At 37.4% G+C, this 1,153,433-nt stretch overlaps 1 protein-coding gene and 5 long non-coding RNA genes across 15 annotated transcripts; 3 read left to right on the forward strand and 3 right to left on the reverse strand.

The window, feature by feature from the left end:
• Window positions 1–5,234: 5,234 nt before the first annotated feature.
• Window positions 5,235–494,013, forward strand: PCDH11X (protocadherin 11 X-linked). 6 transcript variants are annotated; one of them, XM_061359684.1, is made up of 7 exons: window positions 5,235–5,729; window positions 53,814–54,397; window positions 75,364–75,411; window positions 78,418–80,904; window positions 238,159–238,230; window positions 358,509–358,707; window positions 491,166–494,013. In XM_061359684.1, exons 2-7 carry the CDS (start codon window positions 53,858–53,860, stop codon window positions 491,555–491,557), a joined length of 3,738 nt encoding a protein of 1,245 aa, XP_061215668.1. In that variant the 5' UTR covers window positions 5,235–5,729; window positions 53,814–53,857; the 3' UTR covers window positions 491,558–494,013. The 6 variants fall into 6 exon arrangements, with proteins under 6 accessions (XP_061215668.1, XP_061215669.1, XP_061215666.1 ...); XM_061359685.1 differs by lacking the exon at window positions 5,235–5,729 and adding an exon at window positions 5,824–7,106; XM_061359682.1 differs by lacking the exon at window positions 5,235–5,729 and adding an exon at window positions 49,758–49,874.
• A 58,277-nt stretch (window positions 494,014–552,290) lies between these two features.
• Window positions 552,291–556,476, forward strand: LOC133215627 (uncharacterized). The gene is made up of 2 exons (XR_009726441.1): window positions 552,291–553,177; window positions 556,053–556,476. It is a non-coding gene; the product is annotated as an uncharacterized LOC133215627 (long non-coding RNA).
• An 82,967-nt stretch (window positions 556,477–639,443) lies between these two features.
• Window positions 639,444–746,927, reverse strand: LOC133215603 (uncharacterized). 2 transcript variants are annotated; one of them, XR_009726421.1, is made up of 4 exons: window positions 745,950–746,921; window positions 713,881–713,996; window positions 712,848–712,997; window positions 639,444–639,603 (listed from the first exon to the last, which is right to left on the reverse strand). It is a non-coding gene; the product is annotated as an uncharacterized LOC133215603 (long non-coding RNA). The 2 variants fall into 2 exon arrangements; XR_009726420.1 differs by lacking the exon at window positions 639,444–639,603 and having other exon boundaries at window positions 711,833–712,997; window positions 745,950–746,077; window positions 746,816–746,927.
• A 322,967-nt stretch (window positions 746,928–1,069,894) lies between these two features.
• Window positions 1,069,895–1,096,031, forward strand: LOC133215604 (uncharacterized). 4 transcript variants are annotated; one of them, XR_009726423.1, is made up of 6 exons: window positions 1,069,895–1,070,020; window positions 1,071,005–1,071,167; window positions 1,072,292–1,072,448; window positions 1,077,236–1,077,289; window positions 1,094,168–1,094,347; window positions 1,095,698–1,096,031. It is a non-coding gene; the product is annotated as an uncharacterized LOC133215604 (long non-coding RNA). The 4 variants fall into 4 exon arrangements; XR_009726425.1 differs by lacking the exon at window positions 1,095,698–1,096,031 and adding an exon at window positions 1,095,186–1,095,317; XR_009726424.1 differs by lacking the exon at window positions 1,095,698–1,096,031 and adding an exon at window positions 1,071,428–1,071,580 and having other exon boundaries at window positions 1,094,168–1,094,480.
• On the reverse strand, window positions 1,084,419–1,095,345 carry LOC133215605 (uncharacterized). Its single transcript, XR_009726426.1, has 3 exons — window positions 1,095,231–1,095,345; window positions 1,088,453–1,088,522; window positions 1,084,419–1,084,709 (listed from the first exon to the last, which is right to left on the reverse strand). It is a non-coding gene; the product is annotated as an uncharacterized LOC133215605 (long non-coding RNA).
• Window positions 1,096,032–1,104,897: 8,866 nt separating the features above from the next.
• On the reverse strand, window positions 1,104,898–1,112,209 carry LOC133215628 (uncharacterized). Its single transcript, XR_009726442.1, has 4 exons — window positions 1,111,784–1,112,209; window positions 1,107,549–1,108,317; window positions 1,107,109–1,107,235; window positions 1,104,898–1,107,026 (listed from the first exon to the last, which is right to left on the reverse strand). It is a non-coding gene; the product is annotated as an uncharacterized LOC133215628 (long non-coding RNA).
• Window positions 1,112,210–1,153,433: the final 41,224 nt, after the last annotated feature.

Genomic DNA, 1,153,433 nt, shown 5'->3' on the forward strand with positions numbered 1-1,153,433 from the left:
ATTATTCTTTAATTGCACACACAATGCAGCTGAAAGGGGAATAGAGAGAAATATTTATTGAAGACCAAGCAATATTTGAAGCTCCATAATGAATATTAAGTAGTATTTAATAATGTTTATATATTAAAATGGGTTAAGCAACTCACTAAAATAAGGTAGGATGTGACTTTTCATACTACTAAGTAGAATATCCTGTAAAGTATCCTGAAGGTTTATGTGTATTTTTTCTTTTATAAGAGATCACTTGTAATTGCATTAACTTGGAAGGAAATTCATATTTACAATGGCAGGTAAGTCTTTTAGTCTCTTCTGGTTTGAATATTTGACTAGATACACAATGCCGTTAGTGTGCATCATTCTGAAATCTATAGCTTTCCAGTACAAGCTAATTTAAAATAATGAAAAAAATATTGTTTATTCTAGCATTTTTGCATGTCTAGACGGATTCCTAAACACAAGCTGTGCTGTAAAGTACAGCACAAGACACAATGTATTTCAGCTTTCTTAGTTTGTTTCGATTTTGTAAGACATAAATTCCCAAACATTCATAAGAGATGCAGAGAACAGCACAGTGGAACACTTGTAAAGTTTGCAAAATTAATTTAAGTGAACAGTTTCTGTGGAGTTTTATGAAGTAATTTCCTGTTATCAAGGACACTTGACAAAAGGTATTTCATTAATTCCTAGGTTAAAGACTCAGCCTGATTTTTATCTTATTTAAGTCATCTTACAATATCACCTGCATTGTCATTGATATCATAGCTCCTGACACATGTAATCAAGCAGGGAATGGGGTCCACAATCTCCTGCCTGTGCTCTAAGCTCCATTTTGAGTCTTTCTGACATCTTGTCTTGTGCACCCAAGACGAAGCCATGCCCTTTTGGTACATGTGTGTTAACTCACCAAATGTGCAATAGAAAAATGAATGTATCTTATACATAATTCATGACATTTAAAAACCATTGTCACTTGACAGCTGAGATGATAATAAAATTAGTATGTTCTACCCCCCGCCGTTAGGTACGGGACCTCCATAGCTTTATATTGTAATTGTTCTTGCAATAGACTTGCAAGACCATAAACACCTCTGGTGCCTGGCTCTCCATCCAAACTGTATTTAGAAACCATGTATTTAGAAACCATGACCCTTCTAAATAAACACAGTCTGAACTCCCTGCATATTATCAGTAGCAGATATGTAGACCACTGCATAAGGGGAGACTCGGAGCCCCGCTGCTTGTGGTCATTACCAAGCCCAGATGCAGTGTCAGTTGGTGTTTATGAAGCATGGTGCAACACAGATAAACATTACTCCTAGAAAAGGAGAAACTTTGGAATTTCCATTATCAAAAAGCAGGAGTAAAAAAAGTGCTAGTGCTCAAAGGTCCCAAGTGGGATTTATTCCACATTTCCAGTAAATGGGGATGAGGGAAAAGGAAGAGAAAGAAATGACTGTCACATAAGTATAGGGAGAATAAAAGTCAGGATTGAGGCAAGATCCTGGTAAAAGATAGAGTACAATGCAGTTGCAATTTGTTTTCTGAGTTTTTCTATTGCTATGACAGGAAAAAAGAAACAAAGCAGCACTATGTGAGGCCTTCAGGAGGGACAGACCTCCAACCTTATCTGTCAGGCTGGTGAAAGTAGCTGTTTTTTGTTCCCTGCACCGGCCTCCACATATGCCCCATTCCCAGTAGGGAAAGTAAAGCTTGTGTCTCCTATTTTCTTGCATAGAGACATAAAAGTGAATTATGATCTTTCCTTGCAACTGTCATCTACAGTGGCCTCTCCATGACTTATCTGGGTGACCAAAGGAAGGCCACTCTTGCAATATATTTCATGTGACCTTTGCAAAAATGCTGAGAATTTGTCCTACAGGCAGTGCATTTTTATTAACAGGTTATTCCACAACGACTGCAAAGCCGGTACTTGTATAGTATCTATGAGACTTTTCTCCTTACATTTGGAGAACTTTATAAGAAAATCAGTGTCTGTGGGAAGAGGAACCACAGGAACTGCAATCAGGGAAAGGCAGGGTCACCCCCTGTTCTGCAAGCAAGCCTGTCTGCACAGCACCCAGCACCACAGTCCCAGGGAACTGCTAGTGCACGAACTGCATCCAGCATCCTGAAGAATCAGCTGAAGGTGCTCTATGGAAACCATATTTCTGAGAGTTTTCCTATTAAGTGCAAGTTTTAGAAAGGAAGCAGGCTTGACCTTCACAGTATGCAACACTTTGGCTCTGGGCCTAGCTCTTTTCACATGTGAATGGTTCCTGTGGGGCCTCTTCATGTGCTTAGAGTAACAAACAATTTCAGGACTTAGACCTTGATCTGAATCAAGGGTAGCAGCAACTCCTTCCGAGATACAGAAATAAGTTTGTTCGTAGCAAAGCGATGTGTTTGCTGCATGGACAGAGTTAATCTCTGTCTTTTGACTCTTCATGTTCATGATGTAACTGCTTTGGTTTGGAAAGGGGTTTTGCCCTTTTTAAGGGTACCACTTCCCTCCAATATCAATTAAATAAGCTGTCTACTCCTTCCATCTTGGGGGGTTTCCTTTTAATGAAATAAGTTTTCCGTAGCATTGACTTCTGGCTGTGTGTTTCAAACACAGTTGAGGCTGAACTGCTGGACCCATTGTAGCTTATCCTCAGAAGCCACTTTGAAAAGCAGGATGGGTCATCCCCCCCAGACATGCTGCTTGCTTTCCTTTCGGAATGGCTGATGCTATCGCAGTTGATCGCTCTTGCACAGGACAAACCACCCTGTAGGTCATTTCCTCTCACAGTAATATTCCAACTCCTTTCTGTATTATTTTTTCAAGCAATAATCTTTATTATCATTTCATCTGAAGCAGGGGGGACAAGAATTATGACAGTGCCCATACCATACACACAAATTGCTCCATCAACTGCCCCTCCCGAGGTGTAAAATACAGTCATCTGTTAGGAGATGCCTTCTATCTATTGTAACAAAGGCTGAATGCAATGGGTATTAACAGGATTGACAGCTGGTCCTAATTGTGAAGTACACCAAACACACATAGCTGTGCACTGCTTTTATTATGTGTCCTTTTGGTGTTTATATATGCTTTATTTCACATTTCATTACAAAATCTGCAGAAATATTAATAAATGGGTATAACTGATGGGCAGGCATTACTCTCGGCATTGTGCTGCATGGCAGCTGGGACATGAACTCTAATCTGTGAGTGATGGGGTCTGTACATGTGGGTCTGTACGTATGAGATGCCTCTGCTGTCTGAACATATACAGGACAAAACTAATGATGTCAGAACTTAACTAAACTTATAGAATTTATCCACCAGTGCAGTAGTATACAATGGGCATTTAGTCAAAGTCAGGTGACTGAAATATAATATGGAAATATAACCTGTAAAGCCAGGAATTACATCTGTGTGGAGTGTTTCAGCATGGAGCTTGATGATCTTAAGGTCCTTTCCAACCCTAACTATTCTATGATTCTATGATTCTATGGTTGATGGCCATGCAACTGTTCACTCCATGTCCATATTCAAAGAATCCCACTGAATATGTGAGTTAGCAGGTAACATGGAGACAAGTCACAGAATGGCTGGGGATTTTTAGAAGCTGTTTTTAGAATTCTCTGATCCTCTCTGTTCTATACCTTTATTTCAGAGAAATTCTGGCGTTTCAACTATATTTAGCGATGAAAGTGAGACATCACCTACATCTTGCTGCAGTGAAGAAGGTAAAACAAGGCTTCACATACATTTTCCTACTATTTTTAAAGTAAGACATGTGCAAAATGTGCTGTTTAGGGGAAGTGCACTGTCTTTTCTTGATCATCAGAAAAGAGTTTGAATCTGCCTCCTCACCCAACAGCAAAGTACAGGAAAAAAAAAGCTGAATTATTTACTAATAATTATTGTGTTCACTGAGAAGCACTTACTGCAGGCATCTGGCAAAATACTGCAAATAATTCAAGATACCCAAATTATTAAAACCAACACCATAGATTAACCATTAACTAAACTGTATTTCCACGCAAGCATTCATGGACAGCCGAGCTCACCAACGCAACTCCGCTCTGCAGCGCCTGACCCTGCACTTAGAACGCACGGGTTGGGCCAAGCTCACCCCCCCGCCCGCCGCTGCCACTGAGCGGGGCCCGGCCCGGAGGGACACCCCGGCCACCCGGGGCCGGCGAGGCGTTCCCAGCAGCTGATCCCCGCCTGAGGCTGCGGCTGACCCCGCGCCTCGGTTCTCCTGTCTCCCCGAGACCCCGGCCCCGAGCAGCGCCCGACGAACCGTGCGGGACGCCCGCCCACCGCAGCCCCGAGATGCCTCCCCGCTCCCTGGGAGCCCGACTCCCGCCGCCGGGGCAGGTGCTGCTTGGCCGCCGGCCCTGGCCCGCTCTCTCCCCCGCCACGGGCGCCAAGCACGGAGAGCGGGTCCCAACTCTGCGCCACCGCATCGCATCCCCCGCCCGGCCCCGCGGAGGCATCGCGCTTTGGGGGCTCCGCAGCGGAGCGGGACTGCGCCATCGGCCGGCAGCTTCTCCGGCCCCATCTCGGGCTCCGCCGGGGGATAGTGGAGGCACCTCCGTGCTGTCGAGGTCGGCGGCCGCCTCCGTGGGCACGGACGCTCTGCCCGCCGGAGCCGAGCAGCCCGAGAGGGTTCCTCTTCTCCCACACCGGCACCGCCGCGGGGCTGGAGTAGGCGGGAGCCGGGCGGAGGGAGGCAGGGGCGAGCCGCCGGCTGCCTGGCAGCCCCGAGCTGGGAGCGCTGCACCCGCTCCGGGCCCGAGGGCCGGTCCTCCCCGCCCCGGGCGGGAGAGCGCGGGGAGCCGCCCGCCGCAGCACGGCCGGCCCCTCTGAGCCTGTGCTGCGGGGCTGGGGGTGCCGGCGGAAACCGGGGCTGCCCCTCCCGGCGGAATGGCGGAGCGGCCCCATCGCCGCTTTCGGGGGATTCTCCGAGAGGAAAAGGCAGGGCGGCTCCGGGAGGGGGAACCCCCCTCGGCTCCGCTGTCCGCATCCCCGGCGTCGCTCCGCCTCCTGGTGCTGATGTCAGCCGCGGGGAGGGCCGGTTGGCGGCGGCAGAGCGGGGCGCGGGCGGCCGCGGCAGAGCCGAGCCGGAGACGGAGGAGCTGCTGCCGCCGGGACAGCGCGGGCTGCGGGGCGCCGCCGGCAGCGAGCCCGCGCCCCCAGGGCCCCGCAGCGGCCGCGCCGGGCCAGCAGCCACCCGCGCCGGGAGGCAGCGAGCGCCCGGCGGCTTCCCCGCGGGGGACCTGGCGTCCCGCAGCCGCCGGCCAGGGAAGCGCTGCCCGCGGAGCCGCGCCGAGCTCAGAGACCCCCGCGCAACTCGGGTTCCGCGGCTGGACCTCTGAGGACTGGCGTGAGGCTTCCCGGGCGCGACTGCGTTTCCATCCTTTTGCGGCTGCAAAGGCAAACGATTAACTAAACCCAAAAGAAATAAAACAAACTCAGGCTCACCTAAAAGTTAGGAGACCTCTCCCCTCCCACCCCATTTCTTTTACAATCTTGCTCCCTCTGTGGAAGTCGCTTATGAATCGTGCTCGGCACGCTGCATGGGAAGAAGCAGCTTGTGTTTTGGATCGAGGATTTGCTGTTGCAAAGCGGTCTAACTTCCATGCAGCGGGGCAGCCTTCACTACTCTAACCGCCTTGATGGTGTGCTAAGGAGCCCGCGCAGATTGGCATCTTGTGCAGAGAAGGCGCTGGAGGTAAGAAGGGGCTTGTGGAAAAGAGGGATTTTTATGTTATTTTACACGGTATTTTTTGTCCAGCATCTCCCTTTCAGCAGACCATCAGCAGTACCGATAACCAGACAAAATGCAAGTCTGCTCCTGTAAAAAGTACGCGGAGCTCGCAAGTGACTGCAGGAGATAGATGTGCTTTAGTCCGGTAAGGCAGCGCGGCCGCGGTCCATGCTCCCAAAGCGGCCAAGAGCTGCCTCCGGCTCGGGAGCGGGGGACCAGCGGTCGCGGTCTCTGCCGGGCAGTTTGCATTGGATGCTGTGTCTGGTTGAACGTGTGTGTACCCCCACTGCCGCCCCAGAGCGTCCAGCGCCCTGCTCGAGTCGCTGGGGGTTGCAGATACAGTGCCTAGTATTAATGAGCGAGGGAGCGGGGTGGGAAAAACCCATATGGAACATTTTATTGATGTGATCGTAATCCTGTAATGGAGATTGCATTGAATGAGGATTGCATCCTAACGCCTAGCTGCTGTGGAGAGACCGGGAAGCAGAAACTGTGCTGGATTGTAAATGAAGTTCTTTGATTGAAGGATTTTCTTGAACCATGAAGGGATGTCTGTAAGCTTAAAGTTGCGGTGTATGTGGAGTACCAGAATGGGATAGAAACCAGATCAAGCTGAAATAGATTTTCATGTACTTGGGCTCTGGATACAGTTAGAATTGGTTAGAGGCATTGCAGTGATGGCCAATGAATTCTTGGTTTCATCTATGGAGACCATAGCAAGGCAAGGAGGGAGGAGAACACAGCAAGGCAAGGAGAGAATGTTACCATTTGGGAAGAGAAGGATGGTTCCTTTGTGACTTGTGCCATAATGGCACAAAGCTCACAGCCTGCAGAAGCCTTGTAGGTGATCTGGGAAGCAGAGGATTTATCTCACTTGCCTGTTGCAACCTTGGTGTAGCTGCCTGCAAGAAGTAGCTGCCAGGTGTGCATCAAGAGGTGAACAGGGACTCACCTGCCCCTCTCGGACAGCAAAAGGAGCTGTGAGCTTGAAAGAGACGGACTTGATTCCCCCAATCCCCTCTGTTTGAGCCTGAGTTGATAATACATTTTGAGTCATTGTTGCTGCTTATCTCAGTTGGCAAAGGAGAGGAGAAGATGTTGAACTTGACTGAAGCACAGCAGAGCTGAGGTAGATATTATGAATTCATCCTTGCATTCTTTTTGTGCTAATTTTTATCCTGGTGTGGAGAACGGAGCCAGAAAGAGCATCTTCCTCAAGCTTTACTGAAAAGAAACCTGATGGGAACCAAAAGATTAAGTCAAAGCCAAATTTTAACTTTTTGCTTGCCATCAGTGGAAGTGGCATTGACCTGTCAGATCACACAGGTCAAAAGATGTAAGGTAGGAATAAAGTTACTTGTTTATTTACTAACGCTGCTCCCTCCCCTCCCCAAGTTGGCATGCAAAGAAACATCAGAGTGGGAAAGCACCATTTCTTAGTCCTTAAGTCCTAACTAATGTGAGCAGCAGAGTAATTCCTGTGGGAATACTCAGCAGCATTTATCTGTAACTGCAAAAGAGCTGGTTAAATCCCAAATAACAGAGAGGAAAGCAAACCCAAAGATCTGACGTTATCAAAGTGATTTGTTCTCCCATTTGAGTTGTGTACAAAATGTGAGGCGAGAGCTTCACAGTTCAGCCTCTCTCTTGCCGCATGTTTGGCATGAAGTTGAGATGGAAACACTTATTTTACATAAAATGAAGAAGAGCAGTGTAAGCGCATTGAGTTCCTCTGAAGCATTTTATTTTGGCAAAAGATGACTTTTAGTGAATTGTAAGAGATGGGTTTAGAATATTCATGGCTAAACTCCAGGGAGCTTAGTGTTAGCTCAGTAAGCAGAAGGTTCTTCCTCTAAAGAGATAGCTGGAAAAGATGTGTTTAAATTTCAAGCCATATTCAGTTGAGACTGTTGATTTCCACGTTTTAATATAATTTGTTATGCTTCTTAGGGGAATGATGCTTAATCTGGAAAATAAAGTGAGTATTCCTAGCTCACTTTTTATAGCAAGAGCAAGCAGTGTGCTTTAATTGTACTTCTGCAAGTGCAAATGTTCCAGATTTCACTGTATTTTTTATCAAATAGCAGCTGAGGAAAATTTGTCTTTCGAAACCATGGTTATCCATGCAGATCTTGGTCTGTATTTTGCTACAGGAGAATTCTGCTTCATGGCTGCATTGTTCATCCTTGCAGCATTTCTTTAAATGTGAGCCTTGCTATGGTTAAAGGATAATTTATATTCAATGTAGTAGGGTCTGCTCAGTGGAATTGGCTTTATACATCACAGCCTCTGCAAAAAAGGAGATCAAAGATCTGAACCTGTGGTCCTGTATTGCATTTGTATTCTACATGGACTTGAGTAATCTTATACTGGAGTCCTTCACACTCCATAGTTAAGGATATGTCAGTCACTCCATTAAAACACCCATTTGCTTAGTTATTTAGCAGCTAGTTTTAAAAATAGGCGCTAAGCTTAAGTTAAACACATTCATATAGTGGAAAAAAAAAGCTATCCTAAGCAATGGAGTTAAAATAACATTTGGCGTTTGCTAATAGAGCACTGTTAAGTGGAATTTATAGAAAGCTCAGTAGAAAATAATGCCTGCCTATAAAATTTAGAGATGAAAAGGGGAAAAAAAAATCCTTTCAGATTTAGGAAGCCCCTTGTGGATCCAGGTGAGTGCTTATACCTGGATTGTAAAAGGGCCTGAGATTGTTGAGCAGGCAGTAGGGCTTTTCTTAAAGGAGAACAGAGCTGGCTGAAAGTAGGGATTAGTCATATCTTAGTTCAATGGTTCAGTTTCGGATTGCATTAGATCCAATGCCACTGGCACTATTCCAGTTATCTCCTTTGGGAGTTAAGTCACAAGAACAAGAAAAGCCCCAAGCTCTATATTTTAACCAGTGAAGTTCTCCTTTCCCTAAGTGAAGTAGAACTACACATTTTTGAAACATGTTGATGGGGTGAGTGGAGCGTTTGAAGCATCTTGGGGCTGCTGCGGCTGAGGAGGGCCAGAGAGCCCACCTGAGAGCAGCTGTTGTGGTTATCATGCTTGCCACTTTACACAACCTAAACCTAAGTTTACACTTAAACACCACCTTCTCTTCTACAGCATCCCCACATCTTTGACAAGTGCCTATCTCAGTTAGACAGCCATCTCCTAACAGTGAGGAGGTTGGAGGTTGCTTCATCTGTGCAGATAAAGTATGTGACTGTTTACAGTAGCTTTTTGCATATTTCAGGTTAGGATTTAAAAGACCAGATCCAAAAATAGATGTGATTTCAATGTGCCAGTTGCACGTGTTGTCTGGTACCTATGTTCATGAAGTGAGTTCAAGATAGATACAGATTGCTGTATTCCAAGTATTTTGGATGGGATGAAATAAATGAGTATTGTCTGAATGAAAGTTTTGTCATTGGACTAAAAATTCATCAGAGGGATAATAGGCTTCTGTCCCAATTCCCTCTTTCTGCAATGAGGTCACCGGGAGGACATTTGTAACACTTGTCTGTCTTTAGCGCAATGAAATAGTGGTGACTGTATCTTTCTTAGGTCTTCGGAACATTCATGCTCCCTGCAAATATACAGGCAAGTAATATGAAGCAGGAAATTTTGGGTGGAAATGGGAATTTGATTATCCCTTAAGATCTGTGGGGAGACTCCCATTCTCATTATCCAACGGTAAAGTAAGGAAAATAGGTTTAAAACAGTCTTTTTCAATTACGGTCTCTGAATTAGTAGTGACTTGCCAGGAAGCATAAAAGCTTCTATAGCTTTTGCACATGTAAAAGCTCCACTGAAAGGAGTTTAAACTGCCCTTAAATTTGTCTTTAAGGTGTTGTATTGTGAATAAGAGTAGGATTAGTGGAAAATACATTTGGAGTGATAATAACAGTATTTCCTACCTCTGGTGCAGATGAATAAAGAGAGATATAACTTTTACTTTTATTTTTAAAGAAAAATTCACCTTCCCATTTGAATGAAACCCCACCAAAGCCACCTCACTCGCATGGGGGCTTCATGAGCGCCGGGGAGAGTTAATGTAAAAATCAGAATACAGATAAAAATGCCTGTGGAACTTAGGCTGTAGATACAAACAATTCACTGTAGTTTCGACACTAATCAGGAACTATAAAGTTTTTTCTGTACCTGGGTCATAATGAAGCATTCTTTTCATGTGAAGTCTTTTGTCATTGCCTTTAATAAATATCCTGTTGAAAATTATTTCAGATACACTTAGAAAACCCATGTTTTTTCACAGACTACGTAAGATTCTGCATTCTTCATCCAATGTAGCCCAAGCCAAAGCTTCCTGCAGTCTGTGGGAAAATTCCTACTGGAACAGGGCCTTCCATAATCACATCTTGCATTACATGAAATTCTGCCACTTGTTCAGGAGCTTGGCATGTCGATGTGGGGTAGGTGTTGCTGGAGAGGAGTTTTGCTTGCAAGGATGTCAGAACTTTGCCTGTTTAACAGCACCAACTTTTCAGGGAAGTTCTTTTGAAATGACTGTTGTTTATCTTCAGTTAAGCCGCGATAGACTCCTTGAGGATTACAGAATTTCAGGGGAATCTACATCAACAGATCAGCAGTGAGCCAAATATGCTCTCAGAGGGACAGGTGAATGTTGAAGTTATTGGAGTCTTCCAAACTCAATAGTGAAATTACAAAGGTGGTATTTAAAACCTATCACTGTGGGGTTTAACATGGCAGTGCACTGTGCTGAGAGACCTTGCCCGCCTCATCCTCCTGCCGGGGGAACATCCTGCGCTGTGTACTGCTTTGATTTGATCTGGTTATTTTAGGGATGTTTTTGGTCTAGAAATAAGATGTCTCTGGTGATGTGCTCTGTTTGTATATCAGTATTTACCTCTTACAGCTTTATGGACATGGTTGTATTATTTTTGTAGGAATTTAATTAGTAATAATGTGTGTTTTATGCTGTCTACTGAAGTAGCAGGAAATCCATGCTAAATGGGGAAAAAATGAAGTAAAAGTTTGGAGTGCTTTAGGCACAGCAGGTTTCATTTAACCAGCTACTTACACCATCATTGCTATGGCTCTGTGCTATCTTGCTAAAGAAATAAATGTGTATGTATGGAAATTTGTGTTCTACTGGATCTGCGATCACATATAATGGGCACACTGAAGCCAGCTTTGTCTCCAGCTTTAGTTCCTGGCACATGCAATGTACACATATCCACCAAAAGAAAAGTAAAAAGTATTTAGGGGGTAACAGAACTGAAGGTGCCATTACAATGTAGCGTAGGGAACAGTTATAAACCAGTCATGAAGTGCCTGCCTTTAGCTGTAAGGCTGATTTCATTAGAAGGTCACATTTTCTGATAAGCCTCCTGAGAAAGGAAGTTTCATGCCTTTGGCATGGAACCGGGTTTTATCTCTGCTACTGGAAGCCACAGTTTATAGTCATTTAAGCAGGTTTTGTGGTTGCTTTTGTAATTATAAAAATATGGATCTCCCTGGTTTTTGACAAATGGGTATGAAACTGTGTGTCCTGGCAGACACATGGTTACCCGGATCGTTGGTTTTCCTTAGGTATGCTGGCAGCTTTCCTCCTGAAATGGAGCATAGCTTTCACAGGAGTCATTATGTCAAGGTGCAGGCTGGTTTCACAAACCGGGAAGAGATTTGCTTGGCCCTTGTATAATGTTTATGATGAAAGATCTAGACTTGACTTGTTGGTGCTTGATAGCCAGAGTGTGCCATAGCGTTCTCTAAAGAAAAGTGCACAGCAACTCCAGTGTTTTGAAACTTCATTAAATAGTGATTTAATAGAAACTGTAATGTGAATATATAACTCTGAACTCGGATAATTTGGGACCTCAGTGTAGTAGTTTGTTCAGATTACAGTTGCTGCCAGTAATTTATAAATACATGCAAGATAGAAGGCATGAAACTAAGGCTATCATTAAATGGAGTAATGGTGTTACTTTGTCAGTCACTTAACTGACCCTTGGAAAATGTGCATGGCAATGTGTTGTAAATTAAGATGCAACATACAAGGCAACACAGGAATAATGTTGGGAATGAAAGTTGGGAATGAAATGCATAAAATTAATTTTCTCTTCATCTGCCTGCCTTGTCCACATGTGAGACTTCACCAGAATGAATGGACTCTGTGCAGGGTTTCGTAATGGTTTCCTGTAATCAGACTGCTACAAGAGACCAGTTAAGTTTATGTCAGACAAGTGTGGTCATGTCCAGTTATCAGAGGGTTCTTTTTAAAATTCATATTCAGGAGATCTGTAAGTTTTTGACTTATTGAAGAAAACTGGGTATCAAGTAAATCAAGAGGTTTGTTGTCCTTCATCTGTTACAGTTTTCTAAGACAACTAAGAATGGCATTTCCTCTGGCCAAGCAGCAGCTGAAGTAGCAGGTATTACTGCTTCACCTTCCATGGTTCTGCCATAAACTTGAGGAAAACAGTCACAGATGTGTACATATGTAATAGTTTATGGCATTACTTAAATCTGAGGAATGAAAATTACAGAGAAGTCCTTAGATTCTAGAAAGAAGTGTATTTTAATTGTATATAATCAGTCTGGAATAATGATGACTACAGAATAGAACATTTTGGTACCCACATATTCTTCTCCTGCCCTCTTGGTTTTCATATATAAGCTCTTCAAAAAGACAATACCTGTAGGATAACCCTGTAAACTGTGCTTTCTTAACCAAAAGAAATATTTTAAATACATCTTCAAAAGCCTTCAGACTTCTGGCCCATTAGTTCTACTTACTTTTTTTTAATGTGTTCAGTCCAGTATCAGTTAGTTTTTATCTTTCACAATTTAGCTTTAGCTACATATACAAAGAAAACTGTTTTCAAGACCTGCTCTGAAGGTACCATAAAGCATGACACAAGGCATGTCTGGAAGGAGTTCACAGAACATTAGCTCACAGTGTTTCAAGTTATATGGGGGGATGCAAAAGACATTTGGCATATCAGAAAAGAGTTGACCACTTGAAAAACAGTGAAGGTGAGTCAGAAAGCAAAGACATTAATAGTCTGTCTGAGAGATGTGTTGTGTGTGCATGTGGTCAGAAGCTGCTCTCTGAGCTGAGGAGTAAGGTCAGCGTGTGTTGAATGTTGGCAGCGTTATCATGAGGAGCAAAGCAGTAAATGCTGTGGCTGTGGTACTGTGCCAGTGCTGGCCTCTGAGCGTCAGTGAATGACACGAAGCTTGGGTGCTAACGGAAGAGGAATCCCTGATGACCAAATGCCAGTGGTCTCTAAAGAGTTTTGGTGTTGCCTGCGTCGCTTGTGAATGTTTTAATGAAAGCACCTACAAATTCCTGCTTCCCTCTCCTGTCCCCTGACAACAAAGAAAATTTTGCCCACTCTTTCTCACCTTTTAAATTTGATTGAATCGTTTATTAGAGCATAGCATTACAGAGTAGAAGGATATGTTCTAATAGAAGAAGTGTCATTTTAACAGGTACATTAAAACTTGTTAATAGCCCCTGCCTTCTTTTTCCAACAAGGAGGAGACGAGTAATAAAGAATTTAGGTTCCTCTTCAGTGATACAGAAACTGAGTTTCTTTTGGTTCTTTGAAAACAACGTGTCTTTGAATTAACTTTGTTAACTGAAGTTGAAAAGCAGCAAATGAATAATTTTTACCATGGAACTGAAGCAGGACAAACATTTTCAAAAGGACTTCTGTAGTCTGGATGTACAAGTCCCATTTTCAAAGTAAGCTGGACTCCAAAAGAGCCTAAAGCTTGTCTGCTTTCAGGAATCTTCTGAGTGATTCTGAAAACAGTACCATTTTTATTAAAGACTGTTTATAGTAACAGTTTGTACCCCATCCATGTTTTCTTACATTTAAGTATTAGGGACATTAAATCTAGTTGCACTCACCATTCAAAACATGGTGGAAATCAAGGATGGTTATTCCATCAAAATCCTAAAGGCAAACTCTGAACTTAAGCTAAAACTTGCAGTATCTACTGGAGTTGTACAGAATAAACTTTTTTTTTTTTTTAAAAGGAATTATGTCCTTTTATGAACTTTATTTTATTCAAGCAGATTTAAAATACTTAGGAGGAGCAGAAGAATTAGAAAAGCTGTCATAGAGATGACTCTATTATAGTAAGGCTGTACAGTATCATGGTGTGGGTTGAGTTTGAGGCCTGTTATTTCTTATTTAACATTCTGTATTTTGTGGCTCATCATGCAGACATGGTTAAGCATGAACCAGCCTGTACAGCTAACTGTTACCTTCAGCACTGGAAAAAGACCTAATTATATTTTAAGACAATCACTCCAAGCGTGAATTCCAGTCAGAAAGAGATCCTTTTAACTTATTCTGTTCATCTAAACTTTAAAATTCAGCCAGAAAAGCTGAGACAATAAACAGACATTAAAAGACTGAAGGAAGAGTTTATAGAAAGGGAAAGAAGTGGCTGAAATCTGCCTGAATTTATGATTAAAATAGGCCATTTTCATTCATTATGGAATGGTGGGCTAAACCTGAAACCCAGTGTATTATCCCTTAGGCTGGAGAAAAAGGTAAACACGCTGGTACATTTGTTGCGATAGAGCAGTTGTTTTTGTGATTGTATTGCATCACACAGCTCAAAATTGGTAAGAACTTTCTAGCAATACGAATGGGATTTGGTCTGATTCTGTGTCTGAATAGTGCTCTTTGGAAACACTGTGTAGGGTATTTCTAAATTACCAAAAATGTTAATTATTTGGGAATGCTTAGCTTCATGCACTGTGTTACACACTTTGTTCAGTAGCTGCTTTCTTTGGACATCTTTTCATGTTGGTAACTTAAAGCAGATTTCAGAGGTTTTTTTTAATTGTTTAACATAAATGGGAAAATAGAGCTTAATCTGGCTTCATGTAAATGCCATTTGCTATGAGTTCCCTTAATATCAATGTTTGTGTTTTTGTTGTACTGCACTTAACAAAAATGAGTATTCAAAAAATGCTGTCTGAATCAAAAACAGTGCAACATCAGTCTGCAAAGAATGTATGGTCTCAGTTTCTTACGTCTAATTCATTTTGGCAGGTACAGTACTTTTAGGTTTTATTGTATTATAAACAGTAAAAAAAGCTTGAAAGAAATCATTGGAAAAAGGTTTAGAGTGATTTAGATGAGGCTGGCAGCTGGTACAGTGTGGCTATTGCAGAATTAACTACATTCCCAGAATTCAGTCACTTCAGAGTATTGGATCTATGTCTTGATTTAGTCATTGCTGAAGGAAAAGTCAACACCTCGCTGATCTGCTGAACTGTGAGACAGTGGCTGATGGAGATAGGAGTGAACCAACAGAAACTGCTTGCTGAAAAATTTGGGATGCGTCAGTGATCAAAGTGACAGCTTGGTCAAGACATCTCTTTAACTGCTGTGTACATGGTTATATGTATATATGAGTACGTAACACTGTGACATTGCAGGTATGTCTGAAGGGGAAGGCAGTAAAGTGTAGGGAACCTCTAAGGGACAGAGAAGCTAGCGCAAGGAAATTCCAAAATCCTCAGTGCTCTTGGAAGCCACTGCAGTAAGTTAAATACCTGTTGATGAGCTTTACAGAAGTTAGCCATGCTCAGATATTTAGTCTGATCACTGAGGGAATAATCATTTTTAATAGACTATTTTGTGATCCATAAGAACAGATTAGGGATGCCATCCATCATTTTGTAAACCACAGTTTCGGCAGATTTTCCTCTTTTCCTACATAAAGGTCTGACTGATGTAGTTCTTATAACCTCAGCCGTAACTGTTTTGGAGGGAGGAACATGTAAAATCCCCTGTGTGCTGGCAACAGCTCATTTCTTTCTCAGATTTTGGAGATCCTGCTCAGTTTTCTGAAGGACCCTGTAAATGGGAGCCCAAAGTGTAGTTATGTATCTCAACACTGGTTGCTATTCTTATCTCAGTGTGTGCTAGCTGGGGTAATTTTGAACTGGGATAACCTTGAACTGAGGTTGTATAGACAGGCTGCCACTTCAACAAGTCACCTATTCATGGTCTTTCTGCAGCGCTGTTCTGAATACAGTTTAAAGGACTGCTTTTGATCTATGAAATGCTTTTTAGTTTTTTCTCCTTCTGAGGAAGACCTGCTGTACGGTTTTGTTCTTCTGTAAAAAATAACGGGAAAGCAGAAGCTTCAGCTTTATAAACCAAGCTGAGGGCAAGGAAACCTGAGACCAATTCTTCTCCGTTAGTCCCGCAAGACCTAAGTTGACATTCAGAGCTGTAAGACAAACACATTAATTCAGCTTTTTCCTGAGGGTTTTCTGGAGTGGACACATTACGTGGAGTGTAATTTTGTTTGTATTTGTGAAGAGTGTTCTACTGATGCTTCATGTTGATGGTTTAGTGCTCTTTACTACAAGAGTGTCTGGTTGACTGAAAGGTTCCCTACAAAACCACTAGAAATGCAGTTTCTAGAGAGGGTCCATATATGGACTGTGTGAATAAGAAAGTAAGATAAGGCTGAGAGCAGACAATATTGTTATGGGCAGAAATTTAAGTACTTGTGCTAGACAGAAGAGTAAATGAAACCAAGGTCATTAAAAATCCTCTAAAAATAATGAAAGATCTTTACAGAAGCTCTAATTTATACTTTGTTTCATCGTGGATTTACTTGTCAAAGCAGGCACTCAAACAGAAGTTGTGGACTGGAAAGAAGTGATGAAGGTGCCTGAGTCTGAACTAGGATTCATGATTTGCTGCTGTTAGAGTTAGATTAGACTGCTTCTTTGTTTCAGGTACTTTCACTTATTTTCCGTGCTGCCTGTATAACACGATGTCATTGGTACGTTTTTTAAATGTGTATAAGGATCATAATGACTGCATATGCTAAATTTAACTGAAATTTATGTTTAAAATTATTTCCACAGTTTTGCATTGATTTATGTGGGCCAATTTTAACTGAAAGCTCAGCAAAATACTGAGTGTACTCATTCACTATTTTCCACCCTTCCCTCTTTCCACCCATTTCGCTACCCATTCTGCTGCTACTCTTCAAACAAGAACACTTTCCCTTGAAAAATACCCTGGTGTTATTAAAATATTACACTAAGTTTGCTGTTTGCAGTTGATTTGTAGTTGCTTGGCCATTAAACAAAGTTGTTCCACAATGATGGACTGTTTCCTTCAGATGACATCAAGGGAAAGCTTCATATCCTAATGATTTGTTTATCTTCATGACTGTGTGTAAAGGCTGTACTTGTACCATCAGACACTCTCAGTCTGGTATTTTCAGACCCCTGCAGAAGTGGATTTTAAATAAATGGAACAGTGCAGATGGTATACAGGGGAACCTCTGGTAGGCCAAGAAATGAAATCAAAGTTTCCTGAGTTCCAGGATGAGCCCTACACAGGGACTCATTTTCCATCACTAGGAAATTTAATATTAAATTGCTGATCTACAGCATGTTGTAGAATGTCCTAAATATGCAGAATATTCATAGAAAAAGTGTATACTATAGAGCGAGATCTGCAACATGTACTCTATGCTTGCTAGCACATATTTTAGACAAGGGGCTTAGGCTTGCTTTGAGATGATCAACCCTGATGGTGCTGAATATAAAAATGGCAGTATAATTAGTCATCTCCAGCAGAAAATGATTTTTGCCATTTTATTTTCACTGTGTGGAGGAGGGGATGAACTGGTTTTCAGTTGCTCTCCATCATCTAGGTTTTCTAATTTTGCCTTTGACTGGGAACACTTAACAGTGACTTTTTTTTTCATTTTGTATTCAGGGATGGGTTATTTTATATGACAGATCTTAACTAAAGAAACGCCGTGATGAGCCAGTGTGAACCAGTGGTAGTTCAGAAAAAGCTGTTCCTTGACTGATGCTCAGGAACAGGACACAGAGCTGTAGATGGTTAGGATATAAAGTGAGCTATCTAGGCTATTCTAGTGCTAATCCAGACTCTATTAAGCTATACAAGTGTTCACAGTAGAGACTTCACATTAAATATTTTGAATGAGGTACATATATATGAACAGATTCTGTTTCTGTGTAAGTGCAACTACAAGAAAATAGTGTTACGCAGATTTAAGGTGGTGTCCACAAAGAGACAGTTGTTCTGGTCCTCTCCTTATTTGAATCACTGTAAAAATTCTCAAAAGATACTTGCATGCAATCATAGCTAGGCAAGATAGTGTAATTTAAATGTACAGTTGCCACCATGAGTAATGTGTATGGGTTGTATAACCATTGGGAAACCTCAGATTTTCAATTTCCCTTGGAATGTGTTCATTATTAGAAGGCATTACCAGAGTATTGTTTGTTGTAAGAGAAGAAAATCCTGTTCAAGTTTTTAATGAATCTCTTGAGAGATTCATCAGATTTACAGGTTAAAAAAGCTGTAAACATTCTGCTGGGAGTAGTCATTAAAGAGAAGATGAATGTGAGTTATCTGTACATGCCTTTTGAAACAGAAACCCTGAAGATGATTTACAAACCAAAAAGCTGTTTCTCTTTAAAGGGTCTGTACTGCTGCATTATGTAACGAAATGCAAAGAACGGTTAAAAATAAGTTTGCAAGATGAGAAGCAGTTTCACCATTTTGTCTGAAGACTTTTTACAGGGAAGACAGTGCTGATCTGAAATTGAAGGGAAGAAGCCTGAGACCAGCATTTCCTTAATCTCTAGATTAGAGAAAGCATTGCAGCAGAAGGAAAAAACCCCTTACTACAGTTAAACAACTTAGAGACCTTATGAAAATTAAATAAAAATTAATTAAAAAAGGGCTGTAGATTAAAAGAATAAATTCCTAAAAACACAGCTCAGTCCTCTGGCAAGTTACTTTTTTAGTAAATCAAGAAGTGCCAGCACAGGACTGCTAAAAGGCTTGCCCTTCCACCAAGCACTTCATACCCTCGAATGCTCACTCAAGCTTGACTCCACCAGCAGCATGCTAGTAAAACCTCATCATTTGTGATGAAACAGTTTGTTTAATCCTTATTTTTTTTTTCATCTGAAGTATTACAGAGGCAGTGAAGGGAACAGTTTTGAATATACTGATAAAAGAGAAAATGTAGATACCTATTTCTAAACTAATGAATCAAAAATGGTTGCTTCAAACTTCTAGATCAGTCCTCTAAGATTCCTCTCAATGCCTTTTTGTGGTTCGTATCCCCTGCTGCTTCAGAAAGCTGTAGATCTGCCATGAAGAAGACAGCTTGCTTGTTAGGAGGAATTTCTGCATTAGTTTTGTTTTGTTGGTGTAGCTTTTCAATGAAGCATAAATGCACTGAAAACTTGGATAACAACAGAACGTGAACTGTGTCCTAACTGCATCTGTTGAACATAACAACAGTAGTTTCACATTCATTCAGCTTTCCAAGAGGTCACACCCTTTGCAAATAATATGCATAGCAAACTGCTGTATTCACAGGACCTCATCATTATGAATAGCATGAATTTCAGCTGACACTGCCATTCACAACAGGATTCTACCAGGTCAGTACATAACTGTGAATCTGGTCTTACTGTCACACTGGAAATATTCAGGATTCCAACATAAAATCACAGTGATACCAAGAGTATCGGTACTTGTGCTGAATTTTCTTCATTTTCTCAGTATTTTCAAAAGAGTACATGAGTATTTCTTCTGATGTATGTGTATGGATGGGTTTCTTACATGTACGTATGAACCTGCTGTGGTCATAAAAGCTGTAACTTATGCCCTTGGTCTGAAGAAACATTGGGTTTACAAGTTTTGAACAAGCTTCCTCAGGAAGCAGTCCCAGTAAAATTAATCTCTGATTAGAAATACCCATGTGCAGAATCCTCTTCAGTAGAGTTCAGTCATGGCATTTGTAACAGTGCAAATGACAACAAAGGTAAAAAGACAGGAATAAAGACATTAAGTCCATTCTAGCTTAATACTAAAATATCACAAACCATAAAGGAATGTACTCATTCATGCAGAATAATTTTTTGCAATGTAGCCTATTGATGATTAATGGAAAGTCTTATGACATGTTTTCTAGTGTTTGGGTATGTCTTAAATATTAGTGTTGCAGCATGTTAGATCTCATGTTCTTTTCATTTCCTTTTTACATGAATGTACACTTGGCCTGTAGTTTCTCTAGATGACTTGAGAACATTTTGCCAGTTTTCATGTATCCACTGTCCACTGCTACCTTTCTGTGCCTGTTTGTCTCCCACAACTTCTACTTTTCCCACAGATGCAGGCCCAAAAGCAACATGTCTTCTTATGAAAGCAATGGGCTCCAAATGATGATTTGACATCCTGTGACTATTTCCTTCACAAAGGCTTGTAAGGTTTTAGGAAAAATGCCAGCTAGTGCACAGACAGTTTGGCTCTCAGAGCCCAGTGTTAAGGTTAACAAGTTGTAAATAGCTTCATGTTGCCATTATCTCAAACCCCTGCTGCTTTCAGGACATGATGAGGACTCTAATAAGAATGCTGCTCATGGCTCATTTTTTTTTTTCTCCCCTTCTCTTGCACAGCACTTCCTGAAGAGTAAGGCTTAAAAGTTGGATGGCTTGTGATGGGGTCTTGATGCAATTCATTCATCTTAGTGATGATAGAACTCTAACAAACAGATCACTTAGATGAGGGGAAAAAAACAAACTGAACTATTTGTAGGAAGGAATCTGTAATTTTGGATTTTTTCCCTACAAGACTAAAGACAGTGTTAAGAGAGATGAATATATTTACAGTATCTAGTGTAAACATTCATATATGTATAAGATTTTTTTACAGCTATATAAATGTGCACATCTTGATTGATGTCTGTTGAGCTATGCTGACTTACAAAAATACATGGATTGTATCTATCATGTCACTCCAAGTTACAGTATCTCTGTTTTTCAGACATATATAAAAATTCAGCTTGGTGTATTTAATGAAACAAAATATTTTCAGCATTTAAGACCTGCTTGCTTTGCTTTGGGAATGTCTAATGTATTAACTTAGGCATGTATGCTCAGTCAAGCAGTCACCTTTGGAAAAAGGTTGGTAAATGAATCCTTATTAGTATATTTTTGTAATGAAACATCAGTGTGAATTTGACACCGATCCAGGAATACTTAGTATATTGAAATTTGGAATGCTACATGATAATTTCTTTCCAAAAGCAAGCACCAACACATGATCACTAAAGAAACATTAGACTTGGATATACTGGGAAAGAACTGAAGCTTGATGTCACTTACCTATTCATATTTTCTGGCTGAAAATGCAGAAAAACCTCATATGATTTGATCTGAAGGACAGTGAAAAGTGTTCCAAGTAGACATAAAATAGTACTAACAGCATTACTACACCAGGAGCACTGGTGGCAGTACCAATCAAACAGACTACCCAACCAGGAGCAACAAAATTCTCATGAGATGATTTTTCACAGGAGTTTCAATGTCTCAGAATAAGAAAAAGAAAACAAATGAGGCAAACCTCAGCTCACTGATTTTCTATGTCAGGCCATGATGGTCGTTATCAATTAGTTTTTGCTAATTTTTATTTTGGGTGGGAAGGAGGGATGGGGGACAGTACCTTGTGTTATCTAGGAGCACTGTGTCATGCTGCTGCCTAAGGTATGTCAGACCCTGCCTTGAGCCCACTAAAGTTACAATGGAGCTGAAAAGATCCGCCTGTGTAGAAAAGAATTAGACCGAGTCCTAGAGGAAAATTTTGTAGCCGTGAAGACATGGTTGTAGAAGTACATGGCTGAAACACCTAAGGTACTGAAGATGACTATGCTGCAACACCAAGGCAAAGTGCCAGGATGAAGGGAAAGTGTTCAAAGATACTGTGGCATTGGAGCCTTGCAACAAAGAGAAGCTTTGAGGCAAGACACTGAAGTAGTGAGCAAAATATCAAAAAGCCTGAGACGTTTTGCCAAGTTAGCAGAGAACAAGAACCAGGGTGTACATTAAATTCTTATGGATTAGCACCCAAGTGCTGAAGGAAATGCTAAAATGTTCAGATAAAATTGACGGTTCTAATGCAGAATGCTTAACAGGGAAGAGCAGAAGTGAGAGTTGAGTAGCTTCAAACTGAATGGCTGAACACAGGAACCATGGCAGTAGTCAAACTAGTTCACTTCTTTTAAACTGAGTTTTTTGGGAAGCTGATGTTATGATTCAGGCCGGGTTTGATTGGTAGTCTGCTTACGGCAACACCAAATGACTTAATGGTGTTTGGGGACAAATGGGAGGCTTTTTGCAAAGAGGCAGTTATTCTAACACAGAAGACTATTGTTTTTTTACTATAGAGAAAAGTTATGTAAGAGATGCAGAAGTGCACCCTTCACAGTATTGCTGTGTATAAAATGCAAAGGGGGAAATTACTTTGTTAAAAATGCTCCTTTGGAGGCTTGAAATCTACAAAATGCTACCCAATGACACCAACATGCCTTAAGATCAAAGGCTTATTTAATAGCTTTATGACATGTTGGCAGTTTTATAGGATATGAATCCTACTGCTGAAGATCTTCAGGAATGGTTACCCTAACTCACACCCATCCAATTTCATTTCTGCAAAGGGAGTGCATGGTACTTCAATAAAAGGGACTTGGTTTTAATATAGAGGAAGTGTACAGTTTCTTCAATATTCAGCTCACCTGCTAGTCATGTCTTTTTTGTCAGTATGTATTTATTTTAGAAGTAGGAAGGGGACTGTAAGGTAGATGGTGTCCTGTGACTGGTGTGGAGATTTGCTAAAGGGAAATGAGATGCAGATTTTAGCAGAGCAGAAGACACTGCCCTACTGGCTTATTTTCAGCAAAACGTGATGAAACCGTAGAAAGGGGAAAATGGGTATAAAATTGTCGACTCAACTCAACCTGAAGTAAACTTGTCTCACTCTAATAATGGTTGAAGAACCAGAGTGATGACAATTTGTGTGTGAAATTGTATCTATGTAAAGTAATGCATGTTTGTCATGGTTCAGTGCACCTTGAAAGAGAGTATGGTGTGTACTATATGCATGTTGTTGTCCATGGAGTTGGTAAGATGCCATTTAACTCTGCATTTCTGTTCATTAGAGATTGCTCTGCTCTCAGCTGTATAAACTATTGCTTTAGGTAGGGACTGCCAGTGATACTTTCTTGATTGTTGCAGAAATTTTCTATAAATATAAGATTTTTAGCATGATGCTAAGAGGTTTTTCGTTTTTAGTGTAAGGGGTTTTACAGTTCAGATTAGGGTATCCATTATCATATCACATAAATATGACCTCACCTGATAAGACCAATGTTGTTTCACTTCTCTTCACCTGTTTGTTCAGACAGCAAATGACATCTGCTTCCACAGTATACAGCATCTTGTGTTCTCTGCAGGTTCTGACAGATTGATTGCAACAGAACATAGATGAGTGCATTTTCCTTGCACATTCAATATGAAATATGGAAAATATATTTTGATTACCATCTTCCATAATGGCCTCTTCCTGGTATAACAGGAGTGATGCCTAGTGCAAGGTTTAAAAATGTTCAGAGGCTAAATCACACAGATGTGAACAGAAGGACCCATCAGCTTGGAAAAGAATGATCCTGGAGCAGCCAAAATTTCCCCTTTACCCTTTAAGTGTCTGCAACATCGGTCTGTAGCACTGAACACATTGTAACTCCATAGGCACTGGAAATCTGTGGGAGAATTACTGGAGATTCAGAACAAAATCTGTCCATGATCCAAGTCTCTCTTGGGAAAATACAACATGCTGGAAACTTGGGAAGAGTGTGCATTATGTAACAAGGCTCAGCTTCACAGCTGATTTAGGAAAAATGACATTTTGCTTCCCAGAATGAGATCTGGGTAAAGAAACTTTGTCTTGATCAAATGCAGCAGCTGTTGCAGTTTATATTCAAGTGTGATGCAAATCAAACCCCCATTTCTGCTCTGTTCCATTCTTCCCAACAAGGGAACGGTTGTTGTTTCTTTATTTTCCAGAGAACCGGCCTGTGGTTTGACCCCAGAAATTACAAATGATAAAAAAAAAAAAACCCTAAAATTATACAAGTTCTGGAAAATTGTAATGACACATATAAACAATTTAAAAATACTTAAGTGATGAAGCTGTGTTGTAACAGCCAGCTGCAGAGTACTTATGACTGGAGTATGTTAAACCATTTAAATATTGCAAACATTATGTACAACAGATCTTATACTAATTCATTATGAAAACAGCAATTTCATTTAATCATTTATTAGCTATTTATAAGGTGTCTGCATATTAAGTATGCATACAGATTGTTGTTCAACCTGGCGACCAGTATAATGACGGCTTAAATGTCACCCCTGTGTAATCACTAGCAATTGTTTTGGGTGATCATTGTTCTCAACTACTTGTTACTGTCATGATTGTGTGGTTCTGAAACAGGTATCTGCAATAGAGTAAATGAGGTTTTTGGCCCCCTAAAAGGAGAAAACCCCCAACAAATACCTCAAAACAATGCTCGAATTTTAATGTAAGTAATTCATTCCTTGTTTCTCTTCACTTCTGGAACGTATATTTACCACTGTCGTAATACAGACAGCGAAGCAGGTTGGCCAGAAACCCTGTAAAATCTCTTCCTGTAGAGGTTTTTAAGATCCAGCTGGCCAAAGCCTGAAGCAATCTGGTCTGAATTTAGCACTGACACATATTTGGGCAGGATACTGGACTACAGCCCTTTGAAGGACCCTTCCAACATCAACAATTCGGGGACTTCCAATGAAGTGGGGAACTAAGCAGAATGCTATCAGTTATCTGTTACGTTTGCATCATCTTACTCATCTGATGATTAAATCTCATCATGATTAAATCATCATCATCATCTGATGATTTGAGAACATAAGTCAAGAATTTGCCACCAAAGTTAAAAATATCCAAGGACTTAGGCTACAAAATCCTTAGTAGCCTAGAGCATGACTCTTACCTATGTCCCATTAATATGTACTATTTTGGAAATAGTAGTGTATATCTTTCACAAATTGCAAAGATCTTAGCTTGAGCTCTAAATAGCTTTACAGCACAATGTCAAATGCTAATTCCAGAATGTGCACTAAAATATGTCTAGATTGAATATGACTTAGTAATAATTCTCAGAGAATGTTAGAATTCTTATTAACAGGATTATTTATCACATCTAGTCTTACTCCTAAAATGAGTATGTGAAGATCAGAAGAGACCTTGTAGGGTTTAACAGTCTTGAACCATGCTACTGCAAAATTGCTACAAAACATACCTTCTCACTACATAGTCCTGCTTGTATATGTACTGACAGGCTATTCAAACCTTATGAAGTGTGAGAAAGGGGTAAGACTTTGTTGCAATAATAATGTTCACACAAACCTCAAAAATTCCATGGTTTATTTTTCCTTTCCCAAGTAGATAAGTATAAAAACTCCTCTTGCCAGCAAGGACTTGATAACCCCCTGAAGATTTCAGAACTCCATCAGATTCCCGTACTGATACATCACTTTGTTCTTTCAACTTGAAACTCTTAGATGCAAATATTTAGCACTGAGGTATTTAAATTACTGAGGTATTTAGCTACAGTAGGCATTTCTTGTGAGGTGAACAGACTCTCACAGGCAGTGACAATGTGAATTATTCACTGAGGGATTTGGTATTGTTTGTGATGCTATATGAAAATGCACCTGCATTAGCTTAATTCTTTTCAATATCTATATTGTTGCCATTTTAGTTAAAACTGAGGCTACAGCTTGTTGTAAATGTCTATGTTTCATGTCTTTCATCTATAGCTGCACACATACAGATTTATGAGAGAGGTTTCTTTTTGAAACCAATTTTATTTTCAGTTGCGAGAGTGAAATTTTCTTCTCTAGGCACCTCAAATTGAGAAAAAAAAGAAGCTTGTTTAAAAGAAAGACAGTGACAAAAGTCAGCAACTGATAACATTAAATTGGAGATAAGGAAAACTGTGAAAAACCACAATCTTAAGTCATGCATCGCTACGTGTGGACCCAGTATGGCATTCAGTCAAAATGAATACTGTTTGAGTGCCAGTGATTGGGTGTAAGGTATTTCTTGAATTAATGACAGACTGAAACTGCTAGCTTGCAGTCATCAGGAGAACTCATCTGGCTATTAATTGCCAGAAAAACCTGCAATGAAGTCCTCATTGCTACTGGAACTTGCAACTGATGGAGAAAATGGTATAGATTCTTTTTGCATGACAAACATTCATTTGTTGTTTATCCATTTCTCAGTGTTTGTTCCTATCACCTAAAAGTGTTTCCAGAAATAGAAGAGAGGAAGGAAATTATCCAAAATTATCTACAAGGGCTTGTACAAAGTACTGCTTTTGCTGCTGCCTAAGAGAGACATGCCAGTTACAGGCATCAGTAACTGAACTACCAAAATCAACATAAGCCCAAGAACTCAGCAATGGCAACTGCCAAATAAAGGACAGCACATTAAAAAAAAGGAAAGCTTCATAAAAGTATTTGTGTATCTACTTGCCTGGCACCCCAAAGAGAGCTTTTGTGGAGAAGTAACATCACTTTACACACATATAGGTATTCTGGAAATGGAGATAGATATGAACACACACATAGCCTGCTTGTCCTGCCATTTATGCTCTTTTTATATCAGTGCACTTACACTAACTTAAATGAAATTATATCCTGATGAAATATGAAATTAAACTGTCTTTAATGTTACTTTGTCTAATATTAACTTCCAGAAACACATTACCAGAGGTTTAGAATGAGCTGTTTCTCGAATGTCTTACTGCAGTGAATTGTAACACTTTGCCATGAAAATTATGTACAGAAAGCTCCAGAATACTGAGTACTCGGGACCAAGTACTGAGATCCTGAGAGTGCAGTATGTGACAGACCATTTCTGAGTAGCAGAATTGGCAACCAGCATCCAATCCAGTTTCAGTGAGCACGGAAGCCAATAAGCTAAGGTATGAACTTGTATCCTTCACAAAGCAAATCAAAGAGAGGAAAAATCACATTTGTTAGTTTAACAGACCTTGTTCCATACTGCAGCCTGATTCTGTGTTATCATGTGAATATCCTTTTATATGCCACTAACAAAGTAATCTCTCTAAATTCCTTTTCAATTTATGCTTAACCATGCTGATTTGCATGCACATAGAAAAGGAAATGAGAAACTTTTAAATCAAAATCTATATTCTTAGAACTTGATATTCAGGCTCATTTTTATGCATGGAATTCCCGTTAAGATTACTGGAAGATTTACCTACAAATCTTCCATCCTGGAAGAGTGATTAAATTCCCAAAGTTTTATGAGAAATAAGAAAACTGTATCTTGCTTTTCACTTGTCAGTTAATGCTAATGAGAAGCATGTGTAACTACACTCTTGTATGTTTAAATTGACCAAAAGGTCCGTATGAAGCTGATTTGAAAGCTAGAGTTAGCGAAGAATCCATGAGTTATTCATGTCTCAGAGGAAATACTTTTTGGTTTGACTTCTGCTTCAGCTGCTGAATAATTTTTACATTTTATCTTCCTGCAGGAAAACCACCTTTAATAAGAATGTGAATCCATGTGAATGTGTGTAAAGTAGATTAATTGCATGGGTATCAACTGAAATAAGTCTCATGTTTCCTAAAACCATTTAGATAACAAGACTTTTAATGCTGCTCTTCAGTATGAGGAGTTATACCTTCTGTTGGAACTACTGGTTAATCTGAATATGGAGTCAGTTGCGTAAGTGTGATGTAGCAAAAAATGTCTATTCCTATTTAAATTAAAATACATTGCAAGCAACACACCCAACTGCAGAACGTCCCAGAATATTGCTTCATTTTCTGTTTCTAGTGTAGCAGCACAGAATGATTTATTTCCAAGTTTCACCACCACTCTCTAACTTGTGGCAAACATTTGTTGCATCATTTTGCCAGATACATTATACCAGAGGACTTGAATTAATAGAGGCATCTCAGTGTGGTGGTGATGAAAAGCCCAAAGAAAGATCTGATTATTTAGTCCGAGCTGCTATACAGTAATATACTGTGCACTGTACACTGTGCAGCTGTTTGAATCTATATGGTGAATCCAAGCAAGTGTAGAAGGAATAAAACTGGAAGAATACTGAGAAACAGCTATTGAGATTGCAGTACTGGAGCATGAATGGCTGTATTTTTTTATCTGGGAGACTTAGGAGAATCTTTGTTGATCACTGCATGTTCTTTTCTTTATATTATTTCTAAGTTTTGAATCCTGTGGAGTCACTGTAAGCATTTATTTAGGAAGGACCAAAAACAATAAAGAAGGAGGAAATAAATATTTCTTAAATTGTCTTTTCTTGTTTTTCAGTTAAATTCAATAACCTGTATTTTGTTTTAAATGATTTAAATTAGCTTATTTTGTGATAATTATGACTCAGCACAACAAATATTCTCTCTGACATAAATAATACTGGAGTAAAATCACAAGTTTGGAAATGAAAGTTATTTGATGATTAGAATCTATAGATAATTAAAAAGTTCTCATCAGGATTGATTGCTAAAGATGGTGTTCAAAAATAAATACATGGTTCTGGCTTGAAGAGTCTAGGAAGTGAGTGTAGTGAATAACTTTATTCCTGGATAACAGGTATGAAGTGAAAGCAGATACATGCCTCCTGTGCTGCTTCTGGTCCTGACATGAAAAGAATTACCGTAGGTTTCATAATTCTGTATTATTACATCCTTAGCAATTTGGAAAGGAAAAAACTAACAAAAATAAAAATAAATCTAGAAGATGATACTACATTTAAATGCAAATTCTGCCCTTTCTATAGGTAACTCTAAAGAAAATACTGTCAAAGCAGGATTCTGATCTTATTGACTACTTGTGCACTGGCAATACACAACTCAGAAAGTGCCAGAAACCTGCCACAAAAATTGTTAGAAAATGTGTGAATGCAGTACCAGTGTTTCAGAATAGTATTTTTGTTGATAAGGGATGAGGCAGTCGCAGTACGTTCATTTTTATGCAGTCATCTTATTTTTTGACATATACTGATAATTTGGACTAATGCCTTGTGAAAGGGCATTTTCTTTGATGAACATGTTAAATGCATTTGCTACTTTGACATCAAAGGGGTTGCTCTGATCTGTAAGTGCCAAGCACATAAACCAAGCATAAGGCAGGCTGAGGGTACCTGTGTGAATACTGACATGTTTATGGTAAAGAGATCATGAAGGAATGTGCCATACAGTTGCCGTCTGACTGATAAACTAACATTTTGCTATTATTTTTATAAATTGAAACTAGTTTTCATTAAATATCATGCTTCTGTTATCACATATTTTTCATAGATTTTAAAGGCATGGAGATTCAAACATTCTATTACATTTGCATTATTTGTGCTATACTCAGCTTTGACGTATTTTTTAAATTCTTTGATAAAATGTTTTACCTACAGTTGTTTTTTTGGCTGTTTTCCATTCAAACTACAGGCTCTGCACAGATGAGAACTTTCTGACATATAAAAAGCTATGTAGTTCTTTCCAGAATTCAGATTCCTAGTGTAGCTTCTACTGTATGATTGGTCAGATGCAGCTGGATATTGCAGATGACAGTAACATCAAGGGGCATTTTTGTCTCTTGCTCCTATGTAGCATGTTAGTATGTCTGGTTAAATTAATTCTGAATTGCTCTGGCAACCGGACAGCTGGGAATGTCACCAAGAATTGCAGGTACTTGTTGGCAGAGTAGAAGAGTTTGATCATTATAAATATCTTCATTTTTACCTTTTCAATTAATGCCTAATGCCTCCTGCTTGCATTTTTCTTGACTTCCTCATTATCTCTAGTTTTGTTTCACCTAGAAATCAGGGATTGAGCCATTAAATTTACAGCAAAAAAGCACTCCAGATTAAAAAGGAAAGAAGAAAAGAGAAAATGTAATTGGTATAAAAGTTGTATAAATTAAGTTACTTCTTATTTTTCTTTAAATAATGAATTATTCAGTATTTTGGTGTTAATAATTTAACAGAACCCAAAGTAAGATATCAGCAGGACATATGTGGGGTGGGTGGTAGTTCAAGTTTGATCTAAAAGGCTTGCCTTTGTACTGAAGTTGGGTTGAAGCTTTGATCTATTTATAATGAGTATTCTAAGGGTTTACTAATTATTTTAAACCTGAAGAGAATCTCATAGTCCATTTTTCAGTTGGAAGGGAGCCAAAAATAAACCTTGCTGGAAGGTAAAGGCACAAAGTCATAAAGTTCAGGCATGTTTTTGAAGTTAAAACCCAACTGTCTACTGTCTATAATTTATGAGAAGTTTGGGGGAAAAGTGTATTTTCTGTTTCTTTTTTCATTCTGTAGCATAAGGAAATTTTCTGAGGTACTCTAATTTCTGACTAGAGATATGGCACCCTTTATATATACCATCCATTTTAAAAGTTTGTAGCCATAAATGTGAAATAGAGAAAAAATCCTTTGTTTTGTTTGGAATTACATTTAGACCAAATAAGTATCAATTTAATTTCCCTACCACATTGAATCTATTACCAAACTAAATAAACATACTTGTTTATGAGAAATCGTGGGATCGCAATCTATTTATCAGGGGAAACTATATAAAGTGTTCATGATTCTACACAAATACAACTTTAAATAGGAATTTATCACTGCTTAGAACATTGCTCATGATTTGAGAGGTTTCTTTGGAATCCAGATACTTGTGCCTGATCCATATTTAATTCCTTCTTCAAAGGCAATATTCTTATTCCACTGTGCTACAGTTTTTTTATACAATGATTTTGTCATTCCTCAGTGGAAAAGCTTTCTTTGAGTTTTTCAGACACACAGAGCACAAATATCATTTCCTAAGGTGCTCATTCTGGAACAGCAGTGACAGTAATCAGGTGGACATAACAGAGTCCTTTATATCTACAAGCACTGCAGCATGCAAGCTACACAGCTGTAACAGCTGGAAATTTTCATTGTGTTTGAGGGTTCCTATAAATATTCCTCAAAGCACTAGTAACAAGGCTAGGGAATTGATATGTTTGCATCACAGAAAGCAGAAATTCATATAAAACAGTTCTGTGGATTCTGGCTTTGCATCAGTCATTTTTAAATCTGAAAGATGTGGAAGGCATTTGTTTAATGCAGACATTACTTTAACTTACTTGATGGTGAAGATGAATACTTTCTCTGACTGAAAACACATACTCTAGTAACAAATACTGCGGCATTGCTCCTGAACATAAAATGGTATGCTTCATGATGCTATTATGTGCTATTTATATCATGTGAGAAATACATTTTCCCCTATTTACTAGGAAATTTTCCAGTTTTCAAGGGGTACTGACTAGTTTAATGAATCTATAATACATACAAAATACTTTCTTCCTCCCTTGAATCAGTATTTGGGATTAAAGGTGAACCTCTTTTCATGGTTCAAATCATTTTCATTAGCAGAAAGGAAAAAACATGCCCAATAAGCCTGGTACAGCAAAGAATTATTTAAAATTGTTCTGAGGAGCAATTTTTGCCTTTTCAATTATGCAAATGCTCATAAAGCTTTTGTCTTTGGTAATCTTTGGCTGATTAAAAAACTGACACAGACTTCTTGACCTGACACAAATGTAATAGCTGTGAAGGTTTTTTGTACCTTTATCCTGGCACAAGATTAAAGAAATGAAAGTACTGCATTCCACAAATCAAGCTCACACTTACACCTGTATCTTATCCTTGAGATTAAATTTTTATAGACTCATAGAATAATTCACATAGGAAGGAACCTTGGGAGTTTCTAGTCCAACCTCCTGCTCAGAGCAATGTCAGCACTGAATTCAGCTCTTGTTGCTTTAGGCTTTGTCCAGTCAGATCTTAACCTGCACTGAGAGATTCCACAGCCTCTTTGGGCAATCTGCTCCAATGCTTAATTATTCCAAGAGATGTTTTTTGCCATAATATCCAGGCAGAACCTTCCCTGTTTCAGTTTATGAGCCTGTCTCTTGTTCTCTCTCTGTGCACCTCACTAAAGATCCTGGCTTTGTCCTGGGATTTTTCCCATGCTGGAAGCTCCTTTCTTCCTTGAACTTTGTATCTTTAGGCAAAGACCTTTTCCCTAAATACAGAGAGGCAAAGTTTCTAGTATCTGTCTTCACTTTCATGTCCTATCTGTGTCTTTTTGTACTGGAGCTCAGCCAGGAGCTTCTTGTGAAACTAAGCAGGTCTGCTGGTATGTCTGCTAGTTTTCCTGGGCTACTGGAATGGAGTGATGTGCTTGCAGAGGGCTTGCTAGTTTTCTTGAGCTCCTTTTCCTTTCAGAGCTGCCTCACACAGGATCTCACCCACCCAAAAGTAATCCCTGTCTAAACTGAAGTCTATCCTCTGGAAGTCCAGGGTCTGTACTCTGCTACTTGCCTTCCTTTGTCTCAGGATCTTGACTGACTATCCCTAGTCTGACCAGCATATCCAGCAGTGTGTTTGGTACTCCTGTATGACAGCTGTTGGTTGGTTCTATTGGCTTGGGAGCCAGAAGGGTACTTTTCTTAAACTATTTCTTTAAGGGCTAATCTCAGAGCTTCATTATCCATCTAGCTGTTAAAACAGCAACCTAGTTGTATCTAATGAATGATGTTGTAATCTAATGAATCTAGTTGTAAGAAGTTGTAAGAAGATCACCCTTCCACATTGTAGGAACACCTGGAAATGGACTTTCTGCAATGACTCTGAAGAGGGGGTTTTTCAAAGAAATCAAGAATCATAGCTGATTAACCATATTTATCATTATATTTTTATCTATAGCTAGACTTCTAGACTTCTCTAACTCATCAAATAGGATATAGGAATCTCTTAATTAACACACTTGTATAACTAGACACATTTTACTACATTCAGTGAGGTGTAGCTATTTCATGGTAATTAATTAGAGATTGATCATTTAGGAATTTGTCACTGGGACCAAGATGCAATGGCTAATGAGACTGCTTGTTACAAATTCAAACGAATCCAGATCTAAGTGGAAAGTATACAGCAAAAGATATCAGACTTAGACCTAACCGATCACTTAATTAGCTGTGCCAAGTAAAAAGCTGACAATGAAAAAGATCTTTAACTGTTCACTCACAGTATTTCACTTCCAAGGTACTGAATTTTAAAGCCATTTAACACATGAGTGTTATAGGAGCCCATGACTACGCATTACAGCAAATAGAGTTACTCATTGTCATCAATTTTAGCATTTGGGGACAAATTTTATAACGCATAATATTAGAGATACTTTAATGCCTCTTAGACCACAGAATTATTGCTATGCAAATATTTTGGACTGTATATTTTGGTACAAGAGCAGAAATACTATAACAATGAAACTCTCACAATGTCAAAATTAGCATTGACTCCAATTGAGAGAGGGCAATGGAAGTCCTGTCCAAGTTAATGGAAACTCAATACAAATCAAAATAATATAGTACGTGGCTGTGCTACTCTTTAAAATTAATTATATTTCAACGCCATTGGCTTTATTTGGATTACATTGAGGTAGGCTCTGGTTTGTTTATTTAAAATATTTTTGTATAAAAACCAGGAAGAAGATTGGAAGAAGGAGGCTTCCATTTTTTACTAAGGGAAAAAATGTTTTTCTTTCATTCATTTTTTCAGCCCTTTGTTTTACTGAAGTCAATGGAAGAGAAGAGCTTTAAAGCTCATAAAATCCTGTCTGAATGACATGCAACCAGAAACCATATATGTTAAACCACAGTGCCGAGGAACCAGAGTTAATTGTGTAAAAAGCACACTGAATTCTAATTTCTTAGAACTGATGAGTCCAGACACACTATAGGAATCTAATTGCTAAATAATATACAGTGAAATAGAGTTTTTTCTTCTCTGCTCTTTATTTTTCCCAACATCACTAAGGTGTAGAAATGGACATATGGCTTGCAGCTTGTACATATTTTCCTTCGGCTTGTGTTGAGTCTGAACAACAAATAAATACATAGTATATAGAAGATAACCAGTAGCTAGGACATATGCAAAAGCCTTAATTCAATCACATTTAGGTGTTCTAAATGTTTTAATTTGATCTTTTAAGCCATATCTGTATCTTATCATGTGGTGTATTCCAGTACAAGAGCAATTTTACATAGTAATAGATTAAAAATATTTCTCTGTTTATAAAATCTTTAAACCCTTTTATGATTAGGAAATTCAGAAAGAAATGAGTTTATTTCTCATTATTTGACATAATAAAAATACTTATGTCTGACAACAAAATGTGGGGGGGTGGCAGTGGAAGAGTAGGAAGAGGAGGAGGAGGAGAGGTGGGGAAAAGAGAGACACATGTACCAGCAATGACTGCAAGTGTAAGCAAACATATACAAATAACTTTCCAAAGCCCAGCTGCTTTCTCTCAGTATTTACCATGGTTAAGCTCCCTGAAGGCTGCCATAATTAGTTTTCTCCCTTACAAGTAATTATAAGCACCTGCAATTTTGAAAAATATTTGTGTCTGAGATCTGATCCCTCAGGTATTTTCTTTTAGAACCTTCCTCATTTGCTCTTAGAAGTTCTTTTCCACTAACTTTTACTCTAGGGATGCTTTAAAGGGAATGACACATTCCTCTTTCTTTTAAAACCTGGTGAGATCTAAAACAATGCTGACAATGTTTTTCTTCCCGACAATCATTTTGGAGTGAATGCCATAGGCTCAGGATAGGTGATTACTACCAGAGAAGACAGGGAGGTGAGATCTACATAAGATATGCTCAGACCAAGGGCAGCCTTGAAAGGGTTTCACATGGCTCACATTCAAGTTCCCTGAAAACTTCACAGCAGATGTCAACAATGTAAGGGTCTCTATTAATTCCTTTCCCTAGTTCACTCGATGATGGCCACATATTTTAAGGTAATTATAATGTAACCAGAAAAGTAGTGGGATGGCTGCATAGAAACTGCCCTGTTCCAGACCCTTGAATCAGACCCATATGATACAGGGTATCTAAGTGATGGTTCCTTTCAAATCTCTGTCCTGGAGGCAGCTCTTAGGAGCTCTTCAGTGACAGAACGATGAATTTTGCAAGTAGCTGGATCTTAAGTCTAAGATTCTTTGTTAAGGGATGGTCAACACTTCATATTTTCTCACTGTTCTGTTCTGCTCCTTCTCAAAATAGACTGTGTATCACTCTTTGGGGAATTATGCAGTACCACAGACTAGAAGATACATTAGAGACTGAAAACCCAGCATTATGTTCCTCTACTTGTCCTTTTGCTTGGATGTGTTGCAGATCAAACTCTACAGAAATTAATCTTCCACACCTGAATGTTGACATTAACTGTAAGCTGAAAGATTTCCTCAGAAAGAATTATTTAATAGTAATTTTGCTTAATGTGAGAAACTGACAGGATAAGCCATGAAGTCTACAAAGAATTGCCCATTAATTTGACAAGCCTAAACCACTGACAATCTGATAAATGAATTTGATTCAGTTGTTATTCAAATACTGTATTGATCTTACAATGTAGCATCATTTTGGTGCAGTAGACCAGTGATTAAATTTTGTATGCTTTCCTTTTCATAAGATATTTTGTAATTTCTCTGTGTACTTCATCACCAATACAATCTGATGGAACTACTTCATATAAGCAAATTCTCAGCGATGGATACATATTATTGAAAGTGATTTGGTATAAAAGTACTCTGGTTATCTGTTGTCAGGTACAGTACCTACCCCTGAATTCACATGAGGATTAGCAAGTGTCCTTAGAGGACAGAGATGTGTACCTTTAAGACTTTAAGCCTCTAGTAGGTAACATATAAAACACAGGACCTATAAGGCCTTCCCAGGCTCTGGACAAAATGTCCATCATGGGAATTTTCTTAGTTTATGCTGATAAGGAATTCAGGGCTTTCCAATTCTGTATCCTCCCCTAGTAGATAGGAAAGCCAACTGCACAAGCTTAAAGGAGACATGGGCTCCATCTTCAGTCAGACTGACTGGCAGATAGGAGTGAACGGCTCCTGTTGTACAGCTGAGAAAAAGCATAACTGGCTCTAATTTTCATTTAAAGCCCTCCTTTAATCCCTGTTAAAGACAATGGAGACACTGTATTCTTGGAGGGCAAACACATCCACAGTTCTTAAGCTACAGCAGTTTCAGAATTTCTCTGCTGAAATTCTCTCAGAATTTCTGTCACACATTAATACCTAACTAAGAAAAGGTTAATTAATACCAAACCAAGAAGCACAGTATGCTTCAGCATGCCCTTCCTCTATCTTGTCATGCAAATACTTAACAAGAACAGGAATGATATAGTGCTATTTATATCAGCCCAATGCTTGGCTCAGAAATTACCCATAAAAGAAGGTCTATTCAAGGAGCAGTGCCCATTCCCTTTAAAGCCCTTTAATATTTTCAGTCAGCTCCACCTTGTTACATTTGACCTTGTTAAAAAGACCGCATTCAAACAAAAGGGAACTAATCTAGATTTCTCAACCAGAATAAAACTGAAAGCAATCACTGTCTTTTCAAAACGTGCAGTGGTCTTGGCTGGATATGCTCACCTTGTAATTGTGTTTTCCCAAGAGCCTTTCTCCCAAATAGGAGGTTGGGATGCTATTGTAATGTCAAATGTGACTCACTGTTACAGTTGCTATTAAAAGTTAGCAGCTGTAATTAGGGGAGAATTTTGAAGCTGCAGTGTTGTATTGTCAGTTGTAACAGCTTTTAATTATCTTATATTTTTCTTTAAAGTGATCAGCTTTGCAGAAGTTGAATGTGCTTTTATCATTTTTACTCTGGAAATGAGCTGACATGTTTAATATAATTTGGATAGAAATACTGTTACTGCAGAAAACAATTGGAATCTGTGAACTTTTGAAGGATTTTGCACACAGGAGACAGCCATAGTGCTTAGAGGGATTTTGCCATCATCCAATTAAAATTGTCCTCCATTCTCTCTAATACCATTCTATCTGGTCTTAAAATGCGTAAGACTAATTACATTAGCCCGCAGAGGCTTGCATGGCTAATACTATTGGCCATTTCCTCAAATAGGAGAATTATACATGACTAACCACTCTGCAAATAATACCAGTGTTTCTACTGCAGGGCTAGATTTGGTACATAGATATGCTGTCATTTTTACACTGCGCTTGCAGCAATCTATGATACTTGAGCTTAGAATAGATGCCAGTGCTGAAATAGCAATGGCCAATTCCATTGTCCCCTCAGCCTACTATAGCCCATCAGGAAACCAAAATCTTTTGTTGCTATTTGTAATCTGGTCTTATGCTGAGGATAGAAAGAATAAAGACAGAGCTCTATAGATTAACTTTATAATAGCCTTGTTATGCATGACTTCACTCCCTTAAAGTCCCTTCGTTTCTATTGGAGGGGGTGAAATCAGCTTTCCAGGGAAGGCCCCTGGTTCTTAAGGAGCAGAAAGAATGCAGTTGGTGTAGGATCTACTTGTGAAAAAGAGCCTAGGTTAGCAAATTATCCTGTGGCATGCAGCAGTCTAGAAGGCGAGATACAACTAAAGAAATGCTATACAGTATTGTCATTTTTGGCAGGCAGCATCCTTGTCAATATACATGAGCACCCAGATGAATGAGAGAACCTGTCACCCAAGGGATGTTACACATTGATGACAACAGTCAGTCACAGGTCCTCTGCTATAAAATGTAGTTAGACTATGTTCTTTTACAGCTATCACCCTGAAAGAAGGAAAACTGCTAGGCAGGGAAGGACAAGCAGGATTGGTAGTGCAGCTATCCTTGCAGCCAATATTGATGTTTTCACTTTTTGGATCCTCCTTCATAATTAATTCCTCAAGACTGGAAAAAGTGAAAATTCCTTCAGCTTCAGGAGCCCCAACAAACTTGAAAATTAATCTATATATTATGATATTGGCCACTGCATCCCTACTAGAGACTGAGCCCATGATTTTTAGTTCTGGGAATGCTATCTCACCCCAGCATGTTGGTATTAGATTGTAATGTTCATATCCAACTAAAAATCCATCATGGGAGAGATTCATGGTCATGTCATGATCTGGTTCATGTACTCTGTTTTTTAATTATCCCAGACATTACTGTCTCTATGATACAGTCCCTAGATTCTCTGGAGCAGGCTTAAATAATGGTTCAGTTAGGTGGGCATTTTTTTTCTTATTATTAATGTTTAAGTAGGGATGATGCCTTTCAAATCACAAAAGCAGATGTAACCAATCAAGCAGGTATGGACGGGTATCCTTTATCTTTCTAATACATGACCAGTATATGTCAAGAGCTGGGTTAATAAGACTATAAAGTTTCAGAAAGAATAGTTCCTTCTCCCTGTGAAACTCCAAAAAGGGGAATTTCGTTGCTGTGAATTTAGATTTTAGATCTGAAATCTGGGAAAAAATAGGATTCATTTACCTCAGAATCATAGAATAGAATCATAGAATAGTGTAGGTAAGATTCTTTTTTTTTCCCCAAACACATTCAGAATTTACTTCTTGTTCTAGGCAGATCTAACACCTGGGAGTATTCTGCTTCTTGTTCTTTTACTTTATTTGACTTTAATTTTTTAAATATAAATGTTCATCAGTATATAAATCAGTAGTAAATGCCATGCATTTAAATGGTGTTGGATAGTATTGGACAGTGATATGGTCACAGTTATCTACAGAATGTTCAGTATCTTGGGGGAAGAAAATCTCTTAACTGTTCCTTTGAGGTAGGTTTGTAAGTAGTGAGCATTTCTCTTTAATTTTGCTTTAAAGCTCAAAAGAAGTTTATTTCACTGAAATAAATGCTTTTCATTATTTCTTTTCCATATAAGCAGTGTATATATACACACGTATATATACACACATAAGTCCTACACAAGTTTAGAAACTGAACCAGAAGATTCAGGGTATTTTATTTTCCAGACTAAATTGGTTTTTGAAAGAAATATTTAGCTTGGAGTATAAGAAGTGGATGAGATATTCAGCACTGGATATACATTTCCCAGTGCTCTAAGAACCTAAGTTCCACTGAACTTCAGGAAGACTAAAGCACTGGCTCTAACTAAGCCATTTGTGATCTGACTCACTTTAACGGGACATGTCAAATTAGAGTACTTAAAAATTAGTCTATAGAATCTGAATAAGAAAATACATTCAGTGTCTTCTGATACCTTTGAACATAGCCTTTCCACAGGCTTAAAATCTCACTATTCCAAGGAAATCACTAATGATAATTTAAAATTGAGTAAAGAAAGAAGTAGTCTTTTTACTTTGAGGGACTATTGGCTGCTTCTGGGGATTCTTCAGTTTTCATTTCAGTGTACAGGAAAGCAGTATATTGCCAAGATGAAATAGAAAGCTTAATAGCCACTGTATCTCTTGATGTTTATGGAAACTTTGCCAACAGTCTTTAAAGAAGCTGAATTGGACTCTGAAATACTGACGCAAATGAAATTAGGAGTAAATACCCTTTGCAATGGTATAATCACATGTCATTCAGACTTTTAAAATACTGCACTATTCTTCTTTTTACTAGATTAAATAAGAAATCACATGTGTCCAAGAATAATGGGAAATCTTACGTGTAGAAAAAGATGGGTATTTATTTCTTCAGCAACAGACAGAAATAATGGAAGTCTTCAGGCAGCATGATTACTTATAAAATTAGCTTTTAAAGAAAATGATTTTATCTTTCTTAACAATAAAAAGGTGCACATCTATTCCATATTTAAAAATTTCACAGGAAACTGCATAATCCTACTCTAAGGTAGGTGGGGGAACCTGAATCCTCTACTATTTTTGCAGAGTTGTAACATGGCAACATGATTTTGATAGCCAGTTGGCTAAGTGTATTCTTGCTTCTTGCAGAACACTTCAGGTCACTGTAGAGTACTTGCTATTGTTAGGCACTAGGTGGCCTGCTTGCTAAGACATAGTAACGAACACTTACACAAAGACAATTTGCAAAAGCAATGAGGGAAGAGTTAGTGAATGAAAATGCATCTTTATTTTCTAATAGAGAACTATGCATTTAAACTATCTGATGCAGAGTAACGTATGCATGGAAATCTGTAGATCATATAACCTACCTAAAAGCAACTTAGCACGTTTTTTCCTTGTCTGGCAGACCAATATTTAATTCCTCTCTTTACCTTTGCTTAAGGAAGACCAGTAACTCATTCATACTTACAGCAAAAACATTCTTCTCTCACCCAGCAATGTCTTAACAGACAAAAACTATAGCTAAATGTGCACTTTTTTCCTTCTCAGTAGCATAACAGATGAAAAGTGTCCCACTGAAAGATGGGATACCTGTATGTTCTCTAAATTGTAAACACTTCTCCTGAGGGAAGTTAAAGACTAGCAAGTGCAATGTGGCAGTAGCATTTGGCTTAGAAACCTAATGGATTACTGTATTATGCTCAGAAACATGACAGGGGTCAGTGTTATTTATTGTTTCTAAAGAGCAAATGCAACAGCTAGGAGTTGTACAAATACAATGTAACAGCTAGGAGTTGTACACATACTCTCAATCTGGTCTCATAACTATAGAAACAGTAATTAAGAACGGTAAGCAAAGCAACACCTCCTAGTTTTCAGCAATTTTGTTTTCTTTTATTGGTCTCTGACTCTTGCTAGTGTCAGTAGAAGGAGATAATGGTGACTTGAGGTGGTGGTCAGTTTAAGCTTTTGAACATGGATATATATATTTTTTTTAAGTATCAATTTATGAAAAATGTAATAAAATGATCATTTCAATAACAAGCCTTCATTAAAAATAGTTTTACTGTTCAACTGAATAGCTAAATAATTAACCATAGCTTTATCTGAATATAATTATTCACCTTCTTAATTTCAGGTCAAAGGCAAGACTAATGAGATAGCTGAAAATCTAATGATTATTTTATCTGTCATTGATAGAATTCTAAAATACTAGCGGTCAAGGAGAGTGCAAAGCTTTTACTGTTCTGCAGAGGCCATGTGAGAAACATTTATCTGAACCAAGGAATGGAACATAATCTGCATTCCAGGCAATGCTATTTTGGTCATCATCTTGGAAATTCATCTTGCAAATATTTTTCACCTGATTTCCCTGAATGTTTCTGTTATCAAACAAATAAATGAACAAAGAACAGAAAGCCCCACTACAGTGATTTCTAATTGTGTAAGAAAGGGCATTGTGTGGCTAGTGTCATTATTGGTTTCATTTTGTATTGAAATCATATAAATTTAAACAATGGATTCAGATGACTGATCATATTTTTCTAGGACAGGAAATATATTTCAACCTGATATTTGTGTGCTTTAATCTGAGTATGAGTAGAAGACACCAGCAAATATATGACAGAATATATTGCATTCCATTAAAACATCTAATTATTTATTTTTTTCCTATAAGAAAACATTGTATCCCCACAGAAAAGGAACTACAGGAACTTGTATTTTTTGTGATTTGATCAAAAAGTGTATGCCTCTCTATTCCAGCCAAGTCTGAGCATGAATCTCCTGAATTGATTTTAAAGAAATCAGACTTGGCAGTATCCCTCAGGTTACAGAGAATGATTCTCCATTTAAAACAACGCAGCATCCTTCCACAGTGTGTACTGAGAAATAATGTGCCTTCTCAAACTCTGTCAGACAAAGAAAAAAAATCTGTGGTATGTGGCAAACACACACAAAATCCCATCGTTAAGAACTCTGGTGGTAGCAGTAGGGAATGAACTACTGATGATCTACATGCTTCTACTGATGCATAAAGAAACATCACTGTGAGACAGACATCAGGCTGCCTCTAGGAATTCATCATCTCTGGGCATCAGAAAATAGGTGTAATGTACTGCATCACATGAAATATATGGATTTTTATTAGGCAAATAAACCTGCAAACTTAAGACACCATATCACACTGGTTTTACATACTGGAATGTTTGAAAAAATTCAAAATATCTCATAGTAGTTTAAAGTATACATAGACTAACATCATTAAGTTCTAGCAAAGAGTTCTAGTAATCCTGTTAAACCTGATTTTTTGTTCCTCATGATTACGTTGTGGCTACTTTTCAACACCATGGTACTTTTAACAATTCCAACTCCTATACCAGGATAGACATTTTCTTTGGGAAATTTGCTCTAGTACATTTAATACATATTGCATATAATGCAACACTGGAATTCTGATAGATGTTAGTAAGAGAACACCAAGTTTTATTTACTAAACACTCAGGGTTTGGATTTTGTAAGTTCTGAGCATCTACTTTACTGGAAATCATGAGGAGTTCTGACTGACAGTTACACTGTCAGAGGTTGAAGATTTGAAAAGTTATTATTTTTCTCTATTAATTTAATCATAAATCAATATTTCTACTTCTTATACCAGTTACTGATTGAACAGTTAATCTTATCACTGCTGTTCTATCTCATGAAGCAACATGTAATTGTGTCCTTGTGTCACTTGAGCTGATCTTGCTCTAAATAATTCAAAACAACTTCTGCATATAAAGAAAAACGTAAATTTTCTTGGTAGGTCTCAGATTTGGAGGCATAATTAGCTGATGTAAAGAAACAGTCTATCTGATGTGTTTTCATGACATTTCTATTACAACTTTAATAAAAACGGCTGATTTCCAAAAATAACCAAAAAGCCTTTGGTTATTTCTAGTTAACTGAAACAAGACTCTGATATACATACGTGCACTCTTCTCATTAATGTAGTTATGCCCACCCCCCTTTAAAAACCTTTTGAAGCTGTTCATCCTCTTGTAGTATGTCAGAAGAAGAATGGATGGGAAATAAGATCCCATGCTTTTCCTCTTCCACATTAGAAGCATGAGGCTATGCCACATCACTTGTGTCTGCACAGTAGGCTGGCCACACTGAGTCAATAGGCATGCAGATTTCTAGCTAGGAATGCTTTTTCCACATTACAAAAACCCTTTTATTTCATCCCAATTGTTGACAGCTTTCAATGAGGACACAGTGAAGAAATGCAAACAACACATTTTCCAGTATCTGAGTACATTCTAGGAAGGATCTTGATAAAGTTCATGGATCTAGGCAAAACGTTAAAAATCAAGTTTTCTGAGATTCTCTTAAACATCATCTTTACCATGGCAGGCTTCAGTCAAGCGCATAGCTTCTTTGATCTGGCCTGAACATTTGTAATAAAATCTTAAATTAAGTATTCAGGGCTAACATATAGCAGCCTATGCCAATATTTAATAATACGCTCTGTTGTTGAGATATGTAGGCTCTCCCACTTCATGCTTAAGTTTTGATTTCCAGAGCTTTAGCTCTGTCAAACTTTTTAAACCCTAAGGAAGATGTCACTGATTTTAGTAGCCTCTGACTCAATTTAATAGAAAAGATCCATTTACTATACAGGTAAAACAAAATGTAAAGTACAGAATAGGGCCTGGCACATCAAAATGCTGTAACACATTTTAAAGTATCCTTATAGTTCTGTTCTGTCCAATTCTGTGGCTCTTTTTACTGAGCATTTTTGTACAATTAGACCAACTGACTTTTGGTAGCTGCTTTCTCCGAAGACTAAACAGCTATGCTCCATCATTTCCACTGGACAATTTTCAATCCCCTTTCCAGAATCATTTCAGTGTAGTGCTCCTGGCACAGAAGTTCAGTGTCTTTGAGAAGCAATCCATGTGTTTGCAATTTCTACAGCAGTTTGGGGATCTGTCAGGATGGGAGGTGCTATGCACTAGAAAGTGGTTTACCAAAACAGATGATTCCAGCATCATTTTGTGTTGTTTTTTAAAATAACACCGAAAATACCTATAATTTTTGTCCATATAAATACAGAATTACAGAAATATTTTTCTTATCAATAAGGCATGACACTTTTTAAAATTAAGAGCAGTTTCTCACAAGTTTATATGATTTCACCTTTCAAAAGATGGTATATCTTCAACTCACGCATATGCTAATATTGAGTTATTAAAAGTTCAGTCCTACTCCATTAGCATATAGGATTAAGTAAAATTTTGTTGCAATTAATGCATAATTTGCTATACGCCTTTTGTTTGAAAGTTACATTAAATAATGTGGAAAAAAAACTGCAGAAAGCAGAGTATGAAAAAAATTTATTATTACTTCCATTCATTACTGGCCCTGTATCAGTATGTTGAAGTAAAGGTCATTTCAAGCTATAAATATGGTAAGAAGAGTATTTCTCCTTAGGAGGACTGGAAGAAGAACAGGTAATGAAAGACAAAGTTGTGCCACAAGGAAATAAATTATATTGCTGAGCTTGGCTGAATTTTAAACACATATTTACTCTAGATTTTAATATCATAAGAGAAATTCATGCCTTTAATAATGTAAGATATGAATTAGTAAGGCTTGATCTTAATCCTTTTAACTACAACCATCTGGGATCCAACTCAAATGCTTTGGTCTCCCACTTAATAAATCACAAGAAATATTTTATCAAACTGTTTTTCCTTTTCTTTTACACACGTTTATCTCCTATAGTTAGTAGGGGGAAAGTGAGGTTCACATCTTCCCCAGAGAAAAATTCCGTGAAGCCATGCCATTCTGCTAACACTTTCTATGTATATAGCATCTTTCACTTGGACCAATCCCCAAGTGCTCCATAGACCCTAAATACAGGGACCTTTTTCCTCATAGTTTGTACAGTGCTGCACTGACGCAGCTTTGGGAAAGGGAGCATGGAACAATCTCTCCACCTGAACCCATGAAACACCGCCATTTTTGAAGACCAGAAGTGGTACTGCTTATGCGCGTGAAAGTTAACAAGTTATGGCCTCTCTTTGCCCCAGTTTTCTTCACGTGGATACCCATGCAGAAGAAACGCACGCTTAGTTTCTACCAGACAGGCTCACTATCAGCCATTCACTCTCACTAAGCAATGCTACCTTGCTGCGTGTCTTCCTGTGGCCGAGCTGCGGGGGGAGCCCTCGGGCGCAACATGGCGGCGGGAAGCCCCTGAGGGAAAAGGAAGCTTCTCCCTCACCCGCTCCCAGGAACCTTCCAGAAGGAGGCGGTGCTGCACGCCGACGAGACCGGCGCGGTCTCCGGGCTCGCCTCGGGGGAGGGAGAGAATGGGAGTAGGGCACCATAGAAAGTGGTGTTTGCTCAGACTTTGTATAGTTTGTACCGCAGGACCCCCCCAGAGCTGAAGGTGGTACTTCCGTCCTGCTTATAGGTAAGGAAAAAGGGTGCTGGGGACTGATGGAGGGTCTGTGGAAGGAGTGCTGAGCCCTCGAGCTGGCTGGGGTTAGGGGGAGCATTTCTGGGAGGAACTGGGGAGATGTTTACTTGCAGTCCTATTTTTCTGTTTTGTCTTGATCTGTGTTTTGTTTTCTTTATTTATTTATTTGTTTTGTGGTTATGTGTTTTATGTTTGTGTTTTATGCTTTTTGTTTGTTGGGTTTTTTCCCCCTTCCTGTGCAAGGACTGCGGTTTTGTTTCATGTATTGGCATAAGTTATATTTAGGTGGTTTTGTTCTGCCCTTGGGAAGGCCTTGCTCTCAAATCATCATCTCTTAGAAGAATCTTATATTACATACTGTGATGTTTTATTCATATGGTGTGTGTAGATAGGGTCAGTTAGCTAAAAAATGTGTTGATTGCTTCCCTGCCATTTGGACCCATACATAAATGAGGAGAAAGTGCCTTTCAATGTGTGCTGTTAGTTCTCATGTTCGTGTTATTCTTGGAGATTCCAGAGTCAAGTTTATGGTTTATAAATGCATATTCGTGTATATTGTATCCATATGTTACATGTGACAACTTTGGACTAACATGGTGATGGGGCTGTTAATTAGTGAGGCACATGCTAAAGTATAGGAAGCCTCATTTATGATGTACTTACATTTTAAGCTCTTGACCAGTAGCTTCTAGTTTGAATCTCATTTACATTTAAGCTAACTTTAAGAAGAGCAAGAAATCTGGCCTGCTACTGGATGAAAAAGTACTGTTAGTGATTTTAAGATGTGAAGATTGTGGTGCTAAGATTTCATTTTTGCTGTACTGTATAAACTTTCGAAGGAAATAAATTGAATAGGAAACATTTTGCTTCTGTGAAGTGTTCTTGAGGATAAATGTAAAACTGCCTGCACTGTATTCTTCCCATTTTACCAAGGAACAAGAAAATAACCAGCTAATCATCAAATAACTAATCTGTTCCATTACTTATTATTGTAATTAAGGACCATGTAAGTGTATGAATTCTGTGTGGTTTAACATGATCCTTCATGAGTTTTAGAATATGAGAAATGGGACACAGCATCTATTTCCAGACAGCCTGATGGGAGGTTGGAATAAACAAATAACAAGCCCATACATTATACATTGGTGCTATAATCTCCTGGACTTTTTTTATGTAGGCATGCTGATAATTCACTAAGCAAGAATTATCCTTAAGTTCAGCTGCTCTTTTTCTTTTGGACTTGGAGTACTGTAAGATCTTGTTACAAAACTTGTGAAAGTAATTTCACAGGACACTTGGCCTTCTCTGGGTATGTTATGCTGAGGCAGAGAGAAACTGATGGAAATACAAAGGTTTACATGATTGAAAGAGAAATGCATAGAGGAAAAGTAGGGTTCAGTTAAAGTGTGTGAATCCTGATATATAAGATCCATGAATCCTGATATCTTGGGTTTAACATGAATTACTATATATATATATTTAACTCAAGACTTTTAAAAAAGAAAAAAATGGTAGTATATATTATATTGCTTTTCTTGGTTTTTTTTTTTCCTATAAGTTTTGGGAACTATTTTCTCACAAATGGAAGTTGATTAAGTGAGAAGTGCAAGTGTAGTTACCTCTGCTTTGAGGGGTTGGATAGAAGGCATCTGATTTCTGCTACTGTAGGATGTTATGCGTGTGACTGGACTCTAGTCAGAATTGTATTTAGTAATAGCATCATTCAGCTGTGGACGATATTCCTATCCTAATTCACAAATACTTGAATTGGTTAGTGGACACTCTGAAATGTATTTTTGTATTATTCAATAATGAAAGCTATTAACCAGCAGTGAGGCAGTAAAGGAAAATGCATTATGTATGAAACGGGTAATGCTGACAATCGCCATTTCAAATGATTTGACCCAACTGACTTAAATCAGATTTACATCAGCTTTACTTTTTAAATAAATAAATAAATATGTTTTACGTTGAAATACATCCAAAGTTCACATGTGTGATTTCACATAATTTCTTACTGTGATAGTGTGTTCCCCTGCAAGGTTTGTGGCTGACTTTTCTTTTGTTTGCTTTAGCAAAGATTTGATTTTTAGATTTGAGGCATGAACAGATTTTCAGGGACCAAAACTAGAGCAATTCTCACTTGATTTGTAAAATATATTCACATGTGCAAAACACACAAATGAAATGGTAAGAGAATGACATTATGAATCATACCATTAATAACTTTTTCATAGTGCTTTTGAAAGTCAGTGATTGAATTGTAGTAAATATATATTCGAATGTGTAGAGCATTGTTGCATTAGCTTTGGAGTTGTAAATTTAATCAGCTTTATGGAGGGTTTGTTGTTTGTTTCGTTTGCTTGTTTGTTTTGTTTCTGAGGTATCCCAGTGTTTCTTTCTAAGAAAATGGGAATAGCCATGCTTTTCAGGGGGAGATCTTCACCTCTTTCCCAAGATTTCTGTTCTCAGTCTTTAGCTTTCTATGCATCCCTAGTGCAGACTTCTTTGACTACTAATAGCAGGGCTGTTTTCTAGTGTTACTGATATGTTAATAAATTTGTTCCTGCATATTCCCACAGTTTTCTGGAATAAGTTACTAGATATTTTTAAAATATTTGCTGAGTGGTTGCTAGATGCGTTTTTCCAAACTGGGCTGTGCTTACTATTTTAGTAAAAATGAGACATCAGCTTCATACGGATTCATTTAAAGCAATTAAAAGAAATTACTCTTTATGCCATATATCAATGTGATTGAGTTCAATTTGTCCATTCAGAATGCTCATTGCCTGTTGTGTATTTATAGTTCTGTTCACTGTTTCCAGTGTCTTGATACAAGTTTTAATGAACGTTCCGCCTGGTAGTTGCAAACTAATAGCAGGAACATGGTGTTATGTTTCAGTAAGAATTTACCATTTGCTTGTTTCTCACACCTTGGCTGCTGCTTCCTGTGGCTGCAAGAATCTGCCTTTTGGTCATTAACTTTTTATTTCCTCACGTGATGGAAAATAAAAAAAAATAACCAACTATAAAAATATTCTACTTCTAAAGAAGCAAAGACTGAATCAGGAGAGCATGCAACTGTAAGCAAGTTGTGACTCACACTTACTTTATTCTTTTGTGGACTTAAATGGATGTGGAGTGATGTTTTGTCCTCATGATAAGAGTTTCCAGTTTCATTTTGTTCATCACTGGACAAAAAAAATCAGATTAAAGAAACCTTAATGAAGTCGGTATCATCATGCTAATAAAAAATAGATCAAAGAATAAATCAGCCCCTTAGTAGATTTAGAGTAAAATCATATGAGGGAACGAATTTGAAAACCTTGATAGTATAGCAAATTGTCTGTTTCTCTTTGAGGTAGGTCTTTCTATTTGGATATGATCATAAAATATACCATGTAGGGAGTGGATACTGTGGATAAATACTGATGGCTGCAAAGTAACTTATGCTTGAAACATTATGGAGTGTGAAAATGAGTTCAGGTCTGTTGTTATCATTTGTGCCTGACCTCAAAAAGAGGGGTGGGGTGGGGAGAGGAAGGCAAACCTTGTCAGGCAGCAGCTCTGTATGTTTCTAAGCCTCTGCCTTTTTGATGAAAACTTAACCACCATCAAAATGAGCCACTTCCTTAAATGAAACAAGGTATGTGTTAACTCGTTCTTACTGTCGATGAAATCTGAACCCTGGTATCAAGAAATAGTGCTTTTTCATGTGGAGTGAGTACCTCAACTCTTTACCACATGTACTGCTTTTCTGTGATCCTTTTAAGTAAGAAATAGCAGTTGAGTCTTGTAATAAGCTACAAGAATTCTTACTCAGGTGGGACCAGATAGATCCTTGTGTGTAAAGAACAGATTTAGATTCTTCGCATCATACTCCATTAAGTAGTTAAAATTTTAATATTCTGTCTACTGTTCAAGGTATGATTTGACAGGTGCTAAATGAAGATAATAATGAACAATGATAATATTTAAACTGTGCCATTAATATTTAGTATATCGGACAGAAAAGCAGGTACATTTAAGTGCATAGATAGACAAAAGGGAGCAAATGTCAAGTTTTTTTCCCCTCCCACTCTCCATCCTGTCCATCTGGACCATTTGCCTGACTAGTTACCGAAGTCAGCAGTACAGGTGTCAAGGCATTCTTTTGAAAGCTGGGAAAATGGCTTGGCAAGCTTCATGTTACCTTCTGTTAAACCATTTTGTTTATTCTTATTATTTTTTTATTGCCTTCAGAGTGTTAGTGCTGGAGCTGATTAGAGGCCCTTTAGAGTTAGACTACTCCCTTTAGCCTTTTATACTTTTTTAACTCCACCACAGTCATCAAGGAAGCCTATTTCCACACTTTGCTGTGACTGCCTTTCTACCCAGTTCCATTCTTTTTTTCCTTCTTGTGTTTTTATTTTGTCTGAGTTAGTCTCTAACTTGTACCACCATCTGTTACCATTCACATGCTCTCCTGACAATTTCTGTTAATGTACACTTGTCTGACTGCCATTTCCATTTTCTATTTGTCTTGCCTTTTGGTTTGGAGCTTGTGTTTATATTGCTTTCCCGTTTTGTTATGTGTATCTATGACATAAGTTTATGTCATTAGATTAGTGTATGTTGTTAATAAAATAGTGTATGTCATTAGAAATACTTTCATTTTTGTAGGTGTCTTTAATGCTAATGCTTGGTTGAGAGAGAGGACCTCATGCTTTTTTTCTTTATATTGCTGTTGCCATAGTATTCCTGCGCTATGGCCACAAGTGACAGGCAACATACAGTGTTCAACCTATATGAATAGGTTGCTTTAAGAGCAACACTTTCTCCATGGGGTAATATATTCCATTGTGTATGTAAGCAGAAAACTTGAATTCTGTTAGGTGTTTTTTGTTTGTTTGGTTGGTTTCCCCCCCTCCTGAAATGTCTACAGCTGTTGAATAGGTTTTAGAGGTTCGGAATTGTTCTGAGGATGGTTGAGAAAGTCAAGTAAAGATCATTTTAAAATAGTGAATTCAACAGAAGTTTATGAGTTGTAAGTCATTGTAGTTTCTTTTTTCTGCTTTGAGACCAGTTTTCTGTTTAAACTTGTAACACTACCTATTGTAGGTCTATACGCTTTTGTAATTCAGGCAAATCTATGGCAGTAAACGACATTATAAAAAGTCATCATGTTAATATTTATCTAATATGGTGTTCTATTATTTCTATGTTTTAATATATTTAGTATGGCTCAAGAAGTTTTAATAGATGATTCAAACATTTTTCATGTAAAAAAGAAATAAAAATATGCGTATTAATGTAATGCTGAGAAGTTCCACTCTGCACTTTCCCTGAGAAACCTCCTAAGAGTCCTGCTGTTGTTATTTTATAATCTTTAGAAACTCCACTGCAGTTAAAATGGGGTGTAGGAATTCTTCGAAGTTATTTGTAATACAAATAATTTATAGGTACTATCACAACTTTCAGAACTGATTCAGAAAAGTTTGTCATGAACTCTTTTGGCTGTTTGATTTCTATACTAATTCTCAAATTGCTTTGTAAAACTTAGTAGGTAAAATAAATATTTGTGTGACTGAGAGAACTAGAGAGAAGCAGTATAGCACTAATAACGTGATTAGTAATCAAAAGGCTTTTTTAATAGCGTAAGATTATTTATTTGGAAGGTGTATATACAGGACTATACAGTATTTTTTTACATCATACTTTATAGGAAATACTTTTGTTAATACTGTTACAGAAGAATTTGGGGTAGGGACTTTAATTTGGTTCATATTTATGTACAATTTTTTATTTCTTTATCTCCCCTCAAATGAGCTATAAGTTGAAAATAATACTCTGTAAACATCAGGTTGTGAAGAGGTTTTTGTGTGTTTGCTTCTTGGTTGATTGGTTGTTTTTCCCCTGTTTAGTTGTTTCTCAGTCTTAACTTCTGGTAGAGACGAAAAAGTGGCATAATAGTATGTTCCAGTATACATGGAACATGCTAGTGTTCTGAAACTTATTTTAAGGGGAATGTAGAAATATGAACTCTTCATTATTATTGGTGTTTTGCATGGAAACAGCATAAACATTTTGTCTAATAATAGTGGATACAAAGATACTTTGCTAAAAGAAGAGCTTTCTGCAGGTTCTGTGTACAGGGGTGCTTTGGTGGAGTGACAGTTGCTGGAAATGTATTTACAGAAATAGGACATTTAATAAAGGATCACAGAATAGTTAGGGTTGGAAAGGACTGTAAGATCATTTAGTTCGACCCCCCTGCGATGGGCAGGGACACCATACACTAAACCATGTCACCTGGGACTCCATTCAACCTGGCCTTGAACACTGACAAGGATAGCATGTTCACAGCTTCCTTGGGCAACTTGTTCCAGTACCTCACCATCGTCACAGTAAAGAACCTGTTCCTTACATCTAACCTGAACGTCCCCAGTTTAAGATTAGACCCATTACCCCTGGCCCTGTCACTGTGTTCCCTAATGAAGAGTCCTTCCTCAGCATCCTTGTAGGCATAGTCAATCTATTTGTGCAGTATCTCCACAGTTTTTTGGATTCAATTCATGCTATCATAGTGTCACCATTAATGATAATCAGTATCTGCTTGTGACTTCCTTATTTACACGTTAAGAGGTTAATGTATTTATAAAATGTATTTATAGTACACTCTTTCTTCACTTCTGAGTGTCTGTATAATGTTGTATTGTGCCTTATACTGAATTACTGAAGTACTGCAAATAAGTCAACGAATTAGTGAAATACCGCACGTAATGCAGTAACTTTGCCACATAAACTGCATAATCCTTTCTCACCCATGTCAGCAATCTCATTCAGGTTAATTGAACTACTCCAGTGAGCAATACCTTTTTTCATAAGTGAAGACTTGCAGGATTGGATTTTTATTTCATGTTGCTCCTTTTGTATAATCATAAAACCAGAAAATGCTTTACAGTTAAATCATGCTGACGTGGAAAGATACACCTTTGCAGATCTATTTGGATTGTTCTTTATCTGTTACTTATTCCCAATCAAAAGCAGGTTGCAGAGTTTAAATGGAATAGCAACATTAATTGTTCCTAATGTGTTTCACCGCAAAGTCAAATGATTTAATTTAAATTGCCCTGAAAATAGTAGTGCTGAAAGGCAGTAACTAACAGGTGAGGATAATTACTGGCTTCAGTGATTTATTCAACCACTGCAACTTGATCTGCAGGAGTAAATCAATCTATGCTATGACAGGGAGAATAAAATCAGAAAAGACAGGCAAAGAATGACAGTTTTACCTGCACAATGAAGAGAATGTGGATTTGAAACAGATGCTAAACTGGTAGCAGCTAAAATTTCATTAACTAAAAAATGAATTTGTGGTGCAACTCTTGAACATCTACCTTGCAGTAATGCTACCCTGGATTATCTGAAATCCTTTAAAGGCAGAATTATGCAAAGATTAGGCAAGGCAGCATTTTCTATACATGGAGGGCAATAGTGTGGTTTTTCTCTAAAAGCCTTCACCTGAAGGCTATAGTTACATAGATGGATGTATGTACCTCTAAGTTATCTCAATCTACTTATTTTTCTTTCTACTTTTTTCTTTCTTGGCTGGTGGCTTCTCCCAAGTAACAAGTTAACAAGTGACAGAACAAGATGTAATGGCCACAAGCTGTGCCAGGAAGGGTTTAGATTGGATATTGGGAAAAGTTTATTCACTGAAAGCATAATCAGGCACTGGAACAGGCTGCCCAAGGCAGCGGTGGCATCATTGTTCCTGGATGTGCTCAAAATCCCTGTAGATGAGGCCCTTGGTGACATGGTTTAGTAGTGGACTTGACAGTGCTGGTGAGCGGTTGGACTTGACCTTAAAGCTCTATTCCACCCTAGCTGATTCTGTGATTCTTGAGGTTGTTAACTGTCCTGAGAGGAGAATATACTGTGATTCAGAAATTAGGTTGAAAAGTACAAAATTTTCTTCAGGCCAGAACAAATGTGTATCTCACTTCAGAGGTATCTCTAATCTCACTTTGGGAAACTACTACTGCAGTCTGTTTCCTCTTCCCCTTCCTCCACCCGACACATGAACACACACACAATTGGAAGGAAGGAAATCTTCTGTTTTGGAAAATAATGACAAGTTTCCAGGTAGAGATTGTCAATACGGTGGGCAGTGGGGGAACAAGAGTTACAAGTTTACACTTCCTGCTGGGAAAAAAAAAAATCTTTCAGTTCTACATCAAAGGCTTCAATGTTTTATTGTTCTCTTTTTGTTCTGGAATTTGTGCACTTTAGACACATAATCCAAATTTCAGTAAATTGAGCACTAGTATTTATGTTTACTTCTAAAGATCAAATGGGGTCTTGTCATCTGAAAGAAAGGGACTGCTGGATTAGTTTCCTTGTGTTAGGTTTTCCACCCATTGTCGGCTAAAGTTCACCAGCCTCCATCTAGATAACTTTTTTCCTTGCTATTTTAAGTTCCTGTATTAAAAGCAGCCGTATTTCTTTGCTGTTAACAAACATTACATAACTTTGTCAGTGCAGTACTTGGGTGAAAGTGTTTTTTGGTTTCTGTCTCTGAGCATGAGGTATAAAAAGTTGGGTTTGCAGCAGATGGTTGTTTGCAAACTTCTTACCTACTTTTTTCTTTGGAAACAAAAAACTGAAGACCATGTGGCAGATGTAGAGGAAGAGGTTTTCTTAAGGTGCGAAGCAAAGAAAGTGTCATGCTACAAATAGGGATTTTTCTATTTCTTTGTTCATTCAGTGTGATTCAGTTCTGAGATTCTTCTTAACCAGTTTTAAGTAAAAATGCAAGATATTTTATATATTTTAAGAATGGTTGTTAAATATTACTTTACTAATAGGGTTTCAAACAGGTCAGATTATTTGCTATTGGGGAAGTACTGATTTCATGCCTCCATCACTTGAACACAATGTTCTGTAAATTTTAAACAATTTTTCTTTCTATTCCTTTTTCCAGCTGCTCTTGGTGTTCTGCACGAATACTCATTAGTCATTCTGGAGATGGACTTGCTGTCTGGAACCTACCTCTTGGCAGTCTTATTAGCCTGTATTGTTTTGCAATCTGGCGCACAGGAGAAGAATTACACCGTGAGGGAAGAACTGCCTGAAAATGTCCTCATTGGCAATTTGCTCAAGGATCTTAACCTAACGCTGGACCCAGATGTGCCCCTGTCCTCACCCCTGCAGTTCAAGCTTGTGTATAAGACTGGGGATGTGCCATTGGTACGGGTGGAGGAGAACACCGGTGAGATTTTCACAGCTGCAAACCGCATAGACCGAGAGAAGCTGTGCTCTGGCATCTTTAGTGAGAATCGCTGCTTTTACGAGGTGGAGGTTGCTGTTTTGCCTGATGAAGTCTTCAGACTGGTTAAGATCAGATTTCTAATAGAGGATATAAATGACAATGCCCCTCTCTTTCCCTCAACAGTTATTAACATCTCTATCCCTGAAAATACAGCAATTAATTCTCGTTATTCTGTCCCATCTGCCATCGATCCTGACATTGGTGTGAATGGTATTCAACATTATGAATTACTTAAGGTAGGTTTCTTCCATTCTTGTACGTTACTTTCTGCATTACTGCCTTCCCAGAAATGCTGCAGTTCTCATGAACCACTAGAAACACAAAGCTGTCTACCACATTAGTGGTACGCTGCAGATACATGTCTCAAAGTGTTAATCTGTACCCTTGAATCCATTCTAGGGCATCATATCTTCATTAGTGGGAAGGTGTGTCTGTCTGTGTAACAATACCCTGAAACATGCATGAACTCTCCACCAGCATTCAGAGTGTTTGTGAGCTTCGCCTAACAGTCATCTTAGACCATTAAAAATGTGTTCTTATTGCTACAACGTGGCAGTGGCAAGTGTGGCAACATTTTGCATAGTGTTTGTGTTTCCTTCTTCCATGACTTCTGGATTTGAGCAGTAGAACTTAGCATAGAAGCATATGAGATGTGATGCTCATCTGTGTACTGATGAGCCGTTCCAGAATGAATGTGTCTAAACAGCTCTGTAATGTTTGGGTAGGCAAAATATCTGGTCTGGAGGAAGTCCAAGATACACATGAATGCAAGGATAGCAGAGCCAATGGCCTTGCAAGAGCAGGTCTTTCATATTCTTGCTTCTTTTACCCTCCTAGCAAATAACAGGAGAACTGCAATTAGGGAACAAAAGAGTCATGTGTGAACCTGAGGTATGTAAGAGTGTGTGATTGCTAAATAAAGATTACTTTCTTTTGAGTTTACTCAAGTAGAGTTTAGAATAAGAAAGGAACTTACCCTGAAAATGCTGGGTTATTACGTGGGAAGCTGAAATCTTCACTTCCTTGGTTTGAAATGGGGGACTATCGGGTGGTTTGGCTGCTCAGCTACCAATCTGACACCCTTGTTACTGACTGGAAGAATATAGACTATAGACAATATATTGCTTGATTGACTTGACAGCTACTATTCACTGATATCAGTACTTACTAGCAATTTAATAAAAATAAGGCACTGCCTTATTTTAGCTCTTTTAAATTGCTTGCAACCTGAAGTAGTTGTGACATTGTGGATTCTGACTAGTGACAAAGACATACAAGTCTCTTTCAGTAAACTGCATCCCATAGGGCAGTTCTGGGTAGCTCTAAAAAAATTCCCCACATCCATCTGTCTGCTTGCAGGGTAGTTGAGGAATTAAAACTTTTCAAGAATTTACTATACGTTTTGAGGGCTTTGTAGTGAGATCTTTTAATGCTTTTAAATTTCTAGGGTGTACTTAGTGCAGGCAGTGTGTGTTGTGGTGGTTTGGTTTTTGTTTTTGTTAGGTAGCTAACCAGAAGGTCCCAGTAGGAGGCAGTCTCCCTTATTTGGCATTTGATTGAGAATATGAGAATGAATAACAGCATATTAAATAACAGTACGGGTGAAAAATAATAAAAGAGCTAGGGCTACCGGTAAAATGTGGCAAAATGATACATGGTCTGAAAGAGGTACGTTAGTTCATACATGAGAGAAATGTGCTGTTATTCTAGGAAAAGATCAAAAATAAACCAGCAAAATCAGGAGTCCCTGGGATTGAGTGAGCAACAGTTTTCAGCTCACCGCGATAGCAGTGGGTTTATTTTTGTACTGTGTGTTCAGAAACAGAATGTAACAGATCAGCAGAAAAGTAGAATATTTGTATTGCACAAGTGGGAGCACATGTAAAATGCAAGCTACAGCTCTGTACCAGAAGTGGTGTAGGGTGTAAGGCCTTGTCTGAGGATCTCATGTGAGATGAGATGATGTGCCAGAGCACCAGCTTTTGCCAAGAGATGTGCAAATAACTTTAAAAAATAAAATTGATATTTGAATTAGAGGAAAAGAAAGAAATAAGAAACACAGTTACATGTTTATTCAGGTGTCTTTGAAAAACTGCTTTTGCCATGTAAGGGAAGGAAAGGTGATAAGGATGAACATGCTCTGAAACTTCTGAGTTCTTGTGCTAGGTGTGCTGCAACAAAAATAACATGTAAAGTCATAGCCCTGCAGACAGTTCTTCGAAATGTATTAATCACATCCTTCTCTTGCATGCCTGTTGGTCGGGTACTTTTTGAGGTATGAATCTACTGCCTTTAAATAAGCCAGCAATTTTGCATGCTTTGGAAAGTATCTGTAAAACCAAGAAAAACTTTATGATAGCTAGACACTTTTTGGAACCATAATGTCCAGTTGTTATTCCATTGGTAGTTTTTACAATGTTAATACCAAAAGTGATCATACAAGGAGAGGGAGAGAGAAGTTGTAAATTCTGGTGAGCAGGCAGGGAGTGTAGCATGTATAAAGGTCTATCTATCCCTGGGGAAGGATAGGGAGATGAAAAAGGAAGGGAAGAGTGGTGATGCCTGAGAATTCTTTTCTGGGTAATACTGAAGCAGCTAAGAGGAAGGATGACAGGCACACGAGAACTGCATTGCTTGTCTTTTCTCCCAAAATGCTTCTCTTGTTCATTATCCTGTGCTATTTTTTAGGGTATGCTCTGAAGGTACTAATGTCTTCTGGCTTCTGATATGTGTTGACCTTTTCCTTCCTTTTGTAACCAGGAGATAGAAAAGTGGGGAAACTGCAGCACATGAAACTGTTTTGCCTTCTGAACAGGATGAGTCTAGCACAGCTGATTTGACAGTGTTGTGGGGAATTTTGGGAAGCACCAGATAAGAAGATGATGGGCAGGGCAGCATCCTTGAAGGATGGCAGAGGAGAGGGAGATGAGAGGTGCAAGTCACTTCCTAGAAGAACAAAGGCTGATGTTTTAGCATGTGTGCAGCAACAGAGGAAAATGTGTTGCTATATATTTTAGAGACAGTAACAACAAATTGAGAAGCTGTGCAATGAAGAGAGAGTTCTTCAGTTAGCTAAACTTTTTTTTATAAAGTGAAATATAAAATGTGCTTATTGTCTGTGTGGAGCCAGAACTATTTTGTCAGAAGATGAAGAGATTATTTTGCTATAACTATTTATATGAAAGAATAAACTCACAACAGACTCAGCTTAATACAGATTTTTAACACATTTTCAGTAAGTCTGTGTCTCATTGGGAAGGTAACATTCATGTGTTTTACAGTATTTCCCCACTTTGTTACACTTACCTTACTGCCTCTCTAAAAGTATCAGAAAAGGTTTCATAAAATTGTTGTGTTCAGTTTCACTTGCAAAGTAGATAATAATAAAGACTTTTAACTACATGGCAGACTTCCATATTAACTCTAACCCCCTGCCTCTTTCTACAAATCTTTTTCAAATAGAAAAAAGCCAAAGCACAATGTTGTAAAAAACGTATTACTGTGTTTTGGTTCAGTATTATTTGGAAGTTTCCTTACATGGGATTTGACTTTTTTTACGGAAAGAGAGAGCTTCCAATTACCACACAAATCAGCATCCAGATATTTTTTGTTTGGCTTCATTTTCTGAAAATGCACCTCAGTGGAAATTAACTTATTTATCTGTAACTGGTCCGTGGTGCTGCAACTTTAGAACTTTCCGGTTGTCTGTGATTCAAATATACACTGTTCGAAATGCGTGAACTCTAAAAAGACTACAGTTTTATCTAATATCTGCATTTCTTCTTATGAGACTTAGTTGCAAGTTACGTGGAAGACGAATTCTAAGAGATGTTCTAAAGAAAGCAGTGTTATCATATATATATCTATAAATACTAATGTTCTGATTTAACCCTGGTAGGTAGCTAAGCCCTCAGGTCTTTCTTCACCTCTTCAGGGTGTTCGTGTTGCTTACATAATGATTTAAATTGGACATTTGTGTCTGACAGTACCACCACGTTTTTAAAAATACTGTTGTTAATCACAATACACTTACATTTGACTTCAAGGCAAGCTAATAATTAGTGTAACTTCATTAATGCATTTAGGGGCCTGTGTGACTTGTAAGTTCTGGTTTGACTGTGAAGATTTTCTCATGAAGCATCTCTGGTCTCTTAGACATGAAAAGGAGTAGCTGTCTCAGAGCAGGTTTTGAATAGAATTCCAGGTTAGAGCACTGTAATGGGGAGTTACATGCATATTTCCAAAAGATTTCATGTATATTCTTTTTACTAGTTACTTAGAGTTGCTTGTCAACTAGGTATAGCATATACACAAGATGTTGCATAGGTGCAACAGTACCTGATTAGCAGTCAACTTGAGTGAAAGCAGAACTCTGTGCTTATAGGAGCAAAGCAGTTTCTTCTGTGAGCTTATCCTGTGTATTACTAGGTTATTGCTTGAATTTATTGCAATTTGGGGGAAAATTAGGTTGGTTTTACTATTCTATTACCTATTACAGTATTTACTTATAAGAAGCAGTTGGTACATTCCTTCTAGAATAATAATCTTTTTGTAGCTGTCACTTTATACCTCTGTAATCTGACAAAATATATTCTTAGTCTCACAACACATCAGTCTTGCCTCTGAGGAAGAGAGTTATCTCTTGCTGCTCTAGGTCATCACTTGTGATGTCTTTCAGTAGAAGCTTTCCCCTTCTTTCTGGTACAGTCTGTCAATTCCGTGACCCATAGAAGATGGAGATCACAAGTCACATTTCAAGCCTGCTCCTGCAAATAGTTTAGTTCTGATCCTCATGATAATTCTGGATCAAGTAACTAATAGAACTATTTGTGAAAATCAAGAATGGAAGGAAATATATTTCATGTAAAATGAAAGCTAGGAAGGTGGTTAAATCAAAATTATAGAGTGCGACTAGACTTGTAGTTACATCTGAATGAGAAAGTCAGAGTAGTGAAATCGCTGTTGACAATAATATTGTAAAGTGGCACAAATATTACAATCGAAACCACTAACAGTGGAGGAGGACAAACAAGGTTTTCTATTACCTGTTTGTGTTTTAATGTTGCATCAGTAGTGAGTGGTTCAGTACACAGAAAGGAAGAAAGCATGGTTAATGAGTGTGCAGACTCAGTGCACAGAGATACAGACCTGTTTTCTTAACACAGGTGATCATTTTCACTGTCCCAAGCATCAGCTGCTTGAACTTCGTATCTTCTGTCCTCTTTTTATGCTTTCATGCCTTTAAATGGAAGATGAAGCATCCACCCTCACTTTTACTCTCATACCATGTTTGAATGGGGGAGCATCGCACAGTCATACTGAAATTACAGTGGGTAATTTGTCTGTCTAGGCTTCAGCAGCATGGGAGGACAATGAAGTGGTATATTGGCCCTTTAAGTAGGCCACAAGAAGCCTGGGGTTGTTGTTATCAACATCTGCTCTCTGTGAAAAGAACTGCCAAGACAGAGCTTTTTCTACATCTAAACAGACATTTATTAATATTGTCAGGTCTTACTGAATATTGCAATTAGACACAAATAAGATGAGGTAAATTCCAACTTCATCATTCTCCTGTTATCAAAAATAACTTCGTAAATCTGTGTGAGCCCGCTAGTAGCAAAATACTTTTGCACTTCCTAATTTTTATTAGCAACTCTTTATGTTAACTGTTTAAGGGACATATGGCTGAATTATAAAAGGTGGATGGTCAAGATCCCAGGAATTTTAATTTACAGACTTGTATATACTCAGGAAAATACATGATTCAGGTAGGAAATTTCTTGACTTCCTGATAAGACAACAACAGTAATGTACACACAAGGGGAAAATAAGATGCATGCTAAAAAAGCATTTGAGTGTTGGGGTTTATTTTGCTTTTCCTCCCATGGACATGTAGTTTAGAAAGAGATTTTGAGTGTTTGCTTAGATGGGGGGAATGGCTTGTTTCTCTTACATCACAGTCCTTTAATTGAATTAGTGTTGGGATTTAATTCAGCATAACTGTGTGGGACAGGTTAACTTCCATCTTCGTTGTAACGGCTTATATGGATTATACTTCACATATTTGTGGAGCAGTACTGTGTCTTCTTTCCCATTTCATGTGACAGCATAGATGGGAAACCTAATAGATTTAGGGAGTTCAAAAATAGATTTAGGATTATTTTTTTTCCTCTGGAGTTGTACTGCAGTCAAGCTCTAAGGTCACCCTCTAGTGCTTGTAATTTAATAAATATGGAGAGCTGGACATGTTGCCTTTCTAAGGTAACTTTTAGCTGCCCTTTAGAAGAGAGAGGTTTTCTAGGACAGACAGGCTGTCTTTTGAATGATGCTGGGTGCTCCCCCCAGGCCCACAGTGGCAGTGGGGATTAGGTCAGCGCTGAAACATCTTTTCCTTTCTCTGTTACTACTACAAGATCAGTGTATTTTTTTATGTTTTAACATAGCTTCGTTTTTTTCATGAGTGGTTCTCCCTCTTTGTCTTTTCCACCAAGATGTGGATAATTACTATCCGAAGTGTCAAGAATTTCAACAGTGCTGTGTAGATGTACAAATACCACTTGCTGAGATGGCCAACTTCACAAGCGGATGTTGCTCATAAAACATATTTAGCTGAATATAGGATTGTAGATGTTGAAGTCCCATTGCAGATTTCTGTTAAATCTTGATGCACCTACGTTTCCAGTAATTTAGGGGCTTTTTTATCTCTCATGAGGTAGTAATGTGCTACACAACAGAGCATTTAAAACTTAGTCTCCAGCTATAGGGAGGTTCAGGTATTAGTAAAAAGTCTCAAATAGTTGGAAGATTGAGCCTCACAGAGTCTAAAACTATTTACTAATGCACACCACTTCCCACCAATTGTGCGGTTTAGTTAATGTCCTTAGTACTGTTATGTAGAGCTTCAGATGCTGACTCTTTAAAGCTCTGACTGGTGGAAGAATCTTTTTGTTCCAAAAACCTGAGCTCAGTTGGTTTCAGGTTAAGTAATAACTTGGACGCCACCGTATTAGGGTTAAATTCATAACTAGGTGTCATTTACTCTAGAATTTAATTCTGTAGAAGTAAATATATTTTCAGAAGTTAATACTTTAATGAACAGATATCATGACTTAGGACAGGATATATTTAGGTAACTCCTTATGTTGTCCTTGAGAGAAGATAGAGAAAAATCTGTTAGTGTTGCTAATTGTAAAAGTTCTTAATGTTGAATAAAATCTAATATCAAAGAAGTGGAGAATTTTCTCATTCTCAGTTTACTTACGACATGGAAGATACATTGAAGTAATGAGAAATAGTTCAAATAGAATGGAATAGAGAGTTAATCCAGCTTTCAATTTAGGTGAAAAGTAATTTTCTCCCTACTGCCATTTCTCTTGTCTAGGTCAGGTGGTTTTGGGGTTATGGAAACTATGGTATGGCCTGAAATAAGCCAAAAATGAGGTACAGAAACTTGAGGAATGCTTAGGAATGCTAAGAGACATCCTAAGATCTTGAAAAGCTCCCCTGCAGATATATTAAAGGGACAAATAACTGTCATTTTGATCTTATTTTCTGTTAATAATCACAGGAAAACTTGAAAGGTGAACTGAGGCAGAAACTATAAATATTTGTAGGTAGAATTCTTACCCCTTACATGTGACATTATCCTCGGACATCTAGTGAAATATATTTTCTTCTCACTGTTTAATAATTTTTAACCTCAGGAACATAAGGAATTAAAAATACCCAAGCCACATCCTGTTCCCTTTATATAGCTCTCCGACCTCAATAATCTTCTTCACATCATCTTTGCGTAAGACTATTTCCATTATTTGATGATGCATTTTAGCATGCACCTTCTTAAAAAGCCAATCCCATTCACCCTTTTCTTTTTTACTTTACAAAATATCAAAGTATATGCTCCTTATGTGAATGTTTTGTAGTAGAATTAAAATACTGCTCAGCAGTAATTTGTTTAGACGGATGTGCAGAGATAAGAGGGCATCTGTGACCAGTGTCTTGAAAAAGTCACTGCAGCTGCTTTTTAAAGCGAAAATACCCGATTTGCATTCTTACAGCTGTGAGTTAGTGTCTCTAAGTAGATAAAACTCTACTACTGACTGGTGGTAGTGAGTCAAGAGTCAAGGTAATTGCTTCTTGCTGTTGATACAAGGCTCCTTTAGGGTGGTTTATGGCATTATTACTGTAAAAACTGTCAGGTCCCGTTATCCTGACATTGCTTTGGGGGATTGACTGAAGACTGGAAAAAAGTCTTGCTTCTAGGCATGGTAAGTTCAGTGAGTTAGGGTGAGGGACAAGTCGGTGTATCTTTTTGCATTCAGGGCTCTGATTTTCACACTAGCTGTCATGAAACAATAATGTATAACTTATCATGTCTCTGTGTGGGAAGGATGATAGACTCAAGCTGGAAGGCACAAATCTGTCAAATGGAGATCTTCACTTTGTCTGTTTTCTATGAATATTTTCTTTTGCTGATGTCCAGACAGATCAGTATGCTAGTTAACACAGATGTGGTGATGCTTTCTGAACATAGTAGACTAAGGATTTGTTTACTAGTCCTCTAGAAATGAAGTGTGTAGACAACACTTCGAAATTAATCTTTTCTCAAAATACCTCAAGTTAAAGCTTTAGTTTCATTTATATGTAAAGAAATGGTCAATTACACAATTAATAACAGTAAACCACAATAAAAGCAGTAACAAAACCCCCATATAGCTCAATAAACAACTTTTTTTTCCCTGTATGCATGATACTGGAACTGCAAGTATGCAATGTCAAGCAAAGTTGCAAAAAGTGTGTTGTATTCTTAAGCAGTGACACTGAAGTATCCTCATGTGAATGATAACATTCTATGTTTACTATGCCATGGCAATGTAATGCATCTCTGAGCAAATGTATAGAAAAGTATGAAATGTGAAATTCAAAAGAAGTTAACTCATATGAGTGCTTTTAAAAACTTCACAGGTTGCCAACTTTTCTAATGTCAGCAATATGAGTTGTGTACAGATGAAAAATGAATAGCAGAAGTAGTGTTTTCCTTTTGTCATTTGTGTGTTACAACTTTTAAAGTAAGCTCACTCATCAACTGGACTTTCTGAAGGTCTTTGAAGCTTTTACATAAGCTGCAGTGTACTTAAAGATTCTTTTTGTTCTTTTCTGTAGGTTTAGATCCTGGTCATGGTTACCTGGAGCACGGTTTTTTTTTTTCAGTGTGCTTATTTGGTTTCAGATAGCTGTGTGAGCTACTTGGAGTAGAGAAACAAATCAGTGTTACAAGCTGAAGTCTGACTTAAGAGTATTAGAAACTGATGAGGGTTTATGAAGCATGTGAATGTAGACAGTTAAAAATACTTCAAAAAATGCTGAAGAATCATTGAAGATGAGATTTTATTTTAATTTATTTTTCCCCACCAGTTAATTGCAGAAATTATTGGCTAAACAGTTTGAGTGCAGACAGTGAAATTCTCTAGGAAGATCTCTGCATGTTAAAACTGAAGCTGTGATTGAGTTTTACTGGTCACTTTGTCTAGGCTTCATTTGATTTCTGTAGTAGCTGCCTTGAGTCTTGAACTTTTCTTTGTTATACTTGCCATAAAATATTTCTCACTTTCAGAGGGTAAGAAACTATTATTTATATTTGATTTGACTTCCTCTGCTTTCTCCTTTGTACAAGATGCAAGCAGAAAGACAAGAGTTTTAATAGGATATCACCACAGAGTATGCTGCTGTTACAGTTGCACTGAGATTTCTTGTGTTATGTCTCTACTCTGAAAACTAATTTGAGTTAGGGAAGCAGAATGTGCACTGTCTCCACATACTTCACACTCTTTCTGGGGGCTGTATCTAAAAATATATGTATGTAAAAGAATTCTAACTGGACATCTTAATTTTTGCAGTTATCATTAGCTTTCCTCAGGACAATCTAATTTTGAAATTCAGTCTTTGGAAAATCAATACCTTCACAGTACTGAAACTAAGTAAATTTATTAGCATTTTTTAGGAGTAAATGCTTTTATCAGTATAAAGCAGCTCCTGCTGAGTTTTTTACCCAGAGATACAATTTTTAAAGTAAGAACAATTTTGAAATCTGCATATAGAGATGAGCTGCAAATTTGCCACTGAAGTACTCGGGTGTAGAGGAAGACATCACAGCTCTTTCCTAATGTATTGAAACACCCTTAATGCCTTACAGTGTAATTAAAAGTGTAAAGATAAAGAGCAAGTGATACAGCTTTCACCACTTGATGATGATTTGCAGACAACTTGCAAGAATTTTGTGGGCCTCAGACTTCATTGCATGTTCTGTTTGCCGTTGTTATTACACTTCCCTCACCTGTGTGTCATTCCAACAAGGTAGCCATTGTTTGCTCCCAAATGTAGCAGGACTCACACTGAACTTCCAGCTGTCCAGCGAGTGGTGTAAAAGCCTGTTCTTGGCTCTGATAAGTCATTGTATTGCTCTCTCTCTCTCTCTCTCTCTCTCTCTCTCTCTGCCCTGTGGTGTTGCGAGTTCATCTCTCCTGACTGCTTTGCATGGAGCAGGTCCCCCCCTATATTTAGCAGGTTTATATATGGACCATCTTTTATTCTGGCAGGCTGCTAACTGCACTTAGGTCAAATTATACGGCACCCATAATCTTCTGTGTCTCAAAATGTATAATATTGTAAAGACTCAGTGTTTTGTATGTCAGAGAGGAAAGAGATGGGAGCCTTTTCAAAATACCCTGAGAGTTTACTGCCACTGTGCTGGTACATTATTTTTATATATTCACTCTCAGGATCTATAAATAAAGATGCTTCTCTTTGGCCCCTATTTTATTTTTATTTATTTTTATTGTTTAAAGAATGACCTGACATAGGATTCTGACATTCAGACCATTTGTTTATGAACTAGTGTTCAAGGCCAGGTTGGACGAGGCCTTGGGTGATATGGTTTAGAGCGAGGTGTCCCTGCCCATGGCAGGGGGGTTGGAACTTGATGATCTTAAGGTCCTTTCCAACCCTAACTATTCTATGATTCTACGTTAGCGAAACTGCCTGTGGTTTTTTGCTTGATCATCACCAATGTATCCAACAGGTTTTTATTGTTTTGGTAATTTTCTCAGTTAGAAAGTTTGTGACTAAACTCATTCATAACTAAAAAAGAACATTATTACTAAAGGTAGCAAGAGCTATCACCAGCCAAGCATAAAACGTATTACATTTAAAGGCCATTATTTTTTATCCAAATTATTGCTGCATAGAATGTAAAAATTTGTTGGCTCCAAAGTAATTCTAGTTTCAGAATCATTTTGTGAGGATATTTTTTTTCTTCTTCTTTTAGTTATGGTAATGGATGAAGCAATACATATTTTTCTTGATATTTGTATGACTTATCACAAAAAACCTTGAATTAGGTTTCCAGCAGACTGCCTGCAAATCCTATAGTTATTCTGATGATTATTATTAAAAATTCCAAGTTATTCATGAATAATGCTTTTTCACATAAGTATGGGATAAAAAAATCCCAAACAAACATATTTTAAAATGTTCAGCGAAGAAAAGGAAAATGTCAGTGATAATATTCATAAAACTTTCACATTTTTCTTTTGTCTAGGTTACCTTTCTATGACCTCTATTTTTGGAAAGGATGAAGATTTCCAATTTTGAAGCTGTGTTTTGCATATAGGAGATGCAGTTTGGAATTTTTTTTTCATAAAGCACACAATGTTAAAGAAGCTTTTAAAATGATACTGTGTTCTGAATTTAATTTTACTTTTAACTTTCAAATACTGGAATTTAGTGAGAGATTTAAGTAATTGTAGTTGTTTTTACTATGAATACACTGTATGTAGTATTTTGCTTCTTTTCAGGAGGAGAAAAAGGCAAATCCATTCTTTTAGCTATCAAGGAATACTACATGTAAATCAAATATCAGTCATGGGTTGTGGCACTTGAGTGCATTAGTATGGTTATTTTTATTCCAAAGTTTATTACAAAGTAATTTATATTCTCTAGCCCAGAAATATAATTGCTCTGAACACGGAAGTCCTGTAGAGCTTTTGAAGCTGGGAGATGTAGCAAAGAGCATTTCAGACAATTTTAAAGAAACAAAAAGAAACATTGGTAAAAGGATTGAATTCTGAGTCATCAGCTGTCAGTATTGAAATACATTTTTCTCACATTGTGCAATAATTGCTGGCTCTATTAATGTGATGTGTGTTACTGCTTTGGTTATTGCTGATGTTCCAAAGTCAAATAATTGTAGTGTTTTTTCTGTGCTTTATCAAGCAAATTGACTTTTTTTCTCCTTTTTCGTTCCTTTTCCTTTTGAATCAGGATCTTCCTCAGTGCTTTTCAGAATGGGATATAATACGTCTTTTTCACTTTGAGATTACTTTTCCCTCTTCATTTTAACCCCTGCCGTGTAATTTTCACCCTAATTTCCTCTAGGGACTGCACATTTAAAGGTATAAACAAAGTAATAACTTCTGTTTTGGTCCCCATCCCTGTTTCCCATGTAACCTCAAAAACAGTATTCTGGCAGTTACATATTGGTGTTTTCCATTGGTGAGTTGACCTTTGTCAATGGAAATCCAATAGAAAGTGTGAATACTCTGACTGGGAAGTCAGTCTTAGAAACAGACCATAAATGGTTTAACCTTACTGCTTCCCATCTGTGTTGCACTGAAGTGCATTGTGTTAAGACTTTGACCTTTGCTGCACCTTTACATAGGATGCTTAGCTGGACTTCTGTTTTTCCATTTTTAACCTGTCTCTGATTTCAGAGTCTCAGGTAGTTACTTCTGCCAAGCCTGGTGGTTTCTGTGAAGTACTAAACAATAGCAGCAACGGACAGCAATAGGATCTATTTTGTTTCTGTTGTGGTTTTTGCTTTCAGGGGTGCTCCCTTGAGGGTGGGCTCCTAGAGGTAAAAGTGTGCATTTTGATCATAATGAAGGGAAAAAAAATTGTTCAAAGAGTATAAGTAAAAAAATGGAAAGGGCACAAACCATTCCAATGGTCTGTCTTCTACTACTGCAGTATGTGGATAGTAGGATGCTGATTTACAATGTTCATGACTTCCATTAAAGATGAGTTGTATCAACATTCTTTCTACTAACTTTTGGAGTTATCTCCAAAATGAACAATCTGAATAAAAGTTTTTTGTTATTTAGAGCAATGCTGTATGGGAAACAGTGGTGTCTTCTTTCAAACTGCCTAGGCAATCTTCTAAAAGGGTATGTTGACTTGAAATCCTGTTCTCGCTTTGTAATGCTATCTAAACTGGTATTATTAGTGCTTTAGTGTTTTCTGTAATGCATATATTCTGCACTCTTGGTAATGTGCTCTTACAGGGCCACTGAACTGTGAGATTTGGCTTGTGGTTTGGTTTCTGGTCTGTAGAATAGTTGTCAATGAGTGACTTCTGCTTTCTGTGCCTCAGTTTCCTTCCAGCTAAGTGATGTGAATTATACTGACTTGGCCTGAGAATGGCCAAGAAATAAAATTAATTTGGCTTGTATTTGAAATACCTAAATTCTTGAGCAAAGATAAGAAGTAAAGGTTAGAAGCAGAATTTATTCTGCTATCCAGTGACAGAAAGCTTTGTACTACTCAAGGAATAAGGTTCTCTCCAAAGCTTTCCAATGTTAAGGAACTGGAAGAATAGTCAAGGCTCCTTAAGTGAATTTACCTTTGTGGAATTAAAACCCAAGGGATTTAGATACTTCCATATTAATGATAAGCTTTGATAATAACTTTTAAATTATTTGATGTATGAGACTAATTCACTATTTGGTTGAAAATTTTACTTCAGGACTTTAAACTACTAGCTACTGAGTTTACTGAGCTAGGTAACGAAGAAAATTGCTTTTTGGTATTCATTTCCTCTAACAAAACCCCATCTAATTTAAGTTATGCACAGGGGATTTTTTTCCCCTTAGTTCTTATGTTTTCCTTGTATACTAGTGGGTGGAACAAATTTATCCATCAGGAAATGTTTTAAGCTAGTAACTTTGTGATAATCAGGAGTTTCTGACGTGGTTTCTGTTTGAAATACTCAATATCATATAAATCAAAATATGCAAACTCATGCTATAGTGCTGTGTGCTACCTGGCTCTGAAATCACTGAAAACAAAAGAGATATGTTAATATGCATATTACTGTGGAATAAATGGTTGGCTTTTCCTGCTGGGCAGCTGTTGGAGCTAATCAGATTGTGCCTAAGAGCATAATAGGGAAAAACTTTAATAATGCTCAGCCCTCTTGGAAGCTCTGTCATTTCAGCTACTGTACTTGCATTCACTAATTTAGTCTAGGTTTGCTGTTTTGTTACAAGCCATAATGCTGAATCTCAAACCAGATTTAATTTCATTTTACAATGGATTATTCCACATACATTCGCAGTAGGCCACCTCTTACAGTAACAGTAAAGTTAATTGAGGGTGGAAGTAGAGTTTTGACTCTGTAGGTAGAATGCTTCACAAATTCAGCAACTTGTTTTATACTGTCACTTCACGTTTTTGAGATAGTGCTCTGAATTGTGAATCGGTGTAGCAAATGGAAGCTACTTTGGTATAGTGATCACTAGTGCAAATTTCTATGAGCAAAATGACTCAGTCCTTTCTTGAGAGTACTTGTTTTGTATCTGTGAATTTGACGTCTAATCACAGATGTAGTTGTTGATAGAATGTCCTAGGCATGTTTTAAGAATAGTGATGTGCCTGAAAAAAATCTTCAATTCAGAATCAGCTGTTCATTTAGCTCACTGCTTTGTCAACATAACAAATTGATTTATATCAGTGGTTCATAGCTTAATCCCTTATATATATATACAAATTGTTCATAGCTTAATCCCTTAACTAATATGCAAGATCCTAACAATACATTAAACACATTAAAAATTAACATTAAACCCACGAAAATAAAGAAATAGAAATTAAATGTAGAAATTAAGATTTTAGGCTAAGTCTTGTGTCTATATTAAAAATTGTTTAGGGAATATTTAAGTTAAATTGTTTGAGGTGTGTATGTGTTCCTTGCTGATGGTCAGCTTCCTAGCTGGTGGACATGAGCTGACATGAGTTAACATGTTTATGCTGGACTTTTAGGTTGATTTCTTTGAATAGATTTGGTTTGGTAGATTCAGTTGTTTCTATCATGCCTTTAGAACAGAAAGGCTAAGCTTCTCATTGAATTATTGAGAACATATTATTTCCAGAGGGTGCTTTCTTACAACCATTTTCCTGGTTCCAACCTGTGAGTAGCTGAGAGATGCCGTCTTTGTTAGAAAGTGTCTCAAAACAAGATTAATTCTGTGGGCCTTGTGGTAGTTCTTTAATCTGAGGTTGTTGTCATAGTGGAGTAGTTATGAAGAATCTAGGAAGAATTCTCGGTTCTTGTTTGCCACACTGAGACCTTGGTGGTTGAAATCATGTTGATTGCTCAAAAGCTGTTGATATTTTTAACTAAGTACAAGGCCATAGGTCCAGTTTCTGTGTGTGTATTATAAAGTCTTATTGCACCATAAACAGCATGCATACTATTATTTGGAAACATCTGGTTTAGGATAGTGGTTGAATTAATCTCGGAAGATCTTTGAGTGGATGCAGAGCTGGGAAAGCTTGCTTTTGCCTCTAGGTTGGATTACACAAATGGTTGAAGTAATTTCTGCCCAGAAACCACCTTTGCTTAACTTGCTTTTTCTGGAATAGTACAGTTTTGTGAGGTCAGTCATACTGCTAAGTTCTGTTTATTCTGGTGTTAGCTTTCCTGTGAGCATACACCCTATCATCCACTTAGCTGTTGAGATTAACTGTTCTATGCAGTTTTTGTGAGAGACATTCTTTCAGCCCCAGAGGATAGTTAATAATTTACTGGAGGATATATGTTTCTTGGTGGGACTTACCTAGATCGTTGCAACAGGAGATGGATATTATATTTACCTCCTGAAGTTGGTGTTCATGCTTAAGTATTGGCTTCTGTTGTTCTATGGTTTTCTGTTTTCTTTTACATTTTTTTGTTCTTGGAGAATAAAATCCCTGCCTATTAACCAGAATTTATAGTCAATACTCAAGACTGAACTGCTAGTAGAGAATATAAACAGTGAACAAAAACTGAGCAGAAAAGCTGGAATGGAATGAGAAGTGTTTAGTGTTTCTCCTGTAAACATGCAATTTTAATATGCGTAATTTGATTTACTTTGTTGCAAATCAATTGTATCAATTTCATCACTGATTGTAAGTCTGAGAAGTAGCACACATGCATTCAACTAGAGTAAATTGGAATTTTGTTCATGTTTTTAGAAAGGAATATATTCTTGAGTATAACTACTTACAAACCTATGTATCAATTACACTTTTAAGATTTTTGTTCCAAAACAACTCATAGGGAGCCTGGTTTTGAAATATAACTTGTCAACTAGAAATTCACGACAGTTTTTATACTAGAACTTTGAATACACACAGGTAGTGTGAAGGTTTTTTCCCAATTGCCTTTTTGTTGAGGTACTGCCTTATAGTACCTCTTTTTATCTTGCTTTTGTTCTGGTGATTCAGATAAATAGGAGTCAGTAACACTGGAGGAAGAAGAAGACAAGTTGTCTTCCTGATAAATCCAGCACCAGAAAACACATTTTTGGCTTCTCCATTATATTCTGTGATCACTGTGGTGAAAAGACTTTCATTTGATGAGTTTTAGAATCCGGTCTCCCTGGAACTGTTTTTAGTACTTACTGTCATACCGTACGTCTTCTCAGCAACCGTCCCTGATTTATTACTTTGAAATTGCAGTATTATTTATTATCTTCCAGTGTGTAGTGAAGTGGCATCTTGCACTTACGTACATCACATACTTTTACAGTTTAATATGGTAGTTCTACTTTATTTTTTTTTTCTCTCGCAATAATATAAAAAGGATCAGTTTTGATTATTTGGAAAAGCATAGCTTCATTTCTTTCAGAAGCAAAAATGATGCTGTGGTAGTTAAATGTCCCACACAAACTTTCTCTTTGTGTATTACAAAACCCTGCAAAGAGTGGAGGCCTTTAGCAAGGCTTACTGTCATGTTCATTTCAGCACTTCTGGCAACAGGCCTATGATTCCTAAAGCTGGTTTATGAAAACTGGGGATGTCTACTCAAAATGAAAGAAGTGAACTCTTACAGTAGGTTTTTTCTCATTCTGTTTTATTATTTTTTCCCCACATGAATTGTGAATTTTTTGCATGAAAGCTGTGTATTTTTTAATGTCAAAATTTATAAAGCAGTGATACACACACATTAAAGTATGGTCTCTGCATGTGAAAATGTGCTTGTGATGTAAATCCAGAGAACATGCTGTCTTACTCATTTATTGTCTTTTGTGTTTCTGGATGCTAGGATCCCTGAAGAGAAGCACGTGTGTGTGAGTTACTCTTGCCATTCAGATGAAAGTTCTGTCAGTGTTTTTTTCCTGAAGGTGTAAACATAAAGGGAAGATACAGTTGTCTTGCTCACAGCTCAACTTTAGTGTAAAGGGCCTCAGATCAAATGAGTTGATCTTCCTAAGGAACTTATTGGGAAGACTACAGCCCTGAAAGTTAGCATATATATTTGTCTTAATGAAGATACCATGTATTTGAAGAAATCGGGCACCTTAGATGTGTGTGTGTATAAGAGGGAATAAGATAATAACAATATCTTAATTTAATGAGCAATGGTTTGAAATACTTGTACTCCTCTTTAACAAAGGACAGAGGTTTTCAGTTTGGGGTTTTTTTGTGTTTGTTTCTCTTGTTTTCACAAGCCAAGTCCATATGTATTCATCACACTCATTTTCCACAGAAATGACTTAAAGCTGAGGATACTGGATGGTCTCTCATGTAGGGTAAAGAAATCTTTAGAAAGATCTATATCCTTGTATATGAATTCTGTTCTTGTTATGCAAGTCACTGTCAGTTTTAATCTTCTTCTGCCTGAAAGTATGGATCTGATTATAGAGTAGGTAGAGAATAGGAGGGTATTAGAGGTTCACACTGCTGTAACACCTGGTCAGCATTCATCTGAGGGCTCAAAAATGTTCATTTAGGAGCCCAGGATACTTTGGCAGTTGAAGCAAAATGAGGTTGTGATTTAGGAGCAGTTCTGAACAGCAATACAGAACTGTTAGCTGTTATTCTGAAAGCACAGTGATGCATTAGAGAATTACGTTACTGAAGCAGGGACTCATTTATTTCTCTCTTTTTAGAGATACTTGGTTCTGTTACGTTGATGTTCTCAACTAAGAAATGAGTGAATATGTGATTGTCACACATACATAATGCAAGCATCAAAATTCACTGGTTGAATATATTGTAGCCTAATATAAATCCTCTTTTTCTTAGTGGAATGTCTCTAGTGTGACTACAAAGGGAAGGTACTGAAGGACAAGTCGGGTATCTGGAGCCTTATCTAGCTGTGGAAAGATGGCAGTTCATCTTTCAGCAAAGTTTGAATGTATTTAATATCTTAATCTGAACACCTTGAGGTGTGGTAAAAATATAGTTTCCTGTTCATAAGGTTGTTTGAATATTTCTGAGCAGGTATAGTGGGGGAGATTAAGAGGGACTTCCGTAATTGCTATACCTGCAGCTATTGACCTTTCTTGTTTTGAAAAGGATGTCTCTAAATGAAAGAGTACTTGTTTAAAGTGTAAAATTCTAAAGTTTACTTTCTCAAGTTTACTTTAAAACATGATTAGTAATTCAGAAGTGTTTGGCTTTTTCAAACAAGCTACAAGCCTTGGACAACTGATAACATGTCCCTGTACTTCAGTTTACCATCTTTAGATAGTGGCACCACTATTTATATAGCAGGAGTATTGTCAAGATAAATTCCTTAAAGTTTTGTGGTGCAGCTGCATATTTTGCTCAAACATATAATTGCATGTCTGTGATACATGGCAGGAGATTATTCAAGTGACAGCCCAGTTCCTGCTGCCACTTTTCTGCAAGCAATTATCTTGGTGATTTTTATATTGTATTAGTGCAGTAATGTGGGTACACCATTACTCCTGTCATTAGATACATGAAAGGATTTTTTATTAGAAGAAAAGTTTTGGGTGGTGGAGTTTTTGTTTTGAATCATAATCCATCATTCAAGAGGGAAGATAGGTTCCATAAAAAAAAAACCCAAAGTTGAAACAGCACTTGACAGACCAAAGATGTGATATGGGAAGAGAGTTACTCTTAAAATCTGGTGCAGTTTTGAAAATGTTAAGTGTGTGTATTCCTACTTTCCTGCCTTTCATGTTCTCTTCCTTGTAAAGCTTGTAGATTACTAATATTAATACCATTTAGAGATGGAGTTTCAGGCTTGCTTTAAGTGTAGCCTGGACAAATAAGGGCAGCAAAACATTAGACATATTACAAATGTAATACTGACTGTCTCCAATTGTTTTTCCTTAGTGGAGATGAACGTGCTCTAAAAAATAACTCTGAGAATTGGGTGCCAAGATTTAATGCAAAAATAGTCTGCATTAGATGTATATTTTTTCCTGTCTTAGAAAGTGAAGTTGACAAGGTCCAAAATATGACAAGATAGAGAAGAACTCTTTCCAGAAAGGAACAAATAATCTAAAAGGATTAAGAGGCTCAAGTGAAGAAGTTCTTAAACTGTTTCAGTCTTTTCGTAGTAACTTTAAATTTGTATTTCCAAGGAGGTAATTTTGTGTTTAGGTATAACTCCTAGCCATTTTTACCTTTTTCAGAAAATCAGTATTAAATGCATTGGTTGTTTGCTGCTTCATTCCATATTATACTTTTTAGTGATCCTTTCCAGTATGAAATTGTTCATTATTCATGAAATGGTTTATTATTATCCTTATGTTCTATTGATCCCTTCAACAGCATTTTGCTTTCTGTCTGCTTCATAGGATGAATAAGGTTTTGTATGTGGTTGTATATATGGAGAGGAAATCTTTGGCAGTGTTTTACATATAGAGAAACTCTACGTGTAGCTCTATTAGGAGCTGAAATCATGTTGCTCTACACTTTCTGATATAACAGTGCAGATACGGAGTGGTTCCATATGCCTTCACAAAAACAGGCAAAGAAATAATGGCTGGAACCTATAGTGTAGTTTTGCAGGAGACCTGCAAAGATTTTCCATGTTGCTATATCAGAAATACATACCAGTTAGCGAACAAGCATTATTTTCTGGAAAGATTTTAGGGTTCTTTGGACACAAGATAGAATTTCAGCCAAATTTTTTATTATTAATTACTGAATTACTTTCTAATGGGAAGCTGATATTTGGTTTTGGGTGGGTTTTTTCCCTGTTTTATTTTTTAATCTCTTTTTAACATTTTGTCTATTTTATTTCCCAGTATTCTTATTTGGTTAGCTGGAATTTAGTTACTCTTTATCTGTTCGGTCTAGATTTCAGGCAGAGTAAGATTTTTAGAAATCATGAAACTGGTTTTAAGAGGGTTGTTGACATGCACACGTATTACTTCTAGCTTGTTACAGTGCTTATGGGAATGAGTTAAAGTGAGTTAGTATAGAACGTTTGTTAATTGCTTTTTAGATGTGTGTTGTCTAGCTCTTGACTTCTGTTTTAAGATTCAGTTGAACTGAAGACATGCATCCTATAATGTGTTTGGCATGAAGTTGTAGATACAAAACAATGATATGTCTGCTCCTGTGTCTGTCTTGAAAGGTTCATAATGCTCTTCTTGAATGAAGATTGAGCACAGTGTGGATCTACTTTGTTAGTTAACAATGTATAGTTGTTACATACGGTCACATAATTTATAATGTAGAAAGTAAGAATAATCGATAGACTAATTTCAGAGTGCTTTGTTTCACAAGCAGTCATTTTTATACGGTTATTTAGTACAAAATTTTTCCTTTCCCTATTTCTTTGAGAAATAACTACTTTCTGTCAAGTTAGTGGTGGACAAATGGACTATTGTGAGCATTAACTAGAAGCTGTGGTTTTTTTCCCCTTTCTTCTTGACAATCTCCAGGTAGTCAATGCCCCATGGGTTTTATGACATAGTGTAATACTGCAATATGTATATCTAGAGAAGAGTTATGTATAGACTTTAGGTGCGCTTTGTCACATGCAGTCCTGTCCATAGTACTAGAAGCTCTTGTAGCTTATCACATTAAGTGTCCGTGTGTCATTGATTATGTATTTATTAATCTACCTAAATGTTTCATTTTTTAAAAAAACTCTTTATTTTTTTTATTTACATGACAGCCCAAAACAGCTCCGAAAAGGACTTTTGGATCCATTACAAATGATCAGGTAAATACACAGTAGGGAGTGTTCAACATGAAAACCAGTTTTATTAATTCTGAAACTACTTTGGCCATGAGTCCACTGAAAAGTATGTTATGAAAATTGAATAAGGTAATGCATTTGCATATTGATCTGATGAAGAGTCTTGTCATCAGGGTTAGAGCCTTGTAAAGCAATCCTGGCTCTGAGATGGGCATAATCTTGTTTTGCCTCAAATAGGTAGGTTACATTGCCTAAGCTGTCTTTTATAGACTAAAACCGCTCAGCCTTTTTTATTTCTCACTCCCATCCTTCTGTTGTTGTGGAGATAATATAGCAGATTATTTGTACTAGTCAGTCATTTTAATGGCAAAAGGTACTATATAAATATTAATTATTTATTAACATTTTTCCCATGTATGCATATCCTTTCTACTGTGAACTAAACCTTCAGCTCGCTATGATAATGTAGTGACTGAGGTACAGTGCAGTCCAAATAACAATGCTACCCTACTGGAAATTTGACTGAGGTTTTACCAATGATAAAGCCATTTACTTCAACATCAGGAATTTAATCCTGAAGGTTTTTCTTCATGTTTCTCTCAGAAAGTTTACTTTTCAATTTATTTGCTCATGAGGGAGAGTATTAGATATTTATAGTCTTAAAAATATGTTTCTAGAAGGTTTCATTATTTTTTGGAGTATTAGGAATGGGAGAATTCTTCATTCTTAGAAAATATCTGTTAAAATGCAGCATGATGTCACACCAACTTAAGCAACATGAAATAGACTTGCTTTAACTAGGCAAAAGTATAATTTTGTGTAACTTTTTTCTTTTTTTGTGATTTAAAAAGATGTATAAACCTGTAATGAATAGCAAGAAATACTCTTGAATAATATTTTAGCATAGGAAATTACTCAACTGTTAATTATTAACGTGGAAGAGATCTTTGCTGCCTTTTCTGTTTCTCTAGGAGTTTATTGCTAGTGATAGGGAACTAAAGCTCTATTTTTTATCAAAATTGTATGTCATAATGAAAAATATCTTTCTCATAGTTGATAGAGAAAAGCAGAAAGGGTATGCATATGTATAGCTACATATATTCAAAGTCTGTAAGAAATGTTTGTTGTAGTTGTGGGAGCTAATGACTGAATAATCAGTGCCCATCTGTCAACTTGTATACAAATAAAGAAGTAAAAGATAGGTGGCAGGTTTTTTCCCCCCTCTAGCTTCTGTTGGTTTTTTCCTGGAAATCTATGTTAAAGTATAGAATACAGAATTTGTCATTTCTCAGTAATTCTGAGATATATTGCAGTTAACTGCTAGCCAGATTGAAGAGGAAACTCTGCCTTTATGGAGAGATCAGCAAAGAATTACTATCCCAAAATTTAACCTAATTGCTACAAAATATGCATCTTGATTTGGAAACAATTTAAAAGGTTTATATTTTCATATGGCTTCTGGTAAAGAAGCCAAAGCTGTATTTGTTTTATTGTTTCAAAGTGGGCTCCAGTTTGCTTTAGAGTGTCCCTAGTTGCAACTTAATGTCACAAATACTGGGCAAGTGGCACAGTAATTTTTGAAATGCGGATATATAGTTCTTTTCCATGAAATAAATGATTACTTAGGTAGGGTCAAATTCTGGCTTTGAGAAAACAGATCAATGAAAGACTGCAGCCTTACGCCAAAGTAGACCTGTGAATGCATTCCCCTTAATGATGGCTAGAAGAGTACAGCGAATACAAATCTTTTTTGCAAGTAATAAGAAATAAAGAGCCTTGCACACTGGGAACACTTTCTTTCCCTTTGGTCTGAAGTGTCTTAAACCACTTTTGAACATGCATAATTACATAAGTGAAGGTGAAAGACAAACACAATAAACAGAACCAGGCTGGATGCTATTGTTCATTATTACAGGTATGGCAGATAAAACCAAAATCCTAATTAGTCAGCATCTTTATTGATGCCTTCTTTTTCTGTTCATCCTATACATTCAGCTTTAGTGGTCTGCATTCTAGCTCTGCCCTTGGGGAAGGGAAGACATGGCTGGAAGACTGCCTTTAAATCCCTTCCTCCTCTGAAGGATGAGAGATATGAGAAGAGACAATAATTGTGATATTCTTAAGCCCTCCTTGTCTGAAGAGACAGTAGAAGAGGGAATCTACTTCTAGATTCCAATCTTTATTTTAGCAGACTACTTCTGTCAATGCTATTTTTTAAAAGAAGCTGTTTGTGCAATATATGTAGCGTTTCTTCCAGGGGTCTTAGGTGTTCAGCAAACCCCATGAAAAAGATTGATCTCGTAGTTCTGTGATATTTTTTGAAATTAAAATAGATCATATTTTCTTCCTGGGATTGTATTTTTCACTACAAATGCAAAATGCTGAATGATGAAGAAAGGAATAGCTTTGAAGATGTTTTAGAGTGTATTCGTAATCAACTTATGACTTAGTTTTATCTTTACCATCTAACACCTGAATTAGGTAGTAAGCCTCTTCAGTGATGGTGGTGGTTTCTTATGCTAATAGTTTCAAATGTTGTTCAGGGTTGCTCCACAAACAGAAACTCTTTTTCTTGTTTTCCTTGAAATTGAATATTGGTTTAAGTCCTCCACTGTGTGCATGCTATCTTGCTTTGCATATGCTGAACTCTGGCTTCATTCCTCTTTTCCGTACTCACTCATACAATGGAGGAACCCTCTGACCAGGTATTTAATAGCTTTTCTGTAGAAATAGAGAAACTGATTAAAAAAAAACCCAAAAGAAAACATCCTCCATCTCTCTCCCTCCCTCTCCGCCCCTTACCTACCTTTTCCTAAAGTGTCTGTTTCTTGAGTGTTTGCTCTGAAGCTTTCTTAAGACTCTGAAGCTTAAAGTAAAACCAGATATTGCAAAATAAAGGTAAATATAAATGTATATTCCTGTATACAGTATATATAAAAATATATATTCAGTGAAAAATTCAGAACACTGAGATATTTCTCTATTTACATATACCGTCATGCTAAAGAGTGTTCTTTCTGTGTCTTGTAGGGTCAAAACGTGTTTGGTCTTGATATAACTGAGACACCTGAAGGAGATAAGTGGCCTCAACTGATTGTCCAACAGATCCTGGATAGGGAACAGAAGGATACCTATGTGATGAAAATTAAAGTTGAAGATGGTGGAAGCCCCCCAAGATCTAGCACTGCCATCCTCCAAGTCACAGTGACTGATGTGAATGATAATCGCCCAGTCTTCAAAGAGAATGACATTGAAGTCAGTGTCCCAGAAAACGCTCCAGTGGGCACCTCTGTTTCTCAGCTTCATGCCACTGATGCAGACCTGGGCTCAAATGCACAAATCCACTTCTATTTCAGCAATCAGATCTCCAGTTTGGCCAAAAGGCTGTTTGCCATAGATAACACCACTGGTCTCATCACTATAAGGGAACCACTAGATAGGGAGGAATCTCCTGTACACAAATTGATTGTTTTGGCAAGTGATGGCAGTTCAACTCCATCAAGAGCAACAGTGACTGTTAATGTTACAGATATTAACGACAATGTCCCATCAATAGACACGAGATACATCATCAATCCAGTGAACGGGACAGTACTTTTGTCTGAGAAGGCTCCCCTTAATACGAAAATTGCACTGATAACAGTAATGGACAAGGATGCTGATCTGAATGGAAAAGTTACTTGTTTTACAGATCATGATGTTCCTTTTAGGCTAAAGCCCGTGTTTGATAATCAGTTTCTTCTGGAGACAGCTACGTTCCTAGATTATGAAGCCACACGGGAATATGCCATTAAAATAGTGGCTTCAGATTCAGGGAAACCTCCCTTAAACCAGTCTGCAATGCTCCTCATCAAAATAAAAGATGAGAATGACAATGCCCCAGTTTTTACACAGCCTATCATAGGTCTTTCCATCCCTGAAAACAACGCTCCTGGTACTCAGCTAACCAAGATAAGTGCTACAGATGCTGACAGTGGGCGCAATGCTGAGATCAGCTATATTCTGGGTTCTGATGCACCCCCTATTTTCAACCTTGACCGCCGTACAGGTATTCTGACAGCAGTGAGAAAGCTGGATAGAGAAAAGCAAGACAGGTACTCCTTCACTGTGCTGGCTAAGGATAATGGGATACCACCCTTGCAGACCAATGCTACTGTGACAGTGTCTGTCCTGGACCAGAATGATAACAGCCCTGCTTTCACACACAATGAATACAATTTCTATGTACCAGAAAATTTACCAATGTATGGCACAGTGGGGCTTATCACAGTTACAGATGCTGACTCAGGAGAGAATGCTGCGGTTACTCTCTCTATATTAAATGGTAGAGATAATTTCATTATAGATCCACTTACTGGTGTAATAAGACCTAATATTACCTTTGATAGGGAGCAGCAGGGGTCATATACTTTCCAGGTGAAAGCTGTGGATGGAGGAAGAGTACAGCGTTCCTCAACTGCTAAAGTGACCATCAATGTTGTTGATGTAAATGACAACAGGCCTGTTTTTGTTATTCCTTCATCTAATTACTCATATGAGTTGGTTCCAACATCAGCCAGTCCAGGGTCTGTAGTTACTAAAGTCTTTGCAGTTGATAATGACACAGGAATGAACGCAGAGCTCCGCTATAGCATTATAGGTGGGAACTCACGGGGCTTGTTCACAATTGACCAATTAACAGGCAATATAACTTTGAAAGAGAAGGTAATTACATCAGATCATGGCTTGCACAGACTGGTGATAAAAGTCAATGACCTAGGACAGCCAGAGTCTCTTTACACTATAGCCCTTGTGCATTTATTTGTCAACGAGACAGTCACCAACAGTTCCTACGTACAAGAGCTAGTGCGCAGGAATATGGAAACTCCAGTTGGCCAGAATGTTGGGGATGGGGAAATAACCCCACAAACCAATGATTATGTGAAGATCATCATTGCTATTATTGCAGGCACTATGACAGTTATTCTGGTAATTTTTGTTACTGCTTTAGTACGGTGCCGCCAGACACCTCGGCACAAGGTTGTCCAAAAAAACAAGCAGAGTGGTGAATGGGTTTCCCCAAACCAAGAGAATAGGCAGATCAAGAAAAAGAAGAAGAAGAAGAAGCGCTCTCCAAAAAGTCTCCTTCTCAACTTTGTGACTATTGAAGAATCCAAGCCTGATGATCCTGGCCACGAGCACATAAATGGCACTTTAGACATTCCTGTAGAGCTAGAAGAACAGACTATGGGAAAGTATAACTGGGCCACCACACCAACCACATTTAAGCCTGATAGCCCAGATTTAGCAAAGCACTACAAGTCTGCTTCTCCACAGCCCACCTTTCAAATTAAACCTGAGACTCCTGTACCCCCCAAGAAGCACCATGTCATTCAGGAACTGCCTCTAGATAACACCTTTGTGGTGGGCTGTGACTCACTTTCCAAGTGCTCATCAAGCAGCTCGGACCCTTACAGTGTTTCTGAATGCAGCTGTCAAGGAGGCTTCAAGACCCCAGGACCCATACACACCAGACAGGTAATGAAGGTTTTAAGGTGTTCTCTTTCTCCTTCCCTTCTTACTTTGCCATTCCTGTAACTCTAGATCTAAGCACTGCAAAATAACCTTTTCTGCAAGGATTAGAAGTCTGAAAGTGCATGTGAGGTCGATGCACTGAAGAGTAAACATTTTAAGATTCATCAGTTTTAAGAGAGAAAATGAAATGTTTGTTGGCTGTAGGGACACCGAGCAGAGAATTATGCCATCGGTGGGTATTACTAACTGCAGATGGCAGCATGGCACTGCCTGCTTCACTGCAGTACCTCATGCAGCCCTGCAAGGCACAGAGGGGTTATGGTGCTGTCCTCTGTAGTATTTTGTGCTCAGGAATTGAGGTAATCTAGGCCAGGTGGAAAGCAATAAAGCCTTACAGGATCTGATAAGTGGTTCTTAATATTAATGGAGTCTGGAATTGCAGCCTTCATTTGGGCATAGCTTTACTTCAAGGTCTCTCAAAAGCAGGCAAGGATTTTCCTCTGAGAGTTTCAGTTCCATTTTAAGACTAGAAGCATACTGGACTATTTAAATGTGGTGGAGAAACACAGTCGGCAGGCAAAGTTAGGGGAAAATGAGAAGCATCAGTATAATTGCTCTGACTTCTATGCTGCTCTGCCTGATAAACCAGATAGTAGCTTCTCAGAAATCCAGTACATGTAGCAAAGGAAATGTCTAAAGAATCCTCATCTTAAAAATAAATTGAGAACCAAAGTACATTTTAGTCTTCTAGACACTACAGAAAGGCTTTAAGTCATTGGAAATGGAATTTAATAACTGCCCTTATTCTGGACAATGTTATTAATAATAAAGCTTTGCTGTTTGTGTTTCCTTCGTTCTTCACGTATCACAAAGTTTTCAGTGAAATAGTTTTCTAATTAAGCTTTAATTGGTCAAGGAATTAATCATGAAAGAAAAATGTCAGGAGATTTAATATATTATTGATAATATATTTTAATACTACTGCCTGGGAGCAAATCCTCAGCATGACTGAGCCAGTTAGACTTCTTGCTTTAGCTAGGTTTTGATTCTTTTTTCTGTGGGCTTTGTTTTATTACCATGACAAAAAAAAATGTGATAATGGTGGAGTAAGTGATAACAACATCTGCCTCAAAAAAAGCTGCTCATTTAAAGTAGCCATCATATCTTTGAAACTTGCAGGTCGGGTTGTTTTGTCTGTTTTCCTTACCAACCCAAAGGTGTGCTATATTCTGAATCACTATGCTTTAGAAAACTTCCATCTTTTTCTGAGGTGCATTAACAGAAAAATTGAAGGGGAGGGGCTGAGAGAATTTCTTATTTCTAAGATGTGGCAGCACTGAAAAATGCAGCTTTTTGAGGTTTGAGTATTTTCTATTAAAGGTATTTGAAGGTGTTAATTTAAATTACACATTACAAAACCTTCTTGCCAATTTGTTCATCTGTTTGAACTATCATAACTCTGAGGAGGCTAGTGCTACAGCAGTGCTCCTCAGCATTTCTGTAGGTCTCATCTAAGTGATTTTTCAGTTGAGTTCTGGTATAGTTCCTCTGAGCCAGAAAGGTTCTTCCATTGTCTGCTCAAATACACTGTCAAGCAGTAATGCTGCAAACAAAGCAAGATCCTAAGACTCTAGGTTTTCACTAACATAGTTCTTCCATCCAAAGGGGCTTTTAAAGCAGAATGGAAGCAATTCTCTTCTGCAGAAGTTGGTTGGGGAAAAGAGCATTTACTTTTATTCGTACCTTAAAGGTCAATGACAGGGGCTTCCTATCTGGAAGAGCAGAATAGAGTTGTGTTTTTTTTAATTTAAGTGCTCATTGCCTAATACTAGCTAATCTTCATATAGCTGTACCTGAAATTATATTAATGTGATGCACTGAATATATCAAAAAGAGATTAATGTACTATGATTCTATGATCCTATTGATTTTGTTAAATCTATAGCCTATCCTTTTACATGTATTTTTCTGTATGAAAGTTGTTGGAGAAAGTATAACTGCTCACTGTCAAGGGCTTTTTACACAAATTTGAAAGCAACATCAACCTATGAACATGTGAATTCAACTTCTTACCCTTATTTAAATAAAAGTAGTTTCGTTAATGAATTTATTTACATAAATTGGGCAAGAAAATCTATTCGATTTAAATCCTTTGTGTTGGACCATGATCACAAAGGCAGAATTGTATTTCATAAGTAAAACCAAGTACAGTAAGTATTTCTTAAACCCTGATGGATCTTATAAGTCAGTCTTCCTTCTAACCTGGTTTTGTATGTGGTAGTCTCTACAGTTTTCTCAGGTGGGGCTGTAAAAGGTGACTCAGGGCGAGTTGTCACTGTTAGCCTGTAAAAAGACCAAGCAAACAAAAATGAGCTTCTGCCACAATGGTTCAGCTGTTGTGCTGTCCCACTGCCCTCCAGCCTCAGAGACTAACAGGGTGTTTGTGCTTAATGATGCACATGTGTGTTGTGCGGGCTCTGAATTACCAGGAAACTGAAGGCCAGGCTGGAGAATTGGAAGATAGGGAGGGCAGCTGACAAGGGAGGTGTGCTAGTTTGAACAATGAAAGTAACGTGTCTAATGTGAGTAAAAATATTTTTTACTTTACCACTAAGAATTACTGTAATGCCTCCCTTTTACAAAACAAAAGCATTCTGAAGGAGGCTGAAAAAGATTGCATACACTGTGAAGATGACTTTTCTGTTTCTACTGCATGCTGCTATTAAGAGGTAACACATCTTAACTGTTCTTAGTTTTGTTCATGCAAGGCTTTTCTACTCAGATATTTGAAGTAATATTGAGCTAGAGCTAAAAATATATATTTTCTGTTGAAGCTCTAAATTTTGTGTGTCCGAATGGTATCGATTCAGGTCTTTAAAGAAAGGAAATTATGTCTTTGCTTTACTGCTAAATTTGTCTAAGTGATCTATAAAATGACAGAAAGTCATTACAACAGTTGTACTCAAAAAGCGTGCAAGAGAAGATGCAAAGGTTTTTCTACTAAAACCCCCAAAATATCTCTTTAGTGGTCATGTGGAAAAATAAATACAGCAGTACAACAACTGAAATTTTAATGGAGAAGGAATCAGAGACTCCTGAAGCAGTTGGGGACACATTGAATCATGAACTACAGGAAGCTGAAGAGGAAAAAGTATGGTCCTAATGTAATGTCCCCTGTGTATGTGAGAAGGAGAAAAAAGGAGAGAGATATTAATACTATTCTGAAATACTAGTGATAGCAGAGCTGCAGAATAGCGTGCTTTCTTTTGGGATGTAGTAGAGATAATTCCTTGAACAAGCTTCTTATTCATAATAAAAATTTTCAAGCTTGTGTATTTGAAGCTTGTAAATGAAATTCACTTTCAGTGCCATAAGATTTTCATTGTTTTGGTAGTCATGGGCCTGGTAGAAAAGCATACAGCGCCTTTAAAGTTTTATCTGTCTGCAAGCTTTGGAAAAGCTCCATTGCTTTTGACATTTACCTCAATGAGGGCAGACTATATGAATTATTCCATACCAACGCAAATCTTCTAATTCTTTTTTGCATTTGCATTGGAATGATGAATAGAAAAGAGAGTTTTTTCCAGTCTAGTTTTCATGTAATTTATAACACAATTTTTAAATATATATTCTTTGCTCAAGTACTTGAAACAGTGTTCAGACAATTGAAATACCTGTCTAGGGATCAGCCTGTCAATTCAAACCATGTACAGTATGATGTGCGGCAGTTTGGTTCAAGGAAGTTCCTGCCACAGATGTTCATTAGAGCTTCCCATGCATTTTCTGCCTTCTTCTCCCTTTCTTTTCGTTAATGCTATTTCAGACATTCTTTTAATTTCAGAGTAGTATAATGCATAATATAGGAACAGTTGAAATATGAAAATAAACACCCAGTCACTGAGGGAGAGACTTGTGACCTTTTGTGTTGTCATTTACAACTTAAAAGCCAGTTTTATTCTGACTTTGTGTTATTGAAGAAGGGTGAGTGTTCGTGAAGGCAGCACCTCTTCAGCTGATAGACCTGGGAAGTACAATCGTGATATGAATCTACTGTTACATACTTCTTGGTGGTTCTCCATGCTTCACAGGGAACTTTGATCTGTATGCTAATTTAGCTTCACTGCTAGCACACTATACCAAGTTTGGGAAGCTGTTGAGGGGGTGAAGAAGCATGCACACTGGTTTTATTTGCTAATGCAAATCTTCATCAGTTCATTTTAGTTGCCAGGATTCTATCATTTGAGAACATATCCATACTTATGAACAGAAATTTCAGGTGACAGTGATCGCTACTGCACTTGTTAGAAACTGGTTGGAGAGAGACTTTATATTCTGTAGAAATCTGAATGGGAAGTAGACTTCATTTAAAATAGATTACGTTTTGGGCCCCTACAGTCACAGTTTTGATTCTGTTAGTAACTGCTTAGACCTGCTTGCAGTCATGGTATATTTCGCTTTCTGATTTGAAATGTAGTGAAGAGTCATTATAGCTTCCCACTCGTTATGAGAACAGTGTGCTTAGGATGTGAATTGAGAGAATATTACACTGTTCCTGAAACTAATAGCTCTAAAAAGTCACCTGTTATGTAAATCTGTAGCTTCAGGATTTATTGTTTCATTTAATAACATGAGACTAGTGAGTTTAACCTAGTATAGTGCTCATCAGTAGTCAGTGCTGATGCTTCTGGTATGTAAAAGGGCTTAGAAATAACACTGGTAACTTTGCATTGGCAGATACAATTATATTCAAAGAACAATATCTTCTAAATAATCAGTTTAATAGCTGTTGGTATAAGCCATTTAAAAATTGATCACTATGATTCTAAATAGTTTTGTTATTTTCTCTTAATATTCTGGTAGCTCTGATACACTGCCATCTGTACACATTTCAGGAAAAAAACCTGACATTCCCATCTGGAGAATTTCTAACTCAAGGATAAGTGAAAGTGCAGCATGGAGGTTACTGAGCAGCTACTGAGTTGTGCAGTACTACTGAAATAAAGCTGGTCAAAAAATGCTTTTCCTCCATGGAATACTTTGAAGAAAAACTTTAGAATTGTTCTTTTAACACATGCCTTTCACTGGAAAAGTGTAGACATATCTAGAATGGGCCCCCCTTGCCTCATAGTAGGGTAAGGAAATGTCGCAAATGGGACATAAAGAAAAATGATTTGTACAAGTTAAAAAGTGAAGTATTTTGAGTAGGACACTCAAGTAAAAACTAATTCAGGGAAATCAAAGGCTCCCCCCCCCTGCCCCTGGCCCCCAGTAAGAGCTTGCTGACTGAGTTTATGCTGAAGTTGGAAGAGGAAGTTCCAGCATTCATAACTGGGTGATTTTTATGCAAGCTAGAGTTATACACAACTCTCTCTTCAATAGCAGCTTGCTTTAGAGTAGTAGCAGCATAGATTTTCTTAAGCATTAAGTGCATTTTGCCTTCATTTTTCTGTGGGATAACTGAAAAGTTTACTCTTATCCTCATGATACAACTTTGTGGTTATTTTTTTTTCTTTAAATGGCCTAGAGCTGTACACCATTGCCAGCAATGGTGCCTGATTTAGATAGAGCCTAATTTTTGCATTTCTTTCTTTTCCTGTTTTCTGCCAGCATATATTGCACTCAATAATCTGCAGTTGATAGCAATTTCCTGACCAGGGAGTGGCTAGCATCTTGGTGATGGTGGTATTGATGGTGTTTTCTTTCCTGTGAAATAATTGATTGGAATGGATTAATTTATGTGATTTTGGGTTTTTTAATGACTCTAACTCTGTTGATGATAAATAGACATCAAGGATGCAAAATATCTCTTCAAATCAAAATATTTTTATGCTCTTAGGATCAATGCTCTTGAATGAAGTCTGCTAAACCTCTGTAGAACATGTTCTAGGTGGTATGGGAGTCTTTGAATAGCTGTAATCTTGCAACAACACTCGGGGTTTCAAGCTGACAAAGCAAAAAAAAGCCATACCTAGAAGCAATTTCTTTTTCAGCATTTTTACTATGGGTGTATAGATGTGTGCAGGTCTTTGCTTGTGTATAGAAACCTAAAACCACAACACACATCAAAAAAGGTTGGTTAGAACCGCAGTATCTCAGTACTTCTCAAATCCATGCAGTGATTGACAGGGTAGAAATTTGGAGACAAACTTTACAATATGTGGGGAAAATTATGCAGGAAAGGGCTTTTCTCATGCTGTTTCTCTGTTTGCCAGCTCTGAACGCCATCGCATCTGATGTTATATACTGAAGTCGTACGTGTACACAATGATGTTAAGCCAGCAAACATGAAAACAAGGAAATAGCACGAGAAAGCCCTTTGTCCTGTCTCTGGTTGCCGAAGAAATTTATCGTCTGATCTCCAGAGGGGTTTGGAAGTGACGATGAACTGTTCAAGCTGCCCTACTGAAAGGTATCCAGGGCAAGATTTTTTTAAAAAGCAAAGACAGAGATTTTAGTACGTTGTGCTATAGTGTTCTATAATGTAGTTTTGCTAAGAAAAAAGTAATGTGACCCATCCTTCTGCACAATTGGTGATTATGGTAAACCTATTTTGCTTGTAATCATCCTCTTGTCCCAGTTTTCTTTTTTCTTTATTTATTTTAGTTGAAACAATTAGGAACTTTGTTTCTATAAATATATTAAAGGGAGCAATAAATTTTATTCATACATTAAAAAAAGAATGTAAAGTTCTTTATACTCCCTGCATTTAAAATAAAACCAAATTGTTGGCACTTATAGCATCATTATCCATGTTAAGAATTAAGTGTTATTTATATCTATACCATAATATTTTTAATGATGATATTGCTGCTATGGATCATAAATAGAATTGATCAAATCACTGCTTTCTCATTTTACAGGCACAGTAGTAGTAGTAAAAAATGAGTACTTCCTGCTTTCTTATCCACAACATTTTGTAATAAATAAATGATCACCTTTTAAGTAACTGGAAAGTATTCACTTAACTTTTAAAAATAAAATTCGATTTGCTTGCTGAAGTCTGGCTAATGTCTGTGTAAACCTACCGTACGTTTAACCTTTTGAAGTACTTTTATTTAAAACAAGAAAGTCCTGAGTCCAGTGACTTGGTTTTCAGTGTGATAAAATAGGAAATAGCATACGTCATATTTCAGTGTTAGCCAGCACATGGGGGAGAAAATGGCCTAACGTTGGTTCCCCCCTTCCCCCCCGCCAATTATTTCTCTATGTAGTTAACTTTTTAAAAATTCAAATTTTCTACGTGATAATTTGTTATTTAGCACGGCTCATCAAAAAATAAAATCTGAGTCTTGTAGCTTCGTTTGCAGGTTGGTTGCAGGTTCTTGTATATTGCCTCACATTTTAGGGAGTAATGCTGAATATGTATCATCTATTATATTAGAATTTCATATGCAATGCGAAATCTCTTAGGAAGCAAAGGAGTATAAAGAACCCTGTTTTCTGCACTTATATGAAGACATGTAACATTAGTTTGCTAGAATAAAATGAAATACAGACACTGCTTTTAACTGGGATGTATACAGTATATATAACTTTCTTTTAAAGAAAAAGTTATTAATGATTCATGAATTAGACTACAACATGGAATTCTTACACATTACTATATGTTTGATGTAAAGATATTTATAGGCTTGTACTTAATAATCACGTTGCCTCAGTTCTTGGACTGCAGAATGTCTACCATGACTGTTGCCTATAGTTTGCTCCACATTTGCTATCTGGCTCTTTTAAAAATGTGTATTTGGCTCTTTGATCTGTAAAATAAATCCTATTAATAATGAAGTACGTATTGTAATTCAGCATATTGTATTGCATAATTATAGCTGTGACTGTTACAGAAGATTTTTTCATTTCTGATAATGAAATAATTTTCTTTGGAGGAAGTTTATGTATCTATAAGACAGTTTTGCTATTCCTGTTTATCATACCCTTGCAGCATTTATGTTTCAAACTGAAAACCCAACACTTTCAGTGATTAGACATACAGTAATGATATTTATTGACCAATGCCATAATTCAGCCAGTTGCTTTGGCTTGAAAGTTCATTCCTAACATAGCAAGAATTTATCCAAGAAGTTTTTAATGTAGCAAAGATTGGTCCTACCTATTGCTGTTGAAGTTGTTAGCTTAAGTGGGCGATGGGAAGCATTCAAAGGTACTGGTTAAGTATAATTCCTTAGAGTTGTTTGTCAGGAAGATAGCAGGATTTCACAGACCTTCAGTTTCTCTTTTTTCTATGGTATTTAAATCTTTGGATTTCTGTTTTTATGATAATTTGGTTGGATTTCCTCAGTAAGAAGACTCATATACATAAAATTAATGCTTGAATAAGAAAAACACCAAATAGTTTCAATGCTTATATTGTATTTTACTCTTTTTTCCTTTCTATTTTTTTTTTTTTTGGATCAAAGGATACTGAGTTGAGATAATGAACTAGGTTAATCTAACCTAACCTTAAGCATGTAACTGAGTCATCTCAAGTGGACATCCATTTGCCCTCAGTTTTTACTCTGGTAGTGAAAAGGTATAATTATACTCTAGCAGGTTATTCTGGTGTTAGGACAGCATGCCCTCTAGAAGTGCCTACATTCTTACACTGAGTATGAAGATAACCTTTTACAAATATTTTTTAATTTAAATGTGCCAGTTATGTGCTTGCAGAGCAAAGTATTTTTTTGTGAGATTCCTGTTTGTTTTGTTTTTAACGTAGCTGAAGGTCTACATTTCTTCTAGTATTTTACTGGTCAAATCATTCTGGTCTGTCAATGAATAATTCCAAAAGAATTTGAAAGTTAAAAAAAAAAAAAAAAGGTACATGCATGAAATAAAAGGTACATCAAGCAGTTTATTGGTCCAAATTGATAATCTCTTTTAGTTCTTTCCTGAGTCAGCACAGCCAAATACAATAACCCTCCAATTGCACTGGGGGAAAGGCCAGTGACCTCTTAAGTGGTACAGTTTCATGTTTTTCCTCTATGTGGGTTGTTTTGTTTTCTTCTTTACATGTAAGTATCACTTTAAAAAAAGTAATTGTTTCATAGACTGGCATAAGTCTTGTTCAGAGAGCTCATTTCTTTCTGATGGTAAAATGCGTTCATGAAAATTTAATGAAAGCTTAATGCATAGTGACCAAATATGTATGTGTGCTGAATGTAAATTTCTACACTTTCAGGGATGTGAAGGCAAAATGGAGACCAGTCAAAAACATTCCATGTTCAATTTTGGGTTTTTTAAATGAATATTAAGATCCTGAGTCAAAGTACATGTGTCAAAACCAACTCTGTTTCTCAAATGTTTTCACCTACAGAAGTCCTGTTCTCTGCATACAAGTCAAGTAAATTAAGAGCAGAAATCACTGAGTTGAGCAAATGGTGCTTTTGAAATTGACAACTCATGATATTTTCTTGAGAATATTAGTTGTATTTTCTAAGTTGGTCTTTTTTTTTTTTTTTATTGTACTTCAGAATGCAGTTATTATTGCTCACTATCATCTCAGTAAACTTCTGAAGAGATTCTTCCTTCTATCCAGTGCATGTTTCCAGCCCTGTCTAGACAGGTCTGTGTCTGCCAGTCAAGTCCTAGCCTGTGGTTTTGGTTACAGTGCTATGTGTGGCCCAGCAAAAAGAATAGTTCTTTATTTGTTGCCACTTCACAGAGTAAATTAATCACATCACTGCTTTTAGCCCTACGGTGCCAGCAGCCAAAGACGACTCAGGTTTGCTTTTCTACATCCTGTGTCATACTGTCAATGCCTGGATTTCATATGGATGTGAGTCTACCAAAGCTCAATGCCACTTGATCTCAGATGTGCCCTGATATCAAGTGAGTCACTCCAAGGAAAAGCAGTGGCATACTATCTGCAGTTTGTATGAAAGCTGCCTATCATATCAGAAAATATATTGGACTTTGGAAGCTTTAAATCCTTCTGAATTGGAGTGGAGGACAGCTGAAGGGCAGTAGGTGCTGTCAGGAACAGAGCTGGTTTGTGATGTAAATAGAATTATTTTTTTAACATAAACTGTAATGCTGCGGGGTTTTTTGTTACACATTATCAGTGATTTCCCATTTTACCATAAGACATAGATTTATGGTAATTCCTGGTCTTAAGTATTATTTGTAAAATCTTTTTAACAAATATTTTTAATATATATATTTTCCTTTCTTATTGAATTATGGAGCACTGTTCCTTTTATGTCTTATTTCTAAAATAAATTTTATTTGAAGATTATATTTGTATACCTTCTGGAGAAGCACTCTTTTTACACACACCTCTAATCTGTTTGCTTAATGCATGCAAAATATCAAAGCTATATGTATACTGATACTTTTTACATTGGTTAGGAGCTATGATTATTAACATAACTTCACCACACAAATACTGTAAAGCTTACCAATTATCTACAGAAGTGTGCTGCTTATGAAACCTCATACTGCTTACCAGTACATTTCTTTTGCCTAGGTTTTCTTCAAAGAAACCTGGTCTCAGCAGGAATTTCAGGAGTTGCACTTCTAACATTGTTTACGTGTCTGTGTGAATGTTTCTACAGTGTTTAGCGCTAAAAGAGAGCAAGATAGTGCTTATAAATATATGTATATTGTGTATGTATGTATTTTGTGTGCATGTGTATATAAAGAAAGAGCATGAGGGTGTGTGTGAGGGTGCATGAGGCATTCATCACAGTTAACAAAGTTTATAGGCAGTATGTATTACATAGGCATATACCTACAGTCATATTCTACCTTAGTACCCTATGTATCGGCTAAGAAAGATAGCCAAACACTAAGGTTTTCACTTGACCACATTAATTAGAGATTTGGAAAGGTCTGTCTTCTCTTCTGAGAATGTATGTTGTTCTCACTGTACTAGTAAGTGACTCTTGATAACTTGGAGGTTAGGATGCAGTATGATAAGTACAGTTTTGAACTACAGTTCTTTTTCTTTCACTGTTTCAGTTTTATTCATTCCTACATTGTCTTCCACTTTACTAAAATACTTTTTTTTTTCTGTTACATGGAGTTGATCTCTTGAATCTTGCCACTGAAACTGTCACAAAAACGACATTTCTCTATTTCTTCTAAATTGTGAGCCTCTGCTTATTTCATAAATACACATGTAAATAAAGTTCAGTTACTTCTATTCATACAGATGGATATTAAGTAACTGTTACCAGGTATACTGCTGACTTTCTGCAGTCTAAATAGGTTTTATTTGTTTGTATTTTGTATGTTTTTTGCTTTTATAGGAGGTGTTCATTAAAGCCAAACGACTTCCAGTAAAAACTGACCCATCATACCTAAGATAGGAGGTTTGATTTCCTGTCACTGAATGGCAACTAAGAATCATGTGGGGAATTTCAGTCTGTTTTCTCAGTACAGTTTTCATCCTTTCCCTGCCAGGAGAAGATGTCCATGATTGTCAGGTGGATGAACTGCCCTCTGCTTATGCTCTCTGTTTCTTTCTGGGCTGTGATGTTGTTTGACTTTGTTCTTGATATGATCACCAGAGTCTGACATGAAATTTGAATCTAAGACCTTTCCTCAAAAGAATTTCCTCCTTTTTATTGTCTAGGCTGTACAAAAAACCTCCCTTTTATCTGTGTGCATCAGTAGCAAACAAGTTGCGGGCATGCAGACACACTGACACGAGTATGGATCTGAACGACTTCAGTCATAAACTTTCCCCCACAAAAATACTTTTCCTACATTTGTATTAAGTCACTGATGGGTGGATTCTTCCTTTCTCTCTTCCTCCTCTATTAAGAAGCAATAACTGGGGAAAAATTCTGGTCTTATGCAGACACTAGCGCATGTGTGCTTCAGATAAACAATTGACCCGAAGACAGAGTGTTTCAAACAGGCGAATGGAATTTGGAACATTCTTTCCTTTGAGCTTTTAGAGTATTGGAGTAATTGGAAATACTGATGAAAATATGTCTTCCATGACGTAGACATACTTTATGGGGAGAAGCAATTCATGGGGAGAAAAAAATCCTCTTATTCTAACCGGATACTATCGTGAACTCTTTAACCGTTATTTTGTATTAAATAACACTTAAAAATTAAAATATAAACTGATTACAATTAAATACCAAATAACAGCTCATTTTCTGGTAGAACTGGAATAGCTTCTTATAAGCATAAATCTGAATATTTTGTTTAATTTTATGATATACCAAAATTACCACCTTATTTGGGAGTGTGCTGTTATTGGAGTTGTACTGGAAGATCTGACATGAAGTTAAGAGGACATTTTGGCTTACATGTGCTACGGTAGTTTATTTTTTTGGGTGTTGGACACTCAAATTGCTCTCTATTTTCAAGTCAATCTTTTGATAAGGTGGTATTTAAGATCTTAATTGCTGATCTAAATGAAAACATCTTAAAGTATTTGAAAGAAACTAATGGAGTACAATAGTAGTATTCATTCTTGCCCCCCAGGTAAATGAAAAATACCTATAGTTTGGCTATTCAGTGCTGTATATCTTAGTGATTATCTAGCCAAAGGTGCCAGGGTTTGCATAAGCAGGGTCATGATCATGGGCAGAACCTAGGCTACATTGGGATAGAAATGGGATGAGAGATAAGGAATATCTTGTTGGTGTATAATTTTTCATGTTATGAGATAACTCTATCAAAATCTCAAGTGCCACGTCAGAGGCCTTTGCAGATGTAGTTTTCCATCACATTCTGACATAATTTCCTGATTGGATTAGTGTGGATTTATTATTATGGCTGAAAGTAGCAGGATGTTGCCTACTAACATAGAATGCATGCGAGTGCATGGGTCTGTGTTCATATCTGCATTGAAAAGTCTGATTCATATCAGATTTATTGTTTCTGTAAGGTAAGATGTCTTGGTTGTATTGTTGACTGATTTCTATTGTTTGTTAGAAATTCTGTTTCTCTCCCTTTGAAAACTAATGCATGTTGAAGTGGAAGTGAAAAAAATGCAATTTAGGATTGAGAAGCATATGGTACAGTTTTCTTTGCCATATTAACTGGATGAAAACTATTTCAGTTCTTAAGTTCTTCAGTTCTTTGTAAGTTATGGATATGATTTACTTTTTTTTTCCATTTTTGAACTTACCTGAGGTAAAATTATAGTTCTTGTATAACAATAAACTGCCTTGTAGCTTTGTTGCATTTTTATTTCTTGAAATACATAAAACATAAAAAGCAAGTACTTTTTTTTTTTTTTTTGCAGGTACCCCGTTATCATAACATCCATGTTTAGATTTTTAGGATCATACACCATGAAAGCATAGCATTTTTTACCTTATATCCTCTGTTTTGAAAAGCATCTGGTTTTGGGGGTGTTAACATGAAACTCCCTGCAGCAAACATATCAATGCATCAAAGTAAAGCTGGGAAAGTGCATTTCTATTTTGAATAAGTATATTTGTAAATAAAACTTGAAGAGGGGAGGGAGACATTGGATTGTGTTCTCAAGCTTAACAGGAAGGAGGCAGTAAATTCTGCAGCCTGCTGAGATTTTGATTGCTATTGATTTCAAAGTTAGAAGCCAAACCAACTACAATTTATAGAAGAAATGTTTCTTCCAACTCATGTTAAACTCAGAACTCGGTGAGAGCTGCTGCCACTTGTAAAGGTATATCTGATACTGTTATTAGCAGCAGTGATCAGCGTTGTTGTTATTTGCTGTTTTATTAGTCCATGCAGTCAGTTTGATCTATAATATTTTTTGTAACTGAGTGGGAACAATGGATTTACCAAAAATCCTGCAAGAAAATCCTTTCTTTTTAATTCCCTCCCTCAAAATAGCAGTAAGGTACTCTTCCAAGGAAGGATATCTAATACTTCTCAGAAGTATGTCTCATTAGAGACACTGAAGAAAGATCATAGTTTCTATGTAGTTCTTTGTTCTTCATACTAAATATTTACATTTTAAACTCTTTATATATCACAGGGCTCTATCATGCATAGATACACACACAAAAAGAAGGTAATTTTCTAATACATTTAAAATGCTTATTTTTTCTATAAGGGAGTATTTGAGGATATTTATTGCGGTTTAGTAGCATGGCTGAATGCCTTTTTGAATGGCCCAAAGTAGATTTTTATTTTAATCTAGCAAAATGACATTGTGTGTAATTAAAAACATGGATAAATAGATTGGTGTTTACTCACACGTGGGACAATCATCAAACCCACTAATTTCGAAAACATTAATGGCTTCAGGCTTCCTTCAAACTTACTGACTCAAAAGATAATAATTTCTAAGTTCTTTGGCCATTGTATGGTTTGCTCTGACCTCCTTCAGTTGACCTCAGAATATCTCAGGGTGCAGATTCCAAAACCTGTCTGAAACACTAGTTCCAATTTGACTACCGCCGTGATGAAAAGCTTTCCCTTGTCTTCATTGCAGTTTCCCTTGTTGTGTTTAGTTTCTGTTGAAAGAGCATGTACATACTTTACAGATTGATATGAGGTCCTTGAATACCAGTGAAACCTCTTCTGGGGCCTTAGAGAAAATCTAACAAAGCCTGTTTTGAACAGAAATCATTAAAATAGTTAAGTCATTCATTTTCTGTCAGGCATCTCTCTGTTTCTTTGACAAAAGCGTGCATTGTATTCCAGACAGCATATGTGCCCGATTGTACTTCTAGTGGTTGTTGTATTGTGAGCTTTCAAAGAAGGTTGTTTCCTGGAATCCCAGTTGAAAAAGTTAAGATGGGATAAGGTGAAAATTTCTAGTCAGCTCTAGTGAGACCCTCCTACGTTCAGGTGGTCAGTCATCTGTCCTACCTACTGACCTGGAAAATTGCTTTGTTTTGAATGAGAAACTGAACTGCTTCACATGAGGAAGCCATAGCATAAGTTCTTTACTTAGTCTTATTTATGTCTGTATCTCCATCTTTTAATTTCTAGATACTGAACAGTCTTCAGCTGTCTCATCATGCTGCACTAGACGTCTTCATCTTGTTCAGCCTTCATGTCTTTTGCAGTCTGTTTAAATGCATACAGTAGTATATTGTATTCTCATGCTATTTCTTTTGAGTTGCTCCATATTATTGCTAATTGTAAATGAATTTTAAACTAATTCTGAAACCCAAGCATATTTTGGAGAATTTGACTGTGCCATGTCAATACTTTCAATAAAATACTTTTTCCTATTTAGCCTACTTCTGGAATCCACTCGGAATTCTGAGATTAATACATTCCTATGCCCATGGCAGGGGGTTGGAACTAGATGATCTAAAGGTCCTTTCCAACCGTATTTTATGATTCTATGTCAGTACAAATATGTAATAATTCTGGATTCTCAAGTACAGAAGTGTCTCAGTGGAAATCAGAATATTAATTGCTTTTATGGATCCACTTACATGTAAATATCCAAATGAATTCAATTTACTTATAGGTGCAAATATTTTAAATATATCTATTCATATGGATTTTTAGGGTAGAGCCCAAAAGAACTCTGTTTTTTGCTCATTTGTACGGCTCATCAACTTTTGTATTTGTCTTTATTTTATAAATATGTTGTGAGTTTTCAATTGGATTCCATCTGGTTCTACTAGTGAAAACACTGATAAGTTGCCAATAGTCATGATTGTTTCACTCAAAGTGATGAGCAAATCAAACCTTTTCAGAAACTTATCATGAAGGTTAGATATTAAAAGCAGATAGAAATGACAGAATAATTCTGTCAATAGCAAATAAAAAAGGAAAACGCAGTTGGAGGGAGAAAATATTCTTCTGATGTTTTCTGTATGCAAGATGTACAATGGTGCAATTATCTGTTCGCTTTCAGCTACCAAGTATGATTTAGTAGTTACAGTATTTTGGCTTTGAAACACTGAACATGGATAAGACGGCACGTGCTCAGTTGTATAAGGGTTCCAACATCTGTCCTGACAATCCTCTTAACAGAAAGTCTTTTTGGAATTAGGAAATGGCAACATGAGTTCTGAAATGGATATGAAAGAAACAGGGTAAAGGGGGAGAAGGGGTTTGGAAGAAAATATTTCATTATTTTATTGCCCCTTTTTAACACATTAACTGCTTGAACTGTTTGTTTTTGTGATTCCAGATGGTAGCAAGATGCACATAAATGAATAAAATGAAATAGAACAAATCAAATGCTTGGCTGCTGTTCAAGAACAGCTAAGGCTAAGCTTTATTAAATTCACATGAGAATATGATAACTGTGGAGTTTCACAGAATGAACTGCAATAATATTACTCATGAAGAACATAATTCTTCTTCCGATAGATGGGGCAATCTAAAATTTTATAATGGAAAAAAACTAAGTCCCTTTGGAGTTTTATTTTCAGAGGGCATTCAGTACTTGAGTGCAGTCTGTAACTGTAGCACAAACAGAATCAACATGCGCAATCCGTTTGTACATATAAAAAGTTCTAAGGGTTTCTTCTTTCTCACTGACTAGATAGAGAATGCTACAAAGAAAGTCACTTTGTTCAAAGTTAAAACTGTTTCCTGTGTCATATAAAGTCCCTTTAGGAATAAGCATATTTGTATTTAAAAGGAAGGGGGTTGGGGGGAAGCATTAGTTTTGAAAGTTACAGAAGCACAGCATGGTTTGGATTGGAAGGGATGTTAAAGCCCATCCAGTTCCAGCCTCCCTGCCATGGGACATCTTCCACAAGACAGGTTGCTCAAAGCATATAATTTATCAAGTCCTGCAGATCTTGGTATGTACACTGATGGCTCATGTAAAGTAATTCATTCTGTTTCAGTGGAGTAACTACATGGATCAGGAGAAGAGGGGAAAAGAAATTCCCTTTAAGGAGAGATTCACAAACATGGGAAAGGGCATAGTTCTTGTTTGCAAATAGGTTTTTGTGAAAGTGTCTGTTTGAAAGGTCAAGAAGATTTTGAAGCTTTGAGATAGCCTAAAAGGCAGCTCTGGTATGACAACTTGGGTAGCTGGGTTGGGTTGTTTTTTTGTGTTTTTTTTTTTTTCTTTTTTATTTTTAACAAGTAGGGTTTTGGGTTTTTTTACAGCTATTTGTCCATTTGATGGAAGGTGTCACGTAAGTTGGATCTTCAAATTCTGTTTAATAGTTTGAAATGATTCAATGATGGGTGCAGAAGCAGTGCAAATACATGTTATATGTACTGGAATTTTTGGTAACAAAAAGTATTTTATATGACACGTACTTGTATCCTGTTCTGTGACTCGTAAGTCTATTGAAGAAGATTAGACTGGTGACATCTTTTGATCTTGTCTATAAGACTTAGTTCCCTGGATTTCAGTTCTGCATTGAAATGAATGAAAATGAACGTTTTGGGACAAAAGAAAGGGAAAACTGCATTGAGAGAGCAGTAAGCTGTTTGAAGTCCAAAATGTAACTGTAACAGAAACTTTATCCGATTGTTCATTGTTTATTACTTATTTATGACTGGTATCTGTTTCTACATTATATGCATTTACATTAAAGTCATTTTTAGTAATATACAAACTCAGAGTGTAGTTTGCCATAATACAGTGCTGTACTGTATGTAGTACAGTGGTTACAAATTTTTCAGTAGGTGCAACAGACATTTATCAGTTCTCTAATAGGAAAAAGAATGTTGAAAGAGCATGGGAAATTCTTATAGGAAGGGATGAATCACTACCTTCCAAAAGTTAGGTACAGTTAGAGTGGACATCAGATGGAAATAAAAAAACAGTAAAAAGCAACTGCTGTTTTAAGTGTTTTGATGAAACCCCTTGTAGTTGGTTCGGGTAATGTCAAACAGGTCAGTCTGGGGGGACCTGAATAACTTGTTCACTGTTGTCCCCTTTGAAAAATGGAAGACAGAAACTGGCTGCTTGATAAACTGAAGATATTCATCAAAGCCAGAAATGCAGAACTTATTTGAAGGCACCTATGCTTTTTCCTGAAAATAATAGTTTAGTAGTCTATATAAAAAATAATGGCCAGAAACGCCTGACATTTGTCAGAATAGGTAGATAACCTTTTCTCCTTGTGAAACCAGCCCAAATAAAACGTCTCAGATTTAATCTGAGCTGGTTTCCCCTTCCCTGTGTCAGTCAAACCTTTCCTATTGATAATCTGGACAGAATAGGGTTGAGAGCACAAAGTCTACTTTTATATTATTAAGATGAAAAGATTCTGCCAGGGTTTGATAACATTTGAGATGCAGAAGTTGTTACAGGAACATAATGAATAACAAATATATCTGCAAAAAGGACTTTTTATCAAGATAAAATCCTGATGAAAAATGCCACTTATTCTTTATTTTCCATCAGGCAAATTTAAAGACTTCAAGTCAAGAATGTAGACCTGTATTTAATGGCACTATTTAGTTTAGTACTCTGTGTGCTGAAATGTGAACCTTGAATTCAGTTGTTTCTCATCTGATCCAAGAAAAAAATTAAAACTTTGGTGTAGTTCTTTCATATTCAAATACAGAATATTCTATTAATGAATCATAATTTACCAATGGATGGCACAACCTTATGGGTAAATGTGTATAACAAAGGAGTTCTGTAGTATTTGGACTTGTTTCAATGTAACTATTTTGTGGATTATTTCCAGAGGAAAAAGTTTCTGACTAATCACTTTCAGTTTATTCACCTCTGAACTACTAGGTTCCATGAGTGAAAGCATCAAGTTGGGTACAATGAACTAAAAGTTGCCATAAGCTAATTTCATATAGTAGTTCATGATTTGTCATTTATTTTAAGATAAAAGAAAGTTATTAGTCTGCTCACCGTTTAATTGGTTTCTGTTTATTTCTGGTTTTATGTGGCAGCACAAGACATTTGATCCTGACCGTGGTAGGACAGGGAGGGAGGAGCTTGAGCAGCATGTTCCACTACTGGTCAAAATAATGTTACGAGATGGGAATTCAGAACTGAATGTATTGTAACATTCCACAGGGATTCTGTTTCTGTTCTATGACTTGTGTGTAGTTGTAGGCTTTGTATGGATTTTCTTTTTTGTAACTGTTTTTGCCTTAGCCATGCTGTGGCTGGAGATTGGAAGAAAAAGAAAAAAGGTCAGAAAAGCTTAATATCAAGGCAGTGATTGTACCAAATCCCTCACACTAATGCAGGCCAACATTTCGTACATATTTTAGTAGCAGAAATGCTGGAAAGGGATGAGGTACTGTTTTCTTTTTATTATCTTTGGGTTACTTAATTCTCTTTTGCAAATTCAGAACAGATTGGGTGACATACTGGATCAGTAAATATGTTGTATCAGGCCTCAACTGTCAGTGAGCTGAAGCACAAGCTTGGTGAGGGAGAATAAGCCCAGCACATAACAGCTTTATTATTCACTTCAGGTTGTGTAATGCTTGATGTTGAAGACAGACATGAGAATCTCACAGTGATTTCTTCTAAGTGATTATAGCTTCCATTTTGAATGCCTGTGCAGGCAGCAGACATCCATCTTTTTTATGAAGGATTTAGGTAGGAATCCATTTCTTCTGTAGCAGCTGAAGGAAGAGACACACCTAGAGAATCATCTGCTATAGCTGTCTCAAATACCTAGCATAATCTGGAATGAGTCACTAAGTGTCTTTCCTCTATGTACTGTAGGGGGAAACTAGATGAACACTAAGCTTTTAGATAGCTAAAGCTGAGTAAGATGGTTTCTGATACACAAAAATGATTTTAAATACTAGGGCTCACACAGGTGAAAAGATTTTGGAGCTCTGACCTTCAGTACTATAGGCATATGTAATCTGTCAGAAAGAGCCGAGGTAATTAGGTGATAGATAACTTAGAGAGGAGTTTTCAGAGTGAGTAGAAGTATTGTACTTGGATATTTTCACCTCCATTAGCTCTAATTTTTAGGTACTTATTCCATGTATGTTGTTGAAATTTGTTTGAAATATTAGTAAATTTTACAGTGTAAAGAAAATTTAAATTCTCTGATATTTTCTCATATTTTTGTAGAATAAACATCTTATATGCTGTGTTGTAATGAACATATTTCTTACCTTTGAGGTACTTTTTCATCATTATGTCATTTTTTATGTTTGTTTCCATCAGTTTGATTAATCTCCTTTACTCTTTGCCATAAGCTGATAAAAGATTCCGGTGCATTCGTTCTGCTTGCTTATTTGGGCATATAATTTGTTACCAATGTAGTTACAAAGAAGAAAAGAACAAAGATTTTGGAGAACATGTATTTACTGTATCAGGAGATGCTCCCATGCTGCTAGCAGACAACATGCAGTGGGTCCTGATACATTCCAGGAATCCAAAAAACGTGCCTGGGGAGAAAGTGTGAAATGTCTTTAGGCAGTGTGGCTGGTATCACTTTCTTGTTTGCAAAGTTCACAGGTAGCAACATGCATGTTTTTATTTCCTTTGATGGCATCTAACCTAATGCCATTCGCTTTGCATTCTGACCTCACTCTCCAGCTCAGCCAGTTAAGCCTTCCTCAGTTCAGGGAGTCCCTTTGGCAACGCTCCGTTACAGGACAAACTTCACACAATGCTGTAAGAGAAGTCAGAGTCACTGTAGTCTTGTAACTACTTGTAACTTGCAGCAAAACATTCTGGGAGAAGCGTAGAATCATAGAATCAGCTCAGTTGGAAAAGACCTTTAAGATCATCAAGTCCAACCATTTCCCCAGGACTGCCAAGACCACCACTAAAACAATGCACTGAGGGCCTCATCTACACAGTTTTTAAGCAGTTCTAGGGGCAGTGATTCCACCACTTCCCTGGGCAGCCTGTTCCAATGCCTGATCAATGTTTCAGTGAAGAAATTGTTCCTAATACCCTCTAAACCTCTCCTGGAGCAGCTTGAGGCTGTTACCTCTTGCTGTATCTCCCTCTTTCTACTCAGGAGAAGAGATATATATGTGCACTATTGGTTCATCCATATATGTGCAATACTGGTTGTCACTAGGGATGAAACCCATACTTCCTGAGATTAACAGTTTCTAAATCTTCAGCTGTTGAAATATTTGTGAATTCAATGGAACTTACATGCAGGATATTCTGAGCTGGAAGCAGAGCAGAACTTATCAAACCCTAAATAAGCTGTGCAGGTACAAGCCACACGGAAAAGCAAAGTTTTAGTGCATAGTCAAGTAACTTAATTTCCAAAAATGCTAGATAAGTACTATTATCAAAGCTTAAATTGAGTTAATGGCTTTAAAGAGCTCACATTCTTTTTGGATTATGCCAGCAGGACTGCTTTTGGAAAAACTGGACTAAGAATGATAATCTGTCAGTAACACTAATTCCAAGATGGGATGCAAATGGAGAATATCACATTCGGTTGCCTGTTTCCATTCCTGGAAACATTTGAACGACTGAGCAGTGCAGTTGCATCCTTATGCAAAATGTGGGAGTAAGATTTGGAAGCGTGGTGATAGGAAGATGGGAAATGGACACTTTGCGGGGGAGGTTTTTTTCCAAAGTAAATCTAGAAACTCCTTAAATGTCAGAGAAAATCAGAAGAAACTTGTTGGCTTGCACAACTTTAGGTAAAGTCCAGGTGTTTTGATGTGTGCTAAGTAATTTTTACTTTATCCTTCCTGTGCACGGTGAGAATGATGCAGGAAAACAAATTAAATTCCACTGTAATCCAATTCTTTTATCAAAATAGTCTATTGCTCTTTTTACTATTACTGGATTTAAACATCCCAAATCTCATAAACTGCCATCCCATGAGGTAGTAATTAACACATTTATTGTGATGTCCAGAAGGATTTAACATCCTAATTAGCGTCTGACAGCTGAACTTTACTTTCAGCATAAGAGCAGCTCCTCTCATGTCAGGGTTTACCTGTGTTCGAGCGATATGGTAAAGCTGCTCTTCTACAGTAATACGAGAGAGGTTTTAAATGTGAGTCTTCCAGAGTAGCCCTGATACATGTGAGATTTAAGGAGTAGGAAAAAAAACAAACCCCAAACTATATTATTATTTAGTTTCTATTAGAATATTTTGACAAACAATTACTTCTGATTGTTTTGTGTTCTGGTAAACCTTAAAGAACTTACATTATTACTGTTAATTATGTGGCTAATTTTTATTTCTTCAAGGCCACATCTTGAATTTATTCTAAGGTACAGTTATTTTTTGATGCTTCATCTCATTTGCTTTCTTCTAGTTTAGAGAAATAACATGCTTTTATTGTCTGAATAAAAGGCCAAGGAAAAGGTACAGTAACAAGAAAGTAGAATGATGCTCTATAAAGACATCTTTGCGATACTATACATTGTATTGCATTATACTTGTTCACAGCTTTACACTGTAGGAAAACTACAAGAGAAAAAGAAGAAGCCCTAGGAAATGAAAGCAGACATTATCAGAGCATAAAGGGTCTTGCTAACCTTTACAAGTGCAATGCAGTTGCACACAATTTTCTTCATTCAGAAGCAATCTGCAGCTCTTTAGCAGCAAACCAATCAGTTAATTTCTCACTTTGATGTATGGGTTGTAATTTAATACAAGAAGAAATTTTGGAAAATTGTATTAATGAAGGTTCATTTTCATTATGCCCAGTTTTCTTTCATTATTGGTTAGTTCTAAGGATATATCTTTTTTTTTCCTCCCCCAGTGCCCTTCTCTAGATTACTTTCTTGCTTGTATGTGTTTGTGCACGTGCCTTGAAATCAGTGTGGTAGTCTCTGCTACTGGTTTCTTCCATCTTATCTTGCTGTATTAATTTTAGCTACAGAATCTTATAGGTTAAAATTTTAGAATCTTCTGTTCTGCACTGTGTTTTGACATCTCATATTTTATTTCTTTGTTCAGTGGCAAAAGTTTAATATTGCTTTATAAAGATGATTTGTTTGGAGTTTTATATGAAACCAAGTGTTTGCGTGATCGCAAGTACTGAACAACAAGGAGAAAACGAAGACAGTAATGGAAGTATTTTAGTAAATTATTGAAGTTCCAGATGAAGTCTCATTATCTGCTTTTAACTTGCTCTATTACCTACTTTCAGTGACTAACACAATGGAATTCAATTATCGTAGTGAATGAGTACTCATATTTTACAGGGAAATCAGAGGAGGCTGGATTTGCTCAGGAGTTAAAGCTGCTGAGTGTCACTGGTAGAGCATGAGGTCATACCTGTTCTTTAGGTTCTTTCTTCTGTATGTGCTTAAGACAGGCTTTTCAAAACTATGCACATTAACTCCACTTTCACTTGCATAACTATTGACTTCGGGGGAAGCAGAGTAAGGTCAGTGCATAAGGCTTTGCAAAACTCCATTTATGTGACTTCCATTCCAGGTTATCATTAAGAAGGTAGGCAATATGAGACAGGGAGGTTAACTGTAAATGCAAGTGTCATGGAAATGGCTGCAGTTACAGATGACTCCATTACTGTCACTCTTTTATCTAATAACATATTGATTTATTTTAAAGTACTTATTTTTTCAGAGTTCCATACAGTTATGAGATATATCTTTTTTAGCCACATGCCAAGCTGGTATGAAGTACACTGAGAATTACACCATTTATGATATTACATCAAATCAGATAGTTCTGTGTGGGTCTGTAAAGAAGCATTACATTCAGCTAAACTTAGTATTACTGTAGATTGCAGTTTCATTCTCAGATTTGAAGCAGAAATTACTTTGTTTTTGAATAAACAGAGACGTGTTTGTATAAGTACATTTATTTCTCTGGTTGTTTATAGATGTCTACAGGAAAAAAAGCTTAATTAGAAGAATTTAGGCATTCAAGAGTCAAGAAGAGCCTATTCTTAGAGCCGTTAAAGGCTAGGCTTCTCTTTGTTAATCCCCTGTTACATCTACTTATTGGGGTTTCTGTCTTACTGACAGGTTAAATTAGGACCAGATAAATCTAAGTTTAAAGAAGACTTCTCTGGTTTGATGGGACTAGGACAGGGGATTGATCCAAGGGAGTTGTAATGGATCAATTACCTTTGCTACTTGGAGAGGGAGGGAATTACCAGCATAGGAATGACAATCTGAACCCTCTTTTCATGAAAGGGAGGTTACTAGGAAACAGAAGAAAGAAAGGGGGAAATAAAAAAAGGTTACCTTCTATTTTAGCAGTGGAAATTGAATGTATGTACAGCTGAAGGATAAAAATAGCTGATTAGTGTGTTGCTAAATTCTGCTGGTCATCCTCACCAGTCATCCCAACAAAGGACAAGTAGGATCTAATGAATACTTTGTGGAAATCTTAAATTCAGCTAAAATAAAGTGTTGCTCAAGCAAACAAAAAGAGCAAGGATTCACTCAAGACATTGCCCGTGTATACTTGGAAAATTTGAGAGCAAGGGTTAGATACTGTGGATGATGATAGAGTTTTAAATATGAGATTTCTTGATCTGGTTTTGAAGAGAACTTGTGTGGTATTGAAAAAGCATGTTGCTGTACACTGGTTCGTGTCCATTTACACTTTGGAGACCTAAATATAAGGACATGCTTGAATCTGACAGAGGGATGTAAGAAGAAACTTGTAGTGGCCTGCTAATGCATTTATATGCAGTGTGGTAGATAAACATAGAGCAACATTCACTTATAGCATGATCTGTTAAATCTCATACCAAAATTTGTTGAAAGAATGTTAACCAAGCTATTCACTGTAGAACCTAGTGAGAGTTTATTTGGAACAGTGTGAATCCCTACAGTCTGTTAAATGCATTCATAGATTGTCTTAGTTTGGATGGCATAAGAGCTCACTGTTTGGAAACCACTGGTGTTAGTTTGGCTATATTTAGAACAGATATTGTGACTTAGTGGTCTTCAGTCTCCATTAGCTATGTTTCCATAGCAAGGACACAGTTCAAAATTGCACTGTTCTTACGTGCCATACAAATGAATCCTGGTAAGAGATAAACTAGAGAATGCAGAAGTGTTTCTGAGTACAAGCCCTTTGACACAATCATCTAGAAGCCAAATCAGAGGTTTCTCCTTGTTGTGAAATATTTCTTGCTTGAATTAACTTACATACAGAAGCTGTCCTGAGGTAAAAGCAGTGTAAAAGGGCGTATTAGTTTCACCACAGTGAAAGCTAGGTGAGGTCAGCCATGTGCTGAGGCATGGTGCTGGCTATGCCGAATTTATATCACAATAATATGAAAGAGTAGCATCATCTCATCTGTGTTTCTTTTTTGTTATGCCATGTTGTTTTTTCCTTAGAGCTCAAATTTCTCATAATTAACTACTCAGCAGTAATAAGTTTTTTTAAGCAATGACATTACTTTAAAAATACACCTTCATTTCATGATTACTCCAATTTATCATCAGGAAGAGGCTTTTGCTAAGTACTTTACTTGGCTTCATTGGTCAACAGAAGATTCCAATCAAACAGCTATTTTCTGAAACTTTTAAGTTCAGTAAAGCTTAATTATATGTGTTTCTCTCGCCTTCCTAACAGGGTCAAATGAACCAACTTCTTACAATCTGGCAAGAAGCTTCTTAACTCTTCTAATTCTCTAAACTCTCATTCATGCTTATAAGGAATTGGTGGTATAGTTTTCCTTTTATATCAGTCAAAATAGAAAACCCTAAGCAATACATCTAATTCAATATTTTATAGGTTATCAAGTAGCCTAAGCTTAGTAAAATGCAAAAGCAGTTTCTGCAAATATTTCTGATACTTGTCTAAAATACTCCAGTGCTGATTTGACAACTTATGGACATTAAAGACAATTTTCTATCTTTAAATTGTAGACAATGGTGTGGAAATACTAATGTGGCAAGTTTAGCCTGTGAAGTATAACCAAAGTGTAAAAAAATTGTATATGATACTTATTACTAATTTGAGAACAATGAGTAAGGAACTGTGAAAGGTATTTGCTATCCAAGAACAGTCTGCACTTGGCAGAGGCAGCTGGGGCTTCTTTGGAGAAGGAGGGGGGGGGGGAAGGGGTGGGGAATCATCTAACAGAGAAAGTAAAGATGAGTTTTAATCTTATAGCTTAAAGAACCTATGATAAAATCCATTCCAAAGCAAAAGGACAGATTTTTGAGTTGTGATAGTCATAAATCATGCTAAATTCCCGGTTAATATAAGAAATAAAATTTACTTATTCCCCACAAAAATTTAGGCTTGATATTTATCTGCCATTCTTTAGAATGAAATAGCAACAAAAAAAACCCCAGAATATGAATTTCCTTCCCATTTTCTAAATATTTCATATTCCTACAGATAATAGAAGTGCGTGTGAAGCAGTAATGCAAAATTTGGCCATTTGAATCTGAAAGATGCCAGATAAAAGTCTGAATCTTCATTCAAGAAAGTGCATCGCTTCCATTTTCAGTCTGACTTGTACTTACTGTCAGATAGTGTCTGTCAAATTTTCATGATTAAAATAAATCTAAGGGTTCAGTCTCAGCTGAGCGATGTTCTCTAAGGTCTGTTTTTCGCTACCTGCTTAGGAAATAAAGATGATGAATAGATACCATTCACATACTTATGAGATGTACCCTGTGGCAGCTGGGTAGAATTATCTTTGTCTTTATTTCATTAAGTTAGTCCCCTCCTTTTCGGGTAGCATGAGTAATATCTATGCAGCTCAGTTTGAGGTTTTATAATGTAGGAAAACTGCAGTTATAGACAGAATTAGAAACCTTAATTAAAAATGCAGAAAAAACCCCCAACCTTTACTTTGTGCATTTATATACAAATACACAAATTCAAGCATGTCAGAGAGATCTTTCAAGATTGCATCTCAGTGATGTCAAGTACACTGATTGCTGTGAGCACACTCTGTGAATGTTACAGCATGACAGAAGGCTGGCTGTGACCCTTGAGTCATGAGCTCCAGAGACATACTATATCCCAGAAAACATGGAGTTTCACCAGAAGGCATACTCTGCTTCCATCGCCTCTCATGATCCTAGACTTCTGCCTAGACCTGCAGTGGAGGCCTACTATTATGCTATGGGTTGTTTCCCATTCTAGCAGGTATGTTAAGATGCTTCAGGGTTCTGGCTTATCTGTTTTCTACATTAATAGGTAAGGGGTTTTATTCTGTATCTTAGAACACGGTTAAGGTAGAGAAAATTTAAATGCACAACTGTTTGTTCAGAGCATTTGGAACAGGCAACAAAATTGCAGCCCTTTCTAAAGACGGATGAGAAAGATCACATTATGTCTGACCTACTCATACAATGGTTACTGCAGGTTTCTTCCTCTGCATTCAGCAGAACACAGGGAATGCATGATTGGAATGATGGACTGAAAAGAGCCAGCAGCATAAATTAACATAGCTGAACAGTTATTTTAATTCAAAGTAAGTTGCAGTGTAGTGACATTATACGGTGATTACAAAAGTGGGAACATCTCTTAACTGGCCTTGTGTTCTGCCAGCCCAGGAACACATGTCTCAACCACTCAAGTGAGAAATCTTCAGTTCAGTTTTTAACATTAGTTCAGCTGTACACAATGAGCAAGTTCGCCTCTCCCTCCTACAGGACTCACATTCAGATGATGCAGATATACACTGGAGTTGTTCAAAGGCACCAATCTCTGTCTCTCAGTGGACAGTGTAGCTAAGGCCTTACAGTACTTGCAGGAGTGTTGCTGAGTTAGGAAACTCCATAAATTTACCACCTTCTGTCCTTCAAAACAGGAGCTACACTCAGTATCTGAGTACATCAGATGTAGGGGTGCTCTCTAGGGTTATGTGATCCATGTCTGTGACTGGACCAATGATTCTTGCCCAGATTCCTATGAAGTTTTGAGGCTTTCTTAATTTTCATATGACATCTTACAAAGATGAAGCATAATAGCTAACATCATCTAATACTGTCATTTATATACAGAAATATATTCTGCTACATATATTTACTTCCACAGAGATAATCTGATAGGTTTCAAAATGCTAACGTACATATGGCTCCTGTAAACAGAGACTAAATTGGCATGAAACACCAATGTAACAGTGTGATTTAGCCACATTCAGAAATGAATAACACACTTGGTCATGCTATGTATAGTCTAGAAAATATACTTGGGAATTAGCCCCTGATGGCAAGAAAATAATAAATGAAGTGATTGTATTCTGTACCAAGGTTAAAAATAACCTAATGGAGTTTTAATGATCTTGCTAAAACTGGAAAGCAACTGTTAGTTTTTCTGTCAAAGTGGGTCATTTAACCAAAACTTGATTGGGCAAAGGAATAGGCCATGTATTTTCTGACTTTGACACTAGTTTATATATCAGTTTTATTTTGTATTTTGTTTAGCTGAGTTTTGTGAACACATTTAACAATTTTCATGGCATACTTAATTAAGCACAGAAGTGTAACGTGCATGTCATAACAGCAGTCAAGGAAGGAAGGAAGGGAGCAAAGCTTTTTGGCACCTTAAATCAATATGCTCAAAGATACTGACATTGTGTATTCTGCTGTAAATTGCTCCTCTGCTTTCTTGTTACCACTGGCTATTGCCACTGCCTAGACAATGGATGGAGCTCAATTCACAACATGAAGAAGATTCAAAATGCTTGTCTGGTGCTGTTAGTCCCAGAAGCAGGAATCAGATTTCCCCCTGCACCTTGTCTTCATGGCCAGAAATGAAACTTGTGTGCAGTGTAGTTTCGTATTTCAGATGTGGCAAACACACATTACAGTGACCTAATTCAAAGTAGATGCACAGAAAAATGGAAATGACATGACCAAGTGCAGCAGTGATAGAGAAGGTGAATTACAGAGTGACGCTTTTGTTTATAGAAATAAAGTGCATTTTCAGTCAAGCGTGTAGCGTATTATGTTGCTTATAAAAATAAGGGTTTTTTTATCTGTAAGCATTGACTGCAACAGGGCTGAGTTATAAACTGCAGTATGCCATAATGATATGTATTTCTAGCACTCTTTAGAACAGTGGACTGTGCTCTAAATTTAGCTGAAAAATGTCTCTCTCAGTACAAATGCAGTGCAGTGCTTCAGTTAAAAGTCTGGCTCAGACTTTTTAAATGTGTTGTCCCTAACTTGTCAGAAGACTCTTCTTAAGAATATAATGCCTCAGCATCATCTACATTTAAAGCTTTCTTTAACTGTGAAGACAAAAAAAAATATGCTAGGTTTTCTCATATTTTAGAGGAACAAATTGCAGTAATCACCTTGGCTTCCCCTGCATTACTTCCTCAGGCTAAGTTCCCATGGAAGTGTGACTTTGATGGAAGTCACAAGTAAAGAGTGCTGAACAGGACCCATTGTGATTAGACACGTATTTTGACAAAGCTTTAGGAATGATGAACTGCACAGTTGCAGTATTGCTTTATTTCGTATTTAAGAAAGACCAATGAGATTTGAGGCCTTCTGAAAGAGCAAAATGGATAATAGGAAGTATGTTCTCTTGGAGTTTTCCTGAAGGCACTCTCTTGTCTACTTCTGTCATGCTCCAGAAAGTGTAAAATATATTGTTTGAAACTAAATGAAAACTTTTACAAGAAGCTTTTTTTGTCAGTGTAATGGAGGATGAAGTCTTATGAGAATTCACAGGAAATATAATGCATTAAAGATTAAAAGCTAGCAATGTTACAAACAAGTAAAAGGTCAAATGGGGCTATCTTGCACACAGACATTGAATAATTGAGGGGTTTGCTGTGCCTGTCACCTGCAGAGCTCAAATAGTTGAAAAAGTGCAGAATTATGGCTTGCTGAAGCATGGTAATAGAACAGATTATAAAAGACCAGTATTGCCATTGCATTAATTACCTAGCTCCAAGTAAGCGAGCTCAGTGCTTATGGCTTTTGTAAAGAGTTAAGCTGGTAGGAGGAAGACAAGTACATGGTGCACCACTCAGCAGTCCAGCCTTAGCTATGCATCCTACGCTGGAGTACACGGTCGGGTTTATAAACCTAAATCAGACACCTAATACTTTTCTTTTCCTTTGTTTGTATGATAATTGGTTTTCACTGTGGCGCATGAGATGGAGGACATTAAATAGCAGTTAGGAGTGGAACTTAGCACTAGGCAGCCACTGGGTAAGTAGTTAGGAGTGACAATGATTCTCTCTGGGGAATCATGTACAGGGTGTCACCTGCTGGCTGCAGCACAAAGGAAGCCACACAAGGAGACTGATAGGAAGTAAAAAGCATACAATTAGGAAATACAAAAGTGAAAATTACTTTGAAGCTCAGCAGGGGTGCACAGCAATCCACTGCTCAGAAGCAGATGAAAACTACATAGGTCAGAATCAAGGCGTCTAAGTTTCACATAGCACTACAGATAACGAGTCCATTGCCAGTGAATCACTCAGTGCAAACCCAACTATTTAAAGTGTCAGAACTGTCAAGGACAGTTTGACTCCTCTGATGACACTTTTGAACCTGTGTCACTTAGAGGCAATCAAGAAATTAAGTTTGAAATCTCAAAGAGATTATCTCAATTTAAGAGATGACTTTTGAATCAATATGCTTTTGGATCTTCTAGTAAAAGAGGGATGTATGTTGATTCAAGTTTACACGCTGTAGACAATGGTCTGTTAAAGCAGTTAGAGTCACACGTTAGGCTGGGTTGGAAATCAGTGTCTGCAAATGTGAGTTATTTGCACTTTTTTTTTTTCTCCCTGCACAAACCTATTTAAAATAAACTAATCTTTTTCCCTCTCTGGGCTGTTTAAAATGCACTTTATATTCTACTTTCAGGAGTTTTAGAATCAGGTAATATTATTAAAAATAGTCCAGGAAAAAGCGAATGCCAGACCTTGATTAAAATTACTGTCGTGTACGCCCATGTGGCAGAACTGTGAAATTAATTTGATTTACTGTCACTTGTCTTTACTTAGCTTTCAGGTAGATTTCAAGCGCATCAGTACAGTGATGCTAGCATATTGTAGATTTACTTAGCCACACTTCCAATATTCTTGATGGACTACTTTGATTCTTTTAGTCCTTTCTCAGAGTAATTTTAAAGAAACACTAATTAAGCTTTTCTATTGAATTATACATGTGCTTCACCCTCCAAAGTTTAGCTTAAGGGACTCACATTGATGAAAATACATCATATTCCTTTCACTTAATTTCATTAGTGGGACTTCTCTGACTTTGTGGGTGCATACAGATTTTCCTCCAGAGCACGTTAGAGCACAGAATGATTAGCAGAGCATTAGAAGCAACCACAGCCCAGGAATAATGTCAGTTAGCCCTATGGCAGTATGTGAGTTCCAGGGCAATTTGTAGATGTTCTGTTCAATGGTGTATAAAATAGGGATGCACTGCATTGTACTTGAGGCACTTTCTCTAGAACTCCAGCCAAGTGTGATACACTAAATAATACAGACTTATATTTTCCCTTTTACTAAGTAGTATAGTTTATGTACTGTAGTGGTAACATGAGAATGTGAATTGAAAAAGTGTTTTTTATTATATTTTTTTGTATGCAAACCTAGAAAAGATTGTTTCATTCTTGTGTTTGTGCTACTGAAAACCAAAACTACTGAAATCAAGAGGATTTTACTGGTGTAAAATTAGGTTAAGGAAGAGGAGAATTGTGCACTCATGAAACACTGAGAAGCAAGGGGTGACAGTCGAAAGCATTGGTATTCTGTTGTGAAATGAAGCTTCCTGCAATAATGAGTGCATTGCAGAGGCCAAACAGAAAGCAATACGTTTGGGTTCAACACCACATTCACCTTTTGAGGTCTGAGAGCACACAGGAACAAAAGGGAATACGAGCAGTGATTTCAAATATTTCTTGTTATCCTTTTATTTCTTTACTGCTTTCTGTTCCTTTCTCTCAGTTATCAAGTGATCATAATTTTAAAACCACTTGTAGTTCTGGGAGCAGTTCATACTCCTTTGTTGAAGCATTTATGATTGTCAGTAAAACTTTTCAGGCTATCATTCGATTTAATACAAGCCAGTCTTATTCTCTTTCAGGCTACTAGAAGCGTTTCCCCTTTTCATCAGCCAATGAAGTTGGATGGCTGCGCTGGATGGATAGAGTTTTGCATTAGTGTTCTGAATTACATTGTGCTCATTCTTATTTTAGGGCAGGTTTTACACAACCATGGTGTTGTATAGTATCTACTCGCTATTTGCAAGACATTTGCTAATGTTAATAGGAATTTATAACTACGTGCTGTTATTAATGCATTTTTTAAGTGCCAGGTCTAATAATGGGAACAAACCAAGACTAATTTTGATGGTTGCTCTATCTAGTGCAAATCTTAAAACTAGCATTACACAGATATGATTGGTGTTTGTGGGGGGGTTGGTGTGTTTTTGGGTTTTTTTTGTGTTGTGTACTAACAATGATGCAGATTGTTTTCAAACAGGAAAGAACTATCCTGCCAAATAAGTTTTCAGGTTAAAATGTTAATAAACATTAGTTAATTAAAAATGCAAAATTGACTGAAATTGTGCCACTACTGAATTACTTCACTGAACATCTGCAGTTACAGCTGCTATTTTACAGATCTGAAAATACAGCTTCAAAACCTTCACAGCAGTGTCATGATTTTCTTCACTAGGTTACCCACTCAACCTCCTCCTGGTTCTCTGATCATTTCTTTATTATTTTATCCAACAGAATATCCTCTCTTCTCTCCTTTGCTACTCTTTCAGTCCATTTTTATCATTATCCTGTTGCTATTTCCTTTTCTGTCTCCCTCTAGATAATATATCTGAATATGGTGAGTTTAAAGACCATCATGGCCCTGATGTTTCACAATTTTACATCTTTACTCTTCATCACCTATCCCCTGTAGACACTGAACTGAAATGTATCAGAATCATGCTTCCAGTGGGGTTTTTTTTCCTAGCTTTGACTGCTGGCTTTCAGGCAGTGGAGTTCTAACCCAAAACCAAGCTAAAGCTTTCCCTTCAATGTGAATAAAATTCTTGCATATGTGGCATTACAGACTACTAGAGAGATCAGTTCTCATATCTTAATGTGAAATAAGGCAGCAGGACTAGTGGATTTTTTGTTTCAGACTTGCATGCAAACTCCTAAGACAAGATTACCCTTGTTCTCTGGTAGTTACAGGAGTCGAGTGTGTGACCCCTACACTACAGCTGCTCAGTGCTTCACAACAGACCTGTTTTTCCTTGCCATCCTTCAAAATGAGAAATTCCTCCAACAGGAGGACTTTGTTGTTACCAATACTCTTTAAGACACAGTTTTCTGATAGTATAACTAATGGCTTCATTAACACAATTAAGCCATGCGTGCAACCTTGGTTTTGTCATTGCTTTTGTTATGCCCTCAAGCAAGTTTCTTTCCAGGTTGTTTTCTGTGTTTATCCACAAGTGGTCATCTATATTTATATTTCTGTGGCTTCTGGTTTTATCCTGTGGCTGCATATTTAAGGCTTCTGCTCTCAGCCTGGGATTCACTTGATATGCAATAGTATTTATGTCATTGACAGCTCACTTTCCATAGTAATGCTTTCTTAAAAGTATATATCTTTGTATGTATATAATACTTTTTTCAGCAATTTATTGGTCTCTAATTATGGCAATGTCACTGATAGTCTTCAGATGTGTTTTCTTTATATTTTTTAAAATTCTCTTCAGTCTTAAGTATCTATAACCAACGTGTTTCCCACTTGATACTCCATTCAGAAGCATTTTCTCCTAGACTCTTTCCTAGTATACTTTAATGCCCACATATTTACTGGATGCTACTAGATGGCTATTTTATCTTAGATTTTGCTCCATCTTAGATATTACGCTTGTCCATTTGGTTCAAACTGCAGAATGTATTGAAAGGGAGAAATGATCTTTCACTATTGAAATGGGGGATTATGAGAATTCACTGTGCAGCAGATACGGCATTTTAAAGGCACATTGCTCTAAATAATAGGTGGTACCATTTTGATAGAATTTGATTCTTTTTGTGCATATCAACTTGGACACAGAGGATACTAGAGACAACAGAACTTTCCCATCTCTCATAAAGTTGTTCCCATTTTTTCCTCAAAGTATTGAAATTGGAAACAAAAAAAGAAAAAAAGAAGTAGGAGGTAACTATGTATAAAATACAAGAAACATTTTGCATTATCTTACTTTCAGGCAAGTTCTCCCATCAAATGTGAGGTTGATAATAAAACATAAAGTCCAGAAGTAACGCTAACTTCCACTTTATTTCACTTCTGTGTTGAACAGTGAAAGCTTTTTAGTTTGTTATTGAACCACAAACCTCTCTGGTTTTTATTCTGCATTGTCACATTTAGACAATGGATCTACACACCATCGCTTGACTTGAAGTGGTTGATTTTTTTTCCTATGCATTTCTTCTGTGTGCCGTACTGTAATCTGCTATGTATGCATAGCCAAAGGAATCTCCATTTCTTTCCTCACTGTGAATGTGGGGTACTACATAGACATTTTATCAGTTTATTTCATTCCCAGAAGTTTTTTTTTGTGTCGTACAACACCATATCTCCTCAGATTCTTGCTTCCTTTGCAGCCAGGTGATTGATTGGTTTGTCTGTTTAGGTTTTTGGGTTTTTTTTGTTTGGTTGTTTTTTTTAGGCTACTTTCTTGTTTAGTATTCATTGGATCTGTGGAATAATGTTCTGACTTTATAAAGGTAGAGGCTCAAAGTAAAAGCATGCAACATCGACACTGTCCAAATGTCGATGACAGCAACATGAGCGTACAGATGGTATTAACAGCTTTGTAAGAAAGTGAAGATACAGTATTTGTAAAAAGACATTATTGATATACAAGCATATCTTATATTTTGACTTATAAAATTTGTAGAGCTTTTAAAAGTTGATATATTATTTCTATCCATAGAAATAAGACTATCCTCTATGCATTTGAACAAGAAATGCCACTCATTGCCTGATAATATAATTTAGTACACCTGGCCTGTCTACCCTCAGTGATCCTTCCCTGTGGCTTGTCATTGTTCTTGTCCCAAGTCCTGTCTGTGTGATTTGACAGGGCAATGTTCCTGACAACAGAAAAAAACAATCTAGGTAGATTCAGAGGCAATGCAGTGAGAAGATCGTGGATTTTAGTAGCTCTGCTGGTTGATAGGTTATTGAAGAGAGGTGTGTGAACCCACTTTATTCATGATTCTAGCCAAAATTAGCAATTTGACAAAGTGGTTACTGAACTGAAATTTGAGAACCAACAATGTTGATGAAAGTGTCAATAGGAATATATAGGTGAATTGTAAGATCATAAAGTATCCAAGCTTGTACCTATTATTGTTACTTTGTGATCTTTCTTCTGATGGTTGTAGGCTAGTCAGAAGACTTATTCTGAGCTTGGTCACCTGGATAAATAACTGAAAAGGAGAGTTTTTTTCCTATCCAGTCTGTATAGTAGGTCTCTTTCCCTCCCTTACTCTGAAATCTGCCCATTTAAACTGCAAAATCTCTTTAATCACTATCTTAAATGTAGTAAACTTGACTGAAATGTCTTTATTTACTTGCCACTAAAGAAACTGTTTGACTTAAAACACTCATCATTGTAAATATATCACCTAAAAAGGGCTATTTTATTGGATTTCTGCCCTTCCTTTTCATCTTCAGCCAAATCCATTCTCCTGTTGAATTAAAAATAAGAGAAACCCCGACCCCAAACCAGATGTCTCAGGATTAGAATGATGAAGACTTTTTTGCTTTATTTCTTGATTTTAAAAAAAGAACAGTAGATTATAATCAACATTGTTTATTTCACTGCTTGACTTCCTAAATACTGGCGGCTGGATTATGAGCTTTTCTGTGGATAATCAGAAAAGGCCAAGAATTGCCTATTTTGAAAATCCTTTCTAACCGGGGGTAGAAATCTTTATCTAGTAAAGCTGATGGCAGCTTTTAATTCCTGATTAGTGCCAGTTGAAAAGCTATAGAAATTAACTGACCAGACAGCAATCAGAAAGCAGAGACAGACAGGCTGGGAATGCTTAATAAACTATGATGATTAGCCTGACCGTGGAGACCTTGTTGCAATACTCAAAGAAAATAAAAAGTTAGACTTTAAAGTTGAGTAATACTTACAACTAGAAAATATTTTAAGTGACTTGTATATAATTATAAGAGGTTTTTGTATTTTTGCTATATGTATGTCTGCTTAAACCAAGACATATGTCTAGCAGAATGAGCTGTCACAGTACTGCAGTTGTCAGTTCTCTTTTCTAGAACCCGTATGATACTTAACCTTAAGCATATGTTCAACTGTTTGACTTGGTTACTTTTGTGTCTCAGATTAATGCCTAAAAGCTTCAAAATGTGAGTGCCCTCTGCTTCCACATATCCACCAAGGACAAAATACTTGCACAAGCCAAGTGGTTCCTACCAGGCTGAATTTCATAGCCATACATGTTACAGATGAGCTGTTAATGTTAAGGTCCTTGGTATAACAGTCATGTCAGGGGAAAAAAAAAAAGAATTCATAACATCCTTGGAGATGTTAGAAAATACATTTACTCTTTTTTTTAATCTCTTAACTGGAAAAACATCCTGCAAATTATCTAGGAATGCACAGAAGCTTCATTCACATCTCATATGTATGCTATGTGTGGCCTGGGTAATTTTGTTTGTTCATTTGGTTAAATGCTAAATCCAATTACACCTGCTCACTGTGTGCAGGAATGAAGGAATTCCTAGGTAGGAAGCCTAGAGGTTTTAGAAGAATTGCTTTGCTATGTGTCACACGGTTCATGGTCGTCTGTATTAAGTGTGATTCAGTACTGCCAGTTAATCTGAAATGCCACGACCCACTGTTGCTCCAGCACGTAGGCATACTTAAGCTGACTTAACGTGTAATCTTCATATTTTAAAGTCCACTGACTTCGTGACACACAAATCTAATGGGTGTCATGAATCCAGATACGTAGTAAGAAAATAAAATTGTGACTCTAAATTATTAAGAACTTAGACATCTTTAAATGTGGTAAGCAGTGTTTTTTCAGCTTACAGAATTTAAAATATTTGATGACTTTCACCCATACTTTTCCCAGTATTTCATTCTTGATCTAGTTTTGAGAAGGCTCTATTTTATTCCTCTTTTTTTGAGTCTTAGTGACCCAGTAGCCTAGTGCTAGTTACACATTTATCTTCTTCTTGTGATGTGAAAAGAATTATCATCAGTCTGACCTTTCTCTTTTGAATAATCTTGAGCATTAATAGAAGATAATGCAGATTGAACATTTTAAAATTCTTCATCATACATGTCATGTCCTCAGTACTGCAAGTCCATAGTGTGCTTTCACAGTGAGACTTTCTTATGGGACTGTGGTTATATTTAGCTTGCAGTAATGTGATGCTCTTTCCTGTCGTTAAAGTTGCATCATTTTCTTGGAACTAAATATAATGCAGTGTAAATCTTCCCTATAATGCCAATACGACTCACTCATTGTGTCATTAGTCTATCACATTGTTATTATTATTATTATTAGTAGTAGTAGTAGTAGTAGTAGTAGTATATCTTCAGTATAAAGTTGCTGGAAGTAGTTCGAAATTTTTAGTGCATTACTTGACCAGATACATTATTTCTTCAGGAAGGTAATTCACATCCCATATGGCATTTCTGGAGTTTGGGATTCCAAGAGCAACAAGAAGGGACCACAATACCAGTCAGTCTAATCTGTATCCATTTTGAGCCTCTCAATCTGTAGGTCATAAAAATATTGCATAACTGTTTTTCTTAGTAAGAAAGATTCAGCAACCAAGGTTTCATAGAGACAGCACGTGTCTGTTGGATTACTAAAATGCCTTAAGTTGTTGCAACTAGAACAATGTATGTTGTCCCTGTATTTTGAAAGAATCCCACTGTTTGAAACATTGCTATCAGATGCATCTCAACAAGTCATAGAATAATGGAGTGCAAGAGACTCAAAAGAGAGGGAAATGGTATTTTGGAGTATGTATCAATTGCAGGGGAACGCCCTTTTTTTGGGGGGGATACATAATTAAAAATTCATGGTACGTCCAAAACCCCAAATGTGAAGGAAACAGTCAAATAAAAGTAATTTAAAATGCTTAGGTCTTGACTGTTTCCATTTCACCTCTGTGACAGAGATAAAAAAATTTGCAAGAGCCATCACCAGATTGGAATTTGTGTGTGTCATCCAAAAGGAAAATGTGATTCTTAACATCAGAAGCATTAAGAACTGATGGCATTAAAGTGTGTGTGGAAATAGAGTGTGTGGTGCATGGAGGGAAGAGATATTGGACAGCAAGTTTGAGTCTTAATAAAAGACAAAAGCAGAAGACAAACATTGTGTAGAATCTAATGAGCTGAATCAACAGGAGAGCCTACAGAGAAGATGTGAGAAATAGTTACTGTTGAGAGAAGTTAAGGTGCAGAAGCAGTGGGCAGACTGGATGGTGCAGCTACAGGCAGAACATGAAGAATTAGTTAAGGAAATTAGGTGACTGCTACCCATTGTGAATTAATTTCAGCAAATGAGAATTTCACTTCGTGCAAAGATTTGTTGTTGCTTATTTGAAAAACAGTGAGAAGAGAAATAGTTAAAATCTAAGAAGCTGCCAGAAGCATTATCAGAAAAATCTCCATGGAACTTGGGACTTGTGTGTTATACTGTATAAAACCATTTAAATTCTGTGTCTTTCTTTGTTCTCTCCTAATAGTGGGAATCTGGTCAGCCTTTGGCACTCTGAGAAATATCCAAATGACAAGAGATCCAAGTCGGTCCTCTCTAATTTTTGTCATGCCTAGTTGCAAGCTTCTGGGAATGCAGGAAAGGAGGAATAGCCAATATGCTGTCTTTGTGTGCTTGTGCTGGTATTCAGGTCTGGTGTTCCTAAGAATTACAAAATGATGAATAGCACTGTATCCTTCAGTACTATAGCTATGAATTATGCTAATATCATCATGATTTTATGAATGTTAACTAGTGAGTAAATTTTGACAAATTAACTAATGAAGAAATACATTTAAGAAATGGAAAGCCTGTTTTGATGAATTGAGATGTTTTGTAAGGCTGCAGTTGGAAACAATGCATGAGATGATGACAGCACTTCGAAGATATTTCAGCTCTTGTTAACTTGGTCATTCTTTGTGGCTTTAATATGAGGGAGACCATTGTTTTTCATTAAATGATCCACCCATCTGCAGGGTAAGAGATAAGAGGATCACAAAAATAACTCTAATATCTATCAAACTCTATGGGGTTTACTCCCTCTTCCCTCCCTTTCTTTAATTTAATGGGATGGCCTGGGTTCTGCTGTAACTTCTTCTCCATCTTAGTAGCTGGTGCAGTGTTGTTTTTGACTTTAGTCTGAGAACGGTTCTGTTAACTCACTGATGTCTTAGTTGCTGCTCAGTAGTGCTTACACTGACCTGGGACTTTTCAGTCCCATGCTCTGCCAGTGAGAAGGGGCACAAGAAGCTGGGAGGAAGCAGAGACAGGACACCTGACCCAAACTAGCCAAAGGGGTATTCCATACCACAGCATGTCATGCCCAGTATATAAACTGGGGGGAGTCACCCGGAATGCTGAATGCTGCTCGGGTCAGGCTGGGTATTGGTCAGTGGGTAGTGAGCAATTGTATTGGGCATCATTTCTGTTTATTGGGTTTTATTCCTCTCTTTTTTCCTTACTGTTGTTATTGTAATACTTGCTTTATTTCAGTCATGGAACTGTTCTTATCTCAATCCAGGGGTTTCACTTTCCCAGCTCTCCCCATCACACCAGGGGGTGGGCAAGCAGCTCTGTGGTGCTCAGTTTCCAGCCAGGTCTAAACCACAACATGGGGAGAGCTATATTTCTAGTTTAGAGTTTTTCTCATTAGTAAGAGAGGATTTTTCTCATTGTTAATGAGTAAATTAAAAAAAATAATTGTCAGGACTTTATCGTGTGCAGCCTAATTTTCCTGTGCAATTTGGGGCATGAATGTGTCCAGGGTAAAGTGTAATTTGTCCGTTGGATCAGTGCATAAGTACTAATGGTAATACGGTTATGGAGGGATTTGTTAAATGTGCAAAGTGAATTTGTTATAAGCTAGATGTGAAATCATTTACTTCTGATTAATGTAGTTCAGTTTGAGAGGCTGGCAAACAGGCTGCTTGTGGAATTTTTACTAATTTTGTGTTGCATCTGTATTCCAAGGACTTCTAAAAGGAAAATGGAAAAATAAAACAGATCTTGTTTAGAAACAATAATGATGTGTGTAGGAAAACACAATCTTGTTTCTAATGTGAAGTGTGACAGACAACATTTGACACAGTTACTCTGTAAGAGTACACTTCAAAAAAGTAATTGTATTTGAAGTATCTTTTGCTGCTGTTTGTGGCAATTTTTTGAAGAGAAAACTCCATTTACTGTCCTATCTGTAGGTTTTGGGTGCAAATGTAGTAGTTTATTTCTTCTGAGGACTCATCTCACCTATCTCTATTTTCTCATGCAAATATGAACTTTCATTTCATGGAATTAAATTAAATTATGATCTTGTCTGGCTTTGCAAATACTTCAGGAGAGGTAAAAAGTTTATCTGAGGAGAAGTGGAGCTGTGGACTCTTCCACTGTTGTTAACTTGACTTTTTTTGGAAAACAAATAACATTTTCTTATTAATTTCTCATCTTTTCATTTTTAGGACGGTAGATCTTTGATGTCAAAATGTAGGTTGTAAATGTACCTTTAACCAGTCTATGGCTTGCAGTCAGTTTTCAGTGTCTTGTGTTGCTAAAAGACTAGCCTTGTTTCCTAGATTTTTTGGTTGTAATTCAGTACGTTTTCAAGAAGGACTAATAGACACTCTGGGAGTAATGCACTGCAGACTATTAATAAAAGAGTGACAATGATACTGCTTTTCCCCATCAACACTCTCTCCCTGGCAACATGTTTTGTCATGTAGCATGATCACTGTTGACAGTATACTAAATAAATCGAAATAAAGGTGAAAATAATGACAAAGCATGCAGTTGAAGCAGAAAGGAGCAGCAATAACAAAAAGAGAGCATGCAGAAGTTTACTGCCTTTTACATAATAAATGATACTTTACACGATATTTTTTCTTTATCACTTACTATAGAAGACAAACAGAGCAAGTCATTAATAATAACATTGATGTTAATGAGTGTTATTATTAAAGGAAGGGCTGTAGAACAAGTCTTTGTAATTGTAGTGCCCAAAGTTTTTTTGTTTTCCTTTATTTTTTCTTTTGATGCAAAGTTTTATTTTTATCTGTGAGATGATGCCTGATATGATGAAACCTGATATGATTTCTCCTTTATTTGGTGCCATCAGTTTGGATTATATTGCTATGTTTTTTTTTTTTTATTTTTTTAAGCTCCTTACTTTTAAAATAAAGATCAAAGCTGTTGGCTTTATCCATCACTCTTTTTTTTTTGCTCCAAAGCTAGATAAATCACAGAAGTTCAAGTCACTCAAAACAACTTAATACAAGTCTATTCACGGTTGGATTGAAAACTAAGAATAGACTTTGTAATTTCTAAAAAGTAAGAACTGAAAAATTTAAATATTCTGTAATGGATTGTAGAAGATCTGAAAGCAGAAGGGTTTTCATGGCCTGTGTTCATTGTTGCCACCAAATAAGCGTGATCCCAGAAACTCTGGTTCACAGTGAAGCTCTCTCACATTGCACACTCACAGGTGGAGAGGTGGAGACAAATTTCTACTTTTCTCCTTGGAGTTGCTGTGTGCCAGGATTGAGCTCTAAGTTGCTGATGTCCAGTATTTATCGTATGTAGCTGAAACTCTGTCATACTTTACAAGATGACTTATCAGTTCCCCTGATGAGGTGCAATGGAGAGAAAGGGAGCTCTGTTTCTACTAGGCATTGTTTTCCATGCTTGATTCACTTTAGTGACTATCTTCATGCTGATACACGCTTTAGAAAGATTTAAAAAGTACCTCTAATAATGTGTTACAGTTTTGTTATTTATCTTAATTTAATATTAATGTTTTACTAATCTGATTTAATGTGTGGAGGCATAAAGCTTTGGCTGTTGTTTTCTAGTGTGGATGTTCCTTTGGTTTTTTGTTCTCCTTATTTTAGAAGTAGACAGTTTAGATTAGTGCATGCATAATTCACAAAATTCAGTGCATTCAGTGCGCTCTGGGTGCATCCCGATTGCTTATGTGTTTTGACTTTGCAGTCTGGAAATTAGCACTGATCCTTCTAGTGGGTCTTTCTGCTTCTTGCAGTGGCTATGAGTGTCCAGTTCTGTATTGCCTATACAGACGTGTTTAAAGCAGTTGTGCAACCTCCTCTGCAGAATAACAAGTAGTGATGTTTTTATCCTTTTAATTGCAGGTGTTGTGTTAATTTGCATTGTAAACCTGTCACTATCCTCTGTCAAGAAACAAGCCTAAAAAGGACCTTCATTTATGTCTCTGTGACTTTCGTATAGGAAGACATAAATAGAAGTATCTCTGTGGAAATATGTTCAGAACATATGTCTCTGAGAAAACATGTTAATTTATTTTTTTGTGTGTGTGTGTGCATTCAGAAGATGTTAAACGTAAGCACATAAGGTATTCTGAAAATCTTAACACAAGTATTTATGACTAGACTGTTTTATTTACCTCAGCATAGTCAGATGGTTCTGTCCTGAAGTCCACAAGAGGTATTTCCCCCTGTTGTTGTGGCCTGTACAGCATCCAGCCTGCATGGCCGAGCAGCAGTTCACAGCTAGAAACTAGAGTGCTTATAATTGAGAGGAGGAAGGAAATGTTGAGTGTTGTTCCTTTGCTTGTTGAGTTCAGATAATTTCATTTATGATGAGGCTATTAGTAAAAATAACTAACTATATATAATATTTATATAAAAATAACTAAAAATAACTAAAAATAACAAAGTAGCAATAAATGAATGAAGTACGTAGATTCCTAATTTCCAACAAATAACTTGTGGAATCTATTAAAACCTGGTTCTTTGCTAAGTTTCTAAAAACTGTTCATGTTGTCCTGATACTGGTGAAAAGGAAGTGCAATTTCGTCTTCCTTTTCTAAAGCCTATTAATTTTACTGTGTGCAGAATATTGCTAAAAGCTATCCTGAAGCCCTTGCTCAAACAGAGCCATAGTTAAAAAAACCCACAATGAGAGCTCCACCTCTTTTAGTATGTTTTTGCTGCAGTCACTTCGAAGGCAGTAGAAACAGCTATCTAGACTTGCTTTAATAAAATCAAGTTATTGCAATCCAGTCTCTCTTTTCTCATCCACACTGCATGTAAGAGGATGCACCATATTTTATTTTGACTGTATGTACTGGCTATTCATGTGGCAGATTTTCAATAGCTCATCTTTATTACACCAGTAGTCCTCCAGTTTTTTTTTTTGCATTGACACCTTTTAAAATGGCTGTGGAAGAAAAAAAATGTGGCTCACTAATTTGAGCATCAGCATTTAGAAATTGTAAAAAATTCAATTTGGAAATGAGTGAAGCAACAGTGGAGCCTAAAATGTCTGCAGTTTAATGTACTGAAAGCTACACCTCTCTTTTGCCAAGCTTTCCTATCACTCTTGCTATTAAAGCTGTTGAAGTGCTATTTGTTAGAGAAGTGGTTTTCACTTTCAATTCTTTACATTGCAAGTACACCATATATCACTGTTCTGACATAGGGCTGGAGTGTGCACATTGTGTATTTCTGCAGTGTACTGCTCTGCTGTTGCAGTAGCTGCTTTCAAGTTATGCTGCCCCAAAGAAAATTAACTTTGGCAGGTGGCTGAAGAAGAAAAACCTGTGCAGGTGGTAAAGGAAAATAATATTCCCTGTTTTATTTTACAAATTGTGATTAATTTCAATTTCATTTCATAATCCTCAAGGAGTGAAGCTTTTAACGTCCAAATCTGATCTGAATAAGTATACTGAAGTATAACATCAGCTGATTTACTCTGCCATGTGCATGCATTTAGAATTAATTTGTAAGGGTGTAATTAGCTCAGAGGACATAAAATAATATGAAAGAAGAGCTTTATTGTTTAGCGGAAATTAGACTATTGTTTTCAAACTTTCAGTCTGGATTTAGATCTTGAGGACGCAGCTGGAAGCCAGCATTAGTTAATAGTTTTGAGACAGTAGTTCCATTTCTCCTGCAAATGGTAATTCTAGCAAATGACTGCCTCCCAACTTCTCTCTCCTGGTTCTTTGATCTTCCACAACTACAAAAAGTCATCACAGTGGGAGATTAGAGATACTGCAAAAACCAGAGGTTTACCAGTTCGGAACCTCTGCACTGGCTGGGTTGTTTGATTTAGAAATAGGTATACAAAATCTGTTACACAGATTTCCTTAGGAAGGGCACCTCTAACAGAAACACATGCTTCAAAATTACACTTGCAGTTGTTCTGCAGACTGGGAAGTAACAGGGTTTTATTTGTCCTTTCAAACTGAGGGACTCTGTTATTCTGGATTCTTAGATATAACCATTAGTACTCAAGGTTTGAAGTAAATTTTACATTTCCCCTCCTTACAAATGAGAAATAAAATGCAGAAGATTAGATTGGTAGGGTGTGATAATAAATGCAAGAAATGACATATGAAGTGAGCCATTTGGCCAAACAATAACATGTACTTGATGAAAATAATGCATGCTAAATCACCTGCTTGAAAAAGAATCAAAAGAACTGAGCTCTAAGTTAAATGAACACATTTTTCTGTGAGAGTCTGGCAGGAAGCTGCTTTACCAGTTCTTTTAAGGCACGACTTTATTAATGGGTATTGGTGGCTGTGGTGAATGCTGGATTTAAGAAAACTCCTAAAATTATCTTAAATTATTTCTATAGTTTGCCTACTTCTCTCCCAAGTTGCCCTGGTGTTTGTGCTAGCTTGTTCTTAGCCATTCTTCATTTTTCACCTTCCATGAAATTCCCACTACCTAGTCAGAAGAAAATTAAATTTTCTTGGATCACAAAACTCAAGAACTCTGATAAATGGTTTCTTTCATTGTGCTTTCCTGTAAGTCTTGTTTTTCCTTTTGTGTAGAACATTTTATACATCATCCATAAATAGCTCACTTGGATTATTACTTGCTAAGAAGGCTTTCATTTTGACCTTGAAGATTTCATTTCATTTCTGAGCTATTAGCAGATATCTCCGCTCATCTGGCCTCCTTTTGGAATGAAACCTGAAAGCAAGCTCACATTTGCAGAGAAATCTTATTCTTACAGAAATAAAAAAGGTGTTTGTATCAGTCAGGATTAGGTTTAAATTAAAAAGTTTAACTATGACTTTCAGTTGGAAATCTTAAAAAACCCCAGCCGACTTTACAGACTTGTAAGGCTCCTTTGCTATGATGGTTTGCGTTGTTTTTTGCACTGGCATCTCCCATGGATCACAGCTTGAGCTACTATGACTCTCAGGAGTGAGCTTCCTAGAGCAGTGCCACATCAGTAAGAAGGTTCTTCCTTTTGAGGAGTGCATTTATAAACTTATAGTAGACAGATACTTAATACTTGAAACTGTAGAATATACTGAAGTTTTAGATACTGTACAAAATCTTTAGGTGTACCTTTCAACAGCTGTTCATCCTCCTCTTTCACATACACCTAATAAAGTATCAGCTCTTTTTTTTTACCCTCTATTTGCCAACTTATTTATAGTAATATTATATTTGTAGTCTTTTATTTTCTGTTAGGGTAAAATACTGGTGCTCTTTCAGTGTTTAGTCATCTATTGCTAATTCTACTGTATTTTCTCTTACCTGGTTTATGTAGAAACACAGGAAGGTATTAAAGGATGCCAGGGTTAGAGAGCGACAATGAATGAATAAATGTTACATTGAATACTGTGTAGTGGTCCAAAAGGTTAGTCTTGGGGAAGAAGTGAAACCAAAAAGAAATGGTAATTATGTCTTACCAGTGTCTTTCAACTTCTTGTCCAGTGCCTCCCTTGAATCACTTCAAGGCACTTTGCCACACTGGAGCAGTTCATGGTGCTGTTCATTCCCAGTGAAGGGCACCACCCACTAACACTGCTAAGTAATGTGTTAGCCAAATGCCACTTAACATTTATCAAAGACAAAGGTCTAGTTTCTTTGCAGGAGTAGTACCAGTGTATTATTCTGAGGTAGTTGACATTACCATAGATAATTTCTGGGAATTAGAAAACAGTAATTCTTTGCCTGGTCACAGCTATCACCTGTATCCAGGACACTTGACTCTGATGTGGTCAAATGAAGGGCTTGAGCAGACTGGGGCAACTGTTCTTTTGAGTTCAGTGTAAGCCCTTAAGGATCCATGTTATTTAACTGAGATTTGGTGTGGATTGTTGTTGTTTTTTTTTTTAACCTTTTCTGACTGAGGTGATCCTGCCCCTTAATTCTGCTCTCGTGAGACCACACTTGGAGTATTGTGTGCAGTTCTGGTGTCCTCAACATAAAAAGGACATGGATCTGTTGGAACAAGTCCAGAGGAGGGCCACGAGAATGATCAGGGGACTGGAGCACCTCCCGTATGAAGACAGGCTGAGAAAGTTGGGGCTGTTCAGCCTGGAGAAGACCTCAGAGCAGCCTTCCAGTATCTGAAGAGGGCCTATAGGGATGCTGGGGATGGACTTTTCATTAGGGACTGTAGTGATAGGACAAGGGGTAATGGGTTAAAACTGAAACAGGGGAAGTTTATATTGGATATAAGGAGGAAATTCTTTCCTGTTTGGGTGGTGAGGCACTGGAATGGGTTCCCCAGGGAGATTGTGAATGCTCCATCCCTGGCAGTGTTCAAGGCCAGGTTGGACGAGGCCTTGGGTGGCATGGTTTAGAGCGAGGTGTCCCTGCCCATGGCAGGGGGGTTGCAACTTGGTGATCTTAAGGTCCTTTCCAACCCTAACTATTCTATGATTCTATGATTCTATGACTGAGAATGAGCTTTGAGGCAGAGGCTGTTGTTACCCCAGTGTATCACATGAGATAGAGACCTAAGCCAGAAGAGAGTTATATCTTAGAAATGAAACCAACCAACCAAAAAAATAATCCCCCCAAAGTCTGCAAAAACATCAAGTGATGATAAACCCTAAAATGTTTAAACGTTGCTATGTAGTTGGCACTGTATTCATGTATGTGGTACATTAGTTGACGATTGCTGAGTATTTCTCATTGAAAGTTCAACTGTGAATAGGAACAGAAGTGTGTGCGTACATTGTAGATACGTCAGTGAATAAAATTAGATGTTTGGAAATCTGAAGTGGGTTTGAGTGAGGTTTGACTCTCCTTAGAGGATTTATTTATTGTGGTAAAGAATAAGAAATATTCAGTGGTTTAATGAGAAGGTTTAAGATACTTTGTGACTCTTCAGTAAAAAGTTGAGGAAATATGAAATCATATAGTGAAGCTAAATATTAAAAGTTGTGTGAATAGAAACTGCTGATTTTCATAAACATTTAGTAAATATGTCATTATGTTTGTGGAAGTCAGTGTTACCTACCTGTACTAAATTAGGCAGCTTTCAGAGAAGTGGCCGTATACCTTCTCTGTGGTGTTAGTTTTCCACAAAACTTCCCATGAATTCAGTAGTTCTTTCCCAAAGCTGTGATGTGAACACATTGAAAGCTTTTTGAAAGAAAAAAAAATATTTCCTTTCCTTACTCTTGTGTTGCAATACTGTAGAAAAGAAATAATCTTAACCTTCATAATGATGAAAGGTTTAACAAAGGACATACATCAGTTGTCATGCCTGCCACATAAGTATAGGGTATTAAGCTTTTTTTCATGCGCACAATTTCTCTGTAGTATTTGAATGTGTTTCCTTGCTGAAAGTCTCTGTAAAGCTTGCGTTTTCCCATTAGAGTAGTGACAGAAATATTGGAGATTGTTTTAGAATTATGCAGTATATATACTGCTGCATAATTCTCTGAATTTCATAATTCAACAGTAGATCAGAATCATATGGCCTCTCAAAGCAAAAAAGAGAGTAAGGCAGTACCTTCATGCATCAAATAACTTAGTAGTATTTATGGGTGTTGAATGTCAGGACAGCATAAGCAATTACAGAAGAATTTGAGAGCACTTTCACAATTGTTTTTGCATCAGTATCCGCTGGGTCTCTGTAATGTTAGAAATTTTGCATCTTTCTTAAATGACAAGTTGTGGGGAATCCTGGTAAAGTTTATTAAACAGAAGTCATTTAAATGACATGGTTAATGCTGAAAAAACTGAAAAAACTGCCATGAGGGTACTTAGTTTTATTAGGAGATGTCTTCAAAGTTAACTTTACCATGTTAATCACATAAATCTCTTAAATAATTATCAGCCTTATTCACTGGGGCTAAGCATTTAGTAGGCTTTAACAGCAATTAAGTACTTAGCAAAGTTAGCAGAGCTTTTAAATAATATTTATTGAGAGAATCTCATAGAATATTCATATGACATCTGAAAACAGTTTTTAAAGTATGTTTGAAAGAATAGCATGCGAGTACACGTTTAACTCATCTGTCTGAATTACAGTGATACACTGTGGGTTACTCTCAACACTTGCTATTTTGACAAGCTGAACTGCACAGATTTAAGAAGCCTGTTATTTGCCAGCATTTGTGCTATGTAAAAGCTTACATGTATGCAAATGCTCATCTTTGTTAGTATTATTGAGTAAAAGTTAATGTTGGTATATGCAGTAATCAAGATATAAACATTGAAGCCTGATTATAAAACCTGCTTCTCATATTGAAAAATGCATAAAGAGAGCTTAATGTGGTGTCTGTGTTGGCATATTGTACTTCAGTGTCTGGATTAATAGGTACCCTGATAGTAATATAGGATAAGGACTGTCACTCAAGAAAATAAAACCGTTTTCAAGAGTGTTGGGAATTTTGTTCCCACTTTACTTCCATGTACAATGTAACCTGAATTATGAATGCATGTGACCATACAGCTGTGAGATTTACCTTTTCTAAGATTACACTCTGAGAAGACTTATTCAATATCTAGGGCTCTATTGTTGGTGTTAAAAATGATCAACCAAGAGTTTAATTAATTTGCTTAGGTATTGTCCATTTGGAATCAAATAGGCATAATTAAGGGATCAGGTATACTCAGAAAATATCATGAAAGTACTCTGAAGATATAATAGCGTAAGCATCTCATGGTGTACCTTCATGCAGGGGTGGCTTTCATTTGTGAGTATGCATTGTGTGTGTTTCTGTCTCTGAATAATTCTGAGATATGACTTGATCTGAAATTTGAGGAAGTTGAAAAAGAGTAAATGGCTGATAAATTCATGATTCATGTTTTGAGGTGCTTCCTGCTAAATCAGACACATTATGCTGCTTCTGTCTTGATAACTGAAGTTAAATTCATTATAGAAATAGTCTTTATATGCACACACACACACATACACAGAGTAGGTTTTGTGTTGTTTTGTGTAGGAGATATCCAAGCCTCAAAACCGAATTTTATTGTATATGGAGGAGTGCTGAAAATATCAACAATCAGTGCAATCATCTATTGTACAGAAGTTAACCAAGGGTTAGTATCAATAGAGTAGAGGGTTTTTTTAACCGGTCAGAAAATCGGAATGAAAACAAAGATGGTTCACTTTGAAGATGCTGTCCTCTACTCTGATTCATTTTATTCTTCCCTTGAGATAGATAAGTTGCTAGAAAGCTAAATGCCAAATGTCTCACACTACAGTCCTGTATAACTGATGCCTCTCCCACTCTTTAATACACAGCACTAATTGCTTATTTAATTTCAGTGTATGTTGGTCCATTTTATCACCTAATTAGATTGTGTTTGAAACACCATTTGGTAGTAACAATACAGTCTGCTTTGCCATTTGGTTCTTCATTAATTTACTTCCAAGGGTTTGTTCTTACTGGGGGTAGGGGGGAGAAAAAGGAGGGAAAAAAGGGCTTTTTTCGCTGAAAGGTAACTAAGACTTCAGCAATCTAGTACTAAAAAAACACACTGAAGAAAGCACAAAAGTTGGTAGGTCAGCCCTGAACTCCACTTGTATTTCAGTTTTACTGCAGTTTTAGCTTCAGAGAACTGACACATACATATTAAAAGCTGCAGGGGAAGATTGGCAGATAGCGAAGACAAACCCCAAATGCATTTTCCTTGTGTGCTGTAATTCGGGACTATTATATGCTTTTACCCATCCAAACCTCCTTGCCCATATCAGCGCTGTGTGTGAGTGTGCTGCTGGTCTCTCAAGGAATGGCTTTGTTCTTTTAACTGTCTGAAAGGCATGTCATTCCAAGCTTTCAGAACAGGAGGTATTTTCATTATGTGATCATCCCTGAAATACTGTTTGAGAACTGAAGATGCTCATTGATGAAAGGAGCTGCCTCCTTCAACCATTTGTTTTCCAAAGCTGATTGCCTGTGGCATGATTGTTTTACTTGTGTCTGAACAAGAGAATATACAATTTACTCGGTGCTTTAAATCAGGGAAACATCCTTGAGTGAAGAATAAAAGGTTGTCCTTACTCACAAAGCAGTGTTTTGTGCTATACGTTAATGTAAATTTAGCACCTATAAACTTCTTGTAGCTAGAAAATATGTCACAAAACTTGATTTTCTCTAGGGTGTAGCTAGATGAGGAATTGCTGTTGGCAGAAGACAAAGAACCCCTAATGCCCTTGTGGAACTGTAGGCAGTAGGTAAAGAAAAATAAATTCTTGGAATTCTTTTACTGTAAAATATTTTATTTTATTTTTTTAATTGTGTGGTACCCTGATACATAATTAGGCCAGAAAACCAGGACCTTGGTAATGAACTTTCTAGTCATTGAAGTGATTTTGTCAGCCACCATTATTTATGCTGTGGAAGATGTAATGATCCTTCGGGTAGCTGTATTTCTCACTCCCCATCCCACTACACATTTGTCACCAACTATTTGGGTCTGAAAAGTAGACTAATAGTAAAAGAAAAATGTAAAAGAAAGCTATGGCTGATGCATTTCAGGTATTGCAAACTAGAAGTTAAGAACTTCTAGTCTGAACTAGAATGGTTTTTTTCATGTTTGTCTAGGCCAGCATCTTCCTTCTAGAAAAGGCAAAGAAGGGGAAAAGGTAGAAATAGTTCTACTCAGCCTATTACAGTGCGTCTCTTAGTTATACCTTTGATTCTTATAGCATTTAATGTATTTTACTTCCACAAATTAATCCAGCTTTTTATCTTCCACAAATTAATCCAGCTTTTTATCAAGCCCCAACATCCATAACATTCTTCATCAATGAATTCCCCACTTTAACTACAGGGTGTCTGAACGAGCAACTCACTTTGTTTTTTGCTTGTTACTTGGTAGTTTCCTTTGGTGCCCTTTTATTCTGGTACAAGGAAAACATAGTAAACAGGCAATCTCTGCCTTCTCTATGCCACTCAGTTTAAAGGTTTTGTGTCACACCCCAAAGTCAACTCTTCTGATGGAAGAAGAGTTGCTTGCTAGCGGTCCTTGGTACAGAGAGCATCCTGTGTCTTTGATTATGCTGTCTCTGGGCTTTTTGAAGTATCTGGTATATTTTTGATAAGTGGAACCAAGCTTACAGTATTGAAATACCTGTTACTTCTTTAGATGGTGTTTCATGCTTAACTGCCAGAAAATTATAGCTACAGACTATGGTTGAGGAGGAAAGGTGTGTAATATTTAAATGGATACTACCTGACAGCTAGATGAAACTGGGGTGAATATTTGGTTGTCATTTGACATGTTTTTTGAATATCTGACTTGAAGTGTGAAGGAACTGGATTCATTCTTGCTCTGAAGTATTTACAGCTCAGATTTGAAATCAGAATGGCAATAGGGCAATTAAGGATGGTAATATCTCTTACATTGATTAAATAACTGTTTAGTGTGACATATGCTAACGAGTATTATAGAGAGGTCCATGATATAAGAAGAAGACTTAATGTTGGCTGGAGAGAATTTAATGAGTGTGAATTACTTAGTGCTTCTTTTATGCAGTCATAGAATGACTTGTATAGGCATAACAGAAGATAAACGATGACACTCTTTTAGAGAGTTTCTATAACTTTTGGAGATGTTTGTTTCAATGTAACCAATTTTGTAGTCAGAATACATCTTACTTACTGTCCAGGCAGGCACAGGGACTAGTCATCTATGATTTATGTTCTTTATGTCTGCTGAATTTGCTGTAACTGACCCTCCAGCTTTAAAACAGAGGAACAGAAAACTAACAGCAAAAACACCTAAAGCAAAAAGCATTTGAAAGTCAGCAAACTGCAGCAGCTATTTTCCATGGACTACTGTGCAACGATCCTGTTGCAAACAGATTAAAACAGCAGGGCAGCAGTTGTACCGATAGTACCAATATCTGTCAGTATTATTTTTCTCCAGGCATGGAGAGGAAGTCTGTGCAGTTGCATTTTTAGTATATACTCATCTCCAAGACGAAAACATTTTTGGTATCTTAGACAAGGTGATTTTTAAGAAAATAAAAAGATTCAAATATCTGATTGCCAATACTCTTATTTTTATTAAAATATTTAGAAGGTTTCTATTGATATTATGGCCGTTAATCTGAAATTTTCCTGCAAGGAGTTGACACATCTCAAATTTAGCAAGGTTTACAGATAGTGTTGCTTGTTTCACCACTAAATGCAGTTGAAGTTGATCAATGAAGGGTAATGAAAAACAGTAACTGTTCTGAGGAAATTACCTCAAATTTATGAATGCCTTTCTCTTTAATTCATGGTTGGATATCTGTAACTTATTTGCCTTGAACAAATCAGTATTAACCTCTCTGTTCATGGATGGGTGGTCAAATGGATTTTCTATTTTTTCCAGCTCTTCATTCTTTTGGGACCAGAAAGGTGACTGCTGGCGACAAGCCATTACTTTAAACAACTTCTGTGTTTCAGAGAAAAAAAACAATGGAGATTCAGATGTGTGGGCTGGAAATGTACCCACATCTGAAATGTACCCACATCCAGCTTTGTCCAGAAGGCAGCAAGACCAGCCAAGAAACAGATTAAGGCTAATTAAAGCAATATGGGTTGAACCCTTCCAGATAGTGAGAGTTGAGCTTTGCAGTCTGTAATCTAGCCCTGCTGGTCTTACAGTTACCGAGCCGACAGTGACTGAGGTTGTGAGGGAGGTTTTATACTTTTGCAAGTCAAGATCTGGTAAAGGAAAGTTTGTTTGTAGTTTGCTTGATGCGCTTTACTTGTCCCGTTTTGAACTTGTGTCTTCTTAATGATGCTTTCATGCAAGTATTTCTGTAATTGTGTTGGAGGAGAAAATCCCAGGTACCTGTGATCTAATTTTCTCCTTATACACTGTAAGTAGATGTACTATATTGAGATCTGAACTTACAGAGAGTGATCAGTTGAAAGCACATCATGTCAGTCACCTGCAGGGGTCTTGCACAGTGCTCAGAGGTAGGGGAAAAATCTTTCTGCTTTATTTATTTTTAATCACTTTTCCTTCCCACAAACTGTTCAAACACACAGCACAATTTTCTTTCTTAAGTTTGAAGGTTGTTGATTTTGCCAGAAGGCATGTTAGCTTTCATTCACCTTGAAGTGTTTTTACATCAACAGAAAGATAAGTGCAAGTTGTGTTTGTCTTCAGAACTATGCTTTTGGTCATGGCCCTGATAGAGATCTGAAAAATTGAATGAACATAAAATCCAAATAAATTCTTTTCTCATAACTGACGTAGAATGAAATCACAGTGTGCACTAATGAGATGGGATGGAGACTGACAGTACACAGACCTTTGTACTTCTGTCTTTTTGTGTGTGTGTGGTTATGCTTAACACTGACTAATGAAAAAACCTGGAAAATAAATTAAAATTGCTTTTCATCCTGAAGTATATGAAGCATGCAAGAATGTTGCTTTGTGTCAGTGCTAGACACCTTCCCAAATAAAAATATGTATGGATAATGGAATCAAAAAAAGCTTTCTGCAAACATAGCAGTTGAAAAGCATGCTTGTATGAAAGAGCAAGAAATCCGGGAACAGGCAACAGAAGATGGATTTTGGCATCAAGTTGTACCCCACAAGTTGCTTTTATCTGAATATTCAATTCCTAGGAATACTTGGGCACTGCTTCCTATAAAAAGCATATCTATCTTTTCCCTGCTTTCCCAGTACAAATAATTGTCTTGTTTAGTTCTCCAAAGGCTGGGAACAGCTAACCATCACTACTTGCCTCTAGCGCAACTTGCCTCCTCCTGACTTGTTGCTAACAAGAGATGTGAAACAAGAGCTAGTATTGGTTGAGCAGCCTGTACTGAGGAAAAGAGAAGTGGTGTTTGGAAAGAAGCACAAACAGGGAATTGTTTTATGTAAGACTGAAGAGTTACTTTAAACTGTGCTTTATCTCCAGTAAGGAACCTCTCCAAAGAGCTGTGTATCTCTACCAAACTTACTACTCAAGTTAAAAGATACATTTTTTTTCTAGCATAAAAAGCTAATCCGGGATTTTACCCTAGTTGTTGTATTTATGTACAAATATATTACAAACATACTTCCTATTGTTACAGATTTGTTTTGAAGACAATAGGAAAATTGTCTCAGGGTGTTGAAAGCCTGAAAGTTGTCTTGAAACAAATACACAGGGGGCTGAAAGCCTGAAGGTTGACTTCTGAAGTCGGTTGTGAGTGTCCCATTAACTTGACTGCTGGTAGAAATGAGATATTGCTGCTTACAGGTAGAGAGGGGAAGGGTTTTGACTGAAAATTGTTAATTAAAAAAACCCAGCCAACTGTGAATAGCAATTTTACTACTGATTTTAATGTGAATATATTCATTACAGTGCAGACTGGTATAAGCTCTAAAACATGACAGTGCTCATAATGCACTGGTCTAAAGTGATAAACTCAATAAATATTTATAGATTATTGATACTTTCTGTCAATGTACAAAGCAGACATTCTTCCTAAGTGAACATGTACAGTCTTTGATGTCCAGATACATAATATTGAATAACTGTAATTGCAAGAAATAGCTAACAGATTGGCTCTGTTATTTGTGGATTGGCATAAAGTCATCAAAGTTCCTGCAAACAGCCTATTTATTTATAGAAATGTCAAGATCTTACTAAAAGCTTTAGTCAAGCAAAATTAGTGTTGCAAATCATATTAATTAGGGTATATCAAGCTATATTAACCAGCATAATTCATTTTTTCTTATTAGAAAGCTTTAAGTGGTTGCACCAACACCAATTAAAAGAATATCTAGAAATCCTTTTTTATTACCAGTCCTGTTCTACAGGTGTCAAACTGTGCAAATAGCTGAACCCCAGAATTTATACAGACTACTAAAATGAAGTTTAAATAGTGCTGAATACTTCTGTATTTTATGGCTCATTAAATAGACTCTTACAGCAAGCTTCATTGTTTTCTGCAGGTTTTTGAATATAATGTCAGATGCCGAGCTCAAAATAGAATGGGAATTTTCTGAGCTTTGCTTCAAAATATGCAAAAAAGAGCATTTAATTGAATTTATTTCTAGGTATTGTAACTCCAAGCTCTCACATCTGATTTAAAAACAATATAGCAAGATTCTGACTCGTGGACGGACTGTAAAATCACAAGCTGTTCCTTGTGATAGATACAATTTTTATTTTAGCAAGTAATGAGTTAGGAAGTAAGCACACTGTTCACAATTTTTGCTGATAGCTAGGGTTTAAGACACAGCCTCCTGTCTCTCAAAGCCCAAGTTACAAACCTCTGCGGTGGGTATCTTGACCCTCTTGCCCATTAAAAGGTAAGGAAATACCTCTGCATCCTGGCTCTGGTCTTCTGTTAGGTGGTTCCTAGCATCTGCATCGGGGGGAATATGGCTGAGATACTGTAGACCTTCAGTTTAACCGCATGTGAGTCTTTCTCATGTTATGCAAGGCTCCACTTGGATTTAGATAGGTGGGATTTTTACTGTTTTTCTAATTAATGATCACTAGCACAGCACCTTTGTGCCATTCTGCTGGGAGTGGAAAACTTCATGTTTTAAAAAGTTAAAGCATTTAGCAGGTGGTTGCCTGTTATCCACTCAGACTCTCAGTTGTTTCAAAATTGTTCAGATGCATCTCACAAAACCCCACAGCTCTTTCTCTTATGTGCATACGGTTGTAAAGGCCTTTGCTAAGGCTTTAAACATTACATGTTTCCCTTTCTCTACCCCCCACAAATAACTGAAACATGAAAATCAACATTAATGTTCAAGTTTAAGTATTTACCATTGTCTATACTGCAGAAGCTTACCTTGCCTTATTCACTGTTTTCAGGCTAAACTGACAAGTTTTACTGCAGGGTATAAGACATCAGTATAGTATTCTGTAATTTTCTAGCCTCTTCTAGAGAAGGGTTTTTTTGTTCCCAGTTTTTTCTACACTGGGAGAAAAGGCTTTCTACAAGAAGCCTTTCATCTAAGAACTTCTGTCCTCATTGTGACGTAAAAGTACGCTCACAGTTTCAGTGAAGAGTGAAGCACGACTGAGGAGAGGGGGAGGAAGGCGTGAGAATGGGGAGGGAGTTGTGTGTGTCATTAGAATCATTATTTTGCTTAAATTTCTGGTAAATACTATATAGTGCTGGGTTTGCTGTCCAGAGATACTCCAGGTCTCACATGGGATCTAAGAAAGATGTATAAACTTCTTGCTTGTTATCTGGTGTCCAGCCAACCTATAATGGTGTTAGAGATCGATGTTCAGGCAACCATTTCCTGCTTTGTGTACTGGTGAATTTTCTAGCAATGATGAAGTTGGACTTAGAAGCCCTGTAGTGTAGGTTACGTTGTTGCCAACTTCATGTGCATTGTATTCTTACATGCAATCTCCATTGCTGGCTTTTCTTGAAGAGAAGCATGAAAGGATTCTTCTTACTTAAAAACTGGTCTTGGGTTTTCAAGTATGTATTTCTTAATTAGTGAACCTCACCTCTTAGCTTGTAAATGATCAGATCTCTGGGAGAGTTTTGGATATGTGTATGTATTTAGAGTTGATTTGAAAGTGGTTACTATTAAAAAGAGCTGTTTCATTTCCTGAGATTTGATTTGATCTGGGGAGGAACTCGTTGGAGCCTGTGGGCATCTGCAAATGCTTCCACATGTCAAGTCAGTTTAAGTGGTGGAACAGTTTTGAGCTGAGAAATGAGTGACTAAGTGCAGAGATTTGGTTTGGTTTTAAATGTTTGTCTATGATAATGACGCATTGCAATTTAAAAATCATTCTTTGTTAGTTTCAACTGAATGCCAGTCACACTGCAGAGAGCTTTACAAAAGAATCCAGTATCAATGAACTAACCACAGGAGGCTCTTGCTTCATAGTGATGCTCAAAAATGTGTTAAAATATTAGTAGAGTGTGGAAAGCCAAAGAAGAAACCTTACCCTGGTCTGATCTGACACATAAATAAATGGATTGATCTGATGTAAACAAGTGGATTAATCTGAGTTACGATGCTTTGCATTCATCAATATGTTTTTGTAATAAACTTGCACTTGTAGGAGGGGGAGAAAAAACCCTCTACCTGCCCTTCACTGATTCTTATCATAAAACAAAACATTAAAGGAACAGCAAGACAAGATGTATATTTCAAGCAAACCAGAAGAGGCTTTCTTTTTTGTTTGATTTTGCACTTGGGGAATTTTACTTCATTTCTCCCTTCAAAGGTAGCAGAGAATTCATTTACTGTAGCCTGAGGTTATGATAACAAAACAAAGGCTTGCAACTTAACATACTTCAGAAAAAAAACCCAAAATAATTCAATTAGACTAACTCACTTGGTTGTACTTAGACACTTGGGAAGTTGGGAAGGACACGTAACTTCTGTTTTTAAAGAAGGTAGTCTGCAAACTGGAAATAAAAGAGGGTCTGGGTTTTTCCAGACTTCTGGAAGGGACTAAGATTGAAAGGGAGCACTTGGACTCGAAGCCGTCATTCAGCTTTCACTTCTTCCCCAGGTGAACAGGTTTAGACCAAGAGGACCTGTCAGTTCTAAGGATAATGATTTTAGTCTAGAAGATAAAATGTTCATAAAGTTGAGGCAGCTGAATGTTTTATACTGGTGGCCATATGATCATGAGAACTTTGTCCTAACGATAGCACAGCTGTTTCTTCTCTAAAGCAAGGTCCTTATCCTTAAGTGAGTAATTTGTCTTCAAGTCTTGATACATTATCCTTTTAGGTGACTTTTTCTGCTACTCTGAGATTGAATTTGCTGAATTTTGAAAGTGAACAGATATCAGACAAGCCTTTATTACTTCTGGGATATTTTTGTGTGTTGTAGGGGAGATACTTAAGGCCTTAATATGCTTGAATGGGTTGATGTAAGTCATATCATATTCCTGAACTCAGTGGCTTAAGCTTTCTGACCTGCACCATGTTATGTACGAGCTTGTGAATTATTTTGGGAGATTTTTTTTCGATATAAAGAAATTTGGTAGATTTTTATTAAAGCCAAAACCTGCTGGTGGATTTGCAGTAAACTGGGTTTGTACCCATCTGGATTAAATCCCATTGCTGTACCTTTAGCTTGTAAAGCAGCTTCTCTGTTGTTAGGGAATGTGTCAAACCAATTGCAATAGGTAATCAAATGTATTCTAAGTTGAGCTGCATAAAGAATGTGATTTTAGTATCTCAAGTCAAGATACTTTGTGGCTACATAACTTGTAAAGGTTTAATGGGGAGTCTTTTCCTAGGCTGGATAAATTTACACTGTACTAGTAAGTCCATGAAGTTTGTACAAGAGCTTGTCCTTTCAGAATGAGTTTGCATGAGTGAAAGCTTGTCTTCTGCTCTCTCCCATATTTCTGTGACCTGTGCTACACTTCCAAGGCTTCTCAAAATAAGTGCAGCCATTTCTGCTGTTTGCTTCTAGTCAGCATCCCATTGTAAAATGGTTTAAAGTGCAAAATTTCATTTCTTGACAGCCCAGTCTCATCAGCCTGACCCAGCTTTCCTCATCTGCCATTGTCTTTTTTTTTTTTCCTCTCTTACAGGGGAAAAGAAAATCTGTAAATGGAAACCTGAACCCTACACAGGGAATATACATCACACGTCTATGCAAATATAGTGCAAGTTACTTATATTCTTCTTTTTGGGGTTGCAGTCATAATGAAAGTGTATTGGCAGCCCTCTTCACCATCTACTACAAGTCCTCCTGGGGTTGTTTCCCTGAAAAGGGAAGAAAGCTCATGTAGGCCTGAGCTTAAGTGTGAGCACTCAGACTAGGATTTATGTGTGTATAGTACTCCTTAGGATGCTTGTACAAATGGACAGTTCCTTGTCTTTGCCCAGCCCTCCTGACCTCACTGGAGATCTCCACTCCCACTCTGCTTAAAAGCATCACCTTTATAGGACTAAGCTTGCATATCTTTTGAAAAGTGCAGTTTTAAGCTCTCATCCTCTCAAATGCTCTGCTCTGCTACTTTGACTTCAGAGGAGGAGGAATATCAGCTGATCTTTGGTTCACCTTCCAGTCTTCCCTAATTTTCAAGCTAACAGTGAGAGTGGGCTTGAAACAGGTTGTCCCTCAACTTTTACATAAAAATAAATGTCAATGAAAAAAATCCCCCTTTCTTTCCATAATTTTTCATTTGGTTTTTCATACTTGGTGTCCCTGGTACTAGAACTCAACCTTTTCAAAGCTAAACCAGATATAAGCGCTCCTGGGTTTCCTTTGTTTTTGCATCCAGCGGTTCCCATGGTTCTGAAAATCAGTTTTTAATCTCCCCAGTTAAAAATAGATTTGAGTTCAATAAACAAGAAGATGAAATCAATTTTTATCTTTTTTTTTCTGAAACAGGTGAGTACATCTCTCCCTAAATTTCTATGTATTCAATTCCTTTCCAAATCCTCATAAGTAATCCTGCTTTTACAAACATATTTAGCTTCCTTTTTGGAGATCAGAGTTGCAGATGGTGAGATTTTTATAAAAATATTTAATCTGGAAATAAACCAAAGAGGACTTAAAACTGTGATGGGAAAAAACAGATGAAGAAAACAATCTTGAAGTGATCCAGGAAATTCAAAAGACAGCTCAGACCCATTATATTTAGTGTGTTAGTGCCTGTTTGCATTGTATTTTCCTTCTGTATAGAGTTGCAAGCATAGATTTCAGAACTTCTTATAATGACATAGTCTGTGCTAGTAGGGACCATATGCATTTATAACAAATTGTTTCTAACATGGTAATCCGTGAATAGTAAAGCAAACATTTCTTAGTTCAGGAAATTTTGAGGTTTTTTGATCTTCTCTACTTTTCATCAACTTTTGAGACCTCACTTGGAGTATTGTGTACAGTTCTGGTGTCCTCAACATAAAAAGGACATGGATCTGTTGGAACAAGTCCAGAGGAGGGCCACGAGAATGATCAGGGGACTGGAGCACCTCCCATATGAAGCCAGGCTGAGAAAGTTGGGGCTGTTCAGCCTGGAGAAGAGAAGGCTGCGTGGAGACCTCATAGCAGCCTTCCAGTATCTGAAGGGGGCATATAGGGATGCTGGGGATGGACTCTTCATTAGGGACTGTAGTGATAGGACAAGGGGTAATGGGTTAAAACTTAAACAGGGGAAGTTTAGATTGGATATAAGGAGGAAATTCTTTCCTGTTAGGGTGGTGAGGCACTGGAATAGGTTGTCCAGGGAGGTTGTGAATGCTCCATCCCTGGCAGTGTTCAAGGCCAGGTTGGACGAGGCCTTGGGTGGCATGGTTTAGAGCGAGGTGTCCCTGCCCATGGCAAGGGGTTGGAACTCGATGATCTTAAGGTCCTTTCCAACCCTAACTATTCTATGATTCTATGATCTTTCTGTAGGTCCATAATGTCTACATGCATTCTTATTAGCATATTAATATTTTTAATATGTTAGATTTCAATAAAAGAAAAAGATTGTAATAATCTGAATTTAAGCATTTCAAACAGATAGATGAAAGAAAAACATAGTGGAAAATGCCTCTGTGAGATTTCCTTCAGTTGCAGGGCTGTAGCAAATAGCACCTCTCCCTTTGCTGGCAAATGTAAGAACTGGAGGCATGGCTGGACAGCTGCAAGTGCTAAAATAGGGAGTACACATAGTGCTGGGCTTATGACAGTAGAAAAGGAATTGAGTTTTGTCCCACCTGTGGAAGAAATTTTGGCATGTGGGAGAGAGAGAAATATCTGCTTGTCTGTGAAATGGCAACAATCACTGAATCAGCATAGCTTAGCGCATATTACCTTGGGAAAGAAACATTTAGGAGACCTCCTTTAAAAAGGCTGTGAGACGTGAATGTGTTATATAAATAAATGGATAGCCTTGAGGAGGTCGTTCTTTACTTCTGCAAAGCCAACTTTTAGATATATGTGAAAAAAATGCATCTTCTTCCTTTAAGAAGTGATTTCTTTTCACATTTTATTTAAATACCCAACCAGGGGGAGGGATATGACCACAGTTAGAGGATTGCAGTGTTATGTGTATCACTTCACATAACATTCACACACTCCAAGGAAGTATTCTGCTTAAAGAGGAAACAAAAAATGGATTTATGCTTGGGTTTGATTTTTCTGTTAAATTTACCTATCTAAAATGTGTGAAGAACTACAAGACACTCAATGTGCGGTTTTTTTTAGCTTTCCCTAAACAGTTGTGCCATCTAGAAAATTCTTACCTATCTTCCCATGCTGCAGTTCCCTTAGGAGGCAGCAAGTCCTGAACAAAGCCGAGTAGCCATCTCTGCTGTTACTTCAGCACATGAGCTGTTGCCTCCAATTTTGTGTCACTTTCAAACTTACTGAAGGCACCCTCCATCCCTTCATTCAGGTTGTTGATGATGTCAAATGTTAAATGATGTAGCCCATGTATTAACCACTGAGTAACACCACATATAAGTGGCTGCCAGTTATAGTTTGAATCATTGGCTAAGCTTTCAAGCCCAGTAGTACAGGTGTCTTTTTTTGTCCACCTTGTACTCTGCTGGTCCAATCCATAGCATCTCAATTTACCAGCATGGTATGGTCAACTTTCAAAAGCCTTCCTAAAACCAACATAAATGATGTGCACTGCTCTTCATTATCCACAGAGACATCTATTGGTAAAAGGCTTGATGGGGTTAGTGAGGTATACTTGGCCTAGTGTTAGTTCCACTATGGCTCTCTCTTGTGCTTTTTGTGTTTAGATGTGACTTCTGTGTAGACTTGCTCCATAAGTGCCACTGAGACTGAGGTGAGGCTGCCTATCCTGAACTTTCTGTCCAAGTATTATCTTGTCTCTCTTAAGATTTAACATTTCTATGGTTTATTAGATAAGTTTTTGAGTTGGATTACAGTCAGGTACATGCTTTATATGCTTCTGCAAATAAAAATATTACAAAATGGAGCTAAGCTTAGAAATAGTTTTCTTTGCATTATCTGGGCATGTATTTGAAATTGCAGTGTCTGTTACTTCTACATTGTCAAGCTCATGAATGTAGATGAACGTTGCCACTGGAAAGAGAAAGAATACCTTGCAGTATAGGTCATGTAGTTCAGTGTTTGAGATCTATGCATTCATTAAAAGTAATGAGTATCCCAAACATGAAGCCCTGTCAATTCCAATAATAATGAATCAGGAGAGCCGAGCTGTCCGAAGATCTGAGCATATTATTGTGAAAACAGCTTTAATGACTTCCTGACAAAATTTACAATGAAAACATAGTTCAGCTAATTAGTTTTGTTTATATTCCTTTGACAGGAGGGCTGTGGCATGTGTTTGTAATTCCCCTTGGAGCACAGTGTTAAGTTTTAATATTTACATTTTAGTTCTGGGTATTTGGTTTCTAAAATAAGAATGAGCTTTCTGCTTTAGTCCCTTATCATAGAGTCATAGAATAGTTAGGGTTGGAAAGGACCTTAAGATCATCAAGTTGCAACCCCCTTGCCATAGGCAAGGACACCTCATACTAAACCATGCCACCCAAGGATCTATCCAGCCTGGTCTTGAACACTGCCAGGGATGGAGCATTCACAACTTCCCTGGGGAACCCATTCCAGTGCCTCACCACTCTTAACAGTGAAGAACTTCTTCCTTATATCTGATCTAAACTTCCCCTGTTTCAGTTTTAACCCATTACCCCTTGTCCTATCACTACAGTCCCTAATGAAGAGTCCCTCCCCAGCATCCCTATAGGCCCCCTTCAGATACTGGCAGGCTGCTCTGACTTCTCCACACAGTCTTCTCTTCTCCAGGCTGAACAGCCCCAACTTTCTCATCCTATTTTCATATGGGAGGTGCTCCAGTCCCCTGATCATCCTCATGTCAGTATTAAGTGTATTAAAAAGACACACAGCAAATACAGTTACACAGAAAACTTCTTCCCCCACCCCCCTCCCCCCCCAAACTTACATTTAATATCTGGCCATTTTCCTATTTTCTTTATTCTCTCCATATTTCCCTTTCTCCTTTGGGTTAATGACCTTCACATTAACATCAAACAGGTCTTCCTGCAAGATCACGTCTTGCCTTTTGTACAGAGGAATAGCTAAAAAACGAAGATGAGGAGGAAATGTTTTTCTTTTACTGTACATTGATTTAAAAATGAAGGACTAGAATGGAAACAATAATATACCTTAACCCAAAGTGGCAGCGAAGCTTCAGTGCTATGAGTGTGCAGAGTAACAATCATTCTTTGCTCAGAATTGCCTCTGTATTCTTTAAAGAAATTGCAATGGAAATAAAGTTGCTGGAATAATGGAGAAATGGAAATAAAGGGTGAAACACAGCACCTACATTTGGGTGGAAATCTTCACACTTTTGAGGATACTTTTCTGCTGGATACATGTTCATCTTTGTTCTGATTCTGATAAATGGAGACTAAGAGTAAAGAAAGGCAAAAAATGCCCAGATAGTAAATGTAAGCTTTCTGGAAAAAAAATATTTCTTTGGTTGAAGTCCTCTGTCCTCTAAATGCAGAAGTTCTTGGGCTGTGAAGGCAAACAAAAAGTCTAAGCTCCTAGGAGATTGATGTCCTTGCTATATTATTCAGTCAATATCTTTAGTTATTTGGAAACATTTAGTGATTCTCTAATAATATGAGAAGTACGTTAATATTTCATTGTTTTTTCCTAAGGCTTCCTGCTAATCACTTATAGAAATGACGATTAAAAAGTCAGGGAATGGATCAGCACGAGTAGTTTTGGTCGTATGCTGTCGTATCATTATTGCTGTACTTGAAAACGTGGGTAGTAGCACAGTTGGAAAAAGGTCATGAACATTTCATACCTCTTTGGATGTAATTTTGTTCCATTCATTATGATTTATTTATGATTGTATATTGTCAGTACAAAAGCATTGAGAAGCTCTGAATAAGTGTTTAATTATATCAGACACTATAGACATGCAAGGCAAGCAAAAGAAAGCCTATTCTCCATCTAAGTTACAATCTTACGGAATAAAGGTATGGAGGGAGAAAGGAAGCTGCTTTGTCATTGCTTTACAGATCAGGCTCTAACACAGTTGAGTTTTGTCTCTTCTGTCCCTCTCCCCCTCATTGTCTTTCTCATTTAAAATATCTTGAACACATACCCAACCAGCTTCATATAACAGTAGAATTTCTTCCTGGGTGCCAAAATTGGATTGCTTACTATAAACATAAGGGATGTTACAGAATACATACAAGTAATGACCAAATTTTTCAGCCCAATGGAGCTATCCGTCATTTTGCCAAGTCAAGCTGTTAGTGATTGAGGACGGTTTTCAACCCTGATTGTGGAGGTGTTCCTGCCTGAAGAATGACCAATGCAGAGTGTAATAAAATCTCTATCACTATTGCCATTTTTCACAATTCTCTACTAAGCTTGTTGTTTGATAGATTTCATGGAATTATAAAATACTGTATATAAAATGCTTATGGGACACTGGTGTATCTTCTGGCCATATGTGGGAGTGTGTCCCAAGGAAATCTGTTTTATGGCCAGGTCTTCTAGTGAAATGTGGTGTGTAAAACTTCAGAAATCAGATTCTTGGTGCTGATTCCTCAGTAATAGCATCTAAAAACCCCCAACAAATGGTTCTTTATAGAAAGCAAAGTGCAGCACAATTGGAGATGTTTGGGGTTTATCCAAGACTCTAAAACAGAGTACACAGGAGGACTGATTTAAGGAATAGAATCTGTTGTAAAAGAAGAAAGTTATTTATGTCTGTGCTTTAGAAAGATATCTTATTCAATATCATTTATAGGAAAGCTATACATAGAGAATTGTCTTCTATTTCTTTGATATTTTATTCCTAACAATATGCTACTGAACATTATTTCTTTGGAGAAGAATATCTTAACTTTGTGCAGAGAATAGATTTCTTGACATATTTTAATACAGGACTGTATAATTACAACTACAGATTCTTTTTTTTTTGGTCTTTTTAGTTGTTGTTTTTCCTTAAAACCTACAAGGCAATTTACTTTGCTCTTCCTTTTAATACAAACAAACACTTCCAAATTACAGTAATCAGTTCACATGCAGTAATCGCATTAGCTATGTAATTATTATATGCATCACCTGGACCTCTCTTTGTGTTGATAGACAAAATCAATAATTCTCAAGTAGGAAGAATTGTGAGGGTGATTATGTGTTCAAGTGCTCGGCGTTCAGATTGCATTTGATTAAATTAATTGGTTAGAGATTTTAGCAATTAATGTTCTTCGTTAAAATACAAAGAACTAAACAAATGCATATGCTCTACCCTTGCTGACAAATGGTCATGCACACTGAATGCCAGGATTTGCAATAGAAAAGCAGAGTGGCAGAATAAACCCAGGATCTTGAGGCTGCAAGCTTAACAAAAATTCTTGCCATCTTTCATTACTCACCTATTCTTTCCTGAGAATATCAATTCACAGACAGTTGTTAGATCTTGCTTTTGGTACTGTCTTGTCTATCAGATACGCAGTCTAGTATGATTCCCCCCGCCCCCCCCCCGAGTATTAGAAGAATAATGTGTTTGCAACACTGCTGATTACTCATCAAGCCAGCTGAAGTAAAAAATTACTATGAATGCATACCAAAATAATCAGCACTTATATGCAGAGGAAACTTCAATTTTACTCAGAACAAAAGTCTTGCAGGGGGTTACAGAGCTCAGTGCGCCAGATTTCAGTCTTGTTTTACCTAACCACCTAAGTTTTTCAACAGCAACAAGAGAAAATCCACAGATCAGATCATAGAGTATTCCCACAGTGGATGTTTTATATAATCTGTGTGATGCATAAAACCAAGCACCTTGAAAATATTTCTTGTATCAGTTTGTCTCAAAATGAGTCCAGAAAACATTTAGAAAAATTGTAAATGCTGTTAATAAAGACTCTCTCTTCATATCCAAATTACAAAATAAGGATGTTCTGTGTCAGTGGTATTCTTTTGCTTCTCTTTGACCACACTGTATGGGAAAATAATTGCCTATGCAACATTCGTGTCAGCTCTGTCTTGGAGAGAGGAAGGACTCGTCCTCATGACACAAGAACACAAGTCAGAAAAAAAGTGAACACCTGCATTAATATGCCACACATTAAATAACATGGCTATGAAATGTCAGCTTTGTACAGTTCAGAGAAATGTGAGCAAAAAACCAATGAACCAGCAAGTTCTGTTATCACTGCAGTAAAATCAGGAGTAGCTATTGCAGAGCATTGCTGAAGGGCTAGCTCTGCTTCCCCAAAAGAAAGTAAGTTTCTTTGGACAAAGGAGGTACCTTGTACTAGTCTTGAAACCAGTCAATTATATCGATGAGCAAAGAGAATGAGATCCAGCTGTGAAGAAGCATCCCAAAATAGAGGGTAAGAATGAAAGACTGAGAAAATGACAGGCAGTGTTGTGTGCATCAGGGTATGGTGTTTCTGCAGGAGTAACTTCCCAAAAATTTACACTTACTCTTCTCAGCAAGGCTAGACTACATGAAAGTGCTGCTCTACACATTACAAATCATTCTACAATAGCAGTAACTTAAGAAATGGTGCTGCCTGGGGTGCTTGTTTTCGCTTTTGCTGTGGACTTGAAAAAGGTAGCAGTGAGAAGTTGCAGGCAGGTAGAAAGAATGAGCAGGGGCGTGGAGCTGCTTCTGTCCAAGAGGTGACTCGTGAAACAGAGCTCTTTGAACTGAAGGGCACCTGGGATGTGATGTGGCAGAAGTCTAAACCCATGCGTACAATGAAAGAAGCAGCAAAGGGAGCAGCTAATCACGTTTCCGAAATAAGAATTGCAATGCATCAAGTTAAGTTAGCATCTAAAAAGTTCAGAATAATAAAAATTCCCAGTTATAGTTAAGTTCTGGAATTTCTTTGCCAAACAGTATTGTTCATAACTTATTTTACATGAGTTAAAGCGATAATAAATTCCACTGGTAACGAGCAGAAAATGCTCTCTCATTCAGGAGGTAGTTGAGTCAGAAGCTGAGAGAAAAATGTTGAATGGTATTTGGGGTCCATCCACTATTGATCACTGTTAGGGACAGAGTTTGGTGAATCTTTTCTCTGTGTGGCTCTTCTTTAATATGTAGGTTTTAAAAGCTGGATGTTAGATTGCAAGGCTAGAGGTTGATAAAGTACCTTTTCGCAAGTGCAGCACACAGCCACAAGATCACTGAACCACAGAGCTGTTGGGGATAGAACTGGGATGCTAGTAAAATTCAAGAGCAGAAAGCAGACTCATAGGACAAGAACTTACTAAAATGTATTGAAGAGCAAAGAAAATGTTACATAAATATGCATGTATTTTTTTAACAGACAAATAATGTTCCATCATGAATTTTGAAGGACATACCACATTGCCTGTAATACTTTGGTAAGCTGGACTGTATTACAAAAGTTGCACTGTAGTATATAGCAGAAGAACTTCTTTACCCTTTTAGCAGTATCATAGGAACACTGAAGGGAAAAAAAGAAAAGAAAGGAAAAATACAGGAAGACCTTAAAGTCCATTAATGGAAGTGTACTGTGCCGTTAACTTTTATACAAACAGATTGTGTCAGCAGGTGACAAGTGGTACCAAAGAGGTTACACTTCTTTCAGGATTGAACCCTTTTGGGGATCTGAATTTTCAAAGAGATGAAGGCATTTTGGGGGGTCACCAAGCAACCTTAAGAAAGGGTAGAGCAGGGAATGTAATGTATAACCATGTAAGTTTAAGTTTGCCCCAGATGAGCATGTAGGTATCTCAAACAGACATGATGAAGCTCAGCTTTTTTTGTGGTCACAGGGTAGCACAGGAGACTGCTGGTTCGAGTGCTGTAGCTATCGCACCAGCCTGCAAGGGCTGCTTCTGTAACTGATCAGAGATGTAATTGCTCCCAAGTTGGCTGCCACTATCCTTGCTTTTCTGTTTGCAATTCTACTTAATGTAATTTTTCTTTCCTTATAATTTTTACCTACCTCCCTAGCCCCCAAAGCTGGAGAAGGTTACAAAAGCAAGCAAAGAGAAAGTTTACTTTGTGCATTCCTTAGCCTAAAAAATGCTCAAAATGTGCAATTTTTAAAAATTTGCCATGGAAAATGATCTGCACAGATTGTGAATTGTATGTGGGTTTGCAAGAGAGGTTATGATTTGCTATAAACTGGAATAAGCAATCATAAAATCACAGAGCGGTTACGGTAGGGAGGCACCTTAAAGCTCATCCAGTTCTAACCCCCTGCCTCGGGCAGGGACATCTTCCACTAGACCAGGTTGCTCAAAGCCCCGTCCAACCTGGCCTTGAACACTGCCAGGGATGGGGCAGCCACAGCTTCTCTGGACAGCCTATGCCAGGGCCTGTTTCAATGCAATAAGAGCCTTTCCTTTCCTGCTGCAAACTCTTTTTTCTCCCTGGTATGTGTGTAACTAATACCAGTTTAACACTGTGCTACATTCAGAGCTCCCAGCAGTCTAGAGGTTTAATCCATATCAATATAAACAGATGAGTGATTACCTTACTTCAAGACTACAATTTTCTAACATCTTTTTCATTCTGCTTACTGTCTCTTAAATTATCATTAAGGATTACTTTAACAGCAAGTTCAGTACAGATCTTTTGTTTATCCAGTTCTGTTTCTTATTTTGTGTTTCTTCTCATTTAAAAGCAAATGAGTTTTTCTCTTTAACAGAAGGAGAGGAGTTCTTTGGATTCACTTAACAAGTATTCCCTTTTGTCATTTCGTATTGAAAAAAACTTTTGAGGACACTTTCTTTAGCCTATTAAAGTTGAAATATAAAGTACTTTCAGAAAGCTACTTCTTATTCTGAATTTTATAGGATAAATTGCTAAGAGCTGGCTTGTTTTTCTACATTTTTCATCTGTAAGTAGCAGTTTTCAGAAAGACATTTGTGAATCTCAAGAAGATTCTTTCTTTAAGCATTAGTGCTACACCTGGAAACTTCTCATTAGCTCTAGCCATATCATTTGTGGAGTTCACTACACTTCAAAGTACTTTTAAAGATTGTAACGGTGGTCCCTCATGCCGCACAAATGCTCACAGGGAGTTTGGTTATGCTGAGAAACACTGAGTAAAGTATTAATTGTGATCTAGGAAATCAGATCAAAGCACAGGTTTGGTGGCTGTGTATACTTGGTAGCTATTTCTGTACCTAGTGATTAAAACATGTCTCATTGACATAAGAACCTGTAAGTGAACAGGGAACAGAGAGATTATGCTGATACAGAGGGACTGATAAGTTGGTTTTGAGCAGGTAAGATTCAGCACCCTGGCTGCTGGAGACAAGTGCAGGTAGTTTTTAGGTACAAACACATGTTATTTATGTGTAATCTATGCATTTTGATATTATCAATATCAATTTTTAACTATGAGTCTATTCTCTTGTGTCACCAGAAGTATGTACTGCAACCTAAACCACCATTTATACAAGTCTGCCCATGTGCTGGATTATTTGTGTTTTCATGCAGCAGAGGTTTGAGAGAACCTGAATCACTGACCTTAGCAATAATCCTGGTCTCTGCACCTCTTCTTGGGATATGCAGCGCTTCGGTGCAGACATCTTATGCTCATAGTTCTGTATCTTAGCATCTTGATGATGATCTCTTGTAAATAAATGTGATCTCCTGTAAATAACTGTTTGGCTGGTAGGTAGTTCAGGTTCATAAAAATTCCTTGTCAGCTGGGGTTATTCTTAGAAGTACTTGTATATCTTTGTTAAAGATATCAATAAAATGCAATAAAACAGGAGTTGTTTATACAGTAAGTAAGAGCTTCTGTCATCCCTGGATGGAATCTCAGCCACTCTGTGAAGGCAGCTTTGTCAGCATTTCAGCAGCATCTCAGTCTTAGTTTATCTCTGTTCTCCAATCTCTTCTTCAATAGCATAGTCTTTAGCATGTGATGATCAGTATCCCCAGCCCATGCTTGCTGGAAGAGTGTATCTTCTCAAGTATCATTTTCGATTTCTTTTTGGTACATATGCTGTGATCAAACCCTTTCCTGGGGTCCAGTGTGGTTCAGCGCTAGAGGCTTTGATACTTCAATTTGATCAACTTCTTTGCAATTATGTAGAAGAAAATGGGAGTTGTATTTAGAGGACAGAACTAATGTTAATCTGTGCAACTATATATTGCTGCATTCCTTATGGGCCCTGCTGCAAAACATCTGATATATGCGGGTGGTCATATTAAAAAACATAGTGCTTATTCCTTTTTTATTTTGCAGGTTACATCTATAAATCCTTAACCTACAGTTATGTTCTTTGAAAAAAAATCTTTAAATGCAGCCTGGAGAAGGCTCTGGGGAAACGTTAGAGCAGCCTTCTGATACCTAAAGGGGCTGACAAGAAAGCTGGAAAGGGACTTTTTGCAAGGACACATAATGATATGACAAGAGGGAATGGCTTTAACCTGACAGAGAGCTGATAGAGATTAGCTATTAGAAAGAAGTTCTTCACTGTGAGGGTGCTGAGGCGGTAGCACAGGGTGCCCAGAGAAACTGTGGCTGCCCCATCCCTGGCAGTGTTCAAGGCCAGGTTGGACACAGGGGCTTGGAGCAACCTGGTCTAGTGGAAGGTGTCCCTGCCCATAGCAGGGGGGGTTGGAACTGGATGAGCTTTAAGCTCCTTTCCAACACAAACCACTCTGTGATTCTATGAAGGGAGAAAAAATGCATCCTGATTGTCTGCAGCCCTCCCACTTTGGGTTAGTTTTGTTAGACAGCTTCTATAAAAATACTCTAGAAGCCTAATATTCTCAACATGCAAGGACCTATTTATTGGTTAATGCACACATAACAGAGCTAGTAGTCTTCTAGGTTAAGTGTTAATATGCTCACAAAGGCAAAGCCACACGCAGAGAGGCTTTACTGGCCAGGCAGTTGTCAGTCAGAAGGGGGAAGGCTGTGCACACCTTTGCTCCTTGGGACAAGCTAAAGAGCTGCCATCTTTCAAGTTTGTTACACCTTTGTTCCCCTTTCCCCACCCCCTGGCCCTTCAGACTTTGTATTTTTCATGTCAGTATTTTCCTCTTATACACTTGAGCCAGTAGCTAGAACCAGCTCACTCTGGTTTTGCTTTTTTTTTTTTCTTGGCTCTGGCTTATTTTCTCACACTTTCTAACAGCTTCCCAATTTTCTCAGTAACCTGAGCCAAGGTCACCCAGCTACACTGCATCAAAGCTAAATCTTGGATCACAGACAGCTGAACCCCTGGGTTGAGAGCTACATCTCCAGGATAACTGAAGTGCAATAGGTTTAGGAAATCCATTTCCTGGACAGATCAGCCTGGATTCGTGATTGGCACTTAAGTGAATATTTCAACGTTTCCTTTGGCTTTACAAAATAGACATAGAATTGGCATAATCTTGAGGTTTTCCTGAACAGAGGTATTAGTTATAGAGTTTAAGGCAGAGTTTGAAATTCTAAATTATCTTGCCAACAGGAAGATCTTTAATACCCTAAATAAGTCATTTTGCACCAAACAGCATTAAAGTTTAGGAACACATTTCTTGTTGAAAATTTTCCAAAAGTCATATTTTCCAGGGAGATACATTACAGTAATATTGAATACTTCTAAAGCTTAGGTATAACACACAAAATAACAACCAAATGTTCTACTTTTGAATAATTCTCAGTGGAGGTACTTAAATAAAATTTCATATATACTCGACTCTTAGATCTTATAAGATCTGTGGAGAGATTTCAATGATTTCAGGGCTAATGATGAAAATACTTGTCTTTTTTTTCATTCTCCCTAATGAGAAAAATATTATGTTTTGAATATTTGGAGGTAGAATATAACAAAAACTGGGTAAACCAGTGGGGATTGGCGTCTCTCTGAATTCCTGTGCATTACACAAAGTTGCCAGAGTTCATTTTAAAAGTTGCTGGAAGATTTCTAAGGGACTAAGGTTTTCTCAGTCTGATCGAGTGAGTCCCTGCACCTATGAGTGATTTCACTGAAGTCAGTGACTGCGGAAAGCTGTCAGTAAGGACTGACTCACAGCAGGAGTAGCTTTACTTCACTGCTGTTGTTTCTGTTAGAAGTAGTCTACTTCTATCCCCTGTTGTTTGATTTAGCAGTCACATCTTGGTGAATCAGCAGCTTAACCACTATGATTTATCCCATATTATGTTAAGCAGCCATTGATTTTTTCTTTCATTAATACATTTCCTTGTAGCTTTCAGTGATTTGGTGAATATTATGTGAGCATTAGAGCCAGCAACATGGAGCTCTTACGAAAGTCACAGGTTTAGCCATTGCCATTTGTAAATCAGAGCCCAACTAATGCTGGAATGTGTTTCCCATATAGTGATATCCAAGGCTCTTCCATAAACATTATGACTAGTCATTGGTGATATATGATGATGCAGTCCTTCACCAGAAAAAAATGATAATCTAATAAGTTTTGCATGAATGATGACAGGAGAGAGATGCAATCAAATCTATACTGTTTTTACATGCAAGCATGTTCTTGCTTCTATTATTATAAATACCTAGAGTAAGTGTAAGTGCTAAAGCACTAGCTGGTCATTTTTGCTGTGGAATTATCCTTGGCCTTCTCTGGTTATCCAAAAGCAAAGTGATAGTTCTTCGTTTCCATTTGATCTATTTTTTTGCCTCCAGCATAATGAAGAATGATGATACTTTTAGATGTTGACATTTTAGAAAGCTGAAATTGTGTGTAGTAGACTACAAATGATGAAAGCTTAATGAAAGTTATTTTCTCATAATAGCTCTAAATTGGCTATTTTCGCAGACTGGAGTGGGTCCAGTGGATTGAGCTTGAACTTTTTACCTCACTGTAATCCTGTAGTTACCAAAAGTAATACAGAATGGCATTAGCTGTTTAGTTTTTTTTTAAATCCAGAGGTAAGAGAATGGATTTGACTTGAATTTTCAAGGTATTCCTGTATGTAGGAATTTGTTACTGTAAAGACCTAAAGGATTGTTATTTTGCGATGTCGTCCACTGCAAGCCTGGCAGTGAAACCCAGAAACTGTTTTATGAGTAGTAAAGATCATAATGTAAAGCAGTAGGAAATGGGGATTTTAAACTTCTATACTAGGATAAAATTTTCATAGTATCCAAACTGTGAGCCAATATATGAAATCTCACAGTAAATCAGCCTGTAGTCATTTAATACGTGTAGAGCTGGAAGGCTCCTAAATCTTGTTTCTCTCTAGAGAAATACTTAAAATTGTTGGAAATTTTGTTATCCTGATTTCATGCAGATATTCTCAGGGTGCAAAGATTTCTTTCATTCATCCTGCAGTGGGTCAAAGATCTAAAATAACCAACCAGAGACATTCTAATACATTGCTAAAAGGAAGTTGTGACTTTTTTCTGACCTCAAATGTAACTGTTTTTATACAAGTCTCTATTATCTGTTATGTTAACAGTTTTTCAGGACACATTTATAAGAAAGGTTGACTTTAATTTGTGTAGTGATCTCAGGTGAAAGATAGGGTTGTGATATTTTACCAGTCTTAAAATGTCATGTGCATTCTGGGCAAATACAGTCTCAGAAATACAAATGTTTTCATACCTAATGAGATTCTATCGATTTCTTAATCATAAGCTGCTGTTTAAAGGTGATTGATAGAATTAATGAGGAAAACTCTGCTTTTGTAAATCTTCATTTTGGAAGCCTAAAGTTCCCAGTAAACTCTTTGTTCACCCTATCAATTTGATAAAAGTATGTTGTTGAACTTCCTAAGGGTATGTTCTAGTTACTTGGCAATGGATTGTGGAACAATTCATTTAAAGTTCAGCGAACGCACAACTGGAATAATTTATTCAAATCCACCACTTATTAAATCAGGATTTGACTTAATTTTTTTTTTCTGACTAATAAAACGGACTTGAAAAGAATTAGCTAAACCTCTGTGGAATTGTGACAAAGGAATTCCGGTGACTGTGTTGTCTATTAGTTTTTACTGCCAGTAAGTAAGGCAAATAGAGATGAATACATTCCCCATTGTTTTGTGGATTGTCAGAAAGGGATTTATTTTTAAACAGTTTTTTGTCTCGACATCATCCTCCTTTCAAGATAAGTAACACGGAGATAATATACCTGCATTTTTATGAGGCATCTGCAGTATCTGAATATTTCACAAGAATGGGTATTTTCTCTCTCTGTCACTAATAAACAGTGTTAAGAAACAGAGACTGCAGGTGTTGAACTGAGATATTTTTCTGATGGGCATGAATAATTTTATTGCTTTAATTTATCATGTTACAATGATAGATGCATTGCATTTTAAGTATCATTTTTTGGCCCAATTTTACTAATGCGTGTATTTCCGGTTGGAGAGTTGCTGCTTCTTTAATCTAAACACAGACAGACAAATATAACCTGACATATTCTGGAAATGTCAAGCTCACCTGCAGTCACTGGCTTTTACTGTGGAACTCTATGAGCTTTTGATCAGAGCCATAAAGCAGGTTTTATTATGCATTAGGACTGGAAAGAAGGAAACATGAGATTCTGAGAGTTGTGGTGTTGTTATAACATCATCCTCACTACCTGTAAATCAGCTTTAGATTCAGGGCACCAGAGCCCTATGTCCTCTAGGAGAAAACAAAAGCAAGGCAGGCCCAGGAGCCTCCAGATTTAGTATAAAAGAAAATACATCTGATGAAAAAAAGACATGCATTTCCTTGTCTCCCCAGGGAGATAATACGAAATATTTATCTAAACAAGAATCGAGCCTGTGGGATCTATAGCAATATACTACTGCAAGGCATCTCATCTTATTTTCCCTACCCATCCTCTGTTTTGAAGGGATCTCAGGGATGGGCAGAGTACAGACTGCAGCTGAGATGAGATGATCTGGCAGTGTCTGCTTGTACCTACTTGCCAGTTCTTTCACTGGCAGCCTCTTGGACTGAGGCAGGCCCATGCAAGTCCATGTACCCTGTAGCGCAGCTGCAGTGGGCTCTGCGCTTCCTGGCCAGTTGGCTTCATCAAAGGATAAAGCGCACGCAGAAGATGGATACTTATGCTTTGTGGTTCTTATGGTGTAAGCATATAACCAAGACAAAGCTTGTGGCAGAGATTTTAGGCTTGTAAGACCCTCTTCCTAAGGATTTTGACATGTTCAGTCAGGACTTTGAAAATATCTTTGTGATAGCATCCTAAATGTGTAGGACTACATTTAGAGAGGATATATTTCCTGGTATAAGACTGCATTTAGAGAGGATATATTTCTGAGACACTTTTAAAAGACCAAAGGTGAAAATAATTAACAGAGATTTACAAAATAAAATAGCAGGGTGATGAAATGCAAACATTAAATCTTCCAAAGGAGATTTTGCTTGACAAACTTGACAGATACTCATGATCTGTGTCATAGATTGCCATGAAGAAAACTGATGAGAATAAACTAAAGGAATAAAACCAGAAGGAAAGGACTTCTGTCAGGAGAAGGCCATATGTAAAATTGCCTCTGGTGACTTCACAAGTGTCATCTTCATAAGGGAATTCTTAGTTTTTTTTTTCTGAGGAAGAAAAAAATATTTGTATTTGAAGATTTTTGACAGACTTACATCCCTCAAGGCTAACTTATGTTTTCTTGAGGAAATCTGAGCATGCATGTGTCTGTGTATATGTATGTATTCACTTACATGATGCATAGGTGTCTGAAATAGAGTTGAAACAGTCTTGGAAAGACTTCCCTACTTTTCTCTATTAGACCTTTTGGCTCTTTCCAGCAGAATGTCTTCCATTTTTGTTTCTATTTAATACCTCTGCTGCATTATCACAGCCAACTCAGGAAGAATGTCTTCAGTTCTGAGTTATTTAGCATTCCATGACCAAAGCCTCACTCAGAGTAGAATTCACTCTGCCCAGTTACACAGCCACCCTTAGGACCCTCAGCATAACAATAGTTTCCATATACTTATCTTTTAGTAATGAGTGTCTCAAGAAAAAAGCTAAGCATACAGCAGAAAACACTAGGCACCATTTCTAGAGGAGAAACTGATACATTCTAAGGACTTTGCGTCTTGTTTAATTATGTAAGTAGACCCTTAATTTTTAGCCACCATTTAACTCAAGTGTTTGACTTCACCCCACTAAGTGAAACCCCCCCACTCTTAGAAAATGATTTGATGTTATGTTTCTTCTTTTTTTTCTCTTGTTGTCCAATCTTAAAATCCATAGAAAATAACAATATTTGGGGAAAATGTGGCGAAGCAAACTATTACTAAATCTTCTCTTATTGTGTGTATACTCCCAGAGATAATAGACTCAAAGCATTAAAAGCATAGATGCCTTAACAGGGTATTCAGAAACGATGCATCTTATAAAATGAAAAAGTAAGAGCAGCAGTGAACATGGCGGTGTCTTACCATGGTTATCAGGGGTGAGAAGAGACGTCAAGAATATTAATGGATTCAGAAGTAGCCAGAAGTGTCTCTGGAAGTGGAGGTGTGAGTGGGTGTGCAACAGCAATGCTTACAGGAGATTAAATGTATAAAAAGAAATGGGACATACTGAATAGTACGATTTTAGCAGACCCTTGTGTCTAGCAAAAAATGTGTGTGGTTTGCAAAGCTGTTAAAAATTAGTAAATTAATCCCCACAATTTAATTAAAAAGTAAATTATTTCAGGTGAAAAGGGAGAAAAGAGGCAAAGAAAAAAGATACACAGTGTACTTAGAATTACAGAGGTTTTTTTTTGCTTTGTGTGTTTTTTTCCTGCCTTTATTTTTTTTAAATGTGGAATAAATTCATGAGTTCTTTACTTTCATTTGCATTCATATAACTAGCTGCTAATCCTTCCTTCAGTCTATTCACTTTGCTTCCATCATAGTTTGGCTCATTCACGAGCACTTACAAAGTAATTATGTAGCAAAAACTTCCTAGAAAGGAATAATAAAGGCGAATTTTATCCACTTGGTCTTCTACAAGTGAGTTAAGAATCGAAGTGTATAAAATGCTAAAAATAGACAAATCAATTTTGTTTCTTACACAGACCTACACTGAGGTCTGGATCAGAAGAGCTGATGACGACTTTCACCACTTAACACCTTTTACTACCAGAGTCTTAGATGCCTCATTATTTAGCAGTATTATTGCTTCCAGAAATGACTGATGCGTGCACACTGGCTTTCTTTCTGACAAAATTCTGCTATTTCTGTGGTTACTGTATTTTGGGGGAATATTCATGTTGTGAGACAGGTGTTAAAAATGTTTAAAAATTGAATATGAGAACTTGCTTATTATTTTGGCACTGTTTCACTCTCACTGATAAGCAGAGTATCTTTCTAATAAGAAAATAGTATCTCTAGTAGCTCAGTGTTGAGAGTCACGTAAGTGCTCTCCTTTCCATGAGCTCTTTCAGATGTGACCAGATGCCAAAAATGAGTTAGGTAATTATGATTAAATTCTGTGTGCCAAAATATGATGCCAGCAATACTCATATGACTACTGTTGCATTTTCTCTTCTCATAGTCATCTGTAATTTATTTTTTTATCTTCCTGTCTTATACTTCAAAGAAATCATTGATTAAACTGTGTTACACTCATTGAATTTTATGCCTAGAAAAGAATTCAAAGTATAAATTTCAGCAGGAGAGAGGTTGCAACAACCACGTTTAGGAATCAAATGCAAAGTTAATTTAAATAAAATCCATGCTAAATGGAGAGTATGATGGCTGAAACCTAAATCTGGAGGCAATGTGCATGTCCTGTGGGGTTTTTATTTGCATCTACCTGGACTAAAAGTACTTCTGAAAGAGCTTCATTAAAAACAAACAAACCAAAAAAAGCCTTTCTGTATTCCCTGGTGAAGTTTTTAAAATTCATGTCAATAGCAAAATTTAATAGCATCTTGTAAAAAATCGATGAGATGAATCTGAGTATACTGGAATAACTCAGTATGTGTTGGAAAGAAGTGACTAAAACTGGATGTTGAGGTGGTGGCTGTTTAATTATGGCATCATGTCTCATCTCACACTCATTTTGTGAACTGATGAATTACAGTGCTTTGTAGTTGGTGGTGACACTGTAAGAACAGGAGGATCCTTTTTTTGTATATATGGCTCTGACTTCTGCTTGTGAGAAAACAATTGAGTTGACATGAATTTTAGGGGACTGGTCAGGCAACAATGCACTAGCTGTGTCTGACAGTCTAGGAACAAGGAGGGTTCAGAGGAAATTCAAGTGCTGCTCTCTTTAATTACCTACTGACACCACCACACATTCTGGTAGTGATTTCAGAAGTATGTTATTCTCTTTCCACGTGCCTTCTGTTATTCATTAGCACTTTCTGTTTCCAGAAACAAACAAAACCTCTGGGTAAACACACACGAGCAGGGTAGATGCTCATCTTTGGGAAGGTAGAGAGTAAAAATCAGACAGGAACTAAATAATCGCCACAAATGCTGCCAAAACGTTTCTGAGGGGTGAAGTAATGAAGAAACTCCACATCAGCTTCAGGACTTTGAGTGACAGAAAGTAAAAGACAAGGAACCAAATTACCTGTAATTATACATAACAATGCTAAAAGGAAAATCTGTGTCCTGCCTGCAGATGCAGAACCTCTGTAAATGGTTCTGGTGTAGCTGTAGGGAATACCAATGAACACCCATCAAAATCACGTGTGACAAAACATGTCTCTGTTCTAGATTTAGTGTGAGTTACTGCCCTGGCTTCTGTCTGACGAACTGCACTGAACACTTGCTGCTTCCAGAGCTCAGACTTCCCAGCTTTTCTAGAAGCTGGACAGAAAGTCTCAGCCAGTCTATCTCAAACAGGCCAAGTGCACAACCTCCAGTTTTTGTGCAGCTGCACGCTCCAAGCATGAACAGCATATAGAGGTTTGTGATGTTCCTGGTGCCTGGTTTCATGGAAACCCCTGGCAGAAAGGGGTTGCAAAATATGGGAAGGAGCATCAGTGGGCTTGGTTGTCTGGCATACATCTGCTGGAGTTTTAAAAGATCTCTTCTGAAATACTTTATATGACTCCTGTAAGCATTATCTCTGAAGTCTGAGCTGAAGTTGTTTTTTGGTCACAGTTACACTGCCTTGTGCTGTCTATAGTTTAGGTACTTATATAATGGAAAAGACATTTTCTGAATTAAAAAAAAATGTTTAATGCATATGTGATTATATTTATAGCATAATAGGAATAACTACTTCTAAATCTTAATGACAGAGGTGTGCCAATTAAAAAGCTGATTTAACTTTCCATAGCAATGACAATATGGATAGGTTTCCTTTAGAAGAAAAGTATAGTGTGTTTAAAGAATAGTATAGAGTATTTAAGGAGATTTAACTTTCCATATTAATGAGGATATGGGTAAGTTTCCTTTAAAAGAATGGTATAGAATATTGAACAAGTTTTAGAAGGAAGAATGATGGTTTGTGTTGTATTTCTGCAGATGGTTTTATTAGATCATTAAGAAGTTATATACAAAGGGCAGCGTTTCTTACCAAGAAAATGAGATTTTAAAATAACTCACATTAGTGGTCAATCCTTGTTATGTGTGTTTGAGTTCTAACAGCTATAATGATTTGTTTTAAAGGAGCCATATCAACCTGTGCTGATTTTAAGCCTTTGCTGATTGATTTGACTTGTTTGATGTATTATAAATCACACAGTTATAAAGTCACAGTAAAAATTCCATTAAACTTGTGAGGTAAAAAAAATAACCCATAAATAAAACAGGACGAAATGTAAGAGAGAAGCAAATGTGCTGTTTCTTTTTAAATTTAAGTCTAAATTTGTAACCAAGGCCATTTTTATGTGGAGAAAAGCAATGGCAACAAATAAGAATCTACCAGGAGTCTCATTATATAGGTGTATTTTATTTCCTATACTTAAACTTGAAATGCAACAACATTTCGGTTCCCTTCACTGTGCCTCTCTAAAGCTTATTTTAGTTATTTCATTGATCAGAACTAATATTATTATTAGCTTTCAAATTAATACTCTTGACCAGGAAGACTCTGTTAAAAATACCTAAAAATAGCAAGAAGAGGTAAGGACTTCTGAATATGATCCCTCTTGTTTCTAATACTTTAATCCTTTCATTTCCACAGTCTGGTACCATTTAGACTGTCTAACCAGTAACTATATTGAATCTCACACCAGACTCTATTTCTGTGTGATTTCTTGTGGCTGTATACTTTGTCTTGTGAGTTATCCTTTTCAATTTCCACATTTAGGCTGAATTGACTAACACTGAAGTAATTCTTTAGAAATGACAAAAATTCTGTGACTGATATCTCAGAAAGGAAAAAGACTCAAAATTCTTGATATAAATACCTTAAAAAGTCAAGTGATGTGTTCTAACTTACATAATTTTATCAGAATTCTTGCCATTTTCTACACACACAAAAAATACTTAGCCTAAATATGAATTAAAATTGATTATTTTTATTAAGTAGGGAAATAATAGAATTTACTGGGGTTTCTTTCTTTTTTTTTTTTTTTATTTTAATATCCATAAATTCAGGATACATTCAGATCCTTATATTGTATCTTAGCATCTTCATAGAACCAAGGTGTAGTATTCAAGACATAAGATTCGAATTTGGGTTTCATCATAACAGCCAAACACGACAGGGCATATGCTGCTAGTTAGTTAAGCTAGACTTTGCTTGTACTGCAGGGCAAAAGGTGACGTAGTGGTGTATGTGTGAGATCCATGTTAACTGGCTAAGACATCTCCTCAAACACCTTAAAGCTAATGAGTACCTCTTTCACCTGAGGCTGCCTTTCTATAAATAGTAGTGCTACTGCTGCTGTGATCCACATGCCTGTTCCTTATCAGTGAGATGCTCCTGAAGAGCTGCTGATTTTCGGAGGTGTTGAAGAACGTGTAACACTTTACAGTATGCTTTATCTACACTTCAGTACTGTCACGTGGACAGTAATCCTTGATTGTTCCTTATGGCTATCCTCATCCTGGCTCCTCCGACCCACGTTACTAGTGCTCCACTGTTGATGTGATAGGTTGTATTTGCCTGGGTCTCTGTCCTGGTCCATTTTGTTATCATCAGAGGAATGGGGTAATCTCTGTAAAATGACAGCCCAGCTTTTGTTAAGGGTCAAGTACTGGAAAGTCTGCGTTTGGCGCTGTGATCAGTGAGGTTTATGAGGCAATTAATGCTGTGTTCTCTCCTGAGTTGTCAACAATGAAAATATTCCTAGAATTACTGCAGGGGTGGAATAGAGGAAGTTTCTAAACTATTCAGGCAGATACAGAAATACCATATGCACACTATTTCAAACAAGTAAGTTTAGGGAAGAATAGATTTTGGAGTCTATAGATCTTTAGAGGCAAATCTGCAGAATCTTGATGCACATATATTTATCAGGAACTTTTAAATGAGACAAGATACAAGGATATCCCATGGACCTGCTCATTGCTGTTTACCACAATAATAGGGTTGTAAGGAGGTGTTCATTCCTCTGGAAAGGCCAGCATTCACTCTCTTCCCTTTCTGAGTAATCCTCATGCAGAGAATTGTATGCCAGCAGGTAAATGGGCAGTTTAAATGTACACTGGGCAAGTAAAGGTTATCATTGGTCTTAAGTGCTGCTCAGTGCATTATAGCTCACAGTGTGGAATGACATATGAATGGGCGTTAATGAGAAACTAGAGGGGAAAACCAAAATAAGGACATAGTCACAGAGTCGTTATTGTTGTTCTGAGTCAGAATGGGCTTGTAGAAGATCAACAAATCTTGCTTACAGTTGTGTTAACCTGCCAGACAGGGATTCCTCTTCAGCTGGTTGGCAGACACAGGAAAATGCACAATTGATTGCTTATTTGGACTGTTGCTTTCTGTAGAAGTGTGCATCCTGATAGTTTTTAAAATGATGGATATCTAGCTGCCTTTAGTGTCAGTCCAAACAAATCCAGTGAGTGCCCCAAATACCGCATAACAAATGTTGTAGCTCATGACTGTGCACAGGCAAATATACAAATTCAGTGTATTCCAGTTCACTCCATTGGCTCCTGATGCACATAGTTTCTGAAATTTCTCTATAAAATTCTGTATCACGAATTTTTCATGGGATCACAACAGAAGGCTCAGAAAGCAGCTCCTTTCTTTCCACTGTTTCTCTCTCCTTTTTTGACTTTCCTGTTTCTTATTTCAAGAACTTGCATGACTGCATGAAGCACATCTCATTAATCTGTTATCAGATTCCCTCTGCTGGTCTGTCATTTCGTCCACACTTCAGAATCCTGACATCAAATGCTATTCCTGACAGATTGGGTATATGTTACAAGAAGAAAACTTGGGTTTATGTTTTTCTTGCATATTCAGACACTATTACAATTAAATAGTAAAGGGATTTTTAGTTGTTCTACTCCAAAGAATGATGTTCCTTTGTTTTACATATACATACACATTGAGACTATTGCAGAAAAAGGAATAGTTGGATAATTCTACCTTTTAACCATTCAAGCCCTCTTTGCAGTCACTGCAACTTTACAAGATGTGCTATTTCAGATGCTGAAATGGAAGGAGGGTTTCTTTCATGCACTGGGGCCGAGACCATCTGTTTTTACTAAAGCAGTTTTTGTATGTCTTTTGGCAGTTAAACTGGTAAATAACCAAATGGGATTTGTAGGTAGCAGTGTGAGGTTTGTCATGCCAAGAAATCTCAGAGACCACCTGGAATTACTACTGAATGAAAAACTGAAATATGTCCTACTACCCCTGAGTACCTGTCCTTTAATCGCTTTATCTTTCCTGTACAGTGATGTCTGCCCTCCTTATCTCATGTTCTTCCTGCAGCTTCGAAGAAACACTTTGGTTTGTTCAGTGTTCTTATTTGTTAAAGTCATGGGTTTTGCTCATGTCAGCCACAAACTGCTGCAAGATTATTGCTCCAAGATTGCCATGAGTCTGTACAAACTTCTTGACAGGATTAGTAGAGGCCACTGCCGCTTCAGATAATGAAGATAGTCTAGAGTGGCAAAACTGCAAGCAGCACAGAGGTGTGAGTACTAATCAGAGAGATGTCAAGATAGGCTATTTATTGTCTGAAAGTAGAGAACCAAAACGGCAAAGTGTGCATGAAAATGTGCTCAGTATACATGTTGGAAGGTGGGAGGGATCTATGATACCTGAATTTATTTCAGCTACCTTGGCTGTGTGTGTTCACCTCGATACACATTTGTAGTGTGAAGACAAGTTAAAAAGTCCCTGGTGTCCACAGAAGTGCTTACTTCTCTGTGTGCTGGATAATAACATGGGTAGATATTCCTATGTGTGCCAAAGTAACACAGAAGAGAAAACACTGCGTAAAGAATCTCTCTGGTGCAATCACAGCCGTTGCTGGAAGAGCTGCTGCATGTCTGGGGTACAAGTTGACTGTAGCACTGCTCCCTAGTAGCCCAGGAGCTGCTGGCTTTCTGAAGAGATGTGCAGAACACAGGAAAACCTTCTGCATTTGCTCTTCTTGTCCATTGCTAATGCTAGAATAGGCAGAGCTGTAGAAAAGTGAAGCCTGGGTGGGTGAGCCCTTCTTGCTGAGCTGAGCAGAGGATGGCAGGCAGCGTTCTCTCTTTGATGTCTGCTGCATTTGACAGAGTTTCCCGGGTGGCCGGAAAGGCTTCTTTCAGAATGATGTTCCTGTTAGAACTAGCTAATTTGGGAGGCATCAAATAGTTCCCAATTTAGCTTATTTTAAAGGAACTCAATATTGAAAGTGAAGCAGATACCAGTGAGATACTAGTGAAAGCTGCAGGTGGGTAAATGTATGTGGGGTGAGTAAGCAAAGGAGCCACCAGAGTACTAAAGAAAATCCATTTGCCTTATGCCAGTTTGGCTCCAATACATGTCTTCTGAAAGTGTCACTGAAATAAGATTTCCTAACTGTTCTTACATGCAGATAAGAGTGTATTTATTTGTTACTCACATGTAAGGAATAAAGCTGGAAAGGCTGAGATCCTGAAATCAGGTGTTGTAAATATGGGTATGAAAATGTCAATCACAGGGAGTGACACATGAAGTTGTGAAGAAATATGAAGTCCGGTTCTGAGCTGTTATATTGTGTGGGCACCTCTCCTTGCTAAACAGGAGCCCTGAAGACAGGTCCAATCTCTTGAGGAGTTTTTTCACACCTTGTGATACACAGGCTGTTTCAGGGCCATGGATACAATCTTACTTGTAACCTTCTCCTTTCCCATCTTCCTTGAATATAATTGAAACTAATTCAGGCTAATTCTGAAATGCCAGCAGGTTACTCTCTGCTTTGTATCCCTTCGCTCCCAATGTGATGAGTTTTCTGTGGTCACAAGACCAGTGGTGACCTTATAAAACTATGTTTCCAGATGTATTCATCCCCTTCACAGTTGTTTCTGAGGGCAGCCAGGAGCAGGCTATAGATGACTTGGCCGGGTAATGGTGTCTTCCCAGCTCCCGTTGGATGCTCAGAGAGCGGATGCCCATTACACATGCAGATATGTGTAGCTGATACCTTTGTAATAAGGCTAATCAGATGCACATCTATCTATTGCCTGGATTTGCCATGGAAGTGAGCGGCTTGCTGCAGCAGGAAGGTAGTCTATACATCCAGCATTTCCAAGAGCATGAGATATTTATACCCTCTATCCTCTATCTCTTTCAACAGTCTTGCAAATATGTTAAACACGCAGGGTCTTTAACACATGTTAGTATTGCAGAATCTGCTTGCTAGACAGATAGTATTTAATCCAAATTTACTGTGGCATTCAGAGGAAGATCTTCTTACTTTAATTATTTTTCAGATACCTAAGGATATCTTTTAGTACTACACCAAGATTTGACTTTGCTATTGAATTGAGTTCGAATACACTGGCAGCACAAAGAGACTGGGCATCGCTGCACATAGCAAAGTAGCAGCACAGTGCAGTTTATGCAGTGCAAAATGTTCTTTCATTTGGAATGTTTTTCAAGATACTTTATATTTTCAACATTACAACTTTCACAAGTAGCTGAAAATTGTTTCTTTTCATAGTAGCCAAATATTCAGTATGAGATTATAATATCACATCTCTCTGATTACTATTTTGCCTTTTTCCCTTCACTAGAGGATTGTCAGATGGGTGTAGTTGATGGTACTTCACAAGCTGACTGAAGAGAAAAAAAGCTAATTCTTGCAGCATTTTATGTATTATATAGAAATAAACTTGAAATATCACATAGAACTTTTACAATCTGGGGCACTGTGCTTAAATAAAAGCTTGAATTCAAATTAAGTTAGGAGAATCTGGTATAGATGTGTGTTTGTGCAATCAAAAGGAGGGATTTTACTTTTTTAGTGTTTGGATCACATGTTTGAGGAAGAAAAAGTATCTTTGAATGTTCTTCAATGGTGGTAATACTGAGATTTTTACTATGATGCTTTCTGCTGGAATGTTCAGGCCAACTAATCTATTGGGTGCTTTATTCCTTGTTCACACCGGCATCTCTATGATGTAAACCCACCAACTGAATGCATTCTATACAAAGAAAAAACACTTCTCAGTGCTCAAGAATATGTTATTTTTACAGTTTCAGTATCTATTGCCACACTCAAGAAATGAAACAGAAAAAATGAAACAAGTTTGGTATTTCCAAGAATACCTTATGATACTGCTTTCAATATATGTTCTATTTTTAAATTACTTCTGAAGAGGTGCTAGAAACACTGTCCTTCTCATGTATGATGTTCCAAAAGATTTTTAAGGAAAAGTACATGATTAGGAAGTTAGAAGTTATTTGCTGAACATTCATTATCAAAATCTCAGTCCCATAGACTCCTGTACTGCATTCAGCAGAGTAGAATGTCCAGGTACAGTAACAATTTGTGAAGAAATCGAGGTGCTCCCCAGTTGTATACAGAATTCTTTCTTTCTCTGTAGGGGAATGACATTTACATAGGCTGTTTCTGGACGCTCTGAGTTTTGTAAGGTTGAGACTTGCGAAAAATAAAATACTGCTAATAACTCATGACAGACTTTATACCCTCAAAAAGAAGTGAGCTGGAGCACACGGTTCAGATACAATTCTGTGTATTAGCTTTTTATTAGTACTTTCTGGATAAATGTAGTGGGTTTTTAAAATAGCTTCACTGTTTCAGTGTTTAACAGGTCAGCAGAGCTGCTACTCTGTAAGTGGGTATTTAATTTAATTTGCCTTTTTTAGTGGTGTTGCAATAGAACTTTGTCCTCCTTTTGGAAGAATCACTTTATTGCAGAGGTTGGACCAGGTATTTTAGCTTGTGGCTTTGGTCTTTTTTCTGTAGTATCTTCCTCATGCTTACTGAAGTCAACTGTTATTTTGTGATTGGATTCAATAATGATCAGTCTTGTTCTTCATTTGTTTTACAAGTTAGGAGTTCTGTTTGTCATGGAAATCCCTCTTCAGAAAGACAATTACTGTCACATACACTGGCTGAAGGAATAGAGTCTAGCTCATTTGATTTATTACAAGTGTTGTTGGTTGTAGCTCTGGCATATAAAAAAGGCACTTAAATGGGCTGGTGAAAGATGCATATACAGACTTGGAATGAAGTAAACTTTTTGGTTTTAATTTGTGGCACTGAGTGTGGTTTACATATTTTCACAGTCCTTGTTCTGTGAAAACCTCTGCCGTAATCAAGTGTTGGCTTCACAAGAGTAGCAGGTTTATACCATAATTTTATCCTGCCTCCAATTTGTGATCACTGTTTGACAGCACACTGGGATGACAACAAATACAAAATTAGCATTGACAAAATCACTTTAAAGTGTAAGTCCCTTTTCCTGATGCAACACTGTCTCCGTAGTCTATGGAGCAGCAAGCTTCGAGCTTGGAAAGCACCTGAATGTCTCTGTCAGCTTTTGGTTGTCCCTGTGTCTGTGTTAAATGTATGTAGTTATTTTGAAGAGAGGTTGGGCAGTAGATTGAATGGACAAATATATTATTGCATTTTAATGGCTGCTTACTTAAAGGTTTGTTCATACTTGGTTAAATACAGGATCTTAAAAATATAAAGGTGAATTTTTGCAGTCCAGTCAGTGTGTAAATTAAGACTTTTTGGTTGGAGCTATTTAATGTCACTCTTGGCAGTTTGTCTTTTTTTTTTTTTTCTTTGACATAATTGGCTTGGCTTTGGATAATTACAGATGTAATAAACTGATCAGGAAACCTTCATAGTTTTTAGCAATATAGCATCTTTACAGAGACAGTTGACGTATATATTCTATTTTGCAAATGTGGGTTTAAGTTAGCAGCTGTATTGAGTGGTGCTATTGAAGTCAAACCTGTAAAATAGAGAAGCACAGGAAGACTTTATCCAAGCAATCTGTAATATTTAAGCAGAATGAAATTAGCTGGGTAAGAATGAGATCAAAGCCTGAAGTGAGGTTCCGAGGGTAAAGAAAAGGCTGCAGTGGTGAATAGCGATTACTTGTAGTTAATTTAAACTTACTGAAAGATTTTAAGGATCAAAGTTTGGTCTTTTGAGGAAGGAGATTCATCCAATTTCCTCTACTTACATTTTCCCAACATAAATTAATCTTGATATATTTTACTAGCTTCTGACTTTTTGTAGGAGCAGGAGCACTGTGCCCACCATCTGCTGAAACTCCTCAGTATTTCCTTATTGAAAACACACAGGAGTCTTGCTGTTGCTGCCTCTGGGTTTCAGGTGCCATGGGCTGGTTCTGGTCCTTCCCCTCAGTAGGAGACAGCAGCACAGGTCAGTGCTTTGCTGGGGAAGAGAAATGATTTTTCTCCAAAGCTTTTAGTCCAGCCAAAGGTGGGTGCTCATGGTTTCTATGTGCCCTGATAGGCATCCCTCTGGTACCCATATGAAGTCAGCAAAAATATTTCCTTTACTTAGTTTATGAAATTGAAATTCTTTCCAAGTAAAATTACAGTCTGTAAATTATATTTTGAGGTACTTTTTCACCATGCATGGTTTCTCAAATGAAGTCTAAAGAAATGAAGTCATCCACTGCAGCAGTGTTTGTAGTTTAGGGTAACAGAAAGAAGCTGCCTATATCTCAGCTCACAACAGGCAATGAAAGCCATTTTTCATTATATTTCTTGTAGAAGCATAAAGCTATTTGAACTTTTGAGTATGCAGCATAGCCCAAAATTTTCACATTGAATTCTTAGGTAATTCCATTCAAGTGCTATTTAGTGTATGTTGAGTTTTTGTTTTTTTTCTGTTTGGCTTCTAACACTTCAAAAAGTGATCACGCCCATTGTGTATTATGTTTTTTAAAACTATTTGTGTAATAGTAGTAACAATAGATTTTAAACAAGGTTTTTGCTACTGATTGAATAATCTGTGTGAAGAAAGCATATTGTAATGAGTGAAGGATAAATGTAGTTCACTGTTCAAAACTTCATGATGCTAATAATAATCCACTTTATGGCTTCCTGTACTCCATTCACTTACTATGCTCCAGTGTTAAATCTGTAATGAAACCTGAATGCAGTATTTGGCAAACAAAGCATTTTAATACGATGCTGTCCTTCTAGGGTAACCTTTCCAATTCTGTTCTCTTGCCTAACTTTGCCTGTGAAGGTATCCCACCAGGTAATATTGTCCAGTGACTTCTTTGTCTTTTCTGCAGGTGTCAAAAGTCTCCAAAATGTTTCCTTTTTCATTTTATGTTAGTGTTTGACATCTGTGTTTGAGAGCATTATACTAGTGTATAATACTGGTGTATAGCTAAATGACATTTTAAATCACATGTCCTCTTCTAAGTAATGCAATTAATAACTGTGTCACAAAATAATGAGGAAAAGATTAATCAGGTATTGAATGGGAATAAGAAGTATCTTGTAACTTGTGTATTTGCGTTCCTCAAAAATTTATTCTGATAATTAAATATAAATGTTACAATTTAAACAAAAAGTACTGTTAGAAAACTACTCACCCCAGATAGCTCTAGTAGGTTTTCTTGCTGGTAGTCAAGTATCCCTCTACTTAGTTAAGAACTATGGGGCATGTTACATTCCTTTGTATACTTCTATGAGTATGAAATCCAGAAAAAGAGCTTAAAGTAAAAATAAAAAGGGATTTTGTTTAAGGTTATAATAATGTTATATACCTGGTGGATTGTTTCTAGGCTCAGACTCTCAAGATTTCACGTGGTTGATGACACAGTGAAGTGCTGATGTAAGCAGGGGCTCCACTCTTCTCTGAATCTCTCTGCACACTTGAGCTGGATGTGGTGAGCTGTTAGTGATCAGGGTGATTCTGTTTAGGATCCAAAAGGGAATGTGAAACCAGCCAAGTGAGAAATGCAGCTTCTCTCATCTCAGGTTCCTGAAGCAACTCTCTGCAATTTAACCATCATAGTTCTGGTGTAAGGGAAAGATGCAGGATCACTACTTCATCAGCAGTTGCTGGAGGCAGTGATCATCCTCAATGGTCACCCTGTACCTGCTTTCCCCTGGGGAGTCTGTCCTAACGCTCATGGTCAAATGAATTTGGCCCACCCTCTTGCAGTGTTAGCAGTGTTGTGTTGTGCACCCTGACAAAGCTGTCCGTGCAGCAAGGCAATTGCTGTCATTCTTCTGGCCAGACCTGTGGGTAGCATGAAGTGCTAACATTGCTGATCTCAATAAAACTAGATCAAGTTTGAACCAGGGAAGAATTTAGCAGTCTGAGTTTGGAATTTTCATACTTAAAAGCCTTCCTACAGCCTTCCCAGTACCTGGTGCTGTCACAGATGCTTACAGACATACTTCATCTTGCTGTTTTGTGACAAGATAAGGAAAAGCAGAGTTGCAATCCGGTTCATCTCCTGAGAACAAAGATGGGCATGTTGGGGATTTTCTTTCCTTCAGATCATTTTATGAGCATGATTTATATCCCTCAGTTTTCAAACGGCAGTCTTTTTAAGCTGTTTTCCAAATCGTGCACCTCTTCTGATGACATGCTGTATACAAAATCATACTTGCTAGCTCTGCTGGCTAGGATTGTGTGAGAAAACAGCTTTTCAACTTGACTTTTTTAACTCTTTAATTTTTAAATGTTATAGCTCTTAAACTGTGTTTTTTATCCCCTGAAGTGAATGGCAAAGCTTCAGTGCAACATCGATATATAAGGAATATGAAAGTCTGAGCTCTGAAATCTTTTTATTCTAACCTTAATTTTCTTCTTCCTTTAAATCTGAACCATGTTTAAAATTTTATCCTTAATTGTGAAAATCACAATTGTTATATCTTCATTTCATGAGCTTCTTCCACTTACTGGTAATTACAGCCTGGGGGAATAGAAACTTGCTAGTTTCTTTAAGACTGAAATAGAAAGCTGGAAGTTTGTAAAATATTCTGTTCTTTCTCGATTAGTACTTGACTGCTAGCAGTGGTGCACCACCTTCCACTTGGTCCATGACACTGCTAGTCATTGCCACAGACAAGTCATCATTTTTAAGCTTGTGCAGCTGAAATGCTCCATAAGAATTGTGCTAAAATGCTTCATCTGTTACACATTAGTCCACGTATTCAGCTGCATATGGTGATCTTCACAAGGTATTTTGCAAACCCGCTTCTGGTAAACATGTATAAAATGTGTAATTCTGCACTTAGCTACTAATACTCTAAATGTCACATAATTAATCCCACTGTTTAATAAAGAGAATTTGAACTACAAATTCATATGAAAGACTGGGATAATGTGAGTGTATATAGTTAGCCTAAATCCACTGAATGCTTCTTGTGCTGTGTTGTGAAAGGTTTAGATTCTGGAAGGGATGCAGGGAGTTACATCTCTGTTTGATGTCTTTAGACATGAAAGTGTGCATCTCCACAGAAGACTTTTTGATGATATTACAATATTCCTTGAAGAGATTTAAATTCCAAAACTACTGTCACTTGAAAGTGACTTATTATCTCTGTATCTATTTTCAATGAAAAGACACACAGCATAACATAATCTTATTTGGCGGTTATCTAAAGGACAATATGCACCGGTTGATGGAAAATAAAAGTTCAGTGGATAGAAACACTTTCACTTTCAATTTGTTGCAGAATGTGTCTACCTGCAGCTGATTACCAGATGAGTAAGGGAGAAGAGCTTGAAAGCATAACTTCTCACAGGGCCAGCAGATCACTGACTCACTGCTCAGTCAGAGGGAGAGAGCATGCCTGATTGGGGAAAACAACATTTGCATCTCAAAGAAGGAATAAAATAATCAACATATTTCATTTATGTGGATACATTTCCTAACTGCTTCTTACAGCAATTAAAAATAAATGTTTGGGATGTGAAAACAAGGCAGGGGAGAGGAAGGTGTTAAACCTGCTCAGCTCCTGGAGAAACTTAAACCGAAGATTAGCTCTAAAAGCTAGCAGGCTCCATTTTTAAATGTGCTTCTCTGACTAAAGAAATCTGAGGAAGACAGAGTCCCTGAGGAGGTTTTGTCAGGAAAGCATCTAAAGCAAGTCAGCTGGATACAGGAGAAGGGCCTTTAAGATGTAATCCTGGTTTGATAGGTTAAGTGTGATTACTCTGTCATTTTTTCTTGTACCTATATGAAACAGGAACGTCTGTTTTGCGTGGTGCATAAAGTGCTTCTGTTGTCAATTTACTTTTAAGCAAGTTAGTGTTAAAGATAAGTATAAGGTTTTCCTGGTCAGCATCAAACTGTCCACCGAAGGGTGTCCTCTGTAAATCAGGATACTGAAATCTGAATAAATATTCAGCTCTCATTAATACTTCCCTCTATGATATTTAAAGAGTAACGGTGTGTAGCCCCATAGAAATTTTACAGGCCATTTAGTGCTGTGGTTTTGAGGTGTGGAAGAAATGTCATCTAGTGAGCAGTTTTAACTAAGATGGGTCTCTGGAAAGCAAAAAAGATACTAATAACTGCAGTCCACAAGTTATCATGATGTTCTTCCAAATCTAAGGGTATGGTTGGGTAGGAAATTTAATATCCATGAACATTAAAATACGATACAAAAATCTGGAGACCCATGGCAAGGATTTCCTGAGTGTTTTTTGGCTTGCGGATGGAGTACATTTTAAAATGGTGCTCTCTGCACACAGGGGTGTTTGGAAAGATGTCTTCCATGAAAATTAATAAGATTCTTTCAGTTTGAAAATGCCAGAGTGTTTACTTGCTAAATAAAATATAAAGAAAGCTGTAAATATGGCTCATTACAACAGAGCCTGGTCTTTAGAGGATTTTGAATAGCTGTTGTGCACAGTGGAGGACAAATTAATCTCTCTGAATCTCTCTCAGCTGAAACATTCTAATGGTAACTAACGGTTTCTAGTGATCAAAGTGATTTAGTTAAATTATTTATTTGCATATGCATTTAAAAGTTTTTATCATTGTGGCTCAAGGGAAGAGAAGGGAATGGGGAAGAAGAAGGTCTTAACATAATTACCTGAGATTTAAGAGCAGGTGGCCTTTCCTTGTCCTACTTTCAAAGCTGTATCGGGCATCTTTGGCTGCCTAAGATCTCCCCATTGCCGCATGGTCTCTGTATGGCTTCTCACAATTAGAATTGCAGTCATTTCTGCCCTTCCTCCTCCTAAATAGTAATCAAAATGATCAAGAACAGGTATTTTCATCCATTAAAAAATTTGTTGTTTTGTATTCTCCTGTAGTCAAAATGTTTGCTTAAAGGTTGTCTCAGTTTTCCTGCAGTTGTCTGTGTTGAGTTTTTTTTCCTGTTGTTCTCCATATCGATCTCTCTAATGGGAAAAGTGTCAGCTTAAAAATCAGGACCAGGTTCTGTTTGACACACAAGAGAAATCAGTGGAAGGCTAAGATTATAGCATTGCTTCCTCTCCCCCCACCCCCACCCCTTCAAGTTAATTGGTTACAATTGCATATTGCTGCTTTCAGTTTATAGTTTAGTCTGCTACGTGGAAGTGTAGAGCCCCAGCAGATAAATTGATTTATGAAAGCTAATTGGGGTGCAAATTTGTTTGTATTGGCATTTGAAACCTGAAATCAATACTATATAAGAAAAAAAAGCAGCTAAGCTATCACCTTCAAAATGAAAAAGGCAGCAATTTTTGGTTTTTAAAAATACCTGTTAGCAAAAATGATGCAAGGAGAAAATTGCCTGTTCTTAGTATTTTGAGTGTCATTCCTGTTCCATTTTAGTTCTAATGCCTTTGAAACTTTAAAACAGCCCATGACAAAACAAAACCTCTGGTAAACCATTTAGAAAGGTCAAGGTAAATCACTTTTTATCATGTTTACATCTGTGGAGATATTAATTCTTCGAACTCATAGGAGGAGGCATTTATCTGTATGTTTTGTCAGTCTTTTGTTGTCTTCAGGGCTGGATTTTAAATGATTGTCTTGCCACACCTGTGCAATAAAAAATGTAGGAAAACTAACCTGAAATAGTAGCTATTTGTGCTATTTTTCTCCTGTAGAAGTTCTTTGCTAAAAGTTTGGTGCAACTTCATGTTTTCATTTTTTTTAAGCCATCTTTTATAAAGAATAGTCCCACAGAGAATTCTAGCAAATGCTGTTAGCCACCTATGTGTCATGTTAGTGTGCAGACTTCAACATGTATGTTAATATAGCCACATATAGTTATATGTATATATATAATGTGTATAAAGGTTTCTGTAGTAGGAAGGTTGAGAACTTTCTCAGGCCTTTGCCTGAGAATTTGTTTGCTTTGATATTTTGCAAACAAAACCACAAGAAACTCAGCATTGTGGTGAGTATATAATAAATAGAATATGGTGAAACCCAGCAATGTGGTGAAAACAGATACACCGTTTTTTCGGGTGGCAAGCTAAAACTATCAGTTATCACTGAAAAGAACTTTTATCTAATAAAAAGTATAACTGGTTAATTGCATTGCCTCAGATCTGCTTTATAGTCTTATCAAATGTGAACAAGACCTTTCTTCATTGCTTATGAATGAAAATGCATTAAATTGCTAATTGTTGCAGTTACTTTTTATGGAAGAATCAGTATCATAAGATTAGTTTCAGGTCTATCCTGTATTGTCGTATTCTGCAGGCAGGGCATCAGTATATTAAAAATAGACCATTTCATTTGAGTCTTGTTGCTATCATTTTTAAAAACAGATGAGGTTTGACCTACCTCTGCTCCTGTTGGATCTGGCCATTTTCAGTGACTTTATGATTCTGTGATTTTATACTTTTATATTTGCAAATTAATCTCATTTCTGAGGTGACTGACACCTTTTTTTTTCCCCAGTTCTGATTGTAGACTGCTTTTGTGATGCTGTCAATTATTTGTACGTGCCGGATGCAGACTTTTCACTGCTAGTTAACTCCCAAGAAAGAATTAGAGTCAAGGTCCCCTGAGTGCACAAGTTAGTGTCTCAGTTCATGAAGTTATGTTACTTCTCACAATAAAATTTATTAGGGGATAAATCAGATTTCTGTAATCATTAGCTATTTCAGTGACATTTTTCTTCCAGTTTTTGTGGTTGCATCCATAAGCACTTGGAAATCAGATCCTCACACTTGGTACGGTTCAATGTGTATATCTGATAGTACATACAGATCCATCTTCAGCACAGTACAAAAATGCAGAAAAAAAAAAGACATAGAAAAGAAAACCCTACACTTTTTTTTTACACCTCTAGATCTTAAATTTTACATAGCACTACCTTTTTCCAGTGTGTCGTTCAGACTTCAGGTTCTTTCTGTGTGTAAATAATCCTACCGCTATGCTTTTCTTCTCTACCTTGGATATATTAATTTCATATCTTGAACTTAGGCATACTTATCATTTTCAATTTTTCAAGACTTCTTCTGGTTGAGTACTTTTAATGTTTTGATTTTTACATGGTCTCATTTTCCTGCCTGCCTGCGTGGAGGCTGGACAGTGTGTATGAGACAGATTATTTTCCCCCTTTTTGCCAAGTTCTAAACATTTTCTGTTTGAATAGCTTCATAATGATAGCTACAGCAGTTTTTAAATTCAAGCCATCTGCAGAAGGAATAGCTCCTTGGAAATATATTAACGTGGTCTAGTGGAAGTAAAGGAAAGAAAAGAAAACCTAGTGTCTGCCTATTTCAGCTGTGATTTAAATAGCAATCCTGTACATTGTTGAAATAGAAAGATAAGGGGTTCTGATTCCTTTAACAACAGTTCCAAGGGATATGCAAGCAAGTCCTGAAGGGAGATCCAACTCATCTGATTACCCATGAGTATAAGATCTTAATTACTATGAAGATTATTGAGACTGCTATCCTACAAATCATAGTTTTTCCCTGGTTCTTGTCTGTGTGAGTACACATACCATCTTTATACAAACATTTGTAATTGTGCTGAGTTTGTCAAGTTACCAACAGAGATTGCTATTGATAAACCAAATCAAGAATACAGTTACAGTAAATATACGCTAATGCTTATTAGTAAAAATGTGAGATTACATACCTAAAGGACATAAAGGCTATGGTAAGTTGCAGTCTTTGTAATGCTAAAGTGCATAGCAGATGATGATACTGGTTTATCTAAGGGCTCGCAGTCTTATCTTGGAAATTGACTGTTAAGAGGGCTCTCTTTTCATTGTGTCAGATCTAACTTACCTAGAATAATTACTCTGGGATACTAATATCATAATGCCTTCTAATACTGCTTTTAATTAATGATCTCTAATAAAGATAATGAGTCAGCTTGCATTCTAGCAGATTAGTTTAAAAATGAACTTCAAACTACAGTTCAAGGGACTAAGTCAGGCAGAGACTGGTGAAAAGGGTTTGACTGTATGAAAATGTTGATTGAAAACAGGGAGATCTTAAGTGACTTGCAGCATTGAGGATGTTCTCTGTCAGAACAGGACCATTCTCCTGCCCTTTGGACTTCTCATCAAGTTTTCCATTATTACAGATCTGGGAATATAAGGATGATAATATTTTGTGATCATGTTATTATTCTTTCTGACCCATTTCTTGCAGTGCTTTTTCCTTACATCACAAAAAAGTGTCTATGTTCTGCATAACATGCACTCACTTTTCATTTTCATCTCTCTTCCTTGTCTTTCCTTCTGTTTGCAATTAATTTCATATCTATATATTATGTATTTGATCTTGATGTACGTATTCATTCCCCTGAATTGAAACTCTGAAGTACCCCTAGCATGTGATATCTATAAATTATTCAAAATTCCAGTCATAAATTTTAATTTGATTCTGAAGAACATACTAACTTAAGGAGATGTTAAGTAACCTTTGCAATATATGTTGATATATAAATAGTGGCATTAATGCCTCTGAACATTTCGGTAAGGGTTTCATGGTTTCATACATTCTCCATCTCCCTCTGTTCCAAAAGCCATTGTTAGCATATATAATTTTCTTAGTGAATTCTCAGAGTCTGATCCCATATAGAGCTGACCTACTGTTTGGAGAGTTTAGGAACCCAGTTTTGCCAGTTATATTCAAGGAATCATGGAATGTCTAGGCCATGCAGGACCTTTGGATGTCTTGTCCAAACCTCAACTGAAGCTGATCCAACTTTGGTGTTGCATTAGGTTCCAGGGCCTTTTCCAGGTATTCATTAATATTTTCAGGAATGGTGATTCCACAAACTCTGGACAACTTATTCCAAACTGTATTTGTGAATGTTACAGCATCAAAAACAAAAATGTCTTTGAAGTATTAGGAAGAACACAACGTATTTGTCCCGCGAATTCAAAAGGAGCTGTTAATTAATGAGATCCTCCATGTGTCATGATAGCATTGATTAATGGGATCCTTCATTATAGCGTAACATTAAATAAATAAATCTTGTCTCTGTTTTTACTGATTTAATTTTATTATTATCAGTTGTTATTACTTTGTGATCATCTTTGAGTTATCATTTAAGAGTAACAGCCCTCACAGGTACCCACCAGCAGAGTGATGCGTAGGAATGCAGGCGTATTTTGTCTTTTAGTTACAAGTATTAAATGGTCTTGTTTGATTAAAAAATCAAACAAAACATTCTTGTGAATTGCTATGAGCTAAAAAAACAGTGTTTGGTACTTGTAGTACAATTTAGTGTAAAAGGATTAAGTAAACCATAGAAAACAGTCAGTGGCAGGACGAAGAGATAACTTGGAAGTTTTATAGTTTAGATATTTCCTAAGGTAATTGTTAACTACGATAAGTAGAGGCAGATTTTATGGCACTGCAGTATACCTGCCAGGAAGTATGTAACAAACTGTTTCCATTGCTAATGCAGTGATATTAACGGTGCAAGCCATGACAATTGTTCTATCAATAATTACCGAGACATGATAAAAAATAGTGTACATTGCTTGACATAGCCAGCCAAATGGAGGCCTAATAATTGTCTGCTGCATCAAACTGTAAAATATAATGACTTTTGAAGGATGAAGTTTACGAGAGCAGTTCATTATGTGTTCCAAACAATGCTTTATTTTGCTATTGTTTCTTCATTATGTGGATAGGAAGCACTGCAGCAGAAATTGGGCTCAAGGGAAACAGTGTCTACCAGTAGTTTAACCTTGTGACATTCCACTAAAAAGCACAGGTTCTTCTGAAATACATAATGCATGAACTTCTCTGATTGTTTAGCATTGATCAGTACTCAAGTAAATTGAGTTACTATCTTATTAGCATAAACAGCAAGGCTTTAGTGATCCTCTTCACCCTCCCATGATATACCAAGTGGCTTAGGGATTTCTGCTTCTTTGAAACTCTTAAGTCAATTTAAAAAAAAGCCCACATAGCAAGAAAGCTCTGTAGCAAAGGCAGAGCAGTGTTTTGAAGCGGCATCCTTCTGACTGCAGTTCATCCATTTTAACTTCAATATTCAGGTTCCACTATAGATTAGTTCTTAGACGTCTTGTCTTCCGTTGTCAGGTCTATATGTCATTACATTTCCCTCTCTCTCCATAAGTATAGACATTATATATAATTGTATACATACAAGATATATTTTTGATTTCTTTTCCCCTTTAGCACCTGGCAAAGCAGAACTTCAAATACATTTACCTTCCTTTGAGAAGAAACAATGAAAGTGTGTTTTAGAGGCATGTTATCCTTTTCTTTATAAAAACATGTGCATGCACAGGTGATATTTTTAAAACACTAGCAGTTTGTCATTGAGGATGTTTCCTGTTTGCTGTGTTAAGATTACATCTTTCCTCCCTTTTACCTTTCCAGTTGCAGAAAGCAAACTGGCCAAAATGGGTGGAATGTTTCTGGTATAAAGAAGACTGATGGAGTCTACTTTTATCTTCAGTTGTACATAGTTATAATTGTCAGCATTTATTTTTAACTCTCAGCAAAAGGTCAGGATGAAATATTATGTTGAATCAGGGGAACATGCAAGATTAAGGCTAACCATGTATTAAGAGTATTTCAACTCTGAGGGAGGCATTTCTGTTTAAATTAAAGTTTGATGCTGTGGGAACTAACTTTGATTTTATAATGTTCTGAGCCACTCGTCCAGATTATCAAAGGTAGTTTCTCTATAAGACAGGCAGAAAACATCAAAAAGAACCTTTTCCAAGGCTTACTCCTAGAGCCTTAATTGTTCAGCATCTCTGACAGTTCTGAATCCCTTCTTGCTTGTCAAACTCAGCTTTTTCAGGTGATGCTTGGATACTTACAATCATAGGAGCGTAGGAATCACAGAGACATGCTAGGCAGCAAACCACCAGATTTTGTGTCTGCTCCTTTGTCTGCAAACTCATGATGCTGGAGTTAATTTTTGATAAAATTAGCAAGATGAACATCTCATAGATAAGTGGAACTGGGGCATAGGTTTATAGTGTCATGTGCACATAATTCAAGCTTTTGCATGAAAATTCCGCTAGGATTTTGAAGGCATTAAATATGTGAACATATTTGACAGAAGATGTTATGTGGTAATATTAGATCAAGGAGTCGATGTCGTAATTGTTGTTTGCCTATCATTGTGGTTCTTTTCTCAATCAGTTCCTAAGTATTTTTTGTTTGTTAAATACCATTCTTCTGTTCACACACAGACACTCCAGAAGTAGAATAATGAGTAGTGAGATAGTGATTCCTGGATGCACAAAAGCTTTCTCATGGCTCTGGGAGATGAGCTGCTATCTGTACTTCTTTTCTGGGCTTTTTGAAGTAAATGTTCACTTACAGTATGTGTAAATTCAAGCTGCCATCTTGGCCAACAGCAAAGTACATGACCGGGAGAAAAAATGTAGGTCTGGAAGCTACTTCTTTTACTGTGAACTACAGAGCTAACAGAGAAACAAGTCATGCCCCTTCAGGGGTTGAGATTTGTCCAAAGCAGCCACATAAACAGAGCCATTAGTCTCTCTATCCTTAGTCTAGAGCTTCAGAAGCTTCAGTTTCAGCTTGGTTGTTTATCTGTAATCATCTGGGTACTAAAAAAGGGATCTTCCCTGCTCTCCCTTTTAAAACATAGTCTTACTGTTCTCCTGTTTCTGGATCACCCACAAGATTCTATGACCATTTGAGAAGTTATCACAGGTGATTGACCCTCAACACTGTCAACACACTTTTGGGCTAAAAAACAATCCCTGACTTATTGGTCAGGAGCTGATTGCTTGTAGGCTTCAGCTAGGCTTGCTGATTAGAAGTAATCTTATAAGCAGCAGCAGAAGGTTGCTAATTGTAAGATGGCTCAGGAGAGAGTTTTTTAGGTGTTCGTGCTGTTGTAAGAAAATGGTTGTTTGACATGGAAGGTAATGGCAGGCACTGGTAAACTTGAGTTGATGCTGAGGTAGGGAAAGATGGTAAATGCAGATCACTGTATAGTAATCGCTATGTACTGTAACTATACTATGGTTGAACTTCGAGATCTGCTTAGCAGTTGGATATGCATACTGAAAGTTTTTCACACTTTGTGTACGAAGGTTAATGTCTGTGCAAATGGTGTGTGTAGCAGTGACTTCAGTCTTAAGTCAGGAAGTGGCATTCCTAAGGAAGCAGTTGTGTGAATGTCTGCTGTCAGGAGCATCTTTGCTAGGGTGATTGAATTGACTTGCTATGGTAAGGAGTTTAAACATACACCTATGAATGCTTCTACAGTTGGTGCTTGCACAGATCGCGATCCGTGTTGGACCAGAGCTTCAGGCATTAAACTTCCATTCTAACACAAAACTTTGAATTTTCTGTTCCAAATAATGAAATAGCAGTTATGTTTCTCTATAATATGCTTTTCCTCTAAGATGCAATCCCTTACTTATCTGGCGTCAAAATATTCTAGCTATAAGTTACCATTTGGTTTTTTTTCAACCTAGAACCTCTATGTATCATGATCCATCATTGTGTATTGTAATAACATGTAGTTCATACTTCTGCCCAATAGTTACTGCTCTAAATATCTTAAACTATATCATGAGACAGGGTGATAAATTTATTTTGATTTGGGGTGAAAGGTTAAATTATGGCCTCTGTTGTTTTCAGACCTGCTGAAACATTTCAACTGCAAATACAATTCACTTAAGTAGTTTTCTGATTTGATTTCTAAAGAAGCTAAGTCAGAGTCATTTCACTGTAGCAGATGTTGTTTAGCTTCAGTCACCTATCTTTCTCCATTGCATTCTTGACACACTTCTGAACTAAGAATGGGTAAATTTATTGCTAACAAAATGGGAGATCTGTATGTAATTAAAAAAAGTAATGGCCAAAACCATTTTCATGGACTTTTTTTTTCTACAGACCAAACTATGTTGTGCAGAACTTAGCCTTCTTGGTTAGATTTGGTGTTTATATATGTGTTCATATGAGCATTTATTTAGATTTTGGTCTAATAACTGGCAGTAATTAGATGTCTGCAACAGAAGTACATTGCACTTTTTTGAAACAGGTTAATTGGATGACGCTTGTATTCTATCTGGAAGTGCAAATACATAGAATGAAGAAGAGTGAAATGCCAATGGATTTTGCACTGTAAAGTAAGCATCTTCCTTACAACAGGTTAATTTATACACACTTCATATGAATATGCTTTAGACTGACGGACACTTAGCAAAAGGAAGTTACTGATTTCTTTATGTCTATGTAAATTCTATGAGATTTATAGATGAGTTCTGTCAGATGAGTCAGAAAATAAAAATGGTTATTGGGAATGTGCTAATAACAGATTACTGCCTATATGCCAGTATTCTGATCATCTGTAGAGAGGAAATAATCAAAGTCATTAATGTAACAAGATTTATCAGAGCAAGAAACACTTTAGCAATCTGTGCATGGCTTTCCATAGGAACAGCTAAGAAATGCTGCCAAATGTTGATTGGAGGCTCAAAAGGACTTGCTGAAGAATCACAATTTTGTTACTTGTTTACTTGAGATCTCAGGTACTCCATTCTATGAAACTTTTTTTAGGTAGGTTAATATCTTATCAAAGATTTTTACTTTACACAAGCACTTTAAAAGATTAAATTATATGAATTGTCTGTCAAGGTCTTTCAGAACCAAATTATTCTTAGCGCTTGCATTTGAAAAGAATTCTAAAATTGAAAGTGTTTTAAAATATGATTTTTAACAGCTGATCATTAAACTAATTTCAGGTCCAATTCCATTTTCTGAAGGTGGATGGAAACTCTTCCGATGATTTATTTTTTTTTTTAAATCCATAAGTTTAGTACATTTTTAAAACATTAAACTAAGTCAGGAACATACAGTTTTAACAGGCGGAAATCAAAAGGTGTAGAATTTGCACTGTGCACAAGCTCCTTCCTATTGGAGTTGCTACTTGATTGTGTTTTTGTCCTCCCTTTAGTAGCTTACAAGGTCTGAACATCATAATACCTTTAAAAGTGGCCATAGGAAGTATTTTCTGTCTTCACTTTGGAAGTATTTGGTGGAAGTATTTGATCTTGGAATTCATTCTTTTTTTCAAATTCACATCATGTGTGTTAACTTTTTTGACTGCTGTAGCAAAGATCTTTAAAGAAGGGATTGCTGGTTTGTGAGGGGGAGGAAGTTGTGTGTGAAAGTGAAGCTTTATAGGGCCTTGTACTTGATAACCGTCAAGGTCTTTCCCAAAATCTAGTATCTGGGCAGAGCTCTGTAGGTAAATCCATCATAGGTTCTTGAAGAGCTTCTGTGACACTGGGATTAATTCTGCATCAGTGTGGTAATAGGGGGCTCAAATCTAAACCAATGAGTTCCCATTCATGCTTGAGAGAAGGTTGCTCCTTAATCTGTGCTGAGGGGTAAGGTAATCGAACTCCCCACATGAGGTAACTGGGTAGAGGCAGCCACTTGTCCTTTGGCATGTATAGAGTCTAAGAGGCAAATTGCCTGACTTGCAGCATAACTGCAGCCATTAATATTTATGATATAATAGCATATACTGGTTTACCATGAACACAGAGTGCAGGAGAGCTGGGATGTAAGAGCTGTCACTGGCTACATTTATATCTCTCTAGAAAAAAGAGAAGGAAAGAATTAATAGATCACTGAATTCATCCTTGCAATACAGTCTACCAAAATTTAATAAGCTCAAACATTCAGCTAATTTGATTGAAGACTTTAAATAATCAAACTAAATCAAAATCATGCATTTTAAAAAGGAATCCAATCAAAGTACTGTCATTATGACCATATGGATGTACATCTGCATGCATCTCTGTATGTTAACTGGATATGTATAGGTGTAAAATCACAACTGATAGGAGCACTAGCTCTAATAACCCTCAAAGAGAAATACAGAAGTTTGGAGCTTAATCAGCAGTAACGTGAGCAGAAAATTCCTTGGATGAAAGATGTTAGGACAGAGTTATTCATACTAAAGAGGAAAGTACATACTAGAGAAATGCTTGCCTTCTAAGCCCTTGTTACAGGGACCATGAGTGGTTCTTGCTAGGAAAAAGCTTGTCTCTACCTTTCCTCTAAGTCCTCTTTAACTACTGAAAAGCTGCAATAAAGTCTTCCTGATGCCTTCTGTTCTCCAGGCTGGACAACCCCACTCTCTCAGCCTTTCCTCAAAAGAGAGATGCTTTGGCCTTCTAATCATTTCTGTGGCCTCCAGATTAGCTCAAACAGGTCCATGTCTTTCCTATGCTGAGGGCTCCAGAGCTGAACACAGCACTCCAGGCAAGGGTCTCATGAGAGGCGCTTCAGCTGGGCTGTTGGTCATGTCACCTTCTTATAGGAACATCCCTTAATTCCACAGAGGTATTATTTCACTCGTGTTTCCAGCTTGGCTCCTGTTAACACAGGAGCTCCTGGGTTATCTCCATAAGACTTCCAGTATGCTGCACTGTAGCCAGCTGTCTCTGAGCTTCAGGCTGAGGGCTGTTGCTAGCACTTCATCCCTCAAACCGTGTCCCTTGGGGTGTCATCCCATAGTTTGTTACAGCCAAGCCTGATATCATCCCCCTCCTTTTTCAAGTCTAGTTTAGATATAGATGAGTCTCCACAGATTTAGACCATATAATACTTCAGTTCACAGCACAAACCTGCAAACAATCTGAGATGGTTTTGAAAGATTAATTTCCTTAATAGATTAATTTTCTTTTAATTAATTTTTCTCTCAAACTGCTGAAGTTATCAGACTTTCCCCAGCACAGAAGGATATCTTTCAGAGAGAAATACCAATAAAAAATAAACCATCGAAACCATATTTATAGCTGAAGTCCACCTTTATCTGGCAGCTTGCAAACAAATACCTTTAGAGAGCAATAGAATTATTACCTTCTGTGCTGATAAATTTCTTATCAAAGCTGCACAAATGAAATTCAAGTGTCTCTTCCAATAATTTTACTCTTCATTACTTGGACCATATTTATTTATAGTTCTCACCTAACTTCTGTGAAAGAATATTGTCAGTACTTTTGTATTCCCAGGGCTGATTAGCACTGCATTTTCCATCTATGAGTTGTCATTAAAGTGTCTCCCATCTTGGTCTCTCTTAATCCTTCTTAGGAAGATGCAATTTTTTATTTTCTCCCTCTATGCCTATCACATCATTATATCTCTTTACAAAGAGAATCTTCCTCATAACTGATAGGTTCAACAATCATGTTATTTAAGTGTTTTAGGCAGAATGAGAATTTACTATGGCTTTGGTAAAAATGAAACATTGCTTTTGAGATGCTTTTAACCAGAACAGTTAGTTCTGGACTGGCACTTAAAAGAGCTGGCCTCAATTTCTTGGCACTGCCACAGACCCTTTTCTGGGAGCATAAGCAAATAACTGAATTTTCTCTTTGCCTCAAATCTCTACTTGGTTAATGGGAATATAAATACTTTATTTCTGACAGCTTTAATAGGTTAAATACTCAGGCCACATTTAGGTATCGTAGTTATACAAACCATATATATATATATGGAATTATTTGGAGTAAAAAACCTCTGCTTCATGTGTTTCATAGGCATGAATTTGCTGTTCATTGCAAGGGAAGACTGAAACAGAATTTGAATTGTGTGAAAGATGGAATGTGGTTCTAAACAGGTCTTTGGTATTTTGTTCTCTTTAAACCTTGCATGAGTTAATATTCTGAATTTGAAGTTTTTTTTCCTAGCTTTGAATTGAGTTATTCAATATGTTGAGTAGTGTATAGGTTAAATTTGTGGTATATGTAAAGGATTTAGTCCTGCAGCTTTTCTAGGTTAAACCCAAATGTTTTAAATGCTTGGCAAATTTTATTTAATTATAATATATCTTGAATGATATGGTTTAATGTGAGGTGTCCCTGCCCATGGCAGGGGGGTTGGAACTTGATGATCTTAAGGTCCTTTCCAACCCTAACTATTCTATGATTCTATAATGACCATAAAGTGTTGGCAAAGTAAATCTGTGGCCAAAGCTGTTAGGATTCTGCTCAGCACTCAGTCATTGAAATCTTCACAAAGAGCATTATTAAATGATCTCCTAGTCCTCCTGATTAATCTCCCATAAATTGCTTGCACATCAGGGGAAATACTTTGTAAGATTTCTGTAATATTTGCTGGAGATGGATTCATTCAGTATGGAATGTGTTTATTAACAATAAACCAGTTCAACTGAGAGCTTTCTGAATTTCACCAGTGAGTAAAAAGAGTCCTTTTAAGCGAGTGATTTGTATTCCAGTAGAAAAAAATCAAAACTGGGTACTGCAACATGGATAATTATGTAAGTTTGCAATATAAATTCAGAGTCACTCTAACAATAACTTTACAGTTGTACCCCTCATTTATTGGCTGAAGTAGTATGTTACTTTAGCTCCCAAGTAATTACCAAAGGTCATTCTTTGTCTGCAGGGAAACATATGTTCAAATATAAACCACCAGACATCTGCTGGGTTTAGTAAACTCTGAGTATGGAAATGTTTCTGTGCAAATGTGTGGGTATAAATGAGCCTATGGTGTGTGTGTGTTCAGCCAGTGGGATTATCTGAAATAATTCCTGCTGGGTTTGTGTTCCTTAATAAATAAGTTTAACACTGATTCACAAGGAACCCCATAACTCACTGATGAAGATTATTTGAGGCTTGCATTGCAAATATGGAAGGTGTCTCACTGAAAACTAACATTAATTGCTGATAACAAAGTAAGCCTGAAGTTTGTTCCCTCTAGGCAATTTTTTTCTTTAAACTTCTTACTCTAAGCTTGCTGATAAGTGTCATTGTCAGGATTTCTGTACACCTGTTTTGTGTGTGCCGTTTCTCTTTGTTTTGTGAGTTCAACCCAGGTGTGCATCTGACCCTGATAGTTCATAATGAGCAGTGATAGTCTCCCCAGACTCCTGCTCAAAAACCTGACACCATCAAAAGGCTGCCTTTAAATCAGAGCTCTCCTCTGGTTGATGAGGAGAGAGCTTTCTGAGGCAGGGCGGTTGAGCTGCTCCTTTTTTCTTGTCGAAGAATAGAATTGGTCAGTTCATACTGTTAACAAAGAAAATCCACTTAGTGTTTTCCTTCTGAAAAAGTACATAGTATAACATGCCTGATCAGTTCAGCCCTGCATTCATGCATTCATGCATTTTAAAAAGGAATCCAATCAAAGTACTGTCATTATGACCGTACAGATATACAGCTGCATGCATCTCTGTATATTAACTGGATATGTATAGGTATAAAATCACAACTGTTAGGAACACTAGCTCTAACTAGCTCAAAGAGAAATATGAAAGTTTGGATCAAACATTGTAACTTTTCGGACACAGCATTTCATGACTTTAAAAAACTAGTATTTCCTCAGGCTTATTGCTTATAGGGGGTGCCTATAGTAAAGGCTACAAGTCAGAATGAATGTCAAGAAGGAATGCTTTTCCTGTAATATATGTCCAAGTCACTCCATTCATGCAGACAACTTCATTGGCAGGCAGAAGACTTGCACAGCTCTTTAAATTATAAATTAGAACAACGTGATTTCTGTACATTTAATACCTCTGCTTTCAAAGAAATACAGCATAGAATTACACTCTTTGGTGGTGTGACAAGACAAAGCTTGTTGTGAAGGTAAGTTAAGGAGCGGTGATTCTTTAATTGATGGCACAAATTTAAATGATTGTCTCAAAAGCATAGTCTTGACATGCAGGAATTGATACCAAAAAGCACACCAAAATGTTTGGATGTGTTTTAAGAACTTGCCCTCCCTGAAAGCTTGCTCCTATGAAAGAGGCAATCAGAAAAGGGTTGATTAATAATGGAAATAAAAAAAAGAAAATATACATCAACAAATACTGCAAGAACAGAACACTCTTCATCAGTGTCTGTTACTCACAGTAGTAATATTTCTGTCTGCCTCAGTTCAGAGGCTTAATGAAATACTTGAAGAAAAGATGTATTTGTTTACTGTTAAAAGGTAAAATTTAGGTATCTGAGGCAACTAAATTGTCTATCTTCATCAGTTAGTTCCTTATTCCTGTGCTCCTACGGTGTGAATGTCTCATAAGTCTTGGAACTACTGCAGAGAGATCGCTGACCCATGATTTTCATCTTGCTTTAAACCCTAAGAGAAACAAAGGACAAGACTTGTCTTGAAAAGCTAAATTGGCAGTTCTTCCTGACCTGAAGGCTGACCCTACCTCATTTGTCTCATCATGAAGTAGCAATACTTAACTCCATTAGGATTTCACAGCACAGTAGGTAACTTAATCACATAATGGAGAAGCATGCCTTTTTATTTCTTTTTTTTTTTTTTTCTTTTGCCTCCAGGTGGTAAGATCAGCTGCTTTTGCAGAGATAACTTCTGCGTGGGTAGTAACTTATTTGTGACACAACCAAAGTTTGTTTAGCCAGTGATTACTGCAGCAGGGGCAGTGCCGAGGAGAGAGGCTTAGGTAGGAAAAAGAAGGTCTTGGGTTTGGTTTAAATTCAAGGTGAAGGTGTTTTAAGAAGAAGTGTGTATGTCCAGAGGGTGGAGAAAAGTGTTAGCAAGTGGCTTCTTGTAGGCTATTTTTAGTCCCTGTGTCAGTATAAAGTCTGCATCTGCTGGTAGACTTGTGTCAGGCTGAATACAGTTCGTAAGTTCTCATTATTTTCCCACTTAAAGGGAATGGTGAGTGTTTTAGGGTTCTAATCTGCTGTACTGCCATTAGGAGTAAATTCAATCACTAATTTGAATAGTGTTAGCAAATGGTTCAGTTTGTGTAACAGCACAGAGAATTAGTGGGATGAAGCATTCATATTTGGTGGGATCTGTTGTAGTGCCTCCTGCAACCTAAATTTATTTGAACTTGAAATGACTCAAAAAGCCAATACCCTGACTGGAAATTCATCTTATTAGTTGCTGGTGACTTTATAAACAGCATTAGCAAAGGTAGATGGGAAAGGATGGGGGGAAGGAGAATGAAATACACAGTAGCACAAGATATGCTACTGTCAGAATTAATGCTGAATCCCAAGGACTCTCTCCCATGGTACTGTCAAATTCTTAAGTAGCTGAGAGTATTGTGTTTACTTGCTATGTTTCTGTATCCTCAAAGTACTGTGGCTCTCTTACAAGCCACTGAAGTTCTGGAAGTAATTTTATAGTTCACACAAACCACAGAAGTTTTATAATGTCTTTCAGAAAAGAGGAAGACTGGAAACCAACTGATAATTAGCTAGAAAGAATGAGTCCCCATTAGCAGCTGAAGAATTTGGTAGAGTTTCGCTTGGAAACCACACTGGCAGCTGTATGCCAGTTCTGATGCACATTATGCTTCTGAAAAGGGAATCTCTGGCAAGTGATTTCCATAAATCAGCCAACTTCAGAGCCAGCTTGATCCAGCTGGGCCATATGGAATCATCAGCAGTGGCAGCCCTACCGCTCTCTCTCCATCCTTCTCAATCCATATGGAACAGGAAGAAGCCAAGCTTGAGCAGAATTGGCGTGCTAATTTTGGTATCTAGCAAAGCTGTGCTTAGGCAGAAGAATGCTACCTGGGGCATCACTGTATCATATGAGCTCTTCTACAGGTTGTTGTAATGGTTCTCTGGAGATCAGTGGTTTTCAGGGGGCTTGAGTTACATTCTCAGCTTCACAAGTTTCAGGATAGGGTAACAGCCAAACAGTACAGTCATGCATTTCTCTATCTCTTAAAAATGATACATCATTCTGTTCCTACCGCCTAGCTGTGGTTTGTCAGACAAGCTGAGTTACCATTCTTGTATCAATTAATGGGTGCCATGAGAAATCTTATCCCAAAAATTGGAAGATACTGCTGGGCAGCATATAGCTCACTAAACTGTTGTGTGTGCTGGGAGGGAAACATGAGGAAAAAGGTTCTTTTACATTATTTTTTAGGATCAGAATTATGTGTTGATAAGGCATAAAATTGCTACTCTGAAGTTATATGATAAGTTTGAGATTTTTATGGAATGAGAAAGCATTTGTTTCATCTCAGATGAACATAATTGTGCAATGTATGTCGGATAAAGGGGCTGCACGCAGTCTTAGGTGATACTGCAAGACTGCTGTTAATGAACACTCTATTTTTTGTTTCTGCTGCGTGTATTTTACATTGTAGGAAGCAATGTTGTGTCTCTTTTCTTTAAAAATAATGCTGCCTGATTAAAGGAGCACATTGTTGTAATGGACAAAAGATCAGATATGGTTTTCCCAAATTTCCAATTCGTATCTTTTGCAGAAAGTAGCGTAACAGAAAAGACATTTTTTTAAGACTATTATTTCTTAGTAGCTGCATCTACACTGTTCTGTATCGAGGTCTTCTGAGAGAACAGGAATGTAAATTTTTATATACATATATTCTGTATGAAGACAGCTTTTAGAATTGGATCTAGAATGATCATGTGGATATTTCTAAAAAGAAACCTCCTTTCTAGCCCCTGCTGTAGAGCCCCCTCAGGGGTAGGGTACCTGTGAGTCCATCTGTCTTTACAGAACTAATGCTGGAAAAGATGAACATGTGGGAGTGTTTCCTAGGTGGGCCCTGGCATTGGCGGCATGTGTGGTTTCCAAGTAGGAAAAGCTTGTGAAAGCATGAAGAGAGGAGGAATACTTGTTTCCTTCAGCTTCAGAGGAACCTGAAAGAGCAGAGAGCTTCCTAAAGCAAAAAAGAAGAAAAAAGAGGGAGGAAAAAAGCAACAATGGGTTCCTTACAAGTGAGGGAGCTGTTCGGAGTTAAATGGCCAGTACACTGGATTGGCATCCAGAGGTGTTTTCTAAATAAAGCTTGCTGCTTTAGGCTAATCTGTTCTGCTGTGTGGTTATTAGCCATTTTATCAATATGAGCTTTTATTTATGGCTCAGGAACCAGAATTTCTTTCTGAAGATATGTATGGTCTCAGCATTCCCATTAATTCTAGAAAAACATAAGGATCAGAGAAACCTTAGGCTCCAAAAGTTAGCCTAATTAGAATATCAGTAGCTGCTTTTCCAGTGTAAATGCAATAAGCATCATGGGAAATTAGCAAGATAATTATGGGAATTGTTGCTCGATGAACTTGACTGCTTATTTGGCAAATATTCCATTTGCAATGAAATGCTTTGCACTATTTTCTATTGTTCTCTTAAAAAAAATCAAATCTCTTTTAGATTCTGTTGGGGGGGGGGGGGTGGGGTTTATGCCCAGTTCCCCAAATACTTTAGCCCATTTAAACTCTTCTGTAAAGCAGGGGGGGAAGCATGAAGTTTGGTTTTAAGCAAGTAATTCTGCTTGGTGAGGTACTGCAAAGAATATGAAGAGTTTAGTTATTCTGTTTAATTTTTTTTTGGTCAGTGCATGATCTTTTTCGAACAGATTTTTAACAGAAGACAGTAATAAAAAATGGTGACACATGCACATATTGCATAAAGAATCTTTTTAGTTGTCATCACTTTTATTTGCTGGTGAATGATGGATTAGTTTAGAAATAGACATAGCAAGTACACAAACTACGATTGCAAAAAAAAGCACTTGGCAGAAATAACTCAAGACATAAGCTTTCTGTAAGAGGAAACGAAAGCAAAGGATGAGATTTGGCCAAAACTTGTCCTCATAAGCATATTTCTCTCTGTGCCCTCCCTCTCTCTTTTTTTCCCTGTAGGGCAGGCATGAGATAGTGCACAATATTGTGAACTCGGATTTTACTCATTACCAAGTAAATTGTGTGAGTGGTTTTCTTCTATTTGTGTACTTTTAGCATGCTTTTGATTTTAGAGTCACTGTCAATATAGTTCTCGCTGCTTTGTCATGCTAAGAGAAGGTTAATCATATATGTAAGACAAAAAGTACTCTATGAAGTTTGAGTCTGAAAGTGACTCTTCTAAACTATGGGCTCTGACAAAAGCATACATTTACTGTTATTGTTTTGTATTTATTTAAAAGCTGCCAGTCTGCCAGTGAGGTTGGTACGATCCCTGGAGAAGAGAAGCTTTATGCCATTGCCAAGTAGCATCTCTTTGATTAAACACATCAATTAATTCTGCTGTAATCTAACAGAATAGGGTCTTTTTGACTTTAACCTTTCTTAATGTGGCATGTCTGTTGCAGACAGGAATGTTTTTAATTGAGGAAATAATGCTGTGCGCACCAAAGAATACTACTTATTCTAGTAGAGAGAGCAAATGAATCCCCTAAAATATCTCTCAATGTGTTCTGGAGTGGTTATAGGTAGCACTATTAGCCAACTACTTTTATTTATCTCTGATAGCTGGTTCTGTTGGAAAAGTTGTAGGAGTCAAGTTGTGTGCTTTTGGGATATTTAAAGACCCACACTTTATCTACAAGAACAGTGTGAGCTCCAGTCCCATTAAGGTTTTGTTCTATTAAGCTAAAATTTTCCTAGACCTTAGTCCTCAGTTTCAGTTTGTGTGATCTGTCCCTTGCACTGCAGGAACACCAGTTTACTCTGGATGCTAGACCTGTTGTACAGCATTTCCTTCTCTATGTTGTTTACAATCCATGTGCATATGATGAAATGAATTCCTAAATTACTGCCTCAGTGCAGGTGTACGATACCTCAAACAATCTTAATGAAATGCCAACATTTCTCAAAGTTCTGGGGTCCTTCACAGCGTAAGATGATACCTGTGTGCTGAAGTAACCATTGGAAATCTGTAAGTAAGGAATAGGAAAGTACTGCCCTTCTTTTTCCTCCGTTTCTAATAGAATCCAATAATTACTTCAAAACAGAGGGAATGAGTGAAACAAATCAGCATGGAAGAAGGAAACCTACAATAAAGTTACCTCACGTGGTGAGAAATTAATCGGAATTTATAAGGAGAGGCAATTTTCATGTTTCTCTCTTGATAAAGGCCCAAGTGGGGAGTTTGTTTTTGTTTGTTTTAACTAGGCTTCCCTGCAGGCCAACACTGGCTCAAGAAAAGCTTAAATCGTGTTTTAAATATACAAGGTAACAAGTTAAATTAAAATAAATGAAGTTAATTAAAACACCAGACTAAAATTCTTCATTATTTCTGTTCATGAACTGCTTCAGTGATGAAGTCAAGTAACAGAAAAGTAATAGAGAAGAATGTACCTGCAAATTGCCTTTTTCACTGTAATCTAAAGAAAGAATCAGTGAAGAAGAAAAACTGGTAAGATAAGTGGGACACTGTCCCACACGACATTCTTGTCTCTAAATCGGAGAGGCATCAATTTGATGAATGGACCACTCGGTGGATAAAGAACTGTCTGGATGGCCGCATACAAAGAGTTGTGGTCAATGGCTCAATGTCCGGCTGGAGACCAGTAACGAGTGGTGTCCCTCAGGGATTGGTGTTGGGTCCAGTCTTGTTTAACATCTTCGTCGCTGACATGGACAGTGGGATTGAGTGCGCCCTCAGCAAGTTTGCCAATTACACCAAGCTGTGTGGTTTGGTTGATACGCTGGAGGGAAGGAATGCCATCCAGAGGGACCTTGACACGCTTGTGAGGTGGGCTGATGCCAACCTCATGAAGTTCATCCATGCCAAGTGCAAGGTCCTACACCTGGGTTGGAGCAATCCCAGACACAGCTGCAGGTTGGGCTGAGAAGAGATTCAGAGCAGCCCTGAGGAGAAGGACTTGGGGGTGCTGGTCGATGAGTAAATGAGCATGAGCCGGCTTCAGTGTGCACTTGCAGCCCAGAAAGCCAACCGTATCCTGGGCTGCATCAAAAGGAATGTGACCAGCAGGTCAAAGGAGGTGATCCTGCCCCTTTATTCTGCTCTCGTGAGACCTCACTTGGGAGTATTGTGTGCAGTTCTGGTGTCCTCAACATAAAAAGTACATGGATCTGTTGGAACAAGTCACGAGAATGATCAGGGGACTGGAGAACCTCCCATATGAAGACAGGCAGAGAAAGTTGGGGCTGTTCAGCCTGGAGAAGAGAAGGCTGCATGGAGACCTCATAGCAGCCTTCCAGTATCTGAAGGGGGGATATAGGGATGCTGGGGAGGGACTCTTCATTAGCGACTATAGTGGTAGGACAAGGGGTAATGGGCTCAAACTTAAAGAGGGGAAGTTTAGATTGGATACAAGGAGGTAATTCTTTCCTGTTAAGGTAGTGAGGCGCTGGAATATGTTGTCCAGGGAGGTTGTGAATGCTTCATCCCTGGCAGTGTTCAAGGCTAGGTTGGACGAGGCCTTGGGTAATATGGTTTAGGGCAAGGTGTCCCTGCCCATGGCAGGGGGGTTGGAACTAGATGATCTTAAGGTCCTTTCCAACCCTAACTATTCTATGATTCTATGAATATCAGCAATATTTAATCATTCCTTAAGTATTTCAGTATTCTGTAGTATTTGAATATGTGCTGACCATAAAAATGTTTGTGGAAGCCCAGAACTACACAGTACTGTGACTTGTCTCTTAGATTATCACAGTGAGTTCACTGCTTCAGTCTGAATTTGTACAAATGTGCAAGTCTCTGATGAACTGACTCAAAGATCTGCACATGGCTTCTGGGTTTGCTGAGGTGATGCTCAGGAAAAGCATTTATCTGGCTTCATTTTAATGTTGTGTTTTTTCTCCTTGTAAAGCCTCTCAAGATCCTACATTTACACATCAGTGAACAATGTCATGTAATGAAAAGCATGTAATCCCATCAAGTAAAATCGATGTGTTATAAATTGTGATTAGTTTATGAAGATGCCTACTGTTCTCCCATCCTCCTTCTGATCTGGGCTTGCTTGTGCATTCTAGCTCTGAGTTTTAACCAGGAATTCATGCTGTTTATTTTCCATAACCCATTAACATAGGTTAAGCTTCTCACATGTGAGCCTTATTAAGATTTCTGGCCTTCTAAACAAATGCTACAGTGCCTCCAGTTTTATTACAGACCTTTCTTTAATAATCACGAAACACTGTGTGAAGAGTGGTTCTGTTGAAGCTGAGATGTACTTGTTATGGTACATGCAAGGAAGCTGTGCCAGCAAGAGACACAGAGTTGCCTCTTCCTTTTTTGTGTTGTACCTGTAGTAAGAGGCTGTACCCACATTTGGTGTGAAAAGTCTGAGTCTTTGAATTGCTACAGAATGTGATCTGGTTTAGATTGAGTAAGAAAGGCTCTTTATTTTTCCTGGAACTGACAAAATAATGAGTTAAATGCTGATAGCGCACTGACTTGGCAGGCAGATGTTACAAATATAGTATGCTGAAGAATAATTTGCTTCCAGCCTTGGCCATTGACTACAGACTAGCCTGTTAAGAAAAGACATGGTTGGCTGGTGGGATTCTTCTTTGTATCTTACCCCAGATGCCAAAATGTGACTTTTATTTAGTGTGTGTGTTGGGGAGTGAGTGTACTGCTTAGGCAGATTTGGGCCTGTGTACACAGATTACACAGATTGGAAGCCAAGGACAAAACAGAAAAATGATTTCTGTTTTTTGTTTGTTCTTCTCCTCTCGTTCCTTACCTTTGCATTTTCTATTTTCTTTCAAATTGACAATGCCTGTAATGTTGAAGGTCCTCAGCTGTTCTGTAGTAATAGGACTATTGGGCTCAATCCAGCAACATGCTGAGTGCTCCAAACCCAGTGCAATAAAGCACGCAAGTGCATCCTTACAATTATGGATGTGGTTGGTTGCAATAGGGATTTCCATTTAACTGTATGCTTGATTTCTTTCTGGGTTTGAGGGAAAACCAATGTAGCACCTTCTAGGGATAAGCTCCTATGAAGAATCTCATTATCTGTTACTGTTGACGTTGTTTTCGGGTTCTACCTGCAGAAGTCATTGCTGTTGGATGTTGAATGATCATGGCTTATCTAATGAATACTTGAAATACTTTTATGACAGGTTAACCCATTTGTTATTAGCTTTTTTTACTTTTTGTTTAAATTTCTCTAAGTAGGCACAGGTTTTTCAGTAGCCTAATAGGATGAATGATGATCTTGTAATCCTTGCTTATATAAATTGAACAGATTTGACTAAATGAGTATAAGAATTGAAAAATTTGATGGTGTAGGTAGGTCAGGTTGCTGCCTTTGGTACTCTTTTGCTCGTGTGATCATTGCATGAGCTCTATTCAAATATATAATGACTGGTTTTAAAAATTAATGACCAATTCTGGGAGATCAATTCTTCATATTCTCTTGCATTTAGGTTCCCCCCTGTGTCCTTTCAGCAGAAAGAATATTTCTCTGTTTCCCCTTTGAGGGAACTCAGCACGATTTTAACAAAGCACATAATCATAAACTATCACCGATAAAATGTTGTAACTCAACTGCTGTAAACACTAAGAAAGCAGGTTTGTTTAGTGTGCTGTAAATTGGGTATCTAGAATTGGTGACTGATGCATCTGTAGTAACCATAACACATCTAGGGATACTTTGCCCAAGGAACAGCAAAAATATAACAGAGGGAATAGCATTGAGATTAGCTGTAAAGATAACTCTATGAGTTCTTAAGAATTGTCTCAATGCTAATTTCAAAGTAGAAAAAATAGGTCTGAGATTTTATGTTTAACTACTGTTGGAAATGCCAAGGGGTTTCTGATGGTATCAAAAATCCTGTGCAGTACAACTAAAATCAGTACCCAAAAAGTAACCTCTAACCAAATGTAAAGCAATTAAAGGTCCCCTCTTACTGTGAGGTCAGAACAGCAAAGTGCTGGGAAAGACAATCCAGTTCTAACTTTGTCACAGGAAGAGTTACTCAATAAGCCTGGACTTTCCCATTATAACATCTTGATTTTCTGTTAGTTTGCTGAGCATCACATGCAGTTTTCACAAGCATGCAATTGAATCCTTCTAGACTGCTGCAAAATGGCTGAAATTTCTCTGAATTGCAGCCTGATTTGTGATTTAGGGTGAAGTATTGTCCTTTTTATAACATTGAGGAAAAATCGGACATTTGACCTTGTATTTACTGAAGACAATAGCCAGCTAGCTGCTTCTACTTTTCAGGCCAACTTGACATCTTGGGGCTTTATTACACTTTTTCCTTGAGGCACTGGTGCTTTCATTTTGCTTGATTTAGAATAACAGAAATGTTTTTGATTAAAAGGACCAGCTGAACCTAACTTCAGTGTTTACCCTGAAGCATGATCCCTGTGAGCACATGGGGTTTATTCATCCAACCATTACAGAAAATGGTTTTAAAAAAATTATTCTTACATGCACTGATTTCATTGTAAATGAAGGCCTAGAGCCTTCCCTGTGGGCCTGCCATTACAAAGAAAGGTACAGATTGAAGAAAAGGGGAAGACTTGTATGTCTAACTCAAACATGTCAAGCGTTCACTTCTTTGCTGAAGAAGAATAATGCATTTAATTAGACTATCATGTGACAAATTGGTTGTGATGAGGCCGTCTATCTCAGGAGAGTGATGCTAATCTTTCTTGTAGTTTAAAGGCTCTCCTGTGTTGGCATGAGATAGATAACTAAGCGGTTTTGGGCCATGGGAAAACAAGAAATTCTTCCTGTTTGAAACGATTGGATACTCCAATTGCCTTAGATATGTATTTTCTTAAATGAGGAATGGCTTTGAGGGCATAGCAAGTTTGAAGGACTAAATGCCATTAATGCAGAATGGCAGCACTGCATTCAGCACTGCACAACTCAACTTCTGAGTGTCTAACCTCTGCCCCTGTCGTGGAATCCTACGCCAGAAGTTTAACTCTCCCATGCAGTAAGGAAAGGGTTATGCACCTGAGAAAGCTGGTCCATAAAGTTCCTTGCTGAGTTAAGGATCATCTTGAAGGAGCTGACAAGAGTCACAGAGCAGTGTGGCACATCTTTGCAACTGAGACACTTCTGCGCTGCTGGGTGCAGGTGTTGCTACTTTTGCTCTCCAAAACCAAGAGTCCTCTCCTAAGAAGAGGCACTGACAAGTTTTTCTCAGTGTTCAGCATGCCTGTTTCATTTCAGAGTGTGGCTTGTGCTGCATCACCTGCAAAAACTGAGCAGTGCAACAATTAACAAAACCTTCACAAATTTCTATAGTTATGTTTTCTACCATGAGGCTTGGCATAGAGACAAAGCAAAGGCTTTGCAAAGTTTTCTACTACAAGACTTGGCAAAAAGTATTATCCTGCAGTATTTGAAGCAGATTTTGAATGCTTGCTTTAACCTGACAGGAGTGGTCCTCCAGGATCTTGTGAACTTCAGTGAAAATGAACACTACTGCCAAGTCTGTTGTAGATAATGCTGAACTGATGCAGTTCATCGTAGAAGGCAGAAGACCAAATAGTCCATTGGCTTTTGGTTAAACACATACATGCTCCTGACACATCACTGTTACCTAAAGACAAATATTTTACCATGTCAAATGCTCCATCTTAGCCTTTTCCGAAGGGTAGATGCCCTCTCAACTCCTCTCCTCCAGCCCCATTGCTTTCCCTAACCTTTAGACCGTTTTGTTAGTCTCTGGTCTGTCTGTCTTAGGCTTCTCCTGAGTCCTCACTGGAGCTTGAATGAAGTCACAGTCTGTCTTTCACATACAGCTTTGTTAGTCTTTCCAAAAGAGAACTGGTAATTTTGAGCCTCTCTGTTGTAGATAATCGTAACTTATTTTTTAGACAGCTATATCTATCTTTTTAATTCTTGTAGTTTTCAATAAACTTAGTGTCAGTTCCTGACTACTGTCTGTTATATCTGCCTGTAACAAGGTTCTCTGGGCTGGCATCTGTGTAACATCAGCTATGAGATTGAAACAGTTGAAGTATGTGAAAGATGGCATGGACTAGTAATCATTAACCTAAGTTAGGCTGTTGATCCAAAATGGCCAAATACATGACAAAGAAACTGAGAGTGGGGAAGTAGCTTATTGCTAAGTTCTTAGAAAGCATGGGCACTTCTCTCTGACAGCAGTGCCTGAACTTAGGCTTCAAGGTGGCCCAAATGGCATCCAGCTGGTGGGTACCTTTCTATATTTATTGCCATATTTATTATGAGCACAAGATGCAAACACCTACACGGTGCAGCTAGGGCATGTGAACATGAGTATATTTTGCTGGGATATTATTACCTCTTGTAAGTAGCTAAACTCTGTTGAACTGATAACTGCAGTGCAAAAAACACTAAAGGTCATGGGGGACTGTCGGATGTGTGATAGTTATTTCCTATAGTTACAAATTTAAGTGTCAGCTGTACCTATAGAAATCAGTGAGATTAGGTTTCTAGAAAGAGCTGTGCACTCCCTGCAGGTTTACCCTCAATAGCATTGTAACAAGGAATCTGCAAGGACTGCCATGTGTTTACAAGTTGAATATATATTAAATTAAGTTTGTTATCCCAATCAGTTAAAAATCGGTCTTATAAAACTGCTCGTATTGATGAACAATTTATCAGATGTGTAGTCCTGTTGAATGAAAGCTTAAAGCGATAGATTTATTGGGAAATTTGTTACTTATCTAGACAGCTGATATCAAAGAAGAAATATGTTTATTTATTTTTACTGTAATTGAAATAGAGCCCAGGACGCAATGAAGATAAGAATGCCTATGTGAGCTGATCTTTATATAGCCACTTAAAAATCATGTGATTTGTTCCTTTATTAAGTTGCAAATGTGGAGGCTCAAGTGCATGTGTTCCACACTGTTGGCCTTTCCAGTGAGCTGCTGGGACAAATAAGCAATTGGAGCTGTATGCTGGTGAGATCACTGTTTAACCTTGCCTGGGTTGTACCTAACAGAGGAATGGTGTCATCTTGTGTCAACCTATGTTTGTTAAATACAGCATCTAGTAAAATAGAAAGAGAGTGAGTATGTATGTGAAAATAATCAGCTTGGAACACCTTGGTATTCAGGCTGGCGGATATCTGCTTCCTCCCAAAGATCAGATTCAGGGGCTTGAATAGCCCTGCTGACTGCCTCACACAATGCTCTTGTTACCTCTAGCAGTAGATGAAGCATATGTGCCTATGAGATAACTTTAAGCTAAGAAAATGCCATTTTCCAATGGTAGTGTTTAAATGTAATATGTTAAAAGGAATTTTGTTGTATCCATTCTTAGGATGTACTGTTTCCCCTAGTACATGTTAGGATTTGGTACACTTGTAAAGTGGTCTAATTTGCTGGAGTTAGAGTTTAGATGATATTCCAGAATATGTAAACATCTGCTTAATGCAATCTGATTAGTATGATCCTATTTAAATGAGTGAACTTTGGCAACAATTTTTTACGCTGTGATGTATCTTGATATTAATCTAGTTATGTCTGAAGGCACACTTCAGTTCTAGGAGGCAGAACCACTATATAAGAAGGCTGTCTCTTTTCCCTCTGCCCTTCCCCTTTCCCAGACCTTCCTGCTGCGTCAAAGCAGGAGAAGGAAATTCAGATGTTAACAGAAAGCTGTGAAGCATGTTCTAAAGGAAACACTGGGAAAACAAATATTTACTCGGAGACTGATCTGTAAATGAAGATGTATTTTATTTTAAAAATTACAATTGAGAGGACATCTATCAAAAAAATTCTTTGCAGAAGGAATATTATCATCAAAGAGTAAAGAAAGGAGACCCATACTAGCAACCATGTGATGTGCGTAGCACCTGGAGAGACATGGTGGAGCTTTGCCAAAACCAAGAACAAAAAATCACTCTAAAAACCTAAACAAAACACACACTTGGGACTTAATTCAGGATGTGAACTGAAATGGACTTTAGCAGGTGCAAGCAAGAGTTCTTAGTTTCTTCTATGTACTGCAAATGTGAATTGTATTCACATAACTGCCCTTCTTCTTGTATTCTCTGATGAAGTGTCAGTACTGTTTCTGGTTATGCTGGTTTATATGTGAGCTCGTGGCATCACCCACTTGACACCGTTCTGGTGAGATGGCCACTTAGCCATCCTAGCACAAAACACAGCAGATGATACATTCTAGTTTCCACTACGTATGAAGTGAACTGTAATGCTGCCCAGTGAGTTACCTGTATTTGTAGCTAGGCCATGGGATGCTTCATAAATTCCTGGCTGTAATGTCCTACTGCGGACATGAATGACAGAGGTCTGCTTCCAGTTGCTGCATGGTTCTTTCTGTGACACAGTCTGAAAAAAACCCACCTTTTCCTTCACCTTTTCTGTGACACAGTCTGAAAAAAAACAAAACCCTTTTCCTTTAAAGGTTTTCTTTTTCTGGTAAACTGCAATACTCGCTTGAAGAGATGACAATAAAGATGTGCAGAACTGTGATCCTAAATATTTAACGGAGTTTCATGATATTTCATCTATTTCTTTTTTTTTTTCTCCCAATTGAAGCTGAATAATTGAAATGATGCATGGAACTTGTCTTCATGAGAGGAATTTTTGAGGACTTTTTAAGCATGGCACTGCAATTGAACACGCTGTGTGTCACAACAGCAGATTAGGTATAGATTGCTATGTTAAAGCATAAGTGGTTAAGCTTTTTTCTTCATTAGTCGTCAGTTTTAGAAGCCCAGTCTTTCAGGCTGTTTGCTGGGTGCACTGTAAATTACAGACATTTATTTCTGGTAGGGCTGGTTGTTCCACATTTACAACTAAATACTGCAGGAAATCCTCTTAGTATGGAAAGGGGTTCTCATCGTGTTTTATATGAAGAGAAGTATCATAAAAGAATAGATGAGAAATGTATATTCCTACGTGCAAAGAAGAAATCATTTCAATACATGGATGGAATTTGGTATACATGAACTAAAAGCAACGTGTCTTCTGCCAGAGTTAGAACTGTTCCCAGAGGTATTTTCTGAATCTTCCCCATATGACCAATAGTTTAGAATTCGGATTGAATGCAAAATGACCCCATAGATGAATTCAATAAGAATGTTTCAGATTGCAACATTACTTGGGGCTTTTGGAGTCAGTATAAAAGAAATAAAAATGTTTTTTAGTGTGAGCACTTCTCAAAAGAATTCCTCTTTCCATAGCCTGCAGCTCATCAGTGGCAGGTCTTTGGTTTTCTGTGTTTTACCTACCCCTGGTAGGTGATGCAATGCTTTGTTGCCATGTGGCAAGAGCAGGGAAACTGAACGTATTTTCTCTGCAGTCCTGAATGATTTATATCAGGAATAGCACAAAAGCTGTAATGAAAAATATACTGTGTTGCAGGCTTGAGTGTTTTGTATTAACTTTCATGGGTTTTCATAAGTGCTACTGGCCTTACCTTTAGCATACAATTCAAGTGACAGGATTTAAGTGGTGGTGTTCTGTAACATGGATGTTTACTACTGCAGACAGGTAGTTTCTCATGCATGGATGAAGTCCATACTGTAGATACTCTTCTACCAGGAAGAGCCTTTACAAATGAAATTATTGATGACCCAGAAGCTTACTGGTGAAGCTCAGCTGTGCTTGGCTCAGGTAGAAATTTCAATTATTCATTCTTGGTTTGCTGTTTTTAAACTCAGTCTTGGGACCACATAGAAATTCAGCAGTAAGCCACTTGCCTGCAGCCAGGAGAGACACTTCAGAAGAGCTTTTCTGATAGTTTATAATCACTGCCATGATACAACACCTGCAGAGTTCCTTTTTAAGAGCTCTTTGTATAAACCTAATGTACAAACAAGTATTGTATACGGCATTAGTTTGTTGGAATTGCTGCTTCTGCAGTGCTTAAGAGCTGTTGCAAGATTGAGGTTTAAAGTATTTTGTTTAGTGTGTGTTTGTGTTTGATGGATTCTGCAGAAAAATGAGGCTATTGTTACAGGAGCATTAGCTGTGTTCAACTGTTTGAGTTACAAAGTGACAAAGCAGTACTGGCAAAATTATACATTGGGATTTTTGAAGCAAGAAGTCAAAGGCTGGCCTCTAAGTAGCACCTGTAGGAATTACCAGTAAAGTGAGGAGCTTTGTTTGGTTTTGTTTTAATCTGTTGACTAGGCATCTATTATGTTAGAGCCAAATTTGTGCTATAGGAATCCAACAGATGGATTCCCCCCTCCCCCCCCCCCTTTTTTTTCCTGATCTCTGCTGGGTTTTTGCTATCAACCATGGGAAAGATGTTTTAGTAGTATTTCAGAACCTCTTTTTGTCAATATTTTATTTGATGGAGAGTTCCTGACGAATTTTGGTAACACATGAAATTTCTCAACACTGAAATGTTAAAGCAGGTGCCTATATGAAACACTTCTTAAATGGAGACAGACCTTGTCAGATCTGAGCTCTTCAGCTTTTTTCTTCTACTTCCTAAGTAGTTGTCTGTAGGCAGGTATGTGCATCTTTTCTATCTGAGGGTATGATCTGCATTGTCCAGGAAGAAAACCACAATGCTGGTTGCATCCTGAGTATGTACTGAGAGTAGAATGAGACACGGAGAAAATGTCAGAGCTAAGCTTTCTTATACGTTGCTGGGTTCAAGGAAGACTATTGGTCTTAGCTTCATAGTGATCTTGTGCTTTAAGTGTCTTTCTTACTCCTGTAAGGATGGATGAAACACCCAACTGGTGAGAGACCTTATATCGGTCTTTGAGAGAGAGTTCTGCTTTTTAGTTTTACCTCAACAGTCCTTTCTTTTACTTTTTAATTTTTTTCCTCCTCTGCTTATTACTGGGCAGTCCTTTTCCTGGGTCTTTCTTGCTGACCTTTCTGACAGGCAAAGTGGACTTCTTGCCTTCCCTAACAAGTCTAGGAGGTTTGACTGAGGAGGAGATACATTGAACTGAGTTATTTGTTCTAAAGGCTCCAGCCAATTAAAGATTAATTGGTAAGAAATGGACCAAAGCTGCAGTGAGAAGATGAATGCACACAGTATTGCTGGGCCTACAAGAGGTGATAAAGGGTCTTAGAAAGAGTAGCAGTACTATTGATTTATATAAAAACAGTTTAAGATTATGCTGGGGCATTTCAGAATCCAGGGCATGGTAATTCTTGGCAAACGGATTTTGAAAAAAGATAGCTTCTCATTTAGCTTTCCAATATCTGAAGGGGCCTACGAGGATGCTGTGGAGGGACTCTTCGTCAGGGACTGTAGCAATAGGACGGGGGATAATGGGTTCAAACTTAAACAGAGGAGGTTCAGGTTAGAGATAAGGAAGAAGCTCTTCAGTGTGAGGCACTGGAACAGGCTGTCCAAGGAAGTGGTAAGTGGTCCTGGCAGTGTTCAAGGCCAGGGTGGACAGAGCCTTGGGTGGCATGGTCTGGGGTGAGGCGTCCCTGCCCATGGCAGGGAGTTGGAACTAGATGATATTTAGGGTCCTTTCCAACCCAAACCATTCTGTGATTCTATGATTAAGAAGTAGATCATGTAGAGAAAAGAAATACTGGAATTTTTAGGTCAGGATTTGACGTCTCCTGAAGTCAGAAGTTTAGTTTGTTTGAAGGTTCATTAGAGTTTGTTACAAGATCGGTTTGTTGCAGAGGGAAATGCAAAGGAAACATTTCAGTAGAGCTGTTTAAAACTGTCAGTGTGCTTCTGTGCTAGTGGATAGCACAACTTTTACTTTTTTCCTTTCTTTGCCTTGTTTTCTCTTTTCTTCTTAATGAATGCTGATCACCTGGCTCAGAAATAGGTGATCTTATCAAACAATGTGCTTTTCATCAGCTGCTTTCATCTGGTCTGGAACACTTAATTTAAATGGATAGAAGTTATTTTTCCATTGATATGAAATTTTTAGAATAATTTCCTTTTTCCCCAATTAACCTCAGTGTGATGTCATTGTCTTCACAGTGTTTGGTATAATCACAATAGACACGTAAACCTCCCTTCTTTCTTTCCTTTGTTGTGCATTGTTTTGACAAGTTTATTAGCACAGATGAAGTTAATTTTTAAAGTTAGACTTAATTTTCAAAGTTCAATTTAGTTTCCAAAAGTTATCCACTGAGAACTTGTCTTGGATCAAAGATGCTAAAGAGCTCATCATTCCACAGGACAAAGAACTCATCAATCATTCTTTTTTCACTGACAGGTCATTAGTGTGAACTGAAGAAACTAGATGGCTAGTCTGTTTTTCAGATTATCTACTGGAATAATCATGTGTCTGTACATCATCAATAAGATGATCAGAGGATACGTTATTAAATAATTGGCACAAGGAAGCAGAAAAAAATTAACTTTCTTTTGCTAGAAGATTCTCATAATTAAGAAAGCTACTGGAATACAGTATTTGTGCAGGCTCTTTTCCCTTGTCTTTCACAACAGATTGTATGGATTGTCCAGTCAGGATACAGCACCAAGAAAGGTTTTTGGTTGCGCTCAAGTAGATCTCCCAGTTATAACTGTGTAGCTTAAATATAAACTAACTTAGAGCATCTTGGTAAGTCTGTGTAGCACAGACCTCAGTTCCTATTAATTTCTGTTCTACTGTGAACTTAACCAGAAGGTCAGTGATCAAAATGCTAAGGTTGATTTTACTGTGGTAATTGATTTTCTTTATTAACCTGTACATTGACAAGATTAAATTGTATGTATTTTTACATACATGTTTTCTTATTGTTGGTGAGGGTCATCTTACTACTGTATTGGTGGATTTAGTTGACTGAATGATTCAGTGAGGTGCTTTTTCATTTTTCAGCTTTATCTACGTGCACTTTAAGCCTAAATAAGTGAAGAAACCCTGCACAAAATGGAAAGCTACCATTGCATTCAAATGAACAAAACACCAGTATTAATTTGAAGGGAGCGGTTTGCTGAATGGAGGCTGTTGGCTTAAGGCCAAATGGGTGGTTATACAAGCGTGAAACAACCAGGCAGATTGAATTCACTGTCAGTCCTTATTGACTGGTAGAAAATGCAGCGGTTCTTGCTCTCACCTCTGGTCGTGCAGTTGCTGGGGAATATATGGATGGGAGCCCTGGCATGTTCTCTGGTGTTATTCATGCCACTGTTGTATGCAACAGCAGCATTTCCAAATAGTTTTTTTTTTTTTTATGTGAAATGTATTGCATTTAAAAGCAGTGACAGTGGGGAAAAAAGAGAATGTCTTTTTTGTGTGAGCTCTGGTTTGACAGAATGTAGGATCATCCTGTGTCCACAGAATTAGACAAGGTACTCTAGCTTTTCCTCCCCCTTCTTATAAGGTAAGATACTATCAGACCTCATTTGAGCTGGAGGATGGTATTTTAATTGAGTAAAATGAGTCTGTCAGCCATGTTCAAAGACAAATCTTTACTCTGAACTAATTAAATTGTCTAGATTTATTATTAGTTTTGCACTATGACTTCAGCAGTGAAGTTGGCATTTACAGTCACATGCTCTAGAACAGTTTACACAGCTGTTGTGTCCAGCTGTCAGCAGGCTTGAGAACAGAATTTCCAGATTATTTATCTGCTTAGCTTAAATATTGCAAATTGGGAAATGCTAATGTTTCGATGAAATCTTGTATCTTTATCCTCTAGATATTGATTTTTATCTGCTTCATCCTTTTACATCTCATAAATTATAGTTTCTGGGTGTAGAAGTAGTATCTTCTTGCTTCTGCTGTGTGCAGACAAGTGCTTGCAGCCTTTCTTCTTACTTGTGACCAGATCCAGCAAGCCACTGTTTAATGGACATTCTCTGAGTTGTAGCACATCTATGGGAAGTCCAGATCTTGAAGTCAAGCTTACCCAGTGGGACAGATTACATACATTCAGAAAGAAGTATTTGCAGACACTTGCCTTCGAGGTCTCATCGAGGTCTGTTAACGAACACATCCCAGCCTAACCACATCTGTAGCTTTTCCCATCAGCTCCTTATAGGGCTCACCACAGATATATATACAGCACAAAAGAAGCTTCAGCAAAGATGCATGCTAACCAAATCACCCCTTAGTTATGGATTTACTTACAGTGATATCTTCAGAAATCTGAAGGGGATGTATTTTTGTCATGCTGGAAATAACCACTATTTTTAATGCCACATGTTGGTTTATTTCCTTATTGTAGTAAAATTTTGCTTATACTTGGATCGAGATATATGGGAGAGTAAATTACTTGTGAATTAAATGAATTATGGATAATACATTGATTTTTCTTGTTTTTTTCAAAAGTCTAATTTTTTTTGCTTCGTGTTTTACTCTCTCCTCCCTTAGTCTTTGTGGCTTGGCAAGTCAGTATGAGTCAAACCTCTGAATAAATCTTTCTTCATTTCCTCCTGTATTTTTCTCTGTACTTTGTTCATATTGCAGTAGTTGTCATGTATATAAATCCCACTCAAATCAAATAGAAATTAAACTTTAATAAGGTTATGCCATAGCTTAATAAACTTAAGTCCTGATATTTTAGGTAAATGATGAGTAGAGTAACAGACAGGAAAATGCAATGAAGGATTTCTTTGGGAAAATGTGTTTAAACTTGGTGAGGATTTTTCTGTGCTCATATTAAGCTTCTAGAATTACTTAGCAGATGCTCTTGAGCCTGATCTCTCTACAACTATATTTGTTTTGTTGTTTGGGATTTTAGCTCTCATCTGATTTTCTGTGTTGTTTGAGCAAGGAGCTAAAAGTCAGAAAGCAGCGCTGCCCGGGCGAGCCTGGTAATAACAGGAGGCTGCTCTCGGGAGACCTCGCATGAAGTCCTGCCAGGTCTCCCATGTCAAACAAGAAGAAAACAGGCCAAGCACTAACCACACACTGACTGAGACAGGAAAGCTGGGGTCTTGTTAAATATCCTGTTAGGCTTGTGGAGCTACTAAGCTGTTACACGAGAGCATGGCTTCACCTAAACTTCACGAAATCATGCTCAGCTATGTTTAGGTAGCGTGAAAGAGTAAGACATACATTAGAGTCGTGTGCTACAGAATAACAAAACATAGTATGTAATCTTTAATGTTTCTACCTACTTAATCACATGCATATTTTCTCAAAGACATAAAGCAAAATTTGATGAATGGGTGTAAGTAATTTTTTTTGCACTGATTATTAGTTTGGCATTTTGCAACTGCTTTTTAGTTTGCTATAGTGGAAAAGTCTTGCACATACACGTTTAGTGCATTAACTTGCTGGAGTTTGGAGTTTGGGCTTACTTTTCCTTTTAAAGTCAAGCATCTGAGAGCTTTGTAGTATGAATTTTATTTGACAAGGGTTTTTTGTGTTTACACATGTAGTATCATCGGAAGTGTTTCTAGCTTCACCTGTGTGTCCCTGAAGGTAAAGGCTAGATACTTTGCTTATGCTGTTCTCATTACTGGGTACATTTGCATCGAAACAAGATAATTACAATACCTTCTGCTTACAGTAGATTCCCTATGTACTTTTAATTAGATACAGCCTCCTTGATTTCATTTTGTGAACAATTATGTAGCTTGCTGTGCAATGTTAAATAGTTTGTGTTTCGCCCCAGAAGTGTGTGAAGTGATTCATAACTATGATAGGATCATAAAATCATTTTGTCATAAAATTGCAGATGGTGAAAAGCATTCCAGAAACATCATGACCAGGGGTATATGGTAGAGGAAGTAGGTACTCCCAGGAGCGGGAGGGAGACCTGGAGCTGCACGGGGCAGAGGAAACCAGAGAGGATTCATCTATTGCAGATCTTTCCCCCACTCCCTGCCTCTGTTCCCCACCCACCATAGCAATGAGAAAAGCTTCCCTGGTAATTGCAGAGTATGTTTTGCAGATTTCTCAAAGCAAGCAAATAATGCTGTTTGGAGCTAGTGGTTATTGGTGGGAATAGGAAGGAATGTCTTTTTTATGCTGTGTATGTGTTGTATCCTAAATATCTAATGGTTCCGTTGATGTTTTGCAGAAGGACAAACCTAGGGCACTGTGCCACTCTTTTGCTTTGTCCTGGTATACTTGCTGTGTCTCTGCTCTCATGCATTTCTTCACTACAGGGAGTTTAGAATTAGCTTGTTAAATGCTCTCTGTACCTTAAACAGGGCACTCAGCCACCACTTTTGAAATGCTCACTGGGTTAGCAAAGCCTTTGGGCTTTTTTGCCCCCATTCTTTCTGAGCAGTTTCTGTGCATCTCGCCTATCTCAAGTGTCACTCCACATTTTCCCCACTGGATCTGTGGCTACTTGATTGTGTGTTTCACTTTTGCAATCACTGCGGGTTTGGTTTTTTTAATCCTCTTTCTTTCAGCAGTCTGTTACCAGCAGTATGCAGTAGGAAAGAAGCTTGTCCAAACCCAATGATTTTAACACAACATTCAATTTCTGCACACATCTAAAGACTTATCTTTATGCTAAGCCTGGTCATGTGCTGGCTCAAATTTGTCACTCTTTTGCCCATTCCTTTTTCTTTGATGCAGATTCCATCTCTCTTTAGATTATACGTGCTTTAAATAGACCAACCTGTCATGTTAAGATCACAACTTGCATTCATGTATTTGCCAAAGAAAAAGAAGGTGAATGAAGGATTTGTTTCCCATATGTGTACACTGTACTTAACAGAATTCTGAACAGAGGTGTTGGCCTGAGGGGAGCTGAAAAAGTAGTTGTGAGCTGCACTCAACCTGCCTTATGTAAATCCCTTTCCAGGATAGGCACACAAGTTTAAATGAGTTTCTGATAATATTCTATTTCAGGGTAGGCTTCATGATGCTATGTTTATCTTAGCACGAGGCACAGCCCTTGCTGTTTTACCAGACGCTCCACAGCAGTCCTTCTCCTCTCCCTGTGCCTCAGTGCAATACACGGCAGCCCACCCCTCGAGTTACAGGCACTTGAAAATATTTAGGAAACTATCAAAATCAAGGAGTTTTCCCATTAACTTGGCAACTAGCATAGTATCGTTTTCTTAAAGAACCCTGAATTAGAACTAAAGGAGCTAAGCCTGAGTTTGAATCCAGACTTGTTTTCTTTGATAGTAGCCAGTTTTAGCTATATCTGCAGAAAGTTCATGGAGATTATTCTGCTTTCATTCCTAAACATGTCTGGATTTTAAAGAGCAGAAGAAGCCTTTGAATCTAGTGACTTCACTGTTGCCACACTACGTAGTTCTAACAGCTTTTTCATGCATTTTGATGTTTGGGATTTTAATTTTTAAACCAGGTTCTCTATTGCTGATGAAAAGTCAACATCAAAGATATTAATTTGGAGGCAGGTCTTTTCCTTGTCTGAAAAAGAAACAGAAACATTCTAGCTATCTGATTTCCAAGGGAATGCTTAATTTTATTATGCCAATTGCAGGTGCTACATATTAAATGATGAAACTTAGCTCGCAAGTCACTCAGAGTTAGGAGGCCACAGTATACCATAATTTTAAACTGGCTATGTGTGGTTTAAGCATATGGAAAAGGATAATAAAAATTCTTGAGGTTTTTGTATTACCATTTGCATAGTTCACAAACAGAATGTCCCTGTCTGTAGTTGACTGTAAGGTCAGAGGGTTTGTGGTTTAAAGGACTTGGAAATATCTTTGTTATGACAAATCCTACTTTATTGAGCAAATGTGTTTTTATTTTGCCCTTGTCATAGTCATTCACATTTAATACAGAATGACACGCACTCCTTCCACAGACAGAATGTTGCATGTGGTTGGGCTTCATGTCCTTCTCTATATTGTGCTGTGTTCCAGGCATAGTATCCATACCCAATCTACTGTAGGGACACCAATGTCAGTATGACACTAGCTCAGACAAAACAAGTTGCAGCTGTCTAAATCTGAATATTGCACCTGTTTTGCTGTGGTGATACTCTCTGCCAGGCCTTCACATCCAGATCAGTTCTAGAAGGTGGTGGTGGTGACTGCAGTCTGCATCTGGCAAATCTACCTTGGCAGGTGTGAAGAGCAGTCCCCTTCACAAGATGTTAAGCAGCATGTTGACCATTCCAGAAGGCCCGGGTGCCCTGAGAGGTTTCACTGCACAGCTTTTGCAAGAGAATGTCCAAGCATTATTTCTTGGGCTGTATCTTGTGGTGACCATTTCCTGTGATTTCTGTGCTTTTGCACCCAGCCAAAATAATCAAATCCTTAGTTTTATAGCACCTGTTATTGTTCCCAATGCTGCATGGTGAACGTAAGCATTGATCTTATCTCAGACTCAAGCACCAAATACTTCGCAGTCATAATACATGTTATTTTGAAAACTTTATTTCTGTGTCAGAAATAGAAATGCTCTGAAGCAGATTGCTAATGTCCTCTTAGTTCCCCCTCTTCAAGAGATAGTGTCTTCTACTCCATCTCATCTTCAGAACTCTCAGTTGACGTTGAGCTTGAGTGCTGAAGAAATCTACTAAATTGCCAACTTAATCATCTCAGAAGACAGGAAGAATTCTAGAGCTTTTCTCAGTGCTTCATTTATCAGTTACCAGACAGGGTATCCTGTCTTACCTAGTTTGACAGGCTGCCAGAAGGTGTGCAAGTGAAGGAAGGAGGCTGGTGAGAGAAGGGAAAGGTGAGTGTCGTAAGTTACCTGCATTATTAAGGTTTAGCAAGTGTTCTCTGTGAAGAATAAATAGTGGTACAGATATTGTATTTCGTTATGTTTTGTTACGTTGAGTTCTTCTCACGGTTTGGTGAGTAGGAGGGAGGCTGTTTAAACTACAAAGGGTGCACCAAGTTTCTAAACCTAAAGGAAAAAGATCAGAAACAGCTTTCCAGGGAAGATACTCTGTGGAAGGTGGGAGGTAGCTGTGTTTGTTTTTATACAACAACAGCTCTGGTCAGCATGGAGTCTGATTGTTAGAGGCTATTTAGACTTGGTTTATTTCACTTTGTTGCTCTTGATTTGTTTCCAATTTTTATAATTTTAAAGTGCAAAAACAAACTCGGGTCTGGGAGGGGATTTTTGCTTCAGACTTGACTGCTGATAAGTTTGATTCCTGAAAACTCTAGCAAGCCCAGCACATGTTCCTTTTCAAGATAAGGTACTTCAGTGGATATACTTACAGCATATTTGCAACCAGGAAAAGTCAGGAATCTCCCAAGTCAGATGCAGCCAGCAGTGAGGTTGTTGTACAGTATAACGAGGAAGGTATGTATTGACCATGACACAAGATGAGAAAAGAGGGATAAACAGGCACCCACAGCCACAGCTAGTAAACATTGCCCCCCCCCCCCAACATATTTTAATAAACAGAATAGAAGGTTTTGGTTTGGTTTTCTTAATACTTTAGTAGGAGTACAATGATAGGAACCAATATTACTTAGTTTTGTGTGAACTGCTCTTTGGCTTTTTTAAATATTGTACCTGAAGAGTTTGAAGCAGAAGAACTGATTTTTCCCCAAGGTTGTTAAATGATACAGCAGATTTATGTTTGCTTATGTAGCTGCTGTTACGCTTCAGAAACACTTCATGAATGCTTTGAATGCTGAAAATGTATGTGTCAACTTAGAGAAAGCAAAAAACACAATCTCTAGTGTTTTGGCTTTGTTGGTTTTTTCTCTCTTCTTCCTCCCCTCCGTACAATTTTGTTTCGGATTGTTCACTTCCCTAAAATAAAACTGTCACACTTCCGAATCTGGCAATTGTTATTTATCAGTCTCAACATGTGCTACCTAAATAGAGGACCAAAATGCTTTAGACATGTTTTGATAGTTTTGTTGTGTTTAGAAGTTCTGATACAAGCCTACAAAGTAGACTTCTAAGTCACTGTTGTCTTTTCAACAGCCGTTGTCCTTGGGTTTTTTTTCAGCAGCTGTTTTCATTTGTTTGGGTACATTAAAAATGTGTGCAGTGAGAACAAACTATACATTTGATAACAACATGAGATGATGTTTCGGGATTGCTAGTGGGAGTCTTCTATCTGGAGAATGAGCTTGGGAGCTCTTGGGTCACCCAGGGTATCCATGAGTTGAGCGCTCTGGGTGTTCTTAGGCACGCAGCCCTGATACCCACCACACTTGTAACTCAAGGACAAACTGGACTTGATACATACAGTTCTCTCACACCTTTAATCCCACAGCTCGTCTCAAGAACTAAAAGACTTCCCAAGAAGAAGTGACTAGTTTTCAGAGCTGATGAAGTATGCCTTCAGTGGTTTTTTATGAGTCAGATTTTATCTGTTTCTTTGGAGAATTTGATCAATGTAATATTTATTATAGTATCCATATTATGTAAATAAGTACAGATTTTCCTCTTGTTATGGCTGTACAATGCAAATGTAATTATGTTTGAGGAGGTGCAGAGTATGGAATCTCATAAAGTGGAGTTTCTTACACCTTGAAGAACAGTAGCAAAGTTTAAGTGCTGGCTTAAAAATGTTATTAATTAAATCTTGATTTAGATAGAGATAAAAATAGGTCTGTTAAATGCATGCATTTTAATTAGGTCTTCCTTTTAAAACCATGCAAAACTAATGCTTAAATAGATTGGTATATTGAGTATTATATGCTTGTACTATAGAAATAGTGAAGCTTATATTCAACATTCCTTAACATTAATAACTCAAGCTGTTTAACAACACAAAACCCTAAGAATATTATACTTAACCACCACAGTTTGTGAACAAAACAGTTGACAGATGCCTCCTTCTGTGAAATACAGAAGTATCCTTTCTATCATCTGAGCTATTGAGTTCACAGCTGTTTGTAAAGTCTGTCAATTTTTAAGGTCTTTCTCAAGGTTTTTAATATTTTATCCTATTGATATTATTTTAGTATTGCATTCATTTGTAGATTTACATTCAGTTGTATGCTTCTGTATGATATTTATGCTATTCCAGTATTGTCTTATACTAGACATAACACTTTCTTGCTGAGCTTTCAAACTCCTTTCTGGCTTATATTTATGTGTCCTCATAATTATTATTTCTGGGAGCTTTAATATCAGTAACAAATACTGATCAGAGTCAATAAATATTTGGCTTCTGTAGATATTTTAGACCTTTTCAAGGTAGCTCCGTTAGTGAAGTAGGGGTTTTTGTATCACCTAGTATATCTGCTGAGAAACTGTTTTTAGCACTTTGTTTGATCATAATCAGTACCTATTCAGGAGCTTAATCAGTGTTCCTCTTATAAACTGCTTCAGTCATACCAGTTCCTGTATTTTCATCACAATCAATTTGTGTCTTTCCCCATGTCTTAAAATACCAAATTTTTAATGATAAAAATGTGTCTCTGTCCTGGTGGGATAGTGATAATGATGATTAATTGTGGTGAAGGAAGGAAAAGACTTTCAGTCACTTTGGTGACTGAAATGTCATAGACATTTATATATATTTTATTCATATTATCAGAATGCTAAAATAGTCCCCTGTTGAAATATAATGTACTGAGAAGAATCTAGTGAAGTGTCAGATATGTGCTTCCCTTATGTAGGCTATTGCTTGATTTCAAGGGTGCAGAAATACATGAAGCCTTATGCATATGCAGCATAACTACGTATCAGTAGGACAGCTCTCTTGGACCAGTCACTTTGCATTGGTATGGTGCTAGGTTGAGTTTCTAACATTAAATATACAAACAGTCCAGTACATGAGCAGGGAGGCAAAGCCTTTTTATATATTAGAACCATAAAAACTGTATTATGTTTTAGTAGATCTGATATAATTAAAATTGTTGTATTTGCTGTTCACCCATTTGTGTTGTCCAGTTTTGCCCTTGGACTGTGTGAGAGATGCTTTAAGACACTTGTGCTTTTTTGGCACAGTGATTGGCACTGCATACTCTGTAGCTGTAGTGTTATCACAGAATATTGTTCGATAGGACACACCTATAGGTAGCTTCACTGCTTTTGAGAGACATGCACAGTGGCTCAGATCATGGTTCTGATCTTCCAGTTAACTGTCATTACTAGTAATGGTACATAAGCTTTGTGAATAGAAGGGATAACTGCTAATGTGCTCAGCTTCTTTGCCTTTTGTCTCTGTTTTTCTCAAAAGATACATGACATGAAAATTGTGCCTAAAACTTTCTCTTGGGCTAGAACCGGTATGTATGTGATGTTACACATGTTCAAATTAATAGAAAGGCATTTTGTGCATAAAACCGATTTATGTGTTTTCTTTTTCAAATCAAATGTATGCAATAGCTATGTAGAGTCATGTATCTCTGCTGTTGTTTTGTGAGAATGACAAATTATTGATTTTAAAGCAAATGAGAGAAGGAAAAAGGCTGCCTGTTTATTACCATGCAGACCATAAGTTCTTTACTGAGGTAAATGTTAAATTCTTGAGAAAAGGTTTTTTTTTTGTGGCAGATGGAAATTGCAGTTTAATGTCAGGAGCTCTGTTTGATATGAGTGCATTGGCTATTGTAAGTAAAAACTCTTTGGTCTGGTGTGATTCCTGTTTACAAGCTGTTAATTTGGTGCATAGCCTGATAACGCAAGAGAAGTAAATCCTGATCAGTGGGAATAATTTTATTGAGCTTAATCACTCAAAGTCCTTTAGCATGTTCCCATAAAGGGGAGAGGAAAAATTCAGGAAGTTAGAAACAGGCTTCCCCAGAACCATATGTATCTTCTAAAGGTGGGATGTAGAGTTAAGAGGGTGACATGTTAATTATTTATCACTTGTTTTGAACTGAGTAATGCTGCTCAGCAAAAAAAATTATTCATAAAGTAGGCATTGCAAACTTAGAGGAGTTGCAGAATTTAGCATAGTAATAGGATGTGTTTGCTTGCTAACGTTTCTGCTCACTGCAGTAGGTGCTTCATTTCTGGAAACATAAAACACTTTTTCTTTGTGATTTATAGGAAGATGCTTAAAGTAATTCAGTTTGATAAGTAGGTCTTTCAGAAATGATTAAATGCTTCCTGTTCTCTAAAAAAGAAATAGATACATGCTTTAGGTTATTATATACAGGCTGGCAAATTGCTTCATAATGCTTTCTGTCTTATTTCCACCCCTTGCTCTGAAAAGCAAGAACCCAATAACTCCTCAGACATCAGCATAAATGATAAACAAACTTGAAAAGGAACTTTAGTAATCAGAAGAAGCCTTTAAGAATAAGACTTCTTGGCCAGGCACCATTGCCTTTTAACATCTCTGTTAAAAAGAGCTTATACCTGACAAAAGATGCAATTAGTTTGCTGAATGACAAGAAAAAAATGTCACCACTGCTAGTAAACTGATTACTCTATTCCTTATTCTGTTGGCAGGTCTTATTATTATGAACATTAAAGTAATCAGTTCCCTGTCACTTAAAATCCGTACCTACTTCTTCCTTTCCTCAAATACCCTGATTTCGGTTGCACGCCTTATTATTTATGTGCTGTTTTTACTAATCCTTGCTGGCCTGAAACATTACAATAATCTTGCAATCTGGGTAGAAATATGACCTATAATAAGCATGAGGAAGAAATGACAATGCTGGCATATAATCATTGCTGTTTATAGCTTTGCAATGACATGGGGGTACTGGAGTGATTTAAGGGAGAAAGCAAAGAGGATATAATTCAAAAACATAATTTTAGTAAATATTTATTTTCTGCTGAAATGGAAATGAAGCAGATTTTATTTCTTATTTTTCTTCAACTGTCAACAACAGTTCAGACTCTCCTTTGTGTCCTGGCACAGGCTTTTCATAAATGGCGTCCTGGCAACATGCAATTTACTCTACGTGCCCAGGTTTTGCTCCTTGTTCTACTTTCCTCTCTGTGATTGCCTAACTGGAAACAGTAACTGAAAAATAGTGATTATGTTTTTAAACTGCTCTTAAATTCAAAACCTGTTGACTATCAATTAGGAGATATTAGGTAGGATAAAAGAAATTGTCACTTAAAATTTTGTGTAGCCTTATTGAACACCTGGAGAATGATCCTGAATTTGCCAGTTGGGTGCAGAAGGTGCGCCTGCATTTTAGTTCAGATAAAAGTGATCTCTGCTTTGTGTGTGTCACTTCATTTTGTGAAATGGTTTGGGAGTATGTAATCTGGATTTGTTTTTATGTAAAAGAAAGCGAAGTGTAGGCTTCAGGAGGGCACTTCCTGCACTTCAGTGAAGGGCTTGTGAATGATGGGGCAAAAATGGAGCTGGACTGAAACTCCTGAAACACATACAGGGCAAACACCCCTGTTATCACCAGTCATTTCACTGTAAATCACAGACCATTTCACAGACTCCAGTCTCTCCTGGGATTTGAGCTTTCTGCTCTGTGTTGATACTGTGGTTTAAACTCTGTCTCTTCCAGTCATTGATTTGAAATACTATGCTCAGTTGAAACTGAAGTGATAAGAATGAGCTATGGATGTAGCATTACGTCTGTCTTTGGCCAATGAGTTGTGTCAGAGCAATGGTTGCCTTCTCTAATGTGTATTGAAATCCAGGCAATTACTGCCTCTGTATAGTGTTTAAGGCAGTGCTGTAGTTGCTGGTTGTTTGGTTTGGGGGGGGGGTTTGGTTGTTTTTGTTTGTTTGTTTGTTTGTTTGTTAGGTTTTTTTTAAGTAGTTTATGGGAAGAGTGTTAAAATAAGCCAGCAAATAATCTAGGAAAATCCTATGAAGAAAAAATAAGCATTGCTGTTTGCAAACCTGCTTGTCTAAATTGTGTATTTAAAGAAAGAGATACCTTAATTTCACTTCTTCCATTCTGAGGGAAGCACTTCTCTGAAATACTGTGCTATTGCTCTGGCTCTTCTGCTGCAAGACATGTTTAGTGTGGAGAGAGAATCTTAAGTTAATGACGTGATTCATGGCAGTTTCAATTCTGAAATCCATCACTGGTACAGCACACTAATGACTTACCATAACATCACTTATCCAGCAAGCATGCAGTTCTGTTGTTGGGTCTTGTATATGTGAATGGCTGCTGGCTATGCAGGCTTGAGAGACAAACTGGATCTGAAGTGTGATTAGCTAAATACTTCAATGATAACTTTCAGAGAACCATCACAAGGTAAATGGTGTAACTTGTTTTGGCAGTTGGTGATTTACAGGAACATTAACTTTCAAGCTCAATTGACAGCCCCGAAGCTATGTTTCATATGAAGTACGTGCAGCTTGGGAAGAAAGTCACAGAGACAAAAGAAGTCATCTTTTCCATTAGAGGAAGTACACTTTCAAAAATAACTTTAGCATTTGGAAAGGAGGCATTAATGAAGTATTGTTTGTACACTTCTCTTGATTCTAAACAAAAGAAACAGGTGTCTCACTATAGACACCTGCAACATATTTTTTGTGCTGTTGTGGCAAACTATCATGAGATTGGCAATTTAGGAGGTCTTGTGTAGAAGAATCAAAAAAACTTTGGCAACTTACTGTTAAAAACAGTCTACAAAATAGAAGATGCCTGTTCTGAAACTGTGTATGCTATACAAGAGACCTTCAACAGAGTGGAAAATCAGTCATAGAGTGGTTAGGGTTGGAAAGGACCTTAGGATCATGTAGTTCCAGCCCCCCTGCCATGGGGGTTATAACTCTTCTAAGTTTAATAATAATTATTATTGTCCTAAATTTGAAACTGTCTTCTTTTGTCAGAGCCTTCTAAATGTGTCATTTAGAGTGAACTTTCTACTTCAGAGATCTTAACAGTTTTTCTGATTGGATTGATACTTCCAAGATGAATATCTCCTTACGTATCCTAGGCTCCTTTCTATTTGTTCTTTCTAGTTTAGTCTGCTTTCTACTTCGAGTGGAAAAAAGTTGATTTTTTTGGTTGGTTTGTTTTGTCAGTTGGTTTGTTGGGCTTTTTTGTCTGATTTCTTACTCCTTTGGTGAAATTGGGTAAACTTTAATAGATTAAGTAACTGTCAAATTAATGGAGTTGCCGTTGTTAAAACTGTGTGTTTGCTATCGAATTAGCTAATTTGCAAGATCTGTGATACACATTAGAGATACAGAAACTGAGATATAACATACGTATTTAATTTTTGCTGTAGTCTGTGTTGTATCTAGAACTGGCATAAAAATTCATGTAACAGTTGTGACTAATTTTTATATAGTCTGAATTTGCCTTGTTACTCTTAAGTATTTTCAGATGTGTCTCTTCAAGAATTTAATCTAAGACCCAAATGGTAAAGCATCTGCTCTTGTGTCGTGGTTTAACCAACGCCAGACAGCTTTCACTCACTCCCCTCCTTTCTTGCCCTCCCCCTACTCTCGGAGGGACAGAGAGGAGAATCAGAAAGAATGCAACTCCCATGGGTTGAGGTAAGAACAGTTTAGTAACTAAGGTATAACACAAATCACTGCTGCTACCACCAATAATAATAATGATAAAGGAAATAACAAAGGAAGAGAATACAGCACCCCATCACCAGGCGACCGATAACTGGCCCCCCCCAGCCTGACCAAGCACCGACCGATACCTCCTCCAACCCTGCGGTCCACCTAGTCCTCCCGGCTAACCCCCAGTTACATCCTGGGCATGACGTGCTGTGGTATGGAATACCTCTTTGGTCAGTTTGGGTCACGTGTCCTGTCTCTGCTTCCTCCCAGCTCCCCTCCTCCCTGGCAGAGCATGAGGCCCACAAAGTCCTTGGCCAAACCAAAACATCATTGTTTTTCAGCTCTGTTCCCAGCTGAAAGTCAAAACACAGCACTGCACCAGCTACCAAGAAAGAGAAAAATGACTGCCACTGCTAAACCCAGGACATCTTGAAATAGATATTCCTGTCTCACAAAAGTAATTCATGGGAATGAACAGCATGGTTTCATCCTTCTGCTCAATTGTGCAATATCTGGCTTTGTGCACTTAAGAGCAGTTATTAGCACTTGCTGCAGTGTTACCTGATGTCTGAAAGAAAATGTGCTCATGGTATCTTGCAGGAGGGCCATCATATCTTTCATGTAGACCTTTAGTAGTCTGCTAAACTAAGTATTTTGGTGTTAGGAGATGCTACTTCCATTTCTATGAATTTCTCAACATACTACCTTGGACAATTCACTTAATCTTTCAATTTATCTTTCTGTTACTGAACACCCCCCCCACACACACACAGGATAATAGTGCGTACGTAAGGTGAGAATTATTTCATTCATTGATATCTTTGTAGTCTTTGTGCTTTGAAGAATTAGATACTTAGTTGCATTTGAAAGAGCTATATGGTATTGCTAGACATTTAATCTTAGAAATCATTCAACCCAGAAAGAGGTAGCTAGACAGACAAACAGAAGTTACCTGTTGTAGGACTGGCTGGTTAATACTGCAGATGCCATGTTTTCACTCAAACCAAGCATACAGTTCAGGATAATGTATCTGTAAGTCAAGCTCAAATTTAATAATTTGGTTACATTATTAAATACTGTTTACATCACTTATGAGAAGATTCGAGATGATTGTTTTGTTTCAAGAAATAACGATTCAAAGTGGGGCTGGCTTCTGTAATGTGATGCATCATGCATAAGGTAGGGCTTGCCTTTTCCCATGGCAATACTTGCATAAGGACGTTAACAGAAATATTTCTACTTCACCTTTAGAAAACCTGTTGACCTCTCTAGTTTAAAATACTCACATCTTTCTCTTATTAGTGTCTGTTGGGAGAAATGAAGTGAAAAGATTGCTGCCTTACTCTTTTTAACAGCCTATTTAAGTTAAAATGGTAACATGGACGCACATATTTTGTCCTAATTTGATCTCTTTGCATCTTTTCCAAACAAAGCATTTATTGTGTAAAAGAAAGGCAGGCATTATTTATCTATAAGGGTGAATTAGCTCTCTGGCTGAAGTGTGTAAAGAGAAAGGAAAGACGAAAAAAGGGATTTCACATAAAAGCAGACCTGTAAGGAAACCAAGCCAAGTCTGTGACTTCCACAAGTCTGTGCTTAGAGTCTGTGCAGTCTTTGTATTTGGTGGCATCAGTTAGAGGGAGGGGGAAGAGGATGTAAGACAAAGCTTTCCAGGCTAAAGAGGAATACAGATCTTTATCTTCCAGCTTCTGAAATGTATTGACTGGAGCTGTTCATCCTCGCAGTCACTAGAGGCGCTTTCTGAAGGTTTCCAGTTGGCTTGAAAGTCTTCAGGGTAGAAATGTTGTATTAACTTAGTAATCATGTTGTGTTCTTCTTACCAGCGGAGTTCCAGAAGTTTCCCAATGGCTACTTTATCTGTAAATCCAGGATCTTGTTGCTTTATAATTCACTTATATGGCAAATACCCCTCCCCAGTGTCTGATCTGTGGGGCGGCTGAAGTACAGCCCTACCGCTCTGGGGGTGAAACCTGGCATTAAATCTGGCACACAGGCTGGAAAGGACTGTGGAGAAGCAGCGATGGCGGGAGGAGCTCTGAGGTGCTCAGCAGGGGTGGGTGGGCTCGGGCCAGGCCAGGAGGCAGTGCTCATATGAAGGGTGGGGAGCTGTGCCCGTGCCTCCGCTTTATCTCCCATGTGTTAGCCGCCAGCCGGTGGGCGCCATTTTGTGGGTTAGTCTTGGGTGTGGGATGAGCGTCTCCACAGAGGTCACAGCCGTGATGGCGGACGGATCATATACACTGCTCGTCTGGAATGAAGAGAGGACATGACAGCATTCGCTGTGGTAATTATTTCAGTATAGGCTATAAGTTATAGCTTTAACACATGGATGTTAAGTGTTTTACACTGTGGTAATTGTAAATCTATATAATTAGGTGGAGAGTCTTTTCAAGATGCTGACCCCTGTCTAACAGCGCAGACCAATTTTTATTGATGGTGGTAATGCAGATGGCTAGTAATGGATAACTAAAAGGATAGAAGAGTAAGTGAAATTAAATAAACATTTAAAGTTCACCCCTTGCTGCAAGAAGGGTTAGTTTAGTAATTTAAATACTGGCAGCTCAGTAGAAGCCCTACTTACTCTATTGTATGTGAAATGCTGAAGAAGTTCCTCAGCTTAGAAAAGAGGAGGAAAAGCTGTGGGGAAAGTGATGGAACATGTTTTTAAGAAAGAAATCCACAACAATGCAATTTCTGACAAACAGGCAGAAAATCAAGTTTTCATCCTTCCTTAAAGTACAGGTACACCCACAAGGACTATTAGTGCCATGTCAGCCATAATGGAGCTCTGAAGTTCAGCAATTATGTTGTACCTATGATGTTTAAAAATATTTTTGACAAACTGCAGAAGGTTACTTGACTGGAAAAAAAAAAAAAAAAGAGAGAGGAAAAAGCTACCAAAGCTGCACACTTTGAGGTGTTAAAATTCACAGGAGTTGCATAACTGAAACAAATGGAATTAGTCTTTTGAACAAGTACTTTCGTAAATTCTTTTAATTGGCTTATTTACCTTTAAAAGATGCTGCAATGTTTGTTACCCAAGTACTTACATATATAGCTAAAGAGTACAAAATAGGGATAACTATTAATTATATGTAGCGTTTTTATTCATATAACTAAAACTAACTGTAATAGGTGATAAAATACTTGTAAATTGATACGCCATCTCTAGTATGCCCTGTAGTAAAAAAGCATCCTCTTTTAATTGTTGTTAATATTTTATGGTATGCTGAAACCCAGTAACCACTAACGTAATATAAATAAACAGTAGCTCAGACATCTCTGGGGTGGTTTTGTTCTTCATAAGGATACTGGGCACAAAAGACGAGCTGTGAGTTCCTTGGGAAAGCAGATCTGAGCTGAGAGCTTTGGTGTTATTCCAACATAAACAAAACAGTGGACTAGGGAATTGTGAAGAATTTCAGTTATGTTAAAAGTGTTCTTACTGTCTGACCGCAGTTGTTAATGGAGTATGGACAAAGCATGCCATTTCATAGTGGTGTAGCGTTCCTGCACGCACCAGTTTGTGGTAAGCTAATTTATGCTTGCCAGAGCAAGTCTTTTAGTGACAACTCCTATAAAATGTGGTTGTCATGCTGCCAGATACCACAGTGCAAGTTCCGTATAAATAGACATGCACAGTGCAAGTTCCGTATAAGTAGACATGTCCATTCCGTATAAATAGACATGTACATGTATTCCTGGTTATCTGGAAAACCAGGATATTTATGGGTATGGGGTTTCATAGTATTGTTTTATACTGGTAGGAATCTTACAAAGAAACAAAAAAACCTTTATGCAGCCTTAATGGAAACGGTATAAAAATCAGATTCCAGAAGAATATTTTCCTCAGACTTGACTATTTGTCATGGGCTGATAACTTTAAATGCCTAGTCATCTTCACATTGAAGGAAACCTAAACACATGTGTCTCTGTATGTATGTAATCTACAAATGCCAAGAAAACTCCAGACTAGGAAACCAGGACCAAAGAAAAAAAGGCAGGATTGATGCAGCCATAGACTTGTGTTGGAGAAAACCTCTTCTGGAAATGAGCATTAATATGACAGTTGAATGTGTTATCTCACATTCACAAAGTCCTAGACAGTAGGAAAGAGAAAGCTTTCAGCTTTGTAAGAATCTTTGGAGACCTGTAATCAGTTTGCTTTTATCCCCAGTAGCAGGGATTGGCATGGTTATTATTACAGTACACATACATGAATTATAGTTTTCCATTGGCTCTGTGTGGAGGCAGCTGTGGAGGACACCTAGCAGGCAGTGCTCCGTGGAAAGCCGTTTCACTGTGTTGCCTTTGTAGTAGGTAATGAATCTGATGGAGAACTCGTCTATAACTTTTAACATTGGGGTTGACAAGGCCATGATGCTTGGGGTTTTTTTGTCAGTGCTGCATTCATAACAGCTTGTGTTTGTTGCATCTCTCAGCGAGATGATCGCCTCCACACATTTGGCACTGAGGGCAAATTCAAAAATACAAGTTTGAAGTTCAGTACAGTGTGCTGCAGTAGGGATGGTTTGTTTGGTAGTTAACTTCTCTAGGTTTACTCACATGGCTGATCAGCACTGGCTGATGATAAGGTGGATGATTTATGAATGCTAAGGGCATGGTTAGGATGAACCTGTTGACATCTAAAAGCAGAAAAGAGCACATTGAGCCTCGGGAAACCATGAAAGCTTTTTATGCTGGTGAGTGTGTACTGTGCATTAGGGAGCTGACCTTAATGACCCAACTCATCTACATTTTCTTTTTTTTCTTTAAATTCCCTGAAATATTTTTTTATTATTTCATTATTTTTTACTTCTCCATGTTATAACAGCCTACAGCTCTCTCTCAACTTGTAATTCATTCATTTCTCTGAGTCAGAAACTGGTTTTCTTATATTAACACATGGGTCTGGAACCCAGCTATCACAATATGCTCTAGCAAACACAGGGCCACAGATCTCCTGTTAGCACCTCATGGTTTCTTCCATTTTTATTATTTCTGAAACACAGTTTACCACACGGTGTAACTTACTGAAACGGTAACTGTTGAATGATTCAGTGATTCTGCAGGTTTTGCTGGTGCTGTGGTCATGCGATCGATAGTGGTTTGGATATGGGCTGTGAGGAGAACCATGAAATGCTGTGTTGTGCCCTGCCTACACCAGAAAAGTCATGTCCTCAGAGCTCTGACTTTCAGTTACTGAAATTAAGTCACTGGAGCACACATGTAGTGACATCTTGGCATAGCCTGCATGTCAGCATGAGTTCTTGTGTTGTTCAGGGGGTTGTTTCACTCTGGAGACAAGTGGTGGTTTGCCAGCTTACATCAAACGTGTGTGGACGAATGCAAATGTGCAGAAACAAGAAACGCTGTGTTGCTAAAACTGTAAAGTACACCAGAACTAACACGGACAAATGTGAGTTGTTTATGAAAAATGTGTTAGAAGTGCCATAGGGTGGAATTATCACTTATAAAGATCTCGCTCCCACAGCTTAGAATAGCTTAAAGGTGCTGGAAAATAAGGTTCTGCACAGCTCTCTGGAGATTGTGTCTATTTTGTCTTAATTATTATAGCTCTGAATATTGTTACTCTTTAATGCCATGTTGAGAAATCCATGGTGTTCTCAGCACTCCAACCATACAGCACACAAGATATCTTTTTTTTATGCCCTTAAAAACCAGCTTAGTAATTTGATTCCCCCCCCCCCACCTCTTGAACTAGAATTTTGTGAACAGTTGCCATTTAATTTACATGACCTACAAATACACCCATGTGTGTCAGTGTATATATCCTCTTATTTCATGTGTTTCATCTTCTTCTAAGATGAACAGTGCCATTCATCTTAATATTTCTATAGGAGAGGTATGCTTACCTTATCCATATCCGTTTTCTTTCTGTCTCTCTGATCTAATGATGTGGTGGTCATGCTGAGCTACAAAACTGTCTTGTGCAAAGTTACTGAGTTGCTCTAGAATCTCTGAACAGCTTGATTTTTAATTATGGTCCAGATTGCTAAGGTATAACAGTTACTCTCAGTACATCTTCCTAACTGTGCCCCTTAGTGTGGCTGATTCTAGTTATTAGTACATTGAGACCAAGTCCTAGATCATGATCTTAGGCTTTCTTTTTTTTTTCCCTAGTACAGGGAAAAGATCTTTTTTTCTGGTACTCTGTAACAGTAAGGCAAATGGGAAGAAGTAGAAAACGTATTCCCAAACTGTAAGATGAAAAGGCATAAACTGAGAGTTCTTCACTGTGGTGCATGTCCGTGTGTATATGTGGATGGAGGACCTCTGCTGGTTTAAGTAACTCCTTTGTGTGGGGCAGTGTTGCTGTCATCTCCGCGGGCAGTGATGGCAGTGAGACTCAGAGTACTGACAGGTCCATTGGCTCTGTCTGAACCCAGCTGTGATGGCAAATGCTTAATATAAAATGACTCTTTCTCCACTGCCAGAGATAAATACCAAAAAAAAAAGGAGGAGGATGATTACAACTTTTTTCTTGCAGGCAAGAGGTAATCCTTCAGAAAAGTTGAAGGAGTCAAAGGATTGATTTGTTGGGAAGGATAGTTAGAGGAGACAGCAAATCAATTTACTGAAGTTAGAGTTTTGTGGGAGTGTCTGCTAGGACTTGTGGCTAGGGAGGACGAAGTTAAATGATGCCCCAAAATAAAATGATGTAGATAAAGGTGTATGTCTCTGAAATGAAAGGAAGGAATGTAGAAGTAAATGCACATTGCAAAGCAGCAAGGACATACTCTTGTGCTTGGGAATTTATGATAGAAGTAAATTAAAGAAGCCAATTGTTGGCAGAAAATTGCTTGAAGAAATTTTATGAACTAGAGATAGCTTCATAAGGACTGAGAAAGTTTAAAAAAAGCAAATCCCAATATGTTTCTGGGAGAGAAATGTTACAAGTTTTTAGAGTGAATCTGATTTCTGGTTAATATTAAACTTTTGTAAGGAGATAACTATTTAAGTCTTTACTTGGAGCGGTGTAATTTCCTTTATAGCCATTTTAGCTTTTTATGATATGATACTTCCATGCTAATTTTTGCTGAAACAGAGTGGTTTCCCTAAAGTGAATCCGTGGTATCTTAAGCTACAGTTGAGTATTTTTCTAAAGTAAGAGCTAACTGTAGGGAAAAAATTGTAAATAAACAGAAAAATTATATTCACAGTGGGTTCTTTTTCTATAAATCTTGTTATTTTTTGTAGTAGTTCATGCATTTAGAGGTACAATCTGAAGGGAATTTTAAATACGAATTCTGTATGATTGACATTTCATCTAGTGAAGAGTGATTGTAGATTCTTTGGATGATGAATTGGGTAATAGGGGAAGAACATATGATTTGTGGCTTTACTGTGATTCATTGATGTGTTAAGAATAGAAGTATAATGTGTCATGATACTTTGCTGATTTTTTATTTACTGCTTTTAACCTTTTTAAGGTTAAAAAGAATATAAAAATTCACTACTGTAGCATAGTTCTTTAAAAATTTCCAGGAAACAGAGAAGTGAGTTTATCTAAAATTCCTTACACTCAGGATTCAGGAAAATGCTGGATTAGGTCTGTTGTATGGAACATTATAGTTTATCATGCATATTTAATGCAGAAAATAGCTTTTCATTTTTTTATTTGATCTTCAGCTTTTCGAAGTCTTCCTCCATTCCTGTTGATGTAGCTTTTGTCTAACATCAGTCATGTGGCACGTGCTTACTTTGCTATATATCAAAAGCATTTGGTTTTGAGGGAACTCTTTTATGTCGTTTTCTTTGTATGTCATTTACCATTTTCATTAATTATTTTAGCTGTGATTTTTATATTTGCAGTGGTTAAGTTTTCTTAGCATAATAAGTGTGTGTCTACAAAGGAGAGCAAATGTATTTTCATTCCCTTTTTCAGAAGGTTTGTCTTTTTATGCTTTTCAGTTAATATCTTAATAAGCAGTGTCTCTTGGCACCCAGTGACTGAGCAGCAGTGACACTTTTATTCTTCTCTTTTTCATTTTTATTTCAACTGTTTGCTGAAGAAACAGAATGGGATGATTGGTTTGGGATGTTGTCAGCACAGGTTCCTTGGGCTGGCTGATAGAAATCTTGGTGAGTGTACTTGTGCCAGGTATGCTGCTGCATCGGAATTGAACATAGAAATTTTGAAAGACACGAAAAGTTTGATGTTTGGTTTTAGAGTTCCACTTCACTAATATTGAACAGTAGTGTATGTGCTCAGCCACGAAGGAGGATAGGGAAGAGAAGCTGGTGCATTTGTATAGCCAGCCTATCTGTACTGCTTGTGATTGCCTGGAAAATTCCATTTGGTTCAGTCAACAGCTTTTATGCAGCCTCTTCATTCTTTGCAATGGTTCCCTTTGAGATAAGTCTGGAATAGTAAAGAAAGGAAAAACGTTATTTTTACTTTTCAATGCTGAGACTTTATACATGTAGAAATAGATCATAACAGCTTTGCATTCTCATAATAATGGGGTTTCATCTTTATTTATTTGTGTTACAGTGGGACTGACAAGAATATTTAAAGGATTGTAGGACAAAGCATTTTCCATTTCGCTACTTCAGAAAGATATCATTTAAATAAATTTTGATTTATCTCCTTGATAGTGTTTCAATTTCCACATAATATTAAGCTATACTTGTATATTAAAAAAAAAAAAAAAAAGAATAATCTGTAAAAATAAAGAATACTGATCCAGAATTTTTTTTTTTTTTTTGTTAATTTGGGGGTGGGGGGCTGTGGAGTGTGTGTGCAGTGAGCCTTGGGCCAGTATTGCCCCCCAAAAAATTGTTTGGCATAAATCCAGATCTTTTATATCACTAGTACCTCATCAGGTGTATAAACTGGAATAACAAAAAACTCAGAGAACATAAATGTCCAAGGACCACTGTCCTATAAGTTGTGTTTCATATTCCTTAAGATTTTGAATTTATACTAGGAGGTTTAGTGCAATAATCCTGACATAACAGAATGTTTTGGATTTTTTGGGGAATACATATAGGTAATGGAGAAGATCATATAAGACTTGCATAACCCTTTAGAAAATTACGGCAATCTTTTTAAGTGAAATTATTCCCATTCTACTGCATATGGACATAATAATGCACTTAATAATCAATTAATAGAAGTGGCTGTGTATGATTTCACTGCTATATATTGTTTCACTGAAAGTGTGCTTCGTCCAGGACAAGTACCAACTCAGTGTAAATAGTTTAAAAATCCAATGATAGCTATTTTCTGTGGTTTTGCTGTTGCTTTTTACCTGTTCCAAATGTTTATTTGCACATCTATTAAGTCAGATATGCAAACCCCTCAACTTTAATCTGAATGATGCTTCAAGGGATTTTATCTGGTTAACTGTTTCTAAAAGCTCAAATTATTCCAGAAGTGCATCATGTGGAAGAATTAAAGCAATTCCCCTTAATAAACGAATTGCTGTTTTCCTTAACACATATAAGGGCTCTGCGTACAAAATAGTAGCTCTTTTGATATTGTTTTCCTTAATCTACTAGGATGTATTTTGTTCTACAAAATAAACTGAAGAGGGTGATTTAAAGGGATCTCTGTTTCTAGAAGTTCATATCTATGTTCTTCTCTACACAAAATTCCAGGTTTTGCACTTCTTTCTAACAATGTGTAGAGTTTTGGTGGAAAAAATGATTATCTAAATCTTGCAGAGCTTCCCCTATTTCTTTGTAAGCTCTCTTAAATGGAAGCCTCTGCTATCATGTCCTCACTATTTTTGGTGTTCAAACTAGCTAGAATTAAACGAGACCAGATAAGTGTACCTGTTAATCATGTTTTGGGTTCAGCATTAAAAAACCTTTTATAAAGTTTTTGCTGAAATTCCCAAAGTTCCATATTCACCTGCTTAGGACCAGAGCCTGTAACTGGGATATCCCTTATTCCCTCAGGTTTCATGTGCCTTGTGTCTGTAGCATTCTGCTGGGAAGTCTGATGCAGAAAAAGAATTAATTGCAGTAATTGAGAAAACAGATTGACTTATGCAGTGCATTGCTTAATCAGAGTGACCTCTACGATATAATAGAGTTTATGATGTAAATGGTTTATAAAAAAAAATTATGATGTAAATAGTTTATAAAAATCTTCACAGCAAACCTTATTAGCACAATTAAATATGTGATATCAAGGTAGGTTTTTTCCTGTAACTTTACAAGGGATTCCTGACATGGAATGAAGATGGAGTTGATATAACATATGAGTACTGGGGGAAATGTGTTTTGACTTTGTGTACACTTGTGGGAAGCAGATCCCCTTTGGAACAAGTAAATAAGTATTTTCATACCGTTTTTCTTGATGGAAAGTTTACGTGTTTAGTTGTCCAAGGGAAGAAGTTGCAGGGAGGCAGATGGGCACCAGTTTCTTTTGCTTAACAAGAATGCAATGCAATTTGAAATGGATTTTAATATAATAATAAGATTTCAGACTCTATCCTTACCCCATGTGAAGTAACGCTTGATAGGAGTATGTGATTACACACATCTGTGCTTATAAAAAGAGTTGCATACTGGTTTTACAAGTTCTGCTGATCTAGCCCAGAGAAATTCTTGCCTTAGGCAGGATGATGGATCTCCCTTGTATTGACCTGCCTTAGAGTAGATGGAAGTAATCGTACTTACACTTACCCTTGGTGACTCCTACATGTGTTTCCCTGTTCTTTTCTCTTTTATGAGTTACACTGTTTGTGTTGTCTGAATTCTGTACCATAGGCTAGGATACATGGTGAATAATTTACTCTGAGACTTGATAAGAAAAAAAGTTATTTTCAAGCTTACTTCTTTATCTCTTGAGGGATTATTTATGGTACAGGTACCTGTTCTGAACGTACTCTTGCCACCTAAAGAACAAGCTTTTTATTTTACTTCATATGCTATAAGTATACAGTATGCACTAGAAAAATCAAACATACTTCCTAAGACAAATAGTCACAGCTGGAGATAAGGAATATAAATATGATGACATCAAATGAAAAGAGCTGATGATCCAACAAAGTTTCTATAGATCGTCTTGTCTCTAATGTAAGGAGAATTGCAGATTAGTCTTGCTGCTCTTTATAAGTAAGCCTACTTATCAACTTTCTGGAAAAATCTAATTTAAGGTGGCACATTTTCCTTAGTTCTGCCACACTTCAGAGCTTCAAGTATAAAGGTTTGTCAGCCATTCTCTCCTGGTTATAATTGGCATGTGAGATTCTTGTTCAGGCCTTTCTCTACCAGCCAGGTCCGGGCTACTCCTGGCTGACACTGATAATGTAATTTTAGTTTCTTGATTAGTAAAGCCAAAAAACTATGAAGCTTTAGCTTTTAACAGCTTTATCCAATATAGACTTAATGTTCAGAGAGAAAGCAATTTAAATTGCAAATGTTCATTGTAAGAAGCTGGATTTCTATAAAGTGTAACTTAGTCACACCATTGAGAAAGATGATGACAAGCCCCAGAAAAAAAACACATTTGGACAAGGTGGATAGTGGCAGAGACTATTGCTATTTTTTCTGAACAACATACAGGGAGACTATTTTTATGAAGGGATATAACAAGAGATATGAATTTTAAGAACTCTGAAGAAAGTATGCAGGAATATAAAAATTCATAGTTTTGCTACCATGTTCTACATTTTTAACATGATGCTTTATATCCGAGTCACAAAACGGATATGTGTACATTTATATTCATTCTTTAAAAGCTAAGTAGAGCTCAGGCAACTAAAACAAGCTGTTTAATATTATGTGTTTTATTTTTTTCCCCTTTCACTTGATGTAAGAATACCTTAGCATATAATGTCACCTTAGTTTTATATATGTAAATACTTTCAAGTCAGAACATGCAGTATGAGCATATTTTATCAGCTATTACCACTAGGATTTTTACATATGCGAACTGAAAAAAAGTTGTGTGTTTATCAAAATATTAAGTAATTTTGCTCCTTTAGGATTGTCTGGATTTGGTGGAATGCCTCAGTTCTTATATCAGTAAGTATTCAACTATGAGTTGATTAAGAAATTTTTATCGTTTCTGCAATTTGGGAAACTTGTTTAATTATGTTAGCCAATATGTGCAAGATACAACAGAAGTGTAACACAGTATCTGTTTATTACTTAAATATAATCAGCTGAACAACAAAGTCTTCAATAGCATATTCTCATAGATAGGCATTTTCTGAAGCATTCTAAATGCTGATACTCTTACCAAGCACTTTAGGATAATATTGTGCAATTCCTGTGCATGACATTTTGAAAAGACTGGAGCTGTGAATATCACACCTGGTTGCTTTTAAGTCAAAAGCTTTCATGTGCAGGAAAGAATGTTTCAATTAAAAAAGTGAGGGAAGGGGGAGGTCATTTGACAGTACTACATTGCATTCAAAATCATGTACAGGAAAAGAAAATTAGAGCATATTCAAAAAGGTGCTGACTCAGAGCTGAACAGAGACTCAAACGTCTGTATCACCTGTTCAGCATATTGATGGACCACAACATTAGTATCAAACTGACGTGTCAAGTCTCAGAACTTGGTGGTCTCAGTGTTTTGATTTTCTGGAATTTTGCTGTTGGTTTTGCTCTGTGTTGTTGCCAGCCACTTGGTTTTTCTCTCCTTTGTTCCCACTTCAACTTTCTTATCATTTACTGTCTGAAAACTATAAATTCCCTCTACTGTAATTTCAGCTGTGAAGCTACTGTGTAAGATTACAAATAATAGCAGCAGGTAGAAAGAATTTCCACACCTTAGTATACTGACATTGCTTTGTGCTTTTCCATGTGAACTGTATTTGATTTACAATTGAAAGTATATATATGCACTTGTAAGATTAGTGAGCATTTAATTTTTAATACTACACACAATATTTGACATTTCACTGGGGATTCAGAGGAAATCCTTTCTCCTTGCATAAAACCAGTAGGATGCATTTACCCTAAAATTTTCCTTAAAGTAGATAACTTTCTAGTAATACTTGGAATAATTTTTACCAAATGACATCTCGTCTCCTGTGAGGTGCTTGATCATTGAATTCTGAAATACATATTTGAGTTTTGCTTATGGTTGGGTTTCTTTACAGAAACACTTAAGAAAAGGAATTTGCCATGTGAAGATTCACCATGTATGTATGGATTTGCTAGCTTTATAAGAAGCATTGTTCTTCTGTGGATGACCTCCTTGCGCAGAATGATAGTTTTATCCTTCTCTGCATCATTATGTTTGCTGTACAAAAATCCTGCTGTGCTACATCATAATAACATGTAATCTTCTTGCTCAGTTTAGCTGAGATTTAAGGAGCTGCTGTTCATGGAAGCAGTTTTCTAAAGTCTGATCTATAATTTACCAGAATCAACCAGGCAAAAGAGCAAGAGGCTTTATAAGAGGGATACAGCCCTTAAAACTCTTAAATGAAGATTAGTTTAAAGTTTTACAATCCGGTACAGAACCATCTGGCAAATCTCATGTCAGGCTTTTATAAACCTCTGAGCTTTCCTGGTATGCCGCAGTTATTCAATCCCCACCCCACACCCTGCCTTTATCTCTCATTTGTCTGTCTCCTGCCGGGCAACTGCTTTACTCATAGACATGTTGGAACAAAAGAAGGAAATAAGTAAGTGAAGGGATGGTTGTTCTACAGTAGTACAACAGTTGTAAATGCTGGAGGTTGTGGGTGTGCTCTACCTCTGGAAATCGTGCATTAGGTGATTTATTGCATCTTTGAAGAGGTACTTGCAAGATAAAAGCTACCTGTTGGCAGAACCATTACAGACTTGCTGGGTTAAATTGTGGATTTTGAGGCCATGGAATCACTTGGAGGATGTTTCACAAGGCATTTTGATACTTCCAGAAATGGGGCTGCAGTTGTTACAACCGGAACAGGGTAGAAGTTGTCTCAGTGGCAAGTCCAGGCTGCCAGTTGTTCCCATTGCTCTTAAATCACATTTCAGGGTTCTGGGCTGTGGGTTCCTCACAGATACCTCTACAAAGGGTTTTTTATGCGAGTTTCAAACTGTGGGTTTTTTCTTTGGCAAAAGAAAGACCTAAAGCATTTTTTGACCACGAAGTGAAAACCTCCCAGTATGAATCCGTACTGACATCTTTAGTCAGCTGTCCTATGGTTTCCCCATATAATTATGTCATAAAAATTTACTTTCATATTTATATAAAGCTTAGAAATGTGGAACAAAATAATCGGTTCTAGCAATATGTTACATAAAATTAGACTTTCTTCACTTAAATTAACTCTTCTGTTCACCTTTCACATGAAGGATCTTAGGAGGTTGAAGGAGAGGACTGCAGGAATCCAATTACCCCAAATCAACTTACAGGCAAGAAGGAGGCATTGTTGATGGAGATAATCTCCTTCTCAGGCTTATAGCATTTACCTGTCTCAGTGTGATAATAAAGATGTTCTGCCTGGACAGTGGAATTAGTGTATGTGATTTCCTGATTATAATGTGGGACAGGAAATAAGTAGTAAAGTCTACAGTACCTGTCTAAAAATGTAGCTTTTGGCTGTATACATGAAACATAACTAGAAAAAAAAACAAAGATGCCCCAAATAAACATGTGCAATCCCAACTAGACTTCAATAATGTAACATAGCTAATATGCTACTTAGAAATGTATTTTGCTGTTTGCTACCTGAATTTTACTTCAAGCCATACAGGATTTTCAGCTTGCAAGACAATTTCATAAAGCGCTTCCTTTCCTCTCCTATAAAGTGAAAGAGTTGAACACTTGGAGTCAGATGATCTTTATGCTGCCATAGCAATTTTGTAAGGCACCAGAGAAAAATGCATCGTATTATCTTTGAATTTCAGTCTGCTTTTGCTTCCCACAGCAATCAATGAGTGTTAGAATTATTGGTGGTAGTATCTGTCTAGATAATTTTAGGGCTTTTCCAGAAATCAAAATACATAAACTAAAATTGTCATCTTGTAACTTTTTCCTTTCCTTTTAACTCTGCTAAATCCAGAATTATTTTGAAGAACAGGAAAAATCTGTCAGTAGGGAAGCAGGATGACAAGGAGTTCACACCTAGCGCAACAGATCCAGTAGTTAATATTGGAATAAAAAGTTTGAGGCCAGAACAAATTCCCTTTGCAGCCTGGAAAAGTGATAGTAATTGAAAAATTAGTTCTATCCATGGGTCAAGTTACTAGAAATTTTATGATTATGTTAAAACCCCAGGTCACGAGCTGAGGCCAGGCACTGAGTATAATTTATCTTCTCTCCAGCAAAAAGGGAAGGACTTTCCTGCAATTTCACAGTATGTATTTTGCATTAGAGGTGGGTACCTGGCAGCTTAGGAGCCCTGGCTGTAGGAAGCAAAGGAATACAGCAGGCCCTGTGGCCAGGAGTGCAGCTTGAGCACAGTTTGACAGGGAGCAGGCAGCTGCCTGTGTCTTTCGGCTCCTGAGGAGCAGGGTGCTGTTAGCATGTGTGGCTGGGCCTGTTGCCTTCCTCTGGTTGCTGCTGGTGTGATGCACTGGGGAGAGGCAAAAGGGAATACTCAGTGGGTGGCTGTCAGAAAGGATTGCCAGGAATGGGCATCCTTCTTCTTCAGCCACCTGCATCGCACCTTCCTGACCTACACTGGGGATTGACAGGGCAGAATTGACAGAGCAAGATGGACTAGGACCTTCAGGCAGAGAGAATGGGGTTGAGTCTGAGGGAGAAATCAGTTTGAGCAAAATAGCAGTGTTGTTATGGATCAGCCTAACCTGTACAGACACCAGGAGCCAAGTAGTGTAGAGGGAGGATGCCATCAGACGGGAGATCTGTGAGCAAGCAGCTCTTGTAAGATTAGTTTAAATAGCTCAGGTGCACAAAAGGTTTTCCTCTCGTATTTCAGAGTGGGGACCACCAGTGTGGCATCTTAAAGGTAAAAATGAAGTCTGATTTAAAATGCTGACTTTCATAACCTTTAAAATCTATTCTAAGATTTATTTTCTGGTAGATTTCGGAAGCCTGTATATTACCTGTCAAGCTGTCATAAGTAATTATATGTTTATTAACTTCTTCCTAATAAACAACAGGAAATATTCATGATGAATTTCATTTTTTCCCTAAAAAATATTTAATAAGTACTTTGATTAAATATTAAAGCTTTCTTTTGCTGTTACAACTAGAGAGAAAATCCTGAATATCAGCAAGATATCTTTGCACAATGTTTTTGCTACCTGCTCATTATGCTAGACTTTATCGATTGCTAACATAATTGATTAGGGTAATTTCTACATGGTCAGGTGGAAGTGATGTGAGTGGCTGTTTGCTGACTCAGCAAACTGAAACCTCTTTCATACTGAAAATTGGACTTTCTGTGGATAGACAGGATTGCCTGGCCTTGGGGAACAGTTGACAGTATTGCATTTCCCATTGGGCAAAAGGGATTACTGAGATAAAGGAAACTTACAGCTAGAAAGACCTTATGTATTTTCCTGTCTCTTTTTGCTTTACCCAGTGCCTGTGCCCAGGGCAGTGATACAGGGTGTCAGATAATGATTGAGAGCAAAATGAGTCTCCCTCAATTCTGGTGGAGGGGGGAGAACTCAGAACGTGTTGGATGAATGGAAGGAACTGAATCAGTTGTCCGGATATGCCTTGCGCTTATGGAACGGTAGTTGGCTGTAACAGAACTGACAGGTGGTTCATCAAACATGAAAAGAACCTAATTTATTCCAGAAGTCAAGCCTGCCTGCTAGAGAAATTGTAATCGGAGCGTGTACAAGAGCTAAGGGAGCTTTAATGGCACTGCTGAAACCATAATGTAATATCCAGGTTGAAATCATTCCATCTTTATCTCATTATGAGTACAATTTTCTTCTATGTGTGAAACTTAAATGTCAAATTGAGGAAGTGGAGGGAACATAAACAAAAGACCATGGGCATATTCTATTGTTCCTTTAGAAGGATTGTAGGAGCTACAGAAGGCTGTGGAAAGATGCTCCAAGCAAAACTGGGGAATAAAGGCTTCCAGAAACTTCCCACTTTTAGTAAGAGCTTCTTTATCTGTGCTGGAAGAAAGAAGTTCCCGGGAGGATTGTCTATCATTACCACATTCTGCTTCTTTAGAAGAGAGAACTTGTGAATAAGTGCTGCTTATGTGATCCATTAAGAATATGTGTATCTCTCAGTGAGCAGTAAGTAGGGAGCTTGTACACTAGAAGCACAGTTGCTGTAGTAGCAGGTACTTAAGAGAAGGTATTTGAGTTCTGCTGCATGCTGAGTTAGTTAGAAGCTGCAGGAGATGTGCTGCTTGTTAGCGGTACAAGCGCTGGGTCAGTGTAAGCTGCCTTGTGTGTAGTCACAGTGCACATATAATATGTTTTCTACATGGACAAGGGGCAATACAAATACACTTCCAGGTTCTCCATGGCAAACCATATCAGTGCTGTGTGTTCGGTCTTTAATTTCTAGAGCTCAATACCGTTAGTTCTGAAACAGGATTGTAAACACGGAGAGCTAGAAGGATGATGTGGACTGTGTGTGGAAAGCCTGTAGGGCTTGTTCTTGTTTTTTTTTTCTTTCTTCCTAATGCTTCAGGATGCAGGCAGCCGATAGACTGGCAATTGCCCCAGAATCTGGTCTGTTTTCACTCTCACTGCGTTTTGTCACTGGTTTCTGATGCTTGTCTTTGGAGGGGTGAAAGGGTCTCTTTGAGTGCTGGGTAGTGGAAACAGTAGGAAGTAAATTAAGAGCAAAAGGGTGTTAGCAAGGAACTCAGCACTAAGAGGGATTTGAGTCTTCACTGAGTCATATGTAAGATTTAGAGCATGGCTTTCAAGTGTATCTCAAACATTAAGTATTGTCTCACCTAAATGTTTTTTTTTGCATCCCTTTTTGTCATGTACTCATACACTTTCTTTTTCCTTTTCTCTGCTCTGAACTAACTGGACAAATGCTGTTTAAAAAATGATGCGAAATTTCAAGGAAAACTCTTTATCAAGAAACTGTGATTTTTACTGTCAGTTCCTAGCAGGTTATCCCATATGGAATTACTATGGTATCTTGGCACCACAATCGATACATTTAATAATTTTCATTATGTGTTTGGGTCCTTTTGATGTTTGATTATTACATTTAAAGAAAGATTATAAGGTAGACTATATTTGCTTTTGAACATATGAAAAACACAACCTTCCCTTTCCAGATGCATTCATTTTAAGTCTGTTTAGCATTCACTAAATCTGTGGTTATTCCTTTTTTCTTTCGAAATGCACTTATTGTTCTATTTCAAGAATGAATCGTGTTCTATTGCTACCCCAAAATCTAGCATAACAAAAATGGTAAAAATGATTGCCTGTAATTTATTATTACAGGCAATCCAACCTGCGAAAACAAAATTGCCATTTAATAAGGTGTTTTTTGAAATGAGCTGTGTGAATGCTCAGTGCTGACTGAAATTGCCCATAAATTCTATATTTAAAAAAATAAAATGTTTCCTTTTAAGTGTCCATATTCTACTGTTATGTGACAGAAAATCCAATGGCATATCTTCCCCTCTCTATGTCAGCCCTTGCAGTCTCCATGGGCATTTAGATCACTCTGATGTGAGACTTGGATAAGATGCTATTTATATTACATATTTGGATGTGTCCAAGGCCATATCCAAAAGATAGTACATTAGAGATGTATTTCAGGAGGAGGGAAATCCTGTCATTACTTACAGTATTTCAGCAGAAGACTTTTTATGTGAATGTCATTGTTTCCATTTTATGATAGAAAGAATTTAAGGAGAAAGAAAATATGAGATTCTTTGGGGTATTTTTTTCAGCAATACATGAAGTCCCTTCACTGGGAAATTCATATGGAGAAAATTAAAAGGAGCCAGCAACTTATTCACTGCTCAGTCCCAATGCTTAAAAATCTGACAGATTTATTCTTGAGGCAGAGCAATTACAGACAATAATAAATAATTGTGGGATATTTTGGTAATATGGAAAAAAAAAGTGTAAAGGGGTCAGCAAGTCTGCTTCTTTGAAGACTATTTTAATCTATCTGATTATAGAGACTTTTGGTATGGGGGGTTGAGCTTGAAATACTGCAAGCTAGTGGAAAGTTGAGGAGACAAGAAGCTGTTAGCTGCTCAGACTTCTGGCTCCAGCTCCGAAGAGCATTAACGTAAAGCAAGGGCTCTCATCTGGAAACATAGGTCTCTTGCCCCAATAATGCAGACTTGGAAAAAGTTCTCCATAACACTTCTCGTAATTTACCTCTTGAAGTCTGATCCACTGCAGTCTATGTCCATTGAACACAGGGAACTATGTCCATTTGCTGGGAAGGAAAGAGCAGAGAAACCAGGGTTGGGTTATCTTTGAAATTCTGCAGCTGAACCTTATTCTGTTGGCAAATAATTCCATGGTTTTGAGTTTTTTCAGCTGTACATACAGGTGAAGGTGTGTACCTCCACCCCTTCTATCTAATCAGGTGCAAATTACCTGCAAAAACATCAGACTTACCGTCTACTCCAAGTGTGTGCAGGTGTGATGCTTTACCATTATTTTGTATTATTTTTGTACCTAACTTTTATTGCCTCAAGCCTGAGGGAATGCTGACAAGAGTGGTTGAACATGTAACTGATATGTACTTTCCTTTCTTAAAAGCACACAAAGGAAATTGGAAGGCCACAAACTCCTTTGAAAGAAGCAACCTTGGAGCCATGGACTCAGCCACAGGTAGGCTTGGAACAACTTTCCTGATAATGTGCTTTCTGTAATGGTGGTTTCTGTAAACCTTAATAGAATTAAACTGAGGCTCTAAAGAAGTGCTGCATCAGGTAGTTCTGTGGTTCTTGGCATTGGATGTCAAAATGATTTGGTTTGCTGCCCAGATTTTTGGTAATGTCCTATTAGTTGAAGACTCAATCTTTTTCTAAGGGAGAAATGCCAGGATTATTTTGCCTTCAGTTTATGTTCCTTCTGTGCTTAAAGAACTTTGCAGAACTTTACAAAACAAAACATCCTTTCCAAAGGATGTATCAATAAATTGGGAGCCTCTCCTGGTGTAGAAATGATGGTTGTGCAAGTCTTGTATTTTGAGAGGAAGGTTTGAAATGTTGACCCGTTGAGTCATATGGATTTAACTGAAAACAAAGCAGTAGTTAATAATGCAAAAAGAGATAAGGAAATTGGGTTATTAATATATAATCTTAAAGACAAAGTGACTTTGGATGTTTTTTTCCTTGCAGTTGTGAACTTACTTGAGCAAATTGTTTGTTATGAGTTTCTTACAGGCAGGAGTTCAGGGACATTTTTGCTGTTAGTTCCCTGCGTGTCAGTGTACTGTAGTGCACACTGAAATATGTGGCTTTGAAGATGATGGGAGGGAAGAAAGAGGCAGTTTGTAGTGTAGGTGAAAACTGGATGTTGCTGTTCCAAGGATAAGGATTGGGGCTGTACAAAGAAGGTGCTGGAGTGGGGTGGAGATGAAGTAGGTGCTGGAGAGTCAGGCTGCTTCTGCAAATTCTCAAGGGAGGATTGCTTCTTGCTATGGGTGTGGGGGCCTTTTTCCTTCAGCAGCTGCCACATATGTAATTCATGTGGCACGATGCCTCTTCCTGACAGAAACACCTACTTCTGCTTTGCAGAGTTCACCTGTTGCTAGAGGCAGCAGTGAATCTAAAGCTGTAATGCCCAAGTTGAGAGTTTCCTGGCAAAGATGGAGAGAACCAGGCAGAGGTAGCAACCCCTGATCCATAATTACAGTGTGACTGCACTCTAAGTAAGCTCTGCCTTGTATTTTCAGGATGTAAGCACTGCCAAAAAAATATTCACCTGTTTGTTCTGTAGTTTTTACAAGCTACATATATGGAATTCCAGAACTTAGGCTTGTTCTAGAGGCATGTTTACCCCAAAAGCATGCAGAAAACACAGCATAGAAATGAAATAAACACCAGTGTCTCTGTGACTGCTACCTTTGTTCATGCTTGAGTGCGTTTTTATTAGTTGCAGTGCTGTGTAGGCTTTCATGGTACAATCTATACAGCTGATTAAATTGTAGTAGCTCTTAAGATTTCAAATTCTTCACTGTTGTTGCAGATACACTGTATTTGTGTTTATGCACCCCTACATACACAAAGAAAATAGTTGCCTTTAAACATGTAAACCTTGTATTATAGGGAAATCCCTCAACTGTTACTCTTAAAAGCACAGGATCTTTCCTCCTTCTAACTAAAGGTGCAGCATGTGCCCTGACTGCTTCCAGTTACTGCATGCTCAAACCTCCACATGCCTCTATCCAGGCAGCTGCTAATCACAATAATTAAGTGTGCATTGATCTGTGTCTGCAATCGATAATGTTTATGTGCAGGACCACAGGCACTTGCTATGGTCCATAGTTACTAACAGACGGTAACTCTTTATGTGCAGGAACGAAAGTGTTGAGGAAAATGTTTTGTTCCAGCAGTTACTGCAAAACAGCCGATGAATTGCTAAGGGAGAGTGAACAGGCTCCTCGTGTTCCCTTGCCTACAGCATATGCTGCAGAGCAGGCAGGTAGAGCTTAGAGTTAGGGCTGGGCTTTGATTTATTGGCACAGAAGAGAAAATTTTGGCTTCTGAGCCGAGAGAGGAGGAGTCGACGCAGCTTGATGCCATGATCATCGTTCAGGGGTTCTCTGGTGCATGAATGAGGGTGACAGAGGTGAGCTGTTGCAACCACTTCTCTCTGATGGCTTGTGTGACTGTTACCAGCAGCGTTGTCAAAGCAATATTCTGTTGCACTGTCTCAGTGCTGATGAGAATCATTGTTCTTCCTGAGTATATAAGCCATCACCATGTTACCTGATCACTTCTGAAAGCTGCATTTGCCAGTGCTTTATTTAGTAACTACACAGATTAAAACATGTGAAATGGTTTTTGTCATTCATATTCATTTCTGGAAAAAAAATATTTCTGTTTTTTTTTTTTTTTAAGAAAAATATGTACACAGAATCTATCACCAATATGCTGCTTGATTTTGTGGAGAGAAGAAATGCAATCAACAAAATAAAGAACTGCTGGAACCATTGCTGTAGCTGAAAATTTAATTAATTGTTAATTCTTTCATGGATGTAATTCTGGACCCTGCAAATCCCTCCTTAGATATTTTGTCTAAAGTGAGTAAAAATTCATGGCATGGATAAAAGCTTTGTCTATTTTATGAGCAACAGGCAAATGATCCAAATGGTGCTCATAAAGCAAATGGTTCCCAACTCTAGGAGGAGGAGAAATATATTTAAAAGCTGCTAGAATGAACCATGAATAAAATCACCTCCTGTTTACTAAAAGGTGTTATTTACATGAAAGTATTTTGATCCCCCCACTCCAAAGGCAGAGACTGACTACTTTTCTCTCTTTCATGATAACAATGATAAAAAATCATTCTGTTTTCCTGGGCTGCTTGCTGCTGATCACTGTTGAGAGCTGCTGTGGGATGTGTTTTATCAACAGAGAGTGAACAAAATAGCTGAGAGCACTTTCAGTGTGCAGGGCCAAGCAGGCAGTGAAGCAGAAAGTACCACATCTGGCCCCTAATATCATGAGGTGAGAAGCTGGTACCTATTAGTGTTTGAGCAATTTCACACAGAGGTTGTAGTCTGGGGGGAGCAAGGAGCAGTGCTTTCTGTGCAAGGGGAGTGATAGTTTTATGTTGCCTTTACCGTCATGGCTCTCATTTGAAACCTTTGTTCATCAGAAGCAGCCAGGTGGCTAGAAGTTTGGAAACTGAACTGGTTTAATTAGACAAAAAATGAAGAACTTCATTTTGTAGTGGTTTGTCAGGCTCATTCCTTATTCTGTGTTAGGGATTTTGTTCTTGGCTATATGTTTTTTTGAGTTTTTTTTTTTTTTTGACTGTGATGTAGTAAGTTCCAAGAGAGCACTATGACGTTGAGAACACGGGAATTCTTTCTCATGGCCATGCCTTTTAACTTGCAGTTTTCTGTATCTTTCTCTGTGAAACCAGTGAATGGAAACTGATGTTACTGCCTTGGAAAATGAGAGACTCGTTCCAATAGATTCGGGACAAGACCGTTGCAGATAAGGAAAATGTGTGGTGGTAGTTGCCCAAATAGGCTTGTCATTGGCTTACAAGCTTTACTTGAATGCTAAATGCCATGTATTCTTGTAGTTATGTTTTTATGCTGCTTTGCCTGATTAAACATTTAGCTGATAAACCCCATCAAGACTGTTCAGAGCTGCTGCAGTTAAGATTACATATTTACAGCCTCTACATCTGTGGTCAGTTAGAAACAGGACAATTTAAAATTAAAGTAATATGTGACTGTTTAAATTTTTGAAGTTGCTGACATTATTTTAACAACCCGAAGTTTTGTGTGTAACAGTATGAAATAACATTGTTTATGGTGATTCAGATTCAGAAATAAATTGCTATATTCTTCCAAGTTACTAGGGGGTGTAAATCTAGAAAGAGAGAATAAGGATTTACCAAAGTAAGGAAAAAAAAACAGTCATTAAGGTTGTGTAGCAAATAGTGAGGCAAATGGTGAGTTTTGCCAGCATGGCAAAGAGAGCAAAACTCCCTCTTCTCAGCTGCAGAGTATTTCTGGTTTAAACCTTTTTTTTGGTAACTCTTACATCACTATTATATGTGTATCTGAAATACTGCTTAAAAGTGATTCCTCTCCTAGAGGTGCTCAACAGGATAAAACATGAGAAGGTGGTGTTATTAGTGCTGTAGCTTTTTATTTGTTTATTAATTGTAAGAACTCCAAGTGCTCTCACTCACTTAAGATAATGACTAAAAAGCCAGGGTACAGTTGCATTAATTTTCCTGTCTCAAATGTAGCATAATTATTTTAATGAACACATTAATTTATCCACTTTCCTCATGCTCTCCCTGCTTCACAGTTGTTGCTGTCACTGGAAACCCAGACAATGATGACCCTCAATGTTTATAGCTGTCTTTTGAGTTCTCTGTGAGAGTTAAATATCCAAGGGCTGTGATTTGTCAGGCTCAGATAGTGCACACTCATGTGTGTCTAGCAAATAATCAACATCTTGCACCAACATGGCTTTATTATACCACCTGGTGTAACATTGGTGCATTGCCACGGCAATGAGAATGACAAGCAGGAGCAATAAGTTACGGACCAAATGCAACCATTTGTCTCTCAAAAGTATCTGAGGAAAAAATATGTTTTCTCTTTTGCATCTGTAGTTTGATTTTCTCTGTCTGTGCAGAGCACAGCCCTTTTGTCTCTCTTTCTTATTTTATTTTTTTTTTAAAGCAGAATTAGTTTTTGTGGAAAGGCAAAAATGCTCAGACTGAAATCTAATAAGAAATGATAGAGTGTAGTATTTTTCTGCTCAATTTTAAAGAATCACTTTGTAATCTCGGAACAGTGGATAACAACATCACTAATCCAATATGTTAACAGTAAATACATTTGATGACAGGAATTGCTACACTAATCTTATATCCCTCCACAGTATAGTTAAGAAATCCACAGGGGGTCTTACTAATCAGTTTTTGTAAAGTAAATCAAGTCATGTAATTCTCATTCTCTCTAAATGCCCAGCAACTGCAGGCAGAACCATGTACAGTGCTTTTTGTTCATCAGATTGTACCCTAATCCTCAGCCACACTTCCCACTTCAATATGCAAGAAGGAGACTTTTGGAGAGAAAAGTCTCCAAACACTCTGACAGAGATGTCTATTTGGTGAGCTGGCGGTTCACCTTGTTCACCTTCCGTGTTGTGTTGTGAAGGGATGGAGCAAGTCCATGTCCTGCACACACGCGAAGAGCTGCCAATAAGAAATATAATCCAATCCCATTTGCTGCTATGTATTTGACACATATGGTTTAAACCAGTTAGTTTAGACCACAGACTGACCAGTGACATATTGCAATATGGCTTGTTTTAAAAAACTGTCAGAAGTAAAACAGCTTTCTTGTTTTAAATTATAAACAGTGTTTTACATTAGGAAGAAATATTAGCAACCATGGTTAAATATTTGAAGAGAAACAACTAATAAGAATTCTGTGCATATTTTGCTCCCACAGTTCATGGGAAGTGAATTATTTTTCATGAAGCCCTGGTGTGCTCTGTTTACTTAGCTCACAGTTTCAGCCTTTAGGATTCAAAATCGGTGAAAGTTAGAATGAAAGTGAAGCTTTATTTCTCATTCAATGCTTTTGGCTTAGATACAAACAAGTCACCTAAATAGATTTATACGCTCTAGCTATATTTAGTATTTAGAATCTGTGTGCTAAAAAGATTCACATTTTATTTGGTGCCTTAATAAATTTACAGAGGACTTGAGTATATTTCTTATTTAACAGAACTTCAATTGTCATTCTAACACAAAAGACTTGATAAATTAAAGAAAAAGAAAAAACTAATTCCAGATGAGAGTAGAAAGTGTGGGGATTCTAAATGCAATTAGAATTACCTACAGAAATATCTGAGCTGTTTTTTTTGACAGTCCAATCTTGAAACCTGATTTATTCTCTTTTAAAATGGAGGCCTCGCAAGCTGGAAGGCAGCTGGAAACACTCTTGTCCTGGTCTGCTTTGGGTACCGGCAGGAATGACATAGTGTTTTATTGAGAACTAAGAGGAAAACACACTAATTATTGCACTTTGAAAATAATTATGGTGGATACCCTCATAAACATGTAGTTTTTCCAGCAGCAGCTAGTGCAGTACCTGCCTGCCAAGAGGTACACACCTGGCTTCTCACAGATAGCAATGCTGTTTCATTTTAGCTGCATTTCCAGGTTATAATCTCTGTGGTATTACTGATGTGCTAAGCAAATAACATATCCAAAACTGAGGGTACAGTTCTGGAAGTAAACTTAACGGAAAGGCCAACTAGTAAGTGGAAATGGGCATTAACAGTTTTCTGTCTAGCAGTCCTTTCCCCTCATTGTTCCAGTGAATGCGGAATAGTAGAATACAATTATGCCATATATAAAACAGGATATCGGCCTGGTTTAGGCCACTGGAAATATTCAACTGCAAATTAAAAAAGTGAAGTTTAGTTACAAGATGTTTGCAAATAAAAACTTCAATATAATGAAATAAAGACTTGATTTGCAGTGGAGCAGAGTTGCTAAGATAAAACCTGGTCAACAGCAAGAATCTGTTTTTTTTTTTAATCAAGTAATATTTTGCATCATTTGACAGGCTTTGTATACTTTTTTTTTTTCAAGTCTAGTTTTGCCATAGCATGGGAGCACTGGGCTTTTGTAGCTGATGTAGCTGAAAAGTCACCCAGAGAAAATGAAAAAACCAAGTCAGGATATCAGAGTTGTGAGCACTGAATTTACTATTGATTTCAGCAGGGGAGACCATTACAAAGGCAAAAAAAATTCCCATTTTAAATTTATCTGTCTGTTTTCCAGACCAGCTCATGATTCTATGATTAAAAACTCTCTATTTGAGCTAAGCTGCAGTTCTCTTATGAGTTAATTAAAATAAATGAGAAGTCTACAGACAGCTTCTATGCAGTTTACTCAGTATATTTTCCAGCATTTATCTGTACAGAAGCAGAAAGCCAGTTGCTTTGGGGGTTGTATCTCTGAGGACAGGCACTTGTGTGTTCTTCTCTGTCAGATTGTTCCATGTATTTTCAGAACCCAAATGTCAAAGCTGCTGGGTGGGAAATTGGGGAATAGTAAAGATTTGAGGTACCTTAAAATATTTAAACATTTTCGAAGTAATTCACTGAGACTTTGAAGAGTATCTTTTCCTTTTTTGTCCACTGTGACAGCAATATTGTCTGCCTAATTTCCTTGTCTCACACAGTTAAATCTTTTCCTTCCTCTTTCTTGCAAAATGTCAAAGTTGTTATTACAGACTTGCACAGTGGTGTAAATGAGGAAGGAATCGGTAACAGGAGCAGGGAGTTAAGCTGTAGAGCATCACCTGGAAATTCAGCCCAGTGTGCATGAAAACAGGCAACCCCAGAAAGCTTCTTGTCCGTGTGCATCGTACTGGAGCTACAGGAGGGAGCTGTACTGCTTAACACAGGCAGTTGATTTATTCTTCCTTACCATACACTGCATTGTAGGAGATGGGGTACTCAGCAGTGAGATATCCAATGGCATTGTTTAAAAAGGGCAGGTAGACAGCTACTCTTTTATCTTGAAATGTGGAAAGCCCTGTCAGTGTTTAAGTAAATCACCATGGACCAGCTATCAGAAAATAGAGATGAGATCTTTGAGGTGCTTAGTTACCTACGGGCAGGCTCAGAACGGCTTTCCTCTCCACAGTGTGTCTGCTACCATCACCCCTATTTGGCAAGAAAGCAGAGACGTTCCCATTATTTAGGAGAAAGCACCAAGTAGCAGAATCATTAAGTTGCATTGGACTGTAACTTACTTGCTCAGAGCTGTGCTCAACATGCATAAATCTTAAAACAGAAAACATAAATGAGGTGTGATTCACTGAGGTGTCCATTTCTCCAGTGTCCAGTTGGCTGTCACTCGCAGAGATGTTGGCTGTGATTTAGGGCAGGATCTGGGCACAGGAACAGATCCCTCCACCACTGCAGTCAGCAGATGTATTTATGAGTCTTAGGGTAAGAGGAGTGGTCTGGAAAGCTTTTGGAAAACAGGAACTTAATAAAAGCTTTCTGATCTTGTGTTTTAAACCTTAAAAATTGTATTGGCTTCAGTTTGAATCTTTGCATGAAGAGTGAGTGTCTGAGGGAAAGCTTTAGGAAGTGTTGGGCTTTCAACTGTCGGTTTCTCCTGAGGCTTTTCTTTAACTTTTTTTCTCTTGGGGAGGGAAGGCAGGGGAGGGAGTTACTTGAAACTTTTACAAAGCTTTAGTAAGAACATTGTATCTTCCCTCCTGATGAATTAGCAATGCAAATTTTATCATCCTGGGTAGCAAACACAGGCACTGCCATAAAGTCTTGTCACAGGGAATAACAGAAGTAGACACTAGATGCATCGTGTGAGTAGTTCATCTGAAGATGTCCATCATGGTCATGGATCTTTAACGCTGAATGTTTTACTATTGATCATGACGGAAGAAGGCTGAAATCCAGTGTTAGCTTTCATGTAAGAGGGACGAATTAGTCACAAATGCTGTTAGGGCCCCAGTGCACACTGACCAAACCATATCTTCAATGTTGAAAATAGTTTTAGTCCAAGTTTAGTTAATGAAATGAGGTATTTCACCAGTCTGTTAAGTTATATGATTATTGTTGTGTAGCCGTAGTGGAGATGGTGGCTCTGGGTTGCTGTTGTCAGGTCACCTACCCTCTCCATCAGTTTCTCAGCTATGAAATCACTTGTTTTTCTTGAAGGACATTTTATGGTCTGATTAATTTTTTTTTGGCTGCAAATTGTTGCATATAAAGCAGATATACTCCAACTTGGTGCCCCAGTGGCTATATGGTAATGGCTATTATGCATCCATTCAAAGCCCAAATGAGATTAACACCATTGTTCTCTCCATCTGCCTTTGAGAAAGAATCCACTAAATAACGAGGCATATTCAGGAAGATTATCACATTATATTCCACATTTACATTGTGTGTATTAGTAATTGCAAGGAGACATGCACCCACTCAGGGCAGGCACTGTTCTGTCTGTGTTGAGCTCTTTTAACCCAGAGCAGCACTGGCACTGAAGACACTATCTTCTCACTCCTTTGGCTGTGCCTCATGAGCTCACTGGCAGGCAAAGCGGAACTGTGATTCTTGTTAAGATTTGTATTGCTTAGCTTCACCTAAAAGGGAATGCAAAACAGGGAGGAAAAGGGGGGAAGGCCTTGTGGAGGTTTTGCCTATTCTGCCTCTTTTGATTGTAGGTTTTGATGCTGAGTTTGGAGTGACAGAGTCCATCCTGGCCACATGGCTCCCCTGCATGTGCCTCCTGATCTACAGCCAAGTGTCCTTGCAATATGTACGGAAGCAAGTGTGTCCTCTCATAATTAGTTCAACAAATAAGACCTTCTTCCTGATCTCTTCCCTCTATCACATGTGCTCCTATCTCATATCCCTGCAAAGCAGGAGCAGTTGCTGATTTTCAAGCTATATCTGCCATTTGACTCAGCCTGCCTCTGTCGTCTTTCAGCAGCACAAGTGTTTTTTAACAGTTGGAGACAAATTACAGGGGGTCTCAAAAAGATGGTGGCATGGAATCATTTGACACTTGAGATGGTGTCTCCATCCTAGAGTCTGCCTGCCTGTATTTGAAGGACACAGATGGACAGCACAGTGAATGTGCTAGCTCTGAAGATGCTTCAAAGAGATTTGTATAATAAAGTATTTGTCTTCTCTTAGAAATGAAAATATTTTTGTTTATTAGCTAACTCTGCTTTGATGATGGTAGGGTTGTTTTTGTATATATCATTTTTCCTATGTATAAACATTTTATTTGGAAGGCTCCTACAACATTCTTCATGCTGTCATGAGCGCAAATAAACAATTCAGTTATAACCAGTTGGTAAAATTCAGGAAGTTATATTAGGGGAAATGCTTTTAGAAAATAATTCTAAGTCTCAGATAGATGTTGGTGCTCCAGACCAGTTAGAGAATGATGCCCAAAACTTTGCATTTTAACTCTGTTTTGAAATGCCTCTATGCTTTCCCAAATACCACACAGGTGTAGTAAAAATATTTGCTGTGCATTACGCTGTATTTCTGACTCTGATAGATACTAGAAGTAGCTCAGACCCAGAAAGGAATTAATGTTGCAAACACTGTGACAGTGGTTGGTGTTTGTAGTAGAATTTATAATTCATGAAAAGATACATATTCTATTGCTTTGGTTTTGAATCCATAAATTTTTGCCAGTATTTTATAATGTGATGAATTTCACTATATGGATTGCATAAACTGATCTGAGAGAGAAATTACACTTTATTTGTCACACCCTCTCTTTTGCTACTGTTCTTCCTCAGGCTTTTATTCTAAATTCCTTTCCAATTTTGGACAAAGATTTGCGTTAAATAGTCACGTTGCTACCACTTGTGGAAACTTCCTCTGCTGAGGTGCCCACAATCAGTTATTGCAATGGCCAAGATAAGTTCTCAGTTTTACTGAGGTGCTCATTTTTACAGTTTGCGGTGTTCACAGCAGTATCATCCTCATCTGGAGTACTAACAACTCCTGAAGTATTTACAGTATGGGGACATATTTAATACCAGGTCATTCATCTGATAGTACTGTATAATTACATTTTTAGTCTCCAAATTGCTGTAGTTCTTGGGTCTGTGGTTCACATAATATGGTAAAATACCATCTTCTTTATTCTGTGTATTTAATACAAAACATGTGTTTGCTAGAAGATCTTGAACAGCATTCCAGGTATCTGTGCAACACATCTGTGGAGTATGAGCATCCAGTCCCTCATTTTAGTGGGAAAGAACCCTGCGTTGAACCTTTAGCAGCACTGGCCAGGTACAGAGAGGGAAGTGTGAGGAGCATGTTGTCTGCCCTGCATCTGAGATGTACATCTTACACTTCTATTGGTTTGTGGTGGCTTTTCATCAGGGTAATAGCTAGTATTGATGGATCAATATGATAGTACAGAATACTTTTAATATGGATTCAGCCTTTTTAAATATTTTGCTGTCTTACATTTCACACTCATGTCATTGCCTAGCTAGCCTTCCACAAACCAAAAGGTTGTGTTAGCAAGTATGTCAGTGGTGGGCCATGCCCCTAATCAAGTGTAAGCATACTGACAGATATGTGCAGAGTGAACCTGAGGGTTCTTCTGTTTGTTAACTTTATACAAATCTAAGTATGGAAGGATTACTTACAGTTTTGTATCTCATTGTATTGTGGAAAAAAAACCCTGTAGTTTAAACCTGGTTGCTTGGGGTTTTTTTTATGAATACTGTTACTTAAGGCCTTTAGAAAAATTTGTAGTGTCTTTTTCTTTCTCTTTTCTGAGAAGTTTACTTTCTATAATCAAAGATGGATGATACAGTTTGGGTGTGTTGTTTTTTTTTTTTGTCCATTCTCATTTATTTCATTGTCTTTTTCTTGCTTTTTCACTTTTCCCTAGAAGAAAACTGGTCTTTACAGTGATTCTTTGTCACGTGCTTGTTATGATTTTGTCTTTCTAGATTTTGATTTTGAGCATTAAAGATCATTTCTCAAGATCAGTAAAACCTTTGCTATGTGAAGTGGATTTTATTATTTTTATCTGCTGATTTTATTTTCCTGTTCAGCAGCCTGCCTCTGAGATGATGGGACAAGGCAGGCAGATCTCAGCAAGAAAAAAAGCTTTTGGTGCTATTGAGTTCTGAAAATCAGTCTTTAACTGCTTTTGTCTATGTGTCTAACACACAGATCTTTGTCTGTTTAAGTAAAAGTAATGATGCTTTATGATGTGTTTCATTCCCTCTATTTGAGGATTTACAAGTGATGTGACTCAGAAATAGCTGAACTTTTTTCAAGAAGGAGCAGTGAAAGGAACTAGGTTGCTTTATTTCCTTTTCAGAACACAGCTAAAATGGCAGGCTTCTGGGCTTGGCAGTTTTACAGCAACCTGAGAAAATAAAAATAATCGTGCCATCACTATTTTATCTTACTTCTTTCAGATGTGCTTCCTTCAGAATTGCTTCTTTCTTTCATATTTGTGGAACTGTGCTCGGCAGAGTGGCAGCCTGTTCACAAGCTCTGCCAAGTTGAGGATTTGAAAGAAAGTAAACAACTCGGTTGGTAACATGGATAGCAAGTGTTGCATAGACTGTAAGAAGCAGAGATATGCTGCTGTATTATACAAGAGTTCACTTAATGGAAAAATGCTGTTTTCCCCTTAGAATCTCTCTTGCTAGCTACTGTAAAGTAAGCCAGTCGTGCCTGACAGCTCCACTCTCCTCAGGCAACTTCTCTATCAAGTTTCTTATAGCATTTTTCCTGAATGAGAAAAACTGATTTTTGGCCCTTGGAACATAAGCCAATATTTATAAGGAATAAATCTGCATGCTAGAATTACCAAGAAAGAGCTGATAGGAGGAGCTGGAAAGTACCTGGGAGAATGGCAGATGGACAGTTACTTAAGTCTTTTCCTATGTATGTAATAGTTGCCTCTTATGTGTTCCTCAAATGTTAGTTTATTTGTTAGTGGTATTTATTCTGTGGGCTACAAATCCATTAACGATACTATACAACAGAGTACTCAGGCCCTGACAGATTCCAGTTTTTGCAAATAGACTTGCTTTAACTCAGCTGGTTCTCAAATCATGTGTGTTTTTTGCTCCTAGTCAACCTACAAAACAACAGTGAGATGAAAGGCAGTTCCTCATTATCTTCCTAAAGAAGAGGTGGGGCTTCACTTTCAAAAACCCTCTTAAGAACATTGCTTGGTACAGTTTTCCTGAAGCAGAAAGATTGATGCTAGAAGATTTTCCCCTGCTTCTGTGCTATTCCTCTGTGGGCTTTAACATCCTCTTTTGTATCTCCCCAATCGAGAAATAGCGGAAGCTCAGACTAGACCCCAGAATTAATACTGTATATTTTAAAACCAGTCCCATGGCTTTCTGAAGCCCTGTGACATATGTATTAGTTTAAGGGGTTGCAGGTAACTCATACTTTATGTCCTGCTAAATTACTTTCACTCCTCATGGCAGCATATTTTAGTTCTTCAGGTAAAACAAAAGTTTTACCTTTAGCTGTGCTTCACTGAAAGAGCATGGCAGAAGATGCTCTCGTTAACTCTTTTTCGCTGCTATCACTTTGCTTTAGAAGCCTAGGAATGTGACTGATGCTCTACATTTAAAATTGTGTGCATCAGACTCAGCAGAATTATTGGAAGCATCATTTAAATTGTCAGTATAATGGCCATCTTTTTGGATAGGAAAATTCATATTCCAGTTAAGCAGTGTCTTGAGAGATGATATTTTTAAATGAGATGAGCAACAGAATATTTTAAAAGTTTTTTATAGGTACCAGAGCACTTATACTGGTCCTTATTCAGTGATCTTCATTCTCCAGATAAACTAAGCTCCCTTAGAAGGCATGGGTGGCAGTCATGGTAATAAGAGATGCAGAATGAAGAGGAGGTATAAAACAGATGATGAGATGTTGTAAGCAGACACAAAGGGAACCTGTGTTGGTATGTGAGAACATATGAAACAATGTATGTAGCAGAAGATGAAACAAATATAGCTGCAGAAAAGAAATGCTTCTGAATACAATTGTTTAGCTATGATAGATGCATTGTCAACCTGCTGCAGCTAAAAGCTAAAAAGTTGGATAGGAAAAAAAAATCCAATTGAACAAAATCAATCATTGGGGTGTAGGCTATTAAATGTTGACAAGTGGTAAAGGCTGGTTATACTGCTCTAAAACTTTGGGGGATAGCAAAGCACCTTTGAGTAAACTTGCACTCTTTAAATCAAAAATGAAAGTTCGTTGTTTTCTTTCATGGCATTATATGTCAGGGGCCAGTATTCTCAGAGACTGTTACACTGTGAAATTACTGGTTTACTCGGTTCTTTATATTTCTGACCTTGAGATCTTGATCAGTACAGTTTATCCACCTGCCAGAACGGCAGAGTTCAGAAAGAGTTTATATTCTGTAACAATAAAAATCTCAATCTTTTTACTTAAATAATGAGCAATACTGTTTATGCAAAGTAGAAGTCGGGTAATGGATTAATTTCATTCTATAGGAAACACTGCGCAGAAAGTCGGCATGGCTCCTTCATTCTTCTGCAGCCAAGGAATTCACTACACAATTGCATCAAAATGCAAACTGAGGTCTTAAAGAGACAATATTTAAGGCTCTTTGGAATTGCTTTCTTAGGGTAATAAAGTTCCATTGATTTCTACTTCCCCAATATGTTTTAGACTACAAGGTTTAAATTGTTTAAATGTATAGGGAAAATAGGGAGAAAAGACAGGGTGTGTCTGTAGTGTGGAAACACAGGGCTTCTATTGCATATTTCTTTATGCATTGATCTGACTGTTATTTTGTGGTTCTGCCACCTTCAGGGCTGAGGGCTAATGATCAGTACTCACTCAAAGAATGAAAAGGAGCTGGTAACCAAATTTAACTGTGACAGCCTGCTGTCCTCTTCTCTGATCAGTGCCTAAAAAATGCACTTCTTTTTATGCCAGTCAGTAATAGAATAAGCTGAGGAGTAGTAAGTGATGAACAGTTGTCATAACTTTAATGTTTTACTTTCTGGATCTACAAGGAAGAAACAGTAAAACCAAGAGCAAAAGAAGAGACATGTCTACTCATATTGTTGGTGAATTTTTCAAAAAGATGATTTCTTCTCCCTTGTAATCTGTGTTTACTTGCTGTTTTTCCTCTGAGATACGTTGTTGGGGTATTATGATGCAGTCAGTATCTAAGCTTTCGATGCACACTCGGGGCTGGATTGTACTGAACAAAATAGCAGGTCTAGGACCCTGAAGGGACACCACGTTTGGTCACTTCTAAGCCTGTTCTGATCTTTTGGTCAGCTTTTATGAGGTTAGGGCAGGTGGGTGTTAAAATTATTTGCTTAAATCATTGTTTTAGTGTTCTAAATGTTCCTTGGTGGGGGTGCTTGCCTTAGGGTTAGTGACATTTTCCTAACAAAAAGAAGAAATTGCCTCTAAATAAAAGCATACTGGAAACAATCAGTCTTCCATGGCTGCAGTCAGCTATTGGAACAGACAGCAAAAAGTAATATTGTATGTTATCTGGCCTGTTGCAGACCTCTAGGCATTACTACAGAGCAGTCAAGGCTTCTCTGTGCAGTGGAAGAAACTAAATGCATAACTGCTAATTAAGCCCAGACAAGATCAATGTTATGGTGTGTTTCCTATAGGAAACATCATACGGCTGTGGCTGACTTTAAGGGGAAACTAAGGCCAAATGAGCAACACTGCTGCTGTATATGTGGTAATTTTCCATAGAAACAACAGGAAATACTATGTTGTGACCTTAGCTGCTGCAAAGGGGTGTGAGGTAGCAGGAATTTCAAATCCTAGTTGTGATTTTGAAGATTTTCCAGTTTAATTGTAGATGCTGGTGAAGTTAGCAAGGGTGAACAGAAATGTGGATATCTTTTGCCTTTGTCACCTGTGAGAATGGCAACTGCCCATTTAATGTTACATTATCCTTAGAGAAGACATACGAGAACGGAATAATGTGCATAGATACAAAATAGTTTTGTCTGAACAGAGCTCTAAATGCTTCCACAACAAATATGCTGATCCCTACCTGTTTTGGGGGTGGGTGACAAATTCCTCAGTGTCATAAGAAAGATCTAGTCAGGGCAATGACAAGTTGATTTTTTGACATGAAAAGATAACAGCATTGAGAATCATACACTCTAAAAACCTTATCTTCAGCATCTTAGTAAAACTGTAGTTAAAAAGACAACTTCAAGGCAGTGAGTGGGAAGAGTGTCCTGCTGGGAGTTGGCCCAAGAGAGCACCTCATGGTAGGATTATATCTGTGGGATAACCAGATATCCTTTCCTGAAGATGTTAGTGTGTGTTACCCAGAAATATTTGCAACCCCTGTGTGTCAAATGAAACATAAGATAATTTACACGATTACTTAAAAATTCTTTGGTTTAGAACTTTCTTCCTTTTTTTTTTGTTTTTGTTCGAATTATTTTTATGTTAGTTGATTTTGATGAAATTTTGTTTTCTTGTGCTAATCTTTGTTGAAGAAACCCAGGTGAGCTTTCCATTTTATAGTGAGTTCAGGTATTCAAGAGACTAAAAAGACTCAAACATTCCTAAAAGGCAAAGACAACTGGAAGTCTGAAAATTCCTGAAGTTCTTCCAAAATCACTAGCCTACATTCGTTATTTAAAGGGAAGTGTGAAAATTTAAGGGCTTGTTTTAATGGTAAAATCTTTACTTTAAAATAGATCCTTGATGTCATGTGTGAGATAAATCATGGCAATGGTTGTTTTGACACTCTGGAGTGTAGTTATGTTATGCACTGGTTTCCCCAGAGATCTTAAAATTTAACAAGCAGAGGCCAGTGTGAGTAATGAAATGAGGCAGCAGTATAGTCATTTCAATTATACTTTTATTACACAGCCATTCTTCCTAGAGCACTTCATACTTTTTGCAATGCTTACTAGAGTATGAAGTGCTTTGTGTGAAGGAATGGTAGCTCTGATTTTACGACTAAGTGGACAGCATGATTTCAACTTGCTTTGACTTCAGTGCTGGCTTGTAGCAGCATGAATAACACTGGAGAGCACAGGGAAGAATGAATGTACTGCTTATCTCTAATGGCTGAAAACCTCCTCAGAGAATGATAGGATTTGATAATTCAGTAACATTGTTAGGAATGGAGGTACTTGCAAATGCTTTATGCTTCTCTGGTTTGTTTTGAAGATGATTTACTCTTTCAAATCTATGGTTAACAGTGGTTACCTCCCTCTCCCAGACCCAACAGACCAGTACAGCAGCTTTAATATTAACCATGCTCCTTATTGTCTTTTTTCGCTGCTTATCTCAGTTATTTGCTTGTACTATATGAAATATTCTTGAATATTTATTTCTAATATAGGCTATCATTTAGAAAGGCTGTTCAATATTTTGAAGTCTTAATAATGTAATTTGTACTTGAGATTATGAATATAAGCTCCCTTTGCATGCGAGATGGCACTCTAAGCATGTTATACAATTACATGTATAAGTACACAGATAAAGATCAGAAAGTTTGAACCATCTTTCTCATTTATTACACTTTGAGGAGCAGTTTGAAGTTATTATAAGGGATTATATTAAAATAACTTTACATTTAAGACTGCAATAAGAATACAAGGTGCTGGAATTCCTCTGGAGTTACACAGGACATTAAACAGCTTTTGTTTCTATAGTGAATTTATCATGTGGCCTCTCCTTGCTTTAGGGTATGTATCTTTCTCTGTTATTTCGTGTGCCCCTTAAACCTTCAGCACGGTCAAATGGCCTCAACTAAATGCACAACCAATGCATGCGGCACTCAAAGAGAGAGAGGTCACTGGGCACGTTGAGGACAGTGTTTTAGCAGGGAGAAGGAATCACGGCTGCTTCTCTGGTAATCGAACTGCTGCACATATTCTGGTCAGGCTGTGGCTGATGATATTAAATTCCCATCAGAATATACTAACTTTTGTTCTCATAGAGTGTTATTAGATATCTCCCTCAATGTCTAAGGTAATTGTTAATTTAGACCACTTGTGTCTTTCTGAGATTAGCGAGAAGGGAATCTTATTTTTTCTCCCTTTACAAGCAGACCTGTTAAATCCTTTAGCTGAATGGATAACGATTACAAGTCTCAACTGACAAGCTACAATTTTTTCAATTCCTGAAATGTCATTTATAATAACAGAAATGACTAGCACAGCTACAATATCTGTGTTGTGAGGGAACTGATTAGAATTTCAGCTGGTACCAAGAGGTATGCTTTTTGTATGCAGAGGGAGGCTGTTAGATGCTATTCATGTCCACAGCTACTCTGGCCAGCAACGAATATTCATACTCCTTTCTTACAAAAAAATGAATGTGATGGTATAAATGCAAACTGCCACCATTGATGGAATATTATTAAATTCTTCTGATTAGTAACAGATGTGGTTACAGAAAGAATTGTCAGACTGTAGTGCTGCAGTGCAGTGCGAGCATATGAGGAAAAGAGGGAAAACTCAATTTTAGGAAATGCAAAGGAAAAGGATTATTTTCTTCTATTTGCTATTTGTGCTCTGAAAAAAAGTGACTAAGGATGTCATTTGTAGTGTTTGAGACAGAGCTGTATCTCTTCGCCGGTCTTGCAGCAGGGTTGTTTGGCTTCTTTATTTTTTGTTCTTTTTAATCAGCACTTGTTAACAAAACTCTTAAATATGTTGGAATGAATGTGGAGTTCATGGTGTTGGTTGAACAGTTCTGGTATAGGAGTGGCACTAAAATTCAGGAAGCCTGTGAACACTATCACTAGATATAAGGCAGATGTGCTCAGATCTCAGTGAAGTTCATATGGTGTTCCTGCTGTTGCACCTTTGGACCCCAAATGCAAGAGCCTGTTGGAGGAGCTCTGCAAGCCTGAGTGCTGATTAGGGAGTGACAGCTCATGTTCTGTTCTTTGTATCTGTGTAGACTTTAATACTATTGGGAAATCTTCTTTTCCCTTATAATACCTGTGATCTGAAGTTAGCTACTTATTATGCACCCTTCCTTTTTTTTTTTTTTTTTTTTTTTATATATACTTTGCTTCTGAGCTTAAGAAAGGGCATTTTGTTGGATAAAATGAGGTGAATACCTTGATGCAAACAAGTTCAACCAGAATTGCTCCTCAGCAATTTACCCAGCCATTCTGTTCAATTGTGGATGCATGACATACTTCTCTGCTTCCTTTTACTTATTTTATCCTTCCCATGTAATAGACCACCCTAGTACAAAGGATGTTCTGTCTGACAATATGAATACATATTTTCCAGGAATAAATTAGGACATTTCCCAATGCTCCAGCACATCCGTGTTTAATATAGGCCAATAGATCAAAGACAACTACTGTAGCTTCCCTCCTGGGTCTGTTAAAGCCAGTATAAATGTGACCCTTTCTAAATAATACAGTACATATTAGAAAGCCTCCGTTTCTGTAGATTTAATACATTCCATAAGTTACTGAATTTGGGTTTCTTTTCAAGTACATTTTTCTATTATATGTCTAAATACATGCCTAATTAGCTACTACCTTATTTTATGAAAGCACCTATTTACCTACCTGCACCTACCATGCTGTGTTAGATCTGGACTATGAACCAGCAGCCACATATAATTTATCCAACTAGGAACTTCTCATTTCATGTATAGAGCCCTCAAATGGTTAATGATTCAGCCGTTTACCAATTTGCTAAGGAATACAGAGAGGAGTATATGAAGAATCATATTTTTACATCTGTGATTAACCTCTGTGATGTAATTTCTACTTCTGAAGAGTAAAGTATATTTTTTGGTATCTGTAAACCAGCTCAGCTATTCTTGTGAACAAAATCAGTGTGATTTCTCTCCATGAAAAATAAGTAAAATTGCTATGTGTGTAGGAGAAATAAAGAGTGCTGTGTATGTTGATGAGACTGGAGTATGTACACAGCTTTTGAGAGAGCCTTGTGCAATATGCACATGAAACTCAGTACCTTTTCCAAAGTATGAAAATTTGTGAGCTGTAATAGCAAAGAAATTCTTTAAAATGCTGCATCATTAAGCTAAATATTAGCACAAAGAATGTCATCTCACCACTAGAAATGAGTTATCAGAGCCTTAATGTAACTTCAAAATCTTTCCTAGCATTAGGCGATGCTTTGTTACTTTGTGAAATTATTATTACACCACAATGGGGGGGGGGGGGGGAAGAGCAGAATATTTTATTCTCCTATGTAAATCAGAATGAAAAGAAACAAAACTGTACTTCTTTTTTAGTAGTATTCCAGGTTTCTAAAGTCAAAACCTGTCTAGTATCCAGTATGTAGTTCTCAGATTAACAAATGACAGAATGGCAACTTTGTTGTAATTTGCAGTTGGGGAAATCTGGCATAGCCCTAGTCTTCTGCCATATTTGTAACCCATGTTATGCATGTTTCTGTTAGCTTCCAGATAGAAACGAGGGATACTAGTACCCAGTTTCATGGTGAGATTTCATAATATGTTTACTGATTTATAGGAAATGAATAGGGTAAAGTGATTGATAATATTGCTTATTTCTGTAAATTTGCGTAATGTTTTCGTTTTCATGCCCACCTAGCTGAGGAGCCATGAGCTGTTTGCTGTCCATGTTGCTGGGTCACATCAGCTGCCAAGATTGATGTTCAGCCTTGAGCTCATGCATTAACTGGCCCAACTATCTGATTGCATAGTGCACTAGAATTCCACTGTGCGTTATTTCTTCTCTGTCACGCACTGTATTTATTTATTTCTTATCCTCGCTTACACAGTTTAGTACACTTTGGCATATGCTCATATAAATTACATCAAAGATTAGTGAGGTCTTCCGTTTTCCCCAGGAGACTGAAATTCAGCATTATGAAAATTAACCAGCATCACTGTCCCCTCCTACCTCCTGGTTTAAAACTCGCAGGATGCAAGTTGAGCAATGTTTGCTTAAATTTGAACTGAAAAAAGCAGCTACAATCAGAGCTTCAGAGGTAGTCAAAAATGGGTCATCACAAAAATCATTCTTTGTGCTGGTAAACGCAGTAAAGTGGTTGTGCGCTTTGAATGTTAATACCGAGAGGGCATGTGTAGCAGACCCATTGTTTCTGATTTACCTAGGCATGTTTTTACAAGTGATTTGTTATCTAATGAATTTTCAGGGAGCTGAGGTAAAGCATCAAGTTCAATATAAACAAATCATTTATTATATAAACAAATGCGATCTAAATTACAGTGATTTTTCACCTGATACAGATCATTGCAAAGTAAATAGTCATTTACATTACACCATGTAACTGCAAGTGTTTGCAAATGGCTGGCAGTGTTGAAGAGCAGAGGCTGCATGGTGGGAAAGGACGAAGTCTTGTCTCTGACCATTTTCTGCCTGAGGGTGCAGAGAGTTCTGTGGTAGGAGAGGAAACATGCCTTCCTCCTCATGCAGTCTCTCTTGGGAGGTAATGGCTCGTGGGCCCTTAAATATCAAAAGAGCCTTTCATAGCCAAGGAGATAAAGAGGCCTCAGCCTTTTCGGTTGCATTCCATTTCCTTCCCCTGCACATTTTTTCTGATCTGTGTAAAACTAATTATTCTTTCTGTAAAATCTGATCAGTTGAGAAGGGAAGAGAAAAACTTGGATCTGACCTTTCCTGACATTAGTGCTATAGGGCTGAAGCGGTTCTAAATGTTTTTTTTTTTCAGATGTGTATTTTATAGACAAAATAATTATTCGCTTAATTCCTAACTGTTGGAACAGTGTTGGCCACTTTGAGTTGTCTTTGGGAAATAATCAAGCTTGGAAAATGTGTCCCATAGGATTGCAGAGACACTAGTGGAGAGCAGTAGAAGAGAGAAGCATTAGCAGCAGCTCTATCAACTGGTTGACAGTATGGTCTAGGTACATGATGTCCGGAGGATGCCCAATGGTACAAGACTGCCTATGCAGAGACAGGGACACACAATGTATATGTGAGCTCTGTATTGCATTATTTTAAAAGTAACATTCTTAAAACTTGGGAGAGAACCCTGCTATTGGGGTTGATCATTCCCTTAATTGATGGGGTGCTAAAAACTCTTTTTTTCTGTCTTGGTGGCCAACTGCTCTGTGTCTGTCTCTCAACTGCTGGATAAGGTGGTAGTTGGTATCAGGCAGAAAATGATTCCTGCTAGCAAGATTGACCTTCACTTGAACCAGCCATACAGTTAAGTTGTTGGTAATGATACACATTTGCTCCAGCCTGGTGCATTGGAGAATATTTTTCTGACCCATTTATTCTTCTCCCTTGTATCTGTAGCATATTTTCTTTTTCATGTGCTTTACCTCTAATGATTAATAGTAAACCTAGTGATAAATGTGAAACAAAGGCTGGCAATTATAATTTCATTAATCACCTAATAATTGGGGTCCAGGGCTCAACTGTGACTTCAGGCTTCTACATCCTAAAGAATTAAAGAGAAATTTCTATTAATCACCATGTCCCAGCTGCTGACAAGGGCTGTTCTAACAATAGATCTAATCATTTCAAGATGTGCTACAATTAGCATGAGGATGATAAAGGAGCCCATCGTCTGAGCCAGCCTTCTGGTCCCGGGAGGTTGCAGGAAGGAGCCTCTCTATTACACCAGTGATTTACCTCTAAATGTGGTGCATTAAAGTCCTGCATCCCTGGAGATTGATAAATGTTTAAAGCTTTTAATAAACTTAACCTGACTTAGGGAATCTATTCAAAGCTGGATGGTTTGTTGCAGTCAGATCTCTCTGTGGTGGTTTAGCTTTCCAGTTGGTGGGTGGTGCAATTCCCCAGCCAGAGAAGAAAGATGTTGAGATTATGGAGATCGTCTGTTTATTAATTTGTGCATGAAAAAACATCTGGTTGTAATTCACTCATTGTGCCTCAGCTTCTTGTTAAGGTTTGAGCAGATGTGTGCTAAATGGTAAATTAGGCAAGAGTGCCGTGCCTGGTCTTGTGTAACGGAAGGGCAACTTTGAAACACCATTAGCAGCCCCTCTGTCCAGCTATGCCAAAACCAGGGAAATGCGTCTTAGGCTGCTATTTCAGACCTCCAGCTTGTAGGAGCAGTTTTGTATACCTTTTCTAGAGAAATTATCTGAGTTCACTTTCTCTTATCTGCCATAAATACAGAAATAAATGAAGCCACCACCAATGTGTGAGCAACATTCTGAAAATAAATACTCCATGCATAGAGGGATAATGAATTTTCTCAAATCTACATGTGGAGATAAGGCACGGGTATCCATGTTTGAGATACTGACATGATGTAGCTAAGGCAACTGGAATAATAATTTCACATCAGAAGAAAGCTGGTATAAATGGAGTTCCAGGCAGTTGTATACATTTTCCAGAGGTTTATTTAAACTCTTCTCAGCAGAAGTGAAATTTGTCAGAAACATGAAAACCTGCTGATGTTATCAATGCTTAATGTTTACAGTAAATCTCTGCAAAGGTTTTTGGTTTTGAATTGAAGACTATAAGCAATCTTCTGAAAACAAACAGAGAATTTTAAAGGTTTCCATATTAAACCTTCAAAGCCAAGAATTGTGCATGATTTTAGAAGTGATGCTGTGTTGTATTCATAGGATATTGCTTAGCCCTTTTGGGTGTCAGGGTATAAAAGCACATGTAGAAAAACTCAGCTAAGACCTGTTCTGAAACAAGATTATTGAACTAAATGTGTTAAAGCTACGGAGACAATTAAAATCAAACGAATTTTGAATGTTGATCTAATGTTTGAAGCAGGCTAATCATACATGGGGTAAATGATCTTGTGGAACAATGTCATTATTTTATATATACACAGAAAGTACTACTTGGACCGTTATTTCATAATTCTTCATTTGAAGGAAGGAGTAGAGCTTTGCTCCTTATGAATCACGCCTTCATTCAGAAGAGTGGGCAGCTTGCTGTTCCTGCATAGCCATCCTAAACAAGGGCGTTGGGTCCTGTTGCATGGTGTCAGGAGGTTCCTAATGAATAGTAGAAGCAAATAGGAAAACTGCTTTGCAACGTGTCTCTGAGCTGAATACACACTACTGAAAAGTTGAATTAAAATCTTCACCCAGTGATGAGGTGAATCGCATCTGATTGAGGTGAGTCTGAGTAGTTTCAAGTAATGATTTGAGGTGAAGCCAGCATGATCAAATATGTGGTTTAGAAATTCAGCTTTGTGAGTAATTTAATTGTAAATAATTCAGGCAGTGAATTTAGCTTCCTTTTCAATTCAGAGGCTGTTTGAAAGCAAGTTTTTGTTTCCTCCATGGTATTTGCTATTCTTACTGTTTTTTGTTTAACTCTGAGGCACTGAACTGTTTGCTTTGGTAGTTTGCTTCACCGCAATCAAATCTGAGCCATTCAGCTCAGTCGGTGTTGCTGTTTGTGCTGCTTGGCGAAGCGTGCATCTTAAAGAGGGGACTTCATACAGCTTCTGAAGCTTTAGGTGCTTAGGCTAAAGAAACAAACTGTATCTTTAGTAACTAGGTTCAGTGGAGCTGCAAGCAGCTATACCTCTTTGTGAGGCTCAGTTAAATCCTGGTTCTCTTGGGTGGGTTTTAAGACTTTTGTCTTTTTCCTACATGTAAGCAGGTGCCTCTTCTGTAAATTATGCTTGTGCTGATGGGAGAATTTGGAGGCTCTTGCCTGGGAGAATTTGTACACACAAATGTTGTTGCTTGCCAGCATGGAGGGGAACTGATGCGAAGGATGGAGTAGTGACCTTTTGAATTCACGTGAATTGCATTTTATGGCACATTCACTGAAGTTTCATGGTATTATTTTAATGCTTCTGAGCAACACTAATTTTTCCATACAAACTGTTGAAATTGAAGGGGAAAATAGTACTTTGGTATTTTAACAGCAAATGGACTGAGCTTTCAAGGTTTAACATTCATGGATGAAGTTATATGACATTATTAGTACAGGAAGAACAGATGACTGCCATCCTCTTTAATGCAGGCATGTTATGATATGTAAGAATAGAAATAATTTGAAGATCATAAATTCAAAACTCAGTTGTTACTCCACCCCCTTTCCTCCTTTCTTTAAGAGGAGACATTTTAGATCTTTCCACTATGTTACACTATGCTGTACAGGCAGTAGTGCAAGGATATTCTTATTTTCTTTCATACTCAGACTATTGTATAAAAAAGTAAAGCAGTACGGTATTACAGCTTCAAATAAGGGGACTACAGACCAATGTACTTAAGAATTACTCTGGAATGGAGTTCCTGGGTGAGCAATGCTCTATATTGTGGTCAACATGTGTAAGTTTTTTATTGCTGTGAATTTATGATTGGCCTTCTCAGGACAGCCAGTTTCTAGTGTTGTTTGGGTCATGAAAGGCTTGTTGTTCTTTTTTACGTGAGTGCTACAAATAATAAAATCCCCGTATTTGTCCCTTGCTTGTAAGGACTGAGAATAGCAGCAACAGCAGCCGCGTTGTGGCAAGTATTGCCGTTTGGGATCCTGCTGGCAAATAAATATAGTGTAGCAAAAAGGTGTCATTACAGTGACTCATTTCACCTGGTTTGTGAAAGGCTGTGATTCATTAGTACCAAATATATGCCACAGAACATAACTACTGCAGCCTGAAGTTTTACAGTATAGGAAAGACAAGAATAAAACAGATTTTAAGAAAGAGGAAAAGGAAAAAGGAAGAGCCTCTACCAGCAGTTGAAGATATTAGATTTCACTTGCCATTGATAAAATGAATATGCAATAAAGAGAAGTTATGCAAAGTCACTATACAGATGAATATTAGGAACAGCCAATGTTCATAAACCTTTGCATAGGATCCTTTTTTATCCTTTGAGTGTTTTTTTCACTGTATCTTCTAGTCATAGGAACCTCACCTTAGAAAAAAGACACGCTGTACAATTTTTGTGATAGATTTATGGTAAGTGAGAGCCTTATAGGTTGTTCCCTAATTTTTAAGTTCTGCGAAAATATTTTTACTTTAAAACCTGTGCCCTGAAAAGTTTTGGATGCTTTAGCTTGATTCAACAAAGGCAATCCCAGAAGTTGTGTGGCCCAGTTTTTCTTCTAAATGATATGAGGAACCTTTCTTCTCATTTACATAAATCCTTCAGATCCCAAAACCTTAGCAAAGGGCAGGAGGATAACAATCACTAGTTACATGGTGATTTTGTTCAGACAAACAGGAGAATCCAGTTTTCTATCCTGCATCTTACATTTAGATTAACTTTTTAGATTCTAGAACTTTTGCATTGTTTCAGCATATTCAATTTGCGCTCTCTGTAAATTTTGGTGACACCTTTTGCTTCCTGTAATTTAGGATTTCAAGTTCACCCTGAGCTAGAGCTGCCTATCAACTGAAGAAAGCTTTCTCTTTCTTTGTTTTCATTTTTGGCAGAAGGTGTATTTGTAAATAGGTGTAGTGTCCTATGTGTAGTAGCTCTCCAGCATTGTAGTGTCTTAAGTGTAGTAGCTCTGCATCATTGTCCATATAGCTTTTTTTTTATGTTGATTTTTAGCAAGAAATGTTTGCCTGTTCATTTTTTTCCTGCTGGTGCTCTGCTCTAATGTAGAAGTTGTCTTATATTTGCTAGAGTTTGTTTTCATTCTAGACACCATCTGTGGAACAACTTGGCTTCAAACTATGTTGGAGAATATACAACATTTTCAATAAAAGCAATTCTTAAGACATAGTCATGTTATGGATTGTAAATTTTGATTTTACTGCCAACCTCTGCCCGATTTTACTTGCTGCCTTGTACAACCCTCTGTAGAGCAAAATACTGCCAGTGTTAGTTATTCTTGAAAAGTTAAGGACATCATTTCAGTATTAGAAGGGAAAAAAAAACAAACATTCTCATCTTTTCCTTCGTATATTTTTTTCACTCTGCAGTGTTTTTATGCACTGTGCAACAAAGGTGTCATTGCCTTGTAAATGGAGTATCTTATTAATAACCTCATTAGCATTCTCTTTTCATGTGAACTGCAATTCAGGTATGAGAGGGGAGCTTCCTTGCCCAGTTCCTGTCACTGCTTACCTGAAGACTTTTATTTTATAGAGTGGCTTCATTTGGTCATGAATGCAGTGGCAGCCAGGGCACCTGCTCTGTGCTGTGTGTGAGAACTTCTCCAGTACTGAGGCTTTTGCAACAAGTTTTGTTGATCTCTACCTTCCTCAATCCCAGTGAAGAAGCTCTCATAAGATAAAGGTGATGGAGCTGTAACACTGAGTCACAGCTTTGCTATTGAAGCTCATTTTGCTGTTGAAGCTCATTTTGCTGTTAGGGTCTGGCAGAGAGACACCTTGGGGCACAAGGGAGGCTCTGCAGCATGGCTCTGATCTCACCTGTGGGGCACATCCTGTGGAAGAGATGATTTCTCTGTTTCCTGCCTTGTGCATGAAACTCAACAGGTGACCTCTATTGTTGTGAAATGGAAGGTCCTTACGGGTAGGCACAATTATATATCTGAGTCTGAGCATCTCATACCAAAATGTTCCCATGGGCAAAAGTGTTTGTCCTGGACCTATGAAGCTGAGGGTGAAGAGGGGTAATTAATTCATGGAGATGAGTTTTGACTGCCTCTCCTCCCACAGAGGTGGACTTGGGTTGGATTTGCATCTCCATCCAGCAGTCACCCAGCAAGGGCAGGCTCTTTCACTCACATTTTCCTGCTTTTGTATGCAGATTTTGATTGCAGCAGCACAGTTCAAGCACAGTGTAGGAATACAGCATGGGAGCCACACTTGAAGCACCTGAGGTTCAAGGGCATATTGTCCACCTTTAGTATTTTTTTTCTTTAGATGCTCTTGCATTGTCTGTCAAGTCATACAGGCTGGGGAAAGATGTGGCCAGATGGTAATGCTTTATTGGTGTAGTGTGGCACTTCATCTGCATTAGGCTGTGAAATGATGGTTAGGTGACCTCCACAGCACAGGGAACACTTCAGCTGCCTGAATTCAGCTCAGACTTACCCAGGTGATGGAAATCTATTTTCGAACTTCTGTTACTAAGTTCAAGTAGCTTTGTATCAACAACAGCACAAAGATGGTTCTGCCAGATTTGCCCCTTTAATCTTTTACTGACTGACAGTATATGTGAGTGACAAACTTGATGCCTTGAGTTGCTTGTGTCAGTGTAGCAATGTCACTTGCAGTGCTTCTCTGTTGATGGTTAAATATTTTCATCTTCTGGTTGTTGATCAGCATTGTAAATCTTATAAGAGCAAAAGTTTTAGAAATATACTTTAAGTTACAGTGCTCAGATGATGTTTTATATGAATTGTGTTATTTGTTCTATTGAACAATGCTATCAGAAACAGAAATATTTAATCTCTGAATTGTTAACACATTGCCTCTGAGTTTTTGGAAATTACTTGTTTGTGTCTTGTTTTGTCAAATTAGCTCAGTGAACAAGTTCACAGGGCTCATGTAGTAACATCATATATTAAGTATGAAGTCTATAAAACTATTATTGTCACCTAATCTTTGTAATGATTTTGCCTCAAATGAGCTCATACTTTAGCTGCACCTAATAATGTGATAGTTGGGATTGAGAGGCAGGACTTTCACATTTTTCTGCTGGTCACCCTTGCTGTTGTAACGGAGGTCAAACTGCTGAATGAGCAAACCTTTCCAATGGTGCCCAGGCAAGATACTCTCAAACTCAGTTTTGATGAATCAGAGTAACCATAACACAACACTCTTTGTGTTATAGTTTGTCTCTTAAATCACTAGCTCTCATGACTAAGCTCATTGTGGCACCCAAAGGAACTGTCCTGGCAATACGTCAGGTTTGTTTCCTTTATTCCATCAGAGAATGGTAATTTGTCGATTTAAAAGTATTGTCCATGCTTTAGTCTTCATTTTCCTTCCTTTTGGGAATGGCTGCAGTTCAGTGAAGGAGGGAGTGATCTTACAGGTATTATATGTACATAATATTATGTATATAAAGTATATATTAAAAATCAGTTGATAATTAGTTGCTGTATGGGTGTTTTCTTGTGAGGCTTAGCCAGCTGGTGTTTTTAAATCCTATGCCGTGCTTAGGTGAAAAGTTAAATGCAAAGTGTTACGGTGAGAACAATAAGTAGCATATGTCAGGAACATAAGTGTGTAATAGGCAGTGCAAAAGATTCCAAAGTGTGGCCCAAAGCAGTTTATAATCCTGTATGCCATGAGCAGAGGACTGTGTTACTCAGCTATATACAAATAAAGGCAAATGTTTGTCAAACAGTTTTGTTATGAATGGGTGGGAAATTGGGGAAGTCCTAAGGATTGTGTTTTTCCTCTCACAGCATAAAACCTGTCAGGGATGTAGATCTTCTCCTTCAGGTCTCAGTTCTATCCTCTTACAAAATATTAAATGCCATAGTTCTGTGGTTTCATAATGACTTACCATTGGTGTGATAGTTTAGTTCTTTATTGTAGAAACTGTGCAAAGAATATCAAGCCATGAACTCAATTTGATAAAATTGTTAGCTTAATGTAATCAGTCACAGACAAAGCTGTGTTTACCTTTTCCATTCACTTGAGACTCTCCTAGGCAAAGTGCAAAGGATTATGGGAGGATGAGGAGGAACTTTCCTCTTACCCATTAGCCCTGTGAACAATGTTGTAAATATGCCTTAGGAGTGAAGTAGTTATTGAAGCCAAGAAGGTGGACTAATTCTGACTAGATGTTCAAACCAAAGTGTCAGTCAGCATGATCAGTGCAACTCATCATGCTTTCCTCCCAGCAGATGGTCTGATAGCACACTTGTAATTTATTAGCTGATGTGAGAGACCGTATTGATTTAATACTCTGTCTGTTATACTGGCTTACTGCTATGTGGTGCAATTTTCCCTTGGAGCATGACCTCAATGAAATCAGCTTTAGGTCTGTAACAGCACTAATATAAATCATGTGTCTCACCAAATCACTCCTAAATGTTGACTAGTAATTAAAATTTGCATGGAGATGGGTATATCTAGCCATCCACATGAGGTGTTTTATAGTTTTATGTTTAGTATATTTGCATTAGTGAAAGTTTAAGCTTTTTATCTAATTTTGTAAGGGTGTGTGCAGTCCTCATTTAAATTGGTAAGAATCCACAATTCAGAGGTGTTTTCAGAATTGTGTGACTCCCAATTTTACAATGTCTAAAGAAATTTGGCAGTGTAAGATTTTGATTTTTTTTTTGCTAAAAATCTTTTGTTGTATGAAAAATCAAAACGTGCAGGGATTTTTCTCTTGAACAAAGAAAGTCAAGATTTTTTAAACTGAAGGAAGAGTTAGAGAGGTACTTTTCCCCTTACCTTAGAATTAATATTTAATTATATTCTTGCCTGAAGTATATCTGCATCAGTCTGGGATCTGTGGTCAAGTGTATTCTTTCGATTTAACTGCAAGTTTTCAAGACTCTTTGGAGAAGTGGTATCCAATATTTCTATTAAAAGAGAGTGCAAGCAATAGAGTTTGACTTCCCTAAGGAAAACAGAAGGCAGTTTGCACAGATTGCTCTGTAGGTTCATAAGCAAAAGAGGCAGGAGAGGGAGATGCGAGATTTATGTTCAGTTAGCAGAAAAAACTTGGTCACATTGGTGACCTTCAACACGATGTCACTAGTTTTAGGAAGTTCATCTGTAGAGGTGAACGATTTCACAGTTTGTAACAATAAAGAGTCATGAAGGTGCTTGGATATCCAGCCTGCAGAGACTGGGAACTTTATGACTATACTTTGGCTGGTGCACTCTTCGTACTCTTCTGAAGCATCTATTTTTTCTTAACACCACTCAATTTCTGTGTGTGTAGTTAGGACACTGTTCTTTTTCTCCGAGGGAGTTGTTTGGTAAATAAATGCTTCTGAGTTATGCTCCATACCGGTACAGCTGTTAAATTTAACACTATGTAGAATTTGAGAAACATAAATACAAACTGTATGATTAAAATCCAATAATAAATATAAATTTATAAGCTACATAATGCAATCTTTATATTGCATCAGAATTTATCACAGATGTGATGAAGTAAGATTTGATAGTTGAAGCTTGCAGATAGTATCTCCTTTAAGTTTCCAGCTTTTAGATGGGAATAAGCAACGTGTATTTATATGAAAATTGCAGAGATCTTTTCTTCACTAACAGAAGAGAAAGAGAATTATTTTTAGCAGTCTAAACTGGCTTTGCTATTGCTAATTATTTTCTAGTAGTTAATGAAATAGATGAGATTATGGAATTTAACCAATGCAGCTAGCAGTGTTTTGCCAGACAGTTAGGGTTTAGTAATATGCTGAAAGAAGTTAGCAAACAGTAATGGATAAATGAAAGCCTGCATTAATTTCAGAGTGGAATGCTTGTTCTTGCAGGTATGATGGTTTTTGAATATTAAGTGGATATTTCCTAGACTCTGAGTTCTGAAGAGCTAGTTAACTTCGACTGCAGGAATATTTAAAAGGCAAGATTATACTTATTATCAACAAGAATTTCCCACCCCCCATATTATTGTTCTCATGTTGGTGGTTTGATCTGTGGTGGGTAATGGAATCCAAGTGACACTGGAAAATGTACTGTGTTTAACACTGGGTAAAAACTGCAAAAATGAGGAACAGGAAAGCAGTCTAAATGTGGCTTGTGCTAAGGAGATGTATGTAGTAGGACAAGTATTGAATGATGTATCATGTGGCAATGAAATCACTGTATCTGTGAGCAGACAAGTGTAAACTTGGGCAAAATTGAAGTGTTACTGTCTTCATGTACCAGTAGTAACTGAGAGTGTTGTGGATTGGGTTTGATTTGTGTTCTGACCCAAGACATGACCATACCCATGAAAATCTTAACTACGATTAAACAGCTCATAGCAAGTTTCCTTGTGAAATTATAAAGAATATTTACCAGTTTAAGAATATTCATTCTTAGTACATAACACGTATTTTTTGTCAGGTTTGAGGCACATGCAGTGCTTTTTAGTCAGGTCTGAATTAGCTAATGGCTAGCCGTGATAATAATCAAGATGGCCTTTTGGGGAGTTTTTCTGTTTTTTGCTGTATCATGGGGACCATTTGGTCTTTGTGTCCTCCAGAAAGAAAAAGCCAAACACAGATATTTGCCTCTGACTATCCAGGTCTAGTCCTACCAAAGTAAGAAAGATATGATGGTACTAATTTAAAGGTATTTATAAACTAATTATAAAAAGAAATGTACAAAACATTCTAATGTAACAGCATTGGTTGCTTACCTGTCTACCTATCAGCAGTTAAAAACCTAATACTGTTAACTGTCAGTTATTTCTTGTGCTGATCAGGCATTTACAATTACCACTTTGAGTTAGTATTTCTTCTGAAGATGCGGTCTTGCTGAAGTTCATAGAATCTCTTCAGAATGAAACTAAGTTGAAACAGAAAATTAAATGTTAGTTACATGTGATTCAAGATGAGAATTTTTTCCTGAGATCCTTGTGTTTGATATCAATGTGCTGATTTCTGTGAAACAAGTATTTCAAGCTACCAACTCTCTGATACTCATCTTGTGAGTGGTTTTCAATCTGACTTTATTTTCCCACTGGTAATATATTTCCTGTTGTTTGGAAACTACATGCAGCTGGCAACATCACTTTGAAATATTCTGTTATTAAAATGTAACATGCAGTGATAAAGGGAACTACACTGATGTTAATTCTTAGTTTAACTGTGCCAAAAATTAGTGACTAGGAGTTGTAAAGTAATGAGATGGGCTCTGAAGCGAATGTGGTGATAAAATGATGATGTGTTTGGCCTTTGCTGCAAGGGCACCTGGCATATCTGTGTTGATGCCGTTGCTGACGGACTTGATCGATCCTAAATTAGGCTTGTCTTGCCTAGGTCCACAGGCTGTTGCCCTTATTTTTTATGAAGAACAAAGGTTTTATGGCATAGTCAGCCCTTCACATGCATGACAAATTACAGATTGTTGGCACAAGCTCTGTGTCCTTAACTATGGAACTGGGAGAAAATTGCAAGTAAAATATCACTTTAAGATTTGAATACAGTCAAACTAATTTACTCTTTTTTTTATTTATTTTTTTTTTAGTAATGCACTAGATTGAAATGGCCATAAAAAAAAAAAAGGTCAATTTGAACTATTAATGTCTGCTGGAGTTTTTATAAGCAGATGTAAATAAGGTACCTGAGGGATTTTGTGGGCAATCTCAGTAATCACCAACCTGACCATCTTGACATGCTGTAGCTGTGTTGGAGGTAGCTACAGCTAAAAAGATCTGGACCAAAATGGGCTTCACATTGTCACAGCTTCAGGTGTGCTCTTCCAAGTAAAATGAAGTTGTTTGAGGAAGACCTGATAGGTAAAAAATGAGCTTAGAATAAATGAACTAATTTGGCTGAAAGTGATTAAGAATCACATGGATCTGGAGGGGGTTTATCAGTGGGGATTGGGCTAATTTGGTGAAAAGACAGCTTCTTCAGTGGGCGCTGCTGAAGTCAGAGGAGGGCACAGCCTAATACTTTTAAATTAATAATGTCTGAAAGTGGATTGGAAATCCCAGGTGGTTTCTTAAATTGGTTGTTTGTTTAAATAAGGTAAGAACTATTTTGATGTGAGAGCTGCCCCTTTGGGAATTATAGTAGGAAATAAGTATTCCCAAAATTATGTATGCTGGGTTTATGTGCATCTGTGTTGAAAAATATATTTTAAGAATAATATACTGAGAGATGAATTGTGACTTGATTTCGGGATGCTGATTAATTTGGTGCTCAGTGTACATTTCCCAAAAAAGGTTAATGAATCTGTTGAACTAATGAACTTTTCTTAATTAATACAAGTTTCAGTTTTCTCAGAGCAAGGACATTTGAGAGCAGTGAATATCATACAAATAAATGCATATTCACCACATAAAAATACATAGAGAACTGAGTTATTTTGCTGCCTTTAAGCAAGACACTTGAGTGAATCTGTGCATGTGTATGTAAATATGCATAGACATTTCAGGACTCTCTCCAGAGTAATTTTTATAGGTAGAGTTGAGTTTTTGTCCCTCTGAGACTCTTTTTCTTTGTGTAGCTGTTTCACAGAGGTGTAATTCCTGTGAGATTTCCATCATTCTTTTAGTTAAATTGGCCTATAGATCCTAAGGTGGAAAGGTTCCTGCTCAGTGAGGAGGCTTTTTTCCTCCACTAATGTCTAAAAGTAAATCGCCCTGAGGCCTTGAGCAAATGGCCAGCCTTGTAAAAGAGTTTGCTCATCTAAGTGCTAAACGAGAGGTGGCAGGAGCTGAATGGAGGGGGTTTCTCAGAGGAGTGCTGTATGTACCACTCCATATTTGCCTGAGGTGAAGTTACAAAGGGGTTCCTATCAGTCGAGGTGAGCAGGTAACTGAAACAGGAGTTCAGGAGCCAGGATGTAAAAGTTGCTGCATGCCCCTGGCCACCCATCCTCAGAGCAGCTGTCAGTGGGGCGGTCGGCATGCTCGTGCTGATGTGAAGGTGTGCAGAACCCTCTGAGGGCCTGGGGAAACAAATGTTGGAATGAAACTTCCCTGTTCGTCTGACAGAGTCAGACTGCACCTTTTCATCCCCAGGTATCCCACTGACCATTTGATGGCTTTACAACATGCTAGGAAAATGCTTCCTTCCATTTTCTTCCAATTTTGACTGTCTCACCTTTAGTTTATGCTTTGGACAATGCTTCATGGATTTTTTTTTTTTGGAGTCCAAACTTCTTTGTGAAACTGGAAGGCTCAACTTGCCTTGAGTCGAGTGGCTGAAGCACTGCTTGTGGGTATCAGGGAGCAGATCCTTCAAGTCTCTTCTGTATTTCATAGTCTAAGTGAAGAAAACTTTTCAAGAGTGCAAGCTGCATGTGCAGCTTCAAACTAGGGAAATTTTATTTCCTCTATAATTATATTAAATGCCTTAATAAAGAAAAAGGTATTAAATAGATCATTCCTATTTATAAAAGTAATATTTATGCTGTTACTCTGCTAAGTAGCTATTAAGGACTGTCAAAGATGATTTGTAAAATAAGAAGCTAAAGCTTAATTATGTAGACTTCTGCGGTTAGCAGGGCTCCCTGTTACATCCTTTTTCTGAAGCAGGAAATTTATTGAGCTCATAGACTGAAGTGAAGTACCTGGCTGTGAGGGAGAGCAGGAGGAAATACAGCCGTGATGAAGGGTCATTCAGATGGATGTTCTGCTTTACAGAGTTTCTTTTGAAATGTAGTCTAAACTGCCCTGCATTTGGGTAGCACTGGCTGTCTTTTGAGAACCTTATATACAGTTCACAGAGCCCCTTTTCATTTTAGCTTGTGGTTGTGATAACTGAAAGATCAGTCTCATTTTTTTCCTTCCTTAAATTGTCTTCCAGTTTCTCAGAATGAGCTTTGAAGTAAGCCTGTGATACTTTATGGCACTCCTGTATCAATATGCAGCCCTGCAATGGAGTTACCCTTACTGATGTCTGAGATTACAATGAATAGGGAAAGAAATTGTTTCTTGTACTTGCTTGCTTTTCTGGTCAGAGCTGATGGTCTGTAGGAAAGGAAGTAAACTTCTGTCAACACAGGGCGCAGAAAGGCTTGTAAGGAGCAACAGGAAGGCATGAAACTATTCCAGAGGTGGGCATATTCCTGTGACTTAATTGATATTGAAGTAATGCTACATAATCTTTAATATTACTTCAGTTTCTTTTCATAGAGAAAGTCCCTTCTTGCTTCTAGAATAATTTTTGCCAATGACATCAAGCTTTGTGGTTTGGTTGATACGCTGGAGGGAAGGAATGCCATCCAGAGGGACCTTGACAAGCTTGTGAGGTGGGCTGATGCCAACCTCATGAAATTTAACTATGCCAAGTGGTTGCACACCTGGATCAGAACAATCCCAGGCACAGCTACAGGTTGGGCAAAGAAGACATTCAGAGCAGCCCTGAGGAGAAGGACCTGGGGGTGTTGGTTGATGACAAAACGAACATGAGGCAGCTTCAGTGTGTGCTCGCACCCCAGAGAGCCAACTGTATCCTGGGCTGCATCAAAAGGAACGTGACCAGCAGGTTGAAGGAGGTGATCCTGCCCCTCTGCTCTCTTGAGACCTCATTTGGATTATTGTGTGCAGTTCTGGTGTCCTCAACATAAAAAGGGCATGGAACTGTTGGAACAAGTCCAGAGGAGGTCCACGAGAATGATCAGGGGACTGGACCACCTCCCATATGAAGACAGGCTGAGAAAGTTTGGGCTGTTCACCCTGGAGAAGAGAAGGCTGCGTGGAGACCTCATAGCAGCCTTCCAGTATCTGAAGGGGTGCTGTAAGGATGCTGGGGATGGACTCTTCATTAGGGACTGTAGTGGTGGGACAAGTGGTAATGGGTAAAAACTTAAACAGGGGAAGTTTAGGTTGGATATAAGGAGGAAGTTTCTTACTGTGAGGGTGGTGAGGCACTGGAATAGGTTGCCCAAGGAAGTTGTGGATGCTTCATCCTTGGCGGTGTTCAAGGCCAGGTTGGGTCGAGCCTTGGGTGGCATGGTTTAGTGTGAAGTGTCTCTGCCCATGGCAGGGGGATTGGAATTTGATGATCTTGAGGTCCTTTCCAACCCTAACTATTCTATGATTCTGTGAATTCTGTGTCTGTGCTCTTTTATCTTTTAAACCAGTTTTGCTATTTACCATTTAAGGTATTGATGGACCTACTTTATGCATTAAACTTGTATTAAATAACAGTTTAAAGCTTCTGTATTCAGGTACCCCTCTCACTATTACATATGACTTTCAAAGCCACTTTTTAAGAGTTTATACAAAGGTAAAATAACTTGGGAGAAAAATTTAAGTTGTAAGTATGGTCTAAAGAACAATGAATAAGACTGGCCTCTTCTTACTGGAAATACCTTACACTCAGACTTTTTATGTGTATTTAAAATAAAAAATACTGTTTTGATAAGATAATATTGTATTAGTTAGCCATGTGCTAGCAACCAAGTATAGAAAAAAGAACTGACTTTGCTTTGCATTTATCGGCATTGTTGTGCTTCTCTTTCCAATTCCAGTAACTGTATTATTGATAAAGGTGCATGTCTCAGTTTAACCTTGCAAAGGTACCTGGAGGGAGGAGGGGGGAACAATTCTATTTGTGTGTTTTCAATAATTCACACTTCAGACAAAAATCTTAATGTATGTTGCTGTAATATACAGCTAGTCGTGTAATCACAATTCCTTCTGAAGCACTAACAGCACAGATCTATCTCCATTGCCATTCAGCTAGTGGTATGGATTGAGCAGCTGCCTGAGCAGCAGAGACACGCATGCAGTAATCAAATGCCTCCTTTGAGCGGGAAGCTGTAAAATAAAGCATCTTTAGAATAAGAGTGCTTTGAAAAGAGGAGTATGTGTTTATAACATGCACAATGAACATAAGTAAAATCATTGCCAGGAAGCAGGTTAATGCCCCAGCTCCTTTCACACTGCTTCCAGGATACTTAGGTTAATGCCGACCAGTAAAAAGACAAAATGTTTTCTACTCCATTGAAGGCCTGAGTATCTTAAGAGGCTGAAAAAAACCCAGCTCCTGTGAGGGCTGACAGGGGTCTTCTTGCAAGCTCCTGTTTTTCTCCCAGCCTTTATGGGAAATCAGGCATCTGATGATTAATCCTTGTGTTACATTGATTGAGCTGTTTGTACAAACCCAACTCTGTTAATATACAGCTCCATCTGTAGAGAATACAGAATATGCAGGCACTATAATGGAACAATCAAGAAAAGCAGTTCACATTCTTCCTGGGAGAGTACTATGAGAACACAGTACAAAAGTAGCAAATGAAAATGTTACCTAAATATCAAGTGACAATATTCCTTTAGTGCTTTTGGAAGAGTTTGTTCAAAACTCTGTTTTCTCTAATATTCAGGAAGCTTATTTGTGTTTGGAAAATAAAATTTGGTTTGCAAGGTTCATTTTTAACTTGGGTAAATATTTGCTTGTTTTTTCATATTTAACTACATTATATGCGTTTTTTCCACTGTCACAGATGTAGACAATTTTCTGTCCCTTCCCCCCAGCATTTTTTTGGCAGCTAATGAATGCAGTCCTTTGGATCTCATCTGATCTTTGGCAGGATGTCTGGAATTGATGTCCTAGGATGTGTGTAGCTAGCTCAGTAATGATGTTCCAGGAAAACTAAACACTCCAAGCTACAAAGCTCTATTCAGAAATTTTATCTCTGATCCAGAGGCAAACTAAAAACTGCTGTAGTCCCATGAATCACAAAATGAATATTCAGTAATGTCAAGGATTCAGAATGCCAAGGGAAATGAGAGGGTGATCCTCCAAGGAAAGCATAATACCAGCAAGTCAGAGTGCTTGGACTACTTGTAAAGGGATTGTTATATATTCTCAAACAAGTTGCTTAATTGTTTCTCCATTGTCCTGAGAAAGAACTGTAGTGATGTAACAAAGAATTGTTAGTATATGGGTTTAAATCCATATTCATTATCAAGATCCCACCGTGAAGGAATGTAAAGTCAGTTTGCATTTCACCTGCTTAAAACTAATTCCTGCTTCTGTGGGAGTAATACAGCAATCCCATCCAGGATTTATTCAGGATGCTACCAGGTGCCAAGAGCTATCAAACGGTGCCTGAGCTGATGTGAGACAGGTGGAGGACTCTGTCACTCTCCTCATCTCTTTGGAATAAGTCATTAAATACTTCTACCTGTGTCAGTTACAGGTAAAACCTACAGTGGAATCACTTGTCTCTATTCTTGTTAATCCCTTGCCTGTCAGTTCTCATCAGGCATTACATTCTGCCTGCCTTAGCAATTTTGAACATGCAAATTCTTTGGCTGATGAAGTGCTGCTAGACTGTCTCATCTAGGTGTATATTATGGATTTGGGTGTCATATATTAATCTTACAGTAATATTTCTCTTTGTAGTTTGGACACTTTCTAGCACATTTTTTAACAGCAAATAATTGAAATCCTTTACATTTTTTTCATGGAGCTAGACATTTATGAATTGTTTTTTTCTGAAATATCAAATAGCCAAAATTCCAGTTTCAATGCATGAAAGCATGCTTCAGCATAACTTGTTAGGTGCATAATGCTGTAATACATTTTATATGATGGTGACTGCATTGACAATAGCGGCCTTAATGCTTTACTGAAACCTAGCTACCTGAGGGTGGGCACCAGTTGTTTTTTAAATGCTGAAATCTTGTGTAAAATAGCAAGTAAAAAAGATGAAGTATTGTCTATCTCCATCTACCTACTGAAAGGAGGGACTGTAATGATGGCCTTAAATTTCAGTTAGGATACATCAACTTTTTAAGAAGCATCTTGTTCAAGATCCTGGTAAAACGTTTCATTTATACAATATTTACGTTACTGCACTGGAATTATGACTCGGTATATTGTGCTGTCTTAGGAAAAAGTCCAAATCATTGGCTTAATTTTGTGATGCCATATGAATAACAGAGTACTGATAAAGCAGTGAGCTGTGTATATTTTATTTTATTTTTTAAAGGTAGGGTGATAGACATCCATATATTTTAATGCAGTTAAAGTAACTTCTCCATCTTGACCAGTGAAATGAAGGTGTTGCTGGAATTATTATTTTTACTCATGCTGAGCACCACTCTCCTTCCAATCAGTCCTGTTGAACTTGAGGCAAAGCTCAACTCAAAAGGCTTGACTTCAAAACCATAGGTTGCTGTGGGGCTTCCATGTTCTGCAACTGCTGGAATCTGTACTTCTAAACTGATTAAATGAGTATGTTCCTTATCTGGAGATAGTTTTAAGTATTTACAATTGAGGGAGGTTTATCGAACACCATTTGTTTCCACTTTCTGGCTGTTAATATTTAAACATTTTTTTCTGTATTTGGAAAACCGTAGATCTTGACTAGGCACTAAAATTTCGCTCTTCCATGTGGCTTGTATCTGCACAGCTTATTTAGGGTTTGATAAGTTTCACTCTGCTTCCAGCTCAGAATATCCTGCATGTAAGTTCCATTGAATTCACAAATCTTTCAACAGCTGAAGATTTAGAAACTGTTAATCTCAGGAAGTATGGGTTTCATCCCTAGTGACAACCAGTATTGCACATATATGGATGAACCAATAGTGCACATATACATCTCTTCTCCTGAGTAGAAAGAGGGAAATACGGCAAGAGCTAACAGCCTCAAGCTACTCCAGGGGAGGTTTAGGTAGGGTATTAGGAACAATTTCTTCACTGAAAGGTTGATCAGGCATTGGAACAGGCTGCCCAGGGAAGTGGTGGAATCACTGCCCCTGGAAGTGTTCAGAAACTGTGTAGATGGGGCCCTCAGTGCATTGTTTTAGTGGTGTTTTTGGCAGTCCTGGGGAAGTGGTTGGACTTGATGATCTTAAAGGTCTTTTCCAACTGAGTTGATTCTATGATTCTATGAAGAAGAGTTCCTATCTCTGCGAGATAATTCAGGTTGAATTGCTATATAGCTGCATGGCTACATGTAGGTGCATACACACACATCTATACAGTAAAGGGAGCAATTCACCACGAAGTAGTTTACCACAGAGCTTCAGAGGACTAGAGGTGGCTTTTGATTTAGTATCAAGTTTGCTAGGAAGGTGGTGGTGGAGAGGAGCCAATGATTAGCGTCCTCTCACCGTACCTGTAGGCAGTCATCAATTTAATAGTAGAAAAATTGGAACTGTGATATTCTGTCACCAAGTTTAGCTTGGAGAGGGGGACAGAGAAAAATGTAATATGAAGAACGATGGACAGAATGGGCAATGAACAGGATACTTTGAGTAATAATACAGAAAAAATCCTCTCCCCCAGAAGATGCATAATCCCAAGACCTATCCCACCCTCAACAGCCAAACCCAATTTATTGCTGAAGAAGGATGTAATATATCTCTAAGTGGAATAGTGAATTCTGAAGCTGTCAGTTTGTTCCAGTACTTTAAGTACTGGAAGCCCAGAGGACTTGCCAAAAGTAGTTCTGTCCACATAATTAGGCTTTTAATGTAAAATCAGATCTTTGTGGATTTCTTTCTTTTGCAGGACCGCAACTGGGTAAAGAAACTGTTTTGATAAGCATGAGTGAGCTGCAGCATATGTTTTCAGTACTGTTAATAGGCTGGAGCCAGTGTCAAAGAGAACATATGTATCTCTTCTTCCAGCCACCTCTTTTGGCTGCTCTTTGGGCATTGATGCCAAAGAAATAAATAAATCTTGTCAGCCCTTTCAGGCCGTTCATTAACTTCATTTGTTTTTGTTAAATAATTCCTTGTAGCTCTAGGGGTACCAATTTATTTTATCTTTTTTTGCATGAGTTTGATTTTTAGATTCGTACACATTTCCTGTGTGTGAAGCAAAGCCCTTTTCCTTTTTAATTGGGTTCTGAGTGTGTGTATACTTATAAGTAAAATACTCAATTTTTGTTATTTTTTGGAGTGTGGGATTCTCCACAATACTGAGAGCTTCCAGGAACATATACCATGTTTGGAAACTGCCTAAGCTGCTTCTTAAAGAGTAAAACTCCTTTAGTTTCACTTCTCTAGTTCTAGTATTTAGATGCTGGCTCAAGAGGTTGTTGCTGCTTTTCACTTTTTTCCAGTGAGAGAAGAACATGGGTAATGGGGTTCATTACAGTGCTGTCCTATATACTGGTGTAGTGACTGTGTTAAAGCTAGGGGGCCTTCCTACCAGCCCAGTATGTTGAAGAGGCTTAGGAAAGGGTCGGCTGATCAGACCTAGCACAGGAGATGGGCAACAGTGTGTAGCTTGAGATGCAGGAGGAAAAGGTAGATCTGCAGTAGCCAACAGTAAGGTGGACAAGGCATCTCCAGGTCAGCAAACTCGCTGTTTGACCTCTGTTTCTCTGATGAACAGTATTGCCCTTAGATATAATAATGGAATATCTATTGAGTAATTGCAGTACCAGCTGGAAAATATCCCTCTTCCTCATATCCTTTCATAGCTTACTCATTTCATAGCAGTAAAAATATGGCAGGATTGAAATACAGATGTGTTTTGGAAACATTAAAATTACAAATTATGTAGGTTTATTACTTTTATTCGTGCTTTTAATAAGAGCTGTTTGAAATTATGAAGCTCTATCTTTTCATGCAACTGTGTGTCTGTCAGTATTCCGGAGGGAAGGCTGTCTCCGGGAGAAGGTATCAGAGTATGAATACTGCTGAATGATTCATTTATAAGTTGCTTTATTTGTCAGGAGTTTTTCTGTTGTGCTTTCCTCTATAATACCTATTTTTTTCCATGCTGTAATAGGCTCAGATTCTTAGAACCTTTGAGAAGGTGTGATATTACTTTGATCTCATAGGCTTGGTCCGCAAATGAAGCATAGCAAACTTCCTTAAGGTTCATCTGGAAATGGGGCATGTATATTTTTATTTAATCTGTGTTGTTACCAAAATATAGCCTTTTCTGAGTGCTTACATTTAAACAGAGCACAGAGAAAGAAAACGCCTGGTTAAGGCAATTGAGTTATCAGTGAATCTGGATTTTTATTTTTTCTGATGTGCTTATAGGTATCTGGTGTGTATCAGAATGTGTGTGTTGAACACTAAGATGACCACTTTAATTCTTTAGAGAGGGTGAGGAACAGTAAGCAATAAATGGGGTTATTGACCCACTTTAATAAATGGTCTGTTGAAAGAAATCAGTTACGTGCATATAGTATTTCTTCTGTGCTACATAAAAATCTGTGATGCGGGCTTGACAGATTTGTTCAAAGAAAGTATTTATTGTAACCTGAACTATGTAACTTGTCTTGATTATTTATGTTTCTTGTTTTTGCTGGCAGAGAAGGATATTATTGCCTTTTTCTAGGAGTTGTGCACCTTCATTGCCGTGCTTTGCACCGTACTAGGTATGTTAGATGTGTCTGTGCTAGGAGCTACTGAATATTGATATTCTCTTTACTCCTAAAATTTTATGTCCTTTTTTCCCTTCCACTTCTTTAGAGGGAAGAAAAATGTGCTTAAACTTGTGTTTTAAATGCAATTCAGCTTAGTCTTTTATTGTTATAATTTACATGGAGCTTAGATGGCTTAACGAACAACTGTTTTTTGGGTCAGCTAGATGATGCTGAGGCAGCAGAACACTCTTCTCTGCAGTAGTTACCTTAATTAATAGGGCTTTTGCATGCTTTCTGTGAGGACCTCCATACTAGCTTTAAAAAAGCCCCAGATTCTTTAACCTCTCTGATCATAAGGGTGTTACTGGAGAAAAACAATTGCTTAAAATGAAAGGCAGGCAAAATGGGTTTGAAAAAACTTCATATTCTAAAATACATACATTATTATATAGCAGGAGATACAGGGAGAAAAGGTATCTCAGTGTGCAGTCTGTTCTAGGGGTCTGAACTTGAAGATGAACAAGACAGTTCATTGAGATTTCCTTGTATTTTCCAAAGAAACAAATATATCTCTCGTGTGTGTCATTGTCTGTTAAGAAAATGCCATTGTGAGTAATATTTAATGCAGTATATTCTTATTTGTTTGTATCTGTATGACATTTTGTTAAACATAAAAGCAAATGAGAAAATAAGGTGCATCAGGGGGATGTTATGGCTGAGAGGGAAGTTTATCACTGAACTGTCATTGGCAACTGAAAGAATTCATAGACTCGAGTGTCACACGATAACACATTGCTAACAGCAAACCATTTAAGTATGTAGTTCTGAATTTAATCTATGTGCTACCTTCAAGGTTAGTAGCTAGAGGATACTTGGGATCAAAGAAGGCAGAGTATGAAAGAATCTATTAGAGTCTGAACCAAGTACTTAACTTAAATGTTGAAATTGGTGTATCACCTGAATCCAGAGCAATGAATCTTGTGTTTAGCACAGAGTCTGTTGTGGTGTTTTGGTTATGCAGAAAATTGTCCAGTTCTTGACAACAAGGCATCATGTGTACCCTCATTGTCAGGAAAATTCTACATGGAGTCAGCTGAGTTTTGTCTTCAAGAACAATTGAATCCCAGGTTCCTTTTTCTGTGGTAACTTGCTCTGTCAGGTATTTAAAGGAGAAATTAATTTTTAGCAAGTTGAAGCAGAACTTTAGTATTGAAAATTTAAGGAAAAGGACAAAATGATGGAAAACTGCTCTATTGCAAAGTACTTTTATCTTAATATTTTACTATAAACATGGAGCTGCTTTTTCCTATCTTTAATTAATTTTTTTTTCTCCAGAGGCAATTGAGTAGTCTATAGGGATAATATTGGTTCCATTTCTTTCTCCTTAGCTCGTTGCTGATTGTAAGGTTAACTTAGGAACAAACATAGTTTTGAATGGTGTGTGTCCATGAACAAGTTCTTATGGATACAAGGTTTCAGTAGTATTTTCCAGGATCACTTTAGCTTTGCATGTCCATATTAATTGAATAGATTTTAAAGAGATCCATGAAGGTACTCCTGAATATATATGGCTGCTGAATATTCCTTTATAAAGTCTCTTGTAAAATAATGACCTCAGATACAGTTTTGACTCAGTCATCATGTTCATTAAAAGTCGTAAGACATCTATTTCAGAAAAAAATATAATAGAACTGATCCAACTGTGGAAAAAAATTACCCTGCCCATCATCATCTTGGAAAAATATTTTCATACTCTCTCATAAAAACCTTGCTGACAAAGATGAAACATGCTTAGTGATTCCAGGTGCGGGTTGAAATGTGCTATGCAGTCAAAGGGGGTCTGTGAAGAGCAGCTTCCTTTAGAAGAGTCTTGTGAAGCTTCTGGAAAGGAACAAGTGGGGACGTGGAAGAACCTGAGAGAAAGTTTGTGTTTGTACATTGAGTTGTGATCTGGAGTAAGAAGTAAAATTTCCATAATTGCATTAGTAGCTTAAAGTGATTGGGATAATTGAGCTAGTTGGTTGATTCTGGCTTGAATGTCAGTGGTGGTGTGTGAAGGGAATTCTCTGAAGGAGAGAGAAGTTGCTAGTGGCAGATCTGAGTCACAGCAAGCAGGTGGTGGCGTCCTGTGACGTCAAGTAACCATAGCTTACTTCAGTCTTTATGTTGAGATGTTTTTTATCTGCCTCTCCTCAAATACAGATGTCTAAGTTGAAACACTGGTGTCAAAACCATGGAGTCACTCAGTTAACACACTTGCCTCTCGCCTCAAATACTATGTCCTTAATATGGGACTTGTTTCATATTACTGCCCAGCAAGATGGAATCCATGCTTCCAAATGCATTTTTCACCATTTACAGCTTTTGATGCAGTACCTAAAGCTTGATTTGTCGCCTCAGGATGATTCCATATCAAGCACCATAAATCAAATTATTTTCTAACACAATGGGTTTAGCACCTCTCCTGCTGTGACAAATGGTTTTGTGGAGGTACCAAAATAAATGCTTCACAGAAGCAAGGTTTATCCCATATTTCGAATAAAATCTGCCCACTTGTCCAGTCTTCAGTTAGCTAGAGAGCAGTACAGGGAATGTTTTCCTTTAAGGTGAATCCACATCAGTATACATCATAGGCTTTTTGGAATTCATTGCTCCTGGGAGACAAATTTCACTGAGTATGTGGGGCCAGTAGCAACGGGAAAGTACTTGTGAGCTGGTCTGCTATTCCTGTGGCCTTGGCAGAGTGAAGGAAACCAGCTACAAAACCTGCAAGTCTGCTAGTATGTCTTCAGGGTTTTTTAAGCCTATGTGCATATCACTCACTCCTTAGGTGTTTTTGTAATTCTTTCAATGGGAAACAGTATATCTCGGGGGTTTAGGCCTTGCAAGCGTTTTCTGTGTTTTGAGCGAGAGTGCAAGTTAACTTCTGGCAACTCTGCTGATGTAAATATTCTGGCTTTCCAGTGAAAGAAGAATTCACCTAGCCATAATTTTTTCTTTACCCGTTTAAATATGAGAGAAATAAGAACATCTCAGCTGAAGGCCTCTCAGTTAATGCTTTCAAGCACATCATAAAATATGAATTATTTTATCTTTCTATCCATTATAATTCTAAAAGAACATTATAATTTCCAGTTGTTGATGGAGTTATTGAGTCCCATTGCAGTCTTGTGAAGAATTTAGATCCTGATGGAAAGAAAAACCTGAGACATGAGTGGGACATTTTAGGGGTAGAGACATTCTACATTTTGGGAACGAGGATACACATGCATGCAAACGAACACACTGACATGCATAAGCAAATGTTAAAATAATTGTACTCACATCTGTTTCCAGAGCCTTTGATCGTCTTTCCCCAAATCAAAAGCTTTGACATTCAGATGGTGTTTTCATCCTCATAAAATGTTAGGATAAAAAACCCAGGGCTATATTGGCAGTAAACTCGGGTTGCTTTCAAAGTGCTTGTTTGACTGCAGCAAACACTAGCATATTATTGACAGAACAGTTTTTCTTCGGGTGAAGGTTCACCTTCATCTAGAAGTTTATAGGACATTGTTTTGTATGGAAACTTTTCTTTTTTTATAAATATAGTTTGATATTTTACGTGGGATATTTTCTAGACTGTCAATTTTATACTTTTCTTTTGGGGTCCCTGTTACTAACACATTGTAATTTCTCCAAAATGCTCTGCAAGAAGAGAAATATTACTCGGTGGTTTTGTGTATAAAATACTAGCCTTCCGCATCAGGTACTGTATTTCACATTTAATTTGAAATCCCTGTAGACACACTGAACTGCTGAAAACAATTTGGGTAGTTGGTGAAGCACAATAGCAAGACCATAGATAGTGTGGGAGATGGGGTTTTTTGCTTTTTACTTTCCGTCTTTCAAAAATAGAGTGTCAGGTATAAAGAGCCTCCTATTTAGCTGGATCAGAAATGTTTTAATTCTCTGAGTCTGAAACTTGAATGAAATTGCAGCATAGGAAAAGGTGGTACTTACTTCTAATTAACTTCAGGTTTTCCATAAACCCATGTTACGAAGTCATGTAACATAAACCTGAGATTTTAGTCTACATGTCTATAAACATCCATAACTTAATATTTGTATAGATGGGAAGAACAATTACATTAATGCTAACTGATTGGTTTCTGGGATAAAGGTGTTTGCTCCATTTGTGGAGTAGCTCTCCTCAGTGCATTTGATTGTATCTGATCAGCCGAGGGAGGCTCAAAGATGAAAGTACTAAATGATTTCTGAGCAATTACAGGTATTCACAGCAAGAGGGAAAGGATATTGCTTTTGGTCCACAGCACAAACTATTTTCTTAGGTACCCAAGTCCCATAGCTAGATCTGTTTATAGGTAACCCTTTGGAATCCTGCATGTGATGCCATTTTTCTTTTCTACCAGGATTTGTATTTAGTTAAGCTTTTCTACCAGGCTTTGTATTTAGTAAAGAATCTTTTTCCCAAGTATGTATTCAAAATGCTTGAACAACAGCTAATCTCAGTCTTATGTAAATTTAAACTTTCTGATTTCAGTAGTTTAGACCTTCCTTCTTTTATCTTGTTCAATACTAAATAGGAACACAGACAGTGTTAGGTTCAGATAATGGAAACAAGTGCTGAAAGACACAGGAATTAAATATAATATTGTATCATTTATCATAGAATTTTTGATACCAATGACTAGAATGTGGCAAACTAATTGCAACTAGTCTTGAAGGTCTCAAAGGCTGAACATGGGCCAGCCAGCCTAATGAGTTAGCCAATTTTAGGTGTGTTGACCAGGTAAATTTTCAATTAAAATAAAAGCTAATGTTTCAAGGCAAATCCTATGCCTATTCTTACTTCAGTGTTGCTATTGTATATAGGAGAGAATGGCACGTACACGCTGAAAAAATACTACAATAGAAATTTCAGAATTAATTAATGTCTCTGAGAAAAATCACACTTCATCAAGAAACGTTTATATCAGCACTGCTGCTTTACTGGAGACAAATTAAGAGGATGACTTATTAGAGAAAAACTACTTGAATACACTGTAATAGCAGTAGGTTAAGAACCCATAAGTGCTACCCCAAATAATGGAAAGAATATGTAATCATTTAATGTCATGAACTCTTGTCCATGTTTGGATATCTGCTGAAATTATCAATTCCACCCTTATTTTTATGTTATTTTGGATAGGATTTTTGGTAGACTCTTCTCAAAATTGCAGTGAAATCCATCTAAGATGTGTACGTTCTGTATGGAAACCATGTAACAACAGAGAAGCAGGAATCTCAGTAAGCAGTTTTGTAATATCAACATTTGGCAATTCACTCATGCATAGCATCTGTAACCCATTTTAAAAAACACATGAGGAAAAAGTACAATTTGAGGTGCTCAGCAAGCTGCATGGCTTCCCTGTACAGGGATGAATTTCATACTGAAGTATTGTAACTATTCTGTAATTGTGCAGTATAAATACAGGTGAAATCTCTATCTTGTCTGACGTGAAATGCTGTTGAGTATGTCCAAGAACATCTATTTAGTGAGGAACTTGGAAATAAAATCTAGAAATCATTATGTGCCTCAAGCACAAAACTAAACTTATGTTTTGGGGGTTTGATTTTATTCAGAGTAAAATCATGCGGATGTTAACTTCACATTTATGTAGGATCCGGAAGGCTCCAGATCCTAGAGTTACATGCACAGACCAGTAGCATTATACTTTGCTCTTATGTTCCATGGAGGTGTCTTTTGAAGTGTATTTTTAACAATGATACCACTTCCAAAATATTAATTCTGCATGCTGCAGCAATGCTAATAACAACTGCTGGATTGTGAACTCCTAGGAAAGCAGTAGGATGTAGCAATGTTAATGAGCTCCTTAAAATAATGACAATGAGTGTAGTGATAATGAGAAAACCTCTTTTATGTTCATTAGTCGCAGAAGAGTATATTTTTATTATGGGACTGATTCCTGTAGCAGCAGCTCAGAGTGTGATTGAAGTCTAAATGTTCATTTGTGTTAAATATGACAAAATAATGTATAAAGCAGGTATATGAATCACCGTTCAAGGTGTTATAGCTTTTTGACTTCCAATCAAAACTGTATTGTTACTGGTAAATGGTTGTGACTGACTTTTTCTGTTGTAGCACCCTTAACAATACGGTATTGTATTTTGTGCTTCTTGTTGAGTGAGAATATAAGTGTATTTCAAATCAGGAAATAAAAACAACATGGATGCTCTTGTAGAAAATGAAGTAGGAACATATTAATGATGAACAGCAAAGGCACTGCTTATGTGAGCTGAGTTCTGTGGGACTGAAAGCATAAATAGTTTAAAAAATTGGTATGTAAAAATCCATGCTCTGAATAAGAAAAGTCAGACTGAATAGGTGTAAAATCTCAGGTTTGCTCCCTGTTCGACATGTAAAACTTAGTACTTTTAGGAAAGATTTTTCTGTATTTGTTTTCATTTCCATTTCATTTTCTTCTTGTAACAAGAGACTGTGCAGCCCCATATTCTTATTCATTAAATCTTTCAGATGGATGGAAAGTTCTTACCTTACCAGAAAAGATTTAAAAACATAAACACCACCCCCCCCCCCAACCTTAATTGCTTTGATCTCATTATTATCTCTTGAGAAAGACTGCTAAGAGGTGCCACACACAGAACCATTTATTTTGCAGCTCCCTTTTGAAAGCAAGTCAGTGCAATACTTACAAAGCATGAGGGCTGTTTGCCATTTGAAGCGCTCATCCTTTGCTGCTGCTTCATGGAAGGGGACTGCTCCCCACCTGGAAACATATCCCTGTGCTACCCACACAAGTGAGGACCAGAAGCCAGGAGGTACAGAATGATAATCAAGTAAGGAGAGCTTTAACACTGTCACGTGTGCAGGTAGCCTGCAGAGCAGTCTGTGTGAACTGAGACTTCCTAGACATGCTGGAATCCTCTGGAAAGAGCTGAAGTGGCAAATCAGCCAATTTCCCTCATTTCTAGCTAAGCTAAATTTGTCTCTGCTTATGAATGAGAGCTTTTGACTTAAATGTATCACTTCTGATAAGAAAAACAAGATTAGGAGACAATGACATCTGCTGGCTTTGGAAAGAGAAGACATCAAACCAGCATATCCTGATTAAGCAAGGACTTTGCTTCTAAGCAGTCCTTCATTTTGAGTTTTCCATGAAGCTGTGAACCTATAAGACAATGTAAAAAAGGGTACGTGGACAGACTCCTGCTGTCAGGAACACCAAGCATCTTAGGAAGGAGAATGCTGGCCTCTGCTGGACCAGAACTCACCCATGCAGGAGGGCATTCCAGGGAGAAGGAAGGATCTGAGCAGCAGCTCAATGGCAGGAGCTGCTTCCCTGCGGAGGCCCTCAGAAAACTTCCCAAGACACACTTCTGGTTTTCTTACTTCTTGTTTTAGATCAGAACAATCATGGCTAACCGACCTTCAAGGAAGATACTGTTTTAGAAACCCAGCATATGAGAAAAAAAAAAAAGACATTATTTTGGTTTACACCTTCTTTGGGGTGATGGGATGGATCCCTTCTCAAACATTTCTGTTGGAACTCTTAAATAGCTGCTGTGCTATGTGGAGTACATAGCATCTTCCATCTGTCAAGGTCAGAAAACTTTAAAAACCAAATTAATAAATTGTACCTATCCTTTTTTCCAGTTAGGAACTTCTTATCCAATATTACCAGTCTCATTTGTTTGGAGACCATAAGACTGGATTGAAAATCACAACATTTGCATTGGGTATTTTAGGAAGATTTTTCTGCATTTGCTTTACAGCTTTGATTAAGATTCATATACTAAATCCTTCTGCAATGTCTTAAATCTCTGAGTGTCATGTTATCAGTTCTTGAAGCAGATTTCTGAGGAAAATATTAAATAGTGGGGGGTTTGAATTAAAACTTGAGATTTTTGGCATTTGGAAGCCTTCATAGCACAGTAGGCACCTGGAGGAAACAGAGGCACTATTTGTTTCAAAGATTTCCTCGGGGGCCTAAAAGCCAAATGAAAATGCCAGAAATAAAGCATAGGCTTCCAGCTGGTCTGTGACTGCAGTGGGTCTTAGTGCTTCTCTTGAATAGGGAGTCTGAGAGAGAGAGAGAGATGTTAAAACAGTTTGGCTGCAGTAAAATAATGTCCAAATGTCTGTGTGGCTTTTGATTTGATCACTCAGACTCAGTGCAAAGGGAAAAGTTGATTACAATACAGGCAGGAGACTCAAAGTACTTATTATTTAGTCTGTGTTGTCCATTTTCTGTTCATCTTTATTATAGCCTGTTTCTTGCCTTCTGCCACTTACCCTCAAGCTCCAGAGTTTGACTTACTAGCTGATAACTACGAAAAGTCGGCCTGCTGGTTTTTTGTTTGCTTTCTCTGTTCCTTTTTTCTAACCATACTTCAAATGTTTTTGTCAACCTACTTTTCCTGTATGAAACTGTGTACTAAAAGGAAAAATGTTCTCAATGGGATATAATAGCATAGATTTGAAGTAAAATGGATATATTAGGATTACAGTTTCACTTTGCAAGCAATAGCACTATGTCATTGTGGTGCTTTTGTATGTGAAATATAATTTACTTGTTTCTGAGTGGGGGAGTGTAAAAGTATTTCTGTGATTCTCTGTCAGTTGTCTGTCATTCAGCTTCCTCTGCAGTAGGTTTTGCTGTTGGTTTTGTTCTTTCTGAAGCTTCTGTTGTAGCTGTTCTTGTTCGGTTCTTTGCTTTAAATCAAGCCTGGTATTCTAGTTGGCACGCTCTAACTGGATTTGTACAAGAAATCTGTTGAAGTATCACAAAAAGGAATTAAAAAATGAAAGTTGTCTGGGCCCAAGTAGTTTAAAAGCTCCTCCATATACAAGTGAAAAAGAATCTTAGCATTCATAGCATGCCTCATAGAAACGCGTTATATATTGTTACCACGTCAGCTTGTAATATTGGTACATGGCTTCAGTGCCTTGCTTGTATTTGTAATTACATTTAAATAATTTAACTCCATTATCCTGCAATGTCTAGAGGAAACGCGTGGTTCTTTAGGAAGACATTTCCCTTCAGATTGATCTAAGGACTTCAGAAAATGCTGCTATTATTAATGCTTGTTAACTATTGATGCACACAAATAAAACTGCTCTGAGTGCAATGGAAGACATTAATAAATAAGTTTATTTTTGAGAATATTTTTTCAATAAGCTATCTGATAACTCATGATAAGATTTGGGTTCTGTGTCAGGGTGTCAGCCTGACAGGTTGTATTTTGCAGATCATAGGTATCTTTTACCAAAATGAAGCAAAAAGGGTTCCAACTGATAAGTGACTGAAGTCATGCAGTGAAATAGTCATTATTCTTGAATAATGCAATACCCAGCTAAATTCTTGGATGGCGGCAAGATTTCTTGGACTTCAGTAGGACTGTGTTCACACGTAGCTGGGAGACAATAGAGTACACACAGTAGACTTTTGGTGTATGTTTACTGATGGACTTACGCTGGATGCGTAAAGGGTAGCTTTGTAACTGCTGAAATTCATCTCCTTTTGCTTTGAATTTGTACAAACACTTTAAAGCTGTTTTTCAGCTTTTGTTGGGTTTCTTTTGGTTGGGTTTTGCTCTTTTTTTAGCGTGAAATATCTACCACAAGTTTTGAGTCTAAAATGCTGTATCTCTGTCGCAGAACATGACACCAGAGAAGCTTCTAACATCGTGTTAGAACATCACAGTTCACACTAAAGAGGCCTGTTTGCCGGCTCACAGTAGGAACTAAATAGCAAATACTAGGATGAGAACATTGTTTTTCCTCTGTAACACCAGTGAGTCCTTCCTCAGCAGCACCATGGAACATGGAGAGTTGCAGTAATTTATCAGCTACTCAGTAAATCTGTTGTACCTTTTTGTCTTTGGGTTGCTTTTTCACTTCTTTGCTGTCAGTCCCCAAAATGGGCACAGGACTCTGACTGTCTCTCTTCCTGGGTGTATCTCCAATACTGAACTGCTGAGTTTCTTTGACTTTTTGATTTCTCTTTTTCCAACCTGTTTATTTCCATCAAATCTGCCTGCCTTCTCCCAAGGTCCTGTATCTTCTTTACGTCATTCATTTCCTTTTCATAACCTCTAAGACTTTTGAATGTCTTCCACTCTTTTTGTTCTTTTTCCATCAGGGGGTTCCTGTGGTGGATCCAAAGGTTTGTCTCAGGTTTGCAATACTCAGTGTGTATGATGTGCTCTGGCACAACAATAGTAGCTTTCTATAACCCCCTACAAGTAGTGACAGGCTCAGATTTGTGTAACTATGGAAAAAAAGCCCTGAAAGTGTCTGGATGAGGTTTTCTGGTTCATTAATTGTAAGATAATTTCCCTTTTTCTTAAGAGGCTTCTATGGAGCAATGAGAAAAATCAGACATACATGAAGCTAAGTGGAAAAGATCAGAGTGAAATATCAGGACTCTCTTATTTTCCCGTTGTATTTCCTCTCTTTTTTCCTAGTTTTGCCACTAGTGGTGAAATTAATTGATCAGTGTAAATTTTCCTACGTGCTAATGTACATGACTGAAAAATCATGAAGGTTTTCTTCAAACATATGCCTTGAAATACCTTCGGTTTTGGCTGTTTCTAAGCCACCATCAAAATTACTGACTTTGTATTTTCCTACAGAAATGCATGCTTTGATCTGCTTTAATATAATCAATAACAGAAATACACTCTGATTTGGAGACAACCAGTGGTTTTGCAAAATGAGGACAAATAGCCATCTCTCCCTGTTGTCAAACACATTATTTTTGTTTGATTGAAAGTACAGACATTTTCATTGTATGGTAGCTGTGGTGCTTAATGAAATGGACCTATCGTTACAGCCCAAAACGATATATAGATTACATATTGTTACAGTTGCCATGGCAAATAATTGCCATTATTTAATGATAACTTATGGAACTATTGAGTAGCAAGGCAAATGTAGTTGCTAAAGTGCAAAATGCTGTTTCTCTGTGGAATATATTTAATACCAGATCTAGATTGCTTTTTCTTAATTGTCTGGCTTCAGAGCTTTTTGAATTGTGTACCTCTGAAACTCTTAACAGGTACGCAAGAAGACAGCTTAATTGTGGATACACAATATACCTGTATGTACTTTGTAATCCTGTTTCTTGTGCTTCTAGTTTTAAGAATGTTCCTCATTTGTACTCCAGCCTTCTCTCCTTCCCATCTGTTGGTGTTAAGAAACCTCATAAATTAGTCCTGTGCTGCTTCAGACTCCAGGCTTGTCTAACTTTGGTTCACCTCAGTAGGGTATTACCTTTTAATATCAAAGGGATTTGAGTATCTGTTTAAATGACATTCTGAATTACAGCCAAGATATTACTGATGTAACTGCTTGATGCTAGCCTCTTCAAAAAGGTGAATTTTCTACCATGCATGCATCTTTCAGGATTGTTCATGGAAATCAGCAAACATGCCTCTTTGCAGACAGCTTCTAACTAAAAGGGAATCGTAGCTTACTCGGGAGAGAAACAAATGCAACCACATGGGTAAGTGTAAGTAGAAGTTTTGCAAGCTCAATATATTCCAGAGGAAAAGATGGAAATAAATCTTATGTGTATATTATACTGTCAAATCCAGTAGTAATTTTAATATTAATTTGCCTCCCCACTATTGATCTGTGTCACATTTCCCCTGAGTTGAGTCAAACCCTGTTAATTTTTTGCCTTCTCTCCCTTCATCAAAATTTGAAAGGTGTTGAATGTATAGAGAAGCCTGGAGCTGAGTGTTATTTTAATAATGGATTGATCTAGGGCTTCATATACAAATAAATGATACAGGGAATAATTGCAGAATTTGCAGAAGTCTAACAGATACATGGCAATTGAAATAAAACTTAAGCATTTATTTGTGTGTTGTCCAGTGTTGTTCACCCTTGACAATAGATTTATTTGCAGGATCTTCCTGTGGTAAAGTTTGGTCACTGATTATATCAGGTACTGTTTGGTACATGACTTAGTATTTTTGTAAGAGGCTGATGTTTCCAGTGAATAAACTTGTTCTAGCTAATAAAGATGATCCAGCTTTATAGAGACTATACTAACACTGGCTAGCTTAAAATCCACACTCTGTGGCCTGCCGTGTTGTTACTAGGACTTGTCCAGGTTGCCTTCTGTTTTCAAGGAGTGTACGTAGTTTTTCTCTTACAAAAGTTGTTCTGACTAATTTCTCAGTGCTCTCTGTTCATATTGCAAGTATTAGAAGGGAAGAAGAAGGAAAACTATGCTAAGAAATGTGAATTTAACACAACATAACCTCATCAGTTAAATAGTTTAGATTTGGCAAGGATTAGATATTTACAGCATGTAAATAAGATTATTAATTACATAAGATATTGTTTACTAAGATTCTTAATGCTCCTGCTTCAGGGTGTAAACTAATTAGTAGGCAGTGTTGAAAAATTGCATCATGTTACGATAAGAGTTCATGGAAAAACTGGATGAACAAAGTGAAAGCTGCCATATGATATTAATAGACCAGCATAGACATCACTGGCTCTTGATGGGAGGTTGTACATGCAGAATGCTGGGAGAAATAATCCTAAGCAACTGGAGAACTGAAGTGGGAATGGCAGCAGCCCGTCGAGGGGAAGGAAAGCTTGAAATACCTAATTCAACTTTTCTCTAAAAATGCTATCTGTAAGAATGGGTGATAATTAGATGTGTACCTCAATCAGACCTTTGATAGCAGAGACCACACCGTGAGTGGTGCATTCATCTGTCTGAAATGTGAACATCTTTCTTTGTTTTTCAGTCAGTAGAATAATGGCTCACAAGAACCTTCTCCAGTGGTGTGGTTAAATCAGGGCTGCCTCTGTCTGTGGCAGTCCTGTCATCCTTTGGCAGGCTTTGTGCTCCAGTGGATAATGAGGGTTAGGAATGGGCAGCAGCTACCAGAGGTCAGATCGCTGTAACAATTCACCTTCCTACAAGTCTGTAAAAGGAAAAAATAAACCACCATTTTATTTATCAGCACAGTGCTACCACTTTGAGCAGGATGTATTTCTCACAGGCTTTCCCACACAGAACCTTGTGCTTCATTTAGATGCTGTCGATCTCTCCCCTTCCTCATCTGAAGCCTGAAGGAATCACCAGCAGATTCAGGAGAAGCCCAGGCTCATGACCTCAGTGCACTTATCTTCTCTATCGTGTTCACAGACACTTGGAATGGTGTGAAGCTCTGTTCCTTCACCAAGCTGCACTGGGAGCCCATTGGGGAGCCTCTGTAGTTATCTGCATTCCCAGAGCTTCACTAGAAGCATACAGATGCAATGGGAGCAAATGGAAAGATACGTCAGTGTTAAAGGAGTTAAAAATGTGATATTCGTAATTTCTTTTTGTTGTTGAATTCACAGTGCCAGCAGGCCTCTGTGTATTTGTGTGTATTTGTGGGGGTGTATGTGTGTGTGTGTGTGTTCAGAGGGAGAATGTGCGTGTATTGATGCTGAAGAGGAAAACAGACATTGCAGAAATAGAAAACTATGAAGTTGCTTGTGTCTGCAGACTAAGTAGTATTATGGTTAAAGGTAATAAAGGCAACATAAGAATCAGCTTCTCCTTTGTTTACAGTCAAGGCCAGTGTAAAGAAGGATCTGTGGAGTTGCAGGTTGTTCACATCAAGTATGTTCTTAAAATGGTACAAGATATGAAATGTTTGGAGAACCTAAACATTTTTTTCTGCCCACATGACTCAAATATTATTTTTCTGCTTCTGTTTTTCTAATCCTGTACTACTGGGGAAGCATCATAGTTTATGAAGGTTAATGACTGCTACCTCTTTCTCGCTACAGAACTGGTTGGGATTGATGCTCCAAACAGAAGCAATTTCAGGTTTTTAGCATCAGCTCCAGACTCAACATCAGGAGAATAATCTCATTTCTGCCTTAGTCAAGTATTCTGAGACATCAAATAGTATTGTCATGTAGTGTGCAGTATGATGATCTGTTACATACTTTGTTGATGGCTTCTTACCTAACTAGAGTAGTGATGAGTATAAAGGTTACAAGTACACTGTGAGGTAGCATAAAATTAGAGTAGCTTCCTGTGATACAGTATGCAAAATGAGAGTTGTTAGGCTTCAAGAGATCACAGGAGTGATACTGAAACAAGTAGAAAGATGGCAGGTTGCAACTCCATTTTACAGCACTATTATTCTAGCCCTTTTTCTTTCTAGTTCATCTCATTAATTTTTTTCTAAAGTATAAGCGCATTAAAAATCACTCTAAGGGAATCATTTTTCTAATTCTTTGTGTTGAAGTCATGGATTGATGATATTCTCGCTCATGTCTGAAACTTGCTCACCATTATTCTAATTTATTTTTCTAATTGTCTTGTTGTTTGTTAAATAATTGGTATAATAAGGCTTTGCAAGGCTTTCCAAATAAAGCAGAAGCATAGAATGGCATATTTGATGTATGATTTTTGAGAGTTCCTGACCCAGGCTTTCAACACATCTTAATTTTGTAAGTAGGCAGTGAATGAACATGGTCTTGAATTCAGAGCTGCACATTCATCTGCTTATATAATTTGCTGTTAATTGGCATTGTCTGCTTTTGTCAATAGGCTGTTAGACCTTCAGCTTGGGAAATGCTGGCTTACATTTTGTTGCTCATCTTGCTGCCGTTGGTTCTGACAGAGTCTTTCTTTTGCAAATTGCTTGTAGTCAGCCAGTGGATTTTTATGTTTGTAAGAGTTTTCTGGTTGGTTAAAATTTGTTGGTGTGGTTGAGACAAGGGCAAGAAGTAGTGGAAAGAAAGTGGAAGAAAACCATTATAATTGCAATTTAGCCTGATTCCTGAGCCCTCTAGCACAAGCTGCAGTTAAACCCCACCACATTTGCAGTCAGCAAATAAAACCTTAATGAAAAACTAAAAGTGTTTGCAGTGATTCCAAACTTGGTATTCCCATGAATCACAGAATCACGGAATGGTTTGAGCTGGAAGGGACCTCAAAAGATCATCTAGTTCCAAATCCCTGCTGTGGGCAGGGACACCTTCCACTAGACCACATTGCTCAAAGACCCAGTGTTCTTCACAATAGACAGACTGTAGCTTCCAGAATCCTACATAAATACACAAGAAAACATTAGTGTCTAATTAATCACTGTTGAAACTGTAAACTGATGCTTCTCCAATATGCTGAAGAAGATACCAAGATGAAAATTTGTAATATTAAGTTAGCACTTAAATGCCCGTTTAATTTTGGTTAACTAGACACTCAAATTTCAGCTACTCGTGTGGTTTTAGTTAAGTCCTTTGGAAGTGCTTTATTGAGATGTGGATGATGTTTTTCCCATCTAGCATCACATAGCTGTCAAGAAGAATATGGAATATGACTTCTACAGTTGCAGCAGATTTTACAGTTTGCACTTCCTGTTGAAGGGAACTGGAGGGGAATAGTTATTTCCTTGTGTTACCAACATGAATTATCTTATGCTTGCTAATTACTACACAGAAATTCATTCTTTTTTCTGCATGGGTTTTTTTTTTTTTCATTCTTCAAGTGTTTTTTATTGGTACAGCATCTTTGTAGTTTTGTGTGTTTTTCCAAGTGCAATGAAGACTTCAAACTCAAAGGGGTGTCAGGAAGGGGGAAACATGACTAACATCTAAAGGAGGATTTAAAACCCATGGTGCAATAATGCTAAATATGGTCTTCCCAGAAGGACAGGGATGAGATCTCACTCAAATCTACATAGAAGAATCCAGATAAAAAGGATTTTAATATTCTTCAGGGCTTGCCTAGTGCTTTGTGTTTGTAGAAAGCTGTTCTAATGTTAATGGTTGCCTGTGGTCCACTGACTGCCTGTGTCCCCTTTGATTTATCCTATACACTGAAGTTGAGTAAAAGTAACACAGCAGTCGGAAAGAAGTGTTATAAAGTGTGACAAACCTAGTTTCCTCTGAAGAGTTCAGCTGCCATGATGCCTATTTTACATCTTTCTCTGATGTAATGAGAGGTGTGAGTTCCTTTCTGATGTTACATTTTTGAGCTGGCTATACAGATTTAGACTTGCCTGGAGCCAGAAGATGTCCATCACTGTGAAATGTTTTATTTTGGGTGAAGGGGCAACAAATCTTTTGCAAATGGAAAGAAGGGGTGGGTTTCCTGATACACTCAACCCCAATTTGTGAAGACAGGAAGGGCTTAATGTATGCCCTGCTAATACTGCACCATACTATGTAGGCTGATAAATATTCTGACTTAACAACATGTTGTAATGAAGTCAATCAAAAGTTCCACAAAATATTTCAGGAATTCAGAATAAAATAGAAAATGATCTGAAAGTGTCTGCAGAAGTAAAATCAAATCCAATAAAAGCATGCCTCTGTGGAAAGTTTAGCTGAACTGAGAAATACTTTGGAAAGGAAATGATATAAAATGAAAAACTTTTGAAGGATGAAACAGAAATGCTTCAGGGGAGAAAAAGGAGAAGAAAAACAAATCTTTCAGTTTAGGGAGGCAATTTGGTGTAAAGAGAGACAAAATCATTTGAATTTTATTTTTTTTCCACTTAATCCTTCTGTATCTTAAAGCAAGAGTCAAAGCTTCAGGACTGACACTCTATCTTTTCAGTTACAAATCTTATCTGATGCCAGTGTCAGCAAGTTCTTCTTTGCCAACCTGTGGGCTATTATTTCATTGAGCAAAGTCACTGATTAACTTAAAAAAGGAAATAAAAACCTACCCGTGGACTTCTGTCTATGAAGAGAATATTTAGATTTCAGACTTAAACAGACAGAAGCTATGAAATGCATTGCTTTGAATAAATTAGCCAAGAAATTGGTATTGTTGATCTTTCTTGGGTATATCTACCGTGTTCTGTATGTTGAAGCATACGCAAGTTCATTACTTCTGGAAAGCTGCTACAGTCTGAGAGACAAATATACTATAGAATGTAGCTTATAGAATGTAAGTTATAGAATGTAGATGTAAAAACAGAACCACTAGATTGCCTTTTTAGGAGTCATATTTTTCTTTTTTTCTTTTCAAGAGGTAAATAAATACAGGTTTTCTAATGATCCCTCAAGGACATCATTTGGGGAGAAGAAACTAAGGAAAACGTTATTCCTTCTCGCAATGGGACATAACTAGCTGAAATTTCTTCAGCAGTGTAGTAATAGGGGAAGGCTGCTCTGAAAAGCTTCTGTAATATAAGGTTATGGGGATCTGGCAGTGCTAAACTATGTACCTGGAAGACATTTATGTACATAAAGCCTGAAGGGAAATTATTATAATCAATTGTATTGTTTTTCTTTGCATTTCAGAATGGAAGACAGCATCCATAATACAGCAAAAATCAAATGAGGAAAAAGGGATGTCATGTTAATTCATCTAACTAAATTCTAATGTTCAGGCCTTTTGTTTGGCTGGGGAATAGCATTGGCAGAATGGTGGCTGCTGGCAGAGAAGTTCATTTCTTTCCCAGAAGAAAAGAAATCAAAACAGCTTTGCACTGATCAGCTGGCACAGGCTGCTGGATCAATGGTTGGCAATTTGCAGGGCTGTGCTGTAGATAAGGCTGTCTCATCACTACCAGTCAGCCACATAATAGCTGATGGGTCCCTTTCAGATAAAGAGGAGTAGAAGATAGAAAACTGAAGAGAAAGGGGAGTGAAAGGGGCATAGAGGAGGAAGGGAAGATGACAAATTAGTATTTTCAGCCTCATTTTGTAGCTGGGCTCCTTTGGTCTCTGGTTCATTTCAATGTTCGTTAATATTGGTGTTAATTCTTGCAGCTTTCAAGTGACTGTGGTGTTCATTAATTCCTATGTTTGTGCTGTATCCTTCTGAAAATGAACAAATTGTTTTTATTTTTTTTAATAGTAGCCCCTCATCCCCCCAGAATATAAGTGAACTTTTGCCCATATCGCCTTCTGGTCCCTTATTTATTGCAGCTTAGCTTTAGATGGTCTTGGGCTTTCTTTCAATAAGGGTTGTGTCCTGGGGAGGGCAGGCTGGTAAAGAAGTGAAAAGAACAGGGAAAAAGATATTTAAGCAGCAGCTGAATTATTTCCAGATGTTTCTGATTTTAGGAAAATTCTAAAACCAAGCAGTTTTGAATTCTGCTGCTTTCTTTTTTTCTCGTGGTTCACTGCAGCTTGTAAGGACACCTGTTCATGACTGGATGACAGTGAAATGGAAAGAGGTGTGGGAATCATTACATTATTCCTGGTAAAGCTGCTAAATATGCCTGGGGAGATTTAGATGCTTCCCAAAGTTTGAGAACACACAGAGTAAAAGACTCATTAGTAAAAAGTGCCCTGGCTATTCTTAATCATCTTGAATGTTGAGCTTGTATTAGCTATTCCTGACTATAGGGAATATTCTCTAATTCCAGCATCTAGTGTTCTGCAGCCTTCCAAAAGCAGCTATACCCAGTGCAGAGAATAAGTAAATAATTTGCTTTTCCTTTTATTCGGGTTTCCAGATTTTACCCCACAGGAGGAAAAATGCTTATTTATTTGTAAAGGAAATTTGAAAGTAATTTTCTCTCTTTTTTTCTGCAGAACCAATTTTCAAATGTTGTTATCAGAGCAATTTAATACCACTCATTTTGGAAATCTCCATACAAATTGTTCTTGCTGTTTAGTCCCTCACTCTTTTCCTTGTGAATCGAGAAAAACAACTCCTTTTGATCCGTTGCAGAGAAGCTGATGAAACTGCATGTATCTGCAGCGAGGTAGAAGAACTCTCCCTAAAGTCCAAAAGGATTTGGGAGGTAGTCAGCCAAGTCTTTCAGCCTATTTTCCAACCTGATTTAGTCAATACTTATGGTGCACTGCGCCGCTTGATGTCAGAAATACTGAAAAAAAAAAGGGGAAAATACCCAACCTTTCCTTATTGGCATTCTGGGAATTAAAGACGGGGAATGAGAACACCACAGTGGCAGCTGACACGGATTGTTTATTTAATTCTTCCAATTTGTTCACCTTAATGAAACACCGAAAGATTTGAGTGAGTGGTAATTAACGAGAGAGCCTGTCTAATGAAACCAGTGCAGGATGATATTTGTTTCAAGGATCAATAGGAGAGTGAGTGAGAATCATACCAGCATCATTCAGGAAAACAAATCACTTTGTGCCAATCAGTTGTCATGCTGCACATGCATGAATCTGTGTGAAGCATTTTAAATATTGCATCAGTAGAAAGACAGGAAAGGAAAAGGTTGGTAAATTCACAGGTATCTGGTACTTAATGTGGTGGTTTGTCAGGTACTATAATTATAGTTGTAGAATTCTTCTGTGCCTTCAATAGTCATTACTAAGCAAGTCTAGTGATATAATCTAATTACAGTATGCTTCTCTTAGGGCATACTGAGGCCATTGCAGAGGGTCTCTTTGTATTCTACCACCACTTGCATGTTTTCAGGAAAGTGACATAGACTGCATTCCCAGAAAAAAAAAGAAAACAGAGCAGCTGATGAAAAAGCTGCTTCTCTTAACAATCCTTTTGGGCCTCCAGAGACAGCAGTTGGATTCCCTGTTGCCACTAGTTGACTTAGCAATTAATAATGTATCAGTTAGCGGTGAGTTTCCAGATATCATTGCACAAGGCATGATTTCATTTATACAGTGAAGTTACTGACAATAACATAGTAAAAAGGGACCAGTGGTGGAAAAGTTGTATCTCAAAATACAGAACCAATTTGATTACAGGAAGAATGGGGTTAGTGCTAAAGGAAGGTAAATATGTGCTACATGAGATTATTGAAAACAGTATTGAAGCTAACGTGAAATTGGTTTGCTTCTAAAGATCAGAGATTTGAAATTACATTCCTGAAGGAACAGAACTTGGAATTCTCTTAACTGCATGGAAAGATGCAGATTATAGATCACTGTTTAGAAACTGGATTATACTTGTGCCTGTAATTTAGAATGCGATTGATGAAGAAAGGATGCAGGTGGCCTCCTTTGCACAATTACTGGAGGTAAACCAGGGAGACACAGTAAGGTTAGAGGTGATTAAAAAAACACAAAACAAAGAAGATTTAGATATAATTCTTTGAAAAAAAAAAAACAAACCAACAAAACTGAAGCTCAGTCTTTGGGTTGAATGTGAGGGCAGTTCCAGAGCTAAAGCACTGCTGAAACAAAAATAACCAACTTAATGTAAGTGTGTAGACTTGAGGCACAGGAAAGAGTGTGGAGGATGCAGTAAAACTGCCAACAAGATTCAAGTGGCTGGAGGAGGTTCAGAAGCATTACGTTGTTGATCCTTGGGGATGCAAAGACAAATGGCAGCTTCATTGGAGCAATTGATGTGTATCCAGGAATTTTGTTCTAGAGCGTTTTTTTCCTTTTATTGTTGTCTGTAAAACAGTTAAAAAATTCATATCGCGACCCTGCCCAATGTACACTTTGTGAAGTGTCCAGACAAGCTCATTTGGATAATGGGAACACGTTTTTAACACAAATACAGAATTTTAAACTCTCATGTAAATCTTATGGGCCTCATTGAGTCCAGCTACAGAATCATATTCAGCAGTTGTATTTGTAACAGACTGGCAGCTAGAGCTGAGTTGTAGTTCTGAAACGTCTCAAACCTTATGAAGTAGCACATAGCTCTGCCTGGCTTTAATCCTGGATGGCATGCAGTCCCAGTGGAGCAGGTGCCTTTAAAATGTGGAATTTGCATGGAATATTCAGCCACCAGCAGCTACAAACAGGAGGGATGGAGCAGGGAGAGAGAATTATGACTTTTGTCAAAGTATCAAAGACAAGATGATCCACAAGTGGCAGAAGGTGACAGTATTTATAGGCTAAAAACTGCAACAGATTAATGAGAGGAAATTATCTTCAGCCATTACAAATCATGGTTTTATGATTCAGGATATTGCCCCAACAAATTATTACATGAGCAACTGGAGATCACTTCAATGATTACTTAGAAACATTATCTTTATTATTTCATTGATGTGTATATATATAGTTGGTGTGTGTCTAAAAATATATGTGCATATGTATATGACATCATGGACAATTTCTGTCCACACAGCAAACAAATGGGCTGTGGGAAGGTAAGAGACAAGCATGTGTTTAGTTTGCAGCTCTTCCTTTGTGTGGCAGGGGAAGTAATACAGGAACAAAACTGATTTACCATTCATTAAAATCCTTGAACAGATTTCAGCTGTAACAATAAAACAGTGTCTTTCTACAATCACTGATTTGGAAGCAACAAAATATTGTAAAGAATAAGAACTGTTTGTGAATATGTCGAAAATCTAGGTTTCAGTAATCAAAATGAAATGCAAGACATCACAGTCATTGAACTGTAGACACAGTAAAATAATACAGATATTTAGGACCCAGTCTGAGCTCTTCTGCACTATTTAGTAGCTGGTGCTGCTTGTCAGTAAATGCATTAATTGTCAGGAGTTCTTAAAATTGTGAAGTAAAACAATTTGAAAACTTGAATTGTACAAGGTATGACCGGTAAAAACTGCCTTTTATATTGCACCAACCAGAATGTGAATCATGAGAACGAAGTGCTGCTGACAGGGAGCAAATTGAAATCTTGAGGTGCAGCACTGGCAAAATTTCAGGGAAATAGACAAAGGCTTATGTTAGAAAAATTAACTGCAGGGACTTCTGTCCAAAATAGGTTACAGCAAATTTATCTGTTTGATCATGACAGCTGTCAGAATGATCATACTATTACAGATATAATTATATTAAGGCAATGCTGGAAAGTCGTAATAGAGGGCAGCCATGGTCACATGGATAGAAAAGCTGGGAGGTTGGATCCTGGTGCTCAAAGCCGTCAGTCACCTGAGAACTTCTGAACACTTTATTGAATGTAGGATAGAAATGAGTTACATTTTTTAGCTCTTTTACTTTCATCCATGTTTATTTTAACACTATAAATCTGATAATGTCATTATGCTGCTTCTGGAAGAGGAACTGATTCTCCTCCATGCTTTACAAATGAAACGTTTGTAAGATTAATGGATGCTAAACTGCACAGATATTACACGAATCTGCTTTTAAAACTATGATTTTGATTTGAAAAAAGCCCAGTTTCTGATGAATGTATCTTACCATAAAGCTTTGCAAAGTACATTAATTTTCTGTAAGGATGACCCTGCATGACTGATAGTAACTGTTCCGTTCTGGTCAAGGCCATCTTCTTTTGCAGTGAGTTATACATGCTGATCTACCATGGCATGCCTCCCATTTGGGTTCAAACTCTCTCTGTGTGACAGAACTCCAAACTGAAGAGAGCCATACAGTGTTTGAGAAAATTTCCTGCCTAGCTTTTCTGTTTCCATTAGGAGATCTTGTAAGTGTTGCTCTATTAAATTACCTTTTTTTTAAATTACTAAATTAAAGTACTTTTTTGCTTGTCACTGTTGAGAATGTGTAAATAAGTTGCTAATCTCCTTTATCTGATACTTTTCCCCATTCTTGTTTTGATATTTTTCTGATGACTTAATTAATTTGTCTGTGAAATAATCAGCACCTGTTCAGAATACAACTAAGTACATTTTCAATATAGAAAGAACCAAAGCAGGTGGAATAGAACACTTTTAATTTGCAAAGGGATAGTAAAGCAACTCAGTGTTCAGGCTCTTTGTTTTCTGGTTTCGTGTCCAGTTATAACAGATAAATAAAAGCCTATGTATGACTTATTATTAGCAATGAGAAGGTTGAACTAAAGTACATTGTGTTTTAAATTGTTTCACTTGTAAGATGGTCTGGAAATTCTGCAGGTTGTAAATATTCTGTCTGAAAGCATGCATCAAATTTTGACATTCTACTGGGGATGTCAAATTATTGGTTGACACAAGCTGAAATTGAAAATATACTCAGTTTTTTGTAAATACGGAGGTTTGTGTCTCCTACCTGTTCATGAAATTCACCCCAATTTCACTCTATTTTTTAATATTCCCTTCTTTCTTAATTTTATAGTGTGTACCTCCTAGGCTATATTCATTACCCTGAAACAACATACATAAATCAAGTCTCCCAACTGATTTTATCCCTAATGTATCTCAAAACAGTAATTATTAGCTTAAATTATGAAAGGCTACACACTTGTAGCTATGTATTAACTTACTATGTAGAAAAGCAAAGGAAGCATGCTCACAGTCCTTGATGTTTAAGTTCTCCTTAGGAGTTTCAGATGAGAACTGCATGTGGTGCATATTGCAGTGTCCCCATCTCTGAAAATAACCTCATGTTTGTTCGACACTTGTGCATATGTCAGGATTTTTCATAAAGGAATCGGGTACGTAGGTAGATACGAAGTTGTTTGTTTTCAGATGCTGAGAGAACAATTTTCCTTGTAATCACTCTCTCTCTTTTTCATGTGTCCATCTTTTTTTATCCTAAGAATCTGTCCTTATTGTTTGGGACTTGTTATGCTTGACATTTCAGTCACCTCTTGTCCACAGACACTTGTGTTTGTGGATTGTGCTATTCACAAAACTAGTAGTGTCTAAATATCTATTACATATTTAAAAGCAGTGTGAGGAAAAAAATGGCTTGTTTTTATGTCATATCAATATTCATTGCACTTGTAATTGCTGTTGCAGTTGTAAAGAGAGAAGAAATTGGGAACCTATTAAACAGATAAAATATCAAGTATCTGAATTGTGAAAATGATTTAGCATCTAATCTAGCTCAATCTGTGCAGATGCTGCTGGAAAGGCTTAGGGCTATTTCATTCTAAAATTTTTGCAAGTAGTTACTGTTACTTGTATCTATTTATTTAGAACCAGTTGGGTTCCTTCCATTTGAAGGATATAGGCAATTACAAATGTGTTCTTTCTTTTCTTCTTGGTAAATACAAAAGAACAAATGACAGCACAAATTATTGTATCACACAAATGGGAGGATATGACAGTGTGACTGTTTCCTTTTCTCCCTAATACTCTGAAACTGTTACTCAGTGTTGTATAGATTGGGTATATGACAAGTAGAGCGACATCTACTCATTTCAGAGAGGAAAACACAACTGGAAAGTCTCCAGGTGTTTGGTTTGATTTAGACACATTTGTAGTTGTGTCAGAGAGAGAATAAACCCTAAGGAAAGCTATAGACATGTTGATGTATTGCACTACAAGGGCTGCATTAAAGCCCCTGTCTGGTAGTGTAAATAAAGACTTCTATATTTTCATTTATTGACTGCAATGCTAAGAAAGCTTTACATAGTCCCGTGGAAGTGGCTGAAAAATAATGTATTGAAAATCTATAGAAGACCCAGAGGCATTTTAGAAAGTAGAGAACAATTAGCTTTATCATCAAAGACAAAGCAGTGTTATATACAGGCTGCTTTGATTCTCCAAGAACTTATTGGTATTTCCCCTTGTGTCTGGTTGCTAACAATACCTTTAGTAGAAAAGGCAAAGTCTCACAGTGCAGAGGTGGGGTTTCATAGGCCATTTGTGTTTTCTTGAGCACCATAATTTCCTGGAAAGAGTGAGTCCAAGCCCTTTGCCATTGGGATTAGAGGATCTTTTCCTTTAGCTGCAATATGATCAAACTGAGCTCTGGGTTCTGTGGAGATACAGGAGTTCTGGCCCCGGCTGTGTGTGGGGATGAGCATACACTGAGGACTGGACAACAGACTCAAGCGCCAAACCACAGCTCAGTCCCATTTTTAACAGACATGTAAAAAAATGGTACAACGAAGACTGTGGAAGAAGTCACATGTTCCATTATGTCTATATTCATATTTCTTTTTATAAGCTTTTTTATCACTGATGTGTAGGGGTTATGATATAGTATGTAATACCTTCAATATTTTAGTAGAACTGAGTGATTAATACTTCATAAAGCATTAAGATTCAGTAGTCACTTCATTAGCTTGTAAAAATTAGCTCTCTTCACAGAGCATATATACATTGTCCTGCTTTCCTGCCTTTGCTCTAGAATAAGTATGTATAATATATACAGTGGTGAATATACCCCTGAAGTCTTTTAACCATCAAAACAGAAGTGCTTGAGCAGGCTGGAAGCGCCGGCCTGAGTTCTGCCACTGCCATGATTCCTAAAGTCATGAATCATTCTTTGTGGCTTAGATATCACTGTTAATATGAAAATGGATGTGGAGAGAAAGAAGCTATGGAAAAGATCACAGCTCACATTAGTCAATCAAAAGCTGTCTTTGTAAAGTGTTCCCTCACAATCAGAATTTGTTTTTACTCACAGAAATAACAAAGAAAAAACCCCACGATGGTCTTGATCTAAAAATTCCCCAGGTATGTCTGTTGAGATGTTTGTAGTCATCTCTTATTTATACTCATTTGATGAAAGAAGTAGGATCAGGATATAGAGTTTGTCACGTAGTCTTTGATCAGCACCCATACAGGAGATGTTACTAAGACACGAGGAATGTGCTCCAGGATGAAGTTGTACTATTTGTGTGTCCTGAGTGCCACTGAGCAGTGGGAAATGTCAATGTGAAGGGGAGGGAGTGTTAGAATTAAACAGGAAACTTCATTATATGCAAAAAAAAAAAGCAAATCAAATATTTGTAATCTTGCAATTCTCAGTAAGGCATGAAAGAGCTTGTCTTGAATTTAAGGGAAAGAATTGAAGGGAGTGAATGTAGAGCTGATCCAATGTCATAGAAACATGGCAAATTTTCTTCAAGAGCATTGACCATATGTATACTTTTGTTTGTCTTTAAATGCAAAATAACTATTGATTTCAGTCCTGTTGACTTGGATTTACACACCTGGAACAGAGGAGATTCCTGTTTACCAGTATGTAAAGGTGTTCAGTGCCTAGTTGCCAATCCATATTTTCATCTGTGTACCAACTACCAGTGCTAGTAATTATGTATCTATGAAGTTCCATAACTTGATTTTGCACCTTCCTAATCCTCACACTGCAAATTCTAATGCTTTGGAGGAAAGATATATACTTGTTATCTTTTTAAATTAGCAATTCTTACCGAATGCCTGTACCTGGTATTTTGTTACATGTTTTTAACTCCCTTTTCTCTGTTTATGATGTTCACACATACATATCTAGTTACATGACGCATGGTCCAGTGCATCTAAGAGACATGTGTGTTGCGTACAAGTGAGCCCTTGCTGCAAAGTGAGCTTTTACTGCAGTTGTAGGTATGTCTGTAACTTGAAAGTTTTCAGAGCATTTGTGTTTCCACTCTCCAGGAACCTAGCAGGCAGTGTTGCTGTGTGGCCCAGTTCCCTCTGGCTGCCCAGGTGCTGGGAATTGGGCAGCTTCAGTCCTTCAAAACTGGGAGAGCATCTGTAAGCAAACCTGGTGATTGGTTTTGAGGACTTAGTTTATAGATGAGTTCATACAAGACAAACGTTGCTTTTTAAATCCTGAAGTGTTACATTTTATTGTCACATAAGCAGAACAATAATATTAAAAGGAGAACAATGAGCTTTCTTCTTTCTTCCATTAGGCAATTCTGAAATATGAGTTTATCCCAGGCACTAGTTCGCTAACAGGCTAGACACTTGCTTAAGCCAGCAGAAACCATGGGCAGGGTTGTGCCATTGCCCTGCAGATAACCAGAGTGACAGTAGCTGGGCTGCCAATTTAGGCTAATAGGTTTTTTCCCATGGCAGTAGTGAGTGGGTGATCTGGAGACAAAGGGAAAGCAGGGTGACAGACCTGGAGGCCAGGACCTGGCCAAAACGTGGCTGAGGTGCTCTCAGGCTGCGGCTGTTAAAAGCAGTGTGAGTTTCATGATTTTAATGTTCCTGCTGCTTCCCTGCATTAGTCCAGTTTTCTATATTCCATTTTAGCTGGAGTCTCCCTAATTTCACAACTCCCCTGTGGTGCATGGGATTTTTTCGTAGCTGTAAGGGTTGTGAGTTGTTGCCTTGGAAACAGTTGTGCATGCAGCTGTTGTAACTATACTTGTTAATTTTGCTTTATCACAAAAGGTTTCAAAGCTTTTCTGTATTTGTCTGACATTTCTTGATTCTGTAACTCTTTATAGCAATCTGTTTGACAAATTACCAGAGGAGGAAATAAAACTTCAACCTCGCAGTGTAAAGCATGGCCCTGAGTCCTGCCGGAATCACCTGCTTGCTTGCCCTTGGAAGCCTCAAGCCTCATTCAATCCCCTACCTGCCTATTTCAAAAAATGGGAAAATGTAAGAACTTCTGAAAATATGTTTCGGTATTCTCCATCAGGGCTCCAATCTGCAGATACTGGGGACATTAGCTGATAGGAAACTGCAGCTCCTCCAGGTTTCTGCATGGGACCAGACAGTCAGGCCTCTGCCAGGGCTCTTGCTCATTGGGACAGATCCAGCAGGAACAGCAGGAGGTAGCAGATGATTCCAGAGTGCTTCACCTAGGCAGAGCACCTTTCCCATGAAAGCTGCTTTGGTGCCAGAGAAGTTCATACTTGCTGCCTTTGTTATAGGAGTGCTTAATCCTTTCCTTTGGGCCTGCTGCTCAACATCAGGTCCTTGAAGTAAAAAGCATATGATCCCTTTCAGTACTGAGAAAGGGGGTTGTTAGGCTGGAGAGAAACCACGCAGGATCGCCTGCCAGGGCAGGTCCTCCTTACTTGCCAGCTATGAACTAATGCCAAAGCTTTGAGATGGCTGAAATGTGTAGACAGTAGTAGCATAGCTTTGAAAGTTGTATGTGTTTGCTTTTTTTTAGCCAAGGCTTCTAATTGCCAGCATATTTTCAATCCATATACCTGTCAACTGCACCAGTTTAGTTGGCATTGAACTGCTTTTATATAGTCTTCTGGTTTTATAGCAATATAAATATGGGTAATTTTTTGTCTGTTGCTCCCTCTCTGAGCATTTCCCCTCACTGTGACATAAGCCATAATGGTTTGAGAGGAGGACAGGGCACTATTTCTGCTAGGTTGTCTGAAAAAGGAAAGGAGTGCTGCATGAATAAATAGAAATTGCTAACTGCAATTAAAGATTGAAGTGGGTTTTTCTCCTTGCATCTATTTGTTTCCATAAACATAAGTCTATTATAAAGCCTTGTGCCATGTGTTGTTTGTAAGTAAAGATTTTATAGATACCTTTAATGTGAAGATTCAAATCAATTCAGCAACTGAAATCACAGTCACAGTGTTTTAGATGACTAGCATGAGATTTGACTGGATTTTCTGTGGAGAAGGCTATCCTTATCAGACTAAGAGAGTCTTGCTATATAGTATGCTGTAGCACAACTTTCTTTTTCAATTTAATTTCTTTGAGTGATTTCACCTTAATAAGTTGTATCTTCCATTTTTTTAAAGGAGTTTATTAGGAAAGCCACTAAAGAGCAGATCAAGCCAGAAATAACTGGGCAAGTAATAAGCAGATATGCTGCAGAATGCCAGAGCAGAACGGGTGCTTGTGCTTGCTTGTAAACAACCTTTATAAACTCAGTGAAAATTATAATGATTCTTTTCAAGTTGTCATTATGTTATGAAAATACAGGTTAACTGTCAAATTGTGAGGACAATTCTGGAGTTTCTGTGCTCTGGTTGAAAAAGTACAGGAAACATCCTAAAGATGATCATAATTAAAAGCACTTTTTTACCCCATCTCTTTGATGGGTCAGTCTTCGAAATAAGAGATATTTCTGCAGAAAAGCACAAACTGTATCTTCAAGTCCCTTGTTTACATTCATTACACTGACAGGGATGATACGGGATCTGATATTTTACCCCAGTTTCTCACTGTACGGGGAGAGGGTTTACAGAGCTTCTCACATCTTTTTGTCTGGGCAACTGCAACAAAGTGAACTTGTAAGTTCAGAATTAGGGCAATAATTTAGTAGATGTGATAGTATCAGTTTTAGCATGGCATCTTTGTAGTAGTTTCAGAACATAATTAAATATTAATGTATGTACAGTCTAGATTGTTAGAATGTTGACAGCTGAACTAATCTGTATTTTTACTGATTTTATGATAGTGTCTGAAATACTTGTTTCTACTGTTTGTGTTCAGTATAGTTAAATTCTGAGTCTACAAAGTTCATATACTACCAGATGCAATATTCTGGAAGCTAGATATTAATGGTCTGTGAGCATCTGTAGTTTAAGCATTTGTAAACTTATTAAGAACTTATTGAGGTTGTGTCCTTCGTTCCTGATTGGAGTGAGCTGTGAAAAGCATTGCACAGTATGTTCTGTCATATTCTGATAGTTATTTCCTTGCTCAGACCTTCCTGGGAGGTCACTCTGACATAATAACTTTTACAACATAATTTTCCAAAGCCTGACCTCTGAGACCTTAGTATATTTTGGACTTGCATGTTGTTTTCTTGACTTGAAGGATCCTCTGTATAACAAAGAGATTTTCAATTGCAAAACACCGAATGTATAATAACCCAAGCACATACTGTGCTGCATTAGCAGGAGTGCAGGCAATAGATCTAAAGAAATCATTGTGCCCTCCATTCAACTCTATTGAGACCATATCTGGAGTGCTCTGTCTGGGCTTGAGCTCCCTGTTACAAGACAGACATTGGCTTACTGACACAAGTTAAGCAAAGGCCACCAAGATAGTCGTTGAGCTGGTGTACATGTCTTGGGAGGAGAGACTGAAGGTACTTGGTGTGTTCAGCTTGGAGAAGAGGAGGCAGGGGAGATCTTTTTGCAGTCTGCAGGTGTGTTAGAGCAGAGAGAAGATGGAGACACTCTGAGGATTGGTAAACACTAGGAGCAATTTCCCAGAAATGCTCTGAATTTCCATCCTTGGAGACACTGAGGACCCAGCTGGACATGGCTCAGGGCAGCACCTAGGTGGACATGCTCTGAGCAGGAGGTTGGACTAGGCAAGCAATAGAGGTTGTTTTCAATCAAAATTATTTACTTCTGCTCTGTTGTTTTTTTTCATCCCTTCAACCTTGTCAAAAACAAATTCATCATCTACAAAACCAGTGAAGAGTCAGGCACAGAAACTAGTACAAATTTAAGAGATATTTGCCATTTTGGAAAAAAACCCCAAAGGTTTAGATGAGAGAAAAAAAACCCTGAAAACTCCTGATGAAGGTTGTGTATATCTCAGAACTCTCTCAAAGACTATCAAGAAATAAACTGCCTTAAATTATCCTCCCAGGAATGGGGTGGCAGCGGATGTGAATGCTGCATTTGCTACAAGTGATAGCATCTTAATCTATGCACTTTGTATTTCCTCAACTGTCTTCCCTATTGTATTTCAGCTGTTGAACTCCAAAGTCAAAAAGCTAACAGCTTTGCAGATGAAGTTCTCCCTCCCCATTCCTAACTGCAATTGCTTCTGACAGCCTGTGTTTGCCTGTTGCCGAGACTCACCCAGATTAATTTCCATCTTGGCACTGAGGATTTGCATCAGGCTATTAGGTGTACAAGGGCACAGTGTGTGAATGCCTATCAGTATCCTGAAGACACTTTGGGTCTTGAGAGCCTTTGGGTCTTTATAAACTGGGTTCTGCAGATAAGGAGATGCGTCAGTGAACCACCTTCCGCAGATACTGCATCAGCCTTACGAACTGAAACAAGATTTAGGAGGGTTACTTGCTGCTTTGTTCCTGATTCTACTAAGTGAAGGAAAACCTCTGAAACAGGAAAGGTTATTACCACCATTCCTGAAAATAACTGCAGAGAATTGGTGGTCGTTAAAGTAATATTTTCTGTCACTGTTCATGCCACTGGGATCACAATACTTTTTCCAAATATGTGAAAACGAGGGTTTTTTAATACCTTAAAGTTTGTATTGTAAACGTAGAGATATATATCAAAAAGTGAGAAGTGGCATTGGAAGCTTGTAGCTATCAAGCTAAGTATCCTTCTTCTAGCTCCCTATTTTGTAAGGTGTCTTTTCTTGTTAGTAGATGTTACCTTTTGGTGTCACAGATTCATGTCATTACTACGTGCCATATCAGCAGATGCCCTGATTTGGAAGTACTAAGAAGTATCTGGCAAGTCCATTCAACAGTTGAAGGAAAGGGAAATAACTTGTTATTACTGAAGCATATATTGTTATTTCAGAAATAAGCAGCATTGGTCAAGAAATAGAAACAAGTTGGTCCCTTGAAAGTACTTACTCTGTGAGAAGCATGGAGATGATGCAGGAAAAAGTTGGAATGTTGTATTGCATGTTGTTAGCTGCCATGCCTACAGATATAACTAGCTACTGACCAAAGCAAGGCTTTGACGCAAAGAGGCTTGCTTTAAAATACCCAGCACTGACAAACAAGTTACTGAGTCAGCTGAAGCAGCTGTACAGTAAAAACTACAGATCTGATGTTTGTTGTTTAATAACCCAGATTAAGCATAAAAATTCCAAAGGAAAATAAAAATCTATTAGTGAGTATGTGTGTTATCCTATAAACTATGTTAGGAAAATTGTAGGAAGCTGGAAGACAGTGTTCATTAACTCTCTCTCACCATAGCTGGGCTTGGATGGGTGTTTGAACAACCTCGTCTAGCGGAAGGTGTCCCTGTCCATGACAGGGGGGTTTGAATGAGATAAGCTCTAAGGTCCTTTTCAACCCAAACCATTCTGTGATTCTTGTCACAAGTGTGCACAGCAGACTGGAGAGGATAACAATATCCCATTCATTCTCTTTAAGCTGATCAGATTTCTGCAGCTCATGGTTTTATGGGGTTTTGTATTCTTTAAGCCACGTTTCTCATTACCATGAAGTTTACTTTGCACCTGTAAAGACTCAAGAATCATCAGGGGTTTTAAAGCTTGGTGAAGCTTTTCTAATAGATACTTTCTTTCATAATGTGCCAACAAGACGGTTGGTACACTGGAGGTATGCATGTGTGTGTATCTACACATCTATCTATGCACACTGCACATAAATGCACATTTAAAAACCTGCCTAAGATTTCACTCACAGCAGTAACTATGCCACAGGTGAAAGGGTGAATTTTCAGGGCCATTGAACACTGTAAATGTGTTCATTGTATCAGTGCTTCAGAAATACCCCTTCTAAATGACTTTGTGTTGATCCACTGTGAAAATTCATTGTGCTCAATTGCCCTCAAAATTTCTCATTTCTCATCTGTGATGTTGCAGTCTACTGACTGCACACTGGACTGCTGTGCAAAGTGTGTAGGCACCCAGCTTCAGAGTGCCTGAAGTACTTCATAGTGCCTGCGAGCTTTCCATGTATTACTTGATAACTGAATAGATCTGTGTCTAGGGTTTGTATCTGTAAGCTTTTCAAAGATGGGAAAGGGCTTCTTGGAGTTAGTTTCTGTTGAGACATGCACGCACAAGGAAACAAAGTCTTGCGTGTGTCACATGTCATACGTACCTAACACAGAGATATGGAAAATGGAGCTTTGGCTTTAATTTTTAATCGTACCTTTGATTCAGAGAAATCAAAACCACTCTCACATCATTTCAATTCTTTTTAATTTAAGAGGAAAAAAAAATCCAAATAAATTTCCAGTGGCATAAATAACTTTGTTTTGGCATGTATGGTAAAAAGTTGAATTATAAATGATTGGGGGTGGGGGTTGACATCTAATTGGAAACAAGGTTTACTGGGGTTTGGGTTTTCTGTTTTTAGTTTTCTTTCCTCCATTTTAAAAAAGGGCATTTAGACCAGACTTTTAATTTATTTTTTATGTACTTTAATTTACTGTATTTCTTTATTTCTTATAAAAGCCTATGCATATCAGCCTTTAAAGCGTGGGAGAAACAAATGCCTGTTTTGGAGCAAAGGATAGATGACATTTAAAGATCTCTCCAGTATATGTCTGGAACTGTCTGATTGCTCCTTAACTGTGTTACAAGACATTGGTTATTGCCTGTGGATGCTCTCAGGCATTAGAATAATGATATCATTATAAAAGCCTGGTGCTATTGACAGAAGCTCTGGCTGAGGAAGGTGTGTCTAGGAAAATGAGAACTTTGCATTCAAATTAGATGTGGCAGAAAGTGTGTTGATGAGTCCAAAATTGCAAATTTAATAGAAATGTTGGTTTGGTTCACATCGCAATTTTATGCTTGTAAATTTACAAGACAATCTTATCTTGCCTCTAATTCAGAGAAGTTGGATACCTTGTCTTAAAAATCAGGGCAAGATACTTAATCAGGTAAGGAGACTTTGATTTTTCTTCCAGTTAGTAGGAACTTTAATTATGTCCTTGTACTAACATCTTCCTGGAGCAGTGGATCGTTTCTGAGTTGCTGTAGCAAGGGAATACCTTCTTAAGCACCACACAAGCCACTGCCAGGAGTGATGCAGTCCTACATTACTAATCTGAGATTCAGGTGGACAATGCCAAGGTCAGACTCTACCTTCAGTCAGAGTCTGTTAAAAATTGGAACTTCCTAATCACTACTTAATTACTATTTCACTGCCAATTCAAAACTGTCCATTATTTACAGTTAGTGGGGTTTTAATCTTTAACACAGGAAATGGGAACAAAAATCTAAAGAAATTCCTTTTTCGTTTGTTATTATCAGTCCATTTGTTCCACTCTGCTCTGATTTGGGTTTTTCAGATAGATTATTTGTAAGCAGGTAAAAGCTGTCTTCTAGGGATCTGAATAGCAGTCATAACTCTTTAAAGAATAACAGTATTTGCAAGCACATTACATTTCTACTCTTGAATGCTGAGTATGCAACAAATTATAATCTTGGCAAACACATAAACCACTTTCATGTCTCTGAGTCTCCATGTTCATCTCTGGCATCTAGGAATAATACTCCGGGTGGCAAAGAAGTACGAATTCATAGAAATAATGGTATGAACAGCCATAATTCAGCTGTTCTTCATGTTTAAGACAAGGCCCAGTATTCTAAGACAGAAAATATAATCTGATTTGATTTTTTTTAATAGTTTTGTGTAATAGAACTTCCTTTGAAGTTCTTGGGAGCAAGAGGGAAGATCGCCCCTCATATTAGTGCCATTTTTATTTGTATTTAAATGTCTAAAATAAATAGAGCCATCCTTAGAAAGAAAATAAATCATCAAAGAGATAATCTGACTTGGCTTGTGAAAACAGGGGTTTGTCTAAATTATTTGCTGACTTCAATCATCCATTTCTCAGAAAGCAAAAAAAGAAAAAACAAAAAAGAAGGCACTGCATCTGACATAATCTCAGAAGGTCTCAAGAGGAGATAAAGGCCAGCTTCAGTCTGTTGTCTAGACACAACTGTTCAGTACTCATCATCCTTATTCTTTTTATTCTTATGACTCAAAGTAATTTTAAAATGAGGAAAGATAATAGGAATTGTTGTATTAGAACAGTATCTCTGGCAAATATGACCAATTCTGCAGAAAAGGAGCTGCTTTTGTTATAAAACTTTAATTTTTTTTTTACTTAGCTTTACTGCATGTCTTCAGCATTTCACTGCTCTTTTAATGGTATTTCAAAAACATCTAATTTCACAGTAAAAGATTATATTTATGTAGTCTGTAAATTTACACTTACATAGTTACAATTGCATCTTTTGTCTCAATAAATTGCATTTACGTTGCAGTTACATTCTGTTTCATAATTAAATCATTTCCAATCTAAGTACAGGAAATCTATGCTTCGATGTGCAAGTCTGCTGACAAAGTGAAGGGTAACCCAATTCTCATCCATGCAACTTTTTAATTAGTTGCTGCACATCTGAGGATTAGGTTTGTTGGGTTGTCTTGCATAAAATAACATTAATATTCAATTTGGTTAAGGACTTTCAATAAACAAACAGAATTAATAAAGCTATTAAGCAAATCTCTCTGATGACCAGTTTCCATATGTGCTGCAGTTACTCTAAACCATTTCCAAATGCAGATGGTTGAGAAGGGCTTATCTTTCCACTGTTTTTCTGAATCTTGAAGAGTATCTGGGTATTTTCCATTCTGAGCTAATATGCATTGGAATTTGCCAAATGTATTTTCTGGGGTCTGCAAAAGCCAGGTGGAAAGTAATGCTTTGTTACAAGCTCTGTTATCAGCCTCTCAAAGTACATTACCTCATTTTCTTTATGTCTGGGTTTTGGAGCATTCTGCATACGAACATGACAGCTCTTTTTTCCCAAGTTTGAAATTATTATTTTAGAGATGAAAAGTTTGTTAAATTATGCCCTTACCTGGAATTTTTTAAAATGAAGAGATACATGAGGAACGGTTTTGTGAAATGGTCTGGATGCGCCTTTACAGCTCCCAGTTAAATGACTGGTATTGAAAACCAGCTCATCTGAAGTTAACCTGGAAATTATTTTTGGCTTATATTATAATTTGAAAAATTTGAAATTTAAATTAAAGAGAGCTGGTATAGAAATAAGTCCTTATTTCCTGTATCCCTTGGAAAATAAGCTCTGCTACTTAAGTCCTGGCAAGATGGTGTTGATTTTGTGTGGAGACTTTTGGCTGGTTTTATGGTGGCATAAATTCAGTTTATGTTATAGCTTGCTAATACATACAGTGCTATAAATTGAAAACATTCTTTCATAACTTTTGAGATCTATTGAGGTGACAGGGATGACGTAACTTATCCCAAAATACCATTTACATTGTATTTAGATTCTTGTGGGGACAGGCTGCATTTACATTGAAGAGCCACTCAGTTACTACCCAATATGTTCTAATTTTATTTGTACATTCTGTGTATTTGCAAGTGTCTACATGAAATTTATTTCACTTTCTGTTTTTTTTTTTTTTTACCAAGAAATTTTAAAACTGTTTACACAGCACTGGAAGAAAGGCTATTAAGAAACCCTATGCCCAACACGAGTGCTGAACTCTTTTGGTGCTGGTTTATGAGAAGCTCTGCAGTAGACTGTGACAACAGAGTTGTTCACCTGCTTAGCAGAGGGTGACATCCCTGCAGAGGGGGATGGCTGCAGTGGGATACAGGCACTCCTCAAACGTCTCTCTTCAAACTGGGTGAGGAAAACAGAAACTGTGCTTCTTTTAACCTGCTGACCTGTGAGCTGCGTTTGCAGAGGCTGTTCATCAATCTTGTGGTGGGATTGCAGAGTAGCATTCTCCAGGAGATGGTTTGTGCAGGCTACTAAGGAGGGTCGTTTCCCTAGTTGTCCCAGTACAATTTGCTGCCAATTTGATTTAAGTCTCTAATAGTGAGTTAAATGTGCTGAAACGCTGCAGGTGGTATTTGTCTGGAAATTTCAACTTCTACTATATTGCAGAGGGTGACCAGCTGCTCGGAAAGCGAGTGCGACTCAGCATCATGCTGACTCCTCTGTTGTCTCCTTTGCACTTTGCTCTGTGCTCCATGCTTCAAGTTCAGGGCTTGAACTCTTGTAAGTAAATGAGAAATATTCCACATTGTGGCTGCCAAATGGAGCTGGAAGGGAAAGAATATTTCAAAGGGAGTTTTCTTACGACTTTTCATAGCTTTGAATGTGCAGTTTGCTTTGTATTTTGCCTACATTTGGTAGAAATCTGGGCTCTTCTTCAATTTAGTCTGTCGTAGCCTTATCTGCCTTTAAGGGCTTTTTGTTTGCTTGCCTTGTCCTATAAAACAGTGACTGTAATCTGATTCAGCTATAAACAGCATTTTGGCTGTATTCTTGGTTGTTTTGTATGTTGAGTTTTATGAAGTAAGATGCATGCATGTATAGACTTAAAAAAAACCCCAAACTAATATATTTGCTTTATGCTTTCTTTCAATGACTGAACTTTACAGATACAAAGTTTACTGAAGCAACTGTCAATGTGCTTATTAAATGTAAGTGTTGTGAATTAACCCCCTGGTAGGCTGCTAAATCAGCCCCAGTACAATAAGGTTTATTTTTAAGGATCTGATGTATGTTGTAACCAAGGTGAAACAAACCTGAGAGTAACATTAACCCATAGGTGCAAAATAGTTTATGCTCCTTTTTAATGGCCTGAATTGTCATTACTCTTTTTCACCATCATTTCACTGCCCAGCTCAGTTCTGTGGTTTCTTCCCTGATTCATGGTCAATCGTACATTCCATTCTATAGGCCAGGGCAAAAGTTGTATAAGGGATATAATTTCTTGTAATAACACAGATGCAGTTATTTATAGTAAAACGTTTTCTCACCGTGTTTTGCTGTCCTGCATGGTTGAGCACTCAGGATACTCATATGAATAGTTAATCTGCTGAAATAACAGCAGTTTCTAACGTCTGAGGCACTGCTCGTTGTCAGCAGGCGGGATCCAGCAAGTGCCTCCCCACCATCCGCAGGGAGCTCGTTAAGCTCCATGATGTTTGTTGCTGTTAATTTAAACTGGCATTGCATACAGGACTGGCCCAAAGTCCAGAATGAGTTTAGGGAAAAGCAGTGAAATGATCAAATTCTTTCCTCAATTGCTAGAGGTTTTCTTATAGCCGTGAATTTCAAGTTATTTGAGGATTAAATGCAAAGTAGCTCTATAGGAATAGACTTGTAGTTAGCTTTCATTTCTTAAATTAGAATTCCATAAATTGCAGTTTTATGTGACACTACTTTAGCATTTTCTAGATGCCTTGTGAATTGGATGGCCTTTTCCCAGGAGCAAGGGGATTGATGCCTGGCTTTTATGGAAGGGTTGAGAGCTGGCCATGCTTCCCTTCCTGCCTTCTGACCTTTCTTTCTTTGTGAGGCAAGTGGTTACTGCAACTGATACAAGGCTAATGCAGATCAAATACATCTTTTCTTCCATGCTGAGGGAAAGATGAGATTCCTAATGCAACTGCTACTTAAAACAAACATGGGGAAGGTGAAAAAAAATCTTTCTGAAAAAAAATTCTTGTGCTACAAAGCTTGCTATTGCTTAGCTGTAACAAAATGACAACTTCTTAATCACTTTAATGGGACTTTTTCTATTAGAGATAGATATTATATATTAAGGTACTCAGGAGGAACCTGTTTGAACATTGATCTATTGAGTTCTCAGGGGGAATTAAATAAATAATAAATTGCACTAACATGATAAATTTGGAGGAAGCCTTTAATCAATTATTAATTGATTATTCACATGAGCACAATGCTTGTAAAGATCAAAACCTAATTTTGACAACATATGCAAACTTTTCCTTTTGAGTTTAATAATATATTCTCAATCTGTTGTTCATTAAGGTGAACATCTGTGAATTCATTAATTTTTCTCCAAGCTTGCTGCACCACAAACTTCATTTCTTTAACAAATTTTCCAAAGAATAATCCCATTACAAGCTTAGTTTATAATACATACAGTGACAGCTTCGTTAGCGCAGTTATCTCTTTTTCATCTAATAAGTGTTTGCAACAGAAGTGTTACTGGGTGGTACAGGGTAGGCAGACCAGGGAAAGTGTATAAATCTGGTTGAGGAAAACTGGCTGCGGAGTTTGAGATCTCATTATCTGAGCTCGTAAAGATGTGACACCATAGGTTTCCCAAATATGGTGATTCATAGCTGTAAATTGCCACTTGCAAGTTACAGAAACATGAATTTTATCAGACTTACTGGATATTGCCTTATTTTCTCTTTCTCTTTTTCTAATTTGATGTAATATGATTGTAAAAACTCTCTCTTGCTACTTTTACACTACTGTTCAAATGAAATTATAAAAGTCCTATAGTCCTAGAGATATTTAAAGCATTCTGGAAAGGAGAAAGAAGAAATAGGTTAATGATTCCACCTGTAAGCATTTATTTTGAACTTTTAAATGGAAATAAGCAAGTGAAACTCAAAGATAATACCTATTGATGTTTCTTTAGACTCTTTCCAGACCACATAGATACTCTTCCTTCTTACATAGTACCACTGAACTGTCTAACCCTTTCAGGCATATATCTATGGTTAGCTGCCTCTTCTTTCTTTGATATCTTTTCATAAAGTTAATGGTAAATGAAATACTGATGTTAGTATGTGCTGTATTAATCTGACCAGTCCACATTAGGAGAGCACTGAGCAGAATTTGCAGCTGCAGAAGATTGTTGCTGTGTTCCTGTGTTTAATGGAATAATTTAGGCACAGAGACAGAAAGAAGTCTATGCTAAAATGAGTACAAGCACTTTTAAGCAGAAAACCTGTAGCTAATTTTCAGTCCTATAATTGAATTTGCAGGATAGCACATAAATAAAGCTAGGCTTTTTTGAAAGTTGGATGCTTTGCACTGCATAATAGTGTTTTACTGCCTTGTAATGTTTTCCCATGTATTTTCCCACATCCTGTGCAATTACATTTCAGTGTTGCATGCCTGAAATCTTCACCCATGATGCAGCCTACGCAGTGTTGCATCAGGGAAGCTTCAGCCATGCATCTTGGTTGACTTTTGACAAATAATTGACAGCCTGCTGGATATGAGTGGTTAGTTTACAGTTTGCTGTAGCATGCCCAGCCATATGGTCCCTGGTGGGATATATCTTATAATGAAGTGCAAAACTCTTTCTTCCCCTAAAAACTTTTGGAATATCTTTGTTTTTTGCTCCCGCTAGAAGTCAGAGAAATTCTGAAGGGGTTTGATTCCAAGACTGAATTTTGAAGATGTTTCCTGAAAAATTCCAAGTGAATAGCATTAAATTATGTTAAGAAATACATAATATTCCTTATATCTTTTTCAGATTTTATTGAATTACTTCCTTGTCATACTTAAGCAGAAAATTTTGCAAGTTACTGAGTTAAATGGTATTAAAAAGTTACTGTAATGACATCACCTTGAACCATCCTGTCCTTGAACTCAATGCTACCTCAGAAATCAACAGATTACATGCATTTGAGATGGAATCTTGCAGACTAGTATTTTTTAAAGTCAGGGGAAACCAAGGCCACCTGGGTTGAAGCAGAGGACATTGAGCTCATTGTAATATTGAGTCTTCTCTATAACTTACGCTGTTAACATTTTAGATAACCCATTGATCTCTTTTGAACAGGTAATATCTGTAATAATACCACATTTCTACATCCTCTGAAGTCAATTAAAAAGCATGTATTATAGCTATATTTTAATCAAGACTTACCAGGAAATGGAACTGAAGAATTCTGCTTTTCTTAACTGTACCATTTGCAAAAAGAAAAGCTGAATGGAAAAATGAAATTAATTATCTGTTCTTTATACATCCTTTATATTTCTACTTTCTTCCTCAAATGAATTTAAATTACTTCTGTCCTCCAGGAGAAGCTATTTCAAAACCATGAGAAAAGGTAGATGGATCTTTCCAGAGCATTTACATGGAGAATTTAAGTATAATTCATTAAACTTTGCTCTATAAATAAAAACATACAAATACAGGTTGTAATTGAGAGTGGTAAGTGGACAACTACGTTTAATATCTTCCCGTCCCGTCTACTCTCAAGACTTAAATTAAGGGGAATATATTTCATTGTAAAGTAAGATATGGAAGAAAAGCTGTCATGTACAGAGCTGCAGGATGGGCTTGAATGCACTATTTTCTTTTTCTTCCCTCTTCCAGTCTGAAAACTCTGCTCAGATGTATATCCACTTTGTACACTGCTATTCCAGGGAAGCAGCAAATACCTGCCTGCAGGAAACTGGCTGTTGTATTATTTCTGATCTGTTTGGTATTAGTATGACTGTGTACTACGCTACTAGATTCTGAAGGGTTTCAGCATCGCTCTCAAGAAGCATGTGCTAGTTTTTGGTGTGTTCAAGAGTAAAAAATTGGTATCTTATGATTTCTCTTCTCATCCAAAACATGACCTCACATACTTGAAAGAAAATTGTTCATTGCATGCAGATGAGGGATTGTTGTGGACAGTTGAATTTATTTTGAGAACCTAAGTAATTAAAAAGGAATCTGCAGCTCATCTTAACTCATTGTCATTTGCATTCTGTCCTTCTATGGAGTGTAAGCTCAAGAGCAAATGTAATTAGGAAGGCAAAGGCTGAATTGCTATTTGCCACACGTTAAGAATGAAAAAAAAGATACTGCATTGGCAATGAATCTATTGGTTCTGTGACAGATTTTGAGATTAAGTTCTTACGCTTCCATGACATTTTGAAGTAGACCATTTTTGTTGAGGAAAAGAGAGGAAAAGGAAAGGTCATGTCTCTCTTATCAGGCAGTCATAGTCTCCTGTAAAATAGAAATGTCTGTTTAATGTCAGTGAACAGCCCAGATGGAGATTCATGTTGGAGCAAAACATCTATACTTTATCTTACACCTCAAAGTTTATAGTACTTAAACCTTGTGATAACAGAATCCCAAGTCATTTTCAGATAGGATTCCTCTACCATTACACCGTGTGTCTCCACTCACACACTGTCCACCTTTTTCTTCTTCTCCAAAATTGGCTTCTCTGCATTCCTGACAAAATCTGTGTATCAAGTATCTAACAGCATGAAAGACTCAGCAAGCTCAGACTTATGTGACTACATTAAAATACTTCATAGTCTTTCTGGGAGTGGATTTTGCAAGTCCTTTTTCTTCTTGGCTGAGTGTACAGCTAGAGAAGCCAAGCAAATCATTGACCAAAGTGATTAAGAGGAGCGGTGCTACAGTGGTGTTATACGGCACAAAGGAAGGGATGGTAAATAAAAGCATATTACCTCCAGAAAGGTTGACTTCATAATTCCTTTGAGCTAAGGAACAACTTCATTTCTGTACTGCCTTTTCTTGTATTCATCTCTTTTCTCTGTCTTGCAAATCTATTTCTAGCATGTATATATTTACTTACATGATTTATTTAAAAAAATATTGCTTTAGAGCTTTACTAATAAAATAAGATTGTGTTTTTCTTGGTTTTAACCTTTACAAGCTATATCAAAATGGAGAAAAATACTGTTGGCAGTCATGATAGTTCAATTATAGTAATACAAGCAGTAGCTTTTACTTCATTACTCTGCAGTTACAGTTCTGAACTATTACTTTTCCCCACCTTAAAATAAAAGGGCTTTAAAATGCAGTCTACCTTGAGGTTAAATGTGTGTACATTCATTTGAATGGTTTGTACACATGGGGGCTTGGCATAAAACTGGGTAAAATTGGACCACCTGTAAATTAATATGCTTGAAGGAAGTTTTGATATTACCAGAAACAACAATCGTTTTATCATATAAGTGTATTTTTTTGTGTGTTTCTCTGTGTGTGCACGTGTGGTGGTTTTGTAATCGGCCACATAGCTTTTTCTCACTGTTCCCTTCTACATAAGGAATATCCTTCAAAGAAAGATGCATTCTTTAATAGCCGTCACTTTTACATTATTTCTGGCAATAATTGGTGAATATTATTTAATAAGTAATGATTGAAATACCTCTTTCAAAGAAATTACCTATTAAGGATTTTCAGAAGTGATGGCAAATTATATTGCCTTGCATATTCATGCAGCTTGAATTAATACAATATTTAATGTAAAATTTGACATTAATTGCTTATAAATAGTTTCTTAGAATCTAGATGCCATTTTAGAAAATGCTGCTCTAGCAGAAATAATGACCTGGCAATACACTGTAATCAATCAATGCCTTTCTTCATCTTAGGTATGTTGGCAAAGCAGTACTCATTTGAAAAAAGAAAGTTTTGGTTATTTAGTCAAAAGGGACTTAACTGCAGGTCTTCTGGAGCTTGATGCCATAAAGCAAGTGAGGTCATTGGTTTGGTAACTGAGATTCTAGGAAAAAAAAACATGACTAATTATGTTATATGTTACTGCCTTCAGTTTTTCTCCCCCTGGCCCTTTCTTCTACATTCCCCTTCCACTTTTCCTATTTCTTCTTTTCTCCAGTACTCTGATATCACTGCTTACTCCACCTTTTGCCTATGGTTTTTTTCTTTTTTTCTTTCCTTTTTCAGGACAAGTCCTGATCTTATTCGCTTCTTTCTACATTCGGCACTTGGGTTTCATTTTTTATCCTCCAAACATTATTTTTCCTGATTTTTTGTACATTCCCCTAACCCCTTGGAGGCTTTTTTGATAGAAACAGAGGACATGCATCAACTCATAGTCCTCGTAAGTCACAAAGCGAAACGATCATGTCTTTTGAGTACTGGTTACATCAGCAAAGTCAATTATGTGTAGACAAGTACCTTTACAGTGTTTTGTCCTGGATTTCAGGAGTTACCTTTGATGGGCATGGCTTTGTCTACTCCCTTCTCTCTCTTATTTTGGAATTTTGCTTTTTTTCAATACCTTCTTGTTAGGAGGAGTGGGTTGTTCATAGATGGTGTAATTTGCTGTCGTTAATGTTATATTCCTTTCCAAATCAAAACATGTAAATGTCTCTGGGTCTCTTGGGAAGCTTTAATCTTATAAAGGATGTTGTATTGAAGGGTTGTTGTTTTCCAACATTCATGATAAGTTTGATAATTACATTAATAATTATTCTTTCATGTTTGCTGTTTACAATCAACAAAGCAGCTGATTCTGAAGTTCAAGGAGAAATCAAAATGTTGGCAGTGTCAAAGCTGTAGCAGCAATTGAAAGCAAATACAGTTTATATTGAAAAGAAAGAGTAGAGTTTTAAGAGGGGGGACGGTTCTAGACAAGTCTCTTGCTACAGAACAGTTGTGTCTTTGTAACAGTGCATAAGGTGTGTTTCATCTGTGGCAGATGAGAAACCTGGGAGTGGAGCATGGTTGGATTCCCTCTTATCCTTGGTAACCGTGTCGTCTAACTTTTTTTCATAAACTAATCAATTTCTGCCTGAAATCCCTTAAGCGACCATTTAAATAACTGGGAGCTTAGTGTGTCTATGTTTTCAATTTACAAAATTTATCACTTCACCTCTGGGTTTATAGTGTGGATGTGCTGAATCCAAACACTTCAAAGAAAATTTAGCAGTTGGAGTTCCTTATAAATCCTTAGCTCACCCATCTGTATAATTTTTATTAACATGTCCATTAAAGGCTTGCTTACAGCACAAATTTCTTTCAGAAATGCTTCAGGCAGTGGAAATAAGGGCAAAGCAGACAATAACAAGGTCCTGTAAATGTATATTCATTAAAAGCTCAGGCAACTTTTAAACAAACAAATGAGTTTTACTTCCAAAACAATTAACCAAGTGCTTTTCAACTCCCAAATCATTTTGCATCCATCTCTCAAGCTGTAAAATATTGGAAAGATTGGACTCCACCCTTGTGCTCTTCCTTTCAGTGAATTCTAGTTTGGAATTTTGTGCATGTAACAATCATGTCTGCTCTGGTACTTTTCATTTTTTATTTAGTATTCTAAAAATGTAATTCATGAGAAAGTTACTTCTAGTACTACAGTTAAATATCATTTAACTTACCCAAGAGTTTGCCTGTGACAGGCAAACGTTAATTAGGTGGATAGTGAAAGCTGTTCTTGAGTGAGATTATATCTCTCTTATGACCAAGATTTTTCTTTAAAAAAAGAAAGGAGAAAGCTTGGATTGGTTCATATTACTGTTGGTTTGGTTTATTTTTAAAATTCAGACGTAGTGCAACGGCTTACTGCCCTTCTCCTGGGATGCATGCACTTGCACTGCAGCTATTGCTTGCAAATGGAGACTCTGAGCTTTGGTCACCTGAGTTACAGACTTTGAAATCTGCAGGTTTTAATTGTTTTTCCTCCTAAAGCTTGTGATGCACTGAAATAATCCTTTTTTTTTTTTTTTTTTTTGTTTGCTTGTTTTGGTTGGTTGGGGTTTTTTGTTTAATTTAGACAGAAATCTTTTAAATCTTTTAATATACTTCAGTTTGGCCACCAAAGTTAATGTTCAAACATCCTTTTCAACTTCTTTCATACTTTATTTAAAGGGGGGAGTGACAATGGTGCATTATCTTCTTCTGTGCTGGAAATCAGAAGGTACTGGAAGAGCTGTAGTTCCACAGCAATTGGGGAGAGATATTGAAATATTAAGACATTTCCAGTGCGAATGGGAAATGTGTGCTATACTTTGACTGACAAAAATACTTAATTTCAGGATCAGTAATCATCTAGAGCCAAGCTGAGTCATAGGTCAAGTGTCTAGCCATCCTGAGACCATGCCTGGTTATCCCATCAGCTTTATGTTGCTCCATACAAAGAAACCAAATGTGATTGTCTCTTGCTTAATGCAGTTACAAGAAGATAATCTTGTAGAGACTTCCAGTGGGAAACTCAGAATGTATGTAGGTGCATTAATTTTCTGATACACTTTATATTCTATGCTTTTCCCATGTTATTAAATATGTTTCCCTCTTCCCTACAACCGCCTTGATTATTTTCTGTTTTGTCATAAAATATTTGCTTTGTAACAGGCGCAGGAAATTGGCAGTCATCTCTGCATTGCTGCCTTTGATTGTAAGGAGCTTTGAACCCATACACAACGTTCCACAATTCAGAGGGGAAAAGTAAGCCTGACAGTTGATTTCCAGCTTTTAACCAACATACAAAGGAAAATATTTATTTACAGTGATCACAGTTCCATTGTTCCCCAGACTATAGCAGACAATAATGCCTAATCAGATACTTCTGCAATTGACAACCTAAAATTATCTTGATGTCTGCAAGATTGGCTTTAAACTTTTTCTTATAATTTTCTTTCTTCTTTTTTCCTCAGATTTTTAATGGCAAGAAAAATAGACTTCTGCATTTTTCTGACTTCAACGTGGAAGGTTTTGTTGTCAATCTCTCTGGCTCAAGTTAATGAGTTATATGTTAAACCCTATGCTAGGTACTAACAATTTTTATCAAAAAAGTTTATTTTTTTCACATGAATCTAACATTATTCTTGAGCCATCAGGTATGCCTCCCTTAATGCTGGAACTTAAGGGGATTTACAAGAAAAAGCAGCCCCTGTAGCTGTGTCTGTTGTGGGGTAGCACGTGGGATAGATGGAACTGGAATGCATTTCAGTCTCTCCTAGCTGTGTAGCATCCTCAGTGGTTTTGAGTAAAGACAATTTATTCCTGAAGCAACTGTACCTGCACGTTACAGGGTATTTAAATGATCTTTTGATCTAAAAGACACTTGGCTTGAGGGGACGGGAATTGAATCTAAGAAATCAGTAAAATCAGTGATTTACTCAGAGGATGTTGAGTCTCATCATTCCTAACCACAAAGATGTATATGTGATGTGCGTGTTGTATTTCAGTCCATTTCTGGTCCTTATAGTGGACAGGAACCTACTTCCGCTGTCAGTTATTTTGTCAGGTCAATGAACAGAAGTGTAATGGCGCAAAAAAATGAAGGTGTTGAATATGTAATTGTTTTGGTGGTATGAGTGAGGTGAAAGTTGCTTTGAAAACTAGGAAATTACACAGAAAAGGAAATAAGATTACAGAATCATTCACTGAGAACTTCAAAAGTAATAGAAATACAGCTTCAGTGATACTATCAGTCTGGTTTTTTATATTTATTATGGATAATCAGATTTTTTATCTGCCTAGGTAAGCATGAATCAGGGTCATGGTGTGAAGTTCCAGGTGAATACCACTGAGGACAAAGGGGTGTGTGGGAGCTCTTTGTGCCTATTGTCTGCCAAGGAAGAGTAAGGGGTGGCAAGGTAATGGGTGCACATCTTTATCATGCAGAAACGGACTACAGGCCCCTTGTAACTTGTCCAGTCTCTAGATAAAACTACTACAAAAAGTATAGTGAAAGTATTACTACTGTAAAAGTTTTGCTGAACTGGGATATTCATCAGGTACGTTAAGTCTCATGCTATGCAAGTCTTGTAAGGACATCCAGGCTTGGCAGCCATGTATTTCCATGAACCTCTATAGTGTCTGATTATAAGTTTAGCTCAATACATGCTTACGTTCATTAAACAACAGATATTGTCTTCAGTGGAATCTGGATCACTATTTATAGCCTACCACTTTCATATTTTGAAATGCAGTGTCCCAAATCAAGGTGATTTGTTGAAGGTGAATAAGGGTAAGATCATGGTTAGCCATTACTGGAAAATCCCCAAACACTTCGTCTTATTGAATTCTTAATGCTGTTATTAAATTGATTTTTTATTATTTTTTTTAAGGCAGTAATATCTCTTTTGGTCTTTTAAAATTCATCTGCTAATTACAAATTATTAGACCATTTCCACTTTCTAGACGATACTGATCATGGTCAACAATTTAGCTGGGGAACTGGGGAAAAAGTGTCTTTTCTTTGTTTAAATTTTTTGCATATCTAAATGTAAGCATCAGAAATGAACCCCTTTGTATAAAAAATCAGATTGCCATGCAAGTAATAATCAGCTAATGCTAACAACCGTTTTTTGTGTTTCAGGTCATGCCATGTAATAATGGTTTTACAAGCAGCCTTCAATTATTGTATGCTCTCCTTTTTCCATGGGCATGCCAGATTTATTTGTCTCTGAATAAATTATGTGATGGGGCTGCCTAACATGTGGCAGACCCTGATAGTGGTCCAGACAAGGCCAGAAAAAGGCCAGTTCTTCTAGCAATGACCAATACAAATGATTGGAGCAGCTTGTATGTCCTGGGCAGTAATCTGTGCTTTCACAGGCAATCCAACAGGCTGTCAGCATATCCAGATTGCTGAGCATCTCCCAACTGTGCCTTGGAGGTTTGGTGGTTTGAAATTGGTTGACCCACGGTTTGTCTATTGTATCTGATTGATAAAGTCTTACGATGTGGAAATTTCAGGGAGTAAGTTTGGTACCTTTCCATTGTGTTTTCCCAGAGGAATATATCAAGATTGAATCAATGTTTTAAAATGGGTTATTTTTTTTTTCAAACATTTGAGAACTTTTAAATTGAAGAGGTCAAAGATTCCTCCTTTTGTTGTGGAAAAATGTTGAAAATTTAGTGAGTAAATTAACTTTTTCAGTTAGAAACTGAACAAATATTTTAGATTGTTATATACCTTTATTTTATCATCATTCATTTATGCAAAATCCTTCTAAAAACTTGATTCACAGAAATATTGATTTGATTTGGAAAAAAATAAAGGTATTTTGCGATAGTTTTTTGGTTCTCCACTACACTGATCTCTGAAACCTTTTTCTGTGGTTAGTATAGGGTAACTAGAGATAAAGTGCCATTTCTTGACATGTTTGCACACATCAGGTCATAAATGACTCTCTCAGTTTGAGTCCTTCCATTGTTTGGGGCTTTGAAAGCTGTATATGTTGAGCTCAGACAAAATCCCATGTACAAAGTTCCATGGCTCCCTGAGGTCAGGTGGAATAACAACGCAGGTTTGGCTTCTCTGAGTGCTTGTTATCTTTAGGATTTGATATTTCATTTTTAGGGAAAGCAATGGAAAGAATTGTCTGACTGACATTTGGGCTAATAACATAAAGATCAGTGCCGCAAACCTGGTTACTAAGAGTTAAAAGTAAAATGTAGTAGTTTTTCCTACCTTACTTGGTATCATGCAACAAAACAACTTCCTCATTTAGCATTTGAATAATTCTGTTCAAATGCATATAGTCCAAAATTTTCTGCAAGATTGTTCGTGAAAACATATATCCAGGGAGATAAAATGAAGAAAGTTTAGATGTTAAAATGCAGGAATGGTACTGAATTTTGCATGATCACTGACAGGAAAACAAGCCTGTCCCATAGCCAATCCAGCCTCATAAATAAAGCACAGACATCACAAATCATTCGCTTCTCTTTTCCCTGTCTCTCCCCCTTTGTGCCCATATTTTCCAGCAGCTGTATGTGCTATTAATCTGCATTTAGGTATGCAACTGAATGTCTACAATGTACTTGTTAACAGATGCAGTGTTCAATTTGCTAGTTGGGATTGAGGCCTTTTAAAATGTCATCCTATGTTTTAGCATTGTATACAACATGTTTCTTCAGTTTGATTGAAAAGCTTACTTGAGTGAGGAAAGCATGAACCATCACTTTGCTGTTTTTTTCCTTATTAGCACTCTTAAGTGTATTCCACATTTGCCAGCAGAGAAGCAGTTAGCATACAGTGAAACTCTTCCTGATTGCCTGCTAATCTGTAAGGATCTTTCTGGTTGCCTTCATTACTGCATCAGCAAATTACAGGCTGCTTGTTTGCTCCGTGCTTGACTAGGTCTGGGGCACTGCCACTATGTTCCATCAAAAGGAATCGCGTTGTTCTGCACTAAAGCCTCTGTCAGATGGAGTTTTGCGGGGAAGAGATTGTGGCATGCTTTTAGTCAGCGGTACTTGTAACATAAACAATTAGTGCTACTGCTTGGTGGTGTATACCACGTGATAGTATATATGTGGTCCTATTTATTTTCAGCAAGAGCTGAGACTGTGGCTGTACGATTATGGTGATTGGAGTTTTTGCATTGAGACATTGAGTTTCAGCCAGAGATCTCCAGTGCAACAATTTCAGATAGCCAATGTCTGTGCAAATCCAACCCAGTATTGTTATACTCTGCTCAGTTCTCAGAACAGCGTAAGTCTCAGACTCTCACATTCAGCTTGTGTTGAAAGAAACCAAAGCACCGCTGGTTTTGCTGCCCTTCTTTTCAAGTATCCTAGCAGAACATTGTGAAAAGTTCTGCCATCTCATATGGCTGATGGTATAGATGGTGGTGTGCTCTGGCCATGAGCAGCATCTCTCTAAGTCAATGGCATAGATTCAGAAGTTCACAGAGCCTGCACGTGGGCTCTCTCTGGTGTAAATATATCCTGAGATATTTTTCCATGTCAGTGCTGCTAGGAAACAGTCACCCTTTGATCCATGGGGGAACAGTCCCTGGGAGATAATCTGAATAGCAAAGCAAAGCAAAAATCAAACTGCTCTTTCTGTGCGTCTTTGATGCACTGGAACTTAATTTACTTTATGCATAGAACTGCTTTAACTTCACCTGGAGGCAAGGTGCAGTTTAGATTGCATTTTTTTTTTTTTTTGAGAAATCCTGTTACCAGTATTAAAGTCCTTTAAAGTGCCTTTAAAAACATAGGCTGCAGATTACTCATTATCCTTACTGTAGATTACCATTATCCCATCAGTTTGAAACATGGGCTTCTATAACTTGTTTAGTTTGGATTCACCAAATTAACAATTAAGAATTATTGACTGCAAACTCTTTTTTTTAATCAAGTTATTCTTTCAAATAACTTTTCTAGTATGAATATGGCTTATCCTATTGTGCAGGTAGATGTTAATGTTCTTATGTGTTTACATAGCAAATGCAAAATAAGCATGTCGAAGGAAGAGTGCATCTCCGTATAAAAGCCCATTTTGTTACACCTTTGAGGTATCACACATTGTTTGAGTAGCAGTGATGTATCTGTGATTTATCAGTGGGAACTCTGACTTCCATGTAAATGAAAGCCAGGGTATACAAGCAGATACATCAAATTAGATGTGCAAATTAAATGGCAAGATTTAGGTTCCTAAGTAAGTTTTGACCTAATTTTTCTAAATGTCTGCTACTTGCTGCTCCCAGCTGCCTCACCAGCACAGATTTTGGTTTTCTAAAAATATGAGTGGGAATGTAGCTTTAAACACCTTGTTCTGAAAAAGAAGCAAGATAAACAATTTAAGTCCTGGAATTAAGCTTGAATCTCTGATGTTCTGATTTGCAATATATTGAATACACTTTTATTAAAACTTATTTGTAAGTCTGACAAGTCAGATGAACAATAAGGGTTCAATTCTGAAACAGAGGTTATTTTAACCTATAAACTATGTTCAAATCAAACTCCAGGCTAACTGCTGTAGGTTTGTATAAATTTTTGGTTCTGTGATAACTGACAGAATTACAGGATGCCCAAGAGCAGCTGTCCATTAAGTTTTCCCTCTGCTGAACGCTGGTTCGTGTCTCTACTGGGATTCTTTTCTTTTTCTGAAATACTGTTGTCTAATAAGCAGAAGCCAAGTTCTACCACTCCAGATTTTAATTAGAACATTTGCTTAATTAAGAATGCTATTCTTTCTTAACTGTAAATCCACATAGATTTTGTTAAATTCTCTTGTCTGTGGGTCATAGCTTAAAGTAGCTATTGGTCTCAAAAGGAGTTAATACTTTAGACAATGGGGGCTCATAAAGCAAGTGTGTGAATATTTTCATCAATTCCAGCTAACTTTCAGTATTTCACCGGTCAGATCTAATTTGTTTGATGAGACATCACTGAAAGATGTTATCTATAGTGTAAGCTTAAAAATTGATTGTAACACATAATTCAAGGGCACTGCTTCATGCCTAGGGCAAGAAATACTATTTTTCTCTTCAGTTCATTTGCTGTTTTATAATAGCTTACCTTTTCCAGACTATATCCACCAGATTTGTTTGTAGATTTGCAGAGAAGCAAAACCCACAGTAACAAACCACCCTAACTATTTATTTTTCACTGGGATCATGCTGTAAAGTTGCATGTGTTTATTTTTGCCAAGGCATGTTGGAAAGCAGGGACTTCTTGGGTAAATCAGCTCTCAATATATATTTGCATTCAGAGATTCTGTGGTTAATTGGGTTATTTCATTTTTCATCATTAAAGACTTAGCTGTTGGAGTTTTAATAATACTGTGAAATTCACATGTTAAACAGTCTCCGCTAACAATTTATATGTACACGTATATACACACAAACACCGCAGTCATCTCTTTAGCTAATATCCATTTAGGGCATATCTTACAGCTGAATCTTCAGTTCTCAATCTGAAATTCTTACATTAATTGGCTTTAAAATATTCCCTTTCTACCAGTTCTGTCTTGTGCAAGCCTAGAGATACCCTTCTGCTTTGAGAGCAGTGTAGTTTTATTAAGTATGTCCCAAGATGTGTATTTCAACTGTTTTGTTTGCTTTGTGGTGGCTTCCCCTATAATAAGAGAGAACATACTGTGATGAGTCAGCTGAATATTTACAGTACACATGAAATTTACTGCTGTGTGCCTTTACCCTTATCACTGTAACTCCCCTGGGACTGCAGACACAAATACATTGCCTTTGCTACAGCTGTCTTTCTGACAGTCTAGGAAATGCTAACATTCAAAGTATTAAAAGAGACCATCAGTGGTTTTCCATAGTGCCTGCGAAAATTTCAGACTTCAGACAATTCAAGCATCTTTGACCTTGAATGTATGTAATTTATTAGAATTTCTTTATATTTTTTATAAATACAAAGATGGACTATTTACTTTTTCCATGATTTCTGTTAACTCAGATTTCTATGCTTTCAATAGGTTGTAAGCAGTGTTAAAATATGCTCCTTTAGTATAAAATTCATGTGTTGCTGGAATCAGGAATAGTTTGGATCACATTGGGCATAGTCTTTCCTGAGTTTCTAAGATTCAGGTAATCGGCAAAGTCAAAAATTATCAGGGCAAAGCACTGACCAGAGCAGCCAGTCTTCTCTATGTCCATGATGGTAACCCATCAATCTTACTGCTTACAACAGAGGTGTTTATGTCTCCCTATCTTGGTGCTTCATTTTCCTAGGAGCAGGTTTCCCCTTCTATAGTCATTGTTGATGCTGTTTGTCCTCCTACCTTCATTTCACAATGTAAGGGCTTGTGTTTTTTTAAATGTAAGCTCAAAATATCACAGGGCTCACTTTTGACTTGATGTCTGTGGTCTCTTCTCCACCTTCTCCAACACACCATAGTTTGACATTTTTTGGAAGCTATTTTACCTTTTTTTCCTTTTTTAATTACAGCAGTAGAGTTGGTTATTGGACATCAGGATGTATTCAGTGGCCTTTTTGTGTGGTGGCTTGTGGGGCAGTTGTTCTGCAGATCTGTCTATAATGCCCATGTATAATCTGATTACCTATGACCGTGAGGGACATGGATCATTGAAGAAATGAATGCTTCCAGTGCTTTGATTGTGCTTTTTAATTCAATCACTGTGTAGATCCCCTATTGTTTCTCAGTGTTCATTTCTCATTCAAGCAAAATTATTTGACTATTCATGTGAAGTTATGCACGGAATATATTTGATGCCCCTCATTCTGAGTATTGTCTGCTCAGGATTCAACACTTCTCTTTGACTGAAATTACCATTATAGGTGCTGTTGTCATAGTTCAAATTAATTTCCTGTTTAACAGGGACACTAACGAGCTGCAGTGACAAGAATAAATGTAGTTGGAGACTGCTGAAATCGGCACAGTAATTGGTGGTGTTTTGAGTTCTCAGTGTTGTGATTGCCTTTCTGAGAGGGGAGGCTCTATGATTCTCCCTTTTTCTTTTAAGCAATTTACCTTTTATGTCATAGCCCAGGTGTTTTCTTGAATAACATTTGGAGTGGATTGCATTCTGTCTTCTGCTGCTCTGTTGAAGCCATAGGTTTTTTCTAACCTGCCCACCTGCATCCTTGAAGAAAATGGCTTACTGTATAGCAATATTTGGCCTGTCTGTATTTCAGATATTTCAGTGGAAGATGTAGAATATATATATATATAAAGCTTGGATCTATTCCTAAATTTTAAGTTATGTGGCAGCTACAGTGCTCTGTGCCATGTATGAGAATGAGCAGCTCTGGAAGAATGAAGGACCTCTTGACCAGCCATACGTGACCACCATTCTGAGCCCTTTGTTAACGAGAACAATCACAAAAACATAATTTTCTTTCTCGGATGAACACCCACCCCATTATTGATCAGAAGAGGAAAGATATTCCTCTTCATTATCACACAGTTCAAAATCCATAAAAAATACTATTCTTCAGAAAGATTTTTAATATTTGGCTGTTGCTATGTTAAGGAACTGGGTTTGTAGAAGTCTCCAGAAGCTTTCCATCTTGGTTCAGGCTCTTGTGTTTTAGTAATCTTCTTGTTATGTTTCAGGTTGAATGAAGCTAATACTAATTTTTCTTCATAAAGAAACAGTCTAAAGATTCATTCTTGAAAGTGGATGAAGTTTTTTTTAAATTAATCCTGAAAGAAAATTGCTTTCAGGAGAGAATAAAATTTTGGCAGTGAAAACAAACAAACAAACAAACACAGTAACATATAATAAAGAGAATGATGGTAATACATTTTTACATATTGGGCATTACATTTTAAATTAAAATTTACAATTTCTACTAAATATTACCTAAACATTTTTCAAATTAGCATCCCATAGATTCTGGCAAATATTTTGAGGCAGAATTGAATGTTCCAAGTTAATTTTATTCTTTTTTGGTGTTGTATATCAACTACCTGTAATAAAATAGAGTTTTCCTATTCTAGAGAACTTTAACAGGGTATTTGCTGCCATCATTTAAGAAAAAGATTTGAATAGTGTTCTAGGAAGGAAGAAAGGCTCTTGACTTGTAATGTGCAATCCTTAGGACCATATTTGTGTTGTTTTCTATCAGAGCCAGCTAAGGTCATCAAACCTCTGGATCAGGTCCTACAGAAACAGCATACGTGTGTTTTAATTTTTGTGCCTAAGTAATGTCCTAATGCTTTCTCTTTCCAAATTACATCCCCCTTGAGATTCATTTGCTAGCGCTACGTGGACTGATTTTCTGTCTGCTTTTTTTGTCACCACTGGAGTCAACGCACGCAGGTGGAGGTGTGAGAAGAAATGTGCAAGTGAGCATTGCTGCAGCACAGAACCTGCTGGGCCACGTAGGCATCTCTCAGCACGTGTCAGACCATTTCCCAGGGGGCTGTTTATTGCTTGGCCACCACCCTCACACAAACAATAAATAAACTGAAATTAGTCACACAACAAACTGCCAAAAAGAAAAGCAAACTGTGCTGAGCACCTGCAAAGGCGGGCGGTTGTGCTTTGGCATACATTGAGCGAAAGAACATTCCAGAGCACACCTAGCAGGGCTAGGCTTAATGAGCAAATTGACTTGACAAATTTCACCTACCTTTCTGCTCATCTGCAAGCTTTCATCATTATAAATTTCCTATTCTGAATTACCTGTTCGTTGTTTCCTGCAGAATTTATTTCACGTCAGCTTGTGAATTACTCATATGCTCAGTTTTCTCATTACTGGGGCTGTCTGATTGCCTACTTAGTTAAATACTCCAAGTTTCTTACCCCCCCCCCCCCGGCAAAGTACAGCAGCAAAGTGGTAAAGGCCCCATACCAGAATTAAGTTTGTATCCAGAATCTTCTGTTTGCATACAGAAATAAAAAGTCCGTGCCTTAAATGCTTGCATTCAGGTTTACCACTGAGTAAAGGAATTAAGGAAGTGATGGCACAGTGGTTCCTCATCAGGTTGATCCTTACTTGATAAACTTAGATTCATATTCATATAATGCTAGAGAAGATCCGCAGATGTTTCACATTATTTCTGAATTCCCCCCAGGCATATAGCTAGTATTAGGGCACTGATCCTGGCATGATAGAATGTTACACCTTTTAGTTGTATTTCAGTTCTGGTATTTACAGGGAAAATTCACAGAGGATCCATTTCTGTTCACCTCCTCCTGTGAAGGTCATTCATTACAAGTAAAAAAAGAATGAACACATGTGCAGACAGTTGTCCTGGTGAGTCCTGGCTACTATGCCAGATATGTAGTGTCTCTGATGATTCTCCTTTGTTTGTGTTGCTATTAGAAGAAATAATAGGCCAAGAATGGATATCTAATTGTATTTCTGGTTTGCAGCTTACTATCAGCCCTTTCATTATAGTTTATGACAGGTCAAGTAACATGTATTTTCTTACAGTGACCATTTAGAAACAGCGTGGGAAGATTATTTTTGAGCCAAAATACAAAGAAGGTTTGCGGTTGTGGAAAGATAACGGTCCCTTACTGGCTATCAGCACATGTTGCAAGCTCAGACTTGTGTCAGCTGAAAATGTGGATCACATCCCCATCTATTTTTGAGTAGTGTGAGGATGGTGTGACCTGGTGAGGGCCTGATGAGTTGGAGTGCCATTTGTTAGGGTATGGGCTGGGAAAGAAGCAGATTTTTGTTCTTTCCATGTCCTATGCCCCGTCATTATCTCCACATCCTCCTGCTGTTTTCTGCAAACACTACTATTGTTCACAAAGCAAATTAAGTTTTCAAGTAGATTTTCAACTTTTTGGTATTTGGGTTAAGCATTATAGAATGTGAAGTAATGAAAACCCAAGACACCAATGCTTATTTACTTACTGCAGAAACAAAAGAAATGAACTCTGGATTGCTCTGAAGTGGTTTTACCTACAGCTCTAAAGGTTGAAATGATTCCCCCTTGATGGCTGCATGATGCTTTGGTGATGGAACTCCCTCGGTGCTGTAGTTTCACCTCATTAGTTGTACTACCTTTTTTGCTGTAGTCTTTCAGGACAGCTTGAAAGGCTATTGATTAAGGGCTTAACTCACTTTTGATCACAGCTAATTATATTTTTTCAGCCAGGTGCTAGTATTCAAGACATTGGTTTTGGAGCAGTCTCTAACGAGTAAATGGAGGGATGATTAGAACTTCAGTGAACTGTTCACTACAAGTTCTGACTATTGGCTATGAAAATTAGCATTCATGAAGAGTTTGAAAGGGAAAATTCTCCAGTTTTCTGAGATATCTGTTAAGAATTCAGACCTTATCTTTGTAGCGAGTACATGCTGCTTTTCATCTTTCCTAACTCACACTGCTGCTTCTCAAAACTGGGAGGAGGGAGAGAGGAGGAGGGATCCTGAACAGTAAACCACAAAAATCGGCTCTGAGGGAGCCATTGCATTTCTGTGAGAGATTTTAAGAGCACATCTTGAAAATGAGAGATGAAGAATTAACCAGGGTCAAGGGTCCCGATGTACTAATTCAATACCATTACATTTATACAGGCATCAGAACAATGACACTTGCTTTTTGCCTTTTTTTTTATAATATGTTTACGTGCTCATGGAGTATTCATTGAGTAAGGTGCTCAAGTTTTGTTGTTACTGCATGCTAAGCAGGTATTTCTAATTGCATTTTATCATCTCAAATTACATAATGTTTTAGTTAACCTGAGAAGCAGAGTGCTGTGGTTTAACCCCAGCCAGCAGCTGAGTGCCACAGTGAGCAGGGGGAGAGACTCAGAAGAGCAAAAGTGAGAAAACTTGTGGGTTGGGGTAAGAGCATTTTAATAGGTGAAGCATAAGCTGTGCATGCCAATAAAGCAAAGCAAAGATTTCATTCATCACTTGCCATGGTCAGGCAGGAGTTCAGCCATCTCCAGGAAGACAGGGCTCCATTGTGTAGCAGTTACATGGGAGGACAAATGCCCTTGCTCCAAACATCACGCTCTTCCTTCCTCATCTTCATATACTGAGCATGATGTCCTATGGTATGGGATATCCCTAGGGTCAGCTGCTTCCCCTCCCAACTCCTTATGCACCCCAGCCTCCTTGCTGGTGAGGTGTGGAAACAGGAAAGGCTTGACTTTGTGTAAGCACTGCTCAGCAGTAACTAAAATATCCCTGTATTATCTACACTTTTCAGCACAAATCCAAAACCTAGCCACATACCAGCTTCTATGAAGAAAATGAATCCTACCATCCTATTGTGGGCAAAAGAAAATAGTTTTTGTGCAAAACCAGGGATTTCTGTTAGCTTAACTGAAGTCTTAGTGTTCTAAAGAACAATTAATAATCCAATTACAATGGTACTTACACTTATAATTCAAATTATATACAGTTAAATTTAAGATATGCAATCTTGCTATTATCTACCCCTTTCTCAGGTGCTACAATACATTTCCACTCTCTCACTGCTCAATAGCTTCATTCTGGAGGGAGATGAGAATACCCCAATCATAAGCATTCAAGTCCTTTGCCAGAAATGTGATGCTGACATTGATGATTTCTTCTTCCTGGCCCTTCAGTTCACCTTTATGTGCTTGCCAAGTGTCCTACACCCTGTTCTTTCTTCATAGGATGGCTTAGGTCCACATTTACAATACACAGTGTCTTTTACCGATGTTTGATACTTGTTCTTTATTCTCCTTGTTAACCTTAAAGCTAGTTTTACACAGCTACCAGGGGTGCAGTCACCACTAATGAGGTGATTTTTATAGCTCTTGGGCTTCTACGCCTATCATCCTACACCTGTACTTTCAAGGCCCCTACTGTCATCCCATGCCTGTTATTCCTCTATGTTGCATTTTATCTACAGTCATAGTTCATTTTACCTAGAATAGCTGCATGTATTGCTGTTTATTAGTTTCATATATTATATGTGTATATATAAAACAATAGCTACTTACCTGTACCAGAAGCACAGAAAGAATTGCATGTTTGAGAAGTGCTGTTATAAACAAAGCAAACAAATGAGCAAACAAAGCACACCTTAGCCTGGCCAAGGCAAGTCTGGGCAAAGCCTGATTAGACCCACAGTCTGTGTTGCAGCTTAGCACAAAACCTCCAGACTGTTCCAAGCAATGCCAAACCTCTATTTACTGGGCTACTGGGCTACATAACAAAGACAAAGCATGAGTTAGGTAAAGTTTTATTCTCTACAAGCATATCACAAACTAAATCTTCCTCTTTTCTCTTTAACTACAGTAAGCTGAAACCCTTAGCTGCCTTTTTCACACTTAATCTTTTGCAGACTTAACCTTGTTACACTGAGTCCTTCCCTAGGCTGGTATCTACATCTTCTCTGCTTGTTTCATTCCTCCCTCTGCCTATAATAATTTCCTTTAAAATCATAGAATCAACTAGGTTGAAAAAGACCTTTAAGATCACCAAGTCCAACTGCTAACCCAGAACTGCCAAGTCCACCACTATACCATGTCACTAAGGGCGTCTAAGTGGGTTTTGAAGACTTCCAGAGATGGTGATTACACCACTTCCCTGGGCAGCCTTCTCCAATGCCTGATTTACCTGTGGGTGACTCCTGAAAGATACTAAACTGAGATAGCTGAATGCTGGAAAATACAAGTTGAACCCTCTTAATAATTAATAATGGGGATGAAACGTATATCTGTGTACTTTCCCTGCATTCTTAAATGTTGAGGTTTGGGTAAAGGGAAGAGGGCTGTTCCTAATGCAGATGTTAAGCACTGAACACTCAAAAAGTCTGGACTGCAAGTAATACGCAATAAACACTTGTAAGCAATTCCAAATATTAATTGTAACAGTGCTCGCTCCCCCTCTGATTTTCAGCACCCATTCTTATCTCCTCTTCCCTGATTGCTAATCAAATCGCATATAGTTATACTTTCTGCTGAATCTCGCTCAATCTGTGGGCAGTCTCTCATGTGTACTTCACTACCAAAACATGTAATTTCATCACTGTATCCCTATATTGTAGAACTCATCTTGTCACAAGCATAAAAGATTCTCCCTCTGTGTCAGAAGGTTAAATATTCCAGAAGACTTTTAAATGGACTTGTCCCTAAGGTCTTAAGAAATAAATGGAGTGCTGATTTGATACAGATTTGAGCACAGTTTAAAGAACCAGAGTATCCCATTTCATAAACTGTGTGCTGTCTACAGCTTCTCTGTATTGATCTTCATGTCTGGGAATGTTATTGTTGGGTTTTGTAATTTTGCTTATAATTTTGTATTTTTTTTACCAAGAAAATGTGTATTTTTCTTTTGTTACTTGGAAAAAAACCCCAAAGATGAAAGAAAGGAGAAGAAAATAATTCTTGCTCTGCTCCTGAAATGTTTCCCTTTTTTGATGCGTTGTAGGTTTTTATGTATTTGTCCAAGTTCTCAAGAAATTTGTTTGATAGATTAGACTGGATCAGTGATCCTGAAGAAATAGGATTTGAGTGAATAATGAGAACGCACATGTGAACAGGATAGAGGATGAAAGCAGGCTGTTATTGCATTGCCGTGCCTGTACGCTGGCAATAATGCCTGTGATTGCAGTAATAGACCCAAATGAGTAATAAGCCTTTTTTTCGAGCAAGTTAAGCTGTCAGCCTCTCCCTAAAATATTCCTCTGTCTGTCTTATTGAGTTACCTGTAGCTCTTGAGAATCACCAGGTGCTATTTTTATGCTCTTACTATGCAAGTAGAGATGTCACACCAGCTGGCTTGTTCCCTTGTCTGTAGCTCCTGTGCTTTGGCAAAGGTCAGTATGTGAAGATTTCTGCTTAACTTTGGAGTCCAATGTCTGATGCTGTACTAAGGCAAATTATCCATTTAAGCACTGTCTAAAATGAGTTGTCTTTTTTTCACAATGGTCTGAATTGAGTCATAGTATATAATAAATAATGAATGCAAAAGTGAGGTTGCAGTTCAGTCACAGATTATTATTTGTGGAATTACTGCTGACCTCTCATTAGCACTTACAAGTGCCAGACCAGCTCTTGAAGGATTCAGGAGATTGCTTAATGAAGATTCATTTATTAAGATGTATGACTGGCCAATGTACTGGTCATTACATTGATCTGAGGATCAGAGTGTAAGCAACCTTTGTGTAACAGAGGAATGACAAGGAGAAGCAGTTAACTACTTTGAACAACTTTTGGAATCATTATTTTTCAGATTTGTCTGCTCTTTGTATTAGGAGGTAGCTCATTCTTTCAGTCTTCTTTAAAAGCTTTTCTTTCTTTAAAGAAAAAGATATTTTGTATACAGTATTTATAAAAGCAGGATTTTGCATAATAGTGCTGTATTCTATTCCACAATTCAGTATTACATTTTCATTACCTATTGTAAGGCCTACTGTAATTCCATCCACACAGGCATATGTAGTCTGCACCCAGCTTTGTGGTTTTGACAGAAAATTCTATAGGGATGTCAAAAGTATAAACACAGTAAAAACACATTAAAGAAACAGGATGTCTAAAATTCATAGGCATTCATTTTATTCATAAATAATGGACCATTGTGTTATCTAATCAGGGAAGATAAATGTCTCTTTGAATTTAAACAATATATAGGTATAAATGAAGGTTGTATTGTGTCCCACCCCTATTTCTGAGCCTCATTTGGTTTCTTAACAAAAATCATCTAATTGGTAGGAGATAAATATGTACACATTGTTTAGGAAAGACATATTTTTTCTTTTTCCTGCAGTCATTCTTGGCATGCACTCACCTTCTTTCACACCCTCTCTCCTCCTGGAAAAGGCAGGATAATGTGCTTGGTTTTAATGGAGCCGTTGTGCAGTTGTAACCCAGGTCTTGTAAATGGGGGAACCTGGGGTCTCCTGTGTGAACCATGAGGGGCTTAGTACCCTCTTGATGCACTGCTGAAGTCTCATGCCTTCTGTTTTATGGCAGCACTGCTTCTGCATTGAAGCATTTTTATTGTGCACAAAAGAATCAATCTTTCTTGCAAAAAACCCAAGGGTGAGGGAGTGTGCTTGAGTGACAAATATGCTATATATGCCAGACTATAGCCACAATTTCAGCTCTGGGAGTTTTTGTGTGATCTGTCTGGAGGAATTTACTGGGTTTATATATGACTTTTTACAAGAGCATTTAGTGATAGGACAAGGGGTAATGACTTTAAACTGAAAGATGGTGCATTTCAGCTTTTTAGGAAGAAATTCTTCACTATGAGGGTGATGAGGCACTGGCACCCAGAGAAGCTGTGGCTGCCCCATCCTAGGCAGTGTTCAAGGGGAGGTTGGACAGGGCTTGGAGCAACCTGCTCTAGTGGAAGGTGTCCCTGCCCATGGTAGGAGGATTGGCACTGGATGAGCTTTAATGTCCCTTCCAACTCAAACTATTCTATGATTCTATGAATCATAGAATACTACTGGCAAAGTAGTGACTAAAAGCACTGGGTCTGGGCTTAGCTGTCAACAGCTGGAATACTGCTTCAGAGGGGCTGTGAGTATTGACCTGAAGTGTAACAAGCTTTGTATTTATTCTGATGGCAGAACAATACAATGCAGTTGCAGTGTAGATTAAATATAGGGAAAGAGTGGTTTGGTTGGTGGTTTTGTTGTGGGGTGGTGGCGTTTTTTTTGGTGTTCTTGTTTTTTGTTGGGTTTTGGTTTTGGTTTTTAATCATTTAAATGGGATAAGCTAAAACCAAGGTACAGTGTGTTCTGAATTTTGGTTTTCAGGATTTCTTCTGTTCCAGAGTTTTGTTTCAGCATCATGCAGAAGATCAGGATTCTTATTCAGTTGCTTTGGATCAGTTGTTTAGTATTTTCCTAGAGTCAGAAAATTGGATTTTGCCTGGATTTCCACAATTAAAAACAAACAAACAAACAATCAAACCCATGGAAAGCCTCGAGAAACAACCAACCTCCCAAAGAAACCTACATGTCCAATGCTTTATTTTCATGGATGGGAAAACAACCATTGATTGTTTTACTCAAGTTTTAAGCTAGCTGGGATAATGCAAATCGTTACACTTTAAAATATAAGCTGCAATAATTGAACCCTCTGCCTTTGGTATGGGCATCTCAGTGGGAACCTTTGTCAGACGTTAGCTTGCACTGAGGAGACAATGACTGTTTTATCGTTCCATTTCTGAAGTTAATTGTCTGCTTCTGTCTCCCCTCTGTAAATCGATGAGGTTTTCAGCTTTTTCTGCAAACACTCACTCTTACAGCACTGGTGGAAGGTAAGGCAGCACATTGTAGAGTCTGTGCTGGATTTCCCAGCTGTAAGACAGACTTAGTAAAGAGAAAATCTACCTTACACTTTCTTACCGAGCAACAAGCATCACAGGTATTTTAGTTGGAGTCTTCTTACACAATGGCATCCCTTTGTGTGAAGAAAGCTGAAGCAGGGAGGTGAATACACCTCGTCCCTGTGTGGGTGGTGCAGCATTCTGACTATGGGAGAGCAGTAGTCTGGAGGCAATGGTCAGCCTTCACTTAGAGCGGAATGTGAGCTTTTTATTTTTATTACTTTTAATTAGTTGACCATTTTGCAGTTTACAGGGAAATAATTCTCCCAAATGACCTTTCACCTGGTCAGAGAACCTTTTAGAAGAGAAAAAGAAAAATCATTTACATGTTTGCATTAAGGTACAAGATCTCTGCCAACCATGATTGAAAATATGTCTAAAATCAATTTGGTTTTCAATATTTTTCAGTCATTGAAAACCAAATTAATTACTTTTTCTCATAGGAATTATCAAGAGTCTCCTCAAAATAGTTTAGAAGTCAAACTACATGAAATAATGTCATTACTTTGCATAAACAAACCAGTAAAAATCTGAGGCGTGATGTCTTCAGCTGCCTGGAAATTAGCTGGATCCATTCTAATTCCTGTTCTGGGCTTAACCACAATGTCACTAAATACTTCCAGTAGTTACCCCAGAACAAGCAAATTTTAAATAAATTAATTTATTTTTTTCTTCCGGTTTGCTTTCTTGGGGGTTATTTTTGTTTTCTAAAGCTTTAAACTGGGTACAGAATTGGTTAATGCATGTCCTGCTTGTGGTGAGAGGAAAAAGAACATGGTGTAAATGAGAAAATACTGGTGTGAGAGATAATGTGTTTTCCAAGAGCCTGTTGACTAAATCATACCCAGCAGCACGACTCCACAGGAGCTTCATGCACGTGTTGTGGGGTGAATTAGTTCTTTGCCACCATACTCATAGATGAGAGGCAGCAAGTACTGTTGACTGGCCTGTTGCTAAGAGAAGGTAAGGTGCACAGGTTGGTGTTTTAAGTGAAGCGTGTTTGGGTGAATATACAATAAATGAACCTAAATGTACAGCCTATTAGAGTAAATTCACTGTTACCACTTTCAGTGTTGCTATTTTTTAATACTTTGGTTGTTTATTTGAGAGTATCTGCAGCTGTGGCTTTAGAAGTGTGCTTATAAGAGATGTAAGCTCGGACAAAATCAAACCTTTACTGATGGATGTGTTAGTTTGCGATATAATGCCTTTTGGCTGATTTTGATTTGAATCGATTTGCCTGTGTTTCTATTTGATTACCTCTAGGCTGGTATTAGAAATGTGGGCATTTCTGTTTGACCCCACATTAGGCATTTACTGAGGTGCCCTATCAATACATGCTACTCACTACTGGCCTCTGCTGAGTGCAGCTCCCTTCCTGTCCAGGTTTGGAATTTGAAAATTAAAAGGAAACATATTTAGAGTGGGCCTGGAGCTGAACAGGGCTCTGGTGTTCTGTTTGACTTTCAACAATGAATAACAATAAACAATTCAGCATTCATTCAATGTGATGAAGCTTCATGAAACTTCTGTCCTGGCTTTCCTGAAGAAGTTTGCTAATGGTGTTTTATAGCAGGGCTTTGGTTAAAGAGAGTTTTCTGGAAAATATTATGGTCAGTTTCTGTAGATGTTATTTCTTCTAGTATTTGGATACAGCTTGTGTTGATGCTCAGTTATGAGATCGATGTAGGAAAATCACTGAATACTGCTCTACTAATGCTCCCTTTATGAAGGGAAACTACATTTTAAGTAGTGTCTGCTTTTTCTCTGGACATGTCTGCTTTTGTCAGTGATAGATAACATGTTGGGACTCAAGATTTAGCTGGTTTGTATCTTCAAACTGATCACTATTGCCATGTCTTAGATTATGAAACCGGATGTTAGTGGAGCTTTTGTCATTCACTTCACCCAGCAGTTACTTGGAGGGTGGTGGGGCTGGGGGAAAAGTCCTCCAGGGAGCTTTGGATCAAGTCTGCCAGAAGTAGGTAATGCATCTGTCAGGGGTATGCTGGTACTACCTTCAGGCATTTTAAAAGTTTGAGCAGATTGCAAGATTGACTTAAATGCTAAAAGGAACACCCATGCTTCTAATCTAAATTCTGCATTGTGTTGCAGAGCTGGTAAGCTGTTGACGTGACAGATTTCAGGCTCTGTGCTCAGAGCTCCTCCCAAACTATTTTTGTGCAACGAGTGGCAAATGCTGGCAGGAGCACTGCTGTCAATGCAACTTCAGAATGAGAAACAGACATATTTAAAACTGAAAGCAGATAATGGTAATGACTCAATCCTAACCCTCATGAACCTGTAGAGCTTTTAAGCAGGAACTTTGCTTGTCAAGGCAGTCGTTTCTTAGCTGTGGGTTTCTCAGCTCTAATTTGAAGATTTCCATTAATGAACTTGTCTGTTACTCACAGATGGAATATCTGGCAGAATGAATCTTCTGCAGTCACCAGTTTTTCAGTCTTGTTAGAGCAGATAAGATCAGTATTGTTCTCACTTGCTCACAGAGGTTTAGTGTTAGATGATGTTGCTAATGGCATTTTTTAATCCATACGGTTCCATTGAAACAGACTGCATTAGCACTCACTTCAGTGAATACCCGCTAGTACTGGCCAAACTAGTCAGAAAACAGTTTTTATTGAGTCACTGTCTTTTGGGTTTGTGGTGTATTTTCTGGCTTTGATACGGTTTTAAGCAATGCTGTATGTGCTTGTATTTATGTGCATTATTCTTATAAAATGCATATGCATTTTGTATTTCAGGCAGTCTGTGATAGTTTATTTGAATGTAAATACCTTTTCTCAGTCTAGGACCCCTGATTTCATATTTGGTTTCTGTCACTGAGGTAGCCTAACCTTCAGTCACAGAAATCAAGAGGGCATAGTTCTTTGTGCTTTCGTTTGTTGATTTGTAAAGTATTTTAATAACTGCCTTTTCTGTTCTGTTATTCTAAAACTGAATTCATCTTTCTAAAGCCCATTCAAGTAAAGAATGATATATATGTGCAAAGTACTATTACACTATAGGCTGTTTTTCAAATTTTCTAGCATGTATTGTCAGTCTGTGGCGGTTATTGTATATTCATATTGCTGGGAAAAGGAGATTTACTGAAATGCAAAACCCACGGGATACAAAAATGCTTAATGTCTACCTAGCAAGTGTAAGAGTACATCACTGATAAGGAACTTCACAGAGTTATGGCGAAAAGGAGATGTGCTTGTGGAGTGACAGGCAAATTATTGATTGGAGCTGGAGAGTCATCTTCTTGTAGTTGTTGTTTGTCTTCTCTTTCTTCTGAGAGTCCCTGGGGAGCCAGTTGGGAATTAGACTGTAGTCTGTACCAAGAGTGGATTTATAGTCCTTAACTGTGGGGAAAAAAATGGGGTCTATCTTTTGAGGCTGGGATGTAAACAATTACAGAAGGTGAATTTGTTGGCTGGGGTTATGGTGAGCCAGCACAAGGGCATATAACATAAAAGGAAATGATTTCCTCCCAACTAGGGAAATTACTTCCACAGCTGCCTGATCTCTTTCATCACAGATTCAGCATTAGTCATTATTTCTGGTATGAAATAAATGAATGTATCGTGGTTCTGAGTCTCAAAGGCAATTCTAGAGATGTAGGTGAGAGACAGTGTTGCTCTGGATCCCTTTTGTTTCACTGCTCGTGATGGCATTTAGTATCTTGCCATTTTGCTACACAACACTGACTGAAATCTGTGCTGATCCTGATTGTGTTCATTTAAGATGTGACAGTACATTTCTCTAGTAAATATATCCCTGTTTGTGCTTCAGCTACCTACGGCAGTACAGCCCCAGTCTTTTGAACTTCTGGGAAGAGTCAGCTGGTGTGCTTCAGGCTGCTTCTTCCCTTCTGGTTTCCCAGTAAACTACTTACTTAGAAACCAAAGCAGCACTACCAGCCGTCTTTCAAACACTGGTCCTGCATCAACAGTTTAATATTATTCTAGTGAATCTCAGACAAGCAGTGGTTTTTCAGAGAGGGGGTGATTGGTTTTTGTAAGAAATTACTTTGTTTTCAACACGCTAGAATGAGATCAAAGTCACTTTAGTTTGTGTTCTGTGCAAAGGTCTGAATCCATTGTGCTGCAAATGAAGCTTCATCTCCTTGTAGCTTTGTTTTCCCCCTTGCAAATACCATGTTTATGTGTTTTCTTTGTTATGTGTCTCAAAATGTTTAAATGTCTTATACATTGGAGTTAGTATTTCTATTGCTACCCAGCTTCTGCATAAAGGGAATTTTAAACAGGGTGGGCAATTAACTGTAAGGGTAGCTACATATATTTTTGATTCCTCAACACCATATAAAACTGCCAGGAGACTGTAGAATTCACTCCATTAAAGGCAGTTGCTGAAGTTCATGACGTGCCTTAGTTTCTGGCTACTAATGAAAATGCATTTCAGTCTGTTGAAATGGAAGCTGTTTAACAATAAGCATTTACCTTCCTCTAATTCTTCACAAAGAGCCAATACAATTTTAAATAAAGCAGGATTCTTTTTTAGATGGTGATTAGTCCCTGGTGTAAAGAAGGGTCCTGAAATTGTTTAATTAGGCAACAACAAAAATCACAAAATGAGAAAAGCTGATGCTGTAGGTATCCGATGATCATACTGAGATATAATTGAAGTAGAGAAGCCTGTTGCTTCTAATAGTTTAAGTGCCCTGCACACCCACTGCATGCACTGAGTACAATAAAATGTTCTATCACACATTCTCTTCATCATACCCAATATATGATCCATGTTCCTGCAGTAATAGCAGGGATAATTAATTCTGGCTTAAGTATTTAGAAAATTATTAAGTGCTGCAATTACAGGCTTTTCAAATGGCAGTATTTAGAAGCAAGAAGCTATTCTCTGTGCTCTCCCCCCCTCCCATATCTGAGTGCACTGAAAATCTTCAATTCATCAAAATAAGGGAAAAGCCCCTGCAGGAGTGCATCTTAATGTAGTATTAATTGGGTAAAGGAAGACCGTAGCTCCGGAGCACAGAGGGTGCATTTGGAGCAGGACAAATAATCTGAAATACAAGTTTGATGAATTCTCTTCATCTTGATGCTGTGGTTGCAGCAGCACTTTCGTTTATATTGATCAGAACGGCATGAAAATTTTCTTTCATCTGTCATTTACATTCATTTTACCTCTTGCAATTGCCTCTGCCAGCTTACATGCTTGTTTTCTGGTGAATCTATTAATAAGATTTCCAGTACATCAAAAGAATTTCTTTTGTGCCAAGGTAGAATATTGGCCACCTGGTGTAGGAGGGTTCCTACCTTCAGTTTTACCTACTGAAATTTATTAATAAGTTCTGTGAAGTAAAACAGAAATAAATGAAAAGAATAATGCTAATTGCATGCTATAGATTTTCCTCCATTGCTTACTCATTTAGTTGGTGACTTGCAGAATAGAATACTTACACCACAGCTTTCTTCTGATTGCAGCATGCCTCCCGAATTGACAAAAATAGGACCAAAGGTCAAATTAATTAAAAGCAGTAGGAGAAAGAACATAATTAATGCTGCAAGTTTATATTTATGCCTTTTGCCTGGAAAATGTGTGAAGTGCATTTTGTTTTGTGCAAAGCGCAGGTGCTGTATGCCAATGAAAATAAAGAAACACTAAAAAACATCTTAAGGAGTATGATTTGAAGTCTTTTAGTCTTTTATGCATAACGATGATTTTAGGGTGAGCAACCAGAGCAGTTGCCATGGGCATTCGATAGCGTAACTGATACAGGAATGCAAGTCTGTGCATGTGCCTGTAACCACGTGTAAAAGATACCTGTGCTCATTGTGTCTCCCTGTTGCCCCTATGATGTATGCCAGCTCTCCTGACATTATCCTTACACACACCCATTTTTCCTGCTGGTTTATTTCAAAGATCTTCCCTTTTTTTCAGATATCTACAGCAATTTGCCTTCTCCTGAGCAGTAAGAATACAGTGTAGACCTAAAGCCTTGCATTTGTTCTTTCTTAACTGCATGTTACAAGGGGTTTCTGCCCTGTCACGCTTTTATGGATCAACTAAAACAAGTGGTTGCCTTTCCTGGTCATCTCCTGGGTGTCAGAGTTGCAGAAGCATTTCAGTTTTAGAGGTTACGAGTTCAGTGTGACTCATATGGAGAATAATATTTATTTCTGATTTAACTGAGCTTTACATGAAATTTGAATAAACCTGTACTAAAGGTGGTAGCAGTGTTAATCTGTGTGGTAAGTGAAAGAATGCACTCATGGAGCTGCAGAACTGTCCTCCACTGTGCCTTTGGCCTTCCCACCCCTGCCTCTTATTTCTCAGTTCTCTGGGACACTTCTACTCAGGCATCTTTCCAAAGATGCAGGGTCTTGGCTTGGGATTGACATTGTTTAGTGGTGGACGTGGCAGTCCTCAGGTAATGGCTAAACTTAATGATCTTAACTGTCTTTTCTAACCTAGTTGATTCCATGATTTATGAGAATGCAGTAATGTTATTTTGGGGTTTATATAGTAAATGGCTGGGACTAAGTTGCTTTAATCAAAACACTGGTATGCTCATGCTGGTGGCAAAGGCACCTGGTGGTCTGTGTGGGCTACGCAGTCGCAGTCCCATGAGGAAGAGCTTGGCTTCAGGGCTCCCTCCAGGTGCCTAGTCCTCACTTCTGCTGGCTTTATCTACCATTCCCCCTTGGTGCTTAATGTATTTTTGCATTAGTACCTTTCTCTTGACTCTTTGAGTTACAAAGTAAACAACTTCTGTCTCAGTTTCTACTTACTGTGCATGGCTTGAGTTTGTTTATTTTCTCACCACAATAACTTTGTCAGGCAAGCAACCCAAGGTCACAGGGCTGTGCTTTATAAAGCCAGGTCCCTGGTGACAGACACCCAAATGTCACAGAAATAGGCCTTGGCTTACAGTGGCGCTCTCATTGTGCTTTCAGAGCACAAACCCTCCATCTGTGGGTCATGGCTGGGTTGTGATCGGGACAGCTGCAGGCACATGGGGCTGGCTGCAGGCTAGTTGCGGGCTCTTGATGTTACACAGCAGCTCTCAGATTGATGTGAGAGAGAGCAACTTCCCTCCAGCATCAGCTGGAGTCCCTCAGTTCCCCTTGCCCAGAACTGCATGATTTCCCTATGCAAACTAACATATGCTGCATTAATTAAGTAATTTGTATTGTATATTTTGCTCTGTAAAGAAAGATGAGTAAGTAATCTTAATAGTCTTAAAGAATGGCTCCACTAAATATGGAAATAAGCCAGAAAGATTTGAGGAACAAAGAAAGGCTAATGGCTCTATATTTTGCCTTACTGAAATTACCAAGTGGTGAATGCTGAAAGACAGCTATGTATTCTGGTTATCTGAAAGGACAATTGCAGAGACATCACTCTGTAGGAGTGAAGGATGCTATCAGTGATACAATATAGCACTTCAATTTGTAGAATTTTTCCCATTTACAAATAAGTATTTCAGATATCCATTTAAGAATGTGTTAGTAATATGCAGCTCAACTCACTTTAATAATTTTGAATATTTCATGTATTCTACTGTAAATAACAGCTAAAAACTTATTCATTACCACCCTGATAGTATAAGCTATGAAAATAGTGATTTCTTCTTAGGGAAATATTGCAGGAAACCTGCTGCTTTACTGTGTCATGGTGTAGGAAGGAATGGCTACTCTCTGGGGGGCAGGAGCAAAGAGTTTTTGAGGGCTACTGTGAATGATCCCGAAATTAGTGAAAGTGTAGTTTAGAAACCTTTGGATCCAAAAATATTGTGGGTTTGTTGTGGTTGTTTTATCTAGAAGAAATTGAGGAAGTCTTTCTTTATTTATTTCTCTTAATTCAAGAGCTACCTCAACCTCTTCATGTTCTAAGCTGAGTGCAGACTTCCTCTCCGCCCTAATTCGAGAACCTTATTTTTAACCATAACAACATGAATTCGCATTCAACAACTGCATATATCAATATGAAACATAAGGTTATTCCATGTCATTCCACTCCAATATCCTGCCCACACCTTCAGGAAAAAGTTGTGTGGAGACAAGGTTTATTTTATAGGGTAAAATAAAACTGAAGTGATAACACAACTACTTGTGCTATCATATTTAAGAATACTCCTTGAATAAGACTTATTAAAAGTATGTGTCTTGTGTTTTTCTTCTGGCTTCAGTACACTTGCAACCCAAGGAACCAAAGTTAGATGAAAGACTTTTTCTGGGGAGCACTGATAAGAATAGCTCCATTGGTTAGAAATGATGAAGGCACATTTTGAAACCTCTTCAAGTAATACTTGTGATGGCTTGTGAAGTTATACGCATGTGTATTGCTTCAGAAAGGTTTGACCTTTACATGAAAACCTGAATAGAAAAAAATTGCAAATGGAAATTGAATCAGGTTCTTGAGATTTCTTCCAGGTCTCTGTAGCTCTAATAACCTCATCATGCTTGTACTTAATGGCTTAGCCTTGACTGCTATGATGCAAAAGTAGGGGCTGGAGATCACTGAGTTATTCATTGGAAAAACATTTATTATTCCATAAATCTGTACATTACACATGAAGAAAGATGAAATCTATTTACCTGAACCACAAGTGAAATGTGTAAATTAACAGAATGAAATTAGAGCTAGGGTGCTATCTTACATGTATGAAAGTATAAATTCTACTCTATTCCAGTATTAATACAAAGAAAACCCTAGGTAAGCATAGTGTTGCTTTTAAAAGAAACATTCACAACGGTAATAATACCCAATCAATATTTCTGCTAAAAAAGGTCCATGCTGTTGGGCCAGCAGTCAGAAGTGGTGTCAAATATTACCAAAATGTTTTTATGTTATTGTTTATTATTACATTCTTTTAACTAAAATGGCTTTGCTATCAGAAATCAAGCATTTGAGATAATAATATCGAAGATGATAACCTGGAAAGTGAATCATGTATTAAAAAAAATCAGAATTGATACTTTCCTATTTCTCAGCCTTAGCAAGAGCACAGCCATAGTGCAACTTTCATGTGTAATTTTTATTTAATCACATGTCAAATTGAAGGCTTACATGAATTAAACTTTAAAAAGCATGCTTTCAGGTTTCATTTTGACATCTACCATACAATAACTGCCTTTCAAAAGCGAAATAAAATGTTTGACATGCTTTAAATGTTATTTTCAGGTTTATTTGCTTTTTATTTCAGTTCTTTGTTGTTATTTCAAGAAGCTCAGAAAATACAATTTAATTGTTAAATGTTGCTGGGAAATGTCATATGAGGCACACACTTTGGTACAGTGAGGATTAGAGTCTGGAAATAAATACCCATTGAGGCTGTTAATCAGAAATTTGTGAAGTTGCAGGTTTATAATGTTTTTGATCAGTGATGATTTGGCTAGAGAGTTTGTTCTGTGACCACTGGGCCACAGGAGGAAGATGGGGGTATTGGCTTTGCTTCTAGTAACTTTAGTGAAAAATGGCATCAGTGAAAAGCTGCTTCTTAAAGCAGGTGGTATTAAAACAATTTTCAGTTGCTTACCCACCTGGAAGAGGGTTTCATAGAATTACCTTTTTGCAATAGCCAATAGCTGAAATAGATGACATTTTTGCTTATCAGTAAGGTGCAGTTTCTTTACATGCCTGCAAGAAATGCCTGTAGAGCTATGTAAGTGTAATTCTGAAAAGGCACCCTGAGTAAGTGAGCGTGGCAGAATTACAAGATAGACTTGCAAGATTATTTCTCATCACTTGAGCCAACTCTTTGTGTGAGTGAATCCAACTACAAGATCTGTCAATTTTAAGTAATTTCCATTTGAGCAGGTAAAGAGGCTCTGTCTGTTCCCTGATTTGTTGGGGAGGTAGTACTTCTTTCATTGAAAAACTACAAATAGGTCTAGGATAATCATCCACATTGAATTTGCAGTTGTCTGGGCAGTCAACCAAGCTTTTACTTGCTTTATTGAAATTAATTGATTATGCTTCCTTCATCTAAATAAATTAATAAAGTGGGAGGAGTTATTTAAATCAGTAATAAATAAAAGCCTAGAATTACTTGCGTATCTCATACTGCTGTGAAACAGTTAGATTGTTAATCACAGTGAGAAAAAATAAAGTTAGTTATCAGAGCTTTCTCTTCATGTATTTTCTATTAGTAATTATTGAGGATGTAAGATACCAGCTATTAATGTTAGTCTTATTAAATCAGTATGACTAGATACATTTGTGGTAAGAGTGTAAAGAGTTGTACTGGATTTTTGAATTTTTCTTTAGCTGAAAATGTAATGTTTTCTCAATATTTAAAAAGGTAAATATGGTAAACTGGAAAACCAGTAGGTCTCTTTGATTTGACAAGCATAGAAAATCAGAAGCTGAAAGGGATGCAATCAGTAAAGATAAGACAGTAGGTGATTCTGCTGAACTTGTTCAGTAAACAGGGCTTGTTCAACAAGCTTGATCTGTACGAGATGACAATTGCTATATTGACAGTAGTTGGGAATGTTATTTTTCATGTGAGATAGGGAAAATGATTTTAATGTCCACTGAGCTTGGACTTCTGAAATCTAATTTGAGTAAAAAAGAGTAATGAGCTACATTTATGCATTTTGTCCAATACAAAGTTATCAAGATGACAGAGTAACATCTTAGGTTTAATGTTCTGAGCCTGTGGCAGGTACACCCGCCCAGACCAAAGCCCTCCCCAAAACAGAAGCCTATGATAGCTCCTGCATGTGCAGCTCTTGTCCCCCCACATGGTGGCGCTGGTGGGTGCAAGGGTCCTGAGTCTGGGTCCTGAGCCAATGGGGGGCTACGTGACCATATTGGGCCACAGCTCATATCTGACTTGGGTATAAAAGGATCCCCTCCAGCCGCCATTTGGAGTCAGACCTCGTTGGAGCGGTGGTCTGCAGCCGGGGACAATCCCCTTGGGTTCAGAGGTGTTCCCTTTCAGGTGAAATAAATAGTGATTAGTGAGTGATTGTGCACTTTGGCTCATTGGCTATAGAGATTCAGAGCCAGCAGCAGTGTAGTGATGAATCCATGTGACATCCTGAATCTGGAGTTTGTGTCAGTGGAGTTTTAACTGAGTTTGAGCAGTACATTTCATTTAGCCTCAATTGATTGGTTCCGGGACAGAGTTGCAATAAGTATGTGAAATACAGACTTATAAAACAATTGGTAGAATCTATTTGGGCCATAATAACTGTGCTGTACACTAGTAAGTCTAGGGAAAGGGAAAATGAAAATACTGGCTTGTCTTTCTGGAGTTTCATCATGTTTTCCATTGGATTTGTAGTTGGATCCTGTCGAGCAATTGGATTTTGTGTTATTCTGAGAACTTTACATGAATAGTAACTGGGTCCTGTGTGTCTCAACCAAAGCATATGGAATAGAAGATTGTTGCTTTGGAACCAAAGGTGACAGTTGAGTATAAAAAGATTTGAATTGGAAATCATAGTTTGGTTAAGGATTTTCTTTAACAACTGAAAAGTACTGATCATAACTGGAGATAGTTGTCTGGATATTTAAAGCACGCATTTTATGCCTTCCTGGCATTTGAAAGACATCAGCAACTGAGAAATAAATATTAATAGCAACTTAGAAAATATTTTTTACTACTCCTTCATTCACTTGCTGCTAACAGTGGAAAACAAAACTGTTGAAGTAATCCCGTTCTTTTACTTCAGTGCTGTCTTACAGCATCTCCTAAGTAAGGCCTGTTTTAAATCAGAATTATCATCTAAATAATATAATTAATTCAACATAAATTAAACAGTAATGTTTTTTCTTTATGATCTCCTTTTAAAAGGATATTAATTTGCTTCAGTGAATGAAGATAATAAGGTTAATAGTTTAATGTTCCTCAGTTGATATCTGCTGCTTTTTCTATTACCTTTTTTTTGGGTTTGATTATAAATTGGCTAACCCCTGGTGTATAATTCCAGAAATCATCCCTTCAGTGTATCCAAAGCTATTTACTTAGACTCATCTTTTATTATTCCCACTGCCACAGTCTAATTATTGTAGTGAAAGATTGAACACAGAATAGTTTGGGGCTTTGATCAGTCTTCATATAAATTTCAATAATGAGAGTAAAAGGTTTGCGGTTTTCGGAGATAATTTGATCCCTCCAGACACAGACTGCCTTTGCAGAATGCAGTGAATGCCGTACGAGACCTCTGACAGGATTTGTGTCTGGGCTCGTGACATCTCCAGGAGCAAAATTCTTTTTTCCTACCAATAAAGAGTAATTTAATATTGTTAAATTTGTCAGAGAAACTGTACATTTTTCCTTACATTTTCACTTCATTTTCCCCTATCAGTCTAATTGTCTGTGTTACAAATTCCTGCATCAGCATTTTCAGAATGCTCTACGAATCCATAATGGGCTTGCCTGGACTTCTGTCTTTTTGAAAAATATACTTACTGTCTGTCAAATAAATAAAACAAACCATAATCCTTGTTATTCTCTTAGTATCAGTGCTGACTCCCTTTGGAGATAAAGAGAAAGCAGCTGGAGTCTGGGGATATTTTGTAATCTTATAAATTGAAATTTAAATGCCTCAAGGAGGAAATTTCCAACATAATTGTGACAGAAGATAAGTCCCAGCTTTTGGCAAAATTTCATTGGAATTACTTGTTCCAGATCATTGTCTGATGCTGCCTGAATTAAGAAAATGGCAGCACTGCCATGCAGAGAAATAGCTGGGGCTTTTTCATCTTGATAAATTCTTCTCAAAGAGCTCTGTCACCAGCAGTATCAGGTGTGGCATACTCAGGAACACTGTCAAATTAAAATCATGAGCCTTTACCTGATGCCTGTTTATTTTATATTGGCTGGTTTTTTATTTTTTTGGACTAATAACATCTCAATTTATAGAACTAAATATTTACATATTTTTACTGTATGTGAGAGTTAGCTAAAATTTGGTTGTTCAATTTGTTTTTCTTTTGCAGGGGCTGTGGGGGTGCTTTTTGTTCTTCTCACTGGGGCAGGCAGTCTAAAGAAGGACTTGACATCTTACTGGTCTCCTTTACTGTCACCTGCTTAAGAACTTCTGCTGTATTTTGATGACAGACCATGAAACGAAACATGCACTTGTTTACACTTGGTGCATCCTAGTCATACGTAATAGTAACCATTGTATTCCCAACCTAATCCTGGTATTTTACACTAGAACTTGGGCTAATAACATTTTAAGAATATTTTATTTTTAAGGCTCACTAGTAGCTTGGGGATGAGAAAATACAACCCAGCAGGAGTATCAAACAGCACATGCGCAACATAAGACAGCATGAAGGCAGTGTAAACCTCACAAAATACACAGAGGTTTTACAAACAGTTCTTGCAATAAAGGTTGGTTTTTCATAGGTACTGTGACTATCAGGCTCATTTAAAGACCAAAGTAGTAATAGATTCTATTTCCACATGCTGTAGCTACACATCTGTGCAGTTCTGTATGCAGGGAGCAAATCAGTATCATTGCAGGAGTATTTTCACTGGATCAACTTCACAAAACTTTAGTTACTTAGACTTTCAGATTAAAGTCAACTGAGACTGGTGGTAAGAACAGGGCTCTGAGAAGCATCTGACAGTGAAAAGGTAGAAGAGGATAGGTCATATTAGTAATTTCTGTGCATCCTTCTTTGCACTGTGCAGAGACACTTCATATATCTCTGTCTGTGGTGGGAAAAGGATAAGAGAGATGGTGGAGGAGCAGGACCACTGCCCCACCCAGCCTTCCAGGTTGCCCTGGGAGCAGCTGCAGACAACATTCTTCTGGTAACATCACAAATGCATAGAGAAATGTGTGGGTGTTAGCTGGGAATCTTTTGCTGTCTGAACTTCTCTCCAGTGGGCTGTAAGGCTTCTCCTGCAGTGACAGAAGGGAGGTCTTCTCCCCTTCCATCGTGTGTGATGGCAAGTCATTCTGCATTCAGGTTTTCTGAGATCAGCTGATGACTTGGCTCGATCTGTTCTGATTTTTCTTAAAGATCTGCCAAATGAGGGAGGGTCTGAAATCTGCAGATTTGGTAAACAGTAAAGCAGGAGCTTGAAGGCAAGTGTACTTGATGATAAACAGATGAAATCATCTGGGAAAATAGAAAGGCATGAAGAATGAATGCAAAACACTGCACTACAGCTCCAGCAATCAACGGTGATAACCAGAAAGTGGACAACCAGCAACAGGTCATTAGAAAAGGAGCTGGACATTATAGTGGTTGGCAAAGAGAATGTGTTACGCTGCTATGAAAAAGGCAAAGCAGTACTGGAGCCTGCAGGAGATGTGAAATGATCCTTCTGCTCTACTCCACTCTTTAAAGGTCTCAGCTGAAGCTCTGTAAGGAGTTTCGAGCTGTGCACAGGGAGGCATGTGTGAGCGTGTGTGCAGAGGGGAGCAGCAAGATATATCAGAAGGCACACAACAGATTAAAATAATCAGGTCTGTTTATTCTGAAGCAGACTAAAGTGCCAAATGCCAGAAAGATGAGTGGGAATAACCAGACCATGATGGATGGGACTGAAGAAGTGATTTATTTTGTAACAAGAAAGAGGCGGGTTAGACATTAGAAGAAAACCTCTCCATTAGCAGTGGTGAAGCACTAGAACAGCTTTTCTGGGAAAGCTGTGAATTTCTTACTGCTAGCTTCTAAGGGTTTTCACTCACATCTGTCAGGAATTGCATATGTAAAGTTGATCTTGCCATTTTCTTGGCTGTACCACAATGTACAGCAGCTGTCTGTGGGCATATGTAATAACGTCACAGTGATGAAAAGGGGTTTTGAAAAGTAGAGGAACTTCACTTCTTAGCAAAAATGTAATATAAGCAATGGAGTTCAACACCATCACCTATAGGAACCAAATATCTAGGGACCTCTGACAACATCTGCTCTGTTATAAACACTATATATACTACTTTTTGCATAATTGCATAAAAAATCTGATCTCCAGCTTTTACTAATCCCAGGAGTTCTGGAGTTGGAAAGTTTTGCATTGCCTTTCAAATGGAGTTTTGTGTAACATCAAGCTAAGAACATTTTGAATTGTTATTTTGGGTTTTTTTGAATCTTCATGTTTCTAAAACACATGGAAATAAGACACATGGAAATGAGCAGGGGAGCTGCTTATTTTTTATTTTTTATTTCCTATTTTCTTTTAATACTGGGTGAGATATACATTTCAGTTGTTCAACTCCTAAATCACACAGAATCACTTCGGTGATGAAAATGCCGTCCTATCCCTGAGGCATCAGGTTCTTCCTTTCACCTGGCCCTTCCTTCCACAGCAGTGCTGTGACACTTTCCCTCCTTAGCTCTCTCTGTTTTCCAGTTTCCAGCCTTTTATAGCTGAGACACAGGTCTGTGATGTAACAGAAATCAAAGGGGTTGTAATGAGATATCTGAAGGAGAGTAGTGGAATCGACTTTTAAATCATTGGTTTAATGTCTATGCAAATTAAAATTGTTTGCAATACATAAGGCTTGTTATTGTTTGTTCTTTCTTCTGGCTTAGAAGAATTCAGCACCATTAAAAGTGTGTCACATTTTTTAGGCCCAAAAGTGTGGAGCAGCTTTTAATGGGAAAGAACATGTTTTTTGAAAACTAGAAAACTGAGCAGTGAAATAAATTGAGCCTCAAAAAGTGATTGAAATCTCCAAGTCAGGATACAAAAGGCATCGAAAGACTTATGAAGTCTGACAGAATCTGTTTAGTTTGAGGTGTCTTTCATTTTGCATCAGGGCTTACATTTTTAAAAACCAGAAGAAAGCATTGCTGTCAGGTGGAGCGGGTTTGAAAGCAGGCTGCTGCTCATGAAAGCCTGAAATTGTGCACAACTCCAGATAATGCGTCTTCAGCAGATAACTGAAATAATACATTTCCTAAATTGGCTGCATTAAGCAATTACTGATACTGTAGTGGAAACCATATAATTTTCTTCCTTCCTTGTAGCCTCAGCGCCGTGTCACGTTTCACCTACCAGATGGCTCCCAGGAAAGCTGCAGTGACAGTGGGCTTGGAGACCACGAACCCACGAGCGGTGCTAGCACATCGCACCCTCTGCCCCTCGGCTTCCCCCAGGAGGAGTACTATGAGCAAGCTTCACCCAACAGCCGGACAGAAGGAGATGGCAACTCGGACCCGGAGTCCAGTAAGTGATGAACTCTGGTCATCTCAGTTGTTAAATCATTTGAGTATCAAAAGTGAGCTTCTCATTCAAAGAATTATTAAAACCAAACATTGATTTTAATATGGCCAACAACACCCCATATTTCTAAAAATGTGAAGTCTGACTGCTGAAAGTAAAACACTCTTGAGCTGTACAGAGTTTGTGGATAACCTGGTATTTTTATAGATCTGCTGTGCTATACACAGAGGAGCTTTCTGATGAGGTTAACACTGTTGCCCTTACAGTCATAAATACTGTGCTTAGAGACTTTATGGTTTTTAATGTGTTTCCCTACCCAACGCTACTGCACGTTGTAGTTTGTTTTAACGGGAAGGACTTCTGGATGATGAGTAGATCTGTAACGACACTGCAGTCTCCAGAAATGAGGTTTTCTTGATTTCTCTTTTGAGAGCAGCTACGGCATGTAGTAATACTAATCTCCAAAAAGTTTGTCATCTAGTTTCTGCAGTTATCACCGTCTTCTCATGACACTGAAAACAGTGAAACAAAATCAATATGAGCTCAGGACCATGCTAAAGCTATGGATACCGGCTGGTTTTGCTTTCCCTACTGTGATGTGACAGCCAGTTGGAGACTCCGCTGTACTTTAGTTAACTGTTAATTGTCCAGGGGCTCTTTATCTGGATTAAATTGAACTGTGCCATTGATGAAGAGATACCTGAATGTGTGAAAGCCTCTAAGGGCTTGTTAGCAGCCTAATAAGTGATGTGAAAATACATCTGTTCTGGGCAAAACTTGGCCCGAAAGGTGTATTTCAGCTGCTTTAGTGTGTCATGATGAATGAATTATTAAGTCCTATGCACTTGAAATAGCTCTGGGTGAGAAGGTACTTACATCTTTGCACTGGCAAATACAGCATCCAGCAGAGAACATTACCTCTGACTGGTAATGGCTGACACATTCAGCCTGGCTATTGAAAATCACCTTGCTGCCTTTGCCTTGTGCTGCCTGAGACTGGAGTCTTGAGGTGCTTGTCTGAAGGGATGAGGTCCATTCTCTTTTTCTTGGAGCTCAAAAGCTATTAACTGGGGAGCCTCAGTTTCAGACTTTAAAAAATTGTAGTTACATGGTTCCTGAAATGCCAGAATGTTGCATTTTTTTCTGAGCTGGTAGACAGCTGACAAGAACCATCAGAGGTTTTGGATGTTGGGTTAAAAACATTATTCATTGTTTGCTTTTGTTTGTGTATATATATTCAAGGCTGTATTATACCCTTAAGAATAGTCTAGGCAGTCAAACTGAATTCTTTACACAATGACACTCTAAAGGTCTACAGACAAACCCCAGACAAAGAAAGTATCAAGTTATATGTGTATCGTTTGCTGCTTTTGCTATGCATACTCATGATCTGAACTTGTTTGCCAGCTCTCTTTTGTTATCTGTAACTCTGATATTTATGCTTTGCTGAAGTAAGCATGATGTACATGAAATGAGCATTTGGGTCCTCTCATGCAGAAAGCATGGGACAGGACCTGGTATGAGGAGGTGTAAAACAGGCCTGTGAATCCTGTCTTGCCTTTAGAAATAGGCTCAGTGCTTTTTGAGCTCAGTTTTTGCAATTGCAGAACTATGGATGATGACTCTTCTAGAATGTTGCCCTAAAAGCAATACAGCTCTGACATCTGAATATCATTGACACATAACAGTGTAGAGAATAAGCAGATGTCTGATGTCTTTTCAAGTGTGAAGTTGAAAAAAGTTTCATCACCTGTCTTAATTACCTGCCACTTCAGTTTTAAACCCAACATCACAGTTTAATTAGCATTTATGTTATGTGAAGATTTTTTGCTGTTCTAACTTGTATCTTATTGAAACAGTTTAATTGACACAATACAGTGTGATGCTTACAGTGTGGAGAGCACAGGTTGCAGTCCTTTTTGGTGTTTTATGCTTATATTAACGGCAGCATCTAGTGGCAGAAAAAGAGCAGATATAAATAGATGTTGGTATATGCTCTTATACATCTAAATAAAAAAGAGGGGGAAGACCCACAGCATATTTTTGTTCATATTGTTGCTGCAAAGTGACTTTCTGTAGGTAAGGTACCAATGTATCTTGTGTGCTGATATCATTCAGCTTGAGCTTCATTTTGTTCATTTGTGCATGCATGACAGTTAATAGTGAAAACCATTCTAAATTGGTAGTTTTCTCTACAAACATGCTGCTAGTTCCTCTGATTGTTGCTTTTTTCATCTAATTTGGAGTGGCATGATATATTCAAAGTATCTTTATTTTTGTTTCATGGACCAAAATGTTAATGTGAAAAGAGAAAGAAATATATGATCGGATAATCTGAGTAGAATTCATATAACAGAATAAGCATGGACTTCATTGTCTCTCAATATCTTTAATATCTGACATGTATTAATCTGAAACTTTGTCTAAAGCATTGACTGATTAATCATCTAATGGTAATCTAGTTCAACTTTGCCTACAAAGGAGACATAGAGTTGGCCTGAAACAACTTCTGTAACATCTATAGCCTACTAAGATGTTAAGTAGCTTGTGAAAACTGATGACAGATGCCACATCACTCAGAGATATATTCAAGTGTTTTCTCCCTTTTTTTGCTTGAATACAGTTCCTTGGTTTTCTTTGTTTCTCTAATAGTGGAAATTGTTGTGTTTTGGAAACTTCCCATTTATTAGCAATAGCAAAGTATGTATTACACAACACTGCAAAACATGACCACAACTTAAAATAAAAAAATCTGAGAAATACTGGTGAAAGGAAGCCTTACAAATTAGTATCCAATATAGGAGTGAAGCAAGGGGGGAAAGAATGACTGTAAAAGCATTGTGGCTAGAAAACTATGAGGAATTTCTATGCACACCTTTAAAATTAGTTGACTGTACTAATTAAAATTAGAAATAGGCTATTTAAAATGATTTGTCTTCTCTTACTTTAGTTGTCTTCTCAAAAAAAGCATAATGTGCAGTGTGGTAGGTGCATCATAAGGAAGAGATGCCAGTAAGCTGTCACACTAAGTAAATACTAATATAAAAATGTATGTATATGTAGGTTTGTAGAGAACATTATCCTTAAGTAACAGCACTAATGTGTGTGGTATTCATACATTTTCTGTTCATAAATTGCTCAAGCTGATAAAGATGCTCTAATAAATCCCTATGCTAAGGATTCGTAGTGGCTGTAAGCAGTAAGGTAGATGAAAGGGAGTAGAAAGGTTAAATGTTATGCTTGGTTATTTAATTCATGTGACATATTAATGACAAATGTTCATGCTTCACCTGCTTTTATAGCCTTATCCAAATAATCTGGGGTGTTCCCCCCCCCCCCCCCGAGAATAAATACTTTTCTTACTTATTTGGAGAAGGTGGAATATGCCCAGTTCACCTAAAAAAATTGGGCAGAGTAAGAGGAATATGATTGCAACTTAAGGGAAAGCAAAAACAACAAAACCCCCAAACAAACAATAAAAAAAGCCAAACAGAAACCCAGAAATCTGAAATTAAATAATTGTAATTATGTTGTATAAATAAAATGAAAGTATCAACAAAGCTGGTTGAAACTTAAAGGAGGGGTTAATGAGGCAAATCACACTGAGATGTCAGGTGTTTTAAGAGGAAAAGGCTGGCCTCTTAGGGAGAGGGGTCTCCATAAGGATATTTAACATGAATTAGCGGGTAATAAGCAAAGAAAGTTGTCTTGAACATCAGAAGGTGTAGAGCTAAGGAAGGAATGCCAAAAGGTGAGCTGATAGGCACTGTAATTTCATGGTTGCTCTGAGCTGCTGTTGCTAGAGGCATCTATGGCTGCTTGTATGGATCTCCTAATCACTCTTTCTCCTGTGACAGTACAAGCAATTGTAGAGCTGCTTGGATGAACTGGGTAGAAGAATTCATCTGGGTTCAACCTGATCTAAGGGGGAAAAGTTATTTGTAAACAAATCAGTTTCCCAGTTCTATTTGTTACATGGCACACTGCTTGTGGGCAGCAAATGAGGGAAAGAGTAGCTGCTGCAAAGCTTATGCCGGCTTTAAGTGATCATCAGACTTCAAGAGAATTAGTCTTAAGAAGAATTAAGGCTCTAATCTATGGTATTTGGCCACATAAGAAGGAGGTTTGCAGCAAGGATGACATCTGTTCATGATTAAAGATAGTGTATTTCTTCTCCAAAATTAAAAGAACACTTTCACCTTGCCTTAATTTTTGATAAGGATGATGTTGATGAGAGCAAAGACAGGCTGATGAAGAATGATGATAATGGAAGTAAAAGTCAGAGTAGGTTCAGTGCAGTCATGTGGAGGAGAGGAGATAATCTTCCTCCCAGGATATCAAAACTGATAGTGTTTTCCTTATTTTTCTGTAATTCTAAGAGACGAGGTGTCAAGGAAAAAGAAGTACTTAGGCTTTGCCACTGGAAAACATTTACCAGAATGATAGATACATTCAAAGATAAAACTATAAATATATGCTAGGCTTCACAAGAATAGTACCAGATTAGCTCTATTATCTCACGTCAATGACATGTATTTTTAATATTGGGTAATACGTTTATAGTTAGTCTATATAGATTTAAGAACTAATAACTATTATTATGACATTAAGGTGGAGCATTAGAAATTAAGAAGGAAAAGACACAGATGAATACAAGAATGGAAAGATCTTCATCATTATCTTCATTAATGAGTTTGGCATTAAAAGCAGGAACGTGTCAATGAAATATTCTGCTATCTCAAAGCCAAGCATCACTGAAAATAGAGGAGGAGGTGTGTATGACACAAGAATTGGATTTTGTTAAGGATTTGGAGTAATAGCAGCGGGATGAAATCTAATAGTTGGGAGTCTTTCTTACAGGAATGGGTGTAACTAGTATATAAATCACCAGCTGAAAATGACATAAAGAAAAAAACAACTGAGTATTACAAAGATAAACTATAAATCACCAGCAGCTAATGTGATTGTGGAAAAATCCTGGCTTACTCCTAGCACAGGGGGAAAAAAAAAAAGAGGAAAAAACCCCAAGACGCTGATGATACCACAACTAGCCTATTACAAATAGTGTTGGCTTCCCACATAAAAGGAAGGTGAACTCATGGGAGTACCAGGCATAAAGAAATATTATTAATCACAAGGGAACGGAATGCCTGCATACAGAATAAGGAATTAATATTGGCTTGTTAAACTGCAAGGTAAAAGCTAGCTGGGGATTAGGACCACTCTCAAGTAAGAGCAGAGAATGGGGGCCAACATAAAGCACTGGGTTGCTTCACAGGCAAATGAACTGGTGCTGTCTGTAAACTAGCCAAGGCCAGAAAGTTTTAGGGATTTCAAACAAGATCAGTGAGGAAGCATATAAGCAGGGAATGAGACTGCAATCTGGTTTGAAAAAGAAGCTTGATAAATTTATGAGAGGGTAAATAAATTGCCCTCTGTAATAGAAGCAAATCTAGTCTGTGATCTAAGAGGACCCTTTTCTGTCTTCTAATATAAAAGCTGGCAGTGAGGATGTTTGCTGAGTTTCAGTGCTGTGTTACCCCTTGACTTCCAGTTCCAGCCCCAGGCTGGACACTGGGCTGGCTGCATCACCCAGCCAGGAGCTTTGCCCTGCTGCTGCTGATCGCTAATGCTGGCAGGGAGTCGCACTGGCAGCCTGGACTGTCTCAGGCACCATGAGAGGCTTTCCTTAATGACGGCTTGCAGGGTCCTGTAAATCTCGTTGATGTTGTTGTGGAGAAGAAAGGGTCAGTGCTGCACGCTGATGGCAGACAGCTGAAGGTAGGGAGCTTGCTCTCCCTGGGGAAAGCGGCTGCAGTTTTTGCCATGCTGACTTGTCTGATAATCAGAAACTCCGCAGTTGCTGAAATGCACTCTTTAAACATCATCAGTAAGACAGCTCTAGCAGCTGGGCTTCAGCCCTCATGCTGGAGCACAAGGAAAAGGAAAACTATGAAGTTTTAAGTATCTTGTTCCCTGTCTGGAAACTGGGGCTAGGTGTGCTTGCCAGAGATAGGAGGGTTTTTTTTTTAAATAGCCATTTCGTTTTTTAAATCCCTGTGTGCTTTCAGTTCCAGAATAAGGTTAAAATGGAACAGTAATATTTTAGTTCTGTTGTTGCTGAGTTATAAACACACTATAGCAGTTATGTCTAATTTAAGTAAAAAAGGAAGACACTGTCATTAGTTAAAGATAATAAATCTTGGGCTAAAATACATCCCAGTCTACCACATCTACCCACTGGGTCCTTTTACTTCTACTGTATTGGGTTTTTCTATCCCCACGGATGAACACTAATAATTAATTCAGAAAGTGCTCAGGTAATTAATCTTTCTGAGGCAATAGAGTTTGATTGATCTTCTACCTTTAATCAAATTAGCTTGTACGTAGGTGGGAGAGTGTAATGGCTGACTGCGGTACTGTACCACTTTGTGAAATGCCAACCTTTCTGATGACCTCCTGAGAGCACGCCTGTGAATCACAGATATATAAACCACCACAGCAATCATTAAGCGGCTGTTTGATTTAAAAGATGGGGGAACTGGCAGAGATCAAAACCAGAATGTTCTCAACATTCACATTATAGAGTACATCTCCTTTAGAAGTGCAACTTTATATCTGCATGGCATATGTTTGAGGGCATTGAATGTCACAGGGCTGACAACTGTGTGGATTTTCCAGATGTTTTAGCTATCTGTTTCTAAAATAAAATAACTTTCTACTCGTAAGCAGAATGAAGCAAGCCAACAGACACTGCTATAAAATAAAACAAATCATTATGATATTCTTGATTTGTTGATAACTGGAGGTTGGAGAAGGGGGAAGAGGTCATGCTGGAGAGGTGAATTTACAATGATACAGATGAGTGGCTTTTGCAAGCGGATTTTCACTTGTACCTAAGAGGATACAGATTGCATATTCAGAAATAATTCCATGACTTGGTAATTTGATCCCTGAGTGCCTGACTTAAGAGTTATTAAGGCAGCTGACACACAGGGGCAAAACTGGACAAAGCAAATTACATGTAAAAATGCAAAAGCAAAAAGATTGTGCAAGTCGGACCCTATCAGTCAAACACAGCACTGCAAACACAGACTCTGAGTTTGAAAATCCTATACTTCCTGTGAATAAGGAGCACTCTATAAATTCTTCTAAAAGTAAATTTTAGATGGGGGAGACCTTATCACCATGCCCTAGTATTTAAAAGGTATCTGCAAAGAAGACAGAGACTCCCTTTTTACAAGGAGTCACATGGAAACAGGGGGCAATAATGGGAACGAGTTACTCCTGGGGAGATTCCCTGTGGACACAAGAGGAAAATGTGTCACAGTGAGAACAACCAGCCCCTGGAATAATCTCCTCAGGGGAGTTGTGGATTGTCCTACATTGGATACTTTCAAGATTCAGCTGGACAGGGTGCTGTGCCACCTTGTCTAGACTGTGCTTTTACCAAAAAGCGTTAGACCAAGTGATCTTTGAGGTGCCTTCCAACCTGGTTGGTACTTACGATTCTGTGATTCTATGATTTATTGTTGATACCAGAGTATGATGCCTTAATGTATATTTTCTACTGTTTAAATACAAGTAAGATAAAAGCAAATGTTCTGAAATGCGCCATATATTTTCATGTAAAATCAATGGGGATTGATAGGGAAAATCACTGGGGAATATCTGTTGGATTTTGTAGGGTACATACTGGGATGAAGTAATTCAGGCAATAATAACATGTTTGTGAAAGCTATCTAATGTTCTTCTTGACTGAGGTTTATAATGGAAGTTTCTCTGTCTAAAAAGATTAGAAAGAATAGCTCCACCTTGCAGTTTAGAAATCAGTCATCTCTTGCGAAATAATAAGGACGGCTTTAAAGTGTTTGTTTTGGGGTTTTTTTTAATAATAAATGAGATCTGACATCTAGAAACAGTGATTTAGTGGGAGATGTTCTGTGATATATATTTATGTTATCACTTAAGCTGACATGGTAATGGATAATCCTATTTTTTTCTTTTCTGAGGTTTATGAGAGTTTTAAAATATATTGCTATAACAAGCAGCCTGGTGGGGCCGAGGTGGACAGAGCACAAATTTCTTCCCTTTTTCAAACTCCTTTTAGATCTGACTAGCTGTCATATCTGCAGTAAAATTGGGCCTGAAGTTTAGCTGGGTAAATGGAATCTAATTTGGAGCACCCTGTATCCAGGAGTGTATTAGGGCTTTGATGGTTATGATACCTTGAAAAGTCACAAAGGGCACAGATTAAAACAGAAAGTTTATCTGAAGCATATGAAAGCTGAAGTCATTGATAGAGTTCGCTTCTGGTGACAGCTTTGAAGATGAGTGTATCCTTCCTATCTTAAATCCAGTTATGGATGAGATAGAAGTTTATCACAAGGAAGCAGACCTCTGCAAGCAAAGCAATCCCTTATCTTGTCCACCGGGTTTGCACATGACAAGTGTGAAGACTGGGCACAAGTGAAGGGCGGCGGTGGGAGCCTGGGGTGGCAAAGTCATCCTGCTCCAGCAAGGCTCCCATCACAGAGAGTGATGACCGGTTCTTGACAATGGGTCTTTCTTTGCTTCTGATCTTTATTAAGCCACCCACCCAGTAAGATAAAGTTCATATGATGTTTGTGTTTCGGTTACTTACAAGCCATGAATTCATTTTATGTCTTGTCTCTGGCTCTCTTACTTTGTCTCACTTTTTAACTTTTTTCTTACTTTAAAAATAGGAAACTGCAGATGATGCAATTTCTTTTCTTTTTTTTCAAGTCAGGCTAATCAGTGGCACTGGGAGGAGATCTCAGCAACATGAAATATTAAGCTGCTTGTTAGCTTCTGTTCCTGTTTTAAAAACAGAAATACGGCAGAAAGGATGAAAAGGTTTTTGTATGTTTTATTCAATTTAAACTGTGTGGAAAATTGTGTGATTATTATTTCAGTTGAAGCATCATAATTTATTATTTGATTTCACTCTGATTAATGAACGATATATCATGAAATATATTTAATGACTGTCTGCAGCTACCATTCTGTTTTAGAAATTAAACAGAAGAATTCTATTTATTGAACAAAAAAGATTCCTAATTGACAGTGCACTCAAAGTCACATTTGCTGAGTCAAATCCGATCAACACAATAAATCTAGTGATTGTTGTCCTTTTTTGTGTAGAGATAAGGTCATACTTTAATCTGATCTTTTCCTTCTTAATTGGACTTTTGGTAGGGAAATAGGATCCAATCTTGAGATACGCATTAGGAGCAACTAGAATTTTTGTTCCAAAAGTCTTGTGTGTATCCATATATTCTTGAATACGGGAGATGTTTTTTGCTTTTACTCTGACTATCTTTTAGTCTTTTGGAAAAGCAGCGTGTTTTTAATAAGCTGCTCTTTCTGTGATTTTTGAGTCTGCACTGTGATCCTTTTATTTTCTGGTTAGTTTTCAAAGCTCAGTTTTACAGCAGTCAGGTCAAGGGAAGGCTCAAAAACCTTTGCACAGGCTGTGCACCAGGGGAATGCAGGGTTGGTGTCCTTGGTACATGCTGTTGATCCTAATGCCTGTTTTTCTTGAAACCTACTGGTCACTGATAACGATAGACACATTCTGAAGAATAAAGCAGATTTGTCTGGGTTGAGCTGGAGAAACCTAGGCAAAATATTTATGATGATACTGTTGGATTTATATTACATCAGAGGCTGAGATTCTCACCTTAGTGTTAGATACCAATAATAACATTGCTGCTTTCTAGTTAGTGGCAGGATTTTGTATGGTTTGTGTTTTATTCAGAACGTTGTGTGATTCAGTACTTCTGTTATGAAACCAAGTAACAGTCTAATTGTTCTTAAGAGTTTTCAGGGTTAACTTTGCACATTGCTGGTTTCAGCAATGCCCGTAGCTCCTATCTCATGTATCCCTTTCACAATTTTCGTGTTGCTCTTACCCTGTCTTGGTTATTTGTACATATCCATTCCCATGTTTCCATTTGAATTATCTGGTAAAATCCCTGGATTACAGACAGAAATTTTGCTGTTTGTGGGGCTCTTAATGCAATGGGGCTGCTATGCTGATTTTATGCTCACAGTAGAATTGTAGTAAAAATCATCCATAGTACTTGCATAGCAGAAGTACTGCAGATCTATACAAATACCATGCAGTACTAGCAATGCTTTTAAGTGCCTGTGAGGTCTTTTTATTTTCATTTCATCCTTCAAAAATAGATGTTACCTTGTCTTGTATCGGATTCCTGAAGGTCAATCACACTGTTAATGATGATGTGAATTGGGTAACTGGTCATGAGGTGAAAAGGCGGGAGCAGCAGCATCATGCTGGTTAGTCTGCAGAGTTGCCCAACTGATCAACGGCTTCAGAGAGGTTCTCACAGTAAGAAGTTATTTTAACCTGTACTGTCTAGCAAATACTCACCTGTCTGTGCATGTTAGTAACTCGAATTTGCTGACTATATTTAACAAATGCTTTTGTGTTCCTCAGGTTTGTGTTATCTCTGTCAGGGTGCATAACACTGCTGCATCCTGAATAGCTTGTCTTAGATGGGACAATAGGATGGGATAGTGAGATGGAGCAGGAGTTAACAGCATCTTCCCTTTTGCCTCCTTTGTGCTTAAAAATGCATTGTTTTCTGATGTGCCTTGCTGCCAAGCAGCACTGTTGCAATGCTTGTCCCTGCAATGCTTAAAGCTCTACTTAAAGCCTTCGTGCATCAAATTAAAATCCTCTCTAAATAATAATAGGAAGCAACTACCAATCGAGCTCAAATGCTGTTTTGAGGATATGGACATAGCTAGCTGATTCTGTACGGTCTAGTATACTGAATTTCCTGTTAACTGAAATAACTGTTTCTTTGAAACATCAAGAAGAACAATGACACTATTTCAATAGTTGTTCTTTTATCTGCTTATCTTGAGTGATGTTTCAAAACCAGTGTCCCAGAAGATGTGTCCTCTATAGGATGAAATGTTATAAAGTCTATCCCTCACCTAATACTTTAAAAGAAAGCAAACATTTCTCTACCAAGAAAGGCTTTACTCATGTCACATACTAATCATACACCGAAGAACTCCTTAGAAAAAGAAAGACAACCTCTGCCTGTCCTCCTTAATAGTAATGCATATAAAGAAAAACAGTGTCAATAAACGGAAATAGGGGTGTGAGAAAAATCACTTAGAAAACTATGAAAGCAAAACTTGTTTTTATCTTATTAGAACTGATATTAAAGCTTTTCTTTATACACACGCTCGTTTTTTTCACTAGGGGTCAAATATCACTGATTACCGATTCTGCTGGGGTGGAGCTGTCATACATCTGTCTCTAAAATTAGCTCATTATTTCCCATTTTGTGTAAAGATCACAAGAATCTTTCTTTTCATCAGCCCCATTATCAGTCAGCATCACTCTGAACCATTCCAGTACCAGAATGTATTCACAGCACTGTGAAAAAAAATGTATGCCAGAGCAGATCTGTAAACAAAGCAGGTCCTTTACTTTTTGTTGCTATGTCCTGTGAAGGGAATCACATTTGGTTATGTCTGTGAGGTCTGAGTTGTTGGATGCTAAATAGGAGTTTAGATGATTAAATTATGATTTCTATGTTTTAAAGAATATTAACAATTAAATAATCAGCTTGGATATTGAACAGTGCAGTTTCCTTTGGCAGATTCTGAATCAAAAGAGGTTTAACTTTTGGGAAAACGATAGGATACTTCCTTCTCAATTTTACTTTATAATTTTATTTATGTCCCCTAAGCTATAGACAGATTCAAGCTATAGAAAGATTTCAGGAGTGCAATGCTATGAATTATTCTGGAATTGGAAAAGGACAATTCTTTCTTATTTGCTTTCTTCCCCCTGAAATCTTCTGATTTTTTGATACAGTGGGGCTATTTCTGTGGGGAAGTTTGTGTCTGGATCATTGTATGACTCGTGGCCCTTAATTTGTGTCAGAATGCAGCAGATTGCCAAATACATGTCACAGCTTTAGAAATGTTATTCTCTGTCATTCTCTAACTGGCACAATGGAAGAAAGCACCAAGGAAAGAGCCATGACATTAGTAGGACTTCCTTTGCTATTGGTACCAGCTAATATAATAGTTAGTAGGGCTCTAACATTAACTGCTCAATAAATCTAATGAGTACACTTGGTTTATTTGAAACTGCCTGCCTCTGTAACAAGAAAGCTGACTCACTAGATCTTAATTCAGTAGGAGATTTTCTGTCTTTAAGCTGAAATGAGGGGTGTACAGTGAGGCCTTTAAGGAGCATTTCCTTTGAGTGTTTGTTTCTGGCAGAGCCCGTGCTGTGACAGGCGTCTTGCAAATCAGAGCTACTCACACACAGCCCCAGCAGTTGAAAGCACAGAGAGGAAGGGAAGGATTCACACTGCATGATGAAAATTGCCAAGGAGACCCCTGTCCACATTGTGATAGGATTTTAGGATTTGTTTTCCCTTTGAAACACACTTATGAAGAAATGTAGTTCTGCTTTGTACATTCATCATTAACCTCTGCTATCAACTTTGCATTTCTAGTCTAATGAGTTCAAGAGAAATTATCATACAAGTAAGCAGATGTTTTCTATTTTGTGTAACACCCATTCTTGCTGAATAAGGAGAAAAGATGATCTATGTAGAGGGACATTAATATTTCTTGTTAAAACATGCTTTGCAGGCTGAAGAAACTCATATACATAATGATAGTCAAAAGTCAGGGAGTAAAAATAGGAATTTGTTAAAAACAGCTGTGCTGCACAACTCTTTGACACGAACAGAGGAATGCATTATCCAGTCAAAATCTGAGAATTTGTTTAAAAGAAACTGTAGCTGCTAATTTTCATCAAGATAGAAGGTTAACAACTCTGTGAAATGGGGGGTTTGCTCTTGTTTCATGACCATGAAAAAATGAAATGATTAACTTTCTGATGGAGCTGCTATTTTTCTCACAGCACAATTCTTTGTAGCATCATACTGTAGTTGCAGTGTATTTTTAATGCTGCCAACCGCAGCAATCATCTTAATGTTCCCTGGGAATCTTTCAAAGAAATGCTGACACCAAATAATAATAATGTTTTAATGCTCTTGCTGTCAGTTATTTTTACTTTTTTTTCCCCAAGGTGATCTTACAGTCATTGCCCCATTGACCAGTGTGAGCACCACGAGTTCAGCCTAGAGAGTCTGTGTGCCGTAGTGCAGCGCTTCCTATGCTGGGCAGCACTGCAGACAGCTCGTGTGATTACCTCGGACGTGCAGACACTGGTTACCCACTGTACTATTCAACTGGAACTGGCATTAACTTAGTAGATTTCTAGTTTATTTGGTTAATGTAGACTGTACGTCAGAAAAGATCTTGGCTTTTTAGCCAAATAATTAGCAAGCTGAATTACAGATAGTCCAATCTATGAACTGAGGAATCAGATCTGGACAGCTGCCTATACTGCAAGGAAAGAAGATAGTTTCTCACCTGCAACACTGATGAAGCTCCAGGACATATAGTACAGTACTATGCTGCATTTATGCTTTAAAAATTGATTACACTCTAAGCATATATTTATGTTACTGTAAGTCACTGTATCTTATTATTTACAGTGACTGAGAAAAACAGTTTTTGACTAGTACTGTACAATTTTGAAATAAGCACATAAACAGAGTAGATGGGGGGGTCATAGAAAGATTTTTCTGGTGGAAGAGCGGGAATTGAAACTGTCACCCAGCCAGGCGCCAGCATTTCTAATTCACAGTCACTCTATCCCTTTCCCCCTAGGAAATGTACTTTAATCCATAACCATTATGCATGCGGAGGTGAGATGTTAAATAGAAAGAATTGCTTTTAAATAATAAGCTTATGACAGTAACCAGCAAGAACAGGGATCTCAGGGTTAAAGATGGCATTCCTTCTTCAACCTAAGCTGCTGTAAAGGAGGAAGGAGATTTAAAAAAAAAGAAGCTGTGAATACTTTGAAATACATGACAAAAAGATTTCTTAAAGCTGGTGTCAGTGTATGTATATCTAACTAAGACGTAGTTGTCTTCCATTGTTATAATACTTGTATGGAGGCAAAATCTTTCTTAGGTCTTTGCTCTATATGTACTTCATTCAAATTGTCATTGTCTTTGTTGCATGTATAACAACTTGTAGAGGGACATGCTTTAATACAGATGGCAACTTTCTTTCCCCTAAGCAGGAGAAGATGGTTCCAGTAAAAGTCTTAATTCAGATGTCCATAGTATCAAATAGAGGAACATAAACAAGCTTTTTTCTCAACAGAAATCCCTTTGAAGCCAAGTGGTTTATTTTTATTCAATTATCAGTGGCATTTCCAGAACTTATTTGAACGTTACACACGTGTGAGCTTCTGTTATGGTTCTGCTCTGAAAAAATCCTTTCTCATAAACACACCTCTTTCCTGCTCAGCATGTGCCTGAGTTCTCCTGGAGGGAAATTAAACACTGTTAACTGGTGACATGAGCTGGACTGCAAAAAAGAGGTCATATATCTGCATAGATATAAAAGGAAAAAATCTTAAGCATTCAGTTTGATTCTATGGGTGACTTTTTTATTTTAGAAAGAGAAGTAGTATAATTTGGTAGATTACCGATACAACTGGAAGAATCTGGCAAAATCTGAACTCCTCAAATACCTCCCTGACTGTCAGAGGACTGTGCAAACCATCTATCTGCTCAGAGCTTGCCTTTGGGTTGTGCACAACTCTGACTCTTAATGTACAAGGAAGAATTTCACGTACTGCAGAGAAAAGCCAGTCTGAGAGGATAGGTGTGTTAAGCTAACAGTAAGAAAACACAGCCCTGTATTGAGCAGACTTCACTGTAAAATTGGTAAGATAAAAACCAAACTAGCTTGGTGAAATAGTAGTTCTATGTCAACTAATTCCTTTTTCCAGAAGAGAACTTCAGTCTAAAAGTGTGATGCCACTTTTCCTTCAAGGTTTGTAAGAATAAGAGTGCTTTCTGTGGAGTCCTTAATGGAACTTGCATTTTTATTTCCAGTGTGTCAGAAATTTGTTTAACTCCTGCCAATGTCAGAAGAAGTCTCAGTTGTAAAATGTATTTGTAAATTACTGGTTTAGAATCTTGAACTTAAAGACCTGGTTTATTTGATGTGAAAATAATTCTAGTTGCATGCGTAAGATATATCATCTGTGACAATAATGTTTCATTGATTGTACTATGTTTGTCTGGGAAAAAAAATCACTAACCCTGACTGAACTAGGCAATTTGCAGTCTTGATTAAATAGAACAGCCAGATGAATGACTGAGAAGAAAAAAGAGCTCTGAAACTATGGACAGAGCAGTACACTCAGGCAGTGCAGCTTTTCTCTTCTTTTTTCTTTTCATGTGCTTCACCTTGATCACCTATTCAGTGTCAAAACGAGGGTTGTGATATGCTTTTCCCCAAACATACTGAGCTTAGCACTAGCTTTCAGCAAGGCCATGATTTCCTAGACAGGATCTTATCTAATTATTTATCTACCACTGAGTAGGTCTCTGGGTTTAGTGGGATTTTGATTAGTCCTGCTCTGCCTGCTGATGGATACGTTTTTCTAGTCTGACTTCTTGTTCCGTATAGTGGCATTGGGATAGAAGTTATACATGACACAGGTTTGTGGGACAGATGCTCTCTGCTTCCAAATACAGTGAAACTGTGGAGCAGTTAATAACAAGAAGCATCAATCCATAAATTGTTACAATTGCTATTTGCAATTATGAATGCTAAGACATAAATTAGGAAACTTTGGGAACCAGTTAAATAGGCACAACCATGGCCAAACTTCACCATGAAATGCAATGAGTAAGCGACTGATCTGCAGCAATGACGTCTATGAATAAATGCATATAAGTTGGACATGAAGGGTGGTTGGGGTAGTGGAGGACATTACTTAGTTTTTGAGCAATGAAGCAAATGGACAAAAGCCCATTGCTAACATACAGGCACATCTAAAACTTGGCTATCGTACTGGAAGATGTTAGGGCTGTGACTCACTGACAAATATGAAGGCTGAATTGTTCATCTACAATGCGCAATAGTAGCTCAGGCACTGATTCTAGGCCGTATTCCCAAGGGACATAGCATACTTTAACTTCAGACCTTTGAATGTATTGCAAAGTTACTGTTGTGGGGTCTTGAGTCCCACTGGAAACTTAAGTGAAAATATTAAGGCTGTTTTTAAAGCATCCAGCAGATACCACATGCTGGAAATACAGTGCATATCCCTTATAAGAAGGTTACCACCCCAAGATCTAGTTAACATGCAGTGAGTGTTCTGTAGACCAGTTTCTCTGAAGTTCTGTGTTCTGGAACTCAGGAAAAAATGTATTGGTTTCAAATAACCTTTTACATTGAGAATTTTCAAATCACTGGATACTACAGAGACAGATTTTTTCCAATCACCAAAAAAAAACCCTACTCCTAGATGTAAATCCAGCACTTTTGATTATTAAAAATTGTTTTGAATTATATTGTATTTTCATCTTAACATTGAAACTTGTTATGTGCTCAGAAAGCTGAACAGTATGTCTGGCTTTAGCCTGTGCTCGTTTATAATGAGCAATTATCTAATGATGATAGTGTTCAGCATGCATGAGAGCTCCTGTAGCAAGATTTGGAATTTTAAGGAAATGCTGTAGATCAAATGATAATGTCTCATTTGTATTCTCTCAGTTCCTAGTTACTATTGCACTTCATAAAGCAACTACAGAAATGGATTGCAAATATGCAACATTTCTATGTGAGATGAGAAAAGGCTCAATGATCCTTAAACAGTCCCAGTAATCTCTTTCACACACCTTACAGTATCATATGATACTGTTCCAAGCAAATCACACATAGTATGATACATGTTTGCCATCCTGTCTAGAAGTGTTAAGAACATTGAAGGCCCTTGTATCGATACTGTTGTCGTAACAGCAGCACAAGTTCTTATGTTATCATATGTTTAATAATGACTCTTTTGTTATAGAAAACCAGAGTGTGTGAGATGGATTAAAGATTATACAGACAGAACATCACTGGGATTGATCGTCACACTATACACTGAGAAACACACTATGGCTAAGTCATGGGTGCTTACCCATATGTTTTACCTGGAAGCTCAGATTCTGTTCCTTGTGGATTATGTGGATAAGGAAGATTGTGGCAGGAGGATAAACTTATTTTCTAATGTTATACTCTGTTCCAAGAGTTACACATATTTAGTACAATCAGGTATTTAAGTTCAAAGTCTTGCAGCAACTACTTTTGATGTCTCTCTATTAAGATGAGTATTTCTCTTCATCTGTAGGTTTGTATTATGGATCTGTCACTGTGATACCTGACAGCAGCTGCTGACAGAGTGGCTTTATTCCCTAGTATTTCCCAAAAACTATGATCTAGAAATTATATGGGTCATATAACATAAAGTGTATAGAACTGTGCTACTTCTTGGACTTTGTATTGCTGTTATGTGGGTTTCAGGGTCTCTTGTCTGTGAGAACCCTCTTTAACTAAAGCCAAAGTTGAAGCAGAAGTGTTCCTTATTGTGGAACAGTTAAATCCATGTATAACTTGCTATGCCATGATATGTTACGGTAGCTTAAATCTCTGAGCATATACAACATTCCCATGGAAGAACTTGATGTCTCGCATTAATGCAGTAGGTATAAGTAATGTGATGCAGGGAAAGGGAAAATGTATGAGTCCAAACCTATGATGCGTTTGCTCTGTATTCTGTTATTTAGTTAATGGCATAGTTCCATAAACAACACAGTGTGTTGCAGATCAGTTCTCTGCTGAGTCAGACACCATTCTTCTAGTGTGCTTTTAAATGTGAAAAATACTTCTTTTTGACATATGAAAGTTTTTTGGTGTAGTTTAATGGTATAGTTGTTCATTCCACAAAGATGGAAGGTTTTACAGGGGTTCTGTATTAAGCCTGACTTATGAGATTATTATTAATATGCCCATGATTTACATTTCGAGTCCTAAGGTTTCAAAGCCAAACATGTAAAAGAGAGTAAAATCAGAATCAAGATTTCTTATATTGTTCTAATTTGGTGTCCTTTGCATATGCTGCATGATATTCAGTTGATCCTTACGTCAAATCTTATTTTCTACAAAATGCTTTGCTTATTTAGTCATAGGATGCACAGTGTGGTTTGAATAAGAAGCCTGCCAATTTTCATTTGAAGTCTTTGATACTGCAATTAGTTGAACCTTATTTAAAGACTAGTGGCCCTCTTGCTCTTCAACACTTCCCTGGTTCTAACAGAGAGAACTGGGGAGCACAGTGGGGATATTTCTGGAGTTAAATGTCTCTGGCTGGTGCTAGCATGGTTGTCAGTGAGTGATCTTTGGGATAACACACAATCTAGTTTTGCTGGTCAGATGAATGGGACTGGAATATGATGATGGAAAGCATTGACACAGGCTGCCCAGGGAAGTGGTTGAGTCACCATCCCTGAAGGCATTTGAAATATATGCAGATGTGGCATGCAAGGATATGGTTTAGTGGCAGACTTGGCAGTGCTAAGTTAGTGTTTGGACTCAATGATCTTTAAGGTCTTTTCCAACCTAAACAGTTCTATGATTCCATGAATTTAGCTGCGTGTTTATGACAAGTCTACAAAGGAGATCTTTATGTCCACTTGGCTAAGCACTGCCTCCAAAGCCACTGTTGGATCTGCCAACTGATGAGACAAGAAAGTATGTCTGATCTTTGCCAACTGGCTGACCAACCAGCACATGTCCTCCAGAGGTTGTACAACCAGGCCAAAAATTAGAAAGGATTGATGAGAATTTGAGGAAGCTGCAATATGTAACTGAAATATTAATTGAGGCATATAGTGCCCCACTTCCTTTCTTGAGTCAGGGTCCCTTTAAAATAAGATGTGGAAATTTAGGAAAAATCTTTTCTACAAAGAACAGCAATGTTAGTGAGATTTCATTAGCAGCTCTTAGTCCCAGTTTCAAAGCATGTATGTGACAGAACTTTCCAATGACATTGAAATGTTTATAGCCAAAATGGAGGGGGGAAATGATAAAAGCTTGAATGGCTGCTTGGAAATGAGAAGCTTTGTAATCCTTTTAAAACTTCTCTGTTTGCAGTGTTAATTAAACAAATAGAAAGCTGTTTAGGAAAATAAAAATGGTTTATAGTCTTAAAATGAATGAACTAGAAATGCAAGTATTCTATTTTTAAAGAGATTTAGGAGTTTTCCATTGACAGTAGACAATAATTTGGCTTGTAATTTCAATATTTTTCACTATGTAGGAGATATGCTTGTGTGTATGCACATATATGAATATTTATCTGCCTTCATAATGTGAACAAATTATCTGTGCATCTACACATACATATATACAGATGCATGCATCTCATATCCCACTGACTCATGGCTCAGTTTTGCCTAATTTGACACTTTATCAAAGAGGCTATCAGGGAGCAGTTCCATGCTTTGTTGGGGAAAGACAGATATGCCCATTGAAGACAGTCTTGTAATTGGAAATAGTAAAGAGCAAAATAGTTTAAAGTCCACCATCGATATAAATGTACAAAGCTGTGCTCACTGTTTAGCTTTTAACCTGCCACGACTGCATTATTGAGTTAGATTACATACTCTGAGTAGTTTCAATGCATTCAGTGGGTCTACCCTAAACGAGCAAAGTTAAGTAGGTGCATAAGTGTTTTCAGGCTTTAGGCTTTACGAGCTTTCATAATTAGTGCTCTAGACAACATTAATTAAAGAGTACTTTAGAAAGAATATGGCTGGTTCAACCTCTCTAGTGGTTTGCATCTTATTCAAGGATCCCAATCAATGCAACACATGGATAATCCACTCAGGAAATGATTCTGTGTTGGTATGATTATAGTTTAATATAATCTGTATGCATCTTTGCAATTGTATATGACAAACATAACTTTATAGGAAGTCATTTTAGTTCAAGGATAATTAAATAAAAGATAGTAAGAATGAAAAGCAGCATATGTTGTCTGGTTTATTATAGATTTCTTGAATATATTATGGTCTATGGCAATCAAATATGATGAAGAGGCAGGATTTTGTGAGGATATTAATATTTCTCTTATTTCCTTCTTTAGCCTTGGGCCAGAGTTAGAATTTGTATCTCACTCATCCTCCTGTTATATAATTGAGGGAGAATTAAAAATAAAACACTGATTAATAGTTGTAAAATTCCTTTATGAACAAAAAGACTTATGGAAATGTTAAATATGACATTATATCTGATTTATTGTGGAAAGGCTGTTTTGGCTGTTATTTTTTTTTCCAGTGCGCATATTATATAATATAGTCTTTTGTCTTCATGAAGCCATCTTACTATCATGTGGCAAATCTTTTGATGTTTGATTGAGAATTATATTTGACAGTATAAGATCCCCTGCAGTAGCTCTACTTAACTCTTAACCAGTTTTAATTTTTCACATTACTTACTTTTTATGCTGCCTTTTCCTCTGATATTGAGATAATATCCAAATGCTGACAAAGAAAATTACTGCATCTTGTACTGATAGAGCTGTAAAGGCACAATAAAGTTTGATGTCTTCCATTTAGCAAGTGTGTCTTGATCAGAAATAGGACTATCACTTAGAACAAATTCTCTTGAAGCCTAAAGCAGGGAGGATATATTACAAAATCACCTGATGGGTCTTTAATCGCCTGACAATTATAAAAGAAACAATCTCTGTCCATTATTGAAAGAGGAACAAAAGACTAAGAATAGAAATAGAGACAGTAACAAACTAAATCATTGAGGGGGTGGAGGTCTCCTGTGCTATCTAAAAAACTCTTACCAGTGTTTAAAGGTGCTCAGCATAAAGGGGAAACGCAGACATTTCCTTGTGCTTCTTTTCATCTGGCTTTGTACTTTAATTGCTCTAACATTAAGAAAATATTGAAAAGTCCCTGGACAATTTGGGTGTCTGCTTGTTTTCCTGTAGTGTTTTCTGTGTGCCTGCGGGGTCTGAGGTGTGGAAACATACCCCAGGCAAGCCTGAAGACTGGCCCGGAGCGCCAGAGAGGAGAACAGCAGCAGTCCTTTGGGTTAAGGGACAGAGTTACCCAAACCCACAGAAACTCAAATCTTCAAAATAGTGATAGAGTTTCTCAAAGGTGGACAGATATAGAATTCTGTAGTTCTGCAAATACTGTTTCTCCATTTTCTTTGAAAGACCAGTTTCTTTACAGTGTGTCATTTCACTCCCTCTCAGCGTTGCTCCTGCGAATTCCACTTAGTTAAATTAAGCTCCACTATAAAATCCTGATTTGGAACGATAATACAATAATTATGGAACAGGTAAGTTTGATTCATCGTTTTTTCCGCTGGCCTCGACTCTGTGCCAGTGACTGCAGATTATAAATACTATTAGTGAATCAGAAATCAGCACAGTGTACTCAAATTTCTTTTCAAATAAGGGCTTTTTTTTCAGCATTCAGGTTCCCCATAGGCTTTTAATCAAGGTTATGGGAAAGTCCATAAACTTTCTGCTGAATATTTAACAAGCTGGAGGTCATAGCAGACATGAGATCCCGAGGACAAATGAAATGAGATTGCAATCAGAAGAGCAGAGGAGACCTCTAGATAAGCAAAGCTTTGTCCACAGATAATATCTAACAGAACAAATACCAGAGTCACGTTTTCAAGATTCTTTTGTGAGACATAATTTTCTCAGTATAAACAGCCATAAAAAAGTGTAAATAGAAGTGTGTGGTTGCATGAGGTTTAGCCACTGAATTTCACTGAAATGATGATTGCAATCCAGTTGAAAAAAATGTAAGAAACAGAAGACATTTCATTATAGTTATAGTCATTGCTTTTTTACTGACCTCAAATCCCAATTCCCTAACACCTTTTAAAAATAAATTCTGTAAACAACCTGTGTTGTACTGAACTGTAATGCCTGTTTATATGTTTTTAGGCACGAAATTTGGCTTGCTCGATCTTTATAACTGAGCTATTTTTAACAGTACAGTTGTCACAATATTTTCCTGTATGCAAACAGGAAAGCAATCTTGCAGAAACTCTTATCCATGCCCATCCAGCAGCTATAAAAGTATAATTACAATACTCTGCATAATGTATAGAGTGTATATTCAGAAAAGCTATCTATAATGGCAGCCTGACACGCATGTAGAGGCTACATGAAGTTTGCACCGTGATTTCACTTTGCAGCAAAGAGCAGGAGTGAGACGGTGCCACCAAGCTGCTGTGTCTGCAGGAGCCGCGTGGCAGCACAGGCTGCAGCCAGCACCTCTCAGACGACATCAAGTTGCAGCATCTGCTTTTTTTGGTGATCCTTGGAACTAACTGCCCCAAAAAGTTCTCTCCCCATTTATTAGTGGAATTTTAAATGTGTATTTCCTGAAACTGGTATATTGCTTATTTTAAATTTGTAGCAAAAAGACACTGAAAATTTTAACACATAGCAATATAGTTTCACGGCCTGTTCTGAATAGTATAGGTATAAAAACCTGTTATAAAGCCAAGTTGTCTATACCTCTTTGTCTCATGAGGATGCTGAGGCTCTGACACAGGTTGTCCAGAGAAGCTGTGGCTGCCCCATCCCTGGTAGTGTTCAAGGGCAGGTTGGATTGGGCTTGGAGCAACCTGCTCTAGTGAAAGGTGTCTCTGTCCATGGCAGGAGGTTGGGACTGGATGGGCTTTAAGTTCCCTTCAAACCCAAACCCCTTTGTGTAAGAACCATTAAAATAGTTATCCTCAAAAAATGTGCTAAACTTAAAGTTGGCATTGTAGCTCAAAAGCTGAGCCCATCCCATTTCTATTAATAGAGTACACACTGTTTTGCAGTATATCTGGTTAGATGAGGTAGAACATATTCATAATATTGTCTTTGGCTTCATTATCAGAAGAAAGGCTGATACCATGCTAAATATTCTCCCTCCTTTTATTATACCACACACTGTTAAGGAGCCCAAATGTTAGCAATTCTGTGACAACAGTTCCAGGTCTGCAATAATTCCCAACAGTCTTTCATAAATCAAATAATTCATTTGGGGATTTATTTCTAAGAATTAGATGAGCTTTTCTTCATATTATTCCTATTATAATTTCATTTTCATCTAGGGGGAAAGATAGCCCACAGGAGAATTGTAAGCAAACTGTTAATTTTTATGACAAAACATTTGAGACGTTTATGTTACAAAAATTCTAGTTTTTATAGCACTGTTATACCCCTCATCATTCAATAAATGGATTATTTAGTTCAAATCTTGGCGAGCGCTTCCAGCAAGGAAGACTAAGAGTGACCTAGTGGTTTCTTCATCAAATGCCAAGAGCTGGAATCCCTTTTCCTAATGAATGAGGACTGCTCATCCAGACTGGCTGGGCTCTCTGTCCCAGACACAGTATTGATACTGGCACACACTGTAATGATGAAAAATTTATGCACCTCAGAAGTAGAAGTTTTTGCATGACTTCTCTCAAAACAGGGAAGAAAACACCTTTTTGGGTATACCCAGACTTAATGAAGGTGAGGCTTCTGCAGGGGGTTATGCAGGATGAAGATAACATTTCATGTGCAGGGTTGAGAGTGCATGATCTATCACCGCTTGCTTTTTGATCTTGCTGCAATCACCTTTGCCAATACATAAATAACTTCAGATGAAAAAAAGTCAGCCTTTGCTTTATTTACAAATACAAGACAACAATTTGAATCGTGCAATTTTAAGTCTAGTCATAAACTAACATCCAAGCATCGCAACAGTGAAATGTCTGATAAAAATACTGAAAACCTGAAGGAAAGGTTGGTTAATAAGAAACCTATTTGCAGTGCTTCCCTCATAAGATAGTTGTGATTCACTTGGGACTACTGCTTTCAAGATAGAAGAGCTGAAAAGTAGTAAATTGTAAACATCCATTATATATTTTTTTCTTTGCCAATCTAATCATGCAGTGTTATACTTTCAGTGTAAGATGAAGAGAAATAGGTTCAGTAACTGATGAAAAAAGTAGAAAACTTGTGTTGAAGATGAATCTTTTGACCCCACTGCATTCCATCTGTCCAGTGAATTTATACAGGAGGTGTTTATGTTTGAACTGCCCTTCTCAATGGAAACACCACAAAGTAACAAGTGTAAAGCAACAAAAAGGAAGTTTGTGTTAGAGATGTTTTTTAAAGTAACAACTCTCTAATAACAGCACCAGTAACAAAATTAAGAGGAAAGTATTTGGTTAAAATAAATGCAAATTTTGTTTTTAAAGAACTCTTCCCTCCCTTTCCTCTCTCTCTTCCTGCTTCCCCTGATACCAGTAATTTATAAACTCAGTAGCTATTTTACCAGTCCAATATAGGATATTTCAGTATGGAGCTACTTGAGTTTAGTTTCCGTCTCTAACAAACCATAATAGTCTCATTATCTTTGATTAAATATATTTTGTCTGCAAAAGAATAACAGATGGATTCAAGATAAGAAAAACCAAAAACTTTTAATCTTTTCTAATTGATCTTTATTAATTTTTTTTTTTTTGCATTAGTAATGTATATTAGTTTCTTAATCTCTAGAATATCTTTTGTAAATTTAAATTAAACCTAATGGATTAAACTTAAATAATATTCTCTACATAAACTTAAATTTATGTATATGTGTGTTGTATGCATTTTAAGGAGCATATAGAGGTTGAGTTGTCTTGAAAAATAAGTGTTTTACAGGACTGCATAATATATCAAGACATTCAGAATGTTTCATAGTACATATACTCTAACAGCACTTAGCAGTAGTCATAGTTGTTCCAGGCGATAGATCATACCAGCTGTTTCTCTCAGCCTGGCTTACTCCAGTAGCAGTCTGAGAGTCTCAGTCTCAGGTCTCTGCTGCTTTTGGCAAATGCAGGCTTGGAACTGTCTGACTTTGAAAAAACAGCACAAATATCCATGGAGAAAGATGAGTTCCCAAACCACCTCTTCTGGTTCTGTAAGATCCATGAAATTAGCAGAAAAGGGGAGACTAAGATTAGAGACCCTCAAAATGAAAAGCTTTTGCAGTCTCTCTGCAAAATGTTATAAATTATGTGCTTATGAATAACACATCATCACTGAAAATATTTCATTTATTCATATGGAGGTATTAGTATGCAGCAAGTGCAATAGATACCATGTTTATGTCTCATACATGGAGGGGAAAGTGATCACCTTCTAGTCTGTGCTTTTTGCATTTTCAGTCTGTTTTCTCTGAAAATACAAAATACTTTTAGAAGATTAAAGTTCTTGGAGGTTCTGCTGGGGAGGGTGTTTTGTTTTCCTTTAAAGACTGGAGAATGCCAATAAGCCAAATGAGGGGTGGTATTAAAAAGGATATAGACAAAACTATTTCAGTATTAAGCAGACTGAATAACTGGATCTTGTGAGAACTGAAAATTTAAAAACTGTCTTTGCATTTTTTGTCTCTGCACAAACTGTAAGATAGGGATTAGTTACAGGTAATAATTTATATTAAAGGAAATATTAATGTGTTGGTAGAAATGAGATGTACTGGTAAAAGTGATACTTCCATTCTCCACTCAAGATAGTGAAAGTATGTATGTATTATCTGAGAGCTGTTTCACCAAACAGAAATAGCAACATTGGGGCTAACAAATATGATAAATGGCCTACACATGCTAAATGAAGAACAGTATCTTTAAACCTGACAGAGCTGTGACAAGCCTTTCAGATAGCTAAAAAGCAGTAATGAACGAATGTGTAGTATTGCCATATTAGAAACAGTCATAAATCTTGCATAATATGAAAGTGAAATGGTTTTCAGCAGGATTAGGGAAGGAAGTGCAAAATTATTTTTCCGGAAATTAAATTAGACTGCAAGGATGGGCAAGATGACATCCTGACAGCATCTCTGAGAACTTCATTTAGCCTATGTCCCTCATATCTGATCTATATTTACAAATAAGGGTATTGTGGAAGGATGTATGAAAGTTTTTCCAGTAAATGAAATTTGGCACTGTGTTTTTAATTTAGCCCATTTAGCTGTGGGTTTTGATGTAATACAGAGAGATAGGTTGGCTTTTCTAATAGAAAATAGACACTATCCTGCCTTCTCAGTCTGTAGGTAGGATGCATAGCCTTCCATAAGGTATTCATCGATATGGAAGATGACTTAAAACAAGTTCTCTTTTTCAAGATGGGGAAGGTAAGAAAAAATAGCATTGCTTTTTGTCCTTGGTGCTGTTTCAGATCTCTTTCCGTACTGTCTCAAATGAAAAAAACCACTGGTTTTGCTCAGGAAGTTAAAAGCAATTTAATGTATTTTCATTTCTCTTTATGAGACACTGATAAAATACCAAGTGTGGTAAAACCTGATAATACTAAGTTGATGTCTGATAAATGACTTATGATAGTATGAAAATGGTGTTACATCATGGGAAAGCTGTCAGGTAGTTATTTATAGGGGGGCTGTCAAGCAGTGAAAATTATAGGGATTTTCAGAAATGAATTTGGGAGGTCAATAGGTATGTTTTGCTCAAATATTTTGTTCATGTTCATATTTTTAAACATTCATCATAACCGTTTACTGTAACTAAGTAATTTCATAGCAAACTTTAAATGATGCTTATATCAAGGTAATATAAAAGTTTATTAAATTTTAAGGAGCTTCATTCAATTTCTGTTGGTGACATATTTAAGAGCTGGAATTTTCCTAGCAGTTATGAAAAAATATTTTTAAAGAGATGTTTTGTTTTGGAAGCAAATAGTAAGTAATTCCTTAATTTAAAACCACCATCTTTCTGCCACTCTACACTCATTAACTAATTTTCAGATGAAATTATGGAAGAGGTGGCGATTTGAAGTAAGGTTAAACCTGCAATTCCAATAGTAGAACAAAAGGAAAAGTGAAGAATAATCCTACAAATATAAATGAAGAAATAATTCTTCACATGTATTTTTCAAAGCTGTGGTGACATTTTTCATTTTGTCAGTCTGTTGTTTGACATCACTCACTCTCATTATTCTGAAACATTAATCCAGCAATGGCATCTTCTGCCTTCATAAACTTCCTTGTGTGATTGCTATATACGGTCACTGATGTCTGAGACCAAAATAACTTTAAGAAAAAGTTATATTTGTAAGATTTATAAGTGGAGAAGATGCATTTCATGAAAATTTAATTAAAAAAACCTATCATCAAGCCCACTCATCTGAAATAGTTCAGAGATTTTTCTGGAATAACAGCCATGGAGAATGTTTTCCTGGGTTTTGGCAAGAAACAATAGTGATTGACTGAACTTAGTGTCCAACTGCAAATGTTAGCTAGACACAGCATTGCTGCCAGTGTTATACAATCATTTACTGTGTAATCTGAGTAGCAAAGGTGACAATAGAAATTGGACTTGAGAGCTATATGGCTTGCCAGCGACCCATAGCCACTTTTGTCCTGTAAATCTTAATTTGCTCGGTTTGGTGTTGGTGCGGTTTTACTACAGCGTGCATATATCTTCTTGTGACATTACTGTGAAATTTTCTTCAATATGCTCACAGAGATCAGCACATGATCCTGTACTCAGTCTCCTTATACTTGCAATTTAAATGGTCCTGAAATAATGTAGAAGTCACAGTTACATATTTACATGTTATTCGATATGAGAAAATGCTGTTATTCATTCAGCATGGTTAATTGGTTTTAATTCTAAGAAAATCTAGTGAAGGTCTCTGAATGGAATTCAGGAGATTCAAACCTGTTGTCTCTTTTGATGGCTTTTGTGTCCATGCAACAGTCGATGTGTTTGGTTCAAACATAAGGATTTAAATTAATATGTGTTTATTACTTTGTATTTGTTATTAAGATGAAAGAAATGCAACTAGTTATTTTTGAGTGTCCCTGTTGGAATTCTGAATCTGCTGTCTGTAATTTCAAGTTAGATTCTTCCAGGCTTTCTATGGCATTCTGGCTATGTGCAAGTTTTGTGGCAAAAAAAGAATCTGTGCATACACAAGAGTTCCCGACTTTGCTGCTTTACAGTTTTTAGAGAAGTCTTTCTCTGTCTCCCATGATAACAAATTTTTACATAGCTTTTCTTTTTCCCCTGAGTGCTGTGAACTGTCTAGTTAGAGATGTGTCCTGTGCCTTTGTTAATGTTAGGAAATCATCCTCTCTCCAATTCTCCGCAAGGAATTTGCTCTTTGTTAAATGTGAATAAAGGATAATTGGTGATTGGTTATGTTTTCAACTCCCTAGACTTGTGAAGTTCAGTGTTGCTTTATGAGCACAGTTTTTATAGCATGGACTATTATTTTATCAGCACAACAGAAATCTCGCTAATTTATTTTACTGATGACAGGAGCTGGTAGCTGGCACTTAGGCTTGTTTAAGCTATTATATTACCATTTTCTTTGGTGTAGCTTTCTGCTTTCTCCAGTAAATGTCATCTGCAGACAAATTAATAATTTGTTATCACTTCTTAAAGCAAGGAATAAGAGAGCTGGAAGTCAGCTAAATAGGCAGGACCACAGCAATGGTAGAAACCAAGTGAATGTCACTGAGGCAAACCTCAAAATATACTGATAGAATCCAGCAAAACTTAAATAGTTTCTTACAGTTGTTTACCACCTTCAGTGCATTAATAATAGATAAGCATTCAGTGGTGCTATCAAGTTATGTCTGTTCTGTCCCTGTGATTAGGGAGAGCATCAATATTCTGAACTGGAGAATACTGTAGTGTAGGCATGCGTATGAAGCCTTTTCGCAGCAGGAGAAGCAGGAGTTTCATCATCCACTTAACTGTGTGTCTGAACAAGCCTCTGTAGCCAGTCAAGTAATTAAACACATCCAGGAATGATCTTTTAATATGTGCTTCAGACTGGGAGTTTCTGAAGAGCCTGAACGTGTGAAGTAACTAGTGTCCATTGAATACTGAAGTAGGTTTCTTTCAACGTCTGGTGGAAATACCTTCTTCCAAATAATCTGCATTATATTATCACTTGCAGAGGCTGAGATACCTCTCTTTAAGATGCTGGGTGCCTTCAAAGTGGTTCAGTATAGCCCTTGTTCCCTACTAGGTTCAGTTGGAGTTTGATCAGTGAGTTACTAGCTAAAGGTGAAGGCTGCACCTGTCAGAAAGTACTTTTTGTTCTGCAGGATTTGATCTTGCCATGCAGATGGACTGGTTCATAGAGGACACAGTGAAACCACTTAGCTGCAGTTGAACGTAGCTAGCTGTCTGGCTGCTGCTTTTAATTAAATCGACCACCAGCCAAACAACTTGGCTTATTTCCATGGCCTTGTTTCTTAGAGGGCTTTTCTCCCCCCCGTTTGTCCAAGGATAATCTGAATGCTACTGCTTATTTGTGATTTTGACTAAGTAGTGCACTGTTTACTCTTGGTAGTTTTATTAATCTTTATTAAGCTTATGACCAATGTGGACATAGTTCCTTGAATTAGCTTTTATTTTTATTATAGTCCTACTAAATAAAATCAACTTTATCATTGGCAGAAGTACTGTAAGGAGTAAAAAATCTTTCACAGTAAGGATATTTTTACTTAATGGGTGTGTTTGTTATAAAGAGTTATAACACATTTTAAAAAAATAAGCTTATTCAGTATGTAGTTATTTGCTGGTACCTTGATGAATTAGTTTACAAATTATGGTAGTCAGACATGTCCTATTATTTATACAATGGCTTATTTTAAGAAAGTTCATTTTTAAGGTAAGCAATCAAGTAACTCCTTATATGGAGATGGGGGAATACTTAACCTTGAGTACAACATTAACTCCAGTGAGCTTAATGAATTATTCATGCTATTACCCACCTTGAGAGACATCAAATTGCTCTGCACTGTCTGCAAAGTGCAGTTTATCAAAAAATGATAGTTTGGTGAATTATATTTGTATATCTGAACATTAAACACAGTAGTATGAAAGGCATTGGTGAATATACCTATGTAATCCATTTAGAAGCAGGGCCCTGCATGTAATTTCCTGATCCACTTGCAATCATAATGAATTAATAATTTGTTTTCAAGGGGTGGCCTGATAGGCAAAAATAATTTGATATGCAAAGATTCATATGCCAGCAATAGAGGACATAATCACTGCAAGCACTAAACTTTTTACAAAGAAGCTGTTCATTTTGGTTTTTGGAGTTAGGTCCAACACCTGAAGCATGATGTTGCCTTTTACTCTGTTGTAGTTGGTTTTTACAGATGGAAACAAAAATGGTATTTGCCTTTCACTGTGCAATTCTGGAAGGAAACTGTCTATTTGAAAAGCTTGATTGAGAATGGCACTGGCATTTTTGTTGACAATAGCAAAGTTTAGTATCTTCAAATTATTTTTCTGAGGTCTTCAGACATGTGCTCCTCACAAATATTTTCTGGTTTTCTCCCCCCATTCTCAAGCCCCAATTTAGCAGGCTACTTAGGTGCATACACCTAATTATGAAGCATATAGAGAGTACTTAACCAAAAAAAACCCACAAATTCTGCTGGTGACGCCAGGCTTGGAGCCATGTATTGTGCTGGCTGGCTCTTCCTTCTTCTTCCCTCATCATTTATTGCAACTGGAAGGATAGAAGAGAACACTGCTTGTGCTCCTGATCCCTTAATCAGTCATGCCAAGGCCCTGAAGTTTATCTTGATTGCCCATGGACTTCTTGCTGCAACTTCAGTGCTGCCTACCTGAAAAGTCAGGGAAGGATAATAATCTGTGGGCCATACCAGGGTAGGAAGCTTTCTCCTCACACCTTTAACCGAGACCCAGGGAGGCAGCAGACTTCCCTAAGTGGGTCCAGTCTGCTTGTTGGACCTTCTGTTCCCTTCAGAAGGGAGTCTCCTATAGCAGTGACCCATCTGTTTTAATTCGTGGAAGGAGTTTTGATGCAGGGCATAGGCCAGCTTTACCTTGGTGACACCTCTGAACGTTTCTACTTTGTAAGTTCTGGAGCTGTGGCCCTCCAGGCCTGTTGGCCAAGAGCCTTGGCACACTAAGCAGCCTGCACTGAGGACAAAATGGGAATGCCTACAAATGCAGCAGCTTCCTTCCTTCCTCTCTCAGCTGCCTTGTACTGACAAAAGTGGTTTCAAATAGTTCAATTTTATACCAACTGAATGCACATTCTGCAAAGGTGTGCAGATTATTTTTCTTAATAGCTTAGTGCTTTTAAGACATCCTGTATATAAAAATATGTGTGTATTGTATGCATACATATACACATTTCTATTTTTAAAATAACTTTAAGAATGTCATCAATATTCAAGAGAATGTAGGAAAGAATAAGAACAAATATTACACTGTTTATCTTCTATTCAATAGACTGCTTTTTGTAATCTAGAAAGGCTGCCTGGGTAGGCTTAACATAAGAAGAAACAAGGTTTGAATGCAAAATAGCATGCATAATTCCATAGCTTAAATATATGTCTATGTACAAATATTTACACTGTCCACTTTATGGGCTGTTCATTTTCTGCACCTTAACACAGTATTAATGTACTCTTCTGTCATACTTATCATTAACATTTTAAAAACTCTGTTTTTTTAGTAGCTATCCGTAATGCTTAGAAAGAAGGGGGAGAGGGAGTGTTTGAAGAGGACACAGACATCATTTTGCTGTCTGAACGTAGATAGACGAAGAACTCCCGCAGAAAGAGATTTATCATTAACTAAAATTCAGAACATCAAAAAGATTCAAATTGAACCCTCTGGCATCTTCAGCTCCATATCAAGATCGTATTACCCATTTCTGAACTTAGTCACTAATTGCTTTTGTCTGTGAAATGTCTTTTAACCCATTAAAAATGCTCAGGGCAAACCCCATGTATTTTATGGATTTAGTTCCTAATACTTTGTAACTCACAAGATCTGAGAACGTTAATAAATCTCTAAAGATTCCCATGATCTGAGTCTCATATTTTCCTTGTGTACTATGCTTGTAGCATGAATTATGATTTATATATATATGAGAATGCATTCCCTAATTTTGAAATAACCAAATAATTGAAAATAAAAATTCTTATGGAAGGCTGTTTACCACCTGAACATCTAAGCACAGATAAGCTTTCTTGGCTACACAAATATCAAAATGAATTGGATAGATAGCAATTTGCCTCAGTTCTAACTTTTGCCAAGAGACTTTTAACCAAAGGACTTAGAAGTTCTCCAGTCAAGGTCAAGGCTAGGAGGAAGAAGTTGGGACCACTGCAAGTCCTGGTCTCTCAAATTATTATATATGATAGCAAAAAGAAATTGTGAATATTAACCTTGAATCTATGTCACAGTGTGGACTCAGAGAGCTAATGCAGCACTGTATGTTTTTGCAGCCAACTGGAGTGTCCTGTAGGTTATTTTACAGGTTCCTCATAAAGCGTTTATCAAGGCTGCCATTACAAAGTACTTTTTATTTGACTTTTATTTGTAAACCTAATTTCAGTCTTATGTTTTGACTACTTAATGTTTTTTGGAACATCTTCTGACTGATTCAGAATTTGCAATTTTTAAATCATTTTATCTGTGATATGGAAGGCTCAGTATGATATCTGACAGTTGTGTATCCTACAAAGAAAGCAGTCTTCATAATGATTTAAATAAAGCTATGTTTATCTGACTTAAACATTTTTCCTATAGAGATTGTGCTCATCTCAAAATTGTTTGAGATTGGGAAGAAGTATTCAGAAGTTTCTCTGAATAGCAAAAGACATCTGCAGAAATGTTTGTTTTTTTAAAGCCTTTGCTGGTTTGGTCGGGGTTTTTTGTATCTTAGTTGAATAGGGCACCCTTGGTACCGTTTATCTAACTATGTAGGTGATATTCTGAATATGGTCACTGCAGCAGAAGAATTCTAGGTGACAAATTAGTACACTAGGACTTACAGAGGTGGTCAGGAATAAAACAGAACAGAACCATAGAGCAAAACAGCCTTTTTGTTTGTTTTAGTTTTGATTAGAGTAGCAGCTTTGCATTAATCTATTTAATACTAGAATAGAACTTTGCTGACTACATGAATTTGAAGAAATTATTAGGCTTCCACCCATCAAACACACTTTACAGAGCAATGCATAATCTTACTGCTTTTGCCTTTGTTTCAAGACTGGGTAAGAATTTCTTTCAGATGGAGCTTATTAGAATAGGTTGCATATATATATGTACTAGATTATATACAATAGTATATCTATGTGTGTGTCGATGCACATGTATCTAACATCTGCCATATCCAATTCTCTTATTAACTGTGCTGTTTGTAATTTGTCAAAGACTTTTTTAAAAGGAAGGGCAAATGTTAACTAGAATAGGGAATGAGAAATACATGTTGATATTATGTTCATTAGAGATCTCTCGGGTATGTGCCATGATTCATACTATATCAAAAAACTTTCTAAAAGTTTAAGAAGATATTTTTTGAAAAAAATATTTACCATATTTTAAACAGAAATCCAATAGCATAGAGTGAAAACTTCAATGAAAATATAGCAATTTAAAATATTCCTCTTTGAAAATCTCAAACACAGAGGTTTTTTAACCTTAATCACAAGAGTACTGATGAAAAAAACCAAGTAGTTCAGATGCTTATCTTGAGCCAAGAGAGTGAAAACAATCAGGATTTGCTAATTGTAAATCGCCCTACTATTGTACAGAATACCTTGGGAAATAGCTCTTACAAAATAATCTGTATCTGCTCTTTTGCTTTTACAGAATCCAATCATTTAATAGCAAATTTTCTTCATATTAATGTCTCCTATATTATTTTCTTAGACTGTGTGTTCCCATTGAGATTATGAATGCTCAATTGCAAAGCAGAAGTCACAGGAAATGTGTATGTACACCAACAGTGTTTTCTGTAGGGTTTTTCTGTTGGTGTTTGGCTTAGTCCTTTTTCCAATCCCAAACAAAACAATATCTACTTAATTTTCTTTTGCAGGTGATCCTGAGGTAAAAAGCTTATTGCAGATACTCACAGGTACCACATCATATTGAGAAATATATAACTACTGCACTTATTCCATTACGTTAGAGTAAAGTCATTTATTATAGTATATGTTACTGTAGGTTCTATGTGTTATTAGCTAGTGTTGGAATTGATTCCTCAATTCATAGAATTTATTACACGTTTTAACCAATCCTGTAATTCAGTTGATATTTTTTGACGAGTATCAGGCATGATTAACTTAAAATAACAAAGATGAAAGTAATTCCATCAATTCTGGGGTTGGGGGGTGGGAAGGGAAATAATATTCTTCAAATTCAGGATGAGAGGTTTATGGATTTTGCTTTAAAGCAGGCTAGGCAGATGGACATATTCAGTCACATACAGCTACCTGATATTTGGTTGTCAAAGACCTTGGACTGTGCTGGAAGCAGATATATTTACCTCTCACATTTACAGAGGGGTCAGGACTGAGGTCATGAACAACAGAGTGAAAGAAATCTCAGATTTGTCTGCTAGCACTGTATCTTGGGATGAAGCTCTGTTCTGCCGGAGTTCAATTTCTAATGCTCCCTGACCCCTACTCTCTTATAAATAATCAGAAATATTCATTACAGAATGGCAATAGCTTCGGAGAAGTGATGGAGTGTATATTATAAAAGGAAAAATACATCCAATTCTCATAACTCCTTGCAAATTGTATTGGAAAGCCTTCAGCTGAATATATTCACATCCTGCTTTAAGAAATGCTACAAATAATGTGATGAGTTGAATTATCCTCAAATAATTCAGCTCATGTAGATGTGTGTGTACCTGTTTCACTGTGCAGAGGGTTATCATTTTCTGTTTTCATACTGTTACAGCATATTGAAATATTGGAAAAAAATCCTTTAATTTCATGTCAAGTATCACTATTAAAGACATAAAGTCCTATAGATTGAGTAGTGCTATCATGGTACTGCCTTACTTTTTCATTTCTGTGCCTTTTCTGTTTTCTCTGTAAGCTTCTGTCATTCCCATGTATTGAAATTTAGTGAAGGGCACTCTAGAAGGAATCACGAGACTCTTTCTTTGTATTAATATTGCATTTTGAGAATGGCTTTCTTTGGATACTTTTCCAGTTGTTCTTGTGAAACTTGTTATATGTTTAGTGGGGGGAAGAGGGTGTGGTGTGTGTATTTCTCTGCAGCCATAAATGATAGAAGCACAGTTGGTTTTGTAACTCACTGCTACTTTGCTTTGTTTTTCTCACCATGGAAAATGGAATTCCATAATGCATTTGCAAGCTGATGCTTTAATAAAAAATGAATTGTACAGTAGCAACAAATGCAAGATTCAAAGACTTACTCAGGCGATACTGTGGTCTATGAAATACCATAACAACTGAATTTCTGATAAGAGCAAGAAGTCAAATTTTCCTTTTCAATTCAGTGCAACACAAGAAAGGCAGTTATTAGGTTTTGTTAAATTTTTTAGTCACTTTAACTATTAACTATCTACTTACAATTTCTAGCTTCATCACTGCTTTTCGTTAAGACCACAGAAGTCTGCTGTGTTGTAACATATGCAAATGTTCAACTTGCTACCGAAAAGAATGAAAATCTTCTATTACAGGCTTCAAGCATCAATAGAACTTAGAAGCTTTGGCAAAGACAGCTCTCCAACTAAGATCCCATTCCATGCTTTAGCTCCTAAATCATTTGTGCATTTACCATTATTGCCATTAATATTCAGTATAGCTCATCTATAGGGTTGCTGGGAGTGACACTGCAGTTTATTCACAGTGTTTTCTGAGGCATTGAAGCAGCACTTAAGATTGCTCTGAGGGTAATATATTTTGAATCACAGTCATAGAACCATGGAATGGTTTGAGTTGGAAGGAACCTTAAAGCTCCTCCAGCTCCAACCCCCTGCGATGGGCAGGGACACCTTCCACTAGAGCAGGTTGCTCCAAGCCCCATCCAACCTGGCCTTGGACACTTGCCAGGGATGAGGCAGCCACAACTTCTCCGGGCAATCTGTGCCAGCGCCTCACTGCTATTGTTTGTATTATTTATGCTTATATTTACTTCAATAATGATTTACATTTGCTTTGGTTCTTTAATAAGAAGGGACAATTTCTGTGTCTAGAGTGAAAGCTAATCATGCCACATGTGGCAGTGGTTAATGGAGGCTCCTGAGTTTAGGAAATCCAAGCACAGGTAAAGAGAGTCTGTAGGAAGGGCTCTGGCAGATATAGATTGAAGTCTGCTGTTCTTTCTACATGGAAAAGTTTGTATTTACAAGGAAGTAAATGTAGATGGGAAATTACATCCCATTCAGTGATCCATACTTGTTCCCCATGTAGATTGTCTATGCTCAGTGTTGTTCCCTTTTAAAAACGGAGAGTGAACTCGCACAGAGGTTTCTTACGGCACATTAACAGTGTCTACAAGTGGAGTAAGTGCAGAGTCCCTTATAAATTTACAGCCTTATTTACTGCATAATAAGTTCCCAAGGGAGATAAAGTCTCAGGTGCAGTGATCCATAGAGGCTAAGAAGAAATTGGAGGCAAGCGGACTCACCAACATTCTTCAACTGATTGCTCATAAAACTTGGAAAAATACCATTTTAAACTCTGAGGCAGCCTAATTTTATCCAAACAGTGCACTTTTTAAACTTCATGTTACCCTAGAAATCTTCATGTGTTGCCCTGGTAATTTATGTGATGTTCCTTTGCAGGAACAAAAATCTATGTTACACTTGACTCTTTTTGATAATTAATTCTCTCCCATCTGCTTACAGCATATATGGTAGAAATGTGCTTGCATTTCCTTATTTGCTCATGCCTTGGAGTCATCTTTTAATATAAGTAGCTGCAAATCTCCCAATGATTTTGAAATGAGCCTTTTTCAGTTTCTGGCCAGCATGTCCAAGTCATAGTCCTTGCTGCAATTTTTAGAGTGTTGTTAAGGGAATTCAACCAGACCTTTTTATACTGTTTAATAGGAAGGTATAAACTTTACTTCATATATGATCCATCCTGCCTGTGAAATACATTTTGAGAGCAGTGTGATCAGATTCACATAAACAGAAACGTTGTATCTTTGAGTTTATCTGTTTTCTTCTCTCAGAGAAACTCCACAACATTTGAAATATATTCTTTTTGCAACTAGGCAATAATTTCCACCTAATAAATAATTCCAGAGTGTTGCTGCTCTAACCAGCTTAGTTTATTTAACACAAGATAAGAGCCACTCCATATTTCCCCTTGCCCTGGGTAATGCATTGTGCATTTTGTAGGGGTAGGGTTTTTTAAACATTTCTTAAGAGTTATCTTTTGACCCAGTTTTGGGGGTAAATGTATCCAACTTCTGCCTTGCTTATCTGATTTATTGTAAAAGCCTGCCACAAGCCAGAAGAGAATTCCTCCAAAACAAAATAATACAGGAACAAAGTAGCTGGCCACTAACTAGGCTATTCTTGAAACCTCGGTAAACAAGCTCTGTTGACTGAGGATTCATTGCAGCTTTCCTGCCGTGTCGCTGACTGCAGTGTTGGTTTGCTTCTTATGCAGGGAAATAAGCAATGGACTTAGAGTGGAAAAAGAGATCTAAACATGTATTTGATTAATAAAATGTGTGCTTGCAGGAGGTGAGTGCACCTGGTTGTCTGGAAAGATAGATTTGGCCTTTGTAATTACAGCTGCCAGTGGCAAAGGTTTCACTTGGATTTTACAGAAGATAAGTAAGGTGATTCTTTGCCACTTGACTGTTTAAGGAGGTCTGATCATCAGTTAGGCTTTTATTCTAAATCAGTTTATTACTTTTTATTATTTGCAACTAATGATACGCAACTAGTGATAAGTATATTTTTAAAATGTTTGACACATTTTAATATATTAAACATTACTTTAAAATTATCCTCCTCAAAGCCAGCATTGAAAACTCCTGGAAGGTCTATTTTTTAATTAACAATACAAAGTGAAACATGCATCAGTTGCATTCATGTGCTGTCAGCTACTGTAATGTTCATTTGTCACAGTAACTCATATTTTTCTCATCCAGTTAAGAACTGCCAGAAAATGACTTGAGGTGTTCAGATAGCTTCTGTTTAGTTAAATAAAACTTCTAAACATTTGTTTTTAAAAACACTGGAAATTTGTCTCTGTAAAATTAAATTAAAATACTACTTTTGGAGATTGCTCTTGCATTTTAAGATTCAAATTTTTTGATCTAAAAACCAGAATGAAGATAAGTTTTGAAGCTATTTCAAATAAATGGTTTGTTATTTAAATATCAAAATCTTTGATCTTCTCAGGATGTTTTGTTTTTCACAAACAAGCCCATACAATCAATGAAAGGGCTGTTATTTTTTATAATTTGAGTAAACATAATTACAGCTAAAAAAGTTTCCGTGTTCTTCTAAAATAAATGAAAAAGAACAAGGTTCATTGGGTTTGTTGGGTTTTTTTTACATCAGGTAGTCTGTCTTAAGATAGGACACATGGCAGGGATCCTAGGCAAATGCATGGCAGTATGGATACTATTCAACATGACTAGAAGAGAAAGTATAACTCAGATGATGTTTCTGGTTGCTTTAACTTGTTTTGCCCACTCGTGAGGAAGTATGCTGGTTAATTCATGCTGTGGCACGTGTAAATGTGGATTAGAGTCACCTTTGGTTACTTTTAAATTACAAAACTGAACTGAATAATTCACATTTCATAGTCCTCCATGTGCAAACCGCTCTACAAGTGCTTTTTCTGTTAATATGCTACAAACAATCGATGCTTTTGTATTATGTACTTTCAAGTTCATTTCTGCTGAAAAATGTAAGCCACAGAATGAATGAAATAATCGTTGTGAATTTTGGCATATTTTGCTGAAAATCCATACTTGACTACGTACAATGTACCTTATAAAAAATCATTTGCAGTTAGTATTAGGCTGTCAGTTGCTGAATAGACAGCCTGATACTAACTAGCTAATGAGATTTGGATATGTGACTTCAAGTAGTTATGGTTCAGTAGCTACTCTTTGCTCTGGAATGTGTGGGGAAAAATACCAAACTTCTGTTAGAAGTTTTCACAGCTACTGTTGTTGGTCAAGCAACACCAAATAGTAAAAAATCATCAATTCCTGAATTTGCTTCTCTGTGTCATGTCCACTGGGAACAGTGACTGGGAAATTCTCTCTGATCTTGCTTATACTGTCTCGGTTTAAATATACTGTTCTGCAGTTTCTAGATGCATATGTTTAATTTCTATCTTTAGGAAGACTAATGTGCAGATTTCAGAGCCAGTGAGAAGGCAGAAATCTTTGTACCGTTGTATTGGTGTCTTTCCTTATTGTAATCACAATGCAGTGAATTAAATTGTTCAAAGAAATACTTACTCAAGAAAAGGCTTGATCAATTTTCTTCGTAATCTTTTTCCCTACTTTATCCAAGTACTTCATCGACAGTATTCAGTTTATCTTGATAAAGCTTCTTGTGTGGGTTGTGATCAGATTCAATTTTAAAACAGGAAGCACATGCAGAAGACTTAATAAAAGACCTTTATCCTCTAGAAACTCTATGGTGGACAGGAAATTGTCCTCACTGTAGTCCACTTCTTCAGTCACCAGACTGTTCATTCTATTCTGTCTGGGTTTGACTGAAACGCTAATGTAATGTAATGACTATAGTAACTCCATAGTTAAACTATTTAAATAATCTGTTAATAGGCAGTTTCACATCATTTAAAATTCCTTCTTTTGCTTTGATTCTTATTTATTAATAAAAAAAATCTCTTTTATGTACTTATATCTACTACTTTATCTTCATTTCTTTTAAGAGCTCATCTTTATTACCGGTATTCCAGTCATAAAACTAAGTACAAGCTTTGCAATCAGTGCTACCAAAAATTATGACTTTCAATATGAAATTGGGATTAAGTGCAAATATTATTATCTAGTTCCAGACTCTGATTTAATTGCCTCGTTTTCATATGAATAACTTATATGGCTTTAGAAATGAGTACTTTTCCCTTTGTTTATTTGAAGGTAGGCTGGACATGAGCAAACCAAGGATCTGAGGAAATACTGTTTCCTTTTTTCTAGGCAAGAAGTGAACACCAGAGCGCACATATTCTCAGAGCACTTTAGAGCATATAGAATAAATTACAAACCAAAGTGTATGGACAAAACCTGAAAAAGCAGTTCTCTAACAGTTTATACTTTCTATTGTGATCCATCATTGAATAATAGTTTGTAGACACAAACTGCATAGATTTCAATATTCTACTTGCAATTTTAAAATCTTAATGGGATCTAAGCTGTTGTTTTATCTTATCTTTTGTCTGTTAAATGTCAACTAAAATGTGGTTTCTGGAAATACAAATAATTAAAAATACCCCAAAACCTAATAGTGAAGTATAAACATGAAACTGTGATAAATTACAAGAAATTACAATTTTATCAATTAGGTTTTATGATTAGCATTTTGGGCTTCTTGGGAGAACCCACCTGGTGACAACTTGTACTTCATTAATTATTATGACCAAGTTCCAATTTCTGTTCAAGAAATTGCAGAGGTAGGCTAAAGAGGACTTTACAATTGGAAAAGGACAGATGGAGTCTCTGTGACACAGCTATGTGTTACCTATGTCAGTTTTTCTGAGCTGTAAATAGTCATGCAGTCCATAAATAATTTCTGACTCCTGACATTCCCATGTAATGAAATCTATAAAAGTACAAGTATTACATTACTGCTGGTGGTGATCCAGTCCACTATAGTGAGACAACACTCATAAATATCCTCAGGTTTCAAGTGCAATTCTAATTAAAACCTAGAATTTGGATAGTCAAGTGCCAATTAGTTCATAATTCTCACAGAGCACATGGAAAATCTAATCTTCCTCCCTTTTTTCTTATCCTTTCAATGATAGCATAGCAGATGCAAAGCTTTGTGCTGCTGAAACACCAGCTGCAAAAGATACCTTCAGTGGAACAGCATTGAGCTGCACAAAGCTGCCATGCCAGCTGGGGCATTCAGAACTTTGCTACCTGTCCTTGCTCCATTACTCAGATTTGCCCAGATACCTCTTTGCCTGGGGCAGATGCTTCTAACCTGTCTCAAACTGTGTATGTGCTACCATTAAATTATACGATTCCTTATTAGATTAACTTTCATTCCAGAGTACTGCAGGGAGATTATTGCATTTTAGTGCAATAGTGTTGGCAGCCTACAGAATTTCTATATATGGAAAGTCAGCTTCAGATGTTTTCGTAGTAACAATTCTTTCTGGAGCTAGGGAAGCGAAAGTTGTTGATAATCATAATGAGCCTATTAAGCCTCATCATGAGTTTAGTTCCATCAGGAAAAGTTTTAGATTATTTTTTCATCTCTTCTATTCTGTTGAGAATAATTAGTGGCATGATAATCTGCTTACCTAAACGAGGAATAATAATTACTTTCTAATCCCAATACAGTGTGTGATTTAAAGCAAGGCCATTACACTTTTAAGTGAGTTTTCTTGTTTGTTGTTGTGGTTTTGTTTTTTGGTATTGGGTTGCTTTTTTTCTCATTAGAATTAGGAAAGACATAAGTGTAAAACAGGCAAGACAGTTAAGTTGTTTTGGGCTGCTTTTCACAAGCACAGTGCCACTGAGCTTGCTTGGTGCTCTCATGTCTAATAAGGCTGCAAAAAGTTCCAGACAGGACAGATTTGTAACTGCAATTACAAGGGTATGTTTCCAGCAAGATGACTATTCAGATGTGCTTAACATGGCATTACATCGTAATAAGTACCAGTACCCTTGCCCTTCTGATTGTCATTGCAGCTGAACTATGTAGAAGCAGACAGCAAGGACACTTCCAGGACTCTGATTCCAAAGTGAATAATCTGCTGTATTAACAACACCATTATGTATTTGCTGAAGATACAGAGATACCTTGTAATGTTTATGACTGGGAATGTCTGCCGTCTAATGCTTCAGCTACTTTATACGCAGTAAAATCAATAATGGTCTTAGACAGTTTTATAGTTTTAAATATTTCAGATACCTGTGCTGATGCAGAAGCTTCTTGTTTCTGAGGAAAGCCAGCATGCATTTGGTGTCTTAAATACACTACAAGTTATTCTCTCAGAAGCACAAAAAGATGCACGCAGAAAAGATCATGTCCCTGTGTTCCTATGACTAAAAAGAAAAACAAAATGGCTCATTACTGAATTTGTTCTTACTAGGTTTTACATCGCTCACAGGAATAGGTGCTTTGTTTCATGGCAGCTCTTGGTGACTAGAAGCTCAGGGATTTCTGTGTTGTTCTGAAGATGTCTGGGGTTGGTTTGAATAGCTCTTTGCGACTTGGCTTTTCTGGTGCTTTCTCAGAAAAGGTGATAATCTAAATCACAGGGAGGAAAAGACCATGATTACTTCAAAACATGAAAGTTTTTGTGGCAGTTTCTACCATTGGTTAAAAAAAAAAGGGTTTGAGGCAGTGTCGACCACAGAGTTGGTGTGCATATAGAAGGTATCTAAAACAAGACAGCTTGGTCCTGCATTGTGCCTGACATCTGTCTGTCATTAAAGTCCTACTTAATTTTGATGGAATTGTGAGAAATGGCTATACTTTTCCTGGAGCACTAAGCAGAAACTGTGCATAGTTTCATATATTCTCTTGCAGGAAGTTGCTGTTTACTCTGGCATTGACAATTACAAGTTACAGTTTGAAGGACACTGCAGGGAGAATTCCATACTGCAAAAATGATTGTGTTTTCATGTAGACGGTAAAAAAAAAGGAGTGGTAACACCCTGCTGCTATCTAAAGGCAATGCCAATTTCTTGCTCTAAGTACACCCAAAATAAAAGATAATTTGGCATTAAAAAGAAAAGAGCTATGACGGGGTGGCACAGATTATGACAATAAAGCAGAAATTTAAACTAGGTTATATGTATAGCAATCAGCGTTAATTGTGGAAAAAGGTACTTACAAAATTCCATGTGCTTTTTAACACTTTATTTCTCCAGAAGAACTAAACCTCAATACTGATCCTCCCCCTGTGAACAGTAAATATAATATATTTTTTGTGATAATAGTAGAATAATGTTTCTTGTCATGGTTTAATGCCTCGTTTCTGCATCACTAGGGAAGCTGCTTAATATGTGCAGAACAGCAGCAAAATTGTTAATGGAAGAGAAGCAGCTCACAGTGTAATGCTTAAACAAGTACTATTGATAGAGCAAACAGTGATCTAGCCTTGTAAAGCACCACCTTCTAACTGAAGAAGCTTGCTAGGTTTATGTAAATTTTCACAGAGAAGCAGACCATGAAATATGTTCTCTATAGAATACTTCTGCAGAGGATGGAGTATGTACTTGCAGGGAAATGGATGTCTGAGACTGCAGTGGAGATGCCTGCTGCATTTCTGGGTGGACTATTAGTGAGAACTTAAAAAAAAATGAAAATTAACAAGCATTTTGTGTTACCCAGCTCAGGCTGCTTTACTAAGTGCTTTGTAAGTGCTGTGTGTGCGCAAATATATAGCAATTTTAGGTTTTAGTGTGGTGACAAGTCAGAAACTAGAGCCATTATAACATAATACGTTCTTTAATGTATTATAGGTATAGTAGTGTTTTGTATTCACTAACTTGTGTATCATATTTATGTCCTTGTTATTTTAACATCTGTACATGACTCGGAGAGATCAGAGGTTATATTAAGGCAGTTTGTCTCCTGTAAAAGTTACAAAGCAAAAATGATTGCATACTGAAAAACCTGTTGTATCTAATTGCAAGAACAGTGTACTCTCAAAATCAATATCCTTGAAAGAAAAAGAATTAAAAGCAATAATAAAATCTATTAGAAGTTAAATTGCTATGATATATTAGTGTATGTTACCAAAATGGCTTTCTATCTCTTCAATGGTGCATTGAGAAGTAAGGCAGGATAGATGGATGAGTCATAATATCCATTATTAAGAAATGGTTAGGATGCACCAGTATCCTAGGGTCGTTAGGTAGCTTAATAGGAAATAATTCTAGACCCAGAAAAGGACTATCTTGCCCCATACCTTCTCATAACTGTGTGGAATATCTATAGCAATGCCTTCTTTAAAGCCAATGTGAACACAATATTACTTAGGTTATGTATCATCCTTCTTAACAGACAATATACAGTGCTTCTCTGAAGGAAGTAAAATAAAAATAAGGCTTTCCAGAAATTAGTAAAATGGCTGCCATGCATGTAGAAATGCAAAAGTGAAGTATGTAATGAAAAGGCAGACCTTGATAGAATGAGTAGCATCTATTCTGGAAAGCTTCTTAAAGCCTGCTTGAGTGTAAGCTTGTTCTTCTATACCTTTGCTTTTAAGAGTTTAAATATATTGTGCAAAGCAGATGATGTGAATACACATAAATCACAATTGTCTTTTCCCTTTCCTTATTCTAATAATATTTTCTTCTTACCAATACTGCAATTATTTTTCTCTCTGTTTAATAAAGAGTTGGATTTATTTATACGTTTCATGATTGCTGGGTTTCTATTTTGACAGCATGAATGCTAGGGCCACCTAATTCTTCTAATGTATAGACTTACAGTGTAATGTTATGTTAGCACAATATGGACCATCAATGGCATGAAGGTACATACTTCTCTCAGGTAGGATTAATAGCATTCGCGTATCAAGAAGATTTACATAATCTTTTATAAGACTGGATAGATAGCAGGTTGCAATTTAGTTTTTTATTATTTATTTAATTACACATGAAGCCATGGCCAGATCTAACTGCATCAGTGAAATGGTGTATTTCTCACTATATGTTACGATGTTGTTAGATCAATGAATTCCAGGTGAGATCTTTCCTGTATAATTTTTCTGAGAAGCTTTGTTGTAAAGTGCTTTAAGCACTCTCAACTACTGGGTCCTGACTGCCTTGGACTGCTCATCAAAACATTTGTGAGTATCTTCAATCTTAATTTCTCTCCACCTTAATTCCTTTAGCTCTTGTCTGTCACACGTTTCATCTCACAAAGACTCCATGAAAATAAATAACCCAGTGATTAATGTTACAAAGTGGTAGTAAAGAGGTGAATAATTCTCCTATCAAAAGGTGAACGGATCTGTCCTGAGAGCTGAGTTTGAATTGTGCAGTAAAAATTAAACAAGTCACTAATGAAGACACAGCAACAAAAGGAAATATGAGTTAAATAAAAACTCTGCATCCAGGACCATATAAGCAAGAACTGTATAAATTGCTGTATAAATACAGAGGCCTCAGAGGTTGTGAGCACATACTGTCATACTGTCTCTTCAAGTACGTGACTTTTTCAATCTCAACAGTGTTCTGTCTAAAATTCAAGTGTGAGGGAATATATGAATGCACACATGATTCCTACTGATTGGTCAGAGGTGATATATTTCTGCAGCATGTGGGAAACTGTACAAACCATGATTCATAATTTTAAAATATTTTCTTTTTACTTGTGAGAAATAAAAACAGCAAGAAGTGGCAACAATCACAGTTAAAACCCATTGTGCCAACATCACATATTGTTGTAGTGTGTTTATGACTCTGGTCCTTAAATTCCTTGGTTTCGTTGTGTTACTGACATCTCTATAATTAAACAAAGTTTGAGAGTTATCTTAGAAATAAAGACCCGGAAAACCCCCCAACAGCTTCTCAGCATCTTGACTTAAGGCACAAGCATGTAGAAAATGACACTATGTAGGCAGTAATGACAAAAGCTACTTACCATTTATTTTGTCTTAGCAATCACCTTGGATTGAGGCTGTTTTCTTTACACCACAATAAATAATACTGCATTTAAATAAGAAAGCAAAAATGAGATGAGAATGCATAAAAGAGTAAATTGTGTATGACCCAACCAGTGTACACTGCAGATAGTACATGTTCTGAATAAGAGTTGAGGTAGTTAGCTGCCTCTGAAAACTAATGCAGTGCTTATGAATAACTCTTGGGAATGAACAATGGCAGATAAATGGTTGTTTCTGCCATTGCAGTTTAGATTCTTAACCCTCAGAAAAGAAAGATAAATTGCATACAGTATTTTTAAAAGCCTTGATGGAATTATCCTCATGTTTCTCTTTAAATTCCTCGAGGTAATCATCACATAACTCATTTTTAAATGAGAAAAAATCTGCTCTTTTTAGAAATAGTTTCGGTGTGAGATACAAAAAAGACAGACTTACAAGAAACATTTCTTCCTTTTCTTACTTTACTGGATTAGAACTGAGTGTGTTTAAAGTGCTTCTCTCGCTCTGCATATCATGATACCAAAAATTTTGACACTGCTCAGGTGTGAGGAGCATTAGAGTGATATAATTTACAGGATCACTGTGGATCTGTAATTTGCATTCCTGGCTGAGCAGTTCTGAACTACGAAGTTCAAGTAAGAACAAGCTCATCATGTCTGTCTGTTCTCCACCTAACTGGAAAGGAATGAAAGAAAGAATTGAGATTTAGTCATACTGTAGAAGGTAAACATTACTAACAGGAAATGAAAAAGGCATAAACTAAAAGCAAACTTATAAAGAACATGGAGAACTTACAGGCAATCTGGATATGCCCAAATACTCTGCTTTAAATGGCAGATAAACCTTGTATTCTTTCTGGTGGGTGAGGTACTTCAGGTAATGTATAAACATCGCATACATGTCTTTGAGTGCAGCAGGTATGCCACAGCTGTATCTTAGATAGGATTGTAAAGGAAAGAATTTTCACTTATACTGCTCCTAAGTCACCTTGTTGAACTCTTGACCTGCAGGTTAGCGATTAGTTTTTGGTGCTTACATAGTACAATCTCAAGTTTCTTGCATTGCTCTGTGCACATGCAGGGTAGAACCAATAGCATGTACTTACTGCTGAGTAATGTAATTATCAGTTAACGTTGAACAGATCTTACTGTGAATAATGTGGGGGTTTTTAAAGCAAAGGTAGGTTCTACTCATAATTATCGTCTGAGTTGGAATTTACTTAATACCTGTTAACAGAGTTGTCTATTAAGTGCGTCACTTGAATGTGCAGATTACGTTTTCTTTAGTGGAGGTCCTAGTGTATGGTTTGTCATCGCAAACAAAGGAAAAAATAAGAAAACCATATGACTTGCAAAAATACTTTTTATATTTCAAATCAATCTGAAGATGTAAAATGGTTTAACTTCTAGTAAGCATAGTTTAGAATGCTTTCCTTTTTTGCAATGTTTCATAGACATATGGAAATACCTTTCTGAGAAAGTTAGGATCAGTCACTTGATAAAGCACTAAACTCAAAGAGGTTGTTTGTTGTCTGTTGAAAATTTTCAGAGAGATTGTTGTTATTGCCTTCAGTGGAAGATAAAAGGTTCTTACTACAAATACGTTATTTAATGAGTTGACTTTTCCGATTTTTAAGTAAGGTCTCTTTACAATATTTTAAGAAGTGTCAAAAAATTCACATTGGATAGTGTGAAAGGAGCGGGGTAAGTACATGAAAGAGAATGTGTTTGCGCACAAAGAATGAGTGTCAGTTCAAAGATACGTGTGACCTTCCTATTTAATGAACACAAACCAGGCATACTTCTGTTTCATAATTGCAGTCAGACCAGCAGCAATCTGAACTAATGTTATTCTTTATTCTCCAAGTGCTCCGACTGTGGTGAAAAAATATTCTGCCAAAGCACTGTGCTTGAGATGAGGAAGAATAATGGTAGTTCAAAACTACAGTACAAATTGTGTGTGGTTATAAGATGCAGAACATAGCAGAATGAACATCTAGTCTGACAGAGATCTAAAAAAAGGCATTACATTCTGATGCTTTTCAAAACTGATTTAATCCAGATTAATCTACCTCCACTGTTTTGTACAAGTTCATATCTCGGTAAGGATTACTGATTTTTTCAGGCATTCTCCCATTTCTTGAAAGATCAACTGAGTGCTATGGTAACCACAACAGTTTTGAAGGCATTACTTTTAACTAGGTGAACAGTAATAACATTGAGCTGAGTGATATTTTCTTATCTCTCTTTTTAGTTTTATGTATCATAAAGGTGTACAAACTAAAACTGTTTTCAGTTAGAAAATGAAGAAACTGAGGTAGAAATATTTTAGTTACCTAAGGTAATACAAGATACCAGTTGTGTACTTAGAAATAGCAAATGCTTCTCCTGATTCCTGTACTATAACTGTTATTTACATTGTTATTTTATACCCCTTCTTCATAATAGTATTGATTAAATTCTGTTGTTTTAGAGGATAAAAGACAGTAAGAAAAAAATATTCAAAAGGAACATCTTTAAAGCACATTCATCACAACATTCCTTTAGGAAAAACTAACGGAACAAAGGCTTTATATTTCAGAAATGTTATTGTCTATCAGTCTAACAATAATACTAAATATATAATAATCTCTTTCAATTTATGTATCCATAATTAGCCATTAGGCAGATACAATGCAATTTGTAATTATTTTATTGGTGGAAAGCCTCCTAACTATTGCATAGTGATGCTGGTATTCAGTGCACCGCTCCTTTAGTAGCCTTATTCAGTCAGTAAAACTTAATTTACCTATTGCATTATTGCGACCTCTGGTTTCTTTCACTGGAACATTCTGTCCCATGACAAACATCCCAACAGTTCCCTCATGTGAATATACTTTTGTCAGTCTACATATTCCTCAATTCTAATGAAGAAATAAGTTTTCACTGGAAGCAATAGCCTTAGAAGTATATTTTATTACAATTCTAAGACAATTGTGCTTTTTGCCAGTAATGTGAGATAAACTGCCTATGGCATTGGATTCAGACTTGTTTCTAGTATTTTATTTAGAATATCCAGCTTATATCTTTAGATTTCATTAGAACTCCTTTTTCATCCATTTGCTGAATAACCCCTATAAACAGTCTGCCTTCATTCAGCAGGACTGCTGAAAATTTTATTTGATCTTAATTGTATGTTACAAATTTTCTCATGTGGTTTATGCTCATTGGCCTTTAAAGAAGCATGGACATCACAGCAGTTCCTTTTTTACTTTTTTTTTGTGAAGTACTTTGTAAACTTCTTCTGTCTTTAGAATGCTATTGTTTCGAAGATGAAATGTGTGTAAATCAGGGCATTTGTAAAATTTTCACATTGCTCTGGCACAGTTTTTTGTACAACTGTTTAAAAAGGATTTTCAGTCAAAGGAATTTCTGTTCCTAAAGGATTTAAAACTTTACAAAGCTAGACTTGTGCTCTCCATTATTCTGGATATTGTGAGCATTCTAAACGATGTCATCATGAAGAGCTTGTGTCTGACAACCAATCTTACAGTTCTGATGCATTATTGATACTCTTAATAAAACCCAATGAGGTTTTAGTATCTTGGTGCTTGTTTACACATGTGTACATAGGAAAATTAATGCAAATGAGTTCTGAAATTATCTTAATTCATTTTATCTTTAGGAGTGAAATAAGATAAACTAAATTAAGATAATTTTAATTTATATAAGAATATCTACACAAGGACTTAGGATAATGTAATTAATCCACTTCAAAGTTCATACATTTTAGTTAATTCCGATTAACCTTCCTGATCATCATCATGTTAGTAAATTCCTACAAATAACCTATCTCTAATGTACAAATATAGATGAACAGGAGTGCTTCTGGCACTTCTCTCCAGAATGAGAGCAGAGAACAACTTTCTTGAAGGTGCCTTGCTATACTATGATATGTTACTCTGCTTTGTCCAGCTGAGCTCATCTTCTGAGGCATATTACAAGTTTTATGGCGTTTTTACTTTTCTAAGGAAGCAGAAAATACCCCAAACACTGCTATGCTTAGGTAACAGAATGTGCAGTACGAAAGACTGTCACTTCAGTATTATGCAAATATGAAGAATCTCACTTTTTCTAGACTTCTAAGCATTTGTATTCATACAAATGTATACTTCTCTCATCACTTCATAGCATCATGACTGGAGTCATGCTCCTTTATCACATGTACAGATACATCCCGTTTTGGGGTTTAGGGTGTTGGGGTTTTGTTTCTGTATGTGTTTGTTTGGGTTTGTTTAATAGTGAGAGTCTGTCTCATCATTTCCTAGCCAGCTGTGTCAACTGAGTGAGACGGTTACCTTTGGAAGAATGCTAGCCTTCATGACTCACCATGAATCCTCATTGCAAAGAGAATGGTTTCTAATTTAGATGGAAGCAGGGCCTGTGTCATAAGATGTACAAATACTGTTAGATCCTGTCAGGATTTAAATGACTTCCAGTGCAGGTAAGAGGTTTTGAGGTAGATGTGTTGTGATGTAAACTTCAGGTCAATCTGCAACACTACATAATCCAAATGAATTTGTAAATGTTTTGCAAATTATATAAGGAAACCCTTTGAAATATCTGACTTCATGCTCAGATTTTGGATCAGAATTGCAGTCAGTCTTGCTCAACCCTACTTACTATTTATATTATCTGATCTTGTCAGATTCCGAATTTCCTTGGCTTTTACCCTTTGTGCTATATACAGATTCCAAGTTAACTCTTCCCTATCACTTACAATGTGTACACTTGGTTTGTGCAAAGGGAATAGATCATGGAAATCACATAGTGTCTAGTGAGAAGATACATTTGAATGAAATAGAAAGTCATTTTGACATACATTCTTTTCAGACTGAATCAATTTAATTGCACAGTGTTTTCATTAAACTGCACCTAATGTTTAATTGCTTAGTACTATATCAACCTGATAGGTAAGAAGTACATGCAAAAAGAGGAGTTAATCTTCAGCTCTTTTTCTCTAAAAATTTTTGAAGACCACTTTATCAAAGAGCAATAAATTGCAAGTTTATAAGGAACTCTCTTTAAGACCTTTAAATTCAAGGCTCCAGAATCTTTTTCTGTACTAGGATCTGCCCAAATGTATTAGATGTAAGAATAGTCTGTAAAAATAAAATAACAAATGATCTAGTTTTTTTTACAGTTTAAAAGTCGTCACACGATATTGGACAAGTTATGTTCACACACCTCACCTGAAATAAATTTTACTTTATTTTCCAGCAAGTTTGCTCCTTCACATGCTTTCTCTTCCCCAGAGCAATATTGCAAACAGCTTCTCTGTCCCTTTCTTGTTCTAACTTACTGACATTTACTCTTCAATCTGCACTTCCCATTAGCAACAGCAGATTTCCACCTGGTTCTGTTTTCCTCCTTGCAATGTCCTCAACTCATTCTGGATGCTTCAGCTTACAGGCTAATGACCAATTTATTTTGAGCTGTGTATCTCCTTGCTCACGTTTTCATTTAATTTACGCCCCTACTATAGTGTTTCTCTGCACCAAAATAGCTTTTCTTTACTATTTTATTGAACACTCTTCTTTCTTTGAGGCATATTGTTGTTTCTCCTTTTCCACAGATGTCTTATTCAATACTGCCATCAGCTTTTTCCTGCATGTAGCACCCTACATTTTTTGGACTTGTTTTAAAATTCTCTCAAATCTGTGCTTCCTTTTTATTCTTCCCTTGCTTCCATTTATTTTTATATCACTGCATAATATCTTGTCACTTTCTTCTGAAAAAAAAAATGACAAAATGAGGTGTTTATCTATGCCTTCCTGTTGGTTTGACATTCTTTTCTCTATCACAAACATCCTTCTTTACAAAGAAGTACAATCTTCTCATCTACTTCCTATTCTAACTGTTCTACTTGTTCTATCCTATTTTCTTATATTTCTTTCACTGTTTTATCTTTCCTTTGATTTCCCTTGACAATAAAGACATGATTAAGCTTAAGCCTCTCAACCTTTAAAAAAACCAAACACCTGAAACACTACTTCCACTCTTCTCCATTTTCTTTTGTTTTATGCAGTATTCTAATTAAGGTTGTCTGGAGCTCTTTTCCCCTCAATCTTACCCTACTCCTGCTTCTATACTCAGCTAAAACTATTCTTACCAAACTTTTTAATCACACATTTCTAGCTGAAAGTTGTTGTCCTCTTATCTGAGCCATCAGATGCTTTTACCGGTCAGCCATGCTGTTTTTATTTTTCAATATATATCTTGTCATTCCTCATGTTTTCTTCTTCCACCCTATTATGGAATTTATTTGAATCTGTCTTCAATTTGTCTTACTGTATTTTGGTTTTTTTAAGAGCACACACCTTTTTATTTCATAATTAGGGTTTCTTGTTTTGTAATAATACAAAGCATATAATTTTAAATGAGCTTAGCTTTGTCTTAAATCATTGTTGCATTCAAAGCTAATAAAATTTAAGTAAGAAAAGAAATTCTAGAACATGTACAGAAATGGCTTATAGAACTAAAATGGTTGTAATGAAACATGGCACTATTATTAACAACTTGAGGACATTATCTGAAAGTGTAAAGCTAAGCAACCTTTCCAAGCAGTCAGTAGCATATAGAGTACTGTAAATTAGGGCTAGCTATAGGGTAATAATCTCCGTTACCTGTAGGCAGTGTAAGTATTTTATTCAGTAATTACAATGCTATATTATCTGCTTTTTATACTAGTTCCATCACATAAACAAAAACGGGAGAGGAAAAATAAACCGTAACACAGTACTTCATCTTACATTGTATTCTATAGCAAGTTTATTTCAAATAATTATGTTGCATTTTTTATGACTTTGTAAAAAAATCCCATAGCATTCACATATGTCAAAGTCCATAGGTGGAAATCCAAGATTTTCAAAGCTGCAAAAAGTGTCTGGATATTTTTCACCAATACCTTTGAAAATGGTTCACTGAAATCCAGCATACATGTTTGAAAAACTACCATGGAATATCATGCCATCTGTACACAACAGAATCTCTTTGTGTAAACAAAATGTTTCTAAAACACTTCATGACATGAGAGGAATGAAACGGCTTGTGAAACATCAACGTCTGCTGTTGAGTAGATTAAGTTGTTTTAATGAGAACAACATGCTGCAATTCTGGGGTTTTCAGTGAAATAGCATTAGAGCTGGCGGAGTTGCAATTTGTAGCTAATCAGAGAGGTTGGCTAAAAATCTGCTGGCACCGCAGTCGCAGTAGATCGGTATCCATCTCATTTTAACCATATGCAAATTAAACTTTTAGGTGACCCCATCTTCAAAACATTCTACTTTACAATAAGATTTTGAGCCTGATATTTCCCAAACCTACAACTGGAAATTTGATCTAGTCTTTAAAAGTTTTAATTGAAATCAATATGAGTACAAGGCAACTGCTGCATATGAACATTGTAAGCAGAATTACCCAAAATATACCTACCTAAAATATAACTATTCTATTATTCTATACATCAGGAAAGACTATTTAGACTATTTTTGCACCTAACTTTAGTGTTAGAACATTATTAAAATTAATATTGTTTACAGGAAAAAGATACTGGATCATTATGGCAATGCATATTCTAAGTGTCCTGCTTTCTATTTGGACTTTTCTACATGATTTGACCTTTAGTACAGTAAATTTTGTTCTTGAACATTGAGAAAAGTGTTCTAAGGTTAGTCCATAATAAATGAGAATATAATTTAGAAGTAAGTTCAGGGCTCATCAGAAATTCTCTGCAGTGAGAATTAGCATATGAGACTTTATATAAAGTTAGAAAAGAAAAACAGCTATGTAATACATATTCATAAAGCTGGATCCATAAAGCTCACTCTAAAGTGTAGCATTATTGCATTAAAGTAATTCAACTTTTCAATGAAAATGCCCTTAAACATCAAATAATAATTTCTGCAATCTTGATTATTATTGTCCATACATGATTCAGTAATATCTTACTTGGAGTCTAAAATTAAACTCATGAATCTGTAATCTCGAATATTGTGTTTTTCATGTGACCGAAGGTAGAAAATAGTCAATAATTTACTTTTCATTTAACCTTAGATAGAAACTAACCAATTATCTTTCAGAACTAATACTGGTACAGAAATGAAAACAGAAAGAAAAGCTGTTCCCCCAGGAAAAGAGATGCACTCTGATCTAGGGGAGTAACAAGAACAATGAATAAAAACCTGTTTTATTACAAATGCAACCAGACTAAGAAGACTTCTCAACATTTTGTTCCTTCAGAACTTTATTAAAGAATATTATTTCACTATTTCTCTTTCCAGAAAGTCTCTGCTACAGAAGGAATATGCAGTAGGAGCTCTTGGGCTGGAAAAGGAGCTCAGGGCAGCAAGACATGTGAAGTGACTCTTCCCAATGCAAATCACCTTCTGGTCCAATGTGTTTCTCAGCCTTACACAGAAATTAGGGACAACTGTAGACTAAGGGATAAAAGTTGTCTGTGTGGGATGGGGTAGGGGAAGTTCAGGCTTTGTGATGCAATTCTATTTTTATTTCCTTGGCTTATACAAAACTCAAAACTGCTGCTGAATCAGCTTTTAGAGACAGTTATGACTTACATACATGAAAATGTAGCATACAGAGCTAAAACAACACCCAAAAAGTCACATTTTATAAAAGCAATTTAACTAAGTGTTGTGGTTTCCTGTATAGCAAGGGTCCCAAAGGAGTGACAGAGCAGACACATGGGAAGAACAGGCATGTGGTGATACTGGATGTCCCAAATGCATAAATGCATATCACAAATGGCCAATTCCTAATCACTGAAAAAATGCAACTATGAAAGACAAGTGGAATGGGTTTTGGGTCATAACAACACTTACATGTGTCATGTGTCAAACATGTTTTACATACCTTATGCTGAAGATAAAAAGGGTGCATTGGAGACGTACAGCCCTTACAAAGCACATAGAGAAAGAACAGAAAGAAATGCCAAGCTCCAGCTCTGTCTCTGCTGTTAAGGATGCCACATCTGCTTATTTGCAGTGGTGGCATATGATTTGCTGTTCAGCTTTGGATTCACTAATCATTTGTAAAGTATTGCCTTTCACCTGTCTTTTTGTGCTTGTGAAAATTTGCACTGTACGCCAAAACATGTGGCTTGGTAATTTCAGATCATGCAGTGATGTTCCTGGGATCAGTGAGCTGTGTGGGAAATGGTTTTCATAAGCTGGGAGCTTAAAATGTGCTTCCAGATCTTTCTATCTCACTGCAGCATAAAAACCCGAGCAGAGCTAGATCATCTGCTGATGTAAATTACTCTGTCTGAAAGCTGTGTCAGCTCAGGATCTGCTACCAGAATTTTATGCAGAAATTTACACATAGCCAGAAGGTTTGCTTTGCAGAAGCAGTTCAGGCTTTATTTTATACTGCTACATGGAAGAATATGTAAATTGTAGAGGCACCAGACTTTTTTCTTCTTGCCTCCAGATGCACTATTTCAATTCTGATATTGCCAGTTTGTCTAAGCAAGGTTGGATTAGGTCAATACTTCATGCTATTCCTGAAGCATCCTAGTTTTCCTTAGAGTTTCTTCATTGAATAAATTGCACTCTAAGTCAATACTGAGCAAATCACTGTGTTCAGAGGCAGTATTGCAGACAATGTGTCAAACAAGAGCCTCTTTAATTTGAAAGTTTTTATGGGTAAGAGGCAGCCAAATAAGCACTGGAAAAATGTGACCAAAAGAAATTTGCTTTTGAACTATGCAAATATACAAAAAACTTACTTACTTTGGCATATATTCTAAATTCAGTGCAACTTAAAGTGTCAGTTTTGGAGGGTTTAATAATTGTCACTGAAAATGAAAAATAGTTTAATGAACAGATCAACATTTTTTTGTTGATATTCTGTGTTTTCAAATAATTTCTCTAACTTTTATTCTTGCATGTTTGACCTATATTATGATAATGACGAGAGGAAATGGTCAATTCCTGCATGAGAAAAGGTTTTATAAAAGGGAAAATAGGTTCATATTTATTATTCAAGTCCATGTGACAGTGCTGTCTCCTCATTAATATTGTTCTGTGCTCTGCTCATTATAAAACTTTCTTGCACGTGATTGTAATTCTGGTGGACTTTTAACTCCTGCTCACATCTAGCACGCTGAGTGACTGCTGGAAACTTCTCACAAAAACCATCCAGCAGTTCCTGTGCAGTATTTTGTCAATGGCCATGCTCAACTGTTAATACTAGAAGTAGGCACAGGAGGATGTTCTGAAGCCTGAAATGAAAGTTCCGTCTTGACAATGTTTGTCAGCAAAACAGTTTTAATGTTTCTTGTTCAGACAAATTCTTGGTTGTTGAAATGCTTTTCCATTTGTTCAGTGTGATTAAATTTACCATAAAGCAAAAAAATCAATATAAAGCCAAGTCAGATACACCTGCTGTCAGCTGAGGCAGAAAATGCTGGGGGGGGGGGGAGGGGGGAGAACTAAATTAATAAATTCTCATTCTTTCAGATATTTTATTACTGCAGTGTTTTCTGAAACATAAAAAATATTCACAAGAATAGGAGAAAAAGCTTATTTTTATATTTTTCTTATACCTGTTATTTTGTGTTCTGTTATCTGAGCATTATTAAATGCATCAGCACTATGTTTTTATTTACAGTTTTTATATAATGATATTTAAATGGTCATATTTGATGAGCATGTGGAATACTTTAAAACATACTTGTATGCAGTAATATTCTCCTGTAGCCCACAGAAGCTGTGAATATTCTTATAGTTAGCATAACACCTCAAAAAAGCAAATGAACACAGGGGTAGGGCAATTACAGTGGATACTACCTTCTGAGATACTACTGCAGGATAACATACATAGTTGGCAAAGTGGCAAATGGCAGATGAACCACTATGTTCAAATAATGACTTATCACTGTCAGTGGCATTAAAACCTGAGATGTTTCTGTTCGTTTTGTTGCTTATCAGAATCATACAACAACAGTATTTGAGATGCACCAACCCTTAAATAAACAAAAGTTCATTCTAAGCTTGTTATCAATTGTATTTGGTTGCATGAAAAATTCTACTCAACTACAGTTTGCTTAAAATTAAAATGAAAAGTATTCTGCAAAATTTTAAAGCTGTATAGGCAGAAGTAAAATCAAATCGTTCCATTCAACATAAAAGCATACTGCAAAGCACGGCTATTAATTAATAGCAGTGTCACATATCTTGTCCAGATGGAATTGGAGACAGGAGCTAAAAAAGGCAAAATGCTACAAAAAAAAATCATACAGGGCAGAATTTGAGTTTTTTAGAATGACAAAGGATATTACTAAAGTAATAATTACACAAAATACTATCACATTGACACACTTTTATATATATATACAGAGTACTAACATCTCTGAAATAAGAGCCTTGATAATATTTTTAATAAGCTTAGTTATGTAACAAATCCTAACTTGAATATTCAGGGTTGTTAGCAGAATCTGTAAAATCCTTGTGCTTTGTAGCTGAACATTGGGCTCAACTCACATAGCCCTTAAGCAGGTTCAGCCATTTGCACAACGATAAGAGCTGTTGGGTTGGATTTTGCAAGCTAAGGATGCCATGCAGTTCCTATAATCCACAGCATAAAGCAACATTATAAAGCCATCTTCAGCAGGCATGCCAACGATAAATTAAGACTGTCATACTGATAAGAAGCCTGCTGTTCGGTTTAGGTCAGAGATAGGTCAGCTCTGACCAGCAGAGAAGAATGAAAAATATGTTTTCTTGTATTTGTCATTGTCTGTACCACTGGGCTAAAAGATCACACAAAATTAATGCATACCATTTGAAGGGATGAAAGTAGTAATAATTCCAACCAAGGGATGAAAAGAGAACAGCTCTTTGCAGAATCTGTAAACCTAACTGCAGTTGTTTCACAATTGTTATGATTAGGAGGAATCTCAATTTTAAAACAAAGGTATGTGTTACTTTCAAATCTGTGATAAGCAAGAGGTCACTAGAGATTTAAAGGTCGGGTGCTTTTCCTTTGGAAAGTCTCAAGGTTGAGAAAACTCAAGAATGACCTTATTGCAGAAATATGGGGCTGACAGTTGCAGCAGTATTAAAGCTTTCCCACTTAAAGTCAGTGCCGGAGGTGGCTAAGAAATGGCAGAAAGATTCCTTGGCAATACTACAAGACATATGTCAGGGCACATTTCTGAAATGACAAAGTAGCTATTTTAGCACACTTTGGTTGGTTCCACTAGTGATGCTGTCACCCATGTCATATTTTAGTACATCAAACCCTGTGTTATATAAAATAGATTTTTAATTCAGTAACAGGTCTTCAAGTCAACTACTGTGCAAGGATTCATGTTTATATCAAATCTGGCCTCTCTTGACAAGATACCATTATAACATGGTTCTGCTAATCTGTAATACGCAGAATAGAAAAGTTTTCTCTTAGCTTATGTAGTGTAGCAAAGTCAGTGTACAAGAAAACAGTTGATGTGATTACACTGTATATTGTGGCAGGATTGTGAAGTTATGAAGTAAATAATTTTAAGCAATTATTTTCCTTTGAGAAGACAAGAGGGCCAAAGGGGAAGACTTTAAAAAAGCTCAGTATTTATTAAGTATTTCCTCAGGTCACAATGACTCAGTCAGAATTGGTTTCTTAAGTATTTCATAAAAGTCATCTCAAGGAAACTCATCTGTCAGAAGTTTACTCACTTTACACAGCTAAATGCTGTCGCAGTTCTGTTCAATAGTTGCACTAGGCTGCTTCATCAACAACCCCTCTGGGATGTGAGGGACTCTGAAATGGTCAAAGCATAGTGCCACTGCCTTTACTACCTAATGGGTTTTGTTTCTGTTTTTAAAAAAACCTTTGTACCTTCTTCCTAAAATAGCAATAGGACTGTTCATAAATGTAGTATTAAATCTCAGTAATGGCATAAGTATTTTTTTACTTACTTTATTCGGTTGCCTGTTGTTATGCAAAAGAAACTCAATAGTAAACTAAAAGACACCCTGTAGAGAGCACAACTCTTTCCCCCTGGGGAGAGAGAAGTTCATATAATATATAGAACAGGTGAAGGAGTTCATTAAAAAGATTTCCCCCCTAATGTCCTGCCAGATAAAACTGCCTGTGTCAAGGAGAAGTAGCTATTTAGACTATAAAAAATAGAGCACTGCTAAAATGAAACTAAATTCAGGAAACAAGTGAGAGACAAGGAGTAAAAGAGGTTGGAAAATGCAGTTTACAGAGAATGTGATGACAGATTTAAGTGTTTCCCTTCAGTCTTTACTAATTTCTTGCAATGTTCTGTGCAGCCTTTTTCATATGAAGTCTTATGACCCAACATGGAGAAATAGGGGAACTGGATCTGAAGAGTGCTGTGACACAGAGCTTAGAGGTAGCAGTTCAAGTGCAAGCTCTAGATTTCAGCATTCAGTAGGCTCATAGAAATTGCCAGTTGTTTTAGCACATTAGAAAGAAATAGACTGTGCAGTAATGAAATAATGCAAGTAAGAGTTTTCATCTGTGCCTCAGTAAGTAAGGGCTAGTTTCTACTGTAGATTGTAAAAGCTTATGGTGGGGGTGTAATTCAAATCCATAAATCCATCAACAGACAAATAAATGAGCTATTTTGTCATCCTTTCTTGCAGTTTTTGCTGGTTTAAAACAGTTCAGGACTACAGTGTGTTCTGTGAAAAGTATGTTATACATTTCCTGACATCTGTATCAAACAATTCCACTTACATAATTACATTTTATGAAAAGCTATGAATAGGGTAATGGATCAGGAAAGTACTATGAAGAAAAAGAGGGGAAGACATACAGCTGAGAGGTGAAGAGGGACACAGATGATGGGACCAAAGCACAAAACAGAAAACAAAATAAATCCTGTTCCAGAGAATACAGTTCTTGGAATTTTGGTGGGTTCATTTTAAAATCTGGTCAGAGAAAATGTAACCATCTAGAAATTGTTGCAACTTTCACAAGCAGTGATTGGTTTTCTTGTGGTTTCTCTTGATGAATTTGAAGCACTGCCAGTGTACCACAGAAGTCTGGTTTTACTTCTTTCCTTTTTTTTTCTTTTTTTCCAAAGAGAAGGGAAACAGAAGTTAAAAAGAAAGTAGTCAAGTGGAGAAAGAATAAGCACTTAGATTCTGAGTAATAACTAAAGCAAAGCAAAATACAGTATGTCTCAAAAATATCTCTCACTGTCCTAAGTCTATTTAATACAGTGAAATTATCCCATTCCTCCTATTATATTTTACTAGAGTAAAAACAGAAGAGGTAATGAAAGCAAACCAACCCCCAAAGAACAACTAGGCTTAACAGCGAGTATCAAATTTTAATACAAGATTGTGCCCTGTTAATGGCATGTATTTGCATTCCAACAAATTAATGGGCAGAAGACATAAAAAATATGTGAAAGTTAGTATGTCACCATTTTGGTTTTAATAATGAGTAATGTGGATAGTTAAAAATGCTTAAGGCATGACAAACGGAACTACCAACAATGCATGAAAATGCTTCCTATTTCAGTGACAGTGTATGCTATCTGGATACTTTTTGAGCGCAGGCAGTATATGCATAGCGTTTCTTTGCACTTCTCTGAGTCATTAGAATTCACTGGATACCAGATCATTTGCTAAGCTGTTTATAAAAGGAAAGCATCTATAGATACATTCCACAGGAGCTTTGGCAATAAATTGGTAAAAATGAGTTCTTAATGGTAGGTTATTTTGTGGGGTGGAAACTTGCTATATTGTGACCTTGCTGGCAGTAGATACACTGTTCATGCCTGGATGGAGTTTCTGACAAAATCAGTGTGTAATCATAAGCATTTTATCAAAAGTTCAGAGAGAGAAGATACAGCCACTATGAGTTTGACAGGGTCACTTTGAAAATGCATTCAGTGTGCACTCTTGCATACCTGCTGTAGCAATGCAGTTCAATCACAGGCATTTCGAAAAATGACTGCGTCACTAGATGCTTCATCTCTCGTAATATCTTTGGATCCCATTTCCTTGGAAAGTTAATAAGGCATGTTCTAAGGATAGATGCCTTTGGCTAAGGTATAGCTAATATTGTATGTACAATTTTTCATGAAAACAAGTAAGTAACTTCAAAATTAACGTGCAAGTATGTGTTTTTTCACTATTGAGGGCCACTATTAAATGTCTTTCTTAATGTAGAATATACTGAAAAGCAGTGTGAGAGAGAACAGATCTAAGTTGAATTTATTTAAAATTTTTTACACATTTTGGGTTATTTTTTGTAACTTGTCATATTATCCAGCTGATTAGATAGAAGACAAATAGATACTAATGAATGAATGGATGACTAGAAGCTAAAATGAAATTCGGTTCTAATCCTGTCAAATCGTTCATCTGCCTCCTCATGAGCTAAATGAAGAAAAAAGTATCCTGCCAAAAGCAGCCAGCCTGGGATCCACCTATTCTGGCATCTCCAGAAGGCACTCAGCAACGAGTGAAGTTGTAGTCTAGTGGCTAATATTTACTGCTGAAGGTTCTTCCACTTCCAAAACCAAGTGATTTGATAATTACATTCCTCTTCAAGAAATGCACACTATTATAGATATTGGTATCTAAACTATGATAGTCAGCCAAAAATTACAAGTGCCTTAGGACAATCTGTTTCCCTACTTAATTCATGGTTAACTTGAAGGAATCCAAGGTTATTAATAAAAACATGGATAAAATTTAACTTATTTATATTCTGGGTTCATATAGTCTCTGCTCAGGGCCTGAAGCCTCTGGAGCAAAGGACTTGCCAAGACCCACCAGCCCAGCAAGAGAATTTCAGAGCAAGTTCACATTTTCCTTACAGACAAGTTGTGTATGCAAAGCAAACCTGATGTTGGGCACATCAGATTTATTGTGTTTGCACAGAATGTTTGCATGTCACATACACTACAAATCTAACTGGGACATGGAGACACCCAAACAGTGCAGTGCCAAAACTGTGATGACAGCTACAAATTTGTATGCAGAAAATGTTTTAGAGTTGTGCCATACTGACAGAACTAGAGACCAATACATATTTTAAGAGCTTTTTCTCACAGAGTCAGAGAAAACAATGTCGAAAAGTTCTCACCCAGCAAACATGAAGACTCAAGCATGAGCCAAGGAGAAGTAACTGGGTGTAGACCCAAGTGCAGGTCATAACTCTTGAGAGTGGCTTACTGACGAGCTTTACCACATTATTACTCTGTGATCCTAGCAGGCATGGGTATTACAGAGTAAGAAAATCTTACTTTTATATAACTTGATTGCCGCAGAAAATATATGGACCCAGTCAGAGATCAGTATGATCAGACAAAAGCCATTTATTGCAAAGCCTTAACTCCTTATATACTATTGCTTACCAACACAGTGATTTGGCAAATTATGATTGGATACATGTCTTGAAGACCCTTAGCGACTAACATATAATTGGTTAAGCATAGGTGTGAGAACTTGACCTCGAAAGCTTGCCAACAGTCCACAGTTGTCATAACTCGGTGAATTCCAGCTTCTTCTTATCTTGCTTGCTTAAGTTTCCTCAGGCCTCTTATGGCCTTGCTGTACCGTTTGGGATTATTCAGAGTTCATGTACCAAATATCCATTCTCCTGTGAGAACACTGTCTCCACACTTGATTTGGCTAAATAATAACTTTCTTGAGAGTAATGTGTGGTCATTTATATTATAGTGTGAATAAACCCTGGGGCAGGACTTATTCTTTAGTTTTAAGATGTATTAGTAAAAGCAAGGTGGCGCAGGTGAGGAACGGCTGCATAGTACTGAGTTACCAGCCAAGTTTAAACCATGACAGGCTTCCTTGCACACCAGTCACCCAAGTATATGAAAAGTCACCTACATTTTTGTCTCTGGATATAATAGCTACAAGTTCTCCATGATGACATGGCTCTAGATAAAACTAGTCAGAGTTGCAGAAAATTCTTTTTATGATTTCCTTTATGCTTACACGCTAACAAGCTAGCACCCTTTGTAATAGCTCTACTTTCACATCACTGTAATACAGTTTATGACCAGCATGTTAAAATTCTCCAATACCAGAAGAAATATTGCAAATATGATACTAGAATCACAGAAACATTTTGCTTGGAAAGAACCTCTGGGGGTCATCTACAGTGAAACTTGAAATGCCACTGAAAAAGCAGCACAACACTGTTTGTAAGTAAAAGGTTTTATTCTTGATCTTTATTTACATCAGAAATCCAAGACAAATATTGTTCTTCCCAGCAGAATAAGAGAAGTAATAAGTACTTTTGTATGCCACAGGAAAGGCTGTGTTAACTACAACCTGGAAAGGGCAAGCTACATAAGTGCTTTATGGAGAAGCTGAAGTAGTAGATGTCCAGCAATATTGCTATTGAAACCGATGTCTATAGGAGTGGTAGGTCACTCCTAGCTCTTAGCTGCTTTGTTGTACCTGTAAGAAAGAATAGAAAGAATCTAATTCTTATATTAGAAATTACATTTTGCTGGAGAAAGACTTTGACAACAGTGCAACTTTAATAAAATATCCTCCCCAGTAGCGTTTTTTTATGAAAGGATACTCCTAGTGAGCATAGACCAGTCAGAGGGAATGCTGGAATTGTGTGCTTCGAGAAGTTTATATTTCTACTACTTCTCTGTATGTGGTCAAAATGTAAGAAGTGCTGTCATTTCTGCAGCAGAAACTGAATAAATATTTCATTCTAGTGATTGGTCATGTTCTTCAGATTAGTGGTTTTGGGTGGTCATTTCTAAAGTCACTTCTGAAGGTATGTTTGTAAGTGCTGGGCAGACACTGTGTTTTCTAATCTTCTTATTGAGTTTAATTAGTTTAGGTTAAAGGTCATTAAATGCCAAATTTAAAGTAAATATGTTGTATAATTGCTTTTAGAGGAGACTCTTCTTCAGAATTGTACATTGCAGTTTCTACCCACAGTCTTATTTACAAATTATTAATTCAATACTAGCATTGCAGCATATACCATTCCCATTGCTTGAACTTAATTAACAATGCATCCCTGCTAAATGATTATGGTAGCGCTTTCATAGAGATTGCTCCCTAATGGCTATCTCAGGATATTTCCTGCTAATTAGCAAATTTCTTTCCTACATTGTCACTAGAAGTAAAAACAATCTGAACTTCACCTTTATGCAATAACACCTGTAAGTGTCCTCCTAAAAGTTTCAGAGAAATTGCATATTCTTTTTATGTTTTTTAGTATTTCTTCTTCAAAATCAGGTCATCCTCTCCCCCCTCTACCCTTCCCCATCAAGAAATTAACTGTATGAACAAAAATCCAATTCAGAAAGCGTAATTGTAAGAATGGTTTCCTACTCTAAGGAAAACAAGGGTCAGACTGGATCAAGGCTAACTTACATTTCATTCACAGCTACCATCAGGAAATAAAGAATGAACTGTGTTCAATATTGCAGTAATCTTCTCTTAAGTGAGAAAATTCTCCAGACAGAAAGGAGGTGGCTTAGCTCTGTGCAGAGGGACAAATCGATAAGGTACAAAATGCTTGATTTTGTGTCAAATACTAGAACTTTTTGCAGATTAAAGGATTATTCCCCAAAAGTTCAAATCTGACATATTATGTCTGAATCACTCATTAATGAGCATCTAATCTAAATAAGGGAGTGTTGAGGTTAGTCATTGTGCTGAATCCTCTGATGTTGGTGTGTGATGAAATTCAATGATACTTTCACCTTGTTTAGACTTGCAGATTTAGGAAGGTACCATGAAAGTTAGTGCAGTGCTGTTAGCAGCACCATTCACCCTGTCAAAACCTCCTGTATGATGAAGGACTACACTAATAAACAAATGGTTTAGGGCATATTCATAATTTCATAACTATATATTTCTTATTACTTTGGTTTCATGCATGTCTGCTTCTGATACAAAAAGGTAGACTCAGCCCCCTGCATCCATCAACATATGTGATTAAGATCCCAAACCTAAATTTGATGTGAATATTTCAGGATTTCACAGCTTCACTTTTGAGACAAACGAGAAGTGGCCTATCAACTGATAAACTCCATCAAAATAAAGGCATATGTCTGTGCACGCTGTGTAACAAAATGTGTTTGAGAGAGCTGATTTTAGCCCTGTTTCTCAGGCAAACTGTTGCTTTCCTCATAGCAGCTCAGAAGAAAGGTGATCTCACATTACCAAAATACCAGCAGGTGACAGAGGGTATTAATAAGTCAGCTTTCATAAATCTTGCTACTAGGTTGATTTAAGTTCAGTTTTCAGACTTCGCATTGAAGTGCTCGAGATGCACGCACACATTTCCTTTTGTCAACTGCTGTGGGTGTGAGAATCTATGGAGCCACCAGCTGTTCTCACTGTTCTTCCACCGACTCCTTTGTGTGAGATAACTTCCAGGAGAAGCATTGCAGGAGCAGCTGGTAACTCCTTCGATTATCACAGGAAGACCTGCCAGAACTTCATTTTCAACAGCCTTCTTAATGCTCAGGTTCTGTGCAACCGCCCATGTGCTGGCTCTAGTGATTTCTTCCAACAGAAGTTTGAATGTCTCCATGTATATAATTGTGAAGCTTGTCAATAGTTGAGATGCAAATTTAGAAAGTCTGTTTGAAGAAAGCCATTAGAGTAAGTTATACGGCAAAGAACCCTTACTTAGCCTTGAAGTTTAAAGGAAATGAAGCTATAGATCTACCTGTCCTTTTCTTCAGATCTATTTATCTATGGGCTTGCTAGTATTCCACATACAAATCTGGTAATTTGCTACATGCCATGAAAGCACATAGAAGTTTTGCATTTTATAACGTGACCCTTTCGATTGGTCATCTAATGGTAATTACTCACAAGACACACGTGGAGGGAAGGAATACAGTTAAGAAATCAAAGGGAAAGAGCATATCCATGTACAGATATAATGATTAATATTTTGCCTTATGTATCAGTAAATTGCAATCTGTAAACTGTAAAAATTGAAGTGTAAGAGTGCTGTTTTCCTGAACTGAATTCTTCTGAATGGTGTCACAGGAAGAACTTTTTAATAAGAGTTTACAAGAAAAATATCATATTTTTAAAAGACACTTAGGTGGCCATACTATGAAAAGAAAATCAAAGCAAGTATTTGGCATTCAGCAAATATCTCATTTCTTTGGTAATTTTGTTCAGAACAGACTGTGTCTTCCTGTAAGCACACTGACTTTCTCATTTGATTTTTTCCCCTCTCTTGCATTTATCTTTGACATTTAATTTCCAGATGGGCGCTTAGTATGACTGATGCTTTTGTGTGTGTGTGTGTAATCCAATCCTGAATTCATTTTCAAGGCTGCAGAAAGTTGATGGCTGCCAGTTAGGTACCAGTAATTTTGTATACCTATATGTGAAATCCTATATTGATTGATTAATTATTAAATACAAATTAACATACCAAGAATCACAGAAATCTCCATACATCTCTGAGTCTCATAATTTCTATTTTATCTGATATATTTTGATCTGTTCTTCATTGACATCACTGTCACCATAGTTACCACTAAGACAAGTTAGAAAAACATCTCAGTAAAAACAAAGGAGAAAATATGACTGGTATGGGGTCTAAGATGGCAAAAGATTGTCTAATAGTTAGAAATTGTAGGCGGTATTCAGATTTTTTGCATTGTGAGGTTGTTACAGACTTTTATTTAAAATTGATGGACATGCAATATGCGAGTTTGCAGTTTCAGTGTGAGAGTAGCCATTACCAAGAGCTAGAAATTGTTTTTATTCGGGTTTAAAAAGCCTGGAGGTGAATACTTGAGACAAACAATACCAGACTAAAATCTTTCAAAGGATTTTTAACAAGTGAGGGGTTTTTTTGTTTGTTTGGTTGGTTTGTTTGTTTTTTAAAGAACAGTCATTTGAAAAACTGAAGATGAGGGAAACAGTTTAACAATTGAGTAGGCAGAATGAAGTTCCAAGGAAGTGCTGTTTGCAGGAGTTCATTTCAGTAAATTGATTAAGGTTAACTTTGTATCAAACAATGATTTAATTTGCAATGGACCAAACCTGGTCTGAGCATAGAGATAGTTTTGTATAGCTTGTGGAAGCATTACATACGTGGCATGACAGAGAGAAAGACAGCAAATGTGTACATGCATCCTTTGGTTCCATCATTTACGTTTTCTTCTCTATTTCACAAAATTAATACTGTGCTGTAATACTGTAATTTGGAAGGCTCAATGATTCTCTGTGTGTGTGTATGTATTAGTTAGTAGGTACTGCATGTAAAATAGTAAATAATGGAGTGGCTATACTCTTTTGTATAATGTTATACAGCATTGATGTCAAATTATCAAAGTTAGTTCACTTTCATAGATAATTCAGTAGTCCCTCTCTAGTCTAGATGAATGAAAAATTAACTATGACATTTTATATCTCTTAAATTATCTGACCTGAACTTTTTTTTTTTTATCCCTGCTGTATATTTTCTATTGATTGGTCCCACTGGTCCCACTTAACCCTGAATTTTTATGGAGAAGTACTTCCTTTGAAACGGCTGTGAATGTGTTGGTTTATATTGAATTCAGAAGTTGAAGTGTAAAAAAGGAAAATTATTTTTAAAACAACAAGGTCTTTTTTTAGAAATGGATTGTATGATGAAGACTGTTGACACTACAAGTAGATGTGGACACAGAACAGATGCATATGTACACTCAAATTCAGACACTGAAATGTGAAAATAGGCATAAAAGTAAATAATGCTGTATATTCCATAAATCTGGCACTTGCAGATTTAAAGAAGGATCTGTAGTTGCTTTATTTTGTCCTTCTACCTTCCTTTCCTAATGTGAGGTCTGTCTGTATGATTAACAATGTTTTATCATATGCTTAGTGCAGTCTAAATACTTTCATTTGTAGATCTCAGTGGTAACCATAATAAAGTCTCTCTGTGTACCCATCAATCAGTTAATCAGTGAAACTTATTTTCTAGTTCATATTCACTTTAAACGACAGAAAACGAGGCCACATGTGAATCTTAGTATTACAAATACTCTCTTTCCAAATCTAAATTTGGGAATGAAATTTGAGAACAAACACATTTTCTAGTTAAACTTCAGAAGATCAGTGTAAATTATAACAAAAAAAAAATAATTAAGTTTAGCATTTCTAAGGTGTGATTTGGTATGTGGGAAACATTCCAGTGCTCTGGCCATATCAAGAATATTATCCAAGTGATTTTTATATAGATGTTAACTGTATCACACCTGTCTGCTAAACATGGTATGTCTAATGCTTTTTGGCCATAAGCAAACAACCGTTGGACTCAGAAAAGAAAAACTTATCTTAAAGTAGAAGCTTTCCAGTACATGAAAAATATGCCTTTGGTGGTCATGTATATTTTTAAGAGATCCTCTAGGATTGTATTAAAATTGTTAATAATTCTGATTATCCTCTAAATTTTAAACTTTAAACTTTTAACATAAGAGCCTGTAATCAACCTGTTTGTAACTCTGTTGCTTTACCTAATGATGTTAGCCTCTTTAAAAAGGACAACATTGGTATAGCCTCTGCTTATTGATGCTACAAAAAACTTGCAGCTCTTTGTTAGCACTATTCAGTTATAACAAGATATTGTGTTGTTATTACATTTACGGATGTAGAATACTTTCATTTATTTATGTAATCTTCATTACTTTCATCATCTCTCCTGTGTATTAAGACACTATTTAGACAGGTATAAAGCAATATTATGCATTTTTTTTCAGTCATTTTTGGACATCTAGTGATTAAGAAGCAAAGTTTGAAGTATAATATTTGTTTCTAAGGAATCTATTTTTTGGTTTACTTAACAATTGCATCTAATTCAATGACAATCAAAGCTTCATTGTGCTTGGAGGTGTACGTACATAACAAACTAACAATACTGCATTAAATAACCAGCAGTCATCAATATTGCTTCACCTTGTTAATAAGGTGGACAATACCTTCTTTGGAAACAGATCTGACAACAAAATGGTGTAATAATAAGAGCTCCCATGCTGGTTTGTTCTTTGTCATACACTTCTGTTGTGAAAAATGTTTTGTTGACTTTCTTTTACCATGCATAACCCAATATTAATAGCTCTACAAGTTAGAGCTCATATGTCAGGTTTCAGCATTGCATGATTATTTTTATGACTGAGTCACAAAATCCTTAGTGACTGGAGCTAAAAATGTGAATAATTGTCTAAATCTACTGCCATTATAAGGCTTCAGAGATCAGTGAGGTCTTTCAAGACTGCAAAACTGTCACCATCTCTGACCTGCAGTCATAGTGAGAGTGCAGGAGTCAGTAACTCGCTCAATTACGAGGCTTGGAAATGGCAATGCATGCAGGACTTCCAGGGCAGGGAAAAATATAGATGCATTTAGTGAAAATATGATTATTCTTTTACTTTGAAAACTCTGTGATAGTTTTACAAATTGTTACTGGGCAAAAAGAATTCAGCAGCAGCCAATTTGCTGTTAACACAATTACAACGCAAATGGCTGACTAGAATTTTGTGTGTGATGGGAATATGATATCCTGCCACAGTGTATTATGCACGGGAATTTCTAGCCACAATCCATTAGAAAAAGCCACCATACTGCTCCTTTGAGTTCCTAGCTGCAATTAGGCAGCAGTGGGACACTGATGTGAAGCTTTTATGAATAGAAATCAGTATGCCCCTGGGCAAAAGAAGCATGTGAAGGGATGGCTCAGCAGCCGCAGCAGGGGACAAACTCACATTTTGAGCAACACTAAAAAAAACATGAAAAATGTTTTTTAATGTGAACAGGCATCTACATTCACCTGTATATTATAGGAGACAAGCTCCCTCCCACTATTCATGACCTGATCAAGTAGTAAGGATGGCTGTTAAACAATGTGTCAAATTCTTCTTTGTATTTAAGTTTTTCCACAAGTTAAACTTCTAAATAGTGCTAGTGACACAGCTGAGCCTTATTATATAGTAAATCCATTCAGGGTGCTCTTGAGGTTGGTTCCAAAAGGAGGAAGTAAGGAAAACCAACTTTAGAAAGGTAACAGGTGATTCAGTTTGTGAAGTTTGCCCACCAAGTTTTCTGTTTTGTTACCTAAGGAGTTTGATCGATGATAATTTCTTTCCTTGAAGACTGAGAGAGATTGGGTTGTATAGCCACAATTGGACAGATAAGGATAAACTATCAAGAGCTGTCAACATATGAATGTACTTAACTAAGATAAATCAATGAAGGACCTTAGTAAATGTCAAAAGATGCAGAGCTTGAAACAACTGAATTATCAGTTTGCAGAGACAAGGTCTCTGACAGTGGGGTGAGTGAAAAAATCAAGAATGAGAGGAGGCTGTATATTCATACACACTCAATTTCTGTTGTCACTTAAGAATTCCTAACTCTGTTGTTTCTTTGGGGTTTTTTTAATAAATGCTGTTCTGTGCAGTCACTGATCAACTGATGTGCAGTCATTGCATCAACTGATTGCAGGGATGACAACAGGGTAAAGCCTCTGAAATGATGTTTCATCAAAAAATTATATAGAACAATATTTACTAGGGATTAAATGTCAAAGTACAGACTCACGGGGGAACCATCTTTGTGAACAAAACAGTTGAAGTATGCATAGTTTATAGTTGGAAGCTTACCTTGAGGATACTAGACAGATATGAAGCTGAGCTGGTATTCATACAGCATGTTAAAAACACCTATTGCTAGAGAATAACTAATAAGTCAAAAGGTGGTGGTGCTGATACATAATATGACCTGTTAGATGAGTAGTTCTGATGAAGTCAGAACAGCTAAGTAAGCAAATCCCAGTAACATGCTTTATTTCTCCATTATCTGCATATAAGGTCCTTTCCAACCCTAACTATTCTATGACTATATGATTCTGTTTAAGCCTAGGAGCAATGCTAATGTTATACATCAGCAATGTACAACAGCATTAAGGACAACATGGACATACTGGTAGATCTGCACTCATATAAGGGACAGATACCCAAAGTCAACAGATTTACCATAGTCCCTAACTGCTGATTGAAGTTAGGCTTGAAAGACTGTTGATTTTTAAATACTAATTGGTAATGAGTTTTAAATCAGAAGTATTTTGATCACTACAGATATTTTTTAAACTGAAACACTTCAGAGGTCAAAATTCCCAATCAAGATCCAATCATAGTTAAATATGTACTGAAAAAGAAGTCAACAAAACAAGTCCATAGACAAGAAAAAATCAAATGGAATAGTACAGAAGGTTCCAAAGAAACAGGAGTAGAGTCTCAGAATAGAGCCTCCAGAGTGGGGAAAAAAGCTTATTTAAAGAGCTCTACTTGGAAAATTATCTTCCCCAATCATAAATAAAATTTTGGCATTGTCAAATTGGTGCCCATTTTGTCTTTGACACTTGAGTCTGGGTTTTATCTGCTAAAGTCCACATTCCAAATTCGAGACAGTTCTACTTACTTACATTTTATTATATCAACTAAAGACAGGATAAGGTAGTCAAGTCAGAATCTGTGAATCTTGTCTGAATCTGCCACAGTGCCTTGTTGCTGCCAACATTTAGCTTTCTATGTGTCAGTTTATAAATCTACTTTGGAATTGCTCAAAGCATAACGAGTCCTTTCACTCTCATAACATGTCTTAAAAAGATCAGTAAATTAACATATGTACAGTTCTCCGCTTCCAATGAGCCAAAGCAGAGCAACATAGAGATGAGCTGCTCTGCTACACTGCGAGGTTTAACGAAGAGCTGTAGGAAGGCACATTTGAGACAAAATCCTTTTGGGCGATGGTGTGTTTAACCAGATCAGGACTAAGCTATCTACTAAATTTCCACTCAGATACACAAACCTTCAGCTAAACATGTATGTTTGTGCTTTTACAATATTAAAATGTAATTGAAACTGCCAAAAGAAGAAAGACACAGGAAGCCTGTTCCCCCGTTTGAAATCTTTGTCTTATATTCACTCTTAAAACTAATGATTAAAGCCTTCTCCTCTGTAAGAATGCCCAGTGAAGTTACAAAGAGGAGGCATATTCCATACCCCAGGTTCCTGAAGATGCACTAAACGTGTGAAAAGAAATCTCAGTTACCCCTATCAGAAGCATTCAGTATGAAGGGAGCACTTATTATGAAAATATTTTTAAATCCATCATTCTCAAAAATGCTTTTTTTCTGTCAACATAGCAAAAATTGAAACTATGTAAAAAGCTTCATTATCCCATAAATGCAGATCTGAAAGCCTTGTCAGACTGCCTATTGAATTAGCAAATACAAAAGTTGAGTGCTCTGATTGATGCTGCCCTGTCAAAGCAGCAGCCAAGAGGATTTAGGTAGCTTTATTAAAGCTGGGTTGTATGGCAAGACTAAGTATTAATTCTTTATATGGTCGAACACAAGGTTGGAGCATGTCTGCTGAGAGTGCTTTTTCCTTCTGTTAGATTACCAGATTCAAGCTTACTGTCAAAATGCAGAACAGAGGTTTAGACGCAAAGTGCTAACTATATTAAAAAAAAAAAAAAAAAAAGTTTTCTGTTTTAACCGTTTGACAGTTTTAAGAAAAGGACCTGAAATCCACCCCAAAACTCAAAGAAATAGAACACCTGAAGCAAAATATAAAAGGGGTAAGAAAATGTCCTAGATACTGTCTTCAATTTTTATGGGGAAGAACACTTGAGTCTTCAAGAAAGGAGAGTGCAAGGAACAGGGTCGACTCAACTAACAAAACAGGAAAGGAGCAGATGTGGCTGCGCTGTTGTGTTTATGCCAGAGCTTCAGAGAACTGTGCCTCCTACAACTGCTCCATCAGCAAGGCGGCGTGAGGGTTAATGCAGCTTCTGCAGTCAGAAAGGTCCCCATTCTCACACACTGCCTTTTGCAGGGAAAAAAACACCTAGGCCTGGTTACAGGTTTTTTCCTCGACTGCCAAGATTGAGTTTCTTTTACATTCAGAAGGCTTGAAGTAGTAGTTATATAATTCTGTAGACTTCATTTGTCTACTGCACATTCTGATTAAAAGGGAGTTAACTTATTTCTGCAGTAAAAAAGGTTGTAGCAAAAAGAGTACCATAGTTAACGTGGTTATTGTTAACTGTTGCAGATAGAGCAAAAATTGAATAGGATAGAAACAGAGTTTTCAATTTTAAAAACATTCCTCAGGCTGCTCTTGCCATGCCTTTAACATGAGTTAAATAGGAAATGCTTACAACTAGAGAACTCATACTTTTTCATCAAATGCTATTTTTATTGCCTATATATTTTTGTGCATCCAGAAAATGGTAGAAAACAAGAATGGCATTCAAGTACAAGCTTACTGCTCATTGGCACCAAGACTGTGAACTATTAAAGTGTCTTGGAAGATATATCTCTGTGAAACATATCTGATTGTGTAGACTGCCATGTTCCGATCCAGAGATTATGATACTGTGTTTGTGTTCCAGGTGTGTGTGATGCCAAGTGCACAGTGTTGGAATGCTAGACAGGATTCTGAATGGGGCTATAGTCCATTGCGGAGAAAGGTTAATTTGACTATTTTTAAGCCACATTTACATTTTGAGAATAAGCTTTCAGTGATTTTAATCAACATTTTAGGGTCTTAGTTGTCCAGGGATTTCCCCCTTATCTCCTCTTCTTCGGAGGCTGCTAGTTTGAACAAAATAGACTGTGCGAGCTTCACACCTGTTAGTTTTGCTGCCAGGGATTTTGTGATCATTTTCCCATTATTCCCAAGCCTCATTTATTTTTCAAAGTGTTTTATTTGTTTGCATTTTGGTTTTTGAAAGTGTGAGTATAGACTGCTCTTTGTCTTGGGCTGCTGGCTACAAGCTGGGTCACCTTGTCAGAAGGGTAGAGTGCATAATTCTTTCATAACTCCTCTTAATTTAAGAAGGCAACTAATCCAACTCTCAGGTTGCTTTGGCATAAGGTGGGAAAGGGAGAAAGGATTGAGAATGAGAGACAACCAGCAGGGAGCTGACATGCAGACAGATGTGGAGGCCTCAGAGGCAGCAGACAGAAACATCTTAGGGACTTAGAGCAGAACGAATGGAGCTTGTAACAATGTCAGAGTTGCTAGACTGAGAGCAAGGCTGAAAGAAAGGCCTTTCAATATCCTGTAAAGACACTGTGATAGAGAGGGTGACCTGTTTATAAATCTTTTCGGTTTATTGTCTCATCCTGATTTTGAACTCCTGAAGTTAATAGCTCCAGGTACATTCTAACCAACCTTGACTCTTCCGTTTGAAAGTCGTTTTGTCTGTGGTCCTCATTATGAATAGAAAATCTACATGGATCCAGGCTCTCAAAGCCTGACTGGAGTCTTGCATCATCTCAAACTTAAAACATTGAAATAAGCACTGCTTTGTTGAGAAATGATTGCAGCACTCCTGGGAGTAATGAAACAGCAATTTTTTACCACTTTTAGCATTTTAAATAGGTTTTCCTACTCTACATTGCAGATTGAAAAACAGTAAAAAAAATCTCATATATGCTGGGGAAACTTTGCTAGAGATTTTGGGAGTTTGTTTTAAGGTAATTAAATTCCTATCTCTGGGAGTTGCCTGCACTTTGGGGGTAAATTTAAATCTGAATGATTATTAAAAAAGGTCACAAAATACAGGGACAATCAGGATGTAGAATGGCATTATACAGATTTTAAAAATCACTCCATTTGTGCCAAATAAAATGAGTATTGTAGAGTTTCTCTTTCAGAACCAAAACTCACCAGTTAGAATCCGTGTCCTACTTATAGTGTGGCAGTTTCTTCAAGTAACTTTGAGAACAAGAAGGACACCTACATTAAGAAGTATTTGTTGTGCAAATTTGTATGAACTAACCAAAACTGAGCGTCTGCTCAAGCTCTAGAGCGTACCAGTAATCTACAAGCTGCTCTATGAACAGAAGCATATTGTAAAATCAGTAAACGTACCTAACATATCTCAAGCTCAGCTCATACAGTTCATAGCTATTTTTTGCCTGACAAACAAGGATACAAATTTGATGAGCTTTAACTTACAGGATAATAAAAGCAGTCCCATGATAAGGAACACTACACAAAAAGAAACAGAGAGAAACATAAAAAGCTAATTGTTTTAAATTCTCAGCAGCTGTAATGAAATACAGTAAGAAACATCCCCAAGCATACTGCATTTGATTTGCTTGCATAGAAATCAAGAACTGGTTAAACAAGCAAAACCAAGATTGAGCACTCCGTAGTTCAATGGCTCCAATTTCAACACAATTTTTGCAAGAAAATGCATGCTGTTTACCCAGCATGCACAAATTAAAATTAAGCTAAAAATGTTTTTCTTTGTTCTTTTCTACTTTACTTTCCAATGAGCAATTTTTCTTACACAAACACTGAGCAGAGCAAATAACAAGCTCATTGAAAATATGAGTCAAGAACAAGTAGTTGATTTCTTATCTTTGCACTGCAAATTAGGCATACAAATGAAGTACAATGTTGTCCTTCTTAAAATGCATCTTTAAGTGTCTGTTAGATCATACTTATTTCCAAAAAAGGGGGTTACTCTACCAGCTGAAAGATATATTTTAGTGAATTTTCCACTTCTGTATTATCTTGGGCTTAGGCATTAAACGGACATCACTCCAGCCATGGAGTACTTACCTGAGTATTATGGTTTCACTCATAATTGAAATGGAGTCAGTGCTTGAGCAAGTCAGTCAAATTTCAAATACATGTAAAAGTAATGTTAGAGCTAAGGATAGAGTTAAGGAATCAGCACTTCTCAGATAGAGAGAACAGAAAAACAAATAACCCCAAACATTTTTCTGCTAGCTTAATCGAAGTAGGAGAATTAACCAAATCATATAGACTGAAAGATTTCAGTGTTAGATTATTCCATGGTAACTTAGGTTGCTATGTACACTACTACTACCATCCTATCTGTCCGGCGTAAGGGCTAAGGCCCATGAAAGTTAGCCTATCATAATGATATGGGATGATCTGAATTTCAGCTTCAGTCATTCAATATAATAAAAGTCTTATTCTTTCCCCTTTAGAGCTTTAACAACAATCAAGTAATATTTCTTTCTTGCTCATCTGACAGGAGGACTGTGGCAAGTTTCTGGAAAAATCTGAAAGAGGATTTATAATTCTTTGCAGCCCTAGCTACAAACAACTGCTACTAAAACTGCATTTACAATTATTACAACTACTTTTTACTCATGTAATAGGTAGCAAATGTGAATCTCCAAAGGTTTTTCGTAATAGCTGGAATTTGTGAAAGTCAGGTATACTGGGTATCAGGTATAATTTTGCTCTCACTAGTTGGTAACTCCAAGAGAGTGAAAATGGTGTGTTTTAATCACCTGCCTCTGTTACCTATCTGTCAGTTTTACCATTTTAATCACAGAACTCTTAACTAGTATACTAAAAGTCATGCTACAAAGACCATGGCAAAGATTGGTTAAGTCACCTTCCCTTGGGAGCTCAGTTTGGTGAAAATTCATGTTAATATTTTGTAGTTATTTCCCCTTTTCATTTGGCAGTTGTAATACTAGAGATTTATTAAATAAAAAGCTTGTGGGTGTTAATTCTCATACTACACATCCTTACTGCAGTTGACTAACACATTGGAAAAAAAACATTATGCCCCTTTCTTTTCCAAAACCCACATAATTACTTATTTTCCACTTGAATATCAGGTGTCAATCAAATGTAGGCCTCGTAATTACTGTTGTGGCATAATTTCCATTAATTAAAATTATATGCATAACAACATATTGTTTCTAAATTCCTCAGAAAGACAGGATTCCAATTTTTAATTCTGCAATTTATTTTAAAGGTCATACTTTGACGCTAAAGCAAAAATTACATTGCACCAAATATAATGCTCTGTTTGTTATGACTTACATTGAAAAGAAATCTTGCTAATTTTATTCTGGCACTGTTCATTCTGTATATGATTTTTGATAAGCTGGATATATTTAGTACAGAAGTGCTTCAAATGTTCTTAGCTTGGCAGAACAATAAATCAGTAAATAGAAAAAATATTTAGCGTTGCAACTGCTTCCTTTGTCAGGAAAAAACACAATGATTTAAAGTTTGTTTTCCCAATACCTAAAAACAATTGTTTGCTGGTTTGCACTAAACTGGCATAAACCTGATATATCTCATAATATTTACCCAATGTGTATTGTGTCTTGACAAGAGCATTTTAACCTTTAATAACTAGTAGAGTTCAACTGTTACACAATTATCCTGAAATGCTAAAAGGTTTTGGGTTGACTGTAGGCAGTTTGGGTTGGGGTTTTTTTGTTTCCTTTGTTCGGTTGGGTTTTTTTTGTCATTTGGTTGTGGGTTTTTTTAACAGTTCTTGTGTGTACATTAACAATGAGTGAATTTTAAGATTGGGCCATTATAATGTAGTTTTTTAGCAGCTGAAGTACTGCATTTTAAATCCAAACTTCACTTTCACTATTTCACTATCTTCACTGCAGAAGTAAATTAGATATTTCATCCAAGTAGGATGGATGCAGGAAGCCCTGCAAGTCATTCTATACTGCACAACAGACCTATTGTCCTGGTCCTGAGAGGAGCTTGCAAGCACAGGTTGCTTCCTCTTCTGAGCAGTAAGCAGCTTAGGGTAAGTAGTCTGACAAAGCCAGCTGCTTTATAGGGACTAAAGATGTCTTTTTAAATGGTACACAGGTAATGAACTGATGGTGTGTTTGATCTGCAGTTCTCCACCTGTTCAGCATAAGGTGAGCTTTGCCGTATATAGTCTTTACTCTTATTGAACCATCATTTGGGGAAATAGTAAGGAATTCCAAGGAGTAGGCCCAAGTCATAGTCTTACTTTGTGGACATGCTCTAGCTGTTGCACATCTGATAATGAGAAGCTTTCAGCAAAAAAAGAGACATGCTCAAGGTGGAAAAATAGTGTTTGTCCATTTATATTTGAGATAAGTGTAACAATTTCTTCTGTGTTCCTTGAACTTAGTGGACAGATTGATTTAATTTATGCTAATTGTATGCTTAGCAAGTCTAACAATGTCAGCGATTCAATAGTTGCAGGGGAATATTGTGTGTATCCAGCTGTGCAATGCGACTTTCAAGAATAAATCTAAATCTTTGTATTTGGCTGACTTGCAATAACGACCCTTTCAAGAAAGAAATGCCACAATCCCTTAATTGCCACACAGTAGAAAAGCCATTTTATCAAAGAATCAATAGGGTAATCACTTACGTAATTTACATCGTTTCTGCAGGTTGCTCACATCTGAACAAGCTTTTGCCTTAACATGGATTTTAGGCTTGGTCTGCCTTAAACAGTTCACAGAAAGCTCCTAACAAAACCTAGGTGTTGTTTTTATGATCTTAACATACAATTAGGTATCAAAAAGAAGTAAAAACAAGTAATGGAATTACTTATTTACAAAATACAGTTGTGGATTTTCAGTTAGGAGCTTTACCACATTATCTGTGTAAAACGGGTGCCAGAGAAGGTGGGCTAGGAAGTTGGTTATGTATGGTTTGCCATCAAAGCACAGCACACAGACTTAGTATTTTCATTGAAAATGAGAAAAACGTTTCTAAATTTTTTAGTACGTCCATTCTGTTTAATCTTCTCTCAGCTCTGATTTCACAGGGCAAGGCCTAACTCAAGCTGTCTTTCATCCAGCCTCAGACAATTGGTTCCTTTTAAATAGGGAGCTACAAAACTAACAGAAGACAACCTGCAATGGCATGTTTAAAGAGCAACCATCTAAAAAGTATTTCAACAACCATTCCTAAATGATTGTTAGGTTTCCTGAACCACTTTTGATTGCCGGTCCTGAGGGTGATGTTTCCCGCTCACAAACAGGTACAGCCAAATGGAATGGGATAGTGGCGATTTGGTTTTGTTTTTAAAAACCCACTGCTGCAGGAAGGTGTTTCAGCCCTGTTCTGGGGAGAGGATTCTGACAAGCGGGATGGGGAGTTCATTCTCCATGGCCTGTTCAGTCACTGGCTTCTTTCTGTTCCTGAGGCTGCCAGCAAAAGTGCCAATTAGTAGCAATTGTGATGGTGATTTCTGAAGTGCAGTTTAAAGGATTTCTAACTGGGTTGGAGCTGTTGTCAGTTGACTGACTAGAATAATAATAATAATAAAGCTCACAGCTTCAACAGAAGCTTGTTAGACTTTCCTGTGTGATCTGCTATGGATAGCCTGAACGAAACAGCTTTTGCATTCAAAAGAGGGATTTTCCTAAAAGCATCAGTGAGCACTCTGCTGTTTTATCTGCTCTTAAGAAAAAAATAAAATCTTACTTTTAAATTCTGCTAAAAACAAAAATAAATGAGGATCTGGAAATAGGAGGGGAGCAAAAAAAAAAGTAACCTGAGCGGCATGCATAACTAAATACACCAAGATTCCTTCAGTGTAGTCTTACGAAAGAAATACTATGCCTGTTTCATGTCCAGAGTTACGGAGACAGAACTGTAAGCCCTAAATGGGTTAAAACACAAGGGGACTGATGTACTAAAGCTTCATGTTGCTATTTTATCATCAACATCACAAACTGACATACACTGACAAGCCTTCCAAAGAAATAAACATTTATTATTTGCATATAATAAGAGAATGCTTGAGCTATGCATGAACAGTATGAAGCCATCTTTTTAAGAATCTTTGTTTAAACCATTTTCTTTATGGGACAGTACATATTTAGCTCCCTCTTTTATTTTTCCTTCCTATGTTGATCTTGCAGCACAGAGAGATCTGTTCTCATGGTAATGAGCTCACACAACCAACCACTTAGCAAAACACATAACAGTCTTAGATTTCAGAGCCACATGTATTAGTTGCATCAAACATCAAATCTTATTTTAGAGTTATCAAGGGGCTTTTTAAAACAAAACCCACACGCATGGGCCTGAGCCAGTTGTAGGAACAGAGTCAGGTCTTGCTGTGCTGGACATGGCAAGCAGCCCCTTGGCTGGGCCCGTGTCCTCCTTCCTCTCTTGAGGACCTTCAGGTGTCCTTGAGACTTTGACTGGCTTTCCCTCAGTCTTGAGGGCTCTTCCTCAGCTGATCACTTCTTATAGAGGGGACATGACTGAAGGAGCACAAATAAAGCAAATCCCACATCAGGCAATACAGTGGGATTGTGCCTCCCCTGCAGCCTGCCTTCCCCAAGGAAGAGAGGGGCTTCATTTGTCCTGCCCCAGTCTTTCTGTCTGGCTTTTAACAACATGCTAGTAAAATCTGATGGGAGGGAGCAGGGTTTAAGGTCATTATCCTTTGAGCAGGTGATGTGAAGTAGTGAGTGCTTGTACCTGTGAGGCAGGGTCTTTGTCTTGCAAACACTGGAGATGTGGTGAGCTGTGATCCTTCATGGGTTGAACCCACAGAAGTTAGTCTGTGAGTAACAATATGGGGTTTTGGTTGTTTATGTGTACATTAGGTCACTTTGTTACTTGTTACCTGGGAGGACTTGAACTGATGCTTTCACAAAATTAACACAATTTGTGATGTTTGGGGTGTTTTCAAAACAGCAAGCCAGAAGACTGCTTTGAGAGCAGAGATGTTACATGCTCATGATGTATGGTTACTTGGGGATATTCGTCCAAAAAAAGATGGGGACCACCACTACTTAGATTAGCTATTGCTTAGCACAACTTTTACTCAGAGAGTAAGCCCCAATTATTTCTTGCTATGTATGTCTGTTTAACAATGGGGTTTACGCTGTTGTAGAGCATGGAGTTTTACGGAGATTTATGTTATGCCACTTCTGTTTCCATTTTTAATATGAGTTAAAACTCCTAATATTTTAACTCTGGTTTTGTACATACAGAATTACATTCTGCTTATGTAAGTGACAAGTGCCTCAGAGGCTGAGGGTGTTCTGAAATATGCAGTAGCTGTCCTTTGGATAGGAAAAAGTAAAAAACGTGATTAGTAGCATAAAAACAGAGACCGTGCATTGCATGTAAAATGAGGGGCAAAGGGCCTTTCAAAAGAGCCACTGACCAAAAATACAGGGTTTGCCCTGCATCCCTTTCTAGTGCATATTGAAGTTTTACTGTGTTCATAGTGATAATAAAAATACTTTTGCTGACTATGAAAGTGGATCCAGAATAAAACAAACAAACAAAAGTTTTGTTATTTTTCCGGGTGTATACATTTTCCAAGATATACATTTTCCAAATACAGTTTTGTGCATGAATGTGGCACATCTGGGTGTGTGTATGTGTAGAGTTGAAATGGGTGTGCTTTCTCATGAAACAATAGAGACTGACAAATGCTTTTTATGTAAAATTATTCATGCAAGGATCTAATGTGTTTATTTCTGGCTAAACCCTGTCTGAATATATAAGTATTTTAATGAAAATGTTTTATCTGAATTTTCCTATATATACCGAGAAAGATTCCTGTGATTATAGTACATCACATATTTGGGGCATAAAGAGTTCTCCAAATTCAAAGTTATGATCACAGAACACTTCTGAGTAAACAAATTCAGCCTCTGTTTCTGGCAGCCATAGCACATAATGTCTTTTATGTTAGGCTCTGTCTTAAAAATGATTCTTATGACTGCTTGGAGCTATCAAATTCCTTTAATAGTTCTTAAGTTTCCTAATTTACATGCCAGCTTATTCATGGCATTTGTTTTGTACCAACATTATTATTTTGATTTGGTAATTTTTATTCTTCAGATCCCTTTGGTTTTTTTTTAATAAATTATACTTGTATTTTGGAATTCATTTTACTAGGCAAAGGAGCAAGCATCCTTTACTTTGTTTTAGAGTTCACCGTTCACCAATCAGCCTTAGTAATTCTTCTCTACACCCATGGTGATTTAACTGCTTTTTAGTTTTTTATTGCTGTTTACAATAATCCTACAAAACCCTGTGGATAAGACCCTCATGCATTGAACTAGAACATGACTGCCTCCCACTATCTATAGAAATATACCAAAAATGCTTAGATGGAAAAGCAATGTGTTCACCTTAACCAGCGTTGCTTAGAGAAAGGGGCAGCTGTGTAGAAAGCCATTCTCCCCCCAGTCAGAAATGTTATTTAAACTATATAAATAGCTATATAGTTATTTAAAATATATAAGGAAGAAAGGGATACTTCAAAACAGAGGTGGGAAAATTGAAGTGTGGGGGGTAAGTAGGAGTTGCTAGGGTGGAGGAATTTTGGCACACAGTCATCCTGTTAATTAATATTCAAAAGATATTTTCATCTTGTAACTTTCCCTGTGAACTACCCCCTGGGCGACCATTTCCTGTTATTAGTACACTTAAATTTTAATAGCATTAAATTTCATTCTGCCATCATTCTCAAGGTCATCTAGTTCTTCATGTTTCATATTCTAGTGCCCTTTGAGCTGATGGCTTCCAAACGTCCTGCCACCAAAAAACCCCACCAGCACCTCCTGCTTTTTCATGGAAGCCATTAACATTAGATAACAAGCCTCTACCTCACTTACTCCTTTTTCTTTTACGATGTCTTTGCTACCTACCCTTTAAGCAGTTCCTTATCTATCTTTACAATTCTCTTACTACCACTTTCTGCAGATTAACTAATAGTTTTCTATATGTGTCAAATACTTAATATTAAAGTTCAGATAGGTTAGTTCTATCACATTTCCTTTACCTATAAAATCAGTTATCATTCTGACATCCAAAGTCGTGGGTAAACTTATGTTCTGTGTCAGCCCATTTATCATATACCTCTGTGTCTTTGCAAGGAAAGTAATCTCTTATAGGTTTGTTCCCTCTGTGTGGAAAAGAAACTCATCACAGAAAGAGCTGAACAATAAAAGCTAGTTTATTTCTGTATGTTCAAATCTTATTTTAGACACAAGTAATTTAAGTGCTTTCTCTTTCTGTGGAGCTATAATACCCATGGTTTTATGCACTATACTGAGTGCTGCCTTTCTGACTTGTTTCTCTGAATAATTCAAACTGTATCTGAGTTACTTTCCTTGTGAAAAAAACCAAACATCTGACATGAGCATGCAAATGCAATAAGATAGAATATTGCACTGTGCCTAGGAGTATGGTATGAGAACATTTTGATTACCTGAATCATGAGAACAGTCCAAGTATCTACAGTGGAATTTCCTACATAGTGCAGGAAAATCATATCCACTTTGCTATTTGTAATTTTGCAATAATGATGGCCATTTCAGGAATAGATTCAAGTCCTATATATATTTAAAGGAAATTTTATTCCCTGTTTCATAGAATCATAGAATAGTTAGTGTTGGAAAGGACCTCAAGATCATAAAGTTCCAACCCCCCTGCCATGGGCAGGGACACCTCATACTAAACCATGTCACCCAAGGCTCTGTCCAAGCTGCCCTTGAACAACACCAGGGATGGAGCATTCACAACCTCCCTGGGCAACCCATTCCAGTGCCTCACCACCCTCACAGTAATGAACTTCTTCCTTATATCCCATCTAAACTTCCCCTGTTTAAGTTTGAACCCATTACCCCTTGTCTTATCCTGTTATCTGTTACCCCTTGTTTGACCTGTCTCAGTAGGTGATAGGAGTCAAAAGTCGTTACTCAGAGACAAGGTCCATCTATCTGGTCAGCTCCATGGCAGTATTCTGCTGCTCTGAAACTCAGTGGCTACCAGTTTGGTTTATTCCACCATGCTGTCAGTGAAACCTAAGTCTTGCTTCTAAGCTCCTGCAGCTGCTTTGAATGCAGATATTTCACACACAAAAAAGAAGAAAATGGTGTGGTAAAATACTTGGAGCAAAAATGCTAACAGTACCTGTATCTCCTACCTTGAACTCTGGGTCTGTAAGCAAACAAATAATGCAAATCTTAATAACATTTTGGAATGATGTATAGAATCTTATCTAGATACCTGGTGTTTTGTTTTCAATATAAAGGTTTACCATTTTTTCTTGACATTTTTGCCACAAAAATTAGCATAAACAATTATTTAATATGATGAAGATACTGTAAGATGATGAGTTATTACATGTGTCAAACACAAAAATGTGTGGATTTTTTGAAAAATCCTTCGTTTTCAGGGTGTTTATTTATACTGTTTTTTTTATCAACAGTCATTATCATTGCTTTTAATTATTGCTCATACAATCTTCTCTTACAAAATCCTGAGATACTTGCTTCAGAATAGTTAAGACAACATGTTTCTTCAGCAGAACATCTGGTTCCAGAAGGTTACTCTGCTTCTGTCTGCCCTTCTCACTCGTACATGAGGTTTGCTGCCATCTCATGTCCTCCTGCCTCCCATACCCCATATGCAGTGATACACCTCCTTGTGAACCCTGGAAATGGTCGAGATGAACTCTGCATACACACAAAACCAAAACAAAAGTCACCAACAAAAACACCAAGTTTTTTCAACTGTTTAATTTGGCTTAACCAAGACCTGCAGATCCCTGTGCTGGTGCCGTATGGAGGGCCAGCAGAATGAGTGACGAGTGATGGGCTGCACTGGATGTGTTAAACCACTTCTGAAGATAATGTATTGTGTATTTACATCCTGTGTCAGCTTTTGAGGGACAAGCTGTGTGTCACAAAACTGGAATCTGTATTGCTTCGGGCACGCATTTTGCAGTTACTTTGAAACTATAGTTAGGTGGACTTTAACACAGTGATGTTTTTAGTGATGATGTATCCTCAATTAGCAGTGTTATGTAATATAGCAGTAGCTAATTTTTGTTTTGAGCAAACTATCCATTCACCTATTAACATTTCATCTGTGAAAATTGCATCTGGATGTTAGTGTTCTATTCAGATAAGTGGGGGCTGTTCATGCCTTGGTAAGTGCCTTACTCTGTTTCAACTTGCTTGTGAGCAAACAAGACAGCCATGAATTCTTATGCAGCAGCGAGTCTATATTTGGAAACAGAAGAAGTAGCAATGTTTAGATAAAATGTTCAAATTCTTCCTGAATAAAGCATAACCTGTAGGAAGCTCTGAAATCCATACTTTTCTCGTTCTGTTTCACTTGTGAATTGCATTTCCATGAAAAGTTGGTTTTCTTTGTTCTATGCCACCAAAATAATGTTGTGCCATAGGGAAACAGTACTATTTGGATTAATTTGCATTTAGGATTCCAGAGTAATTTGGTTCCCATACAGCACAATAGAAATAACAGTGTGTGAATTTCTGTATTTCACCCATTATTTTACAGGGATTGAGGTATAGAAACTAATATAATCTTGCAGAAATTGTCTTCAAGGGCTTTATAAAGCTCTCCTCTCTTTGCCTCAAAGAATTAAAATTTAAGTAATGTTTAAATAAATATAGTTCTCCTTAATTCATTAGATATGATTTGCATGTTCTAAAGGCAAACCATGAGAAGTCTTGCACCTGAACTTCTAGGATGTTCAGTGCTCCTATTAAAGCAGAGTAGCTAGGTATGATGAATGTGAATTGTTGATTGATTTGAGAAAATATAGTGATTATACCCTTTGCAGTAGAGTAATTGAATAAGCTTATAAATATGCACGTTGTAAAATCCTGTCTATTGTCTGTGAAAAAGTTAGATTTTATTCTGCTCTGACGAGTCTATGGTATCCTAGCCTGTATCTAAGCTGTCAAAGATTTCCATAGAGTTGAAAATCTGTCCCCTGTTCCCCATATTAAATGTCACTGTCAGTTTACTCCATGAAAAATGAAGTTTATTTGATGTGGTTGTCATGATACTTGTATAAGCAGAGCACCTATCACTTTTTGCTGTAAAGAAAAAAAATGACATAATATGTAGTCAGATTTTATTTTTTCTACAGTGATTTTGCAGAGCAAAACTGTAGCAATGTATGCTTTCTTTACTCAGATAATTTTCAGAATGCATAAATATGTAATAGTCTAAAGAAAGAGTGTAGATAATATAGTTAATGTGCTACGCAGCCAGATTTACTCTGTCTGCATCAGTATAGCTGCAAATACTGCTTGGAAGCATTTGTGTATAACAGCATGTTTGTTCTTACCTATAGCAAAAATTCATGGTCAGGTAGTTTTGAGGGTTTATCTGTAACTGTTCATCCCTTAGCATTTATATAGATCTCTCGGCTGTTTCTTTCATTGTGACAAAAGGGTAACACGGACCACTTAGTGGACTATTACTAATGAGTACCCTCTTAGGACCCGAGTCATCATTCCAATCAGGCTGCAGAGTACTGAGGAGCAGTGAAGGACCTAAAAGCTACTCCCTTTTTCCAGGGGATTCTCCTTTGGGGTAAGAAAAGTCCATTGTGACAGTCTCCATTCGGCTTTCATACCAGTATGTTCCTATGGCAAAAGATCTATGTGCTTAACTCCTATGTCAGTGAGACTGTTGTTCCCAAGCTCATGAGGACACGGGAAAGCCAAATGCCTTAGTTTGTTAATTTGGGGATTTTATTGTTTATGAGTCTTTTACATGCTTTTGCCTAAAACATGGTGGTTCTACCAGTTGACACTATAGGCACTGTGTTTATATGGTTTCTCCTAAAACTGGTGGTTCTACCAGTTGACACTGTAGGCACTGTGAAAGGAATGACATTCTTAGTAAATACCTTGGTGTGCAGGGGCAATGTGCACAAACATGACTTGGGTCTTCCATTGTCATTATGGAACAAATTCACACCTTGAGAGCAGTGTTTCTTCAGGTGATATTCCAAGCCTGCAAGTGGCACATCAGCCTGTGCCATTAGGCATAAACCTTTCTAACTGATTCATGTTAGTACTTTTTCTGTTCTTTGTTTGTTGTTTTTTTTATTGTTAATTCCTCTGCACATTAATGTGTATTAATTTCTACCAACGTTGGGTTTTGGCATTTTCTATTGTATTTTGGATTGTCTCTATCTCCATATTTTCTCACTGGGCAGCCCCTCCTAAGTTAATCATTGTACATATACATTCTCTCATGTTCATACAGAAAGCATCATATATGAGGGTCACTTTATCATGTGTGTTTAACAGCTACATTTGCAAATAATTCAGTTCTTTGTGATTTGTAGGACTCCGTTTAGTAGTACTAATTTGTGCAGGTCCAAGCCACAGTTTCAGGAGTCTATATATATGCTAAAGAATGATTCCTTTCCCACAAAAATACTCAAAATCTGAAGTGGCCAGTATGTTGTTGGCTAAATGGCTATATATAGCAAAGCCAGTGTATACCTGTATACTGCACTAGTATTTTGTCTTATTTAGTAAAGAGTAGTATCTACTAAGTTCACAGAACACCTTAATTCAGGTCTAACTGAAATTTGTCTCCTGTAAAAGCTGTTAACATTGCCCTTAATTATGACATGGCCCAAATCACCTGACACCAGCAAGAGGAAAATCAGATATTTAATGAGGCATATAACAGCCAAGAGGCAAATCCCACACATGACATTAGATACAAACTTCCTAATGAGTGTTTACAAGTTATCGTGAAGTAAGTGAGATTTGGTGTTTTAATTAAACACCTTGCCTACTTTAGGAAGACTAACTTGAAGTATTAATGTAAGTCGTGGCGTACACTGGCCTGCAATATATTCTGGTAAATTGAGGCATCATTTAAGTGAATATTTTAGTCTGTCAAACTTGTCTGAGATGTTGTTATAACTGCGAAAAAAAAAATAGTTTGCAAGTCTAGCTGGATTATACATTATTAATAATAGCCTCTAAGATATATTGGGCACTGCACAAAAACACAGCATTGACTGTAATGCCGAAGGGCTTACACAAAAAACCCAGACAGAGAAGGAGCAAGGATGTGACTAGAAACCTGCAGTTTTTCCTTTCAATCACTATAATTTTCCCCCATTAAAAAAAAAAAAAATCATTGCCCATACTTCTTTCCGAAATTTTCTAAATTTCATTTATTTTTCTAGTACAGCCCTCACTCAGGACGGGCCTGATTTGTTTATCCTTAGTTTTATACTCACGTGTTCCCAATTAATGTTGTATTTGGGTCCTGCAGAATCCTTCTGAACCTCATAAAGCAATTCTGAGGTCAAAATATATTACAGGGGAGAAACAAATAGTACAGTCATGCAGAAGGAACAAATATAACTGCAATTAAGGAGGGGGTCTCCAAGGGTTGCACAGCTCTCCAGTTATTTGATGGTCTATTCTCCCACCTAATGTGTGTTATGTTCTTTATCTTCGTGCCACAATTTAAATTTACTAAGTACCAATTCTCACCTAATGTTTAACCTACTGCACATCTGAAGGAAATAATCCCCCGTTTGTATTTCAGCAACCTAGTCAAGTCCTCATTTTTGTCCATTGAACTCTCCTGATGGAAGAGAGATGTGGTAAAGCTGCGATATGAAATTGTGGAAGATGTGGAAAGGGTAGATTTATATTTTCTAAACTCTTCAAGGAGGAAGGGCACAGAAAAGGAAAGCTGGCCTGTTCAAAACCAGCACAGGGAGATTGTTCTTCTCTTGGGACTAATGATTAATCTGCATCACTCATTGCCATATGGTATCCTGAACATTAATAAGAATAAAATAACACTCTACTTGAAATGATTAGTATTTAAAAATATGTCAGACTATTGAAAGGATTACAGACCTTCATGCTTCCTTACATAAATGGTCTTGTGGCACATGTGGTAAAAGGGACACTTTTCACAGGGTAGATTTGTCTCCTAATATGAAGAGGTTTGGGTTTTTTTCCTGCAAGATGTCACTGTTCAAGACAGGATTTGGGATTAGATGGGTGACTGCTTTGATCTGTGCTGGCCATTCCTCTTGACACTCCAGTCAAGGAGTTCTAGGAGTAAAACTTTTCTCCTTGAAGATTATTGATCATCTGGCTGCCTTGGGAGACTGAGGGTTGCTCCATGATCTGACAGAGTGCTGTGATGGGTTGAGGTTTTCAGTCAAGCTTTAGGCAGCAGTGAGCATTTACTGGGAAATTATCGCCTACTCAGAAGTGGTTGATAGTAATGAAAATGCTAAGGAGCCATTAACTCTGAGTAACCTGTGCTTCTATAATTAAGAGCGTATCAAAAATCTACAAAAGATTATTTTATAATGTACTGAAGATTTCAGCTTTTCTTTGTTTCACATCTTTAATAGTGACAGTAACCCCACCTCCCCACCCCCCCTTGTTTAGATTGGGAAATGTTTGAGAGAGGAATAAGCAGGTGTCTGAAGTTATTCGCCAAATACCAGCATTTTCCATCTATTCAGAAGTGTTATTCTTAATGAAGGTCACTATGCCCTTGACAAATAGATGATGTCATAAAGTGGGCTGTGAATTTTGGTGAAAATACTATGTTTAATTAGTGCATCCTTGAAGAAGTGAAGATTAATGGATATGTAAGCAATGAAACAGTAAGATTGTGTTTTCTTGTCTGGAAGTGGCATGATTTTACTTTGATTAAGTAAATACTACAGGTGGTGTATGCTTGTATACATGCACACTGTCTCCCTTCTGACCTACATCTCTACAAGAGAATGATCAACACTACCCAGTGCCCTCTTTCAAGACAACTTCACAGCACAAAAGGTATGCAAAGTCCAGTCTTTAGAGAGTCCTGTGATACTGAATGGTAGCTAGTAGTTCTTAACTGTGACCAGCCTGGCTCAGGATTTTTAAGTTAAAAGTTTAAGCAGCTCTTACTGTACAAATTTAGCTTAACTAATGCTTGCTTGAAAAGTGTAACGCAAAATATCACCTCATAGAATAGTTTATGGTCTTCATTCAATAAGAATACTTTGTATTTTTGGAGGTGTTAAACTTGGATCATAGTTATTATGGATCAGTGACACTGCATAGAAGAGCAGCTTACCTGGAAACCGATAGGCTGGAGGGAGAGCTATACATATTTGGTCATATCATGTATCACACAACAGATGTTGATCCAGAAACTCTTGTTTCTAAACCTCTCAGTAAAGCTAAAAAGCTCTAAGTGTATAAATGTCTATGACTGCTAAAAGTGTCTTTTCCTGAAAGTGGCAAGGAGATTTTCACAGGAATACATATAGTGCTGGTAAGGCTGGGATACTAGGAGGCACACTGTCATAAGGTCATGGACCTGCCTGGCTCAGTGTTGTAATTCTGAAACAGTCAATTTTTTATGGATCACTTGGGAATTACTTTTTAAAGTAATACATTCATGATTCACAGAGAACTGTATCTGTATTTTTATAGCGGGACACTAGGGTGTGTGAAGCATATAGATGGTGTTTGAGGGTTGTCCTGAAAGTTTTGGAAGACTGAGCTGGGAGGAGTGATGCCTGATGCATCCTCTGCCATATTAGCTCATGGAGTGTAGTCCCAGATTTTTACCTAGTGGGAGACCCATTATTTCCAGTCCAAAAGAGATTTTGGAAATGAGTTATCATGTGCATAGTGTGAACAGGAACCTCAGAGCAAGATCCAAGGGTGACCCACGTTGACAGAATTAGCTACTTTTCTCTTGTTCGATTGTATACAAATTGCAGTGTGACTTAATTGATCCAGTAAGCTTGGTGCTTTTCCCTTTGTTCATTTAATGCAACAAAAGACCTTCCAGTGACTTTCAGTAGTTTCTGGATTGAATTCTCAGGCAAACCCAGTGAAATAACTGACTACTAAAGGAGCTAAGGCTGAAAAGCTTTTAATTTTACAGTACTTCGCAAACACTTAGGGGCTCAGATTCAATAAAAACAATGCTTTTGAATTTTGTTATTCTCTATAGTATATTGTTATGTATTAATAAATGTTCTAGTGAAAGATGATTCACATTTAAGTATGTTTAACAGCAAAGCTTAATTCCCATGTTAAGTGGTGTATAAATACATAATTTAAAAACACTCTTTGATTGAAGATGCTTATAATGGACAGATAATTAGAATGCATAACATTCACCTTTTATTTTCCAGTGTCTGAATAGCTACTAAGTATTGACTACTTTTGTCTAGCCTAGCAGCTATTCCAAACTATTCTTTATGAGTGGCAGAGAAGAGGTAGGAGTGGAAGGGCAGATGAGGTGCAAGCGTTATCTCTGAAGTACAATCAGATTGTCATTTTATTCTGTGTTACCGTTAGCAAATCACAGTTTGATTCTTTAAATGCATCTTTGTTGGAGAAGGTTTGTAGCCAGGGAACATTGTAAGAAAATATGTAATTCTAACAGAAAAATCCTTTCTATTGTTCCAAAAAAGAAAAAAAAAAGTATTGCAAAGAAGTGCCTTTATTACTTCTTTCAAATATGCATGAACATGGCACAGTTCATGGATCTCTTCAAAAGAAGTTAGCTTTTAAAGGTTCTAACGTAATAATAGATTTCAGTATGATTCAGTAACATGAGATTCAAACATTCTGGCCATTCTGATACTTTGTATGAAGACACAAGCATCAGTGAAGGATTTTAGATCTTGTTTTCTGTTTAAAAAAGAGCTTCTAAAGGAAAAAAAGCTGTAAAAATAAAAATCTGTACAACCTTTGAAGAAACAGTTAATACTTTTCTTCATTTCCAATTCTGGCAATAACTCCCTGTCTAACCTTGAAATAAGTTAATTAACTTTTGTTCACATCTAAGATACTCTAATATCTGATGTATTAGTATCACTGTTTTACTTCTGAGGCTGTTGTAAAGGTAAATACTTTAAGGAAGTTATAAGCCCAAGTATACGCATGAACTTGTAGCTCACTTTTCATTTTGTCCCATGCCCATAGAGACTCCAGTTAAATACAGTCTTGATATGACAAGAATTGAGGTGCTTTGTGTTCTGCAATTAGTTGTTATTATTATTGCCATTATTTATTGTACAAATGGATAAATTAAAAAGAACTACATTACTTATGAAGTATAATTACATCAGTTGTGTTGTTCTCACTGATTTCTTGTACAATTGAGGCAGGCATCCCTAAAGGAGAGCTTTTGCTAGAGGGAAAAACCTGTAGGTGTTAGTGATTATGCATTTAAAGCACTGTGTGGGGGTGGGTATATATGTAGAGTTCTTTGAGAACAGTAATGAACATGAACACTCAATTGCATTTGCAGTTCTCAGAAACACCACTTCTCTACTGGTTCAGACCATTCCTGAGCTGCAAATGTTGGCAAGCAGGGACACTATAGCCATTAGCTTGGTCTTTGCAGAATTGTAATGCTGGGGCAAATGGCCTTTTGGCCTGACCCAGTGCAAGTGTTCTTACATACTGACATTAAGGCGACTCTCAGAGGGAGAATTCTTCGACACCGAGATATATGTGTATTAGGAATAATAAATAATTTTTATAATTTGGAAAATTTGGCAATGTGTACAGACAGAGTGCTTACCTTGTGCTACACTGGCCCTAAGCTTTCAAAACTTTAGTTTTCTGTTCCTCATCTTCACCTCATTTATAGTAATATATTCTGTTATTGTAAATGCTTAGTTGTGGCTGCAGAGTAAGGCAGCCAAACTAGTTTTTCCTTGGCAAATTTAGGTGCAGTAGCAGGCTGACCCTAGCAATATAGACCTTGTTCTAATTAACAGGATGAGATTAACATCTCTTTCTCAGTGTAGATGTGTAGGCAGATCATCAGTTTTCCAGCTTAACACTGCAAGCATTTGTATGGCAAATCTCTGCATGCTATTCTTCTCTGTGGATACATTAGCTGGAAGATGATGCACCTTATACAGAGTATTTTCTATCAACCTATTTTTTATTCACTTTCTTGGCAACCTCCTGAGGAAACAAGACATATCAAAATTAAAGCAGTAGCAGAAAAAAAAATCAGTTACTAAGGTGAAGTTGAAAAAAGCAAAAGTGACAGCAGTTATACGAAGAAGCGCTGGCTCTTGAAGTTAAGCTGCTCTGTCACATACCATCAATTGGACTATTATCTGGCACAGGAGGACTGTAATAAATTGTCAGATTTTCTTCTTAGCTGAAATGATGGGATGGAAATTGTGCTGCGCACTTTTGGACAGGAAGGGGGGGGTGGGGGGTGGGGTAAGGAAATCCAGCATGTAGCTGATTTCCTTGCATGCCAGAGCTGCCATGATGCACAAACCCAATTTCCAAAACATAACTGTTGGAAATCTTATATGATAAAAGCAGAGATGGTTAAAAAAGAAATTCTGTCTCTTCTCTATGAAAATAAGGTCAAGGAGGAAAAAAGTCACAAATGAGAGACAAACCAGTAAAATACGTGGGTTCAGATATTTGTGAGGTTTTTTTCTTTGTCAGAGAAAATGATGAGGAATGCAGGGCTTTGTATATCTCTGTCCTGGTTCTGTAGTATTTTTATTTGAAGTTAACTTTTATAGAACTATAGTATCAGAATATTGGTCTCTAATAGCTGGATCTGAAGAGCATTGCTTTTGTGTGGGTCAGGATATGGAAAATCTGTTAGTACATATGGAAATACTTTATGGGGTTTATGTGATTTGGTTCAGACTGTCTGTGATGTTTATGGAAAGCAGCTGATAACATGTAGTGATGGTATGACCAGTAGCTAAAAATACTCTATTAAAATGTTATATGTTCTCAGAAGAAGAACTTTTTCAGTAGAATTATTGTGTGAGTAATATACATATCTGCATATAATATGTGTAATAGGGTATTGCTGCCCACTTTTCAAGCCTTTGATGAATCATAAACCAGCTGCTGTAGTCAACAAACCTGAAACATTTTGCATGGCCACTATCCTTCAGTCCTGGCTGAGACTTCAGGGGTCTTGCACAGTTTTAGGGTTTTCTGAAGTGTTTTTAATATTTTAAACAAAGTGTTCTTAATTGACAACTATTCTGAATGGAAATAGCTAGAAATACCATCAGGGGTTGAATTGATGAGTAAATTTAGAAGTTGTTAAGGCTGCCAGCTTTGTTCTTCTGCTTCATTATGACCATTAGCCGGTCATTCACCTTTTCCTCTATTTTCTGGTCAGCTGCAGCAGTAGTTGTGTAAAAACTCACTTCTGAGCCCTTTCAGAGAGCTTGGGAATGTTCAATTACTCAAATGTGTACAGCAGAAGAGGATGCAAAAACCTATTCACTACATTCAGCTCTCCTTTTGTGAGTCTTTGCAAGCTATTTCATCTGCAATAGTAAATCTGTGAACTAGAACAGGAATTTATACCTCCATGTGCTGTATGAACTATTCAGTGTGTGTAATATTTCTATTATTAGGTAAGGCTGTAAAATGTGTGTGGTGTTTACATCTTTTTTGCTTGGCTAAAAGGAATTGTCATTTACCAGAATGTGTATTTTTATATCAGTTCAAAGTTCTCCATAGTAGAGTCTGAAATAAGTTTCTTTCCACCAGACAATGGAGATTTAATCTGATGAAATCAATAAAAAATTGTACGAGCCAAATAAGAAAGCGTGGAACAACAGGACAGAGTACTAGAAGCCAATGGAAAACACGTCATCAGAAAAATGAGGACTGTAAAAGAATCAGCAAGTCTGACAGAATTTGCTGAAACAAAAAGCATAGTCGAGAATCATGAGATGTGAAAAATCAAGATTATTTGCTTGCATTATTCCAGTGCCATTAGAAACTGAGCCAAAAATGGAGGTGCCAGAGCATGTCAAAGAAGTGTAAAAAAAAAAATCATCAAGCCTAGACTCTACTGATCTATGAGTTTTTGAAGGAAAGTACTAACATGAGCAAACTGTTAACAAAAGTGTGTAGTTCACATCTAAATAAACAGTGGTAGAAGGAAGAAGGTGGCAGCTGCTGTATCTGGTTTTTACATAATGCTAGAAATGATCCGAGGGCCATTTCAAAATGAGAAAACATGTTGAGAAAATGTTTCAGAAGATGTAAAACCTCCCACCAATGTGAAAGGAATTCTGGAAAACTAAATTATGATGCATAGTTTCTGTAATGGGACATTTTCCCGTTCTGCTTCTTTAGGATTTCCTCAGTTTGTTGACTGAATAACAGATACACTAGGTCCTGTCCGAATACTTCCTTGCGATATTAAAAGGTTAAAGTCTCTGACAAATGAGTAGCAAAAAAAGTTGTCATGAATTCTCAAGTATATCACTGCTTTGGATTATAAACTTGATAAAACATTAGAAGGAATAGGGTAAGAATAAGTAAGCAATTTAGAACTGTGTTGCCTCAAGGTTCTACTGTGCTACAATAAAGACTTGAAAAACAAATTACAAACTGAGTGATGGCACATGAAGAAATAGATTAGTGAATGTCAGAGAGGTTCAGGGCTGTTGAAAGATTTGATCTCAGCTGAGAAACTTTGGATTCACCGGTTTATGATAACTGATATTTTCATTGTTTATACCTGTGCATCCTATAAAGTATTGTGGAATGTGTGTTTTAAATCCTATTGAATATTGTAAGTACATGTTTCTACTTCTTAAGTTTTCTTTCTTATTGGAAAGTATGGCTTCAGAGGAATATGAACATAGTTTCCGTCTTTGGGTGCAAAATTTCTTATGTCAAAGCCCACAGTTTCATAGAAGCATAGAATCATAGAATAGTTAGGGTTGGAAAGGACCCTAAGATCATCAAGTTCCAACCCCCATGCCATGGGCAGGGACACCTCACGCTAAGCCTTGACATCGAAGGCTCTGTCCAACCTGGACTTGAACATGGTCAGGGATGGAGCATTCACAGCTTCCCTGGGCAACCTATTCCAGTGCCTCACCATCCTTACAGTAAATAACTTCCTCCTTATATCCAATCTAAACTTCCCCTGTTTAAGTTCTAACCCATTACCCTTGTTCTATCACTACAGTCCCTAATGTGAAGAGTCCCTCCCCAGCATCCCTAAAGGCCCCCTTCAGATACTGGCAGGCTGCTATGAGGTCTCCACGCAGCCTTCTCTTCTCCAGGCTGAACAGCCCCAACTTTCTCAGCCTATCTTCATATGGGAGGTGCTCCAGTCCCCTGATCATCCTCGTGGCCTCCTCTGGACTTGTTCCAACAGATCCATGTCCTTTTTATGTTGAGAACACCAGAACTGCACACAATACTCCAAGTGAGGTCTCACGAGAGCAGAATAAAGGGGCAGGATCACCTCCTTCGATGTGCTGGTCACACTCCTTTTGATGCATCCCAGGATATGGTTGGCTTTCTCGGCTGCAAGTGCACACTGCCAACTCATGTTAAGTTTCTCATTGATGAATCATTTAACTGACATTCAGTATTTCTTTAAGAAAAAACAATGTGAGGTGGTGCTATTACAATTGATTCTTTGGTGCTTTTGGTGTGGGTATAGATCTTCATTTTGTGGCTAAAGCAGTGGCCAACAAATCTTTACAAGCCTTTACAAAGCTTACCAACCATGAAACAGATTTCACGTACCATCTGCTGTGTGAAGGACACATTAAAGTAGTCCCCATTTCTCCAAAGCATCAGCACATTCATGCAAATCCCTATTCTCCTACCTGTGCTTTTGAAAGTGATGGAGTGTACTATCTACACAGTTCATTGAATCACATTTCAGCTGTGCAGTCTTGTTCACAGGAAAACTAGATAGCGAGATAACACCTAAAATGCAGCACACTCACATGTATTCCATATTTTCACTTGCAGGAGAGGTAGTCAACTACTTAATATGGATAATTACTCTGAGAATTAATTTTATCCAAAGTCCCATTAAGGGTGTAACAAAATTTTATAAAAGCTGTTAAAACTTCTGGGAAGGGTAAACTGCTGACATTCAGTGCTGGATTAACAGCAGTTCCTCCGAGAATTAATCCGTTACTTGTCACAGTTGAAGGTACTTTATTGGAAGTCTATTTGAACAGCGAGTCAAAAAACAATGGAAAAAAAGAAAGTGCATTAATAATGAGTTCAGTTGTTTTCATTCATATTACTGGCTGAACCAGATCATTTTAGTCCACTTAAATCAGGTGTAAAGACTTTTTATCCAAATAGATTACAATGACCATACTTACACCAGAAGAAATGTTTCTGGTGACACAGTCTAGTGGTACATTAACATATGTAGACTGTGACCTTGCTGTAGGCTTTTACATGTTTTATACTGTATCCTGGGCTGCATCAAAAGGAGTGTGACTAGCAGGTCGAAGGAGGTGATCCTGCCCCTTTATTCTGCTCTCGTGAGACCTCACTTGGAGTATTGTGTACAGTTCTGGTGTTCTCAACATAAAAAGGACATGGAACTGTTGGAACAAGTCCAGAGGAGGGCCACGAGGATGATCAGGGGACTGGAGCACCTCCCGTATGAAGATAGGCTGAGAAAGTTGGGGCTATTCAGCCTGGAGAAGAGAAGGCTGCATGGAAACCTCATAACAGCCTTCCAGTATCTGAAGGGGGCCTATAGGGATGCTGGGGAGGGACTCTTCATTAGGGACTGTAATGACAGGACAAGGGGTAAAGGGTTAAAACTTAAACAGGGGAAGTTTAGATTGGATATAAGAAGGAAATTCTTTCCTGTTAGGGTAGTGAGGCACTGGAATGGGTTGCCCAGGGTGGTTGTGAATGCTCCATCCCTGGCAGTGTTCAAGACCAGGTTGGACGAGGCCTTGGGTGATATGGTTTAGAGTGAGGTGTCCCTGCCCGTGGCATGGGGGTTGGAACTTTATGATCTTGAGGTCCTTTCCAACCCTAACTATTCTATGATTTTATGATTCTAAGATGATCTCGGCTTAAAAGAGCAAACACACTGGAAGGTTTCTTGATGATCAGTGTTTATTTCTTTTAACGTAGTGATCAAACCTCCCCCCCACCCCCCAGTGTTATTGTCAACAAAAAGTGGTTGTCAGCAAAATCCATAAATATTAAACTGTCATCATAATCAGTAGACCACAGGAACTGCCTAGAGAGACTTAGATCTGTAGAAACTGAATGGCAGGCAATCTGCAGTGCGTCATGTCTAAAACTTTATATGGTCCAAGTAGCACTTCCATAGGTTTTCGCTTCAATTTACATGTATTGCTTATATTCTACTTTGATATTCCGGTGAGTATTCTATACAGTTCTAGCATTTAAAACAAACCATTCTAAAAGTATTCGTTCCTTTGTGTGGTCCTGAGGATCCAGCCATTCCATGTGACAGGAAATCCAATCCTGAGCTTTGTGTTGTGGATTTTGTGCTATTAAAGTATGTACTTGGAATGGGACTTTGATTCAAGGAAGCTTTTTGCAGATCTATCAGTTTGATTGCTTTACTCAGAACTTTTAGTTCGGAAGGAAATAGCTCATTGTTTAAAGGCAATAAGGAAGGTGCCTCCTGTGTAAAACTTTCTCTTTTCTTGCTTGTAGGGCTTTTATCTTTTTTGTTGGGTAGTGAAGTAAATTTCAGTTTAAAAGAAATTAAATTCGGTATCTGGGATGTCTGGGTTTACCACAGACGGAATTGGGAAGTTTCACTCTTCGAAGTAGTGTTCTTCTTTATTCACATCTTGCAGCTCAGAGCTATCTCCGTCATATAATAAAAGAAAACAACTGGGTAATAGAATGAAGCAAAAGAGGCAGATTTTTGTAAGTGTTAGCTGTGGGGCTTTCTTGTCCTTCAACATTGATTTTTACTAAATGCCATAGGCATAATTCTATTCATTCTTGGAAAGTGATTCCCTAAACTGCAGTATAAAACTTGGCTTATCACCTTAAAGGCAACCTTAGTCATTCTGGAAATCTCATAAGGTAGTCTCACAGGAAACATTCCTTTCATTTGCTTACTCTGGTTGAGTTTCTCTTGTCATGCTATCCAAAGCCAGCTTGCTTAGTTTTATTCATTCTTGCCCCTGTTCTGTTTATAAGTAAGCGTTAAAAGATGCTTCGTGGTGCCTCAAATTTAGCATTATAAACTATATCTTAAAATAATAACACAGAATGGGGGTTAAAAAGTTTATGATACAGTTCAAATTTTAAAGCAGACCCTATCTGTCCAAAATAAATGTTCTGTTTTCTGTTACATGTGGATTAAAAGGAAAAGTCACGTTTCTTTCCAAGAGAAATTAATCCAGGAATTATTTCAAGATGCATTGAATCAGCTGTGTCAGTTAAACATTACATCAGGATGTTGTTTTTCCAAATACATAGCATGGAATTTTAAAGAGAGAAGAATTGTATATATTACTGGAATGCCTAGGAAGTGAATTCAGCATAATCACTGTTCGCAGAATGAGTAGGTAGTGACAGTGTCCTGTGCTCCTGTTGTTTGTCCTTCTTGAACATGGTCTTAGTGTTACTTTAGAAAGACTTGAAGTCTAAAGCTAGGAAAACACCAGAAAAATTAAGAGAAATAGCAGATTAATCTCTCCATGGCTGTGTAAACATAATTCTGTATATTGAATTGAGGGGGTGCTAATCCCTTACAATCACGTTTCTTCCAATTAAGTTGCAGGGCTTTAAATATTTTCAATCACAGGAGGCTGAAGAAGCAAGCGCAATGTCAGGAAGGAGAGGAGGGTGGTAATCCTAAATGAAAGTAATTTTATTAGGAGAGAAAGCAAGCAGCAAACAGAAGTTCTGAAGTGGAGAAGTTCAGAAAATAAAAGATTCTGCAAAATGCTCTGACCCCCTAGGGAAGCAAAGAAATAAAATTGGGATTTTCAGCTTGATTAAAGTTTGATTTATGAGCTGCTTTTTTGTTAACAGCAGTGGAACAGGAGGAGGAGAAAAAGGATTTAACTTGTAAGGGAGAAAATTCTTTTGGAAATTGCCTTCAAGTTCATGGAATTTAAAAGAAGTGACAAATGGAACTGTTTCATAAGTACTCCTCTTGTAGCCTCTATGCTCTCCACTCCCCCCAATTCATACTTAGTGATAAATTATAAATGACAGTGAAGTAATCTAAAAAGAGCGGATGAATAATTTGATGTTTTATTATCGTTCAAGAGTAAATAGCTTAATAGTAGGGCATATTTTCTGTATTTATATTGTATGCAGTCTTACTTAGGTGCCATAACAATGCATCAAAAGATCTAGATCACAAGCTTAATTTCCATATGTGGGAGTCTTTTGCACAGGGGTTATGATATGTAGGGGATGAGGAGGTGGAAAAGAAATTCAAGAAGTGCTGAACCTCTGTGCAGTCTTTCACAAGCAAAACTAAGATGAGGGAAATATCAAATAATGAAGAGTCTCCAAAGGTTTTTCTCCTACTGGGAAGGAGCATGGTTAAAGTAAGGATTGGCAGGGGATGGTAGGTGGTACAGCTTTCTTCTTGCTTCATGTATGGAAAGATTTATCTGTGCTAGCTGCATCAGGCTCTTACCCCAGTTTCACAGCTGGTGGTGTGAGCTTTCACTCCACAGCAAATGGAAAACCAAATCCTTATTTGATACTGCTGTCCTTTTCTCTGCAAAATACTAGGTCAGTGACCTCTGGACCCAGCAACATAAATCAAGATGCTGTTTCCATGGGTCTAGTTCTCCAAAACGGAGTCATGGTGACACCCTACCTTAGGTTCGAAGAGAGATAATGTATTAGAAGTTAACAGTTCTTTAGTTCACTGAAGGGTTAAAATGCTGTCATGTTTTGTAAGTAGCAATGCTTTCACATTGACTTACAAATTGAAGTTACTTTTGTAGAGTCTCTTTTGAAGGTAAATGTAGGAGTGAAATCTCTTTTCAGTTTGAAATTACTCGGACACTGAAAATTCTGAATTGTCATCCTAAATATTCAGGTTGCTAGTGATTTAAAAACCCTTTACCTTCATTTGTAGATAAAGAACTGAATCTGTGGAAGGTAATAACAGAGTTTGGGTTTGTTGGGTTTTTTTCACTGAAAAGACATCAGAAGTTTTAAATGCTGTGATCCATAAGATAGTTTTGACCGCTTTACAATTACATGAAATCTTCCGTTAATTTCAATTTAACTTGAACTCTGAATAGACTCCCAGAATTTCACACCAGTAAGAATGAAGTTGTCACTGTGCTAGGTGATACAGTAATTTCAGTTATAAACACTCAGACTGTGCATTTATCAGTAAAACATACTAAGTAATATGCAGCAGCTCCTGAAACCATCTGTCACCCATCATCAGGGCTTCTTTATTTATAGAAATATACCTATTCACTATAAGGGCAACTCTACACAGTTTGCTAATACATACTCTCAGAGCAAAATGGAGAAAATATAAATAACTGATTTTTAAATTATTTTTTTTTTCTTAAAAATATAAACCAGCATATACTGCATATATTTGTATGGAATTCTTGGATTTAGTATTATGTTGGCTGTCTATCAGCAGATATTAGCATCTGACTAAAAATAAAGGTATGAACATGCATGGCATTATGCATCTGTTCAGCCAACAAATTCTCTATTTCACCGCTTCACCAGAAGTCAGTATGAGATGTGAGTTTCCCCAACTACTAGCCAAATCAGGATTTTCCATCTGGAAGCCAGTTGGCTGCATCTTGTCTCTAATATCTAATGATGATAGGCAATAATATAGCAATACTATTAGTATATCACAATTTCAAACATCCCCTGTTTGCTGTTCTTATGTATATCATACTTTCAGAGGTGCTCAACCATATGTTTATGATACCAAACCATACTGGAGGTGGTAGGCACAGATGTAACAGCAGTGTCTTCGTGCCTCCTTTATACCAGGGTGCAGAATCTGGTCTAATTCCCAGCACACCTGGCACTGGAAATTGAGGAGATCTGGGACTGGCTTTATCCCATTTCTTTTCACCAGCACCTTCAAACACCTTCCTCTTCCTATCAGCACAGAGGCAGGGCACTGAGCAGAGGAACTCCATGGACATGGTGGATGGGAGGCTGACACAGGAATGGGTCAGGGCAGGGGTTACCACTTCCTTGAAGAGGTTACAGCTCTGTAATGGGAAAGCCAAGTTAGTGGAAAGAGAGATATTTGAAACATCCCAGTGGTTCACAGGTATGTTATGGAGCAAATATGTTTGCATGAAATTAATATTAAATGTCTGTTAAAGACTATATTTGCTGAAGAATCACAGCAAGTACTGCCAGGGTAAGTATAAAACCTAACTCCATCTCTGTGGGTTTTGCTTCATAAATGTGTAGGCATGAGGATAAAATTGCCCCTCTATAAAAAAAAGTAAATATTGCATACCAAATGTATTTAATGATGGCAGAAGAGTACCTTCTCTTCCATCAGTGCACATACATATCAGGTTGGATGCAGAGACAGTGAGTAGTGGTGTATGTAAATTTACAAATATCAATCTCAAAAGTCAGAGTCTGATTACAATCTACTGTCTTTTCTGTGTTGAAGGGTTGCCTTTATCACATTATATGCAGTAGATGTCTTCTGCATGTAGAGATTTGTCCCTACAATCATTGTACATTTAAGACTATTTTCCTGTCATTTGGGTGTTTCAAAGCTGACTCTTTACCACTTAAAGAAGTTGGACTGTCACCACACCCCTGGCTGCCACTGTTGAACTCTTGGAAGAGAAATGGACTTAAGTACTGCTGATGAGTGTTATCTGTAATTTACCATGAAAAGCAGAAACTTTCAGGGCAAAAATTCTGCCCTCTCATATCTTTTCTGGGTGGTATTTTATTTTTAATGTACTCTTACAAGGTAGCTTTGAACTCGACTCATGTAAAAGAGCCTCCAGCCGTACATCTTACAAAAGGCACACAGACCTCATTTAATCATTCTTTTTATTCCTCTGACTTGAGTGTGATCTCTGTTCCACTCTCACTGATGGATCTGGGACTTTTAACTTCATCCAAATTTATTCTTGATCTAATTCAGTAGAACACACAGCAGAACAGATTTCCAAAGTGGAGCAATAGCCACTTAAATATTGCTTAAGCTCATCACATAGAGACACAACAGTTTCAGTTTCTTCAAAATTATTTTACATCTTCAACAAACATGATGATTCTTCCTCCTGCTTATTAAGGTGCCATCTAAGTCACAGCATGTTCACTATAGCCCAGATGTAATTTTGTGATCATTGTTACACCTTTTATGTTGGGACGATGTTTTTTTCAAGTGCTTGCCACCATGTTGAAGAATGGTTTTGGTTTTTCTTAAAGAGAAACAGGGATGCTTCAGCTTGGAATATAAGCTGCGAGTGGGGTACTCACCTACTCATTCTCATTAATAATGAAATTCAGCTTCCTGGATCATGTAACTGTTGTTCCCAGACCACAACATTCTTTCACAGTGTGAATTCCTCCATCTATTTTCGTCAGATTGGAGTAGATAGATCAGCAGTAATACATTTATTGTTCAATATCTCAGAAGTACTCTGATTACTGAGCCTACAGAATAATAATGCTTTGGAATTTATGGAATGCTGTCTTGAATCTTTGAGTCAGGTGGGAAAATTTTCCCATTTCAGTATGAGTAGAGCTGTAGGTCAGCTGAAGTGGAATTGGATTTGAAAGCTGGGACATCTTTTTTTGTTAGCCAGTGCATGAAGCAGCAAATAGGTCTCCATAGCATAGATCCACCTGTGTGAAGTAACTTTTCAAGAAACTCTTTTGTTCAGCAGCATCCCTTTCCATTCTTCAGTAAGCAGCTTCCTAGAAAGCAAATGTAAAACAAAAACATTAAGGTAAAGTGTGTCCTGAATCAATCACAAATTATTCTTTTCCTCTACGTGGTCTATTCCTGCTGTTCTTTTTGCTAGGAAGGGCAGTTTTTATTACTTTTGAAAAAAATTTAACTATACCCTTGCAACTGATCTCAATTCAGTTATCCTAACATGTTGGCTGCTAAAGTGTCAAAATGGTAAGATAAAAGGATATGCTGTACAAGCTGGCCATCAAAGCAAAATCATATACAAACCTGGAATACTCTGGCCATCAAGCTTTGGTATGGTACATGCAGAAGAGAATTACAAATGGTCAGAGTTCATAAATTAGCAACTACACTGCTGTCACAATTGTGCCAAAACTATGACATGTCATTTCCTCACTGTGATTAACTGCACTTTACCAGAAGTCCCTTTTTCAGTAGAATAAAGTGGGAGAGTTAAGTTTCTTTTATATTTCACTTAGTTCATTGTGACCATAGACTTCAGTCCATCTGATCCAAATTGGTTAAATGTTAAAGCAATTTGGCCTCTTTCAGCTCCAGTTTCTACTTTGAGAACCTGAAGACCGTGAGCTCTGTCTTATTAAAGGGTAAACTCAGTTTTATTTTCTGTTATGTAAGCTAATTTGTGAGGGGTTCTCATAATGTCATGTCTCCAAGGAGATTGCAATGAGTGTCTTAAAGTTCAGGCCAAACATGGGAATTTGCTGTCCGTGCTATAGTATTAATTAGAACTAACTTGGATCTTTTCAAAATGTCCAAACTTTACAATTCAGAAAATGGAAAGTCTCATCTACAAGCGATGTGAGACCTTAAACAAATTCCATCAGAAGTGTATTTAGAGTGGAAATTGGGATTCCTCTGTTGAATCTCTAGCTGTTGCATTGATTCATTATTTTTCACTTAGCCTTCAATTCTTTCTTCATTAATGGTTGTCATATTGCTTACATTTTTATAGGGGCATGGCACCTAATTATTACATTTGGCAGACTGACACAGCCAAATGTATTTTAATATATAATAAGGTATTATGACTTGAATGAAAACAGCTCTTATTTTCACCAGTGTTCTCAATATGTAGTGTTGCAGCCAGTCTGAGCAGCCAGTCCTTAGCGATAACTAGACCAATCAAATACCATGCAAGAACTATTAAACAAGATCCTAAGATACAATTTCTTTTAATGATAATAAGACAATAATTTTTATATAAAGGAGCAGTGCAGTACAGGCTATCAGAATGATTCATTCTGTTTCACTCAACTCTGAAAAAAGGAGAATGTGTACAGCTCACTAAGGCTTGTGCAGTATTAGTCATGCAATTTAGACTTGTGCTATTGGTTATGGTCAACTTTGATTCTCAGCGGTTTAGTTGCGCAATTCCTATACTGGGCTAATTCCCTCAAAGAGCTTCTGTTTCGTTTTGGCTTGTGGGGATTTGGAGTTTTTTGTTTGCTTAGTTTTTTTATTAATTAATTAATTAATAATAATTTAATTATTTTTTTTAATGTGCTAATGTATCCATTCCCTGGACATATTAATGCAATATTTTCTGAGATAACCTATTCATCTTGTGGACCATGTATCTTCTCATAACTTGGTTATCTGTGAACCATCCATCACAATATGTTTTTCTTCAGTAACATTAAAATTATTTTGAACTGTCTTAGACACTTTTTGCAAAGCAAAATTCAAGGTCGCCTTAATATATTTTTGGTCATCCAAGTATTGTTACTGTGGGCTTCCTGAATTTCTGGGCATCTCTGAAAATGCAAGTTACCTAGTAACAACAGAATATATACCTGTTCACATGTTTGTGTAATACTTTCTGAGCAACTTGTTACTAACATCTCATATAATGGTAGTTCTCAAAGGAGTTTGCTTAAGACAGTTTGATTTTCTTCAACCTAAAACAGTACATGCAGGCTTGCTTTTTACTTTCAGTATCAAAGTTCACAGAAACAGAGCAAGTAAAATGCTGCAAAAATCTATTATGCTGTGTTTTAAATGGAAGGATTGAAGAGAGTTTTCAAGGTAATGAACACAGATGGGTTTGCGTTATCCCATAAGGAATATCCCATGAGGAATACATTTTTCTGCTTTTGTGTGGCTAGTTCATGACAGATACATTTGAGTCATCATTCCCTACACCAATTTCAGAATAGTCCATGGCTGAGTGATGCACTAACGAGAACACAGCTGTGATTCCATACAGTGCAGTGGTAATCATGACTCATGTAGCTGCTGGTTGATGGAGTAACCATCCCTCTGACATGCCAGGTGAATCCCCTGTAACTCTTTATGATGGATGCCTCCTGGTTTGTTTGCTCACAGCTCACTGTATTGGTGCTTTGTGCTATTTTTTATGTGATGGGCAGCAAACAGGAAGGCAGATTGTTTTATTGTGGCTGCTGTACCTTTTCCAGCTGAACACCCTGGGTTGTGGAGGAGTGGGTCAGGGCCTGGTAAATGTGTTTGACAACAGCTCAGGTGCAAATAGGTTCATCTCAAACCTCTCATCACTTGGGATCTACTATGTACTTACATATCACTGTTTTAATGAATGGCAGTTGTCATGATAGCAAAACCACTAATTGATTCTTGATCTTTTTCATAAGTCTGGCCCTGCAATAATAAAATACTATTACTTAGTTATTTCCTCTTGCCTATGGGTGAATGCATAGTAGATTTTCTGCTGAAGTGTGATACACACACGTTTGCAAGCAGTGGCTGGTTTTTATATGAGCTAAGTTGAACAAGTAAACTTGTAACATGCAACAAAATTAAACTCAAAACCGGAAAAGATAATTTTAAGGGGCTTTTCTGTTTTCTGAAAGCAGTAATCAAATGAGCATTAAAATACTTTGCAGTTCTGTGCTTTCAGGTATTTCAGACACGATTTTACCAGCCCTTTGAAAATTAATTCTGTACGTCTCCATCTACTTACATATGTTCCACTATGAAGATACTATTTTTTTAGTTACATTTAGTGGTAAATATTGTATGACAGTAGCTTGCATGGAAGACCCAAGACTGCAGAACTGAGGAGAAAGAAAGGAAAGCTACTCCTACTCTTATCTCTTCAAATTTGCAGAATAAAGGACTAGCCTTAATCAAATGGGTATAATTTGGTGAACTGAATAGCATAGTATTGGCTGTAAGTTCTTTTCTGAGCTCTGTAAATGAAAGTCAGGAGTTCTGTGGAGTATTGTAAACTGTGTCATCTGGGAATTTATAAAGGGAATATGTGGCCAAGGGATTTTTCTTCAGGGCTTCAGCTGTTCAGGAATTGTTGAATCCTATGAAATACAGATCTAAGCATATAAATGCTCAGAAACTTAAGTTTTGTTAAAATGAAATATTTTTCAAACTGAACTTTTTTTTTTTTTTTGTCCCCTGATATTTCTGGAAGAGCAAAATACAAAACAAAATTGGCTCTGTAATAGCCACCATTAGGAAAGAACAGATCAAATGGTTAAGCTGTTTTTCAATTGTTTACAAATCTCTGGCCTTCTTTTTTATTATCTGAAGAACGCCACTGCAATCCTGTAACCCAGAAACAAATCCGTGCCCATGGTAAGAAAGCTGAGGTAATCTCATTCTTCTGAACATTTTTTAATTAGTTTTGCCTGAATTGCCTTTTTACCTCCTTCCAAACAAGAGTTCTGTATATAAGTTGTTGCTACATATTTTCTTTCTCCTGACTTAAACCAGAAGTACATGTTTTTAAGAATGAGCTTGTATTCATTGCACGGTCTTTTACGTATGCTCTTTTTGTGACTAAGACTGTTCCAAAAGGATGGGAGATGAGTCTGAAAAGTTACTAGAGAGATATTTTATACTAGAGAGATATTTTAGCACTGTAGACCCTGGTTTATCTCAGCTAACTCAGGCATATCGATGGTTGTGGGCTACCAGGGATTAGAGGAGTACTTCTCTCCACCTTGGCCTTGTGTTCGTTCTCCCATTCTTGCATTTACTCTGATTGCCAGGTTCATTGGTTTGCTTTCAACAAATTCTTTTTAAGTGTCTATTAAGTGTCTACTTAAATCTTTACCTCCATTTTAAATCTACTTTTCTTTTAGCATTCACAGTCGAATTTATTTTGTATTAAGTGACCTGAAAGCCACACTCGTGTCCTTAAATAACATAAATTAAAACAGAATCTAAGTTTTAAGTCTGCTTCCTGACAGTTATTCACTAAAATTGGAGGTAATGTGATTAATTACTCAGTTTCTTAACAGAGTTGTAATGCTGGAGAGCTCGATACAGCCCAAATGGAAAAGCAGTATTTGATTTTTCTGTTGTTATTGCTGGGTTTCTGTGTAGAAAAAGCCATACTACAATTATTTATACTATTAAGCCATGGTTAAGGGGTGATTGCAGATCTGTGGATTTACAGATAGCAATCCTTTCATTACTCAGTTGTGTGTTTTATGAGCATAGGATTTGTACATTGCGATAGTTGCTATGGTATCCACATGTGTACCAGGAAGATTGTAGGGGAAGTGTGATTTGTGTTAACAACAAACTGAATTTAAAAAAAAAAAAAAGGAATTGGAGGTGACTGGTAAATTTTTAGCTGTGTTCCTCAGAAATACAGTGTAAAGCTAAAAGTTTGATCCCCCCCCCCCCCCCCTTGCCAAGAAAATCCTAACATGAAGATATGCTAGTACTTTGGGCATGGGTCCCAGAGTGTTTCATGTAGCCTGCTCTTTTTTCCTGTTACCTGGCTCCATAATGCTCTCTTCTGATCTTTGAATCTATAACAAATTTAACTGCATGTAGGGGAGATGCAGTTTTGCTAATATCTGTTTTAAGAAATACAGCAAAATACTTGCTTTATTGGAGTGGCCACTGGCCCAGTAGTTACAGATCACATCTTTGTATTTCCATCTCATACCTCTGGCTGAACTGTCAGTATTTTCATATGGAATCAGTGTGTTCAGTTCCTTGAAGTAAGGATGGGGAGAGCTGCCACTACTAAGGGGTGATAACCCCTTCCTCCAGCTGCAGTACAAGCTCTGAGCTTGGGGGCTGTTCTCTGCTAGACAAACTGTGGCTGGGCTAGCTGGGCATGTGGCAACAGGGAGAGAGCAAACTGGGGTGCATGGGACTGCACAGCAAAGTGGCAGAGCCACAGGAAAGGAAGAACTACATTCCTGTTTTCAACATGAGCTTTGTCTCTTTAAGTTTGAATTCTGTATTCATTCCAGTTGAGAGGTGACCACTTAATTCTAAGTAGAGGGGGTTTTGATCTATTCTCTACTGTACATGTGAGATCAGTGTCTTACCTTTGCCATGAACTCTAATGGATTAATCATTTATGTTGCATGGTTAAATTACTTCAGCACTTATTTACTTTTGACTTCTAATTGACTTTATGAATGCCATTATTTGTATTGTATGACTCCTTAAGGAGAAACTGATACTATTTTGATTTTTTTTCAGTAAAAATAACAAAATACCTGTAGGAAACATTGTTCAAATAGAGCATTACGTGGGTAATTTTTTTTCTAAGAGATTATAATTTGGAGAATTTAAACATTTTTATGTGCAGGACAAAAACTTTTCTACTCACAATTTCATAATTTCTCTGATCTGCTAGTTCTCAGTTCTATTAGGTAGGTTCTCTATATTGTTTTCATGCTAATTGATGAGGATCTCAGCTTTCTGAGAATTTGGAAAGACCTCCTGTTTGAAGGAAGCTTCTACCTGTGTGCATTGAGATAGAAAGCTAAAAACCACATGAATCCTGAGGATGCAAAACCCATAAAGGTACAGGTGGATGCAGCTCTACAAATTGTTCTCTAAATGCGACATTTTGCTTGATCTTTGCTTTTCTGAGAGTCATCTGGTTGCTTAGGTTTAAGAGACATGACAATTCTTGTGTGTCATTGGATGATTTTGATGCCAAAACATTGCAAATGTAGTGTAAAAATGCACTTTACATGATTAAGAAAGAGGGGCAAATGCCAGGCTCTTATGCTAACCTTACATATTCTTCTCTAAAAACATTGAGATACAGGTTGCTACTTCTCTGTTTCATTTAACCCTGACCAGTATGAAATGGGGGAACACCTGAAGTTTTTCACTTCGTCGTGCCTTGTTGGCCATGAGTGGAGCCAAAGTTTGTCCTGTACTTAGCTTTTAAACTGATTGCACAAGAAGGCTTGAGTAAGTTCTGTGTAGTATCCCCATATCTACTAGCTAGGCAAGGAAGCCTGACCTTTTGTGATACTGCTTTTTGTAATACTTGACTGTAGGAATAACATAAAATAGCGCTTTAATTATTCTCGCTGTGATTTGGTTGTCTTTTACATTGGATTTGTCTTCCCTCTGGGTGCCTATATTTTTTTTAGTGGAATGGTAAAATATTAAGTCTCTCTATAGCTAGAATATTCCCTATATATTTTGCAAAACAGTTCGTAGTCTCTGGATACATGGCATTCTAGTGATGCAAAGTTTATTATTTTATCTCAAATATATTATTCATCTATCAATAATAAATGATTTATGTATATCTTTTTCTTTCTGTAACTTACTATCATTAGTTGTAAAGTAGAAAGTTTTTTCTTTTATTCAGTTTCTTTCCTGCCAAGAACCATTTTCTCCTTCAGTTTAACATTTACCCAATTTATGCAGTGACCATCTCCTTCCTTGAAGAGTAAGAGTCTTCTACTTAAAATGCAAGAAATATTTATTGGCACATAGCTTTGTTTCATAAAGAGAATGTTTCCTTAAGAGAGTAATTGGTTGTTGTTGTTTTTCCCTGCTTACCAAAGCAGCTTATCGAGTCCTTTTACAGAATCCTTAACATTCTTGTTTTTCTTCCCTGAATATAAATAAATGCTGCAGTCTGGAGGAGAACTGATTCCTAAGTTATCTGTCTCTTTCTTGAAATCCAAAAGAAGTCTCACAAATTGTGAGTTATAACTCTCTTTTCAGTTAAAGATAATCTGTATTTGTTGAGTGCTGTAAACAAGATGATCACTGTGCCTGCAAACTATATTGGTTCAAAGGCAGTCAAAGTCTCCTTGGTTCTTTAAAGAATAAGCCAGTTTAGAACAACATTCAATAATGCAGTAGAGGTATAGGTCAAATTTATTGGGCTGTAGAATGAGAAAGTATTTTGAAGAATGGTGTGCTGATGATCTGTCAGTATTTGGGACTAAACAGGGAATCAGGTAGACAAAATCAAGTGGTCATTTGTCTAATTAGAAGTGACCTTTATTAAAGCAGAGCTATTTAATTTAAATGAGTTATTGCTCATCTAGTAATAGCTTTCTTTATATCTGAGAATTTGGTAAATCTCATCTAGAATGCTAATTCTATCCTTCCACCTTTTCCTCTGAGGCATCCTTTCATTTAATAATGACTTTTAAAATTTATTTTAGATTTAGGACAGAGCCCTGGTTTTGAGGAGTTATCTTTTAATTTCTGCACTGAAGTATATGTAAATACTACCTTCAGAGAGAAAGCAGTAGAAGTGGGTACTTTAGGTAGAATCAGATCTGTTGCCGTCAAATAGAAGAATAAAGTACTCTGCTCGAGTAGCAAGGTAGCATCAATAAATTGAACTTTTCTCTATTTCATGGGGTTTTTAGAAGTAGTGCATTTAGCATCTAGGCTTGCCAAGCTGGTGAAACGGGCTTTAAACTGAAGTTGCTGGGGAAAGGGGAACCTCAGTCCAGCGCAATCCTACCAGTGATAGATTCCTGAGCCTCAAAAAGGATTGCAGTTCAACAGGAGAGCTCCTAAATAGGAGCAGAAATGAATTCCAGCCACTCCAGCCAGTAAGTTGGCTTCATGAGGGGCCCAGCTTAAATGCCCCTATGCAAACACACGTAGCATGGGGAATAAATGAGAAATTTGAGATGTACACACACCTGCAGGGCTGTGATCTTTTTTGGCATGATGGATATATGGTGGGATGGCTCCTATGACTGGAGTGTTTGAACAGAAGGATACAGGCTTTTGTAGGAAGCTTTTCTTCTGTGAAGAGAAGCTGAGAGAGTTGGGCTTGTTCATCCTGAAGAAGAGAAGGCTCTGGGCAGACCTTATAGCAACCTTCCATTACTTAAAGAGGGTCTACAAGAAATCTGAAGAGGACTCTTTACAAGGGCATGTAATGACAAGAAAAGGGTAATGGCTTTAAGCTGACAAAGAGTAGATTTAGATTAGATATGTGGCATTCTGGTTATTTTGAATCACATGTGAGATATGTGGCTTTCTGTAGGATCTGCTTTAGCAGCTGTTTAGACCTCTGAGAATACTGACTTCAAATACATTAGAGCTTTTTGGTAATGTCATGTAGTATGCTATAGCCATAACCCGGAAGCTTGTATTTACTGATTCATGTGCAAATTACAGCCATTCAATCTGTCATTCTTCTAACTCTTTGGGTTAATAACTTCCCTTGTTTTAATACAGGTGATTCTGGGTTTGCCTTGAGATGCTGACCACCCAAAGGTCTAATAGTTTTAGGCTCAGCTTTGAAGAAACTTGAGGAAGTGCAAAGTTACTGTTGTTACTGTGAACGCAGACTGCAGAGATGCCTTGATAAACCAGTAAGGAAATGAATATACAAGGGTAGAAGGGATTACAGATAGAGATAGAAGGATTAGGTAGTGAACTAGCAGCAAGACTTGCTGTAAAAATGTAGCTTCAGGCTTTTGTTTATTATTTGGAGAAATTCTATTTAAATGCAGATTAGATTTTCTACCTAGAAGTACAACTTATTCTTTGTTTAGAAACTCTACAAAGACGAATGAATACAGAATGTTCTTGTTTTCATTTCTTCATGAACTTTGACAGTCACGTTGCTTATCCTGTTATCTGGATTAGATATGCAAGCTGTGGATATAGGAGTTTTAACAGTTTGTTTAGAGACCTCAGTTTAATTAATCAGTGTAAGATTACCAAATTGCCTTGGGATGAAAAACTGCGCCTGAGAAGTTGTAATTGGCTGCTGACTAAACAGAAGGTCCCAGCTCTGCACAGGGTGTTTAGGAAGGAGGGAGGCAGGGCAAAGACAGGGGAAAGAAAGGGAATTAATAAGAAACAAGCAATAAATTAGAAAAATATCGATTTTCTTTTTTATTTTTTTTTAATGTGAACAGAATTATTTTCATTCTGCGTAGAACTTAACCTTTTTTGTATTGCTGTACATGCTGTAATCAATCACCTCTTCAAATAACATTTCACCTTCCTTAGAAATCAGAATGACATTAAAATAATTCTTTATCCATTCTGCTGGGTTTATGTAAAGTAGTCTGAAAAGACTTCACTTTAAATAAAATACCAAATGTTAAAAAACTTTTCTCCTGCATATTGCAGGCTTATTTACCATAACAGTATCAATAAAGTATAGCTAAGGGAAACATCCCAATCACTTCCCATGGATTTATTTTTACTCCTTTATCCATTCTGCTTGCACTGTCACTGGCATCTCAAGTGATCCTTACTGATCTTCTCAAAATTAGTATAACATAAAACAACTCTTGATAATCATCTTGGGTCTCTAAACTAACCCCCCCCCCCTCCAAAAAAAAACCCAGACCAAAAACGCCAAAATCGTGCCAAATTCAGAACACTGTTCAAGGGTTTTTTTTCTTGTTTGTTTCATATTTTTCTTCTACCCCAGCATAATTTGTGAGTTGTTCACCATGTTCTATGACAGAAGTTCCACACAATGATTGGCATGAACTGTCACTTGGGATTCACGTACAGAAGCACTTGATTTCAAATATGTTTCAGGATCTGAGATTTTGACCTGATTTTAGAAAAGTAAGAGTAGTTTGAGTACGGATGTAAAAGTTGGGTTTTGTCTAATACAGGAGGAAAAGTCCGCATTTGGTTGGCTGGGAATCACGTATGTTCTCTGAGATCTACTTCACTAGCCATATAGCATGATCAGTAATTTTGTATTGATCATTTAGCATGGAAATGCAGTGGATTTAATGTGGTGTTATGGTAATGGCATACCATTTAGCAAGGTAATATTTTAGTATTATCAGGTTCATAAAAGCTTGTCGGTTGGGAATATAATGAAGATTTCTCAGTGTATTACCTAGCTTTGGTATGAAGAAATAAAAGACCAAGCCTTTCCTTTAAGGCGGTTGATGAAACTTTTTGCCTCATACTAGATACATACTAGGTGCCCTGTCATTTTTTGTTCCTTTATTTCTTTTTAATGGAAAAGCTAAAGCTGTAACTAATATAAAAGGTGATGATTATTCAGGAGATGAAGAGCCCTAGGCCAGTAATTTACAGAAAGCAACATGTTCTTAAAAGCTCGCACAATTCCATTCAAGATTTTAGGGCCATTTTAAAATATGAATTTAAGCAAAACTTTTCAGTGCCTCCCCTTCAGCAAGCCAAATGTTTCCCTTCATCCATTTTTGTTAATATGATAAGCTCTGCATAAGATAAGTCAGAAAAAAATGGATCTGTAACAAACTACACGACTGGTGGCAGAAAATGGTGTATATTTCAGAGATGTAATGAGTTGCATGGTTAACAGTGAATGAACATGTCAGATTCTTCTATCAGACAGGGTCAGTGGGCAAAGTGAAAGGCAGTTATTGGAACAGCTTATTTTTCCTTTAATGTATCATTACACAGTTGCTGGTGCTCTTAGGCTACATCAGATATTTATATTCTTTTTCAAGAGTTTCTTGTAACTTTTTATTATTTGATTGGAATACAGCAGCTAGTAGCTTTGATTTGAATATGTGCTAGAAACTATGTGCTTCAGGCAATTTCTTAATACTTGTTTTCTCTTTTGAGCATGTCTACATGTGTGCACTACTATTTCAGACTAGTTGGCTGGACCAGCAGAAGTTACGAGCTCTAACTTCACCTGTGTTTAAGTTGTTAACGATTTTGTAACAGGTTCCTTTGTGGAAGGAAGGGAGAAGCTTACATCTAGGGGGCTTACTGTGAGGCTGTGGAATTTCTGAAGCTCAATTGTATCTAAAAATCTTTGGACAAATGGCCTTTCTAGTGGGACTTGAGGCTCAAATTAGAAAATAGGGTTTTCTGTACAGACCTCTGCGGTAGCCAGCAGATTGTTGCTTGTGAAGATGAAGCCTTGTAATGAAGAGCCTGGCACTAAAACCTGATGAACCAGAACTCTTTTGGAGTATGTCTTGCTTCCCCACTTCCCGCCCTCACCCTCCCTTTCATAAAAGGGACGATAGTCATATCTGCTATTTTTCTGCTTTTCTCTGCATTACAATAATATGACTGTTCAGTTCAGAGCTTTGATTCTTCAAGTTGGCATAAGTATAGGGACCAAATGTGAAGCTCTTATGTTATGTGATAAGAATTAGATACTCCGTCCTCTCCCTATGTTAACATGAAATGGCAAGCACTAACCCATTTTTTGTATGCTGCTTAGTTCCTCTGTATCTGCAACATAGGCTTCCTAACTAAAAGGGGTGTAGGTTTATCCAAGGAAATTCAAGTGTTGCATTGCGGTACTATGGATATAGCTTAAATGCTTCTCCACAGCCACAGAAAAGCTGCAGAGCTGCTACCCTGAGCTCCCTGTTGCTATAGCCATAATGGTAGTTATGCCTGAGTTGACTTGGGTATAACTAATTGAGCAGAGCGTATTGTGCTGACTGCAGAATAGACCTCTGTGTTGCTGTACATAGCTGTACACAGCCCTTCTGAATTAATTCTGAACTTTCTGCCATCTGTATGATAATAATTTGTTAAGATTTACATTTCCATAGATGATGATTGTATTGGAACTAGAAAGAGAGAGCAGTCTATCTGCTATCAAAAGTATTTTATACTTACTTGTGCATATGTCTCCTTTCCTTCTTTCATTAGCTGTCTTTGTATTTGGCTTGTTCCCTACAAAAATAAGTATTTAACTTTGCTGTATAGAAACTGTAGCCTGTCTATAGTGGTTAGGTAGGAAAGGTTACAACCCATATCAGAAACATACAGGGAAAAAAAAATCTTCAAAATAACTCATCAGTTAAAGAAAATAGCTCAGTAGTTCTGAGGAATACTATGGATGTGTCTGATTTTAATTACATATGGCCCGATCTGTGTTCAATTTACGTACAAAATCATGAAGATTTTACAATGGAAACAATTGTAACTAGAGTCCAATCTATTTTACAAAAGAATTAAAGTTTAATTCCGAGAAGCACTTCGAGGAATTTCTAGAAATTGGTTTACCATCTAAAATTTTATGAAATCATTAAATTTTATTACATTAGAGTTAATGATAGATTTTAAGATATATCTTTTGGAAGTTTTGATACCATATAAAATCGTGAAAGCACATATAATCCTGGGATTTTTAGTGTTTTATTAAAATAATGAGCTCTTCCTCACCATTTAAAGTGTATCGAGTTTTCTGATGTTGTATTTGGTTAGACTGACTAGTGACAGTGCAAGATAAGTCATTAATATGTCTATTTTTCTTATACATTTTGAAATGTAAAACACAGCTCTTTAGTGGAGAGAGAAAACTGAGTTTTTGCTAGTATGTTGTGCCCTTCAGGTTTCTTTGGGTGTCAAGGGCATCATTCACTACTCCAACAGTTATGCTTGGAAAGCTTAATATAATATCAAATGCTCAAGTGTGCAAAAATCTGGTTTAAGCTATCTCAAGTTGCCCACCCAGTAATAATGGAGGCTGCATGATTTTGCTTAATTTCTTTATGCCTCAGTTTCCCAGATGTCACTGGCCTCAATAAAGAAAACAATGCAAGTGTGATAGTATTTGTGCTCATGAAGCTTTTGATTGTGCTGTGAAAAAAGCCCCCCAAAAAGTACACAGGGAAATGAATAAATCTGCATTCAACACAAGTCTATGAACGTATTAATTAAAAAGGTGTATGGCCACATGCTGATTAGAGTAGATAAAGAGAAATATCGAATAACTACTTCCTCTCTGAATTGGGCCCAAGGGTCCTATGAGAAAAATAGTATATGATAATTTAATTAAAGTTTGCATCAAAACACGTTTACACAAGGGAGATGAATGAATATTGCAAAATTTGCACTTCCTAACTTCAGTGTCTCACTGGGAAATGTGAACTTTTTTTTCAATATAGTGGTTCTTAAGTGTGACATAATGTACTGATCAGATACTTGGCATGTTCACCTTACTGAATTTCTTAGATTCAAGGCAGTAATATAATTTAGTGAGTGTAGGTTGAATCAGAAATAAGAAACATTGACAGCAGTGCAGTTGGAAGCATGATTCTACTGGTTCTGGAACATGATAGAAGGAAGGGGGGAAAGGCAGCTAGGATGTATGTTCTGATTGAGTCAGCCAGATAAGCCTATGTATTCACCCAGATTTGAGCATGGCTTTTTTTTTTTCCCTGTTATATTTATTTGTTCCCCTGTTTCTGCTGTTAACATCCAGCTGTTCCTGGAATTCAGATAATCTGTAGATACGCAGAAAGGATGGTATAATACTTAGAGTAGTAGATTACCTAAAAACTATTAATTACTGTTATAGAAGGGATAATTACAACAAATTTTAAATAAAATAAATCTATTACATTTGTGCAGCATTGCAATGAAGCTCTCTGCTGCTTGGATCTGTTGATTAACAGTTTGTGACCCTCTGAGTATCAGTACTGTTTTTGTACAGCTTTGCCACTGCCACTCCTTGTGCTCGTGTGTTGGTGCCCCTTCATGTCTCTAGGCCCTGTGGTATGTAAATGGGGGTGAGCAGAGCCTTATTGATTATTTCTGCCTCAGGGCAGCACAGAGGGTGTGAGAAAGGACCTGTCAGTGTGAAAATACAAAAAAAAAAACCCACAACACAGTGTCAGGAACCTGCAAATTTTGGGAATTAGACTCTAGGGTTTGTTTGTTTGTTTGTTTTCCCTTTGAGGCTTCAATGTCCTTTTCTGCAGAAGTTCTGCAGTCATTGCAATTTCATCTTCCAGCATTCCAACAGCCCAGTTGGTGGGAGGCTTTTTCCCAGCCATGATAAATTATTCTCTGTCAGAATCCAAATCTGCCTTTTCAAGTCTGATCATGTTTGATGAATTTATTCTGTTAACATGAGCTCGAATAGAAGCAATAGAGGCTAATAAATTAACTTTGAGCATATTAATGACATCTCTAGGAGACTATGGAGGAATTAAGGAATAAATAGATTAAATAGGTTCAATAACAGGCTGGTGAACACTTAGCCAGCAACTGACTGGTAGTTTTTCATTTAGTTTCTTTTATATCCTATGGTCCATTAAAAACCCTAGAAAGATTTGAAAGCAACCTTTTGAAATACAGACTAAGTATGCACTCCTCCTGCAATCCACATCAGCCTTAGAAAAGAAAGTTGTCAGATATACTCCATCAGCTTCTGAAACTCAAGTTTGTAGCTTCTTAAAAAGAAGACTGTGTGCCAAACGTGGCAAGAGCTTTCCATATATATCTGCCAGAACAGCACCTACCACAGACATAAAATATCCTTTCTGTAGAGCTTATGAAAAAATAAACATAAATTATGGGCTTTTGTAGATTTGCTTCTGTAAACTAGAGATTAAGGTAGTATATGAACTTCCATTCCTATCAAGAACTGTTGTGTTTTTATCTGATATGTTTAACTTTAAAGTGTGCCTGCTATGTCCAGGATTTCCAAACTAGCTTGAAACAGACTTTCAAAAGAGCTGGATGCTGAGCTTCAGCAACTTTATAAGAACTGAGTGTTTCTTAAATCTGCTCCTAAGAGATCCTCTGTCATATGCAATAGAGAAATGGCTAATTGAGGCTCACAGACTACAGAAAGTGTTAAGTTCCTTGACAAAGCTGAGCGCTGGTATTTAACCTCATTTAGTAATGTATTTTAGGTTTTTATTAGCTTTGGCATGCTCATGCCAAAGCTTATCAAATAGGAGCAAATGTTACTGTTTTGCAGAGACAATTATGGTCTGTTAAGTGTATAAAACCACAAATCATTGTTTTATGCCAGGACATCTTGTTATTCAAATAGGACTGAGTCAAAACTTAACGCCTACTCTCTGAAATTTGAAGCCTGACAAATATATCTCTCTTCAGAATCCTTAATATAGACACATATAGTGCAGTTACAAGAAGATGATGTTTAGATAATTAAGTTTACAAAAGTATACATTAAAGATCAACCCTTTTTTCATATTTTAAAACATCTATCTTTGAAGTAAGGAAACTGAATTTTCTGAACAATTCAATACTTCAAGAACAGCTATTACTGTTCTCTAACACTGTCTTTTAAAAATTATGTAAACTATGAGAAATCCTGTTCTTTAAAGAGTTGTGTTTTTCTGACCTAAATTATTCTCATCACATGTCAGTTGTCCAAGTGCTGAGAGAATAATCTGGTTTATAGAAGGAAACGATAAGTTTTCTGTTGCTACTAGCTAAATAAGAATATTTTTATATTTTAGTTGAAAATGAGTTAGGAGAACAGAAAAGAGTATTGAAGAAAACATGAAAGTCTTTGTTGAAGGTTGTTCAAGGGACACTGAGGATTAAAACTAAATATTTTCTGAGAGATAATTTATTTTCTTTTAGCAAAGGTAAAGGTTTGTAATATATGCATCTATTTTATGTCAGCAAAACTCCTCGGTGCCAAAAATGTCTCAATAGTTGGAAGAGGTTTATGTTAAGTGATACAAAAACTTCCAATCAAATAGCAGAACTTCAGTGGAGAAAATGGTCACAACTGAACATTTAAAGAGGTACTAACTATGAAACTGTTGCCTTATCAGAATGGTGCCAAAATTTCTGAAGGCTCTAGCAGTGTCTATAAATGCCAAATGAGGAAGTTGTAACCATCACAGTAAGCAGTTTTGAACTCAGACGTAAATGATGGAAACTGTAGTCAGGTATCCTTTTTCTTCTTTCAAATGTCTATTCTGAATGAGGCTCTGAGCTAATGTACAAAGATTGCTCCAAATCACTCAGAGCCACACTTCTATGCCTGACTGGAGCACAATGAAGTTTGGATTATGCTGTTTTAAATTATCACCCATTTGAAGTAATTTTCTTTATAAAACAAGATTAAAATGACTGTAATTCAAAACATTTTACCTCAAATTGATGTGAAAATTGTAGTGTTCATATTATTTCCATTTTTCAATTTGACAAAACATTTCACTCCATGTATAAGCTTTTCTGTGTTGTCACTATCTTAAGAGTGAAAATATGCATTTTACTCTGTGCATTTTACTCTTTCCTGATGTGTCTTATTTCTTAATACTACTTATTTAACATTTTTTAAAAGCATGTCTTTATGTAGTCTATTGTAGTATCTGGGGAAAATATAAACAGAATTAAGAGGTTTGCTTACCTTCTTTCTACCCCGCAGAATAGCAGTTTATAATTTCATATTAAATTTGTTGTCTGGTCTTTCTGCATGCCTAATGATAAAGCAAAGCAAAGAAGAATTTGAAGTTTAGCTTGATAGAGCTCAAACTCAGATTATGGTGACTTTCCTTTACATGAAACTTCTTTTAATTTTTTTTTCATACTAATACCATAGTAGAATTTTTTCTCCATACTTTTTCCTCAAGGTTTCATGTCTCTTGAATAAATCATTTCAGGAAAGAATGGTCTTTTCTCTTCCCATGAAGTTTATTTCATAGAAAGGCAGTTATATCAGTAATCCTTTTTTTAAATTTCAGTAAATTCTGAGTTAGTTACTTCAGTTCAATGTGAATAAGAGTATTTGTTTCATCTAATAAAGAGTGCTTCATACAGAGTTGTTGTAGTGGCAAAGTACAGAAGAATGGTGAGAAGTCCCTGGCTAAATTCTTGCTAGTGAGAACTACAACTGTAAAGTTCTCGGCCTAAAAGTACAAATGCCAAACCTTATCACTTAAAGTAATAGCAGTACATATGTAAGCTATCAGACCCTCAAACTCTAGGAAAGAGCTTCTTTTGTGTGCTCAATCTGCAAAGGATAATTCATTCCTTACTAGGGGGTATGATTTCATGAGCTGAAAGCTTTAACTAGTACATATGTATAGGGTAGATTTAAAGTGATTATGGAAATGTCACCGCAGGACAATACAATATTAGTAGTCAGTCCCTCATATGTTGTATGCTGTCCCCTTATGTTTGCTGATAATTAAAAAGCAGATTGGGATGTCATGGTGAGAATGACTGCAAAATGTCCCTTTTATCATTTGCAATAAATATGAAATAGTGGTCTTCCTGTATCCTTCAGTGATTGTTCTATTTGCGTTGGTGACAAATGACATCTTTCTCCTTGTAATGTGCCTGCAGGGTTAAATGACTTTATTATTATTAATGAGTCATTGCTCCAGCTGCCCAGAAATAGGAGTAGGAAACATAAGAGATTTAGACCTAAGTAATTACAAATGTAATTATTACCTTTCAAATTTCATTTTTACAGCAGTCACAAAGTTGTTAATCAAACATAGCCTTTTCCATGCAGTCACACTTTTTGGGGTCTTTATCAAAGGGGGGATGAGTAGCTGCGTGGTTCCACTGAGGGTAGTCCGTGGCAGATTGGCAAAGTGGTAATGACAGAAAACTGCTCTGAAAAATTGGTTAGAGAATGTTGTCTAGTCATCAAGGAGTCTGGTTCAGAGGGTTTTCCAAGAGAAAAACCTGCCTCAGCTGCAGCCATGTGGGGGAGAGTGTCCTCTTGAGGAGGACAAAAACTGCAGGAGGGGAATCCTTTTGTCCTGTGGAGATACGAAATGCAAAAATTGTACACCTCCAGTCTGTCCTTCCACAAGGTTATAGGTTGTCATTAGGTAACCAAAAAAGTACAACAGAATTGACAGGTTACTGGACACTTTAGGGGCATTTAGAAGTGTGCCCTCTTGCCCTGCAATAGTTATCCTAATTACTCATAGTTCGTTATCCTAATTACTCATAGTTCTGGATTTTCAAGTTTTTAAGTGAAACAAAAGGCCTGTTCTTTTGTGTTAATGGTAAGGGAGCTGCAGGAAGTATAGAAAAGCTAAATGGTTGTGGATTACATTAGGCTGTGCTGCAGATGCTGTGAAATGTAAGCAGGGCTGTTTTTCAGAATCATAACCTGAACTTGAAATCTACTGTGAAAAGGAAAATCTGAGGAAAAACTTTGGAGAAATGAGGGCATTTCCTTTCAATAATATAATTTCTGCATTATGCTGAAATATTAATGATTCTCATATTTTTAACATCTAGATGAAAATAAAATGAGGAAATGCAAACTATTAGTTTCTGTACCCCAAAATGTTTATATAAATAACACTGCCACAAAACCATTGAACTTCAAAACTACATTTTTGGTGGAATTGTTTTTTGTCAAAAAAACTTTAGCAAGCTATGCTCATATATTCAACTGCAATGAACAGATACAATGTTATTGATGGTCCAATCAAGTGTAATATCTATCAGCATTCAAATAAGCATAGTGTGTTCCTTAGGTATCAGCATTGGTGAATATTGTAAAAAATATTTAGAAGTATTCACAAAATAAAGTCAGGGTATTCATAATAAAACCAAATTATTCTTTGTTTTTATTGTAATGAAGAAAAATGCTTTTATTTTTCCCTTGAAAAGCAATTGTAGTCACAGCATAAAAGCCACAGAATATTTTTAGAATACTGTGGGTTTATTTTCTTTTCTGCTCTGGAGGCCTTTGACTTTAAATTTCTGTTTGTGTATACCTGTTGAAAACACAATTTCAAAACACCTTTTATTGTCTGTTTCTCAAGTTATCATGGGAGATAAGTTTATTAGCTTATTTAGTGTTGGGGTTTTTTTATGGCTTCTTTCTGAAAATTAATGTTTTGTTAAAGTGTCTCAACCATGAACAAGTGTCCACAGATGTTCAATTACTTAATTTAAAAGAATTTCTTAATTTTTAACTTTCAATCAACCTTTTGTTTATTTTTACTGTAAAGTCAATAAAAAGAAAACAGAGCCCCATCTGGCATGTTGATACATCAAGAAACTCTTGCGGAAGTGAATAAGGGTATAAATAGAGATATTTGAAGCAGAACTGTCTTTTATCCCACACCTATTCCTTGAAGGAGTTACGTTTGAGATACCTCACACACAGCAACTGAAAATGAACTTCTGCTTGTTCCCTTCATCACCCTGTCTGTATTCTGCCTTCTGCTGAGCATCGCTCGCCTGATCTGCTTAATGTCAAGTGTTAGAATGCATTATTAGAGTAGTATGAGAGTATACTAATATTTTCACACAGGTGTGTTATCAGGAGTAAATGCTGCTGACCTTACTCCGCCTAGAAGTTCTGTTCCCTTCTTATCTTTTTGAAGCTCATCCTTTTTCCTATCTCCAAGTCCAGATCTTTGCTCTCTTGCCAGAAAGCCACAAAAGGTAATTGAATTTTTTATTTCAGTGTGCACTGCCTGTTCTTAAGAAATGTATTTTTTGCAGTTTCCACACCAAATGGATTTATTTAGATTCAGTGGTTCTTAGTTCTCTTTATGAATTTTCACCTTTTTAAGGTACTTAGTGATTTGTAGTTAAATCAGTAAAATACTACTCCTTCACACATGCTCAAATTTATTTAAAACTTAAAGCTTAAAAACTGAGTGTGTTATATTCTTCTGTATACTTATACTGTAGATATTGTAAGCAAAAATTTTCTTAATTTTAAAACTTAATAGATATTTGAATGCAAGTATGAGTGAAACTCAGGAATAATCACTTTAGCTAGGTTTGAAGAAGAGAGAGAACAGATATCAATAATTATCAATAGAAATTGCCACTAAGTTATTTTATTTTTCTATGGACTTGATATACAAAGCTGCATTTTAAAGACTGCTCATTTTATAGTTTCACACAAACAGCCTTTCTTTACAGACAAAAACCTCAAGCTCTTTCAATATATTTTTTCATAGGGTTTTTTCCTGCTTTTATTGGGGAAGTATAGTAATGGCCATATTTCTGTGATATATTTTCTCACTTTGTTTTATTTTTTTAACATGTTCAGTGCCTCTTTAAATAGTATTGATATGCTCCTAAATTCCTCAGCAAAACTGCATGCAGAATATTCTCCTCAGTGTTGAATTAAATGAAAGACCATACTATGTTGAACTGGCTCTGGCTTGAAAAAAGAAATTAAATTAAGCAAATACACATCTGTTTAATTGGTGGTAATGGATCCTCACATAGATTCTTAATGAGGTATTTGAATAATGATTTGATCACTAAAAGGAGATGGATGGTATTTCAGAGTTTACAGAGTTACCTTGTGGTGGTGAAGTGATTTTTCTGTCGATTAATCCCCATTCTGTTTTAACACATTTGACTAGATCACTTTTTTTAAGTTAAAAAGTCTGCATTATGATAATAAGAAAATATATAATCAGTTATTTCTATTCCAGTTTTTATCTTGTTGATTGTATGTTGTGATATTTTTTTAACTTCTTTCTAATAATGTTTAGTGTAAACAGTTAAATAGTAAAAGTAACTTTTTAGGTGGAAATAGCAAGGGGTGTTAATTCCCAAAGAAGCTACAGGCACAGAAAAGCTATTTGCCTGCTGTGGAGGGATGACTTCCACTTGCTTGTTTAAGAGCAGATTTCAAATGCTTAGTAAAAAATGATCTCTAGAAGTATGAGATACACTAATGCTTGAAGATACACTAACATTACTACATCTCATTTTCCCGGTCACTGTGACAGATAGCATTGATAAGAACAGCTCATTTTCCAGAGAAGGTAAAACATTGTCAGTGCTCTCAGTTCTTCTGAGGGGGGTGGAGTGAGGAAGCAGCTGTGTGGTGCTTAAATGCTGGCGGCAGCAAGCCCACCACTTTAAGATGAAGATATTATAGTCATTCCAGGGTGATAATTGCCAGGTATCTACAACTTTCTACAGACTTCTGTTTCCCTGACTGCAAATAAGAGCTGGATCTTGAGAGGCTTAAAATAAAGTTTTACAAATCAGTAAAGAAAGTTTGCTGCTTTACCAGTGTTCTTCTGAAAATTCATATTGAAAATGTTTCATCTTCCAGGCACCTTCTCTCTGAGAAGTGCTGAAAAGTGACAGCTGAAGTTCTTTCTCATCCAGCATATTTTTGTAGGATGTTTGGTTTATTACAGAAACTTTACATCAATAGAGAGCTTAATATATGTCACCTAAAATGCATAGTCTTCTCGGGTATGGGGGAAGAAATGCAAATGTCACTCCTTGCTGTGTTTCCAGGTCGAAGGTTATTGCTGAAGGAGAAACCATTTTTCATTATGTAGTTTCACCTTGTTTAATTGATTTGAATTTGAATTTATATTCTGTGTTAAATAATGAACTATGTATTAATAATTAAGAAGTTTTAGTACAAATGTGAAGCAGTTAATTAAATATTAAAGAAAGCCCTTGTACTACCCAGTATTGTAATCAGTATACTAGATTCTAGGCTACTCATTTTGGATGGTCATTATACTTTACAGCTTATGGTAAAAATTCTCATTGATAATATATACTTCGTAGGCCAAGAAACACGTGTCCTTTGACAACTGCCATATTTATTTTACCGTAATTAGCAAAAACCATGCACATTAAAGTTGAACACAGTTGGACTGGTGAAGCAATAAGGGCCAGTGCCATGTATCTACAGCACTGTCACGTGTTCATTAGGCTGGAAAATAAGAGGTTGCAGGAGGTTTGGTGGCTTGTGGCGGTTTTGGTTTTTGGTGTTTTTTTTCAGGTATCTTCCTGTAGAAACTGGCAATTACCGGAACTGAACTTTTTATGGGAGCATTGCTTTTAGACCATTTCTTGGTTTTTATTAATACAAGATTGAAATTCTAGTCAGAAAAACAATAAGAGGTGACTTAGTGAAAGATTAACGTGCTTTATTTGTTTTATTATTTGTGAGGGAAAGATTCACTTCACAAGCATAGTTAGTTATGCAGGAATTACCGTATGCTGTCTCTCGCCCTCATACTTCCTCCATTCCCTGTCTTCTTCCTCACCAAATTTCTCCAGCCATCTTTGGTAACATTTCCTTGACTAATTGAAGCCAGGTGCAAAATAACACACCTCATGCCGCTGGGATTTTATAATAAGAAGCCTAACTCATGGCAGTCTTTAGGATTAAATACAAATTAAAAACGGCTATTTGTTAGGATATAAACTGTGTTTACTGGAATGAAAACAGAACTTATTCTTGCAAGATATCCAGTACAACCTGGCAAGCCAAGGTAGCACATGAAAATGTGTGATTTCCTGCATGCCTGTTGATTCCTCAGTTAGAACCTCTGGAGGGTCAATCTTCCTCTGATTTCTCACAAGCCAGGCAAGCTCTATATACACAGATGAAACCTAAAGGAACTGACATGTCATACTTGTCCTCGGAATATAAAGGTTCCAAGGCTAGAACTTAAGTAAATCTTGTAGGTTTTTAATTTATAGAGACATGTACAGGAAAAAAAATATTCATAGGAAACTTCTCCCAATGGCATTTTATTATTAAACAAAAAAAAGTTGAGTGTGTTATAGCAGCAGTTATTTAGGGATTCCACATTCAAGCTTCTTCCTCCTGACCTTATTAAAATAACTCAGTTTATACTAACAACTATTATGCCTTCCTTTTTTTATTGTTAATGTAATTTCTGTTCTACTCATACAGTGGAGACTACTAAGTGATGTTACCCAAGTGGCCACTTTTGTTCACCAGGGTAATTCTAGACTATAATTTCCCTGTATTATGCTTGAATTCTTGCTTAGATTTAGTACCACATTTAGTAAATACACATGGGCAAAAAATGGGGGGGACACGACCTATTCCTTAGGAACTATTGGCTGAGATGAGTAGTATAAGGTTGTCATCTTCATCACTCCGGTGGGCTCCTGCTGAGCAGAGAGCACTGAAAGTGCGATGGGAGCTGTTTAATATGAAACGCTTCAGTAAATGAGAGGCACTTCTGGATGCTGACAGAATAGCATTGGCACTGCAAGCCATGTATTCATATATGTGCTGTGTTGTGAAAATATGAAAAATAGCTCAGCAATGGCATAATTATGGGCAATTTGCTTAATTGCTTGCTAATTGTTGCTTGCTTTATTATGAAACAAGAGTGCTCTAAATGTAACACTGGATGGTTTGCATCCAAAATGTGTCAAATTCAATACTGGCTTTTCATTAAGATTTCAGCTACATGGCTTTAAAATTCAAGTACTCTATATTCTGCATTTTAATTTGTTTCCTTATATTTTTAAAATTGTTTTTGAAACTTTCTTTGCATGATTTATAAGCCCCTAATCCTGCATCAGTACAGCACAGTCTAACAGTTTTTGAACTTCTAATAAATCTGGGTACTTTGCTAATGAATACATTTAAAAATATCTTTTGATCATTATTACACATGTGAATAAAGGTGGAGATGTTTTAAGGCTTCTCCAGGAGCTCATGCTCATGTTCTTGATTGTTCAACTCTTAAAAATGTACGTTTTCCTTTTAACACATGCATTCAGATTATTTTTAAAGGGATATGTGCAATTCTGACAGTTTGGTCTAAAGTTTTGGAAAAACTATGCTTGTCTATTTTGACCAAGATAATCCTGCTTTGAGCAGAAGGCTGAATCAGACATCTTCAGAAGTCCTTTCCAGCCTAATTCTTTTTGCAATTCTGTGATGCAGGTGCTGACTTTATGCAGACTGAGAAAAGTACCATCCCTCTTGATACTGTCTTAGTAGTATGTCTCTCAGTACATGCTTCAGTGATCTTAAAGGTCTTTTCCAACCTAGATGATACTGTGGTTCTATGATTCTAACTTTTCAGCATTCAGAGACTGCTGATAACAGGGCCATACTAACAGCCTGTCTTCCTTTGAGGATTCTTTCTGATAAATAGTTTTAAAAATGTAATATAATTTTAAGCTGGAAATGCCAAAGTAGGCAGTATTGTGCCACAGATCTTATAGAGTGAGAGGGAGAGTAGGATTGTAGAGTTCTTCAGCTTTCATTCCCCCAAAGCAAAGATGATAACAACTATTTTTATTTACTATCTGCAAAACACTATGCAGACTTTATAACCACAGGAAGTCTCTAACCAAAACAAAAAGGGAAAAACCAGCGACAAATGGTTGTGGGGTTTTTTGTTGGGTTTTTTTTTTTTATATATATATTTGTTTTCACTGAGAATAGCTACCTTGCAAGGTTGGAATTCCACATTTTCTTAAGTGAAAACAAATACTCTCACTCAAAACTGCTTTGACCTATAAATGATAAAGACTGTGGAACAATGAAGAAAGGCTTTTAACTATTGTGCTTTTAGTTAGATTTGACAGTTGTGATCTAAACATTTCATAAGAGCTGACAGACACATTCTTTAAAAATGTTCTCAGTTCTGAGGCAGACAATTTAAAAAATAGTTTCATTCCTAAAACCATCTGAAGTTTGAATCAAAGTGGTAAACACACATGTGCAGGAGTGTGATCTATTCTGTGAATTAAAAATTCTGTTTCATATTGTTTGTGTGTCATGGTTGAGGAGTCTCCGTGTACTATGAAAATAATACATAAAATTAAGGCGTTATTACTCAGTGAAGAAATGAGGTAGACTGGTAAGAGATCGATGGAATGTATTGTTTATTCATAATACATGGGGGATATGCACCCTTCTATTTCCATTTATAAGCAAGTCATATCTTACGTGAGAAGATGTTACTAGGCAATGGACTTAAGTAGTGAAAAACATTCATTTCTTCTGAAAATACTCAGAAGAAGGAACCAGTCAGTCTCACCTCCGTGCCTGGCAAAATCTTGGAGCAGGTTCTCCTGGAAGGCATGCTAAGGCACATGAAAATCAACAAGGTGCTTGGTGACAGCCAGCGTGGCTTCACTAAGGGGTAATCCTGGCCTGATCAATTTGGTGGCCTTCTATGATGGGGCTACAGAACTGATGCGCAGCGGTAAAGCAGTTGATGTCATCTACCTGGGTTTGTGTAAAGCGTTTGACACTGTCCCACACGACATTCTTGTCTCTAAATTGGAGAGACATCAATTTGATGAATGGACCACTTGGTGGATAAAGAACTGGCTGGATGGCCAAACACAAACAGTTGTAGTCAATGGCTCAATGTCCGGCTGGAGACCAGTAACGAGTGGTGTCCCTCAGGGATCAGTGTTGGGACCGGTCTTGTTTAACATCTTCGTCGCTGACACGGACACTGGGATTGAGTGTGCCCTCAGCAAGTTTGCCGATGACACCAAGCCGTGTGGTTTGGTTGATACGCTGGAGGGAAGGAATGCCATCCAGAGGGACCTTGACACGCTTGTGAGGTGGGCTGATGCCAACCTCATGAAGTTCATCCATGCCAAGTGCAAGGTCCTACACCTGGGTCGGAGTAATCCCAGACACAGCTACAGGTTGGACAGAGAAGAGATTCAGAGCAGCCCTGAGGAGAAGGACTTCAGGGTGTTGGTTGATGAGAAAATGAACATGAGCCTGCTTCAGTGTGTGCTTGCAGCCCAGAAAGCCAACCGTATCCTGGGCTGCATCAAAAGGAATGTGACCAGCAGATCAAAGGAGGTGATCCTGCCCCTCTACTCTGCTCTTGTGAGACCTCACTTGGAGTACTGTGTGCACTTTTAGTGTTCTCAACATAAAAAGAACATGGATCTGTTGGAAAAAGTCCAGAGGGCCACGAGGATGATCAGGGGACTGGAGCACCTCCCGTATGAAGGCAGGCAGAGAAAGTTGGGGCTGTTCAGCCTGGAGGAGAAGGCTGCATGGAAACCTCATAGCAGCCTTCCAGTATCTGAAGGGTGCCTATAAGAATGCTGGGGAGGGACTCTTCATTAGGGACTGTAGCGATAGGACAAGGGGTAATGGGTTAAAACTTTAACAGGGGAAGTTTAGATTGGATATGAGGAGGAGATTCTTTCCTGTTAAGAGTGGTGAGGCACTGGAATGGGTTTCCTAGGGAGATTGTGAATGCTCCATCCCTGATGGTGTTCAGGTCCAGGTTGGACAGAGCCTTGGCTGACATGGTTTAGTGTGAGGTGTCCCTGCCCATGACAACAGGGTTGGAACTTGATGATCATAAGTCCTTTCCAACCCTAACTATTCTGTGATTCTATGATTTACTTGATTGGTAGAGGCAGTCATAGTTGTTCCCTATCACTGAATACTTATCAGACTATGCAGAGTAATGGCCTACTTTACTACTTTCCTGCGAGAAAGAAGAGCTCAGAAAATTTTATTTTCATCCACATTTAGCAATGACTTGGAATGATGCAAAATAGAAGAAAGCTTAAAGAGCAGCAGTTAGGAAATGCCATGGCAAATTTATACAGTCTCTGATAAATGGCCACTTGAGAACTGAACTTCACACTCACCCAGTGTGTGGCTTGAATTCCTCCTCAGATGGTCCTGTGGGGATGCTCCGCTGAGCCCACCAGAGCATCCTTTGTTTAAAGTGGGCAGCAAGTGGTGGAGAGAAAACCAGACAGGGTGCTGAATTGCAGTGACCTCTTCACTTGTAAGTCTGTAACAGAGTATTTGGAAATCAGCTACATTCTATTGTAAATTGGCACCATTAGTGTAATACATTGCTGACATAAAGCTCTCTTCTCTGATAAAACAGGGTATTGTTAAAAATGTATTTTTAATAAGTAAAGTATTGCTTAGATGACAGTATAATGGCAGTGTCAAGTAGCTGTTTAGAAGGATTTCAGGTGCTAAAGAAGAAGGAGAATTATGATACATTAGGAAAATAGAAAATAAATTAGACCAACAGGAAGAAGCTACATTTTGTGGCCTGGAAGAACAGGCAAAAAAGATAATGCCTTATGAATATTTATGCAGAAAATTTCCTACACTTTGTTCTAGGTTCATTCAAAAACAGATGAATGATGCTCTAAGAGTAATTTTTACTTCATTGTGCTAAAACCAGTATTTTATACTGCTGGTTTTATTTATTCTTACTTTATACCAAACATAGACTATTTAGCATCCCAATTATCCTTGCTAGTACTGCTATTGCAGCAGATCAGTTGATGAGATTTTTCTAAGTTCCTTTAAATGCAGGTATAGGGGACCTTGCCTGCTTCACACTATATTCATTGTATATTTTACATGTTATTAACGATGAAAAACATGCTCTGGCAATCAAGATTACATGTACTAAATAACAACATTGAAAGAAAGATTATGACTACTGCAGAAGGTGTATCTTGCAAACAATCCTGCGTTGGCAGACTGGTATAATGAAACCCCAACTCAAAACCAACATAATTTGCATTCACAAATTGTGATTATGTGCAGGATTTTTAAAGTTTGTGGGTTTTTTGTTTCTTTCTCATAAAGCTAAAACTCAAGTAAAACATTTTTTTATTAACAGAATAAACAAGACTGTCATTCTGGCTGACAGTGTTCTTATTCTTAGGATGGTAACATATTCCAAGTCTACAGGTAGTCATGGCACGGAATTAGTCCTACTGATCTGTCAAAATGGTGTAGAGAATGTTTTATAAGTGACCTTTTGTTTCTACAATTGCCTTGTCTAAAGCTTGAATGTTTTTATTACCAAATGCTTTTTTTTATGGTTTAGCTTTGTTTACTCTTAACTAAAGTCTGAGAGATAGTACCATATAAGTATTGTAACTGCTTGCTGTGAAAAGCTAGAAGTGCATAAGTATTTCCAAGTAAATAATTGCATGGTTTTCACTTTTAGTGAATTAATAGGATTTTAAGAGTGATTAGAAAGCCTCAAGATAAAAAGAAACACTGAGGTACTGGGTATCACAAATGTTTTTTTTTTAATAAATACAAAAAAAGATCAGTTTCTGTATAAAATGGGGATAACTCAACACTGCAAGGTTGTGTCTGATTTCAGTGAATTACCTGGATCAGAAGAGAAGCAAACCTGCATAATTAAATCGCTTCACAAGACTTGTATATACTCAAATTCATGTCTGTAATGGCAGATAGTAGGACACAAAAAGATTAGACTAACCTACCACTAGTAACTTCTTTTTATTTTCAGGAACTATTGCTGTTGCTGAATTATTTCCATATTTATGTCTCCTGCTGCCCATCAAAACTGGATTAGTATTTCAGCAGCAAGGTGCCAATCTCTGTCAGGATTACATTGAAAAACAGTGAGGCAAAATGACTGAAGACATCTTGAAATGCCAGTAATAGGGCAAAACAGTGCTTATAAACAATCATTTCTCTAACTGGCACATATTCATGCAACATAAGAAGGAGAAATAATCAAGAATATAGCATTGATGTTACAACAAGCAACCAGTTGTCTACTTAAACGTGGTAGATTTTCTGTATTTTGGACAGCAGCATTATATTTTTCAGTGCCTGAAGGAAAAACTTCATACATTTGAGATGTAACATGGAAATAGGTATTTGTGCTTTGTAGATTTACACAGATTTCAACAGGCAAAATATTTATTAAAATAGAGATGCAGCATGTGTTTAAACATAAAGCTCAGAGGGGAAGAGATGCCTACTCAGAACTTGTATTGCTATAAGTAATTCCTACCAGCACACCTTCTCCAGTGGTGGTGAAACAGAATCCAGTTTTAAGTGTTACTTTCATGAAGACAGATATTAAAAATACCTTTGTATCATTCATTGGAAAGTTTTGTGAAGCTAAAAACAGTGAAATATCTAATCAGATACTCTTCTTCACTCTTGATATATTGAAATTATGTACACAGCAAGAAAATATAAAGTTAACACATATAATGTGAAAACTGTTTAATGGAATGATTTGTGAAAGCTTAATTCTATTAGTTTGAATTTTTGAACGTTGTAAAGCCACAGTTTAAATGAAACTTATCAAGAGTGTTTATGTATTGCAAATTATGTCTTTCAGATTTAGTGGTTTACTTTGCCTTTGAAGAAATTACAATTTCTATAATCCTTTTTCAAGGGTACAAACGTTGCATCTACTGAAGTCTGGATCGATTACTAGTAAACTACAGAGGTTACAGCTTCTTTTGCTATTGCCCTTTGATTTGTCAAGGTTTCCAGTATCAAATGCATGGAGAAATCAATTCTCTTTAAAATGGCTGTTATGCTGTCTTTCATTCTTGAAACTCTTGAGTGCATCTTTGAAGCAAATGCACCATCTTTGGCTATGGGTCCAAATTAATTTTGTTTTGCCTAAAGCAAAGAAAAACAATAAAAACCCCAGTTTTCAGAGAATATTAAAAAAAATCCTAGTTTTAGTAATTATATTTTTCAAGTAGTTGTATGCAAATATACAGAATTATGGTATTGTTGCAAAGCTTTTATCTTTATTACACAGAATTTCTAAAAGTGAAAAGGTCATTGTAAGTACAATGTTACAAGGTTTGTTCATTAAACATTAACTTTTTTTTCTGATGATAGCAAATGACAACACTGATAGATTGCAAACATCTGAGCCTTTACTTGAGTTGTACACCTGGAGGTGTTTTCTTTCCAGATTGTAGCCATTATTTTAGAACAGGGATTGCTTTGTTAACCTTGATTGTCTCCATACATCACTCTTCAAAACTCTGATAATGTCTTGTCTTCTTCCATCCTCCCAGCTATTGAAATAAATCTCCAGAAAGCCCTGGCTGAAGCTTCTGAAACCTGCACACAGGAGTGTCTCATCCTCGGCCATTCTGACAACTGCTGGATGCCACCTTCGTTGACACAGTATCAGCAGTCCAACACCTCTTTGCCATCGTTTGGCTTCCAGCAAGGTTGGGGCCGAGGAGCCAGACCCGAGGGACGACACACCCTTGGGAGGCCTCTTCCAAAGGACGACACTGACAAAGGCCAGGGTGGGCCCAGGCCCCAGTTCTATAACACCTGCGAAAGACTTTGTGCCAGTGAAGATCCTGTCAAAGTCATTCCTCTGGCAAACTTCGCCACATCCCACCAGGCACCAGTGTCTGGGAGCAGCACTACGTTTATACATGAGCACCAGCTATAAATGCGTATCTGGCAAATCTGTTATTTCAGGCTTTAAGTGTGACTGTATATAGTCACAACCTAACGCTGTTCTTAGTGCATATACAAACTTGTTAGGCTTGTGAGTATTTATGTATATAGAACCCTAAATTTGAAATTGAAAAGCTGAATCCTTCGGACTTAGTTTAAAGAAATTTACCATAGTTCTTGGTAAAATCCACAAAATGGGGAAGAAAACCCACAACCCAGAAACTGTCAAAAGAAAAAGACAAAAATTCTGTTCATTTTCTTATATGGGCCTTATAGTACAAATATCTGTGAGAAGTTCTTCTTCCCTGTTGAAAGCAATTTCTTAGTACAGTTTGGGGAATATTAGTCTAAATATAGCTTACTCAGCTTTTTCTTTGTTTTTATAATTTATAGTGTATTCATAGATTTCATCTTCCATTTGCTTAGCAATAGAGTTCAAGTGGGCAATTTCTCATTTGATTACCTTACATAATAGAATGAGTAAGATCCTAAAATCTAATTTTTAAGAAGGCTAGTATATCTTTCCACCAAAATTTATTTTTTCTGTAAGTAAAAGGGACAATATACTTAAGGACATGACAGCTGCTTTTGATTTTAATTTTTATTGGGTCAATCTACAGGTATTTATTTTTTTAAGTAATGCAATAGATTAAATAGAAAGCTCTCAGCTAGGATTTTCTGTGAGAAATAAACAACATGACAGTGATAGGATAAGCAAGATCAAAACTGGAAAAAAAAGTTGCAAGTAACTTTTTTAATTTCCAAGATTTTCGTTTCTACAATAATACAAGCAACAATATGATACATGTTATGCTTTTCAAGCCATAAGCCTATATTTTGTTTTGGTCTGTTTTTTTTTCATCTTGCAGAGCTTGCTTTGTCTACTGTTCCTGTTAGTTGAAATTTATTTGGGCACTGCTGAAAACGGTAGGAAAATGGGGTAGTTTCTTTGGCTGATGTGATGTGGCTGCAAGCTACTGGTGTTTAAAAGATTATTATTGTGATGCTTATGGCGGGTTTTTCCAGCTATATTCACCTATTGTAAGTATTCAGTAAAAGGTTATCTAGATTATTAGTTACCTCACAGCCTATTAGATGAAGGAGTGCTTGTCATTGTGGCTTAGTTTATTAGAGAATGACTGACAGAATCTGGGTACTGAAAGCCGGATAAGTGTAATCATAAGCACACCCCAGTCAGATTACTTGATCAAGTCTCAAGATGAGTCTTGTTAAAGATGAGGGAATTGTTGTTCGGTGTTCTGTGTACTGAAGGGTATTTAATACTGGCCGAAAAAAGCTGGTAAAATCTACAGTGGGTGAAAAGTAGGTTCCTTTCTTAGATGAAAAAGCACTTTTACCTTCTAGTATTTTGTTGCTGTTCAGCCATTTACACTATGTACCTACCAAGAATTTTTTTCTTAAAAAAAATTGTGTAACTTTGTTTAGTTTTACTGCAACATTAAGTGAGACAATCGAAGTTGTATGGAAGGGGAAAAAACAGTGTGTGAATATTTCCTATGGATAGAATTCTATGTAGGCTTCATATTGTAACTTAAATCTGTAATTTATAAGCAAAACTGTGTGTAAAAATGCTGTAATATTAGCTGCTTGTAAAATTTACAGAAGTTCAAGTTGTCGAGGGTTTCCAATGAATGCTAAAAGAGCTTCTCTTATGTGCCCAGCAGGTATAAGTAGCTTTATATATTGCTGTCCCCACTGTAAATCTCTTCAAACCACACTTAGATTTTATGTGCAAAACAAAAGAAGCTTCACTTTTAACCTACTGATAGAGTTTAATTAATGGGCATCAGATTATCTAATGATGTACTTCTTTTCCTTTCCTTTTTTTAATGTAGTTTTCAGTAACATTTAGAAAAGATGTGGCACACTGGCTTCCAGTTGCATGTAAATCCTGCAAAAAAAATAATAATCCTTTGGGTACTGACACACAATAGCTGACAACTCATTTCTGATTCCAGGACAATTAAAAATGTGACAGATTAATTCATACCTAATATGTACAAAGCTGGTTGTTGTTTCCTTTGGAGACTTCACGATGAGGAAGTCCTTTTCAGGGATATGCAAAAAAAGCTTATCTGTAGTTTACACAGATTTACCAAACATATTAATTGTGCAAATGTAGAATAATGTTGACAGCTAATGCTTCCTATTGTAAGCAGAGGACTTCAGGTTTTATTACAGAAGGCTGCCACAGCAAAAGTTTACAGAGTTGGCTGCTGAATTGGAAATGTCTGATTTTTTTTTTGGCCTGTAACATTTCCATTCTGACTGAAAGTTGTAACTGAAATTTTCTGGCAAAAAATAGCATTTCTAAAATCTTAGGATTTTCATAGGAAAAGGTGAAGGAACCAGAACTAGTGTTTTTTCATAGGCAGGGGAAAAACCAAACTTCAGATTTGAATATTTAGGGGTTTTGGAGGAAGAAAAGAGAGGGAATGCCTAAGGTACAGTAGCAAATAACCAAACCCCTTTCTCTTGAAAACAAAAGAACAAAAAAAAAAAAAAATCCCTGCAAAACACCAAAACCAAACAGCAAAAAAAGTGCTTAAAAAAGCAGAATTTTAAAGATAAATCTGATTATAGGAAGTGTTAAGTGTTATATCCATTAAATTGTGTTGTGATATTCTAAAATTGTGTCAAACAAGATACAAAACAATTAATTATAAGTAAATATTGTGTCAGGAGTTAAATGGTTCCCTCATTGTTATATATAAACCCAAGCATTTGAGGCAACGATTTTCTTTGAGTGGCATGTCAGTATCCAGAGGAATAACATTAATAGAGACTCTTTACACATCTTGTCATATATATAAATAATTTATCTAGTACATAGACTGTATATTTTTGTGTAATTTTTTTTTTAGCCATTTAACTTATTTTATCTTACTTGTGTGAATTTGTGGAGAAAACAATCCTATATACAATATACAGTAAAATGGTAGTTACATGATTAGATTTGTTTCATACAGTGTAACAATAAAGGAAAACCTTTGCCTTCAAAGTAATGTGTCACACAGTCTAGCCTAGGTTATTCCCACACCTCCCTCCTTCCCCCCCCCCCCCGGCCCCCCACCAAATTCAGCACATGCTTGTTGTATTTCTGAGTTCTGCATCAAAGTTATGGGTAGTGGTGGCGGAGAGGAAGGAACTTCTTTCATACTGGAAAGCAGTCAATGATTAAAAATAAAGAAGTGAGGTCGAACTGTTTGAAGTAAAATATGCTGTTTCTTTGTTTTCCCAAACTCTGTTGTATCATAAAGTGCAACTTAATTCTGAAGAAAGAATCATTAGGCATGTCTGCTTGGCTAGACAGAGACTACTGAGCACCTGCTCTCTCTGGGCTGTGAGCTGGCAGGATGCAGGTCATTTAGCTAATTATCATGGCAATGAGCCCATGCTAATGGGACCTGAGGGCTTATGAATGTTAGCATAACAGCTAGCTTGACATAACATTAGTTATGTGGTTTTGAATCCAGCCAGGTCTTTTCACTTGGTGTAGGGCTGGAGGAGAGCAGCCACTTTGTATTGGACATCTATGACCCCAGTGTGTATAGATCTCTTTGGGTTTTTTGTAAGAGAAGTGAAGTTTGCTCTGCTGAGCAAGCTGTAATCCAGTGTGGAACCCCGTCAGCGCTGAGCTACCATTATTACACTGCTTCCAGCATGGCCAAGCCAAAGACAGTAGACCTAAATAATTTCTGGTCAGTAACAGTTGATGAGCTCAAGGTTGTTTGATTTAAGCTTCTAAAGTTGGAGTTTTTAAAGCTTGAAAATTTACCCTTGACTTTGCTCAAGTTTTGCTTTTGCAGCTTTAATACCAATCCTTAATGAATTATTATCAATTAAATGATTGCAGTGCAGTTTACTACCATAATTTAATGGGATAAATAAAAAGGAAGAGATTCGTTTGTGCAGACACAAAGTAAAGTTGAAGGCAAAGATTTTATTTGGTATACATAGAGAAAAATGTGTATAACTTACGTTATCCCTAGTGAAGAAAGAGATTGATGATTTCTTGTAAATATTTGAGTTTGTATTTCTGGGAAATCTCCCTGCTCTATGGCATACTACAGGATCTGAGAGTGAGCAATGTATGTCTGTGTATTGAAACAGCCCTAACCACACTTTAAACATCATGCAGTTGGACCACATGTACTACAGTCCAGCAGCATTTAAAGTCCAGTAAATCTGCAGTAGTTCTATTTCAGGTTTCTGTACAGCATGTGGTCTTGTTAATTACAATGCTGATTAATAAACTAGATCCACAAAAGCAGTTCTCGCTTTTGCCGTTTTCTTCGTTTTTCTGAAATATAAGGGGTTTAAAAATATTCCACCAGCTACATTCTCACATTTCCAGCTTTCCAAAACTCATTTCTTCTGTGAAGCCCCAAACTGTCAGAAAGTCAAGAACATTTAACTTCATTTGCAGTTACTTCATGCAACTGAGTCACAGGCTTTCAGTAAACAGCAGAAATATTCACACACAACATGTACACCAATCTAGCTTTATATTTGCAGAAATATCTTCCAATTTTGTGTCACTGCTTTTCCTACCAAGCTCCCTTTGTCTGCTATGCCTCTGATACACTTCCTTATAGAAAATCATTATGAGCTGGAGGCACAAGTGTTTATGGGTTTTGTTTTGTTAGAAAAAAAGCTATTTCTCATTGATAGAACATGGTTAATAAGTTGTTGTTGAGCTAAAGGGATTATCCTCTCACCATGAATGTGATAATAATGAAATAAGCGTCAAATGAGGAACTAATGAAACAATATTTTACACCCTTTTCAATATTATTCATGTCCATATTTAAAAGCAACTGTCTTGATCGTTGTCCTGACACCGAGACAGTAATATCTTATTCTTTGATGCAGTTAGGGCTTTGCAAGCATACTTGCTTATCTGCAGGACGTTTTCAAGCAGGAAAGTAGATATAATTTAAATATACTTATTTTGGCATCAAAACTGTGAACAAGTATATTCCTTCACTGACAGTAACTGTTGAAATATTCGTTGTTATGCTAAAGAACTTATTTAGCCTACAAATTAAAAATCAAAAATGGATTTGGATGGTAAATTCTTAAGGTGGGATCAGTAATATTTTGAAGGGCAACCTCAAGAGGCAATGAAACTGGAGTTTCACAGAGATCTGATAAACCAGAATAATAGAGAAAGGCAGAAATATGTACTGTCTGAAGTTGTGCATAATTTTTTGCAAAGCTACAGAGGGATTGTAGAAGTCATGTTTCCTGGGAGTCATCTTTTTGCTTTTGTCCCTACAGGCACAAGAAATACCTGGAACACTTCTCTTGCTATGCTGAAAATACTTGAATCCCATCTTTGTTGCTCTAGGAAGTGCAATGCTTTCACTAAAGGGCTGCAGCATTGAGGGAGGGCTGGTGCAGTGTTCAAAAAACATCTCTTACCTATAAGATGGATATGAGGCCCCGCTGCTAGGAAATTTGTGGTGAGGTAATGGCTTGTTAGAACATACATATGATTTATTCAAAGAAGAACACGTTTACCAATAGCAGGCAATTTTGAAGCTATGCTGCCTATATGATCATTTAGCATTTTTGACTTTTCTTCAGGTTTCTTGCAGGTGTGGCCCTAGGGCTAAGCTGTACTTTGATTGATCAGCAGCTACTCTCTTCATCCTTGGAGGTGCTATGTTTCAAGCAGAAGAAGGAAATGAGCAAGAAAGTACTTTCTACAGTGACTACAGGACAGTTGTCCTCCCTTGTATGGTGGTGAAAATTGTGTTTTAAAGAAGGTACATTTGGACTGCTCTTGCAAGTAACACCTTTTTTTCCCCAAGATGTAATCTTTTTGCCCTGGTCCTGATCGATTTGTGATCCAGTAGGAAAATATATCATGTCTGATAACTGCAATGAGACTAATGGTATATTTCCATTTTTGTTTTTATTATTTTAGTGATGTAGAGGTGTTTTGATGGTGCTAATTTAATGCTTAAAACTAAAACTCTCACAGTAAATACTTTTATGATATGAAAGCTATATCTTTAATTCAAAGTAACTCAAAACAGGAACTTAAATCTGTAGGTCCATGCCTTCTGGATAGCTTTTAACTAGGAATTGATGCTACCTCTTCTTACACTTTACCAGAATTAAGAAGTCTGTTTTTATAAGAATGAAAGTTAGTATGTACACCTATCAAAGAGACAGATAAATGAAGTGCCTGGAAGCACTGTACTAGACTTCAACCCATAGCTTTAAGCTACCAGCTGTGATGTATTCTAGAGTGAATGAGTAGGATGTGCAAAAAAAAAAGACATTTTCTAAGGCACCAAAATTAAGTTATTCGTTGCTACTGCAGCTGTTATATATGTAGTAAAAGAGTTGATTAACATAATGAGATTAAACTAAGAGAAATTGCTTTTAAACTGTACTTAGCTTGAGTCGTTGTTTAGCTATCAGAGATGATAAAAGACTGTACCCAAAAGCTTGTCTAAACTTTCCAAATGTCAGCTGTTCTATAAAAGATGTATTTTTGCTTCTCTGTTGTGTAGATCAAGCTTCAATTTACAGGTGTATGGAAATACAATAAGCTAGTGTATAGTCCTTATGAGACCACTTGAACAGATGAAAGCTAAAATCAGTCTCTAAAATGAAGTGATTATAAGTGGGGTGGGCAAGTGGGGGTAGAGGTAAATACTTTGAATGCTTTAGAAAAAGGGTATGAAGACACAGGCAAGCATGTAAAATGAATGACTCTGCCAGCTAACAGGTACGCTAAGAGTCACACAGGGTTGTGGCAGACTTGCAATGCAGTGCCAGTTTTGTTAGTTAACATTTTGCAAAAGTGAAAAAAAAATAATAAATATTTTGCAGAAAAATACCTGTTAAAACCAACATAGTCAAGACCTGTAATGAAAAAGAAGACACAGCTGGAATACTTTTAGGCCTATTTAAGAAGGCCCTAGTTCCAGGTAGGGTAACAGGCTAATTTCTAGTAAGCATAAAGGGAGTCTTGCCGTGCAAGAGCTAATGCTTTCAAGTGGTTGTAACTAGAGACACCAGAATGGACTATAATGGTTTATAAACTAAAGTTCAGTGAGAAAATAAAGATGTGTAATCAATCTACATAGCAATATACACTCTCAATTTAATTTTCTTTTCAAGCTATGTACAGGAGACAAATGTCATCACTGAGCATCACACCAATTACTGTATACAATCTAAAAATATCCATTGTATTATGTGGGTGTGCACAAAGCCAAAGCTGTCTGTCTTGGCAGATACAAGTTGCTATTTGTTTGTTTGTTTTAATTGCAGTGGAGACATTTAGCACTGTGCCTGCCTGGTAACATAGGAAATGTAATACAAGACCCTGACATCTAAAAAGATTAGACTGTCTGAGCTGACTGGCTCATAAAAATGATGCTGAGGAAACTGGCAAAGGAAACAAGTCTCTGAAATTCTAAACAAGTATTTTAAATGCAGAAAAATAATTGAAAGGGTCATATTTGCAGCTGATATGCTGCAAATAACATGCTGCACAGCTATATCCATATAAAAGTAAAATTTTCACATATTAGCTGAATTCACTGTCTTGCAATGATTACACACAATCAATCTACTTGGATTTTTAAATGCTTTTTTATCATATTTCAGTCTATTGAATCGCAGATGTATTTCTATCAGTGTAATACTACTGAATATTAAAGAAAAGATAAGATTTTCCAACCCAAAAGCTGTCACTTCAGTCTACAAAAGGCAGTTATTGAAGCCTATTACTGTTTTGGAAATGCCTGCCTAAAATTCCCTCAAAATATGCTACTAAAATATGCAGAAAGGACCAAGAACACAAATACTGAAGATTTATGCTGTAAAATTTGAGTGAGTTTGCATATAAATGTTTCATGGGATTTAGGAAATGTAATGAAAATTCAGGAATATTAATGTTTTCTTTACACAGAAAATCTGAAGTAACATGAGGACCTGAATCTGATTACAATGAAAATAAATCTAGCCAGTAGGCTGAATAGAAACAAACATATAAATACATATCCATATTTGCCTATTTCACATTGGAAAAAATAGTTCTGTGCACTTCTAATTAGACAGAGTGGCCAAGGACAGACACATTGCCCTTAATTTTAGGGAGGTGTTTTGTCAATGTTAATTGCCTAAAGCGTGTTTTAGGACGGTATTAGGATAAAGGTACCTGCAGGGGCAATTACTCAATTCTAAGATTTCAGTATCTGCACATGTCCAGCTGATAGTGGAGGAAAGCTCCATCATCATTAGAAAATTAAGATTACATGTCTGTCTTTTAGATGGATAAAATCAAATTAATCCAAACCTAGTTTTTACACATACCCTATATTCTAAGTATAGATATCAAATAAAACAATCCCAACACCTCTTTTCCCACCAAGCATGACTACTAACCTCTTCAGAATGGTTTGCCTGCCAGGATGCACCTGGTTGTGTTTGTCTTTCATGCCAGCTTCCTGTCAGAGGTGTATAGAGAGGCTGACATTTGATGTAGGCAAAAGAGCAAAGAATAGGTTTTGCATTAAAGCCAAATTGGCAAATATTTTTGTTTCCTGTGACGAGTTTTACTTAACAAACACGAGAGCCAGCCATGCAGAGAAACGTGCTCCGTTAGTGCAAAACTGAATCTATTTAAGAAGGTAAGTACAGTTGCTGGGTTTCCCCTTCCCTTTCTTCACTCCCTTGCTAAATGCTGTGCTGGCAAATCATTTTCTTTTCTGTGACAAGTCTTTTGGAAAGCTCACAGGGAGCCAACTGTGCTTAGGCATGTGCACCTGTACCACAGAGGAATCAAATGAAAACATTAAATAATGTTTTCCTTTGTGCAGGAGAAACATTAAGAACAAAAAATTTCTACAAGAAGCATTGCCATTATGCAGAGAAATTGGTAAATAGTCTTGGCTCTTCATAAAAAGAGAAAATTATGCTCAACTGTGAATCAGTGTCTTATTTTTATGAGATTACCTGTTTGCTAATTGCTTACATCTGAACAACCTGTGGCTGCAACAAACCAGGAAAACAATTGTGTCAATGAAATTGCTTTCCCTTAGCTTCAGTTTAACAGCTAAAGGAAGGTCACGTGCATTGAAATAGCACTTCAGTGAGGTGGTCATATTGGGGCTGAGAGGATACCCCCAGGTCTCCTTTACTTGGAAATATCTTGGAATGCCATTATCCACACTGTACAGTCACACAAATCTGTCAGTGCTATTACTAACAGGGAAAGTACTAAAATCTAGTTTTCCAGTAAATTGATTTAATCTATAGCAGCTCCTTCTATGCACATTTCAAAGTCTTCTCACTTAAGTTTCACAAGTTTACTCCAGCCTGCACCAATTGTTTTGACAATTTATTATTAATTCATTACTTGCTGGACTGTTTCAGCACTGCATGCTCTCCACATGATCAAGAATGAGCTGCCAAAAGCCTATAACTTAATAGCAGCTCCCTTACCCATCACATCTGCCTCACACGCTAGAGCATCTGGCACTAAAATTAGGACTTGTTTGCCAAGCTTGGCGACTTTCTGCTTTCCAGGAAGGCCCTCAAGTTTCCGGAAACACCTAGGTCACAGTTACCTGTAGTTGGAAACAACTTAGTTAAAGGAACACCGGCTGTAGTTACACCAGTGGTAGGCAAAAAGTTTGTGACACAAGCAGTGGTGATTTCAGTCTGACTGAAAAGCATCTGCATTAGCATTCTCCAAGGCAATTCTTAGGTGATAAATTACCTGAGATGCAAGTTTAACATGAAGAATGTGCACAGGGAGGAAAAGTGTGGATGTGTATGAAGAAAATGATTAATAATAGAAGAGTTATATTTACATGGTTCTCAGTTTAGATGGGCATAAATATGCACTGTAATGTAAATATGTACTCTATATTTCTTTATATTTTTAAGTAATTTCATTTTCGTCTTCTCCTCAACTTTCGTTTTTGTATTATAAACCTTTTTAACTTCTCAAAAAAGAAGTTAAATAACTCCTCTTACTGTTATTCACCTTTTTCTCCATTTTTCCCCAGATCCTTACAACATAGTTGCCAACTCATAGTAACCTTCATAGACCAATGTGACATAAAAATATAATAACAAAAAATGTAAATTCAAAGTTCTGCTTGCGATTTCAGTGCAGAAAGTTCATATCCAGAGTATGAAAATTATTCTTTTATACAGCCACATTACAATTCTTAACTTGAAGTGGAGGCACAAGATAAAGTCACACAGACTTTATAAACTGGATTTGCCATTTTCTTAAATGGAGTTTATGGCAGCTGTACTAACTAAAGGGTTTACAGATTTTTCTGCAGAGGAATGTGCCCATTTTTGCTCAGTTTATGAACAATAATTTAAAAAGCCAGAGCTTGTGACTATTGATTCTATAACTGATAGTTTGCATAAAGGGTTTAAAATGTAGTGATCAATTGAATTCTGACAGTCTCGAGAGGCTTTAGCTGTTCAGCATGAATCTAAGAAGTTTGACATAAGTTGAATTTAACTACATTGATCAGTAAAAACAAAAAAAAAAGAAAGCTGAATTAATCAAGGTTATTGTAACCTTGTTTATTAAAAATACAAAAAAAGAAAACCATCTATTTATTGCAGTAGATGGTGTATTAAGATTACTTCTTAGTCCTAAGAAGTGTTAAAGTAGTACTATTAGTTACTGGATACTGCAGCAGCTTGTTCCTTTTCATACAACTACCAAATTTAAGCCACAGAATATTTTAACAAAAATAAAAACAAATTTACCTCTCAATTTCTGTTTAAGGGAGCTTGCATTCTACAGTAATTTAAGTATGATGTTAGAAATGAACCTAGAAAAGTGCTTGAGCCTTCCTATTCTTGCTATAATTATCAACAATCAAAATGAAGGCAAAACAGTTATGCTGAGTGTTCAAGGAAGGCAGTCAATATGGAAATTGTCAACAAAGGGCATCCTGGTTTCTAAAGCCATCATGAGGTTTTAGGAATTGAATGCCATAAGGGAATGAAATAGCACTAAAATTTATATTAACATGGTAACTTTTACAGTCAACTTCTTATGCTGTCAGGCGCTCCCATTTGGGCTGTCTAAAACCTGTATCCTTAAAGAGATGTAAATATAGAATGATGTAAATGTCCTAGAATGAAAATCTTATTTTAAAAAAAGTTTGGACACATAAGATTTTACACACAAGGGATAGCAACATTTTAATCAGTTGAAATTAACTTACATGCCTACTTATCTGTCACAGGAGGATGTGCAAGGAGATAGCAACAGCACGGTCAATAAGGGATTAGGCAAACGCATGGACAACAGATCTAGAAGCAGATACTAAAAGGGATGGACAGGCGTACATCTTCTCATATAGGTAAAACAAAAAGTGTGAGCACTGGAGTTTTTTGGGGAGCCTGCACGTCAAAGATACGCTAAGTTCACTTGCTCCTTCTAAGCAGCAAGTCCAGCTGTCCCTATCAGAGCTAGAACACAGAGCTGGACACACTTCTGGTCTCACTGAGCAGGGCACTTCTCATGTGCTTGTGCAGTGTGTCAAGGACATCTGACAATTGACAGTGCTCACAGCTCACTGAGATTAATTATGTCTCCCAGGAGCCTCTTCTTTACTATGTCTGCAAAAATGGCCCCTCTTCACAAGAGTTTCTGCATAAACAAAGTTTAAAAATACTTTTCCTCTCCCTTGAACACAAGCTTTAATATCAGTCTGACTTCACAACTGTGATTTGTCATTTGCCATAACTAATATTCTACTGGTTCTAGTAATTTTATTTTCCTTTCCTCATTGCAATTTTCAGACAGTATTTGATAATCCAAAGAAATTCAATGTACTACTTCATAAAAATACTCAAAGCTGTTCTCCAAACACATACTCATCACAGTGAAAGCACAGAATATGATTTCCTCCCTGTCATTTACTGTGCAGTACGCAGTGCTGTAATTCTCTGGCATTGCATCATCTGTTCAACCCAGGTTACTCACCCTTTTGCATTATCAAGATTGTCTTTTTCCTCCCAGAGAAATAGCAGTTATAATAGACTATTTTCAAAATGACAGCTTAAGTGGCTCCATGGTTCCATAATATCTATTCAGAAGTCTTGTCTCCCTGCGTATTTTTATTGCTTTCCTTAAAGCGCAGTTTGTGAGAGAGCTAATACATTATTAATGTTACTTGTCATAAAATAAAATAAATACTCACTTTTTGAAGAACCTGATCCACTAATCAAGAGTAAATGAATGCATCTGAATTATTCAAAGAACCTCAAATAGTGCAACTTGTACTGAAATTGAATATTGTGAATAGAATATTTGCAATGTAATAAAAAGCATCTCTAGTCATATTAACTACTCCATTTTCATAACAGGAAATGGGATTTTTATCATTATTTTTAATCAGTGTAAATATTTTACCCAACTTACCAAGGTCAAGAAGGTCCAGATTAGGTTTCTGCACTTTGTTACCTTTAACCAGGCTTCTAAAGTAAAGGTTATGTTAAAAGCAGTTGTTAGGGCAGGTGCCCTGTGTTTCGAAGGAAGCAGGTAAAACTGTTCCTGTGCAACCCAATTATGTGTCAGTTAATGGTGAGCTGCAGGTTGGTGGTCAATAGACAGCTATACAAAGAATATGTGAAAAATGCAACCATTGGTTATGAGAAAGTGAGCATTGCTGAGTTGATGAATTTTGACCCAGTGAGTGATAGCATCAAGGGCAAGACATGAATGAGAAGCTCTTAGGCATTTAATTAAAAACAGCTCCTGCAGCCAGGGTTTGTTTCCTCCCTATTACCATCCATTTATGTCAGTGAATTTTCTGGCACTGCTTCAGGAATTTTTCACTCCATCACCCTCTTTTTCACACAGTGGTATTTATACCATATCCCCCAAAGATATTTGCATTCATCAGTAAGAGTTTTCTTTGGGAAAAAAACCCCACCAACAAAGCAGCTGTGCCTCATTTCTAAATGCATATGCAAAATCTCATTCTTATAAATAGAAGCCTCCTAAATCCTGTGCAACAGTATGGCATGTTCAGATTGACAATTTATTTAGATTATTTTATTCACTAAATTATCCTAGATTCAAACAGACCTGCCCAGGAACTACTAGAAATGTCAAAATGTTAAAAGTAGTGATAGTCACCAGAAAGACGTAAGTAACCAACTGCTTTAGGAGAATGGAGGTCATGATTCTATTCTTTGCTGGTTCTGTGATCTAACCTTAAATTCTTGAGATGGTTCTTCCTTCTTGGTTTCAGTTTGCCCATTCAACATATGAGTGGTTTACTAGTATTGCACTATCAATGAAAATTTCTCAGGGGGCAGGCAGGGTGGGAGGGGAGGAAGATATCTTCAATAAGACATATGTATTTTCTCAATGTCTGAAAAGGAATAGCATGTTGCTTCAGACACCTTCACAGTGACTGAGATGGCATTGGGGCTGGTAAGTTAAAGAGCTGCTAGAATAGCTTTGAACAGCCTTTATGACAGGAGAATTTTGTTTCTGTAAACCTAAAAGCCAATGCTGAAGGAACATATTTTATACATTTCAATATGAATTTAAGATGTGTGCTGCAATGTAAATCGTACAGATATTTTTAAACTACATCAAAAACCTGGAAGTAGTACACTTCCAAACAGGATTTGAAATTTCAGCTTCCATTTGGCAATCTTAGATTTGGCAGACATACCTTCACTCATGATCCTATTACCAGAGATATCAAATTAATTCTTAAATCAAGTAGCAAGTTTGAGACCTCAAACCTGATCCAACTCCTGTGGAAATCAATGGGTTGTTTCCACTGAACTCAGTGGCCATCTGTTCAAATGGAGTGTGCTTTGTATTTTGTAACAAAAAGAGAATTTTTTTCATCTCTAATAGTGCTTTCCCCAGAGGAAAGCCACAAGCTGGAGCTATGGGATTTGTGAAGCCCTTTTGTTTAGTCCTGAAGGAACAAAATGTCTCCACTTGCCTACATTCCCATTACCTTTATGTGTTGTGTCTCTGGAATAAAGATATTTTATCTGGTTGTGTTCCAAAAACATTGAAAAATATGATTTAATTGAAATATATGAAAGAGTCAATATATTTTTCTACTCAACTTTGAGCATATTTATATGTATACAAAGATTTCATTAAAAATATTTTTAGTGAATGGTAAGTGCTATACTATCTATTTATACCTATATACGTAAACAAGTACTTTTTCATTCTAGTGTGAACAGGTCAAAGCAGAGGCAGAGAGAATGCATTTGTCACATCTTCAATCTCATCTGTTTTCCCATCTATGTGTATTCATCATAAATCTTGTAAAACATGCTGAAATGCACTGGAAGGGCAACCTCAATAATCTCAGTAGATTTATGCATCAGCAATACTAGTTTTTAACAGCAGCATTACTTTCCATTTCAAACCTGTGTTAAAACTTCTGCTGCAGTTTGAGAGTTACCTGACAAAACATTTCATTGTTTTAAATGTGGCAGGAAGATGAATGATTGAGTTGGCAGAATACTACAGATAAAAGATTAGGAACGTTCTTTATCCAGAATATTTTTTTACATATCTTGGAGTGAAATATAGATTATCCCATTTCAATTTTAAGACTTCATCTTTGTTTTGCTGGGGGATGGAATTCCCAAGAGCTATCAGAACCCAGTGAAGTCAACCTAAAGATTTTCATCAGCTCTTAATGAGCCTCAAATCATCTACTAAATGAATAAGGCTTCTTTTACAGCAGTAAAAAAAAAAAGTATATTCTTTTAAAATTATAATTATTTTAGGGAGACTTGGTATATCTCTCACTACCTGTCAAAAAGGTAACCTATTTAGTATTAGTTAGTAAAAGCTATTTTATATTAACATTTTCTTTGTAGGTAAGCCTTCTTTATTCCTGCCATCAGTATTTTGAGTATGTTAGTTGCCCTGCTATTAGTATCCTGCACATCACCTTTTTCCTTTCAGAATATTAAGGCCTTATGCTGAACATTAAAATAAAAAATAATAATAAAGTAATAATAAATAATTTCTTAATCTGTGGTGTATTTTTATATAAGAACACATCTAGATAAATAATTACAAATATACTGAGTGTTTTAAAGTGGTATGCTATCTTGTGTGCTTTGATTTTGAGATCTGTATTTGGCAAGTGTTGATCTAATCTCTGGTGCAGACTGAACTTGAGAGCTACACAGGAGATGAAGAAAAGGCTGCCTGGCAAGGACCACTTTCTGGGATGAGTTGGGTGTATCCTGGTTGTGTAAAAGTTTTGGGAAGGATTCAAAATGTAATAGAAACAATTTGTAAATTTGTTAAAAATGTTTTCTTTTTAAGTGTAACATAAGGAATACAAAGCACTGACACTGTTGGGGAAAAACATCTCGGTTTCTTATCAGTGAGACATAAAGTATAATTGTTGCAGCTGCACAACATGGCATGAATCATAAGGTTGACATTATCCTGTCTTCACTGATTTCTGCTATATCTCACAGATGTGAGAGGGGCAGCTATTTTTAATAGCTCTCATATGCCAGGTCCCACATGCCCTAATGCTGTCCTCTGTCTTATGCAACATCTGTCATTGGATCAGCAGCAGGGAACATGAGATGTTCCAGACCCAAAAGCCAATGACACCTGACAATACAGCTCATCTATCAGGAAAAAACACAGCACTATCTGGGTCCTTGAATGACTGGAGTGTATGCACAGGTGAGAAGCAGTTGTCTTGGGACTTTCAGAAAAGCTGATACTCTCATGCTCTAACCTTTCCTCGTGAGCAGACGTAGCTGCAGCACAGGTTTGTGTAGCTAAGCCTGAAATCTCTTCAAAGCCTACATCTACCCGCCAGTCACAGTTTCATGGGGTCCTGTCACTCTGTAATGACATGTGTAAAGTGGCAATAAACTCAGAAGTGGAGTGATTAGAAGTATATTAGAAAATGATGAGTGGTGTCTGACAGGTGAAGAGGAATTAGCTGCCTTATCAAAGAACTAGAACAAAACTAGCAAGAGTTCAGAGCACGCAGAAAGAGGTGGCTCTTCAGGTGGTTGCAGTTCACATCTGGCATTCTTGGTCACAGGATGCTGCTGCTGCTTAGAGCTTAATAGGTTCAAGAGGAGACATAGCAAATCCTCAGAGAAATCCCCTTGTTAGTTATCAGATGCATGGCAGCAATGTCAGCTCAGGCAATGCTGAACCTGAGGGAGCAGCAGGAAGAAGAACTGCGCCTGCTTTAGCCTTTTCTTATTGCCCCATCAAGGTACACCTGCACTGGGCTGGTCAGACTTGTGGATTGCATCCCCTACCACCTCTCCTATGTGCATTATCCACAGCCGTCCTGTCAGGTTACTGAGCACAGGTACAGACAACACGATATTGATTAATCTATTGTCCTGGGTTTAGCTCCTCAGCTGCCTTCTCCAGCTGCTCGGCAGCCGCCTCCTTCCACTCCTCAACTGCCCCGACCTCCTCCACCGGCAGCCGCTCCCTGTTGGCCTCCGGCCCTGCTCCCGCTTGGTGCCCGGGGCCGCTCTCCTGGGCGGCTTCAGCAGCCGCTGGCTCCCGGGGCCGCGCCCCCTCGGCTTCCCAGAGCCTCACGCAGACGGAGGCGAGGGTGAGGGCCAGGACGGTGAGGAGCAGCCGGACAGCCAGGGACCAGTCCACGGCCACGTCCGTCCCATCCTGCTGCTGGAGCCCGCCCGTATTACAAGTCATTGCCATAAAGTACATTGAGACAGGAACCTTAGCCCAAGCCCCACACTTGATAAACACTAACACAGCAAATACCAGCTCTAAGTAAGTTACAACATTCTGAAGCTGTGCAATCAAGAGGAACAACTCTGAGAGCCAATAAATCAGCATTGTGATGGTCAGATCTGTCGTTATCTCAACCCCTTGGGCCCCACGTTGGGCGCCAAAAAGAACTGTCGTGGTTTAACCCCACCGAGACAGCTTGTTACCCACTGCCCCCCTTTCTTGCCCTCCCCCTACTCTCGGAGGGACGGAGAGGAGAATCAGAAAGAATGCAACTCCCACGGGTTGAGATAAGAACAGTTTAGTAACTCAGGTATAATACGAATCACCACTGCTACCACCAATGACAACAATGATAAGAGAAAATAGCAAGGGAAAGGAGTACAATACCACGCGCCGAACCACCAGTCCAACCCGGCTGACCCCCTGTCCTTTCGGGTACGTCCCAGTTCCCCCCTGGGCATGACGTGCTGTGGTATGGAATACCTCTTTGGTCAGTTTGGGTCAGGTGTCCTATCTCTGCTTCCTCCCGGCTTCCCCCCCTCCCTGGCAGAGCATGAGACTCACAAAGTCCTTGGCCAAACCAAAACATCATTTTTATCAGCTTTGTTCCCAGCCCGAAAGTCAAAACACAGCACTGCACCAGCTACCAAGAAGGAGAAGAAATGACTGCTGCTGCTAAACCCAGGACATCTATGCATGCACACTGGTATAGATCAGTTAGAAGGGACATTTAGAGGCCACCTGGTCCACCCCACTGTGTAAGGCAGCACTCAGGTTAGGTGAGCTTGCTTGGGGCTTGCTCAGCCCCTATTCCAGCTCCTGATCACTCTCCCTGCACATCACCTTTCCTTTAAATCTAGTTAGAACTTGTTTACTCACTCGTTTGCTCATGAGCCCATACTCATGGTGCACTTCCCCTCCCTGAGCACCAGAGAGCTGCTTTCTGTTGCTGCTGAGAGACCCTAGAAGGTTCCACAGCCCTCAGAGTCCTTGGCCTGTGATTGGCAGGTTGGTGGTTGTCGCCCAGCTCCTGATTGGCTGGTCCTGGGATAAAAGTCCTGCAGGGCCAGCTGAGGCCACTAGAACTGAGTTGGGTGTTCCGGCCAAGTGCGTGAGTACAAACGTATCTTCCAGGTACAAAGTTCATTTACAGTAACAGAGTAGCCATGGTATGTTGGGGGAATTCTTCATTTTCTGACTCTGACTTTATTCTGTCCCCTACAAGCTGGGCTAAGCTGTGCTTCTGGTACAAAGCCTTATTAAGGATTCCAGTCTATATAAGTAGCATGATCATCCTGAAGGAGTGACACTTAACACCAGCTATGGACAGTTCTTTGGCCACCATGGCCTTTTTACTGTCTTCATAAGGGTCAGAACCATCAGCTTATTCAGCTTTTGGAAGAAAAACCAAAGGGCTGATTTTGTTGCTGTCTATAGCTACTTGATGGGAAGATCTAGAGGAGGCAGAGACAGAATTTTTTTGGGAACACACAGGGAATAGGCTGAGGCACAATGGGCAAAAGTTGAAGCAAAGCTATTGCGGTTAGATACGAGAATTAGTTTACCCTGTAGTGGCCAGGTCCTAGAGCAGGGAATCACAGGGATTCTGCAATCTCTGCCCTTGGAGGCACTCTGAACTCAGCTGGGCAGCTCTGAACAACCTGATCTGCTTAGCCCTGCTGTGAGCTAGATGAGTGAACCAGATGTGCTCTAGAGGTCCCTTCCAACCTAAATCATTCTATGATGTCATGAATCCTATTGAGAAGCCTTTAATACATCTCTTCGTTACTATACATGCAGTAGGTTTGGATAAAAGTATTAACAGAAATAGTCTGTGTGAAATTTTAATATCCTTCTTAGCATTTCCTTATTGCTTTCTGCATGTTTTTCTTGATCATGATTCCTTTTTCTGAAGAGGAAAGCTTGAAGTACTTTCCTGCAATAATTTCTGGATAACATTCCTGGCAGATAAAACAACTACTGCCCAAAAAACACCCAGACAAAAAAACCCACAATGAAATCCCACCAATGTTGTTTCGAAATTCTAAGTTTACCAATAGTGGTTTTTTAAATTTACTTGTTTTTATGACCAGTGTTCAGGGTTCAACATTCACATTCCAAATAAAGAGATTAGTGAGAGGCATTGTTCTGGTGTTTGAGGTCAGGCAAGAATGAAAGAATAATTTGTAGATGTACTAGAAGCATGACCCAAAATGATTAAGCATTTTATTTTGTTAAAGTCTTCAGTTTTTAACTATTTCACAACGAGAATTAACATATTTTGGTCACATCCTGGACTAGAGAGGGAAAGGTAAGCCAACCAGTAAAACAGGTTGGTTTGGGTGCAGCTGCACAGAGACCTAAAATCTTACTCTCTATAAGCTTCCATGCTTTCTCTTTTAGGCTGCTTTCTGAAGTCCTTTTTCTTAATAGCCCTCTCCTAGGTTTTTATTATTTAAATATAAGCTATCCTCATGTACTTCTGTTTCTTTGCTTTTTGGGGGAAAAAAACCAAAACAAAAACCAAAGAGCTTTTCTCACTTCCCAGTCCTGTTCTGATTGTAATGATGAACTTTCATTGCTATGTCTCTTTAAGCTTTTGGAAAAGTAAGTGATGGTATAGGGGGAGGAAAAGGAAATGGTGCCTTTTCTTAGTTATTTTCTGAAATATGAAATCCAGAGTATCAAGTACAGCATGCTTAGGGCTGCATATCATTGCAGTTCTGCATTGTTTCTGATTGAGCAGCTGAAATGGTAAATAGACAATATATATTCTACGTCTTCCTTCTATGAGCTTTCTTACCACTTTGAGCTGTGTCATATAAAATCACAAAATCACATGAGAAAGACCTTTTGCTGGAAAATTCAATGGAGGAGCGTTCAAAAGACAAATTATAGCCTCAGAAGAGTATGGGTCTTCTGAGATGCTATATTTGCCCTAAGATGGATTTCATTCAATATATATCTGAGGAAAGATGCTGAAATAGTGTAAATAGTCTCACAGAAGAGGCTACCCACTCAACATGTAGGTGTTGCTAAAAACTTAGAGGGCACTTTTACTTGCTAACATTCTTTTTCAGTCCTTCTGCAAAAAGATTGTTACTAACAAAAAAAAAAAGTATAGCTGTTACAATGTGTCTTTTTCATTAGTCTTTGCTATCAGGCCCTATAATATACAGAAATTCTCTTTTTCACCATGTGTGCTAGTCCCCAGAATATCTCTGTACGTAATAGAGAAATAGAATAGAGATACCTGTTGTAAAAGGTTAATTCATTTTATGATGTAGTTAGTAGACAAATAGGAGACAACAGCATGTCTGGTATCATGTGGTGTGTGTTCCATTTGTCCTTATATTGATGTTGGGTCTAAGGCTTTATTTAGGATTCCTGTTACAGATTAGTCCCAAAGGCAGTGTGGATAGGTAGGGACAGATGCCTTCAGGCATGTGCCCTCCCACTCTGATTCCCAGCCTTCCAGGATAGGTAAGTAGATGCATTAGTTACTAAGATTGTGTCCAGCAGCAACCAGAAGGTGTTGCACAGTCAACATAGGAGTCTATCTGAAAAGCTGTCCAAATGTTCTTGGGTGTATAACCATGAAGATAAGAAATGATTCCAGGTCCTGCTTTAAGGACAAATCCATGCCAGGACCATCTCCCCAGCTCTGTTTTGCTGCAATATAAGACTGATTATTCTGAATTATGTCAGAAGTTCATACAGCCCTGTATTCCACGTTCCAGAGTGGCTGTAAATGAATGCTTGGAGAAAGACAGGCTCTTCTAACAACTGAATTTGACACCAATGCTTTCCTTAGTTTCAACTATTTTTAGTTGGCTCCTTACTAAACCTGATGTATTTTCAGTGTAGCTAATAATACATAATGAATACAGGATTCCTTTTCCATGATCTATCCAGACTCTTACTGAATCCATGTAAACTTTTGGCATTAGTGATGTTCTTTGGCAAGGGGTTTCACGTCCTGATGACATGTTACATTAATGGTGGACTAATGTAGGTTGGAACCTGCATCCTGGTAGATTATTTTGTGCCATCTCATTCTTATGCATGAAGGGCCGGTGATTAACCAACAAACTCCAGAGCCACTTCCTCCATGCCACTCATAGATTTCTGTTGTACCTGAAGGATGCAGAGGAGTCTTCGCTTACTTGATCATTTCTCATAAGGAAGGCTTTTCATAGCTTTCATCATGCTTGCTGCTTTCCCCAGGACCTGTTCAATGTCTAGTAGGTTCTTTGAGGTGAGAGGACCAGAACTGTATGCAATAACCCCCAATGTCTTGGTCCTGAATGATCATAGTCAACTCTGAGCCTGCTGTTTTATATATGAAAGTATGATTTCCCTGCTTGCCCAACATATATCACTTCATGTTTTTTTTCATTGAGTTTTGACTGGTTTAGTGCCTAGCTGCTTTAACTTAAAATCCTTCTGCAGTTCTTTACAGCTGGTTTTTGTCCTTACTCCTTCAAATGACTTTGTTTTGTTGAACTTCTATCACCTAACTACCTAACTGCTCAATTCCTTTTCCACCTTGTGAATGTTCAACAGTCACAGTACACATCCCTGCAGAATGCCATTAGTGACCTCCCTTCTTCATGAGGGCACTTCATTTATTCCTACATTTTGTTTCTTGTCTTTTAAGCCATCGTTTATCCATGACGTTCCCTCTTATTCCATAGCTTCTTAGTTCCTTTCAAAGCCTTGATGGGGGAATTTGTTGAAAGCCTTTTAGAAATACATATAGAATTTTATCAACTGGATCACTTTAACTGCACAAAGGTGACCTTTTGGGATAATTCTTTTAGGTTTGTGAGATGCAATTTTCTTTAACAGAAGCCAGGTTGACTCTCAAAGTACATAATTTTTGTCAATGTGTCCATTACGTTTTTCCCTTACAGTTTCTATAGATGTCAGATTTCTAGACGTGTAATTTCTCACATCTGTCCTGGCATCCTTCTACAATTTGGTACCATATTTTTCCTCTCCCCAATGCTCAGATGCTGCTAAGGTGATTTTAAGTGAATGGTTATTCACTGCAGAGAGGAATTTAGTTATTTGACTTGCCTTAGAAGCCTTAAATGAATGCCAGTTAGTCCTTGTGGTTTGATATTTTTCATAATGTAAAAGTGTCCTGGAGTCTCTTCTATAGTCACTTAAGTTTCAGTCAGATCCTTCAATTCCTCCAAAGAGAAGGATTCTGGAGTAAGAATTGCCTTTCTGCCACAGGGGCCATATGCAAAGAATTTGGCTTCTCTTGGAGTATATGTATTGCTATTATTGGCTTTTTGAAGGGTTTTCTGCTTTTGATGTGTGTGTATGTGTATATATATATATATGGGGAAAAAATAGATGGTGAGCTTTGATTCCTTTTGCTTGTTTTGTCTTGAATTCTTTGGTTGACTTACTGTGTGTGTTTAACCTACCAAAGTTTTATCATCATTTCATTTTTAACAGGATGCCTTATTCTGTCAAATAAGCTGTAAGGAGTGCTAAAACATTTTTAAGATCTTTAAAGAAATAGAAATGTGTTTTAATATGTGAACATATGCTTATTTCCTCTTTGATATTTAATTTGATTCCCTTAAAGTGTTATTTTTCAAATTCCTATTTTTGCTCATGTAGCATACATTACAATGTAATGGGCTGGAGCACCTCTCCTTTGAATACAGACTGAGAAAGTTGAGCTTGTTCAGTCTGGAAAAGAGAAGATTCCAAGAAACCTTATAGAAGCCTTCCAGTACTTAAAGGGGGTCTACAAAAAACCCAAAGAGGGACTTTTTACAAGGGTATGCAGTGACAGGACAAGGGGGAAATGGTTTTAAACTGGCAGAGGGGAGATTGGGATTAGATATTACAAAGGAATTCTTCCCTGTGGGGTTGGTGAGGCGCTGGCACAGGGTGCCCAGAGAACCTGTGGTGGCCCCATCCCTGGCAGTGTTCAAGGCCAGGTTGGACAGGGCTTGGAGCAACCTCTTCTAGTGGAAGGTGTCCCTGCCTATGTCAGAGAGGTTGGAACCAGATGATCCTTCCAACCCAAACCATTCTATGATTCAATAAAACTACCCTGAAACCTGTTTTCCTTCCATTGCTAGTGAGGAATCAAAGTAATCAATGTGTAGACGTGGCCCTTAGGGCCATAGTTTAGTGGTGGACTTGGCAGTTCTGGGGTAATGGTTGGACCTGATGATCTTAAAGGTTTTTTCCAGCCTAGTTGATTCTGTGTTCTGTGAAGGACTTGAAGTGGTTATGGTCTTCTATTCATTGTTGTCCATTAATTATAACACTGCTGTTCAGATAGGGATGTATCAGGTAAACTGAAATTTTCTTTAGTTTCTTTTCTGGATGGTTAATTTTAGATTTGCAGTACCTTATCGAGATCTTGGGTCTTTTAAATTAGTTTCCCTGAGCTTCTGAAGTTTTATCAGATAGTGGAATAGTAAACAGTTGTTCAGACTTCAAGCCCTAATGTTTCTGATTAAAGCCACAAAAGATTTGCTTTCCTATTACAAGTTGAAGCAAAAATGCCAACTCAGGATTTTCTGCATAAAGAAATTCTTTTTTTTCTAGAAAGAAAAAAATAAAGCCTGTATTTATTCAAGTTGCTTTCTTTAAAGATTAAATGAACCTGGAATATAAACAGCTTACTTTACAGCTATTTACTTGGATTTTCTACTTACCGTAATTTACCAAGGCTTTCTAACATATAGTCCACATCTCTAGTCAGACTATCTCCAAAGTAGCTCTTCAGGCATACAGTGTTATTTTGGCTAACAGTAAGCATTTCATCTCAAACCTTGCATCCTAGGTAGAAATCACAGTTTAATGATTCCAGCTTTGACTTGCTAGCTATACAACAAGTCTGTGAAAATGTAATTTTTGATACCAGGAGGTGTCTCTACACTATGAATGATGGAGACATATGTATGACCTTTTGATTCTACAGCACTGAAGTAAAAGTCATGTGATATGTTTGTATAGCCACTGAAAGAAAGAAATTTAACATTGCGCTGAAGAGTTCAAATTCCGTTGTGCTTTGTAGAAATTTCTCACGTTGTTAACTTCTTATTCCTCCTAAGGGCAAACATTTAAAGAGGGAAATAAAGGCCTGATCTCCCATCTACTCTCTAGGTTGGCACTGTGGTTTGGATTACTTCTATAGTGAAAAAAAAACCTTGGGAGATATCTGGCTCTTGTAGCCTGGAGGGGCTAGAGGAAAGCCTACTGTTGTCAAGACCAGTAGCTGATATCAAAAGTAATTATGGTGATGGCTAATGCTTTTCTGATGCTGGAGGTGGCTTTGGGATTCTTATGAAGGTATTGAGACTACAGTAATAGTGTGTTACTGAATTGTCTTAGTTTTAGTAACAGTCCTAATGCCTCTTCTGTTGAAATGTGGACAAGTTTCATTTAATAGATCTTACTGGCCTTGGAGAACCAGCATTGGCTTTAGGTTGGTGGGAATCAGTCAACATTCTTGAACTTTTCTAAGTGTCACTTTATCTTTGTACTTTGTGTGCATACAAATGTACATGTGCCGGTCTCTTCCTTCCAAATAAATAATTGCAACCAGCTGCTTATCAAATGTAATATCCTTGAGCCTGTCAAAATTTCCAGCATCATCCCATTGCCAGTTCATCTTTCCATCCCAGACTATGTGTTCATTTCCCATACAACACTTATCAAAACAGTTGGAGAGTTTAGCCTGCAGACTAGGCTTTGGCAACCTCATTTAAGTGCTAAATTTGATTTTTCATTTCCAAATTAAGAGGTTATGTGTTCTCATAGTCTCCTGACTCCTGATGGGTTTCCTTCTCAAGAAGCTACTGATTTCTTCCTTAACACAGAGGTAGTAGTGCCAATAGCAGCCCTCAGATGGGTTTGGAATAGAGTGTAAGCTGAAAACTAGGAGGAGCTGCTTCTCACAAAACATCTCCCTGTGCTGTGGCAGTCTTACTATAGGCTGCCAAATAGAGATGAATAGACTGTTTCCCACACCAGAACTTGCTAACCTGTCCTTTGAGCAGTGGTCATCTTAAAAAGAGTACTTTTAAAAGTTTTAAAAGCATTTAATGAATGTGTTTCATTTCTTTTCATCTTAAATTCAGACAGTGTATTGGCTCTACTTGCTTCTTCTGTTTTATTTGCTTTCTTAGGGTCAGGATAATTTGAGATGTAGGCAAAGATAGATAAATAAATAAATATTTGCCTTTTAAAGAAAAAATGATTCAAATTTGAGTTTGTTTGCACCCACCAGTACTGGGGTTTCATTGTTTTCCATCAACTAGAAGGCGTTGCTTGCTGTCTCCAAGCGTTAATAGTTCCTTTATGAGGTTAGTAACTTTCATTTGTAGAGATATTCCCTATATAATGAATAAGAAAAATCTAAGGCAATAAAATTAATGAGAGAAAAAATTGGTAAGAAATCAATGACAACTCAATGACAGCTGAATGCAATTCATATAAATTTGACCAGTACTAAAAGCCTCAACTAGAGAATTAATCTGAACTTCCTGAACTCTTCACTTTTATTTCTGCTCTTTCTTCATATATATATTATTCCTGTCAGGGAAGCCTTTGCTCTCCAGCAGTTTTACAGAAGATGTTAGGAGCTGCAGTAAAGTTGTACTCACATACAGTAACTTCCCTACAGTCTTTAAAAAAGTAATTGATGGTGCCATCTGGAGTCCTGAAAAGATTAAACAATTTGCCTTTTAAAATGTGTTTGATTGCACGTTTAAACGTGTTTTCTTATACATATTGTATTATCATCACAGTATGAAATCCAGCATTATCAAACAGCAGACAGAATAGTTCAGCAAAGTTGTAATTTATTGATTAATATAAGATGTGGGGGTGGAGTCCTATAAATGCTCTTTCGAACACAAGAGCAGTGTGATGCACACATCATGCATTTCAGTGCATTACATTACAGTGTCTTCACTGATTTAGTTTAGTATTTCATCATGACAGCAATTGTAGTCTTCTCTAACGTGATTTTGCAGCTTGTTCTCTATACTACTTTATGAACAAAACAGTAGACTATAAGATATTAAATAAGCTTAAGCATAGCATGAGGATTGTTGAAATGGGGAAATCTAGTGATGTAGTTGCAGTGATATAACTCTCAGTATAAGCACATTGTTTCAGGATTTACGGCATCATTTTAGAGTGTTATTTGTGTCTTTTTAGAAGTGGTCCAATTTTCCAAATCCATCAAAAATAAAAAAAAAAAAAAAAAGAAAAACCAGTAAATTCCTAAGATAGATACCTGTGCTAACATAGAGAGTGGTATAATTACATTGGTTTGAGTATACCAATACATTTTCCTGGGCAAACATTCTTTTATCATATTTTGGAATTTCTATTGATTTTTCTTGTTAGCAGTGGCCAAAACATGATTGAATGTAACATCTAACTTATGCAACAATGCCCTGAAATAGCACTTAGGCATATCAGCTCAGCCCTCACAGTGACACAAAATCTGAGTACAAATTCTGAGCAGCATCAAAATAACTAATAAACCTTTCCTATCTCAGGAAGTTAACAGAAGATCATCAGTCAGGCAAACACTGTCTCCATCTTTCAGGATTCTGCCTCATGTTGCACCTTTATTTCAGAGAGCTGTCTTGGAGTAGTTTGGTGCATAGTATGAATTTAAAGTACTTTCTCTTACTGGTAGAAATAATGGTATCTGCAATTTTTTTCTTTTTCTCACACAAACCTGATAACCACAGTCCTGTGGTTGAATATATACACAAACCCATGTCACTACTTGCAGAAATTTTGATCAGCACAAAATCCATCTGCAAGTCTGTATTTATGTATATTTATATAAAAACTACTTGTGGGGCTTTGAAGCATTTAATTGTAAATAAATGTTGTGTATTTGCATAATTTTTTTACTAAAACACTTTATTTCTGCCACCCCACCCCCAAATCTTCTATTCAAGAATCTACTGATGTCTTTTAACTGAAGTCTACAGTACTAACGTGTCATTAATATTGTTAAGAAAGGGATATACTCTGTGTGCTATCAGGAATTCAAGAAATAGTCTGAATTTGAAAATAAAAATACTGATAAGTTATTAGAAATTTTAGGAAAGATCTATATGCCAGTTTTCTACGTTTTAAAGGTCTTTCATTAAGACAGAGATTGTTTTATAATTCATTATGCATGATGCCTATTAAAATAAATGTGGCTATTTTTCTTCCATTTAAAATTTGGCAATCAATATTTCAAGGTTATCTTTAAATGAAGAAATGGCAAGGGGTGGCAGCATTCCTGTAAGGTTAATTTTCACTTGAATGTCATGAAATATTACATTGGTCTTCTACATTAGTTCTGCCATGTATCCAGAGTTCTACTTGGTCTGATAAGATCAAAATCCTACAAGGAGTGTGACCGACTCTTGATTGCAAAAGAAAGAATGAAATCAAGAGGAGAGAAGTAATGTTTGCCTATTTGGTCATAATGATTTCTCAGTCTGCTCCTTGTGCCTTCACCCTGGGACAGCAGCCCTCTGCTGTTCAGCAGTGGTTTGTTTCTGCAGTTCAAAGAAAAATGGTAAAGCAGCAATGAAGACAATTAGCAATTTGATCACCTCATTGGTACACTGTGCCATGTGTTGTCTAAGAAAGCCATGAAAGCCTGAGGACTTATGGAAGGCTACAGTTTGTGTTTATCATTCATATTTTATGGATAACAACTTTAATTTTCCGTTGTGAAAGCAATAGCAAGTGATAGCTGGGAAGCTGTCAAAATCACTGAAGTGTTTAGCAGTGTTATTCCAGTGACTGTACTGAAGACTATCTGTGGAATTCAAAGCCATAAAACATAACTGAAGTTAGGTCCCTTGCTTATCTGTTTTCTTTGTCTGGAGACAAATATGAAAGAAGTAAAAAATAAAAGGATATCTGAAGATTTGAAATAAATATAAATTATTTTCCAATATACTCTTACCTTGGACACTTTGGCATTAAATACAGGAAAACAGTAATATAATGATGGAGAAATCTGTCTGAAAGAGCTTGAAAAGTCACTAGGACCATCCCCTTCCTGTAAGATGTTATCAGCTCTGTGTTTAGGTAGTGTGTTCCAAAAATTATCTGAATCATTACAATGCTTTTTTGTAATGTGTGTCTTGCTACAAGATGAAGTAATCCACTGCTGTTCATTGTACTCTCGTGAACAGGGAAAGCATGATCTTCCTTTTTGCTATAGTGTTTTGTACCACCTGCACCTCTATGACTTCAATCTTTCAGTCTGTCTTCTTGGATGAGGAACAAGTACTCAGACTCATAGGGGTAGAGACGTGTTATCTCCTTCCTACTAAGTAATATTCATATCCTTAACACTTATGGCACTTCTAGCTGATCTATACAGGCTCCCACAGACTAGCTGTTATAACAGAATTTTTGACAAGTTGAGTGTTAATGTTGATGTTCCCTAATCAAATAAAATTGCTTCGTTCTGTGTGAAAACTTAGGAGATTTTCCTCAGGGAGTCATACTGAATACTGAGCAGTCCTGTGAATTTATCACAGAATAATTTATTCCCAAATCAGACTGTGGCTAATCCAGGCATATTGTAGTCTCTGTTAACATAGGGGGTGTAATATCTGGAATATATCCCAGAGCTGTGGTAAATCCTTAAAGTTCAATGTTACAACGTTCTGGATAAGACACTTCTTGGGAGGGGATAGGTCTGGTGAAAAAGATGGTGTAGGGATGCACTTTGGAAAAAACAAGCTACACAGTGGGCGTAAGTGAAGACATGGCTGGGACATATAAATTGCAGTCAGTGAACAGTAGTTGAGTAAATAGTATGGAAAAGGGCAACAAGCATTTAAACATTACAGAAAAAAATTCTTTCATAACACAATGATGGTGCCATTAATCCCATCTAGTTTAAGAGCTTCACTGAACTCTAAGGTCTGTAAACCACCAAAACAATTTAGGAGCCAGCTTCAGAGTCTGTGAAGCATGACAAGCTGGATGCCTAAAAAGATTTAACTGTCCCAGGAATACCAAAAGTAACGTAGCCGGGCTTTGAGAATCACAAAGAACAATAATGTTGCATTATGTTGACCACCCTGCTGCAGCAATGTACTTGCTGTTCCTTTATTTTACTGTATTATCAGATATTAACATATTTTAGCTGATGAATTCTGAAGAATGCACTCTGCTGCAAATATAATTTCATTTTTGCAGGAAAGTGGATATTCAGTTTTATGCAGGGAAAAAGTAGAGAAAGATAAGCAAGACTTTTTAATAGTGAGAAAGTATAAAAGTTGTATTAAATGAATGTCTTTCACCCTGCTCTGCCAGTCCCCCAATTTTGATTTAACTGTTAGCCTACACATAGGAGTTTTTATAGTAGCTTGGGAAGATGAATAGGGATTAAAGCCTATTTAGCGCCCAGAAACTGGAAAGAAACAGGGTGAGGAAATGCGTTCTGGACCATGTCTTCAGTAAATTTCTTAACTTAGGAGGAAGAAAAGACTTGCTTGTTAGGTAAAATAGGCCACTGCTACTTTGGATAATATACTCTAAAATTCCACACTCTGACCTAATGAATGTATGTTACCATTATCTACAGAAGTCAACCACTGGGGTTTTTTTTATGACTGCTTTGACAAGACCATAGCATTTTTTTGTATCTAGACATGTAATAAAATTGGATGGATTGCTAAGATTTGTACTTCTAGGTGAAAAGCCTTTTAGAAAGCTTAACAGATTTCATACCTCAGGACTTTATATGCAGATTCTGACATAGTCTTTTCCTCATTGCTGCTTCTAGGGAGGTAGTGTGCTTTGTCATAAAACTAAGTTGCTTTCCCGTCTCTACCTCCCATACAAGACAACTGTACGTGTGATATCTTGTAAAAACTGAACTGGTCAGTTACCTCACCTCAATGTCGTTGTCAGAAATTGCCACGTGATTAGCCCAAAGGCTTCTTCTGGTAAAGGCATACTCCTGTCTCCCTCAGATAGATTAAATTTGCTAGAAATGAAGGAATTATCCCTTACTTAGGCAAGGTGGAGTAAACAATCCCACAGAAGCATCTGTAAGTTCAAGGCTAGAATCTGCTTCACTTCACAATCAAGAAATTCAGGTTTATTGTCCATTGCCAGAACTGAGGCTATAGTTTAGGAAATGCTACAGATCTGACAGAAAAAGACTGTGATATTGTGGCTTTTTTTTTTCCTTATCAAATTTAACATTTCTAAGGGCTTTTTAAATCCATAAGTTAGCATGTCTACATATTTTAAGTCATATAGTGATCACAAACTTTTCCGTTTTATTAGGAAACCCTAAAACATTTTATTTTGGGGACCAAAATAAATGTAACAGTATTGTTGGAAACACACTTCTTAATCAATCACTTTAAGAATCTGTAGAGAATGAGCATGTATAACATCTTTTCTCCCCAGTAGATCTTCCCTCCTCCCCTCCCCCAAAAAACCAAGAGGGGCTGCATTCAAGCTGTTACGCTTCTTTCCATGGTCAGAATATTGACCAGAAGACTTCTAATGCATTAAAGTCAGGTGGAATATAGAAAAGAAAGTCATCCATGGTTTTGCATTCAGAAAGCCCAAAGACCTAAATCTCTTTCTTAAATGAAATATACACAAAGAAAGCAAAAATAGCTCAAATAGTATTAATTATTAAACTTAAGAATGAGGGAGAAAAAAAACAAATGACCTTGAGAAAGCACACAGTGTTCCTCATTCTGAGTAATTTGTTATTGCCATCTCTCGTAGGCTTTCCTCCACCTACTACTAGACTGCTTACAAATTCCATCTGTACTTGAGGCAGGCAGGTGGTATTTGATGATAGGCTATCTTACTTCCTCAACAGTAACCACATGATGGTGCTGCAAGGCCAAGTGGAACAAATGAGTCTGCCAGACTGCATACTGAGCAGTGACCCTTCCAAATACATCCTCTGTGATATCTCTACTCCTGAGAAAAGGAAGGCTAGAAGAAAAAGTTTTGTACAAGCAAGGGAAAGTTATAAGCAAGACGTACTATTGAATTGGAGTTGCCTGGTTCATACCTATCCTACTTTCCTGGCTTTTAAACAACTATCTTGTTTTCTCTGTAACTTGGAGGGTGTACTAACAGTGTGCTGACACAACTTTGTCTTCAGTAGGACAGTTCAATAAATAATCTGGACAAAGGCAACATTCTCTTCAGATACAGCTTTATTATGCTTTTACAGAGCAGTTTACTTGCAGCTGAATCTCATGTTACTCAACAGACAGAAGAAAATAGTTATATCTGTATATATATCTATATTCTCTTTACAAACACTAATAGAAAAATTAAGAAAAAATATTGAGGTAATGTCTTAGTAGAAAACAGTTCTATATTTTCTTAGCCACACCTTTGAATTCAGTCAAAATATTAGGATATTTTAGGAGAACATTTTGCATTTAGCACATGGCTGTCCTTTTAGGAATAGTATCTTTTAGTCTAATAACCATACAAAACTACACACCTCCTGGACATCTGATTTTGGACACCTGAGGACTCTTAGCAGGCTCTCATAGCAATATGACCTTGCTTTTGTAAAGTGTCCTTCCAAATATATAAAGTGGAAGAAACCAGAAATAACATAAAAAGAAGGATCCTTATTTTCAAATTCACTTACTTGTAACTCATCAACTGCAACACAAAGAATATTTCCAGATAGCACAGCAGGGTGAAGGAATAAGATTACAATTTTTTTATCTTGATGTATTTGTTGTAATTTTGAAGTGAAGAATTTTTTTTTCCAAGCCCATCTGCAAATTCTGTGGAAAGTGTGGGTGTGCATCAGCCCACTGCTCCTGTTCAGAGATAGACTGGAATTAGTAGGACTGTCCAAAAGTTTAGAATTCTGGGAAATACTGTTCTAATGCCAGTAAGGACCCTGAGAAAAGCATTCAGCATTCACACAGCTGAGGATGATCCAGTGGTGATATCCCATTTCTGAGACACAGAAACACATGTGCTCAAGAAGCATGTCCAGAAGTTACAAATGGCAGTGCTGGCCAGCATAACAGAGATCTGAATAGATAAAGTTCCATCACATAAGGTCCAAACACAGAGTCCTGGGCTGTTTCAGTGAAGGAAGTTTGCATCTTGAGCTGTACAAAAAAAAGAATACAAATCAATGTATTGGCGGGAAAATCATCAACAGGGGTTATAGACAGAAATCATTTTAAGTTTTCTTTCAGAGGAAAAAGCTGGCTGTTTCATCCCCTTTCCTGATACATGACAAATCTCTTCCTGCAAGATTTCTTTACAGGCTCCCCTCAGTGAGCAAAAGAAGTCGTTATCCTCCTAAAACCCTTCAGATCTCACTCAGGAATGTTTCAAATCTTTCTCATCCTCTTAAGTTTTTCTTTGTAGCAGTATGAACTGTTGCTATCAAAGCAATCACCTAGTCAGTATGTGAACAAAGAAAGGCATTTCACAGGTTTCACATCATGCTACAAACAGTTCAGACAGCTGGATACTTTCTCTGTCTAAATAATTTCCTGATTCCTGGAAAGGAGCTGTAGGACAGGATAAGGTGCACAGTAATTTTGGAACCTGTATAGGAGAAGATATCACCTTCGTTCATCTGAAACTGTGGTAAAAATGATTAGTTAGGGCAGTGATTAATGGTATTCTGTTTCCTTTTCAGTAAATTAATAATTTTAATTGAAAAGTTTCTATTTATTTAACAGTGTCATATCACAATGTGAAACAGTTTTGTCAGAGTGACAAGTGATTTTTCAGCTTCCAGGCTTGTCAGCTGCAGTGATGTTAAACTAAGAGATCCACTTTTCCTTTGAAAGGGACACAAATCTTCCTTTAAGATGACATGGGTTTAGTTTTGTCATCTGGTTAGCAACTCTTACTGTCCTAATAGGATTCTTTAGGCTCCATAAGATGCTTAGAGTAGGCAGTAGCAGATACTTACCTATGAAAGTAGAAAAGGAGAACAAGCTTAGTATAGAGTTGGGCTCCTATATGTTATTTCATATAAATCTCAACCCATCGTTTGTGTTGACTTACAGCATATTTTCACAATTGTAATACTTTGGCAGAGGAAGAAAGTGCTATTGCCCACCCCAAATACATTCTGTTGGAAACTATGAAACAGCTTAGGATTTAAGATTCTTTGATTTAGGGATCAGTGGATATCAGTCCACTGCAGTGGCTGCTAAACAGTATAGAGAAATCCAACTAGCTGTTTTGAGTTACTCTGTCAGAAACAGCTGCATAATTAAGGCATTGGAAGGATCACAATGCTCCAGTTCTGTTTGGATTCTTGGCTACTGAGACTGTGGTATGGACATGCTCCATGTACCAACAATTTCCTTTCTCCTTTGCAAACTTTCACACTATTACAATAGGTAATATGTATCATTTTTGTTTTTAAGAGCAAGAAATATTGGATTTCAGATATTTTCTCAAAGGTTGACATCAGCTGAACCTGTGTAAATTAAGGCAGAATTGGACTTACATTGGGAAATATTTAAAGTCACCATCTGTCAGGAAGCCTGAGTCCTTACCTGATCCCTGCATCAATATTTAACCATCATTTCAGCACTTGACAAGACTATTATTACAGACAGTTGTCATGTATACAGTTTGCCACTTTGATCTGGTATTGTCAGATCACGTATTTTATATTTGAACTTGACATGCCAGGCTTTGCAAGTTGTCTGTAACTTAAAATAAGTAGTTGCCCAGGCATGAGAGGCTTTCTTTATCACTAGTGGAAAATGCATGAACACTGAAAGGTAAAAAGGGATAACACAAGCAGCATGTTGCATTAAGTTGTCCTGCCTGTGTGAAAGGACCTCTTAACAATAACTGATAAACTGTAGCAGATTTCTTAATAAATATAAAGGTAATTAAAGTGGAATGCGTAAACAACAGCTCTTCACTAATGACCCACTGGCTGTGCAACTCAGCCCTACCACACACCAGACCAAATTTTCCTCCTCATTATGGTTGTGTAGGTAAATGTAGGTTGTTTATGCACATATATATTCAGTTTGTGTGGCAAGGTTGCTCTTTATTTTTCGGGGGAAGGGGGAGAGGAAGAATATTACAGGAGTAGCTTCTGTGAGAAGCTTCCTCTATGTCTAACAGAGCTAACGCCAGCTGGTTCAGACCACCTAAGGGGACTAGTTTTGGTGGGCACCTGGTGCCCAGCCTGGACCAACCCACCACAACATAAATCTCATTTTCCACTGAGTACATCCCTGTAGCAAGAAATGTAGTTTACTTCTTCCTCCAGTACATGTTAAGGTTTTGTATCTGTGGTGCAGTATCTCTTTTTTTCTCAGTTCCTCACTAAAGACAAATCTGAGGTCCCTGAATATTATTGGTCTATTAATATGGTTTTAATAAAACATTATATTACACTTAGCTTGGAAAAAATTAAGCCTCTAATATCTTTCAACAAACTTTCAGTTTACTCACTACCCCAATGATTGGTCTCTTACCCTGGCATCTAGCTAGACTGGGAGATACAGTGCAGACTGAATCACTGCTGTATATACTCAAGATACTAAAAAAAAAAATTAAATAAAATACAGAATTGTATTAGTTCCAGGCAGTTTATGTGATGCCTTTCCCTTTTGGATGACATTTCCTTCCTCTGTGTTCTGCAAATTAAAAATCTATGGCAAGAAGGTGTTACAGAATTGTCCACAAGGCTACAGAATTGGGTAAGATATCGCATGCCATAGAAAGAACCAAAGCTAAGGGTCTGTTTCCAGCTTTCATTATGCTTGTCCATCATTATCCATTCCGTAGCTCCTGGTATTATCCTCACAAATCTTACCTGATTAGAATATGCTGCAAATATAACTTTGAAAAAATTGAAAACCCACCAAAAATAGTGGATTCCTGGGCCTTTGTGATATCTGGACTCATCCCTGTCAGCACTCAAACTGTCTGTGGCAGATAGCATGACTTCTTGGCAAATTCTTTCTGAAATTGTTACCCTTCTTAGCTGAGAAATCAAGAATTCATACTTGTTTGAGTATAGGATAGGGAAAAGCAATGGTAACTGTTCCATTGTGCTACAGAAGATCATTTGCCATCTTGCTCTGTTAGGCAAGCTTTCTGATCTTTAAAACTCTGAGCATGATAATGTACCAGTAGAATTACCCACTGGCTAAGTGATGAACCAAAAACATTCCAGGTTTTTTCTTGGTTCTAGACCTGAAAGGAAAACTCTCAGATCATCCAGAAGTGACTCATTATAGAAAATAGACCTGACATCCTCCACTACTGAAAATATTTCTGCATTCTAACATACTCCTGCTTGAAAATGGTCTGCTGAATTTAGCAGCTTTATGTGAAGCTAATCTGGAAGCTGCATAGAGCCTACAACAAAAGAAAACCATTTAGAATCCATTCCTTAGGCTGTCCTGGGACTTTAGGGGGTCTATTTAATTGGCAGTGCTTCTTTCCATCCCACCCTGTTCTGGGTTAGAGATTGCTGCATTAGCTTCATGTATGTATGCATGCTTGTGCATTCAGGTCTTGACCTCTGATATGTTCACCCAAGATAAGGGAAAACTTGGTCCAGATGAGAAACTTAATTGGCTACTTCTGCTCATCAGTGGTTTTTGCAGCTTTGTATTGAAGTCCATGAACTAATACTATAGTCTGAATCTTCCTCAGTACTCCAGGAGAATGATAAGCAGGAGGAAACATGGGATGGAAGAATGAGCATGTGAACAAAATGTAGGAACATTGCATGCCAGAAGCAATACCAGTATGATTTTAAGCAGGTTTTCCATTACTATTTCCAGCTCATCTAACTATGGTAAGAATGAAGGAGTTAATGTCAGTGCTGTAAAGATGTAAGTCAAGATGTGTATAAGTGAGAATTATGAACAGCATAAATGAATTCAACTGCATCCATCAATGAAAAATATGCTGTTAAAAATTCTGCACATAAGGATAAAAAGTGTCAAGGCTAAAAAGAAACAAGCAAGCAATTTTTAACCTTATTTAGGTCTGATGTCTTTCTGTATAGAGGGTTTAATCTTTTAATACACAGCTATAAGGAACAATTTCTTTTTTATAGGGTACGATTACAGTCTAAGATGATTTACTATGCAACTTTGAATCCAGATAAGAGTTGGACTGCTAATTTTGCTGGATTGGTTTGGGTTTGGTGGTCTATCTTGTTCAGTCTCTCATTGTATTTTCTACCTCCTAAAACTCCTTCATGCTTCCATGTCAGCAAGTAACTCAGCTATGTAGCACAATTCGTTGAGGATGTAGCAGTAGAAAAAGCATTACCCCCTTCAGATGTGACATTTGGTGTATTACCTGCGTGCACAGTATTGTCAGGGGTGTAGTTTCTGACCTGCAATGCATTATCTGCTCTACTGACTTTGGGGCTGTTTATCGCCAGTGACATATTTCTCTGCAGGAACCTGCCATTCTTATTGTGCCTGCTTTAAAACACTAAATGCAGACATACGGTCTGAAACTAGGTGCAAATTCAAAAGTGGAACGAAAACAGATTTTTCTTTTTCTAACAATTCCCTTCAATGTTGTCAGCTAAATGTGGTGCCTAGTAAGCTGCTTTTGCTACAGTAACAAATACCATGTTAAAGAACCGAAGCAGTGCAAGAATGAAATTAATTATGTATGCTTTATGCTTGTCCGACTAACCATACTGTATTCCCAATGAAATACTTAACACATCTGTGCGTTCCTAAAGTCAGATAACATCACTATAATTTGAGTCGTATTTTGAGCATTGAAGAAAGATCTTGTTACACCTACAGGAAAGCTATTATTTTGGAGGGTGCTTTTGCCATTCATATGCTTTGATTGTGTGCTACTTAATTTAGTCAAAAATTCTAATTGAGCTTATTGGCAGACTGCCTGATATTTGGCACAGTAGGAATCTTTAAGTTTGAACCTTTGGGGATGTTTTCAGAGGAACGTATGTCTTCTATTTCATGCTTTATTGTGGCAGACTGATGAGAACTTTTAAAGCAAATGACAGTTGACATAAAATAACTCACACTGGAGTTTGTTCTCCCCCTGTTGTTTTTTAAATGATAAATTTCAGATATTCTATTTCATTTAAAATATGTGAGTATTTAATATGCTGGTAATAGATGGCAACGGCAGCAGAATAAATTCAATGACGGGAGGTTAAGTGTGAAAAGAACTCTTAACAGAAACAATTTCTGACTACACAATGAGTGGTAGACACCAGAGCAGTATTCAGTGTCTGAAAGAGTTAAACCAGACCCATGTTATTTGACAGAGCAGCACATGTCATAATCTAAGCAGACATAATAGGATGAAATTAAGAAATATGAATATTTAGGCTGCAGACAAGACTCCTGTATCTAAGACCTGTTCTAGTTTAAATGTTCTCTTGAGGAAAAAAAATTAAAAAGGCAAAAAAAAAAAGGCAGCTCCTAGCAGGGAATATTTAACACCATGCTGAACAATATGCTAATCCTCACAGGAATGTTGCAGAATTGTCAGCAGGATGAACTAGCTGATCCCTTCCATCTCTGTTATGTTTAATTTCAGTAGCTCCTAAAGTTTCTGCTTAGGAGAATAACTACTTCACTGCTTCATTTTCTTGTTTTCTTGAGAACTGTCACATCTAGAGCCTAGAGAATGACCTACTGCTGCAGGACATCCTCTGCTTTTCATTGCCCTTGATTTTCACAAGTAGACTTGTCAATTACTGGCTCCAGCTGAAGCGTTTGAGCTCAGTTTACCTAGTTACATACTAAGTATATCTGTGGTATCACCCAGATGCTTCCTACTGACCTGGAATCATCACTTCTGCAAAGCTCCAGGACTCTGCAAAAGGATGTTCACAAACAAAAAATATCCTTTGAAGACTTGTCATCTCCCCTCTACTCATCCAGGGAGAAATTGGAGGATTTATATCAATGCCTACCCCCCTTTTTTTGCCTCTGGAAACATGGAGATAATTACACTTAAATAGGACTTCTGTGAAAAATGAGACAAAATTATGCTAAGAATGTTTTTTTAAATGTTCTTAACTCTTCGAAGCATTTTAGGTGAGATAAAAGCTTCCTACTTTTCTGCTAGCCACTACTCTGTTCATAAACCTATTTTAAAGTATGTTCACACATTGGGGAGTGAAGTACTATATTTTAAGCTTTCAGGTTGGTGACCTAAATTAAATTATTAGGTCAGGATTAAATTATTTTAGTGTAGTAAATGTAAATAAATTTAACATTAGTTAAAAATGATTCTATAGAAATTGTTGTTAGTAAATTCAAATCAAAATCCTCCATCCTACATCCTGTTACAATTTGCTTGAGTTCTTATAAAGGCAACTTTAGAAGCTCTGCTGGTCTCTGGTCCCTTACAGTTTTCTGATCTTAAGTTCAGTGATCTTTTGAAATGTGGAAATCCATTTGTGTGACTTGAAATTCTGTTGTCTTCAGAAGGTTCTTTAATATGCTACCCTCTACAGAAAATTAGTTGGAAATTGGAAGCAATCCAAAGTTATCGGAAGCCTCTAAAAAGATGAGATTTTGGGGTGAAATTCATAGACTTCAGAAAAGCAGTGAAAAAACAATCAAAATCAGAGGTGCTGGATATCCAAGTCCTCAAACGTGCCCAATTTTAGCCACCTTTTCCAGATAAATACCTGTGGCATATCTTTATGTACTAATTATAGCATTGCTCATCCATAGCGGGTACTAAACATATTTTTGTCAAAGTAACAGCTTGCAGCTTCATTGCTTATTGCTATTAAACAGAATAATCAGAGATACTTCTGAACAGTTTATTTATAAAGAACAGAGTAAGATGTTTGCTGTGAGAACAGAGTAAGATGTTCATATGTTATATAAAGTCTCTATATAACAGTCTTTGGTCTTTCTAATTTCCTCAGATCCTGAACCCTAAGCTTTTAAAAGAGTTTTCATGACCTCTCCCCTTCCATAAAAATCTCTGGATATTTTACCAAGCTCAGTGAGGACTTCTTTTCCTGGGAAAAAAAAAAAAAAAACAACCAAACTTTTCAAATTTTGCCTAATTTTATGGAAAGTAAAATAATGAAAAAGCAGTGCTGTCTAATAAATGTTACTAAAAATATCTTTCTACGATGTGATCCCCATTTAATTTATGATAAAATTATAATGCTCCCATTAACTTCAATGTAAAGCAGATGATAACTGTAATGGTAAACGTGTGCCGCTCAAGAAATGAAGTACCAGCTAGTAGTTTGTAAATTTGCAGTCAAGGTCAAACTCTATCAAAATAATATAAATAATTACATGTAATGAAGAGTTATTGACCCATTGATAAGGTATGTTGTACAGTGCATATTCATCCTAGTTATAATAGTGAAACTTATATAGTTGCAATCACTTCGTGACTCATATTAGCATTTGAGAAGGTATTAGATAGAATAGGTCTGACTCAGAAAGGTTTCATGTAAATACATATAAGTGCGGTAGAACTCAAATTTACACCTTATCTGTTAATCCTTATCTGAAAACCATTCTTTGGATATCAAGATATGAATGACTTCTGAAGATTTTGCAAGGTTCTGAGAATAGTAACAGTAAGACACCAAGAAGAGAAGAGGTCTGTCCATTGAAGGAAGAGGCATGAAGATGCTTACCAGGTTTTTGGTACTGGATAACAGATCATGAGAAGAAAGACCAGAGAAAGTATTAAAGCACAGAGTTCCAAGCAGCACTGATGAACAGGCACTGATTAAGAACTTGTTACAGTACATGTGTGTATATCTATAGGCTCAATCAATTTGTTTTAACGGGGCACCAGTGCTCTCTATCAAATTTGAAGGCACTCAGTACTTGATTGAAATCAGCCACATATAACCCTTGTAGTCAAATAAATATCAGCTTTTCAGAACTAATCAACTGAAACTTATATGCATCAATATATATAGAATAGCATAAAATAAAAAGTTTTATTAATGTACTTTTAATAATTGATGTGTCAATATTGAGGACCACTTTAGTCAAAGGAATTTTTAAGAGGTCTGAGAATGGAAATTGTCCAGAATTTACTGTGCTGGCTCTAAACATACAGAAAAAAAATTTAAAACATATTTACATTTTTCTCAGACAATCTCAGCTTTGGGTTTTTTTCATGTTTTATTATAAAACTGCTTATATCAATGTTGTTATAAAAATAGGGCATTATACAATATGCATCCAAAGTGATGTAATTCCTTTCTTCTTCAAGCTGGTTCATACTTAATTGTAGGTTAAAGTGGGTTATGCCATGCAGTGCTCAAATTTCCCACAAATGGCTCCTCTGCATGTTTTCCTGAAGCTAGGTTTCTAGCTTTTGGCCATTTTACTGCAGTCTCATTCCCTTCCTCTGGTTTAGGACCTTGAGCAGACTGGCAAAGTGTGTGATGTGTAGAGCAGTTGAACCTCCATGGGCAAGGCTCTACTGCAATCCCACGTGTAAACCTGTGGATCTCACTTCATGGATCTCATTTACTCTGACTAAAGAAAACTGAAAACCTGTTTTGAACAAAGTACCTTGATTCTCCACTGTATAGCATACTGAATAATTGCTTACACATTCACGACCTTTCCAGGTGACTATCAATCATCAGATTGTCTTGGATATACTAATATGAGTAAATACACATGTCAAAGGCAAAATATGCTCATGTTATATTCATACATCTTAATGAGTATCTTCATTTCCCTAACAGCTGGTAGGATTTAGTTCCTTCATTTGGACACACTGTGAGAATAGAATAAATAGAATCATAAATAAACATTTCTAATAGCTTAATTACTTCTTGAAGTATATAAGATCTGTTACTGGAGGACATAGAAAGCACATTTATTTAATAGGATTCTGTAACTTCATATATATATTATATATATTTCAGCATGTAAACTGCTACAATGTATTATCATGTATACAAAACCCAATATGCTCTATATACAATCCCATCTGTTTTAAATGTGATGATTACTGATCATGGCAGACGGCACATGTAGTGTAAACAGTTTGCTACACACAAACCAATATATTCTAATTACAAGTCAATAAATTTCATGTACAATCCAATTAGCTGTCATAGACACTCTTGTATTTAGTAGATGTAACTGATCTATTTCAAATTACTAATTTAAATAGACCATTATTTAATTGACAGGCCAATATATTTGAGGATAAAAAACATATTATACAACAGAAATAATATAATGAAAATAATACTTCAAAGTACAACCTATTAAAGGTTTGTTTGATAAATCGAGTAACATCATATACAGGAAGTTACCATGAATGCCATTGAAGTCCTTTTCCTATCAGTTGTTCTGCAGTACTTCTTTTTGTAGGAAATCAAATATAAATCTGCATGGAACACTAGAACTAGAACTACAACTTCAAGATATAAAGACTTAGCTCTGAAATTAACTTGCACACATGGCCAAGCTAGCACCAGAATGACTGCAGAAAGTCTTATTCAGAAATGCAATGGAGGAAAGAATTAGGTTCATCCACTACGGTGTTAGTGGTTTAAAAACCAGAATCTAGGTATTTTCAGGAAAGATAAAGCATTTCCAGAAGCACTAAATAACTTCAAGAAAAAAAGTATTAGAAGAAGAAAAGCAGGGCTCTTCACAGCAGTTTGGCCCAATGATAATTGAAATCCAGTAGTAAGAAAGTAGGAAAATAAGTTTGTTTGTTTCCATTTTCCTTCTGTGGTGCTGGTTAAAATTTGGTTTCTGAACTGGAAAAGACAACAAAGGTGGCTTCATAAATATGTCAATACTGCTGCTCTGGGGAGACATAACAATCCAGAATCACAGTATAATGGATAGAGCATGAATGTAAAATTACACAGGGTTGCCTGTACAGTACACATTACGTAGCATAGGGTGTTGACTGAATAAAAAACAGCTAAGATTACTCTGGTCTGGGCTTAATGTAGCTGCACTGATTGTGGGCAGATGAAATCCTAAGCAAAGAATTAGGTCAGGTCATGTCAATTTTTTTGTGGAATTGCTTTGAAATATTTGTCTTAGGAATCTTTACTCTGAAGGTCCTGAACACTACGTTAGTCACACCTATGCTGCTGACTTCATCATCCCTATGTGTAGCTTTTTAGATTCCATAATATTAAAGCCAGCTTTGGGCTGTATGATGACTGTATTTAGGCATCAAAAATCTAGCATGTGTCAACTTGGAACTCAGAATGGGTAGGATGAGAGAAGAAATTTCCAGTCCTTTCTTCTGTTTGTGACTGCTATGATTATTCCAAATGGTTGCACACAGCTCATAAATAGCATTTTACCTGGAGTAGCTGAATTGAAATTTGTAGCCTTGTCTTTGGCAATAGTGAGTAGATAAGCTTTTTTTCACTTTAGAGGTGTTATTCCTGTTATTAGTAAGTTCACAGGTAATTTATTTTCCTCCTTTGCAATATGCAGAATTTGACTTTTAGAACTGCCTTAAGGGCTCCCCAAAGAGGGAAGATGACACTAAAGGGGAATTTATTTCAAAGCAAAATTGTATTGCTTGCAAGACAAAATGAATAAAGTTGAGAATTCCTAGCAGAGAAGCCTTAAGACTCCTTAGTTTAAAATTATTCCCCTTTCCCATTCTAGTCCAATTTCTGAAGAACAGCAAAATGATCTGAAAAAAAACTCTGCATAAATAATTGATTTCCTTTACTCTAGATGTGGATACTTTCTGCATAAAAATGTTCTTGTAGAATACAGTTTGTATGGCTGGAAGAGCAAAGTATTTGCTCTTTTGTTTAATATGCAGTGGATTCCTTTGGTTATCCTAGCTGTGCTATATAGTTCTGGCTAAGGGAAGTTATTATACACCAGTTAATGATGGTTTTGATCCTGAGCTAATGATTTCAATTTGTATCACAATTTGTTTCTTCCAGATTTCATTGCTCATGCTATGCTTAGGTCTAGGCAGTTCCACAAAATTAGACACTCTGGGCATAATTTAAGAAAATAGCTTTTTAATAAACCCCCAGATGAAGCGAGAGAACCATGTTAATAGTTCCTTTGCTTTTTCACATTCCTGAAGACCAGAAAGGAAGGACCTCTTTTTATCTTCTTCAGAAGGAGCAAATAGAATTAGTATGTACTTCTCCGAGATGCAGATGCTCTATCACACGATCCCTGATAAGATGCATTCATGTACCCGATAGCCCACAAAAGTGTGGCTATTTTTACAGGTGTCTGCACCAGAAGAGAAATATCCTAAAGCACGTCAGAAAAACTTTCAGCATTCATCCTACTTTTATTTTAGTGGAATCAGGTCACAATTATAACTCACAGACTACAGCAAGGAAAGCCTGATTTTATGGGGGTGGGAGCAGAATATTGAGAATTAGTATTTTGTACAGTTCTGTAGTCTTGCTGCTGCCTTTCTGCCAACATGGATGGGTGACTGGTATTACCTCTTGTGCACCTGGAACCTGGGCCTGTCAAAAAATACAAATCACAATATAAAATAATCAGCTCATGAAAAAAGTTTAGGCTGAGATTTGTTTCTCATTTGTCACATCAAAATCAAGAAACCTTTTATTCAGGAAGCAAGAGTATTTGACATTAATCCTGCTGGTATGCAGGGAGAATAAATGAGGAATTTTTGTTGTTCGTGTGTTCATGTAGCATATTAATGATTATGATAATAGTATGAGGATATCTGGCTACTGTCTAACATGTTAGATTAAATTGTTAAGGCCTTAACACTGGTTTTGTCTCCCTTTATTCTAGTAGAGTTACAGATTCATATGACTGTTAAGAGAGTGGAGAATAAAATCAAGTGTAATTCTGACTATGGTAAAAAATGTATTCTCTGTAAGCAAAATTAAATCTGTTTTGTTTATTGGTTGACAGACACAAACATGTTCTCCTTTATTCTTTTTTTAACCAGTGACCTGCTTCATGTTCTGAGATATCTGTGGGGCAAATACAAGCAATAGTTGTTTAATGACATTAATTTTAAATGGAAATAATTCAACATACTAAAAAGAAACTATACAGAGAAAAAAACAGGAAGGCAATTGCCTTTTAAAATAGACATGTTTTTGTTTAGACTAACAGGCCTCCTACAGAAGTTGAAAAATGTAACATAGACTAAATTTAACTTTGCTACTGTCACCAAAGATAATAATGTGTCTACCTTCTGACAAAATAAACTAAATGACACTCACTTGACTAACGCTTACCATCAGTCAGGTCCCATGGGAAGGACTATTCATGAGTGATGGTAGTTTGGAAAAAACAAATGTGTACCCCTCATCCTGGAAAGACATGTTATTGAAAGAGACATATGAGCTGCAGTATTGATGCAAACCACAGAGCCATCTCCTAAGCTATTAGGGATGGCTAGAAAATGGTGAGTTTGTTTTGTCAGATATTCAGACCAATTTCTTACTGCTCAGTGACTGCCTACAATTGCTACAATGAAACATCTTCACATGGATGTTTCACCAATGGAATCTGATAGCAGAAAGATCTGGCCTCTCATCTCTCCTGTCAGTCTTTGAGGCACTCAGATTTCTTTTTTTATTGTTACATTTTTTCATCTTGTGGTTTGTAAAACAAAATTTCTAATTAATTGGGTTAGGGTTTGTTGTGGTTTTTTGTTTGTTTTTGTTTGTTTGTTTGTTTGGGTTTTTTTTGTGAGTTGGGAATAATCCACTTTTTCTGCAGTTAGCTAGCTCAAGAATCTCATCTTGATTTTTGCAGTTAGGAAACATGCATATAATTAGATGGTCAGTTAGAGAAAGGCAGACCTGGAGCTGGGCAGAACTGTTTTCAAGGGTAGAAGAGAGCAAACGTACATATGTGTATTTATACGTATGTATGTATGCTAGAACTCCATATTTAATACATTTGTATGTAATTTGCAGCTGCAGGTCAATGAAAATAGAGGAAGATGTGAAAGCATGTTAGAAAACCTAAAAATGGATGAATAGGAAGATAAAGAAGGAAAAGAGATCCTCAACATCAGCATCATACTCCTCAGGGCAGAGAACTGATGAAATGCTGTGCTTCACTTTTCCAGCTCCCTCCAACCAGAATTAAGTCATCATTAGGACACCCAAGGAGAAGTAGAATGGTGAGTGTAAACCCAGAAAAAGGGGTAGAAACTTAGAAGCTTTCCTATAATGGTGTTACAGTGTCCAGGGCCAACGATTGCCCATTGGTTGTCATCCCAAGACTATGCACTTCTACACAGCATGCTGTGTCCCCACTTATTAATGCTTCTGCTATCACATCAGGCATGTATTCCTCTACACAAAATGATTATGCTGCAGTCATAAGTAGTTCATAGTACACAATAACTAAACTACCTGTTACTATTATCTATATAAAAAGAAAAGCTGTACTATACAATGATTACCAGTAGAAACTAGGCACAGGCACTGGGTCTTTAGAAAAGTTGTTACTGCAGCAAAACCAAGAAAAAACAAACCTCTGGGCAGTTCACATAAAGCTTGGACAGAACCTGACCTGCCTTGGTCCTGACACCTTGCAAAACTCAGGACAAAGCCTGTGGCCTGTTATTAGCAACGGCAGTTTTGTACTCCTACAAAAATACAGTTTCTTTTCAGTCATGGCAGGAAGGTTACAGCTTTTAAGCTTGAAGGCTTGTAACCATGCGGAAGTGAATGAAATGTTCATTTTTGTGCTGCTGATTCTGGAACAACACTTTTAGCAACTGTGAGTAGAAAATTGGGAGTTTATTTAAGATAATGAGCCTTATAGCACTTTCATCATGTAAATGCAACAACTAGAGACACACTCAAATCAAGATAATTAAATTTTATTGCATTAACTTGTTAAATTCTTTTAATGGCATTAAAGCCAGTAGACGCATTTTTCAAAACTCTGCCTGAAAGGCAACAGCCAGTGACTTACGTGTTCAGTTTCTGTTAGCTCCTGAGCATTTTCATACAGGAATAAGCAATTCAAGAAGCAGATCTAGTATAAAAAATGAACCAGTGCTATGGTGTGGAGATGATATCCCCTCTTAGCAACCACGTCCCCATAGCATCCCTTTCAGTTTGATTCACTTTCTCTTAGGACAAAGACTGGTCAACCATCACAACAATGTACATGGCTGTTTTTTGTGTAAGATGGCAAAATGTATCTTGCATTTTTCAGTGCTTAACTAGATAAATAGAAACATCCTTTTAATCAGAAGACAATAAATGTAGTGAAGATACCACTTGGTAGTGTTCTGAACTTAGCTAAACTTATGTAGTTATATGTATGCATAATGACTGTTGACTAATATTTATGGCATACCTGTAATGTCAATTTAGTAGTTTCTGACCTCAGTTTCAGATTAGCTTTATACTCTGACCTTGGTTTGGCAGCTAAAAAGAGGCAGCAGAAGCATTTCAGTCTGTGCTCTATGGTTTGTATTTTGCACAAAACAATTTAATGGAAAACACAGAGCAGTGGCTGCTTGAACATGGGATCCTCCCATTTCATTTGTCGTCATTAGACTTTGATGCCATGTTTAACTACCCTATATTCAGCTCAATTATTTTTTATGCCTTAAATATAAATAATTTTAACAGGATGGTAAAATTTTTTACCATGTGTGGTAAAATTGCTAAAATGTGTTAATAGTGGACTGAGATGCCTGAAAGTTTAGTTCTAGAGGTCTCTTTTGCACAAAGGATTTTATCCCACTGTCTCAGAAGGGAATCCACATTAAATGTTCCTCGGCTGGGCAGAGAGCACTGTTAACAAGAAAATGTTACCAAAATCTCCAAATTATCAGAAAAGTGCAAGTACTGTATCTGGTGCTTAGAAATCTAAGACCTATTCAAGGTTAACTTACATGCCACAGATAAAGTTCTCTTCATGTATTAAAGGCCCATGAGTGCCACCAAGCAGAGAAAAATATTAATAAGGTCTGTTCAGTTCCTACCTGTTCTTCTATAGATCAATCTGTCATTGCTGCCTTTGATTTTACTGCAACAAAACATAACTTTAGACTCGAATATAAATCTGACTTGCAAAGTTTACCCATTGAAAAATAAGATATGAAACTGCAAAAGAGAAAGTCATAAAACAGAGTGCTTTCTTTACTGAAGCAAATCCTTTTTCACTCCTTAGGGAGTGAGATAGTATAATGTGGAAAGATTGCATTTCTCACATTCTGGAAGAACAGTTGATTTGTTGTTCTGACAGCCTTTATTTGGATCTCAAAGAAATGGGTTTTAGGAAGTATGAGGAAAACATTGTATTTGCCATGAATTACCCTCCTTGGAAATCTATAATATGGAATAATTTCAGTCAGTCAATGTCTTTTGAAGAATGTTCCTGGCATAAGATTCTTAACTTGAGAAATAGGTATTAAGAGAAGTTTCATCAGTAAAACTCAGCACCCCACACCCCTGGAAAAAAACCCTAAACAAAGCAACAAACCAAACCAAACAACGTAAGGAAAATCTGTTACTGGTAGGACAATTCTGGCTGGAGATACAAGCAAACAAATTAACTCTAGATGCAGCATTCTAAAACCACAGAAATATAGAATATTTTAGGTTGGAAAGAACCTTTGGACACTATCTGGTCTACCGCTATAAAAGAGTTTAGTGAGGTTGCTCAGCACTTCTTTCTTTCAAGTATCTCTAATAATGGAGATTTCATAGTCTCTCTGGGCCCTTGTTCCAATGTTTGACCACCTTCAGCATGAGGAAATTTTGGTTAGCTCTAACAAAACCTTCATTTGTTATACTTTATTGCCACTAGTCTTGTGTATCTCTTAGAAAAGTCTGGCTCCATCTTCCCTGTGAAACACACTAGGTAACTTGAAACAGGCATTAGATCTCTAATTAAAAGGTAAAAGAGAATAATCAGTTCTCTTGACCTGCTTATGTTATGTTTATTATGTTATGTTTTTGAAAAAATGCAGCATAATACGCAGTTAGTGGTCATTGCCACAAGGACATGCTGCTGTAGCATTTTCAGCTTTTACACCAGGACCCCTGGAACCTTTTCTGCAGAACTGCTTACTAGCCAGTTGATGCTGTTGCAAGGCATTCCAAGGATGTGACTTTGCATTTGCCCTTCTTGAATGTTCATAGGTTTCTCTCAGTTCATTTTTTCCAGCGTTTTGGATCCCTTTGCATGGCAGGCAAGGCAGCCACGGAGACCATGCAGTCAAGCCAGTTCACTGTCACCTGTAAGCTTGAACAGACTGCCTTCCACCCACCACCCAGGGAGTCAGCTATATGAGGGGCTGTGGTAACTGCCTCTAAGTAACACTACTTTTTAATCAGCTGCCAGGCAGACTTCAAACAGCTGATGCACTTCAGGTCTGAATTCTGCTCTTACTTTATTTTTAGAGTAATTTCTTCATCTATTTAAGGAATTCCAGAAATTAACTGTAATTTCATTACTTGTTATATATGATAATAAATTTAGTTCTTCACCTAGCTCATCGAGAGTACAGCTAAAATAAGTGTTGCATACAGAGTATGTCCTGATTATCTACCTGTTAATATTCCATTGAGGCTGTATGGAGCTATATAGGTGACATTTGTTGTGTTCATTTATATCACAAATAAGACATGCTTTACCTTCTCATATGAAACTCCCAAGTCTGGCAGTCCTTACAGTACCGTAGTGCCCTCAAACTTGCTTTGGAAGTCTGAGGCAATCCATACTTTTTACTGTCCATACGTGTTGGCTGGATGACAGCTCCTCAAAGCTCAGGTAACCCAGACTATCGTCAATTTTTACCCCAGTTCTAGTCTTTAACCATAGCTGTCTTTGCCTGAGAATCCTAATATCAGTTTTAAATTTTTAATACAGACATCAGTTTCTGGTGTTAAAAATAATATAATTAGAAATGGTATGTTTTCACTCTGTTTTCTTCCACATTAAATACCAGTGTTCCCTACATAAATGCAGTAGAGTGTAAAGAAAAGACCTGACCATGCAGAAGATGAAACATGTTGTAATGAGGTGGCAACACGTTCAAGATAGTGAACGTTTGTAATAATCAATCCTTAGCTCCATTTATCACTACCGTGATGCTAGTCTTGAAACAGGACCATAAAAGTGAAGCCAAACTCATTCAGAAACCCTTTTTCTGATAAGCACAATCTCACAGAGGTTTTTGCATGAGGAAAATGAATGTACTTGATTGAATGTTAGCAAACAGTAGATAGGAAAGCTTGGCAACAGATTATCAGCACTTTGGGAGAAAAAAAATCTTGTTATGTTAGAAAAGGAGTCACTGAGGTATGTTTGGCACACAGTAAAAAATAATTTACTTTTTTTTTAAACTAGTACTCCTGAACCTATCTTGGTGAATATGCCCTCATGGCTCTAAAAAGGCACGCAGTTATGTCAGTCTCACTGAAGAACATAAACCTTCTTAAATACAAGATTCCAGTAAGGAAGCTACACACAAACAAGGTTTCTTAAAAATGCAGGCAATCCAGACAAGCACATCATTGCATTGTTGTATAATCACAAGTTGATTTCGTCAAGTGATTTAATATACCATGTATTAGATTCAATTCTTAATGTATCTAATTCGATCAGGTGATGTATCTGGTTTGAAAGGTGATGCATCTTGATTAAAGTGAGGTGCTGAATGCTGTAAAAACTACATCTTATGCAGCAGTGGCTGTGGTCAGTTCACTGAATGTTACATAAGATACAAGAAGTGGCATCACAAATGTAATGGGTAAAATCAATTAGAGTATAATCCACTGCATGGACCTTATTGCTGCACTTCAGTATGAAATCACATGTGTATACAGTCTGATAGTTTACTTTCTGTCTGAATTTTATCATTAACATGATCTGAAAACAAAGAGATTATTCCAACAGAACAGAACAATCAGATGGTGAAAGAGCTGCTATGTTTGAGTGTACAAACACACAATCTGCTTTAATAGCAAACAAAATGGCTACGTTTGGTGATAGAATGGAGATGTTTGGAGTAAATGAGGAGAGCTCACATAATTGACAATCACTTTATATTTTGAGGGCTTTGCCAAATTTGTAGCAAAAATAAATCTCTATGGATAATCACAAAATTTTGTAAATTTTAAAATCTGAATGACAGATCAGTCAAGCTCAGACAAGCATCATACTCAATCTCCCTGTGAACCTTAATGTACAAGTTTAATGGATCAGAAACATGAGAGAGGCTGGGGGCCAAAGGCAGAAATAAACTTTGGCACATACAGAGATATGGACAAAACTATAAATATTACGGTGGCATGAGCCAACGACAGGCTGCTGTATTTCAGGTTCAGAGTTTCCCAACATTTTAGGCAAGTATGGTTCAATTGCTACAGATATAATATGACAAGAAAGTGCTGGGTTTCCTAAACCAGAAAATGAAAAGGAATGTTTTCCCCATTATTACTGGGATATTTTCAGAAGACGTGTGTCTGAAAAATACCTCTTTTTTTGTTTGTTTTATTTGACATAATAATTATACTCAGAAAAGGCACAGGCACTAAGGCTTGAAGAAGCTGTGTTTCTTGCACCGTTCATACAAGGGTCTGTATGGTCTGTGTTCTTTTCAAGTCCTATTGACACAGTATCTTCTGCAAGACTAATAGGAGCAGTGAGAAATATATTCCTGTCCCGGTTCTGTCTTTTGCTGTAAGTGGAGCCAAAATGCAACTGAGCAGTTTTTCCCAAGGCAGCATAATAGACAGCAACTTGAAAAAGAGAACGCAACCCCAGGGATTTTCCTTCAGTACTTCAGGGTAACTCTTCATACCATAAACCATAAAATTACTTAAATAACACACACACACACAAAAAAGAATCTCCATCTGCTAAATAAATGAGTAGAGATAATCAAATGCCAGAAGTGTAATTTCTATGCTATGGTACAGGTTCTGTCTCATGTGTTCACAAGCTTTCTCAGTTCTGGAAGTTTAAGAAGATGAGAAAGTTTCAACCTCCACTGCAACTAATACAAGCAGTATGGAAGGCTCCATCATAAACTCCTTTTTCTTTACACTTTTCTGTCATTGTATAGGTAATAAATATTCTTCCTAATGTAGCCAGCTTTGTTGCATTCTTGAGCTTAGAACAAGACAGATAATCACCTTTGCACCATTAGATTTGATTAAGTTAAAATAAGAAGTTGTAACTGGAAAGCACTGAGCTGTACATTTCATAGGCTAAGTTTAAATGAACATGAGCATTTTTCAATACTAATGACTTGAAGTGGTTTTATTTTTACAGTTATGCAAATAATTTTGCTAGTTGTTTTCTACAGAAAATTAATATCAAGGATATATTTAACAGTATGTAAGCTGGCAAAGTACAGATATACAAAAGCAACCAACCATGCAGACAAAGTTCTATTGTTAAAATTCAAACAAAAAATGTTCCATATTTTATACTTGTGTGTGTTAACTGCTCCTCATACAAAGTAGGATATGATAATAGTAATTAAATTAATCCAATTTGATCATACTATTATGAAATAATTTTTAAATTAATTAAAATGATTTTTTTTAAGTTAATCTCTGATTTTCAGTTTTCAGACACATTTTTGTTTTGGTTTTTAATTATTAAATTTCTTTCAGATAACTCAAGTGGAAGAAAGATAATACAAATACTGTGTCTTCTGCAGTCTTACTTTATACAAAATAACTAGCTTAAATAAGTGTGCTGTTTAAAGGTAATGGGGTGCTTTCACAGTTTAAGTAACTTTCTGTGCTACTTTCCAGATGAAATAGCCAGTATGCAACCAGGGAATGTGACAGCAAGTCTGTCACAAAGACACACACAAGGTGGTTATAAAAGTGACACTCTGAGCATGTACTTAGGATCTCTGCAGATCTTTTTGCTGCCAAGTTGACAAAATTACTGCTACATGAATGTGCTAGACAAAAGCTACCTTTGGAATAGATACATGAAAGGCACTCTTATCTCCTGGCTGTACTGCACTTATACCCAAGGGAAAAATATTTCTTTTAGTAAATAATATAGTCTGTGCATACCAATCAACCCAGACTGATCCACTAAAACCTATTCTATCTGACTTCTAGGAAAGCTAGTCAGTGAAGCTAATTCTTTGCTAGTTGATTGACCAGCAAGTTCTTTTATAACTAGATAAGGACTACGAAATGGCTTTATTTTCAGTTTACTCTTGTTTATTCTTACGTGTGCTATACTTCAACTTTGTGTGTTGTCATTGAGACCAGCAGAAAGCAAGGATTCCATTATAGGATGTACTGAAATCCTCACAATTACAATGCCTGTTTCTACTACTAGGAGGATTTGCACCATAACTCATATTTTCTTGTGTTTTTTAAGTGAGGAAAAGATAAATTATAGCTGCGGCAGATACTTCTAGCTCCCCACTCCACAGTGTAGGTCTCCTAGCCCATTACCTAAGCTTAGAGGGATAACTGAGAGTCTTAGCAGATGGGTTCTTTCCCCAAGAGAGCAACCTTTCTCATTTGGAGGGCAACAGTGCCACAAAACAATGGAACTCCATAAACAGAACTGCTGTAAGATGTTTTTAAAACAATGTGAACTTTCATTTCTGAGGGGTACTTTTTTGTTTTGCTTGGGTGGGGATGGAAGACGACTCCGAACTGTTTGCTTGCTTGTATTAGGAAACTCGAGATCTTTCTTATAGTGAAATGCATAAGACTTTATGAGAGCTTCAGCAAATTTTCAATAGATATGTTTTGTGAAAAAGATGTATAAAGACAGGTTGTCCTGTCCTCATGTGGACCTCTACACGAAACACTTATTCTGCTCTTGTATTTAGGTAAACATGAAACAGAATACTTCAATACTTTTGGATCTGAATTGAGTACACTACACTGTATATTGAAGGATAATATAAGGGAAAACTTTCTCCCTGTCTGTGCCTCTAAAAATGCAAACTTCCAGTGACTTTACAAGCCCTACATTTTATCTCTCTGTCTTTCATAACTTTTCATTTAACACATATGTATATTTTTTTTAGGCTTTATAATAATGTAAGTTATTATAAAACTCCTCATTTTCTTCTTAATGAGTCTCCAGATTGTTAGCTATGTGTGTCCAGATACATATATTCACAATGAGGAATAAAATGAGTTGTTAGAGAGAGGAGAAATACCTGATAAGTAATTTTTTTCATCTCTGCATGAATTATCTTTATAACCCAGATCCACACTTTGTTGGCAGTGAAGGTTGTTAACCAAGGAAAAAGAAAGAACCTCATAGGCAAATGAAAAGAAAATTCTTTGAGTTCCTTATCTGTACATGAAGGAATAAGCAAGTAAAAAGGTGCTTAGTTATGCATGTTTCAGTAGACGTCATGTTATTAAACAGTGTGAATGCAAACTGAAAACTTGATATTTTGCTGAGGCAGTCTTAGGGTGTAAGGTGAAAAAAATTTGGCAGTGAAGTCAGGTAGGAGTGAAATATCATCTTTTCAATGAGTCATCTTTCACACATTTAGCTTGAAAGAGTAGCTCTGAATAATTATGCTTTGGAATGAAGTGGCCTACCAAAGCCAAACAATGTGAGAGACTTGGACTTGAAAACATACTCGCCATCAAGGCAAGATTCTGAGTATCGTGTTCATGACAAGCAAAGCTACCTAAAAATGTGTGGTTTTGCAAGCCCATTCCTGAAATGGAACAACTTTGTTTGCATGCAGGATCATCTGATTTTGAGGATGCTTAGGCACTGATTCATTAACCCAGATTATTTTCAATGAGAAGTCACAGGTGTCTACTAGTTTATAACTATTAGCCCTGGTTTAGATTTGAAATTACTACAAATTTCTCACATTTCCAACATCTTCTGCCTTTCCAGCAACTTACTTACAAAAAAATAATGAAATAAAACCTCTGGAAAGTGATTAATATCTGCACTTTTCCAGGATATAAGTCTTGACCACAAACCCTTACAGTTATGAAATACTTCCTATCTTCTCTAACATTGTTAGGAGAGTTTTGTATTGTTTGTCAGTCACACTTCTACGGGTAAAAATGCCATTGTCCTTGCCTGTAGGTATAAATCTCTGATAACAGGTGAATAGGATATAGCTTCAGAATGGGAAGAATTAAAAAATGAAATGCTAGCTAACAAATCTGTTAGACCAGACCTTCATGATTAACTCCCATGGGACTGAATTTCTGAAGGTGTTCCTCTTGCTGGGCGTGTGTGTCTCCTAGTGTTTAGTACAAAATAAACCTCATATGTGCAAACAAGTTCATTAAATTTGCAAGAGCCTGTAGCACATTTGTAACAGCTTGTCCAAAGGTTAACATTTATAGTTTTGCACTGCCAACATCCTGCTTTTATGGGGCACATTTGTATGCTAAATTGCCTATTATGTTAAGCTGTAAGTTCCCATTTAGCAGCATCAGGAATAAGATTTGACTATAAGTGTTTAGATTTTATTAGTGCTATGCTAGTCTTCTTAACAACTCAGACTTCCCACAGGCTGAACATTTGCTGTATCCTCTACAGAGGTTCTTGTATTTAGGAAAAGCTGAGGATAAGAAGCATGGGGCAGAAAGGTAAGACACTGCTCGCTGAATGGAAAAGGTGCCTTACTGCATCTCATCTCTATGCAAGACCTAAATGTCATGTTTAAGCAATGATTGCATTTAAAACAACCATCTCAGTTACATTCCCTTCTTGAGTTAACAAGACCAAAAGGGTCAGCTGAAAACATTCCAAGAAGGGGGGTGCTTTTATTGGTAAGTAAATATATCTAGTTACTTTGCTTTTGCTGTAGGTTACTTCCCAGTGCATGATCCACCAGAATGAATTGTGATATACCAGCCACATAAACTGAAATGGCAAATTTTAGCTGCATACACAGTTCTCAAAGCTAAGAGAAATGTATTCGTTAATGAGATAGTGTATCAGTCAGTCTTGCCTTGCTAACAGGTAGTTCTCAGGAGATCCTGGATCTAAGTTACCAGTACCACAAAACCCTTTCAGTTCTAGGTCAGCTCTTGTCAGAGCAGAGACCTGATTTTAGATCTCGCTTTAAAAATAGCAGTATTTGCTCTCCTTAGTAGTGACTGAAGTCTGTCAGTAGCAACTGACTGTTGAAAATGACTTGAAAATAACAGCTCAAGTCCTCAGCCAAGGCTTTCTCTGCAATTAAAAAAAAAAAAATAAAAATAATGTGAGAAGTTTCTTCTTGAATGCTTGTCATAAATGAGAATGTGAGAACAGCAAGATGATACTTCGCTCCTAAGCTTTTTCTGGCAGGCTAGAAAACAACACTCGAAAGAGATGTGCTTCACAAGCTGACCAGGCCAGTTTTGCAGACTTATTTAAGTTCACATAGTGGGTATAAATATGACACTTTGTGTTTGTAGATTGTCAAAGAGCTTTGGAAACATAAGCCATTTAAAACCATTATTGTAATAATTATTAGACTACAACTAGCTATTCAGACCAACCATGAATGGAAAACACAAAAATGGAGCTTCAGGTTGTTCATGCAGAAAAAGAAATATTTTCCAAGAGCAAATCGTAAATGTATTTTGATAAAACAGGAAGTTCTTACCAGTGAGGATGATAAAAGTAATGTGAAATCCCTAAGCACAATCCATACCTGAGGAAGGCTACCTCATTTGCTGATTAAATAAGATATCAGAGAGTTTTGAGTGTGCTCTGCAGAACTCAAAGATTTTCAGTGATTGTAGGAGTGGGAGAGAGGAAGGTGCTTTCTCTGTAAAATATGATAACATTGCCAAGAGACAGAGGTCCCACATGAAAGCTCTGAGGTCTCTGCAGGAATCTAACTGAACACCCTGACTTTGTTGCCGGTAAAGGCTGCAACCTCTAGCAAGTGCAGACAGTGCTTTACCTATTAAGACAATCCATAGGGGAGAGACTTGAGGGAAGTAGCTCAGACAGTTTTTAAAAAAAATGACCTATTTAAAGTTACATTTTCAAATCATTTAAGGAAAAGACTTACTTAATGCTACTTAATCAAAGTTCTCTGCAAATAACTTAAAGGTGACAGGTCAGCAAAGACAAGCTTATTTAAAGACTGTATTTTAAGATTTAAAATGCTAAGAGTCTTACTGAGTCTAATCTGCTAAGAATTATAATAAAGTATAAGAGAAGTTCAAACCTTATTTATTTCAAGATCAGATTTATTATTTTTCGAAGACCTTGCAGGAAGAGAAACAGACAAGAATTAACACAGCAACTATGTCTCTGGAAGTGTGCAGCCTACCTACACTGGTGGTTGGATGATGTTGGTCACTTCCTTTATCCAAAATATTTAGGATTTCTGGTTCTCCATGGTTTCAATGGATTTCTGTGTTTTAGTCAGTTGAAGATATTTAATTCAGGAGTTGTTTGTTGCTTCTTGTTTTTAATACAGCACCTGTAAATGTGCTGTCACACTGTTCTAATTCCAAGTTCTTCTTGGTTGGAAATTTATATATTTATAGCTGTAGTTTGAAATGAAAATGGTGACCTTAACAAGCACTATCATTATTATGTCTTCAAGGGACTCACACACACTCTCACTCACTCTGATATTCTAGATCTGAGTAGCTTGGTGTTGCAGGCCTATTACTTTGCTGAAGTCAGTGAAAAAAAGGGGCTATTGCATTGCCTTGTGTTGCTTTCTTCAGATACATTTCATAATATACCACTGCAGAGTAGGATTCTGATTTCAGGTTAGCAATTGGAATGGTAATTTAATTAGAAATGTACACCTAGCACTTTATTTTTCCTATTCAGAGTTACGTAGTGAATATGTAATTGAGGAACAAAGCCCATGTGATTTTCTATATTTTATTAGGATAGGAAAGAAGCGGGGTATATCTATTGAAGGTTTTACAGATTCCAGGAAGAAGAGAGAGTTCATTGCTATAATACGGTGCCCACAGCTGTGAAAGTCAAAACCACCAGCTAATGAAACGGAGTGAACCACAAGTTCAAAATTCTAAAGAAGACTTGACATAACCACTGATATATTACTAGCCTAAATCCAAAATATAACTCAGCCTTGCAGTCAGGTCTGTGAGAGTGACAGGATCTGAATGCCCTTTTTATATCTGAACACTATTTGAATTACAACAAGCTCAGTAAGGGAAAGGCAGGGTTCTGAGGCGTGGTGGGAAGATTGCACCATTATGCATTCTCTAAATCAGTGCTATCCCAGCAAAAATAATCCAGGACACATTTTAGATCCATTTGAAGATTTGTGAGGCGTATGTGTCAAGCATATTCACAACAAAGCAGCAAATCCAGACAGCTTTTAAATACCAAATGATGTGCTTTAGTTCAGAAGGAAGCAATCAGTGTTTGGAGAATGCTTTTAATAACACTGTCTCTCCTTCTGGAAATTAACTATTCAGTGCAGGAAATTTCTGTTTGATTATTTTGACAGGTAAACATTGTATTTATTACATTCAGAAAACAACAAAAATTTACATAGCTGAGCCTACACATACTCTTGTAGCATTTTCCTTCTCCTTTACAATTTATAATAAACATGAATTATATATGGAGACAGCCGTGCTTTGTTTAAATTGCTGCACTAAGTACTCCTTGACGGCAGTAAATCAATGCTTTGCTTTCTTATACATTTGAATGAATGTAATAACTGGAATAAACAATTAATCTGATGGATACACAGGAAGTCTCTGCAGCTAAGTAGAGCTAGAAGGATAATACTGCTCCATTGTTCAGATATTTGTCATTTGTTGATGATCACACATTATTGACTGTGTTATTTGTCTAACTTTGATTCTCAAAGTTATTTGAACTTACTTATTCAGTGTTCATTTAAACTGATGCCTGCTAAAATTGTTTTCATGATCTCCAACTAATAAGCCAATTAAGATCAGCTTTGGAAGGTATTAACCAGATTCCAGTTTATATTTTTGCCACTTAATTTAATGCTGGTACTACAGTGACAATCAGCCACATAATGTGTTAATACTTTTAAAAAAGAATGACAGTATTTGTATAAAATATATAGACATTCATACATATATATACTAAATATATATCTCTATATAAATATTAAAATGCCGGTGAGTACTTGCTTATTAACTTTAAAGACCAGCATGAGCTCCAGTTGTGCTATGAGACTGTTCGAATGTGTCAGGAGACAATAAGTGAGTGCAATTGTTCAGAAGAGTTTTCACTAGGCTTCTGCTACCTGATGCCCTGAAGGTGTTATGGACATCATTAAATTAATGGAGGAAACAAGAATGGATGTACAGTGACATTCTGTGGACAAGCATGAAACATTAGATAACAAATTTGCAGAGCTAGTTCCACTTTGTATCTCCTTACTTTAGAAACTGAGAAATTGGAATTGCTTACATGAGAGAAAGAAATGCTATGTGGAACGTTTCTGTTCCTATTTCTTTCTCTGTCTTTGCTAAGTGAAATCAAGGAACAAAGGAGGCAATCTCTTTAGGACTATTATCTATCATACTTGCTGAAGCTCTTGGATTTTTTCATTAAGTGCAGAGATGCTGCACTTAATGAAGCAGTTCTGGAAAAAAAGTATGATTAGGATTGGCTTTGCACATTCCCAGACCTGATTGTTGCCTACTCAGACAGTAAATGGAGTCAGTTAATAACTCTGTCCTAGGCAAAATGTTTACCCTGGTTTGAGGGCTGGAACAAGCAACCAAGACAAGTGGACCTTATATCTAGGGGGGGCGGAAATCAGGTATTTCTGTTCCATGAAGTTTTGCTTTCTCCAGTATAGCATACAATCTTACATTAAGAATGTTAACCGTAATTTGTGCAACCCCATCACTGAGATAAACACATAGAAGACAGTCTTGTTTTCTGTTTGAGACCGAGTGACCAAATTTTTTTGGGAGAGGACAAGTCCAAAGGAATGAGCTTGCCTTGAGGGGGCCAGAGGTTTAATTGACAGCAGTACTATGAAAAATATTTTCCTTTACTTTCTGTCCATCCTCTGAAAGAATTCTGAACAGTCTGTGTGCAGGCAGTGGTATTGATGTTTAAATGATCAAAACCTCAGCTTTGAACATTTTTGTCTTGAGGCCTGGATAATTTCTTATACTTTATCAAAAATAAAACCAAGCCATTGTACAGCTGCTGAAGAAAGGCAAAACAAGCTCCTGTGGATGGACACATAAAGGTCCCAGAGTCCTTGCAGTGTTTAGACCTCTCATAGAGGAGACATCAGTTGTCTCCTAATTCTGCCTAATTCTGCATTTTAAGTTTCCATGACTAAGTGGTAGAGGTAGGGCAGCCTTCTGAGAGATTCTGGGTCTCCATGTCATGCAGCTGAAATGATTTGGTGTCATGGGAACAAATACACCCTATTTCTTGCTGTTATATTTGTGTACAAGAAGTGATGAACAAAAACTCTTACTATAGCCCAAGACTATGAAAAAAAGGGGAGGAAGGAGATCACATGGCAAACAACAATCAGGCAGACCTCCACATTCTAAATGGTGAATGTTTTATCTTAGGCTCCTGTTTCCCCCGATGTACCAGTGTGCTGGATGCACAGAGCAAGCTTTGAGTCAGGCACAATCCATGTATTTTGTTTGCTTGTTTTTATTGTGATCTGTGTGAGGGAAGGGCAAGCCACCAAGAACTTCTTTTACAAAAACTAAAAATGATGGAAAGCATTTTTTGAACAGTATTGAAAAGATTATTTGCTAGGAAGTGTTTCAGTGGAATATGTTTTAAATTCAGGCTAGACAAGATTCACAGGCAGATGACTAATTTGCTATAAACTCATAATCTGATCCTCATATTGTCTTTGCATTACATGGAATATCTTCTACCCTTTCGGATAAAGGTATCCAAAGGTATCCTTTTGGATAAAGGTCCTTGTACTTATAATAACTGTATTGCAATAGCTGCACTACATTTAAGATTGACAGTGGTGTTGCGGTTATATTATCTTTTATCTTGAAGTGGTAAAGAGCCATCTTTGGAAACACACTTTTCCCTCTGGCCCTTCCTAAGCTCACAGGAATGTATAGTGGCATCCTCAACCAAATTTTTTTCACAGGAAGACAAACATAGAAAGCAACGCTCCTCCTGTCATCAGATTAGAAGTCAACTGAAATTTCCCCACCCAGCCTCCTGCTACACTTTAGCAGCACCTTAGGCATGTCCTGAACATTCAGGAAGACAACATTTTTCAACTCTCTCCCATTCAACTTGCTAACACTACTGAGAAACATAAGGCTGCTTTTCATTTGACAGCAGTGTGCTCTGCTGTACACAACCCAAATGAACAAGAAATTGAGTCTATGACACAAGCATTCAGCTTTCTTGCAGTCACTGGGAATTATGGCTCTGTCTTGCTATGTGCTGAGGCTGCAGGCACAAAGCCTGGCTCTGCATCATCCTGCTTAAATTGGGGCTGCTTGAAAATCTGGAGTTCTAGACTCTGGATATATGTTGGTGTCTAGCATGCAGACTGGTCAAGATTGGTAAATATAGGCATATAAATGAGAAGAGCCTGACCCAACAACTGACATAAGGTTATGTCCTGTTCTCTTCTGGATTTCAGCACACTGGGTATAAAACCGCTTACTTCCATCAAAATAAAGTTTCTGACCTGTGTCTTCTTACAGGCAAAACCTTGGCTAGCAGTCCCAAGAGGTAGCTTACACAGTGTAAAACACCTGAAATTTGAAGTTTAGTCTCATGTTTAGGTAAGTTAAAGGCCCAGAACCTAAACCATATTCAGATTTAGTTTGTAAATAGCAATAAAGGATGGGTTTGTGTAGGAATAGTCCATGAATTTAGCTGTTTGTCTTTTTGTAATTAAATGAAAGGCTAGATTTATAGGAAAAGGCTTGTGTTTTGCTTTTCTGTCTCAGAAGCAAGCAGGCCTAGGGGACACTAGTATCCATGGTTGGGGAGATGGCAGGGGTGGGGGGGAGGAGTGCAGCATCTCAAAAACTCATTTTAGTTTTTGAGTCATTTTTTATCCTTTTAACACCTGAGGTAAAGGTAGATTAGAATAAGCTCAGCATCAATGTAGAGGTTAAGATGGTAAAAGATTATTTTTATTATAAAAGACATTTCCTGAGATATCTAATTTAAAGAAGTTATCTATTCCAAAGAGGTCATATTGCACTTAAATAAGAGCCCAGATTTTAGATAAAGATTTGCTTCATATCCCGAAGTCAGAATTGACTTTTCTATGGCAGTAGGTAAAATATTACTATAAAAAGACAATAATTTTTGAAGCACCCTGGAATGCAGATATTACACTTTTACTCTTTATGTCCAGAAAGAGTTGTGTGGTTTAGCAAGGATGGGGCAAAGCATACCACAGATTCCTTCTACTAGGAGGAAACAGCATTATTATGTTAGTTGTTTCCTTGGTGAGATTTATGAAAAACTACACAAATTCCTCTGCTGGTGAAGGAAACATCAAGAGTTGGTTAATATCAGTATTTTTTTCTCTTTTAAATTCTTCTCTCTGCTGTTTTTCCTTGTACTAACTATCAATTTGTTCATATTGCTTTGATCTTCCTGTTTCCTTTTTTTTCGCTTCCCCCAAAGCTATGCTAAACCAAGAAACTTGTGAACTCCTTTCCCAACATGTGCCTTTATTTCAGGTCTATCACCTATTAATATGTACCTCAAACAAGGACTGGAGCGTTGGAGTTTATCATGCACCAGATGATTACGGCAAGATGCTTGCAGGTCAGAAATTCTTGCAACCTGGATTTTCTTCATCCCAGTATATTAAAAACTAGATGGAAAAAAATCCCAGCAAACCCTTTCCATTTTGTCCTTGAAACATCACAGATAGCATTACTTCATGGAAGGAACAGAGGTACTTTTTCCCGTAACTGACAGCAGGCCTGTGTCACTTGCTATAAAGATCTTTATGCACTTTAATCCTTAAGGTTATTCACTCTATTTCCACTTAGGCACTTATGCTCTCTCTCTCTCTCTGCCTCTTGTGCTGTCATATGCATTAGCGTGCTTGTAGGTGCAAGTGGGCATACCTAGCTGAACTATTACTGTCAAATGATGATCTTCTATTTTAATTTTAGTCTATGCTAGAACTTTCTTAGAAATTGTCATAAATACATGAAGTAGCCACAGTCACCAAATTCATAACTGGTTGTCTCATCTTTCATTTTTTAATGTTTAGGTCTTCATTTGGTAACATAAGAAGGTATGGTAACTCGTCACGTATTTCTCCAAATTAATTAATATCAAACGGATATTTAATTAAAGAAAATGCACTTGAAAAGTTTGAGAAGCTGGCTAGTTCAAAACATCCAAAAGTAAACTGCTTTTTTTACAAAGACATAATTATCAAGTGAGATAGATGAAGTAAGTATGATGGTTGGAGAAGGCTGATGATTACCAAAAGTGAAATGGCAATAAGAATAAAATAGGGTTTTGAATTAAGATGACCTAATTTTATTTCCCTTCTCCCACTGACTGCTTTAATAACTTTGAAAGACAGTGCTGTTCTGCATGACCACACCAGTATCACATCCTCTTCCGAGATGAGTCCTCCTCTGCATTTTTTGTAAAATATAGTGAAATCAAAATGACTAATTGATTTTGTAAGACAATTTGGCAACCATGAAGGTGAGCCTGGTTTTGATAAACCCAGAGACTTGCTGGCATTATTTTTTCTTATATTAGGGGGAAAGTAAAAAAGTCAATTCCCAGATACCATTTCCTGGCTAATCTAAGGAGTGGGTGTCCTTACATTTTGTTTAACCTCTTTACAGACGTTTGATGGAATGTGGACAGATAATTGAGTGCAGGATCAAGTCTTATTCCTGGAATGGCTTTTAGGGCTACTGAAGTAAATTTTCTCAGTCTGATAACATCAAGAAAGCTTTAAGTAAAGGGAACATCTTCTATTGTGGTCAAAGAGATATGAAACATAGCACTGTAATAACCAAGGCAGTCTTCTTGTTGTCAAGAAATATGCCAAAGGAAGCCAATAGCATTCTCATAAAAAAATTAAAATAAAAAAAAAAATACTGCTAGCAGAATTCAGAAAGGGAAAATTGATTCCACTTTTTAAATGCATAACGCTGCATGCAGTAATAAAATGTGTTAAATCCAGTAGCCCCTAGTCACTATTTCCTTTTCACTGTATATACAGTGTACCCACTGTCTGCTTCAGTTCTGTGGAAGGTGATAATCAGTTGCTGCCAAACCAAAGGGAAAAGCAAACCGTTATTATTCTCATGGTAGTAACAGGGTGGTTTTGCAATGAAGGAGTGTGTGTGCTTCAATTATTTGACTTCCTGTCAGAAAATTAGATGTTACTATGTTGGTTTTCTGCTTTCTAGTCAACGTGCTTACAACACTGCAATTTCTAATCTTTCTGGTGCACAGGCTGACATTGCAGCACCACAGTATAGCCTGTTACCTTCTGTCACATTTCCTTAGATCTAAAATAACATGTATATACTAAGACACAACCTGAGGAAACACAGCACATCGGCAACATAAAGTCATGCTCTTTCTTGGCCTTGTAGACAAGCATAGAAACTGAAATTCTAATACAAAAGGCAATAGTGCGTTTGTTTACTGCATTTATTGATTAAATGAGAATATTCTTTTTAAATCATGAAAAAGTTGGTAATATTTAATGGAAACATTTGATAAATTTGTGGCTTCAACATGTTTTTTCTCATCCCCTATTCTGCAGATGTTAATGGGACAGTCAAATGAACAAAGGGACAATCTAATCATTCTTACTGCTTATTAGAAACCGAGTCAATATGTGATTAAACAGTGTACAACCCTTGTTCTAATACTATTCATGGAGTAACTTTTATTCTGTAGAAATATTTTTTTGTAGAAAGATCATATATAGAAAGCATGTCATGACAGATTTATCAAAAAATCCAATTAAACTAAAAGCTAGAATGCCTGCACTACCAAAATTGTACAAGAGAAATTGCTTCATGAAGTTAATGATAATGCATTCTATCTACTGATGATACAGGCTTCTGATTCCAGTTAAGGTTTAAAAAGAAAAAAAAAAACCCAAACCAACAAATCAGAATCCTTTACATTGTCAAAACATGAAAGAATATGACCCTTTTAAACTTAACATGAACTGAAGGCTCATAAAGATCTTACTAAAAACAAATAATAAGGTGTTTGTTGCTTGTAGACAATAATGGAAGGATATGTTCAGGAAATGAAGTTACTTCCATGAGAGGGGTCTCCTCTGCAACCACAGAGCAGACCTTTCATAGAGTGGTTCATGCCTCATGTTTCCCAACTAGAAAAAATGGTCAAGTATTATGAATTCCCTTTCCCTGGTAGGGGACTGAGCTGTTGGAAACATAGATCAAAACCTTTTATGAATTAAGTTGGTATTATTAATAGAAGCCAGGTTTCATTATTAATTACTATACATCCACTTATTCCCCAAACAGTTTATTCATATACATATACATACTCACATGGGGTGAGTCATGACTATGTGGATGGAGCAAAGCTGGGAGGCCAGCCACATGGAGAGCCACAGTGACACCAGCAGCTTCTAGGTAGGTGTGGAAGACATGCAAAGGTGTATGTACAGTATTGGTGTCTTTGAACATGGCAGCCACCACCTTCTTGAATGTGGTCTGAGTGATATGACCAGGTGTTGATGCTACTGTGTACTTTTGGCTTTGGCCAAATTCAGCAGACTTTTTGCGTTTTATCCATTTTTGCAGGTTCAGTCCCCAGAGCTTACCAGACCTTGCAGGCTTTTAAACACTATCTCTCCACACATACTTACCCTTTCTTCAGCTATTTTCTGGTGAATTCCTCTCCATCCAAACACATCGGTACCTTCGGACCCATTTCACACAATTTCACATAGAAAGGTGTGACACATAACTGAACTTTCACAAGTGTGTACACAAAATGCTGTGATATGCTCTCTTGTATTCCTGCCAGGTTATGAACAGAGGATTGAGATGCATATCCATATCTTGACTATCTGCACTATAGTGACAATGCTAATTCATAATCAAGATTAAGTTTCCATGCTCTGATGAATTAACATAATTGCAGGACATTTCTGGTCAGGTACCTGAATTCAAGTAACTCAGGTAAGCTGAGAAAGCCTAGGAAGGAGAATAAAAAAGCTGACAAGGTTCCATTTCAATTTATTTCTTCATTTTTAGGTTCAAGAGGGGGAAAAAGCCCCACTTATTTAATTTTTTACCATATCATTGATACTTGAGAAATGAAGGACTCTTCTACTGGGGTACAACTGGGTTTTGGCTTGCTCACAGTGATCATTAGAAAAAGAATAAAAATGTTGATTCTGCTGTTTGAGCACTGGCTGCTTATTATTTTTTCCATGCTGTGTACAGGTTGCTGTCTGTTAAAAGACAAAAGAAAAATCAATACAAGTGTTGAAAAGGAACCTTGTGTATTCAACTTTGCAAAGTTCTTAAATAAGCATTAAGAAAAGTAGTAATAGAAAAAAACATGAGTGCCACTTAATTACCAGACATAAAGTAATATTGCTTTTTCAAGTATAGAGAACTGAGTGGAAAAAAAGTATTTTCAAGGAAAATAAAATGGACGCTAACATACATTTGCATTTCAGTTATGTTTATATCCTTTCATTTAATAGTGATTATCTTAAGTGATTTGTTGATAATGGGGAAAATTAAGACAGACAAATTAATTCCTCATACTTAAAATATAAAGAAAAGCGCATGATTTTTATTTCAGTTGTTGCCAAGAATTACTGAGTCACCTGTAAAATCTTTTAGGTTAGTCTTTGAATATTTCAGTGCATTCATCTGGGCATTCTGAAAATGAAGAAACTTTAAATAATTTATGATCCTCTCAGGGAAAAAAAAAAAGTGGCGAGTCTGCAATCCTATATTTTGGTTCCGTTCTTTAGGCTCATTCTACAAGGGAATGAAAACATATGGATATATTCCCTGCCTGCTCCTGAATTATGATACTGATTGATTGATAAAAAAAATCCAAAACAACAGAGGTAACAAGTTGGATATTAATTCACTAGATATGAGCATAAATTAATTGTTTGGTTTTCTACTGTATTAATTTCTAAATTTCACACTGATTTTCCTCACTGATTTCTAATTAGTTGTAAGCATTTTTTAAATACCTTACTTGATACCACAATGAAGAATTCTTAGGGAACAAATAGAGTCTTTTCAGGTAAGAAGCAGAAGCACATCATTCACCTGAGAAAATTTTACCTTCTAAGAGTAGAATTAATGACGTCTAGTGGTAGGCTTTTCCAAGATTGCTGTCCCATTTCACATATAATTTGTAAGCTGCTTGCCAAGACAGAGCTGCCCAGCACAATTAGACTTTCATGTAGTAACAAGAGCAGGATGGGACTGCCAGCAAAAAGGACTATTGAACCAATCCTAAAGATAAAATAGTTTTCTGGGACGGTGAGAAAAGCTACATCTAAGGATAAGTTGGTAAAATAAAAAGCCAGCTCTGTGATCTTTTGTTCACTGACACCATTTCACAGGCAATATGTAATAGGGGAGAAACATGGGGAAGGATACTAGCTATTAGATGCCAACATTTGCCTGTTCTGTAGGTTTCAATTACAGCCTTTGGTGTATACCTTGTAAAGACTTAGATGATAAACAGGGGAAGTTTAGATTGGATATAAGGAGGAAATTCTTTCCTGTTAGGCTGATGAGGCACTGGAATGGGTTGCCCAGGGAGGTTGTGAATGCTCCATCCCTGGCAGTGTTCAAGGCCAGGTTGGACGAGGCCTTGGGTGATATGGTTTAGAGCAAGGTGTCCCTGCCCATGGCAGGGGGGTTGGAACTTGATGATCTTAAGGTCCTTTCCAACCCTAACTATTCTATGATTCTATGATAGTTAAGAGAAGCAAAAGTGCAAATGTAAGTGTAATATGAGCTACTGTGATGGACTGCAAGAAGCTTTAAGCTTCAGTCATCGTTCCCATTTCTTTGTCAAGCTTCTGGTCCTTCTCCCACTTCCCCATCCTGCTATTAAATCATTTAATTGTTGATATTAAATTATCTGACAAGAAGTGAGCAGAACAAGAGAAGCATGCTCAACTATGAGTTGTTGTAGATACTTAAATAAGAAACACCAGAATTTAGAAACTGTTGGAGAATAGTGCTTTGTAGGTTAATGCAGAACCATATAGAGAAAGGTATTTGTGAGCCTGCATGTGTGTTCCATGAAGAGTTTTGTTTGTTAGCCTGTCTTGAAAAAGCTGACACCGAAACCCTACAGTCCAGGCTTAGAACCTCTTTACTTTTTGGCATAGATTAGCAAGGTTTGCCTATTAGTCACTGGGCAGAAAATAGTACCTCAAGACATAGTTAATTCTTTAAGTTCTGTATAGTTATTCATTATAAGAAGAAAAGATACTTTATCTACAGTTGATTTTGCACAAAAGAGTCATTACCAAAGGGTTTTTTTAGTGTTTTCAATACTCTTTACAATGAACACAAATAATTTTTCCACATCACTTTCAGCTCCAGTGAGCTTTAGAGGTTTCAGAGATAACTTGATAACATGCCACCAGTATATACTGAAAGCTGAGAGAAAATACTGATCCAGAAACCCTTTTAATTCAAGCAATTAAAGAGGTACAGTTCTGAGCAAAGCAGGCTGTGTTTATACTCTACATGTTGTGCAATTAAAAAAAATAAATCAAAAGCTCTTTGGGACTGTGCTTATTTTTTAATGAAATCAATGTCAGCAGCTAGTTACTAATAAGAAACTCTCAATAACAGATCCTTACAAGAAAGAAACTTATTTCAGCTTCAGGCTGATAAAAGGATTATTAGAAAACAGCTCTCTGTGTGCATGTATGTGTGCATATGTGAATGTTTAAACAGTCTTGAAAAATATTACTTTGACAACGTTCACCTCAAGCCCATATAAGCAGACTGTCTCGACCCACTAAAAGCAAATGAGGACATCATATATCTGCATGTGATAGATTAAGGAGTGTCTCTTGGACTGATGATAATGGCTGTAATAAGCACACAGACACAAAACTCATCCTTTGGAAACTATGGCCATGCTGAGATTTTTTACACCTACCTACTGCCAACTTACCATACTTGCAAGGATTTTCTGCAGTAATATACTGCACACTGTGCAATAGACTTACTATGTAAAATACCAACAAAAAAGGTTGACATAATGACTCATTATAATTTAAATCTTATTACACAAAGCTTCATTCAAGTAAGTCAATATACATAGTACAGAACTGCAGGGTATGCTGTAGCCTGGTGTGAGAGGAATGAGTCATGCATTTCTCATTATGGTTAATAGAAGAAACACATCTACTGCCTCATGTAATTCCCTGGAATTTCAGATCTCAATTCATATTCAGATCACATTGGGCAGTGGCTATTCCAGCAAACAAAGTTGAACAGCTACACTTCAAACTTTAATTTCAATCTGATTCTGAATTTTTGGAAATGGCATTGTCTTTGATGACTTTTAGTACAAATATGTTATTGGCAGTGATGATTTCTCCTAATTGCCACAGGAGTAAGTGGAGTCTTTCAGAAGCTTAAAAAGGGAGGGATACAAACAACATCAACATGGATCATGTTTTCCTCTCCTCTCGTAATATTTACTGTCAGACTACTAACTTTTCCCTTTCTAGACTCTTATTGTTGTCCACCCAGGACTGGTTAGTAGTGAACTTGGCCACTCCCTGGTTGAATTTTTGGATATACTTTTAATTATTTTTGTATAAACTATGCTAGAAGCCTAATAGCTTATATACTTATGGGTTTAGTTGCTTGTTTTACTAATAGCTTGTTCCAGCTAATTAAATGAAATCTCCAGGAAATCTCTTTCTTCTGATAAGTAGGTTGCACAAACAGCTTGAAGGAGAATGCACCCTTCCAGCCATAAATCTGTACTTACAAATTTCAAGTCTGTTTGCATAGTCTAGAGTGGTGCACATGTAACTTCAGTTTTATTTTAACAGTGTAGATTCATGTACTGTTGAAAGGAGATATTTATCATCAATTATTGCCATTTTTTTAAAAAGCATCCTGTAAAATATTTTTTATTATGGATAATGCTACTGTAGCTTATTATCAGGCATCATTTCTATTGGGAATATATACATCAAAAGGACTGAATTCCCCAAAAAAGTGCATCCTTTCAAGTGAGCAAAGTGATTCTCCTTTCAGTGCTTCAGTGCAATGAAGGGATTTGATTTATGAATGTGAACTGCAAACTCCAGCTGATTTTCCAACTTTTCATTTTTAACTAGTTTTTGCAGAGGAACCCCTTAACTCAATTTTATGTCCGATAACTTGCATTGCTTACAGTATTATAAACTTAAAAAAAAGAAAAAACCCTCCAATTATCAGAGATAGATATTTTGAAAAACAAAGTTCCATGTATTGTGAAAGCAGTCTACCTCAGAAAAACCCCGACTTTATTAAAGATGAAAGCTATACAGAACTTGTGTTAGAATTCACTTCCAAATGAATTCAAACAGCTCTTGCTAAATCCTCAAAGAAAGGTGCAGGTTACAAGCGCAGTGCTGCTTCTGCAGAATGGCAGCATCATCAGGAATTCAGCTTCATTGCTGAGATTTAGCAGAGGAGCAGTAAAGCACTCCTTATCCAAAGGGCTTGCAAAGGCACTTTCTAAAAGAGCAGGATTTCCATTGTGTCTGTGTTGTGAGCTTGGCAGTTATTCATCAGCCATTATTGATCTAGAAGAAGGCATGGCTGGCATGGGGAGGATTGATCTGAATCCTCCCTTGACTAAGTTAACTATTGAGGGATCTATTCATATCAAGTTGAAGCAGTGCAGAATGACCTACAATGATAGGAAGTAGGTTTCTCTGTCTTTCTTTACAGTGTGTGTGAAAAACTCTGGCTTCTTGTTCTTGAGTTTATTTATTTCCTCCCAACCCTTCCATTAGTTTTCAGACACATTATCTTTGCTAAGTTTAGCATTTCTTGATTTTGTCAGGCAATTCTTAAGGGAACTGCAGAATAGAGGTTTCCTCTCTGAAGATCTGGTAAAGGGATAAGAGGGAAAGAGCTATTGACTTTTTATTCAAGCTGCAGTCTTACTTGTGATAAACTGAAGGTGGCAAAAGGCATCCAGCAGGAGTCTGGCCTTTAGCTGTGTTTTCTTAATCAGCCCTCCCTATCCCCACATGTCCTAGCATCTCCCCAAGTTATTCCATGGTCAGTGTTGCCATCCTTGCTTTTTCTGTTAATATATTGCTTTTCTTCCACAGGAATCTGCAACTTGTCATTCTTGGAGACAGGACCATGAGCTAAGAGGACCCAGGAGAACTGTTCTTGCATTCTCCTCACTGAGGTCCCTTAGCTGGGTAGCAACTGGGCTTGGACCTCTCAGCTCTATAATCATGTGTGCCACGTTTAATCTGCACAGTTTAGTTCAGCTTCCATCCTTTATCTACAACATCTTTCTGCAGATTTTGCAAGCACAGGTTGCCTTACTGACAGCCATCTGAAAGGCTTCTGCAAGCAGCATTTCTCTTCTTCTCTCTTTGTATCCTTTCCTTTTCATTTTATCTTTTTACCATTTCTATCACTTCACAGATAACCTGCCTGTCACGTGCCTTTATGGCCTTTCCTCCAACTCGTCATTTCACATGAGCTACTGCTACATCAAGCACCACCGCTGATTACCTTCTGATCTCAGCTTGTTCAGCTATTTACTGGAGTTAGGGACAAATACATTTGTTCTTTGTCTTGTGCTGTTCTTCACAGTCTAGACATCCTACCTACAAAAACAGATACAAGGCCATTTCAGGGTTTTCCCTGCAGTCTTTTTTTCAGGAAGAAATAAGTACCTTTTGCTTATATGCTGCTCATTCCCTCTTTATGGCTTTCACTTGGCTGAACAAACACACTTGAGAAGATTTCATCTCCTCAAAAAAAACCCACAAAACCAACCCAAACCCCAGAGGTAGCTTTTGTCATTTTCCTGTTAGTCTCATTTTACAAGACTGTTACTGTCCCCACAATAATTTTAACAAAGGTAAGACTGTGGGTGTGCAGAGTATACCCATTATCGGAATTAATGTTTTTATCGTCTTCAGATCCTGCACACAGCAATAACTAGCTTGCATTTGGTATGCAACTAGAGACTTCTTTTTCTTTCTGGTTGTTGCAGTGACTAGCACAACTCATTTCCAGATCTGGGGGTAGGCCCCCTGTATGCTACACTTCAAAAAAGAGTAAGATTATTCTCATTAATAAAGACATTCAAAAGCAAGACCAAGGAGTTAGTTTGTCTGTGCTGAAATAATTTGAAATAAACATAAAACTGTTGTTATAGTTTAAAATGTTACCTTTAAATCCAGGTTATTCAGACCTGAGAGCTTCCTAACAGAATAAACAGAAGATAGTATTTTAAAATAAAGAATAAGCATGAAGCTCAATGATTTTGAGTAGCTCAAGATCTCAAGACATTACTTCATTACTTGGTCTACTTTATCTCAAGATCTTTATTATTTAAAATACTTCAATCATAAAAAAACCCTATATATATATGAACATTCTCCACTTACTGTGCTTTGCTTCATGTGGTGGACCACCAGGTGTTAATGGGATTTAAGTCCCAGGAACCAGATTAAAATCAATCTAAAGTAAAATTCCCTCAACTGTGCATAACATGGTTGTTGGGTTTGCATTTTGTGGTTTAAAAAACCCAAAAAACTCAACAAAAAATCAGACAGACTATCACTTTGTTAATCATGAGAAGGCAGGTTACATACCTTCTTTTGCATGGAGTCCTGTGAAGTGGACAGTAGAAACCACAATCACTCTTTTTATGATTAATTAAACCAGGAAAGTAATATTAATAGTCCAGTTCTTCCTGAAAGAGGACACAGGTTTGAGATAGGGAAGAGTACTGAAATTCACAACAGTGGATTTCAGGATCTGTTTATGTGTCTGACATTTTTCATTCAAAAAAATTTGTGTTGTGACCCAACAAAGGCTCTGGCTTTTGAAGGCTTTATTCTATTTTATAAACTACTCATCTCTGCTCCTGAAACCACCAGACTACTCGCTGTGTTCAAAATAAAGTGCTCATTGTAGTGAGTTCACCTTCAAATCATCCCTTATTTTGCCTTTACACCTGAGTCACAGCATATTGATTTTGCTCTTACATTGCACTGAGTTTGACTCTTGCTTAATAAGCAAAATTACTTTTTTTTTTTTTTTAATCCTAGTATTTGTATTTTTCTTTTCTGAGCTCTACTCTGTGACTTACAATAGGCCACTTCTCGGTAAAATGGTGAGGAGCTAGCTCAGCCTAATGTTCAAATAAAAAGAAAAGCCTAACTGCCAGTCTGACTTCCCAATAAGTTGAACAGTACATTCCATTCACCTGAAAACTGTTCAGGTAATTATCTTATACAATATTTGATGCCTTCACAATGTTCAGTCTTGGCTGCTGTTCTCTGCTCCATACTGTGCAGTTCCAATTTATCATTCACCTTCTGTAATGTTGACTATTACTCTGAATTATACATCACACTGCATTCATTCCTTCTCTGTCCTGGATTTAACACACAATCATTATAACATCCTTCATCGAATTCTTTTTTTCTTCCAAGACTTTCCTTGGTTGTCTAAGGTAGTTACAGGTTTCTGATCTGTGACCTGAAAATACAGTGCCGGCTCTATTTCACACAGTTAACAAGTGAACATGTTCCATAACATTTCTTACAAGTGCACATGTCACTGGAGCCCCATAAACTCGTACTTTTCCCCTGGGTCTTCTTGCTTTTTAACTTACTCATTCCCCATCAAAAGCTTTTGTCATATTTTGTAAGAAGAGGTGTAAGTTTGACCACATCCATTTTTTATTAAGAGATCAAGTGAGGTATTAGACCCCAGTCACTTTTGACTTTTCTACTCTTGTGTAGAAGGAAAAAAGAAATTTGGTCAGGATAGATAGTACTCTCACACAATAAAGAAATATGATTTTAAAATAGGAATTTGAGACAGAAAAAAATGTAATTAATCTATTATTCTTTAAAATTGTGGCCTGCCTCCATACTCAGCTTTGTATTTAGCATACAATCATAGTGAACCAAGCTTGGGTAGCCTTTAAACTATAATGAAGCTTGTAAAAATCAGCCCAAACTGGATTAGAAAGATTTGTCTCCTTTAATGGGGTTACAAACAGGAAAGAAAAACCTGTTAATAGAACATACTTTGGTTTTCTTCCTTCTGACCATGCCAGCTATGAGCAGCTCCATTCAGGGGAATAAAGACCTCATTCAGCTTGTTCTTTAGTGGCAAATTATCACACTGCACTGATCAAGTCAAGTATTTTAGTTTGCTTCACTTTTCTTCTGGAGAAGTGCCATTATTCATTACTTAATACCTCAACTTTTTTTGTCAACTTTAGTATCCTTATAGCTTTTACAGATTCCTTTTGGAGGAATTCCTTCACCAAAAGTGAAAACAACATCAGCATCTGTTTTGGAGAAGCACTTTTCCAACCCACTCAATAATGAATAAAAAGGGAAAGAGTGTTGAAATAATGAAATAGTTTCTGCTGTAGACCTTGGTTTTGTTTTTCTTTCTTTCATTGCAATGCAACTGAATTAGTATCTATGCCAGTCCTTTGTAACTTGTTTTTAAAAACAGATGTTTTGATGAAGTGATAAATGTGTTTAGAATTTGAATAACTGCAACAAAGAAAAGAGGATTATCAGTTCTCACATCAGCAAGATGCATTGGCACTTTTACTAAAGTAGAAGACTGGACCGAATTTCTTCATTAGGACTATTTCTATAAGCTAATGAAAAATTGCATTTAACAGTAGTAAAGTTTTCATTTCCTTTAATTAAAATAGTTTTTAGCAGTAGTATTATGCCTCATACATCAAACTCCAGAGAAGCAATCATCACAATAGCTGGTGTTAAAAAACTCTTTTATTATGGGCAATTTATTGTATGAAATAGTACAGAATAGCTACTCAGTTCTCTGTTCTTAAGCAGATTAACGGTATGACTGCTGTGCATCCCCTCAACTAAATGTTATTCCTTGTAATGCTAGCTTCTGATGATCTCCAAGCAATAGACTGCTTACTGCTGTTTTTTGACTACAGGAAAAGCTATACAGTAAAAACCTCCATCTATTTTGCTCCACTGAGAATCTTCCCTGTTCCTTTGCCTCCTTACTTCCATTCCTGTATAGGTGTGAAGAGCAGCCTTTACCCCACCAAGAAAGAAGCCCTTATATTTAAGAGAAGTTCAGCATCTATTTTTGGACACCTATTTGATTTAACCTCAAAAGTATACCCACTTGCTACCAGATAAATTCAATCAGCTTTTATGCATAAAGTTATGAAAATGTGAATGGTGGGGAAAGCAGCATCAAGACAAGGGAAAAAAGACGGTCTAACTTAAGCTACCTGTCCACTTCTTTGACAGCAAGGCAGGAGGGAAGCATGGCAGCATTATTATACAGCACACAGATGAATGATGGCTGAACAGATCTTTCAGGCCTTTTAATCTGTCCTTTGATCATCTCTGAAATACATCAAGGCAAAGCCATTCCTTTCCTCTCTGACAAAAAGTACTTACTGACTTACCTGTATTAAACATAGCCTCCTATTCTCAAAATTTGGCTCAGGAATGTCACCTACTTACTCCATTTCACTCTGCTCAGTATAAAGGTCTGACCCTGGAAGAGCTTTGGACCCAGTCCTGTGGTAGTTCATTGAATAGCCAGGGTAACTGGGGCACGTCCTTCCTGAACTGAGTCAGGTATGACTGATAAAAGGAGCCATGTATTATGCTGAAAGGAACTAGTGAGAAAGAACTGAATTGTTTGTATATCAATGTAGACAGCCTTTAAGACTAAACAGAGGAATTCTAACAAATGATGCAGGTCATGAATGTTGATATTATAAGAATCAATAGATAGATAGCTAGTATGAAAAAGCAGTGATGACTGGAGTACATTTATCAAAGTCCATGAACTCTCAAGAACAGATAGTGCTGTAGTGTATGTTAAAGATGGACTAGGGCATAAAGACGGAGTAGCACAAGAAAACAATCCATTTGGGTCAAAATCACTTTTGAAAAGAATGATAAATAGCCATTGCAAGACTATGGGGATTCTTTCTGTGTAATCCAAAAGGTTACCTTAACTCATGATTGATATCTTGATAGTATTTATTACACAGAAGGACAAAACCCACCTGCAATTGTTTATTTTTCTCTCATTGGAGAGAAATGCTGCTGGCAACAGTCAGGCCCATATGTGCTTTGCTGTTGAAGTTCACAGGGTTCTTCAACAAGAAGACACCAAACCCACAAAGCAGGATGTTACTTTGGTTGCAATTTTCATAACCAGTAAGGGTATTAAATGAGCGTCAGAAAAATTACCTTGTTCTTGAATGAAGGCATCCCATATTTGCTCATTTTAAATATAATAAAGAACAGAGAATGTCTGAGACAGACATCCCCAATTTCAAAAGGGCAGCAAAAAGAGGAAATATTCTTTATTTGGTCTCTCCCTGCATTCACAGGTTTAATTTCTAAACTTCTTAAAACAAAGCATTTGAAGAATGTAAAGCACAATATAATGAGAGAGAAGACCTGTTATCCTGATGCTTTCTCTGGTTCTTCCCTCCATTTTATGTTAACTGACACTTTTGAATACTCCTGCCATACATATGCATGGGTATTCAATTCTGTATCTGAAAATTATTCGTATTGCACCACTGACTTATGGATGCTAAACCCAAAACCTGAAATAGTTTAAAATTCATCAAGTTAGCAGTAGTAGCATTGACACAGGGCATAAATCCATATTTTGACATCCTGAAGACAGTGTTAAGTTTTCTTTTATCTTATTAAATTGTATCAGACTTGCCTTGCATAGAGTACAACCAGACTTGATAAATGCTTGGCTTCAGCTACACTCTCCCATTTATTTTCACACTGTCAGACTTAATCCATAACTGCTGTTCAAAGGCAGCAAGCAGGAGATGAGGGTGCATCCTGACTCAGCTGGTAGCTGGCTAGTGGCAGCCAAAAGCTACAATAATTTATTATTATTCAAACTGCTTGTTGACATAATTTATTTTCATTTTTTATAATCTATTATCTAAGGATAAACAATTTACAATCACATTATTTAATTAGTTTCTATTTGTGTGAGTTCGCTTAAAATCATTGACCAGAAAGCCCGTCTTTTTGTGGTTAAAAAAAACCCCACACAAGCAAACAAAAAAACAATCCAAAAACCCCAGCCACAGCATCTGAACAGCACATAGAGGACATAAATGCAAAACTTGGATTGCTGGAGTTAATAGAAAAGTCTGTGAACAGATCTACTCGAGCCGAACATAGTACAGATGTTACTACTCCATTGCAACATTTAGGCTTGAATTATCCGGAATGCTTTAAAGTAATAGGGGTGGTCTCACCCTGGATTTCACTGCAGCACTGTCTCTGGCTGATACCTTCTCCATTTCCTACCTGACACCTAATACTAAGGACAGACACAAGAAAAGAAAACTCATTTTCTCATGAGAGAGGGTGCGTATGTTCCTCACCCACCAAATCAAGGGCTTAACGTGGAAACAAAATTTTGATCCTAAAATGGCCTAGAAATTACTTCTAAATAGTTCTTCTCCGGTGAGCTGCCAAAGAGACATAAATAAAACAACCTGATATGGATTTTGAGCCTCAGTTCTTCCCAGAGTCATGCCCACAAATAACAGTTCTCCTTGTATATATTTATAATATTCTGGACAAGAAGAAATACTATGTTGAATAATTACAATACAGGTTTTCTGCTAGGATAAATATTGAAATTAAAAAAAAACATTCTGTTAGCCTAAGACTTTACTAAGTTTGTAAACCCCTTCTATTTAAGCTGTTTGTAAGCTGCTGAGAAGTTAAGATGTCCGTATTAGGTCCTCATGTATGGCTATTCAGCCATAGAATTTTTATCAGATATTTCTCTTTCAGATGGAACCTTCTAATGCTGTTCAAAGAACCCAATGTTAACATCTGTGTATAAGTAATATTGCTGCAAATGTAAATCTGACCATTGTGCTTCTACACATCAGGTAAACCATAACCTAGAAGTAATAATAAAGGAATATAAATCATCTCTTGGCAACCCTAACAAGCACCTGTATTACCCCGAGGTGTTTTCCCTAAGGCAAAGAAAACATAACCACCATATAAAGACACAGCAGTGCTATGAAATTAGAGGGAAAGATGTTTGGCTTGTTGTCAAAACCATCCGGCTGCTTATTTTCTTGGGAATCTCCTCAGTACAAAGCAGAAGAACCAGTGGGTGGCACGGCCCCCACAGCAGGTGTTAGAAGGACTGTTGGTAGAAAGCCTTTGCTAGAGAACAGCATTAGGCTGGCTTCACTGCCACCTCTGGAGGGACATTTCTTTACCATGTTCTTTACATGCCAGTGCTATTTACTTCAGTTGGCATATAGATTAATACATAGAAGGTAGGGTGTTTGTGCATACTGGGTGCTAGCTTATCATTCCTTCACCCACAATTTGACCACATACAGCAAAAGGAGATAGACAGGTTGTGTGCTCACAAGAATTTGTGAGATTTGTGCTCACTTGTGTACAGTTTCCTCATATTCTATGTTGAGATATTTTTTTTTTTATAAACTAAAACAAACTTGGGAAAACTTTAGTTTTCCCATGCCAGAGTCTAAAGGTAACATTTTACTTCATGGTCACTCAGCCAGTGTCCGCTTTCCTTGGGCTGCAGCTAAAGCCTGGTAGCTGGGCCCATTCCTCTGAGGGGTCTATATGCCATGGGGCAGTGGAAAAACCTCTGTAACAAAAAAGAGATATTAGCACTGTAATAGACTGCTTGACGCAACAATATAAAACCCCTCCCACTGGAGAGCTTTAGATTAGATCAGTTTCTTGATAACAGGATCAAAATCACTGGCAGCCACTGCCAGTTATCCCACACTGGGCAGTACTCCCATGGCTGCTTGCTGAGCCTTTCATAGGATACATCTAACGCCTCAGCGCCCATCACTATGTTCTGGTCAGGTCCTTGGATTTATCACCACACTTCTGTGCTCTCACGGCACACCAGACTGCCAGGTGCACAAGTCGAGGATGCCTGCATGGGACAAAGGTGTCAGAGCGATGCAGGAGGCTAGTTCTGTCTCTGATGGGTAGCGTGGGTGGCCTAAACAAGCTCTTCACATTTCAGGACATATTTTTGTGCTCTATGATATTATACTGCAATATTTCTTCCTAAAGCAGAATTCCGTCCACAGAGAGCGCACATGGATACCCTTATGGCATTTTTCTTCAACAAGAAACCCCTTCGGAAGCACAGCTCTAGAGAAGTGGAGAGTTATTTGAGTCAATAACTCCCACTTTTTGATTGAAATCACACCTAACGGTACCAAGTCACCTGACCAGGTGTCAAGAGAGGAGTGTGCAGACAAGTCCTGTCTGAGAGAAAATAAAGTATGTTCTGAGAACATTCAGTCAGTTCCTGAATGATTCATGGGTAGGAAAATAAAAACAATCAAAATAGACAGAATTTGTCAGTTTACTTCCAAATTATTTACATCAGCGGATTGCTCTACTGCTAACTCTGGTAAGACTGTCAATACTGAATGTGGCACAAGCACTGTATGCAAGCTTCAGACTAAATCTTTTAAAACTTTACTCAAAACAGAAAGAACACTGATTTAAATTGACTTACCATGTGATCTGACAGTTAAGGAAAGAAAAACAACCCTGAGGTATGTGCTGGACATACATACTGTACCTCTGCAGTAAAAGACACATGGCAGCAAGATCTTCACACTCTAGGGGTCTGAAAGAGGAAGGGAAATAAAGGGTAAAGGGGTATAAAGAAGGAACAACACAAACCACATGAGGAAGGAATTAATTACTATTATCATTGATTAGCATACAAACAAAATTGCACTGCAAATCGCCCTAAGACAGCAGCATTAGGCTCATACATGCAGTCTGTTGGAAGACAGTAGGATAAGCAGCAGAGTTCAGTGTCACCAAGGCATGCTGGTACTGGTGGTCTGTAGGAAGCTCCTGCGACAGCCTGTCTGTCCGCTCTGAATTCCACCATTCCAGCATCATCGCTGGAATCTCTATGGATACTTCAGTGTGAATGTTCCTGTGCCAGAACCTCTGTATTAGGACTTTGTAACTAGATGACAAAATCAGTCCTTAGTATTACTTGGCAAGTAGACTTGATGCTTGAAAGCAACTTTATTTTTCTTAGAGCATGCACATGCAGCTGTCATACAAGCTCTGTTTTATTTAGGAACCTGATACCTTTTATAGTCCTATTGGTTCTAAAGGACACCTTTCCTCCCTCCCCTTAAATTGGGAAAAGATCTGATAAGGCTGCTTTTCAGTGTTTTGTACTGAGCTTTGCATAGGCTGGGACAGCTGAGCTCTTTGTCAGCTGTGACACCTCTATTCACTCCTTTTAGGTAAGAGAAGATCAATGGCCTTATAATAACATTTTATCTTATTCTTACTTTTAACTTGTCTCACTGCAAAAAATGCTCCATGGGGGAGGGGAACTATATCACTGTGGTTGTATCATAATTTCCCAGCTACTGTACCGCAGGGGGAGGAACATTCTCAATAGCACATGGTGTAGTTCAGTTTCATCAGGTATATTTATTCACAGAGCTTGTTTATTATGGAGACATATTAAAAGTGAAAATAAAACAAAGTAAGTGCTTCTGGATGTTCCAATTCATCATTAGAAGTCATCTGAATTGCAAAAATGTCACTGTATCAAGCAACCATTTCCTTTATCCCTTGGGCTTTGAGAAAATCTTATTACAGCATCTCAATTGTTCCCTTGATTCGGAATGTAAAAAAAAAAAGGAAAAAGATGTTCCATTTGCCGATTCCTTTGCAATTTAAATTAATCAAATACAATGCATTATGCACATCCCCTCCAAATAGCTTCCTTCCCGCCAGCAAACTGCTAAAAGGTTGTTTCATAGTCTGTTATACAAGTGTTGCTTAATCTGCTCTAAATTGTCAGTACTGCGTTTTGCACCAGTTTCCACAGGTTAGTGATATATGCAAAATAATGTAAACTGATTGATACAACACCTTGTTATCTGCTTGCCATCTGCAATCTGGTGCTGCTCGTGGCAGTCACTTGCTCACCAAAGCAAACAAAACCCCTTCTACAGGAACAGGATCCAGCAGAAGATACTACGTCATTGTACTTCTGTAGTGTCTTTGTTTTGCATTTCTGTTTCTGGGTACCAGTCAGGAGGGTTCTAGCACTAGCAGTACTAACAGAGCCCATGCCTGCTTCAGCAAAATCCTATGCATTCTTTCTCTTCACTTAAATAAGGCATTCAACCATGCTGATTTACGTGGTCCCAATTTTGACCTGCTTAAATTATCCTGTCTCTAACCAGTTGATAGTTAAGCTACTAATTACCCTGTGGGCACAAGAGCAGTATGGTCCCACAAATTCATTGTGCAAAAAAGCTGAATGACCCATTTATGCACACAGAAAAAATGATACAGAATTTTAGGGATTCTGTTCTATGTCAAGAGTCAATTCACCACACAAGCTCTTGAAGGCTCTTTTTCTCCTCACACTTACTTTCTCATCAGCATAGTTACAGAAGAACTGTTCTGAACACTGAGCTAATTGAAGACCACTGTTGCAAACCCATTTAAAAAGTTGGTGACACACTAGAGAAATGAAGCAGAGGATAAAGGAGCAGCAGCACTAAGCTGGGAGCAGTGTAGCGATGTGAAGATCTATTCCCTGCCTATGCTCATTTATCGAGGGAGAATGGTGAAAGGAGTCCAAAACTAAGTATTCACCTTCATTACCAGGGAAAAGGAGAGAAAAAAGAATTTTCCCTTTACTTCTTTGGATGTTAGGAGTGATTAGGTTCAGTTGTGTCTCTTAAATTGCTTTGTGAGTCTTCTATCTCTCTCATTTCGATAAAAGGGATAATATATTTCATTGTAGAATTTTCACTCAAAAGAGATTGGAATCATAAAGAACCAGAAAGAGGGGGGCAAGGTAGTATTCTGAGGTCATTAGGATGTTTGAAGTGTTGTTTCATTGTCTGTCTAAAAGCACTCTATCAGCTCTCTTCATATCCTGTACATAGGAGAACTGCCTCTTCTGAAAAACAGCATTAGTGGTCATTTTGGGATCTCTTTTTACTCTCTCTCTCCCCCCAACCCCCCCCCCCCCCCCCCCCCCCCCCCCCCGCAGAATCTATTATCCTCTGCTAAACTACTGAACACAATTCATCAGGACATTCTTCTGTAGCATCAGACTGAGCTAAATCTTACTATAAACACCAGTCTTCTGTCACTGATGACAGCTGCTTTATTAACTGCACCATGCTAAGCACTATGTAGCCAACAACAGCAGAAAAGTTTTCTGAAGGCAGAATAGAAATGCCAGTCTGCAGTAACTATTTTTCTTCATTTACATCCCGTTTCCGATGTCATCATTCTGCGGCTGCAATGCCAGGCAGGAGCCAGCTCTGAAAACGCAGCCGAAGAACCCAGATTACACCTTGCACTGCAGTCTTGTCTTGGTACTGCTACTATCTGAACATAAAAAAGGAAGGAAGCATTGAGTTTGTTTCAGTGTGATGGACTAATAAGCTTGGAATAATAACCTGTAGGAAGAAAAGATGGAAAATCATTGAGGAAACAGCTAATATTAAAAATACATAAAGGTCCAGATTTCAGCTTTCTTATATGACTTCATTTGAGATTGCTACCATCCCAGAGTTCGAGTTGAAGAACAAATGATGATGGTATGAAACCATGTCCTGATTAAATATTCTATCTGTGACACCTGTCCACATTTATTTTTAGAAAACCAGAATAAATAGGGAAAGTTGTAATATGTGGTTATGGAACAGAATTCTAAACTCAAAGCTTCTTTTTTTTTGGTAGGATAGTATTTGCAACAATTTCCTAGTGCAAGCTGAAGAATAGAGAATACATATTAAAATGATATTCTCTTATTCATGTGTGACAACTTCAGCTACTCCTTAACACATGCTGACCTCACTGTAGAGATGCTCATGCATGCACACTTGATATATTACATTGTGGAGTCTGTGAAATTAATTTCAAGAAAGGATATATCCAGTGTTAGAAAAAACTATTTAAGGATTTCAAGGACAGAGTCTTTCTTATTAACATATCATGGACACATCTTTTAGCTACATAAAGGAACTGTTTATACTATTCACCAATCTCATATATAGGAACTAACTTATTCAATACATACAACTTTGTATTCTGATCTCAGCTTCAGTCTCTGTGCTGGTAACACTGAACCTACGTGATTCTTCTAACTTCTTAAAATACATTAAAAATCCAGATTTCTTTGTTTTTCTGAAACTGGGAGAAGAGAGAAAACAATAACACTATGACCCTATATACATATATACTAAATGTATTTAGATCTACTTTAGGACAATAAACAAGTTCTCTATTGTACTTATTAAGGAAACACTATAAACACGTCTGGCAATATTTTAGAGAAAAATAAAAGGAATAGAGATCTTAAGGTCGTTTCCAACCCTAAGTACTCTATGATTCTATGATTTCATTGGTAACCATGATTTTGAAGACTCAAAGAAAAGATCTTAGAAGAAGCCATTTAATCCCATCATCAGTTGATCCCCCATTTCCGTGACTCAGGTGCCAAGCCTAGGAAAGCACATACAGTAATTTGAAAGGGATCAATAACCATTGGCCTTTTTATTAATTTCAGAAATTAGTATTATTTTGGGCACAAGGGCAATCTTTGAGCCACAAGGCATGATTCCAATTAGCTGTCAATATTGCCAACTGAGAGTTGCTTCCAGAGTTTAAAAGAATTACATTACACATCAGGGAAATCAGAATCAGGCCCACACATTTCAGTACTGTTGTTTTTAAAGTTATACACTAGCACCAATACTAAAATTTTACAGTGCATGGTAAAGGTCAACAGACAAAATATTTGGAACTTTTACTCATGAATGTATTTAATTTCAATGACATTTTACAAAATACGTAGCTGCTTCTCCTTTTGCAATTAAAGATTCCAAATAATACAGTCAAACCTACTTAATCATTGCTCATTCTAGCATACAGTAAATCTTGCTGTGTTTGAAGAGAACCCAGGCATCTTCACAGCACCCATTTCTGTTCCTTTTTATTTTATGAAATTAGAATACTTAATAATCTTCACCGTATTTGGCTGCAGTGGAAGTGTGGAGAAGAGTAAAATTTGCCCTGTGGACTTTATAGTCAGGACAAAACTCAGTTCTGTAATCAGGCTTGGTTCTGTGGTTTAGGTTTGCAGAAAAGCCCAAAATTCAAGCTTCTTTTTGCAATTATATGTAATAGTAAAGCACGGTTAGAGATAGGCCTATCAATCATTTGAATATTTGCCAGAACAACTGATATTTTTTTCCTTCCCAAAAACATTCCAGTTTGGAGGAAAGAAAAGAAATACTCAGTGACTGAACAGTTACTATTTGCAAATAATTAAGACATTAAAATAGCCCTGGAATGCTCACACACCCTTACATTCATCCTTATAAAGACTCAGAAACTCAGCAGCGCTCTTAGATATTGAAAGCCCGGAGTTGGCATTGCTGTACTGTGGAGTGGTCTTCATAAAGAGCAGCAAGACTCTGCAGACATCCCTCTCAATGCTGAAGAAACTGAATATGAAGTTCTTTTTAACACAAGCTTCATTTTCATTAAACGAAAAATGTGTTCAGGCAAGTTGATGGAGAAATGAACCAATTTGAATGTATTGAAGTTCTTTGCTTTGCTACAGTGCTTTTTAAATGGTGTCTAAACAGTTGGTCACAGATTTATTTATGTTTCCGTGTAAAGAAAGAAAATATTATCATTTTCTATATGGGAAACAGTTTCCCTAATTATTTGGCTCCTTCTTCTACCACATAAACACAGCAATTTGTACCCCTCTCCTTCAACTGGCTGCAATTAGCAGCTACATTGCAATAAGCAGATTATGTTAATTAAAAACTCAAAACTATGTAAACAATGGGAAAGCTGACTAGCCATTTTCTATTTTTGCCAACTGGGAGGAACACAAGAGAAATTAGTACCAAGCTTAATTTTGCTGTTTATAATTCAAGTTATTTGTAACAAATAGCACCATTTTAAAAGTATTTTTTAACAATTAACTGTATTTCTTTACACTAATTGAACCACATCCCACATGAGAAGTTTAAAATCTGTATGAACTGGTGGGGGAGAAGGTTTAAAAGAAATCTAAAAAGGTGCTAAGGGAACAGATTTGCACACATCATCACCAAACTGGAATATTAAACATAAGCTCCCTTCCATGCCTGAGTCACACTCTCAGAAAGGCATAGCTAAGGATAAAAGTATAACTTTGTTATGCTTCCTTGGCAAAAAATTGAGCATATTCTAGTAAAAACATTACCCAGCAGACATGAATATTGTGAAGGTTTAAGTTACTATGGTTTCATAGAGGCTATAGTTTTGGTTTTGTTGTTCTGTTTCCGAACCCGGATTGTTTAATGAGGGTGGGAAAAGCAGAAGGCAAAAGTGGATCTTGCCTGTTAGTTATTGTGCTCCCAGTGCTACCTCTCCGCCATGGAGATACCTCTCAGTATTACATACTAAGGGGATGTCACCACCACATGAACCACATGCACAGAGAGGCTGTGTACATCTATGAGATTTATTAACCATAGCTATGAATTTGCCACTGACCAGACTTTCTGGAAGAAGAAGTAAAACAGACTATTGCCCTTCTTCAGCTTCATATAGGAAATGCTCCAGGTATGTGAAGGAGATAGTGTATTTCCTTCCCCAAGCTTGTATTACATGTTGCTGATTGACTATGAAGATGAAACTGTAAGTTTGGAAAAAGAGTACTGCATCAGATGAGGTTTTAGACTATTTCCATAGGGTTTTCCAACATGACAGTGTAGAAAAAGAAAATTATACAGAAATATGTAACAGATCATGCAATCTCGGATCAGACTTTCAGAGTGGCAAGTATAAAAATCCTAGTTCAGTGTGATACCGAATTAAATTAGTTTTTCACTGTATAACTGATATCAAATTACATTAGTATTTCATTGAATATACTTAGACATAGACAGGGCTACAATGACTTTTAAACTGGAATTCCACTGTGTATAGAGGCTACAAAGATAGAGACTGCATAGAGGATATAGAGGATAGAGAGGAAGGCACTCAACAAGAGAACCAGATGTCTTTTCTCAAACCAATATAGGCCTGTCTCCTGTTGCTAAGATGCGAGAAATTGGTAAATGGCTACAAAAGAAAACAACTTGAAGAGCCTCTCAGGGTCATAAATTAGACCAAACAAGAATATGCGGTTAACTGAAAAGGCTAAACACACATTTCAATGTCCTTAACGACAAATTTCCATACAAACATAAAATGAGTAGGGGTATTTCTACATCCAAACTGCTTCAGAAAACAGGAAGATCCTCAGAAAATGTGGAAGTTGCTATAGAAGTATTATTCACAGTTTCTCAGGAGGCCACATAATGCCAAGTGTATAGGAAAAGACTAGAAACTCATGGGAAGCTTGAAGAAGGAAGAGATCTAGAAGTGCTGCCCACATCATTAGATTTTGCACCTATTATCTTCCAGACCCACAAAGAGTGGGAATACTGAACTGCTTCCTGTGTATTATGTTAGAAAAACATTTTTTCTGTTTTAAGGGGAACACTGATTTCCCATCTTCTGCTCCCCCACAGAGCTCTCAGACTGTGAGAGGGCTGTTCAAAATAAAAGTGCAGCTGATCATTTGGCTTTTCATATTGCCACTATTTTCCTTTTGGAGATACAAACTTTAAATGAGCTGCTGTACAAGCTTCTTGGGGTCAAAATGTAGGAAATCACATCCACCACAGAGACAGGCACAGTAAAAACACCTAATATGACCATTATGTTCAACTCAGCAGTCTTTTTCCTGTTGGTAGGTTTTTGATACAAGCTTAACATCAAGCCAGGCTGTCAAAACCAATGAAATCTATTTCTGTGACATTGAAAGAGCTCTTGATGAAAGTCAGTCAGTTTAGGGAATATTTTTCTTTTCCTTTATTTTTTTTTTAGAGTACCTGCAATGAAGACAGAGGAAGAGCTGGGTTTTAACTGAATGTTGCTTTTTCTCCTTAGTTTCAAAGAGGTGAGGAGTATGTGCTAAGTAAACCCATTTATTCTGCAAAGGGTATCTTTAGTGCTTGATGCTAACTGTTGCATTTTATTCTGACCATTTGCTGAGTCTTGTTTTTTAACAGAATTAACCCTTCTGCCAGATCTTTTATTTGGAAATTGTTGGAGGGGTTTAGTTCTCGATGGACTCTGATTCTTGGCAACACACAGAGCAGCCCTCAACCTCCCGAGTGAAACCATTTTTAGTTTTTGTGCTACAGAAGGAAGAATTTCAAAGGGGATTGGAATTATAAATGGAGGAAATAGCAGCTTGGGCACTGCCAATGATACTGGATAATTTTCCTATATTTAAGCTTTCACAGGATTTCCAGTTCAAATATGTGTTCATTTCAGTAAGCTACTACTAATAAGAAGGGCTAGACTTACTGCAAAAAGCTTTTGATTGAACATACAGTATTTTTGATGCTTTCTAGGCATTCTGGACTTACAGGGTATGAATACACAGTTTGTAAGGCCATTCAACAACCTTATCCAGTCCAGAAGCTTTTTCAACCACAATTTAAAGGGGCTTTTTTGCTTATAGAGAGTTTTATGAACTCTTTGATTCCCATTAAAATAAAAATACAGACGAATACCCCAGCAACAAATATGTGCTTGGTGGTGTTATGAATCATTAATTGTTCTTCTTTATGGATTTCCCCAGCCTGGAAGTTATCTATGACTGTTTAGAGATGATTGCTTTACAAAAAGGTTCACTTTTACATCTCTATCCATTCTCTGCTCAAGGTGTAATGAAAGAAATTTCTCCCCAGCCAGTTATTATAATGGTATGAAAAAATGACTTAAATATTGACCTTGTCAACACAACCAAGTTCAGATGAGCTAAAAATAAATCAAACAATCTTTTAATCCTGGTAAAATACTTTAAGGCTTTTCTTTTTATTGTCTCAAGATCACTTTTAAGACCTTAGTTTATGACACAGTAGCGATTCATGCGATCACCAAAAGAAAACTGAGAAGAGAATAAGACAATGGTTATCCACTTTTGTAGCACTGAATCAGTTTTATGGCCTGTTAACTCCAAAGCAATCTGAACTTCTTAAAAAACTACTGATTGTTATTTAATTCTTCCAGTAAAATAAACCTACCAGCAATTTTCTCATCTAATATAAATCAAACCAATATATCACTTAACACTGGCATTTTCTTTTGTTCCTTTTCCAGCTGATGCTGCTCAACTTTACCCACTGGTAATATATATTTCATTTGCTATTCAATCCAAATAGTACTTACTGCTGTTCTTCTATTGCTGATCTCTGAAGCCAAGGCTCAATTCTGCATGGGAAAAAAAGAGGCTTCCAAACAGAACCTAAGCTACCAACAACCAAGCTATTAAATCAACGTACTCCTTGGGTAAAGTGCAAGAACAGGTAAAGTTATGCAACTTATTTAGAAGGTTTTAATGCTGGTACCACTGGATCTACAGTATTCCAAGGAATTACAAAGTTAACTAACGGTCACCAACAGGAGCTTCTTTCTAGAAGTATAAATTTGAAGTTATCCCTGAACAGATTTTATACTTCCATTAATTGTACTGATATTTTCATAGAAGTTTTTCCTAAACCTTTTAGTAGGTAAACTAACGAAATGTGTTCCAGCTTTGAGATGATGAGATTAAGCTGCTCCCAAATTTAGTTGATGTTGTAAGGATACAACTGTGTTGCAGGTTTATCAAAGATCTGCCGTTGATTCTGGAAAGCATTCTTTTTTCTTACACTATCTTCGAATAATTATTCTATTTTTTTCATACTCTGAGATAAAGCAAGACCTAATCTGCCTAATGAAAACATAGAGGATCCTATGGTACCTTTTTCTTTTCCCCTCCAGGGAGTAGATTCAGGTGCTTGAGTCCAACTCTTGCATGAATGCAGTTTATTTCTGCATTACCTTTCCCAATACTATCCTAAATTATCTTTCATTATTCTAAACTTTAGCATGGATTAATTCCAATGGCACTAAAGCAGAAAAATCTCTTTGCTGTTAACTATGCTGTTAACTATGTTTCCAGATAAAGGTACCCCAAACGTTCCACAGATTCTTTAAAAAGCTTATAGCATATTTATATTGTAATTTACTCCATGAACAGCCTTGTTACAGCATTAGTTCCAGCTCCAATCACAGCAGGATGTTCCAGACACTGCCACTGAATCCAGGACTCAGGATCCCAGCTTTTATCATGCTCAGGAGTTCACTTTTAGCAGAAGTCTCTAGTCCTCTAGTGGTCAGTTCTCAGAATAAGATGAGGATGATTATTATTGTTATTGTTGTTATTATTCAACTGTTACGGTTGGGATTGTTCAATATGTTCACTCTCCTATCAGAAATGGGGTGCTACAGATCACCAGGTGGAAATGAACAAATGGATAAAAAAAAACCCCAACCAAACAACAAGCCACAGGAAATCCTGAAGGAAGGATGACTAGAGGGCTTGTTTCAAACAGTGGATTTCATCTCAATTGTATGGGAATATTGCAGTTTCACACAATAGAGGTGGTGGGTTTTTTGGTTTATTTCAAAAAATCCCAACATAGTGAATTACACTAAAGCAACATAAAGGGTAATTTCACAGTGAAGTATGGAAAAGTTAAAGAAAAAATAATTCAATCCATATTTCATTGTCTCTTTATGCATGTGAGTTATTGTTATATTAGCTTATCATATACCATTTTCCCTTTTGCTCATCGCCCAGAACAGCAACCCTGTTCAGTACAACTGAAACATGGTTAACTGCTTTCGCTGCCCAACCCTTCAACTCAGAGCTCCTCAGAGGAATATCACACCAGAAATTCCTCAGGGATTGCAACATTTTCCCATCTGTGAAAGACTGTTTTTGTTAAGATTTGGGGTGAAGTAGGGTTGGCAGAGAATCACACAACTGTTGCTATTTTGCTCCCACTCCCCGCTGCACCAAGTGTGATAAGCAAATCCAGAGAGATGTGCAAAGCTCACCTTCAGCATGACAGCCCTCCGCGACCAGAATTTTGAGCTGACAAGGACAGACACTCTTGTAAGTGAAGTGTGTTATTGATTTGTATGCAGCTACAGTGCAGAGATCAGGGGAAGTTCAAGGCTATACACTGTTGTTAAATTTGTCTCAGATTAGGGGTGGGAGAAAAATCTCATTACTTCCATTGAGGTACACAAAATGAAAAATCTGTTTTGCTATTTTGAATTTAAAATTGATCAATTCCTTTGTGTAGTTTGCTACTTGAACTGATGGAGGCTTTGATCCATTATGTAAAGAACAATTATATCTTAGAACAAATTAAAAGCAAACATATTGTTTGTAAAACTGAAACACAGATGTTCTCTTACTGTAGGCATTTTAGAATAAATAAAATCAAGATCAGTCTCAAGAAGATAATTTAAAATGCTCGTATTACTGTTACTACAGATGACACAGGAAAGATTCACCCTCATAGCAATCATTTCTCATTTTATTTTTAGTCATTTTTGGGCTGACCCCAAGGTTCTTTGCACCCCCAGGAAGGTCTGAATGGTCTGATGGTTAATTTCTGCTGTGCTCATTGGTATTAGTATTTTATCCACCACTTGCATTACCATTAACACTTTAAAAAAGTGCACTATAAGAAGTATCTAGAAATGAATTAATTCCACACGATTTTCAGAGTCTTAGGCCTATTTAAAATAATCTCATCTGCTTGATACAAGTAAGTCTTGTTTAGCCCTTCCCTTCCCCCCAGTTTGATTTAGCTTTTCTCTATTGTTGTGGCAGACCTTTCAAAATGTGTTTGATCAAACATTCTTTCTGCTTGATGTTCTGTGCCAGTGATTGACAACAGTCCTTTGTGAGCAAGCATTTAAGTAATGATGTTCGGACTTGCTAGGGAGCTGCTATGTCAAGAAGAGAAATGAACAATAAATTAGAATAAAATGGAATTGCATTTGAAACTTGGCTGGAGGATTTTGCATTTGTGAGGACAAAGGACATTTGACAATCTGAGTCATCTTGCAGCTTTGCCTGTAGCAACTGTCAAATTAGTTCTTAATGCTACAGGGAAAGGGATTGAGTCACTGCATTGCTTAAAGTTAAGAGGCTCATCAGTAAATCACTGGCAATATTAACAATTATGAGCTACACATTAATATGGTGGAAACACTCTGAATATTATGCTTACATCAGAAAGCCAAGAGGTGAACATAATTCTGCTTTAGATTCCTGTGCCTTCTTCCAGGAACTATAGCTTTAAATTGGAGAAGGTAGAGGAATGAGGCAATTCAAGACTTTCTAGACTACATGCCCTAACAACTATATAACAAGAGGAAAATCTGGCACTAAATCTGGATTTAGCAAAGTGTAAAAGTGAGGTGAGGAAAAGAGTGCTCACCTGCATATAAATTCAAGATTCACATGCGTTGGTGTCATCCTTAAATTACAGCTAACAGGATCCTGCAGTGCTCTTCCCTCCTCTCAGAAACAGGGACTCCATCCCTTCTCTGCAACACCTGGAAGATGTGACCAGATGCCACAGTGACTACCTTCCCACCAACACACAGTTCAGATAACAAATTCAGATGCTGTGTCCATGCTGGGGGTTAGGAAGGGCTGTATCATGTACACCAGTTACAGTTCACTCTAAGAGAAAAACACAAGTTGTATGTTAATTATAAGCACATTGGAGAACAATTTTGTCTTTCCAACTTCCTTACACATGCAAGAAACTCTTAAATGAAGTGTTAAATTACTTCAGATGCCAGAGATATTTAAGTTGTTGCACTTTGGTGGATTTAGGTCAGACGCCAGTGTTAGAAAGGCTCACACAGAATCCTTGGACTTGAACTATTTATAAAATATGGTGCATTTTCGGGCCAGCACTGGCTTTCATGATCAGTTCACGTCTCATTTGATAGAGAGGCTTTCAGTGGGAAAAAAAAGTACGCCTCTGATTTAAGACTGCAGATAAGACTTAACTCTCCCATATGATGATCAGCATAATTTCATCTCTGTCAGAATCTCCATAGGTCTAGCTCAATATGTTGTATGATATTAAAAGTTATCTATTGTGCCAGGCTCTGTGCCACTTTTCAAAGTCACAACTTCACAATTCTACCATTTTCTGGCATGAAAGGGGTCAGAGTGGAACAGAATTAGATATGTTGTAGGAATGGCCTGAAGGTACAATTGCATTGACAGCTCATAATGACACTATAGGATACCTTCTTTCATAAGCTGCACAGGTCTTTCACACAGTAGGTGTTACTCTTTTAAGTGCTTGCACACTGTAATGAAGTCCTGTAACACTGACAAAAGAAGGATGATGAGTACATTCACCACCTGAAGAGTCTCTTACAAGCAATGCCAGACAGAGAAATTTCCTGAGTTCTGCAAATGCTGCACAAGTGGTAGCAGTTGATCAAAATTTACTCAAACCCAAAAACAAACAAAAAACCCAAAACAAACCAAAGTTTATGTACAATTCCTTGTTAGCTGTAGCAATGTTGAATGTGTGAGGCTTTCTCCTCTGACATGGTATATTTTCTCCTGAAATCGGAAAGAACTGCTGAGAATGCTGAAAAGAGCTTAACACTGACTGAATTTAGAAGTAATTTCTTTTCTTAAGGACAAAGAGTGAGCTAAATCACTTGGTTTTGAACATGTCGACCTCCATTCTCCAAACCACCTATCCCCCATGCTTGAAATACTGCAAACTCAATTCAGAGTCAGGAATTTGATCTTTCTGGAGGTCTTTTCTGAAAAAAACTAAAGAAGTCAGGTGGTGCTGGTCACTCTTAGCTCAACCTGCGAGAGCTAAAAAGAATCTAAAAAGCTAACTCTAGACATGTGTAAACTAAGGAATATCAGCAACAATATTTAGGCAAATCCCTGGAGAGGGCGAAGCATGGATCTAATTGTCTCGACATCTTCATTTGTTTGCAAGTGAATAGGCACATTTTTTTAGCCTTTATTACGTGGCTTAATAAGCAAGGGCTCTTCTGCATCTAGAAACAAGTTAAACACTCGAGAGAAACCCAAAAGAAAAACCAAACCAACAAATTAAAACCCCACACAAACCAGAAAAAAAAGTAATTAAAATAATTTGTTTCTCTTCTTCTAAGAGCCTTGAGGAAAGGCATCAGACTTTATACTAGCTTGATGCAAGACCTTTTCTCTTTCCAGGGAAAATATCAATGAAAAACATCCTGAGGGACATAGAAATGGAAGATCTGAGCTTAATGAAGGTTGACAATGACTATTATTGATGTCCTTATCACAGATGACAAGAGGTTTAGGAGACTGTTCCAGCATATTGACACTGTACTGGTTCAAATGCTCTTTCTTTCTGTCTTTTTTTTCCTCTAAGTGTACTGTCTGCTTCAGGGGCTGGGTTGGGAAACTTGATGTGCAGAATGATATTTGTCACCCTTTGTTCCCCAGCTAAGAGCACTATCTTCTTGATAGCCATCTTTCAAACTGATTAACAGCTGCATTAACACAAATTATTCTCTGCCCATCAATTTTAATTTCAAGATGAAAAGCAAAGGCAAACTCCAAGTAGAAGAATGCTTCAATAATAGTTTCTCTCCTATCCTCCCACCCACTTACTTTGACAAGAATATGAATTCAGATGCTAGAATGCAAGGTAACTGGAAAATAGAGTTTAGAAATATTTCTACACTAGCATGATCTGAATTGTAAAATAGCATAAAATATTATTTAAAAGATGACATAAGTTTATACTCTACAACTTCACTGAGATGCTAATAAGTAAGTTAAGAAAACAAACTTTTTCACCTCCAGACATCAAGAATGGATATGGCGTCCTCAAGGTATACAAGAGATCTTCCAACAAAAAGCAGACTCAAATGAAGTCCACCCACACTGCCTCAGCATTACTCTCCTAAAAGGATACAGGTACGTGCCCACTCAGACATTTTCAGTTGGTTTCCCAACATAACAGCATTTTGAAATATTTTTAATTTTCCCAGGTTTTAAGCCTTTAAGTAAATACTCAAAACACCATTTCAAGCTTTTATGTACAACTAAGCACACTAGAAATGTTTTCTTAAAAAGGTATAATCACATGATTCCTGAAGCTTAAATATAAGCAAGGCTTATACACATACATTTTTATATGTATATGTATATATACACATATGAATGTATATTTATATGTATATATACACATATATATGTGTATATATAAAAATAAATATAAAATATATTTATATATAATGATGTATATATACATTATATGTTTATAAATATCTATAATGTAAATATATATTTAAAAATATAGATATATTTCTATAAATATGGTATAACTGTTAAACTAAGTAATACTGTACTCGTGTATAGAATAACATACTCACAAGTCATTAGTAGCATCTGAAAGTAAAACTCTCCAGCTCATTATTAAGGCCTAGAAAATGAGAATTTATTAAATAAGTTTATCTTTCCAAAAACCAAATTCTGATGTTGCACTGTGTATGACAGACAGCTTCAAACAGCTTTAAGACAAAAAGTTCTATTTTCCATTTTAATAACAATTGCTACAAAAGAAAAAAAAACTAATTACAAAAAGGAAAACAAATGAATAGTAAAATAAGTATGAGCACAACAAAAATTTTCAGCTTTAATACATATATTTGATCTATGCCAACACTTACACTTGCATATATAGACCAGAATACTAGTGTGTATTTTATAAGTCTCATTAAGATTAAAATATGCAAACCAGATACTGTCTGCCTCATAGAACATTGAACAAGTTGAATGTATGTACACCACAGTTTGGCTATCTTTAAAAAATAATTCCTTTCCATGTAAAAAATTCCTTAGATCTTTCCTTTGAAATAGGACAGGACTCAGAATGTGGCTGAGAATCTTACGGCAGAGCTACGACTTGAGGAACAGCTGCAAAAATCTCCACTTAATTTATCCAAGTTATAAACCTCTTAAAAACCAAAGCCTTAGTCATTTACTCATGTTGAAGAATTCTTCATGCTAAATTCCCAGAGTCCATTTGCACTAATGAGTTTTCCTTGCAATGCATTCTCATGTTCCTGGCTGGGCTGGCTACAGAGATTTAGTTGGGAAAACTGAAGAGCAGGACAAATACGTAAAATGATGACAGGGAAGAAAGTCTCTGTAGAACTCATTAGGTAATCCAAATAAATGCCACTAATGCAAATAAAGACACTTCCTTCTGTTTTCTTCACTGTCAAAGAGCATCACAGCTAAATGTTGATGTAAAGAAGGGAGAGGCGGAGCAAGGATAAAAATCTTGTTCAGGTAACAGTTGGAATACTAGTTTAGTAGTTAATATATCCCATCTCGTATTATTGATCTAAAAAGGTTTTCATTGATCTTTGTCCATTTCACTTAAGATACATTTTTAAAAATTATGTTATTTTTTTTTCACACTTTCCTAGAAAATTCATGCCATGTTAGAATGTCTAGTTCATTATCTTACTAGGAGTTTACCAGGTCTACTGCACACTTAGGCAAGTAATCCAGAAAAACAATTGTCTGATCGAGTTCTTTATTTCCATTAGAGCTTTACAGAGATTGCAGTCAATGTAGAAGTAGCCAAGAGTTATGAACTGTCAACATGCTGATAGGAAAGTAAACAATGTAAAAGTGAAGCCAGCATTTGAGTCTCACAGCATGGTACACTGCTGTAATGGTTTAAATCATAAGCCAAATGATTGTTATTATAGAGATAGTGAATGTCATGCTTACAGAAAAATTGTGCATGTTAAAAATGACTGCCATTAAAAAGATAAGTCTCACAGGGGGAAGGGACCTCAAGCCAGTAAACAGACAAAATGCATTACAGCAAAAAAAGCAGGACAGAAAAGGGAAGTCTTGTCTAATTACCAGCCTCAGCTATCATTTCTAGTACTCTTTGCTACGAAGAAAAGGCTGGGAGAGAGACAGATACAAGGGCAGTAGACTGAATTATTTATTTTTTTAAAACTCAACAGAATCTCAGAATTAAGAGCACAGCATCTAAAATACACATCTGAAAATAGATACTGGGTCTTTCTAGGCAAGTCTTTGGCATCGCTAAGAAGAATTCTGCACATAAATGGCATTCTTATTTAAATGTCAAAATGCAAAAAGAAAGATAAGGCTGACCCATAGAAGCTTAGAGAATCATCTTCTTCCATTAACACAGAAGTGTGTTCCTTATCACAAAAGAAGAGAAAATCTGCACAACCATCCCCCCTGTTGTTATAACCAGATTTAAACACCAGGGAATGAAATCTTCTTAATACAACATTTAAAAGGGAATCATTTTAGTTTCTGGTCCAGGAGGCCAGAAACAGAGGACTTCCTTCATGCGACAGAATGCAAGCTAACATTTTTTGTGTTCTCCTAGCTCTGGCCAGAAGACAATTTATTCCCCTTCAACTTGGAATCCTACCAACACCTGTCTGGTAGCTGACATGGAAGGGCAACATGTTCAAGAATGCTAAAGAGTCAAGATTCAAAGTTTTTAAATCCAGAGAAGATCATGATTATGATGTAAGAGCCTCCTGCTCAACTCAAACCAAGGGATTTTCTTTAATTAAATCATGCTCAACTAGGACACCAAAGAAAACCAAACTCAGATCATTTTTCAGTTACTGCTGATGGAGAATCCACCAAAATATTTAGAAAATTGTTCCAGTGGTGGCTTATTCAGCATATAGAATAAAATAAAGATGCTATGAAGATCCTACTCTGCACAACACAAGGAAGTTTCACTGATCCCTTGCCATTGTCTTACAGACAAGAATATGAATTCAGACACCCCAAATGCTGTAAGATCTCATGTGGTTTTTGAAGATGTACTTATTTCTATACCATGCTATCAAATATTCTTGAGGACACTCTATGCAGTGTTGTAATATTTTTCAGAATGCCAGTATTGGAGAGCTCAGTTTCCACATGTGGTGTGAGACCAGCTTTGTTTCCAGTAGAGCTCATGCTCAGACTGAATTTGTAAGCCTTATTAACCATACAGTGCCTTTCCTGAGTTTCAAGTGTGTCCCTACAGCAATGGGTAGCTCTGAAATGGGCAAGTGCCACTGGAAGAGAAACCTGTTTGATAGGATAACTCCTTCTTACAAGTACCTTCTCTCTGTCACTTCCCAGTTGATTTGTACCCAGTTTGCACAGCCATCAATGTCATATTCTCAGCATCTTCCCAGGAAACATTCAGATCTGCTTCTCTTGAGGACTGACATTACCCCGAGCTCCCAGACTGTGAGATGACTGAGGAGGGCAGCAGAAAACATACCCACGTGTGCTGCACACATTTCTGGATTTTTTGCCACTTTGTATGTGGCCATTATTAAGCACAGAGCCACCAGAACCAGACACTTTACTGCTGTTGTTATCACAGCCATGTTAACCGAAAAGCTTCTGGGATGTTAATGCTTAATACTCTTTTCTTCATATAACTAAGAAGCATATCAGCCCCCTTGGACATTCAGACAAACTTACAACTGATTCCCTGTTTGAATTTGAGTGGGTTATCCATTGAAGTTGAAGACTGCTTCCAGAATAAGTCTGGGGGGGGAAGGGGATGCTGTAAAAAAAGTGTTCTTTATTCCTTGGATTAGAACTTTCTTTACTTCTAGACATTTCAAAGACTTATTATTTACTGACACCAAAATCAACTTGGAAACTAATATATGAGAGAAATGCTCAGTATAGAGCATGAACTGAAGAGTACAAGTCATCTTTATAAGTAATTCTCAAGGCAATCACTTCATGTCTCTTTTCATTATGCAGCATATTTTTCAGGTATTCATTATGAATGTATTTTTAAAAAGAAAACATTGATCTCACTATATTTTAAGATTCCTCAAACACTGTAATGCATTTGAAGGATTTTATCCTCCAGGCCAGCAGTTCATCATCTCTGTTTCTCTGTTACATGTGAAACTAGATGACAAAATCAGATTATCACTCTTAAAGCCCTTTAGGAGAAAGCTGAATTAACATGACAACTCAAGTTCATGGAAGAAGGTACTCGTGCAAAGTGATCATGACTTATAAATTCATTTAACATTGACTTTGCAATTAAGTTAGCTTAGCTCCTTAAAGATACTACAGCAAGCTTGAGACTGTTGTAGGTAAATGAAGCAGCAATGCAGATGGCTGAACCCATGCGTTACCTTTTAACTACCATTTAGATAACCGCGTTTAACCAACATCTCCATGTCTTCCAGAAGTCTTCAGCACTAGGTTGTGGCAAACATAAACCAAAAAACAAATCTGGGACCAGGAACAAAAGAAGGAAAAGTGAAACATAGCTGCTATAGGCTACAATAGGAAGAGTTACATATTTAGTACAGTTCATTGTTACTGTATTCTGGAGGGCAATTTCTGTAAAACTGGTGGTATATCAGGGCTGGCATACAGTGCGTTTAACAATGCTAATATGTTAATGTAATTTAATGTGCTCATCTCAGCACAATGCTTAAGTGTCCTCTGAAAGACTTCTAATAGAAATATGAAGATTGGTATGAATTAAGTATGAATAGAAATATGTGTATATAAGCAGCAGAACAAAACATGAAAATAATGTTCTATACTGATAACAGAGGAAACCATACTCAGCAATAAAATGAGGAAATGTGTTGCAGACCCAGAAATCCTATGCATATGCATATGATATAACCATGGCCACAGATACCGTGTTGGCAGAAGACCCTGCATTCTGCAAGCAGGGAAATCGCATCAGGATTACAGCATGCCACATAGCCTGCTCCTTTTCCAGTTAGCCCAGCAGGAAAACAGTCTGTTATCATATAGATAGCTCTGTCTTAAACAGGAACAACACAACCAGACAACTTTGCCTGTGATTTATGAAGATTAATGCAGGCAAGATTCAGAAGCAAGATTCAGAAAGGCTCACTCCACAGCTGTGGACTCCAAAGAGTCTGAAAATCCAAAAATTAATTTGTTGTTGCGATGCAGGAACCTCAGAGACATGACTCAATAGTTGATGTCTTTTGTCCTGCACTGAGCACAGGTAATCCTGGACAGACTATTTGGGCAAATACGTCTGTTCTTCAGTATGTTGGGGTGAGAATGAATGCAATTTTTGCAGTTCCATTCGGTTTCTACAACACAGATGTATCAAAATATAAACATTTTATTTTCCACTAATAATGTGTCTTTGAGTCACAGGAATACCAAAAACTACAATTATATACAGAGATAATTTACTTCATCACTGAAATGAATCCTTCTTTGGGATAATGTGGGATTGAAGAGGGTACACCAAATCGAGAACACTATTATGTTCAAATATAGACCTATATGTATGAGTCTAACAAGGAACATGGATTCTGTTCCAGACAGACTCAAGCCAGGTAGCTCAGTAGGAGAGCACATATTTGGTACTTTGAATGTCTAGCAAGAAACAGCATGATTAGAGCTGCTGTACAGAAAGTTCTCTTCAAAAACATAATGGTGCACCTGCAGGCAGAGCACTTAATAAGGCATGGGTATCAGCCACTGCCAAGGACGCTTTTTTGCGCCATGCAGAAGCTCCGAGGTCACATCTATGCTTAAGTGCTGCCTATTGAACCTTCAACACCATTTCTGAACACTGGTGTTAACTTAGTCTTAACACAGCACCGATTAGCTTAAGTGCTCTGTACTAATAGGATCATAACACTGGAAACTGTGACCTTGCCCTCCCTAACCCTTGAAGCCTTCTCAGACTGCAGCAGGGTCTTTGAAAGCCTTCAGTTAACATTACTAATTACAACTATCTTTTTTCTGTGTTTAAAAGCAGTGAAATGTTTTCCTCCTGACTGAGGCAACGCTAGAAGTCTCAAGAAAAGAGACTTCTTTTCTCAAGTCCCCAAAACTTTTGATAAATGCAGAAAGCTTACTGTCTTGGAATGATACTAGATTACTTATTAAATCCCCCACAGAAATGTATTAACTTCAGGTAACACTCTGTCTTATTAAAGCATTACAAAAAGCCCAGAGAACACAATTACTGAACATGTTCATCACTGCCTCAGTATGCAGTTTCTGAAAAATATATATACTTCGGCTATCACCTAGAGAGACCAGATATAACTAAACAATTGTCACCAAAGAAGTAATTTCACAAACATACCTTTCTAGTATGTTTTTTATGTAGATGCACACACACAAAATATTACTACTCAGTATTGAATTCAGATTAAATTCTCACTCACAGCAGAACACCTCACCCCTGAATACTACAATTGCATGGTTTGAAGTAGCTGTATCAGTAGAACTAATAGGCCATTCAGTCACAAACGTGATTGACATCAAACAGAGCAGCTCTTTTCTATCTGTTGTCATGTCCCAAATAAGAAAAACAACATAGTGATTTTATATAGCAACAAGTTAGGAGCACTCACAGAAACCTGTCTTACAGCTTCCTAATCAAATTAAATATTTCAGCTATACATCTGTCTTATCACACATTAAACTTTCGCTTCAGAAGCGTTAAGATTACATACATAAATGTCCCCCTCCTAGACACCTTGCACTCTTCAGCAGCCTAGCTGAAAGAATTTATCTCCAAGTCCAGCAGCTCAGGGACACTAACACATTTCTGCCCAGGGAAGGTGTCTGACCCTCCCTGCAGGAAAGAAGTGCTGTGAGCATGTGCAACAACAGGCATTCTGTGAGTTTTCCAACAACCTCTTAACATTTAAATGAAAACTTGATTTGACTAATAGATAGGCAGCTACTCGGGATGAGGAGTTCATGTTCCCTCGTTCAGTGACTGTATTGGTGTATCTATAGGAATGAGAATACAAGTCTGAATTTCTCAGATGCTATGCTTAAAAGACACGTTGATGTGCTCTCGATCTCTCTCCCTCCCCTTCCCGTCCCCTGCCTTTCCCTTGCATCTTTTCCCCAGCAAAGGGTTTAATTATTTAATGCCAAGTGCAATAACATCAGAAGCGACCAAGAGCATTCTTCCATAGAATACTTCATAGCACACAAATTAGGACTCTTCTGAGACATTTAACAATCCCTGTAGGCAGAGGAGGGAGCTGAATCTGATCTCTTCTAATCCTGACAACTGTCCTCGTTTTTGTGCCATTGCAAAGGGGAGCAGCAGGCTTCTAGTGGCTGCTTTTTGAAAGAAGTACTGCTTGTGTCTCACTCCAACTGTGGACACTCCTTTTTCAGTCCCAAGAAGTTGGTTAAGACTGAGACAAACTTCAGTGCCTAGTCCTTGCCATTTACGTAGATTGCACAGCCTAATGCTTAACATGCCAGCTTCAATCTGAGTGTGTTAGCTGGTCTTCTTCCCTAGAAAGAAAAGAAACTTGTGTACCTAATTCAGAACTGTGAATGCCACCCGGAACACATCTGTGTGTGAGGCTCTCCAGCACTGACCCCAGCTCCCTCCGGCTGGATGGAGTTTAAGCAGTATGAAATATGAAAGGCACGAGCCACCTGGGGAGCACATTTTCACCTATGGCAGAGCGTATAGTCGAATGGCGAGGAACACGTGCTGGAAGGGAGCAATAGCATCAAGAAGCTGCCAGAAAGAAAGCAGCACATAAACTGACAAGCTTTATTTTTCCCACACCTTTGAGCTTCTGACCACATTATCACATTTTGGCCAGTACAGATGGGACTTTGCAGTGACTGGGAATAGAAGTATGAGCAAATTCAAGGATTAGCACTGGCCTGAACATTGCATCTGATTGCAATGAAATATGCTACATACATATTTGGGCCATTACAGGTGACATAAACCAAGGGCACAAAAAAACCCCTGCTTATGTAATAGTAATATTCAACTACCTCTTGCCTTATTATGCATCACTAACATTTCTGATATTTCTGCTCTTCCTCATACTCTTCAGTTTTGCCATTGAAAACTCAACAGTGAGTAGCTACCATAAAAAATAAGGACAGTAAATAAGCACTGTTTTTTATTAAAGCATGGTCAGTATTTCAAGAGTTATTTTAATGGCTATTGAAATAAATATAAATCTTCCCCCAAATTAAGCTAGTCTAATAAGATCTTTTCATTACAAAAGAAAGCTGCAATATGAATATTAGTTGTGTCACCCTATACAATTAATCTTTTTAAAACCAGAGCAAATGTGAAATTTTAATCATATTATTACGTTGCTGCTCTTTATTTTTACCAATTAATGACTCTTTTGAACTTCACCTCATGATACTTGGTTAGCCCTCTAAATATACTGGAGGTTATACATTCTTCATTTATGTCATTCAATAATCACTGTTCAGTAAACGCTGTCAGAAGGCTGTCGTCTTTGATGTCTCATTGCTCGGCGCATTCTTTCTTGTTGGTAGTTAATCAAATGCTCCCCCGCTGTGGTCAAAGCGCAGTTTGATAGCAGTTTCAGAGGTGATCCAGCACTAAAACACGAAGCTTATTGTAAAGGTTCATTTTTTGTTACACCATTCTAAACTGAAAGCTTTCATTTTGCAGTCCTTGGCAAATGACAGACTGTTGTCATGCACTTACGACTGGGTAGCTCAGAAAATAGTAACAAGTTCTGCCATCTAACTGAAGCACGCTGTAAAGGTGGGCTAATTACTTGCAGCTCTGAAATGCAAAGTTTCCACTGCCAATCACAATGAAATAAGGTTTCTTTTTTTTTTTTTTTTAGGGGTTAGAAGTAGAACAATAGTCAAAATGCGTTAAAACTTCAGGGGGTAGAAAGTCAGATGAAAGCATCCAACAGAGAAAAATTTCTACCCTGGGATAAAATGAACGTTTTCATTTCTAGTGTTTGTTCGAGACAGATTTATACTGAAAATATTCAGAAAGAAATTCTGCAAAAGCAATAGTTAGCAGGCAGACTGCAAACAAGTACCAACTCAGAAGGCAATGAAAAAGGAGAATGAAACTGGACCAGTAATCACTAGTGAAAATAAAAATAAATGTAAAACACTACTAGAAAATACTGCATGGTTTTATATTGTTTTAGCATTGCCATAGTTATTTGCTTTAAAAGAAATCCTCAGTGTTTGGACTCTTTGTAAAGACATTAAAATCATCCTGTCTCTCTTTTCAGAGATCTTATCCCTAATTACATGATCCCTCAAATAACTGAGCTGTACAGATGAAGCAGCAGTAAAATACAGTAAGAGACTTGTATTATCATGAGGGTGGTGAGATACTGGCACAGGTTATCCAGAGAAGCTGTGGCTGCCCCATCCCTGGCAGTGTCCAAGGCCAGGTTGGATGGGGCTTGGAGCAACCTGCCCTAGTGGAAGGTGTCCCTACCCGTGACAGGGTGGTGGAACAAGATAACCTTTAAGGTCTCTTCCAACCCAAACCACACTATGATTATTGCCATCTTTCACTTTTAAGTGAATCTGTGTACTTACATGACCAGTAGCAATAGTAAGTGCAATAAAACCCCAACCCATTTATAAAACCATGTGATGCTGAAATTCTAAGCCCAGAAACAGGAGTCAGATTCATATCAAAAGCCTCAATAAAATTACCAAAAGCACCAAAATAATTCACCTTTGGGAACAGATAAATCATTTTTATCTGTGTGCATCAAGTTGCTTAGAAAATGGAGAAACAAAAACATATTTCTTGCCTTAAATCCACAAAGATTATTAGGAAGAATGTTTGTGTCTGTGCTTATTGCTTTGCATATTATTGGAGTATTAGTTTTGCTTGCTATCCTGAGCTCTAACCTGCTTTGCAAACATGAAACTGTACCATTAGACCTGCTTAAAAAGTTAATTCAGGTACATAGAAATTCACTGTCATCACTAATAAGGAGGAAGCACTTTTAGAAAGAAGGCTATTATGCTACATAACAACGTTATAAATAATCTATAAAACCTACTATACTTAGCAAATGATAAACAGTAGGCCCTAAGAACCACCTAAGCCACTTTTAGCCAGTTAAAAGCCTGCCCTACTGCATCACTGTTCCCTGGGTTCCACTTCTGCAAAAAAAATCTAGTGATAGTCACCTAACATTAAATCAGTAGGACAAGATCTTGGGCAGCATACAGGAGCAGTAACCTGGAGACTCAGATTGTGGCAGAGGTCGATAAGTGTTCTTTAAAAAAATCAACATTTTAAAAGCATCTTTGTAAAAGACATCTGATCCAGCTGTTGTACAGGTAATGACAAAACCCTTCTCTAGCAGTTTTGGATCTCAGTGCAGTGTGTTTTTAATATAGCTTTAATGAAGTAATTAAAATCAGAACTTGGTGGACTATTTATAGTGTAACTTTCACTTTACTACTGCTATTTCCCATTTTTTTCCTTGTTTGAGACTGAACAGAAGAAAAGATGATGTTTTAGCCTTCCTTCAGGCTCTTTCTTTGATTATTTTTTTCAAATGACTGAGGGAACTAAATATTTTCCTTTCACTAGACACTAGCAATCCACCTGACACAAATCCCCATAGCCTCAAGTACCATTTTGTTTTCTGTTCAAGACTAGAAATAAAAGCACTAAGTTAATACATAGTCGGTCTGTTCATTCTTGTTACAATACACCTCTTAGTGTGCCTGTTAATTTTAGGAGCAGCAATAATGAAATCTGAAGGCTGTAAATCCTCGTTACACTATTAGCTGGCACTGACCTATTCAAAATCCAACGCTAATTTGCCAAGGTTACAAGGCAGTAATACCATCTCCATTGATACCTACAATGCTCCAAACAGTTCTCTTCCCAGCAGTATCTAAAGTTCACTGACCTGTTAAACCTAGCTCTTGACTCACATTGATCAACGTCTGTGTGATACCACTACTATCAACCCATACACTCAGGTAAAACTGAAACAGATTTTTCCAGAAGAAAGAAGTGACATAATAACCCTGAGGCATGATGAGCTGTATGATGAACATCTGCTGAGTACCTCAGTGCCAGAAAAAGATGGGCATTTGGAAAGAGGAGGGATTCACTAACATGTTTTCCAGTGAGATTTAAGTTCAGTTGCCTGATTTTGTATTTTCTCTCCCAGGCAACACATTCCTGGTGCTGTATCACTGCCCTCAGTGAAGTTACTGAATGTTTTTCAGGAATATCATAAAAAATGACTCAGGCTAAATCTGTGCTTCTGTCTGGTGCATCAAGCTTCAGTGAAGTGCAAGCCAATAAAACTGCATTAGGATGAATTGGGACCCTTATTCTTTAGGGATCATGGGGGCCTTTGCTATAGATGCAAAATGAAAGACTGATGATGGCTTTTACATATATTTAAAAAAACATATTATTCATAAATCATTATGCCAAGCAGAGTAAACGCCCCACAACTTGTCAGTGAAGGAAACTGAGAACACTAAAAAGCCACCCCACAATTAGGTAAATCAAGGAACTAACTGGAGTGCTCTTGGTTGTTAGTTGGATCTATTTGCAAATTGAGCTATTACTTGAGGGGGAAGGGGTAGGAGGAAGGGGAGAAGGGAGCTCCCACAGCACCTTTCCAACAGGTTTCCACCAAGGTGTTTAAATGTTAAGGTATTTGCACTCTGAGCAAAACACCTGAACCATGAAATCAAGAGGATTCTTTCATTTAATCTAGCATAGCACTGAGTCTTTTCATACTAAGAAGAATTTCTTTATTGTCTGTTTTCAGGAAATACAGTCCAACAGGGTGAAGGACTCTGACTCAGGTTGCATTATTTTTCACGTAGCAAATCTGCATTATCAATGTAAAGTTCTCCACTCTTTTGTAACTAGTATTCTAAAGTATAATTATATGCAGATTGAAAACCTTTTTGTTTTCTCAATTTAAATCTATTGCCAACAGCTCCTCTTCAGGACACATGCTGACTCAGTATCTTGTCATCACCTATAAGAGGTCTTCAGTGTCTTCATTGTCTTTTTTCTTTTTTTCCATAAGTTTTTTGTCTTTCTGTGAGTTTTTCTCCCTCCTCTTTCTTTTCTTATTAATTGGAAAAAGATACCTTTAACTTTAATGGTATCTGAAAAATACCTAACTCAGAAATACAGGATCCTGAAATGCTCAGTGGAGGGTGAATGCTTCCAGAGGGAAACTCTCATCAGCTACATTACAAGGAATCTGGCTGCTCCTACACAGTCATGTTGGACCATGCTTGTGGGGTGGTTTTTTTTTTGTGTGGTCCTGAAGGTTTTTTTATATAAATGCCTTCCCACTGACTGTGCAGGGAGTTCTGGAAGTTGGTCTAAATCCAGGAAGTTTAAATATATAATAATAATAACACACAGAATAACACATTTAAGTGAATTGTCCCTGGAATAACATATTTAAGTGACTTGTCTCTTGAGGGAAGGCTCTGGCAAAGTCAAGTACTGGGGATTTTCTATTTCTCAAAAGGGTTCAGATGCATCTGTGCCCTAAAGCACTTCCTACTTTTAAAGCATACCGAGGGGAAGAAAGTGCTTAGACCAACTTCTAATCTGACATGAAATATGATCACGTAACAAGGTGTCATTTCATCTAGGCATAATATTACTCAGAGTACAAAATGGTGTATGTACGTAACCTGCACATGTAAAGCTACAGTATATGAAAACTAAAATAAACATTGTGTATATGAGCATATTATGCATATAAATCTAATACCAGGTACACGTACTTAAATAGAGTGAATCTTATTGACAAATACAATATTCTGCATTAGCAGGAGATCAGCATGCTGCAAATGGCATATTTCAGTAGTGTAAGAGATTTTTACCCATTCTTCATTATCAGCTGCATTTCTAAGTTGAATAAAAACTGTTATCTGCCATCCTGACTCAGAATTCAAGTGTATTGTCTTCACAGTACTTTTATCCTGGGAAAACTGACTCAGATACTGTCCTGGGTTCAGCTGTAAGTTATTTTTTCTCCTGAGTTACCAGCTGGGCTTCAACCATGAAAATTACTTACCTGGACCCATACTTTAAGTTGTTGGCTAAACTAAAAATTGAAGTCAAATAACCTAGCTATTAATGCTGTGCCTTTTCCATTAGGTAATTTCTCTTACCATGGCAGGCAGCATGAATAACATGAGAAAGATTGGTGTTTATTTCATCCAAAGCTGATATCCATGTTATCTTCATACTTTACAAGAAATTTATAATTTTGGCATCAACTTGTCCTTTTAGGTTCAGGTGCCTTATTTTCTGTGCTGCAGAAGTTCACATGGTCTGTACCTTGACATGCTAGATCACTTAAACTAAGTCATTTAAAATGAAACATTGTAACTTAAAATTGTGATTTAGAATTAAAATCACTGATAGAATCTTCATTTAGAAATGTTTTCTGGTGTCCCTTTGATAAAGCATAGAGCCCAGAGTGCCACATATCTTACTAAAATAATCCAAATTTCATATTTTCTTCTTAAATCAGAAAAAAGGGAAAAGTTATCAATAAGTGATGGACTACTTTTATTCAAGATAATACTCATAAGCAGAGCTAGAAAACTGAAATAACATTAAATGGCTCCTTTCCTGCCTTTGTCTGTAATCATATCTCACAGTTATCACTGCAACTGGGATTTTCAGGTGAAATGTTCACTTGCTTCATGGAATGCTTCTTCAGCACTCTTGCCTATGTTTTCCTGGGGATTTAAGAGGAATGTTTTTTCTGAAAGAGGAAAATAATCTTTTGATAGGTCTGTTTATTTTGAAGTTCAGATAATTTTATTACCACACTTTCCAAAAGGAATATACATTGATTTTACTGAATTTGAAAAAGGGCCATTTATTTGGGAAAAAATAACTACTGCTGCCTATTAGCTGCTATTATTTTCCTGGTGATATGGCACCCTACTGAGAGGCATGCACTGCTCAATACTGTTAGGATCTGCTTTACAAATCCAAGTGATTTGTAGTTTCACTGTGAACACCAAGACTCAGCTTAGCCTCATTCAGGTTAAAATCACAAATGTCTCCATCTATTCTGGGTCCTCCAGCATATTCTGGGCCCAGCAGTCTTTCAGTATCAAAGTACAGCTGACTGGTTTCATATAGATACATTGACTTTTCCAAAGAAAAAAATATTTTAAGCTAGAAAGTTTCAAACAAGTTCCATTTAAACAGTGCTAGCTTTAGAAAACCTGTTGTTTTTCTATACAATATAGCATCATCGATCGATTGAAAATGTCTTTTCTCTTTAAACATGTTCAGACTTAAAGCAGGCTTGAAATTCCTTGCAAGAATAAAAGGTTTACTGAATGAAGATGACCATTTTTGAAGCATTCTGTACAAATTGTTAAGACTTTTTGGTGTAAGGAATGGCAAAACTCATCTAGATGAGACTATAATCAAGATAAGTTATAAAAGATTCCTTTATCAGTGTATTTCTTTTTATGCAGTTCAACTATCACATTAGTGTGGAAAATACAATATTGAAGTTAACAAAACAGCAGAGTTTAGATCACAACAACCGTTAAAATGATTATTTATGGGGGGAAAAAAAAAACAAGTTTTAATGTAACAAAGAAATGGCTTTTATTCCTTCCATGTTAATCTAAAAGCTTGTTTTGAGACCTTCCCTTTAAGTGATTTTCAGTTAAGGAGAAGATGGTTTTTGTTATACTTTCAAGGGAAAGCATAAGAGCCAGGTAAGCCATTAAACTGTCATATTAGTTTTTGAAGTGGCATATTGCAATAGTTTGAATGTTTGACTTCAGGACGATCAGGTTTTTTAGTTTTATTAAGGGGACACTCTTAGAGAGGTAAAAACCCACAACAGTAAAGCAGAAGTGAATCCCTCACCATACCTGTTTTTGTTGGGAAGTTGGGAAATATACACTGAGAGCTTCAATTTGTTTGCTTAAGAATATGAGATTTTATTTGTTACCCAGAACTACCAAGTAACTGTGTTAGGTATCAGGCCTGTATTTTAGCACTTGTTATTGCACGTGGTGGAGGTTTTAAGCACACCATGTTTATAACCTCCACTTACCACTGCATTATAGTTACAACTTATGCAACAGATTGTACTCAAAGGATGTTAGAAACAGTTGACTGATGTGTAAGGCTCTCTGTAGATAACACAGGCAATGCCACCTGAACCACCACTAAAGTGCACTGTCAATGCATTTTCCACCTGGAGTTTTGGAGTGTGGCCAGAAGACTCCTCTTGGCTCATGCTCAGCTTCTCTCAAGAAACGATGGCAGCCATTCCTGTTTGCATCGCCCAGCACAGCACAGCAATGCTGCAGGCTTAGAAGGCTGACTGATGGCTGCTGGTGGAGTGCTGAGGGGAACGAGGCCGCTATGTGGGAAACACCATTCTTTATCCTCTTTGCTATGCAAGGCTTCCCCCAAAGGGATACGATAGGATATTTGATGCTCTGGAAGGGTACAAATAGAGGTTGCTGAAATGTATTCAGATACTTCTTTTTTTTAATGCAGATTGGTAGCAACAGTTGTCCAAGACTACCACACAATCAGGACCTCTCAGTTCATCTGTTCATGAAATATGCTAAGATGCAAACAAAACAAGCCAAACCTAATCAAAGGTTGAAGAATGTTTCTGTAATTAGATGGGATTGTTTGTTGGCCCAAGAAATTAGAGAAAGCTCTTACAGCACAAACAGTAACAGAGTTCATTGACTCTGTAGTAATTTTTCCCTTCACAGTGTCATGATTCACAATAACATTTTGATTTTCATTTTAAGTTGGTTGGATTTTGCTGCTTCCACTGCCTGTTTCTTAGGCTGTAATGTATTAAGATAATGCATTATCTTAATAACTTACCACCACAATAATGCTGTGGTAGGTTTTTGTTTGTTTTTCTTAAGAAAGTAGAGACTCTCCTATTAATGCCATTTTTTATGTCAGCATCCCCCTCTCATGTCTTTTCCCTGCTTGTGTCTATTCATCAACCTACAGCCATTTTGCTACATGAATATGGTGAGCTGAAGCAGGAGCTGCAGTAAGAAAAACACTTGTGTTTCCAGGTATGTTAGTGTGCCATCTTTCTAAAAGACTTGAACAAAGAAAGTGGGAATGTACAGCAGAATGGCAGGTGAAATGCCATTAGAATACTGCAAGTTGCACTGGTACCTTGCAATCAGGATTAATGAGGGTCAATATACAGCTCTCATTGTTAATAAGCACAGGAAGAAATAAATCAGGATCCCACTCATTTTTGCTTGACAGAAGGCAGTCACAGATCACTTCCAGCACTTCCCTCAATGAATGATATGCCATGCTAGATGAGGCAGAGCTTATTTGTGTCATTACAAATGCATAAAGCAAGTTCCCCTGGGCTATCTATCAGTGGGGACCTTTTATCCTCCCTCTGTGTGAGGTCTGAACAGGTTTGCATCTTTGTATCTGAAACTATGATCATGATAACTTAAAGTGTTACTTCATGAACACTGTTCAGAAATCAGACTTGCCATGCATGCAATCAACAGTCTGAAATATATGGATGGCTGCATCAAGTCTCCATGGTTCCTCGTGGCTACGCACATTCCTCATCTTTGTACTCTGTCCAAGGTCTGCAAAAGGCTGGCATTATGTGACAGATGTTTATATGGATGCCAAAGAGATTCATATACATACACACAACTAGATTTTATATAGTGTTTTAAGTACTGCAATGTTGAATCACCTGAATAGCTGAGACCAGAGGTTCACCACTCTCGAGACATTCAGTTTTTCAAAAAGCAAGCTGAACTACAACACAGTAAGTATAAAATGTCATAAAGAATAAAAGCTAAGGTTAAAATTATTCTTAAACTGAAAATAATGAAAAAATAAATAAGGTGTTCAGGGTAATTGATACAGCTGCTTGGAAAAAAGTGCAAATCACAAAACTATAAATGTTTTTCTATGCTAGGATTACTTCATGCCTGAGCACACAGTTGACTGCCTGCTGTTATGCAGTTCCTGTAACCTGTGAAGTGTTATTACCTACCAAAATGGATTTCACGTGATTGCATTTTTTGTTGTGCAGCGTGCTAAGCAGCACCCAGGCATACTCAATTAACAGGACTGATACTTGGAGTTCTGCAATGCTCTGTGCGTTTATCCAAGATAAGTCCCTAGCCTTGATCCTCAGTGCATTGCTTTTGAACGTTTGCTTCAAAGAGGTAGAGAGGGGTGTTCAATAAACTGAAAACACAGAGAAAAGGTGGAAACTATCTGAGTGTGGCCAAATCATTTTAGGAAGTTGCCTGTATAGATGTTTAGGAAGTTGCCTGTATAGAACTTGGGGCAGGATGCAGCAAGAAGTCAGGTCCTATGGGAAAGTAATCATACACTAATTGCAGTTGTTCAATCTCAGATATGTGGTTTTAAAAAACCAGCTATAATACCACTGGGTATTACTTCTCCATAGCTTACACATGACATATTAAAGGAAGATCTGCCTTGACAGACGGTCTTTCAAAAAGCTGATGGGGCCATATCTCAAGCTTTAAGTGGAATAAGTACTACATTATTCTTTTCTACCACTTAAAAAAGAAAAAAAGAAAGAAAGAAAATAAATGAAAAATCATTTCTCACATCTCAGTGCATAGCAAATATAGTTACCTGTCCTACAATCATATGGGCTTTTTGAGCACTGGTTACATTCTTATTCTAGTTTCTGAACTATATATAGATTCTTTCAAGCAGATCATGGTATAAAATATAACAGTGTTTTTTTCCCAACAATAGTGATAATTCCAAAAACCTAACAGCTTCATTATAGGATTCTGTGATGTAGCAGATTTCAAGCCAATGTTTGTAAAAGCGTATAAGCAAATGTCTAATTACAATTGCTGTTCAGCTCTTGTGAAATTCTCCAACACTTTACTACCAATTTATCTTTTACTAAAATGACACCAAGTGAGATTATTGCCTCTCCACAAGGTGGTAGAAAACATTCAGGGTCTTGCAGGACCTTTCTCCAGTGGAGAAGGAATCAATTAGATATAATCTGAGTATACATGAAGCATAGCTAGATTTAAATTCAGGCATAAGCTCTATCTCAAGCATCAGAGCTCTACAGATGATAGCATTTGAAACCTTTTAGCATGTAACAGAGTATTCAAGCACTGATTCTGCTTCAGGTATTCAAGCACTCTGTTAGGAACAAATTTCCTGCAACACCCAAGAAACATTATGTAAGAAAAGTGACAGCTGCACTTTGCATATCTTCTAGAAACACACCCTTTTATTTACAGACTTAAGAGAGACTGGAACATTCATCTAGGCAGCTTGTTATGCAATTTATATGGTACAATTTGCTTCTAAAATGAGAGTACAGACTGCCTTTTATGTCTTTACATAATGTGCCATGTAGGAACTACAGGCATTACACAGATTTGGGGTTGGAATCTCTACTGATTTCCAATATAGTAAGTATAGTCATTAAATTCAAAGCCTGTATGTTCTTTCTTAATTTTGTTTCATTCAGAAACACCCTCAAAACCGATAGCTATCAAGACAGATAGCACAGCTCCATTTTAAATATTATTATTGCTAAATTTTATTCTCCTACAGTTTAAGATTACAGGCACAAAGAGTACACGAAATGGAGTAATAAACTTGAAAAGGCAGAGTTCTGCAGATGCAAATTTCCACTGTTCTCAGAGCGAATGTGATTGTTCCTCTTCATGAATTACAAGTGGAACACAGATTAGGTTTGCTATAAATCTTGGTGAACTCATTTAAACGGTTATATTATTGCATATCAGTGATAATTCATGTGACAATTGCAGAAATCACATGAACATTCAGCACCGATTTTTGCCAAACTTACTTTATTTAGCTCTAACATCATCTGCATATTTCAATTTGGTCAGCATAATTTTTAAACGGTAAAGATAATGATAAATGAAGCTGCTTATTGCCACATGAGGTGATTATCACACAACTGTTAGTCCAATGACCGCCCTTATAATAACAAAGGGAAGTCTTTGTGTGTTAGTATTGCTCACTTGGTCTTTGCTTTGCAGCATCCCTGCTGCTTTATAGCAAAGAAAACGCTGCCTGCAAAGCAGTTTCCTACTGTGTACTTCCGATGTAAAGCTTTTGCTTTACACACCAATTCAAACATTAGCACTCATGTTTGAATATAAAATGATCAAATAAGCAAAAAGACTAGTAAGCACGTAACTCCATCAATAGCACATACACCTTTTCACACAAAAAAAAAGCCAAAAGTTAATCCCTTTCTAGTGCTAGGTATTTTGCCATTTAACTCAGTCATTTCTGGAGGTGATCCTACATTTTAACCAATATATCCCTTGTTGCTCTATGCAATTTGTTCAGTATATTTACTGACTAAAAGAAAAGCATTAGGCCATTAGGCACTGTCATTAAAATACAAAACTATTGGAATGATGGCCGTCATACAGAAGAGAAGAAAAACAACCTATCACCCCAGCTATCACACTGACTGTAATAAAAGCCATCCTTTGGCATTTATTTTTCATAGTGAGACATTATTGAGTAGGTTCACACATTGCATTTCACACAAAACACTGAGTGCAGCAACAACATACGGCTTGGATGAATTTTGAATTTTGGGTAGTGATAAAGCCAGGAATCATTACCTAGATGCTGGAATTGGAACAGATTTGGGCTGCTATTTAAGAAGTTACTATGCTTCTTCAACCATTCTGCATATTATAAATAATCTGGATTGAATGCACAGAATGAGTTTTTAAGGTTAAACACATCCCTGGCGCATAAAGGGCTATTTGGCTTAAAGGACAGCAGCAGCAGTGAGCTGGACAAGCTCACAGAACATGGGAAAGGAGTATATTACAAGTGAGGATGAAAAATCACAGGAAGAAGCCTATAAAACTCTCAGGTTTCTTGAAGAAATCATTAGGGCCAGGAATGGAAATAAAAGCAGTGAGGAGGGGTGACATTTAAAACTTTACAGAGAAACAAGTACAGGAAGTTGCTTTAAGTAACAGTAAACAGAGGCTCAAGTGCCTTCACTCAACAACACTGAGTTTATGCCACTCATCCTTTTTAATAACTGGGTTTTTTTCAAGTATTTTCAAGTGTGTGGCAGAGGATTTTCTTGAAGATAGTTTTCCTTCTTAATATGTATATGATTTCCTTTGAAATGGTTTCTCAGATTTCTGAACATGTCCTTTCTTAGGACTTTGGGTTTTACTACTGTTCTACTACCTCTCACCTTGAATAAGTTTGGCCCATTCCTGCTTTCCTAAGAAATTATTATTGCATTTCCCCACTCCTCTTTTCCTAAGTCTTCTTTGACATGTAAGTGGTATTTATGTTCGACACAATAGAGTTTCTTGAAAGTGCCTAGGGCATTGTCTGTGCATATCTCACTTTCCCATATCTGCAATGACACCACTGATAATTTTAAGGTACAAAGAGATTTTGGCATCACACAGCAATACAGAAGTGAATTCAGAGTTCATGATAATGAAAAATAGGCACCTGCCACAGATGACCCATCCTGGGCAAGAAAAAGCATTATAGGAGTAAGCAATTCAACAACAAACAAAATTTGCCAATTATTTTATACCATCAAAAGAAATCTAGGAAAAAGACTCCTTGCTTAGCTCATAGCCTATAATTTAAATCAGAAAAATTCCAAGCAAGATGACTTTACAAAGTGTCTATCTGGAAGCAAAGTCAAAGTCATGAAAATTCAAACAAACCAGTAAGATTATGCCAACAGCCTTCTTATCAAAAGTAATCCAAGCAAACAAAGAGGGGATAAGTAAAACCATGCACATTAACCAACAAGTACTAAGCATCCAGGATCCTTGCTTTGGACACTGGGTTCTAGACATATCCTCCAGTTAGCCCAGACAGCTGAACATCTTACCTGTCTCATCTGGAGCAAAGCAATTGCCAGCAGCATTAGGGTTGGAATGCTGTAACAAACTTGTCTCAGACATGGAGGAACTTAGAGGAGATGCACCAGGACCTGATGCTCTCTCTTAAAGGACAAACTTACGTTAGAAATGGATAAAGCTTTAACATTTTACCTGCTTACAGCACATGAAAAAACATCTGGCTGGAATCATAGCAATAAATACATATATTCTGTCACTGAGGTACTTTCTGTTTCCCAGCGAGTCAGATCTGCATAGAGTTCACAACAGCCTTGTTATATATAAGATGTCATAACACATTTCATGCAGAAACACTTGGCTTTATGACACTGCAGTTCTACTGCACCTAGAGAGGTTTCCTTAGAGCTCTGAGTCACAGAGATATATAAAGACCACTACAGCCAGGCTCATCTCTCTCTGACATCAGCAATCCCCTCTCATGCTTCACTTCCCTTGCACACCTGAGATACCTGAAATTAGATCAATGTGGCTGGCTTGAATAACAGCAATTTCATAGGAGTGATTCACTGTTTCACACATTGAGTTTTTCTTAAAACAAACCACCCTTTCCTAAATTAAAATCTGCCATTCCTCATCAAATTAAAAAGCCCTTCAGTTATGGTGAAAAGCTAGCTACTTTTCTCCTTACATAAAAAGCAACAGAAAAGTAAATCCATATTGAAGCAGAGAAAGAAGAGAGGTGTAATTCATCCTGTTCTACAGTATACATATGCATATATTTTACTGCATCAAATAGGCAAATAACTATGGCCTGACCACTGGGTAAAAATGTTTTTTTCTATCGAAAACAGTTCCCTGACATACAGGTCATAGTGTCTATGGACAGCACAATGTGAAATATTTTCCCTCAAAACTGTATTTCTCACCCTTTTTATCTCCTCTTTCTCGTTCTATTTTTCAGTTGAAGAACTGTGTATTACCGTAAGTTTTCTTGTCCAAAACACTAGAGAAGTCCTTCTCTTTGTTTGGGCAGATCTGGGAGTTTGACCTCCTCACACCTTCACCTTTGTGAAAGAAATCCCTACCTATGCCTCTAAGCTAACTCTTCTGAAATCTACAGTGCAGATAAAGGAGGAAGCAGTTGAGCCTTGGCCTCCCAATTAATTTTTAGCTCTCTAACCATCGGAATATCTTTTATTTGAAGAAAGTTTAGAAAGTTCATATCTTCCCTTACGGGAACATCATTTATTCCAAGAAAAAAATCCAAGACTTATATGAGCTTCTATTACTAGTGATCTGTAAAGATGCTAAAAATTCTAATGAACTTACAGCAGTAGCTTTACTTCATTTACCTCTTAAAGTCTCTTCTTCCTAGCATAGATGGCAGGAACAATGTAAGAACTTACATATGTTAAATCTTCCCAGCTCTTACCATTTGTGTCATTTAAGCTAAGTTTAAGTAAGGCTAAATGAAAACTGGGTTTAAAATTCTAACTGTTGTCTGCATCAGGCTTATCTAAATGTTACCAGTGGCAAGAACAGTTGGAATATTCTGGGACATCTGCTATTCTGAGCATTATGATATTGCATGACGTGATCATTTAGATAATCTTAACTATAAAAGTAGAAATCTAAGGGCTAAAATACATGCATTTGTTGTTTTGGTGAAAACAGACTGAGTGAATCTACTTGTAGCACTGAAAAGGTTAGATGAATAGATGTTCAATTCAGTATCTGAATTCATTTCAGGTATTAGCAGAATACAAGCTAATATATTGGGGAAACTAGTCTAATAAGAATAATAATAAAGGTACAAAATTCTCAGGGGAAAAAAAGTTAAAGCAGCGTTAATATTTATTTTAAAGTCAAGCCTACTTAAAATTCCAGTTCAAGGTGGCTTTTAGATATAGTTACCAGCCCACTTAAAAAAATAACTGTATTGTCTTCACTACATCAACTAACATGCTTTAACAGCATCACCAGATATGATAGGCATGATCTAATTTTGCTTTTACTAATTTCCTTATTTAGTATAAACACTAAATACAGCTGTGTTTCTAAAATAACTTAGTGGAGTTTTTAGCTCTGAGTAGTACTTGTTTTTCACAACCTATTAAAGCGACTTGGACAAATGTATACCTCTACCTTCGTGCAAAAGACCAAATGATTATTTAATGCAGTTCTAAAGAGAACACACTGAGAACCGCATGACTTTAAAAAACCTTTTTCTTCCATCATTTGCAAATAATTTCCCATGATTCATTGCATAACGTTATTCAAGCCTTTTTCAGAGGAACTACCAGACTCATAAATTATTTAATGGTAATTCTGCATTGAACATGTTTCACCCCATTTCATACCACTGGTATAATTACATTTTTTTTCCTTGAAATAACTCAACCCTTCCTTGATAACCAGAGTGAATCACAAAGAGTTTTTTAATCAACTAAATGATGGGTAAAGCTAGAAACAAAACTAAGACTATACCCAGAACCTATGAAAACAGAGAATCACAGTAACATCTCTGCTCTTTGTGTTTCACTTTGAGCTGTACATAATGATCATGTGCTCAAAACAAAAAAGGACAAAAATGAAAAAAAACAAAGTTAATATGTGAGACCAAACAACTGCATCACTCTTTTAACTATTTACCAGATTTGTCTTGAGTCAGGCTACATTTAAAGCTTAGATGTGAAGGAAAAAATGCTATTCCTACAGGGCACATGGAACCCAATAACTTTCTTCTTCATGCTTAATAATCTTGTATGTAAGGGACCAATCTAATTTGTGGAAACGAATTGTACCTTAGGGATATGTTATTTCAACCCAAACTGAATATATTATTCATTCTAAAAAAGTAGCAATAAAGATTATATAAGATGTAATTCATTATTTTTCTAAATGCTCCATGATTCCACTGGGAGGTGAGACTTAAATAGCTTATAAGAAGACTACCTTAATTAGGTTGCTTTTCAAATCAAATACAATATAATTTTAACATAAAAATGTCACTCAAGGGAAGTATTCCATTTACAAGGATGATTAATGAAATTTAAAGGGGAAAAAAATAAGATCGATCCATGGCTAACATAACATGGGAAGGCATCTAAGAGAAGGAATGAAGCACACGTAAATGGACATGTCCAGATATGCAATTAGCTATGAGCTATATACAGATATCCATCTGATATTCATGCATGCCTACACACCCTCACAGAGAAAGGCAATTTGTTACCAGAGCAACCACGGTCAGTTGGTTTTTTTTGTCCTCCATCAGAATTGGTTTGCATTTTTGTTAACTTATTTTAGCTACTAGAAGCTCAAAAGAATTTACTGTACAAACATATTTATTTAAGCTTAGTGCTTACATTTACTTTTGTAAGAATGTCTTTCCAGCATTATAGTGAAAAAAAGAAGAAAATGAAAATATTTTCGGCAATTTACTAGCACTTCATTGTAAGACACTGAAGTTATAATTGAGGTACTTTGCCCCAGTGGTGCTATTAAAATATTGATGTGTATGTCATAGAAATAGTTATTGCCTTTTCTGTGTATAGAGAAACGCTTCAGTTTCTCAGATCCCAGAATGCAGTAATTTCCATAAATATTGACTTTTAATGAGGGTCGTGGTCAATTATTTAATTTGTGGACTGCAATTCCACTGCAATTTAAGAAGCAATGGTAAAAATTGAAATTTAGGAGCTTTAACTCTCAGTGTATCCCGTTCTAAAGACAGTACTAAGTTTTCTAAACCTTCAAATAGTATTTAAATAAAGTACTTGAATTCCACTGTTACCATGCACTTGCAATACTCCAGGTACCCAGGTGCAGTTGAATTTTCAGCAAAATTTGAAACTTCTAGCCTCACCTTTTCTGCATCCCTGTTAACATAGTAGAAAACATATACTGTAGGAAAATCTAAGTGTTCAAGGATTTATGAATCCTAGGAAATCATGGTCCTTGGCTAGAAAGTGCTGTATATAGTCCACTCACAATTCCTTTTCCCTACGCAAGAAGTTAATTGAAATGAAGAGGTATTTTGACCAAATACGGAGAGAGAGAAGCAAAAGCTATGATTTTATCACTTTTTTCCTATCTTCTTATTGTTGTGAAAAAGTGTAAAAGCCTGTGAGTCAAAGCAAACAGAGAATACAGTGTTCTGTGATAAGACCACTCATATCTTCTATACTAGAAACAGGTCTATACTTAGACTAATATATTTTATTAACCACAGCCTGTTCATCAGAGATACTTTTCCAATAAATAAAAATCACATCACCTGCAGAGAAATGACATATATGAAGTGCCTGGGGGCTGCAAACAGTATTTTTCCTCATAAATGGCAAGAGGGATTTTGTAATATGATTTCACATACAGCTCAGATATTTTAATACATAATGCTAAGTAGTGCTTCACTAGATCTGTAAAAAAAATGTTATTAGTTTTTGGCTTGTGAGAGACTATAATTTTTAATCAATTCTGGGTCAATCTTTTTCGAGTTTGCTTAGAACAAACAACAGATGTTGTTTTGAGTCAAATGAAACTTTGTTTTTAGCTGTGTATTTTAACCTTAAAATCTGCTCGTTTTGGGCAGCTTCCTAGATGAAACGTTGCTTCAAAATTGAAAAGAAACAAACTAAAAACAAACACCCCCCCCAAAAAAAACCTACCAAAAAAAAAAAAACAAACCCAAAACAAAATACCCCCCCCCCAAAAAAAAAAAAAAAACAACAAAAAAAAACAAAAAAACCCAAAACCTTTAAAATATCTTTCTGGAATTTTTGTTGACTTTCTTTGCTGGATAATGCAATATACTTGCCAAATGAAAACCCTCATCACAACGTTGCATCAGTCTATCCTGATCTGCAGACTGAAGTCACCGAGCTGCAGATACCTCTTTGTTTCATCGCCCACAGAAGGTGACTGCTACTCACTGCCAGTGAATGAAGCATGCCAAACAGCAATCTTTCTATAGTCTCAAAAAGATAAGGCTGTAGTAATAAGCAGTTCTGAAATCTCAAGAGACTTAGAAATAACCAGAACTCTCTTGTTAGTGAACAAAAAAAAAAAAAACAAAAAAAAACCAGTTCCATATAGTAATCTGTAAAGCAAATAGGTAGAGTGATGGATTGTTATGCACAAGCATCATGTACGCAAATACTGATTACTTGCTTTACATGTAATACATGCATACGACAGTATAATGTTCTCCATGTGTATAACTATGCAGATTTAAAATAAATTACATCCTTTGTTGTAATATTTGATGCCCTTAATGATATTTGACAGATGACAATCTTTTTTCTTTATTTTTTTTAGTGTTTTCTTCTTGTATCGCATGTTCTCTCAGTCTAACTTTAGCCTTTTCCAAACTATTTGCTAAGACCTCCTTTTCTCTATGTAAAGCATCAAAATGTTAAGGACTGTGGCATTTTGGACACATCCCAGGCATCCCACAGTAAGAGCCCCTAACATCCTGTCACAGCTGGGCTTTCAGAACATATAAAAGATCCCTTACTATAGATGAGAAGAGCTGGGAAAAAGATCAGCCTCTCAGAGCCCATCGTGAGTACCTTTGGTATTTGAATCCACAGATACACATATTCATCAATCAGCTCTTCCTCTTGGGCACTGACTGACTTTATGACCTGAGGAGGAAAACCAGCTTTTGATACCAACAAAGTTCTGCACCAACCATTCAACATCTTGTGTTGATAATAGGAAAATAATCAGCCAACGCTTGAAGAAGATTAAATGTACTGCTCCTTTAAACAATGATGATGATGTCCTCCAAGCTAAGGTGAACATATCTCTCACATGCAATCATTACTTTATTACTAGTTATTCCACACATGGAATGGAACAGTTATTCCCCTTCAGATCCACATCTTCTAGGAGAATTCTCTGTCCCAGTTGGCGCAGTTCCCACCTGATGCCCTGGAGCTGGCTCCTCCAAGGCCTGAAATACTCTCACAGGTTCATAGACCATCTTCTCCAGAGAAATAAACTGCTTCCCAGCCTGTCTGGCAAGGTCATAGCTCATGCATGATGTTTTGGGCAGGCATGAGGTTACAACCCTTTGGCTGTAGGGTCACTGCAATATGAGTGCACATCTCTACCTATGTTACTCAGAAGGTCCACAAAGGACAGATCCATTAGTATGCAAAGGAAGGAGAGAGGTGGTGGGTAACAGCAGCCTCCTTCACCCCAGGGGACAACAAAAACATTATACAAATGAGATCATACAAATTTACAAGTAAATCACTGTCTGACCACATCTTGCAGCAGCCCCAGACCTCCCTCCACCTTCTGCTTCACAAGCTCTTCATGCTAAGTGTGTGTCACAACATCTGTACTAGCTGCTGCCAAGACAACCTCAGGGGAAGTGGAAGATCAATATACCAATCCGCAAAGCTTTCTTTGCTGTGAATCTCTCCCTGCTATGCTTTGGAGTGTAGAGGACTCCATGATCTCCAGTTCTGTGTAATGGTTAACCAGAAAGTAGTTGGTTGGTTTGGGTTTTTTTAAGGAAGATTACCAACACCACAAACATCTGAAATTTACATTTCGATGGACCATTTGGGATTCTGCTCTGATCACTACAGTTTAGGTAAGTGGAGGTCACCAAGGAATAGGGAGAGGAAAAAAAAAAAAGAATTTCTGGAAGAAATATTTTTGAAAGGAAAGGAGAGATTTCAGTTGGGGGGGGGGGTGTCTTTTTTTATTATTTCCTGTGATTTTACACCCTGCTCTTTGATTTTCTGTGCAAGAAACAGTCTGCCTGTCTTATCTGCAAAAGAAGATAAGGGCACATCACATCATAGTATTTTGAACCAACTCTTAGCCTTAGACTCTGCTCTAAGGTCTCACTATTCCCAGAGGATATAGATAGAAATGTCTGTCTCAGGGGGACAATTTTTTTTCCTTCAAATTATATGACAAGTCTTTAAGAGAAGTTATTTGTCCATTATGCTACAATATGTCTAGAAATGGTATCCATCATGGCTGAGGAAAAATAATTCATTTTCAGACCTGTCAGTCTGAGCAGACAAAATAGGTAGCCATCTCAGCATGGAAAAATAGAGACAGCTCATCCCCCATTAAAGTTTAGCACTGTCAAGGGACCTCTGACATCCAGTAAGTTAGTTCTTCCTTCCTAGCTGTTACCTTTACTTTTTTAACAGGAAGTTCAAACTTAGAGTTGGAGTACAGCTATTTTAACTCTGATGGCAGGAGAGAGCTAAAAAAATGGAAAAGGGCTAGTGCGTACTCAACCTATACCTCTGCTGTGCAGGTAAACAACCATCAGCATTACATACTACTCACAGTTTATCCCTTGTCTGTGATATCCAGTGAAAATGAGGCAGTAAACGGCTAGTAGAAAAATGCAGAATAGAGGCTAATGAAATCGTATTAGGCAGGTGCAGCAAAATTGTTTTGGAATGCACAGACACTTGGCATATAATATGATGATGGTGTTAACTGCTTCTTGGATAGAAATCTTACCTCATACTCCACCAGTTCACAGAAACTACACCATTATAAGGAAGCAAGCTATGACAGTAAAAGCCATATCAACCTATTTTGTAATATTAATTTTTATATGTATAAATCAGATTACTTAAAACGTTTTTTAGTTTTTTAAAATGAAACATAAGAAGATTCTCTAGTTTTAGTGGCAAATCTAGTTGCACAGGTTAGATACAAACAGAAATAGTGCAGTTAATGTGTAACCCTTCCTTCCCTCCATCCCCAAACATGCATAGCTTCATGAAGCTAAAAAAACCTTAATTTTGGAAACATTAGACATCTTTCCCTTCTAAGATGTTTCTTTTCTATAGATGACACAGACCACTCTGAGCACAGGATAGGACCAGTAAACTTCTGTGACAATCCCTTTAATGACACTTAGAAATCTATGTCAAAGAGCTCCAAATTAAAGCTATAACATGATAATATGCCAAAGGAGTGAATGCTGCATATGCTACATAATTTTATTTCAAAATGAACTTCCTCTCAGAATCATGGTGGCTTTAAGCATTCATTTGCAGATCAGTCCATATAAAACAAGATAGGAAACAAATATTTGAATCCTTAATCCTATCCCTTCATGGCTTGGACTGTCTCTTTATATAATTTCTCACCAGGTACCACAAGACCACAGTTCTGGCAGGGCAATTCCTATTAATGATGGTTTGATTCCACAGTACTGATATCTTGTAATAAAACCCCAAATAAGTGAGAGTATTAGCCAAAACTGAGGCTTAGGTATTCCAACTTATAGCAGCAGACAAATAGCACTTCATGATTCACTTATTACGGAGACAAAATAATTCTGACCAAATGTGGACTGAAATTCATAAATGCTATTAGCCTATCCTTATAGTAATGGATAATATAAACCAAAACCAAGCAAACCCCACATCCCACCCCCCGAAACATAAAACAAAACCCCCTCAACAACTAAAAAAAGCCCAATCAAAAAAATAAAGGCTTGAATTAAAGCATCTTTATCACACAAAAAACATTTATATCAAAACAAATTGCATATGTAATTGTATTTTGATCATGTTCTTATTACCTATTATAAATCTTGTGTCTGAGTATAGATATTGTACAATTACTTTCTACATTTGGCGTAATTGTTTTGATTTTAAATGTTATTCATTCTAAGAGAAAAACACAGTAGATAATACTATATAACAAAGGAAGCATTTATGAGTAATGATGCTGCTCAACAGACCCATTTTCATTTTCCCATTTAATAATTACAGAGCCACTGTAATGGTTATGTTACATGTGTGGCCAAAATTATGTGGCAATTGCTAATATACTGATACAGCTCTGGTAACTCTGCAATCCCTGAAAACTGAATCAGAGAGCCTAAACAAAAAATGCTGTTATCACACCTGTCTGTAGCTGAATGTTAAGTTAGTAATATTTCAATTAGGAAAAAAAACATTGTTAGGCTTTTATATACCAATAGGTGTCATTCATTTCACCTCATTTGATTCACCAGAAAGTAAGGAGTATAATCTACATCTAAAATACCAATTTATTGCAACATCAAGTGTCAAAAGATAATTAATTCCTTCTTGAACCATGTAGGCTGGACTGACCTCTGAAGAACACATTCACTGACCACAGATCACTATGGGACAAGTTTTGTAGATTAGGCACCTAACTGGAATACAGGTACTAGCTAAATGTCCTCAGGCTGGCTTTCTGACTTTTGAAGTCAACCACTTGTACATCATATATTCTTCTGTATCATTTGACTTCCCTCTAACAAACAGTAATTTCAATGACTCAATAATTCTGAATTCTCAGAAAACCTTCCAAATCACACTGACAAAATAGAAAAAAAGCCTATCAGACTTGATACTCAACACCTCCCCAGTGGCAGGGAATTTGTTGAGTGAGATCCAACCTGTGAGCTCTACCACACACTGAAGAAGAAAACAATAATCCCCAAACCAGCCTTGTGTTGCAGAGCTTAAGAAGCTTTATATATTTTACCAAAGAGAAGGCTGAAGAAAGGCTTGCTCTACCCTGACAGAAGGTACAAATATATCAGTCAAGCTGAGCAGAAATTCTAATACCTCCTTGGAACATTCACAGTTTATCATCCCATCTTCATGTGGAAAAAATACCCCCTGATGTTTCATAAAGGAGAAAAGAATCTAACAAGTCAGAAAAAGTAGTATTCCTATGCAGGAGGAAACAACTGATCAGACTCATCAGATGACTAAATGAGGGTCTGAAGCATGAGACTAATAAATGTTATATTTTTGTGTTATGATGGTATTTAGAACAAAAAGAATGTGTCACCAAATGCCCCAGGAAGATGCAGTAGATTACCTGAAAGATTGACAACAGTCCCTCAGTACACAAAGGCTGAAGATTTCTTCTGAAAAGCTGAATTAAATCATGCACATCTTGGAAAACTGCTCCGATTCACACCGAAGATTCTGAATGATAGGAAGCTGCATCTTTGCATCATCTGTCAGACTGCAAGAAAATCATATCCTAATTAGGCAAAGAATTTCCTTAACCTCAGTTAAAAGTCTAGACAGAAGGATCTTTATGCCTCACGCTATTAAAACGCATTCATACACAACCACTTCTAAAGACAGAGCAACTCAACTTCCTCTTGGATAATGCAGTCTTTTTGCCTTAAAGCTTGATATGCCAAATTCTGGATATATTTTGTGAGTCTTCTTTATCCCACCTGTTTGTTTTAATGACTATTTTAATATTCCTTTTGGATTGCAGTAATTTTAGCAAAGCAGGGGAAAAAAGCAAAATCTTTAAATTCCCTAATTTTTTAATTTTTTTTTTTTACATTGCTCATTTTTGGGGTGTGCTTCTCAAGTTATCTCTGAACTGAATTTCCATTAGAACCCTTTCTAATTTACTGTATTTCTGCACAAGAGCTCCAACTTTGTAAGCACAGTGTGTGGTCTTCATTTTGAAATGTATATCATTATGCATATCAGTATTCAATTGTGACCATTTAATTAAGTGCTTCAGGTCATTCTTACGACCAGATGTACTGGAAGAAAGGAGGAATTCCCTGAGGGAGAATGGGTTGATGTAGTGAATATACTCCATTTGCACAGCTGCTATTGAGCAGCCTCTTCAATCAGGTCATCAACTGCATCTATACCTTGCTCTGCATGAGTATCCAATCCTTATAATTTCTTACCACGGACTTCACATATATGACTTTACATATTCTCTATATGTCTCTAGCAAATATTAATTGCTCAGTAACAGCCCAATACTTTTTTTTTCTATTAGCAAGTTAAATTTGTCATCTATGAGGGAGTCACTTTTAAACTTACACTGCAAATAACTGTTATTCCATGTAATGAGAGCTTTCAATCACAAAGAAGCCAGAGAAATCCAAATACTAAGATACCAACTGCCTGTTTTGACCAGATCTGCAAGCCAGTCAGAATAGACAAATACAAAATGTTTGAAAAGATAAATTCCACAAAACATGCAATGTAAGAATCAGCATTGTAATAATTAGTCATCTTTAAGGTCCCAACTCAATTGTTCTTTTATTTTATGCAGAATGAATATATATCTGGTTAATATATAATTCCCAGGTCATGATTTTCACCTTATCCAGTACTTGGACAATTTTACATCCTCAATTTTACATCATCTTTCACTTAACCCTTGTTTTATTGTTAATTTTGATATTAACTGTGGTTCAGGACTACACAGTTAGTTCTGTGACTCCAGGATTTATGTCACCTAGTCTAGATGATTACACATTGTACACGTTTAGTAAATGTTTCTTCTTACCCTCCCCAGTTATTGCTGACAACCTTCCTATTTCCCAAGGACTGGAAACAGCTTCTTTATTTCAAATCCTGGCAAGTTATTCCTTACACAGGTTTTACAAGGGTATTTTTAACCCAAACACTTAATTTGAAAATAATCCCTTTTTACTTACACTATTCACTATCTATATCCCTGCTCCATTTTTCTCCCCCTTAGCAACTGCATGAACCTTATAAATAGTAATTTGTATTTACTTCCTTTTTCCTGTTTTTATATCCCTTATCCTGTTTTATTGCTACTCTCCTGTCTCCTTTTGACCTAGACAATAGCCTTGCACACTGTAGCATTATTTAGAGAACAGCTGGGAGGGAATAAAACTTCTATGCTAAATTTAATAATTTCTTATCTATGTAGAAATAATAGTAGTAGTATATAACTTTATATCTGTTGGAGGAAACATTCCTGCTGCTTTCCAAAATCAGGATTACTGATACTTTTGTTGATTAAGATAATGCAGCCCTCAGTGGCCTGGCCAGCACACAAGCAGTACAACTTTGCTATGAATGTCCACTTTGGTGGCTAACCAAACACAAGCTCTTCCATATGAGTGAAATGAGAGGATACCACACAGTTTCATAGCGGCAGGACTAGCTTTGCAGTATCTATGGATTTGCTTAATCCTGCTGTAGCTACATGTTTAACTATGGGATTGAAAATAATATTTGACTTCCATTTTTTAATTTAATTCTTAAAAATGGTTTACTTAATACAGTAACAGAGATTAAACATACTGGAAAGAGTGATTTTTATGGAAAAAATGAATGCATCCCATTTAAGTGACAAGTCAATATGCTGCAAAAAATAATAACAGCAGAGATAAAAATACTAGGTAGGGGAAGGATATTTTGCCAGTGGTGAGCCAGTCTTTTCAAAAAGAAAAATTGCTAGGACAGGATCTGTCCATTAATCTGCTTTGTATTCCCATCTGTGCAAAAATAAATATATGAGTGGAAGGAAAGCCTGCAAAAGCATTCCAGTACTCCTGAGATCCTAAACTCCCTTTCCCGTCCTTTCTTAGCTGCACTTTCTAGCAAAGGTTCATGTTCTCAGTGCATGCTGCTTCCTGGTCTATGTTCACCTGGTTTTAAGTGGTGCTAGAGAGAATAAATGGATAGCAGAACAGCAGCTGAGGGCAGGACTGGAGTGAGCAGGCTGAAAGATCCTTGAGGGAAGAGAAGCTTCACAATTGTTAATTGTTTTTCTCTGTACAACAGAGGAGATAAGACTTGGTTTTATCTGAATGCTCTCTGGACCAATTGTTTTTCTTCTTCTTGTCCTTACAATACCTTTACCCAGTTTGAAGTCAGATGGTTAATAGAGTCTTAGCAACTTTCTGCCATTTAAGACATGAATGGATTTGGGGAAGCTGTAAAATATTATTTAAGAGCAGAATTTGACCTTCCTTGTTTTGTCATGTGGTTACAGTGTGCATTAAAGTGCATTAACCTTTCAATGAATCCAAGGTTCAATTACATACTGACAAAGTCCATTGAACTGAGGCTTTGGGAAAGTATGTATATGTAATATGTATATGTAAATAGGCTTGAATTTCTTTAATGCAAACATCATAGTTTTTTTCGTATTTCACTGCAAAACACTGTACCAGACATGAAGACATCTACACCCCATAATAAAGGAAGATAAACTGTGTATGACAATATTAAGTCCTTTGCACAGTTTAAGAGATTATTTTCACAATCCCTACGATTAATTTTTCTTGGGAATAAATAGAAAAAATGCAGTAAAAGAAGTCCTTATTATACAGAATCCAAAGCCAGGGACTTCCATACTGTAAAAGTACTCAGAAATTCAGCTCTTTATAAATCAGTGTATTGGTCATTATCAATTCTTGTTTGGATTTGACCTGAATACCTTCTCTGTCCTTACAATACTTAATGTTGATAAGCTTTATTAAAGCAATTTTTTTAAGTATTTGAAGACAAATTTATTTAATTATCTGATACAACATATAAATACAGCGTATGATGCTACTTGATACTCTCTTTGCCTTGTTACTTTAATCTAATTAACAATGATATAAGTCTTGAAATAAATTTACTATACAGTATGCTTAGGTAACAGTATGCTTAGGTAACAGTATGCTTAGGTAACTTCTTATATATAAGAAGGCAAAAAGAATCTCCTTCTCTAAGATTAGCTTGCTGAAAGTTAACTGTGCTCAAGCAACTGCTATGTAACACAGCAATATCCAAGTTCATTTTAACCCCAATACCTACTGATAAAACTGTTTAGCAGGCTTAAACACAGAAAAGGCTCTTCCATGACGAGAAATGAGAAATGCTATAACCTTCATCTAACATTTCTTTTTATTTTTTTTGGGGTGTGTGCACAGATTTACAAATCAGAAATATTCTGAATAACATTATTTTTAACCTTCATGCTTAAAAAGATATCTACAGAGGTCTACTGATTTTTTATTTGATTAAATACATGTTAATGTGAAATTGGAAGGTGTCCACTCTGAGTTCAGAGTGGGTGACCAAGAAATTTCACAATTTACTAAGTTCAGTGATTTTTTCTATGCCTGAGAGCACAAAGAATGCACAGGCTTTGCAACAGACAGAAGCTGTAACTTTTTTTTTCTGACCTGATAAGACAAGTAAGGTGCAGAAAAAGAGAAGGTAGAACATATTATCAATAGAAATAAAATAACAGGTATATTCAGGTATAGAAGGTATAGCAAACCACCACTATGATACCATAAACTTACCTGAAACAAAGACATAAGTAATTACAAAAGAAGTTGATAAAGAAAACTCTTGGCTAAGCTATTAGCTATCACTAACAAGGTCAGGACTTGATAAGAAGTGGATATGGTTAAAAGTATCCATAGACACATTCCATTATTCATCTAAACAGAGTAAGTATCTCTTCTTATATGGTAGATACTTTAATTTTGTGCTACAAGTTTCTTAAAACACATTTGGGGAAAAAGCACAAGTGAAACATAATCAACAGAAAAAATCCACAGAGAGGAATAAGAGGCAAAATGCATAGGGGCATAGTTGGATTTCATTAATTCTTAATAACTCTTGAAAGTATTTGCTGCCCAAATTTTCTGTTATTATAATCTCCATTTCACTAGGGATTTTTTTATATGGCTAATGAATACACATTCAGTATGACCTCTCAGAAAGATTATTCTTCAGGTTAGAATAGAACTGTTAGAGAAACACTAAGCCAACCCTACTCTGCAAACTAGCCAGCAGGAGTATAGTGGGAGTGTATCACTCTGGCTAGTTAAAGCTTAGCTTACAGGCTGCAGTCTTTGAGGGTGCTTTCTTAGCAAAGCCACAATGGCCTCTGAAACACACAAAAATGGAAGCAAAATTAGTTTTGAGGCATCTTTCTTACTGTCAGGTGAAGGACAGATTGGATGAGAATGACTGTTGAGTATTTGTGGTTTTCCACTGAATATAATCTCACTAGGTACTCTTCTACATCTGTTTCTCCATTCTTTGCTTGTCCAGTCAGTATATGAAAGGCCCGAAAGCCGTCTATTTCTCCAGAGTTTTCATCAGAGCTGTTCTCCTTAAAGGTGTTCAGAATGAGCCCATGATGGATGGAGACATGAGCAAAAGCCAAAAGGCATTTAGAAAGAAAAGGTCTGTTGAAAGAGAGTGCCCAAGCTTGGGGTAATTGAAAGAGCAAGGTGGTTTTGACAACCACAAGGGAAGCAAAAGGGAGAAAGCTCAAAAAGCACTAAAGTGAATCCTTAGGCAGCTCCCCTTTCTTCTTGTTTTGCACTTTTCCTGAAGAACCGGACTGTCAGAAAGTAGTCAAAGGGTTCTGCTAGGCTAAAGTTTAACAAAGGAACCTCTGAGCTTTACTTATATTGGGTGTTTTTCTCTCTACTCTTCACAGTACACTGATTCCAACTGCTCAAAACCTGGATCGAGTGTATTTGAACCATCTGTCAAGATGAAATTTCTTTCCCTGTATGCGCTGCAGATGCTATCTTCCCTATTTCAGTGCCCATCTTGGAACAGTTGATGGTTTACATTTAAAAGCATATTGGTCAAAGAAAATGGCTTGAAGAATTACACTTTTTTATGCTAGGTATTGAAGTCCTACAAAAATTAAACAATACCTCATCTGAAACTCAGCAACTGTGCATCTGGACAAATCTGTAACTCAAATCTATTTCAAACTTTTACTTAAAAAGGACAAATACATTTAACATAGCATCCAAATATATTTCTATCATTGTTGCATACCTGCGAATTAATTTTGTGTACTCATAACTATGAACTGTTTCAAGATGGGTAACTTGTATTTTACAAAGAATTCACTGTTTAGCAAGAAAATGTTTGTTCCATACCAAATCCTCATGGAAGTATAGGAGATACTCAGATGGTCTTTCATTCAGCTAGCTAATGTGCCTAAGTTTGAAAGCCGGTCACACACAATATACCTAACAGTAGAAGATGAATTTTCTCTGAAGGAGTCCAATACAAAGCACTCAAGTTGAATTCTTACTCTGAATTTTCCTCTGGTGAAATCTGACTCTCTCACCATGAATTTCACTGGAGGCTTAGGAGATGAGTTTATGATTTAAGCACTAAAAGCTCTTGAAGTTAGCTTGAATGATATCTCTTTATGCAACAAATAAGCTGAACTGAACCTATTGAAGAACACTTTCTCTTCATCTACAAATATGGACATAATAGGCTGTAATAAATTCCCAGTATTCAAATTCAATTAAGCCACCAGTACTTTTTTCATAAAATGACCATATAAGTTTGGATTAAAAGAAAAAAAAAGAAGAAGAGAGAAAAGAGGTGTTTCCAGTCCTTTTAAATTGGTATCTTCATTGCTGAGGCTGGCAAGAGTGTGAAAAGCACTTTGACTATTGAAATCATTGCTATTTTCCCATATAGACTGCCAGCAGCGGTTATAGCATTCCTGATTACATTTAACCAACTTATTTGTCAAACAGAATAGGGGATTTACCTTCTGGAAAGAATATGAAAATGAGCAAACAAATACTTGCATAAGTAAAGACACACATGAAGCAGATTTCACTGCAGTATTTACTTGCTCTGGATAAGCACAGCAAATACTAACTTGTTTTGGGTGACAAAGCACTGTGGTTGAGAGATTTTTGTCTAGAATAGTATCAACAACATGCAGTTCTGTTTTCTTCACTCACTGCCTGTCAGCCCCCTCTGAAATTTGCTGTATTTCAGGTGCTGTCTCTGGTTTCCTTGACACAAGTCAATGATTTGTGTCCCATTCAATTTAGGTCATGTGAAAGTACTCATAGATCCTTGCCATATGTCAGTGGATGATAATTGCATTGATCCACCTTGCAGTGGGCTCAGCGAAGGCACTGTTCTGATAACTGAATAACCGAAGGCTATTGCTTGTTAGAATTAGTAAATTTGCTTGACTGGTTTGATTCCAATCAGACTTGACAGAGAGATGCATAAAATAGGGAGTGCTAAATGTGCCAATAAGAGAATTACTTTTCAGATTATGTTGCTAGTAGAGATATTGATGAGTATGCTTTGTGAGATGAATACATCAGTTTGCCACATTCTATTTTCCATTGAACAGGTGAATGTGCTCTGATAAAGAAAAATCTACGTTTCCATCTCTATTTAAAAGATGAGTATTGTTTTAAAGAGAGCAGCAATTTTTTGTAACAACAATTTTCACTCTTCCACTTAAAAATTCTCATCAGGAAAGAACTATGAATGAGAAACCTTATCCTTATGACAATGGGAATTCAACTCCCAAATTTATAAGATAGACTTAAAATAAAGCTGTTGGAAATATAGCATCATTTTGGGGTATAAGATTCTTGCTAACTGATCCTTCATCAGAGCCCAGTTCCATTTTTTTCTAAAAATAACTTTCTTAAGATACTTAAACCATCAACATTTCCTGTTAATGCCCTGAATATCTTAATTAAAAAGCCCCAAATATCCAAATGTAAAGAAGCCAGCAGGTGATTAAACTGTCAGTGTTCAGACAATGCATTTATCATGTAAGTGTACTTATAGTTAAAACTTCTAATTTGAAGAGTAAGACCTTTTCATGATTCTCATCTTTACCTTGTATGAGAGCATTTTCTAGTATTCTTCTTAAGCAGAGTAGCTCTGTGTCTGGGAAAAGCTAGGTGTAGAATGAGAGATTAACAGCTTCATTTTAAAGCTGTCTCTTAGCATCCACAGCTCCAAAGAACTTGTATAAAAGGTGCAGATGTTCAGCACCTGTTAAACAATATTGCCAGGGGGATCGTGTTTACACTGTGACTTGCAGCACGCCAAACATCCATCAGCATTTGTAGGACTTATGTAGGTTTTTAAGTCTCTCATGTTTATTCCCTTAAGTTTTGGGCAAAACTTGGTGTTCTATACACTAAATATTTCAAGAGTCAAATATTACCATTAATCTTATTGCTGTTTAGCCAAATTTTGCCAGCTTTTTTACTCTGCTGAGCACAGACACAAGGAAATAGCATCAATAGTTTTAATGGGCTGGCTTTGAAAGAAAAATGGAGTGGAAGTATGTGTTTAAAAGGGAGGCTATCCATAATCACCAAGACTTGTAAACCATAACTGAAAGCCAAGGATGAGACTGCTCTCCACCCACTTGTAAACACATTTAAAAAGAAGCTCTGTTTTATATCTATTTTTTTTTTTTTTACTCCAACAAAACCCACACATAATTACTTTGTAGGCAGAAAAGGAAATGAAAACATGTTTAAAATCGCTTAAGGACATCTGAACTGCTTTAGTTAAGTTTCACTTTTTAGAGCTCAATTAATGTGACTGAGGGTAAACAAAGTGTGTATTCTGATATTATATTGTTCAGTGTGAATGTCCCATACGCTGTCATGTTGCCTGTACTTGAACAGGTTAGAATGCAGGACTGCAAGAATACCAGCAATGTTAATTTGTTGAATTTGTCATGGGACAGATATTTTCAGCAAAAATTGTATGTGTGAAAGTAATAAAGAACAAGATTCTATTCCTGAATGCTGAAAAACATGGTCATTAATTAATACATTAATTGTATGGCTGTTATTCCCATCTTTGGGAAAAACAGTGGGTGCATCAGCACATATTCATTGACAGGAAATTAAATTTCTAAGAGAAGAAAATTAGGATAAGTGTAACTCCTATGGTTTGTTAATTCATTAGCACAGCAGGATGAGCTCAAATAGCAACTAGTGAGCACATGTTCAATCAGTAAAACCTGTGTAAAGATTTCAGTATTTGCTGACCTCCAGATGATACGTGGAAATTTTGACTCATCTGATTCAACTTTTACTGAAGTGAGAAGAAAAAATTAAGTTCTTCCTATACACATCCTAAATTACAAATCTTACCTAATTAGTGACAGTGAATCAGATGCTTATTTTTGGTTACTATTATAATTAGTTACATGCAAAATAATTAGTGAAAATCTAGCATGCATCTAATGAAAACCTGCGCCTACCAGGCACACTTACTTTACACATAGATTTTAGATCGTAAGTGGAAAGATTTAAAACAGCTAGGATCTGTGTTTTAAAAATCAAAAGTGCTCACTGAAAACTGAAATGCCTACTCATACAGAAGAGCAAAAATATTCTTACCACCCTCCTCCAAACTATGTCATTAGCCATGTTTTCCTACCTATTTAAGATTTTTAAAGTTTCTTTAAACAGCACATTACAGAAAGGGTATCAGATGGAAAGATCTTAAAAAGCTTAGTCTTTATCTACTACAATAATAAGAAAGAAAAATTGTGATCCAAAACAAAAATAGGAACAGCAAAAAGACAAAAATGTGTAAAAAGAAAGAAGGAAATAAAAGAATGTAGTTGGTTATGGATACCTGGTGGCTGGTTTAACTGGGCCTACTGACATGCTCCTTTAATATGCAATTAGATAGTCTGCTGGTGCCTTACAGAAATGTTTCAAAAAGCTTTTGCTTATGGACAATTCTTCTGGTAAAGCACAAGATACTGATTTAGTTGTTTCTCTGGTTCACTTTTTAAACAGTAGCCAACCATACTTTGTTGCAGGTATGCTTATTGGGCTGAATTCAGTAATAATAAAAATACATGTAGACTGCATTAAAATTAAGGTACTTAAGCTTTGTCTAATTCAATGCTTTGCTGCTCTCATAAAATCACAGTTGATGTTGAGTAATGAGGAAGCCTCAGAAAATTATAAGGTGGTTGTACTCAGGGAAAGCTTTTAACTATTTGCTGTGTTGGGTGATTTCAATAATGTCATACATTCATATTATGAAATGCATAAGATGTATATTTGGGTTCCAAATAAACTTTAAAAACCATTCTATTATTCAAATGCTTGAAAAATCATGCACATGCATCCAACGAATACTTACTTTACTTGTTGAGTGACTGTTTGGCATAAAACGTTATTCTGTCCAAATGTTTTCTACAGAACTGCATCCAATATAGACTAGTCAGCAGCTCTGGAACACAGGTCTTAAAATAACCAATACAGTCATTTCTGCAATGCAAAAGGCAGTTTTCTCTTGCATCAAGTAGGTGTGACAAAAAGATCCTTAAACTCTCAGACAAAAAAGAGAAATGGGATCAAGAAATTGTTATTTCCCATCTATTCTGATTTTTCTTTATCCATATCATTTGACCTTGGTGCATTAATTTTCCCTAAGATGAGGGCTATTACCAGCCTAATCATCAAGCAGAATTTAGGATCTCAGTTGCTCCCATAAAAAGTTTTAACTGCTTAAACTTCCACTATGAGAAAAAAAACAGGAAAAAATGGAATGTGGGATGCATATGCTGACCAGCTGATAAAATTATGGGTTGTGGCATGCGGTACTTTGCAGCTACTGCCCTACAATAGCCATTTCTGCTTCAAAATAAGAAATCATCCCCAGGAGACAAGCACACAGTTCAGGAGCAGCTTGACTCCATTAGGTTGTCTTTCTAAATAAAAAGTTTCTGCCTTAGATACCTAAAAAGAATTGTGGTAGTTTCTATAAGCAGAAACAAAAAAATGTTATGTTTGCACAGAAATGATGGTAGCTATTATGGCACAGCATTTTTAACATATGGAATCTGGAAGATTCCAGCTTGAGAGTCTAAAATATACACATAAAATAAGTCCCTTCAAGGAAGAAAGAAGTTAGCCATGAGTAGTCTCAAGCAGTAACATTCCTTCTGCGCTAGTATCAAGGCTAGTTCAAGTCTTCACCAACCACTAACAATATGTCAATGCCAGCCTTGAATATTAAATACCTCCTATTTATTGCATGGAAATAAATGTCTACACTGTTATATCATAAGAAAGATCTGTACATCGATATACAGAACAGTTTCAAGGCACTGCTCTTAATATATTCACATGAAGATAATTTATAAGGATAAGCAGTCTATAATGAAAAAAGTTGCACATAAAAAAACCAGTCCCGGATGCTCAAACAGAGCTTAAAATAATAATATTATAATGCTCAAATAATACTCAAATAATGCTCAAAGAGGAGTTAAAATAATAATAATTTTTATAGTCATAAATTAGAAAAAAGTTCTGACACTATCAGCCAAACATGCGAGTGAGCAAACCACAGTGAAACCCCATAGACGACCATGCCTTGAAGGCCATGCAATTATGTTGGAGCTGCAGCATATTCTCTGATGCTCTTGAGTATCAACACAGACAATATTTCCACCTTCCCATTTCCCTGTCCAGAGATCTCTCCATTGCAAATACCATCTTCCTTTAGTCTTGGCGTCCGCTCTAAATAACACCTAGAGCAGTTTTTAGTCAAGCTACACTAAGTGTAGTGAGTAGAATGTATATTCAGGTGTTTTGCAATGACATCTGAGATGGTATGCATAAAAGTGTGGTACTCTTTGTGTAAATGTATTGTATATGATAAATATGATGGGCATTGCCAGTGTCTCCTCTCAGCATGCTGTTCTCATCTGTCATTGTTCAGTGAAAAGGTGCCAAGTGAGCGAGAACAGTGAGAACTGCTCATATAATCATCACTTCACTGGACCAAGAAGGTTTCTTAGCACTATGATTAGTTTTTCTAAGAAGTTCTTTTCTGAGAATGCTCTTGAGTTTTGGCTGGTGTTCTTACACCTGTATTTACTTTCTGTTTATTTGTATGTTTCGGTAATAAGAAAAAAAGTGGGTTTCGAAAGTCCTCAAAGTGACACACTGCTATTGTAAGAATTTAGGTTGTAATTCCAGTAATCTTTGTTTATGCTCTACTCAGAGCATAATTTCAAGTTAGTAGAAGTTATGAAGTACCACAACACTTTGGTTCACATTATTTTCTGAGGATTGAGCTGTGACAATCCGGGGAGCTTGTATGTAATTGATGAGTGACAGCTGTAATGTGAACTCCAGATTTAAGAACCATCTCCTGCCTTATGTCTTTCCTGCAATGCTACTGTATGTTGCTTATACAAGTGATTGTGTGATGGACTGGAAGACAGCAGTCTCTCAACATCTACTAAAATCAGTCAGACAGAGCCACAGCACAATTGCTCTTACCAGGGTACAGAAATAATTCTGAAGTACAGAATCCTTAATAAGACTTCTCTTGTGTGTTGGGTTTTTGTTGGTTGGGGGTATTTTTTTCCCTTCTGTTTGATATTCTCTAAATGTACCATCCCTTTCTGGAGGGGAAATAATAGGAATGATCCTACTCAGTATACTTTGCTGACAGGAAAAACTTCAGACTAGGGAGGATGCTGAATCCACGGTGCTTAAGTTCCCAAGAGCAAGATTTACGAGTACATCCTTGAGATAAGGCAGCTCCCTATTTTCTATGTAGAAATTGCTGCTCTGAGTTTTGTAATCTTTCCATGCATTGACAGAAGCTGAACTGGGGTTGGATTCCACTCTGGAAACCAAGCAATAAAAATTGAGGAGCTGCAAGGCTGGCAGTAACCCAAGACTCTTGATCTCTATAAGCCTCAAGAATAAAAGTCTGGACACTTAAGTTTTTCTATCCAGAGTAAAAGGATAACAAAGGATGACAGCAGATAGCAAAGAATTATTGGAGTGTTGGGTTTTTTTGGTTGTTTCTCGGCACATTTCTTAAGTGATCAAAAATAGTTACTGCAAAACTTTAGTTGATATACTTTTTTACCATCAGCTACTGCTGAAGTGAATTATAAATAGGACAGCAAAAGCTTGTGTTTAGCATTTGCATAGGCTGCTAATGTTGGCACTAGTCACTGAGTATTGGCAACTTATCTTTAAGAAGGGTGGTCCTAGAACCATCACCCAAAATATACTTAAAATGAGAGTATATATAAAATGCTAAACTTCGTTTACATTGAAAGCATAGACATCCAAAGAAATCAAATGAATGTCCTGAAAGGGAAACAAACAGCAGTCTGATAAAATCACTGGACAACAACAGGTAAACGTGTATTTATTCTTTGCATTTAGACAAAGCTTTTTTGAGCTATTTGAGCTTTCTTTCTCTCAACTAAGCATTCAGTGCTTCTTGAATCACAATTATGACAAAATCATACTTCTTTAAAATCATTCCTAAAGCCGTTATCAGAAGCTTTTCAGTTGCAGTTTGCTTCCATTGAATCCAGATTACTTGGGGTGCTTTTTATGGAATACCCTGATGTTTTAAACAGGTACACTGGCAATTTCACTTCAATAAGGACATAAGAAATTCTGGAATAATTGAAAAAAAAAAAAAAAGCTAACCAGAAAAATCGTAACAGAAGAGAAACCAGACTGTCCTTTATCTTACTCCAATTGACTCTGCTGAAGTCAAGGAATCTGTGCAGTGTAATGAAATGATGAATCAGACCTAGTGCCTTTCTCCATTGCAAATTTAATGTTACGGAAAATGATATTAAAGTATAATATCCATACTTTAGGGCTTACCAGAAAATGACTCATGATAAACACTGGGGTTTTTGAAATGGTATTAAAAAATAAATTTAACTTCTCTCTCTCTTCTCTCTTTCTCTTCTCCTTCAATATTTCAGGGTGTAATTTAAGAACACGTCCTTCATTGTGTTCAATAATTCTTCCTTGAGAGTGGGAATTCAGAACTTTAATGGTAACTTTTACATTCATGCATAAAGTTATGAAGGAAACTTGAAGTAAAAGTGAACATTTCTGAATACAGAAGTAAGGTAGCATAAGGAAAGGCATGTTTCTCTTTCTGAAATTGCCTTTGAGTACAGCAATTTAAGTGACACGAAGGATATTTCAGCTTTTAGAAACTGAATTTCATTTACAGATTATTAACTGTCTCAGCATGTCTGTGTTATAAATGTCCCTTTACCTCCATATTGAAAACATTTTCATTGGCTTAAACCTGTGCCAGTTCTTCTAGATAATTTACAAAACAACCTGTCAAAGAATGTAACAGGAGGACTGGCTGTCAGATGCCAGCCCGCCTTTGATGAGCCCAGTGGCAATGAGGAGAAATCCACTTTTCTCAAAACAATCACACCATGAATCAACACCCCCCTCCAAACAATTAAAACAAAATTAAAACCCGATCCAAACCCAAGCCACCAAAACCACCACCAAAAAAACCCTCTTTGTCTGAGAGTTTCAAGTTAACTCTGCCAGATTTTTTGAGGGTGTCATGTTCTGATTTATGGTGAGATACATGTTTATGATACCCAGCTAAATAGAAGTCATAAAGCCTTCTCCTTTCCCAAAGTACTGCATCAACTACTGTATTCTGTACTTGCAGCCCTGAGAATATGTATCTCCAAGATTTAAAGAGTTTAGTGCTTTTATTAAGCCTCTGTCATAATTTAAAAGGGAAAGACATAGACAAAACTACTTGAGATACCTCAATAGAAAAAATGCACTGAAATCAATACACATTAAATTAATGTGAGCCACAGAGCAGTAACAATTTTCTTTCTACCATCACTAATGCTTGTTTCAGAAATAGTTTAGCTTTATTTTTTTTATTTCTTTCTTCTTTTAAATGCCAAGTTTATTAACTTTGAAAATTAAATGCTCTTCAGCACTGTCACAGATCAATTGGTACATTCAGGTAAAGTGCTGGAGCAGTGGGAATGAAAAATCAGTCAGTGCAAAAAGTTGCAGAGGTCATTCCATCACTCCACTACCAAAACTCACTGTCCCATGTAATGTGCTGAAGAAGCATTTGCAGCTGAAGAGAATTTCTCTTAAGGTCACATCCCTTCCTGCTACAGTAAGGTGGGAAAATGGCAATGACAGCACAAACCACACAGAGGTGTAAGCTGATAGAAGCAACACTGCAGGTTACATCTTCTGCTTGTCCTTCCCTCCTGACCACAACCATAGGCATTCTCAGGAATAGTCTGAATGGTGCACTCAGTCTTGGTATTGGATCTATTTCCCTATGTAAACTACACTGATTTTATAAAACAAACACAGAGCAAGAAAAGAAATTTCCATGACAACATATTGCAGCAACTAAACTTGTACTTGGAACCACTTCTCATTTTAGTTCTTAAAATCAAAAATAGTCTCTAGACTGTACTGGTCTAACTACAATCATTATTGGTTCAAGATACATTGTTAGAAACATGTGAACTGAACATAGGGAGCTATCCCCAAGTGCAGTGACTTCAGTACTTTGCAGTTACTCTTAACTTTGATTTCAAAGCATCATCCCTTCTGCTGGAGATCCAGTGCTGACTGATTCAGCAAGCAATGCCACCTGCAGCTTAGTTCTCAGTTCGGTAGCGCTACCAGCTACCTGGCTGAACCAGAGCTCCTCTTTCTGCTTTTCTCAATCTATACACAATCCTTTTATTCCTGTAAGCATTCCACATGCCTTTCTATAAAGACATAGAACACATAGAACACATCCCTCCTGGAGTCCACTGTAAAACATAACTTGCCCCTTTACAGTATTACACAGCTTCCTTTTGTGATTCTCTCTCTCACCAATACTGTGCTGGCTCAGTGCCACAAAAGGAGGAAAGATGTAAGAAGCAAGTATTGTCACAGATCGCATAGCAAGAGCTGGAAGATTGCTTCGATTCTGTGGGGCAGGAATAGAACAGAAGCATTGTTACCACACACTCTCAGAAGAAAGACCAGTTGGTATTAACAGAAGCCTAACTGAAAAAGTCCTGAAATTATATATATATATATATACACACACACATATATATATGTGTATATATATTCACATTCAAAGCTGCATTTTATTAGTTATAGAAAACCAGTAGTGTTCCTCTATGCAAACCTACCATCCACAGGGGTCATCATCTGACTTGAATTGCAGAATGAATTTTGCATGATGATGATGAAACAGAAGAAATCACGATAGCGCATTCCATTCCTTCAGGAACATAAGAAATGCAATCAAAAAGGTTTGATTCCAGGTTGCTGAAACCTATTTTAGGCTTACAATGCCTGCAAATCTATCCATTAATCCTTAAAAAGAAGCTGCCTACTTTTTCTTATGAAAATCTGAAACCAGTCCTTACTCCAAATCCTGACATAGATACTTTGAATAATTTACGGTTTGTTTAATTTCTTTTTTTAAATTACTTTGATTTGTTGGGAAAAACTCCTGTAAGTTGTAAGAATTCCTAAATAATGTAGAGATGTCACACAGCAGTCAGACACTGACATATACTGAATATCGCCACTAACAGATTGACTTATTTGATTGCAGATATTAATCGGGAGACACATATCTTTGAATCTGACTAAATTGTTTGATTATTGCATGAAAAGCAGACTGTACATTTAAGTGCTTTGTCCATTTCTTATAAGAAATAAAGCTTTTTAGTTCCTTAATTCATACACTGATCAAACAAATATTTTAATTCAGTATAAAAATCACAGAGACACTAATCAAAAGTAGTTAATAATAAAAGAACAGACAAAAGCCCCATGAATGATAATATAGTTAAAGAGTTGTGTGAAAATTGTCATACTATTCTAAAAGAAGTCAAAGGCTCGATGTATATTTAAAAAACACTTTTCTTTATTTCAGTCAATATTAATCTCTAACTGATTAAATAACTGCTACTGATGTTTCTCTTTGAAATGAATGGACACAAGAATGTTCAAAAGGAATCCTTCATAGGCATCACGTGTGGCCACATCAGAAACCCTGAGAAGTTAAACTACATTGGAGTGAGAACATTGATAGAGGCCTAAAATAGAAGCATTGATCTGTTGAAACCAAATGTAGACCAAGTATCAAAAGAAAATAATGCTAAAATTATTTCCTTTTTGAAATACACAATCTATAATATTGGGATATTCCCTGAAAATTGTTTTTGAAATACTTGTAAATTATATATTTTTAAAATTAAATTCTCTGAACACGAGAATTCTGCTATAACAATACCATTAGGTCTGTTAAAGCATATAAAATAAGTCCTTATTCTAGATGGTATAATGATATACATAAGTAGAGTTTGGTCATAGTCAGGATTTATGCTTTCTAAAGTGACTGTTGATTGTAAATGTTCAGTATGAGACAGGTTGTACAAACTTAGGTTTTAGTTCTTTAGTTCTGAAAATTAAAAGGTTTCTCTAGTCAAGCTTATTCACTATTCAACCTCTGAAAATGAATCCTATAAGTTTTACTAACATTCACTAACAGAATTGGTCAAGGAGTTCTAAAATCCCATTTCACAGTACAGTCAGGTCTTTCTGAACTTATGCACCAAAAAGCCATGTTTTAAAATGTTATCAGCTCCTTTGAGAGCTGTCCACAGAGGCTGCCTCCGAAAGTCAAAGTAGTAGAGCACTGTAAGGCTTTACAAAGATGGGTGTCTATATTTCAGTGATACATTCAGAGGAGCAAAACTACAGAAATGTAGTTTGCTATTAGAACTATCCATGAATGAGGTATTAAATTGATATCAGTATAATATTTTGAAGGTATGAAACAGTACAGGGTTGAATTTAATCCATTTTTAGTCCCCACTAACCTGAATCAGGTTGTACCAACTAGGTAACACTTCATCAGCAGAAATTATACTTGATAACCATATCAGTTGCTTAAAAAACAACAACCCAAAACTTAACCTTGATCTCTTAGCTCCTAAATTTCTAATTTACTTCATCCCACAAACCCCCCTGAGCCCCATTTGTCATTTATGCCAGGACCACCATCTAATTAAAGAAGGGCATTATCTTAACAGAGCACTCAGGGTAACTGCCCTATAATGTCCTCCTACTTGTTCTACGCCTTGTGTTTTGATAATATTCTAAACTATTCAGTATTGTAATTGCTTTTCTTCAATGTTACCTTTTCCACAAAGACATAAAGAGGAACCATTAAATAAAATTGTTTCAGGGAAAGTCAGGCAAAGCTGGGTAAGTCCAAAGCTCCTGAATGAATTCAAGGGTGAATTTTCTCAGCCCTGTTCTGAGCTTGCCAATTTTAGTTGCCTAGTTATGCAGCCTTTCAACAGTTCAGGCACTGTGGGTACACAGTCTGCTGTTCTCCCCAGCAAGCAAGTCCTTCTGAAACTTCCAGTTTCAGGCTTTTCAGAGACAGCCTCTTTACCACCCCCTTGACACCAATACACTTCACACTTTCATTATACTTTGCAAGTGCTTTCTTACATAGACAGCAAAAGAGGACAACAATATTAGTTTTTAACAACGCATTTCAGTTTTTCACAGTGGGAAGTAATTTATGGAAAATACTTTTCACTTTCCTCTCTGTTCCATATACAGAAGAGAGATATCTATCAGGGTTTTGCAGAAATGTGTGAATTCTTTTACTGAATCATACCCTTTAAAATATAGGCATTGACACCCAGCCAAACAGCAGCAGCAAGAATTCTTAGTATTATCGAATTATGAGTTCAGATGAGAGCTTTCATCCAGCAGTTTCCAACAAACATGCTGTTGAAGTCTCGTAGAAAACTTCCTCAAAGCTACACAAATGTGGAATTCCACGGTCTCGATACTAGAAGTTGGTTTAGGCCCATAGTGACAATGTTCAGTCTAGGTGCCCCACAGGACACCTTGATTAGATATCCAGAGTCAACACATGAAGGGAGGTATTAGACTGAATACTTTTTAACAACAAAAACCTTTACGGTAACCTTAGACGGTATTCTTTCTTGAGGATAGCGATTCAATCCAAACCATTTTTTTTCTTTTCTGGTACACAAATCTATTGAATGGAATATAGAATATTCTCTGGTGAAGCAACTGGTTTCCGTGGATACAGCTAAGATTACTCTTCAGCATATATTTTTCTTGCAATTCAGAGCTTAGAGGAGCTCAATTTGCCTTATTAAGTTAAAAAATGCAGCAAAGAAAATCAAATGGAGCATTCTAAAAAGCAAGAAGTCTTATGAGGACTGCTGCCCTTTGAGATTATTAAAAAGAGGGCACATACAGTAATAACTGTATTAGAAGTTTTAATGTGAATATTGGGAGGATAGATGCAATTCTAATAACTATTTTGAAACTATAGTATGGATTTCAATGTTTTCCCTCTAAGATTTAAAATATTTTTATCAATATCTTGCCAAAATCCAGAATAGTATGCCACATGGTAGATTCACTTTTCTTGATACAGGTAGACTATAACATACTGGAGTAGAAAATGTTTATTTGTGAGACTTTTAATTTAAAGCAGGATTTTAAAAAGATAACTGACTGCATGATTTTTTTTATATATATACTGAATACAGGAAACGAACAGTTAGAGGTGCCCCAGTCAAAACTTTTTCATTGCTGTACAGTTCATAAGACTCCTACATATTTCTGTATCTCATCATTCCTCTAGAATATAAATATTTCTTCAGCTACAAATATAACCAATGATCTTTAAATGATTCAGTTACCGCAGCTTCAATGATTAAGATGTCTTCTTCATTAAACAACTTGAAGCAAGCTCTGTTATTATAAGAATTGTTAACCTGTAGGACTTGGCCCTATGAAGCATACAGATGTATTCTAGTGATATCTTAAGCAATTTCCTGTAGATTCTTGAATCCAAATAACAGATTCCAGAATTTTAATTAAAAAAAAATAAATCTATTGGTTTAGCTTTTAGTGAGACTTAACCCCAACATAAAGAAATTCCTATTCAAAAGACACAATGAAAGCACTTAAGTTAGAAACTTACAGCTTCTCAAAAGTTTATATCCTCTTACTATGGATGTTATTATGATCAGTGATACTGATTTACATTAAATGCTCACTGTGTTGCTATTACCTCCATTCTGTGTTTAAAGAACAAACATCTTTCTGCTCAGTTTATATTTGTTTAAAAATTCTGCAATTTTGAACTATTTTTACGATTTTCTAAACTGAAATATACTTCCTGAGTCTGTTTTTTTCCCTAGTTGAATCTCTCTGAAGACACTCCCAAACTTCTATGCAATTTAACATATCAGGTTCAGTTACTATGCCACTATTCATTTTGGCTCCTTGCAGTGTATTGTTTGCTGATTAATGAAGATAGTTCTGTAAAACTACATATCTGCTGAAAGGCTACTGTATTTCTTGATCCTCAGTTCTTATTCCAGACAATGTCATGATAAAATTCAGTAGTGATCAAATTTCTGTTCTATCATTAGGGCTCTCTTGTCTCTGTAAACATTTCATGTTCTATCTTTCACAATGCCTAGAGGTTTAGAATAGTTTTATTCACTTTTTTGCCACTTCTACCTTGAATCGTGTTCCTAGCTGGTTCTTACAGTTAGCCAGAGGCTTGAGTTACTGAAAGGAAGTAATAAGGAAGACACAATAATAATACATAAATAAATAAAAAAGCTTGTGGACTTCCACTTGTAGGTCTCGATAGTTATTTTGTTTGTAAAAGCTCATTTAAATTCAAACTGCATTAAAAAAATCTCCCATGCACACACTTGGTGAACACTTTGCAGAAGCTATTTATATGTTAAGGAAAGTTCTGTTTGTTTGGATTGGACAACATGTATAGTTTTACTTGCCTTCCCTAAGTATGAAAATACATGTATACTGATCATTACCATACATCTTTTGCTGGGAGAAAATACAAGTCAAGAAATATACTCTCTTTATAATAAATTCCAAATGACACATTTAATAGCAAAAATTGTAACATTTTAGAATACCTTACAGTTTTTTAATAGAGCATAATAAAATAATCCCTTGCTTTCAAATTAGACTTACTAGAGTTAAAATAGTTCTTTACCTATCTTTTCCATACTTGAAATTAATCATTCTGTACTAGGACATCTGATAAATATTTATTTCATTGTTGCTGGTAAATGTGAAATACAAACCTAAATTACTAACATGAACATTAATTTTGATGCATTGTATTTTAATTCCTTCATCGGTATCTTATTAATCATACTGCAAATTAAATGCATCAAAGCTTATAAATGATGCTGAATAAAGTTTAATACAACAGTAGTACTGCATAAGTCTTAGCATTACCATTTCATTGGTAATTAAAATACATATCATGTATGATAGATTGTATAAATGACATTACGATTAATTATATTAAATAATATATTCAAATTTCTCAAAACATTGCTTTTAGAACAGCAATTTATTTTGTTCTTTGACACAGTTGAAATGACTTATTCCCCATTTTTACTGTTCAGTATTAATTATAAAAATTGCATTTATCTAATTGTCTTTTCAAAGCAAAAGAAAAAATATTTTTAAAGGACTAAAATGCATCTTTCCAAAATGAGACTTCAGGAAAATGGCCATGTTCCTGCTGGAGTTTTGAAATCTCAAAATTTGCCTTTTGTCACTAATAGCTTTTGCATTAAAAATGTTGCGACTACTTCAGGCTATGAAGATTTTGATAGAAAATTTGCAATTTCTACTTTCAGTTCTACCTTCATTCAATGTTTAGGTTACAGAATGTTAGAAAAAAAATAAATCCTTTTCTTAATTGAGCATAATAAGGATACACATCAGTAAAATAACCTATTAAATTCAAACAAATATTTGAGGACTTTGTGCCTCCTGTGTTTCTCAAACACAGCTTTATCATCATCACTGTGAAATTACATTCAGTCCGCTACTAAATCCTCCCTTCTGAAAACAGGTTTTCTATTTTCTTTTATACACTAAGTCTGAAAATTATTAACAAACTTTAAGTCATTAGAAGAATTAAAGTAGAAGAATTAAATAGAAGATTTGATAGATCATTCTCCCACCCTCCCCCCTGACCTCACACAACCTAGATTGCTCTTCATACCCACTGTAATACAGTTATTGCCCATCTTTTAATCACTAATATTTTCTATGGCCCTTCTGTTTTGATTCAGCTCTGTCTATACCCCACAGGGAACCTCATTTTATTTGCAGCACTTCACATAGCCTTTATGCACCAGTGTGCCAGCTAGAGGCACTGGGTGGATAAAACCATAAAATGCAGTGTTTCTCAGTAGAGTATTAATGTGAGCTGTTCCCCATCCCCTAGACACTACTTGTCATGAAATTTGTAGGAACTTAATTATCTTTGAGATTTCTGTCCCTTTGTCAAATCTGGTTGAAATTGGCCAAGAGATTCAACATTTACTGAAGGGAGCAAGGGAGACCAGGCAGAGCACGTTACCACACAAATACTGTTTCCTTCGGACACAAGGCTAAAATAATGGCGTAGCAAATAGTTGCAAGGAAACAGTCTCACGAATGTACCAATTAAATCACAGGCAAATGATTTGTTCTGCATGTGTTATCATAAATATGCTGCTTTACCTTTTGCAAAATCTCATTTAACTGCATTCATGTTAAAAGAACAATTTCAGTCTGAGTTTTGTTTTTGTGGGGCACTGAGGAGAAAATGTTTTCTTATCTTCAAATGTTATTAACTGGAAATAAGTGTAACCTATGCTTTGAGGTCCTTACTTCAATTTAGATAGACAATTAGATATACAATACCAAAAAGAAAGAGAGAACTTTGTAGCACAGATTTTTCTCCTGGTGCCCCAGGTGACTACAGCAGACTTCATTCGGTGTTCAAATGATTAAAAACTACAATATCCTTCAAGCCATTTTTAGAAAACTATTTATAATTGCAGTATCAAGTAACAGAACTTCTTAAAAATTAGCTTATGAGATTTACATAGGATTGTGCATTTTATACTAAGGTGTGTCCTTATTTGCAATAGTTATTCTATTTTTATCAAAGCTGGAAACTTACAATACAGTAAACCAAATTCTTCCTTCACATAACTGGATACGTGAAGAATTCAAACCTTGGAAATTTCCACTAGCTTCTGGTACAGATATACATCACTTTAACTCATAACAACATGTCCTTCTGCTCTGTCACAAATCTATCCTTCAGGCCAATCCTGAAAGTGAAATGCTTTATGCTGTGATGTTAAAAAAAAAAAGAAATCCAAACTCTTTGGTTAGACATTTGAAAAAGACAAAAGATGACAAAAGAATATAACAGCTTTTCTTGTACCCAGATGTTGCAAGCAACTATACTCATGAAGTTTTTGCAGACAGAAGGAACTTTAGTGCTTTTACTCACATGGGACCCATGAGAAAGTTTGTGATTTAGCCACTGATGGTTTTTGCAGTAGTCTGCATATTGGAAGATGGGAAACGGTTCACAGCTTGAACAAATATTTCTTTAAGGGATAAATAACCTCAAAATTAAAGGCATACAACTATATTAAGTTTAGCGCAAAAGCATCTGCAGAATCATGCACTTTAAAGGGTTTATTTAAATGTTGTTTTATCTTCCACTTAAGAAATATTACTGAGAGGAAGCTAGAGTGAAGCAAAGAATAGAATTAAGATTTTGGGCACCCCCATGCCAAAAAAAGTCAGGGAAAGGAAAAAAAATCACAAATGCAAATTAATTTTCTTTTCCCTAGTTTGTATTATTCAATCATGCAGGGATTTTATCAACTGAAACTATACTGTATGAGATCTACATGAGCCACTAAGAAAATGTTCGGATCTTTCAATCACATATTTGCATTAGCATCAGATTTTCAGAGGTCTGAGATCACATAATGCTGGTTAAATAATATTTTCATAATCACCAGAAATCTGCATAATTTCCTTTTGTTAAATGCCTACTTCATCACATAGTTTGCTGTAGGCAACTCATTGTTCACCTCTGATAATAAGCTTTTGTTTAACAGCATTGTTGTGTGTTTTTGTTGAAGTTGTATCCACGCAGAAGACCTTGGTGATGCCAGAGGATGATCCTGTAGATGCCCTTGCTTAACTAAAGCCTCACAGTCAGGATGTTAATTGGCTACAGAGGGTAATGTATACAGATAAATGGAAACAGTTTCCTCTATTTAATGAAAAATGTATGTGGTAATTAAACTCAATTTAAGAGAATAAACATTGAAAGTTTTAGTAAAATAATGTTTTTGCAAAAGACCAAACACATAAAGAAATACCTAAAAGTCGATTTACTTTAGAATAATGTGTTATCCTCACTAGGCTGTCACCAGACAACTTGGAATACATTTTTCTTTTCTGAAACATAACTTCTGAGAGATTTAATAATCAGCTCCTGGAAGCTGAATCCTGGAAGATGAAAAACAACCAGACTCAACTAACAGTAGAAAATACGTATCTTCTCAAAAATCCAAGATTTCTGGGAACTTACAGAGAAACTGAAATACCAAAAAATCAGAAAATCAAAGATAATCAGAAAAACAGGCAGCTTTACTCCAGTATTTCCTGTTTGAAAGCACTGACTTCCTTTTCACCTGCATAACAATGATTTATATATGTCGTAGTTTAACAGGCTGAAAGTCAAAAACACAGCACTGCACCAGCTACTAAGAAAGAGAAAAATGACTGCTACTGCTGAACCCAGGACAATATGTCATCTTCTTAATTTTGAACTTTTCTAGCAGATTCCAGAATCAAACCTAAGGAACTCGTTAAAAAGCAGAAAATATAGTCCTTAATCTCATGGATCTCGGTCTTTCAGTGTACCATGATCTACTTCAAGTTGACCCAAAAGATCTCTGTCTGCACAATTACCTGTGTAATTGCAAATACAGGAAATAGTAACATGAACAAAATAATGGGCAAATATTTTAAAATCAGAATTTACTTTTGAACTTTGGAACTTATGTGATTGCTGAGTAGAAATTTGAACTCAAGATATGGATAAACTATATCATATCTTTTCTGTTTTTTGTTGGTTTTTTTTTTTTTTGCACAATATGATCAATGGATGAATCAATACCTGGTTTTCAGCCAGAAATTAAAATCAGGAGGGTTCTATTAGCAGCACACATGTTTTGTAGTAAGATATTTCATTCAGAAGAAATCAGTACTCCACACTCTAACACCAAAAGTCCTATATTTCACTTAAATGATACAAAATACTATCAGAACACGTCTCCATTCATGAAAGTCACTAGGGTAATCTACATTAATAAAAGCCCTAAGTTAGGTTGTATTTCATAATGACATAAACATAACAGAGACAAATTTTATCTAGCTTATGTTGTACTTTACACACACTATAGCCTGCAGCACAACTGACTGATGTTATTTAGCTATGAAAAATGTAGGTACTTGATTTTGTATAAAAGCTTAACACCTATGTTTTATTGAAGATTTTTAAGCTATCTAATATGGCCTGGTACATAGATGCTATATTTTAAGTATTGCCATTTTTTAACCCCTTTATTGAATAATTGCTGAATGTCTAACAGAAAAAGTCATTAATGACACTGTTCAAAATGTGTTCAGAGCACAGACATATGCAATGTTAAAGAATAAACCAGAACTTACTCAGTTAACACATAAGTGAAAAACTTATTTAAATGTCAGAGTGACTATTGCAGATGTCATGCCAACTTTCCAATTAACTTCAGAAAGGCTGACATGAGGATTCCTGAGTTTCTTTTTGTTTGACCTTTGAAATTATTCTGCCTAATTTTTTTTTCTATTCTTCACTTCCTCTTCATAATTCTTTTTTGAAGGAACAATGAAACAGAAAAATACCTTCCCTGAGGACAGCAGATGGAGACTTGAAGCTCCTTGCATTTCACTTGAGTCAAACTCTGGAAGAGGATTATAGTTTTGGTCAAGAGGGAAATGTTGGGGAAGACTATCAAGCCCGTCCATGTAGCACATTGAAAGACTTTTTCTCTCCACTTGACTCCGCTAATCCTTCCGGCCATTGTTGGTTTTATGCATAATTTTCACACCATGACAGCCTTTAAATTGAAATGCTAATATAAATTTGAGAAATCAATACAAAATTTTAATATAAAAATACTTTTCTACAAAACATCAAAGAGTTTTGTAAGATATTGTGGCAACTGTAATTTCCCTCCCGGACTGTAACCAAATGTGATTGACAGTACTTTAATTTTAAATTGTATCATCCTATCCTTTAAACAGCTGGAAAAACTATTTTCTCACCTAACAGCAGTGCACCAGTATCTGAAGCTAATCTGAATTTTATTATACAGTTTAATTCTTAAATTGTCCTAAATGCTTTACTATGTTTGCAGGAAAAGAGGAAGTATTCCATAGAGCTAGTATTTTTCGTTCTGTTTGTTCCATTATTCTTAAGTCACAATACATGTAAATTCCAACTTGTGGTTGTGTTTTTTTTTCACTACTGAAAACCCAGTAATAAGCTGAAAGGGTAAATGTTTTATAATGACTTATTTTATGTATTATGAAAGCAAGAAAACAAAGATTCAGAACGCTCGTAAGCAGATAAAATAGTGGCCAATTCCATTTAAGTAAATCTTCAAATAAAAGCATAAGAATTTTCAAAGTGGATGTATATATCTACAAGGCAAATGCCTAAGGACAGTTTTTATAAGGGTACTTTAATCTGAAATCCTTACTCTGTGCCATGCTTCAGAGCTACAGCAGATCTCATCCATTCAAAATTCAAAAATCAGAAAACATGATGATTCATAACCCTGATACATTAACTTGTGTTTCCAGTTTACTGATATAAATTGTTTTAGTTCCAACTAAAGTAAACACTGGCAAAAAATTAAATGTCTCAGAGGAAGATGTAGATTAGTTGAAACATACATCCTCAATTTTATAGAGTCATAAATGCTGTCATGCTAGGTAGTGCAAGGTCAACTTCTTTAACATTTCCCTGCATGCATAATAGAAATAAATAGCATTGTAGTTAAATCTACGTAGTCTGAATTCCTAGAAACTCTTTTATCTAATTTTAGAATATTTTATTGTCTAATACTGAAATTTTATGAAGTTCAAAAGCATTATCTTCAATCATTGTGCCAGATACACATCGAAAGTGCTCTTTCTGAATTCATAAATCTCTAAATTTTTGCTCTTACCCAATATTTTTTCTAGTGTGAAATTCTTACAGCTAAGAATATGTGATATAGTTTTAAAGAGAGACAGCAGTGATTACATTACTATCAACTGGATATGGAATGATTTTTAGAAAGCAAAATGTGATGGAATTTATTATGAAGGCATTTATAAACCTTATATTACTAATACAATTAGTAGTAATTTCACAGTAATAGGCCCAAAATACCTAATACACACACACACACCCCCCCTGCAACCACCAAACATACCAGGGCAAGTACGGGCAAATATTAAGCAGCATCATTTCAATTTAGTTTGCTTTAAATGGTAGTCAAAATATATTCAAGACAGAACATAACAGATTCCTTTTCTAATGTTATTACCAACTACAGTTCAATAATACTTCTGAACAGCCCCATTCAGCCCTTGAGTCCCACGCAACTTCTTTTGGTTACATCCCTTTGCACAGGATCAGATGCTACAAGAAAATCAGAAATGGGTGAATGCATTCAACTCTTCATAGCATACAAAAACAAAAGCTGTTGAACAAAATGCTCACAAATCCTTTCCATTGCCTAGAATTCAACTTTCATATGGAATTGAAAATCACCATGGTAAAAAATTGAAAGCTATTCCATTCATTGCTTAATACTTTGTTACAGTGTTATCCTAGTTACTACTCAACACTGTGGTAGGTATGCAGCTCCTGAACCAGGTAGCTTTTAAAACCAAAATGAGAAAAAATGGTGAAAGTCCGGGTGAAGGAATACACCACACATTACTGTTCAGAGGGTACAATTTTCTTAATCTAAAAGAATTTTTAAAATGAAAAAAAATCAAACCAACAAGCTAATGTCAGGAAATCTCAGCTCGCTGCCAGCTATGATTCTGCATGTGTCTGGGAAGGGTTTAGAAGAATAAGAATGGTTTCAAAGATAAAAAGAAAATATAAATAGAAGTATGGGTAGTTTGTGCTAATTCAAGCATTCTTCAAACACTGTTTATCTGTCACAGGTGATATTAAGACTGTTCTTCTAAAACATCTGTTTATAAGCCCGATTTATTGCTTCTATTTCATACCTGCACCCAAATTGTAAGTGAAAGTATTGCTTATAGAGAAGTTCTTTGTAGTTGCTGATGACACAGACACAGTCAAGACAATGTTGTTAGAACAGAGTCCTGTATTTCCAATTCTCACACTCGACATGAAATACAAAGACCATGTTTTTTCTTATGCAACAGTCAAAATCATATCTTACTTGTGCAAGTTGAACTTGAAAAAAAAGATGGAGGCTCTTCAGGAAAGAGCTGAGAAGGTAGGGAGAGTCATGTTCTGTGCAGAGAAGTGGGAGGAACACACAGCTTCATCTGGGGGCAGCACATGGGCTGCTGATGGCGGTTTGTAAAAAATGGTCCTATATTTATAAAGAAAAAGTTGAACAATCTATGCTATGAGTCCCTTTGCTAACCAGTCTGATGAATGAAATGCTTGCAATAAATTGAATTGGTTTTGCATGATAGTTGCCGTCTCCTCTATGCCCATCTGTTGTAGACTGTCAATGAAAAACTATGTACGATTTTTAAAATATACTAATTATTTGAAGTTGTTGAACAGAAAACGGTGTCATGGGAAAAAAAAAGTATTTAGGGTATGAACCATGGAAATAACTTTTGAAATGTCAAATTACATAGACAGTAAGAGCATCTCATACAGAATATAACTGCAAATTAGTTAAATATTATAACTGCAGGGACATATTTACAGCTTATAATATAAAAGTAAATTATGACTTTAAAGAACCATACTGATTTATCTGTGAGGTTTTAAGAACATTACTGGTTTATGTACAGTCTGGCTACATTTAGAGTTCATCAGAGTATCTGAATTTTTAACAATCAGGCCTGTGGCACAGAATTTTATATTGGATAGCTGCAAAGGGTATAAATTGTGACAGTTAACATTTTTGGGGATTGATGTTAAAAAACATTTGGCAGATTGCTTTCACTGCATTAGTAGAAAAGTAAAAATAAATGACAAGGAATGGACATACAGATGCCTGAAAATGAGTGAAGGGAGCAGAAAAACGAATGGAGGAAACAATAGATGAAACACTTCCTATACAACTAGTAAAGGGGGGGAAATAAAAAAGACAAATTGATAAAGAAAACCCCTACAAATCGGGGTCAAACAGAGCCAAAAGACAAAACAAGATGCTACTATTAGAGGTATAAGAGATTTTTTTTCCATTACTCAAGGAAGTTTAAAAGCTAGCAGAATGGAAGCATTTCAGAATGATGAGCTTGGGACTATTGTCAGCATCATGATTAAGAGTTTCATGTCCATACAGTAGCCAGCATGTTTTACATAATAGGGTTCAGCATCTAGTCCCATTGTTGTTAAAATCAGTCTTCGATAATGTATTCAAATTACTGAGTTATGCATGTATTTTCTTCAGCTATTAAATAAGTGCACTTCTGAGGCAAAAAAGCTCAGTGTAAAAGCAAAAGTTTTAGACTTACTAGCTTTGATGAACTGTCAAGAGCTATTAAAACCTATGGAAAATCTCTTATTTTGGATGAAATAAAAAACCTCCAAACACTTTAGGGCTTCATTTCTCTACAATTAATACTATAATCACAAGTATAGTTCATAATGTCACAAGTTATAAAAAGATCTTACTTGATTTACAGAACATAAAATCTGTAACTACTCAGCAACCACTGCAAATAAAATGTCTTTACATTGGGTCCAATGTTTCTTAATAAGTGCCTTAGCCTTAATCAGTAGCTATTTTAAGGAAACAAGTAATCCTTAAAGAAACATGCATGCACTTATAACTCTTAGGGAGAAAGCAGAACATAGATAAAACATTAGATAGGCAGTAAATAGAGCTTTCTCTCTGTTCATTAAGGAACAACCATGCCTGCAAATATGGTGGTGTTATTATTGGAAAAAAAAAACTTAAATGAATCAAGAATGGGCAATTCAGCTTCTCAATGGAATGCAAAAAATAACACTGAAGATCAGATGCTTGAAAGTCTATAAACAGGAAGATTTTTTTTTTCTCAAATAAGTATAAAGAGGGTAATATGACATGTAATTAAAATGTAGCAGATTGAGGTTGTCATTAAGGTGGAAGTTTGTTTGAAATACATTGCTCTTTAGCTGTTTGTGAAACTGACTGTATGTGGCTAGAAGCATTCATTGTGGAACATATTTCTGATCTAAAACTTGTGCTCCCTTGATATGCAGCCAAATGGTAGTTAAAACGTGACCTTCTGAAAACCATGCCTTATTAAATTGTGAGAAAAAAAAAAAGGAGACAAGATACAGTTAAGACAGCAGATCAGGGGATGGCACTCTAGCCTTCTAATGGAGGAAGTCAGTACTGTAAAAAAAAGAAGCCAAAAAAGAAAAGACAGAATTTTCCTTAGAAGACTGTCACCATTTTATAAAAGAAAGTTGAAATGATCATTGTGCATAGCATTAAGATGTCCATCTGGGAAAAGAGATCCCATTTAGCCAAAGCAGAGAGGCTGAAGAAAAAAGAAAAAGGAGATTGGGTGTGAAATCCAACCATCTTTGAAGTCAATGGGAATTTTGCCATCGATTTCACTGGGTCAGGATTTCATGCAAGCTGGATGCAGACTCTGCTTTGTGATATCCATACCGAATTGAGGTTTCTGGTTTCAAAAGCTATATTAAAGTCATCCCCACATAAAACTAATGTAGCAGAGCACAGAATAAAGTCCATTATTTTTTTAATGAGGGAAAATGAAAAGATTACAGTTAAAACCTTACTGTTGAGATAATTAAGCATGGACAGAAGGAAAGAATACACATTACAGCATTTACACCCTATAGCTATTTCATTTTTTTTCTTTCAGTTTTCTTTCCTGAACACTCTTATGCCTCCCTGCTTCACTCCTTATACTCACTTCAATGCTTAGCTGCAAATTCCAGTGGGGAAAGTGAGCTGACAAAAGCATACTCCCATTTATGTGCAATACAGCCCCTTAAGCTCCATTTTCAAAGTTTTGGGTAAAGTTTGTTATACACAGATTTATATATATATACACACACATATAGTATACTTCTTTCAGTAAAAAAAGTTTCAGGTGCTTATTTTGTTATTAATAAACCAAATTCAGACGTAACAAATAAGAAAATGTCAACTTTGAGGTGGAATTTGATTTAAACAAAGAGTATTTAAGTACTATTTTCTGCTGTTGAGAACAAGCAATAATAAAAATAGGGTATTAATAGTATCATACACAGTACTTTTTACAAAGGGGAGAAAGAGATCCCTAATGGGATCTTTCTCATGAACTGCATTCAAAAGTTTCATTAGACCTCGTGCTTTTAGACAGGTTACTTACATTTTCTTTGTCCAAAATTGCACATATCATGACAGCCAGTAACTTTTACCAGAACCATATCCAATTACAACTGAGAACAAAAGGAAGAAAAATAAAATTTGATATGCTATACAAAAGTTTGCCTTCTTTCTAATTAAAATTACTTGTGGAACCTGGTGTTAAAAATGTGTGTTCATTCCACACACGTATTTAATGGAATCGGTGGTGCTATTTAATCAGATGCTGGAGATTTAAGTTGGAAATAATGAATATGAGGTTGGAAAAGTACTCAAATATTCTTTACCGGCTTCCTTCCTACGGATTGTTAAATATATTTTTAATGCAAATATATCAGTGTGCTTTCATCTCTCTGCTGTCCTTCATGAAGGCAATCCCACAAAGGTGAAACACTGGCCTTTCCTGTTTCTTCCCTGCTGTAACTATCGTAATACGAATGCTGCCTGCTAAAACTGGCACATCTGTGTCTAACATAATTCTGGTTTAATTCAAAAATGTTCTTGCTTACAGAATGCAGCAGTTCAGAAAACTCTTGTTGTACATGTAGCTGTAAAAATGAGTGCGGAATATTTATAAGGCCCTGTAGAAATATTCCTTCTAAACAACTTTTCATCTACTGAGAATGACTGGATTCCTGAGTTAAAGAAGCCATCCTTCAGCTTTTAATGTCAATAGTATCAAACCTCTTACTGACTTACGTGTTAGTTACTAATAACAGTAAGGATCAGACCTAGCAACCCCTTTCTGTCATGTGAATATTTTCTTTTTAAAATTAAAGTGATAGAAATATTTTTCCAAAAGCAAACTGGTTACTGAACTTTAAGGTGATAAAAATAGGCCTTAAGTTTCATTTCTGCCTTCTGAATGTATCCAATTAAAGAGTATTTTATTCATTACTAGAACGTAAATGTGAACAGTTACAAAAATGAAATACAGAAAATCCTCTGGGAGGTTTCCAAGCCATTGCAATCCCTCACTGACAAACCAGGTCTTTTCCATTTTCCTGAAGCTGAGACTTAAGGCAGGGACTTTTCAAATAAAAATAACCAGCAGCAAACCAACACTCACACATGCTACTGAGCACCTCATTTAAACACTAACCATTCTGGGAAAAATAATAAAATCCAAGGATCAGGTATTTACAATGTATTTAAATTCCAAAGTTAGCTTATTACAGAACTGTGTAACTACTGTTACCTCTCTATGCCTATGTCCATCTACATATCTAGGGCCCCTGAAGACTCATATTCTTTATCATTTGGAATTCAGATCCTGAGAGATGTTAACTTGATAATTTAAGACTACAGAAGATTATATCTCATTGAATATAAAGGGAAATCAGCCTAGTTTTGAATTCTGGGGATTGAAAAATTTGACAAATTTTACCTTATTTTAGAAAAATATATAAGATCTTCCATTGTTGAACAAGAAATACATCTCTTTTAACATTGCATGTATTTAGTGTAAAGAAAAAGCCACATGATGGGGTATAAATGAACTGTTATACACAGTGAAATATAACTAATTACTAACATAATGCCCTAGAACAATTAAACTTATTTTTCTTTTACTAGATGAGAAATTTTCTGTACTAAATCTATAAATTGCTTCTGACAAAAAGTGAATGTTCTGAAGTTTGTCTTTTTTCAAAGCTGTTTTCTTTTAAGTGTCATTGTGAAAAAGGTATCTTTCTCTAAATGCTTCCAGAGACACGTGTCACTCATTCAGTCTTTAGCCACGTTTAGCTTAGTGCTGTGAATCGTAATATTACAATGCCTTCCAGAAACGGAAAAAACAGTACATGCAATGGCAACTAAGGTAGTAGTCACTTCCTACTAAAGGTTACACAGAACTGTGGAATCCAAAATATTTTTCAGAGAGCCTTTTAAGACCAGAAATATATACAATGTCATTGTCTTCAAGTTGCTGAAGACATAAACTGAAAGATTTTCTTCCTAGATCTATTAGTTCTAGAGTTGACCATGTTATTAAAAATTAAATGAGTAAATTCTTTTTAAATGCTTGTTTGCATGAATTCAACAGAAAAAAAGGATAGTAACTTTCAGTCTTGTGATTTGAATTTTCTCTTAAAACTTCTGTAGTTAGAATACACTGTAATATGTACCAGGTTCTCAACTTTTGTCCAGTGACAGAGCATTGATTTTGAAGGATAATTACATACACGTAATAAGGAAAGCGTAAATATGTGCAAATACTGTGATCCACAGTCAACCCTGATGGCACTCTTGCAAATCATGAGTCACAGTTCTTCATAGTCATCTTCTTGTCATGTTTCTTATATGTTTTAGTCCTCTATCTTGACACTGTTCAGAGGCATGGATTACTTCTAAAGACTGACACTAAGCCTGTGATAGAGATGTAGGAGCGTAAAGAAGAAGAAATGGTGCTGCTACGTTCAGGGCATCTTAACAGCAATTTAGCTGCTACTGTCTTAACAGAATGGGCTTGTACATAAGTCTCCAAGCACATTTTACTTTCACCAGAGCTGTGGGACTCAAGCTAAATTGTTAATGGGAAATCAAGCTAAAATTTGTTATCATTTTGGGCTCCAGAATTACTTTAAGCATCCATTTAAATACACAATCAAGTTTATTTATTGACTAAGCAACTGTTATTTACAAATATATTAACGATAGCAACCACTGGAGAAGAAAAAAAAAGCAGCTGTTAAAGTTCCTGATAGTGTTGCCACATCAGCATTAAAGCAAAGAAGAAATTCAGGCTACAAACAAGAAGCTGTTTGGTTGGGTTAAACCACGACAAATTCCCAGAAGGCTGAGATTCTGAAGCAGCCTTCTCATGGGGTAAGGGAAGAGTGAGAGTAGGGGAACACAGCAAAGTGAAGAATCTATTTGTTTTAAAAAGAAGCTTGATAAATTTAAAGAACCAGCCTCACCAGAGGAAGGCCTTTCTAAGCCTGTATTCCCAGTAAGATTAAAAGGATCATTGAAATCGCTTCAAGCCTACTGAGGCGTCCAGTAAGACTTTGAGGAATGTGCACACTTCAGAAAAGGCACATGGATACTGGAAGGACTCTGCAAATGACATCAGGTTATTCTATAGGTGAGTTAGCAAGAAAACTTTGCAGTTTGGTTGAAAAGGAAACAACCTCCAGGTTGCACTGCAAATTCAATGAAAAACACAAAAATGCTTTGTCTCCACAGGAAAAGCTGTAAGTATACAGACTGGAAAGAAAAATGAGTATCATGAAGGTAATCTCTGTACCAATTCATCAGGTGGTTTTGTTGCTTGCCTTATTTTATATTTGGTACTTCTCTTGATCTAAGCCTTAAGCCTTTCTATAAACATTGCTCCTCCTAAAGAGCAAGGTGTGAATGATGTGCTTTAACAGCATTGCTGTGCTTTTAACCATTCCAGAGCCTTCTGTATAATCATAGAATAGTTAGGGGTGGAAAAGACCTTAAGATCATCTAATTCCAACCCCCCTGCCACGGGCAGGGACACCTCGCTCTAAACCATGTCACTCAAGGCTCTGTCCAACCTGGCCTTGAACACCACCTGCGATAGAGCATTCACAACTTCCTTGGGCAACCCAATAATGTTCAAATACTAATGCAGTCTGCTCACTCTGCCTCAAATATGTAAAAAAATGCACTTTTCTTCTAGTGAAATTAAATAGAACTGACTTCTGTTATTGCAGTGAAAGACTAAGGCAAATCTAAAACAAAGATGACTGGTAAGCTAACTTCTGAACAAATATGAAAGGACAATAATGGAGAAGTTTATGTAATCAGAAAATAATTCTTCACTAGAAAAAAAAGTTATGAAGAGTTCTCTCATTACAAAGCACTGAAGATAACAGTTAATTGTTGCAAATTACCATTTGCCTTAATTTCAGCATAAGAGAAAAAAAAAATCCTTAAGAAATAAATGTGTGACTGGTGTTTTTCATGCAGAGGAAGAGCAGGTTGTGGGTTTCATGGCACAAAGAAAAAATGCTGACTGATTACACACAGCACAGGATGGCTGTGCAGTATTGTACTCTTCACCATGTATCTGACACTGGCTCTTTGGGATCAAAGCGGATCCCGAACACCATGGGGTTCAACATCCTGGGCCTGTTCAGCTTGCAAGGATAGCTGTTTTATGCAGCAGGTTACCATAGCAACTTGCCCCAATTTACATACTGAATAGCTGCACAAGTTAATATGACTCAATATAAGCATTCACTCCCAGTCGAAGATTTCAGCTTGTTAGCATACGACAGACTGAAGAACTCCTAGGTAGAAGTCAGAAGCCGAAATGCCTAGGCAGTGCCATTTAAATGACTCAAACCCATCTTCCTTTCACAAGGCTTCTTTCTTTGCAGTTTATACCTTGTGCATATTCTCTGCTTACAATAGTCAATTGCTAGCTTGAAACCTGGCTTGTACAAATGGAAAAGACCTTTTAATGTGAGCTTAACCTGTATAATTATATACAGACTTAACTAATATTTTCTTCCCATGCCGTGCTCAAAAACCAAAAACAGCCAAACAAAAAAAGCAAACAAAACAAAAAAAATCAAAACAAACCCAACAATTTTTTGCACAGAATTAGAGGCCAGAAGTCAGTTTCATGTGAAGGAGCCTTGGATATGCTTCTGTCCTTAACTGCCGAATTCAGCCTGACAATGCAACTTGAAAGTCTTACTTCAAAGAGCATGTTAAACATTCTGTTGGAATAAGGGCAAGACACTGAAGCTCAACAACTCCCCAGATTTTATTAGCAATGTGCTTAGACTTAATCAAGAGCTACTACTGACTAACATGCATTAATCCCACTTACATACTTTTGTAACCTTACACATATTTCTAAAAGCAAGTTAGAGGAGAAGGACTTAGGGGTGTTGGCTGTCAAGAAGCTCAACATGACCTGGCAGTGCATGCTCGTAGCCCAGAAAGCCACCTGTATGCTGGGCTGTACCAGAAAGAGCATGGCCAGCAGGTCAAGGGAGGTGATTCTCACTCTCTTCTTCGCTCTCCTAAGATACTACCTGGAGAACTGTGCCAGCTCTGGGCCCCCAGCACAAAGAACATGGAGCTGTTAGAGCGAGTCCAGAGGAGGGTCACAAAGATGATGAGAGAGCTGGAGCACCACTCCTATGGAGACAGGCTGAGAGAGCTGGGCTTGTTCAGCCTGGAGAAGAGAAGGCTTCAAGGAGACTTTACTGTAGCCTTTCTATACCTTCAGGGGGCTTACAAGAAACATGGAGAGGGACTTTCAGCTTAAATCTGACTTTAAGATGAAAGAAAGTAGATTTACATTAGATATTAGGAAAAATTTCTTCACTATGAGGGTGGTGAGATACTGGCACCGGTTATCCAGAGAAGCTGTGGCTGCCCCATCCCTGGTAGTGTTCAAGGCCAGGCTGGACAGGGTTTGGAGCAACCTGGTCTGGTGGAACGTGTCCCTGCCCACGGCAGGGGACCGGAACCAACTGATCTTTAAGGACCCTTCCCAACACAACCCATTCTATGATTCTATGAAATTTCAATATATGAAGGAGCTACTAAAGTATAGCTAATCAGTTCTGCAAATACACAGTAAAGAATCAAAGACTAAACAGAAGTTTTTCAGAACAAAATCTGGGCATTGTTTTAGATTGTGACCAAAGCATGAGTCAATGTCATGATATTGTTGAAGGCAAATATCATAGTGGGATCTACAAACAAGAGTTAATACTTGCAAGATATATGAGGTGAACCCTATTTACACAGCATGGATAGAATTTCTGTTTAAACAGACGTTTCAGACATTGTGTTCCAAGAGACAGATGGAAGAGATCAATGAGACAGTTGAGGGGTCAAGAGAAATATGTAGTAGAAAAGAGTTAGGTACTATTTAGCTGAAAGACCTAGTTCTTTATGAATTTCAGAGGCCCTTGTAAAGAGAAATGAAATAATCTAGTTTTCATGTTTGTGCATTTTATATTGCAGTGAGAAAAGGTACACTTAGACCAGGGAGGGAAGGGGAAGCCTTTCTCACAATAGTGGTGAAACCCTAGGCTATAGAAAACCTGAACAACTGTAGGGTCTTCAGCAGTAGAGATCTTAAGGAATATGTAGACATGTAAACTTTTACTACGAATGCCAGAAGACAGTCAACAGGATAGTTCTGTTTAAATTCTCTCAAGGTTAGTACATTGTATTTTGTACACCAAAAACTAATATGGTACTGATAAGAAACAGAAGATTTTTCTCCCAAGCTTATTGTGATTATTTAACTCAAGTAAGCATTGGAACAGTCATAAATGACTTTTACTCATTGTACCACAGAGACCTTAATATTTCTTTAAGTAGAGAGCAGAGAAGCAAGATCCCAAGGAAAAAGTTTGGAAAACTAATTTATTTAAGATAATTTGTCCATACAGCATGAAATAACTATTCACATTTCCTGTTCTACATTATTTTACATCATTTTTACTCAGAATTATATTGAATTATACTAACTATATTAATTTATTGCAATTCAAAGACAATATATTGGTCAGTCACACAATAGTGAATAAGCATGCTCTTTCATTTAATTTCAGGTTCTTTCATTCATTACTTAGGTAAAGAGTTGGAGTGATTTTTCCTATAGCACAGCTTTTCAGATTGGAAGTATTAATCATAATAATGATAATTGTAGTGATTTAGCTATTAGTCTTCTGCTGCTTTTATATTGGGCTTTACAAAAACTTTTTTGAGGATCAACAGAAGCAAGTTTTACATCTGTGACAGAATCTTACAACAGAATGGAAGTTACTGACCATGAACTGAAGTAAAACATAATGCTAAAGTTAAAATCTGTAAATTAGAGAAAAGTTACAGTTAATGATTTGTTGCTTCTAAGCTAAGTGAAGGTTCTAACTGGGTAATATTCTTATTGCTCTGTGGAAGATAAGCAAAGACACCCCAATCACTTACTTTCAAAGGAAACTGTCATTTACTTGAAGTGATTTTCTTTACTTCTAAAATTTTATCCTAAAGTGATCCTGGATTCCTTGATGGTTAAAAATTGCTCTCTGCATTTATTAAGAAAGGTAACTATGTTTAATAGATTTTAAATGTGTGACATTTCTTTTTCTATGAGGTGCAAATTATGTTTCTTATCTCTGAGTTGAGAAATATTCAGTTAGCAGCTCTAGGACTATACACTCAGTATACTTGAGGAATTCCATAATGACAGTCAAGTAAAAAAACCCTCAAAAAATAAAAGAGACAAAACAAAATCCAGTTCCGCAGCCAGGAAATACTGCTGTGAATTTCAGAACATATGATTATTGCAAGATTTACAATCAACAGATATCTGTCTTTCTGCTTGTCACAGTTTTGTTCTTTTTGCTGAGAGGGCTTTCCTTGTTTTTCTTAATAGAGTATTTGGAAAAGAACAGTGTCCATGGAATAAATAAGGCTCTTACAGTTATTTTAAGAGTAACTACTATCTGCAGAATTTTAATCTCAGAAAAGACCAAAGGTGCTACCCCTATTTTTAAAATTGAAAGGAGAAAAAAAGCACCAAGAAAAATCAGAAAGAGGCTGGTAAAATGACTTCCTAAAGTGGAAGACTCCAGGTTCCTGACAACTTAGCCAGAGCCAACTTAAATAGGACATACTTCTTTCTCCTAAATCCAGGTAAGTAATTAATAAGATTTAATTACCTAATTTCCAAGTATGAGCATTTCAGAAACTTCTGGTAAAACAGCAGCTCTCAGTTTATATACCAGGTATTGAAAGAATTAGTACCTTGCTTAAACTTTCTTATACCTACTGATTCCAGTTACTAAATAACATACTTAAACGGGAGTGGACGTGAACAGACACAAAATTCAACTTTCTTTTTTTAAAGGAAAAGACATATTTTGAAGAGTCTCTGCAAGTTTACACTGTATTGATATGCAGAAATTGCACTGGAATCCACAGATAACATATTAAGTTCTACTTTAGACCTCTGGAAAAAGAACATGGTCTTCTCTTTCCAGCCTTCCTCTAATAAATACTTTATGCATAGCTTGAAGGTGCATGGGCAGGAGACTATCCAGTGTCTAGTCTTTTTAAAGTCTGATTTGATTTAATAACAATTCAACCAAAGACCCTAAAGGATACTGAAAATATATGCAATGCATACTGGCGAGTGTGGTACTTAATAGAATTGTCCTCTCTTTTTAACACTGCTGCAACAAATGTGCCAAGTTTTAGCTGACAGAAAGCTATCTGTCTTCGAGAAGCTTTATCGTAAGAAGAAAAGGCTGAATAAAGCTGTGGCTTATTACAAACTTAATAAGATTCAAATTGTTACATGTCTTGAAAAGAAGAAAAGATTTCTACATTGCACATTTTTTTGCAGAATACAGGTACTATTCCTGGTATATCAATAGCCCAAGGGCACAACATATTGAATGACTTATTAAAGATTCATGATACAAATTTATTTCCTAACAACATAGTAGGAATATGTTGTTTTCCATTACAGGAAGCAACGCTTCTCAAAAGTGTTTACAACTCTCAAATTGCAAAATTTAATTTTCAAATCGAATGAAGCATAATGAGCTTCATGAGCTCCTAATTCTTCACACCCAGACTTAGTTACAAACATAAGACAGCAAAACAGATTAGAACGAGCAAACCATGTATTAAAGAATTCTGATGTAATAAATGACTATCTGTCTCTTGATCAATGGCAATTCAAGAGACTCTTCCAAAACCAAAGCATGGTCAAGCTAACAGCCTGTCCATCTTCATCTCTAAGCTGAGAAAAAAACAAGGAAATTCAATGTTTTCCGATGAACATGAGTGAGCACTCACCAGATTCATCCTTTCTATCTATCATCATCTCACGCAAAAGCAGCTCACTGTTGAGATGTATACCTACATAAATTCAATGTCTAGTATCTTTGTAGAAGACTATAAAAATGTTGTTCTTGTATGACAGTTCTATGGTGGCAAGGGGAAAACGAAGGAAAAATTGAGCAAAACTGAGAACAAGAAGCACAAATCAAATTACAGGTAGATAAACTGAAAAATTCCTAATCTGAGTTTTTGAGACCAGTTTCAGAAGTCAGACCGATAGTTTAGATCAATTATACTCCATAGACAAAAAGCTTCAGATCTGCTTCTGTATGAATATCACTGACTGAAAATTTTGAAACTTGATGATTTATATCGATCCAGTCAAACAGAACAAAAATAAAAGAACCACAAAACCACCACACTTTTCAATGAACTACTGTGAAGGCTACCACCATTAAACAAACCCAACAAACCAAATAAACCCCTGAATGTGGTGTAAAAACAGACAACTGAAAATTTCAGTTTTACTCATTCTTGTACGTTAATGACTTCACAACATATTAAATCTAACTCTAAAGTACTGAGTCCTCTAGGCAATTTTGGTTTCAAGCTGCTCTTCTTACAAGGACTAAGAGACAGTTAACTCCAAATGTCAACAGAAAATAAATTTGAATATATGTTTTTATACAGAAAATTCTAAATACCTAAGTAAGTCGACGCCCAGCTAAGTAAGTCCAAATACAAAAGCAACTTAAAACTAAGTACCCAGATATATCTGTGTGTCCAGGTTGGTTTAAGAATATAGTGCACCTTTCTGAACAGTACCAAAATCTTAATAATCCTTGCTGATCAAGGAAGGTTATTTAGAAGGCTGTCAAGGCCTGGAAATCTGTTCTCTGCACTGCTTAGTCTACAGATCCTTTGTGAGTGCCCAGCTTGCTGTTATGACCCCGTCTCTCTCTTCTGCCTGGCATAATCTCCCCAGACAACGATCACTGTTTGCCTAGGAAAAGCATGATCTCTCCAGACAGTGTCACCTTCCTTGATCACTCCTTTATAAAAAAAATAAGATGCAAATTTAGGACAAAGAACTCAACCGAATGTTGTCTGTCACACTATAAGCTGACAAATTCACACATCCACAGAAAACCAGACCAGGTAAACAATTTAGAGTGGGGTTTGGAATCCAATTCCACAAATAAATTGTAATATTTTCTTTAAGTGTTATTAAAACCCAAGATAAATTAGAATAAAACTTCATAAATTTCAGCAAGCGTCTTTCTTGTGACATGCCAATGTATAATTGAAGAAAAGCCCAGGAGAAGCAAGAGTTTAGTTTTCCCATGATAGCCATTTCCTTCTGGTTATGCCGTGACAGCTGGAGAGTGAGTCTTAATTTTTTCAGACGTGAATTTAATTGCTTTAGAGAGTCAGTTTAGCATATCACTTCAGAAATGCCCCAAAGCTACAAGTAAACCCATTATTAGCCAAATAGCTTCTTATTTGTAAGTTTCTTCGTTTAGGGCTGTAGTTACCAGATTATGTTTTCAATACCTTACCGAGTATTCCACAGGTGGCCTCCAAATCTTATCCCTGTTGGAATATTTTCAATTAAAAGTTTTATGATAAGGATCCATGATAGCCTGAGAAATGTTGATGGTAGATAATGGGCTATAATCCAATGAATTTGGGAATCAGTGGCTTAAAGGTTATCCTGGAAACAAGAATAATGCAACACGTCTAAGCAGTTCTAAGGAAATAATTGTTTAAAATATGAATCTCATTTTTCAAGAAGTGGTAAAAGTCCTTTTCTGAAAAAGATAATGATTCTCAGCTTGAAAGTAGCTGATCTTACATGAAACAAATATAGTTTATAATTAACAGTGATTTACCTCTGCTGAGAATATAAAAAATATTGCTGTTTTAATTGCAGGAAACTTTCTGATCATCCAGGTATCATGGCTGTATGTTTTCCATTACATGCAGTTCTTGGATAAATGTGTGCTAGATAGTCTGTATGAGCAGACAGGGCATCTCGGCAGACAACTTTGTCTTTTGGAGGCATACCGCTGATTCCCAAACACACCAAAAAATATATATCATTATTGTAGAGTTAAGGAAAATCAGGTACAGCAACATACCCTAGTGACATAAAATACAGTAATTATGTTATAGTTTTTCCCTAAAGTACAAGATGTTATTGAGATGAAAGACAAAATTTAATCATCATCTTGCATTTCATGTGTATCTTAAACCTTGATAGCTGCTTTCCACTATTTTGTAAGGCAGTTCTTTGTTTTGACTTTTTTGTTTGTTGGTTCCAAGTGGTAGGATAGAGATTAATTCATTAGTCAAACAGTTAAAAAATAAGATGCATATGTCCATTACCCATGCTGACGTGCTGTTCATAAAACATGTGACTCAGTTACTATTCAATGACAGCTTGTCTTCCTATTGAAAATATGCTGGTGTCTTGCAGCTAGCTCTTGTAGGAAGCAATGCTGCTGCCAGTAACCAACCAACAGACTCCATCATACAGCCTGAATTTAGTACTAATTATTGTATTCCTCCCTTCAGAAAGACAACAGAAAGGAATCTCAAATGTGAAGGGTAAGTTCAATATGGTGAGACTATACTCAGAATGTGCACTAACTGTGTCCCAGGGAATCAAGAAAATAAAAGCTTTAAAGAAGGACAACCACTAAACTAATACCTGACACTGGTAGAATACACGTATTTCTCAAAAGATGCTGTTAACAGATCTGGAATGAGAGTTCATCACAAGAAATTAGCAAAGTAACCCAACATCCAAACACTAAAATATCTAATACTGTATGTGGATAGCTTAACAAAAGGATAAAGAAAATAAAGGTACCAGAAAGGTTTAAATAAAGAAAAATGAATTTCATGTAAAGCAACAAGTACAGTTTTGAAGACACTTTGGAAATGTTTCTAACAGGTGAGGATTTGACCAGATATGCTTTCCATCTGGCAAAAATTCTGCTCAAGAAAAGACTGCGTACAAATCTGTTTCTCCTTTGTAGAAATTTCTAAGTGATCTTCTGCGAATAGTGAAAGAAATAATGGGATGCCATTGGAAATACACTTGTTCATGAATTTGAAATCATTTTACTTCATACATGTACCAGGGACCCATACTCACAAAGAGAACACAAACACCGGAACACTTGAATTTCAATTATGTAATAAGAAACAGTTCTGGAATACGATGTCCTACCGTGCTCTTACATATGCCATCGTGAAGCAACAAAGCATGACACGAGGGCTATCAAAGGACACATATTGCAACAATTAGCAGCAATACTAAGATCTCTTTCTGTATAAGGACCTCCTCAACTCACCTGCAGCAAATTCATCAACTTGATGATCCCTGTTTTCTAGGTCATAATATCAGTAAAATCATACTGATGTTCTTGACAATGACAAGAAGTTTCTTATGACCAGTTTTACCATTTCTCCTCTTTTCTGACCTTTACATTTCAGAAAAATTTCACAATATGTAGCAAAGCTATAATCAGTAATAGTAACCAAAAATACAGGAATGCTCTTGTGGTATTATGCTAAACAAAGACTATGATAGCTGAAATTTCAACAGATGCTCTTTTTACCTCCACATAAAATATGAAAGGACAGAGAAGCAACTCTGCTGAGGTGTGCAGTGTGATATTTAGGCCCATTTATTAATTTGTATTTTGCATGAGGGAATTTAGTAACTAGCCGTGAAATATATCTGCATTGAAATGTTACATTTGCTAGATACAGGCAGTCTCTTTACAGCTATTTATAGAGAACATCATTCTAATAATTTCATTTGCCTTTAACTCAGTGTGAGGTATCCTTATGTCTTTTATACAGGAGAAGGTCATTCAGTCTCAAATGTTTTGTATGGAACTTCTGTGTTTCTGTGTTCTGGGTCAGCTGGCCACATGCTTGCAGGCTGGTACATCTCAGTGTGCAAATACCATTTGCTGTGATCATCAAAATTCAGCAAAAAGAACTACTAAAATCCTAAATCTAGGAAATCAAGGTCACCTTATTACGGTTAAAACAATGGAAAACTCCTGGTAAATGCAGCATGCAATGAAAATTCATATCATGATATTTTCATTTCCTTACAGGCATGAAGAAAGGACTTTCTGCACTACATTCCACTGTCATTCTACCAAATTTCAAGCACTGCAAGCAGATCAGTGATCACAATTGCTTCAATACTTTTCTATCTACTGTATAGAATCATGGCTCTCCCTTTCCCCACAGTATAGGCAAAGAAAAATTACTATTTCACCTCACAGAAACAGTCTTAATTTACTATTCAAATATTACAGAAAATGTACAAAATCACCTCACAGGACAGCTGATGAATACTTTATTTCTAGCAGTAGTTTGTTCCTTTATACCTTTTAGCACATGGCTGATTTCTAATGCTTTAGTTCTTCCAAGAGAATTGAGCATAGTTTCAACCACATAAGAAAGAATTTAAGTCTTGTAATTTATAAACAAACACTCAGTGTAAAATCCAGACAAAATCAACTCATCTATACTGTTTCTTATATCTGCTAAGCCTACTCTTGAATTTTTTTACAGGTGGTTCTTTTTAGTCCCTCTTCACACAGAGGTTTCATAATCATAACTGTTTCTGCCTTCATGTCTGGACTCTGTCTGATAAACAGATTGTACCTACTTTTATTTCATCTATCTCTTTGCTGGTATGTGTTAATAGCTCAGCACTAAAACTGCTTCTAGCCATAAACATGTATGAGCCACCATCATTTATCATACCTTATTGGCACTTCTGTAGTTGACATTAAAAGAAAAAAAAAAGTAAAACCACAAAGCCCAGACAATCTGAATTGAATTCATAATCTATTTTGGCAGGAGTCTCAGAACAACATGCTTATGATTTAAAAAGAGTACAGCAACAGCTACCATATTGGCTAACATGCCTCAGACACAAACCCATTATATCTAAATGGATGACCTAGCGTGAAGTGAAATAAAAGAGCCATCAGTACTTGTTCGAAGATGATTTATACATCTGCCATTTATTCTCAGATACATCTTTGTCAATACCAATTTCTCACTTAATGTGCTAAATTGCAAACACCACGTCTGAATTTGCAGTGACTGATTTTTTATTCTTTTTTTAAAGAGATTTAATTGTGGCAAGAATGTGTTTCCATGATGCAGACCAGCCATCTAGAGTATTCTATTCATATAGGATAGTATGTTTCAGTTGGAAGGGACCTACCAATGATCATCTAGTCCAGAATGATGCATGATTATGAAATCCATAATGCCACAACTACTGTTTAAAAAGGTGGTTCATTTCTTAGCATGCCTGAACTTACTACACAAGACATGTATCAGACACCAAGTAACAAAATGCAAAACTAGATTAACCCACCATCCAGAATTTAGAAGCTTCTTGGACAAAAATCAAGAAATTTAATACTGTTTCAAGAATTTAATAAAAGAAGGTGTAGTTCTGTGTAATCCATAGTTAAAATGTATTTTAATGGTGGCACATCATGCCCTGCACAGATTACCCCAAGCTGTTTACAGCCTCATTGTTCCAGATGTGGAAGGCAGCTGCATTCTAATGGGAGAAGCATATATTTGGCATTGCAACTGAAGAGGTCAGAGAACACAAGAACTAATTTAGTGTCAGTTTAGATGAGCAACACATGAATCAAAAAAAACACGGATAAAATCTTCGGTACCAGGATAAACTGGTTGGTCACTGCTGAAAATGATTAGTGTGCATCTGCATGGCAAACATTGAAGAACTGTTTTCCTGTGAAAGGACATGATCTTGAGTATCACTTAAAAAGTTTTTTGAACAAATTGTATCCACAATGTCTTTGATTTCATTTTAACCTTGTTTTCATTGATCTGTGCAACTGATATTTCAGAGCAATGTTAAAAAGCCATTTGCACATGGGCTGAACAACAGAAGCTCTCTGCAAGCTTTCTATTTAAAAACTCACAGAAGCCTTAAAAAATAATCACCAAGTTCAGCATAGAGAGCTCAGACCTAAGTCCTTGTTTACATCCCCACACAACTGCTTGGGACAAATACAAGGTGATACAGAAAATGGGATATAAATTAAACACTTCCAGATTTTTGCCAGTCTTTTCAGCCCTATACAGGAAACATGACAATGTTTGGATGGAGTTTCCAGGTGCTGGGTAACAAAGTAGATTCCAGTGAAATATCACATGAGTATAATTTAGAGCTCTTAAGGTTACTTTCAGTGGAGATGAAGAACTAACTTAATATCTGGACCTTAAATAAAAAGTTGTTGATAATTCCAAATTTTAATGCATGTTTATCTAAATTTAAACTTACTAATTATATAAGGATTTGAAGGGATCCTTCAAGCTGTACTTTTAAATCCTCTTAAACCACAATACAAAGCTATGCTTATATTTAAAGAGCAGATATATATATATATATAAAGAGAGAGAGAGAGCAGGTATCTAGACGCTTTCTTCACTTTTGGATTTCCAATTAAGCTTTCCTAAAATGTGAGACATCTATGAAGAACAATAAAATCTACTGCATTTAGAATAAGCAATAACTCTGTATGTCCTGCTAGTTCATAAGTAAGGATTATTTTTTTCCTTTTACACCCAGAGAAGTCCTGTCAAATCTCATGTATTTGTCACTGTTAGCTCTAATTTGGCCACATTAAAAGATACTAATTAGTGAAAACTATTGGGGTATAATCATAGAACAGTTCTGGTAAGAAAGGTACTCTAGTCCAATCCCCCTGCAACAAGCAGGCACATCTTCAACAAGATGAGGTTGCTGAGATCTGTCAGATCAGCTGCCAAATTATATCAGCGTGTCATTAAAACATACTATTTATGCTTTACCAGATATTTTAAGATGATTTCTGAAAATTTTAAGCTTAATCTGGGATCATGGAACTGGCTTAAGTCTAGCACTTTGAATCCCATTAACAGAGCTGAGATTTCACCATCACAAAAATCAATGAATTTTAAGAGAAATTGTATCCATCTATCTTTTAAATTTTTTTTTTGTTGTTAAATGCCTTACATATAAATAAATAGCAGAAGAATCTGGGAATAAAATATGTGCTTTTCAGGGAGAAGTTATTACCATCCTTAGGGAAAAGGACTTCAGTTAGACTTCTTTTGGAAGGCCTCACAGCTGAAAGATGTATGAGATGCACTGCTTGCTAACCACAGCTGGAGCAAAAGTGTGAGCACAACAACAAAAATTTAGCTAAGGCAGCCATTTGCTTCTTTAAGAAAAATGTAAAGTAACAGGACTTCAGAAGTGGTTATTATTGCAAAGTAAGTTTTTCCAAGCGGATATTATCAGAACCAAGTAAAAACTCTCAGAGCCTCATCCGGTTCTGAACCTGGGCTGGAGACTACATGTGCAATTGCTCCACTGCTAATTCAACCAGGAATAAAGCAGCATTTGAGAGACTCCAAGGGCTTTGGGATGACAGAGAAGTGAGTGTAACTGCATTCACTCAAGCTCTAAGCATCTAAGATGGTTTTACTTCATGTAAAATATGCCATTTTCTACCACTTTTTTTTGCAAATCTCCCCATAAGCTGGCTGTGATTAAATGCATGAGACCCTTAGGCAAAGACATCACTTCAGAGTTTGAGGTACTTATCAAAATAGTCAGTATTACGGTTCTATCCACAGTATAACAGTTTTCTTGAGAAAAACAGTATATCTGAATATTCAGCTGGTTTTATTAAATCAGTTCTCCTAGGCCATGCTCACATCCTTTGGGGCATTTGATTTTCATGAACATTTGAATGACTAACTTATTGGCATGCACATTTGTGCAAGTTAATTTCAAAGTACTATGCACCAGTATTTGCAAAAGGGAAGTAAAATCCACACACGAAAGTATTTGTGCTGGAAGGGCTTACTGCTGTGGGACTTATCTGATTTACCACAAAATCCCAACCTCCAGCAGTCAATACCTAGTCAACAACTCGTGATCTCTGGGAAGTTCAAAATTCTTTCAAAAACTTGATTTCTTTAACTATTAATAATTAGGTTTAAATAAAAATAAAAATCTGCTCACAAACAACAACCAGAAAAAGAGACTTAGATTTATATAACTACTTAGCTCTGTTAAACTTAAATGATCATTTTTGTAAATAACAGTTTCCATTGAGAATCACATTTGTAGATGTCTACTGGGCAGGTTCCTATTTACTTTTTGCATGGGAACATTACAAATCCAATGTTAGTTCCAATGCCAGCTTTGCATGCATTTTATCCTTCCTTTCCTTTCCTTCCATATCAACCCCCTTAAAACCAGATTAGTATTTCCCCTCCAGAGGAGTGAAATAACAGGTGATAGCTATGGAAAATACAGTTTTATTCAATTTATTGAGTGAATCATTGCTTCTCTGGTTCATTAAACTTCTCGGTAAGAAAATTCAAATTCATATAAATTTTTCTCCATTTTCAAGTACACATTCCAGTTGTGTTGCTCATCTACTTTCAATATAAAAGATGAATTAAAGCATTAATCTATGCAATCATCTTCTAAGGGAAGTAATGACAGTTTCATACAAAATTCACTGTACAATGCTGTAATCACATTTTGTAGAACTTCTTATAAAATCACATTGAGCTGAGGAAGAAATAGAGCCTCAACAGCTGTCCTTATAGGACTTTACTCTTATTTTCTGAGTTGCAGTTGCTAAACTACATTGAAAACAGATCCTTGCTTATAGTTCCACTTCAGAAATATATTTAGATTCTACCAGCTGTTGACACTGTCAGGAAACACGCAGAGTAAAAATAAAACAATTGAGTTAGAGAGCTCAAAACAACGTTTTAGCAGTGCTTCATATTCCTACATGAAAATGCTTCTGCTTTACTTATCGCTGTGGGATTTGTAGGAAAGGAAGGAAAGAGCATATTAAATTCTGCTTCCTTGCTTTTCTATGACCCAGGGAAAAGCAGACTTTATTTTCAGTTTTTGAAAAGGTAAAAAAATAGTTACATAAGAAATTAACTTGGGTACATTGTTTGGAACCAAATCACCATACCAAATATTAGAGATATGAACATTCATGGATTATGATATATTGCCATTACTACTACTACTGAAAAATAAAGAATTAAAAAGTTCAGGAAAGGGCTAGGCTTAAAACTGTCGTAAAATCTGCATGGAAAGAAGTGCTAGGGAAATCCCAGTATTTGGCTTCTCCTGAATCAAGAAGGCATATAAAATAGAGAATCTGAAAGTAACCTGGACAGCTCGTTAGAAGAATGCCTCCAGCACTCCTGTGCTGTTCTGCCTCTGTAAAATCTTGCACTCATGCACAGCAAGCACCTCAGAAAGCAGCATGTCAGTGGAATTATTGGGTAGGCAGAAACCTCGCCTGAGGAGAATTGTACCCTTTTTTATTCTTTTTTGAATGCAAGGTGCAAGGCTCACAAAAAATAGACCTGAAGAAAGAAGAGATGCTAACCTGTAAAAATGTGAAAGAAAATAAAAGGTGCTCTGGGAGCCAGCACAAAACACTGAATGAGCAGAAGATTTCTTATTCATGCATATGAACATGGCTACATTATACTTCCCTCACACATGACTATTCCACTTCTTCCTGTACTTTTACTTAACAGACAGGAAATCTCCTGGGAATCCTCCCTCCACAAGCTTGTAAGGGGCACTATAAGTTTCCTGACCTTTACACTTCCCTGCTTCAGGGCCTTAACGTCACAATTACCAGATCTTTAGTCATGAACTAGAGGCTGCCAGTCAAAGCTAGTTAATGCCACTCCATCCAGCCAGGTCAACATGGAATACTAATAAATCTTTAATTTGCAGGACAAAGACAGACATCAGGACAAAGCCAAACACTGTTTCCAATATAATATGGCATAACATAGCAAACTGTTCTCCCAAGTTTAAATTTTACATTTGATTTTTTTTATTGGAATATAATTTATTAAGAGTTATCAATTTATAAAGGTTTAATTAAGAACTGATGACAATATCTTTTCAGGTCAAAATTTAAATATATTTAACAGAAGGAGCAATTTTCATTCTGAAAGATTGCAAGGAGTTAATTTCACATGAATGAAGCCTGACCTGCTCGGTCTATCTATTTGCCCACATAAATGCATCTATGCTAAATCCAATGTATCACTTATACTAACTTCCAGCTACAGTTAAGGTCAGTTTGTCATTACAGCAGTAGATTGGGAAAGGGAGTTGGAGGGAGACAGATAATTAGCCGTCCTCCCCTCATATTCTGTCCTGATTTGCATCTTTTTCTCCCTTGGATATCCCCCCTGCATCTCTCCCTGGCAGACAGCCTCACCATGTGAGCTCTCCTGACACGGCACAGGGAGAAGCTCCAGCACTGAATGTGCTCTCACTGGGGTCATGTCCTTCCCTTCTCACCATTACAAGCATTTTAAGTGATGCTCATAATATTTAAATTGTATTCCTTGTAAAAATGTTCATATTTTTGTTTTGGGGAAAAAAAGATATTTGTATTAAAAGTTTTTGTCATTTTAAAATTTGTCAAAATGGAAAAGGAAAGAAGTTGATTAAGATACATTTAATCCCATTGTATACAAAAATACCTATCTTTTAGCTGATTATCTATCTTTGGCCATTTTAAGAAATGGTCCTGCCTTGAAACATTGACTTTGGCCTCACAAGTTTATTAACCTACTGCTGTTGTGTGTACAATTAGGCAAATGTTAGCTGGAAGCAGCAGTTATCTTGCCAGATAGGTATGTGCTGAAAAGTGCAGTTCAATGTCCATTCTGTGTGTCCATATAGATGCTGAAAGAACTGAGACAAAGAAGCACACCCTTTAGGGCACTAATCTAAAAATTAGATACAAACAGTTTAAGCCTGCATGCTGCAGTTTTTCCTCACAGTGACTGTAACCTTCAATGAACTGAGTTTTGATTACTTGTGACCCTGGGAATCCCTGGGTCAGAAGACTGGAGGAGAACAGAAAATGCTGCTTGATGAAAATTCAGAGATAGTGGATGTTGTATAAAGCTACAGTTGATATCTATTGACATACTGGTGTTTGGAAGCTTTGCAAAGATTAGGCCATACCTGGCCCTTGAGCCTGTGGCAACATCAATGGATGTTCGCAAAGATTCCTGCCTTTAGTGTTGTCATCCTTTATCTTAGTAAACATCAAAATCTGAGCACAAAAGACAGAAAATGAGCTATCGATTTTCCAGTATTGTCTTAACCTGCAGCTTAATTGAAGGTCAGTATATGTATTCCTGTCAAAGACAGACTTTTGCTACTCACCGGGAGTGTCTGACACAAAACTCTCTTCAAGAGGACAGCACAGATACTCTTTAGGCAGTCCACAAAGGGAGAACACACAACCCAACACTTTCAAACATTCTCTAAGGAAAATTGAGGCATGGAAAAGACAAACTACAAAGTAATTGGATTAGATACCAAAAGCTTTACAGAGAAGAAGGGGGGAGAGGGGCAAAGAAAGAAAGGGAGGGACAGAAAGAGGAGAAAAAGGACAGAAAGAAATTCATGTTTGTTATTATAAACCAACAAATAAATGGTCTCTTCAGAGAAGCTAGATGATTGCCTCAGTGTTGTTCTCCCTCTCACTGAGGGATGCAAAACTGTGAATTCCCCTTTTCCTAACACTGAAATAGCAGTTGTGCATAAAAGTGCCTTGTTTTATTAGAAGACAAATATAGTATGACAGTAAACCAGAAATTGTCAGATAACAGATAGGAAAGAAAATCTGCATCTTTCCCTTATTTTCTGTTCTCACTCTTGCTTTGTCATCCTTCACCATCCTCCTCTCAAGAAGTATCAGATTTTGCTCTTTAATGTCATCCAAGGAACTTGTAAAGATTATTTCTCAAAAAAAAAAAAAGAAAAAAAATAAAAAAAAAATAAATAAAACAAGAAAGAAACAGAAGAACAGATGCTTCTGCTTCCATCCAAGCTCCTCAGATGGCGACAGTCATCCTAAAATGATAAAATGTTTTGGTAAAATCAGAGAGTCCTGCAAAAACACTTCATTTCTGCCAGTATAAGACTTTCTGAATGAGCTTTAGACTGTTGGAGGATGACTTGCATGATCACAAGGATACTGAGCAAAATCAACATTGTCATGCACATTTAATTCACACGATTTTTGCTGCTGGAAGAGCATAACGATACCTGACATAGCTAGAATTTTTAAACATGGATTACTTGGTGGTGGATGAAGTGACTGCATTTTTTTTTAACTGTTATTTGCTCCAGAATGAATGAATGCAAGAGCATATAAAGCTGGTTGCTAATAGCTGTTCATATTTGAATTTTCAAACCTTTTGTGCTAGGGTGTAAAAAACTAAGTTGAAATAAATGGATAAAAGTAAACCTAATCACAGCCACTGAGTCAAATATCTTAGTGGTCTAAAAGCATTCCCTAGGGAAACAGTTCTCAAGTCCTGGAAGGATAAAAGGATTCATAATTTTTTTAGAGTGCTAGGTATTTTTAAATAGCAGTATTCCATGGCCATACACACACAACATAAAAGGCAGATGTTTTATTCAGCAAGCAAGAATTCTTTTTTCATATCATGACTTTATTAAAGTCACACTTCTCATTTGACCTCCAACCATCTTTGGACCTTTCCTGGCTCAGCTTTTTGAATAAAGATTGAATGGCTGGCATTATACATCTTTCATAATGCGGTTATCATATTGAGTTTGTCATTGTACATTCTGATACTGAATTTCTGCTATCATTTATGATAGGTAGCATATGTTTTTGAATGCTTAGTAACTAATAAATCTGTTTCTTATTTAAAAAAAAAATGTATGTACTGGTCTTTTATCAGAAAGCCTCCAAGTATGTGGATTTTTATCCAAACCAGTCAGAGCTAGATCTATGACATACATCAGGAATCTGGGGTTTCTAGCACATAATCTTGGGTTCAGACTACTGCAGTAAAGCATGCACAATGATGTGGAACAGCACAAAAGCTACAGTAGCAGGTGGATGAGATTGGAGCATTACTCACAAATAGCAAAACTTACTAGTCAGCTCTGGTGAGCATTCTAAATGAGTGCCAGTAAAACTTTCTGTATGGCAACTTGTACACTACACATCTTCATACTACAAGAAAATGTTTCATAACATACGAAAGAAATATTTTATGACCATTCAAAATAATTTAAATCTCTTAACTTACTGTGCCTATAAATGGAAGATACAATTACCACAAATGAGTAAATGAATACAAGGGATCAAGAAAATTTTCAAGGTATTCTCTTAAGCAATAACAAAATGAATTTCAGACATAAATGAATAAGCAGAAAGGATAAGGTCCCATTAAGGTTCCATTTCTGAAACTTAAAACCAGAGGAACAGTGGAATGGAGCTGAGGATATTAAAAAGACTCTTTTAAAATACAGACACCTCAAAGAGTACAAATAGGAAAGTATTAATACCATTGCAAAATACAGCCAAATGAAGTTGTTCTGGAACATGGTGATCTGGAAAACGGAGTCTGCTAAATTAGTGATGATTAGAAATCTTTGTCCTATTCATCCCATAAAAATACAGGCTTCACAAAGGTGAGGTTCCTACAGGTTCAGGAGGGTCAGAGACACCAGAGAATTAAATACAAGAAGAATTAGGGCATTGCAAGAAGAGCAAGTAGATATAAACCAGAAATCTCCAAGACACTAGAAGGTTCCCAAGCAAAGATAGGGAGTTCTTCAGTAACAGTAATGATTTATGCACTAATGATTTTAGTCTAGACATTGCAATGATCCTGTTTAGTCAATATACTCTAACAAGTCCATTGAAATTAAAAAATGGGATCAGTACTAAAAAAGCTCAATTATCAAAGGCTAAAAGACAGTGATTTTATGAAACCAAAAATAATACAAAATGCTTTGCTTCTCACCAAGTATGGAAAATATTTTACAAGCATAAAGACAAGAAAATGTTTTCTAAAAACTAAACTCCTGAACAACACAGGCAACACCAACAAACCCCCAAACCAAAGAACAATGTAACACCCAAACATACTTTTGGATACTGTTGAATTGTGTATGCTTGAAACAGAAAAGAGAATCTAACTTTCTTCCAGCTTCCTTCGAAAGTCTCAGAAACCTTATCACATGAAAAAAAGTATCAATGAATAGAGAGAACAGAAACCATCCTGAAATTTTTCTATTATGTCTCTACACAAATATACAGAGAGCAAAGAAAGCACCTGCCTCTATTTCTGGAGAAGGTAGAAATGAAGGCAGTATTTTAACTGGAAAAGGTAGACCTTAGGCAATTCAGACTATGAATGTTTTCACTTGTACCATTTCCATCGTCTCCATACAGACACATTTTTCTATCTTAAGGGCTGTTTCTTTGTTATTTTTATTTTTGTTTGAAAATTTTTTTATAGGTCACACACCATACACAATTTTGAAAAGAAAAACAACCGCCACTGGTTTTGAATGTGTGTATGTGAATGTGTTAGCATACACAATACTAGCTATTGCTTTAACAGTTATCATGCTCATTATTATGGTTGTTTCTAAATAAGTTCTATGAGAGGTGTTGTTTTAAATACTAAGATCCAAATCCTACTGCCAGGAAGAGGCAATAAGTTACTAGAAGTCATTTATTTGTACTCTGTTTATCCTATCTCTATCTTTGATGTTCTTCACGTAAGGTAGCTGCCCATTCTATACATGCTTTCTCATTCCAAAGAAGAGAAATGTTTTTCTTAGTTTAGTTTTAAATGAGTGTGCTACTTCAGAAAGCATTTCTAGTCCAACATACTGGACTAGATGTTAACAGGGTTTCTCAGACAATCTTCAGGAAAGAGCATTGTATAATCAGATTATTTGATTTCAGACCATGTCTCAAAATAGTATATACAGTACCTGATATCTGTAAGACCCATAGCTTCAAGGGTCAAAACTGAGACATGGAAAATTCCTTTTTTAAAGCAGCAGCTTACACTGAGCACTGTGGTGTGGAAAAAAGAACATTTGAGAGAGGAGGCTACACAAGCTGTAAACACACTAAAATCTATTTCAGAAATGTTTTCATGTTTCCTAAATGATTGTCTGTGGTCTGAATTATTTTTGTAGCTGCAAATTGTACTCCTTGGCAAATCACAGCCAACTTCTTTAGACAAAAGTAACTAATGCCACAGAAACAAAGCAAACTGGGAACAAAATCCTCCCTAAACACCTGAACACCTTCACAGCTAAAGAAACATGAAGATCTACATGATGCCATAAATTTGCAGCAATTCCTTTCACAGCAGGATTTCAACACAAATATAAATAGAATACTTCATCTCATGATATTCTCCTGGTGGAATATTCATTCTTCCAGGATATCTTATTGTTTCTTTTGAAAACACATTTTTTTCCTCTGGCCCAAGTTGTGAATTGTGATTATTACAGACAGCAGTATGAACTGGCATTGCCGCGGAGACTTAGCTGAATATCTTTCTGGTTATATTTCTAACCCAGCACCAAATTTGTAGTTTGGATCTAATACTACACATACAGCACTACAGTGACATTCTCTTTGGAGATTTTAGTTGCATAAAATATTGCCTGCATTTTCTTTCAGGCTCACAACTCTACAGTAATTTGTGACAGCAACGATTAACCCATAGCATGTAATTTGTGAGTTATCATAATTATCAATGTTTTTCTGCTGTCCAGAGAGACTTTCTGGCCTCCTTTTTTCATTACATTATGCAAACTCGAGATTGGACAGCCAAACCTCAAGTACTTTATACATTTTTAAGGAAGACTGAAGAACAGAGAAATGACTTATAAACTAGACAAAACTGAGAAGCTTAAAAACATTTATCTTTTCAACTAAAATACAGCTGAGAAACAGAAAGCAAGCTGTCCACCAAGAGGTGGACTTTAACACACACATACACACTCTCATACGAAGGCTGAAACTCAAGAGTTACAAATTGATAGCCACACTAGAACACAAGTATATGATTTAGTGAAGAACCAAAGCACTAACTTGTTTTTTTTGTTCCTTCCACCACTTTTGAAATCACTGTTGCAGCATTATAAAATCCTGCTGACATGTCATACCTTCACAGTGGGGGTCTGGTTTTTTTTCTTTTTAATTACTAAGAAGCTGGAAAAGACCTGACTTCCCAAGAGGAAAAGGACTTGAAACTCAGCCAGCTATAGACAAGTGATCCTCCAAAGACAGTACAAGCTACATTTCTATACCATGATCAAAAGCCCAAAAGAAATGACTGAGAATGCACCAGATTTAAAAGTTCCTATTTTCTCTTTTAGACACTGCTACAAAAATCATTGATGCAATATTGTGCCTCCAGGATTCTCTGGAAAAAATTGTAACTTACATAAATTTAAACTGGCATTCTTATCTTTTATATCTATTTTTTAGTTAATATATTAAATTACATTTATACAACCTTTGACTTTTTTTTTTCTTTTAACCTTTTTCAGGTTATAATAATAGTTTATTTATTTTCTATTTCATCACTCCTTTTTTACTTCCCTAGCTCCAACCCCCTGCCACAGTCAGGGACACCTTCCACCAGACGAGGTCACTACAAGCCCTGTCTGACCTGGCCTTGAACGCTGCCAGGGATGGGGCAGCCACAACTCTGAGCAACGCGTTCCTGTGCCTCACAACATTCAGAGTAAAGAGCTTCTTCCTAATGTCTAATCTTAACCTACCCTCTTTCCATTTAAAGCCATTACCCCTTGTCTATGTCTTAATAAAAAGTCCTTCTCAACCTTCCTTGTCCTGCTCCAGCCCCTCCTTGCTGGTGAGAACAAGGGCCATTGCAGCACCTCTCTGCACTGGCTTCACCTCAAATTTCTCAGTTCTCAATTCTTGAGCAGTTGGGTTTGGCTACAAGTAACAGTCTGGTGCCAACTCACAGCTGTACGAGTAGGAGAGTCAGATAAGCTAAATGGAGCAAATGGTGAATGTCTGGTACCTTATACTCAAAACCCCCACAATTTTTAGGAGAATATAATCACACTATTTGAAACAAATATTGTTTCAAAGTAAAAATAAAATAATTGTCTAGATAATACACTGAATGAAACAAATATATGTTCTATAGTGTTTTGTAAAGGGCAAATTTTATCTTAATGGTAAACAAATCTGAGTGTACTGTTGTACAGAATAAAAGTAGTTCATTGCTCTTAACTCCAACAGCATTTGGGGTGGGAGGTTATAGAAGAGGGGGAATTTTATTTTATTATTTGTTTATACAGTCTCATTCCTTGAAACATTTGTTACAGTAAATGTCAAGAGTGCTGTCAATATAGGGATATATTTAACTCCTGTACTTTTTGGTCCTTGTCTTCAGCATTTAGGGGATAAAACTTGGCATTAGTAGTTCTAAAAGGGAAAAAAAAAAACCAACAAAACTTACTTCAAGAAAGAACAGTTGTCAAATAGAGATTTCATCTTAGCTCATTTGTGGAAAGCTTTGGACTTTTCATCACCTGTAGGTGTTTTGGAGCAAGTTCACCAGTAACTCTCTGTACAATCTTCTCAGTCTTTCCCACTAAGCCCCCACAATCTTCTGTTGCACAAACAGAACATAAAATATTGCTGTTAGTTTGGAAGATTGTCTGTACTTTCGAACTCTTCCTAAGGGATATCTTCTCTCTTTTCTGTTCTGTTCACTAAAGTCTGTTATATGAATATCGCCTGTTTTACTTAGTTAACCAAGGGTAATTTATTATTTCTCAAACTATGATTTTCAGAAAGATTTTTGGTATAAAAACCTCCTATAGTCTTTGTAAACAAATGTAAAACTCATTCTTGGTCTCAAAGCAAGTGTTTGTATTGCCAACAAATATTATATATCCAAAAAGAATGTGAAGTGCTAGATGAAATTCAAATTTCAAAGAACTGAATATAGATAAATTCCTTGGATCCAGGAAACATATAAGTTTTAGGAGAGCCAAGGCACCAAACATAAAAACAAAGTTAAGTATTACCAATGCTGCATCTTCAAATATGGATTTTTTTCTCAGCTTCTCTTTTCTCATAAATTGTGTCCCTTGTGAAAAACCTTTCCAGCCGGCTTCATTTCAGTGTTGAAATGGTCTTTTTATTTAACTGAGAATTTTTTTTTTTTTTCTTTTTTTGTCTGTTTGGGTTTTCTTGACACATTTCCCTTGAAACCATTTGGATTATTCTATCATACCGATCAGCCCAGTTGTGTTTCATACTGAAATTCTGGAAGAAAAAAAGTCCGAAATGCCAGATCTGGAAGAAACCTCAGCAAGATGCTAAAGCAGGTTAAACTAACTCTGCTAAACCTTTCCTATAAATATGACAGCTGTCAGCTACTGAGTTGAAATATTGGCAATAACTACTTTTTATCCCCATTAAATTGAGAAATACTAAAGGGGGAAAGGGGAAGAGAGAAGATGCCTTGAAATTTCACAGATTTCTTCCTCAGGACTCCTGGTGAGGAGTGTTTTGCTGGTACAGATGCTCAATAAAATTAGTCCTTTTTCATGGTATTTTAGCTAAATGACAGATGAGATGTGGGTGGAACAAACCCTCAGAAGTCCTCTGACCATTCATTATTATTCTATCTCAAAGACTCAGAAATACCCAAAGAAAGTTAAAAACACTGAATTCAGTTCAGTTTTGTCACACCAATTGCACAGTGTGCAAAATCACGTGGACTCCTATAGTAGTTTGTATTTTCCCTTTTATTCTATTAATTATTTCTGAAGAACCAGAAAGAAACCAGCCTCTGAACCTGGGTGGAAAAAAACCCCAATCTTGCTGTGGGAGATTTTTTTCCATACTGGAGAAGACATTTCAGAAAGCAAGTACAGACCAGCCAATATTATGTAACTGAATTATTGCAGTGACTACAACTTAAAGGATATATTTCACTCACTGCTGCCTCAAAAATGTTGAGGTATATCAAGCTACAGTTTTAGTGGTGTATGGATTTGAGGCTTATTTTTTCAAGTACTACCTAGAATATATGAAACAGAGCGCACATGTCATGCTAAACTGAAAGAGTGAAATTAGAGAAGAGACATATGTGTACGAACAGAGTTCTTAGAAAAAGATCTTGATACAATATTGAGCTAAACGCTATGCACATCAATCATAAATACCTTTCTCAAGTATTACATATTTCTTGTGCAATTCAAAACAACCTTTCCAGAAATGCTAACCTTTTCTTCTCGAATTCACTGTAGCTAAAGATTCTTGCTCCCTAATATGTCTGCATTAGCATAGAGATCAGAATTATAGTTACATTTTATGTTTTTATTAAAGTTGTAACATGTAAAATATATTGCCACAGATAATTTACACTACGACTCCTAACAAGCAAAAATAACTAGAGTTTTTAATGGATATATTCAACTAGCTATTTTTAATGTTTTTTGTGCATTGTGTCAATTTCACCAAAGTTTACAGTTTATTTACAGGTGATTTCAGCCCTCTGTATTCTGTCTTAAATAAATAAATAAGAAACTGAAACATTATACTTGGAGCCAATGCAATAACAGAAGTGAATGCTTCTGTTCCCTCAGCCTATATTGTACCTCAATAGCTGATTTTCTCATTTTGCTGTACAGGCATTACAAAGTGATCATCATCAACACTTTCTGCCTGGGGTTTGATTTTTTATTAATAAAGCATAAACAGAGTAAGTTCCAGCCTGTTGAAATTCAGCTTTTACCCTGTCTTACAGGTTTATTTACTTCACAGGAAAAAATGAGGGTTTTTTTGAGAAAGCCAATCCCAAACTACGCTTAGGTGGGCAAGAACCATCTGTCCAGTTAACTGTTCCACCTTGACCTTTCTACATACATCATCATGACCTCCAAAGTTAATTTTTTAAGACATGGTCAACCCCACTCCTTATACACAATACTCACAGCAACACGTAGTCACCCCACTTAGCAGAGATTGTCAGAGCTGCAATGCTTTTAATGCCAGACACAAGGTATTAACAATCCTGGGGCAAAGCATTTTGGATTGTGGAGGAGGAATGTAAATATAATTAATGCTTAGAGGTCAACACCTTTCTATGACTTTACATTCCCACTGCACTGGAATGCCAATGCTCCCCTGCTCCTGTGCACAATGTATTACAACCCTTTTCCAGTATCAACAACTTTCTGAAATTCACGCCTATGGCCCTCATAGTTGCACCTTAACCATAACATGGTGTATCAGTAAAACATCTCACCCGCTTGACTGACACGTCTGATACCTCTAAAAGCACAGTAACCCTTTCAGACATCAGTACTGTCCCAGAGTATAGGAAAAAAAAAACAAATAAACAATAAAAACTCAAAACCCCTTTTACTGATAAAGCAAAAAATATAGAACTCTGTTATTCCAAGTTGATAGTGCCTCTGTTCAACATGTTCAGGGAGGGTAACTGTCCAGTACACAAGCTTGTATCTGTATGACTACTGTTACAGATAAAAGTTATGTACAAGAAGCAATTCAATGTAGAGTTCATAGAATATCTCTGTTCTTAATGTCAACCTACCTTCAAAATGTGACAGTTAAATGTTTGCCACACCTATTATTTAACACATTTATGTTTTGAGAAGTGCAGAAGGTTTCTCTATTTTATAGTTATCAGACAAATTCTGAAACCTATTTTCCTTTTTTAGGGGGGTGAAGCTTTTTATTTATTTTTTTACTTTTATAGAGGGAAAAATTACAACTAATGAAAAAATATTTTCCCAAGGGCACTAAATGCAATAATCTGTAGCTATGAAGCTTCGTCACAGTTCTTGTGATTTAAAGTAAACAGAATCTATCGACACTCTTAAGACTTTTGGCAGCCATCAGACCTCCCTGAGTTTGTGCACAACTGTAGCAACTGTGTTTGAAGCAACATCTCTCCTTAAAGTCAGATGGATCCCTGCCCAGGCTGCTCCCTCGGCTGATTCACTGGAAGAGAAAGTGGAGGAGGAAAAGTACATCTGTGTTTTTCTTCATAGAAATTGTAGTCATAGTCCCAGATTTTATCTACGTCTATCATTTACCTGTAAAAAGGCCAAGGAAAATCAGTTTGGAATTACACATTATTATGCAGGGGCAGAGACAATTTTGGTAGCTCATGTACCTCCTCTTGTAGCTGTGCTACATGGTGATTTGTGGTACACTGATTGCTTTCTGACTGGCTCAAATCCCATATTCAGCTCCTATCTTCCCTTCTACAATCTCCCTTGAGGCTTCTTAACAGTTCACAGTATCAAAGTTATTGAGGAAAAAACCTTTTCCCCTCAGAAAAAAAAGCTGTTATTTCCTCCTCCTCCAACACTGCTTAGTTCACTACACAGGAAACTGGGAAAGCAAAATTAATTCTAATATATAACTGCCTGCAGTTCAGAACCTGCCCATCCCTGGAGCAGCACAACTCTCCCATCAAGCATAGGGAAGATATCCAAGGAGAGCTAGCCCTTAAGTATGTTCACAAGCCATCTGTGAATATTTTATAGTGTGTTCCAAAGCACATGAGAGACTATGGTATCAATTGGCATGTAAGCGAAATGCATAGTACATGGCTGGACGCAAATAAACACCTTCTGTAGGGAGGTTAGTAGTAATCCCCACTTTTCTTTCAAGCATTATTTTACCTTTCCAGAACTGTGACTGGCGACTATCATGCCGTATAACTCCATGCCTGTTGATGATTATTTTATTCCATTAATAGCATCTTATAGAAAGCCAAACCTCTCACAGGCTTGGAAGCAAAGCCAGCAGGGCCCATGCTGATGCTAAAGCTCTCCTCTCTCCATCCTCCATGTAAAGAAATAATGCATTTGGAGGCAAAGAAAAAAACCCCAAAGCTACTATGGAACATATTCCTAATACTGGAAACTTCTGTCTGAATGAACTGCTTTCTTTAGAAACTATGACAAATTGATTTCTTTAAATAAAGGTTTATTTTAAAGGAGGTCCTGTTACATTCATTGAGAGTAAACTCTTATGGTAACAGCCTGCCTTTTGCAGTTAATTGCTGCTTGTCTCCTTGGATATCATCATTTACATAATTGTGATTCTTTTCAATAAAAAGGGATTATATAATCTTGGAGAAGCAAACATCATAAAATTTAAATTTACATGAAATTAAAGGAATAAATGTTCCACAGTAACAGTGCTATTAACTTCCACCAAAGAAAAAAGTCTCAGATATTATAAAGTCAACGTATTTATAGAAAATCACTTGGGCTATGCTGCTTCTCAAATGTCATGCAAAATTAAAACATCAGACCATACTTTGAAGCAACATTACTGAAATAAATATTGATGCCAACTTTAAATGTTTGTAATAAGGACATAAGGTTCTCCTGAGGTCAGTTTCATACTTCTGAATTAGGAAATTTGTATACCTTCTAAGTGTAAAATAAGCAATTGTGCTGCAGTTCTATAAGACTAGATTTCAAAGTACATGCAATAGTAAGTTTTCCATGCCTCCAGTAGACACACTTGTATAACCCATAGTTGCATAAATGAGCTGCAACAAGTTGCAGTGAGACTCTCAGGTTATGGCAGTGTTTTTCCTGCTAGGGTAACTTCACCATTTATCCCTTCCTTTTAATGTATGGATTAATTACTTGTATTTGTTCTTATTGCCACTAACATTTGAAATCGCCGAGAGCCCATGGCAGCTAATCTAATTAAGAAAGTGCTTTGTAAGCTGAAGAACAAAACCAAATTTGTTCAAAGCTCTGACACTGAAGAGCTACCCACTTAAATTCTCTAACATTGTGTCAGTGAATTCTTAAATAATTCTTCCACAATATCCTGTGATACATTTCATACCCTAAATTAGACCAAACTCCAGTTTAAAACATGAAACAACCCCTCACACCTCCTTCCTACCTTGCTTAGCACCATCCAACTTGCCACAAAATTTGTACTTTGTTAAGCCAGCTATATATTTGATATCTTAAAAGATTTCCATTGAATTCCAGTGATGACCTTGACTATCATTCATCTGCGCAACCTCAAATCAGTCAGTATGGAGAACACAGTTATGGAATGTGCAACATGGTACTCAAAACAACCAGCTCTATTCTAGAAAGAACAGTCTCCAATGCTGAAGATGATGGAGACATAATTCAAAGCAGAATATAAAAATAAAATTAAGAAAAGATGAGAATGAGCACCTGTAATGTCTTTGAAGGTCATTAAATTTGCTGCTCTGTCCTGATAAAAAAATACTTTTCCCTTAACTTTTCTTTAGCTGAACAGGCATGACTAAAAAATAAACAAGCTAAATAATCTAGATATCATCATCACCTGAGGCTGAACAAATACAAGCTTGTTGCCTCAGCACACCACACAGGTCTTCAGTTAGGCAGAATGAGTGATAAGGATTCTTCCTAGGAAAAAACTATTAGGCACATATCAGTGACTCTTTGCCTTTTGGAATATTATTTCTAGTTAAAGGCTGTTCAGAAACACAGATAAAGTCACATAGCCTGTGTCATCCACCTTAATACTCAGAAAAGAGCAACTGTATTTTAGTTGGTTCCTCAAATGGCAAAAGCTTTTAACCCAGCAAATCAGAATGTCCCTGCCTATCCTGCTGTGAGGAAGCTATGAATCCATGTTCACAGCAAACTAAACAATTTTGTCACAAGTCAGTGTATATATTGAAAAAGATATCCAGAACAATAAAAAGAAATGTATTTATTTTAGGCATGAATCTTGGCTAATGTAACTGGCTGGGAATATAGACAATGCAGAAAAGCAGCCTGCATGTGCTTTGTACTTGCCTTTGTGATTGCAGCCAAATATATTAAATTTTCATGCTTAAATATAAACATCAAGGGAAAAAACAGTAACTGAAGACTGTGTGGGGAGATCCTTTAATCATTAATTCAGGACAAAAAAGATAATTTCTAGATTTACAACTGCAAAACACTGGAAGACTTACTTTGCAAAGGAAGTCTTTTGGAAAATGCGGTAACACAAAAACAACACCAAATGAACAGTACCTCTGCATCTTCACTTAAAAATATGATGTGGCATAACGCCACAATAAAAATGGCTTCTCATTGAGGCAGAATTTCGTATTTAACAAAGCATAACAAGGACAAGGAAGTAACAGGCATTCACATCTTGAGATTTCATTCTAGGATAAGAAAACATTTATAAGCTTGGAAGAGTGACTTCAGCTAAAAAAAAACCAAACAAGCTTATGTTGTTCATTACATTGTATAGGACCTCTGGATGCAAAGTAACTTGCATTTAAGAAGTAATAATATACAATGTGATGGAAGTGTTTCGTGAAATTTAGTAATCATGGATATATATTCTGCAACTGTCCAAAAAAGTCTTGCAAGCTATGCTTACTTTTCAGGAAAGCAATAATACAGGAGATTGTGTACAAAACTGATATGGCATAAAGTGTACATAATGTATATCCTGTAGCTTAAAGAACAGGATGTGAGCAAAATTCTGGCTTGATTTACTGATGTCACAATTACTCCATTACACAGAAATTCTTTAAAAATCAATGTCTTTAGTTTTAAAAGCCTTGGGATGCTGTAAATGTAAAATGCCTTATTTTTTTTTTTCTTCATAACTAGAAAGAAAACCAATCCCCATAGTTGCAAACTGGAGTGTTTTTCTGAATGTTATCTCTAAATCTGAGATTGGGGTGGCAGAGAGGGAATGAATAAATGAACAACACCCACCCACCCCCCCCCCCCCCTCAGCAAGGCAACCAATGAACCAAGAAAACCACAGTCTTTGGTGAAGTTTATCTTCAGCTCTGTAACAAGGAACCTGGTACGATCTGTGGCAGTGCAGGGAAAGAGACAAAAGAGGCAGGCTGGTCTGCCCCCGGCAGCGGAAGGACCAGAAACGGAAGAACCATAAGTACTGAGATAACGTTACACCTACACATACAACTGTGCACTGCACACTGTTCTTGACAGGAATGGCTGCAGTTTCCTCAGACATGACAGTGAAGTTAACGTCTTGGATTACTATCCAAAAAGTAATAATTGTGATAAAGCCACTCAGTGAGAACCCAGGTGTTCTTACCTACATTTTCTCTCACAGCCAAAGTTCTCCTGAAGACTTCCTTTTGAGTACAGATGGTTGAAATTAAAATAGCTGTGACAGTTCATTTTTAGGGACAGCTGCTTTCTGTCTGTCCTTTCTGTCTGGACTGATTTTGCATTTTGCAAGTACAGATCTGTACCTCACAGAATCCTGACAGACACACTTCACAACCGGTTGCTTCTGGGAGTCACTGATGTACCAATGCATTGCTAAGTTATGCACCACTCTGTACTGCCTGGCTCAGACAAGGAGCTGCAGCAGAGAAACAGTTATCGAAACCCACACACACAATGATGTGTTCATCAAAAGATGTGTATCAAAGTGCTTACGCAAACAACTTCAGAACTTTTACTCTACTACAGTATAATACTAAAATATAGTATAATATATAATGATATATATGTATATAATACAATACTATACATTTCTGAGGACTTTAAGTACTTTAATGAAATGATGGAACAGGACAACCCCTGTTTGCTTTCTTTGAGAAAGGACATCATCTTTTTAGAGAGCAGTTGCACAATCTCTAGAAGGAAGGAGCCTTCCAGGTCCTTTCTCTCAGAGGCACCTAAGGTAAGAAATCATAGTATGTCATCTGAAAACCACTAGATCCACCATCCAAGAAAAATGGTCAAAGGGCTGCATTAGAAAAAAAGGAAGGGGAAAACAAAGAGAGATCAGAACAGGTCCACATACACACACAAATTATATCTAGTGGCATTTACTGTGCAAACTGGCAGTTATGTTTCAGACAACACAGCCCTTGGTGTTGACATAATGCTTGCTATTAGAGGATAACGTGAAAAAATATTTTCATGTTATAAATGCAGAAAAAGCCATCTCAGCTGGTAATGAAGCTTCTTTTCCATATAAAAAGGGAACCATTTTCTCTTAGCTGAAAAGAAGAATTCAGAAGATCCTCCTAGGCTTATCCATTTTTAAACACACTCAGAATCAATATGCCTGTATAAGGAGATGTAATTTCCCTTTATATTTCAATTTTTCATTTAAATATTTCATATTGAGCTTTATAAAATCATATACCTTAATACAAAACCTGAAAGCTAAGGAAGTTTCAACATTAAAGAACCCATCTTGTTTCAACTTAAAAGAATTGTTTAGTGCATATTCAGCCCAACCTGGCCTCTGTGATCAATTACTGTTGGCAACCCAAATTAGAGTTAAAATATGTGTCCCCATGCATTTCATTGTATGTTATTATGCAACATAGATCATTATAAACTATTCACATTATGAAAGGTACTGTTTCAAGGAATTATTCCAATCATTTTTTCCTGGAAGAACAGCTGTATAATCAGTTTCAAATATGTGTTAACTGTGAGTGAAGAAGCTACAAAAGTTCTGTTATTGCAGCCCTAAGAACACACAAGCATTGGATCATATTTCTTCTTACAAGAAAATGCAAAAATAAAACGGAATTTTGGGGAAGAAAAACACCAAAATAACACCCACAACTTCCCACCCCCCCTCCCCCACCAGAACCAGTGTCATTTTCCAGGATATTTAAACATCCATAGCATATCGCTGCTCTTTAGTCCAGATTCATAAGCTTATGCAAAATATTAACTGTCTATTACACCCAATGTGTGATTTTAAGTCTGGATTAAATAGCTATTAGGAGATAAGAATCAATGTAGAACATTCAAATGCACAGCAAGCCCATCATTGCATGCAGTCCCTACAGACTGCATAGGAGCTGTGTATCTTTCCAACTTCTACAAGTTAAATATAAGTTATTGCTGCCACCAACAGGATGTTCCTCAGTATATTTCATCTTAATATTTCTCAAAATTTGCCTTTCTATACAAATGTCTGTATGCTCACATTCAGATGTAAGGCTCCTGCTGCTGTGATATGAAATTCACAATCAGCACTGAAAAAGCCATATAGGAAATAATTCCATGTTCCCTAGTAATCCTGAAGTGCATTACTTTTCATCCTTATGAAAACAGCATACAGAAAACTGCCTACTGTCACAGGTTCAAGTCAATTGCTCTAAAAAAAAAATTAACCCAAACAAAAATCCCCACCTGAACAACACTGAGAAAGCAAAGACTGCCTGTAAAATGGAAGAAAGGTTCAACCTGGCGGATACCATAAACAGTACCAATAACGCTATCTGAATCTTTTATAGTAGCAACAAGGTCTTCATACAGATAATGCAATCATACTACTGCTGTGTTTAACTAAAAACAATTGAAAAGAAATTAAAGTTTTGGATTAAAAGCACTGTTGATGTAGACAAAGGGCTCTTCCTTTTCAAACTCTTCTGGTGATCTGGCCTTGTTCAGCACATATGCGTTTGCTTACCACGAGAGGGAAGAAGAGGAAGAAGAGAGGGAACTATCCCTGTGGCATTTCATGCAGTAGATGGAGGGATGCTTCACAATAATAATGAAGAACATGGATGAGGAGGTGCCCACCAAGCCACAGCATGCAGATCCTGCATTAAAAGGCTTTACAGATGCTCTGATGCACTGATAAGCATCAGTGCTGGCCAGATGATAGCAAAATCATTGTCTATAAGAACAAAGCTTTCACAAGACTAGCAGATTTATAAACAAATCAATTCTAATCTGTTGAAAGGTCATCTTTCTATTAAGACTGAATAGAAATGAGATTAAATTACATGGCTGGCTACAGACATCTATTAATAGGGAGAAAGTTAGGAACTGAGGTGCATAAAAAGAAATTCAGAGTGATTGCCCGTTGCTTTGCTCATGAAACACAACAGGCTAGTAGCCACACGTTGGAGAGGCTGAGTTTGAAACACATCTTTATGATGGTTAAAGGAGAATATCTGACTAAATAAACACTACAGTATTCTTTACTGTTATGCAAATATTTCTTTCCTCCTTCTCTATAAATTAGGTGCAGGCGCTGAAACCTGCAATGGCAAGATTCAGCTGTAGTGGATCACTCTCTGCTGTTCTTCTCCCCTGCAAATTTTCCTGTTAAAGAGCTTAATTAATTTCTATTTTTTAAAAAAGGAAAGAAATTACAATAGAGATGCAAGGGAGGTGTGTATTCCGTTGTACTGGACAATGGGGAGGAGAAGGAGGAAAGGGACAAGACAGAAACTTTGCCATCAGCACCTTACAAGAAAGCTTATGCAGTACCTAAAAGGGTAAATTTTGAAGAGATACAATAAGCATCTGGATTACTCAGTTCACTCTTTGTGTCTCTGGGAAGTCAAACATGAACAGGTCCAATGAAAACTAGCCCTTTTCGCTTAGCTGATGGCTAAATTGCAGCAGATGCTTGAGGATTTTTACACTGCAGGGACCACATGTAGACTACTGCAGTACAGTGCCACATTGTATGTTAGCTTGATTTCAGCATTCCCTTTGAAGAAGGTAAGCACTTTGCAAATGACTGAAAAAAAATTCGTCTCCGCTTCTCCCCCTTGAATATTCTAAGAGTACCTTTCTGTTTCTAAGATAAAGACAAATAAAGCTGATAGCCATACATATATATATATATATATAAACCCCAAAACACTAAAGTAACATGCATTTAGTTTCTTAGTATATTTTCCTAATGAGTGCTTTAAGCCTATCGTTAAATACTTCAGCTTAATTAGCTTATACTGGCACCTATTGGTAGAAAATAATATTTGCGAGCTCCATTATCAGTTACTGCTCTTTAATAATGAACAGAAATGTTGCCTATAGTAATTATTGGTTTGTACCCTCCTCACTTCATTAGGGAAGTATTTTCCATTGTTTTAGTTGCCTTACAATAACTTAGTACTGAGAATAACAAGGGGAAAAACCTGCTCCAATTCATATAATCTACACCCCCCCCCCCTTTCTTCTAAATGAAGAGTTTAAGAACTTTCTTCACTGATTTATGTTTGTACTCAGAATACCTACAGAGTATACTCAGTCAGTATGATGGGACAGAAATCAGTGACAAACCCAGAGGTTTGAACTGGAAGCATAGCATGCTTGAATCTCAGTGAGCCAACTGCCATTTATAGCAGGTGCAGAAGAGATAACTGTTAACTGTCCTGTGAATAGCAAGTAAATACAACAGTAATGCTAAAAAGAATAAAGCAAAATTAATAAAATAAAATTAATGAAATAATAATTATTGAAATTATTCCTGAATGGGAATTATTTGGAAGTAGTTTTCCAACTGTCTTTTTCTCTCCTGCTGGGTTATGGATCCAATTATTTATTCGAAAACGTGAAAACTCAGCTCTCAATGGCAATTTATTTAGCAGACTGTATCAGGAAGCAAATGATTTCAAGAATCATTGCTACTGTGCTCTGAGTGCATGTCCCTCTGTACTGAAAGGATATCACCTCCAAATTTGTGTCCCGCTTTGGAGACACTCTTGTTTTCCCTAAGGGTTTAATAATATTTGACATTACTAAAAATGAGATAAATTTTGCATCCTACTGATTTTCAGTTTTGCAATGGCTGTTTCCTGTCATTCCCAAAGACTCTTTTTTCCCCTCCTAGAATCAAGAATTTCAGCTACCATACAGGTCACTACTCAATAATTCAGTTGCTTAACTATGGGTTTCTTGTGCCATTTTTCATGCTCACATGTAGCCTCCACCTGCTGCACCAGAACAATGCTGGTGTGCCATTGGTCCTGCCTTATACCTGCTAGCCCTACAAAGTTGTCTTAACTGCCTTCAACATAAAAAGATTTTAGATCGTAATATTTGGGCAACTGAATTTTATACTTAACATCTGGAACAGATTCACAAAATCAGTTGCTTCTACTGTCAGCTTATATTTTGTCAGCCATAAAAATAGCTAATAAATAAAGAAGTAATGAAGAAAGAAATTGATGCAAACCCCTGAAGTTTCATGGGGTGCATTCTACACCTGCTCTGTTATTTGTCCTTTCCTATTGCTTATTCTTCAAATGGATCATTTAGCCAAGTGAAAGAATCCAATCAAATGGCTAACTTGCACATTCCAACAAATGCTATATTTCTATAGTGAATTTAGCTAATTTTCAGATGTTGATTGTATCCAATACACACATGGGAGCAGGGATAAAGATACCCAGCAAAAGAGAGAAAAATAAATCTGAAATGCATGAGATATATTTATTGAACAGTACTGGCCATCTCCAGCAATAAAAAGAAGTGCAGAGAAGGAACACAGTGTCTACTAGACATTTTGACCATACCTTCTTTCACTTTGAGCTCTGTAAAGATGCCCTAAGCACACATCTTTATGGTATTGTGGTTGTGATTTCATTTCACATCATAAGCTGCTATCAGCACAGCCTTGTCATTGCAATTTGTCACACATAGTAGCGTGAGCTTTCTCTATCTCACTGAAATTTTTATCTCGCCAGTCACAATCACAGACTGCTAGTTTAAAGCAGAGCTCTCAGACATTATGAGAAGATGAAATCACAAAAGATAACATTAATAGACATTGCCACCACCACAGAGACAAATACTATAGCTTTTCTGGAGCTTATAAAAATCAAAGCTAATATGGTATAATAGCCAAGCTTTCATGTATGTATATATGCAAGTGCAGGAAAAGAGAATTCACTTACAACACCCCTGAAATTTTCATGAACCTTACCCAATGATGTTTGTGTGAAGTTTGAAATATGCCTTTTCTGGGTTTTCCTTTTTTTAATTATTTTTTTATTATCATCCCTCTTCTCCCTTTCCTCCCCATAGGGGTAATCGGAGGAAAGAAGCTTTGCTCATTCCTCAGGTCTTGAGTTTCTAACATTACTTCTTGCATCATTATGCAGATTTGTTCTGATGATGCCCATTGTACTGTGCGCTGTAAAAGACACAAGCTTTAAGCCAAAGATTTTAAATAATCAAGGTCTGGATAATAACAGTGTTTGTCCTCAACTATAACATGAAGAATTTTTAAGAACCTTCTGTGTTTTCTAGCTGTAAATTCTTGCTATACTTTGACTAATGTGAACCCATTTGATTATTCCTTAGTGAATTACTCTCTTTTCAGGGATCTATGGTTCTCTTTACAACTACTAAATGAGGTTGTTTTTTCCCCTTGGATCTCAAAACCAGCTGAGGCATTTTATTGAGGCTTACTGAACTGAAATCAGCAATCCTACCTATGCCATTAGGCATGCCTCGATTACAAGTTCCTAATTTCTTCTGGCTTAAAGATAAAACATGGACAACTTTGTTAGTGAGGCAACTTCTGATGATTGCCAGATAAAGTAAAGGACTAAACATTCAGAAGTATTTTAGTATCCAATTCTCATTAGCCCCCAGTTGTTTTTTCTGGAATTGACTGAAGCATCAATGAAACCCTTTTCCAGGAAGCATTTTAAATCACTGAGTAACATAACACGTTAAAATAAATCCTTGCCTTGGGTAAACATGTCATTCTTACTGGGGTATGCAATTAAAGACAGAATACATGTAAGTGCTAACTGCTGCTGAATCTGGAAACAATCACGGACAGTTTGCACTGTCTTGTTTTTATTAGCATTCTACCAAAATCATATCTGTTCCAAATTCCTTTATTAAAAACTGTTCAAGGGATAGTCTTGTTTCAGTTAAAGTCAAGCAGCTTACTCTTCAAACAGTAAATTATGCTTGTAAATAGAAAACATCCAGTTTGCTTTAATCCAGTATTGTCTTTTCTTATGAATACATAAAAAAAAAGTATTATTGAGAAAAAAAATCCAAGCTTGAAACAAAAACTAAACCACTGTTCTGTGAAAAGCCTCCATAGATACAGTTGCATTAAATAAAAAAACTAAACATATTGGAAAAAAAAACCCAGCAGCCTAAACTAACCTGTTTTGTACACTATTAGATCTGTATTTGTTCTGCACAACATTGGAAAAGCAACAAAGACAGGAAACCATTTTGCTCTTTAAACTAACTGGCCGCATTCTGTGATCAATTGAGATTCAGTTGAGACAGAGTTTATTTTGTCAAGAAAAGGGGTTAGAAATTCCCTGTCCCAAGCGGATACCTTGTGTGCTCATGTATTTGGTAAGAACCAGCAGCATTTTAAGTAGAAATTTGCAATAACAAAGTGTTTTCATTTTTTTTCTATAAATGACAGTTCAAAAGATATCACATCTATGCTAAGTTACACTTGATGAAGCACTTAGAAAAAGAAAGAAGTTTAACACGCAGTCACTTTATTTGTCACAGTCTAAAGCTTCCTATTAAAGTATTCTTCACAAAGGGATCAAACTGGCACTAGAGCTTCTGAAGGTTTGGAACTTTTTTTGGTACCATGACATTTTGTATGTTATGTAGTTGGATTTATTCCAGCTTTTGCTTTATCGCTGTTTGCACTGTAAAAACCAGATGCTTAACCAAGGACATAAAACCTTTAACTTTACCAAAAGAAGTATTTGAGTGACTCAAGAATAACTTTTGGGGCCCGATATTTGAGTTTGCTTTCTCTACAGAGAGATGATATTTATAAATAAAGAACTGATGCTTGATCAAAACACACAGGTTTTTAAACACACTTTCCAGTGTTGGGTGTAAGAACATGATTTCATTCCTATTAAGTGGGGTTATAGAAATAGGTCGCATATGGATAACTCCATCTTTAGTAGATAATTTTAGAAGTACCGTCTGGAAATGTAATGATAGATGCATAAAATTAACAGTAATTACCTCTATTATTTCTGTGTATTTCTTCTCCTCCCTCTCACAAAATTGCAAGCATCCTCATAAATGGAAACAAAGTAGATTTTTCTAAGGACTATCTAGTGCCATAAAATTTCACATGACAAATGGATTTCCTCTTCAAGGCTTGGTAACAACAAATGAGGTTTCTTGGCAAGTAGAGATATTGATCAGTAAGATTAACTGTTCAGGAATCATATGGATAATCAGATGGAAGGCTGGGCTACCAGAAGTTTGGATGTTGAATCCCCTAAATGGTTAAAATGGGCACAGGGAGTGCAGAAGGAGCAAGTTTGCATGTCTGGAGAACCACCATCAATTCAGAAAACTTTTCCACATATAGTTCCTTTGGTGACAAAGTGAGACATTCCTGAGAAATTCCCACTAATGCACTGAAGGCCCTCTACTTTTTATCAGGAAGCATAAAATTGGTAATAATAAAAACAAATCAAATAGTAAGAAAAATACGGGTACAGTGATCAGCTCCTACTGAAAAGAAATCGGGCAAAAGACTTAACGGATGTTCTGATCTTGGGTAAAAGGAAAAGATTATTTGATTCCAGACTCCCTTTAGTTGACAAATTCTGGAGATGATGATATCTCCAGGTCAGTAAGTAAAGACAGAAAGTGATCCATATTTCTCTGCAGAAACTATTTAAGGTGATACAGTTTTTAAAGACAAAAATTTGAATGAAGAAGGAGGACTTTGAGAAGTACATGTTTTTACATATTGTTCATATTTACAAAAAGAGAAAACCTCAACAAAAATGTTTCCTTTAAACAACTGTGTTGTAAACATTTAATGTTTTGTCCTTGTGCTTGAATACATATGGGTGAAACAGAAAAAAGTATAATTTCAATTAAAGATGCAAAATAGTTTTCAGAGATTTTTTTCAAGTAAAATACTCTGTATTAGTCCAACTTAACAAAGACCTGGGCTCACATAATAGCAGACATTTTGTAAAAGCTATCAATATGGAACTAAATAATTCTGATGAATGTATTCAGTTTGCACTCAATTACTTGGCAAACCAAACAGGAGATGAAAGGCTGAAGCAAAAGCTGGCTTCAGAATGAATGAGACGATCAGAACTAGAAATGGGTACAATGATACACAGACACATATGAATATCTCAAAGTTAATATCCTTTCAATCTACTGAATTACTGGATAAGCTATTAATTTAACAAATGCACTTCTATTTCTTCAGCTGAACCCAAGGTGCCTTTTTGAAAAAGAGGAGTTGTAATAAAAATACATTTAATTAAAAGTCCAAGATACCAACACCACTTTACACTTAATCTGAATTGTCTAAAAACATTGATATCTGATATTTTCAATGTTGCATATTTTTATTTCTCCCCCCCCCCCTTTTTTTTTTTAGAAACTTCACTCATCTTCAAAAGTATAATAAATCTCTAAGTTAAATGATTGGTTACACTGACTGTTTCTACCTGAACAAAGAGATTGATGACCTCGGTTCAGAAACTCTCTCAAACAGATCAAACAAACATAGTTTCTGTAATTTCAGTTTTGTTATTGTAAAATTTAGAAAAACATGAAGCTGCAAGAAGCAAGATATCCAACGTCATTTGCACAGAAGATGTAGAACTCATAGATGAGACAGGCTGCTGAAAGACTGACCAAGGAAGGCACCACCATCTGATTATACAAATGGGTACATACAAGAATGACAAGTTCATATTTTATGAAACCAGAGAGAGATCATACCAAGAAGGATGAAATTATCTTTGCATTGAGAGCACAGGAACACTTAATCTACAAATAATCCTCATGATATGCTAAAGCTACACTATCAAGAAACAGCAGGTCAAACTCTACTCTGAGCTATACCAGTACCATCGAAGCATCCGCTTCCAGCAAAACTCCTTTGTTAATAGTAAATATCTTCTAAAAAGTAAGGTAAAAAGATAACACAGATTCAGGAAGTAGTTACACAAACACGTGGAATAATATCTGAGTCCAGCAATCATCATCATATTTCTTCACTCCTTAAGTACAGGGAAGGCACAAGTACAGAAGTCATAATGTGGAATACACAAGGAAAGTAGCATTAAATACTTGCTTTGCTGCAACAAACTTTCCCTAGAACTCCCAGATATGTGGGGAACAGAATCTGGCTTGGACCAACTTTTATTATGAACCATTAAGGCCATTGCTAGGCAATAAACATGGTGAAAGGGTCCTCAGCAAACGTAAAGCAACTCCCAGCATCTGACAGTCACCACTGACATTTAACAGTAACTCATTAGCATCTGGTGAGAACTTGATATTACCTGCTCCCTTAATCCAGAATTAGCTCTATCATTAATTTTATCATGAACTTTATGACTATTCATAGAAAGTTTTCATTAAACTTTGGGAGAAAGAGCCAGAATTGTAAATATTGCTAGAAAGAGAAATCACCTAACTCTCTAGAAAAGAACATCTTCTCTCTCCTTGCCATTCACTCATATTTCTTGTGTAAAATCTCATTGCCTTTAACTGCGCAGTGCAGTTCAGGAACTTGTTGATCTGGAGGACCACTAACTCATCGAGACTAACCAACCAAATAAGCTTGGGGTTTTTTTCATACATTGGTCAATTGTAACAAACATTAAAATCCCTGCAGCTCATCCTGCCAATAGATATGCTGGTAATAGCACTTTAAAAACCTTAGGTGTATTAATAAATTTGCTGAAAAATTAAACACTGATAACCACTTATATTTTTATTAAGAATCTTCCCATCCTCTCCTGCTTTACAGGAAATGGTTTCACCTTCTTAATGCATTTTCTGGAACACCAATAGAGAAAGACTAAAAGTGAATCAGTTAAAAACTGAACTATTTTTTTGCTTCCCGATTTATCTACTTATTAATTGCCTCCTATTAAGGATATTACAGTTTAAAAGTCCTCCTGTATCCTAAAAATTATGGCATTAAAATGGTTTGCAATCGATTTCAGGAACAACTCAAATTTTTGCTTTCAGATGTGATAAAAACCAAGCTTGACTTATTCCAAAAATCTTCCAGCACAACTCCCACACCATGCTGGAAGACAGATAAATCCTAGAAAAAGCCAGGGCAATAAGTGACCTCAATATGCTTTCAAAATCCAGAATATTAATGTTAATGTGTTAATGTTAACTGTATAGCACTGAGCAAAATCTTGAAGTCCTAACATCCTTTTACTGGTAAAAAATAAAAGTGCAAAAATATCCTAGAGGATGATATCTTAATTATCCTAATCTAAAATGATCAAAAGTTGTGCTTTTATGGTTTTTAAAGTCTTGGTAAACTTTTCAGCATTGTTACAGGATGCAAACAGCTTTGTCAATAAGTGGAAATAATCCATAATGCCAAATAAATGGAAATCTTTATTGTATTTTTATATCAATTTTATTGGCACTTATTTTAAAATATGTCATAAAAGTCAGACTTCAAGTTTGGAAGTATGGAACTCTGAAGCAGAGGAAATTCCTTTTAAGATAGTGCTTTTATAAATAATACTACTGTATTTATTTTCCAGTTAAAAATAATAATACTTTAAAAGCACTGGAAAACACTGGAAATTCGGTCTCTTAAAACCTTGCAAAAATATTTCTCTTTCAGAATTCTCTCAGTTTTGGGTTTGGTTCTACATTAGAAGCAATAGTAAAATTTTGCTTGGTTTTGTTCTTGCACTGCCCACATGACAGATCCTGCAAAATCCTAACCCTGCTTATGGAAACAAAATTTTCAAAACCAAAAATCCCAAACTAAAAATTATAAACAAATTAATAAAATATTTTGCATGAACTTGTGCAACAGAAACATTCATTTTTGCATCAATTGTATTATTTGAATGAGGAACTTAGTTTCACATAACGTCCTGCACAGAGTTAACACACCCCAAAAGCATAACATCTGATTACCTCTTCCTCATAACCTACAGAACACAGATAAAGATCTTCAAGACAATACCCTAGCGAGCACCATGGTTCAGGTACGATGCTGTTGACAGTCTCTGGTTGCCTCATTGCTATGTTTCCAAACCCATGAGGTATGTAGCTATTTAAGGAGGCAAAGGGTGTCCTCACCACATTGCTTACTCTAAGAGAGCAGAGGTGCAACTCTGGGCTTAAGGACTACACAGGCTGCCTGTTTGCACCATGTACTATGATAGTGCCTGCTCTTATTCAGCTACTAGAAATCACAAAACATCTTTTATACCTGGAAGTTAATTACAATCTGGTTTGTCCTTACAAACCTAAATGCAATTAAAAAGATTAAGCAGTAAAGTGTTAAGGAGATGGCTCTGCTGATGAAATAAGCTTTGACAATCAGAAATCACAGCTAAGAGGAAGAGAGCTTGCACTTAAGAAAGCAAAATATGCTAGTGCAATAATCCCATTACTATATTATAACTCTGGCAACAAAGAATATCCTCCATCTGGATGGGTGTACAGCTAAGATGGCCTTAAGTACCTGATAAATGCATTTTCCAATCTATAACTCCAAAGAATATAATAATTACATGTCATTTGGATTTTCTGTAACTTAATAAAATCCAGGAGAGTTCCTTAGAAATGTTACTTAAGCTATAGCAGTTCTATACAAATTCAGTTCACAAAGGTCCCTTGTTGAAAAGCTAGATTAAAGCTAGATTAAAGTATCTGAACTGTCCAAAGGTCATTTCTTTATAAGTCTTTATGGATACTTCTGTTTGCAGTAATAATAGCAGATCAACCAAATTTCATTTATTTGAAATTTGCATCATCACAGGTGGACCTGGTATCTTAAAAACATGTTAAAACTTAGCTTCATCCTAGTACAGCCTAAATACAGAAACAAAATAGAGAAAATCAAGCTGAAAAGCATATGGCACTGAGTAAGACTGCAGAAGGAAAACTACAAAATAAGATATGAAAGACCATTAAATTAACATTTTAAAAACAAACAAGCACACTTCAGAAATAGGTACACTTCCATAATGACACTGTAGCTCTTTTGGTGGCTAGTTAGTTTCTGGCAAGTGAAGAGGCGCATCCTGAAGCCATGTCAACTAGAAATCCAATTCTGCACCAGAAATAAAGAGCTCTCTGCTCCAACCACATTTAATTTGCTTGCCTAATGAGGTCTTTTAACATAACTGCTGCACTATTCACCTTCTGTACCTTTCAGGGAAAATAGCAAGTTGCACTTTGTCAGAAAGAAAAAAAAGTTTGTTCTTTTTTTGTGAAACAGAAAACCATTCAACATTCTGAAACGAGTCTGGAAACTCATGAAAGCTACTTTGGGATCCACTTCCCTCAACTAAACTTAGTCTTCTAGGATTTTTTACAAACAGTTAAAATAGGCAAAACAAGTCCATGTTTACTGACACTGTAATTATATGGAGTGTGAATAGACAAGATTAATAAAGAGGGCCAGAATAGACATTTCTGAATAAGCACATAGTATGATAGAAGAAATTGAACATATAGAATTCCTATGGCCACAAACACATTTTAACAAAAGCTTAACCTCAGCCTTCTGGTTAAAGACCTCTGAAGTAATTAAAAAAAGTTAAAGATACAATAAGTACCTTACTCCAACAGAAGCTAATCCTCCAATAGAGCCCTGTATTAGTTAATACATGGAATTTTTCCACTAAGAATGATACAGAGCTATAGCTAGAGTAAATGGGCAGTATATGTAATTAAGCAGACAAAAAGCAGCCATAGTCAAAGAGCACTGGGAAACTAAAAGCCAGAGGTGACATTGGTTTTTTTTTACCTAATAGCGTAATAAACACCATCCAGAAACAGAGGTAAGTCCTCAACTGGTCAGGAAAAGGTCAGTAAGGCTGTCCCTCAGGAAGCCAACATAGAGAAACAACAGTTTATCTGCCCTAAGGACCCTCCTTCCCTCACATGTGGTTTGTATTCAGCTGATTGCAACCTAGGCTGGCAATTCTAAAGGACCCATTATGTTTGTCTCCTACAAAACTTATCAGCAATGACTTACCTTAAAGCTTAGTTTTGATGTCTTTCAAAGAGCTGGCTGGGCTTAGTCAGGGAAGTTTGGGATTTGACGTAGGTGAAATCCTATAATCAGGCAAAGCAGGAAGTCAGACTCCACAAACACAGATAGTTCCTTCTAGCCTTAAATTTTCTAATTACTATGTGCATTGAAAAAAGAATAATCCAAATCAGCGGACAAAAGAAGAGCTGCCAGTGAACAGTACATCTTGATTTCATATTCCAAAGACTGGTACCACAAACCAAACAGAGTATCCAATGCAATGAAAGCTATCAATAATAAAATTGTAATACAAACAGCAGAGTTGATTTCGCCACTTACAGAACGAAGCTTCCCAAAAGTGAAAATAAGTTAAACATTGAAATCTGTCTTAGGGCCTGGAGGCACTCTAAAATAAGAAAAATAACAGTTATATGAAGAGGGAAAAATAAGCCTAGAAGGCTAAAAACTTTTTTTTTCCCCAGACTTCACCCAGTGATCTCCCTTGGTGACCCATTTTAACAGGTACAGACTGCATTGCCTCACATAATGCACAAAATAGGAAGCAGGTTTTGTAGACCAGTTAGGTCATTCATTACAAGCATACAGTAACACATTAAAATATATGACTGGAAGTTCAATTTCAGGTAAGCATCTAGATACTGACATGCACTGCGACATCTTATTCTGTTCTCCAGTATCTTCAAAGTCCAACAGGAAGCCTAACAAGAACAGATCACTGTAGAGTGCACCTTATTAAAATCCAGGCAGAAACCAGAAAGCTATCTACAAATACATTTTAAATAATTCAGGTGCTGTTCTAATATGGGTATTTGTTTATCATTCCCTAATACATATACATACACATCCCTCTTCACTCTTCCCTTGCCAAATAATGAAAAACACAGATAAACCAAGATATTTCTTAGAAGCTTCTAAGCGACACTGGACAAAGTCATAGAAAAAATAAAAAATTAGTGAAAACTTACCAGAATCCTCCTGAGGCCATTCCTCTATCTCTTTGAAGGTATTTGAAGCCATGTTCCACTACATGCTTTATATTTGAGTAAAGAAAAGCATGATGAGCAGTAACTTAGGTAAGTAAAACAAGGAAGTTTTTTTAGACACAAGCCTATGCAAGCAAATTCATCAGTACAAAAACATACATGAAACAGACCAAGGGGTTTGCACACAAGATCTAGCAGGGATCTGATTACACTGTGAGCTGGCCAAAAAGGGAATAAACAAATGATATGAAGAAAGCTGATGGCTGAACATCAGTTGCAGGATTTTAGCCTCATGCAGTGAAGAAATCAAATTAAACTGTCACCTAAAATGTAAATTACATTCAGAACAACTTGAGAAGTTTATAGTCCTGTCCTGCTCCCCAAATATTTTATATGTTTCAAACATGGTATTGGCAAATTGTGTGTGGGAGTGGAAGAATCAAACAAATGTGTGCCTCAGCTGGAAATACATAACGGGAGGAGCAAATGGGCTTTCATGAGAGCTATGTGCTCCACTGTGATTTTGTAACACAAAACCAAACTCAGGGACTTAACCGGTTGGTTGTTTTTTTCCCTGACTTCTAACCACTTATGCCTCAAGAAATACTTTGTATACTCACAGATGGATGCAATTTAGGGAATAGTGGATTTATTATAATAAAGACTGAGTAACAGCTAAAAGTAAAATTCTTAATCCATTTTTTAGTTTTCACATTGCATCCCTGTTACTAAAAGCTTATGTGTGTGTTTATATGACTATACCTGCTGAATTGGAATAGCATGATTATAGAGAAATGAATCTGTAGAACTTCATAGCACCATTGTTCAAACTTAGAGAGCTTAAATGAAGTGAATATGATTGTTTCCTATATGTGAAATAGTGCTCATGCAAGCATTAATATTTGTTATTTTATTGACTAAGTAGAAATTCATGAAAAAAAAATACCCTAGTCTTTCATTTTTTCCTTCAAACTAGTATGTTTGTGTCAAATTTGGTGTGCAATTTCTTGATTTTCATTGTCAGTTTTGTATAAAACTGTCATATCATTCAAGAGTGAAGGCATTTTTTAATCCCTCAGTCACTTTGGCAGTTTTAAGATTTAATCATCCCTTCCATCATTTAGGACACTTGATTGGCCCTTGAATTTAATCAGAATGTTTATTAAGCATATCTGTGAAAAACAAGGGTTCTCATTAAGGGGAACTGGTCAAGCTTTTACATTGACAGCTGGTATCCATTCAAGTCACCAGAGGTTCTGGACCAACACTGATTAAAGAATTGCGATACAAACTAACTTGTTGCTCTGACCTTGATTCAACTATTTATTGTTCATTCTTCAGGTTTCTCAATATTACTGTTTGAATTGCAACACAGAAATACTTGAGTAATACAGAGGAATGACCTAGTTTCAAAGTTGAAAGTAGCTAACTAGGGCAGTACAGAGCTCAGTACACCCATTGCTAACTTCTTTTTGGCCATGTTACATCCAAAATTTAGCTTCAAAGTATCATACATGGCCTGTTGTCCCATGGAACCTCTCTTTTCAAAAAAGGACAAATGGTCAATTGAATACAACTGCATTATGCTCATTTTATCATGTTCGCTTCCAAACAGATCCTCAGTAGGTGAGATTCAATGCGGTATTGAAGTGCTCAACATCTCCAGCTTACCAAGTAGAAGTCTGTATTCTATTATTCTTTGTACGCAACCATTTTTTGAGACTTGAAGGGCAGAAAGGTGAAAGGGCAGGAGGAAAGGTCAAGCTAGATAAGTAAAAGTCCATATTTCATAGAATTACTGTTTTACTTATCGCTTTCCTTGAGATTTGACAGACATACTACTGATTAGGTTATCACCCTCAAATAGATTTACAGGCTCAGGGGAATTTTTATTCAACTTACCCTTGGGGATGTCTTGATATTATGTCTCTGCACTAGCATTTGTGATTTTTAAAGGTCTTACAAAATAATGAAGAAAGACATAAGCAGCATTGGATTCACTAAATATTCTGGTAGCAAATCTTTAACGTTATTTTTAATATGCCTGTTTGCATTGCACAATGCTTTTGAATGCACTGTTACTGTTCCAAGATAGTTTTAAAATAATGAATGAAAACAAGCATTTTCACTTTGGCTATCTTTGGGTTTTGGCTTTTGCCATCAGTGATCTTTTTTTATTGCAACATTAGTTTCAAGGGATTCCTTCATATTAATGTGACAGGTGATCACTGATGCCAATATACTTATGGATCTAGGCTTCTCATATGCGGGAACACGTGTGCATACTCTTACAATATACCAGCTACAATTTAAATAGGGAATTTGGCAAAACCTTGTACCCTTTGTTAGAACCAAATGCAGCTGAAGTACTGCCTTGCAACTAAACATCATAGATCCCTAGATTTACTCAGCAGATGAGTTCTCAAAATATTTTCAGTCTGTTTCTAACAAAGCTGTACTCTTCACTGTAAGTTCTTACAAAAGTGGTCCTGCCCAGTTTGCCACAAAAGACATTGCCATCTCTACCAAGAAAAAGAGCATCAGATACCATTTCATGCAAAATGAAAATCATAGCTTGTTGAGAAGTGATCATACGATCTACAGACAGAGAGCTGCCCGTTCGGCAGTAAGACTCTCCCCTGGCTGATTTGTGAACTGCTATTTCACTGTTCTGGATTTCAGTGCCATTTTCTGATAAAATCATCCAACAGCTGTATGAATGGGCTAGCACAGAACCTGGACAATCACTGTCAGTCTCATTTCAAAAGCAAAGATTTCACTGCTGTCAGGGTGACCAACCCCTCTAGTAAGAAGTCTCTGGGAATAAACCTAATTTTAATATTTCAGTTTAATTGGGTCAGTTTACAATGCCTGTGTACAAAAATGAATGAGACTTTTTTTTTGTACTTTGTTGATAACACCCATCAAATATTCATGTGGTTAGCACAGACATTTCAATATAATGGCAACTGTTCAAAAGCAGGAAAAGAACATTTCCCCACAGGAAGAAGCTTACTCAACTTATTTCTTCTTCAGCTTCAGAAAGTAGATACCTACTTGTTTGGAGGCAGGAGAGGAAAGGGGGGAAAGCAGTCACTGTTCCTTTCACCCGTTTGAGACAAAAACATTGACCGTCAGCTGGTTTCTGACAATTGGTTGTTATTAAACTCCAACTTCCTAGGGCCAGCTGTGCCTAATTTGAGTCACTGGTGCAAAAATAACCAGTCAGCAGGAATTGAGGCAATTATGGGTAATTCTGCTGTAGAGCAGTCCTGCATCAGAATCCCAGGATTAACTTTTGCCTGGTACTCCAAGGTGACTGAATGAAGAACATAAGGTTTCAGTAAAATCATCAGTAGCTGAGATCAGTTTTTAGGTAAGCTGATTTGGAAGTCTGTAACCTGTATTTTAATTTACTTACAGGCAAATTGTCGACATACTTTTAGTGCCTGAAGGTGCATAGAGGTACATACTAATATTTTCATGGGTGCTATTTGTTTTACTGCTGAATATCCAACCCTCTTGCCCAAATGTTAGCCTATAATCATTTTACAACCTAATCAATCTCTAGATATGTTTAGCAATTTCTATACTTTGCCTTACCTCTGCTCTTCTAGATGGCAAAATAAATACATTCCATTTTCTTTTTAAAAAGCCCCTTAATTTTAAGAAAATAATTCTTTCCTCCTAGATGAAAACATATAAGTCTATCTTTGTAAGTACTACTATGAAATACATACAGCAAACAAGTTCAGAGAGTAAGAAGTATTCTTCTAAGCAGTCAGCCTTAAGGTCTGTTTTTATGTTAAAATAAAAAAAAAAGATATAAAATTTTAAGTAACCCTGTCATTTTGACAAAAACCTCGAGAAAAAGTGGTACAACTTCATACTGCAAGATGTAGTTTATTTTAAGCGTTTACTATGAAAACAGCAACTTGATGTGCTATATCACTTAAATAGCTTCGTTAAAAAAATAATGTATGGAAAAAATAATGAAAAGAACCCAGTAAGCAGTTTAAATTTCAAAGAGTCCTGTCATTATTAGCAGTATTAGCCAGACCAACATAAAACATCTGTAGCTTTGCTTTTGAAAGATGGCACCTTACCCTCAGCCCTCCTGACTGTTGTGTCACTCGAACAGAGAAAACCTTTCTTAGAGAAAATTAATAGTACCTTAATTGAATGTGAGAATTACTACAATATCCAGTTTTTCAGCTTCTTAAGCTATTTGTGACAGACAAAAAGATCAGATATACTGACACTGTTTCCTTAAGTCAGCTTCTGTTGAAACAAAGCATAGGTTTCCTACCTCTAACAAGGTATAATTTAGGACATCAAGCTAATAAGTAGATCCATGTCCTTTCAATTATTTATTCCTCTGGCAGACAATTCTATTAACCCCCTCCTGTGCAATAATTTGTTCTGCCACATGTTAGAAAAAATATTTTCCAGCTGCTCAGCAATACTGCTACAGTAAATGGAAGTACTTCCTGGTAGACAGCTGATACTCAACAGAGAGGTGAACAGTGACATCTGATATGTGGAGGGTAATGTAGTAGTAAATAGCATAAGACAAATGTTAAGTTCCTCCAGCATGATGTTTGTGGACCGACAGTGAGAAGACATGCAAAAAATACTGATGAATTATTCACTCAGCTCAGGAAATAAATTAAAGCTTTTCCTGCTATATAGGTGAGACCCAGGCACAAAGTGAACACTAGCACTTGTTACGTAGAAGTTAACTTAGTAGTAAGTAGCACAACACAAACATGCTTAAGTTCACCTACCACGACGTTTGTAGACTTACAATGACAAGATATGTAAAATAGTAATGAATTATTCACATAGCTTAGGTAAACAAGAAACCATTTCATTTTCTGCACCCAGGAGCACTGCCTGTTGAGTTGATGCAGACAAATGTGTTCTGACAGCAGCCTCTTCTTCTGTGCCTTTTTTTTAATATATATATATAAATAAGGCTGCGCAGCTCAGAAAGCTGCACACCTAGTGGAGGCTTTACAAAAGCTTTTACAGCTACACCAAATGGTATCTTCACAATAGGTACAAGTTTCTGAATGGATATCCAGTAGCACATAATTCTACACTGAAAATGGTAACAGCGGAAGTATTCCCATTATGCTGGAAATGAACAACTATGAAGGCGAGACAACCCAAGCTTTGTACAGATGTCCTATTGAGTTAGAACAGAATGAAGATGACTGGAAGGTCATGTACCTACTTGATGTATGACCAAGGGACAAAGAATTAAGAAACAGTCACCAAAACAGAAAGAACAAAACCCCCACGCTATTCAGAAAGTCTTGTCTGATGGCACATATTCCAGGTGTTTCTAAACAGAAGTGGTAACAGCAACTGGTAAATCAAGATCAACTGGATGAACTCTTCTTTTTTCCCCCTCTCCTTCCATTTTCCTGGGAGACTCATTTATATTATTTCTGCAGGTTCATTTCCCGCATAGTCAAGCAAAAGATACATAGCTATCTTTATGGTTTGAAGAGATACATATATATATGAGTTAATTCTATTCCATAGTTAAAAAGATAAAAATGTTATTTTCATGAGTAGTTTGACCAGAGAAAAAAAATGTATAGTTTTAAAAATCATAAAGAAACAGAAATCTAGCCACAGGTAAAGCAGGTCTAATGTAGAGAAGACATGGCATGCTTTGCAAATGCTAATGTACGTGACAGAAAACTATCAACCTTGTTTCTCAATAGAAAATTTTAAATTTCAAGCTTAAATGCTTTACCAAAAATTATACAATAAGTCCGTGCCGAGTTCTGAAAGTAATCCCAAACCTAATCCCCACACCACAGTGGGGAATTACTTAAGGAACGTATTTTTTACCAAAACTGTGTTTTCCCTCGTTTCCATATTTAACAGAAACCATGGCTCAACACCCTTTAAATTTGATATTATAGTTCATAAGCAGCGGACAGAGATGAGTGCAGACTGAAGCTGTTCCCTCACTCTTCACAGGCCAGTCAGCCCCATACAAATCCCAGTTGCCTTTTTCACCCTGAGAGCTTGCTCCTGCCTCCTGTCACAGTCAGGCACAGTCATTCTCCATGTGGGAGCCAAGTCTTGGAGAGATGGTTTTAAATGGACAAAAATAATATTTATAACTCATTAAATGCAAACATTTACCTCATCTTACAATGCGACACTCAGAAGGAGCAGAAGGACTGTGGTCCACTGGGCAGCCATGCCCTCACCAAAGCACAGGATGCCCAGACCCACAGTGTGCCACTCCAGAGTCACTCACTGGGACATCAAGATGCCACCAATGAGGCACAAGGTTGCCCAGGCAGGAGCTGAGGCACAGTGGTCATGTCAGGGGGGCAGCTGACATGACCCTCATATACCAGAACCCAATGCCACTGCAGTCTTTAAAAGAGCCTCTGTAAAAATTGAATCCAGGTTTGAGTGAAGAAATGGGTCTTTGGGAAGCTTTTATGAGTCACTACAATGTGTAAATAAAACGGGATGTTAAGTATTATAGCCAGAATCATAGAGCCACTGTGACCTACTGCACTACCAATCATCCCTTACGCTGATATGATTCTTAATTATCTTGAGAGACTGTGTACCAAACAGCATTTTTAAGCTTTTTACATCACCTGTTTATTTCCTTATATTTAGCTGCAGGTAGGACCATAATTTTCTGGATCATTGTAAAGGCAATCTAGGCTGCGGTAAGTACATTTTATACATCCCAGGCCTATTGTGCAGTAATGGAGATGCAGCTGAAGAGGGCTTGATATAGTCACATCACTTAATTCAGCAGAAAAATTAATTTTATTCTAGAATTCAGGATGCTGATAGTCAACGGAAAAAATAGAAGAAAGTACTCTGACAGGATGGGAAGACATGAAGTATCACTCATATGCTTATTACCCAGACTGAGAGGGGCAGTCAGGACTGGGATTGAAAGTCTATTCTGAACCCTGTATAAGGGCATTTCTATCCTCTTTTTATGTCCTGATTCCCTAGTTGTAATTCCCTAGGTACACTGAGAATTTATTTTTCATTTCTGTTCTATCAGTAGATTTTTCCAATTCTGTACAAAAGCCAGATAGAAACTAATTCCATCTTAATGGTGTAATTTTACTTGTGTATCATAACTTAGGACAAGAAATGGAACAAAAATGAGCATTATGTAAACACTGTCCATCTTGTTTTAAAGGAGTTACAGTCCTGCAGAAATAAGACATAATTGTTTTAAGGACACTGTCATTTGTATTAATAACAGACAGATTAAGAGTGAACAGACAGCACCATTTAAAGAAAACCTCAGCTGTTTGTTATGCAGGAGTTGGTATTTTAATATAGTATTTTGTTTGCAATACTACCTGCCTGTCTCAACAGTAAGCAATATTTAGAACAATAGCTGGACTAGAAAAAGTAACAAAATAATAAATCAGAAAAAGATAAACCCTGTAAGTAGTGCTTAGAAACTTCAATTCATGATAAGAACACAAATAAAAAGTTCTAAATATTTTTTTTTCCCATTAAAAAAAAAAAAAGAGTTAGAAGAAGCCCATAGAAAGGTGATTGATGGAGTATGGTGGTATTATAAGCAATATTCTGGAAATGTCTCAACAGAGAGCCTATAAATTTGAGTTCACACATCCCTGGTTTTCACAGATCACAGTTCCACAGAGCAATGTCTTCCATATGACCTTCCTCTGTCATGCTTGCTTTATGCCTTGTCTCTATCTTAATGCAGACACTTGTAGTAGGGTTTTTAGCAAATCGATAGGGAGGGGCAAACAAGGACCAGGCAAAAGGTTACCCCAAACCTTCAAATGAACTGTCTGGCTAGAATCCAGTCAGTAGACAAGAAATTAAATATGCTTTCAAGCTCAGTGGACCACATTAAGAAGAGAAGAAGGGAAGAACTCTTATTACCAATGTTGGAGAGAAAGGGAGAGTGGCATTTTTGCCTTCCCTTGTGTCTGTATACCGTAGATACACTTTGGGCCAGCCTGTGATGCTCAGCAGATTAAAAGAAAAATAGGATGTGATAGCTCAGAATCGATTTGATTTGCCAAGTTAGTTAAGGGGGAAAAGTCCTTTGGGAAGAGCTTGGTCATTTAGAAAAACTTTAAAAATATTTTCATTTTCTATAGTACATGACCACAGTGTCCAAACCACTAAGAATAAGTTATAATAGTCATTAGTTGAAGTTCAAATGCATACAGAATCTGTATGACATAAGCTACAGAACAAAGATTTCAACAACATATAACTGATATTTGAGATTTGGTTACATATCAAGTGTAACAAATAAATTCCTAATTGGGAAGCTGGAAGTTTGTATGAATGCTTTCAAGCATTAATCATCTCACTTCCAAGACTAGTGACAGAGAACAGCAAAGGAGAAAAGCTATTTCTACATATACATAAACAGGAACATCCAAGAAAACAGATTGTGCCTAACTCAGAAGTCCTTAAAAAGAGACAAAGTAGACATAGTTGGATGATAAATATCAGATAGCAGATAAAGGACTACACAGAAAAAAAAACTACTCTTTCAGCAATTTTGTTTTTATAAGAAAGTTTAGTTGTGTGAGGCTTGCTGTATTAACTCTTCAACTGTTTCATGTAACGTAATATTTTTGAAAGACCATTCAAAATTGTTTCCTTTCACAACTGTGTATATTCTGAACTCTGGTACATTTATAATACACTATGAACATTTACTTCTACTTTTAAATGGAGATTTAGTGTAGCAATACATTTGATCTGAACTTGGTTTTAATTACCTGTATAGTTTGTCATAATAAATTGGGTTACCTTTCATCACATTACTAGTATGACACAAAACAAATGAACATAAATTGTAATATACTTACAATACTTTACTTTTACATTTTACTGAAAATGGATGAGGTAGTGGAACAAATCTTCCCTTCGCATCACAGTTCTAGCTTTAATTATAGTTTCAACTGTTAAGACCTCACTTCTGGTAAGAAAGTAGATTCTAGTGAAAAATAGTGGAAATTTTCAAGGCTGGAATCAAGGAACATTTCCTAAGATCATATTAAGAGGGCTGCAACTGGGACAAAAAAATATGCTTTTTAAGCATTTATTCAGGCATGTAAAATATGTAGCTTAACTGGGACTGAGCGAAGTCTAACAGGATAATGTGTTGCCATACAACCAACTTAAGACTTCTGACTTGGAAGGAGGATCTGTATAGTAAGAACTGAAATCCTACATATGTAGCATATGTAGCAGTACAAACAGAATAAATCCGAAGGTGTCTAGGAGACCATAGGGACAGAATACATGAAGACTTCACAAGAAACAAAAAGCTCATGCACCAATGGGAAATATTTCTGAAATACTAAAATTTGCCTAAAATACAAAATTTATTCACCAAAACAGATTTATCATGAAATTTCTTACTAAATAAAGAATCTGGAAAATATTCCTGCTATACAGAACTGGATGCTTTATAAAAAATAACAACTTGAAGTACTTTTGAAAGGCTGAGCTCATGAATGAGAAAGGATATTACTTTATTGTTCTGACTGGGTGAACATCACTTTAAGAAAAACTCCTTAAAAGGACCCCAAACCTAGGCCGTGTAAATTAATAAGTTAAAACTTTATTTTTAGTGCCCCGAGTAGGTGAATACCTGTTTACCTGGAGTGTCTGACTGAGTTCTATTTTGATAACCAGATGACAATCAAAGGTGACTGTCAAAACCAGAGTCTGGGTGGTGAAATGATATAATTATAGATGGTATTTTTATTAGGGATATTTGAGAATGAATTTAGAAGTATTAAATTATTCCTTTGGATTTATATCAACAGATAGACTACTTGGAAAACTGTTTTCATACACAGTTTAATTTTTCCTTCCTAAGTACTACTGACTGCCACTTACACATACCCACAAATATCTATATTGGCATTAAAAATTTTGTTCCTTATAACATATGCTAATGATGTTTTGCAGGACAAATCCTTAGCTGCATGTATTTGTTTTACACTCACAGTCTTTGTTGATGCTAGAAACGATGTATATATTGAAGTACAGCTATGTCTCCTCAATATTACATCAAACACAGTGTTTACACAAATTTTATTGAGCATATAGGACCTAAAGCATTGAAACAACAGGAATTTCTTTAATAGTAGCCATAATTGATTTTGTTATCAAATTCAAAGACAACAGGGCTAAATTTAAACTCCAAAAAATTTTGTGCCCAACAGATAGCAAAGATGACCTTGAATGAAAAACCTTGTTACCTTAAAGAAAAAGTCCATAAAAGCTATAGATGAAAATGGCATTCTTCTACCTGCTGAACCTAACAGTCTTCCATCTCTAACAAGAAAAGCATTGAATTCTGTAACTCTTTGTCTTTTGGAAAACACCCTCAATATTTATCATCTCTGCACACCTTTTCTTAGATGCAGCTCTTGTTAGTGCACCTGATTACAGTGCCATAAATAACCAGCAGTGGAAACTGCTGACAATTCTGTTCAATTATATTCCAATAACTAAAGATCTACCCAGATATATATACCAGCCTCATAGCTGTGAGCCCAATCCCATTCTGTGCATGCATTGATGCATCTGTTTCCAGCATAAACTATCTCCTCTGTTTACACTTATACAAGACTTAAATCCTTGTCACATTCCATAAATCATGCTTTTTATAAGACAAAGAATGCTATATTCCTCCTAAATATTTTATAATCTTCAAATCAGCAACTATCAAGTGAATCTGGAGTTATTGTGCAAGTAGTAACATAAAGCAAATTCCATGAGAAGCATTTGGAAATTATTTCAAATTCCTTTGTTTATCTTGTCAGATTTTTCTTGTCATTAAATTGCATCTAACCCTCTTCCAGAATGAAACATATATGAAAGGTATTTCCACCTGAATAGAAATTTAAAGTGACCGTGACTCTTAGTACATTCCCAAGACAGAAAAAGTGACATTAATGAAACATGAAACATCATGAATTAGAGGTAGTAAAATATTTAAACTTACTTGTAGCTATTCTGTAACTTAAGACACCCAGTTCACAGTAGAAGTGTACAGGAAAACAAATCAGTGCTTTTTTTTTTTCTTTAACACATTTGTTAAATGTGCCCAGTTTTTCAGTGGACACATTATATTCACCTGACAATTTAGAGATTTTAGAGAATTAAATTTATAGGAAAGAATCTTACTGGGACAGTATTTGGTAAACAGACAGATTAGAACAGAATGGTGAGAAATTCTTAAGATGCCATTACTCAGTGTTTCTGAACTGAGCTTCTGCCTGGTCATACCTAAGCTGGGAGTAAGGCTTTAGAGCATTTAGATAGCTATTTGACAGCAATTGTCAGGGACAAAATCTAATTAATTGCAAGATAAAGCTTGCACCATTTGCAAATAGGATTCTATAATTTAATTTCTAATGATAGAGGCCTAGACTCCCAACCAAGATACCTGCTAGTTCTAGCCCTAACATTTAGTATGATTAATTCTGCAGAATTAAGCTGCAGAATAGACTTTATATAATTCTCAAAGTATGATTAGCCAAGATGATTTTTACTGAACTCATGTTCTATAGTTTTGCTCATGAATGGTCCATATTCTAACTTTAATTTGAACACAAACAATTGTAACACATTTCACACTTCTCTCCCTTTCGTGATGAATATGATTTTTATATTTCTCCTCTATTACACAGCGAAATCATTTATATCCTGTTTCAGTTTCCTATCTGATTAGTTCTTTTCCCGACAGATATAGTTTTGCTAAACCATAATGGTACCAGACAGCACAATAAAGTATAAAATTCACATATAATCATGTAGGCAGAGACAGAATACCTGCAACTCCTATTCCTTTCAAAGAAGCTGTCATTGTTTAATACCTTTAGAAGTTGCACCACTGTTTATATTCAGCAGAATACATTATCATAGTATATACCATTGGATAGTTATCAGTAGATGAATGCACACTGTAAAATAAATATCAGAAATGGCACAAAAAGGAATACTTTCTTTGCAATCAATTCTTGTCTCCAGGATAATTATGTAATCCTTAGGAGATGGGGAAGTCTGAAAAGACTCTGAACGAAAACCTTCCCATATCTCTAGGTTTACAAGAGTACCACTGAAAGAACATGTATAAAGCAAAGGAGAAAACTGAGAAAAGCAGATTGAATTTCCATCAAGAATCCAAAGATTTTAGTACTATCAGCAGACTCAGATAAAACTCTATACATAAGCACTTCTCTGTCTTGCAAGAGTATATAATAGAAAAAAGGAGCAGCAGATTTTGTTATAATTGTCAGTTCTATTCAGATAAGCATATAGTGGTACTGTTCCCTCACATGAAGCATTTTCTGCAATTTATAAGGCCATTCGGAAATGTGAGCAAGCTGGCAGTTTATTACCAGCTGCATTTCACATAGTAGAGATGGTGCAAGTGATTTCCATCTAGAATTAGAATGAAGTCTCCCACTGCCAATAACCACATGGTCTAGTAGGTCGAATACAAAAGTTAGGTTAGAAGAGACTTCAGAATCTCCTACATCATCCAGTAATTTTTATACAACATGCTGGGGTCATAACTACAGTTAAGACGTTTCAGTGTTCCGCATACTCTTCCTATGCTCTAAATTAGTTCTCAATGAAAAGTAATGCAATTTCCTAAAGTACTGGGTACAGCAGTGTCCAGCAACATCTCTGCACAGGAATTACTACTTGTTGGCAATGTTAAATAAGCATTAATATTTGTAGTCCTCAATTATTACACCTTAATACAACCAGTGAGTTTGTAATAAACAACCAGAACAGCAGACATCATGGAGGAAATTAGCTTGAGTCTGAGCCTTTGGACAGTTAGAAAAGACTGTATGCAAAGCTAATCTGGTTCATTGGAAATTCTGGGCCAATTTAAAGCCTGAGATGTTTCTTTCTTACTAAATGGGTTATCTATTCCTCTCAGCCTTTTACCTTTTACCTATTTGATGACAAAATTAGAAACCACTGTGTGAAAATTCAACCACATGAATGGAAGTATTCTTCAGATGGATCAAAGGAATATTATAGCAGCTTTTCCTTTGAGCAGTGAGAAGCACCTGGAAGCAGCTTACAGTTATGCCAGTTCCCATGTCGCTTGTTAAGGATAAGATGGCACTAAAAGTAGGTCACAAATATACCACTTCACTTTGTGAGAACTGAGCCCTAAACAATTAAAATAGAGATGCTGGAATAACTAGTGTGTGAAGAAGAAATGAAAAAGGTTAAATATTTGATGGAGTGGTGTCAAAGCATCCCATTAGTATTTTGCCCCCACTTCATGGCTTTTCTGAGAAAACTTGTAAGCTCAGCAGCAGCACTTCAGTAGCACCATGTGAATACATAAAAACATTCTAGTGAAAATTGTGGCCAGAAAATCTGCATGAGACTGAGAGCAGGACATAAGTGAAAGAGAGGTTTTAAGTATTTAGAATTCGATTCCTCAAGAATGAGATATTTTTTTTAGTTTTCAAGACTTAAGCTAATAACCTAAACTTCAAGCTCCCTCAACTTCCAGGTAGTATCCACTCACACCCCAGAGCATTCACTAAATGTCTAACTACTAAATGGACTAAATGTCCAACAACTGCTAACTTTTACAGCCTGAGCTATCCACACCTTAGCAAGGGAGCTTAGATTTAAGAGTTGTTGCTGCTTAAGTGTATTAATATAGCCAAAGACAGTCTGGGAGCAAAGTGTCCCAATCCTGCAAACAGATTATAACACTCCAGGAACTCATTTGAATCAGAAGTCACACTTTTAAGCTGTGGGTTTTTTTTCACCTCATATCTATAGGTCAGTGTAGGAAAATAACAGGTCTACTATTAACTGGACTTTATGGAGCGGGAATACAGATGACTTTTGGCAGCCCTCATTCCTGTGCCAGAAGGTGGTGGCTCTGTCCTCCACACCAGGCTTTGGGACATAGCCAAAACTAACATTTTGATCTATTACACGCTATTCTTTGGATAAGATGCTATAGATTTGGGTTCATTGCTACAGATTTCACTAAACATTTTGAAAACAGATGGGGATAACCAATGCTTTCTGGCCAGCATATCCTCTATCACACAACACGACTGCAATATACCTTCTGTCAACAGAAATAGGATGTCAACGCTGAAATCTATTTTACCAGCCACTACTGGTCATATCATAACCGCCATTCACATGACAGTCTCTTATCACTGTTGCCCTAACTTTACAAATGGATTCCCTCAAGAGATACACGTATGATTTCAAACTTCATTATAAACTATAGAGTAAGCAGAGTCCTTATTCTCTCCTTTGAACTACCTGCCATCTCATTCTGAGCCAAGGCAAGTAGTCAGCATGTTAGCTGCTTAACTTAAAGTAACTGAGAAAGCAGCCTAATCTGTTTCCAGTGAAACTTCACAAAGCTTGGCAGTAGTATTTTTTATATATTACTTTTAGAATCATAAAATACTAATAACACTTTTCAAATGGCATAGAAATAGCTATGACAAACCAAAATCAATTATCATGCAACCAAATGCTTTGCTGACCAGTAAACTTACTTTGTGGTTTCTTTTTATGCTCCACAACAAGGAGTTTCGGACTGACCTAAGCTAGAAATATCTTTCAGCAACACAATAATTTGGATTCTTTTCAATTAAATATTATAGAATCATTTTCTCACTTTACCTAGCTATACTGAAAACAGAGGCACAAGAAAATGCTCTAAACATGACTTTCATGTTTGATATTTCTATTTCTACATTTCTAGTTTAAAGTAAAAAATACCCCAAACCAAATAAAACATTCTTTAAAAAGAACAAAGTACTCATCTTCCTGATGGCATACAAGATGTCTCCTCTTTCTCAGTTCTTGAAAATTACTTTTTCACAGCAGGAGAGAGATATCACAAAATATGAAGCATGAAAGAAAGGGAGAAGAAAATGACATCATAAGCAAAACGTCTACACGATTTTGCTGGGAATAATGGACCCAATACACCAAGTAGCATTTGAGAAGCCGGAGTTCAAACTACCTTCTTTTTAACAGGCATTCAAACAAAACAGTATTTTCACAACTGGAAAGTATGCAGTTTGTTCTACGTTTCTTTCCATGTGTTTCTGTGCCTCCTCTCTAGAGAGAAGTCTAAAACTGAGATTCAGTATAAAACGATACGTGGAACACCATGAAAAAGAATCAACTCCTTGCCAACATCAATAGAATGAACACTTTTTCAGACCAATAAAAGTGATATTTGTGTAGGTTGTTATGTTATTTAGATACCTTAGGGCCTCATTGTGCAGTTAACTGGATTTAAGGGAGTGCCACAAAGTATAGGTGGTATCTGTCAATAATAACTGTTGATAAAAGTAGGGAGATGTTTTACAAGTAAAAATACAGACCGGATATTCCAGGAATGTTTATTTTTCTACTGAGAATATAAAAATATTTATGTACTTTTATACCTCTGTAGCAGATGTTGTATCATTTCTGATTAAAATTGCTTGCCAATAATAGGTTTCTCTCAGGCACAAATTAAAATCAGCTTCTACAGCTAATTCCACAAACTACAAATTTCCACTGCATTTGCAAAATATGCTTCCATATTTTCTGATACAAATAGGTAGACAGATACAAATAGGACATCAAGAACTGAAAGCCAGAAGACACAAGTATTCTGAATATTTTCTGAGAGCTCATTCATTTACAGACCCCACTACCTGTGGATAATTTATGTTTGCTCATTCCAGTGACTCACTAACCTCAATAAAGAGACTCATGGGTTTGATAGATGGGATAAGGCAAAAAGAACAAGCTTCCTGAGCACACCAGATGAAAAATTTATAATTTTAATATCTTTATATTTCCATATTCTATTATATGTTCATCAGAATCTGAAGCACGGAATAGCAGTTACTTTTTTTCTTTTCTGCCTCCAGGTATATACCAAGGCATCAAGCTGATAGGTTGGTTCATAGAACACCAGCTCCCTTATCACTCCAGATAATTTATTTATGATAAGAATCATGTGTTTTCCCAGTAAGATGTTGACGCAATATGACTGCCTTTTCAGTTTCTTTTCATTTTTAAATGAATACAAATATCGATAAAACATCGTTCCTGACATGAGAGCAAATGTGCCATACAAGGAGGGGTTTCACTGATTAATCCTAGGAACAAAATAACACATTATCTGATTTACAACCCAATGAAATATTTCCTCAATATTTAAGGTATGAATTGCTCAGCAGTTCAGACCTTTCACTTCCACATTAATTAGCCTATTCAGAATTACCTGGAAGTCCTTTACTGTGTTAAAGAGTGCTGTTTACTTGGCTTAGCTCCTGAAGAAAGGGCACAGAGGCTGTACTTGGAACTTAAGTTTACAGAAATGCACAGACACATCAACTCCACGCATTAAACTGTAACATATAAATTCGTCCTCCAGCATGACAGGACGCACAATACATGCATGTGGTTGTGCCAGATGTTATACCAGTACACTAAGCCATGTGATGGGAGAAATCATGGTGTTAACCACAGAATGTTCCTCGGAAGGAAGATTCCAACCCAGCCACAGTTGGGTAGTACTGTGGTAGCACTGGGTAACGTATGTCCCCACCTATACTCAGACTAAACCTTGTACAGTACAGAACTTTTTCAGACCAGAAGTGGTGCACTTGGAGCATTGGTTTGTGCCTAACTGACTTAGCAAGAACAAATTCAGTGATAATGAAATTTCACAGATTACAGACATCTTGAAAACAGTAGAAGGAGGTTCAGTGTTATATCCCAGGACATAATTACAGCCCTGAAATATTTTCATTAAAAAAAATAAATTATGAAGAGGAATAGACAGAAACTGTTCACAGACTTGAACATCATATGAAAAGCTAACTATAAAGAAGAAACATTGCCAGCCCTCCAAAAGCAATGTATTTGTTTGAACTGGTGATTTCAGTATTTAAATTTCAAAATCCTGAAGTTTCAAAACATCTAAAACATTCATTCTGGTATGCACAAAACCTTGACTTAACCAAGAACATTATTAGGTAGCTCCATCATAATTAGCAGTATACTTTAGAAGCGTTTAAATACAGGTCACCTTGTCCTTACCAGAGATTGCTCCCAAAAGATGAAATGCAGTCTTCTAGGCAGCAAATAATTTAGGATCAAAATCTAGCAAGGAAGGACTTTGAACTGCATGCATCAAGAGGAGCAAAAAAGTATCCCCAAATCTTACCATATTGCTGAGAAGGTATTAAAGTTATGAAAACTTATTATGGGCAGAACACTGTGATCAAACACTTTAACACTCTTACATCTTTTTTTATTCCTAAAATCTGAGTTAGTTGCATGGGATATTCTACATATACAGCAACCAACCACCATACAAGAAAACGTATACCTACAACAACCAACTAACCAGAATGCTTTCTGTTTGAACTTAAAACACAATTTATGACAGACTCAGAATCTCCCTCTAAAGAAAACTGTAAAATCCATCTGTTCTGATGAACAAAAATAAATAAATAAACCCCTAAGCTTTTCCACATTCTAAGCATGTCTGTTAACTTTCTCTATTAACACTCTTTGGATAGAAATAGCATATAGAATGCGCAAGAGCTAATATTGGAAAAGCTAAAGAAAAGCTGTAATCAGATTTTGAAACAGACAATATAAAGCATTGTAATTAACTGGGTTGGAATAAAGTGGTCTTTATTAGTGCAAATGAGCTCATCTGCTCTAGGAATGAATATTTCACAATCTAATCCAGAATGTATTGACATCAGCCAAACATTTACATTTCTTCCATGGACAGATTGTTATTGACCTTGTGATGTGACATATCTACTGTCACTAAGCTACAAAATGGGAATCTCATCCTGCCTCTCCTCTTTTATATACAGAATGCAACTAATTTGTCAGCATGCCAGCTTTAACTAGCCGAGATGAAGGTAAGCTAATTTAATAGGAACTGTTCAATAGCTTCGACCCACCTGACACTGTCAGTTAAGGCAGCTCCACATTGCAGTGTCTTTCATTATTTCCAGCTCTTTCTTCAGACTACTTGAACAGCAAGTCAAATAATATGCTTAGGAGTCAATAGGCCTGACTTTTTCTCAAGGACATTCTTTTGATGCCAGGAACTGTCAAGTGGGAAAACACATAGCGTGAAGGTGAGAGGATACTAATTAAATATACATAGCTCTGGCCAAAGAAGAATGAGGCACAGCTTGCTATCTGAAAACTCAGTTGCCTGCTTGACTGAGGTCACAGCTGTTGACTTGTACAAGTTCTTAAGTTGCAGTCTCAGTATGAGACACTTTAACACTCTTAAATACTAGACAAAGGCTACTTTCAAAGATTCTGTGTACAGTTACATGTGTTTTTGTAGTTTAAAGACAGGCATAATAGAATCTTTATTTAAGTTCAGCTAAAATGAAAATGTACCTTTTTTCTATCTCTCTTTGATATATTATAGTATTTCTTGAAGCCACGGAAGAATCTATGATTGTTACAATACAATAACTATTCATTATGTCCATGCAGAAATGGACTTTTTTAAGGCTTATTTCAAAGAATAGCATTAAGTTGGCTATAGTATAAAGCAGTGAACAGGTAATGGATTTGCATACATGCATTTGGATTATTTCAGAGACATGAGCCTGCATATTCCCATCTATGCCAAACACTGCCAGGCCATGATGCTAATAAAAGCATTAGAGGGCCCAACATTTTCTTCCTTTCCCTCTGCTTCCTTTGCACTACTAATTGCTCTCATTTAGCATATATTATTTAAAAGCAAACTTTCTACTTTCCAGAGCTGGAAGTTTATTTTATTAATTTTTCCTAGAAGTGCTGTTGGACATAGCTGCATCTAAGTGTTTCATGGGGTTCCCTGAACGGTGCTACCCAGGACTCTTACATTGACATGGCTCTGTGCAGCGCTGTGCCAATGTGGCAGCGAGCATCCCATTCACGCAGTACCATAAATGAGTTAATTTACAGAGTCAGTTTATTATGACTTACTGGCTTGAGCACTCTGTCCTCTGAGCACAGCTACACTGCAGGTGGACTGGAATCTCTGGATCTGCTCCACAAGGATCGGTCTGGGAGACACTTCACGGCTGTGATGCAAGTGTGACCTTTGAGATGAACAGATATAAGCAATAGTTAAAGATCTGAAACATTTCTTACCTATCCATAAGACAAAAAATCCAAACAGAATTACTGGTATCTGTTTGCACTCTGAAAGACCACATCCAAAACCCTATCAGAAGACTATCACTTTGACCTGAAAGTTGTGGCCTTTATTTGTCTTTCCATCTTGCCAAATGCCACTCTGACATGCAGAGTCTTACTTCCACCCTGCTATGTATGACATGATTTGTGGGTGTTCAGCCTTTTACAGACACCTGGATAGACACAGCCTATAACCACAAATTCATCTGTGGTTTTGCTCACATTTTGTGCAGGAAGAAGTTGTTTTCTTAGGCAGTTTACATGTTAGGAGGACTATCCCTCCCTTCAGACTCAAGGGTAATCAAAATCCACATTATCTGTAAACGGACATATGAGGAAGCGCTCAAAACTGAGCATATATGAGAGAAAAACTATGCAAATTAACACATTTAATAGCTGCATAATTTCACACTAAAAACTAAGCATTTCAAACTCAAATTTACTATTCCTAGTACATAAATATAATGGTATACCACACTTACTCTTCATTGTTTCCAGCCTCTTGCAATTTTATCAGTCTGTGATAAAGGAGAGAATATTTTCCTAGAAACTAGAATTCTTCCTCCCAGTATTCCCTGCTGACTACACAAATAATGTTGCACGTTTAGTTTATAAGGACAACTTTTGCTTATCTGCCATTACAAAGAAGAACAGAGGAAAACAGAAGTTCCTGCTTTCTTTAGACACTGGACTTGACCTTCCTCTTCCCTCCACTAGACTGTTTTCTGGTCTGAGAGCTGTAGAATTAAATAGTCTGATAAATTACTAATACGCCATTTGACTAAGTCTCTTGGAATCTGAAAGCAATCGCAAGCTTTAAAGTTAACAGCCTTTTTGTCCAGGTTGTAAATGTATTACTCTCTGAACACATTTATATGTAGGTTGAGAGCAATATAGTTCATACTCCTTAGAAGCAACATGTAATATGCTATTGCCAAAGGCGAAATCTCCAGCAAGATTAACACATGCTTCACTAGGTCCTGTTTTTCACTTCCGTTTACCTTCGGTTGTATTTTTCACGCTTACTTGGTTAACAGTCTCTGGATATATGCATCAGTCCCTTCAGTTCAGGACTTAGCTGTCCATGGATAAGTAGGTTCCACATGTTTGAGGGATACCCAGCAACTGCCTCACCTTGCTGGATTTCAATCTATTCACACAACATTCTCACCAGTTTTACAAACATACTGAAAACAGCAGACACATCCTGCCTCATTGCAATTGCACACTTTCAAACATCTTGGGTATCACGAGGACACTCCTTTCTGAAGCAGCTGGTAAAACTAAGCTCTATGGGTTTGGTCTGGCAGCTCAAAAGAGACTTCCTCACAAATCCTTCCCCATTCACTGTGAAATTGCAACAGTGTAGTTCTACTGATTGCAGAGGAATCCCTTATATTTTCAAAAATGTAACTCCTAGCAAATTTTGTCCTTTTGGGCTTAAGCACAGAAGAAATTTGCCTGTGTTTGATAGTCTCTAACCCTTTAACACACTATGCTTCATATTCTGATATTGTGCTACAATCATGCTCCCATCCAAAATTACAAAAGAAAAAATATATGCTTTGATCTTTTTCAAAACCATGTGTTATCTCCGGAGTATTTCTGAAGCACAGTAACAGAGAGAGGAAATACAAACAGACCCATCAAGAAAACTGTAAGTGACAATAACTTGTGATAGGGGCAAACAGGATGAAGGCAAAATGTTCAAGAAAAATGGTTTGTGACTTACCATTCACCCTGAAACAATTGCAATATATTGATGGTAGATAAGACATGTGAGATACTAAGATTTCTACAAAATATTACAGCAACTTTCTACCCAAAGGCTGTTCTGTAATTAGTGCACTGGAGGCACTGACCCACTTTAAAAAACCCCAAGACCCAGGAAAAAGAGTTATTTTCCTCCTTTCATTTTGACAGGGCAGGCAGCATATCAATGTTTGTAAACTCTTATGTAAATGCACAGCACTACAAAAACTTTGTTAACAATAATCTCATTTCTGTGCACAAAATCTGGATCTTAGGAATAACTCTTTTCTAGCCACAGCGCAGAAGCATATATCCCAGTACGGCATAATAATGCAAATCTCAGAACAGCAGCTTTATTATGTCTCAGAATCTTGCAGCTTCATGAGCACAGTAAGCATATTTTCAAAAATGGCCTTACAAGTAACTGCTCCTGAAGCAATCACCAGTGCAACATACTTGGTTACCCCAGCTGATTTGTATACTACTGGCTCAGTCTGTCAGCAGTGTATGTCAAATAATGTTCTACCTGCATTTTGGAGATGGAAAAAAATCACCTTTGCCTTTTTTTTTTGTCAGTTACCAAACATTAGACCACCTCTTTCTTTTGTCTCATTTGAAAATATAAGGAAATATTGAGTGTTTTTTATGATAAATACAATTTAATGCATAGCAACAACTGAATTGGAGATAATATTCTGGATATGAGCAGGAAATGATTCACTGGCTCCACTGAATTGTTGAAAGTGTTTGACTTGCAAGTAGTGTTTATTGTGCAACAGAATGAGATTTTTATACAAGCCCTGTGCTTGTAATATTGTACTTACCCAGGTCTCATAAAGAGCACAACCATAGCAGTATGGCATGGGCAAAGAAATGAGCAAAAGAGTCTCTGTTGCTTTAAACCATGATCCTAGGGCTGCTCTAGAGGGAATCTTAGGGAAGCTATAAATTTGCCTTGTACAAGTCGTTGATCAGGAACAGATCCAGCATACAAATAATGCTTTACTATCCTCTTTTAAACTGAAATTTTAGAATGGACCATATGCTCACAGGAGCTTTATGTAAGGTTTTCTAATTTTTCTGGGTACTTGAATGTTTAGTGAAATATCTAGAATTCAGCAGTGACAAAATATTGAAGAACTCACAGGTGTCACATTTCTAGCTAACATGTTCAACTTTGGCTCGAAGTTGAATCAAGAGAATTTCCATCATCTATGTTTCTTTCATATAATCTTTCATAAAATTTGCTAGTGAGGTGCCGATTTTCAAGAACTCTAATATGCAATCACATTTGTTTCTGTTGTTTGGGGAGGGCATTGGTTTGGGGAGATTTTATTCCAAATTATGGAAAATATGAAATTATGCTATTGGTAGTGTATACATCAAGATTTAGGGTCATCTGTAGGATTAAATCAAACCTTAATTTCCAAGGTTAGGAGACATATTGTATAATAACCTATCACTGCTAAAACCAAAGAGAAAGCAGAATATCTCAGTCATTAGATTTATCTATAGCTTTTACAAATTACCATTAAAGCTTTTGCTTTATACTTTTAAACAGCAGTGAAAATTTGCATTCACACTAGTTCTTAGGAACATTACTATGTATTGTGCTAGTTTAAAGCTAGAAACTTCAAGAAGCAGACAGCTTCTAGGCTGGAGGTCATTATGTCACTTGAGCAATGTCACTTTGCACTAGGGAAAGACATTAATGACGATCTTAAGGTCCTTTGTCCTTTCCAGCCCTAACCATTCTATGATTCTATGATTTGACCTGTTCCAAACTGACATTTGTATGGAACTGAATGAAAGCAGGTTCTCAGTTCATCAAGGAAAACTGACTGCCAACAGCTGATGTGGATATAACATTTTGTTATGATCTACAAACAGACTGCCAGTACTATCCATCTGCATGAAAAACAGCACTTTCAACTCACCTCCACTACTTAGTTATAAAAATCTACAGAGTACATTATAAAGCCATTTAATCCATCTGTGGTATTTAGAGAGACTAAATATTCCACCCTACCAGCCAAATAAAAAACTCAGATGTGAAGGATTTTGAAATCATATCTGTGCTTACTACCCCAATGCTAGTCTGGTTCAGGCCATGTATTTTGTAGCACTTTTTAGATTTCAATACTAAACTTTAAATTAATGAATGAAACTAATGACATAGTTCTTCAACAAGAAGTTATAAAAGATCATGTTACATGTATTGATTTAAGAAAAGATATGATAGGGGTATATAAGATAATGAACGGTATGAATCAAAATGCACCATCTCATCATAAATAATCTGAGAGTTAATGAAAACTGGGAAGTAATTATTAAAACAGACCAATTTTTTTAATATAATACATAATTAACACATAGAACTCATTGCTTCCAGGCATCATTTAATGAAGATGTTTATGGGGCTGGGGGTTTTCAAACTTTGCGTGAGTAATAAGAAATTTCATGTATAATCCAGAAGGCACACTCTGCTCCAAGCTAAAGACCATGGATATAATTTAAAAGACAAGAATCAAGAAACAAAGCAGACACTTCAGGTTTAAAATTGACTAAACCATGGATATGCTACTGTGCACTGTATCATTAGGAGTCATGAAGAGATGCACTTAGGTAATTTATCATTGCATTAAAAATACTTAAAAGCACATTAAAACCACTTCTATTTAAGGTAGGGAGCAAAATGACAAATTATAGCTCACTCCAGAAAGCAGATTATTACAGGCTTCATGTGTCAAGACCTAGAAACACCACTGATAAAATTTCACCCTTTCTGTCTGAAATACGGCACGTTAGAAAGCACTAAGAGGAACTCAAACAAGATCAGATCAAAGAGCCCTCAACAGCAACAACCTGTCTGTCTCTGTGTGGAAAAATTTATGGAAAAATTTAGGAATAGGACAACTCCCATTTGCATGGAAAAGTTACCATCATCCATCAGTTCGAAGCTAAAAGGTTTCCTGAATTCCTGAGGTTTTTATCTATCTGGGAAACCTGCATAAACTTTCCCTGCAGGCAACTTTCAAGCATCTTCTGGAATCCATGTATACTTTACCTATACATACCATAATAGTAAACAAAAGATTGCTTTTTAAGAGAAAGATCCTTTTCTATGCACAGATCTTTCCATTTAACTACACTTCATTTTAAGAATCATTCTATGATTTCAGTGCTGTATCTCAATTAGAATATGCAGTTACATAGTATTTTCCACTTCTCCAGGCATATATGCCATCCTAACATTTTGACCTCATCTGTAAAATCATATTCGCCCAAAATGTCTTCATTTGCTCTTAGGACCTCAAGTGGACATAATGAATTGATGGAAACAGATGCAAACAGAATTTTAGAAAGGTTGAACAGTATGTTTTAACAAAAGCATTTGACTATTTTCCTAACCAAACAGATCAGGCAAAATAACTGCCATCGATGCAGACACGGTTTATTGCAAGACAATCTAATCATAAAAACAAATCTAAAAGTTTTGTGTAAAACAGGAAAACAAGTATTTTTTTCTAGCACGAATGATTTTTCTGAAGTGTCTTTAGAAGGTTCTGAAACTACATAAAGGCTTGTTTTGAGAATAAAAGCACTCGGGAATGAATGGTTAAGTTCAGATCACGGTGAGAAATGGAGGCAAAGACTATGTAAATAGGTATGGATACAGCCAACACAAAACCACACTGAAATGCTGTAGATGCACAGATTTTGTAGAGTGCCCTAATCATTAGCTACAGCTGAAGCTTTTTTCCTCTCTTTGAAGATACAAATATGCAAAATGAAACAGCTTCAACATAGATTTGTGGATACTCTCTTTTAAAGCCTAACCAGTTAGACTAATATTTGAAATCTGAAATTGTGTCTCCCCAGTCCTTATACAGTGCTCTTATCATTTGGATATTAGGAACAAGCATCATCATCATCATGAATTTACAGTTGCATCTAGCTCCTTATTTCCTTCTTTTTTCTTGCAAAAAATTGAAGATAAAAGGTGTAAAAGATCACAGTTTTTCTTGTGTAAAGCAGATCATAACACAAAACACAACTAGGGGGAGAAGCTCATTTTACTTGGAAATGGAAGTCACAGAATAGATTTGATTTGGTTTCTTTAACTTCCAGTTTGGTTGCCAAATAAGTAATGAAAATAATTTGCATAGCACAAGAATAAACCCTCTCAAAGTAAGAAGCTATAAATATCAGCAACCAAAAGCTATAATCGGAAGAAACAAAAACTGGACTGAAACCCATAGCTATAGATCTCCACTTCAAGAGACCCAGGCAGAGGTTTAAGATTGCAAGAATTCCTCTAGTTTCCATGGATGGGGAAGGAGGAAAACTGAGACTATGGTAATAGGCAAAGTATTTTGCGACATGCAGATGGTAAGAAGCTAATTTCCATCTGACTTTTTTTCCCCACTGGGTAATTACACCCTCCCTAGCAGAAGTTTTTGTCTGTTTGAAAGCAATAGCCAGTTCTCTGTAAGCAACCACTCTGTAGAGCAGGACAGGGGGGAGGGGGGCCCTGCAAAAATTTTTTGTGCTGTAATTTCACTTCAAGTGGCTACTGTAATTACAGCTTACATTTGGCACCTACATTCTACTAATCTAATATTTTGCTAACTCATTTAAGCTATAAGAGGATGGAAAATGAGTTTTAGGTTTCTGTAATGTAATTATTACTTTTTATAAAAAAAAATAAAACTATGTACCCAATTAGTAACTAATGAAAACTAATTTCTTTTTGGTAGCTGGTTAAAAAAAAAAAAAAGGCGTAATTTCTGTCTTACAAATTTTGTAAATTACCTGCTGTACATGAGCAATTTTTCTTCCCCTCATCAAGTTTTGTAAGTACTTTTACACAAATAAACATCTAAATTCTATAATTACAAATTAGAATCACTGATTACATCTATTTACCATAATTACATAATTAGCAATAATTACATTAATTATACAAACAATAGACTGCATTGACTAGCAATGAAAAACAAGAACATTCTCATGTATAAAAGCATGCTTTGAGCTAGGAAAAAGGGATTTTATCATTAGCACTAAAATGCAGAACTAAAACACAGAGCAACACCACTGAAGTGTACCTGGTTTTGTTCAAGCACAGAAAACCTTTTTAAAATGATGATTATAAACATGATGAAGTATACTGGGATACAAATATCCTAAATAACATGCAGAGCTAAGGAAAACACAGTAGATGTGGAATACATTAGGGATAAGGTTTTCTTTTTTAAAAGCACCTACAACCTATTTTCAACAGCCTGACCCTGTGACTGCACGATCAGTTGAAGCTGATCGTACTATGGACTGTCACTGAAAGGTGCCACCTTGCATTTGGCACTGCTACCCCTGTGCACACTCCCACCTTTTCTCTTTTGTTATCTCTGGTGCTGGTGTGGCCACTGAGCTCAAAAATTCATGGTGCCAACTATTTTTATTCAGCCTTTTTAGTTTTCTGCCAACCTGCTCCAGATTATCCTATGGCTGTAGAAGCCCTGGAGCTGATATGAGATGGAAGAACAAAACTCTCTTTTTGAAAAGCAGCATTATCTTAGACCAAACAAAGCGGACAGTGAAACTGCAAATTTAGGTGCTTAAACTAGAAAAACATGGTATGCAAAATCAAAGAAAGTCAGCACCTGGATGATAAAGGCACTCTGGAGACACCTCACTGCACATCAGTCATACACAGAACCTACTGCAAGCAGAGTAAGAGGAGGTCACTGGAAGAAAGTTAGAGGAACATACATTTCCAAAGGAAATCATGTCTTCTTCATGACTTGAGCTGTGACCAAAGAATGGTCAGAGTTAGTAACTACATATAGAAGAAGTATTTTTAGTCTTCACCTTGTAAGTAAGAAACTATATTTACATCTGCAGTGCTAATTATGTCCCTATTCAGGGAACGAACAAGAGACTGCAGCCAACTCGTGCAGTGGCACTGGGTTCCTCCCAGCCTCACATCATGGTGTCCAATCTTTTAATGTGTAGGGGATGTTTTTGTTTGGTTTTTTTTTCAATGAGTATTGACTGTAAGGAGTGCGCTGAAGCCCACCTAAAGGAATGTATCTATAACCTGAAATAAAACAACAGGTAAGTTTTATGTAGCTGGTGGTACAGCTTTGAGCACATAAGCTTCTTTAGAAGATAAAGCTTGCCACCTCATCCAAGAGAAGAGAAAGCCAAATTCACATCAGTCTCCTCCAGAGTGCTCAATGGGAGAAGGCCCTGCAGCAAGTGATTCCCAGAACCATACCTGTGTTTGAGAGAACATAGAGAGAAAGCTAATTAGCTTTAAAAGAGAGCTCAACAGTGAATTAATATTTATGCAACACAGACAATCAAGAGACCAGGAAATAGGGCTGAATGGGGAGGTAAATTAATTGACAGCATAGTTGTTCCTATTATGTTTATCAGAGTTGTAGTGACTAGCTTTGGTGTCTGGGGACATTTTTTCATTTTTTTATTACAGCTTTGATGTTCAGGAACCTTGGCTTAGTTAAATTGTTTATGTGCTTTTTGTTGGAAAATGAATTGCAAGTATAAAACTAAGGTGAAGGAGTATAGTGTGCTCAGAGTGCTGAGGGTGAGGCAACACTGGTAAGTCAATACAGGCAGCTGCTCTCAGGGTTTCACTAAATCCATGAATCTGTATTTTCTGTCAGACAGGTGAAAAATAATTCAGGCCCAAAATTGTCAAGTTAGCTGGGTTAGACCCCTCTGAGGTCAAAAATACATGTAGTTTTGTCAGTGTGACACTAAGCTCAAGCTCACGGTTTGGAAGATGCCATGCTAATACCACTCAATCTTCTGAGTTACAGGATGTGGAGCCATGGTCAGTTCTCAGCTAGTCTAGGGATCGATGTCCTGTCATTCATTCTTGTTTCCCAAGAAAATGTTCCAGGGATACCAGTAAAGAAATCACAAGTGCTGATGCTCATTTAGGTCAAGGAAACAGAAGAGTGTATGTGTCGAATGTGTGAGGCTCCCCAGAGCAAACCAGTCAGCAACTGAGAAGCAGTGTAGACAGGAGCAGTCAATTATATACATAAAGGCACTTTCTCTGTTAATTAAGATTCTGATACAAAATAAATGATCTAAATATTAGTTGCTTGTTATGACATGTAAGATCGTATGTAAGTCAAATTGTTCATAGCAGCCTTCCAGTATCTGAAGGGGGCATATAGGGATGCTGGGGATGGACTCTTCATTAGGTACTGTAGTGATAGGACAAGGGGTAATGGGTTAAAACTTAAACAGGGGAAGTCTAGATTGGATATAAGGAGGAAATTCTTTCCTGTTAGGGTGGTGAGGCACTGGAATCGGTTGCCCAAGGAGGTTGTGAATGCTCCATCCCTGGCAGTGTTCAAGGCCAGGTTGGAGGAGGCCTTGGGTGATATGGTTTAGAGCAAGGTGTCCCTGCCCATGGCAGGGGGGTTGGAACTTGATGATCTTAAGGTCCTTTCCAACCCTAACTATTCTATGATTCTATGATTTTGAGCACAGGCCCACACAAATATTATCTGTATGGTACTAAGTGGTCTACCTATACTCACCTGCTTTAACTTCAATGTCAAATAACCACCCCAAAAAAATCCCGATATTATGATACTCTGCTTATGACATTAACATAAGGATTAGCAGAATAGCAGGATCACAGTTCGTTTAGTGACTAGAGTACCGAGAAATTAAAGATTTAAACACAGAGAAGGTCTACTAGTTCAATAAAAGGCCAAGGCTTCTGGAATCCACTAGGATACATCTTGTTCATTATCTGTTCTAACCCTTATTCCTCAAAACCACAATGAGTTGCAGGTAGAGCAGTTACTGTTTAGAAATTTAGCTACAGCAGTCTGACTTAAACACTTTAATTATGCTGTTCTCATGCTACCTTTGTATTTAGTGAATGACAGCACTGGTGAAGATTTAATGAGCTGTGAATGACTATACAAAATGTACAGGATCACAAAACCTGCTTCTGGTAATTTACATGAACAGTTACATTTAAGTGCCAGAATCTGTCATGATCCATTGTTAATATACTCTGTATGTTCTTTCTTAAGATTGGTTGGAATATAATTATTTTCAAGTCTCCAAGCTAAACCTGTCCATTCTGGTTTTCCTTTATCTGAATCATTCATTGATACACAAAAAGCCTGCCTACGAACATCAACTCCCTAGAGGTTTTAACAGTTAAAATATTTGATACTTTCATACTTTCCACCTAACCTGAGGTTTTTTTAAGAGTGAATGCTCTACATTTCTGTTTAAATCTCAGTCATACTGCTTGTGGATTTGCAGAGTGCCAGCATTCCCTGCTTGAATACCTGTAGGTACGTAGCACTGCTCTCAAACCTGATAGAGGCTCTTGAAGAGTGAACCGATGCATTACCTCACCTTGCACATATATTTGATCTTGTGCTTTTTCCAGCAACCCAGACTGCCAGAGCTTTTACTCTCTGCACATTGTAACTCCGAACATGCTATTTCCTGAATGCAGTATTTTTCTCTGAAGACTGCTGTTATTCTTGCAAAGAGTCCATATCAGATATATAACACTGCTTACCTTAGGAGACTCAAAAATCATATCTCAGAGGGACACAGATTAACACAGTAATCCTCTAAGCCAAGTCAGATAGCATTATCTCATTATTTGTAGTTATTCCCTGACAAAGAACTCTTCATTCTCTATATACTTATCTGCACTCCTATATCTACTTATAAACAGTGGCTATTTAATTTAAGAAATTCTTATTATTAAGAAATCCTCCATTTGTATCTCTGTCTCAGCTCAGGAAATTACTTGACATCATCTATTCATTAATTACATAGATAACCAAAAATTATCTCCCACGTTAACAAGGGAAAACTGCAGGTAACAAAGAAACCAGAAACGGCATTGATGTATATTCAATAATTTGTTTCCTGTTAAGGTACTTTCAGAGTATAAAATTTTGTTTAAATGTACATGAAAATGCATCAGGAAAAATACTTCATTTTTAGCCTTTTATATATACATACATGGATGCTAGTACTATTAAAGGATCTATTTCTGTAGCCTATAAAATGCTTACGAAATAAATTAGAGAATGACTTAACTGCAGTAACATGGCTCATGCTGTAATGCTGACATGGAGAATAAAGTCCTAAAGGCTGGGTAATAAAACATTCTTTACAGACAACTGCCAAAGAACAAAAAAACAAATTCTATTAAGAAAGCCCCTCCCTCCCCCCTTTTTTTTCCCCAAAGTTCTGCTAGAAAATTGTTAAAACCAACTACAGAACTATCAAGCCTAGAAATGTCATGCAAAGAATCCTTCTCTTGTTACAAACATCAGGTTCATAAACAAACTTTTTACCTGAAATGTTCCTACAAGCTCTACAACATACCTTCTTAACAACTGCTTCTGAAATAACTCAGTATGATCTAAAAGATCAGAGAAACAGGAACTGAAGATAGATACTTTATGCAACAGAAAGGAAGGGCACATACCATAAGGAATACTCTACTGTCTAGGGTGATGTGAATATGGAGAAGTGAAGGTGGGGTTGCTATTTAATTTCCAAGAGGTGAATCCAAAGTAAAGGCTAACATTTTTCTTCATGTCAATTCTATTCATCACTCACTTTACATGGGGCAGAGGCAAAAAATAGGAGAAAATACAGCACACAAATAATTCACCTTCTGAATGCCTCAGATTTGTACTCAATGACCTAGTTTGTCAAAATCACACATGCTTATATTTTCATTTTTTCTATGTACTTTAATCATAAGAATTATTGATTGCAAATATTCAGTGTCCAGTGTCCAAATGTATTTGTCCATGAGCTATTATAAAACTCTGCATCTACCCTGGGATTAACCCCAGCTTTGTAGGTAGTTTGCTTTCATGTCAAAGCCACATGTTCTCTGGCATCTTTTGCAAATCAAGCATGCAAATCAGTGGGCAAAGCCCGATTAAAATAATACTGCAACTCAGCAGTTGCAAGAGTATAGTGACCTTCCATGCTGTTAATAAGTATATAATGTTTTGCCAGTTCTGGTACACTTTTTCCCAAGGAAGTATTTCATCAACTTGATACTTTGAAAAATTATAACCATCCTGCTTTATATGAAGCTAGTCATAGCCTTCTTTCTATCTCTATAGCTTTCTAGAAAGAAAGGCAAGCAAACCAACCTCAAAATCCCTAAGATTTTTTCTCTATCTAAAAGATGGAAAATTAACACACTTGAATGATAACAAAAAATTCCCTCTTGTAGGTTTGTTCCCATTTGGGAGGGAACACCCATCTTTCAGAATTTCAGCAATTCAGGTAATGAGTTGCCTATACAAAGTGTGGGAAGAGTCATGAATATCAGTACAAATTTACCAAACCAGTATAACCAGCAGGACACAGTAAGATAAGGGATGTTTCTTTCCCCTTGAGCCTCTGTTTAACATTATCCATACACTCCTGTGTGGATTTGTAATTCTCATCTAGAGCTAGGAGCCTGAAGCAGCATTTGTTAAACAGTCACCCTTCTAAAGCAACATCCTTTTTATCTCACCGTTGCATCATCCTTTGTTTTAACAGAACTATTGTTCTTTGTTTAATTCAGAAGACACCACTTGAATATTTACTGAACACCTGGGATAGTTGATGAGTAAGTAGATCAATTAATCAGGAAAGGTTTAAATTCCCCTGAAAAAGTACTAGCGATGACACTGTCTGAAGACAGAATCCTGCAACAGACTTCCATTAGTTAGCAATCCAATATAACAATCATTCTGATACCCAAAGGTCCTGAAGATCAATGTTACAGTACTGCCCTCACTCAGGCATTATTTTTTTAGACAGTAATTTTAGGTTATATTTTGCTGCAATATGATGACTTGCTAAAGGCATAGCATTTTCCAGGGCTTTATCTTGGGAGGAAGGTGTTAACACAAAAAAAGTGAAAATATGGTTAAAGCCAATTATTGAGAGCCACAAGACTGCCTGAAAGGCTGTAAACTTTCTATTCCAGACACATAATCAGAGGCAAACTGCCTCTCCTGTATCTCTGTAGTGTCTACATTCCTTTATTTCCCTCCTTTCTCACCCCTAAAAAATATTCCAAACAAACCCACATAACACAAACTTATCCTCCAGTAAAGATGGGTATTTCAAGCATATTTAAAGTGCCTGAACTGGTAATGTTTAGTAGATGGACTTTATGCTCAACTCTTACATGCATAAAGATATCTCATGAATGCTCTGCTTAAGCTGAAGTCAAAAGGAATTACAGCATAATAACTACAGTTCTAAGACCTTTCTGAGTTCATCAATAAATCTCTCTTTGATGCCATATGAAGATATGGGGAAGTTTAATCAATAATTAATGTTAATCATATTCAGTCTTAATCAATAACAGAACTACTACTCTTTTCAAAGCCCAGAGACAGTTCTGTGAGGTACAAAATCAAGTTTAATTTTAAAGCTGTGCATGCAGAAGAGAGCTGTTAATGGTATCATAATTAGTTTGTTTAAAACTACTGTTGCCAAACTCCCTTGTAGCTGTTACAGACTATTTGAATATTAAATTCATTATTTGCACCTGCTGCAAAAGAAAGCTGGACTCTTCATATACAGTACAATGTACATGAGACCACAGAGATATAGGGATTCTTTTCTCCTTCCAAGCCCACTGAATAGTTTGCTCAGAAATAAGTAGATAGCACCCAGAAACTGGAGCATCTCTGAAGATGAAAACTGTCAATGGAAGATGCAGAGTCACTCACCTGTCTCCTTTCAAAAGCTGCTTTTATGTGTATGCTATGACTTTCTCTTAGCCTCACCCGGGACCATTAGGTCACACTGTGGAGAATAGCAATTTCATTCACTTCAAGTTATTAGGGAAAAGGAAGTTTCTTCTTTAACTTGGGGATCAAAATCTAAGTGCTACCCATTACTCCACCTGATCTCTTGAGAGATGTCAAACCGAGCCTTTCTATTTCCCTTCTCACTTGAAAGAGGAGGTCACAGTGTAAAAGTCCAATATTTAACAACCCTCCAACAGTGTATTCAGTGCCAGAGGACCCAAGTCAGGGAAGAGGGGTAAACATTACGTGAACTGTGCTCTTTTGAGACTGTTCTCTTTCCATTCCAGTTCTCCTATTAGGTGTCTATTTTCACACATTATAAATTAGATAAATGTTAACCCGTTCACACTGACAGCTGCCTATAATGGTACATTTCATGCCCCGTGCAAAGAAAAGAAGAAAAAACCCTGTTTGTTTTAGCAGTATTTCTCATTCACAAATGTTGCTGGTCAAAGGACTGTTTGATACCATGGTTTTGGTAGGAACCAAGACAGTGATGTGCTCTGGTTTTTACTTGATTCGAGTATCAGACTTGCTTCTGAAAACTAAAATCTTTATATTTTTAAATGGATAAAAATAGAATTTCTCCCCTATATTAAGTATTGTGTTAATGTAGGAATTAATACTCCAACACATACAAATATTCTCTGTTTTATCCATTTAGATAGCTGCCTTGAGCTCATGTGTATGAAATTAAGCAAGCACATAAAGATTTTTGAGCTCATATGTATGAAATTAAGCAAGCACATAAAGATTTGTGAGCTCAAGACCTGAAAAATGCAACCACTCTGAGCAGTCAGATTTGACTAAAATCCAACAGTAAAAAATTCTGTAGCAGTAAATAAACAAACAAAAGACAGAGGCACAAAATGAAAATTCATGAGCAAGTGTGTCACCACATACAATAAAACCCACCACCGATTAGCTGCCTCAGTGTTTGTTATGGCTCTTTGGGCTTTCTTTGAAAAGGAAGCACAGAGAGAAATTTGCTCTGTATTTATTTTTCTGTCCTTAAGCATTCCTGATTCAGTCTTGTTAAAGTGCAGTCTTGCATCATTATATATTTCACTGGCCATTTGCTGTAATGCTGAATGACTGATCAATTGGCAGTTAAACTGCTCATTAAGAAAAAAGTACAAGTTTCTCTAAACTCAGCTACTCCATTTTTCTCCCAATCATTTTCCTGGTCTATTAACAGGCAGCTTTTGTCCTAGAGCTCAATAGTGCAAAGTTAGACTTGACTTACTCTGTGCAGTGTAAAGCACTTAGGCAGTTTTAAAGTGAAAGTACTTCTATAGAAGCTTCTTTAGAGCAAAAATGACAGTAATAATATACATCTTAAATGCTAAATTTCCATGTTAAAGCATCAATTCAACAATCTGTGATCTGTGAAAAAAGCAAAGTTATTTTACTGTGATTTTATTTGTTACAATGAACTGACTGCAATTCCCAGGAGCAAATTATGCATGCTGTAAAATTTAAATTTAAAAATCTGACAGTAATGGAAACTTCAATACACAGACAGGAAACTACTTAGTCAGCAGCCACAAATAAGGGCCACCATTTTCTTCTAACTGCCTTCGCAAACTGTCCTGGAAGTCAAAAGTGGTTATTAAAAAAACCCCACAAAAGTAAATGCTCATGAAGGTGCAGCCCCTGATTTTTTCACTCCTCCACTCCAGCATTGCATGGTGGAGTCTGTGCACAAAAGCGTATCTCTGATGATCACATGTTATATTCATCATATGAACCTCTTTTCTTCTTGACAAGATTCAGGGGCACACACACACACATACACATATATATACATAAAGTCACATGAGCAGGTCTTCAGAACTGAGAGTGACTCAATAAACACAATTTAGCGCTCATCTGTGCAAAAGCCATAGAAATTATGGTTAGTTTGAGCACTGTCCTATTTATTAACATCATTGCATATTCCCTTTTTCCAGATAGATGGGTCTGCAGCACTTTTGCTTGAAGGTGAAGGACCAGATTCCAAGAAGATGTAAGGTACCTGTTCACTAAAGCTCAGAATGAATTCTTCCATCTTATAAAATTGTTACCAGTCAAAACTTACTAAAGCCACCATTGAAAGTCACATCTCCATTCACAAGCCACTGAAAGAGCAGAACTATCACGTCATAATACATTACATGCATGTGAAAATGTACCATTAAAAATCTGTCTATGCCACAGTAATGCTGACAAGCTGGTCTCTACAAGGGACTGAAACAGTGGAGGTACAAGTGAGGAAGGATGATAAAAAGCATGAAAACCCTTGAGAGGAAAACTGTAGAATGCCGAAGAGTACAGAGAATCAAGGGGACCATAAGAATCTAGATGATGTTGAGCAACATCCTGACCAAAAACATCCTAGAACAGCAGATAAAAGCACCATTCTTGTTCAGTTCTTGTCTACAGAGAACCACAGAAACTCCATCTCCCATTTCTCCTTCATGAACCAGTTGGGCTAAGGAGATGAGCAAATAGCTCTCAACAGCTTTAGTCCCATGAGTCAGGATGCTGTGTTTGCCAAAAAGCATTTTAGAAATAAGGTACAGCACTTTTACTATTATTTTTTCATACTATGCCAGTGCAGATAGAATTGCAACATTTTGTAGATTGAAATAGTTCAATTCCTTAATATTAAATTAAAATGCCTCTTGCATGGGTCTTCTAGTCAGATTAAAGGTGTTATTATCTGCTTTATTTTCCTTATATAGTCTTTATATATGGTTTCTTTTTCATCTGGATAAGTATATTTGCAAGCTCTGACATCTTGAATCTCATCAGCAAGAGGAAAATAAAAATGCAACAGGTCTGGACCTGAAGGACAGAACTGTCTTGGGTTGTGTGACATTTGGGAAGGGGGTTTCATATTTTGAAGGAAGACACCCACTAATAATCAAGCTGAAAAATCAGAAGTAGCTGTCTGGCAGCACTTTGAAATTTTTCAGATCTATAGCTTTGAACATAAAGTATCCAGGACGTGCAGAGGAAACAAGAGTTTACCACAAAAAAAAATAAAAAAAAATCAATTTAGCACATGGTTGTCACCAGCATGTGGCCAGATTAAGCTCCAGCTGTGCTTCGCCTTTCTAATTTCCTCCCTGCACAACCTAACAACATCTTTTCATAGGCTGACAGTCGCTTCTTCCAAGGTGATAGATTCTCTTTTTAGCCCTGAGCTCCAGCAATATCTATCTGTTCGGCCAGGCTGGTCTCCTTCCCCAACAGTTTCATCTTCAGCACATGGGGACTGCCTGCTCCTGTGCCTTGCAGATTCCATGGAAAGTGTCCAGCACTCGTGGACCTCTCTGTCCTTCAGTACTGTTTCCCAAGGGACTCTCTCTACCAGCATTCTAAACAGGCCAAGTCAGCTGTCTGGAAGTCTAAGGTAGTGGTTTTGATGACTCTCTTCCTGACTTCTCCAAGAATTGAAATTCTGTCATTCAGTGATTGCTTTACCCAAGACAGTCTCCAACGCCACATGACCATCAGTTCTTTGCAGATTTTTGCCCTTACATCATTTTAGAAAAAAGTTTTGTTTTAACCAGAAAACTCCAGTTTGGCTCCCCTCCAGTTCACAAAGGATTTTTCATGATTCCCAGACACAGGAATCTAAATAGCTTTCCATGACATAATAATAAAGATAAAACAACCACCATAAGCTATATTGAGATTGAAAACATAACCTCACAGTCACTGTAATAAAGGCAGAGTCAGGCACAGACAGCACTGACGAATCCTGTTCTAAAATTTACAGAAAAACACAAGGTTTCTAGAAAGCCATACAGCTTTTCTGATTCAACTCTATCTGAAAATGAAACAAAATGTGTACCTAGATTAGTCACCCCTTGTTTTTTCCATATATATGTGGTTCTAGATAGATAATAAAAATCCTTTATCTCTAGTTCACATAAAGTTATAACGAAAAACAAATAAATGTCAAGAGGTGGATTTTACTAAGTCCCTTTAAATGTTAGGTCTAAAAGGTATCACTGCCCCTTTAAAGTCATTCCCACAATAAAATAGTCAACTACCTCCCCACTGAACTATAAAGAATAGATTTAGTGGATACATTATTAGTGCATTACTCTGTTCATATACCTTTGCAGCAGAAAGCCAAATTAAATGCTGGACTAAGCAAGATCAGTTCAGTTGTAGTCAGCACAGATGCATCAGTTTACCTGTGATCACCACACAATTTGCAAATGAAGAACTGCCAATGTTGTATAAATAAGAACATTACCTGAAAGGTTTTCTTTCTTTACGTACATATGGCTCTGGAACTAAGTCCAGAAGTAATGATTTTATTACCTAACTGGAAACCATTGCTTTTAAGGGCTATGCATATTAATGTCCTTGAAAGGTAACTCTGACAGCAATTGTGTTAGTTTACAATAGGAGAAATTAAAACATGCCCATCACTTTCAGTCATTATGCATATTGCTTTGTCACACTTTCCAGCACAGAAGGAAATAACTTCACTGGCATATTAATGTGACTTAAAAATTAAGTTTCTAAGCTTGAAGCAGGTATGTGGGATATCATAAGCTAAAAACTGGAATGAGCCTGTTGAATATGGTAAGATAAATGAAGGTCAGTGGGTATACATATAAACAGAAATTAAAGTTCCTTGGGCTGTAATGTTCTGGAGCAGCATTCTGCAGCAGCAAAGTCAACATAAAGATCCTAAGTGCTTTTGAGATGTAGCTTGATCAATTTACTTTACAATCCCTTTCCTATGCCTGACTGCACTAGCAGGAAACTGGATTCAGTCAGGCAGGGTGTTTCTTCAAGTGCTATTCTCTGTTAAAGAGATATAAATAATATCTTAAATGCTTGTATTGTTTAATTTAAAAAATCAGTGGAGTGAATTTTCTAGTTAGCTGGAGCTGTTGTGCTGGTACAGCGGGAAGGTAAGTATATAATTTGCAATGACTGCAGTTTAAGTACACCTGGATGGAGATGCCCAAGGAACTTTGTGATGCACTGACAAGATTATCACAAAATGCACAGAAAGTAAATTGCCTTTCCCACCCTTGCACATACTTTTTAAACAATGAAGTTTTAGCATAATCCTGAAGAGATTAACACAAATACATACATGTAGAAAGGCACATTCTACAATGAAATGTCATTTTCTCCTAAATACAAATTAAACAATTTAGCAAAACCATTTAAGCCATTCAGTTTTCATGAAAACAGAAATCTGCTGTCTCTCCAAGCACATATAAACTAGGCACAGGCAGACTTGTGTCCAGACAATCGGTATGTAATTTCTGAATCCTGGTTTGAAACTATTCATGTTGTGATCGTGAAATACAAAGCTCAGATTACTTCTGGAGGCAGTCACCTGGATAAATACCTCCATTCCAGTTCAGTTCAGAAGGGCGTGATGCACAGTTAAGTCTGGGAAAGGGAATAATTAAAGCTACACCTTAAATTTAACTTCCTGTAAATATAGTTGTATTTTTATTCACAGCTATTTTCTTTAACGCTTTTCAATAAAAATGGAATCAAAAAGTCTTGTGCTTTAAAACAACTCTCAAGTACTAGATTTTGACACAGTGATGGACTGGCTTTTGCTAATATTTGAAATCTTTTCCCCATTGATATGCTGAAATCTTCCACATTTGTTTTCAATGGTTTTCCATCTATGGTGATTTAGAACACCCTTGAAAGATGCTTAAGTATGAAAGAAAGAGACAAATGCAGATAATTGGTGCTTGTATTTGTCAGTGAGTTAGAAAATTGAGAAAAGAAAGATGACTGATCACCTAACAGCTGTTACTTTTATTACCAAGATATAAAAGTTTGTTTTATTTTCTTATGGTTTTTTTTGTGTCATTTGTTTGTTTGTTTTAAAATATATTTTCTCTTTTAAACAAAACTGAAATAAATCATTACTTTTAATATGGGGGTGCTGGGAGTAACTGGAAATCCAACTATGAAATATGGAGAGATAACAGAAGTTCACTCGATTGTGAGATGCAAGTTCTGTCACTAAAAACCCAACATTCATATTCAGATGTTTCTGACAAATCTCAAGTTTGTGCAGAATTTTAACTCATGGCTCATTAGTTTTAGATTATACATTTTAATGTCTTTTAAATCAACAGAACAAATGAAGATCTGGTCTTCCCTGTTGTAATTTAATACATTCCCCTTTGAAAATCCTGTATAAATGGGTCGGATTATAACAGCATCTATCTTGGATCTTAACAAATACATTTTTAATTACTCACACTGGGTTTTATTCCTGGTGAACTTCAACAGTTTATCTAAAACACTGTATCCAAAAATGCTTCCATGTCATACCATAAAACTAATAACTTGATAACCACTTATTTGCTGACAGAACACACTGCTCTCTTTTGCAGAATGTGAAGAATTAGGGATTTGAAAGGAAAAGAAAAAAAACCTTTAAAACAAGGTGCAAAGCACCATTTCTGAGCAAATCTCCCTACATGTAGACAATAGCTTTTCCTCCTCTAAATCCAGTCTAATTAAATACAGCTGGAGATAGCACAAAAGAATTTCATTAATTAATTGGCAACCTGCTAACACTAATTAAGCTATGAAAATTCAACTCCCTCACACCAGATTTTAAGCATTAGTCAGTTACATTTGTTGGGGAGTTTGCCTGGCATCTCTAACACAACCAAGAAAGAGAAAATGAACTTTGTGGTTAACATGTGTGGGAACAAAATGACCTATTATTGGAAAAAATTAGATATTAAACCTTGCACTGATACAGTAATAGTGCTACAGAAGCTCTTACTGATAGATCCCCTTTTGAACAGCATTAAGAGCTTCACAACCACTAACTCCTCACTATGTAGGAAAGGATCCCAAACACCAATAGCACAGTCCAGGCCTGTCATCTTTATTTAATCCTCTGCAACACCCTGTGTAAAATGCCACAAAGCTTCCCTTTGCTGCTGTTTGTGTGACCATCTACTAGTAAAGATTCCATACACTAACTCACAGAAAACATATCTCTTTTACCTATACTCTCTTACCTAAAACACTGAGACCTCACTTAATATTTTAACACTTTATTACACTGTAACAAGGAAGATTTACTGTTTCATGTCTCAGGGCCTACTGGCAATGAGTGCTTATGTTATTATCTGAGTAGACATTACTGAATACCATCTGGCACATGCTTTTTCCCTTTCCAAAGACAGCCCCATCTCACGAGGAAGGTTTCAACACCAGGTTGGAAATGTGCTAACTCTGATCTGTATCCACCTTATTTCCTAACAATCTAGACAAAAAGAGAAACATAGCATGAAAGTAAAACATTGTCTACTTTTAAAAAATCCTAACCCTTATAGTGCTGCAAAGACTGGAAGAATCAACAAGCAACACAATTATTTTAAAGGAAAGGAAATAAATAAGTTATTGTAGAAAAGCATATGCCTTCCCTCTTTGTTTTCTTTTTCACATGAGATCACATAGCTAAATCATGTAGGCTCTGTATGACACAGTACAGCCCAATCACCCACCTCACCATATTTTCATATGTAACATGATTAATTGGAAGCTGGCAAGTAATTGTGAATCTGCAGGAAAGTCTTTTTCTGAAACACTTTTATAAGAATTTATTCAGATACAGTAGAGGTTCTGTAACCTAATGTTTCAGTTATTCTCAATACCTGGTGAGAAGGACTGGAAGGAAAGAGGCAATCTCATGTCAATGAATGGTTCATGCGTTAAATGCAGTCTTTTAAAAGATAATAGTCATTTAAAAAAAGGAGTTCACATATATACAGGTTCACATCCTCCTCTCCAAACACACACTCGTTCTGAGATAGGAGCTCCATGTTGAGGCTGTAACTCAGAGTAAAGCCGAATAAAATTTGCAATTCCTGTGCAGGTTAAGATGAGTAGCTGTGACTCTCAAGACTGACTGGCACGATTTGAAGAACTACACCTGAATATGTCCTTAAATGCTTTCTTGCTACAGTTGAGATAACCCAAATAGAAAAAGGTAATCATATGCTTAAAATTTGCTTGAACTCTCGCCAACTAGGAATAATTATTCACTGAAAAATAATGCAAGTCTCATTGACTCAGTCATTGTGCTGAAAATCAGCAAAATATGAACATACTCAGCACCCACCAGAATCAGTCTCTTTACAATGTGTTGATTACAATACACAACAAATCCTAAAGGATATGTACTTTCCATTAAGGGTGGGAAAGAACTGCATATACCATTTCTAAGCTTTACTATACTCTCATGTACTACAGTTATAACTGCAATAGTTTATCATCATATTAGAGTGAAACTGACAATACATTTGATAATGCATTTGATTAACAGATAAACTAAAGTAGGTTATGTTGGATAGTATCCCACAGTGTTCACATGGAATCTTCCATCTTTCAGCCTACATGAAGTTATACTACTTCAGCCACATCTCCAGAACACTATGAAATCAAACTCTCAACAAAGACACCACGGTGCAAGAAGATATCAGGTGCATCAGAACCTACCCCTGGAGGTTTTACTTGAGTACAAGCAAGGTCAGGAAAGATCAAATGGGATAAGTCTAGAGATTGATCCTCAGATGTAGACATTTGATTATTTTCAAGAGGGAGTCGCAATTTAATTTCAGTAGTATGTTTTTTTACACACACTTATCTCTACAACAATAGTAAAAATATGGGTAATTGAGGGAAGATGGCTTTTGTCCAAGGGTATACTGTCAGATGAGGCCTGGGGAGACAGTTTAATACAGTGTGGGATAGTGTCTGACTATGAGAACACCTCTCATCATAAGGCCCAGAGACATCTTCCAGGTAACTGGCAATTTCTGATAGTACCACTTCTTATATAACTACAAAATTATAAACGAAGAGATGCAAAAAATGAAAGCAGTATCTTATTTTAATAATAGACTTTTTAGCCCTACTGTAATTAAAAAAAAAAGCTTGGTTATTACATACAAGTAAATATTAATAGCTGAAAGTAGCAAACTTTTCTACTGGGGACTAAATCTCTCAGTTATCATAAAGGCAACAAAATGAAAATTGAGACAATGAAGGTTATATTGACAATAGGAAGGAAAAAAGTTCAAGCCATGCCTGGGGCATGAAATGGAGAGCAAAAGTTAAAGGAAAAATTCATGAAAGATGCATGACTATCATATTCACATGTATTACTGTTAAGTGCATTCATTAAATGGTCATAAAAATGGCATAAAAATGAAAGAGAAGAGCACAGTCACTAATAGAACCTGATAATTTCAGTGTGTGAAAAGCAGCAGACCATGACAACAATTTAAAGTAAGATCACTAAATCTTGCATTCCAGCTTCTACTGCAAGTAACACTTAAAGAAAAAAATATCACACAGTAAATGATACAAGTGACAAAAGAAAAGATGAGAGGGATTTTAAGGCCACACCGCACTAGCACACAATGAGGCATTCATTCGTTTTGAAACCATCATGAGATTATGTGATGATTAACCATGCTGAGAAATGCATTGGTTCTGAACGCACATACTGCAAATCTCCTGAAAATACATATCCTGATAAATGAGTTGTACTGATTTTGACTGGGTCATTTGGTATATGAAGCCCTTTGTGGTTTGTATCATCTGTCTTGTTTCAGGTAACAAGTTATAACATCCTTTGGCCAAGGTTTTGACACCTCTGCATGAGATAATGTTTAACACCTCATCAGTTGGTATACATATGCTAATCGTTGCTGTTTAGCACCTGTTTTCTCCTTTCCTGCTGTTCAGGCACAACACACAACTACCACAACTCTGCCTCTGCAGTATTTGCAAGAGCGTTTCACCACTTCACAGACCAAAACATAGCTCTATCTTTTCATAACACAGCAAAAAAAAATCCCGTCCCCACCTCACGTAAAGTAGTAAAATGGCTGAAGTAATCACTTCTCCCCTTTCTCCCCAATTCCCTTCCAATTTGTTACTTTAAAATATCAAGTCAGGTATGGAGAATGGGAAGGGAAAACGGGGAGGGGTTTACTTCATGCAGGAGCCTCTCTTCACCAGCCTCAAAACTTCTTTTGTCCCTCAAGCTTCCATACCATACATACACTGGTGGTGCTCTGTGCCAACCCATCACACTTGTTAACTGAGCATACTTCATTACAAAATAGTTTCCAGATTAAATGTAACCCACTGATGGCCATTAAGTTTGCAATCAAGGAATTCAGCCACTAGTACTTTGTAAAATTAAAGTAGGTGATGAAGCTGACAGTGATGGTTCCAATGCTTGTTTCCATGGCTCTGTCTAGATTTCACTCGGTCCTAGCAGAACTTAAAACTCACTCTCATCGTTTCATTGATGTTATGAATTTTCTTACAGGGGGGTAAATGAAGAATGTAAATAAACAGAGAGAACACATTAGAAGTTCTGACAAGAATTTAGGCAGAGATTTTGATAAATAATTTTAAGGATAAATTAGAAGATATTATAGAAATTAGGGTAAAGACATTGTATTTGCTCTCGAATTTACCCCTTCCTTCAAAATATTAGGGGAAGGCCTGCCTACTGCAAGTGAAACGAAAATGAGGGACAGAATCATTACTGCAATGAATAGTTGTAACTTTCATCCAAGAACACAGTAAATGATTTTAATATGAGTAATCCTCAATAATATTGTCATGATATATACTTGAAAATTGGGGCTGTTCAGCTTGGAGAAGAGAAGCTGCATGGAGACCTCTCATCAGCCTTCCAGTATCTGAAAGGGGCCTACAAGGATGCCAGAGAGGAACTCTTCATCAAGGACTGTAGTGATAGAGCAAGGGGTGATGGGTTCAAACCTTAAACAGGGGAAGTTCAAGTTAGATATAAAGAAGTTCTTTACTGTGAGGGTGGTGAGGAACTGGCACAGGTTGCCCAAAGAAGTGGTAAATGCTCCATCTCTAGCAGTGTTTTAGGCCAGGCTGTACAGAGCCTTGGGCAATACGGTCTAGTGTGAGGGCTGGAACTAGATGATCTTAAGGTCCTTTCCAAACCAAACCATTCTATGATTCTATGAATACTAGTACTGAAGTATTTGTCTATACTAATGGAATACTGGTGGCATCTCTCCTATCTCTGCAGTCCAACAAAGCAGACCCTTTGCAAGGAATTTTTAAGTAAGTGGCCATACATATTTCACCTTAAAAAAAAAAAAAAAATAACAAACAAACAAAAAAACCCAAACCAAACAAAAAGCACCCAAAAAAGCCCCCAACAAAACACAGCCCCAAACCAAAACAAACCCCTGCATTTTCATAAAGTTTGATTGACATTGATGGATGAAACTATATTATCACAGGGAACAGAAAATATATGGCAACGGCACTAGGGATGTGGCCTCTCCTGTGCTCTCTCTTCTCTATTACCAACCAATTAAAACTCACTGTAATGTATCAGTTTCAGGGATCTCATCTAATATTTTTATTCCAAGCAAAATCCTGATGAGTGAGCCTGCAAAGTTTCAAGCAACGTAAGGAAACCTTTTTCCATTCACTTGGAGTCAAGTAAAGTAGATCATACCCTTAAGCAAGGCAGCTTAGAATTTACTTGCTATAAAACTAGTACAGTAAAGCTCTGATATATATGCATAATTCACATTTTCCTGCCTCATACCTGAAAGCAGCAAGACTCTAACAATTCTTGTTTTTATCTCAATTATAAAAAAGTTATATATGAAAGATTCCTTTTACTATATGAAGGTAAAGATACATTTCTCCTGCTTAAGGTTATACACTGCAGAAAAGAAAGCAACATGCTTTGATGGTATACACTATTGTCACTTAAAGGCACTAGCTCATCCAGTCTTTCTGGGGATCAGCTGTCAGGTATCTGGGAACCTACATGCTTTATTCAAATAAGAAAATACTAGCAAAGAACGATGCACAAGCCTTTTGTCATAGCAAGTTCAACAGAAACACAGATAACTGTCCTGGTGCACAGCACTGCACCAGTTACTAAGAAGGAGAAAAATGACTGCTACTGCTGAACCTGGGACAATAATGATCACCCCTAATTTAAAATACTAATGTGTCCTGAAATTAATTAACAGGTAAACATAAAATTCAGAAGTAGAATTCAACATATTGTAAATTCTTGCCTTCATAGAATAACGCACTGTGCTCTTGAGAGATTCTTACATTGTTATATTTATAAATTAGGACAACAGAATGTCTGTTTCAGACATTAGTGCATTTTAAAACTTGGAGCAAAAGAAGAACAACGACATTGCTTCAGGCACTGCTGCTTGAGCTTTCAAGATAACCTGAAGCATAATTTGGCTTCATGTTGTAAGGAGGTCTAGAGCCAAATTCAGCATTCCCTGCTGAGCTAGTCTAGATATCACATGTAGCCATGGCACAGAAATGTACAAAAGAACAGAAATCTGACCATTTTAATTTGAAGAACAGAATATATTGCATAAAGGTTTCCAGGTCCTTGACATTGAAAATAATGGTGTCTGACAGTTCTAGGGTTAAGTAGCCACTTGCTCAGCACTGCATCGTTTATTTGCCAACAGTATGTGTCTCTTGTTGTTACTTCAAAGAAAAAATTCAATGAAAATTTAAATAAAAACAGATCTGTCAGTATAAAGCTTTAATATTTTACACCATATTCAATCTCTTTTCTTTGTAAAGTGCTTTTATGCTTCCTGAACTTGTCCTACAGTACACAATTCACATTATTTAAAAGAAAGAAACCATGAATCACCTTTAAACATCTACAATTTCCTGAAACATTAACATTTATTTTTAATAGACATCACTCTGAAACTGGCTTCACACAGTACTGTAGAATGCTATAGAACTCTATGTAGATTTAGTAAGCTGTAAGAATATATATGTTAAGTACTTCAGCATGTTACATGTAACAGGTTATTTAGTTTAGCATTGATGGTTTAGAATACAACATTGATGGTTTTGTTTCTAATCACAAATCTTTTCCTTCATGTATATGAAGTACACAATAGTCCTTAATTCCATATGCTCTCTCATACAGTACATTTGTTGTTACAGGCTGCAAACTGCACTAAAAATATACTTTGAACTAAGTGAAACAAAGGATTCAGTTATTCAAGAAAAAGGTCTCTCCATATACTTTTGCCCAGTTTTTCCTTTACCCACCCACATATTTTGTGAATCTAAAAATTAACGACTGCTTATGTCAGACTTTTGTTTTAAAGCTGCTAGATCCAAGAAATCAGACAGTTTACGAGAGATAATTAATGTCTCTCTTCCATAAGTGCGTATGGTAAAGAACAGTCTCTCAATTTTAAGCCTTCTCCTACACGTATCTTCATGACAAAATTATTCATCTATTTAGAAATCTCTTGTACTGTTTAACAATTCAGCTCTGGAGTGTAACTACTTTGAGAAGAAAAGAAGTGAGACACTGGCCCCCAAGTAACAGATTCAGATTATAACAGCCTCAATAAAAACATTTTCTTTAAATTTGATTGCAAACCCTAAAAGCAGAATTAACAATCTGCCAAAGCCAGTATGTTCATATAAAGAAAAGATTGTAAAAAATGATCATAATTATATGCATATAAACAGGCTCACTTCTATTTGATTTTAAAAGTTTCTTCCAGGCAAAAAATACTGTAATCTATTTTCTATCCCAGTCACAAGTTTATAACCATGCTACAAATTACAGCACTAAAATTTTGTGAAGATTATAATAAAATTGTCATTTTGTATCAACTATACTAAGCAAAATACAGGCACTAAAATGATAACAGGAATAATCTATTACCTTATTTAAGTATCTTCATTATTTGAAATGATAGTTGCTCCACACTATTTGCCAAAATATGTTAAGTGTTTTTAAAAGTCATAAACCTCTGCCAACCTCTTCTTTATACGTGTTAGCTATTAAGTTCTATCATAAATTATGAAATAAAAGGGTTTAAGTCAACCCAATAATATTAAATCTGCTCTTTCAATAATAAAATCCATGCAGCTGAGAGCTGCTCATTATTTATTTAGCTTCCAACACCTGAATCTGTTGCCTTCTAACTTCACTGTTTTTCTTTCTTTTCCTAGAAGAAAAACTGTAAGCTATGTTTTCTCACTCCTGTATGTTGCACTAATGTCTAGTATAGATCCACCTGCACCATCTCATTTTGTTACCAGTTATGAATCCAGGTTATCATCACATAGCAGTCTACCTGAATGCATGTCCCTATCCATATCACCCCTGAAAAGAGACTGAAAACCCCAAATAACCTCAATGTGATCTCAGGCATCTGTACCACAATACTGTTAATTACATGTATTTTTCATTTGTTAAATAGGACTACTGCTTTTCTGGCAACTAGTTGTATGTCCCTGCCTGATCAGAAAAATGAAAAACATACTTCAAAGCAAGCCATAGTGGAATATAATCCCCACAAATAGCAGAAATATGATCAAATACTGGTCAAAGCTACTCTTTCTGAAATTACTTCAGAAATAAATCCAAACTGAATCCCACACATCCAGATTGCCAAACGATTGTTTCCATTATATTCAGGAACAAGCATAGGTTCAGCTGAGGGCTCTATGTCACTGCACTCTGAGAACAGGTGTCCTGGGTTCAGCCAGGACAAAAAACACAGTCAAAACCACAGCACTGCACCAGCTACTAAGAAGGAGAAAAATGACTGCTACTGCTGAACCCAGGACAACAGGCCACCTTCTGAAAAGCAAAAGCAGGAAGGCAAAGCAGATGCCAATAAAAAAGAAAATACTATAAAAGTTACTGCAGTATTTGTAGCTAGTGGTACATACGACTTCAATGGTGGAACTTCAATGAGGGCAAGCCATTAACAGAACAAGAATAAGACGACACAAAAATAAAGAACATATGGATTTGGAGAGGGGGAAAGAGCACCCCGTATTTTTCAAGGAGGCTGCTATCACACCACTCAGAGCCTCGCTCATCTGCAATTCTCTGGGCAGTTTGTAGTTCAGTTTACATCATAAAAGTCTGACACAACTAATACTGTAGAAGATGGTGTTGAATCCTGCAGAAGTGAAGGGCTAGAATCCAAGCAGTCAGTACAGCTATGCTCGCTTTAAGGCTCACTTGTCAGAGCAGAACAGGATCAGAACAGAAGAGTGTTTAAAACAGAACAGAGCTTAAAATATTTGAGTCCCCTTAGGAAAGTGCACTAATGAGGTAGTCTATCTATAACATCTAATTCAAAGCAACAGACATACTGGAGAGCTCTGCTTATTCCCACAAGACAAAGGATAGGAATAATCTCCTTCCCCAAAAGCAAGCAGAATTTTTTAAATGAAAGTGAAGAAGAAAATGAAATGAAATGGCATGAAGTAAGTTCAGTTTTGCTAATCCAAGATGGGATAGTAACCTTATTCTTTATGGGCATATGTTAGTAGTTAGTATGCCTCCTGCATTTATTAGTGACATAACGTTTTTTGCTCCCCTAGAAAGAAAAATCTTGGCCTTCAGTTGGAACATGAGTTCACGAAGAGTCAAGGATATAGCTGGGAGGCTGCAAAATAATTAACTGGATCAAATAGCCAAGAAAAATAATGTCCTGCATTCAAAAGTGCAGATAAAGCCATCGGTACCCTAGATAGGGGAGGCATGAACAGTAGGGGACTCTCCTTAGCTTAACCTTGACTAGATAATTGCAAAAATAATGGTATGAAAGGTCACCTCTTGCTCTTCCCAACACAGCAGTACTGCAGCTTTGCAACACTAAGGTGTTCAAAAAGGTAAGCTGGCATACATGAAATAAATCATTATAGATAGGAAGAGATTCAGAAAGACTGCTTCTCATAGGAGGGACTGTAGAGGAGTGACCTTCACCTAAATGGGACACGTCTTCTCATACTCTTCTGCACGTATTTGCATCTTCTACTTGCCTTCCAGATGGCACAGGAGAGCAACACCCAACTGGGATTATCTCCTCCTATGGCCAAACCTCACTGTGGGTCATTCTATTCTTCACAAGTTTTAAGTGTCTGATGACCTATTTTGAGAATCTCAGATGGAAAATGCCATTATTTCACTGTTATTTACAGTGGAATTTACAGTTATTTGTAAAATGGAATAATAGCAGCAACAGCCACTTCCCATTATAATGTTGGAAAACCTAAACCTACATATTTATTTATTTAAGAGAATAGTTTAAGAAACCCTTATGTTAGCAAATCAAGAATAACGTATATAAAAGCTCTTGGTACTTTAAGGGAAAAATATTCTTCTTTCTTTTTGATTTACATTTGACATTCACACCATAATGCATACAATACACAAAATGCTCTTTTATGATTTAGGAATACTACACAAATAAAGTTTGAAATCTTTCTGTGTAACTGTAACCATGCAATCAATGAAAGCCTAACAGTTAATCAATGGTAGCTTCATCAGTGGTTAGTTTTGTAAGGGCAGCCTTCCTCAGGTCCTTGATTTAAAGTTAATTCAAAGCAACATGGGGCAGCCAGAAAAGCATTGTCTGCTACCTAAAAAGTCACATTTGAAAGTTATCAATCTGACATACAAAAGAAAGCCTACTGCTAATAATCAACATTAAAGTAGCAGAGGATTTGATAACATACCAAAAGACTAGTGTAATCAAAAAAATGTGTTTTTCAGAAAGAAAACCCCAACTTTTAATATCTGTAGGAGTCATGTAAAATAGAAACTGGTAAAGCAAAGCTTTTAACTAGTAAGAAAGCAATGAATGTATTGCTGACTTTTCCTATTAATTATCTATTCTAACATTCACGAAATTTCAGTATTTCAGACAAGCTTAGGTGAAGATATAATTCCCTTTGAAATTCAAAGGCATTTATCAGATAAACAGAATTCATCTAAAAAATTCTCAGCACTCAAAAGCATTGAATACTGCAAATCTTAATTCTTAAAGTAGCTTTTATACCTGCCCCATAACAATGTAACATTAATAGTTCTTGAAATTCATTGAAAGTGTAGGTCAATTTGTAACTCACTCACTGTTAAACCTTGAAAAACCCACATCAGAGGAGAAAAGCTAGAAGTAACAGTAGTATGATCCTGCTTGGTTCAAAGAAACATCTGCCAAAATTAAGAGGAGAACATAATCCTAAAATGGTGGACAGAGTAAGCATTAGTTCAGCAGGCCTCTGCTCTAAACACTCCTCTAAGTCTTCACTGATTGAGGCCAGGATATTACAAATAGCTTATACAAAATGCACAGGAATAGATCACCTCCAGAGCTAAAAAGCAAATTAAATACATGCAGGACTCTTTCTGTTTTTCAGTCTTGCTCAGTTCCCAAATTTTCCCTTTTAGTTGCCTTTTCTACTTTATATCACAGTTCTGCTGTAGTATAGATGGCAAACCTTGGCTAAAATTAAAGAGTAAAATATTAAATTTGCTTTAACAGAGACGAAAGGTAGAAAACATGTACCTTGAAGCCTATCCACTTCAAAGCGACATCTTCTCAACGCATTAGATGCATGTTCAAAAGAAGTTCATGTCCTTATAGTCAATCACTAAATGTAAAGATGGCTGTTAAAAAATGAAACTATCATCTAAATATTTTGTCCTTAATTCTATTACTTTTCATATCATTTTATGTCAAGGCAAGAGAAAAGAAATTTCCAAACACCTGTCATTTTCCATAGGTGGGTACCACATTGTTATGAAAACAAAAATGCGCAAGTACTTGGCCTTGTTCAGAGAAACAGATTCTACAGTTTAGAAAATACTTCACTGTGGCAAGCTAAAATGTAGCATTAAGAAAGCTTTAATTCCTGATGTTACTATACATGTAATACTGCCTTTACAGGCATAAGAATAGACACTTTAATAAACAGGATTACTCTTATCAATGATGAAAAGAGTATGTCTAATAATCTGTAAGATTAAGACTTAAGACCTATAGATGCTCTTTAAATGAAACTGATGACCAGAATCTAATATTAGTACTTTTCATTTTCAGCATTCTGTAATATGATTTACACTTTTAAAAAGAAATATTGGTGCATACTCTTGGTATGCCACTTAAAAACAAAACTGTACTTGTCCTTGTACTTGCTAGAAATAAGACAACAGAGAAGTCATGGGTCAGGGGAACCCACATTGCTATGTACCTTTCTTACCTTAGGTTGAAATAAAGGTAACATTTTGTCACAGTTGAAGATAAATAACAACACTGCTTTTATGGAGATTGAAAAAAATAATATTAATTAAAGCTGTTATCTTTCATCAAGACAATTTACCTGCCAGTGAACTAGAGATGCTACTTCAGAGTCATATTAATCTCTTCAGTATACTTGCTCTTCCAACTATTTTAGCCTGTAGGGTCATCTGGCAACCACCAGCCTTCACTTGTAACTCCTTTTTCTACCTGGAATATTAGAAAACAAGAAAACCTTTCCAGAAGTCATCCGCAATCAGTAGTTTTCCCATAACAAGCAGTAACTCCTCCCACCTGCCACTGGATACAGATATTCAACACTATTAAGTACTTCTAGCTCCCCACAGCTAGACAAATCCCCAAGTACTTTCTTTATTACATTTTTTTATTGATGAGGTTTGTCATTTTATGGGATGTGGTATAATAGAGGGCAATTTAGTCACTGATGCACACAAATGTTACCTTTTTGCAACGCGTCAGCAGCAATAATCTTCTTTCAAATATGCTGAGAAGCAGCTATAAACCTCCTCCTGCCAGAGGCAAGCTCTAGTGAGTTCAACTCAGCTGTGCTAAGAGATCTTCAGACTCTTTTTTAAGTTCTACATTCTCAAATATAGCAACAATTAGGGCACCAAAGCAGTTCAATTCTTGCATGGCCCAAAGAAAAGAGACACTGAATTAGGTCTTAAGTTTCCAAAGCAGTTTATCTGACCTCTTTTTTAGTGGTACCCCATCTTGCCCAGAGGGTGCAGGGAGAGGTGATCTTTTATAAGGCTGGGCAGAGAAACCGCAGGCCCTTGGGAGGTTAAACAACAATTCATTTTATTGTAAACTTCCTTAAAACTGTGTCAGGAGGAACTAAATTCTTGGCAAGTTCTTATTCAATTTCCATAGAAGTGTGAGGAAAAGGGAAAGGAAAGAAAGGAGAAAACAGAGAAATAGGATCACCATTCTGTGGGTCCAGCAACGCTGTCCCGCTCAGGGAGCTGCAGTCCTTGCAGTTACAGCCCTTTTATTCCTGTCAGTCACTGACCCCACTGAGGCCCAGGGCAGGGCTGCCTCACACGGGCGCAGCCAGTCACCATTTTGTTGGGTCAGGCCCTCCCGGAGCCCTCTCGCAGGCACAGACTCGCTCACTCGGTGCACGTGTGCTGAGCGCTGTTCTGGAAGGTTCCAGGCGGCAGCAAGTCTCTGGTGACCCCCAGCCCCAGGGACCGCACTGACCTGAGGGGCGGGAGCAGGCGCAGGCTGGTACCGGGGCAGCGGATCTCCGGCCTCAGGGCAGACAGCGCAGGAAACATCCCCTGTTGTGCAGCAGCACCCCTGCTCTGGCCCATGGCCTGCATCCGAACCACAGCGCCCTGCGCACCAGAGCAGGTGCCCAGCTGCCAACAGGTTCTTCTGTCTGCTGAGCTGTTGAGATACGTACAAAAGGGGTCTCTTGACCATCACAAGTGGCTCTGCGTGAAAGCCTTGAGGAAGACATGAGGCCCAGATACTATTTGCATTTCTTAACCATCTCAGTGAAGAGTTGATTAGACAGTTCACAGGAGCCAATGAAGCCCAGGAAAACCTGTTAACGTCCCAGCTGATAGCAGAACTCACACAGATTGAAAGGTGTCAGGTGCAGAACCCTGGTTTCTGTGGATCAAAACTTTTTTCCCTTAGCCTTGGTAAAAGCATCACTTTTAACCTCACCAGAAGCAGAAAGTAATGAAAGTCTGATCCTCCCTTCAACCTTTGCAAGTCGGCTAAATCAAAGGTATTACAGCATGCAATTGCACGAAGCAGTAATATTCATTGAAATGAAGATTTTTTTCTCCTAAGTACAAAACACTTGATACTTCCTAACAGAAATGGAAATATTTCATGGAATGAGTTACAGAAGCGGCATTTTCACTAGAAACAATCTGAACTAAATCATTCAATCACAAATTATATTTAGAAGTGAAACTTTGGACAGATTAAAGAAAGAGAACTCGTCCACGAAACTTGTTTCTGAATAAGGTGAAGCTGTAAACTATGATCGTCGTTCACAGAGAAATAGCTCCCAGGGCCAGTAATTCTAGGAGTGACAGACAGGCATGGGAGACCCTGTAAGTATTGTTACAGCCAGGTATTGGACTGGAACCACAAACTACTCAGTAATAACTTTGATTCCAATTGCAGCTTATGGCCCTGAGGAAATCACTCCATTTCTATCTCAGTTTTTTCATTTATATGAGGAGAAGGATGTATATTTTCCCATAAACCTATTTCAGAGGAGAAGCGGTCAATTACTTACAACTTGCAAAGCTTTCTGAGGTAACAAAACTCCCTTTCGCTCAAGTCTTGTATTTTAAAAAGCTTGCAATTTTCATAAATCTACCTCTAAACAGTTCATGGCATTAGAAAAATTAACTTAAATTCTGATTATACTTCCAGACAAAAAGAAAAGTAACCTACGAAAGTATAAATTAAATGTCTCAATATCATACTTTGACCCTCACTGTGCCTGGGGAGAAATTTCTCAGCAAGAATGATGGTGATGTACTGCAGGACCAGTGCAATTAGCACCACTGAAATCTGCTAACTGAGCAAGTGATTCCACACCGGGTAGTCTGGTGTGTATATATCCATCTCTCACTCTCTCTCTGTGTCTCCCAGATGAGTTTGTCAATGATATTTCTTTTGCTTATTTTTGGTACACATATATTTCTTTTTCATGTTTTACATTATATAAACACACAGATGGAAACTTACATGCTGAGATTCCAGGCAGCAACTCTGAGATACTGTTTTACATCTTCTACTACCCTTCATTTTTATATTTTCTCCTAATACAGTTAATGCAACAATTGTTTCATATACTGACAGTAAGTAGGAACAGTATTGGAAATAATATTAAACCTAAAGTTAAGCATCAAACTTCAAGCATACAACTGTGGATTTAAAAGAAACTGCAGATTTTGTGCGCTGCCAACAAAACCATGCATGACTTACAGAATATGATTCCTCTAAAATCACTACCATTCTCCAGATGTGTGCATCAATCCTTAATGACTATAGAGGGACTCCATGGTAATATATCTCTTCATCTGGGCACCTTGGATAGCTGGGAGAACATTCTCTCACTCTAGTATATATTTCAGTCTGTTTATACATATGACCACAGATATGGCAGGTTAAATATGACTAACATCAGGGACAGGAAGCTCTCAGGAGGTAAGTGCTAACAGACCTACCTAGTACTTGAGTTAGCCATGACCTAGGAACCCTGAATGTTTCAGGTGTAAGATGTTGCTTTTCATATTATATTATTTTTTATATGTATAATTGTCCTGTAAAAATGCATTCACCTTGTGATTATTTCTTCACTGAAAGAAAAGCACAGTGAAAATAAAACACAGTACATTGTTTCAGACTATTAGGCATATTTGAATAATTTTAGTCTTTCTATTAGCAGCTATCTATAGAAGGCTACTTCAGTCAACAGTGAATGGCTTGAGAAACTGAAAAGCACTTACTTAGCCCCCTGAGACCAAAAGCTTCAAATCCTCACTTTTAAATTGCTCTAGGCTTGAGACATGATTCCATTCTCCCAAATAGCAGCACTATATAGTGCTGCAATTCCACTGGGTCATTCTTTATGTAAATTCTCATTAAGAGAGGCTTGGGTAACATTACATTTGCAATACACTTTTCCAGAATCTGTATTTTGAAATCCAGCTACAAAGCTACAGCAGTTCTTTTTTTAACTCACAAATGCCAGACAGAATACTTGGCTTGCCAGCCACACGTAAGTTTTTTGGAATGTTTACAGACAAAAGTCCTTTTCCTTGACCAAAACAATAAGACTTATACTTGAAGCTTGGGTCCAAAGCTTTAACTACAATACAGCTGGAACAGAAAGTTAATGGTAAGTCAGTGTTTTCTGATACAGTTTCATGCAGTATTCTGATCCTATTAACCTTCTGAGGACAATGTGTCACCATTATTCATCCCTACTGTGGACATATCAAGGGAGAAAAACCAAAATGTTTATTTTTCTTAAATGTTATTTTTTGTGTGCATTGCAACACAAAAGAAGGGACAAGAACTGAATGCTTGTAGAAATAGAGATAGTAAACAGATTAACACCCCCAAACACAACAAAACCTACACACAGCTAGAAAACCATTAATGGATGCACTTCCCACAGACTTTGAGCAACCTATGGCTCTCTGCATACTAGTTCCTAGTATTCCAAAACCTGCAAACTAGTTTCCACCAAATGATCTACTACTGGATTGTACAGGTCAGTTGTTTGTAAAACTGTAGACGGAAGATACCAGAAAGAACAAGATTTAAATCTCCCTTTCTGCTTGTAATACATAGGTTTAAATTTTGTGTGAAACCAAGACAATTATATAAGAGATCTCATCATGTCCCTATGTTGCTATTTTCCAAAATGAATAAGCATTAAAAATGAATGGGAAGAAGCTTGGTTGTCTGATCAAATCTGCTCCAAATTTTCTTACATACGTGTTTTTGGAAACTTCATCACAGAGACTATGGGATCATATAAAAACTGATAAACCTCCTTGCAGTGCTGTTGGTTAACCGATACCATGGTGGCTTTCAAGCACCACACCATACTGAATTGCACAGAGCAAACTGAGAATTCCTAAGAAAAAGGCTTATCCAAGTTCCCATCACTCACCGTGCCATGTTTCAGGTGACTGTGCCAAGTCCTGAATGCTCTCTATTGCAAGGGGATCTTTCATTTCTTCTTTTAGATTTGCTCTGTTTTGCAAGAGGTTGGAGCCAGGCCTCACATTCTAGATAACTCCACTAATTAAGATAACTTCATACATATCAGGCTTCTTCCCATGAGCTTATGAATATTAGATTATTTAGACCATGGTCAACTGCCAAGAAGCAATAAGATGACCTGTCCCCAGAACAGCCAGTATAACTGAGGTGAACAGCAGTTTCACCTCACATTCTGTTATAAACACATAACTATGTTATACTTCAACGTTATGTTCAAACTTTAAAATACAGCTTTGTGTAGTTAACTCAAATATATGTCCTGCAAATTACACAGTGTATTTTCACTTACAAGAGAGATCTAAACAGAAAAATAAAAAAGTATGTAACATCCTAAATCACTCTAACATATAAGCCAGTCTGTTAAACCAAGTCAATATAAAAGCAGTAAAGCCAAATATCACAAGAAGACACAAAACTCGGTGCAGAATTAAAATGTACAAAACCAACTGAAGTTATCTACAATATAGTATATATAACTGAAGTTATATTTGGATTTTACTTTTTACTTTTGTATTTATGCATGTAATGCATGTAATCTTAGAAAATTATTATTTGGTCTAACTAATATTAACCAAAGTAATTTGAATTCCAAACAGAAATCATAATAAAATGCTATTTTATGGTTTGTAACCTTACTTGCAAATAGGACTCTTTGGGGCAGGCTAAGAGTGCTCCAGTGTATGCTAAATTATAATTTCAACCTCTCTTGTAAGGAAAAGGAAAATTCCTGCTCATTTACACACTTATTTCATAACTGATATAGTGTAGCTAGTGATTTCCCCAAGCACAGAAACCAATCAGACCTCCGGTGGCAAAACGCTCAGTTTCACATCATGCTCACACACAAAACTGACTGACCTGAAGCAGTTCAAGGACCTATCTATGCCAATGAATCTCACATGGTATTAAAGACTGTTTTTCCTAAAAAGGATATGCAATAACTCAAATATTAATTATTTTAATACAAATACACTTTTCATGAAGAAATCAGTGTTTATGTTTTTAATATGGTGAAGGTGCAGTTTCTTTGTAAAGGAACTGTTATGGATCTGATCTGTTTTTTAGCTTCCTGTCTTCGATTAATGTGAACATTTTATAGTAAAAGGTGCTTTATTATTTGGAGTTTGCTACAAAAGGGTTTTGAGGTCAGGATGGAAATTCTGGTTAAATTAAAAGTAAGAAAACAAAATAACCATAGAATAAATGGACAATGGACATAAAACTGAAAAGAAGAATTGAAGGTTCTACATCTTTCATAATTTTGGTAAGTCCTCTGAGTATCTAACTGTCACTCAACTGGCATACTAAGTAGTAATTATACAAAATGACAGAGAGCTACAATATACAAGTAGGCAAAATATTCACATGAGATGCAAGAGAACTATTTTCAAGTCATTGTGCTAATCAGAGATATAAAATACATTGGCTATTCTAAGCCTTCTTATGCCTGCTTTCCTGTTTCCTAGGGTAGGAGAGGAAGCGAGAGGGATGTCAGTTTGAAGACATTTTTGAAATTTCAGCTATCTTCATAGGAAAGGAAAAGGAAGCCCTGAAAATTTTTGTGGTTCATTGCAGGTACACTTACACATTCTACAATAGCATTTCTATGCGTTATTTTCAGGAATTCATTAAGGAAAAAGTTAACCATATGGATAAAATGCACATTGAAGTGCAAGTTACAAATCCTCGAGCTCATAAATGCCCACTGAACACAATTACTTGGGAGCATGGCAGAAAGTAGTATCAGACTCATTATGGTACACTTCCTTCCACAGTCAGGCTCTACCTTTAGATAAGTCATTAGAAAAAATGACATGTATATCCTGGCACAACTAGGTCCTAGGGAAAAGTTGACAGATGTTACAGTATAAATCAGTTCTGATGCACACTGTGTTGCCTCCAGAGGCATCTTCTGGTCTTCTTCAGAAGGTAACTGAACCATATATAATACAGAAATGCAGATACAATTGTAACGAATAAATGTAAGGTTCTGCTCTACCCCACTTAGAAAGTCTAATGCATGAATAATGTTCCATCTGCACAGTGGTCAAATGTGACTGAAATTGATTTTAGATGTACCACATGGAGCAGCACAGACCTTAACAAGCTTAGTGACATAGGGGACCTTGTCAGGAATCTGTACAAAATTCATGATACAAGAAATTTGTATAAATGAGAATCTGGGACAATGAAGAATGGGGTTTATATTAGGGAAAACTTTTGTACCAAGTAATCAAAATGAATCACATATACTGAAGGCATTCTCAAGTAGAATATAACAAAGTTTAGTCACATTAAATTTATAATAAACATGTGAAACGTCAAATGTGCAGCTACATATCCTGACCATTAACTTTTCTGGATGCATGAATAAAATGTGAGCAATGGGAGCTAAACAGCCCTCTGCCAACATGTTTAGCTGAATAGACTTTGTAATTTTTTTTTGCTTGCAGCTTCAATCTTCCCACAACCTACTGTCATCAGTAGCCGGGCATTATATCCCACCTGCATATGTGATAGTCCGGAGTTGCTCTAGGCTTCCTCTTATCACTAAGTGCTAGACAATGATCCAATGACATCTGGCAATACTGCAGAGGAAATAAAGAAGAGTTAAGAGTTACAATATTCCACAGTTTCTTTCCATTTCTGATAGCAAATGCTCCATAACACTGCAATGCTGGAGGGAGCTCATGTACAGAGAATTGCTCTAGCCTTTTGATTCTCCATCATGGTTTTCCTTTTCTAATTCTGTAATCATTGTGAGCAGCCATATTAAACAAAGCAACAGCAAGAACTTGTGTTTGATTTGTATTTGACAGGAAACTATGTTACAGCAGAGGTTTACCTGAGTAATTTTTTGCACATTGAGAAATGCCATTTTATTCTTCTTCTTTTGTTTGACTCACACTTGTTCCATATCTTGAGGGCTAGTTTAATTCTCATTACTGGGTTCATACAGATTCAGCATAACATGAACAATCTGGTGAAAACTTTATCCAAATGTATCTGGGGGGGGGAAATCAGAACACATTTATAGTATGCTATTCCTGAAAACACAGTTTCCTGCTAAAGACCATACCACACCCACTATGTTTTCTTGTCAAAAAAACAAAATAACAAATATATTTCTTAAAATTTATAGTTTATAAGCCATATAGAAACATTTTCTGTAAGGTGATATCAAATGACTGAGTTTACACATTTAATAACAAACAAGTTCATTTCATCATGCTGAAACTATTTCAAACACTTGAGGATTTTTTAATGATGACTCTCCTGTTCAGTCTTTCAGTAATCTTTGTAAAGATTATGGATTTCAAAAATTATTAAAAGAATAAAAAAGCCTGTAAAATAACAGGATTTATATACCTTCTGGATTTTGGAAATATCCTGTGCCAGAACTTGTATGTTTATTAATTAAAAGCTCAGGACCAACAACAACCTTTCAAGCTGACCTATCATTTTCATCAATATGTCAGTACCATTGATGATATTCACACTGTGTGCACTCATTGCACTCTGTGTAACTAATTTCTGGAATATAAAATAATTCATTTCTTGATCAGCACTTTAAATCCTCTGACTACAGCAGCCAAACACTTAACAGACACTGCCTCATGAGGCAATACTGTTATCTTCATTTTCTAGATGAAGAAAAGACAAAGAAAGAATTAAGTTTCCTTTAAATTAGGATGCCCAATCTAAAACCATTTTTCAAAGTACTTACATTTACAGCACAGGGAACATTAAAATCACTGATTTAATTTACTTCAAACTGGAAGTCAGTGTTAAATTCTTAAATTGTAAGCCAAAAAATAGAGGAACCCCTCGTTAATATTTGTTTCAGTGTCTTTAAATATTATTCCCAAACCTCTGAATTGGATAAAATTCAATCTGAGCAGCCTCAGTCAGGACACTGTGTTCTGAAATCTAACCTCTCCTACTCAGTATTTCCCACTACATCATGCATTGACAATTCTGCAGCCTTTGTCACAATCAAAGCTTTTTTTTTTTTTTAATGTATAAAAACACTTGCACATTCATTGGGTTGTTTCACTCTCAGATACTCTTTCCCAACAGCGGTTGAAGATGGTCTCTTGTTAAAGAGTATATCACAGTTCCTTTAAAAGGGAAAAAAAGACTTCCTCAGTTTTAACAATTCTGAACTTGGGGTTTGATTTTGCAGTCTTGGTCTCCTTTGGCTGTGTTTTGTGTGAATAGCTTCCCCTATGCTTAAACAAAAGGCAAACCTAAAAATTCCCAGTAACTTAATCTAGCCATCCTGTCCCTTGACCCTCAGCATCTCCTCCAATTATGGGTTTCCCAACTTAGGAAAGCGAAACAGAAGTAGGATAAAGTAAAGTGATGCAGTTTGAAATACCACAGTGCAGTAAAACTCTGGCTCCGCTGGCTGAGAACTGAGACAGCAAGGACTCTGAGAAGAGACGTAGCACATGCCAGAAAGTAACTGTGTATTCAGAAAGTCAACTCTGAAACCCAACAGTTTTGGTTCCAGTAAGTAACTGTTTTTCCCTATGTAGTTCCCTCTTTTACATTGAAAAAAATCCAAAATTTGATCTTTTAGCATGTGAATGGGCAGAGGATTGTAAGGATGGGGGTTGAGTTTAGCTGCACAGGAATATTAACTGGAGAAGCCGCAAGCTTCTTCCCTACTTCCTTAAGAGAGGATTGATTCAGAGATCAGGCTTTTAAGTAGAGTCACAAAATATGTCTGAAGCAGTATGTTCTGTTCAGGAAGGCATTCAGGCACCACAAATTCATGAACTAAAAGGTCTGTCAGTCACCAATTTAGTACAGTAATTCATTCTTACATGTTGCAATGGCATTAGGAGCCACATACTACTTTGTTTTGAAATAAAACAAGCAGCATTTTCAAATAGGGCTTAAATTTATACACTGATTCTGTAATGTCTCAAGCTGCTTTAACTTCAAGATTTTGATTATGGAACCACAGAATCTAAGGACAAGCAACTGAAATAAAAGTTAATATAATAAAAACCAGTTAAGTGTTTCTTTCTACCATCAGTCAATTCAATTTTTGCAGTTAGGAAACAGAAATAATTCAAAGAGTCATTCACCCAGTTGTCTTTTCTGGATTTTGACTTACTTTGTTTTGTAGTCTTTCAAATGTATCACACTTTAAAGCATTTAGGGATCATATTCCCTAGCATATAAAGATTCTTTAGTATACATTTTTACAGAGGGGACTGCAGCAGCTTGAACGATGGAAGCTAATAACATCAACACAGCATGCGTATGATTTTATGCACAGAAACTTGGCAAGAGTAAGAGTGTTTTTAGTGGAATGTGGCTATGCTAATACTCCCTCCTGTGAATAGCTCCTTTTCACTGTATAATCAAGATCTCCATGCAGTGATCTGAGATGACTTTTCACAGAGCTGCTTTCAAAAATGAAATTATCTTCATTATTATTAATTTTATGAAAATAAATTGCCTTGGTGTTTAGTGCTAATTACTGTCCCTGTCATATACTCCAATAAGAGGTGTAGAATGCTATGCAACAGAATCTCAAAGACACAGGACTCAACCTTGCAAAGTAATAAAATGACTTCTAATAAGCATAATGGAAACCTTGAGCTAAAATGTCTCTAGTTGCAATTACCTCACAACAGAACACAATACAGAGCTTATTTCCCCCTTTATTGTGAACTCATACAATACTACTTTTACATTCAGAGAAAACTTCAGTATAAATAGTACCCTGTCTCTACTGTATTTTACAAGTTGTCAACAAGCAGACGTGGCTAACAAGGAATCCCTCTGTGAATTTTGGCATGTCTGGGGTCTTATTTCCTTGTTTTGCAAATAAGCTTTTATTGAAATACTACTGAAATAAGCATTAAAAAGAACATACAAAAATCTATTAAGTTTTGGAAGGTTTTGCCCTGATTTCACTTATGGATGAGCTATTCACCCTAATGTTTGAGAGAACAGAAAAACTCACTAACTTTGGTTCCTGTTGTCACTTAAGAGCAGGTCAGATAAGCTCTTGGATCAAATTTAAGATACTCCAATCTAAAATCACCTGCCAAGTACTCAGCCACAGGCTTAGGCTGTCTAAGACAGTATTGTCTTACATGTCACAACTTGATGGCAGCAATAACTGAAATAGAAGCTCTGACACGGCCTCGTATACCCACTCCTCGTAATGCCCCTTTTCAGGATTCACATATAAAATTGATTCCCAAGACATTCTGAGCAGTAACCTGAAGAGATCTGCTTGACAAGAGAGAAACCCATGCAGTAGTTTGTGGACAACTGCAATACCAATAACAGTTCATCTCAAAACCAAGCAGTTCTGAAAATGACGATTTTTTTTTATTCTCTGACCTAAAAATTCATTAGAGAAAGAAGCTAGAAACACCTGAAAAACATACCAAAAGCCACAAAACCCTAATTCACGCTGTTTCATTGAAAGAGAGGAACCAAAAGACTGCACAAGGAGAGGTGAATGTGGAAACTCCTGCTGCTTTTAACTGCCTTTCTACAAACTAGAGTCAGCAGAACTAAACAATGTAAGACAGCATTTTCTTCATAAAAATAGTTTAATAACTGCTAGGTAATAGAAATAAAAGTTAAAAGGGAGAAACAGTTCTCTCCATTCTCACTTGCTTTCACCTGTTCAACCAGGGATGGATTAGACGCAGCTGTTCAATAAATCTTAGGGCTTGCTTAGGTACAAAAAATTATGAAGACAAAAGTTAGTAAGAAATCATTGTTTGAGTACTGATGTAAATTTTATTCTATTTCAAAACCAAGCCAAATGCAGCACAAACCACAACTATGAAAATAGTTACCACTTAGAGTAAACAGTAGTGCAAGCAGCTTTTAGATGGAAGCAAAGAATGAGTGGATCTGCAGAAGCACCTCCTTCCTAAATCGTTGGCTTTTTACACCAAATTTATTTAAGGATTTATTTAAGGCACTGTATGTAGTGAACAATTCAATTTTAGGAAAAACCCACCCTGTTTATTTGAAGTGTTTTTCAAGGTATCTAATTAAATACATATATCAAACACTTATTATTCTCAGCAGTCGAGAAAAATGTGAAGTTTCATTTGATATGAAATATAAAGCAAAACATGAACATCACATCCATCACAACCTCATTTGATTAATTAAATTCAGATGCTCAGTTGAGTAATTTTAATTAGTAGTACTGGACATATTTTCAAGTTGTCTGCAAGCAGAAGTTTTTAATAATTTATCCTCTTTTCTTGGCACTCAGGGATATATTTCACTATTTGATTTGAAATGGATATGCCCACAAATTTTTCCAATAAACTATGAATTATTATAACCATTTGTTCACAATTAACAGGTTATTGAACAGGAATGAAATGGAGCTAGCATTGTGTTAACTGCAGCTCATGGCTGGAAGATGGTAGCTTGATGGAGTCACAGTAAATGACTTTTTTTTTCTTAGACAAATCTCAAATGCAGATCTCTCGTAAAAGCACTTTTTATTTTCAGATAAGGTTGCATTTCAACTCACTTAGAGTATTCCCCAGTGACTTCATGAAATCATGCAGTTGTTTTTCCATCCAGAGTGGTAGCTGTACTTTTGACCTCATCAGCTAACAAAAAAATCCTGACTCTGACTTTTTCTTTTTCTTAGAAGGAGGAACTGATAATGGCTATTGCTCAGTATTCTGTTATTTGAGAACTTTGTTATTTCATAAAATGTACCTCCTCGAGGAGATATGAAACCAAGAATATCTTTGCTTAGAGCAACATGGTCTATTCAGCAAGGTTCTTATACTTTTGCATTAGGCTTTTTTCCTAATGCTGTGGTCTCTGGTGGCTCAGGTTGTGCTCCACACTTGGTTTTTGCTCTGTCTTTGTATCTGCCTTCTGCTGCTTGCCTCTAAGCACACACACAGACACACATACCCTATTCAGGACAATGAGGAGCTAAAGGAATCTTTTTATACCTTATGCCCTGAGCAGTCTTTGATAATATAGGTAACTACTCATGTTTTGATCTACTTGCTTTCAACAGTAAATTGTCATAACTTCTCACTGCTATCTGAATTAACATACATCCTCCATTCTGAGTTAAATTATACCTAGCTCATAACCACTTAATACATACCATTTTAATTTTTACTGTTAAAAGTGTTGCTAAAGTTGCTAATTCAAGTGTTGAAGGCTAGGAAATGTCCCCAAGGTTTCTTTTTCAACCTTGGTTTACCTTCTAGGCACCACCAAGTATTGTCAATTTTTAACAGCGTGTTAATAGCTCATTTTTTTTCACTGACTACATTACTGGGGAGCCATTCACCCACTGGAGCAGCAGCATTCATCAGACTGCCTCAGTTTTAGTTGGTAACAAGTGCATAGTACAGAGGATTGTAAAAAACAATACACAGACTTTTGCCAAATGTGGCAGAACACCTGCCTCAGCCATAGAGTTCCTTGGTTTGTTTACCACTATCCTTACATTGGACAAACCTGAACAGAAATACCAGAAACATGCCACCATGCAAAAGATTTTTCAGTCCAATGCAGTTGATAAAGCAGCTGATAAAATACTGTATTTACTGTTTACATAATTTCAAATACTATGTTCTTGCTATTGCTAATATTCTTAAGCATAGTTGTAACAGTCGTTAATATTTTTTATAGGAAGAAAATGAAGTGCCACTGCATTAGTCTGCCTGCATGAGAGCTCAACCTGAAAACAGCCTTCCACTTTTTCCTGTAGAACATCTGTGAAGTATAATTATAATTAAGCATGTCTTGAATATTAATTGTTCTAATGTCACTGATGCAATGTCCTAGGATACACTGAATCCGTTCTGTTTCAAAGTACTGTTTTATTTAAAAGCTTTGCCAGATGTTCTAATCATTTCACTTAGATTTTTCCAGCAGGAAAATAGTTGCTGAGAGTTGTGAATCTCCTGCCTTTGCCAACTGTCAAGGAAACAATTTCGTCCCCAAAGAGGAGGTGAATTCTCTAAGAATCTTTTTTTTTTTTTTTAATTAAAAAAAAAGTCTGTTAGTTACCAATTTAGTACAGTGATTTAAAATTAAATAAAAAGAGAAAACATTTTTCAGAATCATTTGTATTGCTGCCGATTTATAGAAGATTTTGCTAAGAACAATGCAATTACTGTAATCTTGGGCAACAATGAGGCTTTTTATTCACTCAAGTAGTCAACTTTGGTTTTTATTTGCATGTTATTTTCTCATCAGATCATGCAGCAGAAATTCAATGCTGTTTGTTTCATTGCTACAGAAATTACCATTTTAGAGAACTATATCCTTAACCAATACATTACTGTATCTTTATTGACTTGAGTGATCATGTGCCAGATCAGAGCATCTGAGATCTGACCTCTGTCTAAACAACTTTTGTAATAGTGGGCAGAGACTCTCAAGAACTGCTCAAACTGAAACATATTTTACAATTACCAATTCTGCTAGTCCCAGAGCATTGAATAGAAATTCACTTGCATTACTTCATGGCTGCACTAACTTAAATGTCTTACTGTAACTTATTTATAAAGAACAATAAAAGAAAGGCCTTTGCATCATTTGACATTCAACAGTGACAATGAATGACTGAAACATCAAACTGTGGCCTCAGTAAGAACCCTATTCGCTTGACACATTTGCTCTGAAATAGTTCTTTTCAAAGTAACTACTTGAAAAAAAATGTTGAATACCTCAGTAGTTAAGAGCTTGATCTCAGAGTGTGTCAAGTGCCTTTCAAGAAACAATGAGTTTCTTATTAAACATTGTTTTCAGCAAGAACACATTCTGTGGAGTGGGTTACAAGCTCTAAATCCACATGAGCTTAACATGTGCTTTGCAGATTTGGGGATCTTGAGCAGGGATTGGACCAAGATGATCTCCAGATATCCCTTGCAACCTCAGCCATTCTGAGACTCTGGACGAGTGGAGAGAGAGGTAACAGCACTTACTGCAGGACTGTTTTCATGATGAATAAGACAAATTCAAGATGCAGGCCAACATCTTCTTGGACTTAGGTTGGATTAGCTTTTCGGGAAACACGTCTGAAGTTCATGCATAGGTACGCTTGATTACAAAAGATAACAATGGGTACTTTCCTTGCCATGTTCACTTTACACAACATTCACCTGCACAGAAATAGTTTTAATCAGCATGTGGTAACCAAGGTGAGTTTGGCTAGCTCTGTAAAAATCTGCATCCGATTATTCTGTGCCAGCTGCAAATACAAAATTAACTGTGCCAACATGTCACTGTGCCAACAGCGTACCTAACAAGCAAGTCATATATGAGTCCTGACCTACCAGACAACACAAACATTATCTTGCCCATAATTCTGCTTGTAAGGGTAAGTTCTGTAGGGTGAAATGACCTCAGTCAGAGTACAAGTTAAATAGTCACATTTTTGCTGTAAAGAATTCTTTTAAATATAAGTTTTATACAGAATACACAATAATATATTTTAAATAGGATCTACCTTATTCAAGACATTTTTCTTTCTTCTTAAATACCTTGATCAAAATTTCATAATCAATTGGTCTGAGACTGGTAATATTTATCAAGGAATGAGTTCTCAAAAGCATCTTCAAAGCAGATCATGATAGAAAGAGCAGAAGATGCAGTTTATCGCCATACTCATTAACAGATGGTATTAGCATGTGTCTCAAATAACAAGGAAAACATAGATGAAAAAAGTAATTTTTCAAAGGTGGCCAGAGTTTCTAATATTAATTTACGTGTTAGAAGAAAAAAGGGAAAAATATATGCAGTAACAAATGTTGTTGCAGTAAAAACCTAGTAAAAAAGGAAAGTTTTACCCTGATTTTTCAGACATTACAATTGTTCATCTCTTGCTTTCCTATAACATCTAGAAAACAATTTTTTTACCTTTTCATGTAAATACAGCCTATTTAGTATTTTAATCAAAATATGACTGAGAGTAAAAAAAAATAAATAAAAGCATATAGTGAGAAAAAGGATACCTGATGTGTCAGAAAACCTTATTTTTGAATCAAAAAAGGATGATGAGAAAAACTTGCCTGTTCTGATAAGCTTTCAACTACTTAAACAAAGTGGCATTGTTTCATTGGAAAATACAGAAAGATGCCCTAGTTAATAGTCATCTCTTCGTTTGGATCCATGAGGTAACCAGAAAACACTGTGATACTACAACCTTCAACTGTCATTGAATGCTTCTCTGGTAATTATATATGCTTTACATAAATGGATACTAGATATCAGTAATCACTGAAAAAAGGCTGTTTTACAAGTAAATGGTCAACAGAATTTGGGAAGTATACAAGTAGCAAGTTCCCACATGATAGGATGAGCAATGACTCCTCTATTTTATATACGTAGCTATGAACATGGTCTTTTCCTAAAATACAGTCTGTATCATGTCCACAAATGTATGCTATAGACAAAAAAGTACATAAATATTATAAACCTGAACTGAACCCACAGATAATTTTAAAACTGCTATGAGCAAACCAGGATATTTAGAAGTGCCAGTTCTCCTGACAGAACATGTTTGCGCTGTAAAATTTCAAACAAACATTATTTTTGCATTTCTGTAGTAAGTGATACTAAAATTAAGTACCTCACTATGTGAAATACTTAATATAACAAATACAGATTTATTCAATGGCGTAGTAATATAACATTTAAAACATTAGCAAAAGTTTCCATAGCAAATCAAGAACTAGTTTTCAGGTATATTTTTACCCAGAGTTTCATCACAAGAACTCGGCAGAATAAATCCTTTTCTAGACCAATGAAATACCTGATCAAAGCTTTGAAAAGGACACCTGTCTAGCAAAACCAGTGTTATCACTGAACAAGAACAATAATGTGTATGTTACATGACTATCGTCACACTATGACTAATTAATTTTGACGTGGCTAATTGTTGAGAACTACTGGGTATGTGCCAGAGGTTACTTTTGTTTCTTTTCCTTGTCTCTGGAAACTTTTGTTTAACAATAGAATACTAGGCAATGCTTTTCAAGTGTTAACAAACCCTAGTGTCCTCCTGCCAGCTGATGAAGGAAGAAGAAAACGAATTCCATTATACTACTAGCAGAACATGTGTGCCAACTAGCGACTCCAAACAAATGAGCACATTAAAAAAAAGAAAATAAAATTATGATTTACAGAGCTGTTCTTTATAAAGTAGACTGTGTTCTATACCATTGCCATAATTTTCAAGTAGGTCTGTGACCTTACAGTCTTACAAGCTGTACAATCAAAATCTATTTTCCAATGGCTGATTTGCAGAAGTTCACAGAATTACCAGTGAGGCTGGGCACCGAACCTACAGACCCATGACGTGAATTCTCTGTAACTGCTCTCCCCATTTGGGGAACTTTACAGCTGTCCTCACATCAGCAAAACAGATGGGAACATTTTTTATTTCAACAAAGAAAGTGAGTGCATTCACTTCCATAGAGAGCAAAGGTTTCCTTTAATGGGCTCACTGCATTCTCATTTCCATAATTAATTTTGTTAATCAAGAGGCTGAAGTTTAATCTTACATCTCCCTTCAGTCTAAACCAAAGACTGATGGCTTCAGCATTTCATCAAGATTGGCACAGATACTGCTGAGCAAGCCAGAAGTTTCCGTAAACTGTAACAAGTCTGCTTTCATCCAAGGCCTGGACTACAAGAAGGAACATAATTAAGGAATGAACTCTAATCCTCCACAACTCCCTTTTTTTTTTAATATTACCTTGCATGAAATAGATTCATCATCAAACTTCATCATTCTAGTCAGCAACACTCATGATTTGAAATGTGTCCCACTCTTCAGTTGAACATCAGAGTGAGATTAGCAAGTAATTTTTAATTATGAACAATCAGAAGGAGCAAGACTGCTTCTTGTAAAATGCTTCTAATGTTAAAAGATCTTTCCATTTTCAGGGGAATTTATATCCTCAGATCCTTCTGCTCTCACTCTCTAGGCAAGTCCTTTCGAAAGTGCTACTGCACTTAGCTGAGGTCACTGTGTATGACTAACCTGAGTAGCAGAAAAGCACAGAGACTGAAAAGATTACAGTTACTCTAAAAATAATAATAAAAAATATCTATTTTTGAACTTAAAGTGGTATTATTTTCTCCTTCCCTGTCAGGAATACATTCAAATTGAACATATATTTTAGAAACAGTTTATGTAAATGTTAGATAACCATAAATAACAGTGTGTACATCCTGTCTTGTGTGACACTTTCTTCTAAAAAAGTAGCAATGTGGTGTATTTTTTTAATCTCATGCATTATTAAGAACTCCTGACATGTAAAGCACTTAAAAAGGATTCCACTGACAAAACATGCCCCTAATAAAAAAGAGCAAACACCCAGGTACATAACATAACCATCAAAAAGGCAGCTTAACATATGAATCAGCACATGGTTCTTTATATGCGTTACTACCTATTTTAACTCTGAAGCTATAGAGTTCTGTAACTTCCATTTGTTTCATCCAAATTTCCCAAAGCATGGTGCATTTTGTATCACAAAAGCTGACAAATGACATCTATTTACTTAACAGTACCACTGACCTTCCTTAGCTTAAAAAAGCCATCACTTAATTTTATACCTCACATGAGGCAGGCTCCACCGAGAAACGTTAAGGAATACAGCTTTGCCAGACAGACAGTAAAATATATTTGGGTTTGGACAGTGTGAGCTATAAACAATTTGTTTCTAATTACATTCATCCCGTTCAGTATGCTATTTTTTGTTAATTGTACCAATATACCCTTATGATGTGTGTCTCTTTTCAGCCAAGAAGTTGAAGAAAGTATGGGTACAGCAATATGGCTGGGGAAAAACCAGCTAGAAAATTACCTGGGAGTATAGTTCAACGTTATCAAATTCTTATTGATTTTAAATTGTCAGAGGCTGACAAACACACAGGATCTCTCTCTCTTGCCTTCTGATATCATTACTTAATGTACTAGGCTGACTAACAGTTTTTTAATGTGCTTACTTGCTACCATCATGCTGTTGGACCAAGCTAATATGTTTGAGACTTCTTTTAAATGGAGGCATAATGAAAATAGAAAATGGTATGTCCTAATTATAACACTTGTTTATTAAATGTTTGTTAACATTTTTTGAAATGTTACCTTAACTTGTGAGTGAAGCAGAAAAAAAATGCTTTAAATTTCTATGTGATTTTGCAATTGCCATTCTCTTTATGTCAGAACTAAAGGTGGTATTTTTCTTAGTGAAGGCAAAATGTATCAGCTTGTCCACCAGTGAGGTAGATGTTTGGCCACACTTGACAGGACATACTTCAGTGAGGACTGCATCACAGTAGGCATAGTCTCATGTGGGTTTGGTGCCCTAATGATCTGCAAACACTTGCAGTAAGACTGCTGATTACTACAAGAAAAGAATTAAGTGACATATAATTTTGCCCACTAATGTTCACTAAACACATGCAGCAAACCTTTGCTTGCAAGCTTCACTGGATTTCAACACATTTTCTATTACAAACCACAAATTACATATTTTTTCATTCTTAGTTCGATACTGTAGTTTACTTTTTCACACACGAATAAAAAAGTTACTATTATTTTAGTGATGCACTTATTTTAAAATAATGACTATTTCAGCAAATAGAACTTTCTATTGTGATATCAAGTGAAAAGATAAGCAAAACAAGTACTAGAGATGACAGATTTAAAAAGCTGATATGTTGGGCTGAATAAGAAACTGCACTGCATACAGTAACAGTGTGATGCATCCATGCGTTTTCAGTTTCTGTATATCAGACATCTATTTTTGCTGAGCACATTCTTAGCACTTTTAATATTCATATCTCAATGTGAAAAGTCATAGGACTATCACTACGCTGAATTTTTGCTCATTATTTTTCTGAACAGAAAGATATTTCGTCTCACCAAAAAAACCCCAAACAATATTTGGTCAATCCATGACCTATAATAAGAATAGAGTAACAAAGTAAACTATTTAGGATTTTTTTCTACCTGTCTAGAATTGAATATGACAAATAAAATAGATTGATATTTTTCCCCTCAGTTCTTATGTAGAAAAAAATAATAATCTAGAGACTTTAAAGATATTAACCCATTATTTTCATCATGGTGAGAACCATCTAGAAAATTCCTCATTTTAATGAACACAGTTAAGCATATTTAATCAAACTGAGGAAAAATTATTCACAGAAAAATAAACCTAAATGATGATACACAAAAAAAAAAATTGGCAAATAGTTGGAATCCTAGCATACAATCTGAGTCATGTGAGAACAAAGACTTTATGATTCAACTTCAAAGAACATCTCTTAAATTAAAAGTGATAAATACCTGAGACAGCCTATGCTGTTGGGTCTGACACTACATAAATTACTGTAATCCAAAATGAAAAGGGTATCATTCAATCTTCTATTACCTAATAGACCTTGAGCTATTACTAGTTTCTCAACAATCTCTGCAAGCTACTCCTGTAGTCCACAGGAAAGAACACCTGATCTCCCCGCTCTTGGTTATAAAGACCAAACAACCAATAAACCAAAACCAAAATCTCAACTAGTTAATTTTCTGCATGTACTTTACATTGAGAGTCCCAAAAGTTCACCTAAAGCTTGCTGAATTTTTTAAAGTCAGGGGCAAAACATCATGTGTCTTTTTCCAGTGACATCTAGGCAGCAGACTGCCCTCTGTTTCTTGCCAAGAACTGAGAGGATTTGGCATGTATGAACCCTGTGGTGTAGAATGAATAAAAACTGCACTCAGCTTTGTGATATTGCTTGCACACCTATTTGCTAAACAGGGATAGGGATGTACATAGAGTATTTAATCTGCATTAAAATTATTATTTTCTGTACAATGAGGTTTTATGTGAATGAAGAAGGTGGAGAGTAGTGGCACCTACTCCAGGTAGCCGCTAGTTTTCTCCTCTCTGCCCCTTAGAAGGTCAGTCTGAGCAGTACTGACATCAGAGAAGCTCAAGACCATTAACTCCTCTCTGGGAGCACATTTTAAATGAGTGAAGCCCTACTACTGCCTTATGTTACTGGATGTTGATAATCCAGCCACATGGGTTTCACCAGTGAGCAGTACAAAGTAACTTACTCCAAATACATTCCAGAGAACCTAGTGAAAGTAAATCAGTTTTGTACTTATTTTGTAGCACACCTCACAATATCTATTTCTCAGTACATAAACCTGTTAAGTGTAATCTTGTGCAAGTCACCTGAATCCTGGATTATCCCTTGGGATCCTTCCACATGCTTCAGTCCCTGGCACAGGGATTGTTAGAGGATTAAACTCAGCCTGAAGTAGCTCTTAGATATACAAAATACTATTTGAATATTGAAGACTAAATCCTACACTTCCCTCATAGTTTGATTTTTTTGAGACCACTTTTTTATTGTAGAATTTTAAGTTTAAAAAAGCAAAGTTTTTAATAAGATTGTTGCAGTTTTGGCTGAAGAAGAACAATTATGACCTTCCAGACTGAGTCCTATGTAACAATACACAGAGCAGGCTTCAGTCAATAACTCCACAACTTGCAGTGAACATACAATTTCAGGCACAAGATTGAATTTAATCACTCCCAGTAAAAGAAAAAAACTGTCCAATCTCTTAACAATCCATTATAGTAATCCAACAGATATGCTCTTTCATAAATCTTACTTATAAAATTAACTTCAGCTTGCCTGTGCATAAGTCCCTGTAACAGGGACGGAAAACACCCAAACCAATAATCAATATGCCATACTGCAGTTAGGTGCAGGAAATAGATAGAGGTATTTTCACATACCATATGAAAACCACCCTGAAATATGCATAAAGTATATACAAACCAGGAGGAAATGCAGACCAAAATAATGAAATATGAATAGATTTTGAAAGTGAAAAATATCTAATGTATAGCAACAATAAGAAAAGCAATCTCTGTGGTGGGAAAAACTTGAAGAAAAGTATCCTTACAGCCTACAACTCATGCCTCCAGAAAGGCTGCATTTGCTGAAAAACATGCCAAGAGAGGAACAGGAGAAGCTTATTTCTCAGGAACTGAGACCTGTCATCACAGTGGCTACAAAGAGAGAGGGAAGGGAAGATGTAAAACCCCTCATTTATACATTATATCAAATAATTATAAAGGCAAAATGAGAACACCTTGTATTGTTAACAAAAGGAGATACTCTTGTAATTAGTTTTCTATAGTCTTTTAAATAATTTTCTACAACAGGTGAGAGCTACATGCCCCTGTAAACACCCTTAAAAAAATAAGAAAAAAAGGCTTTTGTACAATACCTTTTGAAATTACTATTTCCTTGCATTTCACTCCACTTTTAAAAGGCAAAACAATGTCCTGATTTATTATCTATCATCTGAGGTCCATCTGATCAGGGAGGGGAGGCAGCTTTGACAAAAATAATATAAACAACAATTCATATAGACACAAATGGAATACAAAATGTCCAGTGTTTGAGAGGGAGGAAAACCTTGCGCAGGTAAACAACCCAGAAGTGCTACTGGGCAAGGATCTCTAACACAGGTAACATGAGAAACCTAAGAAAGATTTGAAGAAATTTCTCATTTTAAAGTGAAAGCACTATGGTAAAAAGAAAAGGAAGTTATACTTGACTAACTCCTGGCACTGTCTTTTCAACAGTAGGAGAAGAGCCAAAAGCAAGGAGTTCATACAGCATGGGAACTATCAGAAATAGGGCAGTGATATGTCCACAAGACAGCTCATCCCTGAGTGAAATTTCGTGTTTCTTCCCATTAAGTTTTATCATTATTGCCAACGGGGACCTAGAAAATATTCCCCTTGGATTCCTCTCTCTCTCTCCTGTCTTTTTTTTCCTTAAACTAGTTCTGTATGATTTGCAAAATAAATTTAAGCCAAGCAGCTGCTGCTAGTTACAAATGCATTCATAAAAGCATTTGACAGAAGTTCACTGAAGAGCAAGTTGTAAAGCACCCACAAGGCCTTTGGAGTTACCCCAGCTACTACATTCTTCTAGCAGAGAGGAGAGATGATTTGGGGTTTGTTTAGAGCCATCTGGATGGGAATCCCTAACGTGTCAAAGAAACGGTCTTAAATCCTACATGTAAATAAAACAGACATTGGAAATACTATTAGAGGACCAAAAGCTTTTCTTAACAGCAACAAAAGTACTAAAATGACCACCTTTCTCTTCTCACAGACTGTCCTTATTTCACTGTTACCTGAACGAGACAGAATAATGCAACTAAAATGGTGATTACTTCATTTCTGTACAGATTCTTTTAGCAAACTTGAATCTTAAAATAAATAAAAAGTAAAACCATCCACCAACACCAGAATATATTTTGCACAAAACAACAAATAACCACTAACATTTTATGGGTTTTGTTTTTGTGTCGTATTAAACAGTATTACCCCACACTTTTCTCAAGCCTCATTGACCAAAACACAATTAACCATCAGAGAAACAAAAGCAAGGTCTTATGTCTACCTGTTGTTTTTCTATTCTTCTGGGGGAATTTGTTTTGTGTGGACTTTCCCCCCTCTGCTCCTAACATCTGGGTTGCCTTCTCTTTTAATTGCCCCCTCCTGTTTGTCCCACAGTTGCTGTAGTTCTGTGCTCCCTGCTATCCTTGCTTTCCTGTGCTCTGCTCCTTTCCAGTGACTCCTCAGCACCTGATACTGTTCATAAAAGATCATTCTCTCCCAAAACAGTTTCATAATCTGTCTGGAGAAAAGGCACACTGGTGGGTCCTAGAGCCACAGGTACACTGAGCAAGAAACGAGACTGCAAGACAGAATTAATTTGCTTAAAGAAAAACAAAAAGTCTGTGTATGCAGGGTGTTTTCAGATGAACAGACTGAGATTAATCTGACGTTACATCACAGTATCACAGTATGTTAGAGATTGGAAGGGACCTCAAAAGATCATCTAGTCCAATCCCCCTGCCGGAGCAGGAACACCTAGATAAGGTTACACAGGAACGTGTCCAGGCGGGTTTTGAATGTCTCCAAAGAAGGAGATTCCACAACCGGAGCTTTGGCTGCCAGTGTTCCGTCACCCTCACTGAGAAGTTTCTTCTCAGGTTTAAGTGGAACCTCTTGTGCTCCAATCTGTACCCATTACCCCTTGTCCTTTCATTGTTTGCCACTGAGAAGAGCCTGGCTCCATCCTCGTGACACTCCCCCTTTATATATTTATATACACTAATAAGGTCACCCCTTAATCTCCTCTTCTCCAAACTATAGAGACCCAGCTCCCTCAGTCTTTCCTCATAAGGGAGATGCTCCACTCCCTTAATCATCTTAGTTGCCCTTTGTAAAGATTTAAGAAAGGAAATCCTCACTCTGCCCTGAAACATATAAGCAGCTGCAGAGCTCCATACTGAGCTAACCAATGCCCTTAACATTGAGAACACAGTTAGTGGGCTGCAGAATGTTCCTAAAAACATTAAATTATATTTCTAGAATAAGAACATTTAAGCTATGAGGCACATACAGTCATCCAGAAACTAGGAATAACTGAGAGAATATTCAGATCTGCCATGTAAATTATTTTACATATTCATGTATCTATATAAAGTTTATATAGGTTTTCAAACCTGTTCATATACAATTCACAACAGGCAAGCAAAGGTTATTTCTGATCAGCATTTATACAACATCAAAAAGCACAACGGTTGTTTCCAAATTCTGTTCTTACTGAGGATGCTAAGGAAAAACGCACAGTATTAAGATTTGTCTACAGTGAATAAAATTGAATGCAAATATGAAACTGAATGTAAATCATAAGATTAACTCTCAGGACCTAAACCTTTACCCTAATTATGACTTCAGGTTGCAAAGGATGCATTTACTCGACCCAGACTTAACTAAATCTACTGCTTAATTCAGTCTCGGCTCATATGACAAACCACCTACATATGCTATACACTTTGTTATTGCAGAGCATTACAAACACACGAACGATACAAAAACGTTTTCTTTTGGTTTTCCTTTGATTTTTTTTCCTTATATATTTTGAGTTGTTCTTTTTATTCTTTACTTGACTTAACATGGAGATGCCTGGAAGCAGCAAAATATTTTATCTTCCTTATTCTACTGTCAGCAGCATTCCTTTGACCTTATCAGATAAATTTATGTTGAAAACTTTCTCAAACTGTATTCTCTCGTGAGCTGCTATAATGTGCATCTTTATATCATTGGGTGTAATTTAGACACCACAGGAATTTTTTAATTATTAATTTTGTCCTGTTTTAAAAGCATATATTAAAAATGGGAAGAAATCCCTGGACACATAAATCTGTGTTGCACTTTATAAATAATACCAATAAATAAATATTAATGCTTCTCTTTCATTTATATTTCAAGACTAACATTATGAAGCTTGAGATTCCCAATAATTAAGGTTACAATTGCTTAATGCTTCATATTAAAATGTTATAGTTTTCAGGTTGGAAGTGTGAGGATCTGCTGCTTTCAACACCACAGCACACAGAGAATGAAACAAAGGCAGCGCTGATTTTGTGAATCAGTGGAAAAGGAATTATGTACTAACATTTCAGTTCTGTTAAGAGAGTGTTTCTAATGGCACCAGAGGTTCACAAACTTTCAGGTGATGGATATTTACTAATTACTTCAGTAGGATTTTTGTTATGCAACAAAAGGAAAAAAAAATGAACGTGGATAAAAATGTACAATGATTTCTAAAGCCACAAAAATTCAACCAAATTCCATTTGCAAAAAGCTTAAAAGCTCTTCCTTAAAAAGAGCATTAATTTGATTTAACTGATGTTAGATAATTTATTTGAACCAACTTAATCTTATTGCTAAATTCAATGGAAACTTCAAATAGTTAATCTCACATTTGCTGGCAGGCTGTGTGTAGAAATGAAAACTTTGTTCTCACCCCAAGAAAAGTATTGGCAATCTACAGTTTGCATTTGTCTCCATCCAGCGATGCACTTCAGTTCAGTCATGTCTGAGCACAGAAATAAATAATCCACCTGTTGTCAACAGATCTATTTAGTGTAAATGAAATAAAAATACCCAAGGAGGTACATGGGTCTCTTTTGGTATGCTCACTTCTGGGAGGTCTCTCAAGAGAAGCAGATGGCCAGGCTCAGGAAACCCTGACTCAAAGGAAGCACTTAAAACTCAACAGTTTCCACACCACGCTGGTATTGCCCCCACCTACATCCATAAGCACTATTTGAGTTCAGAGCTCAATCCCAGTGGCGTATAACAAACGTCTCCTTGGAATAAATGGAGAATGACCCCAGGATTAGGGAAACATTGCACATTACCCTCGCCCTCAACAGCTGCTAAAGAAACACAACAGAGATTTTATGTACGACAAATTTTGAGCAACCTCACAGCAATCCTGGAGTTGCTGATGTATGAGAAACATCCCTCAGGAATTAGCCTGAACTATCCAACACTGGTCTTGGTGAACATCTTGTCTTGCCAGAAGCCCAGTTCCCTGTGGCAGGCAAACAAGGAGCACTGAAGAGCTCACCTTCTAGCTCATAAATTGTCATGTTGCCTTTATCCCACTTGCATGTATCAGCTCAGGAAGAATCAAAATTCTGAAATTCAGCTTTCTGAGGCTTTTTCTGGTGTTTCAGTTTGGAATAAAACCATCTCCCTTTGGTGTTAATTTTACTAAGGATAGTTGAGAATTTGTGATATGCTATGGGGAGTCACCACTCCAGAGACAATACTCTCAGAAGTATCTTTAATTTTTTACTTTTTTTTTTTGTTTTTCTTTTTGTAATCTAAGTGCTTGTCCAGATAACACCTAAAGAAAGCCTGTAGGGGTGTTGCAAAGGGGAAATCAAGATTCATAGTCCACAGACTCTGTACTATTTTCCATATGGAAATCTATAGCCAAAGATCAGTCTTCTCTATGACCCCTGAAAGAGCAAGACAAGTGTAGGACCTTGCAAGGAGGATCTGAATTGCTCTGTGCACCTGGGTCTAGCTGACACTGTTACCTGTTTAAGAGGAAGACAGAACCGCTGGAGTAAAAATGACCTTTATGATGGATGTTTTACTTCACAAGTAAAACCTCTTGAGTGAAGGAAAACTGCTTTGCTGTGTCTCAGCATAGATCTTGTTCCCTTGCTCTCTAGGTACTATTGGTGGAAAAGGACTTTGAGATTAAGGAGACAATAAAATTTCCTTTTCACTTTGAAAGCTGGGGGAATAGGTTTCTGTGGCAAGGAAGGAAAAGAGAAGCTTTGGGAAAATAAATAAATAACTAAAATCCAGCCACATGGCATTTCTTGCGTCTCCCTCAGCTGCTGTGGCATCGACTCACCCATCTGTTACCAGACAACACTTTCACTACAGCTCCAAATTGTTCAGGGTGGACATTATTCACATGTCAGCTGGGACTTGGTTTCTGTGTAGCCATCCTGGCAAAACATTCTTCATGAAACATTTGGGAGATGGGTTTCTACGGCCTGTCAATTATGATAAAGGAATAGGAGAGGGACACGTTCCTCAAAATGTTACTTCAGAGAGGCTTTTCCTTTTTCTCTTTTTTTGTTTAATTCGATTTTATGTGGCTTGGGGAATAAAAAGGCCAATGGAAAAATGGAAGTTATTTTACTTCCACAGAGCTTTTAAAATCCCTGTGTGAGTTCTTCAAGACCATGTCCTGAAAACAACACCAAGGAAAGCATGTCCGAAGTTCTGTCACAGAACTAGGGACACCCAATATCAGCAAAAAGACCTCACCTGCTTTCCCACCATTGCTGGGTTATGCCCCATGATCAACAGGCAATCTTTATTATGCATCAGATTTAACTTTGTTATTTCTGTACTGGTAACTGAAGGAGACATGGCTCCCACAAAAGATTTATTACTGTTATATCATCTTTTCTTTTATAAACATTAATCTTGCTAGTGTCCATTACTGATTTATGTACAAAAGATGGTGAAATTAATCAGCTGCTTTAAATTATGCCCATAAGCAATGACTATGGGAAGAAAAGTCATTTAAATTTTAATGTAGAATCATGCAGAAAATATTTTAACAAGATGGCATCAAACTGAAGTAAGCAGACTTCTGAAATAGTCAAAGGAAAAAGAAACCTTCTTGAAATCAAAACCTCCCATTTGATAGCAGAATGAGTAAGTGCCCACAGTATATTCCCCACTTTCATTTCTGCTTCCCAATTAACATTTTGTTGCTGGGCAAGCTGCCAGTGCATATAGTCCACACTACATGATTGTGCTGCTCTTCTGTGAAAGTGACCCTAAACAACATTGAATAATACTTTATGTATAGTAGGGGATGTCAGAATAGCCTATAGCAGCCACTGGAAACAACCATAAGAAACAGGTAAATGTTAAACACAGCAAATTCATAAGACTGGACAACATTTGACTCCTACTGTAAAACTACACTTTCTCTTCATAAATGTATATATTTGTATATTATACACATACATTAAAAGTTCTATATTTTTCCTCTCAGAATAAGACATAGTGACAAGTATTCTTTATTACTCCTACCAGCTGAACTAAAATATATGCATATGTCAGCTGAGATCTTTGATTTGGGCTGTGTTCCGTTGATATTTCACTCAAAACATTCATAGTTGGAACATGCATAAACCAAACCATTTGAAATACAGTACTTCTCGTCAAACTAATACCAGGCTGAAAAGCAAGATACCATCTCGTACGGTTAATTTCTCAGTCAGCTTGAACAATCATGAAACACCGGATAAATTTTGTCCCTTCTCCAGTGTTTGAATAATGACACACTCTGAACCAAACCTTAAACTTTTCAATGTTCCCCCTCACTCTAGTTTGTCTCTGAGGTTCCATAATACTGTCCAGTACTTTTTTTTTTGTGAGTATATATACAACTGAGACTGCCTTGTACTCTGTACAGCAGTTTACTGCTTGCCCTTGGAGACCTTTGGATAATGGCGAGACAGGCTTATCACTGCTGTAGAGGCAGAGAGGAAAAAACAAATGATACAGTATGTCACTCTATATAAGCATACACAGATTACATATAGGACCAGCAGCATTTAGAATGTCAAACCTAAATGCTACAAATATGTACAGTAGTAGCTACTCAAGGTGCTCCAGCTGAACATAGCAGCTAAACAGCTTCTGTACGCCTTTGTAAGGCAATACGAATCCATAGAACAAACTTGCAATCCTACAGAAGTAAATGGCTTTTGATATTGAATCTTTCAAGGACTGAACACATTACTGATAGCAGGCCATTCCCCTGCAGTAATAGAAGATTATAATGTCTGTGATAATGTTAAAGGGGTAGATGTGCAGCATTAACCAACACAGCAGCCAACAGTAATGTATGATACTGTTCAACTCATTTTCAAGGCTTTAGTCACTTCACAACAGCCTTAGATAAACTGCAAATTCAGTTTAACAGCTCAGCTGAGCAATCAATCATTCAGAAACAAGATTCAGAGCAGTCCTGGTGAACACAAGGAAGGCAATTAGATACCACCATTTGTGAAATAATATTGGTGGGAATTCTTCTCCCTCATCTGATTTATTTCTGTCAATCTGCAGTTTAGATTCTGTGTCATGATTAACTTCATTGTCCTGAGATGCCATATAAATGTAACAGTGGCATTATTAAATGCCTCTGAAACTAATTCTGAACCCCACAATTGCTAAGGAAATTGATTAAAGAGAGTCAGCTAGCACTGCTAATTTGCAACTGGCTATTTTTAATGACAGACTGATAAAATGAAATGATAAGCTTGAGAATAAAACTCAGTTTATGTAATATGTTAACTTGTATGGAACACATTTGCATAAACATTTGTAGGATAAAATGAGTCCTTAGGCAGTTGAGAATATTCAGGCTGGCTGGTTTGGAAGAGAAGCGAGACAAAAATATAGTGACTGCATCACCAAATTGCAATGTCAGAAATATCCATCAAAAGTCATAATCTGTTTAACTTGTTTGTCAGGTTTTAATGAGTAACTTTTTGGCTTGTGCTCTGCTTCAATACGAGAAATTAAAGTCATCGGAGGGAGTTTAAAGAACCAATAAAGACAATATTCAAGGACAAAAGAATTAAGCAAGTTTGGACATATGTAATTCAAACAAATATAAAGAAGGTATGCAGTAGTTTCCAAATGCAGTATCTGAAAGATAGAATATCCATGGTGAAGAATAATTGCTTTAAGAGAAACAGAAGTGTTTGAAGAATACTAGGATGATATTAAACAGAAAACTTTTATGAAACTGGTTTGAATAAATAGCAGATCAACTTATTCCCCCAAAGAGAGAGAAAAACTTATTTGAAACAATCAAAAGATAAAAATCTGCACTGATTGCTCTCCAGAAAACAGAGTAAAACTGAATGCCTATGTCCTCACAAACATGCCAGACAGATTTCAAAAACCCTCTGAAAAGCAGGCTTAAGTCAGAGGCAAAAAGGAAGATCTTATTTCTGTAGAGAATTTTGTATCCTCATTCCATTGGAACTGCATTAAGAGGAAGTTTAAGTGATCATTATGTTAAAATAATTTAGAATATTATAGCAATGGAGACATATTTATGCAAATACTGCAAATGGATCAGGTTTACTGACAATCAATGCATTAGAAACATTCTCAGAGCCTGGAAAATGGATTACCTGCATTTTGAAACCTATGTGAATCAATTGACTACAGGTAAGCAAAAGGTGAAATTCAATTTTATGGTAATTTAGGAGTTTTCAAGACATGCACATTGGACAGAATTTTAAGTGTTTACATAGGGACAAAAGCAAGTCGCTTGAACACTGTTTTGTCAGATTGGGACACAGCATTGATGCATCTGTATTCTGACTGGACTTTGGGTCTTGAAAAGGATGTCTGAGCTGACAATATATGCAATTCAAGTGAAATTTATTTCCTGTTGCCAGACTTGACACCTGAATGCTTGATTAATTTAACACAAGGACCTGTTCCCAGATAGCAGGGTATATATTCTATAGTTCTAAAGTAAGAAGCAAATTTATAGTCTATGAGCTTCAGCATCTACCATAATTCTATCAGTTTAAAAATTCTGGTTTTCCAATAAAAATATGGAGATGCCCATATCAGATACATCATTTTATGTCAGCAAGTTCTTACCCTGTGAGAAGAAATTATATGAATCTCCTGAAATGAACATATTTACATATGATAATGTGCTGTAAATCCACATTTGATTTTCCATAAAAAGTGGTCCACTTTAAAAAATAATCTTCTAAATCATCTCAATTAAGTTTGAGTTGTCTAGTGTGTTTTGTTTCATACATAAATACTTTGAACCATTGTGTAACTGAGTTTGTCAGTATTAGGGAGATTAGGGGGCCATTATTGCTTTAGTTGTTTGTTGAGATCTTAAAGAAGAATTCTATTTTCAAATGACATCTAGTTTAACTCAATGCAAGGCTAGACAACAGATAAATTACAGTCTGTATTGCATAGTATTGGGCTTGTATGACATTCTTTGGAATATCTTCATTGTTGCAGGAGAAAAGAATTTTTAACACAAATCTCAGAGACAATTAAATTCCTAATATATCTTAAAATATGGGCATCTCCTGGTGAAGTACAGTGTTTAAAGTCTAGTTAGAAAATAATTTTCACCTGCATTCCAACTATTTGCATTTTGTAAAGGCCAATAACAGAGTTTTCTCAAGAATCCATCAACCTCATTAAATGCCAGTAAAATCTGGGCTACAATTCAAGATCACAGTGTTTAATGCACTCCTAACAAGTCAACATAAGCCAATATTCAAATTCAGTGCAACACTTCATTATCTGTCCAGGTACAACTACAGTGTATTTTTTTGTTTCTGTTTTTCAATAGTCACAGGAAAAAAACATACCTCTGTGACTTAAATGTAATGAAACAGAGAAAATTACCGGCTCTTTTGAAAGTATAACCAAGGTACATTGTCAGTTTTCTCCTACTGTCTAAATACGATGCTTATTAGTTTTATATACACATATACTTAATTCAGAACTGAAATAGTAGAAGAACTACTTGGCTATAGCAAAACAATAAGCAAGAAAACATAAGTGTATATACATCAAACATTGAATGCTCCATATGCACATCTAACCACTATGAATAACAAGAGTCAGTGCACAGGTATATCTTCTGTGTTATGATAATTCATTCTTCTTGCCCTCTTGGTGCAAGTCCTCACATTTTGTTTTGCCCCCATTAGCCTTTTGAGATTCATGAATTGGCAAATTTGAAATACTTTGCATAGTTACCTGTTAACAAACTATAAATGTCATGGCAAAATGATCCAGGCCATCCATACCTAGTTATACAAAACCATACAAAATTATTTTGTTTGATAGCAAGGTAGGGGAACACATGCTACCGTCTTTGTCCATATTTGCTTAGGAGTAACATAAATGCATCATTCATGACTGGGACAGACGCTTTGTAGACAAGGCTGAGAGCAGTGAACACAGAGCAGCTCCATGTTCAGCAGAGCTGAACCAACAGCAACTCATTATTCTGTTTCCATTCAGGTCCCTTACTCTGGCCTGCACCAGAAACCACAGAACATTTGCATTAAAGTACATTACAGCAGCACCAGAAACAAACAGAAAATAAGGAAGGTTGTAGCTGGTTTTGAGAGGCCACACTAAAGACAATTCAACTTCTAGAAGTAACTTTAAAAATGCTGTCAGTGCCACTTATGAGAACAGAGACTATTCCAACAAAGGTAATGGAGCTGGAAAGTGTCAATGTCAGCTTTCAGTGCACCTGGAATTCAAAATAAATTTTTTCATTAAGAAAATCAGATTTTGCAGAAGGATAAACAACATCATAAAGAAAAAAGGAAGGTGGATTCATAAAAGAAAGGAATACTGCTCAGGGTAATTTCCAAGTTAAAATTCATTAAGCACTCTTTAAAACTGAATAGGTGTGCAATTAGGAAAACAAAAAAGGTAAAAAAGATGACAGAATACCACTGTATATACAGGAAATGAGTACTGCTTCCCAGAAATACACCTTGGGGAAAAGGCAAAGCCTTCCACAGTCCCTGTATACAATGAGAAAGGAGAACGAAAGACAGGAATTCATTTGCGGGGGGGGGGGGGGAACAAACAAACAAACAAAAAAAACAAATAATAAACCCTGCCTAAGATTACATTTTTCCTCATTAACTGTCCTTTTTATTGTCACTGCATAACAAGAGAAATATTTTCTCCTCTACATGCGAGAGGGTGTGACACAATCCCTTTTGCTTTGGAAAAAAAACCACCCTCGTGTTCTACAGAGCAGTCTCTGCCCAATGGCTTTAAAACACATTTGCTAGCACAGAGCCATCATCAGGTTTTGACAACAACCTTTCCACTATTAGCTGCTGACCCAGCCCCGATACAATCTTTGATATTTCTTGTGGTTGTATCTTTAGACAGCATATTGGCTTAGGCTAATCACTTTGTAATATTCAAAACCTTTTTGTCCTTACCATAGCTCACCACAGACATTCTTCTCAGCATGTATCTGAGTATATTCCTTATAATATAGTTTCTGCTTCAGATAAAAGGCATGGGTTTTGAGAGAACTTGGTTTTTTCTTCTACCAATCAATTTGCTACAACAAACATTTTCATGCATTTCTGCATCACGATGTATGGAAATATGACTACAATTGCCTTTTGTTTATTTGAAGGAAGTACAAAACCTCACGAAATAACCACTAACCAGCATTTCTTTAGGAGTGGGAAGAAAACCCTGAATACAGATTCCCTTAACACAAACAATTTTATTAATAAGGCAGCAGCACCAAGCAGTATTTGGAAGTACTGAAGTCTGCACACCCACACAAGATCTGCAGGCCTTGTCAAATAGCTTGCTTCTGGCTATCTTCAGTCTTGTAACATTTTCACATTAATTTTGGGCAGCGTGAATTATCCCACTTGAGGCATTTTAAACATGCTTGGAAATAAATAATGAAAGCATTGGGCACTATAAATTAGCAAACCTCAGAAGCAGCTACTGTTACAGATCCTGAAAAGTTTTTCTAAACTTGTCAAACTGTGAATAATAAATAGAGTGGAAATGGCCAATTAATGTACTTAAATAATGACCTTTATCAAAAGTAAAAAATGCTGCTTTTTTTATTCCTGTAATACCAGAAAAAAACCTTGACAATTCCACTTTAGCCCTGATACTTCACTAACAGAAACGTGGTTTTACAAGGGAATCTCCACCTGGACTAGACCTGTGGAACCAAACACAGTACCTAAAAGTGACAATTTATTTTAGCTATTGGAAATACATGTATTTATACTTTATGTGACAACAAAGTTTGTTAAAAATATCATTTGAAGGTGAAGATTTATGACCATATTTACTTATATCTACAATTTTGAAAATCACAGATCTATAGTCATACGGGTTATATTACAGTGAAGTATGATTTCTCTAAGGGATTAAGACAAAATGTAACTCGTTTTCCAGCCTCAACTTTTTCTAATAAAGACTCACTTTCATTGCAGTACTGAAAATAATGAAATAAACACATGATTATGATTGGAAGCAGTCAGCATGGATTTACAAAGGGGAAATCATGTTTAATGAATCTGATAGCACTCTCCCCTGAGATGGGCTCAGTGCATGCTGGGAGAGCAGTGATGATGTATATCTTGACTTCAGCAAGGCTTCCAATGCTGTTTCCTACAATATCCTTGTAGATACACTGACACAGCATGAACCAGAGCAGTAGATAGTGAAGCGGATTGCAAACTGGCTGAACTGCTGGGCTCAAAGCTTTGTGATGAGCAGCACACATTCCAGCTGGAGGCCCTACTATTACATTAATGGAAAATAACCCACAGTAGTGTGATGTCAACAGGATCAAGAAGAGAGCAGAATCAGAAAGCAGTACTATTCCTTATCTTTCCGTTCTCCTAAAAATTAATAGATCTGGTAAAAAAAAAAGATATTGAAAAGTAACTACTATAGAATTTCAGGTTTATCAATATTCATGTTCAAGTGACCAAGACACTTATAAAGCTTATATACCTCACCAGTATGGCATAAAACATCTACTTGACAGTCGACAAAAACTGCAGTACACTGAGTTATAATATCGTTGTTGTACTGCCAGTTCATTTATTCATGAACTGCAGAGAAAAATAAGCATGTGGAATGTATATGAATTTTCAGTTCAAAAGTTACTGCCATCAAGGGACAGCCTTAAATTATGCACTACCTTTAAAAAAAAGAGTTGTGTGGTTGTTTTGTTTTTTTTCCCCAGCAATCCATGAACTGCATCTAATGAGCACACCCTTTAGCCTCTTTCTTTTGAAATCAAGTGTTCCGTTGTTGCTCTGGGCTCACACTCCATGTGACACATGCACCAGAAACAAAACTGGTCTAAAAGTTTGGAAATAAGTATGTCAGATTTTCTGTCTTTTTTTCCTCCCACTTTTTCCAAATACCAAGACTCCAGCTTATCCAACCACAACCTCATTGGTTACCCTTGCCTGTATGTGGTCTTTAGTTTTCAAATAAAACATCGGTTAATGAATAAGTTTAATTGAGGACTACGAATTACAAGGAAAGGTGTTTCTACAGAAAACCTAATGAAATGAAAAACCTATGACCTGCTAAAACACCAAACATTCCCAATCAAGCCAGGCTTGGATTTTGAGTAACAGCGAAGGCTTCAAAAGTATGAAATCTTCAGTCATGATGACTGTTATCTGTTTCAAAAAGAAATGGTGGCATCAGGAAAAAAATAAAGGTAAAGCACATTGCTACACACTTGTGTCAGTGAAGGAGAGAGAGATAAAGTATTCTATTTGCTGTTTCTTATAGAATTCAGAACCACAAATTAATCTCCACAAATTAATCTAATTTGAAATATTTTATACACATACCTTACCATTTTCTAATTCTTCACTTTAGATTTCACAAAGTATGAATTATTAAAACAGGTTATTGAGCCAGTTCTTCAAACTAACAAAACCAAAATAAGCTTGTAAGAAATGTGATTGGCATTTCCTTCTTTTTCCTTAGAGTAAAATCTCTTCTACTGCAGCTATCCAAGTGTTATCACACAGCTTTATGTATTCCTCTGTCCAGCTCATGTGAAAATATGCACAAAAAAGGGGGGAGAGCGAGATGACGAAAACTTCTGGTGTAGTTGACATCTGATCTGAATTCTGATTACCACCTGCTGTGTCGTTTAACTAGAAACAAGACCTAAAATCTCTCTAGAGAATATGTGACTGTGATTTAGCTAACTGACATCTGGATGCTCTACATAAATATAGCTGAAAGAACATTTTCCTGGCAGTTACAAGCCTGACTGATAAAGTAAGCAGTTTGAGCATTAAGGCTTCAGGTGGCTCATTACATCTCTATTGACAACTCAAACATTTTTTTTCCCCTATGTCTCAAACCAGTTTCTGCACAAAGTCTTTGCACCATACACAGCTGAGTTCTGTGGCCAACCTGTCAGGAGAGGTCCCCGTCTTCTCTGGAAAAACACACCCAAAATGCACATATTAAAGGAAAAAACAGGTACACATAACCAAGGAGGCAGGAATGCTCCATATATACCCAGTGCAACTTGTGAAAGTTGTACTTTGCAAGAAGCATTCAGTTATATATTTTGTAATGAAAACTACAATACATCAAATAGGTATTTACAAACAGAAATTCATTTCATTTGTAGGTAGGTCAACAAAGAGTAGCACAAGCAGCAAATTCAAAGCTCTATAGAAGTGCAAAGCACTTGAACAACCTGTTTAAAGTCTAGAACCTCTTTATGCTTTTATTTAAGGTTACTTGCCGCTGTGATCCTCAGACCTCGGGAACATAATCATGCAGAAGGAACATTGCTGGGCAGACCTTCTGCACCTGACAAATAAAACTAGAACCAACTCTTTCAAGCAATTCAACAGTTTTCATACCTACATCATAAGGTCTTACTACGAAGAGAGAGGGGACAAAATAAAGGAATACTGAGAAGTTAGCTAATGAAAATCTTGAGTAGATTTACACCAAACACCTGTAAAATTACAAAATGATGTACTGCTAGAATGTAAAAATATTCAGCTTATTATAGAAACGGAGACAAAATCTCTGTGATACAGTTGCACTTTTTTTCTGAACAGATTCAAAGAAACTTGGCACAGTTTTGATTTCTACATTAAATATATAAAATAAAAAAATGAAATTTACCCTCCTGAATTTAAAAAAAGCCAGTTAAATGCATTTTTGAATCAGTAACAACTGCAGAATCTGCACTCCATCAAGATGTTATCCTGCTTTCATAAAATTAAGAGATACATTCAGAAGCCTTAATATGATAATGCATTAATATAATAGCAGATTGCCTCTCAGTATCACTAACAGGACAACTTTAAAATGCAAAACAAAGTTAAGTGCAACGTAACCCAATTCAATCTAATTTGTTAAATCCCATTTAGTCAAGTTTGCAAACTCTTCTGCCAACATCAGCTCTTTTGATTGCCAGTTAGTAACATTACTACTACTGCGAGAAAGGGCGAAGCCACGGCCACCACTACGGTGCACAGATCTCTTAACTGCATTCTACAAATACATGCTTTCAGCAAAGAGCTGCTTAAACAGATTGAGTGTCTAACTGCTGGACAGAAGAAATCCTAATGAACTGGATATAAGTCAAATACTGCAATCCTCTAATTTACTGAAAAGCTTCCAAACTTTCTACTGTCACAGACTTCTTACATTAGTATTACTGATTCACTTGGTAGAACTGATCAGAAAAGCATAAAAGCAATAAGTGTTCTATGAGAAGGCAACAGCAGTTGGGAATTCTTGTGGACTGGCGAAAAGTATGCAGGAGTGACTGGAAAATGGAGATCTAGATTTTTCTAATACTGCAGAATATAAAGGCTTTCAGTAGATTTTTCTCAGGTCTGTTTAAAATTACAGTGGGTCAATTTAGTTTAGTCTGTAGTTTGATGATTTATTTTCTTCAGTTACAAAGCTGCTTTGGAATTTCTTGTCTCCAAGCTGTAGCTTCCCACCATTAGGGCACATAACTGAAATTTACTGGGTTAAAAACCATCAGGTTTGCCACAGAAGTGTTAAAAAAATGTCAGTTCTTAGCTTTGACTTACCAAAAGACTTCCACAAACCTCTACATCAGCAGAGCCAAGATGGTAGTAATGAAAACGCCTCAAGTAACTGCCTCTCTGTCTGCAGAAACCCCAAGTACACAGGAGCCGTGAACAGCAGAGTAACTGTTCGTTGAGTCGTGCAGTGAAACAGATAGGAGAATTACCCAGGCAAAATTACTTCTTTTAAACGCATTAGTTAAACCACATCAGTTGCTCTATTCAGTTCAGAAGGGACCATACCAGGGCCTCCAAGATTGGCACTGGGAAAGGACGGGCTACCTGGGGGAGAGGTGGCAGAACTGCTGTTGGTAGCAGCTTTCAACATGCACCAAAATAAGGCTTGTGGTGGACCCTGAGACATTTGAGAAGATCAAAGGCTTGCTGATGTCAAAAGCAGGCAATCCTGCTGTTCCAGCTTCTCTTGCACTGGCCACGTGCTCATCTGACCTCTCAGGAAAGCGGTTCAGCTTTTTGCCAGCAAAATAACAAGACAGGAGATAAAAAGTGACAAGTATTGCAGCTGGCGCAGGAGGAGCAAGAGTGGTGCCTGGACTACAGGATGAGAGACAGGAAGCCCAGTAGGAAGCAGCAAGCTGTTAGATGAACTCCAAGGTGTCATCAAACTTCACGCTTCAAGACCTAGGTTAAAATTGCTATTTGAACAATTCATTATTTCAGGCACACAAGCATTGCTAGGGAAATGAAACAAAAGCACTGAACTTCATTTAAATACAGGCTGGGAACAACTGTCAAGAGGACCAAGGTCAGTATCAATTCCCCTGATCATACCCCTTATTGCTCTAAAGTACCAACTGCTTTTAACAGTTGAATAGATTAATATGACTAGTTAAAATTGCCAGCCTCTATGGGATGAAGAGAAGCAGATATATGTGAACATGTCTTGAAAACTAAAGGATGGTAAGAAGGTAAGAAATAAGTGAGCCATTCCACAAAACTCTGCAGAAAGCAAAACTTCTACTTGCCAAATTCTAAACTGTGTTTCCCAGCCTCATTTCAGAGGTGCCAGCCCTGTGTCAGACCTCATTTGCACTTAAGTGCACTTAAGTGTACTGCCTCTTAACAATATATTTGGTCAGATGAAAGATAAAAGAATTTCCACCTTTAGCCACAACACCACACCACCACCACCCCCCTCAAAATTAACACTGAAGGGAATACAAAACCAGAACAGAAAAGGGAGAGAGCTCATGGCTGGCACTGCTCTGGGACAACTCAACCACTGGCTTTTTCTCTTTCAGGTTTCAGAGTGTTACCTGATATACCTTGGTTTCATCCTGATTCTTGTTAAGAATACTGCTGAGAGCTCAGAACTTTTTATCAAATAGGTTTACTGGGAAGTTGGGAATAAATCCATTTAGATGAATTGTAAAATGAGGGTTTAGCATTCCGTGGCACAAAATGACAGCCATATGATGAAATGAATTAACCCCACTGCCATGGATTTAATATCTTCTGTCTTTAAATGTATCATTCCTCAATTTCTAAAACTATCTGAAAACGCCTAAAATGTAGTGAAAGTAAAGGAAGGGACTGAAAGTAGAATTGAGCTCCTCGTTGTGGTTTTGATTTCTTAGTGATCTTAGCAAATCACTAACTCATTCCTCACTATCTGCCTCATAAAACTGAGAAAAAAAAACCTTGATATATATCTGACACTTTTAATACAAAAAGCACTTTAGAGAAGCTTTTTGACATGGGATGAAAGACTGTACTTCACCATACAGAATAGCTGTATTACCTGACATGCTCATCATACACTGTCGGAGAGCAACAACTTGCAGCATTTTTTTCTTACTACTCCTCAATCTTTGACCATGTTCAGTAATTATGGATGGAATTTTGTAGATTGCTTTAGTGACTTATAAAAGTAACTCTTTTGGAAATCCAGACAAGCCTGTTTCTCAACTGTTCAGAAATGTTTTAGAGTCTTGCCAGTATCTGGGTAGGGGGTTTTGTAAAACAGGGATCATCCTTATTCAAAATCTCTGTCATTTCTTATTGCTATGAAGGGATAATAACCCAAATTAACTATTTTTCTTGTTGGCATCACTAAGCCCTGCACACATTCCTACACAAGCAGCATTCACATCACTAACACAGTTATTTGTGATTTCTATGCATATGTTTTTGGGTCACAACTTGGAGCTTTGCTTCTTCTCCCTGTTTGTTGTACCGGCTGCACAGAGGCACAAAGATAAGACGACCACATTATGAATGCTATATGATGATTTTTGCTGCACACATTAGCCCGGCTCCCCTGGCTGTGCTTACAGCTACTGGAATTTCTCTAGCAAATCAGAATGATTTTTGGCACACTTCAGACTCACTCTCCTTCAGCAGAAATTGGCCTGCCTATTTTAGAAACAATCAGAAAGCACCAACCACACATTTATTTGACTACCTGACCTGCCCTTCAAAACAGTCATTACCATGCAGAATAATGACATTCTGCAAAGAGGAAAGTGCCATTCTCAAAAGCAGCGAGTGCTTTTGGGAATCATTTCCGCAAGCCAAACAATGCTGTTCAGCCAATGAACTGACATCACTCCTAAAAATACTACTTTGTGTATCAGTGAAAATGACGCCCAGACACACTAAACAAGGAGGCTGTATGTTACTTGTGGGTGGCAGCCAGCCGAGACTGCTATCTCACTACCCATCTGCTTCTTCCACACTGCCAACTCCTAAGACCTTTATTAAAAACAGGACTTGAATTATGCAATTTGCCAGACTCTGCCCCTTTCCTACTACTGACTCTAATACAGTGTCATATTCGTGTCTAGAGGAAGGGAAAAAACCTACTTCTTTCTATTGGCTTTCACAGGAAGTTCAGCCAAAATATACGAGTTGCTGAAAATTCATGGCTCCATGTATTTCTATTTCTTCAGCTCCTCATGCCAGCACATTTTCTGGGTTTCCTCAGAATGAAAGTCATTAGAGATAACAATTTAGCCAAGTGCAAAGGAATCCAAAGTGATGTTTCCTAATGAAGGTGCAGCTCTTCACAAGCACTGCACCATGGAGTCCTTAATGGAAATCACTGCAGCACAATATGAGAAAAACACAGGCTGGAGAATGAGCTGGTGAAGGGTTCCAGGACTCCTGACACCCGAGATCTCCACCTGAGGCTGCCTTGGGGCTGTGAAGATAGCCAATGTTTAATTTTGGTCACTTGCTGTGAAACCTGTCTGTGTCTAACAAGATGTTCTAGATTCCAGAATTATTCCAGGCTGCATTCCTTTCTAAAGAATTATAAAAAACCCAAAGATTTGGGATGATTTTGGAACTACGCTTTTAAGCAAAACTAAGGAGAATGAGGGGCGAAAAAAGAAGGTGAATAGCCTGAATCACTGACGAACTGCAGGACCGCTCTATAATCCATCTGCATATTCACATGATATTGCAAAATGCTATTCTGGGGATCAATTCATGTATTTTGCAGTTTCTTTCTATCAACTGGACAATGCCATACCATACAGAACGAGTACGTTTCAGCTGAGATATTATCAAGTGTTGTAAAGTAGAACTGAGTAATAAAGATTGAGCATCTTAAGATTTTTACATTGTGTCGTGGTTTAACCCACAGCCAGGCAGCTTGTTACCCACTCCCCCCCCTTCTTGCCCTCCCCCTACTCCTGGGGGAACGGAGAGGAGAATCAAAAAGAAATGCAACTCCCACGGCTTGAGATAAGAACAGTTTAGTAACTAAGGTACAATACGAATCACCACTGCTACCACCAACGACAACAATGATAAGAGAAAACAGCAAAGGAAAGGAGTACAATACCACGCGCCGAACCGCCAGTCCGACCCGGCCGACCCCCTCTCCTTCCGGGTTCCCCCCCAGTTCCCCCCTCGGCATGACGTGCTGTGGTATGGAATACCTCTTTGGTCAGTTTGGGTCAGGTGTCCTGTCTCTGCTTCCTCCCGGCCTCCCCTCCTCCCTGGCAGAGCATGAGACTCACAAAGTCCTTGGCCAAACCAAAACATCATTTTTATCAGCTTTGTTCCGAGCCCGAAAGTCAAAACACAGCACTGCACCAGCTACCAAGAAGGAGAAAAAATGACTGCTGCTGCTAAACCCAGGACACATTGTAATTTTGCTTTTTCACTTCCTTTTAGATTTAAAACAAAGAGAATAATTTTCTTTATTTAAGGTGCACATATGGCATAACGATGGGTGCAGTCTGAATAGCAGAGGGAATTCCACTTTAAATGGAATACAGCTAGAAAAGGAAAAAAAATCTTGTCTAAAGTGTCTAACTGAAGCGCAGCAGGGCTGCCATGGTCTTAAATCCATCAGTATTCATGAAGACCACAGTAAAAGTACAGCACTCCCTAACAGTGTTTTATCACCTTTTTCCTGCATTCAGAATGTTGCATGATTATCAAAATAAACTGAAAACAGAACAGAGGAAGCTTTTTGAAAACTGCACAAATGCACAGTAAAACCTTATCTATACTCAAAATAGACAAAGTTGCAGTGGGAACATTGACTTTTTAAATTACATTTGGCTGTCTACAGAATACACAGTAGTGAGAGAAGACCAGTGTCTTATATCATGGTACAAGTTCATTTTGTCTCAACATTTCTACTGGTTAATAGTTTCAGCTTAAGGTTCTGTAGGAAAAAACTTTTCTTTGTTTAATTTAGGAAGTAAGAGTAACTGCCTTTTATAAACAACATGCACTCTGGGGCCAAGATGATTTTACTGTGCACTTGTTATTTAAATGAATGCAGTGTCTCCATATGGCTATATGGATGCTAGATATATGTTATATACTCAAGGGGCACTGAAGGGTTTAAAGTGCATATGTTAACAAATAATGCTGAGTTGGCACCCCTGCATTGCTGTCTTTACTACAGCATATAGTAATATATTCTATTTTTTCATTTAATCTTTTCCTTGGAAGTATTTTTAAGAGCTAAAAAGCACCTGGGGATTTCACAGAAACTTTACTTTATAATCAGCTTATCTCAGGAATTACAGTACTGAAAGCCTCCTAAGGCTTGAAGTCAATTCTGGTATGGTAAATCATACTTTTATCTATGCTCTTCAAAGCACAACCAAAACCAAATTCCATATATATAACTATAAATATTGGTTAAATCTAGAATTCCCAGACAAACTTCTTAGTATTAACACTTCTCATTTATTATGATACTATGTTAATTCATGCCAGATGGAGACTATTCAAATGTTCATGACTTGTACTTGTCACGAACATATGTTCCTGGAATAATGGAGTGGTTTCTTAGCAAACAACATCCCATATTTAAAAACCTATGATGAGACTCATAAAATAAAAAACATAAACAGAGAATGGCACAGCTGGAAAACAAAAAACTTCAGGTTCTTCTCTACCTGAGAGGTTAAGGAGGGTAATGGATTCTTTGCACACTTTTAGCTGTATGCTGGGCAGAGAACTGTAAGCTAGTCCAACCAGCTGAAGAGGAACACTGTTACTTTCTGATTGCCCCATATCAGAGCAATTCTTGTACATTCAAGAGAAATAGCTCTAGCACAGGGGAAAGCAAGGTAAAAACTAGATCTTCAAAATCCTGAATTTCATTTCAAGGCCTACCTTAAATGCACAGGGTGAATGTGTCAAGGATGTGCTCAGGAAGAGTCAATTAGAGTGCCTGAACATACAGCTAGAATTTGGGTCTTGTTACTATAAGCCAAGAAAGGTCTGATCAGGGATAATAAAGGCTTGCTCTCACAGTGATGGCATTGATTAAGCCATCAGAGGTAGGTGCTGTAGGAAAAAGTGTATGTTATGTATTTTTAAAATATTCTGCTTAATTAGAAAAATAGATTTCTCAGCTTGTTGCCATAATGTCCTTGAATTATGAGCACAGTTCCTTTTCCCTACCCATGTACCACGTTTCCACTGCCAGTTAACTTACACCTGAATGCTTCATTTCCAATACAATGAAATGATTGCTTTGGGGTTTTGCCCTAAATTGCGAAGTCTCTCCAATTAACTTTGCTGCAGATGGACTGGTTTCTGACTGTGAAATACGATCGGACTAGTGAAATGCTCTTCTTCCCTTTTGAAATAGAGACAGAATTACTATTGCTGATGCAATGAAAGGTTTCAGAACACCTTCCCCAAATTTTGTCAAGGAGAAATACAAACTCCAAACGTAACTTCCGCCCTGCCATAACTTGAACATGTAGAATTCCCAGATTCTTTGTGCAGATGTTTGAATGTGAAGATTTCTTAAGGAGAATGGTCAAAAGTGAATTAACTTGGGAAAAAACCCAAAAGACAGCAGTGCTGAAAATGACATATGACGGATTGAGAGGTGGCCAACAGGGGTATAAGTGGGAAGACAAAGGAAAAGTCCATGCAAAAAAAGGATCACACAGTCCAAACGGAAAAGGAGTCGCCTAAGTAGTTGTGAGAATACACTCAGAGGAAACAAGCAGCAAAGGAAACTCACAAAAGTATGACCATTTCTTCCAAGACACAGAAATCACCTCCAAATGAAAGAAACTGCAGTAGGAAATGGTGGGGAGGAGTCACTTTTGTTGCAGAATAAAAACACAAAGTGAATTGGACAAGTGGCATTACATGTCACACCAAGAGCTTTAAGCTTACAGTTCAGATGTGCAGGTATGTTAATAATCACAGGAGCCATTTTTATCCTTACACTGAAGTACATTATCTCTAATAAATACATCAGAAAGAAATTAACGTTTGAAAGACTAAACCATGTCTATACAACAAACTGCCAAAGGCACTGTCAGAGGCAGACTGCATGAGGGGAAATTACCCTTTTGGTAGGTAATCCTGCCAGAGCACAACTTGTTCTCACTCATGGTGCCCCATGCTCATCGCACTGCCTCAGGCTGTTCAGGAGATGCAACCTGATCAGAAGCACGTATGAAGCTCATCTGTGAGCAGTCAGCTGTATTTAGGGTACATGCACTCCCACTGACAGAATTCTGTCAGGAAAACGTGACTTTTTTTGTTGTTGTTGTTTTTTCCCTCTGTTGGGAAAGGCAGAACAGGGAAAAGCCAAAATGAAGAGAAAAAGATGTAAGCTTCTGATGCCTGTTGGTACACAGCAGCAGTTTGGAGTCACACTCGGTGTCCACAGAAGAAGCATACAACTATCCCACAGCCAACTTCATGTGGATATAGTTTCTGTGATGAGCTAACCTTGTCTAATCTCTTGTATTTTTCTCACAAACACCACCAGATTTAACTGTGCTTGGCAACTCAAAATAGAGATCTGCACTCTATGCCTGTATATAGGCAACAAATTATAATTTAATCCAAGTACATTGTTAAACTGCAGTACTGATATTCTTCAGGCTATTAGAAAACCAATGTAACTACTTTCTTTAAGAGATATTTTCACTTAATGTGCCTGTCCTCCAAACTGACTGTCGGAGATCACATTTCCCGAAAGGGGACACTGTTGCAGCTGCCTGTTTCCATTCCAGAGACGGATCGAATCAATTCATAGCCTAGTAATATGCACTATCTATGAGGCTGCTCAGGGTCAGGATACTGTCCATTTTGGAAGGGTAGATGAGAGAAAGGCAAAGACAGGAAATCAGGAGTAAAAGAAATGTTTAGATTTTGAATTACCATGACAGAATGAGCTTCTGCAGCTCTGAAAAGCCCGTTACAATATTTATCGACTTCTGCCAGTTGTAATGGCAGCATGCTTCCCCCCTCTATGCTGACTCAATATGCATAGAAAATGAAAACCTGTAGGATGAGATAATAAAATGTGCATGTGTTCTGCCTGATAGCAGTAGCCCTGGTGATAATCCCGTGAATTCCCAAAATATGTTCTATCAAGATTCGAAGAACAGTATTACATCCTGCACAGAAAAAGAAGGGGAAAGAAGGGGGTGGTAGCAGGAATGACCGAAACCCCCAGCCTGACAGATAAAACAAACCCTTCACACAACTATTTCTTTCAGAATAAAAGCTAAAAGGAAGCAGACACCCCATAAGCAAGTATTCAGCCTTCAGTCAAATACAATCTAAAAATCCCCCTCACTCAATAAAACACACAAGTTTACATCTGTCTCTGACATATATGCTTTGTTTACAAGCCCTGAGAAATGATCTCCAAGACACACACCTTTCTGTGACCGAGACAGATGGTAGGTGCTCCTGAATGCAAAGGATAATACCATTACCAACCCTGAACATATTGTTTTCCCCATATGATAAGAGCTGCTGTACAAAAAAAAATAAAAATCAAGAGATTCAGTCTTTTTTGTTCTTCTGTGTATTTATCCATTTCTTCAGAAAATGGAAGCTTTCTCTTTCCAGTCTTCTGAAAGATTAGGAAGAAATGAAGGAAAAGTTGGAAATGTTTTGTATACTCTTAAGAAGTGGTGAGCCAAGGTTACTTACACCTAGAATCCATGTGCGTGTTCACACATAAGCAAGACACATATACAGGCATATACATAGATAAATAGAGACATGAACAGCTTTTTAAATAGATAGTGCTACTTTTTATGCTACAAAACATGAATTTTTGGCAATACCCAAAACCTACTGTGAGCATCCAAGCAGAAAAAGAAATATATTCTTATTTGTTCAATCGCTTTTTACTACAGACCATTTACCTTTCTGCCTCCTTCAGTGACAGAAGACAAATCAAAACCCATCAGGTATTTTAAACTGTGATCTGCACTACACTTGACGTTTGAACCACAGCTCAAAATCATTGGATTCAGACCTACAACTGCTGCTGTTCCTGGATGTGTCACAAAATTCAGCTCTACTAGTGGTACATGGCCTGTGCCAAACTACAAAATAGGACAAGGCGTTCCAGGCAAATAAGTCCTACACAGCTGTAACACCTATGAGCAATCCAAACAGCAATGTCTTCTCAGCTCCTAATACCAGCACAGCTCAGCTGTGCCAGTCCATCTACCAAGCTTTCCACAGGCACACACTTCTTTTACCTGTGCAGCTTTAAAGCATTTTACCCTTAAAGGTATTCTCTGACCTTTCTCTTGATCCTATTCCCACTCTGATTCCCAGATTCACCGTGAAGCTGTCTCCCCTTTTGCCAGAAGAGATCTCTGTCCCATCCCATTCAGGAGGTGATGCTTCTTCACAAGACTGAATGGAGAAACCACAGGTCCTCCAGAGGCTGAAAACAAAACAACAATTCATTTTATTGTAAACTTCCTTAAAACTGTGTCAGGAGGAACTAAATTCTTGGCAAGTTCTTATTCACTTTCCATAGAAGTGTGAGGAAAAGAGAAAGGAAAGAAAGGAGAAAACAGAGAAATAGGATCACCATTCTGTGGGTCCAGCAACGCTGTCCCGCTCAGGGAGCTGCAGTCCTTGCAGTTACAGCCCTTTTATTCCTGTCAGTCACTGACCCCACTGAGGCCCAGGGCAGGGCTGCCTCACACGGGCGCAGCCAGTCGCCATTTTGTTGGGTCAGGCCCTCCCGGAGCCCTCTCGCAGGCACAGACTCGCTCACTCGGTGCACGTGCGCTGAGCGCTGTTCTGGAAGGTTCCAGGCGGCAGCAAGTCTCTGGTGACCCCCAGCCCCAGGGACCGCACTGACCTGAGGGGCGGGAGCAGGCACAGGCTGGTACCGGGGCAGCGGATCTCCGGCCTCAGGGCAGACAGCGCAGGAAACATCCCCTGTTGTGCAGCAGCACCCCTGCTCTGGCCCATGGCCTGCATCCGAACGACAGCGCCCTGCGCACCAGAGCAGGTGCCCAGCTGCCAACAGGTTCTTCTGTCTGCTGAGCTGTTGAGACACACGCAAATAGGGTCTCTTGACCATTACAATCTCTTGCATCTCCTTAGAAAACATATCTTCTTCCCTTTTGCAGCCAAATTCAGCATCCCTCTAAAGACTCAGCCCAGTTACGAGCCCTCCTGAGGGAATGGTTCCCCACCACTCTCATGAGTTTCTAAACATTTGCTGTGCGTGAGGAGTTTCTCTCACCACATATTTGAGTATATTCAGTCAATGAACAGAATTCTTTGCAGATGATGCACAAAACTACATTAAAATATTAGGCTGACATTAGTAGCCAGCAAAAGTTGCAAATACTGCTGTAATGAGCTCGATCTTTGTGTAAATATTTCTCATTTTAAAATATTTCTCTACTGTTAACTCGAAAGAACAGTGGTACTGTATTGGAACACATGCATGTATACATCTAGAGTCATGATTTGTTTCTTTACATCATCAAAAAATTCTCCGGGACAGTCTAATAAAAGGATAGATTACTCAAGTGTCATAATGGGTTACAATCTTTATCCTAGGTTAGCGGTTCAGCCTCTCCTGAAAAGTCCTGGGTGCCAGCTGTGACATACGAGATGGGGAAAGAAAAGATACCATGTCTCTGCAAGTATTTCTCTAACTACTACCTGAAAAGTAGGCACTCCCAGAAGTAGCAGGAGATACTGGCTGCAACACTGCGTCTGTTAGAGTAGTACCCTATAAAGGATGTTCTGGAGCAAATAACAGATGTGAGGATAAAACCCGCAAATCAATGCTTCTTGAAGGACTTATTTCTTCTGACCCTTCAAAAAAAATCTGCATGACTTTTCCTGTCACTGCTGAACATCAAGATTGCACCAAAGGAAAAATATTCGAGAGGACAAATCCATCAGAAGTCAAAATTCTTTATAGCAGGCAATAAAACAAAGTGCAATACTTGAAGTCTAAAGTATTCCACCTTCCATCTTCTATTCAGTGAATAAATCAGTGTTTCTAAACCCAGTGAAAAGGGGAAAAAGGACATTCTGCACTGTATTTGGAATATACCATCCATACTCAGTTTTGTTATGTTTTACTGCACCTCTTGTCTACGTTAATGTCTGTCTATATACTTATTATTTAAAACCACGATTCCCCCTAAGGGAATACAATGGGAGTACATGATGTTAATTAGCTTCATGGCATTTTATCCCCAATTCTGTGTTCAGTACAGCACTGCTGTTGCATTCCCAATGCCTATTCCTTCAACCTCCTACAAAAAGGATCTGCTCTTGGTTAACTTGGAGCATATTACTTTTTCCCATAAGGGAAATAGACTCATGTAAAATGTTCCAACCTGAAGTGAATACCACTAAAACATTAATGAACTGTTCTTTAAATAGGCTTTCCTTTTATGTTCATTGTATCCTAGTGTCATGTGAAACTGCTTGACATGTTTTGTTTGGCTAGCTTTTCAGAGTCCAAATTTTACTCAGTCCAACTTCTAGGCCCCTGCAGCCCACTCATCCAATTAAAGAACTGCAGAATGAAAACAGAAAAAGCACTTTGTGGTGCTTCAGAAATATTGTCTCTCAGGAAGGCTGCCTGCAAAAAGCGAACAAATCCATTGTGCAAACTGGTGCATTCCAGAATAGAATAAAATTGCTCGTCAAAGTCTCTTTATCCAACATGGATTACTGACTCCTGAGAGCTGTAGGTTAGTTGAAGGTAGAGTCTATCGGAGGCAGGAAAGCTCTTATTACCTTTTATTATAACACATCCTCCCCCCATAATCTATAAAAAAGCCTCTAGGAGCCCATTCATTTCTACACCTCTTTGCTGCCTTTCATTTTCAATAATGCTGAGCACAATTCAGTACTCTTTTCAGCCAACTGTACTTTTCATATGTGTTCACACGCTAAATATTCCTAAAATGCCCTTGGGAAAGAGTACCATTTATTACTTCAGATTCCTGGGAACTGCAGTTCTTACAGCTACCTAGGAATACTGCTTCAGACAGTTCTGCTAAAACTGCAACCTTACCACCAGACCACACTGATATTACTTTTCATGCAAAGTGCCATGTGGTACCCTTGAATATATATTAGTAAGACAAATCAATAGCAGAAGAAGACATTTAAAACTAGACTGACAAGCAAATGCTAAACAACAAGATTTTATGAAGTAAGATTTCAGGAAGTTCACAGCAGTAACTGCAACAGACTACTTAGGCACTGCTTCATGCCAGGAGAAAACAAGGGAATACTGGTTGGTTGTCCAGATTTCAGGCAGGTGCGTGCACACGTGCACACACAAACACACACTTTTTCTCCGAAGAAATAAGAACGAATTAGCTGCACAAACACATTCTCCTTTTTTTGTAAGAAAGAACAGAAAACCACAAAAATTGAGCTATCATTCATATATCCCACCCTAAAATACAGTAACACAGTTTTGATAACTGTGACATTAATTCATTCTCCTTGCTTCTCAAGAACAAGAGGATACCCCCTTTCACCCTGCCCACAAATTAATGCAAGGGCCACCCCAGAAATGACTTCACGTTTAGAATGGTTTGAATGAACTCTAAATTTCCAAGTGAATATAATTATATAAAGCTGAAGAACTTTGCAGGTGCATCAGCTGTGAAAACTGGTTGCCACAGTCACTGTGTGGTACCTACATCTCTTGGAAACACTGGGGCAGTTTGTTTGACTGTTGTTTTTTCACAGTGGTTAGGAAGCGTTTCTGAAATAAGTTCCCACTAATGCTTCCCCCCCCCCCTTCTGTATTTAGAATGTAAATCCTTGCATATTCTCACACGGGATTATGTACCACCATACTCCAGGGATGTAACCTCCTATCTGAGATAGTAATTTGCCCAAAGAAATCATATCCTGATATGAAAAGAAACGCTCACTTCCTGCAAGCTTTAAATTTACTAATTAACAACAAAAATGTTGATCAGAAGCCTGGGCTTCTAATTCATAGTTAACAAACAAGAATCTTGGCAGAGCTGATTGCAAAACGAATGCGAGAGGAAGGAAACCCCAGTGGTCCTGTTTGTATTCTTCACAAATTTGTTCATGGAGCTGTCACATGCTGGCAAGGAATGCCTCTTTTTTCATTCCAGTATATTGGTACATGTTTCAACCTTGCATTCATGAGCCTTTTGTAGTTTCTCAGAGACCAATTTTTTTTTTTTTTTTCCTTTTGTATGTGAAATGAAATGTGGCATTTGGAATGCATTTTCTCATGTTTGGGTTGTTTTCTCCATTGTCGTGGTTTAAGCTCAGCCGTAAGTCAGCCACGCAGCTTCTTCCCTCCCCCCACTCCCAGAGGGATGGGGAGGAGAATCAAAAGAATGTAACTCCCATGGGTTGAGATAAGAACAGTCCAGTAACTAAGGTATAACACAGACCACTGCTGCTACCACCAGTAATAATAATGATAAGGGAAATAACAAGGGAAGAGAATACAAATAACCGCTCACCACCCACTGACCGACTCCCAGCATGACCTGAGCAGTGATCTCACCCTTCCGGATAACTGCCCCCAGTTTTACATCCTGGGCATAACATGCTGTGGTATGGAATACCTCTTTGGCTAGTTTGGGTCAGGTGTCCTGTTTCTGCTTCCTCCCAGCTTCCCCTCTTCCCTGGCAGAGCATGAGACTCAGAAAGTCCTTGGTCAGACTAAACATTACTGAGCACCACCTAAAACCATCAGTGTTACCAGTGCTGTTCCCAGGCTGAAAGTCAATAACACAGCACTGCACCAGCTACTAAGGAAAAGACAAATGACTGCTACTGCTGAAACCAGGACAGGCAACCACAGCTTCTCTGGGCACCCTGTGCCAGCATCTCAGCACCCTCACAGGGAAGAGCTTCTGCCTAAGAGCTCATCTCAATCTGCCCTCTGGCAGGTTAAAGCCATTCCCCGTGGCCTGTCCCTACAGGCCCTTGTCCAAAGCCCCTCTCCAGGTTTCCTGCAGCCCCTTTGGGCACTGGAGCTGATCTAAGGTCAGGCTCCATGGACTTCAGAACCTGCAGCTGACACAACTGTTCCTGCAGCCATGGTCCTTCAACTCATGACTGGGGTGACAGCTTTCAAAAGGCTGAGAGAACATCACCAAGTGTCCTGGTTTGGGTCTAATGGTTCTGTCTCAAAGAAAAGCAGAGGAACCCATCCCAGAAAAGGTACAGGAGTGCAGAGCATCACTTTATTTCACATGCAGGATCAGTGCAGGTGGTGTTTCACTTGTACTTCATCCTGCAGAGCAGCACAGAGCCCTGCTGAAAGCTGAGAGCATCATCCAGCACATGCACAGCTGTGACAGCAGCAGCGCTGCTGAAATCACACCAGGGTTACTCCACACAAGAGCCTTGGGGCATTTCTGCACGGGGGGAAGGTGCCCAAGGGAGAACCTTCAGGTCTGGGCATTCTGATGCCCAATGCTGCAGCCTTCCCCATCCCACCTTGGGGACCAGCTCCCCGGGGCAATGGGAGGCAGCATGGCCTCAGCAGCACAGGCCAAAGGCAAATACAGTTGGGGTCACTTCTCAGCTCCAAACAGCTCTCTCCAGAAGACAACACTGCTTCCTAGCAACTTCTGCTGCCTGCCCCTTGCTGTTGCCAGGAGATGGGCATGGAACCCTCATGGAACCCCAATGTCACAGTGATGCTGGAGAACTTGAGGGGCTGCTGGTGCCACACCCCTTCAGTCTGTGCCACTGGCTGCTGGTGCCACACCCAGCCTGGCTGCTCAGCAAACACTTGGTGCCAAGGGGAGGAACTGAGCAGTTCTGGAGATGTCTTCAGGGGAGGAATCCTCAGCTTCTGCCATGCCCCAAACAGGTGACACGGGAGCACCTTGGGCTGCTGCCACCGCACCTCCCGCAAAAGAAAACTCCTTCAGGGTTTGCCTGATGAACCCTGGGCCCTGACCATGCAATTTTGTGTTTCAGAGACCTCCGGACCCAACTCCTTCCCATTCGTCCTATGGAAGCTCATCTGCTGCTTCCAATTCCGCTCCATCTGGTGGGGAGACAATGGCAGCTGCGTAGTTATTGCAGACAACCTCTTTGAAACTGAAGTTCTTGGCAAGAGGAGAGCACGCAGGGCCCTGAAGGCTGAGAATTTGAATGAATTCCTTGACCGCCTCCACCTCCATGGGTTTTGTAAGATGGAGGAAGATGCGGCTGTAGACATCCCCATTAGGGAGCTGCAGGCAGTAGCAGCAGCAGGGCCTGCTCTGGGACAGGTACGTTGATTCCTCCACACACAAAAGAACCCTCAATCATCTTGTGGCAGCTGCTCAATGCTGACAAGATACAAGGCAACACCACCATTATTCCCAACAGGCCCCTTCCACACTCAGGTGCTCTAAAATGAGACGTGTTTGGGTTTCTCCATTGGATTTTAGCCTTTTGAAGCCCCTACACTTCTCTGCTCCCAGCAGCTGGAAACACAAGGGTGGTTATGACTGACCAAAACTCTACCCTACCATTGCATTCAGCCAAAACTGCTGAGGTTTAAAATGCCCCACAAAGTCCTTTGGAAAACCCGCGTTTGCCTTTTCCGATGCAGATGCCGAGTTACCGGCTCTCTGTCTCTCTCCTCCTTGCACCGATGCCAACTGACTCCTCTCCTTTGCATTTTGTAGCTGCTCTTCTTCTACCATCCCTACTTCCAGCGGGATTACCCCAACCTCAACAAGATCGAGAGGATGGCAGAAAGCGCCATGGAGCGCCTGAGAGCAGCCACTGCAGCCCCCCCTAGCACCAGCGTCCAGAACACCAGAACGAGAAGACGCCAGCATGGTGCTGAGCCTGGTGCAGGAGCTGCAGAGGAGCAGCACAACACCCAGCCCTCTGCAGCCACCCGCTCCACCCACACCAGGAGTGGGGCTGCTGCATCCACCCCAGACACCAGTGGCCCCTCTGCCCGCAAACGTAGGCGTTTGTAGATAGGAACAGCCATAGAGTAGCGATAGGGTATAGGTCAGTATAGGAGTAAGTTACTGCTGTTGTTGGGGTTTCAATAGGCTACAATACACAGCAACATGTGCAGTGTCCTAACATAGAGGCAGGAGTCTGGAAGCATTTATGTCCTTTCTGTAACATGGCACTCCCCTTTTTGTCACTGCAATTGTAGCCAGCATTTCGCCTTTCAAAAATTGGATTAGCTTTAGAGTTTAACAGAAGAAAATAACTGGAAGTGTTCAGATGATTAGTTAAGTGAGTCAAGAAACATGATGACTGTTTCCTGTTCCTTTAGAGGCTGCTTCTTAGATTGACCAAGTGATTTTCATACATTAAACAATTTCAGTAATAATTTATTTCTTATATGGTAGAATAAATAACTTGCACGAAGCAGCATAAGATACTGCCTATAACTCAAGGTGCAAGGAAACATGCTGATGAGGCCCAAAATTAAAATAATGGTGGAAGTCCTCTCAGGAAAAGCAGTCCTAACTCTTTGTTAAACTACAGAGTGTTACTATGCTGTTGTCCCTCGTGTTTAGTAAAACTGCCTTTTAATCATTACTGACAAAAGGTCTAATTCTTTATTTGTGAAAGACTAGGATATGTCATGCTGCCCTCAGTGTGTGTTTATCTTGTCTTTTTGTCGTGGTTTTAACCAATGCCAGACAGCTTTCACTCACTCCCCCCCCACTTCTTGCCCTTCCCCTACTCTCGGAGGGATGGAGAGGAGAATCAGAAAGAATGCAACTCCCACAGGTTGAGATAAGAACAGTTTAGTAACTAAGGTATAACACAAATCACTACTGCTGCCACCAATAATAGTAATGATAAAGGAAATAACAAGGGAAGAGAATACAACACCTCATCACCAGGCGACCGATAACTTGCCCCCCCAGCCCGACCAAGCACCGACCGATACCTCCTCCAACCCTGCAGTCCACCTAGCCCCTTCCGGGTACCTCCCAGTTACATCCAAGGCATGACGTGCTGTGGTATGGAATACCTCTTTGGTCAGTTTGGGTCAGGTGTCCTGTCTCTGCTTCCTCCCGGCTTCCCTCCTCCCTGGCAGAGCATGAGGCTCACAAAGTCCTTGGCCAAACCAAAACATCATTGTTTTCAGCTCTGTTCCCAGCCGAAAGTCAAAACACAGCACTGCACCAGCTACCAAGAAAGAGAAAAATGACTGCTACTGCTAAACCCAGGACATTATCCACCCCTTATTCCATACCATTCACGTCATGCTCAGATCCCACATTTTCAATATACCATCACTCTTATCTAAGTGCACTCTCATCGTAGTGCATGGACCAGTCCCTATAAAGCTGCTGAGTCCATCTGGTCCATGATGTCAGGCTCCATCTCTTGTAACAGTCTTTCAGAGCAGGAGAGGCTGTGTGCAGTGTTCACACTTGTGAATAACCTGGGCAATAGTGTCCATTGCTAAGTCCACCCCTCGATCATGAGTCCATCTCTATGTTGCATCTCTGCTCTGATGGCCTTAAGGGTCATGGGCCCACCAGGCTCAAAATAATTCACTGTCCCCTTCAGCAGTTTCTGCAGCTTGTTGCTGGGGACTCCATACAGCTGCCTTCCATCTCCAATGCTTCCAAAGCACTGGAGGGGCCCAGTGGACTAGATACTTGCCCATACTGTCCCACATGCCCTGCCACTCATGACTCTCCAGCCTTGGGGAAAACCTCTTGGTCCTCCCATATTGTTGTCTAACCCCAGACAAGACCCAAACCTGACTCTGCTTAAATTTCGGGATCAGACAAAATGGTGGTGGGTAAAACACACTCTGTGTGTGTGCCAACATGCTGATCCCCATCACAATCAGCAGGCAGGTCCCAAGGGTACCCAAAGGCCATCCAAAACCTTCAGAACTCTCAAACGATGCTGCTGTACTTGTCACTGGGGCTGGTGTAGCTGCTGTGCTTGCCGGCTCTCCCACCACCAGCTTCTCTTTTCCTGAGTCCAGCTCTTCCTCCTCTGCCTTGCTGGGAAATGCTGCGGGGTCTCCTGCGTCCTCCTGGGGCTCGGCGGGCGGCTTCCGGGGAATGCTCTCGGCCGCCGCGGGGCTGGGCTCGGCCGCGGGGCTCGGCTCCTCCGCCGCCTCCTCCCGCTCCTCGACCGCCCCGACCTCCTCCACCGGCAGCCGTCCCCTTGCGGCCTCCGGCCCCGCTCCCGCTTGGTCCCCGGGGCCGCTCTCCCGGGCCGCTTCAGCAGCCGCCGGCTCCCGGGGCCGCTCCCCCTCAGCTTCCCAGAGCCTCACGCAGACGGAGGCGAGGGCCAGGACGGTGAGGAGCAGCCGGACGGCCAGGGACCAGTCCACGGCCACGTCCGTCCCGCCCTGCTGCTGGAGCCCACCCGTATTACAAGTCATTGCCATAAAGTACAGTGAGACAGGAACCTTAGCCCAAGCCCCACACTTGATAAACACTAACACAGCAAATACCGGCTCTAAGTAAGTTACAACATGCTGAAGCTGTGAGATCAAGAGGAACAACTCTGAGAGCCAATAAATCAGCATTGTGACGGTCAGATCTGTTGTTATCTCAACCCCTTTGAGCCCCACGTTGGGCGCCAAAAAGAACTGTCATGGTTTTAACCAATGCCAGACAGCTTTCACTCACTCCCCCCCCACACTTCTTGCCCTCCCCCTACTCTCGGAGGGATGGAGAGGAGAATCAGAAAGAATGCAACTCCCACGGGTTGAGATAAGAACAGTTTAGTAACTCAGGTATAACACAAATCACTACTGCTGCCACCAATAATAGTAATGATAAAGGAAATAACAAGGGAAGAGAATACAACACCCCATCACCAGGCGACCGATAACTTGCTCCCCCCAGCCCGACCAAGCACCAACTGATACCTCCTCCAACCCTGCAGTCCACTCTCTAGCCCCCTTCTGGGTCACTCTCCCAGTTACATCCTGGGCATGATGTGCTGTGGTATGGAATACCTCTATGGTCAGTTTGGGTCAGGTGTCCTGTCTCTGCTTCCTCCCGGATTCCCCTCCTCCCCGGCAGAGGATGAGGCTCACAAAGTCCTTGGCCAAACCAAAACATCATTGTTTTTCAGCTCTGTTCCAGCTGAAAGTCAAAACACAGCACTGCACCAGCTACCAAGAAAAATGACTGCCACTGCTAAACCCAGGACACTTTTGAAATACAATTTATTTCTTCATATTGTTTTTGAAGAAAATGCATTTATTAGATGCGCTTTTAGCTGCACAAAACAGAAATTTTTCCTCAGTTCTGAAGTGCCAGTGTAGGTCCAATGTCACTTGAAGGCAGCTGTTTTGCCTTGAAATTGTTTGCTATTATATGGATATAGATTGTTACTTTTGTGCATTTATTTATGCAAAGAAACAAAACATTCAGTACAAACCAGACTGTAAAATGTAAACTGCTGTGAAAGAGACATAAGCCAACAGACAAGAAGAGGTTTACAGATGATATACTTGAGTGGTCCAAATTTTGAAATAGGGTTTGATGATGGCAAATATGCACATGCAAACCCCAGCATTTGCATCAGCATTTGCAAATTGATTAATTACATGCCTGACTGCCAACTGAAAAGCATGAAAACCCTCTTTAAACTGCAGAACTTTTCTATGTGTAGCTGGAACTAAAGGTTGCAGATACTTGCAATGTGCAAATTGCCAGGTCTGTTTGAAATAGGGAGACTGTTGCCTTCCTGTATTAGCAGCACTGTGTAAATTCATATAAATGACAGATTTAATTGTTCTTCACCTTGCTACAGTCAGCTCCAGCCCGTTTTCAAAGTGTTTTCTAACTTGGAGGGATTGAGATTAATCAGATCCTATTTAAAGAAACTGGATGAGAATTAGTACTTAGATTCTGACTTCAAGACCTTTGATGAGGGACATAGTTTTCTTCTGAAGAAACAATAATTTTCCCTTATATTTCATAAATGCCTCTTCCCAGTCAGTGCTCTGCACTTTAGTACATTTTTCAAAGTTAATAAATAAATTGCAGCATAATAGAAACATAAATATGATCTTGCTCTTAACACTGAAAGCAATTAAAGCAAATAAATGAAGTATAAGATGGATTGCAATTAGCAGAATCCATACCTTAATAACCATATCAGGTGAGAGGTCTGCTTCCTACACTCTTTAGATGGGATTTCTGGAATTATGGGCAAAATTGTCAGGAGAAGGCTTGAATATGACAGCCTTCACCGCTTGGAAACAGGAAGGTTCAGAAGCGCTTATTTGGAATCAACATATTGCTCTGTGAAATAGATCTCAGAAAGGGTGAAAAAGGCAGCATGTCCCAGAAGACGCATTTGCAGGCTGGGGTGCAGAAAAGGTGGGTTGCTCCTTATTTTAGTTTTACCTTTCTCATTTCCATTTTTGTTTACTTTCTAAGCATTTGGGACAGGGACTGTTTGCATTGTTAGAGCTCAGCAGTGAGGCATCTCTTCAGCTAGTGAGGTCTGAGTACAAGCAAATCTAGAATTGGGTATATTTGGAGAGAACCTAACAGAATTAGGATCATTTGTCCTAGGTACATGTGATTGGCTTTTAAATCAGGTGGTTCTCATATCCTCAGTGAAGATACACAAGTGTTAACTGTCCCCAGTAAAGGATTTTTTCAATTTGGCTGTCAAGACCCCCAGATATTAATAAATACTTTCTGAAGACAGCAGAAGATTCTGCATGGCTCAGATTTCTTGTTTGCCTGCTGCTGAAACTAGGTTGATCATTAGGGACTGTAGTGATAGGACAAGGGGTAATGGGTTAAAACTTAAACAGGGGAAGTTTAGATTGCATATAAGGAGGAAATTCTTTCCTGTTAGGGTGGTGAGGCACTGGAATGGGTTGCCCAAGGGGGTTGTGAATGCTCCATCCCTGGCAGTGCTCAAAGCCTGGTTGGACGAGGCCTTGGGTGATATGGTTTAGTGTGAGGTGTCCCTGCCCATGGCAGGGGGGTTGGAACTTGATCTTAAGGTCCTTTCCAACCCTAACTGTTCTATGATTCTATGATTCAATAGGTTATAGGCTAGTATAGGAATAAGTTACTGCTGGTGTAAGTGCTCCAATAGGTTATAGGTTAGTATAGGCGTAAGCAGCTCTGTTGTTTGTTGTTCCCTACAATATTCTTTTCTTAGAATCATAGAATTATAGGATAGTTTAGTTTAGTTTAGTTGTAGGATAGTTAGGGTTGGAAAGGATTTCAAGAGCTTCCAGCTCCAAGCTCCCTGTCATGGGCAATAACACTTCACACCAGACCATGGCTCCCAAGGCTCTGTCTCACCGGGACTTGAACACTGCCAGGGATGCAGCATTTACCACTTCCCTGGGCACCCTGTGCCAGCGCCTCAGCACCCTCACAGGGAAGAATCTGTTTCATTCCTCAAGTGAACTTCTCCTGTTCCAGTGCAAACCCATCACCCCTTGTCCTATCGCTGCAGTCCCTGATGAAGGATCCCTCTCTGGCACCCTTGGAGGCCCCCTTACACACTGGAAGCAACTCTGGATAAACATTTCTGGTATAAATGCCATCATTTCTCGTCAATAAAAGCTGCTGTGTGCTGTCTCTGCAGTCCCACAGTCGCTGTCTCCACACCCGGGCCAGGGGTTGCCTTCAGGGACATGAAGGGTTTGGCTCCAGCCACAAAAGCCAAATGTCCCAGTTCCATGGCAGAGGCTCTGCCCGTGCTGCTCTGCAAGGCAGGGGAGCACAGGAGCAGCTTGGCTGCTCGCCTTCTCCTCTGCACCTTAAAGATGACCTCAACGGTGATCCAGTCCCAGCACTGTGCCATGGGCACCGAAGCTTTCCACTCAAGCAGGTTGCTCCAAGCCCCATTCAACCTGGCCTTGAACACTGCCAGGGATGGGGCAGCCAGTAACTCAGAACCATGCAGCTGTTCACTTGCTCGCCTACTTCTTCCCCCTGTTCCCAGAAGGATGAGAGGGAGAATCGCAAGAAAGTAGCTCGAGCGGGTTAAGAAAAATCCAGTAACTAAGGTATAACACAAAACCACTGCTGCTGCCACCAATAGTAATAATGATAAGGGAATCATAGAATCATAAATAGTAGAGTTGGAAAGGACCTTAAGATCATCTAGTTCCAACCCCTCTGCCATGGGCAGGGACACCTCACACTAAACCATGTCACCCAAGGCTCTCTTCAACCTGGCCTTGAACACCGCCAGGGATGGAGCATTCACAACCCCCCTGGGCAACCCATTCCAGTGCCTCACCACCCTAACAGGAAAGAATTTCCTCCTTATATTCAATCTAAACTTCCCCTGTTTCAGTTTTAACCCATTACCCCTTGTCCTATCACTACAGTCCCTAATGAAGAGTCCCTCCCCAGCATCCCTATAGGCCCCCTTCAGATACTGGAAGGCTGCTATGAGGTCTCCACGCAGCCTTCTCTTCTCCAGGCTGAACAGCCCCAACTTTCTCAGCCTATCTTCATACAGGAGGTGCTCCAGTCCCCTGATCATCCTCGTGGCCCTCCTCTGGACTTGTTCCAACAGTTCCATGTCCTTTTTATGTTAAGGACACCAGAAGTTCACACAATACTCCAAGTGAGGTCTCACAAGAGCAGAGTAGAGGGGCAGGATCACCTCCTTCGACCTGCTGGTCACATTCCTTTTGATGCAGCCCAGGATATGGTTGGCTTTCTGGGCTGCAAGCACACACTGAAGCCGGTTCATGTTCATTTTCTCATCAACCAGCACCCCCAAGTCTTTCTCCACAGGGCTGCTCTGTGGGACTCCCAACCTGTAGCTGTGCCTGGGATTGCTCCAACCCAGGTGTAGGACGTTGCACTTATCATGGTTAAACTCCATGAGGTTGGCATCAGCCCACCTCACAAGTGTCTCCAGGTCCCTCTGAATGGCCTTCCTTCCCTCCAGCATATCAACTGAACCACACAGCTTGGTGTCATCAGCAAACTTGCTGAGGGCTCCCTCAATCCCACTGTCCATGTCACCGACAAAGATGTTGAACAAGACTGGTCCCAACACCGATCCCTGGTTACGGGTCTCCAGCTGGACACTGAGCCATTGACCACAATTCTCTGTGTGCGGCCATCCAGCCAGTTCTTTATTCACCAAGTGGTCCACCTATCAAATTGATGTCTGTCCAATTTAGAGACAAGGATGTCGTGTGGGACAGTGTCGAATGCTTTGCACAAGTCCAGGCAGATGATATCAACTGCTCTACCACTGTCCATCAGTTCTGTAGCCCCATCATAAAAGGCCACCAATTTGGTCAGGCAGGATTTCCCCTTAGTGAAGCCATGCTGGCTGTCACCAAGCACCTTGTTGTTTTTCATGTGCCTTAGCATGTTTTCCAGGAGAATCTGCTCCAAGATTTTGCCAGGCACAGAGGTGAGACTGACTGGTCTATAGTTCCCTGGATCATCCATTTTCCCCTTCTTGAAAATAGGGGTTATATTTCCATTTTTCCAGTTGTCAGGAACTTCATCTGACTGCCATGATTTTTCAGATATAATGTACAGTGGCTTAGCAACTTCATTTGCCAGCTAAACATGGAAATAACAGGGGAAGAGAATACAGCTAACCGCTCACCACCAGCCAACCGATACCCAGGCTGACCTGAACAGTGATCTCGCCCTTCCAGGTAAATGCCCTCAGTTTACATCCTGGGCATGACGTGCTGTGGTATGAAATACCTCTTTGGTCAGTTTGGGTCAGGTGTCCTGTCTCTGCTTCCTCCCAGCTTCCCCTCTTCCCTGGCAGAGCATGAGACTCAGAAAGTCCTTGGTCAGACTAAACATTACTGAGCACCACCTAAAACCATCAGTGTTATCAGCACTGTTCCCAGGCCGAAAGTCAAAAACACAGCACTGCACCAGCTACTAAGAAGGAGAAAAAATGACTGGTACTGCTGAACCCAGGACATCCATGCAGTGTATCATGATCATTTCAATAACTGACAATGCTTTTTATTAATTTCCTAATTGGTAATTATTAACCCGAAAGCATTTATTAAGGGAAAAATTAAGGTAAGAACTAGCTTAACTTAATTATTATTATTACAGATTTGCTTGCTGTTGAAGTTTGTCATTATTTTATATTAACAGAAAGAAGGTAACTTTCTGATCATAATTATTTATTTTATACACATCTAGGTTAATATAATCCGCAATTTAAGTATATACTAAACCACTCATATTATTTCCCTGAAACTTATCATGACCCCCCATGTAAAATTATGAAAAATATTAAGTGAATCTTATATCCTAATTTTCTGCATACTTGTAAAATATGAATAATTAATCACAAAATTATTTGTTAATTTCTGAATTCTAAATGCCCTTGCAATATACACTTGTATAAATATTTGATTTAGAGATTTTTCCTTCTCTTCTTATTTGATGAAGTCCCTGTTTGTCCATGCATCACTAACAACCAATTTAAACTTAGAATATCAGTACCTAACACAAAGGCACCTCGAATGGACTTAAGTTTCAATTCTCATAAATAAGTATCAACTGTTTAGATTTATAATTCAAGTAACTTTAAGTACATGCAATCAAGTGAAAACCTATTTTTCTTGTGACTGTTGTTAAACTTGCTCTTTCTATCCATTTATACATGACAGAAGCTAATAAATCTTCACCTTCAAATGAGATAAACTTGATGAAAACAGGCAGCTTACAAATTAAATGCTATTTACTTGTTTACTGTATGACAAGTTAAAAAAGGATTCTTCTGTAAATGAGGCAAACTACGGTTAAATAAACTCCATTAGTATCTTTGATAACAAAAGTCAAAGATAGTGAATTATAACAAAGAATTATAAATTCAAACAAAACGTTTGTTAGAATAATATTTGCTGTCAAAGGATTTGGACTGGCAAATCAAACAGCTGCTCAAGCTAATAGTGGTTAAAGAACATGTTCCATAAGCATGCTGTTGATGGAAAGTACTAAAGTAAATTCCTAAAATAAGTCCTGTCTGGGGAAAAAAAAAACTAAAAATGTGCAGAATATTTCAACTTGGTGACATTAAAATACTACACTGGTGTCGTGGTTTAACCCCAACCAGACAGCTTGTGCACTCACTCCCAGTGAGTGGTGCCGGGCTGGAAGCAATCGAGGCCCACGTCCCACTCCCTCCCCAGGGCTGCCCCCCCTTCCCTGCTCCCAGAGGGATGGGGAGGAGAATCGAAAGAATGCAACTCCCACAGGCTGAGATAAGAACACTCCAGCAACCAATGTACAACACAAATCACCACCGCTACCACCACTAACAACACTGATAAGAGATAATAGCAAGGGAAAAGAGTACAATACCACGCGCCGAACAACGAGTCCGACCCGGCAGACCCCCTGTCCTTCCAGGTAACTCCCAGTTACATCCTGGGCATGACATGCTGTGGTATGGAATACCTCTTTGGTCAGTTTGGGTCAGGTGTCCTGTCTCTGCTTCCTCCCAGCTTCCCTCCTCCCTGGCAGAGCATGAGGCTCACAAAGTCCTTGGCCAAACCAAAACATCATTTTTTTCAGCTCTGTTCCCAGCCCGAAAGTCAAAACACAGCACTGCACCGGCTAACAAGAAAGAGAAAAACAACTGCCACTCTTAAACCCAGGACAACTGGTATCCCAGAAATCTGCACAAGATTAAAATATGTGACTTCAAAAGGTAAGATGTTCCCATTTGTGGTATCCATTCCCACTGCAGGTTCACTCCTCCCTGTTTTCCTTTTTCAACTTCTCAAAGCTGCCTATCCAGCTTGTACAAGTCACTTGCTCATCAGCTTCTGCAGCAGCCATCTCTCCTTTTCCAGGTTATTTATAAGGTTAACTTAAAAGCAAACGTAGTAACTATGAAACTATTGAATTGCAAGCCGAAGATTACAGTATTCTCAAAAGTTTATTGAGAGATGAAACTCCATAATTCCAAACATGTTTGGGAACTCCTGGAGCATTAGGTCTCAAATTAAAAGCTATACTTTTGTGCCTTTCTCTTACACAGCTTACATTCTTGCTGCATTTAGGGCAATATCAACATCCTTTTCTTAGGGATGGGATGAAACATGTTCTCCAGAACCAATTGTTAAGTGTATAAGAATTAAATCTTCCTCTGAACTCCAGGAAAAATTATCTGCCTCTCTTACATGAAATTAACAACCTGAACAATTTAATTAGTTAAAATACGGAATCCTCAAAGCCAGAGCTTTTATTGCCTGCAACTAGACATGTAGGACAAGAACACTTTATAAGAAAGCATGGCTATAAATACAAACTTTGGATGTCAGCTACCAACTGGCATCATAAAATAATGACCTTTCTCAGCTAGGAAGACCTTATGACCTCTTAGACTTTGGGGCTGTGTGCTGAGTAGATAGGGTCTTCAGAGATGACAGTGAAGCAGACACAAGATGATATACTTAATCATATTCAAAAAAGCGTGATCACCTCCAGCACCTCACAGCAAGTGCTGTTACAGTATGCATTCAGTAAGACAAAAGGGGATATCTGTACTCTTACTTTGGCTCACAGTTTGAGCTCACACTGGAAATAGAATTTTTGACAGCCCCCTTGTTCAAGTTCAGCACAAGTTGGGAAAGAGACAACGGGATCATCAGCTCGGGAAACTTTTACATAGTAAGTGAAAAAAGAAATGGTGTGAACTTACTGCTGCAACAGAAGGACACAGTCGCTGGCCTGTCTCATTCCTTCCAAACCAAGCCACTCAGTTTGACAGTCTTGTTCATATTCTCAGATCTCACTCTTATCTATCCTGGCCTTAATGTAGCACCATAGTAGGGATTCAAGCAGTAAATCTGTAATCACTCCTGTCTTGTCTTGCCCAGAGCTGGCTGTGGATGGGAGACAAAATATGTGTGAGATGAGATGAGCTGACAAGTTTGAGATCTGCCCCAACCACATGGCTCAGACCCAGCTAGGCAAATGGCTTGTGGGGAGAGCAAAGACAAAAGCACCTGGGATCAGGCACACATAAGCCCAAGTGCAATTACAGCTATTAAGGCAGAATATACACATCCAAAGTTGTCTGTATCATCAGTTACTTGTTTATTGCAACACAAATTTTTTTGACACCTACTAAGTAAAAAACTTAAACCCAGTGTTGTCAAGTAAGGCTACGACATCAGTATTCTCTTGGTATGTTCTTTCTTCTCCAAGTACTACGTCTCCCTAATGGACATAGCAACATCCCAGTCCCCAGTGCTCCTGTCAGTCTGGAGCACTGGTTACAAAGGAAACATGGATTTGGACTACTGACATGTGTTTTTAGTTAGCAAGCAATGAGATTGCTTTGGGTACTGGATTTTATGCATTACTTTCAAATCAGTGTAGCTAGACTATATTAGTTTAGGAATAGAAGAGATAATGAACACTATAGAAGCATGGACTTCTAAATTATTATAAGAATTACAGTTGATCCACAGTAATTTCTCCGTCCCTTGTTGCAAGAGATATACGGGACATGTACTCAATCCCTTGGATGTTATTTCTATCCTCCACTTCTGTTTCAAGTCTCATAATGTAACTCTGAAAACAGCCAAGTTAGGAATACTACAAAGAAACAAGATCATGGTGGACAGAACTAAAACTGTTGAAAAAAAACAAACTTAAATTTGACAGATAACTTGAATGTATAGAATTGTGATGATTAAAGATAAAATTGGTTGAAAATATATTTTCTCCCCATCAATTTATAAGCTGATAGAAGAAGAAAAAAGTAGCATCTATGTTGTTAGATGAGAGGGAACTTACACATCTTTTTGTTAAAAAGGGGTCTTGGGAGTTGGGTCTGTAATATTATAGTGGTAAAATGACAGAGAATGAAAAAACCCTGTGTTTTCTTATCAAATATATTTCCTCTTTCAGCTTAATCCTGGTCAGGGTTCCTGCTAGCTTCCCAGGGCTCAGCACGGCTTTTTCATTTCTCAGTCTGCTGGAAAGGGGATTCTTCTGCTACCTACAAGCCCATTTTCTCTATCAGAATGTGCTGTGAGACCTCTCCTGGCATCTTACACTCTTTTTCTATTCTGAAAGGGCTTGTCAGGCTACAAGATGACATGCACCAAGTCATTACATTTCCTTTTTCTGTGCCTCCAGCTTGGAAGAAGGTTTATGAAGCAACAACATGTTTTCCTTTGCATTGTTTTTTCTATTTATTTGTGTTGTGCTTCTGCCACAGTGACTTAATTTGTGCAACTGACAGTATAGTCTCACCCACCTTCCTGCTGCCAGCAGGAAAGGAATTAATACTTGGCACTGATGGCTGCTGGTGAGTTTGTAAGGCTAAACACTTTGGTTTTATTTAACTCAATTTTATTCTTTCTGTTCTGTCCTCTAGGACTGGCATTAATGCCCCACAGGCAAACAAAATGCAGTTTCCAAAACTAGTTATTTGCTATGTGATTTATTTGCTACATAAATGTTTTCCATTCTTCTCTACCTCTCAGCAAGCTATTTACCATAGATTTTTTGGGGTTTTCTGAGAAACAAAAAATGTTATGCACTACACGGTGTCAAAAAATCTTTTTCAATTGCACAGACAAGGAAAGGGCATGTGGAGAGAGGGGGAAGAAGAGGATTTCACCCACTGCAAATTCCTCAGATTCCTCTGAGCTTACCTGGACAACAAAGGGACTGAAGTCTCCTTCTCAGTGGTCAATTCAATTAGGCTGCCCACTGCCATTTCTGAGGTGATTACTCTTATCATCAATTCCTTGGTTATTCTTTGTAGATGTTTCTTGATTCCCAGCCACTGCTTTCTGAATAAACAATTACAAATTCAGTGGGGGATCCAGAGAAAAAGATGCTGTCTTGCTGGTAAAGACTTTCAAGCTGCATCTTGGGAGACCCAGATTAGAAGCTCTAAACCAACAAATATTTAATTGCTTTATATCTAGTGGAATGACAACTACAAAAAAGTATAAAAAGCACCAACTTCAGAGTACCAATACAGCATGATGCTAGCAATTGCAATGTAAGAGACTTCTAATCTAATCTAATTCATATCAGAGACTTTGGGGTTGAAATAATCAAAACCTTCTCAGAAAAACTGAAAAATAATTTAAAGAGCTTTATCCTTTTCCCTCTGGCACAGGATGGGATAAGATGCTTGCGTGAAACAGACTGTAAACATGAAGTGAGCTAATAACAAACAAAACCAGAAAGGTGATTTTGATCTCTTTCTTTCTGTGCTTAATCCCTATATCCAATTCCCATCCTCCATTGACCAGAATATTAACACCTTAAACTCAGATGTGGTTTATATGCCATTTCCACCCAGTGTGTCCCCAGCTTACTTATTGTTTTAGTGTTGTCCATGGAGTTCAGATTTTGACAAAACAACACAAACTCACCCATGCCAAGTCCTCAGAAAGACCCAGGAGTCCTTTGCAATGCTGCAGGTGCCGCAGTGACAGGAGGTAATGTGGAGTTGCCATTTCAACCAAAACAGAGAAGCAGGAGAGGATACAGTTCATAGTACTTCTGCTGATCTCCCAGCCAAGGAGCTCTGTCCTAGCAAGGGCATCAATATGACTGTCCCAAAGTTGATTTGACAACAGAAGAGGACAGGGATGCAGCACTTGTTTCAAGTTTAAGGTCTTTTTTGCTTGCAGCTGACAGGCTGAAGGGAACTGCACCACAGGTAGCAGAAATGGGTCAAGCACTGGTGATGGGACATCACACTGTGAAGAAAAGGACCGAAGGGAAGAATCTTTAGCATCATAAAAAAAAAGTGTCAGTTTCTATCTCAGAAATGTGATTACAGATTGAACAGTTGCTCCTAAGGTGACACAGTGTAAAGGCTTGCTAAGGATTAGGCAAGAGACACACACACACAAAAAGGGAAAGGTTAAAAAGGAAACAATGTTTTGCAGAGCACCTAGGTAATGTTGAATAAACATAGGAGAACAGTAAGCAGAAATAATGATAATTTATAACATTAGACAATGGAAGGAAAAGAAGCAGTTCTTTGGTAGCCATAGGATATACAACACTGGAAGCAAGTAAAAATCAAGGTAAAGTTAAAAGAAGTGTAGTTAATATGTATTAAGAATTAACAATCTCCCCTAGAAACTGCATGTCCACAAAAAAGTACCATTTCATGTGATGAATAGATAGATTCCCTGCTAACACAAAGAGCCAGTCTTATTACCAGAGAGAGGAAACCTTTGGAACACTTTGAAGAGCTCAGAGCACCTAATTATTATTAGTTTTTTAAAGCTACAAATCCTGACAGTCCAGCAGAGGGTAACCAGATTCAAGGCTTTAATTATTCAGAAAAATTAAGGATGGTAAGCTTGTCATCTTTGACAAAGAGAAGCTGAGGGGAGATCGGCAAGACAAACTGTTCCAAAGGGAATAAAAAGGCAGATTGTTAGCACTGCAGCCAGCATAAAGAAAAAGTAAAGCAACTGAAGAAAATACAGAAAAAAATTAGACAAAAACCTTAAAAAGAAATAGGATTAGACAGGAATATAAACAAAACACATATTTTTGTAGGGTTAACATGGTAGAAAACAGAGGAGGTGTCAGTGCAATAAATCCTGACATCGACTCAGTAATGGCCTAAATCTCCGCTGCTGGGCTCTAACGGACATACACTGCCTTCCGCTGTGGCAAACATTTCATGCCACAGCCATGTGGTAGTCATCCCAGTTCCCCACCATTTATCCTAACAACAGTATCCCTTCTCTAGTTACTGTTGTTATGTTATTACCAGGAGAACTGCTGTTTTACTAGACTTTAACTCTGCAGTTGTCCACTAGAGAAATGATTACAAAAGGCAGAGATGGTCTCAAGGAGTCCCCCCCAATGAAAGAAAGAGTAAAACCACATCTTTAGGAACAAGTGCAAGCAAAGGACTTGCATCCTTTTGCTTTCTTCAGAGAGTGCAAAAGAAACTCGTTGCCAGGAAAGTTATAAAGCTAACAGATTTAGAATAAGAAAAAAGTTTTGGAAAAGCTAATGGAGAAAAGGTAGTATCCTAACTAAAAATGAGCCACCTCATCTTCAAATTCAGTCACATTGATTTGGTCATAGATGATTTAGGATTAGTACAATTTTTAAGTAAACTGCCTTTGGAAGAAAAGTTTGACAAGTCTTAATAAAAGGGAAATACCTTTTGAATGACAAATAATTATTGTTTTAATTATTGAGGTTTGAATCACAAGGTGTTTTTCTAAACTGAAGATTTCTTTGCTGAAAAGCACTGTTATTTCAGATCAGCAATGCCAAGGTGAGTGCTCCAAACTCAAGTAGGCATTTCTGAACATGCTTAACTCTGCTGTGACTGTCTTCTTCCAATGTGTATTCCTCCTCACTTCAGTTTTAAGACTGAAAAATGTTTCATTTCCTTAAATTCATGTATTATAAAAACTTCCATCACCAGAGAGGAAAGGTGAAAAGCAGAAAAACCCTACATGTTTAAAAAACACTGAACTCTGAAAGGCATCAATATGCATAGAGATTTTAATTGGGTGGACTAAATTCTTACTGTTTAAATAAGCAGACTAGCTTTCACCCCTTCTTTACAGAAGTACAGAAGGTATAAGGAGGTCAAGGTCTTACACAGACACACCTTGCCTGTCTTTTCAGTGTCTACGCCTGTGCCTTAACGTGAAAGGCTGACTGATGGACCGTTTTCCAGAACACAGCTTTTTTCCACTTACCTGCGTATACAGAAAATCCCCTTTGATGGTGATTTTCCTGTTTCAAGTTCAAGAAGAGGAAGTCAAGTGAACTTCCCACAGCTTACGCTAATCAGGAGTTTGCAAAAGGGGATCTAGGTTTTAATTATTATTAAAAAACTTGCTGAGCAATTTATATTATTCTGCTAGCTATAACATAAGAATGTCTTCACAAGAATTATCTTATGATTTCTTAGGGCTCGATTTCAAATTCTATCCAACAATAAATCCAGTAAAATAATGTATACGACTTAATTTAAAACACCTAATTGAATGATTTAGCTTTGTGTAAATGTAATGAGCCATTTCGTAAAATCAATAACATTGTAAAGTATAAACTAAATTATTATAAATGAAGGCAATAAAAAAGAACTTCTCTGTATTAGAAAGGGTGACACTTGATTAATGGGTTATTATTGTAGGTTGCAATAGAGCAGGCAGAAGATACTGGGATGAAATTGTCAAAGGTAGCAAGGTTTGCTGCCCAGCATGCATGGAGCATGTAGGCCAGGAGCCTAACCTTCATAGACATAGTGGTCATATTCTCAGAAACATAAGCTGTTACCATGCGACTCAAGTCCCCATGGATGTCAGGGCAAAGAACTCACCCTGTCCTTGAAAATGACTCCCCTCCCATTCCTGACCCCAAAGCTGTGTTCACACAAACACCGGTAAAACTTACAGGTCTGTATTTTCCATGAATAAGACCTTAATATATTCCGACACCTTCTTACCAGACACATGCTAATTTCCTTCTGTGAATGAGTAATGCACTTAGAATACTGTTATTTAGGCAAATGACTACTTTTAAACATTATTTGCTAAACAGAACAAATGAAGGGCTGAAAACCACTTACAAAAATGAACAGTAATGTGACACAAGCACAGCTTTTACATGCTGACAATATATTACATATATCTGCCCAAACTGCCACATGTCCCCAAACTTCAAACATCATAAAACTGGAGTTACAAATCTAAGTTCCTGGGCCAAACTAGTAATTCAACATTGAGAAATGCTACATCTCTTCTTCTTTCCTCCCCTACAGTGTAAGATAACACAGAAATTCTCAGAAAAGCTCAATGTTCAACTGCAGGATGGAAATTCATTTGCAAACATACACAATAGTACTATATGCTTTCACTGATATTTCACTGCATGCATAAGAATTTTTTATATATAATCATAAACATGTATCAATACATAGTATATGGGCATATATACGTACTCATGTCAATAAAATTGTCATATATTTCATATAAATACATGTTGTATAACATACATTTTATGCAACATATGCAACAATAAAAATGCATCACAATCATATTGCATAATAAATGTTATTTATATACTTACTATGCATTAAATTCCAACCCTAACTATTCTATGATACTATGTCATATATATGTGTAAATTTTTCTTTTCAGAGCATAAGCAGCTAATCAGCTACTGAATTATACTTAGAATTAAAATACAACTATATTAAATAGTTGTGTCTTGATCCTGACACAACCAATTCATATGCTTTCTCTACCCAATATCAAATGCAAGCATGAAATCAATGAGATTCAGGATGTAGCTTTAGATACAGCCTAGATATTAAAGACCTACAGCCATGTGACAATCAAAAGGGTGTATTACCCTAAAAGTTTCATAGCATGTATTAGCAAAGACCTAGTATAAATACAATATATAGACACACTACATACAAGCATCACTACCTATAACGAAGCAAGTGTACTGATTGATTTATCTATTACTTATATTGATGTTATGCACACATTCATTCCTACAGAGTTATTTTTGCCTTACAACACCTTCAGGATTTGAAAAGTATGATGTTAATTATACTAAACTTTTGAAAAATTGATTTAAATGCCAAACCCCAGACTATTTATAAAATGCTATTTCGAGCACTGTCCGTGCAGCAGCAAACGTGAGTGTACTCAGTTTTCCTGTGCCATGAAAAATCAGTCCCTTTTAGTAACAATGTACAATTTTCCTTGGCCCACCTTTAAATTTAAAACTACAAATAGAACTATTTTAAAATGTTTTTTATCTGTCGTGTGCCATTTTCTGATTAGGAGAATAGCCATGTATTTTATTAATTAGAAGCGCTCATTGACTGGCCGGACTAAAATAGCCAAAGGTATTTTGGCCTTACAGTTAACAGCTTTGAGAAAGACATGAGAGGAACCATACTGTTTTGCGACAGGATGGAATGAAACAGGAACCCTTCCTTTGGTTCCACACCTGCAGGAACCATCTGAGGACACTGAATAAAAAACCCAGCAACACAAGCAATGCAAAAACAAGCATAAGCAGGAAGAAAGCTCTTCTACTCCCCAGATTTCCACTGTATGGCAAAAATACACTCGATATGGATATTAGAGGTGTCCCTGCCCATGGCAGGGGTGTTGGGAGTAGATGATCTTAAGGTCCTTTCCAACCTTAACTATTCTATGATTCTATGATATTCTACTCGACTTCACTAACCCCTGCAGCAGTGATGGCCCTGCAGTACATGCAGTGGTTCACGCCAAACAAACTGCTCTACAGAACCATGAACACACAATCCACCACTTACACCAAAGATTTTGGTTCTTGTATCAGGACAGTATTTCTGACTTAAAAATATCACAAAATGCAAACTATTACATGATGCAGAAAACAGCTGTGATCAAGAGAAAAGATAAATGCTACAGGCAGAACGCATCTCGATCTACAATCCTGCTTGGAAAGCAGAGAGGAACATGAAAAGCAGAAACACAGGTCAGCCTTAGGCCAGAACAGATTAATAGAGGGAAACAATCAATGATCTGAAAAAGCTATGTGCAAAATCAAGCCACATGCTCACTGAGTTGCAGATTTATAGCTAAATCCAGATCTTAAATTTGCCTCTGAAATGGACAAATTATGGAGGGCAGCAAGTCTTTTCCAAAGGCAAGAGCAGCTCATCTACTATTATTTTTAATAATGGAGGAAAGAGAGACATCTAGCTGCTAAAACGCAATTAGCAGGATGTGCTGTAAAGGTCACAGTTTTAACAGCAGCTCCTTATGGGTCCTGGAGCCCTGACCCATGCCAGCATGACAGTTTTTGGTGCCGCAAACTGCGAAAGCACAACATCACCTGCAAAAGCAGGTGTCAAAAAGCCTTATGCAAGAGTGACTGCCTCAAAAGCCAATGGACTTTTACCTGGGAAGATAAATAGAAGTAAGGGATTGCTCGTCTTTGAACTGGAACAGAGTGGCTTTCAGACCAAAAACTAAAAGAAAGATTGCCTTCATTCACATGAATGATGATAGCCAGAAATCTGGCTGGAGAGAGGATGAAGAAAACATTTTTTACATGCCAGAGAATTTGACTGGTCTGTGGAGAGAGATAAGAACCCGGTCAGCAGAGCACCTGAACGCTGAGCAACACAGGCAGCTTTGCTCAGTATGGGATACAGAAGTTAGGCAGGGAACAATAGGGAATGATTAATCAGTTCTCTGACAATTAAACTAAATACTTAAAGCACTCAGAAATAGGTTCCAATGGGATTTCCTCCTGAGCTGAGGGTTTCCCATGTTGCATAAACTAGTATTTCTTCCTATCTCCTCAAAGGTGTGGATCAGGGGCTGCATTTTGATGTGGGTCTGTCTCAACAGAACAGCAACAAAATGCAAAAGAGAAGGCAGGTAGGGCACCTTCACTGGCATCCAGCTACATGTGTGCAGAGGGAAAGAGACTGCAATACCTCAATCCATACAAAAACATCCTTTCCTGATACCTCCTGATACATCAGATAAACTCAGGAAATGTAGATACACCGTTCAATTTTTCACATATGCAAGAATTTTGTATAGTACTGGCAAATGATATGGTTTAATAATTCTGTTAGAGTGTCCTTGTCTGTGACATTGATATGGTCTGTTCTGTGACCTTGATACAGGATGTTTCTTAGGCATACACAGTTTTCGAGATCTTCACAACAAACAATCTAGATGTGAATACTAGGATTTAAGTTAACAATAAACTGTTACACAGAATGTAAGTTAGCATTGTCCAAAGAAATAAATACACTTAATGTATAGAACATCTCCCATTTCTACATATTTAAGGGATAGAATAGATCAGGGAATCAACTATTACATACAAGCACTAAGCATTGTAGTAGATAGCTTTTTTTCTAAAGCTGAAATGATGCACTTTTGTTGCCTACTTTAAAATCAGTACATTGAAAAATTAACAGGTATGAAACAGAAAAATTCACACTAATCACCAGTGTCCTAGCACATATTTCACATTCATACATGCAACTGATGTCAGCATAGAAGAATTTTAGCATTTTGCTAACTGAAATGTAAGTACTCACAAAGCTAATAAAAATTATCCTACATTTCTACACATGGAGAGATGTTACCAGCTGAACATTGGGTACCAGTGGTGCTCACTTTGGTATAAATTGCATAATTCATTAACCACACTATTCTTCTGCCCCACCTTTTCTGTAAAGCCTACCACCTACGTGTTCAACAAGGACTACAGAAAGAGACTGAAGTTAATTTCTGGTGTGCAGTTTCTCCCTGAACATCTACTTATCTAATGACATGCCCATCACTGAAATGACCTGGCTCCATGATGACCGTTCAGCACTGAAGCTATGATGTGCCAGCCAAAACTGCCTTAAACCCCCCCAGAAGTGCCATCACTATCATCCATTGTTTGCAGTATCAAATGCCATGCGTGTCAAGTCAATAATCAGGGCATGAAAATGTTCTTCTTCACAAACAAGCCATGGGAAGTGTCACAGGGATATCTTGTGGAAAAACCTCAGTTTTCATAATACTGAGAAAAAGTGCTTGCTGACCAACAGCTTTGAATAAATGATGAAAGTGTGTTTGGATCAGTTACCCAACAAGAAAGATTGTAATCACTGACTGTGAATATCTAAATATTATGTTTGCTATTTTTCCTTTAACAAAGACTGTCTCTCTGCAGCAGTGGCTATTCCAAAGCCCCAGGCTCCAAACTGCTTTTCAGAGATCTGAAGCTAGCTCTGAGGTAAGGAAATCAGCTTCAGTACCTCACACGCTTAGTACTGCTTGAAGTACCTCACAGATTTACTATTCCACCCACCTGTTCAACAAACCACTGGAAATAGGTAGATGTTTGTGACCTTTTCCAAAGATCAGACTATCTGTTGTTTACAGTGTTTCTATCCAATAATGATTTGACTTTCTACATATGATATATAATGGTATAGGTACAAGCATCAGCTTCATGTCTTGGTTTCATCAGTTATTTTCCCTTAGGAGACTTAAAATACTTATATCCTGCTAACCTATTAGGATTCTGAACATTTGGCATTTTTAGGGTCCATTGTGCTAGGTGCACCCTAAGTGCTCACGATTGTCAGGTTTGGCCCACTTAAGAAACTCTTATCTTCTAAGTTAAAAAAAACCAAACTAATAAAGGTTCCTGGACAGCTTGGTCAACTCTGCTATTCAGGTAGCATATGAGGAGGGGTTTTCAAGGGTCAGACCTTAGATATCATCTGTTTATGTTCCCAGGTGGTTCCCACCACACACTTAAGGCCAAACAGCCTCTTAATTGGACAAGTTTGCAGGGAATGAGAGTGTAAGCCTGAGTACATGGGAAGAGGAGAGAAGAAGGGAACAGACCACAGACTTCTGGGCCTGCAGCAGCAAACAAGTTGAAGACTTAAAAAAAGAACTGTAAAGAAGAAGCTGACATAAAATACAGTATTCATGAATGAAGAAAAAAACCCCAAAACCAATGTATGAAGTGGAATAGGAAAATTTCACTAAATGAAGAGGACGCTGCAGGTCTGGGAATCACAGTTGAAATAATCGTAGTAGTTTCAACTCAAATTCTTATCAGCAAAATAAAGTACAACAATTAATTGATTCAAACGTAATTCTGCTCTGGACAAGGGTCAGGACTGGTTTCAAATGGCTTGCAATATATGTGCATTATTCAAATTAGTCAAATAAAGCACAGGTAAAATCTTAGGAGAGGCAGAAAGCAGTCTGTCCATCACTGATACACAGTGAAGGACAATTCTCTCCTTTTCACATTGCTCTACTATGGTACTAAAGTGTAAAGCAGATTACACATTAATAAACAAAACACAGAGATGCAGACTACTCAAATGTCAATGGAAAAGCAAAACTAGAACTCAACAACTCTTCTCTTCCAAGTCCTGTGGCTGCAAAACACAGTTCATTGTCTCCAGACATAAGTTGCATTTCCTTACCCCAAGCAGAAAATATGGCTATATGAGTTGGGGGAAAAAAAACTGAGGGAGGCAATTTGCCTAAGAGTTAAATGAGATGACTCTGGTCTATTTTCTTTTGTTATTCCACGCCTAATGAAGTGTCTGGGTACTTGGAACAGCTCCTGCAGCATGATCTGATTGTTGTAGTTGCCTGTTTGTTTGCTGTGAATTATTGTTGTATTTGGCTTTCTTTTCTAAGCTGTTTCCCTGGTCTGTTGGGCAGACGGATGCTGCTGGATTGTGTTTATGAGCCTGTAAATGATTGGGGAGCTGTTGCTCTAACATAAGAGATTATGAGAGAGACAGAGAGAGGGGCTGTAGTCTGCTAGGAAGAGCACAGACTGCTGCAGCATATGATGGTCTTTCTGTGTCCAAAACCCAAGGCATCACTTGAATGCACAACAAAGCGTGGATTTTTTTTTTTTTCCAAAAGCCAGCTAGTCTGTCAGTGAACTCGTACATATAACCCAGTGTCCTTCACAGCCAACAGCCTGTTGAAGTATCCAGCATGGTCAGCATCAATACCTCCAATAGGGACTTCTTGCAACCACTTATACCTGCCTGTGAAAAGTATAACAAAGGGATCTCATCTTCACAACTGTAGCTTTTGGCTTCCTATTTAAGTTGTAATCAATATTTTTGTTTATGCCAGAATATGACATCAATCACCTAACACAATGCTGAATAAATCAAATCTTTTGGAATGAAATTCTCATGCTTCACTGCAAGTAAGAAAAGAATATTTCATGGGAGTCCAGTACAAATCAGTCAAATTCTTTTCGGACTGCAGAACCCATGCACTATTTAGGAATAATTACTTGTAACTTCTGGTAGAATTTGGACTTTTTAGTTTCAATTTTGTATTTTCTTAACCATTTTTAAGCCAGATAGCATACAACATAACAGGTACTAACAAAATAGTGTCAAAGCTAAGGAAGGGGGTAGGGGGAAACAAGGAGAGGTGAAAAGTTGCACTTCTTTTACAAAAATAAACTGGAAATGCCACCTAAAAAATGTAGCACACAAACCTCAAGAGCTCAATGTTCACTTAAGCTCTCCAAGGTAGCTTCTGTCCTTTGCTTAGAGAATTCAAAACCTGTAATAATACTGAGGGCTATAAGATTGCTTTTTTACTTTTCATAACAGTAGGTAGTATTAATGAGTGCTTTTTGTGACTCTTGTGCACAAGGGCACTAAAACAAATTCCAGTTCATTAATCAAAGTGTTTTCACATCACTTAAGGGATGCGAGACCTCAAAAATTCTCCTCAGAAATCTCTCCCACAGGAAACAGTTCATCCCAACAGTCCTTTTGAGGAGGAAGGCAATGTGAAATGTGTTTTCTTTCAGTGGTAGGGCTTGTGCTATGATGTGTTTTAGGTAAAACACAGCACAGAGAAACAATGAGCAGCAGAAACCATGTGATAGAACAAATGAATGTCATTATACAGATGTCTTTAAGCATCACAATCCAGAACACCCAGTCACCACCTACAATACTAGAGGTAACCATGCTATTTCTTAGGTGATTTATAATTTCAAGCTCCTCAAGAGCCTAGCCTTTAGCTTCTCTGTGCAGGCTGGCTCAAAGCAGTTGAAAATATGAAGTAACAAATAGTGACAGGATTTATATCACAATTTCCTTCCTCAACTTCTATGAATAAAGCATTATTGCTTTAGCAAGTAAAGGTAGGCAGAGTGCCAGGGATCCTTGAACACACACCTCAGTAACCCTTTGGTTGATTCCTGTCTTTCCTATGCTGGCAATCTCACACAGCATCACTAGTTACTTGGACAGTCAATTATTCCTCGCTCCCATCAGCTAAGGGCTGGGAAAAGGAAAAAACTATTCACGAGCAACAAAGAGCATCAACATACCGCTAGCCAGCTGACTCAGTCTCTTCACAAAAGCTTCCCAACCCTGCTTGTAGGCACGGCAATTGAAGGAATTCTAGTTCTGATCTCTACTGGAGAACCTCTGAGGTTTTAAACATAATTGCTCAGCTCTGCTGACTCCCAGCATAAAACATTTCATCTAGTATTCCTGTTTAAGCCTGAAGCCACACTATGTGGCCAAAAATACTGAAACCAGCTGCAAGGTCTAAATGAATAAGCCTGTGTTTTGGTTGGTCCTGACCCATTTCCTCCCCACAGAACCCCTGGTCTAGGGAACACTAATATCCCCTGTGGGGCCAAGCACCATTAAGAGTTACGTGTACAACACACCTGCAAATTCAGTTGGATGGGCTAGCTACAGCACTAGCCCCTGTCATCAATAAATTCTGCTTCAGCAAATGATATTTCAGGCAGTCACAGGGAGACGGGTGACACAGTTGGTTTCACTGGCACAGCACACAAGGTTTTATTTGTCAACAAATGGGTTTCATGATCCATCATTAACACTTGATTGATTGGCCCAGCACTTTGGCAAAATAATTTTTTACCACACTTTCCTACAGCAGAATGTATTTCAGGAACTACCTTACTGATTCGCTGGCAGAGGCTCTAGTAGCAGAAGGCAGAATGCTTCCTTGCATTCTTTGCTGGTCAGTGAGAGTGTTTAGTAGATAACATGAGTGACTGTGTTATGGCTCTGCACATTACATCTGGTTTTGTTACGCTCAGATCTGTCCCTCCTCTTGTCACAACAAAATCAAGTCTCGGGTAGTTTTCCGATTCATCTCACATAACCCAGACATTCAGATATAAAACAAAATAAAATGAAACAACCAAAAGAAACGCCCAATCTAACCATTCTATATAGCAAATTTTAAATAGTCACCTTTACAAATTTTCCATATTTCTTTGTACAGTAAATAAATTCAAAAAAAGAAAAATACACTAACTCACTGCGACAGATTGGATTCCATCTGTCAAGATTTCATGTTTGATATAGACTAGCATTTGTAGATAAAGGGGAAAATATTCAGGTACTGTTCTTTCAATGAATGTCCCAGAGGGAGATGAAGAGAATGATAAATTGGTTACAGTTACACCCTAAGCCAAGCCATTTGAAGCCTGATTAGAATCCAGAAGGATTGCAGCCAGAAAAGACAGATGCTGGAGAGAAGAGTAGTGGGGGAAAAGGATATTAGTTTCAACTGGGACAGAACAAATATACAAATGACCTTAACTGTTAGCCAGGAAAGAATGTACTTTGTCAGCCTGGTTACAGAAGGGGTTCCTGTATGTGCAGTAAAGGATATTTTGGAACTAGCTGAAGAAAAATAAGAGTAGGTTTGCTTAGAAAATATTCAAGGGAGGGAGGAGCATTCACCAACTGAGAACATGAGTACAAAAACAAGAAATCTGGAAGACTTGCTTTATTATGGCCTCCTGCGTGGTTTTAACCCATTTCTTTAATTTCCCTGAATTTCCACGTGTGTGCTAAGAGGCTGCAATGTCTCTTATGGGACGAAAGAGATTAGCTGAATGGGGAATGTCCAAATACTAACAGGGACTACAAGCATTTGGAGATATGCAGTAGCTTTTGCACTGAGAAGAATAAAACATCTCCAGATGAGAGCATAGGAACAATCATTAATTTCACCTAATCAAGACAAAACAAAGTACCTGACCAAGAATAGCTATGCAAATTCTCTTTAACTTACTGCAAAGAGTCCAGTGACTAAAACTGACAGGCCAGCAGAGCTAACACAGGACACTTTGCTCCTCAGGGATTAGGAGGTGACCCTCTGACAGACAGTGATGCTGACAAGAGATAGAGGGCAAAGCCAACTGATGGGTTGAGCTGACCGCTTGCACTTTCAGCTGTCCAGTGAATGAATACAAGATTGGATTTTATTCACATGAAGCTGTTTTTCAGTTAGAAGCTCAATAAGTGCCAGGACTGCAGGATGAATCAAACACGAGAGTGAAGTTCAGAGACGCTCTTGAATATCTCCCCAATGCTGATTTTCTCAGAGCTAGGGTGGTGGCACTCTGTCCCAAACAAGAAAACCTGCTTCACAGGTAACATCCAGCTTTACCCTTTAGTTGCATCAAAAAGCCCCAAGCCAGACCAGGAACCATTTTAGCCAAGGTTTTAAGAGAAAAGCTGTGAAATAAGATTCTGTTTTCTCAAAACAAAGACTAATTACATGGAGTCAGCAGAAAGACTCTAAAGCCTTAATATTGGGTTCAGAAGAAGAAAAGCTGCCTGCAGGAAAGGCCACAAATATCTATGATTAAACCTCTGCAGTTTGATGTTTGGTCATACTTTGCCTTTGGCTCTGTATACCTGTTCAAAACCTCTACCTTCAGTCACTACAGCAGACCAGGAGCACAGGATTAAGTAAATGATCTTCCCGTGGTGAAGCAGTAATCCTGTCTGTAACTCTATCCTTTCTCAGTCACTTACAAGCTCTAGTGGTTTTGCTTTATAAACATTCTTGCTAAGTTTTCTGCTCTATTAATCTTTGAAAACAAAGATGTAAACCACTACTTCCAAAAGAAGAATGAAATATTTATTTTGGATTTGTGAAAGAGCTATGAGTAATGCCGAAATTCTGCAAGCAACATGTTGCTGTAAATGAAATAAATTAGATAAAAGCAGCGTGGGCTTCAGGAAATAACAAATCCAGGTATTTTCATTTACAGACATGAAAAGAGATACAGATATGTCCATATTTACAACCCAGAATACTATTCATTTCTAGATTTATTATATCAAAGACAGACAAATGCTAGTGATAATAATGTTACAGCAGTAAGTTGGCTGGTTAAGACTTTGAGTTAACCTATGCCCAGTCTTGGTCTGGGCATGGCAAGCCAAATTGACTCAGAATTAGATATAATGTACAAGGCCAACAGAGCAACTGTCAAACAGGAATATCACTACAATCTCACCACTAAGACACAGACATGTGATAACACCTTGCTTAAAGATGCCTGATACACGTGCTTGAAAATAACAGAAGAAATCTTCCAAGCTGTAATATACATGTGCTTGGCCAGCATATTGTAGTAATTGAAATGTTTGTTCATTTACAGCGTGCAAAGATTGGTTATACAGCAGTATTGGGTTCTGTTATTATTGATCATTTTTATTGTAGAAACAAACTGACTTAATTTAATAACTGAAAATAAAATAAAAAAAAGAACACAAACTCCTACTAGCTGTGATACCGTACTGTAATACCACTAACTGCCTAGCAAAGGAAACACAGAAGAGAATACTCCATGCCCACTTTTATGTAGGTAGTGCCTTCTCCCTAATTTAGCATCTCTTCCTACTTAATTTGTTTTCTTGTTTCTGACCAAGATAAGAAAAAGACTATGACACTTACAAAACTAATTACTTCTTTTTTTCTTTTCAGTCTCTCAAAGGCTAAGAAACTAAAAACATCAGAACAGGAACTCCAACAGTAATTGGTCTTCAGTGTCACTATGCGCCAGCTAGTTTCAAATTGAAATACAAACTTTTAACTTAACAAACATCATTGTCAGAATTGCAAAACCTCACACTATCACAGATCTTTATTAAGATAACACCAAGCTGCACATTTTCAGTACGATGCATAATGAGTTATAGAAATTACTTGAATTAATAACAACAGACACTGGACACATAATTACTATAAGTACTATCAACTTTTCCCTATACAATAATTTCCCAAAGACAGTATTGCTGGCATGATATGGGTTAGAAGAGAATGGATATACAGGTAGTGAATGAAAACAGCACTGTAAATGAAAATCATGGTAAATAAACCAGCATTCCAGGCTAACAATTACTCAATCGCAAATACTAAACACGTTAAAATAACATGGTTTCACTAACCAGTACTTCCCAACATCATAATGCTGAATCGAAGTTGAACAGAAAGTTTATTCTTTCTGTTCATTATTCTTTCTTCTATAAAAAGCTGTGCTGCTGCAGACCTGAGACTGTTGAAAAAAAACCCTGTTTATGTAGCCATCAAAGAAAAAGTTCAAAAACCAATGTGGATATGTGTGACTATCCCTCCCTTGCCACTCTATATGAAACACAACATACTGCACACCAAGACACAACTTTAACTTGGCTAGAATCATGTTTCAATTGTCACTCTTCCTTAATGATGACAAAAATAGTTTCCTTATGTTCTTTATTCTTTTTTTTAACAGCTTCTCATCAGTATATTTACTATGCCGCTGCTTTATTCAGTATCTGTGACAAAGGAATTGGAGGTTTTAGTCTGAGAGAGTCACCTAGCTTTTGACATTGGTAAGATTTAAGAACAACAATTTGGAGATCAAGGGGTCTTCACTGCCGGCAGTGGAGGTGCACAATTTTTGGATTTAGGTAGTTAAAGCAGCAGTCAAACCACAAGATTCGTCTCCTTGGTTTTTAACACTGTATTTGAGTTAAAAAACACCCCACATTAATAGCGATCACTCTGGGGTTTAGCTCACAGAAGTGCATAGGGCATTTTTTGTACCTTCCATTTTTTTCCCTGTCTTTAATGTTCAAGGCAGGATATCTTCCAAACAGATGAAAATCTTTTTCTTTTTTTTTCTTAGACCCATTGCTGCTTATAGAATTAAACCAAGTAGAGGACAGTGTGGCCTTGACTCTGAATTCAGTTTCAGTTTTGTTGGTTCCCCCCCTCCCCCGAGTTCAATGTTCATAGACACACTTGCAATACTTAGTCAGGAATTACTTCATATTCTTTCCAACATGTGCAGAATACTGCTGGCTGCTTTCCAGACACAAGTGTATAATTTCATCATTGTATAGGAAGGCTGGATTTGCATCCAGTGTTTTTAATGCAGCTGTGGGCACGGTTCTGAGTTTAAGCTCAGCTTTCTAGCTCATCTTCACTTTTTTCTTGAATGTTTAGACACCAAACACCAACGTCCTTTTATTTCTTTCCAATCTTACCTACATTGTATTCTTTCAAGTTACAGCTAAATGTGTTAATCCCTTTTAATTTCTATTTTAACAAAGGGAATGTTGAAGGGAATGATAAATAAATGAATAGGTGCAACGACCCAGTGGTGATCCTGGCATATGAAAGCAAGATAGTCTGGTCTCCTGACAGATTACTGCATTAGCTTCCAGTGAACTACAGCATCATCTTGAGAAACACTGAGAATACCTTAAGCTCTATCAGCCTCCTTCATTAACAAATGAGATAAGTCACTAACTATACTAACACACAGTGAGAAACAAAGAGCTCAATTTGGGAAGCAGAGTGGAAGCCTGGTGTGTTTAAGTGCCCTAGTTACAGGTGCCATTTAAGACTCAGTCACTGCTGATATCAAGGAACAAACCTAGGAAACTATCCTATCAGAGAAACATACTAATTAAAGTGCAGTTTAAAGACAACAATTAATGATTAGGTGTATAATTGCTCACAGTAACCATTCACAAGAAGAGAATATTGCCACACTAATACATACTCTCTAATCAGCAAAACAAAAGAGAAAATAAGACTGGTTTTGCTCCCTTCTAAAAATATCTTTAAGTATAAAACATTCTTGCTAGCCATTCCTAATGCAAAGGGGAGAAAATGAATAGAGTGAGTCCATAATTAACTTTTTGGCAGAAAAATCTGGTATAAACCTACCAGCACTGATCCACACTACGTTGTCCTTTTTTACAGCTATGTGATGTTTTGGAGTTCAGATCTGTTAAACACTATATCTTCTGGACTTAATACACCAGCAAATATTTGCTGGAGAAAGGACGTAAAATACTTACTTTACCTTTGCCACTGTTTGACTGCCTGTTCGCTTCTCTGTGTTCCTCACTGTTGTCTCCGACCACAACTAACTCTTCTAATTCCTTTTATTTCTTTTTCTTCACTCTTAAGTTTTCTCAGTTTATTATACCTTATTCTCAGCTCATTTTTTTGGCTGCTCAGCATTTCGCTTTTCTTGTCTCCAACTCCATCTTACACAATTTCAATCCCTATTATTGAACTTCTTGAATAAACAGAGTAGCACAGTAAAACAAGACAACTGAACTACAACTCTGAGGAAAATGTCTCAATTTGTTGAAGCTGTTATACTGAAAAATAAAAATTAAAAAAATACATAGAAAAGAAAAAAGAAAACAAATGATTTCTTATCAGATGGAAGAAACAAAAGACAATCCATCAATGAGGTACAAAAATGCCTATTTTTAAACCAGCTGGCATGCATTATATTTAAAGATACTATGCCTGAAAGAACCTGCAAAAATGGACATATTGCTGTTATTTGCAGTAATAACAAGGTGGGGGTTTGTTTGGTGTGTTTTTCTCAAGCTTAGAGCCGAGTACCACCATGCTCAACCACAGCAGTGGTTCTCAACGGTCCATTTTACTTTTGTGAAACCAGGTAAGAGAGATGTCTCTAAGAAAAGTTCATAGTGTTCAGATTGCTTCAAGTTATCACAGAGTCATGGAATAGTTAGGGTTGGAAAGGACCTTAAGATCATGTATTTCCAACACCCCTGCCATGGGCACGGACACCTCACACTAAACCATGCCACCCAAGGCTCTGTCCAACCTGGTCTTGAACACTGCCAGGGATGGAGCACTCACAACCCTGGGCAACCCATTCCAGTGCCTCACCACCCTCACAGGAAAGAATTTCCTCCTTATATCCAATCTAAACTTCCCCTGTTTCAGTTTTAACCCATTACCCCTTGTCCTATCATTACAGTCCCTAATGAAGAGTCCCTCCCCAGCATCCCTATAGCCCCCCTTCAGATACTGGAAGGCTGCTATGAGGTCTCCACGCAGCCTTCTCTTCTCCAGGCTGAATAGCCCCAACTTTCTCAGCCTATCTTCATACAGGAGTTGCTCCAGTCCCCTGATCATCCTCATGGCCTCCTCTGGACTTGTTCCAACAGTTCCATGTCTTTTTTATGCTGAGGACACCAGAACTGCACAAAATACTCCAAGTGAGGTCTCACAAGAGCAGAGTAAAGGGGCAGCATCACCTCCTTCAGCCTGTTGGGTCATGCTCCTTTTGATGCAGCCCAGGATATGGTTGGCTTTCTGGGCTGCGAGTGAATTGCAAGCTGAACTGCTCCACATTCATGTTCCTTTCAGCCAAGACTAGTGAAATGTTGGGTTTTGAAGCAGAGTGCCCATATTTCTCCCAGATTCTTAGAAAAGATACCAGAGCACATCTCAGGGCCTCGGATGACTGTCAAGTCAGGGAAAAACTGAACCACTAAAGAGAAATCTCTACACTTCGTTTTGCCTCAGTTTTTCATTACTGAAGCAGTGAGAAAATTAATTTCCTTTAAAATACTTTTCTATAACAGGATTAATTACACTGTAGAACATGTTGTAAGGTTGGAAATGCAGATGTCATCATTACCCTATGAGTGCCATCTCCCCTTCTGAAATTTTAAGAAACAGTCCTGATTTTTTTTGAGCAGCAGTGGATTCATGATGTTAACTGGGAATGGTAAAGAAATTGCCTCTATTCACGTACTTTATATTGATTGGGGGCCTTATTTGGTTATAAAATATGAATAAAGTTCTAAACAAATAATCTGCCTAGGCAGACAACTATTTATTGTGCTGATTCTTATTCTTTCTTTCTTTCTTTAAGATAAACAGTTCCCGCCTTCTCATCTCAGTGCATCTGAGATTTTTTCAAAGGCTCTAGTTAGCCATTCCTGATAACAAAAGACTAGCTTAGTTTATAGGTTTATCATAACACTATAGAGAAATATTGATCTGCTTAAAATCAGTTTTTTCCAGTCTTTGAAATAAATGAGTGAAGTATTATTCATATGTCTAAGACAAAGTTTATAGTTGATGATTTTTGGTACAGATAAAGAGGGTTTTGTTTTATTTCAAAGTGAACTGTAGGGCCCTGGACTGTTCCTGGACTGACAGCTTAACAGGCAAAGCTAGGCTTCTCAGTAGCATCAGGCAGCAGGTATCTACGGATTCCCTTTCAGTTTCTATTATATACAGTCCTGGGGAAACAGGAAAAGCCAAATATATTCAAAGACTTTGGGCTTTTTTAATAGAACCTACCTGATCATTATTTTCAACTGAAAATATAAACTTTTCTAAAAGACTTCTGAAGTCCTGTGGGGAAATCAAAGTTGTGGTTTTGAAGTCTTTATAGACGGAAAGCGGAGCTGCCATGGGCTGCCCAAGCAAGCAGCAAGGCAAGTAACAATAAACCTCTCAAAAATAATTTCATTCACGAAATGAGATTTTTGGGAACATTCCTGAACTGTAAATAATATAAAGGTTAGTGCTTCAAGATTAGAAAAAGTTAGAGGATAATTTATTTTCTGTGTGTTTTGCAAAATACAGAAATCCAATTTCCAGCTACTTTTTCCATTACCTGAAATAAATATTAGGGTCTGATCACACATTTAATAAGAATATGCATAACTTTCTGGAAATTTCATCAGGAGAAAGGATGATATAGGCAGTATAGACAAACTACACAAAGTTTACAGTTTCCCCAGAGAGAAAAGGCACAAGAATGTTTTCTGTATTATAATAAAACCCCTTTTAGACTGTTAAGGGAAGATCACCTTCTGTAGTTTCTTGGACATTTTGCTTTGTTCTGAAAAGACTTAGTTTTTTGACAAAACTTATTTCACCAGTACTGTTCACCTGCATAAGTGTTTCAAAATGCATATTCCATTAATAATCTCAGTCACTGAAGGACAGATTTTAAATACATCCAAAAGATCAGTCCCTAAAAGTTCTGAGTAGTTATTGTGGAAACTACCGTCAGTTTCTGGAATGACAGATGCCTAACACAGCATATACATTACTGCAGAGATGTGAAAGTCCTCGGGCTGTGGCAGAATTCTTTTGCCATTAGGTAAGTGAAAAGCTCCCCAATAGGGAGGATTAATGACAACTCTCATTTAATAATTTGCTTGCCGTTTCTGGTGTTCTTCATGGGTTACTCCCCCTTTAGCTGACACTGTAAGGCCTTGCTGTGAGCCAGATCAGGTTCTAAAAGAAAACACAGCAAATCCCAGTTCGGAGCAGAATCCTGCAGAAATTGTTCCAGCCCAAACGAGGGAATGTCGTGCTAAAGCATGAGCACAGTAATAGTGCAAAGGCAGGACAAGAGATACTTGAGCTGCTGCAGGTGTTCGGCACTTTGTCTTGTGGTGCATCCTTACAGTGGAGCTCCAAATCTCAGTAATAATATTGAGAAGCTTATTTTAATAAGAATATATTTTATATTTGTTTGCAATTAATTGAATTCCTGAATACTTTGCAGTGAAAAGCTGTATCAAATACAAATCTCATGAAAACCAATCTATATCCCAAAAGCCAACAAGCAGTCTCATTACTTTTTAGACCAGTTACACAAAAAGTTGTAAGCATATGAATGAAAATAGTTCAGCTCTTAGAGCATTTACTTTGGCAGAATTATTCTACTCTGCCTCAGTTAATACTGCCATTTGTTAATACAGCACATAATTTGATTTAAAAGTGAGACCAATTCAGAGATCTCATGTCTTGCTATCTATGTGGATTTTCTTTATATAGTTATTGAATAACTTAACTCCTTGCAAATGCACATTACAGTGAAATACAATATTTAGCCAGTTTAATTACCATTACTAAATGTACTGTTACAGTATAAATCTTTAGAAGTGTGTCAGGACCTACCTAAGTTTTGTGACAGATTGAACATAAAGGCTTGCATTGGCCTAAGAAAGGCCTAATTCCTCAATAGTATGACAGCTATACAATGGGTAAATGCTGAAGTCACCAATTACATTTGAGTCAAATATTTATTTACCAACTGACAAACTGTTAGTCCTGGCAAGATATACAAAAACTGATGCTAATTAAGGAGACAGTTTCCTTCTGATGGGATCCAACAGTCCATAATGAAGGTTTTCAAACAGAAAACTATAATTTCAAAGACTTTTCCCCCTGAATATGCCACGATTACTTCCATTTCCTGCACCTTAAATTTCATGACGTTACAAAAAATAACATTCCTCACCTTACCTCTTACATTTCTTTACCACTGTTAAAAAAAAAAATAGTCTAAACTAGCTAACATAATTGTAATAGTATGGAAGCATCAACATGGGAGATATGACTGCATTATAGTACTTCTCCAGTCTGCCAGAAAACAACATTTATCGTATTTGATGAACATGTGATGACATTGGGACAATACCAACAGGAAACTGCAAAAAAACCATGTCAGACAGTTTCTGCAAAAGTAGGACTTCAAGATAAAGCATTCAAGAAGTGAAAGTATCATAGGTTTTAATCATTTTCCTCAGTATGCATTTTCCAGTAGCCAATATAGGACCAGGATAATTGGTTCTAATCTGAATGTTAACATTGACATTACTATTGTGTTTGGGAGGAAGTGAGGACTAATGACAAAAACACTGATAAATAGAATAAACTGATATAAGTCATATTTAATCTGATTACTCACCACGTACTATAGTGAAATATTCATTTCAGGCTGAATTTGTGCCATTATGTCTGCAAATTGCTCTTTTTGTTTTGTTAGACAGCGCACCTTGCTTTAGAAAGGCACCTCATTACATCCGAAAGTTCTGTTGATGTCTAAACAGGTATGTTTTATAATACTACAATTATTAAATATAGTAGCTCAGTCTTGCACTCTGAACACAGTTCTTGTTCAGAACTGCAGCAGACATGGGTGTTTGTTCACCTTACACAGAGCTGATACTGTAGAAGAGGGAGGGGGCAGGAACTTTGCAGTTGAGTTTGCAAACAGTGAGTCAGAGGTGGTATAATTTTGTCACTCGTGAGAAGGAGAGGCCATAAATACACTTAGGAAGAAGTTCTGACTGTGCTGGGCTAATGATTTGCTACTGCATGAGGTCAGTACCTAGACAGCTGCCAATAGTACTGTCCTACACAGAGGATGCCAAGAGTAAGAAATAGGAGATATTGCACGACATGGATTTGGGAGGCTGTATCTAACAGTGACCTACCAAAAGTGATGGTGGTTGGTCTTGAAAGTGTACATCAGGCTTCATCTTTTCTGCCTGAAAATACTACGTCGAATACCGATCTAAACTTTGATGAGTTCTAATGACACATCACTTTCTGTGAGAGACCAGGAATTCACATAAATGATCTCAAATGTTTTTCACAGTTATTATTCTTAAAAGTTAAATTAGAAATAGTAAAAGTTGCAGAAAAATAGCTAGTGCACTAGGATGAGTGGGGCAGCAAGGAGAAAAGAAATGGGATGGCCTCAATGTGCTGGGTTGGGGTAAGCTGCATTTGAATTTCAAACATCCCCAATGGCTCTAGTCAGCAGAAATGATCTGCATCTCCTTTGTGTAAGTAATATCTCAGCAAGCCTTGGAACAAATCCTCACACCCTACTGACTTTTAATACTTAACAGAAAATGAGTTGCTGAATAAAAGATGCGACAAGTTAAAAGGGTCTTTTCATTGGGAGTCAAAATAAATGCTGCAGAGAGTTGGTGCTTTGGCTGTCAGGAGCAGGTGAATTACGTTTCCACTCTCATCCCATCTCTTGCAACTGCTTACAGCTTCTCTAACACATACCTGGGGATCTCTCTTCGTGTGAAACTTAATCCGTTTATGTGGAGGACAGTTAAGAGACTCGTCTGCTGCTCATTAAGGAATGTAAAAGGAAGCCCAGGATAAAGATCCTGTTTTAAAACAGTGCCCAGGAGAGAGAAGAAGGGAGGCAGGGGATTGGATTGTGAGTATTAGAACAGGTTTAGCTGTCATTATTTTTTATTAAGCGTTGAGAATTCTGAGGAGACTTTCCAATAGTGAAGATTCAGTTCTCTGTATGGTTTAGGGGCCGAGAGACAGGATTGGTTTTAAAATACTGAAGAGAAAACGAGTTGCATCGTATTTCAAAAAGGGTAGAATAGATACAGAAAGGGAAGCTGTGAAAAATGGTGAAGTCTTGATTCCTGCCCTGTCCCCTCCTTTAGACACTCATTAACTGAAAGCACCAAAAGGGCTCTAATACTTTATAAGGGCGGATGTAGGTGAGGGTTGAGCTGTGCTCAACTGGCAGTGTGTGCAGAGCTCTCCTCATGGGAAAAATGCTGGTAAGGGCTCTAGAAAATTCCTGGGAGAAAATGAGTTGGAGAAACCAGTGTCTCACTGAAAACAGCTTGTGAACACTGATGACAAGTTAAGAGTTTCCATGGCAGGTTGGCAGCCTTGTGCCATTGACTCATTGCATGAAAAGAATACATTCTTTCATTCCTGTAGTAACCTGCAAACACTCCTGAAGAGGGTTATTTTTTCCAATGTCAAATTCTTATTTTCATTATCCTAAATGCCAGTGTTAGAAGTCTCTTGTGACACGCATGAAGGAAGCAAAAGAACTAACACTTTCAATACTGAAAATCACCTTGTGTCTCTTGTGTGTTCCCACAATGTTCCAGATCACTCTGGGTGGTAAATCTACATCCTAAAGATGACGTTTTGTCCCTGGAAACCAGACTGGCTCAGTTTCAGTTTAAATAGCGCTGGTAGCACTTTTCTGGCTAATGGGGAAAATCCCCAAACCACCTCTAAAAACCCCATTAGACCCCCATGCTTTATTCAAATTGAATCTAGAACAAATTTATACTAGTAGAAGAAGACACACAATGAAATGTTGTCTTCTCAAAAAATGTAATTCCTACAGAACTATTCTTTCACTTTGCTTAGCCCCCACCAAACCAAACAAAAAGATCCCTCAATCCCCCCCCCCCAAAAAAAAACGAACCCTACAAGAAATAAATAAAAATGTAAAAAATCAACCAAAACCATCCAGGAGGCTGAAATCTAGATATATGTTATGAAATGCATTTCAGTGTTTCTGTTCTATCCTGGAGACACTGGAAACTGTGGTACCCACGCTGCATGGCTGACTTGTGAATGTAAGTCTAGTGTGTCAAAAATGCTCTGGATTTGCATGACCTCAACCCTGTCAGCACAGAGTCTCCTCTGTATTTCACACGTGATTTCATGTCTTCTATTTATCCTTGAACACTGCAGAAAGAACATTCACAGAGAGACCAGAGTCTGGGGACTACTTTTGAGGCAAATTCACATCTTAATTGCTTAGGAAAAGGACTTAGAAGATCCAACAGTAGAATTAGGAAGACCCATGCCAAAAGCAGAGGCTTTCAGCACACAGTACCAAACCGCTTCAGGTTTCTTAATGTTGCAGGTTTATCCTCAGTGCCTTGCACTGTGGCTTCCCTCCCTGCCACAACTTATGAGTTGCTGCAGTTCAGTGAACAACTTCATTCTTTGTTCTGTTCTTTTCCCGGTGTCTTCCTCTTAAAATACTTGTCTGTAAAGTAACAAAGTTTGGTGCCAGATGGCAGCAATGGCAGACACTTTTACAAAGTAATTAGCTAGTAAAGCAGTGTTCCAGTGCTTGCCATGTGTAGGTGATGCCCAGCACCAACTTTCTGTCCTGGCACCTTATGTGTGGGAGCAGGACGGGGATGTTTTCGGAGTCGGGCTCTGGGGTTAAATGATAAAAAGAAACAAAACAAGGAAATGCATGAGTTCAAAAAAGATACAAGAGGTATATAAGGAGTAAATAATATCAGTGTATAGGAACAGGTTACGATACAGAAGAATTAATACTGTAATATTCATAGTATAGCTAGAGATTTTGGCATTACTCTTTTCACTCAGTTACATTAAGGAATTAATACATAAAATATTTGAGTTTTGTAACATTGTGGTTTGGTATGCTGATATGCTCAGGGTTTTGACATTTTCACTCTTACATATCCATCTTCTTTCAGGTGTAACACTGATTAAATTTTAAATAGAGAAGACATGAATTAAGATGGGTTTATTTGCTGCTCACATTTGGCTTCTGTCATTGTTGCATATGACATTAAAACACAAAGAAAGGGCAACTGTCTAGACCCCACTGAATCACTTGGAGTCCTGCACATGGTTTCTATTAATCTTTTGTTTTCTTGAAAACCTGTCCCTTTTTCCAGCTTCCCCTCAACCTATAAAACTCAGTCTGTCTCATAAGTCTCACCGCAAAACTCATTTGTGAAATTAAAGTCTGATTCTGCAAACATTTGCCCACATGTGCATATAAAACTTCAGGCTACATCTTCTTAATGTCTTCAATATGACTCAAATAATTGAAGCTCAAAGCATACACAAGCTGTTTTAACTCAGGATAGAAAGTAACTGCCTTCCATGTCACAGTAGATCAGCATTCTGTGATCTGATGCACGGCAGTGGTGAAATTCAAAGGCAACCTCAACATCTGACGCTCACCACAGGTAGGATAGCCTCAGGCAACGCACAGACAAGGGAAATCAGCCAGGAAGAGAGACAAAGCATGTGATCAGAGGCATGCTTGCCCCCTAAAATAATAAAGCATGAAATAGTCCCAGTTACAAAACCAAAACAATAAACTCTTTTCTTTTAAGAAGGTCTGAGATACTTGGACTTATACCTATTCTGAATAATTCCCTTCCCAGGCAGTGATACATCAACTGCTACACAGTACTGTATAATCCATGTTACAATACCAGCCTACATAGATGCAAAAACATATGCACACATTCACCAGTGAAATCTTTAATGCAAATAAGAAAATAACCTGGATAGATTGGTTCACTGTGAAATTATCTGTGGATTTCCTTAAGGAAAATCATCAGCCTTTCATTTTTGACTGTTTCCTTCTTTTCCCTCAGAGAAAGCAACAGAAAAAAGGCAGGCAGGAAGGAAGGCAAAGCTTTCTATTACAGTAGACACCAACACAAGGCACTCATGGCCCAAATCCACTAGAACTAGTCAAACAAGTATTATTTCTTATCGATGAAAATAGCAATTAGCAATTAACTATTTTAAACAGAACAGGTATTTCACAAGGTATCAGCTAACTTACTTTCACTGATGTAGAGAAGTTTATCACGACACACAGAAGTATCCATCATAGTTAATTTTATTTCCTTCCACAAACACCCTAGCAGTAAAAAGCTGCCTTGAAGTAATAGACATTTTCAGATGCTGCTTCTGTTTCTTTAGGGTGAGGTCACTAAAACAAAGATTATATAGGAGAAATATCAGTTTCACAAGTTAGAACAGCAAGTTTCTCAAAACAGTTCAACTGCAATTTCTATTCGGTTTCCCTGATACATTTAGGAAAAGGCCTTCCCCTCATGGTCACCTGTACTGGAATTAAAAATATCAGGTTGTTATTAAAACAAGGTAAAGGAAATCTAGTGGGTATCAGTGGGTTGGGTATCCACTGTTTTTTTCTGTGTGACAGCTGGAGCTCATAAATGTTTTTTACTCCTTTCCTCTATCTTGTGCATAATACCTATGTTATTGATATAAACTAGCACACAATTCATCTGTTGAGCAAAGACGTTTACTAGCAATAAGGACCCACTTTTAGTACCTAAATAATACTGCGTTTTCCAAGTACAATGAATGAAAAGAGACTCTAAGGAGGTGCACTTCCTCCTTAATAAGAGCTTCCATATTAAATTACAAAATCAAGTATTTGAACTGTGCAAGGCAAGGCTTTTAGTCCTCTAGGAAAACTGGTGCTAAAAAGCCACTAACCTTTTCTTCACAGACAACACTAATATCTTAACAAAGTTAGTGCTTACAAACACGGAGTGTCCCATATGCATTGGTTTTATCATACTTTCTTAGGGAAACAATGCACTCATTTGGAGTAATATGTTTTTATATGAATAATTTGCTTAATAATCACATATAAGTTTGGTGGGGTTTTTTCATTAGGCTGTTTTTTTGAAAGAACATGCAACAGCTGAAGTTTCTTCAAGTACAGAGAACAAGTTTGGATTTGTAAAACCAGAAGCATTGATTTTTTGTGTGTGTGTAAATGTATAACAAGGTGCTGTATAAAAGAAGGAAGACTTAAGGGTACTTAAGGAGAGTGCCTTTCTAAATTAGCATGAGCTGCTCCAGAACTTCACTGAATCCCTTATTGCAAGAAAATCACTCTGTATCCATAACCAGGCACAAAGACTTTCAATTAATTCCTGCTAGTTGATCAGCTGAACAATACAGTCCCCATGGAGGATACTTTGCCGATACTATAGCGACTGTAAAATTAAACTAGCAGTCAAATAAAAAGCATTGAACCTGTGATCCTTCAAGCTTAGTTGTGCTGGTGTGGGTATTCGATGCATATGTTGGATAAATACTGCTCAGAGCTATCCCTCTATGGCCACTTAAAATACAGTGAATGACTGAAAGAGAGGCCAGTCAAATATTACAAGGACATGCTGAAGGGAAATTTTTGAGCTGTGTGGCATTAATTCCACAACATGGACAGGAGGGCTGAAAACTGTCTGCAGGGGCAGAGATTATATACTGGATCTGTCAAAGTTTATGAGCAAAACTGTATCAACCCTGCACATCACTGTAGATGCCAGAAAAAAGCAGGTGTTGGGGATGAAGTCAATGCAACTTATGTACCCACTGTGCTGCTACAAAAATCAGAGCAGTTTCTCAAAGAAGCATCAAAGGCAGAATTTTTTTATACAAGGTGGATATAAGACTCCATTCTTCCCTACTTCTACACCCTTTCAAAATACAATTAATACAATGTACTGGGCCACATTAATTCATTTCCACTGAAGATATTTCTGGGAGAAAATCTAATCCACTAACATAACTCTGAAGCATTTTGATACTTTTTAATTAAAGAAACTGGATTTCCCTTCATCTTATCTGTACTGCTTGAAAAATGTCAGGTTTTAAAAAAGAATATTACTACTATTACACATGGACTAATAATGATTCGATGTGTCAGGGGAAGAAATTCAAATAGTTGATCTTAGGTAGAATTATATTTGCCATTTCCTAACCATGAAGCTGCCTTGAAAGCTCACAAAACAGATTCTAGCAAAATATTTGTGCTGTAGGCCTGTTTCCATAGCCTAACAAACTTGAAAGTGAAATAATGAATATTCATTTGCTGTTTTTTCTAGATAGCTGTACAGAGACTCCTCTGCTCAGAATCTGCCAGCAGAGCACAGGGCAGGAAAACAAATGTTTTGTATCTTGCCAAATAGCCGATCGACATGTGAGCCGTTCAGACTGCGGCTTTTAATTCTATTTAAGGTAAGAAGCTGTACGAGTCCCTAGCTTCTTATCAAATATCATGAGACATTCTTGTGCAGCCTCTGGAGAATTTCTGCTCATGTGAGTATTAACATCAACATGCTTCCACCTGCACTGAGCAGGCAGAGCTAGAGCCAAAGCTTTAACATCTCTTTCAGTTGACTGTGCTCCACGTCCTCTATGCACCCATTCTTAATTCCATTTACTGTACTTTATCCTTGCATATGCTTTTGTATTATTCAGCAACAAATTCAGTCTTCAGGCATAAACAAACAAGTCACACGTGTTTTATAAGCTACAGTAAGATCTAATTGCAGTAAGCAGAGACACAGAAGCAAGAAATTCCAGAATTTAGGAATCTGTTAGAATTGTTACTATAGTCACACCACAGACTATGCATACTTAATGTAAACTTTATAATATAAATAATTTGATACAAGCCTCATGAAAAACTGAATGGAAAAGCAGAAAGGAATACATATTAAAGCGTTAACATACCACGGAAAAATACATTCAGGCATAAGTTGGCCAAACACAATTACAGTTTCAGTTTTTCAGTGGGTTTAAGACCCTTCTCACATGCAACAGAAATAGCCAAAATTTTATGTTAATGAAGAAACAAATAAAACCAATAGAATGTAAAACTTAATCCCACAGAATTAATCATGTGAAAAGAATAACAATGTTATTCCTACATTATCAAAAATAGGTAAGTACAGCCACCAATATTCATAAATCCGACTGTCTCTGAAAGAGACTTACGTAAAAGCAGCAGCTCAATTCCAGCCTTAAACAGTTTTAAAGAAAGGAAAAACTTTGTTTACCATACAGTCTGTAGTAGTAAGATGTCCACCTTTGCATCTCCTGCAAAATCAGAAAGAGAAACTTCTCTGTGTGCATATAAACACATATATATCATATATACACATCTACTTATATTCACATAAACATAGGCAAAGGAATATAAATATATACCTGTATTAAAACATATGGCAAGACTAACAAACAGAAGTACAACATCAACATATACTACCATTTAAATAGTAACTGTAATGTTCAGACAATGTAAGAACAGACAAGTATTCTGTCTAATACCAGTTTTCACAGATCTATAAAAATCAACCTTTTTTCTTTATTTTGCTAGGGAATGACTAAGAAATGGAGCAAATATTGCACTTGTTCACTCATACAAAACTGTAATGCTTTCTAATATTAACTGATCACAAAGCCCTTTCGTTAGCAGCAGTGCAGAGGTATTTCCACGGCTGCAGACAGCAGTCACAACTCTAGGTAATGGTGTGCACTGACTTCTCACAGTGACTCATTCTTGCATTTTTAAAGCCATGTTCACATGTTGAAGTGGTTCAGTCTTCTTGCACAGCTCAAGCTTGGTTATACAGTCCTTAACTTTGCCTGAGATCATCAAATCGATAAATAGTAAGCCACTTTGAAATCGTCTCTTATTTATATCCCCATGAATAACTTACTGAGGTATAGCATCTTAGGTATGGTATTTATGGATTACTTTGAAAAATATTTAGTGGCTTACGAGCACAAGTTGCACTGAAGGTAGAAGGACTTACACTCCTGTGACCTTAAACACTGTTAAAGTTCCCTCTTCCCTCTGTCTTAACTCTATATTTCTATAAAATAAATTCTAAAAGGAATTTCATGTGAACCATGAGCAGTAGCCCAGTTTGCCATTTCTCATTAAAGCTGAAGTTGAGAGGGAGTCTGATGTAACTGTGAAGAGTATAAGGGAAGTTCAGATGAAGACAAACAGGAGCCAAGCACTTTACCAGGTATCTTCTTATAATTAAGAAAGTGTGAGAAAACCTCTGCGCTATTTTTTTCTGTTGAGGTCAGTAAAACAGATCATTGTTTCCAAGACTAAGACATCCTCAGATTTTTATTAGGAACTCCTTCTAACAAATGAGAAATAGAAGAGCAAACCTGTTATCTGAATGTCACAGATTCTTCAGATTGAATACATCGTGTTTCCTCTTTCTCTTAGCAATGTCTGAGCTGTCTGCAGAATTATACCGTGCTCAGGTACAAACACAGAAGAGCCAGTGGTTTGCAAGTGAAATGAGATTTCATAAATCAAGGGTATACAACATTACCTGTTAGCAGAAAGCTGGCTCTACACTATTTTAAAGTAATATTTAAAATAACTTTTTAATACAAGCAGAAAGGATCTTATCAGTAGTGTTAGCACCAGTTATTCCTTTATATATTATTGGTGTCTTCTCATACCTTGCACATAAAAACATACAGAACTTCCTCTTTTCAACAACATCCTTCCTACATGTATTAAAGATTTTATCCAACAATTGGACTTTCAGAACACCTCTTTTCCCTTATATGACTGTGTAGTTTTGCCATTTCATGTTCTTTTACTCAGTGTTTATTTCCTTCAAGCAAAGACTCCAGCTTCATTTTTAGTGTCTTCTATAATTGTTCACTAATGCCTTATTAAAGTTGAACACCTGTAGCTTCAGTTATCTTATAAATGAGTTAACAAGGAAAAACACCCCCCCAGGGAAGCTTGTTTCATATATCTGAAGCAGAAGAATTAAAACATTTTATACCTCCTCAAAGTTATATGCTCTTTGGTTCCACCATTTCAAGCTGTTATTCAGGATTTTTCGGCAATAAGAAACGGATGAACACTAAAATGAATAAACACAGCAAACAGAATTCTTCTATAGGAAGCTTTTACAAAAGCTCATCATTTGGAATATGTTACTAGAGATGATATGTTAATAGAGATGATGAAAGCCTCCATTTCAGAAGTTGGGCATTCTCCTCTGCAAACAGGCAGAAATGCTATCATCCAAGAAGTGTTTCAGATGACCCTAAGATTATTTGCTCAGTTGTTCATTCTGACTCCTTTAAAATACTGATGCAGGCAGTAGCAACAGGTTTGCTGCCTCCAAAAGCCCTTATTAGCGAGAATATTGCTGGGCTCCATAGCTCACAGCCATCCGCTTGTGGGTTATTTGTATGACAGAGTTTTAGACTGGGTTAAATAAGCAGTCCTACTTGCAGCTGAGGCTAGAAGCCACCCCAAGCATCTCATTGCCCTCACTCCTCTCCCATGGGAGAATTGCCACTCCTCCAAATTTCCCCACAAAACTGTGTATGGCCCAGCCAGGAACAGCCACAAGTGCTGCGATTCCAAACAGCTCAGCAGGAGAACAGGGGGGTCATTTCCAGAGCAGAGATGGAGCAGTGATAGAGCAGTGACAAACAGCTGCAAGCAGAACTATTCTCCCCCAGCTCAGAACATCACTCTGACCCCAGTCTTAGCGTAGGTGATGAAGTTTGCTACTTGTAGTGCCACAAATGTCTTTCCCCTGAAACCACAGTATGTTAGAGGACAGACACCCTACACAGGCTGGCATTTACAACAGATTAGCTATTCTGACAGCAGTTTGTCCTTGACTGAAAGGGAAGCAAATCCCCAGTATAAACAAGATCTCAAAGAATGTATGTAGACAGAAGCCAAAGAGCAAGGACAATTTGCCACCACCCTGGAATCTATTGCTTTAATTTATCTATGCAGATATATAAAACTAGTAATTTATCTTGTCTTTTTCTTCTTCTGAACAGCATTTTATAACGCAAGTCAAGTATTCTCACAAGTGTGATACTTAAAACCATTCCTGAATGGGAAGATCAGAGTTTCTTATAATCCTTTGGTAGTGTGCAATGTATTGGACCCCTGGCTGATGTCTTCATTTATTTCATGCATTTTTTGGATTCACATCAGTACTAAAATCTGGTGCAAGCCCTGTAGTCTTAAAGGAAAGAGCCTGTGACATAATCCTGGAGGAAGAAAATGATCCAAAGCAGTCATGACCTGAACTCCAAATTCCCAGTAACAGAGTGTCTGTTTCTACTCTCTACACTGCTGGATGCACCTTCTGTGGTGTAGCTCTACTTAAAAGTCAGAAAGAGGTTTAGGTCTGTGCTTATGTACTAGGTCTGTAATACACAATTCACAATAAACATTAAAAGAAAATAATTTCATCAGATGAGCACTGAAGTAATTAAATCCTATCAAATTGATCCTCATTGCGCTTACACCATTGGTAGGATATATCCTTTCAGACAGGACTCTATTGAATTCCCATTACCTTAACTGAAAGCATAATAATGCAGAGCCACGGCCTGTGCTAAAAATGGTTCTCTGAGCTTTTTCACAACTGATCATAAAATAGACTTATTGGAATATTGTAAACCAATTCTTTGTTTATTTACAGGTATGAAAATAAAGCCTCCAGCCACAATCTGTCAGATTTTACAGAGTATCACAAACCCCAGAATATATGCCCAGTTTAAACACTGTAAAATAAAGATGACTCACTTCAAATGATGGCCTAAGGGTCTGCATGTTGTAAAGCTGACACATTTGAGTTATAGAAAAACCAAAGTGTCCCAAGCTAATTAAATCCATTCATCTTGGACTTTAAAGTTTCAGACAGATCTGTAATTAAAATTTATTTCAATTTCTTTCTATTACTTATTTCATTTCTCTGTATAGCTCTGCTGACTGACCAGGCATTTGGAAAATCCTGAATCTGGGAACTGGAAAGGTTTTTGTGTTGCTGAGAGCTCTGTGTTTTAAGAAGGAGAATTATGCCTCTCCAAACATTATATCCCACATGAATATCGATCCCACATGAATGTGACAAAAAGCCTCTCTATAAAGTTATACTGGTAGGATTAGGTACAGACTCCTAACTGAGCTGTTTCAGGCCTCCCCTACCTCCTCAATTCCCCTTGCTTGGGTTGCAAGGGAGCTGTAACACCTACTAGATACAGGACTGGCCAAGATGATAGAGGGACCTAGACTTAAGCAACCGGTCTGTAACATAACAACCCTGCCATGAAACTGAATGTAAACGACTGAAGGACAGGTCTGCAGAAGCTGTTAAGTTTCTAAAGTGGAACTGAATTTAAGAAAGATGTTAAGCACTCTCTCCTGATATCAAGGCTTTCACTGATGATATTTAATGGTACCAGTCTTGGGAGGGCTGATAGGTATCCCACTGCTATACCCATCTGAGGGGCTCTTGTGCTTCCTTTCCTTGAACTAGTTGTGGTTCCCCAAGTTCCCCACTCTCAAACCAGGAGGCCAAGAGCCTGGGAAGCCATTGTGCCATCCATTTCTCTGTTGGCATTAGAAAACCTGCAAACCTTGAAACTGTGGGTTGAATCCAGGACTCTTGGGGATTTGCTGCTGCAGAGCTGGAAGCCTGGAAGTTCTGGGCTGGGTTCCCAGGTACTGTAGTGCTTAGGCAGTCTGGATGGCAGAGCAGCCATAAGGCACGGATCCTCTGAGCTCTGCATCTGCTCAGGGAAATTGATATGTGGGTAGAAACAGAGAAACTGAAACACAAAAAACAATTTTACAGAGCAACTGGGATATGAAGAGAGCGCATATTGTTTGGAAGCATTATATTTTATATTCCCGAGTTTGGGGATAGGGGTGCTTTTGTTGTTAACTTCCTTTTTGGTTTCTAATCTGAAGAGAAACAGAAACATCAAAATGTTCTAAGGTAGGCGTCTGAGCAAAATCTTCCCTTCTCTTCAAATACCCAAAACACAACTCACAAGATGAAAAAATCATAATGATTCTGATAAAGAATATATGAAGCAAAGGGGAAACAACAGTCACCAGTTCAGGGAAAAGCCCTCAAGAAAATATGACATGAGATCTATGCTCCCTAAAGTTACAGAACAGCTAAATAGACAAGATGATACTGGTACTACCCAGCAACAGCAGCACAGGAATACGAATCTCTGGATTCTATGACCCACAGGTATTAATCATCAATTTGTCTAAGCTTCAGCCACTGCCACTGCACTTGTATGCAAGTCAAAAACCCTGCGGGACATTAAGGAAGCCCAGCGATACATCTACCTGAGCACTGTTGACAGTTTCTTTCCTAAGTTACTTCTCCTACTTCAGATATACCAAGAATGATTACGGTTGTGTTCTGTACATATCTCATCCCATTTAATTTTATGCCTGTAGCTTCCTTCCTATGAAAAAAAACAATTTTAAAACAGTAAGTAGGCATGTTTAAGCAAGAATGCACAATTTCCCCACACCTCTCCCTAGTTTTGTACCTGTTTGTTTTGTCATAATTAAGTCTTAATGACTATTTTGGACTACAGTCTTAAACACATTTTCCTCTGTTATGTAAAAGCTGAATGACAAATAGGTAGAAGCCTAACAAGCAAATCAAATCTGTTTAACTCTCTTCGATAATGACAGACAGAGATTGTCTTTTCTGTTGTGACAAATGAGTTTTACAGCTGTGACTCTGACTTGACTATTATCATCTACTTAATCAATCAGTGAAATTCCAGGCAAACGAAGCTCCAACTCAAAGGTCAGAAGTGGTTATCACTAGTGTACTTCCTGCTGCACAGCATTTTAATTAGTTAAATGGCTCTGTACATATGTATGGCTTTTATTTGTAATTTATTCATGATTTTATATTACTCACTGACATCCTGACACCTAATTAGTAACACTCACAGGTAACGTGGGGTGAGAACTACCACACGTATTTTAATAATCAAAGTTGAGACAGCAAGCTAAAAAAAATACCAGGGCTTCAAAATGAAGAGCGACAGCTCCTACTTAATTAGCTTCATCTGCACACACTATTTCATTCCAGTACAGGCATTCAGGCTCACTTCAAGTCAAACATAAATTAAAGCAAAAAAGCTTTCAAAAATACTTTATAGCAATGCTACAAAATTCCATGAATCATAGAATCATAGAATACTTAGGTACAGAAAGGACCTTAGGATCATCGAGTTCCAACCCTCATAATATATTAATACTGTAATTTATCATATATGCTTTTGGAAAATACTATGGAATTCTGACATCAAGTCCTCTAGGGAGCTCATTGACATAATTTTGGGCTCCAAATGCACTGCTGCCTTACACATGCTAAGCCACAACCTGAGCATTTCAGTGTGAGCATTCCAAAGGTCTCCAAGAACTTCATCCTCTCCCTCAGTCAGAAGATGCTTCCCTGTATAACTTACTTAATTAAAAATTAATTTCATGCCAAACAACTTTTCTTCTTTGCTAGCTAATAAATCTGTCAAGGAGCTTTACCTGGGAAGATGCATTTCCTGTATTTTCATGATTTCTTTCTGTGATATTTTGTCATGATGCAAAGTTTTTGTTTTAATTTTGGGGGAAAAAAAATAAATCAAAGCATTAAACCTGAGCCAAAACATTTTTACTTTTAAAAATGTCAGCTTCTTCACCCTCTGCAAGGTTCAGGTCATACCGGACTATTCCTGTTTTCTTTTACTTTGTTTCTGTTAAGGAACCAAAAGGTTCAGTTACTCAGAGTTCTGCTGTTCTGTAACTTACACATAAGGCTTCATTTCCACAGCAGACAGCTATAAACTCTTTAAAGGGTATCATGGGCTTTTCAACTGGAAGGATCATTCAAATACACTGAGTTGAGATCTTCTTCCAAACAGTCAAAGTTAGAGGTGTCATCTACTCTTATATCGAGGACATATACATTGAAAGCTAGCTATCTGATTGGTGTATTTCATGAAACAAAAATCCTGGTATCATGCAGATAACACCTTTTTTGGTAGTCAGTGTAATAGGAATTTGTTCTTTTATCTGGATCACTTATAACAGTACTGTTTCTTAGCAACAGCATGTGCTAGAAGCCTTAGACATACAAGAAGCAACAAACACTACATTCAGTAGAACAATGACAACTGGAAAGAAACAACAGAATCAGATTTAGTTAGTTTGACTGCCTCTCTCCCAGACAGACACATGTATCGGTTCTATTTGGGAAGCCAGTAATCTCAGATCTAAGCCTTTCCTCTTTCAGCTGAGGCACGGTACACTGTGTAAAATATTTCATTTTAAGTCAGGGTGCAAAAATGCAACTTCAAGTAGCTGAGGGGAAGGAGGGGGAAGATGATTGAAAAAGCAGTGTCCTATAATGGAAAAGGAAATTGCAAGCCTGAAGCTTCCAGTTGTATCAGAAAGTAATTAAAATGCTTCTCCTGCATACATGTCAATGCAGTCCATTCTGATCAAGATTTAATCCTTGGACTGAACTTGCGATTCATACGATAATATTCGTGATAATGTATTATCAGGAGCAGAGTACTAAGAACTCCAATAAAAGAGTTAAAAATTGTTGCTCCCTTCCTCTTCTGCAGTAAACTTCAGCCACAGAAAACACATGCAGCTTTCCACAAGTCAAAACATCATGGTTAGATTGAAGAAAATAATCAATTACATGTGATGTGACTGTTATGACTGAATGACTTCAGTATGTAAAGGGTCTGGAAATAAAAGCCTTGTTGGTTGTGCTAAAATATTCATAGTGGTTATTTAAAACAAGGTAAACTCTCTAAGTTGTACCACTTTCAGGTTGGCACTTTGTGCATTTTAGCCACCTGTTTTAAGAGTAAATTTCTACACTGGAAAGCACCCTCACATCTGCCTTCTTTTCTGATGATATTTATCCTCCTTTCTCTCAGCAGCTCATGCCAGACTCCAGTGGTGCAGAATGATTGGAAATCTTTTCTCCTTCTGTGACCAAGTGAACCATCCATCTTAAACAGCAAAGACGATCATCACTCCCTTCCAGCAAACTGAAACACATAGGTACCAATCTTACATGTTCTGATCAAGACATTTAGTTGCAGATGAAGGGCAACATGCAAATGGCTGGCTACGACTGTTTGCAGACCTCCATTTACATGATATTGTGTAAATTAAAGCTAATCTGAATAGCCAGATGATCTAGTTTTTCCTGTGGACAGTCCGAAAAATCCATGAAATATCATTTTGGCTTCAGCAAACAAAGGTGTTCTCTGAAAGCACAATTCAAAATGACAGCACTATATAACTGTGTTGATAACATAGAATGATTACAAGCTATGCCTTTTAGACACTCTTAAAGAGCTCACATAGATTTCAAGTGCCAGAGTCTGCATCCACCCTGCAATTCTCAGGTAGATGGTAGCACTCCATACACAGCTCCTTATACAAATACATGGATTTCAATACATGCAATGTATACAAACATATAACATATTCACATATAAAGGTATTTAAGGAAAATAAGATACTATTATATTGTATTTTACATATATATTATAGTTTATACTATAGACCAGTAAGGGACTTAAAATACCCTTAAAAATCATGAAATACTTGTATTTGCTCCTACACTGAGAGAAAATTGCTGAGAGAAACATAAATCTTGAAAGAATTAAAAGAAAACTACTGGATGTAGCAAAGACCACTCCAAACTCTTTTGACGCCTCTTGAAGCACTTTAGGCTCTTCAGTCCACTCATTTGTCTCTGGTTTCCCCCTTAAAGTATTCTCAGTATTAAATGAAAATCCTGTCACAAGCTTTGTGTAAGAAGGAAAACAAATCAAATAAAACCCACCAAAAAAAGCCTCGCTGAAGGGAGAAATAGTTAATTGATCATAAAGCCTGTAACTTTGTGTATGTTTTTGTTACTTCTAGAATGGCCACTGCCAGTATGGTTCTGGACCAGTTCCCCACCAGAGGCCTGTTCTCAGACTCTTTTTAATACACAACATAAACACACGAATCAAAAACTTAAATGAGGCAAACCCAAAAGACTTCTATGTGGTTACTGGTCAACACTGCATCACCAATGGTCTTTAATTACCATTTGACGTTTAAAACATGCTGTATTCCAAAGGATACCAAAGCACTTTACCTCTACCGGTATCAACTTCAGCAAGGAAACACAGCAGGTATTTAATAAAAACAGTTTAAACCATCAAGAGCTCCACATTGCATGAAGCATGGCATAAATGTAGTTGAACATGAAATTGTGACAGGATGATGGAATAGGACCTCTGCGAGCATATACATACACTTGATTTTCTGTAAGAGTGTACATACATGCAGCCTTTATTCCAACTTCAGGTGACACACAAGATACGCTTAATTAGCAATTGTTCATACATTGCTATTTTCTCTTGTGTGTGTAAACTGGGCATTTAAGCTAGATAATACAGATGAAAATTGCTTCACTCAAAATGCTTTACTTTTAAGCTAATATGAATAATGAACCATTTTTACTTTTCATTTTAAAGCAGGTTAAATTCTAGGGGTAAAGCTAGCTATTCCTATACAACTAGACTGAACAGCAATTGCCCTAAGGCAAATTCCTATGCTAAACTTGTGATTATATTATCTTTACAGCATCCCACTGCAACAGTCTTTCTCTGCTTAGTCCTGTCACTTTTGATGAAGATTATTTTTCTTCCTAATTTCCCCATGTTAAACTACACTGTTGAACCTACCCACCTCACTTTCTTAAATGTTCTTCACAGCAAACCTCTCATTCTATTACTAACCATAATGAATTATTGCTAGGCAACCCTAAGCAACATGATTCTTGCTGCATGGCACTATTTTCTACGCTTGGATGCCACAAAGCACATTTGCTATTTCCTTGGTTATCCATGGCTAACACTAGCACAGTCCTATGATCGACACTCATAACCTTGTTTATAATGTTGTGATGTGACAGAGAGCAAATGGAATTATTATTCATTACATTTTTTACTACTGCTTTACACATCTTTACATACATGGACAGTCTTCTCTCTCTACCTACATCCCATGAACCTAACATCTAGATTCTGGCCACCAGGTCTGCACATACATTTTGAATATCCTCTGTCCTCTGCCAAGAGCAGAGCTGAGGTAATATTCAGATCCCTCACTAATTCACAGTTCTGAATCTGAAGCAAGGATAAAAGATATGTGTGATGGAATTATCAAGACAAACAAGCATCTTCCTTCCACAGGTATTCTATGCCATTGCAAGCACTTACCTGGCATGCTGAGGTGTGTGTGTGATGCAGTCACTGACAAAAGAAGAAATTCCAGTGCTTGAAGTGGACGAAAGCATGGCTAAAGTAACAGGCTGCTGCACTAAACATGTCATAGACAGATTAGCGAAGCACTCTTTCTCACAAAGAAATTACAAGTGCTGGACTTGCCTCTAGCAGACTTGAGTCCTAATCTGAATAAACCCCCTTAAGATTCATTAGAAATAAGCGATAACCATTTAGCAAGCCTTTACAGTAAAATATCTTGAGGAATAATCTGTTCTCAATTCTGAAAATATCAAAGTGGGGTTTTAAAAGGTTCCTCATTAGAAACCTCAACCCAACACGCTGATTGTACCTATATCACACCACAATTTGTTTGTTATTATATGTTTTGTTGTCATTTGTCACTTTTAAAGAGAAACAAATGAACAAAGTGAGAATGAGCAAGTAATGAACAAATCATTAGAAGAGTCACACTAAGTGAGACCAAGATCAATCTAGCACATTATCCTGGTTCTTGTGGGGCCAATAGTGGATTCCTTTATTGGATTAGAGGATATAGAGAATAATTCACCAATCACTACTTTATACCAACCTTACTGTTATCACTGTCTCTACATCTCTCTTAGGCACCTCTTTCCAGACTTGCAAATTCTGGTTTAGGTAGTAATTTCTAACATAATTTCTCATTCCAGTCTTTCCTATTCTCCTCCTGTTTCAAGGATTCTTTCCTTATTGATCTGATTCCCTCTGGATCAGTCAGCTCTTACAGCATGCTGTTATTTAAATGTTTAGAGATGAACCACAGCTTTACAAGACATAGGGACAAGTGTGTGTGTGTGTGTGTGTGTGTGTGTGCGCGGGGATTAGGAAGGGGTAAGTAAAACAGTGTCAAGGAAAGTACGTCTGACCCAAATGGCAGCTGTGCGGACAGGGGGTGTCAATTCATTCCTGGAAGTGGAGTGAGGACAGACAAAACCATAAGCATTCACCAGGCTCCATCCCCAGACATATCATGAAGTTTTCCTGAGGATTCACAAGCACTGTTTTATAAAAAGCTGAGAGTGTTAAAGGTATTTTATTACATAGAAAACTTATTTTATAACTTATCATCCAGTTAACTAATTCAACAAGCTAATTATTCAAAGGAATAAAACCTCAGCACCTATTTCTCTCTACTGTATATAAATTATATCAAGTCTTTCTTGCTTTAGACTTGTAACATGGTTGTGACTTCTGGATGTTTTCATTCTTTATCAGGCTTCTCTTTTTTAAACAGAATAACCTGTATTCTTGGCAGGAGTCATGAATTCCTATCTGATGGGAGAAGCTATATTCTGCAGCACAGGTATAGGGGTTCTCTTTTAAGAGCAAACCATTGTGAGGCTTCACTTCACAGGCTGGGACTATTGTACTATTTTGCTCAGTAGACAAATGCAGTATGTTGCTTTTTGCTCCTTATTTGAACCGACAGGGAAGAAAGCGACGTGTTTGATTACTGTCCAGCAGACTGTTTTCTATTCCTGCCTTCCAATCACAAGATATCCTGTGGATCTGGCTTCAACTCATATATGAATGAATGAATCTAGAAATACTTATTAAAATTTTACAATGTGAGTATAACATTCTAAAAAGGATGGGATTTCTAAGAGAGAAACTAAGACTAGGTGAAAAGACTGGATGGAGTGCCATAGAAATGGCTCAGAAATGATACAGAACCAATGTATCATGTGAGAAAAAAAACTGAAAAATGGATAAAAAACCCTGAAAGAGAGTGTCTGAACAGGTGGGGAAAGAGAATCTCCAACCTTCCTAGGTTAGATAGTGAAGGAAAAGGGTAACAGATGCTGACTTCAGAGATCACAGCAAGAAACAGTGTTGTATATAGTCTTTTAAGCTGTCAGACAAGTAATTTCAAAGCTTACAATGCTGAAATGTGTTGTTAAATTATGAAACTAAAGAGCAAAGTTCTGCTGAGCAAGAGGGAGGGTGGGTTTTGACTTTAATTCTTTCTTTTTAAAAGATCTGTTCAACTAATCTCAACATTTCAGACAGAAAACCTTCCTCACAACTGAATAGCGACAAGGACTTAAAATCTGATAAAATGGGACTGTGTTTGCTAAGTCTGTTCCAAGTCTCAGGTACACCGAACTCCATACAAGTTAGCTACTGCATCACTCATCTCTTCTCACTGATAAGTTAACCCTGCAGACCCCAAAAATCAGTAACATCTCAGCAACAGGATGACTATACTGGATACAGTGTTATGAAAAGGTAACATTGCTTACTTTACTGGTAGAAATAATAAAAGAATTAAAAAACATTGAGTATTAAATTGGACGTTGAGTATTAAATTGGACGTTAAGTATTAAATTAAGTGAAGTTGAGTGTAAAAAAATGCTCATGAAATTATGGTTAGCTATTCATAAAATGGATTTGAGTTAAATGGAGGTTTTTCCAGAAAACACCAAGCAACTCCTTGAAAACTGATGTTTTTGTAGATTTAGTGGTGTGTGGACAACTGCAGAGCAGGGAAAGAAAACACTGCTGCAACTTGCAATGGAGTGTAAATTTGAGATTACAACATTACTAATTACAAAAAGAGAGGCTTCCTTTTTTAACACTTCAAGCGGCTAAGTAAAAGTTGCATTACCTGTTCTCAATATATTACTTACTACCCAGATCAGTGGGTGGTAAGTTTTTGCCATGAAAAAATTATACTGCTCGTAAAATTCAACGTTGTGTAATGTGTCTATGTACACAAACCTTTACACAGGGTGGCTCTTCTCTGAAACACAGGCAATAAGAGCGTCTCCTTGCAAAAATGGGTTGAACAAATGACATGGAATTTGGGACAAATACATTTCATTAAACTGATACGAATATATATCAGTTTAATAGCTTTGCTATTTGCACAGGGTACCCTGGTGAAGTTCCTTCTTGCAGAAAGGATAATGTATTTGCAACCTAGAAAAGATAGATCTATATTAAGAACTACTCTTTTTATTTGTAACTTAATTCCCATGAGCACTGACAAGAGATGGTCTCAGAAACCTCTAAGCTCTGAGGGCAGAATGATCTACTGATGGGTAAAAATGCACTGATTTACACTATATAAAAATCTGCTGAGATAGTAGATAATGCTCTGCAACAGAGGCTCAGATTTTGATGGTTTTAGTTTAAAAATGTCAAAGAGTGATTTCAAGTACATCGAGGATGTACACAAATTCTGCAATTTCGTATTTTTAAACTGTTTTCATAGGTCTCAAAGGCTCAAGTCTCTAATTTTGAATATTACTTTTTATAAGGATACGGTCTACTTACATACAATTTTTCATAGAAGACTACAAAATCCTCTCTCAAGCCTTTCTTACTGAATTTACTTTAAATGCAAAAAATACAGGGGGTCTTCAATCTGGCCTGTTGGATCAACAGCAGGAGACCAATGCTATGATGGAAACATTTGAACAATGATAAATATCTCCAGCCACTGCAAGACTGAAAATAAATAGTCACCCCTGGTGAACAAAATTATTTGGAGGTTGGTCCTCCATGATTAGTAGAGATCATCTCCCATTGTGCTATAAATCTTTCAAAATGGATTGCCACCACTTATTCCTGTTCAGAACCCATTATCACTGTCACATTATATGATGCTTATAAAAGGGTATATATGCTAAAGACTATCAAACAGCAACCTGCAAATACGGACCAAATGTCAGAATGGAAATGATTAATTATTATGCAAGAGTAATTCAGTGGGTTTGAAAATGAGCCAAGGATAATCATGTACTTTTCAAAAAGCAAGGTTAAACATTAAAAGAAACACTGAAATAGAGTCTTTGACACACACAAAATCATTAGCAACTGTATCTAGATACTATATTGGTAAATGGAGACAAAAAAACCCACTACTGTTTCTAAAGTCATTGCAGCTTCCCAGCAAATCCTCATGGAAGAACTCAGCAGTTTCAACAAGACTTGAGCCAATTAATTCGATCTTAGACCACGTTCTCAAAGGAATCAAGGTTTTCTAAACAAGAACTCAAGAGAGTGCACATCTATAGACTCAAACACTGCTGTCCACAACATGGTAAAATAAAATTATTTCATCAGTAAAGACAGAAATGGAATCTAGAAGCAAAATTAAAAAGCTCTCAGATCAACCGGGCTAAAACCAGCACTGGCAGAAGGAAATTTCTTTCATGACAGATCGTCTCCTTCCTTTGTGTATTGGGTCTGTGTGGCAAGGATTTGGTAGCAGGGTGTTTACAGGGCAGCTTCTGCAAGAAGCTGCTAGAAGCTTCCCCTGTGACTGACAGAGCCAATGCCAAATGGCTCCAGGACAGACCCACAGGTGGCCAAGGCTGAGGCCATCAGTGACAGTGGCACAACCTCTGGGATAATGCACTTAACAGGGTGGAAAAGTTGCCCCATGGAGAGAGGAGCCCACGCTGCAGCAGGCTCACTGTACAACTGGTGACCCTGCAGGGGACCCACACTGGAGGAGCCTGTTCCTGAAGGAACTGGAAGGGACCCACGCTGGAGCAGTTGATGAAGAACTGCAGCCTGTGGGAAGGACTCATGCTGAAGAAGTCCATGGAGGACTGTCAGCTGTGGAGGGACCACACACTGGAGCTGGAGAAGAATGTGGGGAGTTCTCTCCCTGAGGAGGAAGGAGTGACAGAGACAACATGTGATGAACTGACCACAACCCCATTTCTCACCCCCCTGCACCATGTGCCCAGGTGATGTAGAATTTGGGGGTGAAGTTAAGCCTATGAGAAGTTGTGGGAAGGCATTTTAAGATTTAGTTTCCATTTCTCATTATCCTGCCCTGATTTAATTAGTAGTAAATTAATTTTTATACAAGTCAAGTCTCTTTTGCCCATGTGGGAATTGGTGAAGGATCTCTCCCTCTTCTTATCTTGACCCACAAGCTTTCTGCTATGTTTCTGCTCTCCTATCCAGCTGAGGATGGGTAGTGATAGAGCAGCTTTGGTGTTCAGACACAGTCAACCCATCACACTTTGTTTTCCTCTTAGTTTGATTACTTATACAAGTATATGACATCAGATTTTGACAGGAGATTTCTTAAGAAATGGCCATTGTTGAAATACTAGAAAGTATATGGGAAAATTATTCAAAGTATTATTATAAATAATAATAATATATATAATTATTATAAAAGTATTATTATGCAGGTTGGACAGAGCTTTGGGTGGCATGGTTTAGTGGGAGATGTCCCTACTACCCATGGCAGGGGATTTGGAACTGGATGATCTTAAGGTCCTTTCCAACCCTAACTATTCTATGATTCTATTTTTTGCATGAGAACCCAAAAGGTCTTTGAAATATTCAAAACATACATAAACATGTTATGTGTCTCAAACCTGAGAAACATTCTCAGGTAACATAACAGTGAGCTGCTTATTCTATGAAAGAACGGTGCATGCATAAAACTCCTATAATATAAAGAATTTTGAACATACAGCACTTTAGGGCATGATGTCAATGGAAGATGACAGGCTCCTTTCTCAGGACTTACATATCCTGCACAAGGATGTAGTCAAAAACATTTCTGACTTTTCTGGTTGTTAGGTTTTTTGTTAGTTTGGTTTGGGTTTTTTAACACTTTTGTTCTTTAGCATGTTATTATAAAATGGTTTAGTCTGTTCTGCATTACAGATCTAATGACTTCAGAATGCAAAAGAGAGGATAACATTTCCTAGTCAGGTACGCTTATGCAAATAAAACCATACATTATTAAGCATTTTAGAATTTAGGATTAAAAAATCGTAACTCAGCCAGCATAGCTAAGCAAAGCAACGTGACTAGATCCAAGTTTGTGGACACATTTTGAGTCCCTGCACAAAGCCCATTATTATTGCAGCATTCCCTCTCCATGAGCACACATCAGTAGAGCTTGTAGGAAACACTGCAATGCATTTTTCTACTGTACAGTTTATAAAGCAGTACATTCACAGTAACTGTGACACAGCATCACTTGCAGTTCAATGGGTTAACTTCTTCCATGTTTATTTTTCTTACTTCTAATTAGTTTCCAGCTTACAGACAAATACAAATGCTGCCTTGAAAGTCTGTCAACATTTCAGAGTAACTGTATAAGCAAATGTCTGCTATCTCAGAAATCCTCAGCTTTCTCTATATAAGCACCTTCTCCTCAACAGAAAATCAACCTAAGTATTCGTTAAATACCTGTCCAGTCCTTAAGCAAGGCTGTTATTCTATTTGCACCTGTACAGTGTATTTCTTGATTTATAAATACAATAATGTCACAAGCTCAAGCTTTGCTTAAAAAGAAAGCTCAGGACCAAGCAACCGCTATCATAACCATACCATGACCTTCTTACCACCAGATCTTTGTAGTTTTAATGGTGGACAAAAGACTTTCCTACAATGTTTTTAAAATTGCTGGCAAAATAATAAAACACTATCATGCCATCAGAGACCATTAGTTTCACATTATAAGCAGAACTTTTCCTAAAGCTCCCAAGTCCTGGAAGGTATTAAATTCTCAACCAGGATTTAACAGCAAAATGAAAAACAATTTCTTCTGGACTCCCCACCACTGCAACATGCACATGCATAATTCTTACCCCTACAGCCTCTCCTATTAATCCTAACATTACATTCACTATTTCCACCTGAACCACTAAGCTGAGGTACAAACTGCAAAATTTTCCAGCATTTTACTTATAAAAGCTTACAAAAACAGGAATCAGAAGTCTGATTGCATAGTGTTCCCCACAACCAGGTGCTGTGCTAGAAATCCTCTCAGCCACTCTTGGAAATCTGAATTAAAACATAGCTTCATTATCTGAGTTATGATTGTTCTGTGATCTATCCCAAACAGCTCATCTTGGTCACTTCTATGTTCTTGCAGTCCATTCTCTTTGGTTATGTGGCTTCTTTGCCTGGTTCCTGACAAGCATCACTAAACTGCAAGAATCTTTTCCTTGTATAAATACACTCTCCAGATATCTAACAAATTCTTTTCAACCAGACTATGAAACCCCAAAACCAATTATTAACATAAGTATCAAACACAGACCCTCAGAACTTGGGAAGAAACTGGCTGCTGTCTTCTCAACAGGATAAAATGACAAGCATTCAATAACATTGCAAATAGGAAAAGGAGAACTGATCTTTTTTGTGATGGATGCCTTACAAAATTTTGTGTTGGGTTTCAGCACAATATATATTTGAAAATCTTAAGGTATTTTTTAAGTGGTAACATGGAGACCTTATTCCTCTATTCAGACACTATGAACACTGAACATCTGTAATCTAAATGCTCATTTTCTTTTCTCTCTCTAATTCACAAGTCTGGATTGCATTCATATGAAAAAAAGATTTTACAAGACAAAGTATTTCTTAGAGAAAATTACACTGCTTTACTGACTTTCAAGGGAAATTGGTCATGTATGAAGAAAATACTGACAATTATCACAGGTTGAATCACATTCAACTCCAATACACATTTACCATTAAAATGAACACATAGAAGTTTACAAACAGAGAAGATTATATTCTGCTTTTTGTCCCCATCATCTTTAACGTGTTTTATATAATCACTTTCTTGATTATTTGGGCCATTTAAGCAGCAAAGCTTGCTTGTAAATTCTATGATATAAACAAGGTTCTCAGCAGAAGCTGATACTGAACATGAAAATAGTGTAAGAAATGTAGTACTGGGAAATAAAACATGCTTCAGTGACACAATCAGGAGCTGAATGCTATTTCTTGTCAAGTAGCATTGTTACACTCTTTTCATCATTTTTCTTATATACACCTTTTTAGATGAATATGAACTAGATTACCCAGCAGAAAAAAAAGATATCGCATATTTTTATAATTTGGGGATGTATTTTAATTTTTCAATTGTTTTATTATTCTCCACTTATAATTCAGTCTGCAAAAGAACTGAGACAGAAATGCTACTGTCTGTAACTGCTTAATCTCCCTCCCTTAAATCCCTATAAGACGTGAGCTCTTGTCAATGCTGCTACTATAACTGCTCATTTGTGAGTGCCCTCACCTTTGTCTATTCAACGACTCACTTTGAAAGGTAGGAAAACAATAAAAAGTGACTGAGCTTTACTTGTAGGCAGTAACCACTGACTTGATGTCTCCCATCAATAGAACTGGTCATAACCACATCGGCTCTCCATCTCTCTTAGATCCATATTTCCAACGTTATTTGCTTTGCCCGTTTAGACTGAAGACAATCAGAAAAATAATGTGTTTGTTACCATATATTTGGAAAGCAGTTAGAACAACATTGGCATTATAATTCTGAAATTCCTTTGTTCCTTACCTGGGTAACTGGGTCGGATATAATGTAAAACACAGCTTTAATATCCATCCTACATCTATCTACTATATTGTCGTTGTTTAATACAGGCACAGCATTTTTTAATAATATAATGGAAATAAGATATATTTTTTGCTAACACATTCTTGGAGTATACATTCTGACTACGGAAACAACATTCAGATACATACTACTCCTGTGGCATGAACTTTCATCTCAGGGACAGCAAAGAGCATGCTGAGGCACTTGCAAAGATTATCTCTTAACCAGCTTTGATTTTGGCCACACAATTATACAGAACTACAGGGATCAGTGCAAACTGAATGTTTTCTCCCACCTTGCACACTCAAATCTTCTTAAATGAGATGGAACTAAGACACAGCCAAAGACACACTCAGATGTTAGAGCATAAAGAACTTGAACAGGTCACAATTTAGATGTAACTCAAGATAGATTCCAAAAGGACTCAAAAATGTAGTATGCCTCAAGAATTATTTTTATGTTCTCAAAACAGTTATAACTATTATCCATTTATGTATTTATGAAAAATAATGTAACTGTCAATTTAAATTAATGTGACAAAGTGAAGACATACCTGCAGTCACCTTAACCAGGTTCACTTGAATCTACAGTGTGGATGGTGCTGAACAGCCCAGCTCCAAAAAACTGAAGACAATTTTAACTTTTATCCTACTTTGAGGTTTTTTCACCTTGACACAGAACTGAAATACAGACTTCTAGCATGTCACAGCCAAGTGACACAGTGAAATTCCACAACACCAGCTGAACTTCATTCTAATCCTAGACTTTAGTAGTCTATAATATTATTACTAATGTAGATCAACATAAATGTAAAAATACTAATATAGTATCTCAGCTGATAATTGTCATTGCCTTACCCATACTTTAGTGAAGACTCAAAACTTTACAAATATAAGCATTCCACTAAGTTAGACCTTAAAAAACTATTCTTTTGCTGTTCTATAAATAGAATAAATTTGTACTGCTTGCAATAATATCTATACTCAGATAGTTTATATACATTAAAAAAGTAGTGATTTAAAAAACAAACAACCAAGAAACCAACCCTACACACACACACACAAATCCCCAACAAACCCCTCAACCAAATCACTATCTTCTGTTAGTGTCTATGCTTAAAATTAAGATATAATTTCTGGAAGCTCTGCTCACTAGAACTGACAGATGCTCCATGGAAAATTGCCATTAATGATTAACACATAATGAAGAATCAACCTGCTGGAGAACCTGAGATAAATTTAGTTTTTTCAATGCATTATTATTCCACTTGAGTGAGATAATAGATTATAATTTTAGAGAAAGTGACATATGGAACATTTATGAGACTTCGCAAAAATCATTTGAAACCCTTTACTTAAAACATTTATCACACACTCTTGGTACAGGAGGAGAAGGACTTTGACAGCAAGACTTCGGTGGGCCAATTTTCTTAACAGAAGATTGGAAGACTTTTATCTCAAAGCAACTTCAGCTACAAAGTCAAAATTCAGTGTCTAGTTCATGCCTGGAAAAACTATTAGATTTCAGGAGCTACTCTTGTTCTTCAATTTCAGTCCATTCTCGCACTGCTGATTTAATCACCTAATTAAGAATCTGCACCCAAATCTTTCTCCCAGTCTCCTAAGGCAAAGGAGGGCACAAACTCAGTTATTGCCAACCCTGCAAAAGAGAGAGCCACCAGCTCAAGTCAGACAAGTGAATATTATGGACAGTGAAGGGAACTGCCATCTCTGTTTAGGAGAGGCCTGGGCCCGAAGGAACATAAAATTGACAATATGTGAGGATTTTTTTATTGGAAGATACAAATCTTCACCCACCGTATCTTTACGTCCACAACATACCAGTAAAATGTTTCCTAGCTGCTCTGCCTCAGCTATTCTCTCCTCCAGATGAACCTCTTCCATTAGTGCCTGCAGCACGTTTGCCCTCTGGCCAAATCCCCCTCTGCTGCTGAACATCTTCCAGCACCTTAAACTTAGATGTGTTACATTTTGGAAGGATATGCTAGTTTACTTTCTCCTTTGATTAAATGGGTAAGATTACATTCCTATTACTGTTCTCTAGGCTTATTTAACCTAGTTAGCAATGGGTGTCATCACCACACAAGTGTGTTTTAAAAACTAGATAAATCAAGATAAATCAAAGTCTGTATTCTGACCTGTGCTGATTCCTGACAGCTCCTGCACACTTTGCATCTGCTTTTCCTCATGATCAGACTCAAAGCCATGTCCAATGGGGCAATTATCCTACTTCTGAAGTACCCGAGTATCGTAATTTTGAAGCAACACAATTTAACTATTTATTTTCTAAAAGATCTTTCTCCCTCCAATGCAAAGATTTCCTCCTGTGGTAGACACATAATGCCTTATCACTAACAGGTTTTACATATACATATATATATATACATGTAAAATACATATATATATGTACTATTGTCTTCAATGATGTGCAGTGATCAGCATAGACTTGTGTTCAGAGGGTGAGTCAGGTCTCCTGCAGGGGAACCTTTGTAGTATGGAGCAGCCCTGAGGCCAAGCAGTATTCAGTATCATATCACTGCTTTAGCTCCAGTCTGAACCACTGCCCATCTTGATTTCTGCTTCCATCAAAGACAATTCCTGTCTTCCTTCTTGTCTGGTCAATTCTGAATCCCAGTTCTTGCTCCTGCCTCCAGGTACAAGAGCCTACATTCTTGCTCACAGTATCCTTAAATGAACAAATAGCATAGCTGAAGAAATATCTGCAGAAAAAGCAAGCCTAAAAAGAATTTCAGCTGCATGACCACAACAGCTTTATTGCAAAACAGAGGGTATTTTAATATAATTCAATGTTTAGATGCTGTATTAACAAAGGCTAAAAAAAATATTTCCACCACATTTATAAGGAACGCAATACCTATTTCTAGAGCAGGGACTCTCTCATTTTTACAGGTTTTTAATCATTTCTTAATGAATTAGTTGTAAAATTTCAAAACAAGAGCACATTCCATCCCACCGAGGCAAATGAGCTATCATTGCAGAAAAGAACTAATTATTTCACAAACCAAACTCTTTCCACAATCCCTCCTCCCCAGAATTCACAACATCCAGCAAAACGTTTCCAAAATTTAGACAAATTTATAGACATAAAAGGCTTGGCCTCACCTAAAGAAGGATGCAAACCCTAATGGTCCCCCTCTCACCAAACAAAAAGGAGGCATCTTTTAGGTAAAGTTTGGAGAGTTTTCTGGGACAGAAAGAGGATACTGTGTCCTGTATAAATTCAGGTGCCCCATGCTTATTGTTTATCCACATGGATGTGACTGTATCCACACTATTATAACTGGCTGAGAGTATTAAAGCAGATTTTAAGAAATTCCATGATGGTTCTGATTCTCCATGTGTTAGGTAAGGCCACAGGGTAGGTTTGGTGCATGTAAACTGCCAGGCAAAGGGAGAGGAACTGAACTCCCCCACTCATGGGCTCTGTGGAAACATACAGATCTGATGAGTAACTGATGTGTACGCCAAGCTATTTAATTTAGAAGGGTGCAGAATTTCACATACTAACTTCTGTAAATCTTATCCTCCCTCCTGCTTTAGAAAGAAGTTCTGACCAAATCTTTGTTTGCTCCAAGACGAGGAAACAGCCATACAGTTATCTGCAAAATGGTTCCAGGTACAAGTCTGACCTATTGCAATCTGTTCAGAGTTTCTCCACTTTCGAATTTCTTACCTGTTACTTATAACGGGTGATCGAGACATTCTAAATTTGGCTGTAGTACAAAAAAGCTTTCAGACATACTGAGAGAAAGACTTCAAAGGAAACTGTAAACCACACTTTCAATTCTTTAATTGCTAACCTATATTTTTAGGACTTCAGTATTTATTTCTATGAGGTACAGCAGTCTATATAATCATTTCTAAGAACCACACAACATGGTAAAGCTCCGAAGGGAAAATAACCTTTGCTAATGAAGTCACAACTGAGAGACTGAAAAGTACAAGCAGGCAATAAAAGCCACATGAGTTCAGTGCATGAACAAGTGAAATCCTAGCACATAGGTTTATGTTCCTAGCTCTTACCTTTCTGGCTCTGTATCCATACTCACGGTGCAAATGCACATCTGCTGGGTATTTAGTTACACTACTAGGACACTGAAAGACAGAAAAGCAAGTTAAGTATTCTAAATACCTGATGGACTTATAGGCTTTAAAGCAGCAGAAGTGATAAAAAAAAAACCTCTCTGGAAAACACTCTTACTAATGTAAGGTATGATTAAATGTATATGCATGTCTATCTAATTAAAAGGTGAATCTAGAAGGCAAAATACAATAACAACATTTCAGTTTAAGTCTAACTAAATTTCATTAAAATCTTACAAGTATTTGCACATGTATTTTCTTAATGGAAGGGAAGAAATGCTCCAGCAGATTTAGTTTCTCTTAGTCCTTGCAGTAAAAGCACCAAGAATAACTTGGAGATTTGCGCTCAGGCCAGTAACAGCCCAATTTGAACTATGTCTCCTATTTCACTGAAGTGAAAATGTCTTCCCTGTGATCCACTCAGACACTGAGAAATTAAGGTGGGGAGAATAAATAAATAGTATCATTTCAGCTAAAAGCAACTTTCCATATCAAAGAAGAAGAAAAATGGAATCCTGGCTTGCCAGACACATATTTGCATATCAGAATGTGGGCTCCTGTGTTTTGTGAATACTACTGCATTTCAGAAACTCTGACTTCCCGTTCTGAGCAGCAGTGGGCTCCTTATGTACACACTGTGAATTAGTCTGGTCACATGCTAGGACACAAGTTGACACTTCGGAAAGACGATGCCGGAATGTTTGTGACAAAGCCACTGTGGATCAGCAGAGTTGGCCGTTTCCCACACACAGGTAGGTATTATAGAAACTGAAGATTAATCTGTCCAGAAATGAAGCTGATCCTACAGGACTGGGCAGTGGGGCAGTCTACAGCTCCCTCAGCTCATCACATCAAATAAAATAGGCCAGTTGGAGCTGCTTCTTCCTCTGCTTTTTTTCATGGAACAGGGTAGGAATTGTTTTGCTTTACCTTTTAATTTTATATAGCAGAGCTTTATAAAGAGTGGTGACTGCTCTTCATAAACCCACATACCCCAAACAAACAACCCCAGAACCAGCCTCAGGAACAGCTCCAGTTCTTGAAACACTTTGTCTGAGGAACCAACTACCCAAGAAAAGTGCCTGCCTCTGGGAATATTTATATGACAGTCAGAAATAAGAACAGAAATCAGGTGCCATACAAATCCATACTGACTAGGAGCAAAGGTGGACAAAGTAAACCAGTCCCATCTTTCATTGGTTAGAAAGATGCGAAACTGGCCCAACAAAATTTCACTCATTTGTCAAATTGACAGAATTCAGTTAATGGAAAAAATCACACACACAAAAAGTCAGGGTTATTCTTTTTCAGAACACTGAAATAAAGATAGAATACACTTCAAACATTTTATGGAGTACAATACCTACACTTTTTACTGTGAAACAGTATCTTTTATGAATTTTACGTATATCTTTTAGGCAAAAAAAATAAAAACAAATTAACCACTAAGTATCTGGAAATGTGGGGTTTTTTTCATAAATGAAATACATGGTTAATGCATTTGGGTTTATGATAAATTGGAAGTTCAGTAGTCCATTTCCTCAGCATCGAGGGTTTGGTTTCGCAAACAAGCATTTATTCAGCAAGGAGGACAGCCTAAATTGGTGACAGAAATACAGAGAAAAATCCCACTTTGCACCTCAAAAAAGCCTGGTGGCACTGGTTGCTTCACAGCTTGTGCTGAACAGATTAACATGGCATTGACAACTTCATCTTCCCTTCAAAGGCACATGCACAGCTGAGTACGTCTCCACACACATTTGATTCATAACTCTAACTCCTGGCTCAGAGGCTCTCTGCAGGTTCCAGGATGCCTGAGTCTTGAGGTGGAACTGCCTGATCCTCACAAGGGTCTTGAATTCCTAAATAGAATTTACTCTGTGTCTCTGCTAATCCTACCTTCAGAAGGTATACTTCAAGCTGAATATGGTTGGTCATTATTAGAAAAGAACTAGTTTCTCCCCTGAACACACCTTCCTTGACTCAAAACCCAACAGGCAGGGCAAGATAAACAAGACCTTCCTGCTTACTGCCCAGGCACACCTCTTAAAAAATGATTATACACATATACATAGAGAAACGTTTGTAATCAGCTCTACTGACTTTTACATAGCTCATAAACTGTCCTGATACTAAGCATTTGAATATGAACATATATTTATAGCCATTTTTCGCATGCAAATACCTTCCCCATTTTGGATGGATGCCTGAGAGATTTGTCCTTTAATATGTCCTACAGTAGCAAAATTCAATAAAGTAACAACCCAAGCACGTTTTTCATTCCAGGAAGTGTCTGCTGTGGATGGCTCTTTCTTTCCTTTCCTGCTTTTTCTACTGAATATCCCTTCACAGTAACGAAAAGTCACATATCTTTGGGTATGATGCTGAAGCTTTGGATTTGTGTTGCCTCATTTTTATCAGGCTAATTTCCCTTCTCAGAATGACTTTGCCCATTCTACAATACCTATGAAGGCTAAGAAAAAACTGTAAAGATTAGACAGTTTGTAGCTTTTCTGTGTGCTTATTAGGCACAGCAAGTTTGATCTAAATGAGTTCTGCATTCTCCCTTTATTTTTCTGCCAATAATCTCTCCTACTTGCATGTAATTCACAGATGAAAAGAAAAAGCCTAACAAAAGAAAGTGTTAAATCATTGTTCTGTTTTAGATTCTCAATCCCTTGAGTGGTTCCCAACCCACAAGTGCTTCTTTATTCCTTTTATTCCAATTACAGTTTAACCATCAAATAAAATAACCAGCAAAGGAAGTAAGTTATGCAATATATATGGCATTCCCCTGGAAATATTAAGTAGCTTTTACAATAGGTTATTTGACAATGTTGAGAAACAGATAGAAGCAATTAACATCAAATTGTTACTTTTCTCCAAAGAAAAATATTTGTTTAATACCACTATTCAAATGAAAAGAGAAATTTAATTACAAAAGTGTTTGATAACTGCCTGTCCAGATTAACAGAAAGCACAGACATATCTCTCTGGAGTCCTATTCGGCATTAATGTGGAACATAGATAAGCTGGTTGAAGAGCATGATGCTGTTACCTTTCTCACATTCCATAAAAACACTATCAGGAAAGATTTTAAGCTCTGTCAACTATGAACACTTATTTTTAAACAAACACCCAGCTATCTGAAGGTAAGCAAATTAATATATTTATTTTCCCATCTTCTATATTTAAGCTGCAAATTTAGTATACACTTGGTCTCCAACAGGTTCCATTGCAGTTTTCCATAATTTATTGCCAACTGTGAATTAAGACTGTTTCAAGTGGGATTTTCAAGACAAGGCCAGCAAATCAGGACTGTTACCAAAAATCTCTGAAATGCATGGCAGCAAAACAGTAAACTCTGTCTTACTCTGCAATAAACAAGACAGCTCCACCACATTCTGCTTCTCTAACAAAGTCATCCCTGATCACAGGAGCATTTGGAGTTGCCCATTGTTGGACAAGAACTGTCATATTGGCAAAGAATTATGCACATGTGCATTAACTGGCACCTTGTTTCTTCACTGTTGAAACGGCCAAGTTACATTCAATGCAATCTCAGAAGTGCTGAGGGGAGTTTGTGGTCTACTGACAACTAAGGTCACTTGTGATGACTTAATTATATTCTATTAGCTGTGTTAGCTAAATAGCTGTTTACAGTCTTTCAAAGATGATCCGTTGCTCAAAAGAAACCCTTCATCTGGTTTAAGTTCAGTGCAACCCTCATGGACAAGCCTGCAGGTATGGGACCTTGTCATGTGAAGAGCAGCATCACTAACAGCAGACATCTTTCAGCAGTACAGGAACTATAGGATCTCTTAAAACATTTCTTAAAATTATGAACACTAACACTACAGGTGTGACAGTAGCTATTCCTCCCCTTTCTGCTTTTCATTTTGCTCTTGCTGTCATTTATTTGTATTTACAGAATGCAGGTAATTAATTCAGAGTGCATGCTCATTGTAGGGCTGCATTTTTTTTTTTTTTTACACACCAAATAACAAAATACAGACGGGTGGAAAAACTACAAAGGGAGAAAAACCAAACAGAAATACATTATGGATCTTAATATTCTTGTGCACTGGGAGAACAAAGAATGAAAGTTGATTTAATGTAAGGAATGGGATTTCTATAGACAATTCAGAACCATCAAATACACAAAGGTCTCTTTCAATGAGAGTACTGGAGTATTCATTCCAGGGCTTAATAAATCCAACTCTTACTGTACTTGAAAATTTGATTGAAGCCGGCAGCTTATTACCGTTAGATAATATAATACAGGAAAAAAAACCAACCCAGGAACACATTAAAAGAGCTGGTTCAGTTACAACTGCAGCTGCTTCCTGTAAATTCCATCTTTTGAATAATAAAATTATTGGGCAATTAAAAGCGATTGCTACTTCTGTTTTCCTACTGATAAACATTATAAAAACCCTCAGAACTACTGCTTTTTCCTGTTTATAGCAAAGCTCATCATCATCATCATCCAGCTAACTGTTTTGTGTAGGTCACACTGGATTTGCAATGTAAGCTTAAAAAAGGAGCTGCAATGGCACTGTCTGATTTCTGGTTGTTTCTAAAGACCAAATAATCCACACTGCTAAACCACACTATTACAAATATGCTACGTTATTGAGCAAGTTTGCAATACATTGCATGGCATACGTTTTTAGTGACATCTGTTGTCAAATTACGGTGCCAAATTCAATACATATTTGCATATGCTTAGCCCAGACTCCTAAACTGAATTGTATGCTTCTGGGGCAAATCTTTCGCTTTGAACAAAACCAGCATTATTTTATAATCTTGAGATGCAGTGCTCAACTTACCTTGACTGTACACACTATGCTGTGAAGCCCTGCAGCCCAATACATAGAGTACTGCTATTGCTAGTTACTGGCCACAGGCACCAGGCTTGTCAGCCTTTATTTAAACTCCTCTTGGCCAGCTTGAAGCTCAGTTTCAGTTTGCTCAGTTGTTACAGGAATTCTTCCCTAATGACCAGCTGGCTCCGTACTAGCAACAGGAGTGGGGCTGTGTACCCTGGGGGCTCATATGCCCAGGTGAAGACAGCTGGGGAGATGAGGGTTGCAGAGGCTGGTCAAGGCTGTCCTAACTAATGCCAGTGACTGCAGATATATATATATATACACACATATACTAACAGGGTTTCAGTCTGATCATCCAGAGACCAGAACAGGATGAGGCTTTTGATACTATTTGTGTCTGCTGTGGGGAGCTGTTTGTAAAGCCATGTGTGTGCACCCACTGCAAATATGTGTCCAGCCTCGCTACTGGCTGCACCTGGGAACAGAGAGCTGGGCCCACTTCATCTCAATCAGATTGCCATATCCTTGACCAGTACCCAGTGAGTAATTAATTTCAGGCTCTTTTTTCATGTTTACTTGTTCACAACACTTTCTGCACTTAAGCAAATATATTTTACAGGAAGTTCTGAAGTTCTGTCTTTTATACATAAATTATGTCCTGCTGTGCTGGTTCCAAATGTCTGTACCGCAATAGAGCAGGACAGTATTTTCACAGGCCAGCTGGTAATTGTATGACTCATCTGACAGAACTCATGCAAGGTAATGGTGATCAGCTATCATCATTTCAGTAACAAGACCACTTCATCAGCCACAGACTCCATCAGAGTGTATGTGATAGGTTTTGTCACCTGCAGCAGATTGAAAGGTAATGTAAAATTTATTAGTACTAGATTAAAACAGAAAATCTTTGGATAAAAGATGCAGTGTGTACGGCACAGAAAAGACTTGCTTTCCCCTTCAACTCCAGATGGTAACACATACTTAAGATTTTCAACAACATCTTCACCCCCTTAGTATGATGACTGTATAATTTTTCAAACATGAAGTGATACAAAATACAGAGCAGTTGCAGTGCAGATTGATAGGGATCTACACGTGATCACAGGGGGTTTTATTTAAGTTTAATGACCAACTGATTGATTGGGATCGATGGAGAGCAAAAGCAAATTAAAATGTTTGAGGTAATAGTTAAGTGATCACAGTACATTCAAATAAATAGCAGTCTTCTAGGAAACTGCTAGCGAATCAACATTGGCAGCTGTCTATGGGAGGTGATCCCCTACAAATTTCAAAGATCTTTACCCTCTGCTCTGACTAATAAACAACACCAAACTTTATGTTTAGCATACACACACAGAAATGAAATGAAAATTCAAACCTTAAAGCAAAGGAAGATGTGGGATTTTCTTTAACAGTTAAAAATCTGTAGAACAACTTGAATACCAAAACAAATAGGATGAAAGAAAAGCTGCCTCTCGGCAATGTTACAAGGCAGAACCTTGTTCTGTACTTCATTACATCTTATCAGGAACTAATATTAGTGGGAAGAGGATGGCACCCCTCACACACAAGCTGAAGCTATTCCTCTACCATATCATCATAAAGGAAATCTGAAAACGTGTTCTCTCACCAATCTCCCAGGTTACTTCTGCTTCATGCTTTTAACATACTTATGCATTGAACTGTGCACTTCTGGGTCAATGCTGAATTAAGATGTGTGTGTATATATGTACGTATATATCTATTTTTGAAATACAAAAGATAATCTGCATCTCCAGTCCCACACTTAAAGTTTCAGATCAGACAGACACAGATGGATCTGACTAACATTAGAGTTAGAAAAACAATAATGCTGCAATGTGAGGTGCATACTATAGGATGACCAGAGACCACAGAAGTGTATATTGCAAAGCAATGTGCTTGCTATATTGCCAATTTCAAAGCAGCAGCTCTTATCTTCATTTACAGCTAATCTGCTAAAACAGACCACAAAGAAGGGTTGTAAAAGTGAAAACCACTGAATGTTGGAGTCATTTTCCAAGCAACATTTAATTTTACTATGTTAACATGTTAAGCTGAACAATGGAAGGAAACACAATGAAATCGTCATGGCATTTAAAGAGCTTCAAAAAGATAAATTATCTTTACATGGATAAGAAGCTACTATTGATTTCAACAGCGTTATTCAAATTCAGTTTAAGCAATGAAACACATTTCTTTTTTTATCAGAAAGAGTAATGCATTATACTGGTGCAACCCAATACTTAACACTATTCAAGGGTATACAGCAAGCAGACACTAGTGGCTTCGCTATGACAGGAAAATGTCTCCAACATCGATCTTTCTAACTGAGTGGAGCTTAAAACAGATTTCTTTTCAGCACTTTTACAAAGAGACTGGGTAGAAATAGTGCATCTCTAAAAGATGCAAGGTAAAACCTATTTATAGTGTGCCAGCAATTCAGTATATGGGCCAGACTGTACAGATGTGTAAGACAAAGGAAAATCGCATTCATAGATTCATAGGCAATAGTGATTACCTCCTAAGAAAAGTCACTGGCATCCAAAATATCACAAAGAACTAAAAATCCTTGCTGGACTCCTAAACTACAGCTACTGGGAAAAGGGAACCTCAATCCATCCTACTCCTACCAGTTTGATGCCTGTGCCAGCAGGAGATGCCTAGAGCCTGGATCACAATTCAACACCTGAAGAGCAGCACAAAGGAATTTCAGCCACTCCAGCCAGCAAGTTGGCTTCATCAGATGCCCAACTTAAACACCTCTATGCAAACACATGTAGCATGGGGGATAAATGGGGAGTTAAAGATGCACACACACCTGCAGGGCTAGGATCTTACTGGCATCATGGATATGTGGTGGGATGGCTCCTATGACTGGAGTGTTAGAATGGAAAGATACAGGCTTTTTAGGACAGACAGGCAGGGGGATGAGGAGGTTGTGTCACCCTGTATTATCAATGACCACCTGGAGCACACAGAGCTCTGCTTGGGGATGGATGAGAGGTGACTGAGAGTTTATGGGTCATGATTAAAGTGAAGGCAGGTGACACAGTGCAGGTCTCCAGTCTAAACCCTTCCAGTGTTTCATAAGAAATTAAAGCAAGAGGAAAGACAATTTCATGGTTTAAAAGAGCAGAGCTAGGCCTAGAAAGAAGACCGGACACAAATACAGGATTGTTTGCAGCACTTATTTTCAGTGTTTCCTGACAGCCTGCTTGATTACAGCTTTTCTTCAGTCGGAACACAGCTACACTCCGAAATGGCTGTGTGACTCTAATCAATCCACTACCTGTTCACCAACTGAAAAAAACCCTAAAGGGTGCAGAATTCACCTGTAGATTTTTATTAACCTCTACTATACAATGAGGAGGGAAAAAATGAGGGGGGAGAAAAAAATCAGACCTAATGATACCTAACTCCATGTGATACTAACACAGCGTCAGAAGAAGACTGCAGAAAGAAAATAAGATTTCTATGATTACCTTGGAAGCCTTGATAAACAATTACCATGAGAGAAAAAAATTACCCATTTTGTACAGAATACTGCTCTCTGGGGGAAGAGCAAGAGGGCAGCATGGTTTAAAATAGGCTATTTAAAACTTGTTATATTAAAATCAGACAAAAGGGTAGTTTTCAAGTCTGGCCACTTCCAAACTGTAGGCAAAATCTTATCTCCCAAAAAAGCTCTGTTCAGACAGACAACTGCAGCTGAATCAGCAGTTCCTGAAGTGAAAATATTGGTATACAGTTCTGTGAGGCAGCGCTCTAGAGGGCGAAATACAGTGAATGATGACAGGATTGCATTTGATGTTAGGACTGTCTACAGATTATATCTGCCTTTTCAGGTTTATCTCTGCTACCTTTCCACACAATTAGGATGAATTGCCTGATTATTTGTTTTTCTGGTAAGCAGTGAAAATGCACTTCTGAATTTCAAATTATGATTAGTGTGCACACACTTTTTCTTCATCTACCTCCCAAGTCCCCTACCTTTGGAATTCATAAAACCTGTTTTTACAGGCTTTATAAGACTTTCAACACAAAAGATAGTATGTTGACCTGCAAATACTCACTTGCGTAAGAGTACTTACAGGGAGGCAGCGTTGTACCTCATTCAGCACCACAGTATCTTGCCAGCCATTCACCTTCAGAGAACTCTTACATCGGTGCAGAATGCTTTTCTCAAGCTCTTCACCCCCTCAGAATCCTTCATCTTGTATAGTCATCTTCCTCAAGTTACTATTTTCTTATTTGCTGTCTAATAAATCTATACCATGGAGTTTGTAATTGTCCTGATATATGTTACATTTTGACTGAGTGTCTGTAAATAACCCTGCTGTCAATAGCAAACACAGGGACAACTATATGTATGCAGTTGGTTTGATGTGAAAAATGAAAAATCAATGTAATATGCCCTTACTGTAGGCACCTGCAGATAACATCCAATAGAATTGATTAAGTCCTGCACAATAGATAATAAAGCCAATTTAAAACCCAAATGAAACATCACAGTACAGCTCCATGTTTAATTGCAGTGGTAAAGACAACAGAAGAAAAAATTAAAGTAAAAGCTTAAATATGACTAATAGAAGAGAGTACTAATCTGCACTTAGATAAAGGTTTATTATTGTCCCATAAAGAGTAGATGTCAAAAGACATACACAGTGTGCGTACTTATCCTAAACACCAAAAGTACTACCTTATACATTGCAGCGTACCTTTGACACATTTTTTACTTAAATAGCAATTCACATATTCATTTAATTCTACTGAGAGAGAATAATTTCCTACTATTATGCTCCTAGATAATCACAATTTTAGATTAAAGATTTAATGATTTTATAACCTTCAAGCAACTTACCCAAAATAATATTAGAAAGAAAATGAAAATATACTAAAATTGGCACAGACAACCTGTAATATGACATTTTCTTCATACCCTCCAATTCCAGGACTCCATTTTGGTAGAAATTCCTATACTGACACCCCTATAATTATAACTGGCACTTTAAAACAAAGAATGTGATGAAGGAACAAAAGGAAGAAAGCAACGGGGAAAAAAAACATTTCTCATTTTAATTGGGCCTTGCAGAAGAAACACTGTCCTGAATATATCTCTAAAAGCCCCTCACTGCACACCAACTAATTCTTAGTTTCATTCCTCTTGTCTGTTCCTCCAAGCTCATTCCTTAAAAGCATAAACCGAACAGAATCCCATCAGAACAATCTAGTTTGCATAGGAGATGAGGCCAGTAACAACAAATGCCTCTCATTAGCTAGGAACACTTTCAAAAGAATAAAAAGGTCACGGTTGTTTGTAAGCAAAGCAATGTTACAGACTTTTCCTAAATTATAAAACATACAGATAAAATTCAAAAGTAGTATTTTTCATTTTGCTATTATTGAAGACCATTTCAGACAGGCAGAAAGTTTGGTGCACTTCAAGACAGATTTCAAACAGCAAGAGCAAATCTCTTTTGGGCTCTGTAATTCTCACACAAACTATATATCTGTGATGCCGTGTATTCCTGAGCAAATATGGCATGCGCTTACTTGTCCGTGCAGTAGTTTACTGAACAACATGCTTCTGAACTAAAAAAGTCTGTATCTAGCTTTGTTTATCTTTCTTATACCTTGGTATTTTTGGTTGTCTATTCAAGGCACTCTTCCAGTGCCATTTCTTGATTCAGATTCTTTATTCAACTACACAGAAAGAGCAACTATGAGACTAGTACTGATGATGAAGGCACACGGTGAGTCCTGCTACTGAAGTCGACAGACTGATGGCTCCAATTCATAATCACTTAGTACCTTCCTTTTATCTACTTGCTATCATGTATCACATATCTATTATGCATTTTTAATTGGGTAATTATTTTAACCATAGTTCAAAGATGGACTGGAATCCAGTCAATTTCTATGTCCTTATTTTGAAGCATTCACATTTGATTTTTTGTATTCTGAGAGTTTCCTGCTTTGACCACCTGTATTCTACAATAGCACTTCAGAGGTCAGAACAAAAAGCAGAAGACCTGTAGTCCTGTGTGGTAATTAACTGCACAGCTGAGTGCTTCATCTTACATACAAATGTTGCCACCACCACTCCTCAGGACATGGTACGTTAAATTGAGTACCCCAATAAAAGGATTATTGATTCTAGTCAATCTCTTTAAAATTTAGGATAAAATATACTCTTAACAGAAATTCTAACCTGCCTGTACTTTGCTTTTGTACAGAAACTCCAGGAAACTGATGAAATGCCATTCCATATGATACGTACATTTTTGATGAAAAGATACAAGTGATGATTCTCTTGTGGTCTGGGGAGCAAGCTGCCTAATGAACAGCAAGAGCTTTTTAATGTTAATGAAAAAATCCTGCCTAACTTGGTTCTTCAGACACCATCTTTCACTATCTGAGGATCACATTTTCAGTTGCCACAATTCCCTGATCCAAAGGAACAGCTGAGCTTGTCAGCAGTCTAGTTGCAATGTCAGAGATTAGCTGAACTACTCCCACTGGTGTTAATGGAGTTACCTGTTAAATCCCTACATGCTAGGTTGTCAAGATTTTCTCAAGCAATACCCTTAAAATCTTCCAGTTACCAAAGGTTTAAAGCAAATGGTCTTTTTTTTTTCTTTTTTATTAGACAAAAGAATCACTTTGATATTATAAAAACCTCCTTATCTATTTGAATAAACAGAATTTCCAAGGGCTAAGTGGGTATTGTGATTACATCCAAATAGCATTAGAACAGATGATATGTTTCAAGTGATTTGATGGAGAATTTTTCTAGAGGATAGCATGCAAAACTACGAGAAAAGCTTCTCTAGATTCCTCTATCCTACATGCACATTTGTCTCAACACTTGCTGACATTTTAGGTATTATGTACGAAAGAAGAAAGCAGCAGACTTCAGATGAATTAACATACTATCTTCATGATAAGGAAGAATAAGGGACCTTACATTCTTGCTCAGTACGCAATCTTCCTACTAACTTTAAATCCCTACTAGCCATATATAGCAAGTCCATCTGTTTTTACTAAATTTGACTATGAAATCTTTCAATGCATATCATAACTGTATTGATCTTGAACGTATTCTTGTGTATGCAATGTTTAACTGGAGCTCTGTGGGACAATCTCTTTATGGCAATTAGTGGTTTGGAGATCTCTGAAAATAGTCCTGTTATGATAGCAAGGGCAACAGACTTCTGAGAACATCCACAGGGTTGTCTTCTTTTTTTCCTGGGCTTCAATAAAGGAGTTATCAGTGCAGTAAACAAAGAAGAGACTATGAAATTGCATCTATGGCAACCATATTATATCTCCCTACTTTGTATGCCTATGGCTTCTCAATAGATGCTAGAATTCACACTCATTTTTCTTGTACATGGGTCAATTGAAATTTATCTCTGAACTGTTACATTATTTCAGAGTTGCTACCCACTGCAAAACTGGATCTGTGAATTCTCATCTAAAAATGAAACAGACTTTTCAGGAAGAAAAAGGAAAAAATACCAACTGAAAAAGGAAAAAATACCAACTGAAAAGGAAAAAATACCTACTTCCTAGAAAGTTTCTGCTATTGTTGCTATCTGGCACCAAACTTTGTCAGTTTACAGGCAATTATTTCAAGAGGAAGACCCAGGGAAAAAAAGAATGGAACAAAGAATGAAGTTGTTCACCCAACTGCAGCAACTCATAGGTTGTGGCAGGAGAGGGAAGTCACAGTGCAAGGCACTGAGGATAAACCTGCAATGTTAAGAAACCTGAAGCAACATAGTCTGGCATTGTGTGATGAAAGCCTCAGCTGTTGATATGATTCTTCCTAATTATACTGTTAAACACTGGGTCTAAGTCCTTCTTCTAAGCAATTAGGATGTGAATTTGCCTTCAACAGTAGTCCCCAGACTCTGGGTTCTCTGTGAATGTTCTCTTTCCTCCAATGTTCAAAGTTAACTACAAGACATGAAATCATGTAAAATATAGAGGACACTGTGCTGACAGGGTTGACCTTATGCAAATATAAAGTATTTTTAACATACTAGAGATACATTCACAGATCAACCGTGCAGTGTGGGTACCACAAGTTCCAGTGTCTACTGAGTGGGACAAAAATGCTGAAATGCATTTCATAACATTTATATGGATTTTAGCCTCTGGGGTGATTTTTGTCATTATTAGCCTTTGTTGCAGGGTTGTTTATTTTTATTTATTGATGATTTTTTGTTCTGTTTTCAGTTTCGCTTTTTAGCAGGTTTTTTCTCTCTTTTTTTTAAGCAAAGTGAAACAACAGTTCTGTAGGAATTACATTTTTTGAGAAGACAACATTTCATTGTGTGATTTGTTCTACTAGTACAGATTTTTTTTAGTTCCACTAGTTTTTTAGTTCTACTAGTATAAATTTGTTCTCAATTCAACTTGAATAAAGCATGGGGGTCTAATGGGGTTGTTAGAGGTGGTTTGGGGTTTTTCCCCATTAGCCAGAAAAGTGCTACCAGTGCTATCTAAACTGAAACTGAGCTGTTCTGGATTTCAGGGACAAAAAGCTGTCTTTAAGATGCAGGTTTACCACCACTGTTAAAGTGACCTGGAGCATTATGGCAACACACAAGAGACACAGGGTGATTTTCAGTACTGAAAGTGTTAGTTCTTTTGCTTCCTTCATGCATGTCACAAGAGTCTTCTAACACTGGCATTTAGGATAATGAAAATAAGAATTTGACATAAGAGGAAAAAAATCCCCTCTTCAGGAGTGTTTGCAGGTTACTACAGGAATGAAAGAATGCATTCTTTTCATGCAATGAGTCAATGGCACAAGGCTGCCAACCTGCCATGGAAACTCTTAACCTGTCATCAGTGTTCACAAGCTGTTTTCAGCGAGACACTGGTTTCTCCAACTCATTTTCTCCCAGGAATTTTCTAGAGCCCTTGCCAGCATTTTTCCCATGAGGAGAGCTCTGCACACACTGCCAGTGGAGCACAGCTCAACCCTCATCTACATCTGCCCTTATAAAACAATTAGAGCCCTTTTGGTGATTTCAGTTAATGAGTGTTTAAAGGAGGGGACAGGGCAGGAATCAAGACTTTACCATCTTTCACAGCTTCCCTTTTTGAATCTATTCCACCCTTTTTGAAATACGATGCAACTCATTTTCTCTTCAGTATTTTAAAACTAATCCTGTCTCTCGGCCCCTAAACCATACAGAGAACTGAATCTTCACTATTGGAAAGTCTCCTCAGAATTCTCAACGCTTAATAAAAAATAATGACAGCTAAACCTGTTCTAATACTCACAATCCAATCCCCTGCCTCCCTTCTTCTCTCTCCTGGGCACTGTTTTAAAACAGGATCTTTATCCTGGGCTTCCTTTTACATTCCTTAATGAGCAGCAGACGAGTCTCTTAACTGTCCTCCACATAAACGGATTAAGTTTCACATGAAGAGAGATCCCCAGGTATGTGTTAGAGAAGCTGTAAGCAGTTGCAAGAGATGGGATGAGAGTGGAAACGTAATTCACCTGCTCCTGACAGCCAAAGCACCAACTCTCTGCAGCATTTATTTTGACTCCCAATGAAAAGACCCTTTTAACTTGTCGCATCTTTTATTCAGCAACTCATTTTCTGCTAAGTATTAAAAGTCAGTAGGGTGTGAGGATTTGTTCCAAGGCTTGCTGAGATATTACTTACACAAAGGAGATGCAGATCATTTCTGCTGACTAGAGCCATTGGGGATGTTTGAAATTCAAATGCAGCTTACCCCAACCCAGCACACTGAGGCCATCCCATTTCTTTTCTCCTTGCTGCCCCACTCATCCTAGTGCACTAGCTATTTTTCTGCAACTTTTACTATTTCTAATTTAACTTTTAAGAATAATAACTGTGAAAAACATTTGAGATCATTTATGTGAGTTCCTGGTCTCTCACAGAAAGTGATGTGTCATTAGAACTCATCAAAGTTTAGATCGGTATTGGACGCAGTATTTTCAGGCAGAAAGGATGAAGCCTGAAGTACACTTTCAAGACCAACCACCATCACTTTTGGTAGGTCACTGTTAGATACAGCCTCTCAAATCCATGTCGTGCAATATCTCCTATTTCTTACTCTTGGCATCCTCCGTGTAGGACAGTACTATTGGCAGCTGTCTAGGTACTGACCTCATGCAGTAGCAAATCATTAGCCCAGCACAGTCAGAACTTTTTCCTAAGTGTATTTATGGCCTGTCCTTCTCACGAGTGACAAAATTATATCACCTCTGACTCACTGTTTGCAAACTCAACTGCAAAGTTCCCGCCCCCTCCCTCTTCTACAGTATCAGCTCTGTGTAAGGTGAACAAACACCCATGTCTGCTGCAGTTCTGAACAAGAACTGTGTTCAGAGTGCAAGACTGAGCTACTATATTTAATAATTGTAGTATTATAAAACATACCTGCTTAGACATCAACAGAACTTTCGGATGTAATGAGGTGCCTTTCTAAAGCAAGGTGCGTTGTCGAACAAAACAAAAAGAGCAATTTGCAGACATAATGGCACAAATTCAGCCTGAAATGAATATTTCACTATAGTACGTGGTGAGTAATCAGATTAAATATGACTTATATCAGTTTATTCTATTTATCAAGGTTTTTGTCATTAGTCCTCATTTCCTCTCAAGCACAATAGTAATGTCAATGTTAACATTCTGATTAGAACCAATTATCCTGGTCCTATATTGACTACTGGAAAATACATATTAAGGAAAATGATTAAAATCTTTAACTCTTTCAGCTCTCTACTGAACTGAATAGAAAACTGTCTACACATGGAAGACATACAAGCTAACATTCCCACACCTGTAAAGCAAACCTTCAGCAGATTTCTTAAAATACAGATAATAATGACTTGGGCCATGTTTGTATTTCAGTCTAGTTTGTGTAATAGAGTGCTCTAACATCCATCTCCTCATTGACATCACATGTTTAATCCTTATACTTTGGTTCCTAAATCATAACCAATAGGTTTAGTCAAGCAACTACTAGAGACAAACACAGAAACAGACCCTAGAATAGAGAACTGAATTCCATCATAGGAGTATGTATTCTCATCAGTTTAGTAGCCCATTTCTCACCTCAGGAATATGTTTCTTTTACCAGTGACAGAGTAGGCTTTAAAATTGTGGCTTGGGCATTCTCCAAGGAAGTGGAATACTTAAATATGCGTGCCCACAGCCAATTTAAACTGAACCTTTCCCTTCCTGGGAATTTGTTCCAGCTGGTACCTCAGCAGATCCAACACCAGTTTTACTGGTATACCTCACGAGAGCAGCGCAAAACTCAGTAAGCATCATGATTTGGTGTTTTTTTGCAAGATCTGCTCTCTTGGGAGCTGGCAGCTGTAAGGATGTGAAAGGGAACTAAAGATTGCATCGTTATTCTAATATTGCTAGTGGAAGTACAACAAAGACACAGCAGAAACAGGAAAGTAGCAGTATGTGATGAGAGAAAGCAAAGAGGCAGCATGAAAAGACAAGGGTGATTGAAAAAGCACTTACGCACTGGGTACAGAGAGATCAAAAAAATGAAAAACAAATAAAAGATAAAAAAGAAACAGAATGATCAAAGAAAAAGCAGCTTTAAGTAGTAAATCCTCCAGCCCAAAACAGATTGAACTTGGCAGTCACACAGAAGTCAGGTGAAACCACCACCACCTAACCCTGTATTCTGAAAGCAAAGCACAGCATAGTCTTCCATGGGCTATGGGACAACATCAAATATGTCCTAGTCTTGCAGTAATCCCTGGCTGTCCAAAAGTCCTAATCTAAATTTAAACTGTCACATGGACTGGCACATTATTTTACAGAAACTCTGGCTTTTGTTTGGAAGGAGTACCACCAAACCGGTGTGGCACTGTCACCAGGCTGGGAAGTTTGTGAGTTACACAGTTCCACTGACCTGTAACAATTGCTGTCAGAACTGGAAGTCATTTACTACTTCAGGCACTGCTTACTTGTGCTGCCTTAAGTCTCTTGCCAAAGGCTGGCCAGGCAGTGAAGGTCATTCTTATGTGGTAGATGGTAGGCACCTAAGTTCTAGAGAGCACCAAGATTCCAGATGTATATATTTTGTTTCTTCTCAACTACTCCTGTGCCTCTCCACTACAAAACACTCCCTACTGAAAGCTCTTTCCCTGAGCATCCATGCAGAATAGGATCTTCATTGCAGGAAGCCAAGCTCCTGGAGTGCTTGTGAACTTGGGCACAGGAAGTGTCAGGAAATTCCATGAAACTGTCATGTGCCATAAGCTTATCTGAAATATAGACTTCAGTGAAAAAAAAAAAAACCAACCAAAAGGTGTGATTCATTGCTTGTGCCTGCTGACGACAGAATGACAGTGTTCCTTAATGTATCAGATTAGAAAGAATTTCAGTCTGAAGCATTCACAATAAGATAGAGGAGCTTAAAAACAACATTGAAAAATAATCACAAGTTTTATTTTTCTTGTGTTGTCTGATCAGTAAAAAGCATCTTTAAAAATTTATCTTTTATTGCTGAGATGAAGAAAACATGCCTTCAGTGATATTTGATTGCTCCTTGGTAGATAATTATTTGTTCAAACAAAATAAACCAAAGCTCCTTTTCAGTCCTTTGCTGCCATCTGTTGGCAACCAGCAGACAGTGAGAAGCAGCAACAAGAAACAATAAAAGCTAAAATGAAATGCTTAACTACATGAAATGCATAATTACATGTGATTATAGTTAGATAATCGGTTCTACTGTATTTTTCCTCTTGCTGCATCCTTAGGTTACAAAAAAGGTGATATATGGACTGAAAGTTAATATTTCTCAAATCCCCAGATCTTATAGAGATTTTTCTCAACAGAGAAGAAAAAAAATAGATAAAAGGAAGGGTCAAGTTTTCAAGAGACTGAAAACACAGACAGCATTTTTTCTTATTCCTACTAAACATTTAAGGCGAGTCCGTGTTTATTCCAATGGGAATAAGCGACTGTTCCTACCTGCTTTCCAAGGTACCTATGTTTTTGTAAGCCTAGACTGTAGAACTTAAAGCAGAAAGCCCAACTAAATTTGATCTAGGAGCCCAGCTGATGAATTTATTATCATCAGCATTATTACACTGAACCTAATAGAAACAGTCTTTTTCCATCTTACTGAATCTACTCTGAATGAACAAGCACCTAAACCTCTACAGCAAATCAAGTCACACAGTTAAGAACTCTACATAGAAGCACGACTGCAAGATGGCTTTGATGGTTACTCCTCACTGAACCCAGAGAAGCAAAATGAAACAGTCAATACTGATGCTTAACCCCTGGAAATGGCCTTACTCTATGGTGCTATTTTTGAGTTTTTGACTAATCAAAAAGAATGACCATTTTAAGTTAATCCAATTACCCCAATCACAAATCTTAAAAGTATCAGGAATCAAGGTAGGTGTCTTCAAAGTGCTAGCATTTCAAAATTATATATTTTCTAAGGCACAGGTTGATGGATACATTAAAGATAAATTGAAAGAGACAAGGGATTGGGTCAATCAGTTCAATTAGAATAATCTGCTTAGTAAGTTTTTACAGTAACCACAAGTGAAAGTTGTACTGAATTCAAGTTTTTGCACAGGCAGCAAGTCCTTTTTGTCCTCTAAAATACCATCTGTTAGATTCAGAATAAAGCAAAACCATAACCTCCACTGTCAGCAAAAAACTATATATTTAGGTTGAGGTTCTATTCACTTCAAAAGAAGAAATTCCTCTGAGAGCACAAAAAAATAGGAAGATGCTCTACAGGTAGAAATCCCAGATGATATTAGTGCTGAAGTCCATAAATAGACAACATATCCAAGATGGCAAAATATTGCTTTAGGTTTTAATGAATATTTTGAAGTAAAGATAGAAAGCAGTACCCTTTTTTTCTCAGCCTTTCAAGTAGCATATTTTGTTGTATGGAAGGTAGAAATGGAAGCCACTTACTACAGTGCCATGAAGCTATTTGCAGGCCAGGTTACCAATGAAATCCAAAATGTCTTCTGACTTCCACAAACTGCATATCCCAGATTATTTCCTAATGAGTAACACAAAACAGGACTAACCACAAAGACTTCAAAAGAGTAAGAAATTATAAATACTCATGATTCTATTTTTAAACCCCCCTTTCTTAAAAAAAGGTGTGTCTAACAAAATTTAGGCTGGTTTTACACTGAACTTGAGTTGTATTTTGTCGTTCTCTTATGTTTATTTTTCAGTTTGAATACTTAGAAAACAGGGAATTTTATATTCCTTTAATTGACACCAGATGGCACTGCAAAAGACCAACCACTGACAGAATTCAGACCTCAACACCTTCCACTGCAAAACCAAGTTTCAAGGCAAGTGTATCACTGCATTTCCAAAGTACAGAATGCACCGTATTCAGATTTAATATGTACACAGCAACTGCAAACAAAGCTGATAAAGCACAGTGGTGAGTTAAAAGCAAAGTTAAATTTGTGGGAAACCCCAAGATCGAAAGACATCTTTATATTCTGAAAATGCCTGTACCTAATCCAAATGTTAAATTTTACTGCAGGAAGCTAACTTGTATTCATTTTACATTTAACATATTTATAACTAACTATTGTGTTCCAGCAATGTTTCCCAGAAATTCCTGAAGATATTTTGAAGAACTGTGCAAAAAAAACACATCACTGCTTACAGCGTAGATCCGAGCTGTGAATACCTGTCAGAAGTGACACCTCCTATTTCAGATTTGCTCTCCAGTACTACTTTCACTTCCAGTTTTCACTGTATTGCCTAAATTAAACTCTCAGTCATCCATCTGGATGCCAAGAAAGCAGGTAAAAGAAAGAGAATTGGATTATCGCATTTGTTCACATACTGTAATTTGCCAAGTCTATGTAGATTGTTAACACAGAAACAGAATGGAATAAAGAAAGGAGACAGTGAGCTTCAAAACGCTTTGAGGAACAGCAAAGGTATTGATATCTGTATACTATTCACATGTAGCCTTGCCTCCGCTAAAATACTTTAAGCATATACCCTTACCTAAATTATTATTGCCATTTTCATACTATAGATCTATCAAAGGCCAGTATAGCTGGGGAACTTAACTAACCATTAGCAAATAAACTGTAGAATGTAAACTAACAGTGCTTGAGTTAGAACCTGGAGAAAGACAATTTGCTTTGGAGTTACTTTTACAGCCTTTGTACATGGGGTAGCAACATAAATGTGCTCAGAGGACATACAGGGGTATGGTCATGCAGACTCTGAGAATCTGATTGAAGTATTTTTTGTCTTAAAAGTGTAAAACTCAGGAAATGCACAAAAATACATTATGATATTGAAATAGAGGGTGGTATTGAAATACAGCAGCATTTTTCTGATAGCATTATCCCTCTTTTAACTCTGATGCATCCCAAAGTTTGGCTGTTGCAGCAGGTCCAAGTGATGAGCTGAATGACAGAGCTGACTACTACCCACTGCAAGTCCTGCAAGTTAAGGTGGTAATCTTATTTATTTCTTCAAGACTACTCAAAAGTATAACCATTACGCCTCATTGGCACAGCTAAGCCTTTACTTATGTTTTCATTAAATGTTGATATATAATCTGTCACTGGGCTTTTACTAATACATTTGAGTAATCTGCTTTAAAGCCACAACTGCGTTACTGTCCACAATGAATGTCCAGTTTGTACAACAGAACTAAAATAAGAACTAAAGCAAACTAAAAAACTAGTAATGACTATACATCACTAATGCTTTAAAAGCATGCATCCCAAGAAACCCATCACTTCTCATGTGTGCAGTAGCTGCTCTCTCAAGGCACCTTTCTCATATTACAATAATCACCAGAAAACTAACTTCATTACTGTTAAACAGACACCTCATTTTTTACTGAGCCATTCAACTACAAAAACAACGTAATTGCAAGAAAAAGAGGAGTGACTGCACAAGATGCATTCAGTTGCAGGTTTAAAAAGTAAATTTACCCATTAGGAGGTAGAACTTGAAGAGCTATGCTATTACACAAGTAATCATGGTAGCATAGGGATAAATCAGGAAAATTTTTTACTCCCGTGTTTTAAGGATCGCTATAGACATGATTTACCATTTCAGAAATGAAAGAAGTATTCCTTCCTCAATATAAGGGGTTTTAAGAGGCTAAAAGTGTCCATGAGATGTATTTACGACACTCATTCATGCAATTGCCTAAAGTATGCTTTAAACATTGGCCAAATACGATTAAAGAGATTTTATGAGCTATGTGCAAATTGGTTTAGCTGTGATCTGGATGAATGAAAACGGCTTGTAAATAGAAATATTTTGTTCAAGACTGTGGTAAGCAGGATGGGAATAAACCCCTTAGAATGGTAGGGAAAAAAGGAGGAGGAGAAAACAAACAAGCAAACAAATCCTAAAAAGGACTCAGGCAGGAGGAAAGAAAATCAAGTGTTCTTCTGCCTAGCCTTGAAGCATTTAATTATAATTAGGACCAGCTAACATAACAACCACAGAGAAAAGATGACAATAAAATGTGCCACTGGCCTAATGATGAAGTGTGTGAGAAAAACCATTAAACTTCATCTCAATTAGGCCCATTAATATCACACCAGTCTATGATGCCCCACAGCCTACTGGAAATAAAAAATTAAAGACTAACAGGGATGGCTTCAAAACTTTGTGATCACACAGAAATGCTTGGGAAGAAAGAACAACAAATAGATGAGTTTAACTAGCTTTAAAAAACAGTGACACTGAAGGAAATAAAGCAGTAATCCCATCTATTAACTATTTCCTAATCGTAAGAAATGCTAGGCCAGATGCCTGCCTCCTATGAACCAGTCTTTCTTTTCTTAATGAAAGATTTAGACAGATTGATAGTCAGACACACGTCCTTACAGCAACTGAGATGGAAAAATGTAAGGCAGCATTTCAGTACTATTTGTACTTCTCATTTAAATGGAAAAATGAGAAAAAATAAAAAAGAAAACCTACCCCTTTCTATTCTCCATGACATCAATATACTAACAATATAACTCAAATATGAGGCCACTGACATCCCTGGAACCTTCTTATATTGCCATGTTCACAACTACCAAAGAATTTGATTCACACCGCATGATTTTAATTCATGGTTCTACTGAGGTAACCTAATTTTGCCCTCAGAAATTCAGTGAAAGATAGCAAGCTATACTTTACAGCATATAAAACTACCTACCCTGATTGTAGAGAGTAATTTAACCACAGTCTATTATACATTTCTCCCCATCTTTTTGTAGACCCAGAAGCAATGAGGAAAATGCAGAATAGACGTCCAGTCACAACATAAAATATTGCATTTATATTTCTGATAGATAATGACTTACGCTAAGCAGAGCAGAATAAGTGACCAACATTAATCCCTTAACGCTGCGGGCAGGATATTTAGTAGTACAACAGTAACAGCTGTTGGGGCAAATAAAAAGGGAAAATAAAATACTGTATTGTTACCAAACTCAACTCCACTGAACTTAAAAAGATTCCATGGATTTCTGGGCTTCAGCAGTCTCATGGAACATGTAGGCAAAAGTGGCTTAATATTGTGTCTTTGTGACAAGCACAAAAGTGCAGAAGAGTTCCACTAACCTGAATTCCCTAAAAAAGCTGAAAGTACTATACCCACACTGTGACAAACAGAAGTTCCTCTGACCCAGGAAAACATTCCATTGTTTTCAGGAATCAATTCTACAGCAAACAAGGTCCTCCTTTGAATGTGCAGTGGTTATGGAACATTAAACAAGTCACACTGTTATCAGACATTTAACTATGGGTGTTTGCTTCATGCATCATAGCAAGACATTAAATAAAACAAAAGCATTCCTGGTGCTTACTTGACAGCAACTGTTGTGAATTTTTGTAAGTACACACCAGCTGTAAATCTATTTGGAGACCTCATTTCTGTGTAAATCATCAAGCAAGGTGTGTGTGCCAGAGGGTAATCAGAAGGCCCTGTAAAAAGTCAACTAATCAGGCTGTTAGCATCGTCATTCTCCAATAATATGGGAGGCAAAAGGTCTCCTTTCCTAAAATCTGCTCTGGCAGCCATTTCCCCTGTCAGAGAAGCTACTTGTGAATGCTTCTCACCTGGCAATGTACTTGTGAAACCAATCTGTTGAACTGAAAAACCAGGCTGGTTTATTAGTCAAGGAGTAGGAGAGGCTGGAGTTCACATGCAGTGAAAAAAGTCAGAACCACACACTGGGCTTAAAACACCTATTTTCAGAAACACAGACAGAAATAAGTTAATTTCTGACATGCCATCCTATGAAGTGCAGCTGATGTACAGTGGAAATATAAAAAGTGCAGTCCTATTAACACCCAGATCATTTCACTTTAGGAACAGTGGAGTTCAGAAATACAGAAGCAAACCAGAATGGCTCAAGTGGCATTTAGCCCACTCCCAGCAAATTTCAGACTGCTAGGAAATGAGGATTGATGTCCTTAATTTGATTTACTTAACATCTATAGCAGAACAGGTAGAAACCTCAGAAGCTGAAATTATATATAATTATATAGTAACATATGATGGTGCAAAAAAGGCTTCAGTTAACTCCAATTGTGTGACAAATAAGCAGTCACGTGGTGCTGCAGAGCAAACGTCCCTTTCATAAAGAGAAAGGCAGCTATTGCTTGAATATTAGTTCCATGGTGACAGCAAATGACTCTGAACAGCAAAAACACCCTTCTGATTTCTCAAGCACAAATCAGTTAATGAGAAATGGAGCAATGTGGCTGTTCCACAGCTCACCTCCCTGTTTCTTTACAGAAGCTTGAAAAATGTGAGAATACTTGTATGGAAACTTACTCCTTATTATTTCACATAAATGCCAGTCAAAGTATGCTCTGCAAAGTCTAGTTCAGCAGCACTTGTGCCAGTAAGTCATTCAGTAGAACTGGTAATAATCAAAAGCAGTGAATTTTACTGCAGAGGAAGAAGATATTCTGCCATGTGTGCAGGATCTACTGGTACCATTAACAGCCTACAGCACTTTCTCATTCTCTCTAAAGGAAAAAAAAAAATGGTCCTGCAATGTTTTCATACAACAAATTACATGTAATTTATGTACATAATGCATAAACATAACTGTTTCTGTACTCACAGTTCAAGTCTTCTATTAAATATTAGAAGCAACAAGTGCATAAGGGTTAAGAACATTTTGAGAAGCAGAACTCATAATTCTTGGGGACGTTTGAAAAAAAGGCTGTCTTGAACTCACTGCTACTGCCGCATAACTAAATGACTCCATACAACAGGCTACAGAACCTACATAAGGCATGGTAAGAACCAGTTTTCAACTTGCAATGACCAACACTCTGAATGTGACCTTGCCTTTTTGAGAGGCCTGGGAGTAAGAAGTAAATGGAGTCTTACTGCTCTGACAAATTCATGGCACCTTCTGCTGCACAGAACTTGAAGAGCTGTCATTGAGGCTGTTATGCCTGATATGCTCATATCCTTCTCCCTTTTAGCTAAGAGGTTGGAATCTTATTTTACTCAGTTAATGCTTTCTTCAGGGTGGAATGTCTGTCTGAAAGCAAACAGGTGAATCCTTTGGAGTTATGAGGAGGCAGATAAAAGATCACAAGAAGAAACAGCATTGACAAGCTCAGGACTAAGAAGGACATATACGAATTATATATGGGGTTTTAAATCATAGGTTGTACTGTGCTAGAGAATAGATTGTGAGTCTCATTCTTTTATTTTAAAATATGCAAGGAGTGGAAAGTAAATAGAGGGGGCAGACATTGATTGCCAGATAGCACATCCCTGGATTTTGAGATTACCGGAATGTGCCTGTAGTGACTAATGGGAAACTGCAAGCAGAAAGAAGGCAGGAGAAAGACAATCTACAAACAATAGGATTAAAGTGCTCTGTGCATTTAGGACTATAAAATATTTGAATAATCCTTCCCAAGTTGTAATGGAGAAAGAAGTAATTAGATTTCTTACTGAACCGGAGTATCTGGAAAAACTATCACTTTCAAAAATGCTATTAAACTTAATGAACACACAGGTTTCGGGGAGGGGGGTGGGCAGGTTATGTATTTCTTTCTAATTATCTCAAAATACAATTCTCCTAAAAAAAAATAAATAGAATGTTGATTTTATTTTGTGTTGACTGCAAGTATAAGGCTAAATTTTCTATCCTCACTGCTGAAATCAGTCATTTACACTAGATGAATGCTTGCAGACACTACTGTATACTAACACTGCTCAAAATACTCTCTCAGTTTGCACAAATGACCATAAGATATATCAAGCACAAAAACAAGGAAAAAAAAGTTCTGTAACTACAACTTTACCATCTCAAAGTGTACTCAAAACCGCTCCATTTCTAATTTCCCTATCTCTGAAACAAAACAGCAATCAAGCCTATTGTTACATGCCAATAATTTCAGAGTCAGGAAAAGAGCAAAAGGAGAAAACAATGATTAAGATGATTTTGTTGAGGAAAGAGATGACAGACAATGGAATGGATCACACCGGTAAGTCAGATAAGACACAGTAGGAAATGTGAATGGGAAAATAACTGTCAAAACTGAAAAGGAAAACATTAAAAATTAAAAGATTTATTTCATTATGGCAAAATTAGTGTAACCTTTTATCTCAGCTGAGCAGAGATTTCACCAAACAGAAATATTAGACTATTTTTTAAATCATTTTCCTAGATTTTGCAGTGATTATATAGCATATGCTCCTAAACGCTTCGGAGTATGGTCCAGTTACAACTGAAATAGGAAGAAGAAAATCTCTTGTAAATATTTTGCAGTCTGATACTTCTTTTGTTTCTCAAGGATAGAGCTAAACATTTTTCTCTAAGCAGAATGGAGGGAAGGGGCTGCTGGTGCAGCATCACTCTGGATCAACACAACCTTCCTCTGAACTCAAGTGACTACATTTCTATTGTAGGATCTGCTTCAAGGCTCTGTAAAGCAGCTCAAGCTCAACAACATCAACAACGTTAACAGGATTATCATTTTAGACCAGTTATTATAAATACTGCTCAGCTAAAACGTTTCACACACCACAGTCTCACAATGTCCATGCTGTCTATTTAAAAGATACCAAACCAGCATCTTGTTTTTCCTTAAGGATGATTTTGATGGTCCCTTCGAAATAAGACAAAGCTTACTTTACTGTTAGGCAAACACTGAAAAATTACTAACTTATAACCAAGTTACATAAATCATATAAACCAAGTGCAAATAACAAAAACTACATCCACAGCCATACTTGTCTCATTTTAAACCAAGTAGCTCTAAAGATTTTTATCCAAACAAATCAGAACCACAGAATTTGACTATACTAGTTTATACAGCAAAATAAATTACCATTGCTCAACCACACTGAAAGTCTAGTTGTAATAAAAAAGTAGCTAATTAACCCATTTATCACAAATCCCAAACAGGCCGATGGTTTTTGTAATTATCAAGACAATTCCATTTTTGCTTTAGTGTGCAGCTTTGTTTGCCCGACTCAATTGGAGATCATCAGAATTACTTACAATACACTGTCTAGCAAAGCATGACAAAATTAGGCTGCTAGGACAATTAATTGAACTTCGTAAAGCTTTTGCATTATTTTTGGTTATTGCCAGTCCTTTGGGGTTAATGATGTAGTCCTTTTGGCTAGGAGGAATAATTAATATTTTTAAAAAAGAAAATTAGATTTTCAGTGTGTTAAGATAAACTAACAACCTTCCCTAGTGGGTAAATAGTAGATTATTCTTCAAAACCAATACTTCAACCATAAATTTATTTCTCTAGTGAAACCTTCTGCCAAATTACTGTGATGTGTATATATACAAACAGCTTATAGGCAATATCAAATATTATTAAGGATGACTGCTGAATTACTCCTCAACAAATATGTGCTAATTAAAATTAATATTCATCAATAAATGCCTATTGCCTTTTTTAATAGAGAGCAATCTGACCATCATCCTGTGAATATTGCTCTATAGCTTCATGGCACACTATTGCAGTTGATCAGCCATAGTCAAAAATAGCTGATAAGTTAATTGTTTAAATAACAACGTCAATGTAATTAACATTCAGATATTCAAATGAAGTCATGCCATATTCATCCAAATGAATTAATGCTTAGAAATTTTAATGAAATTGCTTATCGCCTTTCTACTTCTTACTATAAAGAAAGTAATATGTTTACTGCTTTGAAAGCCTTTTAATTGTTCACTGATGTCAGAAAACCACTCTATGTCAACACCTTGAAGTATGCATTTCCACCTGAAGAACTCATAGTCTAATTTTAGAGTTGTAAACAGTAAGAGGTAAGCATGATCCCATTCAGGAGGCAACATGTATTGATTTGGAACTCTTATGAACATCTTCATATCTCATCTAAATTACATTTTCAAGAAAGGATATCTTCAACAACAGCTTCTTGCATCAGTGTCCAACAGGAATTGCTGATGGAGTGACTCAACCATGTCCTGTGATGAGTCTGGCAGTTACCAAAAGAACACAATCTTGTTCTGGTCAGTCATTCCAGACTATCCAGAATAAAAATACCACAGCTTGACAGCAGGAAGAAAAGTGTTAAGACTATATTTTTACAACTATGATCATAATGCCAGATGCAGCAACCAATGCAATACAGTAATTTTATTATTTCTAATGAAAATATTTTCTACGATGGCTGTTTCTGAGCAACATTATGTGACCTACCCTCTGAGCATACTCATTCAGCTTGGTATTCCCTGAAAGATGGTGTTATCCATACAACAACTGTAGCAGAAAGTCCCATTGAAATGAAGAGCAGAACTAGGGCCTGATTTTCTGTTCATAAATAAGCTTGGGGAGCTTGATTTATCATGACTTTATTTTGGTTTTAAACATTGAACCCAAGTGGTTGATAAACATCATGGTAAATTCTCTTTTTCTGTCATTCAGATCAATCCCATTCCCTTTCAAGAATTCCTATTGGCTCAGTTTAGTGAAATAATACAAATGTCAGAAACAAAGTACAGAAATGCAAATAATTACCAATCTAGACAAAAGTAAGCAATTGATCTAACTTGACTAAATACTACGCAACTTCCAACCCTATGTTACAACCACCTCTGCATTAGCCTTTTTGGCCAGGTTATCCATCCAGTGCCAACACATGATGCACAGGTATGGAGATGTGTCAGGAATGAACGTGACCAGCCAATGGATATGAGTGAGAAAAAGACATGTTACCTTTCTCTTACATTCATGCACACCCTTCCATCTGCATATAAGGATAAATACCAGCCTAGAAATAGCATTGTGAATCATCTGAAAGCTATCCCAATAGCTACCACTTCTTTTTTTAGATACTCTGAGGTAAAACCATGACATCAACATTTTTATGAAGTTAAACTCACAGATTTTAAGTCCTTTACGTTATGCACTATAAAGATAGGAAAAAGGAAATTGCTCTCCCCACATACAGAATGAGGACAAACACTATTTGAAGTAGGTATAAAGAGATGGCCTTTTCACCAAAAGGTATCATGGATCTCACACAATAATCTCAGGAGGACAGAGAGATATGACAAATTCATGAATACTTTTAAAACTATAGATTTAAAAAAGTTGGATCTTCCTTAGGAAACATCTCTCTGCTGCTGCTCACTGTGAAGAACTTCTGAAGGGTTATTTTTGTAGTGAGTAATTCCCTTATGCATCAAAACTAATAAATAAGAAATATTGTATTTAAAATATTCTCAGACAAAAGTTAATAACATACAGTTCACTTCTTTGCTAGCAAGCCTTGAAAGCCTATCACCTTGCTTAAGAGAACAGAGTCCTCAAAACCAAGAACTTCTGCGTTAATATTCATCTAATGCTGCAGTGTTTTTTTGTGTAGCATGAAATCACTGGCAAGCACACTGCAGAATGCATTCAGCCTGCTTATGAAAACTGACAGGTATGTGATTCATATAGGAAATTAACATTTCGTTGGTGGGGGTAGAGGGTGTAACACCTCAAACTGTAAAAATACTCCAGAGGAATGATTTACATCTATTCACAGAGCCAGCCCTGGATACAGAGAAATAAGAGTAACATGTCTCTCAGTTTCCTATTATTATTGTGATGATGATCATATTCTACACTATTTCAATTAGTAACTTACTCTTACCTCAATTTATCCAACGGCAGGGCCAGGGACGGCAAGCGAGCACTGCATGGTACTCAGTTGCTGGCTGGGGTTAAACCACCCCAGTCACATAAACCCAGTATTAGTTATTTTTCAGATTCACACTGAGATGCAGCCTTTCTGGCTCCAGCCCACAATTTCCTGTTGCCTCCTGGAAGTCAAATGAGTGAAAGAACTTTGATGGAATAAGAAAAATCAGAACTTAGTTATTCCTCCTGGAGAAAACCTGAACACTTATGGTTTCCATCTCCAACTCAGTTTGCAACTTAAAATGTAACTTCATTACAACTTTATAGCAGAAATATCCTGTTGAGATCACCTAACTACTGCTTTATTTGTAGTCTATTAAAAGTTATAGTTTATTGCTCGAAATACTGATTCTTATTTACAAGATTTTTCTCCTTCAGTAAATCCCATCTAGGATAAGTGTGTTATCAGCTGCTGTTATCTTCAGTAAAAATATTCCACAGATTACCACCAACTACTCAGAAACACTGTATTGTGTGCTATACCTTACCACTGAAATAGCCCCAAATGATGCATCACAGCATGATTCATCAAGGATAGGGAAATAAACAGACCAACTTTAAGAGAATCAGTTTTCAGAAAACTTGGTTCAAAGAATGAAAGAGAAGTTAAATGTGCCAAGAAAGGCTGCTTTTAAAACCAAATACTTATTCATTTAAATGAGAGAAGAACAATTTCTAGGAAAAAATTGTTTCTCAATTATCTTACCCATATAATTTAACTAAAAATGAAGACTTCATATTGTTATTTTTCAAACACTTGACAAATGATTCCACATTTGTCATGGCAGAAAGTATCATAGCAATTATATGAAATAGTTTTCCTGTGAAGAACCATTTCACAAGTAAAACACCGAACTATGTTGCTACTGGTTTAGTTTTATAGCTTCTCAAATTCTTCCTCAATCAGTCCTAACAGCTTAGCTTGATTAAACTTTGTGCTATCTGTAGAAAGCTAGCATTGCTATTATGTCAATGTATTTTGCCAGAGCCCTGGTCAGACAGAATGACTTGAAAGAATCTCCAGTAGCTGACTGCTGTCCCGCTGTCTCGGCAGTTTCCTTCCATTAACCCTCCTTCACACACATATCTCAAAATGTAAATGTCATGACAAAGCATAGAATCTGCTTGCTTCCCCATGCTCTCCCCATAAGGAGGAGTGAAGTGAAGGAGGATTCTATTTGCTATAATTCCAGACATCCGAAAATTAAGCTTGCCCTTGAAAAATGTGCAGATTACTAAACTCAGGTAATGCTCAAGGTATATTGATAACTGTTCTACAACATTTTTCCCCTATATTTCACTGTTCTCTCAGTGAAAAGATCTAGATGATTTGCAACAATCAAGGCATGAAACAGTCCCATTTCAGATTTTTATTTACATTGTGAAAAGTTAAATAAAATGAAAATATCTTCAGAAGCTGGAAATCACAATTTATACAGACTGGGCTAGTTCCTCTTTTCCAAAGTTTCTCATGCATATACTACTCTACATCAGAAACTGCAAGCAAAAAGGTAGCAATTATCTCTTCAACACTGTAACAGGCACATGAAAGAAGGGTGATTCATGACCTAAGTGACACCCTGTACAGAAGGGCTCACATGTCACTGCTTGTATAGTTGAGGTTTTGAGGAATGGGAGGAGAGCAGGTCACACAGAAGGGAAAAAATAATTTGCCCCTTCCTGCCTCCCCCCTTTTATTTTTAATGGAAATCAAGTCCTTTCATAGCAGCTGGGCTGATAGAGTTTCTGCTACTGTTGGATGTGGCTGCTGTGTTGATAAGGCACACATAACTCTCAACCCATTGTCATGTTGCTGGCAGCGCAGCTTCCAAAAGGCAATGCTAACAAAGGAGCTCCTGCCACATTAACTCTGTAATGAATATATCCCATGTTTCTCTCTACTGCAGCAGGGTAAGATTAAATACCTACAATAAAATTTTTAAATGTGGACTTCCACAGTTATGATAGAGATGATGCTACTTACATTTTGACCAGCAGACCATGACCGGACACCTTTACAGCTTCCACTGTAACCCATTACAGTACCAAAACATCTAAAGGCATAATATTGGTTCTTAATGTTGGAAATCAATCTGCTTATTCACACCACATTCAATGCTTTTCTTTAAGCACCATCTGCCAGTTCTTGGATTAGGGAGGAAACTGCCTTGCTTGGTGTACTTGAAGGGCCTGCATCTACAGAGAACAGCAGAAGAGCCTAACCAGAAAGACTATGGTACTCAGAACAATTAAAATCAATCTTATTTTTTAAATATAGTAGAAATCTAACTCTAGAGCTTTTGAGTATTTGAGATAAATAAGCCTGACAATTCCAATGATCACACCTGAACAAATAAACCATGAGTACAAATTATTTATGGTGTCAGTTTGCAAGATACTAATTCTAATTTTTGCAAAGTTTTAAGAAAAGTCTCTCTGCAAGTGAGTTATTGTCTTGTGCGATGCATAATGAAATATAACTTAAATAATTTGTTCTTTCCATTACAATGATGTGTATCAATGAGGCACGTTACAGATACAAGCAAAAGTTTAAGATCTCAGTCAATAATGTGCTCTTATTTTATTGCCTTTCATTAGATATAAACAGTCACCTGAGTTATTATAACATAAGAAATTGCTGAGGCTTAAACCCAAAGCAACTTCAATTATCCCTTTATTTCAGGCATTTGAAGTGCTTAGTTATTCTTTCAGATTCTATTAAGACATTATTGCTGCTTTATTGCCAGTAAAACAGTATGCTTTTCAAGTCTTTATAATAAGATGCCAAAGGAACATCTGTACGTGGAACAAGCAGTTTGGTGTTTCCCCGAGAGATCTGTCAGTTATGCCGAGTTCAACAAAAATCGTGCATCTGTATATAGAAACACTTGTGCCAGAACATGCTCTACACTGTGCTGTATTCGTATTTCATATTCATAAATATTCATTTGGGAAATTTCCATGCAAATGCCATTAACAGTGGTCTGTCTTCTGTAAATAAGCTTTTAAAGTACAAATCACATTGAGGGTTATTACAGCTTCTAAAAGCAAAGACATCTCAAGGATTCTTTACTTCTTAAAGGCAAACCCACATTTAAATGCCCACATTTATTGGTTAAAACCTTGCTATTAGGTACACCTGCTTACAGCTTTGATGGAGTCCCATCGCTCAACCGTTTCCCTAATCCACTTCCTTTCTGCTAGCCCAATACCTGCTTCTCTGAAGTGTTTCAGGACAATGGTAAGAAATATTAAATCTGACCAGTGCATACACCCTGAAATGATTTATGCAGTACTTTGTGAGTTTCTGTTCTGTAGACTCCCAAGGATTGAGAATAAAATTCACTCTTTATGAAATTAAGACAGACAGATGACAGAGATATGTTATTACGAACTGCACAGATTTCAAGTCTCTTCTGCATATTCAGGGATATGGGGCATGACACATACCACAGCTCCATAAGGTATACACAGAAATGTTTAAGACAGAAGTATAGCTCTTTTTACATTGATGCTTATTTTCATGGTATTTTTAAGTTGGCCTTTTAAGAAAGATGATTTTCAACATGGATTATGCGCTTCCTTGTTTATACTCAAACGTTCATTCCAAGTTAACAAGCTTTCTTCCTGAAAAGATGAGGGTTTGGCTTTTGCTATTATTTCCACAAAGCAGTTCATATCCTGCCACAACAGAACAACTGTTTATTATCTCACATTTCCAACCAACACTGCTGCTTTATTGCTTGACATGTGAAATCAGTACCATGATCAACCAAGCATGGTTCTGTACTCCCAGTACATTTTTACTTTTCTTCTCCTTTCCCTTCATTTTTTCCTGTGTTCCCCCTACCCCTTTTTACCACTGTGCCACAGACATACAATAACAACGTTTCGATAGGAAAGAAATACTGAGATTTTATATTCTTGCCTTCTCTAACTGACATTCCAAACTATTTTGCCCTCAGAAAGTTGAGTGTGAACCAAAAATGTAACCAAAAAAACCACATTACCTTCTTTTAAGAGGAATCTTTATCCTGTGAGGGTTTTTGTAAACCCCTGAATGCTGTGACCATGTGCTCCCCCCACCCCTTTCTGCTTAAGCAACAGCCAGTGGCAGTTGTAATGCCTGCATCCAGCTTAAGCTGGACTCTGAGGAGGCAGGAGACACAATAGCCAAGGACCATAAACCTTGCTCAACTGCTGAGTGCCGAGTGAGCATGCACCAACTGCCATAAGGTTGGCATGCAATTATAAGTCAATCACCTTACTCCATAAATGATGGCCAGCCCAGGGCATTCCTGCATCGCAGCAGGCTGCATGCCAGCTTCTCACCTTGAGTGGGGATGTCTCTCAAGCTTACTTCTCCAGCCGGAGAGATTCCTTATTACATCAGATACTCAGTAAGTGAATCAGGAATAAGAGGACTGAAATAAAAGCTAAGTTATATGAAGGATTGACTGCACACTTGTAATCCTTTAGACATAAACTGTTGATCAGGTCTGGGACTAAATCTGGATCCAACTGCACCTGAACACCCCTCTGAGGAGGAGTTTAGAATGCAATGAGGACCTTTCTTAACCTTATGACTGAATGAGACAGTTTCCCTGAAAGTTTTATCTGATCTTGTTCTCTGTGCAGTAAATCATGTGTACCTTGTCACTGGATCCTGCTAAACCACTGTCACATTTACCACTGAACTTTGATAACTGTCTTGTATCAATCAAATATATTGTTGTTTCTCTCTTGCAAGTGAAGTGCATGACTCCAACCATGACACACATCTGTGAAATAGAGACTTCCTAAAAGAATTTCCTGTAGGTTACAGACACAGAAGCTTGTTGATGCCCTAACACTATAAATTTGATGAATGTCACCATTTGCTTTCTATGTACTCAAAGAAGCTCTAACAAACTAACCTTGGAAAAAAAAAAAAAGCCAGGAAAAAGTGTAAAGAAATAGTATGTCAACACTGGAAAAGTACTGAAGAATCACAGCATAGTACCACAGCCCTCCCTTTCAAACGAACCTAGACAAGCTTAATGGAAAAATGCTTCCAACACACTTGAATAAAATTCCTATTTATTCTGTCTCAGAGGTTTGTAAAAGTTTACTTGTGTTCATTAAACAGAAGCATTTAAGAAGATAACATGAAAGAGAAATACATCTTGATGGTTATGATGGAATGAGTCTTCCCTGCTTTCTAGTGAAAAAAGGTATCACATTGCCTCTAACAGAAATTAATATAATGTTAACACTTTTGAGATCTCCTATTTTAAAAAGTCTGAGAGTTTCCTAAAAAAAGCGTGTCCTGGGAACAACAACAAAAACCCCCAAACACCCCCCAAAATAATACAAATATGTGTATTTAAATATAAAACGGAGATCCAGATTTAAAATGTAAGCAGAGGGAGCCAATTTATCAGTTAACCACTTCCTGTTTGAATACATATAATGTTATTACCTAGAAATCCAGAGCAGTCACCACATTGCGCTAGGTGATGAACTGGAGAAGTCATGGCATATACCCAGCTGTTCACTTCAGCTGAGAATAAACAAGCTCTCTTCAGCCAATACAGCAGTCACACGGGGTTTATCTAAGCAGTATTTTGGTTTTATCATACATTTGCTTTTTCCCCATACATGCAGAAGCAATGAGATCCAAAAATGTGTGGTGATAAATCAGTATAATGATTTTGCATGTTCCATTCACTTCTAGGCTGCTTTGTTGTTGCTGTTGTTTTTATCTAAATAACTAATTACCAAACCTGTTGTGACATAATAAATACTTGTTAATGCCAAATATTTGCCAAAAATCAAGAATGTGAATCACACAAGCTACGCTTGCTATACAGACACTGTTCCTATAATAAGTGAATGTCTATTGAGTGATTCTCACTTAGACTATAATTGGGAAATCAAAGTACTGTGGGTCTTTTTAGTTTGGGTCTAATTACTTATTTGCCTTTAAGACAGCATAATGATTCACTGTCAGCTTACCTAAGAGTGCTTCCATAACAAAAGAATTCGTTCTAACAGCCAGCAAGCTTCATGAATTATGAACATCTGTCCACATACGTGCAAAAAAAAGTGATGCAAGATTACCACAGCATGCTCTGCCAAGGAGAAAAAATGAAACCTTAACAGGTTAAGAGAACAGCACAACAGGCTGTTGTATTTCAGTAGTAATCATTTTGGCTAGGATTACTGTTGAATATTTCAAAATGCTTGACTGGCTATGGCAGTTCTGTCTGCCTTCTACTTCTCACTTGAATCCTTACTTAAAGATATGTGCACTTATGGCCAGGATTTTCAAAAAATAGCTAAGAAAAGGCACTAAATGGGAGACCTTCAAAGGAACATTATTTTTGGAGAAGATGCCAATAAATTTCTAACATCCAAAATACGAATATAATAAAAGCCAATAGTAAAACATATTTTTGCATAACCCGCTTAAGTTCTCCAAAATTTTCATTCTGTATCATAGCAGCAATGCACAAGAGAATCTCATTAGTCCAAGTGGTTTCTTTAAAACTCCCCTATTTCCAAGTAAAATTTATAGTGCTATATTTATATGAATGCTTTCCTATTTATTAGGTTAACTAAAACATTAAACTGGATCACACAATGGCCTCAAGTGAACTGGACCCTGATTTTACCATCAGTTTGCACACTCCTTCAGGCACTTCACAGTGACCTCTTGAGCCCCCACATTTTAGTCTCCCATGTCCCAGATGAATTTTCTGATTACCAAACCAGCATCTATTCAATGACAGGTCTGTAGAAACCGTTACATGATGCTATTTCATACTAGTTGAATATATATTTCATACAAGTTAAATATAGTTCAGAGAAACTGATTTTCTATATGGCTGAAAACAGAGACACAGTAAATAGAAAGACCATGACAACTCATTTACTGGTACTGAAGAAAAATAGTATGGCAAAATTTGCTAAGTTCTTTACCACTTCATACAAAACAGCATGATCTTGACCCGACTGCCCACTAGAGGAGAAAATGGAAAGACACTATGAAAACTTCACACCTCCACATGCACTTTTCTTTATTAATGTTATTATTTGGATTATTTGACTTTAAAAGCATTATTAGGACCAACAGCAAGAACCTAACCTTACATATACAGGGTGCTCCATTTTCCCAATGAAATTTAGTGTTAAAACCAACAGAACAGCCCCTTGACAATGGTTTTGTTCAACCCATCCTTGAACATCTACTTAGAGAGCAAATGCGGGCAGTGGTAAACTCTGCAATCCAAGCAACTTGCTTGATACACAAGCAGTGTGGCCAGTCATGGGCCAGTCTGAAGCCATGCCTCAAGTTCTCCAGCTCATGAATGATGATATCTCTTCCATGAACTTTGTCTTGAAATGAGCTTTTCTAACACAGCATTTCTGGAAAATGATTTCATATATTTCTGATGGTTTGGGGGTGTTTTACTGCTTAGAATGGAAATACCAGCTTTAAAGAAGTGGTTTAGCAAAGAAACATTTTAGAAGAGGCATAAACAGCATTTTGTGGCATAAAGTGTCAAGACTAAAAACTTCATAATTATGCAACTCATCTTTCTCATCTAAAACCTGAGACAGGTTGTAACATTCTTTACATAGTTTCATAGCCTCTTATGTTTCAAAGTCTCCAATACTATATTACACCTATTAAAGTGTATAGCATAAAATTGCTTTATAAGGTCAGACACTGATTTGTGCCCTAACATCATAAAAAATTGTTATTGTACACATGAAATGGCATTTTTTTTTAATATGGCAGGAATGATACAAAATAAAAGTTGTATTTTAGTGCTGCCTTAAAATAATATGGGATTGATGCTTACATAAGCAATGCTTGACCATGGAAACTAGGACGGATCATTCCCATAAGAGTCACAGTTATTCAGGAGTAGCCTATAAGATGACTTTCCACTGATATCCAGAGATCAGCCCTAGAAACTTAACTTGCACTGGACTGAAACTTACATCGTGGTAGTAGTATCAGTTTGAATCAAAGAGATGAGTGCAAGTTACACAGCTGACACAACAGAGCTACACTGCAGATACAGCGTACAGCTACAATAGGAATCTCAATTCTACAATCACAGAGGTTCTGAATACTAATATCTGATGTAGACAAATCTCTGCTCCTATTTACCAATAGCTCACACTATCTCTCAGCTGTCTGTAAATAGCTCTATAATTTTTATTCATTAAGTCATAAGAAGAATTTCTACAGCTGCATGAATTTCCCTAGCTGCTTGCAACTTTAAGCGTGTTCTACCATGAATACTTCCTGAATATAGCTTCCCATAACATCTTTCAGAATTTATGACCAGAATTCCCTTTACAACAAAAATTAAATATGCGAGAAGCTTTCATAATTCCTGACCATTACTCTTCACAGAGAAAATCATGGGGAACAGCAAAGTCAAAGTATCAAAGAGTGCTGAAATTACCATTACACACAATTACAGAAGCCCAAGTGCACAAAGTGCAACAACAACAAAAAAGCCCAAGTGCACAATGAAACAGAGAATTAAGGTTTCAGATTGCTTACCGTGTAAGAAAATAATCTATTTTAATAAGAATTAAGCAATTAATAATGAAGCATCGCCTCTGGCACGGATAAAAATGACATCACAAAACTGTCTTCAGATTTGTGGGAATAATCACTGCAGTAAACTGATGGATAAGTGATCCACCACTCTAAATGGGCTGTAAACTTAACAGTGGATAGTAAGATTATAGCAGCCAATATCATTTTAAATGATACAATTAAAATAAAAATGCAATGATGGACCTGTATTCATCACAAATTATTCTGTTAGATAAGTAAGCCTATGGAATCATCAACCAGTCTGCATAAGTCAAGGAAAATAAAGAAAAATATTTAAGCAGTTCAGTAATAGTAAAAAAATCACCAATCATAGTACCCAAAGAGAAAATTAAAAAAAAAAAATTACTAAGAATCTGTTTTTTTAATTTATTGTGAAATTATAAAGTTTCATCTATCTGTGGTATATCTGGGCCTAATTAAGATTATGTACCTGTCTAAAGTTAGGCACTTGCTGAAATGAAAGCTATAAATTCTTCAGGACAGAGAAGGTGATACTCTTAAAATACTGGCTATCTCTTACATCCAATCATACAAAAAAAACACCTCAAGCTATAAACCTTATGGGATCATATGATCTCTCTTTGTGTAACTGCTGGATGATTTGGTCTGCATTTCTCACAGCAACAGGCAGAAGTGGTTATCAATGTAAATGAAACCTAACCTTCTTAAGCAATACTCATGGTGGAAAAAAAATTTGCTCTCTTACAAGTTCCACATCTCATTTACCATTCTAGGGTACTCTACCTTGATAAGGGGGATTGCAGATGTTCAGCCTGTTTCTCATATCTCACAAGTCAATGCTAGACTACCATAATTGTCAAAAAACCACACCAAAATAAAATCTTTTCAGTATCTTGAGGTTTCCCGGTGCTGTTGGTTCTAATCTTTGTCATCTTGGTTCTGTTTAAGTTGTTAGAAAATAAGATATTTTTATTAACTTTTTCACTTGAATATACATGTGCTACCTTGAATCAACACAAGGCTGAATAAAGAAGACTGCAATGAAGCTATTAAGGAAGTTAAGAAATTATATTTAAATTTTATTCCACTAGCAATTACAGAGGCTATAAGTCCTATCAACGTGCCTAAACTATCATATTATTACAATTCATTTAGTATTAACAGATATTGCCAGCATGAGGCCTGTACACAGTTTATGGTTTGTTAATTCCTCATGATTTCTGTTGCCTTGAAGAGCAGCTCTAAAGAATATTCCTAGAAGACACAAGTATGGCAATTCATTGACTCACGTGAAATTGCTCTAACTCTTATTCAGAGAAATTACACTAAAGAGTTGCCTCAAATATCATAGTGTAGCATGAAAAACAGGCTTTCTAAACTTTCAGTGTCATAAATTAAGATATTTCTAAAGGAAAAAAGTAATTTTTGATAGCCAAGTGTTTGCAGTGCATAGCCAAAGTTACCTTGTGTGTGTAACATTTTGAATGTATATTTGTAATAGCAATTAAGCAAGAGTGTTTTACACCCTCTGAATTTTGTTTTTAGGGTCATACACTGAAATTGCATCCATTCTTCCTAAATCTAGGTGCAATTCAGAAGACAGACACTAAGGACTTGATCATTCAAGGTAGTCTCAGAAATGAGACAATTGAGTAACATGTCTTCAGTTTGGCTGTCCTCACACTCCAAAACAAAGACACTAAACATCACTTTAGCTGGCCTTTGTCTCAATTTATTATTAGAGGCAGTCGTTCCAATTCAACTGGTCACTGCTACAGGCATCTTTGTAACTTCATTACCTACATATAAAATACAGCTAAACATTTGAACTGATAAAAAACAACCTCATTAAGCTACTGGAACTCCGTTTTCCTAATGCAAGGAGAGCTAGACCTCTACTACCATTACAGATATCTAAATTCTTGTGATCTAAAAAATAAAACATCCTTTCATTTTACTTCATGCTCACTGCTTGTTTTACTCATCTAACAGCAAAAGATGTCAAGTAAGAGTGGAAAAGATCATGGAAGAAAAATCCATGTCAAGATACTACCCAAACAAAACATTTAGTTCAGGATCTTTGAATTGAAAGCCATTGCAGGCTGGAAGATCATTTCAAAGAAGATTTGCAAATTCTTTGCCCTCTTACCTTCTCTTCCTCTTGTTTAGGGGACATATGAGATAAGGCATTAGCTAGACAGACCTTTGGTCTCAGCCATTATGTTTATTCCCATGTTCTAGACTTTTCTCTGTCCAAATGAAAAGGCAAATACAAGATTTAGATTGGCAATGGGAAGGCCTTGAACTCCAGCTGCCAACACAACCAAGTCATGAATCTGGAGCCGTAATTTCCTGCTCAAACAAGCTACGCACTGGAGGACTCCCAAGGGCATCACAAATCACAGGATTGGTGGCTGAAGGGACCCTGAAAATCATCTAGTCCAACCTACAACTCATAAAGGGGCTAAAGTCACAATCCAGCTCTAAGCAAAACAACCTGGAACTCATTTCTGCAAAACCACAGTATCTGATGCAATCAGCTCTTTCAGAAATATGGAATTACAGGAGGTCACCTTTGAAAATGAGTATGAACCAAGATACAATAGGCATTGTACAGGAAATGATTGTTTTCTTATATGAAAATTTGAAACAGGTAAAATCCAAACATTTGTTAAAGGGGAATTAATGCCCTAAAAATCACTCTCGTTTTTTCAGTGCTAATTTTTCTACCAAAAGAAATGATTGTATTAGAAGCAAACCTGAGGAAAACTGCTGCTGCTGAAAAGTAAAGACTAAAACAGTCCCTGCAATGGACTGAAGGTGAAAAGAAGAAACTTAAAGCATAGCTTGTTTCTTGTGCAATTTTTGTCTTTCACAACACATGCATATTGGGAATCTTAGAGACACTTTTGGAACAGTGATACACAACAGTGATTCACAGGCTAGGAAATACTCTGATCATATGGGCTAAGTGATTATCAGATGTATATCCAACCAACCAGAAGTAAATCCAGGGGTTGAGAAGCAAACTCAAGTTCTCAGATTCAGTAATGCCATAACAAGATTTGTCACACAGGTGGAATGATTTCTTGTAGCACAGACCAAAATACACATCTTTGCATGCCTTTCTCTGAGGAAAAAAATAATGAAACAGAAAGAAAGAATAGGTCATCCTTTCTCACAGATCTCATCATGAGTTTATGTATGTGGGTTTTAGACAGATGCGTTTGAGAACACTGTGCAATCTAACACTCAGACTTACCAAAATGTGTGAATGTTTGCAGAAAAAAAAAGAAAAAAAAGATTAATATAGCATCATTAAGCTGTTGTATTATTTACTTTCCTTTTCTGTCCTTTCTGATTTAGCATGAACTGTACTCTCTTCAGCTAGAAATGATTTTCTATAAAGTTACAGATTCTGTTTTTCTGTCTCATATTCTCAATGAAATATCCACTGAAAAAGTACACACGTTCTCCATTTGTAGAACACTAACAGTATTTTTCAAACAGTTTTTTCTAAGCCGTTACCACACTGAGGTCACTACCAGAGAAGATATATACCATCTGTATCAATATACAGAACCAGTTTCCAGAAACAAAGACGTAACAGTCCATGACAGTGGTCTTCATCTCAGTATCTCTCATATGGGAAGCATTCAGCAGTAAACAGCATTCATTTCACAGAAACCACTGTGATGAGCATACACTAAGAATTTTTCAACATTTCTGTGTTTCAGTATGAAAACACTCTCTAGTGCCTCTTTCTTTAGTTCATGTCCATCTCTTATTTTGAGTTTACATTACCAAAGCAAGAAAACTTTGTAACAACACACTGCTAAAGCATAATTGAAAAATGAACATCACAAATGAGTCACTTTTGAAGAGTTCTAAAATACAGCCAGGTCGTACTGAGTCATTTTAAACAGGAATAGGCACAAGTAGGTCTGCAGGATACACAGAGAACACATCATGTACTATAAATGCCTAAAAGCCCTCTGCTATTGTATTCAGGGTAAAATTTCCCCAACACATTGCTGTATGCACTTCTGTGTAATGAAGGGTCTCAAGCCTGGTCCCCATCTGACCACCCAATGCATTTCAACACAGCCGTAGACTGGGCAAGCTGCTAGTGGTTAGACACCAGGGAGTATATATCCACAGAGACAGAAGCAGTGAAGAATTAATCAGACATGGATGAATGTTTCCTTTATAACTCCCATTTGCATTTTCAAATCATTTTGCACATGATGAGTCTACAGCCCCTGAAGATTAGCATTTTATACTTAATGGACTAAGAATTTAGGGCACCCCAAGGGCTTATAATTAAGGTTAATAAGGTCTGTGGTCTGCTCCAGCCCATCTCCTTTGAGGTAAATAACCTTGTTCTTGCTGTTTTATATTACATTTTCCATTTCATTGATAAAATTAGCATCGTATAATCTACGTAAACACCCCCTTAAACCTGTGGGCTTTACTAGCCATGCCTGTACTACTTCAAAATAAAACCAACGAAAACTGGTTAAGACTTTCAGACACAGATTTTAATACGTATGTGTTACAACAAAAAAAGATAGTGGCTTTGAGCTGAAAAAAGCCTGTATGAAGTTGAAAAAGGTATTTGAGCTGACATACTAATGCATATTAAAGATTGAAATCAATGTCTGTTCCCTTTCTTCCTTATTACTAACATCTTCTAAACTCTTAATATAAGGCAAACAAACTTACTTCAGTGTCTGGGAATGAATCAGTTTCTGCAGTGAGACTCTTACAATCACGCTCTTGCCAGATCCTTTCCCCAACATTTCCTAGCACAAAATCTACACTGGTTTTGCTGTTAACCTTCATACTTTTTTGTTCTTATAACATCTAACTGATTAAACTAGCTGATGTTTATTATTTCCAAAACCTGTTTACTCAAGTTCAGAACAGTTTCATTCACTTTCTTGTACACTGGTTTTCCTAATAATTTCCCATCACAGCTCCAGCATGCTTTGCAAGGACTGCAAGAGCTTTGGAAGGGAATTATTACTCTGTGCATTTCCCTGTAGAAAAGACTAATTCTTGAGGATTCTGAAAGCTACAAAAGGAACACTCAAAAGGGCTGCAGGCCCTGCCTTTATGATTTTTGCCATTACAATCAGAAAGGCATGGGCTCTTCACCGCTCTGACAGGCAGGGTAAGTCTTGGCTTACATATTTTTGGCTGTCACCTTTGCCTGGCGGCCACACAACTCCTGGTGTAGCTCCAGCTCTGCAGGTGCCGGTTATGGCACCGGCTTGGCAAGCCTGGACACTTGCTACCTAACAGCCAACAGTCCTACACAGCAGTTGGAGCTGGGCAGAGGCCATCATGCACCCAGGGATGAAGGAGAAGGAAATACAGGCAGAGCCCCAAGCAGACCCCAAGGCAAAGAGGCCCCTGCCTTGGAGCCCTCTCAGCAAAAGCCTCATCTTGGCAAGTGCTCGCTGTAAAAACCCACCAGTCCCCTGGGACTTCATGAGGCAGAGCTAAACTCAACCCACAGCTTGCTGGTAGGGCCAGCTAACATCAAAGTAAAGGGACAGACACGAGAAATCATTTGTATAACCTTACCTACACTGTCAAAGAGCTTTTCTCTATTAATTAGATCATTCGGTTCACTAATGTTTTAAGGCATTATTTGTACTACCATGAAAAACTCTGTTCCACAGCCATGTATATTTGTGTGTATATACATATAATGATATATTTACAGGGTGTTTTCCTCTAGCTAGGTTTTGAGTTTATGAAGTGGATGATGCAGGCAAATTATGAATTCTCTTTATAAATAATGTGATAGAAATCAAAATAATCAGAAAGCTCCCTTCAGTATATTACCCTATTATTTAAGTCAAACACAAATCCATAAATTCACAGTACAGGGTCAAGATGTATTAGAAATGTATTTAAGCCTTTGTGAAGGTTGAAGGTTAACTATGTTTCACTTACCAAACCTGTCAGTGTAATGAGTTGGCACTCTGAACGTGCTTTACATTATGTTCTCCTCGGTTTGCAGCTTTTAAAGCACAATATTATTAGTAGATCTGTTAAATCTAAGAAAAACACCAGGGCTAATTATATGAAAAATGTTAAATTGCTGGGGGAAAAAAAGTTACTGAAGTCAGCAGTTGTTCTTTTTCACACTCCCAGCACATCCCAGGATGGCATCTCTTGAGGAGCAATTAACTTTGTCAGGGCAGCTGAATTCAAACACACAAAGATGTCGCTTTTCCATATTAAGAAATATTATTAATAAAGAAATTATAGCAAGCTGTCATAGACTACCCAATTACTGTAATAACAATCCTCTTCTCCCAAAGCTCAGGGGAAGGTCTTCACAACATTAAGGTGGCTGAAGCAAACACTGTATGTACTGTTTCTTAAAGTAAAAAGGAAGCCACATGGCACTGCTGTTATGGACTGGCTGTGTGGCAAAGTTGAGCACAGGCACAACTCTAATACAAAATTAATTTATACTGTGCAAGAACTAGTGTCAGATCAAAACCAGTTAGAGCTAAAGCTTTATATTTTATTCTGCATTCCAAGACATATTAATACTAATGACTAGGATGATGACAAAATGTCTGTCACAATGTGACATAACCAAGCTTTGTACTGTAATTATAAAATATCAATGGTATTTCTTGGCAAGAAATAATGTCTTACCTCAGCAAACTTCCTATAAGATTTCTAATGTTTGCTAACTCTTTATGCAAAGTGAAGCTATACAGAAGCTTAAATGTGACAAGATCCTTTTTATCTGCTCAACTGTTTCTTGCATACAGATTACTGTGACACCCATCTGTCAAACATTAATTGCCGCTAATCCTGTTGCCAAGTCCTTATTAAAATCACAATAATTAAAGCTATTAAAAATTACAATAAAATAAATAGTTATGCATTTATTACAAATTAAAAGTTAAAACAATGGAGGCAATCTTCAAAAGCCCTAACTAGCAATCACTGCGCAAATTAATAGCAGGGTCCAAAATTGTTTCAAATACCACACTGAAAGTTTCCTGAAATCAAGAACTCCACAAAACAAACCATGAAACTTAATCATCTAGAAATTACTGCCTTTCCACATTATACAGAAATGAATGCATCTGGGTTTCTTGTTATTTTCAAGGCTATATAGCTTCTGACAGAAGAGTGGTTTCTTTTTTACTTACACAGGTTTCAGGACAAAAGGTCACAACTAAATCAAATATCACTGAGTGAGGAGCAAAGGTCTTGAAAACCAGCCCAGCCAAAGGCTTTAGATTTTTAGCATGCCACTTAAGATGCTGTGCTTCTATTTTCCACCTGAAGAAGATGCTGAACCATGCCATATGCCACCTCTATTTCTAGAAAAACTTGTCAGGAAGAAGATAAAACTTCACTTGTTCTAAAAGTTCACCTGGTTTTTATAGAACTGTTTGAGGAGAAGAATTAGTTTCTGAGCACTCATCAGTTTGTATTGTTTTTCTCATTTTAAGGGTTCTTAGCTAGGCCCAAAGGCAATGCATTTCTTCTCCATGAGCACCATGATTTTTTGCACAAATCCAAGTCCCACCCATGCACAGAAAGCTACGCACTGCTCTAGAGAGCCTATTCGCTATGCCCTGCAGTCCAAGGGATGAAGTATGAACACTCAGCTGGAATTCACTTAAATTCTGCAGCAGAATGGATATCAAGAAAAACTCTTTAACTTCCGTTTCTTTTATTTCTGAAGGAATCAAAACCCTAAGAATGACTATCAGACAATACTTCTCCAAAGCAGAATAAATATTCTATGTCAGTTCTAATAGGTAGTCTTCACCCTCTCCCTCAAAACCAGACTTCCTAACTTGTGTATTTATCATCCCACAATACGCTGATAAGTTGCTAGTGGGCAGAGGTAGGATTCTGTTGTATTCATAGATGTTTCCTAGCCTATGAACGGTGTCTCTCTTGGAGCACAAATACGACTCTACACCTTTAATCCTACATCCCTGCAGATAAAGAAAATTTGCATTCCTCAAACAAGGATGTCGGTGCCAAATTACATAACAGTGGTGATTTGGCATGCCAGCTATACTAAGTACAGCAGGTGGTTTCATAGGAGACTATCTGCTTCACATTTTGAGCAAAACAACTCCAAAGGACATCCACTTCCAAGGAACACAAAGTTGACTAAACAGAAGGAAACACACCATGCACATGTTAACTCTTCTACTTGCAGATACCAAGAGACACGCATTGTAGCAGTACTTCTTATCTGCCTTACAAAATAGCAAACTGTGTTGTAATGGGGACTGCAATTTTCCTCACTAGTTTGCTAGATGAAATAATGAATGTGAACTAATGGCACCAATTTGCCTTTAAAGCTGCAGTACGTTTTTTCTCCTACCAACAACCACTTCTCCAACAAACTGCAGGGATTCTATCTCTAATATCTGAGAATATACTTTATGCCAAAACTCTTACCCCTACAACTGTCTCCCAGCATGTCTTGGGCACCTTATGCACTACTGACCTGAACTACCTAGTACTGAACTTACTACAATAAAAGGCTTTGAATATGGCAGATCAGCACATCTTTGCTAACTGCAGTGATTTCATTTAGTAAGGATTGCCACGGATCTGTGTTCTTAAAGATGAAAAAAAACAGCTTTCCCTGTAACTACCCCTTGGTTATTGCTGCAGCCTCCAGCAGCAAGGGATTCTGAACTTCTGTTACAAAGGCACCAAGTATGCTAAATAATCAGTATTGAGATTAACAGTACTCTATTCTATTAACAGTACTCTATTCTTGGCAGAAAACATAAAATAACCCTTCTGGAGCTGTCAATTGCTAGGATATGAGGCATGCCAGCAGTGCTAATGAGGGTAAGGTGGTTACTGTCACTAGCATTTTAACTCTGCTACACACACATCCTCTCAGAGAGAACAGGCAACAGGGGCAATACTAAAAGAGCAATGCCAGTAACCTTCAGTGCTGTGGTCTGCACTGCTGCTCCTGCCAAGCCTGCCCTGGCTGCAGGTGTCAGTACAGGGAGTAAGATTAAAGAAAAAGGTAACAGACACAGACAGATACATAAACACAGAAATTCCACCTACTTCAAAAGCTCATATTGATAAGATATGTGGCTTTGTGCTATGAAGTCTTTACAGAAGGGTTAGAAGGGATGCTAAGCAGCCCTTTGAGGAAGAGGAAAAAAACCAACAAACATAGGAGAGTTAATTTCTGTAAAAATGGTGGCTCCATACATTGTAATATATTATATAATACACAGGGAATTACTGTACCAAGTCTTTCTCCAAAACACACCCTACAAGCTTTCTGTACAGGCAATTCTGCCACTGAAGACTTAAAACAGGCAAAAAATTATGAAAGACAAAACATGGGAAAGGAAAACCACAATTTAATTTAAATAGCAAAACCATCAGCAGAGGTTGGCAGAACTAATTTTGGCTTGGAGATATGAAACATTAATCTTCGTGTTTAGCAGTGCTAAAACCAGGAAGAAAAGGCACATACAATTCAATTAACAACTGCCCTATCTATGGTCTGTCTACCCTAATTTGGACTGCAGACTAACAGTTGGGAGACTTCAATGAAACACTCTGTTCAGCCACAGATTCTACATTTACTTTATAACAACAGGAAGATCAATTAAAGCATCCTCCAGAAACTATCCTACGTACTTAACAGATATTTAATACAAGACAGACTCCAAGATGTTCATCAGAATCAGCATGGGGATAAAGAAGGTAACACTTGAGAAACTCTACAAGTTATTCAAACACCAACTGTGGAAACCTTTATCAGTACCACATTCCCAACCTATAAAATTCCAAACATTTTGTCTTAAGCTTGTATGTTTGAACCATTAGTAACATAAATAGCAGTATTTATCATATAAGCTTATAAACAGCCAATGTGAACATTGGAGGATAGCATACTGACTGTATCAAGGACACAAACTTCCCTCTGGTACCACAGAACAGCTAGGCAATGGGGCTTCTGTGTTCACTATTTTGGGGTTTTGGTGGTTTTTTTCCCCCCCCACGTTTTAAGTACTGATTTGACTGTGTGCTGTTCACACCTCTTGTTTAGTAATTACACTGGATATCAGACATGAACACCAGGTGTTCCAAAGGTCCATTCTGATGATAAGCATGGAAATGAAAAAGGCAGGAAATAAGACTGACAGACACTGAGTTTTGGTGGGTTTTTTTTTTTTTTTGTGATTTAAGGAGGTCCTTGTAGATTCCAAGTTAACAGATATTTATATTTGTAATAATAGCAACTAACAATTCAGTTCTTTATAAAGACATTTTTCAGGCATAGAAATACTAGTCAGTGCTGTGATTTACTTTGAGGAATACATAATATAGGTGAAAAAGGGAGACTTCCTTTGGTATTACTGGGAAGCTGCAGCAAGGATGCTGGCATCTCATTAAACACTACTGTGAGGCTGAGCTTTGGTTTTGATTTATACTGATAGGTGCCTTCACTTGATCCATTTCCAAGTTGGTCCAAAGTCATTTGGACTCCATAGTCAAAGGCTTCTGGAAAGTCATCCACAGAACCATATAACAAAATAGCCAGACTGCTTCAGGCAGACCTCTGTCCTTGACTTTCACCATTCAGCTTTCTCTTTTAAGTGAGTTTCCTTATGAATTTAATCTAAACCAAAATTAATAGAAGCCTACCAGTAGTACTCCCTTTTCCATTACGTGGCCGTTGAATGACTTCTATAGGCAGTTAGCCAAGGAAGCTTACTGCTGGATTTTGTGTATTTCCTTACAAAATATGAAAAACTCAATCTTTCAATCATTGAAGAAACTGCCCAGAAACATTATTACGAAGCACCTTAATTCCTCTATCATCCAATAGTGAATTGTTCAAAAACAGAATGCGTGACATGGTGAAAGGGCAAACTGGATAAGTAAGAAATCGTGCATGTGGTCATAACAGACATGTACAAAATGGTTCAGAAACAAAACCAGAAGTTACAGATGTATTGCTTCTTCATAACGTTAAAAAGACACCCCTGTGGAATTATAAAACGTGAGAAAAAAAACCAAACAGTTGTATTAAACTGTACTTAATATTCACCAGTACAAGCCAAAGTGTGTATTAAGACTAACAATACGTAGCTGGACAGATCATTCATCGCAGTATTGAATAAACTTTTAATAACTTCTTAAAAGCATGCTTTGAGACAAAATTACTTCCTGGCATTATAAAGAGACTTACCTATGTATAGATAATCAATAATTCCACACAGACACACAAAGCTACAGCTGATTTAGACTTAGGCTTTTTTTGTCTCCCCCCTTATGTGTAACAAAATTTACTCTAGCTGAGCCCACTGAAGAAAAAAGTGTAACAGATTAATCAAACATAAGAGTAGTACATTTCTGAATAACTGCATGAATGGAAGCTGTAGCCTAGACAGCAAATGCTTGGCTAAGCCTTTTTCATCTCCATGTCCATCTCTTTTTGAGATGACACTTGTTCATGCTGCATTCTAGGGAATACCAGTACTAGTCCTCATGAAATCCAGAAACTGAAACTAAATAATGGCACTTTTGACATTAGGAATTTGTACAATATTCAAGAACTTCCCTTCTATCATCTTTATTACCACCGAAGGATTGACTGAACTGAACATGCAGTTCTGTATTTGAAAGCAAATTGTCAATGATGGCACAAAGAGCAAAGGACAAAACTAATATAAACAGGCCAAAAAAAAACCCAGCCAAAAGTCTTTTCTTTTTCTTTTGCCTAATAGGCAGCATTACACAGCAATGTAATAGAAATCAATTCTTCAGAAGATTGCTCTGAAAACGTGACAATTAGCAAAAGAAAAACTCCCTGACCTCCTACCTGTTAAGGTAGCAAATGTGTTTCCAAAAATAGTGAAAAGCGACACACCAAGGGCTGAACAACTGAACAGCGGGAGGTAGCTCCAACCAGTAACTATGATGAAGTTCCCCATTTTGTAATCGGTACCCAACACACAGGGACTAGGCTCTGCTTCTTATATGCCTTGTCTGATACAGCTGTGAAAATGTATCAAGTGTTCTCATGATAACTCAACTACTCTATTTGATGTGTCAGGGTGTCTGCATCAGAAGCAGGAGCTCAAATAACTGTCCATCAATGTTAGAAAGGAACTTCCCACTCCTTCCTGCTATGCAATCCCAACAACATACCCTACTCCAGGCCCTTTGTGAGCAACTTGACTCTCTAAAATGGCAGCAAACAAACCCAGCAAAGAATTGCAAGGGTTTACGCTACTTGAACAAGTTAAGTCACCCCATAGGGTAGTCTAGCAAGCACCAGCGGTGAGAATATGGGAAGGATGGAACTGCCCACCTGTTTCTGTTTTATGTTCTTATGTACACACATTGGGAAAATAAAAGAGAATAACAGATTAATCTATTCTTTAATCATTTCTTCTATTAATGACTACTCTTAAAGGAATTGACAGGCAAATATCTTAAAATGTGCAACCACATCAAAAGTAACAATTGGAACAACAATATTTTCCACGCATTAATCTATTCCTGGAATTCCAGAGGAATTCAGACAGCTTTAAATTATTTTTTCCTCCAGAGCAAAAAATAAGAAAGTTTACTTCTCGAAAGCATAACAGAATATGATACACAAAGTTATTTCTCTGAAGGCTCTCAAATGTTCTTTGAGAATCTGTATGAGAATTGCTAATCTCGGCAAGGCCAAAGACACCATCTACTATGACCTCTAGCAACAGAAAAAGCTCCTGAAACTTTTTGAAGTCTAAATATTCAATTTAAAATAAAAATCAATATAAAGCATCTCTTACAAGGTGCTTTAAGCACCATGAAGATAAACTATAATTTTACTGAAAATGGTTAAAGTCTGTGATTACGTTAGTATAAATTACCATACACTATCCTGGAAATAAACATTTTAATATCAGTGTTTAATTTCACTTATTATTATCATTGCTGTCTACTAATATTTTTACATAGTACCAGCAATACAACTGCATTCTGAAGATTTCTATTACCAGAAAACCAATGAGCTTATGACTATCCCATCTCACCGTTTAAAATTATTCATACAGTAAAAACATCTGAAAGAATTGTACATTTCTTCATAATGATTATGATTAAAGATGATTTTGAGAAAAACTTCTCAAATCAAGGTGTTCCTCAAAATCATTTCCTGATTGATTATGTACCCAGTACGTTTCAGTAGCTACTAAGAGATGTATCTGTAATGAACTGAACATGTGGCCTTGTGAGCTAGTAGGAAGAGGCCTGTATGTAATACGGTTTCTTAAGAAAATCTAAGGTTTACCAGAAAGCTCTTTGGCACACTTCAGACTAACCTAGACCACATCTGACCCCCAACACATTGCAGTGCCACCTAACAAGCTGACTTCTAATACATTTTGAGGAGATGCAGGTGAAGCCCTCATTCTCACGGCACCTGAAATCTGTAAATGAATCCAAAACATAACACAGGCTCCTACTAACTCAAGGGGCAGGCAAAAGTACTATTTCACTTCATCAAATAATACAACTAATTGATGTCTGCCATCCTAATACCACCAACTTGAAAATCTAAGCGAAGTTCTCCATTAATACCCCAAACAAATCTGCATGACATTTGCAACTAGACGAGGAATACTGTTTATCAGGGAAGCTTTTTCATGACAGTAATAAAGGGAAAAGAAGGTCATTTTTACAAGTGACACACTTAATAAAAGCATCATTTTATATGCCTCAAAGACACCATCCTACAAACCTTTGTTTGTAATACATAAGTGCTGTAAAAAAGTAAAGACAGCAAATATACACATGTCCTTTGATTATGTTATTTGTAGCCCTAGCACAGCTAATACTATAAAGCTTCTCCCTTCAGTATTTATCAGAATATAGAACATTTTATACTGGACTAAGCAGCTGTAATGGGAGTCTCACTGACAAATTTCATGAAGGGAAATGAGTGACAATGTAATTTGCTATTAAGACTGCGATTACAGAGCCATTTATTTCTTATTTTTAGCTTCATTTTTTACTTACCTCTTTCAAATTACCCTAGTATTACTGTTTTTTTCTACATAACTAGACAAGTAAATGAAAAACCCCTTCAAAGTATTTATTGATGCATCATTTTCATTAATTCCTAAACACTTACCTTCCCAAGAAGTGTCTCAGAGGAAGACTTATAGAACTTTTCAAGGGAAGCTGTTATTTTACAACATTGTCTGAAAGCATGTGGAATAGGCAGTTTTCATCCGGCCATCCTCTTAACTAAGATCATTAGCACTGAGGGGAAAAAAAAATTAAAATCAAATAGATTACAACGTAATTCCAAGAAATGTTATTTTGTGTAACTTGAAGATGAGATTTTTTTTAAACAATATAATCCAGCTAGCCTATTTCCTTTCCTCTGTGCTAATCATGGTGGTATTTCTGCAAGGGAAATTTAAAAGCTAAGTGTTGCAACTAATTAATAGAACAAACCCACTGCTTAAAATACAAAACAAAACCAAAACACTCCTACAGTGATTGCTTCACCATTTTCTTGCCCCAGGGTATAATCTTTTCCTTAATGTGCAACGTCTTCATTACATTCTGCAGTGGTGCTGCAGGTGGAGATGGTGCTCGCAGGGTCTGTAGGCTGGTGCGATGGATCCCCTGCAGTGCGCAAGAATGTGCACCAGCTGTAGGTCAGATAAATAGTTTATAAAGTGTGGGTAAAGTGTTCACAGCTGAGCTTCTTTTACTGCCACTTCATAGTCTCGCTAGTACTGAGGACTGTGTAGGGCTTTTACCATCCTCAGTTGTAAGAGAGCACTTTCAGAGAAGAAACTCACAGGAGAAATATCCCTTAAGCACTCACACGTCCCTACCAAATTTAACATTAAAGCTGCTATTTAAAGTCAGACAAATAAATGTACATACACATGGGAATTACTCCCTCTCTTTGCTTAGACAGTCTGTAGAGAACAACAAAGAAAGCCTCAAATACCCTATACGTCTCCTGGGCATACATAAAAATACTCTTATCATCAAGTAATTCAAACCTAATCACAAGACTTGATATAAGAGTGATTTTCAGTGACTGTGCACCTTCCCATACAGAATCATGACCCTAGGTATGTAAGGAATGAATAATGGAAATTGGAGCAAAAGATTAAGCAAAAATCAAAAAGAATTTATGATGCTTTCTAGAAGAACACTTGGTAACATACTAAGTTGCCTATACTAAATTAGCTACAGTAGAGTAATAATGGATAGTAGAAATTACAGTAATGGTATGGTAAAGCAGAACCTAGATAGTTTGTTTTTCTGTCTTGCAGATATCACAAATGTCGACTCAATATGGTAATTCTAAAGTAAATCCATTATGAATTAAGATAGAGCATTCATATATTTCCTTTAAAGAAAACCATTCCTACTTCAGTCAACCATACTTTTTTAAACATGGGATTTTATAAGGAAATGAAGTGGAGCCTTTGGATTTGAAAGCCTACAATTAAAAACAACATTTTAAAAATGCATAGACTTCAAATCAGATTGTAGGGTGGTTTTTTGCCTTAAGTCAGTTTTGAGAAAGCTCCTTTAGGTCCTGTGAACTCGAGAATCATTTATGCTTTGTAATATTTTAACTCAAACCTTAAATAAGCCAAATTAGTTATATTTCTGTCCACAAGAGATGAACTGACTGACTGCCTTTGAGCAGCCAGAAGCAAAAGGGATTAGAAAGATGTGTTATGGTTCACCCAAGTTACAATACAAAGCCAAGAAAATTGATAAAGCAAGTCACAAAGCTATGATTATTAGCATTCAAGATTTAGACAATACTTGCAGGTTAAATTCATATAACTTTAGAATCTAAGATTTGCTACATTCTAGTATAAAATCGTTTAGAAGAAAATTATCTTTTTTATTTTTTCTAACATCTGGCTATATTTAAGAATAGTTTCTAATAACTGGCAAGACCAATCATAGTTTATTTAGAAAAAGATCTACAATTAGAACTTTAGGCCATTTTTAAGAACTATATTCTATAAAAATCTTAGCTTTCACCATAACAGCTTCATAAGATACAATAGATGATTGCCATATTATGAAACAGTGGCTACACATGGGGTGATGGCTGCTTAACTGACAAAAACGCTTAAGAAACAGGAAGAAGTTACAAAAGAGGGCTCACAATGCAGTAACTTATATTTGCTAAACTCTAAGTTTCAGACGCACAAGACCTCCTCAAATTCTAATTCCAGTAGTGCCTGCATTTTTCCTAAGAAGTCAAGTTTGTCCCAAACGAATTTTAAATTCCAGCCTGTATTAGCAGTTCATGGTGTTCTAGCCCTTGACTCTGCATGGATTTTCAAATTAGATACCTCCATCACTTAGCGCCAAGCTTCTCCCCACAAGGTATTTCTAAGAAATAGCTCTATTTGACAGCTCTCTTGGAATAAGAGTGTGCTTGAATTTCTCCTTATTCTGAAGAAAGGATGGACTCCTGCTCTTCACAGGGCTACAGATATCCTGCCCTTCTGGTTAAAACAGGTCCACTTTGTTATCCTCATTATGCAGCAACTGTTTCATTTTCTTTCCTCACTGTAAACAAACATTCACATGGGTTTTTTTTCTCCTGATTTTAATGAACGCAGAAAGAGCCATGTCATGGAAACACAGAGGCTTCAGCTCAGGTTGAAATTCCCTAGACTAAATGCTGAATAAACATACCATACACTAGTTTGGTGTTTGAGCAAAGACTTCCCTCTTCCCCGACCCCATCTGAACATACTTAGTACAGGTTAAACGAAGAAATTGAAAAAAGGAGTTGAACTCACTTTATCAGAAATAACATACAGATTTAACAGGCCACAATACCTCTCAAACTGATGTTAAAATGTCAGATGATACAAGTAGCCCGCACTCTAAATGTATCAGTGGTTTGATAACAAGAAAATTGTCTTCACTGTAGATCCAGAGTCTAAGAGCCTTCAGTCTTATAACAGATGTTTGGCAAACCGCTTTTTGCTTTTTAAAGGTCATCTGTCTCATCCTTCCAGCTTCTGAAAGCAGAAGGTTAGAAGCTGTATAAAGAAAACAGTGCAGCCTGTTCTGAGATTAAGGAAGCAATATGCAGTGATAAAAAACAAGCCAGCTCTGAGTCTCATTTCCTACTATAACGTGTTAGATACTATTATTCACTTCCAGTTTGCGTAACGGTACTCCCATTAGCTGCAGAGAAACATACGTGGCAATACTTATTTCACAGAGCTGGTAACATTAATTTATCTATAGGGGTAACTCCTCTTATTGTGTCACATCCAGAACACAACCTTTTAAATGCTGAAGTTGTTACTGAAGAGAGAATCAAGCTTATTCTGTATGGATTAGAAAAGTAAACCGAGGCAGGCCTGACATTACAACAGTGTTGGAGAGTAAAAGAGTCTTGGAGAGAATTGCAAGAGTAATGTATAACAGATGATACTTAATCTGATTTACCGGTTTTAAATAAGAGCCATTTTAATTGACACTTTTGAATGCTGGGGGAAGGGTTTTATTAGTTTGGTGACTTTAGACAGTTTTCTGTGCATTGGAAATCAATCAGTTTTTCTTCAGCTTCTAAAGAAATATTACTGCTTTGGCCTCCATTGTTACCTTGTTGGAATTATCACTACTGTGTGGCAAGCACAAAACCACAACTCTCCAATTCAGAGAGAGGAAAAATGAGGATTGTGCCATAGGAAAGAAAGCAAGGTCACATTGATTAAAAAACGGGACTTTGAGAAACACTTCATGGCTGTTGCCTTCAATCTTTAAATCCTGACTGTACAGCTAACCACTGGTTTGTTGCTTCCTATTAAAACAGAAGCGAAATCCTCTTTCACTTCTTCCTTTCAGAAGTAACATACAACTCATGCAGTGGTAAGGGTATTGAAGAACAGAGCCTCCCTTGCCACCATTAGTGCTGCATGCTAGTCTAAATCCTTTTAAATGCTCATCAAACAGAAAACAAAGGCTGAAGTTAAGTTTTAGTTCAATGAACATTTTCCATGATTTGTTCAGTTTCTCTTGCACTGAGTAAAGCAATTGGTACTATGCACACTGTACACCTGTACTGAACCTATACAGTTCAATAGTGTACAGGTTCAGTACAGCTACACCACAAAATGCACAGCTTTCAGGCTAAGATGCTGATGTTATAGATACAAAGCTTATAGTGTCATCTCCTGGTACTCATCATAGTCAAAGTGGTAAATGTTAACAGCAAAACGCAAGGTTATATCCTGGTTATTTTTAACTTCAGCACCACTCTCTGAAAACAGAAGCCATTATTTCTCTATAGGTGCTTAGTATTTGTCAGCAGAAATTGAGTGCCCACTGCACCAACCATGTGGGAAAAGAAAGCATATCTTACAATCATAGAATAGTTAGGGTTGGAAAGGACCTTAAGATCAAGTTCCAACCCTCCCGCCATGGGCAGGGACACCTCACACCCGAGGCTGTGTCCAACCCAGCCTTGAACATCTTACCTTAGCATGCTTCCTGTATTTCTGCACATTCCTGCCATATTATTATTCTGGGATAGTTGCCTGCCTTGAATTCCCCTACTGAATTTTTAATTCTTGATTGCCTGTGAAGGAAGCTTGATATGTCTTTAAGTTAATTCTTTAAAACATTTCTTTTCATACATGAAGTTCAGGCTTTCCTATTTACGGAGTAAGTTCCTCCTCAATCGCCTTTCAAAAACCAGAAAAAAAGCCTTCCACCATTCCTACTTTCTAGCAAATGAAACAGATTTTATTCCATTTTTATCTGGAACCTTTCTTCTCTGAATTACCCAAGTTTGTACCAGCTGTTCTGTAAAGGTCCTGCATAAGAAAACATAAAAAAGATATACCCTGAATAACCTACCAAATGGTGACTGTTGACATTTTGTATTAAGCAAATTAGAAACAGACCTCAACACCATGTAGCATCATCAAGGCTGTATGAAAATCATTTTCTCCTGACCAAAGAAAAAGAAAGAACATTTATGCCTTTTAAAAATCCTATGCGTCTGAAGAGGTCAGAATCCTAACTTCAGTAAAATATGACATGCATTAGTTGGCAAACCTGTGATATTATAATTACCTACTTTCATATAAAACACATGCTGTTATGATAACCACATTGGTCATCTCATGTGCTCATCAGACCAATGTGTTTTGTGCTTTCCATTAAACAAAAGATGAGAGACAGAACATATTTAGTCATTCTAAATGTCACTTCTATAATGTCCTCTCAATCTAAAGTTTGCATATCATACCAATCAACTTCCTCTGATATACTTTATTAAATAGTGCCATCCAGTGGTGACTCCGATCACAATGCTCTACAAAAACCACCTTAACATTAAATTCTTACCATCCATGCAACTGCAGAGACCAAATATTTCATCAGGTTTATATAAATGTTTAGCTTATATTTAAGTTGAAGTTCGTAACAATGCTAAATTCCTCATGATATTTGGTCACTTTTTATGTTAGTTTCTGAGGCAATAGTAAGCATTAAGTCTCTGCTATGTGACAGGATGCATTTAACAGGCATGGTAAGGTAGCAATACCAGTCCTAAATTATTGGAAATCCTTGACAGCATTTGATAAAAGGAAAAGGGTGGTAGATTTTACTATCGGAGGCTTTGGGTGTGCAAAAGAGTAGGTAAGACAATGAATAGGAGTGGCCTGACTATTAATTTTAATTCTACCAATACACACATTACTGAATCCCCAACATAAGGGGAATCATGATACCATTTTATTTCACTTCCAAAGCACCTTTGTGCTGTTTGCTACAGACTGAAGAAAAACATTGAACATGTAACATGTTAAACAAAAAAGCATTTAGAGATACCCAAATCTCCCTTCCAGATACACCTGTTGTTATTGACTGTTTGCAGACAAGCAGCATTTGATGCCAAAAATACAGAAGTATGTTTATATGTAATAAGTAGAGCACTGAAGAGCCATCAGCGACCTCTCATCTGCTTTGTAATTCTCCGTGAATTGCCAGCATGAATCACAGTCCTCTTCAGGTAATGAAGACTTAGAAACTTCATTATATAGTATAGCAATATAAATCTGTACGGCCACCCCATTAGCCTATCAAGGGAAAAGGGTACTTCCTGGAAGTAGTTCCTAGCAAGTACCTCTATCTTTTTCTCTTTTCTTGACGTTTCAGTAAAGAAACTACAAGACAATGCATGTCATGTTTAACAACCAAAACATACAGCCATGCATAATTCTGCATGTAAAGCATTACTAACAGCAGTATACTGCATGTTTAGAAATGGGCTTTTATTTCTGTATTTAAGCAGTCTGTATCAATAGTAGGAAAAGAATTTACAAAGAGGTACATACTCTAGTACTCAGATATCTTTAGGATTATGCCAGAAAAGGTGAAATTAATATATTTACTGTAAATAATTAAAGTCAAAAGGAAAGGTACCAAAGTACAGTATCAAAATCTTTTCAAATGGTAACACTACATGCTATTTCTTCAATTATAATCACAAAAATCAAGTGATGAACAGCGGCTGGATATGAAAGTTATTCAAGGCAAGGATAAAGTATAATATTCATCTAAGAACAGCAAACTGTTCCATCACCTTTACTGTTGCCTTATTTTTTACTCCTGTATAACAGAGATGATTGTGGAATTCAGCTCAACAAAGCTAGTTCTTCCCAAAGGCTTTGAGTACAGTGAAGAATTTAATTATACAATAATATATTTACAAAATTTACAGATACCTGGAAATAACTAGAAATAATAATAATGGGGTATATTTGTACATAGACCAAGCATATAAGTAAATTAAAAAATGGTTTTCCCATCACTAACAGCTAAATATGAATTACAACAGAAAAACTCAACATGTGTAGTGTTTTTGTTCAAGTCCATTCACGGCTGTTTAGTGAAGACTACAGCAAGTAACAAAACACAGAACAAATAAACCTCCCAAGGCACCAACAACCAAGAAGCCTCTGAAAACAGCCCTCCTGGCAGAATTTTATACAGAAATAAACTCGAGTAATTTAGCAAAAGGTTACTCATTAGCCTTTGTCAAACCGTTCACAGTAATGGTGACTTCCAGTCACATAAACCATCTCTTTGCTCTAAAAGGTAACAAACTCATTAGTATTTCTATTGGCTCAGTTAGTAAAGCTCTTTAATCCCTATGTCAACAAGAAAAGTCTTGGGAATGTTTTATTGATTAGCAGTTCTAACACAGATTGCCACATTTCTACCCTAATGTCTACGCTACGAGCCTGTTAAAATAAAAGCGGGATAAGATCCCACCCATCACACATGCCATAAGCTCTGGAGATCCAGACAAGATGTTTTAAACATGCAGAGAGCACTGCTGTTAATCAATGTATAAATATCTATGGCACACCTCCTGTTCTTACTGGCCAAGACAACTTAAATCCTGCATCAGACTTGTGGTAACCTAATGACACCATGCCAGAGCCTGTAGCAGTTGCCTGATGTTTCCAAAGGCCTGGCAGCACCTACAGAACTGAGTAGCCTGCAAAAGTGAAATTCAGTTTCCTAAGTTTTCTATTTCATAATTCAGTTTAAGTTCAAATTGTGATAACATTGCAGTTTTGGATGAGAACTCGGTGGCAATCAAAAAAAATCCCTTTTAAATGTTGACATAAACATCAGCAATGCGTTACACTGAGGGCTTCTAACACTGAGCACGTCCAGCCAGTCTATGGCACCTCAAGAGAGTCATACACACCAAAAGCAGGAATCTCCTCAAACCAGCATCCCTGTGATGAAAAGTAGCAAGTGAAAGGGCAGCTGGCTTTGGGGTGTCCAAGAGAAAGACCTCTCACCTACCTTATCTCCATACCACAATTTAAAGTATTTAAGCACTTAAAACTGCTTTAATACCTGGAGTAGTCTGATAACTTCCTGAACTTTCTTCATTTGGTATCTCAAAGAGTTTCACTTGAACACATCAAACCCAGCATACTAGAAAGATCTGTGCTCCCAGAACTTTACAGTTTCACACATGGTGAGAGCAGCAGGTAAGCTACCACAATCTCCACTGTGTCTTTCTTCTTACTTGATTTGAAATAGAGATTAAGAGTAACTTTTGCAAACAAGCTACCCAAAGAATGGATAATTATAAGGCAAAAATTAGAGAGTAGGACCCCGAGAAGTCTGAAATTAAATGTAAAACATCTAGAGGCAAGTAAGATAGGAATGGATCACATAGAGCCATGTTAATCTACCCTGGTCTTAATCTGCGCTTCGTTGCCTTTTCAAAGCTCTAAACTTTATAGAAGGTCTAATCATGTAAATTGGGCTGAAAACTGCAGAGGCATTTATTTTTCATTTATGCAAGTGTGTGTGTGAATACACACAAAAAAACTTTATAGACAAAGGATGAGGAGCAACAAATTGCTATTACCTGAGAAACAGAACATGCACCCAAGTTTCTGAGAAAGAGTTTAACACATTAACCCAACTACATCAGTACTGAAGCTCCGCATCAGTTGAAATGGATGCTGCTTGAGAAACTTACGATTTAAAAGTGAGAAAAATGGCAAAATTTCACCTGCAGCTGCCCATTTGAACGTTAAAAATAGCAAGCCTTACAGTCTGACTCAGTGTTCCAAAGTGTTTAACAGTCCTAGTGAGACTCCATTGACCTCTTCTCCTCCAGAATAATTTAAATGGCTGTATTACATGGAGGTAGAGCTGCATCCCCTTCCCTTTATTTCTCCACTTAATGGAGTGAACCTGAGAAAAGCCCAACAGCCTACAGATCATAAAAGTGCTCGTTACATTAAGTGAGTGGGCACTGGGTGACCATCCTGGTTAAGTCCATTCCAACATCATATACTCTGTGATTCTTTGAACCCCACTCTCTTACATCACCATACCATTAAGTTCAAGGCAAAACCTCTTTTCAATGTTTCTTTTGAGGTCAGAAATATTAAAGGAGAGAAAAAAAAAAATCATAACTGTGTGACATTTGCATGCATTTCTGGTAGGATTTTGTGCATAGCATCTGTATAAACAGATGCACTGGCCATTCTTCTCATCTGCTAGTTTACAACAAATAGATCCTGAATTTTAGTAGCATATTCCCTTATGTGCCTACCAAATCTTACACTGTTTCCACCATGTGGAACCTTCCAGCTACCCAACAGGACATGCTACAGAAAGTCCTGGAGAATAAACTCCTCAGAGTGCCTTTCCCTCACTGAGGTCTTTCATCGCACTCTCAATATCCAGTCAAGCTCAGTGTCATTAAAATGGAACTCCTGAACTTCAGGCCCACGAAATTCCCTGCACAGCCTCTTCTCTCTATCACTCCAGGCACAATTAAGTATCCTGACTTCCTTTGCGCTCAGAAAGTCAGGCATCCCAGGGCAGGAATATCTCAGAACATACATTCGTGTAAGTTTACATAAAAATCTCTTAGGATTTTACACACATGCCTGCATGACATTGGCATGATGATTCGTGGGTGAGTAGTACATTATTTAACCTTAAGTTACTGCCAAAAAAGTACCCTGCACCTATGCACACATTAGTAATACAAACTAATCAAACCAAAAAGAGCTAAATTATATAAAGAATTAACAGATAAACCACTCCATTTCTGAAATTCCATTATGCCCTTTTATCTACAGGTGCATGATTCACCATACTGTATATATCTGATAGTAATTGTAACAGGGAGCAGTCCTGCTTACAAATGACAGTAAAGGGTAGACTGGCCAAACATCACATGTTGAAAACTGCAAAATGTAAGATTTTGGAATAAAACTAAAAATGGGATGCTCATTTCTAACACATCTGCATTAAGTTGTGTGGTTTTTCTATGTCCAACGTCTTAGAAATTGATTATCCTTTCAGAGTTTTCTGCAACAAGGTAAATAAACCAGAATATTAGCTGCCCAAAATCCTGTAAAAATTATTCTAATGAATTTCATCTTTTTATAGGCACGAAAATGTAATTAGTTTCTTCTATCTGTGCCAACAGAATTAGTAATGTATTAATTATTGCAGCATAAAAGGCAGAATATAACTGTTAATTAAACTCAAAATGTTGTTTAATAATTATTCTCAAGAACATAGATTTTACTAATTAAAGTATTATTGCTAAATGTTATAATTTCTCAAGCTATTTCATACAAATAGTATTCAGCGCAATTAAATAATCAGTTGAGCAGAAATAGTCAGATGATAGAAGCTGTGCAGTTTGGAAACAATTTTGGCTACTTGCTTTTATATTTTAAAAGCAAATGCTTCTGCCCTAAAAATGTGTTGGTACTTCATAAATATCCATTCAGCAGCACCTCCAAGTGAACTGAATGCATTTCCTCACCCCTTAAAAATCAAGATGCAGTAGAGAAGTGTACTCAAAACTGGTATATAGAGACAAAAAATTATTTCAAGGTGTTCATTCCAGTTCATTGTACAAGCAAGTCTGCAGGATCAAGCAGATCAGCTGAAGCTTCTACCTGTACAGAGTGGGAGAGAAGTAAGACACAAAGGAGAAAAGGCAGCGAGGGAAGGAAGGCAAAGCCATGTGTGCAGCCAGAGATGTACTGCTTCCAGGAGTAAAGCAGTAAAGAACACATAATGAATTTAAACAAATACAACCACATGGAGGAGACCTCCATCATTGACATTTTCCATAGCAGGAAGAAATCTGAAAGCTTCTACAGTTTGGCAAAGGACTTTGGTAAAAACAAACATGCAAAGAAAACAGCAAATACGCAACCACAACAAGCACACAACCACAAACACACACACAGGTGCTCACTGCTTGGAAAGGATCACGACAATCTTTTCTTTGGCCTATATAAATCCCTGACATGAGCTTCCCTAGGAGTTCAAAGCACAAGCTGCAGTGCTCCTGCCAAATAGAAGATTCCCTAAGTAAACCAGTATTATATTCCAAGTTTACATAGGAGGCTTACTGAAAAGCTTGCTGAAGGACGACAAATTCCCTGTAGTTTGGGGATTATAAACACACAGACAGCATCTCCTAGAGCTGTGAGTAGCTTCCAGATTTGGCAACTCTTATTAAAGGTCCTAGAATGTGTGCTAGACCAGAGCCTCTTAAACTTGGTGGATAAGAGAAAACGTGGGCCATTAAACGAGAGAAGAATGTATAAAAATAATTATTGCAGTCTAAACAGGAGAGAAATACTGACTCTATTCTTCTGGGAAGAGCAGAAATATAACAGCTGAAACACTGGCCATTCACTTTATGTCATTACTAAGTTCCTCCTAGGCGGCTGCAAAAGAATACTGCTGTGCTGGTCATTAAGTGGAGCACCTCGTCCATGTACATACCTGCACTCCTGCAGATTACGATACACTACAATTTTCCCTCAAGATCTAGCCTCTCTTTTTTCAAAGCATGTAAAGTGCAAGTAACAGAGGTTTTATCTAGTAAAACCAGTTGTAACCCAGTACCTGGAAAGAGACTAAGAGTAGTTGCCCGTAAAAGCATAAGGGCATACTGCCAGCATTCAGCGATCCATGACATCTCAAAAGCTTTATGAGCCAGAGGGATCGCTCTCTTAGAAATCACTGATGGAATTTCTTTCTTTCTATGAACTGTCAACTTTTTATTCAATATTCAGTTCCAGCCTTCATTTATTACATACTTTTCAAACCCACATTTCTGAAGCTCCCTTTTCAATGGGAGCTTTGGTTGATAGAGCAAGCCAATCTGAACTCCAGTACTTTAAAACACATCTGAGAAAGCATAACCCAAACAAAACAGACTTCATAACATCAGTTATTTTTCAGTTTACACAAGTAACTTACTTTCATCACCTGTGAATACCACAGAATAACTGCTGTAGAAGAAAACCAAGCACTGAAACCGTCTAACAAAACATCTAAATGGAAAAGCTGAGTGCGGTACAAGCTACCAGAATTCTTGTAAGCATCACATTGTTACCACAAGGAATAAGGTGCCTTGTGGAATTTTAAATGCAGTATTTCTTTGCATTTCAGTCTTGACATCTAGTCTCTCCAAGTAATCATGTGCTAGGCACAAAAGCAGCAACTGGAACAGTATTTGTTACTCTCATCTGGTTGCACTGTGAATTCCTCTAAGACAAGACATCTATCAGATGTCTGCAAGATAAAGGTGCAATATGTGTTAAATAGGTTCAAGAATTCTGCCCCTGAGGCTCCTGGGTTTTGGGTTGTTTGCGTTTCTTGAACATTAGCACAAAAAACTTTCATTAAACACCTTGTACATACACTGTCTTAACCCTTTCACCGCATTCTCAAAACAGGACAGACATATCAAAACACTGAGAAGGAGAAAATGAAACAAAAAAATACACAGCAAGCAAACCAAAATAACACTAATGTAGGTGTAACTTAGTTTCTGGCACATGAGTTTTCTTCTGAGTAGAGACTGGTATAAGACGTGACCCTTTTAAAGAAGAGGCAGACTACTAAATCCACATTAGTTTCATACGTAATGCACATATTGTGACTAAAACACAAATCAATTTCCTGTGGGTGTATGGAGATACAAAAATAGGATTTTGTTCAACACCTATGAAACATACAAAAAAACCCCAAAGAACAAGAGGCAATCTTTTCTGTTCCTACACTCCTCGGAGGCAAGCCAGAAAATACAGACTTTTGAACAATCAGTCCTATTCCTGAAGCACCCCCAAAAGCCCAAAATCCAAAACCCACAGAGTGATCCATACCCAGAAGTCCAGATGTGTGCAGCTGTAACACATCTTCGTGAGAAGCTATTCCAGAACAGCCAATACTGCCATTTGGTATTCTGTCTTGGTACCTGCTGTACCCTCACAGGCACAAGCTCTGGTCCCTGATGACCCAGAAATTTGCGTCTTTCACCTTATCTCAACTCCATTGCACTCATACATGAAACTAATCATCAAGGTGTGACCGTACCATTTAAAAAATGCACTACTGCTAATCAACATTTGCTGCAGTGTTTCAGAGGGGCACAGTCTGAAACAAGTAAGCAGGACAAAGAGAGAAAAGGTGTATTCAATGGCACCATTAGGGTGGTTTGTTTTTTTTTTAGCTTTACTTCAAGCTAATAGAGATTACAAGGAATCAAGTTAATCCATTGACCTAGCAGTCCACCCAGAAGTGATTCCACATGAGATTTAGAAAGCCCCGAAAACGCAGGACACATTCAAAGTTATTCTGAACCAGTCTACTTTAAAAAAGGATTCAAATGTAGGTCAGGTGCTCATAACAGCTTCTTTCATATAATTTTTCCATTCCTGCACAGTTGAGAGAATGAGCTTGTCGACATGCTATCAGCATAGCATACATGGTGTCAGACAAGGAACAGCTTGAAAGCTTCAGAGATTAAGAGAACCACCCAGCTGAGAGCTGGTGACAAAGGCGGCTGAATAAGCCTCCTGTATTGGTTCCAGTTGGGAAGAAATCTACCCCAGATCCACCAACTAAAACTTCACAGTTTTTTGAAAGAGATTTGGTGGTTCTGTAAGTGGAGCACTGTAATGAAGGTACTGGAACCACAAAGTTCTTATTTCTTTTAAAGTATTTCTTCATTATTGAACTGGGATGTTGGGGGTTGGTTTTTTTGTCAGAAATGTTCACAGAATAACTTGCTTGAGGCTCAGCCCTCAAATTAACTCTATCAACCGTAATTTCCATAGTCCCAGATTAACATATACCCGTACTGGAAAAAGTTGTCTTATGTCTTAGCAGCACTCTGCAGGTGATTTTGACCTTTTACAGATGCCCCATCGTGTCCAGCGGGTGTGGGAAGAGATGATCTTTTACGATAGTCCACAGGTCCTCAGGAGGTTGAAACAATTCATTTTATTGTAAACTTCCCTAAAACTGTCAGGAGGAACTCAAGTCTTGGCAAGTTCTTATTCAATATCTGAATTAGAGAGAGAAAAGGAAAAAGGAATGAAAGAAAGAGAGAAAATGAAGAAATAGGATCACTTCCCTGTGGTTCCAGAGGTGTCACTTGGTCAGAAAGGTGTAGTCCTTTAAACTGTAGACCTTTTAGTTACAACCCTTTTATTCTTGTCACTCACTGACCCCTTCAAGGCCCAGGGCAGGGCCTCACCAGGCAGATCTCCAGCCTCAGGGCAGACAGCACAGGAAACCATCACCCACCATCATGCAGCACAACCCCTGCTCTGCCCCACAGCCTTCACCAGGGCAACAGTGCCCTGTGCATCAGAAGAGGCACTTCAGCTGCCATCAGGTCCTTCTGTCTGCTGAGCTGCTGAGACATGCACAAAAAGGGTCTCTTGACCATCATAACATACCAGGAGTTAATGTTATCGTGACAAAACTGAAATCTCTTTGTGAACCCCAAATCCTTATCACTGACAATCTGATGCCTCGTGCTGTTAAACATTCAAGAATGAGCTGGAAAACCTGCTTTCACCCCTCTTTCCATGCACCAAATGAGAAGGAACACACAGAGCTTTGAAAGTTTCGTATTTTGAAAAATAATTACTATCAAATAATCTGCTAACCCCATGTTAACACATTTCGCCCCAAAAAAATAAGCCACTTGTTGGTTTTATTTTCTAATTATGTATTATAATGAATATGTTAATTAGTCTGTAAATTCCAGCTGCGGTATTCACTTAGAAATGGTAAAAATTACACTCCTCCTTAGGAAATAAAGTGATCTATTTAAAGAGTGTAGGAGGGAAAAAAAAGTAGTTGGTGGAAAGAAATCTATACATTTAAAGTGTTTATCATCCTATGCAAGCAAACTCGTACTGACCACTTCAATGCATTAACGGTTTTAAGGTTCAAGTACTCACTCACCTTCAAGTCCTCCAAAGGAATCCTTTCACTCTTCCATCCTCATCATCAATATATAAACTCTATCCGAGTCATCTCTTTCTGTAAATGCTTGGTTCAGAATTGTTTCTACATAGAGTTGGATTTTCTGACAGCTCATGAGACTGGAAGGCTTGCTCCCTTGTGTGAACATGAAATGATATTATAGAGAAGATAGGAAATTTCAGCTACCAATGATAAGCACCTTTGAAGATCATATGCATTAAGACAGCCTAGGACTGGCCTCTGCCTCTACCAGTCACTCCCATTATATGGCATAAGCACAACATGAAATGATTATTCTGAAAGTCAGTTTCTTAAAATGACCTATGAGTTTTGTCTGGATGTCAACACTGGCATGAAAGGCAAGGTTTTGGGGATGCAGTGAAGTATACAGGCCTCAACTACGGACTGAGAGAGTTACACTAAATAACATGATACTCACCTAGCAATACTACCATGGGGAAAAAGGCACTAAATCCCATTTAATTACCTCTGAAATGCAGCAGTAAACACATACTCCTTCTGGATTACAGCCTTGCCTCAGCCATCTCCACACCATAGATCATACTGTGCAGCCATTACTTTCCCATTTGTATTTCAAGCTTGCTGATGGTATGATTTCAACACAAGGATTCCCTGGCTGCCTTTGTCCTCCTGTAAGAGGAAGAACAAAGAGTAGCCTTTTTCAAGCTACACCAACTGGGGTATTCAGATCCTGCAAGTCACCGACTAACATAAAAACTTAAAGCAGAAAGCTAAAATCTTAAATCCCGCTTTGGAATACTTTTCCCATCACCACCAGATGCCAATTTCAAGCCCAACAACGCAGCAAGCATATGTTGTTTACCTACTTTGCTTGTTATTATCTCTTAATGCCAAGAGGGTCAAAGGCTACTGCTATTAGAGGAAATGCAGTGCACTTTTTATTACCATAATGCATCAGGAAATTCAGTCTGAGCTTTCAATATAAGCACGGGTACAAAAGGCCAGCAATTTTTAAATGCTGCTTACCACTTAACAACTGTTTTTCATTTTGATTTGGCAATACAAACTAAACCTCTGTGTCTAAGCAATAGAAAATCTTTCTATGTTATTTCAAGACAATCACTGCGGTAAATGCACAGAATCATCATCACCACATGCAAAGCTACTTGATAAAGAAATCTGGAGGATATTCAGCAAAGTCTTGTGCTCTACCTGCACTTTAAATTTTATTAAATGCAACACCTTTCTTGAAATAAAACACATACTTCATCCTTTTTAATAAAAGAATCATAAAATAAGTAATAAATTAAAGCTCCATTTTGCTGGTTTGATCAAACCACAATTTCGTCAGGATTTGGTTATGAAAATGGAAATCATTCATCACAACACCTTTAGTGACAACCACTTTACTGTAAAAGGGCAAATTCTTTCATGTACCTACTAATGTAACAGTGTGGTAATTAGTGAATATATTCTTTAGCCTTTTGACTACTCTGATGTTCAAAAGCCCATGTTTAAAAAAGAAATACTGGAAAATTAAATACTGACAATGCTAGCTGTTCTATATGAAACATCATTAACTATTACAACAAAGTTTAGCTAAAACAAATCCATAGTCCACCTTACACACATTCTGGGTTTTGTTACACAGTTTGAGAATTGTTAAGATTTCTTTTAAAGTCACTAAGAGCATTAAATGCAATGTATAACATTTTATTAAAGCCACTGGAAAGTCATTAAGCTTTAGATTTTGGTTTAAAAAGGGGAACTTCTTTCACTTGAACTACAGAATATTTTCTCTGTCCCCCCACTTCAGCTAGTGAGAAAAAGGGATCTGTGAAAGCAAAGCATTTGCTTAAGCTTGTTCTCAGGCTACAGAGACTTGCCTAGAAGCTCGTACCAGAGGTTCAGGGGAACCTCTCTCCAGTTTCATTGCCCAGCCACTGACAAGTTGGTACGCTGCAATGGTAAAAGTGGCTGCACTTTGCACAGAACTGGGAAATGGAGACTCATGTCAAGATGTAAACTTCCAAAATCCATTCCATCACAGGACACTGTTTCTTCCTCACTTTTTCTGAGGAATATTAACCCTAGGAACTCCATAAGGGACTATACTAGATGCCGCTCCTCTTCTATTCCCTACTGGAAATCTTTCAGTATTTGAAGAAAAAAAACAACAAACCCAACAAACATTGTTACCTCCTTCTTGCAGACACTTTCAAAACTTGGGTTGCTTTTCAGGTATTTTGTTTGGAATAAATAGCATTTCAACTAGAAAGAATTTGATTTGTGGACAGCTCTCCTCTCTACTCATTGTCTACTTAAAATTTCAAGTGTGCTAGAATTGAATCTCACAGTCAAAACCTAAAGGAGCACAATATTCTTCTTACAGCAGCCAGAGGGTTTAACACAGACAATGTGGGATGATTGATGACATTCTTCTTCTTCATCATTACCTCTGAGAACCACTCTTAGTAACCTGAAGAGCATAACAAACCTCTGGAAATCGGGGTTTCTAGTCAGATAGAGAGCTTGACACTGGATTAGACAACTGTTCTCTGTTATTTGATGTTGCCTCCTCTTTTCTTGCTGTCCTGATTTCTCTCACTAATTTCTCTGTGGACACTACAGGGTGAGAAGGCACTCAGTCTTCTGTGGTGGGCAGTAAAATTAAGTACAAAAGCTGGTTGGTTTTTTTTTCCTGCATACTGGAAAAAGAGAATTCCAAAGACATTCTATTTCACCACCACTTATTTCTGTCATCGCACTCCACGCATTAAAGCTGGGTTTGACTGTTTGGCATCATCTCCATTTACCATCAGAGATGAGATCGTTAACAACAAAAAGGTTATGGAGAACTGCCACACTTTTGCCTTGATAACCAAAGTTCAACAGCCAGAGCCTGCAGTGATACAGCAAAAGGACCACAAATGTCAATATGATTCTGCCTTGTTCTTAATGCCATGAAACTCCGACAAATCTTATTGTCTATGGAGGTGCAAAACCAATAATAATCCCAGAAAAGATCCAGACAAATTTATCAAGCCTATAATCTTCCTCCTGATTTTTAAATGGCAGCAAACAAGCTTCTGAGAATATGAGCAAAAGGTGAAGTAAACCTTCTGACAAACTGCATGGCACAGGAATAAACACAGATTCTAGTTCTATTTACCCTTCCTATCTTTCCCCATTCCTACCACATTTAATTGTGGTAGCTACACAGCTTTTGTTTCAATTTTACGATTAAAACTGGAAAATCAATGCTGGGGGAAAAAAAAAAAAAAAGAGAGAGAAAACAGCATTCTTTCTGTTACACTCCTAACCTTAGTAAAGAGCAATAAACAAAACAGACCTAACATCACTAAGTTATTTTGCATAAAGTACAGCGGATCCCACATCCACCCCCTTCCTTAGGGACATTGCGATTTTGGATTTAAAACACAAAGTAGACATTAGTAATTATGGAGTTTGCATTGATCCTTGTTTCTATCAGAGCATTTATTTCCAGGTTTTCTCCTCTTCAGCTGGCTGCTGACGCTCCCTGTGGCCCTCAGAGCTCAGGATCAAGTTCGCTTTGGAACACAATAAAACAATCAACCAAATCTGTGCTCTCACTTCAAACGCCACGTGAGCTCTGCCAGCAGTTGAAAGCCTGGCTCATGCAGAGCCTGACACTTGGCTACATTTGTTAGAAGATTCTTCTTAAAAGATAACACTGTCATTCAGGTGAATATTCTTCACTGCAAGAACATTAGGTTACAGCCTTCCTGCTCCTTACCTTTTCACCATTAACATGCTTGATCATGCAGAATGCAATTCTAATTTTTTTCTCTAACGATAGAGTTTCTCTCTTTAGTTGGCTCTTCACAAGCTGATCATATCTAAATGAAACACCATGCTCTGAACCCTAAAGAAATGGTTTGATGTGCCAAGGTACCATTAAGCACAGAGTTATCTTCTGAATTTTCCTCCTGTCCTGCAGGCCAGGGCACAGGCTGTGTATGGCAGGTTCATACACTATCTACTAACTGTGGTATTACTTCCCAAAGGACAAGAGCAGGTTACTTAGATTTTCCAAGTAGGTCATTCACTCTTCAGATGAAGAATGGCTGACATTTAGAAACAACACTCAATAGCTGTGGCAGCTGTTGTCAAGAATATCAGCTGCTTCCAGCTTTGCAGTATTGCAATGACATTTTATACCTGCCTTGTTTTGATCTACTGCGGATTTAAAATGATTGGGCACATACCCTTACACACCAGTACCTTCCCACTGGGATGTCACCAGTCATCATTACTTAACAACTTTGTTACATCAGTATCTGTCAGTATACAGCTTAAGGAAGTTTGTATTCTCCACTGTTAGCTATTAGACTCTGTGCTTCTAACTTTAATCTAGCAGCTTCTACTTCTCGGTCACGTACGGTCAGAATACTTTCATGTGCATACCTTAATACGTAAAATGATAGAAATTCATTTATTTCAACATTAAGATATTTTGGTCTGCAATATTTACATGCAAAAAAAAAAAAAAAAAAAAAGCTATCTCAAACCTAAAAATTCAGCAGAACATTCTCCACACCCTGTTTAAAGGTCTTCCCAGGAAGACTTGCACAACCAGGTTTAAAACTGAAGGGAAATGAATGCAGTTCCTGTTATCCCCATTTTCCAGTTCTCAAATATTTCAAAGACACCATTTTGCAAAACGCAGAGTTCCCAAATAAGAGTACACTATAGGCTAATCATCATACTTTTCCATTGATCTTTAGAAAATTTGGTACACTATCTATGTCATAATCCACACTAATGTGCTAATGTTAATTTGGAACACCATAGATGAGTTTTCCGGCACATAACACTTTGTTATTGTAGGGGATGACTCACTTGATATAATTATGCCCAAAACTTACTTGAATGACATTAGCTATATTTGGAGGGAGGAAAGGGAGAAATCAATCCTCCAAGTTTCAAAGACCAGTGTTAAAACAGAACCCCCAAATTGCTAAAGGCTAACAAGGGGTGGTGGGAGAGGTGGGAAAAAGTAACTGAAGTTTGAAAGAATCATTAAATCTTAGTAGGATATTATCCACTGTGAACTGCAATCCTTGCTTGCACCTTCAAAGCAGCACATACATGGTCTTTTACAGTCCATCCACTTACTAGGAAAATATGCATAAACTAAACAAGGAATTCCTCCCTCCAAAAGCCAGTTTGATTCAGATAGTCTTGCTGTTGCCATAATGGTCTAAGTATGCAAGCAAGAAGTTCATTCAGCTTAGCTTGTTTTCTTCCTATGTTGTGCAAGCCCCACTGGAAGTGACAAAATTAAGCATCTTTTATTTGTAAATTTGCTTATACAAGAAGCTGCTCACAAACAAGGCCCAACTTATCCCAAATCCTCTCTGGATCTGAAAAAGGGTCTGCATTCTCCTTTCTATATGACAAAAATCTCACGAAGCAATCCAGTCCCAGGCCAAATTACTGACTGTTGCATTTTGCAGATTGCAGATATTCCTCTTTGACTGCGGACTGGTGATACGATTTCTGGGAGGATTAAGTACCTACAGGTCTTCTAAAGTTCATACAAATCATCAAGTCCTCAGTTTGTTATTGACATGACAATAAAACAAACTTGAGAAAGTCTCAAACAGCAAAATCCAAGCCCTCCCTGAACCCCAACCTCAGAGATTTCTTTCTTAATTATGAAATATATGAATAGTTTATTTTGATAAATTATCATTTTCTAAGTACACAGAAGTCCACAGCTTTTAAACTTAAAGCTTTAAATTTATCCACAGGCTGATTAATAACACCTTCACTTCAAATCTGGATTGAAGTGCACAAATTTAGGCATGTAATGAATATATTTTGCTCTATTCTTTACAGAAGCTCAACGGGTTTTTATAAGCTCCGAGTTGAATTGATTCATAACAGTTATACTGACAGATTAAATTAAAATCCAGGGTTAATTGCTAACAAGAGCAACACCTTGTGAGACTGTCCATAGCCTAACAGCTTGCAACTCTTGGGGGTAGAGGGGGACAAACAGTGCATTTCCAACTGCTGCAATAGTGGTTCATAACTTCTGCCATTTTCAATAGCCACAGAACATGGGTTCTGTTCTCACTCGTCCTAGTATCAGAGGACTTATTTTTTCATGTACACAATACTGCAGGGTATTAGAGTACAACTCAATACTCTAATTTTACTCATGTGATCAAGTACTTAAATACAAAAGTCATCAGTTGTAGCCAACACCTGCTGAAGCTAGTAGACTGCTCACACACACTTTCTTATCTGTTCTGCAGGCAACAGCAGGACTAAAATGAAAGTGAGTAAAAATAGCTTTTCCAAGCTCTACATTTACTGTGGTGAGGAATTCTTTGTGCACATTGAGCTCAGACAAAATCCAAGCTGAACAGAAAGGTCCTCATTTTGTAAAATGGGTCACTGATCTAGTTCCCTTGCATATGTTCTGACTAATCAGACTTGATGGCACTGAACTATGAAAGGCTGAAAAAGAACTCCTAAATAGCTGCTTTTGAGCTAATTGACTGGTACTAGTCTTTTCTATTTCCAGAGTGTATTAAGGAACATTCTGTTGCTCTGATATATGGCCATCATCATGACATAAACACAATTATATTTCCTTTTTTTGGCATATGTTTTAAAGATACAAAATATGTCAATATTTTATGGTAAATAACACTCCCCAGCACTCTCTTCCGTAACACTACACATAGCAAGCACCTTACAAAGCAAGCAGGGTTTGCCCTTGTCCCAGAACCAGGACTTGATCGTAAGATGCCGAACAAGAGCCCTGTTCCCTTCGTTAACTGAGATGTTCTTGTAGCATTTTAGTTTCTTTAATTAAGCCATTTGTCATTTCTAATACTCATCACTATTCTGCCACATGATGAAGGTGATTCAATATATTTTGGGGTATAATGTTACTGTTCCTTCAAAACTGTTAAGCAACCATTAACACTCAAAAGGCTCAATTCTCAAAGGGCCCTTACACTTAGAACAATTTAACTCAGTGTTCTACAGTGTTAAAGTTTTATGCAGTATTATTGGCCACCCTCTCTACTTAAACAAGAGCTATCTACCAGAGTCAGAAAAGCAAGAGGATCATGCTTTTTATTACTTTGAAGTCATTCAGATGTACAACACCCTGGAAAAAATAAAGTTTCCTTAATTCTTCCTAGGTCTAACTTGATAATGTGGAATCATCAACAGAACTACTATGCTGTTCACCAAAGATGTAATATTCATTCAAAGGCAACAAATGTATAAGCAGTCTGCATTAAAAAGAATAGATTCTGACTTCCTAACAGCTTTATAACCTCTTATGACAATTCTTACTTCAGAATGGTAACAACATGTTAAAACCCTTTGAAGGCTCCAAAAGTTATTTTAATTGTATGTGCATGACTGGTAATTGCTTCCCCCACACACAACCCTGTGTATGTAATTCGATTATCGCTAACCATGAAGGACGGCAACCTTTACTTCAACACGCTTTAAAAAGGTCTGCAAAATAAACTCCTAAATAATTAGATCTCATCAAGACATAACTAATTCCTGACACATGACACCACTGATAATTGAACTTGCGATTAATACTAAGAAAGAGAGATAATGGGAATGATCCATGAAAAAAGCTACAGAAGATGCCCTCATGCAATTTTTTCATTTCCTTGTGGAAATAAAACTATTCCATATTTTTAATAATACATTATTTCATTTCCTTTAAGATATTCCCCACTGATGCTGAATACTAGTAATGTTTATAACATTTCTCAAGCACACTGCTTTTAAAGCAGCATTCCAACTTGATATTTTCCTCCTCTCTTTCACCAAGACCTTTTGTTCCCAATTTATTAATTACTGTAAGAGAATTCTACGACTTGCTCCAGACTGAGGGACTTGGGCGGGTATGAGGGGAAGGACTTGAGGTTGCTCTCAGGGGGGCTGCCATAGCTCTTCTTCAGGATCAACTTTGTGTGAGGGGCAACAGATCAGAACTGATGGCGTTTGAGTCAAACCTTAGCTACTAGCCTGGCAAGAACTGTTTTGCAGGCAGCAGCACAGTAATCCTTACAAACACAATTTCATTTAGCTTAGAAATTCTTCATCTGTTTGCAGGAAGGAAAAGGGTTTAACTAATGAAGACTCTGAACACTGTCTTTGGTTCATGTTTCCATCCTCTAACACACCAAAATACTTAGTCTCAATATGTAGTCATGCTAAAAAACGGAAGCACTGTACCATGCTTACAGTGAGAATTACAACTAAAAATAGACTGATCTTGTACAGTAATTAATTTCTGGAATTCATTGAAGCTTCTCAAATACTGCATCAAAACTGGGTCTATGATTAATATGCAGCTTCATGAATCTAGCAATGTTTTCATGAATAGAACAACAATGAATACAATAAATGCAAACCCAAACGTGAGGTACATATACAAGGCATTGCTTTCACTAACTACCCGTTAGCAACTCATGACAAACCCACTGTGAGCCAGGTGAAGTATGAAAATTCAAAACTTGGAACGTATCTCAAACTGAGAAGCTGGATGAGATCTTGTCGCTTCTGTGCTCATTAGTTACACGGTGATATAGCTTTTGGCTTTGCTTTTAAAATGTTCACTATGCAGAAAATACCTTTTAGTTAGATACAGTTTTTCTGATTTTATGGAAACAACTCTACTTGTGCTATACTACACATTTTAAAGCTTTAATATGTACACTCTATACTATGAAACACTGACACTAAAAACTAAGTACTATGCAAGAGCTGGCTAGAAATTAACCTCAACAACAAAAAACTGTGACATTCATACACCTTCAAGAGGAGCTCAAATATTGTAAAGAAGAATACAGCAAAGAACTAAAGATTAAAGGGGGAAAAAAAGGCAGCACTGAACACTTGATTTAGGTGCATAAGTATGAATCTCTATGTCTTCTCCACTTCAAATCCATTTTTTTGTTTTCAGTTTGCCCACAGGACAAGTGCCTCAAAACATCCTCAAGATGAAAAAGAAACATACGAGATATTCCTTTTCATTCCCCAGAATAGACACAGGTTGTAATTCTTGGACAGTAATTCTTACAAATGAAAATATCTGCTCTAAGGTCTTCCCTTAAGGAGCCTTCTCTTCTCCAGGCTGAACAAGCCCACATCTCTCAACTCGTCTCCAGAGCAGACCTGCTCCAGCCCTTGAGCATCTTCATGGCCTCCTCTGGACTCACTCCAACAGGTCCTCTGCACTTACTCCCAACAGCCAATTCCTTACCCATGCTGTGGTCCAACCATCAAGCCCATCTCTCTCCAGCTTAGAGACAAGAATATCACAAGGGAGAGAGCCAAATGCTTTGCACAAGTAGATGATGTCAGTCACTCTTCCCTTATGCACCAGCCCTGTTGTAGAAAGCCACTAATTTGCCAGATGCAATTTGCCTTTAGTGAAGCCATGCTGGCTGTCACCAATCACCTCCTTAGTTTCCATGTGCCTTAGCATAGAATCATGCAGTAATTAATGATTATGTATAATCTGCAGTTTAGTGAGGCTGTGAGAAACAGACTAACAAACTCCAAAAAGGACAGAAAAAACTAACATACTTTTAATGTCTGGAGACAATGGAAATAAGGGTAAATTTTAATTCATGAGGTTTTTTTTCAGTATATACCAAGCAGCATGGAAAGATCCTTAATTTATTTCTTCTTACAGCTTAGTGTAAAGGTAAATAGACTATCCATTAGGTTTAAAATTGTATTTCATCAATTCCATTGGATATCCAAGACCTTATCATCACAATATTGGTTAAAGTATGGCAGCAGTAAATGTCATGTCTGTCAAGCTGTACTGTTCTGAGCCAATCCAAGTTAGATTTACTCTGAGTAAATGTCAGCACTATCGACAGCTCCCAGGAAAAGCAGATTTTTCTTTACAGACAAGCATTTAACAATAAATTGTCTGGCAAGTACAACACCTGCAAGCTAATGACTAGGCCTTGCTTCCTGGGATGATTTGAAAGATGTTACACAACTGAGTTTTCATCTCAAGGCAGTTTTCACCCTGGTACACAGCTACCTCTCCACCACTCCAAGATGACATTTACCAAACGGCTGCATAGCCCAGCCTGTGTGTGCCTTGCTATTTCTAGCCACTTTGATATGCTCCTTGGAGGTGCACTTTGCCAGCTACCTCAACCAGGAATATTCCATACAGTAAGTTCAGTTCAAGGTTTATACTATCTGACCTCTTATCCCACTGCAAAGCCTGTCTTGAGCAAATACAGGAACTGACTGGCTGTGCCAGACATGTAGTGCTGGAGCTGAACAGAAGCCATAAAGCTAAGCTGAAGCTGGGAACTGCCCGCCCCACGATGCCGTACAGGTCCTGCCTCATCAAAGGAGCCACCTCTCCAAACGTGATTCATAGACAGGTCCATTCCTTACTTGATCCAACACAGCTGATGCATTCTCCTATTATTTCCCAGTGGCAATTCTCATATTAGACACGTAGAAAGCCAAGATAACCAGCTCTGTGTTACTTATTTACCTTACCCATGCATGAATGTCCTTGGGTTTATCGGGTTCTGTTGTTTTTAAGACCCGCCTCTAATCCTCCTCCTTACAGATCCAGTCTAGAATTCCAGCCACTCTACGCAAGCTTGGCAGGGCTTACTGCTGCATTTCACTACTGTTCTAAGATGTTCTCTTCTGAATGGAAACCCCCTTCAGTTACTGATCTCCATTGCTCCTGGTCTAGGATATGTACCATGCAGCACTGACAAGCAATAGCCTGAATCCATCAAACCACGTAAAGTTACAGCAAGCTCCAGAAAGCAGAAATAACCACAGTCACAGACTGACTGTTTATGTACTTGAACGATAAACTATTCATTTCAGTCAATCTAAATCAATATTGAATAGAAACCAAAACTACCACTTTTACACCAGCCTTTCAAAGTCTCATTCTAGCTACTTTCTAGAATCATTTATTGATTTCTAAACAAGTTGAACGCATTTCAACTAAGAACTGCTTTCCATTTTATCCTCAGTTTCTTAGCTCTCTGATGCTAACAGAATATGACCACAAAATGAGAAGGGCAAGCAAAAGCCTGCATGCTGAAACCTTAAGCCATACTACCATCTCCAATACCGCCAGACATCTCTCCAGCAGGTATTAAAGAATCTGCATAAAGGGAAAACACCCAATATTATCTACTTCTAACTTGCTTCTAAATTACATTGACAGCAAAGGAACTAAATAACTCTTCTTTATGGTTAGGATTTGGATGTGCTGGGTTAAGTGTGCAGACCAGGTCTATGAACAGCAGGGTTCCCCTCTGCTCTTCACCCCTGGGTTGTTTAAAAGAGCATGAGACCTCTCAGTGCTACCACATTAGGAACAAAACTGTAGGTAACTGACAGTATCAGAGCTGTCAGAGGTTGGGTTACACTAAAAGTTAAGCTAATGCATTAACTCCATCCTTTCTTTTGAGAAAGAATCCACCCACAGACTGCACTTGAGGATTGGCATGTTAGTTTCCATTGCTTCTATTTCCCAGACACACAAAGGACTAATAAAAATAAAAGAAATCTCTCTCTTAAAAGGTCTTTGAGACCGTGTTCTTTGAGGAAGAGAATACCAACATCTTGGGGTTTAGAGGAGTATGTGCTTTGAGGAAAAGACAGCCCATACCTCTGGGGTTTAGAGGAGTTGCAACAAAAAGTCCTCTTTCAGGTTATCAGAGCTTATTCCATCTAAGAGTTTGCTGGGAAGGCTGCTTGTTAGCACTGTCTGGCAGAGAACAGTCAAACAGAGAAGGAATTTCACTTAGAGCTCAAAGAGCAGCTCTGTGCCTTGCCTGGAAATCTGAACAGGAGGTAAAAAGTGAAAACAGAGACAAGTTGGGCAGGCTTAAAATAGATACAATTCCCTGCCATTATGGGGAGATGCACCACAAAACTGACATCCTTGGCAAAGTAGCCTGTCATCTTATGAAACTTCACAATAGAAGGCACCCTGAGCTTTAAAGCTGCTGCTTTCACCGTTACTTCTGTGAAAAAAAAAAAAACACCCTACAAATATAACAATTTTATAATCAGAATGGTGTTAAGATTGTGCCATGAGCAAATCTGGAATCTCTTTATGCTTTATGGCTGCTGTGATACAGGATTTAACCATCTCTGTGAGGGAAGCGAGTGCTGCCTGATGAAAACTCCCACTTGCTTCACTGCTGTGTGCACACAGCCACATTGTACTTCAGTAGGGCCTTCTCACACAAGCTGTTCTGGATATACTTTGAGCAGATGAATAGGCTTTCTGCCCTTAGCTGTTAAAGATCCCCTAAATCAAAGCCACACATAACTACAAAGCAGATTTCCACCTAGACCTGACCTTTCCATACCCCTTCTGAGCACCTGGTGTACTTCTGTATATAGATCAGAAATCTTTGTGTCACTCTTTACATGCCTCAGCCTGGACCAGAGTAACTTGGAAAAAGTAATAGCATCTTTATTCCAGACAGGTGTTTCCAAGTAGGTGTTCCATTATATTCTGCTTCATCTCTGAAGAGCATAGATTTTACTTTCGCTGGTACACAGATGACAACTTTATTTAGAAAAGGGAGCTTATGTTTCAACCACATGGCTATGTATGGATTGCAAATCCTTCAGCTGCGAGATGGAGAAGATTATGGATGCCTACAAGTTTAATCAACACCAGATTGGACAGATTTCTTAATCCTAGAATATCTTTCCTCGCTACACTCCAGCAGAATGGATAAATCTGTAGCCATTGTTTCTGTAAGCTCCCATATCACCTGCTTTATAACATCCATCTCTTCAAGAAATGGGCTTCAGCAGGTAAAGTTTATTCCAAAGTAAAATGAAATTTAGAAATGTAAAGCTTACATTGTTTCCTTTTATGCTGTATGCATTTTATACATCACCTATTTCCAACAGGAACCTACACAGCTCACACTTACATGGTCTTAATTCTTATTCAGCCTTTAGAGCAAATCCTTCTAATCCTGCAAATGTTACAGCTGCTTCCATAGAGTTTGCTGTTCAGGTTCTCAAAAATTCCATGCAGATTTCCTCCCACATTCTTGCACATTCCAAGACAAGGATTTTCTTATTTTTATTACAACTTGAGAAGTTTAAATAATGTCCCTGCTGCTTGTGAGAAAAAGCTGAAGTGGGGAACCTAAATTCATTATGTGCAACCCCAATTTTAGCTCTCTTGTTTCATGACACATAAGGTTTTTTGTTGGGTTTTTTTTTTGGGGGGGAGGAAATTATACTATAAATATTTGCACATAAATACAGTAATGTTACAAGCAATAACACCGTTACAAGTCTGTGAAACGACAAAATGCAAGTGATCAGAAAACACAGGTGAAGCATAGGGGGGTTTACTGGGGTTTTTGTTAGTTTTATAGACAGGAATTTACCTTACAGGAGACACAGTTTCAGCAGTCAGATGCTGTACAAAAATCTAAAAGCCCTGAGTGACTGCCTAAAACTAACGGGTTCTGAAGATAGAAAAGGGCTTATAATACATTAAGCAAAGGCACAGGGGTTAGATGTCTAAACATAATTATTTAGTATCTCAACTCCTGAAGACTCTACATTTGTACCATTTCTGCATGGAAGACAAGCAAAGTCACAAGTTGTAAGTACAGATGGAAAGCCTAGCAACCATTTAGATACTATTAGGAAGTACAGAAGTTGGATGTGCTCTTTCCCCCACTTATATGTTGCTGCCATGCATTTCTTACTCTAAGTTATAAAATCTCAGATTAATTCTCTTTTATTTGTTGTATTTATTAACACATGGCTCAGACACCTTTTTCACAGATGAACACCACTTAGCATTAGAAGCTGTTTCCTCCCTCACCAACGTTACATGCTTTAGTACTTGTGAAACAACTTCTCTCCAAATGAACATAATTTTTGCCATGTTGTCACATCCATATTAGCTATTTAAAGATTTATTTACATTATTAAGCTGTCTTTAATGACACGATTTCCAATAATATCCAAAAAAGTTACACTGAAACCAATTTAAACTGACAGGTTCTGTTTGACTAATAGGAGATTTCTCAGAATTAATATAGCATCTGCTAGTTTGACTTTAAAAATATTCCATACAAATATGTATTTAAAAGTATCTCTTTTTGCTTTGAACAGAATTTCAACTTGCTTGAGTGTTTGTTTTCTTCTTTCTTGTAAGCTAAAAACACTAAGGATTTATCAAAGAGTTACTTATCTAAAGATACCAAAAGTTACTAAGCGGCGCATTTCTTTCTGTCAGTATCAGTATTACCAACCAGAGTTTGAGCATCATGAGTCAGGACACAAAACCAGTAAGATTTACATTTAGACTAAACAAATCTTTTTATAAACTGACCATTTTATTTGTTACCCAGCTTCTGAACTGTAATTTTCTTTAGTAACACCCTTTATTAACTCTAAATTATGTCAAAGTGTCTGATAAACTTTTCATCAAACCTTGAGATATTTTACTGTCATCAGTACTACTCATGCACAGGTAGGTTAATAACATTCTTGGGTGCTAATTAAAAATAAGTAGTGGATGATATAAAGGGATCAGCATCCAATAGTTTGGTACTTACCTTGCTGTAGAAATGTTTTTAAATAAACTATTTTCTAACATACAGTTTAGCCTCTCATGGAAAGAAGCAGAGCAAAAATTAGTCCCAGGTAATAGGAAGTTTGGAAAGAGAGGGGATTAGAGACAGCTTTTGATTCAGTTGACTATAAGCACCTAGTAGTTTAAGAATCCTTCCTCAAGCCTTCCTATTTCCCAGCTGATTATCACAATCAGTGGAAAATGAGGTATTCTCTTAAGAAAGGAGGGTGGGCAGGGGGATCTCTCATCTGTAAGAAGGGCAAGTGCACTGCCCTCACTTAGACAGCTCTGGGTTCAGTAAGTCTACTTATCACTATGCAAAGCTTGTTTAAGATCCAAATCTGTGATCACATGGTCTCATAGTTTTGCTTTAGTAGTATCTGGGCTTCCTAGTGCTCCACAAAGGTTCCACAGGAATAACTGCAACACTTTAAAGAGTGCATTTTGCCTCTACACCCTGCTACTGTAGATCCGAATCAAGCAATTTGCATAATAAATGAGAAAAATCTGCTATAAATACAATGCTCATTCTTCTGTGAGATTGTGAGCACCTCATTTACTTTCAAGGAAGTGGCAACTGGACAAATGTATGAGAAATTACTGCATTCAAAAACCCCACTAAGTCTCAGAAGTGGTTGTTATATTCAAACCTTCTTGTGGATTTATGCTACAAAATGAGAGAGAGAGGCTCTTGGGACGGGATTACTTCAGCTCACTAGGAATGAAGAGCTACTTCTGACATTCTTCCATTTATTCCAAGACAGAAACTTGAATTGTAGATTTTTGTCTTTGTTCATATTTAATTGAATGTCACCTTAAAACCATTTTAGGTTTCTGACCCACTTGCAGAACTTAATACAGTTGGGTCACTTCTCATTTTCAGCATATTGATATAGCCACTCCTACTTATTCACGTGCTGAAAAAGCTTTTCACTGTGATATCAATTCTCTCTCCTTTCTGTATATTTTACAGATCAATAATATCTCTATTATAATTCTGGCAAAAACAACCAAGCTCCTTCATTCTGCATTCTGTGCTGCTCCATATGATACACCTGCTGATCACTTGTCATAAATATATGCAAAACAGAAGTAATCCTTTAGTGTAGCTGATGAAAACTTTTGCAAATATTCCAGAGAAGGTGGCATAAATATTTTCCCCTCAGGATATTGCTTTTCACCAGCATTACACTGACAGCCCACAATGACCAGATCATGTCAGCAGCCTTCACATCTGCTATTACTGATAGTCTTCATTCCTTACATGCATGATCTTTATTACCTATGTACACGTTGTAGTATTGAATTTCATTTTATTTCTCCTATCTTCTGTCCAGCTACAAGTCCTTAACTTGTAACTTTGATCTAGGTCAGGGCAGACATGCAACTTGGCCCAAGAAAGCTTCACATGAGACAACTTCCCTCTACATGTATTTGTTTTCAAACAGTACCATAACCTGCTCATACAGTAAATTACATCTGTATTCAGTAAAGTACATCTGTATTCAATAAACTACCTCTGTACTTTGTTACTTTTCAAGTCTTGAAGCATTTCTTTGCCCACATGATTTTCTCCTACTACATCACAACAGAGATTAAAATATCAGCTGCTGGTTATTCTTCATGCTATATATTTTTTTATATCTATATATCTATTTCTTTTATATCTATATATTTCTTCTTTAATTTCCTTACATTTTTTAAATGCATGTTAAACCAAAAGGTTTTAATTGGGTGTTAAGTACTTGTTATTTATTAAAACTTGGACCAATTCCATTTATTAAAATAAGGCAACTCAGTGTCAACGGTTCTTAAAATACAGGCTCTGTAAGCATTGTCCAAGTCTATTGCCCAGTGCTCGCCAAATGACTTAAGAAGTAAAAACTGATAATATTAAAATTATTTGGGGGATCTTTAAAAGAAACTTGGTTCACTTTCTATGTATATTTAACAAAAATACTTATTAGTATTATTTTGATAAGGAACATTAAGTAGTATTTGCTTTGCAGAATTTTTAGACCTAATCTTGTCTTTTTTTATAAACTACTGCAAAGTAAATAAAGTAATGTATAACTAAACAATTATTCAAAGTCTGCAGAAACTGAGCTCAGGTAAGACTGCTTTGCCCAAGGAATACTGAAAAAATGGTGAGCCCAGGAATTTAAAAGGGTAAAGATTGTTTTATTCTTAGCAATAAATATTTAGGGCAAAACATTGGTGGATTTCTTAAAAACTAAGGTACTACAAAAAAAGTCAGAGACTATTTAAATATACAATTTTCTTTACACAATGTTAATAAAGAGACGACAGTGCAAAATTACCTTCCTTGTCAGACCTCTTAAGGAAACTTCTTCACGTACAATCAAATCATGATATCGCCTTTATTCAAAGGAATAAATATAAAGCAAATATCTCTGTAACTTCTAAGCAATTATAATCATTAAATTTGTTAAGATTATGTACAGTATTTAGTAGTTTTAAGAGACAAATTTCTTCAGTATATATCTCTAACTAAATTAGTTGATATTCCTTTATTGCATATATGAATTTATCTGAACATGGGTACACAAGGAGGACAAACATAGAATGACACAGTTGTCAATACCAAGTAAAATACATTCTAAAAGCATGGTATCAAAATGGGTCCAAGTAAATATTTTCCACAGAAATCACAACAAAACCAGAAATCTTCTTCGTGCTACCCTTTAGACTCCTTATATGTCACAACTGCTTCTCTTGGATTGGTTTGCCTCAAAAAACTTAGTATGAACCAGAATTTCAGAACCTTGTACATGAGAAGTTCTTTAAGCTGAGGTGTTCCAAAGATAACACTTGAAATTTAACAAAATCCAGATTAAAGAAAATACTGTATTGCTGAAACATTACTGACCAGACCTAGATATAATAATCTGGTTTTATCATACAGTTACTAAAGTAATTGTTCCCAGTGAAGTAATTGCTCCTACTCTGATAATCATTGTTGCTCTTCATCTTGACTATCCTTTTTATTTCTGAACAGATGCCCTACCTTAAAAAACCTGACATAAAGAAAACAGGCAGTGCTAATGAGCAAGAGACAACCTCAAAACACAGCAGCACATAAACCATCCAGCAGTGTACATGCCTATTCCACTGGTTTCTAAATATAATGTCATACAGATGTGTAATAGAACTGTTGCTGACATCACGACTAAGAATATGGGTCATACACAATAGATCAGTTGGCTTCCAATAAATGATTCATTCCATTCTGATTGTTTTCAAGCTAATTCAGGAATTATACATTCATTACAAACATACACTCAGTAACCCCCCCTTTTTTGCAATCTTACCTATTTTTAGACAAACTTATGTCAACTGTCACAAGGTAATACTCCCTCCTCTGAAACTGCCTATTGCAACAATTAAATAGAAAGAGCTGGTTTAGTTATCTGGTTTAGTTCAAATTGCCCTTCTTCAGCTCAGCACAGGTTTTATTTCAGACTCCAGTGACACTTGGCCTGCAGATTCAAAATTACAGACAATCTTACGGGTTTTCTTCCCCTTAATTTTCACCTTTGCTCAAATAACAGTCAGAAAATCCACTGCAATTCCTGAACTCTTAGGAATTCTTCTCTTCCTGTGACCATCTCTAGAAGACCACAATAGATACTTGCCTGTATCTTCTGCTATCTGTAAAGATTTCCTTACTATGGAGTCACTTTCCTGTGAGAGATGGGAGAAAAGAAGCTCTGGACAAGTTTGCTCCCCAGATACAGCATGCCACAGCCAAATTACATCTTCCTGGGATGCAGCAATCCTTGATAAAAAGGAAGGTCTTTGGCACCTTCCAAATGTAAGCCTTTGTCTCTACAGGACTCTTGCTAAGGGCACTGTCTTCATAGACCATATTTAAAAATCACAATTACCATCTACAGCTACATTGCTCAGTTTACTCAGAATCATTCTTTCTTTGGCTCTGTAACTTGTTTTTTTCTTGTAAATCATACCTCATAGCACAAGAGAAAGAGACGAGTGTTTAATTACATTTGTGACTCAAATACAAGTGTAGCACTCATGTTGAAGGCAATCTTCACCTTAACCTGGAAATTAAAGGAAACATGCTAAGCCATTATTTTCAGAGTTGTTTGTGGTTATATTGTGACTTCAGGCGTTGGAGACTTCTTCCCCTGAAAAGGTCGTATCATCAGAAAAAAAGAACAAAACCCCTGAGATTCCTTTTATTTCTTTGTATATCGCTATTCTAAAGCAGGTCTGAAGTGAGAAACTAGCCAAGGTTTCAGAACTCCAGTGGAGCCATCCTCCAGTTAATCTGACCTCTTTTTGAGTAATGACTCAAAAAAATTTAACAGTTCAGACATGCCCTTGATTTGTTTTAAAGGGCACATTCTGCTTTTGAAAACAACATCAGTTCAGATAACTCCAAAAGCTTTCTGCAATAACAGCATTCAAGAAAAAAAACAAAAAGCAGGAATTTTATACCTATAATTTTAACTCTTAAGTTTCTCTGGCTATTTTAAGAATCTTAATTCCATAGGACATGTAAAAATCGAGGTTGGCTAACTGATGGAATCTCAAGTCTGCTACATTTTAATATTGGTCAGAAAAAGCAAACACTTTAAACTGTGATACCAAACAGATTCTTGTGGACTCCAAAGCTTCCCATTCAAAGCACAGTCAACAGCAGCTTTCTATAGATACTGTCTAGTCGGGGTTTGAGTATTTGTGAAGACAAAGGCTCCACAACCTCTCTGGGCAATCTCTTCCAGTGTTGAACTACTCTCACTGTGAATAAGCTTATGTTTAAATAGAAATACTTGTTTCCATTTGCAGAGGGTGCATGCTGTACTCTCCATGCAGCTGACTAATCAACGTGTTTAACAGTTTTGGCCCAGTATTGATACTGGGATATCACTAGAGTCTGGCCTCCAGATGAACTTCATCTTGCCAATGGCAACCTTTTCTGCCCGATAGTTCAGCCTACTCCCAGTCTACCTGACTGTTCACTTATCTAGTATATACTTCATCAAGCTGTTGTCCACAAGGAAGTTATAGGAGACAGTGCTGAAAGTATTGCTAAAGCCAGGACTGAAAACATCCCCTATTCTTTCCTGATCCTTTGAGCAAGTCATTTTATTATACAAGGGTGCTAGTTTCATCAAGTACAATGCCTGCTATTCTTTTCTGTATTAGGATATTCTAAGCCCTACCTTCAAATACTAAATGTGAGAGCCAGCTGTAACATACATCTACCACTCTTTTGGAGCCAGCTAGAAGAGTCCAAAACTGAACTCTGCAATAATGTCTACTATGAGAAGAGCCTTCAGAATTCTACACTGAGAAAACTCACAGTGTAGTGAGCACAACCCTACACATTGCTTTCCAGCACTTCTCCTATCTGAAAGGATGCAGGCTTCTATCACAGATACAAAATAAGTACTTCATTTACACAGTTGTGTGTCAGTGGGTGACAGTTCAGATTATTCAGAAAATAAATATACTTTTACCTTGAAAAGAGATGGCATCCTGTGATTCAGTTGCGCATAAGATCTACCTAGCTAGCTGGTAGCTGCCTTAATAATACATCAGAACAAAACAGCATTTCAGTGTTACGTGTTCTCAAAGTGTCCAAAGAAACATTCAGAACTACATTAACTCAAGTGCAAAGCAGTCAAAAGTTAACTTACAGCCAACAGATTAACAGTGAAATTATGATGGTAACTGAAGTGCTTGTGTCTAAACCAGAGGTGAGGACACGAGAATGAAAACCAAACAAGCTATCTTAAACCAAAGGCATAAAAAAGTAATTAAAAATTTAAAGATGAGATGTGTAAAAAAAGGTGCAACCTCTCCATTTCTTTTGAAAGTCTTTACCGACTGCTTACCATCTCCAGCAGCCAAAACCACCAGTCCACCTGTGATTTTTCTCTTTCTCACCTATGCCCTTCTTTTTTCTGCATAAAGTACAGGCCATGGTGCTATCTGCTGCACTTTTCAGTAACTTTTCCATTTTACTAGTGCCACATACGCAGTTCACTGTAGTCCTTGGTGTTAATCTTTCATCTAAACTAATCTTTTGATTATTTCAGTGGCATCCAAGAACTGAATAAAAAATGCTGGTTATTTGAAATTTGGCTATAGAAAGTATAAAAAAAAAATCAAAAAACCTCTGTCTAGTAGGAACGTAGAATCATAGAACAGTTAGGGTTGGAAAGGACCTTAAGATCATCTAATTCCAACCCCCCCGCTATGGGCAGGGACACCTCACACTAAACCATGGCACCCATTCTTTCTAGTTTTCCAGAAAGGAAAATACAGTGCAAACCCCATCTCACACAATTTAGTGTAAATATGTCAAAGAAGAGAGAAATTAACTTCTCTTATCTTTGGCTAAACTTTTGGCAGTAAGATATCAGTAGACCTTTAAGCAGACAGGTATACAGTCATATATAATCTGCAAGTTTACATTCTAAACTCTGGAGTCTTTTTATGTCTTCCCAATTCAATATTAGAATTTTCAAATACTAAAAACAATCTCACCCTTTTCATTCTTGATATAATTGTAATCATTTCTGAGGGGTCAAAATGCCTGCCTATCTGAAGGATATCTGCACTGATGCAATACAGCTAACAGCTCTGCAGTATAATAAAGGTCCAATTTATTCACCTGCAAAAGCAGTATACTCAAAAGTACTTTAATCTAGTAACAAGCCTGAAAATGACAACTCTAAAAATGGCTTAAACTTAGCAAAGTGGGCTTCCCAGTGTAAGACTTCCTTACTGCTAAAGTCCTGGTCAAATGGAAAGGAAAAAAAACATCCATCTGCCACTTCATTCATCTGAGACACTTCCACACCTTTGCCTTTTGGCCTGGCAAGCCAAGAAGCTCTACTCCCATGTTCCAAATGGGTGCCCTAAGTATCAGTTTGTGTTCAGTTTCTTAATCTTTCTTGACCTCTATCTCTCATATAATAAAAACAACTCACTGGAAGAAAATCTAATTCAGACACATACAGTTGTTTCAGGAGAAACAAACCTTACAAACTGTACATAAGGTTGGACAGAAATACCACTTAACTCTCCTCTTGACATGAAAAGAGCAAGCAACACCCAACAAAGTATGTCATTCTGGATGTGGTAGGAAAACATCTTTCTTGATTCAACTTTACTGTCCTATATATAGATATCATTAATATATGACCATAAAATTGTCTACCTCCTTTTAAATTTAGCCACAGAAGTTTTTAATAAGTAATGCAACCAACATACTAGATATTAAACTACACCTTAGCTGCCAGGTCTCACTAAGTTGTGCAAAGTTATTTTAGCTACTTATCAAGGTGATCTGCTATCTGCTGCAATCTCATTTTTATCAAAACACTGTACAAAGCAAAACCTCTCATGCAAAATTCATGGAAGGACCTTGTCATTGCCCCTAATCAAAAGTGAGCAAATAAATGCTGCCATAAAAATCCATCTCTTTCCTCCTATGTTCATAAATAAGGAACTTAGGTTTCAAGCTGAATCTTCAGAAATCAAGCTCATCATTCTCTTACTGACACACACTACTTCAATAACAAATATACATGAATAAACCTTTGCCCTCCCTCTTTATTTAATGTTGCATTTACACTACTTACAAATAAATTGCAGTTTCTAGAGACAACAAATAAAAAATAGAGCTGTTGCCATACAGGTTTTCAGCTTTTACATCTTTTGTGTTCTTAGTTTTCTTCCCCTTTTTGCTGTGCTGGTCTCTTGAAATAGTAGTATGAATTTAAGCTCTAGTCCAGCCACTGTGTTCATTTAAGAAGCTTTATATGGGTAAAAAGAAACATGCTATGGGCACTGATAGTTACCCTCCCAGCATAACCCAGATGAATAGGAATAAATAAATTACAAGGATAAAGCTCTTTGTGACTAAATCAAACACAATTTGGCCCAACGATCAGTGTCACATCACATAGCAAGAGAGACAGGCTTAATTAACTGTCTGAACTCAAGCACCAATTCATGTTATTTTAGCTTTGTACCACAAAGACTAGTTCAAAATACTTCAAGATGGATGTCCTGAAGGGACAAAAAAGTATTCAAAAGAAACGACAGTCCTCTGCACGCTCTCACCATCACAAGGCATTGCACATTGCATGCTAATTCCATGTTAACTGTTTAGCAAAAAGCTCTTTCTCTGAAAAAGACTGAAATACAAAGCATTCTTATCGAACAATACATTAGTGAGCACTAATGACTAATACATATTTGGTAGAGAGTAATTCATATCTACATTCAATTCATATCTGCTGCTGCTGCTATGTTAAAATCCATCAACATTGTCAAATACTGGAAATGGTAGTACCACCGGAAAAGCATACCAATCCAAAGCAGCTATCAAAACTTGAGATGACTCCCAGTCTGCTTTAGACAGCTTCTTATGCAGGTCTGACTTTATTTTCTCTTAGTCTGGAGCATTTTTAATGTTCCCTGCTGGAAATCATTTATCAGTTTAATGAATGCATTCAAGGAAGGCTAACCATAGGGGTGGAGGAGGGATGATACTATCCCTTTGTTACTCACATACCCTTAACTACCCATCTTTCAGTAAATCTGACAGACTCCAAACATCAAATTAACTGCAAGGAAAACCTCATTTTGAACTGTGCTTTCCCACGCATTTCAAACAGCCTGTGAAATGCCTTAGATTTTATGTCCTAATCCATTAAACATGCTGGAAAAAAAAGGTATAGAGAAGTCATGGTTGAGTATATGCTCACAGAAACCTTCCATACTTTGTTAACTTCATAGCTGAATTGATCCATGGGGTACAAAGCAAAGCACTGAGCATACTAAATACCACTGCATGGCATGAAGTGAAGAGCAAACCAAGTGAAATATGAATATTCAAAAGAACCTAACTACGTAAACTGGCTTCCTCAGAAGAACATAACCATGTAAACTGGTTTCCTACCTAGCTCTAGTGTACAAGCATGCACACAAATGTAGACCAATCAAAGATTCCTCATGGAAAGTCAACAGATATTCCAAAGAATGATGTTTCAGAGCAAAGAAGAAATGTGATCATTTACTTGAGAAAGCTGTGCTTTCTAAGTGGTTGTGTAAATGCCTGTCACAGACGAGAACACATATAGTGTATCATTAAGTATTCAAATACCGCAGTTCTCTAAGATAGAGCACAGTAACAGGCTTCAGCCTGAAACCCAGAGAAGCTTAATTTGTGCTCTCTTGATAAAGCACTATCGAGAACTATGTAGAAGTCAGTAGGAGGAGGTTAATGGCAGTGAACTAGAATAAAACTAAATGTCACTACATCTTACTTCTCTTTAAAACTTTCTAAGTAGATAAGACATGTTCAGGAAGCTGTAAAATGTGCCCTTTGCTTACAAGAAAAAGGTCAGTTCTGTGCTAACAAATTGCAATAGGTTAGTCATAAATGATCATATCAGCAGCTGAAATACGGCACCTCACATGTAATTTAAATATTGTTACAACTACTTACATCACAGAGCAGCATATTTTGCATGGTGCAAACTCCTGCATGCATTAAAGTAATGCAATTCATGAAAATATGAACATGATACCATAAAAAAGAAGATATTACAAATTTCACAGCAGTGAAACATGCCTACATAACCAATCATACTGTTGTCTCTGGCATTAAAGACCAGTACAAGAAATCCTTAAACATATTGTGTGAAGTGATTCTGTGTTGCTTTGAGAGACCAACTTCACAGAACAGTCAATTCTACTGGTTTCAAAGGGAGGAGCAAGCAGAGGTTTTGCAGCCTCTTACATGTATCACCCAGTGAGCGTTGAAGTTCACTTTATGCAACTCATAGCAGGTGGTTTTATGTGGAAGAACACAGAATAGAGCAGTAGGCTCTTACCTTCCACTTCTCTCACAAGAAATAAAAAATAAGCAACAGAGCCAATCTTGGGTAGCAAAAAAATCCAATCCCACAGATGCAATATTGCGATAGCTCTGTTACGATAAAACAGTTCTCGTCATGAAGCCAGAGAAGGCTTTGTTATGCACCTATTATTTAGAGTATTATTACTCCAAAAAGTTTTGATCAGTTACATGGTTAGTTCAGTATTTCCTCATGTTCTGGTGTTCTATTAGATCCTTAAGACCAGGTGTCCCATTTCAAGAAGGTTCAGGTTACAGAGGGAAGCCTTTGTCAGGTAAACTAAGTCTTGAATTGCCAAAGTTAATGCTCAGTTCAGAATATTTCTGAATATGTTTCACAATCATTACTTACACTGGTACAGCACTTAACACACTCAGTAGAAAAAGGCCAATTCTTATTATTACTTACATTCACAGCCACTGAAGGCCGTTCAGTAAGTCTGTGGGTTTCTTTTTCTTTGAACACTACTGAGTCGTGTATTTCAAAGCTGACAGACCACTTGAGAGATCGAATGGATACACAGAATACTAATGTTGATGAGGCAAGAACACGTGTATTCAGGTCTGACACACATTCATAGGCAGTACAGTAAAACTGACTCATACTAATAGTTTGCAAAATGCAGGGAAAAAGACAATCACTGAGCAGAAATGCTATTACTACCAAAAGAGGCCCCCTCTCCACCCAAAGTGAAACACTTTGCTCTCAAATACCCTTTTGAAATGGCATTTCTAGCGTAGGTATTACATAGTGGTCTGTTCTAATACCTATCACTCCCCGGTGTAACAAGCCATTTATCTACTAATGACTTAGAAGAGATGATACAAAACAACTAAGATGGTTATGGTTCTTGTGTCCTTTTTGGAAATTTAACTTGTATATCCTGTAGGTCAAAGCCCATTTGGATTAAACAGAATATATTGGGTTTAACTTTACATAATAAGGATAAAGGAGGTTCATTTATATCACTCACAGCATTTAGTACGAAGCAAATTCTTCCCAATTCACAGGAAATACGTTCTTACAAAAAGGCATAAATTCTGTTCGCTAATAAAACTGATGAGCACATGTGCCATCTATTTCACTTCTGGGGCTATTAAAGGAGAGACTAAGGAAAGAAACAGCACACATGAAACTTCTGCTGCTATTTCAGGTTTTAATTTTTAGCTTTAGTTATATGAATGGTGAAAGACCGAGTTGCAGTGAGGCCAATGAAATGCTCAATTTCTCTTTAGTTAAACCAGGTTCTGAATGACTCAAATTTTAAGTACTTGCTCAAAACATGTTAGCACTAAATCTTCTTTTACTTCTTAAGGTTCTATTCCTTTAGTCTCTCTTTATCCTGGAAGTTAGTTTTCACACAGTAATATCACATAAAGGCATTACTAGTCCTAATATTTACTTTTAATGATACTTTGTCACTTAAATTTGTAATTTTTAAAGATACGTTTAGTAGTCAGCCTGTAATTTTGTAGTGAAATGAGCTTCCCGAGCCCCTCCTTTCGAAAACCATCTTTCACTTGTAAAGAACTTGTGGTTAATATGTCTGCAATGCTTACTCTGTAGAAAATATAAGGCTGCAAGTGCCCCACAGGTACTTCATATTAGTATATGTCCCACAACAATTTCATGTGTGTGTTGCATGACAAGCTGGCTTACCCATGGAGCCATTCAAACCGCCTCAGTTTTGTTTTGTCCTTTCATAAATACAACCTATGTTCTAGAATAGAGCCCTAAGTTGTACAGGTCTGCCTGCATCTTTTTCTGAACCCTTCACAGAGCAGTTGGGACTGGAAATGAAGCAAAGGCTATCTCAAGGTGGTTAGCTTTGTAAAGAACATTGCCCATTGTTTGGGGGGCTTTTTACTTAAATCTTATAATCCTACTAATCTCTATTACATACTCTGGGTTGTTTCTTTTCTTTCCTGTGAGTAAACTGATGCTTCTGTCCCTGCCAAGGCACTTTCTGTTCTTTCCCACTTCCTGTTTACTCTGTACTTTTGATTTAAGCATTAGAGCAATGTTTGCAGTAACATTCCATGGGTTTTGATGGACTAATCTAACCTGGAAACTTAAGCAATTTCACTTAGTAATGAAGCTTTAGAATAATTTCCTTGCGACAGTGATGACTTTGTGATGGAATCTGAAAGCGTTCTGAAAGGAGTACCTGGCAGAATTGTCCCTAACAGCAATGAACTGAAACAGGAGGGGTTTCCATTATCACCAACATTTCTACACAATCCCAGAAAACAAGTGCCTTATTTTTAATAAAATCAAGCATCTATGACTTTATAACTTGCTTTGCAAAAGTATTCTCCAACTACTTCTAAATGGAGATTGTGACATGAATTGAGGATGGCTTATTGTTTTTCAATTAAAGTTAGTGCACACAGGTTTTTCTCCTCTGAGGTGGCTGAAATCACAGAATGCAATTTCTTCACAATGAGGTCAAATTAAGTTCCTCTTGTTCATCTTCCACCTCTCCACACATACAAACACAAATGAAGTCACTAGATATAATGCCAAATGGCTGTGAAGCTTACAAAGTTATGTTTATCAAGACACAGTCAAGACTTCCTAATGGATTTTCTTGCCAGAAGACACTTCATCATCTTTAGAAATTTATTTTCTGTAGGCTAAATTTAATTTGTTGTAGACGAGATTAAAAGGTCATAAACACCACATTGTCATTCAGTTTGCCCTTTAAAGTCATTTCAAAATATGATATACGATCTGCTTAATTATGTTAGAATTTGGTGTGACTGTATAACTTCTCCAAGATACGCCTGTTTAACATGGTAAGCATCACTGATCCACTGAAAACATGCATCACTGTCACAGGGAGATGTCTAACTGTGCGCAACTAACAGCATACTGGTAAATCACTCTGATCTAGGTATGCTAAACATTCCAATAGCAATTCTGCATCATAGAACAGGAAGAATTAGGAAGTACAAACAAAGTCTTTATTGACATAGTGTGCAGAAGAGAAACAGATACAAACAGACCACTTTTTTCCTCCACACAACCATTTTGGCACCTATCTGCTGTCAGCACACTGACAAAGGTTTGAAAAGCAGTTGCCAGAAGAAAAGCCCAGAGACAAAAATGCTCCTTCCTTCCTTGTCTGGAAAATGGAAGAACAGAGAACTGAAACCAAGTAACTGTTCAGTACATAAACCAGATTTTTCCCCTCAAATTTTTCCTCACCTAATACATAATTGTGGAAACAAGAAGTGCACCACTATGTTTTTCACACAATCCTATTAATATGGTGAATGTGCTGACATACAACCCAAAACTCAGAAGACAAAAGAGATAGCTATATTTCAAGAAAACATAGTTTTATTAAAAAGCTCTTAAACTAAATGTAGAAATAAATCCAGTAAATTCTACTCTGCACCTATTGTAAGTTATTTGCAAATCACCTAGGAGCTTCACAAATATGTTTTTACTTCAAGTAATGAAAATAACCTGACTTATGGAATAAGTCAAGCACATCAGCTAGAGTCCTGCTCAGTATTATTCTAAGACGACAGACAACCTTGGCTCTGTAATACAGGAGTATCTGGGTACCTCTCTCAGTCCCATATTGTAGCCTTAGTGGTTGGAGAAGGTCGCATCAGTATTGGAGATTAATAAAGTGTTGATTAACAAAACAGAGAAAATAATCAAGGTCAAAGTAGCAGCAAAACTTCCTTCCAAATTAAACAGGAGTCCAGCCAAATTTCTTAGGCTTAGAAATACAAATCCTCAAGCAAACCTGCATGGCCAAACACACACAGCAGTGCTGATGTGCTGTGCTTGAGTCTGCCTTCTCCAAAAGACTCTGAGTATCCGGGGTTTTGAAAAATGAACTTAATGAACTAACCCTGTTCTGTATTACGTTGTTCAGTCTGTGTGAAGAGTCACACAGTTTGGTCAGGACAGCCAAGATGCCCTAAAGATAAAATAGTTATGATGTTATTTTTACCAAACTTTTCTCCTGGAAATACTATTTCACTGATTCTTTTTATTATTCAATTTTCTCTTTTGGTGTCGCAGTGAAGAACAGTTAAGTCAGGTACCCATTACGTGACCTGATGCGATCAACTCAAAGTTAAAATTTGGTCATCTTGTTCTTTTAGGACTTAGCTCAAAAGTCAAAACCTATCCTTCAGTAGGATTGTCACACTGGATTTCCATTTGTTTCTGTAGGTTTTTTAGCATGCAAAACAATCAGCAAGCATGGATGTTTTTATATAAATTCCATAGATATGATCAATCCTTCTCCCCCTCATGGCCTTTATAATCTGTTTTGGATGCTTAGTAGGTGCTGGCTAAGAGCTCTGTTTGACAGTGTAACACTGTCAAACTGATTTTAGGTGGGGCCTTTTCTGTCCTTGTCACCCTTTCCCCTCTGAAGAGTGCACAAACTGCTTTATTGCAGGTCGATCTCAATATGTGGTTACTATTTAAGCAAGGACCTCAGGAGTACTTAAGTCTTTTTGAAGTAATGCTCTGATATTCTATTTCACATTTAACCTTTAATTATAAAATGATAGGGACAAAGTGGTTTAGTCCCTTATTGTGATATGATAAGGATTTAAATGAGTTCAGGTAGCAGTTTGTTGCAATGTGGTTACACAAATGTTAAGAGTAATTGTCAGAAATGACCACTGTTTTTCACTACTCAATGGATTTGAAATATCCTCAACTTATTAGGTATAAAATATTCATCTTTGCCCTGACATTTAAGAAGCAGGAGGCACTTCTTAACCTGAGATAATTTTCTGTTTCACTGACATTATCTCCAAAATTTTTATTGTTATGAAATACTGATTATTCACAAAATTAATTTATCCATAGTGTCATTCTGAATATCTGTGTCCAAATCCATAATTACAGAAGACTTAATTTTGCTGCTGTTCTTTTATAGCGTGTGTACTCCAGAGGAGAGACAAAAAATTGGGTGATGGATTTTGTTTGTGGGTTTTTGGCATTTTGTTGGGGGTTTTTTTTTGGTTGTGGCTATTGCTTTTTTTTATTTTAAAAAGGACATCATTAGAATATTTTAAGTTTTTCAGTATGAATCAACAACATGGCTTTTAATGGGCAGAACTGCAGAAAAACTACCATCAACCTTAGGCAGCTAGACACCATGCAAGGGCTTTGGAATTTCTTCAAATGCTAACACACTTCAGAGATAAAGTCTGACTTGAGCTTGGTTACAAGCCAAAACTACTCTTCTTGCTGGAGGGGTAGCTGTGCTGCCTGGCTAGCCACGCTACAATGGGGTTTTAAGTGTTTATCATTTTAACTAAAAACATGTGCAATGCCATCTGGTCACTCAGAATTGTCACAGGATCAAGAACATGCCAGAGTACACACAAGCACTAATAAGACTAAACAGATTTCGCTAAAGAGCAAGCGAGAGAGAATTCGTTACGTGTATTGACATGGGTGGGCCATTGCTTTGCATGGAAGGACCTGACAAGGTAACATTTGAAAGGAACACCTTCCTAAGTGTAGAACACGATTCATGGGGTTGTTTGCAACATGTTCAGATATTTTCAGTAGTTAAACACAGTAAGGGGAAAATCAGATGCTGGTTACAGGGATTGCATTGAGCCAATGCAGTCCCCACGACCAAACCCCTACCACACAGGTCACACTGGCTGGTGCAGGGAGTTGATGTCAGCCATCTGAACACACACATTTCCTGCAGGATCCAACCAAACTGTTGTGCTGCTACTGTGCAAAGTCATTTACCTGTAATTTCTTACAGAAAATGAGACTATGATAATCTTATTCAGAAGATACAATAATAAAACTAAAATATCAAAGACTTCATCTCTCTATGAAGAACATGAAAGAGAATGCTGGCTTCATCACAAAGCATGAACTCTGCCTGTACAGCACCAGCTACATCCCAGAGTGCTCACCTGTAAATCCATTTTTACTACACTAAAATGTTTGTCCACCAGGAAAGGTGGCCAATATAAATAGTATGTGAAAGGGTATATTTCTAAGTAAAACAAATATGGTTAATGCAGTTATATAAGTCACTGTACAAGATATTTAAAACACCTGATTGAGGAACAGAGCCAAAAATAATTCTCTTTTACCAAGTTAACTTACATATATGTTAACATACACATTAGCATACACATCTGGAATGCGCAACTCCAAATCAACTCATGGCAGCATGCTTTATTCAATTTATGTAATTTCAAAGGCATTTACATTACTTTAACAGCAGCATTGTAATGTTATCTTCACAGAACTAGGCACACAAATATCTACCTCGCATCTCTAGAATGCTAAAAAAGTCATGTCAAGAACTGTCTCACAAAGATATCACGAATAATCTTTCTTTATGCTTATAAACACCATAGTCCAGTTCAAGCACATATAAGTACCTCAAGATTAGATAGCAGAAACAAGAAAACATCCACTATTACAGTCGACCAACCATTTGATATATCCTTCAGTTTCTATAAAGTCCTTAATCACTTTCTAATTTTATCCACACCTAAAAATAGTTTCCCTGAGTCACAGAGTCACAAAAATCAATACTTCAAAATGCCCAAATTAATCTTAAAACTTGCTATGCAGCCAACACTTCAATAGTGAAAGAGATACGAAAACCCTATGTTTTCTAAGCTCACTAGCATGGGAAGCTATTCACCTCTCATTTGGTATCTTATATCCCAAATTAGTCCTGTAGGACAGAAAACTAAATTAAGGTTCACTTCTTCTATGGACAACACTTTTCTGTAATTCTTTCATGAGGAAAACACTCCCCTGGCATCAAACCGACATAATCAATTGCCAACATTACACAAGCCTATTCCCTGTTACATTGAAACTGGTGAAAGAATAATTTAGTCTACAAAACCTGTTTTTTTTTCAGTCGAATTGTGTTTGGTATTTTTTGTGTGTGACTGCAGAACAGATGCCTCACACCACTGCTGCTTTGTGCCCGCTCCTCCACCATGTGGTATTCCTTAAACAACCTGCTGAGAGCCCAGTCAGCCAGGCGGGATCAGCAGAAAAACGGGAACTTCATGAATAAACATTTGCTTAAAAATCACATTATTGCACCTTTTTTTTTTACTATGGTTGCTCCACATCTGTACATTGAGCTAGTAGCAAGCAAAGCCTGCTGCAGTGCTTTAGCTTCCCCTGGCACAGAGATTCATGTCTTTATACACAGACCCACAATATGCATTTATATAACAGCAGTTTCCAAGCTCACAAACTTCCTATACAGATCATGATTTCATCCCTTTGGGTGTTCCAATCATCCTCCATTTTTTACCAAGATAAAGCAAAGGAAAGAATGAATAAGAAAGTAGGATAAAGAAAAAGAATTTCATTTTCAACATTTTGGTTTGTTTCTTCTCAGTGTCTGCTCCCAAGCACGAACAGGTACAGACTTAGGTGAAGGACAGCATATACTTATTCATCACTGAAAGATTAATCAGTTTTCAGAGATTATTACTGATTGCGGATATCCAATTGGAAACACATTTAAATGGTCACATTTTACTATGTGAAGAAGATGTCTTAAGAAATAGGTCCTACTTTAATATTTAAACAGACATTAACAAGTACTGGACACTCCAAAAGCAGAGTCTTAGGTTTTAATACTTGAATAAAGAAACAGTCATGCAAAAAACATAGAATAATGTTTCCTTCTCCAGCTCTCCTCCAACTTTTTCTTTTCTCTTGCTATTCCTAAACACTTGCATGTGTCAGAGAAAAAAAAAAATACCAGGAAAATAAGCCATTAGTAAAGGAGAACATCTTCTGAAAACAGCCCAGGGGTGTTCCGGCCTGATTCTAGAAATAAATGTGCAGTTTTCTTTTGTCTTCTTCTCAAGCAACTGCTTACCACAACAACTGCCCCCACATGAGAAGCATTTCCTGAAATAAGCAGCTCTTCTCTCATCCCCATGAAAATTGCCAGGAAAGACTGTGGATGTCTGTAGCATGCAGAATGTCTCTGCATGCTGTAATAATGACAATGTTCATTTTTAAGTAATTTTTACCAGTCAGTATTCATTCAGCACTGATGTACTATTTTAATAGTTAAAATACTCCATGTTTATATACTAGCTTTACTGCTGTTGGGTTGGGTTTTTTTTACCTATTTTTATTTTCCTATGTGAATCCTTCCTTTTACCTCCTGTAACAGGAAATACCAAGTCACCCTGCTTGGAATTTCCAAATAAGAGTATTAAAAACTAAGCCCAATATGAATTTTGACTGGGATTGTTCTATGACATGATAGGAGATTTACTAAAACCAGCTATCTAAATCTAACTCACATCTTCCCTACCCTGAGAGATATCTCACCATCATTTCCCAAAGAACAAACTACAGATATAAATAGTAAGTTCTCTGTAAATTTTTATTTAAAAAATCTCCAATTTAATGCATCAGTGATCAAAAAGCTACTAATAACATGCAGATCATGAAGCAAGATGTAAAGTAAAACAGCACTGGAAATTATACTAGATGCATATTATATCTCTTAAAGGGATGATTTAAAAATGAAGGAGAAGATGACCAAACAGGGAAGGTGGAGATACAAATGATTGACTTCTGCTTAGTGAACAGCACATACACCAGAATGGATTAGCTCTGCCTTTCTCCATTTCAAATATAAGCTTTATTCTTATGCCTACTCTTTCTAGTCTTTGAAGTCCATCCCTAACCAAACTGTTGAAAGTAGACCCATCATAAAAACCAGACAAATTCCTAAACTCAAAGTTATTTAATACATGCAGTGAATGACAAAGCTCCAGGGTCTGAAAAAGTGCACAAGGACAGCTTACCAGAAACCCAAGATTTCTTGAAATGAAAGAACCAGACCATTTTCTGATGCCTTCAAGTATGACTGCAGGAAAGAATACTGTGGAGGCTAGAGTCACACCAAATTATCTTCATAACCATGTCATTCTTACAATTTAATATGGTCCATAAAAATAACTAGAATATAAGGAATTTTAACATTGTGGTTGCCCAATATTTCTTTCTGCTGTTAAATCAAACTGTTGATATGTATTTGTGTGTCATTCACTACCATCATTTAAAAATGCAAAGGAAGAAGCACACAGCTTCACATACGAGGGGCTGAAAAGATTCACAGAACTGAAACCTTTGAACAAGACCACATCCATATTAATGAGATTCAATATTTGTATTATAAATAGCGGGGAAATTATCGTTTATGCTTATTACTGTAAGATGTTTTCAGAACATCTTTATCTGAAGCGTCAGATACTGAACATTAGGAAAAAAGGATTTTCTTGATTAGTTTCATCTCAAATGCATTCCAGACTGAATCACAAACATTTTGTCCATCACCAGAAAGAGACTGAGTGGTTTTGGAATAAAGAAGCTTTTTATCTACTGCCTTGATTTTTAGTTCTCTTCATTACTTGTCCTTCTGCTAGAACTCAGTTCATCTGCAATTTTTTTTACTATGTGAAAAACTAAATGGATTCAATGAAGCCACGTGTGACTTCTGTCAGGATTTTAGAGTGTCTTTATTTTGGATTCAAACCTCTCCTTCAAATCTTGTGGGCCCTGGCTCTTCCACTAAGAAATCTTCCATTAAGAAACACTTCCAGTCAAAGAAACATAAAGAAATATCACCAAAGGCTTTGGGGATCAAGAAATGTCTTGTGCAAAGCAAAAAAGCAAGAGAAGTAGTCTTGAGAGCTTTACCTAACAATTTTGACACAGGACTTAGTAAACCTGTGAAGAGACTATGTTCATGGGGTTGGAATTTCAGTCACTTCAATTAAAATACTTAGGTTTAATTGCTCTCATGGAAAGTAAATAAAACTAAATCCAATTGATATTTCCATAATAGCAAAGATGAGATGGCTAATGTATGTCCTCTACCCCAGTGAACATTTTCTCCTGTAAAAGAAACACTGGGGCATCTAGGCATGAAAGGACTTACCTGTGCAGCACTGCCTAACTACATGTTGTTAAAAATGAAAATATCATATGTACTGGTATAAACTGCTCTTCTTGTATTCAGAAATAATCTATGAACACCAATTTATTTATGCTTTTTTCAGATAGGTATCATTTATCTTCAATGTACCTAGAAGATAAGGAAATCAAGAAATACTGGTTGATCTACATGCATGGCAAGAGACAAAAACACAAATTCACATTGGGAATGTGCATTATTTTTTTTCTTCTTACAAGATATCCAAGGATAGATGAGAATTCAAGACCTCAAACAGATCTCTCAAGTGATTGTCTTGATCCACATTATAAAGAGATATGAGAGATGCTAATGAGCTGGATGGTCTTCCCAGGACTGCTCAGTTCCTGAGGTAATTCCTGAGGGAGATAGACGACTTTCAGCTGGACACAGTGTGAAGTTTAAACATACAGATGAACACCCTTTTGATCTTTTGATACCTTTAAGAATTGCAATCCTAAGGTCCCAGATACCCCAAGAAGAGCATTTCCATCTTTTATGGCCAGCAGTGCAACATGAAAAATAGATTCTTATCACTACTTCAGCTAGTGAGAGAACACCGCATCCTTAACACTGTAAGAAACCCTTTAGAAAGTTTATACTGAGGAATCCAGTAGCTCTGTCTAAAGAAGTTTGCTCTTTAAATCTTGCAGGATAATACCACTGGCTGAGATATTTTTATGGTATCTGGTTTGTATGGTTACTGTACTTAGTTTTCTAGCTCACAATTCAGTGTTTAGAACATTCTTTTCACAAAGGTTATCCCAAATCCATTTCCACACCCTTATAAACTAGAAAGGTTAAGGTCAAATTCTGTCTCTCTCTGCTGTGATGTAAAGGAAAGTCAGATTGATTCTACTATGTTTTTACTAGACAACCCCACAATTTTGGGCTCCCTCCAATAGGAAGGGCTAAGAGAGAACAGAAAATTCACCATAACCACAAAGCTTCTCACTGTGATGAGGTCTCACTTTTTCTCTTGAGAAATGACATACCTTTCTAAAGAACACAGTGCTCCTCAGTATTGCTCCTTGAAATCCCGACTCATAGCCTCACTATTAGACTGGCCTCTAGTCATTATCTTACCAAGTAATATAATTGTATAATTATCTGTTTGCTTCGGAGAACTTCTGACCACACCTAGAAGCTCCCTGAATAAATGGAAGAGCTAGAGACATACCAGCTTCCCAGCACACGTACACCATGTCATACAGCAGCACCACTGGTCCACTTGGAAACGACAGGGCAGTTCACATATACCTCATTCTGAAAACACACTACCCCACACTAATGACATCATGCTGCTCCCAAGACACCACACTATTCCCTAACAAAATATTAACTCACTGTGCTTGCTCTGTTTAAGGTCTAAACCTGCCACTTTACTGCAACTACAAAATCCACTTCTTTAACACAACATAGTTTAGTAAATCCAAGTTCATATAGCAACTGCGTAAGTTTCTATTTCATTTACTAACCAAGCAGTAAGACTGGTCCAGCAAATAGGTATTGCTACATGTACGTGAAGAATTCAGTGAAGTGTAACACCTCTCCCTGGGATGGGACTGTTGCATGGAGTGTGTTAAGCACTGTTGGTATCTATAACCTGAGGACAAGGTTCTTGAGAGAATAAAAGAAAGCTATTTTCCAAGGAAACCTTTAGAAGTACAACTTCCAAGACCTGAAGTTCTGTTAAAATAGATACAATGGTAGAAGCTCCCTGTGGTGGTTACTTTCTTTGCTCCTTTTATTACATTCTTTTTAAAATCTTCCTATAGAATTCAGGTTTGGCTGATACACTGGAGCAAAATTCATAGTTTGGGAGTTCCAGGCTGGGGGGAAGGTTATCCAATTGTCATTGATCAGTTTACTTGCTCATCTACCTTTCCACTCCAAATTTTTTTGTGCTCAGCAGCAGGGAAAGAATGGAGTCAGAGGAGATACAGGGAGATAGGGGCACCAACCCCATCGGTGAGTAGCAAAAGGAAACATTAGCTTCAGCAGCAGAAGAAATAGAGGTCATGAAAGAGGCGCAAAACACAGGCACAACAGCAAGACAATCCCTCAGAACTCCAGCAGGAAAAAAATTGCTATGAAGAAGAGGAGAAGCTCAAGGGCAATGAGGTGAAACTCAGAGGAAGTGGAACAAACAGAGATGGATAACACAGAGGTAAAGAGCCGAGGGAGTTGGAGAAAGACAGACATAACACATCTGCCTTTACTGCAAAGATGTGACTTCAACTCATGCGAAAATGCCCATGTTTCTACAGACAGCCCATTTCAGGTACCATAAAGGCCACACTGAGTATATACGCCTAAAAATAATGCATGCCATAGCACTGTGATGTAATAAATAAAGATTTAGGGACAGATCAAGAATATACCAGGTAAATGACTGCAAGCAGTAGCCTAAAAGTATTCAAATTTGTTCAAAATGGTGAAGACTAGTTTTATTACATCAGCTGCTCTGTCACAGTCTGTCAGCTCTACTCTCATTCTACACCCATTTATTTCTCCTTCCACATCCAACACAGAAGTTATAAACCACATGAATCCTTATCACGTGCTCTAGCTAACTGAACAGAAATTATATCACATATTCATATATAGTCTAGATCATATCTGTACTGCCTGAGAATCCAAGAATGCACAGTCTAAACATTAAGAAATTTTGGCCCAAGTTTAGTGCCACAGAATGGCAGTTCTATTAACAGTGTTGGCATGTTCAGCTATTGTTAGGAATAAAAAAATGAATATGACACTGTCCAAAAGACATGCTTGTATTGACTTTTTTCCTATAGGCCAGATACACATAAATGTATACTGAAGCTAAATAAACAAGGCTTGTTTTCTTTATATACATAAGCATATAAAAACTTGATTATCAGTTTTGCTAAACCTCTTAAGAAGAACTTAAGTTTTAGGCAGATAGTTCTACCTTTCAGAAACACTTCAGAAGCAAGAGGGCTCTTTCTGGTGAGAACCCAGAACAGCAATTGTGCCAGAAGAGTTTAAAAAACCCTAAAAAAACCTACTGCTAATTCATTTATAAGTTTAATTTATATGTACTTTCCAACCCAAACACATATCCTGTCTGCAGTACTTCACATTTAAACTTAAAAGGCGAAGACTGTGTCAACTCTACAGTATTACTGGCCGCTGCATACCATGTGAAGATTTTGAGAGTTTAGGTTTTGTTAATCTTCACTAACAGGCTTGGTAAGACTACAAAAGATAATGAAGCACCCAATGTCCTGGTATTTCTTACAGAGGATGATCCATACCAGTGGAATTGCCTGATAAGGATGCTGGGGAGGGACTCTTCATTAGGGACTGTAGCGACAAGGCAAAGGGTAACGGGTTCAAACTTAAACAGGGGAAGTTTAGATTGGATATAACGAAGAAGTTCTTTACTATAAGGGTGGTGAGGCACTGGAATGGGTTGCCCAGGGAAGTTGTGAATGCTCCATCCCTGGCAGTGTTCAAGGCCAGGCTGGACGAAGTCTTGGGTGCCATGGTTTAGTGTGAGGTGTCCCTGCCCAAGGCAGGGGGGTTGGAACTTGATGACCTTAAGGTCCTTTCCAACCCTAACTATTTATGATTCTATATAAAAAGTACTCATATATAAAGCATTAAAGAACCAAACAGATGGCTTAAAACTGCAGTATTTTCTCAATTTTTTTTAATTAATGACCAGAACAAAAAGACTTCCTTATGGTTTTTGGAATTATTTACATGTAAAATAATGTATGACCATACAGATATATTTATTTTGAGTGCCAGTGTAATTAGTAAATAAAATTCCTATTAGAGACATTTTCCTTAATGCTTTCAAAAGGAAGACAAAATGCTGATGTGTTTTTTTGCCATTCTGAATTCACCCAGCATACAGGACCATGGAGAAATAGAGGCATGAATGGTTATTATACAAAAATCATATTCTCAGATCTATACACACATTATCCATCAAACTACTTGCTAGGAGAAAAATATGAATGATTAATGGTGTGAACTAAGACACCCTGAAGATTTAACTGCTAGCCTTCAGGGAAAATTAGGGAGTAAATCCAATGGGTTACACTTGCCTGTGCCTGTATGACAATTTGTGTGGAACCTTTCAAGTTAGTAAAACAGTCCTGAAGTAGAGCTTGCCTTATCGCCCTTGTTAAGGCTCATGTAGGCAGGTTTACAGGGAGGTGACTTCAGCTGCTACCCATTATACATGTACATACTAAAGGCATACTATTTACTAGGTTCAAAAAAATCCTAAACTCAACAGTTGTGTATCATGCACACCTACTCCCTTGTGTCTCCACCATAGAATAGACATAGAAAGATAGAGTGCAAACTTAAAATAATTTCAGTAATGAAACATTAGCCTTTGCTGCCTGATAATTAACACCACAGTGTTTGATTCAGCAAAGATAGAATTAAGATTTCCAATGCAAGCTTTTAAATTAGCAACACTTTGGGATTATGAAACTCTGTAGTGCTTTCTAATTGGATTGGCATTGTTTCAAAAGGAGTTGTCTCATTTCACCTTTGCTCTTAGTATCTGATTAAGCTTTTTGACCAGGTGTTTTCTGGAAACATTTGAAATACCTTCCCAGAAAACATGAGTTTAGTAATGCCCAGTGTCTTAAAGCAAGCAAAAAGAAAAAAAAAAAATCTATAAATACTGGATATATGCACAGCTGGACTATTCATGGATATTTATTAACTTTGCATTAAAAGTTGAAATAATTACTTTAGGCTTCATGCATACTTGAATATTTCTATTATGCGACTTGATCATCCCTAAAATTGCAACTTTGCAAGGAGGTCCCATCAGAATAACCTGGTCCAGTTTGATTAGGAAATCTACTCTCAGTTTCTGTCATAAAGCACAGACAACAGAAGCTCAGTAAAACAGACTTAAGACTCAACTGGTATTAAACTGAAGTGCATGGAAATTAAAACAATAATAAAATGCAATGCCATCTACATTCTCAAAGGAAACAGATTTCCATGAGCTGAGTATAGTACAAATACTTTGCCCTGAAATGTTTGATTAAATGGGAACATGGATCACCCTTTTCCATGTCCAAATCAGGATGAATTCCACAAATCTGACCCATCATTTTTTCTGATTGAGGATTATCTAATGGCTGAAGCAACCTTAAATCTTCCCATCTGCATGCATAATACATGCGTAGAAACCATTAAATATATTTCTGTATTTTACAAGCTTGTGACAGGCAAAATTTAGAACCACACCACACCCCCCTCCTCTCCAAGCTCCACAGACACAGAAAAACAACCTCTAAATATTCCAAATCACAAAATTAAGCTTACTGGAAATTAAGCATCTGATAATGTCAGCTTTTTAATTGCTGCTTCTCAGCATTTTCTCAAGTAATAAAATTTGGGAATATTTCCTTGCAAAATGTTTTGCTTTTCTTAAGGAGTAGAAAAAAAGCCCTCACAGCTCCGTTCTTTTACATGTTAACTTCTACTTGGTGGTTTTTTTGAGATTAGGGCTTTCTACCTCAAGAAGCAAATACTGTCCAGCTGCTCCACATCCTAACAACTGCTTTAAACTAGAATGGATTCTCTTTCGTAGTAAGCATGCAGTGGGCAAAAATCTTATGTGATCAAACCATCCCCTTGATCTTCACAGAGCTGACAGACCCAATTGTTTTTGCTAAATACGAGGAGTATTAGGTCATAAACAAATGACCATCAATACTATTACCGAAGGCTGTTGGGTTTTGTTTACTGTACACCTTTCACGTCAGTAAATTTGGAATTCTACAAAGACTTACAACAAAATCGTACCATGACTTTGGTAAGAGCCTACAAAATGGAAGCAGTAAGTGTTCAAGAGAAACAAAGCTAAGGCAGGAAGTGGTGAAAAGAGTCTTGTTTTGGATGTTTGCAAATTGTACTTCTGGAGTCATTCAGAGAAGCAAATTCATAGTAGCAGAGGGTTACCAGCCTGAGAACAGGTAAAAGGCATGAAGTTCAAGTTTTAAGAGAGACAAAAGAATACAACCCTCCTTGACTTCCAGCTTGTCTTCAAGGACCTCATCTATTCCCAGTTGACCCAAACTACAGCTATTTTTTTTTTCATATGGCTTAAAACACCTCTCCATTATTTTTTTCAACAGAACATAAATATTCATCTTGAGATGTAGTATAGTGTCATCAACTTTATACTGTAGTATTTGTACTCCCAAAGATGTATGAAAAGGTCATAATGATACATTTGTGAAAATGCTGAACGCTTTCACAGAAAACACATATTTCTGAGCCTGAAATGAAAGAACTGGGGGGAAAGGAACAAGAGAAAAAGAAATAAAAATACACAAACCCCCCCAAAAAAAACCCACAAGAAAAAAAAAAATCTCATTAAACTCCCAATATCCTCTATGCAAGCAGGGGTTTGCTGAGTCAGAAGACTTAACTCACTTAACTCAGAAGAGCAAGACTGGAACTTAACCACCAGACAAGCAGTAAATTAAATGCAGGCTTCAAAGCCTCAAGAGAACTCAAAACATTGATTTTCAAAGAACTTGGGTTTTTTTCTTCTCTTTGAGAAACTGTTTTGTTGTTCAGAAGCTATAACCCTCATGAGTCACAGAGTTATAAAATCTGAATCAAATACATCTCACATGTAGGGTCTAATTATTTGAAGATTTTTTGATACTAAGTATTAAAAATCATATCACGATTTATCAGAATATTTTCACAAAGATGCCTATAAAGCAAGTAAGAACTGGAACTATCACTCAGTAGAAGCATTTATGAATTGATCTATTAAAAAAACATTTGCACACTGCTCTGTATTCAAAATTAATCAATCCCCAAACAGTAGAGCCATAAAGCAGATACAAGAAAGTCAGAAAGTGTGTGCAGATCTGTGTGTATATATGCAAACACATAGAAAAAAAACTGTGCAAAGAAATACTGAGTAAATATGGATGGCTAAAACAACAAAAATAATAATCCTGAGAAAATACACAAAACCCTACAGTTTTATGACAAAATAATGTTCATATTGGCTCTATTTTGCAAATGTTACTTTACTTGGGAAAATAAGAGATTTAGTGACAAATTAGACTATTGCACAGGCAATATATTCTAGGGAACAACAGTGAACAGAACTATCAACTGACAGTCAAAAAAAACCATGCGTTTTATGTCCTAAAGCAGGAAAACATGGGACACTTCAGTTGTGACTGGGGTGGTAAAACATAAGGCTAGGCAGAATTTGGACTATGCTATAAGGAAAAACTGGAAAACGTTTCAACCATTATTTTTTATATTACACACGAAGTATGTCTGCTAAAGGAAATATTGCACCCTAGAGTCTGTACTATATATTTTAACAGAACAGGAAGGCTATATAAGGATGTGAAAGTCTTAAGCTAAGCCACTAAGCTATGCTGAAGACTTTAAGAAGTTTCTCCTACGTAACTGAATTAAGTAATAGCAACTAAAGATTATTCCAAGATATAAATCCTGCTATGTGGTTGAGAAAGATCTCTCTCTCAAAATGATCCCAAGCATGTATTTCATTTTAAAGCTATTTTTTTAACTGTTTCCTGTTCATTGGGTCTGCTTTTTTTCCCTCTCTTTTTAATAATTTATTCACGTGGTTATACATGTATTCAGGCAAAACACGGCTCTACAAACCATCCTCTCTCTTTTCAAAATGTGAAAGACATGCAACTAGAGCTAACTGTGCTTGGAGGCAGCATCATTAGTTCTTGTATGTTGATTCCAAAGTACCATTGCCAGCCGCAGAAAAAGCTTTTGATCTTTGACATTGTTTAAAACCAGTGGAATAGCAAAACCCATTTTAATCAATCTGATGCTAAAAGAAGCAGTTCCATCATTCAGTTGCTCACTCATAACCCAGAGCCACTTCTTTTCTTGGGGCAGCACAAGTATTCACATGTGGTGAATTGAAACAGCAAGTAATGCAAGTTTAAGAATAACAAGGTAATTCAATCAAAGTCAGTGTCAGACCATATGTATTTGTGCTGGCACATGGGAAGAAAGGTAGAAGGATGCATCAACCTCTTCAATGGAAATGCGGCTGCTAGGGTTAAACAGCATTGTAAATCATACTGATGCAGATGCCCATTGCACACTTACTCTCGTGATAAGTGAAGCAGCAAAAAAATCCCACAAGAACAGTTTAGCAGAATAAAAAGTCAAAATACTTCGCAAGATTCATGTACCACTGGTTTTAGCCTGCACTAGCACAGTCCTATTGTTGGCACAATGCTTTACTGGGGGTAAACAAGACATGGTTTTATTTTTTACTGTTCTCCTGAAGCAAACACAGCTTTTATGTATTTCTGTTCTTTTTCCTTTTTCTGTTCTAATTACATGCCTGCTGCCAAGGTAAACATCAGTTAATAGAATCATAATTTATTCACACACACAAGTCTAAAGATGAAATCACCTCTACGAAAGTCATAAACCATAATTCAAACAAATGTTATTCGGCATCTGTATTAAAAAGCCATTCCTGGCTCTGGTTTTCCTCTACAGTCTCTCTCTTGCTCCTATCATTGAGAATATACTCAGCTCTTGAGCCAAAACTGCATCTCCAAACCATCCCATTAGGCTTCCCTTATTCAGGCAGCACAATTACATGGCAAAAGTACACCAGATGGAAGTACTGTTGGCCATTGTGCTAACCAGTACCTGATCCAAAGCAACACAGTCTCCACACAGAAGAGATTATTACCAAAGCAAGTGATTCTGTGGCTCAAAACATGGTTGTCAACTATGTGGTTCTGACTCCTGATGTCAGTTAAAGAAGCTGAGCAGATGCTGGAACAGCAAAGCCTCATGAGTTGATCCCATCACTAATGATACACAAGCAGGCCAATAAATCACCAGAAATATTCATTTCCAGAAGGTTATTTTCATAGAATCATGGAATAGTTAGGGTTGGAAAGTACCTTAAGATCATCAAGTTCCAACCCCCCTGCCACGGGCAGGGACACCTTCCTCTAAACCGTATCACCCAAGGCCTCGTCCAACCTGGAGCATTCACAATCTCCCTAGGCAACCCATTCCAGCGCCTCACCATCCTAACAGGAAAGAATTTCCTCCTTATATCCAATCTAAACTTCCCCTGTTTAAGTTTTAACCCATTACCCCTTGTCCTATCACTACAGTCCCTAATGAAGAGTCTCTCCCCAGCATCTCTATAGGCCCCTTTCTGCATGGGATAGTAACACACATTAAGCCTTGGGATACCAGAAAAAGGAAAGGATTGTCTCAGACCAAACCACTCAGCTTTCTGGTATCTGCAAGCGGACAAGCCTTAAATGTAATCAGACAAGTCATTCTCTACTTTGAGAAAACACTACTAATGGTCTGTTACAGGACTCAGGACTAAAAAAAGATGGAACTACAGAAGGTTTGGAAAGAAATAATCAAGTAGATAATTTCTGATGTGTTATGTGAAAAGGTTTGATCAAACCCAAACCAATACTTCAAAAACATGCAAACAAAACTCCAAACAGCAGTATATCGAAGTTTATAGACAAGTTTATCATTCTATGAACCTTTTTAATGTAAGTTCAAAATATAAAGGATGCAATGAAATCTTCTCAGTTGTAAATGTTTTAATTCAACTTTGTAAAATGACATGTCTTTGTGCATTCAGTATTCTGCACTGTAATTATTAGACTACAAACTGCTTATAGCTGTATGTGGTCGCATGGAACACTCCATCATCCTGGCATCCCACTGGAAAAAATTGCAGCAACAGACTCTTCTCCAGCTGATTCTCCAAAAGCTGCCACAATATCTTCTGTTGCAAGCACCAGAGTAATTGAGTAGATTTGGCAGAGGTTCAGAGAAGTGCCTGGGTTCTTAATGTGTCTGATGTTGAACCCCAGAAGGAAAGAAAAAAATGACAGAAAGAAAATAGGAGAAATAAAACTCAAAAAAAGACAGAATCCCCCTATGGACTAAAAGGCAACTAACATATAAACTAAAGAGGGATGGGAAGACAGAGACGCCTCTCCTCTTCTAAATCCAGATTTTCTTCTCCTGACAGCACCACTGATTATCTCATTGTATTAAAAAGAAAATCATTACTAAAAGTGTAATGAGCAAACTCTTCAAGCACTTGGCAAACCACCCAAAGCCTTATGCATAAGTGTCCTACAAGGGAGCCATGAAAGATTATGCTGGAAACACAGTGAGAGCTGTGAGACAGCATATCCAAAGATGATAAATATTTCTCTCTTGTTAAACAAGGTTTTCCCAACTTGAATTCCATTTAAACAAGAATTCTGAAACAATTAGAACTTTATTAAAGCGTTAGTTTGTAAAGGACTGAGTCACTGTTCCATTCTGAATTATGGTAAAGGCTAATGAGACATGAAGGAGAATCCATCATATTTGTCCTGAAAACTTTTCAATGGAACTTAAAATAAATACTGTTGGTCAAAGACACACACAGCCTCAGATAAACAAAACTACCTCTTTACAAGAAGGAACACACTACACTTCCATTATGATCTTATTTTCTCCAGAAAAATCAAACTTCTCACACTACATGTGTAAGAAATGACTATTTACGCAACCCTTCATAAAAGTAAGCACATTTCAGAAACTTCAAGAACATCAAATAGTTAAGATTACACAAATTCTCTAAAATAGGTATATCATCTTCCACAGAAATAGCCTTTTCCATAGTAAAGCACTATATCATTACCTACCCCAAATTCTCCATCTCCTGTGCTATACTTAGCTTTTCATGAAACTCGTTGAAGTAAGATTTATTCTTATGACAAAACCAGAACAAATCATTAACACTGACAGCCTGCAAAAACTGTTTAGCTTGCTATCAGTGTATACTTTTCCAGTAAGATGAATCACTGCAGCTACAAATGGTGAAAGAACACTTGAAAATACATGAAAGAAAAGCTGTTCTGCATGAGGCAGTGACACACTAAAAATAATGCTTCCAGGAAACAATAAACCATCAAGAAAGAGTAACTGATGTTACCACTTTATTTATTAGGTATACTAATATTATCTAAAAGCCTGCCTCTGTTGATGCAGTAGCTGTTCTTTGGTGATCTTGCGCTTTCCCTTAAAGGTGTCCAAGCCATAACAAAGGTAATACCTAAAACCCAACTACAAGTTTTTCTGTTCTTACTCATTACTAAGGGATATGAACACTATTGCGCAGGGAGGTAGCTCTGTACGCTCTGTGTCAATGAAATGTAGTACCCAGGCACTGCAGTACATTTGTGACCAATACTCTTCAATAGGACATTACTTTGAGCTACATGCTCAACAGCTACATGCCTAGAAATCACAAGGTATTAAGTATCATACCAAAACTGTGTCAGAAGGACTCCTATACATATTATATGTATTTATATATATGTATACATACACACATAAATACATACACACCCCTACACAGGAATAAAGCTGATTTTCCTGGTGAAAAATGAGAATGCCTCACAAAGTTCCCCCTCACAACCAGCTTAGCAACATTTTTCCATCCAGCTCATATTGCCACAGACTGGCGTTAGCAGATCCAGGTCCCCCAGCTGCTTTCCTTCACCACAGTGAGCATTTCTGTACAATGGTTCACTTCACATAGACACTTCTCATCTATTTACTGCAGCTCTGCTTCTTCCGTGAGAAAGGTAGGAAAAAGTGACTGAAAGTTCCTCAACATCTATTTGAATAGATGCAGTATTTGCTGCCACTGTATTTCAGTTTCCCTTCTCCTGCTATTCCAGGCCACCAGCAGTGGATTTCATGAGATGTTAAAAATCCTCTTCTACATCTAAAATTAGGGTACAGGTTCTCTAACTTTCAAACACCCAACACAAAGCACAAAAACAATAACAACAAACCTGTTTCTTTTACTATAATAGTATAGAGTAAGTAATTCGTTAGCTCAAGCTTTAAGAGTACTTAACACTGGTTTCTTTTTTTCCTCCAAAAGACCAGCCAAATGCTTATTTTTGCTGATAATCAATGCCCATCAATAAGGTGTTTTCAGAACATAGAGCAATTTCTTTACTTCCCAGCAATTAAAATCATCTCTCTTTCACAGCCACTACAAACATTCATTCGAGAAAGTGGCTGGTTAATATAACTGACTGCTCAATGGGGTACAGTTTTAACACTCAAGCGTTTAGGGTTTTTTTTCCTCCTTTTTTCTTTTCTTTATTTTTAATCCAGGTTTTCAGAAATACTCAGCAACAAGAAATGGTGGAATCACTGACAAATGATGCTTTTTAGGACATGTTTTTACTTTAAGAAGGTAAACTGCAGGCCTGAAAAGACTATTCTCTTCAGGCTGAAACGTCCCTATTTTATCTTCATTCCTTCTCTCAAAAGTATTTTACCTTCTCCTGCCGTACCCTGCAGAAAATTAAGCCATAAATCCTGAATTTATTGGATATAAGTAGAAGGCTATGTGAAATTGCATATGTGTTTCTACGAGCAACACAGATTTGAGACTGAAGCTGTCACAGCAAAACGGCCAGAGTAGAGGGCTCTCTTCCATCCATGCCCAGGCAAACAAGGCTCTGTAACTTTCTGGTGCTGGAAAAGTCACTAGGATTAAACTATTTACTACCAAACACCCTGTGTGTGTCAGCTCTGGGAGCTACTTCATACTCTGACCTTAGCAAGTCAGTTTTACAAGAGAGAAACACTCAGACACTGAGGGGTACCCCAGTGTGCTTCAGAGGCTTCTGTGTGAACACAAGTCCCTCCGCACCCTTTATTGCTTCATCTCTTTTCTTCAAGACAGAAGAAAACAAAGCAATCAAATCCCACAGTAATACAGCACAGTAGGTTTATGTGCCTGGCTTTTGAACTGCCTAAATATTTATGCTACTAAAAATTTTTAATTAGACTGGAAAAGAAAGATGGATAGAAAATACATAAACATAAACCCACACATTGAAACTAGGCATGAAGGCAAGAGGCTATGCATTCACATCATTAAAAAGTAAGCACCTTTTGCTGTTCTATACATCTTTCTTCCTTTTCATTTAATTTTTGATATAGTTTCCTTCTGAACATTCGGAGCAAAAGTCCATTTGTAATCTGAAATGACTCTGCATCCCAAGCCTGCTTCCCAGTTTTAAGATTTAGATGTCATCATGAAACAGAGTATGTGCCTTTCAACACAATCCAAGATTTTGAAATGTATCAAAAACTATTTCCCATAGACGAAATATTTGAGTAGGTCACTTTCTGAATCATGGGAGGATTAAACTATGAATGTATACAAGGAGGATTTATGAACATCTTTCATCTGGTGGTGTACTTCTACATTTAAGGGGAATAAGGCACAAATCCTGAAAGGTCCATACAGTAAAACTTTTTAGCACTAATGAAAAGACCCCAAATGTTTTATCCCTGCACAGAAGATGCAGAACCAGTGAGAGAACACATATTCAAGTGCAGCAGGTTGTCTTCTGAAACAAAGCTTCTTGACCCCTGGACTGTATAGGCAGCAGGATTGACAACATTCAACTAAAATGCTTTGCTAATGAAAAACATACCCGAAATCTTAATAATGAAATATCTTAAGGCAACGGCAAATCAATCCTTTTTAACAAACAGAAATGCATACCCATTGGAATAGGCTCAACCACAGCAGTATTAAACCACAGTAAACAGTGTTTCATGATTGCAAAAAGCAAAAAGGTAAATTGAAGTAGCAGAAAGTAGAGTATGAGCTGCTTCATAATAGAATGTAAGGAAAGAAGTGGCAGACACACAGAGCAACATAAGCACATTAAATTACTTCTGTAACACAATCAGTAAGATGGGATACAGAAACAGCTACGTAAAACTGTGGTGATAGTCCATAAATTTAAATTAGAAAACCTACCCCTCATCCCCACCAAGCCAGGAATTTCCTTCTACTATATGACCTTGAGCATCAAGAGAAGGACACAGCTCACAGCTCCTTAAATACCATAAGCAAATCTGTATGAACTGATTCAACATACAGACAATTGCTCTCAAATATATGGGGTTTGGGTTTTGGCTTTTGGGGGTTTTGAGAAAACCAGCACTACTCCTTGTAAGATTAGCTAAAGCAGCATGACCTGGCAGCAGCATTGAGCAGAACAGGAAGCTGTATCCCAGCATTCCAGCTCAATTCTTTCTCAGAATAGGCAAAAAAATTACTGCTGCTGTCTAATCTTTAATCTGAAAAGGTTTTATCTTTTATTAATGTAGGGATGTAGTAATTGTACTATCATAACAGATATTTAACTTCTTGTTATCCAGATCAGTATTTCAGCAGTAAGGAATCAGAATTTGCACACAAGCATAGAGCTAAACCCATATGGATTCACTGGCAAATGCAAAAAGTAATAAATTAGCAGGGAAGCATCTTTAGAACCATAAATACTAAAAAAAGCCTGCTAAAAATGATCCAACATTAGAATAAACCTGCAGGAACGCTGATTAGAGGACAAGGATGTATAAGCACAGCGCAAAATGTGATTAACTTCACAGTAGTTAACACAATATGTAAGTTGATGCACCACAGCAATCATCACCAGTATATGAAAAATGTTGTTGCTGAAGTCACATATGTATTTTAAAAGTCAACATTTATTATTGAGTACTTCTAACTGAAACTGCGGTTGCCTTTGTATCACAAGTCTAAGCCTGATTCTCCACTTTTCATCCAGATGTTCACACTTCTAAAGTGGTTTTCATTTGCTCTCATATCAGAAGACAATTTTATTTATTTTTAGGTTAGAAGTCATCCTGTCACCCTGTAATTTCTTTAATTACAACAATGTAGGTGTAGCATCTACAATATCTGTGTAAGAGACCTCTGTCAGAAGTGCTTAGGTGTTCTCTTCACAGTACAAAGAAATTTAAAAGATAAAGTTCTGCCTGTTACTCACAGGTTGTGCTTTAGAAAGTGCTTCCCATTACACCCTGTTCCAAACAATTACCAGGTACCTTACAGGATGCTGCCAGACAACAGGTGAAACAGCTACTCAATTACTTCATCCATAGGAGATAAGTATGAGTAAAGGCTTGAGGAAGAGTTTCAGGACTGTCTGGAGATACACAGAAGCCTGACAAGGCCTTTACCCAGCAAAGATTTATTTACCTCTTGCCTTTGCAGAATGTACAGATACTCACTATATGAAACAAGCAGCTATGATGCAAGATTTATACAGCAATAATGAGAGGATTTGTTAGCATGATTCTGATTATTCTGTAATGCAAGTCTAATGAAACTAATAAGGCTTTATCTCAGCCTGCAGGGATCTTAACCAGAAGCCAGGCAGAATATTTGAATCAGGTTGTGGGAGGTCTTCAGAAAGTCAAGAGAGGAGCAGGTGTTCAACAAAGGCAGACATGGTAACACACAAGTAAAGGTATGTAATGATAGGCCACGCTGGCAGCTAGGCAGAAAACAGTATGTACATCGGTGCCTTTTGGCTCAAGCTACCTGGAGTTGCTAGAAATACCTCCCTGATGTTAGTTTCCAGAGAGCATTAGAAGTTTAGGATTTATCTGATGTAACTCCTCTGCATCACTGGCTTTGGGCAACATTCATTCTTCTCAGGAGTTTGATATTAACAGGCAAGACAGTTTAAGATTTTTAATCCCTAAAAAAGAATTGCATTTCTTACCTCGGTGTTAGTGAATGAAGCTGATGTCTCTAATTTGCCCATAATTTCTGTCCTCCACCACTTATTTTCTATTCATCTGTTCTGGATTCTGCTTACCCCTGTAAGCATCACAGACAGTACTTCATAAATATTGCACTGTGAACATCCACTGCTGTTAAAAGCTTGCTTCACAAACGGAAGACTGGTATTTGTGAACTAATATCAAATTAGTGCAAATACAAGTCCTAGATTCCTCCCTTGCAGGAGGGAAGCTGGTTTCTGAGGAAACCCATCAAGCCACACTCTTGAATGCCTGGGAAACCAGTCCATGGTCCTCTAGCTCTCTTCAAACTCTGCAGTGTGGTACTACTGCCTTCTTGCACTGTGGTTCTGCTCCTCCCTTGCAGGGCCAGGAGAGTTGCAGTACTAATGTGACAAGCTGTTTGCTCCCCTAGAATGCAGTCCTTACAACACACCTTCTACTCCTCAAGCTGCTACACCACCAGCTTCCTCATTTTTGTTTCTGATGTACTTAAAACTTCCCACTTCAGATTTCAGTTGGTATGACCAGCACAGAAAGACAACCTGCCCATCCAGGCTGTTTGACCACAACTGAAGCTTCCAAATAAGCTTAGAGGGGCTAATAAACACACTTAGTGTCTGCCATGCTGAAGAACCTGATGAAAGCTATCCAGAACAGTCATTCTACAAAGCTGTAAACAAACTGGTTTTAACAACAATAGATGAATTTCTTCCTTCTGCATGCTGCTGAATCATGCTGTTTAAAGACACTGGTGTTACGACATCTAATAGAAAGCTTATGGGAATTAATCATCTTAAATTTGTTAACTGTCCCTTGTGACATGTCTTAATGAAGAGCAAGCAATGAGCTAATGTATTTAGTATATTTAGATTATTAAAATTAATTTTCAACAAAAATAGATTTATTAAGATCTAAGATTCCATGAACTACTCATTCTCATCTAAATCAACAGAAAGCAAATGAAATGTTTTAGCTCATCCTAAACAAGGCATTGCCTGAAGTTATCAAAGTGGTATCGATGCATATAAAGAAATGAAGTAATCCTTACTAACCTCAGTATAAGTAGTTTGAACACAGTTCCCTTCATTTAATCATCTGTATCTTTGTCAGAGCTTTTCAACAGCAAGTCTGGGATGTTCCTTTATTGGGTTTTGTGGTTTACTTGGTTGGGCAGGGCTTTTATTTCAGTATAGCCTAAATAGATATTAACTCTGAACCTAACGGACAAACTTGCAAAGTCAGAACACTGGGTACCTCTATAGTTTTCTGCTTATCCTAAAGTCAACAGAATGAGTCACCTACACAAAAGTGACTAAGCTCACGCAGTCTCCCTAATCTGTAGTAGTAGAAAAGCCACTGTTGGATATCCAGTATTGGTCTACATGTACTCAGCAGGTCAGTTCTGTTCTTAATAATTCAAGCTGTATGAGGAAAAAAAGGAAGATGTCCTTGGGCTCAACATATTGTTTGTTTGCCACCAGGTCAACAATCCAAACAATCACTGGGATGATTCTGCTCCCTTATCAAATCACAAATGAGCCCGTGACTCATAACAAAGTGGCACATGAAAGGCAAAAGCAGGTTGCTAGTGCTGCTAGAAAAATAGCCAAACCCAAATATTCATAACAGCAAAAAACATGCAAGCCAGATTAACCGCATGCTCTGGAGTAGCTGATGTGCTGTTGGTGGGCACCACTGCATCTGTGGACTCCTTGAGCAGGTTTGTCCTGCTTAAGGGCAGTGATCTGGAACTACACAGGTCAGAGAATACATCATTCTCAAGTGGCACTAATTGAGAAGTAGATTAAACATCTTCCCAAAGACCAAAAAACACAATTGCTTTGGGTATGCTGGAGTTAATGCTGATAAACCATAAAAGCCTTCTAAATGAAAGAAAACAAACCAAAACCCCTGTACTAACCATGATAGGAAACAAACAAACTGCTCTATCCTTTTGAGAATTACTCCCACAAATATACTGCTGCTCAGAGGGGAAAAAACAACCTTTTCTCATCTCCAAGGGAAATTATAAATGCTCAGAAGCTCAGCTCATTGTGTAACATTATCTTACATGTAGTATTCTCATTTTTTCTTCATACCACAAAACTACCCCCCCACCTTGGGTTATATAGAATATACTGGCATATTTTCCAAAATATTATTATACTTCTTCTTTTCCTTACCAATATTTAGATCTTTTAATAAATATTTGAACAGGTATAAATAGGAAACACTTGTCTTTCTTTGGCAGTGATAAGCATGCATGTATTTCTTTAAAATCTATTCTTGAACTGCAGCACAAATCAGTCTTGCTTTACTTTAGGTACACTGAGTATTTGCAACTTTCACACCATCCAAGGAGAAACAGCTCCATCTAAAGGTTAATTGGCTGCATAGTCTCCTGCCTTGTGTTTGGCTTTTACACAATTGGCTATGCCACAAGCATAACAAACACCAGCAGCCACAGAATGTTTCTAAAAGTTAGATGGTGAAGGACACAGATTGGAAGGCTATGTCCTAAAGCAGGAGGAAAGCTGATTTCCCTGCCTGAACACGGGAAAACTCATTAACCTTTTTTTCTTCCTTTGAATAACCTCACACATGTTGGTCTTCTCAGTTTACCTACATTTTCATGGTCCTTGGTGTATTAAGCAGCTTTTGGTTTGCAGCTTATGATCCAGTATCACATGTAAACAACAGTCTTCAATTCTGAATTGTTTTTATCTTGAAAACAAGAACCCCAAATCACTTTTAAGGGCCCTGTCATCCAAAGCCACCCAACAGCTTCTTATCCCTCTTAAATTTTACTGATTTCAAGAAAAATACATTTCAGAAAGAGACCTTTTACTTGCAAACATCTGCTACTTGTTATTGGAAAACATTACCAGAAATACTTCAAGCAGCTTTCAGAAACACATTCCTAGCTGTGTGATGCTGCTGATCTTTGAAAAATCCTAGTTTAAGAGTATGCTATCATAATCAACCAACAGCTTTTTAATCATCATCATAATGGCACCATGAAGTTCATGCTCAAGACAGTATAACTGCATTTCCCAACAGTACAACTGGAAACTTCCTTTTTACTCTTCATTTCACAATGCAGCTAAGAACAAAATAGGAAATTATATTATGTAACTTTCAAGATATTCTAATTCAAGGTTTTTCAATTCTTTTTAGGCTCTTATGTCTATGTAATTCAGAGCACAAATTGTACACCCTGTCAAAGCAATAGCAATGTTTTAACAGGCATTCAGGTAGGATGAAGTACGTTGGGACTGCAACCATAATTACAATCTTAATTGGTGTTAGGTTAGTAATGATGACAAAAGCCAAACTTTTCGGAGCAGAACCCAAGATGTGTTCATTATAAGGATGCAGTGTTTACTGAAGTGCTATTCTTAATCTAGGTAGTGCAATAGGAACCGAAGAGAAGAAACTCAGTTATATGCCAGGTAACAAAATACTCCCAGTGGATACATTTACAGGTAAAGCAAATTCATCAGGACATGTCCTGATTTCCATCTGGGATTAGCCGTACATCAGCTATACCCAAGATAGGACTGCCTTGGATCTGCTTCTGTGTTACTCCAGTAGCACCTCTACTCCATAATTTCTATGGTAACGTTGACAGATTATATTTACTTTCTTATTCAACTTATTCAACATAATTTAGAAAAGGTTAACTGAGAAATAACACTGCCAATACTCAAAGTTCTACTGGACATTTCCTTCATTAAGTATCATGAATAAGACTACAAATCATTTAGGGGGTACCTAAGCTATCAAGTTAGCAGTCTGGGTTTTGATGAGTTTTTCCCCTCCCTTTTTCCTTTTAGTCAGTGTCCCTGGTAGCCATAATGCCACCTCCCCAGCCCTAAATCTATAACACTCTTGCCATTTATCATGTGTCACAACATCAGATTCTTATAATCTGCTCCTGTACACCAAACTTGACAGTAATTCCTCTTCATCTCCTTAGGGAAAGAGCTGGCTTTCTTCACAGGATAGAGTCTGAAATTTTAAATCTAATGAAGTCCACTTACAGTATAAATTTCATATTGATTAACCATAATAAGGCTAATAGAGGCACCCAGGGGCATCTAGATGAGTCCAGCGGGACTAATACCAAACCAGACACAGTGAACAAGACAGTAATCCTTTGAAGATCACCTTATGTTTCTCGTAAATGGCCTACTCATCCCTTTTGCAAGATTGTTCATGTAGCATTCAGAAGACACTTCCTGTACATCATTTCAGAGTATTTCAGAGAGGCAAAGAGATACATGATTTAATACAGCCACTCCATGTTTTTACTACATCCACCTCCAGCACTGTGATGGCTTTAAATGGAATTTTTGTTACAGATCCACCAATTTGCATCATGTTTCCAGGAAGAAAACCAGGAGTGACACCATAAGAGTTCATCTCTGTTCTGACCAACAGATATAAATTCACTGCAGTTAGTAGTAGTCATCTTCAGATTACATTTTAAAATGGCTATCCATTAAAAAAGTATTTAAAAGTCTACCAAAATAACAAGCCATAAAATTACTATTTTTTTCTTTTCTACCAGGCGCAAAATTTGGAGGGGTTTGGGGTTTTTCCAAGTTTTTATTCACTTTGTGCTCTATGAGTGAAAGAAAACAGCACAAGGACTACCTTCACAGGACTCCCCACATGGACTAAACATCATCTTGTTCACATTACCCAAGAACAGAGCTGCCCTGCTGGGTCAGACCAATCACCCACGTAATCCAGTGCTCTGCTTCCAATTACCAGCAGCACAGTAGAGAAATAAGGTTTGGGAATAGGACACCTGGCACCTCAATTATCATCGAAAGCTTTTACACATTACCAAAAATGCACTCCACAAAATAACAAACAAACCATAACAGGCACTGATTTCTTGACTAAAGAGCATGAGTAAGTTCCCTTTCAGATTTTAGAGTTTACCCAGATAAATCCAAAGGACTTCCACACCAGCTGCCACTGGCTCTCATTTTATCCCTTAAAAAATAATACCAGTTCACATAATTTTTTGCAGAGGACTCAATGCCTTCAGCAGCAGCTCTATACAATACTTGTAACTGAATAATCCTGTGCAAAGAGCTGACACGGCCAGTCCAAGCTTTGCATTGTACTGAATCTGCAACCCAGAAGAATAGTATAGAAGAGATACAATGAAAGTAGAGCAGTTTGTTGACCTGTTTTAATCACTTCTATATATCTACCACACAATGTCCAAGACCAGTTCTGGAAACGTCTGTTTTATCCATAATGGTGCTATCAGTCTATGCTTTTCACTGCAACCCTGCTGCTAGTTGGTGGGAGTATAAATACAGCAAAAGCAAGCACCATGAAAAGTGGGCTTTCGCTTTGTTTCCACTTACTTGTTTTCCAAATCCATGAGAAAGTCTAACTGCAATCCTACAAGACTGTACGTATGCTTTGTGCCCCTCTGTAGCCCCCACTTCACGAATGGCTGCTCTGCAGCAATCAGTATAGGGTGCCCAATAAATGCTGATTCTCTTTTGTATTAGCTGTTCCACTTTAAAGAATGCTTTATCTTTAAATTTATCACATTAGCACAAGTTCCAGCCTGAATACCAAGAAATGACATGGGAGGAGGGGGATCAGAATTAATCCAAGGCGTTTCAGGAAGATTTTCCAGTAAATACAACTCTAACTTAAAATAAAATACTTTAAAGCATTCTTCTGTGCCTGACGGATTTCTGTGTTCAAAACAATCCTTTAGAAAACAAGCCTTGCTGAGACAATGCACCCTAGAGAGTTTTTCTGGAGACTGCTGTGCTCGCTTCTGTTATTGTTCATCAATTCTGTAGAAATATTAGTAGCTGCAGTCACAGTTTAAAGCGAGATCTGCAGTTCTTCTTCTGTCATAGATGGGAAATAATCTTGATGCCGTACAAGCATACTACAGGAATCCTGGTAGCTTAAATAAGGTTTCCACTCTCCCCCACACCTTCCAATTTCTTTAGATTTCATAATCTATCTAACCCATCACTGAACTGGAAGTTGTGGCTCCATGTCCCACTTTGGTCTGCATAAACCTGGTTAGCTAAAGACCCAGCCATGTCCTCCAGCAAATGCACAACAATGTGAATCCTCATCACTCAGTGCCTCTGCTGCCAGCCTTGGGCAGCCTCCCCAGAGGCTGGGACTCCTCTCAGACCGCAGCTGGAATCTGTTCCAGCCTTATAGGTCAAACCAGCAGAAAGCAGCTTCAAGACTGGCCCATGAAGAAGAAGTTCCCCTATCACATCCCTTTCCCAGTACAATGTATATTACGTTTTAGGATGAGAAAAGACCTTTTGCCATGACTTCCAAGATGTGTTGAAGAGTGATACCCGCTACCCCAGAACTTGTCCTTCAGGAGGGAGCTCTACTTTCCTACCTCCTTTATAATCCCTCAACTGGGCCAAGCCAAACTGGAACATTATAAATAACTTTTTTCCAGATTTTTCCCCCCTTTCAACTCATGCAAGTCTACAGTTTAATTTCCCAGCTATCTCAATAGGGTGCCATGTAATCCAGTAGTCTTAAAGCTAAGTCCTAAGCCATTTAAAGCCTTATGAATAAAGGGCTCTAAGTATTTTAGAGCTTTATAAATCATAAACTTGTAGCATGTTCTAATGCTCTTAAAATGTTTTGTGGAAGAAATATTTTTTCATTTTACAAGGGAAAGAATTAGAAGAACAGACTTGTATCAGGCAGAACACAATACATACAATTCTTAAAGTGAAGCACTGCAAAGTTATAGGAGTAAAAACTGAATAGCTGATTAATAAACAGTAAGATTAAACAACTTTAGTTTAATACAAATTCACAGTCTGATTCCACATACAGCTATCTACTGACTGCATGCATTTCTTCCCTGTTCAGCCCCAGTCTTAAATCACATCAACTCCCATGGTACTTTAATACATCCTATTACTAGTGCCTAGACAACATAAAGACAGAATTTTACCGTGTCTCATAAAACATTGTATTATAGCTGCTCATGTTAAACCTACATATATCCATTTAAAGTGTTTGTGCCTTGCTTTGAATAAAAATAACGCGTCTTGCTTTTTAAACCCAGTTTTTAAGAACACTTCTCCTTAAACAGCCACCTAGAAGTTGTTTGTACAACGCTTGTGACTACAATGAGTATTCTTCAAAGAAAACACAAAAACATTAAAATACCCTGTGAGTTCTATTAGTAACAACCTGCAAGATCCTAATAGTCTAACAAAAAATTCAATTCCATTGCTTTGAGAAAGTGGCTTTCCACCTGGGTAAGCATCAGGTTGATGGAGAGCTATACATTAAAGGGTGGCTGCCAAAGAAAGAAAGATTGTCTGGAATTCCTTCCATTCTGCAAACAAGCCTGAAATGATTTGCAGTTTGGGATTAGGATAATGTACATCAGCTAGAACAATCATAAAGTGGTAAATTAAGGTGCTGAGCATCAGCCAGGAAAGGTTTATCCTCTGCATATAACGAATGCTACAATTGGTCAACATAATTGTACTCAGTAATCGAAACTGCCAGAGGGGCATTTACTCCTTGAGTGTTCTTCTAGTTCAAACGCAGACAGTCAACTAAGATGAGTAATTTTCACCTGATGCCAGATTTATGTGAGATTTTTATTTAATAGGTTATTCTCCTGTGAGTTTACTCTCCATCCAGAGATGACATTATTCTAAGATCTTTACACAGCTTTCTTCTCCTTTGGAAACAGGAACAGATTTGCTTCAACAGAAAAAAATTATTAATTCAAGATTTGCCAGTGGATTTCTGCTTCACATTATTATTCCTTCTTAAGGTCTCCTGCTGGTCTCACACTGAGTTAAGGAACCTTGATTTTTATAGAGTATTCAACTCCAGTGAACAGCTACCACATTGTGCATACAGACTGCATGAAACATTCATATATCAGAATTAAATCTCCTATTAAATCCTTTATTTGAGTTCAGGATGCCTCTTCTCCTCAGAGATTTCACAAATTTAACATATTTTCTTTGGATACCTCAAAAGCTTCTACTTGCAATGGCTCAGTCTGCACACTGATTCATAATCAAGCTAATACATGGACTCTAGTCCCTTATCCTCTTACTTGTCAGGGAATAGGAAATCATGAGAATCATACTGCGCATCATAAGCACGTAGCTTTCCCCCCCTCACCTCTTCACAGTTTCAAGTTCAAGTCAGTAGCTTCTGCATTCACAAAAAACCAAACAATTAACTCTTCATTCGCTTCAATTTCTACACTAGAGCAGCAGAGCAGAAGCAGTCCTTCAGGAAAGTAGAATCTTAACAAAAGGTATCATAATTTAAGAAACCATACATCAACATAGTGGAATTAAACACACCCTGGATGTAACATCTTACTCTAACTGCTCTCTAGGCACTCAAATCAATTTGTGGCTACATGTCAAATATAGGTACAACCTCCAGTTAAAAGTGAATTCTTCAAGAGGTATGTTACTCACTACTGTTGCCTCTATCATGAGCGAAGTGTCAATCATTATTATGGTATCAAAATACTTGAAAAACTAGCTAGGATGTAATCATCAGATAGTATTTCCTTCCCCCTATCAAGAACAAACCCTCTCTTACACACTGTATGCTATTACGTGCCACCGAAGTACTTCCAGTTCTCTGGAACTTACTCAAACATTATTTTGAAGTATACCCAGCTATACCAAGCTGGCCCTGATCACACCTCAAACAGCACTTGGGAGATGACTTGAAATATCTCTTAATTGTTTTCTATCTGTAGACAAATCACTGATTCCTCTGCATAATTACCCCCACACTGCACCGTGACATCATTTACATACATTTTTCCACAACAACAACAAAAACACTTGTCCAACCACAGAAAAAAAATCCATGAGTAATTCCAATGTATTGCTCAGGTTAAAAAAAAAGTCTCTGAGGATTACTTATACACTATCAAATTTTACCTGATCCAATACAGTTCATTTAATGAAGGAAAGCCAAATTCAAAAGGCATTAGCTACCTACAAAGCCACACTGAAAACAGCAGATAGGATTAATGTGCTTCATTCACCTTAAGTCTGTGTATTTAATCACAAAGCCTGAGAAAGCAACAGGAAGAAGCCTGGTTTGAATTATTTCCTGTTTTACTAGGTTTTGCTTAGCAATCAGTCAAGGGGAGAAAAATATGAACATATAATTCAACCCATTATTGCTTAATCTACCTTCTGGGATAGATAAAAGAGAAAGACACCGTGGCTGCATCGTAGAAAGAAACAGTAAGGATTGCTGCCTTCTTTTCTCACAGCACCAACTTCCACTGGAACAACACTAAGAATATTAACAATTTAATAAAGTATAAACTAACCAGTTCAACTTTAAGCCTGGGTGCAATCTGCAAGATTAACTAAGATGAACACAACCCTCTACTGGTAGTTCATACAATTAACACACAACCAATTTTCATTTTAGGGAAAGCAAGCTGGTTTAAGGGGCTCACAGGAAGATGATGATCACTCCAGTAAGGTAACGCCTCGACCTTAAAATTTCTGTCTTTGAATGAAACTTGCTTTCAATTTATTAACAAAGCAACCAAGTAAATCAACCGAGAAACACTGTTTAAATTGTTTGTTAAATATGGAGGGAAAAGGGAAAGCTGACTGTAGAAAGCTTCAAAGTTGGTAATTAAAATTAAGATTTCTCTACATTAGGTAGCAGGTGAAGACGGCTTTAAAACCCATTACAGCACTGGGCAGTCACAGCTGGTTTTGTTATTCAGCTCAAAGTCATTAAAGAACCTCCATTTATGTAAAGAATGGGTAAAGTTACTCTTCAATTATGATGGCACCCAAACAAGACAGCAGCTGCTTACTAAGCAAGACCAAGCCACTCCTGTTCATTAAACAGTAACTCTGAAGAGAAAAGAAATAGCAAATAAAGTAGCAGAAATTACGTATCTGACAAATTTTTCAGTGTAGAACTCGTAATACAGAATTGATCATTTCACCATTCCAAACACATTTTGCAACCAAGCAATCAGGAAAATGACATTTTCTTTGTCATCGTTCTTTTTAATGCACTGTCTCCACTGATGGCTATTCACTCTGTAGAAAATCTGCTATGGCCAAAAGAACAAAACTTTCCACCTTTCCATACAGCAACATAACTCTTATTTCTAGAAACACTGTGGGGTTTGGAAGCAGATTACCCAATGAAGTAGGGCTGTAAAAGTTGTACCTATCTTTTAGAAGACAGCTGGTTTTCCCAGTACTGTGTCTCGTTACTTATACTAATGCTTTGGCTTCAGAACAGAATAGGAGCAACTCCTGTCCTGTTGTCTTTAAAAATCTCTCTTCTCTTCCAACTCCTCCCCCCTCCTGTTCTCCACCAAACCAAAATGAACCACCTCAGACCTTTAAGAACCACTGAGCACTGTGGTGTTTCATCTCATGAGAGGGTTCTCCCCAATAATGTCTCCATAAACAAGAAGAGGGGATCACAGTCAGGTTTGACACTGAGATTGCCAAAGGGACACCAGTACCTCTAGAAACCTCCACTGGTGGCATTCACAAATAGCATCCATGATAAAGTAAAGGAAGACTAAAACTCACCATTTCTATGCTGTCATAAATTTCATATCTAAGTTTCATTTTCCTCCTACTGAAGCACTAACATAATGGAACACCAGGTAAAAGCAAAAGAAAACTCAATTTGAAAACAGGAAAGTGTTTCATAATAACAGTGTTCTGATACTCTCAAATTAGAGTATTTCATTTGGCATCACTGTGCACAATATTTTCATTCTGAATAATTCAATATTGAGTTTTCTTTTATGACAGGCTGCATTGTTCCAGGAATGTTTGAAAGTCTCGTTTTTTCTGTCTTTGATTGACACAGCAAAACACAAACCCCTATTTCATTGGGTTGCATATTCAGAGAAAACGTGCTTTCAGGACACTGTATTGCACTCCTGTAATGCTACCTCAAGATAACACAGCAGTTAAGTTTCAAAGTGACAAAGAACAGCAAAGACCTCCAGTTCTACATCATCTCATCCACTGTTGTATACTCCATCTGAAGAAAGCTGTCTAATAAAAACTATATTTTGACATATCCAGTCCTCACCAGGGATCAGACACAACTTTAGTCATGGACAAAACCATCTTACAGCAACTCTGCATATCAATTCTGATCACTGTTTTTTTACATGTTTTTCTAATGCCAACAAAAAGAATGCGATTCCTACATGAAAATTAACATAATTTCCATCCAAAAATGCAGAGTTTTTAGTTTTCATTACAGAATCAGATAACATTACTGACAGCTTTACTTCCATTCATAGTGGAAAGCAGGAGCTGAAGAGGTTTTCAACACTGAAACAAATCAGCCTCTGAAGAATTCATTGAAAAAGGATTTTAAACACATCATCAGATTAAGCCGTACCACAACCAACCGAGGTGTGTGTACATCGCTTGGAAGTGGTACTTACCTTGGTGAAAAAAAAAAGGACTCGGAGGTGCAATTCATAGCATCCTCGGCTTCTTAAGCACACAGCATTAGCTCTGTATTTTCAGGCTTTGGAGGAAAATACCTGTGTACTAGCTAAAATTTCAACTTAGGGGCTGAAGTAGGAAAAAAAAAAAAATGAGCCTCTAGAACTGAATTCAAAACATGAACTGAATTTTATACCATATTCATGCTATCGGTGCTGAAAGAAGTTTGTAGTGGGTACAGCTTATATACAAGCCTATCATCTTCCAGTATTTCTTTAAATGCCTATTAAAGCCTTAAGACTGAAAGCATAAAGAAACGAACACGAAAAATGAATACTGTGAAATCTCTCCAGTACTTTGACAACTTGATGTAGTACACTGGGAGGTGATTTAATCCTACAAATGGATTAACACTTACTAGGTTAGGAATATTATTATAGAGAAAAAAGGGATATAACACAAACAATCTGATAAAATCAGTAGGTCTGTAAGTATTTGAAATCACTACCACATTCTGAAACCCCAGGGTAGCCAACATTTCCTAACCATTCAAAGTTCTGAAGGAAAAAAACCCTTACTAAGGAGGTTACTGTATTTTCAGTAGCCCTTGACAACCTCTTGCCATGAAACTACCAGGTGAACAAGATGAATTTGGGGAAGGTTTAATTTGTTTTTTTTTCCTGTTGTAATGCTGTTTTGACTGCAGCTGAAAAGCTGTCTTTGTGGGACATATGTATAATCTATTCTGCCTTAGAACTGTCATATACACGATATTTTTTACCTCTGATATTTTTTCCTTCTGCATATTAGTTAGAAATACACTATTTACTTAGCAATAAATCAAAGTATTTAACAAGATCTTGACTTTTCTTTCACTGAATGTCAAGCATAAATCATGAAGTAGACTAAACAAATTTCTTTTTGTTTTTGTTAGTCTTCCCTAACAGTATCACCTGCATCCAGTACACATCATACAATGGGATTCAGGAGTCCTAAAAAATAACCCATCCTTCCTGATTTTTGCAAATGCTTTGTTGTTTAAGGAAACATTAATTTGGGGGATTTTTTTTCTCCTTGAGCATTATGCTAGCATATTTAACTCTTAACCCCTATCATACTGACCAAAAGCTACTGTTGTAAGTTTACTATATCCACTAATTACATATTGCTAGAAGTAACTAACATTACAAACACTGTGGTGCTTACAGTGACAGCTGATGGCTCTCAATAGTTCTTTGCACAGTCCAATTTTCAAATGGAGCCAATGATGACAGGACTACATCTGTGTTTTTTGTAAAATATAACAAAATTTCAGCTTGGGAGACTTTTTAAAGTTTGTTTGGGTGGGTTTTTTTTAATACTACTCAGCCATCAGGGGAATTTTCTCTACACCTAACAGATCTATATATATGCATGTGTGTGTCTGTATATGTATATATAAAACTTCTTCCACAGTATTGCAAGATAACTAACATTTCTTCTAGATCACATGCAACATACTGAGGACCCACTGTATACTTACGAAAGAACACTGCTAGAAAGCTCTGTAACACTTTGCAATATCAGTGAAACACAACTCTACAAGCAGCATAAGGAATGGAAAAAAAAAAAATCTCAGCAGCTTGATTAGAGCTATTTTTCTAACAAAAAATGGAATGGATAAGAATGATGCCTTACAGAAAAAGCACTTTCAGATATTCCCTACATGACTCTTACTTTAGTATCAGAAGAGCAGAATGAGTCAAGGAGTCTGCGTATCTTTCAGTGAGATCTCTGAAAGGATTTATAAACATCTTTGTGCTAGAAATTTTGTTGTAAACTTACTTTAAAAGTCAACTTCTTCATCCATTAACACTTAAGAATACATACAGGGTCTGATATTTGCTATGTAAGCAAACAGAAAGGATTTCAAAGCCAAATAAACATTCTCAGAACTTGCTTTTCAGTGAAGGCTGATGCTTGTTAGAGGGAAGAGAAAGCACTAAGAAGTAGTGGGGTTCTGAAAACGGAAGACTGACATCAAAGTCGTGCAATACCTTGTAAGGGTTTATCCTCCTTCCTCAGTGCAAAGGAAGATTTCTTACAACTTCAAGCAAAATACACCTTTTCTAAATGCTATTTTTATCTGCCAAATATACCTCAAGTACTTGCTTTCATATATTTTTTACTTATTCTTCAAAAAGATACAGTTCAAAGAACTACAGGATCAAAAAAAGACCAGTTACATATATAAAAGCTGTAATAGATATAGATCTCTTTCTATATATGCATTAGTCCTTTCTGGGTTTTGTTTGCCTGCAGAATTTATTACACATAAATTTAGGTCTTCGGTATAAGCCAGAATAATGGAAGGGAATACTGTGAAGCTGGTGTTTTCAAAACACATTACCTTTGAACTTCACATAGCTAGAAAGACAAGAAAAGTACTTACATAGCCATTAAAGTTAAACGCTATATTTTATTTGCAGCACCACCAATGATAGACACAGTTTTGTAAGGGGAATTATACTTCAAATCAGCAGAATATTACTTGCAATGCTGAAGAAGCCTACCAAGAGTAGTAGGTCTTTTGCCAAGCCACAAGTATAAAACAGAGTTATTGCAGCTCCCCCACGTTTTGCCATCTGTGCCCTGAAGATGCAGGAATTAATTTTGCCATGCTAAGTACACAATACACAGCAGTTATGTTAACCAAGTTGGACAAAACTGGACAAAACTCAAGTAATCATAGTGAAGTGCCACAAGAACACAATGCCTCAAAATTAACTTGTCGAACCTAAGCTCACATCATACACAGTCACACAGGCCTGGTCTCACTGTGCAGGTGTAACTACACAGTTTTCCAGCTGGTGCTTTGATGTAACAGGAGGTTTAATATTCTAAAAACACACTGTTTCACAAGTTCCACTTTCCAACGGTATCCAAACCATAAAATACACTGTACTTCCTCACAGTCAGTTTTGACTTGGAAAGCTCGAAGCAAAATATACCCAGTTTCTGATACCAGCTATGTATAGGAAACTTCTTTCAGGCTTTTGGTTTATGCATAAAAACCTTCCTTCCAGCGATTACCGACACTCCATAAGAAACTTCTCATGACAGTGACAATGACAGGGTAGTCTTCCTTTAAGACTGATAGCCAGAATGAAAAGAAACTATTCCCTGAAAAAAAAAACCAAAACTTGTCTGGAACACAAAATACATCCAAAATAATTGCAATAAATGACTTGGACATCAAAGGAAAACATATTCCATTTGCATACGCAGTCCTATCAGGCTTACTTCTAAGTTCTACTTACAATACACCCTGCACTTGATGCTCTAACATCTCACCCTAGTAAGAGATGAAAAACCCCCTTGTCTTCTCATTAAGGAAAAAGTATAACAATTGTTATTACTAGATCCTAGTGAGTCACTACAGTCACTCCTGATTTCATCAGTCAAACCATATCAACAACAGTTTCATCCAGGGAGACTACTTCAGCTAAGCCTTTCTTCAAAAGGTACATTAGGGTAAGAAAAACCTATGAAATAAGAGACACTTGTTCAAGAGGAAAATTCTGGGTTTATATGCTATGCTAGGCACGTATGCATCCATCCTTCTTCCATGGTACAACTATTCTGATAGCACTAAAGCTCTCATTCAGTCAAGTAAAATTTGGTGTTAATGAACATTTTAGGTCTGTTAAGTAACAGAACCTTGAAATATGATCACCCAGTAGGAATTTAAAGTGCTAAAATTGAGCTCTTTACTTAATTTGAGTAAATTACAACTCTTAAACACCCATTCTTGACTTTAAGATTACTGTTAATGGGGAATTCCTCACAACTAAATAAGCTGATCCCGCAGCTTAGTAACCCTTACTGTTGAAAGCCTGTTCTTCCTTATCTCACAAGATCTGCATAGCTTTAGCTTCCATGAAAAAAACATTGGATCTTTCTTTAATGAAGCAGAGAGGACTAGTGAAAAGCACAGGTACCTCACAGCCCTTACCTCAGCACTCCAAATCTGCTCTTTTGTTCCCATACATAAGCCACAGCATCCCTATAGCAAAGAACAGTACAAATACACCACTTTTGCCTGCATTTAGCATCCTGCCAGAAATTTAGTATAAAATAAATCAAAACACACACACACACACACCACACCAGCCACACAAACACTTTAAAGAAAAACAGGACAAGACTTTGATAAGAGTTGTTTGGGGGTTAGGGGTCATTAATGTTTCTGCATTGCAGTGTAACAGATTAGTCCAACAGAACAGAATAAATACCTTTCAGCAGTACTGCCTTTTTAACCAAATCATGGACATTTTTCTGATAACATCAAGCCTTCTAGAAAAGCATCTGTTTAGAAGCTTCTCTATCTCCAAAGCTTTAATAGCCATGATGATTCAGCTATCCAGTTTCAGAAACAGTTATTCACATTATAATTTTCCATATGCTTCACAACTGTCTAACAATAGCTCCATTTATAGCTGCACCACAGCTTGAGGGAGTCATTTTCAGTCTATTCCATCTTCCCTAACTTAAACACAGCCAATCCTGAAATGAGTTCCTTAAAATCCAGTCTTCTTTCCAAGTGTCACAATTAAGGCAAATTCAGCTTGAACACAGCAGAAACTTAAGTGCAAAGCATGGGAGGGTGAAAATATTTTGGTTTAGAGAAGTTAGTAACTGAGCAGAGGAATACATTTCTAAGTTTTACTGACAGTTCAAAAGCATCCTCTAAAAGCAACTGCTATGGTATTTCAAGAACTCAATTATTGAGGAAAAAAAGCTGTCTCCTTCATGAATCAGAAGCTGAAATGGACGCAACTGTTCCTTAGCAATAGTAAATGTTGAACCTCCATTTTTAACGATTTCCAAAGCTCATAAATTTGAAGCAAGACCAACTAAGACAGTTGAGTGCAAGCAGTGCAAGTCTCCTCATTCCTACTAACAACTAGCAGTCCATTCAACTAGCTCAAGGCATTATCTCACAGGATGGATATACACAAGCACAAGTGAAGGATAAAGGGTAATTATTTGTGAAACTATACATGTATGTCTCATTTTCTACTAGCTCAGAAGTAATATTAAGGTGAACTACACCCTAAATAAACAAAACACACTGGCACTGACACCACAGTATACAAAATCTTCATTAAATGTATAGCAATAAGATGTCTATGTCCATATTATACCTCACACTAAAAGAATACATAAAGTGAAAATTCCTGAAACAGATTTTTCACCATGTAGTGAAACAAGAACATCCAAATAACTTCAAAAATTAAGCCTATTTCATTCTCAGAATCAATTACGACATACAGCTCATCCACACCAATTCCCAAGCATCAGTTAGTACACCATTAGTGCCCTCACGAAAGACAAATACTTATTTTCATGTGCCAAAGAACATAGTTGACCATGTGTAGAAATCCAGTTAAAGCCACCACACAGATTACTAAAAACCCCAATACTCCAGCTCCAAACTTGCCTTCTTCCTCAAATGGAAACTGAAAAAAACTCTTCCTGGATGTAAGAAACTCCTCAGTTCACTCTGAGGACAGTTATGTATCGGAACAGGCTGCCCGGAGAGGCTGGATCAATGCCCACCCCTGGAGTTTTTCAAGACCCAACTGGACTAAGCCTAAAGCCAAGGCTCCTTCCAACCTGACCAGTCCGGTCCTGTGAAATACTGTGCTTTTCATTCATCCTTTTGAAGAGCTAGGAAAAAATAACCCAAGATGAACATGTCCACTTCCGATTCCCTATTTGACGGTTGCTATGTGATATAATAGAGCAATCACACACACCGCATGCATGCACACACACACTTATTCCATGGTGATCCTCCTGATTTTATGTAATTTCCCCAGGAAAAGAAAGCAGTAGGACATATTACACAGTATCAATTCCAAGAAGTCAACCTCATCTTTCTCAAATCTGTACTTGTGCAAAAGAAGTGAAATGCTATTTTGCCATTAACTCAAAAGTAAAACCAATCAGTCATATCATCCTGGAACATGACATGCAGCTATTAAGTTCAACTTTCTTCCTAAACTACATCTATATAAGACTAAGAGAACAAAGATAAATGATTACTAAAATGGGAAGAAAAATTTTGCAGGATTAGCAATTTATTGAGGGAAGGAAAAAAAAAAGGAGATGATTTTCCAGTAATGTATTTGGGCTTAGCTTCAACAGTAGTCCATACGAGAAACTGCTCTGAGCTCCTGCTGATCCTGGTGCCTGTGAAAGAGATGAAGTATTTAAATATAGATTGCCAAAGATATATTTCAAGCTTAGCTTAACTAAAAGACATGTTGGAATTTCATTACCTTTATTTCAAGATATAGTTTTCCTAAAATTTTGACCAAATTCTATATTATTAGGGAAAACAATAACAGGGAGAAGTGCAACATAAAATTAATTCTGCTGTAGTTTACGGCTACATATAAAACCACTCCAAGGTTCAGTTAAATCTCACTCTAGGGAGAAAAACTCAAGTATTTAAAGAGAACTAGAGACCATGTCTTATTAACTTCTCTCCTGATGGTAGCATTTATATTCTTTCTGTAGTTAAGCTGTATTGGAGAGACACTTTACATATGCACTGTGAAACACCCCACTGTAAAGATCATTTACAACTTCAATAACTGGATGCTGGAAGATTTATCAGTGCTCCTCGGTAGATGGCACTGCAGCTCCAGAGCTCCGGAGCCCCTCTGCTGCAGCCTGAGCAGGGGGAGGAACTGTACAGCTACTTCATTATACATTAGTTATTAGGTTGATAGCATAATAATGCCTCCTGAAAGATGGATATAATAGTTGAGGAAAAAAAGATTCCCTGAGAGAAGGCTTTTCTTAATATCTTTTCTAATTAGGCCTGCTTCAGCTGAGGTACAGCAACAGCTACCAGAAGTAATAAAAAATCCAGAGGGTTCTTACACATATCAGATGAAAACATGCTGTGTTGCAAGTAATATTCCTTCAAAGTTACTTCCTTTTCTACATGCCTACATTCACATCCATAAACCTAATCGCATGTATATATTTCTCTAACAGCATGTAGATAAGCCAATCTTCTTAAACCTTTCTTTTTTTGGTTAAAGAAATTAAGCTTGCTTTTTTAAAAACAGAAGTCAGAACTAATATGAACACTCAGAAATATGTAGTATTTCTAAGTACTACCATCACTGTTTTGGAAGGCATCGCCAAGTGACACTTACCTGTCACATTTTTGGTAGCCAAAGATAAAAGGGAAGATAAGGAAACAGTTTCTTACAGAATTCCCAGCATTCTCATACATTAATTCTATTAAAACACCCAATAGTAATACATTATTCAATGTCAGTGTTGTATCAGGTATCCCACATAAAAGGAAACTCAGCAAGAGCAGCAGCCTAATCTCTTACTGCTGCAGTTAAATACCATGTTTTAAAGGCAGCTGGAAACAGGGAGCCTACAGAAGCCGTATTCTCACTGAAGCTGCTGCTGAAGATGGTAAAGTAGGAGAAAGCCCAGCAAAAACACACCCAGCAAACAAACACAGATGCTCTCATACAAATCCCATGTATTTATTTTCTCCCTTTACCTTTCCTCCCCCAGGAAAATAAGACAGATCAACCTGCTAAGAACCATCACTTTCTCCCTCCACATCTTAGCCCTCTCTCATCTTCAGACCATTGCCACCACTGGGCCGTTAGGGTGACAACAATAGTGAACAGCACTTGCACATTCTATGGGCTTAGTTTAACCAGCCACATAATCATCAAAGAATGAAGAGCTGAGCTGCACTATTCCACTGTAAACAAGTAGAGGGATAACATAGCAGAACTTTTCAAAATGCTTTGCAGGTTTAAACCAAGTCCCCATCTTCACCTATAAGGAAGATTTTAATAAAGGCACTGGCACATCAACCTGTCATCCAGTATATTTTTTCCCATCTTTCTTTTCAACAGGGTAATTTACAGGTGGAATGTCAAGCTGAACCATCAATTCCCTCCTTCCAAATGAAATCTTCAGCTGTTATTAGACTTTGCCCACCACTACCAACTTCATTTTAAAATAGCTGACTCAATTAACTCCATCTTCCCAGAACTTTTACCAGATATAAGTATAAAGCAGCCTTTATGCAAACCTACTCTGTATGGCCATTTTCCTACCTCTAAACATACCTCTCGGGTAAATACATACATTTTTGCTGTGCCAAAATGAAGTACTTTGCTACCAACCCAGTTTCACTCTACTATTAGTCTATACAAATGTATGTATCATACAGTTTAGTGAGAAATTAACTTAGTGCTAGCTTTGATTGCAGTAATTGCAAAACATCACTGGAATAGCAGCTGCATTATATATGACTATAAAAACAATATTTTAAGTGATAATTTTCAACTGGGTAATGTTAAGCTAGTTTCTCTCATCTCTCAAACATTGAGGTGACATGTTTTCACAGTCGAACCTTGATTCCTGTATTTTGCAGACCTGTTGCTAAAGCCTACAGGAATTCTAATTAGCTGTGCTTCTGCATTACTGCTTCTACTGGATATGCCACTGTTCTCAACATGTGCTCTCCTCCTGCAGCTTGCTCAGTCAAGGATGAATGCAACCACTGGGATCATGGCTTCAAGCCAAGTTACAAAACCTGTAGAATCTATTTATTGTCTTAATCATTGATCTATTCATCCTCTCTAATTTTCTACCTCCAGCTTCCTGTATCCAAAGAGGAAAAGAAAAAACTTGCTTAAAATCAAAAGATTTCTCTTTTGCAAATGCAGTTTTTAATAATAATAAAAAATAGTAAAAATGAATAATAAAGTGCCAGTAATACAGCAACAATGAAATAAAAAGTAAAAGGCATTTAAAGTAATGCTTCTGGATATTCAAGCTTAACATGAATAGGAAGAATTCTAATGAGATGTTAAAGAACTACTTTCATCTCCTTTTTGTAATGAATTATCTCCCAATAAAAGAGGTTTTATTATACTGATATTTGTATTTTTAATATCTCTATTTGTATATTAAAGCACTCGACACTTTTAAGCTCGCTGGATGCCATGAAATTAACTTTTTCATTGCTTTTGACCTGCATTAAGTTATTGACAGATGCTGATTGAGCAGAGTCTAAAATTCAGCATCCCTATATAATCCCCCTTCCTCCATTTGTTTGCAGAAGCTACATAATTCATTTCCACTGCATGGATATATACATACACACCACGTATACATACACACCACGTATTTAAACAGCAGTAACAACAACAACAATAATAACAAAGCACAATGAAAGAACGAACCTGGGGTAACAAAGCACATCTATCGGTGACTTACTCATTTCTAATTTGCAAAACAGGAAAGGCAACCAGTACTTTCAACATAAAATCTACTTCAACACTAGTTTTGAAAATATGTTTATAGGAATGTATTTATAATCAAATTAAAGCATTAGTAGAGTTTGGATATGGAAAACATTTATCAACAAAGCACTGACCAGAATAATCCTGTACATTGATGGCACATGCTCCAAACCAGTATGGTGCAGTACACTGAGTAACGGAAATACATGGAAGGCAAATGTTTCCAGTTGATGCAAACAATGCTCTACCGTCTTACCACAGCCCAGCACATAATTAGGGATTACATATACACTGGGAAAGGCATAGAGATTACAGTCACTAAATGACAACTTCTTGCTGAGTTTAAACCTCCTGAGCTCAGCAGACATAATCTGATAAAAAAAATTTTACTGTTAAACTCATGAAGCCCTGTAAGTCTTGTTTTCATGAAAATTAAATCCTATAAAGTAAGCCACTGTATTTCTACATACCAGAGGATGTGATTAGCAGTACTATCTTTTTAACTCAGGGTAACAGAACAGCACACCAGAAAACCAGCCAGGAATCTTCCTACTTACCTACTTGAAACTGCTCGTTTCAAGTTTATGGCACCAATGAATCGCAAAAGCTACAAAAGATAACCTGGGCTCGGGTCATCATCAGGTGCTTCTGGTGGTCTGGCTCTTTTGGAGGGCTGGGGTTTTTGGAAAGTGGAGTTTTATCTGTAACATCACTCCCTGAGATATTCTGCTACAAAAACAAAATGTAAAGACTTTCTCTATGAACCAGGAATTAATTCAGCCAGACGTAGTTGTGTTTCTGCTAGTTTTTCAGAGACTTTTGGTGTAACTTTGGCTCTAAATAAGCTCTGGACCTCCAAAACATGGGTGTCTTAGAATTTCTGAAATAAACTGACCAGCAGATTGGAGGACAAAGAAGTACCTTCATGAGACACAGTATGTATTCTTTGACATAGGTCATGACTAAACCCACACAACACAGACTAGTGTTCCAAGCATTTCATCACACCTATCTATAAGCAAATGTACCTTAGAGGCAGATGACTGATCTTCTGATCATATTTCATCTTGAAATTAAGCCCTGCACTCTCCAGATATGCCTTAATATAACAGTGGTTCTCTTAGCAAAGCATCCTAGAGCCTAATGATTTAACCAACTGGAAACACAGCAACTCATTTTGAGGAGCTTGCAAAGTTGTTTCAACCAACATTTGCACTATGCACTCACAATTTGAGACATTTTTAACTGCTGTGGTGATTCAGGGCATTGAGACTGAGATTTTCTACCTTGCTCTACCTTGTAACAGTTGATGTGCTTTAAATTCTCATTATTTTCCTTAACACTAGAGGAAGAAAAACCATTAAATGCAGGTAATGGGAATAGGGGAATCAGACAAGGAGCTGAAAGACTGTCTCAGGCTCTGCTTAACCTTACAGCTTATCTTAGAATCACAACCACCACAGAGATGCTGAGTAAGCATGTCACTTGCTGCCATAAGGAACAGCAGCATGACTCTTCCAGATTATTAATATGCTCAAAGTGCTAATTACCAAAAAAACATTAGGAAAGATTTGAGCCTTAAAGCATATAAAGTGGCTTTCCACCAAAGCCAGTACAAAAAATGACACTACACTGAATTGTTCGTCTCTCCTGCTATGTTACTTGTACACATCGTAGCAATGACTTATAGCCCAGCTGTGTGACAGACAGCTAGGTCTTTGGGTAAACTCTCTAGGATACCTTTTTCATAAAAGTGAAGAGTGATTTAGCTGTGTGAGTTCCATTAGCATTAATGGGTGTCACATGGCTAAACCCCAATGTCCCACTAACATTTTTTATCTTTGTAATTAGAAATCGTTTTCTCCAAACTGACTTCCTAAGTGACTGTGTGAAGAGACAGCAGAAAAATACTGCAGTGCTGACCCAACATGACATCGGTGACATAGCTCTTACAGAACACCCAAGAAGTGATTTCCCATCACTCTAACTATTTGTCTCTTGCTTGCATTCTTACTTCCTCCAAGGTATTTTGATTGCTGAAAACAGGTACAGAATATTAAGCTTTTTTCTCTTAACAATTCAGTCACAGAGAGCAGGTATTTAAGTTATGTGCTTCTATTTCTGATACATCACTTCAACCATACCCTATACAGTGGGCTAACAGCTTGTAAGCACACCCCTCTCCTCTGCATAAATAACTGGTTGGTTTAGTCTTTTAGATCAACTGCTGCAGTCAGCTTTTCTGCAGCAGACCAGAAAGAACCTTCTGAATGTGCTTCTCTGAGTCATGCTCAACAATTCAGCTCCCCACTATTTCTACCAGGACACACAACCTAATGAAATAGTGTTCTTGTGCAAAAACCTGTGTGTGAAATGGAGAATGAAAAAACCCTAATGTTACTTACCACACAGAGAAAAGTCTGCATAGGCCAAAAGCACCTTTTCAGAAAGGAAAAAGAAAAAAGAAATAAATGTGTATTTTCAGAAAATATTCAGATATTCTGCAGAAAGAGAGGAATGACTTCACATATGCAAGTTATCTGCACAGTTTCTGGAGAAGCAACTATCTCCCGACTAAAGAGCACCAGTAAAGGTAGACTGCTTACTGAGAGCTTTTGCAGTTGGACATGGGGAAGACAGCAAGTGTAAATAATGAGCAAGAAGGACCAGGTAAAAATTAATCTAAAGGCAGGAGACTGGTTATGAGTGCCTATTAAGAAGTGTGTCCACCCAGATTTAGGCCATTATAATCACGACTTTGATAAAAGAGAGATGGGGCAAAAGGCAGTTAAGGCAGGAAGTTAGCGCCACAAGCAAAATAAAAGGCAAATAGGGAAAAATGCGTACATTCACAGACACAATCTAGAGAACAGTGCAGTAAGCAGGTAAAGCAATAGCAGCATGGTGAAATGGCATTTTAAAACATCTGAAACTTATTTAGAGAAAATGCTCACTAAAAGTTAGGACTTTGGACTCACACCTATTTGTAAGTGTGTAATACAAAGTCACAGCAGCGGGTGAAGCATATGTAATGATACAAGTTTTGTATTATCTCTAGCCTGAACTGGAAACTTCCAGAAGAAGGTTTTCTTAGCTGTTCAACTGTGTCTTAACAGCTTGCACATCATCAGACACTTTGCCCCACTTTTGATGACACCTCTGTTGCAGGTCAATACTATTCACTGTGAAAAGTGCAAGGTCCTACACCTGGGTTGGAGCAATCCCAGGCACAGCTGCAGGTTGGGCAGAGAAGAGATTCAGAGCAGCCCTGAGGATGAGGACTTGGGGGTGCTGGTCGATGAGAACATGAACATGAGCCGGCTTCAGTGTGCACTTGCAGCCTAGAAAGCCAACCGTATCCTGGGCTGCATCAAAACGAGCATGACCAGCAGGTCAAAGGAGGTGATCCTGCCCCTCTACTCTGCTCTTGTGAGACCTCACCTGGAGTATTGTGTACAGTTCTGGTGTCCTCAACATAAAAAGGACATGGAACTGTTGGAACAAGTCCAGAGGAGCCCACGAGGATGATCAGGGGACTGGAGCACCTCTCATATGAAGACAGGCTGAGAAAGTTGGGGCTGTTCAGCCTGGAGAAGAGAAGGCTGCGTGGAGACCTCATAGCAGCCTTCCAGTATCTGAAGGGGGACTATAAGGATATTAGGGAGGGACTTTTCATTAGGGACTGTAGTGATAGGACAAAAGGTAACGTGTTCAAACTGAAACAGGGGAAGTTTAGATTGGATTTAAGGAAAAAGTTCTTTATTGTAAGCGTGGTGAGGCACTGGAATGGGTTGCCCAGGGAAGTTGTGAATGCTCCATCCTTGGCAGTGTTCAAGACCAGGTTGGAGAAAGCCTTGGGTGACATGGTTTAGTGTGAGGTGTCCCTGCCCATGGTAGGGGGATTGGATCCTGATGATCTTAAGGTCCTTTCCAACCCTAACTATTCTATGATTCTATATAAGGCCAATTGTTTGGTTCATGCATTCAGGTCTATTGTAATCAAGAGCCATTTCTATCCAGTTACTGCCTCTACATGCATACGAATTAAGCCATTTATCTCAGTTACATCCTTTATGAGCACCAAGCAAAATCCCACATTACTCTGATTGTTGCCATTTTCATGTGCAAGCTGAACTGCAGTTACTAAACATTTTCTTTTTTCCATGTTTTCTTGGTAACAGCTTATTTTAGTGCTACACTTGGAACAAAAAAAAAAAAAAATAAATCTCAATCTTTCTAGAGTTTCTTCCCTTAGAACAGTTTTCTTCCCTTCGATTGGGTATAAGGGGGAAATTCTTTCCTGTTAGGGTGGTGAGGCACTGGAATGGGTTGCCCAGGGAAGTTGTGAATGCTCCATCTCTGTCAGTGTTCAAGGCCAAGTTGCACGAGGCCTTGGGTGAGACGGTTTAGAGAGAGGTGTCCCTGCCCATGGCAGGGGGGTTGGAACTTGATGATCTTAAGGTCCTTTCCAACCCTAACTATTCTATGATTCTATGATCTTAATAAATGAAGAAACCCTATGCTTTGACAGTGAGACACAGCTTTGATGTACAGTTACCTCTAAAGATACAAGGAATAAGAAAACCCCTAAGAATATAATAGCATATTAAAAATGTTTTACCACTGAAAGACAGTTCTGTGCGACATTGCTCTGTGTTAAGAAACTCAGCAGTCCGGGAAGCATCTCTGACAAAAGCTTAGCACACGTGCAAAAAGACTTATGCCACAGCCATGACCATCACAGCCATCTGAGAAAACGCTTCATTGCCTGGAACAACACTAAGCTACTTGGATTTCCTTTTCTGCTTGTTTTTTTCTTTTTTCTTTTGAAATTACATACATTTTGTTCTTTTTTAAGAAGTGCCATGCCAGTGGCTGGGAGAACATCAATTTGTTCAGCCAAAACCCACTTGGAGTGCATGGTGGGTGTTCTTCAATTTGGCAGATACATGCTTACATTAAAAATAAATGCAATGCCACTACCTACTTGCTCGCTGAAACCTGACATTCACAGTTACTTACATAGCAGCTCAAAAGAACACCAGCTTTATACTGTATTGGTGAAGTGCAGCAACATGTTATCCATCCTGCTACCTGTTGACAGTCAATTACTACACTGTAAATCCACAAAATAGCAAAGTGATGTTGTTTTGCATAAAAACTACTAGGCACGTAGATACACGTAACTAATCCTCATGAAACTCTTCCACATGAATTAAAGAAGTATAAGATATCCTACATAATTTTTTCCCAGGTAAACCAAAAAGAGAATAATTCATGTTCTGCAATTACAAAAATCATCAGCTGAATTTACACAGGTACACGAAGATTCATATATCAGATTGAAGACAGAAAGAAAAGGTGACAAAAGGTAGAAGTTGTTCACAAAGACACAAACAAACAAAAAGCAGGAATACACTTCAGAGATGCTGACCGTGACTCAAGTGCTCTGGGCACACATGTTCAGTGGAACAGAGCAGGTCAATTGGAAGAAACCTACAACAATTATGTAGCCCAGCCATCTAACCTGTTGAGAAGAATGCACACACTGCTACTGCTAACAGGAGAATAGACTGCAAAGGCAGTATTTACACTCATTTATCAATATACATGTCAATTGAGGAATAGTTATCTAGAAAGAATGGGATATTAACAACATCAATAAAATAAAGCTGAAGTTGACTGCCTCACCTCTCTTCTCCTGAAACTTCTCCTCCTAAGTTAAGCCATACAAAAATAACAGACAAACTTAATACAGGTTCAGTCTGATCCATCCTTCATGCAGCATGACTAAAGGAAACACACTAAGGTTTAATTATCACTTTGGTATCTACTAAGCTATCAATATTTTGATTGCCATAAGAATGGAAGTATGGATACTTTCCTTAAAGCTACTTATATTTACTAGATTCGAACTTAAATACTATCGAAGACACAAAACTAATTGCCTGTGAAAACATCACATCCAGAATAACAAATAATCATTTTAAGTATTAGTGGCCTTATTTGTGAGTGGACCTTGGCCTTCCTTTCCTTCCTCAGTTCATCACATCATTCTTTCCCTTTTTTATCTTTCCTTGCAGCCATCCTCTCCTTTCCCTATCAACTTTCATTCTTTCTGCTGTTAAACTGAACTTATTCCCCAAATCCTTCATCCTCTTCCCTTGTAATTTTGTACCATTTTTATTTCTAAATCCATTTTATTACCTCAGACTGATTGTAATCCTTTGCAGTTTAAATCTTTTACATTTAATAATTTTTATCTCTGTATCTATCAATCTCCCTAAGATCTGCACTAGAGGTAGGCTTCTCTCACATCTTTATCTTTTAGGTTTCTCAGAAATCCATTAAGTAAGCAACTTGCAAATAGAAAAGTTTTACTGCTCTCCGAACAGCAGCATTACATTCTCACTTAAAATTATCTTTATTAAAAATTGCTTGAGAAGATCACAGTCCTAGATGAAGAAGTTACTAGTTTGCATTTGTAGAGTTTAGTCCTGATAAAGTAAAACCAGCTCAAAACAGACATCAAGTAAGCTTTGCATGCCCCGTTCCTGAATGTTAGAACTTCCACCCCTCACCTGACAGATTCTGTTATGTTTATTTGTAAGCTGTGCAAAATCATGGGGGTCTTTTCAGTATGTGCTCAATCAGCATCTAATAAAGTCAAAGCTAGACAGACACCACTTCACCTTCACAGTTTGCATCTTCACATTACACAACAGTACCAACTGGGAAGCATAAACATGTTTTTAGTTCAAAGTAAGTTCATGCAAGTAGTCATGAATGTGTTTTCAAGGTAATCATCTGAGAACAGTCATCAGGCCAAACAGTCCATTCACAGCACAGCAGTCACTGCTCCTTCACAGCTAGATTTCTGTGAAGTGAGAGTTCAGTTCTATGATGAGAGAGGACCCATTGTTCAGTCCTGAAAGGATTCATTGTACTGTTTACAATCAGGGTCAATCTACACCCCAAACTGAGTTTCAAGACTCATGTTAACTTTAACAGCTTCAAGACTTACTTGTAGATGTCAAACTCTGTAAGTTGCTCTTGCAAAGTAAGAGAAAATTCTTCTACTAAATGAAATGCATCCCTTGCCTATTTGCGTCCTGGAGTTGCACAGAAAATTAGTTTCTACAACTCTATCACCAGCTGTAAAAAAGTAACTTACATTATCATACTCCCCATTCATCAGGGTTAAATAACTTGTTTCTGACAAGCAAGGAAAATAGCACTCATTTTTCATTACCATTAGGTGAAATGTGAGCAAACACACTGTCTAAGCAGGTAAATCTCATTATTATTTCTCAACATCATTTGTAATTAAGTCAAGTTAAAAAAAAATACTCCAATTTCGGTACTGCAAAAGAAGAAAGAATGTGCCAATCTTAAGGAAGTCTTTATTGTTCACTGCCACTGCCTGTAAAACTCAGCAGTAATTTGTTTTAAACCTGTTGCTTCAAGATGGTGTGGTATGATTATAACAGCTAAATATCTCAAGCTTGTGCATACTGTCCCTCTGGGCAGTAATATCACTTAAACCACGACACTCTGCAGACTTACAATTTGATGCCTCCCCTAAAACAAATGATTAAAACCAAAATAGTGGTTCCAGCTGCAAGCAGGTTTTACCATTATATACATTTCATTGTTATAATTAAGCACTTCAATGTAGCATATAAAAATCTTTCCTTGATTTTATTCACATATGACCAGAATCTAAGGTGTTCACACAATGTGATCCGATTCAGTAATGCAACTTTTTTAAATAAGCATGAAGCCAACAAAAAACTTTCACCATGACAATCCAAATGATAGTTGTAGCACAACGCAACACCTCTGCCTTCCTTCCAGTGTACCTGAACGCTGAAAGCAAACTATACATGTGAGCTCCCTATTCTATTCCATTCTGCAAAGTTAACTGCATGATTTATCTGCAGAGACTGCAAATCCTGGAAAGGTGTCTAACATTCAAAACTTAAGATATTCATCTCTACTCTTGCATTCTGTTTCTGCTGCTGATGCACTCTCCAATACTCTCTGACCTACCAGCATACAGATTATTCTTCAACTAGAGATTAAGGTGAGGATCCATCCTTCCCTGAATTTCCAACACCCGGTGAAATCCTTCCAAGTCTTATTTCTCTCTTATGCCAAGCATAGGTGATGCAAATGTTAGCACCAGACCTGAAAGCACAACGCATCAACAGTACCTGCACAGAGGACCACAGCAGAGACTTCCCCAGGTATCCCCTAGCTCACTTAGATAGGCATGGGGCCACAGCCCAGCAGCTGCACACTTGTCCTCTTCACACTGGGAAAAAGGACTCGAGGGGGAAGCCTGAAGAGGGGGTAGGAATAAAGTTGTCCACCAAACCTAGGTTTCTAGGAAAAAAGGGCAGCAATAGCAAAGAATGGCATGGGTACCCACCACAGCTTTCATTCAGTTAAACAGTCTGTCTCTTCATTGTAGCCACGATTCTAGTCATTTTACTATAACAGATTTTAATACAGTAATATAGTTCTGTTCCAGCCTGACACAGCAGCAGCACTGGATCTCTGCTCTTGTGATAACTATGTGCAAAGAGGGGAAAAGTTTATTTAGATGTGGTTATATAATGTAGGAGTTGATGAACTCAACTATAGCAAAGGCTGGCATAGCCTGGGGACACAATTATTCTTGGATCAAGATTTTTCACAACCATCTCCTGAGTGCTCTATTTTTCAAAGAGGAAAAAGGTACATTTCCTCAGAAAATTTGATGACCGGTATAATCAAATATATCAGCCCAGATAAAGGCAGAAAAATCACAACACTTCAACACCTAAATAGGCTGAAATAGATTATTTTAGGAAAATAAACTAACCAAACTTATGTGCTATTCTGTTTAAATGGGCACTTTTCCTTCCAGTCATGGTTCAGCTAATTACTGTGTATATGTCTGTGTCATACAATGAACCCTGTCCTCATTATAAACCTGCTCTTTCCTGTAGGCCTGCCTTCTACTGACGAAGTCAACAATTCTTATTATTTACATTAGAAGAACTACACAGGACGTGAAGTGAGAGTTCTGGGAGGGAAGAAGTCACTTGGTAAAAATGCCCATCAAGATAAAGTCACTAACACACAAAAAGAAGGAAGCTCATCAGTGAGCGACCTGAAGCAAGGATATGAAAGATATGAAAGAGTAGCTTTGCAATACGATTTCCTACACTGTTTTTAACAATTCAAGAAAGGGACATATTCACACTATCCAGCTCCTTCTCACTACCTTGTGCAATACAGTAACTACCCAACATCCACAATCTCAGTTGCCAATCATACAAATACATATTTTGAAGAGAAGCAGAGATTGGAAATGGAAGGATACTCATTTCTCTCTTTCTAGAGCAAACCCCAGAATACTCTGGAAAGTATTAGACTGTCAGAGCTTAGTCTAATTGAAGCTACTGAATTTAAATGGCATTATCTTACAACCTCCTTTATTTACCCATCACACTCAGAATTTGTCATTCTGTCACTAAGAAAAATCTCCAACATTCTAAATTAAGAAATCTGAGTTAGTTAAAAGAGATAACACCAGAAAATGTAGCAGCTGTCATACCTTTCCAGGGTGAGGTGAAGCGCTTCGAGCCAGTATTATTAGTAACAGAATAGAAAGTATGCAAGAAAGACTCACAAGCAGAGCTAAAAGTTAAAAAAAAAAAATTAAATAAAAAAAATTATCTTCTTTTCTAGAAAAGAACAGACCTTGGTGAAAGAAAGTGCTGACAGCAATGTCATCAAACTGCACTAATGGCAACTGTGCTACAAGCTCACTAGGCAGTATGCAGAGAAAAGCGACAGCCATGGACAGGACACTATATTACTCTCCACCAAAAAAAACTAACCACATGTAAATGGACTATATTTTCAGTGGAGTTTCTTACATAAAACACGCTTCAATCCAACTCCCAGAAAGTTCTGCTTTTCCAGTCACAATTTCTAACGCATTTATCTTACAAACTCCCCATGCAAGAACTGATGATCAACAGTCAGTTTCAACTGCTCAGACAACACAAGACAGACAGAAAACTGCATGGAAAGAACAACTTGAGGAGTCCTTGGGTAGCATAAACCACTTCTTTCCTGCCCCACTAATTTCTGAGAACAAATAGTTAATGGAACACAGGTAGGATCCCTTTGATTCTCACTTGCAAAACAACGGGGGGGGGGGGGGCCCAGTAAAAAACCAATTTAGCAGAGGTGATGGCAGCTCCATGAACACTGACACACACTGACAACTCCACACCAGCCTCAGGACTGAAGGGATCTTCACAACAGCTACAAATACAGCAATTGTACCTGATGAGTTCTGAAACAAATGGAACTAGTAGGTAGGTAATCAACATGAAGAGTGAGCTCAGAGATAGGAAAGTATCCTATCAAATGTGAATGAAGTGCTGAAACTAATAATGGAGAATTTTCCCACCCTAAGTCACAAGTGTGAACCCAAGCTACTTTTATTGTTATTGTTTCATTTCCTCCTCCTTTTTTCTTTTTAACTGAAGAGGTCTTCAGCTTTGGTTTACAACTGTGGATGATTTTCCCACTCAACTCTTTCTTCCTCCCAAGAGCCTTGTTACAACTACTGCTATTTGTTGTCTCAGAAAAGACAAAGGACTAACAACAGTGGACATCAAACAGTCCTGTGGGGAGAGGTTCTTGCTCCACCAGAAGAATAAGACCGCAGCAAGTTTTTGACACCACTTCTGTTATTTGTCAGTTCTGACAGCAAAGAGCCAGTGTCTTCAGTGTTGTTATTGCAGCAGCCTCTAGGAAGAAAATTGAATTACTAATGACATCAATGAATGAACAATTCAAAATTAGGGAATTAAAGTTCCATTATGTCCTGGATTACCAGCTTTCAGTCATAAAAATACAGATACAAATGATCAAGGCAAATCCAGTAACTGACCAATTTCACTGTCATTTCACTTCAAAGAAAACATTTGTAAAAGAGAAGATGATAAACCAGGAGCATATTTAACAATACCCCATTTCTACTCCAGCTGCTCCGATTACTTTTGCCATCAGCATCTGCTAATCATCCATTTAAAAAATTCTACACCAACAGTATTCCCTGACTAGTTACTTATAGCAATTTCTAAAAGATCTCATTGATTCCAATGTCTTCACAGGTTTGCTAAGTAAAATGATTGATGTCAATAAGGTAACTGCTTAGGCCTGTGTATTATTTACTATATTTGGAAAGAACCTGAGGACCCTGTACATCATTCAAAAGAACAGAGACATCCAAGCATCTCAAGATGGAATTACCACCATAAACTAACCTGGAATCAGGAAAATAAATAGAACAGAAGCAAGCAGTTAAGCAATGTGTCCAGACTAGAACAACGCCAGTGGCACAGTGGTGCCAAGAATATAGGGAGTTATTTAAAATATCAGCATTATTTGTAGTAAGAATCATGAACAAATTACAAACAGTCCTATCCTGTATTTTATTATAAGATAATTCATAATAACTCATACCTTGGGACTTAAGCAGCATCAATCACTAGGAGCCAATGAAGACAGCAAGTCTGTGCACATACTCAAGTCAGCAGTTTTTCCCCATGTAAACTCTTCATCCTCATTCTACTGCAGGTGCTCCTGACTACACTCAGCTACTAGTTGCAGAGTTTTCCTAAGCAGTTAATTTCAGAAGATCTACAAGAAAGGTAACCTACGGGACTTCTTACAAAAGCAAGCAGGATAGGACATGGGGAATAGCTTTAAACTGGGAGAGGGCATACCTACATTAGACATTATGAAGAAGTTCTTTACTGTGAGGGTGCTGAGGCGCTGGCACAGGGTGCCCAGAGAACCTGTGGCTGCCCCATCCCTGGCAGTGTTCAAGGCCAGGTTGGACACAGAGGCTTGGAGCAACCTGCTCTAGTGGAAGGCATCCCTGCCCATGGGGCAGGAGATTGAAGCAAGATCAGTTTTAAGGTCTCTTCCAACCGAGACCATTCCATAATTCTGTAATAGAGCATACATTCCTAAGTGTGACCTAAACCGCAAAACATCACTTTTTATTTTCTTTTAAAAAGGTTCTTAGCCCAAAACATTAGGATGGATTTGAGAAACCTTAACATAGAGAATGATCAGCAGCATTAGATAGGCAGATTACATAGTGACCATCAACAAGGCAACACAATGAAAGGAATTCAGCAAATTCCTTTTTGTCAAGACAAAAGCTTGTTACAGCACATGATACAAGTTTAGAACTGTGAAACTATGTCCTTTAGATGCATGTGAAGCCTGAACCAGCATTCCTGGCATATTCAAGGATCATTCAGCGAGGTTCACAAAGGTGTTTGAAGGTATGAGTGATCATATTTTATTATGGGTACTATTCCTACTTCTTAGGAATAATATGAAGGATTCCAAAAAACTGAATGCACAAATATGAGTGAAGTTAAGCCACTATTTAATATTGAAGATGATAACTCCCTCTCTGCTTTGGTTGTGGTTTCATTTTCTGGTTAGGAATATTTCATTATCATAAAATCAGTTCTCAGGACATCAGAGATCTCAAATCTCAAAAAATTCAGTATAACTGAAAATAAATATTAAAAAATACTATGTAGGATTCATTACTATATTAAGTCTAATAAAGCCACATCAGAATTAGCATGATGACTAATGAAATTACTGTGTGGAAAACTTGAAACCAACTAGTGATTTTCTTACATTATAAACCAGTGCCACAAGCATAGTAATACTTTTAGCTACAAAAAATATGCAGAATCATCAGTAGCAATTACAAATTTAGAAGGGTTGCTAATCTCTGTGCATCCCAGATTAAGGACATCTCAGTATTAGAGAGGACCTATAGAAGACACACAAGTGCTTTACATACATATAGGCCTCATTATAAGAAACCAGTTTTGTGTCATTTCATTATCAATCTCAGTCAGTACGAAAATCCCTCTGAACTCAAAAGCATGTATGCAAGATGAGTATATTGACAAATGTGAAACATCAGGAAGAACTGTGTCCTACCACTACCACATACCCCTCTTATTATCACTGATTTTGTAGGTCCTGAATTTTGGTAGTGTTTTATTTCTCCTCCTTTTTACTCAGACACTTCATTAGTAAGAACTAGACTTCAAGTGTGTCAATAAAAAATGGTCAAGGTTATCAGATTTTAGAACTACATAATTGTTCATAAAGTTTAACTAGATGAAAATTTCATGTTTATACCTGAATGATAAAGTCTGCTGGTGAACAACCAATACCAAATTGGAGATGACCAGAGCACACGAACAGCATTTTAGCAGAAAGGCAAATTCTCCTGAAAAACTGAAACTCTATTTAAGGTAGTAATGGGCCATTGCTACTACCAATAACAATCTTGAATGTCTGACAGGCCTGAATATCACACTCATCACCTGATAATTTACTGCTGATTCTACCACCTTTAATGACTTCACAAAGTAACAGAACAATTGATTTATCAACTATAACCTGAAAAAAACCCAAACAAACTAGTCTTTTAAGTCATAAAGAACAAACTGAATTTGTAGCACTCATATATTTGATAGGTACCTTAATGTTCCTCACAGAGAAAAAGGAAACAGTTATTTTGTTTAAATGTAATAGCACCAGAGGGGAACATGGAGGGGAAAAAGTATGTCCTTTAGATTCTCTATTAAAGTGTTGAACCAAAAGGAAACTAAATGTAGCAAAAGTCTGGGGAAAGAGGATAAACAGGAACAGACAAACAGTGGCTTAGAAGAAAACCCATTCTCTACATCTACCAGTAGGTAACTGGTAGATTTTCAGAACATCAGGAACAACTCCCAGGAACATGCCATGAATTTACCATTTGTAGAATGATGATATTTTTATCTGCCTGAAATAAAAGCACACAGACTTAGTTTGCACAGTTAAAACACAGCTCCTAGAATAGGAGTTCAGTGTTCCACATTCACTAAAACGCAGTGTTACCTGTTTTGAAAGAATGCTACAATAGCCCATTTCTCATTTGAATTGTTAAGTCTATGACATGCCACTACTAGCTGTTGGGTTGTGGGTTTGTCTTTTTATTTCCTTAAGGAACCTGGGGGAATAACACACTAGGTCATGTTTTCACAGTATCACAGTATGTTAGAGATTGGAAGGGACCTCAAAACATCATCTAGTCCAATCCCCCTGCCGGAGCAGGAATACCTAGATAAGGTTACACAGGAAAGTGTCCAGGCGGGTTTTCCAGTAACCTCTTGCCTCTGAAAGGTATGTCTAAACCAGCAGCTTTCTGAAGCACATAATTTATTGTTGCATTGTTCTACACTTTTGCCAGCTAAATAAAATCTTTCTATTACAAATTAAATACCAAACACTTCCTTCAAATAAATGAAAATTCACAACATACTGGCCCAGTCCAGGGAGATCCATATGAATTCACATTGATCATCTGACACAATTTCATACTTGTTACTTTGCAGGAGACAATTCAATATAACAAGGCTTTCAGTTTGATTGCTAATATGGGACTCCTTCATATTCATGTCTTCTTCACATTTATGGTTTCAAACACTAAAAAAAAAGTCACAACTCTTAACGAATGAAAACAAACAGCTAAAGAAACACCATAGAGCACTTGTGTTAGTATTTGACTGAGTGCATTTTATGTGTATAAATGAAAAATTGTCTTGTTTGCCCTCCTTTAGGGGTGAGGCTTGCTTTGCTCGTAGACAGTCCCACTCTCTGGAAACTGCACAAGTCAATTGGCAAGTTTGTGGTTCTGTCTCACTGCCTCATGCTGCCATCTCCAACAAAGTACATGGAAATAAAGAGAAGCAAAAGCAATTCTGTAAGTTGTAACAAGAGCTGTTAAGACTGGCTGAGGGAAATTCTATGCATTTCTAAGTTTCTCCTCTCAAGCAGCACCAAAGCAGAAACTGCAGTTAATTGTATTGGAGATGTCTTGGGCTTGATCAAAGACAAATATAAACAGTCATTCTTAACAGTGAAAGGCAAGGAGAGCCTCTGCTTACAGAAGACCTTTTGTTTCAAACATTTCAAACAATACAAATTTACTAACTGCAACACAGACTCACTCATTCACAAAAGCTCAAAGTTCTGTGCAACAGAGAGGGCCACAAACTTGTTCTAGGTCCAATACCAAGGCAGCAAAGGTGATAGAACAATAGAAACCACTGCCCATTATATAGTCTTGAATAAAACACAGACATGGAACTATCACCCACACAGCTACTGCAATAAATGAAAAGCATACATGAAAAGGTATTTTTCAATGTCTTTAAATGTTTCCACACATCTTCAAGTGAGAGTTCACTATTTTGTCTCAAATCATTACATGTGTGCTACATTGTACATTACTAGCTCATACTTAGAATTCTTAAGTTACATCCTATGCTGGTATTACACTTTTACTCTTCTGCATTTTTGTCTGTTTACCTACACAGCACTGACAGGAAGAACATTTTTGTATGTGTTCATGTGCAACAGTTCTGTTTCCCACTACAGTTCAAGAAAACACTGCACAGTACTTTCCATTACACAGTCTATAAAGCCTCCTGTTGGCTTCACATGTATGAAGGTAGCCTTGGGAGCTGCATAAACTAAGGAGAACTGACATGATTATTAGCAGTTTAGCAACTCTCTGAGGGGAGGATGCCAGCACACAAGGAGAATTAGATTCCTTACATTTAGCTATCACCATCTGCAAACTGCATCTCCAGAATGGAGACTAAGTAAGCACTGTAACCACTCCATGGTTGGGTCACACTAGCCCATCCCATCCTGCCACTCCCTGCCCCCAGTTTCTACCCTGAATCCTCAGGGATCAAAAATATGGATCTCTGGAATTAAGACAAACACTGTCATACCTACTAGTTCATGCTGTGGTGGTACTTTGTTTCTTTTGAGCTACACACAAGATGACATCTCACTGCATTCACAAAACTGGTCCTGGGGCATGCAGTATGTTGCTACCCTGTCAAGATAACCCTAAAGTCTTTCTAGTATTCTAATAAGATACATCAATAGTCTAAATATTCAACAGTATTAATATTTTGTTTCTTTAAAACAAATGAAATACTAGAAGAAAAGAATAGGAACCCAAAAAGATTCTGAGAGAAAGACCTTCAGTACCCCACAGTACTTCCCAGTCCTACCACATAACCTGAGTGCCCATGCTGTGGAACACAGAGGCAAGAAACACCCAACGCTAGTGCTTGTGCTCTGCATACCAGAAGTCCTCTCTAAATTTGGAGGCAAGGACAGCTAACAGAATTTATCAGTTTCTAGCACCTTACAGTGCTCAGGTATGACATTTATCAGAATACCTTAGAAATAGCATCAGGCCTTCAGGGTACTCAGAGCAATTTGGTGTGCACTGAACTTAAGACTGATGCTTGACAGGCTGAGTGTGGTTATCTGTTAAGGAAGTGGGGGGAGTGGGTTCAAAGTTACCTCTCCAACACATCAGTGCAGCTCAGTTTTTCATTTACTTTTCTAAACTTCTTGTCAAGTGACATTACTGCACCCATTACAGTAAGATGTGCGCATCTCACCCCTTAGGGCTCTGTGCGGAATAGAATACATTTCAGATCATGATTACTATAATGATGCCTTATTTCTTCCTAAATATATTTTAGTCTCTAATAAAACCCCAAAAAGGATTCCAACTGATTCCTGTGATTCAGTTTGAAAGACTTATTTTAGGAGAGCAGGAAGACTGAAATGATTTCTTTTTTTTTTTTTAAGTCATCTCAGCCTGCAAACAACTTCTCAAGTAGAGTGAATTAGCAGCAATCTTCCTTGTAACCAAACTTCCCTGGTTATTAACCTCTGGAAGCACTATGTTACGAACTGTGCTGGAATCACACACCACTGAAAAATTGAATTCGAAGTTACCTTGGACTGGAAAGGCCCTCAGGAGGTCTGTAATCCTGCCTCCTGCACAAAAGAGGCTCCAAGTCAGACTGGTTTGCCTCGGAGTTAGCCCTGCTGTTTATCAAAATCCTTCAAAGATCTAAAGCCCACAAGCTCTGTAAGCAACCTGTGCCAGCAGTTAACCAGCCTCAGAATGTATCCATTTCAATGCAGAAAGCTGATTGTCACCCTGCACATGTGCTTTTAATTGCTCACATGGAATAATCACCACATCTCTCATGAAATGGCACTGATAGTCCTGAGGACTGTCCAGCCACTAGGTAGGGTTTTGGGGTCATAATCTTATGCCAAAATACTGGTTATAGTTTAATATAGTGGGGGTGGGTGAAAGCACCAAGTAATGATTTACTGTAAAAAATCCTGCATGTATTTTATAGAAACTTTTTAGCAGTCTGACACTTGTAATTATATCCTTTCCCATCATAACATCGGATAACTAAGCTCTGACAACTCTATTGTTCTGATTAATGTAAATAAAAGGAAACAATGCTGCTCTATCTCAAAATCTTTCTGAGCAAAGCAGACTTTAATAATTCAGTCTGAAAAATTACAATTTCATTTCCACAGACAAAAATTATATCGCAGAGCCTGGACTGAATTAATTTTATACTTGTGGGAAAAATCAGCAAACAAACTTTAATGTAACAGACTGAAATAGGAACAGCATTGTGCAGACATTGCAACCACATGCCAATTACCATGGTGTAAGTCTCTGGTGAAATATATTTCCAATTTTCAGAGTTGAAAGCCCTTCAATAATGGTAATTAAAGATGCTCTAATGCTTAAAATCCTAAACACACCAGGGATGGAGAAAGAGATTAAACAATTTCCACTGGTTTAGCATACAGCTGATGTTGCAAAAGCGTACTGGGACACTAGCAGAGAACACCACATAGCCTCATTTACAGGCACTCTCTGGAACATCTGACTGCCAAACCACAGCTGGGACTTGCTTTCATAGTTCAATGGCTGGAACATGCCAAAATCCTACCAGGGACCCTCCTAACAGTCTGCTAGCACAGAGTGGGTCCCAGCACTCAGGATATCTCCAAGGCACATCTGAATTGAGTCTATGCTCAGCACTTACCTGCAATTTCTCACATTTTGTCCTCCGTTATCTCTGTGTTATTGAAAATGTGCATTCTACATCCCTTTCTATGTCTAAATTGGACAAATGAAGTGATAGATATTAAATAATATCCTCAATGGCACAACTAAATTTGATTTAAACTAGTAAAAAAAAAAAAAAGTCAGCAGGGCAGATCACTAATCACCATTAGTTCAAGTCTTCCCTTTTAATAGAATAAGCAGCCTCCAAATTGAGAAAAATTACAGTGGAAGTAAAATGTGGTAACTGAGTTCATGTTGTAATCTTCTTCAGTGCACTAATATTTCAATGGATTCTAAGGCAGAACACACTAAGGCATGTTTAACTTCTCATCCACATTAATTTTCTTTCACAACAGGCAATTGGAAAGCCACACAGAAAGAGCAAACTACCCACATTTTATCTGCTGAGGGGTCACTTAGAAAAGTGAAGTAAGAAAAAGAAAATTAGGTCTATACACTTGCAATTTGTATTTCTACTGTATTAATGTTCAAAGCTTGGCCCTAGTTTAGTATTTCTCTTTACAAAGCAGACTACAACCTGATTTTATCCTTAACTTGAGTTTTATTAAGACTTCCTACATAGAACTACAACAGCATCTACTACTCAAAGCTGGCGTCCAAAGCTACACAGACCAAATACCTTCCAAGTAAGTTGTATGAAACAAAGCTGGGGTTCTGTTAGTAGCTTTGCTTATGCTCAGCTATAAACTTCTCTCTGCCTCTTCCCTCTTCTTCAACCTCACAAACTCAACCCCCAAAACTGCTTTTTCACTTATTCCCCCTTATTACCAATCACCCCCCACCTCTCTAAAGCAGAGTTTAGTACTGCCTTTCACATCTTCCCAACCCATGCCTCCCCCCTCCATACACCCAGAGCTCCTAATCTGTAAATGCAAATCTGTGTAAACACTGTTGAGTACATCAGAAAGCAAGGGACTGCTATTATGCACAACACGAAGGAAGTTTTTAATTGGCATAGCCACTGATGCACAGCAATTATGTTTCACCTTAGATATTTTTGGATAGGCAGAGTCATCACTTGCCCCTGTTGCCAAAAACCATGAGGAACTTTAAATACAGTATTGTCATGCGTAATGCACTGGGTTGTCACTTATATGGTCTATATTACGAACAACCCAGCCATGTTTTCTTTTAACCTATGCATATCATGTGGTTACATAAATGTAAGAAAAGAATTACTCTATCTCAGCTAATGTTAAAAGTTTAGTGATACTAGCAGGTTGTGTAGCACATGCTATGAAATCCTCAGCACACTGCCAAAGGTATCCAGTGGCAAGCTAAAATTGACAACTTCATTCAGAAATGGTAAAAAAGCTTGAAAACTAGACAACTTCTTGTTACAGAAAAGTTAATTTTAAAACATAAAATAGGAGAAAATTCATGGAAGAAACAGAACTAAAAACGAGCAGAAGAAAATTGTTATATACCTTGCAGCATAACAAACATAGCCAATCATCCAAGACGCACAGGGGGACCGTTTCCACACGCAAAACAAGGAATGAAAAGGGCTAAGAAGACGAACTCACTATACTGAGGAAGAATAAAAGCCAAAGAAAGTGAACCTCTTGAGGGTGCTGAATTCCTCAAGTTGAATGTTTTCACGCTGTCCCCAAATCTGCCATTATGACAACTAACATGATTAAGGTCTAGTTAGCACAGTTGCTACCTTAAGACTGTTCAAGTTAACAAGCTTGTTTTAGAAGATTTAACACGAACAACTTCCCCTCCCAAACAGCAGAATGAACTTGGAATGGTTTTTCTGTGCTCAAAGAAATAAGGCCAAACAACACAAATAGCTTATTGATCATAAAGAAACACAAGTGCATCCAGAAGTGTCCCAAGAGAGCAGACAGGATTCTATCATGTCTCCTATAGAACAGGGAAGTCATGTAATTTGTGAAGTTACATTTATCTATTACATAAACTTTTCTGGTATCTGAATGCCTGCCATTTGCCATATTGCCATTTGGTTTTACAGGGGGTATTACATTTCATGAAATTACATGTAACATGTGATACAGTAAATTTAAAACCATGGGAGAAGGTTTACTTCCAAAAGCCCTACTTAAAGGTTCTTGGAATTACAACAATCCTGTAATAGGTAAAACCCATGGATTTACAAAGATGATTCACATCTGCCTAAATATAAAATGTATACCCTGCATTTTCAATACTAAATCTAAAATAAATGTTACAATATTTATTTCAAATATGAAGTATTTTCTAGCAGTAGCTCACAAAGATTTCTAATCTGATCTTTAAGTAACTACATCCGTTTATCTTGGTTTTGCTTCATATGAATGTCTTATTTATTTCTACAGCAGTACTCACATTTTATGATTACCAGCCTTTCTTCAGAGCTCTGCAGCATTTTGTTATTGACTATATCTCTCTGAGGTTTTATTGTTCCATCTGGCATTTTAATTACAGACCCAGTATCAATTTTACATACTTGCTGAAAAAGGAAAAAAGCCGATCTTACTACTGACTTCACTGTAAATTTACATCATAGCTCCATTAAAAGAATTAATTTTTATGAGAAGTCCAGCATTAAATATTTTTCCTTTGCAATACAGAAGTATAGCTTACATATTTTTGGATAGGCAGTCATAACTTGCCTCTGCTGCCAAAAACCATGAGGAACCTTAAATACAGTAATGCTGTAATGTGATTCTTCATATGTTGTTGTCTTGGAGAGCGTTAGAACAAGTATATTAAAGGAAGGATAACATTTGAAATCTCACCACTGTCAGTTTTACAGGAACCTAAGGCTGAGTTTCAGTGAATAGGTAAGAAACTTGGTCAGATTAACAAGGTGACCAATTACACAGAGGTAGGTGTTTCTGAGACCAAATGCAGTGCTATCTGCCTACCTTCCATCTATCCAGTACCAGGTACATACTGGACACAGTGACTGGATGCTGTATTCTGAACTGTGTGCAGCAGACTAACAGAAATCAGCAAGAAACCATTGCACTCCCTATTAGGCATTTCACGCAAGATTCAGAGCCTACCCATAAGGTTTGCAGACTTGATACTTCTGCTTATATGGCAAATCCTAGTGATTAGTTTCAACCTGCCATATAACACATTACATAGAAAGCCATATCACTGCAATTTAATCTGGACACATCAGAACTCCAGAAGACAGAAGAAAACAGAAGAATATCAGCAGGTATATTTGGTGTTAACTACCATAAACCTTCTCAAAATCCTTATGTAATTCATCAAATAATCACACAATAGTTTTTCCACAGTATCAATATACACATACCCATATACATAACCTCAAAACCAGTACTATTCAACATGCCTTGCTCTGAAATACATTAACGTTCTTGGTAAAATCCAACCATTTCTTTATAACTTTCTACGTGAAGCACTGTATTTGAAATACCATGTCATGTTGCTTGAAGTTTCATGCACTGGCACATTATCCAGCATGATTTGACAGGTATAATTTGACAAAATGTAGGATGTTTTAACATGCCATGCGGGACATGCTCTATTCCACTCATTTCCTAGTTACGTGTTGCCTCCACAAAAAGTGCACTGCCCTTTAGAAAGTCAAGAGATTTTAACTTTCAACTTCTGTTCCTTCACAGGCAAGTCCAAATTCAGAGACTTGTATCATTAATTTCACATCTGCAGCTACTTCAAGATTTACACACAATATATACTGCCATAAACTAAAGAATCGCCCCTCCCCACAGTAAAATATTAATACTGCTGCTATAAATCAAATGGTTTATGACCGAGACTGCTGATTTCATGTGATCAGCAGGGAAATGGAAACGATGACATGAAATCAAAAAGCACTGGCTTTGCTGAATTTTCTTCACTGACTCAGCAGATTTATCTATTCAAGGACAGAAGGCAAAGAGGAGGCAAAGACTCCAACTCTCCTTTAAATAGAAATTACTGACACAATTGAGACACTTACGCCAACATAAAGTTGAATTCAACAGGACCCTCTGGAGTTCTAAATCCTCTGTACAGTGATTCTAATGGGCAGTATGTGCTTTCTTTCAGTCAAGCTGACAAAGTGAAATTGAAAAACATGCAGGTGGGGATACATTCACCCCTCTGCACTATTCAGAAAATAAAAATTAACTATCATTTCCTTGTTTGTCCTGTTCATATATTATCAATTTTTAAAACTGGAGCAAATGCATGATCTAGATTTCTTTCCATTACTACAAATTCTACTGAGAATTATGTGGAATTGGACTAACACTGAAAAGTAATTTTTATTCTCTACCAAGAATTATTTTCAAATATAAGTTAAATGCAGAAAATGTTTGCTTTTTTGCTTTAAAGCAATCATTTAATGATGAATTTTACTATTAAAATACGTGCTGCAATATGAAAAGGCTTCCCAATTACTGTCTTTGCTCTGAGTCATTCTATTCCATATTATATTTACAGAAAGCTTAATCTGTCATTAACTCACTTCTATGAAAATCCCAAGTCATACAGCAAGCAGAGGCTAGGAATACTAAAGCAAGTCATCCCGGTGATAGGTAGAGGAGCACAGGTCAGAAGCATTCACCTTCATTTAATACAATAGGAATTTCTACCTGCACACAGCCTGTACCTGCATCAGTGCAGCTTCATCACAGCATCCTGATGGAGGGGCTGCATGCACATACAAAGGGGGCTGCACTGTTTGAGAAAACGAAGTCATGTTTGGTCCAGGCAGACTGCTGAGGTGCCTCACTGGAGCCCTCATTCCTCTGTGGTTAAAGGTGTGGGCTTTGTAACATGGAACCTTGACTCAGACGTCACCTCTTACTATGCTCTGTTCTGAGAATCCCTACATAAGCTCTCTTCCCTGAGACAACAGTGATAGTCTGATGCAAGGAAGCTAGCTTAAAGAACAGCAGCAGGGGAATGGTTTGAGACTCTGTGCAGTAGTATTTCTGAATCGAATTATCCTACTCCTAAATAAATCATCTAAAGCTTGAGGGTTTCTTAGTCACAACCTAAGCTATCACTCCCAGTAGAAAATTCTGTTATTATTTTCTTTCATAAATAGGTTATTCCACATAGAAAAGGTTTTTCTTTTCCAGATATAAATAATGACACTTTGTTCTCACTTTTGGAAAGAAAGCAAGTAAAATAATGCAATATTGCCCCTTTTAAAACGCATTGCAAGTTCTCTTAGTCATAAATAGTACAAAGAATATGACAGTGCCCTAATGAAAACAACTTCCATGCATCTATGACCTTCTATTTACCAAGAGCTACAAGCACAGATGCTCTAACAGCTCTTCAGTGGCACCAGTGTCCCACCACAGTGGTTCTTTAATTTAGAGAGTACACAGAGTTCAAAATTAAAGATACTTCAACATCACAGACCAAGTGACACAAGGATTTTCTGATTTTTGTTTAGGAGTGATCCTGGGAGACGTGAGCACAAACACGGACTCAACAGCTTAACTTCAGCCACACTTTTCCTGCTCCCTTAAGTATAACATAAGCATTGTAAAGAATTCTTCCAACAATTTCTGTGTGTAGATAGGTTAAGAAAAACCCCAAACATATTTTATGCTCCTGGTAACAGCCCTGCATGAAAGGAAGAGCTAATCTTAGGAACTGAAGATAACAAAAAATGAATACTTCCCTCTTCAGTATCACCCTGTTGATTCTCATCTCTTTGAATACAAGCAACTACCTAAAATCATTACCCAAGCCTCTAGTAATAGGTGGGGAGGCAGGCAGTGGTGAACAGAAGTCATAAACATTTGACATCTTTGTCCTTCAGTCTGCTGTCTTTTAATGATGGAAAAGCATTTTTAGTTATACATAATACTAATAAATAAAGCAAAACTGTAAAGCAGTTACAATCACAACCTTGAAACAGAGACAAGAACACTAAACCATCTGGGGAGCACCACCCTCTTTGAAAGCAATTCTGCCAGATCACTTGCATGCACTAGTAGCATATACTATGAGGGCACATAAGTCAGAACCTTCATTTCACCTTCCTAAGAACATTAACTGACAGCCCCTTTTAAAATCATCTTTCTTCTACAGTGGAATGTTTCCTTTTCTCCAGCTTCTTGATAGAACTAAAAAAGCATCCCATTTTTGGAGTGCAATGCTACATTATGGGCTTCTATGGTGATACCGAGGAAAATTGTTTGCTAGTTACTAGCAAAGACACTGTCCCACCCTTCTCACTTCTTGCAATCATTACAGCCCAAAAAGCCATTTACAGCGACAAGTTCTGTCCCAAAATTGGTTTATGGGTGAAACTTCAAACAGATGAGCACGAGCACAAACACCACTGACTTTGCAAATGCAAATGTGGTAAAAGCACAGAAAAGTTTACTGTAATAATGAATACAAAGGCTCTCTTAAGTGCATCATGTATTTCTACAAATAGTTCATTAAAGCTATTTCATTTTTTAAGTCAGGCTATCACATAACTTATAGCCCACAACTCCTCTCCTATTATGCTGAATTGCTCCATATAGACATTCTCAGAACTACCTTCTGAATACAAAAAGAGCACTCAGAGCAGTAAGACTTTCTGCATTTCTGGACTTCAGACAGACCAGAAAGGTATTATCAGCTACTTTAAGTTACAAGATCTTTAGTTTCCACAACTTATCCCATTCCTCCAGTCATCATCAACTAAAACCAAATAAAAAGCACATAGAAAAAAATCCATCTTTCTCTCATTTAGACTCCTCTGAACTTAGTAACCTGTTTTGTGCTCACTAGGGATGTTTTCCAAGTTATCTAGGCACATGATTGGATTCAAGACTAATTCTGAATTGTGCTCTGTGATTTTTACTGATTCTTAGTGATTGTCTGGAGTCACCTCCCTCCTCTTCTGTCCAGTCTAGAAAAATCCCCATGTAAATAAAAGTATTTATGTAGAAAATGTCCTGAGCATTACACCACCACACAGCAAGCAGAATGCTGTATAAGGCTGCAGTCTCTTAGTATGACATCCCTCAGAGAACATAGCAGAATAAAGAAAAAAGACAACAAAGACAGCGAGACTTGTAGCAGTTTCTAGTCCCATATAAGAAGGTGGGAGGAAGAGTAATTCATCCAGATCTTCTGATCCTGTGCTCTCTAGCTTCTATAGAGCTCTACAAGAGCACAGCAGTCTTTGCTCAGATTTTAATCCTTCATGGGTTTCTTAAGTTTATTTAAGAAACCATTCTGGTACCCAAACTACTGTCTTATCAGCTTTTGGTTTGTTGGGTTTCTTTTAGCACGGATTTAGCATCTCAATTTGAAGACTGTCCATTAAAAGTTTGTGAATACAAAATAGGTGAGGTTATTTCTGTGAAGATAGGACAACACATACTGAGTAAGAAGTCACATAACATAGGTGCATGTTATCAACACAGAAAACCATCAAGTCTTCAGGAAACAGTATAAATCAATTTCTAAACATTCAACAGCAAACTTGAGAAGGATATTAAAATGCAAGAGGAACTCAGACTATTCCCACATTGAAACCATTCGGTAACATTGCACACATACATCTACTAAAATTCATAATCTACTTTTCTTTCTTGAATACTCTCAAAACTTGTGCTACTACTGCTTGCTTTCTGAGTGGGTTTCATAAGCCTTATCGCAGAGCAGCATCTGTACTTACCATTTAAACGCGAGAGGGCACCCCAGGCTTGCACAACTTGCCGGACTCAAGGTGGGAGAGCTGAGCACAACTGGAAAGTAAGAACAAAAAACACCCCAGTGTTCAGCAGGCGCTTTTTATTTAGGCATTTGTCTTAGCACCCGCACCCACCCGCTGAGCACCTTTTTGTAGTACAATTAACTTCGGAGGCACAGCAGAAAGCTTTCAAAGTTAAATGGCCCACTAAAATAGAAGTCGTCAACAAGACATCAAGACCATAGGGATTTCACCTGTGCCCTGTCTCAAGTGCTCCTCATCATTTCAAAGTTTAAACTCAGGTTGGAGTAGTCAAGAAACAGCCACCAATTTAATGCTCATTACCAGCAGTTTGTGCTCCTGCCTTCTAGCATTATTTCAGCTAAAAAATCAAACAGTCCACGTTTTTTAAGAGAAGAATGTAGAAATGCAACAGAACATGTTACATTTCACCTTACATGCATGGCCAGACTGCTTTCAGTTTCTCTTACACAGCAAGCAAATCAGATGAACTTACAGGAATCACTTGGTTTGCATCACCTCCCAAATTCCAGAGCTGCAAGGACCCAGCTGGGTTTCTCCTGCCCATTCCTTTGTTTATCTGCATTTTTCCCCAAACAAGGGGAGGGGCGGCCTTAGCAAACCTGCACCTAATGCCATGTTGTTCAGTGACTGTTCTCTGAACAGCTGTTCTTGCAAGCCTTCATCGAGCTTTTCCAGGTAGACACCTCTATTCAGAAATGTGAAAAGTGGGGGTTATTTTTAATGTCCTAACACAGATCTGCTCCTGCCACTCTATTATCAAAAGTAGATGCCTGAAAGGGTTCATTTCCAGGGTTTGCTAAAGAGAGAAAGATCTTTCAGAAGTGACAAATACCATTCACTTCTCTTGACTAACAGCAATATAAAGAAAAATTATGCAGGTTTGTACTGCACTGCAGTCATTTACTCCTAAACTGACCCTCTCCATCATCTGCCATTTTAAGTCCGCTCTAACACTCACATAGGTCAATACATCGGGAGCACAGCTGGTTTACTTCATATTTGTAAGCTCTCCTGCAAAAGATGGTATCACTAAGGTTACCTGTAACAGTTGTGCCAGCAGATAGTGACACATCATCTTCCATTATCTTTCCCTATGAGTTTTAAGGTTGATACTTTCAGAACTCCAAAGCTAACCAAAACATTCTCACCGGCTCTTGTCCAGTTTTCTGGCAGTAGGGGATTGTTTCTTGCTGCTCCCAAACTGTCACAAGTGTAATAAACGCTGGGAGGCAATATTCATTTAACACCTGCAAGTTCTCTTTGCTACCTTTACCATACTTCCCCAGCCTGTGTACACCTCCTCCAACACACCTGAAACTCAGCGCTATGATTATTCCTCTTTAACAAGACACAGAAACAGTCTTTCAGCTGGTGATCCCAGTGAAAAAGGACACAAGTGGTGTTCTCCAGCTGTCTGGTTCATGTACTGCAGCAATCTGGTACTGCAGGAGCACAAACTGCAGCACTGAGGGCAGTCAGGTTTTGTCACTTCTCTTCCCCATCCCAGGGCTAGCAATCAGCCTGCTTCATTTTTACTTTGCTTTTTTATAAACCAGTATGTTCTTACAAATGAGTGGCCCATGGCAGGTACCTGCCAGCATGAATCTTTAGTGAGTTACAGGCATGGGCTGTATGAAGACAAGTGCACACAGGGATTTGTGAAAGATTGAAATGGCAAAGACTGTTACAGAGAAAAAAAGTGTGAAAACCTGAAATGACAAAGGCTGTGTTAACAGCTTGTCTCACAGTCACAAAGCGCAATAGCTGCTAGCACTTGGGGAGTTACAGAGAGGTAATATGATGAAAGGACCGACATTAGATAGCCTCATTTTCTTCTTTGTTCACAGTTTATCAGCAGTTGAGGGTTGTTGACACAGTAAGATGTTTACCGATAGCCAGATGTAAAGTTTGGATAGATTCAACACATCATCAGGAGGTGCTTCCAAAACAACAATCAGAATGCTTAAAACCCAAAATCTCACACTAAAGCAAAATGCTTGGGCACTAAGAAGTATCACCTTCCAATTTCAGCTCTCTGAAAAGAAAAAACAGAAATAAACGCCTTAAAAACAAATCAAGGAATATAAAGCTGCCTGAAAGACAAACAGTGAATGGAGTGTAAGAAGCACTTTTTGTTGTTGTTTTAACATGAAAAGACACAAGATGACTGCGTATCAGCTCTTTCCCAACTCCCAGAAAACATCCCTATGTCACTCCCACTAGTGACATTTCTCACTGAAGTACAGAACTGACAACAGAACCACCTACAAAGAAGGATCTGCCCTGTAGATTTCTCTTTGTGTTGTCCCAAACCCTGGCTCTGCTGCCTGGCGTGCAACAGCCAGTTCCTACACAGAGCCAAGGTATTTGTTTGTTCCAAGTTTGTGCAAAAAGGGGTGCTAGGTGGTGTCCTACTGAGCTAGCGCACCACCCCATACCAAATACAAATATTAATATAATTCAGGTTAGTTACTCCCCATGACTTTCCCTGCACTCACCGATTAGTCTATTAATTTACATAAGTACATCACTGATATCTTTCACATTTAGGGAAGGGTTTGGTTAAGGGGTCTTTTGACCTGCAGGTGTGATTTTTAACGTTATAAAGATGGTAGTTCATCTAAAGGACGCCCTAATCATGTCTTGCTGATACATCCAAGCCATATATTGACAATATCAATGGGTCTTCAGGATGATCTGTCTTCAAGGTCAGTCTTTATTGATAGGATATTCCTTAGCCCTGTTCCTTAATTTGCCTACACAAAGCCTCCTTGCAGATAGAAAGTACATAAAGGGAAGAAGATTCTATGAGCTTTCCACTGAGGGACCATTGCTCTATTCATTACATGAATTTTCAGCATAGTCTATTTCTATTAATAGCTGCAGAGCTCAAGATTTTAAACACCAGGTAATTTAAAAGTGAAGGTTTCCAGCCATTTCTCAGAACTGGAAGTCATCTGCAAAGCACAGACCTGTAGTAGCTCATTGCAAAGTAAATCGAATAATCCAGAGCATAGCAGAAAATCTGTGATCAGCTCAAGATAAATACTTACCTTGCCACCTGCACAGAAGCAAAAGGGTGACCTCTAGGTTAGAAAAAGACCAGGAGCAGCAGCTAGCTTACCTCTTATGAGACAGGAAAGGGAATAAAAGCATAGATCTTTGGCACAAATAAAGGCTTTGGCAGCAAATTCGCATATTGATAGCCCTTTAGTTTTTTGTTTAGGAATCCATTCAACTCCGAATATCATGATGCCAATGCTGGCTTTGCTATTACTCCACAGTGTAACTTCAGTGATACATTTCAGCTTAGTAATTGAAATTCCTCCTGTGCTATATATAGCCTATAGTAACAAACCATAACACCAGCAGCAAGGTAAGAATACAAACTGTTCACTTAGTGTATGTCAAACAGCAGACAAGAAATGGAGAGAAGAAAAGCGAATAGTTTCTTAAGTCAAAGCCAAATGTGCATCTACAATAAACATATACAAACAGTGTAACATAGAAATAGACTCCAGCCCATCAATTCTTATCTCAACACAGAAACCGCACAAAGGTCTGTAGGTTTGAAATCCTCTCATTAGTTTAACAGTTACTAAAAGACATTAAGTAGCATCACCACATTTGCTGGGCTCTCCAGTATCTTATGTGTATGGTTTTGTCCTTAAGATATTACCAGTAGACCCTGGCCAAGTGTTAAAAAGAAGGCTAAACATGTCAAAAGTAACCTTTTGAACAGGGGTATGTTGTTGCTAGCATCCTATCACCTAAACATAAACAGGAAAACACTTACTGGATAAATACAGCTATGTTTGTCACAGATGAAGCAGCACCGGACAACAGTAACAGAAAGAGATGGTGATGCTACTTCTGTTTGCTGTAAAAGAAAACAACAAAAAACAGCCTGAAAAAGATTCCTGGAGTAACAGGTAAGGGTCTGAATCATGCCAGATTCATCTCTGCAGTTCTTACACATGAGAAGTTATGAAGTTCAAATGAAAGACATAATTCTCATGGTTTCTGCATATGGACTACAGGCGTCAAAATGGCACCTTCTAGGAATACTAGATAAGCTTTATTAACTGTTGGCATGAAGTCAGGAATAGGCCTCTTCGACAAATAACTATGCAAGACTAATTCACCTGCCTTGTAACAGTTCATGGGGAGAGGATGGGAGGGAATTATAACTTGTCTTTTCTATGCTTCTAATAGACCTTTCAATCTTTAAAACAGCATGACAAGATCACAGTTTAAGATGGAAAACAGTTTAAGTTCGCACACTATTTTACATATAACGTGCTCCTATTTATTACCCCTCTCAAACAATGTGCACAGAAACCAGAAATAACTTGGAGCCAAAGACAGACTGGTCCAAGTCTCACAGAAACCAAAATATGTCTGTTACCTGTTAGGACACTCTCAGAAGTGTGGCTGACCATCACCTTTCAGCTTTTTCACAGGAACCTGAACAGAATGAGGTATGAATAAGAGCGAGGACAGCTCCTCTGCATGTTTTGCACAAGGAAATCTAATGTGTCAACCACCTCTGGTTTCTTTATCCAACTTCCCTGAGTTAACTCAGGCATTTAGCCTGCTTATGTAACATGGAACAATAAGCTCAGAAGTCACTACACAGCCCAAAGCAGTATGCACTGTAAGCAAAGAGATGAAAAAAATCTGAGTTGGCCACTGGTAATTACTGCTCACAAGTCGCTAAAACCTTATGATTTCATATCTCATTGGTTTTCCCTCCCATTAATTCATCAGGAGTACCAAATCAACACACCTGAAAAGCTTTCTATTATATTTGGGTTTTTGCCTGGCAGTGTTCAAGGCCAGGCTGGACAGAGCCTTGAGTGAGATGGTTTAGTGTGAGGTGTCCCTGCCCATGGCACAGGGGTTGGAACTGGATGATCTTAAGGTCCTTTCCAACCCTAAATGTTCTATGATACTTTTTATTCTAAAAGAATATTCTTAAAGATGTAGCTTTATGGGCTCTTTAAGAATTATCTTCAGAAAATTTATGAAACTTAGCTTAAGAAATTCATTGAAAATGTTAACCAGAGCCACTAAGTCAACCAGCTCTTGAAAAATCAAGCAATTACATGTTAACCACTAGATTCATGAACACACAGTGACTTTTCAAAACACTAGGCTATTAAGCACAGTAAGTTGCAATAAGGAGTCCTCCCAAATATACATATCCCATATACACATAGGTATAGCTACATATAATACAGCATTATTTCAAAAGTCTCTTTCACAGACACCCCCTTGTCATGAGGCAAGAGCTTGCATGCCCTTTTGAGGTTGGGAGCTATGCTGGTGGTGGCATATGCCTCCGGTAGGGTCTCCCATGCCAGACAGGTCTCAGCTGAAGGGTGAGACAAAGTGTGTCCATGGGCAGGATGGGCTCACTAGCCTTCGGGCAACCATCCTAGGAGACGGACAGCTCTAACTTTAAACCCAGGCAGATGGAGCTTGTTTAGCCCTGTAAGGCCATCCATCTAAGAGAAGGACACTCTAATCAAACCTACGACCTGAGGACTTTGCTGTCACCTTCCAAGCTCACTGAGCCCTGGCAGATAAACCTCAGGTGTAAAGGGTGGGGCCAGTTCTGCACATGCTGAGCCTCACCTAAAAAGTCCACTGCACAGGCCCAAAGGGTTTACCCACACTTGCAAAGCCCTGTAGCGACAGGCGAGGGATGAAATGGCAGGTGATAAGGTGCACTGGAAGTCGCAGACCCAACCCTACATGCAGGTGGTTCAGGACATTGGTTGCTCCATAATGCCGTTGTCCCCTTTGAGAACTCATGCAGAATTAGCCTCAAGGAGGAAAGACATTGTGCCCCGCCTATACCACCCAAGGAGACCTTTCACTGTGCTTTTTGCAACCAGGTTTGCCTCTCCCACCCCAGCCTTTTTAGTCATCAGCTCACTTGTACTAAGCGTGGGTAAAGCTCTTCCCAAATCTTTGTTCGTGAGGTCAAGCCATGATGGTGATGATTTTAAAAGTGGACATAGGAATTGTATGGCATCTCATAATAATGAACAGTGGCACCTCATTCTGAAGTGATTTAGTATGTAGGTGACTAGAAACTGTTAACAAAGTGTTGCTGTTGAGAACAGGCTGAGTCACTTTTATGGCAGAGGCACTGTTGAACATTAAGAGTGAAAGGTTAATAAAATGGTTATGCTCTGCCTCTCCCAGTTTGCATTTATTCTTCCCACACATTATTTTGAGAGTTTTAATAGAACTAGTTTAAGAACACTAAAAACTAAACAAAGCTTTCCATGGAGGTAATGGAAAATACCTTGTAGAGCACCCATTCTCTGCGCTGCTGAACATCCCACTGTTCTCAACGCCTTGGGGTTGTTCTGGAATTTAAACAGTAGCTGTACTGAGCTCCTTCCCAAAGAGGAAAGGGCAAATGTGGCAGAGTGCACACAAGATATAAGGAATTACATCTGTTCCATTACTGAAGCAGTCTGTACTCCAGCCATCCTGCCACGCGCACAGAAAAGCAAGTTTCTTCTTGTAGTATTTCCTTACACACAGATTAATTCATTAAATAGCAGCTGCAGATGGTCACCCAGGGAAGCAATGAGCACCAAAGATTTGTGTAGTGGCTGCACCTTCACCTTTCCTACACTAGAGATGAACGAATTGTAAGCCCATCCCAGTAAAACTCTGCAGAACTATTTTATCTTTCCTAGCAGGCTGGCACCTTCAAGTTAAAAACAAACCAAAGAACAACCCACACCAAACACTGCAGACTTCATTTACAAGAGCTACATTTCTATCTAGAATTCAGGCTATGCTGTAGAACAGCTTTGGTTTCTTTAAATAAATTTAGAAAAGAAAACTTGATTTTTTTTTTATTTGTACTGAATAGTGACAACTCACTTCAAACCAGTAATGCACACACAATACATACCTCTTTTTAGACACTAGTACTACAAAGGTACTAATGTATCCTTCTACAATTATATCAAACCTCCTTAGGGCTTTTTAAAAACAGAGACAGACAGAAAAGCAGCCACAGAAGGCTTGTGAAGCACAGGCATTATCTTCTATCAGCTGCATGAAACACCCTAAAGACCTAAGACCAACCCTTATGATTTCTCTGTTATCTTAAAACCTCGTATCAAGATTTGATGAAAACCACTCATATACAACAGCAGCTTCAGCTGCTGTGTTAACAAAGGAAAGTCTGAAAGCATCTTGTAGAGATAAATCAAGGACCTCAAGAACCAGACAGTAAGCCCAAAATGTAATATCCTTTACAATTTCCATCTTGTGACTTTCATTTTCAACATGATTTTGAAGGACTGCCTTTAAGATTAAATTAAGGCTACGATGTTCACCATGACTTTGGGAAAGAGCCACGGATATTGTATAGGAGATGGCTTTCTCGAGACACACACGTACACCTTCCAATCCAAAGTCAGAATTACATTTTGCTTTTGCAGAGCTCACAAGAAACATAGGCCTGAAGTCTAAACTTGACTTAGAGTAATTCTGCTATCAGCATGAAATGTTCCTGATTTTAAGCTGCAGACAGCAATGTAATACATTGAAGTAACCGCACTGTATCAACATAATCTATTTTAACTGATAAACTCAGGTAAGCTTCTCTTAAAAAATGTATTAAGAAAATGTCACTCCAGAAATCACAAGCACATGTAATAAAAAGGACCTATCTCATCTAGGCTTCCTTCACCAATACTGCATTCAGCTGTACAGCACAGACCTACAGGAATCATTTGTTCAAATATTCTCATCTTAGCAAAGAGGCCTCCTAGTCACTTGTGAAAGACGTGTTTGTTATTCAGTCTTATACAGCCTTTGCACATCTGAGAGACAAACTTTATCAACAGAAATCCTGCAAAGCACTTAAAACTGAACATCCTTCATGTCAAAAGAAAAGAAAATCACTTGTACATCTGAACAACAGAATCTGGAAACAAAGGTAAAGCAGACAATAGGAGAAAGATGTTATCAACATTTTGAGGTTGGAAAATACGGCTAAAGGAGCTAAAAATACACAAAAAAATTGGCAAGTATTAACAAAATAGAAAAAATTGACAAGTATTAATAAAATAGATGTTCCTGCCATTCTAAAAACACCTTACACATACAGTTTAATAAACAGCTAGATATTAAAGCTACTCAATTTCACCTTACTGGTCAACCCTTCTTATTACCATAGCAGCCAAGATTCAGAACAACAGAAATATCATTTAACTTTCACCTATGTAAAGACTGTATTATCTTTTCAAATTTAACTCATTTTCAAGATGCCTTCCATCTTCATCAGCCTTTTCCACACTACAAACACAGCACTCACAAACTACACAGTTCTTTTTCCTTATTCTCATCCCCCATTCTCCACCACTTGATCCAGTTCTCTCCCTTCACATTTCCTTTGCAGTCTCTCTAATGAAATATGAAATTGTACAGCACTAATTCTGTAGATTTAAATGATTTCTCTATAAATCAAATAGAATACTTCTTCAATATCGTCAATGAAGATGGTTTCTTAAGTGGTATTTTAGAAGCCTATTAGAAATTCCTTTAGAAAGGACTAAAATGGTTCATTTCTGCTGGTTAGGTTGGCCCTTCTTACTTCTACAAGGCTTTCATAACTCAAATTGCCATCAAGATACAGAAATAAATACTGACATACCTTCATATGGCCAAATTTATCCTGTCTGCTAATGCAACTCTAAGTTTTGCTTTATCTTATCTGTTTTTCTGAAAGATAAACAGGAAAGCTGCTGCAGTATCGTATCAGGCTTTCAGATCCCAGACAGCAAATGCACATCATGTTCATGGTATTTTTATGGCACTCACTCCAGACTATTTATTGGCCAAAAGTTTTGATCATTTCTAATATTCACATGCTAAAAAAGAAAAAGCCAATCCAAAATAAACAAAAAATGTCTTTTGAATGATTTTTAGAATCTTTCCACAGTTCACTATGTCTTAAAGTCCAGTGTGTGAGATGTGGAGACAATAAATTCATCTTTGGAATCTTAGAAAGCAAATTTATTTACATCTAAGCCATATAGGTGCCAAAATGCATCAGTCAGTGCTTAGTACGCTAAAGTGCATGTGTACACCACAAAGGAGTACCCATTAATCATTCCAAGACTTCTCACTGCAAATCATGGATTCAAAAACACTTTGCCTGTAATAAAGCATGATGTATGCATGTCCTCCTAATCGTCTTGGGTTCAGTTGTGACAGCTATTTTTCTTCCCAGTATGTGGTACAGTGCTCTGTTACGGGTTTAGTCTGAGAACAATGCTGATAACACACCAATGGTTTAGTTGTTGCTCATTAGCACTTACCCTGATCAAGGACTTTTCAGTCTCATGCTCTGCCAGTGAAGAAAAGCACAAGAAGCTGGGAGGAAGCAGAGATAGGACACCTGACCCAAACCAGCCAAAGGGGTATTTGATACCACAGAACATCATGCCCAGTATATAAACTGGGGGGAATCACCCAGAACAGCAGATTGATGCTCAGATCAGGCTGGGTATCGGTCGGTGGGTGGTAACTGTAATGCACATCACTTGTGTTTTCTGAGCTTATATTTCTTCTGTTGTTGTTCCCTGTTACTGATCCAGATGATCAAAGGTATCTGAACACTGGGATGTAGATTTCCTGTACCTTCAACTTCTCTAAACAAAGGTTTCTAAACTTTTTCCAACAACCATAAACATCTAGAAGGGAGAAAATGACAGACGATGATTAAATCTGTTGACAGCAATAACCAGAAAGAAAGCAAGAGACACTGTAAGTAATGCAGCAACAGATGAGAAATATTGTGAGTTATTCTATTGCTATTACCTGGCACTTGATGGATAAAGCCTTATCACAAGAAGCAATGAAAGAACTAGTCTTTTTTCCCCACTCACCCGGAGATTGTACATGGGATTTCACAGTTTTAGCTCCAAGTAATCTCTTCAATCTAAGAAACACACTGGGCATTCATTCAGGGGGTTTTGCTACTGCTGGCTAGTAGTTTAAAGATTAATTAAGTAAAAAAAGGCAGCAGAAACTGTTCACATATCCATTCTGAAAGACAGAGAATGAATCTCAAGTATCTTGTTGAGTAATCACTCTAAAAGCAGGTTTTCTTTACTGCTTTTGGGAGTTTCAAATTGTGCCATCTTATCCAAAATACAGGTTGTGGATAACTGAGTTCTATGATTATGATTTTATTATTTATTTCATGATTTGAGCATGCCAAAAAGTTTCTAGCAGGTTTCTTCAGGTACCACAAATGAAAAAGCAGTTGTTGGGTTAATCAGCAGACCAGAGAAAGGGCTGCTTTCAGTAACCATCAAGCAGAAGACTTAGTGATCTGCACAACAATTCTGCAAAACATCATAAAAGGTCAAAATACATTTTATGTTCCTGAACTTACTAAAAGTTGCATAACTTCCTCCTGAAACCTTTCTTAAAAGTACCTGAAGTGAAATAGCCCAGAGGAGAAAGAACAACAGTGATCACAGTAATCTAAGACAGACCTTCTTCCAAAAAGAATTATGCTTAAAGGAAACAATGCATCTCCTTTAAAGAACAGAGTGTATTCTGTCTTTCTACATTAGTAATTCAGCCCCATGCTAAGACAAAAATAATACTAAGAGCTTTATTGCAAGTAATTTTTCAGATCCACAGGAAGAGTTTTCTACATTTGCTTGCATACTTTCATTGCCCTTTTTTAGTTTACTGATCAGTCTTTGTCCAAAGAATCTTACATCTCCCTTAAACTTGGCTGAAAAGCCATTTCAAATACAAGACAGCACATTTCGGATACAAAGGAGTGCACTGATTCTGCAGCAGTCAAGGAATATATTGTTACCATGGTCTAGGGGACCAGTGACATTGACTGTTTCAAATTCTAGCATATGTGGATACTCTAGGAAGCTACACAGGCAGTGAAGCTTCCAGACTGCAGACCAACAGGTACAAGCATCCACTTTTGGGCAGCTTGAAGTTGTAAAGCTTAATCTCAACATTGTAACAAAATGTATGTATAACCTCTGTCCTCCCTACTAAGGGAAGCTGAGAGAATGGCCACAGACTTTAAACACTTAGGAGCCCAGCCACAAACCTCCTATCTTACTGCAAGCCAAGGAAACTGCTGACACCAACAAAGAAATTGTTGCTCATTTCCTTCCCAGAGGTTCCAATAGAGCTACAAGAGAAGTAGTGAGCTGAGGAATTCATTTTAAACATTTCTGAGTGTTCTTTGCAAAAACACAGGTCGTTCAATTCCATGTCAGGAAGGGGGATGGATTTTCACTGGCACTGAAGGGAGCGGATACATGCCCAAGAAAACACTATGTACCAGTTAAAGTACCCTGAATATTGGCAAGTATCATGTTAGTCAAATTCCTCTTTTCTTCCCAGTAGGACCACCTGGTCATACAAACCTGTGCTCCATTTCATGCTCCAGGTAGATGTTTGGACCCTCCACCATCCACAATACAGCAGGATCTAATGCCATGCTCAAAAGAACTCTACCAAATACCACCCTTCCAGAAAGCATGCCAAATACTGTCCCTTATTATCTTTACAACTTAGATCACGCAATAGTTAAAAACATTGCCTAAATAAAGGCAGGAGTCCTACAAAGATTTATTTTCCTTGAGATATATACTTAAAATTCACATGTATGTGACTAATGTGAGTTAGAGCCCAGTCACCACTATTGCAACCCTCCAGACAGAAAAGCTTTTCATTCAGAGAGATTCTAATGAGAAAATAGAAATTAATTAGCAATAAGAAATTAGTGTTTATAAATATACAGGATGTACAACATGAACTCACACATTGAAATGAATGGGTGGTTAATGGCTAATTTTATCCCTATAGGACAATGCTGCAACACCCCATTTCAAAGCCTTGCTTTGCTGTGTTATCAGAAGCAGCCTGCTGAATGTTTGAGTACCGCACAGGGGCTCTATCCTAGAGTCAACTGTACTGTAACCATTTTTCAGCACTATCTATGGCACACAAAGAAGGTTAGAATGCATCTCAAGTGGTCAGAGCTATTGAGAAACCATTAATTCATACCCTATGGATGCAGATTTAGTATCTGATGAGGAATTCACTACATTCAGGTGACCGTCTGTGGTCTGAAATGCTGACAATAGGCATTTAATCTTACTAATCAGAAAAGGATTACACTGTGAGACCTCAAGCACTAATGAAAGCTTCTGATGTGCTTCACACATTTAAACAGATGTGACTCGCATTGATAGGCATATAAAAGGATTTGGTGCTTTAATATGCCCTTCCTTTTAGAACTGTTTCTATTTATCAGGTGTTCAGTGTAATGAGATTTTCAGAGAATATTTGGGGAGAAGAAAAAAAAACAAAACCAACCAATGAATCAAAAGAAATGTGGATTCTGATTTAGCAAGTTTTCACACTGTGTGCCAGTAACAGAACTAGAGCTGGGGGGGTCAGTGTGTAACATAATACAGGAGCAAGGTCAAGACTGTTGCAGCCAAGATGCGACTTTGTTTTGGCTTTCATTTCAACTGTATTGGTACACTATGGAAAACCAACATCATTTCAACGTTTTCTTCTCAAAGGGTCCGAAAATAAATGAGTTATTGTAAATTATGATGAAAGATTACTCTGATAGTCTGCCACTATACATTAGAACTTCTCAATACTAATCTGCAAATTCCTTTCAACCCCCACAAGCCAAGTTGTATTCCAGCTGGTACCAGTGATGAAGTGCACACTAAGTATTTCCAGTAATTCTCTCTCATTTTTTGCAACTTCTAAGCTGATGTAAGGCAAAGACATGAAACCATATAAGCAGCTGTACTTGGAAATGAACTCCAGGAATGATATCAAGAAAAATCCTAGAAACTTCCACACCCAGTCATTAAACTGCTCTGAAGAACAGCACTGTACTACAAAGAGGAACTTTAGGTACCCTGTTTTCAATTCTGAAAACCCATGTAAAGTTAAACAGCTCTGTCCACAGGACTATGCTGAGAAAAGCAGGCTGCATATCCAACTGCAATGAAGAGTTGGCTTGCAGAAAGACATGCTAACAACATAAGGAACTTACTCCTTCTTGCATCTATTACAGGAAAAATTTAAATACAAAGTATTCAGTCTTAGATTGTCTCAAATTCTTACTTACACTTGACCAACACTACATCAATGTTTTGACTCTTCTTCCCTTTTTACCCTACTGAGTTCTCCTTGGTACACTTCTTTCTTCTGTGAAGCAGAACAGATTCACTGCTGTTTCGCTTATTACTTTAAATCTGGAAAATACCTTGAAACTGCAGTTCTGTCACTGTCCTGTTTAAGAGTTCCAAAAACTGCCCCACTGCTTATTTTCCATGTTCCCTTTGAAAGTTCAGAAAAAGCTTACAAACCACAACTGCATCCTCAAAAGTATTCAACATTTTCTTTTTGCTTTTTATACCAGGTTTGATGAACAGCTTTAAGAAGTTCACTAATACAGGAAGATATACCTTAAACTTCTTGAGCTCCCTAGCATTCTGCATCCTTTCATCTGATCCCACACAATTACAACAGCAAGGTGGTATACTTATTAAATTTTTATGGTGATGGATTCCTGCAAAGACTTCAAAGACCATTTTTCCCCCCTTACAGAGATATAATTATACCAAAAAGTCTTTTTCTTTGCTGAGAAAGCCAAACTTTCTATATAAGAACATTTGCTGCTTTTCTGGGTAAAAATCATTATGTTTTAAAATTTTAAGTCTTTATCCTTAAAATAGAGTTATTTTTCTTAACCAGTGAAGAACACTGAGACACCATTTCAATGATAACGTGGCAGACTTCTGAGAGAACTACCCATGGTACCCCTATAGAGAAATTTGTGAGATACGGACTGGGTAAGTACACTATGATAGGGCTGGGAAATTGTCCAGACTGGTAAAATCAAAGGGTTGTAAAGAGGAGTACAAAGTCCAACTGCCAATCAAGTACTAGTGGCATTCCCATGGATCAGTACCCAAGCTGAAACTGTTCAGCAGCCTTGTTAACAACTTGGTTGGAGTGCACTCTCAAACTCAGGGCAGTGGCCAGCACCCTGGAGGGCAGAACTGTTATTCAGAGGAAAGCTGACAGGCTGGAGAAATGGACGCTGACAAGAACCTCATCCAGTTCAGAAAAGGCAAATGCAGAGTCCCACACCTGGCATGGCGTAACCCCACACAGCAGTACAGGCTAGGCAGTAACAGCTAAAGAACAGCTTTAAAGATAGACTTGAGAGTCCTGTAGACAAGTTGAACATGCCCATATATACCAGGCTGTATTAGCACAAGTGTGGCTGCAAAGTGGAAAGAAGTGATTACGCTCCCTACTCAGCACCTGTGAGACCACCCCTGCAGAAGTGTTGCCAGTTTGGGACCCCCGGTTTGAGACATACACTGACATACAGCAGTGTGTTCAGTGAAGGACACAAAGATAAACAGGGGGCTGGAACACATAACCAAGGAAGGGAAAGCAACCTGACAAAAAGATCATAACTAGATGCTTGAGTTAAACCTGCATCCCTTCACTAAGTTGGCTCCTGTTAGGAAAGCTATAGGTGAAGGACTTACTCCAGGAAAATACAAAGTACATTATGACCATGGTATAGTTATATCCGTGCCAAAATATGCATATATGACACTGCTCTTTCACAAAGAACATAGTGATGGCTATTTAGTGATTTTTACATATATTTTATATTTATAAAACATACACCTATTTACTTCTTGCATGTGTCCTATTCCCAAGTGCCAGAGAAACAGCACTCAACCAAAAACGTTGCTAAAATGTTAAGCTATTAAAAGGTAAAATAATTAAAAAATAATGCTTTAACCGTGTATATAAAAGTTCAATTACAGATGTAGAATCATGAAGACCGAGTGGCAAAGCTATTAAGTACTAAGACACTATTGTACTCAGCACAAACACTAGAGCAGATAGCTCAATTAATTCATTTTAATTACCGCAAGCCTGTATAAAATGGATCATTTTACCACATATTAACTCAATAGCTTAAAGTACAGCTGAACGTCGATGCACAAAAACCCACAAGAGATGAAAAAGTGCTAAAATTCTAACACTGAACAAGTTAGCAAACACTAAATGCAGGAACATTTCCAAATTCACAAAACTGATAAGATAAAACCAAACAAGCTGAATCTTTCTTCAAGAAAAGGGGTGCTTTTTTTCTTTTTAATATCCTTCTTCTATGCAGAAATACAGAAAACTAATTTGGATATAATTTTGAAGCATAAATCACCAACTCTGAAAACTTTGAGTTGTCATTTTAATTCATTAAGATTGATGAAGAGTTGTTACGGATTTTGTGGAGTAGAAATCCTTTAAGGCGGCTCTACAGAAACAATCAATATATTTTGACAGCTATTCCCACAGCATCACTGCCCAGTAAGACTCACTGTTCCTCCTCCCTCCTTCCTACCCCAAGATATTTATGACAGCTATATTTTCAGTCTAGCATATGGTGGACTTGTTTTTTTTGCCCCCTTGAATTTGGCAATGGACAGCAAATAACTGATTTTATGTTATTTCAACATTTTCTTTATGCAAATACACCTTCCTCATTCTTTTGAACAATAAAAAGTACTGGTATAGAAATTTACATCCTACCTGCAGCTTGCCTACATTCCATAAAGAATTATCTACTTCAAACTTAACTGTTCAGTGAAATTCAGGGCTTTGATTAAAATTGGAGAAAAAAACCCAAACAATACCAAAACATTCCACATGGCAAAAAACCCACCATAAACCTACACAAAACACTCAATCAATCCACACCCACATCAAAAAAACCCGCACCCTCACAAAAAACCCACACTCAAACAGCAATGTCAAATGCCTCCTAAACCTGTGGTTGAGGGTGGATTACGTTACACATGCTAAAAACATCATTCTACCTACAGAATGTCCAATGTCATCAGTAGAAATCTAATAAACAGTCTTTTAGGTCACTGAACCACCCTGAAAGTAAGAACTGTTTCAGAATTTGACATTTTCTATAGTAAATATTCAACTTTGAACTGAAACTCATGAAAGCCTTATTAGACAAACCCCTTAATATGTGTCTAGCAAGGTGCAAGAAAAAGATGGAAGACAAAGTCACTTTTAGTTGTACTCATAAAAGCACAAACAACTGCTGTGTCACTGCACCACACATTAAAAACCATGTACTTCCTCATGATTGCAGTAGTTGGACTGTGTGCAGCATGAGCTGATTTGGTCTGGCTTAAAACATTGTTTGTAAGGTCGAAAGTACATTTAATGCGTTTATTAGCACAGCAAAGCTCAAACCAGAACTTCAAGGACAGAAGGACTGTGTTATGCTTAATGGTGCACATGCATTCAATAATTCCTTCATGCTGTTTGTCACCATTATTTATAAGGATATGTAGCTTACGGAGGTTTTGTGTGTCCTATGTATTTTCCAATCAGTGATGTCAGAAATAAAGCTTATGGGTCTGCCAGTTGTTTGGCAGGGCAACTGCCCAGTTGCCAGCTCCTTTAGTACCACTCCTGCCATGGCACAGCTTTTGACATCACCCACAGTGGCACAGCTATAGCTACCACTACTTTGTCTTGCAGACAAAGAAAACAATAACCAAAAAATCAACCACCAGCGACAAAACAACCATAAAAACCCACAAAGACAAACCCACAAGCAAAATCACTCATTGTTCCCATTTTCAGTACTACAGCTTTTGATACCACCTACTGCCTGGTAATTGTGAAACAAAATGGTGTTTGGCACCACAGCACCTAACTGCCTATCATGTATTGAAATCATTATTGATTACAAATTGGCATTAATATAATTGTGTTTATGTGAGAAGCCACAGATGATGCTGACAAAGAAACAACCAAGTGAGAAAGGTAATTGATAAAATATCCAATTCTCAACTACTTTATTTTGTTCTGCTCAGTCAATTTAGTCATCTAAGCTTTCTCCAAGTATATCCAGCCCACTGAAGAATTACACATGCAGGAGATGATAATCACTTGACATTTAACCAGAATTATTCTGAGTACTGTCAGTGAAATAATTTGTGCTTTATTTAAAGCATCCCTTTGTTTGTCTCCTTAAGCACTGCAGCAGCACAAGAACTGGAGAGTTAAGTATCAGCTCTGTGTGGGCAAAACCTAAGATTCTAGCTACTATCAGTATGTTTAAAGATAAACAGAGAAGCTTTCCAATGAATTAATAAACAGACATCTTAATAATAATTCAAAAGACACTATACCTCTAAACCTGGAAACTAAAATAAAGAATATGCACACACAATCGAAACGGGGAGAGAAATGAAAATGCAATCTACTTTACAAACACAGGCTGCTTTCCAGGTTACAGTCTGTAGAAGCTGACTGATAAAATGTTTCACTCTCAGTTCGCCAATGGCGTGAATTTTACATGTTCATTAATAAGATTTGATTCTGGCTGATCTACTTTCTACATCTGCTCCCACTCTTCAGAACATTTATGCATAAAATTCTGCTGGCTGGGCTGGAATGCTGATGGAAACCTGTATTTTTTTCCCCCTTTCCTTTTTTTTACACTATTGCTAACCTATTTTTCCCTTTTGCTAAAGTAGGCAAGCCAGAAGTTTTGTTATGCAAATCCTACAATGTCACACCGCTGATATGTAAAAATTGAATCTCAGTATTAAATATTTACAAGCCATTTATAATCTAAAAATCATTCTCCAATATTACTCTACTAATCTTTTAAAACACATACATTTGCAGTAAGTATAATATGCCACTAAGCATTTTCTAGCAAAAAAAAAATCACTTGCACCGAATATATTATCCCCTGAAATATTCATCCAGAATGACTCAGGGAGTTGCACCACTTTTTTTTCCCTACCCTATTTGAAAAGTTGATTATGTCTGGCCAGTGGAATCTATTCCATCAATAGCATTTCCAGAATGCCTGTAGTATGTCCACCGGCTTTTTGCTTCTCTGCCCAGTGATCATTGCTACTTTCAGCACTTGGCCTGCTGCCTCACATGAACTAGCTCTTTGTTTCAATCTTTTAACTGATGTTCTGAGATTTATTTTGATTCTCTAAATACTCCTACATAGAGGTCAAAAGAATCGAGGGTCTGACATGCAGCGTTTTGTTAGCCAGTCACCTGGCTGAGGGCAAACAATGCGGTCTGGTTAACCTTGTTACTCCCCTCAAGCATGTCCACCAACTTTGGTTTTAATTCCTTGATGATTGGCAGTCCTGAAGCGCACCGGGAATTGCACAGCTTCACAGCTCTTTTGCTTTGTACAATGTTAATCCTTGAAGTCATAGTAGCCAAAACATTTTCCATTAAAAACTCCACAGATAGGAATTACTGCAACCTGAAGTATTTAGAAAATACCAGCAATCATTCAGGTGGTTCTGCATGAATTTGATTTTTCCAATAGCAACAGCAACACTATATTAGAAGAAAATTAACAAGAAGCTTTCAATGAAAACATACATTCCACAACCAACCAAAAAAGGCACTCTTGTAAGCAAGATGCCAGGGAAAAGAAGTATCTCTCACAGACACTTTAAAATTTCAATGCAACCCTATCTGGGAGTACATGGCAGCAGTGGTTTTCCTCTGCTGCATTTAATTTGACCTAACGTGTTTGTGCAGAAGATATATACTAACACCATTATACCTATGTCCCATGGAATTTTAACTTTTAACATATCTTAGGGAAAAAGAACTAAGAAAAAAATAAAATAATTAGAGAGGTGGCTATTACAGGCAGTCTTTTGCCACCACTCTTGAGTACACAAAGCTACCAGTGTGGTTTACTCCCATTCCTGAAGCAGCATCGGTTTATCAGCTGGCAGTGGAGAGAGAAAGACAGCAGATTCAGCAGGAGATGTTCGGATGCTAACTGTTGGAAGAAAAGAGCACTGGAAGCAATAAAGCGTGGTCTGACGCTTTCATAGCCATGGAGCTATGGACAGATTAAATCATTCACTATACTCACCTAATTGTCTACTTGAAGTCACAATAAAAAGAAATAACATTGCAAATTACTATTGCTCTCCCCCATCAGTATCCTTTCTTTAAAGGGCTTCTTTAGAAAGAAACAAGATTCTACTCACTTTATAAATATACGGTTCATTTTCTCAGTGCTAGATTTTATTACATACTGTAGTAGCAATGAATTCGCTCTGTGTGGTTCTTGTTTTAAACTTCTACTTGCTGCCACAGAGCCAGAGAAATTTCAAGGCTTTCTACTAAAGGGTTATTTCGGGTATCCTTGATCACGGTCAGTGCTAACAGCTTCAGGAGACCCTTGGGTGTCTCAATGAGTGTTTCATAAATTTAGCAGCTGAGTTTTCACACCAGGTTGCATTTTTTGTCATGTAACCTAAGAAATCTACACCTGCACAAGACCATCAGTTTCTAGTTTCCACTGAGCTACCAAATGAACACACTTGTTCCACAGCAAGTGGTAATGACATACTGTCCTTAACTGCAGTCTTTTCTGGAGAAGCAGAATAACAACTGGAATATCCCAAACTTGTAAGAATCATTTGCAGTGTTCCAGTTAAGGAAGGACAAAAGGACAAAAATCTATATCCATAATCAATATTCAAGCTTGAAGACAGAATGAAAGTGAACTTTAAACATGAAACAAGATTAGTTCTTGATTTCAGACATTTTAAAGTGATTAATACAGTTTGAAAACCTGCTATTAATAATTTCTGATACAGAAGCAAATTAAAAGCTATTTGGCAAAGACAAAGCCAGAATTGCTTCAGAATTCATTATTTGTAACTGTAAATGGAATTTCCTTCTCTATATTCCTACTTTGACATACTGTTACACAGCACAACTGATTACTTCCCTCAATCTACCATATAATGAGTTTACAAAATGTGACACCAAATCTGACCCAAACAAAGGAACCTGGACAAAATCTTAATTTGATGCAACAGCAGCAAAGAATTAGGACATGATATCATCTTCGCTAAGATCAGTATCAGAGTTCAAGGAGACCTGCATAAGTTGAGTATGATTTAATGGCTCTTAAGGCAGCAATTTCTTATATGGCACAAAAGAAAAAAATAACCAACTTTCATACAACATGCTTACTTAATTTCTGTTAACTTTGTTAACCTGAAAAAACGCTGTTATATTTGCTTAAGCAGGATGATTACTGACCCTGCCACAGACACTAGAAAATTTCCTTAAGGAATCAGCAATATCCTCAGAAGTTCATTAAGTGTATACACTACCAGGCCTTTTCCAATCTAATGTTATACAGAAGTAGCTGTAATTCACCTGGTGCTAACAGTATTCTAATAGTGACATATAACACAGCCTGTTCTGAAATACTTGGTAGCATCTAACAAAAACACACTGGAAGGGGATAATAAAAAGGATAGTCTCCTAGTGACTGGAAATTGCATTAGGAAAGAGAAAATAAGAATGGATTTGTTACCAAAACAGAACTTTTCTATTCCAGCTTAAGATGCTACCACAAATCCTGTCTTTCATTATGTACTTTAGGTTTCAGTATTTCAGTAAAAGACCTTACAACGTTGTAAGTCAGACAAACAAAGAGTGGCCATAAATAAATTTAGGCAAGAAACCAAAAAGAGGCTTTTAACCACTGGAAAAGGAAAGCTTTGTAATATCCTTGCAACTAGAAGACAACAATCAAGACAGTTTTGAGAACTAGCACAACTGATTTACTTCCATTCAGACAGAGCTTTTCTATGCACAGTTGACTAAGAGGCAGGCTCGAAATGGAAAGAACTTCTTCAGGCAATGTTTCCAAATTTTTCTACCCATTCATTTTGGAACAAAAGGGTATGGATGGATGTGCTCCATAAACAATTCGTCAATTCACAACAAATAAATGCAGTGTGTGTATTTCAAGTATGTGAAAATTTATATAACTTTAAAAATATCTTCTTAGAGATATTTCTGATGAAGCATCAGCTGCAGTTACTTTGTGCAGAAGTGGGACAACACATCTGTTACTGAAAACAGACCTTGGGCATGCTGACACAGTTAGAATCACAGTGAATCAGAAGCAGAAGAGAACCCAGAAGCTCTGTCTAGGACAGTATAATAAAATCCCTTGAGTATAGTCCCCAAATCAGAAGTTATTACTTAAGACAATGTACTTAACAGGTCTGCCCTCTGATTGCATTTAAAAGTTGAACAGTCACCCTGTACAACAGGGTCACAGATCACCACACCAGGCATGGAACAGTCTAGCACATCCAAACAGCATGGGTCCAAGGCTGCTTACAATGAAAATCTGGCCACAGAAATAACTGTTTGATCTCAGTGTCTTACCTGAGTGTCTACAGCAACATGTTAATACAGCTGTACTAGTTTCCCAAGTAGGTCAGCCACACTCAATCACTGCATCTTGAGCCATGTGGGTGTAACGACAGGAGAGGCTGTTTAGCCTCTTTATAGAAGAAAGGCTTTGTTCAAAGTTTGCGAGGTTTTACTTCACCCAAGAATACTACTTTCTACACCAATAAAGCAAAGCTCCAATCATCACTAAAACATTTCTCAAAGAAGAGAGCACATCAAAACCTGGACTTGACGAGATCTAGTTGGCAGCAGCGAAGTCATTTAATATCCTTTGACATGTGAATCCCTATGCATAAGATATGTTTTTGAGGAAAGATCAGTTCTTGAACTCATAAAAAATAAATTAATCTAAAAGTCTAAATGTTTTGCAAGATATGATCCCTCCTCATCACCCGCAAAAAATCACCATAAAGTCATAATGCTCTATTTTCAAAGTGTCAAAGCATTAATTTTAAAAAATATTGTTTTTAAATCCCATTAAAGTACATGACAAGCAAAGTTTCTCAGAGCAGAAATTTCATTCATAAAAATTTTAAATTTTAGATTTTCTTTTCAAAGCAGAATTTTTTTTAAACTTAATGCAAATGAAGTAGAGCATCAGGAGTCATTGAGATCTAGTTTCCATAACTATAAAATGATTTTATTACATAACCTTTTCATGTAAGACTTAAGGATTATCATGAAGTCTGGGTGTGGAAGCATTAATAATTTCAGCATATGAATAAATTCTGTTTCTTAACTGTGGCAAAATAGTTCAATAGGATTAGGCCCTCCAAGTTCTTCATAAAAGATGCCTATTTCATTGAACACAAATAGAACACAACGCATTTCTTTTTATTCATTCATAATTCCTATTTGTGGCTGTGGGTATCTGGCACAGAATTTGATCATAAAAGTCTTGTTGATACATCATGAAGGCAAGAGATAACATTAGGGCACAAGATCTGCTTTTGCAATCAATCTGAATGAACCCGACAAGGACAAACATCCATTTTACAAATACTGTTTCCATTATTAGAAAACTTGAAACATAATTGAGTATATAAAATGTATTAACATTCTAAAACACCAGATGACCTATCCTGACATTACCAAACCACATTATATTGCTATGTCCTCAAGCTGAATTCCAACAACAGCTAGAATCAATAGCCAGAAAAAGCAGTTCATCACTCCTCACTTTCAGAAGTATTCCTAAATTTAAGTTTATACTTCATTAGCTCATGCATTATGTACTTCAAGTAACTTACTTTTTTAATTTCTTGGTGGACTCTGGCTCTTTTCAATGTAAATCAATTAGACATGCTATAAATCTGTTTTAAAAGTTAAATAAAAATTCACTTATAATTTGTCTCCTCTTTTCTAGTTTAGGATTGCTATCGAGGTCATCCATGCAGCTGACAGCTCTTAAATTACTGCTACATGGGGATTAGAAAGTACAAATAGCACCGCTTCCTTCCCTGCATGCTATGGCATTAAAGTATGGCAGCATTAGGAATACACCACAAATACTAAAGCTGCCCTTTCTACACCTAGCAAAAAGTCTAAATTCTCTATTCATATAAACTGGGCTTGATTAATTCTCCAAGATGCAGGAGAAAGGGGGGGGGGGGCCCCCCCGGAGAGGGAAATCCCCATCCTCCTCAGTACGGACCAAGCTTTGTAATGTTAATCCCAGCGAACGGACTCTAGAGGGCACGATTTAGCCAGAAATGTGCTGTAGTCGGCAGGGCGAGGGTTTGGGGGGGTGGAGGAGTGCAAAAAGCTCTCCCAGTGTGACAAAAATGTCCCGAAAAGTGTTAAAATTGATTGTTATTGGAATTAACCTTTTCATCATACCTAAAACAAGATTACCGAAATGCTTTCTAGAGAGGCCTCTCTCTTCAATACCCTGGACTGGCAGAGGTTGCATGAGAAAAGGTACTTGCTAAACTAAGGTGCAATGAAGGTGTGGCAAAGAAAAAGCCATGGTACACACAAGTGCTCCCGGGAAAAGAGGAGACTTGTTGGGGGTAGTTTCTTGGAAAAGCCATGTTAAATGATTTTGCATTGCATTTGTAAGCTTCAGTGTCTAGTTTTCTTTGCCAGCTTTAGAGCTAAGCAGCCTGAAAGGTACTACTCTCTTTTCAAACTAAAGTATCCCCGAAGATGCCTAGCATTAGAAGTTGGATAACTTTGGATATACCACTTGTCTTCCTCATGCATGAACCCCTACATGGAGTTAGAAATTACTACCACTACAACCTGGAGCAACACAGTACCTTCCCTGGAGCCAAACACCACAGCAGTGCTGCATAAAAGAAGAGACAGTGCTGCCTGCAAGTCTCTCACCTTATTTAGCTCTGCTCAAGCTGACTTGTAGCACAAAGTAAGACACACAACCCAGTGTTTTTATGGCTCATCACTTAAAAGTGTTCCCATTTACTAGAGTATACTGCAGTAATGTTAGCAGTATCAGCTCCTCTGAAGTACTGCTGCAAATTCTGCAATGGGCAGATCAAGGGGAGAGGCTGAATTGCTCCATGGGATTTAGCTTCTCTCCCTTCTACTGCAGCTGACTGTTCAGTACAAACTGGTATCATTATTTTAAAAGCATTTCTGGTTTTCAGATATTAACAACAGTGAAGAAAAAGAATACAGTTGGTCTACATGGTATTCGGAAATGTTCAATGTTAAGGATGTTACCAGGCAAGTAGATCATATTTTCTCTATAAAGTAGTTTAACCTCTGACTTAACAGCTTCAAGGCAATTGTGCTCCCTAATCAGCCACTGTATCTCTTGGTCTCCTTCCTGCAGTTGCTGAAATCATTACTGAGTGAATTGGTGAGGAAGCCATGGAAACTCACACTAGCAGCAGGGAATAAAAGTCCTTAATGATAATAACTCACAATAAAAATGACAATTTATGGCTTTTTACAGCAAGTAATATAATTTATGAGATGTTACACATGGATATGTATGCCTAATGAGTATTGTAGGAAGACATAAGTCATCAGCATTTCCAAGTTCCCATTAAGACCTCATTTATTACACTATTCCAGAAGTGTATCCTCATGACAACCACACCCTAGTCTTGCTTTATTAAAAGGTAGGTAAAAGATGGAAAAGGAAGATAGAACAGCACTCTGGCACAGAATTAAACCCAAGTCACACTCCAACTAATACAGCAGAACAACAACAACAACAGATGAGACTTCACTGAGAACTGCACTGACTTCCCTGACCTTATTTATTTTATTAACAACGAGGGGAATACACAAAGAAGCATTTTATCACATTCATCCACTGAAATGTAACATCTCATTTAAAGAGGTAATATGAAAGGGAAAAGAAGACAGGAAGGCTGTCTCCAGAGCAACACAGTTCTCTCCATTGGTGACTGTTGCAGTACTGAATCCAGTATTATGGGTTTGTATAATTATAGTATTCATAAAACCAGAATCCAAAGCCTAAGAATTCAAATAATTCAGTAGCCAACTCTAGATAAGTGCATGTTTACCTTAAAGAAAGTCTTAACATTGAGATGAGAAACAAAAAATACAGAATGTTCTGACAATAAAACCCAACAAAACCCTACCCAAAATATCAAAACCACTGAGCATTAAAAAAAAATCAGGACAAACATAGTACATTTGACTATTATTTTGGGGTTTGCTTGGGGTGTTTTGCTTTAGGCTTTAATTTCTAAGTCTCTCATATGTATTAGTATAAACCAGACCAAAATCAAGTGAAGTTTCTCAGCAGTTTCAGATGAGATGATCCCAGATGAGATGTTACAAGAGATGTCGGGGGTTTTATGAAAGAAAGTTCTGAACAAGTATTTCTGAGGGAGAGGATAAAACTGGTCAAACTGAAAGCAGAAGAAGCACACTCAGAACTGTTAACAACCTCAAAGAGTAGGAGGAAGGCCAAATTCTTATCTATGGCTAGTGTAATCATGTGCAAAAAGAGGCTGTTTTCCAACAGAACAGACCAGACCTTTAACTCCTACATGTACACACCATAGGCATTTCTATAGCAGTTGGGAGCACCAGGTGCATTTTCCTGCACTGTAAGATGCAGATGCAGAAAAGGTAAGTTAGCTACAGTGCTTGCAAATGTAAGTAGTGTTCAGGGTTGTTTTATCATAGAAGAAATTAAAGTCCTTTCATTGCTTTCTGATGCTCGAACAAATCAGCTCCCCTCTCCTCGGATATGTAAATTGTAACACTTCAAAATATAAGCTATCATATATGCAACTGAGCATACACTTGAAAAAAAAGGATTTAAAACAAAGCCTCATTTTTCAGTGGAGACTTTGCAACTCTAACCTGAAAATCAAAAACGCCAGATTTGCTACAGAACCTGACATCAGGTTTATACCTTCCAAAAGTGTGTTACAGTATAAGTAAGGTGTGCTTCAGATGAGGCATTGAACATTCTCAGCTACAAAAGTCAAAATGATTTCAAGACTGCTGAAGTTCATAGCCAGAGAGCATGAATCTATTCAACCAGGCCTGAAGTAGAAATGAATCCTAGCTCTCTGACATGCTTACAGTGCATCAGCAAGCTGTTCAACATGAGAAATTCTATGATAGTTCATGGTTCAGACTAACTTTTACTGCTTCCTTGGGTTTTACCAGATATGAAAATTTATAGGGAGACAAACTCCCTGAGCAAGTCTGACCATATCTTCACACAAACAGCTCAGACCTAAAGCAAGGTGTCTGGAAATCTGACTTCTGTTAAACTTCCTCAGCATATACCTTTACTTAGCAGACAGTGTGTTAGAAGCAAAGGCTGATCAGCCTTTCATATTGCAGCAGCAAGCACTGGAGATCAGTCTAACTGCATGACAAAGCAAAGACAATTATAAGCCTTTTTATTTTCTTTTGCACTGCCTGGTTCTTTGGCAAAGTTTAAAGCAGCCAAGTAGCAACTCTCAGATATTCCATCTGAAAACACCTCTTGAAAACTATTCCACAAACCCTGGAATGGCACTGATAACATTTTGCCAAAGATAAAACCAAGCTTCAGCCCTTTCATACAACATACAGCTGAGACTGTTTCCATTGACTGACAATATTAAGGTACTTGAAGAACAGCAAGAAACCTGTACTTGATTGTCTGGAAGTGGAAATGTCAATGCCTGAGCTAAGATGAGTAAGAGGTGAGTGAGACTGGGACATACACTGAGGTTTTGTTGGCTTTTATTTTTTTCTTAATATTTCTTATGAATCACACATGCAAAAACACATCCATATAAAAACTCAAGTGCAATGGAAACAGTTGAGATTATACTAACCATAAACCCAATACAGCTGTCTAATGCTTCAGCCTTAAATATTTAATTAAGCATAGCAACAGCTCCATAAAGCAGGAAGATTATTCAACGGTATTCATTTTTTTTGTTGTAGTCTCGAGAAACAGATTACAGGACACCCTACACAAGCCACGCACCCACATTCCTGTGTACGCAAAGGACAATGTTGGCAACCCTGAAAGGCCAACACCTTAAGATCCAGAAGTGGAAACTAAACAGGTAACTTATTTCAGCTTCCTGTCCAAGTAACTACATCACACAAACTTGCAAGATAGGCAAACAACAAAACCCAGACAGCAATTCGAATTGGAAGGACCATATTGAGTTCATCTAGTGCAATCCCAATCTCAAAGTAGGGCCAATTTCAAACTTGTCTTCGGTTGCTCAGAGACTTACTCATGCGAGTTTTCAGTGTCTCCAAGGCTGGAGGATTATCAACCATTCCCAGCCTAATGTTTAACTAACCTTCATTCGGAAGATTTATTTCCTTACACATAATCACCACCTCCCTTGCCACAGAGCACCTCACTTAGGTAGGTTATTCAACCCCTGCAACAAAACTGTGTAAAACGCCTGGTAAATAAAGTGTTACAACAAGCAAAGAATCTTACTTTAAAGTACAGACAACATAACAAAAACCACTATCCATAAAACAAACTATGTGCCTATAATGCCTTTTCAGCTGGAACACTGTGTATGTCAACAGAACCAGTTATTTCTCAATCTCTTCTCAGTGATGGATTTGAAATATGTGATATTGGAGACAGAGTGAACATTCATTGGAGGCATTCAAGTCAGATGAATTTTATTTCATCCAAACTCGAGTCCCGTAACTTGCATTATGTTAAGAACTCTTTGGGCTATTCCCTGACTAAAAGACTATGCAATTTAGCAACTTCCAAATGTTTATTTTGTTGGGAGATTTTTAGTGTACCCCTTGAGGCAAATTAAACATATTTGTGCTTGAACATTAAAATAGAAAAAGCAACTCATTGGGTAGAGTCCTACAGTCCTAAGCAGTTCTACAAGGAGTCTGCAGAGACAAGTCACAAGCAGATTTCTTACATACACTTGCATCAACACCACTCCTGTGAGCATCTGCATCAGGGCTGGTACTGAGTCCACCCCCAAGCCCAAATCTTCTGCCCAAGGGTGGCCCTTGAATTCCAGGATAGCTACAAGACAATGCTGCTGCTGTTTCGTATCTCATCAGCATGGGAAACTTCACTCAACCACAAGGAGTTGTTTGTCTCTGCATTCCTGCTTCCAGACAGCTTAATCCCTTTTGCAGTTGGGCCTTCTTGCTCTCCATGCCAGATCATTCCTTGGTCACAATTTACCACTGCTGAGCAGTTACAAACTGAATTCACCCGGCAATGTTTTCCTTGTAATCCAGCAATTTTCTCATAGAATTATCTACAGAGTATGATATAATAAAAGATTAGTTTAAGATACTAAAAAAATCTGGAAACACTAATTGCCAATTTGCAAGGAAAAAGGTCAAAAATGGTTTGAGCTATGAGCAAAACGCAGTATTCCATCTAAAGCACACTCTTAGCAGAGAAACTCTCCAAAATCCTGCTTTTCTCCAAATACACAATTCAAGCCCTCAAGCACTTGTGTCTGCTCAGCAGTGATAAAGGTTTGAGCTTTTGCTGTCACCTGAAAAACAATTATCTCTCACATAAATTCCATTCCATATAAAGCCTTAGATATTACTGATGCCATATTCTGAAAAGCCCTCTTAACTTCCCTTGACACAATTGCAGCAACTCCAATACTAAACTAAGAGCCAGAAGCAACATCTACTAAGTTCCAATACTTCCAACATTTTCAACACTTTAATGATTTCATTTGGTATGTTTTCTATCAAAGGTTCAGTCTCTGTCACTCCAAACTACAAAAGAGCAGTTGCTGCTTTTAAGCAAAAGCTGCTTAACTACCTTCATGACTGTTAGCTGGGGTAAGAAAGCAAAACCAGGAAAAACTAAGCCTCAAGCAGAGGAATTTAAAGTAAATATATATTAATTGCATGAGTAAATCCCTGTCGGAAAGAATACCGTGAAATTATGGAAAACTTGAGGAAATTACCAATCAACTATCTAACTCAGATCAGCTACTCAGGTCTGAAACAGAACAAGAACACAGGTCTCACAAGATGAGGCTCACAGTCCTATTAATTAGACCAAGAAATCTAAAAGTAAAACCTTGGGAGATGCAAACAAACCTAAAAGTAATATCACTTATTTGCTCTTTACATCCAACAGTAGAGGTGAGGTTTCACACACACATGTAGTTTCTTCCATATACTAGGTTTCAGCCATTAATGTTAACATACTGTATCAGAGACATGCACTCTTTAAACAGTTAAAAATATTAACGTCATTAACGTTAAGTGAAATTTACTGCATGTAGCACTTCTGGCCGAAGTCCCTTTTGCCAATACGGTTGGAAGATTCATACCATCTAAGAGTAAACTGATGAATACAATTCATACAGTGCTTTAACTCATTCAGTAGCATCATACTATAATCCTCTAACCAGTTAAATGCAAAAAAAAATTAGAAATATGAGCACTTGGTCTTGTCAATTCTTCCGTGATTTTTCCCCAGCTCTTGTTGTGAGTCACCCCTTTACAGTGCATAATAAAAGCTGGGTTTCAGCACAGTAAACTTGATTTAGCTTGTTCCTTTTGTTTAACTAAACATACTTTTGCCCCACAGGGCAGCACATGGCTGCAGAGGATATAGGTCTGGCAAAGCTAGTGACTGATTTTTAGTTGCCTCTGACCAGTTGCATTTCAGTTGGCATGTCACCCCAAACCTGCCAACCTGCAATATTCATCCTCCTGTCTAAAATGAGCTCTTTATGAGGTGCTAATATGCTGGACATTTCTGCAGCACCCAGTTTACAAATATAACTTCCTTAATAAAAATCAGAAACAACATACATTTAATCCTTTCACTTTTATAGGCCAAGTTCAAGACTCAGTCTGTTCCCAGAGTACATTTTCAAGGAGAATTATACCAGCAGTTCTCAGAAGTTCAAAGGGCAACAGCCCACTTCAGTTTTACCACCCACCAGGTTTATGTTCTAAGGTAACTTATAAAAGCATCACGTATTACAACAGAGGTTTCTTTTCTTTTGATCTCAAGAAGTAAACAGGACACCAAATTTGCAAGGGGAAGACACTTGACTTCTGCAGCAGAGTGAGGTGCTACATTTCCAGATTTGAAGAGTCAGTTAACTTTAAAACATCCTGCACTGATGTCCCAACATCGTCAGCAAATGCTATGTGGCATTACTCTGGGCTAGGGAACACTTACTCCATACAACTCTTAAAAACTATTTTAGGAGCTGCATTTTAAAAGATGGTGAATACATTTCACTGAAGCTCTAACAGACTTTGAAGGACTTGTTTAATAGCATTACCTTTTCCAAAGCAGCTGTACACCAACTGCCATGCAGCAAACCCAAGGCATTATTAAATACAACTTCAGTAATCATCCAGAGAGTCCTCAAAATCCTGCAGTCCACTGAATTCTAAAAAAATAAGTTAGAAATAGGAATTGTACCTTCAAGTTCCAATCTGAGAACCAACTCTCCAAGTAAGAGGAGACATCACCTCAGCTTCTTACCACCTGAAGGTAAAACTCTGCCATTCTCCAGTGACTCTGTTCCAGGCATCTCCTGGAGAACTACCGAATTTTAAAGCGACTTCAGTTGCTGATCCTATGGACTGCATCAGTATTTCTCAATTTGCCATTCCCTTCTTCACTGTTTCTTGAAAACACTGAATCTATGACTATACACTTCCACAAAACTTTCCTTGCAAAAATCATTCACATTAGAGAATGTCCTAAGAGTCTAGAGATACAATTTTAGATTTATGTTACTACTTCCACAACAGCTCCTAAGTTTTGAGGCTACATCATTACAAATAGAACCATTTTTGATGATTTGGACTTTGCTACATTAGTACAAACATCAGGTAGTCCTACATGTTGTCAAGGTGACTGCAAAATAAACAAACCCCATCAAATTCCAAGAGGAACCTTCCTGTCAATTCCAAAGCAATGCAGCACATAAACTGAGATCAAATAGAAAGAACAAATGGAAGAACGTAACATTATGAATTTAAAAACCTGTGCTTAGGTAGCTTATTACATCAAAACATCCCCTTCCCTTGTGGAAAGGTTCTGTGCATGCACCTGTCTAGACTCCAAACAGGCAAGCATATGAAACCCATTTCTAAATCAAATCAGTGTTTTGTTAGTTAAGTCTGTTTCTACACTTACGTATTTATTTTAGAGGTCTACACGGCAGCAGTATAGCTCTTGCAACATTACAGTAGACTAAATTGAGTTAAAATAGCTGATGGTTTAGCACTATTTGGTGAGTTTCATTGATTCATAATGCAGATAAGCACCACTAAACCAAATTAATATAGATTAATATGGCTTTCTTCCCAAAGCAATAAAATCCTACATACAGTAATCTTTAATCATATAATCTTCACAACTTTTTTTTAAAGTTCCCAAAACGACTGTGAAAGAAATGGTTATGCAAATTTATGTACAGGAGGTCAAACTCTTCATAGAAGGTTTTCTTTCACCAGAACAAAAAAACCCAATTCAATTAGGGCAGTTCTCACTTGCTTTGAGAAAGCAGCTGCTCCAGGCCTAGATGGAAGCCAGCTTGTACCTCTTAGTCCAAGTAATTCAGCACTATCCAAGCTAACTGTGGAAAACCTCATTACTGCAAATATAGAGAAGTCTACAATTTAAAATCACAGAAGGGCAGGGTACTGACACATGCAAATACCAAGTAAGCACTTTTTGGGTTTCCCCTGGTGTTCAATTAAACAGACGGAGGAGCTGGGTGCTAATTTCACATTTGTCAAGATGTGTAGGAAGCCTGTGACAACACTGAAGTGAAGTGAACGCTGAAGCAGTAAGCCTTCCTTATTAAGTCCTTCTTGGGAAACTTGTCAGTATAGTCTACAATATTTAGCTCTTCTCTAGGTCTAGTACTACAACACTTGTTGCAAGGCCTCACTGGGATATGTTTGCTTCCTTACACAGCGTGTTCAAGCCAGCTGTTGAAATCAAAGCTAACACTGCAAAATAAGAGGGTTAGAGACACCCAACTCTGTACCACCACTTTACATAATTTATATGTTCAGTTTAGAGACTGAGACCATGCAGTAACATACGTCTAGTTATAACGGGTGCTCGGTGCTAGATGAAAAGTCTCCTTAGTTTTCCTTCCCAAACATGCCAAATTTAAAATGCATGTAATGATATAGCTGATACTTCTTAGTTTCATTTATGAAATATTCACAATAACAACAATAATTCTTTGGTAGGTTTAAGATTCTTCTTCAAAGGCGTCTTGAGGAAAAGCACTGTTCCTTCTTTGTTGACTCCTTTTGATTCATTTCTATGGTAAAATTTAAAGTTACATTCACATTCTTAGCAGTATCAAGAATTTTAATAGGCGCCTGAAATACAAATCCCACTATGGAGTCCATTTCAATTCCACTTGCATATGCTGAATCATCCTCTGGTATTTTATCATTGTTTTCACTCCATACTGTGTTGTCTTATCTTGGGATAGGCCCTGGCAATGAAATACTCTGCTATTTATCATCTGAGCTGATCAGTTTTTCATTTACCCAGTGAGTCAGGAGGGCAAGCCCTGAGGGGGGCTCTTGCTTCTGGTGCCAAGCGCATGTGTTGGGCAACCTGCTCCAGGGAAAGCAGCAAGTGGGGAGTTTGACTGGGGCAGTACACCTGCCAAAGCGTAACGCAGGTGTCCTAAGGCGAGGATGGAAACATCCCACGGAGCAGAAGGGCAAAAGGTCAATCTTGATTTTCAATACATATACAGACCATGAAAGCAGGGCCTCACAATCCTTCTGGCTTTTTGGGGTTTAAGCAGGAGGTGTCAGAAAAGTTATCACAGGGATAACTGGCTTGTGGCGGCCAAGCGTTCATAGCAATGTTGCTTTTTGATCTTTTGATGTTGGCTCTTCCTATCATTGTTAAGCAGAATTCACCAAGCATTGGATTGTTTACCCACTTCAGGTTGGATAGAGCCTTGGGTGACATGGTTTAGTGTGAGGTGTCCCTGCCCGTGGCAGGGGGGTTGGAACTACACAACCTTAAGGTCCTTTCCAACCCTAACTATTCTATGATTCTATGATCTCTTTTATTTAGCAAAAAGAGACAGCGTCTCAGAAAGTAAAGCAGTAATTGTGGAATCCTGTATAACTGGCAACAAAATTATTCCTTCACCATGAGTACTTTATTTTGCTAAGCTTATAAAAAAAAACCTTAAAAAACTAAATCATAAATAATTTATATAAAAAAATAAACCAACCAACTTGCTGTATACTTTGTGGTTCGTGTTAATGAACTTTGCACCGTGGAAGCTGACACCTTTCTCGTAAAGAGCCTCCCACTGAAACAAAGCTCGCCTTGTCTGTACTCTGAAAAGGTGTTATGGTAGCTTTGAATAACACATTATTCTTAACCTTTTCAGTTTTATTTCATTAAATAAGCCCTTACTGAAAGTTAGGAAAAGTTGGAACTCATTAAACTCTGCAATACTCTGAATAGGCCTGCAGGTAAATTACAATGAAGTATGCTTCGGCCAGCTTACTGACTAAATCAGTTGGCGCTGGACTACCTCTGCTTTCTCTGTGTATGCCTTTAGTAATTGTTTCTGTGCCTAGCCACAAGTTAAAGATAGGTGGAGTCTCTTTGTATCCAAATGGCACCTTTAAAACTAAAATTAAAGTCAAATTTATTTGGAAAACTCCTGGTCATATTTAAGAACTGCATTATGATATACAGCACACTAGAATATATCCTTAGAACATACACTACTGCTCATGAAGTATGAATGCAAAAGCCAGTTTATGGTACAAACACTACCCGGCAGTCTGACCCAATTTCTATACATGGACATATACACACAAATATATATGCAGCTCTTGGACTAAAATTTTTGTCCTTTTATAAAAGGGCATGTCAAGGTCTGAATGACAGTTTTCATGTATTGGTCCAAGAAGTGTTTAAACTGCATGTGGTTTTCATGACTGCTTGCGCTATTGGTATGGTATGGGAAGCAGAGATAGTTATGCTGTTTCATCACACTTTTTTCTCACTATTTTGAGCCATGGGTCCTTTGCTTAAACAAAACAAAAAGCCCATCACTACTACACACAGCTCTTTATTCTGCCAAAAGACCCTGCGCAGCCCAGTCAATAGGATATACAGACTAATTTTGGTTTCATGGCTTCTTATTTAAAAAAACAAATAAAGCATAAAATCACACAGAAGAACTGGCAACAGCTACCATTTACAGCAAACAAAAAAATAGCATTTCCCTTGTACTGGCCAACTGTCAGAACCACATGCACACTGACATGCCCATACACTAAATGGCAAGTAAGACCCTCTCTGAGGAAGATCACTCCTTGGTCACCTGAGCTGCTACAATTTCATTGTTATTTCTATAATTCAGTTTCAGTGAAAAACATTCCTGGTCTCTCAATACTCATCACTTTTATCTGGAGTTAGCTTTGTAGACACTGCAGTGTATATGCAACTAGTTTTGGTAGGTACATAATTGTGCACAGGAGCTTCAGCTTTGCAAGCTACTCATGTATAACAGCATTTATTTCTGCTTACTAAATCACTGCAGGCAAAGCAAGTTTAAGGCACTGAAAGCCAGGAATAGGTGTTGGATGTGTTGCAGGGAGCACACATCAGTGTGCCCTTAGCACTGCAGAAGATTCAGGTTATTATCACAGAAACTAAGATGAGAGCTGAGTCAACTGGTATCACTAATGTATAAGACCAATTATATGCACTGCTTGTCAACTGCTGTGATAGCTGCTGATAAAAGAATTCCCCTTGTTATTTAAACAGGGATCCACATGTTACATCTCTTGGGTTCTACAGCTGATTCTGACCTCATCTTGAAGCAACTCTAGGCCTCCCTTCCTGTGCACTTATAATAGTGGCAACTTCACTTGTTCCACCTGTTAACTGAAAACAAGTTGAAAGAAAACAGCAGTTTTCTCCAGGGAAAGTCTCTGGAAGCCTCAAGGAGCGTGTGGTTTGTACATCACAATAGGCTAGTGTCATACAAAACAAACTCTGGGGAAAATTATAAATAAAAGCAAAATTGGGAAAAATATATTATTAGACTGGTGGGCTGATGTGCTGGTCGGGGAGGAGTTTTTTGTCCTAACGAGGTCTCAAAGCTGGAAGTAGGAGTGCTCATTCCATATGTTTAACTTGATCTTGACTAATGACTATCTAGTAGAAAATCTGCACGACAGCAAATTCTGCTATGAAACTTGACCATTTCTTTCACAGGTAGCCAAAAAAAGATCAAATACGACAGTTAATACAGATATACTTTTCAACACTTCTTGAAAATTAACTAATGACATTTGTGTATAGGCCACATGTATTATCCGAAATTTGGTCCATGATGAAGTCTGGAGAAAGTGTTCCACATAAAGCCATGTACATAGCAAAATACATGACTGAATTCAAACCACTGTTAAGGTCTTGAGTTACTTTATCAGATAAGTCAACCAATATGATTAGCAATAATTATTATAACACAATGTGGTTGTTACTCAACAAGAGGCTTGGTTCTCACAGAATTCATGGGAACTACCTTTGGTGCTCTGAAGAGCACCTTGCACCTCTCAGCTTGTGGCCAAAATAAGTTCGGTCAGTCTTGCTCAGCACAGTACCTATTGTGACTGCGGCTTTGGAGAAAACAGTAATAAATTGCTCTGAAATAATTAATTATATTACAAAAAACATTGAATGTTTCGCATCACTTTCAAATATGATACTGCTTTCATTTTCTTGCCTCTATAGCCTGCAGTGTAATACAACAAACATGTAATAGACCTCAAACTGATCAGAATGAAATAAACATCAACCTCAGAAAAGTGTGGTCTAGATCCTTAGAGTTTAGTAGAAATAAAGGAAATACTACAGGTCAATGAGATTTGTAATCAGGGCAGTATCAATACAGATTTATTACAGGCATTAACTGTTATTTTTGTGAGCAAAACATTCACTGCTTCTCACAGGAAAGAAATATTATTTATTATCTCAGTCAGAAAAGAAGCTGCCAGTCAAATCAGCAATTGAAATGCATTTTTTCCTTTGTGAATATTTGAATACTATCATACTACATCGACCTCTTTATCACTCCACTGCTCAGCTCAAAGTCAATGGTTTATTTCTTGCTGCTCAGAATGTTACATTTCTAAATGGCATGTGAATTAAAATACAGTACCTCTCCAGAGTGAAACCATATCTGTAGTTAAGAGCACCCTGTAACAGATGGAGAGGAGCTTTACTGATGCAGTACTGTCTCTTCGCAAGGTAGCCCACAGGAAACATCACTTTTGAACATAGCCATTTTGAGAGTGAACCCTGCTGATTAACACAGAGCAGATATAATTATGTGCACTAGTAACACTCCATAGTAGCAATAGGGACTTGACTTAATGGTGCTTAAGAGAGTCAGATGAGCATGCTGTGGATGCCTTGGGTATCAAGAAAAGAATAATCAGCATTTAACTGCGCTCAGAAAATTCAGTTTTAGCTAGGACTTTTCTGTTTTATGGAAGATGATGGAATACAGACAGATTTTATGACATTAATTAACATTTATTTTTCCACACTTCGCATGCTTTGTGATATATATATATATTTAAACACTACAATTCAAATTTTAAGAATAACTGGGAAATCTGACTTCATATCTTGCAGTAAGAAGAAATTACAGAAGACAAAAAAAGGGTTTTCAGAGTTATTGAGTGTATATTCAAACAGAAGTCCACAAATATACATCACCTTGATATAAGCAGGAATTCTGTGCCTTTAAAAATATAACTTTACAGATGAAGAGTTTCTATTTATGACAAAAAGGTTGTATTTTTAGGATTCTTGCTGTGAAGTCATCTTTGAAGAAAGATGCAGCAGTTCTTAAAAACAGAGGCAAGAATATTATCATAATGTATGAGTCCTACAGAAGACATCTGCATCCTACAGTCACATGTACTTTGCAGGAAGAAACCTCACTGTCTCAATGAACCTAAGGGAATATGTAATTAAAGCCCCATATTTTTAACTGTATTAATTAAATACAGTACTGAATAACTAAAGGATAAAAATGGTAGTGCATGGAAGGGTTTTGTTGTTTTTCTATAAAAAGGCAGAGGACATTAAACACTGTTCTTGTATGCCATGCAGCACATCTGTATTCTCAGGCACTGTTTAGTCTATTTGCGAGAAAAGTTATATAAGACATGACAGCTTCCCCTGCAAATGCAAAGGTAAGGAATATAGCCAGTAGTATCACCCTTCAGGAGAACATTCCTAATGTCTTTAGATCCTTTGGGAATGAAATATATTTGGAAAAATAAGGTTTTGTCTAAAACTGAGAAAATTTACATAGAAACATTTAATTTTAAAATCCTAGTATGAATGAAAACTTTCACATTAGAGTGGGACTTTCTTTCAGTATTTGCTGGCTGAATGTTTTCAATGCATACAGTTTGAGCACTGGAGACCAGCTGACAGAAAAGCTCCTGGGGAAATTCAGTTTTGACATTGTTTGACCTGAACTAGTTCAGTTTTGTAAACACCTGTTACAAATGTTTAAAAGCTTGGAAGTTGGCAGTAAGCCGTGTGAAATCAAGCACAGTGATTTATGGTAAGAACACAGCATGCGTGACCTCTTCTGAACTTACAGCTGGAGTTAATGTCTCATTACCACCTCAGGAAAAGGGGTAGCGACAGTTTCTGTTGTACGTACTTTGATGACAGAGAAGAAAGGAAACTTAATATTGTATATTAGGTCCAGCAACCTGTTGACTGTAATAGTTAACTGTGCTAGATAGAGTTATTTCTTATTTATTCAGTTACTTCTGCTCACACTATGAAACACTGCAGAATCAAATGACTGCTGGTAGGTGTACCTGAAGGGCGGGTAACCATCCTCTGGAAGATACTTTATTTGAACTCACATTGGACACAGTACATCACGCCCTTGTAGTGCTGACATACTGTTAGATGCTAGACTTGGTTCCAACCTGTTGCCTATAGAGATGCCGTACTTAGGAGGTTTATTTTAATTTCACCAAGTTACATACTTTTTGCTTTATAGATTCTTGCTTATGTGAAGGTATAGCAGACTAAGATTTTACAAATGGTGCAGACATTTGTAAAACAGAAGTATTTATCGAGGAAGCATTTCATGCAAATTTACTTGACAAACTGTTGAATAGATGTTTCTTGAACACTATATGACTAGAAGAGAAGCATTAAGTCAAAGTAGAATTTGTTATTTACAGCATTCACTGATTTTAGAACTAATCTATGTTATTAACATGTTACCTGCATTTACACCAAGAACAGGCTGGTGGTGGGTTTTATGATAAATCTTGAGAAGCAAGTAGCGGATACTAGACTTTAGCACTTGAAACAATTTGACATAGGAAATTTCAATTACTTGAGAAAAAGAGAATTTGAATTTAAAAACACTGCTCAATTGAGAATCTAACTCTTCTCTCATTTTTTGTAAGATGTACAGAAGGGTTTTTAAAGCACCGACTACCGTATTGATTAACTTCCAGAATTCATGTTTCAAACCTAACAAATTGCCTTAGCCTGAGGCATCCAAAACAACCAGCACATTTTCTCAAACAGCTTATTACACACATTCTATCAAGAAAATTCTAGGTTCCTTTTACTTGCACTCACATTTTTCACTTAGGTGCCCAGAATAATGATAATGTAAATTGGGCTTCAGTAAGTTGGAAAGACCAAAGTTGGAAACACACCATGTAACAGAATGTTAACTGAGCACCTGGGATGTAAAACAAGAGGTACATAAAGAACCAAGTACAAGATTGTGATCTGAAGAAGGAATAATGGCTTCCAGCCATTCTATCTCTTAAGAAGTGAAGGGCACAGCATATCTTATTTCACAGTATTTCCCCATCAGAGACATCTCTATGGCAAAACACTACCATACATTATATCTAAAGGAGTAGGAAATGAAAAGGTTTCATGTCACGTAAAAGAAACCTTTCAGTGGTGTGCGTAATGATACCCAGATGTAGAAATACATTTGTGTTAAAAATCTGACAGGTGCAACTGTGTTTTCATTACACTGCATTTTCAAACACAAACTCATTACAAAACAGAACAAACAGCCTTTCAAAATTGTTCCATGAACAGAGGTAACACTAATGTAAGGTACTAGCTTGAGAATCCAGCACAGTTTGAGACACTAATGCTGAACAAGTCATGGGAGCACTAAATATTTTAATACCGTCCTGGTTGGTATGATGTGATCTTTACTAAGCGAAAAGCAAACTTCAGTCTAAGTGGTGAATCTTCAGCTATAAGAATACTACCAGAGAATAAAGAAGGATTTCATAATTATTATTACTTTCAGCATATTCTGTGTTGGTATATTTGCTCTGTCATCAGAAATCAAGAGTTCAGTTCACTGTGATGCTCCCAAAATAGAAGTTTCCCCATACATTCCACTAAAACCACAAGTTGATGTCATAAGCTTTAAGCCAGAAAGTTAAGGGCCTAATTATTTCTGGAAAAAGCAATGGAGACAGAACCTTGGAAGGTGCTCTCAACAGATAGTTTTAGATCATCACAGCACTTACAGATTTGCACTTTCAAAAGCTAATTTCCAGTTAAGAAACAGTTGTGAGGTCAACAAAAAAGAAAAATATTCATAAATGAATGTACTGGTTTACCAAGATTCAAAAAAAAAAAAAAAAAAATCAGGAAAGACAATCTGGAGAGCCAAGACTAACCCTGGAAGCAACCAAACAGCAGCCAACCCAGGATGAAAAGGGTAGCATGTGTATTTAAAATTGCATAGATTTTGTATGACACTGGGAGGATTCAGACGCCTATCTGCAGTCTGACACACATTCACAAATTCATAAGTTCTCTTTAAATTTGGTTCTGAAACTGGCAGGGGGAAAAAAAAACAAAACAGCCCAAAGATGGAAATATAAGCATTTCTTGATAGATTTAACAAAGTTGTCTGAATCAAGTTCAGAAGTTTCAGTTTCTGTGATCTGACGCCTTTTCTGAGAGCTGGTAACTTGATGATCAGTGTATGATCTTCCTTCCTAACCCAGGATACTATTGTTGCTGAAAGGTATTACTAACTTCAGGGAAGCATAAGCAAGATTCTTTTTTCTTACAGGAATAGCTATTGATTTATGTGTTCAGAATCCAATTATAAAACTGTATATGGCTACTGTGACTAAATTGGTATAATAAAGAGTCTAGTTTACTCCCCCACCATCTCTATACTACCAAAGCTGGTTTTTATCAGTGTCTCTGAGTTACAAGGAATTTCCACATCATTCTGGTGGCAGTTGTATGTCCTCAGAATACAAGTGCATCCTTAGGAAAGCTAGCCATGTGCCAGCCTGTGATTCTTGCTTATGTTCCACTAATGGAAGTGCAAACAAGTGTGACTGCCAAAGGCAAAAAAAAAAGCAATAGGAAAATAAAGGAGCTGAGAGGGATATAAGTTTCTACATGAAGATTATTAAGTGTTCATTTTGGATTTACGAGCATGGATTCAGGCCTACTTTAAATTATCTTCAAAGCACTTCATCCTCCTTTACTCTGAATGGAGTTTCAAGTTTCTCTGTCTGGTAGCAAGTATGATATGCTACCACTCCAAAAAAAGCCATTAATCTGTTTTCACTACTACTGGCTAGTAAAGCAACCAAAATTCAAAGTTCAGATTCAATCACACTCTACTTCAAAATGAGAGCTACAGCCTGAACAACAAATTCTAGTCAATAACTGCTGCAGTTTTAATGTTCTGTTCCTAGCCATGTACTTCTGTGTTCAGAAATACTTCCGAGTGCTTTGTTAAAGATACAACACAAGCATGCTTTCTTCTACAATTAACTTTTGGGTAATATGTGGATGGCAACTGCCCATAAGCAGTTGGCAGGCTCTTTTTACCATCTATGCAGCTAGATAGGATTTGTTAGAATATACATACTAGCTGTTAAAACCATACTTCGTGTGCGTACATGTATGCATACATACACGTGTGTGCACTCTTACTTCATGTGGGGAAGCAAAAAAAATTGGCTTAACTGCCACTCAATTTCACGAGGCAAAGAAAAAGCTTCACAATAGTTGAAAACCAAGCCAGTTTCTTTACTGCACCATAATGCAAAATCGTGGGTCTTGTATCTGTGTTTAGCATACTTCACCACACAGCTTACAAACAAAAAGGGCTTTTCTGAGCCATTCCTCCCAAAGCTGCTTCAAACCTCAGTGACCTGATGGGTGCCTGTTCTCTGCATCAAACACACTGCTGCTTCAAGCCACCAAGCAGAGGCTGGACACAGCCGAGGACAAGACTTGGGCTTACCCCAACTCCTCACGACTCCAGCTCTGCAGCTCCACCCCACCCAACCCAAACACTTGATTGCCACCCAAAGCACTCACACACAGCCTGCTGCCCTCAGGACGCTTTAAAGTGCCTGCACATACCTCTAGACCGGGACAACCTTCCCACCGCCGGCACTCACTTGAAACTGACCCACGAACAAAGCTCGGAGCCCACAGCACAGCCGCACCTGCCCAGCCACCCGAATACAAAGGCTTCGAAACGACCTTACCCCACGGCGCGCTTGAGGAGCCGCTCCTTCTCTGCCGCTGCTCTGCCTCCCGGCGGGGCCGGACCCCACCACAACAGTGCGTTTCCAAGGCAACCCGCACGCGCAAGGCCCCTGCCACGCGGCGTTCTAGAACCACCCCGACGGGGGCGGATCAGGACTGACCTCGGCCTACACGGGAACAGCAACGGCCTGGCCTCACCCGACTTCATAAAGTGGTTTATACTTCAGTCTGCAGTTGCCCCGTGGTTGCTCCTCCTTACTGGCAGGGCTGTTTGGGGCAGGAGGTGCAAATACAGAAATGAAGCAAAACTAGGGTGTTTCTGTGTCATGTCAGTTTCCACCAAGACATTGACAGTTTTGTAGCTTACAGATTTTAGTGATTGTCTTTATGTGTTTATTGTGAATGTGCCACAAGATGCGTATGGTGCTTCTTCAGATGTGATCTGTTGCCTCAGTCAGTGGCACTGAGAGAGCTTCTTACTCATAATAACACCATGAAAAGTGAGCATACAAGTGTTAAGATTTGAACATAAAGGATATCAAGGGCTTCTAAAGACAAACTAGGGCTACAAATTAGTAGAAAAGCAGCAGACTGGCTACACATGAGCTGAGGTCAGTGGCAGCCTGTAAACCAGTAAAGAGGATCGGAGGAAAGGGCCAGAACAGCTTTCAAGCACGCTTTGGGTTGTCTGTTTTTGCCTCATGCAATATGACTACCAAGAGGTCAATAGAAACTTTATCTACTTTATTAATAGGAAATTAAAGTGTCTGTCTTGGATCATGCTAAACCCAGTGTTTACAGCAGCAGGTTGAGGAAGCTTTCATTTCACTCTGATGGCAAAACACTGTTATTTTCAGGCGTGTGTGGGATACCTGCCAGGTCTGACATGTGATGGTGCTTTACCTTAGGCAAATGGCCTAAACAGTTGCCAAAAAAGACTATTAGTGAGAGCAGATTGAACTGAAGAAATACAGATGATCGGAGTGTGGAACTGCAGGAATTGCCATGTCTTAACAGACCTTACCAAATCCATTTACGGGCGTTCACTTGGATGAATTTCTTGTCAGAAGACATGTAAGGATCAAAGTGTCAGAGACCTGACAGCAAGTACAGGTGATTCGGAATTGTGTGAGAAGATAATCTCATAAAATCATGAGGAGAAAGGTGGGTACAAGTTGTCTACATTAAGAAACTAATTGGGAAAACCCATTCTTCACCCTTGCTGCCCGATAGCCTTTGTACCATTGCATCCGAAAAACCCAACAAGAAAAAAAATTACCTATTCCACTTCAAATAAAAAAGGAAATATCTGTCAAATCCTGGCAGGATGGCAGCTACAGTGTAAGATGTGCCTTATACAATTTAAAGTTTAAAAAAGCAAGGATGAACAGAGTAGACTATGATTAGAAAGTAATACCAAGCAATTTCTTTTTGTTTAAACTATGCTTTAGGCACTTAACGAAGCAGGGAGGCTGAGCACAACTCTGAGGGTGCTTTAAGTGGATATTGCAAGGATGTTAAAATGTTTATGCCTCAAATGCATAAGATTGTTACGTAACTAACAGGATTATAACTAAAATTATCCAGTAAGACCATTTAGTTAGGCGGAGTATATTGTACTTCCTGTCTTGCTTTCTCTATAAAACCTATTTTAGTCCTTTTGGATAAAGACAGACTAACCTAACTGCAGTTTCACATAAATATGTTTTTCTGTACAGTTCATTGTGACTCAGGATTTGCAGCTTCTGCCTTTTTCCAGGCTGCAGTCCTTGACAGAAAATGGTTTTACTCTGCTGTTTTAAACATCATAGGAATGATTGGAAAGGGAGCTACATACTGAATTGGAGGCATTTCTTTAGTGTTGATGATGGAAAGGAATACGTATATACATATAGAAATCATTTCACTTAAAGTGAAATTGGGAAGGAAAGGAAAATGGTTTCAAAGGTGCTCTTCAATATGCTGCTGAATTCCTTTCATTTGAATTGATCTCAATTCGAAATTCAAGGCTGTTTTTCCTTAACATTCAGAAATGACTATGGATTTGTTAGTTTGGGATACTGGAAGAATCAAGGTTTGGGTTTGTCTCCTCTATGATTGATGGAAGGCTTACAGAAATATAAATTTAATATAGATTTGTCATTTCAGTGCATGTGACTGAATGCAACTTTACAGATGTCATCTGAAAAGTTATCTGGTGTTTGAAGTGCAGTAGAAAATGACAGTATTTATAAAATACAGCATGTAATGATAACTACTACTTTCTGAGCATATAATGCAAAAAATACACTTTCAGCAGTTGCATAGAAAAGTAGATTTTTAAGAAAATTATTTTATTAAAATTAATAATTAAAATACTTCTGTAAGGAACTTCTGGGATTTTTTTTTAAAGATGATTCTTAATCGAAACTTTTCCCTTAAAGAAGGGGAAGTAACTCATAAGGACATGGATGGCATTTGGTTTATTTTATTATTATGCAGAAGCTCTTTAACATAAGTCATTTTGGATGCTAAATTATCTTCTGAAAGCCGAAGGGCTCTTCTGAAGCACTTTGTTCTATGCGCGTTAAGGCTTCAGTACAGCGGAGTTAAAGAACCTGGATTTTGTAATGTAATTGAAAATGACTCAATTTTATCCCAGTCAAAGGATGGGATAGTATATTTTTCTAAGCTGAACATGTTCAAGACAGTTGACGGATATTGCAGATAAGGATGAGTCTAACAGTAAGTATTCTACCTTTTGAAGTAATGATTCTATTAAATAGTCATGGAAGTGCTTTACAAAGCAGAGGAAGTGAGAACAAACACTTGTGCAGACTTAAGCTCAGTGGCTATAACAAAAGTGATGTCTTAAGTAAAATTGGTTGATAAAGCAGACAAGAAAAGCCTCTAAGCAATAGCTTTGCAGATGGCACTGAAAGGTAATGAAAATAAAAATTAGAAATAAAGATTTTTCTACTCACTCCACTGAAATAGTGCAGGAGTAAGAAAGGCAGTAAAACAGATTCCTTGATGAAAACGCTCCAACAAAGGACATTCTGAGAGTATGATTCTATGTGTTTGTTAGATATAGGTATCAAAACTTCAATATAGTGGAACTATTCTAAAAAATGAAGTACATAAAATTCATAGCATTTCTTTTCAATGCTGTGCTTTATCACTGGCTCCTTTTGTTACTTTCAGTAGCTAAAGGAAATGCGGCTGGTTCTGAACTATTATTATGTCTTTCATAGAGACAATGTAGATATACTTTTAAAGATAAACTAAAGATAACTAAAGATGTGTTTGAGACTTCTAGCTTGTCCTTCCTATATTATGTTATGTTACATTACATTATATTGCGTTACATTATGTTATATCCAAATATACTCATCCTGTGTAACTTCAAGGCCAGATTAAAAGGCCAGAAATAACTGCATTTTTTCTTTGAAGCAGAACCAAGTGTGGGTCCTGTCATCCAAATAACCATAAAGCTGTCAATGGAAACTTTGCTTACTGTGCTTCTTGATAGGATTGTTTATGGTTGACCACATGGTCCATTTAACCCATTACTATGTCTTGTGCTTGCTTCATCAGAAGAGCTTGAGGTCATGTTAAGAGAATATGTCCAAGCTCAACAGTAGTAAACTTCTTCCTAGTTCCTGCAGACATTTTAAGATTCAAAGCACAATGGCTTCTGCCTTTTTCCTATCTTTTGTGTTATCCTTTCTGAGCTGTATTTGATCACATATTATTTGTGATGTCTTAACACGTTTTACTGAAATGCTTCTACATCTTGCACTTCTTTCCTGCCAACAGAAAAAAACCAAGTTGTAAAATGCTACAGATAACAAAAATTGAGAATAAGTACTTCAGGGTACAACAGTGAAGCAATGAAATGGTTTTCAGTAGCAATTAAACCTTGTGGAAAGTTTTTACACATTAAATCCTATTTTTAATGCTATCCACATATAGAAGATCTGTAGAAAACTGGAACATCTAATACCTAAGGCAAATCAAGATGAAATAAAGACATAGAAGTGAACAGAATAGTCTTATTTCCAGGTAGAATTTTCTGTAAAGTGCAGGTAGGCATTAGCTGAACACCTGGTAAATTGCAAATTCAAAATTGCAGGTTTTTGTTCCAAGGACATCCTTAGCTCATGACATTCTTTTTACAAAATAAGTAAAAGGCGCCATTTCCAGAATTGTGGAGGAAATATTCCAACTATGTATTTGCCCAAATTTCATCTTCTGTTGGAGATCCTTCAACAGTTCCTTGATTTAAAAAAACAAAACTACCTAACATCAAGGTAACTGGTAATATTTCTCTCTTTTCAGTTGCTACTCCTCCCTCCCATAGTGGTTGCAATGTGAAATCAGACTGCTTGGGATTTTGGCAGTGTTTTGCTTTTGTACTAAATCACCCATTTGTCCAGACACTTTCAGAATTCAAGTAGATGCAATCTTTCTGTGAGTTCATTCTTTTATTCTTATGTGAGTGTGTAATCACAAAAAAAAACCAACAAAAAACTGCCACCTTTCTGCACAAGTAAATCAATTATCTTTTTTTAACACAATTTTTCATGCAACTAGCATATGGTTCCTATGTATATGTGTCTTGGGTTCAGCAGTTTCAGTCATTTTTATCCTTCTTCATAGCTGGTGCAGTGCTGTGTTTTTGACTTTCAGCCTGGGAACAGCACTGATAACTATGATGGTTTTTGTTGCTACTCAGTAATGTTTACTCTGACCAAGGACTTTCTGAGTCTCATGCTCTGCCAGGGAGGAGGGGAAGCTGGGAGGAAGCAGGGACAGGACACCTGACCCAAACTAACCAAAGAGGTATTCCATACCACAGCTTGTTATGCCCAGTATATAAACTGGGGGCAGTTATACAGAAGGGTTAGATCACTGCTTGGGCAGGCTGGGTATCGGTCGGCGGGTGGTGAGCGGTTCTATTCTCTTCCCTTGTTATTTCCCTTATCATTATTATTATTATTGGTGGTAGCAGTAGTGATTTGTTTTATACCTTAGTTACTGGACTGTTGTTATCTCAACCCGTGGGAGTTACATTCTTTCGATTCTCCTCCACATCCCTCCCGGAGCGTGGGGAGGAAGCGGGGGGAGTCAGTGCACAGCTGCGTGGTTTTCTGGGTTGCCGGCTGGGCTTAAACCACAACAATATGCATGTGTAGTGAAGCCTCATAGAGCTGTCTGTAAAAGCTATTTAAAAGCTATTTAATTGCTATTTTTGTCTCTGTTTTTGAGGTTCTTCAGCATTAACCCATTTCAGAATGAATGATGCTGTATAGGTTGTGCTCTGTTTTTAATGATTACTGCTCAGTGTTCTTTACCTCCTATGTATAGACTGAAACAACTTCACAAAAGGCAGTAGCACTCCCTGTTGCTTGTTCTCACTAACACTGGCACTCACCTACAAGGATTATAGTGAAAATAGAGTTTCTGATGCTTTACAACATATGAAAGTATTCCAATGCCCTTTTCAATGTCATTTGACTGCAAGTGAAGAAAATGACAGGCCGAAGGAGTGCCAATTATGAAAATCTAACCTGATTTTGACAAATGTGCACAGAATTCTCCTACTCTTGGAAGAATTAAGAAAAAATAGTGGTGTCTTAAGGGGCCATATCTGTGTGGGTAAGAAATGCTTAATAATGTGCAGTTATACAGATCAGCCTTCAGGAGCATTCTGTTGTATTGTGTCTGCAGTACGCTTAGTATAACATGCAGCCTGGGCTTTTTACACTCCATGTGTTCCTTTAGTTTATCATTGGTTGCTCAATGTTATCTTTGCATTTGTGAGCATGACAATTGAAGACAGATATCACAGCATGACAAGATATTGAAAGACTGGTTGGGGGTTTATGCGTTTTGTTTTTTTGGGGGGGTTTAATAATCAGTGTTCTTGTTTATTTGAGTTTTCTTAATATTGAACTTGGTTTTGCCTTGAGGTGACTGAGTAGTATTCTAACAGGGTTTTCAGAGCCTGTATTTTAGGAGATAGAGGTGTTACTAGAAGCAGCTCTCTAAAGAAGGAATCCATGCAGTGCGTTTATTAAAGATAAATGATATTTAAGTTAGTTATCAGTCAGTACATATCATGAATTTTTCTTTACTTCTCTTTGTAACCAGGATCCTCAGTCTGCTGTTATTTTATGTTATTTTGTATTTGGTTGAAGATTTTCCCAATAAAATCACTCTGTGCGGGTATGTGCTGTGCAGAGAAGTTTCTGTTAGATGTATGAATAGGAGGTTGCAGAGCTCTTCTGTACAAGAGTAATCATGGGTAACAGCATGGCCATGAAGAGACTGATATTTTGGACCAGTTTTCTATTTTAGCTTGAGACTCATGGTAGCATGCAATGTGTTCCATTCTGCACAGCTTTCGCTTTTAAGATTTTAAATCTCACAAAACTCAGAAACCCATTTGTATTTTTGTACTCCTTGCTTGTCTTGTAATACACTTTGAATTAAAATGCATTCTAAACCAAATTACTTTTAGCTATGATAACTGTATGAAGCCTGAACAGGTTTGCCAAATCCCCTTCATATTTAGGGTTTTTTTTTTATTTAAATGAGGGGGGAAATGTAGTAAGATATAACAGAAAATCACCTGAAAGAGGTGCTGATCTGCTACTTAATATGTTTTTCTATTTTTTTGCCAAACTGTTGCTTGAAAACCCTTTTTCATTCATTTGAACTTAATTCCACTCACCTGTGGAAATGAGAAGCCACTGCCCTATGCATGTTATATTTTGAAAGTCCTGAAGTGCTCAGAACTTATCTCAGTGTGCAATGAGGATAGCAATGGAATACTTCAGAATGGAAGGGACCTCTGAAAAGTGCCTAGTGAAATCCTCTGCTCAAAGGAGGGTTACCGCCAACACTAATAGAGGTTGCTCAGGGCTGTTTCCAGTCAAGTTTCAACTACCTCCAAAGATGGAAATCCCGTAACTCTTCAAGGAGGTGACCACTTTTGTTGACATTATTTTCTTAGGACCAGGAAACATTTTCGTTGTTGCAGTTTCTGTCCACTGACTTTTAAATGTTCTCTCTTCTCACCTCAGAGAAAAGTCTGTCTCTGCCATTTCTGTAACTCCCATTCTCCAGTGGAAGCCTGAAACAGCTGCTTGTTTTGCCAGCTCTTATTTTCTCCAGGCTAAACCCACTGAACCATTTCAGCCTCTCTTCATACCTCATATGTTTCACTTTCTTGTGTGATGAGAGTATCTAAACCAGGTCTGAGTACCCGAGATGCAGTCTGGAAAGTGTGGAATATAGAGAAAGAAACCCAGTTTTTGTCTATTGCAACAAACTGATACGAAATGGCAATATCTGGGGCACTGGTTATATCCAGTGCTCTGTCTTCATCTAGCTTGTGTTAAAAGCATAAAATCACAGAGTACTGAACTTCCCATAAGTCTCTGCTAAGACTTATAAAATGATTTCTGTTCCCTAAATGATCTCACCATGCACAAGACAGGCAGCCCTTGTATGTTTCTTCCCTAATCTTGTATGTGGGTTGTAAAATGGTGGACAATTACAAGACGGGTCATGACACAGTCAGGGACCTGTGTTAAATATTTGCTTTTAGTAACTGTGTACATAAGTGAACCAGGAAAACAGTGGATAAAGCCCTATCTGGTCACGAATGGTATGTTTTGCTTATGTTAGTTTTAGTGACTAGAATGAATCCGGATGGCTTTTCTAGACTCTGTAATAGAGAGTGAATACTTTGAGTGATATTTCAGTATCAGTGGAAAAAAATCTGATTTCAGTTTTATCAAGGCAAATACAATCTAATTTGGGATACAAATGCAGTTTCTGGTTCATTCAGCATTGTAAGTGATCCTATTTGAATAGACAAAGGAACAAATTTCTTGTTCTTCATGTTATTTAGATTGAAAGGTATTTCTAATGCATCATTTGTTCTGTTATTGTGCATCATGGCAGGCTTGATGCAATTATTCCTAATTTTCCTATAATAGGTAGCTTAGTAGAAATAGGAATGTTCCTAGAAAAACTAACTGTACAACTCCCTGTGGATAGCTTGGTCCATTGCTTCCTTCTCCCAAAGTATCTCTGACACTAAGTAAGGTACATAATGGCAATAAGTTTAAAGAAAGACACTGTCAGAATCCATGTCATTCCACAGAAGTAACCTTAGTTTCTATTTTAAACCCTTCTAACTTGTCTTGCCCTACCATGGATAATATTCTGTTCTTGTTAATTTAACAAACATTTGTAATAAGACCATAAACAATATTTTCATCAAAGCACTAGTACAGTACAATCCATGTAAGCCATAGGTGGAATCAGGCACGTTCTTTGTGAGTGGTAACTTGAACCACATATTTTGGTTTTGTTCATTTTTAGGGACTAAAGAACACTTGTGCTTTGTAAGAGGATATGCCATTAAACTTCCTCAAGGTAAGCTGCTTTTTCTGCCTTTTTTATGTAGATCTTCAGTGGGAGACTACTGAATAATTAACTTTGCTTTCAGCTGGACTGTGATTATTGTTTGAAATATTTTAACATGATGTTAACTTTATTTTCATTCATTTCTATACCAGTAGCACTTTTTGTTCACATCCCAAGGGATATGGGGCCTTCATTTGTCATTTTCAGGCTTTTTAACAAGATGGTAGGGGATACTGTTACAAATTTTGGTATTTAGCAATGATGTTTTATGAGATGTAGTTCAAGTTTTGGTGAACACTGAAGAAAAGCATGCAATAAGTGAGTAGTATTAGGTTTTTTGGCAGAGAAACCTTTGAAAGAGGAAAAAAAGATCCCAGCCGCAGTGGGAACATAAAGAATTTATGTTCTATGTGTTGAGAATTTAAAGAGAAAGGTCAAAATCTAGAATAAAGGTTTTTGCCGTTTAACCTCTGTGAGGTTTCAGCACTGTAAACAGACTTATTTGGTTTTTAAGATACAATTAGGAAGTGTAGGAAATTAAGTGCTGCTTTGGTCATCTTTGCAAAACCTTTGTAAGCCGTGCAATGCTTAGCTATAAATCTTTTAGTTTCTGTGTCAGATTCTACCATGATCACAATGGCTTGAGATTTTGAGAAACAATGAAAGATAGCATATGTCTTCAGAATTAGTCTGCTCTCTCTCTGCCATGGGACTCAGCCTCAGCAAGAAGATGCTATGGGATACATAAATCGAGAAAGTAACCTGTCTGTCTCCTGATTTGGTATGCTAGAATACAGCTGTCTCTGTGGTAATATGTTCTTTAATGCTTCGTTGAACCTGTTCTTAGCGAAATGAAAATGCATGTGTTTGACACACTTGCGGAGGTGGTTGTTGATCAAAATAGTTTTTCCTAGCTTTTTTTTTTTTCCTCATTCATCTTTTCATGGGCATCATTATCCATTACTTACAATTATTCTGAGAACAATGCCTGAAGCTTCTTTTCTAAACTTGTTTGAATATGCCAACATAATGTACACAGAGCAGTGTCCTTTTGGACATAGGATAAAAAATTAAAAGGACTTCAATTTTTTTTTTCAGTTGGCTCCAGCAGCTGGACTTCCCCCTGTATTAAAATCACTTCAAATCTCTTCTCAGTTCTGTTCAGAAGCCAAATTACCTCTGAAGGGTAGATAAAGTAAAACTGGCACATTTAGTATTTCTTGATGAGGTGTGTGTATTAAAATATGCAGTTCTCTAAGGCAACATATAAAACATGCATAATCTACTATAATAAGATTCCAGAAAATACCATTATCAAGGGCTGAAATATTTGGAAGTGATATGAAGGAATGTGCAGTGCAGGCCTGACTTCTGTGAAATGAATGTTGGAGTTATCTGTGTAGTTCAGGACAAAATATACCTGCTACTATTGACGCTATTTGCATCATAGTGTGCAGATATATACTGTAAAATCACTGCAGTAGAAACAGTCCCTCTTGCTGTGCTCTTCTTTCTGATGAAGTGTGATAGAAGGTAGAAGAGGGAAGAGTACTCTTATTACCAATATTTTGCAGGGATGAAGAAGGCTGAAAGATGTTAACAGAATTAATCTGGCATTAGACAGATACATGACAGGAAAATGAGTAATTTTTAAAATCTATGTTCTCACAGTATAGTTCCGTATTCTGCATACTTTAAAATTTTTAATAAGATAGAATGATGTTATAAGGGGAATAATTATTTTGCTCAGAATTGCATTACTCTTTTGCCATGGTTTAAGTCCAGCCGGTAATTCAGAAACACACAGCTGCTCTCTCACTCCCCATTTTCCTTCCCCCGGCTCCTGGAGGCATGGGGAGGAGAATCGAAAGAATGTAACTCCCACGGGTTGAGATAACAACAGTCCAGTAACTAAGGTATAACACAAATCACTACTGCTACCACCAATAATAATAAGGGAAATAACAAGGAAAGAGAATACAATATCACCCGGCGACCGATACCCAGCCTGACCCGAGCAGTGATCTCACCCTTCCAGATAACTGCCCCCAGTTTTACATCCTGGGCATGACAGGCTGTGGTATGGAATACCTCTTTGGCTAGTTTGGGTCAGGTGTCCTGTCTCCACTTTCTCCCAGCTTCCCCTCCTCCCTGGCAGAGCATGAGACTCAGAAAGTCCTTGGTCAGAGTAAACATTACTGAGTAGCAACAAAAACCATCATAGTTATCAGCGCTGTTCCCAGGCTGAAAGTCAAAAACACAGCACTGCACCAGCTACTACGAAGGAGAAAAATGACTGCTACTGCTGAACCCAGGACACCTTTTCAATAATAGCCTATTGTTACAAAATAAACATTTGACATTGCTACATAATGATAAGGAGTACCCTGTTGTTGCCTCACGGTAATTCTGTTATTTAATCCATCTTTTTCAATAGTCTCAATCTCTGAAAAATTTTTTAATAGTTTTTAGGACAAGATTCTATGTGCTGTGAACATAGAATTTCACATGCAAATTAAACAGACCTAGGATCTAATTATATAATATAGTCGAGCATTAAGAGTTATGGCCCCGAGTAAACCAGAAATCTGAGATGCAAAGAACAGATTTACTGAATGGGACACCTAAGGCAGCTGATTATGTTTAAATTAAGGGAGACGTGTTTGAAACATGGTTTTATCTTGAGTGGGGGTAGCATTCAGCTTGTATCCAGCATCACTGTGTGGCTGGACTCAAGCCTCAAACGACTCCGTGGGCTGACATGTTTCAGCCTTCCATTTAGGCACACAATTAAAAACCACCTTTTTAGAAATACAAATTGAAAGTGTGATTGACCAAAGCAGACAGCTCTCTGCCTTTCTAGTCACAGTGTAATGGTTAGATTACACACCTAGGAAATCCAGGAGTTTAAAGTCCATTGCGGCCAACATGCAGACTCTAGGTTTAAGCATTTAATAGGCTCAAACAAGAATTACAATCTCCCATTGACATCAGGAAAGAAAATCAGTTGGCATGTTGCATACTCATGATTTAGTTCAATTGATATTCACCAGGAGTAAGTGGCAAAAGATAATGTTCTTTTTCTGTTGAGGTTTCCTGATTCTTAGATATTTTACTTGCCACAGAGGGGAAGAAGAGATGGTTCTGATGGGAAAAACATGAGTGTGAGCCCACAGTAATGGTTATAGTACCTCACACACAGATCTATTATCACATATATTGAGCGGAGTGTTAAAGGTGATGTGTGATCTGTTTATTTTTAGAGGGCACTTTTAACTTACTTTGACTTCATGTTATTTGTTGTTCTAAGTACTTTTTTAACAAATTACATGGTAGTAACTGGGCTTACTATTTGTCAAACCATACATGGAGCACAACCTTGCCCCCTGGACAACCATACTGCTCAGGTAGTAACACCCAGAAATAGGCAGTCATGTCTCATAGGAGAGGGAACACCATATGGAACTTTATCTTCCATTGCCATTCATTCATTTAATTTTATTTATCATCTAAGAAACAAATAGAATGAATTACGAAGGATTCTTCTTGGGCACACAGGAAATGTGCTAAAACACTTTCACTTGTATAATTTGGAGATTGGATAGATACAGCTTACAAACATCTATATGCCGTGTATTAATATTAATAATAAAACCAAGAATATATTGCTTATAAACTTGCCTTCCTTGTTTATAATATAGCGGAAAGTTGAAGGTGCAGGTTTTGGGAGGGCTGAATATTATGTTTTATCATTTACTTTTTTATAATTTCAGATTCTTATTTCCTGTGTATGCACAAATTTACTGTTGTAGCAAATCTGGCTTTCAGGTCTTTGTGGTTCTGTTGGGTTTTTCAAGGGGGCATGAAGGCATTTGTAGCATTACTAAGAAAAACATGAATGTGAAATCTACAAAGATTCTGCCTATAAAGAGAAAACATTACATTGTCAAACTTAATGTCTGATCTTTAATACAAATCTGGGTTGAATAAGAAACTAAATACACAGTTTTGAGTTTCTGAATTTCTCTGCCAGTGAAGCAATAACTGTCTTCATTGTAGGTAAGTACTAGTTGTACTGTTCCTACAACAGTGGGTACCTTGTGAATGGCTCCAAACTGCTATCATCAATTCCTGACAGACTTCTGGCACAACATTGCTGGCATTTTCTGTGAATAGTGTTGAATTCACCTTGTGATTTGAAACACTACTGAACTTGTTTAATTAAATGACAGCATAAAATTAATAGAAAATAATATTATCTGCTGTCTTTATAATACAGCCATCACACCAGCGCTACAACTAACAGAAAAAAATCACTGATTTCATAGCATGCTCATCATCCTCTCTTTGCCCCCTTTTTTGCCTATGTGCTTGCTTGTGTTGAAAAATGTAACCCTTTTCGTTATTTTTTAAAAACAACTCTTGCAAAATGTAACCCTTATTTATTTGTTATTTAAAAAGATGACTGCAAACTGTAACCAGAGAAGTAAGTAGAACAATAATTACTGTGGGAGCTGCATAACTGGCAGCACTTAAAGCAGAAAGAGAAGTAAATATATCACAACAAAACCCAACTTTTTTTTGTTGCACGTGCCTCAAGGTGTCTGTGGCCACAGTTTGTATTGACTGAAATGCCTTTTATCATTCTTAAACATAGTCCTGCTATACGCAATCAATATTGGGGTTGGGGGGGTTATCTTTTTGACAAAACCTGCAAGATTGATTACCTGCATAAGTATTATTTTTAGAAATAATTCATCAAGACTTTACAGACACCTTGATGTCTGTGATAATATAAACACATTTTGAGCATCCCCTCTCATCCCCATCACAGCTAATCTTGCTTTAGCCTTTTACAACATGGAAAGAATTAATATATCAAGGCAAATGAAGCAAGAACTGGCTATGCTGCTATATCCTTAAATTCATACAAACTATTCAGCATCTCTTCATAACAATCTGGAAGCCTCTGCACAACACAAGCATGTTTTTGTAGATGTAGCTGGTCAGAGCTATACAGTTTAAACAGCTAAAGTATAATGGAAGAAATGGATGAAGATAAAATACTTGAAGACATAGTAAATTATGACAGTATCTTGTTTCTTTACAGCGTAGAGAATAATACTTCACAGTAAGGCTAATAAGAGTATCATTAATTCCCCTGTGAAAAGTCAGTCTAAGATAAAAAGACAATTTCAATGAAGAAAGCAGATCAGTTGCGTACCAGGGTAGAAGCCCACCATTCTATCACAGAGAAGCTGGCCATTCTGTACCTCTTTCAGAAGAATAAAATCCATATTTTCATTTGCCAAATTTTTTCTTGAACCATGAAAATTACTGTAAATGAGTATGAAGATGAGAACAGAGAAACTGAATGTTCTCAAATGGAAGTTCAGAGGCAATTTAAGCTGTTCTTTTAAGAAGTAAAGAATGTCCTGATGAAAAGATTCTCACTGTGTGGTTATACAAGCGTTCCAGGCAACTTATAGTTGTTCTTACTCTACAATTGTGTTTTTAAAGTTTATAAATATCTCAAATTGGTTGCTGTTGCTATGAAGGCCAATTTGTAAGAGTAAATTCTTGTAGCTTCGGAAGCTTCAGTGCAGTGTTTTCATAGTTCGTTATTGTGGATTGTTAGACTCATTTCTGGATCGGTGTTAACCTGGTATATGTGGGGTTTTATTTGGCCTGGGTTAACTTAATGTGCATTGCAATCAGAAGGGATGATTTCATAGGGGATGGATTGCTTACTTTAATCTTCCTGTAATATTTTAATATTACATTTTTAGAAGCGTTCACCATCAGTTGTTCCTGTACTTATCCTTTTCTACAGAAAGGAAGGGAATTCAAACTACTTTTTTACCCATAACACATTATTTCTTTTGCTTTACAGATACTATGTATTTATTGGTAGTCCTCTGTAGAACTCCCTTTCAAATTCAAAATTTGGGTCATTCTGTGGAAGCAACAGAGCTTATGAGTTAATTATAAGCTGTGAGACAACATGTATTATTTCGAGAGGAAATTGTACAGGAACGTAAAGGCAGCGATGATAATTATATGGTAATTTTTGTTATAAATCTGAAATGTTCATATGATAACTTATATCTTGCCATATGCATCTTAAGATGAATATCAGTGCTACTTCAATATAAGCCAGAAGAGATACATATGATAAATGAGAAAGGAATTACATTATACTGAAATAATACAGGGTAGAGCCAGCCTAAAGTGATAATCGCTCTCTAGGTTCCCAGATGAGTCAGGCCCTGAGGTCGTGTAGGTCCTGTAAGAATTATATTGCCAGGGTAAGAAAGCCTAGAATTTAGTATGAGTTGTGAAGGAAGAGGGTGTCCACATCAGTGGGGCTCTTCAGGCAGGAGTGCAGAGCCACACCTTGGGTTGTTGGTAAGTGGGCTGCTACCACCTGGGGCAAATCTTGTACTGGAGGAAATAAGCTAAATTCTGCAAAGATTAATTAGTAACTGAGGAGAACACTCCCCCATATGCTTCAGATTAGCCATTTTACCATTTCCTATACTCTGGTTTCAAAATCTGAGTGAAGCACTGTGAATGCTGCGGTTTTTATTTTTTATTTCTTCAGCAAGCAGCAATGAAAATTCTGACAACTTAATCAGCCAGTATTATGTAAATGTGTGGAAAATTACAGTAGTTGATGTCTGAAGAGGGTTGTCAGCACTGAAAGTGTTTATAATGTTTGATAAAGTTATGAGGGTTTTTTGCAAACAAGTAAAAATAAAGCCTGTATCACCACAATTTTCTATACATTTATATTTTGGATTCTCAGTGAAATCCGGATTCAACAGAATCAGATTTTCTAATTAGTGCAACTAGATGGCCAGTGTTTAGTGCTAGCACAATATATTGTATTGATTTTGTTCAGTCTTTCCAATCATTGCTATGCAATGACAAAAATGGAGAAAAAAAGCTGGCAAAAGGCAGAGACAATCATTACCACCCAAGTACCTTCAACACAGTGATTACTGCATAAGATGCTGTCAGCACTGTTAGCTTGGTGCAGAGAAATGTACAACAGAACCTTGTGTTGGCACCTTGGTTGTGTTGTTGCTGCTGGCTTGAGGTGCCACAGAATCAGGCATCATCTGATAGAGTAGCAAAAGACATGGGTGCAACTCGAGTCTGAGAAAAGGGTGAGCTATTATATCATTGCTCCTTGGGAAATTTCTTCATGGTATATTGATATTAGCAGGAGAGTAAATGCAGCTTAGGAGATGCTTTGATCTGTGAAGTCAAGTAGAGATGCAGATTTTCTCCTGATGTGCTATACCATCTTATTCGTCATGTTGATTTCACAGCATGGTGAGAAAACAGTAATTCAAGCTTGTGCAGCAGCTTCATCTTGATGAGGGGGTTTATTATGCTGAGACTTCTTGTACAGGTGTTTCATCTGAAAGAGGCAAAACCATATGAGAAAGGTAAGGATAATGGCTTAGAAAGTGCATTAGCTTTGGGGGGGTCCAGTTTGTGCTCCAGGGGTAGTGTAGCCACATGGAAGAAAGCAGAAAATACGAACCTACTTATCTGCCTCTACAGAGGGATGTATACATGTAATGTCTTCACTATGTTTTGGTTTAGGCATTCTTTGACATCTAACAGCTAAATGTCTCTGAAATATCCTAAGTGAGCTTTAAATGAGACTCAGAAATAGCCCTTCCACTCAAAGAAAAACCATTATGGGTTTAAGTATTATGAATTAAATGCATTAGAACAAGCTATAGTTATCTAAGGCTTATACAATCCAATGCAGAACCTGGAACGCAAGAAGCTGTGAAGGGAAAATAGTTGCAGTATATCCACCATGGGGTGTTAAAAGCAAAGCCAGCATCTCTTTGTGTTGATGAGTGTATCAGGATTTTTGTTGATTTCACTGTGAAAAGTTAAAGAATATTAAGGTTGTCATACTGAAATACATTTGTATTGCAATTTGGAACATAGTATGCTTATAAACACACAAAACAAAAATTGGCTGACAGTGTACCAAGGATCCAGAACTGTGGTTCAGACTGTTAAACATAGTTTAATTATTTCAGTAGTTTTCCACCCTGTTGATTACATTTCATTTTTGGCAGGCCAAAAAAAATACTAATTCATGGATTCTTTAATTTAATTTCAGCCTTGAAGCCTGTATGGTGTGATTCAATGAACTTTGATTTTTCATTACTCTAAAATTGGAAGCTGAAATGTACTATCGTATGTAGAGTCAGAGAATGGCTTGGTTTGGAAGGGACCTTAAAGCTCCTCCAGTTCCAACTCCTGCCATGGGCAGGGACACCTTCCACTAGAGCAGCTTGCTCCAAGCCCCTGTGTCCAGCCTGGCCTTGAACACTGCCAGGGATGGGGCAGCCACAACTCCTCTGAGCACCCTCTGCCAGTGAAGAATTTCTTCCTAATATCAAATCTAAATCAACCCTCTTTCAACTTGAACCTATTCCCACTTGTCCTGTCACTACATTCCCATGTAAGAAGTTTCTCTCCATCTTTCCTGTCAGCCCCTTTAACCACCAGAAGGTTGCTATCAGGTCTTCCCAGAGCTGTCTTTTATCCATGCTTAACCACTCTAACTCTCTCTGTCTTCAGGGGAGAGATGCTCCAGCTCTTGAACTGTGGCCTCTTCTGGTCTTGCTCCAACAGCTCCACATCTTTCTTATGTTGGGGGCCCCAGAGCTGGATGCAGGACTGTGAGGGGGGTGTCTCCCCTTAGCACAACAGAGGGACAGAATCCCCTCTCTCGACTTGCTGCACACACTCTGGGGAATGCAGCCCAGGATATGGTTGGTTTCTAGGCTCAAAGTACACACGGCCAGGTCATTTTGAGCTTTGTATTGGCCAGCACCCCCAGGTCCTTCTCCTCAGGGCTACTCTCCATCCATTGTCTCCCAGCCTGCATCTGTCCTTGGGATTGCCCTGACCCTGACGCAGGACCTTGCACTTGGCTTTGTGAAACTTCATGAGATTTGCATAGGTGAACTCATACAGAATTGCATTTCACAGTGTGAAAATTTTTCTTTTTGGTGTTGTGGGATACCTGCATTGTTTTGAAATAGAAGAAAATACTTTTTTTTTTTTGCAAATGAGCATAAAAACAACGATTTGATGTTGGGTGCTGCCTCAGATAGCCTTTTCGGGTACAACTGCTTTAGCTCCCGAACCTTTCTGCAGTGTTGACACACATCAACAAAAATAAATGCACACTCAATTATCTGAATTACATTCAGAGAGATTCTCATCTCTGTTTTACAAAAGAAGAAACTCAAATGGGGGAGAACCATTTCTGTGCCAATTACTACTAACAGGGCGGCTGAGAGAAAGGGGCAGTTCAAGTTGGAGTTTGGGGGGCGTTGGTTGTTTGGGGGTTGTTATGTTTCTTAGTTTGTTGTCAAAATTCTTACGTATTAGAACATTCGATTGCTGGGGGGGCGGGGGGGAGAGGGATTGCACTCAGTTCAGCCTCTGCATTTGAATTTAGTCCTGCAAAAAACAGTGTACAGAATTTAGATAATGATGCTGCTACTTTGAAGTGGGAGATGAATTCCAGGAAGACAGCAGACAAGGTGTTCCTGTGGTTCCTATTTACATTTTCAATTATGCCCTATTTTAAAATCAGTGCATTGTATTGCAAACACTGCACAGTGAATAGAAATATATTTTTCTGCTTTCTGAAGTAACCAATGTGTATTCACTCCCATAGCATAGCTAAGCATTTACTGCTGTCTCTACAGAAATAGATTTAGGATTGATGAAATCAGGTACACTGCCATTCCCTGTTTAGGAGTAAGCGAAATGTATACCCTTTATGGATTTTGCTTTGCAGACTACCTACAGACATCTGGGATGTAGCTTTCATGATGAGAACATACTCTGTTTCATCCACTCACATACAATCAATTTTAAATAAACCATAAAACAGTTTTGCACTAAAAAGTTTTCTTACCTTACAAATTCTTTTTAAGATGTATACATCCTTAAGTTACTGGAAGATAATGAGACGTACTCTTCCATGTCACCAAGATGCTTATGGTCATAGTTAAAATAGTTGCATATTTTCCATCTTTTGTATTTGGTGTCTGGAAGTTAAGATGGTTCTGTGTGTTTGAGAGAATAAATTAAAACCTTCAACACAGTGATATCAAATGCTTGGTCTAAATTTTCAAGTGTAAGAACTGAAGGGTGTATTTTCTGTATTTGTGATAAAATATAGTCCAAGCTATAGAGTTTCAGATGTATTAAATGAGTCTAGCACTCATCTACTGCCTTACTCATTTCCATGACTTTAAAACCTTGATTTTTTCATCAGGATGTTCCAGTCTCCATTCACTTTTTTTTTGTGCATGTGTGAGTGCAAGTAATGTTCTTAACTGACTGAATGGAAGTAAAAATGCAGTGTCTCTTGGAGTGGAAGTGGGAAGAGCTGCAATAATATTCTAAATAATAGTTCCTCTTTATCTAATTTTCTTATTAAAAGGAGAAAATGGCTGCTCTGTGACTATGCATGTCTCCTGCCACTACACAGCTCTAATCAAAAGTCTTTGTCTACTGAATTTTTCCCAAACTCTACAGCATAAGGAACTTCTGTCAGAGAGGATCATTTAAATCAAAATTGATGGTACCATATTCTCCAAACAGGAAGTATCTTTATTAAAAACCAAAACAAACCCACAAACAAAAGAAACCAAAATCTTTCATTTGCATTAAAATATGACCTACAGCTCTAATATATTTTTAAGATAATTATGTCAGGGGAAAAGAAAGAATCCTTATAAAATTAAGGATTTATTGACACTATTCTTGGGATGAAAAGTATTCTAAACCATATGTTTCTTAGATGCACTTTGCATGAATATGAAGTGCTTTCAATTATTAGGAATTATTCCCAGCTCCACAGTTACGTACTTTGCCCTGTTTGAGTACAACTGCAGAGATTGTTATTAAAAAATACAAGCATTCAGAAATCCAGGCTTTTCACTGGAATTCTGTATTAGCATTTTAAATTGTACTGTTAACAATATCAAAGCACATATTAAAGAAAACCATAGCTCCTTCTAGTGACCAACAACCCTGTTTGAAGATGCTAAAATTGTTTTCCAGATCATGTTAAAGGACAAAGTTGTGAAGCTCTCAGGTGTTCCTTACATTATTCCAAAGTAGAGATGAGTGCTGTTCTGGCTTCTTTCCTGATTTTCATATTCTTCATTATAATCACCTAATAAAGAGCAAGTTGAATCTGCATTTAGATTAAGGAGATTTTTCTAATAATAAATTACAAGCTTTTATTCTGTTTAGCAAAATAGGAACCAAAGAAATATTAAGGCTCTTGTTTCTGTGAGCCTTATCTTTTCTGACAAATACCAGATTTCCCAAATTTCCTTCATTTGACTGCAGGATGAGGATAACTGCATTCTACAGCAGCTCTGCTAGATCTAGTTGGAACTACCTGAAATAAGTTCTTTAATGAGGAAAATAGTGCAGGTTTATAAAATGATGACTTCATTTAAAATAAAACAACCAACCAAAACTAACAGCAAAACCCCAACGAAGTCTCAGACTGAAATGACCAGCGATGCACGCTAGGACACAAATTGAAAGTATTGTATACATTAACCTCTTGCTCTGTTATTCTTAGTTGATCACCTTCCTGGTATATAAAAATATCTTAACAGCGTACATCAGGCTTGAAGAGAACTATTGGCAATAATCTGAAGGATTCTGGGGCATGTTGTTAATGATCATTCCCACTCCTTCCCTCATTATCAAGATACTTTAACAAGTTGTCTACAGTCCAGAGTTAAGATCTTTTGCCTTCCATCCATTTTCTGTTTCACAGTTTCTTGTGCAATGTTGCTTCCAAATTTGACACAGCAGTCTTTTGCAAAAAAAATGTCAGCACTGTTCTAACTCCATAACTTGGTACAGATGACCTGATATTAGACAGGGAGGCCCTTGTTCATGTCCTTAAGACAGACTGCCACTCTTGTGAACTTAGGCCAAGCAGCTTTGGCTGACTTAAAGATGCTTCTTTGCCCAGTCCACCAAGTGTATCTCTGTTACCTCTGTCTTTTCAGTCCCCATATAAGAGTGACTGCTTAGAGTGGCTTTCCTACCAAACCTAATTGCTTCTTGTTTGGGATGGGAAGCTGGGACTGTGATGTGTCACCCTAGCCTGGCCTTTCCTTCTAATTCTTTTCCTCATGGGAAATAATAAAGGCTATTTTGTTATCCCAACTTAACAACAATCAATGAAATTAAAATTAACTGTCACCTAACAGAAATGCAAATGTAATCTGCTTTAGTCAGCTCTCTGCCCTTGCTCATCAACAGATACCCATAAAGAGCTCTCTGCCATACAAGATTGCCTTCTATTTATCTCTCTTTATCACTTTATTTCATCTCCTGGGAGTAGTGATGCCTCTTGATTCTTTACAGACCCTTCCTGACTTACGTCAGTAATTTAAGATGATGCTCATGACTTTCACCCAAAAAAAAGGCACTGAATATTCCTGGCAGTCAGAGCAATGAGATGTTGGGTAAAAAATGCCAGCAAAGTACTCTTCAGAAAAAATATACTCTAAAAATGGAATATAGAGATAATCTTATTTCAGCTTATTAATTATGCCCTGTAAGCAATGAATCAAATCACTTTGCTGTATAATACAATTACTGCTGTAATTTGTAGTCATTACAGTTTGTGCTGAGGTATAATTGTGTAATACATTTTATGCAAGTTATTGACAGAGAAGGTCTTAACAACTTTAGCATGGAGACTTACTTTGGGTTTACTATAGTTTAATTTGCAGATGAAAAGCACAATAGGCCTAACAGCTTGTTGTGTCTACCTCTCATAGAGTCATTTAAGTTTGGATCATGCAGAAAGAACAAAGATTAGAAAAAGAGATTTAGGGTAGAAGCGTCACTACGTGGTACACCATTCCCTTTATAGCCCATTGGGTGCTGTTGTGTTGGTGCATTGTGTCATGTGTGCAGACTTAATTCCCTGGTCAGCAGTATAACAGGTTGTTTGGAGACAGTAGGTGTCTTTTCCACATGCAGTGAATTACTTCAAGTAACATTTGATCATTTGGCACAGTCTTCTGCATCTAAGTAATGTTTATTAAACCAATTGTGGTTTCATATAAATACATTTTTAAGTTTCAACTCTCACATCTAAAATGGAGCATAATAACTGCTGTTACAACTTAAGGAGATGTTGCAGGGAAGGAAGCACTCTTATATCATCCTCTATGCTTTCTTTGTTACGCTCCTGCTAGCTGACATCTGCCATCCTGAATGTTATTTGTGGTTGGCTTTGTTGTTTTATTTTTGTCTTTGGTGTCCCTCTATAGAATTTTAAGAATGGTTAGTTTCACAGTTCTGCCAGCTCCTTCACAAATAACAGTGATTTTTTTCCTTATCTAGTGTCTCTTTTAAATTAAGGAGAGGGATAATGCTAAAAACCAACAACAGAAGAAGATTGCCTTTTCGGATGTATCGGTGTTCTACATATTATAGCACACAGACTGTGTAGACATCACTTCAGAAGATTTATATGGGTGATCTGTATAAAATGGCTCCTATTGAAAAAAGGTGAGGGGATGATTCTGAAAATCTGTCATGTGCTGTGGAGCCGCTAACTTGGCAGCTTCTGGGCATTCAGATTATTCTGTTCTCAGTGGTAAATATACATCACTTGGGTCAAGTAAATTTAGTTATATAATATTGCTACAAATTATATTTGAATGATGCTTTTCACTGAAGTCTTACCTGACTGCTGAGTGCTTTGGATTTCTTATCTAACCTAGCAGTTAATTTTAAAATGCTTTATGGGGGTAAAGAGTTACTCCAGAAGCTTATAAATGGACCAGTTCTGGGCTAACCTTTGTTTTCAGCCAAATTAAGATTCTGAAGGTTGAGAAACCCCTCAGTTACTCAGATGTTTCTGAAATTTGTCATTGTGGCAAAACAATTACCTTTACATTCAGCCTTAACATATTAAAAGTCAGAGATACATACACTCAGCCTCTACATAGCATAATATTAAAGATATAAATGTTACAAGAGCAAGAAAATAACTTATTGTACTGAGTTGTGTGCATGTTACTATTTGCTTACATCTGTAATATAATTTAACTTATATACACTGCATGAAGCTGCAATATAGTCATAAATTGAACGTGTTCAGTAATAATGATATTGTTTCTCTCTTCTTGATTAAAACTCTGGAATTCCCTTTCCTAACATTCCTCACTAGAGTCTTACAAGTCTGAAAAGGAGACTTTACCATTATGGAAAATCAATGGAGCAGGAAAAGGGAGAATATTATTGGGCAAGTTATCAGCTGCTTGTCACTGCCCTCTTTTGGAGCATACACTGTCATGTATCGGCAATCTGACGATTAAGCAGCTCACGCAAATACTGTCTCATGTGTCTTGGACAGAATTGGATAGAACAGTTTAAATAGTCACTTTTTGCCTTAAGTAAATCAGCAAGCTTTGAATTGAAACACACTGGAGTAGATCAAAAGGGATAGCAACCTCCTTTTAGTGATGCAGTTGATGCCTTAATACAGCCAATGGGCCCATGTGGCCAATCTTCAGAGCATCCACTTTGCCCAGCTCAGGATCCCAAAATGAAATACACTCTCTTTACCTCCATGAGCAGCTGCAGCATATATGATTGTGCTCATTTGAAGTCAGATACTCAGTTCACTTGAAATTGCCAGGATATATGAATTCTATCAGCTACATGCAGAGTTTTGTCATGTATTCTTTTCTGATATATCCTCATATCAATTTGAAAGGATACTTTCCTCTTTTGGTGTGATGCATTAAAATATGTTACATCTCAGAAATTGTAGTCCTCTTGTTGCAAATATGACCTTCATGTAAATGTAAATAAATCTTGCTATGTATAGCATAGATTAGCCCTAGAAGGATGTATAACTTCTCATGTATCCAAAAGAAAAACTGGTAGCTCAGTTTTGCCTGAAGAATAGCTACCTCATGGGAGCTACATACCATTTACATAAAATCCTAATGCTTTACCTTTATTAGGTAATAAATCACATAAATTTGACTACCTTAAGCCTGGGAGAACATTCCTAATTGAGAGCTCTAACGAGAAATTTTAAAAAAGAAAATAAAGAAAAAGCAAACCGGATGCAAGATTTTATCAAGATGCTGCTCCAGGATGTCGGGATCAATAGACACTATGTTTCATGGCTCTGTGACTGCCATTTTGGTGGTACTTGAGTGCCTTATTGACTGCACTGCAGGTGTCATTATTGGACTATTGCACTTTGTAAATATAAATGAAATATGTAGATAAAGTAACTTGAGCAAGTTGTCTAAGCCATTGAACTTTGTCTTCCAATTGCTGGCTAGTGTCCTTTTTCTTCCACCATTCTTTTTCCTGGTCATTAGAAGTTATTTTAATGAATAAGTCTCTTTCTGTCTTTACCTGTCATGATGTTATAAAAGGATCCAATGCATCTCCTAGAACCCTTGAACAGTGACCTTGGCTGTTTCATTATATTGGAATATTGAACAAATAAGTTCAGATTGCCTCAGAGACCAAAATACTTAGATTTCAATATTCTTAAGCAGTTAGTAGTGTGTTATTTTATAACTGCATCTATTTCTGAGGATGGCTTTTCATAAAAAATGAATATTAACTGGTGAGCTTCAAGGGAACAGGGGATCTGGTAGAACTGCTTGTGCTTGTAACCTACTGTGAATACAATTCTCTGTAGTGAACGTAATTGAGATTACATGTGCCCAATAAGAGGAAGGGAGGTAGAAAGCAAATGTTTTTTATATCTGACTGAAGCTATAGTGTCTAGGAAATGCATAGTGATGATGATGGAAAAACAACATTCTCTGGTTAAGCTGATACTATATAGAAACTATAATAATTTCCCCATACTTCCTGTTACTTTTGCAAATTTCTTATAACTGACCATTGTAAATGAATATGGTTTTGTGCATAGTAATAATTTCCAAATATAAACTCCTGAGAGTTACATATGATGTCTTGCACCTTATTTCAGGAAGAGTATAAGCAGTTGCACTCCTTGTTATTTGCTTGCAACCTCTTTTTTAAGCTGCTTCAGAAAAGAAAAAAACAATCATAAGAAACAAAATAAAGTTATTCCATTCTTTTCCTTGATGCAAACTTTATCCTCAGAATGCAGGATCCAAATTGTAGTGTCTCTTCGAAAAAAAAGTGGCTAATGTTGCTATGGTTACAGAACCATTCCCTTTGCTTTGCTTTTCTGCCTTAGTAATGAAAGGGGAAAGAGGGATTTTTATTCATGATTTGTATGATGCTTTGCAAGGGAGACTCATCTCTCCCTGTATACTTCATATACAGCTTTCTTAAACTGGAGTATTTTGGGGTTTGGTTATTTCTCAAGGTGTTTATCCCTCTTTTCTTAATAAAGTTGATGAAAAACTAATGTAATCTTAAAAAGCTGGAGTGAAATTGTCAGTTTCACTCACAATCCAGCTCAGATGAAAGAGAGATTCAATTTCCATCAGTCTAATCCCCCTCAGCTATACAACACTCAGGTTGCCCGGAGCTACCTTAGTTTATTGAATTAGCTTAATCTCAGGAGTGACTGGCACAGCTATTTAATTTTTTTGCACAAGGTATTCTTAAGACTCCTTAAATGCATGTGGAATAGACTAAGTCATGCTCTAGGGTGCCCAGCTTTACTCCATTAGGTTACTGGGGTTTTTTTCTCTTTGTACTTTTGTGAGCAACTTACAGTTTCTTCTCCTTCCACTAACACAAATCTCTTGGAACCCAGAAAAAAAGTCTATGATGTTTTGCTTCTCTGTGATTCTTCCATAGGCTGACAAGTAATTTCTAGTATGGCTGAATTTAAATGCTTGTGAAAACTATTCCCATTTTCTTATCAACAAAGCATCATCATCAGCACATCTCGAGGATGAAAATACATTTGGAAGCAGCCACCAAAAGAGCAATGCAACTGAAATATTCTCCTCAGGACAATAAGCAAGCTCTTTAAAGGTAGCAATGATATGATGTAAATGTACTCTCTAAGGACAGAATAACTGATGCATTTCCCTGGGGATCATTCTGATTCTGCTGCAGAAAGCTTACTGTGAAATGATAATGCAAATAAAGACTAGAAACTGTGTAAGGGGTTTGTGCTTTTATTGTGGGTTGTTTTGGTTTTTTTAACTAACACGACCCCCCACCCCCCCCAACCTAATTTAAGAATGACCTTCCATTTTACAGAAGCTGAAGACCAAGCCTACTTCAAACAGCTCCATTAGGAAGAGAGTTTTTGCTGGCTGCCTTGACAGTGCATACATTTGAGGTGGGGATGTTAGCATGGCCATTATTAATGTTTCCTGCTACTTTTTTTTAGTAACAAATAGTTCTGACTGTCCTGTAATGCCAAGCAGCTATATGAATTTCTCCAGTCTGAATGGCTTTTCTATATCTATTATACACACTCAGATATATATTCCCTTTAATGTTTTTTATTTCATTCTATTATTTCAGCCAAAGTAGTTGCAGATGTCTCTAAGTTAACTTAAGGAAGTAGTATAGTGCTGGTGTGTTGGCTTGGGGTTTTTCAGTTTGGATATTACTGTCCCTTCATTCTCTCAAGCCTTTGCTTTCTGGAAAACTTAAAGATTAGTGCCGAAACTTAATCTGATAGCCTTTAGCATGACTACACCTTTGCTGACCCTAGGAAAATGTACCCATATTTTCTAAATCACAAGACTAAGAATTTCAGTTAACTCTTAGGAAGGTACACTGTTACTGTAAGCAAGCCCTTAAGAATGGGGCTTTTTTTTTTGCCTGAGCAGACTGGATATTGTCTGTTCTCACACAGCACCGACATGTCCAGACTCTTAATGAACCATCTCTTCAGACTTACCGAGCATGCACCAACTGCCACAGCTTTGGAAAGGGAAAGGACTGGAAATATGCCATCCTGGAGGGCAACAGCAGCTTCACAGTGCTTTGAACTGGAAGGAGAGGTGCAGAGAAAGAGCCCTTGGTTAGAACTGGGAGCCTGTATTCTTAGTAATTCCCTGCTGATACAATGAGAAAATAGATTGAAAAGAACAAGGTAATAAGGTAGGATCTGTGTGTCAGGGACATAAGCCTAAAAAAGCAACAGCTAGTGTGACCTTGGTCTTGCAGCATTAGTTTTACAGCTGAACAGCAGAAAAAGGACATGAAGCAGTTCCTGCTGGAGATATAAAGCTTCCATAGATAGTTAGATTTCATGCCAGTTGCTGACACAAGAGAAGCGGTGGGATAAGAGGACCTTTTGTGGTGTGTAGACATAGCTAGAGACTTTTCAACACTGTTGGAAAGAAAAATATCCTTTTTTTGCAGTACCAGTTGACTGGGCTCTTGAGAAATGGAGTGGAATGGAGGGGAGTAACTGCAGAAACTTTAGAAATAGAAGCTAAAGGTTGAGAATTCAAGAGGACTGCAAATATGAAGGTGAGTAAAAAGAGCTGAGAGGAGTCTAAAATTTCAGGAAAGGGAAGCAGGGGACCCAGGAGACTTTCAGACTGCAGCTGACAGAATAAAGATTAGGAAGGGCAGAATAAAGAACAGGAAAGAACATAGTAGAAAGAATCAAGTTTTGGAAGTAGGAAAAAGAATTTATCCACATTATCTTCTGGAGTCTGCATTTAGAGCTGGACAACAGTAGATAAATGAGCTGCTGAGTGTCAGACTGCCCAACCCACGTGTACCAAAGAGATAGTGACCCTGTCACTGGTTTGCTGCTACTTCTATGGAAGTAAACATCCAATGTTTAGCTGTGTTTCTTCAGGGAGAGTCTAACCATGAGTTTCTTAAACGTGTTCAACTTTTAAAGTAACCCAAGAGGGGTTAATGTACAACACAGTACAGATGATATTTAACTGCCTACTGTTTGTAGTGACTGAACAGCACACAAATGACATTGGAGCCTCAATAAACGATGGCAGATATAAATACTTGATTTAAAACCCCTTATCATATGCTTTAAAAATACTTTTCCATTTCTGTCCCAACGTATCATGGAGGATGCTTTAAACTACAAGTTTTTCTGATTCTTACCATCTTACCAGGTGAGAGACCGCCACAGGATTTGGACTTTATGTGTGATATAACCCGAGTCATAGCTTAAAGACCGTCACTTAGGTGCGTGAAGCTTCTTTGAAAGAAACAGTAACTTGTCCAAGTTTAATTTTTGTATTTCTGTGAAATTTATCTTCAAATGCTTGATTTGAGTTGAGGTTTTGAGAGGTCTCTCCTGATTTCATGAGAAGTAAAACATTTAATTAAAACTGACTTTAAATCTAAAGAAATACATAAAGGGTCGTTTCAGATAACTTAAACGTGGGCTAGGGAAAGATTTCATATATTTGCATATTTTATTACTGGATATAAAAAGCAATTTTTCAAATAAATGCTAGTTCTGAGTCTTCTGCCCATTTATCTGTAAGAAGATCTGGGGATGCAATTTCCAGAATGGTCTGACTTCCTCAGCTGCACTAGAATGATTTTAGCTCTGGCAGCCCAATGTAACTTAATGGGGAATGCTCTGTGTTCTAATTTGTCTCTACTGGTTTTATGCTCAAAGGACAGTTCCTTTAAGATAGCTAACAAAACTCTTCTAAGGGAGACAGCAATATCTTTCCATATCTAAGTGGTTTATGCAAGGATAACATTACTGTCTTTGTCTAGCTCACTTTAAAGTTTCATGCATTCCATCAGTGTTACCACTGAATTGTTTTAAATTATTAACAGTGCTCTGCCTATAATTTTATTTCCTTTGTTGTTTTCTATACTGACTTCAATAAAAGTAACTGAGCAACTGAAATTTAGATTGAAATCCCTTGCCATTTCTAGATAAGCTCCCAGCTACCCCAGTGCCTGAACTCCTCAGAACTGTAAGAGCAGTGCTTACACCAGTATCACTGTGTGCTGACTGCATCCATAGAGAGTTAAAGGAAAGAACATCTTAATGCCTTAAAATATATTCCATTTAAAACTTCCCAGCTGATAACAAATATGCCCTACCAAGAACATGCTCTTCATGCTGTCCAAATATGCAATTTATTAAGGACAATTACAGCCATAATATGTACAAACTTGTGGCAATTTTTTTATAACTGCAGATACAAACAACAAAACCTGAGATAAAGAATCTCTTGGAAAACTATTTATACTTAACAAACCTGAGCATTTGGACAGTGTGTTTCTGACATATATGAATTTTAGATGTCTATGCCCTAAAAGCAAAGGATGATCACTGATGATTATTGACTCTTAGTAAAAAACAGAGTGATTATTTATTTTTACTAAAAAAGAAGGGCGATTATTGATTGATCCAGCCTACTGTATAAACTTAGAGCACACTGAATGATAAGTTTTGACTAAATGTAAATAAAGGTGCAGCGGAGGCGGAGGAAATCTGCAGAACTTCAGCTTTCGTTGCCAGGTGGAAACTCATTAAATCTGCACATGCTTGAGGAAGTAGTGTATATATTCTGTGCTGCTATTGAGACAATCCCCACAGAAATTTCCCTGTTTCATCTGTCTGATAAATGGCGATATTGGAAAAGAATGTGGTTCTTCTCCAGGCAGCTGTGCAATTCGCTGCTTCATGCTTCCTTTCTCTTTGTGCTATAAGGATGAAGCCTATTGCCTTAGACATTTACAAATCAAATCTTTTCATGTCACTAACTGCTCTTAGAGAAAAGCACAGATGTAAAATCCCTGTTTGTCTCTGCAGAGAGGCTAGCAAATGGGCTACTAACAGCAAGGCTCACCACTCTTTAATCAGAATCTATGCTCAAGAGCATTACTACAATACTTGCTATGGAAAGTGTATTGCTTAGAATAGCTTTTCTTTTGAACATTGGAAAACAACACTAGATTTAAAATAATGTAAAAGAGACAAAACTGTAGAATGTCTCACTCTTTGCTTGAAGTCCTGTGCGTCCAAGAGAAAACTATCACTCCAGCCCCCTTTCCTCCCTGTACAGCTTTGTGAGAATTCCGATTGCAGCAGCTGGGCTCTGGTTTCTAGCAGTGCTGCAGAACTGTGTGGAATCTGGGGCATGGGGTGTTAGGGCCTTGTCTGGGTTTGGGGCTTTTTTGCTAATTGCGGAACTATGGGCATTCCTTTTGCTGCTTGCTTGTAGGACTGCCAACTACACATTTGGGGAAGGACTGCATGTTTTAAGAAGGCTGCTGGCAGGGCAAGACCACTGCCTGCATTTCACTTGGCTTTCAATCACTGGTGCTGGACATAGACTTATAGAATCATAGAACAGTTAGGGTTGGAAAGGACCTTAAGATCATCAGGTTCAAGCTCCCCTGTCATGGGCAGGGACACCTCGCACTAAACCATCTCACCCAAGGCTTCGTCCAACCTGTCCTTGAACACCACCAGGGATGGAGCATTCACAACTTCCCTGGGCAACCCATTCCAGTGCCTCACCACCCTAACAGGAAAGAACTTCTTCCTTATACCCAATCTATACTTCCTCTGTTTAAGTTTGAACCCGTTACCCTTTGTCCTGTCACTACAGTCCCTAATGAAGAGTCCATCCCCAGCATCTGCTTCAACACACTTTAAATTAGTTTGGAGTTTTTTAAATTGAAAGTGCAACTCTGTGCTCTTATTCTCTTTGTGATAGTAGATAAACTGATTCAGTACTGTTTTCCTTTCTGGTCTTAAATTGTAATGCTTCATAACATGAACCCACTAGTAGAGCACTTAAACTAAAGCAAGAGTGTCAATTTGATTTTAGTTTTATCTAATTCAGAGGAATAGAGCCTAATTCTTATATAAACAAATGGTGATCTTTAGTTTTACCTTCTTGTAACAGAAGATACCAACAGTTTGAAGCATTTTCAACTTTGAACTGAGAAGGATGTCAGTCTGAAGATGGGTCAAAATTGGGACGAAAGCTTAATTTTGAGCTTTTCAGAAGAAGAGGAATCACTTTCAAGTACGGACTTGTAGTTTAATATTTTTGAGATATAAATGTGTGAAGTGGCATAAAGATGTCAGCTTATAAAGTACCTTCCTCTGCAAAAGCACCACATGTTAAAACAGCAAGTGATAAAGCAGGCTGTTTTTGTCACATAGCAGGTAGCATCCTGAGTGACTCCAGCATGGCTTGCCTCTTGTCAACCAGATAATTTGAACAAAAAAAAAAGTTGTGCTTCCAAAACAACAGTGTCTCCTGTCATAGAACTGCTGAATGCTCAGTTCTGCTACAAGGGTTTTTATGAAAGAGAGGCAAGACTAATCTACAAACATCAAGAACCAGGATGTGATAAACTTGGCTGTGCATGGATGTTTAGAGAATCCGCACTGTCAGTTTAGCTGCAAATGTGCTGTGGCAGTCAGGAGCAGTTGCCAGACTTCACTGCAGCTGAAGTCCCCTTTATATTCTAAAAGGCTTTCTTGGTTTTTTTGAGAGGGACAAAGGTTATAAAGTCTGACTTGATGCAGTGTATGTCCCCATCATCTGGGTATTCAAAAAATATGAGTTGAGGCCCTTCAAATCCTTGACAGCTATTCAGTTACATAGGCATGGAGTGTACGCTTAAATTTCTTTCATGTTGTATTTGAGTGGGGCACTTACATGGCATACAGGAGAGGTTCAGAGAATGAACAGAGCAGGAGCAAAGGATTAAAAAGCCTTCTAAACTCATCCTAAAAACAAGATAAATGGCATCTATCCATCTGTTAGATTGCCTGTGGGCATTTTAAACACCCTGAAAACAGGCATCACACCTTTTTGACAGTGTTTGCCGGTAAATGTGTAGTGCCATTCACTAATGAAGTTTTTACACTAATAGAAAATATTACAAATTCATAATTGTTCATACCATGGCTAGAGACCTCCATGAGTTTTGATACTGATATTTTGCAGACTTGTCTGTCAGCACAGCTTTTAGTTATTTGTCTTGCCCTCTGTTCTACTTAAATATAGAAACAGCAACAAAGACTAGTAATAAATGCCACAATAAAAGCAGACCCAGGAGCATACATTTCCCCCTTCACTTAATAAGAAATACACACTGTTACGGCCTCCTGCACACCTTTGTGAAAGCACACTATTACTACTCTGTCTTGGATACATTTCAGCATCCGCATGGGGACTTTTTGCTTACTGCTAAACATTTTGTCCTCCTGATGCAAAGACAATGTGGCATTTATGCAGTAAAGTTGGTTAATTCAGTGCTTTTTCAGCAAAATAACTGATTTTTTATAAATGACACCCTCCTCTTGTCTCTAGCAATAGGCAAGATCTGAGCATCGATACTCAGCGCACCTGTGCGCTGTTCTGACTACAGACAGGACTGCAGCTCTGAGTGGCAAGTTCAGCACAGAGTAATTATGACCTCTGAATTGGATGCTGTGTTTATTTGAACAAGCATGTATCCCAGCTACTGAGGGGCAAATCGGTACTAATTTATACAAGTCAAGGCCTGTCTCTGACTTGGAACAGCTGCTAAAGGCATAAATCAAATATATGGGGATACCTGACAAAAATTCAGATGCTGGCAAACTAGTAGGTGCTTTCAAACATCACCGAGTTCTTTAAGCAGTATTTTTGCTTTCACTTTGATCAATGTAAAGGCATTACATGGTTCCCTCTGAAAATAAAGATATCCAAGACAGATGAAATAAGAGAAAAACCTATAGCTGAATCTATTATTTGCCTCTTTCCTAAGAGGAAAGTTCATTGCTGCAGTGGTCTAATGAGCCACTCTGCGCTGGCACTCAACTTCAACTGCATTCTTAACAAAATAGTTGTGCTTATTATTGTAGTAAGTCACAGAGGCAATGGTTTTTACTTTTGATTCTGCAAGAAGAACTTGAGAGCACTCCAAATTCAAAACTTCAGCAAACCTGGCTGGACAGAATGAACCAGGGAAGGGAAGGGGAAGGCATTTTAAAGTCAGTGTAAAAGCAGGCTACTACCTGAGGCTTCTGTGCATAGCTATTTCAGGATTCAGTGGGTATTTCCCTCTTCATTCATCAAATGATCACTTCCACGGGGAAAAAGGCAATACTGAAAATAAAACTGCTGTAAAGTAATTCCCTGAGCTAATGATAAAAAGTGAGGGAGGCACTGTTTGGGGGGGTATGCTCATGAAAACTGTGACTGGAGCTAGAACTGCTGCAAGACACCTGTGTGGAAACTTTGTGGTGTTCTTTTTTACTTACTCGCTTCCTGGATTTCTGCTAAACCTGAAGTTTTCTGTGGGAGAAGACAGGAATAGCCACCCAATCAAACCTAAGGTCTTGTTTCTCTCACCCCTTAATGAACACCATAAGAACTAGGCTGGCAGTTTTATACAGGTTTCTCATTATTGGGTATTCATGATGGACCTGAAATAACTTTCCCTCTGAAGCTTTATCAGAAACTGACCTTTTCTTCAAACCTCTTAATAAACTGTCACTTTCTGATGAAACTAATCTTGGGAAAAATCCTGGTCACCACTAATAGCAAAGGTTTGCCTCTAACTTCTATTTCACATGTAACTGTGTGACTGTGCTTATATATATATATATATATATATATGTATATATATATATGACTACACACTCACAACCCTTACAGCATTACTGATCAACCATTACTTTGCTGGAATCAGTTTTATTTTCAGCAATAGGCTTTTTCCAAAACCTCTCTTTTATAATTGAAACGTTTTGGGAGCTACAGGTGCAGGCATAATGGAAGCCTAGTGCATTTATGCCAGTATTTTAAACTTCTCAGTGGACCACCTAGATTTAGGGAGCAAATATGCAATAATCTCCATCTCTTTTCATGCCAGCCTAATAGCAGAGAAGCAGTTTTGTGGCTGAGATGCTCCTTTCACCTTGCGGTCACAGCCATTTCACCTAACCTTTCCTGCTTTAGGCACATTTGAGCCATTACTTGGCAGACTTGAGGTGTGGTTTGTGGTTTTTTTCCAAGTGGCATGAACCAGAAGAGACTAGAGAAAACAGAAGAGAATTTGTCTAATAGTGAGTAATACAGTCCTTTCGAGGACAACGCTCCATGTGCATCTGATGCACCACCCCTTCCTCAAGGTCATTATGAAGCTATGACCTGAAATTATCTTTCCTAGCCTGCTGGTTAAGGACTGCCTGTAAAGGATCCTTATGTGTGTATATATATATATGCATATATAAATATAGGGGCTACAGGCCCCTAACTGTGTTATACTTCCATTGTTCAGACATACTTTGTCAGCCTGTTGAACTGTTTAATACCTAAGAAAAACACTACATTTATATTCTTAATGCTGTAGCTCACGCACAATGTCAGGAAAAGTGCATTGGCTTGGTTTACTTCCAAAAAATATTCCAACTAAGTATCTGAGTACATTTCCCATCTGATTAGTTCCAGAAGTTGTGACAAAAGACAAAGTCCTGCGTCAGAAACGGGAGCTGTCTTTCTCCTATGCCAGGTGTCTGTGTGTATATATAAGTAGTGTGTTCGGTTGAGCAATTCCTAGCACAAGAGAAATCAGAAAATGGGAAATTCTACCTGGACCCCTTCTCTACCAGCAGTTCAAGCAAAACAGTGAAAAATAAAACCAGCACCTGCAGTCCAAGCCTATTGATATTCCCAAGCTTGCACCAAGCCTTGTGTGGTCAAAGGCCTGTGTATAAGAGCTGGCACAACCAAGTTCTTTTTAATTTCCTGTTTCTTTAAAGTTAAGGAGTTTCTTCCTGATTGATTAAACAAAAGAACAAGCTCCAGGCATCTTCTCTGTCTTTGAAGCCTTCTATTCCCACTGCAGTCTGACACCCAGATCTCTAGGTGACAGCAGTGACCTCCCCGGGTTCAGCCTAAACCACTGCACTAAATTTCCTTGGAAGTAAGGGAAAAGTGGAATCCATACCACTATCCTGTAGCAGTAACCCCCAGTGGATTTTAAACTCCATGTTACACAGCTTGTATGATTCACCTCATGAAAATAAAATAGACCAAGGAAATACATATAAATACCTGAAAGTTTTAACATGTGTATAAGGATACTCTCAGGATAGATGACATTGCATATAACCATAGTCTCCTCAGGAGCCTGGCATACATATTTGTTAACATACAGCTGAAGAGGATTTTTTGCATAATCACTATGAACATAGGGACTCAAAGGTTTCTTGATCACCGAATACAGCACTTCATTGCTGGGACTGTATCATATAAACTCTCTATAAATATGTTTCATGTTAAATGAATATGCTGATGGGCTCAGTTGTCCCTGGTGTGGGTAGCCCTACCCTCTTCCTGCAAAGACCCCCTCCTGCAGCTCCCCCAGCTCCCAGCACCCTGCCACATTCACCCCTTACAACAGCTAGGGCTTATGTTCCTGTATGCTGCGTATTGAGTATTGTTATTTTAAATTGACAAACCTGGAGTTGCAGTTATATCAGTCTTTGTTATCAGCTTGTCAGTTACTTAATAAACACATTCCATCATCTCTGTGGGAGTTGTAGTCATTTAGATGGTAATTCCTGTTTCACAGGTATGTTCTGCAATAGGTGCCAAATATAATCATCCATACTGTTAGCGGTGATAAATTTTAACAGTTTTCATGTTCGTACATTTCTGTGTACTTTTATTATGTAGGAGTATCTGAATTTAAATTAACATCTCAGATTCATGTGGGCCATCTTCCTCTTGAAACTTCCTATCATGGCTGCACTTCAGGTAGGCGACAGCATCTCAAAGCAAGAAATAACATACTGATGGAGTGGTCATATCTGTTACCACCAGTAATTAGGGTTATCAAAATGGCAACCCAGTTTTCATCCCTACCTGTCAACATAGTTCATTGTGATACTCAGAGGACATGTTAGAGACCTCTTTGTCTACTGAACTCTGCTTTAACTATTAAAGCTGCTTCTTCTCAAGCATGCTTTGTGGGTGATTAGGGACATCTCCACCGCACTAGAATGAATACTGTCCATGTTCTTTATCCCAGCTGTTTAATGTAGCTATCAAAATACCTGTCGTAAGGATCTTACTGATACACCAGTATTTGGGAGAGTTCTTTATAAGGGTCATATGACACTAAATGACATGTCTTAATCCAGTTAAGAAAGTCATCATTTTTGAGCAGTCTAAGCTATGACTGAGTCTTTTAATCCCGGTCTCTTTGCGAAGTGCCCCATAATCTCTGTGGTGCAGTGAAAGTGATTGTACAACTATTTTTTTCCACGGAAGTTTCAGACATTCAGAATGGTTTTGTACAGACTGTCAGCCAGCTGCAGATTACTTCGCAGTTGTCTATTTCCACTTACAGATTGGCCTTCAGGGAGGGAGGAGAGACTAAGTGAGAAGATGGCATTAATGAAAGCTAAACAAGCTTTCCCACATTTTGTATTAGACTCTTAATCTACCCCATCTCTGCCAGATCCTTTTCCCCAGATAAGGGCTTATGAGAAAGCTTTTCTCTCCACTATGCTTTCAACTAGGTGCTCTAAGTCTGTAAAAAGGAATAATAATTTTAGCTGATTTTTTCAGATTATTTTTGTAAGCATGTGTGTCATTTTTGCATCTATAAAGAGTGACACAGTTGTAACTTTTTCTGTAATCTTAAAGTGTTCTTCACAGAATGGTTAGAGTAATATAACCACAAGTTACGTTTCTGGTTTCTAAGCACTGGTTAAAACAACCTAGGAAGCCTGAAAGAATCATGCAGAATCCTCCTGCCCAGCCTTCAGGGTTTTCAATACACTTCTATTGCCAACTCTGGCAGTGAGTGCTTACAACTCTCCCATAACTTTAGATTCCAGATGTGTTTAGTTCAGACGAGATCATAGCATGCCAGTACTGATGACATTCCATCTGTCATGGATTTTTTGATAATCAGACACAGGTGATGGTTAATCAGATTTAACACACTGGGGTTTTTAAACAGGGCACAGTGATTGCCAACTGGTACAATGTGTGTAACACAATTACGTTCATATGGTCTGTTCAGTCGGTAATGAGATTTCTGGAGCAGTAGAATTTGCTTCAAAGACACTGGTCTGGGACTCACAGGACTTGAAATTTATTCCTTACTCTACTGCTGACTTGCTGGGTGACTTCTATAAAAACCACTTTGACTCATTCCTTTTCATTGCCCTCCGCTGTAATGTCTTTATAAAGGTAGTGACCTCCTAATGCAGTGAAGCAACTTTATAATTGCAAGTTGGGCTTTTGAACCTCCTCAGTGTAAACACTGTCACTCTCCATCTATAGAGATCTCTGCATCAATTCAGTCCTGTTACAAGTGTGATCCATAAATAGTACAAACAATTAAAATGCCTTCACCTTTTTAGGCACTTTGCAAGAAACTGACACTTACTTTGAATGTATGGTTATGAAGTGGCTTATAATAAATTAAGCTTGCTGGAGGTGTTCCAGTTGTTCCGTCAATAGGTAGAGCCAAAACCTTACCACTTACAGGAATCTTTGTGGGAATTCTCAGCACAGGAAACAAGGAATTAACAAACCAGTCCCTCATTTTCCAATCCTGGACAACACTGCAATCTCCTCTTATTAATGCATATGCCCCCCCCCCCTTTTTGTTTGGAGGGGAAGGGGGAGAAGGGGAGAAAGACCCTCAGACCCAAGGTTTCCTTAATAACGACCTCACAAAATAAATCATGGGTTTCTATTAAAGGTTTGTTAATACCTGATGTGAGAAAGCAGCCCTGGATCAGCAATAATGAGAGCTCTCATTTTGCCTTCCTTTTCTTAACAATGATTGCTACAACTCTGCTGTCCTCTAAGCCAGAAAAAGTTGAAAACACAAAGAACAGCAGAAAGAAAAAAGATGTGCAATGATGAATTGCATTCAGCACCAAGAATACATACGGAGAAGAGTAAGAATAGCTGTTAAAGAAATCATATCATGAAGGATAAGAAATCTCACAGAATATCAGTCATTCTTATTCTGCATGTTTGCTGGCACAGTACAGGCAATAAAACAAAACATACGCTTTCCTTCATGTAGCACACAAAAGCAGGATCTGAGGAAAAATAACAGTAGAGCACTAGATGGTAGTCAGCTAAAATAAAACAGATTCCAGCACTGCAATTTGCAGTATCCTGCAGTGTTTGCAGAAGTTTTTTCCTCAAGCATTACTAATGTTAGAACTTTAGACAGCTTCCTTGAGTCTTTGTGGAACATGTTGTGTTAATTCCTACAGCGTTAAAATGATGTTTTGGCCTGATAATAGTATGCAAAACTCCCAGGAAGGCTGTGTTTAAAACTTAAAAAGCTACAAGCAATTCTTTCTAAATTGCCTCCTCCTGTTTTAAGATATACTGCGCTTTCAGACATTGCCACATAACACTCAGTGTAGTATGCACATAAGAAATGCAAAATCTTAGTCTAGTCAGCAGTCTGCTTCTATAGTAGACTAAATGAGTGCTGCAAAACTGACCTCTAACCTAACTAGATTGTTCCTCAGCTTCATCCTTTGCTTACCCCCTTTGCTACATAGACAGACTGCTTAAATAATAATAAAACTAATCATGCTCTTGAGATACAGTAACACTTATATGGTGGAATGAAATCCCTTTAGCAGGACGGTTGGTCACTGAATGGGCGGCCATAGGAATGCGTCACAAGTATCCTTGGAGCAGCATTTTCAGATGTGTCAGACAAAATTTCCCACACCACTGTTCTGCAAAGCAGGGCCCTGTCACATTTGACAACTGGTAAGGCAAAGACCATAACCCTGGATGTCCCCGCTGCCTCCTCCTTACCATGAGCTTTCATTGCCAAGCACAGTCTGATACAGTATGGGATATCCCTGTCCCAGCTGCGTCACCTCCCAGCTGCTTGAGCACCTAGCCTTGATAGCCTTTACAAGTCCAGAGTTGAAAAAAAGGCCTGGGAAACAATGTCTGTTTTAAAGTGTTTGATGCAAGGTTGAGATTTAAAGTTACCTCCTTTAAGCAATCTTTTTCAGATTTTAAAGAAAAGCAGACTTCACTGCACAGCACTTGGTTCTGCAGCAATGGGTGGGATTGATCAGTACCTGCATCTATGACCAAAACCCAACACTGCCTAATTGATATTTTGGATCTGAGGTATTCAGAAGGACAAAGCATAGACCCTGTTAATTTCCATTTTTAAAGTTCCATCTCTGTAACCTTATTCTTTGATGTGTAAAAACTGATGTGCATCCAGAATGAGCGCTTACCTGTGAAAACATGGCAATTAGTCCTGCATGAAAGCAATCAAGTAAAACTCAAGACGAGGAACAAGCTCTTCTGTCTCCAAGATACCGCCCCAGGACACCTTCCTTCCAGAAGGATGTTCAGGAATACTGGGAAATAGAACCAAAGGGATTATTTATTGGAAATGTGCAGCAGTGTTCCTCAAAGCACTCCAGTTTTGGACTAGAAGGTTAAAAAAATACTCCAACAAACCAGCAAAAGAAAAACAAAACTTTTAAAGTATTAGGTCTGGAAAAAATGGAAATGAGCTGAAATTTGTATTCTGAGGAAGAGCTGAAATAGAGCAAGAGAAGAAAACAGCTGCTTCAGGAATACAAATGCTAAATTTATTAATGCAAGAGAGGACAGTATGATTAAGTTGTTTAATGTACTGCATAAAACACAACAACAGTTGGCTTAATATATTTAACCAGAAAAGCTAAAAACACCATGGGTCTAGGCTGGAGTAAGTTCCAAACGCGTTATCTCCCCATTCTTTGATTGAGATGGTTTTTAAATCTCACTGGTTTTCCCTCCTCGTGCTCAATGCTGACAGAAGTGCATTGCAGTATACAAGTACCTCAACAATAAAAGTGCAAGTCCCAGTCCATGCTGAATTCCAGCCGACCGTATGTGTTCCTGACACTCAGCTCACAGCCCAAGCCAAGTTAATGAGGCTTCCTCACCCCAACAGGTACCACAGCAGTGAATTATTGTACTGTATCCTTACACAGTTAATCTCAACAAAGGCTCCTTCAAAAAAGCAAAATGGAGCAGGAGTACTAAAACCTTACATAGGAGAGAGAATACATGTTTTATTCTAGAAGCAGAAAAAGATTAGTGTCATAAGTGAACACCCATAACAGAGATCTAAGGGATGTGGGGAAACACCCATAACCTTTCCATTAAATATTACAGCACTTTCTCATTGTAATTTTTTTCCTCTCAACATGCCTTGAATCTGGTTCCTTGAATCATCTTCACAACAACAAAGTTAGCAATACTGTCTGTTATTTATATATATATTGCCTGCTACTTACCTTAAAGCAACTGCAAAGGGTAAGGGAAGGGGAGCCCTTGCTATTCCCATTACCTAGATAGACTCTGCAAGTCAGTGACAGTGGTACTGGGCTGGGTAGAATTAGGGCCAGCTGATTGATAGTCAAAGACCACAGAAGCATTTTATTCTTGTGAGGATATATAGAATCACAGCATCACACAACAGTTAGGGTTGGAAAGAACCTTAAGATCATCCAGTTCCAAACCCCCTGCCATGGGCAGGGACACCTCACACTAAACCATGTCACCCAAGGCTCTGTCCAACCTGGCCTTGAACACTGCCAGGGATGGAGCATTCACAACCTCCCTGGGCAACCCATTCCAGTGCCTCACCACCCTCACAGGAAAGAATTTCCTCCTTATATTCAATCTAAACTTCCCCTGTTGCAGTTTTAACCCACTACCCCTTGTCCTATCACTACAGTCCCTAATGAAGAGTCCCTCCCCAGCATCCTTATACACCCCCTTCAGATACTGGAAGGCTGCTATGAGGTCTCCATGCAGCCTTCTCTTCTCCAGGCTGAACAGCCCCAACTTTCTCATCCTGTCTTCATACAAGAGGTACTCCAGTCCCCTGATCATCCTCATGGCCTCCTCTGGACTTGTTCCAACAGATCCATGTCCTCTTTATGTTGAGGACACCAGAACTGCACACAATACTCCAAGGGAGGTTTCATGAGAGCAGAGTAGAGGGGCAGCATCACCTCCTTCGACCTGCTGGTCATGTTCCTTTTGATGCAGCCCAGGATATGGCTGGCTTTCTGGGCTGCAAGCTCACGCTGAAGCTGGCTCATGTTCATTTTCTCATCGACCAGCACCCCCAAGTCGTTCTCCACAGGGCTGCTCTGAATCTCTTCTCTGCACAGCCTGTAGCTGTGCCTGGGATTGCTCCGACCCAGGTGTAGGACCTTGCACTTGGCATGGTTAAACTCCATGAGGTTGGCATCAGCCCACCTCACAAGCGTGTCAAGGTCCCTCTGGATGGCATTCCTTCCATCAGTTCTGTAGCCCCATCATAGAAGGCCACCACATTGGTCAGGCAGGATTTCCCCTTGGTGAAGCCATGCTGGCTGTCACCAAGCACCTTGTTGATTTTCATGTGCCTTAGCATGCTTTCCAGGAGAATCTGCTCCAAGATTTTGCCAGGCACAGAGGTGAGACTGACTGGTCTGTAATTGCCCAGATCATCCATTTTCCCCTTCTTGAAAATGGGGGTTATATTTCCCGTTTTCCAGTCGTCGGGAGCTTCACCTGACTGCCATGATTTTTCGAATATGATGGCCAGCGGCTTAGCAACTTCATTCACCAGCTCCTTCAGGACCCACGGATGGATTTCATCAGGACCCATGGACTTGTGCACGTTCAGATTTTTAAGATGGTCTCAAACCAATTCCTCTCCTACAGTGGGCCCAAGGTCTCCATTCTCACAGTCCCTGCATCTGCCTTCCAAGACTTGGGTGGTGCGGTCAGAGCCTTTGCTAGAGAAGACCGAGGCAAAGAAGTCATTCAGAACCTCAGCCTTTTCCAAACCCAGGGTAGCTAGTTCACCCGAGAGCTTCCGGAGAGTGCCCATGTTGTCCTTAGTCTGTCTTTTATTCACAATGTACCACAGAATCCCTTCCCTAGCCAAGTTTAATTCTAACTGGGCCTTAGCTTTCCTGACCTGGTCCCTAGCTCCCCAGACAACATCCCTGTATTCTCTGCAGGCCACCTGCTCTTGCTTCCACCTTTTATAAGCCTCTCTCTTCCCCTCTGATTTTCCTCAGCAGCTCCTTATCCATACACACACACACACACACGCCTACATCCACACATGCAATGTATACTGGGACAAACACCTAGCAGCACTGCACCAGAAAGAAAATCAGATGAACTTTAACACATACTCAAGAACAAATTCTGTTCTCACACCACAGCACTTTCATACAATCAATAAGTGTTGAATTTGGATCACTGAGTATTGAAAGTGATCCCTGTAAGCCTTAAGGAATATATCACTGAGGAATGGTAGACTGCTTGTGACATAAGCCAATAACTGGTCCTCTCAAGAGAAAATGCTGTAGAGAACAAATGTCATTTCTCTGCAGGGAGTAAATGAGCAAAAGCCTGCTCACTGGGACTCTCTTTTTCTTCCACACTGAAGAATTCAGTTCACTGGCAACCCTGTCTTCCTCTACATTACATACACTTCACTGAAAGTAGAAGAGAGTTGTACTACTTCTGCCTTAAGGACAGAATAACCTTAAAGTTATTCCAAATGGAGTTGTACCTTAAAAGACCTTGTAAAAAGTCTTAACACTCAAACGTTACAACAAACTGCATCATTCAGGGAGAATGGATGAAGTAATTGCTCAACAGGCAGTACACAAATCCAACTTCTTTCCCACAGTCATACAGTGTGTTACAATACAAAAAGATTCATGGCAACCTTCTGTAAGTATATTTATGGTGGTTCTCGGCTCCTTCCATCCTCAGTAGAGGTTAACCAATACAGAGCATCATCCTCTTCCTGTTGCCTATAGACAAAATCTAAAACAAGAAACAGCTTTTGTGACTATCACTACATATGCTAAACCAATCAGGTTTATTCTGTGTTTACAGGTACCCCAAAGCACAAAAGCAATTGCTGGATGTGTTGTCAGTTACACACTGCTTGCCAGTCTCAGCTTTCTACTATGCTAAATTATACAAACCCAAAAGTTGCCAGAAACCAGGGAATTTATAAATTGGCAAAGCAGAAAGGGTGGGAGGTATAAGCTGACACCGTTAGAACAGTGGGTACCCTTCTTCAGAAGGGTTATTCAGTGTGTTATTACACAGGTAAGCAATCTGACATTTCATTAACGTGGCTATAATTTACCAGACACTACCCTGCAATAGCCACTGTCAAGCAAACAACTATTGTTTTGTTGGACTCATTGAAGTGATTTGTGTTTGGAGGATGAGTCCTGGTTTCTAGAACTATCCTAAACTGCAAAAGAACCCATTTGATGTACTTTCATTTGGACTGTAAGTAGAGTGAGCTGCTTTTATACCGTTTCCTTCATTTTGTTAATGTGCAAACTTCCTCTGCAACTAATTATCTTAAGATTTTAATTTAAAAGTTAATCTTCTAAAAATAATATTAATTAACACCATTTTCCTTGTATTCCCCTATTACCTTCTGTCCTTTTAGTTCCAGGTTTTCAGTTGTAATGGCCTTCAGCTCCACTGCAGGCTTCCTAGTGGAGAAACATATCTGTGCCAGCTTGCTAAATAACCTCAGTAATGTTCAGTCACTCAGAACTCCTCCATCTGTGTGTCCATCCATCCAAAGGACCAGATGCTCTGAAAAACGCCTTCTCCGCTGCGCCTGGTGTATCACTATCTGAAATATGTTGCTCCTGTAACTGCCATTTCCAGCACACAAGCAAAGGCAACAACTGACCTACCTTGGGCCCTCAGTGGTTCACTTGGTCAGGTACAACATGTTCTTTACAAGTCAACTGTTCCTGCTGCTAGAGCTAAGGGAAAACCTGCACAAGGTTTTTACAGGATTATTTCCTCCCATCCCACAGACAATGAAATCACATTAACTGGATTACTGGAAGCACTGGAATAGCTGGAAGCATTGTGACAAAAACCGTTGGAAAGAAACCATTTCACCAAGGAAAAGAAGTCCAGACGAATGCATATTTCACCAGAAGGAAAAGCTAAGCTTTCTGTGCATAATTCCAGACCTATTCATTCCATTGGGTTTGCACTTATAGGCATGTAGACAACTCAATTAAGTTATAATGGAAATTAGATAATGAGATAATCATATAAAGCTCCTTTCTAAGGTTGCATATATTCCACTGACACAGGTTACAGAAATGTTCTTGCCAAGAACATGACGATGCTATGCAAGCTTGCTTCACCAGATGCAAAGAGAAGTCCTTGTTTCCCTGTTAAACATCCGCACAGCTGGTTTTTTACAGCACAAAGATTAATACATGGGACCTGACTCAGCAGTGGATCACTTTCAAATTGTTTGGCTAGTAACCTCAAGTTTCTTCTGGAAATACCTTAGAAGAAAGTTTCCTTAGAGAAAGGAAGCATGTGCATAATATACAATATTCTCTGTAAGAAACTTAATGATATTCGATCATCCTACATTGTTGCAACTTTCCTGCTATACCCCCTTGAGTGAACAATTATCTCTGATGAGAAGCTTCAGGAAAAATATTGATTAGGCCATGTTCTTGGAAACAAAAGACGCATGTGAATCTCAAGGCTCTGCTGAAGGGCAAAGCAAGAAGGCAAAGAATGTACTTCTCCTTTACTTCCAGCAGACAGATCCTGCTGACCGTATTCCATTGCAGAGCACTGCAAGAGAGACGTTCACTATAGAGTATGGTAAAAGGAGTGATCGATCTTGCCAAGTTAAGCATCTTCAGTCATACTTAATACTAAAGTATTAAAAATGTCGTAGAATCAGTTTAAAAGTAACTATCACTGAAGAGTTACTGAAACTTGGTATTCTATCCACCAAATTTGTTGAAAGTGCTTAACTTCCATTGAAGTGCTTTACTATGTATAGCAAATCAGTTTTAATGAAAACTAGTAATAATGCAGTTACAAATCACAAGCCAATGAACTGTGCTAACAAATAACACTTTAAAAAGATACCTATGCGTTTTAGTAGCTTACTTCATAGAATCATAGAATGGTTAGGGTTGGATGTTTAGTTTCTTGTTGACAAACACCCCCAAGTCCTTCTTCTCAGGGCTGCTCTGAATCTCTTCTCTGCCCAGCCTGTTGCTGTGCCTGGGATTGCTCTGACCCTGGTGTAGGACCTTGCACGTGGCATGGTTAAACTTCATGAGGTTGGCATCAGCCCACCTCACAAGCGTGTCAAGGTCCCTCTGGATGGCCTTCCTTCCCTCCAGCATATCAACTGAACCACTCAGCTTGGTGTCATCGGCAAACTTGCTGAGGGCGCACTCAATCCCACTGTCCATGTCACCAACAAAGATGTTAAACAAGACCGGTCCCAACACCGACACCTGAGGGACACCACTCGTTACTGGTCTCCAGCCGGACACCGAGCCATTGACCGCAACTCTCTGTGTGCAGCCCTGAAGCCAGTTCTCTATTCACCAGGTGGTCCATCCATCAAATTTATGTCTCACCAGTATAGAGACAATTTCTAATTTTTAAGATAAACGTTTCATCACTGAAGCATCACGGCTTCTGCCTTGGGCAACTATTCACTGCCAGAACAGCTGTGGAATCTGAAGTTACTGCCTGCCAACTGCTTGGTGCCATTACTCTTTTGTCAAAAATTGCTAGCCCCATAGAACGTGATGCTGCTCAGCCAGCAGAATGCGTGATACAAGGATTCCCTCCACTGTTCCAGTATAAAGTTAGCTAAGCTACCTTTAAATCCAACTACTCATGGATAAGAAATGGCAGAATTTCTTCTAAAGATTAAATGCTGGCTGTTCAATGTTATGTACATCTTTGCAAAACAGTGAAAAACAAATGTAAGGGGTTTTAAACTCATCTCAAATTTGTCTGCACTGTTCTGAAACTGCTTTAAAATGTTCATCTTGTCAAGCACAATTTTGCCATATGCCTCACGCTGATGGGACAAGGTTACTGAAGTGCCATGTCAGCAACATAACATCAGCAAAACTGAGCTGTCAGGAACAGGAAAGACTTAGAGCTGCACTATACTCAGTCCTCGTCATCTGGACGCCTTTGGCCAGAGGCGTGAGATTTATCCCTATCAACAGTAACCTGTGCAGGGATGCAAAGACATCTAAACCCTCTTTCTGACACAGCAGAAATCTTCAATTATGGTCTGAATTGTGGGAATATGGCATTAAACCATAAGAAGGGAAAAAATTCCTATTTAGAGAAGACTGCTGATAAAACCCCAGCATGTCCTGGGTGTCATTTAGGCCTGGAGAGGTACAGGTTTTTATGTAAGACAGAACTGTTGGTTTTAGTCTTATAGGTGGATTCATTTATAAATGCTGACCCTGGCATATAATCTTCAACAAAAGCTGTGCCTCTCTATCTAATTCCCATCTTTCAGCTGAGACATTAACATGCCTTATTCAATGTTTTTCTCTCTCAAGCATTACCTCAAATTAATTGGCACTGTATAAAATAAGTTCCTGGGTGCACAATGGTAACCATGGTAGCCTTCATACTATCCTCACAATGCATATGTAATTCAGTCCTCAGGAAAGCATAATTAGTACGTAGCATAATGTATTCTCTCTAAACACACCACCACCATATGAAATGCACACAATCGAAGCAAGCGATGCCTCCCAACCTCCGCTGAACTGGACGAGCAGTCACATTACAAATGAATACACTATTAAGTAGTTTTGCTGCAGCATCCTCAACTTGCATAACGCTTCTTCCGAACGGTATGCCTTTTCTCTATGGCCGAAAGGTGGCAATGTTCTACTTTGTATCAGCTGGCCTTAGCCAGTCAATAGAGCTGCACTTGCAGGAATCCTGCAATCTCTTCCCAGCCAAGCCAGGCAGCATGCACCATTAACTGGGGTGCTTACCGGGTCCCAGTGCTTCAGTGACGCAGCCCTCAGTTAAAGCGGCTCGAATATTAAAATACCATTCAGGCTATAATCCAGTGAGCTGTGTGAGAGTACACTCATGTATATTTCCTTATGAGGAATATTAAAAGGCATATGCCACTTAAAGTGTGTTCTCTTACTCATCACATATAATCAGGCTTTACTCAGGATGCTCCCAACGTGTTCATACAGGACAATTACTTCTATGCACTGAGTGAAAATTGTCACTAGCCCAGCTGCTCAGAAGATGCCACCTTGCCACTACACCAAAGCCTATTTCAAGCAATGTAACTCATTCGAGGTGACCTCCATAGTTCATTTGGGGATTTGCCACTTGGGAATATTGAAGTCACCCGAAACATCTGACAGTGAGGCCTTAATACCACACCCATACAGACTGCCATAACACAGCATGGGAAAAACAGCATGCAGCTGCTCTTTTCCTGCTTAGTGTCCCAATAACAACTGCATTACTTATTTAATGGCACGAGTTAGGAATTATCACATGTAGCAATAAACTCTTGCCCTGGTGCTGGCCTGCTCCTATGATTACACACACAGGGTGTCCCACACCCAAACACTAAGATGCTATTTCCATTTGACACTAAGTGACAAAAGAAATTATGTTTTGCCTGGTGTGTCACAGGGAGATGTTTTCCGGTATCATCAGTCAAATGGGAACTCTAACATTATTTTGTATATGGTATTCAGGATAACTGACTGCTTACTATGGAGTCGAAGCAACAGTGTAAGAAAAGAAGAGAGAAAGAAGCACCCTTACAAATCCACTGAAATAACTGTTGGGTTTCTAACAAAAAGAGGCTCTAAGGCCAAATTTGGTGTCATGATTGTTCTGATGAGGCTGAGGAAAAGAAGTTACAGTAAAAGAGCTAGATAAATAAATGCATTTTCAAATGCTGCCAGCTAAGCTGATTTATTACCTACAGAAAGCAAAATGAGAAGTGCTTCTCCACAAAGCAGGTGTAAAGAGATGCCCAAACATGGACAGGATAGAAAGTACTTAGCAGACATGAAAGCCATTTAATTCCTCCTGTGAATACATATTGATTTAGTTTTCTGCTGTACTAGAAACATTACTTCTATTAAGTGTGGGGTATCAATGAAATGCAGACATCTACCACACCTCTGGTAAAAACTTCAGACAACTCATTTGGGAAGCAAAATCAACTTAGCAGATAAGATATGAAGTAGCTGCCTGGCAGTTGATTCATCTTTGCCCAGAATCCTTAGTAATGTTCATGTGCACAAGATTTACCTTCATTTTACTCCCTCTACATGTATATGACAGGAAATACTTTCCCACTCATAACAAAAACCTTTGAAACTGCTGTAATATTCAAATGTTTTCGATAATACCATTTGCCCGTTCTTTTATACCACCAACATGCCGTGGATGCTTTTCTCCTGACAAATCCTTGTGACGTGGCAGAGCTGTCACCAGAGCACAATGAGCTGACATTTCCATGCAGGCACTGCCAGGGCAGGTGACATCCTCTTACTCCACTCTGCAGGAATAAGGGATGTAGATCTCCGTTTCAGATGTTTATGGCAAAAGGTAGCATTATGATTGTAAACTCCAGCCACACACATGGTGGCAATCCACGTGCACCTGATTCCACACATTTTGACTATTAGAGATGTGGGGAAGGGAAGGAAATGGCATTTCTTCAGTGCTATTAAACAAATCTTCGGGTAACAACATCATTGATTTCAATTACACAGAATCGGAAGAAAATGCCCTCTGTTACTAATGCTTAAGTAGCCATGTCACACTTTGCATTTACAGCCATTATAAAATTTATTTGGCAAAAAAATGGTGATAACTGGTAAAATAACAGCATTTCATATGGAAAAGCTGGCTAGTTCAGGAAAAGCTGTTTATGTTAGGTGATGGAAATTATTTCATACATTTACATTAGGTTACCTATTATCAAATACACATTATATGACACTAACTTGACATTTTTCTTAAGACACATGATTTTATTAGATGTTTACTCATCTAGTCTCAGTCATGTCATCAAGTTTTAAACTTGTTCTAGTAACTGCTGGACTCACTATGTGCAAACCCATTCATTTATGACCAGCTAGGTTGGGACATGGGAAAAGAGAGAGTTAGTGACTGCAAACAGAAACAAAACACAATAATTCAGTTTCAGGTAATAGAATTTGGGAGCAGAAAGATCACAAACACTATTTGCCATACGTTCTATATTCTGTTTCTGTTACATAAACTCAGCTTTGCTTTATGTAAAACGCCCAGGCACTATGATCTGTGACTGCAGAACATTCTGAACCAACTCCACTAAAAACCAGACTATTGACATCTCAGAAGAAGAGTTTTTATAACCTATCACATGAAAAGTATATATAGCATGGGAGTGGGGGGGAATGAGCTACTGGATCCTGAGCATGGTAATTAGGTAAAGCCAGCTGCCCACAGTGGCTAGTACTAAATCTCTATAAGAAATCTTATAAGCACATAGGAAAGAGAACTACAAGTTCTACTAATAATCCTAAGCAATATAATTTAAGCATTAACAGAGTAAAATATTGGAGTATTTTAAATACCTTTCAAGTGCTGATGCCAAATTGTTGTAGTCATTAACTGCTGAACATTAGAAATCCTGCTTAGTCATATAGGTTATTTAATGTTTGGGAAATTATTTTACTTCTGTTTAATTACTGGAAACTCAAAACCAGCAGCCTTTTCCAAGTGACCTCAACTACCAATACACCAAACATTTACTAACCATGGGTATCTACATATACTGGATCAAAGGTATAGGTACTTGCCCTGTCTAGAAAGCAATGTCCCTTTCAGAATCTCTGGGTTTGGTACCAAATACCGATGGCACGATTAATTTCTTCAGTGTTTGCAGAAACACCTCAAGAAAATCAATGGCTGCAAACATGAAGAATCTAAGAAGGTAAACTTAAAACAAAGAGCCAAACAAAAGCTTTTTCCCCTGAAGTGCAGTGCAAAGACAAACACATCAGCACTGTTTAAACAATGGAGAAGCTACAGAAGATACCATGGCCAGAATTTCACACCAGAGATCTTACAGAGAAGTTGCTCTGCTCATTCAACCTTAAATACCAAGTTTGTGGAACAGCATCATGTAGCCACAAGTTTCAAATGCAATTCCGAGGTGTAATATAATACAAGATGCCCAGAGATACTAGCTCAGAACCAGGCAATGCAGTTAAACTATCATTATGATTTGCAAACCAGCAAGGTTTTACGAACCAATTCAGATTATCTCCAATATTTTTATGTACTATATATATATATTTAAACAACAAAAGAAAAACGAAATCAGCATGACAGCAGTATTAGTCTTTTTAATGCCTGCAGTGTACTTATGCTGACTTCTGCCTCACTACACCTTAAAACTTGCTGAACATTCTGCTGACTTTCTGAAGATGTTGAACGTGCTCAGAAGCACTGATATTTAGGAGATATTTGCCTTATTTTGGGGGGAATCACATTATTATTAGGACTGGATACGTATTTTGAAGCAACTCTGAAAATACAAACAGCAGCTCATGCTAGCTGCCGTGCAAACATTCTGTAGCCAATCCTTTGTCCCAAGAGCTGAAAGCAAGTACAACGTACAGCACAGATAGAACTTCAAGTTCCAGAACTTGTACTTAAAATACATAGCAAACCTTATGGTGACTTACATTCAGTATTCTAGGTATGTTCATGAGGATGAAAATCATGAGAGATCTTCCAGTCAGCTTCCAGTCCAAGTCGCTTTTCCTATGCTCATGAGTGTAAAATACTCATTTTAGCTTTTTTATTCAGAAAAATGCCATAAAGAAACTTCAGGATAAATAGAATGAAATCTCATATAACAGAGTTCCACAGAAAGGCTCTTGCAGGGACACGAGCAGTGGCTTGTGCTACATGAAAAATAAACCCTCCATTAAAACAAAAAAGGCTAGTGACAGAAACTGCCCAAGTGACAATAAACAGCACGATAAAAAGGGTGGCCACTAACATGAGCAATTACACACTCTGAGACCTGTTACTACTGACTTGTTTTTACCAGATCACACTGTAGAACATGTAGAATGTCTCTGAGCATCATCTCACTGCCATCAGCAGTATTATGTTAGCAGGTGGTAGAACAGCACAGCCTGTGTCACACGCCCTTACAAGTCCATTTAAGCATGCCAGTTAGATCCACTTTAAACTAACTTTGTTCAAGAGCATTGTAAAATACGGTAATGATTAACTGAGAAGTAGTCGTCAAGAACTGAGTCTTCTCTCTAAACAACCTTGGTTTACAAACCCTGTCAGTTTTCACTACCGCTATGAGCTGTCGTTCAGGGGAAGCTGTCACTGTACTGACACGTTGCAGTATAAGCTCCAGGGTAATTGCGCAGATTAGGAAACTAAATATTTATGTCCCATTTGAATGAATGGAAAAACTGCAAGACAAATCTGTGTTTGGGTGGCTTAGGAACATAGCTTCTTTTCTGACATATTCCCAGGGGAATATGCCCAAAGGCCTGCATAACACAAACTGACTTACTTTGGATACTTCCCATGTTACCACAAGTTCAGAAGAGAGATTTTCAAATGCAGCTTACTGTCCTTTACAGGGCTGTAGTCGCTTAGAATGTTTCCTGCTAGTTTGTACATACCAGCTTCTGGAAACCAGAGAAGGCAACTCATCAGATACAACAGCACAGTACGTAGAACTTGAGCATATAGATAACAACTAAAAAGTAGCAGAAGTCTCAAACAAGAACAGAAGTGTATAAGTAACTTGTGGGGTTTATTTGCCCCCTCCAATTTCCTGAAGGTTCCACGAGACTGGGCAAACCCAACGTTTTTATCAAAGCCAAATAACAGCAAATGTGCCATGAGCACTGATTTTCCCGCAGCTCACTGAATCTGGAGTAAACCCAAGCTTACACAAAGACAGGATGCCTGAGCTTCTGCCAAGGCAACAATCCCTGTGGAAGAGTCCCTAGTCTATCTGGAGAAACCTTGAGAAACATCAGAAGGAGGAGAAAAGGAGCTTACCCCACCCTGCTAAATGCTGCTAGCAAGGGATTATGCTCTCTCTCCTGTTTCATTCACTGTGGTGTTCTTGGGAACAGATTTATTTTGTACTTAAAGTGTCTAATAACAGCTGTTATGCAGTTACGTTCCCACTATCCTGACATACTAATGTTATCCTATTTAACTCTGCAGCTCCTTCTGACATAAAAACACACCCACTATGACATTCTTTAACGCTGTAACAAGCCAGCAGTGACCAAGGGCTTCATGGCTGCTACCAGTACACACTTCAGTCGATTGAACTCCCCCACAGCACTAATGGATAGAAGTCATTGCGACATAATTGCTACCAATAGTATAAAACCTATAAAATAGAAAAGCCCAATTCTACCACCAAGACTGGCAGATACATCACCTTTAGACACAAGTATTTAAAGTACCCTTTAAGTAGAAGAATTGCTCTGCTGTTCTACTTTGCGTTAGCATACTGGTATTTTTCAGACACACTCGTGGCTCCATTTCAGCCCAACATGACTTTGTCTTTGAAACCCAACATTAATAAGTGTCGTTCCCACAGAACCACCCTCACCTTCTGCTTGTATTTCTGCTGTGCTCCTGTTGATTTGTTAGACTTGCTGGTTCACCTTTCCATGGATCACAAACAATGGGTAGAGGGATGTGATTTTCTGAAGAGAACTTCTCAGCCATTATAAAGCTCCACAGAGTACAGTTATTTCTACACTTGACGGGGGTAAAGAGGAGAGAAACTAAAAGAATAACAGCCTTGTCCACAATTGCTGTTTCCTTCTAAGATCAATAACGACTCATTTTTAGATGACTCTTTTTTAGTAACTGTTTCTTTTCAAAACCAGATGCTACATGTAGCTAGAAATGTTCATTTCTTTGTTGCAAGACTTTTAAGCATTAAAACCTAGATGTTCCTACCCATCATTTCTTCTTCTTCCTAAATACCCTGTAAGGTAGAGCAAAAAGTCAGGCTCTTACTACATACACAATTTCTGATGTAAAATTGCCTGAGGTTCTCATGATTTTCCCTTTATACGCCCAAATCATCACAGATGGGACAAGCAAAGATGACAACTGCTACACTGGAAGAAATCCATTTAGACCGAAAAAAGGAGGAAAAGCTAGCTGTGAAAAGTAGTATTAAAACTCCTGTAGTACTGAACTAAGATATTTAGAAAACAGTGCAAATACTAACTGAAAATGATTTAGTTGATCCTTTCTTAGGGGTGGGGAATACACTGGATGACTACTGAAAAGTCACAAAAAGTGGTACTTGAAAGAAAGTTTACTTGTGTTAACATGAAAAGTTTACATGTCTCTTAGTTAGGCAAACACCCTGGAGTTCAGAAGGCAGTCAAGCATTTGTTTGTTCAGCCTTGTTACCTATTCTGTAAGATTTTCTAACCTTCTAAACTATGAAGTCGCACACTGAAAAGCACAGCTTTTCCAGTTTTCTCTTAAAATCCTTCCCAAACAGTAGCTTAATCTCTTTAAACACTTGTCCAGCATTCCCTGCATGCACTGACACCGTGGAGTCTCTTCCAATACAGAGAAATAACAGCATGGTATGTATCTTATTTCGCCTTTCTCTTGAGCTCCAAGTCATGCTTCTAAGATAACAAGTATTTCATGAAGGAGTAACCCATTGTGTACTAAAGGCAGACAGAAGACACAAATTTGGAGTTGTTCATTCTGCAGTTTCATGCAGAAATGGTTTTTCAAGCAGGATGGTTTGCTTTGTGCTGTTTCATGATGATTATATTCTCTATGAACATGAAAATCTCAATCAGTGGGACTACCCTAAATACTCCTAAAGACATAATCCACAGAGAAAAATGTCAGCTTCTTCTTTCAACACCAAAATGAAATAAAATAAAGCAAGGAAATAGGCTGGAATAAGCACATCATAACTGGTTTTCAGAGGACACACTCTTTATTCAGTATTTTTGTTCCTTACACCAATTGAGTGATAGGCATGAAGCGGGTGAGCAGTAGGAAGCCCAGTCTGATTCCTCTTCAATTTTCTGAGAGGATTTTGCTCTGTCTGGAAGAGATGAAATGAGCATACAGGGGTTTCTCTTGCTTTGCAAATGAAAGCTGGTTCCTAGACTCACCATATGACAGCATACAATCAGGCTCCAGCTGGGGAGAGCACTGTTTGCCTGTGCTGCAGTCATTACCAGGCACAGCACAGGCAGCCAGGCACAGCAATGAGGTCCAGCACCTCATGGCTAATTCCACATCTGAATTTGTACTAGTTATAATCCAGCAGTTAAAGGCCGTTTTTGAAAAACAAAACAAAACCAGACCATCTGGATGAATTCCAATTCTGCATTTAAAACACAAAAGAAAGAAACCCAAGAGACCATTCAAAATAAAAAGGGGCATTTAACTTGGGAACATCTCAATACTGGGAAAAGTTATGATTCTGTTTTCAAAGTTAACAAACATACCAACCTAAAGCTGCATTTTTAGTAAAAGAACTACATTTTTGGGTCAAATAATACTTCTGAAATACAGTGTCATGAACAGTGAACTACCCTGAAATCCAGACAGCGCAGGTTTTGTGCAGACTGCACTCCAAAGTGAGTTCAACCTCTTGTACTTTGCTTGGAAAACCATCATTATGTCAGCCATGGTTCTGTATTATTTTGGTACATGCTACCAAAAACTGCTCATAAAGTACAAATAAAATTATAATTATATAACGTTTTGCATTCACCAGGGTCAGGGGAAATGCTTTATTGTGTAGGAAGTGCATTTCATGCGAGCTTCCCCTTAATTTCTCCTGTGTTTTCTGTATTTTAGCTGTCCTGCTGGTTTGAATATGAATTACAAATAACTCACATGTCACTTACTCACGGGGACCCTAGTATGTAGGAACACAGATGGGCTTAGGCAAAGCCTGTGACAAACTGGGGCACTATGAACACAGAAGAATGTAGTGATTACAATAGAAGGAGCTTCAAAGTAGTTTAAACAATCTTTACTCTTCAGAGGCAAGAGTAAGAGCCAACAAGAGAAGGCACAAAGTAGAAAGTTCTATGCATGGCTTTCCCTCCTTTTCCATTTGCTCACTGCAGAATGGTGTTATTTTCCCTTTTCTATGTAACTTGGCGTTCTATGTAACTTGTAACTCTCTTCTCTTGGGGTATTTGGGTTTTTTTACAGATATCATAGTCAAAGCTGCAGCTGAAATTAAAGATCAGAAGTTAACTGAAGTTTGATGGAAATATATTCAGCCATAGTCCTCTTTAAGCACTTCTGTCTTCTTCACACTTGCTTCTATTCCTCTATGAAGGAATGACTTCTTAAAAGAACATGAATTTGAAATTACTTAGGATCAGTAGGATCAGAAAACGGCCACTACTTCTTAGAGTAGAATGGGTCAGAGAACTAAATCAAGGGTAAAGAAGCAGAGATAATGCCTAGGTAAAAAATACTGATCAAATCTGTAGCATTTCTTAACTCACTGGCTCACAGGCTCCATAGGCAAGGACGAGATTTGGCAGGCATACTGTCAGCCAATATTCCTTCAGATAGCTCTCACAAAGCTGACTTACCCAGGTCTACAGCAGCTTTTGATCTGACAATGAATGGTTTTCAGAGTTCCTTTAAGTGTCAAAACCGTGAGGAAAGTGATATATTTATAGTTCGTGATGACAGGAAACACTGAGAGGGAACAGAATGCTCACTAAAGGCAGAAAGACAGAGACCAAGGGAACATTACAAAACTGCAAACAACTACAAAAACAAGCTATTAACCATCAAATGCTAACCTGAAGATTTCAGTTCCGTCTCTTGGCTTTCTGATACTAATTATTGTCCATTAAACTTCCACACAACCACCATGCTGCAACTTCACATGTATGTTTGTATTCAGTTTTCTTTTTAAACCTTCATAAATGAAATTCACAAAGTTTACATTTACCGCTGCTAAATACCTGTTCAAAGGGTTTTTTGTATGTAAAAAAAGAAATCACAACCATTTTGTAAGGAAAACAAATCCACGCAATCCTTGTGTTCATAGAGCCTCTCTTCCCTCCACTCTCCTTCAGAAAACATTTAAAACCAGAAAAAAAGTAAAATCAATGTGGTAAGGAATAAAGCTGGAATGGTATTTGCCCATGGGGCCTCAAAAAGCAATTAAAATGAAATCATTCAGTCAAGAATAAGACAGAATTATTTTAAAACAAAAGTAAATAGATGATGCTGCATAGAAAAAATACACTGAAATCGTCACCAACCGGACATAAAAGATGCTCATTTCATCTGTTCCCTCCTGTAGTTTTAAAATCCAGGTCTCACTCAGACAATTTGATGGTGTGGTACATCAAGGGGTGTCTTCATATTTGACTTCCGGCCCAAAGCAAAGTCCCAGTAAAAGAAATCAGAATTCCCAATTAAATTAACAAAAATATTATGGTTAGAAGAATTTTCCCAACAATATGAAGAGCATTTTGAATACAAGAAGAAAACATGAAAGGTGGAGGATGTTTCTAATATCAAGTTTTCTTATAGCATCCCAAGGAAAGCCAGTAATATGCTTTCTCCTCCCTAGGCAAGTTTAAGAACATAAACTAAACAAAATAAATACATTTACCTCCTATCTCTTTTTTCACATGTTCTTTTTCCTTACATTTCCATACAAAATCAGAGCACACCATCCGTGCTTATACTGAGGGTCTGACTCTGAAATAATGCTCTGTGTTACGACTACATATGAAGATTGCTTGTATACACTACACATCTAATTTCTGGTAGTACTTGAAACATTCATCCAAATTAGCAAGACTTCAGGGCACCTGAGGGTTCAGACTTGTGGGTAGCACTGTAACTGACAACAGATGTACACTACTTAAAAGTCAATTTAACATGTATCTAGTGAAAAATACTCTCTATGAAAGACACTGAACTCGTGCTCCACAGGGGAGCACAAGATGTCAGTCAGGGGTATCAATTTAATAAAGTCCTAGTTCAGCTTCTGCTGAGAGTTTTGTGATTGAGTTTTCTGTCACCATCAGTTCATAGTAATTCCTCGCTCCCCCAAGGACAAGGTTTCAGAGTTCAAGCAGTACAAAACTATCAGCTTTGTAAATAGTGTTCACTTGTAGGAAGGGGGGCATAGAAAGCTGCTGGAATTATAATAGTAGGAAAGAAATGAGAAGTAAATTTTGTGTCAGCTGATTTTGTTGCAAACCTTTTCTCCTTTATGATGGAAGTCAGGGTAATGGAAGGCAAAGTCACCAAAGTAACTCCACAGGTTCTAATCTTCAGAGAGGTACCACATGCACACACTACAGGAAAGTCATTTGTAGACTTTATAGACATTTGGATATGGAGATTTGGCCTAACTTTGGGATGGATTTTATCAGGAAATCCTTTTGCTTAGAGCAGATGTTCCCCAGCACTCTGTACCTGCATGGCAGATTAAGGAGCACATGGGAAAACCAAGACAGTGGTTTTGCCATACCACCGAGATCCTCACCCATAAACTGTGCCAGTACGAACACAAGAGAACGTGTTAAGGCAAGACCAGACATACAATGAGACAGAGACAAATGAGACGGAGGCTTCACAACTGTGGTGCCATCACAGTGCAGAATCCAACTGACACTCTTACCATCATAGACACAAAGCACATATTTAGTTGAAAGACTGAAAATCGACAGAGAAAGCAAGAGTTACGCACAATACACAGTTAGAGGATTACTGAGGGATGGTGCTTAAAACATTTTTCCCCAATTATTATGCAAACACTATGCAGAATTCATGTTTTTTTGAGAACTCGGACTAATTTTATTATAATAATCTTCTCAAGGATGACTGTTAATTGGGAAATAAACTGCTTACCAGTACTTTGGGGGCTGAAGTTACATGCTGAAAAATGAAATAGCAAGTCATTTGGGTTTTTAGATCCTGAACTCATTTCACAGAAAAGAAAGCTTGCATAGTTAGCAGGAAGCCATCAACAACCAAAATAGAAGCCAGATTGAAATAAATTATGTCTTATTTTAGCAAGCAAATTTTGTTTAATTGCACTTCTGAATAGAATTTAGCTTTTAATGGAAGATAAAAGTTTGCAGTGAGCAATGCACAATAAAAAGCATCGCACAAACACAGCGCAATAAAGACCATTCCCACTATAGATATACTCAATATACAGCATTATGAGTCAAAGATGTTATCCTTACTAAATCAGGGGAATGTTCTGACATGAAATCCGAGGTGAAAGCTTCTCTGAAGGACATGCAAACCCTTCTATAATGCTTCAACTCAATTCACCACGATGCTGTTCCCATCCTGTGCTTATGCAGTGAAATCAAACAGCTTTTTTAATTATTACAGCATAAAGAAGTACTTCAGCGAGCCGGGGCCCTTTGGAGTGGTGTTCTACTGGCGTGAACAGGCACAGCCAGAGGAAGGCAATGTTCCGGGCTCTCTAGATTGCTATGGAGAGGAAAAGCAGCAGTTTACATGCTGCCTTATGGGAGCACTCTGCCTGGCTGCCATTCTTCCCAGCTCCCTCCCTGCTAGAAAACCATTGATGTGTCAGAGCTTTAAGATGAGCTGATTACACAGTCCCAGGGCAAGGATTACAGCCCGGTATCTCTGCTCCGCTCGCTGGAGCAGTGTTTCTTTCCCCACTTCACATGAGCTATTTACCATATTCTATTCTCTTGTTTGTTTGTTTTGAAGTTTGTTGTCTTCCCTCATTAGAGACATTTGCATTCCAAGGGAGATGTGCACCTGATTTACATATTTGTTCAATCCAGACATATAAACAGTCTTGAGTATTGGTACACTGACAGAGCATCATGATGTAAATAAAGTGAAAGAGTCTCCTAACAACTCCAGTATATCTCTGAGGGTAACATGTACAAGCGCTTCATGTTGTGGCATTATTAAGAAAAGTATTTTGAGGCAAGCCCAAAAGAGAGCGAGTTACAAGTAAACCCATCTTACTTTTAATTTTGTCCAACTTATCACAGAGAAAAGAATTAAATGGGCTAGGGGAAAACATAGTAAAAGTGAGAAATTTAAAGGAATAGATTTAAAATTGCCACTGCCTTGTGAGCACTGCTGTGCTACTGCCAGATTTGCCTTGAGGGCCCAACAGCCTCACCGCAAGAAGTCCCATTGAGTCATGGCATTTTGAAGGGCTGAGCATGCACTACCCAAATCCACCTAAGGCTTTCCTTTGAACTACACAATTGCCAGGTAATTCTCCTTTCAATGAAGTACATACCGAACATTAAAAGGAGTTTGTCCCAACTTCTTAGCCCTTATTACCATCAGCTGTACTGTACAGAGTATTAGACTTTCACAAAGACTGAAAACAGTTGTTTTGTAGTGATTTTAAGTTGCAGTTGGTATGGCACGTGTTCAAAGAAGCTTGTTATTTTATAATATCTTCTGCTATTTAAGCTACACAAACTATGAAGTACCCTCAAATTGAGAGGCAATAATACTGTTTTAAAGACAGAATTGTCTATGACATCAGCTGACCTAATGTCTTGCCTTTGTACATACGTAATGCAGTTTCTGAAATGTTTTTGGATTGTACAAGTCAAATCACATCCTGATTCCCAGAGATGTGCCTCCCTACAGCTGACCGGCAGCTGTAGACACTGCTTTCTCAATGGAAAGACAAAGAATCTTTTTATGCCCCTCCTGCTGTTTTCATCTGAATACGAGAAGAGACCTACCAAATATTTGTTTGTAGATAAATAAGCTGCTGAGAAGCATTCCATTGAGATCAAAGCAGGCAGATGAGTGACCTCAGTTTACTCCCGAGCATGTCTGCTACTTCAGGAGATGCATTGAATATTCTCACAGGATCCAGGGCAGAAAGTTCACTCACTTCTCCCCCCAAACTGAACATTTCTGCCCTAGGATATTCATGGCTAAGACAGAAACAACACACACAGCTCCATTTGTGCTGCTGGCTGCAAAAGCTAGCCAAGAAGGTGGCCAAGGGCCCAGAGGTACAAGGTCTGACTTGTCTTCAAATGCAGGAAAATACTCAGAGCTGGGAACCAGACACAGAACAAGAAGGAATTAAAGTTGCAGGTAATGCCTGTTACAGAGGTTGTGAAATCCCACATTATTCAATCACTGCTGGTTTCTGAAACACTTCAAGTCTAAGTGGTAATACTGTGTAATTATTGTGAGAAATAAAAGCATTACTCTGGACATGAGTCATGAGTATTTTTCCCACCCAAAGCTTAGAAAATTATCTATAATATGTAACCAACCACATTATCTGACTTACGGAACTCAAAATCGCATAAGTCACATTACCATCGTCCCCGTTATGAAAACCTCTTCCTATATTACCTAAACTTACACTTAAAAAAAGTGTGCTACAGTTAATTCTATCTACTCTTCCAAAATAAAAAGCTCTAAACATCATAACTTCATGTAGTATCTACTGATATAAAGAAGCACATAATCATTGCTACATAGAGAACTCTGACAAAAATTCAATTCATATTTATTAACCCTGCAAAAATAGGGGTAATTTTAATTCTATAATCAGATATTGGTATGAACATAAATACATTTCTATTATAAACACATAATACAAATGGATTTGAATATTAACATCTCTGATTCAGTATTTTGTATTAAATATATATAGTGAGAACCAGAATATAGCTGCTCAGGTCATTAATCAAAAACAGAAGCCAACCTGAGAAAAAAAATCAACTAAAAGCCAGATATGCCTTAAAAAACATTTTCTCCTCTAAAATCTTTACATCAAGCTAAATATGAAATGTGACAGATGAAACACTGCAGAAATACCCAGAGCACAATATATCTTGTATTGCTACTGATGCAACAGACTACAGCACTTCCAAGCCCTTGCCCCAGAGACCTTTACCACATCCAGATTGGATTCTTATGGTAACTTGTTTTCCTTTTCCCTTTTTTTTCCTAAGCTGCAGGACATACTGGGAATCAGAGCATTATGTAATTTGCCCAAATAGGGAGACTTCTATGACAAAGAGAGACAACTTAGCACTGCATTATGTGAAATCCAAAGCTGATGGCTGAAGCTGCAACATGCCAAGGCAGGAGCACACAGTTTATTCTCATACTCCTCTTCTGCTCTTACTGTTAGTCTGCTCTGATGTGACTGTGGCATCAGCACAGGAACCCACAGGGACACAGAATTTTGCAGGGGTAGGTGTGAGGCTGTAACAAGTTCTCATGGATTAAATGAGCTACAGGCTGCTAGTGGCAACAGCAGAAGTACAGGAAAACAAAGAAATTCTTTGCCTTAGAACAAGCCTCGAAAAAAAAAGAAGTAATTTTACAGGGTTAATAAATACAAAATGATTTTTTGCAGAGTTCTGTATGTAGCAATAATGATTATGTGCTTCTCCACATCGATACTGAGTTACAGTAACGACCTCTCATCAGGAAATCGCACAACATTAAGCTGAACTACATTTAAAAGTAAGGGTGAGATAACACTTTAATGCTATCCCAGCACCCATCTCCTCGCAGGCACCTCACAGCAAGGCTATTACACCTCACAGATTTTCATTACTCCATCTTCAAAACTCCAGTGTATGTTAAAGCTCTCATGCCAGGGATAATTAATTACTTATGTCTGACCCAACTGTGATGAGGGATTCTTGGAATGGGGTTAATTATACACAGAAGACATCCTCTTATGCTTCCAACCTTGTCACTTGTCCAAACACCACATCTAAATTTCAAATGATCAAACATAACCTGGATAGTTCAAAGTTGAAAGAAAGAGACAATTTGTAGTTGTCAGTCTTCATCATTCTGCTTCTCTACGGAAAGCAAAGTAAATCCCACCACTTAAATAATAGTAATGCTACTTGACACACAGGCAGCACAAACAGCCCACCACTGCAAGCCAACCAGCCTCTTTGGATGCAGTTTGTTTCACAAGGCTCATTTACCAGTACCTTCATGTAATGATGATGAATTTCTCAACGTGGAAATTATTAATCTCTAAGAACTCGCCTTCATGTTCCTAAGTTACTAACATTACCTCAGCTTATGCAAACACATGCATCTGACATTCTCCCTTTAAACCTCCCTCCTCTTTGCTCCAGCATGTTTTGATTCCCATAAGAATTTCACCATTTCTAGTTTTGTTCAATATCTTATCAAGGCAAGTAGCATTTATAAGGCAGATTTACACAGCTTGCAGTCAGGTGGATTTCTGCTCGGGTGTCAGCTGAATGTATTTTCTGACCGTAAAGTCTGCCTACTTGATAGCTGCAGTCAGACAACAACAGAAAAGTAATAGCGTGAGAAGGCACAGGAACAAGCTAAAGAAGTTATGGCTATTTAATGGCCACTGACTGTCCACTGTGAAATCTTTAAAGCATAGTATCCAAAACAATGAGTCCTTGGTTGAGAAGGCAGCGAGATCTGCTGCAGAACAGCTCCAGCAAAGCTGCTATCACCTCTTTAAGAGGTAAACCAGAAAGCTGGAACACTGGCTCAGCAGATTAATGCACGAGCACATGTTGCCACAGCTGCTGGAACTCTGAAGGCTGATTTTCAGCTATGGTTATGAAATATAGAATTTCAGAAGCATTACCTTGTTGGTTCAGAGCACTAAAAGTAAATGACTGCTACTAAAAAGCAACAGTGGCTCCAGAGCTAGATTATACAATGTCAGTTTTCATTAATAATTGTCCTGCAAGTCATCTGAATGTTAATGAGAAAGCAAACAAGTGAGTTCTCAGAATCACTAAGAATTCTGTTGTCCACTTGAAACTACTGTCCACTGTAACTCTTAATTATGCCTTGTATCACCCATGAATTCACATACGATTACAGAAGTCAGCATACTATTTTGTCTATATATGTTATACATGGAGCTAAGAATGTTTGATATTAACTTTTTGTTTTCATGTACAGCTAGACATTAACATCTGCTAGTGTGCTTGCCACAGCAGAAACAATACACTCCATTTCAAGTTTTACATTAAAGTCTTAAATCTTCTCATACCTTATTACACTGCATTAGGAACGTTCATGTTTGATAAACATGTTTCTAGAAAACCAGCCCCATTTGCCTTGTATTTATTGTGCTTAAATTCCTATTGCTTTGTTTTGCATTCTTTCCTTACAAGAGAAACTTCATTTGTTAGAAGAGAGATCAACGCTACAAGCAACACGAACATCACAGTTTACTGTGAAAACAGGCAAAAGCACTGCAACAGTTCTTTATCATTGCTCATTCTTCCAAAATGACAACTTTATATAACACTGAGAAGAGCTGAGTGCTTTCCATCCCGCTGTACTGACAGCTTTTGGCATAGGCAACTATGACTCAATTTAAAAAACCCGAGAGAGCATTTGTGCGTGAACACTAGAGATGGGCCAGCTCTTTTTTAATCAGCTATTAAGCACAACAAAATGGCATTTGAGCTCTGTCTGGCCATTCTTCACCTTCCAGACTATCTGAATAAAGGCTAGTAGGCAAATGGAGAAAGTGTAAGAGGTGGAAGTAGAGCAGAGAAGAAGCAGAGTCAGAAAGACTGAGAAGCAGCAGTGATTGCAAACAGTACCGGAGAATGGTTAAAACTGTAAGTCTTTTAAAAACAGAATGATTATTCTACATGAAGTAGCACTTGCTTTCACTAGAAACAGCCATTTATTTTTCATGCATCTTGCCAAATAGGATAAACTGGAGGAGGGAAGTTGGGAAATTTTATCTGTATAATAATTCAGGCATCGTGTGACAGCACATTTCTCACCAGCTTCCCAGCCTATTCTACTTCCCACAGACTAAACAGTCAGGAGCCTGTCATATTAATAAAACCAGGAATACTAAGGTTGATCATCCCCAATGAAATGATTTGTGACCAAACTAAACAAAGCTGTAGCAATTATTTTTCCCTTAGGTGAATGAGTTCTCATTTTTTCCTCCTAACCCACAGTGACTGGCTTCCAGGAGCAATGCTGTGTGGTACCTGGCTGGTGGATCTTCCAGTCCTGGGGTAACCAGGCAGAAAAGGGAGCACACATGCTAATTGTCACCTGCTGCATGCATTTTCCTTATGAGCCATCTGGCTTCTGCCTAAATACCCAGTGGGGCTCCTGATGTCAGTTATACTCCTGAAAGGAACAAGACTAACGCCAGTATTTGAGTGCTTTTGTGGTAATAAGCGAAGTATCTGTAGACACTGTGACTCCTCTTCCACCATCTCCAAATAGATCCTCCTCCAGTACTGGGGCAAGATATGCAGAACTGCATGACATTACTGTCTAAAGGGAAAATATGAAGGAGTTGAAGAGAAATGAGACTTGCTCCCCAACAAACGCTTGACAAGTCCTCCAGCAATCTTTCCTGGAAAGAGATAATTCTTTTGCAATCAGCTAAAAGCAAAATCAGAAGGGGTCCCTGCCTGTGGCAAGGGGGGTGTAACTAGGTGATCTTAAGGTCCTTTCCAACCCTAACCATTCTATGATTCCATCATAATATCAAGGCTGCAATTCAATCTTCCACTGCCATTAGCTGACCAAGATATTTCACAATAGCCACTATAAAGTTCAAGCCTGATGGAGAACTCACTTTGGGAAAAAACTGTACCCAGGAACATGCATTACTTCTCAAGTGTTGCTGACCTATTACCTGTCCTCTACCTGTAACCTGTCCCCATGGTTCAGCACAGCAGACAGTGAATACTGGTACCAAAGCTGCTCTAGTTATTGCTGCCACTGAAACTGTCACCAAAAAGCATCACTGGGATGAGAAGACATTCTGCATTCTGTCTTACACAGGGGGCTTTCAGTAGCTTTTTCATCTTTAGAAGGTGATAGCTGAGGAACAACGCTGCAGCATTTACAGTATCTAAAAAATAGTGGAAAGCATTTTAATTGACTATGCACACATTTGTGCTGCTGACATCAGTACATATTTGGGACAAGTTGCTTTGGATATACAGAGAGAGCTGACAGCTCTGGCATTCCAGTTGTCAATGGCTCAGATAGTGCCTAGTCTCAGAAATTCTGTGGTTCAAAATCCAGATAAATGCTAGGAGTACAACTGGTCCCAACTGTTAGTTAGTTAGTTAGTTAGTCTTGTTGCACTTTCCTTCTTCTGCCTTGTAAGTGCATTAGTCTCTTTAGAATCATTTGCAGGCTAGTTTGTGGCAAAACCTATATCTAGGCTTTCTTTCAGAAATTCAGGCCTGTGCTCTACACTACCCCACTGACTTCTGAGAATTTCAGTTGATCTTCCTAAACATTAAGAATACCCTTGCTTCCTTTTATCAGGTATAAATACAAATTTATTCATGTTGATAGATTAAATAAATATTAACACTAGATTTACACAAAAAGCTTTGAAAATGCACCTAAAATAACATATGCCTTAATGGAGATAATTAATGTTAACTTTTCTTATATGTATACTTAAGCTAGGTATTGCCACTGTTCAATACATACTTGATTAGGTGCTCTTACGGTACCTATAGGTACAGCTATATGAATAGCTGGTTTAGGTACACATGGGCTAGCATCTCTCTAAAGGATGATCTAATTTGGAAGTGTAAACAGAAATCACATGAGGAACCAGGTAGTGTCATGGTTTTGGAAGTGTGTCAGAACATAACACATGTTTTGGTTAGCCTTGAATTGTAGAAGTCCACAGGATTTCTATTGGCAGGAGTCCCAGGCATTTACCTCAGTAAGTTTATTTAAGCCTTCATTCCAGCTTATTTCCATCCCCTGTCTTCTAAGTGCACTTTTTTCTCTGAAATCAAATCAAAATCTTGAGGAAAAAAAATCAAATTCAATCAAGACTAAGCTGGAGAAAACAAATATGTTGGGTTGGGATGGGAGTTTGTCTACATAGCACTTTATCTGAGAGTCAGACAGGAAAACTAATTTTTCCTTGTCCAATCCCTTTGCTGATATCAGGTTATCACAGCTGGAACAGGGTATCACAGAGGATCAGAGGTCTGGAAAAGCTGAATTTCTGTCTCAGCCTATCTCAGACAGTGCTAATGGATGCTATTTATATTATTCATGGCTTTGTGTCACTGTTAGGCTTGGCAGTTGGGTGAATTCTGCTTCCAGGTCTGAATTCAGAAATCTAGATTACCCTGACAGAGAGAATATCTAAGTTCTGCTCCTTCAAGTATGCATTTGTTTATTATGCAATTAATTCTTTTAAAGTTGGTAGCTTGGTAAGATAATACTGTGGGGTTCAAATTATTTTTAAATTACTGTTAATAAGAACTTGGTATTTTCCCCGTGATTTCTTGTGTTACTGATGAGTGATAAGGATCACTCTGAAGGAGTGAAATGAGATTTCATATGCAATAGGGAAAAATCATCCACCTCTTTGCCAAAGGTCTGCTAGACACTGGAAAGCTCTTGAAGATGCTTGAGAACATAACCACATGTTCTGAGGAAGACACATACATGGACAGAAAGCATTAGTAACAAGCTTGATAAATCTGTTAGAAAATGGATTTAATATCTAGTAGAATTAAAAATGTGTAAAAATTAAAACTAATGTCCTTGGCATGTCCAACTGAACATGGGCGTCCCAGCCTACTGAAAGGAGACTTCCCACTGAGGTAAGATGTTGACATGAAAGACAGCAACGGAAGGCTGAAAGCAGCTGTGTTTGCTGCAAGGGTCTTCAGGCCCATAACACCCTAAACCATTTCCACCCCAGCAGACCATGTGTTCAGTCATCTGTCCTAGTCTGAACACTTGCCTTGGAAATCAGAGGCAGGTTGTTTAGAACATACTTTCAGAAGCTCCCAGCACAGCACAGCACAGCAAATAAGTACAAGTGTCCTCCCATCACAACACAAACTACATAGAAGCATACAAATTAAAAGCTTTACAGACTTATTTGAGTGATCTTTATTTCCTTAATAAAGCACTTACTGTTGAAGCAGTTTCACAATCTAAACCCCAGCAAACAAGCCTAATTGAACGCCCAGACAGTCATACACACAGTCACTGAACACTTGGCTGTTACGATAAAGACTGATAAATGCTTTAGGACACACTGTACCCTATATGTTGGCAGGTAGCCTCTATCTTTGATATGGTAATTATAAAAGATTGCATTGTCATCCTGTAAAGCACAGAACAGAAGTGAAGGAGGAAAACTCCCCCTGAAAGATATGTTCAAATTTTAAAAAACCCCAACAAATTCTTCACTTGGAACACGTTAGAATGACATATCTGGTACATTGCAGAAATGAATACATTTTCATGCTCAGAAATCTCACACCACAGTTTTCCCTGAACCTCCAAGAGCAAGACATTTTGCATCACTGATGATCCCATGGTTACTATTGGTCTCTTATTTACAGTAAATACCCATTAAGCAATTCAAGAACAGTATGCTGGAATTACTTACCTCTGTGCCATTTCTCTTTTTGGCACAAGTCTGCTCTTCCACACTCTTGGAGCATTTTGACTGCTTTTGCTTTGCCCTGGAAAGATATTTTTCTAAGCAATTAAGTCAGTTGCAAGTAAGATACTTGAGCAAAGGGGGCATTCTTCAGCCTGCTAGAAGCTGAAGTGGTATAAGCAGAAAGGAGAATTACACACTGATGAAGATAAATCCCATGCTAACACACACCTCTGCAACTCCACTAAGACTTTTGCTCTCATTGGCACAGTTTTTCCATGAAGAAAAACTCATGACAAAATTGTCTACAGTTCCAATTAGTATTTATATTTATGTGCATTGTTAATTCTACACATTCCATAAAGTATGCTTACAAACTGTTTAAAAATGCATCATCCTATCATAATGCAGTAAAAATCAAAATTACAACAGTTAAAAACTTATTTTTCAGAACATGTTCCATTAAAATGAAATGGTTTCTTTTATTCTGGGTTACTCTGGGGTCTGTGCATTTCTGTTTCAGTGACAGGTAAGTTACTAATGCCATTTTACATCTACGACGTGCTAATGCCATTTTATGTCTGTGATGACTTAAATTACAAAGTGCCTTCCCCCCCAGGATAATGGGGTGATGGCAAGTGTGCAGTGCCTAAAAATGGCTTTACAAATCCAAAATCATTTATCTGGTGGTAGCAGGAGGAAGAAAGGTGCAGTTCAGCAACTGGGGAAAGTAGGTGACATTCTGATGCATCTTTTTTAAACCTCTAATTAATATTTCTCCTTAAAGCACTAACCAATTCTTGGATGGCACATAGCAACATCCTCTATGATCCTTAAGGAGTAAAGATACACACACTTTTGGAGGAGCAGCTACTACCACAATTCCATGATGTCCATAAAACGATGACACAATACTCTGATCAGTTTTAACTGTTCACCTCAGTTGTTCAAAATAATTCCACAAGGAACAGTGTACCACCTTTTCTGGTTTAAGGATCCAGTCTCCAGAAGAGAAAAGCTCTAAGAGAAGTGAATGAGTTTGGATTGAGCCAGACACTCTTTCAACTAATCTTCATGCTGATGTCCTTCAAGTGTTGTCATGAGCTCTTGCCCTATATCCTTTCTGTAGAGTCTTGTCTTGCTTTCAGCAAGTTTGAATCTGTTAGCAGAGCAAGGTGCTGGGAATGGGATTCTGTCATGTTTCACCCTCTGTCCATCAAAAAGGGCAGAAAAAATAAAAAGCCTTTACACTGAATTGTACTACTAGAATGTGCCAGTCACAGGAACTACACTGGCCTCTGAATAACCATGGCAAGGAGGCTACAAGCAAGGTTCCTCTGGCTCCTTTGTCTTGACATACTCATTCACTAGTTCGAGACTCATTAACAGAAGCCAAATGAGCCTAAATTCTGCCCTCAGCCATTATTTAAAAATGAAAATACATCAAGGAAGGTTCATCTGGAGAGCTTCTGTGCAGGAGCACACAGGACAGGATAAGGTGTGCCTCGCAGGAGACATCCTGCAGAGTTCCTACAAGTTCTCGGCAGCGTTTCAGTCCCAATATGGAACTTGTAGTGAACGCACCTCCCACCTCCCTGAAGCTACAGCTTTGCAAGCCTATAAGTAGAAGGCTGGAAACATAATGAGCTCCCTGCAGACTTCTTCCTAGCACATGCAAAAAGGATGTGCAAAATATAAAGTAATAACTCTAATTAGGCAGAAAAAAAGAGCCCTGTAATTCTGTTCCCTCAAGCAGCTGGGTTACTCCCTTCCACTGAGGGTATTAGGATGACCTTGTCCTTGTAACACTTAGCCCTACTGCAGAAGAACTGCAGTGCACAAATGCTTACACAGCTTTCTGAAACTCAACTTTTAATGCTGCTGGGAGACCAATGGCTCTTTACAGGAACATTCTCTCCTACCTATGGATGCAAGCTTTCCAACAAGTGGCCAGCTCCTCTATTGACAATTATATCGATAGCTTAATAGCAGGAATGGAAAACAAAGACCAAGTAGCATCACACATGTAGCTGTTTCCTGTAGCACATTGATTAGAGGGTGGTCAGCAGTGACAGTCAATCTACAAAATCAAGTTGCAACTACATTCCCCAATGATCATCTCTTCCCTGAAACTCTTTGTATTTTATAACTTAACCTACTTTGTGCTGTCAGGGTTACCTTTAATACATGAGGCTTATTTCAAGCCATCATAAGTCTCACACTAAAATATAAATTAAGAAAGGCTTATTAAAAATCAAAGTGATCATGCGTAACTGAATAATCCTGAGTGAGGAGGGACTAGGCAGAAAAGAACAATCTTTTATAAATACAATTTAATTGTTGTACAACACTAAGAGCTTCCTGGAATTTTTCAGGGAAAATACAATAAAACCCAAACTTCCCATGGAAACAGAAATCTGAAGATGACTTAAGACTGTGTGCTCAAATCTGTTTGTAACCACCCAATACGGTGTTTCTGTGTGATAAAAGAGGCAAGATTTCAACCCTTCTTGTCTCTATGTAGCAATTGTCTTGAAATTCATCCTCCTGTATTAAATGGCAGAGTTTCTAACACCCTACACCTTTTCTGGACCAGGAAGACATACATCTATCCTGGCTACCTTTATTCTTAAAAAGGTCTCAAAGCTGGACATCCTTTAAAATCTTGGAATAGGAGATTTTTGAAAAGCCAGTTTTTGCAAGCTTGAAGTTAATTTGAAAATCAACTCCAACATGACTATTACTATAATAAAGAAAAAGTAGATACTTTCTATAAGTACAGACATTAATACATTTTTGCCAGTAAATACTTAAACAGAAAATGCAACATTTGTAACTGAAGGGTAATAAAGTTTATATAGCTGAATAATAAGTTTTAAAATATTAAGCTTGATCACAAAATTGAAAGCTTCTTACTTATTTCTTTGTGGTTCCTTCAGCAGCATACTCAGCACTGAAGTACTCAGCAGTACACTGCAAGAGGCTTATTTAAAGGAAGAAATACACAGGGCAAAATCTGACTAACAGAATATATATATTTTAAAAAAAATATAGAAACTTGGGGAAAGAGGAAGCAGAAATTCCTTCCCAATGCAAATTCTGGTATAAGTCAGGCAAAGTTTCACAGCTCCTGAAGCAAAAACAGAAAAAGAATCATGAGAAGAACAGCCCTGCTGAAGACTGTTCTAAGCCTGAATATATCTCCTAGGTAATTTGCTGTAAGAAATTTCTCTGTATATAACTTCTTTCACACATAATTAAGAGCTGTCATGATTCAGGTAAAGAGTTGCTGAAGTAGGATAGTAATTGCAATCTTCCAGTAGGGATAGATGTAATAAATAGTGAAGATCTTTCACGAAACAGTACCTGCCTCGAGAACAGAACTTCTGTCTCTGTCATCTTCCAAAAGCATGTGGAAGTCTGCTATGGTAATTTAAGTTAGAAACAAGTAGAAACTTTGCTAGGTAGTGCTTTGCATACAAATGTATATAGGAGAAAGAAACAAGAGGCTACAGAAGAGATTCAAAATAGCTGAGCACTTCGTAGGGGTGGCTGAAGGTGATGTAAGGGGTTGGCACCTACAGGCAAATGCCTCACGCGAGCTCTCATTTGCACGCCATTTTTCACCAATTTTTTAAAGAAACAGAACTCATCCATTTTTTGTTAATAAGCGAAGCTGCATTTTTAAAAGAAAAAAAAAATACATGCACTATTTTCACTTACATCCTTTTTTGGTTTTTTTCCCCCATCTGAAACTTTAGGTGTATGTGTTGCATCCTGCATGGGTCTTACCACTGTAAGGCAGAAGTTCTCTCCTCCCTTCCTACCTTTTAAGAACATTCACAGTTCACATGTACCACCGCAGAACTCCTCAGAGGGTAGTTTCATTGTTATTCTGAATACATGTATTTGGAATAATGTGTTTCTCCTCAGAGACCAATACCTCCAGTGGCATTTTCTTAAAGCCTGTTCCGCGTTGATGCGCATGCATATGCATTATACCCTACTGGCAACTGCTCAGAATGAAATTCCTCACACTTTCTTCTCTGAATTGCCTAAAACCTCAGACATTAAACAGTTGTACAGAACCTGATAAAGTTTTTAACTATTAAGATATAATGCTGTTTAAGATGACCATGAAGCAAGACTTTAAACAAGATTTTTGCCTGCTACAGTTAAATGGATATTTATCAAAAGCTTACTAAACGGCTGCAGAACAAAAAGGAAAGTGATGAATACTTCATGCAGAAGGATTGCATTTTCCACTCTCGCTAACAACATATCATTCATCATTTTCTTCCTCCCCTGCTACATTCCCATATTTTTTTCAAAAGATGTTTCTGAAGTTGGACACTTCGCTTTGCCATTTTATCTGTAAAGCAACTCAAAAGACATAAATAATATCACTGCAGTGCACTAATGTTTACATCTATTTTCTTCCTTGTCTTTTTCTTCTACTTATATCAGCAGGGATTGTTTGCAGTGATTCCAAACAGCTACATTCTTTAAGCGAGGGATCAACAGAGTTTAAAATAATTATTTTTCATTATCAGTTGTGATACCTACCTGACTGAACAAGAACAATTAAGTAAATATCTGTAAAGGACGCGATATAAAGGACTTCCAAGACAGCAGGAAAGTCAATCATTCAAACGTGTTTCTTTGCTTTAATGTGTAGGAAATTTTGATCAATGTCCTTAAAAAGTCATACTAGAGAGTTAACCTGTAAACTAATTTTAATATCATAGCTCTGCAATAAAATATAATGACTTTTACTTGGACTTAATACACAACACTACTGAAATTTGATGTGTAATATCTTTTTTCTACAGCCAAGACTCTTTATTTAAATTTATGCTTCAGCTCCCTTTTCTTGGGGGTGGGATGGAAGTGGTGAAAGTGTTTTGAAACAGCTTCACTTTATCAGCAGAGATACTAACTTCCAACCAGCATGTAAATAAATGCATCCCTTCATTCTCAGCCACCTCCATAGCCCTCTCATTCTTCGCTTGATCCTCAAGGACCTCTCTTTCTGCCTTCATTTTCTTTGGCACAGAATTGAAATTCCCTGTCTCTCTCTTTCCAATTCTGGTAGCTGCTAAACTGCTTACCAAAAGAGACCACGTTGGCTAGTATTTCCAGTAGTTTTACTCCACTTCAAACACCCAATAACTGGGTATATCAGACAGGGCAATAAAGACCAGGAGAAACACTGACCCCACTCTATGATGAAAAATGCAAAGATGCCCAGAATCACCCCAACAAATAAGGAGCCTACTTCTGAACTGTCCAACTTGAACAGGGTCCCTTCCCAGGTGGCTCAAAGACCTGACTGGTAAATAATTTACCTAAAACAAGAAAATCTTGCACCTCACCTGAAAAAGAAGCGATGCTACTGAGACTGCAGGGCAGCAGATCTGTTTGTTTGCTCAGTGCACTGACATCCTCTGTTCCTCTAAACTGTCCCTGAAATAAACTATGGGAAGAAGCGTTAAGCATGGCTGGGAAATAACCTTCATTGCCAGCAGGAGGCAAGAACAGCCTGCAGCCTCTAACATTAGTGGAGATTCATTGAACCAATGCCTTCAAAATACAGAAGCAGCCACTAGTAAGAAAGCAATCTCAATATTACAGGTAATACAAATCATCTCTGCTAGATTAAGGTGATGTTGGCAAAAGGAATTCATAAAATAATATTCCCTTATAACATGGGGGATGGGAACTAGATTATCTTGAAAGGACCCTTCCAACCCAAACCATTTTATGATTCTATAACGCTATATTCATTTCACAGAACACAAAATTCTTCTCACTTTTATTGATATAAATGTTCCCATTTTTTGCACCATGTAACACTTTGGCATCCACTCCTCCAGATTACTTTCAATGGTAAAATGTATGAACATGGGAAAGCCATGAGATAAAGAAAGGGTCTTACAGGCCTTATTCTGCAGCATGAAATTTCCATGGCTCATGTTACGGCAGTGATCTAGGAAAGCCTTAAGTGAAGGCCACTTAGTTCTGCTGAAGAGTGGAAATTCTGCCGGTCTTACCCAAAAGTTCCAATTAATAGCTACAGTGGTTGGATACAGATAACAGAAGATCACTCAAGAGACTAGAATAGTTTTGAAACATTATTCAGGTTTCTTGTTTGTTAAGAAACTGTTCATAGAACAAGCCTGAAAAGCCTCACATGGCAACTAGTGCTCAAGGTGCTTGTCTCATAACAATTTTTCATACCATCCCTACACTGCTAAAAGCTTTCTTTTGTGCTAAAAAATACTGAAGGACTTGAAGAAGAAAACAAGAAGGAACAGACGGCAGTTTCAAGCAGTAAACATAACCCCCAAACAAAGCGCCAGATCAAATACGAGCAAAACAATTGGCAGTCCACCTTCAGCTCTCCAGTCCTCCCATTTGTCTGCAGAACAGATTGCTTGCTGAAGGAAGATAGTTAATAATTCACACTGAGTCTTCCATACATCTCTTCAACAAGTGTGTTTACAAAGAAAGCAAAGTATTACATTAATCTACGCCATGAGCATGCATGACTTGAGTAATAGTTTCAGATATGTAACTAAAACAACCCATCATGGCACATCAGCAAGGGGGTGACAAAAATATATATATACTTTCTAAAGCTATCAGTTTTTTCAATTAAAATTATCCAGTTTATTGCTTCCAATTCAGGTGATGTAAGGTACATACTCAAATCATCATTAACTATGTTATGGGTAACAATCTGTGCTGACCTGTGGGGATATTTTCAAGGCTTTCAAGATACAGCATTGGGCAGATCTTTTCATTCTATAGTTGAGCATTTAAAAAAAATAAGTGAATCAAGAGTTAACTCAGCTAAATTTAACTTTAAATCAAGCTGGTTTAGGGTGTTTGTAGGGCCATGATATTTTAATAGCTTTGCACACATATTTAAATGGCTCAAAATGTTTAGTATTATTTTTCAAGAATGCAGCTCTCCATAAAGCATTCTTACCTATTCTTGTTCAGTAGCACACTCTTTTTCAATTGAGTTTGGAATGTGGCATTCCCTTTTCCCAATCCTACACCCTGAAACTGCACTTTAACCAAAGGTGGTTTGAGGTATGAGGAAATAAGCTCCAAAGAGAATCCAGAAAATGTGAACATAAGGAATGGGGCAAGAGTTTAATCTTGGGGGGGAAGGTGGGGAATAGGGGAAGGGAGGAGTTGTCATGTGAACTAGAAGCTGGTCCCCGTGCATCATTAACAGGTTTTGGTTTCTTATTAAAAGGTCTGGGATTTGTCTTTAGTTTCTATCTGCAACCCTGACAGATTATATTCACCACTACACGCCAAAAAATCTTGTCGAGCAGAAACCACTATTAATAAACATAAAGGGAAGCACTGATGTGCAGAACAGCTCTGCCATGAAAAACACTGCCTAAATGATGCAGGAAATGAAAGAAGGAAGGTAAGGAATAGATCCAGCAATGAATCTTGACACACCTCTTTTGGGAGAAGTCAACATGCTTTCCATCTAGGCAACATTTCAAGTGCTGCACTCTCAGGATCTATCCCACTGTCCTGTCACAGTTAAGCTTGTCCTTACATTTTGGTCAATTAGAGCAAGCAGCAAACAACAAAAATCCCTGAGCAAAAATCTGGGCCAAAAATAATCCCTATAGTGCTATCAGTGATTGCTTTCTATAGATAACTATAAAGAAAAACTCATTTGCTTTTTCCTTTTCTAGTACTGAACCAATTCTTGGAGGAAGTTCTGGTTGTGAACTTCAAGTTATAAGTAAAAGGTATCTTGTATTGATTTTTCTCCTACAAATCTTAACAGGCTTATGCAGTTTTTGAAAGGACGGTTGACAGAATCCTCAAATAGATTACAATGCCAGAGAACAAAAAGGGAACTGTGATCTTTTATTGAAGAACTGAAAGCCTAAAATTCAAAGACACTTCCAGCTTTAAAGAAACTTAATGCAGGAGATGCAATTTTCACTTGTCAAGGTGTGTTTCCTTTTTTGAAGCCCTGTTCAGTTTATTCTGGCCAACTATAGAGCAGAATACAGAGGCTGATGTTCAGCACACAGACTCCTTAATCACCAAGTGGTGTCTGGGATCCAGGCAGCACAGAATCCAAATAAATTCCTAGTTCTAGTCAATAAACATACATCTGAAGTGTTTGAAATCCTGCCCTTTACTTAGCTGGGTACCTCTTTCATGGTCAAACAGCTCATTTGTCCAATCCTATAAGCAAGCCAGAACACCCCTCAAAGAGAGCTGTCAAAGTGTTGTTTAAAAAGAATTGGAGATTCATATTTTTATAATGAAGTCCTAGTTGCAGTAACATCAACACTCTCCAAAAGCCTTCTAACATGACAACCGTGTATTTACAGAGGCAAAGCTTCAGTCAAGTCCTGCACCAAGCAGAAGTATGAAATACACTTGGAATTTGACACTCTAGATTTACGTGAAAATTTCAGAGTTTGGGACCAATCTGATTGAGGTGATTTTAAACCCAAATCATTTATCAGATGTAAAACAAAACCAGCTCAAAATCACCCCCTAAAAGCACTAGAAAACTACAATCCTGTAACAGCCATTAAGGAAACAACTGTGTGAAGTACACATATATAGCTTATATATATGATTCTGGATTAAGATCAGAAACTGAGACAACTTGTTCCTAACAGAGCAATGTCAAGACTATGATTTTCTTTACCTTTGTTTTAGAAAAAGAAACTAGACAAGTAGAAATTCAATATTGGAAGTGAGAACAGTACTGCATCAGAGGGAAAACAGAGCAAAGTGACACATTACTGTTTGGAGAGCTGTCTCTACTTCCTTTCCAGAACTGCTGTGGATTCTTAATTGATGAATTTTCATACCATAGTTCAAAGCTCATATGCCTAAATCAACAGCTACAGACTTAAGGATTAAAAGTCATAAATACTGGCTTAGACATATGTCTCTGAGTTATCTGCCTTGGGATTTTGATATCTGGTTTTGGGTATTACCACCACCATCCCAATGCCTCTGATCAGCATAAAGCTAATTATGTGCTGCTATTAAAGGAGATTACACGAGACACTGACAGTTGGAAAGACCTAATGACCAGATGGATAGAAAAAAAACAACCCTTGTTGCTTAGTAATAAATTTGCCAGAATTTTTATAGGCAGCTTTTATCACCAGCTTCATTATTTCATTCTCCATTAAAAAAAACACAACAAAATAACCCTAAAACAAGAAATCAAACTGAAAACACAATTGGAAAGAAGTCAAGATTGAGAACACAATGAAATTCATCCTCTCAGCATAATCCATCATTAGTCAGGTCAGTGCTGTTCAAGAAAATGAACATACTTGTGGAGGTCTAACATCAATTTTCATGATGGTAGCTTTGCTTCCCCACAAACCACCCATGAGTATTCAGTGTTCCTCCAGAGAATGGAACCAAGCAAACAGGCATCCACTGCGTATGTGTAAACCCACTGCATCCACTGAGTAAATACTCAGAGAGAGGGTACTGAGGCTACAGTCATTCCCATCATGGACAGCCAGTTGTTTTCCCCAAGTACTGCAGGACACAGATAACCAAGATGAACAACTGGCGGTAGTGAGAGGACAGCATGATGGAGAACATCCTGTTACAAGGAGACCTAAGTGTCAGTGAAAGTAAGCCCCCAAAAAGAGAAGGGTAACTACCAACTCAACTACTCTCATCAGTTGCAACCATGTCTATTCAAAGTTTAACATCCCAAATATTTTTGGGAATATCATGTAACTGAACCATTGAGTCCCAGAATAAGGTAAGTTGACAGAGACATCTGGAAGTCCAAGTCTGGACTCGAAGAGGAACCAATTTAAAGGTTATCGCTCAGGGTCTTAAGGGATTCTGGATTTTAGTTTGAAACAGGAATTTCAGTAAAGCAGAGCCCAAATTCCCCCTTTCAGCCTTGTGGAAAAATTAAACTCCAGCTTTTTGCCCTATCTTCTGAAGCAAAAACCCCACTTATCTATCTAACTTGCTGAAAAAACCCTTTGGCAATTAGAGAGCTCCGGGCACAGGATGCAAAATATGTAGGGGAGTTTTTTCTCCCTTATAGCTTAAAAAGCACCAAAGCTGAAAGCCTAGGCTAGCCCACAGCTCAGACAAGCTTTGGTGTAAGCATTGAAACAAGTTAGTTGTGAAAGGAATAAATCAGACAACAGCATGTTTCCAAAAGATAACTAAACTGGGGGTTATTTTAGCCAAGAGCTTTCCAGTTTCTTAGCGCTTGTATTTCACATTCTTCCTCTGCCAAGTCAATGGCACTTCCTATATTTGTGTATCAGAGATCAAAATCACTGTGGTTTGTGTAAACTCACCCTTCAGACCCCCTTTTAGAGCTTTGCAACTTGGCATTGCAGCCAAGCCACTCAGGTATATCTACAGAAATTCTCTCCGAAAAAGCACCCCCCTCAGCTAAGCTGTTTTCACATTCTGAAAATAGGAGTCCCCCACCCTTCTGTTCATATCACTGTCTCTACTACTCCAATCTCTACTACTTTGCATTATACTCACAATAAGCTGTTTTTGAGATAGATTAATAATCGAAACAGAGCTGAGGCATTTAATCAATCAGAACAACAGATTATTGCTTTGTGCACCACAAAGAAAGACAGATTATCCCTTTATTATCGATCAGGCTGGCTACGCTCCTGCCAGTTCCATTGCCCCTATTTCTAAATATTTTTGCTCAGCAAGTTTTCAACTTGCACCAGTCTTAAAGACAAAGAAAAACATTTCTTGGAGCTTTATACATATCGATCAGCTTTTTACTGTAATCCCCTGCCTTTCTCGGATGATTTAACACTCACACAATACATGAGCCTGTTTACAATGCCTCCTTACCACAGAGAAAATACACTGAGGATACTTGTACCTTCCAGAGTCCTTTTCACCTTCCCTCTGTTCAGGTACAATACATTCAATCTTTACCCTTAACACTTGCAGAGAAGTGGCTACAACTTACAGGCAAGCACTCAAGTTGTCTCATTTCAGAAAAAAGGGGCTTGGCACTGGACTGCATGGATGGGAGAAGTGCTCTAGACAGCATGGATTGTTCTTGAAGAGATGGAGAGAATGGCATACTTTAGTAAGAATAAATCAAAAGAACCCTTCGGAATGAAACGCAGCTTGAGTTGAGCAGAAATAAATACACAAATATCACCAACACAAACCACTAAAATTGTTTGAATACCAGCAAATATAAACTGGAATGTCATCTGGAAAACATGAGACAATCTTCCCACCTTCCTCAGTGGTTTCAGTATCTGCACATACGCAAGATCCTCGCAACCATAGCAATAAAACTAAGAGCTTTAGAAGGTGTGTTCTGTGGGGGGAAAAAGTTAAAGATTTCTCCATATTGAAAATACATGTTATCAAACTTCAAATGGTAAGAAAAGCTACAGGAAAGGTCAAAGACAAACATAACTTGCATTATCCACTGAATAGAACAAAAACAGTGACTGTTCACTGCTGCCAGGGACATGACTCAGAAGTAGACAATTTTTCACTTTAACTTAGTGAAGAGCTGGATCATGCCCCTTAATGCAATTCTGGAAATTATTTCACTAGAGATAGATTTTTATGCAGGGAGTAGGACACAAGAGACAGTCCAATGGATTAGATGACCTCTCTCCTTTCCTTCAGCTCTGTTTTTTCCTGATTATGTGAATGCTTTCAAATAAAATATTTACAGGCATTGCTAGTGCTAGGATTTTTTATTCTCAGATTTACCAGAATGAAGCAAGTCAATTTCATATGAAACATCTGTGTTAAGAATTTGCTCTTTAACCTTGACTTAGACTATAGAAGTAGAAAACTATTATTCTCTGCTCAAATAATTTGTGTGATGTGCCAAGATACTGATGCAAAATTGAGACAACAGTGCAAATGTGATTCTTCATCATTGTGAGTTAAGAACATTTGCTATGTTAACATCAGAATACAAACACTGTATTCTCTACAAGTGGAACATTTAGTTTCTCAAGTGAGTTCCCACTTGCCACCATAAAATCACACTTGGTAATTCTTTGGAGAGTTAAACACATACTGGGTTTAATCTTACTTACATTCCTATGTATCCATTTGCTTTCAGACACCCATGCTCTTCTTGACTGGATTCATCCATTCTGAGAGTCCACTCAAACCCAAGCATCATATGGCCCTACTTATGGGTCTGACTCTCCCTCTTTATCGCAGGCCCAAGATGTAATTAATTTAAGATACCACAATAGCTACTAATTAAGCAACACACTACTAAATAATATATCAATTAATAACGTAGTTAATAAACACAGTTACTACTAATTCAGAATTCTGTCATTTTGTCCACTAAGGTTGTGTATCACTCTTAAATGGTACAAATCACTTGCAACTACTATGGAATTAAATCCTATCACTTGTTAGACACTGTTCACTGCTCTGAATACTTGCACATGTTTCCATCAAATCTTTGTAACAGAGAACTGACAAGTGATGGCGATTAAACAGGAGATCAGAATAAAGTAACTGGTTTAACTGCTTAAGTTTGAGACTTGGGCCAAGACTCGGTTCTTCCACAGGCCAAGAGAAAGCCTCTGTGCTCTCTATACTAAACCTCTAGTGAGAGCAGTCAGGATGGCAAGAAAGATATTAAATACCTTAAGGAACAGACTGCTGCTGTGTAGTAAAAGCAAAGGGCTTCTTTTCCAAATGGGAGCACTGCAGTGTCAGGTTGGCAGCTGCTAACAGGGAAGGCTGAGGGTGCTGTAAGGGCAGCCACTACTGCTGGAAAAAGGCTTGCTTCTAGAAGCAGCAACTAGCACTCATAGCAGAAAATGGAAATGTCACTCTGTAGCTTTTTGTTCATCCCTTGCAGTTATCTGCCCAGCTTTGCCATTTCCCACCCTTTTTACTTCCACAGAGGGGTTTTGTGCACCTGACCCTCTCCTCCCAGAACAAGGAAGTTCTGCCTGTACTGCTGAGAGGCCTCTCAGCTAACGACACACCAAGCTTCATAAAATCAGCTTTGACAAGAGCATCTTCTAACAAAACAGAAGCTGAAGCATGTTCTTTGCCAAGAACATCTTAGTTTCAGGATAACATATAAAGTTGGCCAAAACCCCTAAGACTACTTCAAACCATTTGTAACATAAAGTCTTCCCACCCCATACATCTCTATTTATTTGATAACTCTGCCAAAGCACACACTAAGGAATTTGTCTCTTCTCTCTGTTCTGGTTCAAACCCACTGTGGAGTGTCGCCAGGCTCTCCCTGTAGAGCGCAGCTTTCCTCTAAGAAGAGAAAGTGACTCATCTTGCTTTGCTGTTTGCCTAATTTGCCTAGTTAGTTTCAAATTCTTTTTTTCTTTTAATTTAAAATATATCACCAATATCTAATCACTACCATTCATTACGTATTGATCTATCCACTGCTGATTTTTGAACAGCAGAGATGCTCTGTTTGTCCTGAGTGTCTGCGTTATATTCCAAGAAAAGAAGGACATAGGGGCAGGCCTCTGGTGTTACAGCTGTTCCTGGGAACAACTGACTAAGATGCCAGAAACTGTGTGGTGTAATGGGGAAGAAAGTCACAGCCTAGTGCTGAGAACCTGCAGCTCCAGAACGGACCAGGCCTTTCCCTTCCTGGGAAAGGTCAACACTGGCTTTACAACACAGACCTTTCCTGTAACTAGACCAGGCTGTGTGGTTTGCAACTATTCCTGAAATGAACTGAAACTCAGACTGGAGCAAGGACCTGTCCTGAAAGGATGCAGGAGAAAACAGAGAGACTTCTTAAACTTCTCCAGTTGTGCTCTGTGTCATCTACATAATGTGTTTAAAGAGTGAGGTAATTCAGTGTTGATGCTGATAAATCTGGCTTTTTCATTTTAAATCATTTTGATCTTTGAAGAGCTTCCTATAAAGGAAAGATCTGAACAGACTCATCTCAAAGTTCTGGCCACATCTCATTCTGAATATATGGGCATTGCCAAGACTAAATGGTAATAACAGAAATATCTTTATGCATCTAATCCAGGGTTACAAATCTAGATTGGTTTTATTTCAGCATTACATCTAACTATGGAGAAGTTGATAAAGCATTCACAGTAAAGGACTATTTTGAATACTGCCCCACTAGATTTATTGCAATGACTCCTATTCAACTGAAGTTGTGGAGGACTCGAAATTTGGAATGTCAATTCTCACTAGTCTGACTGAACAGAATAGTTTATCAGTGACTTCTGTAACATCCACTTGGTCCCTGCCCTCAAAAGCAAAAGGTTTGACTTGAGCAATTTTCTCCCCTTCTCTCTAAATATTCATAACTACAGCTCTGATAATACTTACACATAATTCAATTGACTAAGCTATGCAAAATACCAGCTTTTTTATGTTGCTGAAAGCAATTAAACAGTGAAATAGAAAAAAATTAGACCATATATTAAGAAACAAGGCCACAAAAGACATATTTTTTACATATGTTTTTTCTACACAACAACCAACCTTTTTCCTGCCAGATAATGATACCAATTATGCTGTGATTTTGGGGTGTTATCTGAAATATTAGTATGAATCTGTGGGTCAGAAGTAGTTCACATTTGCTAGTAATCTCATACTGTAAAGAAACTCTAATTCAGTTCAGTAATAACTGGTTGGGGGGATTTATTACAATATTGTTCCTCTTAGATAGTGGAATGAGTAAGAAGTTACATAAGTGGCATCACCTACACAAATCCCACAAACCACCACACCAAAAAGATTAATGTATGGCCTTGCTTTGGTACAGTTTTGATTCAATTAGCATGGTAAACTGAGGCACACAAGACTATGGCTGGGGTCTCTGCCTAGAGATGGTGACAGCCCTGAAGTATTATTTATAACACTGAAGGCTGATTTCATAATTCATGCATGCAGAAAGTTTTGAGCCCCACAAAGGATGAGCAATGTTCCACGTACACTAACTTGAATAACAAATTAATCTTAGGAACGAGGGACTGTTCTCAGAGCAGAACTTGCACTGTGCAATGGTAAGACTAATGGCAACCTTTCAGAAACTGGAATTAGTTATCTTTTCACGATGTTGGTCTAATTGTGCTTTTAATTTGGTTTTCTCTTTTCACTAGGGTTCCAAACCTTCAGCAATCACCTTTTACGCAGTGTTTTCGTTCAGCAGTCACACTTTTCACCCGTGATTCTGTTTATTGGCAGGTTTAGGAATATGTCTGGAAAGCATTTTGCAGACAAAAGCAGTCATCACTCCAAATCAACTGGAAGCTGCATGGATTAAGTTAGCACAATGCAGAAATCAAGTCAATAAACCCACTGAAAAGGCATGCTAACATTAACTCAACATTCTGCTTCATACTGCCCATATTGCCACAGCTTCTGGCAGGCTCAGTGCTGGCCTGCAGACATTCTGGTCTGCCTGAAAAACACAGGAAACCAGATTTAACGTCTGCTCAGTATCTGCAATCATCTCCTGAAGCTACTGGTAACAACTGGAGACCAAAACATTTAACGACAAACAAGAAAAAGTTCTTAAAATACCCATTCTTCATAAGAAGGGTATGTTCACACTACCATCTTCATTTGTATGAAAAGCACACTTCTGAAGCACATCTCCTATCAGACTAGAGCCGGTTGGCAAGACACTGCCCTCAGCATCATGTTCTAGTCTACATATTTACTCTTACCACTTGCTAATGGAAGCAGTCATTTGTTCACAGGAGTCTGAGCACTCATTTCTGGTAAAGCCCCTCTGGAAAAGCAATCTGTTTTATTGTGTGTTCCACAGTTTGACAATTTGTTTCTATTACACATTTGGACAAGCATATTTCAGCAGCAGTACTGAGGGAGGTTGGAAGGGAAAAAAATATTGGGTTTTTAAAAGTATAATTTCTACTTGCCATAACCATTTCAAACATTTAAGTAGCTTTTGTCCATTCCACTAAACGTATTTTGTACAAGCTAAATTGGAAAGCTTGAGAGAAAGGAGGAGCTGAACTAAACAAAAACACCCACAAAACACCCAACCACTAAACAACCCTACATCTCATCTGTGGGTTCAAATGTTGGGTGCAAATCTCTCCATGACCAGAACCATCAAGCTCTACAATCCTCACATTCCAGATGAATATCAAGCATCTGTTCACATTGCATCAGTCTCTTCCATCATCCAATCAAATGTATCTTTCAAAGAGTGCAAGGCTGTCAATTATAAATAATAACAAACTCTTGCAATTCTCTGTGTCATGACTTAGAGTAATAGAACAGTAGGGTTGGAAAGGACCTTAAGATCATCCAGTTCCAACCCCCCTGCCATGGGCAGGGACACCTCACACTAAACCATGTCACCCAAGGCCTCATCCAACCTGGCCTTGAACACTGCCAGGGATGGAGCATTCACAACCTCCCTGGGCAACCCATTCCAGTGCCTCACCACCCTTAAAGAACTTCCTTCTTATATCCAATCTAAACTTGGCCTCATCAAACCAGCCATGGAAGTGTTGGCTACCCATCCCATTTCAGTCTTCAGTTAGCTAAAAGCAGCTCCTCATGCAACAACTTTTCCTAAAATATTACTTTTTATTTATTTACTAAAACTATTTAGTTCCAGGGAGGGCTCAGTAATTGGGTAATAAAACATTCCTCAAGCTACATTAGTTCATGATCTCGTTTTTCCTCTTAGTGTAAATACTACCCCCACTCTCAATGGCCATGTGCTGCCTGTGCATTGGTATGGAGCCATTGTTAAAGGTCAGAGTGAGATTCAAAGGCACAGTTACTAAAGCAAACAGAAAAATTGCCTCATTTCCATAATCTGAATTCTTTAATTATTTACTACTACTGTACAGGCAAAAGGGCAGATTTATTCATGATAATTGAGTATATCAGGCAAGTCATCTTTCATTAGTTAAACTAATTTAAGCTTAATTCATTTTCTTGCAACAGTTTGCAAGACACCTCAAAACCATTAACTGTGAAATCCTCATTTATAACTCCTAACAAAAAGTCTGCATTTTCTGTCTTTCTGTTGTTGTTCTGGAAACAGCATATTCCTACAAAGATCAGTCCAAATTCTTACAGTCAGTTTCAAATATGATTCCAAAATATATGGTATACTTCTTGCTCACTCTGATGGGAAAGTGTACATCTTGTATGAAAACTAATCAATTATATGTAAAACAATTATTATATAATACTATTTTTCAATATGATGATAACTTACAAACACATACATACTTGATACACTGTACTCCCTGTGCCAGCAGAAGAGATTTTAGCCCTGAACTGCATGGGAGTATTTTGAAACTATTAAAAAGACAGCACTCCAGCTGAACTGTTCACATTATGCCCCAAGATGACTGATGAATCACACTGCTGCTGGTTCAAAATGATTTACAGGGTCAGAAAATATTACATTAAAGCTCATCAGGGACACAGAGCTTCGCTCCTGCTCTAGTTCCCCACCTGCTATGAAATGGTGCTGCTCTGGCATGGTTAACTTTCGTGTTTGCACCTTTGACCTCTGAATAGTGTATCCACATGGATTACATGGTTTATTTTACAAAACTGTGTAGCAGAATTTAATACAGCAGTTGCAGTTGGAATTTTAACTCTGTATTTTTGGAAAGAAATGCAATACATGAAGAAAAAGAAGTATTTTTTTCCTGCTCTGTCTGCTAGATGGAATATTAACTAGTTACTCCAGATTTATCAGTTGACTTTAATTCTAATGTAAATATATGCCCTGCACCAG

This window comes from Neopsephotus bourkii, unplaced genomic scaffold, assembly GCF_033783945.1.
Source record: "Neopsephotus bourkii isolate Nb327-2 ecotype Australia unplaced genomic scaffold, CSIRO-AGI_Nbou_v1 NB_991, whole genome shotgun sequence".
NCBI classification, from domain to species: Eukaryota; Metazoa; Chordata; class Aves; order Psittaciformes; family Psittacidae; genus Neopsephotus; species Neopsephotus bourkii.

Bases quoted from the DNA above. Each gene is read 5' to 3' on its own strand.
- PCDH11X (XM_061359682.1), top strand. The intron at 238,231-358,508 runs GTAGGCTTGGAA...CCTTCCTTGTAG, and splicing joins AGCCATGGACTCAGCCACAG to CCTCAGCGCCGTGTCACGTT. The intron at 358,708-491,165 runs GTAAGTGATGAA...CCATCCTCCCAG, and splicing joins CAACTCGGACCCGGAGTCCA to CTATTGAAATAAATCTCCAG.